This window comes from Lepidochelys olivacea (genome assembly GCF_965140295.1).
Source record: "Lepidochelys olivacea isolate rLepOli2 genome assembly, chromosome: 3".
Taxonomy (NCBI): domain Eukaryota; kingdom Metazoa; phylum Chordata; order Testudines; family Cheloniidae; genus Lepidochelys; species Lepidochelys olivacea.
Window position 1 is genome coordinate 86,046,334 of NC_140413.1, and position 1,153,433 is coordinate 87,199,766.

General features: G+C 42.3%; 10 protein-coding genes across 31 annotated transcripts; 5 read left to right on the forward strand and 5 right to left on the reverse strand.

Annotated features, from left to right (window-relative positions):
- Positions 1–608: 608 nt before the first annotated feature.
- On the forward strand, positions 609–166,835 carry SLC16A10 (solute carrier family 16 member 10). The gene is made up of 6 exons (XM_084623478.1): positions 609–1,267; positions 102,414–102,558; positions 118,289–118,727; positions 150,360–150,503; positions 161,781–162,009; positions 166,145–166,835. Exons 1-6 carry the CDS (start codon positions 907–909, stop codon positions 166,378–166,380), a joined length of 1,554 nt encoding a protein of 517 aa, XP_084479604.1. The 5' UTR covers positions 609–906; the 3' UTR covers positions 166,381–166,835.
- A 17,720-nt stretch (positions 166,836–184,555) lies between these two features.
- MFSD4B (major facilitator superfamily domain containing 4B) lies at positions 184,556–583,676 on the forward strand. Of its 10 annotated transcripts, none has more exons than XR_014710871.1 (5): positions 184,732–185,047; positions 187,297–187,465; positions 189,283–189,399; positions 190,416–191,975; positions 583,560–583,676. XR_014710871.1 is itself a non-coding variant. In XM_084623466.1 (4 exons), the coding sequence occupies exons 2-4, from the start codon at positions 187,300–187,302 to the stop codon at positions 191,648–191,650; spliced, it is 1,518 nt and encodes a 505-aa protein (XP_084479592.1). In that variant the 5' UTR covers positions 184,556–184,639; positions 187,297–187,299; the 3' UTR covers positions 191,651–195,749. The 10 variants fall into 10 exon arrangements, 8 of the variants coding, with proteins under 8 accessions (XP_084479592.1, XP_084479586.1, XP_084479588.1 ...); XR_014710872.1 differs by lacking the exon at positions 583,560–583,676 and adding an exon at positions 337,084–337,102; XM_084623466.1 differs by lacking the exons at positions 184,732–185,047; positions 583,560–583,676 and adding an exon at positions 184,556–184,639 and having other exon boundaries at positions 190,416–195,749.
- On the reverse strand, positions 202,249–453,407 carry REV3L (REV3 like, DNA directed polymerase zeta catalytic subunit). The gene is made up of 32 exons (XM_084623458.1): positions 453,226–453,407; positions 346,450–346,639; positions 332,262–332,336; positions 328,721–328,881; positions 323,304–323,400; positions 309,344–309,438; positions 308,608–308,712; positions 306,875–306,959; positions 306,638–306,786; positions 305,967–306,092; positions 301,921–302,158; positions 301,143–301,285; positions 291,595–295,801; positions 289,144–290,117; positions 288,435–288,517; positions 287,414–287,539; positions 280,787–280,979; positions 278,355–278,466; positions 271,032–271,147; positions 267,126–267,244; positions 266,198–266,316; positions 254,806–254,947; positions 248,293–248,537; positions 242,635–242,743; positions 235,649–235,855; positions 235,162–235,271; positions 232,916–233,030; positions 225,780–225,917; positions 222,671–222,861; positions 221,368–221,614; positions 217,819–218,028; positions 202,249–204,479 (listed from the first exon to the last, which is right to left on the reverse strand). The coding sequence occupies exons 1-32, from the start codon at positions 453,362–453,364 to the stop codon at positions 204,339–204,341; spliced, it is 9,507 nt and encodes a 3,168-aa protein (XP_084479584.1). The 5' UTR covers positions 453,365–453,407; the 3' UTR covers positions 202,249–204,338.
- Positions 512,690–558,497, reverse strand: TRAF3IP2 (TRAF3 interacting protein 2). Of its 3 annotated transcripts, none has more exons than XM_084623468.1 (11): positions 558,298–558,496; positions 545,389–545,475; positions 544,889–545,151; positions 544,372–544,699; positions 533,436–533,625; positions 531,175–531,356; positions 529,420–529,508; positions 527,440–527,508; positions 525,088–525,204; positions 523,845–523,919; positions 512,691–513,285 (listed from the first exon to the last, which is right to left on the reverse strand). In XM_084623468.1, the coding sequence occupies exons 2-11, from the start codon at positions 545,402–545,404 to the stop codon at positions 513,139–513,141; spliced, it is 1,476 nt and encodes a 491-aa protein (XP_084479594.1). In that variant the 5' UTR covers positions 545,405–545,475; positions 558,298–558,496; the 3' UTR covers positions 512,691–513,138. The 3 variants fall into 3 exon arrangements, with proteins under 3 accessions (XP_084479593.1, XP_084479594.1, XP_084479595.1); XM_084623469.1 differs by having other exon boundaries at positions 512,692–513,285; positions 544,372–544,525; positions 558,298–558,495; XM_084623467.1 differs by having other exon boundaries at positions 512,690–513,285; positions 544,372–545,151; positions 558,298–558,497.
- LOC311518325 (uncharacterized protein) lies at positions 515,014–522,388 on the forward strand (the record flags this gene model as incomplete). The annotated part of the gene is made up of 3 exons (XM_084624050.1): positions 515,014–515,906; positions 518,202–518,476; positions 522,271–522,388. The coding sequence occupies exons 1-3, from the start codon at positions 515,568–515,570 to the stop codon at positions 522,386–522,388; spliced, it is 732 nt and encodes a 243-aa protein (XP_084480176.1). The 5' UTR covers positions 515,014–515,567.
- FYN (FYN proto-oncogene, Src family tyrosine kinase) lies at positions 576,517–763,994 on the reverse strand. 4 transcript variants are annotated; one of them, XM_084623471.1, is made up of 14 exons: positions 763,509–763,987; positions 676,556–676,616; positions 643,375–643,459; positions 623,625–623,882; positions 623,160–623,256; positions 619,184–619,282; positions 617,877–617,980; positions 610,311–610,460; positions 605,773–605,937; positions 601,796–601,975; positions 597,072–597,148; positions 596,816–596,969; positions 585,284–585,415; positions 576,517–576,780 (listed from the first exon to the last, which is right to left on the reverse strand). In XM_084623471.1, the coding sequence occupies exons 4-14, from the start codon at positions 623,869–623,871 to the stop codon at positions 576,572–576,574; spliced, it is 1,614 nt and encodes a 537-aa protein (XP_084479597.1). In that variant the 5' UTR covers positions 623,872–623,882; positions 643,375–643,459; positions 676,556–676,616; positions 763,509–763,987; the 3' UTR covers positions 576,517–576,571. The 4 variants fall into 4 exon arrangements, with proteins under 4 accessions (XP_084479597.1, XP_084479599.1, XP_084479596.1 ...); XM_084623473.1 differs by lacking the exons at positions 605,773–605,937; positions 643,375–643,459 and adding an exon at positions 605,174–605,329 and having other exon boundaries at positions 763,509–763,994; XM_084623470.1 differs by lacking the exon at positions 643,375–643,459 and having other exon boundaries at positions 763,509–763,986.
- Positions 763,995–866,323: 102,329 nt separating this feature from the next.
- TUBE1 (tubulin epsilon 1) lies at positions 866,324–921,875 on the reverse strand. Of its 5 annotated transcripts, none has more exons than XM_084622977.1 (12): positions 921,631–921,874; positions 921,478–921,551; positions 918,688–918,740; positions 914,196–914,253; positions 913,435–913,550; positions 911,977–912,098; positions 909,740–909,927; positions 907,455–907,630; positions 905,069–905,209; positions 903,487–903,627; positions 899,010–899,184; positions 866,324–868,043 (listed from the first exon to the last, which is right to left on the reverse strand). In XM_084622977.1, the coding sequence occupies exons 1-12, from the start codon at positions 921,653–921,655 to the stop codon at positions 868,038–868,040; spliced, it is 1,275 nt and encodes a 424-aa protein (XP_084479103.1). In that variant the 5' UTR covers positions 921,656–921,874; the 3' UTR covers positions 866,324–868,037. The 5 variants fall into 5 exon arrangements, with proteins under 5 accessions (XP_084479103.1, XP_084479101.1, XP_084479102.1 ...); XM_084622975.1 differs by lacking the exon at positions 866,324–868,043 and adding an exon at positions 870,321–871,290; XM_084622976.1 differs by lacking the exon at positions 866,324–868,043 and adding an exon at positions 885,201–885,971.
- On the forward strand, positions 884,857–893,985 carry CCN6 (cellular communication network factor 6; the record flags this gene model as incomplete). The annotated part of the gene is given in 6 exon segments (XM_084622978.1): positions 884,857–884,988; positions 884,991–885,049; positions 888,339–888,622; positions 889,111–889,353; positions 892,769–892,962; positions 893,297–893,985. Coding segments are annotated over 6 exon segments (1,194 nt in total). The 3' UTR covers positions 893,579–893,985.
- On the forward strand, positions 921,084–926,792 carry LOC311517812 (uncharacterized protein). 4 transcript variants are annotated; one of them, XM_084622980.1, is made up of 2 exons: positions 921,084–921,164; positions 923,186–926,792. In XM_084622980.1, the coding sequence occupies exon 2, from the start codon at positions 925,209–925,211 to the stop codon at positions 926,256–926,258; it is 1,050 nt and encodes a 349-aa protein (XP_084479106.1). In that variant the 5' UTR covers positions 921,084–921,164; positions 923,186–925,208; the 3' UTR covers positions 926,259–926,792. The 4 variants fall into 4 exon arrangements, with proteins under 4 accessions (XP_084479106.1, XP_084479105.1, XP_084479107.1 ...); XM_084622979.1 differs by lacking the exon at positions 921,084–921,164 and adding an exon at positions 921,442–921,573; XM_084622981.1 differs by lacking the exon at positions 921,084–921,164 and adding an exon at positions 921,973–922,060.
- Positions 926,793–930,373: 3,581 nt separating this feature from the next.
- Positions 930,374–1,083,555, reverse strand: LAMA4 (laminin subunit alpha 4). Its single transcript, XM_084622433.1, has 38 exons — positions 1,082,993–1,083,555; positions 1,049,758–1,049,859; positions 1,037,991–1,038,115; positions 1,028,358–1,028,438; positions 1,023,003–1,023,217; positions 1,013,021–1,013,107; positions 1,011,416–1,011,567; positions 1,011,106–1,011,216; positions 1,001,375–1,001,486; positions 994,843–995,010; positions 993,593–993,786; positions 991,152–991,268; positions 988,708–988,856; positions 985,431–985,572; positions 983,685–983,781; positions 982,712–982,828; positions 981,100–981,285; positions 979,458–979,597; positions 977,221–977,394; positions 976,042–976,184; positions 974,358–974,520; positions 972,180–972,313; positions 970,536–970,707; positions 967,598–967,729; positions 964,475–964,617; positions 959,561–959,699; positions 951,679–951,816; positions 950,132–950,265; positions 948,144–948,308; positions 946,393–946,546; positions 944,112–944,302; positions 941,788–941,977; positions 940,819–940,974; positions 938,955–939,114; positions 937,621–937,751; positions 935,114–935,207; positions 933,926–934,045; positions 930,374–930,984 (listed from the first exon to the last, which is right to left on the reverse strand). The coding sequence occupies exons 1-38, from the start codon at positions 1,083,191–1,083,193 to the stop codon at positions 930,839–930,841; spliced, it is 5,475 nt and encodes a 1,824-aa protein (XP_084478559.1). The 5' UTR covers positions 1,083,194–1,083,555; the 3' UTR covers positions 930,374–930,838.
- Positions 1,083,556–1,153,433: the final 69,878 nt, after the last annotated feature.

The following is a 1,153,433-nucleotide window of genomic DNA, read 5'->3' on the forward strand; positions in this document are numbered from 1 at the left end:
GGAATCTGGCAGGAAAGGCCAGGGAGGGCCCAGTTAGAGAGGATGGGAAGCAGCATGGCGGGCAGAGGCACAACGCGTGGGGACAAGAGGGAGTGTCAGAGCGAAGCACGTGCATGGTCACAGAGGCAGCTCTGGCACTTCCTTATTTTCTGAGGGGAACTATTGGGTTAGTGTTAAGAGGGCCGTGTCCGTGGCGTTGCTGCCCGAGATTTTCGCGGCCCAGGGGCGGATACAGCAGGGCACCCCGGGGCGGTGCATCGCCTTTCCCCTGGGAATTCGTGGGGGGAGGGAGGGAGGGAAGGGCGAGCAGCCTCCCTCCTGCTAGGCTGCTGGCCTGATTTCTCCCTCCCACCCTGAGGTGAATCCAGCGCGCCCCCCCCCCCCCCGCGGGACTGGCGGGGGCGGGCCTGGAGGATCCCTCCTGCTGCGCGCGAGCCGCAACCGTTAACTCTCGACTCCCCCTCCCGCCGCGCGCGCCCCCGCCCCGGCCACTCCGCACAGCCGCCGCCGGCGCCTGTGACACGCAGCAGCCCCGCCTCCACTGTATCCTGGGAGGGGGCGTGGCTGTGACCCTGCCCCATCCAATCGGAGCCGCGGTAGTGGGGGGGGGATATCCTGCTATCGGACACCCCCTCCCCCGAGGGCTGCCCCTTTAAAATAACCTGGCGAGCCAGAGGCCGGCGTGTGTGAGCGGAGCGTGGGGGACACGGGGCCGGGAGCGGCTTCCGCACCGCCAAGGCAGCACAGTAACAAACGGGCTTCCCGCCCGGCGCCGCGGGATGGTCCTAGCCGCCGCGCTGGGCTAGCGGGAGCGCAGCAGCCCCCTCAGGCAGCCAGAGAGAAGTCGCCGCCCCTGCTCTCAGGTGTCTCCGGTCCTTCTCGCCCCGGCCGCGGGAGCCCGCGGGGATGACGCTGAGTGAGAAGCTGGAGACGCAGGGAGTTGGGGGCGCTCCCGACCCTTCTGCTACCCGCTTTCCCAGCCCGGCGCTGCGGGAGCAGCAGGGCGTCCAGGCGGCGGCCGGGGAGCCGCGGCAGGAGAACGGAGAGGGGTGCCCAGGCGGCCAGTCCGCCCTGCTGGTGGAGGGTCCCCGTGAGGGGCAGCAGGGGGCCGCGCCCCCCGAGGGCGGCTGGGGCTGGGCGGTGATGCTGGCCGCCATGTGGTGCAACGGTGCCGTGTTCGGCATCCAGAACTCGTGCGGCGTCCTCTTCGTCTCCATGCTGAGGGAGTTCGGCTCGCAGGACGACAAGCAGCTGGTGTTCAAGACAGGTGAGTGGGGAAGACACCCCCCCTCCCCCTCCGTGTCACTGCCGTGCCCCCTCCTCGCTGCGCCCCACCACCACGACATGCGACCCCGCTGTGTGCATGCGAGACATCTCTGGCAGTCGCCAGGTTATGTGGTGATTAGTGACCACCGTTGTGAGAATTACTATCGGAGGGTAGATCTGTGTTTAAGAACCAAAAAGCTGCTTTATGGTTTTTGTAAAAACCTAGTGTGGGCGGGATAACTTAAAAGTGCAACGTGCCCTGTCTACACTAGGATTTTATAACCTGTTAGTTGGCACATTATAAACAACACATCTTTTCCTTAGTGGAGACATAGAGATGTAGTTTGGCAATTTGAATGTCTAGAAGTGTTCTTCCCTTGAAACACCAGGGAGCTAAATTGCCTTTCTTAAGAGGGAGAGAGATTGTAACTTCTGCCCTTGCTCTAGAAAATGAGCCTAGGGAGAGGAGGTGTCCCTGTGAGAGGCAGCAGGGAGAAAATTGCTGGAGGAAGGTACAGATATCCTAATCTAGACATTTGTCCTTATCTTTATTGGAGATTTTTGTATTAGGAAAAAAATCTATTTCAAGTTGTACTTAAGTGAATGTTATAATTTCCCTCACCCTTGCTGATCTAGCAGTGGCAAAACTAACTGATAAATGAATCCAAAACAGTGTATAGCAGTACTTGAAGTATTTTGAGGTTAGGCTTAGGCCTTGTCTACACTGCAGGCACTACAGTGGCATAGCTACCGGAAGTGGAAGGGTTTTTCCTTTTGCTGTAGGAACACCAATTTCCCAAGCAATGACAGCTAGGTTAACAGAAGAATTCTTTCCTTGACCTCACTGTGTCTGCACCAGAGATTGGGTTGGCATAGCTGTGGTGCTCTGGAGGTGTAGATTTTTCACAACCCTGAGTGTCAAAGCTGTGTCAACCTGCATTTTAGGTGTGTAGACCAGTCCTCTGAGCGTGTGAAGAATTTTTGAAAAAATTCTTCATCATATACCTGATATTGGACTGTGAGATGTGCAGGATTTGTATATGTAGGCTTACTGTCATACAGTGCGTATTCCTAAAATCCCAAACAAACTTCATTTTAGTAAACACTGAAGAAATGCTAGTGTCGGACACCTCCAATCACATTCCTTCTTAAATCTGCTGTTACTAAACTGAAATATTTTATATAGAAATATGTACTTGCAAGAATAAATAGCTTCAAATGAATGTTGGGTTCCTGAGGAATCCCAGTGCTATAACTTCACAAGCTGCACACACAGTCGTCTATTCCCATTGTAATGAAATCTGTAGCTTTTGGAATGTCATTTAAAAGAGAGATCAGTGACAATGCTTCTTGCTTAAATTACCAATGCTGTTACCCTGCCTTACTAAAATAAGTTTTAGCTAATGTAGTAAGAGTCCCACTGAGGAGCAAGCCCTTCAGAATATTCTTGCTGTGTAGAGAGGCCACATGGATCTCTGAAGGAGTTGGCAGTGGTCTGGCTTTCTTGACTTCAGGATTATTTGGTACCAAAACTGGGATGGAGGGGGAGAGAAGTTTATATACCCTCCATTCCACTTTTTTCTTCCGGACTTCAACATTTAAAAGAAGAAAGCTTTGCGCTAAAACTCATTTGCCTCAATTTTCTTAATGTAGTTTGAAGTGAGTAGGAAAGGAAAGTGAGTCCAAGTAGAAAAGTGCCAGCAGTGAAATGTGAGTTTTATAATTAAAGCCTAGCCTCCTATTTCTCAGGTCAGGGATAGTAGGGTGTGAGAATGGGTAAGAATTTTGGGTATCAAGATATGACTACACAATGGAGACTATACCAGGATAACTCCTTACGCCAGTATGTCTACACTGCAGTTAAACACCTGCTGCTGCCCTGCGAGCCCCAGTCAGCTGGCACAGGCTTTGGGCTATAGGGTTGTTTAAATGCATGGTTTAATTGCAATGTAGATGTTTGGGCTTGGGCTGCAGTCTAAGGCTCTGGGACCCTCCCACCTTACATTTAAACAGTTCCACAGCCTGAGCCCTGTGAGCCCAAGTCATCCGGCATGGGCCAGCCCACAGATGTGTGTGGTGTTTTTTTTTTTTTTTTAATTGCCATGTAGATGCAGTCTATGCAGACGGAAGGTGGTTTGGTTTTGTTTGTTTGGTGTAGGAATACCATTTCCCCCCAAACAGTGGTAGTTACATCAACAGAAGCAGTCTTCCTTCAGCATAGCTGTGTCTAGACTGGGTATTAGGTCAGCATAACTAGATTGGTCAGGGATGTGGGTTTTTTCCCCTCCATTTCTAACCACGTAGCTGTGTTGACCTAACTTTTAAGTGTAGATCAGGCCTCCGAGGAAGTCTGCACAACCAATCTGATGCAGCATCCAGATTGCCATAGAAGGGAATTGGAGTCAGGAAAAGCAGATTGTGTTTAAAAGACAGCTTGGGAAAGGGGGAGGGTAACCAAAGAATAAAAGTAGTTCATCTTTTAAAGGGATGGAGAAAATTTAGAAAGCTCAGATCCTGCAAATGTGTACAATATCTAATCTCTCATTATGAGAGACTAGATAGTGTAATTCTAAGATGCATTTAGAAGCTGAGCCTATAGGTAGGTCCTTATGGATTCTGTGACTGTGAAATTTGTTGTGGAATTCAGTCCTTCCAACAGAATTGTGCTCCAGGATCTCAATTTACTTAATTTTTTTTTTTTCTAGCCCTTATGGTTTCAAACATAACTTTGAGAATGTGAACTGTGCAAACCAATATCTGAACCTGAAACAATGGTCCTGAGAGATGTGAACATCCCAAATCATCTAATTTAGAACCTCAGACTGATCGTGCGGCTGTAGAATCTAGCATTTTTCCAAGATCCAACAGAATTCAGTACTTTTTCTGCTACTGGGCACCCAATGTTTTGTTTTGTCTCCCTGCCTTGCTGGGACATGTCAACAGCTGCCAAGGAGCCAGAGCTTGAGGTCAGTTTGCAGCCGGGGAGTGAAAGGAGCCAATACTGCAGGCTGGCCAGCTAGGCTGCTTAGATAAGAATACAGCAGCAGCTGAGGCCTGAGGAGGTAAAACAAACAGATTAATGTTCCCCCAGAATTTAGGAGTCTTACCTGCAGAATTTTGTTCCATTGTGCCACAGGTTACATGCACCCTGCTTATAGGGATCAAGCACCTTTCTTAAAGGGACATTAGAGTTCACACTTCTAATTAAAAGTATGCTAGGTACACAGTTTTCAAGTAATACCCATTGTTACTATGATTGAAAGATACTGGTAAAAGTGTTTCAGGTTTTTTAGTACACAGTGATTTTCATATGGCACTTTTGTTTTTTCTTGTATAATCAGTCATTTTCTCCCCCTGTGTAAAGATCCTTTATAAACATCAACAGCGATGCAGAAAAATATTATAAATTTTCTTTTAAAAATTAGGGCATACTGTTTAAAGGACACTCCATCAGACAGGAATTTTACAAATACTATTCCATTTAAAAATGCAAGTTGATAGTATCCTTTAAAATACTTTTAAAATAAATCCTTTTATTCTTGGAAACTGCATTTTATCTGTATGGAAAAGGGAAATGGTAATGGAGTATGGAGGCTCTTATTGCTTAGTCTGTAGTTCAGATCTTTTGCAAGTCTGTAGTGGCAAAATCTGATTGTTGCTTGACATAAGTCAAAGGAGTGGAGGGTACTGGTCCATGTTGCATTATAAAAGAACAGCATTTGGTACCTGTGCTAACATTAATCATAGAGATATTTGCAAAGTGAATTACCCAGTCACATCTAGGCCTTGTCTAAATTAGTGAAATTTGACATGCTAACTGCTGTTGGAACCTGAAACATACCATATCTGCATGGGTGTGCTGCACTTACTCTGAAAAGACCAACAGCAGTGACATCTGTCACTATGTTGATTGGCACTAGCAGGCTCAGTGCCAGCATAGACAGCAGGGACTAATATAAGCATTTCACTGATATAATTAGTCCTTCCACTACCATCCTCAGTGTACTGGGCACTACTTATGTAGCTCAGCTTATCTATCTTCTGGTCCAAGGGCAAGATTTCTGAAATCCTTCACTTGTACAAATAGCTCTTCACACCCTCTAGATCTCGGTGTGCACTATTTATGAATCGTATTGACTTCTTTGCGACTGCTGTGTGTTAACAAGTCCACCTCAGAATGTCTCGGAAGACAACATTGTATACGTGTGCTTATAAATATCTACCTAAGGTAGGCTGTGTAAACTGTAACATCCTGGTGTATGTCTGTCTGAACAATTGCACACCTATGGAGGCTGAGATAATGGTGGACAACATCCAGACACATGAAAGTGGGCTGTTGAGGGACCAGCAGGATGGGGAGGAGAGTTCCATCTCCATTGCCCTCTCTGAACTGGGGCCCAGCAATACCTGATAATCTGAAGAGGTCTTGGGATGACAGCCAAGACTTGCAGGCTGGAGAGGACAATGACCCTGGAGGCAAGAGAACATCTACACAAGGTAACTATTTCACTGATCAGAGTTGGTTTGCATGCTAGAAGAACAGTTTTCTGGAATCTGGTGAAGACTGGAAGTCTCCACTCCAGTAAAATTTGGCTTCAGTGCCATAGGTGCAAGGAGCAGGTCGTCTTTTTTTTAAAATGCCAGAATATAGAAAATCTCAAAGCAGGAGACTTGTGTTGTAATAGGTTATGTATTTGGCATAAAGTCCGAGGCTGCGCATTATATTGTACCCTTACATCTGTACCAATAAGGGAGACCAGTGTGCCCATACAGCTATTTGGTTTTATCTTACTGAAACTGTTTTAATTCTGCCTTTCTGCTTAATGTATGAAACAAAGACATGCACATATGAGGTAAAATAGTTTCTCTATTACAGGAATTGGCTAGGAATCATAGCTATGCCCAACCAGCAAATGCAGGAGAGCGATCCTGTAAAGATAACTGTTAATCTTGGCATAACTTTTTCCCCAATAGCCTGTAATAATCTCCCCAAAAAAAAAAAAACCCAAACTTTGGTTAAACAAGTGCAGTATCTTCTCAGTCAGATTAGAGAGTAATGTTAACTCTCACCTGTACTGACAAAGAAATTTGTGTCTCCAGTTCTGGAGTGTAGCGAAGCAAGGTTGAAGACTCTATTCCAGCTCGGAGCACCCTCTGCAGGCTGGTGTCTCACCTGCCGCTGGCCCCGTGTCCCTCCCAGACCCCAGTGCCCTTTACCTTGGGGTTCTACCCCAGCAGTACCCCTATGCTCTGGTCTCCCTTCCCAACCCTCTTAACCCACCTTGCCTCAGTGGCTACTGCCAGTCATCGTCTAGCCCCTGCTCACTGGGGCAGACTGCAGTCTGTAATGGCCACTCATCATTGGTAAGAGGTTAGGACCTGCTGCCTCTGCCTATTCCCAGGCATCACCTCTGTAGCCCTAGTACTTTCATAGGCCTTCAAGAAGGTCTGCAGCCTGAGGTTTTACCAAGCTGGCGCTCCCCAGCTCTCTTGCCCTATTCCCCAGCATTGCTCGAGTTCAGGTACAGGAACTCCTCACTTAACGTTGTAGTTGTGTTCCTGAAAAATGCGACTTTAAGTGAAACGATGTTAAGCAAATCCAATTTCCCCATAAGACTTAATGTAAATGAGGGAGTTAGGTTTCAGGGAAATTTTTTTCACCAGACAAAAGACTATATACATTTATTTATATATATATACACACACACACACACACAGTATATGTTTTAAACAAACAATTTAATACTGGTACACAGCAATGATTGTGAAGTTTGGTTGAGGTAGAGGAGTCAGAGGGTAGGATATTTCTCAGGGAATACCTTACTGCTAAATGACAAACTAGCAATTGGCTGAGCCTTCAAGGGTTAACTCCCACACTCTACAAGGCAGCAGGAAAGGAGGGAGGGCAGACAAACACACCCTGTGTGTCAGAGATGCGCATTTCCCCTTAAGTATGAAGAGTGGGGTCAGAAGTACACTGCCTTGTTTATTAGATCAGCAAGCTGAGACCAATGCAGCAGCTCCCTCTGTCTGCGTCCCCCCCCCCCACTGATCTATGGAAGATGGGGTGCAGGAGCAGGGGGGCACCCTGACATTAGCTCCCTTCTTCCTCACCCCCCCACAGCAAGAAGGAGTCTCTGGGAGCAGCTCCAAGGCAGAGGGCAGGAGCAGCATATGGCAGTGGGGGGAGGGACAGCTGAACTGCTGGCAATTGATAGCCTGCTGAGCAGCTGCTGCACAGGGAACTTAGGGGCGCTGCCAGTCCACCCTGGTTCCAACCACCCACTAGCTAGCTGCAATGGGCTGCTCTTCCTGCAAGCAGTGGATAAACCAGGCGGCTGCCAAACAATGTTAGAAGGGAGCATTGCACAACTTTAAATGAGCATGTTCCCTAATTTATCAGCAATGAAACAACCTTAACAGGGATGACTTTAAGTGAGGGGATCCTGTACCTTCCTCTCAGGCAGCTAGCCCTTCTCCCTCCAAGGCTGGAGAGAGAATCTCCAGCTCTTGGCCCCCAGCCCTCTTATCATGGCCAGCTGGACACTAATTGAGCTGGCCACAGGTGTGGCTGCTTCCCCAATTAGCCACTTTCACTCTTTTTTCCTAGCTGTAACCACCTCCAGGGCTGCTTTTAACCCCGTTCTGCAGGAGTGGGGCAGCCACCCCACTCCATGGAGCATGTCCTCTGCAGTAATCATTGAAAGTAACTCATCTGCAAACTTGTCAACCATACATCTGCTTGCTTGAATGGGTCTCTCCCTTTCCTTGCTAGAATTTGTATCACATAAGGGTTTTTCCCCCAAGGTGCCTGTTAATTGGCAACAAGTGATTCTCGTTTAGCCCATTGGTAGTATGCATGTGTTCCAACCCTGCTCTGTATGCAGTTTTCCATCTCCCTCAAATCCTGTGCTTTGTGCTAATATGAAATTTTGGAGACTTCAGGGGTTTCTTTACCATTTTTAATCACAGGACAGAATACCTTGTAATAAGGCACTTAAATTTGAAAGTAAACTATTTTTATTTATTTCTTGGTATTCCAAGGACCGTTGTAGTAATCCAATAATCAAATAATCCAATATTCTTTTACTTCCTTTCAGAGACTACTTCTGCAACAAGGTGTAGTTGGGAAATGCTGGCATGTTACACAGAAGGATTTGGGAGCACAAGTGACAGAGTGCTTGACAAATCAAAGGACAACGAGATGAGCCAAGAGAAGATCTATTCCTCAGCCTTCAGAGGGTTGTGAAAAGAGACTGACAGAATTTAAGTTCAAGGATAACCGTTCTACCACTTCTGAATATCATGGCAGACCTAGACCGGCAAAGAGAGAATCCATTATGGACTCCATATATCCTGATACAGTAATGGGGGACTGCAAGACCTCTACTGTAAGGTGGTACATGCAACATCAAAGGCAACTTGGTCAGTTAACCCACTCATGGGTCCCTGCACCTGTTCAGTATTCTTGGTGCAGTGCTGTGATATAGGACAGCAGAAGCTCTTATTGAGCTGCACAATGTTCACCTGCTCTTTCCTGTAAGTCCTAAAACACTCCATTCCTGCCTGTAAGGTGGACATGAATTTCATGCCTCAATAGGCCAGAAAACAGAATAGAGTTGGTTACTGTAGATGGCTTGCATATTAAAATTCGTTTAGCATTATTTATCTCAAAGTACAACAAGCATTTTTTCTTTCTTTTTGAAGACAAAACTATTTCAGTAATCTGTTGCCTTCCTCAATCAAAACGATACATTCAGAAAATTATAAAAAAAGTACTCCCGTTTCACACGGTCGAAGCTTATGTGGGAAAATGTTTAGTAGCATAAAATACATAATTAAATGTTAACTATTTAGCTACCTCAGTGAAGTCTATGCCCCCCAAACGTGTTATGTGGAAGGGTTTAATGTGTTTAAAACCATTGTCTTACAGTTGTAACATTGTGGTTCAGTGTTTGTAATGAGTAGGCTTGTATAACTTCATGGGAACAACCACCATAAAACCCTTTTAACCATTTATTAAATACATAATGTGAAAACCTATCTGTCTGACATTGACATTAATGTAATGGTGTCAAGGTTCCCTCCCCACTCTGAACTCTGGGGTACAGATGTGGGGACCTGCATGGAAGATCCTTTAAGCTTATTTCTGCCAGTTTAGGTTAAAAACTTTCCCAAGGCACAAATCCTTCCTTGCCCTTGGATGGGTACTGCTGCCACCACCAAGTGAGTTAGACAAAGATTCAGGAAAAGGACCATTTGGAATTCCTGTTTCTCTAAAATATCCCCTCAAGCTCCTTCACCCGCTTTCGTGGGGAGGCTTTAGAATAATCTACCAACCAAATAGGTAAACCAAGTGAGCACAGACCAGCCCCTTAAACAGAACTGTATAATAAAAAGGGTAAAAAAACACCTCTGTGTAAATCAGGATGGAAGGTAATTTTACAGAGTAATAAGATTTAAAACATAGAGGCTTCCCCTCTAGGCAAAACTCTAAAGTTACCAAAAAAGGGATAAAGCTCCCTCTTAGCACAGGGAGAACTCACAAGCTAAAACAAAATATACTCTAAGCATTTCCTTGCTGTTACTTACTATTTCTCAAAGTTTAGATACTTCATTCAGTAGAAGCTAGATTACTTGCTTGGTCTCTTTGCCTCTGGAGAGAATACCCAAGCCCAAAACAAACCTTCCCCCACAGATTTGAAAGTATCTTCTCCCCTTATTGGTCCTTTTGGTCAGGTGCCAACCAGGTTAGCTGAGCTTCTTAACCCTTTACAGGTAAAGGAGGGATTTTATGCTACCTTTAGCTATAGGTTTATGACAAATAGTGGGTGATATGGGACTCAATAATGAATTAAAGGAGGGTAATATAGTTAATTCCAGTTACTATTAAACTAACTTTTTTGATGCGATTTCAAATTTGGTTGATGTATTAGATCAATGCTGTTTGTTTTTTAAAATCAAAATGTCATGCAGCACCAAGTCAAACACCTGACAGAAGTCTAAATAAAAGTAATAGCATTGATCTAATACAAATTGGGATTAATGGATTAAAAACTGGCTAACTGATCTGTCACAATGTCATTAACCGGGAATCCTCATTGAACGAGTGTGTTTCTAGTGGGGCCATGCCAGGATGGTTCTTAGCTCTATGCTATTTATCTGTGACCTGCAAGAATACTTAAAATTATCACTGATAAAGTTTGCAAATGACAAGCAATTGGGGGAGTGTTAAATAATCATCACATTAACATTTTTAGCCCCTCTAATTTTGCAATATCCTTTTAGACCTGATGTGATTAGTATTCTATTCCATGCAATGTCTTCATCACATTCCTTATGCATCCTAATACCTTGTTTGCTTTTATTTTTTTTAAATCACATTGAGCAGAGGTCTTCATTGAGCTGTCTATAGTAAGGCCTAGGTGCATTTTTATGAGTTGATAGCTAATTTAGAACCTTGTAAGCTGTATGAGCAGTTAAAATGTCTTCCTCTTATGTGACTGACTTTGCATTTATCAACTATTTGTATTACTACAGTGCCTAGAGCCCAAATTCAATTGGAGTGTGGAAAGTGAAGCAGAGAGAGCTAGCAACTTGTCAGACCTCACATACTGTAGCAAATAACTGGCAAAATGGGGAATAAAGCTTTCTTGGCTCATCCTGATTCCAACCAAGCTGCCTCTGAGTTCCAGTGCCTAACCACTGTTGTAAATCACTATCTATGCTAACAAATATTTAATTCTATATGAAGCAGCATATCAATACATCATATTCCATAAGCATTAAAGTGTTGTTCTCCCCCCCCCCCCCCCCGTTGTTCGCTGATCACCTTGGCCATCTGTATGGTCCCATAGAGGTGTGATTTAACACAAGATAAAATATTGACATCAGCAGAATACTCAAAACAATGTGGAGTCCTGGAACTTCCTTGTAGTATAGTGCAGAAAGAATTAAAAACTACTATATACAGATTCACTAAATGACTGCAAAATACTATTCCTTGAGGGGGGGGGGGGAAGCTTGTCCATGAACTTTCTTATCTTTATAAGCAAAGTATTACGTATTAACTGTACTAAAAGGTAAATGGGTTTCTCACTGCTACTTAACGCCTTACATTGAATGTTAAGGGTCCAAACCATACCAATAAAATGCATGCATTGACTAGATCAAATTCACTAAAATATGATCCTTAACAGCACTATGAGCTACTATCCCAAACCCTGAGATGAGGAGAGCTATGCACCAGCAACTCCTGTTAAAGGTGTTGAGCCCTCATAATTCCTGATGACTCAAGATATATTTAAAAAATGTAGAGGCGTAAAATTGTTGAACTGTAACTGATAGACACTGAGGGAAGGAGCTTAATCTTTATGTTCCTTTCTATGCTACAATTACAAAAGTCAAAGAACACATTACAATTGGATTTTGCATGTGTAGATCAGAGCAGTCTATTATATCACTGGGCACAGCTGTGTTGTAACTGTAGTGCAGATGGGGGGCCAAAATGATAAACATCTAAATAGGCTTCCAGTCTAGTACATTGTGCTAGTAATGTAAAAAACTGGTAAGTTCACCTAACATTTTAAGCTGGTGCATGAAGCTAACACCGTGTGTGTAAGTAATTTATTATTATTTTATTTTGGTGGAGAGAAAGAAATGGAGCACTCAAGTTGGCACCTGATTCTGCTTCCATTGGAAGTGGTTTTCTTCATTTTTCTTCAAAGCAGATAGGATTAGATCGAAGAAACTAAACAGCTGAAGTACATATTTTGGAAGGCAAGTGGGGAAAACCTATAATTATATAATTTATAACCTATAAATTTCTTCCGTTTTGAGCAATTTGAAGAGATCATACTTAAGGATTCCTTTTAAATTTTTGAAAATATTGTTTCTTCCAACTCATAAAATCCAAATAATGAAACTTGGGTTCTCTTCTGTTTCATATTGGACTTTTTTGTTGCTAAAGTAGTGGCTTTGGCCCCTTATACTTTCTATTTTTAAGCTTGCACTCATGGGGATACCTATTTTTTTGAGAGCAAACCTAAAGGTATTCAGTATATTCGCACAAGAAGCCTTTTTTCAGAATATAGAAGTGAATCTCAGATAAGAGTTTTTTCATATTCTCAAATCAGTTTCTATTAAAGTTGTTTATATAATTAGGGCTTTAAAATCTTCAGTGGAAAAGTTAACACTGAACTCCAGAGTTAAAAGAAATTAAATCTCCATATTTATAATTTCTGTAACTGCTGGGTGCATGCAGTAGTTTAGAAAATTAAATCAGCCCTAAGAAGTTTTCTGGAGGCTTGAATACAGTGTATAAGCCTGAGATGTGTGTTTTTAATCCTATCAGAACAATCCTAATTCTCACAAATTGAAGTGCAGGTTGCCAACAACTTTATACCTCTATGCTTTTTAAAATCTCATAGACAAAGCACTGCAATTTAATTAACCTATTTACTTTCACACAGTGAAATAGCTGACCTTTTTAAAAAAAAAAGGGGGGGGGGGAGAGGGGCAGAGTCCACTAGCAGTAGTGGGAAGGAAGGGATAGGAAACAGCGTAGAAGACTGAAAAGGGTAATATTAGCCTGTGTATCCACAGTCAGTCTTACTCAGTATGCCTTTACTCTGGAGTTTAGGTGGTTTTGTTTTTAAACAATAACAACTGGCACATTGTATGCTGTTAATGCTACCCCTGAAATGCAGAATAATTTTCCTTACATTTAAATGTATTTATAGCATGCCTCCTGAAATGTCCCTCATTTCAAGGGATATCATTCATCTTATTCTCAAAGTTACCAGTACTCTGCACAAACTTCTCATCCTTGACTTTTCACTTCTAAAATATTTACAACAGAAATAAGATTTAAAAGATATAATTATTTACACTGAAGTAATGAGTCCCATGTCAGTGTGAGTTTCCTGCATGAATAACTTTTTTGTGTTCCTTGTCATGTGAAAGATTCAAAATATTTCACATTTGGGCCATAGTAGGTTGAGAGTTGTGTTACAGCAAACTAACATTTTACTTGGCTTTTAAGTATATCTTAATGCATTTTTATTGAAACTTTTATATTTTTTTAATAAAAAGAAACATGTTTCAGATTTTATCTGAGGAAAATGGGTGTAATGTACTATGTACCAACTCTGCTTGTTCTGATGCTGTAGTGTAATACTGAGAGAGCCATAGATTCCTAGTTAGCAGGAGTCATCAGTGCACACAGTTCCTCCACAGAGATCCCACCCTTGCTGATCTGGTACCAAGCTCAGTCTGATACTGTTCTTCCATTATATCATCATTTGTGACTTCAGTTTCTACTGCTCATTATACATGTTAATGATCACAAATTTTCTTTGACCTTTGTGATTTCTGTGTTGTGCAATTGTATAATATACACCCTAACTTATTACCTTAAAAAAACTAGCAAAATCAATGGAAGAGAGGGAGTAATTTGCTTATTCTTAAATCCTTTTAGCTGAACATACTTTCAAGGTATTTTGATAATGTACTAAATGATATACCTTGAAGTAAATATTTGTTTGTAAATCAATTTCAAAGGGTAATTCCTTCTAGAAAACTCTTGAGAGAAGGAAAGCTATCCTCATTATAGGAATGCACAATGAAGTGAATTATATGGGGTATTTCCATGTCCCTTTGATGTGTAATTGGTTATCTCACAGTGCTTGAGATTCGTATTGTAATTTTTATGTGGTAAAACACATACATGCTGTAGAATATGTAGTCCTGTGTCAGTAAAACAGTATTTTGCATGTGCCTATTTGAAGCCAAGTTAGGAATAACAAAGCATCTAATAAACAGCCAAATTTTGTAAAGGCTTTGCTTTTTAAATAGAGTAGAACCTTGGAGTTATGGACACCTTGGGAATGGAGGTTGTCCCTAACTCTGAAATGGTCCGTAACTCTGAACAAGACGTTATAGACTTCAGCCATAGGGGAGTTGGGGCTGCAGCCGCTGTGTGTGTGTGTGTGAGGGCTTCTGACCGTAGGGGCTGCCAGGGTTCCCAGCGGGGGCTCAGGACTACTTGCCACTGGGAGCATCAGGGGTTTAGACCTGGGGGGAGTGCTGGGGCTTCAGCAATATGGCTCCACTCCTGGTCTCAGCTGGGGGTGGGGAGGTGCCAGGGCTGGGGGCGTTAGCTACAGGGGAAGCACTGGGGCTGAAATTGGCACTCCCTTCATAGTTAAAGCCCTGAGCCCTGGCACCCTCTGCAGGGCTGAAGCCAGATATGGAGCTGAAGCCCCAAGTCCTAGCACTCCCCCTCTCCCCCCCCAATTTGAGGACTTCCAGTTTCACAGGGTGTCTGGTAGACTTGTAAGTCCGTAACTCTGGGGTTCATATCTTTGAGGTTCTACTGTAGTGTAACTTAACCCTGGTCTACAGTACAAGTTTAGGTCAAATTTAGCAGCGTTAGATCAATTTAATCCTGCACCCATCCACACAATGAAGCCATTTTTGTCAACTTAATGGGCTCTTAAAATCTATTTCTGTACTCCTCCCCGATGAGGGGTTTAGCGCTGAAATAGACATCGCCGGGTCGAATTTGGGTTAGTGTGGATGCAATTTGACGGTATTGCACTCCGGGAGCTGTCCCACAGTGCTGCACTGTGACTACTCTGGACAGCACTCTCAACTCTGATGCACTGGCCAGGTAGATAGGAAAAGCCCCGGGAACTTTTGAATTTCATTTCCTGTTTGGCCAGCGTGGCAAGCTGATCAGTACAGGTGACCGTACAGATCTCATCAGCTGAGGTGACCATGGAGTCCCAAAATAGCAAAAGAGCTCCAGCATGGACCAAATGGGAGGTACTGGATCTGATAGCACGTATTTGTCTCCTCATACAGCGATCAGAACTCATTTCCAAAAGTCGAAATGCCAAAATATTTGAAAAAATCTCCAAGGGCATGAAGGACAGAAGTTATCTCAGAGACCCGCAGCAGTGCTGTGTGGAACTTAAAGAGCTCGGGCAAGCCTACCAAAAAACCCAAGAGGCAAACACCCGCTCGGGGTCAGAGCCCCAGACATGCTGCTTCTATGATGAGCTGCATGCAATTCTAGGGGGGTGCCCCTACAACTACCCCACATCTGTACGTGGACTCCTGCAAGGGAGTCTCGGGCAACGGGGATGAGGAAGATAGTGCACACCAGGCAAGCGGAGAAACCATTCTCCCCAACAGCCAGGAACTGTTTATCACCCTGAAGACAGCACCCTCCCAACTCGGGCTCCTGGACCTTGAAAGTGGAGAAGGCACCTCTGGTGAGTGTACCTTTTGTAAATATAATACATGGTTTAAAAGCAAGCATGTTTAATGATTTGCCGTGAAGACTTGGGATGCATTCACGGCCAGTACAGCTACTGGAAAAGTCTGTTAACGTGTCTGGGGGTGGAGTGGAAATCCTCCAGGGACATCTCAATGAAGCTGTCGTGGAGGTACTCCCAAAGCCTTTGCAAAAGGTTTCTGGGGAGGGCAGCCTTATTGCATCCTCCATAGTAGGACACTTACCATGGCAGGCCAGTAGCATATAGTCTGGAATCATTGCATAAGAAAGCATGGCAGCATGCCATCCTGGTGTTTGCTAGCATTCAAGCAACATCCGTTCTTTATCTCTGGGTTATCCTCAGGAGAGTGATATTCATGGTCATCTGGTTGAAATAGGGGAATTTTATTAAGGGGACATTCAGAGGTGGCCATTCCTGCTGGGCTGTTTGCCTGTGGCTGAAAAGAAATCATCCCTGCTGTTAGCCACGCGGTAGGGGGAGGGGTGAAGCAATCAACCCAGAGAATTGGGTGTGGTGGAGAGTTTAGTTGGTTTGTGCTGCATGTTAGCCTGAAAACATCAGCCCCTCCTTTTAAATGGCCAGTGTGTCTTTTTCAATTTTACACTCCCTTTTTTCCTCCTGCAGCTGCAAATGTTTCAACCCCGTGACTTGCATCTCTGTCCCAGAGGCACAGATAAGAAGGCAAAAAAACCGCACTCGCGATGAAATGTTCTCTGAGCTCATGCAGTCCACTCAAACTGAAAGAGCCCAGCAGAATGCATGGAGGCAGACAATGGTAGAGTCCAGGAAAGCACAAAATGAACATGAGGAGAGGTGGCAGGATCAAGAGGGAAAGTGGCAGCAGCATGATGAGAGGAGGCAGGATGCAATGCTGAGGCTACTGGAGGATCAAACTGATATGCTCCGGCGTGTGGTTGAGGTGCAGGAAAGGCACAGACTGCCACTGCAGCCCTCTGTGTAACCAACCACTCTCCTCCTAAATTCCATAGCCTCCTCACCCAGATGCCCAAGAATGCAGGGAGGGGGCCTCCAGGCACTCAACCACTCCACCACTGTGGACTGCCCAAGCAACAGAAGTCTGGCATTAAGTTTTGAAGTGCACTGTGGCGTTGTTCTTCTCTCCTGCCCAATCCCACCTGGTGCTTCGCTCCTTCCCCACCCCTCCTGGGCTACCTAGGCAGTTATCCCCCTATTTGTGTGATTGAATTAATAAAGAATGCATGAATTTGAAACAATGACTTTATTGCCTCTGCAAGCTGTGATCGAAGGGAGGAGAGGAGGGGCAGTTGGCTTACAGGGAAGTAGAGTGAACCAAGGGGGTGGGTTCTCATCAAGGAGAAACAAACAGAACTGTCACACCGTAGCCTGGTCAGCCATGAAACTGGTTTTCAAAGCTTCTCTCCCTGCTGTGCTCTTCTAACCACCCTGGTGTCTGGCTGCATGTAATCAGGGGCCAAGGGTGATTTGCCTCAACTTCCCACTCCACCATAAATGTCTTCCCCTTACTCTCACAGATATTGTGGTGCACACAGCAAGCAGTAATAACAGTGGGAATATTGGTTTTGCTGAGGTCTAACTGAGTCAGTAAGCTGCACCAGTGCACTTTTAAACATCCAAATGCACATTATGCCACCACTCTGCACTTGCTGTTCAACTATAGACTGAGCTCCTGACTACTGTCCAGGGTGCCTGTGTATGGCTTCATGAGCCATGGCTTTAAGGGGTAGGCTGGGTCCCCAAGGATAACTATAGGCATTTCCACATCTCCAATGGTTATTTTCTGGTCTGGGAAGTAAGTCACTTGCTGTAGCTGTTCATACAGATTAGAGTTCCTGAAGATCCAAGCACCATGTACCTTGCCTAGCCATCCCACATTGATGTTGGTGAAACGTCCCTTGTGATCCACCAGTGCTTGCAGCACCATGGAAAAGTACCCCTTTTGGTTTATGTACTGGCTGCCTTGGTGATCCTTTCCCAAGATAGGAATATACGTTCTGTCTATTGCCCCACCACAGTTAGGGAATCCCATTGCAGCAAAGCCATCCACTATGACCTGCACATTTCCCAGAGTCACTACCCTTGATAGCAGCAGCTCACTGATTGCGTTGGCTACTGGGATTACAGCAGCCCCCACAGTAGATTTGCCCACTTCAAATTGATTCTCGACTGACTGGTAGCTGTCTGGCATTGCAAGCTTCCAGAGGGCTATCGTCACTCACTTGTGAACTGTGAGGCCTGCTCTCATCTTGGCATTCTTGTGCTTCAGGGCAGGGGAAAGCAAGTCGCAAAGTGCCCTTACACATGTGAAAGTTTCACAGCCACTGGGAATCGTCCCAGACCTGCAACACTATGTGGTCCCACCAGTCTGTGCTTGTTTCCCAGGCCCAGAATTCACATTCCACTGCATGAACGTGGCCCAATGCCACCATGATGTCCCAGTCATCACATGCCATGGTTCTAGGAACGTCTGTGTCCATGGCCTCCTCACTATCGTCACCGCACTGCTGTCGCCTCCTTTTGCAGGTTCTGATTCTGCATATACTGCATGATAATGTGCGAGGTGTTTACAATGCTCATAACCACTGTAGTGATCTGAGCGGGCTCCATGCTTGCCATGGTATGGCGTCTGCAGGAAAGAGTTGCAGGGGAAGCGGTGGTTGGATGACCAGTTTTGCAGACCTCCTGCACCGTCTGCTGCCAGGACACAACAGCTGAGCGGGCTGCACACTTGCCATGGTACAGCAAGACAAGAGCAGCCGAGCAGAGTTGTAGTGGAAGTGGCCCTGCAAGACCACCAGGAGAGCAGAGTGCCAGCGGAAGCGGTGAATGACAACAGTCATATAGAGGACCTGCAAGGTGGATTCATAGCAGCAGGAGAGCAGAGTTGCAGCGGAAGCGGTGGATGACGATGATAGTTTGCAGACTTACTGCACAAGCTGCTGAAAGCAGTGTGGAGCGCACATGGAAAAAAGGTGTGAAACAATTGTCTGCCGTTGCTTTCACAGAGGGCGGGGTGACTGACGACATGTACCCAAAACCACCTGTGACAATGTTTTTGCCCCATCGGGCATTGGGAATCATAGAATCATAGAATATCAGGGTTGGAAGGGACCCCAGAAGGTCATCTAGTCCAACCCCCTGCTCAAAGCAGGACCAATTCCCAGTTAAATCATCCCAGCCAGGGCTTTGTCAAGCCTGACCTTAAAAACCTCTAAGGAAGGAGATTCTACCACCTCCCTAGGTAACGCATTCCAGTGTTTCACCACCCTTTTAGTGAAAAAGTTTTTCCTAATATCCAATCTAAACCTCCCCCACTGCAACTTGAGACCATTACTCCTCGTTCTGTCATCTGCTACCATTGAGAACAGTCTAGAGCCATCCTCTTTGGAACCCCCTTTCAGGTAGTTGAAAGCAGCTATCAAATCCCCCCTCATTCTTCTCTTCTGCAGGCTAAACAATCCCAGCTCCCTCAGCCTCTCCTCATAAGTCATGTGTTCCAGTCCCCTAATCATTTTTGTTGCCCTTCGCTGGACTCTCTCCAATTTATCCACATCCTTCTTGAAGTGTGGGGCCCAAAACTGGACACAGTACTCCAGATGAGGCCTCACCAATGTCGAATAGAGGGGAACGATCACGTCCCTCGATCTGCTCGCTATGCCCCTACTTATACATCCCAAAATGCCATTGGCCTTCTTGGCAACAAGGGCACACTGCTGACTCATATCCAGCTTCTCGTCCACTGTCACCCCTAGGTCCTTTTCTGCAGAACTGCTGCCTAGCCATTCGGTCCCTAGTCTGTAGCTGTGCATTGGGTTCTTCCGTCCTAAGTGCAGGACCCTGCACTTATCCTTATTGAACCTCATCAGATTCCTTTTGGCCCAATCTTCCAATTGGTCTAGGTCCTTCTGTATCCTATCCCTCCCCTCCAGCGTATCTACCACTCCTCCCAGTTTAGTATCATCCGCAAATTTGCTGAGAGTGCAATCCACACCATCCTCCAGATCATTTATGAAGATATTGAATAAAACCGGCCCCAGGACCGACCCTTGGGGCACTCCACTTGATACCGGCTGCCAACTAGACATGGAGCCATTGATCACTACCCGTTGAGCCCGACAATTTAGCCAGCTTTCTACCCACCTTATAGTGCATTCATCCAGCCCATACTTCCTTAACTTGCTGACAAGAATACTGTGGGAGACCGTGTCAAAAGCTTTGCTAAAGTCAAGAAACAATACATCCACTGCTTTCCCTTCATCCACAGAACCAGTAATCTCATCATAAAAGGCGATTAGATTAGTCAGGCATGACCTTCCCTTGGTGAATCCATGCTGGCTGTTCCTGATCACTTTCCTCTCATGCAAGTGCTTCAGGATTGATTCTTTGAGGACCTGCTCCATGATTTTTCCAGGGACTGAGGTGAGGCTGACTGGCCTGTAGTTCCCAGGATCTTCCTTCTTCCCTTTTTTAAAGATTGGCACTACATTAGCCTTTTTCCAGTCATCCGGGACTTCCCCGGTTCGCCACGAGTTTTCAAAGATAATGGCCAGTGGCTCTGCAATCACAGCCGCCAATTCCTTCAGCACTCTCGGATGCAACTCGTCCGGCCCCATGGACTTGTGCACGTCCAGCTTTTCTAAATAGTCCCTAACCGCCTCTATCTCCACAGAGGGCTGGCCATCTCTTCCCCATTTTGTGATGCCCAGCGCAGCAGTCTGGGAGCTGACCTTGTTAGTGAAAACAGAGGCAAAAAAAGCATTGAGTACATTAGCTTTTTCCACATCCTCTGTCACTAGGTTGCCTCCCTCATTCAGTAAGGGGCCCACACATTCCTTGGCTTTCTTCTTGTTGCCAACATACCTGAAGAAACCCTTCTTGTTACTCTTGACATCTCTGGCTAGCTGCAGCTCCAGGTGCGATTTGGCCCTCCTGATAACATTCCTACATGCCCGAGCAATATTTTTATACTCTTCCCTGGTCATATGTCCAACCTTCCACTTCTTGTAAGCTTCTTTTTTATGTTTAAGATCCGCTAGGATTTCACCATTAAGCCAAGTTGGTCGCCTGCCATATTTACTATTCTTTCGACTCATCGGGATGGTTTGTCCCTGTAACCTCAACAGGGATTCCTTGAAATACAGCCAGCTCTCCTGGACTCCTTTCCCCTTCAAGTTAGTCCCCCAGGGGATCCTGGCCATCCGTTCCCTGAGGGAGTCGAAGTCTGCTTTCCTGAAGTCCAGGGTCCGTATCCTGCTGCTTACCTTTGTTCCCTGCGTCAGGATCCTGAACTCAACCAACTCATGGTCACTGCCTCCCAGATTCCCATCCACTTTTGCTTCCCCCACTAATTCTACCCGGTTTGTGAGCAGCAGGTCAAGAAAAGCACCCCCCCTAGTTGGCTCCTCTAGCACTTGCGCCAGGAAATTGTCCCCTACGCTTTCCAAAAACTTCCTGGATTGTCTATGCACCGCTGTATTGCTCCCCCAGCAGATATCAGGAAAATTAAAGTCACCCATGAGAATCAGGGCATGCGATCTAGTAGCTTCCGTGAGCTGCCGGAAGAAAGCCTCATCCACCTCATCCCCCTGGTCCGGTGGTCTATAGCAGACTCCCACCACTACATCACTCTTGTTGCACACACTTCTAAACTTAATCCAGAGACACTCAGGTTTTTCTGCAGTTTCGTACCGGAGCTCTGAGCAGTCATACTGCTCCCTTACATACAGTGCTACTCCCCCACCTTTTCTGCCCTGCCTGTCCTTCCTGAACAGTTTATAACCATCCATGACAGTACTCCAGTCATATGAGTTATCCCACCAAGTCTCTGTTATTCCGATCACGTCATAGTTCCTTGACATCACCAGGACCTCCAGTTCTCCCTGCTTGTTTCCAAGGCTTTGTGCATTTGTATATAAGCACTTTAGATAACCTGTTGATCGCCCCTCATTGCCAGTATGAGGCAGGAGCCCTCCCCTCACAGACATTCCTGCCTGTGCTTCCTCCCGGTATCCCGCTTTCCCACTTACCTCAGGGCTTTACCAGCTTAACCCAGAATTCCAATGGGCGGCGGAGACTGGGAACTGTGGAATGGTTACCCACAGTACAATGCTCTGAAAGTTGACGCTAGCCTCGGTACTGTGGATGCACTCCGCCGACTTAATGTGCTTAGTGCATTAGTATGGGGACACACATAATCAACCGTATAAAATCGCTTTCTAAAAAATCAACTTGTATAAATTCGACCTAATTGTGTAGTGTAGACATACCCTAGGACTCAATTAACTGTTTGTCAGCTGTTCATTGCTGTCTATGTAGGCATGTGAACCCCAACCCACAGAGGGACTTGAGTGTTGCAACAGTCAGTCCCCTGACTCCAGTGACCCTTATACAAAGCAGAACAGTGTCAGTAAGAGAGAGTTAGGGAGACCCACATGAGACTATCCAGTTGCCCGTTGGCTAAGGCATTCTCCTGAGAAATGGGAGACTTCTGAGGTGGGAGTGGGTGGGAATTGAATCTGAGTGAGTGCTCCAATTACTGGGCTAAAAGTTTATAAAGGGGAGCACCAGTTCCACTCCCTCCTCTTCCTCTGAGTGAAATTTGAATAGGTCCTGATTTTGAAGGTGTGATCGGATCAGGACCCTGCAAGCAAGAAACATGGAGGTGTGCCTGTCTGTCTTTGGTTTGAGGATTGTGCTGGGGTTTAGGCCTCCAGACACTTAGCGTGAGGCAGCAGAAACTTTTAGATTTAGGAATTTTTACAGGGAAAATGTAGGCACTGAGTGAGTTGAGGCAGCCGTATAGGGGTTTGGTTAATTGCAGTGGTGCCTAAGTTGCTTTGTGGATCTGGACCTTGGATATTGCAGTGCTGAGTTCAGTACAAGAACCTGTACAGAACAGAATGTATAATGGTATCCATTTCCCAAGGAGCATCAATAGTGTACATAGGAACACAGTATTTGTACAACTCTGAACTAGTGTCTTGTACAAAATCGGTCAGTTGTGCTTATTATATTGGACTATTGCTTTGTGTTATGTTTTAATTTGTCTAATGTTAAAACAGTTGTACAGAAGACAAAATTAAAAGGGATGACAGTCCTTATGCATCAGGACATACATAATTCATTTAGCTGCAGTAAGGAAGACATTATATCCAATCTATATTATTGTCTAGTTAGGTTTACATTTTGGAGGGGCTGGAGTGAGTCTGGATGTTATGTCTTCTTTAGAATTCTCATATTTGGCTACATCTGAGGGTTAGGCCTAACATTAATATTTATAAAATGATTTGGATCCTTGGATAGAAGGCTTTGTAAAAATGGAACATATCTACATTTGGCTCCTATTAAACTAGTGGACTAGACTGAACACTGGTTTGTTTCAGATTAGAAATACAGCAATGGCCAGCCTAGTTAATAAACCTATACACAAGCTCTAAACTGGTGGTAATAAAGTCATTTATATAACATTCATCCTGGTCAGAAAACTTTACAAATATTAATTCTCGCTACACCCTTATGAGACATGTAAGTAGTATCCCTCTCTGTAAAATGGGAATACTGATAGCAGTATATTTGGAGGTAAGAGTGCTAATGCAGATAAATCTTAGGCAGCCCACCAGTGTTTTACCACTGTGTCAGATCTGATCTGAACATGTTTAGACAGTATAATAGTTAAAATTTTGGTGACCAGTCTGTACATTGCTCCCTCTGTTGCTGTCTCTAGAGGAGCTGAACTTCTGCTACCAAAATAGTCAGTGTTTCAAAAAATAATCTAGTTTTGTTAAAGATTTTCTACTGTTGTTTTTACCATATGTAACTAAACATTCTTCTTTGAGTGGTTTGCACAGGTCCATTCCACTGTAGGTATGTGCGCAGTTGTTAGAAAACTTTTTCCCACAGCAGTACCTGTTGGGCGTGGCTTGAGAGCCCTCTGTCGCATGCCATTGCGTGCCAGTATAAGAGGGAGGAGCTACCCCTGACCTCCTTTGATTTCTTCTTACCACTAGTGACAGTTGTTTGAGTGCTTCCAGTCTTGCTATCACTAGTTTATTGCCCTCATTCTTTGCATATAGTCTATCTCATTTAGGTTTTAGTTAGATTTAGTGTATAGTTAGTGTTATGTTTTAGTTTTTAGATTCCTTTTGGACTGAATTTGCTTCTCTGGGCTGGTACTGGAGCTGTGCCTCACTCTCCGGGGTTTGAGTCCTGCTGGTCATGTGCCAGATTGATGCTAGTCAGTGACCCACATCCCAGCTGCCTAAAATGTTTGCTGGAGTCCCACATCAGTGACAAGTATCACATTTGTAGAAGGTTTAAGCCTTGCTCTTACCAAAAAAAAAAAAAAAAAAGTAGTGAAATTTAAGTGTCTTTTTATGGAGGTGGCATTTTGCTCTGCAACACTGCTTTCAGGTTCAGACTGTGCTCTGAGTTTGGCATCATTAGTGCAGAGTGTACCTCCTGCAATTTGGGCACTGCATTCTGTCTTTGGTACTAAAGAAGAGAGACAGATCTACCAAGGACATATTACCTTGCCTCAGTACCAAAGATCTTACTGGACCAGGTAGTAGCAAGAACTCTGGCAGGGAGTCTGAGGGGAAGAGTTCAGCAGAGCACTTTTCTGCTACAAAGGGAGCGTTCATGGATTCTGGAATCTGTGCCAAGTCCAACGAGACTGACCCTGAAGTTAAGAACATAAGAACGGCCATACGGGGTCAGACCAAAGGTCCATTTAGCCCCGTATTCTGTCTTCCGACAGTGGCCAATGCCAGGTGCCCCAGAGGGAACGAACAGAACAGGTAATCACCAAAGGATCCATCCCCTGTTGCTCATTCCCAGCTTCTGGCAAACAGAGGCTAGGGACACCATCCCTGCCTATCCTGGCTAATAGCCATTGATGGACCTATCCTCCAGGAACTTATCCTCCAGGTTCTTTTTTGAATACTGTTATAGTCTTGGCCTTCACAACATCCTCTGGCAAGGAGTTCCACAGGTTGACAGTGCGTTTGTATGGAAAAAATACTTCCTTTTGATTGTTTTAAACCTGCTGCCTATTAATTTCATTTGGTGACCCTTAGTTCTTGTGTTATGAGGAGTAAATAACACTTCCTTATTTACTCCTTCTCCACACCAGTTATGATTTTATAGACCTCTGTCATATCCTCCCTTAGTCATCTCTCTTCCCAGCTAAAAAGTCCAAGTCTTCGTAATCTCTCCTCATACAGAAGCTATTCCATACCCCTAATCATTTTTGTTGCCCTTTTCTGAACCTATTCCAATATATCTTGTTTGAGATGGGGCAACCACATCTGCATGTGGTATTCAAGATGTGGGCATACCATGGATTTATTATAGAGGCAGTATACCACCATCTCTGGGTTTGGCTTACCTGTCTTCTGTCCACATGGGGTCTGCTCCACTGTTATTGCAGGACTCAGAGCCTGATTTGGAAGTGGGGTCTTTTGTGTCCCATACCAGACAGAGTCATGGGATCCATGAATATCACAGCTGTCCCGGCAGTGGGCACATCGCAAAGGGTAATGGCCTGTGCAAACATGGGGCCCACCACACCAATTACCTTTCTGGACTCCATGGGGTGTCTCTCCCTCTGCTAGGACAAGTCCTTGCCCATCTACATTGACTTCCTCAAGGGTACAGCGAGATCATTGGCACCACACGCAAAGTTCTCCAATACCTGGGACTGAGCAACAGGAAGTTGTTCAGACAGCTCGTCCACCTCAAGAGGCAGACAGTCATTGTCTCAATGCCCTACTACTGATGAGGCTGTAGAGATGGTGAGTGATCCTCTGCCACCAGAGGATTACAGGGCTCATCTGGAACTGCTTAAGAGGGTGGCCTCAGTTTTAGAAATTCAAGTGAAAGAGGTCCATGAGAAATCCCACAAGCTACTGGATGCTTTAGCATCTGCAGAGGCCTCCGTGGTATCTGCCATATCTGTGAGGAGGTGTTTGTGGCTGGAGTCTCCTGGTCTCCCTCCTGAGGTACAGCAGACTATCTAGGATTTGCCAGTTGAGGGCCTGTCCCTCTTTTCAGAAAAGAGGGATGATAGGCTGCATAGTCTGAAAGATTCTTGGGCAATACTGAAGTCACTTGGAATCTGAACACCAGTGATAGAGGAAGCATTTCTGGTTCCAGCAGTTTCTCAGGTTTCAGAGCATTATTCCTCAGCCCCAAGACCTGCTGAGAAAAAGGGGCAGGAACTACAGAAGGTGACCAGTGGCCCCTTCATCTTCAGTAGGACATTCCTCTTGACCAGCAGTTTAGTCTAAACATGCATTTTGATGGGTTTGTTGAGAACTACATACCAGTACCTAAAGACCAATCTGTTCCTACCCATATCTGTGCTAATCGTCTATCCCACCTCCTTTGTGCTTGGACTCACATCACATCAGATTTCTGGGTCCTAAGCACGGATCTGGGATAGTCTCTTCAGTTTGTTTCTTTCCCTCCTACCTTCCCTCCTTCCCCTTCCATCTCCAGGAACCAGTCTTACAAGACCGTTCTTCGACGGGATATCCAGCTCTTCTTCTAGCGGGAGCCATAGAGGAGGTTCCTCTGTACCTCGGGGGAGAGGTTTTTATTCCCGCTGTTTCCTTATTCCCAAAGCAAAAGGCAGTCTTGGACCTATTTTAGATCTAAGAGTTAAACAAGGACCTGAAAAAAATAAAGTTCTGCATGGTCACCCTAGCTTCCCTCGTTACTTCACTGGAACAGAGTGACTGGTATGCTGTCTTTGACTTAAAGGACACTTATTTCCATATAGTGAACTGTCCACACCACTGCAACTTTCTTAGGTTCATAGTGAATGCAACACACTATTAATGCATAGGCCAAATGGAAGTACTATCAGCAGTCCCTTGCATTTTCATGAAGTGCATGGGGCTGGTAGCTGCATATATGAAGAGATTGAGAATCCATGTGTTACCTTACCTAGGTGGCTGGTTAGTGAGAGGCCAGTCTCAAGTACTGTCCAACGTGGACATCATTCAATCCACTTTCAATGCACTGGGGCTTTTACTCCTGGACAAATCAATTCTAAAACCTGTGAAAAGAATAGTGTGTATCAGAGCACTCCTAGATGCTATAAAAAACAGCATTTCTGCCCTGACAAGGTTACAAAAGCTCTGAAACCTGCTGTTGGATTTAAAAGCACATCCCATTACCACAGTACACACTTGCCTCAGACTTCTGGGGGCACATGGCAGCATGTACTTATGTAGTACAGTATGCCAGACTATGCCTTTGGGGGCTTCAGGGACAGCTAGTGTATGTCCCATGTTGACATTGGCTGGACAGAGTGATTTTTATTCCAGAGGTAACTTTTGTCCCCTCTGGTCTGGTGGACAAAGCCTAAGAACATATGTACAAGAGTTCTTTTCTTCGCTTCTCCTCAACCAATGTTCACGTTGGTTATGGATGCCTTGTCCCTGGGTTAGGGGACACACGTTAGAACCCTGCAAAGTCAAGGGTTATGGTCCTCTCTGGATTTGAAGACTCATTCATAAATGTCAGGGAACTACATACTATCTGTATAGCTTGCTCTTCCACCCCCACATTCTAGGGAAAAAAATCTACCAGCATTAATGGACAGTCTGACACTGCACTCCATATGATTTTATAAAAAATATGCTGATGAATGTGAATATAATGTAACTGGAATATGCTTCATGCAAAAGGTCTCTTGTAAGGTATCATTACAACTCTTATAATCTACTGAGTGTGGTCATCCTATTTGTATAAATGTATCATTCTTGTATCTGAAACTAGAAATATGAAATATAACTCTGAGGTCCTGTTGTAATTATGCAAAGCTTATTATTAATGGTGGTTTGGAATCTTGATGGCTCCCATCAACTCGGACAATTGGTTGTAAATGGCTCTGTTTACTTGCAAGGCTTCCTGTCACCTGGTACTGGAATTCATCTTAAACCTGGTGCTTTTCCATTTAGAAGGAGGGGTGGCGACCCAGAGAGACAAGATTCCTGCCTTGTGCCAAAGCTATATAAGGGAGTGGAACAGAACACAGCGGGCTGCAGTCATGAGAAATCCCCTAGCTACCACCTGCGCTGGAACAAGGACTGTACCTGGGAAAGGATTAGGTCAGGCTAGAAAGGAGTCTAGTCTGTGAAAGAAGGTTTTTGGAACATCTCGGAGGGGGAGATTTTATCTGTAATCAGTTTATTAATGTATTAGCCTTAGACTTGCGTGTTTTGTTTTGCTTGGTAGCTTACTTTGTTCTGTCTGTTATTACTTGGAACGACTTAAATCCTACTTTTTATATTTATTAAAATCACTTTTGCTCAATATTGAACTCAGAGTTCGTGACTAATACCTGGGGGAGCAAACAGAAAGATGCACAGCTATCTGTGTTATAGAGGTCAGACAATTTATGAGTTTACCCTGTATAAGCTTTATACGGAGTAAAACAGATTTATTTGGGGTTTGGATCGTATTGGGAGCTGGGTGTCTGGGTACTAAAGACAGGAGTGCTGCTTAAGCTGTTTTCAGTGAAGTCTACATCTTTGGGGCGTGTGGTTCAGACCCTGTGTTGGAGCAGACTGGTGTGTCTGGCTCAACAAGGCAGGGTTCTGGAGGCCCAAACTGGCAGAGAAAATGGGCTCAGAGGTAGTCTCAGCACATCAAACCTAACCCATCACAGACAGCACAGCGGTTGTTTTATGTAAACAGACAGGGAGGAGTGTGTTTCGCCCAACTGTGCCAGGAGGGAGTTCCACTTTAGGAGTTCTGCATAACCAGCTCCATGAATGTCAAAGCTGCTTGCCTCTCAGGAAAGCAGAAAACATTGTCCAGTCACCACAAATGGTCTCTCTGGATGTGGCCAGGTACCTCTTCCAGCTATGGGGAACTCCCCAAGTGGACCTGTTTGCCACAAAGGCCAATAGAAAGTGCCATCAGTTCTGTTTCCGAGGGGTCACAGCCTAGGGTCTTTGATGGATGCTTTCTTGCTCTCATGGACAAATTCCCTGCTGTACGTCTTTCCCCCCTTCCTTCCCTCTCTCCCCCCCCCCCCGAATACCATTACTATCCAGAGTCCTGTTCAAGGCCAAGCAAGATCGTGCTTGCCTCATACTAATAGCACCAGTGTGGCCTTGGCAATATTGGTTCTTGACCCTGTTAGTGGTGTTAGTCAGACCTTTTCTACCTCGCCTATTGTTTCAGACATGATTCCTCAGGACCCTGGCCGTCTGCTCCATCCCAACGTACAGGCCCTCCACTTGACACTGTGGATGCTTCATGGTTAGCACCTGTGGAAATGGCTTGCTTGAAAGACATTCTGGAGGTGCTTCTGAATAGCAGAAAGTCTCTAACTAGAGATACTGATCTGGCCAAATAGAAACATTTTTTTGGTCTGATTTAATCAGAAAAGTCTTTCTCCAGTGCAGGCTTCCATTAACCATGTTTTGGATTATCTTTTGCATGTAAAACATCAAGGCCTGACTGTTCCATTAAAGTCTATGTGGCAGCAATTTCAGCATTCTACCTGCCAATGGTTAATAGATCACTCTTTTCTAACCCCATAACTGTCAGATTTCTAAAAGGGTTGGGTAGACTATTCCTTCAGGTGCAAGAACCTAGTTCCGCATGGGATCTCAACATCATGCTAACAAAATTTAGTGGGTCTTCCCTTTGAACCTCTTGCAACTTGCTCCCTACTCCACCTCTCTATGAAAAATGGTGTTTCTGATAGTGGTAACCTGAGCAAGGAGAGTGGGTGAGTTGAGAGACTTGGTTTCAGAACCTTCTTTTATAGTTTTCTATAAGGATACAGTTTACCTCACCCAAAATTCTTGACAAAGGTGGTTTCCAATATCCACATTAAGCAGGCAATTTATTTGCCATTTTTTCCGAAGCCTCTTTTGCTACAGATGAGCAGAAGCTTCATTTGTTGGCTATGAGGAGAGTTTCAGCCTTCTGCTTGGCCACGCCAGACTCTTTAGATCTTCAACACAGTTATTTGTCGCAATTGCAGACTGTGTGAAAGATAAAATGGTTTCCATTCTGACGATTTCCTTTTGGATTTTCTCTTGCATTTATTTGTGCTACTAGTTAGCTAATGTCATGCCACTTTCTAAACTGTTGCCTCATTTAACTACACCACAAGCAGCTTCAGCAGTTTTCCATGTGCAAGTACCTATTGGAGACGTTTGCAAAGCAGCAACCTGGTCATCAGTTCACACATTTGCTGCTCAGTATGCCATATCCCATCAGTTCAGGAACAATGACAGTTTTGGGCGGGTGGTTCTACAGTTGCTGTTCAGGTAGACTTAGAGCCCACCTCCACATTAATCTGCTCTTGAGTCACCTACAGAGGAATGGACATATGCAATCACTTGAAGAAAAATTGGTTACTTCCCTTCCCATAACTGTTGTCTGTCTTGATGTATTGCACATGTTCATTCCACAACCTACTTGCCTTCTCTTTTCTATTGGAGTCTATCCAGTAAGAAGGAACTGAGGAGGGTTAGGGACAGCTCTGTCGCCTTATACTGGCACATAGTGGTGCACAGCAACAGGGAGTGCTTGAGCCGCCCCAGCTGATACAGCTGAGAGGGGAAAATGTTCTCTGACAGCTGTGCACAAGACGTGCGCACACCTACAGTGGAATGGACATATACAACACATCTCGAAGAACAACAGTTATGAAAGGGTAGATAACAGTTATATTTGCCTGGTTGGTGCGAATCTGACATAGCAACGAGCAAAAATAAATACACTTTGAAACACAAACACTGTCAGGGTGGCTTAGGTGGAGGTAATACCTGAAACTATTTTAATTTGTTTTAAAATTGACTGATATTAATTTGATGGTATCCTTTTAATCCTGTTTATTGTGCTGCCCATCACCGTAGTATCTGCCTGCCTGCCATGTAAAATCAGTAGCAGTACTAAAGCCCTTAGTGGGTTTCATGGAGTCTCTGGCACTACTACGTCTTCAGGGGTAAGAACTCTGCTTGCATTATTCTGGTGTGTGTGTGTGTATGTGTTTGCTAGAAGTTTATTGGGTAGAAGGGGTGTCAATTTTTTGAGTGTCCTGCAAAACCTTCCTCTTTGAATAATTTCCTAAAGATGGTCACTTTCTGATTTCCAAAGAAGATAGGGGAAGTTTGTTCCATAGACCAAAAATGCTTTATCCCTGGTTCTCACATGCCTCGTACTGGGCATTGTGGTCTGTATTGTCCCAGAGGGGTGCAGCTGTTGCAGTGGTTCATAGATTCAAATTCTATCTTTAATGCAACTGGGGCTTGATTAATTGTTTTGAAAATTAGGACTAAAGTTTAAACTGTCATTGGGAGCCAATGGAAGGTCTTGATTGTGAGTGTGATATACTTATGGTGGCCTAAGCCACAGAGAAGGCAAGCAGTAGCATTCTGTACCAGTTGGAGCCTGTGTAATGTTGTCTCATTCAGTTTCAGATATAGTTGCAGTAATCGTGCCTGGAAGTGACTCTGGCATAGGGCTTGTCTTCACTACCAGCTAAATCAGTGCTGCTGCAATCAATGTAACAGGCATCGATTTAGTGGGTCTGGTGAACATGCGATAAGTTGATGGGAGAGCATCTCCCATCAACAGCGCACGGTGTAGACACTGCTGTAAGTTGATCTAAGTTACGATGACTTAAGTATCTTATGTAACTTAACTAGCATAACTTACATTGATTTACCTTGTTAGTGTAGACCAGGCCATAGATTGCAGTGGCCAGGTCCTAATCCAGGAAGAAGGAATGGAGTTTTCTAACAAGTTGGAGGTGAAAAAAGACATTGTGACTTCTCAGTTACACAATACTTTAAGGCTTTGCACCACTTTGACAAATGGAGACGGTATGACTTAAAAGAGGATGGAGACAACATTTTTGGCCAGTTCTTCAGAGCATTTCTCCTTTCTGACGAGCATCATTGCAGTCTTGTCTGGGTTCATCATGAGCCCGCTTGCTCCACATCCAAGATCTGATTTCTCGTAAGCATTTTGACATTTCAGTCCTGGAGACGTTTAGATGAGTGTCGCTGGTATACTGTTGACAGCTGAACCCATGCCATCTCTGTATCTCTCCTAGAGGTTTCATGAGACTTAAATCTGACTTCATTATATGTTTTTGCTTTGTCAGTAAAATAAATGAGAACATGAAGAGCAGAATCCCTTAATTTTAGCTATAGAGTTCTCCACTTAAAGCAAATACCAAAGTGGTTTTTTATAGCATGTCGGTGATTTGTTTCACTCCTTGGTATTTTGAGTATACACTAAATTCCCCATCAGGTTTAGTTTGTATAAGTAGTAATGGAATTGCTTTCTTTTGTCTAACTTGTATAGAGTGACCTAATGAAACTTAATAAAAAGAACAGTTTTTGCAGAAAATATACTGTTGAAGAAAGGGTGTGAATGGGTCAAGGGACTGATACGTTTTTGAGCCGTTCACTGCTAGGTCACCAATATGTGCTACTACCAGCCTGGGTGAATTTGAAAAGTTATTACTATATGGTGGATTATTTGGTTGTCTGTATGAAGTGAGTTAATGATTAGAATCCAGTTTCTAGTGAGCAGATAACTGTTACAACTTGACTATTTGGTTTTTTTGGGTTGAAAGATTTAGTGCACATGCAGCAGACTTGAATTACACTCATCTGGAGAAGTGATTCATCCAGTTCCTTATTGAATCTTACATATGGTAAGCTTGCAGTGCTATCTATATTATATCTGTTCTGTGGATAAATTTATGGTTTCCAGATTGTCCAATCTGATTCTTTTAGTGAGCAGTACGTTTAGGTATTTAAAAAAAAAAACATTCACAAGAAACTATTTTAAATCTACTAAAAGTGACATAAGAACATAAGAATGGCCATATTGGGTCAGACCAAAGATCCATCCAGCCCAGTATCCTGTCTACCAACAGTGGCCAATGCCAGGTGTCCCAGAGGGAGTGAACCTAACAGGTAATGATTAAGTGATCTCTCTCCTGCCATCCATCTCCACCTTTTGACAAACAGAGGCTAGGGACACCATTCCTTACCCATTCTGGTTAATAGCCATTAATGGACTTAACCTCCAGGAATTTATCCAGTTCTCTTTTAAACCTTGTTATAGTCCTAGCCTTCACAACCTCCTCAGGCAAGGAGTTCCACAGGTTGACTGTGCGCTGAGTGAAGAACTTCCTTTTATTTGTTTTAAGCCTACTGCCCATTAATTTCATTTGGCGGCCCCTAGTTCTTATATTATGGGAACAAGTAAATAACTTTTCCTTACTCACTTTCTCCACATCACTCATGATTTTTATATACCTCTATCATATCCCCCACTTAGTCTCTTCTTTTCCAAGCTGAAAAGTCCTTTAATCTCTCCTCATATGGGACCCATTCCAAGCCACTAATAATTTTAGTTGCTCTTTTCTGATGCCAGTATATCTTTTGTGAGATGAGGGGACCACATCTGTACGCAGTATTCAAGATGTGGGTGTACCATGGATTTATACAGGGGCAATAAGATATTTTCCGTCTTATTCTCTATTCCTTTTTTAATGATTCCTAACATCCCGTTTGCTTTTTTGACTGCCACTGCACTCCGCGTGGACGTCTTTAGAGCACTATCCACGATGACTCCGAGATCTTTCTCCTGATCAGTTGTAGCTAAATTAGCCCCCATCATATTGTATGTATAGTTGGTGTTATTTTTTCCAATGTGCATTACTTTACATTTATCCACATTCAATTTCATTTGCTATTTTGTTGCCCAATCACTTAGTTTTGTGAGATCTTTTTGAAGTTCTTCACAGTCTGCTTTTGGTCTTGACAATTGTGAAGTAATATTCTTTACCATATGCATAAAAATTATATAGTATATCTGTGCTGATAACTCCTCAACTGGAGTATTGCATCCAGGCCCTGGCACCACATTTCAGGAAAGATGTGGATAAATTAGAGAAGGTCAAGAGGAGAGCACAAAAATGATTAAAGGTCTAGAAAACAACCTATGAGGAAAGACTGAAAAAAAATTGGTTTGTTTATTGTGGAGAAGACTGAGGAGGAATGTAACCGTTTTCAGCTATGTAAAAAGTTGTTACAAGGAGGAGGGTGAAAATTGTTCTCCTTAATCTCTGAGGATAGGACAAGAAGCAACAGGTTTAAATTACAGCCAGGGCGGTTTAGGTTGGACAGTAGGAAAAAATTCCTGAGTGTCAGGGTAGTTAAGCACTGGACAGATTGCCTAGGGAGGATGTGGAATCTCCATCATTAGAGGTTTTAAAGAACAGGCTAGACCAGGGGTGGGCAAACTTTTTGGGCCAAGGGCCATATCTGGGGATAGATATTGTATGGCAGGCCATGAATGCTCACAAAATTGGGGTTGTGGTGTGGGAGGGGGCTTTGGGAAGGGAATTGGGGTGTGGACTCTGGGGTGGGACTGGGGATGAGGAGTTTGGGGTGTAGGAGGATGCTCTGGGCTGGGACCAAGGGGAAACAGGGCTGGGGCAGGGGATTGGGGTGCGGGAAGGGGTGCAGGGTCTGGCTGGGGGTGTGGGTACTGGGGTGGGGCTAGGGATGAGGGGTTTGGGGTGCAAGAGGGAGCTCTGGGCTGGGATCAAGGAGTTTAGAGGGCAGGAGGGGAATCAGGGCTGGGGCACGGGGGGAGGCTCAGGTGCAGGCTCTGGGCGGTGCTTACCTTAAGCGACTCCTGAAAGCAGCGGCATGTCCCTTCTCCGGCTCCTACGCGGCGGCGTGGCCAGGCGGCTTTGCATGCTGCCCTGTCTGCAGACTGCACTGTTGCAGCTCCCATTGGCTGCGGTTCCTGGCCAATGGGAGTTGCGGGGGTAGTGCTTGGGGTGAGGGTAGTGTGCAGAGCTACCCCTATGCGTAGGAGCTGGAGGGGGGACATGATGCTGCTTCCGGGAGCCGCGTGGAGCAGTCCTGATCCTGCTCCCCGGCTGGAGCACTGGAGTGGGGCAAGTCCCAGAGAACTGGAGTGGGGCAAGCCCCAGACCCCACTCCCCAGCAAGAACTTGAGAGCCGGATTAAAACTGCTGACGGTCTGGATCCAGCCTGCAAGTCGTAGTTTACCCACCCCGGGTTAGACAAACACCTGTCAGGAATGGTCTAGTTATTATGTAGTCCTGACTTGAGTGCAGGGGACTGGACTAGATGACTTTTTGAGGTCCCTTTCAGTCAAATGCTTCTAGGATTCTGTGTGTGCTGCGTGATGAGGGTTTGTCTCCCATTGCCAGTCCCTTATGAAAACGACTGTGTTCTTGCATTTAAAAAAACAACTTAAGAATTCTTGTACAAAGATATTTTACTATGAACTATTGAGAATCTAGTGGAACTGCAAACAAATGCCATGGGAAATAATCTCTGATAACATCTTGCTACAATAAAGAAGACACTTGAGAACTGTATTTTGACAGCATTAAAGTAGAAATGGTCAACATTTTTTATTATGGTTATTGTGTGGGTTAAGGAATAGAGCTGAGATTGAAATACTGAGTCTTAAAGACAAAACATTTGTGCATGATGACTTACTGGTAAAATGACCTGGAATGTTTCACAACAGAAGCCTGTTTTACACAGCTTTTCACATGCTGTATTATACAGCATGTACAAAAGTTGACATTAGCCATGTTACTATGTCTAGGAGTATGTTGTACTTCACTCTTCACTTATGGTACATGATAGTATTTCATTAAGTTTCTGTGACTCAGTTGCTGTTAGGGTAGTAAATGCTTCATTTGTCACTGAATCAGGAATGTGGCAACCAATGGCACTATAATATTCAGTGTACTACTGATGGTCCATTTCTAATTTTTCCCTAATATCCAGTGTGCTTTCGGCATCTGAGCTTAGCCCCGCAAAGTGCTGAGCACCTCCAGTTGTTAATGAGCACCTTGCTTGATTGAGCCATTCTAGAAAATGGTTTCTCTGGTCTTCTAAGATAGTTTCCCCATGAAGAGTTTAGCTAAAAAGTAAACAATTTTACTTCTCTCTCCAGCATTGCTTTTGTGTTTTTTGTCTTATGCAAACGAAGAGGAAAGGCCCCTGATTTTCCACTTGCAACAGCTCTCTCAAGATTTCCATTACTGGGTCTTTCTGATCTGTCTGTGTTCAGCTCTGGCCTCTGTGCCTGCAGTTGACTTAACCCACAGTGTTCTACACTTTTGCCAGTGCTCAGACATGTATTGTAACCAGATAAGAAGTGGAGGAAGATGAAATGTCTCCTTTAATATTATCATTTGAGTAGTTTTTCCTTTATTCTAATTACAATATATTTTTAAAAAATGCTTTAATAGAGGCAAATTATAATCCATTTCAATCAGAAAGAAAATAAGGTACAAGTAACATTTAATCCAATTAGTGTATCTTCCTACTCTAATTGTGATGACTGTGAGCATCTCGTGGCAACTGAGCATGAACTGTGGAAAAAAAGTCAAGCAACCTAATCCCTATTATTTCTGCTCATTGAAGAGGATAAATAAATTATCAGGCACTAATCTTTGGATAATTGCTCTGATTTGAGCTGGAGATCTTAGTTCTGATAGAAATTAGTTCTGTAAGATTGTAGAACTGTCAAAACTAGTGAACTGCTCAAAAAAAGCCTAATAATAGATGAGTGAATGCCATGAGCCTTTAATTTTTGTTCTCATTATAACAGTTAGTGCAACCCTGGAATCCATGAATTATAGAAAGACACTACTCTCTTTGTCCATTTGCATGTCACCAAAAGTACACCAATTTTCAATTACATTTTACATGCATGATCATAAACCAAAATAGAAGATTTTTGGAAAGTTTGAGGACAAGGCATTTGTGGAATAAGAATCCATAATGAAGTATATTTCAATACAGTGTGCAATCCATTTTCAGTGTGGTTCACTGTCAGACCTGGGTCTTCTAGCTCAGGCAGCGTAGAGACTCATGCTTTTATATCCAGAGGCCCAGATATCTTCCCTAGGGACATTATTATGTTTGGAATTTTCCCAACTTTTTGTGGTTTCACATACCTTAAAAAGCTTGGCTTTCAAACACCATATTTTGTTTTATTCTGTTCTCTTTGAGAACAGGTGCCTTTGGCTAGTTTTGGACGCTTTGGCTGTATCTTAAAGTTGTTAGCTGAGGCAGCCTAATGAGATCCAAGAGGTGTGCAAGCTGCTCACAAATTCCTTAGAATGCTCACAGCTTCAAGTTTCCTAAAGTAAATACTGGAACATTTGGAGTAGTATGTGCAATATTTTGCTTGTAAACACGAGTTGCAGACTTCATATGATCTTTATTCATGTGTGCTTTAGGATGCTCACAGTGTATGCCACAACTCTGTTGTAAATATTTTCCTGATTCAAATTTATTTACATTTATTGCTGCTACACATGTCAAGACCAGAATATAAGCCATTTCTAAACTGCTGACATTCCCATATACACAATTCATGAATCTAGATTTAGTTGAAAATACATATCAAGAACTTTAGGGAAATACATCTTTCTAAAGGAATATGACTGTAAAAAAAAAGGTGGCAGTTCATGATCTGAAAGTATAGAAATGCACATTTAAGAGGACCCGAATAATCTGAACTTTGTTTTGTCAATCAGCATTCAAAGTACTGGGAGATAACTGTATGCCTGAACAGCACACTTTTATCACATCAGTGACATTTAAAAAGCAAACTAGTTTCGCCACCCATTAGTACGTGTGTGCAGAAGTCCTCTTAAAAGAAATCAGCTTTAAAAATTGGGCTTATTTAACCCTTGTTTGCTTTTTTGTGATATGTACTGATTTCCTGAAAGGTTGTTTTTACATTAAAAAATTTGAGTTTAGTTTTTTCTGATTTTCCAGGAAAAACAAGGGACATAGGAATTGCATTCCTGGAGCAGACCCTCAATCCATCTAGTCCAATAAGAACAAATGAAAATTAGCAGGCTGCCGACACCAGACACCATGCTAGTGAAACCTTATTTTGAGAGAGGGAGAAAGAGAGATTTTTATTCTGATTAGGTAGAACTAATTTTATTTTTGTCTTCCATATACTTAAATCAAGTTCCTGAAAAACATTTTGGAGAAAAGATACTTTTGTGAAGGAAATGCAACATTTCTACCCCTTCAATTAAATGGTTGAAGGAGCTTACAATCCACATTGAACACCTACAAGGGGGCCTTTAGTAAAAGTAGGAAAAATGAAACATTACATTGCTCAACTTGCGGGTGAATTTAATTATACTATATTGTAGTATGTAAACCATGCATTTGGCTTTTGATTGCTGTGACAAACTTCTTTAAATCCGTCTGCAGTCATGGGGTTGAGGGTGTTGGAGAGAGTGGGATCAGTATTTTAGAACTCTTTACCTAAAGTAGTGACCAAATTCAGGACACTTCTTTATTTCCCTAAATACATGGGGTTTCCCATATAAGTGTTGAGATGGGGGGGTCATAGGTCAGTGTTCACATTGCGGTCCCCGTCAGTACCTAGTCTGAGCCGGGGAAGCTAATGATCTGACCAGTGCACCAAATTTGATGATGAATCCTAGTCACATGCCACCTGAGACACATTGTGCATATGCTAAGAAGAAGTGTAGAGACTTCAGAGATAACCGCTTTCTGTTGACATTGTGTGTATGCCGGGGTTTTTTATTAGCAGTTTAGGTCCAGATCTCAGCTGGTACAAAAAGTCATAGCTCCATTAACTTCAGTTGAGCTATGACAATTTACACAAGGTGGAGATCTGGTCCTGATTCTGTAATTAGACATATTGAATAGAATCTCTATTTTACACTCCAAATTTCCTCTAACAGCACATGGAGAACTCTTACACTAGAACAAAGGTCCCCAAACTGTGCCCCCCCCCGGCAGGCGTGGAGGAAAATTCGGGGTGGGGGAGGGGTGTGCAGCTGGAGAGACCAGCTCCCCACAGGGGGTGGGGCGGGAGAGCCACCTAGCCCTGCCCCTCGCCCTGGGTTCTGGCCCCGGCTTCAGCCTCCTTATCCATGTTAGCGTTCCCACCCCTCCCAGAGCTGCGGCCCTGTTCCCAGTCCCTGCTCCAGGTGGGGAGTGGGGGGAAGAGCGCGGACAGGGGTAAGTGGGGGGGTACGTTAAAAAGTTTTGGGACCACTGCACTAGAGAGAAGAGCAGCCCCCAACATGAATTTCTTCTCCATATTTAATAAAGAAACATTCTTTCTACCCAAGTCTCATGATAGTGCTAGAATTTCAGTCTTCTTATAACCACCCCTTTGATTCGAAAGGCCAGTGTTGGTTATTGAAATGTTTTTACAAACTAGTTGCAAAGGCTTTTTGTTGTATACTCTCAGGCTAGATTTGCAAAAGCAGATTCTTCCATTGTACGTGAATAGGTCCAAGTACACACACACATACACACACAGAAAGTTTGCCTTTGAAAGTTACTTTAAGAGCTAGATTTACAAAAGGACTTGGGTGCCTTAATTGCAGAATCAGGCCTCACTGGGATTTTCAAAACCCTGCCCTGAAATCTACAGGCACCTATAATCATTCAGCGTCTGAGTTTTTGCTGTAAAAGCTCTCTAGGCACCTGTGTTTCTGCCTACGTGTGCTGCAGCCCCATATCAGACATCTGAATGCCAGTGTGATACATGAACCAGGGGAAGATAGACAGAGGAATGCCTAACTCGCCTGTGGTAAGGCTTACCAATCTAGTAAGCCTGTTCAAATCCCATCTACTGGGTTTGGCCCCTATAGACAAGTGTACCCAAAATGGAGGAGAACCACCTCCCTCAACTTTTAGTCCAGTGATTATGGTTCAAACCTTGGATGTGCGAGACTCCTGATTCAGGTCCCTGAGGGGGTAGAAGGGATTTAAACTGGGATCTGCCACTTCTCAGGTGAGTACCCTAACCAGTGACATGGGATATTCTTATATGAGGCTCCCTTACTCTCTCCTGTTGAATTTGTTCTACTTCAGGTAAATCATGAAATAATCACTTGGGGATATGGTGAAGTGAGAGAGAGGTTGCAAAGCAAGCATGAGAATGACTCAGTACTCTGGTGGCTGGTGGTAAGAGCACTCACTTGGGAGATGAGAGACTCTCAGTTCAGTTCCCCTGCTCCAATTATATCTCCATAATGAAACAGCTCCTCAGGAGAGACTGAGGAAGCTTGACACCACAATATCCCATAGTCTGGCAGTTAGGGTACTCACCTGAGAGGTGGCAATCCGAATTCAAATCCCTTTACTTTCACAGGTGGAGGAAGGACTTGAATGGCAGATCTCCCACATCCCAGGTGAGTACCCTAAGCACTGGACTAAATGTTATGAGGGCACTCCATTGCCACAGCTTCTGGCTAAAACTGCATAGGTACCTAATGCCAAGAGAGGATTTGCAGCAGAGAATCCCAAACAGAGGGAGATGCCTCCCTGCAGCATGGACTTCGATGCCTATTGCAAGAACAAGAGAGGAGCGGGGCTTAGCACACACCCTTTGGCTTGGCATCTCCCATTGGCTACCGTAGGTGAAGAGCAGCCTAGCATGCTGTCATTTGAGACTCCTCAGAATGGGATTCAATATCTTGCAATTCATTGTATAGGGAGATTGGCAACTCAGGCTTTGTGAATGCCAGTGATTTTCCACGCACCTAAAAGTTAGACATGGCAATGCTTTGCGGCCCCATGCCTAAATTCCTTTCTGAATTTAGGCTTAACTGTGTGCACAAATCTACCAATACATTTTGCATGTATTCTTGTGGGGAAGAATTAGCCTCGGTATTAATTTTATTGTTTGCTGATAATTTTAAAGCTTTAGGATTTTTGCCTATAGCTTTCTTATGTGTGTATCTCTCTATCTAATCTACCTTAGTTCTTTGGTCTTTTAGTTTGCCAAATTTAACTATTGTTTTTCCTCTGTAAGAATTAAATCTTGTTTAAAAAACTAAAAAATAACCTATTCTCAGGGTTTCATTAATCCTCAAGGAGAAATTTTAGACACTAATACTCAAGGCTGATCTCACTAAAAGCCAGAGTAAGTGAAGTTCTCTTGTTTTATTTCTATCACTGAATTTCTGTGTTCTTCTTTGAGTGCTGGTTCCTGTGGGTAGTCACTGTGGGGGTACACGTGCTCCGTGTACCTGGGATTGGAAATTCTTCAATAGGCATGCCTGTCAGTCCATGACTGTTTTCTCGTGCTGTGAACTCAGGGCATAAGGGGCAGCTTGGACTGACATCATCTTCAGTTACTTTTCTACTGATTTGTGGTCTGGGATGGAACCCTCGTGTGTGTCTGTAACTTTTAGCTTTGTAGATCCATTTTTTCTGTAAAAATATTGTCAATAGTTTTGTTTTATTCTCCTGATTTTATAGTTAGCCTTAATTGTCACAGTTTGGTAAGTGGGGATTGGAGGTACCCCCTGGTCTTCCCTTGATGTTCAGGGCACTTATGCCCAAGGTTCCAGGCTTCAAGCCTTGCCTCTTCTGCCCTCAGGTTTTCCCAGTAAGCAACCTGTACAAGACTTGTCTTTACTGCCTGGGGGAGTCACCCTTCAAAGTGTGACACTGCCAGTCCTTCTCCCACACTGGCACCACACAGTTCTGGAAGTTTAGACTTCACAAGCACCTGATGGAGGTTGCCATGAGGCCTTGGTCGGACCCAGGAACTTGTTGTTCCCCACCTCGTTGGCCAGAGCCACCTAGCAGTGCACCTCTGGCACTGATAAACACTCCAGTAGGCCCAAGGACCCCTTCAAAAAGAGACACTATGAAGGTAAGGAGATGCACCCTCGCAGGAAGGCAGATAAAGTCTCCCATAAGTCTGCTAAGAAGAGGGCAGCTTCTCCCCTCCCCTCCCTTCCCCTCCTCTCAGGCCTAAGTGAGACTCCATGTCTGGAGCAGGTGCATCTGGAGTTCCTGGGGATCACAAGCTTCCAGCTTTTTGACACTGTCCAGGAAGGCACCTAAGGGCAATAGGGGAAGATTGCTTTTGGCACCAGCAGTTCCATTCTGTGCCAAGACAACTGTGCTTGTGCCCACACCAACAGATCCAACTCTAAAGACTCTGGCCACTACTTCTTCTCCCAGACCTCATTACATTCTTCTTGTCCCTGCCTGGCATGTCAGCCCAAAAAGGGCTTCCATAGTCTTTTGTTGACGCCCCCACATTCTCAAGACCCTTACCTATTGACCAGGGATCAATGGTACCCACCATGGGGTCTGCCCCCTATCACTGTGATCCCACCCACTGGCCTTACTGGAGCTCATGGGACCTTACTATAGAGCCCCAGCATTTGAGCATCGTTCTTGCCAAAGATCACCTCCAGTGGAAGAATCCTAATTGCTCCTGGAGCACAAAGAGGAACAGGAGAAGTCTGAGCCACTAGAGCAGTTGGGATTATCCCTGAATGAAGCAATGGTGCCAGCTTCCCTCTCCCCTCTGGATGATGACAGGCAGTACCAAGAGCTGCTGACAAGGGTTGCTGAGACCTTCCAGATGCCTCTGGAGCGGGATCTGGACTATTCGACATTGGTGAGGCCTCATCTGGAATACTGTGTCCAGTTTTGGGCCCCACACTTCAAGAAGGATGTGGATAAATTGGAGAGAGTCCAGCGAAGGGCAACAAAAATGATTAGGGGACTGGAACACATGAGTTATGAGGAGAGGCTGAGGGAGCTGGGATTGTTTAGCCTGCAGAAGAGAAGAATGAGGGGGGATTTGATAGCTGCTTTCAACTACCTGAAAGGGGGTTCCAAAGAGGATGGCTCTAGACTGTTCTCAATGGTAGCAGATGACAGAACGAGGAGTAATGGTCTCAAGTTGCAGTGGGGGAGGTTTAGATTGGATATTAGGAAAAAGTTTTTCACTAAGAGGGTGGTGAAACACTGGAATGCGTTACCTAGGGAGGTGGTAGAATCTCCTTCCTTAGAGGTTTTTAAGGTCAGGCTTGACAAAGCCCTGGCTGTGATGATTTAACTGGGAATTGGTCCTGCTTCGAGCAGGGGGTTGGACTAGATGACCTTCTGGGGTCCCTTCCAACCCTGATATTCTATGATTCTATGATCTGTATCCCACAAACAAGCTTCTGAGCATCTCCAGTTGGCAGCTCCCTCCAAAATAGCACTTCCTATTAAGGCCATTTTGGAGCCTGCTAAGGGCATTTGGCACACGCCAGCCACCAATGTCCTTCCCCCAAAGAGGGCCAAAAAGAAATATGTAGTTTCCTCCAAGGGGTCAGAATATTTATTCTCTCACCTTAACTTGAATTTGGTGGTACAAGCAGTCACAGAACAGACTACACCAACTGAGAGCTTCTCCTTTGGGCAAGGATGTCAAGAGATTAGAACTTTTCCTCAGCCAGCCTACTATTTCACATTGTGAACTGCCAGGCATTTGTGTTGCAGTACAGTTTTATTAACTACAGAAAGCTATCTGAGTTCATCAATAAATTACTACAGGAATGTAAGCCCCAATTCCATGCCATCTTTGAAAGAAAATTAGTAGCCAGGTTATCCTTCATGTATCACTTGATGGATCAGACACTTTATCTCACTCTATGGCCACCTCAGTTGGTCATGAGATGGGCTTCCTGGATACAGTCATCAGAGTTTCCAAAGAAGTTCAGGTGACAGTACAGGATCCCCCCTTTTGCAGGTAACTTCTTTTGCAGTGAAAAGCCCAAGTTACTTCACTCACTTAGACTCCCAGGCCACCTTCCATTCCTTGAGAAATATAAACCCTAGTGCCTCACATAAACTACTCTAAGGCACCACAACATAGATATCTGCCAGTCAGCAACTGTCCTACCATCAGAAGCCCTATGAACCACCAAGAAAGCACCAGAGGCTACAGCATGACAGATACAGTGCCCCACCTCTGCCCCTCTCCAGGCCCAGCCTCCTACAAATAATGCATTTTGACAGGATGCTCGAGAACTGTCAGCCAGCCCTAGCATAGTCAGTTTCCCCTCAGACCCTTTAGTGGCTGTCTGGCTCATTTCCTTTTGATGTGGCAACATCTAATTTTGGGTCTTGGACATCATCTCAGCCAGTACATGAGAGTCTTTGTCTATCCCCTCTCCAAAACCCCCTTCCCTGTACCTTTTTAGAGACCTCTCTCAAGAGGCATCTCATACAGAAAGTAGACTCCTAATCCAAATAGGGGTGATAGAGCTGGTACTTTCTCAACATGGGGAAGGGCTTTTACTCAAATATTTCCTAATCCCCCAAAAGACAGAGAGTTGGACACCCATCCTGGATGTCAAGCAGTTGAATATCTTCATCCACCACTCAAAATTAATGATTATTGTAGCCACTATAATTCCCTCCCTGAATGTTAATGACTGTTTTGCAGCTCTCAATTTTAAACAATATTTATCTTCTTATGATCTCCACCCAGTGCACAGGAAATTTCTGTGTTTTATGGTGGGTTCAGAGCACTTCTAGTAGAAGTTGCTCTGCTTCAGCCTTTCAGTGGCTACAAGGATCTTTACAAAGGTAATGGCCATAGTAGCAACACATCTGTGCTGTCACAGCTACCATATGTTTTCCGAGGGATGACTTGCTCCTCAAGGGTTGATCATATAGAGAATTTTTGCAGGTAGCACTAACAGTGCTGCTCTACCTTTGCCATTCCTTAAATCTTCAAGTAAGCCCAGGAAAGTCCACTTTAACACCTACAGCAACCATAGAAACACTCTTGGACTTGGTTGTGGGCAGGGCCTACTTGCCACAGGACAGGTTATTTGTGATGAAAGACCTCTGTATCCAACTTTGACTCAGCCCTCTGATGACATTTAGATCCTGCTTGATCCTCCTAGGCACACATGATGTGCACATGTAACCCCCTTCACCTGGCTTTACTAGAGTGACCTCCAGGCCTGGCTGAGGAAGGCCTACGTTCTGACAGGGACTCCTTGGACAAGAATCTCACTTACTCCCAGCATCCAGGAATCTCTTGTGGTGGGAGAAGAGAGACTCTGTGTGTGTGTGTGGTGAGAGGGTCTCTCTATTTCCACCCCACAGACAAGAACATCTGTCATGGACACTTCTGTTCTACCTGGATCATCATGTAGCCCAGGGCTCCTCAAGCTTCCAGCAGTGTTCGGAGTATACAAGCAATTCTTGCCTTTCTTCCACTCCACTCGTGTCCAGGTCTAGTCAGACAATATGACCACTGTTATATAAACAAACAGGTGAGCCAAGGTCCTCACCATTCTACGGAAAGGTGGTACAGCTCTGGATTTAGTGGACCTGACATCAGATCACCCTCTCTGCAATGCATCTATCAGAGGTAATTAACTTCCTAGACGGTACTTTCATGAGAATCACGAGTGGGAGTTCCATTTGTCAGTGATCCAGCAGATATTTCATCAGCAGGGCTTCCTATTTTGGAACTGCTTTGAAACTTAGGCAAACAAGGAGTGCCCTGCTTACTGCTCTTGGAACACATAGGGATGCTGCTTCAGAGTGGATGCCTTCTTAATGCAATGATTATACCTATTGATGTATTTCTTCCCTCCAACCAGACATCCCTAGGAAAATAAAGATGGACAAAGCAATAATAATCTTAATTTTCCCTCTGCTGATACTCACACCTTCTTGTCAACTGCTGGAAATGGGCCACCTTGATTGCATTGGCCTCCTTAGCACTACAAAAGTAATTTTCCCTCCCTTGGTATTCACCCCTTCTTGTCAACTGTTGAGAATAGGCCACTTCCACCTTAATTGAATTGGCTCATTAGCACTGACCCCCCACTTGGTAAGGCAACTCCCATCTTTTCATGTGCTATAATATATATTCTTCTTACTGTATTTTTCACTTCATGCATCTGATGAAGTGGGTTTTAGCCCACAAAAGCTTATGCCCAAATAAATTTGTTAGTCTCTCAGGTGCCACAAGGACTCCTTGTTATTTTTGCTGATACAGACTAACATGGCTACCACTCTGAAACTTAACCCCTTGGTGGCCAAGAGAATTCTGGTTCACAGTGGCAGATGGCATTTTGTCCATGTATTCACCTAATGGATGTTTCTGAATCTGCTGTCATGGAACGGGGGCAGGACCAACCATCCTAACCTGGGATCCCTCCATCTGACAGCCTGGCTTTTGAATGGGCAATGGATATAGAGAAATCCTGCTTGAAGGAAGTCCTAGCCATCCTTAGTAGCAGGAAGCTCTCAACAAGGAAGAGTTATGCTGTCAAATAGAAGCATTTTCCCTGTAGTGCCATGAGCATCAATTGCTTCTAGAGGAGGCCACTGTTCCCTCTTCTACACTCATTGAAATCTTTGGACTTCTCACTAAGTTCACTGTGTGTACACTTGGCAGCCGCCGGATGTGGAGGAGCACGTGGTTCGAACTGAGACATTGCTTAGGGGAGGATCTATTAATGAAGATTCTCTATGTCCTAGTAAGGAGAAGAGGATGGAAGATGATAAAATACATCTGATTTTATCAGGATTTTATCAGGTAGGATCTGATGAGAAACTGTCAAATGGAAAAAAAAAGTCCCATTCAATTACATCATATAATGGCAGATAGCTAAAAAGTGACAAGTTTTTAAAGTGCTTATGCTAGAAATCTAATTAATATGAGTGGTCTAGAGTGCCTCATATTAAATGATGATATTGATATAGTAGGCATCACAGAAACTTGGTGGAATGAGGATAATCAGTGGGACACGGTAATACCAGGGTACAAAATATATTGCAAGGACAGAACAGGTCATGCTGATGGGGGGAGTGGTATTATATGTGAAAGAAAGTGTAGAATCAAAAGAAATAAAAATCTTAAATGAACCAAATGGTACCATAAAATCTCTGGATAGTAATTCCATGCTCTAATAAGAATATAGCAGTAGAGATATATTACCGAGCACCTGCCCAGGATGGTGATAGTGACTGTGAAATGCTCAGGGAGATTAGAGAAGCTATTAAAATAAAAAACTCAATAATAATGGGGGATTTCAACTATCCCCATATTGCCTGGGTACATGTCACCTCAGGACAGGATGCACAAAAAGTTTCTTGACACCTTAAATGACTGCTTCTAGTCCTGGAACCCTCAAGAGGAGAGGCAGTTCTTGATTTAGTCCGAAGTGGAGCACAGGATCTGGTCCAAGAGGTAAGTATAGTTGGACCGCTTGGTAATAGTGACCGTAATATAATTAAATTTAACATCCTCGTGGCGGGAAAAACACCACAGCAGCCCAACACTGTAGCATTTAATTTCAGAAAGGGGAACTATACAAAAATGAGGAGGTTAGTTAAATAGAAATTAAAAGGTACAGTGTCAAAAGTGAAATCCCTGCAAGCTGCATGGAAATTTTTTAAAGATACCATAATCGAGGCTCAACTTAAATGTATACCCCAAATTAAAAAACATAATAAGGGAACCAAAAAAGTGCCACCATGGCTAAACAACAAAGTAAAAGTAGCAGTGAGAGGCAATAAGGCATCCTTTAAGAAGTGGAAGTTTAAATTCTAGTGAGGAAAATAGAAAGGTGCATCAACTCTGGCATGTGAAATGTAAAAATATAATTAGGAAGGCCAAAAAAGAATATGAAGAACAGCTAGCCAAAGACTCAAAGTAATAGCAAAACATTTTTCAAGTACATCAGAAGCAGGAAGCCTGCTAAGCAAACAGTAGGGCCACTGGACGATCGAGATGCTAAAGGAGCGCTCAAGAACAAAAGGCCATTGCGGAGAAACTAAATGAATTCTTTGCATCAGTCTTCATGGCTGAGGATGTGAGGGAGATTCCCAAACCTGAGCCATTCTTTTTAGGTGACAAATCTGAAATTCTTTTTAGGTTACAAAACTGTCATTAGAGGAGGTTTTGGAACAAATTGATAACCTAAACAGTAATAAGTCACCAGGACCAGATGGTATTCACCCAAGAATTCTGAAAGAACTCAAATGTGAAATAGGTTACAGACTACAGTTAGTAGTTCTGCTATCATTTAAATCTGCTTCTGTACCATATGATTGGACGATAGCTAATGTGATGCCAATTTTTAAAAAGGGCTCCAGAGGTGATCCCAGCAATTAAAGGCAAACTGGTTGAAACTGTAGTAAAGAACAAAATTGTCAGACACACAGATGAACATAATTTGTTGGGGAAGACTCAACATAATTTTTGTAGAGGGAAATCATGCCTCACCAATCTACTAGAATTCTTTGGCAGAGTTCAGAGAGGAGTGGAATCGCACCTCTGCCCAGCTACTGCAGTCTGGAGAGGGGATAATACCCCTTTGTCATGAATTTGGCATCGCATCATTTTATGCCTTACTTACTTCTGGGGGAACTACACTATGCTCAGTGCAGAATTTTGCAGAAGTTAATGTATTTTGTGCAGATTTTCCTTTTCCCTGAGCTCTGAGTGGTATGGGGGCATGGCTGGGCTCTAGAAGGTGAGAGAGGTTGGTGTCTGGGCTGGGTGGGGGGGGCCCTGTGACCGGGCTCATTGGTGGTAGGGAGGCTGGAGTCTGGGCTAGAGGGAGGGTCGTGGCTGGGCTCTGGCAGGGAGGGTTGTGGGTGTCTGGCCCCCTGGCTGGGCTCTAGAGGAGGAGAGGGGGCAGAGAACGTGGAACTGGGTTGTCATAAGGTATTTTTTAACTCTCTACTCCTGGGGAATTTTTGTGTGTCTGTATTGTCACAGATATACTTGCTGACCGGTATTTTGAAATAAATTGCCAAAATAATTGAAAATGATGTGATTATATAGTGGTGTTTGCAGAAATAAAATTGGCAGAATTTTTAATTTTTTGGCGCAGAATTCCCCCAGGAGTACTTACTGCCCTAAATTCTCTCCTTGCAGCTCTGAAGAAACACTTCCCTCTTTGCTCTGCCTCTTGCAGCTTAAGCTTTTCTAAGGTTTGATTTGGTGTAGTTTCTGTAGATAGGATTATTTCCTCTTTTGGGATTTTAATGGTGGCCTTGTGTATTTGCAGGGTTTAGTTTGTAAAAAAGCTATTTTAAACAGCATGTGATATGTGACAGTAAAATATCTGCAGTAGTCCCCAGAACACAAGATCCCTCTTACTTCTAGAGTAAAACCTGTCTTCCAACTGGTGCAGAATATGGTACTTATGGAATATATGGTACCGAGGCTGATAAGAATAAGGAACAATAACGAAATATATCCATCTTACAGGCCTGGTAAGGTATTTGGATTAATCAACTTTCAAATCATTTTGTTGAGCTTGAACTGTTCATGGAACTGGTTCTGATGCTGTCTTGATTCTAAGAATCCAGAGTATCTTTTGAAGGCATGACAGCCAGAAAGGTATAGAGTATGTAGATGTTCTAGAACCATTATCTGTTTTCAAATGGACGAGGAGAGGGAGGAGGCAATTTTCTGGGAAATTAAGTTACTTGGGGTATGAAATGCCCATGCCACTTGACACTCTATTGTATACCCATGACTTTTGCTGTGTCCACCTGTGACTTTTTCCTTGATCGTCCCCATCTATGATCTTTGCATTAACCCATTATAAGAATTTAATCAATGCAAAAGTTGTCAGATCTTCCCCCCTGCTTTTATTAAATGTATTATCCGTGTATTGGAGGCAGGGTGGAGCAGTTTTTTGTAAATCAAAGCAATTTAAATAATTGATTAAAATTAGTTTTACAAAGCCTCAACCTAATCTGAAAATTTATGCTATTGCAACATTAAATAAAAATATATAATGCTTATTGTTTAAAAAAAGTCTCTGTAGGTAGTTTTTATCTATCTTGAGTGTTTAAATGGCTGTTGGAAAAAGAACAAAATACTGACAATTAAGGTCCTCGTCTTGCAAACATGATAGCATGGGAGTAACTGCTCATGTGAATAGTCCCATTGATCTCTGTGGAACCCAAGTTAATTTGGAATACTCGTGCTGAAAGTTATGTATGTGTATAAGTTTGCAGTATCAGGGCCTACAGATTTGTTTTTTGATTAAAACAAACATTTCTCTTTTGGATTTATAAAGTAGCATACAATTTATCAATGTGAAACAAAATTACAGTACTTAATTGTTAACAATGAAAAAGTTGTTTAGAGTTTCATCCTGAATCCTTCTTGCCTATCAAATATCACTTAGGGCATGAACAAACTCTGTCCTCCTTGACTATCCTGTGTCTCTCTGAATGTCCTCTGTTTTGTTTATCTTCCCTCTGAATTCTGTTGGTCAGAGGGATACGTTTGGTCAGCCCCTTTTACATATTCCTTCAGCTACCTAATGGCACACCTGCTATGGTAGATGCTCTGGCTTCATTTTTAACATGTCCCAGATATTTCCATCTTCTCTTCTGGATAACTTTGGAGATAAAAAGTTTCATTGTGTTAACACAATTCAAAATTGTGAACTTTTTATGCACACCATCTCAAACAGTATTTAACACATCAATATTAATGTTGTAATTAAGTGGTTTAAATATAATAATTAAAATCCATGATCTAGAAATTAAGTTAGTTACTACCGACTCCCATTATTCAAATTCACTGAGCTGTCAGGGCTTTCAGAATTAAAATGCTTGAAGGAAAACCACCTTTTAAACTGTATTTATTCTCATGTGCTTTCTAATGTTTGTGTGCACCAAAACAATGGAAATACTCAGTGAAGACCAGCAGAAGAAGCTGTATCACTTAACAGTTTAGACACTATTTTCCTGACAACAAAGTTTTCTCCCAGAGTATTGATTTCAGATTTCCTTCACTGAATAGTTGTTAATAGGTCTGTCAAGCAATTAAAAAAATTAATTGTGTGATTAAACAATAATAGAATACCATTTAATTAAATATTTTTGGATGTTTTCCACATTTTCAAATATACAGTATTGATTTCAATTTCAACACAGAATACAAAGTGTACAGTGCTCACTTTATATTTTTTATTATAAATATTTGCACTGTAAAAATAAAAGTTATTTTCAATTCACTTAATACAAGTACTGTAGTACAATCTCTTTATCATGAAAGTTGAACTTACAAATGTAGAATTTTTACTTTTGAATGCAGTTATATTTTGTACAATGTAAAACTTTAGAGCCTAAAAGTCCACTGAGTCCTACTTCTTGTTCAGCCAATCTCTCAGACAAACAAGTTTGTTTACATGTGCATGAGACAATGCTGCCTGCTTCTTGTTTACAGTGTCACCTGAAAGTGAGAACAGGAGTTCACCTGACACTGTTGTAGCTTGCGTTGAAAGATATTCACATGCCAAATGCGCTAAAGATTCATATATCCCTTGATGCTTCAACTACCATTCCAGAGGACATGCGTCCATGCTGATGATGAGTTCTGCTCAATAACGATCCAAAGCAGTGCAGACTGATGCATGTTCATTTTCATCATCTGAGCAGAAGGTTGGTTTTCTTTTTTGGTGGTTTGGATTCTGTAGTTTCTGCATTGGAGTGTTGCTCTTTTCAGGTTTCTGAAAGCATGCTCCACACCTTATCCCTCTCAGACTTTGGAAGGCACTTCAGATTTTTAAATCTTGGGTCGAGTGCTGTAGCTATCTTTAGAAATCTCACATTGGTACCTTTTTTGTATTTTTGTCAAATCTGCAGTGAAAGTACTCTCAAAACAAACAATATGCTGATCATCATCCGAGACTGCTAGAACATAAAATATATGCAGAATGCAGGTAAAACAGAGAGCAGGAGACATACAATTCTCCCCCAAGGAATTCAGTCACAATTTTAATTAACACTTTTTTTTAACGAGCATGGAAGCATGACCTCTGGAATGATGGCCAAAGCATGAAGAGGCATACGAATATTTAGCATATTTCGCATGTAAATACCTTGCAATGCTGGCTACAAAAGTGCCATGTGAACACCAGTTTTCACTTTCAGGTGACATTGTAAATAAGAAACGGGCAGTCTTATCTCTGTAAATGTAAACAAACTTGTTTCTTTTAGTGATTTGGCTGAACAAGAAGTAAGACTGAGTGGACTTGTAGGCTCTAAAGTTTTACATTGTTTTTGAATGCAGTTGTGTCACAAAAAAAATCTATGTTTGTAAGTTGCACTTTCACAATAGAGTTGCACTACAGTACTTGAATGCGGTGAATTAAAAATATTTATCATTTTTACAGTGCAAATATTTGCAATAAAAATAATATAAAGTGAGCACTGTACACTTTGTATTCTGTGCTGTAATTGAAATCAATATATTTTAAAAAGTAGAAAAACATCCACAATATTTAATAAATTTCAGTTGGTATTCTGTTGTTTAACAGTGCGATTAAAACTGCGTAAATTGCGATTAATTTTTTTGAGTTAATCACCTGAGTAGCTGTTTCCTCAGTTATGGAGGAGGGATAGCTCAGTGGTTTGAGCATTAGCCCACTAAACCCAGGGTTGTGAGTTCAATCCTTGAGGGGGCCATTTAGGGATCTGGGGCAAAAATTGGGGATAGCTCCAGGAGGTTGGACTAGATGACCTCCAGAGGTCCCTTCCAACCCTGATATTCTATGATTCTATGGAATCAAAGGAAACAGACTTTGCCTGTAATTTAACTCTGTTAAATTTATGCACGTAATAAGGATAAATAAGGTAATTTTTTTAAAACTGGGGTGCCTATGCCTAAGTTTAGGCAGCTACATAGATATTTAGGTGTTCAAATAGGAGGCTTAATTTTCAGAGGTGATGAGCACTGATTGATTTCAGGGGAAGATGAGGGAGTTCATGAGCTTGGAAAATTCAGGACACTTTTATTTAGATATCTAAATATGTATTTGGATGCCTAAGTTTAGGAACCCAAGTTTAGAAACTGTGGCTTGAATAAAAGAAGAATGTAAAAATACAACTTTGAAAAGCACAAAGAGTTTCTAAAGATAACACTTACCTTGCGAGTTCTAATAGAGTATATATATTGATCCAGGTATTCTGAGATTTAAAAGTGAAATCTTTGCTCTATTTTGCTTTGCACTTTATCAGTGTTCCACTTGTCTGAGGCTTCATGAAGTGGATGGAGCATGCCTAGCTATTCAAAAAATACTCTCCCGCCCCCGAACATTGTATTTTTATGGAATATACAGAGTAAAAATCTTAGTGATAGAATAGCATCCTTCTTTCTATTACTCTGTTTACAGAAGACTGCTTTTCTATAATCAAAAGCTTAAAAAGAGATGGCATCTGCGATGAGGGATATCAGAAATGTTACACTTACAGCTCATTCAAAGGCTGTTAAAGGAAATGAGATTTTCTGTTTTGCTGTCTAAATTCTGTGTTATTCCAAACCAATAATTCAAAATTCTCAGTTCCCTCAAAACAGCGTTGTTCAGAAAGAAAGGATGTTTCTGCCATATGAATATTATGTAGTTGTAGACTTACATATTTTGCTAGAGCTAAGTTATTAAAGAGCACAATTAGACACATTTTATTTTAATTTGGATCTATGTGCTGTCAATTTCTCAGTAGTGGGAATGAAATGGAAACAGACATTTTTAAAATCCGTCTGAACCAAAAGCTAAAATCAGAATACCCTCAGATTTTGGATAAGTTTGACACTATATATAAGCTTTGTGGCTTAGACCTAGTATACAGGGTATGTTTTTATAATTCCATAGGTACTCATAATGGGTGAATTCTAGACTATATGCAGATACAACCAATAAGAAGTATGAGTGGCATGTAACTGTACTCACTGTTAAAGTAATTTGCCTCAACTCCTTGATTAACAGTTTGTGAAGATGCTGAAGGGTCACAAAGCCTGTAGGAAAAATGGACTACTCTCTAGAAAGTGAAAATATCACATTCATTTTCATAGCCTTTGCACAATTCATTATGCAGTTCTCACAACCCTCAGAGCAAGGGATGCATAGAAAGCAGCTTTGGACCTGTTGCAACTCCATTGAAGTAATGGCCTTCTCAACAGGTACTAAGGTGGGAATACAGGAGAGGAGCAAAAATGAGGGATAGGAGGTAGGCTCCATAGTGTAGAGCTACCACCCATTCATTGTCATAATCTTGATTGGCACACATCAGAGGTACAGATCAGACAATGGGAGTGACTTAACACACCATGATGTGGAGTCAATATTTTAACAAACGGCTTCCATATAAACTTCACCTCTTAGCCCAGAATTAGCTTACGGTCCCAGGGGCCTGGGCTAGTGAAAGGAAGGATGGCCTACTGCTTCGACCACTAGCTGGGAGTTCTCTGCTCTGCTACAAAGCTCCCTGCAGGCAGGTTACTTATCTTGTGTCTCAGTTCTCCCTCTGTCAAATGGGGATAATAGCATTTCTCTACCTCACAGGGCTATTAAGAGAATAAATATATTAAAGACTGTGAGCTGCTCAGATACTAGAGTAATGGGGACCTTTGATAAATACGAGAGTGATGGACTAGGCAATCCATTAATTTTTTTCCCCATTTAAGCATAAACATTCTTTTAGGATGAGAGCTAAGGCAGAGAGGACAGCACCTGGAAAACAAATAGAGCTGCACTTTGCTGGAAATATTTATATTTCATTCCTGAAGATTATACTAATTATGTTAGTACACTGTTCAGTTTGAAGTCCATGTTTGAAGTCCTTGCTTTTCTAGGTATTTCCTCCTCCAGAATAATTTTAGATGCCTACTGTTAGGAGAAATCTGACCCTGAGAACCCCAGCTAGCATACCAGTGCTAAAATTTCCCACTATCTAGTTAAACTAGTATGATGTATCAAGATAAAAGCACCCCAAGGACACTGGCTGCAGAAGTAAAACCAATTTTATTCAGTGACGGGGTCCCCCATGAGAAAGAGAGGTGTTCCTAAACATAAGAAAGGGCACATTAATAGCTTTCTTAATAGCATATACAGTATCTGAGCTGCCTTACCAGTACAACATGTGGCCTCAAGGCAAATGCATGGCCAACAAGCTGTCCATGAGGTCTTTGTGCCATCTTCTTTGTGCTTAGTGCTATGCCTGCCATATGGCAACTAAGCTTTTGCTGGCCCAGGAACAGTATTGTGCACCTTTGTTATGAAGTGGTAGGGAAGTAACCATTGCTGCTTCTGTTGCTTCAATATGGGGGGGACTGGGCAGATTCCTCCTCTACCCAACAGACTCCTGTTGGATTTGAGGATAGTGACTACAAAATGAAGGGGGGAGGGGAAAGGGAGGGAATGCCACCTGAAAGGGAAAGCCGCTTGAGGGGAGGAAAAGGGCAAACTGTCCTTGAAAGGTGGTACAAAAGTGCACAGCAAACCTTCCTTTATATACATTTACATATTACATTGCATTTACTATAGTGCATCACTGGCTTTCGGATTGCTTGATTGCTTTGTTGGAACCAATCCCTGTACAGCAGTGGTTCCCAAACTTGTTCCGCCGCTTGTGCAGTGAAAGTCCCTGGTGGGCCAGGCCGGTTTGTTTACCTGCCGCATCCACAGGTTTGGCTGATTGCGGCTCCCAGTGGCCGCGGTTTGCTGCGCCAGGCCAATGGGAGCTGCTGGAAGTGGTGCGGGTCGAGGGATGTACTGGCCGCCGCTTCCAGCAGCTCCCATTGGCCTGGAGCAGCGAACCACGGCCACTGGGAGCCGCGATTGGCCGAACCTGCGAACGTGACAGGTAAACAAACCGACCTGGCCCTCCAGGGGCTTTCCCTGCACAAGTGACAGAACAAGTTTGGGAACCACTGCTGTACAGCATACTCTGTCCATGCGCTGTCAAGGCACTACTTACTTTTTACTTCATCTTTATGTTCCTGCGTTATCTTATTCATTGTTATCTTGTCGACTGCAAACGGTTCCCTGAGTGTTCTCCTTATCTTAGCTAGTACAAATATTCTGTTTCCAGCCTACTGTTCCACTGACCTTCCTAATTCTTATTTACCTTATTATCCTTTTAATCGACAGCCCTAGTTGTTAAATTTTTCAGTATTGTCACTGGAGAATGACTTTTTAAATGTAGGAGAGTTGGTTGCAAGCCAAGTTACTGTTGTCAGAAACTCATTTCTAAAATAAACCTTTTCTGCATTCACAAAATGAAGTGTTGATTCCTTTACTCTGACTAGAAACTGTTACATGTAGGTTTTAAAGCCTAAGCATAACACTTTCAGAACAAGTACATTTGTTCAGTAAAAAGACTTTCAATCTTTCTCACTTAACAGCTTCAACATTTGAAGATGAATTCCTCTATAAAGGGTCAAGTGACATCAATATTTGGATGAATTCCTCAGCTAATCTCTTCAGGCCAATATTTGTTAATTTCTGGTGAACAGTCAACATCCTATGTATACTATTCAGTTTTACATCAAATTGAGCCATTCTCAAACAAATTTCTAGGCAATCCAAAAAGTGTTCCACTTACTACTTGAAATATGAAAAAAAACATGGTCATCTTCCTGTTCGTATTTGATAGCTACAAAGTGGTGGTTGCATAGCTAATTTAATTATGTAAGCACCAATCACTAGATTTTAACTAGATTCGGATGGGTGGACCCCTGCATCTGGATGAAGCCCTGCATTCATGTCATAGCAGTTTGGGACCATAGTTCACCTGATCTCTCTCTTTCCAGGTGTTTTCACTATAAATTTATAATGTGTGAAGAATAGCTATATGTTCTTTGAGTGATGGTGTGTGTCCATTTCACTTCAGGAATGGATGTGCCTGAAGCCAGAGAACTTTTTTCTCATAGCAGTACCTTTTGGGATGATGTATGTGCCTTCTGCATGATGGTTCTGGTTGCCAATGATATAAAGGTGAGGAGTTGTCCAACGCTTCCTCATTTCCTTCTAACCACCCTTGTTTGGTGGTCAGAGTGGGCATGCCTACTCGCACAAATCTTCTCTTCCATGAAGTAAGTTTGTAAACCTTTGGAAATAGTTAGATTACTTCTTTTAGAATTATTTTAGGTAGTGGCACTTGTTTCTTACATTTTTTATTTTGATTTTCAGACTTGTACTTAGCGTTGTTGATTGGTACTGGGGGATGCTTAAGTCCCTGGGCTTTAAGCACTATTCTGGCTGTAGATGGGTGCCTAGTTTGCAGGGTGGTCAAGACTAGGACCAAAATATCTAGAGAGGTGAGGCTTTGTTGCATGCTGATGGAAGCTGTCTTGAATCCTCCCTCAAAACCCAGACATTTGGTATGTGAACCTCATGAGCTCTTCTCCACTGTGGAGTACACTTCTGGATATTGCTGTTTCCCCACATTGGAGGGACTCAGAAAGAAAGCCTCATTCTTCTTCCTTGGTATCATGCAAGAGACAGAAGAAATCTGATGACCCCCTTGCTACTAAATCTAAGACTTTCCTCATTTAGGAGATCTTGGCCTACTGTGGGACCTTTTTGGAGTAAGTAGAGTTAGAGCACCAGCTCCAGTGGGCACTCCCCAGTACAGCATGCTTCCTTGGCTGCTCAGAGTCACCAGAAATGCTGCCCACGTCCGTATCATTTAGACTGACTGCTTTGCGGGCACCATCTGCAATGTTGTTGTCACTTCAGCAAGTGGCTGTGCATACAGTGCTCTAAGTAGCATGTGCAGTGGCTAAAGATTTGCTTTGCCTTTCGGTACCAGATTCCTTGATTATACAGGAAGTAGAGCTATCCGTAGCGTTTACTTCTTTGCAAGCTCTGGCACCATCTACATCCTCTGTGTCGATTCATTCAACTTTGGCTTTGAGGAAGGACTCCATGCACCTGTAACACTAAATGTTCAGTACCCTCCCAGGTCAGCCTCCGATCCTTCCCCTCGTACTCACCATGTCTGAATGCAGATCTCAATGGCTGGTCTTTCCTACACTGCCTGGTACTGCACTTTCATGGCCCTCTGACTATTTCTGCCCTTCTTTGGGTTCTGAGGTAGAATCTTGCACATCCCAGTCCTATTAAGAGGTCATGTAATTCACCATCCTCCTCATGGAGATCTAGGTCTTGGTACCAAGATCTGCAAGCAGATCCAGAGACGAGGGGCCCTAGGATACTTTTAACTAAGGCCCAGTACCTTATCAGTGGCTGTTTTGCAACTCATAGGGCATACCATTAGCTTCCTGTGCGTTCACGGTACCTCGCTCAGCTAGTCACCTCCAAGGAAAGATACCTGGTGTAGATCCCATTACTGATAGTTCCAGAGAGATTTTACAGCCAGATCCAGACCCAGTTGCTTCAGTCTCATTGCAGCCACCAGTTCAGGACATTGTTATGCAGCCACTCTTGAATATGTGTTCTCCTCTCCTGATGAGGCAACTGTCAGAATCCTTATCCCCAATTCAGGTTGATAAGACGTACCAAGAATTATTATAGTGGTATGTTCTCTTGGTGTACAAATTGAGATGGTCCAGGAGAGTCCATTTCAATTGGTGGATATCTTGTATATCTCAGGACCCGTTAGAGTAGCTCTACCAATTAAAGAAGCCATCTTGGAGCTTACAAAAATGTTGTGGAAGAGATTATGATTGCCACCCACTGCTAAGAGAACAGAGAAGAGTAGATACCAAGTGCCATCCCAGGGTCATGAACATTTCTGTTTGTACCCTACTGCAAGCTCGATGGTGGTGACTGCATTCCATCCCTAAAGATTAAAGAAAACTAGATCTTTTTGGAAGAAACACTTACTCAATGTCAGGGGTACAGTCTAGGTAGGCTACAAATCACCAGGTTGTCTTGGCTATATATCATTTCACAATCTGGGATAATATGACTAATTTTGTAGACCAACTGCCAGATGTTAAACAGGAATACCTAACCATGTTTAACAAGTTGCGACCTTGGATGATGCTGGCTCTGCAGCTAGAGTGATGATACTTGTGGTTATGATGCAATGCTCCTCATGGATATTATCTTCTGGTGTGCCAGCAGAGGTCCAGTTGACAACTGAGTATCCCTTTTGAGGGCCATAGTTTTGTTTTTTAGGGAAAATAGAAATCACTGAGGAACTAGGATACATCTTGGAGTTTCTCTCTCTCCCCCCCCTCCCACCTCCTCCCTTTCCTCCCAGCCCTTTTCAGGGACTAATTTCACAAAACTGTTCTTATTTAAGAAGTAAATTTATCTTACAGTTGGGGTCTATAGAAGAGATATGACCTCAATATCAGGGAAGGGAATTCTATTCCCAGTATTTTTTCAGCCCAAAATGCAAGGGAGGCTTCAGACCTTCAAAGCCTAAACAAATACATAAATAAAGAGAAATTTTCACATGGTCACTTTAGTTTCCATTATCCCATCTCTAGATTCCAATGACTGGTATGCAGCCCTTGACCTACAGGAGGCTTACTTCCATGTCGTCATTCACCAGAGGCACAGGAACTTTCTAAGGTTCTTTGTAGCCAACATTCATTATCAGTTCAAAGTCCTCCTTTTTGGTCTGTCTTCAGCCCCCCTTGAGTCTTTACTGCAGGGCAGTGGTGGCAGGCCATCTCAGAAAGGCAGGTGCTAGACTTCACCTCAGGAGTATTCAGGGGTAGCTGAAGTCTTTTTATTGTTCATCTCATCAGCTGGACATACTGACTTAAAGTGCCTGGAAAGGTCTTGATATCTCAAGATTGGTGGATGGAGCCTGTGCCAATGTATGTAAAGGGATCCCTTTTTTTCCAACTCTGCTCTCAGTAGCTCTGGTCATGGATGCCTCATCCTTGTGTTGGGGACCCTGCTCCCCCCCAATCCACTGGGATACCTCTAGACTCTGAGGCTTTGGTCAGATCAAGAACTTTCTCCACATGAATGCTCAATAACTCTGAGCAATTCAGCTGGTGTTGTGGGCCTTCCTTCTGCACATCAGGGGATGCACAGTATGGGTCCTCATGGGTGACACTGCTGTTATGTTCTAGTTGAACAGTCTTGGGGTTTCCAGGGGGGCTATAGATCTCTGGGATTGTTGCATCAAAATGTAATTTCACTCAAAGCTTCCCACCTATTTGGTATTCAGAATTGCTTGGCAGATCATTTTAACAGATAATTCAGCAGTAATCACAAATGGCCCCACAGGCTTGACATAGTGAGATCCATCTTTCAGACTTGGGGGATGCAACTCAACTGAACAGGAAGTGTCACCTTTGTTCCATGGTAGGTCACAGCCTGGGATGTATGTCAGACACTTTTCTATCTTAATGAAAGAAAAAACTAATATATACCTTTCCTCCCAATCATCTGATTTCAAGAGTGTTGTATAAACTCTGGCAAGGTCACACCCTTATAATGTCAGTTAATAGCATCAGCCTGGCCTCCTCAGAATTGGTTCTCAGACCTCCTGAGTCTCTCAGTCCGGGATCCTATAACTCTACCTCAGGCCTCGGACATAATTCTGCAAAACCACAGTCAGATGCTAAATTCCAAACTGTCCAGCCTGCTCTTGACCTCTTGGATCATTAATGGTTAACACATTGTGAAACTGAATGTTCTTTAGAAGTTTAGAACATTCTGTTTCAGAGCAGAAAATTATCCATCACATACCACTTAGCTGATGAAAGAGAGGCATTTCTCTATTTGGTCTCAGCAGAAGGATATGACTCCCTCAAAATCTTCTCTTCAGTTTATTCTGGTTTATTAACAATACCTAAAAGGAGAAGGGCTCTCTCTTAGTCCCCCGAGAGTTTACTTGGTGGGTATTTCTGCTTTACATTCTTCTATAAAAGGAAGGCCATTTTTTCTGTTCCAATGACGGATTTTTATTTTATTTATTTTGGGAGAGATCCCATGCCACTACGGGAGCTGAATCTAATGGATCCATCTTTTGAGCCTATAGCATGTTCCTTGTTGCATCTCTCCGTAAAAGTAACATTGCCGGAAACAACAGCTACAAATGTTAGTTACTGACCCCACATGTAGTTTTCTATAAAGACAGTTTTTTTAATTCTTCACCCTAAATATCTGACTAAAGTGTCAGATTTCCATCTTAATCAAGCTATCTACTTGCCAACTTTTTTTCCGAAGCCTTGCTCTCGTAGGAATGAGGAAAGGCTCCATATTTTGAATGTCCACTGGGCGCTGGCCTTTTACTTGGACAGGACTAAATGATTTAAGTTGTCTCCTCAGCTGTTCATTTCCTTTGCTAACAGAATGAAGGGTCATCCAGTCTCCTCTCAGAGAATATCTTCCTGGATTTCATCCTGCATCCTGTTGTGCTATTACCTTACTAAGGTTCCTCCACTTGAGAAAGTCTCATCATATTCCACGAGAGCATTGAGTCAGGTAACCATGAGTGATATTTGCAGGGTTGCAGCCTGGTCATCAGTACATACTTTCACTAGGCATTATGCTATCTCCGAAGCCTCGAGAGATGATGCCAGAGTAGGGACAATTGTGTTGCAGTCCCTGTTCAGGTAGAATCCAAGCTTTCCACCTTGTCCACTGCCTAAAGTGGAATGGACACGTACAATCACTTGAAGCAAAAACATTTACTAACCTGTTCTGTAACTGGTTCAAGATACATTGTACATGTCCATTCCACAACCCACCCTCCTTCCTGTCTACATTAGAGTCTGATGGGATTCTTATTAGAAGCAACTATGGGAGAGTTGGCTCCGACCCGTTATACCTTTGGCTGACCACATTAGCACATAGAGGGCACATGTGCTGCTCTGATGAGTGCTGCTCTGATGAGTACTGCTATGGGAAAATATGGTGCAGTGGGAGTGCACACATCTGAAGTGGAATGGACATGTTCAACACATCTCAAAAAACAACAATTATGGAACAGGTAACTGTTTTTACTACATTAATATCTTGTAGAACTCTTTTCATTTTAGCTGTATTGGCTACATTATCTGTCACAACTTAGTCATGTGAATTTTACAGTTAAAGTATATGAAAGAGTATGTCATTACAAATTGTAGCCAAATCTACAAGAATGTGGATGACCAAAACAAGTCTTCCCTTAGCAATTGTTGTAGCACTCACAATATTCAGTGTCCATACTGCCCAAACATATGCATATGCTCAACAGGTAGTTTTTGAAAACATTTAATATTCTCTCCTTAAAACATGTCAACCAGAAGATGTCCAGCTACTGCAAGCTCTGATGGAAGATTGTAGTCTGTTCAAAGCATTTCATCTTGCTTGAATGCAGGTTCAATATATCAGAAGGCAGTGTCTGGACTATTTGCTTATGAATTTTGTGTGCTCTCACAATAGAGGACATTAACAAGGTGAAGGAGCTAGTCTTTTTAATGTAGATGAGCTCTTCAAGTGTGAAACCTCTTCAGGAAAAGCTCCATGTCAAACTTAAAATCCTGTTAACAATTAGGAAATTAATTAAAAAGTACAAGACAACCTCTTTTTACATTCTTCTCATAGCCTTAAATTGCTAAAGACCTATCAATACATAATCAGATATAAATTTAAAAAACTTTGATTTAAATCCAGTTTTATTAGTTACTTTTATTTATGCTGTTCAGAGATTGCATTTTTTAAAAATGCTTTTAGTTACCATTTGGCCTTTGGGAGTACTGTCATCATTTTAATAAATGATGATAAAACAAATATAGCACCCCAGATGCATGAGTCTTATTTTTTTAGTAAATACTCTTTATTTTACATTCAGACAAGAAAATATGAAGTACAAAAATTTGGAAATTATTTTCCATGTAGCTCTTAGTAGGCTACAGCCAGAGTAATTCTAGTTGTTGCTTCTTGGGAGCTGGGGTGTGAGGTCTCCAGCTGGGTGGGAGGTGGAGGGAAGACAGTAGATGTGAAGGGATGTATGTAAAGGGATCCTTGCATAATTTTTTCCTCCCAAGAGTGCCTTACTTGAGGTTTTACCATTGGAGAGGATGATCCCTTTTTGTTCTTAACCCACTTGATACCATGTCTACACTGAAACCCTACAGTGGCATAGCTGCAGCTGTGGCACTGGAGCATTATCATGTAGATGCTTCCTACATTTAGAGAAGGGGTTTTTCTGTTGATGTAGTTAATCCACCTCTCCAAGAGGCAATACCTTGGGTGATGGGAGATTTTTTTTCGTTGACGTAGTCATCTTTACACAGGGTGTTAGGTCAACCCGACTACAATTCTTGGTGTGCAAAATTTTTCACAGCCCAAGCAAAGTGGCTAGCTTGATTTAATTTTTAAGTGTACACTAGTACTGAGACTTGTAAGGTCAGTAATGTCAGCACAGTGTGGAAACGTATAACTTTTCTGTCACACTATTTAGCCACAAGTGATAAGATAGTACTGCTCTGTTTTGAGTCTTTATTTCTACATTTGGGTGCTTTTTGCTTTCCTGCCCCCTTCAGTTCTCTATTTCATTACTATTCTTAAATATGAAGAATTAAGTTTTTCATATATGACTATTTGTTTAAAGCCTTCACTTTCATTGTAAGTTTTTTCTTTTAGTAATGTCTGAAGATGCTCTAACTTTCATCTTAAATTTGAATGAATTGAATCTTTTGAAAGGGAGGAAATAGCAGCATTGCCTTGAGCCAAGGACAGTGTTGGCTGGTGCTGTGCAAAATTCATTATGTAGCTTTTGCCAATGAACTTCATTCCTGACCTGAAACATTCCTGCTGTCTCAGCCATGGCTTCTTGAGTGGTGATTGTTGAGTTTGACTAATTATTATTTAAGAAAAATAACTTATTAAATCAAATTCTTGTCTTGATTAGTTTAACAAAATGATAGACATTCTTTGTATTGTAAAGAGTATTAAACTGCTTTCTTTACTGGTAAATTATTACTTTTATTTTAGGTCATTTTTACTGGATTGTACATAGGTTATCAGTTAGATAAGGATTACTTAAGGTTACAAGGGGCATGTTACATTCCAGTGTGTAGTTAATTGGTAGGCACTGCAGGAGGCTTATATTAAGGTTTTGTCAAGAATGCAGTAGAACACAACAGCACTAAATAAACTGTTGTACAGAGCTGTCTGAATCTATATCTTAAGTAGAAGAGCAGTTAAATTAATTAGGAAAATTTGACATTTAGGAATGAATGAATTAAATCTGACACATGAAAGAGAGTTGAATTTGAGTTGGTTTGAAATATAAATTGCTGTATCAGCATACTGTACCGGGTTGTGGTGATAAACCCTATCTAGTAAAGTTTTTAGTTTTTGTTTTAAGGTGTAGTCAGTGTAACTGGAAATTGCTCAGAGCCAAATTGTAGTAGTAAAAAAGAAGTATCTAATTTTTTTGATGTGGCCATGGGTATGGTCTGTCACACTGAAATCTGTCTCTCAGCATGTAATCTAAGGGGTATTTAATTAACACTCATTTTGCATTGTTTTTTCCCAAACTGTATTCCAAAAGATGTATTGACAATGTATTCTAGCAGTGTATTTCCCTTTCTGGCAGCATATATTCAGGTCCCTATTCTGACAGGAACTTCCCATCAGTAACTTTTCCATAATGCGTACTTCAGTATTTCTTAGGTTCTTAAGTCTGCCAGGTACCTAGGGTGAAATCATCGGGGCCAAATTCATGCCTGCGTGTGAGGCTTTAATGACTCTATGAAACCTATGCCAACAGAGCCCCCTAGTGTAGATGCAGTCTACACTGACAGAAGGCATTTTTACCTCCCCAAATGATGTTAGCTATGTTGACAGAAGCACTCTTCCGTTGAAAGAGCTGCATCTACACTGGGAGTTTTGTCGACTTAGTTATATCGTTCAAAAAGTGGGGTGGTGGTTTTTTTTTTTAACATACCGATATAACTTTAGATGTAGACTAAGCCTCACTGGAGATCAGTACTTAGATCAGGGTGGAGACTTTTGCACTTCTATTATCCTGTGATTTGCTGGACGGCTAGCTTAGCCTCAAAAACAGATTAGAGCAGCCCTGATGGCTTCCCTAGCTTGTGTTTCAGCTGCAGCAGTATTTGTGGGACATTCTGGCAGCTGCAAGGCTGATAACTGGGCCTTAGGAATGCCCTGGCAATGCTCTTGGCACACTGAGACGTCCTTCAGAGGGAGGTGCAGATCTAACTACACCAAATGTATGCTTATTAGGGGTTCTGTCTATGTGTGGGGGAATGGGTATAGGAACTGTTACAGTGGTAAAGGGCCACAATACACTAATGAATTCAGCTGATACAGAAGAGAGGCTTTTTCCTGGGGCCTTGTCATGATATAAAACTCCTCTTCTTCATGCTCATTAAAACATGGGTTAAAACAACTGAAGCATTAGCTGGCTGTGTTGTGGCTTGGAGCCTATGCTGCCACATGGGCAACTCATGTAGCATCACACATTAGTCTGTCTCTTATTGAGTATTCAGAAGACTTTTCATTTGAGTTAGTTTAACAATTGAGAACAATTGAGTCCCCCCACTTTGTCTGTCTGAGGTGGCACTAAGGTAAGATCTACTTTGCTTACCTTCTTCTTTGATGCAATGCATCCATTGCTTCCTTGGCTTTCCTTAGGATCTCTGTCTTACCACCCTTTCCAGCTATCTGTCTTGACTAGGTCCCCTTCATTCATTTTCTGCATGTGTCCAAACCAGCAAAGTCATACTTTCTGGATTTTGTCAGCCCCGTCATGGCCTTTCTTCCAATCTAATACTTTCACTTCAAAATCTGTCTCTTCCTGTAACTCCTCTTATGGCATAAAGACTTCTCATCTCAAACACTGTAGGTAGTTGAAGTTGCCATCTATTTATCACCTGTGCTTCTTCACCATACAGCACTGTGAGGCATAGCATTGTTCTGTACAGTTGGGCTTTTAGTCTCAGAGGCATATGCTTGTTGTACATAACCCCTGAGAAGTTATTCCACACACTTACAGCACTCCCCAGTCTGGCCTGTATCTCATGTTCAAGTTCGCTGCCTTGCGTGACCCAGCTGCCAAGATATTTGAACTAGTCAGTCTGTATTATGTATTGGGACCAGGATAGATTTGCACCAATCTTCATGAATTCTCTTGTCTCGTCAAATGCCTTTTTCACCCAAGACTTTCAACTGGTCCACCATCACTTCATTAGGTTCGACTGCCTTACTGTTCTTTATTTTCTGGACTGCATTTCTTACCACCTTTTCTGTTATGTCAGGCTCTGGTACCACATTAGGATATCTGACCTAAAGGGATTTGCCTTATTTGAGAGAAACTCCAAGTATTTTTTCCACCTCTCCTTTATTTGTTCAGGTGTTACTAGCAGTCTCCCTGATCATCGTTTTACAAATGTTAAAGTGCCATCCTCCTTTTCCTTTTGAATCTCATTTTTTGGACTGCTATAGATCTTTTTGCCAGCCAGCTGTAGGTTTTTTACAAGCTTTCAGTATACAAGTTGTCTAGGGCACTCTTTGGCCTTCTTCACTTCCCGCTTCGCAGTTTGCTTTGCTTCTTTTTATTCATTTTCAATTACACCTGATGTAAAAAATTATTCTCTTTATATGCCATTTTCTTGTTTAGGATTGCTACTTGCACTTCATTGGTCTACCATAACTCCTCTCTTTACCTTCATCTTCCCCATCTTCATTGTGCACAAACCTCTTGCACCACCAGAATCCATATTCTTTTGACATGGTTCCACTTCTCTTCAGCCAATGCCAAATCTGTTTCTGGACACTTACCTCATACTGCTTGCACAGACTTCTCTGTCACACTTCTCCTTAACTTCCCATGCTTGAATCTTGTTTCTTTTGAGCTTAGCTCCCTCCTTGTCCAACACCCACCTTTGCCACAAAAAATTTGTGTTGCACCTCTCATCTTTCTAGGTATCACTTTGCAGTTCATAACTTGACTCTAATGAGATTTCCTCATCAACATCATAACAATCTGGCTTTTGTATCCACTGCTGATGTATGTGACCAAATGACTCACCTCTTTTGGAACCATGGCTACTATCCATTGACAATACACTTGTCTAGTAGTGCTTTCCTTTCCTCTTTTGTAGTGCTGAGGCTGCATTTTCCTGAACGTATTTCATACTCCCTTCTGTTTTTGTCTGTTTGGATTCAGATCACTCAGCACCAACAGCAGTTTCTCAGGGGCTGCTGTATCTGTTAGTGCCTGCAAGTCTTGGTGGAAACTCCCCTTCTCTTTTTCATTACATTCTTGTTGAGGCACATGTGCTGATATAAATAGGACGCATTCTTTAACTTGGACTCGTACAACCTCCAGTCTGTCACTAACTCTGATAGCTTCTAACACTGTCTTCCTCAGCTCTCCTCTCACTACCTCTCCAACTCTGTCATGCCTCTTTTTGTCACCTGCATAGATGTGTTTGAAATCCAAGCTCAACTTCTTTGTGGAGTTACATGTCCATCATGTTTCCTGTAGTCCCAGAACATTGCTACCTCTCCATAATATCATATCTGCTACTTCCATATCTTTTCCCTGTCAAACTGGATACATTCAGTGTTGATGTTTTCATGATATGGGACTTCTTTGGCTGAGCAGATTACTGTTTTCAATCTGACTCTCTGCTCTGACTGCTAGTCCCCTTGACCCCCTAATGGACAGTTCAGATGCTGTCTGCCAGAAATCCTGTTGGCCCAGGGCTGCTAGGCTTGAGAACTTTTGGTATAGGGCAGAAATGTCTTTCCACTGTTGGCAGTAGTCCCTGGTGGAGAAGTATACAGGCCAGTCTCGTTCCTCCTTATAACTGGTATCTACTACTATCCTTTGATAACTTGCCACCAAAAGAAGAAAACTGCTTGCATTGACGTAGTCACCTTGCACCAATAAGTACTATAGTGTATTGGTTGACATCCCTGATGTACACTAGAGTGAGAGGGTCTTTTCCCCAGTTAGACTAAGTACATGCCCATTCTCTTCCCACTTTGTTGCGATAGACCTGGTGGACTGCCAAAAGGAGGTACTGGTGTCATTGTGGCCCAGCACCAGGCTTCATTTAACCCATGGATGAGTATTTGAGCTCAGAGTTTTCCTTCTCCTAGGTAGGCTAAAGGGCCCTACCTATCTGGTTATTCTAAAGATGCCAGATACCTGTCTTTCACATCTCCACTGGTAGGTGAAGGCAAGTGATGTGGTGACATGGCAGTCAGAGGCTATCGTAGTTGCTAGTCTTTTTATAGGCATTCTGTGCATTGGGAGCTTATCCTCAGTCCCACCCGAGCCATAGCAGTCCTTTTGGGAAGCTCTACCTCAGTTACTACATATTTAAAATTGGGATATTTACTTAACCACCTCACAATGATGGGTTGATTCGTTACTGTAGGTATTAATCTAATTATTGTATCTTCTTAGAATTATATACTTGGCAAGTGATATTTTTACCAATTCAATCCTTGTATAGAATATTCAGCTATCTTCTAGGAAATAATAGAAAACTGCAGCAGTAAAAAACTTATATCCCGTACATTTTTTCTTTACTTGTTAAGACTTATATTATTTTCAATTTATTTTCCCCTGCGTGAAATTAAACTCTTTGACCATCAGTTCATATTGTATTTAAAAGAAGAAAAGTTGATTCTAAAGAAATAAAATGGACAAATGAAAATCTTAATTCCAGGAGTTAAGTCCCTTTTTCTAGAGGGGAGTGAGGAAGAGCAAATCATGCAAATTTTTTTCCACACGAAATTCCTATTAAACTGAAAGGGAGTTTTATGTAATAAGGTGAGCAGGTAGGATTTGGCCCTAGAAAATTAAGCACAGTTCCTCCTCCGTCCATCTCATTTCTTGGACAGAAAGGAATGCATTTTTCTCCCCTTGTGATTACTGATTACTTTGAAGTTTAGCTTGTGTCATGGAGAATAGAGCTAGGGATAGAGAAGATCAACCTGGCCCAGACCCTAAAAATCTGCACAGTATTGAAAATTATTTGAGGAAAAGACAACTTCATTTTGAATGTTCACTTTGTTTGGCATACTACATAGTCCTGGCGTAGCACTGCCAGTGTTAGATATAATATCATTATATTTCTCCTTCATTAATTTTGTTGCTTGTACCTTGACGTCTAGCCCAGAGGTGGGCAAACTACGGCCTGCAGGTCACATCCGGCCTCAGGACTCTCCTGCCTGGCTCCTGAGCTCCTGGCCAGGGAGGCTCGCCCCCAGCCCCTCCCCCGCTGTCCCCCTTCCACGCAGCCTAAGCTCACTGTGCCGTTGGCGCAATGCTCTGGGCTGCGGGGCTGTGAGCTCCTGAGGCAGCGCAGCTGCAGAGCCCGGCCTGACCCGGTGCTCTGTGCTGCGCAGTGTGTGGCTGGCTCCAGCCAGATGGCGTGGCTGCCTGTCCTGGTACAGCTGTGCCGCCAGCCAACGGTGCTCCAGACACTGCAGTAAGGGAGCAGGGGGGGTTGGACAGAGGGCCGGGGAGTTCGGGGGGTGATCAGGGGCCGGGGGTGTGGATAGGGGTCAGGGTGGTCAGAGGGCGGGGAACAGGCGGGTTGAATGGAGGCAGGGGTCCTGGGGGGGGCAGTCAGGAAGAAGAGGAGGGGTTGGATGGGGCAGTGGTGGGGCAGTCAGGGGCAGGGGTCCGGGGGCTGTCGGGACAGGGAGCAGGAGGGGTGGATGGGCTAGGGGTCCACAGGGGGGCAGTCAGGAATGAGAGGAGGGGTTGGATGGGGCGGCAGGGGGAAGTCCCCGGGGGTGATCAGGAGACAGGGAGAAGGGGTGGTTGCATGGGGCAGGGGTCCTGGGGTGGGGCAGTCAGGAAGGAGAGGGGTTGGATGGGGCAGTGGGGGGCAGTTAGGGGTGGCGGGTCCGGGGGTGGTCAGGGAGAAGGGGTGGTTGGATGAAACTACCTGTTTCACTAGAGGAGTATTTGAGATGCAACAAATTCTGCATAGACACATAACAAATCTTGTAGCATTCTTTCAGTATTACAATGGCTTTTCTTCATGATACTGTGTTAATGTTGCAATGGTGAAGTTTTAATTTTTCTTTTTCATAGGAAAATTAGGTCTACTCAGTTCTCAAAAATATTGGGCTACCTCTAGAGAATATATTCTTTTAAAGTCTATTTTTCTAACTGTACCTACAGTTACAAAACTGCAAAAGAAGAATATTTTGTAAAAAAGAATACAAATAAAAAAAAGACAACAAAGGATTTTGAAAGGGGTTCATTTTTGGGTGTTTGCCAATTGTCTTTCATATTCCCTAAATATTTTAGTGTTTATCACTTTACCTAGATTAATCTATTGTTATTCACTTGCCAAAACTATGATTTTTGTTAGCATTTAACTAAGTGAAATTACTTGAAAGGTGCCATTAGAAAGAATCCACATAGAAAAACACTTCTTGTGCTCGTTGGAGGCTCTCACTAGCATCAAAAACTAATCAAAAGCTCAAAAAATGTTCTGGTAAGCTCTTAAAACAGGAGTCCAAAACTCTTATGTAATATGTATGTATAATAGTACAAAAAATGTTGTGAGCCAATCATGCTGCTGGCTCAGTCACTCCCACCTTTTTCCACCAATACCTGGGCTTTTCAGATTCCCAGATTGTTGCACTTGAAAGACACTTTGTACTTTACATGAACAAATTTAAAAAAAAAAATACCAAATGCACTATTTTAGGATACAATATTTCTCTGAAGTACTGAATTAAAATATGCTTTTAAAAGTTATTTCAAGGTCATAGTGTCATTATGTACTATTTCTGTACAACAGTTTTAGGGCTTTTAGTAAAATTAAGTAAGAAAACTGCTAGCTCAGTCAGTTATCTTCCTAACCTAGCTGAAAATATCCAAAAGAGATTAGGAAGTTCTTATTCAGTACTATGGGAATCATTCACTAGACAATGTCTGTTAGATGGATTTAGGATCCTCTTTTTCCGTTGCATAGCAACCACACATGGCCTTGCTTCAAGTAAGGCAAATTGGAAGTGTTTTTCTGTAGGGGTGCAATTGGATTAGTGGCAGGAATAATAAACTGATATAAATGGACGCGGGTTTTAATCATCATCCAAAAAACGGTGGTAAAAGTGCTGACATGACATCCACCTTACAACTTCTGCTGTTGGTAACACCAATAAGAAAAATGCTCACAAGGTTTTCTAGTGTAGATTCAGCCCTCATGAGCACTGCACTCAGTCTCTTGCCCAGGGTTTCCACGTACGCTGAATTTTACAGAATTCTTTTAACTCTGATCTGAGCACAAATGCAGCTCCGCCTCCAGCATTTTTACCACTGTGTTTATAGTAGTAGTATGGCTGGAACGGTGCCAGTACAAGATCAATACTGAGAAAAGAATACAGAGAATATTAGGGAAAAGGTCTAAAGAAAGGTGGAAAAACTCCTCCATGGTACAAACTCACTCTAAAAGACGCTATCAGTTGTTGCCCAAAAGCAGATTGTTACATTTTTTGTTTTCATTTATTTGTTACAGTTTCAACATTTATAGGATAAATGTATTGCCACAGATGTTGTATGCGGTTTTCACTTTACACCGAGGTTTACACATTTCTAGAGTAAAGTACACCTCAAAAGTGAATTGTTAATATAAAAATATTAAAAAAATAGAAGCAGTCCCCATGCTGCCAGACTAATGTGCCTCAAAAGCCTGACCTAGTGGGACCATCTCTAGAAATCAAGATAGTTTAGTGTTCAAGATCATTACATTCTTGACCTCTCTGCTGAGACTATCAACAAGGTATCACAATGATTTGTCCGTGACATGGACACCAGTCCACTGGGGAAAGCACCGAACCATCATATAGTAACAATTTCTGGTCACTGCCAACTTGGACTTTTATTTGATGTCTCAAAATTAAAAACTCTTTATCCTGTCCTAACAATCCGCTGAGCAACTCATCCCTCCCAAATTATTTTAGAAAAGAATTTTCAAAAGTGTGTGTATAACTATTTGGTTTTGATTGCTTATTTCTCTCATTTCACACCATAAGTTACAGCTAGCAGGTAAAATCCTATACAAGGATTGAATTGGTAAAAATATCAGCTGTGTATAACCAGATGTTAACCATGTTTTTGACTTCTAAACTACCACACTAACTCTGTTTATATTGGTGCATCCTGGAAAAATAGGGGCACTCCCCCATAGTGCCCTTGAAGGCATATTCAGAGAGAGACACCAACAGCCCATAGGGGAATAGACTACACTCTCCTTTTCCACAGAGGAAACCAAAAGTAGGAAGACTCCAAACAATGGCATAGTGAGGTGGTCCTTTCTACACTGCAAAAACTATTTTAATATTGAATTTTATTCCTTGTGGGGTATGTCTTTTAAATTGAAACATCTCTGTTGTTTCATTAGTAATAACAGGCAGCATATTTTGTTCTATGTAGGTTCTTGTACTACCCTCATCACCATAGTATCTTGGCATCTGCCAGTAGTGCATTAAGCAACATGGTTAACAAAAGTCACACATGGTTCATTTTTCCTATCATTCTCTCCCCAGTGGGGAGATTTTGTGTGCAGTGTAGTGTTTTGGCAGCTGTATGCACATTTTAAAAAAGCTGTGTGTTTACATTAGGGAAGGCAAGGTTGAAGAAATGCATTTTGTGCTTGTAGAGGAAGGTTGTAAGGTCTTTGGTAGTTTTTAGTCCCTGTGGGAGTTTGTCATAAATCTGGAACTCGCACTTGGAGAGCTTTGTCTTCTGCACAGACAAGCTTTAACCATGAGGTGGAAAGTTCCATTGTGGTCAAAGAGCAGAGTTATCAGCCACAATCCTAATCCGTGGCCCTTTAGGTGATCTTTTAGATATTCAGAGCCCAGGCCATTCAGTACCTTGAGGATAACTTGGCTTGATTGCTCTATGGGAGCTGATGTAGCAAGGGGAGCACAGGTTTGATGTGCTCTCAGTGATTTGTTGCTGAAGAGGTGCATTGCCACATTTTGAATGAGTTGGCATTTCCTAAGGGCTGCTGGCTTTATGTCCACATATATTACATTGTCATAGTACAGCTCAGAGGTGATTTGAAAGTGTGTGTAACTGAGGCAGAGTGATTGTCCACTAGGATGGGATTGAGTCTTCTAGCCAACTGGAAATGAAAGGTAGGGCTCTTTAATGAGTATGCATAGAGGTCAGTTCATTTGATAGCAGCTTGGGCACCACATGCATTTCTGAGCGTCAGGTATCACACCGAACTAGGATGTGAAATCTGATCCTCTTTCTTCAGTCCCACTCTTCATTCTGCATTCTGGGCAAGGACCTCTATTTAGTTGTATAAAGTGAAGTTCATCTCTCTGGCACTGTTGAAGTCATGACCCTGACTCTCAGTCACTCATTTCTTTCAGGTGCAGGAGCTGTGGGGAGGAGAATGAATGATGCTGGTTTTGATTAAGAACTGTAAGATTTGGACCTTAATATCTTGTTTATGCCACAACTTTAAGTGTTAAATCAGTTCATGATTACAACCCACCATATCATTAATTATACTCTTAGTAAGCATGGCAGGCTAGGATTAGCTCTTTCCATCACTTTAGGCCAGTTACATGGCTGTTTTCTTGTAGTTGAGCAACACCACTTTAATACAGAATACTGTAAATACAAAAATAAAACAGAGCCAAAGATCCTGACTCTCCTAGTTATAGGTTAAAAATGAGTGACTGAACAAAAAGACAGTAACAGAAATCAAGATTCTTAGGGCTTGTCTACAGAAGGGGTTTAATCTGCAGTTTTTTGCTGCACATCAGTTAACACCCATTATGCAAGCCACAGTACTGGCAGGTATGTGGGATGATGTGCCCTCTATCAATGTGCATCATTGTGTACACATAGTGGTGCTTTGCTACGAACCGAGAGTGTGGCATTCTTGGAAGGTATCCCATGCTCCTTGGCTTCATTGCTGAATTGTGCACATTCTGGTATGTCTTTCACTGTACATTGTAGGATGCATAGCAGAAGCCAGGCTAGCTTAGATTTTTTTAAAAAATCCCATGATTTGTCTGCCTCCCCCACACCCAATACTTAATGGCTGGGCTAGTGCCATTTTTGAAATGCTGCTGGCCAGCATAAATCCAATAATGATCCACAACATTATGCTGGCAACCTTAAATATGCAGAGGCTGCTTGTGTAGTATTTCAGTAATCAGAGCCAGATGGAATTCGGCTTGAGACAAATGAGGAAGAGGACACTTTATTCTGGTGGCTGGCCACGAGCGCTTCCTGCACCAATGCTTCTCCTCAGATGGTTATGAGATCCAGAGTACGGTGTGGCTCCAAGCAACTGCTTGAGGAGGCATGTTGTAGGGCTTCTGGAATATTATCACAGCTATAGTGATAAACTGGAATCCAGGATTGAATGGACAAAATCTGGCTGTACACCAGCTCAGAAAAGGGGAGTGGGCCCTGGGAAAATCTGGTCAACTTGACCCCAGAGCAAGGGATGACACACAGGAAAACAGACAGGTCAATGCATCCGATGAAGTGAGGTGTAGCTCACGAAAGCTTATGCTCAGATAAATTTGTTAGTCTCTAAGGTGCCACAAGTACTCTTTTCTTTTTGCGGATATAGACTAACACAGCTGCTACTCTGAAACAGGTCAATAATGGTTGTTCACAAAGCAATGTGGGATTGCTGTTGGAAGACTGCCAAAGTAGTTCAGGACAGCATTGCATTCACATTAACATTAGACTGGACTAACTTGCTTTGCAGCAAACTTAGTTCACTTTGAAAGAGGACTCTAGAGTTCTCAATAAATGTGGAGTCAGTGCACTATAATGTATTGCATCATGTGTACACAAGCACTTTCAAAGTGGGTTAACTGGAAAAATTGTGGATTCTCTCTCTCTGTCACACAGACACACACACACACACACCCTAAAACTGCTAGTAGTCAGATTTCAGAGTTTCCTGGGCCATTAGTTAAAAATGTGATTATCTTTATAAACTGCCTCAAAGGTAGTCAGCAGAAAACAGTTCTCCCTATGACTCCTAAAAGGAAAAACAACTGATTACAAGTATTTTTTTATCTGTTTGTTCCTTGTTTGTTCTTCCTACCACAGCATTTTCAGACTTTAATAGGTGTCAAAGGTCAAACTCAGTTTGTCATGCAATCTAAGTGCATATATTTTGCTGTTAATTATTAAGACTACCGCTTCCTTTGAAGCACCTGAAGGTTCAATATATTTATAATGTGGTACCTGCAATATTATGACTGAGGATGCATTTTAATTTTATGCCTTTATTTTCAGCTATTTCTTACTTTTTTTGGGGGAAAATTACTACTTGGTATAAATTTTTCATGCTTGTCCGTTCAAAGGCTATTTTATTTTTTAAAGTCTGTAGAAAATCTGTTCCTCTTCTGAGGTTTTATAGCAGGGTTTCTCAGAATTCATTGCAGCACTATCCCCTTCTGACAATAAAAATTACTACATGACCCTGGGAAGGGGGGACTGAAGCCTGAGCCCCCTACCCTGGGCAGGGGGCTAAAGCTGAAGCTTGAGGGCTTCAGCGCTGATCACATGGGACTATAACCTGAGCGCCCCCCCCCCCCCCCGCCCGGACTGAAGCCCTCAGGCTTCAGCTTCAGCCATGGGCAGTGGGACTTCTGACTTTGGCTTCAGTCCCAGGCCCCAGATAAGTCTAATGCCAGCCCTCGCGACCCCATTAAGACGGGGTCGTGACCCACAGTTTGAGAACTGCTATTCTATAGCACAGAAATAAAGTATTTTTTCTTAAGAAACTTTCCAGGTGCTTATTTTGTACTCATAACCTTCACAAAATGTTTAAAAGATCAAGCTTGATGTTGATGAAATTCCCCGCCATGTTGGCATTGGAGGTTCCAAGACAGAGATTTTTGATGCCCCACTCTTAGAATTCAGTAGAACTAGTGTTTTACTGACTGCTTTAGGGGAGAAATCTGGTTTCTCTGACAGACTGCTGTGGATGGCTACAGTGATCCCTTGTCCTTACCAGTCAATAGGATGGTCTTTAAATTGTGTTCCCCGGCTTCATTCTTATAGTTCATCTGGGTTTACATAACTGAAGGTTGGAAGGAAAATGGCTGACATGCTCTTTGTAGAAATCTTGTGCCAAATCTGATTGATTTCCATAATTTTTTTTAAAAATTTTTATACAGTGACTGTGTGGGAGCAAAAAAGTTTGCCTTCACTAAAGAAATTCACATATAATAACATGAACATAAATGAAGGGCAGGCAAATGATGAAACTGGAGTAGGAGGTGGTTGGTAACTTGTTGGCATATGATCTCCTCTCTCCAGAGACACACCACCTCAGTTCTCCAGCCCATAAGATTTGTTTGTTTTTTGATTTCCATCTAATTATTCTGAGTAGTTTGGCCAGTTACAGATCCATTATCCATGACCTTCCAAACTTTGCTTGTTTGAAGGTCATAGATATGTTGTTCTAGATAGGAGCTTTAATTTATTTTCTGTTAATTGTAAAATGTATTAAGGAAATGGTATAAATCACATACGGTATTTCCTGATCCATGCTATAGTAGAGAGGTGGGCAAACTGCGACTCATGGAACCATTCTGCCCGGCCCCTGAGCTCCTGGCCCGGGAGACTAGTCCCTGGCCCCTCCCCTGTAGTTGTGCCGCTGCTTGGGCAGCAGGGCTGCGAGCTCCTGCCACTCTGAGTGACATGGTAAGGGGGTAGCGGTGGCGCACGTGTGGTGGTGGGGGGGTTGAGTAGAGGGTCCCAAGGGGCAGTTAAGGGACTGGGCGCAGGGGGTGGTTGGATAGGGTGGAGGTTGTGGGGCGGTCAGGGATTGGGGAATAGTGGGGGTTGGATAGGGCATGGGAGTCCTGGGGGGGCGTGTCAGGGGGTGGGAGTGTGGATAGGGGTCGGGGCAGTCAGGGGACAGGGAGCAGCGGGGGTTGGATAGGGGGTGGGATCCTGGGGTGGTTTGGGGTGGGGGGGTCCCAGGAGGGGGAAGTCAGGGGACAAGGAGCAGGGGGGGTTGGATGGGTCGGGTGTTCTGAGTGGGACAGTCAGTGGGCGGGAAGTGGCAGCTAAACTGCACAGCCACTATATATGGTCAACTGCTTGCTGACTTTGAGCTAGGATCTGTACTTTTCACCATCTTCCCTGCATCAGAGATGAGCAGGAGAGTGACAGGGAGCCAATTTCTGAGGGGGGCAAATTAGGAAGTTAAAAGTGAACGTGATTTGAGTGACTTAGAGATTGAGAGATAGGAAATATAGAAAGGAGACGTAGATGGGGAGAGAAGAGAGGAGGGAAGAGCTCAGGATAAAAGTGTGAAAAAGGAGAACCTCCCTGCAAAACAAAAATTTTGAAATTTAAGATTGAAAAATCTAGGAGGATGAGAACAGAGGAAATTAAAGAAAGAAAAACAAAGTAATACCATGCATTGTAATCCACATCCCTACAATCCAATCCCTTATGACAGGTGTGTCTCACTTTCACTTTAGAAATATTATCCTACACATGTATATTTTCTTCTAGGGCTGGATAGCTTTTCTGGATCCATAAAAGAATATAATTTTGCATAGTAGAGAATCACTGGCAGGTTTAATGAGGTGATTGTTAGTTTTGAAATTTAAAAATTTCTATTTGAATTAAAGTGCAGTTTATGAACCTCAATGACTGCACTTTTTTTTGGTATTTTCTTTGTAAGTATAATTAACTTAGTCAGACATATAGGACAGACTGGTACATTCTACTTCCTGCCCAGCACACACACTTGCTAACAGGCAGTTGGTTTTTAGCCACTTAAAAGTTACCACACAACAAACTTACAGCCCTGAATGCATCAAGGAAAATAGCTTCAGTTTTGTTTCATATGGTTCTGTGTAATGTTGGAAATCTGGAAAACATCAAAAGTCTGATGGCAAACTGTAAGACTTTTTTTAGTTTGTTTTTCAACAGACTGAACAGTATGATATAAAATGCAGCATACCCTTCTCAATGTTTTAATCAGAAGCAAATGAAGAGATAAACTCAGAGAACTGATAGGTAAGTCTCATGGGAAGAAAGTCTGAGATAAAGGAATTCGGAAGTGCTAGGCACAACTGCAAACTATCCCAATGTGAAGAAAAGATAGGAAGAATGGTAAGGGGCCAATATTGCTCCATTAGGAGCTTTTTAATTACCTGAAAATCAGAAAGGAATCCTCCAAAAAGTGCAAACACGGACAGCTTGCTAAGGAGGAGTACAAAAAAAATCACAAGCATGTAGGGAGAAAATGAAAAAGGCTAAGGGACAAAATGAGTTACAACTAGCAAGGGACATAAGTCAAGACGAGTTCTGTAAATACATTAGGAGCAACAGAAAGACAAAGACAAGTGTAGGTCTTCTACTTAGCAGAGAAGGAAAGCTGATAATTGATGGCATCAAGAAAACAGATTTTTAATGCCTATTTTGCTTCAGTCTTTACTAAAAAGGTTTTATGATGACCAGATACTCAGTACAATTAATATTAACAACAAGAGGTAAGAAACTCAAGCCAACGTAGGGAAAGACTATTTAGATAAGTTAAATGTATTCAGATCAGCAGGGCTGATGAAATTCATTGTAGGGTATTGAAGGAACTAGCTGAAGCAATGTCGGAATCTTCAGCAATCATCTTTGAGAACTCATGGAGGATGGGTGGTGTCCCTGATGACTGGAGAAGGGGAAACATAGTACCTATCTTTTTAAAAGGGGTACAAAGAGGACCCCAGGGAAATATAGACCAGTCAGCCTAACATTAATACCAGGAAAGATACTGGAATAAATTACTAAACAATTAATTTGTGAGCATCTAGAGGATAATGTTATAAGTACTAGCCAGCATGGATTTGTCAAGAACAAATCATGCCAAACCAACCTAATTTCCTTCTTTGTCAAGGTTACTGACCTAGTTGCGGGGATGGGGGAAGAGAGACATCAAATCTACTGCTATCTTGATTTTCAGAAAGGCTTTTGACATAGTCCCATGTGACATTCTCATAAGCAAACTTGGGAAATGTGGTCTACATGAAATTACTATTAGGCGGATGCACAGCTGGTTGAAAGATGATACTCAAAGAATAGTTCTCTATGGTTCACTGTCAAACTGGGAGAACTTATCTAATGGAGTCCCACAAGGTCTGTCCTGGGTCTGGTACTTCTCAATGTTTTCATTAATGAGTTGGATAGTGGAGTGGGAGGATATGCTTATAAAGTTTGAAAATGACAGCAAGATGGGAGGGGTTGAAAGCACTTCGAAGGACAGGATTAAAATTCAAAATGACATTGACAAATTAGAAAATTGGTCTGAAATCAACAAGATGACATTCAATAAAGACAAGTACAAAGTTTGCAATTCAGAAGGAAAAATCAAATGCACAACTACAAAATGGGGGGTAACTGGTTAGGCAGTAGTATTGCTGAAAAGGATCTGGGGCTATTGTGGATCACAACTTGCATATGTCAATAATGTGATGCAGTTGCAAAATATCATTCTGGGGTGTATTAGCAGGAGTGTTGTATTTAAGGCATGGAAGGTGAATGTCCTGCTCTGCTTGGCACTGGTGAGTCCTCAGCTGGAGTACTGTGTCCAGTTCTGGGCAACATACTTCAAGAAAGATGTGGATAAATTGGAGAGAGTCAAGGTGAAAACAACAAAAATGTAAAAAGGTTTAGAAAACTGACCTATGAGGGAATGTTTTTTAAAAAAAAACAAACAAACAAAACTTGACATGTTTAGTCTTGAGAAAAGAAGCCTGGGGAGGGAACCTGATAAGCATTCAAATATGTTCAGGGCTGTTATACAGAGGACAGTGATAATTTGTTCTCCATGTCCACTGAAGATAGGATAAGAAGTAATGGGCTTAATCAGTGGCAAGGGAGATTTAGGTAAGATATTAGGGTATGTCTACACTACGGAATAAGGTCGAATTTATAGAAGTCGGTTTTTTAGAAATCGGTTTTATAAATTCGAGTGTGTGTGTCCCCACAGAAAATGCTTTAAGTGCATTAACTCAGCGGAGCGCTTCCACAGTACGGAGGCTAGAGTCGACTTCCGGAGCGTTGCACTGTGGGTAGCTATCCCACAGTTCCCGCAGTCTCCGCTGCCCATTGGAATTCTGGGTTGAGATCCCAATGCCTGATGGGGCTAAAACATTGTCGTGGGTGGTTCTGGGTACATATCGTCAGGCCCCCGTTCCCTCCCTCCCTCCGTGAAAGCAAGGGCAGACAATCATTTCGCGCCTTTTTTCCTGAGTTACCTGTGCAGACGCCATACCACTGCAAGCATGGAGCCCGCTCAGGTAACCGTCACCCTATGTCTCCTGGGTGCTGGCAGACGCGGTACGGCATTGCTACACAGTAGCAGCAACCCCTTGCCTTGTGGCAACAGACGGTACAGTACGACTGGTAGCCGTCATCGTCATGTCCGAGGTGCTCCTGGTCGCCTCTGTGAGGTCGATCAGGAGCGCCTGGGCAGACATGGGCGCAGGGACTAAATTTGGAGTGACTTGACCAGGTCATTCTCTTTAGTCCTGCAGTCAGTCCTATTGAACCGTCTTATGGTGAGCGGGCAGGCGATACGGACTGCTAGCAGTCGTACTGTACCATCTTCTGCCGAGCAGCCATGAGATGTGGATGGCATGCAGTCCTTCTGCACCGTCTGCTGCCAGCCAAAGATGTAAAAGATAGATGGAGTGGATCAAAACAAGAAATAGACCAGATTTGTTTTGTACTTATTTGCATCCCCCCCTCCCCTGTCTAGGGGACTCATTCTTCTAGATCACACTGCAGTCACTCACAGAGAAGGTGCAGCGAGGTAAATCTAGCCATGTATCAATCAGAGGCCAGGCTAACCTTCTTGTTCCAATAAGGACAATAACTTAGGTGCACCATTTCTTATTGGAACCCTCCGTGAAGTCCTGCCTGAAATACTCCTTGATGTAAAGCCACCCCCTTTGTTGATTTTAGCTCCCTGAAGCCAACCCTGTAAGCGCCCCTCCCGGCGTAAGAGCAATGGCAAACAATCGGGCATCTGAGAGTGCTGTCCAGAGCAGTCACAATGGAGCACTCTGATGGGGCTAAAACATAGTCGCGGGTGGTTCTGGGTACGTATCGTCAGGCCCCCGTTCCCTCCCTCCCTCCGTGAAAGCAAGGGCAGACAATCATTTCATGCCTTTTTTCCTGAGTTACCTGTGCAGATGCCATACCACGGCAAGCATGGAGCCCGCTCAGGTAACCGTCACCCTATGTCTCCTGGGTGCTGGCAGACGCGGTACGGCTTTGCTGCACAGTAGCAGCAACCTATTGCCTTCTGGCAGCAGACGGTGCAATACGATTGGTAGTCGTCCTCGTCGTGTCCGAGGTGCTCCTGGCCACGTCGGCTGGGAGCGCCTGGGCAGACATGGGCGCAGGGACTAAATTTGGAGTGACTTGACCAGGTCATTCTCTTTAGTCCTGCAGTCAGTCCTATTGAACCGTCTTATGGTGAGCGGGCAGGCGATATGGACTGCTAGCAGTCGTATTGTACCATCTTCTGCCAGGCAGGCAAGAGATGAAGATGGCTAGCAGTCGTACTGTACCATCTTCTGCCGAGCAGCCATGAGATGTGGATGGCATGCAGTCCTTCTGCACCGTCTGCTGCCAGCCAAAGATGTAAAAGATAGATGGAGTGGGTCAGAACAAGAAATAGACCAGATTTGTTTTGTACTCATTTGCCTCCTCCCCTGTCTAGGGGACTCATTCCTCTAGATCACACTGCAGTCACTCACAGAGAAGGTGCAGCGAGGTAAATCTAGCCATGTATCAATCAGAGGCCAGGCTAACCTCCTTGTTCCAATAAGGACAATAACTTAGGTGCACCATTTCTTATTGGAACCCTCCGTGAAGTCCTGCCTGAAATACTCCTTGATGTACAGGCACCCCCTTTGTTGATTTTAGCTCCCTGAAGCCAACCCTGTAAGCCGTGTCGTCAGTCGCCCCTCCCTCCGTCAGAGCAACGGCAGACAATCGTTCCGCGCCTTTTTTCTGTGCGGATGCCATACCAAGGCAAGCATGGAGGCCGCTCAGCTCACTTTGGCAATTAGGAGCACATTAAACACCACACGCATTATCCAGCAGTATATGCAGCACCAGAACCCGGCAAAGCGATACCGGGCGAGGAGACGACGTCAGCGCGGTCACGTGAGTGATCAGGACATGGACACAGATTTCTCTGAAAGCATGGGCCCTGCCAATGCATGCATCATGGTGCTAATGGGGCAGGTTCATACTGTGGAACACCGATTCTGGGCTCAGGAAACAAGCACAGACTGGTGGGACCGCATAGTGTTGCAGGTCTGGGATGATTCCCAGTGGCTGCGAAACTTTTGCATGCGTAAGGGCACTTTCATGGAACTTTGTGACTTGTTTTCCCCTGCCCTGAAGCGCATGAATACCAAGATGAGAGCAGCCCCCACAGTTGAGAAGCGAGTGGCGATAGCCCTGTGGAAGCTTGCAACGCCAGACAGCTACCAGTCAGTTGGGAATCAATTTGGAGTGGGCAAATCTACTGTGGGGGCTGCTGTGATGCAAGTAGCCCACGCAATCAAAGATCTGCTGACATCAAGGGTAGTGACCCTGGGAAATGTGCAGGTTATAGTGGATGGCTTTGCTGCAATGGGATTCCCTAACTGTGGTGGGGCTATAGACGGAACCCATATCCCTATCTTGGCACCGGAGCACCAATCCGTTGAGTACATAAACCGCAAGGGGTACTTTTCGATAGTGCTGCAAGCTCTGGTGGATCACAAGGGACGTTTCACCAACATCAACGTGGGATGGCCGGGAAAGGTGCATGATGCTCGCATCTTCAGGAACTCTGGTCTGTTTCAAAAGCTGCAGGAAGGGACTTTATTCCCAGACCAGAAAATAACTGTTGGGGAATGTTGAAATGCCTATATGTATCCTTGGGGACCCAGCCTACCCCTTAATGCCATGGCTCATGAAGCCGTACACAGGCAGCCTGGACAGTAGTCAGGAGCTGTTCAACTACAGGCTGAGCAAGTGCAGAATGGTGGTAGAATGTGCATTTGGACGTTAAAAGGCTCGCTGGCGCAGTTTACTGACTCGCTTAGACCTCAGCGAAACCAATATTCCCACTGTTATTACTGCTTGCTGTGTGCTCCACAATATCTGTGAGAGTAAGGGGGAGACGTTTATGGCGGGGTGGGAGGTTGAGGCAAATCACCTGGCTGCTGGTTACGCGCAGCCAGACACCAGGGCGGTTAGAAGAGCACAGGAGGGCGCGGTACACATCAGAGAAGCTTTGAAAACCAGTTTCATGACTGGCCAGGCTACGGTGTGAAAGTTCTGTTTGTTTCTCCTTGATGAAACCCCCCGCCCCTTGGTTCACTCTACTTCCCTGTAAGCTAACCACCCGCCCCTCCTCCCTTCAATCACCGCTTGCAGAGGCAATAAAGTCATTGTTGCTTCACATTCATGAATTCTTTATTCATTCATCACACAAATAGGGGGATGACTACCAAGGTAGCCCAGGAGGGGTGGTGGAGGAGGGAAGGAAAATGCCACACAGCACTTTAAGCACAGCACTTTAAAAGTTCACAACTTTAAAATTTATTGAATGACAGCCTTCTTTTTTTTGGGCAATCCTCTGTGGTGGAGTGGCTGGTTGGCCGGAAGCCCCCCCACCGCGTTCTTGGGTGTCTGGGTGTGGAGGCTATGGAACTTGGGGAGGAGGGCGGTTGGTTACAGAGGGGCAGCAGTGGCAGTCTGTGCTCCAGCTGCCTTTGCTGCAGCTCAACCATACACTGGAGCATACTGGTTTGGTCCTGCAGCAGCCTCAGCATTGAATCCTGCCTCCTCTCATCACGCTGCCGCCACATTTGAGCTTCAGCCCTGTCTTCAGCCCGCCACCTCTCCTCCCGGTCATTTTGTGCTTTCCTGCACTCTGATATTATTTGCCTCCACGCATTCGTCTGTGCTCTGTCAGTGTGGGAGGACAGCATGAGCTCGGAGAACATTTCATCGCGAGTGCGTTTTTTTTTCTTTCTAAGCTTCACTAGCCTCTGGGAAGGAGAAGATCCTGTGATCATTGAAACACATGCAGCTGGTGGAGAAAATAAAAGGGACAGCGGTATTTAAAAAGACACATTTTATAAAACAGTGGCTACAGTCTTTCAGGGTAAACCTTGCTGTTAACATTACATACATAGCACATGTGCTTTCGTTACAAGGTCGGATTTTGTCTCCTCCCACCGCGTGACTACCCCCTCAACCTTCCCCCCTCCCTGTGGCTAACAGCGGGGAACATTTCTGTTTAGCCACAGGCAAACAGCCCAGCAGGAATGGGCTCCTCTGAGTGTCCCCTGAAGAAAAGCACTCTATTTCAACCAGGTGACCATGAATTATATCTCACTCTCCTGAGGATAACACAGAGAGATAAAGAACGGATTTTGTTTGAATGCCAGCAAACATACACTGCAATGCTTTGTTCTACAATGTTTCCCGAGTACGTGTTACTGGCCTGGAATGGTAAAGTGTCCTACCATGAAGGACGCAATAAGGCTGCCCTCCCCAGAAACCTTTTGCAAAGGCTTTAGGACTACATCTAGGAGAACTGCAAATGCCAGGGCAAAGTAATCCTTTCACATGCTTGCTTTTAAACCATGTATAGTATTTTAAAAGGTACACTCACCAGAGGTCCCTTCTCCGCCTGCTGGGTCCAGGAGGCAGCCTTGGGTGGGTTCGGGGGGTACTGGCTCCAGGTCTAGGGTGAGAAACAGTTCCTTGCTGTCGGGAAAACCGGTTTCTCCGCTTGCTTGCTGTGAGCTATCTACAACCTCCTCCTCCTCCTCATCTTCTTCGTCCCCAAAACCTGCTTCCGTATTGCCTCCATCTCCATTGAAGGAGTCAAACAACACGGCTGGGGTAGTGGTGGCTGAACCCCCTAAAATGGCATGCAGCTCATCATAGAAGCGGCATGTTTGGGGCTCTGACCCAGAGCGGCTGTTCGCCTCTCTGGTTTTCTGGTAGGCTTGCCTCAGCTCCTTCAGTTTCACGCGGCACTGCTTCGGGTCCCTGTTATGGCCTCTGTCCTTCATGCCCTGGGAGATTTTCACACAGGTTTTGGCATTTCAAAAACTGGAATGGAGTTCTGATAGCACGGATTCCTCTCCCCAAACAGCGATCAGATCCCGTACCTCCCGTTCGGTCCATGCTGGAGCTCTTTGGCGATTCTGGGACTCCATCATGGTCACCTGTGCTGATGAGCTCTGCATGGTCACCTGCAGCTTGCCACGCTGGCCAAACAGGAAATGAGATTCAAAAGTTTGCGGTTCTTTTCCTGTCTACCTGGCCAGTGCATCTGAGTTGAGAGTGCTTTCCAGAGCGGTCATAATGGAGCACTCTGGGATAGCTCCCGGAGGCCAATACCATTGAATTGTGTCCACAGTACTCCAAATTCGAGCCGGCAACGTCGATTTAAGCGCTAATCCACTTGTCAGGGGTGGAGTAAGGAAATCGATTTTAAGAGCCCTTTAAGTCGAAATAAAGGGCTTCATTGTGTGGACGGGTGCAGGTTTACATCGATTTAAGGCTGCTAAATTCGACCTAAAGTCCTAGTGTAGACCAGGGCTTAGAAAAAAACTTTCTAACTATAAGGGTAGTTAAGCTCTGGAATAGGTACTAATCCCCATCACTGGAAGTGTTTAAGAACAGGTTAAACAAACACCTGTCAGGTATGGTTTATTTGGTCCTGCCTCAGCACAGGGTGCTGGACTTGATGACCTCTCAAAGTCCCTTTGAGCCCTACATTTCTTCGATTACGTCAGATGCACATTCCAACAAAGTGCATAAAGGATGTTTATTAGAGTTGGCTGAAACTCAGGATTTCTGGTTTTCAGGTAACTTTGATATTTTGAATTTTCTTGTGAACTGGAAATTCTGGGGGTTGGGGGAGAGTTCCCAGAAACATATAGTGTTTCTGAAATAAAATGTGTACCCTGGGATCCAAGCATCTTCTGACTGACAAGAATATCCATTTCAGTACTGCTGTTCAGATATCCAGGGCTACCTGCTTGGGAGCCAGCTGGCCCAGCTGCCTGGAAGCCCTGGGGTTCCTGGCCCAAGGCAGTCTGCATGATGGAGCAGTGCTAGAGCCACAGACCCTGGAAGCCCATCCCAGGACCTGCCAGGCTACCAGCTATCTGACATGGAGCTTGGAAGCCCTGAGACCCTCAGCTGGAGCTAGGGTTCTTGGGACTTCCAGATTGCCTTCTGTGCATGTGGCAGTCAAGCCCCAGTTAGAGCCAGGACTTTCAGGCTCCCAGCTGCACAGCATGGAGCCTGAAAGCTCTGGCATGGCAAGACTGCCTCAGTGCCCACAGAAACTGGAAGCCTAGACTCGCCAGTAGTCCACCAGACAAGCTGGCAGGGAACCAGGTAGGCTTCCAATGGATTGCTGCCTGAGATTTGACTAAAATTCATTTAACTGAAACTGTTTTTGCGAAACACAGTGGATTCAACTAATCTTTTTTTGTTGGAAAATTTCCAATCAGCTCTAGTGTTTATTATTGAATCAGGAATTCCATTCATAGTGTATTGCAGGTAAGGGTGTGCTTTGAGTTGTACTGGAAATGGGAGGCTTGAGTCTGGGCTGAATATATCTAGGTCACTGTATAACAGAGTGACTTTACCCTTAATGTCTGCTGAGCCCAGGGGCTAGTAAACCCTGATTACTGAGGAGGCACACCTGGATTGGGTCAGATAATTCATGATAAAGGGAAGAAGGGGGCTGTAGTGAAGGAGGAAGCTCAGGAATCTGCAGGAAGTAAGAAAGATTTCTGCAGGGAAGACCCTCATACCAGGGCATTTGAAAACCAAAGCAAGAAACCTGAGGCTTCAGCCATGTAGGGCCAGAGAATGGTCTGCCAATGCAGCAAAAGCCCCAGGCAGGAAGGCTTGGGAGTAGGGTGAATTGGAGACTGTTGGGAGTGAGCAGGCTCCAGCAGAAAGACCTGAGACATGGGGTTTCCTACAGGCAGGAAAAGCCTGGGAGTGACCCAAGAAGAGGGTAAACTGGAGAACTGTGTTTTGGAACTTCGGGGCTTTATTTATGTGAATAAGCTCATACCCCTGAGAAAGGGTGGTGAATGAACTAGAAAAGCCTGTGTGTAGTCTAAGGATCCTTTTGAAGGAGAACTTGTTAGCAGGGCACTGCAGAGGCACCCCTGGCCCTGATGGGGTGCATGGGAGGCAGCAGAATACACTACAGTCACCTAGATAAAGAACTTAGTCTTTAGAAAGGTCAGAAGAAAGGAGAGCAAGTTGTGATTGTCAGAATATGGTCTGCCAACCAACCTACTGAACAGTATTAGAACTTGGAAGAAGTTGCTTGCTCTTAGAGGTTTTGAGATAATATTTAAAAAGGGTGAAGGCAAGGGTAAAATGGAAAAATACACTAAATTCTCAACAGTAGAATTAATTTGGAGCTGACATTGTTGACACAAATTCCATAGTAAAGACATGAGAGATTTATACTTTATATCAGCATTCAGTAGATAAACATGAAATCCCTGAGAATTCATCATAAGGCAAGAGAATGTTTCTGAAATACATTTTTTTTTGCTGGCATGTTAACTTCAATTCGCAGTTGCAATGCTAGCCAAATATTCCATTTTCTTTTTTTATTAGTATTAAGTTTGACAAAATTTATGTAAAGTACTTGCAATACATACCCACTAATTCTTTTGAATCCTACACCTCTCATTTTATTTTTTTGAATTTATTCCTTAATCATTGGTTTCAGAGTAACAGCTGTGTTAGTCTGTATTCGCAAAAAGAAGAGTACTTGTGGCACCTTAGAGACTAACCAATTTATTTGAGCATAAGCTTTCGTGAGCTACAGTTCACTTCATTGGATGCATACTGTGGAAACTGCAGAAGACATTATATACACAGAGACCATGAAACAATAGCTCCTCCCACCCCACTCTCCTGCTGGTAATAGCTTATCTAAAGTGATCACTCTCCTTACAATGTGTATGATAATCAAATTGGGCCATTTCCAGCACAAATCCAGGTTTTCTCACCCCCCCCCCCCACAAACTCACTCTCCTGCTGGTAATAGCTTATCCAAAGTGACCACTCTCCTTACAATGTGTATGAAAATCAAGGTGGGCCATTTCCAGCACAAATCCAGGTTTTCTCACCCTCCCCCCCCATTGTAAGGAGAGTGGTCACTTTGGATAGGCTATTACCAGCAGGAGAGTGAGTTTGTGTGTGGTTTTTGAAAAAGGGGGGGAGGGGTGAGAAAATCTGGATTTGTGCTGGAAATGACCCACCTTGATTATCATACACATTGTAAAGAGAGTGGTCACTTTGGATGGGCTATTACCAGCAGGAGAGTGAGTTTGTGTGTGTGTGGGGGGCGGAGGGTGAGAAAACCTGGATTTCTGCTGGAAATGGCCCAACTTGATTATCATACACATTGTAAGGAGAGTGATCACTTCAGATAAGCTATTACCAGCAGGAGAGTGGGGTGGGAGGAGCTATTGTTTCATGGTCTCTGTGTATATAATGTCTTCTGCAGTTTCCACAGTATGCGTCCGATGAAGTGACCTGTAGCTCACGAAAGCTTATGCTCAAATAAATTGGTTAGTCTCTAAGGTGCCACAAGTACTCCTTTTCTTTTTCCTTAATCATTGTTGCCTAAGCTATTACTGACCTGGTTCTTCTTCGAGTAGTGTCCCTATGGGGTGCTCCATTTCAGCTGTGTCATTACCCTGGATTTAAGGGGCGTTACCCCAAAATGTAATCAAGCCAATTGCAAATGTATTGTGTGCATTCAGCCACCATAAATTAATAAAATAAAACACCACATAGTTAAGGGTTAATTAAAAAGTAGGCACATAAAGGCAAGGTTAAACTCACTGCCAGTTTCTGCTAATCTAAATAAATAAAGGTTCTTTATTGACTTTTTTTTTTAGTTTAAGTCTAAGTGCCTCTAGTATTAAAAAATTAAAGAGGTAATACTCCAATAGAGGTCATTATAACCTATGAATTTTATAAAAGTGATAAAGAACTAGCTAATACAGTGTATTTTAAAGCAGTCCACTGAAGCCATCCTGAAAGATGTTTTTTCTAACACCTTTTCTCCCCAGTGGGTGAGCAACTGGCCACTGCGTACCTGCTGTTAATTACTGAATTTCCACTCTGGGAATGGTAAATATCTGAAATGTTCTAAACCTCCTTGAGGAGGTTCATCTCCACCAAGTCCAATATCTGTTGCTCCTTCCACCCCTGTCTGAGCAGGACAAGAGCTCCAACTGAGGAAATACCTCATGGAGAAAGTCATGAGACCCCAGTCAGATCCAGGCCAGGGAGACACTCCTGTACTTTGGCTGCAGGCATCATGCAGTGCACCTCTGAGTATGAGCTCTGAAACAGAGGCTGGAGCAGATAAATCTGAACACCTGTTGTCTCGGGCTTCTCAGGAAAGTAAGAGGCGCTTTCAAAGGCGAAAAAACAGATCCCCCTCTAAGTCTGGTTCTAGGAGAAGGGATCCGTCTCTGACTCTTTCCAATTTGGGTGAGTCTTCACATGCAGACAAAAGGACTTAGGTCTGCCTAAGCCTCCCAGCCATGAAGGGAAAGTGCCCAGGAACAAGGCTCCAGTGGTACCAACACCATTGCTGACCATGACCTTTAGTAAGACAAAGGACTGACATCCACTGGCACCAACCAAGAGGTCCAGATGAGACACACTCTCCCAGAAGATACTGGCTTGGCCCCATAAGGATCCACTGATCACTAAGTCTGTGGTGATACCTGATCTGGTGGAACTGACAACTGGGTTTCCTCCTACTCCAGGAGGGACAGAGACACATACTACCCTGGAGGATATTTCCCCTCCTCCCCCATATGGATAATCATGTAAATACATGTATGTCTTTTGTCTGGTGAAAAAAAATTCCCTGAAACCTAGACCCTCACCCGCCATTTACATGAATTCTTATGGGGATATTGGATTTGCTTAACATCATTTTGCTTAAAGTAGCATTTTTCAGGAACATAACTACAATGTTAAGTGAGGAGTTACTGTACTCTGATTCCTACACATGGGCATGATCCTGAACTTGTCTGCAGCAAAGGGCTACCTCCTTGCAAACAGAATCTATGCCACAAGCAGTCTGATAAATTAAGTCACTCAAAACCACGACCCTCTTTGCTAGGCCACATAGCCTCCTACACTACATATCACCTGTCACCAGGCTAATTATCCATTGTCTGGAAGTCTGGGTCAGGTTGGTGTGTATGCTAGATGGACACAGCATGAACTCTATGGTGATAATTCCCATTAACTTCACTCCCTGGGAAGAGGGAGGATGGTTTGGAGCTGGTACACTGCGAGAGAAGGGGAACCAGATGGGTTAGGAAGCAGGCCAGAGAAGGAGCAGTGAGGGTTGAGAGTGAAAGGCCCAGAACTGCTCAGCTGAGCTACATTCCAGGAGTTCTGCCTCTCCTGCTGGACAGAGCCCCCTTCAGTTTGGCCCTTGCCAGATAGTGCCTGGGCAGGGGATGTAGATGAAGTTTCAGGGTCAGGAGGGGTGTGAGTCGGCAGGGGGGCCAGGACTCATGAGTGCAGACTTATGCTCTCCTCCCAATCCTGGCCCTTCAGCGTGTCCCCATTCATTTCCCCTGTGCAGGGGGAAGTGCGCAAGACAGGTGAGCTGTGTCTCAGTAGCTGCAACCTTCCCATCTCGGCAGGGAGCGTAAGGGTTCCTTGACTGCCAGATGGTGAATAGTTCCCCTCCCCTTGTGGGTTCTGGGCATCCTTTCTTCTCTCCCACCCACACCTGGACCTCTGGGTACCTGGCACGCCTCCCACTCCTATAAGGGGAGGTGCTCATGGAACATTAATCTCTGAAGGGGTGCTCAGTAAAAAGTTTTTCGCAACCTGTCCTACATGATGCTCAGCAAATTACTTAAGCCGAAGTAACTTGCAAGTTTGTCAGGTGGCCACTGACTATGTAGTCCTCATTTTCTGGGTGTCTAACCTGAGACTGTGGGACCTGATACTCTGGAGTTCTAATCACTCATAACTGAAATTAACTTTAATGGGAGCTGTGGCTGATCAGCACCTCTAAGGGAATGTGCTCTGGATAATAATTACAGGATTGGGAATCATGAGGTCCTGAGTTTTAATCTGGCTCTGCCATTCATTATTTGGCCTGGGGCCCCTCTCTCTTTGGGTCAGTTTCCTCCTTTGTAAAATGGGGCTGGTACTCTTATCTCACAGTGTGAGTAAATTAATCATGAGGTACTTAGATACTATGGTGATGAGTGCTCTGGAAAAGAACATGAAATGAATAATTCTGTGTTCATTCATGTGCAAAGAGGCAGAATTAAGGTTACACAGGCAACCTCAATTCTGGTATTTGCTAACTCTTGAGTGCTTGATTTTTGCCTCCTAAACAATTTTCTTTGAACATAATTGGGGTTTTTGTTATAAATGAGTATGGCAGGAGAGGAAAAGGACAATATTTATAATCTCCTCAGTTACTTAACAGGTCTTGTGCGTATCTTGATGTTTCCATTAAGTTGTGGACAGTTATTTTAATTCACTTTGGCGGAGTGTGTTTTTTAAAAAAAGTATTAGAATGAGGTAGTGGCTTGGAAAAGTTTATAGAGGCCATCAAGTAGAGGGAGCAGTCTGAGCAGTGGGGGCAAAAGGGTGAAGTTCTGTAATCAAAGAGTTAGGGAATTTATGAGGTGCTGCTTTACAGGAAATAAAGAAAAATTACTATTGGTGTCACAGTCCCAATACCTGTCCCAATCTAAAAGCTATCTTGCCATTACTGGCATAATGGTATTTACTCCATGTACACAGTGTTGTTGTAGCTGTGTTGGTCCCAGAATATTAGAGAGACTGGGTGGGTGAGGCAATATATTTTATTGGAGCAACTTCTGTTGGTGAGAGACAAGCTTTCTTTAAATTTTTACTCTACTGAGTCTTAGGATTGTGATAACAGCAGTTGCAATTTAGAATTAAAGTACAGTGTCACAACTGTGTGCAGAAGCTTGCAGATGGTTTAGTTAGCTCTAGCTCATGTTAGTAGTTCCTCACTTTCACAAACACTGCATTTACATGAACACAGGTTAAAAGAATATAAAAACTCTTCTGTTACCTTTCTTTTGTTAAAACAATTTTATTTCAGGTCCTAACTGAAACAATGAAGTCTGTAGGGTTGTTTGACTTGATTCAGATATTGTTCTTTTCATGGGTGTGTTCATCAGCTGCATCCCCTTGGTTTGCTTAAAAATACACAGCCGACCTTATCTTAACGTAAAAAAGGAAGCTCAGTTTTTGTTTTTAGAGATTGTGAAATCCGCATAATATAGCAAAATCATTGTAATACATGTAAATGTTTTTCATTTACTTACTGCTCTAGGAAATTTGCAACATAGCTTTTCAAAAAGTTCAGTAAAATTTTATTTTGGGATCAGACTTGGTGAAATGGTTTGTAAACATCAAGCTAGTTCTTGAACCTCCTGCTTTGTTTCAAAACAGGCTTGTATGCTAACAAGCTAAAGCAAATCTATCTTTAAAAGGATGCCAGGAGCACCTTTAAATACTGTAATAAGCATGAAATTAGCTTTTATATACTCATGTGTGCGCAATAGTGTTAATAATATTAATAATGAGCATTATAGTAAAAATCAATGCGTGGTTTCCTTTCTAATTCCTCGTTTTTACGTTGCTCACCTTTCTCAAACCAATTATTTTGTGGCTGAAGCTTTCCATGTTTGGTAAAAACCCAAATAAATATTTGTTTGGAAATTTATAGTTAAGCTAGTTCCAGCCGTCCTGGAGTTCTGAGACTGAAATCTATGTGCAATACATAGTATGGGGAAAAAATACAAGTAAATATATCTAGGCACATTTGGGTAGAAATAGTATTCTTATGCTTGACAATGTTAATAGGTATCAAGTGGGTCTTTGACCGGCTATCCCTAAGGTACTGGGTCACAATCGAGCTGAGTAGAATTAAGCCATGTGGTCTGAGAAGTTTCCTTTGGACCTGTTGCAAACACAAGGGCTAGGGGATTGATTGGTTGCAGCTGTCTCTCTCTCTGTGGCCTGATCTGCACTTAAACGGTGCTCGATCAGAAAACAAAAAATTTAAAAGAAATTAGATAAGTTCAAGGTGATGGTTTCCTTTTAAACACAGTGTTCTATTTCCACAGTCTAAGATGGCTTGATTTTAGGCCATATTTCATGGACATTCTATGTTTTATTAGTTGATAAAGTATGAATTGCAGATTAAACAATATTTGTCAACTTATTCAAATGTTACTATTTTACTGTAGAGAGCACCCACAATGTGCTAGACACTAAGCACGGTAAAGAAAGCATGTTCCATGCCCAGAACAGTTTGTAGTCACATTTTCTCTCTCAATTATTTTCTTTCCTCTAATGTCTTCTAAAATTTTCCTTTATTACATGCATTTTTGCTTTATTTTTTTTCTTGCATTAGGGGAAATTATTATTTTATGTAAAAGAAAATGTTTGCCAAATGGAATATTACACAGTGATATAAGATTGCTTAATTTGTACCAGGGCTTGCAAGGACTGAGCCCCGTCATATCTAAGCTTGGCAGTTCATACCCACGCACCTCTGGGCTTGCTGTATCAGTTATGAATGTAAAATAAATTGCTTGAGCTCCAGCACCTCTTTCATTACAAATTAAGCACTGAATAAAGAGTCTCCACGGATCTTATTTCTTTACCTGTTTGTTTATAATTTTCCACTGTCTCTGTGAGCGCTTGCTTTTAATCGCATTTCTTTTTTCTCTCTTTTTTTTTTCTTTTTTGTTTCAGAATAACAGAATCCCCAAACAAAGTGAGACACAGCTAACTGAGCAAGTACAGGGGAATCTGGGCCTGGTCTACGTACAAATTTTGTACTAGTGTACCTACTTTAATTAGGAATGTGCTTCTCTTTATTTTGGTTTTTTAAAAAAAGGTATACCAGTACAACCCCTTAGGCTGCCACTTTCAGTGCTAAAACTTTAGTCGTTCAGGGGTGTAAAAAAACCCATCCCCCTGAGCGACAAAAGTTTTAGTGCTGAAAAGCGCCAGTATAGACAGTGCTGGCGATAAAGCTACCACCCCCTCATTCAGGGTGGTTTTTTTTTTATCACCGGGAGAGCTGTCCCCCGGAGATAAAGCGTGACTACGCTGCCCACGTTACAGTGCGGCTGCAGCAGTGCTGTGAGGAATAGGGAGGAGATTTATATACACACAGAACATGAAAAAATGGGTGTTATCATACACACTGTAAGGAGAGTGATCACTTAAGATGAGCTATTACTGGATACAATTAACTTAGGCTTGAATAGAGACTGGGAGTGGATGGGTCATTACACAAAGTAAAACTATTTCCCCATGTTTATTCCCCCCCCCTCCCAAAACACTGTTCCTCACACATTCTTGTTAACTGCTGGATGGCCCACCTTGATTATCACTACAAAAGGTTCCGCTCTCCTGCTGGTAGTAGCTCACCTTACCTGATCACTCTCGTTACAGTGTGTATGGTAACACCATTGTTTCATGTTCTCTGTGTATATAAATCTCCCCACTGTATTTTCCACTGAATGCATCCGATGAAGTGAGCTGTAGCTCACGAAAGGTTACGCTCAAATACATTTTTTAGTCTAAGGTGTCACAAGTCCTCCTTTTCTTTTTGCGGATACAGATTAACACAGCTGCTACTCTGAAACCTGCCTGAAAATGTTTCTTTTCTGAATGGGGATCTGCTGCTCTATTAAGCTTGGAACTGATATGTTTTACCCCTTTTCCGAGTCCCTTTCCTTCCACCACTACTGCAGTGACTCAGCATCTGCATTTCACATCTTCTATAGGTGAACCTGGTGAATTGTAATGATGTTGCTGCCTAGACTTTATATATAGCACGTGCATGCTCTCTCTCTTTCCCTCTCCCGCCCTCCCGGAAACCAGAAGTAGATCTTGAAAATCTCAGCTTGGTCACTCTCCTCTTCCCTGCCCCTGTGCCCTCCCAAAAGAGGCTTGATTATGCAATACTATGTTTTGGGGGGATTTTCTTCTTAACTTCAGGCAGTTAATGGAGGCTTAAGTCTTGCAGCATGAATGTTGATTTTCAGTATATATTTTTTTTGCCCTAGCTGGTATAATTTTCTTGTGCATAATAATGCACAATTCTTTTTTGAATCCTAAGCTTGTTGCCTTAATGTCTTTTGTCAGTGAATTCTGCTGACTACCACATGCTTACAAAAAACATGTTCTTTTATTAATTAAGAGATCATACTTAGTATTCATCATACAGCCTTGATTTTGCCATTTCCTGATTTTTTGATTGCTTCACTTTTGCAATCTTAACATTTGTTAGAATGTAGTTTTAACTTCCTGTTTTTTTTGTTTTTAAAAGAAGAAATTCTATCATTTGGAATGCAGCTAGAAAACAGTAAAATGTTGTTTAATGTAAGCTTTTTTTATTCAAGGAGGCGAGTGTGCCAGTGTGACAGGTTTCAGTCAGTCCTCCGAGCCCCTAGGGGCAATGGAGAGCTATGATCCCACTGGCAGGTCTCAGTCACACCTTTCGGATGCTGGGGAATTAGTGGGAAAGGTGTGCCGGCACGAGTCTGCAGCACGCCCCTCAGGCAGGGGAGCGCCGGCACGAGTCTGCAGCGCGCCCCTCAGGCAGGCTGGCTGGGGTAGGGGAACTCAGGCCCACCCGACTCCGCTGCGTTCCAGCCCCTGGGCCTGGTCAGTGGCAGGAGGCGAAGGTCCTGCCGCTGGGTCAGCGGGGCCGTCAGCGCCCGCTGACCAAACACACCCACCCCATGGTGCAATTCTGCCCCTGGGCTACTTCCTACCCGGTCTCTCTGGCGGGTCTCTCCGGTCCCTCCAGCTCGTCCGGGTATTCCGCTGCTGGCAGCTCCAGCTCCGTGTCGGACTCACGCCGGCCCGGGCTGCAGCCGGGCCCCTCCAGATCCTCCGGGTATTCAGCGGCTGGCAGTCCTGGTTGCCACAGGCCTTCCTCCCGGTCCGGTTCCTCCTTGCCCAGGGCCTCACCTGGGTCAGCAGCAGGATCACAAGGGAGCAGCCTGCATCTGTCTCCCTCCCTGGTGCTCTCCTCACTAGGCAAAGAGCCCCACCCCTCCCCTTCCGGGGATTGGCGGAAGCTTGGCCTGGCCCCGCCCACTCAGGCTGAGAGGGTGGCTCTTTACCCTCTGGTTCGGAGGGGAGCCACCCTGGCTCCCTACAGCCAGTGACTGCATTGAATGGAGAGGGAAAGCTCCCATTTTATATGTGCTCTGTTGAGGAAAATTTTATTACTCTGCATGCATGAAATATATTTCTTTAAAGCCCTATAACTTTGCTAAGTCAGAACAGATTTTCACTTGATCACTGTATAGGGTTGCCAACCCTCCAGGATTGTCCTGGAGTCTCCAGGAATTAAAGATTAATCTTTAATTAAAGATTATGTCATGTGATGAAATCTCCAGGAATATGTCCAATCAAAATTGGCAGCCTTGCCACTGCAAGGTACATGTATGACATAAGGACAATCTCTGTGCAAAATTTCTAACTTCTACTCCAAATTAAAACTGTTTTTAAGACACTTTTTAAATAATAGCAAGTATGTGTTGTTTTTTATTTTACCCTCTTCATAATCAAATTGTGGAACTGTTTATGGTCTAAATTAATAATTCACCCTCAAGTGGACATCATTATCATACAGGGTGAAAATTTTGACAAAGAAGCAATTAAAAAGGCCCTGTAGAGTGAAAATTCTTAGGCAATCTTAACGGTAGCAATTGCTGTGTGATCCAACTTGTAATGAGTGCAATACATCCCTCCAGTGGGAGAGCCATGGAATAAGTAGGATTTTGAACAGTGAAACTAGCCCCTAGCTCAGTAGAGCAACTGCTGATATGCCGGTTCCCATATACGTTTGTGGCACAACCGATTTCTTTCCCAGCTGCAGATTAGTTTCAAAAGAACGGTATTGATAAGTCTTCCTCTCTCCCTCCATGTTCCAAATTCCAAGCAACCTCATGAACGCTGCTGGAGAGTTGCTTTTCTCCTTTGGCAGTCAGAACATTTTTTGTATAAATGTGAACACAGTCATATGTAGAAGTTGTTAATATGATGTATACATACCTGTGATATTCTGGCTCTATTCTAGTGCTGTTCTGTGCAGGAAGAGAGCCAGTAGCCAGGAGAAATGTTGTTTTTAATTACATAAACCATCCCATAAAATTTCCATTTGTCTTGCTAGCAGCATTTGTAATTTTTTCACACTCCTGCATATGTATGTTTGGGATGTTTATTGTGACTTGTATTTGAAACCGCAGAGGACAATTATGTGGCAGGGGCAGTATAATGAGTAAAGTTTTTGGGCAGGGCCAGTGCAAGACTTGATACATTTTCATTTGGGCAAAAATAAATTGAGAATTCCATGAATGATTGAATTAAATGTGTGTTGTCTTTTTTTAAATATCCATTCCTGTGCGCGGTCAGGACGTTGCACTCAGGCTTGTCTGTCTTAAGCTAAATAAACTAATATGCTGTGCACATTCTGTACTCCGTTTAAAATGTCTTAAATTTATTTTGAGGCTAAGTTTCTTCAAAAAGGGTAAAGTCAATAATTTCTCATTCAATTGCTATTCTTATCTGTCAAACTTGATTCTTTTTGACTTGGGGAAAAAAATGATGTTGGTACAAAAAGCAACTCAAAAATACCTTCATAGTTTTTCTATAAGATACAAGGGGTCTGTGATGTTAGTGTATTAAGCCTCTCAATACCACTTTGAGGTAAGGTAAGTATTATTCCATGCTTTACAGATGGAGGAAACTGTTTAGATGAAACTGAGGGACAGAAGGTTCAATGACTTGTACAAAAGTCTCAGCAATTATTTGGCAGAACTGAGAATAAAATCCAAGTCCCCTGACTCCCAATTGTGTACTTTAGACACAAAGCCATTTTTTTTCTTTGTCATAACAGGTGATTAAAAAAAAAAGTAACTCACAATAGGCGTGACAATTTCAGACTAGACTTTTTTTTGTTATGAAAATTGATTTTCAATAAGTCTTGGAACACTGGAGAAGTTCCAGAAGACTGATAATTTTGTACCAGTATTTAAAAAGGTTAAAGAGCATGGCATGTGTTAGTTATAGGTCTGTCAGTCTGACATCAATCCCAGGGAAGATAATGGAGTGGTTATGATAGGACTTGATTGATAAAGAATTAATTAATGCCAATCAACATGTGTTTATGACAAATAGATCCTTTCAAACTAATTTTCTTTTTCTGATGAGATTACAAGTTTGGTTGATAAAGGTGATAGTGTTGATTGATGTAACATATTTTTTGACTTCTGCAAGGCATTTGACTTGGTACTAAAAGAATGGATGTGTTTCTAATACTGTCCCAGAGGGACTGGTTCTTGGACCTATGCTAGTTAACATTTTTATCAATGACTGAAAGAAAATATAAAATCATCTCTGATAAAGTTTGCAGATGACACACAAATTGGAGGAGTGGTAAATTAATGAAAAGGACAGGCCACTGATACAGCGCAATCTGGGTCACATGGTAAGCTGGACAGAAGCAAACAAATATTTGTTTTATTACAGCTAAATTTACATATGTAGGAACAAAATGTCCTGGGAACCCATGACTCTGAAAAAGATTTGGCAATGGTGATGGATATCAATTGAATATGAGCTCTCAGTGCAATGCTGTGGCCAAAAGAGATAATGTGATCTTGGATGCTTAAACAGGAATATCTTGAATTGGAGTAAAGAGGTTATTTTACCTCTGTATTTGGCATTGGTGGAACTGTTGCTGTAATACTGTGTCCAATTCAGGTTCCCACAGTTCAAGAAGGATAGTGATCTGTTACAGAGGGTTCAGAGAAGAGCCATGAGAATCATTAAAGGATTAGAAAACATGCCTTATAGTGATAAAGTGAAGGAGTGCAATCTATTTAGCTTAACAGAGAGAGGATTAAAGGGAGGCTTGATTAGTCTACAAGTATCTGTATGGGGAAGATATTTTATGATGGTCTCTTCAGTCTAACAGAGAAAGGTTTGACAGGATCCAATGTCTGGTATTTGAAGTCAGACAAATTGACTGGAAATTTAGTAAATTTTTAATAGAGTAATTAACCATTGGAACAGGTTACCAAGGGTCATAGTAGATTCTCCATCAATGACAATGTTTAAACCAGATTGGATGTTTTTCTAAAAAATATGCTATAGAAATTATTTTGAGGAAGTTCTGTGGCCTGTATTATCAAGTTGATCACAATGATTATCTGTATGATCACAAAGGTCCCTTCTGATCTTAGAACCTACAAATAAAACTGGTTTGTGGCTTTTGACATGCAACATGCCTTCTTTCACATATCTGTTCACCTGTATGCAGTGTTGTTGTAGCCATCTTGGCCCCAGGACATTAGAGAGACAGGTGGGTAAGGTAATATTTTCTACTGGACCAACTTTTGTAAGAATTCTGTGTAGCTTGAAAGCTTTTATTGCTCACCAACAAAAGTTGGTCCGATTGAAAAATATTACTCCACCCACTTTGTCTCTCTAATATTTTGTCACTTAACTTACAGAAAATACCTGAGATTCCTAGTGGGAGCATCTCACTATTACAAGTACAGTATTTCTTCATCTAAACTTTTTTGAGACTTATGCATTCGGTTAACTTATTTTCTCTACTTTTGCACCACCTTCTACTTCTAGGCAGAACTGAAAGAGAGAGTGTGCTGAAATACCATGAGAATAACCTTTGTCATGGTTATTGTGGTTCAAGCAGAAACAGGAAGTACTCTATCTTATGTGAAGTTCCTGTTCTCTTGATCTGTTCATGCCATTTTGCAAATCAGATGTTTGAGTAAGCATCTTAACCAAACCTTTTGAAATTTTCCCATCTCTAAGTGGCTGACATTGTTACTGAGCTGCCACAAAACAGTAATTAACATATGTTAATAAACTAGTGGTCTCAATCTGAGCTCCTTGTCCACATGTAAAAGCATTGTCTCCTTATACTCTTCAACTCCATTTTTATCCCATGGTCATGTAGGTGTTTCCCACGGGTCTGAAGGACATCACCCCTCCATAGAACACATTTTAGATGTTCAGCAGCATGCAGGAGGCGCTGGAGGGGGAAGGAGAGGAGCAGGGGCAGGAAGAGGTGGAGGGAAAGAGGGGTGCACTTTGGGGAGGGGGCAGAGCGGGAGCAGAAAGAGGCAGTGCTGGGTGGGACCTTGGGTGAAGGGGTGGAGCGGGGTGGGGCTAGGGTACAGCGGGGGTTGAGCACCCCTGGGAACTCAAAGTCCGTGCCTCTGGTTCCGAACATTTCAGACCCTTTTATTCTAGAACAGGGTTTGAGACCTAATCATGTAAGGTGACTTCATTGCTGTCTTGGAGGAGAAAATCACAAATTAAAGAAGAAGCATGGGGCAGAGAGTGAACTAAGAAAGTTACCTTGGAGGAAAGTCAAGCAATTAGGTTTGAATGTTGGATGATCTCTGGGGGGAAAATTGCAAAAAGTGTTTGTAGGTCAATTGCATTACTGGTGCAGGTAACACCCAATTTTACTTAACATATTAAATTTACCCAGCTTTCAATTTCTGCCGCTGTTCAGGTACATGTTGAAATATTGACTCTAGAGGACTGGAGAAGGGCAAGCTTAATGCCTGTCTTTAAAAGGGGAACAAAGTGGACCTGGGGAATTATAGCCTGATACCTGGAAAGATACTTGAACAATTACTAAACAATCAATTTGTAAGCACCTAGAAAATAGTAGGTAGGTAGATAGATAATGGCCAACGATTTGTCAAGAATAAATCATGCAAATTTCCTTCTTTGACAGATTTATTGGCCTACTGCAGAGGTCCCCAAAGTGTGAGGTGTGCCCTCCTTGGGGGGTGTGGAGGAACATCTGGGGGACATGGCGGGGCATGGGCCAGTCCCCACGGGGGCAGAGAAGGAGCGCTCCCTGCCCCCAGCTCTGCTCTGGTCCCATCCCCAGATCTATTCTGATCCTGCTCCCAGCTGTGTCCCTGGCTCCGGTTCCTGTCCCTAACCTCGGCATGACTCTGCTCCTGGCCTGGGGCCGAGGCTTGGGGCAAGGCTGGGAACAGAGCCTCACTTTGCTGCAGGCCCAGCTGCTCGCTCCGCTCTTGCCCTCAGCCTCGACCCCATTCCCAGACCCATTCCCTGCTGCAGTCCCAGCCTCGGCCCTCCTTACCCCAGTACATGTCCCCTGTCCCCGTCCCCACACACTCACGGCCCCGCTTCTGGCCCCAGCTCTAGGGGTGGGGAAGGGGGCACAGATGGGTAAAGGGGGTGTGACCCTCTAAAGTTTGGGAACTGCTGGCCTCATGGATAGGGGGAAGCAGTAATGTGTTTTATCTTGATTTTCATAAGGCTTGTGACACAATTCCACATGATGTTTTCCTAAACTAGGGAAATGTAGTCTAGATGAAATTACTATAAGGTACCCACCCTAACTGGTTGAAAAACAGAACTCAAAAAGTAATTGTCAATGGTTTGCTATCAGACTGCAAGGGCATATCTAATGTGGCGCTGCAGGGGTCTGTTCTGGGGCTGGTACAGTTAAATATTTTCATTAATGACTTGGATATTGAGGTGGAGAGTATGCTTCTAAAATTTGCAGATGACACCCAGCCTGGAGGGGTTGCAAGCACTTTGGAGGGCTGGATTAGAATTCAAAACAATCCTGATAAATTAGAGAATTGGTCTGAATTCAATAAAATAAAATAAAATTAAGTGAAGTGCAAAGTACTTCACTTGGGAAGGAAAAATCAAATGCACAACTACAAAATGGAGAGCTGCCTGGGCAGTAATACGGCTGACTAGGATCTGGGGGTTATAATAGATCTTCACCTGTTGAATATAAGGAAACACTTGATGTGGTTTCCAAAAAGGCTAATATCTTGCTGAGACACAAGGTGGGTGAGGTAGTATCTTTTATTGAACCAACTTCTGTTAATGAGGAGACAAGCTTTAGCGCTTACAGAGCTCTTCTTTAGGTCTTCGGTATCGTTCTGAGCTGTATTAACAGGAGTGTTGTATGCAAGACATGGGAAGTAGTTGTTCATCCCAACTTGACACTAGTAAGGCCTCAGCTGGAGTATTGTGTCCAATGTTGGGCACCAGATTTTAAGAAAGATGTGGACAAATTAGTGGGAGTCCAGAGGAGAGCAACACAAATGATAAAAGTTTAGAAAACCTGACATATGAGGAAAAGTTAAAAAACTGGGTATGTTTAGTTTTGATAAAAGAAGACAAAAGAGGGCCTTGCCAACAGTCTTCAAATATGTTAAGGACTGTTACCAAAGGGATGGTGATCAATTTTTTTCCATGTCCACTAAAGGAAGTACAAGCGGAAATCAGCTTAATCTGTAGCAAGGAACATTCAGGTTAGAAAAATTCCTTATAGTTAGAAATAGTTAAGTACTGGAATAGGCTGCTGGTTGTAGAATCCCCATAACTGGAAGTTTTTGAAGGAGAGGTTAGATAAACACTGACAGAGATGATCTAGGTGTATGTTGGCCTTCCTCAGGGTGGGTGGCTGGGTGGTAGTAGTGGTGGTAGACTAGATGACCTCTTGACACAGGCGTCAACTTTTCCTTTTTGCTGGGGGTGCTCAACCCCTGCTTTGCCATGAGGCTCTGCCCCCACTTCGCCCTTCCCCTCAATGCCCCACTCTTGCCCCGCCTCTTCCTGCCCCCATTCCAGTCCCTCCCCAAGGTTCCTGCTCAACCGCCTCTCTTCACCCTCCCCTAAGTCCCTCCCTGAGCCGCCAAACAGCTGTTTGGCAGCAGCACCCCCTGTCAGCTTCTTTGGTGGCGGCGCGGTCCCCATCAGCTGCTGGGCAGTGGCGGCGGTGCCCCTGCCATCAGCTGATGAGCGGGGACAAGGAACAGCTATGGCTGGTGGGTGCTGAGCATCTACTATTTTTTCCATGGGTGCTCCAGCCTGGAGCACCCATGGAATTGAGCCTATGCTTCTTGAGGTCTCTTCCAGTGCTGTATTTCTATGATTCTGTTTTTACCATATGCTTCCATGTTGTTTCCATTAAAACAAAACTATTACAATCTGTTCTTACATCATATAATTGAAACCTTGAATCAATCTCTTATTCTTAATAACAATCTTGTATTTTCTGCAGCCTGGGTGAGTTCCCTGTCCATGGGAATGATTTTCTTCTGCTCTCCCATAGTCAGTGTATTCACAGACATATTTGGTTGTCGAATAATAGCCATTGTTGGAGCTGCAGTGGGGTTTGTTGGACTTCTTTTAAGCTCTTTTGTAAGGTAAGAGTTCTGCTTTCTTTTGATAATTATATTTATAGCTATATATAACTATATCTTGCTATAGTCACTGTCATAAATGAATATTTTGTACTCAGTCATATGTAACCTGTGTCGATTCAGTGTATTGCTTGTCCTCCTCAAGTAGTGGCTATGCTAAACAGAAGTTCACGAGTCTGCTGCTGGCTTTGAACCAGCAGAGCTGTACCTTTTAGGTCATACAATAGAGGCTCATGCTTTAAGATCCAAAGGTCCCAATTTCACTTCTCACTGCCAATGACCCAACTAGAGCCATAGCATTATATATGCACAGTCTGTAATGTTTGTTAACTCTACTAGCAGGGTGCAAGGCAACTTATTTTGTTCTTTCATAAAACTACATTGTTTGACATTATCAGACATAAATCTTCCTCCTTTTACATGGTTAAATTTGTAAATACTACCAAATAAATTAAAGCAATGTTATTGAAACATTTAAGTAAATTAAAAAAGCCTGGAAACTTTTGTTTTAAGGTTCTGCAATTAACTTTAACTCTTATCCTGTATCAACTCATCCTATATCCAGAAACTTCCTTTCTCTCAACCATCAAGTCTAATCTATAATTTTTCTGTTAACTCCAAAACTTTACCTCATATGTTAAATATAACAGATCCAAGTAACTCCTCATTTCAGCCACAGACCCTCCCTCAGACTACCTGATGTTTGTGGCAAAACATGTGACTATCTTTACCAGTATAGACCTTTTAATACTTATACAGTACTTTTCATATTAAACATTTTACCAACATTAACATATAGTACAGAAGCAATTCTGTTCCCTATCATTCCTGTGTGAAAGGGTTAACCAATTCTACTCCATCGACCCTCTGTGGCTCTAGAAAGCTCACTTGTATTTACATCATCCATTTTCCCTTTGACTCGAAGACCTTCTCTCCCCCAACCACCCACACACATACTTTTATCCCTCCTCACATTGCTTGCTGATGCCAGAATGACATGATCGCCAGAATGACATGATCACCAGAATATGCTGAGGCACATACATAGAATCTATTAGTTTTTCACTCCTACGCAGTGTAGTTGTAACTGTGTCTGTCCCAGTATATTGTCTCTTAGAGAGACAAGGTGGGTGAGGACAGTAATATTATTGGTCCAATAAAAGAGATTACCTCACCTACCTTGTCTCTTTTTCACTTGTTAACAGAGACGAAAAGTTTGTAGAGTTGTAATATTTACACCAGTTCTTCATTAAATGAAGGTGAAGGGAATACACACAGTCAGTTAAGGTTGTTTTTAGAAACTGAGGGCTGCTGTCAACTTAAAAATTACATTTAAAATAAATTTTTATTTTCTATTGAAAACCCTTCAGAAATATCAGTGAAATTTGTTTCCAAATTGGATTTATTTTTCTAAAGTTTTACAACGTGTTTTCATACAATGAATTGCAAGAAACTGAAGAGCATTTGGCACATGGTATTTGTTATGTAAATTAGCACAAGCATATCTTGTATCATGTTCGTGAATTGGAATAGAACCTGTATGTACTCAGGGTCTCCTTAATCTCCACACATGGTGCCCCTCACAATACTGTATGGTGCTCCAACAAACCAGTCATGAAGGACTTCTCTTCTGCAGAAGGGGCCTTTGATTCACTCTGAATCTCATTCCCCTGAAGCAATGATATGATCTAGTGCAGCGTTTCTCAAACTTGGGTCCGTGGACCCCTGCGGTCACTGAGGGTACTCCAGGAGGTCCACGGGCCCCACTGATCACTCCCTCTATCTCCCAGAGGCTACTGAAGCCAAACCGGGAGATTTTAGGCACTAAAAGTCCAGCAGGGCTAAGGTAGGAATGTTTACTACTTTAATAACAAAAAACAAAAAATCCCCTTAAGTTTAAAGTAAACAACTAAACACACAGTTTCCCAAGTCAGTTAACTAATAAATTAAGCTGTCAGTGTTCCTTAAGATCCAAATGTTTAGTTTAACATATTTTATTAGATATTCTGGGGTAGATTTTCAAAGGTCTCACTCCCACTGAAAGTCAATGGGAATGAGGTGCCTGTGGCCCATGTCTTTGTAAATCTTCCCTCAATACTGTATTAATTTGATATGTATTCCTAATCATAATTCCATTTAATTAAACATTTTTGGGTCCAGGAATACGTTGTTACTTTCCTCTGAAACCAGATACAATTCCTATCTGTATTCCCTTGGTATCCATTGTGACTTAAAGATGGAAGAGGCAGGTGGAAGGAAGTGAATTTTGAAAGATATTGAATTAGCTTATTTGAACTTTGCTTTAATACTGTTCTTCAGTCTGTAAAATGATGTATGCCTATGATCTAATAAAAAAGTAGATGAAGGTATAGTTTAGATGTAGAAAAGTACAGTATGTATTTGCTCTAAAAATAAACTTCATGCAGCCATTAAATGTGGCTATGATTGTGTTACATCTGTTATTTTTAATATGAAACCTATCCATTAAGAGGCAAAGATGTAGAAAGTGTGCATGTAGGAGAAATATTTTACTCTATGTATGCTGTGTGCATTTAACTCTTTCAAAGGAATCTAATGCTGGAGATATGATTTACCATTTACAAAAGTGGTTCTGGTTTGTCATTATCAGATTATACCCTTTTCTGATACTTATTAGTTTCTCTTTAATTATTTTCACAGTTATTTTTCACTGATTGATAGTCATAAAAGCTAATCTGTCTTACTTGTTTACTATTTTGTCTTATTTTGCTGCTGTTGGTCCCCTTTCATACAGTATGGGTCATAAATTGATCTGCAGAGCTTAGAGCAGCAAACTTCTTATGGAGGTAGTACATTGTGCAAATATTTCCAAACACACACACAAACTCTCCCCCCTCACCCCCATACCTCAGGTACACTATTAGTCAAAAAGAATTTTCTGAGAAGTTCTGCTGTTCCATAGAATGTTTACAGACGTATATTCTCTGGCAAGAAGGAGGTGACACAGGCAGCTTTCTGTCCAACGATGAAAAACAACTCAGTGTTTATGCACTGATTATAGTATTCGGAAAAACACTCCTAGCTACTGTTAGAATGAACCTACTAATTAGTAAAGACTTAAAATATATTTTTAACTGCTAAAATTTTGTTCAGAAATGGAACGCAACTAGGGCTGTGTACAGTGGGGTTATAGAGCTATGCAAATGGTCACATAATTTACCTGTTTTAGCCAATATGCTTCATATAGCTACAAAACTGAGTCTTCAGGTAGTGTCCCTATGGGTGCTCCATTCTAGATGTGCTTGCTTTGATCATAGATTTTTCAGAGCAATGTCTGTTCAGTCTGTGCATGTAAGTTACTCAGTCTTGTGCTCTGAGCTCTTGTGATATTGCACTACCTTGTCAAACTGTCCTCAGTTCCTTCTCAATTGCTTCGGCCTCAGACGGAGCCTTAGCAGTTGTCTGCGCGGAGTTTTACCTCAACTGTGTCCTCTTAGGTCTTTTAATAGTTAGTTTATTATAGTTGTTCTTAGTGGTATTTAGTATTTAGTACTTAGTAGTTTTAGTTGTAGTAGCTTTAAAAAACAAAACAAAACACCTTTTTATATATAGCTAATAGATAAACTCTAAGGAGGGGAGAAATTTTCTTTACTGGAAGGGTATGCCCAGTTCCCCAAGTTTCAAATGTTGCCTGTTGTGCTGGGAGGCAATCCTGGTGAATGATGAACACTCCCAGTGCATCTGTTGCCTCAGGGAATCTCATATTTCCCAAAAGTGCCACTTCTGTCTGGCATTAAAATCTAGAGCCAGAAAAAATAGGGAGATCAAATTTCAACTTCTCATGATGGACAGCTCACTGTGACCTGCCTCTGACACTGGGCAGGGGACTTCCTCCCGCCGTACGCTGGTCTCCAGGTAAGTTCACTGCCTCCACTATCTCCACATCGTACTCCTTGAGGGCATCTAAGAGGAAGACCCAAAATTCCTCTAATAAGACTTCCAAAGACTGTCTCTCAAGTTCTCCATGGCACTGCACTGCCATAGAATGATTGGAAGAGGAGGATTCTGATGAAGATCTTTTCTCAGTCTCCCCAATATCTGTGCAATGCTCTCCTCTCCATTCATATAGAGGTTCTTTTCCAGAGGTCTCTGAGGAGATTGGTATCACTCATGAGAGATGGCTATAACCACCATTTCACGGGTATGAACACCCATGGATGCCTCCACTCAATGCATATGCACCACCTCCTCAGTCATACTGGGATTGTTGGATGACTTATTGCCAGCAATTCTCTAGGGCCTTGAGCACCATCTGTCACAGAGATAGACAGCCTTCATCACCCTCCCTCTCTAGGAAACTGGAATTTCAGGAAGAAGTCTTTGTGGAACAGAAAGCTAAGGCTGATGAAGGTGTCTCTCCACTGACCAGCATCTCTTCTTCATCCCTGGCTGAAGCAGTTATGCCACTTCCTCCATTCCTGGCAAACAACTGCAAGTAGTTTCATGACCTTGTTAAGAGACAAGGAGGTCAAAGAATCACATCATAAGCTGCTTGACATCCTTCAGACAGCTTCATCTCCCTGCTTTGCCTTTCCTGTTAATGATGCTCTACTGGACCCTGCAAAGGTTATCTAGCACACTCCAGCCACAATTCTATCTACATGCAAGAGAGCAGATAAGAAATATTATGTTCTGTCTATGAACTCCGAATTTTTATTCTCTCATCCCTCTCCTAACTCTTTGGTAATTGATGCAGTTAACGAACATGGGAGGCAGTAAATCCGCATCCTATAACAAGGATCATAAGTGTCTGGACCTGTTTTGTAGAAAATCATATTCATCAGCTACTTTACAATTCAGAATAGTCAACTTACCAGGCTTTAATGGCGAAATTCAATCATACAAATTACACCAAGCAGACTTCATTTATTGAGCATCTGCGAGCAGAACATAGAGAGCAATTTCAGGCAATTATTGAAGAAGGTCAGATGCTTGCCAGAACATCTCTGCAAATCTTCCTTGATTCTGTTGATACTGCTGTCCACTTGATTTCCCATTGGTATTATGAGGAGGGCCTTCAGGCTCCAGCTTTCAGGGTTTCCAAAGGAGGTCCACAGTACAGTCAAGGACCTCCCCTTTGATGGTACTAAACTATTTGCTGACGACATAGACAAGTCTCTGGACACGTTAAAGGACTCCAGGGCTACTTTCCGTTCTCTTGGGATATATACACCTGCCCACAAGAGAAAGTTTTGTAAGTCCCAGATGGCCCAGAGATTTTTGTCCCTCCCAATCTCAATCGCCCAAAAATCATACTAACCACAATGCAAGACACAGAGGTTCTAGAGAAGAAAACCTTTTGACCTTGCAGCTTTCCATCTCCAAGCACCATTCTTACCAGCTCAATCTATTCACCTGCCTTCCTCTGTTTGGTGACTGCCTTTACCACTTACCGTGGGCTTGGGAGTCCATCACTATGGACAAGTGGGTTTGGAGATCACCTCCACAGGGTACTCCATGCACTTTACTACTTTTCTGCCTGTCAACCCCCCCTTTCCTGTCCCTCTTCAGGGACCTCACTCATGAGAACCTGCTATGACAGGAAATACTCTTTTCTATTGTTGAGCACTATAAAAGCGGTTTCCATACAGTACAGAAGAAAGGGGTTTTATTCCAGGTATTTCCTGGTTCCAAAAAAGAATGGCAGTTGGAGACCTATCCTAGATTTAAGGCTACTGAACACCTTTGTGAAAGCACAAAAATTCAAAATGGTGATGCTTGTAGCAATAATTCCGTCACTGGAACAAGGGAATTGATTCTCATCCCTCAACTTTCAGGACACACTTTTCCATATAGCAATCCACCAATCCCACAAAAGATACCTACGTTTCACTGTCTGTCAGGACCATTTTCAGTACATTGTGCTCCCTTTGGCCTATAATCTGCCCAGGGATCTTTTCAAAGGTCATGCTAGTAATAGTGGCGCACCTCCTCAGAAAAGGAATTCTGGTGTTCATTTACCTTGACTTCTGAAAGGTTACTCCCTGGGTGTAACTTCATGGCCAATTTGCAAAGCCACCTCAACCCCTGTGCAAAAGGTAGAATTCATAGGTTTCAGAGTAACAGCCATGTTAGTCTGTATTCGCAAAAAGAAAAGGAGTACTTGTGGCACTTCAGAGACTAGCCAATTTATTTGAGCATAAGCTTTCGTGAGCTCACGAAAGCTTATGCTCAAATAAATTGGTTAGTCTCTAAGGTGCCACAAGTACTCCTTTGGTAGAATTCATAGGTGCTCATCTTGATTCAGTAGCAGCAAGAGCCTACCTCCCAATGCACAGATTCATGACCCTATCCAGCACAGTCAACATAATCCATCCAGATCAGCCCTCAAACCCTGGTGAAGAACGGTCTTCAGCAGTTGGGGCATATGGCAGTTAGGATTTCTGTTATCCACCATGCAAGACTGCTAATGTGATGTCTTCAAGGGTGGCTCAAGACTGTTTATTCATTGAACAGACACAGTCTAACTACACTACTTTCCATACCCATTAGGGCTGTCAATTAATCAGTTAACTCACCTGATTAACTCAAAAAAATTAATTGCAGTTTTAGTCGCATTGTTAAGCAATAGAATACCAAGTGAAATTTATTATATATTTTTGGATGTTTTTCTACATTTTCAAATATATTGATTTCAGTTACAACGCAGAATACAAAGTGTACAGTGCTCACTTTATATTATTATTTTTGATTACTAATATTTGCACTGTAAAGAACACACACAAGAGTGTTTTTCAATTCACCTCATACAAGTACTGTAGTGCAGTCTCTTTATCGTGAAAGTGCAACTTACAAATGTAGTTTTTTTGTGTGTGACATAACTGCACTCAAAAACAAAACAATGTAAAACTTCAGAGCCTACAAGTCCACTCAGTCCTCCTTCTTGTTCAGCCAATCGCAAAGACAAACAAATTTGTGTACATTTATGGGACATAATGCTGCCTCCTCCTTATTGACAATGTCACCTGGAAGTGAGAACAGGCATTCGGACTTTCGTAGCTGGCATTGCAAGGTATTTATGTGCCAGATATGCTAAACATTCATATACGCCTTCATGCTTTGACCTCCATTCCAGAGGACAAAGCTGTGATGATGCTCATTAAAAAAATAATGCATTAATTAAATTTGTGACTGAACTCTTTGGGGGAGAATTGTATGTCTCCTGCTCTGTTTTACCCCCATTTATAGCAGTCTCGGATGATGACCCAGCACATGTTGTTCATTTTAAGAACACTTGCACTGCAGATTTGACAAAGCGCATAGAAGGTACCAGTGTGAGATTTCTAAAGATAGCTACAGCACCTAACCCAAGGTTTAAGAATCTGAAGTGCCTTCCAAAATCTGAGGGGGATGAGGTGTGGAGCATGCTTTCAGAAGTCTTAAAAGAGCAAAACTCCAACGTGGAAACTACCAAACCACCAAAAAAGAAAATCAATCTTCTGCTGGTGGCATTTGACTCAGATGATGAAAATGAACATGGGTCAGTCTGCACTGCTCTGGATCATTATCGAGCAGAACCTGTCATCAGTATGGATGCATGTTCTCTGGAATGGTGGTTGAAGCATGAAGGGACACATGAATCTTTTTAGGACAATATCTTGTGGCACCTTAGAGAATTTGCTCAAATAAATTTGTTAGTCTCTAAGGTGCCACAAGTACTCCTTTTCTTTTTGCAGATACAAACTAACACGGCTGCTACTCTGTAGTCTCTAAGGACTCTGACATACGAAAGCGCTCTACGAGATCTATTTCCTCTTCTACAGCCCTTCTCATAAATGTTCCCATTACTGAAATATGTAGAGCCGTGATGGAGGTCTCTATACGTACCATTGCTGAGCACTATGCAATAACACATGACTTGCTTTCCAATGCTGCATTTGGCTCTGCTATATTTTTTTCAATACTTGACGTAAATCAAAGCCCCCTCCTCCTTAAGGGGAACTGCTCAGTATTCACCAAGCCCTGGTCTACACTACGAGTTTAGGTCAAATTTAGCAGTGTTAGGTCGATGTAACCCTGCACCCATCCACATGACCAAGCCTGTTTTGTCGACTTAAAGGGCTCTTAAAATCAATTTCTGTACTCCTCCCTGGCGAGGGGTTTAGCGCTAAAATCGGCCTCGCTGGGTCAAATTTGGGGTCGTGTGGATGCAATTTGACGGTATTGGCCTCCGGGAGCTATCCCAGAGTGCTCCATTGTGACTGCTCTGGACAGCACTCTCAACTCAGATGCACTGGCCAGGTAGACAGGAAAAGCCCCGGGAAATTTTGAATTTCATTTCCGTTTTGGCCAGCGTGGCAAGCTGATCAGCACAGGTGACCGTGCAGAGCTGATCAGCAGAGGTGACCATGGAGTCCCAGAATCGCAAAAGAGCTCCAGCATAGACCAAACGGGAGGTCCTGGATCAGATCGCTGTATGGGGAGAAGAATCCATACAGGCAAAACTCCATTCCAAAAGACAAAATGCCAATATATTTGCCAAAATCTCCAAGGGCATGATGGACAGAGGCCACAACAGGGCACACAGCAGTGCTGCATGAAAGTTAAGGAGCTGAGGCAAGCCTACCAAAAAACAAAGGAGGCAAATGGTCACTCCGGGTCAGAGCCCCATACATGCCGCTTCTATGATGAGCTGCATGCCATTCTAGGAGGCGATCCCTTCTCTGTGGCAGCCAAGAACTAACTGTTCATCATCCTGGAGCCAATACCCTCCCAACTCTCCCAAGGCGGGCTCCTGGACCATGAAGCTGGAGAAGGTACCTCTGGTGAGTGTACCTTTCTAAATATAAATACATGGTTTAAAAGCAAGCATGTTTAATGATTAATTTGCCCTGAAGACTTGGGATGTATTCGCGGCCGATATAGCTACTGGAAAAGTCTGTTAACGTGTCTGGGGATGGAGTGGAAATCCTCCAAGGACATCTCCATGAAGCTCTCCTGGAGGTACTCTAAAAGCCTTTGCCACACGTTGGAGGGAGGCCTGTTCATGCTGAGCTGTTCGCGTTTGGCTGAGGGATCTTCCCTGATACTAGCCACGTGGGAAGGGGAGGGGGTGTAAATCGCTTGATTCAGTGTGAAATAGTTTTCCCTTTGTTCTCTAAAATGTATCTTTTTAAATACTACTCTTCCTTTGTTTTCTCCCACAGCTGCAAATGTTTCTACGCTCCCCCTATCATCTCCATCCCAGAGGCTAGCGCAGATTAGAAGGTGAAAAAAACACATGAGCGATGATGTTCTCAGTACTCATGCAGACCTGCCACACTGCAAGAGCTCAGCAGAATGTGTGGAGGCAAAGAATGGCAGAGTCCAGGAACGCGTTAAATGAACGCAATGAGAAGAGGAAGGAGCGTGATGAGAGGAGGCAGGATGCAATGCTGAGCCTAATGGGGGAGCAAACTGACATGCTTAGGCATCTGGCGGAGCTTCAGGAAAGGCAGCAGGAGCACAGACCGCCGCTGTGGCCCCTGTATAACAGCCTGCCCTCCTCCCCAAGTTCCATATCCTCCTCACCCAGATGCCCAAGCATGCAAGGGGGGGTGAGAGGCAGGAGGCTATGGGCACCCAGCCACTGCACCCCAGAGGATTGCCGAAGCAACAGAAGGCTGGCATTCAATAAGTTTTGAAGTGTAGTGTGGCATTGTCCTTCCCTCCTCCCCTCATCCACCAGCCCACCCAGTGCTTCCCTCCTCACCCACCCACCCCCCAGGCTACCTTGCGAGTTTTCCCCCTATTTGTGTGATGAATTAATAAAGAATGCATGATTTTGAAACAATAATGACTTTATTGCCTCTGAAAGTGGTGATCGAAGAGGGGAGGTTGGTTGGCTTACAGGGAAGGAGAAACAAACAGAACTGTCATACCATAGCCTGGCCAGTCATGAAACTGGTTTTCAGAGCTTCTCTGATGCGCAGGTCACCCAGCTGTGCTCTTCTAATCGCTCTGGTGTCTGGCTGTGCATAATCGGCCACCAGGCGATTTGCCTCAACCTCCCACCCCACCATAAACTTCTCACCCTTACTCTCTCAGATATTGTGGAGCACACAGCAAACAGCAATAACGATGGGAATATTGGTTTCACTGAGGTCTAACCTAGTCAATAAACTGCGCCAGCGCGCCTTTAAACGTCCAAATGCACATTCTACCACCATTCTGCACTTGCTCAGCTGATAGTTGAACTTCTCCTTACTACTGTCCAGGTGCCTGTGTATGGCTTCATGAGCCATGGCATTAAGGAATAGGCTGGGTCCCCAAGGATAACTATAGGCATTTCAACATCCCCAACAGTAATTTTCTGTTCTGGGAAGTAAGTTCCTTCCTGCAGCTGTTCAAACCGACCAGAGTTCCTGAAGATGCAAGTGTCATGCATCTGTCCCGGCCATCCCACATTGATGTCGGTGAAACATTCCTTGTGATCCACCAGTGCTTGCAGTACCATGGAAAAGTACCCCTTGTGGTTTACGTACTGGCTGCCAAAGTGGTCTCGTCCCAAGACAGGGATATGCGTTCCATCTATCGTCACACCACAGTTAGGGAATCCCATTGCAGCAAAGCCATCCACTACGACCTGCACATTTCTCAGAGTCACTACCCTTGACAGCAGCAGGTCAGTGATTGCACTGGCTACTTGGATCACAGCAGCCCCACTGTAGATTTACCCACTCCAAATTGATTCCCGATTGACCAGTAGTTGTCTGGCATTGCAAACTTCCAGAGGGCTATCATCACTTGCTTGTGAACTGTGAGGGCTGCTCTCATTTTGGTATTCTTGTGCTTCAGGGCAGGGGAAAGCAAGTCACAAAGTTCCATGAAAGCGGCCTTACGCAAGCGAAAGTTTCACAGCCACTGGGAATCATCCCAGACCCGCAACACTATGCGGTCCCATCAGTCTGTGCTTGTTTCCTGGGCCCAGAATCGGCATTCCATGGCATGAACCTGTGCCATTACCATAATGATGTCCAAATTGCCAGGGCCCATGCTTTGAGAGAAGTCTGTGTCCATGTCCTCATCACTATTGTGATCGTGCTGTTGTCGCCTCCTTTGCCTGCTTTTGCAGGTTCTGCATATACTGCAGGATAATGCGTGAGGTGTTTACAACACTCACAACAGCAGCGGTGAGCTGAGCGGGCTCCATGCTTGCCGTGGTATGGCGTCTGTAGGAGAGCAGAGTTTCAGCGGAAGCGGTGGAGGACAATGGTTAGCACCGCGCACATTTCCCGAGGAAGAACACACGTACCCGGGAGCCCATGACAGACAACATGGAGAAATTCACTATCGAGACAAGAGCAGGAGAGCAGAGTTGCAGCGGAAGTGGTCGATGATGACGGGATGCCACGAGAATAGATATTTATAAAGAACGATGAGATGACCTGCGAGGTGGATTCATTGCACCAGGAGAGCAGAGTTGCAGCAGAAGTGGTGGTTGGATGACGATGGTTAGCAGTCCTACTGCACCATCTGCTGAAAGCAGTATGGCGTCTGCACGGAAAAAAGGCGTGAAACGATTGTCTGCCATTGCTTTCACGGAGGGAGGGGCGACTGACGACATGTACCCAAAACCATCCGCGACAATGTTTTTGCACCATCAGGCACTGGGAGCTCAACCCAGAATTCCAATGAGCAGCGGAGACTGCGGGAACTGTGGGATAGCTACCCACAGTGCAATGCTCCAAAAGTTGACACTAGCCACGGTACTGTGGATGCACTCTGCCGACTTAATGCGCTTAGTGGACACACACACAATAGACTGTATAAAATCGCTTCCTAAAAATCGACTTCTATAAATTCGACCTAATTTTGTAGTGTAGACATACCCCTAGAATGGAGCACCCTTTGGGACACTACTTGCAGAAGAAGAAATGCTTACTCACGTAGTGTAGTAACTGGTTCTTTGAGATGTGTGTCCCTTTGGGAGCTTCACTACCTGTTCTCCTTCCTCTCAGCTTTGGAGTTCTCTGCTGTGGAGCCATGTGGTAGAGAAGGAACTGAGAGCAGTTCACCCTCACAGTGCTATATAACAGCACAGAGTATGAGACTGAGTAAGATGCATATGCAGGCCAAACAGACACTGCCATGAGCAATCCCCGCTCAAAGATGCGGGGGGAACAAGGGCACCTAGAATGGAGCAGCCTTAGGGATGCACATCTCAAAGAACCACAGTTACGTCACAGACTGAATAACCATTTCTTCTCTTCCTGCTATCATCTAGCTCCTCATATAGTGTTCACCTACTATTTTGCCTTCCTTTTTCATGTTTGTGAGACTGTTACCCATAGAGAGGGTACTCAGGAGGTTCTTGCTGCTTAGGGTGACCACATTGCCCAAAGGGAAAATAGGACATCATGGGGGATTGGCCCGAGCTGCTCGCCTGAGCCCTCCTCCCCACATGGAGCTGGCGTTGTTGCTCGCCTGAGTCCTGCTTACCCCCCACGCAAGGCTGGCGTTGCTGCTCACTTGAGCCTTATCTGCCCTCCCTGTGCGAGGTTGACGCTGATGTTGCTGCTCGTTCCAGCCCTGCCTGTCTGCCCCCCATGCAAGGCTGATGCTAGTGTCATTGCTTGCTCGAGCCCTGCCTGCCCCCTGCCTGAGCCCTGCCGTGCTGGTGTTGCTGCTTGCTAAAGCCCTCCATATACTGAACCCTGTCCCTGCCCCCACACGGGGCTGATATTGGCATAGCTGCTCGCTTGAGCCCTAAATGCCCCCTGCCAGAGCCCTGCCTTCCCCCCTGCGCAGAACTGGTATCTCCCTTCCCCACCTCATCTGTTCCTCTGCAACTCACTTTTTTGACAAAAGTGGGCATTTGTGCCATTTGCTCTTGCCAACTGAGCAAACGGGAAAAATGCCAACTTTGCATTAAAAGTCAGGATGGGCAGGACAGGGCTTTAAAAAGGGATTGTCCTGGCCAAAACGTGATGTATGGTCACCCTACTGCTGCTGCCCTTTAAAAGGACAGAATGGGAGGCAGAGGGAAAAGACCCTTTTTGATTCAGGATATCAGGAAAACCAGTAAGGATGAGAGCAACTGGAAAGTAAATAGTAAGACTGATTCATTTTTATGACCATCAATCAGTACTTAAGAGTTTTTTTCTGAATAGTTTAATGAATGCATAACACTGAGCTGTTTTTCATCTTAGGACAGAAAGCTGCCTGTGTCACCTCCTTCTTGCCAGAGTATACCTCTGTAAACATTCCTTGGAACTGCAGAATTTCTGTTTGACTAATAAGGTACCTTAGGTGGGGAAAAGTGAGAGAGAGTGTTTGTGTGCAGAGAGGGAACACTTGCACAATTTACTACCCATAATAAAAAGTTTGCTGCTCTAAGCTCTGCAGATCAATTTGTGACCCATATTGCATGAAGATAACCAACAGCAGCAAGATAAGACAAAATAGTAAACAACTAAGATTGATTAGTTTTTGTGATAGTCAATCAGTGAAAAATAACTGAGAAAATAATTAGAGAAAGTAATAAAGCACCAGAAGGAGTATAATCTAATAATAAACCAGAACCACTTTTGTGAATGGTAAATCATATCTCCAGCGTTAGATTCCTTTGAAAGAGTTAACAAATACGCACAACATACATATAGTAAAACATTTCTGCTACATGCACACATTTAAAGTTTTTGCCTCTTAATGGATAGGTTTCATATTGAAAAGAACAGATGTAACACAATCAGTAAATCAGAGCCACATTTAATGGCTGCATGTCATTTATTTTTTAGAGCAAATATATACTGTACTCTTCTACATCTAAATTATGCCTTCATCTACTTTTTGATTAGATCATTGTCATGAGTCATTTTACAGACTGAAGAACCGTATTAGTTCTAAGATACCACATAGAACTCCAGGCCCTGAATACATCTATTTACAAAAGATTAGGCTGCCATCTTTTGGCAGAAGGAAAGGAACAAAAAACATTACTAACAAACACACATAAGATGTATTGTGCCATTGGACTCTCCTATTTGATTTTAATATAATAATTCCAAGATGATAGTCCTCCCAGTTTATTAATGTTTATTGCAGGCCAGTACTAGCCCAACTGTAGTTGCCCTCTTATGGCTTACCTAGACTAGGATAAAAGGTGTATTTTAAAAACATGTTAGCCAATGTGTTTTAACTAATACATTCTAAAATTCTAGGGTTCGCTGCCACTGTCTTTCATATTTTAAAATACAATTTGCTCTGTTTGCACTATAGGTTTAAAAAGTTGTACTTAAAATGTGTTAGCTAACTGTTTTGTAAAATGCATCTTTCATCCTTGTCTAGACAACCCCCTGAAATAAGCGCTTGGTACTTGACTTTCTAACAGAATTCTAACGCAGAATTCACTGTTGTAATCTCTCCTCTGTGTTGCAGCTGTCTCAATCTCCGGGAGATGAAAATATATTTTCATTACTTTGCTTGTATTCTCCTTATTAATTATATCCATATTCTCTGGAGCAAGCATCTTTTTGGTGGCAGCCTAATCTTACTTGTGTAGCAAGAGAATGGCCCTGTTTTCACTTCAATTGTATTTTGTGGTGGAATCTCTGCCATGAGGAACAAATTATTGTGTTGCTTGTTCCTAATATAACCTGGAGTAAGAATGTCATTCTCTCTTAATAGATTTTTTTTCTCATTACTTTTTTTGGGCTGTACTATACCTGTGTATGTAAATATAAATGCTGGAAAACACTGATGTAAAAAAGTGAAAAAAATTTGAATATTTGGTTATGGTTAAAGGGATGTTGTCAGGTGAAAAATCATACTTAACAAAATCTGACCAGTTATATATAACCCATTATACTAAAATTTGAAATAATTTTCTAGTTTTATTCTTTACAATTAATAGTTTCAGAGTGGTAGCAGTGTTAGTCTGTATCAGCAAAAACAATGAGGATTTCCCCATACTAATTTCCCCCTACTGTTACTCACATCTTCTTGTCAACTGTTTGAAATGGGCCACCCTCATTACCACTACAGAAGTGATTTTTCCTCCCTTGGTATTCTACTGTTAATTGAATTGTCTTGTTAGACTGACTCCCCTCCTTGGTAAGGCTAATCCAACTTTTCATGTACTGTGTATATGTACTTGCTACTGTATTTTCCACTCCATGCATCTGATGAAGTGGGTTCTAGCCCATGGAAACTTATGCCCAAATAAATTTGTTAGTTTCTAAGATGCCACAAGGACTCCTTTTGTTTTTACAATTAATAGTGTTCATTTACTTCTTGCATTATTGTACTTTCCTTGTGGAACATAAAAATAGACATCCGATTCACTTTTTGGCCCTCAAGCATTATCATAATGTTGCAAAATTTGGGTTGCAAACATAGTAGGGAAATGCTTAAATCCAAACAAAGTATTATTTTCGCTGGATTTAAAAAACAAACAAGCCACAGATGTAACTGAACTTACGTTTTGGTCTAACTTGACCTGAGACTATCTCTTAAAGAATATTAAGTGTACTTTCAATCAGATCTCATCAATGAGAGTATGAAATATTCTCTGATTTTCCCACTTAACTATTGTATGCTTGAGTAAATAGAATTTACTTCTACAGTAAATAAGTATAAATTATATTAATATTTTATTCTGCAATCACATATGTGGAAAATTAACTCTTTTATATGTAACTGTTGAATATGAGCATTCACAGTGTTGTATGTAACATACTAATGCAATTTTCAAACTTTTTTTCTTTTGATATAGCTCCATTGAACCTCTGTATTTCACCTATGGAATCTTATTTGCCTGTGGTTGTTCATTTGCATACCAGCCATCCTTGGTCATTCTGGGGCACTATTTCAAGAAACGCCTTGGACTAGTGAATGGCATCGTCACTGCCGGCAGCAGCTTGTTCACTGTGTCACTGCCTTTTCTTTTGAGAGTGTTGATTGATTCAGTTGGCCTGTACAACACTTTAAGGGTTCTGTGCATCCTTATGTTTGTTCTTTTCCTGGCTGGCTTCAGTTACAAACCCCTCATTTCCAGTGCAAGTGACAAAGAGGGTGGAAAGAAGGGCATGTTGAGATTTCATTCTGCAAAGAAGATTTTCAGTTTCTCCATTTTCAAGGTTACGGGTTATCGAATCTGGGCTTTTGGAATCCCCGCTGCACTTTTTGGATACTTTGTGCCTTATGTTCACTTGGTAAGTGCTATGTTTAGTTTTTTTAAAAAATCTGTTCCCTTTATATTCTGGACTAAGAAAACCACTGGTAATAGGAATATCTAACACCAGAGTTGTACTGTGGAGGATCACGTGGCTTGCGTTCTAATGTCTGCAATTAGGAGACATTCTAGCTGTCAACCAGAACCTTTGCACTCTCTTAGTCTGGAGCCAGTTTAATTTTTAGTTCCTCATTTTCTCCCCTGAAGTTGTATAGAGGGGAAAAAGGAAAAATATTATAACTGCACAAGAAAGCCTCCACGTAGTATTTCACTTCAAATGAATCTGTTTCACTTCAAATGAATGTTGTACTATTGACTGAACAAAATTGTTTGATTTTTAGGCCCTGAATAATAAACATTGCCAATTACACTGTATATTTATCAATCATTTGAGTGAGGATTGTGAGTGGGTGCAGCATATTAGAGTTCAGAGCAGTACTGAGAATATACTTTAGAATATACAAATATTATGCTTTAGACCTATTGGATACTTTATGAAAAAACACTCCTGCAGATAACAAAATAGGGAGATTTTGACCAAGATTGTAATGAAAGAATTAAAATATATTGCAGAAAAAAAGTTGATTTCTAGTCCATGCTTAATTTCCCATTTTGATTGATATGTCAGTAATATTATTAACTAGAGCTGTGCCAAAAATTTGCACTGCTAGTAAATCAATGTTTTAATAATAAATTATTCACTCATTTTGTTAGAAGCAAAATATTTGGGCTATATCTTGCCTTTCCCTTTGAAATTTCGTAATAATAAGTACAAAAAAGGAGATCTTGAATTTTGTATAATGCCAGTAGTAACATTCCCATTCCCATTTTCATGGGTTTATACCTGCCAAGGTTGGTTCTCCTTAGGATAGTTCCTATCTCTACAATAACTAATAGGACCTGGAGCTATGGTGCCGTAGAAGCTGTCAATCATCTACATCTTGTGCATGTACTTCCGTTACTTTGTCTCCACAGCAGAAAAAAATACTACTCCCTCACCACCTTCTCCACCTACAAAGTTCTTACTCTAATGATATTTGATGCAACTTGGAGGCACCTTACATGAACTTCATCCAACTGGCCAAGTATCCCATTTCTTAGGAAACTACTCAAAAATAACTCACTAACCGGGGCTGTTAAGCATGAAGTGATGGACTTGCAAAGCAAAGGACTTAGGCCTGCTCTACACTTAAAAATTAGATTCACCTAGCTGCCAGGCTCAGGGCTGTGAAAAAATTCTAACCCCTAGTGGAGACATGGGTTGGTCGATGAAATTTCTGTTGACATAGCTACCGCCTCTCAGAGAGATGGATTAACTACACATTGGAAGAACCCTTCTGTCGATGTAGGAACCGTATGCATTACAGTAGCATAGGTTCAGTGCTGTAGATATGCCACTGTAGCATCTGTAGTGTAGGCGTATCCTTAAAAGAAAAGAAGCTGAAGGGATGAATTGTTTATTCCATTCCACAGCCTCTTCAGCAAACTCACACTAAGAATGTTTGATAAAGAGCAGCCACTACTAGGGTTGCCATCTATTATGGAAAAAATCAGGATTACTTCAGTTTTCATTAATTAGTCTGGCATAAGTCAGTAACTTGATGCAAAAACAGTTTTATTTTTAAAAAAGCCTATATGCAACACAGTGGGTGACAAATTATGATGTCATGGTGTTATATCATTTTTTGGCAATGAATGCATCAAATACATGAAAAGATTCTGCATGAAAGATGTCACTGCTGGTATTAAATTAATGCAGGGGTCGGCAACCTGTGGCACGCGTGCCAAAGGCGGCACACGAGCTGATTTTTAGTGGGATTCTGCTGCCAGCCAGGGTCCCGCTGCTGGCCTGGATGGGCAGAACGCCGGGCCGGCAGTGAGCTGAGCGGGGCCTGCGGCCAGGACCCTGGCTGGCAGGGGCCGGCGGACAGAGCCCCAGACTGGCAGCCGGCTGAGCTGCTCAGCCTGCTGCCGGTCTGGGGTTCCGTCTGCCACCCGCGCTGCTGGTCTGGGGTTCCGGCTGCTGGCACCGCTCAGCCCGCTGCCAGTCTGAGGTTCCGTAGGGGGACAATTATTTGAATTTTTGATTGACGCAAAAATTGTGACTTGTTTTTGGTTATTTTGTTATAATTGTATTATTAGTGGTCTTACTGTGTGAAATACAGTCTACTATTCTTATGTAGACTGTATTTCTTCAAAATAGTGAGTAAATCCTTTTTTAAACAAATCCCCATGTAGTGTAATTGCAGACTAGATACCACATGAAGTAGAAATAGTGAGGCACTGGACTTTTGTTTGCTTTAAGTTCTCCAGCTGCTCCAGTAAATGACAAAGCTCAAGAGGCGAGCAAAATAAATAATAATAATAATTAAAAAAAAATCTAATTTGATGCCTTCCTTGTATGTGTGAGGAACTAACAATAACTAAACAAATGAAAATCACTAAACATACTTTAAACTTCTTCAGAATTCTGAAAGACAAATCTAACATACCTTCCATCACTAAGGTAAATTCGGTTATGCAAAATACAGGCAAAAATTATGACAATCTTTTAACTAGCCAAAAGTACTGCTGCACATAAGAGATTCTCAGCTCTGTTAGAATGCTTGTAAATGGGTGTTGCTTGGGTCCAAGATTTGATTAAACCCACAAGTAGAGTTGGGGGGAAAAAATACAGCTTACTGATTTAAAATAGTTTATTCTGTTTATTATGCACTTTCATATATACAGATGCTCTGCTTTTGCAATATGATCTCTTCTGTATCCTATAGGGGTAATTTATGGCTCAAATTGAGGGATAGGGATCCAGAATATAAGAGCAGCTTGTGATCTATGCTGCTTTTAATGGCATTATACTTTCTGATGATGCCTTGAAAAGAGTTATGTAAAGTTAGGTATGAAATGTAATATTTAGAAAATGATCTTGAAATGTCAATATCAAGGGTTTCCTCCCAGGAGATATCCTAAAACCTAGTATTTTGATCTTTTGTATAAATATCTAGAAGCATAACCTACCTTAATTTAACATCTCAGTAATATTAAAATGCTGTGAATTTCAATAGGATTAGTTCAGTCTACCACATGTTGGGGAGGGATAGCTCAGTGGTTTGAGCATTGGCCTGCTAAACCCAGGGTTGTGAGTTCAATCCTTAAGAGGGCCATTTAGGGATCTGAGGTAAAAATTGGGGATTGGTCCTGCTTTGAGCAGGGGGTTGGACTAGATGACCTCTTGAGGTCCCTTCCAACCCTGAGATTCTATGTGGGGGGAAGCCTCTCCATTTCTGAGGAATTTACATTATCCCAATAACTGACAAATGACCCAGAGAAAAAAACCAAGGATTCTTTTAGTAGAGTTTTCATAAAATCCTCAATTTGTTGTACTCTGCTTTGCCTGCAAGGAAAATCAGTCCTAAACAGCATCTAACACTTGGAAACATTCCTTCCATTCCAGTGCAAAACAAATTTTCTTTTTTTACTTCACAGTTTGTTACTGAAAGAAATGGGGAAGTCTTCTGTCTGTTTTACACTTTTCTCCTTTAAACATCTGTATCTTAAATTATTATTTATATTACAGTAGCACCCAGAGGCTCCAATGGGGATCAGGGCCCCATTTGTAGTAGGTGCTTTGCAAAGACACAGTCCCATCCCTGTAGAATTTACAATCTAAGGCAAGATGTGACAAGTGAATCACAAACAATAGGAGGAAAGGGGAGGGAGGAGTATAGCCTATATAACTGCGACTTATTACTATATAGGTATTTTTATAAATCTTATCAATGTAATATCTGTTTGCCTACATTCAGAATTTGATGGTTCTGAATTAAACACTTCAATTGATGATCACTAGCATTTCAGAAAACCTGGCATTCAAACGCCATAATAGATTAATTTCTGATTCTAGTTATGTCAGAAGCAAAGAAAGTCAGGAGAAAGCAAGCCAACAATAAATATACTGTAATGGTAAAATATGAATGTTTTGTGAACAAGCAATGCTACACCCATTGTCAAAGCAGTGTAATACATATGCTTTCAGGACTAGTAAACTTTTTTAAACCTTGGTCTTGGATCATTGATCAGAAAGCAGAGTGTTTTAATACCTGAAAGAGCACCCATGTGTGAAAGATTTATTTTATGATAATTATTTTACATATAAGCCTAAAGGACTCCTCCATCCCCAATAGCAGAAGCTCTTTTGACCAAATCCAAATGTTGTAATATCACAAGATACACACTGCATCTTCTGATCCCCCTGAAGTTAAATGGTCAATTTATGAATATCTGTTTAAATAATCCCTGATAAACACTCATCAGTTTAAAATATGTGCTAGTAAGAATGATAGGAAAAATGATTTGCAGATTGAATTTTACAGTTACAGCTCGAGGGGGGGGGTCAGTGCGGGCAGTAGCACACGACCTGGCACCTCGACTGGGGCTAGGGGTGGTGGGGCTGGCAGGCTCCTTATCTGGCTCTGTCCCTCCCCGGAAGTGCTGACATCCCTGTCCCTCAGCTCCTAGGCAGTAATGTGGCCAGGCAGCTCTGCACGCTGCCTCTAACCTGAGAAACGGAGCCAATAGGAACTGAGGGGGCAGCCCCTGCGGGTGGGGGAATTGTGCAGAGACCGCTGGTCATGCTGTGCCTCCGCCTAGGAGCAGAGGGAGGGGGATGTTGCTGCTTCAGGGGAGTCCCCCAAGGTAAGCACCGCCCAGAGCCCCCACCCCCTCCCATGCCCCGACCACCAGCCCTGAGCCCCCCACCCAAACTCCTGCTGAGGAAAGGGGGGCACAGTGGCCTGAGACTGCCCCATTAATGGCTGGTGCAGGGGCTGCCTGAGCTGCTCAGGCAGCCCCCGGGCCAGGCGCACCGGCTGCTGCAGAAGTCATGGAGGTCACAGAAAATCTGTGATTTCCGTGACCTCCATGACAAACTCGCAGCCTTAATTATTACTAGGGATAGGAACTTAAAAATGCTTTGGGGAATGGTTATAGTAACAGAAACCACCTCTTGCAGCTGTAAACTGAGAGGCATAGAGCCCTGTGGATATCCCGCACACTCAACAGCCTAGGGGGGAGGGGGAAAAAGAGTAGTTAAGCAGCAGCAAATCCCATACACTCTGGCAGCCAAGAGATGCTAGTAGGAAATAGAAGAAATGTTCCTTCTCCCTTCCAGCATCCAGATAGAGGTGGGAAGGGTGGCTTCAAATTATCTGACAACCTCTAGCCTGAGGTTGATACAAAAAATGGGAAGTTCATAAGCAGGGTGCAGGGTTAACACCCTGAAACAAATCTCAGCATCTTCCCTTTTCCCAGCAGTTGGAGGGATATGGAGGCTGGCTTCGTACCTTGATGTTGCCCCCGAACAGGGTCTCCATCCCAGCTTCACCCCATGTTTTGTATCCATCTGTGGCTAGTAGGGTTAGTCCTTTGGTTACTGGGGATCAGTAAAATTTCCTAGCCCTTTGTTTGGGTGCATGCATTGTCATGTTGGTAGTTGGGCAAGCGAGGTAGAGATGATGGGATAAATTAGAAATGAGAAGTATGTTACTGAGATAAGTGTTGGGGGAGAAATGGAAAAAGGAGAGAAAAATCTATGTTAGGAGATAGAGAATGCAGAGTAGGGAAGAGGAAAGAGGAGGAGTAGAGAAGACTATGCAGGAAAATCTGTGTTGCTGTCTAATACAGGACGAAAAACAAGTGAAGTAAAGACAGGCAAAGCAGTTCTTACAAAGGCAAGGGATGGATTAAGTACGGCTGGTCAAACAGTACTGCATAATTATCTGATGAAACTCACTGGTATTTGTTGGGTAGTTTATTTGATAGTTTGTTGTGGTTATTATAAAATTATAAATTATAAAATATAAAATTATATTCAGAAAATGCATCACATTAATGCTAGTAGAATTTGTCAAATACATTTAATTAATAGTTTACAAGCCCTTATATTTAAACTCTTATATTGTCAACCAACGTACTATTTAAAGTTACAATTAAATACAGTGCACAGCTGTTTTACGTCTTTAAATTAAATGGAACATGGCTTTAGGATGAGGTGTGGTGACAAAAGTCCAAATGTAAGTATAAAAGAGAGGTAGAAGTTGAGGTGGAGAGGAATAATAAATTTTAGTAGGGTCACAGAAGCAACAAGAGGGAGAACAGTGAGGAATCTGCTCAAGATCTTTTACTCTCTATTCACAAATGCAAAGAGTATGGGGAATAAACAGGAATAACTGGAATTCTTAGTACACAAGCAAAATTATTACTTAATTGGCACCACAGAGGTTTGGTGGGATAAATATTATGGCTGGAATGTTGATATAGAGGAGTATACCTTGTTCAGGAAGGACAGACAGAGGAAAAGAGAGAAGGTGTTGCGTTGTACTAGAATGTATGAACTTGTTCCAAGGTTCAGAAGGAGCTGAGAGGAAGGCCAGTTGCATATCTCTGAGTGAAAATAAAAGGGGGAAAAATCTGGGGCAACATCATGTTAGATGTCTAGTAGAGACCACCAAATTAGGAAGAGGAAAGCGGAAAAATAGGAAAAATATTCAGATATTCTAGGAAAAATAATATTTGAAACACAAGACCTAGAAGACTTTAACTACCAAAATATCTGTTGGAAAAATAATCCAGCAAAACACAGAAAGTTCAGTATGTTCATGGAAAGTGTTGCGGGGGGGGGGGAGAGAACAACTTCTTCTTTCAGAAGGTGGAGGAAGAAACCAGGAGGGCAGCCATTTTAACTTGATTCTGACTAAGAGAGAAATTGGTAGCAAACTGAATGAGAAGGCAACTTGGGTGAAAATGATCCTGAAATCTTCAAGCTTCATGATTCTAAGGAAAGGAAGGAATGAGAACAGTAGAATAAGGACAATGGACTTCAACAAACTTAGACAACTGGTAGGTATGGTTACATGGGAAGAAAATCTAAGGGATAAAGGAGTTCAGGAGAGCTGTCAGTTTCTCAGAGACAATATTTAAGCACAGCTATTCTTCCCATCTTTCCTGACACAGAGGAAAGATAGGAAGAATAGCAAGAAACCAATATGGCTCCATCAGGAGCTCTTTCATTACCTGAAAATCAAAAAGGAATCCTACAAAAAGTGGCAACATGGAAAAACTGCTAAAGATGAGTACAAAAGAATAGCACAAGCATGTAGGGAAAAAATCAGAAAGGCTAAAGCGTGAAATCAATTACTCTTAGCAAGGGACATAAAAGGTAATAAGAAGAGGTTCGATAAATACATTAGGAGCAAAAGAAAGACTAAGTAAAGTGTAGGTCCACTGCTTAATGGGGAAGAAGAGTGAATAACAGACAAAACCAAGAAGGTTGATGTGTTCAATGTCTATTTTGCTTCAGTTTTCACTAAAAAGGTTAATTGTGACTAGATACTTAACACAAATAATATTAACAGGGAGAAGGAATGCAAGCCAGAATAGGGAAAGAACAGGCTAAAGAATATTTAGATAAGTTAGATGTATTCAAGTCAGCAGGCTCTGATGAAATTCACCCTAGGTACTTAAGGAACTAGCTGAAGCAATCTTGGAAACATTAGCAATTATCTTTGAGAACTCTTGTCATGAGTTTATTATGATATTTTCTGACTGGCTTACACAACTGTATCAAGATGTGAGCCGTTTGGAGCCAGATTCCTAAGTAATGATAGCCTAACACTTGTTCCTTAGGATTACTGTCTGGAAATCAAAAAACATGTTTCAGGGTTAATATCAAATCCTCAGATGTCAGGTCATAAATGTTTAAAACTCTGGGTCACCTGCAAAAGACACAACCCCATGGACATTACCAATAAGAATTTCCCATACTAAGGATCTTCAAAATAATATCCCATCGTGTAGTGAATTATATGATGTGGAAGGTTTAAACTACTCTTGTAACTTTTTGCACACATACTTCTATAAGAAGTTTAAAGCTCTTTCTTGTGAAAAGGTAGCTCATACAAGCAGGATCTTCCCCAGTTATTTTAAAAAGGGGAGGAAAAAAAGCTTTGATCCCCACAGCAAGTGCTCATTTATGGAGAGCAAGGAGCAGGGAGAGTAAAGAATAAATTTTAGAAACTTCATCTGATTTGAAAGCAAGCTTGAAACATACATACAAATCCAAAAAATATGATTAATAGAGAAGGGAGAAGAAATATAAATTTCTACGGAACACAGGACAATAGAGGACTGTGCTCATTTCAGACTTGGCAGGCTCTTTGAGGGGGAGCAGTTCCCTTCTAAGTCTCAAGATGGTTCCTGAATAGTAATTGATGATGAGCTTGCTTTCCATAGTGATTAGACCTAATATGAGGGCAGCAACATTTCAAATAGCTGCATTTATTTATTTGTATTACCACAGTGCCTAGGATCCTAATTATGGACCAGGACCCCATTGTGCTAGGTGCTAAGCCAACAAAACAAAAAGTTGATCTCTCCCTGCCCAAAGAGCTTATAATCCAACCATAAGGCAAGAGACAGCAGATGGATACAGATAGATGCGAAAGTAGAAGGAACTAATGAGACGATCAGCATGATTACTGATACCATAGCATTGTATGCATTGTTTAGTCTGCTATCTTCAGGAAGATACTGGAATTATTTACCTCACTGCATGGGCTATTTAATCAATTATTTTCCTGTTCTGCTCAAGCATTTTCAACAACAACAATTGGATCCTATGTCAGAGACCTAGTTTAATTTCTTAATAATCTTTAACATCTGGCTCCAAAACTACAGGACAGGAAGGCACTTTGACAGATTGGATTGAGATTACATTTCCTATAGATCAGGCCTTCTGTCTTCCACTTCATTTCCAGCAATATTACCCTCAACATGATGCTGGGGTTTTGGTTTAGTGCTGGCTTTTGAGTACCACAGACCCCACGCTACTTCATACAATCCTAAAGCGTAAACTGAAGGTGCCTATGCATAACCTGTTAGAGGTGATGAGATCATAGAACAAGATGATATAGCTGGCTGTAGCCTTTCTAATTGCTGCTGTGTTGGCCAGACTGATCTTAAGAATCAGAGAAACCATTCTGATAGTTCTTTGTAACCCAGATTGTCATGAAGGTGTCTCCCAAACTTGTCTCAGAATTTACCTCCTCTTTTTTGAATTAGGCTTGCCTCCTCCTTCATATGTATTCTAAATTTCATCATCCCAAAGAAATCTTAAATTACATAAGAAGAGAAAGTGGTTTAATAACTGAACGTTTGAAAACAGAAATAAGAGCCTTTAAACATCAATTGCTAGATGGGCAAAACTATGGACTAAGGAAACTTATTTAAAATGGCAGTCTCTGTGGAAATATATTTGAGAATACACTAGTAGATCAGTGTTGGAGAGCACCATATGAACAGTATAAGTTTTGCCCTCTATTACTAGACATAATGCAGATGCTTCCTTTGGTCAAAGAGGTCATTTAAGATTCAGATTTTTCTATTTTACTTTTCTCTACCTTTGATATCATACAGCTTGCTTATCCATATCCCTAACGTAATTGCTAAATAGGTTAAGATACTGTACAAGCATACAAGAAAGAGTAGTATCTTGTTTGTATATCCACCAAACCTGAGGATACTGCCTTCTGTTTGTTATATAATTGTTACTATTATTAATAATGTCAATTTTTTTTTAAATTATATGCTTTGAAAATTATACTGGAATACAGGCTTGAGACTTGGACAAATGACAGCTTGTAGTGGTGCCAAAGTTCTTGAGCTTCTTCTGTTGTCATAGATGGCCAGCAATAACCCTAATGTAGCCTCCAGACTGCTAGTTGTACAAGCCCCAAGAAAACAAATCTTACAGGTAAAATCACTTGCTTAGCAAAGTGAATTGCTGTATATCTGGTTTTTTTCTTCTTCTACATTTTCGTCAGAAAGGAGGATCCAGGGTGTGAAGCTAGCAATAAGAAACAAAACAGAAAGTTATTGCAGAATAGACAATAATAGACTTAGCCATGTCTTTAAAAGTTTATCAGAAAGATTCGAGGTATGGAATTAAGTCTACTAGCCAAAGACTGCTATGACCAGGTAAGGGAGCCTATCTGTAGTCTATGGTAAGAAGCCTAATCCCTACCCCAGCTACTAAACTTAAATAAGTGAAAGGCAGATGATGTGCTAGCTAGCATTTCTACCAAAGTTTCTGTCCCTGCTCAGGAATTCATGTCTTATATTAGCCTGTGATTGGGAGAGCTGGTGAATTTGAAACAGACACAGGTACCTGTTATTGAAAAGAAGGAGATTTTTCTTTCTCCACCTCACTTCTATCCAGATCAAATATACAAGTGGATTTTTCAAGCCCTAGATATCGTTTTTACAGGGTTGGGGTACTAATATCAATTGTTTTTAAATGTTATCATGCACTTTAAGATTATTTCAAGCTATTTTATAGGGAACTGATCGTTCAAGGATTACTATTGGAATAAATAAACCTTTAATCCTTTAGGTTCTCATTTCAAACACAGCCTAAATCAATAGTGACTGAAAGCAGTTTCTCATCTAATGATTGTTCAGAACCCAATGGGAAATTCATTTAGCTGTCCAATTTTCAGCAGCCAATTGTCCACATCAGAAAAGCCCTACACTTAGCACTAATTGACTTTCCTTATTGGCATTCTTTGCATAGACCAAGTACTGATTAAGCATGGAAACTGAACTATTCTCACCTGTGGAAATGGCAGAGGGGAGATGTGTTTAATCCCTGTGACATTTCTTTGTGGTGTACTACTACTATTGATAAATAAAAGATTTTGTTCTCCAAGTCTGCCAGTCCATCACTAAAATTCTCATCTCTCTTCCTCCCCAAAACAGCAGGTAGTAGCAGCTCCCCACCCGGTGTTATCCTTGTTGTCTCTTTTTAACAATAATTTGTAATCTTACTTTAGTTAAAATGTGAGGTAATAGCAATGAAAGCAGATATGTAGCATTCTACATTGTCTATAAAATGCTGCTGTTAGTTTTTAGTTGTTGGTATAGTCATGTGAATAACATATTGCTTTGAAATGATGCTGCAGCTGGACTTTTTGAGGTAGCACCAAGATGAAGCCACTGTTAATTATTAAAAATAGTCCTGATAGACAGAGCTTCCCACTCATGTATTGCAACTCTCTCTGTCCAGCTGTTTTAAATAAATTTAGAGCTACTGAAGGTACTGTTTAGAATTTTTCTAGGGAAACGTTTCTGACCTCAATGATAGTATTACTTGTGGTAGATGTTTCTGTGAAGGTGTGTGGCCCATTATAGTAGCAACCACACCATAGTGTCAACCTGTGCTCAGAGCAACCATCAGGCGATGCAGAGAGCATAGGGTAGATTCACAATAATTAAGGCTATGATTTAGTCACGTATTTTTAGTAAAAGTCATGGACAGGTCACAGGCAATAAACAAAAATTCATGGCTGTCCTATGACTTATACTATAAATACCGGCAACTAAATGTGGGAGCCACTGCTGCAGGGAGGGAAAGCCGGGGGCCACTGCTGGGGGGGACAACAGGGCCAGCTGCTGCTCCGGCTTCCCCGGAACCGCTGCCGGGGGAGGGGGCATGGCTGCTCTGGCTGCCCTGGGACCGCTGCTTGGGCGGTCCCTGAGGCCAGCTACATGGGGCCGTCTGAGCAATGGCCGGTGTGGCTGGCTGCAGGAGCTGCTCCGGCTGCAGCCAGTGTGGCTGTCCCTGGGGCCACCTGAGTAGCTGGCCCCAGAGCCAGCTGCTTGGGTGGCCCTGGGGTCAGCCACAGTGGCCGCTGGAGAAGTCACAGAGGACATGGAAAGTCACAGAATCCATGACTTCTGCAACCCCTGTGACAGATACGGAACCCTAACGATAATGCCATCTTTACACTGCTGTTAAAATACTTCATTGTCTATAGTGCTCTCACAGGTTCCAACTTTTTACTTAAAATATTGACATGCGTTGCTAGAAGCTTTTAGAGTACCTCAGTAGAATTAGCAGATACTTATTATTTTCAAGTGAAGTTGCAGGTTCAGTTTAACATTGGCTGTTAATATATGCATTTAGTTCCTAATGACTGTCTCTCCCGTCTAGTACAACAAAGTGTTTAACACTTTTCAGTTCATGTCTTGAATGCAGGCTGGGTAATTTCTGAGAGAGTTCAACTGCAAATACTGCATACTTAAAATAATGCTTAAAGCATTTTTCAAAATGCCATTATATTAATACTTTCAAAAATATTTGTTTCCATTTTACAGAAGGTGAAACTGAAGTAGAGTTCGTGACTTGTATTGCACACTTGGTTTGTAAAAATATCTGGTAAATAGTGCCATTAAACTATATCTTCCTAGTTCAGTTAACTTTGTTCTACAAGAGCTCAGAATTTTATTCTTTAAATTTATTTCAGAGAAAAGGTTACTCTTAACCTTTCATTTCTGTTAGAAAAAAGCGATACTCAGTGTTTAAATACAGCTGCAGAATTGCCTTACACAAATCAATCTTCTGCATGTTTTCCAGAAAATAGCTGGTGTCTGTCAAAAAGTTGTTTGACTGCTACTTTTTAAAGAAAAAGGAAAATTGTAAAATAACCCCCCAAAGAACAACTTTCAGTATTCCTTTACCATTGCTTTGCTGCTCAAATATTAATCCCACTGTGTAAGACTTTTTGTCAACCAAAAATATTACTTCACAAATGTACTTTAAAACAAATCCAGAAGCTATATACATTTTTGTGTAAATCACATATCCTTTCTCTAATGGATTCAGTGGCTTGTCTAGATTATTTCTGCCTTTTAAAAATACTGAATAAACCCACAGTCTCTGTCATCCTGTTCATTCCCTTGACTCCTGTTCAAGGAGTTGTGCGTTTTGTTGTTGTTTTTGTTGTTGTTTTTTACTTTTTCTGCATCATTCATTTTCTTGGTCCCCCCCCCCACTTCTTTTCTTTGAGAGGCTGCAACCAGCCTTTTTTCTAGGAAGTACAATATGAAGATGCATTTCAAATGGTGTTAAGTACTCCTAGGTGATTGTACATTAAACTGCTATATCTTCATATTGTAGGTAATTTGAAAAAGTTAAAACCACTCAGGTTTTTCCACAAGCATGGTTGTCAAATATAAGTGCTATTCTCTCTTTCTTTCTCATCTGCTTTATCTACCACATTTCAGTCGCACAGAAAGTTCTGACAAGGGCTCTAGTGTTGTACAGTTCCAATATGGTTATATGGATATTTCTAATGGACCAGATCTTCAATGGCTCCTATGCTTTACTTGCTTTTCTAATCTTTGATTTATCTCCCTTCAGATTTCAACATCTGCTCCAATTTGATTGCCCAGGTTAGTGAAATTTACCCCCTTTGTCCAGTTCTGTAAATATCCTGCACAACTTATTCCTGCCCCAGTATTCATCAGTGTTGACCTGGCAATGTTTGTTCTTGGTTAGTTTGGCTACTTTTCTTTTGAAAGTCACACATTCTCTGTATTTTATTAAGGTGGAGAAGAAAAAACAAAGGAAGAAAGTTCAGTTCCTACAAAATGTTTCCTCTATATTAGTAATTTTGATGGAAGTATAGTTAAACTATAGTCTCCGTACAAGTAACAGAAGGGAAGAAAAGTCACAAATGAAAAAAGTATAAAACTCAAAGGTAAATACAATGATTGGATAATACAAAAGTGGAAGTAAACAAAAGTCAGTTGAAAGAAGTAACCATTTATTTTAGGTTGTGGATGTACCCAGGTGTATAAAGTAAGCAGATGTCTAAGGATAAGAGTAAATTCATCTTCGTCAGGAGTACAGGATCAACAAGTCAGAAGGTGTCAGTTCTGTTAATTATCAACCATTTCACTGCTGTGGAACCAGACATACTGAAGTTAATGTATTGTAATTTCATTTATTAAGGTTTCTCTGACCACATACTTTTAAAAAATGTTTTGATAATATTAGCCACTGATAGAAGATTGATGAGCAAGCGGTGTATACAATTTCAAGACCTGCAACTAAAGTGTAAAAGTGTGTGCTCTTATTTTTCACAAAATACTGTACAAAAAGTGGCAAAGAGTCCTGTGGCACCTTATAGATTAACAGACGTATTGGAGCATAAGCTTTTGTGGGTGAATACCCACTTCGTTGGATGCATGTAGTGGAAATTTCCAGAGGCAGGTATAAATAAGCAAGCAAGAATCAGGCTAGGGATAACGAGGTTAGTTCAATCAGGGAGGATGAGGCCCTCTTCTAGCAGTTGAGTTGTGAACACCAAGGGAGGAGAAACTGCTTTTGTAGTTGGCTAGCCATTCACAGTCTTTGTTTAATCCTGAGCTGATGGCGTCAAATTTGCAAATGAACTGAAGCTCAGCAGTTTCTCTTTGAAGTCTGGTCCTGAAGTTTTTTTGCTGTAGAATGGCTACCTTTAAATCTGCTGTTGTGTGTCCAGGGAGGCTGAAGTGTTCTCCTACAGGTTTTTGTATATTGCCATTCCTAATATCTGATTTGTGTCCATTCATTTATCCTTTTACATAGGGACTGTCCAGTTTGGCCAATGTACATAGCAGAGGGGCATTGCTGGCACATGGTGGCGTAGATTACGTTGGTGGACGTGCAGGTGAATGAACCGGTGATGGTGTGGCTGATCTGGTTAGGTCCTGTGATGGTGTTGCTTGTGTAGATATATGGGCAGAGTTGGCATTGAGGTTTGTTGCATGGATTGGTTCATGAGTTAGAGTTACTATGGTGCGGTGTGTAGTTGCTGGTGAGAATATGCTTCAGGTTGGTGGGTTGTCCGTGGGCGAGGACTGGCCTGCCTCCCAAGGCCTGTGAAAGTGCGGGATCGTTGTCCAGGATGGGTTGTAGATCACTGATGATGCGTTGGAGCAGTTTTAGCTAAGGACTGTATGTGATGGCCAGTGGAGTTCTGTTGGTTTCTTTCTTGGGCTTGTCTTGCAGCAGGAGGCTTCTGGGTACACATTTGGCTCTGTTGATCTGTTTCCTTACTTCCTCGTGTGGGTATTGTAGTTTTGAGAATGCTTGGTGAAGATCTTGTAGCTGTTGGTCTCTGTGAGAGGGGTTGGAGCAAATGCAGTTGTATCTCAGCGCTTGGCTGTAGACAATGGATCATGTGGTGTGTCCGGGATGGAAGCTGTAGGCATGAAGGTAGGCATAGTGGTCGGTGGGTTTTTGGTATAGGGTGGTGTTAACGTGATCGTCACTTATTTGCACCGTGGTGTCTAGGAAGTGGACCTCCCATGTAGATTGGTCCAGGCTGAGGTTGATGGTGGGATGGAAGCTATTGAAATTGTGGTGGAATTCTTCCAGGGTTTCCTTCCCATGGGTCCAGATGAAGAAGGATGTCATCGATGTAGCGTAGGTAGAGAAGGGGCGTGAGTGAACGAGAGCTGAGGAAGCGTTGTTCCAGGTCAGCCATAAAAATGTTGGCATATTGTGGGGCCATGCTGGTGCATATTGTCACCAAATTTGAAATAATTGTGCGTGAGGATAAAGTCACAGAGCTCAGGAATGAGTTATGCTGTGGCATCATCAGGGATACTGTTCCTGACAGCTTGTATTCCATCTGTGTGTGGGATGTTTGTGTAGAAAGCCTCTACATCCATGGTGGCTAGGATGGTGTTTTCTGGAAGATCACCAATGCATTGTTAGTTTTTTCAGGAAATCTGTAGTGTCACTGACAAAAAGTATCAGCTCTAATTTAGAGTTTTGGATGCTTAATATGAACAATTTTCACATCTTTAATAAACAAAAGAGAGAGAGAGAAATAGCCCATGTGGAAGTTGGCAAAATAAGATTTTATGAAAAAGCTGATATTTGCATTTTCTTATACTTTTTTGGTCTTATGATGTGTGAATGCAAAGTATTACATTTTTTAAAAGATTTTTCCTTCCCTTATTTCCACCTCACGAGACTTTGAAAACTGGAAAGCACAGCTGACTTGTCTTCTTTTATCTTCATACATAATTAGATTATTGGCATTGCCAAAATTGAGCTTAGATCATTATTGACTTCAGGCTTGTTTCTGGTGCTTATCAAGGTTTTTTGGGCACAGCCTTTTACAGGAATAAGGAACAAAAATGATACTATTGTGGTGGACATTTGTGCTGATTTCAGTTTAGTGTGATAATTCATGTGGAAAACTAAGTAGTAGCATATTAAGTAATGATGGAGAAATTTCTAAAGGTTCAGAGATTTGATTTTGTTCTGAAAAGCACACAATTTGCTTCTCCAAACGATATAAATCTCTTGAGTTATGTAACATTAGTCTTGAAATCTCATAAGAACAAGATTCCCTGTAATATCTTTCTACTTCTGATTGGGTCAGAAATCTCATAAGAACATCCTTTTCACCAGTATTTGGCACTTTGGTTCTGGTTCCAGTGGGAGCTTGAAAGGTGCAGAGCTGTGTGGAAATTAAAAATATAATAGGAGATGAAAAGGGAGGTGGTTAAGATTTGGTTCAAGGTCTGGGTCAGTTTTTATTTTATTTTAGTCAAATAGGTTTGCCCATCTGTTGTGGGTTCCACTCACTGCTGTGGTGCCTCCTCCTGTCTGGTCTGGTGATTAGCTCTTTCCAGGTCCAACATCCCCTTTCTGCCACTCATCCAGCCACCTCTCTCTTGCTCGCACTCTCTCTCTCTCTCTCTGCAACTCAGGGTGCTCTCTTTTTGTGGCTTATCCCTCTGGCCAGATCACTAAAGTCCTCCTCTTCCGCAGTATCACAGTCTCTCCATACACACTATCTCCAGCAGTCTTCCCATCTGGACTCCAGACTGTGCCGCTTCCCCCAGTGGCTGGTAGGGAAATCCAGGCCCACCCTCTTCTATGGGTTCCACCACAGGTCCCCTACAACCAGCAGCTAGGGTCTACACTATCTCACACCTTGCTGCTGTTTCTCTGGAGTGCCTCCTATGTTGCCTCTAACAGGCTCCTTCTCCACTCTCCTCTGAAAATGTTCTTCCCTCTGGGCCAAGTTCCCTTTTCTCCCTAGCCTCAGAGAGAATAACTCCAGACCTCCCTCCAGCCCCTTTCTGCTGCCAGCTTCCTGGCTTTATTCTAGCCTAGCCTGTTCCTTCTCAGCTGGCTCCCATCATCATTCAGGAGATTATTTATGCTACGTGATTCCCCTCAGCCTCATTAACCCTTTCAAAGCTACTGTGGTGTGAACACCTCATCACACTATCTATGATTTGTCTGTCTTAGGTACTCATATGGCCCTTATTACATAGTATCAGACCACCTCACAATCTTTAATGTAGCCTCACTACACTCTTGTGAGTTGGAGAAGTACTGTTATTCTCATTTTACAGACAGGGAACTGAGGCTCAGAGAGACTAAGTGACTTGCTCAGGGTTGCACAGGAAGTGTATGGTGGAGCAGGGGCCTGAACCCAGACCTCTGAAGTCTGAAGCTAGTGCCCTAAGCATTGGACCGTCATTCTTCTCCTTGAACGGCTATACAAGTGTAACAGTAAATTGATCAGATTGATTAGGAAACTGCAGACTCATTCCACAAATATAGGTGGTAGGAAGTCTTCAAAATTCCTCTTACAAAAAAGGAATGTGCAACATAAAACCAAAGATTAAAAATGTAGAGCATAAACTTCAGAAATTACTGCAAGCAATGAAATATTACAAATGGACAGGATTACATGTTTTGGATAAACCTTGTTTGCAAACAACCTATGGGCTTGTCAACACAAATATGTAGTTTGCAGCAAGCTGGGGTGTGAATCTACCTTACACCAGCCTGCCACACTGACTGACTGAATGTTTGGTCCTGTTGAAATGCAGTAACAGTTCCTTAATGTGCTTTGATGTAGTCCCATTTCAAAATGGAATAAATCAAAGCACACTAACGTAGTGTTATTGCACATCAGCATGGACACTTAGTGTGCAACTGAGTAGTGTGGGATAGATTTACACCCCATCTTACAGTGAACTAAAGCCTTGTGTAGACAAGCCCTAAGTAACTAAATTCTCATAAAAGGAGGAGGATGTAGAACTGTCAGATATGAATACCCAAAAGAGTGCTAAGCAAAATAAAGCACACAACAGAAGAAAAGCTGTGAGGTTGGTCTCATACTGAAGAGGGAAGAATCTGTGGGAATTAGAGGAAATAACAGTGCACCATTTTCCTGGCCTAGAAGCAATGCAGGAAAATGAATCGAACCCTAAACCAGTGCCAAGTTAACTTCTTTTATCAAGCTAGTTGTCTGCCATTATGTTCACCTACATAGAAAAGATTAATTGTGGTTACAAAAGAGACAAATGTGATCTCTGGCATAACACAGGCCATGTAATTTCACACAGCAATTCCTGTATCAAACCCAATAACTTTCGATTCTTCTTTGAGTGGTGGTCCCTATGTGTATTCCACGTGTGGGTGTGTATGTGTGCCATGCACTCAAGTCCAGAAGTATTTCTTACCAGTTTCCATTGACCCGCACGTGCATAGTGTGTCTCCTCTTCCTCGCAGCTGAGGGTATAATAGGTAGTGCGAGTTGATAACTCTCCAGTTCTCTTTTGCTGCTGCTTGGCCTGAGTCAGAACCCTCTGTTCCTTCATGCTCTTAGTTTTTCCTGAGAGTGACTTACTTCTGCTTCAATCTATATTGTTGTATATAGTCTTCTCTAGTGTTAGCTAGCTAAGTTAGTATAGTTTCCTTTCCCTGTCTGGGGGCCTGTATCTTCCCCCTTTGCTCCAGGGCCTATGCCCCAGATCCCAGGTTTTAAAAACTGTCTCCTACCTGTGCTCATTCTCTGTGAATGACAAGCACCAACAGTGCCTCTACAGGGTTGGCAAGGCACACATCATGGCTCACTGCTCCATCGGCAAGTCCTTTCTGCTACGCACCCAGGATGCCCGCAAACACTGCCTCATGGAAGAAGCTACATGGAGAAAGCCATGAGACCAAGGACAAACTCTGATCCAGACCTGGCAGACTCCCTCTACAGCACCGTGCATGCCCCGATGGTACCAAGGACAAGTCCCAGTATGAGAATAAAAAACACTCTCGTGGGCATAAGAGCAGATCCCTACTGCGGACTGCTCCCAAGTGTAGTGTTTCCTCCCTGAGGCAGCATTCTTTCTCTCAATGGTACTGGTTTGATCCTGTAAGGACCTACTGACAACTAAGTCCATGGAAGCAGCAGATTTGATGGTAGTGACCCCTCACACTCCAAGACAGACTAAGACGTATACCTCTTTGGAGGATATCTTTGCCCTGCCATACCAACAATCTCCTCTGCTTTCGGGTCCAGTCCTTCTGAGGGGCATTTCAACACCAGAGGAGGAATCCACCTTGAGGAGAAAGAGCTACTCCCCTTCTCCATCCATGAGTTGGAGTCTCCATCCACCGGCATTGACAGTACTACATATGGAACGAGATCCGACCTTTTCCTCGGCTGAATCAGATGTCCAGGACATACCATCGCAGTCACAATGGGAGGTTAGTTGGACCGGATTTCTAGACTGTCTTAGATCTGTCCTCTGCCTAAACAGGATTATCATCTGTGGAACCACTGGAGTGCCCCTCTCCACAACCAGTTTTCATCATACTGGTACTATTGGGGCCCACGGGATCCCTATGTATGGCACCCTGGATCTGTGTGAGAGTCTCACCAGCCTTCTTTGCCTAGATAACAGCAAACAGCTCTGCCAGAGTATGCAGAGGAGGAAGACATTTAGCTGGATCCTTCGGTACTGACAGTATCTACAGGCTTATCATCCTCGTGATGAGGCAAGCACCCCATATTCGCCATCCCCACCTGCTGACCACAGGCAATACCAAGAATTCTTGCGGAGGCTGGCAACTAAACTCCAGATCCTGCTTGAGGAGGTCCATGATAATGCAACATAAGCTTCTGGACATCCTTCAGCCCAACACATCCCTACCCTCAAAAGGACTGAGACACGATACCTTGTGCTTGTGAAAAGTGCTGAAGTTTTGTTCACACACCCTGCCCCCAAATCCCTAGTAGTACAAGCAGCCAATAAAACATCCAGCAACAACTCCATAAGACCACAGCTGCAGACAAGTGTTCTAAACACCTTAACCTGCTGGCGAGGAAATTATTCTCATCCACTATGCTCCAGTTTAGAATAATAAATTAGTCCTGTTAGCTAAGTATTATTTTCTGAACTAGTCCAAGTTCTTGGAGTTTAAAGATAAAATTCCTTAGAAGGTTAGGGCTCAATTCCAAGCTCTTATGAAAAGGGTATACTTGTGGCCAAAACTTTGCTCCAAGCTGCAGTGGACACAGCCAACGCCATATGTCAAGCCATAGCAACCACCATAGTAATGCAATATGAATCGTGGCTTTGCTCTTCAGGGTTCCCCAGAGAGGTTCAGAACACTATAGAGGATTTGCCCTTTGACAAGACTGATTCTTTTAATGAGAATACAGATGAGTCTGCATTCATTAAAAGACTCTAGGACAACTTTTCACTTCCTGGGCCATTATACCCTGGGCCCAAAAGAGGAAATATCACAAACAGGTGTACAAATGAAGGCCTCTCCCACAGCCTTTCTTCCACCAACAACCATACAAACCACTGTGCAAGCATCAGAAGTTTCAAAGACCGAGGTATGCAGCCTTGTCCACCTCAACATCTACCAGCCAACCTCATTCACCACCCAACGGTTACTTTTGACAGGATGCGCAAGAGTTGCAAACCATCACTGATGCATTCCCAACTGCTTCCTGAATCTTTGGTGGCTGCCTGCTATATTTCCTCCACAAATGGATGGCTGTAACAATGGACAAGTGGGTAATTGATATCATCCTCTTCGGCTACACTGTCGAGTTTCTTTACCCAGCTCCCCACAAACCCCTTTCCTAGCTCCTCTTCAAGGACCACTCTTGCAAGGAGATCCTCTGTCAGGAGTTGGACTCTCCCCTCCAATGAGGGGCTGTAGAGTGAATGCCATATCAGCATCAAAGGAAAGAGTTCTACTCCCAATATTTCATAGTTTCCCAAGAAAAAGGGAGATGGGAGCTTTTTAAAGTCAGCTAAATATTTTTATTCTCAAATTAAAATTCTGCATGGTTACATTGGAATCAATAATTCCCTCCATGGAAAAAGACACATGGTTCGTTGCTCTCAACATTGAAGTTGCTTACTTTCATGTGGACATTCACCTGTCCCACAGAATGTTCCTGACCTTTCTGGTAGGCCAGGAACACTACATGCTCAGAGTCCTCCCATTCGGTCTTGCAGCATCACCACGGGCCTTCATAAAGGAGGTGTCCGTGGTGGCAGCACGGATGAGATGAAATGCTGTCTTGCTGTATCTGTCTCCTAACAAGCAAATCCAGCCATTGGGAATCTTATCTGCCTCACCTTCTGGCATCTTTGAGAATCTCTACATAAACATGGAGAAGGCTACTTTGACTCCCATTCAGACCATAGACTTTATAGGAGTAACCCTAGACTCAATCTCAGCAAGGGCCTACCTCCCTAGAACAGATTCCAGGCCAGGAACAGCCTGATAAGACAAGTCCTCTGCAGACCTCAAACTACAGTCAAGATCTGTCTTTTCCTGCTAGGCCACATCCTCTCTTACTTACTTAATGCTGTTCACCAGGCTTCACCTCCTGTAACTGAGGTCCTAAGGGGGCCACACTGAGATTACTCAATTAGGGCAAACTGCAAAGATGGGGCAGACAATCCCCAAAACTGGTGGTTATTTCTAATAATTAGATTCACCAATCCAGCAACAAAACAGCTTCTGCAATACCTTTCTGGTTACCCAGAAGCCAAAAATACAGCTCCCTTAAAGCAACTCAGTCTTGGGCTCCCACTCAGGCAGCCAAGTTAAATATGATGAGGATTACTGAAAATCTTGTTCATCACATATAAAGCTCTACCAGTCCCAAAGGATCAGAAACATTACCCACCAGGGCAATGAATATTTCAGATCTTACCCAAATACACTCTTACAGCCAATTCTTATTAATTATTAAACTAAATGTATTGATTAAAAGAACATTATACATACAGACATTAATAAAATTCTTAGGTGAGTTTTATAGTAGATGAGCTTTAGAATTGCAAAAAGTTCTTTCAGAATTAGATTATAATCCAAAATCCAATATCAGGGTGATCCAGGCTGGAGCTGGAGACCTCATTCTTGCTACTCAAACTTCCCCTATGAAGCTTAAACAGATCTAAGAGAACAGAATCAGGGCCCTAGAATTCTTGTATAGATCTCTAGCAGGCTATTGACAGCCTCTTGACCGCAGATATTCCTTGGGTGAACAACAGGTGATCATTGTGGCTTTGAAGTAAGACCTTCTGTTTCCTAAGCACCACTGGTAATTAGCTGCATAGATTAGCATAAGGCAACTGCCTATCTCCTTCCATTTACAGGTAATTTACTACATACTTCAAAGAGAAATAAAGATGATGATATTATTGTGATGGGTTTGGTCACAGAGACCCCCTTGGGACTGTCACCTGATGTGCTGGAATTACCTCTGAGCCCATTTTCCACTGCTAGCCTGGGACTCCAGAACCCTGCCTTGTTGAGCCAGACACACTAGTCTCCTGCAACACAGACCCAGGTCTGGTCCACGCCCTTAAAGCTGCAGACTTTAACCAAAAACTGCTCAGCAAGATACCTATCTCCAGCACCCAGACACCCAGCTCCAAATGGGATCCAAAACCCAAATAAATCTGTTTTACTTTGTATAAAGCATATACAGGGTAAACTCATAAATTGTTCGCCCTCTGTAACACTGATGGAGAGAGATACACAGCTGTTTGCTCCCCCAGGTATTAATCACTTACTCTGGGTTTACTAATAAACAAAAGTGATTTTATTTAGTATAAAAGTAGGATTTAAGTGGTTTCAAGTAATAATAGTCAGAACAAAGTAAGTTACCAAGCAAAATAAAAAAACACACGCAAGTCTAAGCCTAATACATTAAGAAACTGAATACAGGTAAATCTCACCCTCAGAGATGTTCCAATAAGCTTCTTTCACAGACTAGATGACTCCTTAGTCTGGGCCCAATCCTTTCCCCTGGTACAGTTCTTGTTAGTTCCAGCTCAGGTGGTAACTAGGGATTTCTCATGACTGGCAGCCTCCTTTGTTGTGTTCCATCCCCTTTTATAGCTTTGGCCCAAAGCGGGAATCTTTTGTTTCTCTGGGTCCCTCCGCACCCCTCCTTCTAAATGGAAAAGCACCAGATTTAAGATGGATTCCAGTACCAGGTGACATGGTCACATGTCCTGTGAGACCCCCCAGCCTCCATTCTTTCTGTCCTGATTCACACGAACACAGAAAGGCTTGCAAGTAAACAGAGCCTTGTTTTAGTTAATGGGAGCCATCAAGATCCTAAGCCACCATTAATAGTTCACACTTTGCATAATTACAGTAGGACCTCAGAGTAATACTTCACATTTCTAGTTTTAGGTACAAGAATGATACATTCATACAAATAGGATGAACACACTCAGTAGATTATAAGCTTTGTAATGATACCTTATAATAGACCTTTTGCATAAAGCATATTCCAGCTACATTATATTTACTCATTAGCATATTTTCATAAAACACATGGAGTGCAACGTCACAATTATTACATGTACAGTTAATCTAAATGTTAACATCTCCTATTTATCTCTGAATTAACAGAATATAGCGACAGACAGGAACCATTTGGTTACATTGTCAGCCTCTAACGATATACACCTCTACCCCGATATAACGTTGTCCTCGGGAGCCAAAAAATCGTACTGCGTTATAGCGAACTTGCTTTGATCCGCCGGAGCATGCTGCCCTGCCCCCCCCGGAGCACTGCTTTACTGCATTATATCCGAATTCGTGTTACATCAGGTCGCGTTATATCGGGGTAGAGGTGTATATGTAAACACAAAAAATACAATAATTATCTACTAATATGTCTCTAAAGGTTGAATGTGAGTTAGTTAGCCGGCTAGTGCTTCACTCCTTCTGGCTCAGTGTCACACCTCCATTGTCTACAGTTCTGGTTTCAATCTGTTTACTTGCCAGACAGCATGAATACTGAGGTGCCAATCTCTGCCAGTGTCCTATCTTCCTTGCCTGATGGACAAACATGAAACACATTCATGCCAGAGTCCCTATCCTCCTGTGTGCACCCAACACAGCTATAACTATGAGTGCATCCTTCATATGCTGGGGAGCCCACATGGGTGACCACACAACACAAGGTGTATGGACACCTCAGGAGGCCAGGATGCATAGCAGTCTCTTGGAACTAAGAGCAGTTATTGAGCCTGCAATGGATTCCTCTCTTATATCGTCCTGACATGTCCAGGTAACATCAGAGAACATTATGGCTGTCTTCTATATAAACAAACAAATGAGGACTGAAATCTCTTCCTCTCTATATAGAGATGATTCAGTTATGGAACTGGTGTATCTGGAGCCACATCACACACTTAAGAACATACCTCCGAGGTGCATAAAACTCGCTAGTGGATAATCTCTCAGTAGGCACTTTTTTACTGACCATGAGTGGCAGATGCACAATTCAGTGCTAAACGAAATCTTCACTCATTGGAAACGCTATCTTGGGACTTGTTTGCCTCAGTGATGAACAAGATGTTCAACATCTACTGCTCCACAGCAGCACTAAATCAGGACTCCAAGAGCAATGTTCTTCTGCTGTCCTGGACAGACCACCTGAGCTATGCTTTTTCTCCCATCCACTGGTACTCCAGATCCTGCAGAAGATTTGTCATGACAAAGCGCAAGCCATTCTTATTGCACCCAAATGGCCTTGACAGTTCTGGTTTCCGGACCTCCTACAAATGTCAGCCTGTTCTCCTATAGGCATTCAACCCTTCCCCGATCTACTAACTCAGTAGAATAGTGGATCAGACATCTCAATCCTGACTCTTTTACCTCATGGCCTAGTATTTGGATGGATTCAGACTTAGAGCATTCATGTTCGAGGGCCATTCAAACTATTCTCAACCACAGCAGAAAAGACTCCACCAGAAAATGCTACCTAGCTAAATGGAGGCATTTCTCCACCTGGACACAACAAAACCAGTTATACCCAGAGACAGCAGGTATTCCTGTTATTCTAAACTACCTCCTCATTCTCAAGACATCAGGCCTTTCTGTTAGCTTGCTGTGGGTCCATCTAGCAGCAATTAGTACCTTTCACGCTCGGGTAGAGGGCTATTTATTCTGTTTTTACACACCTGATAACTAAATTCCTTAAGGGCTTCACTAGGATCTTCCCACAATGGTGAAGGCAATGTAGTGGGGCCTCAATTTCGTAATCTCAATACTTAACCAAGCCACCCATTGAAATACTGACCATAAGTTCAGTGTCCCGCCTTCTGCATTGCGATCACATCAGTCAGGAGGGTGTGTGAGTTGCTGGCACCTATAAATGATCCACCATACACTACTTTTCATAAAAAGAATGTATCCCTTCAGTTCTACCTTAAACTTATCCCTGAGGTAATTTCAGAGTCTCATATGAAGCAATCAATTCAGTTACCAGTTTTGTTTCCAAAACCTCATGCCTCTTGTGAGGAGAGGAGGTTTCATTCTCTTGATGTCAGATGAGCTTTGGCATTCTATCTGTGACAAACAAAAGCAATTAGAAAAATGCCTAGATTATTTGGTGCCTTAGTAGTACAAACTCAGGGACAAGCAATATTTGCTGAGAGACTCTCTAAGCAGATTTCTGGCTGTATATTCCTTTGCTGTTGGTTGGCACATCTCTCTCCCCAAGATGTGCTGAGGGCCCATTTCACTACAGCACAGTTTAGCTCAGTAGTATCTCCATGAGAAGTGCCTATGCTGGATATCTGTAAGGCGACAGCCTGGAGTTCTATCCACACCTTCACAAAGCATTACACTTTAGTCCAAGCCTATTCTGCAGATGCAGCCTTTGGAATGGCAGTACTACTGACATCTATACCATCTGCATCCTCACTCCTCCCTGCTATTTGTCTACTGCTTACCAGTCAGCTAAGTGTGGAATACACCTAGGGACCAGCACTCAAAGAAGAAATGGAAATTACTTACCTGTCACTGGATGCTCTTTGAGATGTGTGGTCCCTGTCTGTATTCCACTACCTGCCCTCCTTCCCCTCTGCTTCAGATCATGATTGGATTTGCAGTAGAGAAGCAACCAGAGAGACCAATCCACACTTCACTTCATATCCTTTGTGCTGAACACGAGGAGCTCCAGGGCACAGGCATGGACCAGTGGATGCTGCTTGCAAGATTTCTGATCTCAGGCACATGATGCACATGTGTCGCCCAAGGAAAGATGTGTGGAGTTCAGATTGAGATCACAGACATTGAAGAACCTCCAGTTACAGGTAAGTAACCTCCATTTCTCTGATCTCAAGTCATTTAGGTTTTTAAGAAGAGTGTAGACAAACATCTATCAGGGATGGTCTAGGTACACTTGTTCCTGCCTCAGTGTGTGTGGATGGGGTGGGTGCGGATGGATTAGATGACCTCTTAGGGTCCCTTCAAGCCCCACATTTCTATGATTCTTGTAGCTCTTTTTCTGAACCCTTTTTAATATGTCAACATCCTTTTTGAAGTGTGGACACAACAATTTAACAGTGTATTTCAATAAAGGTCTCTTAATGCTATATACAGTGGTATTAACACCTCCCTACTTCTACTTAATGTTATCTTGCTTATACAGCCAAGGTTCATATTTGCTCTCTTAGCCACTGCATCGTGTTAGGAGCTCAAGTTCAGTTGGCTATCCACCAGGACCCCTAAGTCCTTTTCTGAGTGACTGCTTTCCAAATTAGGGTGCCATCTTGTAAACATAACCTGCGTTCTTTGTTCCTAAATAGTAGACCTTGCATTTAGCTGTATTAAAATACGTTGTCCGAGCAAGCCTAGTTTACCATGCGATCCAGATTACTCTGTAGAACTGACTTTTCCTTATCATTTACCGCTCCTCCAATTTTTATATCCTATGCAAACTTTGCCAGCATGGATTTTAATTTCTTTCCTATCATTTGATAAAAAATATTGAATAACATTGTGCCAAGAACTGACCATTGTTTCAGTAGATCCCCACTAGATATACACCAACTGGATGGTGATACCCCATTGTGTCTTCTGATTGTGGCTGTCTTCTGCCAAAATCAGGTTTCCCCAGTACTCTGTCATCTCCTACAGTCTTGTCCCATGACATGGACTGTAAATGTTTAATTTTCATGTGTTTTATGTTGTAACATGTTGGCAGCAAACTTTGTAAAATATTTTTTTAAATGCATTACATGTCCCCTTATGATCCTTTTTTCCCCATTTCCATCCCTTAACTCATTGTTCCATTCCTTTTTGTGTATATCTTGGTGTAAATTTTGCTTTCTGTTTCAACTTTTGTTTTAGTCTAATTTTTCTAATAATTTAATAATTTCTAAAATTCTTAGTTTTCTCTCCAGATTATTCTTCTGATCACTCATTTCTCTTCAAGAACTTTTTCTGACTCTGACATACTGGGGCACAATCCAGACTAGTGAGAGGGGCATTGCATCCCTGCCCTGCAACTTTGAGTGCCTTACAATGTCTTGCTATAGTAGGTCCCATCTGGGACACTCACAAACAGCCTTCCAGCATGCAAGCCACACCCTGAATTTCTGTGTGTAACTGCAGCCTGCCAGCTACATCCTGGCTCTCGCCAACCTTGGTTATACTGCAGGATGACCCCAACAACACCGCAGTCCCAGATCTTCTACCAGGAATGTATGTCCTGTACTGTTCAGCCCTCTCCTGAACACTACAAATATATTAAGTCCATTATTCCTTTAAGAGAGTAATATGCCAGTTTGTTATCTTAAATAGTTATCAAGACACTTCAGTTTAAACACGCTGGATTAGATAAAAAGGTAAAAAAAAGTTTAACTACAAAGAGAGAGATTTTGAGTACAAATAATAAGGCATAAAAAGTCAGAAATGGTTACAAGAAAAATAAAGATAAAATGCTTACTAGTGCCTAACTTAACAAACTATATTAGATTCAAGCAAAGTTTCTCACCACATGCTCCAGCAGATTACTGACCAAACTTTCAGGTAAAGACCTCTCCCTCAGAGTCCAATGGCTGTTTATTTTTGTCTTCTCGGGTGAGGAGAATGAGGTGGGTAAGGAGAAAGAGAGGGGTAACTTGGTGTGTTTGTCCATCCTTTTTATAGTTTCAGTCCCCTTCTTGAAAAACATTTCCAGCTGAGAACCAGGAGACAGAGTCTATGTGGAAGATATTCCCTTACTGTTTTTCTTTAACCTGTTTGAACTTCTTTTGTTTTTCCTTCCTGCTTGATGACTCTGTTTACTGCTTAAATGCAAATTAAAGCAAGCACGCATTCCTTTGTTTAAGACAGACCTGTTTACCGACTTCTGCTTGGGCAGGGCTGTAGGGTTTGGAGCATGTGTTAATAACATCATATAGGGGAATCTTATAACTTCACATAGTGTTGTCACACACGTTTTATCAGGACAATACTGACCAGCCAATTATGAGTTTTCAAATGATATATACTTTGTATAACGATTATTACAATGGTGTATAGGGTGTGAACATGGGTGTATTCCATCACAGACTCATCAACTTATTTTTTATTTAAATGTTCACTCTACTTTGTGTGTATATTTATATTCTTTCATTCTGGTTTTCGTCTCTCCCCTTCTGTATATTTTCTCTAACACTAATTTTTAGAATTTATATGGTCTGTTTTTCAATTTGCTGTTCAGAGTGGCAAATTAATTTTCCTAACATCCTTGAGAAGTAGGTATTATTCTCATTTTACAGATGGGAAAACTGAGGTATTTTCCAATGTCAGATTATTATCCAAGTAACAAGTTGGTGTCAGAACCATGTTCACAGTTGCTGATTCCTAGGCCTGTATTGAGACCACAACTTTTTTTCTATCCATGCTTTTCCTCGTGTGTGTCCGTCCTTAATCCATGTTCATTCCATCTTCTCTATACTATTCTCCATTTTGTTCCACTCTTCCCATTCAGAAATTATCTTCAATCCAGTAGGATTTTACTGTTGCTGCAGAAGTCTGGGGACAGAGAGTGCCTCTTGTGTCTCCTGCACAGTAGATGAGTGGTCTTTCTGGATCCTCTCACCCCACTTGCTGCAGGGTACTCCACTCTGACTAATCAGTGTTGCCAACTCTTGTGATATTTTTGAAAAACTCATGATACATGGCATTTTTTCTTAAAGCCCCAGCTCCTTGAGGCAAGTCATTATGTGAAAATCTCACCTTTAAGTAAGTTTCTAGCCTCATGATTGAGAAATAAATCTTGAAACTGTGACCAGAGTATACTGTGAAGTTTCAGATACCAGAAGGTAAATAAAAAGAACCCCAAACTTATTTTTAAGCCAATCTCTTGATTTTTTTTAAAGTTCTGATTGTCACGCTGTCTACCTCAGGGCAAACGTCCCAAACTGGTGGTGTGTTTTATAATTAGATTTCACCAAGCCAGTGACAAATGTGAACTCCTGGATCACTGTAATAATCTTACCATGGAGCCACAGACAGTCCCTTTAGACAGTCCAGTCCACCTTGCCACCCAGACAAACTGAACTTTGTGATAAAATGGTTACTTACACCAAAAATGACATCACATTTAGGTTGCTTTCAGTCCCAAGAAATCAGTCACTTACACCAGATCAATTGGTACGCTAGATCAGCGGTTCACAAACTGTGGGTCGTGACCCCATATTAATGGGGTTCCCAGGGTGGGCTTAGATTTGCTGGGTACTGGAGCCTAAGCCAAAACCAGAACCCCACTGTCCAGGACCGAAGCTCGAGCCCCACCACCTGGGGCCAAAGCCAAAGGGCTTCAGCCCTGGGCAGCGGGACTCAAGTTACAGGCCCCCTGCCTGGCTTTGGCTTTGTCCCCTCCTGCCCAGGGTGGTGGGGCTCAGGGTTTCCCCCCCACACCTGGGGTGGTGGGGCTTTGGCTTTGGCTCCACCCCCAAGGGCAGTGGGGCTTGGGCAGGCTCAGGCTTCAGTCCTCCATCCTGGGGTCATGCAGTAATTTTTGTTGTCAGAAGGGGTCACGGTGCAATGAAGTTTGAGAACCCCTGCTCTAGATCTTACGCCAAAGACAACTGGTAGCCAGTTCTATAGTCAGCTAAGGCCACGTCTACACTACCCGCTGGATCGGTGGGTAGTGATCGATTTATCAGGGATCGATTTATCGTGTCTAGTGTAGACACGATAAATCAATCCCCGATCTCTCTGCTGTTGACTCCGGAACTCCACCACTGCAAGAGGCGGAAGCAGAGTCGACGGGGGAGTGGCGGCTGTCGATCCTGTGCCATGAGGATGCGAAGTAAGTGATTCTAAGTCGATCTAAGGTACGTTGACTTCAGCTACGCTATTCTTGTAGCTGAAGTTGTGCATCTTAGATCGATTCCCCTCCCCCCCAGTGTAGACCAGGCCTAAGTAAAGGTTTATTAGCTAAGAAAAGGAAATGAGAGTTATTGAGAGGTTAAAGCAGGTAAAACATATGCACAGGTGAGTCACAGTTTGTAATTCCAAATGGTGGAAATTATGTAATAAACTGCCAGTTTCTCCAAAGTCTTTTCAAGGTATGCAGATTGTCTCTGGGGATCTCCACTTTGTATCAGGTACACTTCCCTATAAGGGTCCAGTCAGTACAGAGATGCAGGATCTTTCCTTGAATCCATAATTGTAGCTTCTCACTGAGAACAAGCTGACAGTGTCACTACCTATGTGGACTTTTCTTTTGATGGTGGCGTGAGGAATGAATTTTGAATCTTTGACCTCCAGTCATCACACATGAGGACCACTTGCTTCAAAATTAGCATTTTTCTGTTAAAGTTCTTCATTTGTATTCTACAAGGCTTCTTTCTCATTTGATGGGTTATTTAGTTACAGGGCTGTATACAATGTAAATGTTTGCTACTGTGTTATAATGGGATACGGATAAGTGAAAACAATGCAAGTAACATCCCACCAGTTTTCATGAAGTTTAAACACCAGATACTCTTATACCTTTAACAATCACTTTGATCTATATACTAATACACAAGTGAATTGGCCTGGGGCTCTGGTACAAGCTGGCACCTGGTCTGCCAGTGTCACATTGACTCATGACTTTTGAAAGGGTTGGAATTAGCAATACTGCTAATACAGCAGGGGTCTCTTATGTCTATAATCTCCACTCTGCTCTCAGCCAATTGGCAAGGACATCTCCTGTCTTAGAGAAAAAATTATTGTGGTGATACTCACCAACTGTGTTTTACCTTCAGACCTGACAGTGTGAGCAATACTGACCAGGGAAGTGAGTTCTTTGGGAGTATAGGTCCTGGATTCCCAAGTCCACCTTTTGCTTTGTTGGGTCAAGCAAGCCTTGTAATTGAATAACTGCGAATAGAATAGAATTGACCAACACCCTTTTAAATAGTTTCTATTGTCAGTATCTCATGTGGCATTGATCAAACAGTTAAAAAAATTATTTTTTTTTAACCCCTCCAAAACAGAATTGGTGAACTTTTTGAGAATTAAAACATTGTTGAAAGCGGGTGGTGGGGCGGGTGGGTTATAAATTGTTTTTCAAAGATTTTTTATTCTTATTATTCTATTTCCACATCATTTTCTCTGCCCATCCCCTTTTTTTATTTTTATTTTTTTAAACAGATGAAACATGTAAAAGAGAGGCTTGGCGAAAATGTACAAGAAGAGGTGCTTCTGCTGTGTCTTGGCATCACTTCAGGAGTCGGACGATTGATCTTTGGCAGAGTTGCAGATTATATTCCTGGTGCAAAAAAAGTTTATTTACAGGTACAGCTTCTGCATGATGATTCAGTAGGCTAACAGTCAGCTTTGTGTATCTTTTCTTATTCTGCTAGTTAATATTTTTGGCAGTATGTGTGCAATGCACAAATGAGGTGCACATGTTTGCTGCTACTAACAAATGTTGGAAATTTTTGCTGCAGGAAAATTGCAGACTTGCCCTATTGAGAACTGTAATTCTCATGAGAAATTTCAGAGAAAAAACGCTTCTTTTTCTGTGACATAGCAAGACTTTTGTGCATTCCAAAACTGACTTTCAATTTCATTGGGAAAAATGGGAAGCAAAATGACTGTGATTTTTGCCTTCCTGAACCCAGAATTGTCCACTAGTTTCACCAGCATTTTTTGAGTACAGTTCTAGTGGCAACATATGAAGTTGTGTGCCCCTCAAAATAATTTGTGTAATTGCATGAAATTTTACTTATTTGAGGCAAATGTCACTGTTTTTGGTATATCATCATCCTTCTATGTGCATTACTTTTCCTCTGAGTTAGAGAGCATTTCAAAGCAGGCAGCTTGTCTGCCCTGCCAACTAGAAGAAGGCACTATACTTACAGGAAAATGCATTTGTCTAGATCAGAGGTGTACAAACTACGGCCCATGGGCCACATCCTGCCTACGGGACTGTCCTGCCCAGCCCTTGAGCCCCCAGCTCCTCCCCTGCCTTCCCCCGCAGCCATGCTGCCACACCGGCAGTGTGACTGGCTCCAGCCAGGCAGCAGGGCTGTGAGCTCCTGCCGCTCTGAGTGGCATGGTAAGGGGATGGGGAGCGGGGGGGGTTGAATAAGGGGCAGGGGGTAGTCAGGGGACAGGGAGCGGTTGGATGGGGCGGAGGTTCTGGCGGGGGTGGTCAGGGGATGGGGAACGGGGGGGTTGGAGAGGCATGGGAGTGGATGGGGGCAGGGTAGTCAGGGGACAGGGAGCAGGGGGGTTGGATAGGGAGTGGGGTCCCGTGGGATGGTTAGGGGTGGAGGTCCTGGGAGGGGGTGGTCAGGGGACAAGGGGCGGGGGGGGGGTTGGATGGGTTGGGGGGGTCTGAGGGAGGCAGTTAGGGGGCAGGAAGTGGGAGGGGGCAGATAGGGGGCAGGGTCCAGGCTGTTTGGGGAGGCACAGCCTTCCCTACCCAGCCCTCTATACTGACATTTTAGGCTTCAGAATAACATTCCAGGCTTCGGAATGATATTCCTTGTATCCTTTTATATAGATTAAACCATTCACACCCTTGGGAGTTCGGTTTGCAAGGGAGTTTATGAACTAAACCCTAAAATTTGGTCTGCAGGAACTGGAAGTGAACAGAATTCCTTTAAGTTTTTAAAATTCAAACCTTTAGGCAGAATGTATATGCAGTTACCAATACCAGGGTCCTCCAGGACTAAGTGCGTGACTCTTTAAATCTTAGAACTCCTTTTTACCTTTGTTTTTCAAGGAGGAGGAGCTGGTGATCTACCTCACTCTTTCCTCCTAGAGGCAGGTGGCCACAGATCCCATGCTGTTTGGAGGTTTTAGATGACTTCTTCCTTCCCAGTAGTGTGCTCAGGGAGCAGTAGTTATGGGAACAGATGCCTTTGTGAGCCCTTTGATGAAGGTTTCTGAGGGAACAGGATGTGCTAAGGACCCTTGCTTTCAATAGCGAGAAAACTCTTCTGTTTCCAGCTGGTTCTGTTGAGCTGAAGTTCAGAGACATGCTGTAATCTATGTAGAATAGTAGCTAGAGAACTGTTTTGGGGTTCCCTAACAACTACATGCTAGAAAACATACCCTATAATACCTAGGGTATGGATGCTAAAGAAGGGTTTCCTGGTGATACTGCACTAAAGATTTTAGGGCTTTTCTTGACCCGAGTCAACTAGTGTCATTTGGCAGCAAGTTATGTTTTCCCTATTCCTTAATGTTCTGTTCCCATGCTAATAAGACCTTGTGAATGTTAGATATGTATCTTAAAGACCCCGATGGAGGAAGTGGCTGTTTGTCATCCCCAAAAACCCCAGGGAAGTGGCAAAAGGAGCTACTTGGCCCATGCAGAAAGGACAAGGAAGCATATTACTGCCCCCCAAGCCTACAAAGACACCTAAATTTGGGGGGAGAGTGGAGGCTCACAAGTTTCCCAGCTGTGCAAACAATTTTGTTTCATATTCATGAACATAGTTTTGTGAAAGCTTTGGAAAATATGAGTAGGTTTGAGGTTTAATGCAAATATTTTGCATAGCTCTAGTTCTGAAAGGTTTTTAGGTAGTATTAACCACTTCAAAAAAGAATGGGAAGAGAAAGTAATTCAGAATAACAAGAGAGACATCTAATGGATTTTAATTGTACTGCATTCAATGGACAGTTCTGCTAGATGGACAAATCTTTGTTACCATGGCTATGTATGCTTACTCACATTTAAGAGATTCAAATGGGGAGGATGAAGGAACACCGAATATACTTTTGGACTGATTTATAACCTACTGTAACACTTAGGAGATTTTATTATTGCTATGACCAATTGCAAATAGGCAGAAAAGAGAAGTTGCACGTAGTTTAAAAGCCACCACAATCTTATCTCTTCGTCTGATAGTTGTCAAACTTGCAATAATACTCATTAAGTTCTGTGGCAGCATCATTTATTTTGAAGCATCAATTTCCTTAGATGGCTAGGGTAAAAACTCTGACTTTCTCTTCCAGGACATAGATTTTACTAATTAAATGACTAAGGCTCTTCTCTTTGAACTAATTTAAAGAGAGGAGACATGTGTGCTCTCTCTGTCTTATTAAGCCTGTCTCCTGCATCTGTCTCTTCTGCCTCAAAGCAGCACTTTTAAGAGGGGAAGTGAGTATTCACCATCTCTCCAAAGTGGTATGGTAGTTTTTGAAACAGTCCAACAGTAAATTCAGTGTTCCTTCATCCTTCACATTTATATCTCTTAATTGAGAGAGTAGATGTGGATAATCATGGTAAGTGAGATTTCTTTGGCTACAGAAAGACGGGCAGTATTTTACAACAGTATTGCAATGTGCCAGTATCTAACATCTTCAGCAACTCTAGTTATGAATTAAATGGCTGACTAATGCAACTAGATATCTACTTCCCACTAAGATTCTACCATCTTGTAGTGAAATGATTTACAAGGATTCTCCTTTGCAATTTTTTAGCTATCTGCTACATTTTCTTTATCCTTCTTTGGGAAGTTGCTTTGTTTTGTAGACACTTGCTTCCTAAACAAGTTGTTTGGTTCCACGACAATGCCACCTGAGTCTTTTAGCCTATCAGAGTTAGCGTTTTATTTTCACTTCTGCTTTAACCACAGCAGGCAAAATGCACTTGAGTACAACCCTAACTGTAAGATCAATCAGTGTGTGTGTGTTTATGGTTTTGTTTTTTATTTTTTTTGGGGGGGAGGGAGGCAGAAGACACCTAGAACTTGAGGTCTATTCTGGATAGTGGGAGACAAAAAGAAGAGATATAAAGTTTTCTGAATCTATCTTTCCTCCATGGGCTAGTTATTTGCCCTTGGTTCTATGTAAAATGTATTTCCACGTTATGACTTTTCCAATTAACAGTGATTGTGATCAAGGGATTCTTATCATATTCTGTCTTTCTCAGCCTTTTACTATTTAACTATTAAATGTCACGGATAAGGTTGATTCATCTTTGTCTATACTTGAATGATTGGTTAATCTGAACTTTGTCTAAAATGGTCACCACCACTTTGTCTAAAGTGTTCACTGGTTTTTCCTCGCCCAATGGAAGTTGCTTTGGAACACAACTGGAGGAAGGGACAATTATTGACAATGTTTTTATGTCACCACAGAGATTTTGCTTTTATAGGAGCAAAATTGTACTGCTCTTAGAAGAAAAATATTGGACTACATCAGCAGTCCTCTGCTTACACTCAGCCATGATTCTATCTCCTAGAGAGGTGATCTAGTACTAGAATTTGTGGAAACTGTAATATAGGCAAGTCTCTGATAGCCAGACCTATTTCTGCCACTGTTTTAGTTAAACCTGCTGAAAAACAAGTCTAATTGAAGCGGTGGCAAAAATTAATCTGGCTGGCAATGTCTTGTCTATACTTTGGCTCCCAAGAGTTCTGCAGAAGTCGTATTAGAACTAGTGGGAATTCTTTTGTAAATCTCCCTAGTGTAAACACTGCCTAAAAAGTCTTCTGTGGTTCTTCTTTGAGTAGTGTCTCTATAGGTGTTCCACTGCAGGTGTGTGTCCCTGTGCCTGCAGAGATTTTTGGTAACAGTGTCCCGTTGAGCCCAGGCATGTGCCCTCCCTTGTGGTCTGCCTCCAGGCTATTTAGCACTGCACTGGAAGAAACCCCCCCACACACTTCCTTCTCTACTGCCTTTGGCCTTAGATGGAATGAGCAGTTGTCTCTTCCTTATCTGTTGTCATTAGCACAGCAATTGTAAACAAACAAAATTAGCAAAATTCTTTTATTTTATTCCTTTGGGTTAAAAAAGAGAGAGAGAAAGGAAAAGAACTTCAATTTCCTGCCCTGTCTGGGGGCATTCCCCTTTCCCCTTGCCCCCAGGCATCTGTAGACTCATCATTTTTTATATTCAGTTTAAAAAAAAAAAAAAGAAAAGTAAAGACGATGTTCTTCTGCATTCCTCCCTGCTAGAGGATGACAAACCCCTGCCCAGAGGCATGCCTGGCTCTCTCTGCTCCAAGCGGTGCCTCTCTTGCCAGGAGTCAGTTCCTGTAATGGCCAGACACTTACTGTGCCTGGGAGACCCTCACAGAAGTGCTTTACCTGCCACAGCTAAAATGGCAGCCTCACAGGAGCTGGGAGCTGAAGTAAAAATTCCTCCCTATGGAGAAAACACTTCAGTCTGCAGGGGACTCAGTTGGGTGCTGACCCCGGACCATCCCTGGAGCCTTCACTTCAAAAGGGGTTGAGTGGAGAAGAAGAGAAGGGGTGGGGGGGAAGCCACCAGCAGACTCCCCCTGGAAAGGCTCAAAAAAGAGCTCCTCTGAGCAATTGGCTGGCCAGAGGGGTTCTCCAGTGCAGCCATCTCCACACCGATCCCAACACATGCATTCCGAGTAGCTGGACAGCCAGTGGAGCTCCCCAGAGCGGCCACCTCAGTGGGATGATGACAGCACCAATGGGGGGGCCCCTGCTGTGAGTTCTGCTGTGGCACCCTGGCAGCTCTGAAGCAGGCACCCAAGAAGGGATCTCCTGCTGTCAGCTCTACCCTCCTGTGAGCGCTGCTGCCACACCATGCACACCGTCCCCACCACACTGAGGGGCTTCGCAATCAGGCTGTCAGGCAATGGTACCGCCACCTAAGGTGAGGGGACAATTACCGTACCATCTGTAAAAGAGCGGCACAGAGAAACCCTTTGGTACCAGGTGTAACAAAACTCCCATCTAGGAAGTGTTCTGCACCTTCCCAACCATTAATACTGACAACATACTACAGACATTCCTCTGTGGTACCACATGAGCCCATGGTAACACACGTGCTGTGGTACTCTGGAGACCTGTGGCCTCAGTACCCAAGGACAGACAATTACCATGCCACAAGTACTCCTTTTCTTTTTGCGGATGCAGACTAACATGGCTGCTACTCTGAAACATCTCTAAAATAATGGCACCAACAAACTTTCTGTACTGGGCACAACAAAACTCTCATTTAGGGAGTGCTCTGCCCAACTATCGGTACTGACAACGTACCTTAGACATTCCTCTGTGGTACCAAATGAACCCATGGTACTGCATGAGCTCTGGTACCCTGGAGACCTGATGATTGGGGAAGAACCGCAATCCCCAGTACTTCGTACCAGGACCCCGGTATCGAGCACATCCTGGCACCGAGAATTGCTCTTGGCACCGGGCTGTATACTGCCAATACCCCAGTCAGCACCACCCTTACCCAATGAAGAATCTGACACTGGCCAGGAGGAGATCATTTCCCTGGCCCTCATCGTGGCCCACCGTCAAACTACAAGGGCCCTCCCCAATTCCATCAAGCCAACCTACAATCTCGGTACGGGCCCCCTGAGGTAAGCCCACCACCCATGCCTGCCTTCCTCCCTTGCCCCAAAAAGGTCATATTATAATTCTTGGGTGATGTACACACACATGTCGTGACCATCCCCGGTGTCTCTCAGGGAGAGTCCACCAGGTGGTTTGCTACAGCCTGGCTGTCCAGAACACCTGAGTCAGTGCAAGAGGAAGCTTTTTCAGAACAGGAAAAAAAAACCTGAAGAGAGAGCTCCCCCTCCAGCACACTTCTCATCTCTCCCAGATGAGGCTGTGCTGCCCACCCCTCATCACTAGGTGAAGATTTTAAGAACTTTCTGGATCTTACCAAGAGGCTGGCAGACAAGCTGCAGATTCCTCAGGAGGTGGCAGATACACATCACAAGTTGGTGGAAATTCTGCACACCACCTTCTCATCTAGAATTGTCCTCCCAATTAATGAGGCGATTCTAGATCTTACCAAAGTAATCTGGCAGACATCAGCCTCCATCGCACCATCCAGCAACAGAGTGTAAACAAACAAAAAAACAACAAAAAAAACCCCTACCCAAAGAGGCAGACTTTGTTTTCAACATGTGCAACCCAACTCCATCATACTGGATGTGGTTAATGCACGAAGCAAGCAACATGATGCCAAGTCAACTCCATATGATCAGGCTTGGCCAGATGGCATATTCGTCGACAACATTACTGTTTAGAGTCATAAATTATCAAACTGACATGGCCAAATACAATTTTATTAATTATGGGCAACCCAGTGTATTTCTGGAACATTACTGGAAATGTTATACCAATAAAATAAAAACCAGCAGGATCTTATTAAAGGGGAAAAGGCAAAATACCACATTTATTGTGAATACAGAAAGAATCATAGTAAGCAGTTAGTTATAGTTATAACATTCCATTCAATCTCATATTTATTCACACACACACATACACATACACACACACACACAGGTTCTGCAAGGTTATCATCATAGTTACCAGCCTTAGAGTTGCTCATGCCAGGCCACTGGCCAGGTGGCCTGGACATGAGGAGGGAGCAGGGCCTCGTCAGATGCACATCTGATGCTCCTGGAAGTTGGTTTGCAGAATCAGACCCCAAAGTTCTCACTTTCTAGAGTCCATTTTTATAGGCATTTCTTCCTATGCTAGTCTATGGGAACTGCTTCATCATGCTGTTGCTGAATCAATCAGCAGATAGCACATTCCTGACGGCTCCGTGCTGCCAGATGTTATCTTGTTCTTTGGTTCTCCCATCCTTGAGGCTGTTGGGTGGATTCCAGTCTGCCCTCTGGGGGTCCTCTGGTTATTTCCACTTGACGCCTTCTTCAGCCGATGGACACTGGATTCTTAGGCTGGCATCTCCCTGATCATTCAATTATTATCCACACCAAGCATCCATCCACATACATCCTCTATCTCTATTTTAATCACAATTGTTAACAAAGCGAGATGAATACAACAAAAGGGCGGGGAGTCTCTGGGTGCTGTTTCTGTTGTTACAGAGTATGGCTTTGAGTCTCTCTCTGTGTGAGTAGTTATTGTTACAAAGAATTGCTTTGAGAGCAGACTCTGTCTTAGAATGTACTAACACAATTAGCAGCTTGCAAGTTGCACACTTAGAGGGAGAGAAACAGTACCAAAAACCAAGAGACCTCTTAATTAGTAATACCCTGGAATTTAAACTATGGGGAATCAAACTAATTTGTGATTTTAATACAGAACTTCTTTAATATGATCCAACAGAAACACAAAAAGAACAGATTCAGGCCATTCTTAGAGATGGTCAGTTAATAGCCAGATTGGGCCTAGAGACAGCACTGGATGTAGCTGTTACAGCTGCCCGCCCAGTCTCCATGACAGTGGTACTGAAGCGGGTTGTGTTGTTTTTGTTTTTTGGGCTACACCTCTCTAGATTGCCCAAAGAGCTACAGACTTCCAGTTTGAAGGGCCAAACTGTTTGCGGAGAAGACAGATTTTCTCTCCACATACTGAAGGATTCTCGGACCACGTTACACTCCTTAGGAATCTACACTGTGGGACAGAAGAGAAGATATACCTCTCAACCACACCACAGATCACAATCTTCTCAATACCCACCATCTCAGTGCTGTTATGAGCCACAGCGTAAGAGGCCCAGGGCTCAAAAGTGGGAACAGTCTGCACCCCAGTTTGTGACCTCTCAAACTGCCTCTTATAAGCACTTTTGATGAGCTAGTTGAGGGTCTGAACAGTGATACCTTACAGCATCAGCTGCCATCTATACGCCTCTCAGAAGTCACCTTGCCCTACTTTACAGCAGTTAGGACCAGCTCTAAAGCAAGGAGATTTATTTCTAGCCCAACACCTACAGGGTTTCTGCTTCCGTATCTCAATACCACCATCATACAGGAGATTTCCTACTGCTTACCTTTGGGGCGGATGATTTTCAGTACAGACTGCTCCACACAGGGTGTTCTCCAAGGCTCTCTTCATTGTAGCGGCATACTAACCTTAGTATCAACCTTGATGCAGTATAAGCAAGAGCATTCCTCTTGCTACCCACATTCACCACGCTGGGACACGTCTCCCTAATACACTGGGGAGATCACCTACACAACCACAAGGTTCAAGACAAATGGCCTTCCACAGAAATGACCTTCCATATCACTGTTTTGGGGCTAAGGGCTGTCAGGAGTGCCTGTGCACACTTTCTACCTTTCATCAAAAACAACACACAAAGGTCATGACGGACTTAATGTGACCTGTATGTTTTGTATAAACCACCAAGGAGCTGCCCGATCTCCCTCCCTCTACAAGACAGCACTCAAACTTTGGAATTGATGCACCCATCACAATGTGCTCATCTCAGCTGTCTATCTACCAGGGATACAGAATGTCACAGCCGACCTTCTCAGTTGCAATTTTTTCAGCACAATGAGTGTGTACTGAATTCAGAGGTGCTTCAAGATGTATCCGCCCTTTGGAGAACCCTGACTATGGATCTCTTCATTACTTAACGGAACAAGAAAGGTCCTTGTTACTGCTCCAGGGCCCGCCTCTGGAAACATTCACTGGCAGTTGCCCTCATCTTCCCATGGGACAGGGCCCACTTGTATTTCTCTTCCCAGTTTCCTACTCTATCCAAGATTCTGTTGAAAATTCAGAGACAAAGCGAGAGTTATTCTGATTGCCCCTCTTGACCATGACTAGTCTGGCTCCCTTACCTGACACAGATGACAGTATGCCCTCCTGTTTCTCTTCAGCCCATCCCTCACCCACTCTCTCAAAACAATGGGCTGACCCTTCACCCCAACTCATGGGTCCTCCACCTCCAGGCTTGGCTCCTTCTTAGTTCCAAGGCTTAGAGGCAGAATGCTCTGACAAGCTGAAAGATGTGTTGCAACACAACCAAAAGTTGACCACTCGACATACTTATCTACAAAATGGAAATGACTCCAAGTTTGTGTCATGTCAAACACACAGACCCAACCTCATCTTTCCTCTCTCTGATTTTGCACTACATTTTAAACTCTCACTCAGCTTCCTTAAGGTTCATCTCGCGGCGAAATTGGCTTCCCACTTGGTGGTTGCTCACCCACTAATGCGTAGATTCTTTAAGGGCATTGGGAATCTCTTCCCACATCTGACACCACCCACTCCAGTCTGGGACTTTAACCTAGTTCTCAGGGCTTTGACTAGACTGCCCTCCGAGTCCAGGGCAACTTGTTCTCTCTTACATCTGTCCATGAAGACAGCATTACTAATTGCCATCACCTCAGCTAGGCACGTAGGAGAAATAGCGGCCCTGATGGCACATCCGTCGTTCACTGACTTTTTTTTTAAAAAGACAAAGTAACTCCAAGGCCATATCCCAAGTTTCTCCCTACTTTCTCTGCACTTTCCATGTGAATCAACAGATCCGTCTCCCTTTTTTTTCCCAAAACCACATTGTGACAACTGGGAGACAATTGTGCATGTGCTAGATATTAGAAGGACATTAGCATTCTACTTGGACAGGACTAAGGAATTCAGGAAATCCCCTAAACGTTTCCTTTTCTCCACAGAAAGATCCAAAAGCTCTGTGATATCAGCTCAAAGACCATCCAAATGGGTCTCTGGTTATATTAATCACTTATCAAGGGCGCAGCTTCCTTCCGTCCAGAGTCCATATGCACTCTTCAAGGTCAGTTTGTACCTCAATCACATTCCGTAGGGATACCCCTATCTCAGCAATCGATAGAGCAACGACTTGGGCCTCTGCCCATACTTTCGCAGAACATTATGCGATCACTGAAGATTTGGACGCTCACACCATCTTCGACTTCACAGTACTCTCTGTAGTAAAAGACTCCACTCCGAAGTCCCAGCCTCCAGTGGTGGGTACTGCTCGGGAGTCACCTACAGTGGAGCACCCATAGGGACACTACTCAAAGAAGAAGAGGAAGTTACTCAGCTTGTACAGTAATGATGGTTCTTCAAGATGTGTGTTCCTATGGGTGCTCCACAACTCAACCGCCTCTCCTCTACTTCGGAGTTCTCTATAGGGCTCTGTGATAGAGAAGGAAGTGTGTGTGGGGGGGGTTCGCCCGTGGAGTGCTAAATAGCCTCAAGGCAGACCACAAGGGAGGGAGGGCACATGCGCGGGCTCAACGGGACACTGCTACCAAAAATCTCTGATCAGGGGTACAGGGGCACACATACACCTACAGTGGAGCACCCATAGGGACACACATCTCAAAGAACCATCGTTACTGCACAAGGGAGTAACTTCCTCTTAATGGTACATAACGGGCTTGGGAAATCCTCCCCCATGAAAAACGCTGTTACAATGCCTGAAAGCGGTTTATACTCCTGGTGGAATTCTGCACTACTGCGCAATGCAGAATTTGCACAGAAATTAATGTTCTATGCAGAATTTCCTTTTCCCTCCACACAAATGGGTTGCAGAGCTGCTAGCTGCTACGAGGGCTGCTGGACCTGGCAGAGCCCAGCTTGCAAATAGGAGACACTGCCAGGATGGGGAGGAGGAGCTGGATAGTTCCCAGCAGCTGCAATTTTTTTAAAAATGTTGATGTACATGGAAACTGAGTCATCCATCATTACTCTGGAGTAAGTAGTAGAAACTTTGGCGGGAAACAAGGCACTTTTTTGTGGTTCTTTTTGCTTTTTGGGGTTTTTTTAATACAATTAATATTGGCAGCCAATTTAATTCCTCACAGTTGTTATGAAGCCTGCATTTACTCCCTATTTTAGAACTCTCATTGATTTGATGTGTTTTTTTTATTTTTTTGACATTGTCTAGGTCATCTCATTCTTCTTAATTGGCCTGATGTCCATGATGATTCCACTGTGCCATGCCTTGGGAAGTCTCATTGCTGTCTGCCTCTTCATGGGTCTATTCGATGGCTGCTTCATTTGTATCATGGCTCCTATTGCCTTTGAGCTAGTCGGTGCACAGGATGTCTCCCAGGCCATAGGATTCCTGTTAGGACTCATGTCAGTACCTATGATAGTTGGTCCACCCATTGCAGGTAAATGTTGGGACAGTCTGTAGTCTGTTTATCTAACATAGATCTATTTACATTAAATTTCATTTTTCAAATATTCATATTCTGAATTCAAGATGAGACACAAGCTTTTAAGATGAGACAAATGCTGAAGGTTAGTTGTGTGCCATTTTGTTTGGTAGGGTATCTTCTTTCCCTGGATTATTGATTTACCTTTAGTTTTCCTAGTTTACTTTTGTCCTTGAATTCTTATTTGTCCTTGGTATCTTCAAACACACAAGTATAACAGTTTGCCCTCCCAAAAGGAAACACAGGCTTTCAGGTTGGGTTTAATGATCTGTATTTTCCCCATTTCTGAGTGTACAGGCCGTAACCTGTAGTCCTCTGATCGTATGTGCAACCAACTTTGACTGCGTCTTCACTGCACGCCATTGGCAGCAGCATGTAGGATATGTATAACTACCTGCGGCAGTGAAAGACAGGCTCCATCCACATTGCGATGTGTAGCTAGATGTGTCAGTGAAAGGCTTTGGCGGGGGGAAGCAGTGGGGAAAGGTTTTGCAGTGGGGAACTGCCAGAATCTTTCCCCTCTGCTGGAGTCTTTCATTGTGACAAGGAAAGGCTCCAGCAATAGGCTCCAGCAATGGGGAAACAGTGGGTCACTACCCTGCTAAAAATAGCATTATAGACAGGAGGAGGCACTGCTTGAGTGAATTGGATACATACTCAAAGGGTTCAGGTGTGGCCTTATTGTACCCACCTAAGCTGTGCCTCACAATCTACACTGCTGCTTATACGTGTGCTAGAGGGGCATGTTATGTATGTACTCTACACACTGCTGAAAGCAGGGTGCAGTGTAGACATACTTTTAGAAACTATAAGCAATTTTCACTGGGTTCCGAAATTTCCACATGCATATGTGAGGAGAGAGGCTGCAGTTCACTTAATTGCTTCTTAAAAACAAAAGAATTGGCTCCAAAGGGTATATCTACACTGCAATAAAATACTCAAAACAGGCCCATGTCAACTGACATGGGCCGGCTGTGGGTGTTTTACTGCAGTGTAGACATACCCAAAGAGTCCAGTTCCTGGATAGTAGAATGGTTGGCATAATGCACATCCTTGCAGATAGGGTTTTAAAGTTTGTGTGTGGTATAATAAGGGTAATGTTGTTTAGGCTGGATAGGTCTGAAAGGAACACAAGTTCCCCAGAAAAATAAAATGTTATTGCTCCTTTTTATACCGTCTTTAGCATTCATGCATTTTGCTTGCACTCAGTCTGATTGGGGCCTTTGTATGCTACCATAATATAAATATTTAATAATAATTAAAAAGGGGAGACTAGTAGGATGTAATTTAATTGAGAAGTATAGTAGGATAATAATTAAACAAAAATTTAAACTAGACTAAATTAAAAACTTACTCAAATTACTTTAATCAACTATCATTGATACTTTTGGCATGTCTATACTTACCTCCAGAGCGATTGATCCAGCGGGGGTCGATTTATCGCGTTTAGTGAAGACGCGATAAATTGACTGCTGAGCGCTTTCCTGTCGACTCCGGTACTCCACCAGAGTGAGAAGCACAGGCGGAGTCGACAGGGGAGCATCAGCAGTCGACCTACCACAGTGAAGACACCGTGGTAAGTAGCTCTAAGTATGTCGACTTCAGCTATGCTATTTTCGTAGCTGAAGTTGCATAACTTAGACCGACTTAGCTCGTCTATTCCCCCCCCATCCCCCGCCCAGTGTAGACCAGGCCTTATGTGGCCCGCTAACGTCATTGTATTACTACATATGTTTTTTAAATCTTTGCGTGGGTTAATAATTTTAGTTTACATTTATGACAGAAATGACATCAATTGTAACGCAAGATACCTCATTCTAAGGCCAAAAGAAGCCAAATATGATTTTACACTTGGACATATTTTTCAAGATTAAATTGTTAGCTTTTGTGCAGTAAAATGTACTAATAAACAAAACGTTCATTATACTTTTTAATATTCTCTTTTACAAGTTCATCATTTATTTGTTTCTTTGTGAAAGATAAAGATTATGACTTTTAGGGTGAAGGTTTTCTCCCTAGAGAGAAGTCAACTTATTTTAATCTTTCTATTTCTAAATTATAGCCCATTAAGTGAGTAAAGCAGGACAACAAACTTCAGTGTTTTTCCCATGATACACAACATGAACATGACACTCAATCTTTGGGAAAGGGTTTGTCGCTCAGAGGGCACATGGTTTGCATGTCTAAGTTCCCAGGTTTAGCCTAAGAGCAAACAGATAGCCCAGAAGAAAAAGGTTATCCTGTGACTTAACGCACTGAGCTGCAGGAGACCTAGAATCTTGTCCTGTGCTTTGTCACAGATATCCGATAGGATGTTGGACAAGTCGCTTAAGCCAGAATTTGGAGAATTTCTAGTGGGCTCCCACAGCAATTGGTTCTCAGCCAAAGGTTGTTTACAATTTTTATATCTGGAAGAAAATATAAAATCACTGTTGATAGTTTGCAGATGATACAGATTGGTGAGCTGCCAAATAATGATAAAGGCAGTGGTACAGACTGATCTAGATTGCTTGGTAAATTGCGTGCAACCAAATGCATATTAATATAGCCAAATGCAAGCAATACACCTAGGAACAAAAAATTTAGGCAATATTTACATAATTGAAGGAGTACACCTTAGAAAGCATTGACCATGACAAGGATCACAGGGCCATTGCTGATAACCAGCTGATTGTGAGCTCCAAATGTGGTGCTCTGCTAACCTGATCTTTGGATGTAATAGCATGGAAATACTGAGCGGCAGTAGGAAGGGGATATTAACTCTTTGGCTTGGCTACACTTGCAAGTTAGAGCGCATTAAAGCAGCCCCAGGCGCCCTAAATCCCGGTGTGCCCACACTGGCAAGGCACGTAGAGTGCCTGGACTCTGCCGTTGGAGCACTCCTAGTAATCCACCTCCACAGAAGCATAAAGCTTGCTGCGCCCTGGCTGAAATGCCCAGGCGTCAGTGTGAATGAGGTGTTGCATTACTGCGCTGTGATTGGCCTCTGAAAATGTCCCATAATCCCTTGAAGTCAAGTGGCCACTCTTCTCATTGTTTTGAAATCGGCTACCCTTTCAAAGCTCCGTTTCTGACAGCTGGTATGCTTATCTGCTCCGGGACAAAGCAAGCCATTACAATGGAATGCTGCTGTTGTGAGTGTGTGTGAGGGGCAGGGGGGTCTGCTGCTGTCTGAACTTACAAGACAACATGCTGACACACTCTCAGCCCCCCAAAACACACTCCCTGTCACACTCCACCCCCCACCCCGATTTGAAAAGCACAGTGCAGCCACTTGCACACTGGGATAGCTACCACAATGCACTGCTCTTTGTGGCATTGCAAGAGCTGCTAATGTGGCCACGCCAGTGTGCTTGCAGCTGACAGTGTAAAAACACGGCAGCGTTTTCTCTGCTGTGATCTCCGAAGGTTGGTTTAACTCCCAGCGCTCTACATCTGCAAGTGTAGCCATGCCCAAATTTATGTGGCATTGGTTATACCACTGCTGAAATAATGTATCCAGGTCTGGTGTCAACCCTTTAATAGGATGTTGAATAGTTGGAGAGGATTCACAAAAGAGCCACAAGCATGATTTGTCATCTGGAAAGCACATTTTACAAAGAGAAACTATGAAGGAATGCAATCTCTTTAGCATATGTAATGTAATGTTTGAGAGCCAGCTTGATCAAAGACTATTATTACCTGCAGAGGGAGACGATATCCTATTTAATTTATCAAAGACATAACAAGATTCAGTAGCTAGAAGTTTCAATCACAAGTTCAAAATGGAAATAAGGTTTTTAACAGTGAGGGTAAGATTTTCATTCATTAGAACAGATTTTCAAGGGTAAATTCTTCATCACTTGGAGTCTTTAAATCAAGACTGGATCTTGTTCTAAAAGATATGCCCTAGTTCAGCCACCCATTATTGGACTAGATAAATAAATCATTAGGTGAAATTGTATACAACCTGTGTTATGCTGGAGGCCAGACTAGATGATCATAAATAGTTCCTTCTAGCCTTAAACTCTCTGAATCTATGAATAAGCATGCTTTGAATAAAACCACAGCTGCTACATTACATATTAGTGATAATTCTCTATTTCCCCAGGTATACTGCGTGACTACCTAGGTACCTATGATGTAGCATTTTACCTGGCTGGAGTTCCCCCCATTATTGGAGGAATTATATTATCTTTCATCCCATGGGTTCACGAAAAGAAGAAGCCAAAAGAGAGAGAAAAAGCTGTTGATGAAGAAACAACTAAGAAAATGCTGGAAAATGAAAGCACTTCAGTCTCAGGCACATCAGAAAAGCCCAGTAAAGAATCTGAATCTGTTGTTTGATGTTTTATCTTTCCACTGGACTGAATTCATTTTTACAGGAGCTAGATAATAATTCTGGCTTTGAGTTGAAAATATTATATTATTTTTAATGGAACGTGTGTTCAGATTGCAGAAGAAAACTGCTAAGAGCTAAGAATCTTTTGTACCACTGAGTAGCTTTCTTAGGAGTCCCTGAGTCTAGTTTCAATCCATATTTTTATGGCATTTGAGGTTTTATAGCATCAGTGTGCACCTCCTAGTGATTCTATGTTTAGGGAGATTATTGTTCTAATCTATCACAGCATGCTTCTGGAAGTGTGAAATCTGTTTAGTTTGATTCATTGACCCTTCCAGGATGGCTTCAATAATTTTAGTCCATCAAGTAGAGGCAAATTCTTGTGTTGTTTTCCTGGAATTTCTAGTACCTCTTATGACTGACTTTTGTTTTAATTTCTTATGGCATTTTAACAATTTTTAAAATTCTTTATTATGATAATGAATAGTGATCTTTTTTTGATCCTCTAAACTCTAATCCTTGCTGAAATTATTTTGCTTTGGGAGCTAAATTATTTAACAGATCCTCAGCTTTACTTTCTCTTAATACTCCAACCTGGTCCATTTGCTTAAACCTACTCTGGACCACTTCTACGTTTATTTCTCGGTAGCCTGAATATAGAACATTTTAGGATAAGTTTGTGATAATACATATATTAAACACTCAAAAAGTGAAGGGTATGAACTCACACAGGCAAATAAATTCAGAATTAAGGCTGTTAAACCATTTTTACATCATCCTTTGTGCCCCAGTGCTCCAGTGAATCTAGTTCTTTTTCAGGTAAACTTCAGAATAGCTCTTAGTCTTAAAACCATACAAAGTGCAATACTTGGGTACAATACCATGAGTTAGACAAAGCCAAATTCTGAATTTCTGTGTTTTTTTTCAGGATTTGACTCTTCAAAAAACAACAAAAAGACATCTTTAAGGGATACATTTTAAGTGTGCAATAAGAAGCAATTGTTCATACCAATAAATGGAAATAGCTCTCTATACATAAGAGCTATTAAAGCAACATTAAACACATTGGGAAGTGATTTTGCACTAAGTGAATATGCAGCTTTATTATAGGCCTTTAAAATTTTGCACATGTGATACAACTCCATCTTTTCAAGAAATAGTAGAGAATTTTTGCATGCACGATTACTTATCCTTAACATATCTCTTATTACTTGTGTTCTCCTTGGTATTATATATAGTTTATCAAACCCATACTTCTAAAAAACCTATTCTTCTGAAAGTTACTTTTAAAAAATCAAAACAAAACAGAGTGCTTTTCAGTTTATCATGATTACACTTGCAAATATATTGCCTCTGTTTGGATTTGCATTGACAATGCAGTGTAACACTGAAATAGATATTCATTACCCAGGCACACTCATCGCCATCTATTTTAGTTTTCCTGTGTTAGGTGTGACTTAGCAAAGAAGCTGTTAAGTGTTATCTGTTGAAAATATTACAAAAAAATTCCATTGAAAGTAATTACATAAGTATCCTAACTATTAAGAGCCAGATTTTATAACCCTTATTCACAATTGCATAATATTATTGATTCATTTCAGTTTCTACTCAACATGAGCAAGGCTGTCAGAATCTGGCATTAAAATGGGAAATGGTAAAGTGATATTTATACCCCTTGGCAGGGGTAGCCAACTTGTGGTTCCGGAACCACATTCAGCTCTTCAGAAGTTAATATGCAGCTCCTTGTATAGACACTGACTCTGGGGTTGGAGCTATAGGCGCCAACTTTCCAATATGCCGGGGCGGGGGGTGCTCGCTGCTAAACCCCTGGCTCTGCCACAGGCCCTTCCCCCAATCCACCCCTTCCTGTCCCCTCCCCTGAGCCTGCTGTGCCCTTGCTCCTGCCTCCCTACCCCCCAACCTCCTGCATGCCACGGAACAGCTGATCAGGAGGTGCTCGGGGAAAGAGGGGAAGGCGTTGATCCTCGGGGCTGCCAGTGGGTGGGAGGCACTGGGAGCGGGGCAGGGGAGCTGATGGGGGCTGCTGACCTATTACTGTGGCTCTTTGGCAATGTACATTGGTAAATTCTGGCTCAGATTGGCCACCCCTTGGGAAAGATTTTCAGAAATGCCTAAGAAATTTAAGACTCTTAATGGGACTTGGGCTCCTAAATCTCTCACGTACTTCTGAAAATCTCCTTTCATTGTAAGTAGTGTTGCTAGTTCAAATTCCCACGATTCTTTAATTACAGAAATTACATTAGCAATCACGTTATTCTTGTTCTTATGTTTCCTTCCAGGTAATGTTGTTCAATATTGCGTATTATCATTACAATACACCCTGATAATGCATAGAAACCTATGTGTAAACCACTGTATTTATTTCAGTTGACTTTTGAAATGAAAAATTAATATTTATCACAGTGCTGACAATTTCAAAAACTTGTTTGCAAAAAGCTAAGAATAACCATCTAGCACAAATTCTATTTGAAATGGTCAAGAATTGAACAGAAGATGGAGCCATGGGATCCTGCAGGGATCTGTACTTGGTCCAATGTTATTCAATATCTTTATAAATTATCTGGAAGAAAATATAATACTATTGCTGCAAAAGTTTTGCAGATGACACAAAAGTGGGGTAATGGTAAATAATGGTAAAGAGTGATCCAGATCACTCTGCAAAGTGGGCCCATTTGAAAAATGTATTTTAATACAAGCAAACGCAAGGTCATACATCTAGGAACAAAGAATGTGTGTCACAATTACAGGATGAGTTTACAGCCGTTTGGAAAGAAAGGACTTGAGAGTTATGATGAACTGAATGTGAAATGTGGTGACTAAGAGCTAAAATCGTCTTGGAATGTATAAATGGGAATACTGAGTAAAAATAGGGAGGTGGCATTAGTTATGTGGATAGCATTAGATTGATCATTGTGGGAATACTGTATCCAATTCTGGTGTTCACATTTTAAAAAGAAAGTTAAAAAATGGGAAAAGCTACTTAGATAGCCATGGAATCAATTTCTTTTGAAAGCTTATCCAATCTCTGGCAAGATAAACAATAGCAATCTTCTCCCTTTCACATGTATTCACTGTTGCACATGATCTGGGCATACAGATTTTGAAATTCCCAACAGAGATTCTGGATATCAGACGGCCAATGCACTCAGTACTCGAATGTTGTAGCTTTGGCTTATAGAAATCGGTTTGCTCATTAGGCACTCAGATACTACAATGATAGACATGGTATAAGAATCTAACTGTAATAGATTTATGGCTTTGGTTCCAGAATCAAACACAGGATGTATGCAATGGAGCGTAGAAGAACCATTTTCAAAAGCAAATTTTTGTCTGAACACCCAGTAGTTGAGGAAATTTAATTTAGGTCCTTATTTTTTAATAATGACATAAGTATAGCACCTTTATAATTCCACATAATGTTTTTATTAGTGTAAACTTGGCTGACATTTTCAATATGCCTTTTATTCTTATATATGAAAGGTGTCAAACATTTTTAAGAATTTCAGAATTGTGTATAGTAATCTTAGACTGGCTATATTTTATATTACTGTGCGTGCTAATATTGAAGACACTGACAAGTGGTTGACTGTATTTGTAAACACTGTATTTTGTGTATTATTTTGACACCAGTTAACATTCATATTGCTAGCATTAACTCCATGCTTTCTAAATCTGATTCATTAGACACATAAGGATTGAATGTTTCCTGTTGTTCATGGTGCTAAAATAATTGTAATCAAAATCTCAATTACTCAGAATAAAGTAGTGTAACTGTAGTTCATAAGTGGCCCTATTTAGTATCCTGGGTATCGTTGTAGACCACCTTATGTTTTCATCTGATATACTCCTGTCTCATATGTTTGCATTTGTGTATAGAAAAAAAAGTATAGCTTACTTACCTATTTACAATTGTATTCTGATTAGATATGCTCCATTTAACTTGGATTTATATTTAATTTTAAATGAATACATGGTGCAACCTGACTCACTTTAATCCCACTGGGGACATTTTAAAATCACCTGAATGGTTTAGGAGCCTAAATCATTGACTTTCACTTAGGCACTTTTTTTTTTTACCCACTATCAATATTTTCCCTCTTATGATTTAACAGGGTTTTACAAAACATACCAGCTATATGATGGGAAGGTTATATGTAAAAAAGAGACAAGTAAAATTAGACTAGGGGAGACACTCTTGTAAACTAGCAAATTATGATGGAATAACCTTCCCTAACATTTTTAGGATTTCTGCACATTTTGATGCATACATTAAAGCTGCTGATAAACTTAAACAGTACTTTGACAGTTTATCACCCAACCAGTACTTTAATCTTGGCTGGCTTTGGCAGTACAAAAGAGAAAATATTTCCTCATGAATAACTTTTAATAAATCATAGAAATTAATTTAGGCCTTTCCTCAGTATTAGGGATATAAATTTTCACCTTAACAAACACTGCTCTTGAAGATAAAAGGAAAAATCTATTCTGCAGTCATGCTAGTGTTGTCACCTGGATTGAAGGAATCTTCCTATTTTCCCAGCCTGATAGCAACCTAATCTCCAAGTGTAAAATTTTCAAAAGTGCAATGGGACATAGCCTCCTAAATCGCTAGGCACATTTTTGAATTTTTTACTGGCTTCTTTTAAAACTCCCAGGCAGTGAGACATTAATCAAAGCAGCACTCTCCACTTACATGTACCAGGTGAAGTGGGATTATCACCATTGATGCATCAAGAGCTAACACTAGGTGTCATTGGCATTGCCAGATCCTCTCTTTTTCCAATTGGGGAAGACAAATTAACTGGAACCCTTTTCCTTTACCCCCTACTCAATCACAGTGATAGGGTTGGTGGAAGATTAAAATGAACTAATGAGAACTACCATCACATGGGATGAAAAATGTCCCTTTTCAGCGTTCAGTAGCAGTACAAGCAAGGTAATGTGAATATAACAATTCCATGTCTTTGTCCCCAGTTAGGGTCCATAATCTAAACTTTTATTTAAAAAAATTGTTCCTACTTCTTATGATTACGAAGAGAACACTGTAGATGTGAACTGAGTGTAAACCAAAGTACTATTGTCTTCCTGACTCTGCAGATGACCTGAAACAATAATTCTAAGTAATGTGAACTGCCCCATGTATCTCAGTGACTGAAGCCTATTACCATTTCAGTGTCAGCATTTCCTCCATGTCATTGAAATATCTAGCTAATTTTCTTATACACAATCCTGAACTACATGATGCCAAAAGCCCCAACTATTCCATACCCAGATGCCAAATCTCCATCTTCTGCCTTTCAGTTTCTAAGACGCAGCTTATATATTATGGATACAAAAATCTCTAGCATACTGCAAAACGATAGTGTAGAGACAATGTACATTTTAATATCAAAATAATTAGCAGGGGATAATCTACTGATCATGATAATCATAATATTTATTTTAACATCATCTCCATTTTTAATTTAAATGAAGGTACTGCAGAATTTCTAGTCTGCAGCAGAGTCCAAACACTTTGCTGTTAAGTAGATTTTATTCTGTATGCTTGGTTTTGTTTCATTGCTTTTCAGAGGAAAGCCTCAAACCTTTTGATACCAAAGAGCATTTCTCTTCTCCATTAGTAGTTCTATTATCCCCAGGAAGGATCTGGGGAAAGAGAGTCTTTTCTTTTTGACAGGTTTCAGAGTAGCAGCCGTGTTAGTCTGTATTCGCAAAAAAAAAAGGAGTACTAGTGGCACCTTAGAGACTAACCACTGTAGCTCACGAAAGCTTATGCTCAAACAAATTGGTTAGTTTCTAAGGTGCCACTAGTACTCCTTTTCTTTTTTCTTTTTGACACATTGTAGAATTTCAGATGCTCATGTCCCATACCCCAAGCCTGTGGACTGGCAGTGACTGTGAGTACCAGAAGTGTGAGCATCATGAACATGAATTGTGCTGAGGCTCTTCAGTAGTGCATTTATCATGAATTTGAATAATTCCGGTGTAAGTAACCATTGGTAAAGGCTGATGCTTTCTGGTACAATATAGTGCAAACTACATTCAAATTGTGCTGCATTTTTCTGAAACTTTGACCAGACCTCCTCACGTCTGTGTTTTAAAACTTGAATTGAAATATCCTTTAAGCTAAATCCCAGCCACTAAACATTGCACATCCACATGCTTTGGCTTAATGCTCTACATTCATCTTATCCCTTCTGATGCACAGATTTATGGTAAACTCCAGAATAGTCCCTGTCCAATATTTTGACATTATAAACCAGTTATATAAAGAAAGAATGTGGAAATTTATTTAACTTTGTATTCAGCCAAAGATCTGTAAAATATGAAAGATATCTTATTTAAATAGCTTATGCAATTTCAACTCCTGTATATTTATAAAAATTTTTAAATCTATTTTTCAATATTGCTGTGGGAAGTAATGCTTTCAGTAGTTATATATGACATTGCTTGATGACAATTGCTAAACTTAAATTTCATTCTTATTTCTACAATATAAAAATATTGTACTACTAGACAGTTGTAAAATTGGAAAACCATTGAAAATTACAGTTTCTATGTATATGATCAATTATGGACTACATCATAAATAGTGATGTAGTGTGCTAAAAGAAGTTTCAAAAGGGACCGATCCAAAAGATTGTTGTATACCCTTTTGAACAGCAGGACAGACATGAGTTGTCTTGACAGAGCTGTGTGGTAAAGCTTGTACAGTGTGTAACCACACTAGGTCTGGCTCAAAGCCAGCACTCAGGTCCCTCATTTTCATGATAACCAATTTCATGCAAAACTACATAAAACACTTATTTTTTAAAAGTTCAAAGAAGATAAAATGAAAATAAATAAAAGTTCCCCAAATGCAAGAAACCCATACAACCTACTTCTTGTATCATTTCCCTGGTATTTTTTTCAGTAAGTAATTTTTATAGTTGAATTTATCATGCAAGCTGATTAACAAGAAGGTTAATACATAGGGTTCTAATAAAATCTAATTTGTATTGTACATTATTTTTAACAACAATTAGATGAATCTTTTGAAAATCTAGCTCTCAGACTCCATCATTAAATCATTTAATATCTTATGACTTTTAACCAATTAAAGTACTTAATGTTAAAACCGCATAAGTATATTCACATATGCTAACTGCATGTATAAGACCATGGAGGTAAGTTCAAAATCTTTTGATAAACTGTTAATCTTTTCTTCCCTCCATGCATATGGGTGCACCTCATCATTTATGAGTGAAATTTATGTGTACCTGGAAGGATGAATGGACCCTTTAGAAATCAAACAACCTTAATTTGAAGATAGTTCCATTTTTAAATGTAATTGTCAGTGTTGAGATAAAATTTTGTCTTGTTTAAACATCTGTATAATATGAACTGTCAGGTGTACATCTCCAGTATATGTAAAAATGTATTTTCATATTCCTTTATTATGTATCCAAAAGGGTACATCTGATATAAAACAAATTGACAATATTACTGAATAGGACAATGGCTTTGGTTTTACTTTCAGCATAAATGGTATAACACTGAAGTCATAGTGGCTATCAGAGACATGAACATTTTGATATTACTTTATCTGAGAGCTGAATTATTCCTTTATTTCTTTTCTATCCTCAAAAATTAGAAAGGAAAACGTTTGTTTTGAGAGAGCATGTGTACATTCAGAGCGTGCTGTACACCCAAACTCTGGCTCTGCTTTTCTTTCTGCAGAATATGAAGGTACTGGCATAAATATTCAAATGTAGATTTCTGTGCCGAGTGATATCACTGCTCTTGATCTTACTTGGTATTTTAGAATTTTCCTCTTTACATTTTAGTGCATTTTATTAAGTTTTTAAGGCCATGATTCTTACGTTATCCATTTTGTAATACGTAGTTGAATGTAGGAGAAATAAATCACTTCAGCAAAATGAACTGTTTTAACCATTTTAGGTTGACAGACTCCTACAATGGAAAAAATGTGAAACCTCTCCTCCCCCCCGAAAAAATTGCAATAAAATTTTTAATGCAAACTTCATACACTTGTGTGGTTATATATGTCTATATTTAAAATTCCTCAGAAAATGAAATTCAAATAGACAAATAATACTCTACACAAGAAGCATAAAGTGGTAATTTAAAACTGAACACAGCATACTGAACTATAGCCTTACAGAGGGAGGGTAGCATATCCTGAGTACAACACTGAGCCAAAGAATGTCATTGGCTCATCATTTCATAAATTCAGAATCAAAGTCAAAACTGCTGGGGGTGAGGATGGGTGCTCTGATCACTGGAATATGGAGTCATACCCTCTTTCTCTCCCTCTGGTAGGTGGCCTCTGAGCACACTTGCCAGATCAGGCCCTGCCTGCAAGTTAGGCATCTGAATGCCTATCTTCCCCCTATTTGTGAATCACTCTGGGGATTAAGTGGGAGATAGTGTCTGTGTTTCTGCCTCTGAGCATTTTAGGCATCCAGACACCTAAGGGAACTTTTAACCAGAAAACATAGGCACTGAGTTTTGGCACCTACCTGGTTCAGCAAGAGTTTTGTGGGTCACAACGGAGCCAAAACTGGGACCTACGTGCCCAAGTCTGGAGTTTGGGCACCTAAATATCTTTTGTGGATCTGGGCCACAAAGTTCAAACAATCTGACTAAAACTTTCCTTCTCTCTTAGCTTACACTCTGCTGACTTGTCTTATTTCCCTAGGTCTCCAGTTTCCACAAGTTTTCCATCTTAGAATGGATGTGGATTTTAAATGTAAAAACAAAACAACAAATAATCAACAAGAAAAACCTGTCTGACTTTTACACAATATAGAGAAACAAACAAGTGCACACCTAATTTTATTTTTCTTTCTAGGTCACGTTTAATAAAAAAAAGTTTGTTAACCATGCCATATGGCACTCATTCCCCACCCAAAGCAGTCCATACTTTTCCTCCTGACTCTGAATGTGAATAGGAATAGCATGACTATGCTGTAACCTTTATGCAATCTAATAACTGCTTGTCTGAACTGATATCTTTTCCTCACTTTATAGTCAGCATATTGCCAGCAGATAAGCAGAACATTTTCTATGATCTTGGGACTCCTTGACCCAATCCTGCATCCATTGAATTGAATGGGAGTTTTGCCATTGTCTTCAATAGGATGAAGATTTGCCTCTGACTGTACTAGCCCAATGTATATATAAATTGTAGCATGATCAGAAACAGTAACTGGGAATATTTATGAAATTATGTAAACAAATGGGAAATAAAGTGTGTGAATAATACTAAGGAAGATACAATGGATGTCATTTAATAAAGGAATTAAGTAATTCTTATGTCAGAGAATGTCCCCTAATCACTGTAGATATGAAAAAGTATTCTTCAACCTTTATTTTTATATTTTCCTTTAGTTCCCTTTAGGATATATGACTGAGAAAGGAGAATGGCACAAACCCTGCCAGAATAGGATTCTTAAACATTAAAGAACAAATAGAGTAAAATATGCTAATTATAAATACCATGTTACCAGTGGTCAGATATGCTGATAGGTAACCTAGAAAGGTAAAATGTGTTCTAATTAGAATACCTATACCTTTGGCATGGGATATGAGACACCCTGGCACCCCAATATTCACCACTGTCATGTAATGAGGATATGTTTTGTGTAATGTATGCCTTGTGAGGTATATTCTAGAAGTCTTGATCTGCTAGACATTAACATTTTGTTGGATTTGATGTGCTATCATCATATGTGAAGTTTGGCTTATATGTGTTACTGAAACATGTTGTGAGGTTGAAAACACCAACAATCAGCATTTTAGGTACAACAGTAAAAAGGCCAAACAATGTTAATGGCTTATTGAGGAGTCCTTGTGGCACCTTAGAGACTAACAAATTTATTTGGGCATAAGCTTTCCTGGGATAGAACCTACTTCATCAGATGCATGGAGTGGAAAATACAGTAAGCAGGTATAAATATACAGCACATGAAAAGATGGGAGTTGCCTTACCAAGTGGGGGGTCAGTGCTAACGAGGCCAATTCAATTAGGGCAGATGTGGCCCATTCCCAACAGTTGACAAGAAGGGGTGAATATCAACAGAAGGAAAATTACTTTTTGTAGTGACCCAGCCACTCAAAGTCTTTATTCAGGTCTAATTTGATGGTGTCAAGTTTGCAAATTAATTCCAGTTCTGCAGTTTCTCGTTGGAGTCTGTTTTTGCAGTTTTTTTGTTGAAGAATGGCAACTTTTAAGTCTGTTATTAAGTGTCCAGGCAGATTGAAGTGCTTTCCTACTGGTTTTTGAATGTTACAATTCTTGATGTCAGATTTGTGTCCATTTATTCTTTTGCATAGAGACTGTCCGGTTTGGCCAATGTACATGGCAGACAGGCACTGCTGACACATGATGGCATATATCACATTGGTAGATGTGCAGGTGAACCTTGGGAGACAGGCCAGTCCACACTTATAGACAGCCCCCCAACCTGAAGTAAATACTCACCAGCAACTACACACCACACAACAGAAACACTAACCCAGGAACCAACCCCTGTAACAAACCCCGTTACCAACTCTGTCCAATATCTATTCAAGGGACACCATCATAGGACCTAACCACATCAAGGGCTCATTCACTTGCACATCTACCAATGTGATATATGCCATCATGCGCCAGCAATGCCCCTCTGCCATGTACATTGGCCAAACCGGACAGTCTCTATGTAAAAGAATAAATGGACACAAATCAGACATCAGGAATTGTAACTGACTCCCCACTTAGTAAGGCAACTCCCATCTTTTCATGTGCTGTATATTTATACCTGCTTACTGTATTTTCCACTCCATGCATCTGATGAAGTGGGTTCTATCCCATGAAAGTTTATGCCCAAATAAATGTGTTAGTCTCTAAGGTGCCACAAGGACTTGTTTTTACTGATACAGATTAACACGGCTACCCCTCTGAAACAAGCGGAAGGATTACCCCAGGAACTGTGTACAATAGAAACCTCTGAGATAGCACTACACAAAGGGAACTGTTTGACCCAATTCACAGCAAAAGAGCTTTCCACCAAGTGGGAAGAAGATATAAAAGGGGGAAAATGACATTATGGGGTGACCTCACTCTCCCTACAACACCACCCTTGGAAATATCTGAGGAATAAAGACTGAACGGGGGGAAGTGATGGACTCAGGCTAGGATTGCTAGCTTGTGTATGAAATCCAGGGAAAATCCAAGCTGTGAAGCCAAGGCAGCTTGTGCCTTAAGAATCTGCCAGCCTGTTTATCACTCAGGGTGAAAATTTGCTAATTCATATCCCACTTGTCTAGTATGTTAAACTCAGTTTGCATTTTTGTTTATTTACTAGGTAATCTGCTTTGATCTGTTTGCTATCACTTAAAATCTATCCTTTTGTAGTTCATAAACTTATTTTATGTTTTAATCCAAACCCAAGTGTGCATGGTCCTCTTCACATTGAGGGAGACGTGAACCGGGTATTAAACCCATATACTGGCCAGGGCAGGATGGTACTGCTCTGGGGTCCTAGGCAGGGAGGCTGGTGGTTAGAGATCCTGCATGTGACTGCAGCTGACCCTACCTGTGTGAATGCTGGTGAAAGTGCAAGCTTGGAAGGTGAGGGGGAGGGAGCCCAGGCTGGTGGGTCAAAGGGCTCTCTGGTACCCCAGTTCCAGATGGCACCAGGGAGAACACATCACAGGATAGAAGTCCAGAAATCAAAGGCTTGCTTGTTCCAGGCACCCATCTTCCATTTATTGCTCTCTGGCTGGGAATAAAGGGAGTAACTCGGATAAAAGCGACATCCCCTATGTTTGTGAAAATATGATGAGACTCATCTGTTTAATAGACCGATAAGGGCTGTATAATGGGACACACAAGCCTCCATGCAAGGCAGGAAGGGGATTAATTGGTTACAGAAGGCTCAATTAGCCCACATTAAGACACTTAAGAGTAGGAAGCAAGCTTTTGGGGAGGGGTTTAAAAAGAACCATAAGAATGTAGGGCTGGAAGGGACCTGAAGAGGTCATCAAGCCCAAGTAAACTTGGACCATCCCTGACAAATGTTTGGCTAACCTGTTCTTAAAAACCTCTAATGGTGGGGATTCCACAATATTCCTTAGAAGCCTATTCCAGAATTTAACTACCTACATAGTTAGAAAGTTTATCCTAAAATCTAACCCAAATCTCTCTTGATGCAGATTAACCCCATTCCTTCTTGTCCTAGCTTCAGAAGACAAGGAGAACAACTGGTCACTGCCCTCTTTGGAACAGCCCTTATCATATTTGAAGACTGTTACCTGGTCCTCCTTCAGTTGTCTTTTGTCAAGATTTAAAAGTGCCCAGTTTTTCCACCTTTCCTCATAGGTCTGGTTTTCAAAACCTTTTATCATTTTTGTTGCTCTTCTCTGGACTCTCTATAATTTGTCCATATCTTCTTTTAAAGCGTGGCACCTGGAATTAGATACAGTACTCCAGCTAAGGCCTCAGCAGTGGTGAGGAAAGCTGGACAATTACCTCCTGTCTTACCTGTGATGTTCCTTTTAATATACCCCAGAATATTAGCCTTTTTTGCGACTGCATCACGTTGTTGACTCATATATTCAATTTGTGATCCACCCAGTTTAGACTTTGCACTTGTTTTTATTGAATTTCATCTTGTTAATTTCAGACCACTTCTCTAATTTGTCAAGGTGATTTGTTTGAAATTTTAATCCTGTCCTTCAAAGTGCTTGCAACCCCTCCCAGCGTGGTGCCGTCTGCAGATTTTATAAGCATATGGTCCATGCCATTCTCCAAGTCATGAATGAAAATTCTGAAAAGTACCAGAACCAGGACGGACCCTGGCGGAAGCCCACTAGCTATGCCCTCCCAGTTTGATAGCGAACCATTGATAACTCCTCTTTGATTACAGTCTTTCAACCAGTTGTCCATCCACCTTGTCATACGTTCATCTAGACCACATTTCTCTAGTTTGCTTATGAGGATGTCATGTGGAACTATGTCAAAAATCTTACTAAAATCAAGGTATATCATGTCTATTGCTTCCTCCCTATCCGCTAGGCCAGTAACACAGAAGAAAGAGAGCAAATGTGGAACTCTCACTGTAGGACAGAAGGCTGGCCAGAATCAGACTTTGCCTAGCAAATCTCCTGGAGGAAAAGGAAGCATTTGTTTATGTTGCTTCCTTCTTATTTTGAACTTTGAGTGCCTGGAATGGGTAGAACTGTAAATTACCAAGATGGAGAGTTGTCTGTGCAACCCAGAATACAGTGGAGGTGGGGTGAAGCAGTGAAGACCAGCAGGGAAACAGACTGAGTGGCTGCTGCACCACATAATGCCAGAAATGGAGTGGTCTGATAAGAACATGCCATAAAACATGGTGGAGAATATGGGCAGGCAATTGGCCACTGGAATTGAGGGGAAACTGAAGCCAATGAGTATTGACTGACGCTTCACCCACTTTGAGTAACTTGGAAAGATGGAGGAGGTGACCTGTCTGCTGGTGATGATGCAGCAGCAACACACTCAAACCTTGCTCCTGTAATTGATGGAAAGCCTGCAAAAACAGCAAGCAGCACAATTTACTGCTCAACAGTGGTGGTAGGATGCCCAGCAACAGGAATGGTTGCGGAAGCACCTGGGCTAAAAAGCTCCGGGGACTTCAGAGAGGGTATTGGAGAGGGTAGCTCAAGCCAGCTGGTCCCCGGACTGGTAAAGTTGGAGCCGGAGAATGACCAGGAGGCCTTCCTCTGTATCTTTGAATGAATGGTCAGTGCATTGGGAAGAGTCTACTTGGGTGGCTCTGTTGGGCAAGGCAGAGGCAGTCTATTGAGTGGTCAGCAACAAGCAGGCAAACTCATAGCCTGTGGTGAAGGTTGATCTCTTGGATAGACTGAAACTGTTTCTGAAGCATGCCAGCACCATTTCTGGGATGAACTCTTCCCACAGAGAGCATAACCACAAGTAGTTGCTCAGAGATTATGGGACCTCGCTGCCTGGTGGTCTGGGTTATGCCCAGACACTAGTTCCATAGAGAAAATCACAGACCAGGTGGTTCTAGACCAGTTCTTGAAGGTTCTACCCATGGGAGCCTACAGCTGAGGAAGGCAAGTCCAACCTGCCTCAGCAGGTGAGGCTGTTGAGTGGGCAAAGCCTATTTTGAGGCCAAAGGAGCTGAATGATGTGGCAGACTGAGTGATCCACTCTGGAAGACTGGAAGAGGGGCTACCCCAATCTGGGGCATTGCAGGGAAGCTCTCAAATAGAGAGGGTCCCAGTAGCCCAAACGGGGGGATGCACAGAAGCGAACCATTAGAACATTCAACCTGTAGTCAAGCTCTCAGAAGTTCAGAAATGCCAACTTAAGGTAGCCTGTGCAATCTTACTTTGAGCCCCTTATGTGTGCAGACTTTAATTACATGAGCACATGCTGTTTATTCTATAATCTTCTCTATCTTATGCAGTGCCCAGGCCAGACAGTGAATGAGACAGAAGGTTGCAAGATGAGAAGGGACATTTTCTTGTGCCTAACACTGGACTGTGTCTCAGAAGAGGGGTTCTACTTCTACCTCTTAACACTGACTGATGTTTGTCAAAATTATAACACCTATGTACAGAAGAGGCTGGATTAAAGTTACACAAATAGGAAATGCCAAAACTAACTTTTGAGAGCTTGACTTTGCAACCTTTACGTTCTTTTAACATAGGTGAGGTGTGTTTGAAGAAATCATTATATTGCATTTATTTGTATTGTGCTTGTACCTACAGCCCCCAGCCTCACTGTGCTAGATGCTGTAAAAACATACAACAAAGTTACTGTCCTTGCCCTGAAGAGCTTGTGATCCAAATACAAGACAACAGATATTAGATGTAAACAGCTGTAACACTGGGGCACTAAAACGTATGGTGTAAAGAGGAGAAGCTGAGAAAGGCACAACCCTGCAGGTACTCACCAGCAGAACATAAAAAAGAACTACAAAAATATCCAAACATAAGAGGTCCTGCTAGAGAAGTAATGTAATGCCCTGATTTACAAAGGGCATTGGTGGTGGTTATACCATAACGTGGAAGTGATTCAAAAGGTAATTTCCTCTAGCTTTACAATAAGATATAGGAAAAACTGTCAGGCCTTTAATGTCCTATGTTATATTCAAACATAATACCATTGCCTAAGGGGAAGTTATTCAGGAATAAGGTATGATGTGCATTTAAAACACTATCGCTATGCTGGAAGAGCTCCCTGTGGGGACTCTTACTATGGAAAAAGAAAAGGAGTACTTGTGGCACATTAGAGACTAACCAATTTATTTGAGTATAAGCTTTCGTAAGCTACAGCTCACTTCATCGGATGCATTCAGTGGAAAATACAGGGAGGAGATTTATATACACGCAGAACATGAAAAAATGGGTGTTATCATACACACTGTAAGGAGAGTGATCACTTAAGATGAGCTATTACCAGCAGGAGAGTGGGGAAAGAAAACCTTTTGTAGTGATAATCAAGGTGGGCCATTTCCAGCAGTTAACAAGAACGTATGAGGAACAGTGTTTGTGTGTGTGCGTGGGGGGGGAATAAACATGGGGAAATAGTTTTACTTTGTGTAATGACCCATCCACTCCCAGTCTCTATTCAAGCCTAAGTTAATTGTATCCAGTAATAGCTCATCTTAAGTGATCACTCTCCTTACAGTGTGTATGATAACACCCATTTTTTCATGTTCTGTGTGTATATAAATCTCCTCCCTGTATTTTCCACTGAATGCATCTGATGAAGTGAGCTGTAGCTCACGAAAGCTTATGCTCAAATAAATTGGTTAGTCTCTAAGGTAGCACAAGTACTCCTTTTCTTTTTGCGAATACAGACTAACATGGGTGCTACTCTGAAACCTTATTATGGAAGTTATTCTACTATAAATTATTCTATAGCTATAATGGAAAACTGTACTTATTTAGGAACAGCTATGCCAGTCAATTTCCCCATGTAAGCAAACCCTAAGAAACCCACAAAATCTTTCAGACACTGTTATTCAAAAGCTCACTCTCTGTACAGGTAAAATATATATAAAATTCTGGCAGTTTAGATTAGGGCTAGGTGTTTCCAAATCTGAGCGAGTGTAGGAACCTCCCTTTCTGTAAATATACACTATATAATATCTCTGTGTGTGCATGTTCTTGCAGAGAGTTAGGGTGTTTAGTTCCTAATATGAAGTTTAAGACTTTGGAATGCAGAGTTGTACTCAGAATAACTGTAGGTACAGTGTGGTCCAAAATGGCATTTGCTAGGTTAATCAGGGTGAGCATCTGAAAGGGGGAGATGTTATATTTACTTTAGCTCACAAATGGTATATGCCAGCCACTGGAATACAACACAGCCAAGTAACTACATCACTTGTAAACTTTCCTTATAAACTGAATTCCGATGAAGTGAGCTGTAGCTCACGAAAGCTCATGCTCAAATAAATTGGTTAGTCTCTAAGGTGCCACAAGTACTCCTTTTCTTATTGTAAACAGTGGCTTTCAAAGTATTCAGTAATAATTCAGTCAGAAAAATGTTGATTTTTTTCCCTCCAGTAGTCTCTGTTCACAACCCCTTATGGTTCTATTCTATAATAGTTTCCATTATAACTCCATTTCCAGCCCTACAACTGTCTGAAATGTACACCTTTCAGGCTGAAATTTTCCAAACATGGCCCTTAACCAAAGGGTAAATAATTCTAGAAAGTCTGAGGGGAGAAAATGTTTAATCTGTTTTTGAGTGAGATTAGAGTGAAAAAAGATACTTTCCCCATTATAAAACATGATCTCATTTTTTTGTAAATAACTTGATAGCTGAGAACCAAGAGTTGAAATTAGGCATGGAAATTGGCAGCCCTAAAGGCTTTTAAGGGTTCTGATGAAAAAAAGATGGTTTTAATTTACTGGGCTATGAGCCTTTGGAGATCAAACTATCTGAACATGTCATAGATCTTACATGCAGTGTTGCTGTAGCCATGTTACAGTATATTAGAGAGACAGGTGGGTGAAGTAATATTTTTTATTGGACCAGCTTCCACTGGTGAGAGAGACAAGCTTTCCAGCTTACACATAGCTGATGTGGCAGCTATGTAAATGCATATTTAAGTTTATTCCTAATCATCAAAGCATTGAAGTGGTACTTAACTAAAACCCTATTGACTTTAAGGGGACTTGAAAGGGTGTGCTGAGCAGTTAATCTGGTGCTAGTGGACTTTGTGCAAGTGGTGCTTTACTGAATGTGTCTGCTGAACAACTCTTTCAGTGAAACTGCCTCCTTATTCCCATTTATGGGTAAGGTAAGAAAGGCACCGAGCTAGTACTGCTAACATTTTTGAAAGTGTTCATGAATTTTGGTTGCTTTATTGTTTAAGAGCTCTGTTGCAGTGATGCCTCTCAGTGCCTTACCAGCTGTGTCTGAAGCACTGAGAAGCTGGAACTCTCAATTATTTTAGCTACTAGTGAGTGCTCATTACTGATAAAAACTGGTCCTCGGTGTGGTGAATTAGGCACACACAATGAGTGAGCGCCTTTGGAAAACTTCTGCCTGTCAGTGACTTGCTCAACCAGGTTCCCAAAGGAAGTTTGTGCCAGAGTTAGGAACAGAGCCTGGAGCAGGGCTGCTCAATGGGCCGGAACCTCTCAACAATTACAGCTGGAATTAATTTGCAAACTGGACACCATTAAATTAGGCTTGAATAAAGACTGGGAGTGGATGGGTCATAAACATGGGGAAACAGTTTTACTTGTGTTATTTCTCCCCCCCCCCCCGCGTTCCTCAGACGTTTTTGTCAACTGCTGGAAATGGCCCACCTTGATCATCACTACACAAGGGTCTTTTTTCTCTCCTGCTGGGAACAGCTCATCTTTCTTGATCACTCTGGTTACAGTCTGCATGGCAACACCCATTGTTTCATGTTCTCTGTCTCTGTGAATCTCCCCCCTGTATTTTCCACGGCCTGCAGCCGATGAAGTGAGCTGTAACCCCCAGGGCTTGCCAAGGCGGCCAGGTTTACAGTCCGCGTGCGCCGCGCCCGGCCGCTGTGCTCGGTGCTGCGCGCTCACGTGTCCACGAAGCGACAAGGAGGTTGGTGACTAGGGAGGAGAAGGCGAATCTGCCGCCATTTTGTACCTGGGCCAAGCGACCTCTCGGGTCCCCCGGCTGCCAGGCAACGTCCACACGCGGGCCGCGAGTGCGAGCCCGCCGCTCAGCTCCCGGCGTGCACCGCGGTAGGCGGGGCGGCTCGGTCCCAAAGCTACGGGGCGAGTGTGCGGGGAGGCGCGGTGCACGCTGGGAGTTGTAGTCCCTGGCTCGTTCCGCGCGTCACGTTCGTGGAGGCGCCGGTGTCTTGGTGGCCGCCGCGGGGGCGGGGCGGGGCCGGGCCGCTCTCCGCACTCGGAGCCATGGCCGGCGCCGGCAGGAAGAAGCAGGTTCGCTTCGCCCGGCCGGAGGCGAAGGAGACGCTGCGGGGCGGTGAGGGGCCGGCGGCGGAGGAGCCGAGTCTCCTCCCGGAGCCCGCGCCGCGGCCTGAGGTGATCGTAGCCGGCGGCGGCAGGCGCCGGGGCGGGGAGGGAGCGGCGCTGCTGCTGCTGCGATGGTGCATCTCCGGGGTGCTGTGCGCGGGCTTCCTGGGCCTGGTGAGCGGGGGTGGGCCGGGCCTGGATCTCCCCTCCCGCCTGGGGGCAGCGACTCCCTGGCAAACCCGCCCGGGGCAGCGCTCTCCCAGGAGCCGCCCCCGAGCGGCAGCCCCTGTGCCGGGGGGCGGACCTGGTGCAGGTGATGATTTGGCGCAGCCCCTTCTTCGGTGCGGTTGGGGAGGGCCGTAGGCAGCCCCTTTCTCCCCGGGGGCAGGTCCCTGTGCGGGGCTAGTGAGAACAAGGCCTGCAATACTGGGGCAAAGCAATGGTCCCTCTAGCCCCATAGCTTTTAAAATCCCAGTTATAGTTCGGGCCTTTGCAACATCTTCCACAGGTTGACTGTGGGCTGTGTGAAGAAGTACTGCCTTATGTTTGTTTTAAACCTGCTATCAATTAATTTCATTGGGTGACCCCTGGTTCTTGTGTTACGTAGAGGGATAAATAACCCTGCTTTATTCGTGCCCTCCACACCATTCAGAGAGTAATAAACTAATGAGGCACCACAGAGCGCATGGATAGAGCCCTAGGGCTGAGCTCAGCCAAGTTGGCGTCCTAGTAATTTCTAGATAGTATTTTGGGCTTAGTTTGTCACACAGGCCGGTGAAAGTATCCCAGGTGCTCAGCTGCTTGAGGAGTAATGTTTCTATAGCACTGGATTGTATAAGAACCTTTAATTTTGCAGAGTACTGAGCACATTGCTGGTACTGAAATGATGAATGTCCCATACAGCCAAGTTTTCCTTTGGTCTTATTCTCACAATGAGATACTTACTATTTCCTGCCTGAAACTCACTTGGGTGCTCCACAAGCTTATTCCAAAGGTGACTGCAAGTAAAACTTAAATTTCACTTTGCACTTGGTGCTTTTCACACAGTTAAAAGAAAATGTGTATGTAAATTTAGAGATAATCTTGATAGAACAGATTTGGATTACATCAAGTGATATTTAATATTTATTATTCATTAGTAAGGCTAAGATTTTGTCCTGGATATTTTTAGTAAAAGTCAGGGACATGTCACAGTTATAAAAGAAAAATTAACGGAAGCCATGACTTGTCCCTGACTTTTACTAAAAATATCCGGGACAAAATGGGGATCTGTGCATCCCCACACCGCCTGAAGTGGGGCAGCTGCACAGGGGCTAGGAGCCGCCTGCAGGAGCTGGAGGCTGCAGGATACCTCTACCGCCTGCAGCTCTGGCAGTTGTCTGCTGCCTGTGCGGGCTGGGAGCTGTGGGGTGCCCCCGGCTCCCATGTCAGCCAGGAGCTGTGGGGTACACCCATGGGGGCCAGGGGCTCATGGTGAGCTGGGACCCCGGGAGTTCCGCCACTGCGGCCGGGAATTCCCAAGCGGCCTCCACTGCCCCTGAGCTCGGGGGTTCCCCTCTGCCCCCGGTGGCCACCAGAGGCGGTGGGGGTACCCCACAGCTCCTGGCCCCATGGGTGGTGGGGGACCCTGCAGCTCCCAACTGCTAAAGTCACGGAGGTTGCTGGAAGTCATGGATTCTGTGACTTCCACGACCTCCGTGACTAAATCGTAGCCTTATTCATTAGCAGTATTACCATGGCACCTAGGAGCCATAGTCCAGGACTAGAACTCAGTTGTGCTTAGTGCTGTACAAAAACAGACAAAAAGACTGGCCCTGCCTTGAAGAGTTTACGATGTAAGGCACTGTCTATACTGCCACTTTCAGCGCTAAAACTTTAGTCATTCAGGGGTGTGAAAAAACACCCCCCTGAGTGACAAAAGGTTTAGCTCTGAAAAGCGCCAGTGTAGACAAGTGCTTTATTGCCGGGAGCCACGCTCCTGGTGATAAAGCTACTGCCCCTCATTCAGGGTGGTTATTTTTTATCACTGAGAGAGGTCGGTGTCCCCGTCCCCCCCCGACCATAAAGCGTGACTACACTGCCCACCTCACAGCGCTGCCGTGGCCGTGCTGTAAATTGGGTAGTGTAGACATACCTTAAGTAATCTGCCAACTTATTTCAGCCTTGTCTTACGTGAAATTCATTACCAACTTATAAGTTAAATTGAAAACTGGCACTTTAAAACCAAAATAAGAGTGCCCCCAACATTAGATTGCATTGTTTAACTAAATCAGTTTCTAAAGTGACTTAATTAAGATGGTACAATTTTTGTTTGCAGACAAAGTCTTAGTAACATATGTCATTTCTTGCTGCTGGTGAGAGTTTATTTTATTTACCATCCGCCCTCTAAAATGAACAAACAAAAGATCCCCACTGTTTTTCAGGGTATGAGCATTGCTATCCTGGGACCTACATTTCAAGATCTGGCTGCAAATGTGAATAAAAATGTCAGTGATATTTACTACATTTTCATGGGTCGTTCTCTGGGGTACCTTGGTGGTTCAGTGATTGGAGGGATTATCTTTGACTGCATGAACCCTCATCTCCTCTTGGGTAAGTGTACTCAAAATAATAATCTTTTGTATGTGACAAATGTATAGCTTGATAAATCTTTAATATCTTTTTAAAGTGTGATAAACTTCACTTTTTCCAGAGGGGTTGGTATAGTAACAAAATGTGAAAGTTGTATTCAAAAATATATCTCAAGCCAGCTTTCACCTCCCTTACCTTGGTGTGTCCTGCAAGTATCCTGTTGGCCTTTACCCTGCAGCCTTGTAGGATGAAAGTTGCATGTATGCTATCATCAGCATTGTCATACTCCTTTAAAAAACATTGTACACTGCTGTAGGAGTGATGTAATTAAAAATGATGAAATTCTGTTTCTGTTTGTCAGTTTCATTCCTATCTCCTTTTATATTTGTGCTTCTAGTGATTTGATATACAATTTGATATTTCCTGTGTAGAAGCAATAGTCTATTGGGGAGTCTAATAGGATAGTTGCTCTTGAATTGCAAAGGACCATATCTATGACTATCAGAACTGAATAAAAGATGCCTTTTTGCTCAAACAAAAAGAAGCAGAGTTGGATTTTTGTTTTTCTATATTTATATAAAACAAATCAGATTTGATAATGGCCACATCACAAGCTCCATGAGAAAAATGAGAGAAGCTCAGCTGAGGTTCACATCTGATCATCTGTGTTGCTGTCAGTGATACCATTTCACACAATTGAGTTACAACTTCACAAAAAAAAGAAGTTGCAAACTCAACCTCTGTTAAAATACACTGCACCCGCTTGTTCATCTGTTCCATTAAACCCTGACATGCATAAAATTTATGAATAAAATCTATTACTAATCTTCTGCTTCTCATTGATTCTCATTTATCTGTCAGACATGAGGCAAGTAAGTAAGCTGAAGACACATTTATCTGAAACCTGAAACAGAGATTCCTGAACTAATAAAGCAAAATCTTTCATGCTTATCATATTCAAAAGTAAGGTGAACTGATGGCAAGCTCTAAACACAGTTAGCTGTAGAACTGTTTCCTAGGTTTTGTCTTAATTTTTCATGTATTGTCAATTTGAGAAATAATTCTCATGCCTTCAATTTTCAGTTGGATAAGCAATGGAGAAAAGATCACATCTCATAGGTTGATTAAGTTTTAAATTAATAAATTCTGTTAACAGAGCTTATTCTTTTTGAAACTCTACAATGAATTAAGAGCCTATTTATGATGTGGGCCTATAACTTACTCTCAATGCATAAGTTTAGCTTCCATTAACATTAGTAAGTGGAGAACATAGTTTAGTTGAGGACTGCCTAGTGTGATCACTAGAGCTGGTCAGAGGATGACATTTCAGTTTTGTGAAGAATTTGACATTTGAAAATTTGAATTTGTTTAGAATTGAAATGAAACTCAATTTTGAAATCTTCCAATCTAAAATGAGCTTTGCTCTGTGCTCAAAATGTCTTTTGACAAAACCAGAATGTTTTTCATTTTGGTTTTTATTTTATATTACTATTTAGTAATGCAAAATAATTTTTTTTTAAACAATCACTTCAAAATGAAAAACTGAAACCGTTTGTTCCAAAAATCTCAAAACATCCCATTTTCCATTGTCAGAACTTTTTTTTCTCTTTCTCAAAAAGAAAATTTGGCTTGATTTTTGTGATGTTTTGATTTTAACAGAAACACAATTTCTGAGGAAAAAATGGTTCCATCAAAGTCTTTTCAATCAGCTCTCATGAACACAAATTCAGTCTAACCTGACTGCTTTAAATTTAAGCAGTCTGTCATAAGACACAGATTTAATTATAATAAATTGACTGTTTTGGAGCTTCAGTATGGATTTTGGATTACCTTTATAGGGTTAACCATGCTGGGAACAGCAGTTGGTCTGTATGCCATACCATGGTGTAAGAAAGCGCTATTGTTAACTGCCCTGATGTCAGTCATTGGGACTTCTATGGGTGTTCTAGACACAGGTAAGTGAACAGATCCTCTTCCCTGCTGCAGGAAGTCCTGTGGATTAAATGAGTCAGTCGGAGTCTGTCAGCTCCTCTTGTATCTATCTGAGAGAACTGTTTGCACTCATGAGGTGCAAGAGATCCACAAGAGCTGAGTTTATGCTCATCATTAAGACTTCCAATTTGTATGGCAAGCATGTTGTGTTGTCAGGATAGGCTTAGGGCCTGCTAAAATAGTTAAATTTCACTTAGTGAAGGAGGAGGAATATGTATGTTTTGTTTTCTAGCATGCATGGTGTATGTATGCTACACTAAATTTGTGTTCATATTCATTGTCACTTGCCATTAAAGTTACTCTCTCTTGCTGTTACTACAGTAATATCATCCATACTGAAGACCGTAAGAGCAGTTTTTTCCTGATTGTGATGCAAATGGTGAGGTAAATGGCAGGCTGGAATAATCTCTAGAATGAATCTGCTGGTAGATCTCTGACTGTATGTGGGATGGCATGGAAAGATTGCCAAGTATTCCTCAATTAACTACTTATTCAACCCATTTGTGTGACTAAGGTCTGAGTGAGCATCTCTAAGGCAAATGTGATGCTATCTGCTGAGAAGAGAGCCTAGAACTGAGTGTCATAAATAGGCTGTCAAAGAAGATCCTGAGCTTTGTTATCTGGAATGCCATAATGCTGCCAAGTGGAACACTGTTTGAACTGAGTTAGTTCTTGTTCTTGAGATAAAAGGGTAAAAAAACCCAGCATGTGCAGTGGAACCTTCTACTGCTTAATGTTTGTAAGCAGAGCTTCACTCTAGCTAGATTTGCAGTTTGCACATTTCATGCCCTGAAACAGGTAAGGACTTTTGATTCCATGTATTATAAAAGAAATTCTTTATAATCGGCTTCCACTGTAGATTGTTCTGACAGATTGACTAGATACATATTAACTAAATAACTGATTGATTGGGAAGAAACCATACTGTATCTTAAGTCTCCATATTAAATAAATGGATCCTCATCTCTTTAATCTGCAGGTGGAAATGTCCTTGCATTGAATACATGGGGAACAGACGCTGGACCACATATGCAGGCCTTACACTTCAGTTTTGCACTGGGTGCCCTTGTGGCCCCAATCCTGGCAAAAATGGCATTGGGCAGCTTCATATCTCCTAAAGTCCAAACAGAAGATGAAAAGACAAACCACTCTGTTCTGAGTGATATGCCTAATGCACTGTCTGGATCAGCAATGACACTGCATTCTAATGTGAGCTTTACGTGGTCCTACATTTTCATAGGGACCTATATTTTGATAGTTTCTTTGTTGTTTGTTGTTCTGTATTCAAGGACCGGCACAGTGCGAGATAAAGCAAAAGCTTCTCTGCAGAAATGCCAAATTCCCAAATACCACTGTGCCCTTCTCATTCTCCTTTTCCTTTTCTTCTTTTGCTATGTAGGAGCAGAGGTCAGCTATGGCTCTTACATTTTCAGTTATGCAAAGGTTTATGCAGACATGAAAAAAAGTGAAGCAGCTGGTTTGAACTCCCTTTTTTGGGGAGCATTTGCAGCTTGCAGAGGACTGGCAATCTGTTTTGCTACCTGTTTATACCCTGGTACTATGATTCTGCTGAGTGTCATAGGTTCCACTGTCTCTTCTCTGTTCCTGGCACTGTTCAGTAAGCATCCAGTTTCGCTCTGGGTTGGGACAGCAGTGTATGGTGCTTCAATGGCTACCATCTTTCCCAGTGGCATTTCCTGGATTGAACAGTACACCACCATACAAGGAAAGTCTGCTTCTCTCCTTATAGTTGGTGCTGCCTTGGGGGAGATGTGCATTCCAGCAGTGGTTGGGTTTCTTGGAGGAAAATTTCACAATGTCCCTGTGATGATGTATACTGCACTGGGAACATCTGTAATGACAGCAGTACTATTTCCTGTGATGTATAAATTAGCCACTTCTCCCAGTGAGAATAAGTTAAAAGATGGTGGTGGGAACGAGGACCAAAAAGCTTTGTTGTCCAACTTTGAATTTAATGAAGATGAGGAAGATGAAGAGGATGCAGGAGAATGGAATGAAGCAGACTTTGAAGTAATTGAAATGAATGATACAGTGAGAGAGTCTGTGGTAGAGACATCTCAAAAGATCCCAGGGGACTCCCCAGCGAAAGTGTCCATGCAACCACCTTCAAACATATTTAATTCTTCTCCAGTGATTGCTCTTAGTTCCCCAGGGAGAAAGCAATTCAATAGAGACAGAGAGAAGAACGATTAAAGGAAAAACTAGGCTGCTTACTTGAAATGCCTGCCTGGATTCTGTAAGGTGGTAATCACAATCAAATAAGCTGTTTTTGTAAAGAGATTCAGAATTTTAATAGTGGTACAAAGCCAAGTGTTTCAGCCTCTGTGCTTGCCAAATCCCAGGTTATGCTTTTTTATTTTAGTCTGCAACCATGCATCCTGGAGTGGCAAAGAATGTGTAGGTTGGACACACCAAAGAGGGAGTCTGTGGTAATACGATCAGGTGTTGTGTCATGGAACTAAAAGCAATTTAGACTAAACATATGGGAAACATTTCTTAAATGCGTGGCTGTAAACAGGTTTCCGTGTTAGTCTGTATTCGCAAAAAGAAAAGGAGTACTTGTGGCACCTTAGAGACTAACCAATTTATTTGAGCATGAGCTTTCGTGAGCTACAGCTCACTTCATCGGAGCTGTACATACAGTTTCCACGGTATGCATCCGATGAAGTGAGCTGTAGCTCACGAAAGCTCATGCTCAAATAAATTGGTTAGTCTCTAAGGTGCCACAAGTACTCCTTTTCTTTTTGGCTGTAAACAGTTTCTCGAAGAAAGCGGTGGGCACCCTAATGTAACTTAAATTGAGATTGTTCGGAGTATTTTAAACATATTTTTAGAACAATCCATCGTTGGCTGGAATAGACCAGGACACACAGTGATCTTAACTGATCACACTCATACAAATCAGAAATGAGAGAAGAATATTGAACTTCTTGAATCTAGTGAAGGGGATATTCCATGGCACTTAGTTTGGTATGTAACATAAACCAGGAAATTAAGTTAAACAACAAGCTGTCGGTTGTGTCCTTGTCCTTTTGGGAAAGTGGAAAAGTTGATAGTTAATGGATGTATTGTTGACCTTGGCTGGGAATTGCCTGGCTTTGTCGTTTTCATGTAATGTTGTTTAAATATAGATTTCTGTGTTCATTTTAAATCATGGAAACATCAAATGTGTTACACTAGAATAAAATATTTATTTAGGGAGGTTTTTAAAAATGTGTATTATGTACTCGTTCCAAGGTTGCTTTGAAGAACAAAACGGTTTGTCGCACATCTGCTGCATTTTTTATTTTGGGAGGATGGAGAGAGAGGACAAGAGAGTTTTTAAAAAGTAGTTGTGCTGACCTGCTATAATTTTTAACTCTTGATTGTTGAGCCATTATGAGCTACTCTTTAATCAATGTTTGATAACAAACTACTGGTATCACAGGCAGTATACACAGTAGCGTAATTACTTTACCTATACCAAAGCTAAATTTCAAAGGCAATTTTACCTTCTTAGTAACCAGGAACCCCTAGTCCATAGTATTGACTGAGGCCCTTAACTCTCAAATGAAATTGTTCAAACAAAAGTTTTAAAGATCTGTTCTGGCTTTCCCTGAAGTTAATAGCAAAAATCCAGTGGGAGCACATACTTCTCTAGAAAAGGAAAATACGTATCTTTTTTCAAAGCAAAATGTACAAAACTGTCTGACTGTGTGCAAAGCTTAGCTTATGGCACACTTCAATAGCTGTATACTTCTGGAAAATTAATAGGTTACAGTTACTAATGAAACCTTCCCTTTTCTAACAGCCACAGTATTTAGTGCAATCCAAGTTCTGAAAGGTACCAGAGGGTGACCTATAACTGCTTCTTTTGTGCAAGTTGAATTGGTGCCCTCTGCTTTTTACTCTGGTAACATTGTAATGTTTCAGATACTTTGGATGATGTATTTGGAAGCTGCCTTAAGAGAAGGTCCATGTTTTGCACAGATGAGGTACAGTGGAGTGTTTCATGAACGTCTTGGGGGTGTGTGTGTGTATGAGAGAGAGATTGGAAATATCATGCTGGGGGAGGGGAGAAACACTGAGTGCTAGCAAATAAATAAATCGCCATAATGCCAAGAACAGACAAATATCGAAAGTGTTGTTTAGAATTAATTTGGAGCCTTCCATTTAATGCAGTCCTTCTATCTGAAAACCCAGATTTTGAAGGCAGCTTTCTCTGAGGCTGCATGATCAAAACTTGCTGTTTGTATTGCTCATTGGATAGTTAAAACTTTTGTTGGTAATTTTACTTTTGTAGTAAGAGTTGCAGTTTGCTTATTTACATTTTGGAGTGTTTCTGTTGTGGTACAGAAACCTTTTTTTAGAAGTTTGGGTTTATGACTGCTTCCGCTCTTCTCTCTCTTCCACCCCCTCCCCCCCTTTACAAATTTCGCTTTCCTCTGAAATCTGAGGGGAAGAAATGGAGCAAGACCTAGCCATACTGGAAAACTTTATACCCTGGTAGTGAAAATGAAATCCAAACTCCATGGAGAAACTTGGGCTCCATAATCAGGAACTTACTTTAAGTTTGCGATCATAGCTGCTTTCTCCACAGTGGGCTGCTCAGTGTAGAGAGATTACATAATGTGCAGGTTTTATTTCAAGTTCACTGTATAAATTCCTGCATGATACATGCACCTAAATAATATTTTAAATATATATATATAAAATATATAAATGATCAGAGGGTTCCCTTGTGATACAATATAAGAGTGGCAAAGTGTAACACTCAAATAATTGGGGTAGCATAAAGCTTTTTCTCTGTCATAGGACAACTGATGGAAAAATTGAAACTAAGAAATGCGATATGTAGACAAAAAAACAAATCTGTAGTGTAGGTCATCAACTGCTTTGACTAATGTCATGTGGAAATCTAGAATCAAGTTATACATTTAAAAATTACTTAGTAATAAGCTTGTCTGTAAGTCATTCCTAAAATGTTCAGATTGACCCCTAGCACCCAGTATTTTTGAGTGATCACCCGTCTCTTCAAATTTGAGCACTTTAGTTATTATGCAATGAAAACGTTGGTGATGGGATGTACTTGCACAACAGCCAGCTTTCCCTCACTACCCCCTTTCAACAACTGTATTTAAATGTATATAGGCAGTTTTTGTACATCAGGTGATACATACTGTTAAATGTAAAATATACTAAAGAAAGACCAGCCAGGATGTAAGTCAGTTTAGATTGATTAAGAAATTAATGAGTGACATGCTGCCTTAGAATATTACAAGTTTCCTCTGCTGTCATCTTAAGATCCAACAACTATATAAAAGTTGTAGCCTTATGTCAGTCACTCTGTTGAGGGATTTCTGGGCTCTTTGTTAGCTGGAAAACACAAGTTACTGGTGTTTACTTAAATTCATGTAGCTTTAGTATATTTGAATGTTAAAAGTTTCCTGGTTAAACTGCAATACCTGGTAAGTGCCTTCTTTGTCAGTCAATCAGTGTTTAATTAGGATCTTAGTTTTGAATTTGATCAGAACCTTAAGAGACAAAGTATTTTATACTAGAAACAACCAATGTCCTCCATATTTTTATTGGTTAATTTGATTATTTGGCAATACAGTTGTCATTTTAAGAAACCCTTGTTTCCTTAAGTGTCAGTGATCATCTTTAAATAGTGCAACATTTCAGTTATAGGCTTGTGGGAGCTATGATATGCTCAGTGATAGCTAACTGAATTAATAGCAGTTGCTTATGTCATTGAGAATCACAGGAACAGACTGAAGAAAGAGGAAAACACTATGAACATTTGCACATTAGTGCAATAAGATCTGTTCCTCTTGCTTCATAGTTAAGGTGGGCAGCTGGCAGCAAATTGTCATCTATTAGTATGTTTTCATTTAGCCTGAAGATTGGCAATGTCTATTTAAAAAACAGAATGCAATACTGTTTTTAAGATGAAGCATTTAAATGATAAGGAACAATGTGAAGGTATTTTTGGTATTTGCACTTTTATCTCCTAAATGAGACTGCACAAAGCTAGTAATCTCAAGTAAGCAACAGTTTTGTGGTTTTTCCGTTACTCCAGTCTTGTTGCTTACTGCTTATGCAACAATCTACACTTACATGAATTGAGTTTTTTCCATGCTTTTGTGTATGGTGGGCTTTTTGATTTAATATATTTAGGTTGAAAACTGCTTGATTACATGACTGTGTAATGTGAAATTTATTGGATAAACTGTTTCTTGAATGTAATAAATTGCTCTAATTTACAAACAGGAGTATCTTTTTATAATAAAGCTTGTACTGTGTTTCTGAACACTACTCAGGCCTTTATTTATTGCAGATTTAAAGCTCATGATCTGTTACTAGTAATGTAGAAATAGTTACCATTTCAAACAGAAGCCTCCCAGTTTTGAAACTTCCACTTTTCCCCCCTCTTCTTCCATTCCCCCCTCAGACTAATAGAAGGAAAAATGGTTTGAAGAAAACTAGTTTTTGCTGTTTAGAGACCTATTTCCTTTACAGGCAGAAACATGGTATAAGTTTTAAACAAAAATTAGTAATTGTTTAAGAATGCTTTGAGGGCCCCCAAAATCCATAGTTGTATGGTAATGAAAGGTGTTGGTTAAAAAGGGAGGTGAAAGCAATAAGAGTTGTTAATTGAGTGCAAATCAGCACTTAGTGAAAAGACCAACACTGGAGGAGAGGCAAGAGTTATTAGTGAAAAATGGATCTTAACCAATCAAACGCTAAAATTATCAGTCATGAATCATGAATTAGAAATGAGACAAGCTTTGTGAGGTAATATCTTTTATTAGACCAACTCAGAAGCATAGAATATCAGGGTTGGAAGAGACCTCAGGAGGTCATCTAGTTCAACCCCCTGCTCAAAGTAGGACTTAATCCCTAGCTAAAACTTCTCTCTAATATCCTGGGACCAGTATGACAACACTGCATCCATGATGCAGAAGTAGTCCATCAGTAATTAGGGAGGATGTTAAATGCTTTTAAATCAGCACAGCTTGATAACTTGCACCAAAGAGGAACAGTACTTTGCCAAGATTGAGTGTGCATGTGCTCTTAAGATACTGCAGCCATAGCTATTTGGATGGTGCTGTTACTGTATGTACTGATCAAAGCTTCTAAGATGAAGTCTGACACTCCAACATACAGAAGTAATTCATAGTCAGTGGGGTTTCCAAGAAATGTGACAATTCTTTGTAATATTTTTATGAACTAGCCATATGACTTTGTATCTATCCACTCTGTGTCATTACCTGGAGGGGGAAAAAATTCTCTCCGGGGGAGTTTGAGACATACAGCCATAAGGGCTGGCTGGAATGAACACATTTGAATGGAAGACAGACAGTGGAAACCTCCATGACTGAAGATTGACTCCTACTGCATGTTATTTCCCTTAGATGTAGACAGTGGATTGAAGACAGCAAAGGGCTGTGATAAGAAGGTTCTCAAACATTTTATGGACTCTTGCTTAAGCTTGCCTTTTTCATTGCTAATGGAAGGACTCTTCAACATAATTGTTGTACAGTATTGAAAAGGCTTCTTGGTGCCACTGCAAATACTGAGTGAAGTGCTCCTTGGGGTCCAGCAAACTGAAGGCAACTGTGAAGCCATGACCGAGCAGGTGCTCAGACTTTGAACGTTGTGACAAAATTTAAAAAGGGTAAATGGAATGTTCCAGGTACCCTATAGGTCACTCAGCCTGCCATCAATCCTTGGCACACACATTTACTGCTTGTGTCCCTGTTGAATTAAATGTTGGTAGCATAATCAATGCCAGTTAAGATGGGCTTTATGGAAAATAGTCTTAGATTCTGCTTGGATGATACAGAGAAGGATGACATAATATACTTCAACTTCAAAGGCATTGGATTTAATCCTACATCACATTCAGATTAAAAAAAATAGCACTTACAAAAAATCAATATAGCCCCTATAAAATAGAGCTCGGGGGGCAGTCCCTGGCTTGCAAGCTCCATGTGGCTCTTTTACAGTCCAAGTGCAGCTTGTGGAGGTGCTTTCCACCTACCGCATGGGGAGGTGGGAGGGCAGGACCTCTGCCTTGCACAAGGGGGGCAGGGTAGGGACTTTTGCCCAGTATGGAGGAGGGGCTCAGGCCCACAGTGTGTGCATGTTAGGGATTGGCTGAAGCCCTGCCAGGTGGACCCCCACAGGGCTGAATCCCTGAGCTCTAGCAGGCATGCCCTGCATCTCAAACTTTTGAAGATTGTTGTGTGCTGCTCAGAGGGTCAGTAAGTTTGGCCACCCCTGCTATAGAGTAAGAAGTGGTTAACTGATGTACCATAATAAGTAAACAAAATTAGCAAGATGGTGTGTCTTTGGGGTGCAGGGTGTCTTGGAAGGCTGTGTTCTTGGAGCAGCGTTGTTCAATATCAGTGAGCTTGAAGAAAATAAAAAATTACTAGTAAGACACCATAAAAATGAGTGGGACAGGTCAGTTATACAGGCCAAGCAGCATTGCTTGGGAAGGCAGTTTATTTGAAAAAGGTTTTAGTACAGCCACATGCAAGGTCAGTTTAATTATAGTAGGCAGGAATGGAAGTTCCCTCCATATGAAGCAAGAACTTTATAAACCATGTGGGAACCAATCCAGTAGCAATGCAAACATACTTGTAGATCTTCCTCCAATGAGGCTCATACATAGCCCCCTCCTGCCCCAAGGCATTCCTGTGAATAGTTTCCCAGACCTAGCATGCCAACTGGTGCAAAACTTTACATCACGTGTGCAGCAACTTTGAGGGCTCTTTCAAGGGTTAGAACAAAATGAAGGGTGATCTATTTACTTTGAACAGAAAGTTTGCTAGAACTATAAGAACTTTTTCCTTATGACAAAAGGAGTGAGAAGCTTGTATGGCTATGGGAATTAATTCCTAGGTCTGAAGGACCTCAGATATGAAACTGCAGAACTATTACGTGTGATATGTAACCTATCACTTAAATCAGTTTGTGTGTTAGATGAGAGAATAGCTAATGTGACACCAATTTTTTAAGAAGGATCCAGAGGTGATCCTGGCAATTAAGACCAGTAAGCTGAACTTCAGTACCAGGCAAATTGGCTGAAACTATAGTGAAGAACAGCATTATCATAGCAGAATATGATTATTTGTTGATGCTTTTCCACAGCTTTTGTAGGGGGAAATCATGCTTCCCTAATTATTAGAATTCTTGGAGGGGGGTCAACAAACATGGACAAGGGTAAGCCAGTGGATCTAGTGTACTTGAACTTTCAGAAAGCTTTGACAAGGTCCCTCACCAAAGGCTCTTAAGCACAGAAAGCAGTCAGAGGATAAGAGGGAAGGTCCTCTTATGGATCAGTAAAAGACAGGCAACAATGGGAAGGAATAAATGGTCAGTTTTCAGAATGGAGAGAGGTAAATAGTGGGATCCCCCAGGGCGCTGTACTGGGACCACTGCTGTTCACCATATTCAGAAATAAGGATACAATTATGGCACAGAGGTTTCCATGACTTCCAGAGACCGCCCTGATATTTTCTGCTTCAGTCTCAGGGAGGCAGGGCTGGAGCTGTTAGCCAACAGGGGCCTCTGCAGCTCTCAGTCACTGTGGGTTGCAGGGGGACCTGGAGTGCCAAGCTGTGAGGGTGATGGGAGTGGGGGCCCTCCCCCAGAGCTGTCAGCCGAAGCAGATGGTGGACGCTCCCCTTCCTCCGTAGTCGGGTTCAGGCTCTCATCTCTCCCTCCCGTCAGCCTCACATTATCATGTTTATTTTTAGTAAAAGTCGACAGGTCACAGGCTTCTGTGAATTTTTGCTTATTGCTCGTGACCTGTCCCTGACTTCTAATAGAAATAATGGTGAGAATCTTAACCTTATTCATAAATAAACGGGAAGGAGAAGTAAACAGTGATGTGGCAAAATTTCAGATGAGACAAAGTTACTCAAGATAGTTAAGTCTAAAGCAGACTGTGAAGAGCTACAAAGGGATCTCACAAAACTGGTGACTGGGCAACAAAATGGCAGATGAAATTCAATGTTGATGAATGCAAAGTAACGCACATTGGAAAACCTAGTCCCAACAATGCATTCAAACTGGTGGGGTCTAAATTAGCTGTTACCACTCAAGAAAGAGCTCCTGGGAGTTATTGTGGACAGTTCTCTGAAAATATCTGCTCAATGTGCAGCAGCAGTCAAAAAAGCTAATAGCTATCCCTTGCCTAATGGTTCCTAACATTCTAATAAGACAGTAAATAGCATCATGCCACTATATAAATCCATGGCACAGCCACACTTTGACTACTGTGTGCAGTTTTGGTCACCCCATCAAAAATAGAAATGGAAAAGGTTCTGAGAAGAGCAACAAAAATCATTATGAATATGAAACAGCCTCCATCTGCAGGAAGATTAAAAAACCTGGGACTTTTCAGCTTGGAAAAGCTGATGAAGGGGGGGATATGCTAGAGTTCTATAAAATCATGACTGGTCTGGAGAAAGTGAATAAGGATGTGTTAGTTACCCCTTTACATAACACCTGACCAGGGGTCACCCACTGAAATTACTAGGCAGCAGGTTTAAAACAAAAGGAAGTACGTCACATAACATACAGTCAACCTGTGGAGTGTGTTGGCAGGGCATGTTGAGCGGGCCAAAACTATAACGGCGCTTTAAAAAAAGGCTTAGCTAAGTTCACGGAGGCAAGGTCTATCAGCCTAGGTAGTCAGGGATGCAACCCCATGCTCTGGAGGCCCCTGACTGGGACTGGATGGCAGCTCACCAATTACCCTGTTCTGTTCAGTTCCTATGATGCATCTGGAATTGGCCACTGTCAGAAGACAGGATGTTGGACAAGATGGACCATTGGTCTGACCTCGTGTGGCTGTTCTTATGGTCAAAACTTGCCTTTCAGAGGTAATGAAGATTAGAAAGGCCAGCTCCAGACTTGTCTAATTTGTAATTGTGATTAAACTTGGCATCTGCTACTTAAATGGAGAAATGGATCTGCCTGGCTACAAAATGCCCGTGACACAGATACAGCACTTTACGGCAATATCCTTGAATAAGGTCATTGTAGATCTGGGACTGTATGTTACTGCTCTAGTGGGGAGATGTGACAGAGAAGACCTGGGAGCTCAGAAGACTATATTGAAAATATGCCAGACAGGTATATGCTTAGGGGACAACAAATGTTAAGTGACTTTCCTGGGGAATCTCTAAGGGGCAGTTAATGCAAATGCCAGAATTCCAGTTATGCAAAAACCTAGCCTTTTGAAGTTATGCTCTGAGGAGAGGGGCAGTGTCTAGTGATTAACTATTGGCCAAAGCTGTACAAAGAAATGGCTGATCTGCCCAGGCTTGGTTCTGGATCTAAAATGGATTAATTTGTAATCACAGGAAAAACCCAGCTGTGCGTTTTGAAGAACTAAAACCTAGCAGAGTGCTAGGTTGGAGCTGGGGGTATCTCTGGGTAAGCTTTTAAACATGTGTGTAGGTTCTTTTATTGTTTTAATATGTTTTCTCTGTAATGTTTTTGCCTTAATAACAAATGTGCTTACGTAGAAGGTAACTTAAAACTACGACTAATATACTGGTCATAGCCCTTGGAAACAAAGCAATGCACAGATGCTGGCTTGTTTCTGGGGCTATCACAGTGAAAGCAGGGTGCAAGATGCACATCTCCACTCAAGAGAGGTGACATGTGGGTGCTCTTGGTGGACCATGGAGGGGGAATATAGGTGCAGTTGCCCTGAAACAGCAACAGATGGTATGTCTGGTACCCATGTTTCTAAGGGGCTTAGTTGTACGGCTCCAGCCAAGCCTCCTGGAGAAACTCGAGTGCAGCTGAGATAACCAGAACTTTGGGATTATTATTACATTTTTATCACAACAGCATCGAGAGATCAGGTGTGACAGGCACTACACAAAGGAGGCAGTTTTGCCCCAGAGGGCATTTTGTTTCCCCTCACACCTGAAATACAAATTTGACCAGAATACATATACATGAAATATCCTGGTTGAGTTCTCTCTGAGATCTGTGTGTCAAAGGCAATGGAGAATCCATGCTGAACTATAGCTCTCTTCCGATGCCCACACTATCTGTAGGTGTTCCTGGTTGGGAATACAGGAGTTTCTGCTTCAAGAGGTTTGTTATTTTCTGCACGTACAATGTGGAGGCCTTGGCTCTCTATCAAGTCCAAAATACCTTATAGGCCACTGGGGGACTTCAATTCTTCTTTTTCCTCTTTTCTGTATCCTTTATGTCAGCTGTCTTGAAAGACAACAGATTTTTCTGTGTCCAGGACATTATTTCCATTGCCCCTGAGAAGCTTTGATCTCTGGTTACAGAAGAGATATAAATATTCATTCCTCAGTCGTAAGCTAATGGGAGGTAGGGCGAGACTTCCTCTGCAAGTACCATAATTCCCTGCTACATGTTTCACCTTTCACCGTTTACTGATGCAGCTGGTACTGGCCACTGTCATAGACAGGATACTGGGCTTGATGGACCACTACTCCAAATTCATGGTTTCTTTCTTTTTTTTTTTTTTTTTTTTTTAAAGATGTCAAAATGAACTAAAAGTATGATTGCTATGATATATATTTTTTTAAAGTCTGTTGTCCAAGTATGCTTACTTCCATAATGGGTCTACAGTGAAAGTTGGGTTGGCTTTCAACATATTGTTTGTACTTCCCTTCACACAATGAGGCATTTGAATGTGCTCTGTGAATGACCCCCTAATTTTGTATTGCATCACATGCATGATTCTGTGTCCTCAGGTGGAATTTCTGCAGGTGCATTTTGAGAAACCCAATCAAGAGTGAAACTAATACATGGCACCAGCAAGCCTGCCCCATTGAGATAATTGGACTGCTGATGCCCTTCAGGAAATGATTGATGCAATGAAATTTTGGATCTTCGTACGTCTTTACCATGATGGTAACATTATGGCCAGAGCCATGCCTGTTTTGACTCTGTAGAGTCTGTAAATGCTACTTCACGAAGGGACCACCACTTAGATTTAAGCCAGATGTTTGTAGGACAGCTCTGCCATGTGAGAGTGGGGGAAGAGGAGTCAAGTTAGGGAGGTACTAGAGCAGCAGATCCAGGTGGTTCTGCTATTTACTCAATTGGAGAGAAGGAGAAGAAAGACTGTGAGTTGCAACTGTATGAAAATGAATAAAAATAAAGGTTTTAAAACAAAATGGTTAGGAGAAACTGAACCACCAACTTGTTCCACCACAGGAGATAGAAAATATCATGGCCTGAGCTGAAGGATTGAATCTCAGTCCAGGAGCCTCGAGCAACACCAGTGGACTACCTCCAAATTGCATTGGTGGAGGGCTTGATGACTGGATTACAAAGTGATATTTGGTGACCTGTATTATACAGGTGATCAGACTAGATGCTAATAATTGTTCCTTAGTCTTAAAATCTATCAATATATGACTTTCCTAAGCAAGCCTCTCCATAGCCAAGTACTGTTTAGGATCAGAGACTTCCAATGAAACAATTTTACAATATTTTGCTTCTAACAGCTTCCTGTCTCTGCAATACTTGTAAATAACGTACTCTGCATTGCTGATTTTGCGACAGACCTTGAAAAAAAGATGACAATGAGGATTTGTGAACAGCCGCTTTTCTTTCTTGAGTTTTGAGCTAATTTTTCTCCCAGATAGCAAAAATATTAAAACCAAAGGCTCTGCTTGCTACCCAGTGATGGGTAGATTGACCCATGAGAATAGCAACTGTATGAAACAATATTACTGTTTTGACCCAATGGAAGAAGAAAGACAAGTCTGCTAATTAGCCGGTTTCCCTCATTCAGCACATGCATGCTATTGAATGAAGTAATGACTTGGACTGCAAATGTGTTAAGTTTAAAAAATGCATATAGATTTACCATAGCTCATATTTTATTCAATTTTAATATGGTTTCCATTATTAACTTCTAAAACAAAATGATTTCCAGTTTAGAAAACAATGCACTGACCACATAATTCCTTTTTCATTTTATACAGTTATACAAATATTCTAAATACACATTTTGTCAAGATGATGGCAAATAAGATTTAACTGTACAATACATAAGGAAAGAAAATATTTTAAGCATATTTAGAAGCAATAGAAATGTCTATACAAAAGAAGCAAAAATGGAATAAAATTTCTTATATTTAAAGTATTGCAACAGTCCCACAGGTTTGTAACAAAAATGTCTTTGCACAGTTCCTCACAATGCCCCATTAATAGCTAAAGCAAGACAGCAATTTATAGAAAATAATGTTTAAAAATGCTACACAATACTACTGTTTGCACAGTTTGATCAAAATAACAAATCTACTTGGAATCAAGCAAAACTTAGGAGGAAATATACCAACGAACTTTAAAATTATCTGTATAAAATTCATTGCACATTATTTTACTCAGTTGTTTGAAAAGTAAAAAAGTGTATTTACAAAATATTTCGCAGACAAAATTATAAAGTGAATGGATAATATATCTATAAGTAACACGTCTTGATACTGACTGTTCAAGAACACACACTAATGATTTCATTGTTTCAAGGGGTTTTCAGTGCTCCTTCCACAGCAAACCACTGGGAAGTAAACTTGACTTCTACTTTGAAATGGATTTACAAGATGTCACACATAGCTATTTCAACATCTGCATTATAAAACAGTATGTTAAAAAGGTGAAAGAATGAAGGATTTTGTACATCTTAAAAAGTGAATAGATCAATAAGTGTATTTCTCTTTTAGTTAAGATAATTGTTCATTATTCTTCAGATAGTAAAACCAACAGCTAAAATGGAAATCTTGGACTAGATGAACATTGAAAAAGCACCATGCACAACAGTTTTAGTGTAGTAAACACTGAAAAAAAATAGCACCTGGAATCTTGTAACACAGATCATTTAAAACTGGTCGAGTAGTTGTCGGAGATATGGTGCCTTTGATAACTCTCGGCTCACTCTGGATAGCTTGAAAAGTACTGGACAGTTCAGAGAAACACACTGGATCTGTCGATCAAAGCAACCTGTACAGTTCTTGCATATCTAGATATATTAAAAAAAACACAGCTTTTTTAAAATTACATTTAATCATAAAGGACTATTATAATTCAAACATAAATAAGACTCAGATGAAGCTTTTCCTTTTAAGTGAATTTAGGTCCAATTACCAGCCTAAAGTCCAATCAACAGAACAGGTAAAAGCTCTGTCAGTGGCAGATGCCCCCACAACATGGTTCAATTCTGACACAGAGGGATCAAGGAACAGTTGCAGTCCCCATGCCACCATAGGTTTCAGAGTAGCAGCCGTGTTAGTCTGTATTGGCAAAAAGAAAAGGAGGACTTGTGGCACCTTAGAGACTAACCAATTTATTTGAGCATAAGCTTTCGATGATCCGATGAAGTGAGCTGTAGCTCACGAAAGCTGATGCTCAAAGAAATTGGTTAGTCTCTAAGGTGCCACAAGCTACCATTCTGTCTCTCCTGAGACTGTCTAAGTGTCAGTTGTGACGGTGGTGTCTGGGATGTGGACATCATCTAGTGTGAACTGGACTGAGACCAACAACTGGTTACACATCTCATTTTCAGTCACATTTACCAAATTTTACTACCATCTGGTGGTAAATGGGAGAAATCAGTCAAAAGTATTACAAGTATTACTTTCAAAATATTAGGATAGGATTATCATATTTATGATTAAAAATTGCTCTTTAACAGTGGGGACTTAAACATATTAGAAATCAAAGGTATTTCAAGCCATGATCATATGTAAACAAGTATCTACCCTTTTAGATGTTTTGCTGCGTGAATTACTTACGTAATCCGAGATATTTGGTTGAACAAAGCTGTAGCAATAGGGACAAACTGCCATGGTACAGCCACATGATCTCTAATGCTCCAATTGCAAATCTTAACACGCTCACCACTCTGTTTCTTTTAGTTCTCGCCCCTTTTCCTCTTCTGCCTCTCTAGTGACCTTCTGAAGATCACCTAAACCTGTTTCCAATTATACTTCAGTTTCCTTTTACGTTTGATCCTTACTGTATTCACATCCGACTCCGCATAGTTTAAGCAACTTTAAAAATCATAGGGAAGCAACTTCCTCCATTCCTAAAAATCTGTTCAACTCCATATCTGCAGTATCATCAAGCCCAAGCAGTAAAAAAAAAAAATCATGATTTAGCACCCCCTGCCCATGAAATTCTAAAAAATAATAAATGTGGGTTCTTTTTATTTGTCTTCTGGTTTTTGAGCCTCAAGAATTCATGTTTAAAGCTTTACTCTATAACCTCAAGGGCTAAAAACTTAAAATTTTGTTTTAAAACAAGCTGAAATTCTCACATAATAACAGGACTCCAGGAGGTGGGGCTTAAGCAAAACACCAAATATTGCAAGACTCACAATAAAATCTCAGAAGTTGGTAAAACTGGTATACTACAATTCAACAGTGATAGTAGCAGGTGGGACAAAGTGATGAGACCTATGTTACTTGGTTCTGAATTCTCCCAGGACTCAGTTAAGTGCTTCTACACAGAACATACAGAGGACTAGATTTTTCACTCAATCCTATTGGAACTGAGAACCAGCAACCCACTCAGGCAAGTGTGCATTAGTGCTCAAGTTCTGAGGAAGGGAAGGTAAAACAGCTACAGAAACATCTGTAAATTAGCTGAGTCAGGACATTCTCAATGTGATTTTCAAACACAGCCTTCATGTGAATCCTTAGAGACCATGACATGAACTTAATTTAGATCCTGTTTGTTTTAGACCTTCAAGTGTATTAAATAGTTTTAAGATAGTCCTCACTAGTTCTTTATAAACACAATTTAACTGAACTGTGGGCAAGGGACCAAACTGTTTAAAAAGTATTAAAGCCTGTTTCTAAATTCAGTTTAAGTATAGTTTGGATTCAGGCAAATGGTTTTTAAACCTAGTTTTATAAATTAGGCTAAGGTAGTTAAGATCCAGTGGAGCTCAGTTTTGCTGCTAGCTTTGCTAAGTGTTTGTACCCTACAAGTGATTAAAAAAGTGTGCTCAACTTTCACAGACTACAGACCTTTATGGTTAAAGTAAAAGGAATGATCTCAAGTAGGTGCAAAATACCTTCAAGGGAAGCCAGGTTGTTTAGTGATGCCTGTCCCATCATTCTCTTAAAAACTCCCACCAGACATAATAATCGTCTTTCCCTACCCGGACATCTGGCTCCTGAAAGGTCACTCATTTCTCAAGGTAGAGACAGCAACCAGCATAGCCCTATCTCTGTTCCTTCCACTCATTCGGCCTCCACCTTGTTGACTACTGTATGCTGGCTAGCATATAAATATATATCATATTAATGATATGTATATGCACACTATATATCTAAGGGTATGTCTACACTACGAAATTAGGTCGAATTTATAGAAGTCGTTTTTTTAGAAATCGGTTTTATATATTCGAGTGTGTGTGTCCCCATAGAAAATGCTCTGAGTGCATTAAGTGCATTAACTCGGCGGAGCGCTTCCACAGTACCGAGGCTAGAGTCGAATTCCGGAGCGTTGCACTGTGGGTAGCTATCCCACAGTTCCCGCAGTCTCCGCTGCCCCTTGGAATTCTGGGTTGAGATCCCAATGCCTGATGGGGCTAAAATATTGTCGCGGGTGGTTCTGGGTACATATCGTCAGGCCCCCATTCCCGCCCTCCCTCCGTGAAAGCAAGGGCAGACAATCGTTTCGCGTCTTTTTTCCTGAGTTACCTGTGCAGACGCCATACCACGGCAAGCATGGAGCCCGCTCAGCTCACTGTCACCGTATGTCTCCTGGGTGCTGGCAGATGTGGTACTGCATTGCTAAATTTGTAAAATTATATTTTGCCATCAGGGCTCAGTAACTGGCTACCCTGAACTGCAGAGACGCTGAGGAGTAGCTCTTGTGGTCCAGAAGGTCCAGTCTCTTTATCAGATGGCATTGAGCCGGGTCAGTGTTGCTTATTCCATTCATTAAGGGCCTCAACAACCAAGAAGTTGGGTGTAGGGTGGGAGAAAAAATACCCCAAGCCTTTAGGTGGGATGTAGTATTTTTTGTCAATCCACTTACACCTATGCACTACAGTAGCTGAAATTTGCTATACTATTCGTATTGGGGACAACAGAGCATTATCAATTTTGCCCTGGCGGTATGTCTGAAGGATGTCTAACAGGGAATGGTGGGGTTCTTGTATCTCCTCCAATTAAATTTGTAAGGTCTTTGCTATATGTTTCATAAGGTCATGAAAGGCATGGCATCACCAGCGTAAGACAGTGGGGGAGGCATGACAGTCTCATCTGGTAAGGCGGATCTGTGGGAAGAGATGGTTACTTACTGTAACTGGTGGTTCTTTGAGACGTGGTCCTTATCTAGACTCCAAATGTAGGCGTGCATGCGCGCCATGCACTGTAACTTTTCATAGTAGCGTCTGTTGACCCGTGTGAATATTTTGCGTTAGCCACTTGGCACATTCGAGGCTTTAAGAGACTGTGCAGATCGACACCACTCCAGTTCCCTCTTACCAGGCAGCAGCAGAGCCTGGAGCAGAGGGGATGGAGAGTGGGATTGGAATCCAGATAGGGACCACACATCTCGAAGAACCTCCAGTTACAGTAAGTAACCTTCTCCTCTTTGAGTGATGGTCCCTATGTGGATTCCAAACATGGGAGAACAGAAAGCCGTACTCAGTGTGGAGGGCACAAAGGCTCTCCAGAAGTTACAGTCTGAAGGATAGCTTGGCCAACAGCTGCATCTGTGGCAGGAGCAAGGGCATAATGGTCGATAAAGGTTGGGATGGAGGACCAAGTGGCTGCCCGGCAAGTGTCCTCCCAGGGAATGTATGCAAGGAAAGCCAACAAGGCGGCATGAGCCTGCATGGAGTGGGCTATGACCCAGGGCGGGGGGGAGGGGATTCCAGAGAGTGCATAACGGTCTGCAGTGGGAGAGACGTTGCAAGGAAAGAGCACGGTTGTGACAGTTGTCGGCGATGGTGACGAAGAGACTAGGAGAAGTGTGGAAGGTACGGATGCACTGGAGGTAAAAGGCTAGTGCCTAATGTACATCGGGGGAGTGCAGCATGCAGTCCCTGATGGAGGCGTGTGGTTTAGGATAGATGATAGGTAAGTGTACGCACTGGTTGAGGTAGAACGAGGAGATGACTTTGGTAAGGAATTTGGGGTGAAGGTATAGGGAGACAATGAAGGGCGGGTCCGCCATCATGGCCGCCAATTCGCTGATGTGTCATGCAGAGGTGATGGCGACCAAGAAGATTGTCTTCATGGAGGTGGACAAGGGAGCAGGTCACCAGGGATTCAAAGGGTGGCTTAGTGAGGATGGAGAGAAAAAGATTGAGGTTCCAGGCGGGGGTAGGTTTCCACACCGAGGGAAAAGCATTGAGGAGACTGCGGAGGAAGTGGGTGGTAGTTGGATGCGTGAAAATGGAGAACCCATTTACAGGTGGAAGGAAGGCACTGAGTGTCACCAGGTGGATGCAAATGGAGGAGTGAGCGAGGCTTGAGCGACTGAGATGGAGAAGGTAATCCAGGAGAACTGGAATGGAGACAGAGTCTGGGGAAAGGTTGTGACGGTACACCCAGGGACTAAAGCAGCGCTACTTGGCGTGGTAGCAAGTACGGGTAAGATGGGCATCTACTGTGCATGCGGACATCACATATAGGGGCAGAACATGCAGCATCTATGCACAAGCCCCATCCGAATAGCAGGCTGTGGAGACGACAGTTAGAGAGGGCTGGGGTTGGGGTATTCGACGTGGCCATGGGCTTGTGTAAGGAGATCAGGGAGCAGGGGAAGGCGAATCAGGGAATGAGCAGAGGTATGAAGGAGGTCTGGAAACTAATACTGGCGGGGCCAAGCAGGGGCCACAAGAAGTACCATTTCCTGATTCCCGACAGATTTTGTGCAGGACCCGGGGGAGCAGGGGAATGGGCAGGAAGGTGTAATGGAGCTTGTTGATACAGGGAATGAAAAGGGCATCTCCCTGTAAGCTGGACTGAAGGCTCCCCCGGATCAGAAGAGGGGAAGTTTGTGATTGGTCACTGTGGTGAAGAGGTCCCTTTGAGGCATGCCCCACTAGCAAAAGATGGAGGGGAATGTGGGGTTGTGGAGTTCCCACTCATGATTCGCATGGACAGAGTGATTGAGCTGGTCTGCAAGGGAGTTGTTCATACTGGGAAGAGGTACAGCATGGAGGGAGATGTCGTGCCAGAGGCACCAGTTCCAAAGGAGGATGGCCTCTATGCAGAGGGACCGGCTCCACCCTGCTTGACATAGATGACAGACACCATGTTGTTGGATAACACTTAAGACACAGCAGTCATGGAGTAGTGGCAGAAATGCCTGGCAAGCAAAGTGGATGGCACGTGATCTTGCCCCAACTATGGGTGAACAGGGCAAGACAACTGCCAAAAGTAATCGGTAGTGGAATCAGAAGAATGGAGTAGGGTTCATGGTTCTTTGGAAAGAGTCAAAAGTTTTGCCTGGGGGTTCATTGCAAAAGGGAAGATGTGGCCAAGATAGAGGCAGTGGAATGTCGTGGATGTTGTGAGCGAGGATGGAAGCGAGAGCGCTCAGGTTGGTGCTGTGGATAGGGCTGATAAGGATGTGTGGGGAGGGAGTCGGAAAGACAACTGGTGCTGCCTTCGGGAAACCGCTGGACTGCAGCCAGGAGTCATGATGGAGGACTAGTCCGGAAGCCAATGAGCAGAAGGCAGTATCAGCAGAATCAACCGTGGCTTGCAGGGCCACCTTGGCGACTAATTTGCCCTCCTCCACGAGGCGTTGGAAATCCTGATGCTTATCAGGGGCCAGGAAGGCTTGGAAGTCTGCAATCTTAGTATAGGAAAGAAAGTCGTATTTTGCCAGAATGGTAACTGGCAATGCGAAACTGGAAGCCCGCAGAGGAACTTCTTAGCTTCCTGGTCTGGGAGTGGGGTGGGTGGAACGAAGAGGTTGATGGAGGGCACGTTCCGTGGCAGCCTGGACCACCAAGGAATTTGGAGGAGGGTGGAACAACAAGAAGTTCATACCCTTAGCTGGCACAAAATATCTACACTCAGTCTGTTTTGGAGTGGGGGGTGCAGGAGGCTGGAGAGTGCCAAACTGCTTGCACCAGGTGGAAGATGGCATCGTGTATTGGCAAGGTGGTGTGGGAGGGTCCAGGGGGCTTCAGAATGTCCAAGAACTGATTGTGGGGTCCTGTACACCTTCCACAGGGAGGTTGAGGGCAGTGGTCATGCGGCAGAGAAGGTCCTGTTACTGGGCATGGTTATCCAGAGGAGAAAGGAAAGGTGGAATGTACGCATCATCAGGCGATGAAGAAATGCCAGTAGGGACAAAGGGAATCAATGGTGCCGGCGGTACGGAGGGTGCTAGGAGAGCTGAAACGTAGCGGGGATCCTCATAGACGAAGGGAAGATCGACGGGAGGTGAAGACAGGTGGTGGTGCAGCCATGAAGAGAGTCTGCGGCTGCAGTACGGGTCACCAGTATGGCCAAGAGTAGGGGTTGCCAGGCATTAGCAGTCCCTGCAGGTAGGCAAGCCACAGATTGGTCACTGGGCCATAGTGAGACAGATAGGGTTGGCAGCAGGGATCTGGCTTGTAGGAGCAGGCTGGCGAGAAGTCTGGGTCCTGTTTGGAGGACCAGTCAGACTCTGAAAATGGATCCAGTAGGGGCAGGGCTGCCAGTGCCGGCAGAGACATTGGTGTGAGGTGGAACAACGGAGGGTGGTCCACACACGGGAGGTTCCATGGCCGGAGATGGAGGATCGAGAACCTGTGGTGTGGAATGCTGAGGGGAGGCAGCGAAAGGCAGCAGTAGTTCGACTGTTGGTGTTAGGGGGGACAAGTATCCTGGAGTGCATGGGACCAGGTGGTCCCAGTGGTGTGGATGGCACCAGAGGTGACAGTGGCTGGGCGGAAGCCTCGGAGTCAATGCGCGACTTCTCACCAAACTTGGTGCAGCTTGGGAAAGGCCAGGAGAATCACCTACCGTTGGTGCCAGTTGGCTTTCCAATGGATCTGCTGGTGCCAGATCTGAAGCGGTATGTGGTCACATCACTTCCATGAGGAATGTAGGGAGATGAAGCTCCTTGAGCTTCCAAGTTCGGGACAGAAAAGATGGGCAGATGGAGCAGGGAGCAGTAATATGGGCTTCGCCCAAGCAGTAAAAGGCAACACTGGTGCTCGGCGCTTACAGAGAAGGAGCAAGGGCATGAAACAGTACTTAAAACTGGCTTGCCTGGGCATAGTTCCTGGGCTGGGGGAGAGAGAGTCCTGCAAGGGAAAAAGTCCAAAGGGTAACAACTAGCTAAAAAATGGACAACTAACTACAACTATTAAAAAGAACTATGTACAAGGCAAAAAGGTGAAAAACGCGGTACTTCTAGCAAGGTAGGAGCATCGAGGAACAGGAGTTCCGACTCTGGCCCTGTGGCAGTAAGGGGGAACTGAAGCAGCATCGACCCATGCAGCCTCCTAAAGCTTCAGACACGCCACGTGGCTGATGGATGATATATATGTGGGTCAGTGGACACTACTATGAACAGTTCTGGCTCTGGTGCATAGCACGCATGTGCACCCACATTTGGAATCCACATGGGACCATCACTCAAAGAAGGTCTCTCTTCTTCCTCAGTTTGCTCTTGCTCCTCTGTAATGTTCTCTGTGGAGCAAGACTCAAAGGCAGTGGGTGTTGCTCCTGACATGCCTTCTTATTAGATGGGATCCTGTAGAACTGTTTGCCATAAAAGGCCCATGGGTTCCAATAAGCCCACTGATGGGCATAAGTGAAGGAGACAGGGTCCCAAGGTCTTTGCCAGGGTTGCCAGGTGTCTTTCCTGCTGGGATTTTCCTCTTCAGGATGTCCTTCAAGGAAGTGAGGCTGGAAGGTGGAGGAATCTTGTACAAACACCTTGGAAACCTCCCATATCTACTGGAGGAGCAAGTGGTGCTGGTACCATGGTCAAGTTGGTACCAGGGCCCAAAAGGCATCTTGTAATTGCATCGGTACCAGAGGTTGGTAGTTGGATGGCTGGTGGGCTGAAGGATATTGCATTGGTACTGATTAGAAATGTCTCTCTGTACCCTCAAAAAGTTTGTGTGAGGCTGGTGACAGTGTTTGTATTAGAGGACAAGTCACCTCTTAAGGTGGTAGGATCAGAGGGTAAGCAAGCTCTAGGAAGTGAGTTGGTACCAGCAGAGTGTGTCCCTCAGTACCCCTCAGTAACGGTAATTCAGGCTCTCGTGGGATTCCAAGGTCCTCATGGAACAGACCCTGGACAGTACCGGTGACCCTGGATAGGGACCTTCAAGAGGCAGTATGTCAGGTAGTACTGGAGATGGTACTGAAGTGTGATCGATGTGCTCTTCATGTTTGGCTACAGAAGATGGTACCAATGACAATTTCGGGTTGGCTCTGAAGTCCTTGTGTATTGAAGGGACTGGATCTGGGGTCCGTGCCACTCTATATCATTTACCTAATGTTTTCTCAGTATGTGGTGGGTGTGATAAATGAAGTGGGGGTGAGGGGGTAGCTCCCTTTTATGGACACTGACAGTGGTGTGACAGAATATACTCATGTGTCCACACCAATGTTCCCTCAATTTTTTTCCATCCTTGTGTGAAATAAATTTTGTTATGTGCACCGAGGTATGTGCGGATGTGCGCCACGAGTAGAAACAAAGAACCTAGATATAATATTTATTTTTAAAAAGTTAAATAGGGATAATTACTCCAGCAAGGACAGGTTAGGCATTTTAGAACTCACTACTCAAAGAATTAAATTTAAGTGTAAGAGAAATAAAAATTATGAAATGCATAGACCAGTCAAAACATTAAAATAACACACTTTGAAGGAATAAAATTACAGAGAATGTATGTGCATTGCAGGAAGTACCAAGAAGTAACAACAACAATACAAGTATGTGTTGGGAGGCGAGTGTGACACAGAGATGGTGTGTGTGTGTGACACACAAACAGTGTGTGTGCTGGCTGCTGGGAACATTTCTGAGAGATGCCCTGCGCGGTCTCTAAGATACTCACTGAAAGCTCTCCTGCTCTGTCCTGAGCCCTGGTCTCTCTCCTTCCCCGCTCTGCGGAGATGGGGTACGTGGGCGGCGGGGAAGGGGAAGAGTGTGTGTGTGAGAGACTGTGTGAGGTGGCTGCTGGGGAAATCTCAGAAACAGTGCACTGTCTCTTTAAGAAAGGCACTCAGTCACTCCCCCTTCCAAGCAGCAGCTCCCCTGCTCTGTGGAGATGGAGTACAGGGGCGGGGGACACCCTGATATCAGCACCCTCCTCCCTCCCACCCCAGGTCCCGGGAGCAGCTGCAGGATAGCACAATGTGCACGGCGGGGCACCTGAACACATGCTGCTGGCTGTCTGCGCTCTTCTAATCGGCTGGGCGGCACTTAAATCTCTCCTGCGCGGCTGCTCAAGCGCGCAGCTTCAGGGAACATGGGTCCACACCCCACACACCATTGTGATAATCTTTGTACAAAGTATGCTTTGTGAGGTATCATTTGAACACTCAATTTTCTGGTCATTATTGTCCTAATAAAATATGTGTGGCAACATTGTGTATGAAGTTATAAGATTCCACTGCATTGCGTTATTAACGCATGTTTTAAACTGAAGTTGACAAAGAGGCCGTCTCAAACAAAGGAGGAATCTTGTACAAACACCTTGGAAACCTCCCATATCTACTGGAGGAGCAAGTGGTGCCGGTACTGCGGTCTCTGTGTACGCTCTACTTAATTTGAATGTAAGCAGTAAACAGAGTCATCAACTAGGAAGGGAAACAAAGGAAGTTCAAACAGGTCAGGAAAAAGCAGCAGGGAAAATCTTTCCATATAGCCTCTGTCTCCTGAATCTCAGATAGAAGTATTTTTCTAGAGGGGGCCTGACACTATAAAAAGGTGGTACAAACACACAAAGGCACCCCCCTATCTCTCCCTGCCCATCACGTTCACTGCCCCCAAAGCAACAAAGGAAGCATTTGTTGAACTTTGGGAGAAGGGGTCCTGACCTAAGAAGTCTAGTCAGTCAGACTGCTGAAAGCATATGGTGAGAAACTTTGCTTGAATTTGATAGCGTTTGTTAAGTTAGGCACCAATAGCATTTTAACTTTCTTTTCTTGTAACCATTTCTGCCTTTTATGTCTCATTACTTGTATTAATTAAAATCTCTCATGAACTTGTTTGAGCTAATCCAATGTGTTTAAATTGAAGTGTCTGGGAAAGTCTATTTGGGATGGCAAGCAGTGTGCATATTATTTCTATTAAATTAACAACAGATTTTATATAAAGTTGCATTGGCCAGAAAGGCAGGACATACATTTCTGGGGTGAAAGCTAAGACTGGGAGTGTGTTGGGGTCACCTGGCTGTATAACAGAGGCTGGTAAGAGCCAAGATGTGGCTGGCTGGCTGCAGCAGACATGCAGACCTAGCTGGGAGTGACTTGCATGCTGGAGGCTACAGCAGGAAAGCATTGTAAAGGGCACCCTAGGTTAGAGGGAAGAAGTGACACAACTACTCTTTAGTAGGACTGCACCCTGGTATGTCACAGCATGGTCTTCGTAGCCAGTGCTGTGGTCTCCATACCAGTGGGGATGGGAGCCTCAGCGGTACCTTTATGAGGATGCGTTTTTCTTCTTTCATCCCATTCCGGAGAAAGAGGTCCTTTCTTCTTTGAGGGCCTCGATCAGGGTAGTCAATAGGCAGACCGTGTGCCAAATCCGGACCGCCAGATGCTTTTGAAGAGGCCCTGAAATCTTTTTATTTACTTATCATCATTATTCTTATTTTTTTATTATTATTATTTTCTCTGGAGTCTGGTCCTTGACCAAGAAATTTAGACCTTGACCAAAAAATAACTGATCAACTCTTGGCCTAGATGATTCAGGAGGGCCCCCTGAATGTATGATTTATGCTTACTGTCACAACAGACACAGTTGTTGGGGCTCTCTGAGCAGCTGGATCCAAAGGTTAGGTGGGTGAATTGGATCCTGCAGCTCTCAGAGATCACTCCATCCACAGGAGTTTAGTCTGTCCTGCCTCAATTTCTTACATCTGCTTCTAAAACCTGAACAGATCTTACATTTGGAGGGGACAAGTGTCTCTCCCACTCAGCGGAGGAAGCTTGAATGACTGTTACTGTGGGGGAAAGACCTATGGCAGGTCCGGCAGGGTTTGAAGCCCAGGGAGTTATACATAACCTGTTCCTGAGGCTGTGGATCAAAGCCCAAGAAAACAAAAGGGCCCAGAGCAGGCAAAGGAAGAAAGGAAAGGGAACTGCCCCCCTCCCCAAACACAAATTGTGCTAAATAACAAAAACAAAAACCCCCAAACAAATCCCCCCTCCAAAAAATAACACTCCCCCCCCAATAAACAAATAAGCAAGATAGGTAGCAAGCTGTTGGACACCGTGATGCTCCATCTCAAGCTGCAGGTGGTTGAGAAGGAACTGGAGTGGTGGTGGGTCTGCCCCTCCCTATATACTCTGTTACCAGAGCATAAAGTGACTAGGGCACAGGCATGGACCCATGGACACTGCTGCTGAAAATCTCCAATTAAGAGTGCCTGGGTGTGTGAACATCCAGGCATGGAGCACCCATGGAGAAACTACTTGACAAAGTGGGTTTTACATGGCATTCGGAAAGCTCTGAGATTTGTGATCATTCTGGGAATGAGCTGCACATTCATGGGCTAGTCTCTGAGGAAGCTCTGCCTCCCCCCCAAACCTAACCCTCCAGATCAGAAGTCCCATTGTTCCAGTCAAGTAATGCTCACACAGGGTGAAACGGCCCTGAGGAAGTTTGAGTGAATCCCATAGTGAGCTTTGATGATGACTGAATCTTGACTTTGAACAAGCTTTCACTAGGAACTCAGTGAAGACAACGTAGCACTAGAGTGACGCATTCTTGGCAGCATGTGCTGCTGGTATGCAGGCTGCTGAATGCTAAACCAATCAGACTTTAAACAGTCAGCAATTATATTGATCTCTGATCTCAACCCTACGGGATGTTAACTGTCAGACTCCCTCTTCCCCCATTCTGTGCCCTCTGATCTATGGCAAAGATCCTGATGACACAGGGCAGCAACAGTAGAGTTGATTTTGTAATGGACACTGCTGCTGCTGACAAGCTAAAGCTGCCACTGCCACCATACACGTATTTCATTATCCCTTTTTGAAACAGAAACATAGCTGTTCCGTTATAAAACCATAACTCGTTAACAAACAGCTCAGGGACTCCAAACCATTCTCAAAATATATAATTCCCCCATTACAGCTCTGTGCACTGCTCTTAAATCCCAGTGCCAGAACAGATCAAAAAATATATAAATTACACTCTGCATTGCTTTGATAAGTTAGACAGACTGGAACTACCTGCTTTACTGAACGTACCAACAAACTGAATGTTTAGTTTCATCCAAGAACCTTTACCTTGAGATTTAAATTAAGCGACACAGTCTCATTGGGATATAGGAGATTTTTGTGACACTTTCCCATTATTTCTAAATAGGAAGATGATGATTAGTGCCCCCCACAGATTTACTTAGAGCAAGGGTCGTCAACCTGCGATGGACAGAACCCCGGGCCGGCAGCAGGCTGAGCAGGGCCGGCGGCCGGGACCCTGGCTGGCAGGGGCTGGCGGATGGAACCCCAGACCGGCAGTGGGCTGAGTGGCTCAGTCCGCTGCCGGTCTGGGGTTCCGTCTGCTGCCCCCACTGCCGGTCTGGGGTTCCGTCTGCCGGCCACTGGCATGCGAAGCCTTAAATTACAGTAAATAAATGAAGACTTGGCACGCCACTTCTCAAAGCTTGCCATCCCCTGACTTAGACCCTTTCCATATCCCTGTCAGCCTCAGGTATGTATTGTTTTTCTGAGACACAAACACTTCTTGTTGCAATTTGAAGTAAAACTGGAACTTAATCAGTTATTTTGGCATAAAATGCCTGTGTTTTGGATGGGTTTCCATAACTTTTGCCATTTTCACCACAAAAAAAATCTAACATTCATGATCTTTTGCTGAGACACAAACATCTTCTTGTTCTAAGCATTTTCTTCAGAGTTGTGCATTACTCTAGTGCCAGATGCTATATAAAAACATTAGACAAAGACACAAATACAGGAAGATAGAATCTGGTATGATGCATCTGGATTATGCTTTCTGTTTCAGTTTGGTTTCAGAACTACTGAGTATTTTAATATTAAGAGGGCACCCACTAAAATGTTGCCCTGTGATCTCCTTTACCCTCAAGGAAAAAGTTCAGCCACTTTTCAAGTTAATTCTGCCTCTCTGTATTGTGGGCAGCTGACTAATTGGTCAATGACAAAATGCTGTGTCTGCTTTATTCCTACCTTGACCAGTTGTTCCTGCTTACGCTCCAACTCTCGGATTTCTTGGTTGAGAATCACTGCCACATGCTGTGGCTGGCTTCTGCATTTACTACAGATCCCACGCTGTGTCAGTTCATCACACACAGGACAGTGTAAGGTAGTGAAATATTGGGAGATGGTGACTTTTCGGCCTTCCAGATCGGTGCGGGCATTGGAGGCAGCTCTCTGGATCTATAAAAAAAAGTTTAAGAGATGAGGAGCTCTTAAGTCGGCTGCTATATTTATGTCTGAGTCATTCATCAGATTTTTAAGGTGTATAAATTTAACAGGATCTGCAGAGCTTGGGCTCATGTGTTAGTTATTAACAAGAACTAAGTCTCTTCATCTGAAGTGTATGATTTATGCCTAAGTGCTTCAATGTGTGTTAAGCTACATATACAGAGACCACCCATGCACTGTGAGCTGTTTCACAGCCAAGCTCAGCATGAGGCAGCAGCAGAAAGAATCAGTAACAGAATTACATGCTAGACATATTCCTAGACAGGAGGAACTCATCTCGCCAAACTACGTTCACAAATCGGTTTAGCTGGTATCCTGCAAAGGTTCTTCTTCGGTGCTGGTCTAACTCATTTCTGAGTACGCCCATGACTGCAGTTTCAATTGTTCTCATTTCACATAATAGAAACAGGGAAATTTTAGGCCCCAAATGTAACACAATGAACAGAAGTTAACAATTTTTTCCTCTTCTGAGTTCCACCTCTCTTCCACCAAGTTTAGTTTCCAAGTACTAATGTAATTCCCTGTCACATGCTTTTCATGTCCATTCACTGGTGATTTTAGCCCAAACACCCAGGGATACATTAAGAAGAAACAGGCTCTAGGATCCACCAAAATGCCAGGTTGACTCTTAAATATTAGGGTTGCCATCCAATTCCTGGCAGAGTCTTCCACCTAGTCTTCTTCCCCATGTCCTGGACAGACTTTTCCTCCTACTGTTGCCCTCACCCCAGACAGACTTTTATTGAGCTTGGCCCTCGCCTCCTCCCCTCACTACATACACATACCTCTCCCCTCTCAGGGTACTTCACCCAGCTCTGCAGCCTTGAAGAAAGTAAGCACTATGCACACAAGGCTAACCTGCACTGCCTCTGTCTCCTCTCATCTAACTGCTGCCACAAAACTTTCCTTGAGCTTTTAATCCATCACTATGGCGACAGGGAGCTTTTGAGAGCTGTGTTGTCCAGTATTCAATAGGGTGGGACTCTGGGAGGCAGAGTGTACAGATGATCCTTGTAGTGAGTGTACCAAAAAGCCAGTCGGGAACATTGTTTACCACATGGTAGGAGAAACTAGAACATACTGAAAAAAAAAGGGGAATTTGGAGTTTTCTGGTGATGGCAGGGTCTGAGCTCTAGGGTACACAACAAAGGTGTAAAATGCACCAGGGTTCCACAGAAGGGTGAAGAGCAGCCAGTTGTTATAAGAATGAAGAACCTCCCCTCTACCCAGAGACAGCACCATGAAAGGGACAAGTTTTCCAGGGACTTGGCATTGTGGCACCACGAGTTCTACTGGAGCAATCTGTTGAAGGTATTAGCTTGTGTAAATCTCACAGTAGATTAATCAGGACATTGGAAAGAAGCAGAAGTGAAAGTACAACTTGTATGGACATTATTAGCATAAAAACAAAACTCTAGAACATTTTTAATAATGATTCTATTGAGTGACAATTAAACAATACAACACATTACGATAGAGGGGTGCTGGTCAATCCATAGTTAAGGGCAAAGCTAATTTTTTGTATAAGCACAATTTTTTTACCCTCCTTATATTCAGCAAAAACAAAACAATCCACCCAACTTTTCACTTACTACATCTCAACCCAGAGTAGATTTCCCCCCCCGAATATTCCTGGGCAAATCACAGAGTTTCAGAGACATCAGGGTTTAAAATTTCCTGTCATTCGCTTTTAAATATTTTCCTCCTATTTTTGGTGCGTATCTCTCCTAAACATATTGATGTAGAAATATAAACTTTGCTTTTCCAAGATGGCCAGATAAGTACATGGGCCTTTCATAGGTTTTGAGTAGATGCATGCAGGTATTAGAGAGAAAATTAAAGGGTGAATGCAAATGCAAAACTAGATACATATCCAGATATGTTAACAAAGAACACATGTAGTATGTACTAAGGCAGAGGCGGGCAAACTATGGCCCGCGGGCCACATCCGGCCTGCGGGAACCTCCTGCCCATGAGGCTAGTCCCCGGCCCCTCCCCTACTCTTCCATGTACCCCGCAGCCTCAGCTCACTGTGCCATCGGCGCAATGCTCTGGGCGGAGGGGCTGCGAGCTCTTGCCGGGCAGCGCAGCTGCAGAGACATGGCCTGACCCGGTGCTCTGTGCTGTGCCGTGGCGTGGCTAGCTCCAGCCAGGCAGCACGGTTGCCTGTCCTGGTGCTCTGGGCGGCGCGGCTGAAGCGCCGCCAGCCACTGGTGCTCCAGGCAGCGTATTAAGGGGGCAGGGAGCGGGGGGGTTGGATAGAGGGCAGGGGAGTTTGGGGTGGTGGGGTCAGGGGGTGTGGATAGGGGTCGGGGAGGTCAGAGGGCGGGGAACAGGGGGGTTGAATAGGGGCAGGGGTCCCGGGGGCGGGTCAGGAAGGAGGGGGGGTTGGATGGGATTGGAGAGGGCAGTCAGGGGCAGGGGTTCTGGGGGAAGTTAGGGAGAAAGGGTGGTTGGTTGGGGCAGGGGTCCCGGGGGGGGCAGTCAGGAATGAGAGGAGGGGTTGGATGGGGCAGTGGGGAGCAGTCAGGGGCGTGGGGGTCTGGGGGCAGTCAGGGGACAGGGAGAGGTGGATGGGGCAGGGGTCCTGGGGGGCAGTCAGGAGACAGGGAGTGGGGGGTTGGGTGAGGGGCAGGGGCCAGGCCACGCCTGGCTGTTTGAGGAGGCACAGCCTCCCCTAACCGGCCCTCCATACAATTTTGGAAACCCGATGTAGCACTCAGGCCAAAAAGTTTGCCCGTCCCTGTACTAAGAGCTAGTCTACACTGGCAACGTTAAAGTGCTACTGTGGCAGCACTTTAACGTGCCTTGTCTGGTCATGGTGCAGCATGGGGAGACAGCTCTCTCAGCGCGCTAAAGAAACCACCTCCATGGGGAGCCTAGCTCCCAGTGCTGGGGCACTGTTTACACTGGCACTTTACAGCACTGCAACTTGCTGCGCTCAGGGGTGTGTTTTTTCACACCCTTGAACGAGAAAGTTGCAGCGCTGTTAATTGCCAGTGTAGACAAGCCCTTAGCTTCTTTTGAATTAATTTTGGAAGAGGCCAGGAAACACAGCTGATGATATGGATAGGCCCAACCTTGAGTACAAGAGCTGCACGGGAAACTAATTTTACTAAGTGAAAGAACTGCAGAGGGTTTAGTGATTTAATTTATACACTCAGGCACCAAATTATTACCTCATAAAATAACTCAGCCCTGCTGTTACCTCACATACAACTCTTTGTTTAAAAAAGAGTAATCAAATTCAACGACTACCCAAATACACTAAGTGTTATCTGACACGCTTACCCTTGGCAATTCATGATACCAGCTGAAAACATCTATGCCAATTAGTGAGAAAATTCTAGCCAGGGGTGGAAGAATTTGTTTGGTGATGTAGTATGTGGCATTCAGCCTCAGGTTGGTATCTTGTAGGACTTCAATGGGCCGCCTCACCAGTTGTATCAGAGGCAATCCTGGCATGCCATACACAATGATATAGGGTACTCTTTCCCCAACTCGAGGCTCAGAACGACGGTCATATGCAAGCATCCTCCTGTTTAAAAAAAAAAAAAAAAGTCCTCACAATGTATCTTAAAATTAAATACTTGCAAGTGAAACAAATAGGTATTTAAATCACGGTATCCAAACTTGACCCAACTGAAGGTCATATCGACAGCTCTCCCGAAGCCTGAGTTCTGCACCTAACAAGCATAAAAAGGAGCATGCTGCAAGCTGTCTTGACCTTTAAGACATAGGTATGTTCCACATGGAATACAGGTCGTAGAAAACGATGCTCCATCTTGATCCAAACAGCCCAGCCTCCAGAAGTAACAGGAGGGTGGCCACAGGTCATATTTGGTTTACAGGTCACCTTTTGACTAACCCTAAGTTAAAGGAACACTTTATAAAAGAGCAGCCACTACATTCAAATAAGCACAAATGACCAGAGTACAAATGATTTTATATTCTTGAGCTAAGAGCAGGGTTTGTTTTTTGGTATCCATTTTATTTTACTAGGAAAAATATGGCCATAAGTTTAAGAAATTTTGTACTGAATATAAGGAAAAATTCAAGGGATGGCAAAATATGTTGAACTGGTTCATATGCAGCTGACCTTCTATTGTCAAAAAAATCAGTATGGTGAAGTACACGCTAATAACAAGCAGGACTGCTGTTTAGTATCACGAACTATGGCAGAAGAGAGGCTTAATAGTATTAAAATAAGAGAATCCACTAACAACATTTTTTCTACAAAATTAATCTACTGCCAGTGAGAGGCGTCAAATGACCTCTGAGATTGAAGTCCTTTATACACAGAACAGTCAGTAACAGCATAGGTTTCGCTACACTGCCTTGACAGTAGGCCTTGTTCTTGACCTTGAGTGATAATCTCTAGTAGTAAGGAAGAAACTGGGTTTCCATTATTATTCAATCCTTGATCCGTCTTCTGAGACACCCAACTAGGGCTAGTACTAACGGCTATGTTAGTCTGTGATGTAGACATACGCTCTCTAAGAAGCGGGCTGAGAACCACAACCAGAAGCACAAAAGATTAAGGAAACAGGTGTCTGATAAATCCACGATTAGCACTTTTAGGCTTCTCATTTACCTTGTGATTTCTAGTGCTGGTACACAGGCTCCAGGTCTGTAAGCAGAACTCCCTCTGTATTCCTTTGCAAAGATGAAATCTTGCATGCTGGCTTTGCCTTCTAATAATTTCATGCATTGATTCTGAACATACTGTTTGATCTGACTTATGTCACGTGTTTCAAATAGCAGCTTGATAGAACGCTCAAGTATCTTCAAAACAAAGGAGAGATGTGAAAAATCTGGCTTCTTGTTCAACATTAGTAAAAGGAGTTTAAGTTTATATAAGAAATATTTTATAATATATATTCAGTATAAATTCAAAAACATACGTTTAAAAAAAAAGTACCAATTTTTGTTTTTCTCTAAGAAACCCCTGAGTATCTTCCATCTCTTTAATTTTATTTTACAAAGCAAACAAACCTTAAAAAGAGCACTGTAGATGAAATTTATATGACAAACGCCACTACACTATATAGAAAGATTTTTCTTAATTTTGAAATAGAACATTACATATGACACCTTTCAGTATTCTCCTCCACTCTTCAAAGGTGCTAAATAAATGCACCATATGAGCAGCTGTTTCTCAGTTTATTTGAGGTTAACAATATTTTGCATACTACTTTTTACTTTCTCGCAACACATATTTTTCTAATGAAAGACTGATCCATCACTTACAGAGTCATTAGCAAGGAGGATGTTGTGGGAACAGAACATAAAAAATAACTGACGTTTTGGCCTTCAGCAAAAGTAGGTCAGCAGAAAGATGAACAAAAATGTTCACAGGGTGCTAGACGACATTACAAGTATTCTGTTGGAAGGGGCTACATAAAACATAATTGTTTCCATTCTAGCACCCCATTTTTAGTCACTCAACTTTTTGGCATTTTCACCTTTCAGGCTCACATTTTCCATGCCTCATCTCTGCCTGAAGGTGGTTTTTTTTTTCCAACAGTTGAAGAGTTTTTGAGTTTGGATAGAGTGAAAAAGATATTCTCCCACTTCAAAAATATTCTTGCCATCTTTTTCTGAATAGCTCTACTGAAAAAACAGCTTGGGTTAAAAGATAAAATATGGCACAGAAATAGCCCTTATTGAGGAGGGTGCTTTTCCTTGTTTCAAAGGAAATTGGTTTTGATTTGACTGAGTATGAGTAGCTGATTCTTTTTTTAAAAAACAAATGGAAAATAGACAGCTAAGAAAGGACACCCTCAACATGAATTCTTGGCTAAACTAGCTGTGTAGTGAGAAGTGTGGTAGAATGGCTACTATTTGGCAGGGACACCAGAGGGTGGTAGAATCCCCCATGAACACCCTGAAAGGTGCAAAGCATTTGAGAGAGGCTCCTGATCACCTTAAAGGGGAGAAGTTCCAAGGACAGCCTTCTGCAAACATTGTAAGGACCTGAGGGAAGGATCATATGTGCTCTAATGAGTGAATACAATGAAAAGTTTTGCTTAGTTTAAGGCAGGGGTCAGCAACCTACAGCACACAAGCCGATTTTTAATGGCACACTGCTGCCTGCTGAGTCCCAGTCACCGGCCCTGCTCAGCCCGCTGCTGAACCCAGGCTGGGACCCTGGCAGGCAGCAGCGTGCCATTAAAAATCCTGTCCGCCCCGGCAGGCTCTTCTCTGCTCCCCTGGGCAGGGTGAAGAAGCTTGGTGCTGCCGGCTGCTGCTGCACAGCAAGGAAGTTCCCCCCTCCCCCGCCTCTTCCCCCAGCGTGCTGGGTTCCTACCCCTCCTCCTCTCCCTCCCGATCAGCTGATGGTCCTTGCAAGGGACGGGGAGAAGCTGCTCTGAGAAGCTGCTCCGGAGAAGAGGTGGGGACGGGGCCTTGGGGAAGGGGGGTGGAATCAGGGCATATCCCCTCCAGCCCCCTTCCATGAGCCCTGCACCTCCCCACATACCCTCCCAGCCCTCTGTCCTGACCCCTGCACCCCCTCCCAGCCCTCTGCCCTGACCCCTGCACCCCCCTCACACACCCCATGCCCTGACTCCAGCTCCCCCCACATACCCAGCCCCCACTCACTCCATGCCCTGACTCTTGCACCCCCCACATTCCCACCGCCACCCTGAGCACCAGATGGGAGCTCCTGCACCCACCACACATTCCCACCTGCACCCCTTGCACCAAATGGGAGCTGCCCAGGTAAGCAATCCACACCCAAACCTCCTGCCCCAACCCTGAGCCCCCTCCCTCATTCTAGCTCCTGGCCAGACCCTTCACCCCAACCCCCAGCCTGCTCCTTCATCCCCCACCCTGTGCTCAGCACACTCCCACCCTCATCTCAGTGCAGATAGAGGAAGAGAATGGGCTAGAACCAGGGAGAAGGTAGGTACCCACTCTATGTGGGCAGGGCTGGGATCCCAGACTGGCAGCAGGGCCAGCAGCCGGGACCCTGGCTGGCAGGAGCCGGTGGACGGAACCCCAGACCGGCAGTGGGCTAAGCAGCTCAGGAGCTGCTCAGCCCACTGCCAATCTGGGGTCCCAGCCGCTGGCCCTGCTCAGCCTGCTGCCAGTCTGGGGGTTCTGGCTGCCAGCCCCTTGCCAGCCGGGGTCCCTGCTGCAGACCCCGCTCAGCCTGCTGCCGGCCTAGGTGAACGGAACTCCAGGACGGCAGCAGGCTGAGCAGGCCGGCGGCGTAAGATCAGCATTTTAATTTAATTTTAAATGAAGCTTCTTAAACATTTTGAAAACCTTGTTTACTTTACATACGACAATAGTTTAGTTATATAATATACAGACTTATAGAGAGAGACCTTCTAAAAAACCATTAAAATGTATTACTGGCACGGGAAACCTTAAATTAAAGTGTATAAATGAAGACCTGGCACACCACTTCTGAAAGGTTGCCGACCCCTGGTTTAAGGTGTTGAAGGATTGGGTGCTGGTATGGTGGGCTGTGGCAGTGTCCTATAAAACCATGTAGCAGTCCACAGTTCAGTTCAGAAATCCCGGTCTTGCACTACTCATGCCAGAAATAATGGAGAAAACCCCAAAGAACAGAGACAGATCTTGTCTCCAGAGTTAGAATTTTTATGGGGGCATGTATTGACATGATTTTTAAGGACTGCAGTGGAACAACATACCGTATTTGTAAAACTTGAAAGAATTTGAGTGTATTTTACCTTGGATACAGCAGGACAAGAATCTCTTCGAACGGTCTCTATGCCTTTTGCATCAAATACTGGGTCTTTTTGATCCAGTGTTTCATACATGTATCCCACATACCTCTTCTTGGTTTGCAAGACACATGGCAAATACACCTGTAGTGTTAAAAACAGGTAGCCTCTTTATACTGTTATTCACTGGCAGCATAACAGGATTGCATGTTTAGAGGTTTTTCTAAGGAAATGTTAATTTTGACTTTTTTACCTTTTGTTTCCTCACAAACACAAATAAAAAGTTAAAGGAACATTAAAGGTCCACAGGAAAAATGTAGGTTCAGACCGTCATTCCACACTTAACTCACCTTATATTCTATCTAGATATTGTCACATGTGATATGCAAACTGAGGATCCTGTAATATTCAGGCACACAAAGTCACATACAGTCTAACAGTGACAGCCATCATTCTGAATTCTCTTGCCATTCTAGCCATAAAGAAAGGTTACTTGCCTTACAGTAACTGAAGTTCTTTGAGATGCGTGGGCCCGATGGGTATTCCATTGTGAGGTGCTGAGACTGGAAGATTTTTCATTAGCAGTATCTTTTGGTCTGTGCTTGTGCCCTACACCTCCTCATGCCCCAAACCAAGGGCGTAAAGGGAAGCGCAGACTGCCTGCCTCTCCAGTTCCTTCTCTACTGTAAATCACCTTAGGAAAGGAGCCGAAGGAGAGGGGAAGATGGGTGGGCAGTGGAATACACATAGGAACCACACATCTCCCAAGAACTCCAGCTACTCTACAAGTTAAGTAATCTTCCTTTCTTCAACTGATGTGTATTCCGCTGTGGGTAATTCACAAGCAGTACTCACAGAGAAGGGGAGTGCACAGACCGCATGGATGTTGTAGTGAAGGATGCATCTGATGTGGGAGAAAAGTCTAGTAAAGCTATGCATAGAACCCCACATTGCAGCTCTACAGATCTCCAGGAGGTGAACAGCCTGAATAAAAGCCAGGGAGATAGCTTCTGCTCTGGTCAAGTGGGCCCTCACACCTTGAGGGACAGAGTTTCTGTAAGCTCATAGTAAAGTGGGATGCAACCCGAAATCCATTGAGAAAGTTTCTGTGAAAAGATTGCTTTCCCCTTCATCCACTCAGCAATGGAAAGGAATAGTTCGATTTCCCAAAGGGTTTTGTCCCTGCAGGTAGAAAGCTAAGCTAAGGCTCGATGGCTATCCAGAAAATGGAGCTTCCTGTCTTCTCTGGTGATATAAGGCGTTTGGTAGAAAAAAGGTACGTATCTGATCTGATTATAGTGGAATTCTGATGGAAACTTTGGAATGAACTTCGGGTGTAACCTCCAGAAAACCTTACTCTTATGGAAGACCATGTAGGGCAGTTCTGCCGTAAGGGCCTCAAACTCACCTACTCTTCTGGCAGAGGTGACTGCTGTCACGAAGGCACCTTCATAAACAGATGGAGAAGGGAGCATGAGGCTAGAGCAGGGGTTCTCAAACTTCATTGCTCCGCGACCCCCTTCTGACAAGAAAAATTACTACACGACTCCAGGAGGGGGTACTGAAGCCTTAGTCCACCTGATTCCCATTGACCCGTGTTGGGGAGCCAAAGTCAAAGCCTGAGCCCTACTGCCCTGGACTGGGAAGGTGTCAAAGCCGAAGGCCAAGGGCTTCACCCCAGCCAGAGGGCCTGTAAACCTGAGCCCTGCCGCCCAGGGCTGAATCCCTCAGGCTTTAGCCCAGGGTGGTGGGACTTGGGCATCATCCCTGAGCCCCAGCAAGTCTAAGCCAGCCCTGGAAACCCCATTAAAATGGGGTCACAACTTTGGGGTCTTGACCCACAGTTTGAGAACCGCTGGGCTAGAGGTTTGAATAGAGTATTCACGAGAGCTGACAATACTAGACGGAGATCCTAAGTTAGCATTGATTTTAGTACCAGAGGAAAGGCCTCTGGCAAGGCCTTTCAAAAATTTCACAGTTGTAGGGTGCGTGAAGAACAGTTTCCCACTGGAGCATGGAAGGGATTAATTGCTGGCAAATGTACACACAGCAAGCTAAGAGTTAGACTCAACTTCTTTAGAGAAAGGAGTAGTCCAAGATGGTAGGGATTCTCATGAGTCCTCTAAAGGTATCTAATGACTTTAGCACCAAAGGAAAATCCACTTTGTAGCATAACATTCCCTCAGAGATTTTTGTGCTATAACTGAGGATGGAGTATATCATCTACAAACATGTCCTTTCTAGGTTTGTCATACATCCAAATACCAAATAGATAGAGGTATGCTGGATTGGGATTGGTGGTCTTTTATTGACCTGAGTCAATAAGTTCAGATATAGCTGGATGCATGGCTGTGAGGCCATCTGCACAATGCTGGTGAACCAAAACTACTTCTGCCACCAGGATAACTGACAGTTTGTCCTGCTTGATTTCCCTCGTGGTAAGAGGGGAATGGGTGGGGAAACTTATATTAGTGGCTCTGACCACTCTACTAGGAATGGGTCCCCGAGCTGCTTGGGAACAGTAGGTTGGGTATTTCTTGTTCTCTTGGGACATGAAGAAATCCTCACTGCTGGAAAATACAATGCAACATCACATTGTGACGTTTCTACTCAGTCTCTGTAGAAGTGCTACTGAGGCTGTCCACCAAGGTGTGCATTGCTCCTGGGAGATGCACTGCCAAGAGGGTGATATGGTGTTGCATACACTAATTCCAGAGTCTGATCTCCTCCGTGCAAAGGAGCAGACTTGATCCTCCCAGTTTGTAGCTGTAGTATACTGTAGTCATATTGTCTGACATAACCTGAATGTGTACAGCATGGATGAAAAGCAGGAAACTTCATGTACTCCTTACTATGCATTGATTTGAAGCTTGGATTCTAGTTGGGTCCTAGAACCTGAACCACATTTTTGTCCGATGTGCTACAGCCCAGTAGGGAAGCACCCATAATTAACCTCTTCGTGGATGGAACGGGAAACACAGGGAACCCCAATGAATACAACTTCTTTGTTTCACCCACCAGTTGAAAGATGCCAGAACACTGTGGGGAATCAAGACTCTCCTGTCTGGACTGCCTCTGCTTGGATTGTAACCAAGCGTGAAGGCCCTGAAGATGGAACCTTGCAGAGGGTGTCACATAGGTAAAGGAAGACATGTGATCTAGTAGGACCACACTATTGTCTGAGGGCTCAATCAAAGCTGGTTGATGAGGTCCCTCAGAGCTTGGAATCTGACCCAGGGCAAGTATGCTTTGGTTGTAATTGAATCCAAAGTTACTACAATAAAGTTTATAGTTTGCATGGGTACTAACGTGGACTTTTCTAGGTTTACTTGGAGTCCTAAGCATTGAAGGAGGCTGAAAGGGAAAGGACCACCGACTGTCCTAGTATGACCGACATATGGGCAGCTAGTCATCAAAGTAGGGAAATATTGGGGTGCCATGGTGACACAGGTATGCCACCACCATGGATGGCACCTTTGTGAAAAACCCTCAGGGCTGTCAAGAGACAGAAGGGAAGCACTTTGCCTTGATAATTGGTCTAGGCCCACTGTAAAGTGCAGGAATCTCCTGCTCACTGAGTGAATGTCTATGTGGAAATGAGCATCTGTCAAATGAAGAGCTGCAAACCAGTCATCTTTGTTTAGAGAGGAGATTATTGAGGCCAGGGTGATCATTCTGAATTTTGAACAGCATATGAAGATATTCAATTGTCTGAGATCCAGACTAGGTTTCCAGCCTCCTTTCTTTTTAGGGATGAATAAATATCTTGAATAAAAGCCCCCCCCCATGCTATAGTGTGAGTAGGGAGTCTGCACCTCCTGTCTGAGAGTCCTTTCGTGACCCCTCATGACATGGGTCTTTCAAGAGGGACAGGGGGATGGGGTTTTTTTTTTTTTTTTTTTGAAAGGGATGTACAAAAATTCTATTGTATAGCCATTGTTGATGATCTCTGGAACCCATCTGTCTGATGTAATATGATGCCACACTGGGGAGAAATGGGCCAGATGGCCACCGAATGGAGTATGGGTGTTGGGGGAACTGGTTGGCGGCTCTCAAGGATCCCATCAAAAATGTCTTTGTGGGAGCCTGGGACTGGGAAGAGTACAATGGAGGGATGTTCTGTCTGTTGCATTGCACTCTCTGGCACTTTCTGGGAGGCTCAGAGGCACCCTGGTGGTAACAGGGTTGAGGAGCAAGATGTTGTTTGCATGGAGGCAGTTTGGAGTATTTTCTCTGAGGTGCTGGAGTGTATATATCTAAGAAGTGGAGACTTGCACAAGAGTCCTTACGGGTGTGTAGTGACTTATCCATTTTTGTCACTGAATAGGTTGTTGCTCTCTAAGAGGAGGTTCTCCACAGGAGCTTGAACTTCCTTTGGAAACCCAGAGGATTGAAACCACGAAGCTCGTCTTGTGATGATCAAAGTTGCCACGGAATGAGAAACTGTGTCCTCAACTGAAGCTTGCAGGGATAATCTATCTATCAACTTACCCTTGTTGATGATGGCCTGGAATTGTGGTCTAAATTCCTGGGGTAGTTTGTCAGTGAATACAGAAAAATTATAATGAATACAATCATATTTAGACACCAAGGACTGAGAATTCACAAAGTGGAAACGTACGCTAGCTGAGGTGAAATTCTTTCTTCTGAAGAGGTTCATGTTTTAGCATCCTTGTCAGAGGGAGCAGACCTAGGCTGGTGCAGTCTCTTATGTTCAGTGATGGCCTGACATACTAGGGAGTTCAGGGCGCGAAAACAAGTATTCTACCCCTTTAGACAGGACAAAGTACTTCTTCCCCCATCCTTTTTGGAATGGGGAGCAAAAGTAGGTAGCGGATGCCAGATTATTTTGGTCAGCTCTAATATGGCCTCATTGATTGGAAGTGCCACCTTGCTAGGACCTGCAGTGTGGAGGATATTCAGCAACTTGTGAATGATGTCTTGAACTTCCAGGAGAAACTGCAGTGCACCTGTGATTCTCCTCAGGAGGTCATGAAACTGTGTATAGTTTCTGGATGGCGATGGTGAGGCCACTGCAACTGCATTGTCAGGAGATGAGGACAAAAGTGCAGCAGAAACGAGTAGGTCCATTTGCTCAGGTTGTTCTTCCGCCTCATAGTGCTCCTAAGAGGGTTGGAGGTTCTCTTCTATGAGGTGACCTCTGTCTGAACTCCTTCTCTGATCCCCTGAAATTGGGAGGTCTCAAATGCAGATCCTGGGAACCCTAAAAGGGCCAGTGAGATGGATCATATGGATAAGGTGGTGCTCCCTAGGGGGAAGGGTACTATTGGTCCTGAGCCAGGCAGTGTGTTCTATGGGAGTACGAAGATGCCTAGGAAATTATGGAACCTTTGTCGGGGCTGATCTCATGTCATAGTATAGTCAGTGAAGCCACTGACTTCAGTCTCATGCTCACTGGAGGAGTACGAGTCCTCAGATTCCACAGGCCTTGTAACTCTAGGCTGATCGACCGTACTGGTGAATGATGAACTGACACTGCAGGCACCACTAGTAGTCACCTGTATCAGTGAGCATTGGTGACTGTGGGTCAGAATACATAGCCAGATTGTTGAGGATAGTACACCCAGTCATAGAGGATGGAGAGGGAGAGGGGATTCTGCCTTTTGGTAGAGGTAACAGTGCTAATTTAGGTCAGACGATGAGCATTGGTACCACTGAATCCTTTTCCTTGCTGATGGACTCTACTGTTGGTTCAGTTGATGACTGCGCCCTTCTTTGCCTTGCTATTGATAGGCCTGGGCTAGCTCCTTCAGTGATCAGTGGCTTTGGAACACTCTTGGCTCCCCATGAGTCAAGTTGGATCCGTGCTTCCCATGAGCTCCTGATATATCCATACTGGAGCATGGAGTCTCATCAGATTTGGAGGGCATACGGGAGAAAGTCCTCTTCTTAGATGAGGACTAGAGAGAGGATTTGTCTCACTTTTCATGTGAGTGCTTGCTCTTACCCTCCTCCCATCTGCACTGCCTGCTAGAGTCCTTAGGTCTGCCCTCTGATGTTCTGGAGCTAGGGAGCACTGTGGTTGGTGGGACACTTCTAGGCATCTCTGGCCGATGTACAGGGGGTCTGAAGACCCAGGGTCGGACTAGGGCCTCATCCAGCACTCCATCAGATATCTTCTGAGCTGGAACTCACAAGACTGCCAGGTTTGGAGCCAAAAGGAAAATCAAATATTGCACTTGGAGGGAATGTGGGACTACCCAAGCAGTATAAGCGAATGTCATCGAAGACACTAACTGGGAACAACGGGGGGCAGGCCGCACAGGGCTTGAAGTGGAGATCTTGGGCATTCCAAGTACCCCAAATGATGGAGGAAGCCCCAGACTAACAATCTACAAAAGGTCAACTACAGAAAAAAACCTGAATTTGAGGCAGGAACGCTAGTAAAGCTGTGGACACTGAAGGGGTTTGGTCTGAGACTAGAGGTGGTAGAAAGGAACTGGAGAGGCGACTGATCCATGCTTTCCCTTATGTCCTCAGTTTGGAGCACGAGAAGGTGCAGGGCAAAGGCATGGACAAACAGACACTGCTAATGAAAAATCTTCCGGACTCAGTTGCAAGGAGCACATGTGCACCCCACAGTGGACTACATATAGGGACCATCACTTGAAGAACCACCAGACTCTCAATATTGTTCTATTGAATTGTGCTGTCTCTCCCTCTCTAAAAATAAATTAGTTTAAAATATTAAACGAAAGGACAATCTCAACAATATAGCGGCCCTTAAACTGATATTACATTTACCATTCATCATGTCAATACAAGTGAAGGAGACACATTTATGAAAACAACAAACAAACAAACTAAAGACATTCTCCACTGTTCTTTTGGATGTGCAATAATAGTAGAATTATTTTGATCCACACTGCATTCAGGAACCTGTTCTTTATGGGTGATTGGAGCCAATATGTCTAAATTTTCTCTGCAGACTTCCTCTGACAACTGCAGGACAATGAAATACAGCTGAAAGGACTGCCGGCCGTACATTCAAAGAAACACCCACGATACTGTTAAGTCACCGATCAAAATCAAAACCTTATTGAACAGCTGAACCCCTAATGTGTTTAAAGATATAACATTTTCTATCCAGACATTTGGCGTAAAATGTATTTTCCTTTTACCTTTTCAAATTTCAGTTTTACTGGTTTCGGGTTGGTAGCTGTTACAGCTTCAGCAATTTCTTGGCCAATCTTGAAAGACTGCTCCTTAGTGGCTCCTTTCAAGAGTACAAACATGCTAAAAAGATAAAAGTAGAAATAGGAAGTAGGGACACCATTACTTCAACATAAAGCCTGGAATGGGTTTACAAGCTATAATACATTTGCCAGTATCTTGACTGGGAAACAGGGACATATGTGGTTGACAAAATTCGTTGAGATTGTCCACCAGTCTACTCACTGACACATCCTCAATTTCTCACAGCAACCCCTTCCCCTCCAGCTTCCTTTACAGCACTTTATTTTCTTCCCTACCTACCTCCCCCTGGTGGTCCATGCATCACAGTTCTTCCACTGAATAGATTTTTACATTTCTGGCCCCAAGACATGGAACCCAGCCCCAAGTCCCATGACATCAGGAACACAAGATTCTATGCTATACCTGCGATCTGAAAGTGCTAGGCTGTGGGTGGTTGAGCTAGAAACAGCAAATTCTATATTGAGGAGGGATAAAGAATATAATTGGTACTAAACAGTTTATTCAGTATGAATTTAGTAGAGAAGTGGCTGTGCAGAAGGGGTCAAATTGGAATGGCACTTGATGGTTTGGTGAGCTGGTTCTCATGTGCAGGACGATATTTGGTGCTCCAGGACTTCAGCTTTTTTTAAAAAAAAATATTGAATCTTTAAGTCCTTATGGCTGTGAAAGGGCTTACCCTGGCAGGACGTGTGCCAAAGGTTGCCGGTCCCTGCTCTGAAAAATTACCATAATGATCTTTGCCATGTTGAGGTTTAATGATCAATTTTTCTTTCCTGAAAGCCAGCCAGAAAATGTATTGCTTAATGTGTGTATTAGCTAACAGGACATATCTTATTTATATTTTTAGTTTATGTATTGCATGACAATTAGTTATGAAGTGCAAGCTGGTTTCATTTTAAAATAGAGTGGGAATACTTCATGCCGGGCCAACATTAGACTCAGATCACAGAAGTAGTCACCAAAGGCACCCGGTTCAAAAGGGGCAGCTCTGGCCTGGCCACCCCCACTGTAGCAGGGTGGTCACCTGCTCCGGCCTTAAAGGGCTTAAAACAGCCCAGGAGAGGGCTGTGGCTGGGAACAAACAGTTCCCTGGCTGATTGGGGAAAGCAGGCTCAGATGTGGCCACGCCCCAATCAGGGCTCAGCTGGCCCTTATAAGAGGGCAGTGGGCCAGGAGCAGACAGAGTCTCCTCTAGCTGTTGAGAGAGACGGGCCTGGCTGCTGGGGAGCCTATCAAGGTACCTGAGGTGAAGCAGGGCTGGGGAAGGCTAGAGGAGCTTGGCGACTAAAGGCTGGAAAAGCCCCAGGCTGCAGGCCTGGCAGATGGCCTAGGATAGGTACTGGAGCCGCAGGGGGCAGCCCAAAGGGAGGCAGAGGCAGCAGGTCCAAGCCCCCCTTGCCTGTGATGATTGACTTATACACTGCAGTCCACACCAGTGTGCAGGGGCTCAATGGTGATTAGCAGTAGCCAAAGACTGAGGCAAGGTGGGGATAGTGGGTGGGGGTTCCCCAGGGAGGGGAGGCCCAGAGACTGTGGGAGTACTGCCAGAGGGCAGCACCCTGGGTAAAAGGGGCACCGGGCTCCGGGAGGGAGACGGGGGCCAGCAGCAAGCTGGACACTGGCCTGTAAAGGGCGCGCTGGAGGCTGGAAGAGCTAATTCCCTGAGAGACCAGCAGGAGGTGCCGCAGAGGTGAGTCACCACACCGTCACACCAGTTAGGAACTATACCAGCCCCATCACACCAGTTAGGAACTATACCAGCAGGGCTCTGGTCCATTTAAGAGCATGTACCCTCCACCTAGCAGTGGTTGGGAGTCAAACAGCAACCACCAATCAGTTTTTGAGGGACTGGTGGCATGAAAGGGGGTCTCTATCCCTATGAGCAGCACTTAGGAACTGCCATGGTAGCCCAGCTGACCCTATCTGACAGCTTTGCAAAGTGAGGAAGCTAGCTCAGACTCCATAAAGGTAATTTAACAGTCTGAATTGAAATACGTACTGAACTGTATGTTTAATGCAACAGGCAAATATCATTTATTAAAACAGAAAAATAGGTCCATCGAGACCTGCCGTAAGCTTTTGAATGCAGATCATGGTGATAGCCTCCTTTGTGAGGTGGAAAGGAAGAAAACAGTTTCACATAGCATCAGAAGAAGCAGCCATTAATTACCTGTCAGTATCGCCATATACGACCCGAGCTCCCCATTTTTTCGTATCATTCACCAGTTTTATAGCTCGCTCCAAGGTCTCTCTGGCTTTATGGACAATACTATCCCCAATCTGCAAATAAAGATACACTGAAAATCTTTCCTTCTGTACTACTGCATTCAAAACAACCCCTGTGTAAATCACCATCACTCTGAATCCATCTCTGCATTATCATCATCATCATGCAAAGTAAACGGCTGCATTTGCTGGTTTAAAAAACCAACAACAATAGAAAGAAAATTCTGAAAACTGATTTACTGTAAACATGAATCAATAAAACAGGAAAGAATTCAGGAAAGAGCACTTTAGTACTTTAAGAGAAAAAAACAGCACTTATGGTAGCATTTAGATTAAATGTATGTTTCAAGCAATGACATTACATTATCTGGTGCTGCTTTAACAACAGTCTCTTTCCTAAATCCTTTTTGCATTTTATCTGTATCCCTTACCTCTATACATGGCATTCTTCCAGAAAAGTTAGCAGCAGTATAACCAAATGTAACATTAGCTATCAGTTTAAGACCCAGCTGACGCGCCTCAAGCATTCGAGTGATAGCTTTGTCATGCTTGTAAGCCTTTATTGACTGCTTCACCATTATCCTGGTCTTCAAAATTTCTTCCAACATTCTTGGCAACACGCCCTTTCTTACTGAAGGCTACCAAAAAAGGAAAGAAGAGAAACAAAACGTTTAAAAAAAGCCAACTGAAACAGAACACAGGAATTAGTAGTTAGCCTTTGACATAAATATACATTAACAGTGAGGTGTTCTAGCAATCAGTACTTTGGCTGGTTTTGTTAATATACTTAATCTGAAAGTTTGTGGGGGCAGCGTTAATGTTATTTTTTTGAATTGGCAATGGACAATGTGATATTTGCACTTGTACATATATTTAAAAGACTATTAACTGGAATAGGATTTGACTATTTTACTACCTTTTAAATATTCAGGATTCTTTTAAACTATAATATTCCTTGGAATACTTACCTTTTAACTTAAAGTTTTTGTTTTACATTAAATATTTTTCTTGGTGACAAGCTGAAACAGTTTGGGGCCATGAATGTACATTAGCTATAGTCAGCTAGGTCTACATGACATAAAATGAAAACAGTGGAATTCAAACTAAATTATCTTCATCTCCAAAAGTACAGGCCTTTCTGAGCAGCAGCAGGAGAAAAAACGGTTAACTACGTTTTGTAACTGTTGTTCTTTGAGATGTGTTTCTCATGTCCATTCCACTATAGGTGTGCGTGCGCCCCCATGCACGGTCATCTGAGACTTTTGCCTTAGCGGTATCCATAGGGACAGCCATGTGCCCTCTGGAGTGCTGCGCTCATGGTGCAGTATATCAGGTGCCGCCGGCCCTACGCCCTCAGTTCCTTTTTGCCGACAACTCCGACAGAGGGGTAGGAGGGCAGGTAATGGAGTGGACATGAGCAACACATCTCGAAGAACAGTTACGAAAGGTAGGTAGCCATTTTTTCTTCTTCAAGTGCTTGCTCATGTCGATTCCATTGTAGGGGACTCACAAGCAGAATCCTCGGAAGTGGACTCAGAGTTCACAGCTTTGCCGATTGTAGCACTGCTCTGCTGAAACCAGCATCATCTCCTGCTTGCTGGGTCAGCACATAGTGTGCAGTGAACGTGCGGACGGACGACCAGGTTACGGCCTGACAAATTTCTTGGATCAACACCTGAACAAGGAAGGCTGCCCAGGAAGTCTGTACCCTAGTTGAGTGAGCCGTCACAACAGCTGGCGGGGGCACCATTGCCAGCTTGTAACAGTAGTGGATACAGACAGTGATCCAGGACAAGAGTCTCTGCGCAACCTTTCATCCTGTCAGCGACAGCCACAAAAAAATGCGCTGACTTACAGAACGGCTTTGTTCTATCAATGTAAAAGGCCAGCGCCCGCCTGACGTCCAGAGTATGCAGCCTGTGGTTGCATGAGGCTTCGGACATAGGACCAGTAAGTAAATATCTTGGCCCGTGTGGAAGTGAGAAATTACCTTGGACAGAAAGCCTGGGTGTGGACGCATTTGGACCTTGTCCTATAGAAGACAGTATAAGGTGGCTCTGAAGTGAGCACCCTGATCTCAGACACCCAACTGGCTGAAGTTATAGGGACCAAGAAGGAGACCTTCCAGGAGCAAAGCAAAAGGGAGCAGGATGCCAAGGGCTCGAAGGGGGAGACGCATGAGCCTTGACAGCACAAGATTCAGGTCCCAAAGGGGGACTGGGTCCCTGACATGCGGGTAAAGGTGCTCCAGACCTTTCAGGAACTGTGCCATCATGGGATGGTCGAAGACCAACCTGCCTTGAAATGGAGGATGGAATGTGGAAATGGCCGCCAGGTGTACCTTGACTGAGGACGACAAGCCCTGGAGCTTGAGGTGGAGCAGATAGTCTAGGATGTCCTGCCGCGAGGCCTCCTCTGCACGAATGAGCCGATCCGAGACCCAACATGTGAAGCGTTTCCACTTCCTCCACCAGGCTACCTATGTGATGGCTTCCTGCTGCCCAACAGAACCCACTGGACACCAGTGGAGCAATGCTACTCCTCCCTGCACTGTGACCGGTTGGATCACAGAAACCCCCTAGGGAACTGCCAACTGATGTGCCAAGACTACTTCTGCCCCTGCTTTCCCTGCCAGTTTGGGACTCCAGCGCCCTGTCTTGCTGAGCCAGACACGCCAGTCTGTTCCAACACAGACCCAGGGTCTGAACCACGTGCCCCAAAGCTGCAAACTTAACTGAAAGCAATTTAGGAAGTTCCTCTCTTTTACACTCAGATGCCCAACTCCCAATGGGGTCCAAACCCCAAATAAATCCTTTTTACCCTGTATAAAGCTTACACAGGGTAAACTCATAAATTGTTCGCCCTCTGTAACACTGACAGAGATATGCACAGGTGTTTGCCCCCCCCCCCCCCGCAAGGTAGTAATACATATACTCTGGGTTAATTAATAAGTAAAAAATGATTTTATTAAATACAGAAAGTAGGATTTAAGTGGTTCCAAGTAGTAACAGACAGAACAAAGTAAATTACCAAGCAAAATAAAATAAAACGCGCAAGTCTAAGTCTAGTACAGTAATAAAACTGAATACAGATAAAAACCTCACCAGTTCCAGAAAGCTTACAGACTGAATGCATCCGATGAAGTGAGCTGTAGCTCACGAAAGCTTATGCTCAAATAAATTTGTTAGTGTCTAAGGTGCCACAAGTTCTCCTTTTCTTTTTGCGAATACAGGCTAACACGGCTGCTACTCTGAAACCTTTTACAGACTAGGCTCCTTCTAGTCTGGGTCCAGCAATCACTCACACCCCCTGCAGCTACTGTCCTTTGTTCCAGTTTCTTTCAGGCATCCTTGAGGGTGGAGAGGCTCTCTCTTTAGCCAGCTGAAGACAAAATGGAGGGGTCTCCCAGGGGTTTAAATAGACTTTCTCCTGTGGGTAGAGGCCCCTCCCTCCCCGTGTAGAATCCAGCTACAAAATGGAGTTTGAGTCACCATGGGCAAGTCACATGTCCATGTATGACTGAGTTTCTTACCAGCCAAGCCACATTCCTGGGAAAGCTCAGATGTGGATTGGCGTCTTCAAGATCCATTGTCCGTTAAGTGCTTCTTGATTGGGCATTTAACTTGCACATTCCTTTCTCAAGAAGCTGACCAAATGCTTACTAAGGCTACTAGAAATCAAGCAAGTCACCAGCCAATATTCATAACTTCGAATACAAAAATGATACATGCATACAAATAGAACGAATAGATTCAGTAGATCATAACCTTCACAGAGATATGTTACATGGCATATGTAGCATAAAACATATTCCAGTTCTGTCATATATACACACACACACATATTCATAAGCATATTTCCGTAAAGCCTTATGGGGGGGCACCGTCACAGTGTTTCCACTTCGTCACATAGGTAGCCCTGGTGGAGGGCTTCCTGCTGCCCAACAGAACCCACTGGATACCAGCGGAGCAATGCCACTCCTCCCCGCTCAGCCATGCGGCAGCCAGGCTGTCAAGTGCAGCGCCGCCAGTTTGAATGCAGCAGGTTGCCGTGGCTCTGGGACAGTAGATCCGTTTGAAGAAGCATCTGCAGTGGGGTGGTTGCTGACAGACTCAGCAGCATGCCGAACCAGCGTTGCTGAGGCCACGCTAGGGCTATGAGGATGATCGTCGCCTTGTCTTGCTTCTCCTTGTGCAAGACCCTGTGGATCAAGGGTACTGGCGGAAAGAAGTACATCAACGTTCCGGACTATGGAATCAGGAAGGCATCTGACAAGGAGCCCTGATCCCTGCCCTGTAGAGAGCACAACACATGGTACTTCCTGCTCTGCTGAGATGCAAAAAGGTCCACCTGGGGAGACCCCCACCTACGGAAGATTAGGCTGGCCACCTCCGCATGGAGTGACCATTTGTGGCGAGACAAGAAGGACCCGCTGAAGTGATCTGCCAGGATGTTCCTGGTTCCAGGCAGATAGGCCGCTACCAGGAAGATGTTGTGCTGTACACAGAAGTCCCAGAGGGGCACCACCTTGCCTGTTGGTGTAATACATCGCAGCCGTATTGTCTGTGAGGACCTGCACCACCTTGCCCTTCAGATCGTGCAAGACCGCTTTGAGTTCCCTGACGTTGATGTGCAAGGCTAGGTCATGCTGCAGCCAATGTCTCTGGGTGATGAGCTTGCCCAAGTGGGCCCCCCACCCTAGATTCAATGTGTCCGAGACCAGGGTGAGCAAAGGAGACGGGTCACAAAGAGAACGCCTTGCAATACCAACTCGGAGTTCCACCACCAGTCTAAAGACACTGGGACATGGCTGGGAACCATGACCACTTGGTCCAGGAGGTGCCTGCTGGGAATGTAAACTGAGGCCAGCCATGTTTGTAGGGGCCTCAGAAGAAGCTGGGCACGGCTGACCACATACATACACACGGCCCAACAGTTGCAGGCATGTATAGGCCACGATGAGCGGGTGGGCTTTTATGTAGGAGATTAAGTCCACTATGGTCTGAAACTGCACTTCCAGAAGGAAGGCCCTGGCTTGCGTGGAGTTGAGAACTGCCCCAATAAACTCTGTGTGTTGTACTGGTGTTAACATGGACTTCTCCATGTTTATCAACAGGCCCAGGCTGAGACAGGTGGAGCGAACCAGATGGAGGCTTCTTTGCACCCTCTCCAGAGACCTGTCCTTGATGAGCCAGTTGGCGAGATATGAGAACAGGTGGACCCCATGCCACCTGAGGTAAGTCGCTACTAGTGCCATGCACTTGGTGAACACTCTTGGGACTGACAATAGGCCAAAAGGGAGTGCTGTGAACTGGAAATGGCATCCTCTCACTATAAAACGGAGGAAATGCCTGTGTCCCGGGAATATGGAAACATGGAAATAAGTGTCCTGCAAGTCGAGAGTGGTGTACCAGTCTCCCGGATCCAGGGAAGGAATAATGGAGGTCAGGGAAACCATGTGGAACCTCAACTTCTTGACAGACTTTGAGAGACTGTTGCGGCGACGCAGGTCCCAGATGGGTCTTACACCCGCAGAATGCATGCTTGTGGCCCCCAGGGTGTTTAGAGGGCCCAGGCTGTGCAGGCGAGCGGGAAGAAGAGGGGTGATGCCTGCTGAAGGTACTGTCCCTTCTTCTTTCAGAACCCTGGTGGGGCAGCCAAGGTCTTGGCGGTGGGGGTAGCTAGAAGGGCTTCCCAGCAGGCTGTGGCGTATGTATACCTAACAAACGAAGGGTGGGCTTTGTATCCTTTACCCCATGCAGTCTGGCATCTGTCTGCTCGGAGAAGAGACCAACCCCATCGAACAGGAGGTCTTGGATTGAATTCTGCATCTCCTGCAAGAGGCCCGCCATTTGTAGTCACAAGTGATGCCTCATCACAACCGCCGACGGGACTACCCGAGCTGCAGAGTTCACTGCATCCCAGGCCATTTGTAGGGAGCACCTGGCTGCCGCTGTGCCTTCCTCCACTGGGGTACCAAACTCCTGGGCTAACCCCCAGAGGGTTAGGGACTCCTGGAATTTACGGAAGATATCCCACAAATTAAAGTGGTGAGCCTGGTGGTTTGCCAGCTGGAATTGTAAGCTGGCAGTAGAATAAATTTTTCTCATGAAGAGATCCAGTCTTTTGGTCTCTTTATTCTTGGGAGTAGAGGAGGACTGGAGCTGTTTTGTCCTTTTCGTTGGTCGCGGAGACGACCAATGAGTCCAGGGGTGGATGGGTGTATAAACACTCGAACCTTTTAGCCGGGACAAAGTATTTTTTCTCTACCCTTTCGGAAGTGGGAGGGATAGATGAGGGAGCTTGCCACAGGGCCTTGGCAATCTTTAAGACCCCTTCATGGATTGGCAAGGCAAGGCAGGCTGGGGTGGAAGCAGAGAGGACATTGAACAATGAGTCAGTCTGCTCAGCCATCTCCTCCACCTGTAAGCCTAGATTGTCCGCCACTCTCCGGAGCAGAGCCTGATGGTACTTGAAAGTCATCGGGGGGCTAGCTCTTGAAGGGCCTGCCACCGCCTCGTCTGGGGACGAGGAGGATGACTGGGTTACTGGAGGAGGATCTGTGGCTTCTTCCCCTCCAGGTGAGGGAGGTTTAGGATGGGTACAATTTCCTTAACCTTGGCCTCCGAGGAAGAGGCATGCTCTGAGCCCAGTGCCACTGGTATCACTGGTGCTGCAGGCACATCCGGTGCTGCATGGGGTCCGGTGCCAGCTGTTGCTCTGAGGCAGCAGCCGAAGATCGCTAGGAAGGGGGCATAGCCATGACCAGCATTCCCCACGAGCCCCAATAAGGCCACTGGGCTGGCCCACTTTCTTTGTTGCCACTGCTGCGATGTCGTGGCTGATGCAGTGTCCGGACCCCAATCACGCTGGTGGGATCTGGGTGAGGGGCTAAACCGAGCTCTCGAGGCCACAGGCAGTAAGAAGGAACTGAGAGGGCGTAGGGACGGCGGTGCCTTAAATGAGTGTGGCACTCCAGAGGGCGCCACAGCCATCCCTACGGATACTGCTAAGGCAAAAGTCTCCGCCGACCATTCACATACCTACAATGGAATTGACATGAGCAAGCACTCAAAGAAGAACGGTTACACATAGGTAACTGGGATTCCAGTATGATTAAGAAGTACAAATACATCACTGAATCACTGCACTGCACGATTAGAAATATAATTTCAATAATAGAGGAAATGAGCCTTTACTGAAACCCTAGTAAAAGTAAAACTATGCAACTATCATATTTATTTCCTGAATTGTCAAAATTCCAATCCTGTGATTTGTACTGGCAAGTGCTGGAAGACAACACACTGAAAAACACAAAATATTTTTTTTCTTGCTAAACCAGCAGTGTGTTTAATTTTGGACTAACCAACAAACTAAAAGTGAAAAGGTCTGTCAATGAGCAATGAAATCTCAGTACCTTGACAAAAGCCACTCCATTGGGTGACACTGTGATATCATGCCGAATCTGATAAAGTAAGTCAGGAGGTACTCTGAGGGATGTACAGCCAAATTTAAACTCATCAAATCTAGTAAAGAAGAAAATTAAATAAGGTCACAAAATGATCAATTAATTTACATTCAAAATAATTGGAAGCAAGAGTCTACACTAAAATATTGATAGCACCAACACAAATAGTATGGTTACAGTCACAGACTACTATGAACAAGCCTACCACAATTTAAAATTTCTTAGTTACAAGTAACATTCTTTCAAAGCAAAGGAGCTATATGTGTCCAAATTCTATGCTGAAACTATTTTGTCAATCTGTTCTGCACATATCACCATGGTACCCAGGGGCCAATTTCTCATAGGCATGTAATCTTGATCTAAACTCAGCTAGAAATTGCACATGCTTTATTGGGTAATCTATATAATCTTTCTATAAATTGTTTAAGATTTCAAATCAGAAACTTGTAGAGTTTCCAAACCGCCCACATTGGCCGGGAGTCTCCCGGAATCAGGCTCAATCTCACAGAGGCTACTGAAGCCAATCCGGGAGATTTTAGGCCACCAAAAGTCCAGCATTGCAGTGCGGCTAAGGCAGGCTCCCTACCTGCCCTGACTCCACATGGCTCCCGGAAGTGACTGCCATGTCCAGCTCCTAGGCACAGGGGCGTCCAGGGGATCTCTGTGCACTGCCCCCGCCCTGAGTGCTGACTCCGCAGCTCCCATTGGCCAAGTGGACACGCTGGTTGTTTCCTGAGACCCACCTGAGGTAAGCGCCTCTTGGCCGGAACCCGCACCCCCTCCTTCCTGCACTCCAACCCTCTGCCGCAGACTCAGCCTGGAACCCCCTCTCACACACCGAACCCCTCAGCCCCATCCCCCAGTCCAGAGCCCAACCCCTTGCCGCAGCCTGGTGAAAGTGAGTGAGGGTGGGGGAGAGTGAGCAATGGAGGGAGGGGAGATAGAGTGAGTGGGGGCGGGGCCTTGGAGAAGAGATAGGGCCTATGGGAAGAGGCATGGCAGGGGCATGGCAAGGGTATTTGGGTTTGTGTGATTAGACAGCTGGCAACCCTAGAAACTTGAGAAACTTTATTCTTAAGCCGGGTCATGATTTTAAATATCTCCCAACTCTTCCAACTATTGTTTGTTGTTTACAATTAAAACAAGCAGCAGTTTAAAAAAAACAAAAACTAATCAAGATTTTGGTCTCTAAAAATGGAAATGTACTGTACTGAATAATTAAGTCTAGCCTTAGATTTGGATCATTAAGGTATCAGTAAGGAAAACTACAGCTTTTATATTAAAATAAGAAAACAACATATTGCCATATATCCTGTACATATAAAGAAGGAAAAAGCGGTTACTCACCTTCTCGTAACTGTTGTTCATCGAGATGTGTTGCTCATATCCATTCCAATTAGGTGTGTGCGCACACTGTGCGAGGGTCAAGCCACCACTGAAGGGACTCGAGCACCTGCCCTGGCACCGTGACCACTGAATTCAGACTGTCACATCCTGAGCGATAGGCCATGGTGATCCACGCCTGTAGGGGCCTGAGCCTCAGTCTGGCATGCCGGGTCGTGTAAGTGCAGGCTGCCATGTGGCCGAGGAGACTCAGGCATCCCCTTGCTGTAGTGGTCGTATTGCCTGAGGCCTTGAATGATGTCTGTCATGGATTGGAATCGGGACGCTGGCAAAAGTGCTCTTGCCTGAACCGATTCCAACACTGCCCCGATAAATTCTATTCTTTGGGTCGGTGAAAAGGTTGACTTGTTCAGGTTGAGGAGGAGACCCAGTCTCTCGAATGTGGATCTGACCAATCGGATTTGAGATTCCACCTGCCCCCAGTGTGGCCCCTGAGCACCCACAGTTGTCAAGGTAGGGGTATATCTGCCTCCGATGGAGGAAAGCAGCCACGACCAACATGCACTTGGTAAACACTCAGGGGGCTGTTTGGGAGACCGAATGGAAGGACTGTAAATTGGTAATGTCTGTGGTCGACCACAAAGCATAGGAATTGTCTGTGTGCAGGCCGAATAGCTATATGGATGTACACTTCTTTCACGTCAAGGGCAGTGTACCAGTCTCCCTGATTCAAAGAAGGGATAATTGTGCACAGGGAGACCATGCGGAACGTCAACTTTCCCATGAACTTGTTGAGTCCTCACAGATCTAGAATGGGTCTGGCGATTAGGAAGTATTGGGAATAGAATCCCTTGCCTCTGAGCTCCTGAGGAACTTCCTCCACCAATCCCATGTCGAGGAGTGCCCGCATCTCCTGGATAAGGAGTTGTTCATGAAAAGGGTCACTGAAGAGAGACAGGGAAGCGGGGGTGGGAGGGAGGGTAGGAGCTGAATTGGAGAGACTATCCCACTTCTACCGTACAGAGAACCCAGCAGTCTGAAGTTACTTGGGACCAAGCACAGTAGAAGTGGGACAGAAGATTCAAGAAAGATGGGGAAGGATCCAGAATTGTGGCTGGTGTGCTGCCCTTGGGCGCACCTTCAAAAGGCCTGCTTTGAACCCGACTATGGTTTAGTCGGGGCCGGGTCCCGGCCCTCCCCAGGCGGGGGGGTTTGAAGGCTTGCATCTGCCATTCCTGCCCCTTCTGCTGTAAAAGTCCTGCCTCGGCCGAGGAGGATAGGAGTGCTGCTATTGCTGCTGAGGATGGAAATGCTTACGTTGCGTTGCCGGGGTGGACACACCCAAGGATTTCATGGTAGCCCTGTAGTCCTTTAGGCTCTGCAGCCTAGAGTCAGTCTGCTCCACAAACAGAACTGCCCCATCAAAAGGCAGGTCCTGCTGGGTCTGTTGAACCTCGGTGGGAGTTCCGAGGCCTGCAGCCATGAGCTATGCCTCATGGCAATACTGGAGGACAAGGTGCGCGCCACTGCGTCCACAGAGTCCAGTGAGGCCTGTAAAGAGGTCCATGCCACCACCTTGCTCTCCTCCACTATCGCTCCAAACTCCTCCCTGGATTCTGTTGGCACCAGCTCCTTAAACTTGAGCATCGAGTTCCAGGAATTCAAGCTGTAACTACTCAGAATTGCCTGCTGGTTGGCAAGCCTGACTTGCAACCCCCCCATGGAATACACTTTGCGCCCAAATAAATCTAGGCACTTGGTGTCCTTGGTCTTAAGTGCTGGGGCTTGTTGTCCCTGCCTCTTCTTTTCATTTACTACAGCCACCACCACTGAGCAGGCTGCAGGTGCGTGAAGAGGTATTCATACCCCTTGGATGGGACGGAATACTTCCTCTCCACACCCCTTGTAGTGGGAGGGATGGAGGCCAGGGTCTGCCAAATGGTTTTAGCATTGGCCTGTATAGTCTTGATGAGGGGTAGACCACCCTCAACGAGCCATCTGGGGATAGGATGTCAACCATGAGGTCCTCTGATTCCACCACCTCCTCAGCCTGGAGGCCCGTATTTCGTGTACCCTGTGAAGGCAGTCCTGGTGGGCATGGCTGTCTATGGGGGCCAGTCCAGAGATGGAGGTGCCTGAAACTGCCTCCTCCGGGGAGGATGACGAGGAGGCTAATGGGGGAACAGGGTCCTCCTGACCCCGTTGGTCTCCAGGGGCCTCCTGTCCTGCCTCTCTGCAGGGGTCAACCACACCTGGATCAGGCTCAGGAACTGGGGTTGGTTCCAGGGGAAGTAGTGCAACCAGTACCTTCTTGGCACCCCTAAGGGTGGGGTGACTGACTGATGCCTCTGGCACCCGTGGTTCAGAGGCCGCCGAACGGGAACCTTTGGATTGGGTGCCCTGGGCCTAGTGGTACACCCATGGGGTCCAAAATGGCTACTGCACTAGTCCCTGCCACTACGCAGACCATGGCCCTGCCCCCACCTCAGGCCTTCCACGGCCTGACCGGTGCCAGCCCCACTCTGAGTATCTAGACCCCATCTCCAAGTCCAAAGACGGGGACCGGGACCATGATGGACAGAGCAGTACCAAGTGGAGCTGAACTGGGGGGTGGTGCCACAAGGCTGGAGAGCAGTGCTGAGATCTGGAGTGGTACTGAGATCGGGGTTTGTGCTGGGATGCTGACCCGTGCCAGGATGACCACTGCCGGGAACGGGATCTGCTGTGTGATGGGGATCGGCATGAGGATCGCCATCGTGATCGGGAGCGCTGGCACAACCTCCTCAATGACCAGGCTCAGGGAGTCCAATGGCACCAGACTCAACGGTCCCCCTTGTGGGGCCAAAGTCGATGATACCGGCTCCAAAGTCTTCTGCCCTGGGTGCTCCTCTCTGGAACGCGCCCCACTGGCTGCTCCAAAGGGGTGGGTCTCTGAGTTGGAGATCCACGCCTCCCCTGCTTCTGGTGCACTGGGGAATGGGACTGGTGCTGGGTTGATCCTGCTGGTTTCAGTGCTGGTGCTGTGGGTCTCTCCTAGAGTCCTTCCATGGTGCTGCTTCTACCACTGCTGCTGGGGTGCTGTGCACTGACGAGCTTGGTGCCGGGTCTTGCCACACCGATGTAGGTTGCTGTCTAAGTGCCGCCTCCATAAGGAGCTGCTTAAGGCAAAAGTCACTCTTTTTTTTTCTGGGGTGAAACCCTTTACAAATCCTGCACTTGTCTGCTTGGTGTGCTTCCCTCAGCCACTTTAAGCAAGCGTCGTGGGGGTTGCCCATTGGCCTGGGCTTCTTGCAGGATTTGCAGGGCTTGAACCCTTGGGACTTACGCATACCCCGACTCCCAACGGGGAACGTGGTCGGGGTGAAGGGGAAGACACCCCACTCCCAACGGCTATCTGCTCTAACAATCAAAAACACTGAAACTAACCTTAACAAGGCTAGGAATAACTATGAACTAAGCTAAACTGAAAGCTAGGGAAAATGAGGAGAGCTTGCTAAGCAAGTCACCACAGTTCCAACGGGTTTCAGCGTAGCAGCCGTGTTAGTCTGTATTCTCAAAAAGAAGAATTGAGCTGTAGCTCACGAAAGCTTATGCTCAAATAAATTTGTTAGTCTGTAAGATGCCACAAGTACTCCTTTTCTTTTTACAGTTCCAAGGACCGTTGCTGGCGGTAAGAAGGAACTGAGGAAGCATCAGGTTGGCAGGATCATATATTAAGTGCCACAAAGGCACCACTCCCGGGGGCTCCACAGCCAACACGACGGGTGCTGCTACGGGAAAAACTTTCCGATGACTGTGCACGTGGTGTCCTCACATCTAATTGGAATCAATATGAGCAGTCACTCGAAGAAGCATGTTAGTTCAGTTTGGAAAATGTCTAAAGGAATTTAGATATCACATTTTAATTTCTTAGACTAAAATCTTTGAATTATAGTGGCAAAAATTTTGTATTTTATACACACATGCATATGGTTATGGCAAAATAGAGAAGAGACCAACAAGACTCTATCTGGACTCTGATTCACCCTTAAACAGTCAGAGTCCAATTTTCAAAGATAATTGTTTTAGCACAGCACTCATAATTGCATATTTTAAAAAAATTATTGGTGAAACTTCGCACTATTTTTTATTGTAACCCTTTGAGATGATATTCACTCTCAACTTCCATGGTCTTCGATGGAAGATAAAAGTTCTCAGCACCTTACAAAAGATGCTCAATTCCTCGCAGGATCAAAGTTTATATAAACAAGAAAAATAACTTACTTTCCTAAGTTCTCAATATGTCCCAGGCAGGTTGAAAAACAGTAATTGTATGCTATCACAATAGAAGGATATAACGACTGGAAATCTAATACAAGAACAGCGTTACTGTAGAAGCGGGACTCTGGCTCCATTATTAGGGGAATACACTGTGGGGCTTTCATTTGAGCTCGCTGCTGGACACTAGGCGTCACAGGGATATAATTCATTGGTTTAGCAATACGCAGCATCATTGACTCCACACGATACTGCAAAACAAAATTGAATATACAATTATAGTTAATATGTCTAAAGTGCAATATGCATGCTAAGTATTATATCCATATGAATATGCATTTGGGCTGTGCTGCCCTTAAACCAGAGATAGCAAGTTTTGCAATAGAATACAGTCACACTAATTTTTATTTTTAATGTACACCTTTCTAACGTATGTGCTGGAATTCTTTCTTGTGTTTCTATGTCTTTTAGGGATAAGTACTGAAAACACTGCACTTTTGATGTACATCTACTATCTGCAAAATGAATGCCCAAACCAATATATAACATACATGTGGTTATGACCACTTCCAGTGTGCAAGTTCTTACCATGTTTTTGTTAGGTTCAAAGACTGTTGTGCAAAAGCAACAATGAGAACATGCAATTCTTACTTACCATTTTCAACAGAAAATTGTGCAGGAACCTTATTCCATAATGACCAAGAAAATTTAAATATATTAATGTGATCTGTATCATGTTAATAATTGTGTTCCACAGAACAGCTTTTATGTAGCATTTTATGATGCAAGGTAAGTGTAATTCAGTCTGCTTTACACACGCAGAAACAGACAGATAAATGATTTGCCCAAATTTGCTCCTCAGGGTCAGTGGTAGAGCCAGGAATAGAACCCAATCAGCCTTCTGACCAGCAGGTCCATTCCTATCCATTAGATCACACTGCCTCCTTTATGCTGCTTGGGGAGCATAGGCAAGATAATAAAGCATGGCAAAGTGAGTACTTCTACCTTGCCAAAACTAATATGACACCACCACCAGTAGTATGAGAGTTATGGACAGGTGTAGGCACTAATATTACAAAGAACCTCAGAATTCTATATATATATAAATGCTCTGAGATCCTTTGAAAGGGTCTATAAAAGTGCAAAGTACTATAATTCTAAGATTTGGATTTATTTAGGAAATGAAGGTTACTTACTTGTAACCAGAGTTCTTCAAGATGGCTCTGAACAGTCCCATTTATAGATATCGTAATGCCTACTGGTGTCAAACAGTAGAACCCTCTCTAAGCAGTGTGTTATGAGTGCTCACTGCTTCCTCCTCCCTGTCCCCTCAGTGTCTCTGAACATTTTGAGGAAGAGGCTATATAAGGGGACACAGAGCCCTCTACCATCTCAAAAAGAAAAGGAGTACTTGTGGCACCTTAGAGACTAACAAATTTATTTGAGCATAAGCTTTCGTGAGCTACAGCTCAATTTGAGCATAAGCTTTCATGAGCTACAGCACACTTCATCCGATGAAGTGAGCTGTAGCTCACGAAAGCTTATGCTCAAATAAATTTGTTAGTCTCTAAGGTGCCACAAGTACTCCTTTTCTTTTTGCAAATACAGACTAACACGGCTGCTACTCTGAAATCTACCATCTCAGTTCCTTCTGCCACCAACCCAGAGGCACAGAACAAAGGGACTCTGAGACAGAAGGGAACGTGGGTGGGAAGTTTGAATTTGCAGAGCCATCTTGAAGAAATCCAATTACAAAGTAACCTTCATTTTTTCTTTCAGTGGCTAAGTACTACCATTTACGAGTAGTTTGATAAGCAGTGCTGACAATAACATGGAGGAGGGAACAGAGTCCTAACTGAACAGAGACAGAAGCAACCCTCTACCAAATTATCATCAGCCCTAGAAGCCATATTGAAAGCATGGTTAGTAAAAGTGTATATAGAACTCCAGGTTGCAACCCTACAAATTTCAGAAACAGGGACTTGCTTAAGGCAAGCAAAAGACATTGTCACAGCTCTGGTGGAATGAGACCATACTGTCATAGGTGCAGGAATACCCGCGAATGTATGACATTAACAGTACATTGTTTAATCTACAGAGAAATAATCTGTGGGGAGACAGAATAACTCACGTGATTGTTAGCATAAAACATGAATAATGTAGACGATATTTCAAAAATTTTAGCTCTATTTAAATAAAGTGCAAGGGCTCTTCTTGCATCCAAAGTATGTAAAATAGATTTCCCTTTCTTAGTATGCAGTTTTGGGAAAAATACCAGCAAATTAATTGTCTGATGGATGTGAAATTCAGAAAACACTCTTGGCAAAAACATGAGATCAGGCCTCAGAACCGCCTTATCTTTATGAAAAGACATAAAAGACTAGACCTTTTACATGTACACCATGACCCAGTGGATCAATGGTTGCCTATAAATAAAAGGTGGCTCAGCCATCAAGACACTTAATTCACTCAACCTTCTGGCTGACGTTACTGCAATAATGAATGCTGTCGTAATAGACAAATAATACAAACACCACTCAGCTAAGGATTCAAAAGATCGTTTCACGAGTACACACTAGACCAAATTAACAACCCAAGGAGGGACAGGCTTGCTCAAAAGGGCATACATATTACATAATTATTTCATACATTTCTTAACCAAATCAAGCACTAATGGCAATCTACATTCAAAAAAAATATGGTAAGCTGAGATAGCCACCAAATAAACTTTCAAAGATGAATTAGATAACCCCTCAGTTTTTAAGTGCACTAAATATTTTCAAGTACAAGATATGGAACCTAAGACAGGATAATCAGATTTTCCCTGCATCCAAGCCACCATCTGGACCAGAGAGGAGGAGCAAAGACAAGCATGACTCCTCAGAGTAATTGCAGAAGCTAACACTCTAGCAGAAGAGTCCAAGGCATCAAATTAAGACCTGGGAGTATGCTTTGCCAAATTGTGACCTTTGATTAGAATTGCATTTGCCAATTTCCTTTTGTTATCTGGCAAATCCTGCACAAAGAGTGTCATTTTCCCACAGGAGGAATTGATAATGGGGCCTAACTCCTTAGTAATTTGCCACCTTAATATCAAAGTAGGCAGAAGAGAACACCTTTCTCCCCAGGGAGTCATTATTTTCCCCTTCTCTATCAGCAGGAGTAGAATGTGCTCGTCCAGACCTTGACCTGATTCTGGCATCAGCCATCACCAGCAAATTAAGTACAGGGCCTGTGTGAAAATATGAAAATCCCTCAGAGGGTATCTGATATAATTTGTCTGCCTACTTGGAAATAGCTTGCAAGAGACAAGAATGGACCACACAGTCTTAAAAGGCTGCAGCAGACAATCGTGGTTTGGTAATGACATCCTACTCTTGAAAGTAGCCCCAAGAAAACCCCAGATGGGATTTTCCTCCCCAGTTACTGAAGGTAAGTTCAACATGGACATCATGTGATCCATAAGGTCATGAAACTGTAGAGCATCCTCACAACGGAAAGAGGCAGAAGCCCCAGCACATGCTCATCTGGTGACAAATCAACATTGTAGTCTGTCTCACCATCTCCATCTCCTCATCATCTTCTGCAGACAGAGTATCAGCCACCACTGTCTAAGATGCAGACGGATCAGGTGGAAGCAGATCTAGGGATTTCTCTGCAGCCGTATCCTTTACAAATGAAACATCACTCACCATCCATATGGAGGATAATTAAGAAATTCGTGTGACATCCCACAAAAAGCCTTGGAGTCCAGGACTGCCAATCTCCCCAGCAACTGGGAATCAGGAACATACCTGCAGACGGAGGACCAAAAGGGGGAACAAACCATGAGGAAACAGGTCTCTCTAGTCTTTCTCTATCCTCTTCTGGATACAGATCCAGCCTTGGATCCACTATGGAACACAGACAGCAACGGCCTCGTAAAATGGACAGAAATAAATGGAAAGAAAGTGCTTCATGGAAATCCTTAAGGAGTCTTAGGAAGATGAGATACAAACTGATCCAGAGAAAGACTAATCTCCTCTATTCTTCTCTGTTTTTTAGGTGAAGATAATGCAGATCTAGGAACTGGCAAAGTTTATCTCTTTCTTGAGACTGTCTGTTTCTCAGTTGGGTCCGAGGAACGCTTTGAAGTTGCACAGTGTACACATCCCACCAAAGTAAAAGTCCTCCTCGGATCCAAAGATGGATCTGGAACTGGAGTAGGGGTCAAGGCTGCCGCTGAAAACTTGGATGGCACAGGAAATGGCTCTTGGTTCAATCGTAAGTGGTTTGCCCCTCTCCATCAACGGTAACATCAAAGACCTGACTGCTCAAGCTGCAGGACCTGGAGCCCAATCCAATGAGGGCTCTGACTTCCTGGCAATTTGAAACTGCTTCAACTTGCTGGAAGAAGTCACAGGATCTGAAACTGGTCTCAAACCTTGGATCCAACAAGTGTCCAGATTCAGCGGGTTTAGCCTCAAGCGCCTTTTTAAGGAGAAGCACCTGCAACCTGTTCCGCCTCTCCATGAAAGCTCTCGATGTGAAAGTCTGGAAGACAGAAAACCCAGACGGCGAGTGGCCCTCTCCCAAGCACTTGAGGCACCTAGTGTGGTCGCTTGATCCCAGGAAGATAGCTAGGTACGAAGCACACCATTTGAATCCCTGCTTCTTCTTTTTCTTCAGTTCAGCCATAACCCAAAACCAAGCTACTAACTAACCTATCTATACTTATCACAAACTATACTAAACAATTAACAAGACACTAAGGATGGAGAAATGGCCACCCAATCCAAATGGATCAGTTCACTTGCATCTTTGGCACGTGGTTGGAAGGAACTGAGATGGCAGAGGGCTCTGCACCTCCTTATATAGTCTTGACTTCAGAATGTTTGGAGATGCTGACAGGAGGAGGGGACGCATGAGCGCTCTAAAAGACACCGCATGGAGAAGGTTCTACTGTTAGGCACCACGATGCAGAACGATATCCGTAAGAGGGATAATGCAGAACCACTCGAAGAATAATAATAGATATTAATTTATTTAGGAACATAATACATATAGATAATATAGAGAGACAAAGTTGATTATTTCTACCTTGCCCAAACTGATATAACAATACCACCAGCAGAGTTATAAAGAAGATCCTCATAACCCTCTGCGGGTCTTCCACTCCTGCAGCACTTTAGAGGGGACCATGTGGTGAACAGCAGCAGCATATCTTGCTGGTCTGCCCATGCCTTTTGGAATAAGACCTTCTCTGCCTCCTGGTCACTCTCCTCAGTGTAATGTCATCAAGTAGTTAGAACAGCCTAAAGGGGATGCAGAGGAGATTACTATCCAGCCCCTACCCTCGTACCCTGGTGACCCCCCTCACTCTTCATCTCAGCCCCCTCATGCCCAATCAGGAACAGCCTGAAGTGCAAGCCCCAAACTGGATCACATTCTGATTTGGCAACAACCTGGATCTATATAAGTATCACCAAAACACAACTTTAATTGCAAATCCCAAACTGGGGAACGCACATCTTGAGGCAGCAACAACCCACACTCATACAATTACTGCCAAGACACAGCACTGGCTGCAAGCCACAAACACTGCCCCTAAGCACACATGGCTAAGGGGAGCAAGCATCAACACCAACTCCCAAGACTGGGATAAACCTCAGGGGATAGAATTCAGAAATAGCAGATTAACTCAGTGTGCAATAAACTCCCTGTGCAGACAAGCCCTCAGAGTGATGGAAATGCCAAAGTTCGAATTGCCTGTGCCAGCTTGACTCTGCCCCAGCATATATACATTACAATACAGTTCTTAATTACATGATTGTGTACAATTTTGTTCCTAGAGGTCCTCTGCCTCATTCAGCAGCTAGGCTGAAAGGTATACAGTGGATATTTCACTGTTCAACATCTGGCCCTCTGCCTCATGTACTACATATTCAACCATTTCACTGAGGTCTTCCAGAAACATTTGCTTGACAGTAATAGAATATTGTGTCCTGAACAATATGTGCACTAAGTAAAATCACGGTTCCTGCAATGTACATCTAACTCAGCTTCTGCAGAGCTCTTCCTCATTAGAATATGTGATTTTGAACATATTTCACACACCTCTGCACATCTAAGAAAGTCCTCTCAACTTTCTTGAGCATGATGAACCATTTTTCTCAACAACTTTTAAAAGAAATTTCATTTTCAGGCTAAGGCCAAGCATGGAAAATTTCAGCCCTAAAAGTAACATTAAAGTAATTATAAGCAACAGCAAGAGGTCCTTTAGAATGAATATGTTTGGGCAACTAACTGTAGACAACACTACACAATATGTCTATACAACAGAATGTTCAATGTGGCCACATTACCGCTGCTTTTGAATTTCCTGACTTTCTTTAATTTAATATTTCAACCACTGTATTGCACAATGTAATCCTCCGTATTTAACAAAAAATAACTGAAGACAAAGTATAAATAAGGCGCAAAACAAACTTTGCACACAATATTTTTCATTCAAAAAGTATCAGGAAAGTTGAAACTTACCTGTGAGCCTCTCGTTAGTACATGCAAGAACTGAATTCCAAAAAGCCTTGCCATTTCACTGGTTCTACCAATCAAGTCCAGCTGTTCTAACATTTGGAGATTCCCACGGACACGGCTAATGTAGTGATCAACCACTTTCCATCTGTGAAAGCAAACACCTAGGTTATAAACATCAGGGAGCCAGGAAGTTTGATCATGTACAAAGATTGCTGTTCTTTTTACTGAAAAAATGTATACTTTGACCAGGTGTTACAGATGGGAAAACGTGTTTCCTGGTTTCCCATGAGACATATTTATATGATTCTTTCAAAATTGTGAAGCGCACAAACTTACTCCTACGAATTCTAAGACTTATGCAGAATTTGGTTTTGCAAGTTGCTGACATAAAGACAGTCTCAAATTCTCTAAAAGATATGTGTGTGTGTATTATATATATATATATATATATATATATAAAAAATCTTTAAAAAAATATTATATATACACACTGTATTCTTCTTTCTGCCCAAAGAGAAGAGAAACTACACCACAGAATTTGAGACTTGACTTTGCCTGGATAAATGCAGATTTTTTGCATAGAGAAAGAAAATCAAGAGGAGGCAACATAACCAATCTAATTATCACCACCTTTGTTTTCAAGGCCCCAACACAACTGATAGGTCTGGATGTCAAACTGATGCTATGTTTTAGCAATCTCCACATAGTGTAGAAGCAACCCTACATGTTTACAGATTACTGTCAGTTTAATTTACAATTTAAAATAAATGTTTAATTTTCCATCTCTCACCCACTCAAAATGCAGTTAAGCTTTAAAGAAAGCATGACATGTATGTCAAGGACTGAAGGTAAAAAATCCATTACAATCTACATACCACACAGACTATGCTGACAGCTTGTGCCACACGCTCTCAAAGAAACTGCGGAATCACCTGATCAACATCCTCTACAGCAAACAAGGAAAGATTAAGAATGAGCTCTCAAAAATGGATACTCTCATAAAAAACCAACCTTCCACACAAACTTCCTCGTGGCTGGATTTTACTAAAACTAGACAAGCCATTTACAACGCACACTTTGCTTCTCTACAAAAGAAAAAGGACACTAAACTTTCTAAACTACTACATGCTACAATGGGCCACAGCAATGGTTCCCTCAACCCACCTAGCAATATTGTTAACCTATCCAACTATACTCTCAGCCCAGCAGAAGCAGCTGTCCTATCTCGGGGCCTCTTCTTCTGCCCCTCCACCCCCACGAACATGATACAGTTCTGTGGTGACCTAGAATCCTATTTTCGACGTCTCCGACTCAAGGAATATTTCCAAAATACCTCTGAACAACATACTAATCCACAGAGGCCTCCCTACCAACACTGCAGAAAGAAGGATTCTAGGTGGACTCCTCCTGAAGGTCAAAACAGCAGACTGGACTTCTACATACAGTGCTTCCGCCGACGTGCACGGGCTGAAATTGTGGAAAAGCAGCATCACTTGCCCCATAACCTCAGCCATGCGGAACGCAATGCCATCCACAGCCTCAGAAACAACTCTGACATCATAATCAAAAAGGCTGACAAAGGAGGTGGTGTTGTCATCATGAATAGGTCGGAATATGAACAAGAGGCTGCTCGGCAGCTCTCCAACACCAGTTTCTACAAGCCATTACCCTATGATCCCACTGAGAGTTACCAAAAGCAACTACAGCATCTGCTCAAGAAACTTCCTGAAAAAGCACAAGATCAAATCCGCACAGACACACCCCTGGAACCCCGACCTGGGATATTCTATCTACTACCCAAGATTCATAAACCTGGAAATCCTGGGCGCCCCATCATCTCAGGCATTGGCACCCTGACAGCAGGACTGTCTGGCTATGTAGACTCCCTCCTCAGGCCCTACGCTACCAGCACTCCCAGCTACCTTCGAGACACCACTGACTTCCTGAGGAAACTTCAATCCATCGGTGATCTTCCTGATAACACCATCCTGGCCACTATGGATGTAGAAGCCCTCTACACCAACATTCCACAAAAAGATGGACTACAAGCCGTCAAGAACACTATCCCCGATAATGTCACGGCTAACCTGGTGGCTGAACTTTGTGACTTTGTCCTTACCCATAACTATTTTACATTTGGGGACAATGTATACCTTCAGATCAGCGGCACTGCTATGGGTACCCGCATGGCCCCACAGTATGCCAACATTTTTATGGCTGATTTAGAACAACGCTTCCTCAGCTCTCGTCCCCTAAAGCCCCTACTCTACTTGCGCTATATTGATGACATCTTCATCATCTGGACCCATGGAAAAGAAGCCCTTGAGGAATTCCACCATGATTTCAACAACTTCCATCCCACCACCAACCTCAGCCTGGTCCAGTCCACACAAGAGATCCACTTTCTGGACACTACAGTGCTAATAAACAATGGTCACATAAACACCACCCTATACCGGAAACCTACTGACCGCTATTCCTACCTACATGCCTCCAGCTTTCACCCTGACCACACCACATGATCCATCGTCTACAGCCAAGCTCTGCGATACAACTGCATTTGCTCCAACCCCTCAGACAGAGACAAACACCTACAAGGTCTCTGTCAAGCTTTCTTACAATTACAATACCCACCTGCGGAAGTGAAGAAACAGATTGATAGAGCCAGAAGAGTTCCCAGAAGTTACCTACTACAGGACAGGCCTAACAAAGAAAATAACAGAACGCCACTAGCCGTCACCTTCAGCCCCCAACTAAAACCCCTCCAACGCATTATTAAGGATCTACAACCTATCCTAAAGGATGACCCAACACTCTCACAAATCTTGGGAGACAGGCCAGTCCTTGCCTACAGACAGCCCCGCAACCTGAAGCAAATACTCACCAACAACCACATACCACACAACAGAACCACTAACCCAGGAACCTATCCTTGCAACAAAGCCCGTTGTCAACTGTGCCCACATATCTATTCAGGGGACACCATCACAGGGCCTAATAACATCAGCCACACTATCAGAGGCTCGTTCACCTGCACATCCACCAATGTGATATATGCCATCATGTGCCAGCAATGCCCCTCTGCCATTTACATTGGTCAAACTGGACAGTCTCTACGTAAAAGAATAAATGGACACAAATCAGATGTCAAGAATTATAACATTCATAAACCAGTCGGAGAACACTTCAATCTCTCTGGTCACGCAATCACAGACATGAAGGTCGCTATCTTAAAACAAAAAAACTTCAAATCCAGACTCCAGCGAGAAACTGCTGAATTGGAATTCATTTGCAAATTGGATACTATTAATTTAGGCTTAAATAGAGACTGGGAGTGGCTAAGTCATTATGCAAGGTAGCCTATTTCCCCTTGTTTTTTCCTCCCCCCCCGACCCCCCCAGACGTTCTGGTTAAACTTGGATTTAAACTGGGAAAGTGGTCAGTTTGGATGAGCTATTGCCAGCAGGACAGTGAGTTTGTGTGTGTGTGTGTGTGTGTCCCCGGGAAAAGGGGGGGTGGGTGAGAAAGCCTGGATTTGTGCTGGACATGGCCCACCTTGATTACCATGCACATTGTAGGGAGAGTGGTCACTTTGGATGAGCCATTACCAGCAGGATAGTGAGTTTGTGTGTGTGTGTGTTTTGGAGGGGGGGAGGGGGTGAGAGAACCTGGATTTGTGCAGGAAATGGCCCACCTTGATTATCATGCACATTGTGTAGAGAGTTGTCACTTTGGATTTGCTATTACCAGCAGGAGAGTGAGTTTGTGTGTGTGGGGGGGTGGAGGGTGAGAAAACCTGGATTTGTGCTGGAAATGGCCCAACTTGATGGTCACTTTAGATAAGCTATTACCAGCAGGACAGTGGGGTGGGAGGAGGTGTTGTTTCATGATCTCTGTGTGTATATAAAGTCTGCTGCAGTTTCCACGGTATGCATCTGATGAAGTGAGCTGTAGCTCACGAAAGCTCACGCTCAAATAAATTGGTTAGTCTCTAAGGTGCCACAAGTACTCCTTTTCTTTTTGCGAATACAGACTAACATGGCTGTTACTCTGAAACCATGGAATACATTCAAATCAGTACTCTAATATTAAGAGGAGGTTACACACTTTGTGCAGTAACTACAGTTCAAGTTGTGTACCCCTATGGGTGATCCACTTCAGCTGTGCATGCACTTCTCAAGCCCTTGATTGGAAAATTCAAGTTAGCAGTATCCGTTTGACCTGGCATGCTGGATACCAAGGCTATATAGCAGTGCAGGGGTGAACCAGCCTCAGGTCCTTCTCCACCCAAATATCCCTTAAGGAACAGTCTGAAGCAGAGTGGAAGGAGGGTGGGTTGTAGAGCACCCAGAGGGAAACACATCTTGAAGAATAGCAATTGCACAAAGTGAGTAACCTCTTCTTTGAGCAGTGTCCCTATGGGTGATCCACTTCAGGTGACTTCCAAGCAGTATCCCCAGATGGAGGGAGGGAGCTTCAGAATAGAGTCTAGAACTGAAGATAATACTTCAAAACCATGTGCCGCATCATATCTGACAGCATGGATCAGGGCATAATATTCTAAAAATCTTTGTATTGAAGCCCACGTAGAGGTACATATTTCAGATACTGGTACATTTTTCAGTAATGCTGTAGATGTTGCCTGCAGGAATGAATGCCCACAGCATCATAACAAGTGATAATACAGCCATCTCAACAGTCTTTAAGTAAAGATCGAGAACCACGTGGATCCAGGAAGGAAACAAAGAGCCTAGGTGACTTCTTAAATTGCTTAGTCCTATCTAAATAGAAGGCCAATGACCTTCTACCACTGAGGGTATGTTACCAGGATTCCTGCAGAGAACTATGTGGCTTCAGGAAAAACACTGGTAGATGAATAGATTGATTAAGGTGGAACTCCAAAAGAACCTTTGGTAAGAATTTAGGGTATGGACGAAAAGAGACCTTGTGCTTAAAGCTCACCCTAAAGGGAGGAATCTGCCAACAAGGCTCCAATTTCCCTGGCCCCATGGGCCAATATGATGGCTACTAAAAAGGCCGTCTTCACAGATAAATGCAACAGAGAACAGGTTCAAATAGAGGTTCATAAGGTAATTGAATATCAGGTTGAAGTCCCACATCAGGATAGGGTTCTAATCTGCAGACAGAGATTTCCCAAACCCTTAATAAACCTAGAAGACGATGGATGAGCAAATATGCAAGCATTCCTAACAGCCCTGAGCTCTAGCAGATTGATGTGGAGCCTGATTTCTTGAGCTGTCAATCTGCCCTGAGTTGTGAAGGTATTGAGGTGGGGCCCTCACTTCAAAATGATGCATCTGTTGTTAAAGTGATTGATGGGGCTGGGCAACAGAAAGGAATGCCTGCACAGATGTTGAGTTGATCCTCCCACCAATCTAAGGAGTTCCTCATTTATAGAGGAACCATCACCTCACCAAGCTGTCCCTGATTGGAAAATAGGGGAGACAACAATGGAAGCAGTGGAGGTGTAGTCTTGCATTATTGGTCACAAAAGTGAAAGCTGCCATTGTCCCAGGAGCTGAAGACAAGGTTAATGTGGACTTTTTAACATTTAACTGGAGACCTAACTCCTGGAACAGAGTACGTGGCAGACAGCACTGCTTTGTAGGCATGACCCTTGAGTAGCCAGTCATTGAGGTATGGGAAGACTAGGATTGCTTCTTGTCAGAGGTAAGCAGCCTCTATTGCTGGGACCTTTGAGAACACAATTGGGGGCCGAGGAAAAGCTGAAGGGAAGCACTTGGTACGATAAATGATCCTGGCCTACAGCGAAGCATAGATGTTTTCTTTGCAATGGGTGTATCATATATGGAAATAGGCCTCTTGTAGGTCAAAGGCGGAAAAGCCATCCCCTTTCTCTAGTGAAGGAATTATAGCTCCCAGAGTCACCATTCTGAACTTTTGATACTTTCTGAACTCGTTTAGAAGTCTTAGATCAAAGAATGGTCTCCACTCTCCCATCCTCCTTTGGCACAAGGAATTTCTTTGAATAAAATCCCTTGCCCTTGTGAGGAGGAGGAGGAGGAACCATCTCTATTGCTGCTAATCAACGGAGAGGATTCAATTCTTGTCTCAATAAAAGCTCCGGAGAGGGGTCCCTGAAGAGAGATGAGGAAGGGGAGATGGAAGCAGTGGGAGTGACATAAAATGGATGGTATAGCCTATTGTTATGACAGCTATGACCCATTTGTCTGTAGCGATCCTCTTCCAAGCATGTTGGAAATAGGCAAGGTAGTCTCCAAAGTGTGAATAGTGGGCTAATGGGCAAATCTGTAAATCCAGAGGTGTGGGAAGATTTGAAACCTTGACCAACCCATCAAAACTGTTACTTCAAAGATGGCTGGGTGGCTATGGAGGGCGGTAGGGTGGCTCTCTTTCTTTCAAATTGATGTCTCTTTGGGGGGTGGGGGGGAGTTCAGTAGATCTATGAAACCTGGAAAACTGAGCAGGACGTGATCTCTGGGCACTCTGTGATGCACTAAACCTTTTCTTATTTGTAGGTGTATATATTCTCAGGGACCACAAAGTAGCCCTACAGTCATTTAGAGTGATCAAGGACTCATCTGGGTTTCCAAGAACAGTTTATGACCGTAGAAGGGGAGGTTCTCCAGGGTGTTCTGCACGTCTCTCGGAAACCCGACAAGATGGAGCCATGATACTCTGCACATCACCACCACCGTAGAGATGGATCAGATAGCACCGTGTGCAGCATCTAAGGATGCTTGAAAAGCAGTTCTGGTGATCAATTAGGCCTCTGAGATGACAGGCTCGAATTGCTCCCTATATTCTTGTGGAAGATGCTCAATGAATCTGTTAGAATTTGTAACATGACTGCCTGATAATTTGTGATCCTGAACTGCAGGGTTGCTCATGCATTCTGGTCCCTGTCATAAGGGGTAGACTTAGAGATGTGCTGCCTACTCCACTCACCCGCATCGACCACTATGGAGTTAGGTGGCGAGTGGGAGAATAAAATGTCAGAATCCTTAGGGAGACATGATACTTTTATCTGCCCTTTTATACTTGGGCGGAATAGTGGCAGGTGTCTGCCACAACGTCTTAACCTGATTTAGGAGTGTCTCATTGAAGGGTAACACCACCCTAGGGAGTGTTGCTAACTAGGATATCCACCAGTGTGAACTGTGAATCCTTGACCTCTTTGAGAGGAATCTGAACAGTGTTAGCTGCTCTCTTTATGAGGTCTTGAAATTGCTGAAAATCATTGGCCATGGATGATGGCAGAAGCAAAACCACCTCATCTGGAGTTGAGGATGAAATAGATGTTTTAGGGGTGGCTTCTTTATCTGCCCTAGCTTCCGGCTCCTCAAACTTCTCCTCCGGGGGGGGGGAGAGGGGAGGAGAAGCTGGTTGGGGAGGAGAGGGTTGTATAACTCTGGCCTCCCTATGACACAGTCGTGGTGGCCTAGCAAATTGTCATCAATAGGCAGCTCAAGAGTCCCAGTATGACAATTGGGAGGGGGGGGGGGAGTGGGGCTGGCATGCAGGGCTGATTCTACCACCCTTGATAACAAGCCCAGTCTTCCATATGACTTTCAGAGAATGGGTTCCTGAAGGGATATATTGGAGAACCCAGAACAGAAATAGAGATGAATGACTGGAAGCCTCCTTCATCCTCCTCCATCTCATCCAATGGAGGAGCATGTGCAGAAAATGGAGACTCCAGTGGTAACAAAGGACGACAGATCGGAGATCGAAGTCTTGGTACTGAGAGCTGTTTGGTACCAGTGAGGAGCAGGGACTTTAATTCCTCCATTACCAAGAAGTCCTTAGTATATCTGAACTTCTGTGGTACTGAGTAGGGGATAGGTACTGACGTGGTAGCTGAGGCCACTGTTGCTGAAGCCAGCAGTACTAATGATGGTATCTGGCACCGTTGCTTGCTCGGTGCTGTATGCATGTGTACCAATGGATGGACTGAATGCAAAGGAACTGATGGCTGGGCTGAACTTGATGGTGCCAGTCCTAAGTGTCTATGGTTGCCCTTCTTGCTGGTCGAAGGTACTGAGGCCCTACTGAAGCTGCGTCTCTCCTTTGTACTCTGGGACTTCACAGCATTGCCAGTTCCAGAAGAGGAGTTCTTTGACTCAATGGTATTGAGTTGAGCAGTCCAGGTCTCAGAGACTGCAGTTCTTGCTGGAGACCTGGGCTTTTTGGAGCTGACACCTTAAGGTGAGAGTCCGCACTCCTTTTTTCAGAAGCATTCCTTCAAACCTCCTAAGTCTTCCCTTTTTTAGGGGAAGCCTGCACTGAGGTAGGAGGAGCGCTGGATCTGACTGGAGACAGATGTATGGGGGTGGGTCTCCTGACCTGATTCAGAAACTGGCTGAAGGGAACGTTCCATCATTAGCAGTCTGAGTTTAATATCCCTGTTTTTCTTTGCCCTTGACTTGAGGGCCACGCAGAAGTTGCACTTTAGGGAGACATGGGACTCCCCCAAGCAATACACTTAGAGTGGCTATCGCTTATAGATATAGCCTCTTGGCAGGAAAGGCAATGTTTGAAACCTGCCAGGAAAAAAAAAAAAAGGTCTCCCCAAGAGGAAAGAGAGGAGTAAAACAAGCCTCTCAATACTTATCTAACTAACTGATTATAACTATACTAACAACTAACTATAAAAACTATCTTAACTATAGAAATATTAGAAAAGCCAAGGCATGATACAGGTGAACTTACTAGGGCTCTGTCTCAGGCTGAGGTGGTTGAGAAGGAACTGAGGGAGGTTTGCCTGGTCATGAGGGGGAATTGAGCACAAGTGCAGACTGATTGGACACTGATAACTAAAAATTTCCAATCAAAGGCTCAAGAGGTGCATGCACACCTGAATTGGAGCACTCATTGGAACACAACTCAAAGAATTATTAGTTGTTTATGTTAATTGTGGCAAAAGGTCCCAATCAAAAGATAGAGGCTCTATTGTGCTAGGTGCTGTACAAACCTATAAGATGTAGTCCCTGCCCTAAGATCCTAAATACTGTATAGTACTGCTTTTTATTTAGATTTATCAAATCCCTCCTTGATTGGTATACTCTGTCAAATATTATACTCAACTGTAGCAGACAATTGTGACAATCCATATTATAAAGATCAGTACTTTTACAAAACTATGATAAATTTTGTATAAAGTATACCTAGTATCATTTGAAAACTCATAATCTGCTGAACATTATTGCCCTGGTAAAATATGTGTATCAACATTGTATGTGAAGCTATAAGAATCTGCTGTATAGCACTGTTATAACATGGTCCAAGATTAAGAAAAGCAGGCCCAAACCAGTTTTTCAGAGACAAAAGGCACTCTGACACCCCAGTCAGGTGTTAAAGAACTATGCTTAAGCAGTCATTCTCCAGCAACAGGAAGGTGTGAATAAGAAATTTACATTTCATCACAGGGATCGTTCAACCCTCACGTCCACAGGAAACTTGTCGCCTGCACCCCAGCGGGGGGTAAGGGTATAAGAATGGAGGACACACAGAACACAAATGGCTTCTCTCCTCCTTCATCTCTGCTCATGACATCAATGACTCTCAAAGAACTGAACTAAGTGGTTGGGGTAGGGGAGTCCCAGACTGAAAGGAGACCCAGCCTGTGAAATTTATTGCAGCATATGGTGCGGAAAACCTTTGCTTTTTAGTACATTTAGCTCATTAAGTTAGGTACTAGCTTGCATTTTACTCTTTTATTTTCTTTTGTAACACATCCTGACTTTTATGCATCATCACTTGTAATCATTTAAAATCTATCTTTCTGTAATTAGTAAGCTTATTTTATCTTAATCAGTGTGTTTGGATTTGTGTATGTGGGAAACTCCATTTGGGATAACAAGGCTGGTATCATTTTCCTTTGACAAAAGGATGCACTATCTATGAGTCTGCATTGTTCAGTAGTGTACTGGACAATACAAGATGCACATTTCTGGAGAACAAGGCCGAGAGTAAGAATTTGCAGGTGTCGCCCTATATGTAATTCATGAGTAAGGCTGTGAGTTTGTCACGGAGGTCATGGAATTCCATGACTTCTGCAGCGGCCAGTGTGCTTCGCCTGGGGGCAGCTCAGGCAGCCCCATGCCAGTCGCACTGGCAGCTGCTGGGGCAGTCTCAGGCCACCGCTCCCCCCACCCCCAAGCAGCAGGAGTTTGGGTGTGGGAAGGGGCAGGGAGGCAGGGCACGGGACGCAGTGAGGTGGGCTCTGGGCGGCGCTTACCTGGGGGTCTCCCAGAAGCTGCAACATTCCCCTCGCTCAGCTCCTAGGCAGAGACGTGGCCAGGCAGCTCTGCACGCTACCTCCATCTGCAGGTGCTGTCCCCACAGCTCCCTTTGGCTTTGGTTCCCGGCCAATGGGGGCTGTGAAGCCACAGCTCTGGACGGAGGTAGTGCACAGAGCTGCCTGGCCATGCCTCTGCCTAGGAGCTGAGCGAAGGGGATGTCCTCACTTTCGGGGAGGCGCGGAGTCAGGTAGGGAGCCTGCTGGCCCTGCCACCCCACCACCCACCCCCATCACCCACAGCGCCCCCGGGCCAACCCCCTTCCCCCCCCAAGATTTAGTTAGGGGTATATAGTAGAAGTCATGGACAGGTCACGTGCTGTGAATTTGTGTTTACTGCCTGCCTGTGACCTGTCCATGACTTTTACTAAAAATACCCATGACTAAAAGGTAGCCTTATCCATGAGTGACTGGTCACAGTGCTCATGTATTTAGCTGGGAGTGAATTTGCATGCTATAGGCTGTGTGAGCAGACCATGAGTGGATATTCTGACAGCAAAGCAGTATAAAAGGCACCCCAGGTTAGAGAATTAAGGGGACACAGTTGTTCAATGATCCAGATTGTACCCTAGGTAATGTCACAACAATGAAAGCTGGATAGTAGGGACAGCTCATTAGAAGTCCATAAGCTATTACCAGCAGGAGAGTGGGGTGGGGGGAGAGAAAACCTTTTGTAGTGATAAACACCCATTTTTTCATGGTCTGTGTGTATAAAAACATCTTCTGTATTTTCCACAGTATGCATCCAATGAAGTGAGCTGTAGCTCACGAAAGCTTATGCTCAAATAAATTGGTTAGTCTCTAAGGTGCCACAAGTACTCCTTTTCTTTTTGTGAATACAGACTAACACGGCTGTTACTCTGAAACCTTTGATAAACACTGTATGCTAAGTTAAGTGCTCTACAGGAAGTAATGAAAGACTTTAATACAGCATATCATGCCTATTCACATATCTCAAAGCTGCAGCTCACAATCTTGTCTTGTTTTTTCCATAGTTGCTTTTTTATAAATATAGGAAAGCCATACCACACTAAATTGTGAATCTTGCTTAAAAATATTCTCATAGCAATGGATCATTAGATCATTCATTACCTGTAGATATCTGCCTTGTTGTCAAACCAATCAGACAAAACTCGAGAGGTAAACAGAGGAAAACGCTGATGAAGAACATGAAAACCCACATTTTCAAATGTGTAGTTAGTTAGAGTCACCTAGAAAAATACAAAAGACTTGATAATGATCTTATATTTTTATAATACCTTCCTTTCAGAAGACTCCTAAAGCTCTTCACACACTTTAGCAATAGATTATGAACCACAAATAGGAATTTATTATCGCTAACATGCAGTTACCTAGTAGGTAAAATCATAGCAAATGTTTAACAGTCCACTGAAACAACACAACTGTTCATGACAGAAAGGGAAGAATATCTTTCTCCAAATGAAAGTACAGGTGCTAAATAGACTGCAATTACCAAATTAGAACTTGCCCAGGAGTGGGTTACAAGAGGGACCTAATGAGAAGGTTAAACACAATGTAACAGAACAGCAAAAAAGTGATGGGATACGATAGCTCAAAACAGTTCCATAGGCTTCAAATATTTCTTTTAGTAAAAGTACTATACTAGCTATCTTGCTAGGGACAAGTAAGCTGTTCTCGAGACACATCTTGGACACAAAGAAGTAAAACGAATACAAAGTAAAGTATGAAAAAAGAATGAAAATAAAAAGTTAAGAAACATTAGTGAAAATCAAAAGGCAAGGACTTCAGTATTTTACATTTCACTAGAATAGTTTCCCTTCAACATTTCAAAACACATTATATGTCTGTTTCTGAAAATAACATTATCTGTCTAAAAAGGGATAAAAAAGCTGTACAACAAAATACTATAGCACAAGTCCCTTCATAAAATTTCTCAACAAATGATTCCTTAAAAGTTTAGGATTAAAAATAATTAAAAACCAATTTCTCTCTCTTCTAAACTATTTTCAACATATATTTTTAACTTATTTTACTTTACCTCATTTCTCATCATTCGCCAAAGATTTAGGATAATTCGTCCAACAATATTTATTTCACTCATTGTATCTGACCCATATTCATCTTGCTCAGCTGCAAATCTGTTCTCTTTCTTATCATCTAATGTAATGAAAAGAGGATACATTTAGACAACTTATAATATAGTCAACATTACTTCAAGCTACTTCTCTGAGAAGTTCTAGGAGCTTCCTGGGAAAACAGCTTGAATGCATTTAAAATGTGTAGTAGCAGAACTGGAATTCAAAACCTGATCATGTGTAGGTAAAAAAAAAAATATATATATATATACATATATATATACATATATATATACACATATATATTCTTATTACTCATTAAATAAGATTTTTAGTTACCAAAAAAACCAAAAATATTTAAACCAAACTCATGTCCCCTTAATTTTTCCTCTGGTATGTATGCCCATTTGAGACGACAGCTTGGTCTAGTTTTATTGAACTGTCCACTGCAAGTCTTTATTCTTAAGGGAAATATATTGGAGCAGAGTTGCTGAAATGTTATTTGCATTTGATACTGCCCTATAAAAAGGAGGAACACTCCCTATCCTAAAGGGCTTACCCTTCTGATAAAGTTTTGCACTATTGGGCGGAGGATTGGGAGAGGAGGATGCACAAAACCTTTTACACTGTGAAAGTGGGAAAGGAGGCAGAAGACTTTGTTGGCGCGAAGGGAGGGAAAGAGAGACAGGAAGATTGCAAAGCTGTAGGGAGAAGTATTTTACTCTTGATATTTTAGGCATCACTTTATCATAGGGAGAAAGCCAAAGTGGGTGAGGTAATATTTGTTATTGGACCACGAAGGGCCAAAAAGCCATTAATATGTATGGGAGATCTTAACCACAGTCTCTGTTAAGGACTTTTCACATAGGCCCAAATTCCACAGCTTGGTCTGAGGCCTGGGGCCTAGCTAATAATGGACAATATATGGCTAAAGAAAAACTGGGTAAACAGGAGACAACCTTGCTTTGTTTCAACTAGATAAGTGGAGTCAACAGAACTCCAGATGCGGAGCAGTAATTGGGTGTTCATATCATCAGTTACAGACATACAAAGCACTGATAAGAGCCTCAAAGTCTACTCCCTGGTGCAGAAAGGAGATCGCCAACACCCTCCCCAAATGCCAACCATAGTTCAGGGAGAGGCCTAACATGTCACTATGAGATATGACATCCCCCCTTCCACGGATGTATTCTCCTTCACAGATGCCAACTCTAGTTCTCAGAAACACAATGGTGAACCCTAAAACTAAAACAATTGCTATTTGCTGTGTACTTTTCACTGTGTTTGTGTTTTAAACCCCCAGGAATGCACCTGTTGGACAACCGGAAGAGCTACCTCATTCCTATGGACCCCAAAATCAGGATTTAACCTACACACTGCAATAGGAAAAGTTTGAGGGAAAACACCTGTGTATTAGCAACATGTTAACCTGAGCTCTGGGCGGAGCCATTATTTAATCTTTTAGACTATTGGTTTATTGTGCTAATCTTGTCTTGCTGCTAGAACCTACCCAGGGGCTCGGGAACTCCAACCCTGTCGCTTCTCTCCACCCATGAGCACCCTATATAGTCTATTGTAATCAACTGTTTAGCACTGTCTCACTGAGCCTAATAAACAAAGTGACACTCCACCAGCGCTATGCGTAATAAACCCGCATGCTTGACTCCCCATGGTGTCCATTTCTGTTCCTTCAGACCAACTTCTGATGGTGAGAGAGACAAGCTTTCAAACTACACAGAGCTCTTCCTCAGGTCTTGGAAAGGTACTCAGTGTCACAGCTAAATACAAGATCAAACAGACAGTTTGGCATAAGTAGTTGGTATATATTCTGAGGGACGATTCAAGATATTACCTTACCCACCTTGTCTCTCTAATATCCTGAGACCGACATGGCTAAAACAACACTGTATACATGGGCAGAAAGGGAAAGAGGACTTCCTTACTCTCAATTCTCTTGAGTCTTTGCAGCATCACAGAAGAGCAGAGGGTGCTTGTGGTGTCTTTCCTAGCATTCTCTTTGCTCTAAAATGGAAGGGCCATAGTTCTGGGAATTTTTTTCTAAAGTTTATTGGGATGTTTTGAAAGTGCATCATACATAATTTAATATCCCAACATGAAACATTACAGTGACTATACTCTATGATACATTTTAAAAAATATTTTATATTTTTAGAACTATTTCTCCAAATTGTATCAGCTCCATCTGGCCTTTTAAATTAGCATAACAGAGCAAAGAGCATTCTGGGACATTTCCCCCACAATTCTGTATGTGTGCCTACCCCATTTTTATTTGTTTGCTGCACAACTCTGTCCCACACTATTAATTTATCAAAGATGCTCCTATACGGTATCCTATTAACAAAGAAGAGACAACACATTTTTGCAGAATAAAGTACACAACCCTATATAACAATTATTAGATTTCAGCATCTATTTCCTCAAGTGGCCATGATGTAAATTTCCCCTTGAACAACTCTCAAGAGACAATTTATTCACTGCGTTCCACTTTGAGCACGCAAATGAGATCATAGAGAAGACAAAAGAGAAAAATCTGTACACTCCTGCAGGGCTTCAGATAAAATAACAGAACATAAAGCAACAACTTATTCAATTGCTCACACTCTTTCATGCGTCATCTCAACCAGCAACAATGCTATGAATAAAATCTATTTCCCATTGACAAACTTTATCAATAAAACCTAATCGATAAAACCTATAAGCCACTGACAAACCTTAGTTAGTCTTTTATACACATTATCAAAATGCATGCTATCTTTTTACCTTCTTTATTGTTTCAGACTTTTAGAGAGGCAAAATAATGATTCTCCTTTGCCTGGCCAGTTGTAAAAGAAAATCAAGGCAATATAAGTGGTAACAATAATTAATCTTTTCTGTCCACTTGTATGCAGGATCTCCTGCAAAGCTAGAAAATGTCTAATATTTTTGAGTCTGTAACCTTTTTCTGTAACCATCAAAATTTCACAGAGTTTATTCAAGTATATTTGCTTTCCCTAAAGTCAGCCTGATCAGATAACACAGTCTCTCTCACTGGCTTTATCAACATCTCCTCTTTTGGCTTGTCTCTGAGTCTCTACATTTCTTCACTATGCATCACACCACGCGCTAACAACATAGAAATGAATTTTTCTGCCACAATAAAGATAATTAATGTCCTAATCAGCAATAGGCTCCCCAGTTGATGATCTGCAGGAACTTGTGGAACTTCCACAGCTGGCACCTAGAGAAAACCTATGTGTAGCAAATAAATCCCCACATACATGCTACCACTGTGTGCATGTGCACCAGACTCAGTCAAAGGCAGCAGCAGAGGGAAGAGCTCAGCTTTCCTTTTGCTAGCTGAATTTACAAAAAAGGGAAGGAAGAGTCCATGAAGGAGGCAAAGGGTACTTGCCAGCTCTCCCCTCAAAGGAGTAGAAGAGGTAGGTCCTAGTTGGAGAAGCACAGACTACTGGGGACTCTGGCCACAAAAAAGAGAGGGCAACAAGAAACACAGGGGTGGGAGAAAAGAAGGGAACACGGATGGAATCAGAACCCTGGCCAGAGGGTCATGCAAATAATGGAGGACACAGAACACAGACAGACACAGGTTTGCAGGAGGCGCTTTATCTGAATAGCTATTCCCTAATCTCCCCCCATCTTTGGGGCCAAAACCTATGCAACATAAAAATAAAATAAATAAACCATCACTGAAGAAAACTTCCTAATTTTTTTTAATGTCTGTGGTTGCACCTATATACCCGCATAAGTGCAGATATCCACCAAAAAAAAAAATAAAAAAATTAAAAGCATATTACCTTTTACCTAATGATATCAGCAGGGGCTGTGTTATAGTCTATAATATAACCCACCTGGTACACGAGAGATCATCTGGCATAAATCAACACTTAGTGCAGCAGCCCTCTGTAAGAGGTAACCCCACGAATGCATTTGGACTTCATATCCTAACATAATATCAGGGTCATATCTAAAAATGGGAAAAAAGAAAATAAGCTTCATAATATCAATACATTTTTGAAGGGACAGTGTGGGCTTGATCCTGCTCATGCTGAAGTCAACAACAAAACCACCACCGATTTCAGTGAAAGCTTGGTGTGGTCCTTCAATGACCACACACATAAATCTTGGAGATTTAATAAGTAAAATATATTTTATTATAAACAATATTATTGACAGAGTAATTGTTAAGCTTAGTTTTTTTTAAAAAAAGATAAAGAACAAAATAGGGATCTCACCAGTTTTTTGGAAAGCAATATTATATTGACTGTAGGTGAAATCTGACTAGTGGGACAAGACATAATTAAGTTGTGGTCCAGTAACTTCAACAAACTTGTTGCAAGCAGTCTGACAGAGTATAAACAGATTAATATGGCAAAATACTTCTATATTGCTTCCTTGAGAGGAAATTAATCCTGAATCTGTCTGGAATTTTGGTACTCTTAGAGTAGAGGAAAGAAGGGTAGTTTTGCAACTAAAAACACAAAGCTAGATTCTCAGGAGATCTGAGTTCTATTCCAGGCTCTGCTACAGACTTCTTACATAAACTTGGACAAGTCTCTTAACCATTCTGTACCGGTTTTCCCATCTGCAAAGTAGAGCTAATTCTTCTACCACTACTACCTATATCTTCTCCTGCAAAACCTACTATTCTTTGGGAAAACAGTCAAGCAATTCCTTTGATTACCAACAGAGATAAAAATGCTGGCTGTGACGCTGAAGAAAATTTCTTTCATCACATTTACAAAGAAAATAACTGAGAAAAAGGGTCATCCATAGCTCATGCTTTAATTGCTCAGTTTTACATTTCTTTTTCATCCTGCCCCCTCACTGGTTTATGTGGGATTTTGTCTTGTAGCTTCCGTTCTCAAAAAGCCCACACTGTCTTCTTCACTAGTCAAGCAATCTTATTAAGAGACACACTATTTGGGCCAGTTTTTGTACCTGCTAGAAACTAACAAATTCTAGTAACTGAAAGCTGTTGACTGGGGAAAAAGTGAGTGGGATTGTAGGTATGTATGCCAGAGCAGACTACATGGCCTGAGGTAGGCCAATACAGAGTACCTTCTGACTGATACCATTGGCAAAATAAAAAGATGGGCCTCAAAACGATCTTTCAAGCCATTGCCAATCTTTCTGCAGAGATGGAAAGTAGCATTCGTACTGGGAGGATTTAAAACATGCAATATTAGTAACAATCCAATCATCCTTGCTGTAGAGAGAAGAAATATGATCATTTTCCTCTCTAGACAGAAAGATTCACTCTGTACTAGTTTTGCTGCTATGTCATCTCCATTTTCTTTCCATTCTGTAGTAAACATTTCTTTTTATTTCAATGAATTGTTTCTTCTTTTCTTTTTTTAATGTACGTTTTTCCTGAGTGCTCATTTTCCTCCAGCTAATATTGAGGCAAATGGAGGAAAGAGTGCAGGCCAGACTTACAATACAGACAGAAGAGGGAGTTGTCTAGAACCGCAAAATATTTAGTGGACAGTAATTGCATAACTGAAAACTCTGGGGAGCTTTTCCCAGTTTTCCTTGGGCAACAAAACTCATAGAGCTGGTACTGGAAAGTAAGAGGAGATTCTTAGAGGAAGATGCTACTGACCGAGGAAAAGTTATTTCAGTGAAGTTTATTTTAAGGCAGATGCAGGGGATTTTTCCCCTTGCAACTTGATGTTAAATCTTCTTGACCTCCTGAAATGGTGCTAAGGAACTTATGAGAAACAAATATAATATTATGTGTCTAATATGAAAATGTAGTTAATTCAATGTTTATGCAGCCCTTTACATGTAAAAGCATTATGGACAAGACTTAAGTGCTAAGAATTATTGTTTATTATGGCAAAACCTGCTACAATTTTAAAAAGTGACTTTACCATACAATCTTCAAGGAGATTGTGTTCTCTTATATCCTGGTATATTATATTTCATATCTTCTCTCAGAAGCCACTTCCTGCTTTCTCACTCTGGGAGAGGGAGGGAGAAGGGGGGCACATGGCTGGTGGACCATGCAGCAGTGAATCCACTGACTCTGTCCATGCTCCTTCTATTCCTGATTCCCTTAGCTCTGTGTCATGCAGGAGCATGTATTTCTGTGTAAAGCCCCCAAATCCTGCTCCTCCCCCTCTGCAGAGCAGAATAGCACCTTTTCCATTATATGTAGGGACCTCTATACCTGCACCAGAGGGGCAGCATTTGCCTTAAATGTGAAAGAAAGAGGCCCGTAACATTTAATTTCTCTTTCATGGGAATCCACTGCTCCATCAGGCCTGGCAAACTGTTTCCATCTTTTTCAAGTCATTGAGGCAAAATGGCTTGCAATTTTAGCCTTCCCTTATCGTCTCTAGAAGCCTGTTTTAGAGCATCCTCTAGTGGTTTGCCTATTGAATTTCAGGCACAGCTCTCCCAAGTCTTCTACTTTTGGGTCTTTGAAAAGAGGTTCTCAGTTCTTTTCAGGTACACTTTTCCAGTTTTCTCCCTGTCCCTGCAGGCTGGCCTCCATTTGATAGGAAGATGGTCTATCTGAGTGGGACAGGGATTCCTTTAGTATAACAGCAGATCCCCAGGCTCCGTATCAGCAGAAGTTGAGCTGTCCCAACAGCAATTCCGAAAAACCTAGAGTTCCTGCACTCGCCTCTCTGTGCTGGTAGATCATCTTCACTGTTTGCACAAAGTTAGGGAGGGGCTGCTTTACAGCTGGTATCTGGCTTCTTAGCATATTTTATGCCCAAGTCCTCCTTTTATTCCTGAGCATCATCTCCACACCACTGCAGCCAACACAGGACAGGTCAAAGAGGGAATTTTGGGCTCCGTGTGAGTTCCCTCCCACCCTAAGACTGCTCCTAGCACCCGAAGGAAGGCCTTTGTAACTGCCCTTTTCAGTGACTCACTCCCACTGAAGTTTACCCTTCAGTTTCTCTGAGAGTTCACCCTCCCAGACTGTGTCTGCTCAGAGACAGTTTCCTGCACCTCCTGAACCTCAAATCTCATGTTATTCAATATCTCAATAGCCTTTCAGAATGAGGAGGATTTGCTGGTTCCTGCTCCTCCTAAGTGCCTCCCTTTAGCTGTCTCCACAAAGAGTTAAGCCATGCATATATCCCTAGTTGTGAGTGCTCCTACTCTCCTCAGACAGCTCACGCTCCAGCAGTCTCTCAGGACAGCTGGAATCTGCAGTAAAAATAAAACATTTTGCCAAAATCAACTCTTCTGTAACACCCTTAACATGAAGGAACAGGCAGCTGCAGCTCAAACACCATTTCTAGGACCACCCTTTGAGGTGAAACCTCTCAAGTTTTAGAAAAAATTCTGAAAAATCTATAAAATTTTGATAAAATTATGCCTAGCCAATCCTCATCTAAATGCTAGAATGTGCTTCAGCTCTTTTTGCTACAGCTTTCAGTAATACCGGAACAGTCAGTGATTTCATCCACGGTGTCTCATCAAGGCCAAGAACTAATAAGAGGGCATTATGTCAGAGAGGATCCTCTCCAAGACAATGAAGTCCTGCCAACTCATGTTTGCCTTCCCCGATGGAATGTTCAAGAAATTCTTTGCAACGTGGGCTGGTTTCATTTCAGACAAATGGGCTCTCAGTATTATCAGAAAAGATCTCCTCAATAACTTTTGAGCACCACTAATTTTTCCATCATTTCCTTTGCCACAAGACCTTATGAAAACCAAAGGTATTCTAGATAGTATCTCAAAACCTCTCTTCTTTGGCATAATCTCCCAGTTCTAATGGAAGAGGCTTTGGTTTCTACTCCAACTTCTTTGGGGGTATTCAAAATATCTGGAAGTTTTCAGCATAGAAACACTTGTGCTTTACGATTCAAGAGAAACACCAAGGATTTCTTGTGCATCATGGGCCTCAAGAAGGCTTATCTTTACATGTTAATATGCCCCATCGTTGAAAAATGTTAATGCTTTACCATCAGGGACAACCATTATCAATTCAAGGCAATGCTTCTCAGCCATTCATCTGCTCCACAGGCATTTACCAAACTGATGGTTATCTTGGCAGTCAATCTGAGATGAGAGTATTCAGATCTACCACTGTGGATGAACTACTGGCATAGATGCAATTGTATGAGGCTTCACAGTTGCTGAATTTTCTTGAGCAACACTGGAGATGAATCTGTAATGAGTGCTCTAATTACATCACAAGAGCTCTCAGTTCTGCGGACCACTTTTCAAAACTGACATTGGACTAGTGGTGTTGCCTGAATTAAAAAAAAAAAAAAAACTTATCAAAAGTCAGGACCTCACTCATTTATTGTTCTTCACTCTATAGGTTTCAACATACTAATGCCTCCAGATAGTTTTCTGAGTGATGTTCCACCTCCACTCCTTCATAATTTTCTGATCAGGTAATGGAATTATCAAAATTCATGAAACCAATCTGCTGTCAGTCCCAACCAATCGATGCTGAGCTCCCTCTCCTGCTAGAGACCCCTGGGTCATTTGTTAAGGGCAAACCATTGGCAGATACAACAGCAATCTGTATGATGAACAACAGATTGTTCTGATGGGAAACTCGTAGGTGTTTGCATACAACAGAAAGTAAATGGTCCTGTCCCCGCAAGGGAGTCCTAGCCTGGCACCAATGCCGTGGATCTGCAAATGATGGGGAATGTAGTAGTCAGCTTTCTTTGATATGTTCTTCCAGAGTTCATAACCAACCATGTAGAAAGTGGAAAGTGATGAAACCACTGTGGCTCAATCACCAAGGCAGAACAAGAAACAAAATCCTAAACAGAGGTCTGGACGACTTCCATTGCACTTGGAACATCTGGATGTCTCCCTCAATGTCACATACATCTGGAGTAAGACCAAGAAATCAGCCAGTTGGCTCCACTGCTGCGGGATGGACCTGGGAGCTGAACTAGTAAGTCCCTGATTGTTTGGAGACGGTTCTTCCCACAAGTAGATTTGTTTTCTGTCCAATGCACCAGGAAGTTAATAATTTTGGTTCCTGGCAGTGACAACCCACAAGCCTACTGAACAGATGTGCTGTCATTCTCATTGTCTGGTCTCCAGAGTTATGCTCTTCTACAGAGAAAGTCAGAAAGATCAACAAGAAGAAATGTGCAGTCATACTGATTATTCCATTTTGGTCCAAAGTAGCTATAGTTCCATAGACTAATGCAAAGGTCAGTATGCCAGCCAGGGATTTTATCAGCTTCTTAGAAATTAATTCACAAAAGTCTTCTATCTCACCCAGATCTTGAATCTCTGAGAGTTGTTCCCTGGATCCTGAACAGTAACGTTTCCTAGAATATGATCTGGTTGATTTCCTCCTCAACTGCAGGAAATCCTTCATCAGTTGATCTTACCAGGTCAACAGGAGAATCTGGTGTTTGTGGTGCACTAAGCAGAAAAACTCTCTAACACTGGCAACAAAAGACTTTTTGAAAATTTTCCCCGTACTAAGTGTTCTCATTAAAGCTCCTTTTGAGCCCCAAGAGAAACTTCTGTCTGCCAATCTTAGTTCACCTTCCTTTTAGTGATCACATCAGCAAGAAAATTCCTGCTTAAGTACCTTTACTCCCCCGACTCAAAGTAGTAATTGAGGCTAGCCGCTGATTTTGCTTATAAAAACCCCACGGACTTCCATTTAACCTTATCAATATTCTTATACTCTTTCTGCCCAAAGTCTACACACGCTGAAAGAGAAAACAGATGCACACAAAGGATGTGTCTAAATGGTAAAATTCTATTTGCACAGAACTACACCTACAGAAAGTTTGATGCCCTACTGGTATTATACAGGTGAAAGGTGGGACTAAGAAGAATAGTGTAAGACATCAAAGTCCTCTCTCTCTCTCTCTCTCTATATATATATGGATTAAGTCTGTAATCTTCGAGGAATACAAATTACCTAAAGCAATTTCTGAGGATAAGTTGCTGACTCCAACAGGTGTACTAGCACATTATAGTAAAAGAGACAGAGCCTCTTATGAAGAGATTTGCCAGGCAAGCTATCTGGTTGTTGGTACATTCCTTCAAAAAGCACTACAAAATCAGTATCCTTTCTTCATCCAGTGATGCCTTCAGATGTACAAATGTTGAGTCTTCCATTGATGGTGATCTTCATGAATAAAGCAAAACTTCTAACTGCTGTGATATCTTTGATATGTTGTTTACATGCTGGCATTTGATTTCTTTTTAAATTTCCACCCATTTCTTGGGGGATTTTCTTTTAAAACGGCTTGCTACTTCCAGTGGTTTCCCAAGGCAGATGGAGCACCTGATTTCCAAGAAAGATAAAGATAAAATTAGTTTCCTTACCTGTAAGTTTGTCTTCTCTGAACAAGTATCCGCTGCTCTGTCAGGACCCACCCTATGTTGGTTGCTTTCAGCAACTCTTTTTTATTCTGGCTTCATGGGGTTGGTCAATGTCATTCTCCTCAGAGGTTTTCTGGTTGGAGAGAGAGAGAATTGCAAATGTACTCTGCCTAGTACACATTTTGTCTTCAGCATGTACTCCAGCCAGATGATTCACGGTTTAGTCTGCTTATTTTTCCTTGAGACTATGACTTTCGCAGCTTTGGCAGTTGGGCCTTGCAGAGAGATGTGCCTGCAGTTCCAAAGTTACAGCACCAGAGGATGCTGTAAAGCAGGTGTTCAAAACTTGGAAGAGAAAAACCCTGCAGTTTTCCAAGCCTAATAGAACAAGGGATTCCCATTCAGAGAAGACAAATTTATGGGTCAGGAAACTAGTTTTTATCTACAGGTTATGCTCATGTACCCATATAAATTTCTGTGTGGAAAGTATTTTGCCACAAAACCCTGCAAAAACGTCTTCCTATCTTGAGGTTTTCTATAGTTCTCATCACCGTAATATCTAATATTTTGAGAGTTCAAGACTGAAATGTGTATACTGGATTGTGGGATTAAGAGGAAAGGTTATAAATTTACAGGATTACTGATAGGAGTGTTTAGGTTCGGGGCTTTAACTCAGCTAACTAAGAGGCTCTTATTATATGCCTGGTATAAGAGGAAAGGAAAACCAGATGTTTTTATTCAAGAGACCACCATGCTTGTCCATTCTAGAAATGAGCCTTTGGGGAAAGACAATAACAATCAATACTTGGGAGACTGGCAGGGGCTGAAAGAACTAAATCTGCTGTACCATGCCTGAAAAATAAAAGCAGAACACACAGATATGCTACCTTTTTACAATATTCACTACTTCCTGGAAAAGAGCTTTCTCATCAGCAGCATAAGTGACTTCTAGTCCTGTAACTCCAGATCTTGTGAGCAAAGGGGCCTGGTCTCTGCTACCTAGAAAACAAGTGAAATAATCATTAATTTTTAGGACAAACTCCACTACTCCAGTCTCTCTAATTCTTTAAAATAAAACATACAACTCAAATCATTTGAACAGAGAAAATAATTTCTGCCTCTACAACGTACATTCATATCTGTCTTAATATTGATTAAAAATTACTAATACAATTAATCCTTCTCTGGATTATTTTTGTTCTCAAAGGTGGGTTTTAGGCACAAGATTTCCATTTTTTCACTTTGCAAATTGTTCCATGAAGAAGAGAATTTTCTAGAAATTCCCAAAGATGAACAAATTTGACCCAAGGAACAATGTTAGCATTTTACATCCACAACAGTCAGGCTAAGAACTATATTTGAAGAAAAATGTTAAAGAACTGTACTGCATCTTATGTTCTATATTCTTCACATAAAATATCTATTTTAATTAACTACATTACACTTGTTTAGACTCGTTCTTTGCAAAGTGCTTTGCATATGAAAAGCCCTATACAACACAGTATACTTTTTAAAACTCCAACCCCACCCCCACTGACTCGAGGAAATAAAAAATAACCAATTAGAGAAGAAGTGTAATGAAGCAGAACAACAACTGTGTCTTCAAAATTCCCTTACATAACAGATCATAACATCTCTGATTAAACCAATCAACTGGAGTTTTAAAAGGAGCTTGATAAAAGATGAATACATTAGTCCACATTAGCTCAAAAAATAATTCTGTGCATTTTCAGAATTAATTAAAATACAGGCTATCACTTAAAATGCAATAATGTAAAATGATGTGCAGCTCAGTCTCAAGTCACTCCTCAAGGAGCTCAACAAGCTCTTCACTAAGAAAACAGTGAGAGCACTTACAATAAAAAGGAAGAAAGATTATCACAACATTTAAATGAACTACCTCATTTTATCACTAAATAAATTCTGCAGATCAGTATGTCTGATTTTTCAATATACTACTAGTCTTATTCACAGAGTTTTCTTCATAATTTTTCAGAGCAGTTCCTAATGCGCCGTAACAGTCTCTCATGACAACTCTCACTCAGTACAATAATGGAGTTAATTAAAAATACTAACAAAGAAACAAATACCAGAATAAGCTACATTAAAAGTAATATTAGGGACTTCACCTAAACCCATAAAATTCCTGCAATATCTTAAAGAAGCAGGTGAAGGATGGAACTGTTGCCTTAAGACTAAATTTCCTTTTTATTGGTAGGTTTTGGGCTATGCCTTTATTGTTAGACAGTATTTTGTGGTTTAATATACAGCTATAATGCCACTTTTTTTTTTTTTAATTCCCCAGAATAAATCTTAAAAGAAACAGGACTTTTTTTAATAGTCTAAACCAGTGGTACTCAACCTTTAACAGCTGGAGAGCCACTTCACCATTAAATGGAGTTGCAGAGCACCTTAAAATCAAGTACCGACATTGTGATCTTTGTGTCATGATGTTTCCTCAATGTCTGATGATGATGCAGTGTCACATCATCATCATATATTGACACATCATGACACGACCCACCATCCCCTCTCCCAGCAGCACACTCTCTCTCTCTCCATCCCCTCCTGGCTGCTGGGAAGGAGTGGTGGTCTCTCCCCATTCTGCCCCCCGGCTGCTGGGTGGGAGGTGATCTCTACTCTTACCTGTGGGGGAATCCCAGCAGCTCCTTTTCTTTCCCCCTTTGGGAGGGGGAACTTCAGCGACTCCCACACTGCCGGTCCATTTGCTCAGTGCTCCCCGCGCTGCCTGATAGAGTGGAGCGCCGATCAGATGCCTACATTGCGAGAGCTGCCTGTAGGGCCATGAAGAGCCACATCCGGCTCTAGAGCCACAGGTTGAGTATCACTGGTCTAAACAAAGCCAAAAAGGTACAATACAATAAGGGCCCCTGTTTAGATCCTAAAAGGATCAGATAAAACCACAAATATAACCCTTAAGTAAAATATTAAACATACTGTCTTGATTTAACATTTTCTATTTGTAGCTAGCCAGCAATTTCAGCAGGAGACTAAGGCAAATTTTCCTCTTTACACCTCTAGAACACTGCAGGAGCTTGCTCAGGAGTACACAAACACAGGTCTACTGCATACATGTATCATATCTGTGGTTTACAACCTATGAGATGGTTCATAGGAAGATATAAGCAGGAAAACTCTACCTATGCTTAATATAGCCTTGCATCCAATACTCACAAGAGAAAATTAAATGAGTTAAAACAATACTATAGAACCATATTTGATCATGGCTTGCTAATGCTTCATTTTTACAAGATACAGATTTTGGCAAAGTACTCTTAAGAAAAAAAAAAATAGGAACCTTGGCTTGAGATTGTTCTGTCTTTATCAATCACTATAGCACCAGTGATTTCTCTTTTATCAGTATTTGGCAGTTCTGTGTCAGATGAGATGCAGAAGAATAAAGCACAGATAGGATCAAATTCAGGGTCTGGCTCCAAGTCTCGTCTGGTTCGAGCATGTAACTCCATACTGATGAGTGTAAGGTTTTGGACCTACATCAAAGAAAACCCAAGTACAAGTTTATATTTTGTGGCTCTTTTCAAACAATTACATTTCACACAGTTTTGAAAGAAGCAGATTATTCATATAAATGAAATCATTATAAGCAAGGGTCCAATACATTTATATAAAACTACTTACACATAAGAGGTAAAAAACAGCTGACTAAGCCTAAATTTTTAGAATGTTTTTAAAAAAATATTAATTGTTTTGTGCAAGGTTACCAGTAGACAACTGTATTTTTAAGTAAACCAACTTGGAATAATTTTTACATATTGAATGTTTGTTTTCTAATGGGTACTGTTCTCCTGGTCCTTTAAGTCTTGATTAAACATTTCAAATGGCAGCACCAAGAACATGAAAATTACATAATCCATAATATTAAATTATAACACTTTTCACTTCCATACCATTTTTCATCATAGAATCCAAACTGCTTTACAAATCGTATTGAATTTAGCCTCAACATTTGTGTGCAACACAGTACCACCTCAGCTCCATTTTTTACAGATGGGGAAACAGGCATAGAGAGATTAAGTGATTTGGAAAAAATTCACAGAGAAATTGTGACAGAGTCTTAAACAAAATACCCAGGACCACAAGAACATCTTTCCATTTAGTTGGTCAATGGACATACAAAGATTTGGTAATCCTACACTATAACATGAATTTAGGGTTATTCCATTTTTTGTATTTTCCATTTTCTCTGCAAAATGACATTTTCATTTTGAAAAAAGAAATGTGGGTATTTGTTAATACATTCCTTGCTTATCCCATATAGGTGGGAATCTAGCTTTTAAAAAAGAAAACAAAGCTTAGAAGTTTTAAGGAAGAAACGAAATCCTGTTTTGTTTTGTTTTTCCTAGAATGCACAATAGTTAGCATCCCTTGTTGCACAGGGAGTGCCCGTGTGGGGAAGAATATGAGAAGACACAGGTAGTAGTACTCCTTTGTTTTATAACGGAAGGTCATTTCAAGCAGTACAAAAGTCAGTTTGCTTGTTTGTAGATTATGGGGATAAAAAACTGAGTATGGAAGAACCAGAGGACTGGAGTTGAAGTGAATCTAGCAGCTATGCAAAGATCAGGACAAGGAAGCAGCAGAGTACTGGACACAAGAGGGACAAGGAAGTAGCAAAAGGTTGGAGGTGGGTGAGAAGAGGGAAAGCTCCAAACACAGTTCTTCCTCTCTTTTCTCAATGTCTTTGAAATTAATGTATCATGCTTCTTAGTACTTATATACAATGGTTTGGCATGATATATAAATCTGGACTAAGCAGATACAGCTACAGTATCAGTCTGTCAACAGATTCAGGAAAACAGTACATTTGGAATATTTTCCTCCAAACCAAAAAATTACTTTCTAAAAGTGAAAGTTAAAATTAAGCTGAAACTGACTGTGGTTCTACCAGTCATCAAGACAGTGCACTATATTGCTCAGGGGTCCGGCTACCTCCTGAGTCCTACCTCATGCATCATCAGTTAAAGTGGAAGTATTGGGCTTTTTCAGTAAGAAAGTTAAACAATTTACTGAATCAAAATGGATTGTTGAGTTTTTTGGTAATACTTTTTGTGCAGTATTAAATATCTAGCCCTTCTGGTTATGATCCTTCTAAATTTGAAATAAAACAGTTCTGGCTTTCTGAGTAATGACAATTTAAATATCAAGTTTAGCCTAAATAGTAGAGTAATTTAGCATCCACCAAATGTGTTTTATGTATTGTCTGATAAGTTTCAAAAGCTATTCCCATCAAAATAAGACGCATGATCTGAAGGTGCAAATAACTGAATATTTGATATTTTTGTTCTTCTTTAGAGCTCAACATAGGAGTTAAAGAGAACAAAACCCAGAAGATTATCGGGAGTTTAGAAGCTCTATTGGTGAAGATCTTGGTGACAGGACTGTACATTTTCCAAAAGTTTCCACAGAATTTATCAGAGTTTTTGGCAGATTTCTAGTGGCTCAGAATCACCAGGAGAAGTTATATAGTAAAAGCTCTTTTATCCGGCACTTCACTAACTGGCAAGCTCTATAAACCGGCATTTCTGATCTGCACTGAAAGTCCAGTTTATAGTGTGGTTGGTGTGGGGCTGGCAGGGGGCACGGGAGGGGCTGTGGAGCGTGCTCAGGGAGGGAGTTTGGGTCTGGGAGGGGGCTTGTGGCCAGGCAGCTCTGCAGGCACGCTGCCTCCGTCCCCCCCCACGAGGGCTGACTCTGCGGCTCCCAGCCCATTGGCTGGGAACTGTGGCCAATGGGAGCTGCAGGGATCGGCGCCTGCCGATGGAGGCAGTGTGCCTGCTTGCAGAGCCGCCTGGCTGCGCCTCTGCCAGGAGCACCAGGGACGGGGAGCTACTTGCAAGGAGCCCCCAGAGATGAGTGCGACCCCCGTCTGGCACCCCAAGCCTCTCCTATGCCCCAATCCCCGTCCCGGACCCAAACTCCCTCCCAGAGCCTGTGCCCTACAGCCCCTCCTATGCCCCTGCTCCGCATCCTCCCCCAGCATTCTAAACCCCTCCCTCTAAGTTAACTGGCATTTTCAATTTACCGGCAACCCCTGTTCCCCCAGCATGCCGGTTAAAAAAGCTTCTACTGTATAGATAAAGACAAGTTACTCCTCATATAGTCATAAATTTTAAGACCAGAATGGGCTATTATGATCATGTAGTCTAACATTCTGTATAACTAGGGCCCTACCAAATTCATAGTCCATTTTGGTCAATTTCACGGTCATAGGATTTTAAAAATAATAAATTTAATTATTTCAGCTATTTAAATCTCACATTTGTAATTGTAATTGTAGGGTCCTGACCCAAAAAGAAGGGTCAGGGGGGTCACAAGGTTATTGTAGGCAGGGTTGCGGTGCTGCTACCCTTACTTCTGCACTGCTGCTGGCAGTGGTGCTGCCTTCAGGGCTGGGCAGCTGGAGAGTGTCAGCTGCTGGCTGGGAACGCAGCTCTGAAGGCAGAGCCGCCGCTAGCAGCAGCACAGAAGTAAGGATGGCCTGGTATGGTATTGCCTCCCTTACTTTTGTGTTGCTGCCTGCAGAGCTGGGCCCTCAGTAAGCAGCCACCACTGATCGGCTGCCCAGCTCTGAAGGCAGTAGTACAGAAGTAAGGGTGGCATGGTATGGTCTTGCTACCCTTACTTTTGCGCTGGTGCTGGCGGTGCGCTGCCTTCAGAGCTGGGCGCCTGGCCAACAGCCACCACGCTCTGGTAGCCCGGCTCTGAAGGCAGCGCAGAAGTAAGACTGGCAATACTGTGAGCCCCCTAAGTTAATCTTGTGACCACCCCCCCGCAACTCCCTTTTGGGTCAGGATCTCCAATTTGAGAAACGTTGGTCTCTCCCATGAAATCCATATAGTACAGGGTAAAAGCACACAAAAGACCAGATTTCATGGGCGGGAAACCAGATTTCATGGTCTGTGATGCATTTTTCATGGCCGTGTATTTGGTAAGGCCCTATGTATAACACGGGCCACTGAATTTTACTCAATAATTTCTGCATCATTCCCATAACTTCTGATTGAACTAGAGCATGATGAAAGGAGGAATCTTTAATGGTTAAGTGCCCCTGAATTAGGGTCTCTCAATCGTTAATAGGGAGCAATAGTTTGTTTAATTTTGACACAATATTTTTAGGGTATATTAAGCTTCAAACTTTTTAGACTAAAAATTAAGCAGCCATTATCAGCTCCTCACTTTTGTGAGCTTTTAATTCACTCATTAAAAATTTCCTAAAGTTACCAGCAATTTTGGATGCTGCAGTTAAATATTTAATATAATAGTTTAAAACTTGTAAGATACTTTTTTGGGTAGAACACTGTGATTATTTTTCAAATACTACCAAGCTGCATTTTAATTAATTGTCACATTATTTGTGTTCCTACAAACAGAAGAAAACCCCATCTTGAGACTGGATTGTTATTTTATATGTTACCATAGTGCCTAGGAACTTTAGTCCTGGACCAGGAGCCCACTGTGCTAGGCACTGTACAAACAGAACAAAGAGACAGGCCTTACCCCAACAAGCTTACAAACTAAGAATAAGACAAGAGACAACAGATAGATACAAATGGATGGGGAAGTACAAGGAGTTGGCACAGTAAGCAGAGGTCTCTGCACCCCAGTGGCCTAATTGTTAATGTTTTTTTGCAAGAATCATGGTAAAGGGGAGTTCTGAAAAGGAATTTGAAGGTAGATATGGCAGTTTTGTAGATGTTCACAGGGGAATGCCTCCTATATGTGAGGGGCAGCATGAGAGAAAGCACAAAGGTGTTTGTTTGAAAATTTAATAAGTGGTGATGGAAGCTGTATTAATGGGTTAATCAGAGGCAAGTGTCGACAGCTCAAGAGCAAATGGGATGATAGGGAGGGTGGCGATTGACTATGAAGGCCCGTGAAAGTGAATACAAGCAGCTTACGTCTGATGCAATGGGGGAGCAATAAAGGAATGCAAAGAGAGGGATGATATGGTCAAAGTGACAAGCTAGGAAAATGGTCTTTGCATTAGAATTCTGAATGGAGATGAGCAGAGCAAGTCTGCATTTGTCAAGGCCAGATAGTAGGATGTTGCATTAATCAAGATGCAAGACAAGAGCCTGGATGAGAGTTTTACTTTGTGGATAGATAGGAAAGGCTATACTTGGAGATGTTATGCAGAAAGAATTGACAAGATTTAGACATAGCCAGGATGTAAGGACCTAGAGAGAGATCTAAATTGAAGATTACGTCCAGGTTACAGGCCTGAGTGACAGGCAGAATGGTGGTGTGGTCCATAGTAATCAAGAAAAGAGTTAGTGGGAGGACTTGGCAGGGAAGATAAAGAGGCTTTGTTTTAGCTGTGTTGATTTTGAACTGATGGCTGGACATCCACGAGGAAATGTGACACAGACTGAGATTTTAGTTCGGACAGGAGACAGGTCTGGAGTAGAGAGGTAGATCTGTGAGCCATCAGCATACAGCCAGTACTTGAAGTTGTGTTTAGAGAAGAGATTACTATGAGATACCGTGGCAAGGGAGAAGAGAAGGGGACCAAAGACAGAGCCCAGTAGAACCCGCACAGAAAAGTTGGAGGGTGAATGAGGAGGCTACTCTGAAGGACACGCTGAAGGTGTGATAACATTTCAGCTTAAGTGATCATTCAAAAGCATTTTGGCCCAAATTCACGGTAACACTTAAGCACTTTAACTTCATGAGGACTACTCACTTGCTTAAAGTTAAGTACGAAGGAGTGATGGACCTGGGGATGGGGGTTGGGGGCAGGCAGCGCTCCTGCAGTAGAAATATTGTGTAAGCTGATCCAGGTTTTTGGACCCACATGTCACACTCCTACACATTCTGGGAAGCAATGTTCCCTGTAAACTGCATACACACACAGAGGGCAGAAGGAAGAGCAAGACATGGAGGGGCTAGAGTGGCTGCTGCAGTGTCTGGGATCAGGCTGGGAAGCAGGTAGGAACTGAGGTGATTGGGTCAGGGCCGGAAGCAGCTACCCACAGCAGCTGGCGAGAGACACGTGCATAAAACCCTGCACCACCCTGAGTCTTGAGTTGTTCCTCTCCACCCTGTCCACACAAGTCTCCCCATATACAGCATCCACTCCACTCCCATTCCTATGTCTCCACATCCTGCCCCCATTCAAAGTAAACTTCTGACACCTCTGTGTGCATGTGCTTACATGCTATGCTGAATAGGGATCTTTACCCTTTCATTCTCAGTAAGGGCAATAGCAAAAATAAAAATTCAACAGAGGAGTGTGGCCTAATGGTTAACAGAAAGGATTGAGAGTCAGGTTATGGATATTGTATTCCTGGTTTTAGAACTGCCATCCTTTGTAATCTTGGACTAGCCATAAAAGGGAGACAGTTAACGTAAAAAAAAAAGTCTCAATTTTTTTTGTGTTATCACAACACCTAAGATTATAGTAACTGATAGGTTAAACTATTGCCTTTACCCTCTTTTGAGTTTGTTTACTTTGTACATTTGACAGCACTTTGTGTATTTTCTTTTAGTTTCTCATAAAGCAATAGATAAGAGGAAAAACAGTTTAAAAACCATTAAAAATACCCAAATTAGTGATGGTTTAGGGGTTTATGGAGTATCTAAAACTACTTTTAACTCATTAGATTTCAAGTTAATAGGAGTCCTTTGAACATCTATAGTTTAGTTTCCTCTATTGGGAAATGGGAATAATACTTACTTTGCCAAAAAAGGTGTTGTGGGACTTAGTTCAATGCTGTTAGAAGGAAAGAACTTTGAGAGCTTCAGACAGAAATTACTATAGAAGCTTTATTAAAAATTAGAAATACCAAACCCTGATTAACAAGGATAGAATTCAACAATATTTTTCCCTTCAAACTCCTCCTTCCTTAAATAAAAGTATAAAGCATGAATAAAGTTATGCATGTTTGGTGTTGCAGCAAGTTACCTCATGTAAAGCTTTTGCATCCTGCAGGTTTTGCACACTGACTTTAAAACCATAAGAGTTGTTTAAAGATGGTCCTTCAATCTGAGAAGTTTCTTTCTTTGGGGCACTGAGAGCAGCAAACTGATTCTATTGAAAGAAATATATGCAGCAAAAAGATGAAAATCTGTAGATTAGTATATTTATGTTTCATTCTTCAGGTGACTGTTTTCCTATTTAACAACCTAAAGTTAAAAGCTCCTCTACAACAATTATAAGGAAACTTTCACTGAGCCTTTGTCTACACAATGAGTTAGGGTACATCTACACAGCAGAAAAACAAAACCAAACCAAACCCCACAGCAGCAACTCTCAGAGCCTGAGTCAACTGACTTGGGCTTGTACCACAGGGTAACCGTAGATGTTTGGGCTCAGGCTGAAACCCAGGTAATAAGACCCCGGCAGGGTCTCAGTACCAGGGTTCCAGACCGAGCCCAAAATGTCTACATGGCTATTTTTAGCCCCATAGCACGGGCAGCTAGTTGACCTGAGCTCGGAGACTATCAGTTACTATTATTATTATTTATTTTGCTGTGGAGACATACTCTTACTGTGTGTGAAATGATCAATTTTTTACAAAAAAAAAATCATAACATGAATAAAGACAGAGACATTTTAGGATTTGATGTGATCAAATAACATATGCTTATCACTTTGCTCTCATTTTTCCTTTTGTATTTGTAGCTTTATAATTCCCATTTAGTTACCATGATTACTGTCTATTGTGTGTTTATTACACATGCGCACACACAGATAAGAATAATTTCCCAGATCACAACAGCAAAAACAAAATGAAAGCCCATAAAAAATAGAGATTTATCACAGACTCAACAAATTCCAAAAATTGAAAAGGTCAAAATATAAGTACAAGTGAAATAAAGGTACTTGTTTATCTTGACACATGGACTATTTTTGCATCTGAACTTGAATGCGCACTTAAATGTAATTTAATAAACCTGAATCTTTGTTTCCAATTCTTATTTACCTTCACTTGTGTTGTTAAAAGTACTCTTCGAAGAGTGTCAGAGTTACTTCCTCTTCTGTGATTCAATTTCTGCATCTTTGGTTCTGTAAAAACATAGAACAAATGCAAATGTTATTTACTTTCCCCCAAATATTCTAAGAAAACTGAATTACCTACCAGGAAACAGAAAATTCTTCTATCTATTATAACGTGCACAAATTGATCACCTCCAGTCCAAAGAACAGCCTAGTGTGTTTTACAGACTATATGGCACTGTATAATAAGACAAAAACATATAGTTATCTTGGACAGTCTTAAAATTTAAGATATTTAATATTTATATTCTAATTTCAAAGTAAGTATGTGTTTGAAACATACCAGTGACTTAAACAAAAAAGACTTAATGACTCAAAAATACTCAACATTTAATTTCAGTTATGTTGTTCATGTTTTAACCATCACTTTAGAATTCATATTCTAGCCACAGTACCACAATTTTTAAGGTGTTCTGACACTCAAATCTTAATTAATAATTGAATAATTACTTTCACTGGATAAACACTTGTGAAATAGATCCCTTTCAAAAATAAAAACATGTTTAACTTGCCCTTCCTGCAGAGAGAGGGTTATTTTTCAATTATTTCAAAGTATATTAAACTCTTTTCCTATTATTTGCGCGAAATGTTTTTGTACCTCTTCTTGTTGTACCTGGCTTAATTAATAAATTTACCTGTTGATAAAGGAGTAAAATCAAGTGCTTCAGCTATTCTTTCTTGACATTTTCTCTGTACAATGGGTGTGCTATGAAGGCAAACTGATTCGGAATTTCCAGAACCTTCTCTGACCAGAAGTGGAGATGTGCTGAAGGATGCCCGACCTTCATATTTGACATGTTTCTGTACATTCCCACTGGGTGCTGTGTCATTTTCTTCCACAGGTGATGAAATTATGTTCTGACTCTGCCAGTCTGCATCTTCTAAACTAGATGGTTTGGAATCTGGGGATGCTGCTTGTTGCCAAGGAGGAAGCACTGGTGAATCTGGTGAACTATAATTGACATAATAATCATCATCCTCTTCTTCTTTATCAAGTTCTATTGCTGAAGGAGCAAGCAGCAATGTCCCGCTTTCAGGTGGAGTTTTACTGGGTTCTGTGGTATTTGTAGAAATCTGTACAGTATTAATATATTTATCACAAGTTTCCTTGGTCTGTGTTGGTGTAGGATCTGCCTGTGAAACAGGAGCATCTTTTGTAGGCACAATAGGTATGCTGTCTTGCTGGCTAGGTAAACTGAAATTCTTAGCTGCTTTTACTACTTCAGTAGGCTGATCTTCAGGCAATGCTATGGATCTGAAATTCTCTGCTGCTTTCTCAGTGTCAACAGGCTGATCCTTAGGCAACTTCTTGACATGCTCATACTCTTCTTTGGCATGAAGCCACATCTGAACCTGTTGGCGACTCGGTGCGCATTTACACGGCATGATGACTATTTTTTTATCTTCGCTAGTTTTATGGCTATTAGTTTCTCCTTTGCCAGCAATGGAATGACAATTACGTGGTGGTGAACCTGGTCTAGGACTTTGTGTCATTGCTGAAAATGCAGTCTTCCAGAGGCGTAGTCCTTCCAATGAGAAATCTCCCTCAAACTCAGGCAGATCATTTGGAAGTCTAGTTTCTACTGTGAGAAGCCGTCCTCCAATCTCCCTGTAAAGAGAATATTTTAAGCTATTACTCTGCCCTAAATTGGAAACCTACTGAGAGTAACTCCTTTCTTTCTTTCTGGTGGAGGGATGGGAGTTTCTGAATCACTCTTAGTGCCCCAAGGATCTCTTCCAAATGCTACCTGCTTTACCTTTTATCTTCCACACTAAATATCCTAGGACAATCATCAACTTTTCAAAAGAGGAGTGATTTAGTTCCATCCAAACTCTATCAAACACTCTCCTGAATCGGCAAGAGAAATCACTAAAGGAAATCACTTTTCCCTCAGAGACAGACCGTGCCATTTCCACACAGCTCTCAACTCCTATTAGTTCAAGAATGTGGGAACAAACTGGAGTCTCTAGCATCATGGAGAGTAGTTCAGTACAGTATTATTAAACTACTGGAAAGGTCATTTTTCACACTCAAACAAAATTAAATTTTAACGGTCAGTAATAATATATTTGCAAAGACAGTAGCTTGGTGTTTTGGAGTAGAAAATATTAGAACATGATGTAGTTGGGGATCGGTCCTGCTTTGAGCAGGGGGTTGGACTAGATGACCTCCTGAGGTCCCTTCCAACCCTGATATCCTATGATTCTAGTTTCAGAAAGGAAGTAGAAAACCCATTTGGTTAAAGAATCACAGCTGAAGGACCACTCAACTTTCTGATCCTGATGTAAAATGCCAATGAATTTCTGGAAGAAGCAGCTGTTAGTACATTTAGTACACAAGTAGTAAAGGTAACACACGTACAATTTCAGCATTGTGAGGAAGCGTCACTTAGTACACTGTGAATGTATGACCAGTTTCACTACTTGCATACATCATAGCATGGTCAACAATTGTCATCAATTAAAGGTTTGGGTATCTATGCACTTGTCAGAATTACAAGCAGTCCTCAAGATGAAAACCAGGAAGAGTCCTCATGGCTCTAATCTCTAGAACAGGAATGGACAACAGGCGGACCACGGGCCAAACATGGACCACCAGACGCTTTTGAATGGACTGCAAAATCTTTTTATTTACTTATTATCTTTATTGCTATTGTGGTGTGAAAAATGTTTCTCTGGAGTCTGGACCTTGACTATACCTTGACCAAGAAATTTGGACCTTGACAAAAAATAATTGACTATTCCTGTTCTAGAGCAAGTCACATGGTCAGATGTCTTCCTTCACCCAAGGAGAAGGTAGTCAGCTCATTCCTCCTTTGATCATCTTAGGGACAACAAAATTGGCATGTGGCATTAAAGTGGATAACGGTAAGGGAAGGACAATTATTCTATTTTATTTAACTACAGAGTTAAAACAAAAGCCGTGGAATTTAAGTTTATCACTTCAAATCTTTTACATCGGAGAGTGAAAAATTCCTATATATAGCTAAAATTAGCTTTAGGAATACATGTAATTAGATTTAACAGAATTACAAATATACATACATATAGAAATGCCTTGTAATAAAAGTGTACAGACAAATTACCTTGGCTTTTCTGGTGCATCAGAAGGATTGCTGCAAAATGGTTCTTGGTAAATTGTTTCTGCAAGGTCATGATCTAGCAAAGTTGCCATGATTTCTTCACGACTTGGTGGTGACATGAGAGGTTTAAGAATGTGAGCAGTACGAGGCGTAAAACTTCCATTCTTTGACTGTGAGGGAGAACTGGTTGATCGTGGTGAACTGTCTGGAGTTGGAGTTAATCCTTCATTGTTTCTTGAAGCATACAACTCTAAATCCTCAGAAGCTGCATCCACGAGTTCACCATCCGGAGAAGACAATACGGAAGTAAAAGAGGTATTAATTGAACCAAGTGGCTGACATGGTTCAAAAGTGGTTTCTTTTCTAGTGCAGCTTTGAATGAAGTCTGAACAGCTTGACTGTGGAAGGCTAAGAAATACCTCTTTATTTACTGGATTTCTATTCAACTTGAACTTCTCATTTACATAGTCCCCTGCCTGTTGCGTACAGAAAATATCTACTGATGAGCTAGTTCGAGATGCTGAAGGATGAACATTGTTTCTCCACTGACCATGGCGATGGTTCTCATTGTTATTCATAGAGGTTTTCTCAAAAAGTTCAGGACTTAGAGCACCAGATGTTATCCATGTACTTGGGTCTGAAGAGCGATGTTTTTCTTCCTCAGATTTTTGGCTGTTATGACCGAAAAGTTCATTTTCTGCTGTTTGTCCAGGAAAAAGATCCTGAACTGCATCACTCAAAAACTTTTGTGGCAGACTTTGATCTGCTGGGACAAACTGACTTGCAGAGTACAAACTACAAAATCCAGTCTGCCCTATGGTATTAATATCAAAATTGTAATTATGGTCTGGTGACAGGCTGTCTTCAAGTGAGTAACAGCTTTCAAAGCCTGGGTCTGAAAAAAAACCAGGGCTGTCATCAGATATAAAGTGGTCAATCTGATTAGTGTTATGCTGGTTTGAAGAATCCACTTTTAAAGGTTTTGGTGTTTTTTCTTTAGGTTTTGTATTTCTGGGAGCGCGAGACTTTCTTGGTGATGTGACTGACTGTGATCTTTTAATTGCTTTATGCTGTTCAGGAGAGCAAGAAATACTTTTGTTTATCTGAGGTGTAACTGATAATGGCTCTTGCAAAATACCTGCATGTTGTGCTTTTTGCTGTCTCTTTTGTAGTAACTCTTTTAGAACAGCTAATCCAGACTGTCCTTCACTGAATGCTGATGGGGTCATTACAGTCCTGTTTTTGCACTGGGAGATAGTTTTTGTTTGTGAGATGGTTTCTGACAAAGACCGATGTTTTATTCTTTCGGGTTTAAAATGAGACATATCAAAAATAAATCCTCCCTGTTTTTGCTCCCATTTTAGCTGTTTCACTGGACTCCTTAAAGAAGTTACAAAACAGTTCTTAGGCAACTGAAGCGATCCATGGCTTTCCTCAGATGATTTAAGTATAGAAGAATAAGAATCTGCATGTTTTGATGCTTCTGGTAAGCATACAATCTGCTGCTGATTATTGTCTTTACAATGCAAAAAATTAGTGGTATGTAACTGATCTGTCTTCATTGTATCTGGAAAGCTATGTGTTTCATTTAATTTTCCAATTGATGACAAGTATCTATTCTGTGAATTTATCATCTCTTCTGTCTTTGTAGATGTTTTATCTTTAGAGTTACATATATTCTGTGTTACCTGAGATGAGTGGTTAGATGGGTCAAATATATTATTTTGACTCAAACTAGATTCCTTCATTCGAAACACAGCATTTTGACTCTTAGACCTTTGGGAGTTTATTTTTGTTATTTCCCTTCCAGGTATCACAGGAGCAGAAATGACAGATGAATGAAGATTTTCTCTTGGAGTAGACAAACCTTGCAAACCCACAGGATTATCAGTTTCCAGCAATGGATGAAAATAGCCAGATGAATTTCCTTGTACATCCACTGTTGGGGGGAGCTGTGTTGATAGTAGATGTCCTGTTGAATAGCCAGTTAGAGGAACATCTTTCTGAGTAAGAAGTGGTTGTGAGCTGCCAAAGTTGTGAGTAATTTCAGGCAGATCTTGATGTTTCAGCACAAATTTAACTTCTGCAGCAGAACGAGTATTTCCTTTTTCATCTTTAAATGTCATACGCTTTCTTGATGACATTTTTTCAGTTATTTTTTGTCTCTGTTTTGTCCTAGGTTTCTTCTTTCCATCATTTGCTGTTTTATTAGTCTGATTAATCTTGTTCCTTTTCTTAGTAGCTACCGTAGCAAATTTCTTTTTACATTTCTTAACCTGAGTTTTTGCTCGACTATTTTTTCCTACAATGGAATTAACAGTCTTGCTGATGTACATATTAGGACCCTTAATAAGTAAAGCTTCTTTGTCTAGTCCATTCATAATTTCTTCTGCTTTTGGATCAGTGGGAGACCAGCAGCGAGGGGGAGATGCATTTACTGGACTTATGCTTCTCTCAGAGAGAAAACCTAATTTAGACATAACGTCACTATAGTGGTAGTCACAGTCTTCAGCTTCAGCGTTATAAGATGGTGAAGGGGGAGAAAGGATTGCATGAGTTCTTTTTCTGAAAGATAAAGTTCTTTTAATATTTTTACTACTTGTTTTTTGTGGTTTTCCAACTTTTTTCTTAGCTGACTTATGTTTTGCTTTCCTTCTGTGACTTTTCTTTGGTGTTAATGGATAAATAGGATATTTGGTTGCAGGGGAGTCAGGAACGTTTGGCCAAAAGTCCTTTAAAGGTGCAAGCTTTTTATATAGGTTCATCTTTTCTTCTGTAAGTATCACTTGTTCCTCACTAGAGTCTATTTTTCCTATTTTAACAAGCATATTTTTTCTGCCTCTAAATCTATTAATGATAATGTATTTGATAATAACAGGTGGCAGTTTTTTAGAGAGTTTTCTACGTTTTCGAGATTTCTGAGACCCATCCAAACTTTCACCACTTTCTATGGGCTGAGGTAGGCTAATTTTTGAGTTGTGCATGACAAAACTTGATTCACTGTCTTCAGTTTCATAATTTACTTTTCGTTTAGTTCGGAGTGTATATTTATTCCCACATAATCCAAATGACTGCTCTGTTTCCAGGGATCCATCTCTAAATTGGCAATCAATACAATTAGCATTATTTGCAGGCATTTTGTTTTCAAAAGCACCATGAGGAACTTGAACTAAATCAATAGGTAATGCACTGTCCTTGTCAGGAATGTTACTGCAAGCATCATCTTGTGTATAGCAGCTTTCCTTCATGGATGCAACATCATTGACATCTGCAGGTTCCTGATGATTGCTAAGACCCAATTTCTTTTTATTCAGCTTTAACCTGGATTGTCTGTTGCCCTGCTGTAATTTATATGTCACAGGAGCTAATTTTTGTGGTCGGCTGAGACAATTAGAAAGAACAACACTGGGAAAAAACATATAATGTGCTGCTTGTTGACTGAGGCTTGTTTTTTCTGTCTTATGCTCCTGAAATTCTTCATACCTAATTTTAAGTTTATTAAGGCTTCCTTCTTCATCAGTGCTACTTTCAACAGAATGCCCTGCAGTTCGATTCCCTCCTGAGCAAGACACCAATTCACAACTTTCTGTTACCGTTGAAGGGAAAAAGCTATTTATACCTGTGCTGCTGGATTTTTCATTTGCTTCAGAGGGTATTTTATTTTTGGAGAGGCTTAGCTCTGAAAAACTGAATGAGTTTTTACTCAACACACTATCACTAATGTGGCAGCTCATATGCATAAAAGAGGCATCATCCTTGTCTACCTTTCTGATGCTGGTGTACTTCCTACTTGGTATCTGTCTGCTCACTGATGAAATATCTTCTTCATATTCAAAAATATTATTTTCACATGAAGAAACTGGAAGAATATCTTTCTTATTACTTTCCTTGTGAGAGTTTTCAGAATGGGCACTATTGCTGAATGATGTTGGACATTTTGCAGTGTAAGTGCTTTCTTTTGTGAGAGAATGGACTGAAAGATCAGGTCTTGCTTCAGCATTTGGTTGCGAAAGCTCTTCTACTAAATCTTCATTGTTCAAAACATGGGAAGAAAGGGCACTTGTGTGTTTACACTGAAAAGTAATCTTAGCAGAAGATGGGGGTTCTAGCGTAGTAGCGTCTTTGTGAAACATCGAGGTCTTTACGGACATTTTACTTGTTGCAATTATGGAGGAGTGAGTTCGAGAACTTTCATTATTCAAAGGATTGTCTGGAATGGAAGAAAAGCAATTATTTTTACTTTTTTCCCCTCATTTCAAAATATCTATCTTAAGATATTAACCATTTTAAAAATACCTCTATGAAAATAACTCCCATCAAAAATCAAAATCCTATTTTATTTATGGGCAAGATTGTTATGACTATGATTATGGCTATGTTTTAGGCACAGGTATTTTTGGTAAAAGTAATGGACAGGTCACGGGCAATAAATATAAATTCACGGCCTGTGACCTGTCCATGACTTGTACTATAAATCCTGATTAAATCTTGGGTGCTTTGGGGCAGAGGGCAGCCCAGGGGTGCCGCAGATGCTCGGGGGGGGAGGGAGGGGACGGGGGGAGAGGGTGGGTTTGGTGGGGCTGGTAGGCTCTTAGCTGTAGGGGCGGCCAGGGGGCTCTGTGTGCTGCCCCCACCCCAAGCACTGGCTCCACAGTTCCCACTTTTTGGGAGTCACAGCCAATGAGAACTGCGGAGGCGGCACCTGAGGATGGAGGCAGCATGCAGAGCCACCTGGCCATGCCTACACATAGGAGCTGAGGGACACGTCACCAATTCTGAGGAGCCTCCCGAGGTAAGCGCTGCCAAGAGCCCTCACCCCTTCCTGCACCCCACCCCCCTACCTCAGCCCTCTCCCACACCCAAACTCCTGCTGCTGCTTGGGGGAAAGGGGCACGGTGGCTTGAGACTGCCCCAGCAGCGGCTGGTGTGGCTGGCTCACAGGCTACCCGAGCTGCTCAGGCATTCCCTGGGTCAACCGCATCGGTCACTGCAGAAATCACGGAGGTCCCGGAAAGTCACAGAATCCATGATTTCCATGACCTCCAGGACAGACTTGCAGCCTTAACTATGATTCACATGAGCATAGGAGTTGTCATACCAGATCAGATCATTTAAACAACTAGTGCAGCAGCCATTCTGCCAGTCATTCCTAAATACTACACAAATACACACATGCCAAATTTTTAAACCAAAGGAAGAATTTAGGCTTCTAAATCCACCTACAGATACCTAAATATAAGTGGCCTGATTTTCAGGAGTGCTGACCTACCAATGCCAGTGATGTCAAGGGAGCTGTACATGCTCACTACCTTTGAAAATCAGGCTTATTAGGATTAATAAATTCAGCACTAGAAGCTTAATTTCAGATTTTGAGATGTTAGCTATAGTCATTTGCTTTGCTCCTGTTTCAACTTGTATTATTTATTGATCTGTGTCTATCTCCATGCATTTCCATAAATCCTGGAAATCCAATGAAGGTTTTGTTTGGTTATTATTCAGATAAAAGGATAACAACAGGGATACACATTCTATTCAAGAGAAGAATGCCCAGTCACCTCATCAGCTAAATAATTGAAGAGTTTGCCAAAGGGTCATTATTTACTGTTAAGGAATAAATACTAGGCATATAGCCTCTCTCTCATCTGTGATTGTATACTATTACTTTCAAATTTACAATGCAATGAGGCACTGTCACAACATATTATCATAACCCTTCATGGATTATTTTAAAATATATTTCTAAAATGCAAAACCATTCCAGAAAATATATTTTTTAAAACACTGTTTAAAAACCAAATTCTTGCCTTATTGAGCACATGCAAATTGCATTAATTTTATAGAGATTTGTGCACATGCATAGGAGGGCAAATTTTTCACCCTAGGGAAGTAATTAATAAGAATTTCATGCTAACCAGCTAGATTTCAGACTAAGAAATACGGTGTTGTAGAGTTTGAATTTAATCTGCAATTTCAAGTTTGTAGTCCATTTAGTACAATTAACACAGTGTCTCAAAACTATATTAAAAAATATAATGATGTAACCATGTTACAATTTTCTGGTGCAAGTGTTGGAGGAACCAAGTAGGGGCAGAGCTCCTCTTGACCGCTGCTCACAAATGTAAGAATTAGTGGGGGAAGCAAAAGTGGATGGGAACCTGGGAGGCAGCGACCATGAGATGGTCAAGTTCAGGATCCTAAAACAAGGAAGAAAGGAGAGCACCAGAATATGGACCCTGGACTTCAGGAAAGCAGACTTTGACTCCCTCAGGGAGCTGATGGGCAAGATCCCCTGGGAGAATAACATGAGGGGGAAAGGAATCCAGGAGAGATGGCTGTATTTTAAAGAATCCTTATTGAGGTTGCAGGAACAAACCATCCCGATGTGTAGAAAGAATAGTAAATATGGCAGGCTACCAGCCTGACTTAACAATGAAATCCTTGCTGATCTTAAACACAAAAAAGAAGCTTCACTGGAAGACTGGACAAATGACCAGGGAGGAGTATAAAAATATTGCTCGGGCATGCAGGAGTGAAATCAGGAAGGCCAAATCACACTTGGAGTTGCAGCTAGCAAGGGATGTTAAGAGTAACAAGAAGGTTTTCTACAGGTATGTTAGTAACAAGAAGGTCAAGGAAAGTGTGGGCCCCTTACTGAATGGGGGAGGAAACCTAGTGACAGAGGATGTGGAAAAAGCTAATGTACTCAATGCTTTTTTTGCCTCTGTCTTCACAAACAAGGTCAGCTCCCAGACTACTGCACTGGGCAGCACAGCATGGGGAGGAGGTGACCAGCCCTCTGTCAAGTGAAAAAGAAGTGGTTCAGGACTATTTAGAAAAGCTGGACGAGCACAAGTCCATGGGGCCGGATGCACTGCATCCAAGGGTGCTAAAGGAGTTGGCGGATGTGATAGCAGAGCCATTGGCCATTATCTTTGAAAACTCATGGCCATCAGGGGAAGTCCCGGACGACTGGAAAAAGGCTAATGTAGTGCCCATCTTTAGAAAAGGGAAAGAGGATCCAGGGAACTACAGGCCAGTCAGCCTCACCTCAGTCCCTGGAAAAATCATGGAGCAGATCCTCAAGGAATCAATTTTGAAGCATTTAGAGGAGAGAAAAGTGATCAGGAACAGTCAGCATGGATTCACCAGGGGAAAGTCATGCCTGACTAACCTGACTGCCTTCTATGATGAGGTAACTGGCTCTGTGGATGAGGAGAAAGCAGTGGACGTGTTATTCTTTGACTTTAGCAAAGCTTTTGATACGGTCTCCCACAGTATTCTTGCCAGCAAGATAAAGTAGTATGGACTGGATGAATGGACTATAAGGTGAATAGAAAGCTGGATAGATCCTCAGGCTCAATAGGCAGTGATCAATGGCTCCATGTCTAGCTGGCAGCCGGTATCAAGCGGAGTGCCCCAAGGGTCGGTCCTGGGGCCGGTTTTGTTCAATATCTTCATTAATGATCTGGAGAATGGCGTGGACTGCACCCTCAGCAAGTTTGCAGATAACACTAAACTGGGAGGAGTAGAAGATATGCTGGAGGGTAGGGATAGGATACAGAGGGGCCTAGACAATTTAGAGGATTGGGCCAAAAGAAATCTGATGAGGTTCAACAAGGACAAGTGCAGAGTCCTACATTTAGGAAGGAAGAATCCCATGCACTGATACAGACTAGGGACTGAGTGGCTAGCTAGCAGTTTGCAGAAAAGGACCTAGGAGTTACAGTGGACGAGAAGCTGGATATGAATCAACAGTGTGCTCTTGTTGCCAAGAAGGCCAATGGCATTTTGGGATGTATAAGTAGGGGCATTGCCAGCAGATCGAGGGACATGATCATTCCCCTCTATTCGGCATTGGTAAGGCCTGATCTAAGTACAGTGTCCAGTTTTGGGTCCCACACTACAAGAAGGAGGTGGAAAAATCGGAAAGAGTCCAGTGGAGGGAAACAAAAATGATTAGGGGGCTGGAGCACATGATTTATGAGGAGAGGCTGAGGGAACTGGGATTGTTTAGTCTGCAGAAGAGAAGAATGAGGGGAGATTTGATAGCTGCTTTCAACTACCTGAAAGGGGGTTCCAAAGAGGATGGATCTAGATTGTTCTCTGTGGTGGCAGATGACAGAACAAGGAGTAATGGTCTCAAGTTGCAGTGGGGGAGGTTTAGGATGGATATTAGGAAAAACTTTTTCACTAGGAGGGTGGTGAAGCACTGGAATGGGTTAACTAAGGAGGTGGTAGAATCTCCCTCTTAAGAAGTTTTTAGGTCAGGCTTGACAAAGAGCCCTGGTTGGGATGATTTAGTTGGGGACTGATCCTGCTGTGAGCATGGGGTTGGACTAGATGACCTCCTGAGGTCCCTTCCAATCCTGATATTCTATGATTCTATGTTGGTCTCAGAATATGAGAAACACAAGCAGGTGAGGTAATATGTTTTACTGGACCAACTTCTGTTGGTGGAAGGTACAAGGTTTGTGTCACTCTGCTTCCTTCCCCAGACTTGAAGAGCCCTGTATCTTGAAAGCTTGAACCTTCCACTAGTAGAAATTGGTCCAGTAAAAGATATTACCTCACCTACCTTGTCTCTCTCATTAAAGAAAAATGACTACTATTAGAAAAAAACTAAAGCAAATACTTCATCTTAATATTAGGATCTCTTTGCCACAGAACCAAGCATTTGTTCTCTCTCTCTCTCTATTTATATTTCATTACCTTGTTCAATATACTTATATAAAGATAATATATAGATCACCTTACTAAAAGTAAGTAGAAAATAGTATTTAAATATTCTCTTATCATCAAAATCACATTACCCACACTATGAATTGAAGTAATTTCAGACCTTTTTTATTTTTGCAGAGGTAATGAGGGTAAGGGGGAGAATTTTTTTTTTTTTTAATTCTGAAACTTGAAACTTCTTCCTTGCTAACTTGTTCCTGCTTGCTGTTACACAGTTTTAAACTCATGCAATTTCAGGATATAGATATGCAATATATTGAATGAAATGAAGGCTGAAAGTGAGTTACACTGCATTAATTATGGGTGGTATATAACTGAACAACAGTACATAGGGAGTCTGGATTCTTTCACAAGTTTACTAAATTCAGTATACTTACAGTGAAATCCTGGCAGACTAAATGGTTTAATGAAAATAGTAATTTCTATATTGTGTATGCATAATAAACATTTCAAACAAATTTTTAAAAAAATCCCTATGGTAACTGGATGAGCTTTACCCTCTCCCTTAAGACTAATTTAAGACCCTCTTTACTCAGACTAAAAAAAAAGCAGGGCAGGAGAGGGAAGGTACAGTTGGGAGAACCATAAGCCTTTTATGATTAATCATCTTATAAGCCAATTTACAGTATTTAAGGGTCATTTCCTGCAAAGTGCTGAGAGCACGTCCCTCCCACTGACTTGGGAGTTGAGGGCAGTCAGATCTTCCAGGATTGGTACACTGATCAGGAAACCATTTATGTTCCATGCAGTAACTCAATTTTTGAAGGATTTGTTTAAAAGGTGTAATTTTTAAAGTAGTTTTACTATTTACTTACCACCGTTTTCATCTGCAGTTCCATCTAACTGAGGTATAGAGAGATTAGCTAGAAGCAAACTGTTACCACTCCATTCCATTTCTTCTTCTGAAGATGAATCCTCCTCTTCAGTTGAGCTTCTATGCATATTTTTGCTCACTGACCTAAAGACAATTAAACAACCCTGATAAGAGCCGTATATTTTAGATTGCAAAAAACCTCTGGCTGGAAAGAATTATGGTGGAGGTAAGTGGGAGTTCCTTATCTTAAAGGATCAGCCTACTGCTGGTGGTCCAGAAAAGAAGTGTGCACCATAAGATTTAATCATTGCCCCCAAGGTGAACAGGAACACATGGTGCTATTGTTGGACTGTCAGGTCAGTCTTTACAAATGTATTTCCTAAACATTCACTCCAGGTACATCAAGTGTCAAACCTATACAGCAAGGCTCTAAACTGATTATAATGAAAAGGATGACAGATCAGGAACACAGATACAGGAAAAAGCTATCTTAAAATATGTTCTCGACAGCAAAATTAGAGGCTTGGATACAAAAAACACCCATATAAAAGTGATTATCAAGTGTCACCACTTTAAAAGCCATATCTAGCCTGAGATCTACCTGGAACTCCAATGATCAATGGGAGTCCCTTCTGTAAGTTAGCGGTAGTGTATGAGTATTTAAGTTACTTCATTTAGAGTTGCTCATTCACAGGAGTTGAAAACATGAAGTATTTGGGAAAAAGGACAAATATTTCTTTAAAAAAAGGAAAATCCTGTTTTCCATGTCAAATACATACCTTCTTTTTGCCCCATGCTCTTCAATGCTGCTATCCCATCTTTGGGACATTAGCAAACTGAGTTCCATCTCTTCCTTTTCAATTTGTGGTTCATTTTCTTCATCATCACTGTTCTGGAGATTTCTATAGCTTCCAAGAGAATTATTTTGAGATAACGTTCTGTGTCCTCCCATTTGATACCCATCATCCTCCAAGCCAGCCAACAGGTTTATCATGGCCTGATCAGAACTACTGTCCACTGCAAAAAAAAAAAAAAGCCCACACGTACATAATTTTTACCTATCATTTTATTTTACTTGTAAATGAATGTTTAGTTATAGTTTCTCAGTAAAATAACTTTAAAATACAGTTCCTAACCATTTTTAATCAATTAAGTAGGTAGTGATGGGAGTTGGTGGAGGCACCAGAAACACAGCTCTCTTCATGGCCACCTTATTTTCTATTTCCCTGTTTTACATCAGCCTCCCTACCTGTCAGGCTCCAATCCTGACAGCCTTATACCTGTTTCTTACATTTCTTCCTTTATGCTCTGGTTCTACTAAATTCACTCTCATCAATGCTCCTCTCTCTCCAATTCCTTCCACCTCCTCACACTCAGTGAAAAAGGCTCTCTTCCTTCATTGCAGCAGTTGAAGCCATCTTCTTTTGGTCTCTTCTCTTCCTAAGTAACTTTACCTCTCTTGCCTAATCAAATTCCCATGCTGCCAACTCCCACCAACTCCTCTTCACATTCAATTCCCTCCTCAAACACGCTTCTCTGCTTTTCCTCCTATACTCCTCTGCACCCTTCACTATCCAAGATTTTGCCTACTTTTAAAAAAAAGCAAAACTGAAAGCATCCAGGAAGACTATTCCTCCTCTCCTTCCATCCCAATTCCTTCTTTTTATTCAAAGATCTATCTTCTACTATTTGCCATTAATCCCACAAGCTGTTCCCCTGATACCATCCTTCTCTCTCTCCTTTCATCCCCAGTTTTCCTCCCTCTCAATCTTTAAATTTTCTCAATCCTTGGGCATCTTTGTTTTTGCCTTCAACTAAAGAATCATAAAAATGTAGGGCTGAAAGGAATCTTGAGAGGTCATCTAGTCCAGCCCTCCATACCTGACAGGTGCTTGTCTAACCTATCCTTAAAAGCCTTCAATGATGGGGATTCTTCAACCTCTCTTGGTAACCCATTTCAAATACTTAACTATCCTTATTGTTAAAAAAGTGCTGCAGATTAAGACCATTGCTTCTTGTACTACCTTTAATGGACATGGAAAACAATTGATCACCATGTTCTCTCTAACAGCTCTTAACATACCTGAAGACTGTTATCAGGTCCCCACTCAGTCTTCTTTTCACTAGACTATACATACCCAGCTATTTTCCCAGCCTTTCCTCATAGATCAAGTTTTCGAAACTTTTCCTCATTTTTGTTGTTCTCCTCTGAACTCTCTCCAATTTGTTTACATCTTCCTTAAAGTGTGGCACCCAGAACTGGACACAGTACTCCAGCTGAGGCTTCACTAGTGTCAAATACAGTCAAACAATTCCCTTCTATGTCTTAGAAATACACCCCAGAATATTAGGCATTGTCTACACTGCAGAGTTTTGTCGGCAAAAGGCAGCTTCTGGTGGCAAAACAGTGGAGGTGTACACACTGCAATGCCCACTTTTGGTGACAAAACTCTTCAGTTTTGGCGACAAAATAAAACCACCTTGATGAGAGACAGCGTTTTTTACAGCAAAGTTAAAATGACAAAGTGTCAGTGTAAAAGCTGCCGTTCATCCCAAAGAGAATGTAATGGCTCCCCCAGTATCACACAATGCCCGCCACTGCTCTGCTCACTGTTTTCAACTCATCTGCCCTGCAGGCATGTGCCCCTCCCCTTTCAAAGCTCTATGAAGTTCTGACAGCTCAGCATGCTGCTCTGCTCCCAGAACAAAGAGCAAATCATTAATGTGGAATGTTGTTGTCTCCTGCACTAGGCACACAGAGGCAGGGGCAGGTCTGTGTGTGTGAGAGACTGCTGTGCTGTGCTGTGCAGAGCCAGGGAGGGAGGTGAAGGCTGATGTCCGCTGTGTCCCCCTCCCTCTGCCACAGAACTGGTTGCTTTCAGCGGCTGAGACAGCATGCCAACACACACACACTCCCCCAACACACACACTGTCACTCCCTGTCACACACTCTGCCCCCACTCACCCCTCCCTACTTCAGCTGAAAAGCGGTTGGCAGTCTAGTAGGATGCCCATGGAACAATGGGATTGAGACACCTGCATCATGTGACAGTGAACCTGCCCCATAAGGCATTGCAAACCCTTCCCAAAGCACCCTGCAGCCAACTGCAGAGTGGGAAATCCACAATGCACTGCTCTCTGTGTCGATGCACGAGCTGCTAGTGTGGATGCTCTCTGCTGACAGAAGGAGCATAGTGTGGACATGCAACAGTAGTTTAATTAAAGCACTTTAATTAAAGTGGCATAACTTTTGGCGACAAAACTCTGCAGCGCAGACATAGCCTTAGCTTTTTTTGCAGCTGCACCACTTTGACGACTCATATTTAGGGCCCTACCAAATTCATGGCCACGAAAAACGCATCACAGACTGTGAAATCTGGTTTAATCAGAAGTTATGGGAATGATGCAGAAATTACTGGGTAAAATTCTGTGGCCAGTGTTTTACATAGGGCCCTACCAAATTCTCAGCCATGAAAAACGCATCACAGACCGTGAAATCTAGTCTTTTGTGTGCTTTTAACCTATACTATACAGATTTCATGGAGGAGACCAGAGTTTCTCAAATTGGGGGCCCTGACCCAAAAGGGAGTTGCAGGGAGTGGGGGGGGGGTCGCAAGATTTGGGGGGGAGGAGGAGAAGGGGCGAAATGGTATTGCCAACCTTACTTCTGCACTGCCTTCATGGCTGGGCGACCAGAGAGCAGCGGCTGTTCAGCAGGTGCCCAGCTCTGAAGGCAGCGCCCCACCAACAGCAGCACAGAAGTAAGGGCGGCAATACTGAACCATGCCATCCTTCCTTCCTTCTGCGCAGCTGCTGGCGGCAGTTCTGCCTTCAGAGCTGGGCTCCCAATCAGCAGCCACCGCTATGCAGCTGCCCAGCTCTGAAGGCAGCACCACCACCACCATCGCAGAATTATGGGTAGCAGTACCACAATCCCGCCTACAATAAACTTGTGACGACTTCCTCCCCTCCCCCCACAACTCCTTTTTGGGTCAGGATCCCTGCAAGTACAATACCTTGAAATTTCAGATTTAAGTAGCTGAAATGATGAAATTTACTATTTTTAAAATCCTATGACCATGAAATTGACAAAAATGGACTCTGAACTTGGTAGGGCCCTACTCATATTCAATTTGTGATCCACTATAACCCCTAGATCCTTTTCAGCAATACTAACATCTAGCCAGTTATTCCCTATTATTTGTAGCTGTGCATTTGATCTCCTTCTTAAGCTCAGTACTTTGCAGATGTCTGTATTGAATTTCATCTTGTTGATTTCAATTCAAATTCCTCTAATTTATCAAGATCCTTTTGTATCCACCTATCTTGGGGAAAAATTCTTCCCATCCCCACATACCACTATGGAGCTGGTTTGTTAAAGCCAGCCTATGAGAGTTCTCTCTCACCCCAAACCCAGAGGAAGAGAGCTGAGAACAGTGGGAGCAATATAGGCAGTGGAGAGAACAGGCCAGCCAGACCCCCTTTCTCTCTGACCCAAATTTTGGGACTCCAGAATCTCCTTAAGTATCCCCACACCTCCTAGAGACATATGGAACAGGAACTCCTCCCAGCACCTCTAGTTGGTTGACCTGGAAGATGACAGCTTGGATTAGAGAGGAAGCAGCAGCAGAGCAGTCTTTACAAACCAGCTGGATTGATGAGCGATTATAGAAGGTGACACTGGAAGGCAACCTTCTAAACTGCAAACTCCTTGGGGCAGGGAGTGTGCCTTCCTCTGGGTTTGATACAGAACTAAATACACCGAGGGAACGCAACAGTTGCCCAGTAGCAAAGAATGTATTATTTATGTCCTGGTTATACTCACTGAAAACTGCAGTCTGATTCAGTCTCTGAGATAGTGGATGAAAACTCTGACTATTTTCCATGATGTTTAAAATCGCTTCTTCATTAATAAGCGCGTCCTCCTCTTTATTAGTATCCCTATTAGGTTCTTTAAAAAATTAAACAAAACTTGAAGGAGTAATATACACCAGTGTTTCAATATGAAAGCAAAACAATTTCTAAAAATCAGTTTGTGCTATTAAACATTTAAGTATTTACAAATTATTTTATAAGACTTCTAAAAAAGTTTCTGTGGTTCTATCGACTATGAACATTTTGATCCACAAAATGTCTTTGTGGTGGTGAAAATCCTGCATGTATTGGGCCAGATGTTGTAACTTGCTTCACACTCTCTGTACTGCTCAGGTAGCACAAAGAAAAACTAGCTCCCCAGTCCGGTATGCTACTGATACAGAGAGGACCCAAGTCCATGTAGAGAGATGGCATAGCTGGCCCCTAAGGACCGCTGGTGAAGGGTTTACTTTACTGGCGTTACAAGGAGCTAAAGTGAGGGCAAAGGTACTGTTTAGTTCAGGCAGTCTATAATGAAGAGCCAAATCCTGCTTGATTTATTCATGCAATTAGTTCCAATGGCCTAAATATGTGAATATGTAAGGCTTGGTCCCAAAAAGTAATGTCACTGAAAACACTCACCTGTGTTCAGCTTCTTATCTTTGTGCACTTCCACCATATTGGCTGGTGAACATGGAACTGCTTTAGGAGAAAGTATTTCCGAATGTAGTGTTAACTCAGCAGAGAACTCCTCTGATCCATTACTGTAGTCCACTGACCCTGACAATGTTCTATTTAATTAAAAAAAAAAAATCTTTAAAATGACTATTCAGGTTAGCACAAAAGGTTATAAATCATGGAAAATGGCTGACCACTTACACAGAGAAGTCATTTTGCTTGAGGATTTCCTTAAGTCTCTTTTGAAAGATTTTTTCACTCTCTGTTGTTGGCACAAATCCACGATCTTTAAGATTTTTTTAAAAAAAGTTTTGTTATTTGGAGCTTTTATTCTGATCTATCAACACAAAAAGTGACTTGTGCATGACTGCTAGGATGATCGCTTATATTAGCAACTCACTAAATCTTTTGAAAAAATATATTTGCTTAAAACCAGTTCAAATTTGAGTGTGACAACTGTGATTAGAAACCAAAGAAAGACAGTACAATTATTACCAATGCAGCTATTATTCCTGGGGGAATTCTGCGCCACTGTGCATATGCATAATTAATGAGCCGTGCATATTTTTAATTTTTTGTGCAGAAAAAAGCTTCTTCCAGAAAGTTGCTGCAGTTCCACCTTTTTCCCACCAGAGGGTGTTGTGGCACTAGACCAGAGAAGCAGCTCCCAGCTACTTAGGAAAGAGAAAGTGCCTGCCTTCTTCACAGTGCCTATTGGGCCAGGACAGGAGACGGGGGCTATGGGGAGACAGACAGCTGGGGGGTCAGACAGGGGCTCATAATGGCTAGTGGGGGAGGACTGACTGAGGCAGGGGCTGAATGGGAGTGAAGGCACAGGGCTATCGGGGGAGAGGGTGCAGGGCCACATAGGGACAGGTGAAAGGGGTACAGGGCCAAATGCGGATGGGGTGTGGGTGTCTGAGTGAGGGTGCAGGGACACATGTGGACAGGAGGTGAAGGACACATGGGGGTGCAGGGACAGGGACAGGGACAGATATGCCTAACTGAATGAGAGAGGCTAGGAGTCAGCCAGGATCTGCATGGGGGGAAGCTCCTTGATTTTTCTAAGTACTTACGTTTATATAGTACTTTATATGTCTAGAGAACAACTCCCACTGACCTCAGTTGCAGCTGTGAGTACTCAACAGCTCTGCAAACTGGACCCTATATGTCTGAAGTTAGGCACCCAGAATATGAGAAACACAGTTAATAGCCACCTATGAAAATTTTCATGCATGTGACTTGCACATTATCACATAGGCACTATGTGGCAGAGGCAGGTATTTCTCCAGGGCAGCATTAAGCTGCCTAAATCATGAGACAGTCCTTTCTCTTCCTGAAGTCTCCTTCTCCTTCTCCTGAAGTCATTCACCAAATATTTCCAAACTTCTCCAACAAATCAGGCAGGGGTCCTACAGAGAACAGTCTCATTGACTACACAACCCTGATTAATTCCAAGAGTACAGTTTTCCCTGTGCAATAAATTTTTAACATGACCAAAACAATGTATTTTTCTCCTAACCTGGTTTTGAGAAATAACTACACTGTTTTAACTGAAAAGTCACCAAAAAAGAAAAATCAGTCTTAGGCAGACACCCTAACATCAGTCCAAATGGGTTAAGTCTGACAAAGTTATAAGCAACTGAATATAGGGTATTATAATGGAAAGTGTCACGCAACCTTAACTTTATTATACAAAGCACAGGCAACAACCTGTGTTGGGTATAATATATTCTGTTAATTAATATGATTTTGAATCATATTTTAAAATAAAAATAAAATACAAACATTGGAAATGCTCTTTCAATAAAAGAAAAACAATAAATCTAAAAAAACTTGAAACTTAATGCATTAACTTCAGCTCTGTATCCTACTCACCTCTCCTATAAAAATGTTCTATAGACAAACTGCACATCACTGTACACTTCATTTACCTTGTGAATCAGATGGACTAATCTGAGAAGATTCATTCTTCTCTCTCCGGCGCTGCTTTTCATCTTCCCATATAGCTTGCAAACCAGGGTTCCTGCCAATCTGGGCTAGAATATGCCAGAACACATCAAGAAAAGGTTGTCAGGGTGAAGAAACAAATTCTTTAAATAACTCTGACAATGGCATATTTTTCCACTAATAGCTTTTGCCACATCACTGTTCGTTGCAAGTCATATCTTGCCTAGACATACTGGTATAATGCAAAGTTCTGGCGTAATTCCTCTATTTATTCCGCAGTAACCCTTGCTTTTGAAGACTCTTACTACTTAGTTGTGTGGACAAAAGTATAGCTTCTTTTGGCACCCATGCCAATATTAATTCAGCATTCATTAAGCAAGATGTGGAAAACCAAAATAACTGAAATTTTACATCTTTTTCTTAACAGGCCAAAAAAACCTCCTGAGCCCCATTACTGAGATTCTCTGTTGTTCCTGTGATGCTTTGCTATTCTTCTAATCACCTGCTTTCTCCTCTCTCCAATTTCCATTTTATAGTTCATATTTATCATAGAGTTTTGTACTCCATCACTAGAGTATCTGAGTGCCTTATTATTTATATTGTATGCAGTATATCAGATGCTGCAATCAGGGTTTAGGCTTCATTGTGCTAGGCATTATAATATGACAATATAAATCCCTGCCCTGAAGAGCATTACATACAGAGTAATTAGCAATTCACCTTCAACATCCAATCGATTTAAAATATCAGCAGCTACAGCATCCACCTCCAATTCGCAGGTACTCTGTGGTTCAACACCATCTAATATTAAAGAGCTGCAATGAAATAAATATCACAGTCAGATGGGTTAATTTTATAATGATTTTATAAAAAGGAATCTCACAAAACTGGGTCACCGGGCAACAAAATGGCAGATGAAATTAAATGCTGATAAATGCACATTGGAAAACTTAATCTCAACTATACATACAAAACGGTGGGGTCTAAATTAGCTGTTACCACTTAAGGAAGAGATCATGGGGTCATTGTGGATAGTTTTCTGAAAAGACCCACATAAATATAGTGGCAGTTAAAAAGCGAAGAGAACTGTAGGAATTATTAGGAAAGTGACAGATAAGACGACAGAAAATATAATGCCACTATATAAATCCATGATACACCCACAACTTGAATACTGCGTACAGTTCTGATTGCCCCACCTCAAAAAAGATATATTATAGAATCATAGACTTTAAAGTCAGAAGGAACCATTATGATCGTCTAGTCTGACCTCCTGCACAACGCAGGCCACAGAATCTCACCCACCCACTCCTGTAACAAATCCCTAACCTATGTCTGAGCTATTGACGTCTTCAAATCGTGGTTTAAAGACTTCAAGGTGCAGAGAATCCTTCAGCAAGTGACAGGCGCCCCACGCTGCAGAGGAAGGCGAAAAACTCCCATGGCCTCTGCCAATCTACCCTGCAGGAAAACTCCTTCCTGACCCCAAATACATTTATCAGCTAAACCCTGAGCACGTGGGCAAGACTCACCAGCCAGACACCCAGGAAAGAATTCTCTGTAGTAACTCAGACCCCACCCCATCCAACACCCCATCACAGGCCATTGGGCATATTTACCATTAATAGTCAAAGATCAATTAATTGCCAAAATTAGGCTATCCCATCATACCATCCCCTCCATAAACTTATCAAGCTTAGTCTTGAAGTCAGATATGTCTTTTGCCCCCACTGGTCCCCTTGGAAGACTGTTCCAGAACTTCACTCCTCTGATGATTAGAAATCTTTGTCTAATTTCAAGTCTGAACTTCCTGATGGCCAGTTTATATCCATTTGTTCTTGTGTCCACATTGGTACTGAGCTTAAATAATTCCTCTCCCTCCCTGGTATTTATGCCTCTGATATATTTATAAAGAGCAATCATATCTCCCCCCAGCCTTCTTTTGGTTAGGCTAAACAAGCCCAGCTCTTTGAGTCTCCTTTCATAAGACAGGTTTTCCATTCTCGGATCATCTTAGCAGCCCTTCTCTGTACCTGTTCCAGTTTGAATTCATCCTTCTTAAGCATGGGAGACCAGAACGGCACACAAAATTGGAAAAAGTACAAAGGGCAACAAAAATTATTAGGGAATGGAACAGCTCCCATATGAGATTAAAAAGACTGGGACTGATCATCTTAGAAAAGAGAGGACTAAGGAGGGATATGATAGAGGTCTATAAAATCACGAATGGCGTGCAAAAAGTGAATAGGGAAGTGTTATTTACCACTTCACATAACACACGATCCAGGGGTCACCCAATGAAATTAACAGGCAGCAGGTTTAAAACAAACAAAGGAAGTACTTTTTCACACAATGCACAGTCAACCTGTTGCCAGAGGATGTTGAGAAAACCAAAAGTATAACTGGGTTAAAAAAAGAATTAGATAAGTTCATGGAGGATAGGTATATCCATGGCAATTGGCCAGGCTGGTAATGAATGCAATCCCATGTTCTGGGCGTCCCTGAGCCTTTGACTGTCAGACGGTGAAAGTGGACAACAGGGGATGGATCACTCGATAATTGCCCTGTTCTGTTCAATCCCTCTGAAGCATCTGGCACTGGCCACCACTGTTGGAAGACAAGATACTGGACTAGTTGGACCACAGGTCTGACCCAATATGGCCATTTTTATGTTCATGTTAATATAAGATGCTAAGCGGCTCACTTAAGGGGCTAGGCACATTTTCTGAAAGATTCTCAAGCCCTGTTACTCACACAGTCTCTAGACTGTAAAGGAAACTGGGTAGTTTATCACATTACCACTAATCCAGTAAATTGACTATGAAATCTTATGTCAGATATAATTAAATTTTTACGTGGTTAGAAGTGCTTCTTCATATTTGAGCATAGCTCTCTAAGAAAATAATTAATACAATTTCTGTTAAAGAGAAAGAACAGGAATTTCAAATTTAAGACTGATGCTCTGTCCTTAACTCAGGTTAATGGCAGGAAAGGCCCTTCAGAGTTCATAAAGGCAGAATCAATAAATATTACTGTTCCGTATTTGGAAAGAGGCTGGATGATATATTCACAACTTACAGTGATAAATATTACCTATTCCAAAAGTAACTAAGAAGCATGTTAAACAGAAAATGCTAAGGTTAAACATTCTGAAATATGCAGAACCTAATAATTTGCACCAAGAGTTTTAAAAATTGACTATACCCCAAATTAAAAAACACAGTAAAAGAACTTAAAAAGAGCCACCGTGGCTTAACAACTATGTAAAAGAAGCAATGAGAGATAAAAAGGCATCTTTTAAAAAGTGGAAGTCAAATCCTAGTGAGGTAAATAGAAAGGAGCATAAACACTGCCAAATTAGTTTGAAGAACAGCTAGCCAAAAACTCAAAAGGTAATAACAAAATGTTTTTTAACTACATCAAAAGCAGAAAGTCTGCTAAACAACCAGTGGGGCCACTGGATGATTGAGACAGAAAAGGAGCACTTAAAGACGACGAAGTCAATGCAGAAAAGCTAAATGAATTCTTTGCTTCAGTCTTCATGGCTGAGGATGTTAGAGAGATTCCCAAACCTGAGCCATCTTTTGTAGGTGACAAATCTGAGGAATTGTCACAGATTGAAGTATCACTAGAGGAGGTTTTGGAATTAATTGAGAAACTTAAAAGTAACAAGTCACTGGGACCAGATGGCATTCACCCAAGAGTTCTGAAAGAACTCAAATGTGAAATTGCAGAACTATTAATTGTGGTTTGTAACCTGCCCTTTAAATCAGCTACTGTACCCAATGACTGGAAGATAGCTAATGTAACGCCAATATTTAAGAAGGGCTCTAGAGGTGATCCTGGCAATTACAGACCGGTAAGTTTGACGTCAGTACCGGGCAAATTAGCTGAAACAATAGTAAAGAATAAAATTGTCAGACTCATAGAAGAACATAAATTGTTGCGCAAAAGTCAACATGGTTTCTGTAAAGGGAGATCATGTCTTACTAATCTATTAGAGTTCTTTGAGGGGGTCACCAAACATGTGGACAAGGGGGATCCAGTGGACATAGTGTACTTAGATTTCCAGAAAGCCTTTGACAAGGTCCCTCACCAAAGGCTCTTATGTAAATTAAGTTGTCCTGGGATAAGAGGGAAGATCCTTTCACGGATTGAGAACTGGTTAAAAGACAGGGAACAAAGGGTAGGAATAAGTGGTAAATTTTCAGAATGGAGAGGGGTAACCAGTGGTGTTAGTAACCAGTGGTGTTCCCCAAGGGTCAGTCTTAGGACCAATCCTATTCAACTTATTCATAAATGATCTGGAGAAAGGGGTAAACAGTGAGGTGACAAAGTCTGCAGACGATACTAAACTGCTCAAGATAGTTAAGACCAAAGCAGACTGTGAAGAACTTCAAAAAGATCTCACAAAACTAAGTGATTGGGCAACAAAATGGCAAATGAAGTTTAATGTGGATAAACGTAAAGTAATGCACATTGGAAAGAATAACCCCAACTATACATACAATATGATGAGGCTAATTTAGCTACAACTAATCAGGAGAAAGATCTCGGAGTCATCATGGATAGTTGTCTGAAGACGTCCACGCAGTGTGCAGCGGCAGTCAAAAAAGCAAACGGGATGTTAGGAATCATTAAAAAAAGGGATAGAGAATAAGATGGAGAATATCTTATTGCCCTTGTATAAATCCATGGTATGCCCACATCTTGAATACTGCATACAGATGTGGTCCCCTCATCTCAAAAAAGATATACTGCCCTTCAGAAAAGGGCAACTAAAATGATTAGGGGTTTGGAACGGGTCCCATATGAGGAGAGATTAAAGAGACTAGGACTTTTCAGCTTGGAAAAGAAGAGACTAAGTGGGGGATATGATAGAGATATATAAAATCATGAGTGGTGTGGAGAAAATGAATAAGGAAAAGTTATTTACTTGTTCCCATAATATAAGAACTAGGGGCCACCAAATGAAATTAATGGGTAGCAGGTTTAAAACAAATAAAAGGAAGTTCTTCACTCAGCACACAGTCAACCTGTGGAACACCTTGCTAACTCCTTGAGGTTGTGAAGGATAGGATTATAACAGGGTTTAAAAGAGAACTGGATAAATTCCTGGAGGTTAAGTCCATTAATGGCTAGTAGCCAGAATGGGTAAGGAATGGTATCCCTCATCTCTGTTTGTCAGAGGGTGGAGATGGATGGCAGGAGAGAGATCACTTGATCATTACCTGTTAGGTTCACTCCTTATGGGGCACTTGGCATTGGCCACTGATGGTAGACTGGATACTGGGCTGGATGGACCTTTAATCTGACCCAGTATGGTCATTCTTATTTTCTTATGACTCTCATCCATTGATGTTGATATTTAACAATTTTTAGAATACTGAGCTAGCTCCAGAGGACTGGAAAAACCAATTTTTATAAGAACAAACAGGATAACTTGTGTAACCAGGATGGATGATTTATATCAGAGTGAATAAATCATTGATTTTAATCATGATTTAAATGAGGAAGCAAGAAATCTTGATTTACATCATTGCTTTAAATCTTGTTTCGCATTTGTACTTTTTAGTTATTTTTCAGGAGGCACGCATTACAGGGATCATTCAAGGCAGCAACTAAACAGTGCCTGGCCGAATGCATCACAAAGACACATTACTGGGACTCATTGTCAAAATACTTCTTCAAAGCCTCCCTGATTCAAATAGCCCCCCTGCTGAGCTCCTCTAATTACCCTGATATCTGACCATTTAAAATCACCAGCCAACCGATCCACCTCAACACTCCACCTCTAGGGAAACTTTTCCCCCTTCTCTTTGCAAATGTTATGCGATGCACAGCAGGCTGCTATGACCATTGGAATATTTTCCTCAATGAGGTTTAACCTGCCAAAAAGGCAAAGCCAGCGACTTTTTAATCTGCCAAAGGCACATTCAACAGTTATTCAGTGCCTGTTGTTGAAGAGCTCTTTGCTTCTTCTCGGTTTCCCCCTTACTTCCATGAGCCATGTGAGCAAAGGGATTCCCAGGATCATTATGAGCATATGGTCCATCCCGCATAGAAATCTTCTGGAAAGAAATCCCAGTATGTAGCTTTCTATATAGTCCAGTGTTCCTAAAGATGCGTGCATCTTGAATTTTCCCTCAACAACCCATATTGATGTGCGTGAAATGGCCCCGGTGATCCACCAGCGCCTGTAAAGACCATGGAAAAGTAGCCCTTTCAGTTGATGTACTCCATCACAAGACGGTCTGGTGCCAAAATTGGGATATGCATTCCATCTATTGCCCTACCACAGTTAGGGAATCCCATTGCTGCAAAACCATCAATTATTTCATGCACATTACCCAGAGTCACAGTCCTTCATAGCAGGAGGCAATTAAAAGCCCAGCACACTTGCTTTACCGCAACTCCCATGGTGGATTTTCCAACCCCAAACTGATTTGTGAGTGACTGGTAGCAGTCTGGATTTGCCAGCTTCCACAAAGCGATCGCCACTCACTTTTCCACTGTGATGGCAGCTCTCATTCTGGTGGTCCTTGTGCCACAGGGCAGGGGTGAGTTCTGCACACAGTTCGAGGAAGGTGGCTTTGTGCATCCAAAAGTTCGGCAGCCACTGTTTGTCACCCCATACATGCATCACAATATGATCTCACTACTCAGTGCTTGTTTCCCGAGCCCAATACCAACAGTCCACCACGTGCAGCTGTTCCATGAATGTCAACAGCAATCTTGAATTGTTTCTTTCCATTACACACAGCAGGGCAGGCACCACAGATTTTCTTTCTATTTCTCAGCTCATGAAATACTGTAGGACTAGTCATGCTGTGTTCTTAACGCTCATCACCAGACTGGTCAGCAGTTCTGGATCCATGCTTTCAGGCAAAGATCAAGGGCGCACAGTTTACAGGGCTGTTTAAAAACGGCATGAAACCGAATCAGAAGCTCGTGGCGTGATGGAATGGAAAGGAAAGAACTGCATCATGGAACAATGAGTACGTCTGCATGATGCATTACAATTCATTCTGAGATCTCCCAGTGGCAGAGGGTTGCAAGTTGCACAGTGGGATAGCTACCCATGATGCAATGCTCTCTTGTTGATGCAAGAGCACTGACTGGGGACGGGCTCTGCCGATTAAAGGAGCGTTGTGTGGACATGCACAACCGATGTAATTAAAGCAGCATATGATAGTCGACGTAACTTAATTTGACTTAACTCTGTAGCGTAAACAAGGCATTAGTCAGATATTGGAAGTGGAATACAAGTTTTCCTGCTTTTTCAACTCCCAATTACTTTCTTAACTTTAAATAAATTAGTCATTGAACTGAAAGAGTTGAATAAACTGAAAAGAAGAAAATACTTTCTCTGCATCTGCTGAAGAAGCTACTGCTGTCAAAAACTGACCTTTGAACAACTCCCCTACCTGTCCAAGGTCATCAACCAGAAGCAGGCTCCCCACCGACAGACCAGGAGACATCCACTTAAAGCGGCCCCAGACCTTGCCAGAATAACAGATGCAACCTGAAGACATATTTCTACTGCTACAATGATCAACCCCCGCCCTCCCTGCAACACACCTTTCAAGATCCATGGATCCTAAATCTGCCTATCATAACATGTGGTATACCTTATCCAGAGCACTAAAGGCCCCAACAACAACTATGTGGGTGAAACCAGACAATCACTACTCTCTTGAATGAACTCACACAGGAAAATGATAAAAGACAAAAAACATCCCATCACCTGTGGGTGAACACTTTTCACAAAAAGAAAAGGAGTACTTGTGGCACCTTAGAGACTAACAAATTTATTTGAGCATAAGCTTTCGTGAGCTACAGCATCCGATGAAGTGAGCTGTAGCTCACGAAAGCTTATGCTCAAATAAATTTGTTAGTCTCTAAGGTGCCACAAGTACTCTTTTTCTTTTTGTGAATACAGACTAACACGGCTGCTACTCTGAAACTTTTCACAAAGTGATCACTCTATATCTGACCTATCAGTCCTCATCCTCAAAATAAACCTGCACAACACTTTCAAAAGATGAGCCTGAAAAGCTTAAATTCATAACTGTGCTAGACACTAAAAATCATGGACAGAACAGAGACTGGATTTTTGGCTTATTACCACAATCCATAACCCACTACCTCATACCCCTTTTTGTTCTATGACTACAGAGGTGTTAACAGGCCACTCCACCTTGAATGGTTCCTTAGAATATGTGCTAACTACCTATGCTAAACAATCTGTTCCACTTAGTATTTAGCTGTGATGCTCAGAGTATCTTTCCCAGAGCCGAAGAAAGGCTCTGTGTAACTCGAAAGCTTGTCTCTCTGACCAATAGAAGTTGGTCCAATAAAAGATATTGACTCACCTAATTTTTCTCAATAATATCCTAGGACCAACACAACTGCATAAAAGCTAATGTAGTACTTCAGCAAACTTTGGTTCCATGTGCTCAGCTCAGTTCAATGATCTGACTCTTTAAAACTTTGGCAGCAAATATATATTGCTTAATATTTTTTATTTAAAATATTTTAATAAATTATTGCAAGTTTAGGTCTTAACATAGGTTGTCATAATTTCAAATTTAATTTTAAATAGATTTTTGAAAAGAAAAATGCATTTAATTTTAAATTTAAAAAAATCAAATTTTTATTTAAAAAAAATCATCAATTATCTTCCCTGTGAGTAATGATAAGCTAGTTAGCTTGACACTGATCTCAAGAAAAAGCATAGAAAAGTTGATGAGAGATGTAATTAGTAAAGAATTCAAGGTTGGCAGCATAATTAATGCCAATAAATGCAGTTTTATGGAAAATATACCTTGCCAGACAAACCTGATATCATTTTTTGAGATCACAAGTTTGGTTGACAAATCATATACTTAGACTTCTCTAAGGCATTTGACTTAGTACTGTACAACATTTTGATTAAAAAATTAGAACTATACAAAAATCAATGCAGCACATATTAAATTGATTTAAACTGACTATCTGATCGTTATTGGAACAATTTACATAGATATGTTTTGGATCTTCCATCACTTGTAGTCTTAAAATCAAGATTGGATGTACTTCTAAAATGATATGCCTTAACTCAGCCAGAACTTCTGGGCTTGATGTAGGTATCCCTTGATAAAATTCTATGGCTTATATTATGCAGGCCAGAATAGATTATTATAATAGCCCTTCAGGCCTTAAACTCTATGCAGGACTGGTGCAGGACTGAAAAATAGCAAGCCATTGACCTCAGACCATTGTCATGTTTAGTTCTTGGCCAGGTGAAAACCCTCAGATTCAGTCATCTACTCTAAAAAAAATTCCTATGGCTAGCATTTCAGTCCCTTCCTTTACTAACTAAGCAGAAAGCACAAATCTTTTTCTAGGTAAAAATATGCCCCCTGATAGGGTAGATCTGCAAATAAGGGAATAGCAAGACCTGTAATAGATCAGGTCTGAGGACAACACCATCGTCACCCGGAGCGCCAGGGGCATGCTAGAGAGGACCCTGAAGGCAGCCATCCACTTGCTGTACATGGAAGCCCTGAAACGTAAACCGGACCAGGGTAAAGCCTTCGAGCTGACCAGCAAGTGGGACGCCAGCAACCACTTCCTCGCCGGGGGCGGCTTCACCCATTTCGCCGACTGGCGGTTCATCCACCGCGCCCGGCTCAACTGCGTCCCGCTCAACGGAGCTGTCCGCCACGGGAACCAAGACAAGCGTTGCAGGAAGTGTGGCTTCTCCAACGAGACCCCTGCCCCATGTCCTGTGCAGCTGCAAGCCCCACTCCACAGCCTGGCAGCTGCGCCACAAGGCCATCCAGGACCACCTAGTGAAAGCCATCGCACCGCGCCTGGGGGAGGTCGCCGTGAACTGCGCCATCCCCGGCACTGACAGCCCGTTGTGACCCGATGTGGTAGTCACCGACGAGGCCCAGAAAAAGATCATCCTCGTCGACATCACGGTCCCCTTCGAGAACAGGACCCCAGCCTTCCGAGAAGTCCGAGCTCGGAAGCTGGAAAAATACGCCCCACAGCCGACACCCTGAGAGCGAAGGGCTATGAGGTGCAGATGGATGCCCTGATCGTCGGAGCCCTGGGCGCTTGGGACCCCTGCAACGAGTGTGTGCTGCGGACCTGTGGGATCGGTCGACGCTACGCACGGCTCATGCGGCGCCTCATGATCTCGGATGGTCCAGGGACATCTACATCGAACACATCACTGGCCACCGACAGTACCAGGGGCTGTGAGCCGGTACGACATCGTGCATCCACTATGGGAAAGGGACTGAGAGGGACTGAAAGGGACTGCAAACTTTTTCCATTGGACCGTATGAAATGGAACCATAAACTCACTGAACATTAAATCCCACCAAATGAGGGTAGATCCATCCCCATCATCATATCCGCTCATTATACTCCACACCTGAACATAGCCACTATATGGACAACATACCCCCACATCTCAATGTCTGTACTTTGACCGGTTAAACTTTTACCCCCAATCAGGGAGACTGCAGATTATGTATTCCTTACACCACCAGCTCCTAAGCAAATTTCACACCCCTTGATAATCTGTACCTTATTCCCTGATAACCAGAAACTTCTATGCTTGAACTCTGTACCGTTTCCTTTTTATTTCAACATTATCTTAATAAAACTATTAAATCTGTATTGGGTTTACATCTCATGCCCTCCGTTGCCAGTTTGGAGGCATTATTATAGCTGTAAGCAGAGTCAGCATGAGCTCCACCCTGACATCCGGTGGTGAGGTGTGGCAAGTTGTGGAAAAGAACTTCAGGGGCCGATCTCATTTGCATAGGCACACCCACCCCGCCTAGAATGAGCCCATAGCTGCCCAAATGGTCACTTTGGCTGCTGTGGGATCCCCAGTGTCTCTGTTATTGGGGCAGGAAGAATAAATTATTACCCTGATTATGGGAATCAAGGACAGTGGAACTGTACTTGGCCTTTTGTTATGATGGAGAGACTCGCCATCAACTAAGTAGCACTTGCTAGGCAAGGGAGATGGGTTCCAAAACTCTGAATTGAGAGAGGCTGGGGACAGGTATTAATACTTGGTGGCATGGGTCCCCTGGTGAGGGCCTTACATGCTAATTGCACTTCCTCCTCTCCTCCACTGTGGAATATCAGAGCTAATTTTGTTTCCAATAGGAGTCTAGTTACAGGCTGTTGAGCTGAATTCACTCTGGGCTAATGGTGCACCAGCACTGAGGCTCCCCTACTACAAGCTGAAATCACAAAAAAGCTAAACTTACTAAGAGCTGAAATCACTGAGTGTTGTGTTAAATAGTGGGGGAGTCTGAAGATATATGGTGGAGCAGTTTGCAGAACGGCTTGTGGAGCAGAGCCGCTTGTGGAGCACAGCAGTTTGCGGGATGGTGAGCAGAGCAGAGCATTGCAGTTTGCGGGATGGCAAGCAGAGCGGCTGGTGGAGCAGAGCAGTTTGTTGGATGCCTAGAGCAGCTCATGGGGTGGCTGGCAGAGCGGAGCCCCATGGAGAGGTGGGGCCATCAGCTGTGGACCACATAAGGTGCTCCTTAACCCCCCCCCCCCAAACTCTACTCAGCTTGGGAGCTATAATTCTGCAGATAAACTTTCGAACTCTGGAGCTGCCCTGACCAGGGACAGAGACTTTTGGGTCGTTGGGACTTTCGGTTGCTGGACAAAGGGAAAGGACACGCCCCAATTTGCTTGGGGTGGGTTTTTTGCTCATGGGTTGTGTTATGAATCCTGTCGGTGGTGTTTCCCCCAACATAATGCCACATTGTTTCTCTCTGTTATTAAAAGGCTTTTTGCTATACTCAGACTATGTGCTTGCGAGAGGGGAAGTATTGCCTCTTGGAGGCGCCCAGCGGGGGTGGTATATATTTGTCCCAGGTCACTGGGTGGGGGCTCGAGCTGGTTTTGCATTGTGTTATTGGAATGGAACCCCTACATACTGAACCTGGCCCTTGTTGCTGCCAACTTTGACAGGCAGAAGGGTTACATAGCAAAGCTCTGTCGTTTTTATTTCTCTTAAAAATTTCTGCTTTAAAAAAAGGAGAGAGAACTCATACACTTAAAATCTGTTCCACCAGAATGAGGAGTACTCTTGAAAAACTACATCTGGAGCAGAAGATTCACATTTTTTTGGCACTTGTGGCCAGCTTCTAATATCTGAAGTCTCTCATGTTTTACATGCCACATTTCTTGGACAGACTGACTGATGACTGAGATCAGTAACTACTGTATTTTGTTTTCCTGTGACACAGAAAACTTGCAGGGCTTTGAGATGCCCTTCCAGTCAATTCAACTTATTTCTTCCAGAAGTCTGGCTTTCCCTATCACCAACTGCTGATCAGGACTGCTCAGTTCCCAGGGTTACTGAACCTCTGATCCCTTTGCAACCTTCTTGAAGGTACCCCACTTAGGTACCTCCTCAGGCCTTTAACAGTCAACTTTCTCTAGACAGGCAAGATCCCACAGTCCTCTCTCTTCAGATCAGGGACTTAGGCTGCAGACTCCCGCAATTCACTGCAATTATCTCAGCAGGTCTGACTTTGATACAGGACTTTTATTTCTGAACCTGCATTTCTGTTCTCTCAGGGGCAATGACAAAGTTAGCAAGTGACCAGCAAACTTTCAAAAAGCAAAGTATTATTATTGCAGACCAAAAGCATTACAGAGACAACACATCTTAAAAAACAATAAACAGCTTATACAGGTGTAGCTTACCTGGCAGTTATCTGTCTTCCATATGGAGACTGCTAGGATTTAAAGTACTTTTAATACTCCACATGGTCTGCCTCTCTTGGTCACAAGTCTAATGTCAGTTCTTGGACTGAGGATGACTGACCCGCTTCCTGAGAAGAGTAGTCTCTTTATATAGTTTACAGTGCTTTATATGCAGGCCTACTGAACCAGGACAGAGAGTGTAAGGGGAGGGCAAGAGTGACACTTCCACAAACTTGTTACCTGCATTAGGGGTGTACATTAATTATCCGCCCAGTGTTTTTAGTTCTTGCTGGAAAACTTTTAGCTCCCCTATTTAGTCAGGAATACAATCACTAAATAAAGATACGTATAACGTTTATAAAGTTGATATAATAGTCTTTAAATATTCCATGTGTCCATCGCTTTTGTCACAAGGACAATGGCCAATGATTTGTCCTGTGATCTGATTAAAATGCATAAGGATGGATGCATACGAAATAAGCTGAATTGGCAGAGAATTTTTGTAAACGCTCTTAATTCTTGAATGTGTGCATTTAACAGATCTGAATAGTTGACAATGCTAGACCCCTAGTACCACATTTGGGCTGTAGCAAGTGGTTCTCCAAAGTCGAAGAGTGATGGATCCCTGGCACTGAACCTGGCCAACCAGGACTAATCCAGTGATTGTGGTGCTACTTAAACAAGGCAACTAGACGCTATAGTAAGTGGATCTCCAAAGTTGATGCTGGATTTATAGATGGCAAGTCTTAAGTCAACCAAACCTAAAGAGGCTCACACATCAACAAGAATGTGAGGTGGCTCTTCTACTTTTGTGGGTTCTGAGGCTCTACAGGCACCTGCCTTTCTTCTCTTCTCTTCAGAAAAGCTGACTAACTATAGATAAAAATAGTCCTCAAAGGGCAGAAAGAAAAAAAAACGATAAAAGAAATATTGAGAACATCACAGGGGATTCAAGCTCACTGCATCATAAGCAATTAGAAGGAACTGAAGAATGGTTGACGTCACTCCCTTTATACCCTCAAAATCCTTCATCCAGTGAGGAGGGGGAGATGAGTAGCACCAACACAGTCCTCACCAGAAGATTCTGGAATCTCATAGCACAGGTACTTTGATCCATACAAGTGAAAAAAAAGCAGAAGCCACTCAAAGAGGATTGAAAGGAAAGGAATGCTCTCAAGTTTTCTGAAAATGTGAGCAGATACAAGACCTGTGAAAAAGTTTAGAAGGTGGCTCAGGGAATGAACCTGCTGTGGTACATTACATAGCTCTAAGCAGCACGAGGTATTTTTCACGCTCTTTTCCATCTTCCTTTTCTGGAGAGCACACAAACACACATTTCTGTAAAGCTGTTGCAACCATCTTTACAGGCAACTAACTGAAGACTAGGAAACTCATGGAAAACTAGAAGAGTGCAAGAGACTTTAAAGCTCTGATTGGTTGCTGCTGTCTTTAGGAACCAGCAGCTAAGTGTAGTTTGATGGTCCACTATTCACATTAGTGCAGGGGTGATTACAAAAATTTGAATTTATGAATGAAGATGTAAATATTCTCTGAAATAATTTTTTTTATTTGATCTTTAATCAAATGCCAATAGTTGGAAAGTTTATTTTAAAAATAACTGACATCTGAATTTTACATTTGTATTTCAAGTTTTATACTACAGTAAGTTTTTACAACCAAGTAACAAAATCCTGAAAAAGAGATGATGGTTAAATGAGTCCTCTTCATACAAAACTAAAGTCACACAAAATTATTACCTACGTTGTGACTAATTTTTGCATTCTTTGCAGAAAGAAAAATGGCATACTGGGATAATTAAAATTAACAATGGAATTCAGAAGTCATTCATGGATGAATATATTTAACTGCCTATAAGTTTCTGTCTTCTCTACATATTAGTGTATTTTTTTTTTTAAAAAAGTTGTTTAGAGATGCTGACCTTGGTATGTCATCCTCTTCCCAACGAAAAAAAGTTCCAGTAACAGAATTTTCTGGCAAATTATCTTTGTAATATCCAATTCCATCTAAAGTATCACCTAGAAACAGAAACATATAAGGAATAATGTTAGTTTTACAATACTTTACATTTTTATTTGCACACTTAATTACCCTTTTAAAGTTATAGGTTTGCACTAGCAATATGAATGCTTTGAAAGAAGGAAAGAAATGCTTTACAACATGTGTGACAAACTTCAAAAAGGAATCACACTACCCTTTACCTTACTGATAATTTCTCTACCTATGAATAGATTCACATGGACACCCACCAAAAAAAGAAAAACAAATATTCACAGCATATGATGAAATCATTAAAATTAAAGCTGTAAACTACTTTTCTTCTTTTGCTTTTTAAGGGAGCTTCAAGGGAAATTATTTGTCATCTCTGATCTAAACTCCCTCAGGATTCCCAAATGCCTGGGGCCTCAGCCAACCTCCCAATAGAAATCAGATACCAGATAAAACTCCAAACATTACTTAGCACTTTTCGTCTTTCTTATGCCCTGAACGGAAAGAGAATACACAATGTATTCCAGATGTGGTGTCCATAACAGTAAGTAGAAATCTGCAGTGAAAGCAGATGGTGTCTGACCTACAGATAAAGAAAGGACTGTATAAGTTTGCTCAGAGGTTTCAGTTTAAGGAATTGTGCTCCAGGGTCAAGCTGGGGAAGTGCCCTCTGAAGATTTACTACCTCCTCTTGTGGTCTCCTTGTGGAACTTAACTCTTCAGAGGAAGGAACGATGAAGCACACACAGGCAGTGGCACTAGAAACAACAGTTTTGCTTTTGCTGTTTGACAACAGCAAAAACAGACTCCAAAAAGATTACTCAAGTCTCCCACTTCCACACTAAAGATCAACTTGAATTTCAGATTTTCTCAACTTTTATTGGCTTGTGGCACACACCAACAGTTTTTTAAATTTAATTTATATCCTTCAACAAGAAAATCTTCCATATTTGTTAACGAAAATCTATTAGTGATCCAGGAGACAAGTGTCAGTCCCTTGGGTAAATATATATTTAGATGAACGTAAATACTTTTTTTCTTCTCCAAAATTAGTTGCATGTTCACTGATACGCACCATGCATCATTTAGAAACACAGCTTCATACACACTTTTGAATACACACACAATAGGACTCAGTAAGCATTTGTGTGTTTTAAAGGTATAGTACTGAATCTGCTAAATAAGTATTTAATCAACATTTTACCTGTAGACCACGTACTAGGAAAAATAGTATTTTATTTTGAAAATGTATTTTCTTGAAGCAATAATGGTTTTAAAGCATTCTTGCCCCTACTGCTGCTACTTTTTTTTTTTTTTTAAACAACCTCCACCTTGCAAATAAATCAAAAAAGTAAGGGTCATTTTCAGTAATAATCCAATCTGAGTCTATTTTTAAGAAGTTATTTGTGAAGATTTAAGGGCACCCCTATTGTCATCTTCCCACTCCTGGAATAAAGTCTAGCTCCTACAGCAATGTTCGTGAACCCCTAGGGTTCATGGCAAAAGAGGAAACTCAACTGCTGAAGATTCCAGGTCTTCAGCAGGTATGACGGGGGACCTTTCCCCCCACTAATATACCACACTGAGAAGGAGGGAACAGACATACCTGCTTCCTCCAGACATATGCAGGCAAGGTCTGAGAATACCACATTGCCCCTCACCATGGATTTGCCTATTTAGCAATCATACTTCCAAAATGGTACAGTTGTCTGAGTAGCAGGACTGCCTGTGTAAATCAACCATCTTGGTTTGATTCCCACAAACACAGTTAGGTACAGGACTGATACTGGATTTGCTACTCCCTGCCAGGACAATCTGTGGTACTGCCCACAGGGGAAGAAGAAACAGGCATGTGCATCATTTGGTTACACCCACTCTCCCTGTCCAAACTCTCCTCCATTCAGGAACTAGACCTCTCAGACTTAAAGATGGGAGAGAAATTAAGGGGCTAGCCTGATAGTCGTTTTTTGTTCACCCTTCCAGATAATAGATTAAAAACAGCAGACCTGACAAGGAGCTGAGAGGCTAGGCACAGCCCGTGTAAAGCAAGAGGCGGAGAAAGAGATTAGAGACCCAAAGACTTGTTTCCACAGGTAATGAAACTGGCCACAACTCTTTGAGCCCACCTACAAGCCAAGTGTGACATCTGAATGTTGTTTTCCTCTCCCCACATTTAGACAACTAGACCTCTGAAGGGAGGACGGAAGAAGAGAGTGTTCCCTACATCTAAGTTCCCTGTAAGCTGCGCAGCTGTGCAGCAGGCTACCAAGGGCCGTGCAGGTGGGGAGAGGTGCCCCTCCCCCAGCCTGACCCAGCCAGCCCCACCAGAGCTGCCGTGGCTGTGGAGAGGCGCCCCTCCTCCAGCCCAGTCCAGCTGGAACTGCCGTGGAGAGGCGCCTCTTACCTGGCCCCAAGCTGCTGCGGGGAGAGAGGGCTGGGGGTAGTCCTCTCCCCCCACTGCAGCCCAGGACAGCCTGCACCCCAAACCCCTCATCCCATCCCCACCCCAGAGCCCGTCCCACAGCCGGAGCCCCCAGCTCCTAGTGATTTTAGCAATCCAGGGCACCATTTGTTCCACTTTCACCAGTCTCTCTCTATTTCTGTCTATCTCCCTTGCTTCTGCATAAGTTTCTCAGTGTTTCCCCTTGACTCCTTTTTTTCTGTCATTGGCAGTTCTGTCTCAGCAACTGTTTTGTCTTTTTCTTAGCTTCTTTCCTCCCTTCCCATCAGACCCAGGCTTAAATGCCACATTGAAGGCTGTTCATTAGTTTCCAACATGATGCGCTCAGTGTAAAACTGAGATTCTGAGCCTCTACTGTACATCCAGGCTACCTCAAGGGGAGATTACTGTCATGGTTTTGTCATTTAAAAATGATGAACCTGAAGGAGAACAGCATGTTGCTTTAATATTGGAAAATGTAGTGGGGTCACCCCCTGCATCCCAACCCTCTGCCCCAGTCCTGAGCTCCCTCCTGCACCCCGAACCCCTCATCTCTGGCCCCACACGAGCCGCACCCCCCAGCCAGAGCCCTCACCCCACTGCACCCCAACCCTCTGCCCCAGCCCTGAGCCCCCTCCCGCACTCCGAACCCCTCGGCCCCATCCCTACCACACATCACTCCATATTGGTGCACATAAGAAAATTAATTACGCACATGGACGTAAAAAATTAGAGGGAACACTGCCTACACCCTATCTGCCTGCCTCTGGGAGGCTCTTTTGGGATCTTGGGAAGAATGCAAGTACCTGATCCTGCTTCTCCCCTTTTCCTCCCAATGACTGGATGTAGGGCCCCATGGATTATTCCCCTTGAAGATCTTTTCTCCTTATCAGAGTTGCAGTCCTCTGACCTCCCACTGCTCCCAACATATAGAACAGCAAGAGGGTGGAATTATTCCTGAGCGTGGACAGATTAAGGGTTCCAAGAGCTTTTTGGATATATTTAAAATAAATGGCTATAAGGGGCTTCATAACAGAGTGTGTCTGTCTGTCTCAGGGTGGATAAAAAGTGATGATTTAAAAAAAATTAGATTTTTTTATTTAAATAAATTTTTTAATTCGTATTTAAACTATAATTTTTTTAAATAAATTCATTTAAAATTAAATCCAAATTTAATTCAAATATGTTTAGGCCTAAACTTATGATAGTCTCCTAAAACATTTAAATAAAAAAATATATATGCTGAATCCATGAGCCTCTATCAAAAACTTTTGAGTTAAAGGCTGCTTTTCAATATACAGAAATAACTGGGGAAAATACCGAACTTTTAATGTCAAGCTTTATAAATATGGTACAATATGTCATGTACTATATTAAGGGCTTGTTTTGTTTAATAAAAATATATTTTATATGCTGTTTTGTGTGTTTAATTAAATTCCAGTTACCATCCTAATGCAGCTTGATGCAAATCATGAGCAAAAAGTTACTTAGTAAATAAGCAGTAGATCATTCACCATTTTCTAACATTCTAAAAATGTACATTGAATAAGAATCTGAAAATATTAAGTTATATAACTCCTTAAATATATAGTTATAAAGTACCCTCTTTGGTATCAAAAAGATGTACCAAATCTAGCATAGAGGCTCTATTTAGTTGTAAATGAACATGTTTTAACAGTTATATTAACCAATGAGACTACATCTTTCTTTAGAAAATAACTAAAATACAAAGAAAAAGTTGATTTAAATGGGGGCTTTCCACTTGGTGATTTAAAATGCTTTGATTTGAGTGTGTGTGTGTGTATGTGTATGTGTGTGTGTGTGTGTAAAAATAAAAAGGGAACCACAATTTAAAATCATATAGACGACTATTTACCATTTCTGATGCAAATAATTTTTAACAATTCCTTTAAACTCATTATTTTGTAGCTCTGACAGATAAAAGACACAACTCTACATTTTTGTTTAAGTAACGCACCAAAAATGGACAGTCCGTAGTTATTTTTCTAAATCTCAGTCAATTTTGTCCCTCCCTTTTCTCCCTCCCCATCAAAATACTAAAAGTATTTATATCACATTATGGAGTAATCATTTGCAAATTATACTTTTATGTCATGGGAATTTGAAGTACAGCATGCCAAACTGATCTTTCAAAGGGAGAGTTAAAAATGTCTCCCTTTCTCAGACATAAATATTGCAAATTTTAACCTGGAGAAAACAGCAGTGGTATAATAAATTAGAAGCACTTTCATTAAAAATTTTGTCAGAGGATAACAACATAACCTAGCTATAACTTCATGAATGTGCCACTACAATAAAGAACAAACCACAAAGGATCTAGGGCACAACTGAAAGAATGAATAGCAAAAATATTTAAACAATGCAATCAATCAACTAACCTCATGAAAGCTTATGCTCAAATAAATTTGTTAGTCTCTAAGGTGCCACAAGTATTCCTTTTCTTTTAACCTCTACATGAATTCTTCAACTAAAGATAAACTGTGGTACAAGCTGAAAAAGCTTCCCTTATAATTTTGGACTGGAAAACAGGTGCCTAACTTTTGTGACTTGACATTCAAATCCACATCTGTCATAGGTAGCATATGCCTTGATAGTTATGCAACAGCTCATGTGTCTCTAAGTGGCCCTTTTCCCACTCTATTTTGTTTTTTAAGTCCAGAAAACATGCACAAATTAGAACAATGAGAGAAAGCTCAAAGTGAATTTTGATGAAGAAGGCAAAGCTATAAATGAATAATATACAGTACACAGATAATACACAAAACTGTATTTAAGTCAGAGCAAAGAATGGTAAAATCTGAAACCTAATGTTGATCCATTTTGGAAGCAGTGGTTTGAATCTACAAAACAATTATTTATGATTTAGCCTTGAGAAATAAACACCTTACTTCTTCTCTTTGCTTTTCTGAATTTGACAGCAGCCAGGTTTATTAAATTCATTCCATACAGGTTGTAGTCTATAAACAGTTGTAGGAGGTAGGGAATATGGGCTTCATGAGGCTGGTAAAATTTATTCATTATGGCTCCACCTTGTAGAAGCTCACATACTCTAAAGTTAAAAACAAATTGAAACATGTTGAAAAGTTACACCATCTTATTGGGTTTATCAATTAAAATCACAATAAATATTTAAAAACTCCACAATATATTTAGTTTTAGTAACATTATAAATGCTGCAAACCTCTACGTTTTAACAAATGTCCTTAACAAAACTGGTCTGCCCTAATAATAATTCAGTAAATCTGAAAATAGGCACAGAGGAGCTATAACCGTCCAATTATAAAAATCTCTACAGAAGTATCATAGCACATAGCAATAGTTCTGGGGACTGATGTAAGGCCCTCAGAAGTCCATGGAAAGCTTTGCATTGACCTCAATGGCCCAAGGACAGTTGGATAACTAAATGTTATTTGTGACTTTGAAAATCTCCCTGTGGTCCTTTGCCATATTAACAAACAAGTCATAAATGTTTGAAAATTACAAACTGTTCATGCGTAATACAGTACTCTAATTTTTTAACAAAGCAACCTTTGTAATGCAGCATATATCTGCAGACACGTATTTTCTTCAAAGATCTGTATATTAAAATAAACATATACCTTTGAATAATTACAAACATGCAATTAATTTATCTGAATGTCAGACTGGTATCTGCATTTGTAAAGGGTTTCAGTGCATTTATTTGACTATATAATACAATAAAATGTTATCTAAAAATAAAAACTAGGTAATTAAAGGAAGAAACTATGATAAGATAACACAGTTCAAATATGAATGATTAAAATCTAAAAGTTTCAATATATGGTTCCTACAGCAATTGTAACTCAACCACATTGTGCATATACAATATATTAAGACAAACTTAACATCATATGAAAAAGCCTTGTAAAATTCTTTTATCCTACTTATTTGGATCAAATAACTTTCTGGACAATCATTAACATAACAAAAGCCATTCTGTGTCAGGCTAATGGTCCATCTACCCCATCTCTGACAGTGGCCAGTGCCAGACGCTTCTGGCAAATGGAGGTTTAGGGACATCTGAAGCATGGGATTGTATCCCTGACCACCTTGGCCAATAGTCATTAATGGACTATCGTATTAGTTTTTTCATAATCATAAATTAGATTTTAGTAAAGTTAACATATGATACAAAACATTACATAGATCCAAAGGATTTCAGTTATGCTATGAACTATAAAGACTTAATTTCCTGGGGTTTGTGCAATTATCTCAGTCTTAATGTTGCATTAACTGTTCTTTGAATTTAATAAACATAATGTTACATTACTGATTTATACCAAATTATCTGATTTTTCCAGATCATTTTAAATTCTGTGATTGGATACCAGAATTTAAAATTTTATAAACAAGCATTTTTATTTATGAAAATTCACCTCATAGTACTTGAAATATCACTATGTTTAATTCAATCCTGTTTTAACTCCATTGATTTAAACACAGTTACAACAAGAATTATTTTGACTGAATGTATTTAAGTCTGAATAGACAATTAATTGCAGCTACATTTCATGTTTCATTTCCCTTGCATAAGCTATTCCTTAAGACTACTCACATGCTTAACATTAGGTATATGCTTACATACTTTGCTGAATTGGGGGTAATAATTACTAATATTTAGGGCTGTCAACCTATTAAAAAAATTAATCGTGATTAATCGTGCAATAAAAAAATTGCAATTAATCATGCAATTAATCACGCTGTTAAACAATAATAGAATATAATTTATTTAAATATTTTTGGATGTTTTCTACATTTTCAAATATACTGATTTCAATTACAATACAGAATACAAAGTGCACAGTGCTCTCTCTATATTTATTTTTTATTACAAATATTTGCACTGTAAAAAACAATAGGATTTTTCAATTCCCCTAACACAAGTACTGTAGTGCAATCTCTTTAATATGAAAGTTAAAATTAAAAATGTAGAATTATGTACAAAAATAAAACAATGTAAAACTTTAGAGCCTAAAAGTCCACTCGGTCCTACTTCTTGCTCAGACAAACAAGTTTGTTTACATTTGCAGGAGATAATGCTGCCCACTTCTCATTTACAATGTTACCTGAAAGTGAGAACAGACGTTCGCATGGCACTGTTGTAGCTGGCATCACAAGATATTTACGTGTCAGATGCACTAAAGATTCATATTTTCCTTCATCCTTCAACCACCATTCCAGAGTACATGCGTCCATGCTGATGACGGGTTCTGCTTGATAACGATCCAAAGCAGTGCAGCTGCATGTCTATTTTCATATTCTGAGTCAGATGCCATCAGCAGAATGTTGATTTTCTTTTTTGGTGGTTTGGATTCTGTAATTCCCACACTGGATTGTTGCTCTTTTAAAACTTCTGAAAGCATGCTCCACATCTCATCCCTCTCAGATTCTGGAACGCACTTCAGATTCTTAAACCTTGGGTCAAGTACTGTAGCTATTTTTAGAAATCTCACATCGGTACCTTCTTTGCATTTTGTCAAATCTGCAGTGAAAGTGTTCTTAAAATGAATGTGTGCTGGGTCATCATCCAAGACTGCCATAACATGAAATATATGGCAGAATGCAGGTAAAACAGAGAAGGAGACATACAATTCTCCTCCAAGGAGTTCAGTCACAAATTTAATTAATGCATTTTTTTTTAATGAGCATCATCAGCATGGAAGCATATCCTCTGAAATGGTGGCCGAAGCATGAAGGGGCATATGAATGTTTAGGATCTCTGGCACATAAATACCTTGCAATGCCAGCTACAAAAGTCCCGTGTGAACACTTGTTCTCACTTTCAGGTGACACTGTAAATAAGAAGTGGGCAGCATTATCTCCTGTAAATGTAAACAAACTTGTTTGTCTAAGCCATTGGCTAAACAAGAAGTAGGACTGAATGGACTTGTAGGCTCTAAAGTTTTACACTGTTTTGTTTTTGAGTGCAGTTATGTAACAAAAGAAAATCTACATTTGTAAGTTGCACTTTCATGACAAAGAGATTACACTACAGTACTTGTATGAAGAGAACTGAAAAATACAATTTCTTTTGTTTATCATTTTTACAGTGCAAATATTTGTAATAAAAATAATATAAAATGAGCACTGTAAACTTTGTATTCTGTGTTGTAATTAAATCAATATATTTGAAAATGTAGAAAAACATCCAAAATATTTAAAAAATTTCAATTGGTATTTTATTGTTTAATAGTGCAATTAAAACTGCGATTAATTTTTTAATCAGGATTAATTTTTTTAATCGCATGAGTTAACTGTGATTAATTGACAGCCCTACTAATATTATTGTTGTTTTAAATGTACACATTTCTTCCAAATGAAAATACATGGAATAATCATCTCACTTCCCTTTCTGGTTCAGAAGACACAGTGAAAGCTGTTGAGAGTTCTATTTTATTATAGCCTTACCTTTTCACCATTGAAGGATTGTAAAGATAGATCTTCATAAACTCTCTCTCCTTTTCATGATAACCATAAAAAGGCCTGGAGAGCAAACAAACAAACAAAAAGATTACTGATTATATTGTAGCAATATTTACACTTAAATTTCTTTCTCTAGTTTGTTTACCTTTCTCCACTCTCGAAGATATGTTGGGCATTACACATCTGGTGTTTTAGTCACAATTTATATATCATAGAATCATAGAATATCAGGTTTGGAAGGGACCTCAGGAGGTCATCTAGTCCAACCCCCTGCTCAAAGCAGGACCAATCCCCAATTCAATCATCCCAGCCAGGGCTTTGTCAAGCCTGACCTTAAAAACTTCTAAGGAAGGAGATTCTACCACCTCCCTAGGTAATGCATTCCAGTGTTTCACCACCCTCCTAGTGAAAAAGTTTTTCCTAATATCCAATCTAAACCTCCCCCACTGCAACTTGAGACCATTACTCCTTGTCCTGTCCTCTTCTACCACTGTGAATAGTCTAGAACCATCCTCTCTGGAACCACCTCTCAGGTAGTTGAAAGCAGCTATCAAATCCCCCCTCATTCTTCTCTTCTGCAGACTAAACAATCCCAGTTCCCTCAGCCTCTCCTCATAAGTCACGTGTTCCAGACCCCTAATCATTTTTGTTGCCCTTCGCTGGACTCTCTCCAATTTATCCACATCCTTCTTGTAGTGTGGGGCCCAAAACTGGACACAGTACTCCAGATGAGGCCTCACCAATGTCGAATAGAGGGGAACGATCACGTCCCTCGATCTGCTCGCTATGCCCCTACTTATACATCCCAAAATGCCATTGGCCTTCTTGGCAACAAGGGCACACTGCTGATTCATATCCAGCTTTTCGTCCACTGTCACCCCTAGGTCTTTTTCTGCAGAACTGCTGCCGAGCCATTCGGTCCCTACTCTGTAGCTGTGCATTGGGTTCTTCCGTCCTAAGTGCAGGACCCTGCACTTATCCTTATTGAACCTCATCAGATTTCTTTTGGCCCAATCCTCCAATTTGTCTAGGTCCTTCTGTATCCTATCCCTCCCCTCCAGCGTATCTACCACTCCTCCCAGTTTAGTATCATCCGCAAATTTGCTGAGAGTGCAATCCACACCATCCTCCAGATCATTTATGAAGATATTGAACAAAACCGGACCCAGTACCGACCCCTGGGGCACTCCACTTGACACTGGCTGCCAACTAGACATGGAGCCATTGATCACTACCCGTTGAGCCCAACAATCTAGCCAACTTTCTATCCACCTTATAGTGCATTCATCCAGCCCATACTTCTTTAACTTGCTGACAAGAATACTGTGGGAGACCGTGTCAAAAGCTTTGCTAAAGTCAAGAAACAATACATCCACTGCTTTCCCTTCATCCACAGAACCAGTAATCTCATCATAGAAGGCAATTAAATTAGTCAGGCATGACCTTCCCTTGGTGAATCCATGCTGACTGTTCCTGATCACTTTCCTCTCATGTAAGTGCTTCAGGATTGATTCTTTGAGGACCTGCTCCATGATTTTTCCGGGGACTGAGGTGACTGAGGGGACTGAGGTGAGTCTGACTGGCCTGTAGTTCCCAGGATCCTCCTTCTTCCCTTTTTTAAAGATTGGCACTACATTAGCCTTTTTCCAGTCATCCGGGACTTCCCCCGTTTTCAAAGATAATGGCCAATGGCTCTGCAATCACAGCCGCCAATTCCTTTAGCACTCTCGGATGCAACTCGTCCGGCCCCATGGACTTGTGCACATCCAGCTTTTCTAAATAGTCCCGAACCACCTCTTTCTCCACAGAGGGCTGGCCATCTATTCCCCATGTTGTGATGCCCAGCGCAGCAGTCTGGGAGCTGACCTTGTTCGTGAAGACAGAGGCAAAATAAGCATTGAGTACATTAGCTTTTTCCACATCCTCTGTCACTAGGTTGCCTCCCTCATTCATTAAGGGGCCCACACTTTCCTTGGCTTTCTTCTTGTTGCCAACATACCTGAAGAAACCCTTCTTGTTACTCTTGACATCTCTCGCTAGCTGCAGCTCCAGGTGCGATTTGGCCCTCCTGATTTCATTCCTACATGCCCGAGCAATATTTTTATACTCTTCCCTGGTCATATGTCCAACCTTCCACTTCTTGTAAGCTTCTTTTTTATGTTTAAGATCCGCTAGGATTTCACCGTTAAGCCAAGCTGGTCGCCTACCATATTTACTATTCTTTCTACACATCGTGATGGTTTGTCCCTGTAACCTCAACAGGGATTCCTTGAAATACAGCCAGCTCTCCTGGTCTCCTTTCCCCTTCATGTTAGTCCCACAGGGGATCCTACCCATCTGATCCCTGAGGGAGTCGAAGTCTGCTTTCCTGAAGTCCAGGGTCCGTATCCTGCTGCTTACCTTTCTTCCCTGTGTCAGGATCCTGAACTCAACCAACTCATGGTCACTGCCTCCCAGATTCCCATCCACTTTTGTTTCCCCCACTAATTCTTCCCGGTTTGTGAGCAGCAGGTCAAGAAAAGCTTCCCCCCTAGTTGGCTCCTCTAGCACTTGCACCAGGAAATTGTCCTCTACGCTTTCCAAAAACTTCCTGGATTGTCTATGCACCACTGTATTGCTCTCCCAGCAGATATCAGGAAAATTAAATATATATATTTATTTATACTTCCCAAACTAAACAAAATCTTAGTTAATTTGGAAGTAAGATTGCTCAAGGGAAAACTACACCAAAGCAATTACTAAAAATTTGGGAAATTTCTAGTTAATATAATATTTGCACGCAGGACAATAAAAAGCCATGAGTCCTATCACCCCATAAACCATTATAATCCAGATGCACTCATCATCTCAATATCATCTTTCAGTTCCAATGCACAGTCATCCCTAAGGATATATCCAATTCCTCAAAATCTTAATTCCAACCTAATATTTTCGACAGGTACTAATGAACATCGTAGGTTTCTAAATTGAAAGTATGTTGGTCTGTAAAGTATCGGACTCTTGCTGAGGTCAGAGTTTGGGTGTGTGAGGAGGGGGAATTAAGGACATAAAAAAGAAGTGGTAGAAGGGCCATCCATATCCTGACTCCATACTGTCCCAAGCAGAAATTTCAATCCAACAATCTTGGTCAGGTGGGTCAACCTAGGAATCCTGTTCAGTTTGGCCACAGGAGGTTTGCCAGAGAGAGAAGCTGCCCGCTTTGGTTCTGAAGCACTTTGGATGGCAACTGTCTCCTCCTTCCTGCTTGTTGGGGAAGGGAGAAAGAGAAACACTGGGAGCCAGACTATGGGCTTTTTTGTTGTTTTGATTGTGGGGAGGTTGGACAAGGAGCCCAAGTAAGATGGAAGACTGAGAATGGATGAGGAGCCCAATGGTGGGGTTGAGAAGGATGAGGAGAAGATTAGGATGAGAAGCTGCAAGAGGGAAAATGGGACTGGGAGCCAGGATGTGCAGGGGAAGACTGGGACTTTGAAAAATAGCCCAGGGCTGGTTGAGCAAGGGATATTGGGACTAGGTGAAGAGTCTGGGATGGAAGACTGGGACTGGCTGTGCGATGGGACAGGGGCAGGGAGACGAGGCTAGACAGGGAGAAGCTAGATGGTACAGGGGTAGAAAGGATTGTTGGCACAACAGCGTGCTACTTTCCAGAACCTAACATTGAACACAAGATTCCATAGTCTCAACATTCCTTTGCTATCAGCAAATAGCTGTGAAACCCACTGGAGAAGTGTATCTCTCTATCCCCTGTCATGTATGACCCACATAAAAAATGCTAACCTACTACTTCTGTCTGTTACTCTGTTAGCTCAAGTGGCAGAGGTCTGTGGGGTGGTTCTAAAGGTTCCAATCCTGTTCATGACCCATGTGCATGTCAACATGATGCCACGTGATGGATTTTTCAGTTTCCTTTTTTTAAAACCTAGAAAATTACATATAACATTAAAAGAACATTAAGATTGCAAAGCTAAGCACTGAGAAATTAGGAAATGCCTGAATTAAGATTACCTGTGGACTCTTTATTTGGCCCTATTGTCTGTATGCATTATGATACAGTTTTAGTTGCACAATCACATTCTATTTTTCTCTACAGCACTCCTGTCTCATTCAGTGCACAGAATGGATCATGCTCAGAGGATGAATTGGAGTTGTGTAGTGGAGGAGGCTGCTCTCTGTAGGACCTCTGCCTCACTTGTTGCAGAAATTGGGAAAGGTGTGTAATGAATGAGGAAGGGGACTGCTGGAAGAGAAACGATGGACCCCTGGTTAAAGAAGTTGAATGCCACCATTAGAGAACTGGATTCTACTCCTGCCTCTATTACAGTTCTTGTGATGCTAGGCAAGTCACAACTTTGTACGTGGCCACTAACTGTGTATTCCTCATTTTCTGGATGCTCAACTTGTGACTCTGGGGCCTGATTTGCAGGAGTCTTCAGCACTCACAACTTCAACTTAAGTCAATGAAGCTGTAAGTGCTTACCTTAGACCTTAGTCCATCCCATGCTTTGCTGAACACTGGGCTACCCACATTTGCCATCCTTGCTTGTCAACTGCCCTTCTCTCCAAATCTTCCCATTTCATGTTAAGGTGCTTGATGTTGTTCAGAACTGTTCATTTCCGTGTTATTCGCAGTCTTCCTCTCTTTCTTCTTGCGCTTTCTGGCCTCGACTCAAGGGCGGTATTTGGTAAGTGTTCTTTTTCCATTCTCAGCACATGTCCCAGCCACTGATTTCTTCTTTTGTAGATTATTTGTGAGAGGATATCTTGTCCAGTAATTTTTCTGACTTCATTTGTCTTCCTATCTCTACAGGTTTCAGAGTAACAGCCGTGTTAGTCTGTATTCGCAAAAAGAAAAGGAGTACTTGTGGCACCTTAGAGACTAACCAATTTATTTGAGCATAAGCTTTTGTGAGCTACAGCTCACTTCAGCTGTAGCTCACGAAAGCTTATGCTCAAATAAATTGGTTAGTCTCTAAGGTGCCACAAGTACTCCTTTTCTTTTTGCTATCTCTACAGGTTATTCTCAATATTCTTCTCAGACATTTGTGATGAAATGCATCCAGTTTTGCGCATCTTTCTTGGTAAACTGCCATGTCTCGCTATATGTTGTGATGGCGATAACAATTGCTTTGTGCACATTCAGCTGTAAGTGCTATATAATGTTAAATACTCTGAAAAAGCAGACCCTAGGCATCTCAAATTGGGTACCCAAACTTAAGGACACTTTTGACCTTAAATGCTCTGTGCCTCAGTTGCCCATCTGTAAAATGGGGATAATAGCACATCATCTCACAGGGGTGTTGTGAAAATGTTTGTGAAGTACTCACCTGAGCATCCACATTGCATTGTAAATCTGGGCTTAAAATTGCTGGACTTGGGCTAACGTGTCCATACTGCATTATGCAGACCTTCTGACTCGAGTCTGTGGCTTGAGCTACACTGCAAAATGACAGGGCTTGGACCCAAGTATCAGTAGGACTTGGGCTCTCACTCTCTCCACCCAGATCCTGAGTGCTTTCTGACCCAAGTCAGACTGATTTGTGCATGGACGGAAGAGCAGCTTGAGCTCAAATCTGAGTCAGAGCCCAGGTTTAGCGTGCAGTGTAGACATATCCTAATAATTCTGTTTTCTGAGCAGGGTGTGAATGCTTTAGGGTAATAATAACTTGGACTACATACTGAACAATGAAAAAACACAAACTCTACAATAGCTGCTCTTTCAGTGAACACCTCTATCCTATGCACTGAATAAGGCAGAGATCCTATAGCAGAACTAGTATGCAATCATGTAATTAAATTTTGTTGAAGGAACATTAGGACTCATAGAAACCACACAAAAACCACTCACAACACAAAAGGGCCAGTTTCTTCAAGGACACAACTGACTTCTTCCAGAAACTCTGCAACATTAACAACCTTCCTCAGAACACCATCCTTCCAACCATGGATGATATCTCCCTATCCATCAACATCCCTCACCATGACAGCAGCACAAGCTGCCTTGAACATCTACAAGACAACGGACAACACACAAATGTCCATCCCAAACACATCTCCACTCTAACACTTAATCCTCCCACATAACAACTTTACATTTAACAACAAACACTGTGTCCAAACAACGTGAATAGCCATCGGTATGAGGATATGCCAAGCTCTTCATAGGCCACCTTGAGGAAGAATTTCTGGAAAAATGCACCACAAAACTAGTAATATACCTGAGATAAATTGATATTATCATCTTCTGGACAGATGACCTAACCTACCTCATCCATTTCTACCATAACTTCAATAACCACCATCCATCCCTCAAAGTCTCGCTAGAACACTTCCACAACAGCATTAACTTCCTGGACACTATGATCAGCTTCAACAAAGTAATTCTACAGACAACTATACACAAGAAACCAAAAGATCACCAAGCTTACCTCCACAGGTCCAGTAAATGCCCCAGACACAGCAAGAAATCTGTTATCTACAGCCAGTCACTCAGATATTACAGAATATGCTTCAAGGAGAAAGTCTGGAATACATACCTCAACATGCGTTAGACTGCCTTCACCAAAAAGGACATTTCAGAGTAGTAGATCAAAGCATGGAATGGGCCACACAAATACCCTAAGAGAACATGGTTCAAAAAAAAAAAAAAAGCCCACCATCCACACACCTTTAGTTGTCACCTACCACCCCACATTGGAACCCATTGGTATGGGGTACCGAACAACTACAATCCCATGCTTGATGGGGACCACGTCCTGAAATAAATCTTTTCCAAACCACCTCTTCTGGTCTAAAGATGACCTCCCAACCTTATCATCAGAAGCAAGCTCCCCACAGACCAGGACATTTCAACTCAAACAGCACCAGACCTTGCCAGAACAACAGATGCTACTCCAGGGGGAATTCTGCAACTCTGTGCATGTGAAGAATTCATGTCTGGTGCAGAATTTATTTTTCCTGCAGAAAATACATTCTGCCCAAGAAGTGCTGCAGTTCTATCTTTCACCCACCAAAGGCCACTGTGGTACCAGAACAGCCAGCAGCTGGCTGTTTTGATCATAGCATCCTGTCCGTGGAGCCAGGTTAGGACAGAGTGGGGCACATGGTGCTGCTGGGGGGGAGGGGACAGGTTACAGACTGGGGTTCAGAAGAGTTAGTGGGGGTGGAGGGGACAGGATGGGGCGCGGGCTCAGGAGCTAGTGGAGTGAGCCAGGGGCTGAATGGGAGAAGTGCTGCAGTGCCACATGGAGACAGGGGGCGGGAGGGATTCAGGACCACATGGAAACAGGGGGCTGCAGGGACACATAGGGAAGAGGGGCAGATGTACCTGACTAAATGGGAAAGACTTGGGGTCAGCTAAAATTGTCTTGGGCAGTAGGGGCTATCTCAATGACCATAGCTTTGTCCTTTTTGATCTTGGGTAAAATCCTGGAGATCAGGGGAATTGGTGCAAAGGCATATAAGAATCCTCCAAACCACCGAAGAAGAAAGGAAGCGCGCTCACACTTCCTCTAGAGGAAAAGTCTTTGCACTTAGTGTTGTCCCACATGGCAAAGAAGTCTAATGGTGGGAGTTCCCAACTGGTGAAATATTAGGTCTAGAATGGATTTCTACTTTTGTGGCTGGTTACCACATTCTTACTCAGGAAGTCCACCAGGTTTGTGCTGATCCCTAGTAGATGCAGAGCTATCTGATTCATTCCATGCTGGCACCATTCCCAGAAGCTGATTGCCTTTAAAAAAAAAAAAGGGGGGGGGGGAGGGATGATCAAATGATTCTCTGCTTGTTTCTGTAGTGTGTCACCAACATTTTGCCCATCAGAATCTACACCACAGCATTTTGGAGAACAGGTAGGAAAGCCATGCAAGCCAATGTGATGGTTCTCAGCTCCAAGATGTTCATGTAGTTTTAGATCATCCTAAAACCACAAACCTTGCATATGAAAGTGATTCAAGTGAACATCCCATCATGTCCTAGATGTGTCTGTAACTAGCATTACTGCTGAGGAAGGGACCGAGAAGGGTTGTCCTTTTCTTATGTTCATTGGATATAACCATACTCGTGTTCCAACAGGATATGAGGCAGGACCGTGACTTGTTTGCTCACAAGATGTCTTGATAGAGAACAGACTTTCTCAGTCAGCACTGCAGAGGCCATAGGCAAAGTCTGTCAAGCAGCATCACATACGTACATGTGATCATATTGCCAAGGCCACGGGTCCCCTGACACATACATACAGTTGTCGTCAATCTTGTCCACAAGTTGTATGCTATCAACTGAAGAGACTGGAACTGGTCCTCTGGCAGCAAACCTTTTGCCAGACTAGAGTTGAGCCATGCTCCTATGAATTTTACTGTCTGTGTAGTACAAGACACAACTTCTTGGTTCACCAGGAGTCCCAACTGGGAGAACAGGTAGAAGAAGAAATCCAGAGCTGCTTTGGTCTCATCCTGGAACTGGCCTCTGATCAGCCAGTTGCCTAGGTAAAGCAAATATGGATTCCCTATTTCCTTTGCGCGCTACGGCCAGACATTTAGTAAACATTCTCAGTGCTGTAGGAAGTCTAAAGGGTAGAACACTCTATTGATAATGGCTGGGACGCACTGTGAATCTTCGGTATTTCTTGTGGGCTTGATGTGGTGAAGTGGAAGCACACCTTCTGCAAGTCTAGAACCGTGAGCCAGTCTTGAGCTTGGAGTGATAGGATGATGGAGGCAAGCATTACCATTACCAAGCATTACCTGAACCTGAGACAGTACATATGTGTGTGCTGAATCTTCTCAGGTCTAGGGTAGGATGAAGACCTCTTTTAGTCTTTGGAATAAGGAAACACTGCAGTAGAAGCCTCTTTCCCTATATTCCTGGGGAACTTCCTCTATGGCTCCTAGACAAAGCAATGAAGCCATTTCTGTTTGTAACAGACACTAGTTAGAGGGGTCCCTGAAAAGGGACAGTGAAAAGGGGTCCATATGTGATAGCCACAGATAATGATCTCCAGCACCTATCTGCCTGCTGTTACAGCAGACCACGCCTGGTGGTATGGGGCAAAGCAGCTTCCAAAAGTCATTCTCTGTGGGCTGGTTCCTGTACAGGCTTTGACCATCCCATCAAATTTTCTGATGGAGCGTCATGGCAAAATGTGGGGCCAAAGGCAAGGAGGGTTGATGCCACTTGTTCTACCCTGGGTATTTCCTGGTCTGATCCTCCATCTGCCTGGGGTAAGATGGGGTATGTGGTCTCTGCTAGTGCAATGATTGAGGGTGGTACACCTTTTGATAGGATGGGGGAGTGCAAATTCCCAGTGAGTGTTAAGGCTGGGAATTTTTCAGTGCATGTAGGATGCTATCAGTCAGTTTGATGAACAGCTCCAAGCCCTCCAAAGTAAAGTCCTTAGTCGTGGCTTGTTAGTTGGGAGGGATACTCGAGGCCTGAAGCCATGCAGGGTCACCACAATGATCATAGACCTGGCCACATTGTCAAAGGCATCCATTACTGCCTGTAGAACTGTCTTGGCCACAAGTTGGCTTTCTTCTATAACACTTTCAGTTCCTCTCTGATTTTGTGAGAGAGCTAAGCCAGGAATGGTCTCATTCTGTCCCATGTTAAAAAATCATATTTGGCCAGCAATGCCTGGGAGTTAGCTACCCTCCACTGGAGCAAGGCCAGCGTGTATGCCTTTCTTCCAAAAAGATCTACGCATTTGGGACCCTTGTCCTTAGGTGTGTTTTTGGTGGGCTTTGACTTCTCTTGGACACTCAAGGGAGCCAAGGTTGGGGTGGGTGGGTAATAGTTCTTGAACTTCCAGCGGGTACCATGTTACAGGGAATTCATGTTTTAGTGGCTGGCATTTGCCACAAGACTTTTGCCAGATCTAGGAGGCCTTCATTTATGAGAAGAGCAATTCCGGCTGGACCAAGGGCCAACAAAATATCAAACAGCTTGTGAGATTTCACAGAGGTGAGTGAAGTCTCAGTCTCCATGGTGTCTGTGATATCCACCAGGAGCTCCTGGAAGTCTTTGAAATTGTGCAGTGCTGGTATTGGTGCTAAAGCCTTATCTGGGAACAAGGAGTCGTCGTCTTTGGGCAGTGAGAAGAGTCATTCAATTCTGAATTTCCTTCCTCTTTGTATTCTGGTAACTGAGGTTTTGCTAAGCAAAGCCATACAGAGAGGAGACCTCCTTCTCTTCTGAGATGGTGGGGACTACATCCTAGAGGCCCGGGAAGGTAGGCGCCAATAACTCTAGTGTCACTAGGGCACTCTGTATGGTTATGGAGGACTGGTGAATTGTTGGATGGACCAATATTAGAGTCCTGGTGTGCCTACGGTTGAGGTCTGTAGAGATATTCCAGCAAAAAGGTATGTCCTGGGGATGGTGAAGAGGAATCCACCAGAATCATGGGCGGCACCAACTGGTAATGCTCTATCAGTACCCAGGACTGTGTCAGTGCTGCTGCATATCTCGGTACCTAGCATTGCTCCAGAGCACTCTGAGTCTGTGTTGTTGGGGATGGAGTCAAAATACCGGGGCTACTTCTAGTACCAGAAGAGCCTGCTGTGCAGCAGTCTGCTCCATTCTTCTAGTCTCTATGTCATACTTGGACATACCAGCTTGTCTCCCAAAGTTTTTCTATATCCCTCTTTATGGGAGGACACAGAGCTCCTCGTTGAGCTCCTGCCCCCATACTAGATCTAACGCTAACTCTCATAGATTGCTCCTGCAGATGGAATTTCAGCCTCATATCCCTCTATTTGCGTGTTCTTAGAAAGCAGAGGCAGACCGAGCACCCGCTGGGATGTGCGACTCTCCCAGGCAGAATATCTTCTGTGCCCATCTTTCAGTGGAATCAGTTCACTGCAGGACAGAAAAGGTTTTCCTGTGGGTTTCGAGTCCACCATATTTTAAGTTTCTGTACTGGGGGAGGGTTTTTGTACTTGGCTTGAAAAGTAAATAAAAGAATGAAAGTCAATCTGAAATATCTCAGAAGATTTTAAGACGGTTTCTTGAGAAGTTTAGCCTGAACTGAAGTCCAGTGGATCAGACACTAGCTAGGTTCCATTTCACCACAGGTAGTAAGAGGGAACTGAGGGTGGGTTGTGGCTGCCCTATCCTTTATGTCCTTATATGTGAACACAAAGAGGCACAGGATACATGCATGGCCCCAATGGACATCGCTATTCAAAAGCTCTGGTCTCAGGCATATGAGGTGCATCGACTCCTTAGAGCGAGATCCACAACAACACACATTCAGAGAACCAGTGGATTGTTCTTTGTTTCAGACAGGCAACCAGTATATACAGTGTTCAAAGATTATCCTTCCTTTAGCTCTGACTCTGCCTGCTTGTCTCTTCCATATTTTGAAACTTAGGCAGTAAATATTTCTCTTAATTGTCCTTCCTACAGCAGGGAAAGCATGCAAGAACATCTGCAGGGCTTAGATTTGAGAAGGTAAAATCACAGAGCTTTCAGCACCTAAAGTTTCTACCATGTGCATTCAGAACCTGATTTGAAGTTATAACAAAAGAGCTGCCAAGCTGCTAAAGAGAGGGATATGGGATCTGTTACTCTCTCCCTGCAGCTTTCTGGCTGTGTTGCAGGATGGAGGAGGAGGAAGAAGACAGAAGGGTTGTCTTCACTAGGCTACTCTGCTTAGTTTTTAATTTTGGTTCCTCCTCTCCAGTGAATAGCTCCAGTGCTTGTCTTCTGCTGCTAATCATATCTTTTACAAGAAACCACAGATAGGAAAGGATCAGATTAATAAAGTAACTCTTCACTTAACGTCCTCCCGCTTATCGTTGTTTCAGTTACGTCGCTGCTCAGTTAGGGAACATGCTCATTTAAAGTTGTGCAATGCTCCCTTATAATGTTCTTTGGCTGCCTGCTCTATACACTGCATGTAAGATTTTGTGGAAGAGCAGCGACTTTACAAGGGAGCACTGCGCAAATTCCTCTTCTCCGCCTCCTCCCCCTCCCTCCCAGAGCTTAGGACTTTCTGGGAGGGAGGGGCAGGAGCAAGGAAGCACTGTGTCTCCACTCGTCCCCCCTCCCTCCCAGAAAGTCCTAAGCCTGCCAAACAGCTGTTTGGCGGTGCTTAGGACTTTTTCGGGGCAGGGAAGGAGCAGGGATGCAGAGTGCTCCGGAGAGAAGGTGGAGTGGGGGTGGGAAGAGGTGGGCCTGGAATGGAGCGGAGACGGAAAGAAGAGGGCCTGGAGCACCCCCCAGCAAAGTCGGCTCCTGTTCTTCTCTGGGTAAGCTGCCACTGCTGCTGTGAAAGTGCTTCCTAATGTCCTTGCCTGCAGCAGGCTGTGCCTGTGTGGATAAGCCAGGGGCACTTCCCAACCACAGTACAGTACTGTACAGTATACAATGCCTTTTGTCTGGCCCCAAAAAATTTCCTTGGAACCTAACCCCCCACATTTACAGTAAAGCTTATGGGAAAATTGGATTCGTTTAACATACTTTCACTTAAAGTTGCATTTTTCAGGAACATAACTACAGCGTTAAGTGAGGAGTTACTGTAGTTTCACTGCTGCTCAAGTTTCTCATAGCAACCGTGAAAGCCAATAATACAGTGATCAGATTTTGTTCTGCTGCAGCCTATGTAAGCTCTGAGCTGTAACACAGGCACTGTCTGCAGTCTTCAGAAGGAACGATTGCAATGGTTCATGCTGGGAAGGTTATCTTGATAAGTATAATTGCTATGAACTAGGGATTGCCAAAAGTGCACCCTACTGGCTGGCCAGGCAAGGCCAGGCCAGTGTTGAACACCCTTTTTTCTAGATGAAAACAGATTTTGCAGAAATTGCGTATGTTCATCCAGAAAAGCTTCTTGTTCATCATGGATGAGTAAATTTTTCAATCCCTGGTTATGAGAGTCAAGTAAATAGTGAATAAGAGAATCCTTAAATGTTAACATCTGGTAATAATATTCCTAACAATTCTTGGAACAGCAAAAACACACACTAAATAAGAAGTAAGCAAACAGTGTTGTCCTGGGCCATACGTGCATGTCCCAGGGCCCTGTTTCAAGGCTTGGACCATTTACAGTGTCTAGCGACCAAGCATCACATGATAATAGAGTGATATTTCCTATAAGAGGGAGCCTGTGCAGTCTGAGGGGGAGAAACCTGCAGGATTGCCCTTGCAAGAGACCCATTGTCAGAGGGGTCGGGGGAAGGGGCTCTCCAGACCAACCGGGCTGTAGCAACCTGACATAAAGGACAAAAACACACCAGAGTTCTGCATGGATACAAAACTTGTATCTGCATCTGATCTGCAATCCGCAAACATGGTCCGCAGATATCCACAGATGTGCAGGGCTCTAGATATAAAATTTGGATCCATATCCATCCATGATCCACAAACATGGTCAGTGGATATAAAGCAGATATCCGCACATTTGCAGGGCTTGACAAAAAATCAGGAGACCTAAGAGGAAGAGGTTTTCTTCAGGAAACACCAAGTAGCAGAACCTAGGTTTTGGTAAGGAGAACTACTGAAATCAGCTTATGGTTGAAGGAACTGTAGAGTTTGGAAAATACTGGCTTTTATTTACAGTAGAACCTCAGAGTTACAAACATCAGAGTTACGAACTGACAGGTCAACCACAGACCTCATTTAGAACCGGAAGTACGCAATTAGGCAGCAGCAGAGACCAAAAAAAAAGCAAATACGGTACAATACTGTGTTAAAATAAACTACTAAATAATAAAGGGAAAGTTTTAAAAAATTTTGACAAATTGTTTCTGTGCTTGTTTCACTTAAATTAAGATGGTTAAAGGCAGCAAATACAGTACAGTACTGTGTTAAACATAGCACTAAAAAAATAAATGAAAAACAGCTGTATTAAGTCAATGTTCAGTTGTAAACTTTTGAAAGAACCATAACGTTTTGTTCAGTTATGAACATTTTACAGTTACAAATAACTTCCATTCCTCAGGTGTGTGTAACTAAGAGGTTCTACTGTACGTTGACATTAAACTGTTATTTTACTACAGTTACGTTATTTTAATAAACCAGACCCCAAGAAGGGGTGGTGTTAGATGTATATAAGCATGTGTAGTTACTGGTGAGTTCAAGGACAAACTGAGGCAGTGGACCTCCCAATGCCAAACCAGGTATGCTGACCCTTCTACATAAACAAAACTAACAATAACATAATGTAAGTCATACTTACATTCCAGATACTAATGATACTTTGAACACATGTTGAACAGTAGAAGATGGATTGCCTAAAGCCACATTGAGTGCTCGGTCAATGCTGAACGCCACCTGACGAAGATAGTGTTCTGACTGCTTCCCATAACCATCGTATGGCACATAGAGATAAGGAAAGATACCATGTAAATGGAGACAAGTCTTCTGACCTAGAAAGAAAAAGAAAGTCAAGCTGAGCAGCTTTTTCATGTAATAACAGATGTAAAAATATTCTGTACAGTCATCCAACTAACATGAATATAAAATCCACATATTTGGGTTACCAGGTGTCCCAAGTGGAACCAAAGCTATCTGCCTGCCTAATAATCAATAAACAGGATACCTTCTGCTTAAAAAAATAACTTACCAACTGTAAATAAAGGGGCTTTTTGAAAAATATTTAACTATCAGTTGAACATTCTCCTCTACAGTATTGTGCAGCAAGGTAAGATTTCTCAAACGAAGAAGAGAGGCACAAAAAGGCCCAGGGCAAATAAGATAATATTCTTTCTTGAGGGATTATTTTCCAGGAAAGACTCAGGAAAGCTAAAAATAAATTCTCATATTGATGGTCTCTAAACTTGGTATTTAATTTTTTCCAAAACTGCTAGAAAATGTTCTATTGCACTTGATGCAAAGAAAAAAAGACAGCAATACAACCATAAGATGATAAATATCCTATATACATTTTACAATATTAACCAATGAACAAAAGAAAATCAATCATGGTACTGCCAGTAACATGAGGAATGTATTTTCACAGAGATATTTTCACACATATCAAAAATCTATTGAAAACTCTATTTAAATACTCCAGATGTGTTCCAAAAATATAAGAATTTTCATTAAGATCAGCATAATTCATATAACTGATCACTACAGTTGCTTTTGAAAGCTTTGAAAACAAAAACACTGAGCCTTGTTGAAATCTGTAAAAATCCATCTTTTCCTCAAATAATTCAAATTTTTAGATCTGCATGATAAAACATTCCCATTTGAGAACCTATAAATCAGCATCAGATTATAAAGTTTTGAAACTTATTCTACAGATTTGAGATCTGAAAAAATTAAATCCTGTGTCTCAAATCTAACTTTTTTCTTTAATGTATTTTAAGATCTCCATCAGTTATTTTTAATATTGTAATTAAAAAACAAGATTCTAGAAGCCTGTGTATTTGCCCACTCCTTTGTTGTAAAACAGAACAATCAATAGATAAACTAAAAGCCCTCCATATTTTCAATACAGACTAACTTTTCAACCCAATATTAGCCCTGGCGTGGTAGCAACAGAATCATATCCCTGTTCTCCTTCTAAATCTCACACACAGAGGTTGGAGGCCTTGGATTTATTCTTCAGAGTCTTCGACCTGTGACATAACAGTATTATCATGAATTAAAGTGCTAGACATAAAACTATTCACTTCAGTTTAATTTGATTCTGATCTTTAATTAATTGACCCTTTTCAATTTGTTCCATAGATGTCTCTAATTTTGGAATTCTTGATCAAATAAATTAAAAAAATAAAAATTGGATGCTAAACGGATGTAAAACAGTCAGTGTAATGACATCTCCAGGACATGCTGAGGAATCAGAGCTCAAAACAGAGAAGAAGCCAGATCTATGTTAGGGGAAATCATCATTACTGTGAGGCACCTCCATCATTTCTGCTAATAGTAGGCTGGATATACTCATACAACTACTGCGGTTGCTTTGACTTCTCAGGTGACCTACATTTTCTTGATCTCATGTATTAAATAGCCTATGAATCAGCCGTTCTCAAGCGGGGATCTGCAAGACCCCGGCGCCCACCACCACCACCTGGGCTGAAGCCAGGAAGTGCCGGGCTGAAGCCCTAATCCCTGGCATAACGCTCCCCCTGCATCTACTGTGGGACTGAAGCCAGGAGCCTCAAGCCCTGGTGCTCCCTGTGGGGCAGAAGCCCTGAGCCCATGGGCAGAGTTGGGAACATGGAGGGCATTGCCCCTGCCCCCAAACTGCAGCACAAGAAAATGGCAGTCCGGGGGGCAGCTCCACACCTCCCCCCATCTCCTCTCCCTGCCCCCTGCCCAGGTCGGAGGCGGGAAGCTGCAGCAGTGCGGGACAGCTGCTGTTCTGGCTGGTGCCATGGAGCAGGCAGCGGCAGTGTTCCCTCTTCTCCTGCTGGTGCTCCAGGTTGAAGCTGCTCCTCTGATCCCAACCCCCTTTGCTCCCACAGAGGCAGCCAGTAAGAGCCCCCTGGGTGGGGAGACCAGGCTCCGTGGCTGGCAGACCCCTCCTGGGAAAAGGGACCACAGGGGAGTCATAACAGCACACAGCCCCTAATACCTCTCTCTCTGCACCCTGAGCTACCCCCTGCCTACACACAGCCCCAGCTACCCTCCTCCCTGCACCCTGAGCTACACCCTACCTGCACACAGCCCCTAGCCATCCCCTCTCCGCACCCTTAGCTACCCTCCTGCCCGCATACAGCCCCTAGCTAGCCTCCTCTCTGCACCCTGACCTGTTTTCAAACTTTTAGAGCTAAGCCCCCCACCTTTGAGTTATAATTTTTGGTTGCATGCCCCCGCCCGCCAACCCAGACAGGCTGGGTGGCCTGCTGAGGTGAATCATGGGATGGAGGTGGCGCTCCCTCCCTGGACCCTACCATGCAGAGATGGTTCGAGCCCCACTGGCCCCTGCCCCCCCAAACTAGAAATCAAACTACGCCTATGCCCAAGGTCCCTTCCCCAGGGTTCCCCCCACCCACCCACGGGCCCTGGAGTTTTTATAGCATGTCAAGGTGGGCCTCACAGAGAAAAAGACTGAGAACCCCTGCTATAAATGGCTCTACTTTTGCTAACAGGCTGTTATGTCCTATTCCAAAAGAAATTATAGTATCTCCTCACTTAATGCTGTAGTTATGTTCCTGAAAAATACCACTTTAAGTGAAAGTATGTTAAACGAATCCAATTTTCCCATAAGCTTTACTGTAAATGCGGGGAGTTAGGTTCCAAGGAAATTTTTGGGGGGCAGACAAAAGGCATTATATACTGTAAAGTACAGTACTGTACTGTATTGTGGTTGGGAAGTGCCCCTGGCTTACCCCACACAGGCACAGCCCGCTGCAGGCAAGGACACTAGGAAGCACCTTTGCAGCAGCAGCAGTGGCAGCTTACCCAGAGAAGAACTGGAGTCGACTTTGCTGGGGGATGCTCCAGGCCCGCCTCTTCCCATCCCCACTCCACTCCAGGCCCACCTCTTTCCACCCCCCCCTCCTCTCCAGAGCACGCTGCATCCCCACCCCGAAAAAGTCCTAAGCACCGCCAAACAGCTGTTTGGCAGGCTTAGGACTTTCTGGGAGGGAGGGGGGACAAGTGGAGACGCAGTGTTTCCTCACTCCTGCCCTCCCTCCCAGAAAGTCCTAAGCGCCGCCAAGCAACCGTTTGGCGGTGGGGGAAGCGCTGGGAGGGAGGAGGAGGTGGAGAAGAGGAACTTATGCAATGCTCCCTTGTAAAGTTGCTGCTCTTCCACAAAATCTTACCTGCAGTCTACAGAGCAGGCAGCCAAACGATGTTATAAGGGAGCACTGCACAACTTTAAACGATCATGTTCCCTAATTGAGCAGCGATGTAACTTTGAAACAACATTAAGCGGGAGGATGTTAAGTGAGGAGTTACCGTAGCTATAACAACTCAGAAAGAGATATTACCTAACACTGCCTTTCTTATGTATGTTGTGTCAGGGAAGATCAAGTGTGCAATTCCCATATCTTAGGAAAGGAAAGAAAGTTTGAGAAGAGAGAGACTATCATATAGGGACATGGCAACAGTGATTTGCATCCTCCATTATGCAATGTTCCATCTTGAACTAACAGTCTCCCATAGTTCCACAGGACTACAACTTGCAATTACAACTAGCGCACCTTTATTTTTAATACACAACTTGCTCATATTTATTTCTAACTGAATAGAAGGAATTACTGTTTTTATTCAGTAAATGGCAAATCTTTCTAATCTGCTTCATTTCCTCCCCAAATAAGTCGTGTGTTGTAACTGCTGCCTGCTAACATCACTAGTTTGGCGACTGCAAGTGGAAAATGTTTCAAGAATTCAGACAGTTAACTAATCGCTTTCAATAAGCCACAACCACTTCATTGTTAGTCCATGCAGTTACATTATTTTGATGTTTCATTTAAACTACAATAGAGTATGACCTACGTGAAATATAAGGTAGTACTGGAGGTAAGGTTTGCCCAATTTACCTGATACATAACTAACTACTTTACCGCTTAATGTAAGTGGGAGTGGTGCTGGTGGTGGGGGAGAGAGACAGTTAAGAAAGGAAGCGATCCAAGTTAAACAATGACAAGGAGAAATATTTACTTGTTCTGACAACAGATCTCTATTTCTCCACAGCAGAATACTATAACATGAGCATAGAAGATCTCTGCCAGTGTACCTTTACGTTGTTTTGGAGGTATCACTACTGTGGTAAGAAGTAAATTCAGTCCCTGTGCCCATTCATAGATGTTTACCTACCTATTGAGATTGCTAATAAAGATTTAAATTAAGTTTAGTTGTGATGTCAGCTTTGAAGTGTACATTCATTAGGAAATGGATGTATACCAATTATTTGTTTAACAATCTTCTCAACAGCCATCAGGTAACAACTTTGGAAACTACTGAACTGCGCTGGATTTGAATCTATGACCTTCAGGTGAAAAACTATCTTCTTAATGATTTTTTTAAAATTTACATTAATATGATTAGCTCCACAGTTCAATAATTGTTTTTATGCTGTCAACACATTTATTAAATCAAAGCAAATGCAATACAGAACAGATTAAGTTACATAATGAAGAACATCAGCTATATACATACATGTTCAAGGACTACATTCTGTTGTAACCCTGAGGATCTCCTTTGTAGCAACAGAGCAAAATTGTAACTCTGAGCAGAATTTTGCACACTATGTATATAATGCAGTACCTAGATACCACTGTGATTTGTATGCAAAGTACTCAGATGTAAGATGTTCTACCATAGGACTACAGCAAGATAATACTCAAAAGCAATAAGTAAAACCAACATATATTTTATCAGTATTACAATGAAGGGTCTCAATCCCTGGCTCTGGTCAAGATGTGCTCACAGTACATGAAGTGGTGGGGGCAATGCCACTGATCTTTAGGAATGCCAGGAGACAGTTTGGCCCTCAGCTTAATTATTATTTGCATCATTGTAATACCTAGGAGCCCTAAATCATGGACCTGGACTCCATTGTGCTATATGCTCCCTGTCCCAAACAGCTTACAACTTAAACTCATTGCTCCAGCTTTTCCACAGGTCAGCAAATGAGAACCCAGAGCACTTGTTCCATCAACTGGGAAATGCTTCCTGAAGACATATCATTGATATACCCTGTACATGGGATTTTTCCCATGCTGGGATACTTTATTGACTTTATAGATTGATGCAGAGATTTTGTTTAATATTTTCATCTATATTTAATTCTGCCCATCCTGGAAAACTGAACATTTTAAAAAAAGAGGGTGTGTGTAACTTCTGCTTTATATATAATGTGCTTATTATTAGTAGTACCACCACAGCAGTGGAAAGAGAAAGTAAGGAATCTTTTAAGTGGAAAAACTCACTGCTCTCCATTTTGGGGTAGAGGTAATTATTAACAGGATGTACACAACTGGGGATGCTGCTCATCTATGTGGTTGTAGCTGACCAAGGTTTCAGAAAGTGGTAAAATACATGAGATTCTTTTCACTTGATAGGATAGATCTGCTAACGCTTTCTGGCAATATTATTGAACATTTTTGAATGCATAAAAGTTACATATTTTCTGAATGAAGAAAATGTAGTTTTGATGTAATATACCTATGACTTCTGAAAAGCGTTTGACTTGATAATGCACATTTTGATTAAAAACAATACAAAATTGACATGGCACAGACAAAATGGATTAAAAACTGGCTAACTGACATGTCTCAAAACGTAACTATTAATGGGGAATCATCACTGAGTGAGTGTGGCTCTGATGGGGTCCTGCAAGGATTGGCTCTTGGCCCTACACTGTTCGAAATTATCTGTGTCCTGGAAGAAAACAAACACAATCTAGGAGATAACAAAGGTATAACAAGAACCAATGGCTGGAAGTTGAAGATATTCTATTTAGACTAGAAATATGGCATAAATTTTAAAACAGTGAAGGTAATTAACCATTGGAAAACGGTTACCTACTTTTCATAACTATGTTCTTTGAGATGTGTTGCTCATGTCCATTTCAAGTAGGCGTGCGCGCACAACATGCATAGTCGCCAGAAGGTTTTTCTCCATTGGGTCGGCTCTGGAGCTCCCTGGAATCACACCTTCATGGCAGTGTATATAGGTCCCTGCTGACCCGCCGCCGCTTCAGTTCCTTCTTGCCGGATACTCCAACAGAGGGAAGGCAGGTGGCTCTTGGAATGTACATGAGCAACACATCTCGAAGAACCACCATTATGAAAGGTAGGTAATGTTTTTTTCTTCTTTGAGTGATTGCTCATGGGAGTCACTTACTTGGAATCGACAAGTAGTCCCTAGGAGGAAGGGTCAGAGTTCACCGAGTCGCAGACTGTAGCACCGCTCTGCCAAATGCAGCATCATCTCTAGCCTGCTGTATGATGACATAGTGCAACATAAAGGTGTGAACAGATGACCACGTCACCACCCTGCAGATATCTTGAATAGGAACCTGGGCCAGGAACGCTGCAGATGAAGCTTGCGCTTTATGGAGTGCGCCATTAATGCTGGGGCCAGTATCTTTGCTAGATCGTAGCACTCCCTGATATAGGCTGTTATCTATTAGAGATCCTTTGGGACGACACCGGGAGCCCCTTCATCCACTCAGCCATTGCAATAAAGAGCTGTGTCAATTTTGGAGATGGCTTTGTCCGCTCAATGTAAAAAGCTAACACTCATCTGATATCCAGGGAATGGAGCATCAATTCCCAGTTATTAGCATGTGGCTTAGGGAAAAACACTGGAAGAAAAATGTCCTGATTCATGTGAAATTGCGAGACTACCTTTGGGAGGAATGCTGGGTGTGTCCACAACAGCACCTTGTCTTTATAGAACACAATGTAAGGTGGCTTGGATGTCAGGGCCTTGAGCTCAGAAACCCTCCTGGCTGACGTTATAGCCACTAGGAATGCCACCTTCCAACAAAGGGGGTTCCAAAGGAGAGAGCATGTTGCTAGAGGCTCAAATGGAGGGCCCATCAGCCTCGAGAGCAGCAGGTTGAGATCCCATGGGGGAAATCAGCTGCTTTACTGGTGGGTACAGTCTATTTAGCCCTTTGAGGAAGCTGCCAGCCTCAACCCTCAGGGGTTAGCGAATACTGACCGTCCAGCTGAGCCGGGATGGAAAGCCGAAAGAGCAGCCAGGTGCACCTTTATCAACGATATCGCTAGACCCTGCTGTTTTAGGTGAAGTAAACAGTCTAGAATGAAGGGAATTTATGACTGCAACAGAGGAGTGCCCTTCTGCAGAGACCAAATCAAAAACTTCTTCCTCTTCCAAGGAAGGAGAAAGGCATCTGCAAGCGAGCCCGGACTGTGATTCAGGAAGGAGAAGAATTGCTGACACTCCCTGTTGCTCCATGTTGCAAACAGGTCTATTTGGGGAAATCCCAACCTTTGGAAAATGTTGATCGTGACATCCGGGCAGAGAAACCACTCGTGGCCATGAAAGGACCTGCTAAGATTACTGGCCAGTTCATTCTGTGATGCCCCCAAATGTATTGAGTGGGCGATGCAGAAGTCCCACAGCTTGACGGCTTCCTAACACAGGGGAGAGGAGTGAGCACCACACTGTCTGTTTATATAGAACATCGGTGTGGTATTTTCTGTCAATACCGATACACATCTGCCCTGTAGATGGGTTTGGAACGTCTGGCAAGCGAGGCACACCGCACGCAGCTTCCTAATGTTGATGTGCAGTGAAAGTTCTGCCTGGGACCAAAGACCTTGAGTCCTGAGTATTCCTAGGTGCACTCCCCCATCCCATCACCGACACATCTGTGATTAGGGACAGCGATGGCTGAGCTCTGGAAAAGGGTACTTCCGCACACACTGCTTGCGGGTTGAGCCACCACTGGAGGGACTCGAGGATGTGAGGAGTGAGTGTAACCAGTCTGTCTAGGTGGTCTTGGTTTGGCCTGTATACACAGGCTAGCCAAACCTAAAGGGGACAGAACCGCAGCCTAGCATGGTGTACCACATACGTGCAAGCAGCCATATGCATGAGTAGTCTCAGGCACTTCCATGCCGTAGCAGTGGGGAATCTTCTCAGATCCTCTATGATGGTGCTCATGGCAAGGAAGCAAGATTCCGGGACGAATGCACTGGCCTGACTGGAGTCCAGGAGGGCTCTGATAAACTCTATCCTTTGCGTGGGGGTTATGGTTGACTTTGCCATGCTCAGAATGAGGCCAAGCCTGTGGACCATCATCTGCTTCAGGCTCACAATTGGGTCCTCCAATTGGCCCAAGAGCGGCCCTTGATTAGCCAGTCATCTAAGAACAGAAATACTTGCACTTGCTGCTTCCATAGGAAGTCTGCCATGACTGCCATGCACTTGGTGAACACCTGAGCGGCCGCTGAGAGGCTGAAGGGAAGGACCGTGAACTGATAGTGGGTGTTGCTGACCACGAATCAGAGAAACCATCTGTGGAACGGGATTATGGACACGTGAAAGTATGTGTGCTTCAAGTCAAAGGCAGCGTACCACTCCCCCAGATCCAGGGAGAGAATGATGGAAGCTAGGGAGACCATGGAGAACTTTAGCTTCTTCACCAATCTGTTTAGGTTTTGTAGGTCTAAAATAGGTCTGGGCCCACCCTTAGCCTTGATGATTAGGCAATAATGGGAGAAGAACCCCCTTCCCCTGAACTAGAAGTTGCTCCTGAGAGGGATGGAGAGGATGGGTGGGAAGGCAGGAGGAAACAGAATTGGAGAGAATATCCCAATTGGAAATGGGATGACACTAAACTGGGAGGAGTGGTAGATACGCTGGAGGGTAGAGATAGGATACAGAGGAACCTAGACAAATTAGAGGACTAGGCCAAAAGAAATCTGATGAGGTTCAACAAGGACAAGTGCACAGTCCTGCACTTAGGATGGAAGAATCCCATGCACTGCTACAGACTAGGGATCGAGTGGCTAGCCAACAGTTCTGCAGAAAAGGACGTAGGGGCTACAGTGGAAGAGAAGCTGGATATGAATCAACAGTGTGCTCTTGTTTCCAAGAAAGCTAACAACATTTTGGGCTGTATAAGTAGGGGCACTGCCAGCAGATCGAGAGACATGATCATTCCCCTCTATTCGGCATTGGTAAGGCCTGATCTGGAGTACGGTGTCCAGTTTTGGGCCCCACGCTTACAAGAAGGATGTGGAAAAATTGGAAAGTGTCCAGCAGAGGGCAACAAAAATGATTATGGGACAAGAACACATGATTTATGAGGAGAGGCTGAGTGAACTGGGATTGTTTAGTCTGCAGAAAAGAAGAATGAGGGGGGATTTGATAGCTGCTTTCAACTACCTGAAAGGGGGTTCCAAAGAGGATGGATCTAGACTGTTCTCAGTGGGAGCAGCTGACAAAACAAGGAGTAATGGTCTCAAGTTGCAGTGCGGGACGTTTAGGTTGGATATTAGGAAAAACTTTTTCACTAGGAGGGTGGTGAAGCACTGGAATGTGTTAGCTAGGGAGGTGGTAAAATCACCTTCCTTTGAGGTTTTTAAGGTCAGGCTTGACAAAGCCCTAGCTGGGATGATCTAGTTGGGGATTGGTCCTGCTTTGAGCATGGGGTTGGACTAGATGACCTGAGGTCCCTTCCAACCCTAATATTCTATCATTCTATGTAAAGCCTCCGCTTAATCCAGCAGAATGCGATTGTAAGATTTGTAACTTTTCAGTCATTTCTGGTATGATCATTAAGTTCTGTAACCTTTTGCCAACTTTGTAACTTTACTTATTGTTAGCATAGCCTTTTAAGCTTTGTAACCTTTTCAGTTACCACTTTTATAAACCTCAAAGCTTTGCAATTCCCCCGTCAAGCAATCAGAGAGAGTGTAAACAAGGGAGTGTATGTGGGACTGGGCGGAGAGGAACTGCAAGGAGAATAGATCACGGAGCCAGGAGTGTCTGATGTAATCTGCCCTGAGAAGGCAATCATGGGGTGCTGTAAAGAAAAGAAAAACCTGGTATGCATGAAAAGACCGAGGCCTCGGAATGCTTCTCGGTGACGGACACAGAAAGGAAACTCAGTGTACGTGACAGGAGCCGCCCTGTTCCAGCACAAGGAAGAAGGCATACACACAAGCCCCCGGCTTCTTGACCTGCTCACTGGCCCGGCTCCGTGATTGCAGGCAGACACACCAGGTCTACTACGCTTCGGCTTCTCGGCTTCCTATGCTGTCTCCAGTAACTCTTCGCCTGAGTGAGTGTGTGGGTGCACGAGGGTATGAATGCGATGAATGTGTGTGTGCATGAATAAGCCTCATCCCTTTTCTGTTTGATCCAACAGCAGCATTTAATAAAAACAATATAAGTGTAACCCTGGGTTGGTTTCTAGGGAAACTGAGGCAACACTACCATGCTCAAGACGCATCGATCTGAGGTTATTTGAATCCAGGCTCAGCAGAAATGGGATAGACGATTCACAAAGGGAGGGAAAGGATCTGGGATTTGAACTGGTGTGTCGCCCCCAGGCACACCTTCAAAAGTTTGGCTTAGAGGCTCAGGGCTGCTTTGCTGCACCCTGGTCCTGACCAGAGGAGGTCTGAGAGGGCCTCCTCCTTACTCCTGCCCTGCTTCCTGTTATAGTCCTGCCTCGAAGGAGCTGAGTAGAAGCAAAAGAAGGTTTGCGGTTTGAATGGCTTTCTCTAGGGGAGTGGAGTATGCAGCCATATGGACTTAAGGGGTTTCCCCCGAGTCCTTCAAGGCTATGGAGCCTACTGTCTGTTTGCTCTGAAAAAAGTCCTGAACAATCAAAAGGCAAGTCCTGGATGGTGTTTTGGACTTCATGCGGGAGTACCAAGACTCGAAGCCATGAGCTGCATCTCATGGCTATTGTGGTTGTCATAGTCTGAGTAGCTGAGTCTGCCGAGTCCAGGGATGCTTGTAAGGAGGCCCTTGAGACTACCTTGCCCTCCTCCAGGACAGCCACAAATTCAGAGTGGGAGTCTGCCAGTAGCAGTTCCTGGAACTTGGACAATGTGTTCCAGGAACTGTAGCAATAGTGGCTCAGCACCTCCTGCTGGCTGGCTATGCAAAGCTGGAGCCCCCCGGTAGAATACACCTTTCTACCAAAGAGATCCAGGTTCTTCACCTCTTTAGACTTAGGAGTCAGCCTCTTCTGTCCCTGTCTCTCTCTCTAGTTGGCCGCCTCGGCTGTCCCTGTCTCTGTTTCTGGTTGGCTGAGTACCCAGTTGAGGATGGGTAAACAGGTTCACATACTCATTGGATGGCACAAAATATTTCCACTCTTCCCCTTTCGCATGCGGGGAGGGAGGGAAGAGAAGTGAGTGTTTGCCATAGCACCTTAGTGGTGTTCTGGATAGCTTTAATGAGGGGCAAAGGGCCTTCAGGGACCAGAGCATCCACCATAGGGTCTGTCTCCTCTGAGACCTCCTCCGCCTTCATGTTGGGGTTTTGAGCCACCCTTCTGAGCAGCTCCTGGTGTGCCCTGGTGTCCATGGCAGGCAGTGTGGTGGAAGTGCCCGCCACCGCTTCAACCGGGGATGATGAGGACGATGCCCGCAAGGGCAACAGGTCTTTCTGCCCTGCTGTTTTGCAGGGATCCCCCTGTGTCAAGACACCTGGTGCGGTGCCAGGGGTGGTGCTGGTTCCCAGGCCAGTGCCCACCTCAGTACAAGTCCTGGTGCCGGGACCCGCATCAGTCTTGGTGCCAACCCACATGCCAATCTCCTGCCCCCTCAGAGGTTTCCCGGGCCACTGAAGTCACTGATGGGAGGAACCCGCACCTCTGAAAGGGATCTGGACCCCAGCCCTTGTGCTTGGTGGTAAGCCCATAGTGTCCAGAAGGTCCATTGAGCCGGTGCCTGCCATTGCGGAGGCCAGGACATCACGGTTAGAAGCTGCCCTTCTTCCTGCCTAAGCGGTGCCAGGAATGGTTCTGGCTCTGGCAAGAGGTGTATGACTCTGCCTCTGAGTCCCATGAATAGTCCGACCTCAGCAACCCGGGCAGTGCAGACGGAGATGGTGCTGGGGAGCTGTACCGAGGCAATGAGAGAGGTGCTGCATCATTGTCCGCTTGCCTCTCGAGGGCACAGTGCTTCTCTGTGGCACCGGTGCGGGGGACTGCGCCATCATCGTGATAAGGTCCCTAGCTGCCTGCTAAGTGTCCGGCGTGGAAGGGAGGTCTATGTCCTCCTCCCAACACTCCCGCACCAGGGAGTCCACAAGAACCGGAATCGACGTACCGCCCCGCAAGGCCGGAGTCAATGGCGTCGGCAGAGTTGGAGCCAGAGCAGGGTGTCCTGAGGTGGGACACACCCCACTGGTACCTGCTCACTCCACTACTTTAGTGGGAGAGCGCCCTCTATCCATCGTCTTCTTGTGCAGCACTGGTGAATGGGAACAGTGCCGGGCACTCGCACCAGAAGAGGTCTTCAGCATTGGGGAATGGCAGTGCTGAGGGTCCCTGGAACCAGAGTCCTTTCTTGACGCCATGGCTTCCCTTACCGAGGCCAGCGCACTCCACACCGAAGTGCTGGGTTTGGGGTCAGATGCCACCACAGGATGGGTCCCTGGAGCCAGAGTCCTTTCTTGACGCCATGGCTTCCCTTACCGAGGCCAGCGCGCTCCACACCGAAGTGCTGGGTTTGGGGTCAGATGCCACCTCAGGATGGAGGGCCGATTCCATAAGAAGCAGTTTCAGCCTAAATGCCCTCTTTTTTGGTCCTTAGTCTGAAGCCTCTGCAGATCTTGCACTTATCTGGTTGGTGTGCCTCTCCCAGACACTTCAGACAGGAGTCATGTGATTCTCCTTTGGCATAAGCTTCAGACAGGACTTACACGACTTGAAACTCTGAGATCGAGGCATGCCCCAGTTCCCAGGAGGGGAAATGTGATGGTGGGAGTGGGGGGGGGGACGACCCCCAACTGAAACTTATCTAAACCACCTATACTATTTACACTAACTATAAGATTTTTAACTAATTTACAGGTAACACTGAACAAAAGTCCACTAGGGGATCGCTTGCTGTTCACAAGATCGCTTGCTGCTCCAACGACCGTCACTGGTGGTAAGAAGGAACTGAAGAGGTGGCAGGTTGGCAGGGACCTATATACACCGCCATGAAGGGGCAACTCCAGGGAGCTCCACAGCTGACCCGACGGGTACCCACTAGGGGAAAAACCTTCCAGCAACTGTGCACACACACCTACCTGGAATCGACATGAGCAAGCACTCAAAGAACAATTTATTAAGAGTTGTGGTATATTCTCCAGCATTGGACATTTTGAAACCAAGACTGGCTGTTTTTCTAAAGGATAGGGTTCTACTTCAAATAAATTAATTTGGTGGAAGTTCTGTGGCATGTGTTATGCAGGAGGTCAGACTAGATCATAATGGTATCTTCTAGTTTCAGAATCTATGAAAACAGATCTGGCTTCTACAGTGTTTCATACAAAGTATCACCAAATGCACTATGTATACCCTCAAAAAGAAAAGGAGTACTTGTGGCACCTTAGAGACTAACAAATTTATTTGAGCATCTCTGAAAGCTTTCGTGAGCTACAGCTCACTTCATCGGATGTTGTAGCTCACGAAAGCTTTCAGAGATGCTCAAATAAATTTGTTAGTCTCTAAGGTGCCACAAGTACTCCTTTTCTTTTTGCAGATACAGACTAACATGGCTGTTACTCTGAAACCTATATCCTGTGACTGATATGGTAATCTCCTGAAATCTCCTTGGAAAATCTTATTGAATAAAGTTTAAGTATCTTTGAGCCCATTGTATTAAATAAAAAAATTATATATTATGGTGGGCGTGGATTATCAATGGACTATATACCGAACAACGCTCCAGACGAAAATGGTCTTTTGAGACAATATGTACGGGAAATCTCTAAGGGGAGGTGAACACAAATTCACCACCCCTAATTATGCAAAAGCCCAGTCTTCTGAAGCTACACCCTGAAGAAGGGACTATTGTCTACTGATTTCCTGTTCCCAGATTCTGAAGATCAAAGGCCCAAGCTGTACACATGAAAGACTAACCCATTTATGGGTATGCTTGTTCTAAGCTGAAGCTGTTATGAACATGTAACCACAGAAAAACCCTTTGACGGAATGTCACTGTTAAGGGCAACTGTACCTGTATTTTCCCCGTAGTGATTCAGCAAGGGAACTCACTCTCAGGTTTTTGGCTCCCTAGGTGTTGACTTTCTTCAGTGGAGACCCGCATCCTTCTCCCTCCTGACCAGGGTATTTCCAGGCTGAACATTTCCCTACCTTCACTGTGTTATTCCCAGAAAAAGACATCTGCCTACATAGGCCTTCTTGCTTTCGGTCTTCAGAGAATAATCGCAGTAACAGCCAACAGTTATAAGCTACCACACTGTTCTTTCTAAGCAAGTATATTTTATTCTTAAGGTAAAAGCACTACAGAGAAAACATTTTTAAAAATAAAATAAAACCTACATGCATACTAATAACAAACATCACACCTCTTCCCCCACCATATCCACAAGGGTTCTTGGTCAATGTCAGTCCTTCCAACGCTGCCTCAAGTACTGGGGCCCTCTGTGGACCAGAGGTATTGTTTATTTACTGCATCAGAACAAAGCCACTGAGTCAGCTTAAACTCAGGCTATTTATTCAGAAGTCTTTTCTTTGTCTGTTAGTCACTGGACAATCCAGACTGGGTCTCTCAGCTTTCTCCTGTAACAGCAGACAAAAAATCCCCCATCTCAGGACAACACTTGTAGGTGGGGGTTTGCAATCCCTTACTCCCCAGTACTTCCTAGGAATTCCACTTCATACATGTTATCTCAAAAGATCAATCATGCCTGGTACACTATTCAGCATAGTCTTTTGAAGTTCACATCATCTTGCACAGATCTCATTAAACCTTAACCCACAACAGTAAACAAACGTGCATTTTCAATACAATGGATCCCAAACGTATTCAACATAATTCAATAAGGTTTAACTTAATTCCATAATGTTTGCCTAGGATATTGCAGGATATTGTCATATCTGTCACATGGGGTTTGAAGGACTAACTCCTACCAGAGTCCCTGCTGGATTTGTGGGGAAGGAGGTGATCTCTAGTAAGCTTGTTAGTGTGTAGGTTCTTTTACTGGTTTTTATGTGTTCTCTGTAATGCTTTCATCTTAAGGATAACAGTGCTTGCTTAGAAAGAGCTGTGTGGTAACTCATAACTGGGAAATTATGTTATTTAAAACCTCTAAAGAGGGAGAGCTAAGTGCAAAGGCTGGCCTGTTTAGGCAGTCTGGCTTGCTGGGAGTAACACTGTGTAGGCAGGGAACTGTGCAGCCTGGGAAAATACCTCATTTGGGCGGGAGATGTGGATCTCTACCCAAGAGAGGTGATGGCTGAGGGGCTTGGAGCTCAGTATGGGTGTGCTTAGTTGTCTAAACTTTCATAGTAACTCTTTTGTTTCCATGTATATTAGGATAACATTCATACAGGGTTGATACGTTAGTATGCACTGTTTTATTTAGCCAAACACCTAATAAGACTTTAAACAAAAGAAAACAAAACCAAAGTTATCACTGAAACTAGGTCCAAATAAGAATTTCGGGAAACATGTGTTTTTCAGATTCATGTAATAAATCCAGTTGATGTTTATTAGCTGTAGCCAAAAGGAAAGCTGCAGCCTTTAAAATGAAACCTATTTTCATTTTAAGTCAGTTTTTGCAGGAATGTACGTACACAGTTTTTTTTAGGACTTTGACAACCATAAAAACAAAGTTTAAAAATAAAATGGAAAAACTATCTTGAATGACAACAAAATTATGTTCTGCACACTGAGATGTTATATATATAAAAATAAAAACAGAGTAAACTAGGCTATACTTAAAAAAAAAAAAAGAAGAGACACCATTCTAATCTAAACTCACTTTTAAAAAGCTTTCCATTTTCACCACAAATTATATAGATTGTTAACTAAATATAAAACCACCGAATATTACTACTCGTAATGAAACCTATGAACTGGTACACTTATTTCAACTGCAACTATTTATCAATGAACATAATTTCTCAGTCAAAAATGCCACTTTTAAATCAAACAAACTTTTCTCACATAAAAGTTCACCTCTTTATACATCTTTCACATCCCCCTTCATACTCAGATGCAAAATTCCAAATGAATGAATATTTAAACTACTGTTTACCAGTAAGGAAATCATATGATATATACATACTGACTTGCATTTTTCTATTTCAATAAAAGAAAGTTTAAGTTACTGCTCATCTAAGGGAATTATTTGTCTAACTGCTGACAGCATACATGGGCCTTATGGAACTATTTGCTTTTAGACTAATTAATCCTAACTAGGACAAGTTGGAAATTTTCTGACAAAACAGTGTTTTCTTGGAAAATGCCAATTCGTCGAATCCAAAATGTTTTGTGGAAACATGTTGGGTTTGACAGACATTTGATGAACCATAAGCAAGGGGCTCATAGCTTCTAGGCTCCCTTTCCTGGAGGTTTCTTGGGGCTTCCAGCTGTGAAGCTGGGAGCCTGAAAGCTGTCCACAGCTCTGAAGCAGTCCTGCCATTCAGACTGCCTGTGGCCAGATTCCCCTACTCCCAAAAACTGGTAAGCCACCTGTTGTGAAAGTTTTGCAGGGTGGAGAGCCAGCTGGCTCTGGAGTCTGGAAGCCCTGAGCTCCCAAACCTTGCTGTCCTGGAGCGCAGACCAGCTACTGAATGAAATTGATATGATTCTTGTCAGTTTTTCTGCTGATAGTGTGTGGTAGGCAGCACTGAAACTGACAACATTATCTCAATTTCATTCAACAGGTGCCAGGTTTCCAAAGGAGCACTTTTTGTTTCGGAAATACCATGTGTTGATGTTTCTGAAACTAAAGTTTTGGGGTGTTGTTTTTGTTTTAAATTTTCAGGTCAGAGGATTTTCCAAAAATGTGGTTTTGGTCTGAATCTGAACAAAATCAAATTTTAAAATATCTAAGTTTCTCACAAACCAGAAATTCTGAGTTTCGGCCAGCTCTAGTCCTCATTTGTATGTGTACCATTGTATTTAGCTACTCTCAGTCAGAAAACGTAATTTTTATTTGTAACCCATGTTACTGCATCTCTGATCCCACCAGTCTTGGAATATTGAGCCATTTGCTTTTATCTGCTTTCATCAGACAAGAGATAAGTCAGTGGTCCCCAAACTGAGGGGCACAGAGGAATATTTGGGAGGGCACATGGTGAGACCCAGGCCAGCACCCATGTGGGGGAGGGCAGGAAAGGAGCGCCCTCATCCCTGCTCCACCCTCAGCCATAGCACAGCTCCAGCCCCAGCCGCAGCTTCACTACGCCCCCTGCCCAACTCCCCCCCACCCCAAGCTCCTCTGCTGAGCCAATTGTACAGTAACATGGTGGGGGTGGGGGGCAGACAGATTTCATTACTGGTAAGGAGGGGGGCAACAGGAAAAGTTTGGGCACCACTGAGATAAGCAGTAGTATTATATTGCACCAAGCATTTTGGTAATGAGTACTCTGGACCCCAAACTAGAGTGTGGTGTGTCTGCTTTTCATTGTACCGCTGGCAGAGGCTAGCTTTGAAGCTGGCATTGTAGCCATAGCAGACCATATGGGGAATCCACTGGTGGAATAAAGCTGAGATAGAGGCTCCCAAGCCACCCCGGCTCCCTGATGCCTGTGTAAGGGGCATGCCCAGGCTTCCCTACATCCAGCTGACCTATGGCTGACAAACTAGTTTCTTGGAGCCATTGGCTACTCTGAGTGATTCAAGGGGACCATCTAGCACACAGCTGGCACAGGACTGAGGGAGCACAAAGACTATCTTTACACAATCCCTGTCCCCCTTCCCCAAGTTGCATTGTTTGTTCCTCAGTCATAGCCAAGGATCTAGGCCTAACTCTCATCCTCATGTGAATTCCCCCAGATGAAGTCTCCCATAGCATTCAAGAGACAAATGCTAAAGAGGACAGTCCGAGATTAATATAACTGGTGCAGGGCTTGAAAAAAATCAACCAAGTGTAGGGGCATGCAGTTTTTGGAGAATTTAAGTTTTTAATTAAAAAGAATCTTCCAGCCCTTATGGTTGAAAGATAATCTTCCAAATGTGAACTGATGTAGAGAGATGAAGTCTTTCTGAGCTTACAAGCAGCTCTAGTGACTGCTACAGCTGCTGCTCATGGCTTTGCCAATCAGAGTACAGTTAACAGTGCTCAGATCAGAATCCTGTAACAGGTCAGGAACCATATACATTTCATGCTGCTTCTGCTTGTGAGTAGTATGGATAGAGGCAAGTACTGACATAATTCACAGAGGACCACCATCCAGAAAAACCTAGGCTCCTTACTGCAGCCAGCAGGTGAGCTTACTCTGTCTATGGACTGGAAGAATCCCCAGCTTTCTTAGCTGCATTTGGAGAGCCAGTGTAAACCATGCATTGTCTTCGATAAGGTAGGAGAGAAATAGTAAGGTGACTAAACATCCCCGATTATCACTACAAAAGGCTTGTTGTTTTTTTCCTCCTGCTGATAATAGCTCACCTTAACTGATCACTCTCGTTATAGTGGGTATGGCAACACCCATTTTTTTCATGTTCTCTGTGTATATATATATCTTCCTACTGTATTTTCCACTACATGTATCCAATGAAGTGGGTTTTAGCCCACGAAAGCTTATGCTCAAATAAATTGGTTAGTCTCTAAGGTGCCACAAGTGCTCCTCATTCTTTTTGCTAAAACACCCAAGAGCATTACTGGAAGAAAATCTTGAATTATGTGAGTTAAAAGGTACTGCTGCTTCACTTCATGGAAAACTTGCCAAATCATCATCTATTAACTTAGACCAATGTGCAGATAATTGCTGAGTCATTACTTAAAAAGTAATATGGATTTAAAGGCCATTAAAAAGGGGTGGGGGAGAAAAATGAGCTTCTAAGGTTAAAAAAAAAACATGAAAAAAGAAATAAGACACTACTTACCCTAGTTCAAATGCTTAAATATCAAACAAATCAAAGCATAGAATAACAAAAGGTAAAAAATGTGTGCCAATACTTGGAAAATGGCTGCCATATGTATTAATGTTATTTGATGAAGACCCATTCTATAATCAATTTACTTTTCTCTTAGAAAAAAAGAGTCTACACATAGACAGCCATAAACACCAGAGAAGTGCAGTAAAGTTCACTGAAACTGAAGCTACTAAGATAGAGAACTGCAATCACAGAGCAGCAAAATATGAAGGGAGCTTCCATTTTACGCAGGTGGGGAGAGAAAAGTGAGGACTAACATCTTCTGACTCTGGAATGCCCAGGCACTCTCAACCAGCTGGTGATATGGTTCAGACAGCACTGGAATGTAAATTGCAAATATGAACACATGATGTGCAAGAGCTACAAAATATGCAGACTAAGGATTATCATAATGGTACCTCTAGAGAAAAGCTTTTTCATAATTTAAAACTGGATTCTGCTCAAGCTTTCAAAAAATTATCTTTCTACGGGCTGAGATCAAGCATGGTAAATTTCAACCCAAAATTTAAAAAAACAAGGTATTTATGAAAGAGTGAAAATGACGGAGTAAGTTTGTAATTGCAAAGACTTAGGCTATCAATGTGTTTTACTATAAAAAGTGCTAAGCATGAAAGGTCTCTTTCATACTTTTAAAGATATTGCAGAGCCAAAATTTCAATGATAGAGACCAACTTGCATGTGTAACAATGCACCCCTAATTGCATGTTTAGGCTGGTGCAATTGTAAATGCAGGTATGCAAACACGTAGAGAACTTGGGCACGCTTCCTTAAAAAAAAAAATCTATCTTTATATGCAATTTGGATTTTGAAATACACTTAATAAAATTACAGTCAGAAGACTGCACAGTAGTATATCCTCATGAAACTATCTTGAATTTCATATTCTGTTTATCCCCAAGTATCCATTTTCCTTCTTTACAACATCTCTGAATGGTATGTAAACCATATCCATGATGTTTTCCTAATGTCATTAGCTATTCGGTCCCTGTTGACATCTCTCATTTTCCAATATCTAATCAGGTTATGTCCTATTGCAATGAGAGTAGGGGCTAACTATCTATATGAATTACTCATAACTATTTATTTATTTCCCATCCTATAATCTTTACTGGATATATCACAGCTCCCACTAAATCCAAGTTCTTAAGTTTATATTCCTAGATCCATTTGGAGGCATATTTTATACTAGCATTTTCTCACATGTATCTTGGTCTTACTCACTTCATATCGGTTTGCATCTTATTTCTGGAACATAACAAAACCTTTAACTCCATATTATTCTATTTTAGAATTTAGCAAGATACAGAAAAAGTGCAGTTTGCTATCAAAAGAAAGTTTCAATGCCTGTCTAGTCTGAAATTCAGCCTGTGCTACCATAGATCAGGGTGATCCCATTATAAGGAGCCAAACTAAGCTATGGGGAAATAGTGTACCAAATCTGTTGCTATAGGTATACGAGCACTTAGTCACATTATATTTAAGTTCTCCCTAGAATTGCTGTTTTAATTGTTCGATTATCATCTGTTTTTTGCGGAATGTTAATAAAATATCAGGAAAAAAAGCAGCAGCACTCCTGGAAAAAACCTTGTTTTCAGAAAGATTTCTGTTCATATAGAAAACTCATGCACAAAAACCGAGTTTAATTTTTAAACTCTGAAATCTATGAAAAACTCTGCATAATTATTTTTCAAACAGAAACACTAGTTGACACAGACAAGGTAGTAACAGAATGCATATGGAGGGTATATGCCAACTTTGCTACTGTAGGATGCAGAAGAACATAGATGTCAACAAGGGAGTTGCTTCCTTTAGCAATAATAGCAAACCAAAAGGAGACGATAAGAGGTTTGTGTGTTCTCAAAAGATTTTTACGTTCTCTAAGTTAATTACACAACATTATATTAACAGCAGGGTTGAAGACTGCAGCTGTAAAGTAGAAACCTGCCTCTCCTAGTCCCTGCAGAGCAAAGATCCTATTAAAATAAGTTAGTAGAAAATAATTCTGCAAATGCATATTTTAAAGAATAACTATGAGAAAGACAAGTCATTAAAGGCCAATAAAAAAAGTGATGCAACAAAGGTGTTTTTTTAAAAAAGTAAACATGACACTTAATATTTCTTCTGGTCTTCACTGCAGTGTTAGCCTGAGGTATAACTAGTGTGGCCTCAACCCAACTCCAGTGTACATAAAAATTTCTAACTAAAGTTGTGTGTTACTTTAAACTTGATGTAGCTGGCTGATAAAGGTATGGGTCGAAAGCGCAAGTGTTGCTGACACCTTACCTAGTAATGCAGCGGGGATGTAGGTACTCTCTCCATGCTAGCTAATACAAACTCTATAGCTCTGGATACCGTGACTACATTCTCTCAAACTAGGCTAACAGGAGAGGAGTAAACTTGAATGTAGACAACTTGAGCTAACATTCCAGTAAAGACAAGTCCTTAGTGTGTCAACTAGAGAGAAAAATATACTTTGAGGCTTAACCGTTTGCTACATCACTCACAGATAGGGTGACCAGATGTCCCGATTTTATAGGGACAGTCCCGATTTTTGGATCTTTTTCTTATATAGGCTCCTATTACCCCACACCCCGTCACGATTTTTCACATTTGCTGTCTGGTCACCCGACTCACAGATAGAAATTAGCAGTTAATCTTCTAGAATCCAAATGACTTTCAAGTGTATGTCACATTCTCAGAAATACTTCAGAATGCCAAATTCAAAAAGGGAAAAATCTGAACCTCCACACAAAAACCACCCAAACGAAAACCTCCAACAGGCATTTTATAATTCTAACCAACAAATTTATTCCACGTCAAATCACAAACACTATGCTCCTGTAAAATAGGCACAGAATATTAAATTATTGCTCCTGTCAGGGCTTAGTTAGGGATTCTAGTTTTGGGATTCTGTTTTAACTTTTGGTTTTTATTTTTGGCTAATTTAGGGCCTTGTAACATCCTAAAAACTTATTGGGGTGAGGCCGGGGCATTTTAATTTTGACTGCATAAATTTGAGTAATGAAATACATAATTGTCAATTAAATACTTATAATTTATTTTTAAAGTCTTATATATTTGCATCCTACACGCCCAAACTGTGTAACCACACAAAAAGCAATTTATTATACTGCCACATGTGACCAAGAAATGAGCTATATGAACAGGACAGTGAATAGGACTGAATTGTCTTGAAATTCCCTTGAAAGAAATCTTATCTTTTTCTATTTTTTTTATCTTATGTTTATTTTTATTTTTTAGAAACTGATTCTTGAAAGACTATGATAAATGTTGTTTTTACTGGCTGTTTTACGTGGCTTGACCTGAAAATAAGAATCCCTAGGTTTAACATTCGCAAATCCTTTTAATACTCTAGCATAAAAAGTCTTATGTGTACTAAATACTCTTATTAAAAAACACCTTGATAATCAAACTGTTAACACAATATACATATCTACTCAAACTACTTTATTAGTATTACCCATTATTTGTATTATGGTAGTACCCACTTAGACACTTTATGAAAGACAACTGACTGGGTACATCTCACCTCAGGATGGGATGCAGAGATAACTTTTCTTGACACCTTAAAATGACTGCTTCTTGGAGCAGCTAGTCCTGGAACCCACAAGAGGAGAGGCAACTTTTGATGTAGTCCTAAGCGGAGCCCAGGATCTGGTCCAAGTAGTGAATATAGCTGGACCACTTGGTAATAGTGACCATAATATCCAGGGTCACTGGATAATTGAGATGCTAAAGGAGCACTCAAGGACGATAAGGCCATTGCAGAGCAACTAAGCAAATTCTTTGCATTGGTCTTCACGGCTGAGGATGTGAGGGAGATTCCCAAACTTGAGCCATTCTTTTTAGGTGACAAATCTGAGGAACTGTCGCAGATTGAGGTGTCATTAGAGGAGGTTTGGGAACAAACTGATAAACTAAACAGTAATAAGTCACCAGGACCAGATGGTATTCACCCAAGAGTTCTGAAGGAACTCAAATGTGAAATTGCAGAACTACTAGCTGTAGTCTGTAACCTATCATTTAAATCAGCTTCTGTACCAAATGACTGGAGGATCGCTAATGTGACGCCAATTTTTAAAAAGGGCTCCAGAGGTGATCCCGGCAGTTACAGGCTGGTAAGCGTGACTTCAGTACCAGGCAAACTGGTTAAAACTATAGTAAACAACAAAATTGTCAGACACATAGGTGAATATAATTTGTTGGGGAAGAGTCAACATGGTTTTTGTAAAGGGAAATCATGTCTCACCAATCTACTAGAATTCTTTGAGGGGGTCAACAAGCATGTGGACAAAGGGGATCCAGTGGATATAGTGTACTTAAATTTTCAGAAAGCCTTTGATAAGGTCCCTCACCAAAGGCTCTTAAGCAAAGTAAGCTGTCACAGGATAAGAGGGAAGGTCCTCTCCTGGATTAGTAACTGGTTAAAAGATAGGAAACAAAGGGTAGGAACAAATGGTCAGTTTTCAGAATGGAGAAAGGTAAATGGTAAGTGGTGTCCCGCAGGGGTCTGTACTGGGACCAGTCCTAATCGATATATTCACAAATGATCTGGAAAAAGGGGTAAACAGTGAGGCGGCAAAATTTGCAGATGATACAAAAATTGCTCAAGATAGATAAGTCCCAGGCAGACTGCAAAGAGCTACAAAAGGATCTCTCAAAACTGGGTGATTGGGCAACAAAATGGCAGATGAAATTCAAAGTAATGCACATTGGAAAACATAATCTCAATTATAAATACAAAATGATGGGGTCTAAATTGGTTGTTACCACTCAAGAAAGATCTTGGAGTAATTGTGGATAGTTCTCTGAAAACATCCACTCTATGTGAAGCAACAGTCAAAAAAGTGAACAGAATGTTGAGAATCATTAAGAAAGGGATAGATAATAAGACTGAAAATATCATATTGCCTCTATATAAATCCATGGTATGCCCACATCTTGAATACTGCGTGCAGATGGGGGCGCCCCATCTCAAAAAAGACGTATTGGAATTGGAAAAGGTTTAGAAAAGGGCAACAAAAATTATTAGGGGTATGGAACGGCTGCCAAATGAGGAGAGATTAATAAGAGTGGGACTTTTCAGCTTGAAAAAGAGACAGCTAAGGGGGGCTATAATAGAGGTCTATAAAATCATGACTAGTATAGAGAAAGTAGATAAGGAAGTGTTATTTACTCCTTCTCAAAACACGAGAACTAAGGGTCACCAAATGAATTAATAGGTAGCAGGTTTAAAACAAACAAAAGAAAATATTTTTTCCACACAAACGCACGGTCAATCTGTGGAACTCCTTGCCAGAGGATGTTGTGAAGGCCAAGTCTATAACAGGGTTCAAAAAAGAACTAGATAAGTTAATGGAGGATAGGTCCATCAATTGCTATTAGCCAGGATGGACAGGGATGGTGTCCCTAGCCTCTGTTTGCCAGAAGCTGGAAATGGGCGACAGGGGGTTGATCACTTGGTGATTACCTGTTCTGTTCATTCCCTTTGGAGCACCTGGCATTTGCCACTGTTGGAAGACAGGATACTGGGCTAGATGGACCTTTGGTCTGACACAGTATGGATGTTCTTATGTTCAGCTAATTGCAATTCCAGATCAATAAAACCCCCAAACTTGCTAACACTACTGGCCAATGTAACTGCTTAAAGGAAAAACATTTAATATAAAAGTATGGGGAAGACTCCTCCATGTATTCAAAAAAGAAGATTCAGGGACTACCCGAAGTGCCACATTCTATTAATCTATTTATCTGTAGACACCCACCTTAAAGAAACTGGGTGTGAAGGGTGCTGCAAAAAACAGCTACAAGTGGAAGGAATGTGCTATAAGGCTCCTATAACACTAAGACTTGGACCAAGAAGAAGATGCAATATAACCCTGGATGGGAGACAAAAAAACAAAACAAAACAAAAACACAAACCACAGATTCTTGTCTTTTTAAGACCACTATGAAGATCAAGTTCTCAGAATCTCTTGAAAAAACCCAGATTTGTGGACAGTTTCTACATTTTAAGACAAGCTCTCCTGAATATTCATGCTCTAGAAGGAAAAACCTCTCAGGTTCCAGAACAAGAGCTCAGGTGTTGTAGGGCTGGGAGTTTGAGGATCCTGAATAGAAATTTACCTCAGTCCAGTCCAAGAATGCTAACATGACTTGTAATAATCTGAGAAACTATGGGTGCATGGCCCACTCAATTTCTGTTAACTGATGGAGGACTCAAACGATTTAGTTCTTATTCTCATGTGCCCAGTTGATATATGCTTAGTCCTTGGAAACACAGGCTGCTCATTAAAACAGGTTGTTTTAAACATTAGACACCTTTTGTTGCGAGCTCCTCAGAGTAGAGACTGTCTGAAATGATGATTTGGTAAGTATCCAGTATATAAAACATTGTCTGTAAAAAATGTAAGTAACTAATTAACAAAAACTTCCTACCCCAGGAAGCATAATTTCCCTTGTTTCATTCAGGATTTTAAACCTGCACTTTCTTATCCCGGCTTGGAAGTGCAAGCCTGCCACAGAGGTCCTATTGTTGCTTTTCATGGTGAGGGCAACCAACTCCAGAGGAATGGAGAGAGAACAATCACAACTACTTGTAACTCCAGGAAGTTGTTCTGATTGGAATGAAACGTATCTGAGTTCACTCAGTGGAAAAGAAAATGATCTGGTTCCTGATGCTGGAAATTTCACTGATAAACAGGATCATTTTTCGGGTACTGACATGTATCATCACCATGGGATAGTTACCCCTCCAGTCACTGTTACACAAAGTGAGGCAAATAGTTGAACAGCTCCTAGAAAAAATACAATCTGTGAAATGTGTCTTTGGGCAACTGGATTAGAACCAGGAAAGTTTGAAAGACGTGGGCCAGATCTTGAGAGGGCACTAAGGAGGTCTTCTGAAAACAGATGAGGAAACCGAAAGACTTGAACAGTTAAAAAATCTATTGTGTTCAGATACTATCTTGTAAGAATGGGCTATCCACAAGTTATCCATGAACTTCCTGTTAAAGACTGATCTTCAGAGAGACACCATTGGACTGGTAAGAAAACAATGAAGAGAGAAGTCAAAAGGCATTGCCTGGGTTAGGAAATGGGTCCACGCTGCTGCAAAGCATAGGTAGCATTGGTGGAACAGTTAAATTAGTATATGGAGGCAGGCTTCCTTGTATAACAATGAAAGATCATGAGGAGAAATCTCTTTCAGAAAGGCCTAGACTCAAAGCAAAAATGGACCTTGCATACAGTCAATCAGCCTGGAGAGAACCAATATACTGAGCAAATTTGTCTCTCTCTTTCCTACTAGGAACAGTGATGAATTAACACCCCAAAAATCCTCAGGAAAAGGAGCACCTGTTTCTGGTGAAACGAAGTTTGCAATGCTGTCCTTCACTGCCTGTTCACTGGTCCCGAGAAAGGACAGGCAACATGGTGGACAAAGGAGAGGGAACCTAAATCTTTGGAAGATTATCTGTTAGTTTTGACAGCCCATCTGTCTGATGTGTTTTAAAATTTGATTTGAAAGGCTTGAAAACTTTGGAACTCTGTTCCTAAGGGTGTAAGATGTTTTGTTTTGGGATTTATTTTTTTTCTTTCCCTTGTCCCCCGCCCTCCATTGCATTCTTGGATGCAGTGCTTTTTTCCCCAGTCACAGTACACAACGGCATCTAAATGAAGGCTTGAGCTAACTACCTCTGAAACTGAAGAGCTAGCCCAGCCTTACAGGATACTAAAGAGCTAGCCCAGCCTTACAGGATACTAAAGAGCTAGCCCAGCCTTACAGGATACTAAAGAGCTAGCCCAGCCTTACAGGATACTAAAGAGCTAGCCCAGCCTTACAGGATACTAAAGAGCTAGCCCAGCCTTACAGGATACTAAAGAGCTAGCCCAGCCTTACAGGATACTAAAGAGCTAGCCCAGCCTTACAGGATACTAAAGAGCTAGCCCAGCCTTACAGGATACTAAAGAGCTAGCCCAGCCTTACAGGATACTCAGCCTCATAATTGTAAAAGTGCAATTTCTGCAGGTATAGCTGGGAAGAAGGATAAAGGAGTTTGAGGTGCAAGTGGTGTTCTTGTCCATCCTCCCCGTGGAAGGAAAAGGCCTGGGTAGAGACCGTGGAATCGTGGAAGTCAACGAATGGCTACACAGGTGGTGTCGGAGAGAAGGCTTTGGATTCTTTGACCATGGGATGATGTTCCAAGGAGTGCTAGGCAGAGACGGGCTCCACCTAACGAAAAGAGGGAAGAGCATCTTCGCAAGCAGGCTGGCTAACCTAGTGAGGAAGGCTTTAAACTAGGTTCACCGGGGGAAGGAGACCAAAGCCCTGAGGTAAGTAGGAAAGTGGGATACCGGGAGGAGGAACAACCAGGAGCGCGTGAGAGGGGAGGGCTCCTGCCTCATACTGAGAAAGAGGGGCGATCAGCAGGTTACCTCAAGTGCCTATATACAAATGCACGAAGCCTGGGAAACAAGCAGGGAGAACTGCAAATCCTGGCACAGTCAAGGAATTATGATGTGATTGGAATAACAGAGACTTGGTGGGTGTCAAGGTTCCTCCCCCACGCTGAACTCTAGGGTACAGATGTGGGGACCTGCATGAAAAACCTCCTAAGCTTATCTTTACCAGCTTAGGTCATAACTTCCCCAAGGTACAAAATATTCCATCCTTTGTCCTTGGATTGGCCGCTACCACCACCAAACAAATACTGGTTACTGGGGAAGAGCTGTTTGGAAACGTCTTTCCCCCCAAAATACTTCCCAAAACCTTGCACCCCACTTCCTGGACAAGGTTCGGTAAAAAGCCTCACCAATTTGCCTAGGTGACTACAGACCCAGACCCTTGGATCTTAAGAACAATGAACAATCCTCCCAACACTTGCACCCCCCCTTTCCTGGGAAATGTTGGATAAAAAGCCTCACCAATTTGCATAGGTGACTACAGACCCAAACCCTTGGATCTGAGAACAATGAAAAAGCATTCAGTTTTCTTACAAGAAGACTTTTAATAGAAATAGAAGTAAATAGAAGTAAAGAAATCCCCCCTGTAAAATCAGGATGGTAGATACCTTACAGGGTAATTAGATTCAAAACATAGAGAACTCCTCTAGGCAAAACCTTAAGTTACAAAAAAGATACACAGACAGAAATAGTTATTCTATTCAGCACAATTATTTTCTCAGCCATTTAAAGAAAACATAATCTAATACATACCTAGCTAGATTACTTACTAAAAGTTCTAAGACTCCATTCCTGTTCTATCCCCGGCAAAGCAGCATACCAACAGACACAGACCCTTTGTTTCTCTCCCTCCTCCCAGCTTTTGAAAGTATCTTGTCTCCTCATTGGTCATTTTGGTCAGGTGCCAGCAAGGTTACCTTTAGCTTCTTAACCCTTTACAGGTGAGAGGAGTTTTCCCCTGGCCAGGAGGAATTTCAAAGAGGTTTACCCTTCCCTTTATATTTATGACAGTGGGATAACTCACATGACTGGAGTACTGTCATGGATGGATATAAGCTGTTCAGGAAGGACAGGAAGGGCAGAAAAGGTGGGGGAGTTGCACTGTATGTAAGAGAGCAGTATGACTGCTCAGAGCTCAAGTATGAAACTGCAGAAAAACCTGAGAGTCTCTGGATTAACTTTAGAAGCGTGAGCAACAAGGGTGATGATGTGGTGGGAGTCTACTATAGACCACCAGACCAGGGGAATGAGTTGGACGAGGCTTTCTTCCAGCAACTTGCAGAAGTTACTAGATCGCAGGCCCTGGATCTCATGGGAGACTTCAATCACCCTGATATCTGCTGGGAGAGCAATACAGCGGTGCACCGGCAATCCAGGAAGTTTTTGGAAAATTTCCAGGGGACAATTTCCTGGTGCAAGTGCTGGAGGAACCAACTAGGGGCAGAGCTCTTCTTGACCTGCTGCTCACAAACCGGGAAGAATTAGTAGGGGAAGCAAAAGTGGATGGGAACCTGGGAGGGAGTGACCATGAAATGGTCGAGTTCAGGATCCTAACACAAGGAAGAAAGGAGAGCAGCAGAATACAGACCCTGGACTTCAGAAAAGCAGACTTTGACTCTCTCAGGGAACTGATGGGCAAGATCCCCTGGGAGAATAACATGAAGGAGAAAGGAGTCAAGGAGAGCTGGCTGTATTTTAAAGAATCCTTATTGAGGTTACAGGGACAAACCATCCCGATGTGTAGAAAGAATAGTAAATATGGCAGGCGACCAGCTTGGCTTAACGGTGAAATCCTAGCGGATCTTAAACATAAAAAAGAAGCTTACAAGAAGTGGAAGGTTGGACATATGACCACGGAAGAGTATAAAAATATTGCTCGGGCATGTAGGAATGAAATCAGGAGGGCCAAATCGCACCTGGAGTTGCAGCTAGCAAGAGATGTTAAGAGTAACAAGAAGGGTTTCTTCAGGTATGTTAACAGCAAGAAGAAAGTCACAGAAAGCGTGGGCCCCTTACTGAATGAGGGAGGCAACCTAGTGACAGAGGATGTGAAAAAAGCTAATGTACTCAATGCTTATTTTGCCTCTGTCTTCACGAACAAGGTCAGCTCCCGGACTACTGCACTGGGCAGCACAGCACGGGGAGAAGATGACCAGCCCTCTGTGGAGAAAGAAGTGGTTCGGGACTATTTAGAAAAGCTGGACGAGCACAAGTCCATGGGGCCGGATGCGCTGCATCCGAGAGTGCTAAAGGAGTTGGCAGATGTGATTGCAGAGCCATTGGCCATTATCTCTGAAAACTCATGGCAATCGGGGGAGGTCCCAGATAACTGGAAAAAGGCTAATGTAGTGCCCATCTTTAAAAAAGGAAGGAGGAGGATCTTGGGAACTACAGGGCAGTCAGCCTCACCTCAGTCCCTGGAAAAATCATGGAGCAGCTCCTCAAGGAATCAATTCTGAAGCACTTAGAGGAGAGAAAAGTGATCAGGAACCGTCAGCATGGATTCACCAAGGGCAAGTCATGCCTGACTAATCTAACTGCCTTCTATGATGAGATAACTGGTTCTGTGGATGAAGGGAAAGCAGTGGACGTGTTGTTCCTTGACTTTAGCAAAGCTTTTGATACGGTCTCCCACAGTATTCTTGCCAGCAAGTTAAAGAAGTATGGGCTGGATGAAGGTGGATAGAAAGCTGGCTAGATTGTTGGGCTCAACGGGCAGTGATCAATGGCTCCATGTCTAGTTGGCAGCCGGTATCAAGTGGAGTGCCCCAGGGGTCGGTCCTGGGGCCAGTTTTGTTCAATATCTTCATAAATGATCTGGAGGATGGTGTGGATTGCACCCTCAGCAACTTTGCAGATGACACTAAACTGGGAGGAGAGGTAGAGACGCTGGAGGGTAGGGATAGTATACAGAGGGACCTAGACAAATTGGAGGATTGGGCCAAAAGAAATCTGAAGAGGTTCAACAAGGATAAGTGCACTTAGGACGGAAGAATCCAATGCACCACTACAGAGTAGGGACTGAATGGCTCGGCAGCAGTTCTGCAGAAAAGGACCTAGGGGTTACAGTGGACAAAAAGTTGGGTATGAGTCAACAGTGTGCCCTTGTTGCCAAGAAGGCCAATGGCATTTTGGGATGTATAAGTAGGGGCACTGCCAGCAGATCGAGGGACGTGATCGTTCCCCTCTATTCAACATTGGTGAGGACTCATCTGGAGTACTGTGTTCAGTTTTGGGCCCCACACTACAAGAAGGATGTGGAAAAATTGGAAAGAGTCCAGCAGAGGGCAACAAAAATGATTAAGGGACTGGAACACATGACTTGTGAGGAGAGGTTGAGGGAACTGGGGATGTTTAGTCTTCAGAAGAGAAGAATGAGGGGGGAATTTGATAGCTGCTTTCAACTACCTGAAAGGGGGTTCCAAAGAGGATGGATCTAGACTGTTCTCAGTGGCAGCAGATGACAGAACAAGGAGTAATGGTCTCAAGTTGCAGTGGGGGAGATTTAGGTTGGATATTAGGAAAAACTTTTTCACTAGGAATGTGTTACCTAGGGAGGTGGTGGAATCTCCTTCCCTAGAAGTTTTTAAGGTCAGGCTTGACAAAACCCTGGCTGGGATGATTTAGTCAGGGATCGGTCCTGCTTTGAGCAGGGGGTTGGACTAGATGACTTCCTGAGGTCCCTTCCAACCCTGATATTCTATGATTCTATGGTCAATTACCTGCCATTTAATGGTATGTATACACTGCAATTTAAAACCTGCGGGCTGGCCCATGTCAGCTGACTCAGGCTAAGAGGCTGTTTAATTGCGGTGAAGATGTTCAGACTCCAGGACCCTGTGAGGTGGGAGGGTCCCAGAGCCCAGACTCAAGCCCAAATGTCTACACTGCAAATAAACAACCCCTTAGCCCGAGCCAGGTGGAACATGCTAGCCATGAGTCTAATTGCAACATAGACATACCCCAAGAGACATATAAATGCCTTTTTAAAAAAATATTTATTTTTAAACATATTTATAGAATCAAGGAATAAGGAGTGGTGGTCTTGGGGAAGTGTAGAGCTGGGAATGACCACTCCCACTTGAAGGCCCTTGATTGTGTAGTAATGCTCGTTCAGCTTTAAAGTGTTGCTGAAGTAGTTTTACACTTATGAAACAAAATGGTGTACTTTCCTCCCTTGATGTTAACCTTTTCGTTCAGGATCACAGACTTCTGGATCGTCCATTGAACTGGCAGCCTGATGGTATGAGCCACTGGACTCTCAACAAAGTTTCTTGGTTGAAAGTTGTTGCCAGGCTCAAAATGTCCAGTTCGGCTCAACTAGAAGTTATAAAGGGAAATTGAAAGGGGGAAAGCTTAATTGCTTTTGGATTCTACCTGCAGAATCCATCTATGACTGTTTATTGTCACATGCTGATTAGCTACATGTACTACACTGCTCATCTGCATTGATAAGAAAAACAAGCAGCAGTTATGGTAAAAAGGCAGGCTACTAATTAGCCTACTCTGACCTAATCAAGGTCAAACAGAAAACAGGTCTTCTGGTACTGATAAACTAGGAGTATGGGTTAGATCGCTCTGTTGCATTCTGTGAAAAAGAAAAAACAGAGCGCAAAGGTAAAAAAGGCATTGGACTAGCCCACACTTGAAGGAGTCAGGGGAATGGAAGGTTAACTGGCACAAGTGGGCCAGACCACTCTGCTGACTCACTAAGAAAAAGCCAATGGAAAGAACAGGAAGAGTTGGAAAATAGCAGGCTAGGCCATGCAGCACAAGCCAACATCTGAGAGAGAGAGAACAGTGACCATGCACAAAACCCTCAGATTGCCCTGATGCAATGGTAACTGGTACCAAGTATGGAGAAGATGAGCAATTTGAGCGGGGGGGCTGAGGAAAGGGGGATTGTTTTTTTAAAACTGTGGTTTTGGTTTAAGAGCCTGTGGGAGTAAAAGCTGTCCTGAGAGGGAGCAAGGCTGACGGAACCACTGAGGGAAGAGGTTCAAGATACTGACCACAGACAGGACTAGCTAAGGCCCTTCCTGGAACAATTTGGGCAAAAAAATTACTAGGTTACCGTGGCACTCTGAAAGGGGTGATGGTGGTTTGGGTCCTGTGCCATGGGTTTTTCCTGTCCCTCTGACTTACCAGTCTTCTGGAGACACTCCTGGATGCCATATTTCACCCCAGTCCAAACAGAAAAACAGCAAAGGACCTCTAGTTTGTTGAATCCAAAATCCCAGGTCTTACTGGTGAATTTCTGCCCCAAGCAGCTTAAGGCAATGTGAACACTGTTGTAGAATGAGGGATTCTGCATTACTGTGTAGCCATGCAGTGTGCAGGAACTCCCTTAATCTTAACTGTGGAGTGGCCCTATTTCACTGTGTGTTCTCTTTTCAAATACCAGTTTTCCAGCAGACTTCTGTTTTCCAAATATCCTCCCCCAACCAGCAGGGCACCAAGGCAAGGGAAAACAAACAAACAAACAAAAAAATACAGTGCACCCTTGTTATAACACCCTTCATAATAATGAATCTTCAGATATAATGAACCCGTCCCTGGATCCAACACCCAGCCCCGGTGCTGTATCGGGGGTGGAGGAACTGTCAGCCCCCATCCCACCTCTCCCCACCCGCGTGCCGTGGGTCTCTTTTGCTATAATGAACCTCTGGCTGTAACAAACAAATGGCTTGGATCCCAAGGGGTATGTTATAGCGAGGGTATGCTGAAACAGCTCCTGTCTGAAGACAGAGAGAGGAGAATCCTGGGGAAGCCTCCTGCTTCTTCGAGCAGAGGCAAGACACCGGGGAGTTAGCGAGGTAATCAGTTATTGTAACTGCCGGTAGTACACTGGGAAGCTAGAGAGAGTGGTTTAAAAAAATAGAGGAGTCTCATGCTTGGAAACTTAGGAAGAACAACCCAGTTGTAATGGATCATGGAGGACCAGGTGCCTATGAGAAAGAAAGAAAAAAATCTAGATCTTTGCTTATAAAATCTTTTTTGCTTCTTCTTGCCCTGCTTATGTGTGGAGAGAGAATGTTTCTCCTTTCTACTGAACTCTATGAGCGTCCTGTCCAAAGGCTCACTGAATAAATTTGTGTCTTCTGAATTCTGAAGAAAAAGTAACTGTTTTGGCCTGGCCATCTCCTGCACCAGGGATAATAGTCCTAGCTAAAAATTTGACACAGTTGATGGGGACTTCTGTCTCAAGTGAGTTGCTATACATTTCCTGTGTTAATTAAATTTCACTTCCTTTTCTTTACATAAATACTGCAGAAGGTGTTGCAAAAATGTATACTTGTATAATTGCTGTTTCAAAGTCCTTCCTCCCTCACACTTCTGAGTTCCAATTCCTCTATTGTGTGGTCAGTCTGATTCTTAAAGGAAGCACTATCCATTGAAAGGATGCACTCTTTTATTTTTATTAAGTTATACAATAACTTCAATATGTGGCAATTCAAGTAGCCTTCCCTTACAAGCAGTTCTCCACTCAGCATTATTTCCCCTTCTTGTGGACTGATGCATTAACTCCTTCTCTTCAAATTGAAAATATTTACCTTTGCTTTTGTTATCTGGTTTATTTTCTGCCTTATCACCTCCTACGGAAGAGTACAGCATTTAGCGAAGACTGGTGCACATACCTTCCAAAGGAGAAAATAGTTTTACCTGTGTTAAATGACCACTCTGAAATGGAGTTGACAGTACAACTTAAGCTGATGATCAACAAGAAATACTAAATAGTAATCAGTGTATACAATCAAAATATACTTTCTTCTCCTGCATATATTACAGTAGGTTGAAATTTTTTTCATGTTTTTCATTGAAAGTAGACAAAAAATTCCACACGGCAACAGAGTTGGTCAGAAAATTGGAGGGTGGAGGGGTCTGAAAATTTCCAAGATCAACTTCTTTGTAAAAAAAGGCTAAAAGTCCTTGTCCAGTTCTATCAAATATAGTTTTCCGCATGATTTAGAGACTTTGAACATGTAACGCCTCCACCACTTAATTCTTTGCTACATCTTGCAAAACACACCACTTGTGACTCCTGAGGGATAAGTGATTTTACACATAAAAGAGCAGCATATAAATTAATACATGTGATTAGGGACGTTACACCAGACAAGTGGTATATCGTAATATATAATTGTCTCAAGAATCAAAATAACCTAAATTAACAAAATCAATAATTGCACGTTTTATTTTGTTTTCCTACCCAAGTCTTCCTGGCAGGAGGTACTAATCATCTGAACACTTCTTGGACCCCAAGAATCCTCTTATTTTCCCCTAAACATCCCTCACCCTCAGATCACTGAATCATACCTACTGTCCTTCTGGCTGATGGGGATTTGGCTGTGCAGGGCACGTCCATCACTGCTCTTAAGACAATTTGAGAGAGACATGAGCTCCATACCAAAAGCTGCCTCTGCAGCCTTTATACCCCTAGTGGCCTGTGAAGGGGTAGAGGGGAGAAAGAGAGAATGGATACAAAACAAACTTCGAGTAGTGATTTTCCACAAAGCAGCCCATTGTACTACTGCTGGATAAACAGATTACCCTCTTGTTTTGCTATTTTAAATACTTTGGAAATATACAACACATCTTAAAATGTGAAATTATACTTCCATCTTTTCCCCTTCCTTTTTCAGTTATATTTAGGATTGAGATATTGTTTTAAAGGCAGCAGAAGCCAATAAGCAGTGTCAAATTTTGAATGTCCTGAAAGCAGTAGAGTTAAACTTATAGCAAGATAGAGAATACTAGGAAACAGAGTAGGTGTATGCCCAGGGTAACGATGCATCAGTGATAGATACTTATAGACACACATTCAGAAAATGCCTTTTAAAAATAAAAATAAAAAAATAAGGAACACAGCAGCAACTCAAGAGTATGAGTACCAATCTCAAAGGAGACTGTTAAGAATCTGGGCATAAACAGCAAATTGGCTGTGAGTTCCATATTTAGATTTCACCAACCAATTATCAAGTATAAACTCCTCAGGCACTATAACAGCCTAACCACAGAGTCACAGACAGTCCCCCTTGATTGGGTACTCCAATCTGTCTTGCCATCCAAGTGAGCATATCTGCTTAATAGATATTCCCTTACACCAAGGATCACAGCAATATTCAGCTTACTCCCAGTCCCAAAGGACCAGTCACTTACTCCAGGTCAACTGCACTTTAGATCTGGTAACCACTCTTATTATAAATTATTTAAACATTTATTATATAGGAAAAGGAAACAAGAGAGTTACTTACAAGGTTAAAGCAGGTAAACATATATACACAAATGAGTTCCAATCTTAAGTTTCAAAAAGTAATAGAAGCTTCAAAAATAAGCAAGCTCTGTGTCTCCTTCAGGACTAAACCAGGCTAAGCACTGGGAATCTTTTGCTTATGCCTAGTAATCTTTGCCCCTCAGAGTCCAAGCAACATAAAAACGGAGTTGTTCCATGTTGGGGGCAGGTATTTCCTTTCCCTCTTCTCTCCTGAGCTGCAAACTCAGCTGATGGGAGGAATCCACTTTCAAGACTCATCTTTATTAAAGGGAGGGAGGGAGGGAGAGTAAACAACAAAGTTTTGTTGTCTTTAATGTTCCACTCCAGTTCATCTGGTGTTGATGGCCTTCCTTGTCAGACAGGACATAACACCTTCCCTTGGAGACCAGCATTTCACACTATTTAATATCTCTCTCCTTTCTGGTGATTTACTATTACAGAGCCTTACACAATGCAAATGCTCAACTATTACCTTACAATATGGGATACAGATGTTCTATGTGAGATTAATACATGCAACTCACAAGCATTTGATAAAGTCTAAATACTAAACATACTCTTATAATTCTTATATCTGTTTCAACAATACTAACACATAGTGAGCCAGACTGATTCCAGCTATGTATTTGTCTGTATTCCATGGAGGCATGGGGACCTTGGCATGAGATGGCACCTAGTCTGCCAGTATCACATCATATTGTAAACACAGTTTTTTTGCAAATGAAACACAGATCCATGCCATGTGGGCTAAATCCCAGGTCTGAGGGTTAATGGCTAAATGGAAAACCAGCAAATGAAAACAGATGTACACGTGAAACAAACTTGTATCTATGCATCTTATGCAGTGTTAGAAAATTCTAAAAGCTTTAATCCAGCATCTAGACATAAAAATCCCACAATTCTAATTAAGTAAAGAACTAGAACAATGAGTTTGTGTTATCAATCAGCGACTATGTAGAGAGTCCAAGATAAGTGTGCTACAAAGAGCGGCATTCTTTGAAAAAAGAAAGACTAGAACAGACAAAAAGCCATGAAATCCTTCAAGGGCTGCCAAGAGACAGACTTTACATAAGATGAAAAGAGGGGGGATGGATACATGATTCAAGATGATAAAGTCGAGCATCATATTTCAGAAAAAACCAAGAGATAGGAAGACAGGAATTTAGTAGTATCACAAAGTCTAAAGAATAAAATAGGAACACTCTAGCTTTATTACTGAAAGCCAGCTTCTAAATGCATTCATTTATACATTTACAAAATGTACAAGAACACAAAAAACATTAAAAATGCAATTTGAGGGGGGACATTTTAACATTAGTCATTGTAAAGACAGACAAAAAAGTCCAATGTTGGTGACCAATGCTAATTTTCAGAGGTGCTGAACATGCACAGCATCCACTGAGTTCACTGCAGTGAGGGATTTTTTTCTGGAATGGAGAGTAGGGGGTATTAAAAAGCTAAAAGGGAAAGAGTTGGGTGGAGCCTCGAGGACTTTACTCCATGATAGACAAAGACAAGAAGGCGTGAGGGAATAAACAAACGGACAAGAAACAAACAAAAAATAACCTGTTGGGGGTGAACAAAATTAAAAGAAGAGACAGCTTACACTTTTTTTCCTCATGGGGTGGTGGTGGGTATTATCTCTACAAATATTTTGACTAAGAAGCCAGTTAACGAACACTTAAGTGGGAGCTAAAATAAAACATTGAAATAAAAGAGAGTATGACTGCTCAGAGCTCCGGTATGAAACTGCAGAAAAATCTGAGAGTCTCTGGATTAACTTTAGAAGTGTGAGCAACAAGGGTGATGTCGTGGTGGGAGTCTGCTATAGACCACTGGACCAGGGAGATGAGGTGGACGAGGCTTTCTTCCGGCCACTAAAGGAAGTTACTAGATCACAGGCCCTGGTTCTCATGGGAGACTTTAATCACCCCGATATCTGCTGGGAGAGAAATACAGCGGTGCACAGACAATCCAGGAAGCTTTTCGAAAGCGTAGGGGACAATTTCCTGGTGCAAGTGCAGGAGGAACCAATTAGGAGCAGAGCTCTTCTTGACCTGCTGCTCACAAACGGGGAAGAATTAGTAGGGGAAGCAAAAGTGGATGGGAACCTGGGAGGCAGTGACCATGAGATGGTCGAGTTCAGGATCCTGACACAAGGAAGAAAGGAGAGCAGAAGAACATGGACCCTGGACTTCAGAAAAGCAGACTTTGACTCTCTCAGGGAACTGATGGGCAGGATCCCCTGGGAGAATAACATGAGGGGGAAAGGAGTCAAGGAGAGTTGTATTTTAAAGAATCCTTATTGAGGTTACAGGGACAAACCATCCCGATGTGTAGAAAGAATAGTAAATATGGCAGGCGACCAGCTTGGCTTAACAGTGAAATCCTTACTGATCTTAAACACAAAAAAGAAGCTGACAAGAAGTGGAAGATTGGACAAATGACCAGGGAAAAGTATAAAAATATTGCTCAGGCATGTAGGAATGAAATCAGGAGGGCCAAATCGCACCTGGAGTTGCAGCTAGCAAGAGATGTTAAGAGTAACAAGAAGGGTTTCTTCAGGTATGTTAACAACAAGAAGAAAGTCAAGGAAACCGTGGGCCCCTTACTGAATGAGGGAGGCAACCTAGTGACAGAGGATGTGGAAAAAGCTAATGTACTCAATGCTTTTTTTGCCTCTGTCTTCACGAACAAGGTCAGCTCCCGGACTACTGCACTGGGCAGCACAGCACGGGGAGAAGGTGACCAGCCCTCTGTGGAGAAAGAAGTGGTTCGGGACTATTTAGAAAAGCTGGACGAGCACAAGTCCATGGGGCCGGATGCGCTGCATCCGAGAGTGCTAAAGAAGCTGGCGGATGTAATTGCAGAGCCATTGGCCATTATCTTTGAAAACTCATGGCGATCGGGGGTGGTCACGGACAACTGGAAAAAGGCTAATGTAGTGCCCATCTTTAGAAAAGGGAAGGAGGAGGATCCAGGGTACTATAGGCCAGCCAGCCTCACCTCAGTCCCTGGAAAAATCATGGAGCAGCTCCTCAAGGAATCAATTCTGAAGCACTTAGAGGAAAGGAAAGTGATCAGGAACAGTCAGCATGGATTCACCAAGGGCAAGTCATGCCTGACTAATCTAATTGCCTTCTATGATGAGATAACTGGCTCTGTGGATGAAGGGAACGCAGTGGACGTGTTGTTCCTTGACTTTAGCAAAGCTTTTGACACGGTCTCCCACAGTATTCTTGCCAGCAAGTTAACGAAGTATGGGCTGGATGAATGGACTATAAGGTGGATAGAAAGCTGGCTAGATTGTCGGGCTCAATGGGCAGTGATCAATGGCTCCATTTCTAGTTGGCAGCCGGAATCAAGCGGAGTGCCGCAAGGGTCAGTCCTCGGGCCAGTTTTGTTCAATATCTTCATAAATGATCTGGAGGATTGTGTGGATTACGCCCTCAGCAAGTTTGCAGATGACACTAAACTGGGAGGAGAGCTAGATATGCTGGAGGGTAGGGATAGGATACAGAGGAACCTAGACAAATTGGAGGATTGGGCCAAAAGAAATCTGAAGAGGTTCAACAAGGATAAGTGCACTTAGGACGGAAGAATCCAATGCACCGCTACAGAGTAGGGACTGAATGGCTCGGCAGCAGTTCTGCAGAAAAGGACCTAGGGGTTACAGTGGACAAAAAGTTGGGTATGAGTCAACAGTGTGCCCTTGTTGCCAAGAAGGCCAATGGCATTTTGGGATGTATAAGTAGGGGCACTGCCAGCAGATCGAGGGACGTGATCGTTCCCCTCTATTCAACATTGGTGAGGACTCATCTGGAGTACTGTGTCCAGTTTTGGGCCCCACACTACAAGAAGGAGGTGGAAAAATTGGAAAGAGTCCAGCAGAGGGCAACAAAAATGATTAAGGGACTGGAACACATGACTTATGAGGAGAGGCTGAGGGAATGGGGGATGTTTAGTCTTCAGAAGAGAAGAATGAGGGGGGATTTGATAGCTGCTTTCAACTACCTAAAAGGGGGTTCCAAAGAGGATGGATCTAGACTGTTCTCAGTGGGAGCAGCTGACAGAACGAGGAGTAATTGTCTCAAGTTGCAGTGGGGGAGGTTTAGGTTTGATATTAGGAAAAACTTTTTCACTAGGAGGGTGGTGAAGCACTGGAATGTGTTAGCTAGGGAGGTGGTAGTATCACCTTCCTTTGAGGTTTTTAAGGTCAGGCTTGACAAAGCCCTAGCTGGGATGATCTAGTTGGGGATTGGTCCTGCTCTGAGCATGGGGCTGGACTAGATGACCTCCGGAGGTCCCTTCCAACCCTGATATTCTATGATTCTAGGAAATCTACCTTATAATTTCCCGTCTCATTGAAGAAAGAGGGGGAGGAATCTTCCTAAATAAAAAAATTAAAATAAAAAGTGTACATAATATATACTGTAATCTAATTTTTATCAGAAACATACTCCTATATTTCCACAGCTAAAACAAACCAATATTATTTTGCACCTATATAGCACCTTTCACCCAAGGGTCATAAAATGCTTTAAAAAACAGTTAATCATCAATATCCCCTGGAGATAAATACAATACTCATTGAACACTCCAATAGATGGAACTGTAATAGTTAAATCCATGTCACATTGAAAAGGGATGAAGAATTCAGCATTTGATCAATTTCCAGTAAGTAATATGGGATTGATAAAAACCTTAACTCACTTAAGTATGGGTTTGAAGGACTGGCCTGTGTTAGTAAATTACAATAAGATACCTTGCATAATGACAGGTTTCAGAGTAGCAGCCGTGTTCGTCTGTATCCGCAAAAAGAAAAGGAGTACTTGTGGCTGAGAGTGGATGTGTCATTACACAAAGTAAAACTATTTCCCCATGTTTATTCTCCCCCTCCCCCCCCCCACTACTGTTTGTCACACGCTCGTGTCAACTGCTGGAAATGGCCCACCTTGATTATCACTACAAAAGGTTTTTTCCCCGCACGCTCTCGTGCTGGTAATAGCTCACCTTACCTGATCACTTTTGTTACAGTGTGTATGGTAACACCCATTGTTTCATGTTCTCTGTGTATATAAATCTCCCCACTGTATTTTCCACTGCATGCATCCGATGAAGTGAACTGTAGCTCACAAAAGCTTGTGCTCAAATAAATTTGTTAGTCTCTAAGGTGCCACAAGTACTCCTTTTCTTTTAATGAGATACCTGATGCTAGAAGGTCAAATAAGACTATCTATATCACAGCTGGTTCAAATGATAAATACATTTTACAGAAACGTTTCTGAATATCTTCACTATTCCACTGAAAAAACATTGACAAACTAGGTTTACTGAATATTGTTTACTCACTAATCTTAAACTTCAAAAAAACCCAAACAAATAAAAACATGGCTACACAGGCACAAAATCTGTCACAATTTTCTTCCAGCTCTGGTGTTTCTTCAATGGACTACTAATTTTCATTCACAAAACATGGTTTAACTGGGTTCAGAAAAACACCAAGGTAATCATGATAGAAATATTCTAACTCAGTGGTTCTCAAACTTTTTTTTTCGTGGACCACTTGAAAATTGCTGAGGGTCTCGGCGGACCACTTAATGATCTTTCCAAATGTTGTCTGTACTGTTAGCTAACTATTGTAAAGCGCTTAGGATAAAAGTGTTATATATAAAAGAACAATAATTAATAAACTTCTTTTGTTCTACAAATAAAAGCACACAACTCATATTTTAATATCAGTTGTCTTACTTTTCTAATGCGATGGATATGCCCTCTTTCCCCTTCCTTGACAGCCCCTGAGCTGGGGCTGGGAAGGAGGGGGGTCTCTCCCTCTCTCCCCCGCCACAGCAGCCCCCGAGCTGAGGCTGGGAAGGAAGGCCGTCTCTCCTTGGCAGCCTCAGCCCTGGAACTAGGGAAAATCACCTCTTTCTCTGACAGCCACAGCCCTGCACATCCCCTCCCACATACCCTCTATTCCCCCCCAAGGGCACCACCTTACCTTACATGTGCATCTTCTCGAGGATCCAGGCACCTAATTAGGGAGTGAAGCCATGCCTGCGCAGCTCCACTAATTGGATGGGTGGCCCGTCGTTCTCTTGTGTGCGGCCACCCAGGCGCGCACCTTAGAGGAAACTGTCCGCGGACCACCTTAATGGAGCTCACAGACCACAGTTTGAAAACCTCTGTTCTAACTGTTTATTATTTTTCTTAACTGTCAGAGTGCTAGGTGCTTTAAATGATGCCGTTTCTGCCTCAAGAAAGAAGTTTACAATCTAAACAAACAAATATCAGATGTAAAAATCAAACCTGGAAGATTCAAAATATTGTGCTAATTTAAGTGTGTTTTTCTCCATTTGGAACTGTGTCTGGGATAGTTGAAAGCAAAGAAGAAGAGGACTAGATTATACTTCTTTTGGCCCCATCAATGATACCATCACTCTTTACAGAGCATGGTGTATGCACCAATGAGTTCTTTGATGGCTGCTGAGTCTGATATGTGAGTGACTGTCCCGTCCATAGGTAAGGCACATCCATGAACCAGCAATGTTCTGAATCAGAGCAGCAGATTCTTTCCTCCTCTGACACGGGTCATCATAAAGCTTGATCCTGTCTGCCTTGCAACGGCTCCCTCCATCTACAAGCTGACTCCGCCAACCAGAGTGGCATTCTACACTCCTTTCCCAATCATCCACAGAGATTCCAAAGGACACTAAATCAATCTTTGCAAGTATCCTGAAATTCGCTCAGCAGTCTACCTCTCTTTCTAGACCCTTTGCGAACTTCAGAGTACAGCACACTCTTTGGGATCCTGTAATCCGGCATTGGCTTGACACGTCCAAGCCACCTGAGTCTTTTCTTACTAATCAACATTCCCATGAATGACCAGCACGATTTAACACTTCCACATTTGTCACCCAGTCTTGCCATCTTATTCAAAGAATTTTACGCAAGATCTGATATGAAAACAGTTTAGTCTTTTGATATGTTTGGTGTACGTTGTCCATGTTTCTGAGCCATACAGACAAGTGGATAAAACATGTCTCATAAATATGGATTTTTCACTTTAGTTGACAATTTATTGTTCCAGGTCCTGTCTTGCCAAAGACCAAAGTTCCTGGCTGCTTTGCCGATTCTACTAGTAAGCTCAGCATCAAGATCTAAACTGCTGGTAACAGTAGAGCCAAGGTAGCAAAACTGGTCATCAACATCTGGTTGAATATCATCTAAGGTGACATCTGGAACTGGTTCTGAAGCACCTTGATGCATGATAGCAGTCTTTTTCAAGCTCATTGCTAGCCCAAAGATTTTGCGTAAATCAGAAAAACTTGGCAATAAGATGCTGTAGGACATCAACACTATGAGCCACAAGGGCTGCATCATCTGCAAACTACAGGTCTCTTATGATGATCTCTTTCACTTTCGTCTTAGCTCTTAGCCTTGCAATGTTAAACAAACCTCCTAGTCTAGTGGTAAGATAGTCACCGTCTTGAACATCACAGGACACATGTTAAAGCAAGAATGAGAAGTAAATATTAAACAATGTAGAAGCCAGTACCCAACCCAACTTCACTCCTTTGCTGATGTTAAATGAGTCAGACACTTGGTTTTCATACATTACAGTTGCCATCATGTAAGGATTTCACAAAGTTTAGCATTATAGCTGCATGGGATAGTTGAAAGCAAAGAGGCAGAGGACTAGATTATACTACTTTTGGACCCATCAAACACTATTTAATTGGTTAAAGGAGTCACTGTGGAACAATCTGAGTCACTTGATCCAACTCCAAAATCTATAGCAAGGTCTGAGCATGTAACCCCATCATACTCAAACTATTTATTGGTGTAGACAACCTATTACAATATTGTCTGTGGACAGCTCACCCTCATTAACAATTGCATTATCTGTCTCCCCACACATCTGTGATAGTTTGACATCAGTGTGGCAATGACAGTCATGTGGCAACTACAACTGCTTGCATGGAAAAGTAATATTAGGAAACTGTTTTTAAAAACTTTCTTTAATGTAGTAAGTGTTTTGTCCTTTTTAGACAAAAAGTCTGCAGTGAAAAGCCTGAACATCTGTACAAGCAGCTAGAAGAAAGGAGGAGCAGCCAATACTAGGGGCTTGTCTTCACTAAGGGCTACATTGCTGCTGCTGCGATCGATGCAGCAGGTCTAGTGAAGAGGCGATAAGCTGATGGGAGAGCGATCTCCCATTGACTTCAGACCTCCATCTCTCCGAGAGGCAGAAGCTATGTCAACAGGAGAACATCACCCGTCAACATAGTGTGGTGCAGACACCGCTGTAAGTCAATCTAAGCTACATCGACTTAAATTACATATCTTATGTAACTGAACTAGCGTAACTTAGATCAGCTCATCTCGTTAGTGTAGACCAAGCCTTACTGACCAACAAACTCTCTGCAGACCACTAACAAATGTTCCTTGGAGTAGAGACCAAGTTTGAGAACCTCTGCTTTGTAGAGCTCTTTGTCTCTATTCGTCCAAAAACCAAAGGATCAGAGCTAGGTATGAAACCTATGTCTCTTCTATGGCAGGGCAGAACAAACCTAGCTTTTTTAAAATAATGTTAATTTCCAGGTATGTTGCTTATTTTATTTCCGTGTAAAAGGGGGATGGGGTTAGCCAAGTCTTTCCATATTATAGGTTACACAGGTTTAATATTAAATAATCAAAATGACCAAAAGAATTAAATTATTTTGGGCTGCATTTTTTCAGTCTCTCTCTAATGACAGAAATGTAGTATATGAATAGTTACCAAAACTGATGAATTTGGAAAAAAATGTCACATATAGGTAGGGCCCTACCAAATCCACGGCCATGAAAAATGCGTGCAATCTGGTCTTTTGTGTACTTTTACCCTATACCAGTGGTTCTCAATCTATCTATCATTGTGTTATCTGGGCTGCAGATTGAGAACCACAGTGCCCCCCTACTTAACCCTCTCCCCTATGCTCAGCACCCCCCCACCCAGAGACCCCTCCACAGAGTGGGGCCAGGAGCGGAGAGCTGGGCGTGGGGCAGCTGGGAGCCCACCGGGCAGCTGGGATGACCAGAGCCTGCAGCCTTTAGCACACAGCTGAGCTGGGCGCAGCTGTATGCTTATTAGGCCACATGTGGCCCACAGGCCATGGGCTGAGAACCACTGCCCTATACTATACAGATTTCACCAGAGTTTCTCAAACTGGGAGTTATGTGGGGGGTCGCAAGGTTATTGGGGGGAGCATGTCACGGTATTGCCACCCTTACCTCTGCTCTGCCTTTAGAGCTGGGTGGCCAGAGAGTGGCAGTTGCTGGCCAGTCACCCAGCTCTGAAGGCAGCATCCCACCAGCAGCAGTGCAGAAGTAAGGGTGGCAATACCATATCATTCCACCCTTACATCTGTGCTGCATACACTGTGCTCCATACACACACACACACACACACACACACACACACACACACACTCCCCATCCCCCCCAAATCCCCTTCAGTTGAAAAGCAGCTGGCAATGTAGCTGGATGCCCATGGAACAATGGGATTGGGAAACCTGCATCATGGGACGCTACGTCTGCCCCATGAGACATTGTAAACCCTTCCCAAAACACCCTGCGGCCAGTCGCACAGTGGGATAGCTACCACTATGCACTGCTGTCTTTGCCGTTGCAAGAGCTGCTAATGTGGATGCGCTCCAGCATCACAAGGAGCACAGTGTGGACAAACAACAGCGGTTTAATTCCAACATTTTAATAAAAGTGGTATAACTTGTGGTGCAGAAACTTGCCAGTGTAGACATACCCTAAGTCTTTGCAGGATCAGGGTCTAACTGGATCTTCAATGTTAATACTTGTCAGTGCCTCCTTATGTCTGATCCACTGGCATTTTTGAGACCAGGCGGCTTAATGGTTAGAAAATTATTTCCTGCCTCTGTTCAAGATTTACCTTATTCAAGTAAGGTCTTTGCAAAATACAGCAGACTCCTAAAAAAAATAGCTTTCCCATTTCTTAATGTCTTCAATCCATTCTCTTATCTCTAAAATACTATTAAATATGTGTCTCCTGTAGAACATTAATGGCCTCTAACTCATGTTAATGCAGTCAGGGACTAATCAAAATAAGGCATAATTTGCCTTCCTGAAAGCTGAATATATCAACCAAGTTAGCAGTACTCTCCCCGTGGCAGATAAAACAAGGAGGGAAGTTTTACTTTTAAGTTTGTATCTGATACCTCAAGTTACAGCAACTGAAAACTAATGAGTATTTCCCCATTGCTCTTGACTGACAGATAGTATTACTAAAGCAAAAAGTTGCTAAGAGGAGAAGCAGCTTAATATCACTTCCTACATCGCTTGCTAACTTTTAAATCCATCTTAACAATAAACTCAAATGAAGGCTATTTGTATAATTACAAATAGTAACAGAACACAGAGATTTTTAACCTAAATATGTAGGAACAACAAAGTTTAACTGAAATTTCACCGAATACTTTGAAATGTCAAGAATTCAGGATGGTCATTCCAACATAATATAAATGAAACGTGGATTGTAAATAAACATTCAAAATTACCATTTCTGCACCCTTAGTTTCACTAGGCCAGAACAGATGGAATCCTACTTACCAATCCTTGAATTTTGGGCATTAGATAGAAAATTTTTTCTAATCTGGACTATAAAAACAACTCTAAGAATTCTGGGACCAAAAGCCTGATCCACTGAAGTAGAGTACCTACTTATTACATTCGGGTGGGGAGGAATGAAGATCAGACCAAGAAAAAAAAATCACTCCTGTACACTTGCTTTGCATCATCTGACCTTTGAAAAGAATTATAGCTGGTTGAATGTTTTTTCATAAGTAGCTGGGCTTTCTGACTCAACTCACCTAAAAGACCTGTGAAGTGATCTTTTCCTCTGTGTGAAAGTGGTTACCAACAGCACAAATAATTTAGCCTATAGGCCTGAAAGATTTAATTACAGATGGAGCTGGCATCTAAGCCTATAATTAAAGTTGCCTAACACCTTCATGACAAGTGAGTATAATTTTGTCAAAAACTTTCATACCACCTGGCATCTGCCTCAGGCTGTTTTTGTTTGTTTGTTTTTGTTTAAGTTTAGGTTTTAAAGTTTCAGCCATTTCTAAAAACAAGACTAAGGGGAAACATGTTTTGCCCACATTAAAATATTCTTAAAATTATTTTGAGAAGCTCTGGCACTTCAATGTTTTGGAGCAGAGACTTGAAATTTGGCAGGGAGGTGCCTTTTGCAATTGCTGTGCTGACTGGACTGTACATGTACCAAACCCACAGAGTGACTGAGCATGCTCCATTACAATGCAGCGGGATTTTTCCTGTAAGTGTTCCTCCCAGATGCTAGAGACCACTGCAGAACTGAGCACCAGAACCGAGAGCGGGGAAACGGTCTCTCTTGTGTTCTCAGTGGCCCCATGCTTGTGTGCAAGCAGCATGGAGAAGGAAGAAGCTGCCTAGCTAATGCTTGAAGAGCTGTGGGGGAAAATAGGGTCAGGAACAGAGGGAGAAAATGGGCAAGAGAAGAGTGGCAGAATGGGGTTCGGACAGAAGAGGAGCAGAGGAAAACAGGGATGGGAGGACAGAAGCAGAAGCAGCCAGGGGCAGGCTGGCTGGAACTAGGGCAGAAAAGAATTTATAACTATTAGACCACACTCCTTACCAGAACATGGAACTGAACCCAAAATTCCCTACTCTTTACATTCTTCTGTTGTCAGCATATAGCTGTGAAACCCACTAGCAAAATGTTTCTCACATCCCTTCTTAGTGGCTGGCCCACATAAAAGAATCTTCTACTGCTACCAGTTACCCCATTAGTGGTAGAGGTGGAAGACTAGATGTCCAGCCCTGCCATGTCACAAGCATTACTCAACTACGTAGGATAAAATAAGTTATTAAAATCAGCTACAATACTTGCTCATTAGCTAATTTTTCAAACTCAAACATTAAGCTTATTCAAAATACGGCATCTGCCGCTTCTACCAAAATACTAAAAGCATTATAACTAAATTACTTCCATTTATTTTTCAAGTGATACTTTTAGAGATTTAAAAAAATTTCATTGGAAGCCAAAATACTGTAATATACCTGTTCATACTGTATGCAGTTGAACTGGAAAATATCTGCCAGTCTCCAAGACATCCATGGTATCCATTTTTAAAAATTTCGATAAAGCTGCGGAGGAAATAAAACCGCACAGCACATCAGTTTTCCACTTTACTATGTCTCTGCCATTCCTGATGCTTTTCTTCTCAATTTCCAATCAAGCACCACAAGCAGAGACACAGATTTTACATGCCAAAAATGAGTTGAAATATTTAATTTCTGTCCCTCTCCCCTCAAAAAAATACTGAAAAATTAATGCAGAATTTAGTAAAACTGAGGGCAATAAGCTTTAAGCCCTAATATTTGAATTCAAGATATTTTTCTAGTATGTATGAAAGTGGCTGACATGAAATGTAAACTGAAAGATCATTCTTTTAGAAAAAGGAACTCAACTGCAACTTTAAGGCTATGTCTGCACAGCAATGAAAAATCTGCAGCTGGCCCATGCCAGCCAGCTAGCTCAGGCTTATTAGGCTCAGGCTGAGGGGCTGTTTCAGGGTTGTGTGGACTTCCAGGGTTGAAGCCCGGGCTCTAGGACCCTGCGATGAACAACAGCAATTAAACAACCCCACAGCCCAAGCGTCGCAAGCCCAAGTTGGGTGGCCCAGGCCAGCCGCAGATTTTTCTTTACTATGAGACATACCCTAAAATGTTCAACATATTTAAAGGAAAAAGAAAGAATTCCAGCACTGTCACGTACTAAAACAGGGGAAAGCAATTTAGACAATAAGTACAAACACACAAATATAATTTGTGCTTGGTCTTTCTATAGCTCTCCTTTATTTGTTCAAGAATGTTTGGTTGAAATAAGTTCTGCAAAAATTTGGAACCACCAACATGCTGGTTAAGCATCTTGTTGTAAAATACAATATATTTAGATCAAACTGTAGCTGCACTTGAGGTCATAGTCTCAATATAACCAGTCATAGTAAGGTTTTGCTATTTATTCTTAAAACTAAATACTCATCACAGACCCACTTACTGTATTAACAGCTATTTTACAATAGCCTTTGAAAATAGACATAGGAGATAAGTACCAAAGGAGGAGAGGGAATCTACAAAGAGACTCCTCTTCCAAGACACACTATTCTTCTAGATCAACTAAGGGCTTGTCTTCACATACAACACTACAGTGGTGCTGCTACGCTGCTTTAGTGAAGATGCTACTACACCGACAGGAGAGCTTCTCTTGTCAGCATTGTTAATCCACCTCCCCGAGAGGTGGTAGCTGTGTTGACAGGAGAAACTCTCCCATCAACATAGTGCTGTCTACACAGGGGGTTCAGTCACCCCTAAGCAACACAGTTATACCAATATAGGTCTGTAGTGTAGACCTGACCTAAGCAACTCAGTTTAAAGCAAGCAGTTTTTAAGACCAATATAATTTTAGAGTAATCACACTGCCTACTGGAAGCCAAATGCAATTATTTTAAAATAGAAGTGGGAATGCGAGATTCTACTTCTAATCCAGTATAGAATTTTAGCAGTACAACTTTACATCTTTTGCAATATGTTTATCAAATGATGTGGTAGAGAGAATAAATGAATAGTCAAACAATGTGGAAAGATGTACATACTAGAAATTAGCAAATTGAATCAATTTTTCTAAGTCACTTCACACAGGTTTCCTGAAAGGAATACATGGATTTAAAATGGGAACAATGAAAAAATTAATTGCTCTCAAAATTAATACAAACTTGGTAAAAAGCTTATGTAGTTCCTACAGGGTCTCTTAAAAACATTTTAGTCTTCTCTGCACACAGACTTATTGCCATTTTTCGAATGAGTGCTTAATATAAAAAAAACCCTAAACAATTAAAATAAATACATGTGAAAGAGTTCTGAAATAAATTAGTGTATTGCGAGAGAATGAAAAACTGCAGAATTACAGAATCAAACTGAGACATAAATGAACAAAACAGCCATCAGCTACTAGATCAGAACTAAAAGCTATCTAATAACTGAAATAGCGGAAACCAAAGCAGTGTAATTCCAATAATCCCAACGGAGGATTCAAGAGAGACACAGATCATTATGGCCAAACCTGCAAAAAGATGCCAATTTCTTAGGGCTTGTCTACATTGCACCGCAGTGCAGACTATGGAGGTGAGAAATGCAACGTGCACCAAAGTGCTGCGATGTAACTGCCATATGTGGACATTGCCTTACACGCATGAAAAGGTACCTAGCTTGCATTAACATAGTTCTCTTTCAAACAGCAATATGTTAACACAAACTAGCTATCTTTTAGTTTGTGTCAGCAGCATCCACAGAGGGCAGTTAGACAGCAACACTTTGGTGCACTCTGCAGTTCACACTCCTATTGCCTTAGCCATGTAAAAGAGAACAAGCCCCATTATCAATACTTGTAAGAAGTTTGTTAACAATGACCTGCCATGTGACAGGCTTAAGTGTTCCTTCAGAGACAACTGAGATTAATCAACTAATAATTAACATCTGTACTCAATTGGAAGGCATATATATTTAGAGATATGTATTACAAAATGTATATTGGAAAATCAAGTATTTTTATTCCTGTTAAGCAAGAACCTTTTCTTAACAATCCCATTTGCAGCTCAATAACTATCAAAAATAGATAAATCTAATACTATACAATACTAATCTAATACTACTAAGGGAGTCAGAAGGGCTTGTCTACATGAGAAAGTAGCACAAGCGTAACTCTCCTTTCTCCAGTAGAAACTCTCTTATATTAGTTTCATTTGCCTTTTATATTGAGACAATTACAACACTTTCAAATAAACTTAATTACTCAGTGAGAGTTATATTGCCTAGGGAAGTCATGAAATCTCCTTCACTGGAAATTTTCAAAAAGAGGCTGGATAGTCATCTGTCTTGGATTGTTAATCCAGCATTTTGGCAAGGGTTAAACTAGCTGACCCTTGCTAACCCTGTGATTCTATGATTCTGCGATACTGATGTAAGGGCAATGCAGACCATTTCAATATAACAACAGTGATTCTATTAGTCCTCCCACAGCTATTCCTCAGTGCATTGGTTCACGTCTGAAGTGACCTGTCTGGTTGCCTGTCCACACTCATCTGCTCTAGGTTGATACAGATTAGATGTCCTCCTTCTATTTAATACCACTTGCAAATAAAGACCTTTTGGCATCGGTGCTCCCAGCCCCCCCCTCCTTTTTTTTTTTTTTTTTTTTTTTTTTTTTTGAGTACAAGTACTTGGACCCTGAAACAACTGCCACCACTATGTTTTGTCCTTCTGTGAGGTCATGTAAACAGATTTCTGGAGTGCCTTGCCCTCTGAGGAGAGGAGCACATACAGTCCCATCTCCTCAGTAGTCCGACAGCACCACCACCTCTAGCAACTTGCCTGTACACATGCACCTCCAATTATTTTTGCCCAGGAGGCCACCGCTAATCCCTGGTTTGTGAGGGACAGTCTGGTCAGAGGCTGAAAGGCCAGCAGTACATACCTGAGTCAAATCACACCTCTTCTATATGCCAGGGAACCAACTGGATAACCAAGAAGCAACAGAAAATGATGATGAGGGGACCTCATCCAGTAAATTTTTGGTGCTATACTTAATCAATATATCTTATTTATGCAGTTATGGAGGAGTTTGGGGAATTTTCTTCTATATTCTGATTGCATGCTGCATGCCTGTTTGCAATCAGGCGGCTTTAACTATAGGAGAGGACACTAGTGTCCATCTCTATGCAGTACCTTACACCTCTGACAAGTCACCATTCTTCCTCCCTCCCACTTTTCTCTATTAGACTGAGCTCTAAAAAAACACGAATACCCAATACTCACCACATCCCACCACACATAGGTTGGTCTCAGCACCACCACTACATGGCCAGGCACAAAACAGATGTGCAAATGGCCAGAAATGGTAAGACAGCCACCACATGATATTAGAAACTTGTTTATTGATACAGAAAAAGTGGAAGTATATCACTGACAAAGGCATTTAGCCACAATTTGATCATTGCCCTGAACAGCCATAATATTTCAAGCACTGCATCTTATTTACCACTGAAGAAAAGGTATCTGAGGTTATACAACTATCACTGCAAGCATATCAAGCATTGGAATGGGTACATAACAGTTTATACATGCGCTGCATTGAAGGCTACAGACGGTACATATTTTACAACTGTGAAATATGTTATTTATTTTAAGGTGTACTTTTTGCACATGTCAGGTGGCATAATAGCAGCACATTTGGAACAGACAGTAGTCAAGTCTGGTGCACAGGTTACAATGCAAAGCAAGTTTCCTGAAGCCATATAACAGATTTCCTTCTATACTAGCAATCTCTCTGGTGGAACCATCCTGGTAAACAGAGCTGCATATCTCTGCAAAACTGGTCCCTCGCCCTCTTAAACCTTAGGGTGAATATCCTCCAACGTTGGGAAGCTCTGCTAACATTCAGTTACTAATGTTCCCTTTGTGATCTATCAAGCTCCCTACCCCAAGCACCCATCAAAAACGGAATTAGAAAAGATACACTACACCAAAACACAGGATCCCATTTTTCTGGGATTTAATTAAAAAGCTGCTAACCATGACAGAGATTCAAGACGGACAGGATATTTAGGAAACAAATTTTTGAAAATGGGGAAAACTGGTGAAAAGAACATTTTTTTTTCCTGTTGCCATGGTGGCCACATTTGCCATTACAAATTACACTAAGGCTCCTCTGTTTTATAGCACCTGCCTTTATATGCCTGCTACAGAGAGGGTTGCTATCTACTGTTGAACTCCTTGCCAATTCTGGCAGGAGAAAAAAAGAAGAGTGAGGAGGACATATTCACTAAATTCATGTTTCGATCTCTTCCGTCTGCCAAGAAGACAGATGAATGGAGAAAACTGTTCATTGCCCACAATAAGCAGGAGCGAAAAAAGAGACAGGGAGCAAAGATGGAAGTTGGCAAGGAAGTAAATAGAACAAACAGAACAAAAGATAGGGAAATGAAGTAGAAGATACTGGAAATGAAGGAGGGGCAGGCTACTTCGGTAAAGAATGCTGTAACTAATTTCTCTCATATCCCAACTCCACCAAAACCAGGTGCTGCATCCAGTGGAAACAAAGTATTGGGAGCCCTGTGTCACTCTCACAACCACAAGGGAGAGGCTGTTCTCCCCTCCCCCACCTCCACAATTCCATGCCCCAAGATAAAGAATACTTATGAACTGCATGATAAATCCTTACAATGTACCTTGCCAGAGGAGCGCAAGACTGCCTCAGCACTTAGGTTGTGTTTGGGAGGATAACAAAGGGGCTGCTTCTGTTTGTGTTTTTTTAGGCATGCCATATCTTGCTAAGGAAATTGTTTCTGGTTGTTGCAGGCCACATTCACAGCAAGTCAAGGCCAGGACCTGAATGTCTCTGCTAAATATACCATGCAGAGGAAGACCCCCTAGAGTGAGATGTATCTGTTGGTGGAGTCCTTCAGGAAGCAGGTAAAAGAGCCGGAGGCAGCACAGCATGCAGGAGCACAAGTACTTCATCGACAGGATGGAGGATGCTAGGTGACTAGAAAAGACTACAGGGGCACCAGAGAAGGAAGGAAAACCAGCTGCTCCATAGGAAAGAGACTGGCTGCTGGCAGTCCTCCACCCCTCACCTAGGACTCTTTTCCATCCTTTTCCACTTGTATGTTGTACTGACAACAGGAGGAAAGGAGCACACCCCAATAGCTTATGAAGAGGAGCCATCTGCCCCCATTGCTGGGAGGCTCACATCCATGACCCCCAAGAGGAGGTGGCGAAGGGTTGTGGTAGTTGGGGACTCCTTTCCGAGGGGTATGGGGCATCCATGTGCTGACTTGACCTCTGGTCCCGGGAGGTGTGCTGATTGCCAGGAGCCTGCATCGGAGACATTACAGAAAGGTTGCCAATGCTCATCCATTTCTCTGACACCTACTCCAACCCCATTCTGCTCATCCATGTGGGCACTATTGATACAGCCAGGTATGACTCTGAGCAGATCAGCAATGACTACAGGGCTCTGGTACTGACGTTGAAGGAGTCAGGGGTGCAGGTTGTGTTCTCATTCATCTTCCTGGCTAATGGCCCAGGCAGGAACACACACATCTAAGAGATTAATGCATGGCTGCTCAGATGATGTCAATGGGAGGACTTTGGCTTCCTTAACCATGTGATGCTGTTCTGCTAGGAGGACTGCTGGGAAGAGTTGGGGTCCAACTGATCAAGAAGATCATCATCTTTGGATCTAGGAAGATATCTTCTCAGAGGTAACAGGTTTTCTCTTCATTCTATCAGCAACACAGTCAAATAATTTGAGGATTATTCTAAACTCCTTAGTTCTCTTCAGGTAAAATACCAGTGCCCTGCAGACAACCGAAACATGAAATTTCTTCTCAACTTTGTCAGAATGGGGTTTCGGAACAAAGTTTAGTTAAGCACACAGGCTTGTTCATGTAAAATATGAAACCATGTAGGTAAGAAATTTGGGGAGAGGACACAAGCCAACTTTGTCCCTGCAAGAGACCGTACAAGCAGAGTCAGCCATCAAAGCCTGAAGCTCCGTAATTCTCCAGGCCAAAGTAATAGCTACTGAGAATGCTACCTTCATTGAGAGATGAGACAAGAAGCACGTAGTTATAGGTTCACAAGGGAGTCCCATTAACACCAAGAGAACCAAATTTAGATCCCAGAATGGCACTGTATCTCTAATAGATGGGAAAAGTCTGTCCGAACCTTTCGGGAACCTAACAGTCATAGGGTTGGATAAAACCCATCTTCCATCTACAGGAGAATGGAATGCTAAGATGGCAGCCAAGTGAACTCCCCAGGAAACTGATCAAAAGGCCACTTTTTATTGGGTGAAGCAAATAATTCCAAATAAACTGAACAGAAGCTCCTAGAAGGGAGGGATCCTTCTGCTGGGACCACAATGAAAATATCTTCCATTTCATGAGGTAAGTGTACTTGGTTGAGGACTTTCTGCTATTCCAAAGAACATTCTGTACTGCAATAGAAAAGACGGTTACCCACCTTTTTGTAACTGTTGTTTTTCAAGATTTGTTGCTCATGTCCATTCCATTCTAGGTGTGTGTGCACCCACATGCGCGGTCATCTGAGATTTTTGCCTTTGCAGTATCTGTAGGCCTGGCCGTAGCACCCCCTTGTGTGCCACGCTCATGCGCTAGTATATCAGACATCGCTGGCCCTATGCCCTCTCGGTTCCTTCTTGTCGACAACTCCAACAGAGGGGCAGGATGGCGGGTAATGGAACAGACATGAGCCACACATCTCAAAGAACAACAGTTATGAAAAAGCGGTGTGACAAAGCTCCGACCCTTGTCTCAGTGGGTCTTGCGCTTCGTGGCGAATTACTCTAGCCTCAGAGGCTCACTGTGACCCTCCACGTAGCCCTTCTCTCTCTAGAGGCAAGGGTCACAGCCTACTGAGCCATTTTCATCATAAGCCAGCAAGGGAGGTGAGGAGAAGCTATCCTCCCTCACGCAGTCTCTGTTGTCTCCCAGTCTCAGTGATTAGTTGGGGAATGGAGGGGGGAGCCCGGGCTCACCCTCTACTCTGGGCTCCAGCCCAGGGACCCTGATAGTAGCAGCTCTTGGTAGCTGACTTTTTGGAAACAGGACAAGTACGATTCCCTGGGCCATTTACCTGCAGCAGCCCCCACTTCCTCAATATCTATTTCACCCTTACCCCAGGGCCTCCTTTCTTGTGCCTGATAGAATTGTACTGCTCCGTTTCTCCAGCAGCATGACTTCCTCCTACAGCTCCTGACAGTGTCAGGTGGGGGGCATAACTGGGAGGCTTTTAACTAGTTTCAGCCAGCCCCTGATTGGCTTCAGGTGTCCCAACCAACCTAGCTGCCTCCACTGCTTTCTAGAAGGATCTTAATTGGCCCCAGGTGTCTTGATTAACCTGGAGCAACTGCCATTTGGTTACCATGGTAACAGGGATTTGTTTAGCCTGGGGATAACATTCCTGTTTCTCACTACTTTCCTATAGCCATCTGGCCTTGCCCCATCACAGCGGGTAACCGTCTTTTCTTCTTCAAGTGCTTGTTCATATCAAATCCATTCTAGGTAACTCACAAGCAGTATCAGTGGAGGTGGGCTTGGAGTTCACGGTCTTGCTGCTTGCAGCACCGCTCTGCCAAAGCCAGCGTCATCTCAAGCTTGCTGGGTCAGTACATAATGAGATGTGAACACGGGGATGGATGACGAGGTAGCAGCCCGACAGATCTCTTGGATCAGTGTCTGTGCCAGAAAGGTTGCCGATGATACCTGTGCCCTAATCGAGTGTGCCATCACGATCAGCGGTGGAGTCACACCTTTGCCAGCTCATAACAGTAGCAGATGCAGGCCATGATCCAGGACAAAATCCTCTGAGCAGACACTGGGTGACCTTTCATCCCGTCTGCCCCCACAAAGAACAACTTTGTGATTTATGGAACGGCTCTGTTCTATCTATGTAGAAGGCCAGCACCCTCCTGATTTCTGGAGGAGCAGGGGGAGGAAACCCTGCGTTCCTCATCTGATGCATGAGGCTTTGGAAAGAAGACAGGTAAGTATATGTCCTGGCCAGTATGAAACTGGGAAATGACATTAGGCAGAAACACTGGGTGTGGATGCAGCTGGACCTTGTCCTTGTAGAAGACCATATAGGGCGACTCCGAGGTGAGTGTCCTGTTCTCAGACACCCTGCAGGCCAACATTATCGCAACCAGGAACGAAACCTTCCAGGAGAGAAGCAGGAGACAGCAGGAAGCCAGAGGCTCAAAGGGAGATCTTATGAGCTTTGGCAGCACAAGATTCAGGTCCTGGGGGGCGGGGAGGGACCAGTCCCAGATGTGCAGATAGAGGCACTCCAGACTCTTTAAAAACCATACCGTCATATGATGGACAAAGATAGACCTGCCTTGGAATGGAGAATGGAATGCCAAAATGGCAGCCAGGTGGACCTTGATGAAAGAGAGGGACAAATCCTGGACCTTGAAGTGCAGCAAATAATCCAGGATGTCCTGGAACGGGGCCTGTTTGGCCCAGATACGCCATTCTGAGGCCCAACACGTGAACCTTTTTTTCTTGGCCGGGTAGATCGCCTTGATGGAGGGTTTCCTGCTGCCCAGCAAGACCTGCTGAACACGGGTTGAGCATGCCATTCGTCCACACTTAGCCACACAGTAGTCAAGCTGTAAGGTGCACCACTGCCAGGTTTGGATGCAACAGACTGCGTCATTCTGGGACAGCCGATCCGGCCGAAGAAGCAGCTGTAGCGGGGTGGCTGCCAAAAGGCTTGGCAACGTGCCAAACCAATGCTGGCAAGGCCCTGCAGGGGCTACCAGGATAATCTTTGCTCTGTCTTGCTTGACTTTCACAAGGACCCTGTGAATTAACAGCACCAATGGGAAGGCCTACATCAGCACTCCCGACCAGGAAATGAGGAAGGTGTCCGATGAGGAACCTTTGTCCATTCCCTTGATCGAACGGAACACGTGGCACTTTCTGTTCTGCCTGGACGTGAACAGGTCCACCTGGGGAGTTCCCCACCTCTGGAAGATTACGCTGACCACCTCCGGATGGAGCGATCATTCATGCGAGACAAGAAGGACCTGCTGAGGTGATTTGCCAAAATGTTCTTGGTGCCAGGTAGGTACCAGATGAATGGCATGCCGCACACAAAAGTCCCAAAGGCTGAGCGCCTCCTGACAAAGGATCAAAGACCTGGAACTACCTTGCCTGTTGATGTAATACATTGCGGCGGTATTGCCATCAGGACCTGCACCACCTTGCCTTTCAGGAGGGGCAAGAAAGCCTGGCAGGCCAGGTCAACCGCTCTGAGTTCCCTGACGTTGACATGGAGGGCTAGATCCTCCCGTAGCCAGTGGCCCTGGGTGCTGAGCTTGTCCAGGTGGGCTCCCCAGCCCAGATTTGAGGCATTGAAGACCAGGGCCAATGACGGGAACGGGATCACAAAGGAGACTCCCTGCAACACCAACTCGGGATCCAACCACCAATCCAGGGATGACAAGATGTGGTCTGCCACCTACTGGTCCTGGCCGTGCCTGTTGGGAATGTAGACTGAGGCCAACCACACTTGCAGAGGCCATAGATGGAGCCAAGCATGGCTGACCACGTATGTGCATGCGGCCATGTGGCCCATCAGTCGCAGGCAGGTGTGGGCTGTAGTGAGCGGGTGGTTCTTCAAATGGGAGATCAGGTCCAACATGGTCTGAAAATGCACCTCCAGAAGGAAGACTCTGGCTCATGTGGAGTCAAGAACCACTCCAATTAACTCCATGTGCTGGACTAGCACTAAGGTGGACTTTTTTGTGTTTATTAACAGGCCCAGATCATGGCAGTTCAATGCACCAGATCAAGGGTCCTCTGCACTTGCTCCTGAAGACCTGCCCTTGATGAGCCAGTTAACATATGGGAAAATCTGGACCCCGCGCAGGGAGGAGGAACTGAGAAGGTATAGGGCCGGCGACACCTGATATATCAGCATATGAGCGCAGCACTCAAGGGGGCACCATGGCCGACACTATGGATACCACTACGGCAAAAATCTCTGATGACTGTGCACGTACACACCTATAATGGAATTGACATGAGTAAGCACTTGAAGAACCATTAAACATTCAAGCAGTAAGGTGCAAGCTAGGAGGGTTGGGATGCAGAGTCTGGAGGTAATTTGTGAAATTATGTCCTGGACCTGAGGAGGATTGTTGGATTTCAAAAAGAGAGGTTCAAGAGATCCAAAAGCCAATGTTGACAAGGCCAGGCTGGTAATATCAAAATTAGAATTGCATGACCTAGTCTGAGCTTTCCCATCACCCTCAGTACCATAAAAGGCGGGGGGGGGGGGGGAAGAGGGGTAGAGCATAGAAAAGTTTCCCCTTCCATAACAGTAGAAAGGCACCTGTTGCTGACCCTGGATTGAGACCTGCCCTTGAACAGAATAGATGACACTTCCTGTTGTGTTGAATGGTGAACAGATCCATTTCTGGTACTCCCCAAAAATGGACTTTGCTATGTCAGGTCTGAGGGACCATTCATGACCTCTGCTGAATGATCTGCTGTGATGGTCTACTAGGAAGTTCTGAGAACGAGGGAGGCAAGGTGCTTTGAATGGAATTTTGTTCTTGATGCAGAAAGACCAGAAAAGCCCATGCTTTGTTGGCAAAGAGGATCTGACCTAGCACCTCCCTGATCGTTGAGATAACACACTGCAGCCAGCAGTGCTTTTCATGAGCACCTATACAGAACAGTCTGTGATGTCGGGAAAAAACACTTTACATATGAGACAAATAGCTCTCAGCTCTCTCTGACATTGATGTGGAGGGAAAGCTGCTGATCTAATCAGAGACCATGAGTCTGAAAGTTCCCTACAAGTGCTAGCCAACCAAGAGATGAATCAAGTAGGACTCGAGCAAAGGGAACTCTGCTGAAAACAATGGCGGGGCATATCCACCAGTCCAGGGACCTGATACAATACATCCTAAAATACTCAAGGAGCTGAATGAGGAGATATGAGAGCCATGAGCAATTATTTTTGAAAGGTCATGGAAGACAGGAGAGATTCCAAAGGACTGGAAATGGGAAAATGCAGTGCCAATCTATAAAAAGGGGAATAAGGACAACCCGGGGAATTACAGACCAGTCAGCTTAACTTCAGTACCCGGAAAGATAATGGAGTAAATAAGCAGTCAATTTGTGAACACCTAAAAAGCTATTAAGGTGATAAGTAGGGCTGCAATTTTATCATGGAGGTTACAGAATCCGTGACTTCCACAGACCTTATTGACATTTTCTGCCCAGGGGCTGGATTGCTGTCAGCAGGCAGCCCTGCAGCTCTCAGCCGCTGCTGGCAGAGACCCCCAGCAGCTCCTAGCCACAGAGCAGCAGGGGGACCCCGGAGCTCCCTGGGGCTACCCCAGAACTCCCAGTCAACATGCGCAACTGGGATCCCTGCAGCTGCCCAGCTGTGACAGATGGCAGGAGCCCTGCCACAGCTGCCCAGCTGTGAGGGCAGTGGGGGACCCCCCTCCAGCAGCCAGCCATGGCGGGTGAGGGCAGGGGGACCCCACAGCAGCCCAGCCCCAGCAGGGGAGGACAGGGAGACCCCGCAGCAGCCCAGCCATGCTGGGTGATGGGAAACCCACCCAGCAACCCAGCCGAGGGGAGCAGCGGGAGCCCCCCGCAGCTGCCCAACCACCAGAGCGGGGATTGGACCCTGCAGCAGCCCAGCCGCTGTGAGTACTGGACCCTCCTCCGTCCTCATTTTCTCAGGGATATTTTTAGTAAAAATCTCAGTGACAAAATCTGAGCCTTAGTGATAAGTAACAGTAAGCATGGATTTGTCAATAACAAATCATGTCAAATCAACCTAATAGCTTTCTCTGACAGGGTAACACGCCGTGTGGATGGGGGGGAAGTGGTAAAATTAGTATATCTTGACTTTAGCAAAACTTCTGACATTGTCTCACATGACCGTCTCATAAACAAACTAGGGAAATATAACCTAGCTGAAGCTACTATAAGGTGGGTGCAAAACTGGTTGGAAAACCATTCTCAGAAAAAAGAAAAGGAGTACTTGTGGCACCTTAGAGACTAACAAATTTATTTGAGCATAAGCTTTCGTGAGTTACAGCTCATTTCATCGGATGCATGCAGTAGAAAATACAGTGGCAGATCATGGTGCCAAATTCTATGTGACGGAAAGTGGGAACTACAGTCTCCTCTAGCAACTAGCTTACACAGTACCAGGGACAGAGAATGGCGTCTTTTCTCTTGGTCCCATTGTTGCAGGGAAGCTGCTAAGTCTGATAGCATGCTCTGGAAAGGACTCAGTCTGAATCCTTGCATACCAAACGGTTGGGTACTGAATAGGGTGTAACCGTACCTCCGTGGGTCACAACTGAGAATGCCAAATTCAGGACAAACTGCTGAGAAATAGGGAAAATTCACCCAAAACTGGTGGTTAATCCCGCATAGGATATATCAAACCAGCAACAAAAGTAAACTTCTGTTTCACCACACTGGCTAACAAGAAAGCAGTTTCCTTAGGTATTCCAGTCCTTGTATCACCACAAAAACACTGGATTTAAAGATGAGTGGTTCTTTAAAACCCATCTCATCAAATAAAACATTCTTCTGATCCCAGAAGACCAGCCACATGCCCAGGTCAATATATAACTTAGATTTTACCCAAAAAATCCCGCTGTTGCCAATCCTTCAGTATCTAAAATCTGAAGGTTTATTTATAAAAAGAAAGAAAGGTGAGAGTTAAAATTGGTTAAAGGAATCAAATACCTACAGTAATGGCGAAGTTTTTGGTTCAGGCTTGCAGCAGTGATGGAATAAACTGCTGTCTTAAGTCAAGTCTCTGGTTGTTTCCAAATCATTGGAAGGTCCTCACTCCCTTGGTTAGAATGCTCCCATTAGTATAAGTCCATAGTCCAGAGGTTTAAGCAAGAAAGAGGCAAAAAGAGATGTTTCCAGTGCCATTTATAGCTTCTGCCATGTGGAGGAAAATCCATTGTTTCAAACAAAGGCTTCAGCAAAGCTAATGGAAAATTACAGGTAAAAGATGGAGTTTGGAGTCACATGGGCAAGTCACATGTCCCTGCATAATTTCGCTTAGTCATAGCAGGAAAGTCAATTATCTATAGATAGGCGTCTCCCATGGTCCACTGTGAGTTAAGTATTCCTTGATGAGCAACTTAATTTGAATACTCCCTTCAAGATGTGCAGGCTAAATACCTTGTGGGCATTACCCCAGGAGAAAACATTTGAAATACAGGTATAAAGCCAATACTCATAACTTCAAATACAAAAATGATACATGCATACAAATAGCATAATTATATTCAGCAAATCATAGCCTTTCCATAGACACCTTACTTGACATTCTTTGTACAATATTTGTTGCAATTATATAAAAGTGGTAGCAACAATGATCTACATGGTCATAGTTAAATCAGATAACGTCACATAGGGGTACAAAACTGCCTCCATCAGGGTGTGTCAAAGCTAAACCTCTCTCAAATTCATTTGGGTTTTAAACTCTGTACAAATGCAATGGAGTACTCTGCTCACTGCTGGGTGGTGCCTCCCCTGCTGGCTGTTCTGGGGATTAGCTCTGCCAGGCCGACACCCCTTCCTGTGGTTGCACTCTGTCCCTCTCTCAGTCTATGGCCTCTCCCCGGCTCCAGGACCTGCAGCTTCCTCTTCGTGACTCGGCCCTCTGGCCAGGTCGCTAAGTGGTTTCCCCTTCCAAAGTAGTCTTTTAGAGTCTCTGTCCCACAAGCAATGTCAGGAAGTCCTCACACTCACTGCCCTGACTATGTCACTTCTGCAGTGACCCCGGCAGTCTTCCTATTCACTGCCCTGATGGTGCCACTTTCCCAGTGGCTGGTAGGGGAACCCGGGTCCGGCTTTTACAGCAGGTTAGAACATAAGAATGGCCAAAGTCAGACCAATGGTCCACCTAGCCCAGTATCCTTTCTTCCAACAGTGGCCAATGCCAGGTGCTTCAGAGGGAATGAACAGAACAGGAAATCATTGAGTGATCCCTAGCATCCACTCCCAGCTTCTGGCAAACAGAGGCTAGGGACATTCAGAGCTTTGTGTTCCATTCCTGACCATCCGGGCTAATAGCCACTGATGGACCTATCCTCCATGAACTTAGAGGGTTGTTTTTTTGTTTTTTTTTTAACTTTGTGATATTTTGGCCTTCACAACATCCCCTGGCAATGAGTTCCACAGATTGCCTGTGAATTGTGGGAAGTATGTCCCTTTATTTGTTATAAACTTTGGGTCATTGGGCGACCCCTAATTCTTGTGTTACGTTAAGGAGTAAAAAACATTTCCTTATTCGCTTTGTTCACACCAGTCGAGATTTTATAGACATCTATCATATCCCCTTTTAGTTGTCTCTTTTCCAAGCTGAAAAGTCCCAATCTTTTTAATCCCTCCTGATACGGAAACTGTTCCATACCCCAGCCATTTTTCTTGCCGTTCCCTATACCTTTTCCACTTCTAATATATATTTTTTGAAATGGAGTGATCAGATCTGCATGCAGTATTCAAGATCTGGGCGTACCAAAGATTTATATAGAGGTATTATATTTTCTGTCTTATTATCTATCACTTTCCTAATGGTTCCTAACATTGTTAGCTTTTTTGACTGCTGTTGCACATTGAGCGGATGCTTAGAGAGAACAATCTACAATGACTCCAAGACCTCTTTCTTGAGTGGTAACCAGTAATTTAGACCCTATTCGTTTGTATGTAGAGTTGAGATTATGTTTTCCAATGTGGATTACTTTGCATTTATCAACACTGAATTAAATCTCTCATTTAGTGGCTCAGTCGCCCAGTTTAGTGAAATCCTATAACAGTCTGTACCCCTCAGTTCACCCCTTTTATATTATCACAAATCTTGTACAAAGTATGCCTTGTGAAGTATCATTTGAAAACTCATAATTTTCTGATCGTTACTGTCCTGGTAAAATGTATGTAAAATGTATGTATCGTTGCATCCGATGAAGTGAGCTGTAGCTCACGAAAGCTTATGCTCAAATAAATTGGTTAGTCTCTAAGGTGCCACTAGTACTCCTTTTCTTTTTGCAGATACAGACTAACACGGCTGCTACTCTGAAACCTGTCATTATGCAAGGCACTGACTTTAGCCGTATGGAGTGGAAATCCAACAACTTCATGAAAAACCTCTACAGATATAGACAGACATCATCTTCCTTTCCAAATGCAAACAGATGGACATCATACCAAAAGGACTGAAGGTAAAAAATCCATTACAATCTACATACCACACAGACTATGCTGACAGATCGTGCCACACACGCTCAAAGAAACTGCGGAACCACCTGATCAACATCCTATACAGCAAATAGGGAAAGATTAAGAATGAGTTCTCAAAACTGGATACTCTCATAAAAAACCAACCCTCCACACAAACTTCCTTGTGGCTGGACTTTACAAGGCATGCATCCGATGAAGTGAGCTGTAGCTCACGAAAGCTTATGCTCAAATAAATTTTTTAGTCTCTAATGTGCCACAAGTACTTCTTTTCTTTTAACTTGATTTTAATAAGGTTTTTGACAGATATTACATATTATTTGACACATATTACATTCTCATAAGAAAACTAGGGAAACATGATCTAGATGAAATTATAATAAGGTGGATGCACAACTGATTGAGAGACCATACACAAAGAGCAGTTATCAATAATTCGCTATCAAACAGGAAGGACATATCTAGTGGGGTGCAATAGGAGTCTGTCCTGAATCAAGTCATTCAGTATTTTCATTAATGAGTTAGATAATGGAGAAGAGAGCATTCTTATAAAATTTTAAGATGACACCAAACTGGTAGGGGTCCCAAGCGCTTTGAAGGACAAGTGCTTGGGGAATGGGGAATAACTGATTCGGCAGTAGTGCTGCTAAAAAGGATCTAGGGGTTTAGAGCAGAACACAAATTGAATATGAGTCAACAATGTGACGTAGTTGCAAAAAAAGGCTAATATTCTGGGGTGTATTAACAGGAGCTATGTAAGACATGGGAGGTAACCGTCTATCTCTACTCAGCAATGGTGAGGCCTCAGCAGGAATACTGTGTTCACTTTTAAGTATCCCCTTTTAACAAAGATGTGGACAAATTGTAGAGATTCCAGAGGAGATTGAGGGAAAAGAAAAAAAAAAGATTTAGAAAGTCTTACCTATTCAGAAAGGTTAAAAAAACTGGACTTGGTTAGCCCTGAAAAAAGAAGACCGAGGAGGGAACTGATAGCCTTCATATATATCAAGGGCTGTTACAAGGAGAACTGTGATCAACTGTTCTCTGTGGCCACTGAAGGTAGGACAAGAAGTAATCAGCTTAATCTGAACTAAGGGAAATTTAGGTTAGATAGCGGGGGTGAGGGGGGCCTTAACTATAAGTACTGTTAAGTACTGGAACAGGCTTCCAATGGAGGTTGTGGAATCCCCATCACAGATTAGACAAATATCTGTCAGGGGTGGTTTAGGTATGTTTGGTCTAGATGGCATACTGAGGTCCCTTCTAGCTCTACATATTTTTCTATGATTCTTGTTCGTTCTTTAAAAAAAAAAAAATTACCTTGCAGTTTCCTTCCAAAGTGCTCTTGGATTTGTAATGCAAGCTATAGGCATATATCATGAGTTTTTTGATTGTTTGTGTGCAATTATAACAGCTTATTGTTTATTATTGATAGGGTGCATGATCATCTCATGGTTTGTTTTATCTAACTATCATTGTCAATAAAAAAATTCTTAAATTGTTGATTTGCAAACTTATAGGTAACTTTAATGAAACATATTTCAGTAGTTTAGGAAAAAAAAAAACACATTCTTAAGTTAATCTCCCCCACAGAAACTTCAAGGATTCCCATTACACAATTATGCAAATGTTTCCTAAAGATTTATTCCTTAACAACCACTTCTGGAAGGTGGGCAGTAACAACCTCCTACTGCATTAAATAAAGAGATAATACATGTAGTAAATTGATACACAAGAGGTCCTGTCTACCCTAGGACACTGGAAACACAGTTATTAAGAAGTTAATCATTACATTTAGCTCCTCAGCTCCCTATTCCCAAAATATAAGTATTAGGCTTCCCTAACCCTGGCACCCTGGGTGGTAGTAACAATGATTAAATGGTTAATTGTATCTGATCGCTCAAGTGAGCTGAAAGTCACTCCACCTCTTCTTACCAGTCATCACTGAGAGCCTCACCTTTGCTCCCATACAATAAGTTCTGGTAACATGTGGTACTCAGAAGCCTCATGTCATTTCGTGAGACACTTCTACCTCCCCTTCAGTTATCCAAATGCACACTCCACAGACATTGTGGTGCTACTCAGAGTGAAGCTAAACAGTTTCTTTCTCCTGTCCAAATGGCCTATGCAAAGGTTCATAAAATGGGGAGCAGAAGGTATGCTAGGCTGCCTAAAATGACAGTTGGTACTCAATGCCATTGATGTGCATGTGTGACTGGGAGCAAAAGCATCTGCACTCTACAGCCATGCACACTTCCATCAGGAACAGCCCCTTCTGGAGATTTTCCAACACCAAACTGGTTACCCACTGACTGGTCGGAACAGGAGGTGGCAAGCTTCTAGATGTCAGCTGCCATGTTCTCTCCACAGAGGAGGACTCTCCTTTTGGTTGTCTGGCACTGGAAGGGCTGAGTGATATCTGCACAGGCTTTCAGGAAAGTGGCTTTTCACATTAATTTCTGCAGTCACTTCTGATCATCACAGGTCTGAATCACTATCCTGTTCCAACAGTCCATGCTCATTGCATGTGCCCAGAAGCAGCACTCCACTGAATTAAAATACTCAAAGAACAGGTCATACAGGAGCATCTGCTTACAATCCTACTTTGCTTCCTGGAATAGCTGCATAAATATCACACTGGCTATGGTCATCTGCAATGTAATTCAGGAATGTCTGGCAGCTTGCACTCCACTGCAACAGTATCATGCTATTCATATCAAGGATAGACTGGATCTCAGCATTCATCGGTATCTCTATGTTGGCAGACAGCTGTATGTAAATGGAACAGACTAGCAAGAACCAGATAAGTTATGGGATACAGCAGGAGGACTCAAGGGAGTTTGACCTCAATGTCCCACAATTTCTCTGGGTTAGCATCCCACATTATCCAAAATAAGCATAGTCTAGTACAGGGATCGTCAACCTTTGTCACGCGGCCCATCAGGAAAATCCGCTGGCGGGCGGGGATGGTTTGTTTACCTGCAGCACCCACAGGTTTGGCTGATCGCAGCTCCCACTGGCCGCAGTTCACCATTCCAGGCCAATGGGGGCTGCGGGAAGCAGCGTGGGCCGAGGGACGGGCCACATGCCAAAGGCTGCCGATCCCTGGTCTAGTAACTTCACTTAGCACCTGGGATATCCACCCAAAGTGCAATGTTCTTCTACCAATAAAGCACTATGTTGTGTAAAACACAATGATGTACAAGCAAAGTAGTTTAAACCAGTTGCTTCACATCCTCTTTCATGAGATTAAATAGATTTTAAGGCCAGAAGGAACCATCAGATCTTTTCTAATTTGAATTTGTCTGTATAATTTGAATTTAACTTCCTGACATTGGTTCTTGTTCTGCCTTTCTCTGCTAAACAGCCCTTTAGCACCTATTATGTTTTCCCTGTGAAGGTATTTATGTACCATAATCAAGTCATGTCACCATATCTTTTTAATATAGTAAACAGACTGAGATTCTTAAATACTTTTCTTTGTCCTCAAAATCATTTTTGTGACTCTTTTCTTGCACCTTCTCGTTTTTCAAACATCCTTTTAAAAATGTGGATACCAGAACTGTACACAATATTCCTATATCAGACTCGCCAATGCTGTATACAAAGGGAAACCATCTCCTTAAACCCTGTTTATACATTAAAGAATTGCATTAGCCCTTTTTGCTGCAGCATCGCACTGGAAGCTCATGTTCAGTTACTTGTCCTCTATGTCCCCTAAATCCTTTTCAGTCATTGCTGTCAAGGACACAATACCCAATGGTGTAGGTATGGCCTGCATCTGTGTTCCCTCTAAGCTGCGTGGTCAGGCGGCTACCCAGCAGTGTGATTCAAGTGCCACGCATTTGATTAGCAGATCCATGTACATTTGGCCAGCAGTGTGTGTCCAGGTGCCCTTCCCCCTGCTGCTTTGCAGCCACATTGCTCCTGACCTCTGTCTTGGAGCCCCTGCTGCTCCTGGGACCCTCCTGCTGGCTGTGTAGAGCAGGGGGAAAGTGGGGTGCTAATGTCAGGGTGTCCCCCTCTTCCCTCCCCTGTACCCGATATCAGCAAAGCAGGGGAGAGAAGACAGGGCTCAGGACTCGGAGCAGGAGAGGGTCTGAGGTCTGAACGAGCCTCCAAGCGGTGAGTGCCTTAAAGAGACAGCGCAGTCTCTCTCAGAGACTTCCCCAGCAGCCAGCACACAGAGTCTCTCCCGCTCGCCCCTGCTCATGTATCTCATCTCCACAAAGCCGGGGAGGGAACACAGGACTTAGGAGGAGCAGGAGACCTTTCAGTGAGAGTGCCTTAAAGAGGCAGCACATGGCATCTCTCAGAAACTTCCCCAGCAGCCAGCACACACACAGTTTCTGCATCACACACACACAGCCTTTCCCACTCACCTCCCACCACATACTTGTGTTATTGTTGTTACTTTTTGGTATTTCCTGAAATGCACATATATTCTCTGTAATTTTATTCTTTCAAAGTGTGTTATTTTAGTTTTTTGACTGGTCTATGCATTTCATAATTTTTATTTTTCTCTTATACTTAAATTTAATTCTTTGAGTAGTGAGTTTTAAAATGCCTAACCTGTCCTGGCTGGAGTAATTATTCCTATGGCGATTATATATATATATATAATATCTAGGCTTTTTGTTTCTACTGGTGGTGCACATAAAATTTCTTCTGCACATGGATAGAAAACATTGGAGGGAACATTGGCCTGCATTCTTTGTTCCTAGATGTATCACCTTGCATTTTACTACATTAAAACACATTTTGTTTCAACAGCCCAGCTTACCAAGCAATCCAGATCACCCTGTAAAACTGTCCTGTCATCATTATTTACCATTCCTCCAATCATTGTGTTATCTGCAGATTTTATCAGCAATGATTTTATGTTGCATCTATATAAACTACACTGGTGCAACTTTCTTGTATAGACTACCTTAGTCATGAGACATTTTCCACAGCAATAAATACTGAAAAAAAATCCAACAGCTTCTCATGGGAAACAACATTTATTCCATAAGAAGAGCCTTCACATTCACCCAATGTATATAGACACAAAGGGAGGAAACCCTGTCTCAAGCTTGAAATGTCAATTTGTATTCTGAAATATGTCTTATTACTCTATGACATACAGCATCCTTACCATTAAAATGCCTGGATTCAAAATGGCACCAGACAGTTTCTGTGAATTTCACCCACTGCAGTGATAAATTTTTTACCACCAAACAGCACATCTTTGCCATCTACTTGGAGAAAGTTACCTAGTTTAATATTAGCACAGTTTGAAAGGAATATTGGTGATCACTAACCCAGAGACCAACCAGTATGCTCAGAAAAAGAGAGTGTCATGGAAAAAAAATTGAAAAGAAATAAAAATGTAGAAAAGTTGAACAAGAACATGTATCAACTCTGATATCATATATGGGGGGCTTTAACTATGTAAAGCCATTTTAGCAATATTGCTCCAAGAAGACAGTCAACATCAAATTCTAAAACTTCCTCAAGAATCTAATAATCAGCTCAATGAAAAAAGTAAATAAAAGGGTGTATTCACTAAACAAAGGCTTCACTGCATGCATTTAGCTATTTGGACTAGGGCTGTCGCTTAATCGCAGTTAACTCACACGATTAACTAGAAAAAATTAATTGTGATTAACCGCAGTTTTAATCGCACGGTTAAACAGAATACCAATTGAAATGTATCAAGTATTTTGGATGTTTTTCTACATTTTCATATATATTGTGTTCTGTGTTGTAACTAAAATCAAAGTGTATTTTTTTATTACAAGTATTTGCACTGTAAAATGATCAAAGCAATAGTATTTTTCAATTTACCTCATACAAGTACTGTAGTATAATCTTTGTTGTGAAAGTGCAACTTACAAATGTAGATTTTTTTTAATTACAAACTACATTCAAAAACAAAATATAAAAGTTCAGAGCCTACAATTCCACTCAGTCCTACTTCTTGTTCAGACAATCGCTAAGACAAACAAGTTTGTTTACATTTACAGGGGATAATGCTGCCCTCTTCTTACTTACAATGTCACCAGAAAATGAGAACAGGCATTTGCATGGTACTTTTGTCTCCAGCATTGCAAGGTATTTACATGCCAGATATGCTAAACATTTATATGCCTATTCATGCTTTGGCCACCATTCCAGAGGACATACTTCCATGCTGATGACGTTCATTAAAAAAACAATGCGTTAATTGAATTTGTGACTGAACTTCTTGGGAGAGAATTGTATGTCCCCTGCTCTGTTTTACCCGCATTCTGCCATATATTTAATGTTATAGCAGTCTTGGATGGTGACCCAGCACATGTTCATTTTAAAAATTCTTTCACTGCAGATTTGACAAAGCACAAAGAAGGTACCAATGTGGGATTTCTAAAGACAGCTAGGGTACTCGACCCAAGGTTTAAGAATCCGAAGTGCCTTCCAAAATCTGAGAGGGATGAGGTGTGGAGCATATTTTCAGAAGTCTTAAAAGAGCAACACTCCAATGCAGAAACTACAGAACCCGAACCACCAAAAAAGAAAATCAACCTTCCACTGGTGGCGTCTGACTCAGATAATGAAAATGAATATGCGTTGGTCCGCACTGCTTTGGATTGTTATCGAGCAGAACCTGTCATCAGCATGGACGTATGTCCTCTGGAATGGTGGTTGAAGCATCAAGGGACATATGAATCTTTAGCGCATCTGGCACATAAATATCTTGTGATGCCGGCTACAACAGTGCCATGCGAACGCCTGTTCTCACTTTCAGGTGAAATTGTAAACAAGAAGAGGGCAGCATTATCTCCTGCAAATGTAAACAAACTTGTTTGTCTGAGCGATTGGCTGAACAAGAAGTAGGACTGAGTGGACTTGCAGGCTCTAAAAATTTACATTGTTTCATTTTTTGAATGCAGGTTTTTTTGTACATAATGCTACATTTGTAAGTTCAACGTTCATAAGAAAGAGGCTGCACTACAGTACTTGTATTAGGTGAATTGAAAAATACTATTTCTTTTGGTTTTTTTTTACACTGCAAATACTTGTAATCAAAAATAAATATAAAGGGATCACTATACACTTAGCCCAGCAGAAGAATCTGTCCTATCTCAGGATCCCTCCTTCTGTCCCTCCACCCCCATGAACATGATACAGTTCTGTGGTGACCTAGAATCCTCTTTTCAACGCCTCCGACTCAAGGAATATTTCCAACACACCTCTGAACAACATACTAACCCACAGAGAGCTTCCTACCAAGACTACAAAAAGAAGGATTCTGGGTGGACTCCTCCTGAAGGTCGAAACAACAGACTGGACTTCTACATAGAGTGCTTCCGCCGACGTGGATGGGCTGAAATTGTGGAAAAGCAGCATCACTTGCCCCATAACCTCAGCCGTGCAGAACTCACCTTAAGTGATCACTCTGGTTACAGTGTGTACGGTAACATCCATTTTTTCATGTTCTCTATGTATATAAATCTCCCCACTGTATTTTCCACTGAATGCATCTGATGAAGTGAACTGTAGCTCATGAAAGCTTATGCTCAAATAAATTTGTTAGTCTCTAAGGTTCCACAAGTACTCCTTTTCTTTTTGCGAATACAGACTAACGTGGCTGCTACTCTGAAATTTGTAATCTGTGTTGTAATTGAAATCAACATATTTTAAAATGTAGAAAACATCCAAAAATATTTAAATAAATGCTATTCTATTATTGTTTAACAGTGCAATGAATCTTTTTAATCGCTTGACAGCCTTAATTTGGACCATTATATAGCAATGGCTGTGTTTAAAATTTGACCTTAAGTTTAAAAGAGCACTGCCAAATTCCTAGCCTTAAAGGTCAGTAATTTTTACATTTATGTTGAAATTATCCTTGTTAAAAAATCTTTAACATTCATTATATGACAGAAAACAACAAATGCAAGTCTGTTAAGGGCATGCTCTGCATCTTAAACAAGTTGTTAAATGTCGACAATCAAATATAACTTAATCTGAACTAAGCAAATGCTATTAAGTGTTGGATGTTTGTCTTTGTTCCATGATTGAAGATTTAATCACATACTGATTTAATAGCAAGTCTCCTGTCAAACTTAAATACTACCGACTTCTAAGGATTATTTGAGTGCAACAGCTGTTGTGTATCATCACGGGCAACTACAATACAAATCTGGAAACTGCACTAGAGTCCTCTCTAATTTTACCTGATTAAAACTGTGGCCTGTCATCCAGATCTTAGTATTCAACTAACAAGTACCTGTGTCCATTGTATTTTTCAGGCAAGTTATTTGAGCATTGGCCTGCTAAACCCAGGGTTGTGAGTTCAATCATTGAGGGGGCCATTTGAGGATCTGGGGCAAAAATTGGGGCTTGGTCCTGCTTTGAGCAGAGGGTTGGACTAGATGACCTCCTGAGGTTCCTTCCAACCCTGATATTCTATTCTATTCTATGAAGTCATTCCTGATCTAGTAACTAGCCATGCTTGAGAAAATATTGTTTCATGAGAACATAAACAAACCCTGTATCCTTTGTCTTAAATGTTTAATATTCAATAAATTATAAAACATTTTCTGATTTTTCAATATTCTGAACTCTACCAACTAAGAATTTTGCCCATCATGGTACAGAAATGTTTGCAATATAAAAGTCATAAAAGTGAAACCCAGTGTTTTTTCACATTTATTTTGCCATCAGGCATAAAAGGCTAAAGAGTCAGAACACCACATTACCAATTGAAGTGTGCCATTTCAGCAAGCAACCAAAAAACTTGGCAGCAGCAGAGTGCCACAGTGCTCCAGATCTAGTAGTTTTCTATTTAAATTCTCTCCTTAAAAGAGTTTGCTTTTAGGACAATCTCTTCTCCCTCATGTAGTACTGCCAACCCCAAGTTTACAAAAAACATGATTATTTATTTTTAATTGTGGGTCTTTTTATTGGCCGTCTAGTTTCTCTGAGCCTATATAGTTCACATGTTCAAGATTTCCTCCACAATTGTGAAGACTGGGAATAGTGTTTTTGGTCTTGTTATTTTCAGTGAAAGTAGAGATTCTAATGTAATTACTTGAGCCCAGGACCTGGGGCTTTAAAATAGAACATCAAATACTGTGAGAATTGAACTCTGTTGCCAGAGAATGGGGAGAGAGATTTCGTTTTTACTTAAAACAAAATTACGTATCTACAATTCTTTAAAAAAAATCAAAATTTAAACCATACTATATTCTACCCAGACAAATTCTGTACTATCTAGATTATTTAGATGAATTATCTAGATGTATTTAAGAATATTCTTAACAAGATTATTGTATCTCTAAGATCTTAACACGACAGAGCAGTTTCTGAAACAAGAAATGTCCTAAGGATGTGTCTACATTTGAGCTGGGAGGTGTGATACCCAGCTCACGTAGACGTACCCACACTAGTACTACTTGAGCTAGTGCCTCAAAATAGCAGTGTGTCTATGACAACACAGGCAGCATCTCAGACAAGCCACCGAAGTATACACCGAGCGTGTCGGGCGGGATTGTACTCTGAGCTGCTAACCTGAACCGCCACTTGTGCTGCTGTGAACACACTGCTATTTTTAAGCATTAGCTCACACACAACTAGCTCAAGTATGTCTACAAGAGCTGGGAATCATACCTCTCAGATCAACTGTACACATACCCTCAGAGACAATCTCATAGATACTGAATATTTTTGAGCTACTCACGCTTTTAAATTTACAGAAAAATCCTACACCTGTCTCTCCAAGTCAGATAGCAAGGCCTCATATTCATAAGAACAGAAGAATGGGTCAGACCAATTGTCCATTCTAGCCCAGTATCCTGTCTTCTGACAGTGGCCAATGCCAGATGCTTCAAAGGGAATGAATAGAACAAGATTATCAAGTATTCCACCCACTGTCACCCAGCTCCAATAGCTGGCAGTCAGAGACTTAGGGATACCCAGAGCATGGGGTTGCATCCCTGACCATCTTGACTAAAAGTCATTGCTGGACCTAACCTCATGAACTTATCCAATTCTTTTTCAAACCCAGTTATATTTTTGCAACATCCCCTAGCAACAAGTTCCACATGACGACTGTATGTTGAATGAAAAAGTACTTCCTTTTGTTTGTTTTAAACCTGCTGCCAATTAATTTCATTGAGTGCCCCCTGGTTCTTGTGTTATGTGAAGGGGTAAATAAGACTTCCATATTCTCTTTATCCACATCAGTCAAGATTTTATAGACCTCTATCATAGGCCCCCTTAATTCTCTCTGTTCCAGGTTGAACAGTCCCAGTCTTTTTAATTTCTCTTCATACAAAAACTGTTCCATACCCTTAATAATTTTTGCTGCCTTTTTCAGTATCTTTTGCATTTCCAATGTATATTTTTTGAGATAGAGCAATCAGAACTGCACACAGTATTCAAAGCATAGGCGTTCCATGGATTTATATAGTGGCATGATATTTACTGTCTTATTAGTTATCACTTTCCTTATGATCCCTAACATTATGTTAGCTTTTTTGACATCCATTGAGTGGATGTTTTCAGAGAACTATCCAGAATGACTCCAAGATCTCTTTTCTGAGTGATAACAGCTAATTTAGATACCATCATTTTGTATGTATAGTTGGGATTATGTTTTCCAATATGCCTTACTTTGCATTTATCAACACTGAATTTCATCTGCAATTTTCTTGCTCAGTCACCCAATTTTATGAAATCCCTTTGTAACTTTTCGCAGTCTGCTTTGAACTTAACTGTCTTGACTAATTTTGTATTGTCTGCAAACTTTGTCACCTCACTGTTTGTCCCATTTTCCAAACTGGTGAGGCATGATTTCCCTTTACAAAAGCTATGTTGACTCTTCCCAACAAATCATGATCATCTGTGTGTCTAATTCTGTTCTTTACTGTAGTTTCACCTAATTTGCTCAGCCCTGAAGTCAGGTTTATGAGCCTGTAATTGCCAGGATCACCTCTGGAGTCTTTTAATAAAAGCTGACCTAATATTAGCTATGCTCCAGTTATCTAGTACAGAAGCTGATTTAAGTGATAGGTAAGCCCCTTCATTTTCAGTTTAAACTGATTTTTATCAAAAAGTTCCTGGGTTTTATAAAAAGCATTATTCCATTTTTTCAGATTTTTACCCTACTTTTGTATCATTCAGATATATAAAAAATAACTTGTTTTATTAGGAAAACACAATACATTGCATGAGATACATGTATTATGATAATACATTAGTCTGTGTGTATGTGCAAAGCTGTCCGTTGAAGCATGGCAATTTTTTAGTCTAGAAGATACACACAATAAACAAACAGGCACACATGCTCTGAAGTCCATGTGCATCTGAATGTACCAATGGATCTCATGCCCATCACGTATACATTTCAAAGTGTTAGCAGTAACGGTTTAAAGATTTGACACACTACAATGGGAAGAAAATGAAAATCTGTATCAGACTACGTTTCAGAACACAAGGAAGTATTCCAAAGTTTTTAAAAAAACAGGAGAAAAGGATGAAGTTGAGTGTGTACGCTGCAAATGGTGTGGCCCAATGATTAAATTAATCAAATATTTATAGGCTAACAGTTCTAAGTCTACAACAGTAAACTGTTTATTCAAATGAAAAGTTTTATTTGGGGATTAGCTATATATTGTTTTCTTAAACTCAGAGGTGGCATTGTGTTTTAAGTTCTGTTTTAGTTCTTCAGCAAACCACACTGATGATCGGAATTCAAAGGATTAATTTACTGAATACTTTTTTCCTGTCTTTCCGTCCACCAAAATAAACCCTGATATGTACCCAGAAAAATTAATAGTTTTTTGCACTGATTTTCACCTGTTTTTGTTGAGGTGGTATAAAACACTGATAAATTCCCAGAAAAAAATAAATAAAATAAAAACTGAAAACGAAGGGCCCTAGTGATAGATTATGTACCACAGTTAGTATTTCTGCAATTTCTTATTTGAGTTCTTTCAGAACTCTTGGCCAGAATACCATCTGGTCCTTTACTGGAAAAAATGACTATATTTAGCAAGTCAAAGTTTATACACCTCCAATGGAAGTATCCTAAATTAACACTATGTTATTACATGAAAACTTTCCCAAACTTTTGAAAACAGACTTCATTTCAGAAAAATGAAACTAATTATGACTACCCTTCAAACTCCTGTCATGTGTTGTTTAAGGTAGTGGTTCTCAAAGCCAGTCCGTCGCTTGTTCAGAGAAAGCCCCTGGCATGCCGGACCAGTTTGTTTACCTGCCCACGTCTGCAGGTTCGGCCAATTGCAGCTCCCACTGGCCGCGGTTCGCCTCTCCAGGCCAATGGGAGCTGTGGGAAGGACGGCCAGCACATCCCTTGGCCCTGCACGGCACGTAAACAAACTGGTTTGGCGCGCCAGGGACTTTGCCTGAACAAGCGGCAGACCGGCTTTGAGAACCACTGGTTTAAGGCATATGCACACCTGGGTCAAAGGCAGGGTCTCACTCCATTATTTGAAATTATTTTAAAAGTATATAAACAACATATATGTGTGTGTGTCTGTGCATTACACAAACACACACTTTAAGTAAATAAATACTTAGTAAACATGTTTTGAAGTAGTTTATTTTAGTGGCCTCTAGTGTACTGGCTTCTCGTCTCAGGGCTCATAGAAGAAACAGAGTAGTATTTGCTCAGATTTTTCCTTCACAGACTCTATTCCTTCAACAGCTGGTGCTGGAATATGACAGTGATCATCTTCCCAACTGCTTTCTATTCCTGTGGCAGATCTATTTGGAAAGAATGGTAGAGTCTAGCAACAGGTCAGAGGTTACTGGAAACATTACGGGGAAACAATGATTCGTAACCTTCTGATCGTCAGGGGAGTGACTGCCCTAAATAGCCTTGAAAATTACTTTCCTCCCACTGACATACATCCATATTCTCCCTAAAGCTTTTTATCCCAGGGTGCATGGAAAACTGTAAGAGGCCATCATTTAAGCCCTTCTCAGAGATGTCCTTGTTTAATTTTCCCATTATATGTTTTTACTGTATTTAACCTGAGTCTGGACACCCAGGCTAGCTTATGCCAGATGAGAGTGTCTACACTGCAAAGCCACTCTGGCGCCATACCTGAATTGCTGTATAACAGGCACTGAACTCAAATATGTGAGTCACAAGGACTTCTGGGGGCATCCCCCAGTGTTCTCAGCATGAGCTGCTCTATCAACTGTTTTGCAATGGATTGTGGGAGAATTTATCTGTTCTTCCCAGGCCACTGTACAGAAGTGGTCTTACTCCACCAACTCAGTAAATCAAACCACTTCTGTCTTAGCATGCTCTAGACTTCTGTCCACAGCTACAGTGTCAACCCATGGCAAAGCATGGAGCCAATTCAGGAAGATTACCTGTCCCAGCTGTTGGCATTAGTGCAACGTATTTTAGCAACAGGAAGCAGATGCAAGACATGAGAGCATTTCCGCAGAGACTTGTTGCCTGAGAAGACGGTGGCAGGTGTTTCTGAGGAGACCACACTGGCTGCATATGGACATGTAAAAGTGGGGACAGCTATTGCAGGTTTTAATAGCTGTAGAGTCCCCCCATGATGATAGGCAGCTCTGGGGCAGGACCACAAGCACAGTCTAGTGGAATACATTGTCACATAGACTTGATATGACCAGCATTGGGTTCAAAATTTCATAATGAGAAAGGCCATCTTCCTGAAGCTGTGCAAAGAGCTACGCTTAGCCCTTCAGCACCAGAATACACAGATGAGACCGACCATACCAGTCCAGAAACAGGTTGCTACTGCCATCTGGAAGCTGGCTATCAACTACTACAGGATGGCAGTCAGTTTGATTTTGGCAAGTCAAATGTCAGTGCTGTGGTGATGGAGGCTTGCAAGGCAATTATTGTTATTTACTATGGGTGGTGAAGATTGCTTCGGTCCCCAAATAGCAGGCTTTGAGTGGATGGAATTCCCAAACTATGCTGGGGCCATCTACTGTGCCCTCTGTCTCCTCCCTCTCCCTCATCACCTGAATGGGTAGAGAACAGAGTTCCACTTGTTCAGAAGCAGTTGGTAACACGTGGAGTCACAGCACTAACTTCCCTCAGCCCCTGTTATCTATTCTACTTCAGCAGCAAGAGAAGGAGCCAAGGCCTAGTCCATATTTGGTACTTGAATCTAGTTTATTTTTTGTGATGCTTCATTATTTAGTATTACTATATATTATGATGTTGCTGTTTCTTTTTGGATTTATTGTACTTACATACTTGCCAAAGGTTTCTAATGTTTTATAAATCTAAAGAAATGAAATACAAAGTTGTGATTAGTTTCAACTGAGCAGCTGATGGTCAGCAACCAACATCAGCCCCAAGTCTAGACAAGGAAAATTGAAATTTGCACCTGTTGAACTTAACAGTTTCAAGCAGGAGTAAATACAACTGGTTCAAATCACTGTTTTTCCTTATCTACAGTTATTTCCACAAGTACAATTACACTGATAGCTGAATTCCAAAGTATACACAGAGCCCAGGTTGTTGGACTAAGGTCTGGTATACTAGAAAGAGATCTGGTCCTGACAGTTGTGTAAACAACAGGTGCAGCTGCACCAAAGCTGTACATGCTTTATCTACACTTGTAGCTAAACCATATTCAGCAGTGGGTCAGCTTCACCCATCCTAACTGACCACTACTGTCAACACCAGGCAATTTTCCTAGTGTAAACAAACCCAGAGCACACATGCTAGAGCAGCTGTTACTGCCCACCTCTCTCCCCTCACTGTTTGGACTGACCAGCTATCAGTGAGAAGAATGACCCCATGCCCAATCCCCCAAACCCATGTTCTACCCATCCCTTCCCAGATGTTGGGTTGGAGACATTAGAGTGGGAGTGGAAGGAAGAATGAAAAAAGTGACTACTCTGGAGGGAAGGGAGAATGACTATGGCAACAACAACAACCAAAGTGAAGGAATCCCATTAAAGTTGTGGCAGCATATCAACATGCCCTTTTTTTTCCCCTCCCATGGATGTATTGTCTTGGCCCCCAGTTGCATGTTGTGCTTACCTTCCTTCAAAGAAGAGTTGGACATGACTAAATTTGGAGTTAGTTAATTCTGCTCCTTAGCTAGCTAGAAAAAAAAAATCAAAGAAACACTACGTAGAGCTAGTCTAAATTTTCAGAATTTCAAGTTTAACCAAAAAAAGCCCTAGATATTTTAAATGATAATTTTGGGGATTGTGAACAACCTTTAAAGCTATCTAATGCATCTTTCTCCCCTCCACCTCACCAAAGGACTGGCCTACCATATCTACACATTGCCAGAACATCACAGAATCTTTTTTTTTTTTTTAAACTTCAGATGCTCTCCAAAGATAGATAGCTGGCCATCATATTTTTTTGTTACAGGTGTTGATGTACAGGAAGTAAAGAACCAAGCTACCAGATGCCAGGTGGAGTCTTCAGGGCTTGGGGGGGGGAGGGGGGAGAAGATTTCAAGCCACACAGAGCTCTTCTTCAGGTCTAGGAAAGATCATCAGAATGTCACAGCTAAATACAAGGTGGAACTGATTGTTAAGCATAAGCAGTTAACCTATGTTGCAAGAGACCATTCAAGGTGAAGTGGGCAATTAACGATCCCACAGCCAAAGGACAAAAGGGGATTAGTGCAATCAAGATTGTTGTAATGAGACATAAAACCAGTGTCTCAATTGTGTCCATAATTTTTAGTGTTCTAAACTGAAAAGTGACTTAAAAAAAGACAACCAATGGAGTTTCTTGTTTGTGTCTCAGTTCAGCTACTTTAAGCTTGTTCATCTTGCAAGTAAAAAGATGCAGTTTTTTTGAGTGCTATGCCATGAATATTCTTGCAGTAAGTAGTACATAGAGTACAAGTATACTGAGAGAGACTATTTTCTCTGCTGGCTGCAATACTTGACCTTTGCCCTCAGACCAAATGTCACATAGGTGTGTATAATTGTCTGCACAACTAGATAGCCTGTTATCTGTTTCAAACACACACACAAGTGTCTTTTCTTAAGATGCTGTGGAAAAGCCATGATTTTCACACTTGTGTCCTCAGCACAGAGTAAAGAAAGTTATCCTTAAGAATCAGAAACATTCAGTTCTGGTGCGTAAGTCAAAAGTATATTGTTATTCAGCTAGTGTGTCACAACTACAATATTTTACTAGTGTCTTGTTCATTTTGTTCTTGGGAGCAGCAGAAAAAATGGGAAGACATGCAGCAGAGATCTTGTTTAGCTTTGCAAGAGGTCATTCACAACTTGACAACCCAAGTCCTGACACAGAAAGGGCTCAGGGCACTTTATTTACTGTTTCCAGATCAAAGACATCAGTCACCAGTCCACCAAATTGACTTACAATGTACTTTGTAAATCTTGGTTTTCATCTCTCCCTGGGCAGACAGTACACAGACATAGGAAACTTTGTTCTTCCCAAGATAGGAGAATGTCTCTCTAGGATATGGATGATCATGTTCTTTCTAGTTATTTATGAAAATCCCATCAGACATGTTTGAGTGTCACTACCTGGAAAGTCTGTTATCCATAGAAGGAACACTGCTCCAAACCCTCAGTGGATCATTTTATTCCAGCTGGTGGATGCTGAGCTCTCTCTCTCTCTTTCCAGTATCCATCCCTGAACTGAATTAGGAGGATACCTTCAAAAATATGTTTCTCTTTATTTACTGGTTGTGAGAGTGGAAAATATGCAATTAGAGCTAGATTTCTGCCAATGGTTGAGATAGGGTGAGATTTGATGGAGATACCCGGAATTATTGGATTAGTCTCACGTGAACTCTGGATCACTGAACCATACCTGTGTAGATCAGGATTTCCCAATGAGCAACAGTAAGAACTGAATTTTTGTTTCTGTGACCCCACTTGTTTTTCTTTATGACCATCTTCTATTAACATTTTTCTGACCTGATATCTTGTACCTGATAATATTCATTCTCAGCCCAGATCTACTATTCATTTCCCTGTCACCATGTACCTGTCCTCAATCTAAGATACTTCAGGAACCATACCACTCTGTTTGCTTTAGTATTCTCTCTGTACAGAACCCTGATCAGAAAAATTGTCCAGGAAAAGATACATGGATTTTTTTTTCCTTCTTCCATAAAGCAAGTATTATTGCTACCACGATCCTGGAAGAGACTTTGGGAGCATATCAAATCAAATAATAATCTAAATTGGGAAAAGAAAAATCTGCCATTCATATGCAAAAACACAGAAATAATCTGTGGGATAGTCAAAATGCAAATGTTTTGAAGATAAGTCTCCTTTAGACCTTTCAGATGGCACCCTGGCTTTGTTTGTCGTTGATTCTCTGAGTTTAGAAATAGAATGGGGAGTGAGTTACATTGAGCAGTAGATAGGAGTTTTCAATCATGTCATGGCATTTCTGTCGTTGCTGTGACTGAGATTAGGGCAAAACTGTTTGTTTCAGTTTCTTAAAAGAAGAGTTACCTGGAGCAGAATTACACAATGTGGCACCAACTGGGCTTGTTGTAAAGCAACAGAGGGCAGCTACTGACTGCACCATAGCACTCTGTGCTTGTTCTACCTACCACATGCAAAGAGGTATTTTCTCCTATTGTACTTTAAAGATTGCTTCAACTTGCCATCTGACTTTAATTCCTTTTTACAGTTTGTGTCAGCAAGCATGATATAAGTCAACTTCTCCAATTATTCTGAATAGACTCAGCTTTCCCTAAAGTTTCTCACTGTATTGTTAAGATAACTGGGAATTAATTTGCCTGAACATATAACTTCAAGTATCAAAGTCCTATGTACATATATGAAGCAGATTTGTATCCCACTATCTTTTTCAGAGAGAAGTTCTTAGGAAATGGGATTTTTATGTTGAGAGGAGAACCATACTGACAATACTGCCTACGCATGTTAGCATTGCTTGTGAAAGCATGTGGAGACACTTAGGCTGTCTGATCATAGTTCAGATTTATTTATTTTTGTTGGCCTGATGCCACCTGAGAGTTTTCATACCCAAAGGAGGGGAACTGAGGTGATGCCTGTCTGGACTTGTACTAGGCTGCCCATGAAGGGCTTACAGAGTGAAGAGGCCACTCTTTCAAGTAAAAATCTCCCAAGTTAGAATTGCTAAGTTCCTGACCACTTGGGAAAATATCACTATTGAAGGGAAATGTGACTATCAGGTTAAATTTGCACTGGAACCTTCTGGCCTTAGAAAATAAAGGCTCGGGGGGGTGGGGGGGCTAGAAATAAATAAAGGGTGAGACAAGCCAAGAAGCCATTTACTGCCTGCTTGTTCTTCCAAAGCTGGGCTGCTGTCCTTTTCAACCTTCCAGAGCCATCTCCTAAAAGTAGAGAGGGTGCGGTCAATGGAAGGGAGGAGGTGAAGGTGAAGGTGGAGGGATGGCCTGGCAACCTGAAACAGAAGATGTGGCTGCTGGTGCAGGCTAGAGGGATTTGGCAGGATCTTCCTTTTGGCATGCTGCCCGTTCATGGATTGCTCCCCTCTTGGAGATGGGGAAGCAGAGGCTGCCTGCCTTGTAGCTAGATCTTTTCCAATCCTGCTATGGGAAGAAGGTGAAGGCAAACCCATCCCCCAGACTGAGCCGCACCTTCCTCAGCAGAGCCACCCTATCTAATTCTGCCTGGCTCTTTTCCTTTTTGGACAGGGAGAGAGCTAGGCTGAGAAATAACAGATGCAGAAGGAAGGGTCTGTGTCTCCTGCTTTACCCCCTTATCAGGTGTCTCACTGGGGAACTTGGTTGGCTCTTTAGGCAGATAGGTGTTTTCCCTCACAGCCCAGTCTGTGTGTGGTCACCTCAGCTCTACTCCCCAAACAGTGTGAGACCAGCATTTCTCAAATTGGGGGTCCTGACCCAAAAGGGAGCTTCGGGGAGGTGGGTGTGGGGTGTCACAAGGTTATTTTAAAGGGGGGAGTCGCGGAAGTACCACCCTTACTTCGGCATTTCCTTCAGAGCTGGGCAGCTGGAGAGCAGTGGCTATTGGCCAGGCAGCCAGGTCTGAACGCAGCGCTCTGCCAGCAGCAGCACAGAAGTAAGGGTGGAAATACCAGATCATGCCATACGTCTTTCCTTCTGTGCTGCTGCTGATGGTGGCTCTGCCTTCAGAGCTGGGCTCCCAGACAGCAGCCGCAGCTCTCCAGCTGCCCAGCTCTGAAGATAGCGCCACTGCCAGCAGCAGTGCAGAAGTAACAGTAGCAGTACTGCAACCTCCCCCCCCCCAACTTCTTTTTGGGTCAGGACCCGTACAATTACAACACCATGAAATCTCAGATTTAAATAGCTGAAATAATGAAATTTACGATATTGTAAATGCCATGACCGTAAAATTGACCAAAATGGACCATTAACTATGTGCCCTATCTATAGGCACATAATCCAGAATGCCTACTTTTACAATATGGCTTTAAAAGGGCAGCTGCTCAAATTTGCATGAAATTTTATAGCACAAAACATTTTGGTAAGGAGGTGCTTGGAATGTTTGTGTGTAATACACTACAATTGACAGGATGTTGTAGGAAGGATTGTCTTGTAATTACAGCACTTGACTGGGTCTCAGGAGACCTGGGTTAAATTTCAGGCTCTCCCAGACTTCCTGGGCGACCTTGTCCAAGTCACTTAATCTTGCTGAGTATGTCTGCCCTACAAGTAAATACCCACTGCTGGCCCGTGCCAGCTGACTTGGGCTCATGGGGCTCAGGCTGCAGGGACGGGCAAACTTTTTGGCCCGAGGGCCACATCAGATTTCCAAAATTGTATGGAGGGCCGGTTAGCAGAGGCTGTGCCTCCCCAAACAGCCAGGCATAGCCTGGCCCCCGCCCCCTATCTAACCCCCCCCCCCCGCTTCTCACCCCCTGACGGCCCCCCCAGGACTCCTGCCCCATCCAATCTCCCCTGTTCCCTGATGGCCCCCCTGGGACCCAGACACAGAGTTAAATATACATATAAAATGCACATATGAAGAAGAGACTATGTCCCTACTAGTTCTTAAAATTATAGTAATAAAATGGGGGCATCCGTAAGAAAACATGATTTTCACGGCCCAATTTTCACAGGAGCATCCACAGATCCAGACTTCCAATAGAGTTGCGGTAGCTCGCTACCTCTGAAAAATCAGACTCTGAGCTTCTAGAATCATACTAAACATTTAGACAGTCAGTGGAACTACACTTATTTACATCAACTGAGGGTCTGACCATTTAGGTGTACATAAAAATAGTCTCCAAACAATCAAGAATTTTACCTGCTAACAAAGAATGCCTTAAATTCAAAAGGATGGGCCATTTAGAAATTGTATCAGCCCTAAGATTATTTTAAAGCAGTTTCTTGTTATTGCTGATGTTTAATATCAAGGAATCAAGATTTCTCAGTACAAACGACAAAAACAAATATCTGTTCTGCCACTGTAAAAAACAAGAAAATTTGACCCATTTCTAAATAAGTATTAACATATTTCTCTTCCTGTCTTTATGGTGAAGAGCAGGTTTTCCTTTGCTTTCCATTTCATACCTTTAGAGTTTGTGGGTTTTAAACATAGACAGTGTGTGTCCCTCTCACATGACAGGCTAATTCTTCAATAATAAACCTGAAAGTGTGGAATTTTGCTGTCTATTTTCCATACTGTATGCTATGTGTTACAATAAACTATTTATCAGGAGGTTGTTTATTTACATTATAAAACTATTTTGTTTTACACTCTTCTTAATTGTAAAAGGTTACATATAAACTAACAAAAAATTCCACCCATTACAATTCCCTTTGGGCATAAAGTCTTTGTCTAAGTCTAGATCCCATTACCTGGCAATAACACTAAACTTGCACAGCAATGATAAATGCAAATGTTAGTGAGAAACAAGAAAACCAGTCTCATTCTTTTTTTTAGATCTGAAATTAAGTATAAAGTTCAGGAACAACAAACAATGGTGTCCAGTTGCAACTGAGCAATTTGGAAAGCGTTTGCATTTCCTGAATAGGAAAGGAGCCACTGATTCCACTATGCAACTGCAAATACAGTCGGAAACAGCAGCAGTTTTCACCACAGACATGACTGTTATATTCTTGAGTGTCGACTCAGAATTTAACATACTAAACAAGAAACTACCTCAACTCAGATTTGCTTCTAATTTTAAGATGAGCATATACAGAAACTATTTGCCAGAAAAACAACTGCTTCATGCTGTTGGCTCCTTATCCTTTTATCTGGCTGTTTTCCAATATCAACAGAGAGATTTCCCTGTTCTAAATGCTGGTAGCTAGTGAAACATGGGTCGATGAACAAAACACTTTCCTCCTCGTAAGTGTGTAATGTACCTTTATGAGGGATTCTGTTGATCAACAGAGATCATAACAAAATACCCACAATGAACTAGTTTCTTAGACCTTTAGATACTCCTTTAGATAAGTAACCATGTTACTTATGTTTAAGCTTCTGAATTAAGAATGCCAGGCTGATCAGTGATTACACCTTTACACTGTGTGCCTGGAGAGGGATGCATTTTAAACTTAATGGAAAAGCCCCAAATCTAGCATCTAAACAAAGCCACCACAGAGCATAGTTCTTCTTTAAAGCCCATGCTAGTAATTTTCAGAATATTAATGAAAGGTTTTAAGCTCCCACTCTACAGAGCAAAAAACCCAACCACATTTTATTCATGACTGTAAAACTACTGTACTTCAGAACCTGATTTAATTATGGCAATTTCTCTCAAAAGAACAGTTGCATTTGAGAAGCAATATGTACAAATAACTAAACTTGGCAATGCAAGAGTAGTCAAGGTGGTTTTATTAAAATAACTCATTCAATCCAATCTAGTCCAAGCACAGTATTTTGGGGAGTTATGAAAATATGTTACTTTTAAAAGAAAATCTATATTGTGGGAACGCACAGAGACCCCATATAGATCAGAGCCCATTGTTTTTGGCGATATAAAAATATGGTAAACTAGGTGCCAGCTCTTGCCAAGGCTGTAGGCGTCAGTTGAGCACTGACAAATTCATAGCTGGAAAACAGACCAGCTCATCTGTATGTTAGTATTGTTAAAGATAGGTGTTAAACTTGTAAGGATGTGTTTAGATTCTATAAAAGGCTTGTAAATTGCTGCATGCATTAATCTTACTTATAATGTCTTACATGTTACCTTATAGCAGGGGATTATAAGTAAATTTTGCTTTGCTGTAAAAATGCCTGCTCTGAACTTATAAACTCAGGCAGGAGGATGTCAAGGACAAGGACAACTATCAAAACTAAGTGGGCCATTGTGAAGCATCACAATATAAAGACTGGGCTAATGGCCCTCTGACACCCGTGAAGGTTCTATGGACAAGGAAGCTTGTTCCACCAGCTTGAATTCTGGAAGGAGGAAATAAAGATAGCTGACATGAAAAATCTTCAACTCTTTGTTGTTTTGACCCTCACAGGGCTGGAGCTAGGAAACAAAAGCAGAGATCCCCAGGGTCAATCTGTCAGTGCTGACAGATTACTACAACTCTGTCATCTTTTGAAACTATAGACTGTAACTCATGTGTGTGTGTATGTGTTCCCTGCTTTAACTGTAAATAACTCATTTCTTTTCCCTAGTTAATAAATCCTTAGTTAGTTTTCTACAGGATTGGCTACAAGCATTGTCTATGGTGTGAGATCTAAGGTACAAATTGATCTGGGGTAAGGGACTCATCTCTTGCGATGGGGAATAACCTGAATATTTTGTGATATTTGATGTAAGTGACCATTTACCACTAAGTCCAGCTTGCCTGGATAGACAGACTGGACTGTCCAAGGGGACTGTCTGTGACACCATGGTAAGACTGTTATAGTACTTCAGGAGTTCACATTTGTTACTGGGTTGGTGAAAGCTAATTATAGAAAATACCACCAGTTTGGAGCGTCTGCCCTGAGGTTGGCACTCACGGTTGTGAACCACTCCAGACAGCATGAAAACAAACATGTATGAAGACTTGGGTAAAATCCTGGCCCATCTCATTGAAATGCGGTCAGGATTTCACACACAGGCCTGGTCTACACTTAAAAATTAGATCAATCTAGCTACGATGCTCAGGGCTGTGAAAATTTTCGAACCCAGAGAGCCATAGTAAGGTTGACCTAACTCCTCATTTAGATGCAACTAGGCCAACAGAAGAATTCTTCTGTCAACCTAGCTACCACCTTTTGGAGGGTTGAATATCTACATCGATAGAAAAACTCCTTTCATTGATGTAGAATGCATCTATCTATATTATTGCACTAGAGTGGCACAGCTGCAGTCCCATAGCTGTGCTGCAGTAGCAGCTGTACGTAGACATGCGAATAGTCCTTCAAGATATTAACTACAAACACTGCTTCAATGCATAAAATGTCTCAGAACAGTTCACTTTTAAAATTTGTTCAAATATGTGTATCTGAATTAAGTTTTCTGGAAACTACACCATTTAGCATATCAAAATCAGTGACTCCCCATCTCTTTTATATGCAGAGTTCTTTGGACAACCCACAAAATATCTCTTATCTTAAAGTTATGAGACCACCAGATACAGCTCTTTTCTTAAAAAAAATAAAAAAATCTTATTAATACCCATTGATTTTCAGATCACAGTTCCAAGTCAGGCAGTTCATCAAGGATGTCAGCACTTGCACCTAGATTTGATCTCTCAATTATTAATACGGAAGCATGCAGCCCTTCTTCCTGATATTAACCTAACTAAAAGTAATAGAATATTTCATTGTCTGCCTAGTCATGTATCCATGTGAACAAGCATGGTTGGCTAAATACAGTTATACCCTAGTGAAGGAGATCTGTAGCTTTTGACAGTAATATAACACTATATATTTTCAAGGCCAAAATTATGTACTAAACTTGTGAAAAATTTCCTGAAGTTCCAGAAAATGCACTGTACATCATTCCTTGTGTGTCTGATTTGCTGTAATGAATCTTCAGCATAACAATTATGCAATACAAATGATCTTTCTTCACATTTCCCCTTTTAAGGAAATAGGACACTTCTATAAAGATTTATGCCAGAAATTAAATGTACATTTAAAAGTATATAAAAACAAATATTTAGTTACTATTTACAATGGTTAACCAGCTCTAATGAAGCCAAAACCTCAGCTATGCTTTAGGATTTTCAATCTTAAGGTATGATTAAAAGATTTTATTAACAAGGGTAACCCAATGATTTGGAGGGAACAATACGATTCTACCTCCAAACAAAAACAAAAAAACCCCAACCAGATATCAAAGTTTAGAAAAGTCTCAATTCTTACTTAGTTCAGCGAAGGCAACATATCTGACATGCAGCAGAAATAGCCATTTAATCTGATGCAGCAACATTAACAGAATAAACCTGTCCTGTGCATACCACCAAAATGCAATTCCGAATATACTTCCAATGTATTAAACATTTTGAAAGGGTTATTGTTGAGAAATCCAACTCAGAGGCCAGAAAACTCTGAACAGTTTTCCCTACAGCATTAACTTTGCTATACTGCAAATACTGTACTGTATACTAATGAACACCATAAAACAATACATTAAAAATATTGTTTTAAAATATAAAGGAAAAAATAAGTCATTACTGGTCTGTAAATCTTATAAATGATATAGGTTTTGATTTACCTTAAGGGTCCCCACACAGGTTCAATTGCAGGATCAGGGTTTTAGTTTAAGGTTGCTGATAAAACAAAGTAGTTTTGAGTGCAGCCAATATTTATACCACTCTACTTTCAAATTACCCTGGGAGGAGGGGGGAGTAAAATGAAAATCTTTAGGTGCCAAAAGGCAGACTTCAAGCATTCATAGCTTTAAAAACTTCTTCAATGTTGCTTGGCTTATTTTTAAGACTCTCAAAGGGGACTAAAAAGCAGCCAATTTCCAAGTTTCTACCTATAGCCACTGAGTTCGCAAGTGCAACAGTCCCAGTCAGAACACAAGGGAAAAATATTTCTGCATGCACATTTTGTTAACTCAGATGACAAACATTTTTACTGGAAAAAGTTACCTTTGGGCTGAGACCAAACTTGCAAAGTTTCAGAACAAGAGGAGTTTGAGAAAATTATAAACAACTAGACAATAGATATTGGAAAGGAAGCCATAAGACAACCACAGGGCCCCTATATTGAAGGCCCCTCCACCCCGGACCCAGTGTCCATCAGCGCTTTACCCTCTCCTGCTTAAGTCCTTCCTTAAAACACTACTTATTCTGAACTAAGTCCTCTCCTTGAAGGGTGTGCATAAAACAACAACAAAGGTAGAATTTGTTTTTTTCATTTTGTTGTTTAAAGGGGAATGTGATATGTGCTACACTACACCGCTCACTCAGATCTCATCTAAACTAGGAAAACAGGCAGCATTTGAAAATGTTAGCCCTAGCTTTGCTGAGTGCTGCAGATAAGGTTAACTGCTACAGTGCTAAAAACATTCACTAGACTCCTGTGATACTGGTAGTACATGAGAAGAACAGGACTATTCTTTGGGTCATTATAGAGCCTAATTGTTAGATTATTGTATTTTAAAGTACTGTACACCAATTGTGGGATTTACCTAACTCCTGTCAGTGTATTACCATAACACATGAGCTACTTTCTCCTCGCATCTGTGAGCCATTGCCAGTCAGTGGATCATGTGTTATGAGAAAAACCCAAGTTACAGTCTTAGAGATTCACTCTGTGACTTTACTCTCAGCCTCTGTTCTATTTCCATCCATGTTATAGCTCCACAACTTTATCTTCCACATGTTTATTCACAGCATGTGCCCTACTTCCAAAATACCAAATCCTTAAACATTAGGAGATAAGGATGAGCAATGTTATCATTCACCCTTTAGAAACTAGAGAATTCAATTGCATAATGAAATTAACTGATTTATCAGGAGTAGGATCAAATTAAAAGTTTCATTGCCAGCAGGTTTACATGGGGGAGAATAAAACTGGGAAAACATCAGAGGCTACTATTTGGAGTAATGACAGGTTTCAGAGTAGCAGCCGTGTTAGCCTGTATTCGCAAAAAGAAAAGGAGTACTTGTGACACCTTAGAGACTAACAAATTTATTTGAGCATAAGCTTTCGTGAGCTACAGCTCACTTCAAATCCGATGAAGTGAGCTGTAGCTCACGAAAGCTTATGCTCAAATAAATTGGTTAGTCTCTAAGGTGCCACAAGTACTCCTTTTCTTTATTTGAAGAAAGTGATAGAAATAGTTGTGTACCTAAGTTTTCTATATGGCTCAGGCTTAGATAAAATCTGCGGGAGATTATTAATGAGAGGGATTGGAACTGAGGCAGATTTATGACTGACACACAACCCAGTCTCTGAAGGAGTGATTGCATCCTCAGGAGAGCACCTTTCCTTTGGTGCAGATAACCTGGTTTGCAATGCAAAAGTCTCACACCTATTGCTACTTTAGGCATGAACTACAGTAGGCCTTGGACTCCATCCTCCTTTCCTCTCCCCCAAAGTAGTGCTTTGTCTGGCATACAACCTTGAAATATGGATGTTTCTCTTCTGTCTTTATTGATACAATGGAGTTACTAAATACTGGGCACTACAAGATTTTGAGTTCCCCATATATATAGTTTTATGGTCCTGATCCTCCACTCACTCATTCACATAAAGTTATGCACATGAATAAGGACTTGCCAGATCAAAGCCATGAACTGCAGAGTATTTAAGACTGCAGTTTTCCCAGAGTTCTCACCATTGCATAGTTCTGGGCACTGAAAAGGGGAAAACTGACAAACCCTCTACCCCAACAGGGGACACCATGACTAAGGCTAAGATTTTGTCATGGTTATTTTTAGTAAAAGTCTCAGACAGGTCATAGGCAATAAACAAAAATTCACAGAACCTGTGACCTGTCTGTGACTTTTGCTGCAGTGGCTCCATGGTTTCCCCTGCCACCATGGGGGCTGGGAGCTGTGGGTTCCCCCTTCATCCACTCCCAAAGAGAAAACAGGACAACCCCAGTCACTCACTCGAGGCATCCCTCTTCCCCTCCCCACATGCGAGGCTGTCGCCCATCGCTGGAACCCTGTCACCTGTTGCTGGAACCCTGCCAGGGCCCCACTGGCTGCCAGCTCCAGAGTCCTGCAGCCCCTGTGGCTGAAGCAGCAGAGAATGTCATGGAGGTCTCTGGAAGTCATGGATTCTGTGACTTCCATGACCTCTCTGACATAAATGTAGCCTTAACTATGACCTATGTGGACCCTTCCCTTTCCCAAGTCATGGGGGGGGGGGCGGCGCGGGAATTCCAGGGAAGAGTCAAAAAAAGTCTACTTCCAGGGAAATAAACAAAAAAAAACAGAAGCCAGAAGGAAAGGACACAACTACTTCAACTGGTACAGCTGCAGGAACCACTGGACAATGACAAAGTCAGTGGTTTCTATAGTTCTGACTCGCAACATTCTGTCCTGGGCTAACTGGCTATTGGTTCCAACTCTATTCCCCAGTCTCTTCACTTCAGTCTCACACTACATGCCTTATATGCTCCTTTTCTCCCCCATTTCCCATGCCTGGTTCCCTTTATGAACCCCCTCCTTTCAATATGTCATCTCCCTTCCTTTGTCTTTAAGCGAATCCTCTCCTAACAAAATCCCATCCAAAAAAACTCAGAGAAAACATGATGTTTAGAGGCCATCACTTTGTTCACTCTGCTTATTTGTTGCATCCCTTTCTTCCATCCTTTTTCTACCTTGTCTATTTAAGTTGCAACTTCTTTGCAGCAGCTACTGTCTACTACTCTCTTAACAGTACCTAAAACAATGGGGCCCAATTCTCGCTGGGTCCCATGGCAATACTGTAATAAAAATCAATAATAATACAGATGAAAAATCATTTGTTTCTTTTATTAGGCTTCCAACTCTTGGCACCAGCTCATCAAAATTCTGGCTACCAGCATATGTAGTTGTAAATGCTTCAGAGATCCTATTCCTCCCTCCTCATCCAATCTGCACCTTTTTTTTTTAACCATTATATTCAAGATTTAGAAATTCAACTTTTAAATACAATAGGTAGACAAGATAGGTGAGATAATATCTTTTATTGAAGAGGAGCTACTTGTAGCTTGAAAGCTTGTCTCTTTCACCAACAGAAGTTGGTCTAATCAAATATTACCTCACCACCTTGTGTCCAATATTCTGGGACCAACATAGCTGCAATACTAAATACACTAGGGTCATCTTTACATAGGAATTAAGTATTTTCTACTTAAAATTTTAGAGTAGGTTGCATTTTTGTAACAGAAATTAAACAAAAACTATAGAATCAGACTGTTAGAAAAATACCATTTTTAAAGCTTGTCTGGAAAATGCGAGTCCACAAATTTATTTCCAAATCATACATTAGTAAAAAGAATGGATCAAATTACTGTAGTAAGTTAAATTATTTTATTCACAACATATGCTATTTTTTTTAAGTCAGGAAAATATTGTAGAGTTTTAAAACTACATTTCTTACACAAACTATTTGATTTATAAGAGTCAAATTATGGCTATATTTGTAATGTTGTTTCTGTGTTTGTACTGAGTCTAATCCACCCTCAAAAGATGCAGAGCATACAGATTCAAGTATTTTGAGATTGATTACCTTTATATATTCATGCTATATTTGAGAGCATAACCAGCTCAAATTATCGTGTGTATAGTAGTAGTGTGAACTTTCCTCTCTTTTATCCCCAGAACAGTACTGCTCCAGAGCAGCATTTGCCAAACACTTCAAGATTTTGTAATTGGTACTCTGGGCTCCTCCTTTCTAAATTAAGGGCCAATCCTGCTTCCAGTGACATCAAATACTAAATTCCCATTGAACTGAATTTGTCCAATTTCAAAGCTACGAAACAAATGTTTGAAACTGGCAACACTCCCTTGTGGATTAGAGCAGACTGGGAAATGGCAGGTATTTGCTTGTATAGCTGATGTTTTTATGTGGTAATTTGTGGTTCAAACAGATTAGAAATCATTGTTGTAGAGTTAGTCGCTAGTTTAAACATTTTTGGTAACCAGTGATATTTCTACCTATCTGAATTTTTTTTAGTGTCATTCTCTAGGCTTGCCTATATGAACATTTAGTTCATAGCAAATTGGGGTGCAAATCTACTGTACATTAGCTTGCCACATGCTAAGCATCCATGTGGACGTTGATGATGTGCACCAGTGGCTTTGATCTACTGGCCGTTGAAACAGGAGTCGCTCCAAATACATTAGGGAACTATTGGTGTGAGGCAGCAGAATCCAGATCAGACACTTAGTGCACAGCATGCAAGCGTGAGGTAGATTTACACCCCAGTTTGCTGCAAACTAAGTTTTTGTGTAGACAAGTCCTTTATTAACCCAGTTTAAAGTAATTTTTTGTATAACATTTAAAAAAAATGTAACCACCAGAAATACCACCCATAAGCCTGTCATATAGTGCACTTTAATTAAAAATGTTTTCACACATAGTGTGTCAAAATAATCCTGTTTTTTTTCCAGACAAGTTATTCCTGTGAGTAGAGGGAAAGTTCTTCCATAATGTACAGACTTCGGGGGAGTAGAGTTGTGCTAAAAAAAATACTTTCTAGCTTCTCTGACAATTCTATGACGATCAATTCCTGTTAACTATTTAACTCTCTGAATACCAGATATTTTATTTCCAGTGAATACTGTGAATGATTTAATACAAACCTTGCTATAAACCGTGTATTAAACTCCAAGCAACTTCAGTTATAGTGTGAACAAATTGCCTATTGTCAGCTGTGCTTAATTGGGCAGGACTAGAATAGCGTTAAAAACAAAGGATCAGATACTTCTTGTCTTTCTTAGGAAAGTAATCTCAATGAAAACACTTGTATTTATAAGGCATGATCTGTAAAATGGAGAAATTGAGGTAGTAGGAATAAAAGATTTCAACATGGTAGCAGAGCCAAGAAAAGAACCCAGATCTCCTAACTGGCTATACTTGCAGATGTAGAGCACTTTGAGTTAAACCCGTCTTCATAGAGCACAGTAGGGAAAGCACTGCAGTCTGTCCACACTGACAGCTACAAGTGCACTTGCATGGCCACATTAGCAGCTCTTGCAACGGCCACAGAGAGCAGTGCATTGTGGTAGCTATCCCAGCATGCAAGTGGCTGCAACGTGCTTTTCAAATGGGGTGGGGTGTGTTGTGTTTATATGAGGGGAGAGAGATTGGTTTGGGGGGGCACATCAGCATTCTGTCTTGTAAGTTCAGACAGCAGCAGACTCTCCCCCCCCCCACACACACACAGCATTCCACAGTAGGGGTTGCTTTGTCTCGGAGCAGATAAGCTCAGAAACTGAGCTTTCAAAGGGAGTATCCACATTCCTACTGCGAGTTCAAAACAATGAGAAGAGTGACCACTTGACTTTAGGGGATTATGGGATGTTTCCAGAGGCTGATCAGAGCGCAGTAATGCAACACCTCATCCGCACTGGTGCCATGGTGCTCCAGTGGGGGAGCAGCAAACGTTATTCCACTCGCAGAGGTGGAGTACGAGCAGCGCTGTAGCCGCAGAGTCAAAGTGCTCTACGTGCCTTGCCAGTGCAGATGGGTAGTAAGCTAGTGTGCCCAGGGCTCCTTTATTGCGCTGTAACTCGCAAGTGTAGCCAAGGCCCTAGTCTTGTGCTTTAGGCCACACTTCCTCCAGCCAACCATCACAAAAGTCAACAAGACTACCAAGAGAGAAGATAAGTAGGATGTGGCCAAAGGTTTTCTCCACAACTCCTAAGGGAAATAAGTGGTCTCACCAATACTATGGCAGCCCCTACTTAAGTGCAAGGAAACAGTATCCTGATGGAAACCCTAGTACTTGACCTTGGCTGTAATCAGGTGGACAAGGATGAGCTCTTCTTGGAGTCCTTTCAGACAGGAAGCACCTTTAGTAAAAAAAAAAAAAATATTAAAAGTGTGGCCCACCCCCAACATAAAGCCATGAGATTGAAGACACTACTCTTTTTTCCCCCTCCCCTTGCCTAGAGTTTTGACCAAACCACTAAGAAAGAGTTCTACAATAAGTCTAGGAGGAGTGAAAGGGGACAAGGGAATAAGCAAATGAACCTGAGTAGAAGCACCCTTGTGATGAAGGAATATTAATTGTAGGATGAATCCTGTTCCCATTGTACTTAATGGTAGGGTTGACAACTTTCTAAATCGCAAAAAACCAAACACTCCTGCCCTGCTCCTTCTCAGAGGCTCCGCCCGCACTTACTCCATCCCCCACACTCTCCCTCCCTCTTCCCCTCCTTCACTTTCATGGGGCTGGGGCAGAGGTGTGGGCTCTGGGGTGGGGATAAGGGCTCTGAGGTGCAGGAGGGGGCTCTGGGCTGGGGCAGGCATACGGGGAGGTTGTGAGGGCTCCAGCTGAGGGTGTGGGCTCTGGGGTGGGACTGGGGATGAGGCGTTTGGGGTGTAGGAGCGGGCTCGGACAGGGAGTTTTGGTGGTGCAGGCTCCATGAGGGAGTTTGGGTGAGGGAGGAGACTCCAGACTGGGGCAGAGCCCTGGGATGCGGGATCCTGGTGGTGTTTACCACAGCTCCAGGGAAGCGACCACCAGGTCCCTGCAGCCCCTACATGCCTGGGTGGCCAGGGAGGCTCCGCGCGCAGCACCTCCAAGCACTCCTCCCATTGGTTGCGGAGCCCTCGGGGCGGGGGCAGAGCATGGAGCCTCCCTTGCTGCCCAGGTGTTTAGGTGGTGGCCACTTCTGGGAGATGCGTGAAGCTAGGGCAGGCTCAGAGTCTGCCTTAGCACCGGGACCCCACTGCGCCGCCGACCGGACTTTTAACGGCCCAGTCGGTGGTGCCGACTGGAGCCGCCAGGGTCCCTTTTCGACCAGGCATTCCAGTCAAAAACTGGGCACCTGCCAACCCTAGTTAATGGCCAAACCCCTAGTGAAAACTACTGGAGAAGGACTGTGTAATTTAATGCTTGATTGTTGTCACTATGGTGCTGAAAGTACAACTGAGTATCAACCATCTCTATAAAGGTCACTCAAACAAAAAAGAGGACTTCATATAAATGTCAAGTACTTTTTATATTTTTTTTCATTTTATTTCCATTCAAGGAAAGACTAAAATCTCTTCTCACGAAGCACTGATAGCAAAATAAAAGTGTGTTGCCTATAAGCAGTGTGAATTCCCCACAGCTACCTGCCTCATAATGGATGATAACTGAATACTGATCCACGTAAGAATCTGAAAGGAAGGACAATTGTAGTGGGAGGCTACCGATGTAAATCACCTTAGGTGTAGCTGGCCTTAAAAACAGTTGTAACTTTTTAAAAGAAATTTCAAAAGGTGCCACATTGATAATCCTGGAAAATGACCTCTCTGTCCACAGAACAGAGCCAGCATAGGCAGCAACAAAAAAAGCTTCCCAAAGTCTTGCTAAAATTTTTTGTACCACGCTGTTCTGGAAGGGACTACCTTTGCAAGCGAGGGTAGTTCAGTTTCCATTGTCCATCTGATCCTTAGTGGTTTCTATAGTGTGAAAACCTGCCCAATAGAAAATCAAACTAAAAAATTCAATTCATTTCACATGTGCCACTAAAGAGTTAGCTAAGAAAAATTATTTTTGCTTTCTACTGACTTGGATTTGAAACAATGACCTAGAAGTGAAAGACTCCATATCCCAGTGTATAGGGCAAACTGTCTGGAGCCACTGTTTGGAAAACTTGCATTACATACCTGCTCTAGAGAGTAATGCTAGCTATTTTAGGTTAGATGCAACTATCCACAGGCTCTGCAACTCCTGCATGAAATACTGTGGTTAGGACATCAAATCAGGTTGCATTGAATCACTTGTTTAGTTACACTGGTGTATGGTAAAGCGGTGGAATTTTTCTGAGCATAGATCCTCTTGTCCCGTCTATATCTAAATCCCACTGATTCTTTCTGGGTAAATCTCTAAGATATGACTTTCTTATCCATCCACTTAGCTAAAACTTTTGTCCAAACTCTCATCTCACATCTCAATTACCATAGTATTCTTCTATATGGCCTCGACAAAGGCAATCTTAACCCACTCATATCCTTACAGAATGCTGCTGCAAAGATCATTTTGCTAGGCTGTTGTTTTGACCACATCACCCTCTCTTTGAATCCCTCCACTGAGTCCCCCTTCTGGATCACATCTTGTGTTAACTTTCAAGGCCCTTCATGGTCAATCCAACACCCTTCCTATTGTCGCTCATTCGCTATTGAGCTGCCAATACTTGCCTGTGATCAACCCACTGACTGAAGCCTCCATCATGCGCTTATTAAATTTTCAAACAAGCACCTTTATGCTTTCTCCCTTGTTGCCTCTCACACTTGGGAGGTGAAATCCACAAAGGCATTATGCGCCTTCAAACCCTTCTTTTGCTGTGCTGCTTACAAAAAGCTTAACAACAGTTGGGATGTGGTGTGCAGAGATTACTGCCTACCATTCTGACCGATACGGTCTCATTGTTTCCTTGTACTCCTCTGTCTGGCTGTATCCATCTATCATCTCTTATCTTATACTTAGATTGTAAGCTCCTTGGGGAAGGGACCATCTGATTATTATATGTTTATACACCACCTCGCATAATGGGTGCCTGGTTCCTGACAAGGGCTCCTAGGTACACTAGTATACAAATAAATAAAAGAAGAAAAAGATTAGACTATATACTGCCTGATTCAGCTCCCACTGAAATCTCTGGAAAAGCCTTCCACTTATATCATTACATATAATAAAATTTGTTATTGTAGCCTTGTGCACAAATTCAACGCTATTTTACACATGTATTTAGAGGCCACTATAAGAACCAGAAAGTCAAACCAGCTGTCATCAAAGCATGCAGCACAATAAACAAACTCGGTGCCAAGTCAGCGGTCCATGTTCCCAAATGACATAACCAATTATTGCCGGGTATCCCATTCCTCTGTTCTGCTTTGCCTTTCTGGCGTGTTTTGCTCATGCAGGCCATAACTGGACAGGAGTAAGTGAATGCATAGGATACATTCATTCATTCCATGTACTAGAGTTCATTGCCTGTGACCTGGTCCAGCCACTTCCTGAATTGTCCAAAGAATGCATACTCTGCAGGCTGTAGAGCAAGAGATGATGATGGCACTGGAGCCTCGTAGCCATGGGCTTAAAGTAATCACTCAAAAAGCTCTTTCTGATGCTCTTTCTTACTCCCTCAAGAATATGTCCGCCAATTTCTTCTCATGCTGTACAGATTCTGTCTCTCTTTCCACCCTTTGTGCATCTTATCTATTTGACACTCCTTTTAGTTCTTCTGGAACTCTCTCTCACAATTAGTTTTATCTAGCTGCTCTCTCATCAGCCTATTCCAGATGCTCTCTTTGCTCAGGGTAGATTGGTCCGAACTCCCAGGTTCCTGGTGCCATGTGTTTGCCCTGTGGAGGTGGAAGGGCCTTGAAAAGAGAATGACAGAGTACATTATTGTCTGAGCACGACAAAAGTTACATTTCCAGCCCTGTGAAAGGGACTGCTTTAATTTAAGGTCAAAGGATAATACTTTTTATTAATGGGGTGTATTCACAGAGAAAACACTGTTGACTTCAGATATCCTTTGGAGCAGCACTGAAAACCATCACACATCATGGTAAGACTCTCATAAAAAAAATCATTTGAAATTATTTTTATATCCTTTCGTTTTCTCAAGGTGGAGGTAGGGAGGAGCCTTATGCGTGGTCTAGTTACCATCCACAGTTTTTCAATCCTGTCAAGAAGGGTAAGCTCTGGAGAACACTGATATTCTGGAGGTACCCGAGGGGAAATGTGAACTTCTGTTCCAGGCCAATGGAGAACAGCCACCTTTGTACGCTAAGGAGATATTCAGGCACCTAGTGACCAACCAGCACATCTCAGAATGGAGGAAGCTTGTGAATTACAGAGGCAGTCCTAATAAGTATGCCCTGCCCCAGAGCATAGCAGACTGTATGGAGTTCTTACTCTGAGAATTTTGCGTTCATCACCAGCCAGCGATGGGTGACAATTTGCTGTAAAAATCAACAAGATGCTGATTTAACATGGAAACACAGTACAGCCTCCTTACAAGCACCCTGCATCCACACACAGACCCAACTCGCTACTGACAATGGGGACTCAACACAGACAGACCGCCACCCTCTGCTGTAATTTGGACTCGTAATAGCTACTTTTTAAAAATGCAGTTCACAGGCGGTCCAGGACAGTGCAGGTGTGGCTGATTTATAAGGCGCACTATATTTCACAGGCGGGGTATGTGAGGTTGTTCATTGTAAAACCCCAACCCATATTTATAACGATAATTGAGCAACTACTAAAGATTTCATGAAAACTGCTTGTTTAACTTTTTCCTCTTTTTGTGGTGTCCATTTTGAAGCCCACATAGCGTCAGGGGGAAAGCGCTAGGGAAATAGCATGAGTTCCACCATGAACAGAAGCACACGAAAACCACAACTTGTGTTAATAACTTAACAGGCCCATAAGCCAAAATCTCTCCCATCCATATGTTAATAGAAACAAATGGTGGCAGAAACTTACCAGACTCCGGCTTCAGCATTTGTTCTGATACCAAATCTGCAGTAGACTGCTCCTCAGGACCATTACAAAACAACTCTTCCAAATATGGACCCAGGATGTGCTGCAGCTGCTCCAGCAGCATAGTCTCCCCAGTTACCAGCAGCAATAGGGTGACTTATTGCCCTTCATTTAACAGCTGGCTCTCTCCTCTGGCTGTGCCTGTGATAGGGGTGGAGAGGTTGTAAGGGTAATATCCCTACCAAGCAGATTGTCGTGCACCACTGTGGGCTCAAGCTCAGTACTTGCTACAGTTCCTTGTACTCGATTGATTTCCTCATAAAGAGGCAGGAAAATAGAGAGTTCCCAGAAGTTCCATTAGCATCGTTGACTTTGCAGTTCTGTCTTCAGATGCTTGAGTTACTCTCTGTATTGTTCTGTTGTCCAGTCAATCCCAATGCTACCAGGCACTCAGATATAATTTTGTAGACATAATTTCTTATGCTTTTTCAGAAGTTGAACGCCTTGCTTGCCTCACACCAGAGGTTAATCAGAATCCATCTATGTTCCTCTAGCCAGCCAGCAGCATCCTTGATGCATGACAACTTCTTAGTGCTAGCCCATGCTAACGCACGTCCTCATAGACTGTGTTTCCAGTTGAGCAGCCCGCATGAAAACGAAGGGTTAAACACAGAGCAGTTGCATCTGAACCAGGCGCTTGCTTTCTGTTCCTGGGAAGCGTGTGGGAAGTTTTGGAATTAAGGGCTGGGAAGGACAGATCCAGAGGACAGTGTTGGTTGACTCTCCAGATCCAAGTCTGGCAACTGAGACCAGAGCTGCATCCACACTGAAAAATGCCTGAGCTTTGATCCCTGTCATAGTGGGACTTGAGCTCTGACCCATCCCCCTATCAGCATCAGCCGGCCTGAGTCCAGAAGGGTTCCTGGTCCAAGTCAGACTAATTTCTCTGCAGACTGCAGCAGGGTTTGGGCTTAAACCTGAGTCAGAGCCTAGGCTTATTGTGCTGTGTAGCTATACCCTCAGTGGTCAATAAGTCTCCTGGAAATTCCAAGGGCCCCAAACTGCATTAAAAATTACTTCTTTCCATCATGATACTTACATGTCTCACCATTGTGCCAAGAATGAATCTGAGAACCAACAAATTAAACCAAATACTGAATGTAAACAGAAGTTTAAACTGTACCACTCTCCTGCCCAATTTCACTCTGGAGGCTCAAACAACAAAACCATGTCTTGGGCTTTCCCAATACTTTTATAAAATTGCTGGCCAGAAGAAAAGGAGTAAGAAAAGAGGAAAGAAACATGGATGGGATAATGTATGTATTTAACAGATCTGATCTGTTGATCCATGTTCTATTATACCAAATGCTAACTTATAGAGCACTTTTTATAGACAGATCCCAAAGTGCTTTACAAAGATGGGCAAAGTATACTGTCTCCACAGAAGGGGAAATTGAAATGCGGAGTTTAAGTGATTTGTCCAAGGTCACAGAGCAATTAAATGAGAGCTGGAACAAAACATACACTTTCTGACTTCTAGGGCTTGCCTACACAAACAAGTAGGTTGTGACAAGGTAGCGTGTGACTCTACCCCACGCTAGCCCGCCGTGGTCTAATTATCCATGTGCACCCCGCTGCTGCACAATAGTTTGTTAGAGTGCTCTTTGAAACGGGACTAGTTCAAAGCTGTTAACATGCATCAGGATCCATACCCTAGTTTACTGAGTTCTAATTCTTCAAGTAGGCAAGCCCCTAGACTCTCATACAATCCAATGGAACACACTCTACTGTCCTCATTATATTTTACTAGATATTTTTATACTAAAAAAATTAGCTCTATCCTTTGAAATAAGTTCTATTAAAAACGCCCATGGATGCAAAACATAACTTGACAACACTGCATCTGCCACATTTTCAGATTCATAGAATGAAGTCAGAATTATTTTTCTTTTAATCAGATTAAACTATTGAGAAGTTATCTGAAAACATAGCAAAAATCTAATGCATCTATGACAAGTTATTCATAACTATAAACAGGCCTTAAAGAAATTCCATTCACCCCTGGAGAGAGGAACTTGCCCTGGCAATCAAGGGGCCTTAACATCAATTTCTGTAGATTTCAAGCTTTCATTTACTAGCTCTTACAGTTGCAGAGATACCTTTTAAAAAGTTAAACATGTAACAGATGCAGCAGCATCTTTCCAAGTCTACAGACAGACTCACTATCTCTACTGTTACTCAGTTTCCCCAAGCATCAGGAGAATAAGATTAAAAAGACTCCGGCCTGCTTCTGTGCCACTATTCATTCTCTAGACAGCAGTGAAACGTCATGGATTACATCCATTTCAGGCTTATTCAGAAAGAGGCAGGCATTAAGAGTTACTCATGGTGGAAGACTGAAAGGACAGACAGAGGCTTGGAAATGGGATACCCAAAACCTCCTGGCTGCAGCAAGCAGAAGGAGTAGACTCGTACCGATCATCTCTCGCTTTAGGACAGTGATGGGCAACCTGCGGCCTGTCAGGATAATCCGCTGGTGCGCTGCAAGACAGTGTTTATATTGACCGTTCGCAGGCACTGCCGCTTGCAGCTCCCAGTGGCTGTGGTTCGCTGTTCCTGGCCAATGGGAGCTACGGGAAGCATCAGCCAGCACGTCACTTCTTGTGAGCGCCCCTCTCCGGCCAATGGATCCCTCGCCGGATTTTCAGGGACTCAGTCCTCAGGGTGAGCCACCTACACTGTCCCTGTAGCCCTTCCTGAGCTCCAGTCCTCAGTCTGACCAACAGGGCCCCTAAATATCCTCATTGGCCAGCTTGCATGTAGAGGTTCCTGTCCTGAGGTGGAGCACCACCACCAGGGCTTCCTCCCTCAGGGCTCTTCACTTGCCCTTTAGTCCTCTGACCCCAGCTCTCCAGCTGGGTCAATCTAGACCAGCCTCTTTCTGGGGGCAGAGGGGGTAACGGTTCCACAAACAGTCTGTTCCCTAGGCCTGTCTTCAGTGAGTCCTGGCAGCAAGCCAGAAGCTATTCCCTCACTACCCTGGTTCCTGCCAGCAACTACATGCCTTAGCCCTTCCAGCCAGCTAAGGGCACCTCTTGCTCCCCCAGTCCCTGCTAGCAGACTGATCTCTCCAAGCCCTTTCAGCTCCTTTTATATGAGCCTGCTGGGCCCTCACTGGCTGCTACCTGTAGCCGCTCTGATTTTCTGCTTCCTCTGCAGCCACTCTAGCCTGCTTGGAGGACCTCTCCACTGCTTCTTTCAGGGATGGGTGTGGCTAGACCCTGAGGCCTCCAGCAGGAGGCATTTGGACCCAGTCCACCACATCACAGGACCCAAAAAGATTACCATGTCCACTCAGAGATAAGGAGCTCAAGTTTTAACCTTCAAATAGCCACAGCAATGGACGCACAAATCCATTTTTAAAAGCGGGTAAAGGGGCAGTACTTTTTACCAGAATGTGTTTATGGGCACAAACTTTTTTACCTCTATAAGCAAGTTGCCCCTATTTATATATATATTATAGTTTGTGAGATGGCTGGCAAAATGATCAATTCATGATACACAACTATGAATGAAACAATGTACAGCAATACAGAATTCCCTCCTCACTCATCTGGCTGTTTGAACACTATCTCCCATCAGAAGAGACGGGCATACAGCCAGATCCCGCCAACACCCACAGCTTCTAGAAGATACAATATGTGGTGCTGTTAGGACTCCAACTTCTAGAATCTAAATGATTGATTGATTGGTATATGAAAATGGCTTAATCTCCACTGGCTCACCAGGTGGGCCTTGGAGCCCCTTTTGAACCCAAGTCTCTTAATTAGCTGCACAGTATGGTAGTTTCGTTTTAAACATACTAAGATTAACGTAGAGACAACCAAACCAAAGGTGCAAGCTGTCTATACAAGCATAGTGGCTAGGTTCTATGCACAGTGTTGCAACTTGGCACTTTTTCTACCTGGCTGGCAAGAATACTCATTTACCTTAATTAGAAGGGCTGATTTCCTTCATGCAAGCTTATTAAAAAAAAAACCCCAAGCATTACCGTTACTTCAGACTTGAGCTGTAGGTATGAGCCACTATCTCATAAGGCCATCAGAAAAAACACAGATTTTTTTTTTTAAATCCATGCTAACATCATGGGTAAATGTTCAAATTTCACTGGATATGCATGGCCGCCAAGTCTCTCCCCCAAACTTCTACAATTTTTTCAACAGTACAGAGGCAAAAGCAGGCATCACTGAGCCTGCAGTGGCTCATGGAGGGTTAGCAGACTAGTCCCATCTCCGGGGGATGTGGTGGTGCAGTCCTATTCCATGGAGTTGATGTAGGGGAGGGGTGTCTCACCAATGGGGAGAGTGACAAAAGCCACCTGAACGAGCAATCAGAGTCAACTCAGTGAGCAAACGAACCACATGGCACAAGCCAGTCTAGCCCAACCTGACCCGGGGCAGGGATCAGGGATCAGCTTGTTCCATACTCAGCTCCAGCCCAGGCCTCTACTGCTGTTTTGTGTCCAGCCAGCAGAGAGAGGGGAGCCGTACTGACAACAAGGCAACTGGCAGCCCTGGCTTGCCCCCACAGCAGCCCTCACAGCCCGTGGGAGATACTGAAGCACCAGCTGGCAAGGAGCTGAGACTGAGATCCATCCCCTGCAAAAAGCCACCACTGCATGGAACGCAAGGTGTGTGAGGGGACTGAGGCATGAGGGATGGAACCCACTTCCAACTCCTCACCAGCCAGTGCTACAGTGTCTCCCACAGGCCTATGTGGGCCTCTGAGAAAGGAGCTGGGCCCAGGCTCCTAATTGCCACATTGTCATTGCTACCTCTCCCCTCCCCACTCCTCCCAGCTGGACAGGAAGCAGCAGTGGTGGCTTGGGTCAGAGCTGGCCCACTAACCTTCCCCTACACCCTCGCCCCCATCACCACCACCATGAACAGCCTCAGTGAGATGGTTCTACCTCCCTGCTGGGGGGGAGGGGGGAAAAATTGCAGTAATTGGGCTAATTTCACAATTTCCATAGATCTATGAAATCATGATTTACACAGGACCTTACTTATACACCAGAATAGAAGTCAGTTTACTGATTCTGAATCACATACAGCCAATACATTAGTCAACTTTAAAACAGAATTTTCTCCCGTTTAAAAAAGTCAATATATTTCTAAAAGATTAAATAAAATTTCATTTCATGATAGTTCCACTGTAAATAGTTGCAGAGTTTACTATGTCAAGTCATTTAAATATATTAACATGGACAGTGAGGTACTAATAATTGCCTACTTCCAAAAACACTTAATTAAAAGAACCTGAATTCCATCTGTTTTTACCATTTAAAGACAAGCAGAACTACCAAATGTATTTCTGAAGTCTTATCAGCAAACATTATTAAAAGAATGAAAAAGAAAAATAAGGCAAGCCACTCTTTGTGCTAAAAAGTAACATGGAAATAACAGATAATTAAAGCACCCTTCCTCTGCAGAAGCCAGAAGAAAGTCACCATTAACCAAGCTAAATTAGAAACAGTTCTGCTGTGCAAACACATAATAAAGTTTATGTCAGGGAAGCAAAAGGATTTCTCAGTATGCTCTGAGTCACTGGACAAAGTGAAGTACTCTGCGGTTTACTTCCCAGGCCATACTCCTGATATAGCAGATTCTCAACATCTTCTTAAAGAAACTATATCAGTCTTCTCTTATGCATTTAAAAAAATAGTAAGCCTGTTCCTTCCAGACAACCTCAGGCTCTAAATTTATGAATAGTGAAACAATTACTCATAGGATTACATAATTACTTTCTCAAAGAAGTTTCCCTCTATCATATGTATTTGAAAACTATTGAAACAGCACTTAACAGATTTTGTTACGGGGAGAAATATGAAGCACTGAATGTATGCAAAATACAAATTACAACAAAAGAGGCGTCGCTATTTTATATCAGTTTATTTTTGTGTTAACAACCTATCTACTTTAAAAATTTAAGCTTTAGGTGCATCAGTTTGCATCTGCTTCAATTACTTTACCTTTCTCTGCACCTGAAGAATGCGCAGAAAAGATAACACTGAAATTCTAAATATGAATAAAGATTGCTATACTATACTAATGGGGGAAAAGACACCTTTATTGTGCTCTTTTACTGCAGGTTCTGCCCTCCCAAACGATAACAGTGTACATTAAATACTTTACTTATAACACACACATCTGTAAAACACACACATACCTTAGTTCCCAAGGTCAGTATCATACAACACGAACATTTCAATGTTCTCTAATATTTGTAACAACTGATGGAAAGGGGGCCTTTTTTCATATTCACTGTGTATTGAAAACTTGCAATAAAGATTATCCATATTTAGAAAAATATGTTACTGGTAAAGAGAACGTTAGTATTTTGGGGACCTACCTTGGAATTGCCTGGCTTCTTATCGATGTAAACGATAAAAAGCATAGCTGAATGGGTAATGAATAATAAAGAGGATGCTACATTAGGAAGTCGCAGGGGCCAACATGTGGCTAGTGCTTAGGACGTTCCCTTCTGCAGTGCAGCACTATTGCCTATTGGTCTGAGCAATTTACAATATACTAGCGTAACAGCAACATAAAAACAACTACTTCACAAGTCTTGTTGCAGAAGTCCCACGCTTGGAACTCTGTATTAGGAAGCCGTTTAAAGATACAGTACTTATAAATTAACTCACTATTCACCCCCTCGAAGACACGTATGAATTTTTTTCTCCTATCCATTCACACACAAACGCTGCGTCTCTTTCTTTAAAAAGAGGCAAACCCCAACACCTCGCGGCCTGGGTTACGTACAAATCCCTCTGTCCGGAGCAGAGCAGAGCAGATCCAGTGTTTTTACAGCTGGGCTTAGTTGTGGTTCACGAGCTACAACCGAGCCTATACGGGGGCAGCTTCCCCTGTGAGCGGCGCGCATGCAGCGATTTCCTACTCTCCCCGGGCACAAGCCTCCCTGCTCATCCTCACACCTGCAGATCCCGATCCTGCGCTCGGCGCCCCCACTCCACCAGCCGCGCAGGGAGCCGCGGTCTGTAGAGACCCTGCGGTCCCCACCGGCTCCGGGCAGGTACCACCCCGCGCAGCAGCAGCCGCCAGCTCCCGCTGGGTCCCGGCGGGGGAGGGGCGAGGCCGGCGGCGGCAGGTGAGGCACACACCGCAGCACGCCGGGGCTGAATCACAAAGCGAGCCCTGCGGGAGGGGGGCTGGTCCCGGGGCCTAGCGCCGGCGGGGGCTCCGCAGAGGCGGCGGGGTTCCCTTACCTGCAGGGGTGGCGCCGAAGACTCTCACCACGGGCACCTTCTTGGCCTGGGCCTCTCTGAAGCGGGACTGGCCGGGGTCCAGGCCGGGCAGCGGGCTGCCCATGTAGTAGTCGGCGGTCACGAGCCTCACTGAGAACATGTTCGCCGCCGCCGAGAGCGACCCACGCACTGAGCGAGCGCGGAGCCCACACGGCTCCCCCGCCGCCACCGCAGCGAGCGCAGCCCCCGCCCTCCCGCCGCTCCCCGCCCGCGCGCACACACACACACACACACACACACGCACAGACAGACAGACACACGCGCGCGCTGAGCGGCCTGAACTGGCTCTAGAAGAGCCTGGCCGGCCGCGAGCGCCTCATGGGCAGAGCAGTCCCTTCCCTCGGCAGCGCGGACGCCTTGGCGGCGGTGCCTCCTCGGCTCCAGCTGTTGTTGCCATGATGATGATGTCACGGACGCAACCACTGGGGGGGGGGTAGAGGGGGCGGGCGGGGGGAACGTGGTTCTCCCCTTCTGCGCTTCAGCACAGGGTGTTTTTTCCGCTCCCTGGGCAGTGGAAGCCGTGCGGTATCCGTTTCTCGACAATCGACCCTAGCGGCTGGGTGAGCCTACAGAGCGCCGAGTCATGGATCGGGCTGGGGACTTCTGGGCTAGGATTGGGTTAGGCTGGGTCGGGCCGCCATTTTGGATGCTGAAGCGTCTGGCTGCGGGAACGTGAGTCGCCGCCCGCCGCTAGGGGAAGGGGCAGTCTCGTGCCGCTGTCACGCACGCGACCGGGGAGGGGAGTAGATGGAAGAAAGCGGGAGTGGGAGTTCTCAGGTAACGTCTCTGCCGTCGCGTGCGCCCCCTTTGGCTGTAACGGTCACCGCGCGCGGCCCGCAGGAGAGGGAGGAGGGGAAGCGAGCGCAATTCGCAGCCTATAAAAGAGCGGAGGCGGCGGCTGCTGGTGAACGTGCTGCTGGCGGCTGGGAGGAGCTGTGGTGCGGCTGCTGCACGCTGCGGAGGAGTGACTGGGCTGGTCCTCGCCGCCAGCCCAGTCTCTGCCCCACAGCCACTTCCTCCGCGGCAGCCAGTGGCCCGGCTGCAGCCCGCGGCCCGGCTGGGTTCAGGCACCGCGAACGATGCGGCCGCTGCTGTTAGCTGGGGGACGCTTGGGGAGCGGGCTCCCTTTCCGCCGCGCGCCTCGGGCTGCTTGCGGTGCAATGACGGTAGCGCGGCCCCCCAGCTCCCTGGCCTCCCCAGCGCCCTCCGGCTATCAGCCGGCGCCTGAGGGGCTAAGCGCCAGCCCCACTGAGCCCACCAGGAACCTCCTCCCAGCGAGGAATCCAGCCCTCGGGAGCAGCCCCCCTCGCTGGGAAAGCGAGAGAGGGGGTGCTGCCAGCCCACCGAGTGATCATGAGATTGGCTTAAAAATCGTGAAATATTTTTTCCTTAATAAAGTCTGGGCTCGTTTTATTTGCCTGCGGGTTTCTGAGCCTTTAGGTTGTGTCCGGCTTTTACTAAGGGTAGGAATGTCGGGTTTTTTAAATAAAAGCTGAGATTTTCATGCAATCTCTGTTCCCCAGCTGGGGCTTTAGGAAAAATACCGAATATCACAAGAGTTGACAGTCCTGAAGAGCCTCCTGTAAAAAGGCTATGTGTTTCATAGACCTATTATATTTTTGTTTGGTATGTGTATAGACTGAAAGATACAGCAAATGTACAAATCTATAAAATCAGACATAAATTCAGTATGTAAAACACATGCTGCCCACTGAATCTGTTGTATGTTTTGGTTTTAGATTTAAACAAAAAACAGAGCAGGCAATTCCTACCCTTCACTTACTCTCTGAAGTTCACACATCTTGGATGGATTTTTCAGTCTATTTTTCTATTCACTGTCTCACTGGGTCAGTTTGTTTTCTCGGGGTTACTTTTGTTCCTTTATTTCATTTTCACATAAATGGAAGAAAAAGTAATGCTACTCAAACTTTGCCCATAGTCACAGACGAATGGGATAGATCTTCCTGGCACACATAATTGACATTAAGAAATTTGATACTGAACTCTGAGATCTAATAAGAATTTAAGACACAATTGAGGTGCAGTGCCCATTTCTGTAAGAGCTCTTGGTTTGCAAAGGGTCATATATGGGACATCTTTTTAACTACGAGGACTAGAAATGTTTGTTTTTAAGGAAGCTATAAATTCCACAAAAACTGATAGTCGCCAGGAAAGTACTGGTGAAGCATGTCACTGAGTACCAGCTCAGTCTGACCCAGTTTTCATCTTCCTGTTATTGTTCTTTGAACAAATTCCTCCTTTCCTGCCCTCCACTCACAGGGGGCCTGCAGCCATCACTACACTTTCTTCATGTTACTTCTTTCTGAGCCCCTGCTGTCTTCCTGTTAATCTGGCTGATCTTTGCTTCCATCTCATTGAGTATCCTTGCCATCTTTTCTTAACTCAGTGATGGCTTTGAGAGCGAGCTTCTTTACTTCATCTAAAAAGGAACACGAAAGCAGCCAACAGTGTACTCTGAATCTGGAAGAATCGTTGGAAAACTGAGGAAGCAGGACTAGAACAAGAGTAGTGGACACCAAATCTGGAGAAAGTTTCCTGTCCAAGTGAGCTGTTTCATCTTCTGACTGAAACTGCTATGAATTGCCTTCAGAAGAATTAAGTGACTAGTTTCTTGTACAGTTTTTAAGACTTTACTTAAAGTTTTAGTCTCCTAGTCCTACAAAACATTCTACAGCTAGCTTTGCAACTCCCAGACCCAATGAGTTCCACCTTCTCAGATTCAGAGCACATTTTCATGTTACTTGTGCATTTAAGTGAAGAAGTTAGCCTCAAGGCCATCACTGATGCAGGAGCTCATTTACAGGGATCTGAGATCCCTGAGTACCTGTGACAGCCCTGTCAGCCGGTGGCAGATGCAAGATCTATTCCTGTACTTCTGGATTGCAGCTTTTTGTGCCTGGACAATCTCCAATATATGACATACTCAAGCATGTCCTCTAGTTCCTGAAAATTCTGACATCCCAGAGCAGTCAGTTCCAAATGGTAACATCGTGATTGGAGAAGCCTCTGCCAGCTCCCCATTTCAACCCCATTCTCTCCCCAAGGCCATCTCCAGTTTTCCATTCTAAAGCGTCATCTCCTTTGCCTGCTCTTCCAGAGTTACCATCTACAGTTGCTAGGCAGCAGCTGTGCTGATCAACCATCCACATACTTGGGTGAGAATAATGAGACTTGAATATACAATTGCCACTAATCAAATACAATTAAACAGCTGTACAATAAATTAATATTAGTATTAGTAATAATAGTATCGACTGTCACCGTAACTAGCTAACTACTGTTTTAAAAGACAGAATTTATTCAACAGAAGAAAATAAATATAGCTGTTTATTTTTATGTTTGAACAAAAGACAGGTCAGGCAGTAATTCACCTATTCTTTTTCCCAATTAGTATTATGTACTTTATAAAAATCTGTAAATGCATGTGCCGTTCACAATAGAATACTTTTCTAAACTGACAATGCCATCCAAAAATTCAGTCTGGAAAAAAATGGCCTACACTTCAAATGTGATGTCACTCAGAGGTGTGCAAAATCCATATTATTGAGCAATATAGCTATGCAGACCCAACTCCCAGCGTAGATACAGCTAGGTGCATAGATACATCACTCAGGGAAATGGTGTTCCTACACTGGCAGAAAAATCCCTTCTGTCACTGTGTCTATATTAGGGGGATATACCAGCATAGGTATGACACCATGTCTATGCTGGTATAGCCCCCATAGCTATGATCTCCCTCATTCAGTCCTTTACTGCATTAAGAGTTTGATCCTGCACATCCAGCAAAGCTCCCACTGATTTCAGTGGTGAAAGATCAGGCCCTAAAGACTGGGGTAAAATAATCAAAATATCTAAGTGATTTGGGAGCTTAGGCCTATACCCACAAAGGAACTTAGGTGTTGTAATGTCCAGTGAGCTCTGGGATATTCTGATGTGGGTCTCCCTCAGTATCTTCTGTTGAAGCTGTTCCATTTTATATAAATAATTCAGTATGCATTGAGCTAGAGAGAGTGAGAATGACTCTGATCCAATAGCTAGGACATTCACTTGAGAGGTGGGAAACCAGGTTCAAATCCTTTCTCCTCAGGTAGGGGGAACCAGTGTCTTCCTATCTCCTGGGTAAGTTCCCGTACCACTGGGATAATGGTTATCACTGCCATTGCCTCTCCTCCCCTCTTGCCCATTTTGTGTGGAATTAAGCATGCTTTCAGAATGCTTCCAATCAGGCCTTGGAAGAAAAATGGGTGTTGCCCTCCCTATCTTGAAGATTGCACTGGGGCTTAGGTGTGGCCCCTCGACAGGCACTGAGACAGAGGCATTGTGTGCACATCCAGCGTCAAAAGCTTAGGCACCTAAAGGACTTTTATAGTGAAAATGTAGCCTCTGAGGGATTATAGGTGCCTCCAAAGTTAGGAAGCAGCCTAACGGGAGGTTCTGAGGATCTCAGTGGTGCCTGAGTTTTGCACTTAAGTACCTAAAGTGGGATTACAGTCTTATCTACACTTGAAATGCTACAGTGGCAAAGCTGCACTGCTACAACTGTGCCACTATAGCGCTTCAAGGTAGACACTACCCCTGATGGGAGGGGTTTTCCCATCGGCAGTCCACCTCCCCAAAAGGCAGTAGTTTAGTTGGTGGAAGAATTCTTCTGTCAACCTAGCGTTATCTAATCTGGGGGTTAAAATAGTTTAACTACAATGATCAGGGGTGTGGATTTTTCATGCCCCTGAATGACATATTTAAGATGACTTAATTTACTAGATGCCTATGTGCTTTTGGGGATCTAAAGCCTAAATCTTATTTTCAAAAGTGATATAAACACAAGAGTCTTAGACCTGGTCTACACTACACTGAAAACACTTCAGCTGCCCTGCAGCAGCTGCACCACTGTAATGTTTAAGTGAAGACACTATCTATGCCGATGGGAGGACTTCTCCAGTCAGCATAGGTACTCCACCTCCCCGAGAGGCAGTAGCTCCTAGTGCTGTCTACAATGGGGGGTAGGTTGGCTTAAATGTGTCGTTCAGGGTTGTGGATTTTTCACACCTCTGAATGATGTGGTTATACCAATCTAATTTCCTAGTGCAGACCATCTTAAGTCTCTTGAAAATGTGATTTAGGCTCCTAATTTGCTTAGGCAGTTCTGAAGATTTTATCTTGCCACTAGACCCTGACATACACAAATCTAGAGACAATAAGATCAGGTATCTCACCTGATCTCAGCAATTAAGCTATTACATGGAGAGAGGTCCTCGGTTAGGGCCCATATGCTAGGAAATTGACTGTTGAGAATGGATTTCAGCAGTGGGTTTCTGCTGGAGATTCTTTAACTGCTGGAAACAATTTAGCTATCAATATAGACAGGACAAAATGGTTTTCAACTCTATAATAGAAAACATTATAGAGACTTGTGAACCATGGTATACGTGTTACATTCTGTAAAGAGTCCTTTTTGCAATATAAATACAACCATGTCAGGGGACCAGGACGCAATGCGGTTTTATGCCCTAACTCAATTACCAATATCTATACACACAAACCGATTTAAAGGGTTTTTTGTTGTAATATATATAAACACCTTGTTTAGGTACACACATACTTGTATGTACATGTGAATATTTGTGTTTGTTTGCTTGGATTTGAACTTAGCAATGTTAACTCTAATTCCAAAATAAAGTAAGTTGAACTTTAAAATATAGGATCCACGAGAGTAACAGTTCTTTTTCTTCAACGTTTTCAGGTCTTATCTCTGCCTGGTCCCTCAAACATCCATGTCAATGAACCTGGACGCAGGAAAAACACATAAGTATTCAAGAAAATATCACCTGAAGTGAAAAAATGAAGAATGAAACATTTTTAAAATGCAGAACTATAACATATAATTTCTCCTTTTATTTAGAAGTAGGGCTGTTGATTAATCACAGTTAAGTCATGTGATTAACTAAAAAAAACTAATTGTGATTAATTGCCGTTTTAATGGCACTGTTAAACAATAGGATACCAATTTAAATTTATTAAATATTTTGGATGTTTTTCTACATTTTCATATATATTGATTTCAGTTACAACACAGAATACAAAGTATATATTATTTTTGATTACTAATATTAGCACTGCTAAAAGAAATAGTATTTTTCAGTTCATCTCATACAAGTACTTTAGCGCAATCTCTTTGTCATGAAAGTGCAACTTACAAATGTAGGGGTTTTTGTTACATAACTGCACTCAAAAACAAAACAATGTAAAACTTTAGAGCCTACAAGTCCACTCAGTCCTACTTCTTGTTCAGCCAATCGCTAAGACAGACAAGTTTGTTTACATTTACAGGGGATAATGCTGCCCTCTTCTTACTTACAGTGTCACCAGAAAGTGAGAACAGGCATTTGCATGGCACTTTTGTCTCCAGCATTGCAAGGTATTTACGTGCCAGATATGCTAAACATTTATATGCCCATTCATGCTTTGGCCACCATTCCAGAGGACATGCTTCCATGCTGATGACGCTCGTTAAAAAAACAATGAGTTAATTGAATTTGTCACTGAACTCCTTGGGAGAGAATTGTATGTCCCCTGCTCTGTTTTACCCGCATTCTGCCGTGTATTTCATGTTACAGCAGTCTCAGATGATGACCCAGCAAATACAACGAGGAGTCCTTGTGGCACCTTAGAGACTAACAAATTTATTTGGGCATAAGCTTTCATGGGCTAAAACCCACTTCATCAGATGCATGGATTGGAAAATACAGTAGAGAAGTATAAATACCCAGCATATGAAAAGATGGGAGTTGCTTTACCAGATGGGGGATCAGTGCTAACAAGCCAATTCAATTAAGGTGGAAGTGGGCTATTCTCAACTGTTGACAAGAAGGGAGGAAAAATCACTTTTGTAGTGCTAATGTGTTCAATGTAATCAAGGTGGGTCATTTCAAACAGTTGACAAGAAGATGTGAGTATCAGCAGGGGGAAAATTAGTTTTTGTAGTGACCCGTCCACTCCCAGTCTTTATTCAGACTCATTGCAGATTTGACAAAACACAAGGAAAGTACCAATATGAGATTTCTAAAGACAGCTATAGCACTTGTCCCAAGGTTTTAGAATCTGAAGTGCTTTCCAAAATCTGAGAGGGATGAGGTATGGAGCATACTTTCAGAAGTCTTAAAAGAGGAACACTCCAATGTGGAAACTACAGAACCCGAACCACCAAAAAAGAAAATCAACCTTCTGCTGGTGGCATCTGACTTTGAAAATGAACATGCATCAGTCTGCATTGCTTTGGATTGTCATCAAGCAGAACCTGTCATAAGCGTGGAGGCATGTCCCCTGGAATGGTGGTTGAAGCATGATGGGACACATGAATCTTTAGTGCATCTGGCATGTAAATATCTTGTGACACCGGCTACAAGAGTGCCATGAGAACGCCTGTTCTCATTTTGAGGTGACATTGTAAACAAGAGGCTGGCAGCATTATCTCCCGCAAATGTAAACAAACTTGTTTGTCTGAACAAGAAGTAGGACTGAGTAGACTTGTAGGCTCTAAAATTTTACATTGTTTTATTTTTGAATGCAATTTTTTGTACATAATTCTACATTGGTAAGTTCGACTTTCATGAGAAAAAGACTGCACTGCAGTACTTAAAGTAGGTGAATTAAAAATACTATTTTTTTGTTTTTTTACAGTGCAAATACTTGTAATCAAAAATAAATATAAAGTGAGCACTGTACACTTTGTATTCTGTGTTGTAATTGAAATCAATATATGAAAATGTAGAAAACATCCAAAAATATTTAAATAAATGGTATTCTATTATTAACAGTGCAATTAATTGCGCTTAATTTTTTTTAATCGTGTGATTATTCACAATTCATTTTTTTAATCACTTGACACACCTATTTGGAAGCATCTGACTTTCAGGCACGTGTTGGTATGAGGGAACTGGTTGTTATAGTAAACTAGAGGGAAAAAATCCTAAATTATTATACATTAATGCATATATATTAAGCTTAGCATAGCAAGAATGCACTCATTTTAATTAGGGAATAGCTAATAATATAGTGACACCAATGTGTAGGGACTGAGTGTGTTAGAATGAGTGCTTGATGAATAAAACTTAGATTAAGTTAAACTGATTAATTGTATGTTACATAGTTGAGACAGGCATCACTGGTGGTAGATGATAGAAAAAAATCTTCAGACTACTAGATAGGTGACAAAGCCAAGTCAGAGATAATAATTAGATAAATATCTGCTCTGTGTGGTTTGTTCTTTCTCCCGTCATCTTGCTGTGGAAAAGTGTGACAGGGTGAGGTTTTATTAATTTTTTAAAATATAAATTATATGTACACTGTGCTACATGTTTATATAATGCAGGCAAAATCAAAGAATTGTGCCTTTTGTTGGGAACAGGAAATAGGCATTTGCTAGTTCATTCCAATGTCTTGTTCTCCTGCAGAGACAAGCACTTATCCTTTTGGTGGACAGTTTCATTATATCTGTGGAGTGAAATTGTCTACTGGTCATCGTCCTGGAACTTTAGGTGGTCTTTTAGGTATTCTGGGCCCAGGTCATTGAGAATCTTGAAGACAAGGGTCAAGACCTTGCATTTGACATGGTATTCTGTAGAAAGCCAGTTTAGTGAGAGGACTGGTTTGCATGTGCTTGTAGCTGGTGTTACTGAGGAGATGTGCTACTTTACCTCTACTAGTTGTTGTTCCCTGAGGGAGGATGGTTTCATGCCCAGGTATGCAGCATTATTTGACCCTATATCAACCCTTCCCAATACAATTATCTACTCTTAAGTCTATATTTATGTAATTATATACAAACGTGTGTGTGTGTGTGTATTTTTTCAGTGTGTACACAGACGCACACAATTTGAAAAAGGGTAGTTCTTCATAAAATTCTCTGTAAACTATTAGTTACAATGATTAATAACAAAAATTGAACATTAATCCTAAAAAAATCTTCAAATGTAGCCTGTGCAGGAGATTTCAAAGGTTTTTTTAAGCATGTGGGAAGTTTGAAGTGTCTCCCTTGATGTGTTAGTAAAATAATTTTGGGACAAAAAATGGACTGAAATAAGGTGCTAAAATGTCTTAAAGAACCCATTTTAATTAATGTTAACCCCCTGAACTAATGAATGGATTTAATTGTACAATCTCAGAAAAATCATTCTGAAATTTTGGTGTGAATACTTGCTATTCTTCATATGTAACACAGTGATTAAATCTCTACTTTAAGTGCAAAACTCAAACTAACCTATGGAATTGTGACTTTTGCTTCCATAATATATATACACCGGTATATAGTACACGCATATACACACTACATACGCGCTCTACTCTGTACTGATTAGGCCTCAACTGGGCGCCAAATTTCATGAAAGATGTGGACAAATTGGAGAAAGTCCAGAGAAGAGCAATAAAAATGATTAAAAGTATAGAAAACATGACCTATGAGGGAAGATTGAAAAATTTGGGTTTGTTTAGTCTGGAAAAGAGAAGACTGAGATGATAACACTTTTCAAATAAAAGATGGTTACAAGGAGGAGAGAGAAAAACTGTTCTTAATCTCTGAGGATAGGACGAGAAGCAATGGGCTTAAATTGCAGCAAGGGAGGTTTAAGTTGGACATTAGGAAAAGTTTCCTAACTGTCAGGGTGGTTAAGCACTGGAATAAATTGCCTAGGGAGGTTGTGGAATCTCCATCATTGGAGATTTTTAAGAGCAAGTTAGAAAAACACCTGTAAGGGATGATCTAGAGAATACTTAGTCCTGCCATGAGATGACCTCTTGAGGTCCCTTCCAGTTCTATGATTCTACATTTTAAAAAAACTACATTAAAAGAGCAATAGGCTTGCAAGGCCAAGCACTCAAAAGTTAGGAAACATCAAAATTAAGGTTGGCTGTGCAACCACCCTATCCTATCCCACCCCCATTCCTCACTCCTCTGCAACTAGTATGGCTGCTGCTTTCACCTCCTCCACACTGCCTGAGAGCCAGCAAGGGTAGCACTGAACACACAGGAGGGAGCGGCTGTCTGCACTCAGTTCCTCGACCCAGCATCACAGTGGCCCATAGAAGCCTGTGGGAACAATTACAGGGAAATCCTGTGCAGCCTCTGCAACCCTGGGATAGAGCACAGTCAGTCACTGTGTGGGGATGGTACATGCACAGTCCAGGTGTTCCAAAGTACGGATGTGCTAGCACCTTTCAACAAAATAGTCTTAACAATTGTTTTAACACATGAGCAAAACAAAATATTTTTTCCTTATCTTAGTTTCGAAAATGGCTGAACCATTTTAGCTGAAACTATCCAAAATTACTCAGTTTGACATCAAGAAAAGGAGTACTTGTGGCACCTTAGAGACTAACCAATTTATTTGAGCATAAGCTTTCGTGAGCTACAGCTCACTTCATCGGATGCATGCAGTTTGACATCGACATGGAAAAATTCAGCCTAAACAGTTAATATTTGGCAATGTTATAAGCAACTGAATATAGGGTCTTATAATGGGAAGTATCAGGCACTTTGATTATTGGCTATGCCTATAATTCACATAAATTCATATTGTGTGTATATGTATATTTATTAATTGCTGGTTTTATAATAAATATGTATGTTGTTTACAAAAAACATGTTTCTATGAATTAGCAAGTTGGGCAATGATGGATGAAAAGGGATACATTTTAGACACCACTTTCTCCATACAGCCTGGTCTGTTGGAGAGATAAGGAGATGTGTTGCCTGATCTGCTCTGTTCAGTTGTGCCTATCCTTCCTCTCCAGGCAAAGTGAAAGGAGCACTGATCAAATCTGTAGACTCCAAAGCATATGTTACTCTAGAGAGTCAGGTTGATAGTCACTGTTAGAGCAAAAACTTAGAATCACAGAATATTAGATATGGAAAAGACCTAGCCGGTCCTTGGTCCATCCCCTTCCAGGATTGGTGCTTGAAGTACATTCACTAATATGTTGTGCTGTCTGGTTTTAAACATCTAAGCCTTCCATCATTTTCCTTGGGAAAATATCGCAGAGCCTAACACACACAAATTTTTCCTAATATTCAGACTATATTTTCCCTTTCCTAATTACTCTTACTTATACATTCTTGTACCTCCCTAAATAATTCTTCTTCCTTGGTGTTTACACCTTTCAGGTATATTTGCAGAGAAGCTGAATTTTCTGAAATGGTATCATGAACCCTTCAGTCATTACTCTGCCAAGCTGAACTTACTTAGCTTTCTAATCTTTCCTCATGAGTCAGTCGCTCCAGCCTCCAAATAATTTTTGTTACTTTTATCTGAACTCATTCCAGTTTGCAGAGATATTTCTGGTAAAGTGCCCAGAACATAGTGCAGAATTCCAGGTATGGTCATACCAGAACTATATCCAGCAGAACTGTTACCTTCCTGCTCCGTGACATGGTACTTGTAAGGGCTTGTTTATACTGTGATTTAGTGTGCCACAAGCAAAGCCTGCTGTATATTTAGTGGCTATGAGGACCCTGCTGCCACACACTAAAGGTTTCATAGTATGCTTTGATCTACTTGCTCTTTGAAACTTCAGTAGATCAAAGTGCACTATGGAACTTTTAGTGTGCAGCAGCATGGTCCACAAGGCCACTTAGTGCACGGCAGGCTAGCTAGAGTGCTGTAGACTCACATTCTGGCTTCCTAAATCACTGTATACGCAAGCCCTAAGTATGCAGCTCAAAACTGCGTTGGTCTTTTTGGTGACACCACATTTCAAACGTATGTGTAATTTGCTGTTCATTATTATCCTTAGGGTTTTTCAACATTTTGAGTTTCATATTAATCCCTCCCATTGAGTATTAGTGTTACAGATTATTTTTTGTTATAGCTTGTGTTTTTCTGAGCTGAATCTCGTTTTGTTGTTTTCTGTCTACGTTTTTAACAACTCTATGATATTTTGTACTATATTACTATCTTCAGTGGTGTCTGCAACATGACTTCTTCCAGACCAGTAATGAAGATGGCAAATGAAACAAGGCTTCACACCAATGCCTATAGCACTCCACAAATAACTACAAGGCTGTATATCATTACCCTTGTTTATTGTTCTTCAGTTAGCTTTCATTTTACATTAATTTGCCAATTCGAGTGATCTTCAGAGTAAAGTTTCATGAGATGCTGCTTAAATCCAAACATATAATATCTTCAGCATTTCCTTCAACCAAGCATTTTATAACTTTTTTTTTAAAGCAAGCTCATCTGATAAGATCTGTTCTTCATAAACCCAGATTGTTTACTGCCTAGGATTCTGTTATCCTCTAGGGTCAAAATTTTTAAACGTGGATGGCCTAAAGCTAGGTCAAGTTTAGGTGCCTAAGTTAGTGGCCTTATCTGGGTGTCTAAAAAGAGATTTAGCTCAGTTTTGGCACCTGGATTTGAAAATGTGGTTCGGATGTTCAGTGTTTCCATTTTTTATTAAGAATATAAATTAGACACAAGATATTTGGAGCACGAATCATACCTTTGTTTGTGCATGAACAGCACCTAGCACAATGGGTTATTGATCCAGCGAGGGGCCTTTGGATGTTACCAAAGTACAAATAATAATAATTGCCAATACAAGTTGTCTTATCTTTTTTGAAGATAGGCACCACATTTATTTCTCGCCTTTCTTATAGCACCGCTTTTGTTCTTCTTGATTTTTTTGCAAACTAATAGCCAGCAAGAGAGTGAGAAAGAGTGATAGTTTACTGAGAAATCTTTCTGAGAAGCTAAGGGTACATTTACAACACAAAAACAAAAAACAGAACCCCCATGCTGCAGCAAATCTCAGAGCCGGGGTCTACAGACTCAGATATACGCTACTGAGCTAAAAATAGCAGTGTAGACATTCCAGTGTGGGGTGTAAGATACACACACACACCTGGATTCAGAGCCTGAGTGCCACCCTGAGTGAAAACATCTAAACAGCTATTTTTAGCCCCTAGTGTGAGCCCACAAGCCTGGATTTGTATAGCTGAGCTCTGAGACTCACTGCCACGGGAGTTGTTTTTGCAGTGTAGTCATACCCTTAGTGTATACGAGGTAACACTGCCACAGGTGACAAGTTACCTAAGGATTTGCTCCCCATTATCCAAATCTTTGTTTGAATATAAAGTGAGGGGAGAGAAAGAGGATAAGGTGCACACATTTGAATAACTACAGATGCATCTATCCAAGTCTGAACATATCCAGAGTTGTAGAGTGGAAAGGGTTGTCTGTTGGTTAGAGGTGGGCAGAACTGAAAGTCAAGATTGCTAGATTGTGTCCCTAGCTCTGAGAGGAGAATGTCATCTCGCAGTTGGAGCAACAGATATTGTAATCAAGCACACAGAGTAGACACAGTAGCATAGCCGGGGTGGAGCGGCCGCTCCCCCTCTGAGGACGAGTGGCGCCTTTTTAATTTATAGGTGCCTTTTTTAATTTTTACTCACCCGGTGGCGCTCCGGGTCTTCAGCAGCAGGGGCCTTCGCTCACTCCGGGTCCTTGGTGGCATTTCGGCAGCAGGGGCCTTCAGTGCCGCCAAGGACCTGGAGCGCCACCCGGTGAGTACAAGCGGGTGGCACCTTTTTTTATGTCCACTGCCCCTGTTCGCTCCACCTAGCTACACCAGTGAGTAGACATTCATTCTGAAAGCAGTGCAGTTAAGTGAGACTTCATCTGTTATTGGGTTCTTCTCCCATGTCTATCCTTAACTATCTTGTGCAACCTCTCAATTACCTTACTGGCAAAACAGATTATATATAGATACAACTCTCAGAGTTAGAGTGCTGGTACTCATCCTAGGGAAGGGATATGCTCGAATATAATTTAGAAATAGCTTCTTAGATGGTTCCCAGAGTGAAGAGAGCTTTCCAAGAAATGATCACATTCTCACACTCAGGCAACTTTGAACACATTCTTTATCTTTAAAAGGAAACGGAACAGAATCCGTCAGTAAATCAAATGAAGTCCTGGTCTTGTCTGCTGTAATCTTGTAATGCAAAAACATATTGCTGTAAAATCAGGCGTTAGGGCTGGACATTTGAAACAGGAACTGTCATGGCTGAAACTGTTTCTGTGTTTAGAGAACAGTGGGTAAAGGATCATATGTTTTATAAGATAAGACAATATCTTTTCCACACTTCATGCCTTTTCTTTATTATTCTCTAAAGACAGCTGTTGTGGTGACTGTTCTGTGGACTCTTTAGATACATAGCAATAGGCAGATCATATTTCATTTACTGTGTACAGTAATACCCTCTCCTATAATGACTGCACACTTTCTTTTCGTGTTTTTTTATAAAAATAGAGATTGTGTATCTTTCCAAAAAATCCCCATCTCATTTTAATTGTTGTCCGTATGCAATGAAATATCTAAAGAGTAAATGTTCCTGCTGCAACTTTGTAGAACTGCTAGTATCAGTTTCCATGGTTGGTAAACAGAGCCATCCATCACCTCTGCCAACACTATGATTTGGTCAGTTCCCTAGTTCCAACTTCCTCTCCCTTCCACAGAAATTGTTATCTGCATAGAAATATTCAGAAACAGATGGGTGTGTTTTTAGTAATATATATAATTTAGAAATTTATTCAACAAAATAAGAGGCTATTTCAGAGGAACATTCTAAACAATCCATGTTTCCCAGCTTCAGGGTCATGTACTGAGGTTTTATATGGACTTAGCTTTCAGTAACAAGCTGAAACTGTTACGATGGGGGGTTTTTTATCTTCAATGGTTTATTTTAGAAGTAAATGCTACTCAACTGGAGAGGGGAAATAGACAGCAGTAACTGTTAAAATGCCATTAAGGGCACCTTCTGGAAACAACCTTTGTCCTTATATTCTGAGGGGGTGGGAGGAGTTGAGGGGGCATGGTAAAGGCACAGCAAATCTGTAAACTTACTACTTTTTGTTCTAGTAGTGTTATATATTTTTCTCTGTCAAATATGAACTAAAACAGATTGTTGGTTAGTTTTTTCCTATTTGATTTTAATGTATACTAAAAATAGCTTGTTAAAAGAACATTATTAAGGTTGCAAAATCAAGCACTCAAAAGTTAGAAAATACCAGAATTAAGATTATTTCTGCAACCATAATTTTGCCCCTTTAAGCATATACATTATGATACAATCTCTAATTACATGATAACATACTATTTTTTTCCCACAGGACCCCCTACCTTATTCAATTAATAGGATAGACCAGTGGTTCTCACCAGGGGTCTGGGGCCCCCCTGGGGGCCACAAACAGGTTTCAGGAGGTCAGCCAAGCAGGGCCAGTGTTAGACTCACTGGGGCCCAAGGCAGAAAGCTGAAGCCCCATTATGTGGGGCTGAAGCCTGGGGCCCTGAATCCTGCTACCTGGGACTGAAGTCAAAGCCTGATCAACTTAGCTTTGTGGGGCCCCCTACGGTGTGGGGCCCAGGGCAATAGCCTTGCTTGCTACCCCCAATGCTGGCTCTGGCTTTTATGTGCAGAAAAAAGTTGTTGTGGCACAGCTGGGCAGTGGAGTTTTTTATAACGTGGGGGAGGGGGGAGCTCAGAAAGAAAAAGGTTGAGAACTCCTAGGATAGACAGTGCTCTCTTACTGAGCAGTTGTTCAATATTTTGTTTTCTCCTCATCGTTCACTGTGGCTTATTTACTACACACTGTTCAAACCCTGTTCTGAAGACAGATTTACTAATTTCCTCAGGGGTCTGTCTATGGACCACATCACTATAGTATCTGAGTGCTTCACAGATATTCATGAATTAATCTTACAACACTGCTGTGAGGTGAGGGGGTATTATTAGCCACACTTTACAGGTGGGGAATTGAGATACTGAGCGATGAAGATCAAAAAGTGTCTACTAATTTTGGATGCACAATTTGAAATACCTAGAACCTGATTTTTTTTCAGAGTACTTGGCATTATAGAGTACTTTATATATCCAAGCACAGCTCCCATTGACTTCAGTTACAGCTGTGAGCATTCAGCACTTCTGCAATCAGACTCCGGGTATCAAGTCAGGCACCCACTGAACGAACATGCACAATTAGTGACCACCTGTGAAAGGTTTGGTTTAAGTGACTTGCTTATCACCACACAGGAACTCTGTGGCAGAGACAGGAATTAGATTCAGATTGCCATGGCAACATTCACCTGCCTTAACCATGAGACCTGCCTCAATCTTCCTGCCTCATTCATTACATCCCTACGAGCTTCTGCAACAGATGAGGCAGGGTCCTGTAGACAAGAGTTTATAGCACAACACCGATTCATCTTTAGAGAAGGTCCATCTGTTCACTGAATGAGGCGGAGTCCTATAGAAAAAATAGTACATGATCATATAAGTACAGACTGTATCACAATGCATATGCACAAGGGGGCCAAGTTAAAGTTGCACAGGCAACTTTAGTCAGATCAGTACTAGAAGCTGTGATGGATGGAACATGCTCAGTGCTCATGGAGTCAGGAAATTTTAGCTGTTAAATCAGAAGTCCCCAAACTGTGGGGTGCAGGAGGAACATTCAGGAATGTGTGGCAGGGCCAGGCCAGCCCCTACAGGGGGTGGGGAGGAAGCTCCACTGAGCCTGCTCCGCTCCCAGCTCTGCTCAGGCCCCGCCACAGCCCGGTTGCGGCTTTGCATCTGGCCGCAGCCCCAGCCTCAGCCCCCTTACCCCAGTCCACATCCTCCTCCCCTCCAGCTGCGGCTCTAGGGAGAGGGGAGGGGGCACGGACAGAGGTAAAGGAGGGGGCGCGACCCAGAAAAGTTTGGGGACTTGTGTTAAATACTGTGTTAAATACTAAGAAATTTCTACTGAGCACATGCAAACTGTATTTTTAAAAGGCTTGTAACTTGTCCAAATGTGGGTGGATTTTCACAGGGATGGCAAAGGCATATCCCTGGCACAAACCACTCTCCTGCCAAATTTCAAGTCCCTGCTCCAAAGCATAGGGGTGGTAGAACTTCTCAAAGAAAAGGTCATCCTAAATAATGTGGTTTCCTCTTGTCTCTTTCTTGGATATGGCTAAACTGTTTTATTTGATTTTTTTTTTTTTTTGAAGACCCAAGGCAGACACTAAGAGTGGAAAATTTCAGCCCAAATGGTTAAAGTTTGGTAAAGTTATAAGCAACTGAACACAGAGTCTTATAATGGGAAGTGTTAGGCAACCTTAATAATAGGCATCGGTAACAGCCTGCCTATAATAATGGTTGACCATCAGTTTTTTTTTATGGAAAATGATACCAAGATGCCACTAGTTCACAGGCACTTCTTATATCAGACAAACAGAAAAAACGGATAACAGAACTCTCCAACAGGAAAAAAAACCCAAGATAATTGCAAGGAGACTCGAATACTGGCACAATCAAACACAGAATGGGGTCCTGGTCTAGGACTAAGGCTCATAGGTACTATGGTAATACAAATAATAATAATAATAAGGTGATGTTTTATATTTCCATTGAGTAAGGTCTGAAGCAGTATGTTTGTGTAATTCTCCTTCACATCCTTGATATGACCAGAAATTGGAAAACTGTGCTGCCACCAACATTCCCTGTAAACTGCACACACGTGTGACCGTGCAGCAATCTCCCATATACTGCACATGTCACAAACCATGCCACTCACAACTTCATTTGTCTCTGGGGCAGGCGCTGCAAGGGTTGGGCTGGTGACTCCATGCTGCTGGGGATGGAGATGAGAGTGGGACGTGGAGGGCTGGAGCAGCTGCAGAGGCACTCTGGATCAGGCCAGGGATCGGGTAGGAACTGGGGTGATCGAGCTGGGATTGGGAAGCAACTACCCCAGGCAAGACAGTCACAAACCATTAGGATCCTGCTTCCCAGCCTGCAGCCAGCTGTGCCACCCCCAGCCATGTCTCTGTAGCTCCCCTTGCAGAGCACCCACCCCAACACCTCCTATCCCTGACACCCTGACTTTCCCTTTTTGCCCAGCTGCCCCTGATTCTCCCTGTGGGCTCAGGTTCAGCCCTAGCATGGTGTCTATGTCACACAGCGGCTCCCTGCAGTGGAAGCATTTGGCCCCCTCAGATGGGGTCCTGGCCATGCCCTCCTCCTCCTAGGCTGAGCTGGGGCAGGTTCAGTCCTGGCTCAGGGGCAGAGGTGAGCCCAGGTGTCAGCAGCTGGTCAGCCAGTGGCTCCCCCGCTTCTTCTTACAACTGTACATCCTGTCAGACATTTCGCTCTGTTGGAGTTAGGGCATCAGTGTAAGGATCTGAGATTAGGCTGGAGTTAAATCAGAGGCATATAGAGAGCCTGATCCTCACACAAGTGCTCCTGACTCACCAAGTCTCATATAAGTCAGTGGGAATACTTGGGAGAGTAAGAGTTTTCAGAATCGGGCTCAGGAACAGTAATATGGAAAAAAAATTTCAGGGGTCACGTGGGTGTAAACGAGGGCAGAATTTGGACCACAGTGGGCCATATTTTCAAAAAAGATAAGCTTCCAAATGAGTGACCAGACTCCCACTGAGAGCTGCTGGATTCTGAGCTCTTTGAAAATCTGGCCACTTAACTTAGATGCTTAAATGGGAATGATTGAGCACTGAGGTCTTTTGAAAATGTGGCTCTGGATGTCCATCAGGACTGGAAACTCATTACACTCAATGAAGTTTGGTGTTCTGACATTAAAAGTTTGGAAAATTAGAACTGAAATATACCAGAGCTTGCTGGATGCGGGAGAAAATGTATTACAAACATTTATGAAAGCAGAAGTATGAAATAGAAAAAAGTTAAGCTATTAATTACAAGTCAGGTTTAATAAAATGCATCAAGAAACATGATTTGGTTTTACTGCTGGAGGTGTGTCAGAGTGTACATAGAAATGCCAGAAAAATATACTCCAGATCATGAATCCTTCAGAAATAAACCACTGATTGTAGCTTGGCAGTAATCCAGCAAGGGAGTCTTAACTTTTTATTTTCTAAATGAATTCATTATAGATTAATTTGAAAAATAGGACATGCTCTACTTTAAAAAGAAAAATGCCAAGATTAGAATGATCAGCAAGTACTCCCAATAGTCAGCTCAAGAGGGGCATTCAGCACAAAGTTCACTTAAATGCTCACTTGAGTTTTCATTCATATGTGGCATGACCTTGTTAAGATATTTTCTTCTCGGTGCACATTTTCAGTTGTAGCAATACCATGACAAGTTAATTCAGTGTAAGAAGACTTTTTAAAAAATAATAAAGGACAAGGATAAAAATGTAGTGCTCAGTGGAGTTTGTAGCCTGCTCCATGCAAAGAAAATTGAGAGGGTACATTGGTTGCCATAAGAGCTGCGTAAAAGAACAAGTCGAGTGGCATTGTAGCTTGAAAACATTTGGCAATTGACTTAAAAGAAAAAAGTGTGGCCAGATTTGGGGCCCAATCCTACTACCTTACTTACACAAATAGTACTTGACTGTGTAAGTAGTCCTATTGAAGCCAGTGTGATTTCAATGAATGAATAAGGGGTGCAGGCTCAGGCACTTAAACATAATAACTGTGCTTTAGGCATCCTTAATCAAGGACTTCATGAGCCAGATCCTTGGTTGAGTGAGGGCAGCTTCTCCTTATACAAAAGTGCCATAAGACTGCCTATCTGACCTCACACTTGTGGAGGATCTCCCTTGAATAGTGGGATGCTTGCATGACACAGTCACTCTAGCATCTCCAACAATATGTCCACGGCTCACCCCCTCAGGTGGTGCCAGAAGCATTGCCAGAGGGGAAAGAAGGTTGCATTGTCCCTATGTTATGACAAATTTTATCTCTGAGAACAGCCCTTTGGGCAGCCAGTGCAAGTTAGAGCAAGCTGAAGACAGCTCTAAATTTCAGCACGGAACTGGCTCAGCACCACATTGGCTCAGGATCAAGGGGCAACAAAGATGGGCTTCATAAGCAGCAGGTATAATAGGCCAACTCAGCCGCTGCTGACCTGATACAGGACGCCTGGGCTGTGGTGGCCCACCTGCGCTCTGCCTCTTCCCATCCCTACTCCACCCCTTCCCCAAGGACCCCAACACCTGCTGCTGTCTGGCTGACTCCCTCCTCTCCTCCATTCCACTCCCCGCCTCCAGAGGTCCCCGCTGCTCCCCATGTACCGCCTCTCCTCCACCCTCCCCTCTCCCACAAACCCCTGCCACTCGCTGCATCCTTGTGGGCAGTGGGGGCCTCGTGGGGGAAGGGGGTGGAGGAGAAGAGGAACTTGGTGAGTGGCAGAGGCCTTGCGGGGGAAGAGGGGAGGAGAGGAGGAACACAGTGAGCAGTGGGGTGGGGCGGGGCCTGGAGCAGGAGTGGGGCTGCAGGCAGAAGAGGCAGTCTTCCCCAGGAGAGGCTTTACCCGCTGCCCGTAGTGAGCTTCTTTATCCCACTGTCTAAACTGCACCAAGTGCTCCTTAGAACTGGAGTTGAGAAGAGTTCAGAAGGTCTTGTGTGTCCACTTGTGTTCAGCTGGTCAAGTAAAGGTCCAAATGCTCCACTGATTTGAACCTTGTTTAATCATTTACCCATGTGCAAAATGCAGGTAAAAGTGTTATCTAATGAGAGTAGCTGTGTTTTATACTCACTTTGCACAGGTGTAAATGACAACACAAACTGCAAAGCTGTAGAAAATCAGGTCAGTAGATTTTACAGTATATCAGATAAGGTTTCTGATCCTGTGAACACTGATACATGTGAGCAACTTGTAGCTTCAGGGGGACTGCTCATTCAAGTAATCGAACTGATGGGTATAATTCTTTGCAGGATCAAATCCTGTGTAGTCATATTTTAGATTATAGTCCCTTTTTGTAATATTGCTACAATTCATGTGCCTCTGTTACCTTTTGTTCCATATGGGTGATTTACTGAATCTGAAATTGAATATATTTATATTTAATGGCTTGCACTCCATTCTCATGCCTGTCCAGCACCAAGCCCTTAGAAAGGCATGTCATACAGCATATTTTAACATGTCAGCACAGCAGAATAGTAGGACACAGAATTTAAGTACAAAGGGTCACGAGGCTTCAGAGGATGTGTGCTGTATGTGTATAGGTATATTCAAGTGGTTAACAGCAGTGGAAAATGTTTTGTGGTTTTTCATTATTTGCATCAAGCTGTCCTCACCTCTTAGATGTTAGAGTGGGTAAATAAGAAACATTTTTTTTGCTTGCTCTTCATTAGCGTTACCAGACTTAACTGATTCTGCGGGAATACACTTACACTCACATTAAAAAAAAAAACAAAAAAAAAAAACTGTTAATCAAAGCTGACTTCAGAGTAAAGCTGCGTGAAATACTTTGGCCTAAAATCTTTCCTCCTCCCCCCTGAAAAATGCAGATTCAAGTCAACTCAGATATTTTACTAATGTGTGTTGATGTCAGCAAATTGGTTCTGGGGGTGGGGGAGAACAGAAATGTTGGGTAAGGTTCACAAAACAGAGAAGAAGATAGTGGTGATGGTATATGTCCCAGTGGTTAGTCCACTCAGCTGGCTTGTAGAAAATCAGGGTCAAGTCCCTGCTCCAGAGTGCCCTGAATCATCAGTGTACTGGGTATTGCAGGGTGTCCTCTTTCAAATCCCTCCCACTGAAGCTATTCCACTTCATATAAATAATTATATGTTCACTGTTCAGTCCATGTTCCCTTTGTTGTCCATGGTGAATGCCCTAACCTTTGGGTTATTACAGTCACTCTTACTGGCTCAATGAATATTTAATTATTTATACAAAGTGGATCAGCTTCAATAGGAGAGACTGACAGTGCTTTCCCCAGTCCTTATCACTGGTACCTAATAGTCTAGTGTATGAGTACTCACTTGGGCTGTGGGATACCTGGGTTCAAATCTCTGCTTTAGACCTTCGGTTTCTCCCATCTTAGGTGAGTGTCCTGGCTATTGGGCATAAGGGGGGCATTATCACCACTATCTTCTCAGTTTTGTCACTGTAGCCATTCATTTCCAGATTTCCTTAGCTTTTAATTAAAATAAACAGTTAAAAGTCCCTGAAATAAAAACAAAATGTTTAATTGCAGGTTGATCAAAACACTTTCTTTCCTGACTTTCCTATTTGTCAAAATTTCCACAAATGTTTGATTGAGGTTGACCCCACAAAAAAAATTTTCCCCAGTTTTTTGGACCTGTCAGCAACCAAAAAAATCAGTTATCCACACAGCTCTACTTTATAGTACTAATGACCCACAGCATTTTGATTTAAAATGGCAGTTCAATGATTTTAATGTTATGCATATTTGCTAGCTCAAAACACAGAACTGGTCATTATGTCAGGCATAAAGTGTTCATTGTTTTTGGGGCACTGCTTCATAGTTTGGGATAACAAAGACAAAATGATATATAAAATTAGATTGTTAAAGTTATACAGTTATTTTGACAGTGGTAGAATAATCATTTTTATTTTTAGAATGATATTAGAATGCTTTAAATACACTCAAATAAATAAATATTATACTTGCATCATGACCTACAGTATTTTAATAAATGTGGATTGAAATATGCCCTTCCTTAAGAAACCCCATTGAAGAGGCCTGAGAGGGAAACCTTGCTAGATGTGGAGTTTCCTCTAAATTCGACCCTTGTAAGGATCAGGACATTGCCTCCCTGTAGAAGAACCAGAGGTTTAGCCTCCAAAATCTCTTAATATTGAGGGAATCTGCTAGAGATGTAGGGCCATCTGCATGGAGCCTTCTGTGCCTCTACAATGGGTCCTTGCTCCTTGTGGCTCAGCCACAGCTTCCTGACAGCACAGCTCCTATGGAGCTGCACTACCAACTCAGCCAGGAACTGCCCCAGAAAGCCCCCTTAATTTCCAAAGAAAGTTAATATAGCCTACAGCTCTATGTGATCCTTCGTGGGCTATTTCTGAATGTCTCCATGCATAGAAGTAGACCTGCAGTTCTCAAACTAATTGCACAAAACTGAACACCCTTGCCCTGCCCCTTCCCCAAGGCCTCGTCCCTTCTCTGCGGCCTTGCCCCACACTCACTTCAGTCCCCCTCCCTCTGTTGCTTGCTCTTCCCCACCCTCGCTCACTTTCACTGGGCTGGGACAAGGGTTGTGATGCAGGAGGGGGTGAGGGGTCCAACTGGGGCTGCGGGCTCCAAGGTTGGGCCAGAAATTAGGGGTTCAGGGTGCGGGAGGGGGCTCCAGGTTGGGGCAAGGGGTTGGTGTGCAGCAGGGGGTGAGGGCTCCGGCTGGGAGTGCAGGCTTTGGGGTGGCACCGGGGATGAGGGGTTTGGGGTGCAGGAGGGGGCTCAGTGCTGGGGCAGGGGCTTGGGGTGTGAGAGGGGGTTCCAACCTGGGGCGGGGGATTCGGGGTGTGGGCTCTGGCCGGGTGGTGCTTACCTCAGGCGGCTCCCAGTTGGCAGCGCAGCAGGGCTAAGGCAGCCTCCCTACCTGCCCTGGCTCTGTGCTGCTCCCGGAAGTGACCAGCATGTCCGGCCCCTAAGTGGAGGCACAGCCAGGCGGCTCTGCATGGTGTGCCCCCCCCCTTTTTTTTTTTTAAATTTAAAGAGCTCTTGCTATCATCCCTGGGTGGCTGGGGCTCGTGCAGAGGGGCCGTGCACACCCTGGAGGTGGGGATAAAGGGGACAGCTGGAGCCCTGCCACCCAGGCTTAGGCTCTCCTTCCCCTCCCACAGTCCTTCCTCTGGAAGCGGCAGGACTCTGGCTCTCAGCCCCAGGGTTGCAGCAGCAGCAGCAGCACAGAAGTAAGGGTGGCAATTGGGAGCTAAGTCTGCTGTGAAAAGTGATATTGATGAATATCACTTTTCACATTGACATCCTTACTTCTGGGTTGCTGCTGGTGCGGCACTGCCCTCAGAGGTGGGTGGCAGTATATGTACTTGTGGGGGAGGAGACAGGACATAAACAACTACAGACACAAGGAATGGGGGCCGAATCAAATAAGTCTGAGAACTAATGAACTAGAGAATACAGTCCTCTCCCATGTTACCTTGCACTGGCATTTTTAAAATATTGATTTTCATTCATGGCACCTTTAATGTGCCGTACTGCTATTGAACACATTTGTGATAGAACTGCCATTCCTAACATTTCTTCTTTCTACATTCCAGAATCATAAGGCCCATTTGCAATAACTCCATTCACTTGTCAAGCACTGATACCTTGCAATGTTATATTAAGTATTTAAAAACTTCTTTTTGAATATATTAATAGTTGCAGTTTCACTTCTGCCTTTGGTAGCCTGTTAAAGGTTCTTTATATAGTATACCCTGATTTTAACTAATCACCATTTAGGGTCCAATCGTGAATGCACTGAGCACCCTGAACACCCATTGAAGACCATCAGGCCTTCAGTGATGAGTCTTTCTTTAGCTTCAGTTTATATCCTCTTGTTTTTGAGCTAGTGATCTTCCTGAGTACTTTTTGTGGCATCTACTTTTCTTATTTCTCTCCGTAGTGGGTTGGTGGTCATCCCTCCCCCTCAGGCTTGGAGGGAGGCAACTCCGCATCACTACATCACAGCAGTCAAAGTCTATCAGCAGAGGAATTAGCACATCACCAGTCCATAGACCTGGCCCTTTGGGCAGAACCTGTCAACAATCAGTCCTTAGTCTAGTCTCCTGGCTAGGGCAGAGAGCATGTACAATCTGGTGCTCTGGCCCTCTGGGCAGGGCAGAGCAAGGAGCAGTCTTTAGCTCAGCCACCTTCTGGCTAGGGCAGGCAGCAATCAACACAGTCAGGACCATGATCTTCTGGGTGGGACAGGGCAATAGGCAGTCTTTAGCCCAGCCCTCTGGTCGGGGCAGACAGCAATCAATAGAGTCAGGGCTCTGCAGTGACGCTGAAACAATTTTTATAGTGAGGGTGCTGAATCCATGTATTTGGGTTGTTATTACTACTTCAAGCCAGGTGGTGCAACAGCGCCCCTAGTTCCAGCACCTGTGGGGCTCTGACCCTCTGGGTGGGGAAGAGCAACAGCAGTCTAATGCCCAGCAGATAGCAGACAAACACAGGCTGTTCAGCCTAAGGTGGGGAGGCTGCCACCCCAGGGGTGGGATTGGCAGCACGGGGTAGGGGGTTCCAGCCCAGGGCCCTAATAGTGGTGGGTCAGCAGGGATCCTGCTGAAACACAGTGACTCGCACTCTGACAGCAAAACTGGACTAAAAACTGGTTTCCCTGGGCTACTTCCTACCATAGTCCAAGGATAGGGCTCCATAGTCCACAGGTCCTCCATCTTCTTTGGGTACTTGGCAGCTGGCAATTCTAGTGGCTCCTTGGGGTACTCATCAGATGGCAGTCCTGGCAGCTCCTCGGGTTCTCCTCTAGGAGTAGGGGTTGGTTCATCTCCGTCCCTGCTCCAGGGCCAGCAGCAAAGCAGAGGCATCTGACTTCTTCCCTGGTTCTCTCCCAACTGAGCTGGTCCAGGCTCTGCCTCTTATACTTCCTGTCCCACCTCTTGTTTCTGGTGCAAGGAGCAGATCCAGGCTCGCTCCAAACACTGGGGGCGGCGAGTGGTCCCTCTCCACCAGGCTCAGGAGGCCACTCCACCTCACTCCATTCTCAAATTTTATTTTCCTAAATCCAAATGCAGAGCCCAATCTTGTATTTCTTGCACACTCAGAACTCTTGCTGACTTGAATGAGAGTTTTGGGAACACAAAGCATGCCCATTCAGACTGCTGAATCCACAGTTTGCATATGCCTGCTGTTTTTCACTGGCCCTGTTTGTAACCCACAGTCAGAAATTGGAAAAGTTAATTGAACTACTAAATCTAAAACAAAATTTTATTAGTTCTTCAGTTCAGAGTCGTAAGTAGCTAATTTTATTTAATGTATTAAAATAGAAAAAAAAAAAGGCAATATTTTGGTCCAGATCCTAGCCCCTGCTCTGACTCCTTTGTGTTACCAGAGTATCACAAAGGGCCTAGAAAGTGTTAGCATTCCCCCAAGAACTCTTCCACTTAGTTCCTCAGGAACTCAGTTTGACTGCAGTCTTGTCACTCAGGTTCTTTTATTTGGCATACAGCAAAGCTACACTGTGTTGATTAGATTCAAGTGTAGAGGGGTGGGTATAGGGCGTACCACACATCCAAAGTTACACAGCAAAATTTTACCTTATATCAATTTTTACTAACACTAATAACACATGAATTCTTAACTATACATTGTATCATATGCTTCATGATGGGCTTGGTTATTTTTTAGGAACCAATCCCTGGGCAGCATGCTCTATCCATGTATAACCTGATTTTTACATTTCAGGTTTATCTTGTCTATTGACCCTAGCTCCAGGGTGTTCCTGCTTATTTTAGCTAGCAACAGACATCCTGACTCTAGCATACCGCTTGTTAAACCCCTTTTAACAACTTAACATTTCATACTATGTCGACTAAGAAATGAGTTACACTGTTACTGAGTTACAGTGTTATTTATGTCAAGTTACTTATGCCCAGCCAGGCCTACAGAAAGCTGCCTTACAAGAGCACCTAAGGGAGGATTAAATCCCCATCTATAATCGGTCTCCCCCAGCATAGGGTCAGTGTTGGGGGATGGTGGGGATTCTATTTCAATTATTCTTGCCTAGCATAATAGCCCTGAGGGGATTGTTACAAGTTGCTAGAATTTAAAGTAGCCTGAATAGAGTTCTAATGCAGCTGAGGATCTGGCCCTTTATGTGGTGGTAAGAAAAACCCATATTTGGAGATATGCATAATTTCAGTGCACAGTAGCTCAGTCACATGTGGGAAATAAAAAGATGTATTAGTGGCAACATACATTTTTATCTGCAGAGAATATAGTATTCCATATTTATTATAATAATTAATGTGAATAACTGCTCTGTGTTGTATCATGAGTTTGTTTACAGACTAACGATAATCTTGATATCCTTAAAAGTAGGACTGAACTCAGGATTAAGTATGTATGAGCAACACATGCCATCATAGATAAATTATAAATATCATTGGCCATGTAAAGACTGCAGGAACAGGCCCTAAAAGTAAAAAGTGTAGTGCTTTAGCAGCTTCTGCTCATATAACTGCAGCAGCTTAAACTAACTGTCTGAGCTCTAGTGGAAAAACATTTTTTTTTCCAGAAACAAAACACTTTGTTCTTATGTTTTTAATTGAGTGATAGAAAAATACTTCTGTGTGGTCATTCTTGCTAAGAGAGTCAAACCCACAAAATTTTCCATTTTGCACTGTTTCTTTCTTTCTTGGCTAGAAGATGCCTTTATGAACTGGATTTATAAACTATTAGGCTGAGGGGATAAAATGTTTTCTAGAGAGGTTCATTCAGCAGTATATTACAGCTTCAAGGAGTGCCTCCTAACTATGTTTGTTTTTCAAAAGAAAAAACCTGGCTAGTTAATTGAAGCAGAGCCAAATTCACTGCACGTATTACTTTGGGGAAATCAATAGTATTACTCCAGGGATTAGTTTGGCCCTTTAGTTTTTGGAATATGTTTGATTGTGGTCTCTTGAAATAAGGTTGTTTACAGGTAGAGGTTACATGATTCCCAACTTTTTGTCTGGAAAAAATATGAAAAGAATAGACAATATTTTTACTGAGCCATTTGAGAACACATTTCTGGCTGTGCATTCAGGACTAAATAAGGAGCAAGTTCTGTACTAAAAATAGAAACTGAGGCTGGTCCAGCTGCGGCATGAGTTGTAACCCTTGTAGATTTAAGGGGGAAGGATGGTTGGTTAATGTGAGGACATCGTAATATGGAGACTCAAAATCACCTTTGTCTTGTTCCTAGAAGGCCATCATATCCTACCTGTCTTACACTTTGCTGCCTGTTAGCAGAATGGTGTCTAATTATTACAGCAGTTTGTTTGATCTACTACTTCACAGATAGGAAAATACTTTTTAAGATTTTAGGGAAAATTATGGCTTGTTTTATGTAGGTTTTCTTGTGTGGAGGACATGGGGAAAAGGGCAATGAGAGACTTGGTATCTTCACAAGAACTGGGCAGAATACGTGCCTAGCACTCCCTTGAGCATTATGCTAGCATGCCTGCCAATACTCCAGGTATCCAAGCGGGCATGGTCAGCCAACTTGGGGGTTTGGCCAGGTCTTTAAATTTAAACCTCTTCACAAATGCTGCTGTTGACAACAGGTACAAAGGAATTGATGATGCTGCTCCTTTTGGGAACAGCCATAAGGAGCACTGCAGAAAGCATTGCTTGCCCACTGATCTCCTAGCCGTCCTACCCTGTGTCAGCAGAATGATTCTCAAATTACCTTGCCGTGTATTCCCCGATATTTATCGAATGGTTACTGTATGCTGGTTCTCTTTGGGAAACGTAACCATTAAATATTTGGGTTATAATCAGGTCCCTGTGGACTCTAGTGCAGAGCAAGTTTGATGTAAATTCTGCTGCATTCCAGACTGAAAATGCTGCATTAGCTTCAGATAATTCATTAAAATCTACATGTAAAAATGTAAGTATGTGAAAATGAATTCAATCAGAAGTGTGTCCTCACCACTATTTTAATTTGATATTAAATTAAATTTTATGCTGTTCCTACATTTTTAATTTTCAGTGAGCTTCAGAATTTTATATTGAAAATAATATGTAACATGTATGTATTTTGACATATTGATTACAGAATTTGTCAAGGGGAAGCTGAAATTTTGGTAATGGAGTAAGAGACAGTTGGATAGGAGTGCCATTTGGGGAGGGCGGGGGGGAGCACCTGCCTCCCTTTCTGAGTTTCGTAGCACATTTGGGTGAAGTTTGCAGCAGGAGGAAAAATGCTGTACCTTCCCCCTAACTCCCTGCTGCCCTGTTTTGCTGCCCTCTGCAGCTGCGCTGCTCGTGCCCCCTGCCATGTAGCCTCCAGTGGCTTTGCTGCTTGGGACAAGGAGCCTGCCTCCTGATCTGCTGTGCACATCCATGCGGGAGCTGAAGTTGGGGTGTCCCTCTACCTCTTCCCGTGTCCTCAGTCTCCACTAAGTGGGGTGGGAGGAACAGAGAGCCTGCCGGTGCTGCTGCCTTTGGCTCAGGAGTGGGTGCTGCTGCTGTACTGAGCAAGCATTCAGGCTCCTGGGTGTTTGACTTAAAGAGACAGCATGCTGACACTCAGGCACACACACAGTCTTCCACACACACTCCCCCAACACATACTCTCTCTCACACACACACACACACACACACACACACACACAGTCTCCCTCCCACACTTCCCCCAACACACACACACACTCACTTGTGTTATTATTACTGTTGTTGTTACTTCTTGGTACTTCCAGTCAAAATGTGCAATGCACATCTATTTTCTGTAATTTTATTCTTCCAAAGTTTGTTGAGGCTTACAGTACTGTTATTTTAGTTACAGTAGTTATATTTAGTTTTTTGACTCATCTGTGCATTTCATTACTTTATTTCTCTTTTATGCTTAAATGTAATTCTTTGAGTAGTGAGTTCTAAAATACCTAACCTGTCCTGGCTTGGGTAATTATCATCATTACTTTTATTACCATATTGTGCTTCATCATTCATTATTTAAAAGTGGTACGATCAAATAATAGTATCCTTCTAGAATGTAAATTTAGCCTGTACTCACCCTAGCAGTGCCAGTTTAAAAAAAATTTAGCTAAACACATAACTTTAGACACTGTGCAACTGCAGATCACTTATCTTCAAATTGTATTTTAGTTATATATGTAAAATTAAAATTTGTATGAAAATAAATGTGGTTCCAAGTCTGATACTAATAGTAATGATGAGTCAAATGTTAGTGAGTTACATACATGATTGTGATCAGCAAACATAAATGCCAAAATAATTAGAAAAATAATTCCTGTTCTTAATAAAAGAGAAAAAAGCTTAATCGCATACTTTAAAATTAAATAAATGTATGTTTAGTGGAGTGAAAAACAATTGACTAAAATAGAGGCAGTAACACAGAGTGTGTCTGTTAGAGAAAGTAAGCAGATTTTAATTATTTGTATTTATCTCTACTAAAGATAGTATACAAAGTATCAAACCTGTGTTTCTGATATCTGTGTTAAAGCCCCAGAACTGGTATCTCCAGGTTTAGGATTGGGAATATCTTGCTGTATTAAATCTCCTGATTGTTCTAAATATAATATAAACATAAAATATGGCTTTAATTGGTGTTTGTGTATATTTTTTTTCTTTCTTTATAAAGGAATTAGGTACAGTGCTCCTGTCAGCTAATTTCTAAGTTATTAGCTGTAAAAAAACTAGTTTTCAGGTGCCTTCATAGCCCCTGGAATCACAAAGTCCCCCCTCCCCAAAAATCTGAAATGGTGCCCCTGCAGTTGGACCTTTTGACATCTGGGAAAGTGTGGAAAGACAGTTTGAATTTGTGAGTAAACATGTTATTCATCATTGCTCCAGTCGTGAAATAGTTAATATTGTTGATAATGAAATAAATATCATTATGCTTTGCACACACAACTTGCACTGGTTTAACTAAAATCATTTAAGTTATTGGCTTCAACTAAATTGAAATAAGTGTGTTTTCTTAGGAGTTTGTACTAGTTTCACTACGGGCTTCTGTACACACACTTTTCGTATCACTGTCTTGGTCTGCAACCAGCATAGTTAAAACCCAAACTACCAAAATTGTTAAATCAATATAAAAACTATGTGTAGACCAAACATAAATACATTTTAAAATGGACTTTGGTGAAATGTAAGTTGTGTGTATACACAACAGCTTAATTTTCAAAGTTAATACCCTATTAAAATGAGTGGAGCAGTTCACATCTTTCAGCGCTATTATTCCAGGCTGTCCGCTGGTTTAGACAGACATCACAACATCAGTTTATGATTAGTTCATGATTGGAAGGTTTTCTTTGCCATGACAAGGGCTAAACATTATATTTTTTAAATGAAAGCTTGGGCCTTGTCTTTGGTAAAAGTTGCATCGTCGAAGGATCTTTTTCTAAATTGATTTAGTTAAAGAGCACAAACCCCTTTGCAGGCACACTAAAAATTATTTAAACCTGGCTTAGATCACTTTAGTTTAACCAATTTAAAAACACTATTAGTTAAGCCAAGGCAATTTTTGGTATAGACAAAGCCTTAGATTTTGGAGCACAATTCTGCAGCAAATTCCACTTTCTCAGAATTGCAGAGTACATAGGCCATGATCATAGTCATCATTTCAGCAGTTTCACTCATTTCCTAAACTTGTACATGAGGATTATGAAACATGACAAGCAAGAGCCAGCTGACAACTATATTTATTACTTTTTTCCTTTTTAGAACCTAATCACAATATCTTCCCTTATCTCTGTGAACCATATGATAAGTCATGGACAGCAGCCAAAAGTCTGCCTTGGTCAAATGGTTTATTACTTCAAAGAACAATGTGGCATTAAGGCAACTCATCTTCTATTATTCAAAACATATTCAAAATGCTACATATTCAAAATGCAGGTAAGTACAATGTACGATACACTATTGAGTGATAAGGGTTGTGCTATTACAGAAATGATAGGAGATAACACTGACATTAATATCGGGGTAAATAAGTCAGTGGTTCCAACTGGATGCCAATTTTTACTGTTAATTTTTAAGTTAATAAAACATAGGCCTTAATTCTACAAATGCAAACAGTCTCAGGGGAACTAATGGGAGTAAATGGTTGATGATATGTGTCAGTAGGGCTTTCAGGATCTGGCCAAACTTAATGACGCAAAAGATTGGGGGGCTGGGGTTAAAAAAAAGTATATAGGAAAAACACCCTTTGGGGTATGAATTAGCTCCAGTGCAAAAATGGTTTCCTAGTAATGAGTTACTTCTTATTATTTGTATTCTGATTGTGCACAATCTGCTAGGCACGTTCTAAGCACACAGGAAAGTACATTTGCTCTCCTGAACCGATAGAAATCTAAAAAGCAAACAACATATGAATGGCAGGGAAGAGGGAGTCAATCAGAACATGTACAGGTGTATACTTTTTTTAAAAAAATGTGAACTAGGGGGTCACACTCTTTATAGCTTCTATAGGCGGAGCTTATTGCACACAACAGGGGCTACACACATTCCTCCATCTCCCTACCCCAAGCTCTTTGTTTGCCACCCTCCCATCCACCCCTATTTCAAGGATTCCTTGAAACTTATCCCACCTCCCCCCCATCATGCTTCATGCTCTGTGTGTCTCTCATCTCCCCACAGTCAAAGCTCTGTGTGCCCCCATCCTCCTCTCTGCCACATGCCAGGGTTCCCCAATCTCCTCTTCTGCCTGGGGTTCTGTGTGCCCCTGATTCCTACCTTCCCCTGTGTGCCAGAGCCTTTGTGTTCCCTCCAGGCTCCTCCCCTGTCAGGGGCTCCATGTGTGACCCCAAGTCCTCCATTCCCCAGCCCCGTGTCAGGGGCTCTGTGTCCGCCCCCACCCCCGGCCATTATTTTTCTTTCTGTCGGGGATATACCTTGTATGAGTTATCAAAATGTTAATTTCTATTGCAAGAATAGGCCAAGATGAGAAGGGGTATTGTTATGCTGGAAGCCATTAATAGATGCCATCAACCAGTTGTTTTATGTATAGACAAGTGAAGAGGTGCATGAAGCTCTGGCTGTGCCAGTCAGGTGGCAGGTGCTCCCTATGTCCCCCATTTGTCCCCTTTTGATTTTCTGATTTTCCCCAAAAGGGTTCAGGCCATTGATGCCTGGAACATTCCCTGAAATTTAGGAATTTATCAGATGTGGTGTTCAAAAGTTATTGTGTTACATACACTGAGACAGATAAATGCCATCAAGCTGAGCACAAGGTCTTCACAAGTTTAGCCAATAAAGAAATATGCTTCAGTTATCTCCCACTGCCTATCACTCTGAGATATGGCTAAAGATTTGTGCTGATATTCAGACTTCACTCACTGCATTGGACAGAAAACAAACATGTCTCCCTGAAGATATAATAGCAAGAGCCAAGCTTAAATTGTCAGCCTTAATTTGATTGTTATTACTCTTATATATTTAAATAATCTTGTAAAGAGACACAACTTGGTTAAGCCAAAGTCAAAGGAGTGACTTTTAGTTTCCAAATATTGAGTGTGGGGGGAATCTACCACTGAATTTCTTGGAAGTTAAGGGTGGGGGAAATTAGCAATAACTGAAGCATTTCATAAATATTAATAGGTTTCAGAGTAGCAGCCATGTTAGTCTGTATTCGCAAAAAGAAAAGGAGTACTTGTGGCACCTTAGAGACTAACAAATTTATTTGAGCATAAGCTTTCGTAAGCTACAGCTTACTTCATCGGATTCATTCAGTGGAAAATACAGTGGGGAGATTTATATACCCAGAGAACATGAAACAATGGGTGTTATCATACACACTGTAAGGAGAGTGATCACTTAAGATGAGCTAATACCAACAGGAGAGCGGGGGGGGGGGCGGGGAGGGGGGGAGGGGAGGGAAGGGAAGGGAAGAAAACCTTTTGTAGTGATAATCAAGATGGGCCATTTCCAGCAGTTGACAAGAACGTCTGAGGGGGGGGGGGGGGAGAATAAACATGGGGAAATAGTTTTACTTTGAATTCCATAATCAAAACTCTTTTACTGATGGAGAAAGTGAGGCACAGAAAGGGTAACTGATTTTCACAGGGTCATAGAGGAAGTCTGTTGTGGGGCCTCTTGTCTCCCATTCTTGTGTTTTAACCACAAGACTATCTTTCTTCCCATTTTTACACTAAAATACCTTCAAGACAGAGTGAATTCCCCTTGCTGCTCTGAAACATCAGGTAACTGACAAAAAAGTAAATGGAAACAGGTGGCCTCCACACTGTCAAATAACCACATACAACAAAAAGATTTATTTTCTTGGGGGATTTCAGTGGCTTGGAGGATTGGTAACGGGGTGTGGAATAAATCTTGTCACTATCCAGCCCAGATTGGTAGTGACTAAAACTTATTATCTTCTGGTGGCTGTTTGGTGGCCTCTGTAAAATGAATTGGTAGTCTCAGTCCAGTTTCCAATAGACAAGTATCCACACCACAAAATCTACCAACATAGCCATCTCAGCAGAGACCAAAGTCTGATTGGTGATGGAGACCAAACTATTCTCTCATTGCAGTGCAGGTTTACCACATGTTTTATATATGTTTTAACCCAGAGACTGGTCCATCCATCCACACACAAAACCTCAGATATGTGCTTATATGCCTTTAGAATAAGTGCTCGCATGCATGACTGGGGGTGTGGGTTAAAGCAGGTTTTGCTTTAAGGTGTATTCCTACCCACCCACTTTGCAGTAAGGATGCAGCTAAACCATGTGTTGCTAAGCTTGTGTTTAGATAGTCTTCCAATAGCTTCCCACAGTTCCTGGATCCTGTGTGTTCCAACCCTTCTACCAACTTACTTCCCACTCACATTTTATGCACTGGAAGCCTTGTATGTACCTGTTTATATGTAACAGCATTTACCCCTTGATTCTATGTGTAAGGGGACTGTTGTCCCCTTACTAAAACTCAGTGGGGGTGTTTTGGTTGTCTAGCTCCCACTACCAGAAGGAAGGGAAGCGTCGATGGGAAATCAGGAACCTGAGACTCACAGTTCCCAGGAACGATGGGGAGAAGCCAATGCTCTGGGTCAGCCTGATTGACGGGGCAGGCAGGCTAATCAGAGAGTCAGGAAGCCAGGGGGTCCTGTTCTCTGTGTGAGCTGGAATTGCCTGGGTCAGATAGAGTGGAGCTAAGCTAAGGAGAAAGCGGGGCCCAAGTTGAGCTGTGGAGCAAAGCTGTGCCGGATCCAGAGGAGCCAGAAAAGCAGCTCAGGAAGTAGGAAGCAGAGTCACAGAAACAGCCCACAGAGCAGACCTGTCCTGGGAGGAGAGCTACAGCAACCAGAGCCAGAGAGGCCAGAGAAGCAACCCAGGGAGCTGGAGGCAGAGCAGTGGCAGCAGCTGTGCTGAGGCAGAGTGGAGCTGGAGCAGTCTGGACCCGGTGCAGTGAGCAGCTGGGGAAAGAGCGAGGACGACCCTGGCCAGCAGGCCTAGCACAGGGAGATGCCCCCAGCCAACATAGAATCATAGAATATCAGGGTTGGAAGGGACCCCAGAAGGTCATCTAGTCCAACCCCCTGCTCGAAGCAGGACCAATTCCCAGTTAAATCATCCCAGCCAGGGCTTTGTCAAGCCTGACCTTAAAAACCTCTAAAGAAGGAGATTCTACCACCTCCCTAGGTAACGCATTCCAGTGTTTCACTACCCTCATAGTGAAAAAGTTTTTCCTAATATCCAATCTAAGCCTCCCCCACTGCAACTTGAGACCATTACTCCTCGTTCTGTCATCTGCTACCATTGAGAACAGTCTAGAGCCATCCTCTTTGGAACCCCCTTTCAGGTAGTTGAAAGCAGCTATCAAATCCCCCCTCATTCTTCTCTTCTGCAGGCTAAACAATCCCAGCTCCCTCAGCCTCTCCTCATAAGTCATGTGTTCTAGACCCCTAATCATTTTTGTTGCCCTTCGCTGGACTCTCTCCAATTTATCCACATCCTTCTTGTAGTGTGGGGCCCAAAACTGGACACAGTACTCCAGATGAGGCCTCACCAATGTCGAATAGAGGGGAACGATCACGTCCCTCGATCTGCTCGCTATGCCCCTACTTATACATCCCAAAATGCCATTGGCCTTCTTGGCAACAAGGGCACACTGCTGACTCATATCCAGCTTCTCGTCCACTGTCACCCCTAGGTCCTTTTCCGCAGAACTGCTGCCTAGCCATTCGGTCCCTAGTCTGTAGCGGTGCATTGGATTCTTCCGTCCTAAGTGCAGAACCCTGCACTTATCCTTATTGAACCTCAGATTTCTTTTGGCCCAATCCTCCAATTTGTCTAGGTCCTTCTGTATCCTATCCCTCCCCTCCAGCATATCTACCACTCCTCCCAGTTTAGTATCATCTGCAGATTTGCTGAGAGTGCAATCTACACCATCCTCCAGATCATTTATGAAGTTATTGAACAAAACCGGCCCCAGGACCGACCCCTGGGGCACTCCACTTGACACCGGCTGCCAACTAGACATGGAGCCATTGATCACTACCCGTTGAGCCCGACAATCTAGCCAGCTTTCTACCCACCTTATAGTGCATTCATCCAGCCCATACTTCCTTAACTTGCTGACAAGAATACTGTGGGAGACCGTGTCAAAAGCTTTGCTAAAGTCAAGAAACAATACATCCACTGCTTTCCCTTCATCCACAGAACCAGTAATCTCATCATAAAAGGCGATTAGATTAGTCAGGCATGACCTTCCCTTGGTGAATCCATCTGGCTGTTCCTGATCACTTTCCTCTCATGCATGTGCTTCAGGATTGATTCTTTGAGGTCCTGCTCCATGATTTTTCCAGGGACTGAGGTGAGGCTGACTGGCCTGTAGTTCCCAGGATCCTCCTTCTTCCCTTTTTTAAAGATTGGCACTACATTAGCCTTTTTCCAGTCATCCAGGACTTCCCCCGTTCGCCACGAGTTTTCAAAGATAATGGCCAATGGCTCTGCGATCACAGCCGCCAATTCCTTCAGCACTCTCGGATGCAACTCGTCCGGCCCCATGGACTTGTGCACGTCCAGCTTTTCTAAATAGTCCCTAACCACCTCTATCTCCACAGAGGGCTGGCCATCTCTTCCCCATTTTGTGATGCCCAGCGCAGCAGTCTGGGAGCTGACCTTGTTAGTGAAGACAGAGGCAAAAAAAGCATTGAGTACATTAGCTTTTTCCACATCCTCTGTCACTAGGTTGCCTCCCTCATTCAGTAAGGGGCCCACACTTTCCTTGGCTTTCTTCTTGTTGCCAACATACCTGAAGAAACCCTTCTTGTTACTCTTGACATCTCTTGCTAGCTGCAGCTCCAGGTGCGATTTGGCCCTCCTGATATCATTCCTACATGCCCGAGCAATATTTTTATACTCTTCCCTGGTCATATGTCCAACCTTCCACTTCTTGTAAGCTTCTTTTTTATGTTTAAGATCCGCTAGGATTTCACCATTAAGCCAAGCTGGTCGCCTGCCATATTTACTATTCTTTTGACTCATTGGGATGGTTTGTCCCTGTAACCTCAACAGGGATTCCTTGAAATACAGCCAGCTCTCCTGGACTCCTTTCCCCTTCATGTTAGTCTCCCAGGGGATCCTGGCCATCCGTTCCCTGAGGGAGTCGAAGTCTGCTTTCCTGAAGTCCAGGGTCCGTATCCTGCTGCTTACCTTTCTTCCCTGCGTCAGGTTCCTGAACTCAACCAACTCATGGTCACTGCCTCCCAGATTCCCATCCACTTTTGCTTCCCCCACTAATTCTACCCGGTTTGTGAGCAGCAGGTCAAGAAAAGCGCCCCCCCCCCAGTTGGCTCCTCTAGCACTTGCGCCAGGAAATTGTCCCCTACGCTTTCCAAAAACTTCCTGGATTGTCTATGCACTGCTGTATTGCTCTCCCAGCAGATATCAGGAAAATTAAAGTCACCCATGAGAATCAGGGCATACGATCTAGTAGCTTCCGTGAGCTGCCGGAAGAAAGCCTCATCTACCTCATCCCCCTGGTCCGGAGGTCTATAGCAGACTCCCACCACTACATTACTTTTGTTGCACACACTTCTAAACTTAATCCAGAGACACTCAGGTTTTTCTACAGTTTCGTACCGGAGCTCTGAGCAGTCATACTGCTCCCTTACATACAGTGCTACTCCCCCACCTTTTCTGCCCTGCCTCTCCTTCCTGAACAGTTTATAACCATCCATGACAGTACTCCAGTCATGTGAGTTATCCCACCAAGTCTCTGTTATTCCAATCAAGTCATAGTTCCTTGACATCACCAGGACCTCCAGTTCTCCCTGCTTGTTTCCAAGGCTTTGTGCATTCGTATATAAGCACTTGAGATAACCCGTTGATCGCCCCTCATTCCCAGTGTGAGGCAGGAGCCCTCCCCTCACAGACATTCCTGCCTGTGCTTCCTCCCGGTATCCCGCTTTCCCACTTACCTCAGGGCTTTGGTCTCCTTCCCCCGGTGAACCTAGTTTAAAGCCCTCCTCACTAGGTTAGCCAGCCTGCTGGCAAAGATGCTCTTCCCTCTCTTCGTAAGATGGAGCCCGTCTCTGCCCAGCACTCCTCCTTCATGGAACACCATCCCATGGTCAAAGAATCCAAAGCCTTCTCTCTGACACCACCTGCGTAGCCATTCGTTGACTTCGACGATTCGACGGTCCCTACCCAGGCTTTTTCCTTCCACGGGAAGGATGGACGAGAACACCACTTGCGCCTCCAACTCCTTTATCCTTCTTCCCAGAGCCACGTAGTCCGTAGTGATCCGCTCAAGGTCATTCTTGGCAGTATCATTGGTGCCCACGTGGAGAAGCAGGAAGGGGTAGCGAGAACAGGCTCTGCAGGCCAGACTTAGAGGGGGATCTAAACCCTGACGGGGTGGGGGCGACGCTGGGAAGAAGGGTCCTGCCACCTAGAGCCTGAGAGCATGTGGCCACCACCAGAGCAAGTGTCCAACCCACAGAATCCCTGCAGCACAGCCAGGGCCTGAGAAGGAGGCCTACTACTTGTGAGGAACAGACTGAACTTCCCATACATTCCAGAGATGCTGGTTCTGATGTCTCTGTGCCACAGAGCATGGTGACGAGTTTTCCTTTAACATTTCCCATTTTTTCCTTATTTTTAAAAATTGATTGCTTTTTAATGAATTGTATTTGCTTTGACCTGTATGTATTGATCAGTGGGTCAGGGAAGCATCCAGTGCAGAGAGAGCACCCTGGAGTGGGGACACCCTAGCCCCTGCCTTAACTGACCACAACAAGGTTGGGGGTTGAGCCCCCCAGGAATCCAGGGCACAGCCTTGTTGGGATTATGAGGATTCTGCCACACCTGAGAGTGGAAGGGGAGCCCTCTAGGTCAGGCAGGCCTTTGAGTAAAGGACGTGTGAGTGAGGACTCAGATCCTTTCGCTAGCCCACTTCACCGGGGTAGCATATAAGCCAGGAAAGTTTCCCACAATAGCGGGACCATTCCCCCGCTTACATATGCAACCTTCTCTATTTCCTGCCCAGCTCAGCCCGCCTGTGCAAAACAACATTACAAGCTGCTTACCCAGTGTGCTGCTTGCTGACCAGAGGAGCTCACCAGGTGTCTCATTAACCTCTGGTTTGAGTAAAGCAGGGAGTGTGATTTTTAGGAGAAGCAGCCAAAATCTGCACTTGTATGAGACCACCTTGAAGAGACTGGTGGAGGTGGGGATCAGTTGGACTGGTATTCAGTGCAGGGGGCACATCAAACATCTAAAGACACTGTGTCACAAGGCTAGGGATGGCAATGTCTGTCCTATATCTGTTCTGCTGATAAACAGAGGACTTCAGTCTCCTGGACTGTGAATGTGAAGCCTTTCACAAGCAATGAATCTACATTCAAATTGTAAAAAAGTAAAAGTTTTCATTTCAATTTTGAAGATTATTCCAGGGATGGTGTTGTGTTATTATAATAATAATAATAATAATAATACATGAAACTCAGCATTAGAATTTGGCATACCACCTTTAAATGAGCTAACTTGTGATATCAAGATTATGGCAGAATATGCTTTTTGTTCCAAGAAGGGTGATATTTTGTCATAGAGGACTTTTTACTGGAAAATTTACACAACAAGATATTTTACTAAGCTTAGATACAGTATTCAAACCACACTGGAGTCTGAGGTGTTGGAGATGTGCCATGTCATCTGGTGGAACCTTTATTATTTCTTGGGATTCCCCAGTGCAGTCAGAGCTAAATCATTTCTTTGGTAATGTAAGAACTTCCAGCCATACAGAGGTTACAACATACAAAAACCAAAAGAAAAAGAGTAAGAAAGAAGAGGAGAAAGCAACGGATGAACAGAATTAATTTAGAACAATGTGGCATAAACTATTGCATTCTTTTGACTGTTGCCCTTAGACTCCAAAACTTAAATGTAGCACAAGGAAACATGATGGTTATCAGGAAAAAAATTTACAAAGATATCAACAAACTAATGTTTTAGACTCATGGGTTGCCAGGTGTTCAGTTTTCAACTGGAAAATCTGTTAGAAAAGGGGACCTGGCAGTGTCCAGTCAGCACTGCTGCCCAGACACTAAAAGTCCAGTTACCAGAGTAACTGTGATCAGCCTCCTCACCCAGAGGGCAGGAAGACCAGCAGCTGCTCAGCTGCTGACGGAGAGCCTCAGCGGCAACTACAGCAGGCCTCTTGCAACCTGGGGAGGCAGCTCCCACTGAGGAGGGGGGCTGCGAGCAGAGCAGGTGAGGGGACGTCAAACTCCAAGCATGCCACAGGAAGGAAGGAGGCAGCCTGCTACCTGTGGGGTGTGGATGTCGGGAGAGGAGCTGTTTGGAGAGCAACCCTTGGCCCCACTCCGCTCACCCGCCATCGGCTACAGAGGGGGTCTGGGTTTTGCGCGCTGTGTGGGGCTGCTTCCCCTGAAGGGCTGGGCTGGGCTGCCAATTCAAGCTCCACGCGCAGCACGATCACTGCCCAGGTAGGAGCTGCCCCCTAGGAACTCTGGCGCCCACTTCTTCCAGGTGGCAGAAATTGGCAGGGTCCCACACTTTGCAGCCAGTCTGCCCCAGCCACTGCTGAGGTAGCCCTGGAGCTGGGGCCCCAAGAGCCCCTCACCATAGGGTGTGGAGGAACCAGAATTGGTTGGTCATTAAACCCCCAAGGAGACCCCAGAACCAATATTTCCATGTAAGTTTTTTGGAGCCAGCCAGGGTGAGCAGGTCGCAGCTGTCAGGGGGGATGGCTACAAACAATGGGGCAAGTTCCCCTGATAGAAATGAGCAGGTCCCTGCCCCCAGTCCTGGGCATGTTTGGGACCATCCCTTGCCTTGGTGTTGGGGATGGAGGAGCTGGGGGGAGGAGGAGAGGGGCAGGGAGTCCTGGGTTCTCTCCCTGTTCTGGGAGGGGAGGTTTTAGAGCAGGGGGGCTGGGAGCCAGGTCACCTGGTTTCTATCCTCTGCTCTGGGAGAGGAGTGGGGGCAAGTGGGTTAGAGCAGGGGAGCTGGGACTCTAGACTCCTGAGCTCTATTCTTGGCTCAGAGAAGAGAATGGTGGTTTGTGGTTAGAGTGGGGGTGGGGTGGGACTGGAAGTCAGGACTCCTGGGTTCTATTCCCAGCTCTTTCACAGACTTCTTGTGTGACTTGAGTGAGTGGCTTGAGGAGAGAGCCTCCCCCTGCCAGGTAATTGGAGGGGTGGGGAAAGTACAAGTGGTCCCTGGGCTGGGTGCAGGGCAAGTGGGGGGGAGAGGAGCGAGCAGAAGGTGGGACCTTGGGGGAGGGATGGAGCAAGGGGTAGGCCTCTGGGGAGGGGGCGGAGTAGGGGTGTCCTGTTTTCAGAAATTGGAAAGTTGGCAACTATCATATGAAATAGTTCAGTTCTATTACTGCATACAACAATAAAAAAAACACGAACAAGGTTCCTTTTAAGTTTGCACTCACCCAAATCTTCACTCTCATCTCCTGTACTGCCTCAGTTTCGCTACCTACCACCCATGTCTATCTCCTTATATATCATTTGCTCACTCCTATTTTCGTGCCTTCTTTCATTCCACTTCTTTATGTTTAGAGGAGCCTTGCAGTTGGTGTGCACTAAGCTCCCTTTTTCTCTTCCTTTAAAATCTTCTGAAAATCTATATAGTCCATGAAGCATTCCATCTAGTATACCCATACACCATTCTGAGTTTATATGGTGCCATATTGCATTGAATTGTACCAGCTCACACCATCACCTGTATGTTATGTGGGTAAGACCCTCTTACATTTCTCATCAGCAGGTTAAATTTTGCATCTCATTGAAGCTGAAGGTAGGCACCTCAAAAACTACAAATGGTGCAATGCGTACCAACCCATTTACTAGGCAACAAAGGCTGGCATGAGCACATCACATCAGCACACCACGAACTCCATTGGAACCACTGTTCCTTCTAAGCTGTGCACGTGTGCGTGCGCACACAGATCCTAAACCCCGTGCATACGGCGAAACACTGCGTGCACAAAAATTTGCACAGAAGCACAACAATTTACACAGAAGAAATTTTTTGCACACACGACCTGTCAAAAATTTGCATGGAAGAAATATTTTGTGCACATGGCCTGTCAAAAATTAGAGGGAACATTGATTGGAACCCTGTTTATATCCAGATTACAGTCAAACAAAACATGCAAAAACACCTGACTGCACCCTGCATAGTTACACCATGACTCTCGTTGCTGCCAGTTCATCCACTGGAATCTCTTCTGGGTACAATCTCTTGTTGTTACCCCTTGCATGCAGTGGCAAGTTGTAAACCTATTCACAGACTCTCTCCTAAGAATGAGTTTATGCTATGGAAAGATTGGAGAACAACAAAGATAGAGAATAAATTACAATAATCCTTTCCAGAAGACCCATAGGTGTGTCAAAAAACTAGGTACCAAATTCAGACCTCATGTCACAATAGGTCAAACTTTACCATTAGATATACTCTTTAATTTCAATGGGAGAGCAGCATGTTCGTACGAGCACAGAATTAATTTGTATTTAATTTTAAAATGATCAAATCCAAATGTTATTCTTCCCTTACCAGTTCTGCGTAGGGATAAAGTGCCATCTTGCATATTGATTTTCTTGGAGTGATTCCCAGAAGAGTTGTTGTCAAGGTTCCTTCCCCACTCTGAACGCTAGGGTACAGATGTGGGGACCTGCATGAAAAACCTCCTAAGCTTATCTTTACCAGCTTAGGTCAAAACTTCCCCAAGGTACAAAATATTCCACCCTTTGTCCTTGGATTGGCTGCTACCACCACCAAACAAATATTGGTTACTGGGGAAGAGCTGTTTGGAAACATCTTTCCCCCCAAAATACTTCCCAAAACCTTGCACCCCACTTCCTGGACAAGGTTTGGTAAAAAGCCTCACCAATTTGCCTAGGTGACTACAGACCCAGACCCTTGGATCTTAAGAACAATCCTCCCAACACTTGCACCCCCCTTTCCTGGGAAATGTTGGATAAAAAGCCTCACCAATTTGCATAGGTGACCACAGACCCAAACCCTTGGATCTGAGAACAATGAAAAAGCATTCAGTTTTCTTACAAGAAGACTTTTAATAGAAATAAAGGTAAATAGAAATCACCTCTGTAAAATCAGGATGGTAGATACCTTACAGGGTAATTAGATTCAAAACATAGAGAACCCCTCTAGGCAAAACCTTAAGTTACAAAAAAGATACACAGACAGAAATAGTTATTCTATTAAGCACAATTCTTTTCTCAGCCATTTAAAGAAATCATAATCTAACACATACCTAGCTAGATTACTTACTAAAAGTTCTAAGACTCCATTCCTGGTCTATCCCCAGCAGAAACCAGCATATAGACAGACACACAGACCCCTTGTTTCTCTCCCTCCTCCCAGCTTTTGAAAGTATCTTGTCTCCTCATTGGTCATTTTGGTCAGGTCCCAGTGAGGTTACCTTTAGCTTCTTAACCCTTTACAGGTGAGAGGATTTTTTTCTCTGGCCAGGAGGGATTTTAAAGGGGTTTACCCTTCCCTTTATATTTATGACAGTTGTGCTCTGCTCTTTTCTGCCTATATATCACTATCTTTATTTATAAAATATATACCCTATTGTTTCAATCCCTGGAGATAGTCCTGTTCAGGAAATATCTAGACAATATTTAGTATATGTGAAAGTGTGACAGTGCCAAAAAGAATCTACTATAGGATACTCCAAAGTGACCAAATTCCAGGTTTCAGAATCAACAACAGGCAGGTTAGTTTCCATGTTTTACTTTTGGCTATAGAGCTTCCTCACTTACTACTTTATAAAGAGACACTGTCAAGATTACTAGGCCCAGAACACCACCACTTAACACTCATATAGTGCTTTTTGTCTACTGAATATTTAAATATGAATAAAGTAAACCTCAGAATGCACCTTTGATTTGTGCTGGAAATGGCCCACCTGATGATCACTTTAGATAAGCTATTACCAGCTGGACAATGGGGTGGGAGGAGGTATTTTTTCATATTCTCTGTGTATATATAAAGTCTGCTGCAGTTTCCACGGCATGCATCTGATGAAGTGAGCTGTAGCTCATGAAAGCTCATGCTCAAATAAATTGGTTAGTCTCTAAGGTGCCACAAGTACTCCTTTTCTTTTTGTGAATACAGACTAACACGGCTGTTACTCTGAAACCTTTGAAGTAGTATTATTGCTAAGAAAAGGTACAAAAGAATAGCAAAAGCATATAGAATTAGTAGCCTAGTGGATGGGAGGAAGTAGTAGATAAAAATATCTTTATTTTAGTAAGGCTTTTGACACAGTCCCACATGATATTCTCATAAACCAACTAGGGAAATGTGATCTAGATGAAATTATGGTAAGGTAGATGCACAACTGGTTGAAAGACTGTACTCAAAGGGGAGTTATCAATGATTTGCTGTCATTCTGGAAAGACATATCTAGTGGGGTCCCATAGGGGTCAGCCCTGGGTCTGGTACTCTCCAGTATTTTCCTTAATGACTTGGATAATGGAGTGGAGAGTATGCTTATAAAACCAAGATGGGAGGAGTTGCAAGGACTTTGGATGACAGGATTAGAATTCAAAATGACTTTGACAAACTGGAAAATTGGTCTGAAATCAACAAGATGAAATTCAGTAAAGACAAGTGCAAAGTACTTACCTTAGGAAGGAAAAAAATCAAACACACAACTACAAAATGTCTAAAAGCTGGCGAGGTGATCGTACGGCTGAAAAGGATCTGCGAGGGGGTGGGGGGTAGTATAGTGCTTCACAAATTGCATATGAGTCAACAATGAAAAGTAGTTGTGAAAAACCCTAATATAACTCAGAAGTGCGTGGTTAAAAATACTGGGGATGAAAAAAGAAGGCTGAGGGGAGACTTGATAACAGTTAAGAACTGTTCTAAAGAGGATGGTCCTACCTCCAGTGGACATGGAGAACAAGTAGTAATGGGTTTAATCTGCAGCAAGGGAGATCTGGGTGAGATATTAGGAAAAACTTTCTCACAATAAGCATAGTTAACCTCTGGAATAGGCTTCAAAGGGTGGTTTTGGAATCCCTATCATGCAGGTTTTTAAGAAAAGGTTGAACAAACACCTGTTAGGAATGGTCCAGGTTTAGATGGTCCTGTCTCAGCGCAAGGGGCTGGATTTGATGACTTCTTGAGGTACCTTCCAGTCCTACATTTCTGTGATTATGCTATGTTGTAATAGGGAGCAGCCTCAGTAATATCCTCATTTTACAATTGGGGAAATTGAAACTCAGTAAGATTTAGGCCCACATTTTCAAAAGGGTCCACTAATTGTGAGAGACCAATTTGAGAGAACTGTTTAAAGATGGGCATGTAAAGCTTGAGGCACCCAAAATGTGCAGAAAAAATAACTCGGCCAAGACCACAGAGTTGGAATCAACATCAGAGCTGGGATTAGAACTCAGTAATTCCTGGGTCAGATCACATCTTTCTCTCAAAATGTGACTGACTGGTCCTCACCTTTATATTTGTCTTGCTAAACTCATGAACAGTAATTTTATATGGCTGTTTTGGAAGTAGGTTGGGCTGCAACGATGTAGCTACCAAAAATGCTTCCATGATTGTTTTAAAAAAGAAAAAACCCTCCTACGACCCAATCAGTAACAGCAGGCCCAACATCTCTAAGTAACCTGTGACACCAAACTAAAGAGTCTGTGCAAGGGGCAGGGGTAACATTTTGGAAAGGAATAAAATACAGTTTCAAAACTTCATAATTTAATAACAACTATGAAACAATATCTTCCATGAGATGGTCCTTTTAAAGTGGAAACAGTGACATTAAGGGGCCAAGTTTACATTGTAGATTATAGAATTAAAGTTTATGTCTTCTCTTAAGAGTCATTCTAACAACAGCATTGTGAAATTCCATAGTTATTGTGTCCCTATGATTTCATACAGTAACTCCTCACTTAAAGTCGTCCCGGTTAATGTTGTTTCATTGTTATGTTGCTGATCAATTAGGGAACATGCTCGTTTAAAGTTGCGCAATGCTCCCTTATAACGTTGTTTGGCAGCCATCTGCTTTGTCCACTGCTTGCAGAAAGAGCAGCCCGTTGCAGCTAGCTGGTGGGAAGTTGGAACTAGAGTGAACCAGCAGCCCCCCTATGAGCTCTCCGCTCCCCTAAGTTCCCTGTGCGGCAGCCGCCCAGCAGGCTATCAATTGCTGGGCAGTTCAGCTGTCCCTCCCCTCACTGCCGTGTGCTGCTCCTGCCCTTTGCCTTGAAGCTGCTCCCGGGAGCTTCCTGCTTGCTATGCAGGGGTGGGGGAGAAGAAGGGAGCTAATGTCAGGGTGTCCCCCCTTCCCTCTGCTCCTGCCCCCCGCTTACCCCATCTCTATAGAGCAGGGGGGACACATGACAGGGCTCAGGATGGAGGGAGCTTGCTGGCAGCAGCTGCTGTCTCAACTTCCTGATCTACTTAAAAAGGCAATGTACTTAGAGTGGTGTCAGTGTACTTAAAGGGGCAATGTGCATCTCTCTCTCTCTCTCACACAGGGTGTGTGTCTCTATCTCTGTCTACCATGCTGTCTCCCCTCCCTCCATTTGTGCTGCCTTGTAGAGTGTGAGGCTACATTAACAACGTGTTAACCTTTGAGGGCTCAGCCGAGTGCTAGTTCCTCATTTAGCAGCATGGCATTCCCTGGGAAATATCCCACCCACTTCTACCCTCTGACTTCATCACCTCAACCAAGCTTCACAATCATCATTGCTGTGTGTAGTATTAAATTATTTGTTTAAAACTTATACTGTGTTTATATATATATATATATATATATATATATATATATATATATACATACACACTTTTGTCTGGTGAAAAAAATTTCCCTGGAACCTAACCCCCTTATTTACATTAATTCTTATGGGGAAATTGGATTCGCTTAACATCATTTTGCTTAAAGTCGCATTTTTGGGGAACATATCTACAACGTTAAGTGAGGAGTTACTGTATCAAATTTGCTTAGTTGACAAATAAGATGTTTTTTCTAACTGCTAGCCCTGCAAACTCATCCTGGGCAGCAAAAGAATCAAGCTGGGTCCCTTCTTTCTCATATATCATTATCACTGGAGACCACATTATGTCCTTATTTAATTTTGTGCAAGCAGATTGTCTTCATATTATTTCTTCAGTTACACCTGTGCAATCCCATTCATCTTCAATGTTCGGGTGGAACTGAAGAAATAACATGACCTGCAGGAACTTTATGACTGGTTATTAGTGCCTGGGAAAGTTAAAATCCATCTTGATTCTCAAATCCCAGGTTTAGTTTGTACATGCTGGGAATTGTGAGAGGGGTGTGTCAAGGTTCCTTCCCCACTCTGAACGCTAGGGTACAGATGTGGGGACCTACATGAAAAACCTCCTAAGCTTCTCTTTACCAGCTTAGGTCAAAACTTCCCTAAGGTACAAAATATTCCACCCTTTGTCCTTGGATTGGCCGCTACCACCACCAAATAAATACTGGTTACTGGGGAAGAGCTGTCTGGACACGTCTTTCCCCCCAGAATACTTCCCAAAACCTTGCACCCCACTTCCTGGACAAGGTTTGGTAAAAAGCCTCACCAATTTGCATAGGTGACCACAGACCCAAACCCTTGGATCTGAGAACAATGAAAAAGCATTCAGTTTTCTTACAAGAAGACTTTTAATAGAAATAGAAGTAAATAGAAATAAAGAAATCCCCCCTGTAAAATCAGGATGGTAGATACCTTACAGGGTAATTAGATTCAAAACATAGAGAACCCCTCTAGGCAAAACCTTAAGTTACAAAAAAGATAGACAGAAATAGTTATTCTATTCAGCACAATTCTTTTCTCAGCCATTTAAACACGTCTAACACATGCCTAGCTAGATTACTTACTAAAAGTTCTAAGACTCCATTCCTGGTCTATCCCCGGCAGAAAAACAGCATTATCGACAGACAGAGACCCTTTGTTTCTCTCCCTCCTCTCAGCGTTTGAAAGTATCTTGTCTCCTCATTGGTCATTTTGGTCAGGTGCCAGCGAGGTTACCTTTAGCTTCTTAACCCTTTGCAGGTGAGAGGAGCTTTCCCCTGGCCAGGAGGGATTTCAAAGGGGTTTACCCTTCCCTTTATATTTATGACAGGTGCAGTGCTGGGTGTGGATGCAGTGCACTGTGTTACCCTTTAAAACAGGATGGCAGCTGTGAATGCATTGCACCAGGGGTTCTCAAACTGTGGGTCGGGACCCCCAAGTGGGTCACAATCCCATTTTAATGGGGTCGCCAAGGCTGGTGTTAGATTTGCTGGGGCCCAGGGCCCAAGCCCAAACCCCACTGCCTGGGGCTGAGGCTGAACCCCGAGTCCCACCACTCAGGGCTAAGGTTACATGCCCCCCGCCCAGGACACCAGAGCTCGGGCAGCAGGGCTCAGTCGGGGTCGGTTTTCGGTCCCCCCTCCCCCGAGGTCGTGTAGTAATTTTTATTGTCGGAAGGGGGTCACGGTGCAATGATGTTTGAGAACCGCTACATTGCACCATTGTAGCTTGTATTAGTTCAGTCACACTAGTGAAAATTGCAATAGTGCAGTTCTCTAGAGTAGACAAAGGTTCTCAGACCGAGCATTACAAGCATCGTGAATATTGAGGAGCATGGGGAGGACAGAGCATATAAGATATTGCTATGTTAAAGTGACCATGGGTTCTACAGCCATGAGTTGGGAAGGGCTTCTTATTAATGAGTTGACCTTTGATCTCATAAATGTAACGCTTATGTTGTGGCTGGCATTTTATACCAGAAGGCTTTTAAATTATTTTTTGTTTAAAAAACAAAAACTGACCTTATTACACTGAATTTGTGCTCAGTTTTTTTCAACAGAAATGAAGCATTTAGAAACATGAATAAATGTTTTACTAGGAAATCTTTTTGCAAATTGGTATTTTTTGAGAAATGAGATCTGGATGTCATAATAAAGTGTGAAGTCATGGGAGGAAAATTGCATGGGATGGAACTGGATTTCGTAGTCAGAATATTTTAGTTGGGGACAGCACAGAAAATCTTATAACACTGGTATGCTGTACAGTGTGGAAGGAGAAGAATTCTTTGAATTGCATAATTTTTTCATTCACGTAATCAGTTTGTTATGCACACAGTGATGCCATGGGACTTGGCATTTTAGCTGCTGGGTTTCTCACTGGCAGCATCTGAAGAAGTTCATTATATGTATTTATCACATGATGCACTTCATCAAACAAATGGAACTGGGAGAATAAGTCTTTCTAACAAGATTCTTCAAAGCTCCCTTATAAACTATTTATTGATATACTCTTCCGTGGTCAGGATACAATGAGGTTCCTTGTACTGCAGCATTCGACACAGGAAGTTCATTATTCTCCATCCAAATTAGGCACAGAGAAAGGAAGCCCACACACAAAAAAGAGCCACTTACAAAGAAGCAACAGATAATTTGCAAATGCTTTTAGTAAGGAATCTCAAATCAATATACAGTGGGATTAAAAACTCTTCAGGAGAATAACCTTATCATCTTATTTTGTTCTGTAAAGTGCCATGCATAACAATGGTGCTAAGCAACTAATTTCTGCAACACACTAGTGATACTGCAGAAAATTAGGTGCTTTTTTATCAGCAGAAATTAACTAATACAAGCATATAAAAAATAAAGGAGTCAAAACTGGAGTTACAGTTATGTATGCTGTTAAATGATACTTACTTTGGGTTGCCAAGAAATCCTTTTAAAGCCTGCTGAATCCTGGTATGTGGTAAGGTTTGAGGTACTTAAACTCCTGCGTGACAAGCTAAATATGCACACACACGCTACTTGTGTTTGTACAAGCTGCATCTGGTAAGATAGGTTCTCTTTATTTTCGATGTACATAGACACTACTCAGTTCACGTTCAGATCAGGAAGGATAATTGCTGTTGTGCCTCCTTTGATGAACTCAGCTCAGTATGCAATATCTTAGGTAACGTGCAGAACACTTGCTGAGCTCGCCAATTGATGTTACCTCTGTGTCCGCATTGATGTAATCAGTATCTTTCTGATAAAGATAACTGTAACTTCTTCACACTGCCAGTGTCCTCTTTAAGTTACCTTTCTATATGCTGGCTTTTTTTTAAAGTTTGGGTGAATATAGTGCTCATGAAAGTTAGGGGACTAACAGTGTCTTGGCTCAACAATAATGCAGTGATGCTCCATGCAGAATTCCCCACCACTGCCTGATAAGCAACACTTCCTACTTTCCCTATCTTAAAACTCTCTGAGCAGGTTAAACTATGATTATTGTGGTGCAGGCAAATAGGGAGTAGGATCAGAGGCTAGATACTCAAACCTGGGTCTCCAGATTAACAGTTCTATGTACAAAAAGAAAAGGAGTACTTGTGGCACCTTAGAGACTAACCAATTTATTTGAGCATGAGCTTTCGTGAGCTACAGCTCACTTCATCGGATGCTCACGAAAGCTCATGCTCAAATAAATTGGTTAGTCTCTAAGGTGCCACAAGTACTCCTTTTCTTTTTGCGAATACAGACTAACACGGCTGTTACTCTGAAACAGTTCTATGTACAGGAAATTGCCATTGCAACAAGGGACATCAGTCAGTTCAAGAGAAAAGTAGATAAAACATTAAAGAAGGGGAATGTGTGTGGTTGAGAAATACAAGCAAATGGAACCAAAAAGGAAGCAGATATGATGGGCCTCCTGTTTTTTCTCTGTTGTAGCTTAGATGAATGAGGCTGCAGTTCTTGACACTCACTCTATGACTCAGATGTTTATTTGAGTGATCGAGTTAAACCTTTGTCTCTGATGCCAATTCCCAAACTGGCCAGGGTTTTCAGTCTCACTTATTAGTTTTTCCTATTCCCAGCCAGATGTGCAAAGGAATGGGAATGTTCTCAACTTGATGCGTGGGTTTAAGATATGCATCTTTAATTAGTGTTACTGGAAGGTACAGAAGTAATGTTATGTGTTTTAAATAGTGAATATCTCTAATTAAAACATGTCATACCAGGGCAGCTAATCCTCATACTGTCATAGGTCTATACTTTATAAGTCTATAGCTTATTGCTATACCAATATAAGCATCTTTATACCAGTAAAACTGCATCTGCACTAGGGCGTTGCACTGTTTTACCTAAACCATTATAGCAGTACAATAACTGTGTAGGCAAACTCTAAGAAAATACCCCTTTTCCATCACGTTCCTATTCCTTTCATGAGTGGTGAACACTAAATTCCTTCTTTTTCCTCCTTCCACTGTGTAGTAAGGATTAATATACACAGCCTGGGCATCTCTTCCCCTTTGCCCCATGTGGCCAATACTCCCATTCCTGGATATCCTTACTCTCTCTTGCCTCTTCAACATGAGTCATATAGCCATCTTCTCAGTTACCACTATGGCTGCTTGAAGAGACTGTCTCACCCTTCGGAAAGGCAGCCAGCCTTGGCGTTGTCCATATACCTGTATTGCCCGACTCTATGATAAGAAGTGCTCTATATTTTGGGCCATGCTTGTTGAAAGCCAGTATTAAGTGTCTATGCTTATTAGTGATAGGGATAGTCAGTGGCTTCCTTAAAGAAGACAAGTTGCCAGTGACCCTTAAACATGATGAGTCCTTGGTCAAGAAACTGTTACTTGTGAATAACAACCTTGAAATTAGTGCTTAGACTCTGCTCTACATCCCTTTTTGGGGAAGTGTTAAAGAGATCACTCACGGCAAGCACCGTCCAGTGGCCAAGCATACTGTGGCAGGTTCTCTTTTTTCCTGGTGCCACTCAGGTCCTGTGGTCAGGGAAGCTGGAACAATTATAGTGGGGGTGCTGAGGGCCATTGAACCAATTTGTAAACCCTGTATATGATGGAAACCACTTCAAGCCAGGGATTGCTGCCCCACCTCCACGACCCCTAGTTCCAGCACCTGTGCCTGCCGTGGTCCATTCCTTCTGTGATTCAGCCCTCAGCCAGGTCACATGTTTTTGTCTGCCCCTTTTGGGCTATATAGACTCCAGCAATGGGGTTGCCCTCTGAGTTAGGTGAGAGGGCTTCCCCCGGTTGAGTTCCCCCTCAGGATCTTGACCCTTATGTCCTTAGGGCCTTCTCTCCTCTGGACTCCCCAAATCAGGGAAAGGCATTGACCTTTGGCACCCTCTATAGGGGAATCTGGGCTTACCCTCACCACTGGGTTCCAATACAGGACCCGGTGTAAAGCAGCTAAGTCTTGCGCCAAAGTGCTATAATGCTGTCTCCTGGATCACTTCCCACCAGTCCCTTCTTTCCCAATGGGTATAGTGTCATTAAATACCTGGAATCAAAGATAAAGTTTCAGTTCTTCTGAGAATCACCAGGTTCTTCCCTGTGTGTTCCTGCAGTGGTCTTCTTCCCAGGCTTTCAGGGTGTAGATCAGTTCACCTCCATTGTCTGAAGCCTACTGAACTGGCCTGTTTTCTTTTTGAGCTCCTCTGCAAGCTGTGCATACTTTGGAGATGTGGTGGGTGGGGCTTCCTCGTCCCAGAGTAACCATTTAACCCTTTCGTTACTGGTATGAGGTGTTGTATACTCCATCACAGGAAAGTTATAGAGCAGGAAGTTGTTGTGATGAGTTTTGAGTGTGTGTGATGTGCTCTGAGAAATTAACTGATCAATAACTCATTTCACATCAGCCACCATACAGCCATCAGACTGTAATGACTTTTGGTTACTACCAGCCTGAGCTGGATTAAGTAGGGTGGCCTAAAAGTGAAATGCTCTTTACTGTATCATCTCCCCCACACCCAATATCAGACTTTTAAAGTGTTTCTTATTAAATCTCTTCAACTTATCAAAAGTACTTGGAAGATTGCAGGCTTTTTCACAGCACACTTCAGCACTCAGTCTCTTACTGAAACTCCCAAGGTGGAAATTTTTACATCACTGGGATACCTCTCACCCAGATATGGCAGTCACAAAGCATTATATTTAGCAGACTTTGACATGATGAAAATAGAATGGATGCATCACAATAACTGTGTGTCAGTCCAAGTAAAAGCAATAGTTAGCTCTAACAAACTCCCTCAATGCTGCTGTTTTGGGGATGAGCTACTTTAAAAAAAAAATAAAGCTCCGAAGAATAAAAATATTTAACTATATTCATTCAAAATAAATTAGCCGTGTTGTGGGTAGTCTACAACAACATTGTCCTCAAACAAAAAATACTTCTGTTCCCAGTGGGCAGAAAAAATGTGCTACAACCTGCCGGCAATAACAGTTTCAATGCAAATGTAGTGCTTGGTTCTGTTCTCATTATGGTCATGGCTTTAGTTAGACAAGACAGGTGTCTTCAGAAGAGGCGCACGTTCCATTGCATATGATTTTGGAGAGATCTTAGAAAGTTTAGCATAAGTATTTTTGAAGTTCCCATTTATTACTGTAACAATGGCTGTCCAGAAGGGACCTGTTACAACACAACAGTAGGCTGCTGGCATGGTTTAAATAAAGGACTGTCTTGCAGTGGAGATGGAACTGAACCATATTTTAACCACATTCCTGACTTATACAACTGACTTGAATTTATGAAGACCTGGCGCATGATTTAGGAAGCTGTTAGGGTTCCATCTATGCTGCAAATCCAGTTTGTATCAGTGCTACTGTATTATGAAAGCATTATCCTACAATAGTTACAATGTCAATTTAAACTGGAAACTTCAAAAGCAGCTGTCCTTAGAAAGTTGGTTACATTTCCCAAACTACAGCCTTTGTTTTTTTAAACAATGGCAGACTCCTCCAGGTAACCAGACTTCTCTAAGTGAAGGGAGAAAAAAGTCTATACTTTTTGTAATAAAGCCAGGGGATGAAACATGGATATTTATTTTGAAAGATAACATACACCTGTTCTGTCTGCTGAATACTAGGTAACTATTGGAGGCTCATTTTCATCTGTTACCATGGTAAACTCTTTGTACTTCAAGGCCTTACAGCTTTGTTTCCTTTCAAGATGAGGTACTTGCCCTAGCTTTTCCAGTAGCTTTAACCCAATAACATGGAAGTGTGATAATAGTAATTGCTCTTCTCCCTCCATCAATATGTCTCAGCTGTGTAGCACTGATGTATGGACTGTTTTTCCTTTGAACTCCTTTTTGAAGTTTGCTTCTGCCTATAGTAGTCATCCTTATTAACATTCCTGGTTCTTCTTTGCCTTCACTTAGTTGCCAGACAGAGATAAGGAAGGGCAGGCTGCTAACAATGGTGCCTTTCAGGCAAGCTGCTCTAATGAGCAGGCTTGGTAGTTTATCTTGCTGTCTGTCCAGACAGGTTACAGGATCTTTGCTTCTTTGTTTTGTTAAATGGTACAAAAGAAACTGGAAAGTTAAAGAACCTAAGGGGGGAAACTGGCAGTTATGGGAAGGTACATCAACAAGAATTTTCAAATATTTTTTCATATGAGACCTTATTGGCTTGGCTTTTTATCAGAGTGGCTGTAAAGTATCCTCACTGGAGATTAGCTATGGAATAGAACCACTGCAATAAGGTTTTGTTAAGTGCTGGTGACTTGTATCAAAGGCTCATCCCAGTAGTGTAATTTGAGTTTCTTGAAACTTATAACAAGAGCAGAGAGATACTTCTTTCACAGCAAATTTTATATATACTCTTATACTACACCCATCACCAGGTTAAATTGGTAGCAAATAAACCCTTATGCCTTCATCTATATCTTGATTACAGGGACAATGCATAACTCCCCACCCCATGAATCCTACTAGCTGGTCTGATAAGCAAACTCAGACATAAAACAATTGTAAATGTTTAAGAGGCGCCTTTCATCCCCTTCATTACCTGTATCTCAGCTTCTACTAGGCAATAATGCCAGACTCTTGGGAAATGTAATTATTTACATATGGAATGTTTATATATGTTACTATGCTATTTACATATATAGTTAATAATTTACTTAGACTTTGGCTGCAAATATACTTTTAATGCTTGCTCTCATTCATTTTTCTTCCCTTCTGTGTCTCAGTCTTTTGTCCTCTAACCCATTTCCTTTATATTAATGTAAAATGTTTAATTTTTAAATAGCTTCAGTATATTTTGTCTTTTCCTTTTCCTTTCCCCTTATCTGCTGACTGTTTCTTTCTCTCTTACTTTTCTCTAATCCTTTCTAGTCTTTCATTTTGTTTTTCTCCTCCTTTCTCTCACTTTTCACAACTCCTACCATTTCTCTATATTACTAAACATCTTTAAGAGGAACTGCTCACAAGCTGTTTCCTCATCACCATGCCCTCATCATTGTGGCGTGTATCCTTCTAGAATGCTCTAACTAATTTAAAGATCAACAAAGCTTGGGAATTGTTATTTGAAATGGAATCAGTGAGAAAATGTCTGAATAAAGGGATTGAACTCCTTGTGCTTCCTAGACTCTGTTCCTTTCTCCCGCTCCCCAATGTTATTGTTTCCAGTAAGATATTATTTTAATACATTTTAACACCAGAAAAGACGATTATGATCATCGGGTCTGACCTCTTGGCATAAAACAGGCCATAGAATTTCACCCAGTGATTCCTACACCAAGATCAATAAATTGTGGTTGAACTGCAGGATGTCTTTTAGAAAGACATCTAGTCTTCATTTAAAGACTCCAAGGGTATATCTACACTACAACATAAGACCAGAGTTAGAAAAATTTGAGTTAGCCAACTCTGTTAACCTTGGCCTTGAGTGTCTACACACATTTTGTAACTCCATGTTAGGAACTGTTGAATCCAGGCTCCCAACCTGAGGCTGTAGTGTCTACATTGCACCCACACCCCAAACTTCATAGCACCTCCCAAAATGTGGCTACTCTAGCCCTTTGTTCGTAGTGCAGTGTGGGAAAGCTTGACTGTCCCCCAAATGTGACTGTCCAGAGGACAAAAAAAGTCAGCCCATGGGATTGTGGGATACTTTTGGTGGATTCCCAGTGCACAAATCCAGTGGGACTGCATCTACACTGCAAAACTATAGGGCTTGAGCCCTGGGTCCTGGTTTGACTCAAGCTCAGACCCTCCACCCCTGTTGGTTCCTGGGACCCTGGGTCCAAGCCCTGGGTTAGTATGTTTTGTGTGTAGATGACAGTTTAGGCTTGAGCCTGAGTTTGAACCCTGGGTTTACACTGCAGTATAGACATACTCTGAGGATAGGTCTACACTGCAATTAAACACTCACGGCTGGCCCAGGTCAGCTGACTCAGGCTCGGGCTGCAAAATCGCAGTGTATATGTTTGGGCTTGGGCTTGAACCTCCCCATATAGCCTTAGTTCCAAATGTTATGCACTATTGATGATCCCAAGTACTAAAAATTATGAGTCACTGTCAGGTCCCCCCAAAACTGTAAAATTAAAAAAAATACTGTGTCTTTTTGGTTTTTTTTTAACTTTGCCTTCACTTTTCGGAGTCTTTAGAATGCACTCAAGTCACATTTTCAAGCTTTTCTCCACAATCATGCCAGCTAAAAGTTACTATTAAAAAAAAAAGGAGGGGGTGGAGCTGGAATTTGCACTTACTCACATGCCATCAGAAGCTGCGGCTATAAGAAATACGTCAATTATCACAAGACTCATGATGAAGTAACGAAAGTGACAACATTGGATATGCCCCTCATCAAAATCACCTAGATAGATAGAATTAGATAGAATTCCTTATGTAAGAGCCCCTACAAAGAAAATCTGCTTTAGGTGTATTTACATTACAGGTCTGCATCTTGCAGCTCCATTTCTGATTGCTTCTCATGCACACAGCAAGGCAGGCCCTGCCAAGCTGCATCTACCTGGAAGGGCAATTAAATATTTTGCCCAATGTGAAAGGAATCTCAGCTTTTTGGTTACACAGATTTCATTGTTAGTCTGCACAAAAGCTTTTGTGAAACTAATTTTGGAAATCACTCTATGATACTGAATAATAAACTTGAGGAGGATCATGCAAAAGTATTTGCACTGACTATAGCTAGGGCTCCGTGTCTGTCATGGAGGTCACAAAAGTTACGGATTCCATGATTTTCCATGACCTCCGTGATTTCTGCAGCAGCTGGTGTGCCTGACCCCTAAGCTGCCGGGCAGCGGTGGGTGGGTGGCCCGGGGGCAGCCAGAGAAGCCACTGCTCGGTGGCCCCCAGCAGCTGGTGCTGCTGTCCCCTGGGCCTCCCGGCCAGAGCAGCAGCCCCCCTCTGGCCCCCCAGAGCAGCATTCCACACCCCCCAGCTAAGATTTAGTCAGGTATATAGTAAAAATGGGTGTGAATTTTTGTTTATTGCCCGTGACCTGTCCATGACTTCTACTAAAAATACCCGTGACTAAATCGTAGCCTTAATTGTAGCTGATTCTGGGCTTGTTCCTGGAGCCCTTATGAGACTATTCAAAACAGTAAGGGCTGTAGGCTTTGACCATTAAAGTTGAATAGAATCCCAGCTGTTATGTCAATAAGGCTAACTGAGTAAAAAGATAAACAACCACTCCTCCCACATATTTTTTATATCTTTAAAAAACCCTGTCATTTTTGCTGATCTCATATTAGGTAGATTCTCTATGTGCCAACCCTCCATATTTCCTTAAACTATTTTATGACTCACTAAGTCTTACAAGTGGTGGGGTTGTAAAGTTGTGTCTCTGGGCTAGCACACTGTTGCAGAATAGCGACTGTTCTTTGTCACGTTCTTGTTTTAATAAGGGTTAAAGAGCAGCAGCAAAGCTAAAGCCCAGTGTAAAAATATTGTAGCATTTTATGGTAATAACTAAAAACATATTAAGCTGTAGTGTTTTGGAATATTATTGCAGAATAAAGTAGGTGTTTGTTAGGGACTATACTGTAAGAGAGTAGCACTTTAGTGACTTGGGATCTAAAAGGGCCCTGTCATGCTGTCTGGAGCAGCTCATGCCCTTGAGTGCCAACCTAGAGCAGACTGTCAAAAAGCAGGGTGGAAACCCCAAACTGGTTGTGTGTTTCTATAATTGGATTTCACCAACTCAGTAACAGGTGTGAACTCCTAAAGAGCTACAACAGTCTGACCACGGAGTTACAGACAGCCCCCTTGGGCATTCCAGTCTAACTTGCCACACAGGCAAGCTGGACTATGTGATAGATGATCACTTACACCAAAAATCACAACAATATTCAGGTTACTCCCAGTCCCAAAAGGATCAGTCACTTATCCCAGGCCAATTATACTCAGATCTCAAACTGAAGACAATACCTGTAGCCAGTCCTGTAATAAACTAAGATTTATTAACTAAGAAAAGAAATGAGAGTTCTTTACAGGGTTAAAACATGAATCTCACACACACACACACACACACTTACAGTCTTAAGATTTTAAAAGATTTAAAAACATAAGCTTTTATAATAAGCAGTTGTATATATCCTTTAGGGCTGACCCATGCCAAGCAGCACGGGGAATCTCTTGCTTATGTTTAGAAATCTTTGCCCCTCAGAGTTCAGACAGCATGAAAGAGACCCAGTTTCTCCCTGTCAGAGATTTTTCTCTCTTTCACCTCAGATTCCAAGCTGATGGAATGAGTTCATGTGCAGGCCTTCCCTTCCTGGAGGGAGTGAGGAATGCAATCAACAAGGTCTCTGTCCTTCGATGCTACACAATGGCTCATTTGGCTTCAGTGGGCTATCTTGTGCGCAGGATGAGCATTATACCTTAATTAATGCTTCTTTTCCTGTAGTGAGTTACACAATTACAGAGGTTTACAGTGCAAACACTCAATATAACTTTATACCGTTGGCTACAGAGGTTATAAGTGAGATCAATACATGCAGCATCCTACACTATTCATAAGGTCTAGACACCAAACCCACTCTTATAACATTAACATCTACTTTAACTATATCTTCCATTGTTGTATTCAGTGTTGTTGTAGCCATGCTGTTCTCAGGACATTAGAGAGACACGGTGGATGAGATAATATCTTTTATTGGATCAACTTCTGTTGGTGAGAGACGAGCTTTTGAGTTACACAGAGCTCTTCTTCAGGTCTGGGAAAGGTACTCAAGAGCATCAGAGCTAAATACAAGATCTAACAGACAGTTTAGCATTCAATATATGCTGTGCTAAACTATCTGTTCAATCTTGTATTTAGCTGTGACACTCTGATTACGTTTCCCAGACATGAAGAAGAGCTCTGTGTAGCTCAGAAGCGTGTCTCTCTCACCAACAGAAGTTGGTCCAATAAAAGATATTACCTCACTCACCTTGTCTCTCTATTTTAACTATACTAACCCACAGGTAAGCCAGACTGGTTTCCATTTATGCATGGTTCAGTAAGGCCTGGGGCCTTCCCATGAGCTGGCACCTGGTCTGCTAGAGTCACAGGGCCTCTTATCAAGTACCGTGCAAGATAATCTGTTTGAATAAAAGATGTATTACCGAACAGTCGCCAGTGCTTTAAGGTTGCTCCCAAAACACCATAAAGCCTCATTTATTTCTCTCCAGCAATAAATAAAACAGTTTTACAAAAAGCAAATATATTTTATTGTCTATACCATTGTTTGTGAACACTGTAATATGCAAGAACATCTGGATAACAACAAAAGAAACCCTCAGCAAACAGGAAGGCGGAATTGTTTTACACTAATTGCAACATCATTTATAGTAATTACGTGCTGTGTGGCAGACTAGTAAAGGAATATTAGAAACATCAATAAAAATAAAATTGGACATTTTTTCCATTTGCAATGTGTTTAAGAATCAAGAGAGGGATTATGCCTGCTCAGCTTCCGAAAGAAATGTTTGATACAGTGGAGAAGTGAGGGAGCTGAGTCTGAATTACCCAAGACAACTCCTTTAGCAGAAAGAGAATCTTCCATCACCAGAACGGGCCACCTGGAAGAGTCCTGGCTCCCTGCCAACATTACCCTTTAACAATTGCTTGTCATGCACTTTCTGTAAAAATGTTCATAATGGCACAACCTGGAGTGTTGGCAAAGGTCCTACTGGAGGAGCAACATATTCCTCTTCTCTCAGTAACCGCAATAAGATGTTGTTCTTATTTTTTGGCCAGCTATAAATGTGAGTGTTCTGAAGCCAGGTAGGCACATGTTCCTGCAAATGAGAAAAAACAAACCAAAACCATAACCACATAAAATCCCCTGACTGCATATCACTTTCTTGCAGAAACCTCCCAGCAGTGTTATTATTAGACTCTGCCATACAACCATCAGTGTGTCTCTACTATGGCCATTTCCCACAACACTGACAAGAAATTAGTCACACTTGGATTTTTATTTATTTTTTGAAACAGGTTGAGTCTATGTATTTCTCAGCTGCATAACTGATCACAAAAAAACATATGTGTATAACATTTTTATATTAGTGTACTTTGGTGCTAACCATCATTCATGTTTTAAGGTACTTTTCACTGATATCAGTAACTATTAGACAAATGCCTAAAATGTTCATCACCATAGTATCCAGGCACTATGAACATTTATATAGTGCCACATATTTACATGGTACTTAATGAACGAAGAGTAAAAATTTCCCCTAGATGGAAGGATGGAAACTGATTATTTAGACCAACAGGTTTGCACTCAATGACTCATGAGACATATTAATAAAGTCAATGTACTGACTCTGAGTTTTGTTGGGGTTTTTTCACTCTAGCATTTTCTTTGCCCTCTGATTTTACAAGGTTTGTCTGATAGCAGATTGATCTTCTTACAGCCCTTGGTTATCAGGGAATATATAGCGAAACATACCAAAACTACTGTGGACTCCCAAATGCTTTGTGTGTGTTAGCACATAGAAAATCACTGACTAACATTCCATTGGCAGACTGTAAAGGTTATGTTTATTGTAATTTATAAAGCAAATCAATAAAACATATACAGATCTATTACTTGTCTGTTCTCATTTAGAATATGGCATGAAAATTAAATAAGTAACTAAATTCTCCATTGTGATCCTTTGGCTAGCGAGACATAGTGTTCTAAACTGCACATTGTTTGGGCATCATGTAAGGAATTAAATGCTTAATATTTTTACCTAAATCACTGAGGTTACCATTCTGTTGCCTTAATGCAAGGGCTGAATCAGCAGCCAGATCTGAGAGGTGGTAAGACCGAGGTTCCTTGTAGCATTACATGAGTAGAGGCTGGAAAAGCCCACTCAGTCTTTGGCTTAAGCTGCTTGTCACAATTTCTTCTCCCTTCAGTATTTATTTAGTTTCATAGTGAAAACTATTGAGACCAGTTGGTTCCTATTGGCTCCTCGGTGGTGAACTTTATTCCATATACGAGCAGTTCTCAAATTTTTTCTTCGAGGGGATTACTTACTAAGTTCCAGACCCTATCATTATTATTACCGTTCCAAGCATTGATCCCTTCACCTTCTCATGACAATTGCAGTAATACTGTGCTTGATTACATGAAAAATTATTACCAGGACAGTATAAAGGAAGCAAAATAAAAATGAACTTGGTTTAATATGATGAGTGTGGCTTCCTGTTTACATCATTCCACTTCGCATCTATACTGTTTATTTCTTCTCTATATGGGTCAGGTTTACATATATTGGTACCCACACCTCCCCATACTTCCTACAGCCCTCCTGTGACATTGCACTACATATGATTTTATGAAAATATGCTAATGAGTGTGAATATAATGTAACTGAAATATGCTTCCTGCAAAAGGTCTCTTGTAAGGTATCATTACAAAGCTTATAATCTATGGAGTGTGGTCATCCTATTTGTATAAATGTATCATTCTTGTATCTGAAAGTAGAAATATGAAATATAACTCTGAGGTCCTACAGTAATTATGCAAAGTGTGGGCCATTAATGGTGGTTTGGAATCTTGATGGCTCCCATCAACTAGGATTGGGATTGGCAACCTTTGGAAAGTGGCAGCCAGCACATTCCTCGGCCTGCGCCGCTTCCCGCAGCCCTCACTGGCCTGGAGCAGCAAACCGTGGCCAGTGGGATCTGCAATCAGCCAAACCTGCGGACGTGGCAGGTAAACAAACTGGCCCAGTCCACCAGGGGCTTACCCTGGCAGGTCGCTTGCCAAAGGCTGCTGATCCCTGAACTAGGCCAATTGACTGTAGATGGCTGTTTACTTGCAAGCCTTTCTGTGAGTCAGGCTGGGAAGAATGAAAGCTTGAAAAGTGTGAATTGGGAGTGCTTTGTTCCAGGTGAGCCTTGAGTGGGCCTGACTGTAAAAAGCCAGTCAGCTGTGAACCAGCTGAGCAGTGAACAGCAGAGAGGCTAACAGAGGGAGTTTGCCTGGGAGTTCACCAGGGGAGAGCCCACTGAGGCTTACATCTTGCTGGCTTCTCTGTGTAGTTACTACAACTCCTGAGGAAGCTCGTAGAAGGAAGGTAATATGGATGGTGAGCGTTCAGCTGTTGTGACCTGCACTGGATGTGCCATGTTTGTCTTTTTTCCACAGGACAGAATCGACTTTGTCTGTACAAAGTGCAAGCTGGTCTCCATATTGGAAGAGAAGGTTCAAGGTCTGGAGAAACAAGTATCGACCCTGCGCTGCATAAGAGAAACTGAAGATTTCCCGGACAGACGTCAGGATATGCTTCTACAGACACAACGTTATGAAGATTCAGAGCAGGCTGTGCAGCGAGGACAGAAGGACGGTGAAGAAATTCGGCAGCATGTGACCTCCAGAAGAAGAAAGGAGAGTGTCCATGTACCAGCAATGCAGGTACAGGTAAGTAACCGTTTTCATGTTCTCTCCACAGGTACTAATGTGGAGAGTGGACTAGATGACACGTCTGAGGGAAGGGAACAGAAGGAGACTCCGCCGATTGGAAGGCATGAGATGCACTGTCCTAGGGGTGGGGCTTCCACGACCACCGCTCCCAAGAGAAGGAGGCAGGTAGTGGTGGTCGGGGACTCTATCCTCAGGGGGACTGAGTCATCTACCTGCCACCCCAACCAGGAAAACTGAGAAGTCTGCTGCTTGCCAGGAGCTAGGATTCACGATGTGACGGAGAGACTGCTGAGACTCATCAAGCTCTCGGATTGCTACCCCTTCCTGCTTCTCCACGTGGGCACCAATGATACTGCCAAGAATGACCTTGAGCGGATCACTGCAGACTACGTGGCTCTGAGAAGAAGGATAACGGAGTTTGAGGTGCAAGTGGTGTTCTCGTCCATCCTCCCCGTGGAAGGAAAAGGCCTGGGTAGAGACCGTCGAATCGTGGAAGTCAACGAATGGCTACGCAGGTGGTGTCGGAGAGAAGGCTTTGGATTCTTTGACCATGGGATGGTGTTCCAAGAAGAAGGAGTGCTAGGCAGAGACGGGCTCCACCTAACGAAGAGAGGGAAGAGCATCTTCGCAAGCAGGCTGGCTAACCTAGTGAGGAGGGCTTTAAACTAGGTTCACTGGGGGAAGGAGACCAAAGCCCTGAGGTAAGTGGGGAAGTGGGATATCGGGAGGAAGCACGAGCAGGAGAGCCCGAGAGGGGAGGGCTCTTGCCTCATACTGAGAAACAGGGACAATCAGCGAGTTATCTCAAGTGCCTATACACAAATGCAAGAAGCCGGGAAACAAGCAGGGAGAACTGGAAGTCCTGGCACAGTCAAGGAATTATGATGTGATTGGAATAACAGAGACCTGGTGGGATAACTCATGTGACTGGAGTACTGTCATGGATGGATATAAACTGTTCAGGAAGGACAGGCAGGGCAGAAAAGGTGTGGGAGTTGCATTGTATGTAAGAGAGCAGTACGACTGCTCAGAGCTCCGGTATGAAACTGCAGAAAAACCTGAGTGTCTCTGGATTAAGTTTAGAAGTGTGAGCAACAAGGGTGATGTCGTGGTGGGAGTCTGCTATAGACCACCGGACCAGCGGGATGAGGTGGACGAGGCTTTCTTCCGGCAACTAACGGAAGTTACTAGATCGCAGGCCTTGGTTCTCATGGGAGACTTCAATCACCCTGGTATCTGCTGGGAGAGAAATACAGCGGTGCACAGAAAATTCAGGAAGTTTTTGGAAAATGTAGGGGACAATTTCCTGGTGCAAGTGCTGGAGGAACCAACTAGGGGTAGAGCTCTTCTTGACCTGCTGCTCACGAATCGGGAAGAATTAGTAGAGGAAGCTAAAGTGGATGGGAACCTGGGAGGCAGTGACCATGAGATGGTCGAGTTCAGGATCCTGACACCAGGAAGATATGAGAGCAACAGGATACGGACCCTGTCAAGGTTCCTTCCCCACACTGAACTCTAGGGTACAGATGTGGGGACCTGCATGAAAACCTCCTAAGCTTATTTTTACCAGATTAGGTTAAAACTTCCCCAAGGTACAAACTATTTTACCTTTTGCCCTTGTACTTTATCGCTGCCACCACCAAACATCTAACAGATATATAACCGGGAAAGAGCCCGTTTGGAAACATCTTTCCCCACAAAAGTCTCCCAAACTCTACACCCCCTTTCCTGGGGAAGGTTTGATAAAAATGCTCACCAATTTGCATAGGTGAACGCAGACCCAAACCCTTGGATCTTAAGAATAATGAAAAAGCAATCAGATTCTTAAAAGAAGAATTTTAATAGAAGAAAAAGTAAAAGAATCACCTCTGTAAAATCCAGATGGTAAATACCTTACAGGGTAATTAGATTCAAAACATAGAGAATCCCTCTATGCAAAACCTTAAGTTACAAAAAGACACAAAAACAGGAATCTACATTCCATTCAGCATAGCTTATTTTCTCAGCCATTTAAAGAAAACAGAATCTAACACATATCTAGCTAGATTACTTACTAAGTTCTAAGACTCCATTCCTGTTCTGTCCCCAGCAAAAGCATCACACAGACAGAGAGAGAGAGGCTTTGTTTCTCCCTCCCCCCAGCTTTTGAAAGTATCTTGTCTCCCCATTGGTCATTTTGGTCAGGTGCCAGCAAGTTATCCTAGCTTCTTAACCCTTTACAGGTGAAAGGGTTTTTCCTCTGGCCAGGAGGGATTTTAAAGGTGTTTACCCTTCCCTTTATATTTATGACAGACCCTGAACTTCAGGAAAGCAGACTTTGACTCCCTCAGGGAACTGATGGGCAGGATCCCCTGGGAGAATAACATGACGGGGAAAGGAGTCCAGAAGAGCTGGCTGTATTTTAAAGAAGCTTTGTTGAGGTTACAGGGACAAACCATGCTGATGTGTAGAAAGAATAGTAAATATGGCAGGCGACCAGCTTGGCTTAACAGTGAAATCGTTGCTGATCTTAAACACAAAAAAGAAGCTTACAAGAAGTGGAAGATTGGACAAATGACCAGGGAAGAGTATAAAAATATTGCTCGGGGATGCAGGAGTGAAATCAGGAAGGCCAAATCACATTTGGAGTTGCAGCTAGCAGGAGATGTTAAGAGTAACAAGAAGGGTTTCTTCAGGTATGTTGGCAACAAGAAGAAAGTCAAACGAAAGTGTGGGCCCCTTACTGAATGAGGGAGACAACCTAGTGACAGAGGATGTGGAAAAAGCTAATGTACTCAATGCTTTTATTGCCTCTGTCTTCATGAACAAGGTCAGCTCCCAGACTACTGCACTGGGCAGCACAGCATGGGGAGGAGGTGACCAGCGCTCTGTGGAGAAAGAAGTGGTTCGGGACTATTTAGAAAAGCAGGACGAGCACAAGTCCATGGGTCCGGATGCGCTGCATCTGAGAGTGCTAAAGGAGTTGGCGGATGTGATTGCAGAGCCATTGGCCATTATCTTTGAAAACTCATGGCGATCGGGGAAAGTCCCGGATGACTGGAAAAAGGCTAAAGTAGTGCCCATCTTTAGAAAAGGGAAGGGGGAGGATCCGGGGAACTACAGGCCAGTCAGCCTCACCTCAGTCCCTGGAAAAATCATGGAGCAGGTCCTCAAGGAATCAATTCTGAAGCACTTAGGGGAGAGGAAAGTGATCAGGAACAGTCAGCATGGATTCATCAAGGGTAAGTTATGCCTGACTAATCTAATTGCCTTCTATGACGAGATAACTGGCTCTGTGGATGAGGGGAAAGCAGTGGACGTGTTATTCCTTGACTTTAGCAAAGCTTTTGACACGGTCTCCCACAGCATTCTTGCCAGCAAGTTAAAGAAGTACAGGCTGGATGAATGGACTATAAGGTGGATAGAAAGCTGGCTAGATTGTCAGGCTCAATGGGTAGCGATCAATGGCTCCATTTCTAGTTGGCAGCCGGTATCAATCGGAGTGCCCCAAGGGTCGGTCCTGGAGCTGGTTTTGTTCAATATCTTCATTAATGATCTGGAGGATGGCGTGGATTGCACCCTCAGCAAGTTTGCAGATGACACTAACCTGGGCGGAGAGATAGATACCCTAGAGGATAGGGATAGGATACAGAGGGACCTAGACAAATGAGAGGATTGGACCAAAAGAAATCTGATGAGATTCAAAAAGGACAAGTGCAGAGTCCTGCACTTAGGACAGAAGAATCCCATGCACTGCTACTGAGTAGGGACCGAATGGCTAGGCAGCAGTTCTGCAGAAAAGGACTTAGGGGTTACAGTGGACGAGAAGCCGGATATGAGTTAACAGTGTGCCCTTGTTGCCAAGAAGGCCAATGGCATTTTGGGCTGTATAAGTAGGGGCATCGCCAGCAGATCGAGGGACGTGATCGTTTCCCTCTATTCGACATTGGTGAGGCCTCATCTGGAGTACTGTGTCCAGTTTTGGGCCCCACACTACAAGAAGGATGTGGAAAAATTGGAAGGAGTCCAGCGGAGGGCAACAAAAGCGACTAGGGAACTGGAACACATGTCTTATGAGGAGAGGCTGAGGGAACTGGGATTGTTTAGTCTGCAGAAGAGAAGAATGAGGGGGGATTTGATAGCTGCTTTCAACTACATGAAATGGGGTTCCAAAGAAGATGGCTCTAGACTGTTCTCAGTGGTAGCAGCTGACAGAACGAGGAGTAATGGTCTCAAATTGCAGTGGGGAAGGTTTAGGTTGGATATTAGGAAAAACTTTTTCACTAGGAGGGTGGCGAAGCACTGGAATGCGTTACCTGGAGAGGTGGTGGAATCTCCTTCCTTAGAAGTTTTTAAGGTCAGGCTTGACAAAGCCCTGGCTGGGATGATTTAGTTGGGGATTGGTCCTGCTTTGAGCAGGGGGTTGGACTAGATGACCTCCTGAGGTCCCTTCCAATCCTGATATACTATGATTCTAAGGCTTGGAGTCTCAGAGGACATGTGACCATGTCACCTGATACTGGAATCCATCTTAAACTTGGTGCTTTTCCATTTAGAAAGAGGGGTGGAGACCCAGAGGGAAAAAAGATTCCCTCCTTGTGCCAAAGCTCTATAAGGGGGTGGAAAAGAACAAAGGGGGCTTCAGTCATGAGAAATCCCCTAGCTACCACCTGAGCTGGAACAAGAACTGAACTGGGGAAATGATTGAGCCCAGACTAGAAAGGAGTCTAGTCTGTGAAGGAAGCTTATTGAAACATCTCTGAGGGTGAGATTTCATCTGTATTCAGTTTCCTACTGTATTAGGCTTAGACTTGCATGTTTTATTTTATTTTGCTTGGTAATTCACTTTGTTCTGTCTGTTATTACTTGGAACCACTTAAATCCTACTTTTTGCTTATTACTGAAGCCAGAGTTAGTGATTAATACCTGGGGGAGCAAACCGCTGGGCATATCTCTCTATCAGTGTTATAGAGGGCAGATAATTTATGAGTTTACCCTGTATAAGCTTTATACAGAGTAAAACGGATTTATTTGGGGTTTGGATCCCATTAGGAACTGGGTATCTGGGTGCTAGAGACAGGAGCACTTTCTAAGCCATTTTCTGTTAAGTCTGCAGCTTTTGGGGGACATGGTTCATATCTGGATCTGTGTTTGCAGCAGGCTAGCGTGTCTGGCTTAACAAGACAGGGTACTGAAGTCCCAAGCTGGCAGGGAAAACAGGCTCAGAGGTAGTCTCAGCACATCAGGTGGCAGTCCCAAGGGGGTTTCTGTGACCCAACCTGTCACACCTCCCACTACTCTGTAATCTATCCAGGTCACTTTCCAGTTTGGTCCTTTCCTGCAGTACATTTGCTTCCCCCTACAATTGTAGTGTCATTAGCAAATTTTATGAAGATTGATCTTATTCCAGAGAAACATGAAATAAAGAGTACAGTCACAAAGGCTGTAGAGATGGGCTTAAATCTCTCGAAAACCTAAGAGTGTCCTAGACTGGGCTACAGATAGCAGGAAGTGTCATTGCTTGCAGGCAGATGTTTCACCACTCTGATAGGGAGAGCTCAGCAGGACACCTGGAAATACTCCTTGGATCACTCTTTGAGAACCATGCCATATGCTAGCTAGTCTCATAATACACAAAGTTCAGCCAAAATTAGTTTAAGTGAGCTATTCTTGTATCTGGCATTAGGCCCAAATTAGATCTGGCATTAGACCTGTAGCATCCATCTTGTCTATTCACTTCTGAGTCTTGTACCATTGTTAGAGTATGTTTACAACTCAAACTGAAAGTCTAAATTCCAGCCTGAGGAGACATACCCCCCAGTAGCTTTGATCAAGCTAGCATGGTAAAAATAGAGTGTAGCTGCAGCAGTGCAAGCAGCAGGAGGGGCTAACCATCCTGAGTTAGCCCCTGGCTTCTTGGAGGGGTACATACTTGAGGTGTCTAGTGCCTCCAGCTGCTCATGACACCATGGTCACCCTCTGTTTTTAGCATGGTAGTTCAATCAGAGCTTGCGTGAGTACATCTCCTCAAGCTGGAAAATACACCTTCAGCTCAAAGTGTAGACATACCCTTAATCTCATTTTTTCTAATACTACTATAGTATTCTCTTAAATCTTTTTGAATTACTAAAATCTCAGGTTCTGCATATATACTAGCTCTCAAGGACTGACAAAAGTTAGGATTAACTCTGCCTTATGGGTATGGGTAGAGCTTTAAAGGCTACAGATAGATGGATAGATCGAAAGAAAACTCAAAGCAATATGCTGTCCTTGATCTGCCCAGAATTCCCACCGATGTCAACCTGGCCCTAAGTTTTAAAAATTTCTAAAGCAGGTGTGGGAACGCCTTTGTTCCCATGGTTTCGCTTTTCTTTCTTTGAAGAGAAAAGCTACTTTGGAAACTTTATGGTCTAAAGGTAAAATACTACAGCACCATTCATCCTGAAGGCTCCCAAATGCTTCATAAACTAGAGTCAATTTTTCAAAAGTTTGGTGCTTAACAGTTAGGTGCCTAATCTATATTTAGGGACCTAAATAAATTATTTGTAACCACAGATGCTGGGCACACACATCTTCCACTGACGTCCATGCTAGCTATGAGTTTCGGCATCTCTAAAAATCAAGCCATTTATTTTGTGCCTAAATATAGATTTAGGTTTTATATTTCCCTGGCAACATTAGGTTGCCAGGTAAATATAAAAGAATCCTTCCATCCACCATTGAAATGCAGAAACCACGTGGATTTAATGTGTAGAGCCCTGTGTGGACACAAAATTTATATCCGCAGATACAGATATCGGCAGATATAAATTGGTATCCAAGGAGCTACAGGGCTCTACCGGGAACCGCAGCAGCAAAAGCAGCATGTCGGATCGCCGCTACCAAGAGCCAGTGCCCTGCACTAGCAGCTCTTCCGGTGTGGCTATACCACTCCCAGCCTCACCCACCAGGGACAGCTGCTGGTGAGCCTGGTGCCCATCCCAGAGGGCAGTACAGCCACACAGGAGGAGCTGCGGTGAGGGGCACTAACTCTTGGGACCGGCGGTCTGACATGCTGCTGCTTTTGTCGCTGTGGTTCCGAGTAGAGCCCTGCAGCTCCACGGATACTGATTTATATCCGTGCATATCTGCATCTGCGGTTATAAATTTTGTATCTGCACAGAGCCCTACTAATGTGACAGCTGTTGACAGGCACAACAAAACTGCAGGTTAAAACATTTTAGAACAAGAAGTGAAGATGAATACCACATCCATTTGAAATTTCAGCAGGAGAATGTAATTACCCTTCTAGAACTTGGAAAGGACAATGTATTTGAGATTTCTACTGTCGCAGAAATGTGCGGGAGGTCAGTAAGAATCACATGTGGGAAGGACTTTGATTTTACTTGTTATTTCCTATTTTCAAATGAATCTTCAAAAATCAACAGTGAGGACAGGTGAAACTGCAGGTCTTGCAAAACCTTATAGTTTGTCTGATGGTCCCACCACGGCTCACATGATGACCTACTATACCTTAGTATTTATTGTCTCTTTGATTTTACTTGCTTAAAAAAAAAGATTGGAAAAACCTCAGTTCCCCAGGATCATAAATCTCTCCCATCAAACCCATCAGCATTATCTCTGGGTAAACTCACGAAATAATAAGGTGTGAATATAAGAAGCTTGCTTGACAGATAACTTATCTCAAAGTCAATTAAGTTATTTCACTACTCAGGAGAATTTGATTCTGTTCTGGTTATTACACTTATTAAGACCAAATATATCATGTTAACATACTGATTAATACTATGGTATATGTTTTATTTGTACATAAAAATGAGGACCATTTGAGTAAAATATTGCTCAGGAAATTATTAACAAGCTCTTATTAAGCGCCAAGAAAATGAGTCTTTTTATTTCATTTTGCACATTGACCAAAAATAATACATGATTCATTATATAACAATTTGTTTTTACCTTTTTAGCATTTGGGAAGAGCACAGGAATGAATCTAAAGTTCATGCTTCCTTGTTGGATAAACTCAATCTGCATCTAAAACAGAACAAATCTGACATTTAATTGAAAAGCTTAATCTTATAAATTAATTTTTCTGTACACATGTCCAGACTCCTACACATATAGAACATTCCCTGCTTATTTGAATTTTGTTCTGTTAAGATATTTGAGCTATGGCTAGTTAACCTTCACTTCTAATTACACCAAGCATCATTTGTGTGGCATATTTATATGACTTCTCTCTATACAGAAACAAAAGACACAGGAAAGGATTCGTCAAAGCTTTATTGGCTATTTGCCAGTTATCCAGAATCAAATAATTATATGTTTGGTTGCACCCAGTAATCCTGTCAAATAAATCTAGAATTGCGTAAGTGTGACTTGATAAGAAGTGCTATTCAGTTTACAAAGTGGTGAAAGCATTAATTTCAATATCTTCACAGTTTGGGTCAATTCTGTGTCCTAACAAGGATGCTAACTAAACCCCTGTCACATGTAGACTTGGGTTTAATCTGATTTAGGTACTGATGGAAGTGGTGAGAACTGAAAGTGTTGCCAAGATACTGGGCTTAGCTCTCAAGTGGGGGATGGGTTACCTTTGCATTAGCTCGTTCTGGCTGATCAGTGGAAAGCTCCGGCGAGAACTATTTTGAGAAGTTTAAATAGGAGGTTAGTTGTGGCAATGTGAGGCCTATAAGGTTATGACATGAGCTCTACGGGGAGCTGACAAGGGAGGAAGAAACATCTAGGTTCACAAAAGTACACTGGTCTGAGTCTCCTCCCCTGCCAGTGCTGTGCTTAGCTTCACAGTTCCATGTCTCAGTCAGGTTTACCACTGCCTGACAGAGCCCTCAGCCAGTGGGGTGAATTACAGGGAGGAAGGTTAAACAGCATTATATCAGATCATGCTGGGGGTGGGGGCATGGGAGAGCATATAAAGGGTGAACTGGAATATCAAAAATTCCAATTTCATAAAACCACAACGAATATGGAAGAATAAGGCACACATGATTAAAAGGATGTTGTATTAATCTTGAACTGCATTTCCCAGCCAATGATACTGGGTACAAAATACTGACTAGAAGGGAGGTGTTAATGTGAGCACCACAAAGAAAACAAAGAACATGCATTTAGAGAAAGATTTGCTTTTACGAGGAGATGATGCAGATTCCTTTTAAAATGGCAAACGCGTGCCCTCACTTACCATCCTGTGGATGTATTTAGTATGTAAGCCATGCTCATCCCTGTCCAGCTGGGATTCAGCCCCTTCAACATCCTGTTTGTATTTTGGACTGATTGCTATGATTATCATCACCATCTTCTGTTAGGGAGAAAAGCACTCATATGAAATTGTGAAATGCACTATGTTTGACAGAGGCTTCTTGGAAACCTGCCAGTTTGTATTTTAAGTGCTCTTGATGTTCTTGGCAAATATCAGAGGATCTCATCTCATTCATTCTGGCAAGTGAAATACTGTGAAACTCATCCGCACTCTCTCCTCTCTCTTTCTTGCAATTGCTACTTTTACATATAAAACATCTAAATGTCAAGGGATAAGATCAATAGATATTAGTGTTGACCATTTTACAGTTGAAACCACATTAATAAACTTATATGTAATATAGTTATGTCCAGATTTTCAAAAGTGCACATGCCACTACGGTTGTCAGTGGGGTCCACACGTGGGACCTTCAGTACCAAAAGTACAATCTCCTGTCACCTACTACTTGAGCTCCTTTAACTGGGAGAAAGTAGAATACTGTATAGTTGTTGGAGCCAGATACTACAGGGAATCATGATAACTTGCACTGGACCAACATATTACATAAGCGCTTTTTCACATGCCTGACTTGCACGTACACACTGCCAGATGTGTGCGCACATGTCGGGGATTGGCATGTACCTATGCACACACATGTGCGCATACCCATATTGCTTGCATAGACTTTCAAAATGTGGGCTTGTCTTCAAGGATCTCAAAGCACTCTGCAACCAGTAACAAATTAAACCTCGCAACACCCCTGTTAGGTAGATAAGCATTACTAACTCCATTTTATGGATGGGGAAGTTGAGGCACAGAGAGGCTAATTGTCTTGACCAAGGTGACATAGTGAGTTAGATGCACAGACAGAATGAATGAATCCCAGAAATCCAATGCATGAAGCTGTGCACCAAATGATAGAAATTAATGCGGTGCTTTCGACTCTGTCAGCGGGTATCTGTCTCTGGTTTTGTTTATTACAATGATTTGGCTTGATCCCAACAGGGACTGAGTACCCAGAACTCCCATGAACTTCAGAGGAAGTTGTAGATGCTGAGGACTCTCAGGATCAGGCCCATAAGTTGTAGCATTATAGTCTTCACTTGGAAGCAAGCTGCACTTGTCAGAAAAATACAAAGCTGTCAGATTGAGTCTTTGCTTTGCCTCCTAGTAGAATACTAAGTTCTAGTTTACCTTTATACAGTACATTGATCCATAAAGGTCCTAGCTTCACAAAGTGCTTTACAGACATAATAATATACAAACTATATACTGGGAACAGAATTACTGCATTCACCACTGAAATGCAGCTGCCTTTGGGATGAAACACAGTAATTGCCTTAACCATGCTTAGAAACATTATACAGTAATTTAGGACAGGATGTGAGGAACAACATAGCCAATTGAAACTTCAGACAGAACTTAACTACCAGAGTTCAAGTTTGGCCGAGATGCCACAGTTAACACCCCAGCTCGTAGAGAAAGAGCTCTGGGATGTTTAACAAACAGAAGGAATCGAGATCTTGGTTTAATGGTTCATTACATGTCTCTTTTGCTTCTTTTAGTGTAGAACAGGATAAGGGTATAATCATTTTCTTTTCTTTTAAAACAGAAATCCTAAATTAAGCTATTGATCTATATCTGTTCTATCAATGGAAAACAAATCACAAGTGGATTGGCTATGGGAGATTTAATGTTCCCCAAAGCTATGATGATTAAAAGCAAAGCAGGGCAAAACAACTTCATACAAATACCCATCTAGCTACTTGTGTTGTGGACCTATTGTTGTACAAAAATGCAGCATCATATTTCACATTCTTTTGTAGAAGCGATGTTGCACCAGGTTGGGGACAGTGAGAGCACAGGCAGGGAATGTATTCTCAGGAGCCTGGAGTAGGAAAATTGGAAAGGGTCTTGGGGAAGGAAGGTTAGATCACTGGCAGCAGGCAGGCAGATAGATAGGGAGATCAAATCAATCAGCCTTGTGGGGAGGGAGAATATCACGCTAGGCCTGAGGGGATAGACAAGGAGAAAACTTGTGATGTGCGGAGAGGGAGAAATGGATGAAAAACTTGATGGAGGGTGGTGGGGGCAAGGAGAACTGAGGAAAAAGAAACAAATTTACTCATGTTCACTCCACTGTTTAAACTCATTCTCAGTGCTGTATGTTCAGTGTAGATGTGTGCACCTCACATTTTGGTTCTGGTCCCTCACTACTAGTATCAAACTTAAGAATTTTCCTTGTGCCATCTCTGTGGGAAAATATCCAGACAAGATTAGATTGTCTTTACGTACATCACCTAGGTAGCGTTCCATCCACTTAATGATGTCAATGCCTCGTACTGTGTCCTCAAATATATCAATCTGTAAGAGAAGGAGAGTTTGAAATTATTACTTCCCCACTGTTTAGCTGCAGATCCTGAGGGTTGTGAAGATGGGACAGAGACAGGAGAGTTTCCTAGAACATTTGTAAAAAGTTTACCAAACAAATTTTAAAGTCAAATAGTGTACTTAAAGATTCAGAGTCTTAAGTGTTCACTATTCCTAGGTGAAAGACAGATTAGCATTTACGTATCAAAATCATTGCCTTTTTTTAACTTTAACATAGCTACTTATTACATGTTTTCAGAAAGTCCCAATCAAAGATAGTTATAGTTCAAACCAGAGTGAAACTCCACACAAATTGATGACACTATCCAAAAGTGCTAGTCGGTGCTGAAAATTTAAATAATGGTTTTGAGAATATTCCTGAAGTGCCTGGTCTGTTCCTTCTCCATTTCTGTGGCTTCTGAATCTCCCATTTACTGCCCCCACCCCAACTCTTCAAACCAAACACACACAACTCTCACCCACAGCACACCCCAACCCAAAACAAAATTTGCCATTATTTCCCTAAGTTGGCATCATTGCAAAGGATACATGCATTTATGTCCAAGACAATTTATCAGAAAAGATCCACAGCTTTCCTCCTGCAAAATTCCATGATTAATATCTGAGCTTGGCTCCTCACTGCCCTGATCAGCAAGGCTATTGCTATTAGAAGCAGCAATCCAGGCTGCAAAGAGTGCCAAAGGGCAGGAAGCTTCATTGTAATGAATACGATCAGCCTCAATCAGCTCACTGCAAGGTTCATAAGCTCCATAAATTGACAGTGTATGACACTGGCTAATGAAGCACATTTTAACAATTCCAAGGTTTTGGTAGATGAGCCATGTGCCTGTCTCCCAAGTCTCTGTTTTTCTCTTCTTTAAAAATAATGAGAGAACATATTTGGGTACCTGCTTTGATACCATTTTCCTACATTTGTTACTCTGTCTCCAGAGGTGATATCAACGGTCTTCATATGAATTGGTCATATTTAGAATCAAACTACTATAAAGAAGCGTCGCTTGAGCCTCTGGAAAAAGGCTTTGATTCAAGAAAGCAAATAAGCACATGCTTAACTTCCATTAAGTCTTATTACGTTTAAAGTTAGCCATGTGCTTAAGTGCTTTCCTGAATTGGGGCCAAAGAGTGAAGGTGGGAGAATCAGACAACTTATGCTCTTGAAATAAGAAAAAATGAGTCAAAATTGGCTTCTATGGATATCGAGTCCTGGAACCTTTGTGGATGATGCTTGTACAGGTGAGAATTGTGTTAAAGAAAACCCACGAACAGTTAAATGAAAACCTGGATGGCATGTAGGATTGACAGTGGAACACAGAGCCTTTCACACCTCTAGGTCATTGGCTTGAATCCTCCCTAGATATGTAGTGACCAAAAGATCTCACTATCTTATGGTTGTAACTTATGTGAAATATCTGGTGGGTTTTGGCCTTTGTCTGATTTCTAGTGCACAGATGTCCACATTTGAAAAAACACCTACAAAATTAGCTGTCTCTGCGAAGAGGCCATGGTTTGGACGGAATGAACATGAAAACCGAATTAATTTTTCCTGCCCAGAGATGGTCAATCCTAATCAAGGTAGAGGCACATTGATGGAGCAGCACGTGAAAGCTCATATGGATGTCCACACTGTACCTAGTTATCAAAAAATATCTCAAGGACTATCAATACAGCACCTTTCAGAAGCATGAAATTCACATTTAAAAAGTCAACAAATGAAAATGTGGATAATCTAATCTAAACTTTTCATCTAAAACCCATTTCTCTTTTACCATTCCCTGAATCTACAACATTTAGTGATGCATAGAAAAACATACACCTCTCTGTTAAAAAAAAATTCTCTCTTTTCTCCTTTATCTGAAAATCATTCTTTCCAGAAGGAATACTCACTGCAGTTTGAAATCCATTTACAAGCAGAAAGTTCACAAATTTCATGACCTCCATAGCTGCATCCACCGAATAGGTTATAAAAACTTTACCTAAGAGAGACATTCATATAAATAAGTGATGAGTCAAAACAGATGATTCAAAGAAAAGGAGTCAGTTTCATAACTTTACTTGCTCAGTTGTGAAGTCAGTGAGGGGGGCTGTGCCTTGTACATTTGACCACTGTGACCAATTAAAGAGTCAGAGAGATTTTGAGGCCAGATGAGACTATTATGATACTCTAATCTAATCTCCTGCAATAACCCTGGCTATGGGATTTCACCCAGTAATTCCTGCATCAAGGCCATAACTACTGGTTGAGCTAGAGCATATCCAAAAGTGATGTTGTTAGTCTAATTCAGCCCTCAGACATAATGGCTGTAATATGGGACTTTGAAGGTAGATATAAAGTGGTAGAAAATGTAAAGCTCCTGTTGAGAAGTGGAAGGATTTCACCGGAAATATATATCACCTGTCAATGTTTAAAAGGACACCGACCATTTAAAATCCTAACTTTTCCTTGCGAGAGACATTGGAAGACCATTACAGCACTATCTATAAAAGGTGGTATTCTTCTTTTTATTCATAGCCCTGGATCAGGGTTGGTGTAGCGTTTACTACTTCAGCAGGAGTGCTGGGAGGCACAATACACCTTCTATGCCACTCCTTTAGAGAGTGCAGTGTGCACTCCCTGTGTGGGCTGCATTAATTCATTCAGAGTGGGGACTGAGACCATGGCCTGACTGCCTTTCTACCTGCTTGGGGTAGATAGCTCCACTAGAGCACTGTCTGGATACCAGTGTGCCAACCTCTCAGCCTTAAATACCTGCATAGGAGCTTAGCCATAATCTGGCCCTAAGTACTGTGAGATAAATAGGCTCCTGAGACAGGATTCAAGGATTTGTGTGGCTCATGTGCAGGAAACAGATTCTCTAGGAATCTCTAGGAATGCTCTGAATTGTATCTACTGCACTGACCTGTCAGGGATTAGAGAACCGAGTAGATTTTTAAAATCTCTATGATTCTTTTAGGAAGTGTTTGGTGATTTCAGTTCCAGCCCCAGACACACACAAACTGGGAAAACTCAAAAATATAAAAAAAAAAAAAAAGCGCCTTATAAGAGATTATCATGATAAAGTCAGCCAGTCTTAGGCCTCAGTCCCCCATCTGTAAAATGTGGATAATAGCACTATATAATACTAAGCAACATTAGTATTATTATGATAAGGGTTGCTTTGTAGAAACAGGTGAAGATTCTGAAGGAGAAGGCGGTTCTCATCTTTTCCTTAACTGATCCAATCATCACTACAGAAAAGTCTCTGTGCTTTGATTGGTATTATTTCATTATTAAGAACGATAGTGCCTCCTGCCTCACAGGGACATCTATTTTAGCAAGAAATCAGCTGGTCCATGAAAACAATCCAAGAAGTGTTTGTTTATTTTCTAAAAACATAATGTCAAGTAATTAATGAGAATTATGTTAATCTGTTTAGAGTTCCAAGGGAATAATTTGTTACACCAAACACAAACACATTCAGGACCTGATGACGTTTAGTGCAAAAAGTCTAGTTCATATTAAGTATTTTCTTTCTTTGTTGTCTTTGTGTTCTTATGTTGTTTACATTTTTTATTGCTAAGCATGTAAAGCTGACAGGCTGATGATCACAGACAGCTTTTGAAATAATAAAATCTGACAGAAGAAAATTGCTAACAACTTACGCAACTCTTCTGGCAAATTGCTTGTTCTCAGAGTTCCCCTGGCTGCAGGGTTACTAAAAGGTCTTGGGACAGCAGCTGGGGGCAGAAAATTGTTAACCTGAGCTACGAAGTCAGAAGTACACCGATAAGCGTCATCTTGGGCACATGCCGTGGGTGGCAGCCCTCCATTGGGTAGCTGGTTTCTAGAAGAAAAAAACAAATGGTGATTTCTTATATACATACACACATACAAACATAAAATTTGAGTTCTTTTAAAGACAAACAAATGCTTTGTTTTAACAACAAAGAGACTTGGCTTATCAAATATTTACCAAATAAGAACATAGGACTGAAAATCTGAATTTAGGAGAGATTTTGAAGAGTCACCACTGGCTCAGCTTTTCCTCAGATCTATTTGGGTGTGTTTGGATATGTGTTTCCATTGATACTTCCTGGCTGGAAGTCTATCACGCTGATGTAGTTTATTGCAAAAATTGATAGAGTCTGACCAGAGACACTGGCCTAAAGAGGAGAATCAAAGTCTGAGGTACCCAGACTACAACTCCCATGAGACACCATGGCAGCATTTCCAAACTGAAATATTTTGGTTATGGAACAAAAATAAAAACTGTGGAAAAAAAAAGTTATGTAACCAATTATAGTGGATATGATTGAGGGTTACCATGTTAGAGACTTGCGTTCTGGGCCTTCAGTGACCTTGTATAATGCTTCTAAGTAGTTATTTTTTAAAAAAGAGGAGTAGGGAGAGAGTTTTCAGCAGCTCTTCCCCAGCTGTGTTCTTGGCTGGGGTTTATGGCCTTAGAACACGCGCTCTCTCTCTCTCTCTCTCATTCCCCCCCCCCCCCCGCCCCCCTTGTCCCTGGATGTGAATGACAATGTATTTTTTGTTATCAAATTAAAACTTGCTGGGTTTGCTCTGGCACCCATTTTCTTTTATGGGTAGAAAGTTATAAGATACTCTATATAGATAATCCCTGTCAATGTATAACTTGTATTCTAGGAATCAGTGCAAAGGAGCAGCAATGTGGCCGAAAGATGTTTTGGATTTATTGCACAAAGGGTACAAAGGAAAATGAGACATGCTCCAGAAAAAATCAGTCACAAAAACGCCTATTTTCCACAGCTGCTTAAAAACTTTCCAGAACTTCAAATTGACAAATAAATGCCAAAAGTTATCATCCATTTTAAAAACTTGACTGAAACTCTCTCAAGACATTAGATATTCACCATCCTTTCCACTGACAAGTTGAAAATCTCTAATGCAAACTTAATTTGCTACTGCATCTCACTTTGCTCATTATTGCTCTTAATTCTCTGGAGGCAGAGAATGCTATGTAGCCACCAGCCGGGACTCCAGAGTTCTGTTACTAGTTCAATTTAAATATATAGCTAAATATTTTCATAAATGAATGCCTAAAGGTAACCCACCTTAATTCATACTTCAGCACCTAACTAAAGGTGGCCTGATTTTCAAAGGTGCTGAGTGCCTGCAGCTTACACTGAAGGTAACTTTAGGTAATCAAGTTTGAAAAAAATTCTCTCTCATGTTCCCTCTCTCTTGAGTGAGGATAGCACATTATATAGCACAATGGGGCCGATAGTAGTAGTAGTAATAACAATAAAAATACTACTAATAAATAATAATGACGATGTGAAGCCCAATGAATGAAATGTTTGCAAAGCTCTAGGAGATCCTCAGATGAAAAGTGCTAGATGTGCTATGTTTTATTATGTCATGAGAAGTCGATGAACATGCTGGAAGTGTTAATTTAGATAGCTATCAGAATTAAACAAGATTTTTCTCTCTTTTCCTCTGAGCTACAGAAGAGATAAGGATGAACTTATTTGTTGCAAATCACTGAGGAAATCAAGGCTGATCTGGCCGGCATATCATAAAACTGGAGGCTAAAGAATGTAACCTCATTGATCTTTTTCATAAATGAGCTGGGGAGGGAAAGAGTTCTGAAGCTTCAACTAAGATATTTCCAACTCCTCTTCCTTTTAATCTTCAAGTATTTACACTTGTGCACACTTCAGAGTAACCGGCTTTAGAGTTCTGGTACCAAGCTGAGAGTCTGTATTCTGCTATGTACGAGGCCCCATTGCATGGGAGATAGCAAATAAACTTAATAACAACCTTTCCACACACATGCCAACAAGAAACACTAACATTACAGGCTTTACAAATACCGGTTCCAAACTCCAACAAAACTGATCTAGAATTTTCAAAGTTTGTGTCCCAATTCTCAAAGCATACTTACGGAAATCGTGGGCATACTGGAGAGGAGCATTCTCTTTGTGGAACTCTTTCTCCATTGCATTTAGGAGCATGAGGATTTGAATAGTTATGGATTACTTGCTGGGAAGGATGGATGACTCTCATGCAAGGTCCAGGAACAGAAGGCAGTGGTTGCGAGGGTTGTGCAAAATGTTGGAAGGCAGTCCTACCATCTAAGAAATTAATAAAATAAACACAAGGATCTCATCAATTTACTTTTGACTAGCTGGAAGTTTCCATATTTCAAACACAACCTACTTCATTTCTAGGAAAGCTCTAGCAGCTTGTAGGTTATATAGTGTGATCAGTAGCAGGTTTAAGAAACATTTTACAGAACAAAGTTCCATGCTTGAACAAACAATGGGGTTCTGCTTTCCACAATGGGTTGGAATGTTGGGAAGATTGACAGGTAAATAGTGAGAGCTGGTCTTCATCCATATTTAACATGCCTGACTTTTTTGGGCTCTAACCTGAGAAAATGAATCATCTCAACAGGTTCACGAAAGCAGAAGAAAAATCCTGGAACAAATCAGTTTGCAACACTAAGGCTAAACAGACTGAAATTATTGTAAAGGAAAAGAGAAAAATTATCTTTCATTTTGTTACTTCATTCTGAACGAATTTGCTGTCTGCCTAACAGTAACCTCTTAAGGCCTTGAGGCTGGTTCTATTACTATCTTAAAGGAAGGTAATGTGACAATCCTTGCTCAAATAACTTCTTTGCAAAAATGCTATTGGTTTTTTGATGTGCACATCATAGTATCTATTAATTATTAATTTTTATTATTATTTGTATTACCATAACACCTAGTCATGGAGCAGGAGCCCATTGTGCTAGGTGCTGTACAAAGACAAAACAAAAAGATGGTTCCTGCCTCACGGAGCTTACCATTTAAATTTAAGACAAAAGACAATGGGTGGATGCAGACACAAGGGGGAGTACAAGGAGACAATATTTCTGATAGGTTACTGTTCACTGAGAACACAGCCTAACTGTTCTCAAGGTTTTGTGGGCCCCACAGAACGGGAGAGGTTTTAATGAGGGATTTGAAGGAGGATGGTAAGTTAATTCCATAAACATCTGCAAAATTATTGCCTTCGAACACATTACATGGTGCAGCTGTACAAGCAGTAGATCACAGCAAGAGTAGGGGCTCAGATGAAGGGTCTCATTAGAAAGTGCTGGTATCCAACCTTAATTGGAGGTGATCTACACAGCCACCCAAGTTTTCATTTTTCAGTTGTAACATTAAGACTTTAAATTTTATTTTTATTGTATTTTGGGGTCTCAAAACTTTTCTGTTCACTTTCTGTGCCGGGGCTGAATGTCAATCAGCAGATCAAGGCACAGCAAAGCAGCACCCAGGCAGCTGATAGCAAAGGCAATGAATGCCAGGACACTGCACTACTGTGTGTCATTCCAGAGTCTTTCCTCTTCAAGGGTCAGGTATAGCTGGGCAGAGGGGACCACAGACGTAACTGGAGTGGGGAAACTGAACTGAGGCTGTACATTTGAAGAGCTGTGTTGTTGCTGATAAACAGGAAGTAACTTCTAATGAGCTACAAGAGGAACAGATGGGGAAAGAGACTTTCCCTTCAGCATCCCACGTCAGGTTCATTGCCAGGAATGGCTCCCTGCCCCAGTGGTGGCACTGGCAGCCACATGCCCTCACCCAACTCATCTCTAGACCTTCACATGTGTAATGGCTGTTTTGGTATATACAAAGTATAGTTTAGGCATAAGCAGAAATAGAAAGCAGTGGAAGCAACTTGTATCACAGGCTGGGGAAACGGAGTCCATTGCTTTGGTCTCTCTGTGGACTCCCTAAGATGGCACTGCATCAGTTGCCAGTCAGGAGGCAATTATCAGGGCTGGAAAATTATTTTTTTTACAAAATGAAAGCTTAAATTATGCAGAAGCAGATGGGACAAGAGTGAAGTGCTAGACATGTTGCCAACTCTTGCTATTTTATCATGAGTCTTGTGATATTTGGTGGTTTTTTAAAAACCCTGATATCCTGGAGACATATTATAACATGACAATCTCAGTTTTCATCTAAAAAATTAAGTTTCTAGCCATTGTGCTCACAGAGAAAATGTGACCCAAAAGACTCAATCATCAGAGGCAAATAAAAAGAACCCAATATTTACTATATTTTAAAATCTTGTGATTTTTAATCCAAACTCATGATTTTGAAGTGTTTGGGGTGGGCAATACTATGCTAGTAGGTCATATTAACTCAGACTGACAATTGGGCCCTTGTTTGAATCATATTTGGAGTTCTATGGGGGATTTGTTTATAAATCCACAAGTAATTTGTGTGTTTACTAATAAAAGTACTTGATATTCTTCACATTAGTTCTCTTTTTATTTACATTTGTTTACTTTAGAACTACATGCTATTTAGAGTCACTATTTCAGTGTCGTAAAGCTAAATACTCTCTATTTTTTCCAGCAACTAAATAATGAATGCTCTTATTGCCTCTCATTATGATAAACTCAAGGTAACTTCCTTCCATAGTAAAATGTTAACAGAAACAAAAAACATGGTTATAGACAATTGCCATTTATGGTATTGCCTATTCCAGATGTTAAAAAAGCCAAGGCCCGAAAAATCATGAGATGGGCTTAAAAACAGTGACATTTTTAGACAATCATTTTCTTTGCCTTCTGGGATTTGAGCCTTTAGAGTACAATGGAATCATGTTTTCAAGCTTTTCTTGTCAGCCATGAGGGCTAGAGACTTAAAAAAAAATCAGTTATTGTAAGTCTGCTGATAAAATTATGGATTGGCAACATTCTATTTATTTGTACCACTGTGGGTCGTCCGTCCGTCCCCCGTCCCCCCCGCCGCCACCCTATTAGCTGTGTCACTACTAGGCATGGTTTGAAAAAGCTCAGAGGGAATGCAAAATGAAAGTAAACATGTTTTGGGGGATGTTGCTTGTAGTCGGCTCGAGGGGGACAGGCACTGCTATGTGACGGACTGGGTTGGCTTAAAGGATTTTAAGACAACACAGTGTCACCTCTTTCATTTGGATATTCCTGATGCTATAATAAATGGGTATTACTTACCTGTAACTGGAGGTTCTTTGAGGGATGTGGTCCCTATCTGGATATTCCACATGTGGGACATGCATGTACCTGCATCCAGTTTTTTTTGTTTGCAAGCAGTGTCCTTTGGCCTTTATATGTGCCATTGCTCTCCTTGTGCTCTGAACTGAGGGCATAAAAGATAGTGAGGGCTGATGCCGCTCCAGTTTCCTATTCTTACCTCAGTTAAAACAGTCCGCAGCAGAGAGCAGGTAGTGGAGTATAGCTAGGGAGCACACATCTCAAAGAATCTCCAGTTACAGGCTAAGTAACCTCTATTTCTTCTTCAAGTGATTGTCCCTATGTGTATTCCACACGTGGGAGATTAACAAACAGTAGTCAGACTGCAGGTTGGTGCAAGGATGCAGAAATGATAACTAAATGAAGTACTGCTGTCCCCACAGCTGTATCCACAGTTGACAACTGGATCAGAGCTTAATGTCTCATAGAGACATGAAGAGAGTTCCAAATAGCTGCTCTACATATCTCTAGGAGAGGTACATCTCTCAGTTATGAGGCCGAAGTAGCTTACTCTCTAGTGGAATGAACCTTCATCCCCTCTGGAGGGGGAATATGAGCTAGTTGGTAACTGTGACTCAATGCATCCCTTTATTCACACCCTGCATACGATTGTAATAATCTTTGTATAAAATATGCCATGTGAAGTATCATTTGAAAACTAACAACTCAGTGGTCAATAATATCATGGTGAAATGTGTGTAGCAATGTTATATGTGAACTTATGAACACAAGCTAAAATTATGACTGAGATGTGTTTATCAGACAAGTTTGGGGAGGGGGTAAACCTGTTTTTCAGAGACAAAGGACAAGCTAATGCCTCTAGCCAGGTGTCCTCATAGCTGATTGGCAATCACTGGTCAAGTGGCCATTCTATGGCAGCGAAGGGGGGCAGCGACAGATCCACCTGCATTTTAGCAAGCAACACTGTGGAACTTCTTTCACCACAAGAATCCATGTCTCCATACTCTCGGCAGGAAGGAAATTTATCTAGGGGTAACCCTCAGGAAAATGCATTTCAAAGGGTGACTGGACTATAAAAGCTAGAGACAAAAACACCCCAGAAATTCTTTCTTTCTCTCCCTATCTCTCTTTCACCTAAAATGACAAAGGAACCAGCCTTTGGACTTTGGGAGGGGTTCTGATCTGAGAATTTGGTCAGCCCTGTTGCTGGGAGTATGTGATAAGGATTTTACCTTGAACCAAATCTGGTTTGTTATATTTTAGTTACTACAAAGTGTTTTATCTTTATTTCTCTTGTAACCATTTCTGACTTGTACTTGTACTCACTTAAAATCTCTCTCTTTGTAGTTAGATTTACTTGTTTTATTCTTTAAACTCAGCATTGGATTAGTTTTGACTAAACTGAATTGTTTAGGTAACTCCAATTAAAGAAGCAAATTGTTGTATATTGACCCCAGGAGCAACAGAACTCTAATATCTGCACTGTCCAGTAGAGGGTTGGACAGTACAGAACATATGTTTTGGGGAAATGTTGGGACTGGCTGTGTGTTGGGGTCATCCTGCAGTAGTAACCAAGGCTCCTGGAAGCCAGAGAGTGGCTGATGTGTTGTTGATAGGGCACTGGGGTCAGAGCTTCTGGGCCAGGGCTGTAGCTATACACAGACATTGAAGGCATGATCTGCATGCAGTTTGCCTGTTTGTGAGTGGCCCACTTGGAAGTTACAACAGCAAAGCATTGTGAGGCACCAAAGCTGCAGGGCAAGTGGTGACGACCCCTCACTGGTCTGGATTGCACCCTGGAATGTGACAGTATCAAAGGGTAATACAACCAAAGATCCATTCTGAAATTCTCTGCGTCAATACAGCTTGACCCCTTGACCTCTGCTATGGAAACAAATAGCTTAGGGGTATCTCTTAAAGTTACTTGCAGATAAAAGGTCAAAGCCCTTCAGATGTCTAGGGAATGCAACCATCTCTCTTCATCTGAGGTATGAAGTTTTGGGGAAAAAAACCCTGGTAAATGGATTACTTGACTTATATAAAACTCAGAAACTAATTTAGGAATGAATCTAAGGTGTGGTCATAACGAGACCTTTTCTTTACAGAAGGTAGCATATGGTGAGTCTGACTCTTCTGGCTGACATTATGGCTAGTAGAAATGCCCCCTCCACAGACAGATGCATGTGGCTGGAGGCTCAAAAGGGGGATTGGTGAGTGACAATAAAATTGGTGAGGTACGAACTTCACCAATGGTGGCAAGGATCTGAGAATCCCCATCAGAAATCTAGTTGAAACAGGATGAGTAAATATTGCATACAATAAGAACTGATCGCTGCTAAATGCACTCGCAGGGAACTGAGCATGAGACCCAAAGACTCAAGGGTAAATAGATGCTCTAAGATAGCAGGGATAACAGCAGATTCTGGAGACAAGCTGCGCTGGTGAGCCCAAGAGGAGAGAAACTTCCATTTTGCTAAGTAACGGCATCTTGTAGAGTCTTTTCTACCTGGGTTAAGCATGGATTGCACCCTTTTAGAATGAGTGATCTCTTTCTGATGCCCAATCAAGTACCAGGCCCTGAGGTGCAGCAGTCCCAGATTGGGGCGGTGAATCTGCCCTTGTGCTGCGTTAGAAGATGCGGCAATGTGGGGATGTTCATGGGTGGGTGAACTGAGAGCTTCAGCGGATCTGTAAACCAGAACTGTGTCAGCCAGTTGGGTGCAATCAGAGGGACTCAAGATCTGTCTTGGTGGATCTTGTGTAGAACTTGTGATACCAATGGGGTGGGAAGGAAGGCATATACCAGGTGATTCTTCCATAACACCGGAGGGTATCTCCCATCAAGCCCTTGCCCAGGGCTGCTCTGAATAGTACTAAGGAAGTTTCCTGTTCTCCCACGAGGCAAAAAGGTCCCAGGCTGCCATTTCCCATTGGGCAAGACATCACTGAGGACTGAATTATGACTTCCACTTGTGATTTGCAGAAATATGTCTGCTCAGGCAGTCCCCTAGGGCTGTGGCTCTCAACTTTTCCAGAATACTGTACCCTTTCAGGAGTCTAATTTGTTTTGCATACCCCAAGTTTCACCCCACTTAAAAACTATTTGCTTACAAAATCAGACATAAAAATACAGAAGTGTCACAGCCCACTATTACTGGGAAATTGCTGACTCAAGTATATTTGAGCCTGTCTTTCACTCATGAGCCTTGTCTGATGCCCAAACCCAGGCAGCGGGGCTGAAGCATGTAACTTAGCCTCACTGAGCTCCCTGTGGTGTGTTACCCTGGGCAATTGCCCTGCTTGCCACTCCTTAATGCTGGAATTTGGACACTCCCTAAACCCATCCCTCGACCCCCCTGCAACTCCCAGGTTGAGAAACACTGTCTAAATGAGTTGAGTACCCCTGGAAGATCTCTGAGTACCCCAGGGGTACATGTACCCCTGGTTGAGAACCACTGCACTAGGGAGTTTTGCACCCCTGGTAAATATGCTGCTGATATGGTTATGCCATGGCTGATGCACCAGTTCCAGAGGGTGATTGCCTCTATGCACCGTGGGAGAGATCTCATTCCTCCATGCTTGTTTGTATAAAATACCATTGTCACCTTGTCTGACCTTCTTTGGACATTGGGATCGGATGAGTGGGACAAAGATGTCACAGGCTCAACAGACCATCTGGAGTTCTAGTAAATTGATATGCATTCTGGACTCCTGTAGGGGCCAGATGTCTTGTGCCATAGGCTCACCCATGTGAGCATCCCAGCCCAAGGAGGAGGTGTCAGTAACAATAGTTGCGTCGGGAGTTAGTGTCCCCGTCTGAACTATCTCTGGTTTTGTCCACTAGACAAGAGTGTCTAAAACTTTGGGTGGAAGTGTCACTTTGCCGTTTATGTTGTCCTTCTCTGGTGAGTATATGAGAGAAGTCATGCTTGTAGGCAGCAAAGATGAAGCCTGGTGAACATATGTGGATGAGACCACATGGCCAAGGAGGAAAAGGCAAGTTCTGCCTGAAATCCTGGGTCTGATAGTGACCTGATGTATGGAATGGTGCATAGCCTGAACCCTTTAAGAGATAGATAAGCTCTTGGTATAGTTGAGTCTAACGTTATCCCATAAAGTTTCTGAATCTCGTGGGGGGTCACTGTGAATTTTTTGTGATTGACACAGACAGCCAGAGAAGGCAGAAGGCTGAGTATAACACTGGTTGCCACTGGTTTTCCTCATCAGAAGTCAGTCATCGAGGCAAGGCAAGACTGTATATTCCTCTCTTCTCATCCACTACTGAAAAAAACTTTGTAAAGATCCTGGGAGCTATAGTTAGACCAAAGAGGAGGACTCTGAATTGGTAGTGCTCTGCATCGGAGAGGAACCTGAGGAACCTCCTATCGGCTAGATGGATGTCTGTGTGAAAATATGCATCTTTCCTACTGAGATCCATGACACAGGTGTCCTTTTCTAATGAGGGAATTATTGGTGCCAAGGATATTGTGTGTAATTTTAGTTTTCAAATGAGCCCATTCAGACTACTTCCAATTGAGAATCGGCCTCCATCTCCAATTCTTCTTGGGGATCAAGAAGCAAGGGGAATAGAATCCCTTCCCTTGATGTTGAGCTGGAACCTTTTCTATGGCTCCCTTGAAGAGAAGGGAGTTCTAGAATAGAATATTCTCATGAAAGTGGTCCCTGAACAGGAACTGGGAAGGGGGTTTGTATGTATGAGGTACCAGAAACTCGATTAGATAGCCACCACAAATAGTTTCTAATACCTATTTGTTTGAGGTTAGGGCTCTCCAGTTTTTGGCAAGTTGGGTAAAGGTGGCCTCCAAATACCAGAGGAGGGGAATGAAGTGGTATCAAAAAAGGGACTTGGGTCTCGACAGTCCCATCAAAAGAAGCTCTTCGCTTGGTGGTTAGAGTATGATGTGGCAGTGGATGTTGCAGAGGCTGGGTTCTTGGGTTTATAGACCTTCTGTCTTTTGTGTGGTGGCTCCTGAGGACAGATCTGGGATGGTACTCTGCAGTTCTCTAGGGAAATCTGGGGATTGTAACCACAAGTCTCTCCTCATAACAATGGCCATTATCAGAAGGAGTAACCTTTGGATGCTGTTGTTTGGACTGCTCTATAGGAACTTGCACCACCACAGAGTTAAGTGGTAGGTCAGAGGACAAAAACTCTCCCTCTTTGGGTGGAACAAGGTAATACTTCTTAGCCCTCTTAGGGGCGGGAGCACAAGAAGCAGGAGTGTGCCAAACTACTTTTACCTTGGATGACCTTGTTGATGGGGAGGACAACTTGACTGGCTGCAGAATGTTGAGTAAACTGAGCTGAGGCTCCTGGACTTCCTCCAGCTGAATCTGTAGCTCAGGACCCACTCTGTGCATGAGCTCGTGGTATTGTTTAAAGTTGTCTGGAGAAGATGGAGTAACCCCCTCTCCAGTAAGATGACAAGATTGCTCCCAGAACTGTTGTAACCAGTGGATCTGTCTCATCTTCCCCTTTCAGATATTCTGACAGGACCGGTTGCAAGAGTCTGGGCAATGGTAAATAGGACTCCTGCACTGATTCTTGGTATTAGGGTAGGATTTTTGCTGTCTCCAATATTGACAGTAGGATGGATCAACTGGCAGAAGAGGACCCCATGGCATAGGATACCCCAGAACTCCAGTCATCTGGGATTCTTGTCTCGTGTCACCTCTGTGTGAGGCAGCAGCGACTCCTGCGGGGCCTCAGAATCATCAGAAGAGAAAGCTGGATCTCTTATCTCCAGTATAACCGACATTACCGATGGTCGTGCCTCAAGGTGGGATGGGAGAACAACTCTGCCTCATCAGAATTATCTTCCTCTGGTGTCCTGGAATAGAGATGGTCCCAAAGGAAGGGGTGAATGTGGATAGGGAAGAGCAAAGACATTCTCTGGGGAGATGTAAGTCTCTGATTGCCCATTGGTGGAGCCATTGGAACCAGAGTCTCCCTGGTTACTGTGGTGGTTGGCTCCCTCCAGGTCATGTTGCTACAGGTACTGCATCAGCTCTAGAAGTGGATGGGAGCACCAGGAACTCTTTATCCTGACCCTCCACCATCAGAGCAGACGTTGGAACTGTCGGATCTGTACCTTTGTGTACCTCCTTCTCCTATCAAAAATATTTATTCAGGCCTAAGTCCTTAGCACCCACGTGCACTGGCTCTCCTCACTTTGCTGGAGTCAGGACAGTTTTATCTTTGGGACAGTTTTAGATTAAGATCACTTATCCTTATGTCTGTGGGAGTGTCATTTGCTCTCCTCTGAGCCCTTCTCCTTAGGCTTACCAGTCTTAGCCTCTGTTCCTGAGCTCATGCTCAGAGGGGTGCTGCCCTCTTGGTAAGACTGTTTCGGGGGGGGGGGGAGGAAATGGCCCCTGGCTTGGATCTGATTGGGGCTTCATTGCTTTCTTTGTGAAAAATGCTTTTTGAGTCTCAGGTCCAGGTCCTCACAAGTTCTGGGGGAAAAGAGCAGCACACGTATGGCAGAAATGTGAGCCTCCCCCAGGCAGTAGAGGTAATGTTGATGTTTGTTGCTTGCTGAAAAGGAATGAGGGCAGGAAACACTCTCTTTGAACTCCAGGACCCAGGGCATAACCCCAGACTTCTCGGAGGGAGAAGTCCGGGGGCGGGGAAGGGGAAGAAAGTGGGGAAAAACACTATCTAACTATACTATGTATACTATACTATAAGAACTACTACAACTGTATAAGATATCTTACAGCAATGATACAGTAAAAAAGGAACTGAGGACACCAAAACTTGCAAATAAAGTCACACAGCGACAATGGCTGCAAAAAATTCTGGACTTGTGTGCATGCATATCCCATATGTGCAATACACATAGGGACCACCACTCAAAGAAGAAAAATTACTTATCACAAACACAGTGGAATCATATATCCATGGTTTCTGACATCAAGTGCGTCATATAATGAATATGTAAAGTAACAGTCCTTGGGCGAATAGCTTTGCTGAGAGGATTTCTTTGACATCAAAAGCAGTTTTACTGTTCTTTCATGAATGGAAGATAGCAGGTGCTCAGGGCTAGATTACAGCCTGTGAACACAATACACTATATTGTTATTGCCTAGAAAATACATAATAGAATGCAGTAAGTGCAAAGCCTTATTGTGGGCTGTGATTGCCTAATAATCATTTGAAATTTAGAAAGCTGTCAGGAGGTGATTTATGCTGCACTGTGCATGTAACAGGGAGGACCACAGTTTCCAGCTTCTTGGTCCTGACCAAATCCATTCCAGCCATTTGCTGTTTGCCTTTCGGATATGATTGAAATATTGCTTTGATTTCTCTGTGGGGATCCTCCCCTTGTTCACATTTTAAAACAAACTGTACCCATTCTGTTAGTGTACAGCTGCACACAATGTGTGTGTGTGGAGGAGGTAGGGAGGGAGGGAAGAAGCAAGGGGATATTATGAATTTAGCTCTTCTTCTCCAGGAAGTTAAGTGATGCAAGGAGAAGAGAAATGACCATAACATAAAACAGGAACAAGGAAGTTGGAACACAAAATGCATGACAGGGAAAGAATAGCTTTTCTGCAATAGCACCAACTGTGTTCTGATGAGTGAACTTTGAGGCCTAGAATGGATTTATCTGAATTGAAGGTTCTGCCTTATCAAATTCACTGACATCATGCTAACATTTAGGAAGATAAAGGGGTTAGTAATAGGTGTTGGAAAACAATAGATGCATCCTGTGAAGGAAGTACAGTAGGAATAACAACTTATTAAAACATAGTTTGGAGCTAAGAAGGTGATACCATAGAAAAGCAGATTAAATGCTGGTCAATAACATTAACTTACATGGATTTGGGTGGTGTGGATCAGCTGGACAATGGTATCTGAGGTTCCAGTGAGCTTGTGGAGAAAAATTACGGTGTAGCATTTGTTGGTATACAGGATACTGCTGAGGTTCAATTCTGAGAAACTCTCTGGATATTAATGGCCCTGGAAGGTCCTGGGGGTTAAACACAGATGTAAGTGGTAACGGAGGTTCTAACTGCCTGATGCCCATGACATCCCAAAGCTGAGAATCATATCCAGTGTCTACAGTTGGCAGGTCGAATGGTGCTCTGTTGTTTGATGGCTGATGTGATTGTAAATTCTCTTGGCTTTTGTCATCAAATGCATTCTGTGAAACATCAGAAAAACTTTTGTTTGATTTACTAGAGTCGTGTCCAGTATAAGGAGAATCAATTGAAAGCTGAGATCTCAATAGCTTATTTGTTTTCTCCATAGCTAAAAGATGAGACTGAGGTGGGAGCATCCCAGCCTCTGATTCAGTGGAAGGCACATCTTTTCCAGAATCCTGATATCTTACCCAAAGACTACTGTCATAATCCTCCCTTGCTATGTTGTGTGGTACAGGCTGATGATAGTTTGCAAGCTCTGAGGATTTACGTAAATGTGACTGATCAGCCAAGGAATTTTGAGACATTTGAGTTGGATATGGTCCTAAAGGTACCAAATTCTCCGTATTTTCAATAGAAGGTTTCAAAGCCTCTTCTAGTGAATGTTCTGGAAATGGGGACCAGAATGCAGATTCATCAACTTCAACTGGTATGCTTCGACTCATCACAGTGCCTGAAAAGGGAAGAACAAACAATATAAAACTATCTGCTCACAGTTAATTCCTGGAGTTACTATGAAGATAAACTTATATCTTCAATGTTATGATTCAAGACCACAGAGTGAAACTTTAAAGACAGAATATGACAGAGCAGTGATGCGTTTTTAAAGACAGATCAACAATAGAAATATCTCTGCTTGGTTGACTTTTGATGAAGAAACAAATGCATTGAGCAATAGCCTTTGACTTACCTGCAATGGAGGCCATTTTGAGTTTTTGTGAAGACTGTGGAAATATGAATTAACTTTCTTAATTTGGTGCCAGGATTTTCCAACAAACTGCAAAACAAGAAAAATTATCCCTATTGAAACAGTGCAGTTTCATACAGTTAAAAATCTAGAAATAATGACTATGTATCAAAGATTTACCAGGAGTACTGATTAAAGTTCTGAGAATCACATTTCAGAAAACAGAGAAATTTAAGGGCGCTTCTGGTACTTTGTGTTCGATCCTGCTAAGTCTGGAAGAACAGCCTGTCTTGTGTTATTTCCAGACAGAAAGTTTAGGTTATTCTGATATGGGGATTTGGTTCAGGCTGTTCCAGAGATGGGACCAACTGCAAGTTGTGGATCCAGACCTGATAATGAGCCCCACCTTGCTGCCCATGCTCTACACTCTCCTTCTCAGCCAAACTAAAGAACTTTGAGTCCTGAGTTAAACTTAATGACTAAAGCCAGTCTCCAATTGCTGGCTCTTATTTCAAAGCAGTTCGTCCATTTGGTTATTACATGGTTACTGTTAACTCAGGTTACAGGGAGTTTACAGACATTTGGAAATTTTTGTTGTTCTTTAGGTTCCCTTTTTCTGATGATGTAATAACCTTGATTGAATGGTACAGGTCATATGGAATTTCAGATGCCCTGCCAGCGTTCAATAGGGATCCAAATTGTAAAGTCATCAGCTTCTTTTTATGGTATTGCCAGTAAAACAGTTCCAGCCAAACTACTTTCATAATGTTTTAATATAGCATTGTCATTACAGTAGCAGCCAGGCCCAAAGCATGCAGCATTACTATACCAACTTTGGGGAGTTAGAACTATGTGCCCCACTGTTCAACTACACAAAACATTCTTTCTATGCTCAACCTAAAGTTATCTGACAAGAGTACTGATTCTTGGATAGCATGACCACTCTCAATTGGCCTCTAATATTTCAGAGTGGGCCTCAAGGGGCTTTCTTTGAAATTATAATGTAAATAAGAAGTCAAATGAAGCTATGTAAGCCAACACCTTATAAAAGGCTGCAACAGCCAACAACCTAATAGATAATAGGCTGTTATGGGCAAATGCTATATACAGTTCTGGCACCCTCAGGGCTTCTAACAGATAGGGTGAGGAAATATGCACCACCCCCTTTACAGTTTTACTTCTGTCCTATTGGAAGAAGCCTGAAACCAAACTAGGACAATCAATAAAGATGACTGGGACAAAGAACTCATAGCAAAGCAAACGTCAACATCCACCACCAACAGAATTTGGCTTAAAAGCCTTAATAATCACAAGCATAGAGTATTAAAGAGCTTCCAGTAAACCAAGAAGAAATTTACTTCAGTTACAATATTCAGTAACAAGTAGTTTAAAGAGAAAGCTGTACATAAAGAGTATGTTCCAATGAACAAAGAATTCAAAACAGTCAAGCAAAATCATTGAGAAATATCATGTTCTGTGTCTAACTGAGAAATGTCTCAACACCATTCTGGTTTCAGTAGCTCTTTTGCCAAAAATGTGTCCCTTTAATTTGAAAAAGTAAAAACATGCTCTTTATAGTTAATTCTTGGTCAAACTGGGGAAGAGCAATTGCCAATCCAGTTCACCTGCTCTAAAATGTTCCCACAAGTCTTGTTCTTTTGCAGTAGCATAAAGGAAATAATACAATGTAAAAACTGAAGCAAATCCAACTGGACTTTCCTCAGAGGAAAATCATTGCAAAAGGGACGTACATGTAGCAAGAGTTCTGGCAGATTTAAGCTTTTTTAACTTTCACATCTTCAAACCCAACCATGTCAGAGAGTATGTATAGCTTATTAAGGCTGTAGGAGCCAATGTGATAAAAATCACCAAAATCTTCACAAGGCATAGCCACAAGGAAGACCAAAAAATGGAGATTTTAGGACAGATCCTTGAGTGCTTTGTGGCCAGTGTGTAATACTACTGTATTACATAGGCCAAACCCTATTTGTACCCCCCATGTTGATCAATTCTCTGTAACTGTAATCCTGAAGCAGCATAGAGCTGGTGACTTGGCACAAGAAAACCACCTCTGGCACAGTGACGTTTCAGGTTGTGGTTCTCTGAAAAGGAGATGTGGCCTGGCAAAATTATTTTCCACAGCTCCTGGGCTGTACGTCTAGAGAAAGGGTTTCTCCAATGTGTAACTTCAGGTTTTTCTACACAGGGTAATTTACCACTATAGTTACACATATAGTTTATAATTAAACCGGTATAACTATGCTGGTAAATTTCCCAATGTAGACAAGCCCTCAGAGCAGTTATTGGTCAGCACTAACACACAGCACATGTAGCTGCTTTGTCAGATACCCAGACACAGGCCAGAGAACAAAGTACAGTGCTAACTAGATTCCTTTTTATTGTAGGCATCCATGCCTGAAATCCTGACAGTAAGCTCACCAACATCATACAGTTTTTCCTGTGGTTTGTATCCCTTTTCCCTTAAGCCATAGACATATGATTGCTACTTTTAGCTGAGTAGTGTCCTGTGACAGTAATAATGCGTGTGATTCTAAAGGGAAAACGGAGTTCTCATAGTTGGCACAGGATTAAGATGGGGACTTGCTTTACTCTGTTCTTTGCAATAGCGATGAAGTGATAGTTGCTTGGAAAGGTTGGTTATATCAGTGGTTCTCAACCTTTCCAGACTACTGTGCCCCTTTCAGGAATCTGATTTGTCTTGCATACCCCCAGGTTTCACTTCACTTAAAAATGACTTGCTTACAAAAATACAAAAGTGTCACCACACTCTATTACTGAAAAATTGCTTACTTTATTTTTACCATATATTTATAAAATAAATTCATTGGACTATAAATATTGTGTGTACATTTCAGTGTATAGTATATAGAGCAGTATAAACAAGTCATTGTCTGTATGAAATTTTAGTTTGTACTGACTTTGCTAGTGCTTTTTATGTAGCCTGTTGTAAAACTAGGCAAATATTGTTTCGCAGCAGTTGTGTGCGTGTCCTCTCAGGTGTAATTCGTAATAATATCTAGATGAGTTGATGCACCCCCGGAAGACATCTACGTACCCCCGGGGGTACATGTATTCCTGGTTGAGAACCACCTGCTTATATCACTGCCCCCATCATTCTTGTACTGCGATCAGATGACTTCTGGAAATATGGGTTAAGGCCAGGTTTAATAAAGATTCAGGCACCTAATGCTGCAGATAGGTGCCTAGTGATATTTACAAAAGTGCCTAAGCAGGCTAGGTGTTAACTCCCATTGAAAGAATCACTTGTATGCATATTTAGGCATCTAAATGCCTTTGTAAATATAGCAACAAGGGTCCCCGGCCATGGCGTGTTTGCGCATACTTGCTTTGTGACTGGGGAATTAGTTGGGATGTGTATGATTTATGGGCAACTTTGGACCAACCCCCAAGTGAAGAAACGACCAGTGTAATGGCATACTTCACACATGGGTGAAAGCCGATTAAGGGGCCATAAGGGACATCTCTAGACTTTATTCACATTGCAAACTCTCCTCCCACCATTGACTAGCATCTGCTCTTTCATAAGATGTTTCCCTTGGTATCCATCTTGGATCGTAAAGATAATGGGCAAATTCATCTGTGGTGTAAACGGGCATAACTCCATTGACTTCATAAGTCATACTAACTTAGCATCATTATTATGTGCAATTATCAAACATCTGAACATGGCAAATTACAGAAACAAATTCATCGGCTGAATCTGTCTGTTGTCTCTTTGATGGTCACTGAAGCGAGCATATCAAAACACCAAAAAAGCACTTCACTTGGAAATTCTGTCTTCAACAGCTGTCAGCCTAACACCAACACTGATAACATTGCCAGCCAAGTGAGGAAATGACCTGTTGGGAAGAATCAAGCATCTGATTCAAAGCCCACTGGCTTTGAATGATGCAACTGAGAGTCCTCTTGCTCCTAGATATATAGGTCATTTTCAGTGTGAGCATTCAAGCAGCAGGGGGTAATATAAAATCTCAAGGGACTATTTGAAACACCTTAGTAATATAATAAGTTACATCCAACGTAAATACCCCTTGCTGCATACTAAACCAGTTGCCTCTTGTCTTATCCTCTGTGGACATGACAACGGAAACGCTTTCTCCTTTCCTATTGGTGTGTCTGTTTTTAAACCACACTCATCACCATACTGTCTGTGTGCCTAGAATTTTAATCCCTCAGGTTCTGTGTTTCTGGGTGGTGGATAGGGGTGCAGTTTTGGCTACCCCGTGTCAGAGGGGGTGAATTAAACCCATTGTATGCAATGTTTGAGAAATTAAAACTTTAGACTAAAAACCCAAACCTTAGGAAAGGATGAGGATGCTGGAATCAGACCTGTCCCAGCTTATTACATAGTTTTCTTTGTTTTTATCTTATAGTCCACAAGAATGACAGAAAAGAGATATGGCCTTTCCATAAACACGATATAGGTTCAAGAGATGAATAACCATGTAGTCAAATATTATCTGCTCTCAGAATGCCAAACCAACACAAAAGTCCACTGTAAAGTATATTTTTTAAAAGATCTTGGTTGGTGAACAGGCTGCACAACATCTATTGGTTAAAATGTCAATAACGGTTTCTTCTCCAAAATTAATGCTAATTATGCCTTATAGTAAACTTGGAACAAATAAGGAAAAATTGTTTTGGTCCAAGGCCTCACCTGCCTGCTATTAGATTTACATGATCTTTGAGACATTTCAGATACCCAGAAGATGTGAATGTTTCAAACAACAAACCAAACCCCACAGCGTGGCTATCACCCAAATGAGAATGAAAGCTTTCTACCTCCCTTGGAGGTTGCAGACAGAGTTTTTCCTCTTGTCTTCCTGTGAAACATAAGATAAAAATAAAGAAAACAGTTTTCTGGCTCTTCTGATCATTCTACTTAATAGTCTTAATAAGCTGGCATTTCTTTAGCATAAAATCTCTGTCCGGTCCTCCCTTGCTTGCATGATCTTCCTTGAAAGGAGACCTGGTAAAGCTGCAGCTTGGTGAAGACTCCCATTGACGGGAGAGCGCAATCTCACTTCGGCCAAAGATACCAAGAGAAAAGCTGTTGCCTGACATGCTCATCCTTGGACTAATGGTTCAGGCTGCACTAGTTTCACAATTCTCAAACAGAGAGAAAGAACTATGGGACCAAGTGATCCACCTTCTCTGGGCCATTTCTTGGGCACTGAGAATGCAGATTTTCTTTAGGGCTTGGTTTACATGCCATTGGGTATCATTATTTCTAACTCTAAGGATAGTTCGCACTGGCACAAGTTACTTAGGGAGGTTGTGGAATCCCTCTCATAGGAGGCTTTTAAGAACAGGTTAGACAAACACCTGTCAGGGAGGGTCTAGGTATACTTGGTCCTGTCTTAGGGCAAGGGGCTGGACTAGATGATCTCTCGAGGTCCCTTCCACCCCTACATTTTCTGTCATCCTCTCTCAGTGGTTTTGGTGGGAGAAAGCTGCTTTAAATTGCAGAAGCCCTGTGCAAGAGGCTACCCAAGGGATCACTGCATGCCAGGGAACCTATCCACCTTTGGGGTGATGCTGGCAGCAGGCTCAGTCCATATTTTGGTGGAAATTTCCAAAAGAAAACCCACATGTGGTTGGCAATGTTGATGATTCAGTAAGTAGCATTCTTCCTCCCAAGTCTATACTGAACCAATGCTTCAGTATGACGTTACTATTCCACTCGAGGTCCCAGCTTTTGGAAGAGATGTAAAACTGAGACCTTGATCCTGTTGTTATACAGGGCCTCATGCTGTAGAGTTTCTTCCAATTTTTCTCAACATTTTTCTATTTAACTTATGCTAAAAGTAGAGCACAAGACAGACAAATAACTTACTTGGGCCCCTGTTGTCAAGAACTGGGATAAAGGAGTCCTTCAGCATATCAAAATGCTCTCAGCAAACCATGATCTGATTCCTCTTCTAGCACTGAGACAACTGGAGAATGTAGTTTATGGCCTAATCCCATCCTCAAATATATAGAACTATTTTAGGTGGTATTTTCTTATTGCCAGAAAGCTCCAAGAATTTAGTATTCCCCCATGATTTAGGGTGCCCATATGTCCTGTTTTGGCTGGGATAGTCCTCCTTTTTAAGCTCTGTATCGGATGTCACAACTTTTTTTGGCAAAACTGGGCATTTGTCCCATTTGCTCTTGCTTGAGAGGGCTATGGAGGAATGTTCAGGCAAAAGCGAATGGGACAAAGGTCCAGTTTTGCCAAAAAAAGTCATGATGTCCAGGACATTGGCTTGGGCAAGAGGCGACACCAGGCGGCTCGGGCCACACCCACACAGCAGGGGTTGGGCCAGCCTGTGAGCACTGACCATCTCTTACCCGGTGTCCCGTTTTCAGTTTAGGGAACTATGGTCACTCTACCATGGCTATACAGGAGATTACTGACAACCAGCTTGAATTCTTGTGTGGACTCCTGCAAATCATAAAGTGAGGCCTTTAGTAAATGGAATTAACATTCTAGTAGCAAATGTAGTAAAAATAAATGGAAAAAATCCCATTAACAGTCCTTGTCTCCTCTTGTTCCTTCCTCTCCCCATACTCAAAGTTTTGTAACATGTATTAATTTAGTAAATAGCCTTGGAGAGTTGCTCTTTTAAGTGAGCTGATAGACAGTGGCTTAAGCTCTTGTGACCAAACTCTTCCAAGCTTCCTTGCAACAGTTCCCAGACTGAGAGAAATTCTTCCATTTCTCCTGCCAGATAAATTGAAAGCTCTGGAGCCAAGGGAGTGCTGACAGTGTTGTTGAAACAGTCCTGGACAGCAGTGTTCACAATACAACGACCACATCATATGCTTGTTCTGGACACAGTTTGCTTTGGATGTTTCTGGTGCGGGTTGCAGGGGAGAAAGTAAGTGGAAAGAAAGGTGGGGATCAGACACTCACTTTTCCAGGTCAATAGAGCTAGGCCTGAGGTGCAGAGTTCAATAGCAGGGCTAAACTCCCTTAACATTCAAGAGTTTGTAGCTGGGGGTTAGCTTCAGGCCCATCTTTACAGTTTAAGGATTTCATAATCAACCACAAAGCATTCCATCTATTTCCCAATTTGAAGGTCAAGATTCACATCCACACAGAATACCTCCAACTGCCTGGTTTTGATTAGACAAAACTTCTGACAAGGCAGAGAAAGGAACCTGCAACAAATGAAGGTGGTTGTGCTCTCATTCTTTTTCAGGGGGCTTTGAGAGTTGAAGAGCAAAACTAAGTGAAGTCAGGCCCAAACCTTTTCAGCCGAGAGCAGTGCTGCAAACAGGGGAGCCATTTGGGACCTATGATCCAAACGATCAAGGTCAAAGGAAATCTAAGCTGAAGAGTTTGTTTTTGGCTGTGCTAGCCATGTTTAGCTGCACTCATTGCTGATACCTGTTGTCACCAATGGGTACATTCCATAATGAAGACAGGACCATTGGGCCATGTTTAAAAGGTAGATTTATATACTATTTGAGGGAGGGACTGATTCTTTTGTATGTCTTCTGGGAAGCACCTAGCATACTTCGGATGGTATAAAATAATAAATAATATGGTAAAACCTCAGAGTTACAAACACCTCGGGAATGGAGGTTGTTCGTAACTCTGAAATGTTCGTAACTCTGAACAAAATGTTTTGGTTGTTCTTTCAAAAGTGTACAACTGAACATTGACTTAATACAGCTTTGAAACATTACTATGCAAAAGAAAAATGCTGCTTTTAACTACCTTAATTTAAACGAAACAAGCACAGAAACAGTTTCCTTACCTCGTCAAATCCTTTTTTAACCCCTCCCCTTTTGTTCGTAGTTTACGTTTAACACAGTATTGTGCTGTATTTGCCTTTTTTTTTCGGGGGGGGGGGTGTCTCTGCTGCTGCCTGATTGCATACTTCCAGTTCCAAATGAGGTGTGTGGTTTACCCATCAGTTTGTAACTCTGGTGTTCATAACTCTGAGGTTCTACTGTATGAAACAAACAGTGTTCTTTTTCTGTGCTGACATGTTTTCAGTTTTTTGCTATTTTTACATATTCTCTGCAACCAACACAAGGATTGTATACGGAAGGAAAACCGTAGCATGTGTCTAACTCTAATGGGTAGGCCTTCCCGACAGTATAAAATACCATACTCATTTTCCAGCACTAGGGTAACTACGCTGGTGCTAACAATGGTGCAAGTGTCTTTCCCCTTATCTGGCCAGAGGAAGGGAAAGGGGTAGTTCAGCCAGGAGGGGTGATGGGAAATGTAAGCCCAGCTTGGCTAGAAGAAATGGGATGTACAGTGGGGAGGGGGCTAACAGGAGTTGTAGTCCCCTGCTTTACAGATCCATCATAGCACTTTCTGAAAATCAGGTTCCTTTAAGCTGTCTCCCATTGGGTACCCAAAAATCACTGGGCACTTTTGAAAATCTTGACCCAGAACTATACTCCATGGTAGCAGATTCCTGGATGCCCAACCAACTGCATGGGCTGAAAAAAAGGAGTTTGTTTTCCTACTGGAGCTTAATCAAGTCGGAGCTTCACCATTAGATCAAAATTATTGCAGTGCAATATTTACAGTGCACGTCGAAATTTTGCCAGCATTCAGCAATAGCTAATCTTATCTCAGAAACCAAGATTATCATATAAGGAAACAGAATCAATACATCTTCACAGGAAGCATGACTCCCTTAATAGAGGTACGCCTTTGGAAAGTAAGGTTTTCAGGACAGAGACTCTGCTATGTGCTTGGCACATTTTCCCCATATGTTTAGTGCAGAGGTGGGCAAACTACGGCCCGCAGGCCACATCCAGCCCATGGGACCCTCCTGCCCGGCCCCTGAGCTCCTCGCCAGGGAGGCTCGCCCCCGGCCCCTCCCCTGCAGCCTCAGCTCACTGCACCGTGGGCGCAATGCTCTGGGCGGCGGGGCTGTGAGCTCCTGGGGCAGCGCAGCTGCAGAGCCCGGCCTGACCCGGTGCCCTGTGCTCCGCGGTGCGTGGCTGTAACGCTGCCAGCCACCGGTGCTCCAGGCAGCGCGGTAAAGGGGCAGGGAGCAGGGGGGGTTGGATAGAGAGCAGGGAAGTTCGAGGGGCTGGTCAGGGGGCGGGGGTGTGGATAGAGTTCAGGGCAGTTAGGGGGCAGGAAACAGGGGTTGAATGGGGGCAGGTTGCAGGGGGGGCAGTCAGGAAGGAGGGGGGGTTGGATGGGGTGGCAGGGGGCAGTCAGGGGCAGGGTTTCCGGGGGCAGTCAGGGGATAGGGAGAAGGGGTGGTTGGATGGGGCAGGGGTCCCGGGGGGGCAGTCAGGGGGCGGGAGGTCTGGGGGCAGTCAGGGGACAGGGAGAAGAGGGTGGTGGATGGGGCAGGGGTCCCGGGGAGGGCATCGGGGGCGAGAAGCATGGGGGAGGGGGGTCGGATGGGGTTGGGGGCCAGGCCACGCCTGGCTGTTTGGGGAGGCACAGCCTCCCCTAACCAGAATCCATACAATTTTGGAAACCCGATGTGGCCCTCAGGCCAAAAAGTTTGCCCGCTCCCGGTTTAGTGACATGTACTTCTAGTGACTGCTAGGTATACTCTAAAACAACAACCACATTATTTAAATGCTAGTTAATGTTGCTGAATGATAACAACATGCTTGCATATCACATCAGTAACAAAATGCAAGCTTTTGAAAACAAGGAAATGAATAGTTAATGTCATAAATCCTGAACTGTCCACAAAATAAACACACACATGCATATGAACTATAATGAAAAGTATATTTTATCAAAACATAATGATAACTCTGACCACTGAATTACTGATTTTAATATAATTGTGTTTTCTTTATTTCAGTGGCAAAAGATTTGCTTTTATGAGATGCTTCTAAGCGGAGTACATTCTCAGCTAACACAGGGCTAGATTGGTACTCTTTAGGCACAGCCCAGAAGGCGTAGGGGGTGCATTGCCCCAGGGAAAACACCACGGCATTCTGGCTTGGAGTCAGAATACCTCCTGGAGCTTTCCATTGAACAGGGGGCGTGCGCACACCACTACCCCACAATGCTGGCTGGTGCACAGGGTGACCAACACAGCCACAAGTCTCCACTCCTCCCTGCCCCTTAAGGGTGGCATGCATCTCCGTGGGGAGTAGCTAGGGTGCTGGCCATGTGCTTTCGTGAGCATAAGGCTTGGAATTCTGCCTGGCTCTGATGCTCCCCTGAAGAGGTAGCAACACATTGCTTTAGAGCTAGAGGAAGACATAGATACCAAGTCCAAATTTTCAAACCATGGCACTATTATAATGTAGTGTGACTTCAAAGGATCTTGATGAATTTTCTTCAAACTTTGCAGAAACAGTCTCCTTTTGCTGCAGAGTAAACATGGCAATTTCCAGGCCAAATCCATTTTCCAACTCAAAGTTATGAGGATGCCAAAATAGGGCTCGATAGTGGAAGCTGGTTTCAAACTTAACTATGGAAACACTGGCACATCTCCTTAATACTATGGGTGCTGGGTCAACATGAGGCCAACTGTTAGACATTGACATCAGCACAGCACTAGGCAGACTTTCCCCCAGGGATCTAGTCTCAGGCTTCCCCCTCAACATGTTTCCTGACGAGGAATGAACACCCCTCTGGGTACCTGCAGAAGGAGCCACCAACCCTGGGTGAACACCTACACATAAGCTCCAGCACCTTCTTCCAAGGCACGCGGCCTGCCTTCCAAAGCAATCACAAAAGAGCTTCCAATGCACCGAGCATAGCAGTATATTGAAGGGCACTCTGGCTGCCATAAGCCAACATCAGAACCACTGCCCCTCAGTTCAACCCTGATACAGACTTTAGCCTGATCACAGCTGCTCCTTTGAGCTCACCAGTGCGGTGTGAAGAGCGGAGGCACATCGGAAACTAACAGGAGAGCAGTGCCTTGGGTCCTAAGAGAGTGAGAGCCCTTCGTGCCAGGCTGCTTTTGCTGGTGCCTGAGTCACTCAGATAAGATAATGCCATAGAAGACCCTGGGTAGATAAACTCTCCTCCGGTTCAAATCCTGCTAGCTCAGACTCTCACGCTGGAGTGGTGTTGTGACCCTGTGCACCAGGTCACAAATTTGGCCCAGTTGCTCCTCTGTTATGCCCGCAGGGAAGGGGCTCTGCTGTTACACCACCCAGCTCTGGTCAGGGGACAGGGGGTGGGCGTCTGGGCCCCCTGGGCTCCCCCTGCTGAGTTCAGGTTCTCAAACACGGGGAGGGCACAGCCCCTTCTGTTTCAAAAGTGTGTGTAGGGGGGTGAACTCCCCCCCTCATCTCTGGCATCCAGCCCTAACACAATAATCAAAGTACCCTCAATCACTCTTTGTACCCAATCCCCACAGTAGGGTAAACTGAAAAACAAGACATTCCCTCCACAGGGCCCTCAGCAGTGCTTGAATTGGCTAAGGCATGATTGTGACCTTACGCCATTGGGCTCTCATGCTGTTTAGGATGTGATGACAAAGTGTGCCCAGTTCAGCCTTATCCAGCTGAAATTCCTTTTCTTTGATTCCAGACAACAATCTTCAAGAGTAGTTTGCAAAAACTAAACAAATTCCCAAAACCAAGAAGTGGTGTGGATAATGCGAAATGAACTCGAGGCTGCATGCTAAACAGGGCTTTGGGGAAATACAAGACAATGAGAGGAAGAACAGAGGTCTTACCAACCTTTTCCCCCTCCTCCATTGACATTTTTTGAGCCTATGGAGCTAGGAAGCATTTTGTTATTTCCTTGCAGATGGCACTAAAGAGTTGGTACAGTCTCTACCTAAGGTCTTGTTATTGCTAAGAAGGGTTTGCTGGTTTAGCTAGACCAGCAAACCTGCCTAGTATAGATGAAGCTTATAACTGTCAGTATAGCTCACAAATAGCAAAATAGGCTACACCAAAACAGACTACAAAGCATAGTTTTGCTGGCATAATTGGGTCTTACACTAGTGCATATACCAGCATAGCTACGTTGGGAAAACATCACCTTCCTGACATAATTATGCTGGTATAAATTTTTAATGTAGGTCAGGCCTTAGTCCTTAGAGGATACCTTAATTTTGCAATACCATGAAATTCCAAGCAACAAGTTGCAGCTGTAAGGCACCGTATATGGGGCATATTTACTGTTCTCACTAGCCAGCAAACGTTAGTGAGAGTTGCCAAACTGAGTATTCTGAAAGGGATGTTAACATATCAGTTGTACAGCTGATTTTTAAAAATTAATATCAGATCACTTGCAATCTGTTCTGATATTAACATCAGGTTGGAAGTGTTTTATCTTGGTCTATAATCCTAATTCTTCACTGTTTTCCATAATGATGTGCCCTTTTAAGCAGTTCCTAGATTACTGGGAAACAACCCCTCGTTATGGCCGAGTAGGCAGCGAGGCATGGGCCTGCATGGCAGGCAGTGCAAAATCACGCTGTCCCAACGGTGCCACAATTCCTCCAGAAGCTCCTGGGGAGCACAGCTGTGCCACCACTCAGAGAATTCAGGATCACTGGCTGACCCCTGTGTGGGGGGCACAGAGGGGTAGAGGTGAAAGCTTTGTGCAAGCTACTTTCCAGTGGTACGCCTGTGCACCAGCCAGCCAGGATCAGGCCCGTCGCTGGCATTTTTCAGACGTCTATGCAAATGCTTAGGATGTTAGGACGACACAGAAACATGGCGTATGTCATCCGTTTCCAGAGTGTTTACTCACAGACAGTCCTGATCCAAATCTGTAAAGCGTAGCAGCTGAAGCACAGTGAGCTGTTTGCCAAACTCACTGTTTGCTAAACTGTTTGCTAAAATGGGCAAAATAAAAAGGAGGTCAGAGCTCAGAAAGAAGAGAAAGAAAAACAAGAGGCAAAGTGGGTCAGTGGTTAGTAACAAACAGTGACAGGGAATGGTAGTATCTTTAAGAGCTCTTACCTTGGGGCTAGCAGGGACACACACTGGACTGACTAAGGGTAGAGAGCGACTGTTGGGCTTTCTCCTGCACTCTCTTTTCCTGTGGATTGCTGGTTTTCTTTTCTCCCTTTATGCTTCCCTTTCTCTTTCTCTCAGGTAAGTTGCAGAACAGGCTCTGCAGCAGGAAGTAGAACTTGTATGCAAATCACAAATCAGAAGTGGAAAGCGTCAGTCTGAAAATCTCTGAGGGGGAGTGAATCAGTAACAGAGGAAAACTACTTTGAAGTTAAAAAGTCCCTTGAAATGTTTCTGTCCTTACAAATCAGGCTGCTGTTTAACCGGTACAGACAAGTAACTGCAGGGGAAACCCAATAGGATTTTCAAACATAATATTCCTGAATGGAAGAAGTGTCTGATTTTTTTTAAAAACACTAGAATGTATATGGTCAGTGCCAACTGCTCTAAGAGCGTGAGTTGGACCACCAAAAATCATGAGATTGTCTTACAAATCATGTGATTTACAAACGGGTTATTTTTATTTGTGTTCTGGTTCTTGAGTGTAACCTTCAAGACTCAAGTAACATTTTCAGACTCTTCTTCACAACTACGTCTAGGAACATTTGTTGTAAGAAATTAAAGTTGAGATTCTCATGTAGTCACAGAACTTCAGCAGCTGGGACTTTAATTAAAATATCAAACGTGGCAAGAGTTGGCAACAATGCATAGATATTAGAAGTGCTTCTGGTATCATCCAGCTTGTCTTCTTGCCAGTCAGGATTTTCTCCACAGTATATTCTCTAGTGCTTTCTCCAATCTAGCTTGCATGTCCCAAGGAAACCTCCTTCTACCACTTCCTAGTCCAGTAGATCTCACTGTCAGGCCTGTTAGCCTACATTTTCCTTGCTTAGTTTCACCCATTCCTCCTACTTATACTCCTAGGTGCCACGTTCATTCATTTCTCCTCTTTGGTGTTTTCACCTTTCCAGTATTTGTAGGCAGCCATCAGGTTCCCCCTGAACTCTAGCTTAGTCAAGCTATACATATTTAGCTATCTAAAATCATCCCTCAGAAGTCAGTTCCTCCTGCTGCTTGCTTGTTTTTATTGCTCTCTTCTGAACTCCCGCCCATTGAGCACTATCTTGGTAAAGAGGCACCCACAACTGAATGCAATATTTCAGATGTGGCCATAGCAGAGAGCAGGGAGGTAACAGAACCTCTGTTTCCCTCCTCTCCTCTCACCCATGATGCTTTTACATATTTCATCATCATACACTTTGTTAAGAGGATGTGAAGTTTCCAGGCACGTCAGTTCTTTGAGTGAGCATTACTTGATTGGAGTACTGTCATGGATGGATATAAACTGTTCAGGAAGGACAGGCAGGGCAGAAAAGGTGGGGGAGTTGCATTGTATGTAAGGGAGCAGTATGACTGCTCAGAGCTCAAGTATGAAACTGCAGAAAAACCTGAGTGTCTCTGGATTAAGTTTAGAAGTGTGAGCAACAAGGGGGATGTCGTGGTGGGAGTCTGCTATAGACCACCGGACCAGTGGGATGAGGTGGACGAGGCTTTCTTCCGGCAACTAACGGAAGTTACTAGATCGCAGGCCCTGGTTCTCATGGGAGACTTCAATCACCCTGATATCTGCTGGCAGAGCAATACAGCGGTGCACAGACAATCCAGGAAGTTTTTGGAAAGGGTAGGGGACAATTTCCTGGTGCAAGTGCTGGAGGAACCAACTAGCGGCAGAGCTCTTCTTGACCTGCTGCTCACGAACCGGGAAGAATTAGTAGGGGAAGCTAAAGTGGATGGGAACCTGGGAGGCAGTGACCATGAGATGGTCGATCCTGACACAGGGATCCTGACACAGGGAAGAAAGGAGAGCAGCAGAATACGGACCCTGGACTTCAGAAAAGCAGACTTTGACAACCTCAGGGAACGGATGGGCAGGATCCCCTGGGAGAATAACATGAGGGGGAAAGGAGTCCAGGAGAGCTGACTGTATTTTAAAGAATCCTTATTGAGGTTACAGGGACAAACCATCCCGATGTGTAGAAAGAATTGTAAATATGGCAGGCGACCAGCTTGGCTGAACAGTGAAATCCTTGCTGATCTTGAACACAAAAAAGAAGCTTACAAGAAGTGGAAGATTGGACAAATGACCAGGGAAGAGTATAAAAATATTGCTCGGGGATGCAGGAGTGAAATCAGGAAAGCCAAATCACACCTGGAGTTGCAGCTAGCAATAGATGTTAAGAGTAACAAGAAGGGTTTCTTCAGGTATGTTAGCAACAAGAAGAAAGTCAAGGAAAGTGTGGGCCACTTACTCAATGAGGGAGGCAACCTAGTGACAGAGGATGTGGAAAAAGCTAATGTACTCAATGCTTTTTTTGCCTCTGTCTTCACAAACAAGGTCAGCTCCCAGACTACTATACTGGGCAGCACAGCATGGGGAAGAGATGACCAGCCCTCTGTGGAGAAAGAAGTGGTTCGGGACTATTTAGAAAAGCAGGATGAGCACAAGTCCATGGGGCCGAATGCGCTGCATCTGAGAGTGCTAAAGGAGTTGGCGGATGTGATTGCAGAGCCATTGGCCATTATTTTTGAAAACTCATGGCAATCGGGGGAAGTCCTGGACGACTGGAAAAAGGCTAATGTAGTGCCAATCTTTAAAAAAGGGAAGAAGGAGGATACTGGGAACTACAGGCCCGTCAGCCTCACCTCAGTCCCTGGAAAAATCTTGGAGCAGGTTCTCAAGGAATCAATTCTGAAGCACGTAGAGGAGAGGAAAGTGATCAGGAACAGTCAGCATGGATTCACCAAGGGCAAGTCATGCCTGACTAATCTAATTGCCTTCTATGACGAGATAACTGGCTCTGTGGATGAGGGGAAAGCGGTGGACATGTTGTTCCTTGACTTTAGCAAAGCTTTTGACACCGTCTCCCACAGTATTCTTGCCAGCAAGTTAACGAAGTATGGGCTGGATGAATGGACTATAAGGTGGATAGAAAGTTGGCTAGATTGTCGGGCTCAACGGGTAGTGATCAATGGCTCCATATCTAGTTGGGAGCTTGTATCAAGTGGAGTGCCCCAAGGGTCAGTCCTGGGGCCAGTTTTGTTCAATATCTTCATAAATGATCTGGAGGATGGTGTGGATTGCACCCTCAGCAAGTTTGCAGATGACACTAAACTGGGAGGAGAGGTAGACACGCTGGAGGGTAGGGATAGGATACAGAGGGCCCTAGACAAATGAGAGGTTTGGGCCAAAAGAAATCTGATGAGGTTCAATAAGGACAAGTGCAGAGTCCTGCACTTAGGACGGAAGAATCCCATGCACCGCTACAGACAAGGGACCGAATGGCTCGGCAGCAGTTCTGCAATAAAGGACCTAGGGGTTACAGTGGACGAGAATCTGGATATGAGTCAACAGTGTGCCCTTGTTGCCAAGAAGGCCAATGGCATTTTGGGATGTATAATTAGGGGCATTGCCAGCAGATCGAGGGACATGATTGTGCCCCTCTATTCGACGTTGGTGAGGCCTCATCTGGAGTACTGTGTCCAGTTTTGGGCCCCACACTACAAGAAGGATGTGGAAAAATTGGAAAGAGTTCAGCGGAGGGCAACAAAAATGATTAGGGGACTGGAACACATGAGTTATGAGGAGAGGCTGAGGGAACTGGGATTGTTTAGTCTGCAGAAGAGAAGAATGAGGGGGGATTTGATAGCTGCTTTCAACTACGTGAAATGGGGTTCCAAAGAGGATGGATCTAGACTGTTCTCATGTGGTAGCTGATGACAGAACAAGGAGTAATGGCCTCAAGTTGCAGTGAGGGAGGTTTAGGTTGGATATTAGGAAAAACTTTTTCACTAGGAGGGTTGTGAAACACTGGAATGCGTTACCTAGGGAGGTGGTGGAATCTCCTTCCTTAGATATTTTTAAGGTCAGACTTGACAAAGCCCTGGCTGGGATGATTTAGCTGGGGATTGGTCCTGCTTTGAGCAGGGGATTGGACTTGATGACCTCCTGAGGTCCCTTCCAACCCTGATATTCTATGATTCTACCTGCCACCTCTTCATAATACCAACCCCTAAGTCAGGCAAGTCTTTTCTGCAGCCAAGCAACATTGCAAACTGATGCCTAATTTACTGGCCAGAAGTCTCATTCAGCATTACTGCTTCTGACCTTATTTTGAAAAGTACTATGGTACTCTACAGTAATAGGTGAAAACACTATGTCTTGTATTACCAACACTGCATTATTTTGGGCTGTTGCTGTAGATTACTGTGGTACATTTCCTGGAGAAGCCAATGTTTAAACCATCATTTGCTAGACTGGATGGACTTTTTCTGGAGCCCATTATTTCTGTACCTTGATTGGCAGGAAAGATTCCTGCTGAGCATCTTGTAATATTCCCTGTCACCCCCCTCCCCCCCACTTCCACTAAAGGGCTGAGCATGCTGCCTCCCTTAGCTGCCCATATCAGCCTTACAAGTGAAAGACTAGTGTCCATAATTGAACCCATATTTTCCCTCTGGGGCATTGCAAAGCAGTAATACTAGGCCACCGGAACAAAGCCAAAATGGCTGATTGCTAATAGTTTCTTCCCTTCTCAGATTAGCATCAGGTCTATGGCTGTTCATGCCCATGGCAAACTGGAAAACACATGCCCTTCACTTCCCACAGTCTGTAAACATTTTGCTGCTCCGGGCAACCACCTGTTCTACCCGTATAATAGAGCCAGCCTTGGATGTGACAAACATTCCTACCAATTAATGTGGCATTAGTAGTGGTGCTATTAGCATGGCCTTTTAATCAGTTTAAGTTTAAAGCCATCTGTCTGTAACTAAGACGTGGTGTTTTGCTGCCTGCCTATTTTTCACAGTGAAAGCCCTTCCTCTGACAGCTGTGAGCCTGGGCATTGCACGGCACTGTTCTGTAGTAAGACTGGGTTTGATCTGAGAACCTTCACAAATCCATATTTTGCAAAGTGCAAAGTGCAGCGAAAGCGAGGTAATTCTTGGTTGCAGCTGGCTTGCTGGAATAGCTGCTGCATGCGCGCTAAGCACAGACACCCGGTAGATGTAGGATCTGGAGTTTCTGGCTGGGCATATCAGTGATGGTGACTCATTCAGGGCAGTTCAGGCAAATACCATATTTACTGATATATAAAGCTAAGCCATTTATGCCACAATTTCCAGGCAAAACTTTTGGTTTATACACTAGTCAAGCAGGGAAAAAGGGGAACCAGAAGTTCTGCCAAGGGGTCCTCTAAGTTACTTCCTATTTAAGGAAGACTCTTCCATAAGGTCTTAGGTGGGGAGCATAGGGACAGTGAGAGAAGGATCAGTTTACATGCAGGACATTTATGTTTGTTAGTGTCTGCAGTGACAAGAAGGGCATTGGCTTTCTGGGAGTTGGTTTATAAGCGAGTATATACGGTAGAGCCTTGCATGTTCATCCTCATTGTCTAACTGGGGCAATGAACTGTGAAGGAGACCAAAGAATGTTTATCAATCATTCATGCAGCACATTAGCCAGTGCTCTGACTCAAGGGCAAGAACTTCAAAGTTACGCCTTTGTGGACATAAATGGCACCGTCTGGGTCCAGACTACCCCTGCTGACCCCTCCCAATCCCAACATCGAGACAGAGCGAACAGGGATTTTCAACAAGTGATATCTAATGTTACTAGCAGTCCTCCCAGCATGCCTGAATCCAAAAGCATAAACACCAGGGCTCCCCAGCCCGAACAGGCATTCAAAGCTGAAAGGATTCTGAAGTCTGTAACTGTTTTTTTGCAAACCTGGTATTTGTAGTTGTCAGATGACAGCCAGCTGCTGAAATGTACAAGGGAGAGTTCTCCCTATGAGCTGACAGCTGCCTGCTGGCTGCCCGCAGCCTTTCTGACCCTGAGTGTTGGGAAATGAAAATAACTCAGTTTCTGGGGGCCGGTTCATGGTTTCACTTCTGTTTCTATGGAAATGGGCACGGATTGGCAGGAGAAAAGGTACATACAGTATGGGTGCACGCGTGCACATCTGTATAAATACATATATAACACACATATAAATGTTTTTAAAAAACATTTTTGAAGGAAATACACTTAGGTAGTGAAGTTATATTGGATCCCTGCACTTCTCAGGTTACAAAGGGAATCGGACCATTGAAAACAGCATTTTGGCTTCTACGTAAACACTAATTTAAGACTCTATCTTGTAAACACTTATTACTGGGCACAATGCACAAACGACTGAAGACAGTGGGATTACTCAAGGTAGTACATACTTCACCTGGTAGTCCATATTTGCAGGATTGGGCCTAAGGTCATGGACACGTTTATTGTGCACAGTCTTTCTAGGCTCTTGAATAGTAAAAAACCTATTTAAACTAGAAATATAATGGGGAAAGAAGTTTGTGCTTTAGAGCTAATTTTCACTTGTGGTCCACTGAGCCCTAATAGTATTTGATACTTGATGGGACTGAATAAGCAGGACTCTTATGTAATAATAAAAACAAAATAAATAATAATAAAAACCCAACCAAAAATTGTTCCATCCAAAGGTCTCAGGGAACATCACAAGAATTAGTAAATAAAGACTCAAACGTCCCTGCATGGTAGGAAAGTACAGTTATCTCCATTTCACGGATGGGGTAACTGATGCCCAGAGGATGGAATTAACTGCTTTTGTGCAGCTCCCCAGCAGAATATCCCCAACACAAGAGGCCCTCTCTGCTAGAAATGGAGAGATGGCGCCATTCGCTCAATCATGGCAGGATCATCTAGGGCAGGGAGTCTGTTGGGGGTGGGTGGACGTGTGGCTCGGCCTGACTGTATGGAATGTGAGGTTATGACAGTGGTTAGACCATCCATAAGGCTGCACTAACCTGCTCCAGGGTTCAGCTTGGCCCCAGAAATCTCAGCATAGAAGAGGCATCAAGCCTCCCCTCTCAGTCCCTGCACTGGTGGCAGGATTACTCCGGCCATGAGAAGGTAAGTGACCTGTCCAAGGTCACACACTGCGTCTGTGGTAGAACTGGGAATAGATCCCCCAAATCCTGAGTCTTCATGTTTCTTAATCACAAGACCATTCTTCCTCTTACAAAATAATAGAAAGGAAAGATACCCACCTGTCTCAGTCAAATTACAGGGCTGTTCACAGGGGGCTAATTAGAACCCACCAGGGAAGAGACTGGAGTCTGAGATCTGCTGGTGACTTCCCCAGGTGATTTATTCCAGGGGACCAGTGGGCTGAGTTTGCCTGACTGACACCAATCCAGGCTTCTTTAGCAAAAATACTTTTCAGCAGTGACAATCACAGGACACGCCAGAAGGGAGGCTCTTGTCTAAGCTAAGTGGATTCCAGCTACTCCCCCTGCCTGCCCACTTCCCCACCAGCATGCTGCTGGCCTTCTGCCTGAGAGCAGAATGCAGCAGCTGACCTGTCTATTTGCCGTGTGCACCTCCACTATGCGAACAACTGCAAGGGAACGCTGGGCCATGGGGGAGCCAAAACCAGGCCCTCAACACATGGAGCGAACGGTTTATACTCTTTAGTCAGCGCCACTACATTACGGCAAAAGGAGATAGTCACAACCATGGCCACACACACAGCCAAAAACATCATTTGATTTTTGGTGCTGCAGCTGATTAGGCGAGTTGAAATGAGGAGGGAAGGGGCAGACACCTGAATTAGTATCTGACAGAGTTTTGAAAGTGCTGAAAAAAATTAGATATATTGAACAGAAACCTTCAAAAATCAGCTCCTGATCTCACTCCACTCATGTGTTAGTACACCATGGCCCCAGGCTTGAATGGGAAGAACTGCCCGTGGGCGGACAGCATCTATACTCTCGCCGATGGCATTTATTGGTGTAAAAGTCTTTGGAATCCGTGTGTGTCTAGAATCTCTCACCTGAGCAGCAGCAGCAGGAATTCTCTGTTCTGATACCAGTTGTGGAAGCTCTTTATATCTGCACTGTGTACATATTAGAGTCAGACGAACACCTCCAATTTTACCCCACAGAGGGATGAAAGGAGCAGAAAACGGTCAAAAGCCTGTCAGAAGGAGAGGAGGTGAACCTAATCAGCACAGCAGTATCCCTCCCCTTATCTTAGAGTTTGATTTAGTGCTTCTGACTGTAGCTACACCTTGGACCCTCTTCGCTAATGGACGGTTTGGTGCTCTGCAGAGGGCATGCCTGGCAGGGAGGTGGCAGAGCCATGGATAGCTCATTTTACACAGCATCAGTAAAGCCATGGTGAAATAACCCAGGAATCAATATTGACCTCTTTCTGCAGATTGCTACTCTGAACATGCAGAGGGGGTGTTTGTGATCCAAGCACAGGTGAACGCTCCAAGATCCACAGGTTTGTCCCAGACCTTAGGACATTTAGATGCAGGACTGGAGGACGGGTCTCTGTCCCTTTGCAGCTCACCAAACCTCACCCACAGCCACAGGAAGGCATGATGCGGCAGAAACTTGGTCTGTTTCACCTAACTTGGTCCTTGTGAAGCTTTTTACAAGTGGTGATATAACCCCACTGGATATTTTTTTTTTAAAACTGCACAAAAGATTAGCAGTGCCTGCCAAGGTAATATTATAACTCTAATAGTGGAAAACCCTTTTTCCTGAGGGTATACATTACCATTATCTGTTATGTCTGGATTAAGAGACTCAGTTACATTTGATTCAGCAGCTCAGATAATGAGCACCTGCCCTCTCCTGCCTGAGCCACATCTGTAGCCTGTTGCTTTCTAAAGGCCTAATCCTACTGCTTGGAAGTTTTACCATAGACTTCAGTGGAAGCAGGATCATGTCCATAATTCCTTTAAAGCCAGCATCCCATTTGTACAGTATTTCAAGCCGAATGTGATGTGTCATGTTGGACCCTCTGTCCTATAAAATGCATATTCATATTCTAAGAGCAGAACATGACTGGGCTTGATTGACAAGGCACATAATGGGAAGCCTTTTTATTAGATGTGGCTGGTAGACGACAAGATCTTCAGCATTTGGAATATTTTTCATTTCATAGGAAGAAAACGTCACATCAAGCATAGCTTCTTACATTAGCTCCCTGATCTGTTTATTCAGAGGACTATTTAGTAACACATATGTTTTTGCTTCCAACTGATTAACTGTTTAAAGAATAGCAGCCAAGTTATTGAACTTAAAATTAAAATAAAGTAACAACTTGAATTAATATAGAGAACATTAATTCACAGAGAGTTTACTCAGTACCCTTTACGGTAAATAGGTATTTAGTTACTTTTCTGAATTCTCCTCTTGGCCACAGTCTGCCAGGTGCTTACCATTTTTGTACTCCCATAGAAACTGGGACCTGTCTCTTCCCCTTCTGGCTGTTTGAGATTCTTAGTCACCTGTCTATAGAAATGGTCTTTTAGGCCTTTGCTTTGCTGTTTGCTAGTTATATCCTGGTGTGATACCTAAAAGGAAAAAACACAGTGCCTGTATGTTAATTTATAAGATGCTTCCAATTAATCCTCTCTTAATGATAAAAATCCCTCCCGCCATTTGTTAAAACTTTCCCCACAGTATTATATATCCTCTTAATTAAGAACAGAAACAAACTAATACCTATTTTATTCCCTCTTGCTTCCAATTAGTCCTCCATTGTTCATTACCCACCAGACACTTGACAATTAACAGAACAAAAATACCCCAACAACAGAATATATATTTCTTCAGAAATGACATGTCTAGAATAATGAAAGTGACACAGCCATGGTGTGTAAAGGGGCAAGAGGCAGGGGCATAAAGCCTCCCATGTGGATCAAAGACATATGGAGGATATGCAAAGGCTACATAGGTAACGTGTTTTATACATGTGATTGTACAGATCTGGGTTGCAACTCTACCTAATTTGGAGACACAGAAGCAAAAGAAATTTGGCTTTCATTTTATAAAAGGATTCTCTGCCCCCTTGCCCTTGACATTTGCCTTGACAATGTGAATCAATTGCTTGGTTTGGTAGCTTGTCACTGATTTTTCATAAAGACCACAGGTTATTCATAGTTCCCCACTAGTCACCCAGGACTGGACTTGGAGGGCTGTGTAAAGCATGCACACAGCTCCCTCAACTGACTGCATATCCTCACCCCTCTGGAATATCCAAGATCAGTCTCCAGCTCTGGTGCAGTGTTTTCCTAGCTCCTGATGGCAAAAAAGCCATCACTAATGACCTCCCAGACAACCGACTGCTGCTTGTGTGGATCCTCTGCTATACAGCTAGCGTGACCTGTGCAAGGGAGGCAGCTCAATGGCAGGAGGGATCAGGAATCCAGCACTTTCATTCAAGCTTTAAATGATGCCCTCTCTGGTCCTGGGCATGTCACTTAGGCTTTCTGCTTCAGTGTTCCTACTTGTAAATCTGATCTGCCTCAGGTAGAGCCAACAACAGAGTCAGATAATTAAATGTGTTTGTAAACGCCAGCTGTGCACTAATTGTGACCAGAACACACAAAACCTTCTAGGTGCTGGGCGCCTAACAACCCCCAATGCCCTGCTTGGTTACACAGTTACCAACATTTTAAAAAGTCTGCAAGGGACAATTACGCCCAGACCCCACCGCAAGCTGCACTTTTATAGCAGAAGGGAATTGGGGCGGGGAGGCAATTGGGACCAAAGATCCCCCTCCACTCATTCATTCATTATGTAAATTTAGTCCATTAGGTCTGGGGCCTATAAATATATAAAGATATAAAAAATCACTTTGCTCTATTTCCCCCAAATCTTCAGACTGAGCCTGTACAGAATAGCACACCGGGGCAGTGTGAAGTTTGTTATATTTCTTGGAGAGGCAGCAAAACATTTGGCAAGTCTGTCCAGTAATGATACATTGAGTCAATTGTATTGCTATGTTATTGCACTTTTCCGTTTTACAACCTCCTGCCCCCCCAGTAAATGTGTAACTTACTATTAGATGGACTTGAGATGTTGATTAGGCAAAGTGGCTGGATGCTTAACTTTAAGCAAATGAGAAGCCTCCATTGATATGAGACTGCTCACATGCTTAGAGTTAAGGGTGTGCTGGAGTGCTTTGCTCGAGTGCGTCTTCCGTGCTCAGCACCTTGCAAGACCGAGCCCGGGGGACACGGACACGTCCTTTCCACAAGTGGAGCTGCAGAGTGGAAGGAGGCGGCATTAGATTTGGATTTATTCTCCGTGCATCCAAAAGGGGAAGTGGAGAGTAGCATATACAGTCATTCTTTTCAAGATCTCTCTAGATTTTAAAGTTAACCTCAAACTCTTTTAATAAACTCATGTGATCAGTTTGGAGTCTCTCCTGAGTATTCTTACCCCTTCTGATGAAAGAAAGAGGGCTAGTGCTCTATTAAGCCAAAATCTGCTTTATTTGATGATAAGCCGGACCTGGCAAGAGAGCAGTGAGATAGATCTTACTGTATATTGACTATTGGAATACAACATTCATGCTTTCACTCCCCATGTAATTTAGAGATCCTACAATCAAGAGGAGCGAGGACACAGTCAGAATCCCTCTGTCTAAAGGGAGCATGAGCCAGAGGTTGGGGCCTTGCAGATACCCCTGGGAGAGGAGAGAGAGAAAAAACAAACAACTTTCTACGAAGGAGGAAAAAAATCTACATATTAAATCAGACCTGTTTAAAACACTGTGAAGGAAAGTTACAGACAAAACCAAGATAAAAGTGAAGTTCAGCCACACAGGCTGCAGCAGTCCCTCGGCATCATCTAGCCCTTAGCCCCCAGTTCTGAGCTGCTTTGAGTAACCTTTCAGTTCTGGGCCCAACTGGGGGCCTGACTGGCCCCACTGTAAACTTAAAGCAGCTCATAGAATCATAGAATATCAGGGTTGGAAGGGACCCCAGAAGGTCATCTAGTCCAACCCCCTGCTCGAAGCAGGACCAATTCCCAGTTATATCATCCCAGCCAGGGCTTTGTCAAGCCTGACCTTAAAAACCTCTAAGGAAGGAGATTCTACCACCTCCCTAGGTAACGCATTCCAGTGTTTCACCACCCTCTTAGTGAAAAAGTTTTTCCTAATATCCAACCTAAACCTCCCCCACTGCAACTTGAGACCATTACTCCTCGTTCTGTCATCTGCTACCATTGAGAACAGTCTAGAGCCATCCTCTTTGGAACCCCCTTTCAGGTAGTTGAAAGCAGCTATCAAATCCCCCCTCATTCTTCTCTTCCGCAGGCTAAACAATCCCAGCTCCCTCAGCCTCTCCTCATAACTCATGTGTTCCAGTCCCCTAATCATTTTTGTTGCCCTTCGCTGGACTCTCTCCAATTTATCCACATCCTTCTTGAAGTGTGGGGCCCAAAACTGGACACAGTACTCCAGATGAGGCCTCACCAATGTCGAATAGAGGGGAACGATCATGTCCCTCGATCTGCTCGCTATGCCCCTACTTATACATCCCAAAATGCCATTGGCCTTCTTGGCAACAAGGGCACACTGCTGACTCATATCCAGCTTCTCGTCCACTGTCACCCCTAGGTCCTTAGGTCCTTTTCCGCAGAACCTTCACCTCAGGGCTGCTCTAACATAAGCACAGACACTTATAGCTGGAGCATTCTGGCCACACAGTCCTCCCACCACCCCTGCCCATGGTGCACCCCACAGGCCCTTTATATCCGCTCTATCCCACTCAGGGATCACTTCTGACGTGGTATTTCCTGGCTGGAGGAATCTGATGGTATAATGGGGCTGGAAGACAGCCTTGAATTGTGGCTTAGTGACAGACATGCGTAGAATTGAAGTGGTCCATAGGCCTTTGGACAGGCCTGCTGCACTGGGGTGAGTCCCACCCTCAGTGATTAAGGTTGTACTTTCGTTGAGTGAGCCACATTTCTTAAAATGAAAAATATGTGCCAGGCCTTTAAGGATCTTGTGAGCAGAAGTGATGATAAACAGTTCAGCAAACTGCACTGAGAGCTACAAATGTGCATTGTACATCGAAGCTGAGAGCAGGGGCTCAGCAGCAACACTGACAACATTGAAGAGCCAAACCAGAACCTTCACCTCGTCTGTGACCTTCCTTTTGTTGGGGAGGGGAGGGGGATAATCTTATTTCTTTGACCTTTGCTCTTTTCACCATTCTGACAGGGCTCAATGCTGAATTATTCCAGAAAATGGGCAGAATGATCAATTCCCCATCCCGTACCCATATGGCTAGCAGTAGTTCAGATTTAGAAAGCACTTTCCCATAGTGAGTCACACTTGCCGTTTCCTGCCTTGCCTAAATAATATTCTAGTTACTCCTCTGATTTAAACAGAGGATACTGCTACATTCTGGCATGAAAAACTGGAGCACAGACCCACCAACATTGTTATAATCTGATTACATGAATCCCTGGCCAGAGTTAAACACAATGATGCTGCAAGCACAGCTGGTGCTGCAACCTTTAAATCTGTCTGTAAATGACATGATGTACTTTCAACACAGCCTGCATGCTAGTGACCCATTTATTTCCAGAAGGGCACTCTCAGAATCCACCCTCTTTTCTCCTCTGGCTGCTCCTCCCTGCACACTCATGCCACAGGCCCCAAAGGGCAGTTACTCTCCATGGATGGCTGGATGTGCCTCCTTCTGAAATCTGCTTATATTGCTTTTTGCATAGCAGAGTAGGTTACTATACATCAACCCACCACTACACTGCAGCAGCAGAACATGCTGCTACCACAACTCTTCTAACCCTCTGTTGTTCTAGGGGCAAGAATCATACACACATAAATAACTGGACACAAAAATTAGAGTCTACTCTGTTCTTAGACTGTCCTCTCCTCTAATCAGTTACTCTTCAGAGTCCATTTTTGTGTCTTACATGTAATCATTCTCTTGTTTTTCCTAGGTTGAATTTCTCAGAGAAAGGGGAAGAACAAGAAGGAACGGATTAGCGTATTTACTGCTTTGAATTTTTAACAACAGCCTCTACTTTTTCCATACACAAATTTGATTTTTTTTTGTAACTTGCACATATTTTTGCATACAGATGTGGAGTCTAGTTTGAAGTTCCTTGGAAAAACCAAGGACCACTAGGTTAGTGACTACCTTATACAGAAACCCTGGCCCCACTCAGAAGAAATTCCCATTGACTTCAATGGTGCTAGGATTTCACCTCATATATTCAATAGAATCCCTTTCCCTCGGTTTGGCTGTGAAAATTTCCAAGGTAACTAGACTTGAGGGTTTAGATGGGAGAGACCAAACATCCAATACAGGTGAAATCACATCTAACGTCTGAACTTGCTTTAGTTTGTATAGCTAAACGGTCTCTCTTCCTAAATTAAGATAGTAGGAGGACTGTTCCAATTAATACTCCAGAAATCCTTTCAGTGGTGAATTCCCCTGCACATGAATTAATCACTGGGAATTATAATGCTTTCCAATAGGACTGTAGAAATGCTATGTAATTCCAGAGTTACAAACAGCCTCTAATTATTCTTTTGAGGATCGTCCCCTTCCTGTCATGACCTGAGAAAAAGGTAAACATTCTTCCACCTGTACTTTTTGTACCTTACACTCTCTAAAACCCCTCTTAATAGCGCCAGTAGAAATAGTACACAGATTAAAAGAGTCGCCGCTGTGTGATAGCAGCTCTTGTACACTTCCACATTATCTTGTTTTTAACCTCTAGGTCCCAATAAGTATTTATACTAACTTAATTATTGCAGTATCGAGTGCAGGACAGTATGTACTAAATCAACAAAAATTAGGCAGTCCTCCACTTATTTTGTAGGTCTGGTGGGTCCATCTTCTTGGCCCTACACTACTTTCAAATTTGTGGACTCCACTAGAGACACCTGCACAGGAGGAATATTCTCCATTTCCAATTATTTTTTTAGATCCATCCGTTAACCAGTTTTTAATCCAATCCATATTGGGTACGTTCACTTTCTATAGTGCTAATTTTTTAAAATTCAGAACTTTATGTGGGAGTAAGTCAAATGCATTACAGAAGCCTAAGTATCTTATGTCAACACCTTTATCAACCAAACTTATGATTTCATCCAAACACAGCAAAAAGTTTGTTTGACAATACCTATTTCCCACAAAATCATGTTTATTGGCATTAATCATGTTAGTATCCTTAAATTCTGTATTGATTGTATCCCATAACAGCCTTTGCACGATTTTGCCCTGGTCTGATGTCATGCTAAAACAGATTATATAGTTATCCAGATCATCCCAATTATCCTTTCGAAATATGGGCACATTGTCTTTTTTTCCTGTACTCTAGAACTTTCCTAATGTTTCAAGATTTGCTAAAAATCAGCATGAATGGTTCAGAAACATCCGTGGCCAATTCTTTTAATACTCTTGGATGCGGGCTAGCTGATCCTGCAGATTTTAAAACACTGATTGGTGAAAGAGTGTGATTTTAAAAAATTTGATGGTGTTCCTTTACAGAAGTTTCAGAACAGTTCTGTGTCGGTCAATGCCTACTAATGGATTTTTATTAATTTGTAACATACATGCCATCAGCTTGTTTAAATACATTGCTAATACTTGCTTTGTTTCATGGAGATAGGAGAGATTTGTTTTGTTTTAGTACTAACAAGTAGAAGCAGAATTTAGCTACCAGAGGAAAAGGTCTGAATTTGTCAATCAGCAACTGCAACAGTCTGCATAAAAGTTACATGCAGACTATCCCAGGGCAGCAATGTAGCAGAGTCCAACATGGTGCTCATGGCTTAGCAAGTGGCCCAAGCGACAAACCCGAGAGTTAAAAAATTAAACAACAACCGCAAACAAACACATTTGTTTCCAACTGGAAATGAATACAAAATCCCAGCCATTCCCAGTGCATGAATCCCATCCTGTGTCCATGTATTGCAGTACCACAGCTACCAGAACCATGTTCTTAAAAAGAACAGGAAACAAACAGGAAAATGCTTAGCTGTACTTAAGTGTGTTAATTGGGGAGCACTATTTAGGATCTGGCTGTGTCAGCAATCAGCTTATCAGAACGCATTGTGCTTTGGCTGGCATATCAAGATAATTTTTAAACCTTACTTTAAAGATCTCATCTCTGTAGGTTTTGTTTTAAGGGTGGTGGTGACTGAGGGAGAAAGATGAACATAACTCATTTGGACAGATTTCTATGATGAGACTGGTTAAACAGTCCTAAAAATATTCTGTTACCTTGAGTATTCAATTGCTCGAAGGCTAGCAGTATCGCATGCATAATACACATTACATTAATAGTGCTACAGCTTTTGTGGCAATCATAGCCAAAGTTTTGAGTGATTTTTTTTCACAGAACATTAGCTTGTTTGATAGAAAGCTGCACTGCTGTACAGTTTTATATACCAATAAAGGCTAGATTTGCGAGCTGCTTCTTTGAAAGAAACCTGTCAATCAATGATCAATATTGCAAACACTGAACAACTCATTCCCTGTATTTCACCAGATTATTGCTTTACTAGCTTAGTAATTGAAAGAAGGCCTATTAAGTTAATATGTGAATATTCAGAATATGACTATACAACCTAAGTAAGATAAAATATTAAACAATAAAAATTGCATTTCGACCATCAGAACGTATTACTTGACTAAACATGGTTTCAACAGTCTTATGCAGTAATAAAACTAAAGTTGATCAATCTGTCTATGCATAAAACAATCGTTTCCTGTGACACTTAGATGCCCAAATATTAATGATGAAATCAAGAGAGCTATTCTAGAATAAATAGCTCTTCCAAACACAGAACTGTGAAATACTCTACATGTTCACCCATCCTTGACATTGAACTCCAGCTGTTTTGAATCTTATTAACTTCGTAATTTGGACAATGATACCAACAAACAAATGGCCAACTACACCCCCTATTAAGGTTGATGCCAAGATGGTATTTTCCCCTTCTTCTCTCCCTGATTTAAACAAAAGAACAAATATCCAAAGGTAAAATGCTCTCTTTTAATTACTAAATTAAGAAAGTTAAACAGTTTTAAAATGTAAACTTGCAAATAAATCATAACAAAATGTAATTAAGACTTTAAAATTTGCAACTCAGTATTAAAAACTCAATAGAAATAGAAAGGAATTGGTTTTTGGTTAAATGTAAGTCATTCAAGGCTGGTACAAATAGACAGCTGAAAAAGTAATACTTTCTTCTGTGCATTTCCCATGAAATGTAAAGAAGTGCATAGTAATTCCACTGGAGAACTCGCAGACATGTAAAAAGTAATTTCATTAGCAGTACAGGACATTTAACACACTTATTTTACAATGGGCAATGTTACACATAAAACAGAAAATCCTAGTTGCATGATAAACAGTTTAGTAGGTGGACATCACTAAAATGCTATGGTTTTAAGATCATTTGAATGTGGTTACAATGTTTATTAAATAAAAGTTTTTGAAACATTTCAGTATACATGTTTTGATACAAGAACTTGCTGTTTCAATCTTCCAGTTCAAAAGGTGACGGTGTGGTTTTTCTTAATTTAAATATGTTCATTTAACTTGAAGAACAAATCATAACACGCTTGTCAAAGATTGGAAACATTACTGTAAATACAGCACATGATTCCTGAAAGAGCAAAGTTACAACCATCTACAGGTACATAGTCATAAACAAAAAGTGCAATCCAATTGAAAAAATTCATGCTTGGCAAATGCCAAAAATTAGATCACTGGCTTTCAGAATCTCACCAGTGTTTACAAGTTTGCAGTAAAATTATCATGTTCAGGGTACTACTGCATCAGCATGGCTCATTCAATCTGAAATGAGTTTCCTCTGCAACAGAACCCATATACTGTATGTACAGGTATGTATATATATTATATATATATATTATATATAAAAAAAGCAAAAAACAAACACCTGTCCTGATTTTTTTTGTTAAAACATGAAAAAAAATGTTTTAGACAAAGAGGCCACTTTTGGAAAATAATACTTTGAGTTGAATTGGGAGAAGACTAGTTAAAATCACATAGGTTTCGCATTTTTTAAAAAGGAAAGCACTAAGATCAGTTATTGGCACTAAGTTACTATTTACACTGAACAGAGGTTTTGCAGTTTACATAACATCAATACAATGCAGTTTCTGAGTCTCTGATTAAGAAAAAACAAGTGTTTTTCTCCTTGTCATAGAGGACATTCAGATTATTAGGACAAGTGGTCATGGACAAGTTCTGTAGAAGTTCTCAACTTCAGACTCATGTGCATTCTGGTGCTGGAAGATGCTGCACTTTGGCAAAGCGGGTCACTGAGTTGGAAGCTAATGAGGTGGGGGGGGGGGGGAGGGACACCTGATAATGACAGTCTGTGTAGACCAGGAATTTACAGGTTGTCACCAGGCTGGTACTGGGGTTCTGTTGCAGTAAAGTAGTCTTCAAGGAAACCCTGCAAATATTCAAAAGTTGGACGTTCCTCTGGGTCTTTTTTCCAGCAGTGAATCATAAGCTCATGCAGGGAGATGGGACAGTCCTGAGGACACGGCATCCTATAACCACGTTCTACCTGTTCCAAGACTTCACGGTTATTCATACCTACAAAGAGGCAATGTGAAATGGTCTCTGTTAAAATATATAGACTTCTTCATGTATAATACATACACTTTTCTCAAATCAGTCCTTTGAGAAAACACAGCACACAAACACAAACACACAAACAGTTCCAGCTTTACAACCACGCCAGGATAAACTGGATCCATTTTCTTCCTAGGCAATGAACTCATCTAAACCACAGATCAGTAAAACGCTGCTCTCAGGAATACCCCTATATCCACTCCGCTGACTTCAAATGAGTTGTCATGAGTGTAACAAAGGGAAGACTGTGGCGATGTGTCAATAGATAGTTGTGCAATTGTCTGTGAAAAGGTTTGTTTAGAGTTATTACAGCCTTTTGGTATACAGAGCTTCCCCCCCTCCCCCCAATCACAATTCTAAGAGTTTTTTTAAAATATGAAAACTAACTTTTAAAAAGGCTCAATTTGAGCTTGTTGAATTTTAAAAAAATATTTCAGTACTTGCTGGGAATGTGATGGGCAGATTTCAATAAGAATACAAATGACACTGCTTTTAGACTATCAGATATCACTGACAGCATCTCTAATATTTATACAGAAGTTTATTGTTATTGGTGACCTATAGTCCCTTGTTCTGCATCTGACTTTGTTCATCCTGTGCTACTTGATATTAACTGCAGAATTTGGTTTGACAGAAAACTGTAAATGTTACATATGGGAGTGCCATTTTAAGAATTTGGTTTAGTGCCAGTGTAGTTTTGAACACACTTGTTCCTTCTATTACTTCCTATCGAAAGAGAACAAGTTTGTTCTGAATGAGGAGATGGGTAAAATATAAACAAAACAACCCTGCTCACAAGACCAACCCTCCCTGCAGAGACACAGCTCCTCCATGATCCTGCTCCTCGTGCTGCGAGATATACTCCCCACTATGCGTTTCACTGCCAGACATCTGCCTTCCTTATCTGTGCCTTAGCTTTCCATTTCTCCCTCCCAGTAACAGATCATTCAGTTGAATTTTTTTCACCCTAAGTAACTGAAACATATTAGCAACTTTCACTTCAGCTTAACTAAATTCTTTGACATTTTTCTTGATTTTTTAATAATGTAAAGGAAAATTCCAGTGCCCCTGCCATATGGAAGTATTTACCAGAAAATATATACATTAATTACACCTTAAATGGCAGCTTGGATTCCAGCTTGCTAGTACTGAAACAAGTTTTCGGCCAAGCTATACCTGCTGACTTAGTGTCCTTAACCCTGTGGGTTCGGCTGAGAAACTCTGTAGTATCTCAGACTCTAAACACACTAGACCAGCCGGACCTTTGGCATATCTTAAAAGTCGGCTACATACCAAATGGACATCCAGATGGGCCTCATTTGTCAACATGTAACTTCCAAAATACATCCCATCAGTGCTCTGCAAGCCCTTTACCAGAAACCAAAGGTGATGTTTCTAGGTCTCACTGTTTTTGAGACACACTATCAGAGCACTGAAAATCTGTCATGCAGGCAAAATGTCCTTAAGTATTTGTTTCATGCCACCAATGTACAATGTATATAATACACAAAAGCATAAAGACAGCTCTTGCCCCAAAGAGATTACAACTGAAAAGACAGGCACATAAGAGGTGGTATGCCCTGGGAAATACAGAAGCTGGATGACAAGGTTTTGTGTTTTCAATTACAAATGCCTCTAATTTTTCAAACTCTCATCTTTGAATCAGCTGGGTCAAGTCACCTCACATTTTGGTGTAAAAATCTCTTCAGTGCTTTTTGTCCCTCACAGGCTAAATTATAATTCTTTCAACCTTGAATAAATAAGTTGTTATTAGTAACATAGGTAAAAAATATTGTTTGTCTACATTCTAGAATTTTTATGCTGGCTGGCTCCCTTTCCATGCGAGGCAAGTACAACACAGATAGCAGCAGCACCATCACCACAAACTTTCCTCCCAGATGTGAATTAATGAGCATTTTGTTAGTCTGCGATATTAGTTCAGTATTTTTATCCAGTGTATTACTTTGTGCAGGCCAGTACATGGTGAAACTTGATAGTAGACTATATCCTGTAAGGAAAAGCCTAAGGAGAGTGTGAGGGAGGGGAAGGAGAAACCGTTCTCAACCTCTTTTTTTTTTTTTTAAAACACGTGGGAAAGATTAACAAATTCCATGTACTGTGCTAACTGGAAACATATTGACATTCTCCCTCCACCCCAGAAAATCCAACTATAAAACAATGAATCTGGCTATTGCTTGTCATCCTAGTATTATCCAGAAGAATTCATCTTGCAAAGTCTGAGACTCCATCAAGCTACCCCTGGCATTCATTTCGGAAATTCATATCTCTGCCAATAGCTACAGAATCCATACTTATCCAATAAACTTTACTTTGTTTTAAATTAAATGAACTATCAATTTAAAAGGGACAGTGCCAAGATAAAAAAAAATATCTTTGAATCCATCTGTATTACTAGTCAGATATTTGATTTATTGAAATCACTTAAATCATTATGTTTATTTTGTACTTCTTATGCTGTTTGTTTACTTTCCTACAAACTTTTTAGTAGGATAAGTGAATCTAGATACGCCAGTTTCACTGTTTCTCCTACATTAGCACAAGGGTGTTGTATTTCCATTTCTAACAAAGCAGAATATTTCAATGGTTTGTACAGTTCACTTCTCGTCTAAAAAAAATCCAACCTTTTCATTTACTTAAACACATACAGTCAGTTGTATCTGTAGGTTTCCAAACCCTTTAAAAGTTCTCTCCTACAAAACATACGTCTGGGAAATAAACTGCTCAATAACATCCTATTTTAGGCAGCAGAAATTTCACTGTCCTGGATTTCAGCTGCATTCAAACTTTTTCTAGAACTAGCATTTGGGCCAGGGAAAATATTTGCACTTAAGTTGTAAAAGGCAATTTTTCTATTAGCTCCTGATTCCACCAAAGGCGTCAGAAAACACATTGCTTTATTGGTGAAGGATGTTGCCATTTGAAAACAACACATCTCTTTCCTGTCTCAGGTTATTAGAGATTTGCATGTGAATCACTAACGCTGCTGGGAAGCTATACAAATCTGCTGCCCAAAGCTATACAGATCAGACACAGAGAAGCTCTCCTACCTGGTTTACCTAGAAAAGCTCTGACAGAGTTTCTCACTCCCGATCACTCTCCTTTATTTTGGAGGAAAGGGACGGAGTGTCATAAATGGAATCTAAAAGCTCAGTTCTGGCTTGTGGAGAAGTCCCACTAGCAAACAAAGGGCTTGTCTACACTGGCACTTTACAGCGCTGCAACTTTCTCGCTCAGGGGTGTGGAAAAATACCCTGAGCGCTGCAAGTTTCCGCGCTGTAAAGTGGCAGCTCAGACAGTGCACTAGTGCTGCCAGCTAGGCCTGTCGTGGGGGTGGGTTTTTTGGAGCACGGGGAGAGCTCTCTCCCAGAGCTCTGCTCTGACTACACAAGCCACGTTAAAGTGCAGCCGCGGCAGGGCTTTCATGTTGCCAGTGAAGACGTGCCCAAACTGAGGAAGAGTGCTGCAGGCTGTCTTCTGAGGTCTCCCTTGTCAGCCCTGGAGCAGAAGGCAGAGTCGAGGGGGAGGGGCACGCATGCTACAGAGACTGTGGACAGCACTCAGGGAACAGGTTTCTGGACCTTAGCTCCAAAGGGCTGTCTAAATTTCAGCAGCGGCCTCTTTAGCCCTAAATCAGGAGTGTGCAGTGATGGCTTTATGCTAGTTTACTCCCCTACTCCTTTTCCCTGGGCCGAGTTTTGTGCTGCATCTTTTAAAGGCACAGCACATAACCACACTCTAAATTAAACTGGGATATTTCGGGACACCCATGATTTGTCATATCTTTTTCACAGGTTAATTTAGATTTCTCTTCCTACGGAGCTCTTACTATGATGATCCAAAGGATATCTCCCTTAAATAAAAGCTTTCCCAATTCCTGCATTATACAGCCATGCTGCCACCTCTGCATGAATTACTTCCCTGTCCCAGTTTGCCATACAATCACCCTCTCCGCCTTCACGTTCCTTCACTAAACGTTTCTTCTGGGCTACCCATAAAAAGTGAGTTATATGTATAGCTGTAACACAATCAAACCTCAAAATCAACCTCACAGCTAATTTCTCACAATACCTTTTGCGTCTTTAAGACTGTATCTCACTACTTGTTTAGCATCAATGCGCTTGGTACTTGTACAATAACAAAGTAAAACTGTCCTTACCTTGACAATTTTAGTCTAAGGCCAGGTCTTCACTACCATGGGATAACTAACCCACATAAGCTCCCTGCTGTAAAACCTTGTGGAAACAAGGCACTTGAGTACTACTGTGAGGGACAGTAGGTGAGGTCAACCAGAGATGTGAGGAAAAGTGCTGACCTTGCCTAGCTACCTAATGGTAAAGACTATAGTGCCTAGTCTCCACTAGGGTTTTACAGCAGGATAGCTAATGCACGTTAGTAAAAAACACCTTCTTTGCAGTGAAGAAACAGCTATACCCTAAAATCATCAGGGTAGGAACAGTTTAATTTGGGTATTGTACATTACCCACCTTATTACCGACACTACACAAACAATAAGGATCCCTCTCTGCTTCATTCGAGGTGCTGCAGGTTTGTAGACTGAACTGGGTGTTGAACCCAGTGGCAGAGATTTGTGAAGCCAGCTCCCGAGACCCTGGCATCAATATTTCTTTTTCTCTAGGTGCTCAAAAAAAAACCAAACTAGAGAAGCACATCTGGATCGCGTGTGTCTCATTTCCTTGTTTACTATACCAAAAATATATATTGAAGTACCTCTGCAAGAGAAAGGCAAATACCAGATCAAACAACTGTATCCTTCAAAGCCAATGTTCTTAGTCAGAGAATCGTGTATATTTATCTGTAAAATGTGATGCCACAGTCACTAAGTAGCATTTGTTAGCTAAAGGTGAAGTACAGTCAATTGTATCATGATGTTGTAATCCTTCATATGATATCCTTTTTTCCATGTGTGATATTAAATAGTTTGAGACATGTTTAAATTGCATTTAACTCTGTACAACATAAGAATAAATTCGGTCAACAGCTAAGAAAAACTGTCTGTCTACCCCTCAGATGGCATTGATACCCTTACTTATGCTATGGGTCAGATTTTAAGAAAATGTCCTCTAATAGGCAGAGACATCTGCATATGCAGACAGCATTCAGCACAAAAACCGAGTAGCTATCAACTTTGGGTGTGTGAATGAGGGTGCCAATTTGGAGGCAATTTTTAAAGAGGCCCATCAAAAAGGCCAAGTTTCAGTTTTACAAAAACAAAAGCAGGAGTTGTCTTTGGAAGATGAAGCTCAGGCTGAGTCAGCAAAGTTGACAGGTGGACTGGGTAAAAGTTCCAGCTCTGGCCCATCTCTGGGCCTCATTCTTCACTCTGTTACACCAGCATAAAAACCAGTGTAACTCCAGAGCAGTCAGTGGAGCTGCACCAGAGTAAAACCAGTGTAAGAGTGAAGGATCAGGCTACTTTTATACTCACATACCCAAGCTAATATACTTACCTAGCCACACCCCAAGGGGGACAACCACTGGAAAGGCCAAGAAAGAGGCAACACCACACTTTCAAACCCTCAAGAGGGAAGAAAATTATCCATTTTTAAAAATGGTTTTTGTTATCATTTCCTATGTATTTTTTTCCTAAAGCAAGAATAATCCTCATGGCATTAGCTAATATTTTCCAGAAACAGCTTGGATATTTTGAGCTAACAGCCGAATGACTGACTCTTCCTCACAGTGAACAGTATCTTATGACCCAAACAGTCCCGCTGAAATCCATGGGAGAGTGCCTGCGTATATGTAATAGGTACTATTTGCCGTGAGACGTGGTTGCACAACTGGGCCCTTAGCCTTTGTAAACAGAGCTTTGCTATTTTCCAAAGGCCACACTCGGATGGAATTCCGTACAGGATTTGATGACACTGTGGCAGATACTTCTCCAAGTAGAGCATGTACATATGCTGCTGTTCCGTGCATGCACATACTAATAGCAATTTTAACACCAGAAAGCAGGACAGGCAAGACAGATGTGCTTGGTCAGTGTAGCTGGAATGTGTGGCTGCACTGCCTGAAAAGCAACATTTTAAACAATAATCCTGCCACACAACAGCCAAAGAATTGTAGCCTCCTACTTCTGAACTGAAAGAGAAGATTAAGATCCAAGGGGAATCTAGGTAAAGCAAAAACAGAAAAACTAAAAATAAGTTGATATTCATTTTGGCTTTGGTTCTCTCACAGCCCATATAGTTTTTATTTCCCTCCCATGTACTAATAGTGACTAATACTGTTGAAGTTGCTTACTTCAAGCCCCTGTCTTATAAAGGGTTAAAGAGAGCACCAATAAATTAACTGAACATTGCAGCCCATCTGTTAAGAAATCATGCTACTGCTGGCAGGGATTGCTAGGGCTGTGGTGTAAGGTTTAATTGTGAGCCTTGACATCTCCTTAATCTCTGCCTCCTTTTCATCACAGTGTCTGAGGCTCACAGCTTCGCCTCCGTCTCACCCAAAATGGAGCACTGGGGTGCTTGATTTGCAGACTGAGGGAGAGAGAATACCGTACTTCCCATTCATACCCACCATATTTCCCCCTCCTCTGTCTGTCTTCCCTTTTCTGCTCTACATTGTGTCTGCCCCATTTTACCCAAACAAAACAAGATGATAAAATAACCCTTTTGCCCCAGGTATTCAATGGCATGGTATCTCTCTGCATGCAGACCTGTAGGTTCACGCCTGGTCAAACGATCCACAGACAGGTTTCAGAGTAACAGCCGTGTTAGTCTGTATTCGCAAAAAGAAAGGGAGTACTTGTGGCACCTTAGAGACTAACCAATTTATTTGAGCATAAGCTTTCGTGAGCTACAGCTCACTTCATCGGATGCATGCTGTGGAAACTGCAGAAGACATTATATACACAGAGACCATGAAACAATACCTCCTCACACCCCACTCTCCTGCTGGTAATAGCAAGGTGGGCCATCCTTGATTTTCATACACATTGTAAGGAGAGTGGTCACTTTGGATAAGCTATTACCAGCAGGAGAGCGAGTTTGTGTGTGTGGTTTTTGGAAAAAGGGGGGGGAGGTGAGAAAACCTGGATTTGTGCTGGAAATGGCCCACCTTGATTATCATACACATTGTAAGGAGAGTGATCACTTTAGATAAGCTATTACCAGCAGGAGAGTGGGGTGGGAGGAGGTATTGTTTCATGGTCTCTGTGTATATAATGTCTTCTGCAGTTTCCACAGTATGCATCCGATGAAGTGAGCTGTAGCTCACGAAAGCTTATACTCAAATAAATTGGTTAGTCTCTAAGGTGCCACAAGTACTCCTTGATCCACAGACATTCTATCATCTCTTGGAGCACATCTCAAGTGAGGGTGTTTTCTTTTTTCCAGCCCCCAAGACTATAAGCAGCAGTGTCTGTAGACTGTATCCTTAACTCTCTTCAGAAGCTAGTATTTGATATGGCTTTGACTGCTTTGATAATTATAGAAATTGACTCTACAGCATCACACAAACTGTTTTAGCATCCTTTCAATTATAACCTACCTACCTATAATCTTTCAATTATAACTTGTTATAGCATACAAAACCCGCGCACTAATAACCTTTATCAGTGCTTAACTATTTGGACAAGTCTTAAGGAAAAATACAAAGGGTCTAGACATTCTAGTTTTCTCATTTCACAGACTGTATTCACAATGTTAAGGAAAGAAGAAATGTATTCTCCATGAAGTGCACTGTTGCCACCATTTCCTTCCCCCTCAAGCCACATGAACACCTCTCTCCTTAGAAGCTGTTAAGAGTGAAACTGTCCCTTCTGAAAACGTGCACAAGCACGTCCACTCATCTTTAATGTAAGTATCACTCCATAACAGGATTTCAACAAAGAAAGTAACAGGCCCTCACTTTCCCCTCCCTAGAGGATTTAAATCTTTTGTGAACCTGCTCTGGACTGGTACCTACATGTTGCATAAATAATTTTTTTCACTTCCATCGGTTTTTATACCCAGGATTGAGATTTAGAAGTATTTAAATAGAGTTCTGGCAACGTCAGGTATCAAAGCTAGTACAACTAGACTGATGTATAAATGGATAAATCCATTCTGTATCTTATCTACTGATATTAAAAAAAAAAATTGAATGCAAATGCTACTGTGACTTATTTGGGCTAAAATACAGTATTTTACATTGTCTTAATTATTTTGCTGGAAACAAATGATCAATTTAATTGATATCAGTAAAAAGAAATTAGAATGAAGGTAGGTTAGATTTACTGTCCAGACACCACCCTTATAATGGCATGGACACATTAGGGCCCTAAATTAGGAAAATATTTAGGCATATGCGCAACTTTAAGCATGTGAGTACAATCCCACCTGAATTCAATGGAACTGCTTACATGTAAAGTTATGAATGCGCTTAAGAACCTTCCTAAATTGAGACCTAGATTAGTATTGTCGACTGCTTTTCTTACCTGGATATGGCACTCTCCCTTTTGTTACAAGCTCTGTGAGTAATATTCCAAAAGACCATACATCTGATTTTATTGTGAACCTTCCATACAATGCTGCTTCTGGCGCAGTCCATTTAATGGGGAACTTTGCACCTAGTGAAAGAAACAAATGAATTATGAACAAGATGTGGGCAGTACAGGCGTAACAAATGACGGTTTCATTCTGTGGGTGCTGCAACAGTCAAAGTTCTGCACAGAGACATTAGCAAATAACTCAGTGGAATATGGTCAAGGCTGTAATGTGTGATTCACAGGAAGTAGGGTGGGTAGAATTTGTGAAGGGAAGGGAAGGCTTAAGAGGGGCTTGTGGGATCATAGAATCGTAGAAGATTAGGATTGGAAGAGACCTCAGGAGGTCATCTAGGCCAACCCCCTGCTCAAAGCAGGACCAACACCAACTAAATCATCCCAGCCAGGGCTTTGTCAAGCCAAGCCTTAAAAACCTCTAAGGATAGAGATTCCACCACCTCCCTAGGTAACCCATTCCAGTGCTTCACCACCCTCCTAGTGAAATAGGATTTCCTAATATCCAACATAGACCTCCCCCACTGCAACTTGAGACCATTACTCCTTGTTCTGTCGTCTGCCACCACAGAGAACAGCTGAGCTCCATCCTCTTTGGAACCCCCCTTCAGGTACTTGAAGGCTGCTATCAAATCCCCCCCTTACTCTTCTCTTCTGCAGACTAAAACACGCCCAGTTCCCTCAGCCTCTCTTTGTAAGTCATGTGCCCCAGCCCCCTGATCATTTTCATTGCCCTCCACTGGACTCTCTCCAATTTATCCACATCCTTTCTGTAGTGGGGAGCCCAAAACTGGACGTAACACTCCAGATGTGGCTTCACCAGTGCCGAATAGAGGGGAACAATCACTTCCCTTAATCTGCTGGCAGTGCTCCTACTAATGCAGCCCAATATGCCATTAGCCTTCTTGGCAACAAGGGCACACTGTTGACTCATATCCCAGTTTCCCATCCACTGTAACCCCTAGGTCCTTTTCTGCAGACCTGCTGCTTAGCCAGTCGGTCCCCAGCCTGTAGCGGTGCATGGGATTCTTCCGTCCTAAGTGCAGGACTCTGTACTTGTCTTTGTTGAACCTCATCAGATTTCTTTTAACGCAATCCTCCCATTTGTCTGGACCCTATCCCTCCCATTTGTCTGGACCCTATCCCTCTCCCCCCAGCTTAGTGGCATCTGTGAACTTGCTGAGGGTGCAATCCATCCCATCATCTAGATCATTTACAAAGCTCTGGAACAAAACCAGCCCCAGGACCAACCCCGGGGTACTCTGCTTGATACCACCTGCCAACTAGACATCGAGCCATTGATCACTACCCGTTGAGCCTGACATTCTAGCCAGCTTTTTATCCACCTTATATTCCATTCATCCAATCCATACTTTTTTAACTTGCTGGCAAGAATTCTGTGGGAGACCGTATCAAAAGCTTTGCTAAAGTCAAGATATACCACGTCCATTGCTTTCCCCATATCCACAGAGCTAGTTATCTCAACATAGAAGGCAGTCAGATTTGTCAGGCATGACTTGCCCTTGGTGTATCCATGTTGACTGTTCCTGATCACCTTCCTCTCCTCCAAGTGCTTCAGAATGGTTTTCTTGAGGACCTGCTCCATAATTTTTCCAGGGACTGAAGTGAGGCTGTCTCTCTCTCCCCCAAGGTCCTTGTTAACATGTTTCTCTCAGAGACACATTGTCAAAGAATTTAAACTCAACATTGAGGTTTTATAAAAAAGAAATTTTAAAAACCAATAGAAACTTTTGTGCATGTTTTCTCCCAATAAAAATGTTTTCAATTAACATTTCCCTGCAGCAGTCACAACTCAAACATTGCTACGCCATGCTAGTGCATGAGAATAGAAGTGAAATTTATTAGAAACACACCTTTCTAGCTTCACTGTCCAAAGGGAGCAAAAATACAAACAGTAAACCATACATTAAAAATGTTACATGTTACTGGTAACATGCAAGTATTAAAAAAAAATACTGCAAATGAAGTTTCTTTGGATGTGATGTCAGGGCAGAATTTTGGCCTGTGATTTATATCTCGACAATGTCCTTTTATGTTCCCTGAACTGAAAAGTCTGTAGTGATGTGCAGTTCTAATGTGTTCATCCATCATCATAGCATATAGGTACCAATGGTGGCAACAGGGTTGATTTTTGCCTTTATCAGTCAGTAAAATAATGGGTCTTTAAACATTGATTTATTTGCTTTTCCAATCATTAAAACATTTTTCTACAAAAATGGTAAAGTATTACTTTTAAAAAAATCTTGCAGTATAATTAAGTGGCATTACCTTTTTCTGATTCCTAGTGGCAAACACTCTCAAACTGTGAAACATATTGAATTAGTGAGAATTGTTAGTGTTTGCTCATAGAAGTTGTTTAGCTTTAAAAAGATTCATGGAAATCACAACTTTGACAAATAACTTCTAGGTAGTTAATTTACTGCACTACTTATAGTAATTTGCTAATACTGTTTTGCTATCTCATTCAGTGATCAGTGCCTTGAATTTTCTCCTGTTCTAAGCAATATGACTTGGGCTCAGAATACAAAGTAGACAAAGTAAATTTTCAGTTCCTTTAATTGGTAAAACGCCAGACATTATTTAAATATATTGTAGGAATAATTTTAAACTCAAGAGCTGAATTATTTACCAATACATATTGCTGAAGCAAATGGAACACAGGTTGAGTTGCTTAGGTAAGTCTTGCCAAACTTAAAGACACAGCCCCAACGTTTTCAAATATGGGTGCCTGAAGTGAGGAACCCTTGTAGATACCCCTATAAACATAGCCTGACTCCACAGTGTTCTGCACCTGCAGCTCCTGCTGACTTCAGTGGGACTTGCAGATGCTCAGGATGTCTGAAAGCCAGGCCGTTTCATACTTATGTGGGTGAACACAGATCTAGGAGCCTAATTTTAGGCATTCAGGTTTGAAAATTTTGGCTATGAGCACATTCTCTTATGTTATTTCCTTAAGGGACTGGTCTGAGATTACAAAACTTCCTGTCAAAATTTGCAGAGAACCGCCTTATCCTCTTCTAAATGATTCCTTAAAATCTATCTTAGAGGTGGTGTCTACAAATCATTGCTGTGTGCAACGGATGAGAATGGCTGTCTGGACTCCTCATCCCCCCTCAGCATCAGCATTGGCTGTAGGAGGCTGGCCCCTACCTGGTTTCCCCAATTACTGGCAATGCTGAGGAGTGAGGACTACGAGCCTCGCACAGCTCTCTAGAGAAAGCGTGAAATGCGCATCTGTATGGTTAACATTTTGTATAGGTTTGGATTACTGCTCCAGATGGCCCTGACCTGCTTGAAGATCCGCACATGTCACAAGGAAGTGGGCAGATGAGTATCCTGACAGATGCCATGCTCTAAACTGGCAGAGCCATCACTGTGTGGTGGGGCGGGAGCACTGTGAGATTGCACCGAGAGACCCAACTGTGCTGCTGCAATTGCAATGTTTGCATTTCATGTTCACACCAGCACTGGAATAGTGTAGAGGGCCATGTTGCAGTGTATGACACTGTCTAGCCTGCAATCACAGTGATGGTGCGAAGTGTTTGCTGTACATCACCTCTGTAAGAAGCTGTAGGTGCTTTTATAGGTGGCTAAGGGATCGCAACACCAAAATGCTATAGTGTAGACAAGCCTTCTGAGAGCAAGGGGGTGGTTGATCAGCAGTGCTGGCAACCTTGAAGGGGATATGGCCAAGGCCTGGCCTCCCTTTTAGCACCAGTCCACACAAGAGATTCACTTCATGGACACTACGGTGCTAATAAGCGATGGTCACATAAACACCACCCTATATCGGAAACCTACTGACCGCTTTGCCTACCTACATGCCTCCAGCTTTCATCCAGACCACACCACACGATCCATTGTCTAAAGCCAAGCTCTACGATACAACCGCATTTGCCCCAACCCCGCAGAGAGAGACAAACACCTACAAGATCTCTATCAAGCATTCTTACAACTACAATACCCACCTGCGGAAGTGAAGAAACAGATTGACAGAGCCAGAAGAGTACCCAGAAGTTACCTACTACAGGACAGGCCCAACAAAGAAAATAACAGAACGCCACTAGCCGTCACCTTCAGCCCCCAACTAAAACCTCTCCAACGCAACATCAAGGATCTACAACCTATCCTGAAGGATGACTCAACACTCTCACAGATCTTGGGAGACAGGCCAGTCCTTGCTTACAGACAGCCCCCTAACCTGCACACCACACAGCAAAACCACTAACCCAAGAACCTATCCTTGCAACATAGCCCGTTGCCAACTGTGTCCACATATCTATTCAGGGGACACCATCATAGGGCCTAATCATGTCAGCCACACTATCAGAGGCTTGTTCACCTGCACAACTACCAATGTGATATATGCCATCATGTGCCGGCAATGCCCCTCTGCCATGTACATTGGTCAAACTGTACAGTCTCTACGTAAAAGAATAAATGGACACAAATCAGACGTCAAGAATTATAACATTCATAAACCAGTCGGAGAACACTTCAGTCTCTTTGGTCACTCAATTACAGACCTAAAAGTGGCAATTCTTAAAAAAAAACAAAAAAACAAAAAAACAAAAAAAAAAACTTCAAAACCAGACTCCAACGAGAGACTGCTAAATTGGAATTAATTTGCAACCTGGATACAATTAACTTAGGCTTGAATAAAGACTGGGAGTGGATGGGTCATTACACAAAGTAAAACTATTTCCCCATGTCTATTCCCCCTCCACTGCTCCTCACACGTTCTTGTCAACTGCAGGAAATGGCCCACCTTGATTTTCTCTATAAAAGCCCCCCCCCAGCTCTCCTGCTGGTAAGAGCTCACCTTAGCTGATCACTCTTGTTACAGTGTGTATGGTAACACCCATTGTTTCATGTTCTCTGTGTATATAAATCTCCTCACTGTATTTTCCACTGCATGCATCCAATGAAGTGAGCTGTAGCTCACAAAAGCTTATGCTCAAATAAGTTTGTTAGTCTCTAAGGTGCCACAAGTACTCCTTTTCTTTTTGATGTGCTAAGAAGTCTCATGGGCCAGATCCTCATCTGGAGTAATTTGGTTTATCTCCACTGTTGTGGATGCAACTATGCAGATTTATATTAGAGGGGGATCTGGCTCAGTGGTTTCTGCCAGAAATGTAGGTACTGTGTTTATTAAAATCTAACAGATCTGTAACGTGACTGACAAACCAATCACTATCTAAATAAATTAGGTCAGCATAGTTTGTCCTTACCCAGAAGTCAAGTCTGAACTGATTGCTTTTATCCCCACTTATCAAACAGTTTCTGAATTAATTCTGTGTGAGAGCAGCAATTCTTGTCTGGCTGTGCTACTTACATCATGGCCTTCAGACAAACAGCTAGCTCACTGGAGTCAGTGCAAGGAAATAAAGTCCACCAGACACATGGATTCTTAGGCCAGTGACTCTACTAGAAAAGGATATTAATAAGAGTCACAGGCCTGTTACTAAACTCCCTGGATGTCTGGGCAGGATGAGGAAGAACAAGGCGTCTCCAAACTAGACTTCATCAGGATCAGGAGGACAGTAAGCCCAATTTAATTCTCCTTTCCCCGACAATGCGTTTCATGACAAGAGTAGGGGGAGGAGCTGGGTGGAACTCCCAGAATGTATTTTCTCATGCTAAGGAAATCCCTCAAGGCTTTTGTTTTGTATTTTTACATTTAAAACCGTAAGAAAAACAAACACACAAAAATCTGACAATTGAAACTGTGTCCCCACTGTCCCAAAGCTGCTGCTGTATCACTGCACTCTACGCTGAAACAAACTTGTTACTACAGGTCACCAAGAACAAGCACTGGGCTTGGCAGAGTACACTACCTTTCTTGAGAAAACAAGACTCTGAGGGTATACTTTTTTTTTTTTTTTTAAACAGAAGCTAAAACGATAAACCAAGGAAACTATTAGGTCAACTATTAGAGAATTTAGTTCAATGTTAAGTAGCATTTGGGGCTGGAAAGGGAAAGCCACAGAGATAAAAAATGCTGAAGCAAGCATGTAACAGGAAACAAGTCAGTTTTGGTAGACAAATGCTGTGTGGGAGGACCTAAGCCAAAAATGTACTATTATATCTTGTTTGCTGAGTGAACTAATATGAAATTATGAGCCTGGTAAAAAGTTAGAAACAAGAACAAGGTCCTTACCCCATCTCACCTTGGGAAATGGGTCTTGGGGGAACTCCAAGTTCTTAACAGAGCTCTAACTGTCTCCCCTACTCAGAACCCCCAAGCCTCTCTAATTGGTCACTCTCCTGTCTGTTGAGGACAATTGGATGGGGTTTCCTTTGAAGCCCATCAGTGTTTTTTTCTCAAACACTTAGGGTTTGCTGTTGAGCAAAACGAGTCATTACTCCTTTCCTTCCATGCTACTGCTGGCCCTGGAAATGAGAGATGAAGAACAGGAACCTAACCTTGGATGTGCTGTACTGCGGTATAGTCAATTCCAAACAATGTGGTCTGGTTAGCTGGAGAACCAGGTGTCAGTTCTCTACAAAGGACTGACAGAGCACAAAGAAAACTCCCATTTCAAGAAAAATCAAAGCAGATACACCAGAGTATTGAGACAAAAATGTATCTGAGAGTTCACAAACACACATACACGAGCTACAAAAATAGCTCTAGGGGGTCTGGAAGGCATCAGAAAAATCCTTATTGTTTCATCAGTGTTGGAGTAGCATTACCACAAGTGCTGCCAATATATGCAACAGACACATGGACTGGAAAATAAATCCCATTTTACGAAGGACATTTTAAATTTGTTTCAGCTGCTTCTGCTTATAATAGGAACCACTCCTTCCCAGCAGCTCTCCCAAGCAGTCATGCCATGTGCCTGGCTAAGGCTCTACATCACTGATCTGGTTCAAAGTTCAATGGGAACAATGCCGTATGGGAAGTCTCGGGTAGAAAGTGATGCAAGGACTCTGACTCACTGGTCTGCAGGAGAGAAGGAGGCAGTAGGGAGACAATTAACTTTGAAGCTTGCTGTACAAGGCTGACACAAGCAATGCCATTTAAGACAACCAGGCAGAAAAATTAGAGCGTGACCCAGAGGAAAGTGATACGGTGGCAACTGGCAAAGAGGCAATAGCCTTTCAAATGAGTATCATTTTAATATACAATTTCTTTCCTTTGATTATTCACTTACGTACTAGAAAAGCAAGATTTATTTTTTGACAACAAAGCAAGACAAGAGAAGCCAAATGTTCACTAGAAGCCAAATGATGTTTTCCATATATTCAATGGCAGTACATAGTTTCTAGTCACACTCTTTAAATCACACTGGGTGTGACCATCTGTTTCCTTCCTGATGATTGCTGAGAAACGGTGGATGCATGGACCTAACCGCTTGCTATTTACCTTTCATAAATCATGAGCAGTCAGGCCTCTGCTTAAATCCAAAATAAAAATAAACTTTCCGGTCAACAAAATGTTACCACCAGCTGAGAAAGATTCATCTGGACCAAGAATCCCACATGTTAAACCACTGGGGCTTAGATCATCCCCATCTGTTTCCTTTCAAAATATTTACATGGATCCAAAAGTAACACTTTCTGGGGACACGGGGAAGAAATAATTCCCCCGCCCCCCTTGCAAAAAAACCCCCAAACAAAATTAGCTCCCAGAGAAAAGTGGAGAGGAGATTGTGACCTAAGCTACTTTATTTTAAACTTTAATCTTCAGATTTCACACGGTCCAGCACTTCCTTTCTCCAAAAGGAACTGACAATCTGCCGCCCCCTGCCCCCATTTTCCACTCCTGTGTGTCAGAATCACCACAGAGGCAGTAGCCGTCTAGATAAACAGAGCAGTCCCCAGATGCGTGCCCTTAGAGAATTAGACTGATAGGTCATGGGAAACATGCAAAGGCAGCACAACTTCTTTATGCTACTATAGTCCCCACCATATTAGTACTCAAAACTGAGTTAAGAAACATGATTAAAGCCAATTTAAATCAGATTCTAGGCAAAAGTGTTAGGTTATGAAGGGATTTTAAACCTGTTTCTAAGTCCCTAGGTTCATACTGGTTACTCAAATTGTATTAGAAACCAGGGTAATTGGAACTGAGCGAAACTGAGTATATACCAGGCATGGCCAAACTGCGGCTCGCGAGCCACATGTGGCTCTTTGTCAGGTCAGCTGCAGCTTGCAGAGCCTGCGGCTTCACCCTGCGGGGAAGAGGGGTTTGAACTGGTGCTCGCAGCTTCAGCTCCACAGGGGTATCAACCAGCAATGTCTTAAACAGATTTGTGGAACTGATGGAACCTATCAGTTCCTTTTCTTCAAGGAAAGCAAAGTCCTATTCACAACTGAAAGATGAGCAATGGATGCAGGATGATATTTTTCACTGATATTATGAACCATCTGCAAACTCTGAACTTGGCACTCCAAGGGAGGGATAAGATTATTTCTGACTTTACTCAGACAGTCTTCAGCTTCCATAATAAGTTAAAGCTTCTGCAAAGAGACATAGTGTCAAGTGACTTCAACCACTTTCCCCATCTCAAGAGTAGGGTAAACACATTCCCTGAAATTGTAGAAGATCACGAACTTGAGGAATACAGAGGTAAATTACAAGAACTGCTTGATGATTTTCAGGACAGGTTTGAAGACTTGCAGAAGCTGAGATCCTGCTTAGCCTTTCTTGTAAAACCCATTCATGGTTGATGTGATCAATGACGGCTGTCCAATTCCCAAAACCATGGTTACAGAAACATCTACTGTAGAAAAGGAACCACTGGAACTCCAGGAAGAGCAGGGTCTAAAGACTACGCATAAATCACAGTCTACAATTGAATTCTGGAAGCAAGTTCCAGGAATGAGGTGTCCTCAACTCAAGAATGCTAGTGTGCAACTCATTTCAATTTTTGGCACATCATACTGCTGTGAATCACTGTACTCCATGATGAAGTTCATAAAAATCGAAACACTGTGCAGTCCTTACAAATCAACATCTGACTGAGCATCTCCGTACCACCTTGACAACATATCAACTAGATTTCCAAAGACTTAGGACCAGGATGGAGACCCACAAGGCTGCTAGCTCTTGCAGTAATTAGCCATGATACAGTAAGTAGGATGTTAATATTTTTTAAAATGCATGTGTAAAGGTTGTGCGTGTCTTGCGGCTCTTGAACTTCTGAAGATTATTGTATATGGCTCAGAGGGTCAGTAAGTTTGGCCATCCCAGTATATACAGTTGCCAAGCTCAGCCAAAATTTACTTTAGAGCAGGATATAGAAGCAACAGCAAAACTAGGAAACCCTTTAAACAAGATTTAGCTGTAAACCTTCAGCACAGTGCTACCTGGAGTGATCCTGGGACAGTGCAGTTCATGCATCTTCTCTTGCTCAGGGCTCTGCTCTAAGGCACAATCTATACAGAGCTCTAAATGACTTAAGTATGGCACAGGAGAGGAAGCTGCAGCATAGAAAGGGTAGGTGACTTGCACACAATCGCACAATAAGTTTGTGCTGGACACACAGAACTCAGGTCTTCTGACTCTCAGGCATGTATCCTAACCACAAGGCCATTCTCTCTCCCCAACTTAAAACACTTGCTTGTCTTCACCAGTCCAAACCCATCTTTACTCTCTCTGAGTCCAAACTTTTTCCATCCTAACTTTAATCACTTATTATTATCCTATAAAATCAAAGATTATTCACAATGTAAATAAAACCAGGGCACGTGGGGCTTTCAGGGATTTCTAACATATGAAAACAGCTAAGCTATTCTAGGAGATGTAACCCAGAAAGGAAATAGGACATCCAAGGATTTCCTACGAATTCTAAGCTCAGAAAATGTTGTCCAGCAATGTTGCCTACTAAAACAAATATTAGTCATGTCAAAATATACATTGGGGGCTTTCCAAAAAGAGAAAAAAGTGGCAGTAAAACAAAAAGGAGATCATAATTTTTTCTACTGAGCATTTTCCCCCAAGCTATTTTATGGGCTGGATCCTGCTGCCTTTACTCAAGCACACCTCTCAGACTTCACATATGGGACAGGCTTGAGGGCGTGGACCCTGTGCACCGGCATGTGCACTTAGTGCTCAAATCACCATTAGTTAACTCTCTGCATCAGTACTTACCACAATTTCTTTAAGAGCTCAGACAGAGAAAAAGAGGCTCTCCCTGTAAGCTGATCCCTCATACCGCTCTCAAATAAGTGGAAAGACACAGTAAGCAACTGTTAGCACTGGTGTGAGTGTAGGCTGGTTAGGGTGCCACATTTCTGCAAACAAGTGCAGCTGACAACAGCTGAAAGAAATTTATAGGGATCTGAATGGCATGATGGCTTTTGCTCTCACTGAAATATGCAGCACTCTGAACTCTTTGGCTCATTTGGTGAACATTTCAGAGCCAGAAAGCAAAAGAAAACTCTTTGCTAAAACAGAGACAGATTCCATACGAGAACAGGGACATTTGGTTAAGATAAAAGCTCTTAATGGGTTATGAAGTATTTAACCCTCCCTACTTTTTGATGACATATAATATGGTTTAACAAAAGGCCTATGGGTTAATGGAGTTCCAATATCTGGAGTGGTATTTATTGATATATATTGGGCAGGTACTGCCATTGGACAGACCAAAACTACATCCTGTGTCTTTGCAAACTTGAACACACTGAAAAATTAGGAATGACTCGTAAAGACTTACAGAGTACAAAGTGTGTGTGAGAGTGTGTGTGAGAGAGAGATGGCTCAGCATGAACACAGGATTTTTAAAAAGCTGCCTTTAAAGGAAGTGCAGTAAGGGTTGCTATAAAAACTTACCATCTCAAAGAGTATTGTATATCAGTGGTTGCTCATGCCCAGCAATCTGTGTGGCAGTGGAGAACGGTTTTCATATTAAAACCCCCCCTAAAAGTTCCCAAAGAAAATACTGTTCTCAGAAACACACAGATGTATTAAAGAACGAGTACTTGATTAAAGTAACTTCCTCCAAAATGGACTAAAAACCAAGAAAAATGAAGTACAGCCCAGCAATATTTACCATGGTTAGTGCATATAGGAAGAAAAAATAATTTCATTAGAATATGTATATGAACGTATGCCTCAGCTTACACATATATATGTTGCTTAGTGCTGTAGTGTTGTTGTTCTTCAGCTTTCCTTGTGAAGATGGCGGGAGACGGGGTGGGGAGGGGAGGAGTTCTCTGTCAGGGCACTTGGATATTATTTTCAGTTGAGGGCTGGCCAGAATTAGCTAGAGAAGTCACAGTTAAGCAATTATACATTCCTCCTCTCCTGGGCTTTATGTACTACCTCAGCAAAGCTCCCAGCCCTCTATCAGGATTAGGAATTAAAACATGGGTTAATATTTTTTATAGAAGGTTAAATCCTGAACTTGAAGCAACCTCTTGGTATTTTAGCATGTTTTTTTCTTCATCTGTTTCAAAAACCATATTCAAGGTTACATTTGCTACTGCTCCCACCTTGTCTCGCTGTGTATTCGTTGTCTTCAATCAATCTTGCTAATCCAAAATCAGCAATCTTGCATATTAGGCCATTCCCCACCAGGATATTTGCGGATCGCAGGTCTCTGTGTATATAATTCATGCGCTCAATGTAAGCCATCCCTCCAGCAACCTGTTAGAAGCACAGGTCTCAATAGGCGTGATTTAAAAATGAAGTCCTACACAGTTGCGGTACAAAACACACTCAGCTACTTGCTTATAAATTAAGACATACCTGTGCTGCCATGTCCACTAAATTCGGTAACTTTAAGGCTCTTCCTTCTCCATCTTTTAAGAAGTCTAGCAAACTCCCTGCAAATGCAAAAGTTAACACTGAAGAGTCACTTTAAGAAAACAAGGTTATTAATGAGGAGGGAGGGATTCCATTTAGTAAACAGTATTTAAGAGCAATATTTTTGGTTGAAGTGACACCGTGTCAAGGTTCCAGAATTAGGGGAATATTTCAAAAACAGGGCAACTCCCACTTACAGATACATATATTCTCAGAATTGATTTGTAATTAATGCTACTGCTGCTTTACTATATTCTCCTATATATTTGTGGAAGATTATGTAACTAGACAAAAAAAAGGAACAAAAACCCCATTGTCATGGGTGGCGGGTATCAAAGGCCGGAGTAGGCTGAGCTTCCCCAACCAGCTCTGTGTGGCTCTGCCTAGGCTCTGCCCCCAGACCCTCTCCTGCTTCTTGTGGTGCTCTGCTGCAGGTCTTCCCCCTGGCCCGGGCCCTGGGGGAAGACTCTGGGTGGCTGGAGTTGGTGCGCGCGCCGCCTGCTTGGCGCTCCAGGGCTGGACGGGTGTGTGTGTGAGTGTGAGTGAGTGTGTGTGAGAGAGAGAGAGAGCGCGCGAGAGCTGGTGGCCGGAGATGAGGTGGGGCAGTGGGCTCTGGTGTGGGAAGGAGGCAGGAGTGGCGGGGCCTCGGGCAGAAGGGGCAGGCCAGGTGCTAGCCTCCCCAAGCCCCCGGTTCATATGCCACCCGTGCCAGTTGTTTTAAATTTTCCCTGAATGTTACTGACAAAATACATATGTCTAACTTTTCATGTATCTGCTAATATTCTTTTGAACAACATTGCTCTCTAAAAGCCTGATTTAGCTGAAAACATCCACACAATTCCAAGATAGCAAGGATAGTAAGAGGCCAATACGGCTCCTTTAGGAGCTCTTTAGTGACCTGAAAATCAAAAAGGAATCCCAGAGGCCTGGACATGAGGATCCTGGAGATGAATACAATGGCTGCATAGATGGTGTCAACAGGAGAGCTGCTGCTTTCTTGGCCATAGGATGCTGTTCCAGGAGGGAGGACTGTTGGGAAGAGATGGGGTCCACCTGAGAGCATCTGCACACCCTGACGTGGCAACAGAGTGAGGAGGGCTTTTCGTCACGTTCAAAGGAGGCAAGTTGACAAAAGCCCCCAGAAAGGTTTTTAAAAAGGTGACCATAACATAGGACTAAACATTGGGAGAGAAATAGAAACTTCAATAGGAGTCATCAGAGAAACCCTGAGAAATTGAAGAATTGGTCTGAAATCAAAAAGATGAAATTCAGTGAAGACAAATGCAAAGTATTACACTTAAGAAGAAAAAAAATCAAATGCACAAATATAAAATGAGGAATAACTAGTTAGGCAGTAGTACTGCTGAAAAAGATCTGGGGTGTTTTGTGAATAACAAATTGAATGAGAGTCAACAACATGATGCAGTTGTAAAAAAGGCTAATATCCTGAGGTGTATTAACAAGAGTGTCATATGTAAAACACAGCAAGTAACTGTCCCACTCTACTAGGCACTGGTGAGGCCTCAGTTGGAGTACTGTCTCCTGTTCTGGGATTCACAGTTTAAGAAAGTTGTGGACAAACTAGAGAATGTCCAGAGGAGAGCAAACGTGATAAAAGGTTTAGACCTATGAAGAAAGGTTAAATTTTTTTTGGCATGTTTAGTCTTGAGAAAAGAAGTCTGACAGGGGGACCTGATAAACAGTTTTCAAACACGTTAATGGCTATTACAAAGAGGACAGTGATCAGATGTTCTCCATGTCCACTGGAGGTAAAACAGCTTAATTTGAAGCAACGGAGAGTTAGGTTAGATATTGGGAAAAACTTTCTAACTATAAGGATAGTTAAGTTCTGGAATAGGCTTCCAAGGGAGATTGTGGAATCCTCCCAATTGAAGTTTTTAAAGAACAGGTTACACAAATACCTGTCAGGGATGCTCTAGGTATACTTGGCCCTGCCTCAGTGTGGGGGGCTGTACTCATGACCTCTCAAGATCCCTTCCAGCTTTACATTTCTATTCTAAGCCATGCAATGCCTGGAAAAAGTCTCAGATCCTAGCTCAGCCTATTTCAAGAGAAAGGTCAGACTGCAGCCTAACAAGCCTACAAACCTAGCATTCACAGAGGCTAATTTTCCTTAGAAGATAGAAATCAACAGCGCATCTTTTTAAAGTAATATATAATAAGACATTACATTTAAAAGACTGAATTATGCACTTGTTGAAGACAAAACCGAGGGTTGAGCAGAGGAAGGACTAGAGATAGTGGTTAAAGCAGATTGAGACAGGAGAGGGAGCTCACACTGTACCTGCTAAATTGTCTGGGAGTGCTGCTTACTCAAGCCAGGGGAGAAAGTGGGAGTGTGACACAGAGCCCTATTGGTGCCAACTGGCAAAGGGATCACTGTTCTTTACAAGCTACTCCTATTTCAGGCCTGACACATTCACTGCACCAAATATGCTTTCATGGTATTTATCTATAAAGGGTGGCATGTGAGGTCTCTACTGAGAGCTTATAAATTATGGATAATGGTTGAGTGATATATGTATGGGTAATATTTATGGAATAATATAACTATACTGAAAATTATGCCCCCTATGGTCTTGGAGTGAAAGTGAGTCATCAAAGAATCATATGTCTCAGTGATGGCCCATTCATGTGTGAGGGAAGGCGTCATCCCTCTCTGGCTGGCCAATAATGTAATGTATTGCTTGGTTTTCTAGCTTTGCAACCAACACAGAAAAGTCAATGGAAAACCATCAAAGAAACTATAAACACTGAAACCACTTGGCAGTGAAAAGGAATGAGGAGGCACTGAGGGGGAATCACCCTGTCTGTGAATATAGACAAAAAACTGATTCAGTGTATCATAGGGGAAGAAAGACACTCTGAATCCATTCACTGAGGAGATATCTTGATGAGCGGACGTGCTTCATGAAACACTGTTAGCCTCATGGAGCTAGGACCCAAATGCTGCAGAAGACTGAACTACAGGGTGAGAATCTACTTTATTAGTTATTTACTTTTCCTATTAATAAGTGTACGCCCTAGTTCATGTTTTATGATTTTGTTTTGTATGTAACCGGTTGTTTCCATCACTCACACTTGTGTCTATTTGAATCTCCATTCTCTCAAATAAATTGCCTTTTGTTTTACTAGAATTGAACTCAAGTGCTGCGTGTGACACAGAATGGTGGGCTAAGCTGGTAAACTAGGGTACATTGTTCCTCTGGGAACAGAAGTCCTGGGATCTCTGTGTGTATCCAGTGATCAGAAGCTGAATACCCCAGGGGGACACTTTGAAAGGATCCTGGGCAGGGGCACATCTATTGTCAACTCTCTTGCAGGAGCAGGGAGAACCATGTCTCCCTGCTCCTGCACTTTAACCCCTGAATAGGGATGGGAAACTGTCTTTGTTTAAAAGTATTAAAGTAAAGACATTATTTAATAAATATAGGGAGAGAACAGAAGATTAGGAGCTTCCCCCTGGTTAAATCTTCAACCAAAGGTCCAGAATGATACAGTCAAAACTGATGGAAAGTCTGAGGCAAAAAAGGCTTCATCTTTCAGAAACATTTCTAGATCAGAGAGCGTTTTTAAGAAAAGCACGTGCTTGGCACTGAGCCTTTAATCATAATATGCAAGTTAGACAATGCTCGGATGCCTCTGAGGAGAGAGAGAGAGGGACACCTGCCAGGAAAATAAAAATCAACTCCAAATAGATTAAAAGAAACCACTAAATTGTAAAAAGTATCCTCCATTGTACAACTAAATTCCCTGTAGAACTTGTTCCTTTATTTGGTTCATTTACTTTTCTAAAACAAATGCATCTTTTGGTCTTCCCCTCAACACTGGTGCAACATTTGACTGACAAGCTAGCTAAAAATTTTCCTTAGTTCATTTTACTAGATTGTTGTCATAATTAAGTAGATAAAAGTGTATGATATATGGAGCAGCCTGAAAATTAAAGCTGTCTTCTGAGGGCAGTGTGTGTCCTAAAAGGCTCAGCACTGCCAAAAGGGGGGAAAAAATCTCAGACTGACAACATGAACAAGAGATTCAATATGAACACTCTGGTGCCGTGTAGAGTTAGGATTTCCTGAAGCAATATACAATATAGTTCCGCGGTAGAACTTTTGAAATTCCTGTTATCAAGGAGGATAAGATGCCATTATAATTGGAACACTTATGCTGTACTTGCCTGCTTAATTTTTTTTTCAAACTGTGTGTGACTTGTACAGAAACCATATAAACATTTTCAATTGTTGGGGCCCAATTCAGACCTGAGGTAATAATCTGTGCCTACTTATGCCCAGGACTGAATTTGACCCAACATTCTTTACACTGTGTACGCACGCACACCCACCCACCCACAGTGCTTGAACATACAAAAAGCCTTAAAAGAAAAGGAGTACTTGGGGCACCTTAGAGACTAGCAAATTTATTTGAGCATAAGCTTTCGTGAGCTACAGCTCACTTCATCAGATGCATCGGGTATATCCGATGAAGTGAGCTGTAGCTCACTAAAGCTTATGCTCAAATAAATTTGTGAGTCTCTAAGGTGCCACAAGTACTCCTTTTCTTTTTGCGGATACAGACTAACACTGCTGTGACTCTGAAACAAAAAGACTTGCTACTCATAAGGACCAAGGTCAGAAGCACTATTTCACCTTTATTCATGTACTCTGTGACAATATAGATCGGCTCTTCAGACACCACAGCATAAAGCTGGACTAGCTTGTCATGCTTTAGCTTCTTCATGATTTGAGCTTCCTCTAGGAAGGATTCTGGGGACATTGTGCCAGGCTTCAGAGTCTTTATTGCCACTTTAGTATTTCCATTCCATGTACCTACAACCAATCAATAGATATTTTGTTAAGTTAAACATCCTTCTGTCTGGAAAAGAAAACTAACACCTAATTTAAGTGCAGAGTAATTTACAAGGACACCAATATTATTTTTATTTTTATTTTTAAAACTGCTTTACTTTTTTTTGCTCTTTATTGTTTACATTTCTTCCTATCAATTTAGTTTTTTCATTATGGCAAAATATTACTTTTCATCTTCATTACAAATACAGGGCCTGATCTCTCCATTCGTACTCAGGCTCTGACATCAGTGGAAGGTTTGCCTAAATACGGAATTCAGAATTGAGCTCCTGATGTTGAAATTAACACTTATTTTCCTGCTTATATAGGAGAATTTCAGTGATGTCAGTACAGCTTCAGGAATAGGGCTGGCTAGTTCACTACTGCTACATACATTGTCAGAAATAGATACTGACAGAAACTAGTCTGTTACACAGAATCCTTGTAATTACAGGAGTCAGCAAGGAAGGAAACAAAGGCAAATGCTTAATTTTTTTAAATGCGGAAATTAGTGGTGCAGGCTCTCCAGACTTGTTCTGCACTGAACACTGACTGTGAAAGTGGCACCATGGGGTTCCATGAGCATTGTGTCTCAATAATTTCACATAAAATTTGATCCCTTTATAGAGCTGTTTTTTGCCTTATTGACAACACCAACACCAAACGACTTAGGTAGACAATTATGCTGGGTGACATTCACTCTGTGTGTGTGGGCAGCAAAAGACCTACACGCTATTTAAGTCCCACTTAAATCTTCAAAATAGGGCATAAGTAGGACTGATGTGGTACTGGTATTTTGTTGGGGGTGAATTTTACCCACAATCAGTAAGTAGCAGTGATCAGTCCAAGTGAGTAGTATGAACAACCCAAAGGCGAAAATGTTTGCACATAGTGTTTGCACAATTATGACTAAATTAGTAAAAATCAAAGCCTGCTTATGTTCAATTTGAAAAAAAAAAAGCGTGTGTGGGGGAAGACTGCTGAGTTTTTGAAATAAATTGTTCTCTCTAATTGAGCAAACTCTTCTTTTTAGTAATCCTGGCTCAGCAGAGTAGCACGTCTCAGTTGCACCTTAGCTGCACTTGTAATGTACCACAGATAAGGTAGTGAAATGCAAGCTGGAAAGAATACTGCTCGACTTTTAGATTTCAGGGAGAATGTTGCAGGGTTGGCAGAAAACTTTACCATCTGTAAAACGGAGTGCATTTTATGTGGAGTCATTGAGAAACAGAACCACACAGTGCCATTTCCAGAGTCACTTTGCGGAATAACAGCACATTTTAAAACACCATGAACATGTATATTAAGGATGAAATCCTGGCCCCATGGAAGTCAATGGATGTTTTGCCATTTATATCAATGAAGCCAGGATTTCACTCCAACTTCAAGCAAAATTAATTGCACGTTATCTATTTACTCTTGACTTATTAAACTATCCCAATGTTCATTCTATCAACCTTTAGGATATGCATGGTTTGTGATTCCACTGTAAAAATATTTTATCTTCTGTAAATTTCTCCATTTTAAAAAAATCAAAATAAGGTTTTAGGGATTTTTAAACAACCTTTTTACTAAAATGTTCATGGAAATAGTTATAATTTTTTGTTACTACGATTTGGTATTTTTATCTGCTATTGAGACCACTGCTAGCACCACCACTTCTATTACTGGAGATCTGCTTCTGTACAGTATTTTGTCTATAGCTGGCTGGCTACTATTAAAACACATTATGAATGGCAAAACCTGAGTAATTTTTTTTTAGTATTTAACCAGCTCTAATTTTGTGCTGCTTCAGGGTCTATCAGAGATTATTACTTCCTCGTTATTATAGACCTATTATTTTTCTTAATTGTGCTTGCATTTCTTTCTGTCTGCTAGCTGCACTGTTCAAAACTATGACTGCAGTACTGTATATTTAAGTACTTGTATTTGGGACACTCATTATATTTGCTGCTGAAGTTAGTTCTAACTATTTAAATCTATGACATACAGAGCCATTCACTGAGAAGTAGCAGAAACTTGCAGGAAAGTTTCCCCTCACAAATTTTCCTATTTATTTTCAGTCATAGATTGATGTAAGTTCCTATGGACATTAATGTGTCCTTTGTATCATAAGTCATTAGTAATTTTGTTACCCAAAGCATTTAAACAAAGGGTCAGATTCACTGGTCCACTCTGGCTGTTTTGCGCCATTCCCACAATGCAAAGCAGCTGCAAAGTCCCAGTTTAACCAACTCGTTGAGCTGGATTTACTGCTGCTTTGTGTTACTGCAGCAGCACAAAATAGCTAGCCCACACTGGTCCTACTGGCCCATGATTCTTAGGTAATATTATTGCTAATGATGATGACGTCTTAACATACCGGAAATCTTTTTTACTGATTTTGATAGGGCTGTGTAGAGTATAATTTACTGCAAAAACTAACTCACTACTTATACAATAGTGGTGGTGTTTTATTTTGGTGCTGCTAAGTATAAAAATATTTTTAAAATTATTATTTTATAATTAATACAAATTGAAGACCAGGTAAAGGGGATTAACTGGGCAAGTGGCAGGAGCAGGGGCACAGACACTGAATTTACAACTTGCAAGAATCCCTTGGTTTCAAAGCAGTGGCCCAGCTGCTCAGGTCATGACTTTGTCCTCCCAATCCCCAGATTTCTTTACTCAGGAGTTATAAATTGCAAACTAAACTAGCGAAGTGAATGGATGGGAAAGCTATCCTGGCAAAGTCAGCTATCCCCATATTCACTCTTATTTTTAAAACAAGGTAAGTGGCTATTTTAGGGCCTGATCCTCTAAACACTTCCCTGTGTGAGGAACTTTACACATGTGTGTGTTTTCAGGGTCAGCTGCCTAATTAACAGTTGTGCTTTACACATTCAGTATTACTTCTACTTCATTATCTAACTTAGTTATTTAGTCATATGAGTAAATTTAAAGCAATTAATAAAATTTAAAGTAATAAACCCCTCATACCAGTGAATGTGAAGGGAAGAAAGCGAACACAATGTTTGCCATAGGGTGATCATAACAGTCAGTCTGATCACATCAACAGACACAGGGTAATATTTCAAACAATTTGATTGTTTTTCTTAAAAATCTCTATTCAAAAGGTTTATTTCTTTTAAGATGGCCTTAAAAGATCCATCCAAAAACAAAACATATTCTCTGCCTTACCACGCCACACTTCAGCGAAACACCCCTGACCAAGCTTCTGTTCCAGAAATAATGAATCACGTGCAACTTCCCATGCATCTTTAGCCAATCCGACGGTTTGTGGAGTATGATTCGAAGCAATCACAGTTAAGTTAAAACACAAACCATCAGCTTTTTCTATAGGAAAGGAAATTAATAAAAAATACTTATAATCCAAAATTATGCATGCATTGAGAAAGATGGAAGGTGATTTGTCCTTCAGTTCCATGTTAAGTTTTTGCAAACACTCACATTTGAAACTGAAGGTAGGGAGTTTATGCCAGCTTGCTAAAAAACCCTTTGTATAATTAAGATTAGAACGTGAGCTTTGATGCATTATTAAGGCTAGGGTAATTTGTCAAAACTGAAACCTTGTAAAGCAGCATATGATATCAGCTTTCTTTTGCCATAAATTACTTCAGATGTTTGAAACTAAAAATGTTCAAAGTCAGAGATGTGTCTAAGACGTTTTTCCAAATTTTTTTTTTTTTTGGTCTGGCCACATAACATTTTGAATTCCACCTTCCACCTTGTAATTCCCAAACAGGAAGACTATTTTAGAATAATAGTTCACTCCATACCCATCCATACTTCCCCAAACTGCCCATTTCCCAGTCTCTTGATCAACTGTAGGGATTCTCGTGGAATTTCCCAGACATCTTTGGTTTTGACAGACAGATCAGTAAGCCTTGGCATTCCTTTATGACAGGGGACTACTAAGCGGCAGCAAAGACCCGCAGCTCTCTCTGACGGAGCAGAAATGCAGCAAACAGCAAAGAGGAAAGAAAAAAGTTTGACACATGAAACAAAAACAGTAAGCATAAAAACAGTGCTACTCACAACAGCTGTTAGTAGCATAACAAAGCATCTTTGAAGGTTAGAAATTGAACACTGAAACATATTCACTTGAGACAGAACAGGAAATATTTTAGTACCTGCTTCTAGACTCTTGAACTGAAGCTGACTGCCAATTGTTTTCTTACTTGAGGTAATGCCCTGGTATACTAACTCAGGATTTGTTCCTAATACTGCAATAATGCATGTTCATAATTAATTGGTGCAGTACAGATGAATATATTTATTTAAAAATACCCAATGGTAACCCATAAACTGGTTTACTTATACATTTCACATGAAATTGAATTACAAAAAAATTAGTAAAGATTGTTTCCGTTTTTCTGAAAACCACGGAATGACAAAAAATTGGCAGGCACTTTATGGCATTGTACGTTTTTGTATTGCATTCAGCTCTGTGTGATGGCCACCATATTGGCATACACACCAGAGACTGAACTATGAACCTCTCTAGACCTACAAGCATGAGCTATTATAGCTTCAACTAAAGCTCTGTGGACAGAGGCTGTAACAACCCACATGCTCTGTAGATCAACAGAGAGGAGGACCTGTAACCCCCACCTAGTGGTAGGTTACATCTGCTCCTTTTTGGACAGACTAACACTACTCCTCATTGTAAACCTCATTGAAAACTGACTAGCAGCAGACAGGATTGGAACAGAAATGACTCCAATTCATACAATTTTAGGCTCCCCATTCTATTATTAATAATCATTATGATTTATATATTGCTGTAAAGGCACATTGCACTTCCAAAAACAAATCGGACAAGAAGGCTCCCTGCCCAGATTACGTTTGCACTTTAACACAGAGACAACAGAACAGGGCAAGGCGGTAGATCACTATTAAACTTAAATTTTCATTCACGTTTGCGACATTCCCTTCTAGGCAGATGAGAAGTTTGTGACCAGAATGAAATGGGAGGGGTAGAGGCAAAACAAAGCTCTGCCTTCCCAGCTGAAATGTCATGGGATAACAGGAGCTCTCTTTAGGTAGCTGAAGTGGTTTTGTAGAAAGTGAAAGGAGAAGGTTTGCTAAAAGAGGTACAAACTGTCAAAGACTGCGAATCAGGGAACCTGAACCAGCAAGTCAGCCTGTTTGTTTGGAAGCACCTCCACTGGGAAGGTTAGAACTATGGCTACTCAATGAGTGTTTCTTTAGATGTTTGGAAGCCTCTGCATGAGCTTGGGTGGCTGCAACAGGGAATTTAGAGATCTCATGGTCTTCTGCTCTCCTTTAAGAGAGAGGAACCCATCAATGCCGGCATCAAAGACATATTTGCTGCTCCAAGGAAATGGACACCGAATGCCTAAGAATAGACCAGACCTACTTTTTCACGAATAGCCCATCACTCCTAACCTTATGGGATGGGTGACTGGAATTCAAGTGCCATGTTATTGGAAAGTCCGGCTGACTTCAGACCATCCTGAGTAAGAGCCGGTATTATCTTAGTACTTTTGATCCCTTAAGTTTATCCATGAAACTCAAGATACTGTACCAGAGATGAGAAGAAATGCCTTGGATCTAAGGGTCCAAGTATTTATCGTTGTTTAGTGTAAAATCACCTTGAGCATAAGTTATAACCACTCTCTTGGGTAGGCCCATCAGGAAGAAGGAAGAAGAGAAAGCAGGGCAGGGCAGAAATATGGCACACAGAAAACAGAGCATGGATATAACGTACAGAAAAAACCATGGAAGTTTTTAAAAACATGTACTGTTCAAAAATCTTTCATAAAATACATTTGAGTCACTTATGAAAAGCTAAGACAAGAATTTTCTTAAAAATATATGCTTCTATTTTAAAATATGCCTATTGAAAGGTATGTTCACCTTTTACATAAATATTAGTTAACCTGTTCAGAGCTTAGGCCTTTAAGTTGTAAGTATTGTATATACAATTTGAAGCTAATCATGGAAGATAAAACAATGCATCTTGCATTTCTGGCTAGAGGAAAAAGGTACAATTTCATTAGTTATTATACAAGGAAAAACTGTTGAAGGACAGAGGAAATATAACCTCCCTCCCAAATGAAGTACTGCAGGAGTCATTGTCTTTACTACTTCTTTTTTTCTTTTTTTTGAATCAGCCATTAGTATTTCATATAAATAAAATATGGAGAGTGCTGTACATCTAACACTCAGTGGGAAAATGTAGGCAATATAGTATATATAAACGTATAAGGAAGTATGAGTAGACATTTTGGGTAAATTATTTCTCTCTCTGTCTTTAATGTCACTTTCAGGCAGTCAAAAATTACACTCCTTGCTCCACTAGTAATACTTTGCTGTAATATGCTGTATGTCAGCAGTTGCTAACGCAGAGTAAATTCAGGCACTAAAACGTGAGAATTAATTTCAGCAGCTCTGTTGGCTTACAAATGTAACTTTGGCAAAAACCTTTACCACAATAAAATATTACCTTTAATAAGTTCTGCATCAATCCCATGTAACATTTTTGACCAAGTCAACTCGGAGTGCTTTAAACTGGTTTCTTCAGTTGCTTGTTAGTACTATTAATTTTGTCAATGTCAAAAGGTTGTGCAGGGTGTGGAATGATTATATGCTTTTTGATTAAAGTGCATGATGCTGAAACAAGCCAATTAAGAGTAATTTAGAGAAGTATGCGGCTCACTTTTGTGCCTTGTGCCAACTAAGCGGGGGCCCTTCCCAATTATTATCCATCCTGCCCATGCCTGAGGGTCACACATTTGATATTGGGGGAAACAGATTCTTTCTGTATTAAAAGCGTGGCATAGCCTGAGAGGGATAGATAATGAGGTATGAGATCCTCTCTCCTTGCTGAATTAAATCCAGTCTAGGATCTAGGTGTCCAGAAAGTTGTTGCTATCTAACATCTGTCAGATGGCCTGTGTAAAATGCGTTTGTGGTCTCAATCCACTTTCCATTAAAAAAGTGGTGACAAAACACAATGCATCACCACAATGAATTAATTAGCAGAGGCATGCTGGAAGGGCCTGTGGGTCAAAGACTGAATGGGCATGGAGACTGTACTATTTTCCCACCCCAGTGCTCAGGCACAGTGGAAGGGCTGTGTGGGGAAGGCTGCACTACAACTGTTCATGAGCTACCTGGTCTGCAGCTAAACAGAGGACTTGTGCCCTAAATACACACAAACATCTAGAGTATGATATTCAAAAGGGCTCCATATTGGCTCCACTCTGCTTCTAAGGGCCTGTCTACCCAAACAATTAATTTGCAGCAAGCTGGGGAATGAATCTACACCACACTAGCCTGCCAAGGACTAACTGTCCACCTGCACCCTGCTGACATGCATTAACAGCCCATGAGTTCCCTCTGATCTAATCCTCTTTGAAATGGGACTAGATCAAAGTGCACTAACAAACTTGTTATGCGCATCAGCCCTGGACAGACAGTTTGCAGCACATGGGGTGGATTCACATCCCAGTTTGCTATGAACTAAATGTTTGTGTAGACAAGCCCTCAGCCAGTGGGAATTTTAACATTGATTTCAATAAGAGAAGAGCTAGGCCAGTGCTGAGTACTTCTGAAAAAAAGTGAACCCTTATTAATTTTTTCTACAAAAAGAAAAGTATTTACCTTTAAAAATATTGAATTAGCATTATGTGCAGTAGCAACATGGGTTAAAGCCAATCAGAAAATAAAGCAAAAGTGATGAAATGGGAAGTGGCTAAATTACAAAGGGAGTCAAAATGTCAGATCTGAATGACCCCGTGCTCTTATAGATTCTGAATCAAAATGCTGATCTGAATTTTGCTGTTGACCACTAACTCAATTATGGATATGAATTTTGTTATTCAAGTTCATCTGTAGTCTAAACCCTGGTAATTGCAAAATTATTTTTGTTCAGAGAACAAGATGTATCCAATGCAAGTAACTGACTTTAAAAAATAATGATTGAAATGCCATGTACCACAGGAATTAGTTGGATAATTGTATCACTAGGAAGTTCCCCATAAGCCTGTCCCACAGTTGTACAGTTCACAAAGTACGTAGCTTAGAAGAGTGCACAAATGCACTTTGAGTATTTTAGAAAGAAAAAATAAACAGGAGAACAAATGAAATTTCACTGTCAATGTACCCTATGAAGGGTGTGTAAAACTGCTTATAAATAATGGGAAAGGGATAATAAAGATGCACTGCAGTGAATGAGACACTTAATAAAAAGACTCCTTAGGACATCTTACGGTGAGAGGAGAGCTCAACAGCAAACATTTTTGTTTTGCAACAGCTGAGAGTATCAGATATTTATCTGCAAAGTTACCTGAATAATGCTGAACTAGCTGCTGAAGTGTTTCAAACTGTGCCCTAGTTGTGATATAATATCCGCCACTGTCAAGTTTACGAATCTTATAATGTTTGACATGGTCTCCTTTCATATCATCCCAATCACGAATAGACAGGGAATAGGCACCTGTTCAAAGTAAGGAGAAAAAAAAGTATAAGCCGTCGTTTTTAGACAATTTAAAAAAAGTGTCAGTCACTTATTATTAGACTAAAAAGACACTGCACAGAAATAGTAAATATTGTACTTTAAATAAGAACGGGTGAGCCTAACAAAATTACAGTGAGTGCCATTAAAATCTTAGGCCCAGATTCTCATTTACACAAAGTCCCCTTTACACTGGTCTAGCAGAAATGAGGGGGCCTTTGTGTAAATGAGAACAATGCCTTAAAATTTACTGGTTGAGGTTGTTAAATTTACTTTTCTGATTTTAAGTGTCTCTGGATACCCGCATGGCCCCACAGTATGCCAACATTTTTATGGCTGACTTAGAACAACACTTCCTCAGCTCTCATCCCCTAATGCCCCTACTCTACTTGCGCTACATTGATGACAACTTCATCATCTGGACCCATGGAAAAGAAGCCCTTGAGGAATTCCATCATGATTTCAACAATTTCCATCCCACCATCAACCTCAGCCTGGTCCAGTCCACGCAAGAGATCCACTTCCTGGACACTACGGTGCTAATAAGCAATGGTCACATAAACAACACCCTATACCGGAAACCTACTGACCGCTATGCCTACCTACATACCTCCAGCTTTCATCCAGACCACACCACACGATCCATTGTCTACAGCCAACCTCTACGATACAACCGCATTTGCTCCAACCCCGCAGAGAGAGACAAAACACCTACAAGATCTCTATCAAGCATTCTTACAACTACAATACCCACCTGTGAAAGTGAAGAAACAGATTGACAGAGCCAGAAGAGTACCCAGAAGTCACCTACTACAGGACAGGCCCAACAAAGAAAATAACAGAACGCCACTAGCCATCACCTTCAGCCCCCAACTAAAACCTCTCTAACGCATCATCAAGGATCTACAACCTATTCTGAAGGACGACTCATCACTCTCACAGATCTTGGGAGACAGGCCAGTCCTTGCTTACAGACAGCCCCTCAACCTGAAGCAAATACTCACAAACAACCACACACCACACAACAGAACCACTAACCCAGGAACCTATCCTTGCAACAAAGCCTGTTGCCAACTGTGTCCACATATCTATTCAGGGGACACCATCATAGGGCCTAATCACATCAGCCACGCTATCAGAAGCTCGTTCACCTGCACATCTACCAATGTAATATATGCCATCATGTGCCGGCAATGCCCCTCTGCCATGTACATTGGTCAAACTGGACAGTCTCTATGTAAAATAATAAATTAACACAAATCAGACTTCAAGAATTATAACATTCAAAAACAAGCCGGAGAACACTTCAATCTCTTTGGTCACTCGATTACAGACCTAAAAGTGGCAATTCTTCAAAAAAAAAAAACCCAAAAAAACAAAACACTTCAAAACCAGACTCCAACGAGAGACTGCTAAATTGGAATTAATTTGCAAACTGGATACAATTAACTTAGGCTTGAATAAAGACTAGGAGTGGATGGGTCATTACACAAAGTAAAACTATTTCCCCATGTTTATTCCCCTCCCTCCCCCCGCAATGTTCATAGAATCATAGAATATCAGGGTTGGAAGGGACCCCAGAAGGTCATCTAGTCCAACCCCCTGCTCAAAGCAGGACCAATTCCCAGTTAAATCATCCCAGCCAGGGCTTTGTCAAGCCTGACCTTAAAAACCTCTAAGGAAGGAGATTCTACCACCTCCCTAGGTAATGCATTCCAGTGTTTCACCACCCTCTTAGTGAAAAAGTTTTTCCTAATATCCAATCTAAACCTCCCCCACTGCAACTTGAGACCATTACTCCTCGTTCTGTCATCTGCTACCATAGAGAACAGTCTAGAGCCATCCTCTTTGGAACCCCCTTTCAGGTAGTTGAAAGCAGCTATCAAATCCCCCCTCATTCTTCTCTTCTGCAGGCTAAACAATCCCAGCTCCCTCAGCGTCTCCTCATAACTCATGTGTTCCAGTCCCCTAATCATTTTTGTTGCCCTTCGCTGGACTCTCTACAAATTATCCACAACCTTCTTGAAGTGTGGGGCCCAAAACTGGACACAGTACTCCAGATGAGGCCTCACCAATGTCGAATAGAGGGGAACGATCACGTACCTCGATCTGCTCGCTATGCCCCTACTTATACATCCCAAAATGCCATTGGCCTTCTTGGCAACAAGGGCACACTGCTGACTCATATCCAGCTTCTCGTCCACTGTCACCCCTAGGTCCTTTTCCGCAGAACTGCTGCCTAGCCATTCGGTCCCTAGTCTGTAGCTGTGCATTGGGTTCTTCCGTCCCAAGTGCAGGACCCTGCACTTATCCTTATTGAACCTCATCAGATTTCTTTTGGCCCAATCCTCCAATTTGTCTAGGTCTTTCTGTATCCTATCCCTCCCCTCCAGCGTATCTACCACTCCTCCCAGTTTAGTATCATCCGCAAATTTGTTGAGAGTGCAATCCACACCATCCTCCAGATCATTTATGAAGATATTGAACAAAACTGGCCCCAGGACCGACCCTTGGGGTACTCCACTTGATACCGGCTGCCAACTAGATATGGAGCCATTGATCACTACCCGTTGAGCCCAACAATCTAGCCAGCTTTCTACCCACCTTGTAGTGCATTCATCCAGCCCATACTTCCTTAACTTGCTGACAAGAATACTGTGGGAGACCGTGTCAAAAGCTTTGCTAAAGTCAAGAAACAATACATCCACTGCTTTCCCTTCATCCACAGAACCAGTAATCTCATCATAAAAGGCGATTAGATTAGTCAGGCATGACCTTCCCTTGGTGAATCCATGCTGGCTGTTCCTGATCACTTTCCTCTCATGCAAGTGCTTCAGGATTGATTCTTTGAGGACCTGCTCCATGATTTTTCCAGGGACTGAAGTGAGGCTGACTGGCCTGTAGTTCCCAGGATCCTCCTCCTTCCCTTTTTTAAAGATTGGCACTACATTAGCCTTTTTCCAGTCATCCGGGACTTCCCCGGTTCGCCACGAGTTTTCAAAGATAATGGCCAATGGCTCTGCAATCACAGCCGCCAATTCCTTCAGCACTCTCGGATGCAACTCGTCCGGCCCCATGGACTTGTGCACGTCCAGCTTTTCTAAATAGTCCCTAACCACCTCTATCTCCACAGAGGGCTGGCCATCTCTTCCCCATGTTGTGATGCCCAGCGCAGCAGTCTGGGAGCTGACCTTGTTAGTGAAAACAGAGGCAAAAAAAGCATTGAGTACATTAGCTTTTTCCACATCCTCTGTCACTAGGTTGCCTCCCTCATTCAGTAAGGGGCCCACACATTCCTTGGCTTTCTTCTTGTTGCCAACATACCTGAAGAAACCCTTCTTGTTACTCTTAACATCTCTGGCTAGCTGCAGCTCCAGGTGCGATTTGGCCCTCCTGATAACATTCCTACATGCCCGAGCAATTTTTTTATACTCTTCCCTGGTCATATGTCCAACCTTCCACTTCTCCATGTTCCTCAGACGTTCTTGTCAACTGCTGGAAATGGCCCACCTTGATTATCACTACAAAAGGTTTTTGCCCCCCGCTCTCCTGCTGGTAATATCTCACCTTAAGTGATCACTCTTGTTACAGTGTGTATGGTAACACCCATTGTTCCATGTTCTCTATGTATATAAATCTCCCCACTGTATTTTCCACTGAATGCATCCGATGAAGTGAGCTGTAGCTCACGAAAGCTTATGCTCAAATAAATTTGTTAGTCTCTAAGGTGCCACAAGTACTCCTTTTCTTTTTGCGAATACAGACTAACACGGCTGCTACTCTGAAAACTGCAAATACTGTGATTTAGGTAAATGGCAAAATATGGTAAATGTCGAAATTTTCATGGTACCGACTGGAGATAGTGATTTTATAGTTACATAGTGCTTTTCATCCAGAAGAATCCTGAATTGCTTTTCAAACATTAACAACCAAATAATAAACTTTAAATGCAGCAATCACTTTGTCCACTACTGCAGTGCAGCCATCCTGGAGAGAGAAAACATGGCAACATAGACTATCCATCAAGCAGGGACACAGACCTGCAAGAATGATGCCCATTGAACATGTCTCTCCAAATCCACGGTAGGACTCTAGGTATTAGACAGACTGGAAAGCAGGCATACAAATCTGTCTTCTTCCTTATCAGAGGTGACAATATATCCTACAGCATGAAGCAGTTTTCTGACTAAAAGATTTGTGACTTCAAAACTGAAAGAGCTGAGATGTATCTTTATTCAAAGCTTAAAAGGAGACTGTGTCCCCACAGAATTGATTCAAGCTCATGAGAAACTGCACTGTCATAAGCTCTATTATTCTGGTGCCATTTTTCCTATTCATAAACGAAGATGCAACCAGGAATATGCTGGTGAAAGTTGCCCTTTTCTACAGTTTCAGTCCGCCCAATACATGGGATTGGTCACTACAGCCTCCAGGCTTCAGGAAAAACAATCCTGATTGTACCTTTTGTGACAACCTATACACAGGGCCGGCTCCAGCCACCAGCGTTCCAAGCAGGTGCTTGGGGTGGCAGTTCGAAATGGGTGGCAATGCCTCTGGCCGCGGTGGGAAATCGGCGGCAGCTCCTCTGTTCTGCCCACTGCAGCGGCAAATCGGCAGCAGCTTCTTCCTTTCGCTGTCTGCAGCGGCAGTTTTTTTTCACTGCTTGGGGCAGCCAAAACTGTAGAGCTGGCCCTGCCTATACATTACCTCCTTTCAGCAGTATCACTGGCGAAACGGTGCTTAAAAGCAGCTATGCAACCAGCTTTTCTGCTGGAAAGTATCTCCCTAGGTCCAACTTGGAGACAACTGCAAGGAGGAGTCAGATATAGAATTTAAAAATTCTTTGGTCATATTGGATTGCAACAGACTTCCCATGAGCTATTCAACACAGATTTGAGCTCCAGTGAGCAAGACCCTTGTAGGGCAAGTCCGTACTGCAAAGAAAAACTTGTGGTGCCGAGTCTCAGAGCCCAGATCAATTGGCTTAGGCAGAGGGGCTAAAAATAGCAGTGTAGACATTCCCGCTCAGGCTGGAGCCTGGCCTCAGAGACTTTTCCCCATCACTGCGTTTTGAGAACGTCAACATTGCTATTTTTAGCTCTGCAGTCCGAGCTAATTGACTTGGGCTCTGGGACTTGGTACAACAGACTTTTCTTTGCAGTGTAGACACACCCTGAACCTGCTGCAAGAGCTCTCAAACTCCTGTTGTTCATCCTTTAGGATTAGGAAAAACACCACCCGGAAAACTGCCGATGTTTATATACATTTGATTCTGTTTTGTAAGAGAGGGAGACATACTCAGGAGGAGAGAAAGATTTTTGTTAGCATGGAGCAAATATTGCACATTTAGGAGCTTATTTTCCTGAAGAGATTTCCCTATTGAGATAAATACATCTCTACAAGTTGAGTTCAGAGATTCTTTTTAAAAACAGTTTGGGGGCCGGAGGAATAAACCTGCTGTCAAGCTATGCTTTGTATTGACATTTTTACATCGAAGTCCTACTCATGTAAGCTTTCCAGGCGTAGTTCTTTACCTAGATATCTAGGCTTTTATAGGACTTGCACTCCTGGCAACAGCTGTATTTTCCTTAGTCACGCTCACTATCTGATTAGTATTTTAGATTCTTTAGAAAAATGTAAACATAGCCTTAGGCTCCAGTCCTGCAATCGGATCTGTGTGTGCAGCCCCTTGTGTAGCCCCACTGACCTCAGATCAAATGGAAGGACTGGAGAATCTTCATGTATTTCATTGTTCAATAACCTACAGTTTACTTACTAACTGTGCCATAAGGGACAAATACACACATAGATGTATGGATAAATATTGCATATACACAAACATACAACTTTAAAAAAAAACCCAAAACACATAAAATAAACAGCATGGAGGAGGGGAGAACGATCATATAGGCAAGTAGTGATGACATGTCTGGGGAGTCAGGCATTGAAAGGATGAGATGACAGGTTTGATTTATTTATTTTCAAAGTGGGGGGGTGGGAAAGTTTGACCAAAGAGGGTTAAACTCACTGCTGAAGTCAAACTTAGTACTTTTAACACGATCCTGGCTGATTCATAGATTTTAAGACCAGAAAAGACCATTATGATCATTTTGTCTGACCATTATAACATAGGCCACAGATTTTCAGTGATTCCTACATCAAGTCCATAACTTCTCATTGAGCTAGAGTGCTTTTAGAAAATTTTGATTTAAAGACTCCAAGAGATGGAGAATCCACCATCCAATATGTTTTATTCTTTGATCTGAATGGCAAGTTGGCTATATTTTCTCTTTCATCTTCCCTGAGATGCTCCATGCATGAGTCGGGAAATAGCAATGTTGACAACGGACATGAAATTAAATAAACCACCACAAAACCCCCCCATTTCCAACGGAAGCCTGTCCTGTTGCTGTAGAAAGCCTCAGCAAAGTCATGCAGCAAAGAAAATGAGGTTAATATTATAAGTACATCCTTGATGGTTTACCCCCATGTTAAGGTGTTTTTGCTTCTCCTAGAAAGCTCTATGAGCAAAAACGGATTCAGCTAAGGGAAATAGTGTGGACGTTCTGAAAAACCATCACTCTGCAAACAAGGTCAAATAACTATTGTTCAGAACTATACATAAATCTACTCCTGAAGGGTAGAAACATGCTTATAACAGTCAAGTTTTCAAACTGTAGCGTAGGGTGTCATGCTCTCCATATTTTAATCAGGAGTCAGTGACATAGAAAGTCTAGAAGCTATATGGCCATAGAGACTATGAAGACTGTGCTTTGACTCTGGTTGCTACGCTATGCTTATCTGTATCTGGCACTTGTATCTGGCTGCTACACGAAGGGCAAGCTGCAGGGTAATAGCATGGGAAGCTATCCTTTTGAAGCAACAGAATATCAACTCTGACATTCCATTTGGAATTAGGGGCTCTGAAGGAATGATTTGGCACTTGCACCTGAATTATTAAACAGTATGTATCATATAATGAGAGGTCAGATTGGAAAATATGAATGGTACTACTCTTCTAAGTCCTGTCAACAACCTTAGCTCCACCCATTCATGACGTCAACTCTTCACACAATGCTCCTTCTTTTCACATGCTTTTGAAATACTTGAATTTAAAATGGTTAAAAAAAATTCTGTGACACTAGCATTCTAAAGAGATGAAGAAAGTATGGAGAAACATTACCCCCCCCAAAACCCCTTACTTATATTCTTCTGAGAAGCTGAGATTTGGTCATTTTAATTGTACAGAAATAAATAATGGTTTTCACTGAATTGAGTTGTAGTGATCACTGCAGTCTGACTAGGTGATATCATTCTATCTTGCTGATTTATCATAACCATGAGCTACAATTTCTATCTTACACATACCATTAATATTTATAGAACTGGCCATTTTACCTTTGGTGGTTTCACTTTCACGGATAAGGAAGGTACCTCGTGGGTTTCCAAATGACAACAACTGTCTCTCAGCATCTTTTCGGCCAAGTTTTCCAAAGTACCACCTTAAAAACATAAGAGGAGGTAAGAAAAATGCTGGATAGGATGCTCAGTAGGGTCACTTGACTTGCAAAGCTCCAAAATAGTAAATCATTGAAGAAAACTATAGATCCCTCTATTCTGTCCACTGTGGTCCTCATACTTTAGGCTTTACCCTGGAACACAAGTGACAGGTAGTGTATAGAAAGTCTGAAAGAAGTAGCCGGTCTTTGGGTTTAGAAGGGTGATCAACATCCACCTCAAGCCTCTGGCAAGTGCTGATATCCAGTGCTTGCCAGAATTTGCACCATTGCATATAGTGGATAGAATGAATGAAAAACAAGTTGAGCATATTTTAAAAATGTGCTGCCACTGGAAAGAGAGCTGCAATCAGACTGACTTCTGAGTCAACAGTATATTTTACATTTTGTTTTAAATTGCAGTATAACCGTTTATTCACCTGTGGCTTCTTGATTATATACGCATTTTATCAATGGCCAATTTTTCCTCTTGCACCAGAGCTAAAAATACTGAATAGAAGGACCAGATACAACCTAAGAGAGTAAATTTTTTTCATGATTCTGTAAGTTTTTATGCTCTCAGTGTCATTGTGCTAGATTCATTTCTTTGTTCTTAGCACCCAATAATGTAAATTTGTTCGAAATCAAACAACTCATTAAAATAAGGCAATTTCACAATATAACTTTTATGCTTGGTGTTTCAAACACGGATTGCTCTAATGGCACAACATGCTGATTATGAGATAAATATAGGTCTAAAATGAAGCTCATGGGCTCTTAAAGTGACAGTCCACAGAGGCTATAGCCCCTTCAAACGATGCTTTATTGCCTGCTGCAGACTCTGTGGGCCATCATCCCACATTAAAAATAATAGTTGGTACCATCTGTCCTGTTTCATGTAAATTACTTGTTCTTGGGGCACTGGCAAGTTAGTTTGGGCAACTCTAGTCTAAAGCAAGAAACTGGCTAGTACAACAGAACAAGGTCTGCTTCATTTGCTGTGGTTTCTTCCTTTTTGTTTTGACATTGAAAAATGGCTCAGTTTCTGCTCCCTTTGTTACTAATTAACTAATTATTTATCAGTGCAGCTGAAAACTGAAATAAAAATGATGTAAGTCACTTGAAAATCACTACAATCAATCTACACAAATTCTCAAATCTCCTTTAATTACAGTGTTAATATCTCTTTAAAACGAAAAGAAAACATACTCCTCTGCTTGGATGGAGTCGACTGGAGCCACATAATTACTGGGAATGTAACCAGTTTCTCCTGTTGTCAAGGAACGTGCCTCCCACCAGTCTCCTTCCCTGAAGGAATAGAGGTGAGAAAGTCCGAGTGAAAAATAGAGTTGCAAAGCAAATTATTTGACTGTTAAAGCATGAAGCTGTAGGTAATGCTAAGAATTAATAAAAACTCACACTTTTATCATACAGACGTTTTGGAAAGAGAATGTGGTACCATTTTAAGCCAAATTAAGACATGTACCCGTATGCACCTATTTACAATTTTTTTTAAATTGGTGATCAGAAGTATAGTTTTCCGAATTCAGCACAGTGGCATAAATGGCTATTTATTTCCACTCCAATCACCCGCAGTAAGGGCTGAGTTTGACTTGGAGTGTTGAATAATTGGTGCAGGGCCAATTTTCAAATACAGGTTCTTGTGAGGGCCCTGAAACAAAATACCAGATCCAAACTTTTGGGAAAGTTTGAGTCACGTCCATCTCTAACCTTACTAGGACATCCACACCTTAAGCGGGATGCATCTGATGGATACTCAAGAATGTAACAAGGCCATTTACTTGCCTTGTTACCAGTCTGCAGCTTGGGATAGCCTCTGAAAATTGGGGTCTGTGTTGCTTCTCCTGGTCACCAACAAAAGCTATTTTAAATAATAAATGATTTGGCTACATTTTCAAATCATTGTGCAAGCCACTTCTCCCAAACCTTTCAAAAGAAAGAAAAAAGGGCCATCTCAGTACAGTGACTGCCCCCTCCCACACACATACACAACTTCAGTTTATGTCAATAATAGGCAGATATATAGAATAAAGACAAGAGATTGTCCTTAGAAGAAAATCTGCTGTAATGAAATGCAATAGCTTTAGAAAATGTTTATTTCTCAGCTTTTTACAGGATGAGATGATTCATGGTTTAGTGGTCTGAATACAACGCTGGGAGCCAGATACCCCTGACTTCTAATTCCATCTCGAGTGTGGACTACAGGGGGATTGAATTGCAGAGCTCACCAAAGCACTGTGCTCTAATTGCCCTGTGTGGACACTGCTGGTTTGACCTAAAAGGTACCTAGTTTGCATTAACATAGCCCACTTTCAAATAGTACTATGTTATCACAAAGTAGGTACCTTTTCGTTAGCATCAGCAGTGTCCACTTGGGGCAGTACATCTCAACACTCTACAATCCTCACTCCTGTAGTTCACTCTGGCACACTGTTGCCAAGCTAAAGACTCCGCTTTGTGGCTTTGGATAGTTTATAAATTCTGTCTCTATTTCCTAATCTGTAAAATGGAGATTTAATTAAGTTATACAGAATTATCAAATGTGAACTAAAAATCTTAAAGCTTCCAATAAGCAAACAGGAACTACAGAAATCAGATATGGGCAATGCTGTTTTGAACAAGCATTTACATTATACGACGATGAACTATCTTAAAACTTCCTATTTCTCTGTGAGCTAGTTTCTGAGAGAACTTCTAAAATGCTTCATAAGATAGCTCAGAAAACAGCTGAACTTAGTCAAACAGGAGATGTTCTTTTTCATCTGTTGAGCTATTGATTTGTAATCTTAAAAAAAATAATCCACATTCTGTTATTCATTTTATGAGTGTGATTCCCCTTCCCCCTACCCCCCCGGGTCTGTTTGCAGGAGGTTTCAGGCAATCTCATCCGTAACACAATCTTTATTCTAGAAATTTTGGTTAACACCATCTAACGTGGGTACCTAAAATAATGCATCTAAATAAAAGTAGGTGGTTTTCAGGAGTTGTTGAGCGCACACAGATATTACTGACTTCATAGAAGCTGTGGGTGTTCAGCACCTCTGAAAACTGGGCCACTTCTGTTTATGTGCCTAACTTTAGGCAGTCAAAGTTTGAAAATCTTGTCCTTTGTGTCCATATAAAATATTTTTGGGAGATAACAAAATGCTTTTGTTAATAAATGCAATTAAAATCCTCTATGAAATCTGTTTCTATTATTGCACAACAGAGATGTATTAGTTATTATTTTTTATTTCCAATGTATTATTGCATATAATTTCCACTAGGTGGAGGTATTTTATCGTATCCATAAATACTACATACTGTATGTCATAAAATGTTCCAAAAGAGAAAAACATAAATATTTCTCAATGTGCTGGTGAGGAGGGGAATTAAATTACATTTGGTATCAACTTATATCAAATCCAACATTAATTTTAGGGATCCATGAAATAGCTTAGATAAAGTTTATAACTGATCTGAACTTTCACCCAGAAGATTAACCAAACCTGAACCTCTTTTAGATTGAAAAAGAAATCTGTTCAATTGAAAACAAAACAAACTCATTTTTGTGCACCTGTGTGCTTCATGATTCCAAGTAGCACCAGAAGAGCACAAAAGAGGCTTATCTTGTATTATATCCAGCCTGAAAGGAACATTAAAAAAGTATGAATTCTCACAACAAAGCCTGTTCTTGTAAGGTTTCCATCCTGATTTTCAACATTCCAGGAGTGTGGTTAGGTATTGGAGGTTCTGACTATGTAGGCCCAATCCTGATGGTTACTGACCACCCACAGCTCCTAAGGCAGTCAATGGGTAGCTGATTTTCTTTCTAGAAAACCTTCCTCCACACAATATGTACCAACATCAAAATGCATGCATTGCTACCATTCATGTGTGGGTGGAATCTGTTCTTTTTCTCTGTCCTTACAATGATTCCAAATATAGCTTACTGTGAGCTCCCATTGACTTCATTAAGTGGAATGTTTAAGGAATTTATAATAGACTGGATTTTTTGTGTGTTTCAAGCAGTGATATAGCTTGCTTCAAGGCTAGGATAACACCAGGCAATGTAAAAAAAGTGGATAATATAAAAATTGTGTGTCAGATTTTTTTTTTTTTTTGCAATTGCTAATTTAGAAGTGGAGATGTTTTCAAACTGCTGTTCTCTTTACAAGTCTTAACTGAGGCTTCTGTACTTTCATCTACATCAAAGCTCTCCAGCTGCACAGTTTCATGAAATATTTCACAGAACTACCTGACTCTCTTCATTTTTAATGGACGCTGGGCCAAACTGAGCCCAGAAGTTATTCTATTAAAGTTGATGGAGTTACATCAGGGATGAATTTAGCCCACTGTCATAAAACAGAACGTGATACTGCTTTTGTCCCTTACTGGATACTTTTTATTTCATTATGATAGCAACATTGCCCACAACACGTAAAGCTTTCTACAAGTTATTCCAATATAGGATTCACAGTAAATTGCCAGCACAGTAATTTTTTAGAAGCAGATTTTAACCCCCAAATGAGTAGCTTTTCATGGACAGTAGCTAAAATTTATTTTAAGAAAGTGGCTTAAAGTGCAGTTCTACAATATGACTGTAGAAATGGTGCATTACTCAACAGATCTGCTCCCTGTGCATATTCAGAGTTATAGTAGCCTCTTACTGTGTGACAAAAATATTATTGCTTTTTACTCCCATTGGCATACAGAGCGGGACTGTATTCCTTCTTGTGAATCAAGTTTTATTTTCTTTCAAATTAAACTTCCATGTTAAATATTGAAGATAATGGAATTGCAGAGGTGTGAACATGGGCCTGGTTTGGCTTGCAGCACTTTTATTATTGGTGGTGATGCACAGAAGCTTGTGCTCTCAGTTCCAAGATTGAATTTGCTGTGAATTCTAAATTCCATTAGCTATTGAAATCATTGAAAGAGGCTCTCACCATGGAACCTCACGATGCCACTTTTCAAAGAAAAATTGCAGTGCTGGAAATTTCCCCCCATAATAAAGTCTGTAAAAAGCAGCGGAAGACAAGCACAAGACCTAAAAAGCATATTTCTTGAATCTGACACCTTTTCTTTTACCGATTATATAAGTTGATAAACAAAACTGTTGACATTATGCTATCTTTAATTATAAGATAGTAACTGACAAGCATGCCACCCCCTTGAAACTCACGAGCTGTTAAGTATCTGAAATTTTTCTCCTTTCTGAAAACTTAAGTCATCTTCTGTTCTTGCTTCATAGTCATAAAGCGCCACAAAAAGAGTTACACCTGAAAAAGGAGAAGATAGCTGAATAACACTTTCATTGTGATACCATGCAATGATGTGTGTGTGCAAAAGAGCTCAGTTTGGTTTGTAATTACTATAGCTAGTTAGGTTACCCCCACTGCTTACAACTAGTAACTACTGTAAGTTAGTAGTTATATGGTTGAAATTACGGTTATTTTACTCAGTAACTTCAATGCTTAGTACAGTTTATTTCAATGATTATATGTCAGAGGTGACTTTTTCCAAAGTCAATAGGCCCCTTTAATTTCAGAGTAGTCTCTGAGCTCTAGTTGTACTTTATACTAAATAAATACATTTTTAAATAAATGTGCTAAAATATACCATGAAATAAGCTTGCATCAGGACCCACCTGTTCCTCCTCTTGTACGCAAAGTCCCAGTATGAGAAGAGGAATTGACACCCCCAAAGACAGTCAGTCCCTGGCCTCCTGTTGCGTGGAAGTTGTTGTAGTTTGGAATTGAAGTAACACCGAAGCTAGGGTAGTGCTGTGGAGTGGGATCTGTGCCATAGCGATATCCTGAACTCTGAGTTAAACTACCGTCCCTCTCGTCTGTCAGTTTTGTTGCTTCTTTATCCTTGCATTGCACACAGCCCATTATCTAAAATCCTACAGCAAAAAAAGAAGAAGAGAAAAGTGTTTTTACAGTGATGCTTGCTGGATCATAGGCACTACTAAGAACTAAGTTAAGCTGACCAGCTTGCCACTCGTGAGTGAAAGTTCAGGTGACCAGATGTCCCAATTTTAATCGGGACAGTCCCGATTTTTGGGTCTTTTTCTTATATAGGCTCCTATTACCCCCACCCCCAACCCGATTTTTCACATTTGCTGTCTGGTCACCCTAGCGAAAGTTCAATTTTTGCCGATAAATGTAGATTGTTTTTGAGGAGGCTACTGTGGCACTCTTCTCTTAAATCCATATTTAGGGATCTAAAAAGTGGTTTAATTTTCAAAAGCGCTGAGCACCCAATAGCTCCCACTGACTTCACATGGAGGTAAGGCAATGCTGATGCCATTATGTGAGACAGACAGACATGAGGAAGCAGGCTAAGAATGACAGAGGGGACATTAAGCCACCAAACCCTAGACCTATGGAAGAGAGAACTGGCAACAGAAGAGGCTGAAAAACAAAGCTTTCTCGAGTTCAAATCTGTCCAGACCCCCTTGGTCCATATTATGGCAGCTAGCCCAAGCTGCACCCCAGCTATCCCTGGCTACACTGCTATTTTTAACACAGTAGCTTGAGCAGACCCAGCGTGTCTGCACGCTTGCACTGGGAAGTATGCTTCCAGCTGCGATGTAGACCTACCCAACAGAGTGGAGAGGGGGCTGCAGAAAGCTGGTTATGATTCCCTGATTTAGGGCTGCCCAACCTTGGTTCAGTTAGGGCTGCTTATGGAGTGTTAATTGGCCTTATCAGACTTGAGAATCCCATCCATATTTCAAACTAGTGCTATACTGTTCTTTGATACCCTGGAAATACTACTTCCTTTAAAAAGATGTTTGTACACAGTGTTACCAAGTCATTTAATTTATTTCTCTCTCAAAACACTACTTTTGCAGACAAAACCATCATTATTTAAATATAAATCTCATTAAAAGCTTGACATTTCAGTGGAAAATTACATTTTCTTAATTGTTTGGAAATTCTCTCCACAATTTTCATTAAATGATAATAAAATAGGTTTTATTGAAAAGATGCTCTTGTGGACACTCTATAAACATGCTGCCATTACTGCAACTTTGAACAGGGCAGTAAGGTGCAGCCGCCATATAAAAGCACCACATCAAATAGGAATCATGCACATCTAGCTTTGCAGTTGAGAGGATTTGGCCTCTCAGGTAGAAGGCAAACTATACAAATCTGAACCAATTAATAGCGACAGTGTGAGTGAAATTCCTAATCAACTAAAGCAACACAAGGAATTTGAAAATGCAAAAATGCTCTATGAAAGTGCGAAGTATTAAGAAACTGGAGAATCTCTCAAGAGGTAAAAGTTACAGCAGAACAACATTTTTCATTTGAAAACATTTGCTCTCATGCAGAGTTTATTACTTTACTAAGTGACATTTTCAGTGACTTTTTCATTTTTTAAAAATTTCCCCTTTGACAAAAAGGTTGCTCCTTCCTTTCTCTCCCCTTTTTTCTTTTCCCAGTTTGGCACTGAGAAAGGTAGGAAGGCAGAGGAGAAGGAAAAAGAAGGGGTTAACCCAAAAAAAGCCAAAAAAAAAAAAAATCCCTCCCAGTTAAAAAACAAGTACTTTCTCCCAGCAAATTAAAAAAAAAAAATCAATGAAGATAATGACTGTTTTTCTCCCAGTTCTACTAAATACACACAGATCTTAAGCTAGTATAAATTGATATAGCTCTATTGAAGTTTGAGAGTTTGTGCATTAAATTTATAGCAGCTGATGATCTGTCCCTACCTATTTGATTGGCATGTTCAGTCAGTCAATGAGAGGAAGTTAAAATTACAAATGCCTCAAAAGTAAAATTATTCAAGTGAATAATTCTGAAAGAGACAATTAATTAGAAAATCATACCACCAATGAATACATATACAGATTTTCAAGACAAATACTTTTTGCATGTTAATCAAACAAATATTAACAGAGGACCACTGAGCTGTGAGTTCTTTCTCCTGTCCCACTCCAGTGGCTTTTTAGCCTATTTACCCCCATTGTCTTTTCTTGTTAGTGTGCAGCTTGAGAGTCAGAACTGGGTGCAGAATGAAAAAAGGTCTGATGAAGAGGGCTTTTTCTTTCATTTGTCCTTTTAAGCTTGGTTACAATGTCTAGACAGATCAAGTATAAAGACTGCCTGATTGTAGTACCTTGTAAAGTGTGACAGAGGGTGTAACATACATGCATCTTTTCAAGCCAAGACTTTGAAAAGTTGTCCATTCCTGGCTCAAAGAAACGAACTAGGCAACAAATTATATGATGCACAGTTACATCTGGGAGAATGCACAAACACATTGCTGGAAATGATTCAAGATTACTTCAGGGTTTTCACAGATAATAAATATCTCCATTCAACATCACTATTCTAGTTATATCAATGACTGGACTGCAAGAACTAAACTCCTTCGTTACCACAGAACAGACCCACCAAAAGTCAGGATTTACAGTTTTGTAAGGTTGGAAACATGTTCACTAACGACAGAGCTGAGATGACCAAACAAAATCTGGAATGTATTGACACCAAACTCTCAAGAGATCAACATACCACATTGTTCATCCAACACGCTGTGCAACTTTTGGTAAATGAACAAGTTTCCATTAGGAAATGCAGTATTTCTCGCACATATAATTTAGTGGGTCATGTGGCGATTTCATAATTTGTCATTGGTGTTGCTACAAAAGCAAATAAATGGCTTAATTATTTAACTTTTCAAATGCAAACAAGCTGCATATGTTTCTGGTTTGTTTCAAAACATACATTTCATGAGACTTCCTTAGTGACAATTGAAAATATCTACTGTTGGACCTGTCTCTTTCTTGTCCATGTTAACTATCTGGAATCTAGTAACTCCATTGCAGGATACTTAGTGCTAGCTTAGCCAAAGAAATTGTTTCTTTTCAAGTGGCAGAAACATTCTTGTTGGATAAAAAACAGAAAACGAATTCTGTCATTATTATTTATACTATTGTAGCACCTTAAACGTCATTACTTTTGATTAATATCTAATTAGTCTCAATCTTCTTTTATCTACTAAAATAACACTACCCCACTTTTTCTTGAAGATTATTGATTCTGAAAACTATTCTCGAGAGAAGCCAAGACTAAAGAACAACAAAAGCCACCTACCACTATGGCAACGTTAAAAATAAGATGATCTATTCACAAATTCTGGTTTTACTAGTGGGATTTTGTTTCAATATTGAGCTCTTCCTTACAGCTCTTTCTCTGCCACCCCTCAGATTACCACATTCCATAAAAATAGAGATGTAATCACTAAGATGCATTATAATTTTAGAATTTTAGCAAGCAAAGCATTTTGGGGGGGAGGGAGGATTAATCACACACTTTGCTAGAACAGTTTCATTTTTATTGAAAAAGAAAAATAGTTTAACAAATGGGCTAGAAACATTAAAATGTTAATAACAAAAATATTTGTATAAGCTCTTGTGCTTGCTTTCCTCCCACTCTCTGCAGCTATACTAATTGTTTCCTGTTCGAAGAGAGAAGAGCAGCCAAATGAGCTGAATCTGACTTAAGCCGGCTCCTTGCAAAGCTACAAAGTTTTGACCAGAGGAGTCAAGAAGCAGATCAGCGTTATACAACATTACATCTCTGTTAATGTCTGTACAGGAGCCTCTGCTTCATGTACATTAAACTAAGGCGTATATTTAGGCTTGGAAGCATTCAATTTTTTCAGTAAATGTCGATAAACACTGATTTCATTCTACCCATACAAACTGACTAAAAAATATTTCCAATCAATAATTGTTGAAATTCACAGATAGGCAAAGAAAAATGCTGCTTGAGAACTTATTAGAGTTTGACTTGAGGCTAAAACGTTGACATATGACGATGTGTTTTAACAGTTATAAAGCTTTAACTTTTTGAATCTCAGTGTCTACTGTCATTAAATAATTATCTCAGCTAGATTTTTAAATTTTCACAGTTGCAGGAAAAAAATGAATAAAAATTGAAAATATGCTTAAAATAAACATTGATATTATACATTGAAATAATAATAATAATAATAATAAAACAACAATTGAATTTTGCCAAGTCTAAATATGTTCCATATGTAAGTAAAACACTATGGGAGATTTGTTTATACCAGAAGTATTCTGACCACATGGGGTCCAGACATGAGGTTGAAATGCTGCTTATCGCACTGTAGCTCTGATTTAGGAAAACATCCCTATTCAGGACATCACTTATGCATGTATTTAAGTCTCAATGAAGTATATACTAAAAGCGAAGCACATGCATTCCACTATGGAAATGACTTGTCTCAGTGCTTATGTTTTGGGGCCTCATCAGGGAGAGCTTCTGCTATTTTAGTGGTGGTAGCAGTTATTACTATACCCTAACTGTATTTGATTCATTAGGAGCACAGACTGAGATGTACATGTTAGGTTCCATGGTAGGGACAGACAGAGGTGAAAGTAAGCCGGTATGCCCCGGTATGGCGTACTGGTAAGAGCCGGTGCGCCGTACCAGGACCGACTTTCAGAGAGGGCAATTTAAAGCCCTGGGGTAGCAGTGGCAGGGCTGCGGCAGGGATTTAAAGGGCCCCGGAGCTCCAGCTGCCACTATCCCGCCCCGCCCCCGGCCCTTTAAATCCCAGCCTGAGCCCTGCTGCCCAAGCCCTGGGGTAGCAGCGGCGGGGCTCTGGAGGGGATTTAAAGGGCCGGGGCGGTAGCAGCGGCTGGAGCCCCAAGCCCTTTAAATCCTCGTCTGAGCCCTGCTGCCCGAGCCCTGGGGTAAGGCTCTGGCGGGGATTTAAAGAGCCCCGGAGCCACCCCTACTGCCCCAGCCCTTTAAATCCCCGCTGGAGCTCTGCTGCCAAAGCCCTGGGGTAGCGGTGGTGGGGCTCCGGCGGGCATTTAAAGGGCCCAGGGATTTAAGGCCACGCCTCTTCCGGTTGAGGCCATGCCCCCTGCTCAGGACTCCGGTGTACCGGTAAGTCCTCTAACTTACTTTCATCCCTGGGGACAGAAGCCCCATTTCTTCAAGGGACAGCTATTAGGAAGGAATGGGGCTTTAGGATGTGATCATACAGTCCAATACTGCAATGATTTCATTGTTCCCTATTCAGTGGAGCTTTTCCTTTAGTTTCTGAAGCCCAAAGGAAAGGGAGCACCACAGAAATTTCTATAATATCTTTCACTAAGGCACAAAGGGGTCCTAAAGAAGAAGTTCAATATTTCTTGCTTCTCAAACTACACCAAAGCTGACAAGCCATAGCCTACTCTAGTTCCCGTACCTAAAAATCATCAGGAAGAAGTGGCTGGGTCCAGGTTTGTAGTGGACATTTATCATGAATATATTTCTTCAGGCTATTAAAAACTTTATGAAGAGTCTTACAGCCCTCTACTGCAATTCTAAATTCTGGAGAATATACCACAATCTGCTACTCTTAAAATAATGTTCTAGTTGCAAATGCAGCTTTCACTAGAATGGAGGCAGTACTAGATGAAGGAAGATAAGGAGCAGCTCATAGGTCTATTGATGCCATACCCCCTACCCTCAAATCTATTGCACTGGTGATAGACCTCAACAGCTTCAGACTGAAGCTATTCACTGTGACAAAGACACTGAGATGCAGCAGGGACACATTCTTCCTCTCTCCTGTTTGTTTTTTTATTTTGGCAACTAGAGTTGATCACAAAGTAAATTCCTTGGAGAATTTCTTTCAATTGAGAAGGTGAAAAGGCAGGAGGGAGTAAATAATTAACATAACTGCTTCTTTTAGTTAACTTTTAGAGGTTGATTGGAAATTACTAGCAGGGAAGCTGGAGAAAGGAGTCTCAGGTTCTAGTACTTGTGGCACCTTAGAGACTAACCAATTTATTTGAGCATAAGCTTTCGTGAGCTACAGCTCACTTCATCGATGAAGTGAGCTGTAGCTCACGAAAGCTTATGCTCAAATAAATTGGTTAGTCTCTAAGGTGCCACAAGTACTCCTTTTCTTTTTGCGAATACAGACTAACACGGCTGCTACTCTGAAACCTGTCAGGTTCTAGTGAATGCCAACTACATAGGAAAAATGAAAACCTGGGCTTTTACTCAGTTTATATGATAAACGTCCTCATTAACCCAGCCAGAGGCAGCATCCAAACAAAGAAGTTTAAGAATTTTTCCTCGAATCGGGATATCTTCTTGATATTTTCTGTTTTGCTGAAAGTATCCCCGAATGCATCGTTCTGTGACAAAGATACCAAGTTGAATGAGTTATAGAAGACTTCTGAAATACAGAAGGTCACATTCTGGGTTATTGTCCTTTCTGGTTTACTGACAAAGTATTGGCCTGAATCTTTTTGTCAAGAAGAATTAAGTAATTTTTAAAAAGTAACCTCAATCTTTTTGTGTGCGGCATGCCACATGCAATCAGGTTCAAGGGGATAAATAAACATTGACATTTGCACTTCATTTAGCCTTAATTCATCTTTTGGGCCCATTGCAGACTAAAAGCAATGGCCTAAATTTTAAGAGCAATAAATGATTGTGTGCCTCAATTTTTGGGAATCCAGCTTGATGTGATTTTCAGAAAGTCCTGAGCATCAACTCTGACAATATTGAAACATCTGATTCAAGTTGGGCACCAAACACAAGGCGTTCAAAGTTAGCCACTTTTGAAGATTCAGGTCAATACTTATAGTACATAAGAACGGCCATATTGGGTCAGACCAAAGGTCCATCTAGCCCAATATTCTGTCTTCTGACAGTGGCCAATGCCAGGTGCCCCAGAGGCAATGAACAGAACAGGTAGTCATCAAGGGATCCATCCTCTATCACCCATTCCCAGTTTCTGGCAAATAGAGGCTATGGACACAAACCCTGCTCATCCTAGCTAATAGCCACTGATGGACCTATCCTCCATGAACTTATCTAGTTCTTTTTTGAATTGTGTTATAGTCTTGGCCTCCACAACATCCTCTGGCAAGGAGTTCCACAGGTTGACAGTGCATTGTGTGAAAAAAAAATACTTCCTTTTGTTTGTTTTAAACCTGCTGCCTATTAATTTAATTTGGTAGCCCCTAGCTCTTGTGTTATAAGGAGTAAATGACACTTCCTTATTTACTTTCTCCACACCAGTCATGATTTTATAGACCTCTATCATATCCCCCCCTTAGGCATCTTTTCCAAGCTGAAAAGTCCCAGCCTTATTAATCTCTTCATTTGGCAGCCGTTCTGTATATCCCTAATCATTGTTGTTGCCCTTTTCTGAACCTTTTCCAAGTATAATATCTCTTTTTTGAGATGGGGAACCACATCTGCATGCAGTATTCAAGATGTGGACATACCATGGATTTATATAGAGGCAATATGATATTTTTTGTCTTATTATCTATTCCTTCTTAATGATTCCCAACATTCGCTTTTTTTGACTGTCACTGCACATTGAGTGGATGTTTTCAGAGAACTATCCACAATGACTCCAAGATCTCTTTCTTGCGAGGTAACAGCTAATTTAGATGCCATCATTTTATATGGTGTGTCAAGATGTCCGATGTTAGTCTGGTGGGTCCTGCGCTTTTCTTGGCGGGGAGCTAAGATGACACCCCTTGCCCCTGTTCTTGGGGCATTGATGGCCCCGCTAGTGGCCCAGAAAGGTGGTAAAGGATGGAAGCAGAGTTGGGGTCTGGGCCCTCACTCTGAGCCCCAGCCCCTTTCAACCCCTGTGGGTTCTTACCCTCTTCCCCCTTGGGTGGGGTACCTGCAGTCCTTAGATGCTGGGGAAGGTAGTCTCCCTCCCCTACTGCAGCACGGTCCCCTTTACTTCGGTTTTCTGATTTTCCAAGTCTCGCAGCACACCTCCAAGCTCCAGTCCTCTCTCCTTCCACCTCCTCCGTCTGTCTGAAGTAGGGGGGTTTGTTAGGTTCCTAACAGAGCCTTAATTGACTGCAGGTGCTGCAATTAACCTGCAGCCACCTTCCCTAGTCTAGAGGGAACCATGCCTTAATTAGTCTTGAGCTTATATATTTCTCCTCTAGCACTCTCCCACTGTTCCCTGGCCCTCCTGTATCAAAGTGTATAGTTGGGATTATGTTTTCCCATGTGCATTACTTGCCTTTATCAACACTGAATTTCATCTGCCATTTTGTTGCCCAGTCACTCAGTTTTGAGAGATCCTTTTGTAGCTCTTCACAGTCTGTCTTGGACTTAATTATCTTGAGAAGTTTTGTATCATCTGCAAATTCTGCCACCTCACTGTTTACCCCCTTTTCCAGATCATTTATGAATATGTTGAATAGGACTGGGCCCAGTACAGACCCCTGGGGGACACCACTATTTACCTCTCTCCATTCGGAAAACTGACCATTTATTCCTACCCTTTGTTTCCTATCTTTTAACCAGTTACCAATCCATGAGAAAACCTTCCCTCTTATCCCATGACAGCTTACTTTGCTTAAGAGCCTTTGGTGAGGGACCTTGTCAAAGGCTTTCTGAAAATTTAAATACACTATGTCCACTGGATCCCCCTTGTCCACATGCTTGCTGACCCCTCAAAGAATTCTAGTAGATTGGTAGTATCCTTCGCTTGTTCCACCCATTCAGTTTTCTTAGATTTACTCTGGTATTCTCAGTAGTAACCGTTTTGTTCTTTTTTAATCTTGAAGGTTCTTCTTTTTTTTTTTCCAAAGATCTAAACCAGCATAATATATGCAACATAATGGGTCAACTCTCACTATTTTTTTTTAATTCTCCGAAGTTTACTAATGACCACCTTCATTTTGGTTCTATCAGTGATTCTACGGTTTGCTGGAATTAGAGAACACATCATGAAGACGCCCTGCAAATATTAAAAGTTAACACTTTTGAACACCATCTATTGTTTCTCAATCTTTTAGAAGGCATTTTATTATACATTTATTTTTATACCTGACAGGATCATTGGCAAGCGCCCAGTCTTCTTTGATTTTTTTAAAGTGTCTGACTTGATAATGAGATTTTTAAGGATACACAGAAAATTAAACAGATAAATTGATATTTCTCAGCAAAGGCCATACATGCCATGGTCAAAACCTTACTGTCTAACAACAAAAAATCAGTGAAGGCGTTTAAACAACAAATTCATGAGAGAAACAGGAACGAGGAAAGATCTAGCTGCACGAATTTGATTATTAAAGAGCTGTCCTTTAAAGCTCCATCTCCACGATTTACTGAGTTGTATGAGCACAAAGTTTCAGCATTTTATAATTACCTGCCTACCCGAAGCAACTAGAAGTCCGAGTAGCATGAATAAGCTGATAACAAGTGACAATTCACCTATTGGAGGTATAACTGGAAGATGTGTCCTAAATGAATTCCTACATCTGCATTATGCTGGCACAAAGCAAAGGCCATTTGACAAGCTGAGCGCTCCTATTATTCTCAGTTGTCTATAAGGAACTGCTGAAAGTTTAATATGAAGGAATCTTCTAAAATGAAGCTAAGGAACATTTTAGGAGAATGAGAAGCTCCTATTACCCCCAACCAGCAGAACTGGTTTCTGAGCTTCAGGGTGCCAAATCAATTGTGTCATTCTTTGACACTTGAATGGTGGCAAAAGAGGAAGCCCCCAGAGAAAACATGCTAAACTGTTGGTACATACATAATACAAGAGAAAGCTAACAATACTTAGTTTGCATCATATGCCCTGTAGAGGACTATGGCCTTGCTTGACTGCTTACCTTCTTCCTTTAATGGCCTTTTCTCTCTCATGCCTGACTTTAGTTGTGCCATCTATTTCTGTCCCTGGTCAGCCAGCACTAGAGCCCAGAGATTGGAGAGGATGCATGTATATAAGACAGGTCAAGGGACAAAATGCTACCTGACTGGCCCTCTCTGCCAGAGTGATCATAACAGAGATGTCCACAAATACAGATTGGTGGCAACTGCATCAAAAGAGAAAAGATTTAGATGATGGGTCTGAGAAATATATGCATCTTCCTAATGTTGATATTCAGTGGAGCACCTCTCAGATTCCTGTATCGCTTTAATGTAAGAATCTAAGGCTATATTCACTATCAGCAAGAGAGGAACAGGAAAGTCAGTGTTCCATCTGGACAGTAGTGGCAAAAACTGACTTCACTTGCTGTGCTTGTTTAAGGAACAGTTGTTGTGGTGGAACTGGCCTGTTGCCGAAGGGTTGGAGGTCACCTGGCAAATCCACAAGAAAACACATTAGCACAAAGCGTCTGTTTGAGCAGGCGTAATCAAAAACTCCCCAGTGCAACAAATGAAAGAAGAGGAGGCTCACCCTCCAAACTCCAACAAAAGATCACTTTGCCACTTTTTCTAGTTTCTATAGCATTTCCTTGCCAGATGAGTTTGTGAATGTTATGGCCTCATCTTTTTTAGAAACAGTGAATTCTTTTTCATTCTCTATAGCATGCCAGTTTCAGTCAAAACTGCAGTGTCTTAAAGGAACAGTAACTTGAGTCAAACCTTGTAGATTGTTCTGGGTAGTTGTAGTTTTATTTGATTTATTAAAAGCAAGCACCATTGAAATCCACAGCTCAGAAGGTCTGTAAGTTAGACAGGTTTTGCTGCATTGTTCAGAATCCAAGCTTATACATTGTAATTTTTTTCTTAAAAAAAAAAAAAAAAAAAAAAAGAGGATTTATGTATAGCTACCCTGGCAAAGAAAGCCTTCAGTCTTTAAATGAGTGCACTACTTCAGTAATAGGCAGACTTAGTCTAGAGATGAGAATTTCTTTCCTTTATTCTAATAAGGAGTTTTAAAGCCTTATTTAAGGGTTAACACCAATAACTAAGCAAGGTAAACACACTGCTCATTGTTTGATATTTTAATTTAAACAATGAATAGAACTCCGGGTGAAATTTTGGTTTAGAGTGTGAAGACACATGTAACAATAATATCCAAGTTACATTCTAATTATACCCAGCTGTCTGTGCCACTCAGTACGCTGGGCTTAAGAAGGTGGGTGGACAGCCTGCAGGAGCATTTTGAGCCACTGATTCTAAGGGCTTGTCTACACTTGAAATGCTACAGCAGCATAGCTGCACCGCTGTAACACTTTGGCGTAGAGTCTACCTATGCCAAGCGGGGTTTTCCCATCAACATAGATAATCCATCTCCCTGCAAGGTGGTAGCTAGGCTGATGGAAGAATTCTTTTGCAGCTGCAAAAAATGATATATTTCACCTGAACATTTTCAGCAATTTTGTGGAGGATTCAGCCAGTTTGTGCTACTAAGTGCGGGAGCCAGTGGATGGTGGTATTTCTCCTTCACTTCTCTCCTGCACAGTGCTCAGTACCCACAACTCCTTGAAGCACTGATTCCCCTGCTCTAGAGTTGAGAAAGAAGCTGCTCTGGGACTGCGTGATAGGCAGGATGGGCACAGAAGGAATGGAGGCAGCAGCCACAGCAGCTGGAAGAAATAAGAAACTGCTTCTCCTTCGCAGGCTTCTACTGAGCTCTGGTGACCCAGGGATTTTGATGCTTGGGTTTGCTGTGTTGTGACCCACCGTTGTCTGAGCAATACCAGCCTAAATCTGCACAGGATGCTGCAGCATGAAAGCTGACCACACTTGTTTAGTTTTCACTGTTGCTACTAGGAACCTGAGGGGCAGCATCAGAACTGACAAGAAATCAGATCAATTTAACTCTCCTGAAACTTCTGAAAGCATGAGCAGCAACAGGGAAGGCTCACATAGGCACAAGTGCTGGTGGTGACAGAACAGCGTACTGCGTTCACATCCTACGCACCATGGTAATAATGTTTGTACAAGGTAGGCCTTGTGAGGTATCATTTAAAAAACTCAATTTTCTGATCAATAAAATCATGGCAAAATGCATGTGGCAGCGTTATATGTCAAGTTATAAACATAAGCTGAAAACATGACTAAAAGTATGTTTTCCAGATAAGTCTGAGAAGTGGCCAAAAGGTTCCTCAGAGACAAAGGGCAAGCTGACACCTCAGCCAGATGTAACCAAGGCTAATGGACTATTACCTGCTAAGCGGCCACTTTTGGGCAGGAAAGGGGCCAGGGATTAAGAAAAAAAATCTACACTTTAGCAAAGAAGAAGGATGGAGTTCCCTTCTACACAGACTGCTCATCATCTTGCTCCCAGCTGGAAATGCTTCTCAAAGGGGGAGGACAGGACTACAAAAAGGAAGGGGCAGAACCCCTTTCATAGAAATAGCCTTTCATAGAATATCAGGGTTGGAAGGGACCCCAGAAGGTCATCTAGTCCAACCCCCTGCTCGAAGCAGGACCAATTCCCAGTTAAATCATCCCAGCCAGGGCTTTGTCAAGCCTGACCCCCAAGACACCCTTCTTTCTCTCCCTGCCCATCACATTGACTGCACCTGAAGAGACAAAGAAAGCAGCTATTAGACTCTTGAGGAAGGGTCCTGACCTGAGAGTTTGGTCAGTAACCTGACGGAGCATGTGGTAAGAAAACTTTGCTTTGAATCTAATATAGTTTTCTAAATTAGGCACCTGTAACCATTTTATCTTTATTTTTCTTGTCACCATTTCTGGCTTTTATGTCTCATTCCTTGTACTCACTTAAAATCTCTCCTTGTAGTTAATGAACTTCTTTTATTGTTTTATCTAATCCAGTGTGTTTAAGTCAAAGTGTCTGGGTAACTCCATTTGGGGTACCGAGTTGTGTGCACATTATTCCCTTCAAGGAATAACTGACAATATATTTGTACTGTCCAGGACATACATTTCTGGGGAAAATCTGGGACAGGGAGTGAGTTGGGGGTCACCCTGTGGTAATTTTTAAACTTGGTAAGAGCCATGGTGTGGCTGGCTGGCTGCAGCATGCACAAAGACATAGATGGGAGTGACTTACATGCTGGAGGCTGTTTCTGAGCAGTTCAGGTTGGAGGCTACAGCAGCAAAGCATTGTAAAGGGCACCCCCAACAGGGGTGACACAGCTATTCAGTCTGGATTGAACCCTAGTATGTCACTGCGGTGGGGAAGGCAAGCGTATCCCCCTCCTCAGTATATTATCCAGTCAGCATCCTGACCCCATCCCACATGACTGCAGGACTCCCACATTCTCATTTCTGGCTCTTAATCTCACAATCTTCCCTGTTGTTTAGGTGCTTGTGTTTCTGCGGGAGTGGAGTGTTCCATGAGGGAGGAGGATGACCCACCAATAAGAAGCAGGGAAAAGACCACATCAGTCACCTTGCAGCAGCTGGTTGGCTCTATGTTGGGGAAGCTGAGGAGCATACACAGAGGAGATGGGAGATGAAATTGATCAGGAACTAGCTAGAGGGTATGAAAAATGGATGCCCTGCTATCCCCACAAGCAAGATCTATGCACAACAGCCTGACAGAAAGCCCAGCACCTTCCTTTTCCAGATGGTTAGAAGGGGATTTTGTCTTTTCACCCACACATTGCTCCTCCCCCCATTTTAGTCCTCGGTTTATTAGGTTTTAAAGCCCTGTGTGGGAGCCTTTGGGAAAATGTGGGAGAGGTTCGTGGGGTTAGTTAGTTTCAGGAGCCCAAAATGAGTTTGTGTATTTCACAGATCAGTGGGAGCTGTGTGTTCCACAATGTCCTAATGAGAGGATGTGAGTTATAGCCCCCAGCTACAGAACCTGGCTCTTTAAATTGTAAAGATTTAGGCTTTTAGCTCTGGCAGTCCCCACTTCAGTCCCTGATGTGTCAGCCAAGATAGTGACTGTCACATTTGCAGGGATGGCAGTTAAAAACCAACAACTCAAAAACCTGAGGAAATGTGATCTGGAGTCATTTAAAGACAGTATACTGGGTCTCCTCCCCTACATAGGTTTGATATAAATGCCTAGAAACTGCACTTTAGATGTCTGCACCCACAAGGTTACATGATTGTCAGACTGATGAAAATACCTCTGAAGATCCAGATAACTGAATGGAATGGAGGATGGCTGCTCAGCCCAACCCGCGAGATTATCAAGCTTGGCCACAAAGAACTCTCCAACTGTCCAAAGACGAAAGATGATCCTTGTTGGGGACTGTACGCTAATAAGACTGTAAAAAAACATTCTGCAAGGGACGAGTGGATAACAGGATGGTGTGCTGTCCTCCCAGAGCCAAGACACAAGATCCAGCTGCAAGACTGGATAGGCTTCTGAAGTTGGCAAGGCTTCACTGGTGATGGTGTACATCAGTACTAATGACCGCTTCAAAGGACACCTTATGGATTATAGGCTACTTCAGGCAACTTGGAAGGCTCCTGAAAGAGAGGAATGTCCAAGTGATCTTCTCAAATATCCTTTCTGTCCTGCAATGGACAACAGAAGATTCTGGAAGTGAACTGCTGGCTAGTTAAGTGGTATAGGGTAGAGGGTTTTGGTTCACTGGAACACTGGTCCACCTTCTATGGGAAGACGGGTCTGTACAATTTGGAAGGCCTCCAACTCAGTAGAATGGGAACCAATCTTCTAGGGCAGCGTTTCCCAAACTTGGGATGCTTCTTGTTCAGGGAAAGCCCCTGGCGGTCCCGGCTGGTTTGTTTACCTGCTGCATTTGCAGGTTCGGCCGATCATGGCCCTGGTTCACTGTGCCCAGCCAATGGGGGCTGCGGGAAGTGGTATGGACAGAGACGTACTGGCTGCTGGGCCAGTGGGAGCCGTGATCGGCTGAACCTGCGGACGCGGCAGGTAAACAAATCGGCCGGGCCCGCCAGGGGCTTTCCCTGAACAAGCGGTGTCCCAAGTTTGGGAAACACTGTTCTAGGGGACAGGTACTAGATTAGTCAGGAGGGCATTAAAGTAAAAACCAAAAGGGGAGGGTGAAAAAAAGAAAACAAATGAGCGTTATTTAGCACAAAATCAAGATGTCAAGCACAAAATGAATCAAGGCACCAAAGGATGTAACAAGAAGAAATTCTTTAATTGCCTGTACACCAATGCTAGGAGCCTTGGTAACAAACAAGAGAAAATGTAATTGCTCATTTATGAGCATAAATCCAACCTAATTGGTTACTGAAACCTGGTGGGAAGATTCATTGATTTTATAATATATTTTGAAAAGAGAAAGTAGGCAAAAGGGGAGGGAAAGTGGCGCACTGTCAAAAATGGTAGAGACAAGCTGGAAGCAAATGATCTTTTTCACTTGGAAAAAAGCCAGATGATGTATTTAACATCACTCTGAGTTACCACTGGAATGGAAACAGCAGCTGTCATAAATATAAAGGGAAGGGTAAACCCCTTTGAAATCCCTCCTGGCCAGGGGAAAGCTCCTCTCACCTGTAAAGGGTTAAGAAGCTAAAGGTAACCTCGCTGGCACCTGACCAAAATGACCAATGAGGAGACAAGATACTTTCAAAAGCTGGGAGGAGGGAGAGAAACAAAGGGTCTGTGTGTCTGTCTATAGTCTGTCTTTGTCGGGGATAGGGAGGTGGTAGAATCTCCTTCCTTAGAGGTTTTTAAGGTCAGGCTTGACAAAGCCCTGGCTGGGATGATTTAACTGGGAATTGGTCCTGCTTTGAGCAGGGGGTTGGAGTAGATGACCTTCTGGGGTCCCTTCCAACCCTGATATTCTATGATTCTATGATTCTAGACCAGGAATGGAGTCTTAGAACTTTTAGTAAGTAATCTAGCTAGGTACATGTTAGATTATGATTTCTTTAAATGGCTGAGAAAAGAACTGTGCTGAATAGAATAACTATTTCTGTCTGTGTATCTTTTTTGTAACTTAAGGTTTTGCCTAGAGGGGTTCTCTATGTTTTTGAATCTAATTACCCTGTAAGATATCTACCATCCTGATTTTACAGGGGGGATTTCTTTATTTCTATTTACTTCTATTTTTATTAAAAGTCTTCTTGTAAGAAAACTGAATGCTTTTTCATTGTTCTCAGATCCAAGGGTTTGGGTCTGTGGTCACCTATGCAAATTGGTGAGGCTTTTTATCCAACATTTCCCAGGAAAGGGCGGGGGGGTGCAAGTGTTGGGAGGACTGTTCATTGTTCTTAAGATCCAAGGGTCTGGGTCTGTAGTCACCTAGGCAAATTGGTGAGGCTTTTTACCAAACCTTGTCCAGGAAGTGGGGTGCAAGGTTTTGGGAAGTATTTTGGGGGGAAAGACGCATCCAAACAGCTCTTCCCCAGTAACCAGTATTAGTTTGGTGGTGGTAGCGGCCAATCCAAGGACGACGGGTGGAATATTTTGTACCTTGGGGAAGTTTTGACCTAAGCTGGTAAAGATAAGCTTAGGAGGTTTTTCATGCAGGTCCCCACATCTGTACCCTAGAGTTCAGAGTGGGGGAGGAACCTTGACAGCAGCTACTCAAATTAGACATTTGAAAATCAGCAGATCTGGATACTTTGTATCCAAGAGTTCTAGGAGAGCTGGTTGAAGAGCTCTCTGGATTGTAAATGTTAATTTTCAGGAAGCGTTGGAACACTGGGGAAATTCCAGAGGATTGGAAGAAAGCTAATGTGCCATTTTAAAAAAGGATCAGTGGGATACCTCAAGTAATTATAGGCCTGTCAGCCTGATGCTCATCCTCGGCAAAATAATGGAATGGGTGATATGGGACTCAGTTAATAAATAATTAAATAAGGGTAATATAATTAAGGGGGAAAATGGAAAATAGAGCCTGTCAAACTAATTTGATTTTTTTTGAGATTACAAGCCTGAAGGCATTTGACCTGGTGTTGCATGGCCTTTGGATTAAAACCTTAAATTACAAAATCAACATGGCACACATTAAATGGATTACAACAGGCTAACTGATAGGCCTCAAAATGTAACTGTGAACAAGGAATCATTATCAAGAAGGTGGCTTTCTGGTGGGGTCCTGTAGTGACTGGTTCTGGCTATATGCTATTTCATTTTTATCAATGACCTAGAAGATATAAAATTGCTACTTATAAAATTTGCAGATGGCAAAGTTTGGGGAGTGGTAAATAACGAATAGGACAGGTAACTAACAGAGCAATCTGGATTGTTTGGTAAGCTAGAAACAATCAAAGAATTTGCATTTCAATACGGCCAAATATAAAGCCATACATCTAAGAGCAAAGAATGCAGGCCATACTTACAGAATGGGGGATTATTTCCTCGGAAGCAGTAATTCTTTGGCATCACGTGGATAAATCATCTGAACATGAGTGACTGGATCTATAATCAGGGGAATATTACCTTTGTATTTGGCACTGGTGTGACTACTTCTGGAATACTGTGTCCAGTTCTGGTGTCAACAATTCAAGAAGGATGTTGATAAATTGGAGAGAGTTCAGAAAAGAGCCACAAAAGTGACTAAAGGATTGGAAAACATGATTGCCAATGAAAATCTCACAGAGTTGAATCTGTTAAGGGATAACTTGATCACAGTCTACAAGTAATGACATGGGGCTCATCAATCTAGTAGATGAAGCTATTGTAAGCTGAAGCTAGACAAATGCAGACTTGAAATAAAAGGTGCAATTTTTTAAACAAAGGGTAATTAACTGTTGGAACAATTTACTAAAGATTGTGGTGTATTTGCCATCACTAGAAAATTAAAAGTGGAAATTGGATATTTTCCAAAAGATATGCTCTAGTTCAGCCACAACTATTGAACTTGAAGGAGCAAGAATTATTTCAGGGAAGTTCCATGGTCCGTGTTATACAGGAAGTCAACTTAAGGGATCATAATGGTTCCTTCTGGCTTTAAAAATCACCACCAGAGTTAGTGTTCCACTAAAGCCCTCTCTTGGTCAACTGTGAATACATGTCATCTCTCCTGATCACTGTGTATGAAAGACCACTAAGGCAGTGGTTTTCAACCTGTTTTCATTTGTGGACCCCAACAAAATTTCAAATGGAGGTGCGGACCCCTTTGGAAATCTTAGACAGTCTGCAGATCACAGGCTGAAAACCACTGGACTAAGGGGTCGACCTAAGCACTACTCTCTAGCATCCTGGATGGCCTGGGAACTGTATCTCTCATATATCACTTCTTTCTCTACATCTTGTTGAGGCAGTTAAGTGATGCCAAAAAAGCTCAGCTGTGAAGTCCCAGGGTTGAATTCTAACAGGTGGGCTGTAAGTCTTAGGGTGGAATTCTCAGTGGAGGGCCCTTGGCTATTGAATTTGTTCCCTCGTGCAGTCTGCCAATACTTAAGTTTAGTGGTTTTTAAGGACACAGTACAAGCTTCTGTTCACTCTGTCTGAATTTGGGCTCACAGCCAGAGGATCTTAATCCCATCAATGAGTAGGGGTGGTAAGGGCTGGGGGGCAGGGGCATGGTTTGATCTGTGCGAATTGTTGGTACCAGATCATTTTAAATTTCTGGAATAAACCTACTTATCACAATTGATTGCTTCAATACAAAAATTATGTAAATAAAACAAATGGAATAATCTAATTTACTTAAACCTAAATTTGATTCACACATTCCATTCCAGAGATTCAGAAAGCATTATTTCATATAAACATTTCATTATATTTAATTAGTCTCAATTTGTCAGGTTCATTAAAAGGGGAAAATGCTTTTGGCACTTTCAGTCACTTTGGTAAAAAGATGTCTGCTAAAATACAACATGTGTCAATTAAAAAAAATACCACTGTACTGTTGCAGAAACACCAAAGTAGTATCCCAATTAAACACAAAATTATTGTTATGGAAAGTTTCTGCAACAAAAAGTGAAACTCTGCACACTAGCTAAGCTACAGCAATAAATGTGGTCACAGTTTTAGGATGGAATCACTATAAGCATGATGACGGCAAACAATCTCTCCTATACCTTGAACAACTGTCAACAAGTTTCTTGAGACACAAATTATGCGATTGGCAATCCTTTTTCAAAACTTTTGTTAAGCTTATGTCAGTTTCAGCAGACTGTAAAATGGATCAGATCACAGCCTCAGAACTACTGACAGAATTGTGCTGTATAACAATGGCACAGTGACTATGTTGTATTTAGGTGTGTGTCAAGAGGATGCTTTTCTGATTGTTGGATCCCAGCACCGTGCATTTTTATCTCAGTGGTCTTTGTCCACCCAGGATCTCTCCCTTTCCCTGGGTGACTCCCAGTTCCTCAGTATTACCCAGGTGATTCAATGTCCTATTATACTGGAGTATAATTCTGTGTTCTACAAATTTGTGATTCATGTTAAATGATGTATTATTTGCACCTGGATACCAGAGAATAGGTAGGATAGAAAAATTGAATTTACTGCACGAGACCATGTCATCCTGGTAAATTTCCTAATCATACATGCGTGAGAGATCTGCACAGAAACACTATTTTTAAAGAGCTCTAAAATACTGTAGAAATTATAAATTCCATATAATAAAAAATAACCTCTGTCTTAAGATAATTCTTGAATCCCAGACAAAATGAGAAAGGGAATTAAATGGAGCATGCAAGACTATCCTTTGTAATACAACCAGACTAGACTGAGAATAATTATGGAAACTAATGCAATGAAGCCCAAAAGTTGCTATTTTGCAAATCTCAAGAGGCAACACTGACCTGAGGCTGGCTGTAGTTTCTACCCCAATTCTAGTTTCATGTATTCCAGTCTGACCCTCAGGTGACAAAGCTGCTGGAGAACATACTAAGACAGAAATACAAGCAATTGTTTTGACATAATTCTTTTGGATGCAAGCAGATCCAATCTGTTGATGTAAACAGAGGACTAAAAGGGGTGGGGTCGGGTGGTTTAATCTACGCCCAATTAAAAACATGTCTTAGCATGGCTAGAACAACAATGTTAATATCAGTTGTTTAAGAAAGGGAGAACTAACACTATGTTGCATATCAGTACACAATCATAAAATCACATTCCCCCACAGAACAAGAAGTATCTAATATATAAGTAGTATATTTTGTATCTTGGATTTGAGACTCATGAACTACTACGAAAGTGGCCCTTTTCCCATATTATACATATGAAACATGCCCTTTCTTCATGCACTGTTACTATAAAATCCCAGGATAGTATAAATCTGTCCTTTAGAATTACAGCAGAGATACTAGAGAGAGTTATTAGTTACCACCCCTCTCCCTCCAAAAATCCCTCTGTCCTTGTTAGGTTCAAGGGACTGCAAGAATGAGCCAAAGCCACTTTCATTAGTATGATCAGTATCAAACACTGTGTCAACACTGGTTTATATAAATGGGGTTTAAATACCTCTTAAGGCCATGTAGATAGTATGCCAACTCACAGCATGTCAGAGCAATGCAGGCAACTCTACTATTGTGATGGGATTACTGAATCTAAGATGTAAATCTTTACATATCTAACTGAAATATAGTAAATGAATAATTCAAGCAAGCTAATATGAAAAACATGATCCTTGCATTTATCTATTGTTTCATTTGCTCCAGCTTCAATTTCCATAAACAAACCAATGGCATATATATTCAGATGTGTGTATTGTGGTGGGATATCGATAGCCCAACTCTGAAATTTGCTATTTCTTTAGTTATCTGCACAAATTATCAAAGTTAAACGTGTGAAGTTATCTGTACCACTTCCACCTAGGGTTGCTAACTTTCTAATCGCACAAAAGTGAACACCATTGCCCAACCCCTGCTCCGAGTCCCCCTTGATCACTCCATTTCACCCTCCCTCTGTCACTTGCTCTCCCCCCCCGCAGGCCCCACTCACTCATTTTTACTGTGCTGGGTTGGGGGTAGGGGTGCAGGAGAGGGTAAGGGGTCTGGTTGGGAGTGTGGGCTCCGGGCTGGGGCCAGAAATGAGGAGTTTAGGATGGGGGAGCGGGCTCTGGGCTGGGGCAGGAGGTTGGAGTGCAGGAGTGGGCTCTAGACTGGCGGGTGTGGGGGAGCCAAGCGGTTCAAAATGTGGGAGGAGGCTCTGGGCTGAGGCAGGGAGTTGTGGTGTAGGTTCTGGGGTGGGGCCAGAAATAAGGGGTTTAGGAGGGGGCTCTGGGTGGGGGCAGGAGTGCGGGGGGGTTGCGGGGTGTGGGCTCTGGGAGGAAGTTTGGGTGTGGGGACGGGCTCCAGGCTGGGACAGGGGTTTGGGACACGGGAAGGGGTGAGAGGTATGGGCTCTAGGTGGTGATTACCTCAGGGGCTCCCTGGAAGCGGTAACATATCCCTCGACTCCTAGGTGTAGGGGTGGCCAAGTGGCTCTGCACAGTGTGCGCTGCCTCCACGCATGGGAGCTGTGGAGCTGGTGCACAGAGCAAGGGCAGCATGCGGAGCCGCCCCTGCACCTTGAAGCTGCAGGGACATGTTGTCGCTTCCAGGAGCTGCGCAGAGCCAGATACGGAGCCTGCCAGCCCCGCTAACCGGACTTTTAACGGCCTGGTCAGCAGTGCTGACCGGAGCTGCCGGTCAAAAAGAGACCCTGGATGTTCCGGTCGAAAACTCTACCACCACCGCCACCATCTCCTCTTGCTCGCCTCCCTTTTCTTGGTTAATCTTTACATTTCCTCCTCCATATTTGTGATTTTCCTTTCCTGTCTCTCCTGTTCCCTAGTTCCTCTTCAGTCCAGATCAACAGATTGACTGAAGAAAACTGTGCAGGATAATGATAAAAAAGAGCCTCTTTCCATGTGGCACAAGCTGCAGAGTGGAAGACTAACCTAAGTGTATATCTGCACAGCAATTATCCTTCCCAATTGCAGTGCAGACATAACATTCTCTCTTTGGTGAGATATTAGGGTATGTGTAGAAATTGGCTCTTATTTACATATTGTCTGCAGCTGCTTGCACTAGTAATTCTATTGCTATACAAGTTGATAATGCATCTGGGAAGACAAATGGGTAGGCAGATTACCATTCTGTACACAGAAAATGTAAAAAACAGCATCTTTGGGGCTGACTGTGAATAAACTACATGTTATAGCTGTTGAAGCTATCTAATCAGCATATCAGAATACACACACAGGTTTCAGAGTAGCAGCCGTGTTAGTCTGTATTTGCAAAAAGAAAAGGAGGACTTGTGGCACCTTAGAGACTAACCAATTTATTAGAGCATAAGCTTTCGTGAGCTACAGCTCACTTCCTCAGATGCATATCGTGGAAACTGCAGCAGGCTTTATATATACACAGAGAATATGAAACAATACCTATTCCCACCCCACTGTCCTGCTGGTAATAGCTTATCTAAAGTGATTTCCAGCACAAATCCAGGTTTTCTCACCCTCCACCCCCCCACACAAATTCACTCTCCTGCTGGTGATAGCCCATCCAAAGTGACAACTCTTTACACAACACACACACACACACAAAATCAAATCCAGCCACCTCTTGTTTCTTCAACTTCCTAATAAAGGAAATTTCCAGTGTATCTTGTACACTTGTTCAAAATGTTATCATTGATTCAGAGAGACAGTTAAAACATGATTTAGTTTAATCTATATTGTGAACCAGATTTTACCAATGTTAGGGGACAATGGCATTAACATGGATCCCTCAACATGGTCAACTTTTCAGTTCAGTCAGGAATAGCAATAGCATCTTTAGTGTAGACAGGACATAACTGTGTTATAACAATGGTTTATGGAACATTGTTATGGGCCAATCTTACTTTATTTTGGCCCATTTTCAGTATCCACCACCGTGAAACTAACACAAGAAAAATAAAAGAAGACAGTTTATTTCAGATGCTAAAATCCAAAAGCAAAGGAAGTCTCAGAGCTAGAGCTGTGCAAGTATTAGTACGTTTCTATGAAGACATCTACTTTTCTGTGAGACAGTATTTTTTTTTTTTAGCATTCTTGTTCCTTGCCCCAACATGATGGCCACAGCTGATGTGTCATTAGGCTATTCATACTCACTGTTATTTCATAGCAGCACTAGCACTTGAGGTTTGAGGTGCATGGAAGTGTTTTTTTCACATGCTTTAAACTCTCCCAACTAAATAGTAATCTGCTATGACTTTCAGTTTGCAAGTGATACCTTCGTATCCATTGGGTAGCAAAGATTACTGCAGCAGTTTTACAACAGGAAACATTACTCTTACAGGAAATAATGCAGGAAAGAAAAGTGATCTAATTTCTATTCTATTCCACGATTGTAACTTCTTTCTGTAATGTGCAGTCTTGAGAATTTTGTTCCAGAACACAGATATTGTTCCAGACCAAGATTTTATGCACTTAGCCTAAAAATCATGTCTGCAGCTAAGCAGTATACCGAACATCCTTTTGTGTCACATTCCAGTTTGGGTAAGGAATTTAGATAAGTGACTAAAACCTCTCATTTAAGGTATTACAATTTTGAGCGGTAGCTGTTGGTGTCAAATGGATAAACATTTAACAATGAACATGTACTTTTAATTCACAGGTATTTGTTTAATGTTCAAAGAACAAATAATTTTAAAAGCCTTCTAGATGATCCTAGATCCTAGCATTCTAGATAGTATGAAAAATTCAGTCCTCCCAATTCCCAATGCTTTTATGCAGGATTGGACCCACTTACTGTGTCTACAAAACTAGCATTACTAGAATGACTGTACAACTTCGTTTCTGTACAACCATTTTTTGTACAGGAAACCAGATGCATTTTTGTCAACTTTCCACTTAAGTTTTTTTTTATTCTTAGCCCCTTTTGTTATTGTGACAGACAATATTAGTATATGATAAATGATAAATGGTAAGTGAGCACATGCAACTGCCTAGGGTTTTCTCTCTCTCTCTCTCCTGTCTACAAGTTAGTTGTCAAAGATGGTTTCCACTCTACTTCTGGGCAAAAATAAGCATATGCCAGATTGCTTAAACTTTGGATTTTGAGCTATAAATGGATTTTGCAAGCTGATCAACCAATGTTTTAAGTCCTTGAAACATCACAACACACACAAAAAGATACAAAATTTTTCAAAATGAGCTGGTGAAAGATTTTGTACAAAACAAAGTGAAAAATGTTATAATCAACTCTGTTCAGCTGGAGGCATTACATAGACCTTCCAGGTACTCCTCATTTGAAATGTAAAATGAAACATTCACACTCTATTGGGGGGCTGACTGCAGCTTGCACCTGCCCACTGGTTCAGTGTACAGACTCCTCCTTCAGAAGAGAAGTGGGTAGGAATGTGGAAGAACCATAGGGCATAGATTTCCCCTCTCCCATTAAGAAGAGGAATCACCCATCTAATTTCCTGAAATATTAAAACCATTTATACCATCACAGAATAGCTCACCTTAATGTACACACCTGATATGCCTAAACCAGTGGTTCTCAAACTTTTGTACTGGTGACCCCTTTCAAATAGCAAGCCTTTGAGTGCAACTCCCCCCCTTATAAATTAAAAACACTTTTTTATATATTTAACACCACTATAAATGCTGGATGCAAAGCGGGGTTTGGCGTGGAGGCTGACAGCTCGCAACCCCCATATAATAACCTCACAACCCCCTGAGGGGTCCCGACCCCCAGTTTGAGAATTCCTGGCTTAAACGGCATTTTAAGATGCCTATAAACCAACACAGGATTTGATCCATTAAACATATACGATTTGGGGGATGGGGGGGGGGGGAGAAACCCTTGCAATTTTAGGTATTTCATGATGGCGTCTGTAAGTGAGATGAGTTGAACAGAATGCAATTACAGGATGTGAATTAGTGCTTTTGGATATTTAAACTTCAATCCAACAAGCTGTTTAAACCACACGAGTAACTTTAAGAATGCGAATAGTCCCAACTGCTTCACCTACCTTGTTGAATTGGCACTTTGGAGGAGAAAGAGAGAATGTGGCTTTGTCGATGCTGAGAGAGTGCATCAGTTTCACAAAATCAGTTTCAAAATACATCTAGTTAAACCAGTGCACATCCCTAATGTAGCCATACCAAACCAGTCGAGTCTTTCCTTTAATTGATTCAGCTTGTGCTGTAAGTTACTAACTTAAGTTAAATTGATATAAAAATAATTCGAGTGCATCTACATTAGAGTTTTGCACTGGTTTAGACAGATTGGATTTAAAAACCGATTTAGTTAACACAACACACTTTCCTAGTATAGCCAAGGTCTGTGCTAATTTTTTAGGCGCATCAACTGCCTCATGATTCTGTTAAGTCTCCCACCACTGAGCTTTAAAAAAAAAAAATCCTCCATCTAAAGGATGGAACGAGTTTCTGCCTTTTGTCAATACCTGTGTAAGTCTTTGCATTACAAAATTGTATGGTCTTCAGTGTAGTTTTCTTGAACCATGAAAAATGACACTATATTTTGTTTTGTGGTTATTTTGCAGAGTACTGTTTAAAATGCCATCATGAGAAAAGTTAAACAGAACAGTCCCTGACTTTTCTCAGGTTCCCACTAGTGAATTTTGTACTTTTGTGCTCTTGTAAGTTCAGCATTGCTTCTAAACGTGCCACTATTTTTTTTTAAAGTGATACATATTAGTTCATCTGTTTTCTCTGTAAAGTCTTTTTGAATTCTTTGGGGACAGGAAGGATGTGGGCTCCTTTTCATATTCAAATCAGGCAAATTACCGGTAGTCTTTGCTTAGTTCCGACAATGCAATGCTTATTTTCTGCTTAAACATGAGAAAGGTGGAGGAAAAACAACATTCTAGGTAGGCTAAATATCTCATTTGGCCTCCTCTCATAACCTTATTTCAGAAGGAGATAACTTCGGGAGAGTAATGTTATAATTCATTATGTAAAATATGATTAAATAGTTTGCATAAATGGAAAGCGTCCAAGTGGTTTGCGATAGATTACACTTGATAAATGATTTGAAGACTCCAAGTTGAATATGGAAACCATATTTAGATCTGCTGAAATGATCATCAACCTCCCACCCATTCCCTCCAACCACCATTTTATAAATACACCAACATCACAGAAACATGGTAGGCACTTCACAGGCAAGGAGAACAGTTAAGTTCCTGCCCTTTCAGAATATAAACTCAGAGTAGACACTATGCAGCCAAGGGATATGATACAACAAAAAGCAGGTGAGTGAGTGGTGAAATATAGTTAGTTTTGTTAACATTTGCTTGAAGGGAGGTCTAGGATTTACATGGTTCATGGAAGAAGCATGTTTTAAGGAGGGAGCTGAAGGAGGAAAGGGCATTTTTGCCAATATGTGAAAGCGTTGCCATAAGCTGTTAATCAGCTGGGGTTCTGTAGGTCGTCAGCCTTGCAACCACTGGAGAGATGTGCATTTTCTGGGACACTTCACACTGTTTTTTTCTTATAAGGTTTCAGAAAAAAACCACCACCACCACCAAAAATTCCAAAGCATGCGGCCTTCCCGTGGAGTGCCCTGAATGTGTTGAAATCCTTGAAAGATGTTTCTCCTTGTTCTGCTTTTCCTTTCCCCCTCAATTCTGACCTCACACCCTACACAACGACCTTTCCTCTTTGCCTGCTTTCTCACTGTTGACGCCTCTGATCCTCATGGCTTCCATGGCTGGAGCTGGGAGGCTGCGGAAGAGAAGAAAGCGCGACCGCAATCAGAACACACAGCAGCACTCCAGCCACCTTACTGTCCAAAGCACACACACTTGCACTGGCTCCTTGTGCTCTGTTGCTACCTCTCTGTCCTCCAATGCCAACGGCATTTAATTTATTAAAATTCATTATTAGCCACATATACAAAGCCCCTTGCTCATTTGGATCATGGCAAATGTCCAACACAAATTTCTACTAAAATTCTGGGGTTTGTAGTTTGCTGAAGCAAAAAGTTAGCGAGACTCTGTCATTGTTGATGCCAGGCCAATGCCATTGGAAGTGATTCAGGGGCTCCATCCCCTCACCCCCACTCTGGCTCCACGCTTGAATTAGAGCTAGCGTTGCCCCCAGAGGCAATAGGGCCAGGCTTTCTGGCCAGAAAAGATGCACTCCAAGCTTCGAAGTTTGGGGTTGTGTGATCTGGGATCTGGCTTGGGCTCCTGCAGCTGTACTGAAGCTGTGGGAGAGAAGAGGCTGCTAGATTAGAGCAGGACATGGTAGGGGGCATCTTGAATGGTGATTTGCTCTTTAATGGGTTGCTAAATCATAATAGAGCAACTGCCACTGAGTAGTCCTGCAGCATTTGAACCCACTTACAGGAATGAATGAAGGGGCCTGAAAAGCCATGTTATAGAGCTGTCTGGAAAGTTCCTGAATAACAGAATGCAGATGAAAACCTGCTGGCTTGACCGTATTTCTAGGGGCAACAACTGCTTTGTGATAATCAGCTTTCCTTTCCATCTCTGGCATAAGCTTGGTGGCAGACCAGTTCTCCTCACTGAGGCAGCAGCGGCTTTGGAAGGGATGAGGAAAGATGGCAGCCTGCTTCTTCTATTGCAGGGGTGGCCAAACTTACTGACCCTCCGAGCCGAGTAAGACAATCTTCAGAAGTTCGAGAGCTGGGGTGCGCCTGCTGGGCCTTGGCGTTTCAGCCCTTTGGGTGGTGCCTGCCAGGGCTCAGGGCTTCAGCTCCCCTCTCCACTGGGCAGAAGCCCCTACCCCACCGCCCTGCTGCAAGGAGAGGTCTTGAGCTCCCCCACTGTCTGGTAGGCAGAAAATGGGGATGGGGAGGCTCCATGAGCCACACTTTAATGGTAAAAGAGACACATGTGCCTTGCGAGCCACAGTTTGGCCACCCCTGCTCTATTGTTATGGGCGCTTCCCTAGTTTACATTGCAGTCTGTTAGAAAAAATGGATTTGAAGGTGCCACAGAGTTCTGGGAGCCCTGAGTAATATGCAAAGAAGCGTACTTACTGCTAGATTTATTACTTCTGTCATTTGCTCCTTCAGATGATGCTGAAGGGAGGATGGGTTATACATTTTAAAAAAATCACTTTTTTCCAACAGCAGATTAAACAAACACTCCACCGTTATCACAACACACTAATGTGCCGATAGTTCAAAGCAGTTCCCCTCTCCATTTGTTGGATGATAAAATTCTTCCTCATGTTCTACTGTTCATGTTCCTTTGCTACACTCAGTCACCATCTGCCCATGACAGACAGTTGCTGCTGCTGTAAGCATTACTAGCCCATGGCAAGAGTAACTGTCAGAGAGATGGTGACAGAGGAAAACAGACAACTGGCAGCAGGTAATTCTCAGAGTATTTCTTTTATTTCTGGAATTGTATTCAGACACCATCACATCTGGTACCAGAATCCCAGAGTGAAATGCCTGAGCTGGAAGGACAACGAGGAGTCCTTGTGGCACCTTAGAGACTAACAAATTTATTTGGGCATAAGTTTTCGTGGACTAAAACCCACTTCATCAGATGAAAGCTTATGCCCAAATAAATTTGTTAGTCTCTAAGGTGCCACAAGGACTCCTCGTTGGTTTTGCTGATACAGACTAACACAGCTACCCCTCTGAAACCTGAGCTGGAAGGATGACTGGCTACCGAACAGAAGGGAGAATAAGAGCAGAGTAAATCTGTACAACATGGAACAAAACCACCCATTACACAAACTACAACTAGTTGAAAAATACAACTTTAGAAGAAGCTAGCTGTGACATTTTGGGGATCATCCAGACCAGCTAGGGGCTCCGTCACTGCCACCCTGTAATCTTGGGTGCCTTTATGCTGTGCAGCTTTGGTTCAGCTCAGTGATACCAGTACCATCCCCCCAACCACAAGGTCTCACCCTGGTATCCACCAGCCTAGTTACTCCTTGCAGGGAGACACCAACAGCCCCTCCAGTCCTGGGTCTCCCCAAATAAGTCTGCCCCGAAGTCTTAATGACCAGAAACTTGGGATCACTCCCCTCTGGTTTGTCACCCCCTGCCAAATTATCAGCTTCACTTTGGTACACACACTCCATACAGGTTTCAGAGTAACAGCCGTGTTAGTCTACAGTTTGCACAACAGAGACCTGCTTGGGGTAAAAACAAAGAAAGATTTATTTAACAGAAAAATCACAGATTCAAGGATAAAGCAGTAGAACCATAGAATATCAGGGTTGGAAGGGACCTCAGGAGGTCCTCTAGTCCAACCCCCTGCTTAGTAAGGAATAGCAGATCTACACGTTATACAGAAAACAAAGATGCATCCTCAGGCTTTACACTTTCAAATTAGATCTACTCCCTTTTCTAATATAAGCTATCTGTTGCCTCTGAACAGTTTCTCAGCGTACTGCCTACCCATAGGGAGGGCCTGGCATTTCACAGACAGCACCTGCCAAGTGACTGTCACTCAGTTTCTGGATCGATTTTATTTCAAGTCATTTCCCTTTAACAGGATTTGCAGGATTTCTCCCCTCCACAAGACTATGGTGATTCACGGTTATTCAAAGCAGAGAAAATTCTTCCTCGACTTGATAGCCAGGATGTCTCAATGTCTTGAGTAATTATAATCATTTGTCATTTTTTGGGTTGTACAATCCCAGGTGCTTGGAGCTAGTGTCATCTGGCTAAGGAGGTAGCCCTCTCTGCCCGACTGCCCGCTGTCACATTGCGAGGTGCAGCTGAATGTTGCAGCACAAATTATGAGCACAGCTCTACACATACACAAATACATGAACTCATAACCACAGTCTGTATACATCTCTCATCAGGCCTATCAAGCTCAGAAAATTCTAATCTTTCATTGAAGACCCTACTTGACATTTTTATACACAATACCACTGTATACAACCAGTTGATTCTACTGCTTATTCTTTGGGGTTCAGATCTCCTGTTCTCCCCTGGGGGTGTCTAGAATCTGAAGTGTGCTGAGAACTTGGCAATAAAACCTTAAATTAAAATCAACCCACACCCCAACGTTTGCAGACAAAAATACTTTGACTGCCTCCACAGTGCTCCATCTCCTTGCTAGTTTTGCTTGCATTTTAGAAATCAACCACCACTGAGCTGCTTCTCTCTCCAAAGTGGAAAGTATACTCATAGCTGCTGAATGTTCTGAGCAATAAAAATACAACATCTACTGTTTTACATGCGAAGCTAAACCTTGAGGGGATTTTTTTCCCCGGGAATGGAAGAGAGTGGGGATTCAGGGATGGGAGTGAAAAGGTGCAATGGGGAGAACAGAGTAAGTGGAGATGGAATGGCTTTGGTGAAGACCAAGGGAAGCTGAAGCAGCAGGCGGGTGTCAAAGCCATGTTGGGAATTTGGGTCAGGGGGAACAGATACAAACTGCCAGAAGCTTGCACACTTATGAACTGCTGCTGTGCTGCTCGTTGTGTGTGAGGGGATATAAGTATGGTAGAAGAGGTAAGCCTGCAAGGGGAGGGGCTCCTGAGATAAACCAAGAAAGAATGGAAATACTAAGAAAGCTTTCTGCACATGGCACTATATTGTCTAGTAGTTAGAACGGTGGAGTGGGAGTCAGGAGACACTGAGTCCTATTCAGAACTCATTTACTGACTTGCTGGGTGCTTTCTGCTATGTGACTACCCTGTCTCCGTGCCTCAGTTTACCCATTTACAAAATTGGGATACACACCCACCTCTGCACAAAACACTGGGTGAAAGGCACTGTATACTGAGGCTATACCTTCACTGCCAAAAGGGTGGCTTTTTACAGTGAGATAACTAGGGTTTATAGAGGGACAGCTAATGCATATTAGAGGAGATAAGGCACAGGTAGTTCTTACTCTAATGCAGCTGGATGAGGTCAACACTAAACCCACCACCTGTGGTTGACCTCACCTAGTTAGATTATGGTAAAAAACTACCTGTGCCTCATCTCCTCTAGGGTTTCACAGCGAGATAACTAACCCGCAGTAGCCGTGTCACTAAAAATACACCTTTTTTGGTAGTGAAGACATTCACTGATAATGTTTTGCACTTTCAGGGTGAGTGACCTATAAGCACATTCCCTTAAAAAGAAAAAAAATCTAAATTTCATATGAGTGTATTTTTTTTAAATGGAAAATCAGGATAATTTTGAAACAAAACCATGCTACAGTAAAAAGTTATGATGTGTAGTATCAGGTGTACAAAAGAGAAGAGGAGACAGTGAATGCAGCTTTTAGAAAGGCTGTAACTATCTTCAAATGAATAGCTTTCACTAAACCATTTGGATTATCAAAGCACTAACAAAACTTGGTATGACCTTTTGGCAATGCCAATGCCATTTAATTTTAATTGATTGTTGCTGTGTGTATACAGCTAATCATACTAATTACCCATGGGTTTTTAAGTGATCTGACTACTGATGGGAAACCAGAGTGTGTTCATGTGTGCACATGTCTGCAGTGTTTCCACTGTGATCTCTGAAGAAAAGATCTCTAGAAATTATCTGAGTGGAACATTTCTGTTCATGACCATCCCTCCAGGGGTACCAAGCAAGATCAGTCAACTTTCAGATTGGGATTTCAGGGAAATGGTGAGGGGTTAGTACTGTTTATTTTATAGTGTGACATGTTGCACAGAAGAAAATCAATGCTGACCTTGCATGAAAAAAGAGTAGTTACAAAGCATGTACAAATCTAAAATTTATTTGGAAAGATAGCCAGGAAGGTATGTCTAGATTTTTTCTGTGAAACCTTTTCAAGACAGATAGAGGGAGGAAAGGGATTAAAAACCCAAACTTGTTATTGTGGCCTCTTTAAGGGTTAAAAAGTTTTTCAATACATGCATAAAAAGAGGTTGTAAAATAAACATGACTCAAAACATCAATGTGTCCAGTACAGTGTCACTAATTCAATTAACACTACAGATAGCTATATTACTCCTTGTGCATTTGTCAAATACAGACTTACTATCTTCCAAAATAAGGAATTTAGCTCTGGATTGCAATGGAATTCAGACGCAGAAGAGAGTTAGGCCCAATCCTGAAAACATGTACGCATACTTAACTAAGTCCCACTGAGTTCAATTGCATACACATGTGCAGGACTGAGGTCCTACTGGATTATTTATTCCATTTCCAAGTGGGGCAATGCAAGATTATTCCACATTTACAATATGTCTTTTAAAAGGAGAATTAACTGTCTACACTAATTGAAAAGAAATGTTTCAAATCACAATAGCTATCTGAAATAAAATACCCTTTTTTCCTAGTCTACTCAGACCCACTGAGTTATGCAGGTTATCACTGAGAAGCAGGCAATATCCCAGATAGTTTTAGAAGCCTCAAGATGCTACATATTTTTTTTTCTACAAATCAAATCATAAATGTCAATTTTACGATGAGCTTTCTTGGGAGCTTCAGGCTAAAAGGAAAATGTTGCATCCCGCTGGGGGATATAATAGAATGCAGGTGAAGCGTTTAAAGGTGTGTAGTGCAATTTATCTCCGCTTTTTTGATAACCATAGTAGGCTATGACTACACTATGACCTAGGGTGTGATTCATCTGCTTGTGTATACATACTCACACCAGCTGTCATTAAGCTAACACGCGTATAAACAGCAGTATAGCCATGGCAGAATAGGCTGAGCCATGCTGAGTACATATCCACTGCGGGTTTGTGCTCATCACTGCTTTGCTACGCTTCCACTGCCAATGCCACTGCTACTATAGCTCCATTGCTACTTGCGGTAGCTCAATGACAGCTAGTGCGAGTATGTGTACACGAGCAGGGGAATCGCACCCCTAGCTTATAGTGTAGCCAGAGCCTCAGATACATGTATACAGATATTTCTTCCCTGGGGACTGCACCTTGATATGGTGGGAATACTTGTGTGTTCCAATGATCCTGAGAGCTATGCTGGTGGGACTGTAATACCTGATAGAGCCACCTGATCAAAGGGTAGAGCTTAGATGAAAAACAGCCCACCGGTTCTCCACGTGGTGGCTGAGCGATAGGCCAATAATCTCTTCTTGTAAAAAAGTTAAGTCATAGAAACAATAACATAGCCATATCATGCTGTTTGCTGGAAGACAACGAGATTGGAGCCTTGTTTGTGTACTAAGCAATGTCTGACAGTGCAGGAAGGATTCAGATTAAGTTGTTACATAATAAACATTCACTAATAGCAGCCACTGGAGTCAGCAGACACTGACTACCTCCTCCTACAATCTGACAGGGGTATAATCTTTTATAATCCTGATGTATGCCATTTGAACAGGCCAGGAAATACAGATCAGTCTTATCAATACTCCCAGGTGTCACATCCTTATTCCTCCCCCCACAGAAAAGTACTAGTGTGCAAGAACATGTCTACCATCATTCATACTCACAATTCTGTGACACTCTTGCATAAAAATAGCAGGAGGGGACTGGAAAACGTGGGATTTCCATCAGTTTAAACTGCTATGAACTGCTACGAAGTCACAGAGGCTGAAATACACCATAATCTACAGCCGCCAGCCTCTGCTGTTCATATGTTACATCTTGAACTGCCATCTTTTAAGATGATGTCCTTTCGAAGGACATTTTTATCATGTTCCTTTGAAGAATTCTATAGTTTCCCAACAGTAAAATAATTAACATAAGATGTGTAACATCCACAAATATTTTAAGAAAGAATTGTGATGATTTCAATATTTCCAGATCACCATAGAAAAACAGCTGGTTATGTCAGAAGTAATTTATTCTTGTGTAAAATACAGAATGCTACACTGGAGACAACACCATAATCTAGGTTCCAATAGTGGTGCCCATCACCATAATATTTGAGTATCTCCTCAATAACCAAAAAACCCACTAGCTTAGTCTGATAAGTGTCTAGTTTTTGACCCTACTTCCCTTGAGACTGGGAATAGATTTAATCCAACAGCATCACAACTAGTTACCTCAAAACAGCATATGAATCAAGAAAAAAAGTTCATGGCCATAGGATAGTTAGAACAGATAATCCTGGAACAAAACTCAATCACAAAATGATCAAATATAATGAAAGGGAGAAAATTATAAAAGAGAAAAGGTCGTCAAAGCACACTCCGAGGGGACTGGTCCCAGATTCTTCATTTTCTGGTTGGTTAGTCACATCAGCCTTACAAGCATATCAAGTTTGTTGCTGGCATACCAGTGTCACTGGGGAACTGCCATTAAAGAACCTTAGAAAACTACTATTAAACATCTGCTATGGCACTGGCATCTGCTGCCCTCACACCACAAATTAAGAGATTGAGAAGGGATTTTATACAGACTACAGGATCTAAAGAATTTGCAGGATAGAGTAGAGAGTAGAAACAATTTCCAGGGGACTGTGAAGCCATATCAGAAACTCCCAGGATTTATCCCTGACATATTGGGAAACTGACTATGCTGATGGGCAGCCCCAAAGAGAAAAAAAATTAAATGAAAAATGAAAAAAATATAGGGAGTTGTGATGCTGGTCATATTGTGAGTGATATTATGTAAAGAAGCTTTACACAGCAACCATCTCTAAAGCTTTTGTTGAAACAAGATAGTGGTCTCAGGTATGGCATACTTGGAATGGCATCAGTCTGCCTCTGACTGAATGTTTTTCCATGTAAGAGGTAAGGGAGGAGGTAGTGGTGAGAAATTTGTGAAGATCTTTTATCTAGATTCTCTTTATTTATTCAGTTAGTAGCAGAATTACACAGAAATATTTTTTAATTTGAAAAAAATAGAAGTTACACACACATGTAACTTTAATGATGGCAGTCATTGCTAGATTGTGTACCAAAGGGAAAATATACCTCTTATAATTTTACAGCCCCCATAGGTATTCAGTGAAGTGCCTAGCAACAAAAGTCAATTGGTCATTTCTCCAAAGAACCTAAGGCTCTGATCCAGCAAACATTTATGTGCAGGTAGTCTAGGACAACTCACATGAATACAAATAAGCATGTCTACAAGTGTTTGCAGGTTTGGGGCCTAAATGATGAATTTATCTGACAAATGAGAACATAAAAATGTGCCAGAAAGGAAGATGGCAAGGAAGGACAAAAATAGGATTCCAACGTTATTCTGTTTAAGTACACGAGCACACAAAACAATATGGAACTGATGGTACATGTGTCTAACAGTACCATCTCTTGGCTTGAATATTGCATCCTTTCCCTTCTGAGCTTGGTCTATTTTTCACCTTTTGAGATTATAAGGTTGTTGGGGCAGAAACTGTTTTTCTATGCATCAGTACAACACACAACACTTCAGGGACTACTGTAATGTAGCATAAATAATAATATAGTTTTTTGTTTCAATCATGAGTCTGATAAACTTTTTGTTTTTATTTAAGGATTGAAGTAGGTTTCTCTCTCTCTCCCTCTCATTTCAACTGAAAAGATTTCTGAAACTCTGGCTTAATGGTGTAGTCTGAAGAGAAAAAAAAAGACTGAACTACAGACTATCATTTACATCTGTGCATGCTGATTTCCCAACATCATCTAATGACATGCAGGAGAACTGGTGGCTTGATCCAAACCAAACCTCTCTATATAATTATAAGCTAGTTAGAGGGCAAAACTTAAGACAGTGATTAAAGCAAACCTTAAAAAAAGTAAGTGTAAATCAATGTTTGGCATTTGTAAGGGTATTTAGCAGATACTAAAAATGGGTTTAATTGAATTCTTAAAAGTAGAGTTATGCTTTTGCATATTTCTCCCAGAGAAAAAGTAGTTTAGCTCATTTGTAAAGTATCACATTTTATCCACTCAACCATTGTTTCTGTGTTCTGATACAATCAGCCAAACTAACTGCTTATAGCAAGCTATGACAGAGAACTATGAGAAGTGCACAATATCTACCATCTGTCAGTCTCCTAGTCACCATGTGGAATAAATTTGGAGAGATCATTCTGCTTCAGTGACATAGCTGAATTGCAATTATTGGATCTTCTAGCAGCCCCTTTTATTGCAAGTAAAGTTTATGGATTTAAATATTCATTTGGGGGTGGGTTACATGAGAGGGAAGTGAAAAACAAGGGGACTATGCATGATAGGAATCAGAATGCTTGGTAGAAAGAGAGTGCAGGTTGTGTCCTAAGACTGCAGAACTAGGTGAAGGAAGGAGAAGGAGAATGACTAATAAAATACTGCATAAAATGGCAAAACAGGATAGAGTAAGGCCTTATCTATGCTGGGGATTTGCACCCATTACAGTGATTGGTATAACTGCACTGGTGCAACCTTGACTATAAACTTCATTTTACTGTAGTTTTGGTCTTGAGGTAGTCAGTGGGGTTTGTACTAAAAGACAGGAAATAAACTTCCAACTTGTGGGGAGATGCAGAAGGAGCAAAAAGCACTTGACAGGTGTACTCAGTCCAAGGGGTAGGGCAGGGATTGGCAACCTTTGGCACACGGCCCGTCAGGGAAATTCGCTGGCGGGCCGGGCCAGTTTGTTTCCCTGCAACGTCTGCAGGTTCAGCCAATCATAGCTCTCATTGGCTGTGGTTCACTGCTCCAGGCCAATGGGGGCTGCGGGAAGCATTAGCCAGCACATTCCTCGGCCTGCGCCGCTTCTCACAGCGCCCATTGCCTGGGACGGCAAACCACGGCTAGTGGGAGCTGCAATTGGCAGAACCTGCAGGTAAGAAACCAGCCTGGTCTGCCAACAGATTTCCCTGACAGCCACATGCCAAAAGTTGCCGATCCCTGGTGCAAAGCAAAGTCTGTCTACTTCAAAGACATGTTATTTTCAATTGGCATTTTGGCCAGGCCCACCAAAAAGCTGGGTAACCAGGAATAGGCATAAAAGGAAGAGTGAACCAAAAGGTAACAATATTTTACATTTCAGAATACATCCAAGATCTTTATGTATTATAAAGTAAGCTATTTTAGAAAATTGTTAGCGAGGCTTTTACAATATTTTTTCTGTCTCTCTGTCTGTAAAACCTCATGAATGAAACAAAGTAACTGAAGCAAAACAGTAAAAGGTATCATGAAATGAGAAAACACAAGCACATAAATGTTTAAAGCCTCTAAAATTTTACTAAATGAAGTCTTCTCTAAGTCAGCATGTTGTAAAACACCTTTTCGGGCTAGATACAAACACTTTACTCTTGGAAAAGTGGGCTTCCCAATCCTCTAATGGTGTTTCAAGCTCTAAAAAATTGTGAGTTATTACATTGTATACCACCCATTGTTTCCTTGGTTTAGTTATTTTTGGCATCAGTCCAGGATTACATACAGTAAATTCAAGCCTTGGACTAGTATAACTTTAAAACCAGGCTCTTCCTTGATCCAGTCTGCCACATTTGGAGAGAAAGAATGACATTTATACAGTCGTTTCTTTTTAATGTAAGTTTAGTTATTTTTTTAAAAGGTGGCAGTGGGAAAAACTAGATAACAGATTACAAGATTAGATGTCCACCGGCAAATGGGCAAAGGGCAGGTGAGAAGGTCAGTGGGACACAATAATACCATTATTATTATAGGTATATAACATTATAGGTATGACTGCCTAAATATTGCAGTTAATTCCAGGGCTTTCGTGATGATATACACACCATTCACCAATATAGACTAAATATTTATTGAGTAAGGATTTGAAACCTGGATTAAATTCATTATGTATTTTATAATCTTAAATAGACTCCACTTCAGAACACAGCATCAGAGTGATATTCCTTGTCTTACCGAGTTTGTATGGGACAACTCCTTCGTAGTCCACAAATGTCAGGGTGGATTGATTTAAATCACCAAGCAAGAAACTTTGATTTAAATATTGATATCATCCTTTGCAATTGTATTTTATTTTCCTAAGGAAAGACTGATTCTCATTAGAGGGTGACCACTGACACGTGTTGATTTGAAACTAAATACAACCTTTATGCTAAATTCGTTGTTTCTCACTGCTAACCAGGAAACACTATATCTATACATATTTATATTAAGCAATTATATAGTTTAATTTCTCTATATTTGGATTCTTAATTTTTACATTTTTATATTAGAAAATAGTGAATGATGCATTTCCAATTTACTAGATTCATTTTTCACTTGTGATTTCGGCCAAATTCTATTTAGATGTAAATTCAAATTCAAATTTGCACAAAGACAGTATTTTATTTTTTATTAAATAAAACTACCTTAAAAGTGCTAGAGACATGAGAAAAAGTTTATCAAAATATGTTTTGCATTTAAACCAAACTGATATATTATGTATAGTTAGTGAATTGAACTGATTGTTTTCAGTCACCATGTCCTTCAAAATTTTAGAACTAAAAACCTCACACCTAGTTTTTATTTATAGATTGGAAGATGAAAATGAGCTTTCCTGATTTTTCAACTTCCAACTGGTTTCTTAACTTTGAATGGACTAGTCATTGCACTGAACAAGCTGAAGATGATGAAATGAAGAAAATATACTCTCTCTGCACCTGCAGAAGAGTCTACTGCTGTCAAAAGCTGATTTAGCCCTTCTATACAGTCAGGTGACTTCCACCAGTTCAATAGTTTGACATTCTTTAAAACTTGGTAGCAAACATGTACTGCTTAATTTTTTTTTGTATTTAATTTAAAAGATTTTAATAGATTATAATAAATTTAGACCTTAATATAGGTTGAAAATTTCAAAAATTTAAATAGATGTAAAAATTAGTTTTTTTAAAAACAAACCTATTTAATTTAAACACCAAAATCTGATTATTTTAAACATCAGGATTATTTAAAAAAATTAAAATAATCAATTTTTATCCATCCTGATAAATGGTTGCTACTTGTTTAGCCACATGGGTTGCTGCAGAATAATGCAGGGTGCTCTAGGCAGTATTCCCAGTCCCAGATGGCCCAAGGAATGAGAGACCAAGCAGGAATCTAATCTAGCTGTAAGTGCAGCCCCATTTGGGTTTTTTTGGTGTGTTTTTTAAATGGATACTATGACACAGCTTTTCAGACATACTGAAAATTCTCACTAACATATGATCTTCACGATCTTTTTCAGTCTCTGTTCCTGGTCATTCTGGATGCCTTCCCAGGTTTTCATTTATCTTTGAGCTCAGCAAACTGATTAATATAAACTTCATGTCCAAAAATACTCAGTCTTGGTCATCTGTAATGGAATCTCTTTCCTGCTTATCATCTTCTCCTGAATAAATTTTCACAATTCTCATTTCTCATGCCAAAGAAGAGATTACAAACAAACAGAAAAAAAAAAAAAAGAAGAGAAAAAAAGGAAGGATAGTAAGAAAGTTGAAGTAGTATAATAGCGATGTGTTTAAAATGCAGTATGGTGAAAGATATTTGTGCCCACAAATATTACCACACCCTTCCTGCAGAGATATTATGGGACCAAACGCAAGGTTTGGGAATCCCAAAATACATTTCACAAAAGGCACTACTAATCTCTTAAAATAAATCCCATAATTAAGTAAACTTTTTTTGGAAATCTTACATCACAAACTTCTGTCTTTCATCTGGTTTCATGGACTTCAACTATGCTGGACAGAAAAAAAACCCACTAAAAGATGCTGAGGCTGATTGTCTTTAATTGGTAAAGAATTCATATGCTGTATTGAGTGGAATTAATACTGACATAAATTAGAGTATTTCAGACAAAAACAAACACCTAAATTAAACAGATGCATTGCTGCAATACTATGAAGTGTAATGCTCAGCTGTCAGAAAGTGACCAATTTTTGGTTTCCTGTACACCATTAACACTAACCTGATGTGTATGTATTAATACAGTCTCATTATATGATCATATCTCTTTTCTGCAGAAGTATGCCTGACTCAGTACATTAGAGGAATGATGGTCAGTGAAAGGGAAGCTGTTTAACATTTCTTTTTAAGCTCAGTGTATAGCCTATACCTCATTTATAGCACACCACCAAACCTCTCACGAATAAAGACTTCTGTCTCTGTCCCCTTTTATAACAGGCTGTTCTATAGCATTCTTCATCATAGCATGTAAACACCTTTCTATAGTGCTACCAGCCAGTGCTACCAGCCCTGCCTACTAAGGTTGTGTGATATTTCCCATTATAAGATCCAGTTTTCACTTGCTTATAATTGTGACAAACTTTAGCCACTTGGGCTGATATTTCCTGTGCTGGGTCTCTGCCTCAGGCTGAATTTTGTTTTAAAAAATTTCAGTCAAAATAGTTAAGCTGTTTCTGCGAGTGATGGTAGGGAAAGTAAGTTTCGCACATGTTAAAGAATTCTGGCCATCTTTTCTTTGAGAAGCTTTAGCACCTCCATGCTTTGGAGCAGGGACTAAAAATTTGGCAGACGGGTCACCTTTGTGTCAGGGAGGGGCCTTTTGCTGTGTCTGTGAAAATATGCTCAAATTTGGCCAAGTTATAACTTTTCAGTAAGTGCTCAGTAGTGGTTTGCTAGAGCTTTGATGCTAAATTTGCCATATATTCTGCCCACTTTGGGCATGCTCCAGCCCAGGGCTGAGGAGGACTTTCCCTGCAATTGCAGCACTAGCAGAGGTGAAAGTAAACTCCAGGCTGGAGATTTAAAGGGCCCGGGGCTCCCTGCAGTGGCCAGAGCCCCAGGCCCTTTAAATCGCTTCCCCAGCCCTGCTGCTGGAGCCCTGGGGTAGTGGCGGCAGGGCTCCTGCAGTGATTTAAAGGGCCTGGGGCTCCGACTGCTGCGGGGAGCCCCTGGCCTTTTAAATCGCCGCCCGAGCCCCACTGCCAGAGCCCCGGGTTAGCGGTGGCAGGGCTCCGGTGGTGATTTAAAGGGCCAGGGGCTCTGGCCGCTGCCAGGAGCCCCAGGCCCTTTAAAGTGTTGCCCGAGCCTGGCTGCCGGAGCAGCGGTGGCCAGAGCCCCGGGCGTTTTAAATTGCCCCTGTGCCCCGGGGCTCCCAGCTGCCTCTGCAGCTGGTAGCTCTGGGGGTGATTTAAAGGCCCCAGGGCTCCCAGCCACAACAAGAGCCCCTGGGTCTTTAAACCTTGATTTAAAGGGCTCTGGTATTTAAAGGCTCCGGCTCTTCTGGTTGAGGCCGTGCCCCCTGCTCAGCACTCCGGCATACCGGTAAGTCCGTTAAGTTACTTTCACCCCAGAGCACTGGGCTATGCCACCATGGAACTGATAGCAAGGAGCCTGTCTGTCCTGTGCTCTCAGTGCTTGCCCATGCTCCTCACTCTGTGCTGGCCCCAAATGTACATAGGATGAGGGCCAGGACTTGTGGAGCAGGGAAGGAGGAGGAGAGAAACTGGAACTGGGAACCAGTGGCATGGGGGGAGAAAAAGGAGATGGGAGGGGCAGGGAGATGGATACAAAAAGCAGCCAGGGTGCAGGGGAGAAGTAAATCTGGGTGCTCAAAGAGACTATGAAAAAGAATCAGAGGTGGGATAATGAGATTAGATGAGAAGCCCAGAGGACTGGAGGGCAAGAGAGAGAGAGAGATACCAATCAGATGAGGATCAGGGATTCTGTAAGGGTGAGACAGGGACTGGAGGTGGGATGAGAAGCCTGAAGAGCAGACTAGTTATATGAAAACGGGACTGGTATGAGGAGCCAGAGATGGGGAAGAGACAGCAACAGATTGGAAGGGATGGGGCCAAAGGCATCACGATCTGGGAGGGGAGAGGTAAACAGGCAGAAAAGTCTGTGCCCTCAAGGGCACATTCGCCTTCCCCCTCCCAATTTTCACAGTGTAGAAAGGTAAATAGCAAGAATCTGTACTGGAACCTGTGCTGTTCAACATAATCTTAAATGGTCTGGAAAAAGAGATATTCAGTGAAGTGGCAAAGTTTGCAGATAATACAAAATTACTCAAGGCTAACTGCAAAGAGTTACAAAGGGATCTCACTAAACTGGGTGACTGGACAACAAAATGGCAGATGAAATTCAAATTTGATAAATGAAAAGCAATTCACATTGGAAAATGTAATCCCAACTATGAATATAAACTGATGGAGTCTAAATTAGCTGTTACCACTCAAAAAAGATCTTGGAGTCCTTGTGGATGGTTCTCTGAAAACATCGTCTTAATGTGCAGCTGCATTCAAAAAAGCTAACAGAATGTTAGGAACAATTAAGAAAGGAAGAGATAATAAGACAGAAAATATATGCCACTACATTAAATACATGGTACACTCACATCTGGAATACTGAGTTCAATTCTGGTTGCCCGATCTCAAAAATGATCTATTGGAATTGGGAAAGGTACAGAAAAAGGCAACAAAAATTATTAGAGGTATGGAACAGCTTCCATATGAGGACAGATTAATAAACCTGGGACTTTTCAGCATGGAAAAGAGATGACTAAGGGGGATATGATAGGGGGCTATAAAATCATGACTGGCATGGAGAAAGTAAATAAGGAAGTCTTATTTACTCTTTGTGATAACACAAGAACTAAGAGTCACCAAATGAAATTAATAGGCAGCTGGTTTAAAACAAACAAAAGGAAGTATTTCTTCACACAATGCACAGTCAACCCGTGGAACTCTTCCAGAGGATTTTGTGAAGGCCAAAACTATAACAGGGTTCAAAAAACTCTAGGTAAGTTTGAGGAGGATAGGTCCATCAATAGCTATTAGCCAGGATGGGTAGGGATGCAAAACCATTCTCTGAAGTGTCACTTGCCTCTGTTTGCCAGAAACTGGGAATGGGAGATAGGGGATGGATCACTTGATGATTACTTCTTTTGTTCATTTCCTCTGAAGCACCTGGCATTGGCCACTCTTGGAAAACAGGATACTGGGCTAGATAGACCTTTGGTCTGACCTAGTATGGTCATTCTTATGGACTGCTACTAATCTACTCCAGTGCAGTAGATCTAAAGGTTCCAAAACTGCTGATGAACGATGTGAGTATCAATATGATGCAACATGACAAAATTTGGGTTTTTTTTGTTTCTGTTTAAAAAAAAAATCCATAGGAAGTTACTTTTACTTACACACAGAAACACACATGTTAGAAAAACATTAAAATCAAGTTGCTTATGCAAACTGCCCTTGTCCTCCTCTCCCATTAAAAGAACCGAATGGAAACACTTATACTACTAACAACTATGGGTGTGTGTGAACTGTCTCTTTAAACTTGGACACTGGGCAGATTTGGAGCTGGTTTCAAATCAACACATTCAGTCATGACAATTAATACAACAGAGTATAGCAGGTAGTCTAGAGCTAAGAAAAACAAGAAAACAGCAACCTAAATCTGATTACTCAAGGGCAGTGATTACACTAGAAAAAGGACAAAGGAAAACAACAATGAAAATGAAAACCAGATTAAAACTAAAGAAATGGTATGCATAACATATCTAGCCTTACTACAACTCAGGGTGGTTTAGACTTCAAGAGACTTTCACACACAGATCTTCCTGGAAATGTGAAAAAACCTTTAGCCTCCAGAAGGATACTGCAAAGTAAAGCTTCCTGGATCACAAGTATGAAAAATTTCACCCCCCTCCAAATGAATTGCTTTAGAACAGAGGTGGGCAAACTATGGCCCGCGGGCCACATCCAGCCCGCAGGACCGTTCTTCCTGGCCCCTGAGCTCCTGGCCAGGGAGGCTCGTCCCGGCCCCTCCCCTGCTATTCCCCCTCCCCCGCAGCCTCAGCTCACTGCTCTGGGCAGTGGGGCTGCGAGCTCCTAGGGCAGTGCAGAGCCCAGCCTGACCTGGTGCTCTGTGCTGCACGGTGCGTGTCTGGCTCCAGCCGGGTGGCATGGCTGTAGCGCTGCCAGCCACCGGTGCTCCAGGCAGCATGGGAGGGGGGCAGGGAGCGGGGGAGGGGGATTGGATAGAGGGCAGGGGAGTTTGGGGGGGGTGGTCAGAGGCCGGGGGTGTGGATAGGGGTCAGGGCAGTCAGAGGGCGGGGAACAGGGGGGTTGAATGGGGGCAGGGGTTCCAGGAGCGTCAGAAAAGGAGAGGAGGGGTTGGATGGGGCGGCGGGGGACAGTCGGGGCGGTGGTTCCAGGGGCGGTCAGAGAGTGGGGCGGTGGATGGGGCAGGGGTCCCGGGGGCAGTCAGGAATGAGAGGAGGGGTTGGACGGGGCGGCAGGGGGCAGTCAGGGGACAGGGAGACGGGGTGTTGGATGGGGCAGGGGTCCCCGGGGGGCAGTCAGGAAGGAGAGGGGTGTTGGATGGGGCAGCAGGGGCAGTTAAGGGCGGGGGCAGTTAGGGGTGGGGGGTCCAGGGGCGGTCTGGGAGAAGGAGTGATTGGATGGGGCAGGGGTCCTGGGGGTGGGGAGCAGTCAGGGAGGAGGAGAGATGGATGGGGCAGCAGGGTGCAGTTAGGGGCGGGGGTCCAGGGGCGGTCAGGGGACAGAGAGCAGTGAGGGGTTGGATGGGGCAGGAGTCCTGGGGGGGTGCATCATGGGAACACAGGGGGGGTTGGATGGGGCAGGAGTCCCAGGGGTGGGGGTGGGCTGTCAGGTGGCGAGAAGCGGAGTGGGGGGGTCAGATAGTGGGCAGGGGCCGGGACACACCTGGCTGTTTGGGGAGACACAGCCTCCCCTAACCGGCCCTCCATACAATTTCTGAATCCCGATGTGGTCCTCAGGCCAAAAAGTTTGCCCGCCCCTGCTTTAGAAAGTTAAAAGCCAGTAAAAATAGGGTTGGAAAGTACCAGGTCAGCCATAATTATAAAAACAGCTAATGATTAGTGTATTCTGGCAAGAATAACTTATTACAAAGCTTGTGAAAACTACAAAATACAGATGTCAAGTCAAAAGTTAGAGGGTTATTTTTACAGGAAAAGCACTGAAACAGCATCCATTCCCAGTTCTTTATATAGGATATAAACTTGCTCTCCACTACTGTGCAAGATCTTCATATCTAAAGTACTGTCAGAACTATGTCACGGCTCTTGGTACATTCAGTACAACTATTTGCAGCTAAGATAGCTATCCTATAAAACAAGTATCTCTACCTGTGAACATCCAGAGCATCGCAGCTTTTCAGAAGGTAAAAAGACAACAAATATACACTATATGTTCAGGTTTCAGAGTAGCAGCCGTGTTAGTCTGTATTCGCAAAAAGAAAAGGAGTACTAGTGGCACCTTAGAGACTAACCAATTTATTTGAGGATAAGCTTTTGTTAGCTACATGCATCCGCTGAAGTGAGCTGTAGCTCACGAAAGCTTATGCGCAAAAAAATTGGTTAGTCTCTAAGGTGCCACTAGTACTCCTTTTCTTTTTACTATATGTTCAGTGTCTTCAGAAATAACAAGGTATTGAAAAAGCCAATCAGGCACTACACATACACTACACTAGACTTTTTTTTAATATTAGAGCAAAGGAATTTGAGCTTCCTATATGGAAAACACATCTGAAGAGTGTGAAGTAGGTGAAGACACACATTTTCCATAAATCTGTTTCTAGCTATAGAACCTTAAACAGCAGAATATAGTATGAAACATTCAGGAAATGTTTGTTTCTTGGGCAAGACCAAGAAAGTGCATTTTTCTTATTGCTCAATTTTCTTTCGTGCTGTGAGAACTTCTGTACCAATCCAGGTGTGTGCTTACAGTTCCTTCCAACCAGCATTTGGTCCACCCTCCTCTCACCTTCCCTTCACAAACGAGGCTTGTTGTCCCACAGGGCAACTCTATACTTGGACCTGGAAAGCATATTTCCAGCTCAAGAAGACATACCCACGGTAGCTCTGATTGAGCTAACATGATAAAAATATATTGTAGCTGTGGCTGTGCAAGTTGCAGAAGGGGCTAGCTACCCTGATTGCGCACCTGTCCAAGACACTACGTATGTACTTGGGGCAGCTAGCTGCTTCTGCCACCACAGTTACACTTCTATTTTTAGGGCACTAGCTCTGATCAAATCAGAAATTACACCTTCAGTGCAAAGTGCAGACATACCTGCAGGTCTGTTGTAATAATTAGACTTAAACTTTTACCCTAATTGTGAGCTCAACTGTAAAAAGTATGTGAAAGGTCATAAAGTGTCACAATAACCAATAATAATAAATGTTGATGGGAGATGGTATGAAAGGAAGATAGAAAGACTAAATTAGTAAAACAGAAAGGGCCTATTGATATGGTTTAAGGACTACGTTAAAACATTCTTGCTAAAAAACAGATGATGTTGAACTGGAAATTAATGAACCAGAATTAGTGTGTTGGATATTAGGCCTAATTGGTGGACAGAATAACGAGGGGGATGACCTATGCCAATCATTTCCCCCCCCCTTTGGGTTCTTAGAGAGACTCTGGAAAAAAAAACAACAACTCAGCAGCGCTCGTCTCATCCAAACTCATCTCGACCTCGGGGGAAGGGGCAGGGCTAGCCTCCCTGAATGTGGGGTGCACGCGCCAACCATGCATCTCACTTTCCCTGACCCCAAGACTGAGGGAGCAGAGCAGACTGAAGGATTTTCTTCTTGAGAGCAAAGCCTGATGGCCTTGCTCCTATTTAAGAATTTTGTTTTTTACCTGGAAGTCCTGAAAGTCATCATATCATCATGACATCCCATCCTCAGCGGCAATTCCTGATTGCCAGCAACACAGAGACTCATAAGATCCGTTCCCTTTTGTATTACTTTCTGCCCTATTCTTTCCTCTTCCCCCACCCTCACTGTCTCAACTTTTTGTTGAATCCTGCAATCAACTGCATTGTATCAGCACAGTGAGAGGAGATGGCCACAGTCTTGCCCTGTCTAAGCAGAAAAGACGCAGCCAAATTATGTCCCTGACTGGAATGTGAAGCAGGGTCCAAGCAACAGGAGTCCTGCTAGGCTTGCCAGGCAACGCATCCATTCGTAACTGACCAGCAGTTTGTGTTCCAAAACCCCTCAATGAAAGCTATGTCCCCTACCCTTTCTATAGTCTCTCTCCTATACCTTGTGTGTCTCTATCTGCTAAAAATAGGAAAAGTGAATACCCCTCACACATTGTGGCTGAGTAAAATTAACCCTTTCGTTTTCATCAAAATGATAAGAGATTGATTTTTTTCCTCCAAAAGATGGGAAACTTTAAAGGGTTGTGATTAAATTTGTTTTGCATAATCATTCAATTTCAGTTTCAGTATAAACCGGTTTTGATTTCTTGTTCTTTCTTGTGTTTGATCAAGAAACTTTCAACTTCAGAATGAGCGCTTTCGGGTCTTGGCAAAAAAACCAAGTAAACCATCAGCTTTGTAGAAATCTCTCACCCCCCAACTTCGTATCACTGTTTTAATGTTGGACAGTGAAAGTTTATAACTAAACTTTAACTTTTTTGACCTTTGAGGTCAATTCAATAGACCTCAACTGAAACTTCAACAGCAGCACAATGTAATGCGATAACTCTTGATGGGTTGTTTGCAGGGACTGAACATCTCGATGCTCTATATCTGAAAGCATGAGTCTCTACTGCTTGAGCTAAAAGACATGTCTTTTAAGCCAAGGGCTCCAGTGAACTCAAACCTCTCCATTGTCCAGACAGCTGTGGACAGAGGCATGCATGGATTACACTTGGAAAAATTAAGTGGGTAAGTACAAAAGGAAGATAACTAATTTTACGCAAGGATGTTGTGCTAATTGTTTAAAGGAGATCTGGGACTGGTACGAAAGAGACTGAAAACAGAAAATTAATATGCAAAAAGTATCTCTCTCTTCTGTACCAGTCCAGATAGTTGGACCTTCCCATAGTAGTAAATCTATTTGGGAGGGACAAGCATCTGATGACAGTCTGTAGCACTTTTCTGAGGAAGGCTGCACAGGTCAAACCTGTAAATACCTGGCAGATATCTGCACTAACATCCAGGAAGGAGCTTTACAGAATTCTTATCAAAAGAGGCCACTATTCACCCTGCCCAAAAAGATTCCATCAATCTGGTTGAGTGGGTTTTAAATTCATCTGAGACACCCCTCCCAGCATTAAAGTACACTTCTCTAATCAACTCCTTAATGCATTATGAAATTTTTGATTTGGAGACAGATGACCTTTTCTAGCACCTTGATGCAAGCTGACTAACCTCTGAGCCTCTTAGCTCAGCTGCTATGTCAAGATAAATTCAGAGAGCTCTCTTGATGGCCAGCAATGTAGCCTACACTTCTTGTAATTCAGTGAATTAGAGTGTAGGAGTGGGCAAGGTTATTTCTTTGTTCAAACAAAATGTAGAAACTGTTCTTGGTCTGAATTCAGGCAGAGCCCTGCAGACAAACTTATCTTAGAGGAAAATATCATATATGGCCTCTGTGACAAAGTTCCTCCACTACCTTGAGTTGAAAAGACCTTGGTGGGTCTTGCGTTTAGTGGCAGATTTGCTCGTCTCGGAGATTCACGGCAGCCCTCAGTTTGGCCGTTTCCGTGAACTCACAGTCCAGGTCAACTTCTCCTGTGTCTGACTAGGAGTTAGGAGGTTTGGGAGAATTTGGGCCTGCTCTCTACTCCGGGTTCCAGCCCAGGGCCCTGTGGAATGCAGCTGTCTAGAGTGCCTCCTGGAACAGCTGCATGACAGCTACAACTCCCTGGGCTACTTCCCCATGACCTCCTCCCAACACCTTCTTTATCCTCACCATAGGACCTTCCTCCTGGTCTCTGATAATGCTTGTACTCCTCAGTACTCCAACAGTACGCCTTCTCACTCTCAGCTCCTAGTGCCTCTTGCTCCTAGCTCCTCGTGCCTCTTGCTCCTAGCTCCTCACACACCCACCACAAACTGAAGTGAGCTCCTTTTTAAACTCAGGTGCCCTGATTAGCCTGCCTTAATTGATTCTAGCAGCTTCTTGATTGGCTGCAGGTGTTCTAATCAGCCTGTCTGTCTTAATTTCTCCAGAAGGTTCCTGATTGTTCTGGAATCTTCCCTGTTACCTTACCCAGGGAAAAGGGACCTACTTAACCTGGGGCTAATATATCTGCTTTCTATTACTTTCCTGTAACCATCTGACCTGACCCTGTCACATATTACTCGCCCCCCCTCAACACTACAGGGTTGGGCAACTTGGGATGTCAGGCAGTGTACTCGTGACAAGCCATCTGCATTGCCATGGTGGCTTCCAGCCCGGTGTTGTATGGTGAATTGGAAAGATTGTAGGGAGAGGAACCATCTGGTCACCCTTGCGTTCTTCTCTTTATTTCGCCGCATCCACTGGAGGGGTGCATGGTCAGTCACAAGGGTAAACCGTTGTCCCAGAAGATAGCAACGTAGTGTTTCCATGGCCCATTTCACAGCGAGTCACTCTCTTTCAACCACGGCATACTTCTGCTCTCTCGGGAGGAGTTTCCTGCTCAGGTAGAGGATTGGGTGTTCTTCATCTCCGACATCTGCGATAGGACAGCTCCCAATCCTACTTCAGATGCATCTGTTTGTAAAATGAATTCTTTGTTGAAGTCTGGAGCTATAAGCACTGGATTACTGCAGAGGGCTGACCGTAGATCCATGAATGCTTTCTCTGCGGCATCTGTCCACTTCACCATGTCTGGACCCCGGGCTTTTATCAGGTCTATCAGGGGAATCGCTCTGGTAGCAAAATGGGGAATAAATCGTCGGTAGTACCCCAACTCACCCAGGAATGCCTGGACTTGCTTTTTCCGATTCGGCCGGGGCCAATTTTGGATAGCCTCTAGTTTTTTTAGTTGGGGCTTGACCATGCCCCTTCCTACAACGTAGCCAAGGTATTCAGCCTCGGCTAGCCCTATAGCACACTTGGCTGGGTTGGCTGTGAGGCCAGCCCATCTTAGCGTGTCCAGAACCACTTCCACCTTTTCTAAGTGGGTTTTCCAGTCGGGGGTGTGAATAATCACATCATCCAGGTATGCTGCAGCATAACTGGTATGGGGCCATAAGAACTTGTCCATAAGACACTAGAAGGTGACAGGTGCCCCATGCAGTCCAAAAGGAAGAACAGTATATTGAAACAGACCCTCTGTGGTACAGAATGCCGTCTTTTCTTTCGCATCTTTGGCAAGGGGAATCTGCCAGTATACCTTTGTTAAATCAAGGGTAGTCAAAAATTGGGCACTGCCCAAGTGGTCAACTAACTCATCGATACAGGGTATGGGGTATGCATTGAATTTGGATATCTCATTCAGCCGGCGAAAGTCATTACAAAACCTAGTGGTGCCATTGGGTTTGGGCACCAACACAATCAGGCTTGACCACTGACTATGGGACTCTTTGATGACTCCCAGCTCCAACATCCTTTTTACCTCTGCCTTGATCTCCTCAATTTGTGAGAGTGTTGGGTCATCCTTCAGGATAAGTTGTAGATCCTTAATAATGCGTTGGAGGGGTTTTAGTTGGGGGCTGAGTTCCGGGAACTCTTCTGGCTCTATCAATCTGTTTCTTCACTTCTGCAGGTGGGTATTGTAGTTGTAAGAATGCTTGATAGAGATCTTGTAGGTGTTTGTCTCTGTCTGAGGGGTTGGAGCAAATGCAGTTGTATCGCAGAGCTTGGCTGTAGACAATGGTCTACAGAGCTCCCAGAAGTCACCTACTACAGGACAGGCCTAACAAAGAAAATAACAGAACGCCACTAGCCGTCACCTTCAGCCCCCAACTAAAACCCCTCCAACGCATTATTAAGGATCTACAACCTATCCTGAAGGATGACCCAGCACTCTCACAAATCTTGGGAGACAGGCCAGTCCTTGCCTACAGACAGCCCCCCAACCTGAAGCAAATACTCACCAGCAACCACATACCACACAACAGAACCACTAACCCAGGAACCTATCCTTGCAACAAAGTCCGTTGCCAACTGTGCCCACATATCTATTCAGGGGACACCATCACAGGGCCTAATCACATCAACCACACTATCAGAGGCTCGTTCACCTGCACATCCACCAATGTGATATATGCCATCATGTGCCAACAATGCCCCTCTGCCATGTACATTGGTCAAACTGGACAGTCTCTACGTAAAAGAATAAATGGACACAAATCAGATGTCAAGAATTATAACATTCATAAACCAGTCAGAGAACACGTCAATCTCTCTGGTCACGCAATTACAGACATGAAAGTTGCGATATTACAACAAAAAAACTTCAAAACCAGACTCCAGCGAGAGACTGTTGAATTGGAATTCATTTGCAAATTGGATACAATTAACTTAGGCTTGAATAGAGACTGGGAGTGGCTCAGTCATTATGCAAGGTAACCTATTTCCCCTTGTTTTTTCCTACCCCTCAGCCCCCGACATTCTTGTTAAACCTTGGATTTGTGCTGGAAATGGCCCACCTTGATTATCATACATATTGTAAGGAGAGTGATCACTTTAGATAAGCTCTTCCAGCAGGAGAGTGGGTTTGTGGGGGGAGAGAAAACCTTTTGTAGTGGTAAACACCCATTTTTCATGCTTTGTGTGTATAAAAAGATCTTCTATACTTTCCACAGTATGCATCCGATGAAGTGAGCTGTAGCTTACAAAAGCTCATGCTCAAATGAATTGGTTAGTCTCTAAGGTGCCACAAGTCCTCCTTTTCTTTTATTGTTAGGCAGTGCCACCTATGGCCTAAAGTCAGCAGTACCACTTAAGGTGCTCACAGGTCACATGCAGCTGATGCAAAAAAAACAGGAAAAACCCTGGTTTTAGTAAACCCAATTGAAACAGAATACCCTTCCTCCACCCAAAACGGCACATGATCACTCTAGCTGCCTACTCCCATCTCTCTTTTTTGTTTAGTCTAGCCAGCCAGCATACTGATGCTCTACCTGCAGGGAGACAAACAAATGAGATACAGGAGCTGACAGTCACCTGGCTGGGTCACCTGTGACTGACAACTGAACCTAGGACCTGAACTCAAAGAAATGCAATAGCTCTGTCTCCTTCTCCTGGGCGGGGAGCAACTGTTCCAACAGTTAACTCCCAGGAGTGACTGAGAGATTTCAGCCCAAAGAGTTCTCTGTGACTGAAAACACTGTTGCAAAGAAATGTGCCATCTCTATCTGAGCTATAACTTTAGTTTTTTACACTATTACTGTGACGGATATTGCAACCTCATGCAATATCTTTGGGGACCATACTGTATTAAGTTACTGAATGGCTTATGTATCATTGTGGGCCAGACATCCTATGCAACTCCAGGGAGGAAGGTTACCAAAAACAGTGGGGGGTGATTAAGGTAAATCACTTAGGTTGTAAATACCACCAGAGAGGTACCAACCCCTGGGGAGGCTTATATATACTGGTTTAAACTGGGGTTTCCAGAGACTAGCAAAGACATAAAAAGGCTAGGTTTAAATGGACTCAGGGCCTTTTTTCTGAACCAGCAAAAATGGACAGGACCTTCTGTCCAAGGAGGGCCCACAAATATTGCAGAAAGGTTGGAAAGACTTTGTCCTACTAGGTATCCATAAGACTGATTCCCGGTATCACTAACATGTTTTTAAATCTTTGTTTTTATTATGTTTTCTCTGCAATGTTTTTACCTTGAGAATAAATGTGCTAGCTTAGAAAGAGCTGTGTGGTAACACGCAACTGAGAAGCAATACACTGCTTTTTCTCCAACAGCTATGAACAAAGTGCAGGCACTGGCAGCCAGGCTGGCTGGCGATATCACAGGGTCAGGCAGGGGTGTATGCAGGCTTACCGCCCCCCCCCCTCCACGCCCCCAATCGAAAGGCAGTTGGACAAGGGTTCCCTGTTCAGAAACAGGGGTGGCTGGAGACCTGACTGGGCACTCTGGGAGTGGACCACAGAGGTGTGTGATACAGATGTTATCCTGAGACTGTGACTGTTATCATACACTTTTTTTTTTTTTAAATTAGGTCTTTATGATTCCCCTGCTTTAGGTTTTAGCTTAGAGGCTTTTAAGTACTCTATAACAGCTGCAGCACTAAGCAGAACCCATTCAGCAATTAAACTGTCAAGTGCATTCCTTGCCTTAAGGCCCAACATGGGGTTTTTTAATTTATTTATTTTTAAAAAAAAACATCTCTCATTATCCCCTGAAAGTCTCCATACCAAAAAATAAAAAATAAAAAAAAATTGAAAAAATATAATCAGTATTAATGCCTGTGCCTTTGTAAAGTTAGATTTTCCACAAGCAAGACAGGTTTCAAACTGGAAATGAAAAAGGTTCAAACAGTTTCCCTCCACAATCATCACTGTAAAACAAAAGCAATAAAGGCAGCACCACTTACCAGAATGTCCCCCCCCAATTAAAGTAAGTTGATATTCACCACATTTCTTCTAAAACAGGTCCTGCAAAGAGAGAGCGCGATAGAGAGATTGCTTAGTGACTGACTCATTTTCACAACTAAAACAATGTGAATTATATTACAGCACTTTTTCCACTTGCACCTTCCCCCCTCCATTTTTAGGCAAGAGATAATTGGATTTGATCTTTCACAACTCATTTCTGAAATCCATCAGTTCATCACACAAAACATTAAAATGATTACAGAATCCCTTCAGACCTGCTCAGACAGATCACTGTTACTGACTACTGGTTATTCAGGTTTCAGCGATGTAAGGTCAATAATATGCAATAGGTAGCAGCAGCAATGAAAATTTGCCAATTATTTTAATCACAACCCCAATACATTGGTTAACCTGATGATTGCTCTTTGGTAAAGCAAAGGAATTGATACATTGGTTTTATAATACTGCAGTCTGCCCTAAGCTTTTAGTAGATTTGAAATCTACATGTAAGAAAAGAAATATATGTCTAGAAAATCAATCTTTAGATTTTGTTTGTATGTACAATGTAGTGCAATTAGCAAAAGGTAAAAAAGACTAGACGGACATGTATCAAGACAGACTTCAGGAACAGTTTGAGAAGCATCGTGAGTAACACTGACAAGCGCCACTATTTTACCAAGACTGAGTAAATTTCAGATGACAGTTATTTTTTCCTCCAGCTAAATCATTAGACAGAATGACTGAGTGTACACTAGCAGAAATGTCAAAACAATTTTTTTTGGAGAAAAAAAATTGATGAAGGAGAGAAAGAAGCTGCATTTTTGTTAGTATACAAATTTGGGGGAGAGAGCAAAAGCATGGACTCAAAATTGAGGGGAGGGAAAGGACTCTGTCAACAGTACCTTACGGCTTAGTAAGTGGAAATAGACATGTATGTAACTACATGTCAAAAGTCAGTTTCAGGTTTTTCCCCTACATCAACACAGTAATAATATAAAGCAGTTTTTAAAATGAACTTTTCAATGTCTTTGTATTAAGATTGGGGCTAAATATGGAAAAGAGCGAGTTTTCTAGATCCATCATTAAGCAGAAAGAATTCAGAAGTGCAAGCACCGACTCCACGTGCATGCATTCTGATAAAAAACTGCTTTGTTAGAAGAATTTGACTAAATACCCAAAACATATGGAAAAACATTTTATAAGGACCCAAAAGAGAAGGGGGAAAATATGCTGAGTTGGCAGCCCTAATAGAGAATCTTCTAAGAAATAGAGAGGATGGGGTAGAGGCGGCTACGGAGTTAAAGCTGATGGAGTAATCTTATAATTTTGCACGAAAGATTTAAAGGCCTGAATTATTGATGCAACAGCATTGCAGAGGCTACAGTGTTGGCAGATGATTACACCAGTAACCTTCCCAAAATCATGGCATGCACATGTGTAGGAAGGGAAGCAGAGAGGATTTCCTGGGTTGGATTACCTTTTTCAGATCAGATTAGATGATTATTTTTACACAGAAGTAGCTGAAGGAATCTATAGTATGGGAAAATCCTGATTTTTTTTTTTTAAAAAAAAAGCCTCCACATCTAAAACTCTCTCTCTAAATCACAGGGGTTGGACATACAATGCTCTGGACCCAGGCTGGGAAGCAGGTCTACAATGCCTTAAGTCTAACTGCTCAGAGTTTGATGTTGTACATAAAGATTTGGCATAAAGGACTCTAGCAGGAAAACTGAAAATAAAAGTGGAAAATATTTCCTCCAAAGTATTAGGGGCAGAAACACTTGTTACGGATCTTTGTTTGGTGGTTGAGAGTAAAATGATCACCAAGTTTAAAGCTGGGTGGAATTCCTGAAGACACTAGAAAAGACTGCATTGAAATAATTTTCTGAGACTTGGTTAAGACACTTCTAATTCCAGTACAGTCCATTTCCTTCTTAGCTGCTAGGCATTTGGGTTGGCGAAAAAAAAAGCAATTAAAAAGTCTACTTCTGTCACAAAACAATTTGGGTAACATAGGTACCTAGTCAGTTAAAGTTTTAAGAGGAGAAAGGCTTTTGGATGTTCTTGAGTAGCAACTGTTCCAAATTGGGATGTATGGTATAGTTATCTTTAAAGCCACATGAGAGAACAAGATGGTTATTTCAGTTCCTTGCTGACTTTACACTGTTGCCTCAAAATTACTGGTCAAAGTTTTTTGAATTTCTTTATATCTATCTTGTATTTTGTCTGAATGAAGCAATTTTATACTTTGTTCTGCTAGTATTGAAAACAATCAGACATTTTTAAAACCCCAGAAGGCAGAAATTGGGACCTTACGATCAAAACCATGAACTTCTCCCTGCAGTAATTTGGGCTTCTAAGTATTTCAAGAACTGGCCTTCTTGTCCTAAAGAGAGATGGAGAAGAGACGGCCAAAACGCAGGACATTTCTCATACCAATCCAGTGAACCAACAGGGGCCAGAAACAGAAGTGCAGGATTCCCCTTATTTGCTAACAGTCAAACAGTAAAGGAAACTAAAATATTACTTCCTATGGTTTGTTATAACGCGAATACTACAGAGTTCTCACTATAGCCTTGGATACACTGGGCATCTTGCACACTGCAGGAACTCGACACACTAAGACCTCCCTCCCTCAGTGGAACTGGACAGTAGGATGGGAAAACATTTGAGACACAGGCTTGATAGGTATTTTTGTTTGACCACAGGTAGTGAATCCTATTTAAGGACCATTTGGGCAGAGTATCTTGTTAAAGGTTCAGAAAATGACATTTTAGCATGCCTCTAGCCTACCATTCTAAAAACTGAAAGAAAGTTCAGGGATTTTGTCAAGTTTTGTTAGATTAGCCTCATTTTGGAAAGTAATGTAATATGTGGCCTGTCTATCTCTTTATTTACAGAGGAAACCTGGTGCTTGGCGAGAAGAAACAAAAGAGATGTGTTCCCTATAAAGGGAAGCAACAATTCTGGTTACATGGACTTTGGAACCAAATGACGGTGCTGTAAAGGTGGTTGAACAGTGGCAGGCTGAGAGCACAAAAGACTTCTCCAATGATATAAGTAAAATTTCAACTTTCTGTCATTTAAGGTTAGAGCCTACTTAGAGGATCTGTTTGTAGTGCCTGTACAGACAGGCATGCAGAGTTCATAATTCTTTATTCTACTTCAATAATTCCCAAATAACAATCCCGTTAATTGAAGACAATCTGAAATAGGATTTGTGATGGGTTGGATCACAGAAACCCCCTGGAAGCTGCCACCTGATGTGCCAAGATTACTTCTGCTTCTGCTTTCCTGCCTTGTCAGTTTAGGACTTCAGTACCCTGCCTGGTTTAAGCCAGACCCGCTAGCCTGCTGCAAACCCAGACCCAGGTCTGAACCACGTACCCTAACAGCTGTAGGCTTAACTGAAAGCAGCTTACATAAGTGTTCCTGTCCTTGACACTCAGATGCCCAACTCCCAATGGGGCCCAAACCCTGAATAAATCCATTTTACCCTGTATAAAGTTTTACAGGGTAAACTCATAAATTGTTCGCCCTCTATAACACTGTTAGAGAGATATGCACAGCTGTTCTCTCCCCCCCCCCCAAGTATTAATACATACTCTGGGTTAATTAATAAGTAAAAAGTGATTTTATTAAATACAGAAAGTAGAATTTAAGTGTTTCCAAGTAGTAACAGACAGAACAAAGTGAACAGCCAAGCAAAATAAAACAAAACACACAAGTCTATGTCTAATCAAACGGAATACAGATAAAATCTCACCCTTAGAGATGTTTCAATAAGTTTCTTTCACAGACTGGACACCTTCCTAGTCTGGGCACAATCCTTACCCCGGTACAGCCCTTGTTCCAGCTCAGGTGATAGCTAGCGGATTCCTCATGATGGCTGCCCTCTTTGTTCTGTTCTACCCCCCTATATGGGTTTGGCACGAGGCGGGAACCTTTGTCTCTCTGGGTCCTCCCCCCCATCTAAATGGAAAAGCACCAGGTTTAAGATGGATTTCAGTACCAGGTGACATGGTCACATTTACTGTGAGACTCCAAGCCTTCATTCCTCCCAGCCTAACTCACAGGAAGGCCTGCCTGCAAACAGAGCCATCCACAGTCAATTGTTCTGGTTGATGGGAGCCATCAAGATTCCAAACCACCATTAATGGCCCACACTTTGCATAATTAAAATAGGTCCTCAGAGTTATATTTCATATTTCTAGTTTCAGATACAAGAGTGATACATTTATACAAATGGGATGACCACACTCAGTAGATTATAAGCTTTGTAATGATACCTTACAAAAGACCTTTTGCATGAAGCATATTTCAGTTACATTACAGTCACACTCATTAGCATATTTTCATAAAATCATATAGAGTGCAATGTCACAGGATTCTGATATTGTTAATAGTCTCCAATCACTGACAGGCACCTTTGAGAGGAACTAAACAGACATTGTGAGAGGCAGGGACAGAAAAAGGCAATACATTGAATACAAGATCTAAGCCATAGATATTTTGGTCTCCTTCCCTGAACAGTGCTATAAGTAGAGCTGGTCAGGAAATGTTGTTTGTGGTCCCATTACAAGTTTAAAAAAAATTGTTTTCATTAATTTTTCTTCAGAAGTTTTTGGGTTTGTTGAAAAAAAAAATCAGCTTCTTCCCTCCCCTGACACTGAAATTTCAGTTGTGATTTTCAGTGAAAACTGAAAAAAAAAATAGTGAAAATAGTGGACATTTTCCTTGGACGTATCTTATTGTGTGACAAAAATAAAGGGTTTTTTTGTTTGAAAAAAGTTTAAAATGACAACTTTTGATCAGCTCTAGCCACAAGAAGGCTAGCAAGGGTCAGTGCATACACAAGAAAAGCATAATGTCCAAAGGGGTACTATCGCTATTGTAGGTATGTAATATGGGGAACCCAAGAAACCTTTAGTTCCATTCCCTTCGTCACTTTGGAGAAAAGAATAAGGAGGAGGTAGGGCACTGTGAATGACAACACACTATTTAAAAGGTAGAGAACCTCTCTACTTCACTCATTTTGTTTTTTAATGTATCTAAAAATGTATATGTTACAGTGCACTAAAACAACCTTTTTATATAATATTTTAATAGGAACTATTCCTGACCCATGTCAGTCTCCTCAAAAAAGCAGCAATAAAAACATTAGTGCAATCCACACCATCACATTTTGTTTATTCCATCTATTTTTATTTATTTTTTGCCTTTAAGTGTCCCATACCTTTTCCATCATTAAAGTAAAATAGCAAAAGCTGGATGCTAATATAAGAACATGGAAGTATAAAATATAAATGTAATGAAAGTTACATACACAATAACAATTTATTTAGCAACGGCATCTGATATAGCTTTTAGACATCATTTATATTACCAACCACTGGACTGGGCCTCCAAGGTCTTGGTTCTGGGACAAGGTTCATGTGGGAAGTTGCTTAATCTATCTGTGCATCAACTCCGCATCTGTAAGAGGGGGATTTTCATCTCTCCTCACACTGGTTTTAGGAGGGCAGATTTAGTCATGTTTGTGACATGCTCAGATATTACATTGATGCGAGCCACAGAAAAGTCTCTAAATAAATACTGACAAAATACTGCCAGTTTCAATGGCTGGGTTGAATCTGGTTAATAAATAGGCATTATTTAGCCTTACTGGCTATCCAAAACAACCCAATCAGAATCTCATATATTTTGGTTCTTATCCTGCTACTTCACATGATTACAATTAGGAGGAAAAGAGAAGAAGACAGGTACAAGTTTAAAAGTTTCGCTATCACTGAGAAACCTGGATCAGTATCTGCAGTTAGTGAAGGTTCTAGTGTAAGATTTGGATCTACTGTATAAAGAAAGGTGGTGTTCACTACTGTGCTAAATACTGACCCTAGTGTAGTATAGATTTTAGCATTATAGTTTAGATTTATTATACATCTGTATAGACTTACATTCTCTATTTTAAATGTGTGGGTTTTTCTGGGTCATATATTAATCTATTAAGTATTACCCTCTCTTCAATAGATTGTAATTACAGGGCGTTAGTAAAAATTTTGCTCTACCTTTCTTAGTCACACTGGGGTCTCCATGTAGTCTCTAAGGTGCCACAAGTACTCCTTTTCTTTTTGTGAATACAGGCTAACACGGCTGTTACTCTGAAACATGTTATGCTAGTGACATTAGTATCCCCTATGACTTGTACATTGGCCTTCACATGGCGTGCCAAATTTTATTCAGAATTGAATGATTTTCTGTGTTGACTACCTTTCCAAAGCCCATCTACTTTATATTTTTAATCCTATTAAACAACAAGAGACTTCTGAAAAAATCCAGAATTGAACACAGAACACACACACAGGGAACTTATACCTAATTCATACAGAAACTGTACAGCTTAAATTCTGCCTACATAAAGCAATCTAGTACCATACAATGCCAAACTATACATAAAGGATTCTTGTCCTGTGAACATCCAAAAGGTTTCCAACAATAAAACCTTTTTTTAAAAAAAAAATCTAGGAAATGTTTAGGTTACATAGAGAAACAGAGGCATCTCTGTTAGCTTGAAGCCATTCTTTGATAAATGAGGGTTCCAGATGGCAGGCACATACTATGAAAAAGCCCAGTCATCCGCAGGAGGAATCGAGAGGCAGCAAACAGGGAGCTCCTAAGGGAATTGACTCCCCTCCCCACCCTCCCCGCCACCCCACACTCTTCCCCCGCTGTGACTGACAAAACCCTGGACATCACCAGCCAAATCCATCAAGACTACACATTGACTTTTGATGACTCTCCTCTCAATGGGAGTGAAATCCAGAAAGAAAGAGGGCAGTGTCTATAAAGCGGGATAAGTAGAGTACCAGCTTCTTCCAGAAATCCAGTGGTTTTCACAGAATCATTTTGCATCAGCAAACTTCAAGACATGAGCAAGGGCAACTGGTCCCTACCATGCCCCAAAGAAAATGGAGAGACAGGAATAGTATGTTTATCTCCAGCACCATCTCTATAGTATCTAAGCTCTGAGTGAGCATCTCATGATACAGGCTACATCTTGGAGAAACATATCTCAAAGTCCCAATTGCAGTTGTGAGGATCCATCACTCTCACAATAGCAGCAAGTGTTTATGTACAAAAAAACTTTAGCAAAGTACTTAGGTATTTTTAGATGTGTTTAATTCAATGTTTTGTCATTTTAAAGAGTGTAAATCACATTTTTGTTCTTTAATCTTCTGTCATATCCAATCTATTATCGCCAGCATATGCTTCTTTATCACCTGGTGCCATATCCGGCATGCCTCTGCTCCCTAGCCTGCCACTCCCCCTTTCTCCTCCCACACATACTGCTTGGCTCCCTTCTCCCCTGGATGCTTCCCTCACACTGATGGCTCCAGCCCCATTGGCATTCCTGCTAGTGCTTCAACTGATGGCGCGCACATCTCCAGTTCACCTGGTTGTCAATCCCTGGCTTTTCCTTCTCCACCTACATGGCAGGAGTGAAATAGAATCCTTCTTGTGTTCACCTACTTTTACCGTCATCCGTTCTCTTTGCAAGAGAGATCCTTGACATGAGCTGAAGCAGCTGAAAGCATGAAAAAACTGTGTGACTGCCAACTCTAGGGACCACGATTTAAGGACTGCTGATCAAGGTGATGTGTGGATACGTGGCAGAGAAGGCTGAAATATGTACAAATATAGGAAAATGCAAAAGTGCTAAGAGCCAGTAACAAGAAACGTAACGAAAAACAAACAAAAATGAATAGATTGGAATGCCTCAGTGTGAAAGAAATTAAAGATATTGTAGATTATACAGTACAGAGAAACAGAGACCATAACTGCAAGCACAGCCTGTTTCTAACTTCTGCCTTTTGAAGTACGACAAAAAAGGTCTCATACTCTTAAAATCCCCCTGCTATTCATTTTTCCTTGCTTTTTCGAAATGAAAACATATTTTAGCAGTCTTCTTTTTAAAATGATTGACAAGCAATATAAAGCATACATGGCTCATGCCATCAGAAGTCTGGCTTGGCAATAAGTTTAGGCTATCTCAGGCAATCAAGGGGCTTAAACAGTCTTTAGAAAAACTATTGGGAGGTTCGATAATATATGCCTTTAGACTGGGGTATCCTATAGTTTCCAGCTGTTTCTCCCCTTACTTAGTTGCATACTCATAAAAATTATGTACTCCTCAAATAGTAGGAAAAAGATTTTTATTAACTATGGGAACAGTGCTTACATTTTTACACCCAGGAAATAAGAATACTACGCAAAAACAGGCAGCCAAATACTTTTTATGAATGGGGCCCACAGTTCTCAAAATAGATCAGAGTATAACTCTCATAGCTGTCTCTTTGGAATGTTGCTGGGATACTGTAGATGCTCACTGAAAAGGACAATACTCTACCACAGTCATCAGGGCATGAAAATAAAGTGCATTATACCAGTGGTGCATAAGTGAGTTGAGCAGTGTTATAAGTATGGTAATTTATTATTGGTATTACAAAAGCACCTACGGCCCTCTTATTACCACGGTGTCAGGCCCTGTACAAAACACAGAACAAAAGACATTCCCTGCCCTGGACAAGTTATAGTCTAAGGCAGTGGTTCTCAAACTTGTTCCGCCGCTTGTGCAGGGAAAGCCCCTGGCGGGCCGGGGCCAGTTTGTTTACCTGCCACGTCCACAGGTTCGGTCCATCGCGGCTCCCAGTGGCCATGGTTCCCTGCTGCCCTTGGCCCACGCCACTTCCAGCGGCTCCCATTGGCCTGGAGCAGCGAACTGTGGCCACTGGGACCTGCAATTGGCCAAACCTGCAGATGTGGCAGCTAAACAAACCTGCCCGGCCCGCCAGGGGCTTTCCCTGCACAAGCAGTGGAACAAGTTTGGGAACCACTGGTCTAAGGCCTTGATCTGTCAATGAGTTCTGCATGCATGGGACCCTGGTATTCACGCAGAGCTCATTGCAGGGTAAATCCCCAATTATGCATTGCTTCCTGCATCCCTGGGATAATTGTTGGGTGCCAGAATTACTAAGAATTTCCAGTAGTTAGGTATGTTCATAGTCACTCCAATTTTTAATATTTAATTTATTAAAATTTATATTTGAGCATTTATTTGGTAAAAAATTCTATTTTACCACAGTAGAATCTCAAAGCACTACAAAATATCAAATAATTTCCATAATGCCAAAGGGGAGGTAAGGCAACACCATCAGTTCCATATGGTTAAACTAAAGCAAAGACTTTAAGACTTTAAGGGGTTTGCCTGAAGTCACAGAGTAAGTGTGTGTCAGAACTGGAAATAGAATCCAGGAGGCTTACCTTCTAGTCCCATGCTCAAATACACTAAACAATCTTGTCTTTCCCTGCTGTAATCCTAACAATGCAAACTGTTACATTTCACAGCATACAAACAGAGAAGTTAGATGGATACATCAGATACATTGCAACATTCCAACAAGAGTAACACTATTTCTTAAAATTCAGAACACACATGAAACAGAGAGAAACAAAACAGGCTGCTCCCAAAGGGAAAGTGGCACAACTCACCCCACCTTACTTAAAGGTGGCTGTTTGGAAAACTGGCACCAATCGCAGGCTTTGCTACAGGGACTCACAACCCTAAAAGCAGACACAGGTAAGATCCCCGTTCTTAAAGCAACAGCTTGCAATGCCAACACAGTCCTCAATATACCACAAGCTTTTTCAAAAATTCTCTTAAATAATTCATGCCTCCCATCATGCATTTCATGATACTGTTCCCCTAGACTCTCAGTACTGGTCGAAGTCCCTCATTCAGTGGTGCCCACAACCATATGCAAGTTACACACGGTTCATACCTCTGTCAGGGGCAGACTTAGAGAGGGTACTAGGTTCAGACGCTCCTGGGCAAGCTCGCCCTATCAGGCATGCTCAGTGGCTGCAGCTATCTTATGTTGTATTGGGAGTGACACTGCATCTGTGTGGGCTGGACTGGAAGGTGGAGGATGAACATGGCATAGATTCAGCAGGCGAGGCACTGGGGCCAGCAATGACACATGGATTGGTGGTGACCAACTACATATCCCACGTTAGCCACAAGAAGTGTTGGAAGTATGGTACTGTAATTCAAAAGTTATATGGGACTGCAACAGAATAGGTCTCACACGTACTTCAACAAACTTTTCCCATGAACTCTAAGGAAAATTTTTTTAAAAATAGAGATTATTCTTTTTCTATAAACAATCACCTACACACGCTCATGTTCCATGGTGTGGCATATCAGGCACAGTAAGACTCTTGTTGAAATTTAATTTTGTAAAAATGCACAACTTGCAAATTCATTTCTTTGTTAAAGTTCATTCATCAGAAGAATGTTAATGTAACAAAAATTACAGCAACACGACTAGACCACATAAAAAACCAAACTTTATGCCAGACACAAGTTAAAAATATGTCAGAGTTCATTTTTACTTAACTGAACTGTTATATCACAAAAAGAAAAGGAGGACTTGTGGCACCTTAGAGACTAACCAATTTATTAGAGCATAAGCTTTCGTGAGCTACAGCTCACTTCCTCAGATGCATATCGTGGAAACTGCAGCAGGCTTTATATATACACAGAGAATATGAAACAATACCTATTCCCACCCCACTGTCCTGCTGGTAATAGCTTATCTAAAGTGATTTCCAGCACAAATCCAGGTTTTCTCACCCTCCACCCCCCCACACAAATTCACTCTCCTGCTGGTGATAGCCCATCCAAAGTGACAACTCTTTACACAATGTGCATGACAATCAAGCTGGGCTATTTCCTGCATAAATCCAGGTTCTCACATCCCCCCCACCCCCATACACACACAAACTCACTCTCCTGCTGGTAATAGCTCATCCAAACTGACCACTCTTCAAGTTAAAATCCAAGTTAAACCAGAACATCTGGGGGGGGGGGGGGGTTAGGAAAAAACAAGAGGAAACAGGCTACCTTGCATAATGACTTAGCCACTCCAAGTCTCTATTTAAGCCTAAATTAATAGTATCCAATTTGCAAATGAATTCCAATTCAGCAGTTTCTCGCTGGAGTCTGGATTTGAAGTTTTTTTGTTTTAAGATAGCGACCTTCATGTCTGTGATTGCGTGACCAGAGAGATTGAAGTGTTCTCCGACTGGTTTATGAATGTTATAATTCTTGACATCTGATTTGTGTCCATTTATTCTTTTACGTAGAGACTGTCCAGTTTGACCAATGTACATGGCAGAGGGGCATTGCTGGCACATGATGGCATATATCACATTGGTGGATGTGCAGGTGAACGAGCCTCTGATAGTGTGGCTGATGTTATTAGGCCCTGTGATGGTGTCCCCTGAATAGATATGTGGGCACAGTTGGCAACGGGCTTTGTTGCAAGGATAAGTTCCTGGGTTAGTGGTTCTGTTGTGTGGTATGTGGTTGTTGGTGAGTATTTGCTTCAGGTTGCGGGGCTGTCTGTAGGCAAGGACTGGCCTGTCTCCCAAGATTTGTGAGAGTGTTGGGTCATCCTTTAGGATAGGTTGTAGATCCTTAATAATGCGTTGGAGGGGTTTTAGTTGGGGGCTGAAGGTGACGGCTAGTGGCGTTCTGTTATTTTCTTTGTTAGGCCTGTCCTGTAGTAGGTAACTTCTGGGAACTCTTCTGGCTCTATCAATCTGTTTCTTTACTTCTGCAGGTGGGTATTGTAGTTGTAAGAAAGCTTGACAGAGATCTTGTAGGTGTTTGTCTCTGTCTGAGGGGTTGGAGCAAATGCGGTTGTATCGCAGAGCTTGGCTGTAGACGATGGATCGTGTGGTGTGGTCAGGGTGAAAGCTGGAGGCATGCAGGTAGGAATAGCGGTCAGTAGGTTTCCGGTATAGGGTGGTGTTTATGTGACCATTGTTTATTAGCACTGTAGTGTCCAGAAAGTGGATCTCTTGTGTGGACTGGACCAGGCTGAGGTTGGTGGTGGGATGGAAATTGTTGAAATCATGGTGGAATTCCTCAAGGGCTTCTTTTCCATGGGTCCAGATGATGAAGATGTCATCAATATAGCGCAAGTAGAGTAGGGGCACTAAGGGACAAGAGCTGAGGAAGCGTTGTTCTAAATCAGCCATAAAAATGTTGGCATACTGTGGGGCCATGCGGGTAGTCCTTACCCATAACTACTTCACATTTGGGGACAATGTATACCTTCAGATCAGCGGCACTGCTATGGGTACCCGCATGGCCCCACAGTATGCCAACATTTTTATGGCTGATTTAGAACAACGCTTCCTCAGCTCTCGTCCCCTAAAGCCCCTACTCTACTTGCACTATATTGATGACATCTTCATCATCTGGACCCATGGAAAAGAAGCCCTTGAGGAATTCCACCATGATTTCAACAATTTCCATCCCACCACCAACCTCAGCCTGGTCCAGTCCACACAAGAGATCCACTTTCTGGACACTACAGTGCTAATAAACAATGGTCACATAAACACCACCCTATACCGGAAACCTACTGACCGCTATTCCTACCTGCATGCCTCCAGCTTTCACCCTGACCACACCACACGATCCATCGTCTACAGCCAAGCTCTGCGATACAACCGCATTTGCTCCAACCCCTCAGACAGAGACAAACACCTACAAGATCTCTGTCAAGCTTTCTTACAACTACAATACCCACCTGCAGAAGTAAAGAAACAGATTGATAGAGCCAGAAGAGTTCCCAGAAGTTACCTACTACAGGACAGGCCTAACAAAGAAAATAACAGAACGCCACTAGCCGTCACCTTCAGCCCCCAACTAAAACCCCTCCAACGCATTATTAAGGATCTACAACCTATCCTAAAGGATGACCCAACACTCTCACAAATCTTGGGAGACAGGCCAGTCCTTGCCTACAGACAGCCCCGCAACCTGAAGCAAATACTCACCAACAACCACATACCACACAACAGAACCACTAACCCAGGAACTTATCCTTGCAACAAAGCCCGTTGCCAACTGTGCCCACATATCTATTCAGGGGACACCATCACAGGGCCTAATAACATCAGCCACACTATCAGAGGCTCGTTCACCTGCACATCCACCAATGTGATATATGCCATCATGTGCCAGCAATGCCCCTCTGCCATGTACATTGGTCAAACTGGACAGTCTCTACGTAAAAGAATAAATGGACACAAATCAGATGTCAAGAATTATAACATTCATAAACCAGTCGGAGAACACTTCAATCTCTCTGGTCACGCAATCACAGACATGAAGGTCGCTATCTTAAAACAAAAAAACTTCAAATCCAGACTCCAGCGAGAAACTGCTGAATTGGAATTCATTTGCAAATTGGATACTATTAATTTAGGCTTAAATAGAGACTTGGAGTGGCTAAGTCATTATGCAAGGTAGCCTGTTTCCTCTTGTTTTTTCCTAACCCCCCCCCCCCCCCAGATGTTCTGGTTTAACTTGGATTTTAACTTGAAGAGTGGTCAGTTTGGATGAGCTATTACCAGCAGGAGAGTGAGTTTGTGTGTGTATGGGGGTGGGGGGGATGTGAGAACCTGGATTTATGCAGGAAATAGCCCAGCTTGATTGTCATGCACATTGTGTAAAGAGTTGTCACTTTGGATGGGCTATCACCAGCAGGAGAGTGAATTTGTGTGGGGGGGTGGAGGGTGAGAAAACCTGGATTTGTGCTGGAAATCACTTTAGATAAGCTATTACCAGCAGGACAGTGGGGTAGGAATAGGTATTGTTTCATATTCTCTGTGTATATATAAAGCCTGCTGCAGTTTCCACGATATGCATCTGAGGAAGTGAGCTGTAGCTCACGAAAGCTTATGCTCTAATAAATTGGTTAGTCTCTAAGGTGCCACAAGTCCTCCTTTTCTTTTTGCGAATACAGACTAACACGGCTGTTACTCTGAAACCTGTTATATCACAGTCTGCTTAGGATCTGGCAATATGGGAAAGAGAGTGCTATTAGGCAGGTGGAACTGAACTTGTCAAGATCAAATGAAGATTATTGAATAAAGCATTTAAAATCACAAAAAGAAAGCATGACATTAATAGTGGCTTCACTGCAATCTGGAACTTGAGTTTGTTACTCTTTAAAGGGACACTAAAATAATTTTGTCTACATTTGTTTTACCTATTATTGTTAAACGTACAACTAAGACTACTATAACTGAAAGATTAGAAAAATCATCTATTTTTCAGTTTTGCTTTGTGCATTAGACCAGTGGCTCTTGACCAGAGACAGATGTCTTCCAGTGGGTACTCAACATTTCTCAGCCTGGCGGTTGCGATTCCTAAGGGGGTCAGGGGATGGGTTTAGAGGGGTTGCAAATGCAGGGCTAGTGTTAAGGGGTGGCAAGCAGACCAGGTGCCCATGGCCTCACGCAAAGGTAAGTTACATGCTTCAGCCCCACATAGCAGTGGCGGGCTTCAGTCTTGCCACCCAATGCTCTGGCTTCAGATGAGGCTCACAAGTGAAAAACAGCAAGACAAATCAGCCTCCTGAAAGATTGAGAAAGTAGTCTGGAAAGGTTGAGAACCACTGCATCAGACAGTAATTTGTGTATAGCAAGTATCCATATTTGTCATATAGCAATAGAAGAGAGAAGAACAGCTTTAAACTAGAAAAATGTTGTTGTAAAAACTACTGTATCTGGCGGGGGGGGGGGGGGGGGAGGACCAGAGGTAGATGTAGTTCTTTAACTACTTGAAACTTAATTTAAAAAAAAAATTGTCTCGATTTTGAGTTCACCATCATCTTTTAGAGGGAAAAAAATATAGTCACAGCTTTTTGAGAGTTTTCATTCCCAAACACAAACCAAAAACCCTATCCAAATGCTTCCAAAATACTCAAACAAAATGAAGAAAACAGGAAATTAAATTTTCAGGACAACACATAAAGTACAAATGAAAAGATTTTGTAGTGACAATGATTCAGTACAGAATTCATGAATGAGACTGTACATTTAGTTTTTTATTATATCTTAAACTACAGCAGTTCTCCCCTTAAAAAAAGAGTCCCAACATAAATTAGAATAATGCAGTCGTACATGTAATCCTAGGATTGTGCTATATTAGTGTAAACATCTGGATGTTAAGACATCATTTTGCTGGCAACTGAAATACAGAATTCTGTGGGTTAAAATGTCATACTATTTCCCTAATAATCTGCTCTAAAACAACAAACAACAACAGCAGCAGCAGCAGCTCTTTCCTCACTTTTAGTCCATTACACTAAACAGTGAAAAAACAAAAAGTGGCATTATTAGCACATAAAAATAAGGTTTAAGGGCAGTAACCCAGAGCAGAATCTGGCCTATTGTTTTCTGCATATTTCAGATGTGTCATTGGTTTCCTGCTTAACATTCTTTTATTATTACTACATAACTGTATGAAGCAAGTCTTGTCTCTAAGGGCAATATGTTGCTCATGTCCTCATAATGGATTCTTGACTCTCGTATTTTGCTCTCCCTATGTTCAAATAATTCCTCTCACTGATGTCAACAGGAGATTTTCTGCTCTCTTGATATGTGCCAATCAGTCAAAATCTATTAGAGTAACTAAGGCCTTTTCTCAATTAGACAAAATTTCCTATTGTTGCTACCACTGTTTCATGTAGCAGTGGGAACTGGCATGTTAGCCACCCTGTCATCTAGACCTGTTCTGAGCATGGTTAGACAATAGTGATTAAAATGTTGATAGGTATTCAACACTAGCACACCTATGGTCATCTATGTAGCTGCATCAGCGTAGAATAAAAGTGGAAAGTTTTAAAGCACAGCCTGTGAAGATGAGAGAGCAATGATTTGCCCTTTGTTTTGTCCCCTTTTCTACATGCTGTGAATTGCAACACTTAAGTCACCTAACTTAAATAGTTAAAAAAAAACAACAAAAAACATTGTTGTAAGGACAAACTCCTTTTGTGTCCTCAGTTACTGAACTGACCCAGAACAATGGTAAGTTTCTTCTACTTTCAGTTTTGCAGGTTTAATCAAGTTTTGATGAAAGCCATTATTTTTGAAGCATGGCAAGAAACTCTATAATGTACTGTAAATCGTTGACAGTACAAGGCAAGGCAAAAACAATTGTGCAAATGTTCGTAAGTCCCCTTTGTATTGCTGAAAGTATCTAGTTTGGACTTAAACAGGAAATGTCACATTTGATTTTGACCTAGAATCAAATATACTCAGCCTCTTAATACAACACACACCATTCATACAGTGTACTGAACGTGAATTCCAACTGCAGAATGTGGGATACCAGAAGCAGAAGACATCTGAGAAAGAACATTCAGAATAGAGAAAATGCATTATTTGCAGCAGTGAAGAGTTTTTTTTAATGGAGTCTGAAAGTCTACACGCTGTAGAATGTGTCAGTAAAATCTGTGGAAGTACACACCCACACACGAACTCAAATTCTATGAAGAAAACAGCATAAGCTACCCAAAGTCACACAATGAGGCAAGAATAATGTGTGTGTGTGTGTGTGTGTGTGTGTGTGTGAACATACATGTAAAATAAAAAGTTCCCCTAAAAATTCTCATGTGCTCTAGAGAATTCTACAGGACACAGACTGAAATTTGTACTCAGTCATGTCACCAGCAGAAACTGGCTGATCTTTTAAATTGTTATTTTAAAAAAACAAAATACAATGTCTGAAAATTATTTCTTGAACATTTTGGGTCTGAACTAGCAGAAAGAAGTCTACAGCTTCCCGGGCTATACAAGTCCCTATAGACCTCAGAAGCTGGCTCTGCAACAGGCCAGACTATTCAGCAGAACAACCTTTCACAGCAGGCTAACTATAAAACAAAACCATACCTATATGCTAGAAAGCTATTAAACAGAAGAAAGAGCTCATTTACTGAGCTGTGTCTTCTGTGTTCCCTTCATTCCCATTCATGACCTGTTCCACTTCCCCTCACCTGTATGGGTATGCAGCTAACAATTCCTGTAGTACTACAAGTAGGATGTGGTCCCCCCAAAAAGGAAAAACAAGGTCAGGTTAGCCTATTTGATATCTACACAAAAAGGACTTGGTATGTGGGTGGATGAGCGTCGCTCCTATTTCCACCAGTTTCTTGAACCGCCCACTTAACATTTGTTTAAAGGGGGGCCTGGATAATCTCCATTCAAGAATATTGAAGGAACTGGCATATGAAATTACAAGTCCAATAGCAAGGATTTTTTTAATGAATCCTAAATTTGGGGGTCAATCCCTATGTGTGGAGAATTGCTAATATAGTACTTATTTTTAATAAAGGGGAAAAAAAGGTGAACCAAGAAACTATATGCCTGGTTAGTTTGATCCCAATTGTATGCAAGGTCTTGGAGCAAATTTTGAAATGGAAAGTAGTTAAGAACATAGAGATAAATGATAATTGGGATAAAATACAACATGGTTTTACTAAAGGTAGATGGTGCCAGACCAACCTGATCTCTTTCTTTGAGAAGATAAATGATTTTCTAGACGGGGTGCTCAAACCACAGCTCGTGAGCTGCATGCGACTCTTTTACAATTAAAGTGCTGCTCTCTGAGCTCCCCATTCCCCTCTCATTCTCAACCTACTATACTGTTTGGGGAATTTTGAGGCTTATGCCCTTTGGCAGGGTGGTTGCCCTGAGCCCCAGCAAGTGTGCCCCATGGAGCTGATGCCCCAAGACTCCCTGATCCCACATGGCAGAAGCCCTGAGCCCCACTACCACACTGCAGGGCTGAAGCCCCAAGCCCTGGCAGGCACGCCCCAGCTCTCGAACTTCTGAAGATTGTTGTATGTGGCTCACAGGGTCAGTAATTTTGGCCATCCATGTTCTAGGCAAAGGAAATGCAGTAGATCTAATCTACCTGGTTTTTAGTAAGGCATTTGATAGTGCCACATAGGAAATTATTAGTTAAATTAAAGAAGATGGGGATTAATATGGGAGCTGAAAGGTGATAAAGAACTGGTAAAAACGAAGACTACAGCTGGTCATACTGAAAGGTGAACTGTTCGCCTGAGGGAGGCTAGAGGATTCCTCAGGGAACTGTCTCGGGACCAATCTTACTTAACATTTTTGTTAATGACCTTGGCACAAAAAGTGGCAGAGTGCTAATAACATTTGCAGATAAAGTTGGGAGGAATTGCTAGTATGGAGGAGGACCATACAAGAAGATCTGGACAGCCCTGAAAATTGGAGTAATAGAAATGGAATGAAATTTAATAGTGCAAAGTCATGCACTTAGGAAGTAACAACAAGAATTGTTGCTATAAGGTGGGGACATATCAGATGGAAGCAATAGAGGAGGAGAAAGACCTGGGTGTACTTGTTGATCATAGGATGACTGAGCCACCACTATGATGCAGCCATGAAAAAGGCTAAGCCAATCCTAGGGTGCATCAAATGAGGTATTTTGAGTAGAGACAGGGAAGTGTCATTATACAAGGCGCTGGTGAGACCTCATCTGGAGTAGTGTGTGCAATTCTGGTTTCCTGTGTCTAAGGAATTCAAACTGGAAGAGGGGCAGAGAAGGGCTACTAGGATAATCAGAGGAACTTAAAACCTACCTTACAAGAGGAGACCCAAAGAGCTTTACTTTTGTTTAGCCTAATGAAACGAAGGCTGAGGGGAGATAGGATTGCTCTCCATAAATACATCAGAGGGATAAATACCAGGGAGGGAGAGGAGTTATTTAAGTTAAGCACCAATGTGTACACAAGAACAAATGGACATAAACTGGTATCAACACGTTTAGGCTTGAAATTAGATGAAGGTTTCTAACCATCAGAGGAATGAAGTTCTGGAGCAGCCTCCCAAGGGGAGTAGTGGGGACTAAAACCTAACTGGCTTCAAGACAGACCTTGATACGTTTATGGAGAGAACGGTATGATGAGACTGCCTACACTGGCATGTAGCCCATCCGCGACTGTTAATAACAAAAATCCATAACGTCCAGAGACAGGATACTAGATGGGGAGGGCTCTGAGTTATTACAGAGAATTGTTTCCCAGGTGTCTGGCTGGTGGGTCTTGCCCACATGCGCAGGGTCCAACTGATCACCATATTTGGGGTTGGAAAAGAATTTCCCCCCAGGTCAGACTGGCAGAGACCCTGAGGTTGTTTTTTTTTGCCCTCTGCAGCAAGGGCCTGAATCACTTGCTGGTTTAAACTAGAGTAAATGGTGGATTCTCTGTAACTTGTAGTCTTTAAACCATGATTTGAGGACTTCAGTAACTCAGCCAGAGGTTCTGGGATTATTACAGGAGCGTGTGGGTGAGTTTCTGTGGCCTACAATGGGCAGGATGTCAGACTAGATGACAAGATGGTCTCTTCTAGCCTTAAAGTTTATGAGTCTAGGAGGAGGTCTCCTTTACAACTTGTATGAGCTCCAAAACATTTCAGTTAACCCGAAAGTGCCTTTTTGCCCTGTTAAAAATTCTTCTACACTTGACTGACTTGGCAGAATGTGGATGGGAAATGCACTGAGCGTGCTCAGTACATCTCTCAAAATAAACACATGCATCAGATTTTCCAATGCAGGAATGTGTTTAAGTGGAATCTAATTTCATTTCTGAGAAGAGAGAGTGGTTTCTCAGTGCCTGAACAGGCATTGTGCAGCTACTGGTGGTAAGGTATATAGGGGTATGTCTGCACTGCAATGTAAGCCCAGAGTTAATGGGACTGGAATCAGCTGATCCAGGTTAGAGAACCCAGGGCTTGACCATCTACAATGATGGTTAGCCCTACATTAAAAATCTTCTAACTTGGGCTCAAACCTGGGGCTCTGGTGTCCACACTGCAACATGCGACTTGAGGTAAACTAACCATATCACAGATTCCTTCCTGCCCTCCTGACATGTGGCTGTTCTAGCCCTTTGGTGCACTGTGGGAAAACTTGACTGCCCACCCTGCATGTTCCAGGAAGTTTGAACAGCCCACCAACACAGCCTGCTGATCAACATGGAGAAGACCCCTTTTCAAGAGCTTCTCTTGCTTGCACTTTCGCTCCTGTGTCAGGGACTGGGCAGAGCTTCTGCGAGATGCTGGTGGACATTTCGGTGGCGTTTTCTGACCCAGCAAAGGCACCTGACAGAGCTTATGAGAGAGGAGTACCACCACCCAGGCATGACAGACTTGCACTGGCTAATGCTGCTCAGTACCCTTGGTACTGCTGACGCCGACGCCCCCTACGGAGGCTGGTGCTTCTGGCGCAAGGCCACAAGGACAGGGTGGGATCACAATGTCATGCAGACGTTGGATGACCAGCAGTGGTGCTAGAAGACATCTACATTTCTGGAGCTTTGTGAGCAGCTTGCCCCAAGCCTCCAGCATAAAGACACATGCATGCAGCCACCCTTGCTGGTCCAAAAGTGGGTTGCTATAGCTGTCTGAAAGCTGGCTACACCAAACTGCTATTCTCTGTTGCCAATCAGTTTGATGTAGGAAAGTCAACTGTGGATAAAGTGATGGTGGAGGAGGTTTCTGAGGCAATCAGGTGTGTGGTTTTCCCAACATGGCAGGCATAAAAGATATTCCTGAGATAACTGCTGGCTTGGAGAGAGTAGGGTTTCCAAACTGCACTGGGGACACTGATGAGATTCATATGTCTACAGATTGCCCTCCATTGTACTAATCCATTTTTATACAGGCCCTTGTGCATCACAGAGGTTGATTTATGAATGTCAATGTAGGCTGCACTGGCAAAGTTCACAATGCCATGGTTGTTCACTGATCGGGAGTCTACATTCATGGACAGACTGGGATACTATTTCCACCAAATGTCACTGTCATAAACAGAGTTACTGTTGCCGCCAGTATTCTGGGGGACCCCACCTAGTCCCTTTTGCCTGGGCTTATAAAGCCATACCTTGACTTCAGAGGCTGGCAAAAAAGTTTAATTACACTCAGCTGGTGTAGAATGATTGTGAATGTGTTTTTGGAAAACTGAAATCCCGTTGTAGGTGTTGACAGATCTATTTGGATTCCAGTGTGATTAATGCTGTCCACATCACTGTGGCTTGCTGCACTCTTCGTAATCTTTGTGAAGCCAGAGGTGAGCCATTTCCTTCTCAGGACCTATGACAGTGAGGGGCTACTGAATCGGTATGCTCAACTAGAAAGTGCCGTTACATAGTTGGAGCTGGATGCACCCGGGCAAGAAAAATCAGGGATTTTTTGTGCTCTCACATTACGGACTTCCATGGTCCAATCGAAGAGGTGGAATAGTACCTTTATGAATGTGCTTGATTACCATGCAATGTGCTTGTAAATGATATGATTATTTATGAAAAGGAGGTTGAATGGGGGATGTTTCACATTATGGATTTATATAAGAAAGTGACTGAAGTGTGGATTGCTGTACCCAACTGTATAGAGCAGTAGTTCCCAAACTTGTTCCACCGCTTGTGCAGGGAAAGCCCCTGGCAGGCCAAGCCCCTGGCAGGCCGTGCCAGTTTGTTTACCTGCTGCATCCGCAGGTTCAGCCGATCATGGCTCCCACTGACCGCAGTTCGCTGCTCCAGGCCAACGGGAGCTGCTGGAAGTAGCGCGGGCCGAGGGACATGATCAGCAGAACCTGCAGACACGGCAGGTAAACAAACCGGTCTGGCCCACCAGGGGCTTTCCCTGCACAAGCGGCGGAACAAGTCTGGGAACCACTGGTATAGAGGAATAGCGTTCATATACTAATTCCCAATTGTTCCTGATCATGTGCTTAACGTTATTTCAAATACAGATTGTATGATGAGATACAGTGATAGTAACAAAACTTTGTTGATGACATAAAAAGCTTTATTTATAAACATATATTAAAACAGCACAACATTCAGCCACTGCCAGGCAGACCTGCTGCCATTAACTCAATAAAATGCCAGTTACAACAGAACCTTTCCTAAGCAAAACAAAAAACAAAATGCATGAAGTGCAAGCAGTGAAACGATTACACAACAGAAATTCCCTACCATTGCATGGCCCCCATTCTCCTTCCCCTTCTTCCCCCGTTTTCCTTGAAGCTGGTGCTAGGGGAGAGAGGTGGAGACATCCACGGGAGAGGGGGGTCAAGGTGGAGTACAGCCTGGGACTAAGTGGTCCTGCCCAGCCACTTATGAGGCATGGTTGCATGGGCCACCCAGACATGGAGTTTTCCAAGCTGTTTGTGGTCTGAGGTACATTGCAGGGGACTCAGGCTGTGCTGTGGGAGAGGGAGCAGGAGCCGGTACTCTTGCAGCAGTGATAGATATGAGTCTCTCCAACAGTTCTCTCTGCTGAGCTCTGTCTTCTTCCCCTAGCTGCCGTTCCTGTTCCAGGAACTGTGAAGTAAGTGCCTGCTCCTGTGCTGAAACCCTGCCCTCAAGCTGTGCAGCCTGAGCCTTTCCTCTTGCCGTAAATCCCTCCGCTTCCGGTACCGGACTGCTTATTGGCCCTGTGAAGAACTTCAACCATATCTTCACCATGGAAATGCTTTCTCTTGGAACAGTCCATGAAGGTACGTTGGGCCAGGCTTGTACTGCACTGTGGGCAATCTGTGAAGATAGTAGGGCCAGCAGACGTTGAGAGGCCTGGAACTTGACAAGCCACAGAGGGTTGTTGTCTCAGATAGCTCAGTGAAGGAGCACAGAAATAATTCTTGTGGAATTTCAAGGACATAAAATGTTACTTTACAAAACTGAATTTCAATATATTGTGACAGGGAGTTTCAGTCCACAGAAGCTGCCTCCACACAGCCTGGTTAGTAACAGTGAAAGAAGTGCAGAGACAATGGTAAATTAAAAACTCAAAGCTGTTTGTTTTCTAAAAATTGCAGAACTACTGGGTGTGGGGTTGGGAGGGAGTGGCCAGTGGCCTTACTACAAGCACTTTTCACATAATTTCCGGCCTTTCACACTTTGAAGGACATAACTGTTCTTGTGGTGCCTGATTGGCAAAGGGAGAGGTTATTCAGGGAAATTATGCGAAACCTGCAGTATATGCAGTTGAAGTATTCAAATGTATAGTGACTGAACAGCACACATATGAGTGGAGTGGGCTGGTCAGCTACCAACGTGGACCTGGAAAATGTGCCCTTCCCTGAAATGTGACTACCTACCTATCCAGAGTTCCTGCTTCAGGAATAGTTTGCAGCTATCAGCACCCGGCATTGAGTCAGAATTAATCAACAGGATGCTGTGTTAGTTTCTATATGGCTTAGCTGGTTATGGCTGCATGCAAACATGCAGAACTGCATAGCCTTCCTGCTCTCTGCCCCTGGCACATTTCCAGACAAAAATTCAAACGCCTGTCATACTTGGGACAAATGATTTTGTTATATATGGAATGCATCTAACTGAAATGGACTAGATTTATAAATTGAACACATTTCTCTATTCCCTCTCCTTCCCAGCCCCAAATTCACTGTTTCCAAACAGCTCGATAGATGGTTGAGTGGTTACAGAGAAGCAAAACTTAATCTTACATTGGCATGACTTTTATTTTTAAAAAGCAGGAATGGTCCTACTAAAAAATCTGTTTCTCTCCAACACCACCACCACGCTTTAGAGGTGTTCTTTACAGTTTGCATTTCCTGGCTGCCGTTGTACTCCATGTGGTGGGATGAATGGAGAGGAGGGACTCCAAGGCTCTAGGATACAATCTGCCATTAGCAGACACATGCTGTTAGTCAGGGCTTCTCATAACTTTTGCTTTGGTTCTTAGAGTGGAAATCCCTCCTGCTACTGTAACAACAAAGCTTTATAATGGTTCCAGAAACTTACTGGGCTATGGGGTGGTTTCTGTATCTGCTGCAGGCACCACAGCAGGCTGTTCCTCCGGGGGTACATCAAATAGCTCCTCTAAGTATGGACCCAGAATGTGCTGCTGCTGCTTCTGTTCCAAACCCTGCTCTGGGACTGGTTTCATCAACAGAACGACTTCATGAACCTTACTCGGAGCCTGATGCTGGCTCCTATGAGACCCCACGTTGGATTCAGGGGCCAGCAGGGCACCATCCTGGCTGACCAGGTCACCATGCACCATGACTGCCTCCATGCTGGGTGCAGTGCCCAGCGCTCAGTCAAACTCCTTGAAAAATGGGCATGATGTTGGCAAGTTGCCTGAGATGTGGGTCTGGTTCCTGGTTTTTCTTTACTTGCTCTTGAGCAGCTTAGTCTGCTTCCTGTGCTGGTCACCAGTCCGGTAGATATGAAAAGATGCTGGTTTCTTTGCTATTTGCTGGTATGTGCAGTCATTGCTGAAACTTTTGCTAAAATGCACAGTGTTGCTGGCCTTGCACCAGAGATTCACCAAATTCAAGCTGTGCTCTCGTGACCATGAAGCAGTTCATTTTAAAAAAAGACATATTCTGGTTAGTCTCCATTGCAAACACAGAAGGTTCTTTGGTGGGGTGTTTGCAACTCGGTGATCAGAAGACAATGGAAGGGTTAATGCTGACTCACTGAGCTGCTGCTGTACGCCAAGAGGGGTTGCTTCTGTTTTCACTGGAGTTGACTGGAGATTCTTAGGAGAGCGAGGACAAAGGAAGTTGGCCCTTGGAACTGGGACTGGACTCCCAGGATCCCAATCAAGCAGGGCTGTATCTACACTGCAAAGCAATAGGGCTTGAACCCTGGGTCATGGCTTAACTCTCGCTCAGACTCTCCAGGGTCCTGAGGCACTGGGTCCAAGCTCTGGACTAGCATGATTTGTGTGTAGATGAAAGGCGGGGGTTAGGCCTGAGCTTGATTCTGAGCCCAGGCTTATTTTGCAGTGTAGACCCTAAGTTGACACGGGAGAGGTCATAGAGGAGGGGGAAAGCAAAGAGGCAGCCTTGCATAGTAAGAGGAATTCAAAGCCAGGAAGGTCTGTAGTCAGCAGATCTTACATTGCTCCAGCAGCTACAGAGGCTTTTTTTCTCCTGGGTAAGAACTTTTTGATTTTAGGATTCACAAGTGATCATTTATAAACCCAGTGAGTCTTTCGAGGTTTAAGTAGCTACAGCTTCTGAGCAAGGCTAATTGGGCATACTTACAGAGAAACAAGTGGCAAGATATACTACAATGAAATTTAATTTTTAAATCTTGGCTAACAGACCTCAGCAAACTGTGTCCTAGTGGACCAAAAAAAAAAAATTAAAAAAAAAATCCAAGCAGTGTCGCTTTTACTATTAACAATGGACAGAACTCTTTACAAAGATCAATTATATGATTACAACAACAATAATCTGATAGTTTTAGTTTACAGATTTCACCCTCAACTCTCCTTTTGGGGTAGGGGAGGGCATGAAGGGAGAAGTGCTGATATCCAAACAGGCACGTACTAATCTGACAGGGACATACTAAGTATTTTGTAGGGTTGGAACAAAACCCCTTTTGTAGGTTTCATTAGTGAAGGAATTTATGTTAACACAGTGAGTTATTTATAGCAACTTTCCATAGACATCAACTGTCCCTTGGTTCCTGTCCTTAGAAAGCTGCGTTTCATAATTTGAGAAATCTTCTTTTAATCTAAAAGAATGGGAAGGGGTGGGAGGCTGCAATTGCATGATGCACAGCCCACCACCTCCAATTATACTAGATATAGTACAGTGAGACCCTGTCAACACAACTGCACGATGTTTGAGTACATATACAGAATAACACCATTCTTTTGCAGATTTAAATTGTGAGGAGTGAGTTACAGTTGTGTGTGTGTGTATATATCACAGCTGATCATTTAGAACTTTCAGTGCTATTATGTTAATTCTAGTGACACATACTGGATTAATGAAAATTATCATCCACCTGTCCGGCGCCCAAACCACACACACTAAGTTAAGGCTGTAGGTAACACTAAAACAAACATTCACTATGAGGCATTACAGTAAAATCCATAAAGTATGGAAACAAACTGTGATGGGAAAATAGATACGTATTCAAATGTCCTCAATACCTCTCATATAAATGCACATTCTGAAAACCACCTTAACTTTCCCCCCATATGCCTTTCCTAACTACAAAAAAACCAGCCTTCCTCTTATATCTACTCACGCTGTACCATACACATTTTGAAGTATAAATACTCTCACAAACTACTATCCAGCCACTTCACAGATCATCTTCCACTTGACATGGCCACTGCTGGCCAAAGAAACACCAACATCTGACCAGTTACCCTAAATATACAAACTGAAATCCACCATTACGCAGCCTGAACTCAAAACTAATATTAAGAAACTACACATACAGTAATGCATTTGTGTGTGTGTGTCAGAAACACCATGATTTCCCCATCCATAAGGGGGCAGAAGACCTAATCTACCCACCTCCACCCTAAGGATTAATAATGTCATAACACCTTTTCAATTCACTCCTAAATGAGAGTCCACGGCCGCCCATCTTCCAGATTCAGACTACTTTTTCATCTTTAACCAAAGATATGCTAAACAGAGGGGGCTAGCCTCGTGGCATCCCATTCATCAAATCAGGCTAGCACATACAATAATTAGTTATGAAGGAGACAAAGGAGTTGACTTGTTTACAGAATGCATTATGTTCTGATTTTGCAGACAAGGATTTAAAATATTACTGAAGTTATAGTTATAAGTGTATCCTTGTGAAATGGATGGTGGGCAGGTTATAGGACAGACTCAAGGCTGTTTTTAGAATAATCTACGTAATATTTTATGCATGTATAAGCTGCAAGTTACAGTGTGCAACTTGCTAAATGTGGGCAGCCATCAACTCTCATGAAGTCAACTTGAAGGTACAGTTGATTCCACAGCAGCTGAAACGCTCAGCATCCTAGAGGATAGGGCCCTTAAATAAGCTATTTGGGCAGCGATCTGGCACAGCTATATCTTTTTGTAAGCATTCAAAATAATTAATAAATGGAAGAAGCCCAACATTCCTTGTGCATTCAGTTTCCCATTGGGGTCAAAAGGGAATTATGAGCACACAAGAGCCTGAACCTGCAAGAAGCTGACTGAACTCAACTCCCACCTCACATCAATGAGAGGGGAGGGCACACCACAGGACGGGGCCCAACAAATAATACGCTCCTATTTTGAGGCAGGGAACAATAAAATATTCTATAAAAAAGTTATTTTGCATAGAGAAAATGTTAATTAATTAGTAATAAAAGCCATTGTCAAAATGTATTGTCAGCTTATTTTACAATATGTGACTTTTTCCCCCTTGTTCTCCATGTAGAGAAGCAATAGACACTGGTTGGTAATGAGTAAATTTATCCCACTTTTAAATACTATTAAAAAGGAAGCTTCTAGATTAAACTGAAACTAACCACCTCCTCCCCCCCAAAAAAACCCTAAATTTGGAGGGGGAGAGTGGAAATACACTTCCATTATACTACTTTCTCTTCCTCTCCTTCCACTTGACTTAACAGTTTTCCACCCACTGTCTATCCTAAGATTTTCTCTACAGTGTTTATTTTTTGTTATCCAAGTATGATGAATTTCCCCCCACAAGTTTGCCCACAAGATGACCAGCCAGGAAAGAGCTGAGTCAATTACAGGTGCACAACATTTCCTACAAAGGCAACAGTCTTGTTGAAAATCATGCCCATATTTAAACATACTGCGTTAGCATCAATATACAAGAAGTGAAAAAATAAAATCCAATAAAGCCTGCCCCAAAAAACAACTGCCCACCACAACACCACAAGAGAGAAGTTGCTACTTAGTCCTTATCACACCTTCTGTGCCTAAGGAGACAAGGTGGGTGAGATAATATCTTGTATTGGATCTACTTCTGCTGGAGAGAGAGAAATTTTGAGCTTACACGGACCTCTTCTTCAGGTCTGGGAAACATACTCAGAGCATCTAGGCACTTCTGTGCCTAGGCATTTCTCCAAATACAAGATCTGATCTTCTCCCAATTGGAGTCCATGACAGTTCTGCCATTGACTTCATTACAAGCAAGGTTAGGTACATAAGACTTGATTCGGGGAGGTGCTAAGTGTGTGCAGTGCTCACTGAAACAAGTTTCAATACTACTGACCTGCTAGGCTCAAGCTCATAATAGGCAAGTGAAGAAACAATGCTTTACATGCATGCTGTTCCTCTAGGATGGAAAACTTTTTGGGAGGAGATGGAAGGTGGGAGAAGAGTCAGCTTGGTTTTATTTTTTATAAGACTACACTTAACCTCTCCCCCATTTAAAAACAAAACAAAGCCTGAAACTTTTCCTATGCATCTTAAAGTGCAGTTGCACTCCGAAAAGTTACTAAAATGGCACTGTGGGGCTCCATGTTTACAGTCTCTTCAATTTCCACATCCAAAAAGATCAGCTTATAAAATGGATGCAATTACAAGAAATGGAATTGCAAAAAAATCAACCAACTAAGGATTCAAGAGTTAAGCTGGTTATTTCTCTAATTCTACCTCATAACTGGAAATAAAAAGATTCCCCAGGTCAAGCAGACCCTCACATCTGTGCTACTCCAGTCCTCACATTGTGTCCTCAGTGACATGTCTAAGTCTATGCCTTCTCTTGCAAATATCTCAACAACTGAAATTTAGTTTGTTGATGTCAAAGAATGTAGAATCCATCATACTCTATTGTCTCTACAATACTATGAATAAAAAGCATCACATTTTAGGACTTTGAACATGTAGCAAGTTTTCTGTTGAGTAGAGTGGTCATTTTTGCAATAATAATTCTAAGATTCACACTAAGAATAGATTCCATGTTTCCTCCAAAATTTTGCAGCTTGTCCTTCAGACCCTGAACTACATTGACATAGAATGACAATCAACCATGCAATAAATACATTTGATGCTCTCAAAATTGCCTGAAAAGGTTCCTCTTTTATATATCTTAAAATGAAATTTAAAAAAAAATAATTTCTCCTCACCAATTATTTCCAAAAGGCAAGAGGAGAACCATTTGAGGCACTTTATTTATTTACTCTAATTGCGAAGTGTCAGAGACTACATAGAATAATAGGCACTGGAAGCTTGTTTGTGAGTGTACACTGGTTTTATGCAACAGTCATAGAAGATATAATAAAAATACCTAAGCTAGAACAGTTTAAATGATACTTTAATAATCCCTATTACAAATCAAGAGGTGGGTACTAGGCAAATCTTTTAGATTCATGAATATCAATACAGCCATTGTGATTCTCACTTTTCACAGTTGACTCAGATAAAACCAAAATACAATGGCAATTGTAACAAATACCATTCAAACTTCAATGGGAGTTTACACAGTAAAAATATTGTGATTCCTGTACTCCTAAGAGAATGTTAATCAGAAAGAGTGCATAAGATTAGGACAACTCCACTCCAATGCAACATCCTCTCTTCCTCATTGGGTCAGATATTCTGTGTACTTGACAGGGAGCAGGACCTAATGTATATATTTAGACCATAGACCAATTGGACTCTTTGGTCCCAAACACACTAGTCCCTGGCTATGTGTGTTGAGAAGTCTTCCCTCCCTGTTCATACATGACCTTCTCTCCTTGGAAGGCATGCTTGTATCCATATTGCCGTTGGCTCCCAATTAATGCCTGTGTTCTGACATTCCTCTGGGATGTATTTGGGGGAAATCAGGGCAATTAATGCTACTTTAAACTGTTCCCTGTTTTTTACATTTCACCTCTGTTTTGGCAGGGGAGGGTGCAGGAAGTGAGAGAGAGGGAGAGACCGACCAGATCATGTTGTGCAGATCAGCTCTTCCTTGGCTCCTTCCTTACCCATCCTGCCTCCTAGCTCTTCCACTTCTCCCAGATGGCTCACGATGAGATATGCATGGTTTTATTTTTGAAGTTGGAATCTGCTATGGAGTGGGGAATCATAGAATATCAGGGTTGGAAGGGACCTCAGGAGGTCATCTAGTCCAAACCCCTGCTCAAAGCAGGACCGATCCCCGACTAAATCATCCCAGCCAGGGCTTTCTCAAGCCTGACCTTAAAAACTTCTAGGGAAGGAGAATGCCCCTCATACGCCCATTAGCTTTTTCTTTATTGATGTAATTTCGTTCCTGCCCATGCTGCACAGAAGGCTACAATGACTCAGGTTATTTATTCTGTAGTTTAATGTTGATCTGTAGTAAGCATTCTGAAAGCAGATTCCCAAGAGTATATTACCCAAAGGTAAATAGTACTAGCTCTGTGTTTAATGACAGCTTCCAGCAAAAACTACCCCCCCAAAAAATTACAGAAATTAACAGCTGTCAGTGCCAATTCTTCACTTTTATTTTTCAAAACTAATGCTATTCTTGGTCCACAGTGAAGCAAAAAAGGAAGCTATTTCTTTTTAAAAAGCACGCTAAATTCAAACCAGCTCAACCAATATGTAACTGGGAGAGAGGGGAGAAATTGGACTGAATCATAGCAACTATTGGTTTCATAATAGTAATTGCTGACATTCTTAACAGGCAGTTCTATAACCAAAATAGAATTCCTGCAGGGTCTTTCTTCCCCCTTGACTGGAGCACTTCCACGTACTCTGCCACAGTTTGGCACTGCAGTACTCAATACACTGAGTGAGTGCCCATTACAGATCATCTCTGTAATGCTTTGTTATTTTACAATATATTAATTGTGCCTGCTCTGCCACCTGACTATAAAATACATTGGTAAACAACTGTACCTCAATGAATAAAAAAATTGTTTAACCAAAGCGTAGTTGGAGTTGCTTGACACTGGGGATGAATATACCAATACACGAGCTGATGTATCTTGCTTGCAAAGATGGCTGTACTACGTCTTCTTCACTTACTTGTATGTGCAATACATAAGAAACTACTACTCCGGAAGCCTGCAATTTATCCAAGCTAGATTTTCTCGTTAACTCAGAATAAGTACTTTTAGATTGTAGTGGATTTAATTTGTCTACCTGTCCCTCAGTTTAAAATAAGTCAAAGCATTTTCACAGCTCAATCTTCAGAAGGTGTTTTTGGGAGTAAATGGGGGCCGGAGAAGAGATGGAGCTATATTCTGCATAAACATTCAAAACTATAAACTCTTGCTAGTATTTATTTAATATGAAACTGTAGACTGATGTAAAAGCCCATATATAGCATTAAATGTAAAATTATGACTAATGCTGTTTGCCATTTATACTGAAACCTGTGTGAAATCTGATGAACAACTTTAATCTCAAGGATTAAATTTCTTCAAAATGTCAGACTACTGAAGCCATTTTAAACCAAATCCTCCATGCTATTAATGTCTTTGACTATGCAACACTGATTCCATGCTTTTAAATATGTATATGATAAATACAGCAATCAGCTGTGCACATTTTCCCCTCTCCTATAGATTTTTACATCATTTGTATTTTAGTGCTTGTGAATTTAAGCCTGCTGTGCCAGCAAATTCAAAAAGTTTCTGCCAGAGTCCGAATGCATTTTGCATCCAAAAATCACAGTTATTGGTGTGAATGGTTACAAGGAGCAGACTCTTCAGAAGGGCAAGAACTGATGCTTTATACTGGAGGACCAAAACTACTAAAAACCTCAAGATATACCAATGTAGAAGCACGGCAGAAGCAAGAGGTCCAATTCTGCTTTCTGCTAGTGTTAATGGCAAAACTTCCTAAAGATTTTTATGAATCAGGTTCAGCCTCAGGAAGTGAATAAACTACCCTGGGCTCACAGATTTGTCTCCAGACCTCCCCCCCACCTTTTCAAAACAGGAAAATTAATTACAAGCACCACATTTAGAAATCACAACCACTTTCTTTCAAGAACACTGTACATTAAAAAAAAAAAAGAAGATTTTCAAAGGCACAGTTAAATGCCTAAACTGCCCTCTAACTCCCATCTGTGCCTTGGAAAATCTCCTAAATAAATGGGAACAAGAATACAGTTGAATAGACAAGAGACCCAACTTATATTCAAACTAATTTTAGATTTTCAAGAAGCTCTCTTTACAAATCAAGTTGTTTTTGGTTTCTAAAACAAAGGTAAATTACAGAACCATGAAGTGCAACAGGGACTAAAAAGGTAGCTCAGTGGAAGACACATCAGTTGTAGCTCAATGCTTCATTCCAGTACAAAAGCTTTACATAAGAATTTAAACAACATAGTTAGCCATAGGGTAACAATTTCTTATTAGCAGACAAAGGATATTGTTCTTCAATGTAGATATCTCCTATAGAAGGCTGAAGAGGACAGGATTATAATTCAAAACAACAGTGACAAATTAGAGAATTGGTCTGAAATCAACAAGATGAAATTCAATAAAGAAAGCGCAGAGTACTGCATTCAGGAAGGAAAAAAAAATCAAATGCACAACTACAAAATAGGAAATATCTGGGTAGGTGGTAGTACTGCTGAAAAGAATCTGGGCGTGGATCACAAATGGATCACTTAGTAGATCACAAATGGAATGAGAGTCAATGTGATACAGTAGTGAAAAAGGCTAATATTCTGTGGTGTATTAACAGAAGTGCTGTATGTGAGGCAGAGGAGTTATTGTCCCATTCTACTCGGTGTGGGCAAGGCCTCAGCTAGTGATCTGTAGCTAGGGAACTACACTTCAGGAAAGATGTGGATAAATTAGAGGGAGTCCAGAGGAGAGGAACAAAACTGATGAAAGGTTAAGAAAACCTGACTTATGAGGAAAGTTAAAAAAACTGGGTATGCTTAGTTTTGAGAAAAGATGACTGGGGGTGTAGGGGAGACCTGATAACAGTCTTCAGATGTAAGCAGAGTCAGGATGAGCTCCACCCTGACATCTGGTGGTGAGGTGTGGTAAGTTGTGGAAAAGAACTTCAGGGGCTGATCTCATTTGCATAGGCACACCCACCTAGAATGAGCCCATAGCTGCCCAAATGGTCACTTTGGCTGCTGTGGGATCCCCAGTGTCTCTGTTATTGGGGCAGGAAGAATAAATTGTTATTACCCTGATTATGGGAATCAAGGACAGTGGAACTGTACTTGGCCTTTTGTTATGATGGAGGGACTCGCCATCAACTAAGTAGCACTCGCTAGGCAAGGGACATGGGTTCCAAAACTCTGTGAATTGAGAGAGGCTGGGGACAGGTATTAATATTTGGTGGCATGGGTCCCTTGGTGAGGGCCTTACATGCTAATTGCACTTCCTCCTCTCTCCACTGTGGAATATCAGAGCTAATTTTGATTCCATTAGGAGTCTAGTTACAGGCTGCTCAGCTGAATTCACTTTGGGCTAATGCTACATCAGCACTGAGGCTCCCCTACTACAAGCTGAATCACAAAAAAGCTAAACTTACTAAGAGCTGAAATCACTGAGTGTTGTGTTAAGTAGTGGGGGAGCTTGAAGATATATGGTGGAGCAGTCTGCGGGACAGCGAGCGGAGCAGCTGGTGGAGCAGAGCAGTTTGCGGGATGGCGAGCGGAACAGCTAGTATGCTCTTCACTCCAGACTATGGCAGACCCAGGGACAGCTTGAAAGAGCTGAGCCTCACCTCAGTCCCTGGAAAAATCATGGAGCAGGTCCTCAAAGAATCAATCCTGAAGCACTTGCATGAGAGGAAAGTGATCAGGAACAGCCAGCATGGATTCACCAAGGGAAGGTCATGCCTGACTAATCTAATCGCCTTTTATGATGAGATTACTGGTTCTGTGGATGAAGGGAAAGCAGTGGATGTATTGTTTCTTGACTTTAGCAAAGCTTTTGACACGGTCTCCCACAGTATTCTTGTCAGCAAGTTAAGGAAGTATGGGCTGGATGAATGCACTATAAGGTGGGTAGAAAGCTGGCTAGATTGTCGGGCTCAACGGGTAGTGATCAATGGCTCCATGTCTAGTTGGCAGCCGGTATCAAGTGGAGTACCCCAAGGGTCGGTCCTTGGGCCAGTTTTGTTCAATATCTTCATAAATGATCTGGAGGATGGTGTGGATTGCACTCTCAGCAAATTTGCGGATGATACTAAACTGGGAGGAGTGATAGATACGCTGGAGGGGAGGGATAGGATACAGAAGGACCTAGACAAATTGGAGGATTGGGCCAAAAGAAATCTGATGAGGTTCAACAAGGATAAGTGCAGGGTCCTGCATTTAGGACGGAAGAATCCAATGCACCGCTACAGACTAGGGGCCAAATGGCTAGGCAGCAGTTCTGCGGAAAAGGACCTAGGGGTGACAGTGGACGAGAAGCTGGATATGAGTCAGCAGTGTGCCCTTGTTGCCAAGAAGGCCAATGGCATTTTGGGATGTATAAGTAGGGGCATAGCGAGCAGATCGAGGGACGTGATCGTTCCCCTCTATTCGACATTGGTGAGGCCTCATCTGGAGTACTGTGTCCAGTTTTGGGCCCCACACTTCAAGAAGGATGTGGATAAATTGGAGAGAGTCCAGCGAAGGGCAACAAAAATGATTAGGGGACTGGAACACATGAGTTATGAGGAGAGGCTGAGGGAGCTGGGATTGTTTAGCCTGCAGAAGAGAAGAATGAGGGGGGATTTGATAGCTGCTTTCAACTACCTGAAAGGGGGTTCCAAAGAGGATGGCTCTAGACTGTTCTCAATGGTAGCAGATGACAGAACGAGGAGTAATGGTCTCAAGTTGCAGTGGGGGAGGTTTAGATTGGATATTAGGAAAAACTTTTTCACTAAGAGGGTGGTGAAACACTGGAATGCGTTACCTAGGGAGGTGGTAGAATCTCCTTCCTTAGAGGTTTTTAAGGTCAGGCTTGACAAAGCCCTGGCTGTGATGATTTAACTGGGAATTGGTCCTGCTTCGAGCAGGGGGTTGGACTAGATGACCTTCTGGGGTCCCTTCCAACCCTGATATTCTATGATTCTATGAATACGACTCGCCTCTGCACACCTGCAGAGCACCAGCAAGAGCTAGTGACCATAGACATCAGTAGTTTCCATCTTACTGCCTTGGGTGGGGCCTTTTGGCTAGTGGGGAGCGTGTCAGCAACTCAGATACATGCGGTCCAAAAACTTGTGGTTAGAGCCAGAACCAAGGAGTCAGAGCCAGAGTCAGAAGATATTAACCAGAGCCAAACAGGTCAAAGTCAAAGCTCAACGCTGGAATTAGAAAGCACAAGTCAGAGCCAAGGGTCAGGGCTGGAGTCAGAAGCTAGGCAAGGGAGCAGGGTGGGAGCAAGGCTGGGAACAAGGCAGGCACAGGAATGACTGCAGCATTGAGCAGGAAGTGACCAGCTGCTGCTGGGCTTAGAGCATGCCTGCTGGTTCTCTCCAGTCAAATCAGGTGGGTCTGCCAATTGGGCAGTTCTGCTGTAGTTCATCTGGGTTCATTAATCTGCCTAGGAACTGAGCTAGCTAGGCCCAGGCTCAGCTGCAGATTCTCATTCCTGACAATCCATCTGTGGAGCTGGCCTGTATCCATGGTGTTGAGGACCGATATTTCTGGCCTCTGATGAATTTTTGGACCTCAACTTATTCCCTCGCCCTTCCATTAATCCTGTGGACCAAAAAGTGTGTGGGAGGGAAGTTAAAGGAGTAGCAAGAACCGTCTTGGTCTTTGCTTTAATTTTTGCATTGTTTCCATCCATATGCTTCTGCATAGAAAGGAGAATCTGGGCCTTTGTATTTTTCTGGATCATGGCAGATTGCAAAAATTAGCACTGAATCAGTGTCAATGACTACAAGAGTCAAAGGAGTTTAGGATTTAAGAGAAACCTGTAGTATTAAAAAAATATTTAATCATTCTAGACTACCCTCTGTTCTGAAGATAACTTTCATAAAAAATAAATTTGTTTCAAGATAAAAAGCTAAAAATATGGTCCTTATTAGGATCAGAAAATCTTCAAAGAATAGAAATGGTTGACAAAGGAAGACATCAAATATGCGCCCCACATTTACTAATTTAATCTGCATTCATAGTACAATCAAAACACCTAAATACAACTGAGTAATGATTAGATTTATGCATAAATCTAAATACTGATGATTGCAGATTTTATAATCTGACTGTTATGGATAACCATGCAAGTTTGTCTCATTTTTCCTAAAAACCCAGGGGTGATTTAGTCCATCCCCCTGCCCCACTCCCTTACAGCCACCCAGAAGTGACCTTTGAAGTTTGAAATCTGCAGCTGTGCATCTTCCCAATATTTTTGTCTCCTCAGATAGAGGGGCCACCCAGCCTGCAACCAATGGTACTAGGACCTTTCTCTGTAAGATAGAAAATAACCTGCAGTTCAGCAGAATGAATACAAATCCCTGTGGTGAAGAAAGTCTGAGAGCCTCCTATTTCCAAGGCTTTAAGAGCTCTCCCCTGAAATAATTTTCTAACACTGGCACCTGGGCAGAGGTTCCAACACAAGTTGCTGAGTGCCGCTTCTCCTGTGGTAGAGGAGGAAGGTGTCAGCTTGACTAGCAGCCTGTCTCTTTCCCCACCTCATTTTGAAAGGAGTCAACTAAGTGGCTAAACAATCACCAAGATATCCACCCCCAAAATTTTAAGGCCAATTCTGGATGAGAGTGGGGGCAGTGTGCTGCAACAGGTGTGGTTTTTTACATAAGTTGTTCAAACTGAAGTAGTCAGCACTTTGTGGCTATTTGAAGATTTCTTGACAATTTTCAAGAATAACTGTGTTTGCTCTAGTGTCCTGGGAAAATCGTTCTTGCACAGTTCAGCACCTGCTTGTCTAACGTTTCCTCTGTGGCTTCACCAAATGGAGAAGTTATTCATAGCCTGCCCTCCTAATAAAGTCCCAGGCTTGTGCAACACCAGAGAAGTTTACATTTCAGAGGTATCGGAGTGATCCCCACACACCACCCACACCATCTATAAAGCACTTTGGGATCCGTTTGGATGAAAGGGATTATTACATAAATAAGGCTGAGAGGTTTAGATAGAACGGCACAGAGACTGAACCTGGCCTCTCAAGATCCATTCCAGCCCTACATTTCGGAGAGTCTAACTAGCCCATCCTCTGTACAGAGGCAGGACCAAGTATACCTAGACCCTCCCTGACAGGTGTTTAACTTATTCTTAAAAGCCTCCAAGGATGGGAATTCTACAACCTGCCTTGGTAACTTCTTCCAGTATTTAACTATCCTTATGGTTAGAAAACTTTTCCTGATAGCTAACCTAAAACTCCTATGCTGATGATTAAACCCATTGCTTCTTATCCTACCTTCACTGGACATGGAGAACAATTAATTACTGTCTTCTTTGTAACAGTTAACATATCTGGAGTTATTTCTTAAGACTAAACATACCCACTTTTTAAAAAACCTTTCCTCATAAAAGATTTTGGAAAACCTGATCTATCATTTTTGTTGCTCCCCCGGGTCTCTCTCCAATTTCCAAAACTGGACACAAAACTCAAGCTGAGTTTTCTTTAGGCCTCACCAGTGCCAAGTAAAGGGGAACAATTACTTCTCATGTATTATATATGGCACTTCTGTTAAACACATCCTATAATATTAGCCTTTTTTTGCATCTACATCACATTGTTCGTTCATATTCAATTTGTGAGCCATTATAACCCCCCAGATCCTTTCCCACAGTACTACTGCCTAGATGGTTATTCTCATTTGATTTTTTCCTTCCTAAGTGCAGTACTTTGCACTTGTCTTTTTGAATTTCATCTTTATTTCAAACCAAATTTTCCAAATCGTCAAGGTTGTTTTGAATTCTAATCCTGTCCTCCAAAGTACTTGCAACCCCTCTCTGCTTGGGGTCTGCAAATTTTATAGGCACTCCACTCTATTATCCAAGTCATTAATGAAAATGTTGATTAATACCAGACCCAGGACAGACTTTTGTGGGACCCCACTAACTACATCCTCCCAGTTTGTCAGTGAATCACTGATAACTACTGAGAGACGTAGACATCTAAATATGTGGGAGGGGGGAACCTAAGATTTTCAAAAGTGACCAGTGATTGTGGGTGCCCAATTTGACATGCCAAGGGACATGATTTCCAGATGGTGGATATTCAACACTTTCTGAAAATCAGGCTCCTTTAAGGAGTCTCATTTTGGGCACCCAAAATCAGAGTTACTCCAAATCACTTGTTACTTTTGAAAATGTTAGCAGGAGTCTCAGGGAAGGCTGTTAAAGTAGAAGGTGGTTAGAGAGGGGGAGTAAAATCTGGGGCCAACCTGAAACCCAGATGAGGGGACTCATGCACACCTATATTATGGATAAGAATCAGTATGACTGAAAGAGCAAAAGTAGAGTATGATGAGTAAGCCTGTCTGGCTTATTAGACATATCTAAGAATAGAACTGTTCTCTCTGCCACCATAGCACTCCTGGTTAAGCAGCTTTCTTGCTGTGCTGGATCAAAAGATTGCTGCATCATGCCACTAAAGGCAGCACTATAGAGAGGGGGAAGCCTGGCTGGGTATTCGAATGTCAGGTTCATTCTACATGGCTTTCTCTTAACAAAACTGGCATGATCCCTCTCTAGATAGAATCTTTTATTTCACCCATTGTTTAAACGGTTGTAACCTTTCCGCCAGGTGGTTAACAGCAGCAAAAGAACCAGGTTCAATATATCTAGGACCCCTCTCAATAATTAACTAAGCCAGCTGAGTAACCTGGGAAAACTAAACTCAGCTTCCCTGGGAGCCTGTAACAGGCAGAGCTTCCCCACACACAAGTTCTCTGAAACTGTACAAACAAAGGAATCTTTATTAGAGGAAAGGGAACAGTCAAACCTGGAAAAGCACAGCACAGAATATATATATATATATATTACATACACACGCACACCAAAAAAAAAACCCTTTCCAGTAACTTGGCAGTAGTCCATCACTGGCCACGCTCTCCCCACCCCAAAAAAGGGAGACGGTCCCATGAATAACAGTCCCTTGACAGAACCACCTCACATCAAATCTCATTCATGGATTGGAGCAATGAACAGCAATAGTCCCAGTATCTCTGCAAGTCTGTCTCCAGTCCCAAGGGAACTACTTGCCCAGTCCTGCCTGGAGACACCATCACCTAACGCAGGTTCATGAGTCAATGTTATTAAGCCAAGGGCCAGGCAGGGCCTTACTAGAGTCCACTCAGCTCTTGCTACCATATTGCCATGGAAGGAAAAACAGGAGCACTTAGGACCTTTGAGCAGAGTCCTAGACCTATTTGGAAGTGAAAAGGTAGAAAAAGTGCTTTACCCTCTCAGAGGCCTTACTCCCCAAAATGCAACTTCATGTATAGTTACAGTAATCTCAAATGTCACTAAAGGAATTGTGGGTAGGTAGCCTATGCAAATGAGGTTCTCGATGGCAACACTCTTCTCTTTTCTGCTCAAGAGAGGGAGTACAGAGCTCTTGCCGCTCTGCAGTTTCTGGTCATACATACACTGTGAGAAAAAGAGTACTATAATTCTCACAGGAAAGAAGAAAGCCACAATTGGAAAGTCACAAGATTACTCCAGAAATAATTCTAAAGAGATGCAGACAGATTCCTGCTTAAATGCTGTTTTTGTTAGAATGGGTGGGGAAAAACAATGTCTACACTACCGCAGTAAGTCGACCTACACTACGCAACTCCAGCTATGTGAATAACATAGCTGGAGTTGACGTACCTTATGTCGAGTTGCCACGGAGTCTACACAGCAGGGGGTCGACAGGAGAAACTCTTACTCTTCTCATTGGGGGTAGAGTATAGGGGTCAACTGGAGAGCGATCTGCTGTCGATTTGGTAAGTTTTCACAAGACCTGCTAAATCGACCACCAGTGGATCAATCTCAGAGAGTCAATCCCGGCTATAGTGTAGATGTAGCCAGAGAGAGGGAGAGTTTAGTGAAAGGTGCCAGAATGAGCCGTGGGGACAGATATCCTCCATTTAAACACACAAAAAATACAGCACAGGCAAGGGTAGCAGAAGTGCATCCACTCTGAATTAACATATACCTGGAGGGAGCATCTGTAGGAGTGAATGGATTGTTCAAGCCGCCTTTACCAGATGAAACAGTACCACTTCAGCTACCACCTTGGAATAGGGTGACCACATGTCCCAATTTTATAGGGACAGTCCTGATATTTGGGGCTGTGTCTTATACAGGTGCCTATTACCCCATACCCTCTCTTGATTTTTCACACTTGCAATCTGGTCACCCTAGTTGGGAGCAATCAGTTTACTGGAATTGGTGCCAACTACAGTTTAGCTGTAAGTGCAGACAAGGGCAAATCATGGTCAGCACCAGTTCTGCTAAGCCAATTGCTGAAACAGCATCATTTCCAGCACTGACAAGACCTCAGTTTCTATGCTGATTTAATCTTCAACTTCTGTTAAAACTGCCAACAAGAATGGTAATCAGTGCCAACTGTGGGTGTGTTTCTGTGACATCTGTCCACCAGAAGCTGGACTGAAGCTGAAAGCTCAGGTAACAGTCTGAAAAGGCCACAAAATAGCACCCGCAATCTTCAGTAGTACATAAAAAAACTTCACATGATAATTTGATAGTAAGTAGATTTAAATGGAATTATCTTGATTTTTTTCTGTTAAGATTTTTTCTACACCTACCTTATAATGGTCTAAAGAAGAACCCTCAGAGTTTTCATAAGAAAGATATTTTTATTTGAAAATAAACTAATTGAAGGCCAAGTGATAGACACCATCAGTTTTACACTTAAATTCTCTTTACTGAGTTTCCATTTACAGATAAACTTGGTAATGCCTTACAGAATAACCATGTTAGAACCCCTTCTCATGTGTAATGAAGGAAGACTAAAGGTAAACAATAAGAACATAAGAATAGGTCCCATCTAGCACAGTATCCTGTCTTCCAACAGAGGACAATGCCAGGTGCCCCAGAGTGAATGAACAGAACAGACAATCACCAACTGATCCATCCCCTGCCGCCCAATCCTAGCCTCTGGCAAACAGAGGCTAGGAACACCATCTCTGCCCATCTTGGCTAATAGCCACTGATGGACCTATCTTTCATGAATGTATCCAATTCTTTTTTTAACCCTGTTATAGTCTTGGCCTTCACAACATCCTTTGGCAAAGAGTTCCACAGGTTGACTGTGCGTTGTGTGAAAAAAAACTTCCTTTTGTTTGTTTTAAACCTGCTGCCTATTAATTTTATTTGCTGACCCCTAGTTCTTGTTTTATGAGGAGTAAAAATAACACTTCCTTATTTACTTTCTTCACACCAGTTATGATTTTATAGACCTCCGTCATATCCTCCCTTAGTTGTCTCTTTTCCAAACTGAAAAGTCCCAGTCTTATTAATCTCTGCTCATATGGAAGCTGTTCCATACCCCTAATCATTTTTGTTGCCCTTTTCTGTACCTTTTCCAATATATCTTTTTTAAGATGGGATGACCACATCTGCAGGCAGTATTGAAGATGTGGGTGTACCATGGATTTATATAAGGGCAATATATTTATTTTCTGTCTTATTATCATTACCTTTCTTAAATGATTCCCAACAGTGTTAGATTTGTTGACTGCTGCTGCACACTGAGTGGATGTTTTCAGAGAACTATACACAATGACTTCAAGCTCTCTTTCTTGAGTGGTAACAGCTAATTTAGACCCCATCATTTTTTATGTATAGTTGGGATTATGTTTTCCAATGGGCATTACTTTGAATTTATCAACACTGAATTTCATTCATCTGCTATTTTGTTGCCCAGTCACCCAATTTTGTGATATCCCTTTGTAACCCTTCACCACCTGCTTAGATTTAACTATATTGAGTAGTTTTGTATCATCTGCAAATTTTGCCACCTCACTGTTTACCCCTTTTTCCAGATCATTTATGAATATGTTGAATAGGACTGGGTCCCAATACGGACCACTGGGGGACACCACTATTTACCTCTCTCCATTCATTTCTACCCTTTGTTTCCTATCTTTTAATCAGTTACCAATCCATGAGAGGATCTTCCCTCTTATCCCAAAAGCAAAAAAAAAAGTTTATGCCATTTACTATGTTTTATAAAGGCTTCATAAAATACTTCCCTCCTGGATGAAGTCTTTATTCCATGTGTCTTTTCCATACAAGTTGTAATTTACCTCCTTTCTGGAGGACTTTGACAAGATATTTGAAGGATATGGATGATGACATGACATTTGGATGCAGAAACCTGAATGGCAGCTGTCCCTGTCCACAATACACAGGCTTAATAAATCCAATCAAACATGACAAAGGAGAATTAAAAACAGCACAATTTCCCTGCTTGGCAGTTCTCTTACAGTGGACAGTATACAAGGAATCTTCTCATAAACACAACATATTTTTATATGCTCTAAGAATATTTTGGAGACATTCTTTAGCCTGTGTTATACAGGAGATCTGACTAGATGTTCACAAATGTCCCTTAAGGTCTTGGAATCTCTTAATCTACTTTGTTCAGTTTATATTTTCTTATGACTAACACAATGCTAATCTGATTATTGGATGCCAATTCCTTTTGTACCAAGTGAACTTTTTGTTGTTTTACTTGGAAGGATCCATGAAAAGTGGAAGAGAACATCAGTTTACATTTTTATGAGAAAAGGATTATGGCAAGATCCTAGACACTATTAATATCAAAGCAAGGCTCAGAAGTATTAATCTAATTTGTAGTGTGGGTACTCAAGGGGAGGGATGCAATTATGAAGGACTGATATTAGACACTACTTCATTTCAGTAGGCAAGTAAAGGTTTGAAAGTCCAAGGTGAGGCCTGGAAACCTGAAATCTTGCAGTCTCTCCTTTGGCCAATTCATTGAATAATACTAGAAGGAATGACTCAGCTGCCTTCTTGGGTGCAGAAAGAGACTTCATAGATAGAACATAGGAAAACTAAGGTTTTGGGGAAATGAATAAACCAAACAATAAGATATCCGATACCTTAGCATCCATATTTAAAGTAGACTTACAGCCAGAAATGGGAGAGGCCAAGTTTATAACACTGTCATAGCAGCAACAGATACTAGGATACGTTAAGTAGAAATTAATTCTTAGACTCCTGGATTTTGTATTTGTTATTTACTAGAAAGAGTTAGTTTTGGTGGAGTATTTGTAGGGCTATCAATTAATTGCAGTTAATGCATGAAATTAACGCAAAACAAATTAATTGCAGTTTTAAATCACACAGTTAATAGAATAGCAATTTAGATTTGTTATAAATATTTTGGAGACCACCTCATGAAAGGACTGATAACATAGAAATCTTATATTGTATTTTCAGGATTTTTGTTTGTTTTCCTAAGCAACCTGTGGACATACTAGCATACTCAAAATCAATGCGTTCCAAGTGTCAGATGCATGTTCAAAGGCATTTGCTAATCTCTCAGTGACAACGTAAATGTTTTACTTCACCCCCAAAAGCTACATTCAAGACTGCATTTAGTTTAACGAAGTCTAAAGGTATTTGGAAAGTGTGTACTGAAACAGTTTAGGCTACTCTAACATGCTGTGTTAATAGAACAATGTCCGATTTTAAATTGTAAAACACTGTATTTTAAATTAAATATTTTCACTGAGGATCAAATCTAGCATAAATTAATGTTTCCCGAATTATCAAACTGTGAAGTGAATACAGCACTGTTGAAATTTCAAGCCAATTTAGGTACTGTTCATCTCAGTTATATCTATTTACTCAACTCTCATATTTTAAGCCATTCCAGTACCCAAACTGCAGCAGTCTAGACTGAATCATGCATCCCAGATATCCAGTGCCTTTAATTTATGTTGTATGAAGTAACTATTAACCAGGAAATCCTAAACAGGATTTTGGTTATGAAAACTGTTTTGTGCACAGAAAGTCTCACCCTTTTTCTTTAAACCTAGAATTTCACAGTATTTTACCCTATCACTTCTGCTATGGGACATTCACACAGCACTGCAGCATCAGCATCCCTACACTCCTCCATTACATTCCCTGAACACTTGTTTTCATTATGTTGAACAGATCTAAGAATAAAGAAACACTAAAGAAGCCAATTACATATTTTTGGGGAGGGATAGCTCAGTGGTTTGAGCATTGGCCTGCTAAACCCAGGGTTGCGAGTTCAATCCTTGAGGGGGCCATTTAGGGATCTGGGGCAAAAATTGGGGATTGGCCCTGCTTTGAGCAGGGGGTTGGACTAGATGACCTTCTAAGGTCCCTTCCAACCCTGAGATTCTATGATTCTATGTACTATATTACAGCACTTCCATATAGAATTCCACCAATTAGCAATATGGATCATAGCTTTGTCCGACCCAGAACTTTGTAATTACACTATTCAGAACAACTGATTTAATAAGATCTTATCTTTATTCACACAGTTGTGATAAGGAGATGTATTTACACAGCCAGGTGATTTTATAATCAATTATAGAAACAGATTTTTCATCTGAGTCACACACATTAGACAATGATTTGTGAAGTGAGAGTACCACAAATTATGAACCTCAATTTTTCTGGGTTACTTGAAGTCTGCTTACTGGAAAACCGATGAACCTGTAATTTGCCAAAATTATTGAACGTTTACTGGAATGGTAAGGAATTAAGAAAATATGGCTTTAGCTGATAGAAAGCCGTTGAGTTAAAAATTAAAACAAATTAAGCAATTAACTTTGACCAAGTGGGAATAAACAGTTTAAAAGTTTTCAGAGTAACAGCCGTGTTAGTCTGTATTCGCAAAAAGAAAAGGAGGACTTGTAGCACCTTAGAGACTAACCAATTTATTTGAGCATAAGCTTTCGTGAGCTATGTTTCCAGAGTATGCATCCGATGAAGTGAGCTGTAGCTCACGAAAGCTTATGTTCAAATAAATTGGTTAGTCTCTAAGGTGCCACAAGTCCTCCTTTTCTTTTTAAAAGTTTTGTAAGTTAAGCCTTAACAAAATTGGTTTGAATTAGATACACACACTCTCTCTCTCTCTCTCTCTCTCCATGTAGCTGCTGTGGGATTCAATCCGCATCTTATTTTATCAAATTCCCATTGCCTTTTAGTTTTGACTATAGGATTGGGCCTTAATATAAAAACAGATAATAAGTTGGGCCAACTATATCCTATGAAAACTTTTACTTCCCCCTCAGAACAAACATATCAGACCTCAACAGACTCAGTAAAAAAGTAAAGTGCAAAAAGATTCTAGATACAAAAAAAAAAAAAAAAAATCATTCATGACTCTGTTCTAGAGTTTCCCAAGCTGCAGACTGATTTTTTTCCCCTTGATAATTTCCACAGGAAAAGAACTGCCCATCTGCAGCTGAACTCTTTCAAAAAGTACACCCAAAGACTTCATTTCAAATCTATTCTTCAGCAGCCTGTGATGTCACTGCATATGTAGGTGCAAACAATATAGACAAAAAGAGCAGTTAACTTTTGATGTCAAAGTACAAATTCCCAAATTAAACCAGATTGAAAATAGCCATGTGTGCTTTCTATACATGCTGCTTTTAAAGAATTGCCAAGGAAAAGTATTATGACACCATACTGCTTTGAAAAAGTTCTGCTCTAACGGCCTGATCCAAAAGCAAATGAAGTCAAATTAAAATCTTTCCATTAATTTCAACAAGCTTTAGATCAAGCCCCAAATTTCTATAGTTCTAAAGACTTAAAAGAGAATGGCAAAGACTCCAAATTAGGCTCTTCGCTAAAAATGGTGGTTTATTATGCTATCTTGCATTCTGCAATTCTTAAAATTAGCAGTCATGGCTTTATGCTTCAGAACCTGAACTACCATAAAAGTTTCTAACCAAATGTGAACTGTGTGTCACTGATACAGTCTTCCTTAATCCTCAGGGTGTTCCTCTGCTTTACATAAAGATGTACATATGTTCTTTCACCTCTAAACACAATCACATACATTAAGGAATTTAACATCTATCACTAAAAGGTCTCACACTTTTTAGCTTCAGTATACAGAGCTCACTGAAGACACCAGGGACTTCTTCCATTCCTCCCACAAGCTCCCTGTGTGCCACCCTCCCATCCCCCTCTATTTCAGGAGCTACGTGCAACTCCTGCATGCCAGGGGCTCTGTCTCATGTGTGCATGCACCTACTCTCTTCCCTCCCTGCTCCCACCCAAATATGTATTCTGTTTTGGAGATGCACCAGAGTGTCAACATGTTGGGAGACTAGAGAGAGATGAGATGAGATCGGGATATCGAGTAGGAGTAGAAAGGTTATTGTACCTTTATATTTGTCACTGGTGCAACTGCTGCTGGAATACTATGTTCAGTTCTGGGGTGTACAATTCAAGAAGGATGTTGATAAATTGGAGAGGGGTCCGAGATGAACCAAAAATCAGGTCTACAGCTGCTACATTTTAAAAAGAAATAGTATTGGAGAAGAACATTGGCTACTCTGACTTAAATTATTAATTTGAGTTACAGGACAAGGGCTTATTATGTTACAAGTTTTTACTCTCTGGGGCATTAATGTAAACTACATGCTCACAACACTCTACCAAGGTTCATACTAACTTCTTAGCACTAACTCCTTTGATAATGGCAACAGAGATAACCGAGCCACTGTACGACAATCCTTGAAGCACAAAAAAGATCCTAAAGTATTTTTAAACAGCATGCATCAGTGCTAGACTTAGGGTGTTAAATGACAATTTTTACTTCTCCTAGGATATACTAGCTGCCATTTTATTTTAGTCTTAAACATAGGTAAAACAAAGCGGAAGTCAATGGTTTGTCTTTGAGTCAGTTTTTTTTGCAACTTTCAGCAGTTATTCATGTATAGCAAGTATCCTAAAATGTAATTTCTCAGTTGAAAGCAACTGAAACAGGATGAAACTTCATTTATTAAAATTGATAGAAAAGAAGTCTCAAAAGTTTAAATTCCTCTTACTCTTGCCTATCAAATTAGTTAAATTTAAAAAACAAATTATATACTCATTAACTACGCAGAGTTCAGTTAAGTTTCATGATACAATCATTCAACATTTCATTTAAAAAAAATTTTCATCTCAGACACATGCAATAGGTAGATGACTTTAAAAACTAAACCCAAGACACAAAACCACAAATCCCAGTGAACCAATTAAAAACCCAACTTCTGGAACAAATAAGGGACTAACCAGACAGTGTACAACAGGAAGCAGTTTCAAAACACATGGCTTAATTAATACAAGAATTACTATTTATAAGAAAAATGTTTTAAATTGTATGTCATTTCCATTACAATTACCTAAAGAGAGGAAGCAGTTCAAATATATCTACTGAAGACCAGTTTATGTGACAGTTTTGGAAAAATTCTGAATGCTCATGTTGAATAAATTAGGGCTAATTCTGCAGTCACTCTGACTAGGGAAATCTCATTAAGTAACTGAAGATTTACATGTAGGTGGCCTGCAAGGATCAGGCCTTTATTAGTGAAATCCTGGAAAATAAAGATTACATGCCAAAATTATTTTGAATAGAAAATTGATGGTCAAATTCAATTATGAAAAATCCTCGTGGGTTTTGTGTAGTGAAATCTCCTCAAGCCCCCAAAAGATTTTTCAAAGCTTCCGCTGATAAGTGCAGATGACAATAGAATTAACTGAATGTAGCTTTAAACACTATGCATAGCTACTGTTAGTGGTACTGAGAAGAGCACTTGAAGATATTTAATACAAACTATGGATTCATTTAAGAAAAAAATAATCAAGATTATAGCTGCTTGCTTGTCGCTGACATCATGCCCATGTCAATGCACCTAGTATGCATGACCCTCATAGTTTTTCTTAGCTTTATTTATAAATTCCAGTTGATAGTAACAAGGCAGCATGCTTCAGAACTGCTAATGCACTTTTAGGTTATTCTTAACGAAGACTCTACCTTGTGCTTTTTAAACACTACTCAACACGTGCTGTAGATGTGCTTCTTACCACCTATTATTATGCACACTGAGGTACAAGTTATGATCTCGAGATGCTACTCCATAATGACATCGGTTAAAGAGTTACAGTGTGAATATATATACTGATTTATTATGGAGCAGTTATTTTGAGAGTGTGCTAGAATGTAAGGCTCAACTTGCTTCTCAGGAAAGATTTATACTGGAATAACCAGGAGAAAGGACAAGTGAGAGAGCTAATTATCAGACAGTCAAGATTGCCCAGATCACCAGCAGCAACAAGAAGATAACTCTCTTAGGAAGATACAAGTGCTTGAGAATCCTGAGGAATCTCTTAACACACATTCACTGCTTAGGAATTCATGATTCTTAACACAACCAAGCTAGACAGCACTGTTTTGCTAGCTTTCTTCCACACAATTACACTCCACTACTCAGTTTGTATGTTTTATAGGAAACAAAAAAGTCTTCCCTTCCAACAAATCATGAAACAAAACACATAGCCTAGTCAACAACAGCTCTTGTTAATTTTGATTGATTGGCAGCTCTAGCTAGAGATTTAACCTCTACTTATCCACAGAACAGTCTTGCTTACCCATTGCCCCAATCAAGATGCCTTCACTTTTACCTGGCGGTACTACTTATAGGCCTCAGCGGATAGTTCACTCTCCATGCCCATTCCATCCTTGGTGGACAATAAGGGTGCTAGCTGTTACAGGCTACATGTCCAGCATCAATCTGACAGATTAACTAACTTCAGATGGGCTACTGCATAGCTGTTAGACCGTAGTAGCTTTCAGTCACCAACAACCTTAATACTAGAGCTTCATGGAGGATGGAAGTTCTGTTGCACAGAGGATTCCAAGAATTCAAAGTATGGCTCCATCCCAAAACCAAAAATTTCAAAATTCTCTGTGAAGGAAAATTCCTAAACAAAAACGTTTTGGGGTCGACTGAAACACTGTTTCAACAAACTAAAATGTTTCATTTTGTTTTCATTTTTTATTTTGTACTGCAAGCTAACATAATACAAAATAAGAAAACACCAAACAAAAAATTTAAAATGAAATATCAAAGCCTGTTTCAAAACTGTCAGAATTCTTTCCCCCAATTATTTCCCAACACAGAATGCTGGTAAAATGACTCAATTTCAGTGAAAAAAAAATCTGTCAGAAGGAATTTAATCTACAGCTAGATCTGTATATTTTCTGCTCCACCCCAATGAATGAAGCTGGTTAAATTAAGAAGAATTCCAGTGTATTTTTACAAAAGGCAGACCTCTTAGGTGTAGAAAGAGCTGCCCTCAACAATGTCAAGATGGAGAGTATCAAATACGAACATTTTCACATACTTCATGCTAGCAAGACCAAAAGCTAATGGTGTCCAGTGAATGCCACTTCAGTTAATCGTAGGGCTGTCAAGCAATTAAAAAAAATTAATTGCACTGTTAAACAATAGAATACCATTTATTTAAATATTTTTGGATATTTTCCACATTTTCAAATATATGGATTTCAGTTACAACACAGAATACAAAGTGTACAGTGCTTACTTTATATTTATTTAGGATTACAAATATTTGCACCTTAAAAAACACAAGAAATAGTATTTTTCAATTCACCTAATACAAGTACTGTAGTGCAATCTCTTTATCATAAAAGTTGAACTTACAAATGTAGAATCATATACAAAAAATAACTACATTCAAAAATAAAACAAATGTAGGCTCAAAGGTTTTACAAGTCCACTCAGTCCTACTACTTGTTCAGCCAATCACTCAGACAAACAAGTTTGTTTATATTTGCAGGAGATAATGCTGCCTGCTTCTTGTTTACAATATCACCTAAAAGTGAGAACAGGCGTTCGCATGGCACTGTTGTAGCTGGCGTCACAAGATATTTACATGCTAGATGCGCTAAAGATTCATATATCCCTTCATGCTTCAACCACCATTCCAGAGGACATGCATCCATGCTGATGACTGGTTCTGCTCGATAACGATCCAAAGCAATGCGGACCAATGTATGTTCATTTTCATCATCTGAGTCAGATGCCACCAGCAGAAGGTTGATTTTCTTTTCTGGTGGTTAGGGTTCTGTAGTTTCCACATCAGAGTGTTGCTCTTTTAAGAATTCTGGAAGCTTGCTCCACACCTTGTCCCTCTCAGATTTTGGAAGGCACTTCAAATTTTTAAACCTTGGGTCCAGTGCTGTAGCTATCCTTAGAAATCGGAACGCATCGGAACCTTCTTTGCGTTTTGTCAAATCTGCAGTGAAAGTGTTCTTAAAATGAAAATGTGCTGGGTTATCATCCGAGACTGCTATAACATGAAATATATGGCAAAATTCATGAAAAGCAGAGCAGGAGACATACAATTCTCCCCCAAGGAGCTCAGTCACAAATTTAATTAATGCGTTCATTTTTTAATGAGCATCATCAGCACAGAAGCGTATCATCTGGAATGGTGGCTGAAGCATGAAGGGGCATACGAATGTTTAGCATCTCTGGCATGTAAATACCTTGCAATGCCGGCCACAAAAGTGCCATGTGAACGCCTGGTCTCACTTTCTGGTGACATTGTAAATAAGAAGTGAGCAACATTATCTCTGTAAACAAACTTGCTTGTCTGCGCAATTGGCTGAACAAGAAGTAGGACTGAGTGGACTTGTAGGCTCTAAAGTTCTACATTGTTTTGTTTTGAGTACAGTTATGTAACAAAAAACCCTTACATTTGTAAACTGCACTTTCACGATAAAGAGATTGCACTACAGTACTTGTAAGAGGTGAACTGAAAAATAATATTTCTTTTATCATTTTTACAGTGCAAATATTTGTAAACAAAAAAATAAAGTGAGCACTGTACACTTCATATTCTATGTTATTATTAAAATATATTTGAAAAATGTAGAAAACAACCAAAAATATTTAATACATTTCAATTGGTATTCATTGTTTAGTGTTCAGTGTGATTAATCGCAATTAATTTTTTTAATCATGATTTTTTTTTAAGTTAATCACGTGAGTTAGCCGCAATTAATCAACAGCCCTAGTTAAAATAGATAAAATAGTTAACCAATTTCATCTTAAAAATAAATCTGACTTGCCATGACACAGCTAGTTTGGTGACCAAGGTTTATATGAATTATGAACTATAATAAAATCAACAAAAAAGGATGCCCCCTTGGAGATGCTATAGGAACATTCTTTTAGCAATCTAAAGTTTCACTTTCAGATTCACAGAAATATCACACTGATAGTTTTCTTCCCCATCCCAAACATGTTTTCCCTGAAAACACAAAAGCAAAAACCCACCATTTTTTGCGTACTTCAACAAAGTAATCAAAATGGATAGGGGAGGGGAGTGAGGGGAGCAGAGAATTCCTGCATAGGTTATTTAGACCGTATACACGTTTATCTAAGCACTGGAAGTCAGGTTAGAAAGCAAAACAATGTACAATCACAGAACTGTCTAGTATGATTACGGACTCTGTAGCTGGTGAGATACATACATAGCACAAGTACAGTTTTGTCATTTTATCAAACAGCTCTCAAACTGCTAAAAATATTTTAACTCCATCCATAAAAATTACAGAGTACAGTTATGTTTGCCCTGTAATTATTTTTAAAGCTAAATAAGTTTCTCTCTGAAGCAGAAAAGTCTTTTTGAAGTTTTAACCGCAGTCTTTATTTATAGGACCATAGGAATTAAAACCTATTCTACCCGAAGCAAGATCATTTGTGGAAGCACTTGGCTTGCTTCTCAATTGCGTATCCATTTAGCAGGCAGTTGTTTATGAAATCCACACAATACCAGAAGGCAATACTGAGAACTAGTAATGAACAGAGAATACTTGGAGTGTGTCCTTTATTAAGCAAATGCCTTGGTCTAACTTACTGATCCTGTGATTGTTCTGAGACAGGTCATTTCCTCTCCACACCACACCAAATTTTAGAAGCATTATGAATCAGACAACAGTATCAGAGAAGATGTCTCTATTCTGTTCTGAACATATTTGCACCTTAAATCTCTTACAGCATTACAGAGGTCCATTCCCCAAATTCCATCTCTGCAGATCAGACTGTTTAATTCTACTTTCAGTTACACTTCTGAAATCACAATGAATTCATGGAGCTCCACAGGTGAACGAAAACTAAGGAAACAAAAGATAAGAACTGAGGTTCAGATAATGCTTTCCTATGGAAAAACCTGCAAGGAGAAGACAGGGTTAAGACAAAAATTGGTAGCCACAGAACCACAGAAGTGGTGTTTGGCCCCAGTGGAGGAAGCAGGGGCTGTATCCAACTAGCCTATGAATATCTCAAAGTCTTACAGGGTTCTACATTAACTGCATCAGGTCCAGCAAGGACCTACAGGTACCTCAACAGAGACGTCTGCTCAATGCACAGCTATGGTCAGAAAGCTAATAAGTTGTTAGGATACATGAGCAATAGGATGATGAACAACACTATTGTAAAGTTTTGGATAAAATCAGTCATGTGGACTCATCTGGAATACTGTGTTTAGTACTGATCACCTCATCTCAAAACGGATATTACAGATTTAGAGGAGCTCCAGAAAAGGGAGATGAGAATGGTCAAGAGCCTGGAAAAACACTCATATGAAAAGATTGAAAAAATATTTACCTTAAAAAGCAGATGAATTTGAGGAGACATGATAAAAATATATACAATGGTGGTCTAGAGAAGATGGGGGCGGGGGGAAGACAGATACTCCTGATCTATTTCATAACACAAGAACAAGGGGACATTCAATGACATTTTAGAAGTGGCAAATTCATATCTGAGGAGAAAAATACTCTCTCACACAACTTGTGATTAGGCTGGAACTACTGCCACAAGAAGTTGCCAAGACCAAGCATTTATAGATTCAAAGATAGACTGGTTATTTGTATGGACAATAAGAGTATCCAGAGTTAGCATAATCAGTGCTAGCAGAATGCTGGAAGGAATATTAAACCCTGTGCTTCAGGGCTTAAAAGCCAGTCTCTAACTATTAAAGACCACAGTGACATATATGGGGGGTGGGGAAGGCAGATTATCCCACATCTGTCAACTGTGCGGTTCCTTACATCTTCCTCTGAGGCTACTGGGGTCAGTCATTGTTGCAGTCAGAATACATGATTAGATGGACCTTGGGTTGATCAGTACGGCAATTCTTGTGTTCCTATATCTTGATGTTAATTTACTCATTAAAACCCCTAGGGGATGTTGACAGGAAAAGGAAAAGGAGTACTTGTGGCACCTTAGAGACTAACCAATTTATCTGAGCATAAGCTTTCGTGAGCTACAGCTCACTTCATCGGATGCATACTGTGGAAAATACAGAAGATGTTTTTATACACACAAATCATGAAAAAATGGGTGTTAATCACTACAAAAGGTTTTCTCTCTCCCCATCCCACTCTCCTGCTGGTAATAGCTTATGTAAAGCGATCACTCTCCTTACAATGTGTATGATAATCAAGGTGGGCCATTTCCAGCACAAATCCAGGTTTTCCCCTCCTCCCCCCCACCCCCACGAAAGCTTGTGCTCAAATAAATTGGTTAGTCTCTAAGGTGCCACAAGTACTCCTTTTCTTTTTGCGAATACAGACTAACATAGCTGTTACTCTGAAAGTTGACAGGAAAGTGGCTCTCCTCTGGCTTGGTCCATTCACTTCCACATAGTCATATTCCTCCCATCACCACCCACACCCCCTTACTCTCCACCCCGTAAAGAAAAACGGACTGAAGTTCAAAACAATAGTGCTTCTACAGGACTGGAGGGACACTGCTGCATTACTTCAACTGCCTACCCCAACCTGATGATGTACCAAGAGAGCAGGTTTTCTGCTCCAATCAAGTCCTACAAAGAAAATTAGGGGTGACATGACCCCAAGAATGAGCTAAGGTACAGATTTTGTTGAGTAAAAAGTTAACTCAGCAAGAATGACAGCATGTCTCAAATTGTTGCTAGAGCACTTTAGACCACACAGATTCTCTATAGCTCAGCTAAAGAAAAAAAAATCAGTTAATCAGCTTGAGTTCAGTATCTTAGAGTCAATAAAATAAATGTTTAATGTCCAAAACCAACCTACTAGCACAGTAACAGTAGTCTCACATGCAGGACATTTATCATTTGTTTTGCTGTGTTTTTATAGTTTGAACATTCATTCCAGCTACCAAGTCTACAAAGACTGCAGTGCTGTATCTCAGCTTTGCTGATCTTCTGCAACATCCTCATATGTACAAAACACAAAATCACAACCCCCCTTTATACATATTGTGACAGGGTCGGGCCAGATGGCTACAGGAGAGTAACAGAAGGCAGATATATTAGCCCAAGGTTAAGTAGGTCCCTTTTCCCTGGGTAACAGGGAAGGTTCCAGAACAATCAGGAACCTTCTGGAGACAATTAAGACAGACAGGCTGATTAGAACACTTGCATCCAATCAAGAAGCTGCTAGAATCAACTAAGGCAGGCTAATCAGGGCACCTGGGTTTAAAAAGGAGCTCACTGCAGTTTGCGGTGTGTAGGTAAGGAGCTGGGAGCAAGAGGCGCTAGGAGTGAAAATGCAATCTGTTGGAGGACTGAGGAGTACAAGCATTATCAGGCACCAGGAGGAAGGTCCTATGGTGAAGATAAAGAAGGCGCTGGGAGGAGGCCAAGGGGAAGTAGCCCAGGGAGTTGTAGCTGTCGCACTTCTGTTCCAGGAGGCGCTCTAGACAGCTGCATTCCACAGGGCCCTGGGCTGGAACCCGGATTAGAGGGCGGGCCTAGGTTCCCCTGAAACCTCCTAACTCCTGGTCAGACACAGGAGAAGTTGACCTGGACTGTGGGTTCATGAAAACGGCCAAACTGAGGGCTGCTGTGAAGCTCCAAGGAGAGCAAATCCGCCAATAAGCACAAGACCCACCAAGATAGAGGAGGAACTTTGTCACAATATGCAATATGATGGAAATTTCAGTTTCCAGAGTTAGAGAACTGAAGGGTATAGGGTATAGAGAAACTAACACAGCCCTCTTGTATATATTTCTGTTTTTTATTGCTTTTAGCTTTTCACAGCCTTGATACACACCATGTGGACAATGTGACCAAAATACAGTGCATATTGAAAAACTCTGTATTACAAATGGCCAAAAACCCCTGGATGGCAAATTTAAAAATCTTAGCCGTCCACCATCTTCCCTTTCAGCTGGCACTAGAGACCTCCATGTTTTTAGGACTGCAAACAAGAATATGCCTATGTGATAAAATCCAAACACGCTCCTTAATATAGGCAGGACTGGTAGTATCTGATTCAGGCTACCAAATTATTTCCCATTTTATAACTTTGCCAAACTTTAACGATTTGGGTTAAAATTCTTCATGTGAGTGAAGGCCTCAGACTAAATTTTTTGGAAAACTGTAGCGAAAATAGTTCAGCTTCTTCTGAGAATGAGGCTAGGGAAAAATATGATGTTTTGCCCATGATGAAAAAGACAAAGAGACCTTTTCTTGAAAAAGCTTTGCTGTCCCCATGCTTTGGGGCAGGGACTTGAAATTCGATGGCAGGAGGAAGTTGCCTTTGTGTAAGCAATATGCCTGGCATTCCCAAATTTTTGAGTTCTTGATCTTGCAAACTTAATGTTACTTTAGTGCAAGTTTGTGTGTTTATTATAAGTTAGGTAAAACCCACTACAGTACACATTTTATGCTTTTAGTGAATCAGATTCAATAGGCAAGAATTTTTAGTCACATGCAAAAATATTTGCATATTTCTCCTCAGTTTTTATCTTAAATACATTTAACAATCTTCAACTAGTGTAAGCACTTTTCCAGGAGTCTATAGCTCAAGGACTGAAGTATTTCTATCATGTTTCAGTAAGAAAGAAAAATGATTGCAGCACAGCCAACATTTAAAAGTCATACATGTACATTTTAAAATCATGGTCACCCAAACAAATATGAAAACCCCCCCATAAATCAAGTCCCTGCCCAATCTGGCAAATGGTAATTTTTACAGTTAGAGCCAAATCCTGCCTGCACCAGCCTTCCATTTAAGTCAGAGCTAGACTTATGCATTAAGGCCAGAATCTGACACTTACTCTCTCAGGTAGGAAGATCCATCATTTTTGCTGCATCCCCAGAGCAAAGTTTAAATCATAGTAACAATAAAATATTCTAGCCAGAGGTAGCCATAGTTCAAAATTTTGAATGGGGCACTAACTAACTAGTTACTCATAATGCAAGTTAATTAAGTACATTTTTGAAGTTTCCCTTCTGTTTTCTGCCATTGTTTCAGAGCTGCTCCTGAAGAGTACTATAGAGTCTTGGCCCTGGAGCAGCTGCCCCTCGCATGGATCCTTTATCTGGAAGAGCTAGGAAGTTAAATTAAAATCTGAGAGGTGGACAGAATTAGAGTGAAGGGAGATTTTTTAAAAAACTCTTAATTGTACTCATTTTTCTGGGTGGGCTAGTATCGCAGTGCTTCTATGCCAGATCCATCCCTGGTTCCAGCCATCTCTCTGACCTATTATATCACTTCTCCCTTCATCCCTTTCCCATCTCCTGAAATAGCAGAATGCTCCCCTCTTTCCTGAAAACAAATGTTTTCGCTAAAATTAATCCCATTGGAAAATAACCTAACTTAAATTTTAGTGTGAAGATATTTGAAAAAAAAAAACCAAAACATTAATAGCTGCCACTCTACAATGGTTAAATTATGCAAAAGTTTTATGACATTTCACTGTGAGCATTTCATTAAGGGTACATGTATACCACTGGACAGAGCTGCTGCTGTGTTAAATGCACATTTTATTACATTCAATAAATAGCCAGAGCACCTCTTCTACACTTGTGGTTCAGAAGAGCAGGGCTTGCCCTTTTACCCTGTCAACCAACAAATTTTGCCCTTTTGTGGGCTGTTGACAATTTGAGGGTATAGAAAGATCAATTTTCTACAACTAGACAAACTTGCTTTCTAATGGCAGCTTTCCTTCCATCTTAGACTGAAATGTAAGCATCAGGTCTGAACACCATAATAAATGAATTTACATATTGATTTGTGAAAATACAACAAATGTCAAATTGCTAGCTGCTTTAGGTAATAGGAAGTTAGAGATGTAAGGGATCCATTTTAAAAGCAAATTTAAAAACATTTCATATTAGCTATTAAATACCTGCAGAAGTTTCAACTTTTCTATAGTGGTGCGTAACTCTGGCATTGTATTAATTCAGGTTTTTATCCCTGGAAGCTGCCATCTTGCACAACACAGAGGAAAGTGGACTGTTTTTATTTTGCTACCCATGCAGAGTTCTGACCCCTCCAACATCCCATCAGGTCACATTCCTTATGCTTAACAGATGCCACTCCTCCCCAATTCAGGTTGCAATATTGTTCCTGCTATCTGAACATGAATCCCAGAGGAATTCTGTCCTGAATTCTGTGAAGGCATTCCCTCTTCACCCCACAGCAGCACCTCCTCCCAGTCTCCCCAGAGCACTTCCCCTGTGTCTCTCTCTCCTACCCACACCCTACAACCTTACTTTCTTCTATACCTACATACCAATGAAGTAGTGTGATTGCCAACTCCCATTTCATCTCCCACTGATTGAGTTACACTGCTAAGTCCTCTAACCTCTTTAATCAATCACCTTTTGAAAACGTACCCCCCTAAAGTGGGTAGGAAGAGAGCTGGAAGTATTTCAAACATGATTTTCATATTTCTGTAATATGATTCTTCATGTCTATAGCACTTCAATCCTGGATCCCAAAGCATTTTACATATATCAGTTCTCTAAACACTCCTGGGAGACAGATAAGGACACCATCGTGACTTAATTAATGACAGGTAGAAAGATGGAACATAACAATTGTTTTTAACACAGGAAGTGAAGGCAGAACACAGTAACTCACCATAAGAAGTGAAGAACACACTGTTAAGCTGAAGACGCAGGCTAAAGTTAGTGGAACTGGAACTTAACCAGGATCCCAGATTAATGCCAATGTTCCCTTTTCCTCTGTGTGAAGAATGTCTAGTTCACTTAATGAAAGTTTAATACTTACAAGTGCAGCAGCACCTTCATCCTGTTAACAAGATACATTCCATTTACCCATCACTTAGGAGTTCAATCCATGTCCACCTCTTCTCCTCTCCCTTTTAGTTCAGTCTTGTCTCATTCCATTTCTCTCATCCCTCACTCTTCCTCCTCTGTCCTCATTCAATCTCTCTCCTTTCCAATTTCACTGTTCTTATCTCAGTTTGTCTCACCTCTTGTGCTCTATGGGCATGCACACATGCACTCTCCCTCCTCCCCATCCATGCACTCAGAGAGGAGTATCCCCAAATGGGCACATTTCTGCCATATAAAGCAGTTTATTACTGTATTTAAATTATAATAGTCAACCAACTTTTAATTCAATGAAGTTACTAGGTCTCCTGTGCTTTTGTAAAATCTTCTTGGCTTCAGACCACTTGTTCTTTCCCATTCTAGATTGCTGCATCTTTTGCTTGTTTCAAGCATATGCTGCTCCCTGCTTCCCCTTTCTTTCACAGCCCTGTCATCTGTCCCATCCTTTGTTTTCTGTCTCACCATCCTTCTCCCAAAAGCTCACCCTCAATCTCTGTTTGTTTTTAAAAATTCCAACCCCGAACCACCTTCTCTCCCTCACCCACCCAAGTCAGCCCATGAGGTTCTCTCTTGTGTGCTCCAGTTAAGAGAGCTCCTGGGCAGCTCTGCTCCCCAGCGCTCTCTCAGCCAGATGCTACAGAAGGCTACACATGGCCTGAAGAAATAAAAGTGATTTCTAGAGTCTAGATGGTCTCGCCTGTTTCTTCTTCAGGGGATGTTGTGAGTGAAGGCCAAAAGTACAGAAAAGAAATTAGTGTTTAGAAAAGAATTAGCTAAATTCAAGGAGGATAGGTCCATCAACAACTATTAGCCAAGATGGTCAGGGATGCAACCCCATGCTCTAGGTGTCCCTAAATCTCTGACTGCTAGAAGCTGGGACTAGATGACTGGAGATGGATAATTGCCCTGTACGGTTCATTCTCTCGGAAGCATCTGGCACTGGCCACTGTTGGAAGACAGGGTACAGAGCTAGATGAATCATTGGTCCAACCCAGTATGGCTGTTCTTACGTTCTGTAGGTCCAAATTCTCTGGTGTGTAGAGTAGTGTCCTGGTGTCTTTCATGTCACTGGGTTGCCCAGAACACAGGTACAGTAAAACATTCATTCAAATAAGTTTAACAGAAACAGAGAACAGAAGGCTCAGAATATTGGTATGGGACTATAAGCACTTTCACCTTTAGATTGCTGATCTAGCTATGGAGTAAGTTAGTAACAAATAGATAGGCCCTGTGACAGGATATATTGACCCTTTGAGAATGAACTAGGCCAAAAGCACCCCTCAATTCCTAACTAGCCCTTGAAGTCAATCCAGTACTGGTGTTCGCATTTCAGCAGTTTTGCAGGACCAGCAGGGGTTAAATTTGTGGGTTTTCTTGGCAGGTGGTCCTTAGTAAACTGTCTATTAAGCCAACTGGAACCATATTCCTTTGAAGGAGTCTGCAAGCTCTGAGAGGAACCAGTCATCCCACAGTAGGGATTTTACTCCAGGCAGCTGGAAGGGGAGAGTCCTTCCAAGCTCTGGACTTCCCCCCCCCTCACAACCCCAATTAAGAAAAAAAAATATTAGAGTAACATAAGCAGCTGAGTGAGGGCCCAAGGTAGGGAGGACCATATTTTACAGATACACATTTAAAGTTTTAAGAGCCTAAGATTACAGGCACCACCCAGGAAGTTGGGAAGACTTTAGCAATCAGAGTATTTGTTGTCCTGATTACAGAAAGAGAAACCTGGGCCCTCTGTTACAGGTTTGAAGCCACCATGTTTGGTTTTGTCAGACATTACGGGCTATTACTTGAAGCCCATTTCTTCTAGTAACCAAAAGAATTGGTGATCCCAGTCACATTCCTAGAATAAAGTTGTCTGTCACGACACAGGATACTCTTGTTTATAGTGTCAGAACTGCCGTGGTTCTTAACCGTAACTCCAGGTCATGGTTCAAGGAATGCTAAATTAGGATGCTGTGGACTGTAGCAAAAACTCAGTCAAAATACAGAGATTTCTAGCTATATATTATTCTCTAATTTCTGAAGAAAAGTTGTGAGTAGAGCTGACTGGATGATGACAATTCCATTTCACTGCAATTTTTAAGGTTTCAAAATTTGTTTTTGTTCCACATTGGACCAAAAATAAAACCTTTGGAACATTTTGGTGAAAATGGCATTGACACAGGGAAGTAGAGGTATATGAGCACGGGCATATCACATTCTATTGATTGTTGGTTAGGGTTAGACGTGGATGAAATTTTTCAATTGAAAATTTGGCAAGAAATGTAGATTTGGTGATCAAAACATTTTTAAGTGTGTGTCAGTTTCACTGAATTATTTCAGTCAAATTCCCAAACCCCATGTTTCGTTTCAACATTTTCAATTTTTTTATTCAAAATAACTGTTTCAAAATTTCCTTTTAGTTTTATAAAAATAGCATTAAGTGTTATAAAATGCTCAAAATCAAAACAAAAATGTTTTGTTTTGGGTGGAACAAGAAGTCAAAATTTTGAAACAGTCATTTCGAATAAAAAAATTGAAAATGTTGAAATGAAACATGGGGTTTGGGAATTTGACTGAAATAATTCAGTGAAACTGACACACACTTAAAAATGTTTTGATCACCAAATCTACATTTCTTGCCAAAGTTTCAATTGAAAAATTTCATCCACATCTAACCCCAACTTCTTGTTCAACCCAAAATAATTTCTTTTCTTTTCTAAATTGCCAATGAACTGAAAAATCCATTACTCAGCCAAGCTCTAGTTAAGGTACTAGCCTGAGATATGAGAGATTCAGGTCCCTCCATACTTTCCTATAAAAGTTTCATGAAACAGATATGTCTCAACAAAAATGCATATTTTGGTGAAAGGGTTCTGACCAGCTCTCCAAGTGTTAGGCAAAATTTCAAATGTGTACAGCTGTTTTTCAGTGTGTTTTGGGCAGTATATTACATGACTCCAGCATCAACACCTTGGCAACCTTGCTTAAGAGCATCTTTCAGAGATCTTGATGCAAGCAATTGCAATTTAATAAAAAATGTATGAAGTATGGCTCTAATCTCTCCTTCATACGCTGTTTCAGCAGACAATAAGTCTGTCCAAAATGCATCACAAAATGATTACAGCATCCCCCGGCATTGCTACAATGAAATAAAGTAATCAGCAGTTAACCAGTATATTAAAATCTATATAAAATAAACGCAAAGATAAAACATGCAGCCTTTTGGGCCCTTTCTGTATTTTGGGTGATGTTTTCTCTAGCTGCAAAGAATAGAGGTTTCATGCAAAGGATAGAAGTTTCATGCAGTGTTAATATCTGCACTAGCCAAATGAGAAATGTCAAGAAAAAAGGAAATGGCAGAAAGTAGATTACAATATCTACATTATAATGGTCACACAGAGTGATAATGGAAAAGACTGATGTTCTGTAGTGTCTGCAGGAAATCAGTCGTAGGATGTGCCCATCTGAACCTACGGTATTAACTTTAATTCTACTTGCATGCTGAATTCAGCATTCAGACTTTTTACAGTTACAGCCATGAAGAACAGGGCACGTTCTAAATGCCATTATTGATAGTATTTTGAAAGATAGTTTAAATGAAAGCTCCAAACTAATTATTCCTAGACTTAGCTAACACAATGCAAACAGTGCCAGCACTAGGCATAGGTGGACTAAGCAATTACACAGGTTGCAAGCAACTCTATTCACTCTTCAATTATGTGTTGTGTGGGGAAGCCCCCAAAATTTTCCTACTTAGGGCCCCCAATGGGCTAACACCATCTCCTATGCAAAAACCTTTAAAATATATATAATGAAATTGTATTTCTTCAGGGTCTGGGTTAACTTTGTTCCAATAAGCAAATGGACTACAAAATCCTCAGTGGTTGATACAAAGGCAATCGGATGTATCCAACAACTCAATAGCTGCATCAAGAAGCTTTATTGTAACCTTTTCTCCAAGTACAATGTAAATTTTTGTTAGCCATAGATCTTCAAAATGTCATCAACAGCAGCCTGGATACATGAAGCCCAGACACAGAGTTGGCTTTTATTAGCTTGAAAATGCTAATTGGCAAAGGGCATGTTTTCCTTCTTACATGGCATAAGGTGTTTTAATCAAACCTCCAGAGATTTCTGATCCCGAAGCTTCAAAATGAAACATAAGCAAGTTCTGCAGGCACAATATTATTTTACAGCTTTAAAAATTAATATTTGTACTACAGTAAAACAGTTGAACAAAACCAACCACAACCCAAGACCACCCTCTTACCCAGCCCCCCAAAAGTTTTAGGGACACAAATATTACTTTTCCTCACAGTAATTAAACTAAGACCTTTCAGCATTACACCCTGCAGCATTACAAGTCTGACATGTTTAATTTAAAAAGCACTTGGACACTGGAAAATGTTCTTAGAGAAAATAATGGCAACAGGCAGCTTAGTTAGTTGCATTTTCCTTTTACTCTTTTTTTTTTTTTAAAAGCAAGAGTGTAATAGATTGCAGTATTTCCAGCTATTGTGCAAATGCATCTGCACTGTATCTACTTTCTTTAAATTCTACTGGGATAAATGACAAAAAGCTAAGTATGTTAAATGTGAATTAAAATACAAAGGACACTCTTTACTATCATATCACTTATCAAATAAAAACATATTTAATATCTTTTCCACACAGTCTCTGTGTATCCCAAAATCTTGTTCATTTAATAGCACAAGAGCATTTCACAATACTTCTATTAACTCAGTGATGAGAAACCCAGATATATTTATCTTTTCCCTTTGGACTCTTGTTCTGAGCCGCACAGAAGTCTAACAACTTAGCTGATTTTTTTGTTTGTTTGTTTTTTTATACATATAGACAGACCCAATTTTGTTTCCAAAGGAGCACTGCCACTGGTTTTAATGAAAGCTGGATTGGATGCTGAATTCCCAAGGAAAATTTCACTGAGAAGGTGTTCAGATAACTATCAATGAGACAATCCGGAAAAAAAATAGTGATCATGTAATTAAAGAAGGTATCATAATACATATGCACAAGGCAACCTTAATTCTGGCATTTCCTAACTTGAGTGCTGGACTTTGTTGTTTTTTCCCCTATAAGCGCCAAGTGTAAATCTGTATATTCATCATTAAAATAATCAGATTACCATAGCTATAATGTTGGAGTACTTCCCACTTCCCTTTTTGTTAGCCATAGAGACATGAAGATAATCTTTAAATATAATCAGTTGAATGGTTGGGGTTTGAGATTTTTTTTTTAACAGAAGAGTTCTTCAGGAGTTTGATCTTTTGTAGGTATATATATGGTACATATTAAGAGGGGAAAAACCCCAACCAAAACAAATAAAAGCTATATAGTTGAAAGAGTACTTTTAACTTTTAAGACCTTAAACATGCAAAAGGTCTCATTCTTCCTGTCACTAAAAGAAATCACAATTGGTTAGAATGGGTATTTCACAGAAACCCTGTTTTAGGTCAGCTGACTTTTTCATAGCTACAGCTACATCCTGCCTCTTCAGAAGGAGTGCAGAGAAAAGTCTGCAAACACCCACAGAAAGAACAGCACCAAAATTTCCATTCTGAATAGATTACACCAGTTGCCCACAAATGGTTTTCTTGTTACACAGAGGCTGGTTTGTCATGTTTGCCACAATTAGTGCATGCAACTGCAAATGTTTAGGTTTCACACCTGCCCACTTGCATCAGAAGTTAGTGCTAAGACCTCTGCTTCTGTTTGTCTAGTGTACTACTTCATATACTAAGCAATATAAAACCTCACTTCTAAATTTTCCCTCTCCTTTTTTGCACTATTTTAATGTAATTATTCTATTACACACACACACACACAACCAGTATTAAAAGAACATTGAGTTCACAAAGTTAAGCACTCAGAAGTTAAGTGCCAGAATTAAGGTTGCCTGTGCCACCTTGATTTGGCCCCCTTGTATATATTGCATTATGACACAGACTAACTGCATGATCACATACTATTTACACACACACACGAGCCCTGCCTGCAAGCCCCCTGCTTCGCCCCCTGGTGGGTTTGAACAGAATGCTGTAAGTAAGGTCGGGGCAACACTTTGACCAAGGAGGAGAAAAAATATTGAACAGCTGTTCACTAACTGAGCACCATCCATGCTGTGCACTGAATGAGGCAGGTGTCCTGTGGAAAAAATGGAATGTGATCATGTAATTAAAGTCTGTATCATAATGTACATGCACAATGGGGCTGAATAAAGGATGCATGGGCAACCTTAACTCTTGCATTTCGTAACTTCTGCTTTACTTTGCAACCTTAATAATGTTCTTTGAACAAGTTTTTTTTTTTCTGGGTTATTTATTAAGTTTTCTAAGACAGCAAACTGAAACAAATCAGGAGCTCCATCATGTAGCACCACAGAGTTACCTGCATGGTTAATCAGCTGGCTTCCCCACCCCAGCCAGCAGACAATCCTAGTTTCTTCCCCAACCCAGGCTCCTTGTCCAAACCTACTCTCCCTGCCACCACCACCAGGTTCAGGTCTTGTCCCCTCTGCTTCCCTCCCTACTGCCTGGACCCAGCAGGGGAGCTACTGAGAGCACAAGAGATACAGACTTCCTGCTCTCAATACTAGCGCCAGCAACAGCCAAGCCTGCAGCAGCAATTGCAGGGAAAGTCCTCGGCCCCAGGCTGGAGTTTACTTAGTGTGGGAAAAATCTTCAGGAAATTAGTTATGAAGCTCTAGCAAGTCTCACTGACCATGTGTGAACTACAATTTTTCAAAGGCATACAACAGCCAAATTTGGGCAGATTTTCACAAGGACAGCAAATGGTACATCCCTGACACAAAGGCCACCCAGTGCCAAATTTCAAGTCCCTGCTTTAAAGACTGGGGCGGGGGGAGGCATCTAGGAGCTGTTCAAAGAAAAATCATCAGGATTTAACATGGACAAAAATGTATTTTTCTCTAGCTTTGATCTTGGAAACAGCTGAACCATATTGGCTGTATTCCAAGACCAAAAATAAAATAAAAATGCCTTGGGAAGACATGCAGCAGAGACAATTTCAGCTCAGTCAAGTCTGGCAAAATTATAAAACTGAAAAAAATGAGTCTTATAATAGCTACCTTAATAAAAGGCAGTGGTATCAGCCCCATGTACAATAATCATATCACAGAAATTTAGGAAAGACCTTTTAGGTAATTTAATCTATCTCCCCCTGCCCCCCCCCCGCTGAATTATTCTTGTAATTCGGTTTTATCGGTGCTTGGTGCGGTCAAGTTTTCAGGGTCCTAAGTGGCAGTGCTTCCATTTTCCTAATATTCAGCCTAGATTTTCCGCATTAATGCTAGTCTGAGTATTTTCACGCAGCCCATGAAGCAAGACTATAAAACTGATCCCAACATTTATGGCAAAGCCACTAGAAAGGCCAGTGTATACTGGTTCTACTTATGTATATGCATAATTAGAGTTAACATGGAGCTGCCTGGGTAGTAGATGACTGAGTTCCATCACACTGTGATTTTTATCTACATCAAAGGGGAGGGAAAAAAACAACTGATGTAAGCACGACTCATCCATTACATGTATTTCTTATTAAAATAAGAAGGAAAAACCTTTGATTGGCTATAATATATGACTTTGTGCTACTCTAGGCTGCTATTCTCAGAAAAGCAAGATTTATCAATATCTATGCCTGCACCCACCCTCTCCTATTTCAGCATTCCTACATGTTTTGTGATTGCAGACCTGGCCTGAGTAAACACTCCCAGCTTTTACAGTTTCTATATCTGGTACTGCCATAGCAAATATCTATTTAAATCAAACTGAGATACTTGGTAGAGATATAGGCATGCCAGTCCCCAGAATGCTCCTTCTGCCTAGAGCTATTTCTGAATGCCTCAGATGTCCACATTTGAAGAGTAGACAGAAAGTCTTAAAAACACAACAAAATCTCTCCCAATGCTATATCAGCACTACTATTCTTTCTACAGCAGAAGAAGCAAAGCACCATTATAGAAGTAATGGTACTCCTGAATACAGCCTCAGTGAAGAGAAAGGCAATGCCTACACTAGGAGTGCTCTATTAATATAAGAATACTGGTATACTAAACTGCTAAATGGCTGGAAATGTGACTGCAGTTTTATATTAGCAAACCTATGTTTATTTCCTCCTCCCATTCCCCAGCTGTGCATGAAACAAGCTACATAGATAAAAGTGCAATTTTGTGGGTATAACTGCATCTACACTAGAAGCTTTTGCTGGCACAGATATGTGCATCAGAGATCACGCCTCTTCACACTGCTGACAGACATAGCTATGCTGACAGAAGACAGTAACATTGACCAACCCTGAGTGTAGCTGGTCTTGCTCTAAAGCAAGAGATTTACAGCAATGAATGACAGAGCTGCCCACTAATATGAAGTGGTTGCAACTAATTGATCTGTTTTACAGGGATACTAGCATCCAATACCAATAGACAGTAAAGACCTGAATTTAAACTGATACAGCTACATTGGCGGAAACGCTTGTGGGGTCACTTCTTTATCTATAAGAGAGGATTTTTTAAGGTTAGCTTAAATTAACTAGGAACAGGTTTAAACTAAACCAAAATTAGCAGCTCAACTTGAAATATGAATCTCCACGCAGGGGTTTGCACTGGTTTAACTATGTCAGTTTATAAACAGATTTATGTTAAAAACTGTTACAACTTTCCCATATAGACAAGGCCCAAGTGAGACAAAAATGTACTGGATTTTTAGCCCACAAAACAACACTTTAGTGAAAGGAATGAAGAAACCAGACTACCTCAAGAAACTTGTGAGGTAACAAGCAATTCATTCGCCCCAAAAACTACAACAATAATGTATGTTTTTAAAATGCTGGGTTCCCCCACCCATTGATTAAATTTCAGCAATAGATGGGGAATTTCTTTTTTTGGTTTTTCTTCTGTCCCAAGGGGATTATTTTAGTTGGCAGGCATCAAAGCGTACCCAGTGTGCAAACCAAATCTGAAGAGGTGCCACTGCAGCTAAAAATACATGAAACATGAAAGTTTCACCAAATGTGATACTTACGGTTCAAGGATCCAATTCAAGAGTCCTTATCCAGCAAAACTAATGGAAGTTTTGCTAAATTAAAATATGCAGGTGGAAATCCCAGCCGAGGTTAGAATTAAAGATTCTGCCCTCCTTGCCTTTCCCTGAAAGGTACTGAATGCCTTTAACTGCCCACTGAAGTCAACTAGTCATCAAGAGGGCCCAGCACCTCAAAGGACCAGATAATTTCCTAGGCATTTCCTAAATACAACAGTGAAAAATTGCAATTGAATCTTCTTTAGAAAATGAATATCCAACCTCTAGGAAGTAAAGGATAAAAGTTGAGACCCAACACTATCCTAAAACATTCTGAATATTAACAATGTGACTTAAAGCTGATCAGGTCTATAACTCCAAATACTACCGGGCCAAATTCTGCTTATATTTAAGTTATCTATAGCAAGAATCCTGTTTTCAGGCACAAATGTAGCCTATTAATATAATTTAAGTACTGCAGCTGGCTGGTGGAACAAAAAACTGTTAGATTGCTGGATATGCCCAGAAGGCAAACTGCCCAGCACTACTTTTTGTATCTTCCATTGGTTACTGGTAGCGAGCAGGGGAGGGAGGGGATGTAACAGAACCCTGTTCATTAATTTATTATTATTATTTTTTTTAAAGAGGACAATTCCCCCATCTGCACACTCACAGAGCAACATAAAAACAAAACGAACATACAAATAAGCTTAGTGACAGAGGGTCCCTCCACTGACACTGTTCCCTTGTGCATTGACTAGGCATACTTTTTGCAAGTCTCCCAATAACAAGCCCCTATGTTGGGGGTGGAAGGAGGCTTTTTCTTAGAGAGACATTGAACCCTACTTTTTGTCTGAAATATTTTTTAATCTACTACAAATTGAGTCATTTGTCATACCTAACACAACACATTCAGCAAAATTATAAACAATGCACATTCCTGACCATGTACAGTTATGTACGTGTTGCAGCTTGTGTGTGCACTTAAACGGTGCAGGCCAGACATTTTGGAAGATTTAAAACTTTAGGGGATTTTTTTTTTTTTTTGCTTTAGTGCAGGACTGTACATATTTGCAGTCACTGGGAAAGCAAGAGCAACCTTCTGAGCCAATAGAGAAAAGTCACACCTATTTCTTTTTAAATAATGCATTTAGGTTCACCCCACCTGCTCTTGCTTGACATGCAGTAATGCCCTTGACCTTATCCCCTCTTCATAAGCTACTTGCTTTCCAGAGAGTAACAGCTATTTACAGAGAAAGCACTATATTGGCCATGAACATCTGCCAACATTAACAACAATATTTGTAGGATCAGCCTCCATTACACCAGTTTATGCATGTGCATTTTCAGAGCAGTATGTTATACGCCAAGCATGCAGAACTCATTAGCAACAAAATGACTCTAGCAACTAGTTCTCCACACAGTATATTGAAAATGTACTTTATATGCTGAACATATCTAAACCTGAAATTGGCAGAACTTCACTTTAATAAAATGTGAATGCCTTGGAGCCTTTACTGGAAGGTGTTAAAGAAAATTACATTGCTCAGTAAGGAAAAAAAAATTGAACTTTTCGCTGGCAGTTTTTGTAAGACTGGGCAGCAGATGCTGAAGGCCAAAAGGCCTGACTTTAAATAAATGTCATCTTCAGTATTTCAAACCCCAAGTGTTCATAGTCATGAGTCAGGCCCCACAAAAAATCATGACATTTTAAGAACTGTTGTTTTCTTTTTAAATCTCCTGGTGTTTTAGCATTTGGGGTTCATGTGTTGAAACTTCTCTCTACAATCATTACAGCTAGAAACTTTTAAGAAAAATGAAAGCTGATATTCAGAGCTAGTAACACATTAAAAAAAAACAAAACAAAAAATACAAAACCCACCACCACCAAGTTCATGATAATTGCAAGTTGCCAATACCACCTCTTTCACTACCGGCAAGTACCCAAAGCTGAGTATTTGACAAGTTCTAAGATATCATGCCTCTAAAATGTCTTTTCCCCCACTGATATCATGAACAAAGCATCAATAGCAGTTTTCTAGTGCAGCAATCTAACCTAAGATCCTTTTTCCCCCCTAAGATATTTGGGAAGGAGATGACGAGAAGCATATCTAAACTATTAAGAGAACCCAAGATTATTTTAATATAGTCTTTACAAAGCAACATTACCCTTTACATTTCAAATAAAGGTATGTGTGTGTTATGTGGAGATAAATATAGAGCTGGTTTTTGTACAAGGACTGAAACAATCTCATTAGAGTATCTAATTTCCAATATTAGCAAAAAAACAGAGGCAGGTTATAACTTTACACCAAAGCAAGTCAAGTCAAGATTTCCTTTGTCTTATAAGCTAGGTTATTACTATCTTCCTTGTCAGCAACAAAGCTTGGAGACTTGAACTGGATCTTTCAGAGGAAGCATTCCTACATTCCCAGCATTGCCATCTATCAGAATTTTATCACAAAACTCACGATATCTGCATTTTTTTTAGCCCCCCATTCTTAGAAGCTTGCTATTACATGAGAATCTCAGCCCTCATAGTTGCAAAGAAAAACCTGAAAATGTGAGCAGGGTGCATCCTGAAGGCTCAGAAGCCAGAAGGCAAAGAGAATCAAAAACAAAACAAACACCACACACACAACACCAAGAAAAGCCACTTTTTTAGTCAGTCTCACAATTTTTGAATACCTGGGTTGGCAATACTAGATCCCAATCCTGCAAATATTCATACAAGTTTACAAGAGAAAGTGTTTGCAGGAGCAGGGCCTCAGTCACTGAAATGACGTACTACTACCTCTGGAAAAGGTAATCAGATATAGAGCTAGGTGAAATTATCTGGCCAAAACATTTTTTCAACAAAGTTACAGATTCGGCAACACTGAAATGTTTCATTAATTTGTCTGAGTTTTACTGAATTGTTAGTGTTGCAAAAATCACCTTTCATTTTGATATTTTCCTAATGAGATGCTTCTATTTTTCAGTTCAAAATGACTTTTCATTTTAAAGTTTCCTTCAATTTTATTAAGTTTTCAAAAATGTTAAAAAATAAATTTTTAAAGTTGGTTTTAGTTTCATTTCTGAGAATTGCCAGCAAATAAAACATCCAGTATTCAGAAAGCTCTGTTCATATCTCCCTGCCTTCCTTTCCAGTTTTCCTGCTTTCAGTTCTCTCTTCTTGCCAAAAAAAATGTATCCTGCATTCTTTTTAGCTTATATACTCTTCAGGGAAAGTCAAGTTTTGTAACTTGTCTGACATATTTAGCTTGTGGCAAAACCCTGTGTTTATCAGAATATATAAAAACAAACAGTAATTCTAAATATCCTCCCTATCCTCTTTTCCACATTCTTTCAGCTCATTGACAAACTGCAACTAGAAACAGTTTTGTATGAAGTTTTCGTGGCAGTTAAGTCAAAACGTGCATAAGGTGATGGCCCCTTCATGTATCAAACCTATCCCAAACGAACATTTATGTTATCTGCAGCATTACCCACACACACAGTACACTAGGGCAATTAATAAATTAACTCCCTCAATCAAGATAAGATATCCAACAGAAAATGACTTCCCTGCTCTGGAAGGCCTACATGCTCTTAAAGGGCAGACAGACAGACCCACACAGGAGCAGAGCTTAGAAAGAAACGATGACAATTATTCGGCCCTCTTTAAGGGCTCTTTGGGAGTTTTGCCCCAGTAGTGAGTTCAGGATAGGTCCCTTTGGTCATACTAACTGGCTGAAATTCCAAGTGTTTCCCCATGCAGTACAGATGTTGATTTAGCAATAGCCTTTAACTGTGCTATGGCCCACCATATGTCAATATTTTCCTATTACACAATGACTTCCAAATGACCTGAATGAGCTATTTGATTATATTAATCCCCTTATTAAAGGCCCTCTTCTTAACTTCTCTGAGTTCCCTTCATTTTATCCTACAGCAACAACTGTACATTGTAAACATATAATTCTCTACTACTGTGTAAAAAAAATAAATAAAAATCCAACTTTTTATTTTAATCATCATGAATATAAGTACTTCTACAGTATTATGACCAAGGCCATTTCAAACACTTCTGCCAATTCAAGTATATAGAACTTCTTTATATTAAAAGATCAGTTGACTAGAGAAAGGTGAGGTGGGCAGGCAAGAGGGATACAAGGATGGAGACAGACTTGCTGTGGGTAGGAGTTGCTGGGGCTCCTAAAATAGCTCAGTCAGGATCACTATGAAGCGGTCAAAGATAATAAGGGGGAATGTGAGAGGAGAACTGTGGCAGCAATAGCCAGGAAGGAACAGGGACTCAGAGGAAGTCCCCTGGTAGAACAGAAGGTGAGGGAGCTAGAGAGGATATTGATTTCCCCCTTCTCCCTCCCACAAACCAAAGCCAAGCCAAACATTCCCTTCTCTACAGCTGCAACCTTTCATGCCTGCCTGGGTGTTTTGGGAGAGAAAGAGGTTCTTTCAATACTGAGTAGAAATAGGGGGCAAAGAGGCAAGCAGGCTTTGGGTCCACAGCACTGGCTCAGTGCGGCTTTCTCCAAACCCTCTTTACTCCTCATGCATCCTATAAAAAGTGAACTAGGTATAAAATACCAACTCAGCCTCCTTGTAGGGATCACCCTCTATCCAAGTCTCTCTGTAGCCTCTCATAACTGACCCAGATTAGAAGGATGGGTAGTCATCCTCTAATTGGTTTCAGAGTAACAGCCGTGTTAGTCTGTATTTGCAAAAAGAAAAGGAGTATGTCAGGAAACCAAATTTCCATGGAACTCAGGAAATACCGCTGCTGAGTTGTATCTTAGATACTTTTTTTTCTGCACTGAATATTTGGGATGACACGTACTTATATTATTCAGATAATATAACATATGCTACTGAAGTTTTGAAAGCCTTAATAACCCTCTGATCTATTAGAAGAGGTGGGCAAACTACGGCCCACAGGACCGTCCTGCCTGCCTAACCTTGAGCTCCCGGCCAGGGAGGTTAGCCCCCGGCCCCTCTCCTGCTGTGCTCCCTTTCCTGCAGCCTTACCTCACTGTGCGGCCAGCGCTCCGAGTGGCGGGGCTGGGAGCTCCTGCCGGGCAGTGCGGCAACGTGGCTGGCTCTGGTCGGGCGGCGCAGCTGCCAGTCCTGCTGCTCTGAGCAGCATGGTAAGGGGGTGGGGAGCAGGGGAATTGTGGGTTGGATAGGGGGTGAGGTACCGGGAGATTGGTTAGGGATGGGGGGGTTCCGGGAGGGGGTGGTCAAGGGACAGGGAGCAGGGGTGGGTGGATGGGTCGGGGATTCTGATGGGGGCAGTCAGGGGGAGGAAAGTGGGAGGGGGCAGATAGAGGGCGGGGGCTAGGCTGTTTGGAGAAGCACAGCCTTTCCTACCAGCCCTCCATACAGTTTTGGAACCCCGATGTGGCCCTCAGGCCAAAAAGTTTGTCCACCCCTGTATTAGAATCTCAATATATTACTGTACTATCATTCACAATTTGGGACACTGGAACTGCACACTTGTTAGTTTGAAACCTCACATCTGTTAGTGAATGTGACATTTAAAGTGGCTTACTAAGTATCCTATTCAATAACTATCACAGTGACATAAACAGAACACACACAATGTCTATTTTAGTGGACATATTTTCTTGTATGTATTTTCTTCATTATTTTACTAAAAATAATCACCATGGTACTAAGTTGTTGCCTCAGTTTATATTACTGCATGCTGCAAGAAAACTGCTTAGTGCAAAATGTGCAGCACAATATAAAAAGACCAAATGTTTTCAGGTGCAAAGTTGGTCATTTTAAACAACAAACACTGGCATGCTATCTGCCCCTTTAACTATCAAGGAGTTTTAAAATGCAATAAGAAAAAACTACAAGTACATCAAGGGATAAGATCCTCAGCTGGAGTCAACTGTTAGAGCTTCAGCAGCTTCAGTGGAGCGATGACAACTTGTACCAGTGGAGGATGTCTCTCAAAATGCCTGTTTAATTTGCTAAATTAAAATTTGAGAAGAAAAACTGTACTTTCCAGGAAGAACTCCATAATAGACCTCTGATAAAAAACAAACACCCTTCTTAGTTCTAGAAACTGACCTTAGCTATACTAACATAGTTAAAGAAAAATCAAAACATGAACAGTTAAAAGAAAATCTAAAGTAAAATGCATTATTGTAGGTGACATTTTCTTTTAAAGTGATACTTCAACACCTTTTCACTAGATTGCTCTACAAATCACTTTCCATGTGATATTACTATTTCAGTAACCCTAAACTCTAACTTAAATCTGTTATGTGGTTTGACTGCCATTTCCTCTTCACATTTTCTCAGCCAAAACAAGTAGCGTACATATATAAACTGATGGCACAATACCAAGTGTTTACTGTCACAAGTTTGGGATGGCCAGGTTACTCACATACGTGGTGGAACCATTAGCAAGACTTCCTAAGCAAGTAGAAATAGGAACTTCCCCTGCATCGTCACACAGGTTTTGAGAAGAACATGGAACAAAATAAGCCTCTCTCTGCTTTTTCATCTTTGGAGTACACCAGCAACTATTGTTCAATTATGACGTTGCACAACATTGAATCCATGAATCAATTTACATAATGATTTGAAATATATTCAATTTGTCAAATACAAGAGCACATATACAGCCTACATAAATTTACCCTGCAGACAAGACAAGACAATGCCTTTGAGTTGTATTACTATATGTAGTATGTCAAAAAGTATTCTCCCTCTCATTGTAACATGATTTGAAGGAAGGATGCAATAGTGTCTAGAAATAAAGTCTTATAACTGCAGTGCAGATTCTTATTGTGTTATGTCTTCCGATTGCAATTCTGGGCAGTTGTTAAAGGTGCAACTCCCTGTCAGCATTACAGTAATCCCTCCTCCTGGGGGATGGATACATTGAAGTAACGCCTATGTATTTTTTATGCCTAAAACTAGACTTTAAAACAAGTTTTACGATCAAGTAGTGAGTGTCTTCTAAATTTTAAGGTATTTTGTTGTAGTGCACAATAAGCATAATAATGCACATTTAACCAGCTAATCCTTTTTAGGTCACTTCTCTCATAAAGTACTTTCTAATGCAATAAAGCAAGTTTATTCTTTATATATTACTTCCCCACCCAGGAGTTAGATGTTGGACGCACCACAGTAAAAAGACAAAACTCACCATTACTTTCGATAGGTGCAGGATTAGGCCTAAAGTTTTGGCTAAAGACCACATGTAATGGGGTAGTCACCCCGCTCCGGCCCTGAAGGGGTTAAAACAGCCCTGAAAGAGGGCTGCCCTGGGGAGCCAATAGTAGAAGCAGCCCTGCAGAGGGCTGGGGAAAAGGAGTGAAAGCAGAAAAGCTAGGCTGATTGGGAAAGCAGCCACAGCTGGGGCAAGCTCAATTAGGGCCCAGCTGGCCCTGATAAGAGGGCTAGGGGCCAGCCAGGAGCCTCACTTTAGCCCTGGAGTGGGAAGGACTAGGGAGCAAGGTACCTGAAGTGGAGTAGTGCTGGGGAAAGGCAAAGGGCGCTCCAGCCCGGTAAACCCCCAGGCTGCAGGCCTTGTTGAAGGCCTATGAAAGGTATTGGGGCAGCCCGGGGACAGGCAAAGGCAGTAACCCCTTGCCAATGATAAGTGGCCATTACAGACTGCAGTCTGCCCCAGTGAACGGGGGCTAAATGATGACTAGCAGCACCCACTTAGGCAAGATGGGTTTAGAGCAGAGGTAGGCAACCTATGGCCCCACGGGACCATCCTGCCTGGCACCTGAGCTCCTGGCCTGGCAGGCTAGCCCTGGCCCCTCCCCTGCTATCCCTCCTCCCCCACAGCTATGCCGCCATGTGGGCAACACTCTCGGCAGCAGGGCTGTGCGCTCATGCTGGGCAGCATGTGTGGCTCTGGGCAGCGCGGCTACCAGACATGCTGCTCTGAGCAGCATGGTAAGGGGGTGAGCGCTGGGGGGTTGGATAGGGGGCAGGAGAACTTGGGGGAGCAGGGGGTGGTTGGATGGGGCATTGGTCCTGGGTGGTCAGGGGATGGGGAACATGGGGCGGTTGGATAGGGCAGAGGTTTGGGGGGGGGAGAGACAGGGGGACTTAGATGGGGGTGGGGTCATGGGGGGCAGTTAGGGGTCAGGGGGGTCTTGAGGGGCGGTCAGGGGACAAGGAGCGGGGGGGGTTCTGAGGGGGTGGGCAGGAAGTGGGAGGGATCAGATAGGGGGCAGGCTGTTTGGGGAGGCACAGCCTTCCCTACCCAGCCCTCCATACAGTTTTGCACTCCGATGTGGCCCTTGGGCCAAAAAGCTTACCCACCCACGGTTTAGAGGGTTGGGGATTTCCCCTGGGTGTGGAGACCCAGAGTCTGGGGGTACTTCTGGAGATGCCCTGAGATAAAGGGCACCGGGGTCTGGGAGGGACATGGGGGGCCTGAGGCAGGCGAGACACTGGCCGGCAGAGGGCGCTCTAAAGTTGGAAAAGAGCTAATTCCCAGATGACCAGCAGGAGGCACCACACCGGTGAGTCCTTGCTTTGCTACACCACATTTTTGCTCCGAAACCAATTAATAAACCAAACTAAACCCCACCAAATAGTTCTACTGAACTATATTAGCCATAAGAGGATTAAATCTAACTTGAGTAAGATGTAGTTTACATGACACATCATTAAACAGTTGACCACAAAGACGTAATTTGGCTGGCTTGTTTGACAAATTCTTATGCATGGAAAAAATATCCCTACAGTGGTTTAAATGAGTTCTTAATGAAATCACCATGAATACTACATTCAAGGGCCTTACACCATCCACTATTCAATGAATCATGTGATAGTCTTGTAATTTTTATGCTTACTAACTCCTAACAGCAGTTCTCACTATCAAAACTAAGAACGGGGTTGAGGGAGAAATCGAATACAGCTTTTAATATTCTGCATACTAACGCATAAATCAAGTCATTTAACTCTTGAAAAAGTTATGTTTTGGAAACAGTAAAAACATTAAACACACCTTTAAAAACCATTTGATCAACCAGATCAACACCAGAGGGCCTAAAAGTAATAACTTAAAAAGAAAACCCAATCCCCCCACTACCATCTTCTATTCTACCTCTTACACGAGAGCCACTGGAGCTGCTCTCAGAAAAATTCTCTTATAAACTGGATGCTTTTACTATTCAATACATAATGACTGACCAGAGCTGATGAGGTACACATCACGTTTTCTTTAGTCTGTAATTTCTTTTATTCATTTTGGCATCCCTGCTTGGATGTTAAGACTAGACATTCTGCTCCAGTTTTCAGCATGCCAGTAATGCTGGCTTAAGTGAGGAAGGCTGACAACTCTAGTGCTTGTCCTCTAGTTCCCCTCATTCATAAAAGGTAACCACTGAACTTCAAGTAGAAGGAAGAGAGAGTTCTTTTTTCATAAGATTTTTCTCCTGAGGGCTCTTTTCTCAGTCAGCCTGTTCATTTAGTTACCTTTACCACCAAGAAAACCTCTAACTCTGGCAGGCTGAAATCAAAGTTAAGTACTAATGTGTGCTTGAGCAAAGAACAATACAACCTCTCTAGCATAAGAGAAATTTCAGATTTTTTTTAAGAAGTGTTGATAAAGTTGTTATAATCCAACATTAATAATGCACATAGTGTGGTTACATTATCTAACATATGCCATTTACTCTACATGGGTTGCATCCAGAGTATATAGTATGTAGCAGTAAGGATGAGTGCACTTGTTTGGATCCAAACTTGACTTTTTTTTATATAGGAGAGATTTAAAGCACAAAGAGAATGTCTCTCAGGCCCTAAAAGTTCCAGAAGAAAGGAAATTCCCAATGATTTCTGACCTGAATATCTTGCAAGCAATACTGGGTTTACAATGGTGCCGGGGCCATGTGCAGAAGGGGCCTATAACCAATACTGAGGCAGCCCAGACTGGGAGCTCTGTTTGGCCGGGCTGCTGAGCGCACCTGGTACTGGGGCAGCCGCCGCCTGTGCCCCCTGGAGGCTTTGGCTGGACTTTGTAGCTGGCAGCCAGATGCAGAGCCATCGTTGCCTGGGGAGGGGAAGCAAGGTGCCCACTGAGCGCCTCTCCCTGCCTGGAATGACTCTGTGAGGCTCCAGTGGCTGGGGGCTGTGGGTCAGCCCCTTGGCTGTGCTCCTGTCTTTGCGAGATGAGGTGCAGGGAGGACAGCCGGAGCCTGGGAGAGGGGGAGCTCAGCTGCCCGGCACGGGCTAGGGACACTGGCCTTCCGAGTTCACTCCAACCATGGGTGGGACTTGAGCTTCCAACTTTCTCAGTGCACAGGCCTGGTGAGGGGGAAGTGATCACTCACTAGGCGCCTCATGCTCTGGTTGGAAGGGTGCCATCTCTCAGCAAGGCACAGGGCCATGTGCCTGCTGAGCACCCATACACAGTCCAGGGGATGGGTGACCTAAGCAAGCTGGTTAGAAGTCCCAGAGACTGTCTGATCCACTCTGCTCCCCTCCCGCCCTGTCTTCCCAAACATGCAGCCTCAAGCTCCCTGACTCCTGGGCAGAATATTCGGCAAGGGGGACTCAAGGGGATGGGGAATGTTCCTTCTCAGAGAGAGAGAGAGAGAGAGGTTTTGATTTGTGCCCTGACATAATCTGTGACCTTTTAAGGAGCAGCTGCATGAGCCTTGGCTTATTTATGGGGAATGAGAAGAGTGTGATTGCTCCCGTAATCGTATTTAATGCAGATGGGTATGATGGACTTATTATATTGCAACCAGGCATGGAGAGGAGTGTGTTTCTTTTCTCTCTCTGCTCTGTTTCCATAAGCATTTTCTGTTGAGCTCTTAAACTTGCTTTAAAATAACTATTTCACTTCACGCTGAATGGCCGAGGCCCAGCATATCTCAAAGACTGCCTGAAGCTCCAGGATGAAGATCATGATTTACAACTTTGCTAGTCAGGCAAAGATAATTTTCTACCTGTAGGGTAAAGCTTGTCTGTGTGGGAGACAAAGCTTTCTCAGGGGCTGGTCCAAGATTGTGGCATGAAACTTACGATCACAGGATCGAAGGACCATCACAAACCACACCACCTTCAGCTGCAATAGCAGTTTTTATCCACCAGGTTTTATTTTGTATTTGTTCTTTTATAATTTAATTTTTTCCCTAGGGCTACCACTGATGGTACCCTAGTGGCAGCCACCTCCATCTGCAACTGAAACTTGTAAATAAACTTGTGCAGCTGTGTCAAAGACAACTTCTGTGTCGATCTCCTGTCTTTTACAATAATTTCTCATGGGGGGGCTACAAATATGTTCTGTGCCAGGCACACAAAAGGTTAATCTGGCCCTGCTTGCAAGCAACTCTATTACTCAGATTTCCAAACTAAAAATATTCACAGGGGATTTGGATGAACTGTGGGGTTGAGGAATTCAAGCCAACCCATTGGAGGGTCCCTCAGCATTAGTTACTGTACATCACTGTAGGGGGGCAACTGCCCCACTCCTAAAAAGATAGGCTGATTGGGTGGGAGCTTTGCTAATCAGGCCACAGCTGACCCCAATAAAAGGGCTGAGGGCAGAGCCTCTCTCTCTGGAGAGAAAAAGACCTAGCTGCCTGAAGGAGCAAGGGTACCTGCAGCTGAGCAGTGCTAGGGAAGGGCAAAGGAGCTGGGGAGCTCCAGCCTGGCAACTCCCCAGGCTGAGGCCTTGGGTAAGGCCTAAGAAGGTACTGGGGCTGCAGATGGGCAGCCCGGGGATAGGCAGAGGTAGCTGGTCCAACCCCCTTGTGGCCATTATAGATTGCAATTTGCCCCAGTTAGAGGGGGCTAGATGATGACTGGCAGTAGCCACTGAGGCAAGGGGGGTGTAAAGGGTTGGGGGTTCCCCTGGGAAGGAAGACCCAGTGCGTGGGGGTAAGGGGCACCGGGGTCCAGGAGGGACACAGAGGCCCTAAGGCAGGCAAGACACCAAACAGCAGAGGACACTCTGAGGCTACAAAAGAGCTAATTCCCAAACGACCAGCAGGAGGCATGAAGCCAGTGAGTCATCGCTTCACTACAATCACTAATGCTAGAATGTAGTAAAACTGATAAACACAAGTAGTACCTTCAGACCAAGGATCTTAAAGCACTTGTAAAATAAGGTAATTTACCCTTCTTTGTAAAGTAGAAAAGATGGAGGCACAGAATTTATGACTAAGCAAGACAATAGCTGAGTGAGGAAAAGAAGCAGCCATGTCTCCTAAACGCCCTCTCTCTCATTCTAAAGAGCAGATAGCAATAGATCCCCATCCACTGCAAAATATAAGACAGAGAACCTGTTTTAGCATGTTAACAGAGTAGATAGTGAGAGACTCCAAGAGGGCCCATCTACAAGATGGACTAAAAACCAGCTAAAATTAACTTCACTTTTTTTTTTTTTTTTTAAAAGAGACATTATTTGCAGAAGAGTAACTCCCCTACTGGAAAAGTAGAGGCATTTATTCCTAGTCTTACACTTACCCATGCAGATGTGGTGATATCAAACCCATTGCTTCTTAGTGAGATATGTATAAAGAAAAACCCAGCCATAGTTACAAACTTTCTCACTCTGAACAATAATGGAGTTAATAGCTCCATCATACCTGCTATAATCCCCACAGACAAAGTGAACGAGATACAGTAGCAATGGTGTCAGCCCCATGACAAAATGTCATCTTACCTTCCTGTCTTATGCTAAGTTGTAAAATAGTGACCAGCTGAGGACAACTTATGGGGACTTAATTAGTATAAAGCAAAGTCTAGGGAGAATTAATGTGAATCAAAACTGAACATGTAAAATACTGACAACCTTTACTCCATGCTTAATGCCGTCCCATGAGTCGTAGGATGTTGGCTGATAAGTTCTCAGTATCAGCCTTCACTAATATACTTGTGAAACAATGTTTCCAAAGCAGGAACTAACTTGACAAATGAAGACCGGACAAACGCATACAACAAAGAAGAGTAAGAAAGCAAGCATGTCAAATATTCAACACATTTTGAACGGTGATCATATATAATATTTTTACTAGAGAAAAATTAAAAGCGCTGTAGAATAGCGGAAGCTGCTAGGACTCTCCTTGGGTTTAAAAAAAAAGTCTTGAGGCATTTATACTGTACTCACAACAGTATCAAATTTACCATTAACTCCAATTTTTGCTATCTTGACAGTATGATTTTTATAAAATGCCAAGATGTGCTATGAACAGTGCAAAAACATAAGGTGCATACTTCATCTTTTCGCAAACGGATCGTATCTTGGAGATCTTTCAAAGAGTAAATATTAAAAAAAAAAAGTTATTTTTGTACAAATAATGGACCACTTAATTAAAAGGAGGGCTTAACAGGTCACAAAATTTACTAGCTCATGCACATCTACTCATCTTCCCTTTACTATGATAGTGATTAAAAACAGACTAATGATATTTTTTTTCACTCCAATAGTCCAACCACTACATTCACCTTGGGCTAGTGGATTTGCAGAGCACTCTCTTTGGTGCTAAGCTAGTCCCCCCACAGCAGGCTCTATCTCGAATTCCATAGAGACAAACTTAAAGGAAGACTGCCTGCCTGTGGATCCTATATCTTCAACCAACCAACACCAGAAAAGGTAGATTTGGGGAACTAAAATGTTGTATGTTGCAATTTGATCCCTCAAGCTACCCTGTTGCTGAAGGTCAGGCAAAATTTATTCATGTCATAAATGGGGAAAAAAAATCAAAAGCATTTATAAACTGGTTGATTATTTGGAAAACAGCAGCTTGAATTGCAAACGCATGCTCCTACAATATAAAGGTTTGTAGCCCTGAATTTGGAATACCACAAGTCGTATAGCTCTAAGTGAATTCTGCAATTTATGGGAACTTGTTTGGGACAAGACTTTTATCACCCCAATATACTCTGTAAATATCACACAGAAATATTTGAGAAATTTTCTTTTTCTAAAATGGCACGTAAGCCATAAATTGGATTTCACATCTTAGTTTATATTCCTGACAGTTAAGGGGCAAGTTCACTGCTGGCATAATTGGACTTAACTTCATTGAATGTGGCCCATAAACCTATGCTTGAACAACAAAAGTTACATTCTTTGAAGTATCCATCATTCTAAAGTAGAAGAGATGCAGTGAAAGGTCCATATGTCTTTATATTCTAAATCAGTGGTTTTCAACCTGTGGTAATCAGATCCATGAGGGGGTCTTCAGACTATGTCTAATGGGACTGCGAGAAGTGACGAGGAAAATAAAGTTTCAGATTCCAGAAAAGGCATTCTGTTTTCCTGATTGATCAAAAGTATGTGAATAGCTCCACATCCGTGTTTTGACCTGTAAGCGTTGCTGTTACCAAAGGGTGCTAAACTGTGGGCTTCTTTCTCACGCTGCGTCAAATGCCATGCCGAGCATATGCAACGTTTATAGTTGAATTCTATTCAGTCAGTTTTCAGTCTAAGACTTCTACGGTAGCAGTCTGCAGACCACAGGCTGAATTTCCAAAGGAGGTCCGCACCTCATTTCAGAATGTTTTAAGGGTCCGCAAATGAAAAAAAGGTTGAAAACTAGTCTTCTAAATAGTAACCCAGCTAACAGATGCTTAAATGTTGCTGATTTGTGTTTGCACTGAAATGGAAGCTTTAACAAAACTCTATTCATTTTTGTATAGATACATAATGCGATGCCTGAATCTCTCTCATAAGGTCTCAGGAAGAGTGTCTGCCATGAAACTGGATTTTTTTCTTTTTTAAATTAAAGGGTCTTTCTGTGATGCATCTACATTCTTCAGACATCACCTCTGCATGAGCCTTCCTTTTCTCTGTTGCTACTTTTAAGCTCCTTGAGCTCTCTTCACCTCTTTATCCAGATATCTCCTTGGCTTCTGACACGTCTCTTACCTTTTTTAGGCTCTCTACTACTTCTTTGCACATCATGCTGTTACTGTCAGTTCAGCTTCAGAACAATTTTCAGTCACTTCATTAAAAGTGACATAATGTAGTCATTTAACAAAATATTTTTAAGAGGGCTTCTTAAGGCTTTAGAACTGACACTTCGTGAGTCATCTGAACCATAAACCCTGTGACTCAAGATTAACCTAACCTTGTTTTCACAATGAGGGCTCTAGGTTTTAACTAGCACTTACCTTTAGAGCTATGCTACAGGGTTTCCTTTATGCTGTCCTACAAAGTTCTTTCCAATGCTATCCTAAAAAACTGTAAAGTGCAATTAGATGATGTGAAGCACTCTCCCCTGGCAGCACAGCTCACTGGACATCCACCTGTTTCAGAGATAAGCATGCCACAAGGAGCAACTTCCCACTCTTTCCAGCTCCTTACAATTACTGCATGCCTACAGCATGGCATTGACATGGATTTATGTGGGCTCAAGAGAAGAGGGAGCATATTATGTTGGCTCTTCTCCTCCCTTTCTGCTACTTTTGGGGATTTTTCCTTCTCCCTTCTATTTGCTTGCCTCCAGCCCTCACAACTGCAATACATAGTTTATTTTATTGCATTGGGTCTCAGCATGAAGTATGGTATTTACTAAACTTGGAGCTGCTCTTTGATTAAAGATATTTTTGTGTAATTCATTTGCTTACTCACAAAAACTCTGCAAAGTTATTTGCGTAGTCAAAGAATGTTTTCAGAGATAAGGCTTTGCTGGAGTTAATGTAATCCTTTCAGTTAAAAAAAGGTTTTATGCTAAATAAAGACCTTGGTCCAACTCTGGGCTAGTCTTCTAGTAGTCTCGCTACCTGTGCTATGCTTCCACAGTTGGGATAAGCAGGGTGTTTAAGCTAGAGTTCCCTCAAAATCAAGTGATACAGGTTCCTGGCCTCTCAGTTCTGAAACTCACTTCCTCTCCTGTTCTGAGGTCGCCCAAACAAGTTATTTTTGTGAGGCGCATTTTGGGGGGCTGGGGACACATAGCAGGAATGTTGACTAACGCATGGAATTCAGCGGGTAAAGCTGGTGAGGAAAAAATTCAGACTCATTTTCCAATGGAAAATGGAGTTCCATTTAAATTGAAACTCTTCACAAGATTAGTTTCAATTTTGCAGAAGTTTCATTTTGGAACAAAAAAATCAAAACATTCTGACAATGGCGAAACATCTTATTTCAGCATTTTCAGAATAAAACATTTTAATTTTTGTTTTGAAGCTTAACGCAATTTGAAACAAAGTCAAATTACACAGTATAAAATAAGAGTCCAAGTTGAAACAAAAGGTCGCAACTACCCTGAAACAAAAAAAGCTTAGCAATTTTCCTTTGTGGAGAATTTTGAGAGTGTTGTTCTGATTTGAAATGAAGCTAAATTTCAAAATCCTTCGCAAATCGAACGGTCATCCTTCAGCCAGCGCTAGATAGAAGATGGAATACTTTTCCTTTGCTGCAAGGCCTAATTAGTTACTGATGGTCAAAGTTATTAGTTTTGTGTTTAGGGCCCCACTCCTGAAGAGACACGTATTCCTGAAGAGATAAGTATTCACACTAACTTCAATGAGGCTGCTTGCATGAGTAAAATTAAGCACATACACAAGTGTATAAGAATCTGGTTTTCCATTTGATGTGGTAAGTGTCAATGGCACCTAAGCCCATATCTTCAAGAGGTATTTATATGCCTAACTCCACTTGAAACCAACAGGAGTTAGAAGCCTACAGAGCTCTGAAGATCTGGACTGTACATTCTAGGATAGATGCCTTTTTGGACAGTTGCTTACAAATGTGAAGTAAAATAACAGCCTTTGTCATAAGTGATGAGAACTTGAAATGCTAACTGAAGTCAGCAGGCACTACAAGTGCTCAGCATCTCTGAAAAACTAAATAAATTGCTGACCTGCAACATACAGATCCAAAACCTGCAAGCCCTTATTCACCGAACTAATCCTTAATTGCTAGACCAATGAGACTACTGAGGCAAGGGCTGGCAGGGTCAAGTCCTGTTTTTCTAGCAGTGACTCAATCAGTACAGTGAATTCTTGGAGGGCAGAGTGGGGGGCATTATTAGTTCTCTTACTCTTGAAGAAAGATCATAGTAAGAGTACACAATGTCAAACGCAGAACTGTGATAAGCTCATATGTACAATGCTTTGAATACATAATAATTTATGCAGAACTAATGCTTCCTAACAACTGAAAATATGACACTCGTGAGGTATACACAACATTAAATCATCATGGAGGGACCATGTAGTTTTAACTTGTCTAACTGAATTTTTATTAGACAATAAAAATCATATCATGCCTGCGTGTTCATTCTAATCGAGCCCATAGAGCCACTGGCCCCAAAGGTCCTTTTCATACTATACTCCACTTGTGCACATTTGGAAAACGTTTCTTAGATGCTTCATGCAATGTAATTGTTTAACAATTACAACTATATTAAGACAATTGATTTTACAACATTCTTTGTATTTTACTCTGAATTTTTATATTAACTGGTTTTATTTTTTAAAAATCTAATATCAGTGTTAACAGTGAAGTTAAACTACAATAAAGGTTATTTTTTTCCATAATATCTTCACTGACAGCTCTGCCTAATATTTTTTCATCTCTACATGCAGGTGTCCTTTATTGCCTAATAAGGGCTGTATTCAACCACTCTGAAAACTATTTCCTGTTAAGTTATATTAAAGTTTATAATTAAGTAATATCCCCATGCTATTACACATTTTATCAAAAGATAATATAGCATGACTTCAGTTGTGTGTCCAGAGCTGAGGGTACATAATAATGTCAAAGTTAATTGCCTCGCAGAAGACACCCCGATGAAGGAAATCATTACTATTGCACAAACATGGTATTGAAATGAGTTCACATATTGATACTTTCTAAGTTATTTTATCGTTAGTGCTTAATACTAATAGACTCACAGAAAAAATCCACCAGAACAATCTGAATATTCCAGTGAGCTTCTCACATGAGTTTACAGAACAACAGGAATGAAAAAAACTTAGTCCATATTATAACTGAAAAGGCAGCTATTAAGCCACATTACTTTTAATGAAAAAAACTGGTCACTAACTTAACAAAATGTATTAAAAGTGATTCTGTTTTTTTTCCAAGAGGAACCTGGGCAAGACACTTTGTTTTAAAAATTATTCTGATGTAAATATCATACATAATGGACATCCATTAGGTTTAACTAATTTTTTTTCTTAGAATGTGCATTAAGCATTAAAGGTTTGAGTGAATTCGCTATTATTCCAAGATCTTCTGCACTGCTGGCTTGGATGATTTCAACTGGCGGGGGGAAAGGTGGGGGGAATAAGGACACCACTTTTGGTTAACTTTAAAAAAATCACTATTGTTACAAAAACAACTAAAATGGTTATAACAAATATTAAAAAGACATTTTCCTCCTATATATTGCCCCCACTTAGTTTGCTTTGTTCATTTAACAGAACTTTATATACAGTTTTCTCTGTGTAGGTTTTCATCTCCTGTGACAGACTTATTTTTAAAAAATTGGAAAATGTGATTGTAAAACCACAAAACTCAGCATGTGAGTGTAGTGTTGGAAACTACTTTCAGTTCATTATTGAAATGGTCTTTATTTCAAGTTGACAGTGTCCCTTTAATTTACTGTTCTTTATCTACGGGAGCTAGACAAAACCCTAACAAACCCACTTCCTCTACAAACATATAAGCAAAAGATCTTCACCTGCAATTGCTCAGAGCATTGGCAAGGGAGTACCAGTTAAAAGATATTTAGAAAACTGGAAAGTATGACAGCCGTTTGGGTGGTTAGAGGAAGGATGTGGGAGGTAAGGAGGCTGCATACAGGCAGGAAAGTAACAAGGTCTCTAAAAGCATTTTCAGTACTCTGTGTTTTTTTACAAACCAGCTCTGTTATTAATCATTCTAAGAAACAGAATATATCAACATGACTGATGAAAAACTGCACTGTGTTCCCTTGCACTTGACAAAAATCTTCTCCTTAAGCATCAGCCCCATCTCTCTCTCCCTCCCCCATCACTACTGAATGGATGAGGCTATTATGTTCTCATTTTAGAATTAAAGAAATCCACATGGAGCAGCAGCAAGGCAAGTTATTGAGGCAGTAGAAACCAGATTTAACATTATTAAAGAAACTCTGACTACATATATACTGTAGCTTTGCAGATGCAGCAAAATGTTGGCACCCGTGGTGTGGCATTTGGTATCTTTCACTAATCTAAATGTGGCTGGAAAGGAATTGAGAGCAGATCAGCAGCTTCATCTGGAGAGAGAGAAGCCTCAGGGCAGGGAACAGAGAAAAGAAACAAGAAGCAAACCTCCTTTCAAATCCTACCACCCTTGGGCATTTTGTGCCTTGCTTCACTGAAAGGGCCCTTTGTCACACACACAAATCCTATAAAATTTAAGAGGGATTTAAGAGGGTCATTTTATTTATTATTCCTCCCTCCCCCTTTTCTCTCCCCTAAATTGCAGCAAAGTAAACCCCTGTGATGAATCTTAGTTACCTCTTGCGAGCTCAGTAACTAATAAAGCCTCAGCCTGCAGTTCAAGAGTTAAAATGGGGGTGGGGATAGCAATGGGACAAAACCAAAAACATGCAAATGGTCCAAAGCAGGAGAAAGGCAGCATGGGTCAGAGCCCAGCTACACACGAGCATCAATTATTAAATGATTACATCATAGTTCGTATTTAGCTCCGCTAGAGAGCTTCAGAGCCACAAAAAAATTAAACAGAAACGTGAATTGATCAAGCCGCACAGCACCACGGGCTCCCCCCCCCCCCTCCAGCAAGCCTGTTATTTTCTGCCAGAACTCGCTTACCATCGCCCATCATCCTCACCCTCAGCAGGGTCACAACAATCCACCCCCCGGGCCACATGATCACCAGCAACCATAAAGCTTCGGTTTTTCTTGGGGGTAAACTACTACTGGAGGGGGAGCCAAAAACAAACGTTTAAGGAAAAATACATAAAACTGATGGAAGGCGTCTGCATCCGCAGCCTCTCCCCCTCCCCTCCTGGCACCGCTCCCCTTGGCGGGGCTCCAGCCGCACGCCCAGGCCAGGGGGCTCGGGGTGGAGGGCACCTGCAGCAGCGTTGCCCCGACCTCTCCCGAGAAAGCCTCCCACACACCCACCGACACCCACACAAAGGAAACGACACAGCAGCAGCAGCAGCGGCGGCGGCGGCGCAGCAGCATCCCCTCCTCCCCCCAGAAACACCTCTCCCCCCCGGGCCGCAGCCGGGCCCCCGGGGGTTTCGCTCCCTTACCTGAGGCTCAGCGCGGGGCTGGCGCGGCGAAGCCAGGCTCACAGCATCCCCCTCGCGGCAGGGGGCCCTCCCCAGGTGACTCCTCCCCGCCCGCCAACGCCGGCCCTTCCAGGGACCACGGGCGCGCAGCAAGGAGCGGGGCGAGCTCCGGCGGCGCCGCGCCCAGGCAGCGAAGACCCCGGGAGCCGAGGCAGCGGCGCGCGGGCGGCAGCCGGGGGAGGGAGGGAGACGGGCGGGCAGGGGCGTCGCTCCGACTCGCCGCGTCCTCCCCGCCTCAGCGACAGCGGCGGAGCCCGGCTCCGGCTCCGGCTCCGGCTCCGGCTCTCTCCCCCGCCGCCTGACAGATGGCGCAACCGCAGCCGCGCCCCCGGCCAACTCGCGCTGCTTCGCCGGAGCCGGGTCCCCCCACCGCGGGGGCGGCCCGAGACTGGCAGCCCCAGCCGGCCTATGGCGAGGCGCAGCGGCTGGGGAGGGGGGCTGCCGCAGTTATTGGCAGGCGGCGGCAGAGGAGGAGCTGGAGGAGTGCGGTGTATTCGGTTGGGCGCCCCCGGCTTGCAGCGGGGTGGGTGTCTAGGTGGGGCTGGTGCCTTGGCAGAGCGGTAGCATCAGGCACAGCACCCTTCGTTTGCCGGTCGCTCTCCCCTCTGCCCTGCTGTGCTCTGTAATCCCAGCAATGGTCCCTTCCAGCTGCACATTGACGCCAAGGCTAGGGGCACCTGGGCGTTCTCCAGTCTGACTAGTGATGGTTGGGGGCAGGTAGCAAAGTTCAGAGAAGGTTGGAGCAGTGGGGCTGGAAGTAGCGGTGCTGCCGCACCCCCTGGCTTGAAGTAGTAATAATAAACACCCAAGGTATGGTTTCCCTCATCAGCACCCCCACTACAAAAATTGTGCCAACAGCCCTGGGTTGGAGGGTTTAAACCATCCTCTTCTCCCCAGGAAAAATGCAGAAGCTCCGAACTGGGGGCTTGGATAGGCCCATGGTGGCTTTAATGACCCTCTTCAAATCAAAGCTGGATTCTGGACCATCACATATGGTAGGCTTTTGGTTAGGGCCCATCCAGACTTCTAATATTTTGCAATGTGAGGTCACAGTGTTGCCGGCTCTTGATATTTTATTGCTCACTTGAAATATTTGGTGTTTTTCTCAAAGCACGAGCCCCTGGTGTCCAGTGATTATATGAGACTGTGAGTTCCCATTTATTTTTTAAAACTAGCCTCTTGCACCATGGTGGCAGAGGAAAATATGAAATAAATGTATCCTAAAGCTCCGAAACAAGAATGAAAAGAAAAATAACACTCTATTCAAACAAACAAACAAACAATTTAGGACATTTGTAGGCTTGGGGTTGGCAATATATAAGAAAATACTATCAGTAAAATGTACCAGTACTGTGGTTATAACCATTTTCATTTATTTTAATTATAATTAATGGTAAATATTTAGCACTTATATAATGCCTTTCCTCCAAGGATCACAAAGCACTTTCCAGAGATGGATATTACTAGGTTATGAATTCTTCCAGACTGAGTTTGTGTCTATTTTTATGTCTATACAGCACATAGCACAGGTTCCCCTTCCCCACCCTGCTCTTGACTGGGGCTTCCAGGAAGTACAGTAGTGTAAATAAACACACAAGAATTTTGTTTTGGTTGAATAAGGACACACTTCACCAAACATGGAAACAACAAATGAAGGGAAAAGTCTCCTGTGTTCATTGCCACTTCCACATTGCCTACTACACTGTCACCAACACTCCAACATTCCGTAAGGCTTTCACTTCCACCTCCAACACCTATTGAAAAGCAATATGTATCCCAACTTCAAACTTGCATTATAAAGCAAAACCTTAACAGTAACCTCAGATGCTCGTTTGTTTCAACAGATGAGTACATCTGACTGTCACGCATTCATTATATTTGAGAGGTTATTCTCCCTTAACATTGCTGAGGTCACCATTAAGATTCTCTGGGTGAGGGATGAAATACAGAAGGGGGGAGGAAAGAAAATAAGAGACAAGATCTGCAGGAATAATTTATTTAAAACTTGTATTATATTTAATAAGACTGCACCCTCTAAATTTTTCCTCTCGGGTTTCTGATATTTAACTCAGTGAAGCATTTGATCTTGTTGATTTATGATGTCAAAAGAATTTCTTGATGGAATTATAGTCTTAATATGTTCAACTGGGAGCTTATTTCCTATCAGGCTGCCCACAGCAGTGTGATTACAACAAGAACACTTCAGCTTCCTGGATTTCTGTAGAGATTGTTTTTGTCTGTTCATTTTAATTCAGGACCTTGGTGTGCATATATAGTGACTTTGTATGTGAAGCTCCTTTTGAAACCAATGGGAGTTCATGGCACAACGTGGGGACAATGTTGGGCCACAGCTGGGAAAAAAAATTTGAACAAAACTGTTTTTTGCCAAAAAATGTAGATTCGGATGAACCAAAACATTTAACAAATTCATGTGGACTCAAACTGATTTTTTTTCAGAACTGCCAGTGAACGGAAAAATCAGTTATTTGCACAACTTTATGTGGGGCCTACAATGTTGTTGCTGAAGTTATAATTTGAATACAGAAGCATGAACAAACAAACAAAACTTCTCAGGATTTTAAGTGACCGTTCAAATTCCTTCCCAGTCTCAGTTAAACCAGTACTTAATATGACTTTTCTATCTTTAGGCCTGGTCTATACTTTAAAGTTTTAAGAGCATAGCTATGAGCATAGTAATGCATATGAAAAAAAACCCCATACCCCAGTCTATATAGGTAGGCTGGCAAATACCCTAGTGTAGATGCAGTTATACTGGCAAAAAAAGTCCTTTTGCCAGTAGAGCTTCTGTTGCTCGGGGAACTGGTGAAAACTATACTCGTAAAAAACCTCTTTGTCTGTATAAACTCCATTTCTGCTAAGAAAGTTTGGTAGTAGAGTTATTCCAGCAAACCCATTTTTGTGTAGACACAGCCTTTACTTTTACCGAGTTTATAAACATTAACAAGGAAGTTGAACTAATATAGAAGAGAAACAAATACAATGAAAAACAGGTAAACAATAGATGCAATCTTAATCTTAAACTCTAAGGGCTACATTATGGCTCTAAATTAGTGTTAGTGTGGGGGAAGTGTGGAGATGCAGTCTCAGAAATATTGGATGAAATCCTGGTTCTGTTGAACTCAACAGCAAAATTCCCATTGACTTCCAGGAGGCCAAGATTTCATCCATTGTACAGGCACAGTGCTTCAAGGGCGTGTGCGGGGGGGAAGGAGGGGGGTCAAGTACGGGTTGGGGGGCACAGAACTCATCTGGCCCCAGGCCGGGGCGGAAGATGACAGCTCCTCCGGTCCTGGGACTGTGGGGGAGATCCAGGTCCTCTGGCTGCCAGGGAGAGTAAGATCCACTGGCCAGGGGAGGGGGGGGGGAAGGGGAGGAAAGCCTGCTCCACCGGTCATGGGGCTGCAGCAGGGAGAACCAGCTCCTCCTGCTGCCAGGAGAGAGTGAGCTCCTCTAACTGTGGGGGTGGAGGGGGGGAGAGCCAGCTGTTCTAGCTGTGGGGGTGGGGGGAAGGGGAGAGCCAGCTCTTCCGGTCACAGAGGACACAGAAAATTCCCCTCCAAAAGTAGCCAAATTTTTATTCCTATGCATGCCCCTGCTTTGAACAGTTGCAGTGCTTCTTTCCAGTAGCAGTCTAGCTTTGTTGTGCTAAAGCAATGTGGAAGAAGAGTAGAACTATGGCCCTGCTAGCTTTGGGGATTCCAGTGAAGCTTGATCTCAGGCAATGCAATGACAGGGTTTATGCCTGGCCCCTACAAAGTTGTTCAAGCTGAAGTCTTCTTGTGTCCTGTCTCCTAAACCTCCACCCTTGCGCACTCAGGCAGGGCCATGCACAATCTTAACTCTCCAAAAGTTAATAGATCTTGGATGCTACAGCAATTAATCAATAGGCCAAATGCCCTCTTCCCCGCGTGGAGTGGAGTGGAGCAAAACACATACCATTTTTTATTTTAATTTATATTTTAAAAAAAGAAGAATGCCTATCCCAGGCTTTATGTGCTTATGCTTTGAATTAAAAATATGACTGCATAAAGAAAATAAAACAAAACCAGTTTCTCTTCATCCCAAACCAGAAACCAACCAACCAGTCAATGAAAGCAGACCCGAACAATACCACATCAGCCACAAGCCTGGGTAAATAGATTTGCTTGGCTATGTGCCCCTGAAAGTTAAATGATTTGGGCAAGTACAACCAAAAGGCATGAGGGGGAGGGTAGTTCCAAAATTGAAGGCCAGCCAACTGCCTCATTCTTGCATCCTGAGGAGTTACTGTGGTAATTCTTTATGGCAACTCCAGACTATCCTAAAGTCTATAGAAACAAGCACTATCCCAGTGAGTTGCCTCCCTGCTGAAGTGCCACTGCTGGAGAGGGAAGATTTGGTGGAGAGTTGCTTCTTGAAATGGTCTAGCTGTCAGAAGCAGGTATCTGGCCTAATATACACACTCAATTGCTGTTAGCCCCTGGCCTCCACCACTATTGTGAGATGACATCAAGACATCTACCTTTAGGAGTCATTGGGGAGATCTGAGAGGAGTCCTCCACCTTTTATTTATTTCAAAAAGGACAGCTACATAATTTGCACAGCAGCTCTCATTTCTCCCTACAGGGTCACTTGAACCAAAACCAACAACATATTCAGGTTGCTTCCAGTCCCAAGAGACCAATCACTTATCCTAGATCAATTGGTACCCTAGATCTTACACCAAAAACAATGCCTGTAATCAATCCTGTAATAAATGAGAGTTATTTTCAGGCTAAAGCAAGCAAACGTGTACGCGCAAATGAGTTGTCACCCATGATTCCCAAAAATGACAGAGATATGGTAATCTGTCAATTCAAAATGTCTTTTAGGATGGACTCTGGAGTAACCTCTGGTGGTTGCTGTGAGAGTTCAAACAGCAAAGAGATAAAAAGTTTTCTTGTGACCCTGTTTCATTTTTACATTTGACCTTCCAGTCCATGAGATGAGCTTCCTTGCATGTAGCATTTCCAAGGTGTGTATGTTTGGCTTCCAGGTGTGAGTTTGTCAGTTCTTAGCTAACACCTATGGCTGTGGCTACATCTGGTACCTGGTTTACCAGCATTACATCCTGTGTCCTTTATCTTTCTTGTACCTATTTCTGCCTTTACACTGTGAGACAAGGGCTTCTATCCATTCTGGTTTTAGTTTTGTATATTTTATCAGCTGTGGACTCATGTATGGCAGTATATATAAAATAATTTCAGTGCAGGGGAAGAATCTGAACTTGTCTGTAATATTGTAACAGGATGGCAGTATTTGCCTGAAACATCTCACCATGTTAGCAGGAGTTTCTTTTCTTTTTCATAATGGCAAAGCGGACTTGACTGATTAGTCTAGCCACCACCAGCTATAATTCCTAAATACTCAGGCCTGGTCTACACTACAGAGTTATGTCGACACAGGGGAGCTCACGTCAACTTAACTGTAAGCATCTACACTAAAATGTTGCTCCCACTGATGTAATTCGCTCATTATGCCATCTTAATACTTCAGCTCTGCAAGTTAGGGAGACACAGTATCAGTGTAGACACTATGCTACTTATGTTGACTTTAGTAGCCTCTAGGAGATGTCCCACAATGCCCCACCATGACCGCTTTGGTCACCGTTTTGAACTCTGCTGCCCGGGAGTCAGGTACACTGGAACATGTCCTTCCTCTTTGAAAGGCCCAGGAATTTTTGAACTTCCATTTCCTGTTTGGTTGGCATGGAGAGCTCACATAGCAACTGTCCAGATGACCATGCTGGCTCTATGCTGCAGATGCACTCCTGCCTGGAGTACGCAGGAAATAGTAGATGTCCTGGGTCTGAGGGGAGAAGAGGCTGTGCAGGCACAGCTCCAATCTAGCCATAGAAACATCAACATCTATGATCACTTGGGGCATGGTGGAAAAGGGCTACAAGAGGGATACGCAGCAGAGCCAAGTGAAAATCAAGGAGCTGCAGCAGGTGTACCAGAAGGCCAGGGAGGCAAACAGTTGCCCTGATGTTGAGCTGCAGACAAGCCACTTTTACAAGGAGCTCCATGCCATTGTTGGTAGCGACCCCACCTCCAACCTCAATGGCCCCATGGATACTTCGGTGGAGTTGGAGTCCCAGGCCACCACTGTGAATCCTGAGGAAAAGGTGTTGGGTTGAAGAAGAGAGAATGGGGTGACTGGAAGATACAGTGGTGCTGTGGCCGGGACCATTTTTTGACTCCTGAGCAGTCGAGCTAGTTCTTACAGTCCAGCATGTGCCAGCCTGATGCAAGGGAAGGAACCACTGGTAAGTATGCAGTCTGCTGTGGTATTGCAGGGACACATCTGTTCCTTTACTCTTTTTTAATCATGGTAAGAGGTAGTGAAATAACTCTTCACGAACAAGGTCAGCTCCCAGACTACTGCACTGGGCAGCACAGCATGGGGAGGAGGTGACCAGCCCTCTGTGGAGAAGGAAGTGATTCGGGACTATTTAGAAAAGCTGGATGAGCACAAGTCCATGGGGCCGAATGCGCTGCATCCGAGAGTGCTAAAGGAGTTGGCGGATGTGATTGCAGAGCCATTGGCCATTATCTTTGAAAACTCATGGCGATCGGGGGAGGTCCTGGATGACTGGAGAAAGGCTAACATAGTGCCCATCTTTAAAAAAGGGAAGAAGGAGGATCCTGGGAACTACAGGCCAGTCAGCCTCACCTCAGTCCCTGGAAAAATCGTGGAGCAGGTCCTCAAGGAATCAATTCTGAAGCACTTAGAGGAGAGGAAAGTGATCAGAAACAGTCAGCATGGATTCACCAAGGGCAAGTCATGCCTGACTAATCTAATTGCCTTCTATGACGAGATAACTGGCTCTGTGGATGAGGGGAAAGCAGTGGACTTGTTGTTCCTTGACTTTAGCAAAGCTTTTGACATGGTCTCCCACAGTATTCTTGCCAGCAAGTTAAAGAAGTATGAGCTGGATGAATGGACTATAAGGTGGATAGAAAGCTGGCTAGATTGTCAGGCTCAATGGGTAGTGATCAATGGCTCCATGTCTAGTTGGCAGCCGGTATCAAGTGGAGTGCCCCAAAGTACGGTCCTTGGGCCGGTTTTGTTCAATATCTTCATTAATGATCTGGAGGATGGTGTGGATTGCACCCTCAGCAACTTTGCAGATGACACTAAACTGGGAGGAGAGGTAGAGATGCTGGAGGGTAGGGATAGGATACGGAGGGACCTAGACAAATTAGAGGAATGGGCCAAAAGAAATCTAATGAGGTTCAACAAGGACAAGTGCAGTGTCCTGCACTTAGGATGGAAGAATTCCATGCACCGATACAGACTAGGGACAGAATGGCTAGGCAGCAGTTCTGCAGAAAAGGATTGAAGGGTTACAGTGGACGAGAAGCTGGATATGATTCATCAGTGTGCCCTGGTTGCCAAGAAGGCCAATGGCATTTTGGGATGTATAAGTAGGGGCATAGCGAGCAGATCGAGGGACGTGATCATTCCCCTCTATTCGACATTGGTGAGGCCTCATCTGGAGTACTGTGTCCAGTTTTGGGCCCCACACTACAAGAAGGATGTGGAAAAATTGGAGAGAGTCCAGCGGAGGGCAACAAAAGTGATTAGGGGACTGGAACACATGTCTTATGAGGAGAGGCTGAGGGAACTGGGATTGTTTAGTCTGCGGTAGAGAAGAATGAGGAGGGATTTGATAGCTGCTTTCAACTATCTGAAAGGGGGTTCCAAAGAGGATGGATCTAGACTGTTCTCAGTGGTAGCAGATGAGAGAACGAAGAGTAATGGTCTCAAGTTGCAGCGGGGGAGGTTTAGGTTGGATATTAGGAAAAACTTTTTCACTAGGAGGGTGGTAAAACACTGGAATGCGTTACCTATGGAGGTGGTGGAATCTCCTTCCTTAGAAGTTTTTAAGGTCAGGCTTGACAAAGCCCTGGCTGGGATGATTTAGTTGGGGATTGGTCCTGCTTTGAGCAGGGGATTGGACTAGATGACCTTCTGAGGTCCCTTCCAACCCTGATATTCTATGATTTTATGAACTGATAGAGGTTGAGTTGCTATCTGCTTCTCCACAGGTAGGCAGAGGGGACCCTTCAGAACTGTTTGTTTATGTACACAAGGTTATCCCAAGAATCCTCCGTAGAGATCTCAAGGAAACTTTCCTGGAGGTAGTCTTCAATCCTCTGCCAAAGATTTCTGGGGAGGGCTGCCTTATTTCTTCCACCACGGTAGTATACTTTCCCACACCGCTCAGCAATTACTTCAGCAGGCATCATTGCAGCACACAGGCTAGCAGCATACAGACCCGATCTGCAGCTGCACGTGTGCAGAAGCTGTTCCCTTTCAGCCTCTGTTACCCTCAGGAGTGAGGTATCAGCTAAAGTCACTACTGTCTGTGGAAAATGGTGTCAGTATTCAGTTCAATTGCCCTATCCACATATACTCATGCCCATTAGCTCCCCCTTCCTTACTGTGCCAGCTCGCCCCCTCCACCCTGGGCCATATGCACCATGCCTGGGAATGCCTCTCTACTCTATGAATCTCAAGCAGAAGTGAGAAAGTGGTGCTTGTAACTTTTGTGGATTAAGGGGAGTGAATACACTCTCTACTGCTAGGGGAATTCTGCATCACTGCGTATGTGCAGAATTCATGGCCCCCTCAGATTTGTTTGCTTCCCGGCAGAAAAATTACTTCTGATGTGGAAGCAAAGGGAAGCCACAAGTGCTTCCCTTCTCATACACCCCTTCCCAGCAGTACAGTTTGGGCACCCAGAGCAGCCAATTGAGACTTAAATCACCACCAGGTTGGGGTGAAGGAGGGGCTGGGCAGTCATGAGAGAAAGAGACACTCTGTCCCTCTTGCTCACTATTGCGGCATGTTCGGCATGGAGGGGCAGGGCTTTGAGGTGTTTCTGAGGAGATAGGCACGGAGCAGGCTCTTTCCCCTTGGCAGAGCAGAATGTAGCGGCCTGCCTGCTTAGTGAATTGTTCCCACTGTTCTTAGTGAATTCCCCCAGGAGTATAAAATAGGTGTAAAAATTTTAAGGGTCCTTTACATTTCCAAAGTGGTGTAAAGGAGCCTTATTGTAAAGGGCAGTGTGGCCTTATAAATACTTGTGGTGCTTTAGTGATTAGAACTGGTCTAAATTTTTGGATTGAAAAAATTTCCTATCAAAATGTGCTTCATGAACTGTTTGCTACTGACCTTTCTGGAGATGGTCAGTAGCCAGTATAAATTGTGAGTTTGAGTCCCCAGCCCTCACCTGCTCTTCGGTTCTGTATGATATAACACTGAACATGTGGCTGCATATATCTGTTGACTAATAACTAGAAGTAAAGGGTCAATTCTAGCTAAATTACTATTTGACAGAGGGGGCTTGAGGATTTCCTCCAATGCTCGCCACTCCTGTTCTCCATCCATTGTATTGTAGTTTAAATAAATTACAAAAATAATTGAAACCAGCATGATTATATTGCGTTATTTTGACAAGTAAAATATACAGAATTTTGCTGAATTTTAAAATGTTGTGCACAGAATTTTTAATTTTTTGTAGGGCTGTCAATTAATCGCAGTTAACTCACATGATTAACTCAAAAAATTAATCGCAATTAATCACAGTTTTAATCACACTGTTAAACAATAGAATACCAATTGAAATTTATTAAATATTTTGGATGTTTTTCTACGTTTTCAAATATGTTGATTTCAATTAAAACACAGAATACAAAGTGTAGAGTGCTCACTTCATACTTATTTTTGATTACAAGTATTTGTGCTGTAAAAAAAAAAGAAATAGTATTTTTTAATTCACCTCATATAAGTAATGTAATGCAATCTCTTTATCATGTGATATATGCCATTATCTGCCAGCAATGCCCCCTGCCATGTACATTGGCCAAACCGGACAGTCTCTATGTAAAAGAATAAATGGACACAAATTGGACATCAGGAATGGTAACACACAAAAGCCAGTAGGAGAACACTTCAATCTTCCTGGACATTCTATAACAGATTTAAAAGTAGCCATACTTGAACAAAAAAACTTCTGAAACAGAATTCAAAGAGAAACTGCAGAACTAAAATTCATTTGCAAATTTAACACCATTAATTTGGGTTTGAATAGGCACTGGGAGTGGCTGGCTCATTACAGAAGCAACTTTTCCTCTCCTGGAATTGACACCTCCTCATCAATTATTGGGAGTGAACTACATTCACCCTGATTGTATTGGCCCTGTCAACACTGGAGGTTCTCCACTTGTGAGGTAACTCCCTTCTCTTCATGCGTCAGTATAACAGTGCCTGCATCTGTAATTTTCACTCCATGCATCTGAAGAAGTGGGTTTTTTACCCACGAAAGCTGATGCCCAAATAAATCTGTTAGTCTTTAAGGTGCCACCAAACTCCTTGTTGTTTTTATAATGAAAGTTGAACTTACAAATGTAGAATTATGTACAAAAAATAACTGTATTCAAAAATAAAACAATGTAAATTTTAGAGCCTAAAAGTCTACTCAGTTCTACTTCTTGTTCAGCCAGTCGCTCAGACAAACAAGTTGGTTTACATCTGCAGGAGATAATGCTTCCCACTTTTTGTTTACAATGTCACCTGAAAGTGAGAACAGGTGTTTGCATGGCACTTTTGTAGACGGTATTGCAAGGTATTTACATGCCATATATGCTAAATATTCATATGCCCCTTCATGCGTCACCACCATTCCAGAGGAAATGCTTCCACGTTGATAACGCTTGTTAAAAAAAATGCATTAATTAAATTTTGAGTGAACTCCTTGGGGGAGAATAGTATGTCTCCTGCTCTCCATTCTGCCATGTATTTCATATTATAGCAGTCTCGGATGATGACCCAGCACATGTTCATTTTAAGAACACTTTCACACATATTTGACAAAATACAAAGAAGGTACCAATATGAGATTTCTAAAGATAGCTACAGTGCTCAACCCAAGGTTTAAGAATCTGAAGTGCCTTCCAGAATCTGAGAGTGATGACGTGTGGAGCATGCTTTCAGAAGTCTTAAAAGAGCAAAACTCTGATGCGAAAACTACAGAACTCGAACCACCAAAAAAAAAAAAAATCAACCTTCTGCTGGTGGCATCTGACTCAGATGATGAAAGAGAACATGCGTCGGTCTGCAGTGCTTTGGATCGTTATTGAGGAGAACCCGTCATCAGCATATTTAAATAAATGGTATTCTATTATTTTTTAACAAAGCTATTAATCGTGATTAATTTTTTAATCGCTTGACAGCCCTAATTTTTTGGTGCAGAATTTTTAATTTTTTGGTGAAGAATTCCCCCAGGAGTAACTCTCAATAGTACCTCTGTGTATTGTTTCTTTTGCAGCTGCAAATGTGGCCTTGAGCGTACACTTCATTTTAATACTACAGTCTTTTTTTTACTCTTAAGTTTATAAAATAAATCTAAATCCACATTTAGACATGTGACTTCCCATCCATAACCTATTTTCCTATGACTAAAAGTTTTAATGTCATTTAACTTTTCCTTGACTTTCACTTCTGCATCCATATCATGTCAATGGTATGTGGGTTCTAATACCATGTGCTATAATTTGCTTATCAAACTCCCAAAAATCTTCATATATTTGTATAGTACTTTCATCATTACAATTCCCATTAACTTTGGCCCAGAAAGTTAGGTCCAGTAATTTCATTCATAGTATAACTGACATTTAACTAGAAGCTATCTGTTGCATGTGTAGAGGTGGTGTAATAAATACATCGTATGCAATTCGTAGTTCCTGGGTTTGCATAAAATCTAATTTTGTAAGTTCTGATTTTGATGCTGATCCAAAAGCTTGGCAACCATAGTCAATAGCCAGTCTGATTAAGGCTCTTTATACCATCAGAAACATTTTCTTATCTGCCCCCAGTTAGTCCCAGCAAGACTTTTAAGCAGGTTAATCCTTTCTGTACATTTATCTTTAACATAGTTTATATGATGTTTACAAAGTAATTTAATATAAAATATTACAACCTTTTAACTATATCTGTTTTTTCTCCATTCAGATACAGTTTCCTTTCGTTTGTAATTTTCTTTTTTGTAAAGATCAGTCCTTTGGTTTTGACAATGGAGAACTTGAAACCCCCACATGTTTCCCCAATCAGAGGTCTCTCGTAACGTTTCAATGATTCTCTTTTCTGCCAGCTCAGTATTTCTGTTCCTACCCCATAGAGCACTACCGTGTGTGAATAGAATCATAGAATCATAGAATATCAGGGTTGGAAGGGACCTCAGGAGGTCATCTAGTCCAACCCCCTGCTCAAAGCAGGACCAATCCCCAATTAAATCATCCCAGCCAGGGCTTTTTCAAGCCTGACCTTAAAAAGTTCTAAGGAAGGAGATTCCACCACCTCCATAGGTAACGCATTCCAGTGTTTCACCACCCTCCTAGTGAAAAAGTTTTTCCTAATATCCAACCTAAACCTCCCCTGCTGCAACTTGAGACCATTACTCCTTGTCCTGTCATCCGCTACCACTGAGAATAGTCTAGATCCATCCTCTTTGGAACCCCCTTTCAGGTAGTTGAAAGCAGCTATCAAATCCCCCCTCATTCTTCTCTTCTGTAGACTAAACAATCCCAGTTCCCTCAGCCTCTCCTCATAAGTCACGTGTTCCAGTCCCCTAATCATTTTTGTTGCCCTCCGCTAGACTCTCTCCAATTTTTCCACATCCTTCTTGTAGTGTGGGGCCCAAAACTGGACACAGTACTCCAGATGAGGCTTCACCAATGTCGAATAGAGGGGAATGATCACGTCCCTCGATCTGCTGGCAATGCCCCTACATATACATCCCAAAATGCCATTGGCCTTCTTGGCAACAAGGGCACACAGTTGACTCATCCAGCTTCTCGTCCACTGTAACCCCTAGGTCCTTTTCTGCAGAACTGCTGCCTAGCCATTCAGTCCCTAGTCTGTAGCGGTGCATGGGATTCTTCCATCCTAAGTGCAGGACTCTGCACTTGTCCTTGTTGAACCTCATCAGATTTCTTTTGGCCCAATCCTCCAATTTTTCTAGGTCCCTCTGTATCCTATCCCTACCCTCCATTGTATCTACCACTCCTCCCAATACAATGAAACCTACTTGTTTGGGAGATCATTTATCATAAGATTAAATAAGGTCGGGCTTATAACACGTCCTTGGTGTATAACATTTTTAATATTATAGATAGTAAATATAACTTTCCAAACTCTGACCTGCCTGGTCCTTTTACTCAAAAAATCTGTAATCCACCCATACATTCTTCCCCTTGTCCCTAGTGCACCTACTTGGTACAACAAGCCTACTCTCCATAGCATGCTATATGCCATTTCAGTATCTAGAAAGAGAGCTATCTTTCCTCAAACTTTTTTGTTTTTCAGTTTCTAATTTAACAATGTGATCAATGATGCACCTTCTTCTTCTAAAACCACTCTGCACCTTATCTCATGGACTCATTGTCTTTAAGGTCAGAAGGGACCATCGTGATCTTCTAAGTCTGACCTCCTGCACATTGCAGGCCACAGAACCTCACCCATCCAGTCCTGTAATAGACCCATAACCTCTGGCCAAGTTACTGAAGTCCTCAGATCTTGATTTAAAGACTTCAAGTTACAGAAAATCCACCATTTACACTTGTTTAAACCTGCAAGGGGCCCCTTACCCCATGCTGCAGAGGAAGGTGAAATTCTTTCAATGTCTCTGCCAATCTGACCGAGGGAAAAATTCCTTCTCGACCCCAACTATGGTGATCAGTTAGACCCTCAGCATGTGGATAAGACCCACCAGCTAGATACCTGGGAAAGAATTTTCTGTAGTAACTCAGAGCCCTCAGATGCAGGTTTCTCAATCCCATCATTTCATGGGCATCCTACTGGTTTTGAGCTGCTTTTCAACGGCCCTGGTAACCTACGAGCCAGACGTGTCTGTCAGAAAGCATGGATCGCACACTGCTCTTCAATAGTGTGCTGTGCATTACATAAGGCTGTAAGAGGAGCTCAATGAGGGGCTATTTGGCCAAGGGAGGCTTTGAAGGAGCATTTTAACAATGAGCCACAGTAATGTGTGTTGGTGTAGTGTGATGAGCCTGGCATTGTTTGTTTGCTCTGTGCTATGAACCTTGTAATGATTGCTCTGTGTGGGTGCCTGACTATAACAATGCACATGCACCTATAGCTATTGTCTGTGATGTTAGCCATGTGAATAGTAAAGATAATTTCACCATGTGAATAATAAAGATAATTTCAATTTCCACAAGTAGGTTTTTATTCCATAACCATGCAAACATACCTATGTAATGCTGAGGTAAACTTCATACATGCAAAGGAAAGTATCTTTAAAGGGGTGGGAAGGGGGAATTCACAAGCACATACACTAATAGGGCTCTCACAACTGGGTGCCTGTGAGATTGCCATTGTGTTTAATCTCCCATAGGGTGAAGTGTCTTGGGTACTGCTGTGACCCTGGAAGATACATGAAATGTGTGTGTGTGTGGGGGGGGGAGGATTTGTGCAGGGGAGGAAGGGTGTTGGGAGAGGTCCTGGAACGCTGTTTCTTTTCTAACTAAGCTTTGATGATTGGAGAAGATTTCAGCCAGAATTAAAACAAACCTCAAACATTTAAATTTGTTTCACATGGAGATTATTTACATCTTTATCCATTGATTTGTTGTAGTGTTGTAACTCACATGCAGCACACTGTAGTATGAAGTGTATAGAGAACTCCCTTGTAATTCTCTCCCTCTACCTCCCCACAGTGATTTCTCTTTATATCAGGACTTGTGCACCTATGCAAAGAGGGAAGGATCTGATCCCTTTGCTTATGATTTCTCTGCAGCTACTAGCTCTTATAAATTCTGTTGGAAATACACGTAGTAGTATAGTACTACTCCAGTATAGAATTGAGGCAATACATTCAAAACAGGGTATCAGAGCAAAAATAACTTGAGGTGCAGTGGAAAGACAGAGATTTTTGAAATTGGAGGCACTGGTTCAGTTTTTTTTCTGAAACCTGATTGCTTTTGAGACCTCTAACTCCCTGCCCGGCCCCGTGCTTCCTTTGACAGAGGTGAGCAACCAAAGGATATCTCTGTGCCTCTGTGATCACTGTGACAATAGAGATCCAAGTCATATTGTCCAGATTACAAAAGCTCATTCCAATTCTGAATATGTGTAATGTAATGGAAATACATTATCAGTCCACATGACACTGACTCACTTTTAATAATGCTGTACAGAGCCACGTAATGCTGCAAGTTGTTTAACGTAATATGTTTACTAAAGTAAAGATGTCTTGAAAACTGGGTTTTGTTTCAACACAAAAACCTTCCGCAAGAGAAGTAAATCTATTTTATTTAATGAATAATCTACAGTAGGCATACAAAAATTGTGCTAATTTCCTGCTCCCCATCAGTAATTTAACCTTGTGCAGTTTACATCTATATACAAAAGTGAATGCCAGTGGTATCCGTTTTCACTTGCCAAGGGAAAGTTTTATTTCTTTCTTTCCATTCTTCCTTTAAACCATGCCCTCTTTTCCTACAGCCTGAGGCTAAATATCCTGACTCGCATCCTTATTGTTATCCCCAACAGATCCCCCATATACCACCACCTTGGCCCAGCCTCCACAGCTCCCACCCTGAATGCTCCCCCCACCAGCTCCCCACCCACATACCACCACCCTGACTCCAACCCCCTGCTTGTAGAAATGGCATCAGGGTGACTATTTGCCTCCCTTGCCTTCTGGTATGCCTGCCGTAGCTCTTTGATTTTTACAAGCCCTTCTCCTCCATGCCCTGAGCACTCTGGCAGTAGATATCCAAATTCCTAGAGCTGAAGCAGAGCTGTGCCTGCACAGCCTACTCTCCCCACAGACTCAGGAGATCCACCACTTCCCTTGTACTCCAGGCGGGAGTGTGTTCACTGCGTGGCGCTGGCATGCTCAACTGGGCAATTGCTATGTGAGCTCTGCACACTGAGCAAACAGAAAGAGCAAGTTCAAAACTTCCTGGGGATTTAAAGGGTGAGGGATGTTCACCTGTGTACCTGACTGCAGGGCAGTGGAGTTTAAAACGGTGAGCAGAGTGGTCACGGTGTGCATTAGGGGACACCTCCTGGAGGCCAGTTAAGCTCATGTAAGCAACACAGTGTCTACACTGCCACTACATTGACCTAATTGCATTGACTTAAGCGCTACGCCTCTCGTGGAGGTAGAGTAATTAAGTCAGCATAGCAGGCGAATTATGTTGGTGAGAGGGACATTGTAGTGTCGACATTGGCATTATTAGGTTGATGTAAGCTGCCTTACATTGACCTAACTCTATAGTGGAGACAAGGTCCAAGCCTTACTAACACTTTATCTTCTATGTTTTTTGTTATCTCATCATGGTCAGTTCTAATGGCAGGCCATATATTACCCCCCCCATGTTCAGTCAAATACTTTGGTAGATGACAACTTATTTTAACGTTCCCTAGTGTTTTAGTTTTTAACAGTTTAACAGTCTGCTCTTTGTTTTTACATTCAACTAAAAAGATCCCCATCTCACAACCTCCTGTATCCTATCCTTTAACATATCCCCATCTCGTAACCTCCTGTATCCTTCCTATATCCCCTTTGCTTTTTGTAATCCAGTCAGCTACTTTCACAGGGTAAACATCACCTAATCTTATTTCTTTGGCTAGGGAATGTTACAGTTATAACATTTTGATTTATTTCCCTCTGCCACTTTGCTTTTTTGCCAATATCATCATCAATCAATCATCATCATCATCAGATTCTGCTTCTTTCCCCCCCTACTTTGTATCCATTCTTCCTCTCTAAGGGATTCTTCTTCAGTTTCCAGAGTGACTTCATTTGGGGTCAGAAAAGCTTCCATCTCCCTCAACCCACCCCAAGTCCTTTCACCTAGCCTCCAGCCCTCAGTTTAGCAGGAGCTGATTTTTGCTGGGAATGTTAAGTGCATTCTGCTGACTCACTGAATCAGGTGGATGATTACCACAGCTGGATACAAGGGTGGTAGGAATGGCTCCCTAGCGAGAAGGAGGAGGGTCTGGGTGGAGCATTTTGGAGGGAGAACCCCCTAGGAGCAACCTAGTGCGGGGGAAGTGTTTGAATTGATCTTTCTTATCTTAGTGTTAAATTTCTGTGTTCCTGTAACTAAACCCCTGGAAGGGTGGGGGAAGGGGAGTAAGTTTGGACTGTACATAGTGCATAGACTGCTTGAAAACAAGTTGGGAGAAATACACACTCACCAATACATATGTAAAACAAAAGAAAAATATATTCTCTGTTGGTGTTGTGAAGGTTTTGGGTTTCCAGTATAAATCCTCATCTTTCTGATTTCAAAGCATATTTAGCTACGGTCATGCATGCTAATATTTATATTATAATTGTGTTGAACACTAAAGAAGGCACAAAATGAGATAGCTCTTTCTCCAAATATCAAAGGCCTCAGTCCTGCAAGCACTTACTCATATGCTTAACTGTAAGCACTTTGGTGTGACTGGGATTATTTGTGTGATTAAAGTTAAATATGTGTTTAAGTGTTTGTAAGAGTGGGCCTAAAACACAGACACAGAGAAGATAGGATGTCCTGGGAAATCCAGGAGTCTTATTTTTTTAAATCCACCATTTTTAAAAAAAGTATAAATCTAGACCTAATATGAAAAGTTGTAATATAGCCTAGAAGTTCACACTAAAGTAAGAATATTTTTTCAAATTATCTTGCTATTTTTACTCACAAACATTTTTAATGACTCACTGAGAGCCATTTTTTATGTTTTTACTGACAGTAAATTTAATGATGGTTGACAACCCATGGGACAAGAATACTGGAAACAGGAGCAGACTTATAATTCAGCCAAAGAATATATTCATTCTTCATTTGGGACAGCAGTATTCCCTGTAACAAAGACACAAGAAACTCTCAACGTATTATATTGTGAATATTTGTAGACATTAAACAATTATTATGAAACCATTAATGTTGCCCCTTCTAACACTAGTATCCCACTGCTGACACAATAGATGAATACTTTGCGAAACTGCACAAAATGGCTGACTCATGCAATTGTCCATTCTTAAAAGATTAACTAATTTGTGATCGATTAGGGGCAAAATATGCAGGGAGCTTGAAGGGGAACATGCAGAAATCCCACACGTACTCTACCAAGAGCTATAGACATGTAAAAAACTAGTGAACAAGCTCACATCCAAATGCAGGGCATCAGTGGAACAGATACAGAGATAATTCACCAACCACTACTGGAAAATGTGAAAATACAAGGAAAAACATACCAACATTTGTGCAAAAGCAAAATGCACAAATACAAAGCAGAGGAGACAAACAAAGTGCAAAGGAAGACCTAATGCTACTGTGGTGAAAAACATGATAATGGAAAATGCTCTGCATATTTGGTCAAATGCAATAATTGTGGCAAGAGAAAACATTATGCCAAAACTTGCAGAAAAGAAAAGCAAAGTAAAAAAAGAAAAGAAAAAGCACCATATCAAGGAAGGAAGTAGTGACTCAGAAGATGCTGGAGTGTAAGGGTATAATTGGAACTTTGTAGGCGAAATCTATCATGACCCACTTATGCCCCAGAAGAAGGTAATTCGTAGATTTTTTTTCTGCATATCTATCATTCATTGCGTTTATAGTAATTTATAATACACAAGGCCATGCTTTCATTCAAATAAAAGTTTGAATTAATAAACCTGAGTGTCTCAGCCTTGAGGACGTACAGTAAGCCTCACCCAACAGTACTATAGAAGATGCAACTATAAATCCAAGCATGAAAGACTATGTAACTACAGTATCAGTGTAGACATGGCTACATAGGGTATGGTGAATGTGTGGCTCTCCGCTGTGGACTGTGGTGGCAGGCTTAGCTAACACATGGACAGGTGTGTGAGCCAGAAAATGGGTGCTCACCCAATGTACATATAACCTTAACAGTAGATCACAGAAGGAACAGAGGCAGACAAATGACTGATAAATATTGGAACTGACTCTCAAAACACCACACCCCTAGAAGAACCAAGTGCAAGGCAGTTTCCTGTCATCACAAGGAACACCCACACTTGCGCCAACATTAAACCACTTGCAAGGTGGTGACTTTGGGCGTGGGCAATACTGAGGTATGAAAGAATGACCCTCACAAACCCAGAGGATGGTACCTTAGTTGCCTAGCAATTTAACAGCTAATACATTTTAAAAGAGTTGGAGTTGTTAAATTATATCTGTGATAATATACACTTTTAGGGGTATAATAAAATGTTAAGTATGTACGCGGGTTATGGTAGCAAAATTAAACTCGGATATCTCAAATAAATGACAAAAGAGATGTTACAATAAATAGCTTCCTGTTGGAGAAGTTATAGCATAGTAAGACGTAAGGTCATGTTTAGTGGCTTAGAGAACTCTGCTTGCAGGACGTGCTTGATGAACATGGACAGCATATGTGGAGGAAGGAATAAAGTCTTGGCTCTCTCCTTTGATGCTCACACACAAAAAAGAGATGTGATGTCTTGTAAGTACTTGAGGGCTAGTCAGAAGGAATGGGGAAATCATCAGGATGGTCAAAAGGCTCCAGTCAGGGATGTAAAAGGAGCCATTGAAATTAGAGTTTCATAAAGTGTAAGGCCAGAAGGGATCACCAGCACATATTGTTTGACTTCTGGTATATCACAGGCCATTAATTTTCACCCCAAAACCCTATATTAAACTTTAGTTAGAATAAAGCATTTCAGCCGTAGGAGGCTACATTGTGTGCCACAGGCAGAGAATGGCAGAGACCAAAATGCCAAGTCAATGGGAACCTTTCCATTGATTTAATTGAAGGCTGGATTGGATGCACATAGCCTGAAAAAGGAAATGTTACACTGGATATTAGGCAACAAATTATGGCAGTGAGTGCAATTAATTCCACACAGGTAGGGAGCAGATTTTGCTCTGATGTGTCTGTCTGTGTACTGTTAGAGTGCTCTGGGATCCTTTGGAATGAGATATTATCATCTTATTACTAGTTCATTATTTAGGATTGGATTTATTTTAAGAGAGAGAGAGAGCGAGAGAGAGAGAGAGTAAGTATTCAAACTTGTTCCTCAAGAGTAGCAGGAGTTTAAGGCAAGAAAATCATTGACACTTCAAACAACAACAGTAGAGCTAGCATTCTTTAATGAATTATTTGGTGACATAATATGACAGTACCCAAGAGATTCAAACTTTGAAGATTTTTGTTGTTTAAATTTAAAGAAAGAAAATTGAGGTTGGTGAGTATGAATCTTGAGCTGGGAGCCCCCCTTAATTGTATTTTCAGGGTCTGTTGCTTTGTTTTGCTTTGAAGCTTGTGAAACTTATTTTGACGATCATTGATATGGAGGCATTTTAGGCAAATGCTACTAAAACATTTTTGACGGTGAAATATGATTTGCAGTAAATTAGTGGTTCAACACCTCAGATATTTAGAGTCTAAGGGCCAGATCCTCAGTCTCACGATGGCATCTTTGCGCCACTGTAATGGTGTCATGAAGCCAGATTAACTGACTCTCTGGGAATTCCCCCAAGATAGGGAGACAAGGAGTCCAAGGGTGGTTCAGACCTGGTGTAACCTTTCTAATAATGTACCCCATGATTATAAAAGGATACTGTCAAGTATGGTAAGCCTAAAATTTTACTTATGTCAGCCCATCAGTGTGACATACTATAAGAGTGACACTATAAGTGTGACTACTACATTCATTCACACTGTCATCCTGAACCCATAACTGCTAGCTTTTCTCCCCAAAATGTGCATTTCCAAAGAATAGAGCTGACAAGTATAGCTGGGAAACACTACATAAATAATTCCAGGGTGCTCGTTCTCTCTGCAATCTCATGTATGTATATGAATGTGTTGTTTCCCCCCTACTGTGCCTTGTCTGTTCTGTTCTTGTGAGCAGTTACTGCTTACACTTTCATAGCAGTCTGCATCTTCTAAGTGCTGCAAAACATGAACTAATCAACCTTCATGAAACGCCTGTGAAATATGTAAGGTAAATATGCAAATTTAAATATACAGTCACGTAATTCAAAATATGCAGCTAATGGGATTCTTGTACATTTCTATTTACTATGTATTAATAAAAAATGGAAAAGACTTACACAACATGATGTGATGGCCAAGGTAGAATAAGGAAAATGCTAGGTGCTTCTAGTCCAAAACAGAGCTCATATCAGATCAATAAGCCTAAAATTTTATCTGCCTTGACAATATCCCTTTCAAGATACTAACTGCTGCAACCCTTATTTATTGTATGTTTCGGTTTTAACTGTAATAAAAAACACATAATTTACATTTTTAAAAGATTCCTGAAAGAAAATAAATTGTAACAATAATAAGAAGTGAGACTTGTACATTTTATGAATGCTCCTGTCTGGAAAAACTAACTAGCTTCTAATTCTAAACTGTAGGCTGTAAGAATAAAAGAAAATGAATATCAGTTTTGATAGGGTGATTTTCTCTAGTGCTCTCTTAAGCACAGTTTTCAAAATGTCTTAATAGGACATCCCAATCCTTCACTGGACACTCAAGTGGGCACTTACACACATAAATGTCTGTTTTACATGCCTACGTGCCAAAGTGAGGCACACCTGATATACTTCCTTTGGAAGTAAATGGGCATGTGTTTCCATTGACTGTTGGGAGCTGGATTGAATCCCAACTGCAAGCTTTGGACAGTCTATTAATGAACCACTGTTTGAAAGCAGGTTTATGTATAATTCTCAGACTTACTGGGCCATATTCTCATAAACACAAAGGACCTGTTAACTTGTCATTGTGTTGTAAAAGGGCCTTAGTGTAAATAAGAATCAGACTTTTAATAAATTTTATGCTTTGTTTAACTGTGTGTTGGTTCTCTTTCCTAGCGATGAACAGGTTTTTTTTTTTTAAATTCTTGAATGGGCCACAAATTCGTACCTCAAGTAATGGTATGGTGTGTAAAAATCTGATGTCACCATCAAAGTGCAGCTACTTTTGAGTTTTACCCTGAAGGTTCAGAAATATCTTAAGTTCCACAGACACATGGAAGGGATGGAGAAAGTCTAGTATATATGTTATGTGTTTTAAAAAACACTACTATTTCTCAGCACAGCAGATGCCTGTAACACAGACAAGGGATTGATCAGTGTCCGAATGGTTTTACTAAACATGTTTAAAATTGAAACCAAAGAACTGGTGACTAACCCTACTGACCTAGTAGATGGGGGGAAGCTGTAGATGTGATAATCTTGATTTTAGTAGGTGTGGGTGTACCATGGATTTATATAGTGGCATTATGATATTTTCTGTCTTATTATTTATCCCTTTCCTAATGGTTCCTAACTTTCTGTTAGCTTTTTTGACTGCAGCTGTTCATTGAATGGATGTTTTCAGAAAAACTATCCACAATGACTCCAAGATCTCTTTCTTGAGTGGTAACAGCTAATTTAGACCCCATCATTTTTATGTATAGTTGGGATTTTGTTTTCCAGCGTTCATTACTTTGCATTTATCAACATGAAATTTCATCTGCTGTTTGTTGCCCAGTCACCCAGCTTTGTGAGATCCCTTTGTAACTCTTTGCAGTCAGCTTTGAACTTAATTATCTTGAGTAATTTTGTATCATCTGCAAATGTTGCCACCTCACCGTGCTAGTTCCACTGCACCAGAAGTGATGGTCAACCAAAGGGCATATCATGACAATAGCAGCATTCACCATGTCTTTACAGTGTGATCTCAATGAATTGTTATTGACTCTCCAGGTTAGTTGACTTTGACACACCAGAAAATGCTGCCCAAATTCCATCCAGCATCTCATCAAGTGCCTTCCCCACCACATAACTGTTTGTCCCGCAACAAGAATTAGGTGTGGAACCAGATCACTATCCAGTTGCTCCATGTCTTCCACCCAGTTTGGCAGTGAATAATAGAGAGGGGCTATGTGATCAGGAACCGCCACCAGCAAATGTGTGAAGGCAGGGGACAGTACCAATAAAACACAGCAAAGCAGTTCCTAGAGTGTCTACCTGTGATGCACCGAACCCCGGGATACTGCCCTGAAATGGTAGCACTACCGTCATGTACCTACTGCAGCAGTACGGATGTGGGTATATGCATGTACACAGTGTTATATCATGTCCTTCACAGCATATGTGGATTCTCAGGAGCATGAACACGACCTGGTACTTGAGTATATGTGCAAGTGTAGACATAGCCTCAGTATGTAGCTTAAGGAGGTTTGATAATTCTTTCATTTGACATCATATGGGTTCATTATGTACTTTTAAGTTCCAGTCAAACCCAAGAACTCAAAAGCAATGCTTAGATGAAATGGCCAAGTTTTCCTTGGTTTCAGGTTGAAGCCATATGAAACAGCTATGTTGAACATGTTTATGATGACGCTGTAAATTCCTCCCAAATCCCATGGAGCATGAGGTTAGCTCAAAAGGCCTAAGTTTGTTGAACATTCACAGACCTGTTGAATTGATCAGAGCTGGGTTTGGGGCTTGTAGCACTATCCAATTCCAGCTGAGTTTCTCAGTGAGCTGTAGCTCACGAAAGCTTATGCTCAAATAAATTTGTTAGTCGCTAAGGTGCCACAAGTACTCCTTTTCTTTTTTCAATAAGTTATGTTTCTGAATTAAAAGTTTGCAGGATATTATTTACCATAGCTTTTATGGCTTTGGAGTAGAACTGTGAAGTGACTTTGCTCATTTTAGGGATGATTCCAAGAACCAGGCATCTGCCATTTGCAGTGCTTAGTAGGACCCATAAGTTGCATCATAAGAGGGGGCTGATTTTGCTCTCACACCAAATGTACAACAACCTAACCCTACTGAATTCAGTGGAACTACTATTGATATTCACTAGTAGTGTAACCAAGAACAGAATTTGGCGTATAAATTCAAAAGGAGATAGGCAGAGGAGTCTCTAGAAATATGTCATCTATTTTCTTTGCTATTTCAGACCTCAGTTTTCTTATCCATTTAAATTCTTCTTTGAGTCTCAATATTTCATCTAGTCTTATTTTTTCAATAAAATATTTTCATATTAATTTTTTTTATTCTGCCTATTGTTGTTTTCTAAGTGGCACATCTGATATATTATTTGGCTTTTTTCCCCTGTCTTCACATTTGTATGTTTCTTATTTTCTTGTTCACTCTGGTTGCTCCTTATTCCCTCATTTAATCTGGAATTTTATAAACAAGGCCATCATTGCTTGGAAATTCAGGGCCAATTTCTAGACCAGGGATGCGATAGCAACAGCATGCAGAATGGAAAATTTCACAATTCTATGGCTTCAGAATCCCTAAGTGGCAATGGGATTCTATTCTCCAATGCATTTTGATTTACAGAAGACAGATGCTTTATGCCATGGAAGCTACTGCCAGATAGAAAGCTGAAGAAGGTCCAGCCCTGGATTCTTTTATATCCTTTTGCTTACTACTGTGGCTTTTCCAGTTAAAGGGATTTGAAAACTCTGCATGCTAACAACCCCACCCAAAATAGAACTAGCACTGCTGACATGAAAAGTTGGAAATCTGTTCATCATTTAGCACTGGGGAAGGCACTGAAAAATGATGGATGTGGTGTTGAATTTCATTGAACTAATATTCAAGAAGATACAGTAGGTTTATTTAATGGTATTGGAGGAATGTACTAAAGGGGAAGAAATTAACTGGAATTATGAAAGTGCCCTTGTTACTGTTATTCCTGCGAAAAAGAGACTTCTGGTGAAGATCATCATTCTTCCAGAGAAGAAACAAATTATCTGAAATCCTCAAGAGTAGCATGGGGAGTTATATGTCAAGACCAAATAATCTAACACATGACTACGTCTCTGCTCAGTACTTCCTTTATCTTCAAATGATGACAGCCAACTTATTGTGTTCTTTTTTATATATATTGTCTGTGAGCTTTGTTCAGTTTACTAGGGCTGTTCTTTTTAGCTTTAAATTACTTTCCAAAAGATGCAGGTTATTTTACAGCACATTCTTAATTCCCTCTCTCTAAACTTCTGAACAACTTATGCACATCCTTCGATCATGCCCTCTTCCAAATCCACTATTGTGACAGACTCCAGAAACTATTAAGTTTTCATAGAGATATCTCAGAGTAACCTTTTTCCTTTTACATGTCCTATCAAGCTTACTAACCCTGCCAGTAAAATGGTCATTAGTAGCAGCATTGTGTAGAAAACAAATAGTGCTTCAGATTTAGTGCTCCCTCCTTATACACTGCCACTGTCCTCTAAGGCTAAGACTAAAATATATAATCAGATCATCTACAACCTTTTGCTCAGCACATTTACCAACATATGAACCAAACTCCAAATATTTCTTAACATTGAAGAGGTTCTTTAGCTGAGGGGGAACTCATTATTATGACTGATAAAATGGCCTCCCCCAATAAACAGTTTCTCATAGGATATACCTTCCGTGGCAAGATGACTCAGTTCTGTACCCTTTCCCATTGCACCCCGTCAAGGTTCCTTCCCCACTCTGAACTCCAGGTACAGATGTGGGGACATGCATGAAAGACCCCCCTAAGCTTATTCTTACCAGCTTAGGTTAAACGCTGCCACCACCAAAGTGTTACACAAAGAACAGGGGAAGTGCCCAGTTGGAAACATCTCCCCCTCTAAAATATCCCCCCAAGCACTACACCCCCTTTTCTGGGGAAGGCTTGATAAAAATCCTCACCAATTTGCATAGGTGAACACAGACCCAAATCCTTGGATCTTAAGAACAATGAAAAGCAATCAGGTTCTTAAAAGAAGAATTTTAATTGAAGAAAAAGTAAAAGAATCACCTCTGTAAAATCAGGATGGTAAATATCTTACAGGGTAATTAGATTCAAAACACAGAGAATCCCTCTAGGCAAAACCTTAAGTTACAAAAAGATACAAAAGCAGGAATATACATCCCATTCAGCACAACTTATTTTATCAGCCATTTAAACAAAACAGAATCTAATGCATATCTAACTAGATTGCTTACTAACTCTTCACAGGAGTTCTGACCTGCATTCCTGCTCTGGTCCTGGCAAAAGCATCACACAGACAGACAGACACCCTTTGTCCCCCCCTCCCAGCTTTGAAAGTATCTTGTCTCCTCATTGGTCATTTTGGTCAGGTACCAGAGAGGTTATCTTAGCTTCTTAACCCTTTACAGGTGAAAGGGTTTTTCCTCTGGCCAGGAGGGATTTCAAGGTGTTTACCCTTCCCTTTATATTTATGACAACCCCTTCTTTGCTTCTTATTTTTCCTGTGTCTTCTTTCATTTTCTCCCTCTGCTTTTCTCTAGACCTGTTTTCATCCATAGTACCCGATATTTCACTCTCCCAGTCATATAATATTGAGGCAAGGCCTACTGAAGTCCATTGGGTCTATCTGTACTACTCCAGCCTTGTATGTCTGATAGGTTCCACCAAGCTGGGACAGATGCATTCAAACATAAGCCACTCTTAACTTATATATAAAGCTTCTTCCTTTAAGAGGTGTAGAGAAGCAGAGTGGCTCCCTCTGGTCTGGAGAATGAGGGACCACTACATTCCCCTTGGTGAGTGGAGCTGAACCCACCCTGCTCTCCTCGCCAGAAGTACCAGGGCGGGGCAGGAAGTATAAAGGGAAGGCTCTGCAGCTCAGTTGGGTAGGAGCCAGTGGAGGAGACAAATGCCTCTGCCCTGCTGTGGCACCCAGGAGCTGAATCTGTGCTCTGCCGCACCCTACTCCCAGAGAAGACGGACCCAGACAAGGAGTTGCCAGGACTACCGTCAGCCGTATACCCAGAGGAGCCCGAGAACCAGTGGGTGCCAAACGTACTAAACCCAGGGGAGGTAGGAAGTAGCCCAGGGGCAGCTGATGACTGCTTCCAGGTAGGCGTTTTGTGGCTGGATCCCTGTCGACCCAGTGGCAGACCACCCTGCCACTGTTCGGGCCCTGGGCTGGGATGCAGTGGAGTTGGGTGGGCCCACGCCCCCCCTTCCACCCTCTCCCCAGGGTGGTCGACTCCCCTCTTAGGCCAGGATGCCTGCAACCCTTGAATGTCCATGCCAGCATTCTAGACTACCTGCTGGGTGCTCAACCCCTGGGGGAGCCCCTAGACTGTGTGGGTGCTCACCCTGATCTGAACCCTGAGACTGGGTATGTTTGCCAGCTGCCTGAGCCCCAAGTTTAGGCTAAAGCCTGCTCCCTGCTCTGCTCTGCCCTGCCCCAATGACTAGAGCTATTGACTGTGTATGTTTGCTGTATGCCTTGGCACTTAAGCAACAGCCTGATTTGAGCTCGGCCCCACCCTGGGGGCTAGGACCCAGACTGTTAATTGGTGTCAGCCTCAGCTGAGGAGCTGTGGGTTAAGGACTACGTCAGGTGCTGCCACACCCAAGGGTAAGGACAGGAGCTCCAGACTATTGTTGTGTGTTTGCCTCTGTTAGACGGGCCCAGAACCATAGACTGCGTACAGCTCAGCCCCGCCAGTGCAGCCCGAGCCCAAAGGCTACCACCTCTTATAACAAGGCAGAGTGGCTTTCCTCCCTGCTGGAGAGAGAGGGACCACTTCAGAGAGTACTCAGAAAAATTTATCCTATTTATGATTATCATATCTATTACAATAGTAGCTAGGAACCTGAACCAAAGGAGCAGCGACCCATTGTGTTAGACACCGAACAGACAGTACCAGTCAACAAAACTAGGTGTCAGGCAATGTTGTCTTGAATAATTTTTCTGTGTATTCTTGGTGTCCAGTATGTTGTACTACAACCAATATATAAATTAGGGGAGAAACTTTAACATTTCCAGAAAAAAAGCTATCTACTAGCCTATTTAAGGCTTAGGTCTGATAGATGTTGGCGAAAGTAGAGAGGCTACAGGAAATAAATCAATTTGATGAATCTTTGCGACTGAAATTGCAAAATGGGTGTACATCCAAGGGAGAGGTGACAGAAGAGCTTTTTTTTAGGATACCAGCAACAGCAACCAAAACCTGGGCTGTGGGAGCTGTTCCAATCCTGGAGCTACTGACAGAACACCAGCAGTCCTCCACTACATGGGTCAGAGACGCAAACATAGATCCGTTCACCAGAGCAGGAACAAGGCTGTTTGTCCAGAAAACACGTATGAGACAGGCACAACCTGGTTACCTGCCTGAAAGAGATTTTTTAATTTTCACATATTTTTAATTAAGGGCCATGCCTTAAAGCAAATGTTCATTGAATATATAAACTTCATTTACTCTTATTCCTGCCCAAAGTAAACAGCATGACCACCAGTTATGCTTAATAAAATAATTCTTGCATCTAATACTGTGGAACTAGCTTTCTAGTAGTTCCACAGGTTTAGTAAATGAGGGGAAAATAGGAAACCAAATGGTCTGTACAAGTTTACCATGAAAACATCTGGATCTGAGGTCTTTCCAGCAGGCCAGTTCCTAATGACCTCAAATGTTTCCTTCAAAGAAAATAGCTTATTTAGGGCCTTTGTGTTCCTAAGAGATCTGCAGGAAGTTCAGATAGGAAAGAAACCTCAATTTATTTTTAGTCATGGACAAAGCTTCCTTCAAAATAATACACATCTCAGTCTAACAATCTAGCAATCTAAATTGCTTCTTGGTACTGCGGATTTTCAAAGTACCTTTGCCTGCCTGTATTTTAACAGGAGTATCAGCAGATCTAAAATAGCTATATTTCAGTACTCTAACCAAGAAAATCCAAGTTTTCTTATTACATTGGTAATCTCTCTGGCAGGGATTTCTGCCCAGGCAGGAAGAGAGTATCTTGTGCAATTTTGCTTTAGGTGTGCCTCTTTATCAGTTTCAGGAGGCAGTACGTAGGTAAACTGCTATCTTATTGAGTTCCCAAACCTACTAAGATGGAGAAATCTCCCTTAGAAAGACTGGTGTTTCTAAAAGAAGCTCTGTTTGTGTGGTCAGTTCCTGGACGGAATTCAGAGTAAGACGTCTTTGAACTCCTTCCTTTTCTGAATGTGCTCATGCCCAGGGCCCAAGAGACTAATGAAGACAGGAACGTGGTCTGACTGGGAAGTCATTCCAATGTCAACATCCGCAATCTGGGGGACTTTATTTCAGAGAAAAGTCTACTCATGAATATTTATTATGTGGACTGGGTTAAAAGGTATAGACCTGCTTTATGGGTGAAGAAATCCAAAGATGTCCCACAAACTAAATACATCCCCAGAAGGCCACAGAAGTTAGTGCATTTAGCGAGAACCCCTACTCCAACCCCTGTGGGCATAAAGGACCCCAGACATGGTGAAACCAATGCAGTTTTGATGCACAGTGTAGGTATGTAAGGATTTGGGGATCCTACACAGAGGTGAATATCCTCTTCCTGCTCCATTGGGATTCCCTAGAAATGGTTGTTTTCAGGGACTATAAGGCAGGACAGTGTGTTCAGGCTCCAGAGTAGCAGGGCTAAGTGGATCCACAGCTATGGAGACCCACCAGCTGTTGTCTCTTTGGAACCTAGGGTGCGGAGGGACAAAGATGGCGTGTAGATTTTTTTCAGTCCTGTGGAAGGAGTAATAGTCACAAAATGGTTTTACTGTTGCTCCGCGGGCTGCAGGGTGGTGGGGGAGGGAAGATTCCTTCTCCCAGCCATTGAGCATCTGCTTGGATTGTGAACTGGGGTGAGAATAGAGAGCATTAAAAATAAATAGTAGCTGTTTTGTCATTGTGGGAGGAGGGACTCTAATATAGACAGAGGCACTACCTCAACCCTAGTAACAAGAGGCTAACTACAGCTTCCCTTTCCTCTCCCCTGAACAACTGTACAAGTAGGAAAGGCTAGAGAAGAGGACTGCTGGAAAGAAAGAAGGGAGAGACTACCTGGGAGGAGGGGGGAGACAGGGCTCTTTATCATTGCTTGAGTCTCAGGATGTGGACATTTCTGTTTGTAGCTTTTTGCTTGCATTACCTTGTTTTGATTTGTGCTTGGAAAGATTGTCTCCTACAGAACACATTACTGCCTGATTCTGTGTTTTGCTTCAGCTCAGTCATCCCATCACCTAAATGCTCACAGTTACAGTGATTACATATACAAATTGGGTGTTTGCAAGTGTAAATGACCATTTGTGCATATAACTGCCATTTCTATCAGCAGAATGGCACAGGGAGCCTGTATCAGCAATTGGACTTTGGAAGATGTAAGTGAATTCTGCAAGCTCCCTAAGCACAACATAATAGGCACCATATACCCTACCAATAGGTACAGAGAAAATGATCTTAGTGATGTTGCTGAGGTGGAATGAAATAGACATGACACTCCCTAATCACTTATACATATATGGAATTTTGCAGTCAATAGCCTGATAACTAACTCATCAGTGGTCAAAGATATTTTTTATCTCAGACCATCTCAGTCCCTCAAATCCTCTTGACACATGCAAACTTACATACTTTGATCACATCAGGTGTAGAGATGGAAATACCCTTGAAAAAAGCAATCATGTGAGGAATGGTGGGGGATCATTGTAGTAGGGGTGGCCAGCAAAGGGTATGGCAGATCACTGGGAGGTCAGCTGCTGAGTGCTTCAAGTTGGCAAAGAATCTTGAAAGCTTCTGAAAATTCTGCTATGATGTCACCAATATTCAGACATAAGTAAGTGGATCTAGGAACTCCTTTCTAGAAAAGCAGTTTTTGGATATTAGACACATTTTCTCTGTTTCTGAAAGGTCTTGGCCTTTACAATCAAAATAGGCTACATGTTCACTTCAAGCATTTTGGACAATTTTGCAAGAAGATGTGGAGAGCAGAAAGTCATCTGCTTTTTTTATCCTTTCAAATCTTCCTTGATCAATAGATCATAACATTTCTTTGACAATTTACCTAAGTGATGCCCGCCTGTCACGTTTTACCTTAACACCATGAATGGGAAACAATAAAAAAAAATTAATCAACAATGTGACTTCACTGACTTCAATGGAACAACACCATGGAGGAATTTGACCTACTGGTTAGTCAGACACATAGCCTGCTTGCCATATATGGGTCTTTGTTCTCTCCTCTCTATATTCCTCCTTCACTTCTGTTTTAATATGTTACATTCTGTGCAAGTGTTTCTCCCACAGTCCTTCACGATTATTATTGAAGTGACTGTGGACAACAGTTGTCCCTGAGTGGGTACCGGGGCAACGGAAGCGCTCTAAAAGTGTGTGTGTGGGGCCACCGGCACTCAAATGGTGGCCCGGCCCCCCTTATCGTCCCTTCCCCTCATCACCCCACCTCCACATCACCCCTTTCCTCAAGACCCCACCCCGCACTGCCTCTTCTCCCCAAGCTCCCCCAGCCTCGCACTGCCCCTTCCCCCATGGCCCCGCCTCCAAACCGCCCCTTCCCCGTGACCCCGCCTCTGTGTTGCCACTTTCCCCGAGGTCCAAGCCCTCCCACCCTCACACTGCCTCTTTTCCCAAGGCCCCACTTGCGCACTTCCTTTTCCCCCCCCAAGACCCCAACCTCCACTCGCTCCCCTCCACTCCTTCTCCCTGTTGCTCACCCTTATGGCCAGTAAAAAGTGGGAGGGCATAGACTTCCACTTTTAAAAGTGATGGGGCCATGGCCCCCCTTGTTCCCCCTGTTCTGGCGCCATGATGGGTACCGGCCTCTTTCCTCTATCATAATGTTTCTGAGACAAACAGCATATTGTTCGGCTGCTGTCCTTTCGATCTGAAGAGGGAAATAAAAATCACACCACAAATGACATATCTCAGATCTGGCAGTTTGGCAGTGCTATGCAATGGGAACATTCCAGCTTCTTCCAAAAATCTTTGTGCCTGCAATGGGTGGCAAAATGTTAAATCAGGTTTAATCATTAGTGTAAGTCCCATGTGTCTTACCTGGACTCACTGACCCAAACTAAGGAAAATATGGCATGGTGTAAGAGGGAGCAACTGCCATGGAGGTCTCAGGGTCAAATTAACTGGTGAACATAAACAGGGCTGTAAAGTTATAAGCCAGGAGTAATCTGGTCAGAAAAGCGTGAGAATAACAAAGTAGTATAACGTACACTGACTTAGTGTTAGGTGTGGGCTCATTGCTGAGCCCCGCTATGACCCCTTTGAATCGCTCAATCAGCACAAAATAGACAGAGGGGATCCCCCAGGGTGTGCATGTGGGTGTATAAAGCTGGCATAACCAGCCCTATGCTATACCTGCCCAGCCCCCAGTGTAAAATCATGTCTGGATCTTGCTGTTCTCTGGCATTCCCTGGCTGCTAGATGGACCCTGGGGTGCCATTGCACCTGAAGGTGTAGTTTAGACTGGGTGCATCAGAGGGTTTGTTGTATAGGATGGTAAAAGATAAAACAGCTTCTACACTCTGTTTTAACTTGTGCCCATGCCATCCTCAAAGCTCACAATGTCCAAGCTGACCCTGGCAGAAGGGGGCACAACTCCCATTAACATCACTGAAATTGCTCCGACTCTCACCAGCTCTCAGTTTGGTTCATCTTGTGTGTTCACTGAATGCTAGATCAGTGCAGGTTAGCCCTGTCCCTTGAACATTGACTGCTGTGTTTCTATTTCCAGCTGGTCAGTTTCTTCTCCATCCTGTCACCCACTGAAGAAATATAATTTCTAGATAAAACATTTGAAACATAAAATATTAAAGATATACACAATCATAGGAGATAGAGGGGGAGAAGTCCTAGTAAAAGCACAGGGTTATTCACAAAGTAACATTTCTCACATGTCTAAGTGTTTGCAAGAGCAGGCCAATAATAACAGCAACTAAGTTTCTTTATTTCTAATCTGTCAGTGATTCCTCTTCACATTGGAGCCAAAAATACCACTAAAACAAAGACATCTGTTTTATGTTAGATGTCACCTCTAAGGGAAGTTCTAGGTATGAAGATACAGTTGAATCAGCCCCGTCACCACTTCTGCTTTCAAACCAGATGGAATCAGGAAATGTAGACCTGCCCTGAAAAGAAGCAGGTAAATTCCCCCCTTCCTTCCCTGCCAACTCCCAGATTTTGAGAACAATGTAGATAAATCCTGGCTCAGAGTCCCATTTTCCTATCTGGATACAACATCCAGTTCTGCATGGATAATAGCTGCCTCAATACTCCTTTTATATGACATATCCTGTTCAAATGCTAGTTAGTCGCCCCCTGTGGCTTTGCAGAAATGGAAGGGTGGGGAGAATAGTCGAGTGGCATCCTAGAGTGAGCCTGTGCACTGCTAGCATGTTCAGCAACCATGTTTTATTTTGTTTGAAAGTGTTCTAAAAATTAATTGGTTACCAGAGAAATAAAGGGATTTGATTTGGGATGTTGGAGTCCAGAAGTGGAAGTGGTCTAGATAATACTTAGTCCTGCCACGAGTGTAGGGGACTGGACTAGATGACCTCTCGAGGTCCCTTCCAGTCCTATGACTCTATGATTAATGTGGGCTATGCTATAGATTACAAAGTGTAGCTCAGGAAGTGAGATTCTGCTCTACAGTATATTGCAAGCTCCCCCAGTGGTATAGAGTGCTATTTAGATAAGTCAATTGCCAGATAGATATAATGAGACCCTTAATTTTATACTGCATGTGTACATAATACAGTGATAGGCCTGTCAGAAACGCAGATGGATCTTAAATTTGCAAAATCTCGAGAGGAAGGGCCAGTTACTTGAACACCACAAAGCATGATGAGAGCCAAAACCATCAATCCAATTGGAGGCCCTGGACTCTACAGCGATAGAAACATAAAAATAATTAGATGAGAAAAACAGTATTTTAATTGAGCATGCATTTTTACAGCAGTGACGGGAAATGGGTCAGGACTGATGCAAGCTTTTTTTAACACTTTGGGGTGATGAGGGCACGACTACAAGCCAAAGGATTCCTTGCTGATGTGATCTTGCCAACTGAGAATGCGGTGAATTTGGATGCAAACTACCAAAAAGACTCCATTTACACATCAATATTCCTATAGCAGAGCCGCCATAGTGCTATGTAAGTGCTCGTAAAATTGGGTATAGGTGAGTCTCAAGGGTGAGATGTTTTGCAAATCTCTTATTATATATTGACTTTGCAAAACTAGTTTGAGTTTGTGACCCTTTTTTCTCCATAAATTAAAGAGTTGCTTTCAATTTAGAAAAATTATATTTGAAACACACATTTCCTGGCCTACGTTATCAGCAATACCTTTGATTATTAAATCTGAGATATTTTAAAACTCTAATTTATTTTTCTCTGCTTATGCTCTGTGTTTTGCTCTCAGCACGGACAGTGAAAGTCAGTATCACTTCTTCATGGAGAGTTTCTTTGCAAGGATCTTCATGCTAAAATATTTGTGTTGCAAACATTATACAGGAATGGGATTAAAAAACCCCTAACAAAACCTTTGAAACATTTCTATTATGCTTCAGTTTAGCAAAATGTGTGGCCAAATATGAGTTAATAGTTGCCTTTTAAATACATTTTTATGGGAGATTCAGTTATTTGAAATCATGTTTTTCTACCTAAGGGACGCACTTCATCCTGACCATATCCTGAAGTACCACAGATTTGCTCTAAAGCAGAATCTGAGGATTCCCCCAGCAGGAGGAATCTGATGCTGGCATAAACCTGGTATAGCTGGCTTCATGTCAGCCATTCTAGCCCCCTCTGGGGCAGGGTATATGCCAGGGCTGACTGGGGATGGGCAGGGACAAGGCATGTGCTTCACTGATACCTGGCTTCAGGCAGGTGGCGCTAATGTGCAATATGCACCTCTGATCCCTGTCTGGCAGAATACCTTCCCTAGGGGACCACTCTAGCCAGTACAAGGTAGAGCAGTGCTAGGACTGTGCCATGAGCTGCTCCAGCTTAGAACTGCCTTTATCTCCTCCATCCCAGCTGCAGCCTGTATATTACGTAGGAAGTTTTTAAGGCCTGGCTTGACAAAGCCCTGGCTGGGATGATTTAGTTGGGGATTCGTCCTGCTTTGATCAGGGGATTGGACTAGATGACCTCCTGAGGTCCCTTCCAACCCTGATATTCTATGGGCGGCAGATATAATAGACCAGGGGAGGCTAAGCCTTAGGTATTATAACTAGAACATCTGTAAAACACTAGGCTGCTGTAAATGGGTGTCTTATCCACAGCATACTGTACATAAGGAGTTTATATTGGGGGAGGGATAGCTCAGTCGTTTGAGCATTAGCCTGCTAAACCCAGGGTTGTGAGCTCAATCCTTGAGGGGGCCATTTAGGAATCTGGGGCAAAAATTGGGGATTGGTCCTGCTTTGAGCAGGGGGTTGGACTAGATGACCTTCTAATCCTGATATTCTATGATATTTACATTATAATTTCTTTCCCTGTCCTTCTGGCACCTTAGAGACGAACAAATTTATTTGAGCATAAGATTTCGTGAGCTACAGCTCACTTCATCGCCACAAGTACTCCTTTTCTTTTTGCGAATACAGACTAACATGGCTGCTACTCTGTTCCCTGTCCTGCTTCTCTTTTCATGGCTTCTCTTCTAGCTGATGCAGCATTCTTCACTGTCAATTTTCCTCTCTTCTTTTCCTTCTCCACATCCACAGTCTCTCTTACATGGAATGTGGCCCTATTAGGGGGTCTGAGGATGGGCTACTTGCTTTCATGCCAGAGTCACCTAGCAGCAAGAGTCCAACAAGGGGCCCTGAAATCAGACAAAAGTGAGTGTTGCCCATCCCTACTTAAAATGTTTCTAAGTCATATGAAACAAATAATAAAGCGGAGTTGTTTCCATGTATTTTAAGCAGGGCTTAGTAACTGTCCTGCTAATAAAGTCTCTTACCTTAACTGATTCATAAAAGACAATATGTCAGTTTATTGTACAATTTAAAATCAAGGATTTTCATTGAAGATACTAGAAAAATATTACTGAACTGATAACTTGTCTAACACACGCCAGCTTGTCTGAAAAGTTTAAGTGGGCTTCAATCCCTTCAAATTCATCTTATCCACTCTGCTGTTCTCTCAAGATGCACCAATAATATTATTAACAGCTGATTAAGGTTTCCACTTCTGGTTTCATTAGCTATTTCAAGAGCAGGATTTCACACTCTTGATCACAGAATGATCCTTAACCATTTAAACCCTAGATGCGATAGCTGATGGATTCCTTCAGCAAGTAGTTGCTGAACCGACTAGAGGGGATGCCATTTTAGATTTGGTTTTGGTGCGTAGTGAGGACCTCACAGAAAAAATGGTTGTAAGGGATAATCTTGGCTCAAGTGATCATGAGCTAATTTGGTTCAAACTGAACGGAAGGATTAATAAAAATAAATCTGCAGCTAGGGTTTTTGATTTCAAAAGGCTGACTTTCAAAAATTAAGGAAATTAGTTAGGGAAGTGGATTGGACTGAAGAATTTATGTATCTAAAGGTAGAGGAGGCCTGAGATTATTTTAAATCAAAGCTGCAGACGCTATCGGAAGCCTGCATCCCAAGTAAGGGGAAAAAAATCATATGCAGGAGTTGTAGACCAAGTTGGATGAGCAAGCATCTCAGAGAGGTGATTAAGAAAAAGCAGAAAGCATATAGGGAGTGGAAGAAGGGAGGGATCAGCAAGGAAAGCTACCTTATTGAGGTCAGAACATGTAGGGATAAAGTGAGACAGGCTAAAAAGTCAAGTAGAGTTGGACCTTGCAAAGGGAATTAAAACCAATAGTAAATGGTTCTATAGTCATATAAATAAGAAGAAAATAAAGAAGAAGTGGGACCGCTAAACACTGAGGATGGAGTGGAGGTCAAGGATAATCTAGGCATGGCCCAATATCTAAACAAATACTTTGCCTCAGTCTTTAATAAGGCTAAAGAGGATCTTAGGGATAATGGTAGCATGACAAATGGGAATGAGGATATGGAGGTAGACATCACCATATTTGAGGTAGAAGCGAAACTCAAACAGCTTAATGGGACTAAATCGGGGGGCCCAGATAATCTTCATCCAAGAATATTAAAGGAATTGGCACAAGAAATTGCAAGCCCATTAGCAAGAATTTTTAATGAATCTGTAAACTCAGGGGTTGTACCGTATGATTGGAGAATTGCTAACATAGTTCCTATTTTTAAGAAAGGGAAAAAACGTGATCCGGGTAATTATAGGCCAGTTAGTTTGACATCTGTAGTATGCAAGGTCTTGGAAAAAATTTTGAAGGAGAAGATAGTTAAGCACATTGAAGTCAATGGTAAATGGGACAAAATACAACATGGTTTTACAAAAGGTAGATCGTGCCAAACCAACCTGATCTCCTTCTTTGAGAAAGTAACAGATTTTTTAGACAAAGGAAATGCAGTGGATCTAATTTACCTGGATTTTAGTAAGGCATTTGATACCATGCCACATGGGGAATTATTAGTTAAATTGGATAAGATGGGGATCAATAGGAAAATTGAAAGGTGGATAAGGAATTGGTTAAAGGGGAGACTACAACGGGTCCTACTGAAAAGTGAACTGTCAGGCTGGAGGGAGGTTACCAGTGGAGTTCCTCAAGGATCGGTTTTGGGACCAATCTTATTTAATCTTTTTATTGCTGACCTTGGCACAAAAAGTGGGAGTGTGCTAATAAAGTTTGCAGATGATTACAAAGCTGGGAGGTATTGCCAATTTAGAGAAGGACAGGGATACCCTACAGGAAGATCTGGATGACCTTGTAAGCTGAAGTAATAGTAATAGGATGAAATTTAATAGTGAGAAGTGTAAGGTCATGCATTTAGGGATTAATAACAAGAATTTTAGTTATAAGCTAGGTATGCATCAATTAGAAGTGACGGAGGAGGAGAAGGACCTTGGAGTATTGGTTGATCATAGGATGACTATGAGCCGCCAATGTGATATGGCTGTGAAAAAAGCTAATGCAGTCTTGGGATGCATCAGGAGAGGTATTTTCAGTAGGGATAAGGAGATTTTAGTACCGTTATACAAGGCACTGGTGAGACCTCACCTGGAATACTGTGTGCAGTTCTGGTCTCCCATGTTTAAGAAGGATGAATTCAAACTGGAATAGGTACAGAGAAGGGCTAGTAGGATGATCCGAGGAATGGAAAACTTGTCTTATGAAAGGAGATTCTGGGAGCTTGGCTTGTTTAGCCTAACTAAAAGACGGTTGAGGGGAGATATGATTGCTCTCTATAAATATATCAGAGGGATAAATACCAGAGAGGGAGAGGAATTATTTAAGCTCAGTACCAATGTGGACACAAGAACAAATGGATATAAACTGGCCACTAGGAAATTTAGACTAGAAATTAGACGAAGGTTTTTAACCATCAGAGGACTGAAGTTTTGGAATAGCCTTCCAAGGGAAGCAGTGGGGGCAAAATATCTATCTGGCTTTAAGATTAAACTTGATAAGTTTATGGAGGAGATGGTATGATGGGATAACATGGTTTGGGAATTAAATATTCATAAATAGGCCCAATGGCCTGTGATGGGCTATTAGATGGGGTGAGATCTGAGTTACCCAGGAAAGAATTTTCTGTAGTATCTGGCTGATGAATCTTGCCCATATGCTCAGGGTTTAGCTGATCGCCATATTTGGGGTCGGGAAGGAATTTTCCTCCAGGGCAGATTGGAAGAGGCCCTGGAGGTTTTTCGCCTTCCTCTGTAGCATGGGGCACAGGTCACTTGCTGGAGGATTCTCTGCTCCTTGAAGTCTTTAAACTACGATTTGAGGACTTCAATAGGACAGATATAGGTGTGAGGTTTTTTTTTTTGTAGGAGTGGTGGGTGAAATTCTGTGGCCTGCGTTGTGCAGGAGGTCAGACTAGATGATCATAATGGTCCCTTCTGACCTAAATATCTATGAATCTATAAAAAAATGGTATTGCAGTGCTTTCTGAGACCTGATTTTATTCAGATTTACAGAAGTACTCTTAGATGATTTCTTGGCATATATTTACTTCTGAGCCTTGTAGTACTTAAGCATAAAGTACCAAAGACCTTTATCTTCAGCCTTGTAGTTTGGCCTTGCATCCTATCTCTTAGTGCAGCCTTGGTTTTCATTGCTATACAGATATGAAACAAGATCTATCTTCTGAGGTCATTATAGAGTATGTATGATTTAAGCCTTGCCAGACTGCATCCAATATCATGCATTATATCCAAATCTGGATGTCATGTCACTACATGAAACTGAATGCAAATAAAACAGAGGCCTTATTGTTTAAATTCATCAGGGTAGGTGACTGTAGGACGCCATTTCCCTCCTGTTAATCCTTTTTGGCCATGTGGCTCAGCTTTCATTTCTGAGCATGAGAAATCTTAGGTCTAGGTTTTCCATTGCCTTGTATATTGGATAGGTATTTACATGTGTGCAGAGTGCAGAATGTTTAGCATTCAGATTTGGTAGCATTTTTCACCCACTGTACACAAGTGTAAATGACTGCACAAGGTGCAGGGTAATGGAGAATGAGTCACATCTTTCAATGGCCACTTTGGAGGTCTGTTAACAACCTTTTTGTCAATTCAGAAATGTTGCAAGGCTGAGGCTGCTGCTTGCTAGGAAAGCAAGCAATTGCTCAATTTCTTTTTCATTTCTTCACACAATTATAATATATAATCATTATTTCTGGCTGTCCTCTGACCAACAAGATCATCCTTCACAGCAGCACTTCATTCTTTGCTTTTTAATCACTACAGTGACTTTTAGTAAAATAGCATGTCAACTTAGCCCTGGTCGACACTACGAATTTAGGTCGAATTTAGCAGTGTTAGATTGATTTAACCCTGCACCCATCCACACAACAAAGCCATTTTTGTCAACTTAATGGGCTCTTAAAATCAATTTCTGTACTCCTCCCCGACGAGGGGATTAGCGCTGAAATCGACATCACCAGGTTGAATTTGGGTTAGTGTGGATGCAATTTGATGGTATTGGCCTCCGGGAGCAATCCCACAGTACTCCATTGTGACTGCTCTGGACAGCACTCTCAACTCGGATGCACTGGCCATGTAGACAGGAAAAGCCCCACAAACTTTTGAATTTCATTTCCTGTTTGGCCACCACGGCGTGACCACGCAGAGCTCATCAGCAGAGATGACCATGGAGTCCCAGCATCGCAAAAGAGCTCCAGCATGGACCGAATGGAAGGTACTGGATCTGATCGCTGTATGGGGAGAAGAATCCGTGCTATCAGAATTCCGTTTCAAAAGACGAAATGCCAAAATATTTGAAAAAATCTCCAAGGGCATGAAGGACAGAGGCTATCACAGGGACCTGCAGCAGTGCCGCATGAAACTTAAGGAACTCAGGCAAGCCTACCAAAAAACCCAAGAGGCAAACGCCCGCTTGAGGTCAGAGCCCCAGACATGCCGCTTCTATGATGAGCTGCATGCAATTCTAGGGAGTCTACCCTACAACTAACCCACACCTGTACATGGCCTCCTGCACGGGAGTCTCACACAACAGGGATGAGGATTTTGGGGATGAGGAAGATGATAGCACACACCAGGCAAGCGGAGAAACCATTCTCCCTGACAGCCAGGAACTATTTATCACCCTGGAGCCAATACCCTCCCAACCCGGGCTCCCAGACCTTGAAGGCGGAGAAAGCACCTCTGGTGAGTGTACCTTTGAAAATATAATACACGGTTTAAAAGCAAGCGTGTTTAATTAATTTGCCCTGAAGCCTTGGGATGCATTCGCAGCCAGTACTGCTACTGGAAAAGTCTGTTAACGTGTCCGGGGATGGGGCGGAAATCCTCCAGGGACATCTCAATGAAGCTGTCCTGGAGGTATTCCCAAAGCCTTTGCAAAAGGTTTCTGGGGAGGGCAGCCTTATTGCATCCTCCATGGCAGGCCAGTAGCACGTAGTGTGGAATCATTGCATAAGAAAGCATGGCAGCATGTGGTCCCGGTGTCTGCTAGTGTCAAGGTTCCTTCCCCACTCTGAACTCTAGGGTATAGATGTGGGCACCTGCATGAAAACCTCCTAGGCTTACTTTTACCAGCTTAGGTTAGAACTTCCCCAAGGTACAAACTATTTTACCTTTTGCCCTTGGACTTTATCGCTGCCACCATCAAACGTCTAACAGGGATATAATTGGGAAACAGCCCACTTGGAAACATCTTTTCCCCCCAAAAATCATCCCAAACCTTACACCCCCCTTCCTGGGGAAGGTTTGATAAAAATCCTCACCACTTTGCATAGGTGAACACAGACCTAAACCCTTGGATCTTAAGAACAATGAAAAAGCATTCAGATTCTTAAAAGAAAAATTTTAATAGAAGAAAAAGTAAAAAGAATCACCTCTGTAAAATCCGGATGGTAAATACCTTACAGGGTAACTAGATTCAAAACATAGAGAATCCTTCTGGCAAAACCTTAAGTTACAAAAAGACACAAAAACAGGAATCTACATTCCATTCAGCACAGCTTATTTTCTCAGCCATTTAAAGGAATCAGAATCTAAGGCATATCTAGCTAGATTACTTACTAAGTTCTAAGACTCCATTCCTGTTCTGTCGAGAGAGAGAGAGAGATACTTTATTTCTCCCTCCCCCCAGCTTTTGAAAGTGTCTTGTCTCCTCATTGGTCATTTTGGTCAGGTGCCAGCGAGGTTATCCTAGCTTCTTAACCCTTTACAGTTGAAAGGGTTTTTCCTCTGGCCAGGAGGGATTTTAAAGGTGTTTACCCTTCCCTTTATATTTATGACAGCTGGCATTCAAGCAACATCCATTCTTTATCTCTCTGGATTATCCTCAGGAGAGTGACATCATTCATGGTCATCTGGTTGAAATAGGGGAATTTTATTAAGGGGACATCAGAGGTGGCTGTTCCTGCTGGGTTGTTTGCCTGTGGCTGAAAGGAAATCATCCCAGCTGTTAGCCACGTGGTGTGGGGATGGGGGAAGCGATCATCCCAGAGAATTGGGTGTGTGGGTGGGTTTAGTTGGGTTTGTGCTGCACATTAACCCGAAAACATCAGCCCCTCCTTTTAAATGGCCAATGTGTCTTTTTCAATTTTAATCTCCCTTTTTTTCCTCCTGCAGCTACAAATGTTTCAATGCTGCGACTTACATCTCTGTCACTGCAGATAAGAAGGCGAAAAAACCGTACTCGCGATGAAATGTTCTCTGAGCTCATGCAGTCCACTCAAACTGAAAGAGCCCAGCAGAATACGTGGAGGCAGACAATGGCAGAGTCCAGGAAAGCTCAAAATGAATGAGAGGACAGGAGGGATGCATGAGAGGATAGATGACTGGAGCAACAGGAGAGGTGGCGGGATCAAGAGGAAAGGTGGCAGCAGCATGATGAAAGGAGGCAGGATGCAATGCTGAGGCTACTGGAGGATCAAACTGATATGCTCCGGTGTATGGTTGAGGTGCAGGAAAGGCACAGATGGCCATTGCAGCCCCTGTGTAACCAACCGCCCTCCTCCCCAAGTTCCATAGCCTCCTCACCCAGATGCCCAAGAACGCGGGGGTGAGGGGGCCCTCCAGGCACCCAACAACTCCACCCCAGAGGACTGCCCAAGCAACAGAAGGCTGGGATTCAATAAGTTTTGAAGTGCACTGTGGCCTTGTCCTTCCCTCCTCCCCCACCCCTCCCGGGCTACCTAGGCAGTTATCCCCCTATTTGTGTGACAAAGTAATAAAGAATGCATGAATTTGAAACAACAATGACTTTATTGCCTTTGCAAGCGGTGATTGAAGGAGGGAGGGGAGGGCAGTTGGCTTATAGGGAAGTAGAGTGAACCAAGGGGGTGGGTTTCCATCAAGGAGAAACAAACAGAATTGTCACACCGTAGCCTGGTCAGCCATGAAACTGGTTTTCAAAGCTTCTCTGATGTGCCCTGCTGTGCTCTTCTAACCACCCTGGTGTCTGGCTGTGTGTAATCAGCGGCCAGGCGATTTTTCTCAACTTCCCACCCCTCCATAAATGTCTCCCCCTTACTCTCACAGATATTGTGGAGCACACAGCAAGCAGTAATAACAATGGGAATATTGGTTTTGCTGAGGTCTAACCGAGTCAGTAAACTGCACCAGCGTGCTTTTAAATGTCCAAATGCACATTCTACCACCATTCTGAACTTGCTCAGCCTATAGTTGAACAGCTCCTGACTACTGTCCAGGATGCCTGTGTATGGCTTCATGAGCCATGGCTTTAAGGGGTAGGCTGGGTCCCCAAGGATAACTCCAGTGGTTCAACTCCCCAGTGGTTATTTTCTGGTCTGGAAAGTAAGTTCCTTGCTGCAGCTGTTCATACAGACCAGAGTTCCTGAAGGTGCGAGTGTCATGTACCTTTCCGGGCCATCCTACGTTGATGTTGGTGAAATGTCCCTTGTGATCCACCAGTACTTGCAGCACCATGGAAAAGTACCCCTTTTGGTTTATGTACTGGCTGCCTTGGTGATCCGGTCCCAAGATAGGGATATGCGGTCTGTCTATTGCTCCACCACAGTTAGGGAATCCCATTGCAGCAAAGCCATCCTCTATGATCTGCACATTTCCCTGAGACTCTACCCTTGTTAGCAGCAGCTCAGCGATTGCATTGGCTACTTGGATCACAGCAGCCCCCACAGTAGATTTGCCCACTCCAAATTGATTCCCGACGGACCGGTAGCTGTCTGGCATTGGAAGCTTCCAGAGGGCTATCGCCACTCACTTGTGAACTGTGAGGGCTGCTCTCATCTTGGTATTCTTGTGCTTCAGGGCAGTGGAAAGCAAGTCACAAAGTTCCATGAAAGTGCCCATATGCATGTGAAAGTTTCACAGCCACTGGGAATCATCCCAGACCTGCAACACTATGTGGTCCCACCAGTCTGTGCTTGTTTCCCGGGCCCAGAATCAGCGTTTCACAGCATGAGCCTGCCCAATTGCTACCAGGATGGCCAAATTGCCGGGGCCCATGCTTTGAGAGACGTCTGTGTCCATGTCCTCATCACTCTCATCACTGCGCTTCCATCGCCTCCTCGCCTGCTTTTGCAGGTTCTGGTTCTGCATGATAATGCGTGAGGTGTTTACAATGCTCATAACTGCCACAGTGATCTGAGCAGGCTCCATGCTTGCTGTGGTATGGTGCCTGCAGGAGAGCAGAGTTGCAGTAGAAGCGGTGGTTGGATGACCAGTTTTGCAGACCTACTGCACCATCTGCTGCCAGGACACAACAGCTGAGCAAGCTGCACGCTTGCCATGGTATGGGGAGACAAGAGTAGCTCAGCAGAGTTGCAGTGGAAGTGGCCCTGTGAGACCACCAGGAAAGCAGAGTGGCAGTGGATGACGATGGTCATATAGAGGACCTGCAAGGTGGATTCATGGCACCAGGAGAGCAGTGGAAGTGGTGGATGACGACGATGGTTTGCAGACCTACTGCACCATCTGCTGACAGCAGTATGGCGCCCGCATGGAAAAAACGTGCGAAACAATTGTCTGCCATTGCTTTCACAGAGGGAGGGGCGACTGACAACATGTACCCAAAACCACCTGCAACAATGTTTTTGCCCCATCAGGCTTTGGGAGCTCAACCCAGAATTCCAATAGGCGGTGGAGACTGCGGGAACTGTGGGATAGCTACCCACAGCGCAACACTCTGAAAGTCGACGCTAGCCTCGGTACTGTGGACGCACTCCACCGACTTAATGCGCTTAGTGGGACACACACAATCGACTGTATAAAATCACTTTCTAAAAAATCGACTTCTATAAATTCGACCTAATTTCGTAGTAATTTTGACATACCCTTACAGATCCTTTCATGTACCTACAAATCCAACAATAGCAGTTTTCCAGACCACCTCTGCAACTTTGTTATGTTCACAGACATTTTCTTATGCCACTACATAGCAATATTTATGTCATGTCCATAGTTTTGAACAACTTATTTCAGGTCTTGAATAGCTGGCAGCTTTGATCTGCATCGGGGCATTAGCTCCTTGTTAGGTTTGGAAAGCTGGTTCTCATTCTGTTTTTAAAAATTGATTTTGATTTGATAGGGCAAAACTGGTTTAATTAAAGTAAGAACTGTTCTGAACCATCACTCTTCACACAGTCTGATTAGATCCTTGTTGGATATTCAGATAAACTAAAGGGCTGTGAGTGAGACCCAATCTCCTGCCTTTTAACTACAGTGGAGGTCGATGTGGGGGCAGAGTGAGGGCAGCTGGTTTCAGCAGTGTTACTGAGCATGCTCAGTCCATGTGAGCATGCTCAGTACAAGCCAAGCAGCAAACCTGGGGGGGGGAAGCACTTGACCCCTCACAAGCCCCCTCATGTGTCACCTCTGGAAAGCTTCGTTCTGGGGGTCCACTCTGCTCCCCTTCAGGGTTCAGCACAGTGGCTTGTTCCCGCCACCTGTGATACTGCTGGCTGAGGGCAGCCAGGCAGTTCTCTCCTTAATCAAATTGGCGTCCAGGCCTCTTTCCGTTGGGCCTGCTGATCTAACCGTTTATGTATTTAAGAAGCACTCTGGAAATTTCCTACAACTGATGCACCAGGGCATATGACTGGAATGAATGAGAGCCCAACTTCCTTTTCTAGGGATGCAACAGTTCTTGCCTAGTTAACCCTGGAGAAGGGCAGGTGAGGGGAGCCATGGAAAGGAGGACGTGGGATTATAGTGTGGGGAGGGGGAGATCCTGTCCTGGGGCTGAAGTTGGGGAAAGGGATGGGGAGGAGCAAAGGGAACAGCTTCTAAAAGTTTAAAATCATTTGGACAAATGTCTGAATTTTTGGATGCCTATCCACACACTTTCAAAATCTTTTGATGTTTGCCCATTGCTCTGTTGTGTCTGGGGTAATGCAAAATGCCCATTTTAAATATAGGTGGACACCTGTGGGCTTACTATGAAGATCAGTTTCAACAATGTAGCTAGGAAGATGTTCTAGTTTTAGATGGGCATGACAGCTTTCTACAGTATGCTAAGTGACAATGTGATACCGTAGTGCAAGGTGTTAAATTGCTTGGTGCATTCTCGAAGGGAGTCCCACATTCTGTCTTACAAAAATTCCATTTGTACATCTTTACTTTATTGCCCATAATAATATCTACTATGCAGCTGTGGTGGCACCAGCTTCCACAGCAGATTTAACTTGTTTTCTAAAAACTTTTAAAAGGAGTTTATGCTTGGCTCATATTTCATTGTCAGTAATTAATCTCTAAAGCTCCTGCATCTAAAAGTAACAACCAAAAATGAATTAGGAAGTTAGGATTTTGGAGAACACAGTTAGGATGGATTATAGAGAAAAAATCACTTCCTTTGCCTTTATACAAATCTTGTCTCCCACTTGACATAGATTTTTTTTCATAGGGGAAGGGAGCCTACAAAAGGAAGATTTTATTCTCACATTCACCTCGATCCATCTTTGGGTTTTATGTCTTCATCTTATTTTCCTGGAAACTTCCTTCCTTTTCAACCCTCTCTTCCCAGTTTGCCATTTTCTCATCTCAGGTTTGCTGCTAGCTGCCCTTTCATTCTTGCCTTGGCCCTCTGTTAAGTTTCTTTTGAAGAAACCCTTTCTCTTATCCTTTCATACTCCTGCCTACTCCCCCTCACCCCCCATCCTTCTGCTCCTCTGGTTCACCTTTTATGTTTGCCTTGCGTGTCCCAGTTTTCTGCATTTCTAGGTTTCTGTTGTGAGGAGAGGTGTGGAGGAGGAGAACATGGAATGCAGCACTACACAATGTTAGTTCTTGTCAGCGGCTAAACTGGGAGCAGAATGAACATTTTAATGAGGTGAATGGAGGAGCTGCTGTGCAGGGAGGAGCCAGCCTGCAGGGCCTCTTCCCATTTGTACTGCCTGAAGGCAGGCAGAAGAGAAGGCAAAGGGGAGCAGGGGAGCCAGTATTCTATCATTCATCAGTTGTTTATCCAGTTAAAGAAACTGGATATTTTTCTACCCTAAGCCAGCCAACTGGCCAGGTTCCTGGTTTGACTGAATTAGCATAGGGCTTTGTTTTTTTGTTTTTTGTTTTTTTAAAAACCTTCTCATCCTAGAGTCTTAGCCATTTCTATTAGGAAACTCCTTTGGCAGGTTTTTCCCTAGCAATGAATTGTCCCATTGCAAACAGAAAGAGGCTCTTCTGCAGTAGGGATCCCTGGGCCTGGAAGACGTACTGAGTGATTTTCTGCCCACGTTTTTAGCAACCAGGGGCAGAATGGGTCTTGTGCCAACAAAAGGACAATCTGCACCTGGCCTGGGATCCTGGGCCGAAGAGCAGCTTCCAAACTGTGTTATGGAATCCTTGGATAAATGTGTTTCTCAGTGGGGATTGTTAGGGTTCCTGTATATAAGTGTAAAAAACCCAAACAAACCCGATCTCCCAAGCTACATAAGTTAAACTAGAACCTGAGGTTAAAGGAATGGTGTTTGGAGAGAGTTAATTAACGCAGAGATCTTTTTTTAAACTGATGAACTAGAGCTATAGAGCTAAATTCTGCTCCAAGTCATGCTGGTGTAAGTCCAGAGTAACTCCATTGAAGCTGAAATTGGAATTACTGTGGATTTACACACGTATTACTCAGAGCAGATTCTGGCTCCTATCTGGTACATGTACCAGATAACCCCCAGATTGTATACCAATTGTATACCAATCTCTCTCTCTTTTTTTTTTTTTTTGCACCATCCACTGCCTGGCCTGGTAGAGAGAAATGACATTAGCCAAGTGATAACACAGATTAGGTAACAAAGAGAGGGTGAGAGCCAAAGCTCTGATTGCACTCTGTGTTTGCTGGACTTTGCATGGGAGTCATTAGCCTGTGACAAGGCAGAGCTTGCCTGTTCTCCAGACTGGAGGTAGAAAGTGTGAGAGCAGCCATAGGAATAGGAACATTGGACAGAGGATGAAATGAGTCCTCTAAAATTGCCCTCCTCAAGCCCTTCTAAACATTGCTCCTAGAGACATGGTCCTGGCTTGTCACTCTGACCATTTCACCCCTGTTTGTGTCCCCTCACTGGCTCCTCCTTCTGCACCTCAGCAAACACAAGCTTCTTTTCTTCACCTTGAAAGTTCATCATAGTTTAACCCTGCTCTGCCTATAAGATCTATTATCTCATCACCCCATGGACTCCCAATTTTGCTCTCCCAGAATCCTGGCCTTGATTGTCCACTTCTCCCACAAGTGCCACCACGCTCTTTTTTGTGCTGTCCCTTACATGTGCATAAAGCTCCCTGTTACAGTACACAGAGCAAACATCTTCCCTGTCTGTAAACTTCTACCACGATGTTGATAACACATTACCGGCTGACAATGAATAGGCGGAAACCACTGCTTACTCTGCAAAACAGTCCTCCCACTCTACCCATACCCCATTTGGCTGTTTCATTCACTGTTCACATTTTGTCATAAACCAAGACTGTGAGCTCCTGTAGACAGGGACCTACCTTTTGTACCTTGTTGGTACAGCGCTTAGAGTAATGAGGCCCAGTTCCTTGACTGGGGCCTCAGGTGCTACTATATTATTACTATTATTTATTGTCTTAAAGCTAATCATGAGAGGCTAGTGAAAGTGAACCCTCCAGTGACTTTGCTGTGCTCCCTTAATACAGTGCTGTTTCTGGGAATGCATCACAATCTAATGGTTTGCACTGTAAATCTTCTGGTGATTTCTTTCCCACTGAGAAAGTCAGAGGGTCTCTCACTGGGAAAGTCATGGGACCTTCAGGGCTTTTGTTTTTTTCATGATAGCTTTCCCTCACACCCCGTTGCCACGTGCAAGATGCTGCAGGGTCTAAGCTCCCCAGACTGTTCAGACATAACTGTCAGGTAGATATTTAGGTTATAGGAAAGCATTATACAAATTCACACTGTGTGGATGTCACCAAGCTCTGTATACACAGATCTGTTTCCATAGTAACTAATGTATTTCAACAAGTAGGGAAAAATCATAGAAGAACTTAAAAGACGAAAGAAAAAAAAAGCCTGACTTAAAAATAAGCAGTGTAAATAAAATTCATGATGGTGTGGGATGCTTTAGAGGTTTTATTGTACTTATTTTGAAAACTCGTGGTACTTGGGAATTGCCTCATGCCTCATGAGAAATCAGTCATCCCAAAGTCTTGGCAATGAAAACTAAAGCTGCATCCCACACCATTACACACATACAAGTCATATAACATTTGTTATATATTTACTCACATGTGCATGCATACATGGATGCAAGAACAGTGAATTTTTGTTGTGTATTTTATAAAAGACTTGTCATAAAAAGGTTTTATGAACTAGCCTGTGTGGGTGAAAAAACTTGCATTCTTCCTGCATTCCATCTCTGTTCGCAAAGTGCAGCAGGAATAATGTCAAAATGTCACAAATGTAACAGAACTTGGACAGGGCCGCTCTAGGATCTTCTAGTTTGCCTAAATCTGTCACAAGTGCCATCATCAGTGGGTATAAGAAGCTTGCTAGTGCTAGCTTACTGGTTTTAATTCCTCTAGGCTTGAACTAGAGAGAGCCCTGAATCAAAGGGATCAGATAAACTAGACAGGGGTCAAGATTCTTCCCCCCCCTTTGCACAGCCTGTCCAAATATATATATATATATACACACACACACATATACCTGAGGAGCATAATAACTACAATTCATACTATGTCTGGTAAACAAAGAAATGATCAGGAAATTTGTTGTAGACTACATAGCCAGAATGAGGAATATGACAAATAAGACAAAAAAAGAATCAAGGCAGAGACCAGTATATGGGCATGTATGCAGAGGTTAAAACTGGCTATATTGAGCCTGGTTAGATGAAGATATTCATCCACACCCAGATCCATATTCTTTGCCTTGTATGAGATTAAATAATAACGAGGGGGGGAAGGATAGCTCAGTGGTTTGAGCTTTGGCCTGCTAAACCCAGGGTTGTGAGTTCAATCCTTGAGGGGGCCATTTACAGGTATGGGGCAAAAATTGGGGATTGGTCCTGCTTTGAGCAGGGGGGTGGACTAGATGACCTCCTGAGGTCCCTTCCAACCCTGATATTCTATGATTCTATGAGGCATACAATGTACATGCTCAGCTCATCCATTTCCAACCCCAATACCCAAGCAGATCAGAATGATAAAATGACACAACACTATTAAAATCAGCATGATCCTTTTCCTTAAGGAATAACATTTATAAACAGGAAATCATAGTAATTTTAATGGAAACAAAATCAAATAGGCAGAAAACTCCCCAAGACTGGGGTTCAGTGTTGGTTGTAGAGGCCTGCCGCCTTCCCAAAGGAATTCTCCCCATTCTTTCTTCCCAGCAGCCGCTCTTTGCCTGGGTAACGGGAAGGGGGATAGCTGAAGTGGACTTAATCTCTTGTTTGGCAGAGACTGAGAGCCCTTGCATGCTGTCAAAGGAAGCCTGACAAACAAAAGGAAAACAAAGAACAAGATGGCAACACCCCCAGTGGATATATGAGATATAAAATTGTTGAGGAGTCCGGCTGTCACTGTTTTCTGATAGCAACAGTAATATGCAGATTCAAGTCAACACGAAGCATGCAACAGCATGCTACTTCTCAGCAACTCAGAGGCTAATGCATTTTGCCCTCAATAAAGAAGTTGCACAGACACAAGTGAATATGGAAATTATGATTCATACAGTCTCCGGAGCAAGGGTTCCTCCACTCATTATTCCTGAAAACTGCAGATCATTACATGTAACCACATTACTACTAAAACAGCTGACAGGCTAATGCTGTAAATTGTGGTGCAGTGTATATGAGCTAACTATTAGGCTTCATCTCATTCTAATCTCTCCATATTTTTCTGAACATTGCTGACAGAATCCTGTGCATGTTAATTTTCAGATGACACAGAGCTAGAGTTTTAACAGATTTATTTTTAAAAGGAAATGCAGCAGTTCTCCCTTTTGTGGGTAGGATTCAGATGTCGTACTGCAGCTCCCCCTGCTGCCTGCATGCTTCCCAGTTGCCACAGGAAAGAGTCTCAGAGTAGTAACCGTGTTAGTCTGTATCCACAAAAAGAAGAGGAGTACTTGTGGCACCTTAGAGACTAACAAATTTATTTGAGCATAAGCTTTCGTGGGCTACAGCTCACTTCATTGGATGCATTCAGTGGAAAATACAGTGGGGAGATTTATATACATAGAGAACATGAAACAATGGGTGTTACCATATACACTGTAAGGAGAGTGATCACTTAAGGTGAGCTATTACCAGCGGAGGGGGGGACAGGGACCTTCTGTAGTGATAATCAAGGTGGGCCATTTCCAGCAGTTGACAAGAACGTCTGAGGAACAGTGGCGGGGGGGGGGGAATAAACATGGGGTGATAGTTTTACTTTGTGTAATGACCCATCCACTCCCAGTCTCTATTCAAGCCTAAGTTAATTGTATCCAGTTTGCAAATTAATTCCAATTCAGCAGTCTCTCGTTGGAGTCTGGTTTTGGGGTTTTTTGTTGAAGAATTGCAACTTTTAGGTCTGTAATTGAGTGACCAAAGAGATTGAAGTGTTCTCCAACTGGTTTTTGAATGTTATAATTCTTGACGTCTGATTTGTGTCCATTTATTCTTTTACATAGAGACTGTCCAGTTTGGCCAATGTACATGGCAGAGGGACATTGCTGGCACATGATGGCATATATCACATTGGTAGATGTGCAGGTGAACAAGCCTCTGATAGTGTGGCTGATGGGATTAGGCCCAATGATGGTGTCCCCTGAATAGATATGTGGGCACAGTTGGCAACGGGCTTTGTTGCGAGGATAGGTTCCTGGGTTAGTGGTTCTGTTGTGTGGTGTGTGGTTGAGTATTTGCTTCAGGTTAGGGGGCTGTCTGTAAGCAAGGACTGGCCTGTCTCCCAAGATTTGTGAGAGTGATGGGTCGTCCTTCAGGGTAGGTTGTAGAACTTTGATGATGCGTTGGAGAGGTTTAGGTGGGGGCTGAAGGTGATGGCTAGTGGCGTTCTGTTATTTTCTTTGTTGGGCCTGTCCTGTAGTAGGTGACTTCTGGGTACTCTTCTGGCTCTGTCAATCTGTTTCTTCACTTCAGCAGGTGGGTGTTGTAGTTGGAAGAATGCTTGATAGAGATCTTGTAGGTGTTTGTCTCTGTCTGAGGGGTTGGAGCAAATGCGGTTGTATCAAAGAGCTTGGCTGTAGACAATGGATCATGTGGTGTGGTCTGGATGAAAGCTGGAGGCATGTAGGTAAGCATAGCGGTCAGTAGGTTTCCGGTAACCTGCTGGTGTTTATGTGACCATCGCTTATTAGCACCGTAGTGTCCAGGAAGTGGATCTCTTGTGTGGACTGGTCCAGGCTGAGGTTGATGGTGGGATGGAAATTGTTGAAATCCTGGTGGAATTCCTCAAGGGCTTCTTTTCCATGGGTCCAGATGATGAAGAGGTCATCAATGTAGCGCAAGTAGAGTAGCGGCATTAGGGGACGAGAGCTGAGGAAGCTTTGTTCTAGGTCAGCCATAAAAATGTTGGCATACTCTGGGGCCATGCGGGTACCCATAGCAGTGCCACTGATTTGAAGGTATACATTGTCCCCAGGTGTGAAATAGTTATGGGTGAGGACAAAGTCACAAAGTTCAGCCACCAGGTTTGCCGTGACATTATTGGGAATACTGTTCCTGATGGCTTGTAGTCCATCTTTGTGTGGAATGTTGGTGTAGAGGGCTTCTACATCCATTGTGGCTAGAATGGTGTTTTCAGGAAGATCACCGATGGATTGTAGTTTCCTCAGGAAGTCAGTGGTGTCTCGAAGATAGCTAGGAATGCTGGTAGCGTAGGGCCTGAGGAGGGAGTCTACATAGCCAAACAATCCTGCTGTCAGGGTGCCAATGTTCCCCATGTTTATTCCCCTTCCCCACCCCCACCTCCCACTGTTCCTCAGATGTTCTTGTCAACTGCTGGAAATGACCCACCTTGATTATCACTACAAAAGGTTTTTTCCCTCGTTCTCCTGCTGGTAATAGCTCACCCTACCAGATCATTTTCCTTACAGTATGTATGGTAACACCCATTGTTTCATGTTCTCTGTGTATATAAATCTCCCCACCGTATTTTCCACTGAATGCATCCAATGAAGTGAGCTGTAGCTCATGAAAGATTATGCTCAAATAAATTTGTTAGTCTCTAAGGTGCCACAAATACTCCTTTTCTTTCTGAGGAAAGAGTCTGAGATTCTCTTTATCCCAAACAGGCCAGCCTGCCATTTCTTACACTACAGTCAATGGGAAACCAAAACATGCTGCTATTTGTTGATTAAACATAAGTTTCTGTGCCTTGTCAAGAGGAGGTACTGTAGATCAGATGTGTAAGGGAAGCTGTAAGCTGCACTACTGGTAAGACATAATTACTGTAGCCTTTGTCAAGGTGTTATGTTAAGAATCAAGACTTCCTGTGTGAATTTGTGATTAAGCATGAAGTCATAGAAAGAACAACAGAAATGTAGGGTTGGCAGGGACCACAAGAGATCCTCTAGTCCAGTTCCCTGTGCTGATGCAGGATCAAGTAAACCTAGACCCTCCCTGACAGGTTTTTGGTCTAACCTGTTAAAATCCTCCAATGACGGGGATTCCACAATCTCCCCTGGAAGCCTATTCCAGAGTTTAACTACCGTTACAGTTAGAAAGTTTTTCCTAATATCTAACCTAAATCTCTTTGAAGATTAAGCCTATTACTTCTTGTGCTACTTCAACGGACAGGGAGGACAATTGATCACCATCCTCTTTATAACAGTTGTTAACTAAACATTGATAATTTTTGTTGCTCTCCTCTGGACTCTCTCCAATTTGTCCACATCTCTCTTAAAGCATGGTGCCCAGAATTGGACACAGTGCTCTAGCTGAGGCCTCACCAGTGCTGAGCAGAGCAGGAAAGTTGTCTCCCTTTGCCTATGGCGCTCCTGTTAATACACCCCAGAATGACATTAGCCTTTTTTGCAACTGTATCACATTGTTGATTCATATTCAATTTGTGATCCATTATAACCCCAGATCCTTTTCAGCAATACGACTGCCTAGCCAGTTTTTCCCCATTTTGTAGTGCATTTGATTTTTAATTCCTAAGTGTAGATCTTTGCATTTTCTTGAATTTTATCTTGCTGATTTCAGACCAATTCTCCAATTTGTCAAGGTCATTTTGAATTCTAATTCTGTCCTCCAGAGTACTTGCAATCCCTCCCAGGATTATGTCATCAAGTCATTAATGAAAATATTGATGAGCACCAGACCCAGGACGGACCTCTATGGGACCCTACTAGATATGCTCTCCCAATCTGACAGCAAACCATTGATAACTACTCTTGGAGTACATTCTTTCAACCAGTTATGCACTCACCTTATAGTCATTTCAACTAGACCACATGTCTGTAGTTTGCTTATAAGAATGATAGTATTACTTCTTAATTTGCTTCCTAAGTATAATTGAAAGAATGACTGACTTTACTGAAGATATCACGTTCCTGTCCAAAACATCATTGGAATGATTTATAACTCAAGTATTACTTTGTAATGTCAATAACTTAGTGTTATACATACAAGCTATACTGACCCACTAATAGTTTTGATGTCTGTTATCAATATTCACATGAGTTGAAAGTCTCTACTGCACAAATGCTCAGAAACTTTTGAGCTACTTTTCTCAAGTTAGAGTCAGAGTGATAGCAAACACACATAAGCTAGACACTAGCTCCTGTTCTAGCAACTGGGGAATTATGCCAAAAGGAGCTTGGGGGTAGGGGAAGGTTAAATAGTATAAAGTCCCTTAATAGGCAATTCATGGCTCAGTTTTGTTGCCATAGAGGGTCAGGAACTATCATGAAAGCAAATATTCTTGTTTTTATTTTTCACTCACTCTCATGCTAATTTTTAGTGAGAAACTCAGTGTGAGGAAAAGTTCAGAAGAAAATCTGATTGTATTACTTGGTGCTGTAAAATATTTGTAGCTCTGCCTCAGGTGCAGGACTCAGAGAAGCATTTAAGTATTGTGAAGGAAGGTTTAAAGTATTGTACTGGATATTTAGGATACTGGAATTCCATTTCCAGCTCTGCCACCGACTTCTTGTGTGACATTGGGCAAGTCACTTAAAGCTGGATTTTCAGAAGTGAAGAGCACCAGACGCACCATTGATTTAAATGTGAATGGGAGTTAAATCCTAGCAATGAGTAGTAGGCTGGACTTTGAGTGTCTTCCTGAGGATAATCTGGGGAGACTGCCTAATTACAGCAGATGAAGTCAGGTGCAGCTAAGCCATAAAATGGGGCTGGCTCTTTTCAGGCCACTTAGGAAAAAGGTAGGATGAGTTGTTCAGTAGAAACCAGACACGGGAGCTCTGTAGACATATGAGATTTATCCTAGCTAAACTGTCTTGTTTTGATGTTAAATCCATGAAGAGATTCACCTTTTAGCACCACCTACTCAAACTTAACATTGTAACCCAAAAAAAGTTTGCAGACATATATTCAAAGGTCAAAGTAGCAGGCTATTTGGAAAAAAACCCTTCAATAAGAAAGGGGGTTTTATTGTCTAGTAACTAGCTATTGTTATTTTGACCTTTCACTGTGTATTTGTGAGTTTTATTCTGAGCCAATGCTATGTTTAGCTTGGGCATGTACAAGTCAGTAGTGAGTGATGATGGATTATATGGCACGGGTGAACTGGCTAGATTCCTCAGCTGTTCATTTCCAGACTTTCTGATGTCTGGAGAGGATGAGCTTGTGTTTAAATGCACTGGGCTGGGATTCCAGAGATCTGAGTTCAATTGCCACAGACTTAGTGTGATCTAAGGCAAATAACTTAAGCTTTCATTGATTCAGTTCCCTCTCTGTAAAATGGGGACATCAGTACTTCCCTTCGCCCTCCATGTGTCTATCTTGTGTATTTTCATTGTAACTCTTTGGAGCAGGGACCACCTCTTACTGTGTGTTTGGAGAGTGCCTAGCACACTGGGACCATGCTTACATTGGGGGTTCTAGGTGTTACTGCATTACAAATAATTTAGAATAGGTGGGGTTTTTTAATGATGTGAATTTTTGTATACAAAGTGTAATACTGGGTATGAGGGTCAGGTGATCTCCACTGAACAGCACCTTCAACCTTACAAGTATTTTATTTGAATGAAGATTTTTGTTTATTAATTTCCCAGGTTTTTATATGAACACCAAATATTTACACTGGTTGGCCTATGAAGTCTGCAGAAGTGGAGCTCTGATTTGACAGGCAGGATTAGGCTCAATAAAGCAGGCAACATAAGGTGGAGGTGAGGTTGTGTCGGGGGTGGCTTGAGGGCATGTCAGGGGTGGAGCTAAATGCTATTAGCTTATGCCAGCTGTGGAGTTTAGGGTAGATCCCCTGATGCTCTAGAGTCTACCAGAGCTGAGCAGCTGGGGATCAGGGACAAGCCGTCAACTCCCTGTGGCTGCTGTTTAAAGTGGAAAGACAACTAAGTAACAATGCCAAGCACATCCATAAACTGATGCAATAGACTGTCAGCATGGAGTTAGTTTGGGCATTAATTGTGAAACAGTACAGTCCCCTGTTTTACACGTTCCATGTTACATGTGCATTGGGGAATAATTGTCACTGTTCATCTCTTACTGTTGTTGTAAACCCTACGCCCTTTATGCCAGAGTCTTAGTTTATAGAATGATTGGGGGGGGGGGGGAGGGAAAGAGAAGAAAAGGTGGAGACAGCATCACATATGGGAAATGTGATCATTCACATAGCTGTCAAAAGCCTTAGACAGAATCAAATCTGTTTCCAGAAGGCCAACAGTTAATGGCAGATACTCTCTTAAATGCCTTCTTTTAAAATCAAGCACATTTTTTTTAAATTTACTTTTTCATCAAGATTATACAAACCATAAGAAAGATATGAGTATTGCACAATGATTAAATAGCAATCCTGAACTCAGCTATTACGGATCACTTGCCATTTTCAGAACATTTTACAAACAGTAACTAATAATTCTCACCACAGCCCTTGGAGGCGGGTAAGAATTACAATCCCCTTTTGCAGATGTCAAAACAGACAGCAAGGTTAGTGCTTCTGTTTTTCCATACACAAAAAACAAGCATGTAATTAAAGTCATTTTGATTGTATTTTAGAATAAGGGGGGGGGAAACCCCAAACAAACCAGAAATAAAGTCTCCATGAGAGATCACAGTGTGGGTCTCCTTTCTAACATGGTGCATCGACTCTGCCTCATAAAATGGCAGCTGTCCCTACACATAGCAGACTCCTTAGAAACGTGAAGGCACAGTGCAGAGCAAATATACTTTCACAGTTACATATTCACATACACCACAGTAACTTGTTCCAAAGAACTCCTGGAGTATTAATCCTAGCTCCAACACCGACCTCTTTGGAGCAAGTTACTGTGCTAGATACTATTCTGGTGGCATTAAGGGGTTTTAAAGTGGGAAGAAATACCCCCTTGAGAAAATTCCCTGTGCACAGGGCTCCCCAGAGTATGCAGAGCTGGCATAAGGGCTCTATACAAGCTCTGTTCCCAGCGTTCAGTGTGAGGAAGTGATAGGGACGCGATTGGAGTGTACAGCATAACAGCTGTTTCCTGCGTCTCAGGGACTGTAGGGGTCTCAGAGGATGCTCTAACTTACACCATGGCTGAGCAGGCCCCCAAAAAGCCTCAGAAAATGGGGAGCAAAAGGGTGGCTTAAAGCTTGCTTCCTACCCCAAGTGCAGGAACAGATTTATTGAGAATTAGTCCCATAGCATCCATAATGTATTTCTATACTGGCACCTGATATCAAAGTAACGCTGGCAAAAAAGGAGGGTGGCATATAGGCTGGTGCTGGGTCCCTTGCTTACAAAAGCTTATATTGTAAATCTCCCCGCAAACCCAGAATACTTAATTGCTCAACAGTGAGCATCTTCTCTTTTCAACAGAGTGATCACCAGGTAAACCTTAAGAGTGGTACAAACATTACTTCATTTAACATCCCCGAATCAATTGCATATCTCCATCCCAACGCCAAGTAACATTTGGCCAAATGCTGTGTTGAAACTTTTAATGTACAGTTGAGACCCTACTGCCTCAGCTTGACATCACTTCAAAGCAACCCTAACCTTTATTAAATACAAATACCAATTACACCGTGAGCTCATTTGGGGAAAATCCCAAAAGACACATGTATTCCAAGGCAAGATGGGACCTCTGTGATCATTTAGTCTAATCTCCTGTAAAACAAGACCTTAGAACAGTGGTGGTCAACCAGCGGCCCGTCAGGGTAATCCACTGGTGGGCCACGAGACAGTGTGTTTATATTTGCACACTGCCCGCAGCTCCCAGTGGCTGCGGTTTGCCATTCCCGGGCAATGGGAGCTGTGGGAAGCAGAGGCCAGCACATCCCTGCAGCCTGCGCCGCTTCCCGCAGCTCCCATTGGTTGGGAATGGCAAACCATGGCCACTGGGAGGTGCGGGCGGCTGTGAAAATGTAAACAAACTGTCTCGTGGCCCACCAGCGGATTACCCTCATGGGCTGCATGCGGCCCGGAGGCTGCAGGTTGCCCACCAGTGCCTTAGAACTTCCCCAAAATAATTCCTAGAGCATCTCTTTTAGAAAAAGATCCAAGCTTCATTTAAAAATGGTCAGTGATGGAGAATCCACCACAGCCCTTGGTGAGTTGTTCCATTGGCTAATTGCTCTCTCTGTTAAAAATTTACACCTATTTCCAGTTTGAATATGTCTAACTTCCAACCCTTGGATCGTGTTATACTTTCCTCTGCTAGATTGAAATCCCTTTATTAAATGTTAAGGAAGCTCAGTAATTCTTCATGGGTCTTGGAAGAAACAGTTGTGGTCAGGGTAAACTCAACAAGTCAACATACATTATTGTCCTCTTGATGAACATGTTTAACTCCCACTAACATACATGGGTGAGATGTGCATAGCAAGAGGACTACATGGAATTTAAAAATAATATGGCCAACTAGCAAATTAACCTGTCTTTTAACCTTATTTGACTCTTTCAGTACGCTCCTTAATGGAGCGAGTCACTATGTTCTAGAAAAGAAAATGATGGTATCACACTCCCTCATCTGCTTGTGTTTGCTAAGGAAATCTGCTCTGTAATTAACTGCCCCCAGATGTATATCCCCCAACTATTATATTATTCTGGATGGCATCTTAAAAACCAAGGTCTTGTCTACTTTGCATAATGATCATGAGCCAGTATTTCTGTGAATGGCTGGATGTCACACACATGCAAAATACGGGCTCCAATCTCAGAATCCCTAGGACTCAGCAGTAGAGAGTAGGAATAGGGAACCGGACTAAAAGAAGGTTTGTGCACAGAATTTTAGAGCTATGGAGAAAGTGCTAGGGATGTGTGTATATGCTCAGTTTAGAGCTAAGCACAGGTGTACACCTACCAAATATAAGAGTGTGGCTGAGTTCAGGAATGCCCAGTCATGGTTCATTAACACACAGTATCAGCTAGGTACACCTCATCGTAGTGGTGTCTCCATTTATTCTCTATTATATACAGTTCCTTCAGTGTGAATAGTGTTTTACAAAAATATAAGACACCCTTTCCCAGAAGAATTTACAGTCTAGAGGGATCCTCTGGCTAGAAATCCTAAGACCATAGTGACTTTGCTCATGATCACTATTAGTTATTGGTACCTCTAGCACCTAGAAGCCTGTAACGAGAGCCTTCCTGTTCGTCCCCGCACTATGGGACCTCTTTGCCCACAAATCAGCCAGAGACTGGGTGCAATCATCAGTGCCTTTTATTTACAGTGTCAGCTCCCACTGCTTTCTATTTACAGACTGCTCCAAACTAGCAACCTGGGGGACAGCTAGCTTCTCCCACAAGCAGGGATGCACAGCCTTTGGCTCCTCCCTTTTCTTTCTCCTCCCCCCCTTCCCTCCTGCCAGCCCTATATAGCCTCCTGGCTAATGAGGCCTGCAGGTGCTTCCTTTCTATCAATTAAGTGTGGCATACTCAGCCAACCCCAATTAATGCTTCTTAATTGGGGCTGGGCTAACAGAGGGCTGGCTCAGGACTTCCTGGCCAGAACCCTGTTACACACCTCCCCCCTTATGAGTTGCCAGGTCTGGCCAATCTCGGCCCCTCCGCCCTCGGGGCTCCTCTGAGGAAAGTTCCCCGCTCTTGGCCAGGTGATCCCTGAAATCCTCTCCTGGGTTTTTTTCCATCCCCCTCCTGCAAAATGTATGAACTCTCGCAGACTCTGCTGTTGCTCTGCTTGCCAGGTCAGTAAGGCCTGGTGGGACTGCTGAAAACTTTGCAGGGCCTGCTGCATCTGCTCCTGCTGTTTGACCAGCTATTGCAGGGTCCCCTCCATATCCAGGCCGCCAACCACGTTCGCTGGCTCTCGAATCCCAGACAAGCCCCCCTCATGTAGTGAGAAGCCTGGCTGTTTGCCCTCGCATTATGGACCCCTGTGCCCACAAATCAGCCAGAGACCTCTTCTGGGTGCAGTCATCAGTGCCTGTTATTTACAGTGTTAGCCCCACTGCCTTCTATTTACAGACTGTTCCAAACTAGCAACCTGGGGGACAGCTAGCTTCTCCAGCCAGCAGGGACGCACAGCCCTTGGATCCTCCCTTTCCTTTCTCTCCCCCATCTCCTCCTAACCCTATATAGCCTCCTGGCTAATGAGTCCCGCAGGTGCTTCCCTTCCCTTCAATTAAGCATGGCATACTCAGATGCCGTAATTAATGTTTCTTAATTGGGGCTGGGCTACCAGAGGGCTGGCTCAGGACCTCCTGGCCAGCACCTTGTTACGAAGCCCCATTCAGGGATTAGGGCCCCAATATGGTCTGTGCCCCAAAGAGCTTACAATCTAAGTATGAGACAAGAGACCACAGGTGGATACAGACAGACAGATGAGAGGAAGCACATGGTAACAATGAGATTGGTATGAACAGGGGAATAACCAGTGATCCCAGCACAGCAGCTGCCCAGTGGCTCATTGTTTTGTGGCAGAGGAATGTTGTAAGGAAGGATTTGAAGGAGTGCAATGAGGGAACTTTGCAGAGATTTCCGAGGAGCTCCTTCCAAGAATAAGAGAAGAGAGCACAAAGGTGCTTGCTGGAAAAAATCTACACAATTATTGTTAACATACTAGCCATGGCATAATATCAAAAGGTCTTGTCTGTGTAAAGTGCCTGTTCATCATGGTCTGTGCCCCCTTGTTACTTTGTGCAACACTTGTGCAAGTATTAGCTGTCATCCTGCACTTCAGGGTCTCCTGTATCTCAGCGGCACTGCAGGTACGTATTACATGACATACTTGGGAGAAAAGGAGCTACTTACATGTAAATTATCATTAGATTGGAAATACACTGCAATCACTTCTGCAACTTGACATCTCCCATGGGCAGAACAGAGTGAGGAAAGTGGGAGAAGTCCATCAAAATGAAATTCAGTTTGGAAACAGTCCAAAGAAGTACTTCTGAGGGAGTATCATCTCTTAATGTATCTCCAGTGCGAGGGAAAAGCCTGAGAAGAAGTCAGACTGAAAAAGACCTCGGAGCGATAACAGACATGGGATAAACTAGACATAAAATTGTAACACGAAATAGCTGCAAAAGTTCCAGTGAATTTTCCAGCTGCATACATAAGGACTAAGAGATGAGGAGGGTACAGAGGGACGGGGAAAGGGTGATAAAATAGTTTAAAATGTTTGAATAGTATTGACACTGGAGACGTAGAAGAATTCTTCAGGGTGGTACATATGGGAGTGGGGGAGGGAAAATATAGAGGAATAATGGGATTACATTAACCCAGCGGTTCTCAAACTGTGGGTCAGGACTAGTTTAGACTTGCTGGGGTCTGGGGCTCAAGCCCAAGCCCCACTGCCTGGGGCCGAAGCTCAGGTTACAAGCCCTCTCTCTGGGGCTGAAGTCTTGGGGCTTTGGCTTTGCCCTCCTAGGGCCGGTGAGGCTTCAGTTCCTGCCCCTGAGGCCACGTAATAATTTTTGTTGTCAGAAGGGGGCCATGGTGCAATGAAGTTTGAAAACCCCTGCATTAACCAATAAAAAATTTAGGCTGAATATCCTGGAAAATCTTCCTGGCAATGAGAGCATTTAGGCTGTGGGATAGTCTGTGAAGCAGTGGCATTTCCATCACTTGGAAACACATCACATTAAATCTAGTCTGAACGAAATACTAGAAAATATACAGGAAGAAATAGGCCCTGCTTGGAATAGAGATGAGCTAGATGACATGATGGGTCTTTCCACGTCCAACTTCTACAATTCCGTGATGTGTACTCTGATGATAGAGCAGCCTAATGGCAAAACATTTGCCATTTCACATTCCTTCCTTCTGTGCCATTTGACCCACTGAAAGAACAAAACTGTGAAAATGCAGAGAAAAGAATAAAATGATGCCACGTAGCAAGGATGCGAAAAGGAAATGGAAGGGAGATGTAGTGGACAAAATACATTGTTGATAACTCTGTTAAGAATCCCTGGGCAGGATGTGTGCAAAAATACTAGAAATCATGAAGCTACAAAGAAAACAAAACAGGAAACGTTATGAATCATCAGAAAGTGGCCCTGGACTGCTTATACTGCTGAGTCAGAAGTAAAATAAATAATCTACTAAGAGGGGAAAATTACATGTAAATAACATTATAATATTGTGACACAAACTTACACAAGACAGGAGACTGGAAAGTCAAACTGACACTTTGTCCCTGTCTCATCCTGACATTGAGGGAAGGAAGAGACACAGCAGCATAGTATACGCACAAGTGCAGGATGCCTCATTAAATATGCAGGCACGGAGCCTAATTAACAAATACATTAAAAAAAGAAAAGAAAAGAAAAAGAAGTGAGAGAGGCCTGGGAAACCACTGGGCAAGTTGAATGAGAAGGAGGTTCTATTCAGGACGGCTGTGACATTATCTGTGCAAAGCTCTGGTACATCAGCTTCCTGATTGCAATCTCCCCCGTAAGTTATTCATTGCTCTGTAACTTTGATTGCAAACTTGATAATAAAAAGAAAATGCATAGCTGCACACTTTTCACTGTGCTCTGCAGTTTGGGGCCCCAGAGCACTGTTGTTTTAAGCTTGGTTTTCCTTCCCAGGTTGGCTGTTGTCTCTTCATTTGTGGGCTGGAAAATCTGAAACATTGATTGTTTGAAGAGGACACTGTACAACCTCTCATGACATACCGGTAATTGAGCTTTGGTTAATAAGGAACTTTGATTAATTGGTGCTCAGTAAGTCAGGGGTATAGTAGATTGAATGAGCATATTACATAGTGAGATTCACCAGTTTTGGATACATTTGATGCAATTAACATTTAAACTGCACTTTTGTCTTTTAACTTTACTTCTTCATGCATACTACACTCAAGAGAAAGGACTGAGGTCCTTTAACTACCCTCGGTTTGCTGCAGAAATCCTCTGGAGTTGCATATGGGCTGAAGGTAGTATTTGGCTCTAAATTCTGTCATTTGATCAAAAGAGGCTGGGCTGTGTCTATCATTATGGCGGCAACCAGATTACTCACTGCTTACCCCCTCAAAAAGAGAATGAAAATATTACAAATCTGAGCAATACTGATGACAAAACAAAACAAAACAAAAAATGTTCAGTCATTTTCAGGCCAGTTAAACTGATGGAAGTAAAGGTAATTTAAAAAACTTCCTCCCCATCAGCTCTCCAAGCATCTTAAGACTACTTCATTTTCTGCTGCACAGATGGTGTTGATGGGAAGGCTGTGGCTTCCTCAACCAGGGGATGCTATTCCAGGAAGGTGATGGGGAGAGATGGGGTCCACCTGATCAGGAAGGGGGAAGGCATTTTAGACACTGACTCGCCAACCTAAGGAGGAGGGTTTTAAACTAGGTTCGAAGAAGGCAGGTGACAAAAGCCCACATGTAGGTATCAAAAAGGGTGACCTTAACAGAGGGCTAAATGTTGTGGGGTACGAATGGAAAATTACAATGGGGTGGTAGGAGCAACAGGAGGGAAAAGAGTGGGGAAATCTGCTCAGCATCTTAGATGTACATACACAAATGCAAGGAGCATGGAGAATAAACAAGAAGAACTGGAAGTCTTAGGACACAAGCTCAGTTATGACTTAATTGGCATCACAGAGACTTGATGGGATAAATTTCATGACCGAAATATTGTTATAGAGGGGTATAGATTGTTCAGGAAGGACAGGGGGAAAAGGGAGGAGGTATTGCATTGTACATCAAGAATGTATACCCTTGTTCTGCAGTCCAGAAAGAGGTAAGAGGGAGGACATCTGAAGTCTGTGGCTGACATCATGGTAGGGATATACTGGAAGACAACCAAATCAGGAGAAGGAAGTGGATGAAGCATTTCTGGGACAAATAACAGAAATATCCAAAACACAAGATGTGGAGGACTTTATCCAGATATCTGTTGAAAAAATAATATAGCTAAACACACAATGTCCAATAAGTTCTAGGAATGTGTTGGGGACAACTTCTTGTTTCAGAAGGTGGAGGAAGTAATCAGTGTGGCAGCCATTTTAGACTTGATTTGGAGGAATTGGTTGTGAATCTGAAGGTTGAAGGCAATTTGGGTGAAAGATCATGAAATGATAGATTTAAGGAAGGAGTGAGAGCAGTAGAATATGAACAATGGACTTCAAAAAAGCAGACTTCAGCAAACTCAGAACTGGTAGGCAAGAGCCCATGTGTAGCCCGATCTATGAATCGTATATTAATTATATTGATTACTTAAGAATTCCCAGTTATCACTCTGAGGTTTGACAGTTTCTTGTCTCAAGATCAGGCCTAGTGTTATAAAAATTATTGTTTAGTTGGGAACACTGATGAGCACAGTTGAAACACTCACACTTTAGGAACCCTTCTGCATTTGTAATAGTTTATTAATACATTTAGCAAAGTTACAAACACTCTAACCCAGCAAGGTAGATAGAGAGAATACAGAATGTACATCTGCACATCCATATACTGGCACCATCCCTTGCAGAACAACCTGAAATGTTAGCCATTGTCTTCTTCATCGCCATCACTAGTGGCCATCATCCTGGCACTTCCTGAGGACTACGTCTCTCTCTCCTCCTGCACACAGACTGGGATACAACTTTTATAATATGTTACGCTGTCTAATGCCACTATGTCTAATGCATATTCAGTAGGATTTTCTCCCCTCTTCTTTATTTGTATTTCCTCACCTAGTAATGTTGGGGTGCCCTTTTCCTATAGGTTAGTATATTAATGATCTCAGCTTATTATCATATACATCAATTTGTTGCCATGACACTCTTGTGGTCAGACATCTGCAGATGTTCCCATCCTAAAATATCCAAAAGCTGGTCTTAGCTCATGTTCCTTTGGTTGGCTGGTGTCGTTATGGACAAAATTCCCCCTCAAACACTCTACTTTCAGTTCCCCAAAACTTGGTGCAACACTCTACTTTCAGTTCCCCAAAACTTGGTCCTCCCACTGCATGGGGGGCTGGACTAGCTGCCCTCAAGGTCTCTTCCAGTCCTACATTTCTATGATTCTGTACCCGACTATCCCTTATTCAAATGTACGTTGCATGTAATTAAGTAAATTTAATTTGAATTCATGGTTCAAAATGAGGTATGTAATACAGCCTGCCTTGCCTGTTAGTTAGCATGTGTTTTTATTATAATTGTGACCTCTAGTGTACAGATCTTAGGTGTATGCTTGACATTCAGTGCTTACAAAGATAGGATTTTTTTGCCTCATGGGAAGGCTGAGGCCTTTTTGTTTATTTTGGACTTTATTGAAATAAAAGAAAAGAGAGTTTCCTGGCACCTTGACAATCAGTAATACAACAGTAACACCAGGGAATGCCAGAACCATGTCCTGAACCTGGAATAGCCCAAGCCCCATGTTGCAAACAATTGTATCTTTTACTTTGATTTGGTTCTGTGAGGAAATTAAAAGCTAATATGGCAGCCAATCAGCATTATTATTTTATTTTTGACACTGGATCTGGATTACATACAAATTAATAAATCTGTATTAGAAAACCAAACCTCAGCTGCATTTCAGAAGAGGGTGAAGTGATCTTGTGTCTAGTATGGAAAGTGTATTGGGATTCCTTGGAATGAAATGTGCTAATTAAATGTGTTACCATGTCGAGGGTGAATGCATTTCCACCACAGGAATTCTCCTGCAGGAAGAAACTAATGATCCATTTCTAGTTCAGTACCCTGTCTCTGACAATGGCCAATGCTGGATATTTCACAAGAATCTGTATTCCTTCATGCATATAATGCATGTGATAGCGCAACACAGTCTCTGGAGTTGTGGAAGGAGGGAGAAGAAATTTTTTTCTTGATTTGAGCTAGTGGTTACTTTGTGACTTTCCTTGGCATATCATTCACGAATAAAGAAGCCCTCTCCACACCACCTCCCTCTTTCCTCCAAGCAGAGGTACTTATAACCAGGGAAAGGAGAAAAACTTAAGATTCCATGAAGTCCACTAGGGACCTCACCATGTAAATCTTGTAACCTAGGAGGCACTCAGATATTAGGGCATTGGCACTGCTACAAAACCCTAAGAGTGACAGTGATCCATTTAATGAAGACAAGAATCCAAATAGCCATAAATTGTACTTGACCTGCAGGGTATTTCCTTCCCATCAGAGTGAATTCCATTGAATCACACTGAGCTCCTGCAACAAAACAAACCACCACAACAAAATACTCCTTCCCGCAGAGCAGATTGAATTTTCTGATTCCAGGACGGTAAGTGACCAAAGATCCTGAATTAACTGTAAATAAATCTGTAGCAGAAAACTAGACAACTCCTCAAAGACTATTTTACAATATTGAAGCATAACCTACCTTGATTATATTTTTGTCAGTCCATGTCAATAGGTATTTCAGTTCAATAGCTACTGTTGTTTAAACATAATCAATGAAAGCCTATAAAAAGGAATGCTAATATATGCAGTCAGAAGTTGAAGTGGTGGCTGACAAGTTTATACATGATTGTAAATATGCAAATCTCACCTATAAATTGGTTTCTGGATAGTGAATTTATGAGAATTCCTGGAGGAGGAGACCAGGATGGCTGGGTGTGTGAAGAAGACACAATTCAATGTAATTTGCTTCTTGCTCGAAGACGTCTAATATTAACATTGCTGAACTGTTCCAAAAATAGATGAGCTTCATCATTAGCCTTCTGAACAATCAAATAGGAGAGGCATCATTACCCAAATGATATCCCTTAAAAAGGGACTTTCACACTGGGTAAACTTAAAAAAGAACATTTAAACTGAAAGCAATTTTCACTGCCTGTAATTTTCTGTATTCCCCTAACACACATTGAAATAAAAGCCTTCCTCCCTCGCTAGCCCGATTCTCTCTTTTCTTAATCCAAATGTGAAATCATAAGACTCGGTGTTTATGACAATAGTTTTTTACCATGGAGACAGTTATATCGTCATACATTTAGCCTTATGATATTACCTCTCTGGCTTCAGAAACAAACAGGGAAAGAAAATGTGATAGGAATGAGACCTCATTTAACCAGAAATGTCTGTTTTAAATCTTTTTGATTACCACATTTGCAGCCTTTTAATAACAGGATCTTTAATACAGACTGTACCTAATTACACGCTACTTTGTTCTGCCATTTCAACTGCTTTGAATATACCCTTTGAATGTAAGATCTCTTTTTACTGTGGAATGTTTTGGACTCCCTGCATCCTAACATAATACTGTGCCAGTTTCTGCAATTTCAGGCTGTTGTCCTTCAGTGCAGTGTTATTGGGTGCTCTGATTCGTTTTATAGCTGAAATCTTCCAAAAAACCCCCCAAAACCCTGAAAAAGAAAGATCTATTGTTGTGCAGATGTGAGAGTGAATCCTTTTGGGATCTAGAACATCTCCTGCAGTTATGTGAAACATGCTGTATATACAGTCCTCTGATTATCTTGGGATAGCTGAAGACTCTTTTGTGCAGTGAGATAGCTACACATTTGAAATATGTACATATACTGGTGGATCTGTTGCCCCTGCCTGCATTATCCTCTGTCTTTCAAGGTTATACACACACACGGCTTTGTAATACAGAAGGTGCACTTAGTTATAGAGACTAAACAGCAAAAGGCTTGAAGAAAAACAACAAAACAAAACACCGCCCCCTCCCCACCCAACAAACCTCCTAACTGTTGCTGGTCCCCAGAAGATACAAACCCCCTGGGGCAATTAGGAGTGGAGTGTGCAGGCAAATACATATCTTCACCCTGAGTTCTGTGCCTCTGATCATCGAGCCTGTGGAGGTTCTGTTGCCACCAGCGCAGTTTCCAAGTGTTCAATCCTTCATGCCCACTGTACACACAAATGGCATTAACGTCCATGGGATTTCTACATGGTGAAGCATTGACTGGCTCCGGAGAGTGAGGGGGGAGCAGGAGGAAGATTTAGGGCTTGCAGGGAATGGGGTGCAGTAGGATGCTGGTGGTAGGAGGGAGGCTGAGGACAGTGATGTAGGTGGCAGATGGGGGCGGGGGGAATAGCATGGTAGCTTCCCCAGCCTGAGGGTAGGGGTTGGTTTCGGAAGTCCCCTTCAAGCAGCCAGAGGAGGGCAGCCTTCCCAACTCTCATAAACTCAGTTGTGGGATTTTGCTGCCTGCAGGAGGAGCTGTTGTAATAACGTGAGCAGCTTCTCCATTCCTGCTGGGCACATGGGCAGATCTCTGTGTGAGAGCCTTGGGGCTGAGGACACAGACCTACCCTGCCACTTAGCCCTGCCCTGTTTGTATGGGCCTAGCACTGAGAGAGGGTCCTGGGCAGTGGCAGATTACTGCATGTGCCCACAGGGCCCATGCCCAGGGGCCCCTGGCCATTTTGGGCCCCCAGAAAAATCTCCCCTCACTGTGGCCCCAGGGCTGGAGGAGCTCTCACTCTCTGCCGCAGCCCTGGGGTTGTGGCAAGGACAGAGAACTTCTCTGGACTCAGGGCTGCAGTGGGTGGGGGCAGAAAGGAGTGAGTGCAGGTGGGGCCACAGGGGAAGAGGCAGAATGGGGCAGGGGCATGGGCGGAACATGGGTGGGGCAGGTGGGATGGGGCCATGAGCGGGGCCACAGACAGAAGGGGTAGAATGGTGGCGAGACCGTGATTTTGGTGCCCACCCCCTTGCTTCAGCCCAGGGCCCCAAGGGACCTTAATCTGCCTCTGGTCCTGGGGCAGTGGAGGGCAGGGGATGGGAGAGGCAGGGAAGTGGTGCTGCTGAGTCCCAGGCAGAGAAGTCTCAGGGCAGCGGGAGGCAGATAACTGTCAAGACAATGATAGGAAATGGAGGCAGTTCCCACATCTTATGGGTGCGGAAAGGGTAAGTAAGTCACCACTTGAGCATCCAGGGAGATGCATATATTTTTGTGAGCATCAAGGGTTGACTTTTTAATCTAATTATCACACACACATGGGCAGAGGAAACAAGGGGAGTTAAAAAGACTAAAAAACATAATTTGATTTTTAAAAATCTTACAATTTTTCAGAGACTGACACATGATTTTTGATCTCTTGAGGTTGGCAATACTTGGATTGATTGTCCCACATATCATCCCTGTTAAATGGGTATTTCAGTCCAGCATCAAATAACTCCAGTGATGGCAATTCCACAACTTCACTTGGCAGCTTTTGCTGCTCCTGAAAATTCATCCCATCATTTTACCCATAGTTTCTCCTCTACAGCCTTAGCCTACTACTTCTCATTCCATCCTTGATGACTAGCTAGAACAAGGATCGGCAACCTTTGGCATGCGGCCTGTCAGGGAAATCCGCTGGCAGGCCAGGACAGTTTGTTTACCTGCAGCATCCGAAGGTTCGGCCGATTGCAGCTGCCACTGGCTGCAGTTTGCCATTCCAGGCCAATGGGGGCTGCAGGAAGCAGCGTGGCCTGAGGGATATGCTGGCTGCTGCTCTCCGCAGCCCCCATTGGCCTGGAATGGCGAACTGTGGCCAGGGAGCTGCGATTGGCTGAACCTGTGGACGCTGCAGATAAACAAACCATCCTGGCCTGCCAGCGGATTTCCCTGATGAGCTGCGTGCCAAAGGTTGCCAATCCCTGAGCTAGAATAATAATCCCGGTAATATTTGTAATATCCTTTTATAGATTCAGTATGTATATCTGCCATGGGACTTCTTTTACCCCAAGACTCAACTTTCTCAGTTTTATTAATCTTGCCTCACAGGTCTTATTTTCCAAACATTTTATCGTTTTTCCTGCTCTCCTCTGAACTTCCTCCATTTTTCTGTGTTTTTTGAATTATTCATGGTGCCCCAAAATGAGTTGAGATTAAGGTCTAACCAGGGCAGCCTAACATAAAAAAATACCCTGCTTGTTTTACATTTTACTAATATTCCTATTTATAAAACCCTTATAGCACTTGTCTCTGTGTGTGACAATGCTATATCGAAGACTCTGGTTCCGGTTATCATCCACTATAGTTCTATGCCAGGTTATGGTATTGAAGCAATATCCCTGCATTCTATATTAATGCATTTGATTTTTCCTTTAGATAGGACTCTTTTCACGTCTTTTTTTTTTAAATCTCATTTTATTGACTGCACCTCATTTCTGCAATTTATCAACATCACATTGTATTTTAAGTCTGTCCTTTAAAGCATCTTGTGATCACTCAGTTTTCTCTCATCCCCAAACTTTATTAATACACCCTGAACTCCAGGAATTAAAGTACTCAAAGATAGAGAACCTGTAGCTCCTTCTACGTTCCCTCTAGGCCTTGCTCATCACCTCCACTCAACTTGACACTGAACCATTAAGATTTGCTGTCGCTATTGATATTTCAGTCAAATGTCTCTTTCAAGATACATTATATCCACTGAATTTTCTTCAATTGCAATACTGTCACTCTGTAACTCTCCAAGTTTTATCTACACACTCTACAACAATCTAAAGATAGCACAAAGTGGGCCCTACATGGCAATATTCTTACAGCCGCCCTCCTCTCGGGCATGTTATGTAGGGGTGGCTTGTTCATTGTGTTAAGGGTTTTTATTTGTTGCTTTTTCCCTGACCTGCCAAAGAAGGAATAAAGGGCTCAATCCTGTTGGTTGCTGAGCACAGTGGAGAAGTGCAAATACACAGTAAAGGACAGCCCTTACTCCAGATAAAGCGAGTTTAAGGAGCGGGAAGAAAATAGAGTGTGTGTTTGTGGGAGGGGGACAAGGGGAAGAGACCGTTAGAAAATGGAATTGGGGAGTAGGAACCTGCTTTTAAATTTTATCCTTGGCCCTGTAAATCCTTCCTGTGGGCCTGGCCCAAAAGCCCCAGCTGCTTTCTGGGGAAACATTTGAGGACAGAGTAACAAGTTCATTCTTTGTTTCTTTTTAAAGATATTCAGAGAAACTCTTATTTCTTCAGCTGCAAACATAAGATACTTGCCACCCTGCAGGAAGCCCAGATGTCTGGCTAATCCTTGTGCCATGTATGGTTTTCTGTGCCTATTGAAGCCAGATAGCAAAGGCAGAACCCCAAATATGGATGGCTCTAGCCCTCTGCTACCTAAAAAGAGACAAACATTCATGTATATAGACACAATATTTGATGATGTGTTATTTGGTGGGAGAGACACAAAGAGATGCTACTAACATTCTTGGAAACTTTCTGTCACCAAATGTGTTTTTAGATAGGATAAGAACTGTTGACTGTAAAAAGAAATTAAAAAGAAAGTCTGTTTATCAGTAAGCAGCATGAGCCTGGGGAGATGATTTGGCAGGAGTTATTAGTATTATACTTCTAGTTGATACTATAGTGATCAGTGAGGAATAAATGCAGAAATAGAGTTGGTGCAAATATGCATATAATGGTGCTTTGCTTCATGACTTGTGAGTTTGCCAGTTATCATTAACACCTGAAAACAGCTTGCTTGTTCCACTTCATGAGTGTTGTTCTTTTTGCATATGCAACAATTAACTAAATAGAAAGGAATTCAGACTGCCAAGTTATTTTCCTAATAGCAAATCTTAGTCATGTATAGTTATTTATTTCTCTGTGTTTCTATTACAAGCCTCTGAATAAGCAATCTAATCAAATGGGTTTTTTTTCCCGCTCATGAAATTTAAGTTGCATTAAGTATCTCTGCCACAGACTCCTGGCTTTTCCTTTCTATAGCCTTCCTTGAGGAGTATAAAGCAAGAAGGATTATGGAAGCCTATAAAGTTGATTCAGATGAAAGAACATCAGAGAAAAGGGAGGAGGGAGAAGTCTTCATATTAGTGTATCTAATCAGCCATCTGCCAGTGAGCAAGAACGTTCAAGTAGGTGGTTGTCTCAACAAAATAAAAAGGGAGTTTGTAGCATCAAGAAATTTTTAATTTGGTGGAAAGGTTGGTAGACCTCTTCACTTGCCAGAAACCATCGCAAAGCTATTAGACAAAATTTGCTCGTCTCTAATGCTGCATATTTTTTCTCTCTCTGATATCTTGAGGCTAACAAAAAGGCCTGGAGTTGGAGACCTCACATCTCTTGAGAATGGTTTTAGTGCTGTAGGAAAATACTTAACTCTCTGTAAACTGGAGGTATTAACAGATTTCATGCAAACAGTTGATCTTATCAAATAGCATATTAAGACAACTCATGTCCTGAGGCTGGGTAACGTGTCCCCTTTGAGTCTATATCCTGACAGTCATCGTTAGAATGAAATACAGTGAAAGGATGAACTTTTCATAAAAGGTGGCAATGTCAAAGCTGTTTAGCAAGGAGGCTAATTGAGGCAGTAGATTTGCATAGTTTACCAAATGATCAGACCCTCTCTGAACACTTCGACTGGAAAGCATCAGCTTCAGAATATCTCACCAACTCCAAATAAGACATATGACAAAGCATCAGTTTTTCTGTTTTATATACCTCTTGGGTCACTGGAACCCAAAACCTGCATTCCGAACTAGCACTCCTTTGTCCTTCTCTCCTTATTAAGACCTCACATAACAAAATCCCATTGCTTTAAAATGAATTTATCTGCAGGGCAGAGGTGTGGCCACACAGAAAATGAGTGTTACTGGTTATGGGGAACTGGTTGCTTCCCCCTCTCCTATGCAGAGTGGAAGAGCAGAGAATTCCCTGTTGTGATTTCCCCAGTTGCGAGTTATTAGAAGAGAGGAGTTGGAGGCCACTGTAGGTAGCTTCAGAAGTTGCTTTGGTTGTTCAAAAGGGAATGGTGCTCTGGCAGAGGGCTCCAAGGAGTAGCCACTGCACTACAGATGTTCAATTCATTGCAAGTTGGAGCCTCAAATTTAAAAGTAACAAAGAAACCAAAAATGTTACTGATTTTTTACATTAATCTTAAATTTTATAATACTGATTAGAAGGCTGGTCATACCAGTCCTTTATTAATAGGGACTAGCATGAATAGTTAAGTTCCTGATGCTATGGATGTTGAGAGCTTGTTGGCAAAGGCTGCAGCTGCTGTTTGTAAAACAGCACTTACTGCTCTCAGCAGGCAGACTACAGCTGAAACTGACAAGCAAACATTGTCATGCTCAGCTTTGGGCTGCTATTTCCATGGAAACAAAGGACTTCATTCTCCTCCCCCTTACACTGGCAGAAGTCGTGAGTAATTCAATTGAAGTCAATGGAGATACACCAAAGTAAAACTGGGGTGAGAGGACAGTCAAGCCTAGAGATCTTTTTATTTAGGTTCTTATACCTCGCCCACCACTGCAGTATCTGAGCCCCTCCCTGGTAGCTGAGGCCCTGAGATGAGATTGTCAACAACAAAGGAAGAGGACATTTTAAAAGAACTTCTTGAAACATTATCACATTAGCTATAATGAGCGTAGGTGTTTAAGTCTTGGGGACTAGAGCCTCTCTTATGTTATTACAGCTCCATCAGTGAAAAGGGTCTGAAGAGCTGGTTGCTAAGGAATACCATTGGTGTCAAGGAATTCCTTGGGTAACATAAAGGTGGCATAACAGCTCTACACTCTTATGGCTTTCCTTTACAACCCCCACTGTAGGTGACCCCCACATGTCCCAGGGCTGCCACTGTTCTCAAACTGTTATCAGCTACTAGAATGCCCATTTGGGACTATAAGCAGCTTAGTGTAAATTAGAGCTACCCAAACTTAGGCAGGGGGCCATACTGGTTTTTGGCCAGTCCCAGAATGAGGGAAATGCTAATATGACTCTAAGCTGAGTTGCTAAGAACTGCTGGCTACCAAATGAGCAGTGAAAGTGCAGCTTTGCGAACAGCACCATCAGTCTTCAGGAACAAACAGTTCAATGCAATCATTATCTTTCTGAAGTTGCAGCAGCACCAAAGGATGTAATCCAGTATATAGTTATATATTACTGGAGTAGGGAAAAAATTACAAAGTTTTTATTGGGTTTACTGAAAGATTATATTTAAAAAAACATTATCCAGTAACAAACGGAAGCAGGGCATGGGCGGTGGTGGGGATGATGAAATCTTTCATAGTCAAGATCCTTGTGTGATAAGATTATGGTTAGTTGTAATGATAAAAACTCATTTTCCAGATAAACATTGCATAATGTTTCCAAAAAAACAATAGCACATGACAGGGTGTGCCATGTATGCTGAGAAATACAGGCAGCTGGCATAACCACACCACTTGAATTATGATGTTGCTTTCATTTAAAAATTTGACATTATTAAATGATATATGTAAAGGTTCATTTATTTTCACAAAGATCTTGAAAATATTTTAATATAAATCTTTTAAATATAGATCTTAAAGTCTGTAATATATAAACAAAATTCAAGTTTTTATTTGCTACTGGATAATCTAGTTTTGTATAATCTCTAAGAGAACTCTATAAAGACCTATAACTATGTATCCCAACTTCAGACGTATATACATATTCAGTGTATATCCCTTTTGGAGCTGCTACAGTTACATTAACAAAGATTGCATTCCTTCTGGATTTACACATATCTCTATAGACTGGTGATAGACGTATGGAAGAAAAATCTACTATATAGATCCAAAATATGTATGATTACCTGCCCTATGGGCAGGTGGCATATGTGTGCATTCGGTGCAAGTTGCTCCTGGCTCTGAGAGACTGTGTACGGGCTTTGGAGACCAGAGTGGCTGAACTGGAGGAGCTAAGGGAGACAGAGAGGTACATAGATGAGACTTTCCGGGACACAGTACAATGTTCCCACCTCCGGTCTGACAGCCGCTATGCTGTTGAGGAGAATGAAAGTCCCAGGGAAGGAGAGCATCTAACTGGAGCAGAGGGAAACAACCCATAGTTGGGACCCTCCTTCCAGATGATGCTGTGGTATCCTCTGGCACTGAGGATACCTCTCCAGGGGAGGGAACTCCAGCTATTAGGAAGAGACAGGTATTAGTAATGGCCGATTCGATTGTTAGAAATATAGATAGCTGGGTTTGTGATGACTGGGAGAACTGCATGGTGACTTGCTTTCCTGGTGTGATGGTTGTGGATCTCTCGAGACATCTAGATAGACTTATGTGTACTGCTGAGGAGGAGCTGGTGGTCGTGGTACATGTAGGTACCAATGACATAGGGAAGGAAAGGAGAAAGGTCCTGGAGGCCAAATTTAGGCTGCTAGGTAAGAAACTGAAGTCCAAGACCTCTATGGTAGCTTTCTCTGAGATGCTCCCAGTTCCATACACAGGGCCAGTTAGACAGGCAGAACTGTAGAGTCTCAATGCTTGGATGAGACAATGGTGTAGGGAGGAGGGATTTAGAGTTATTAGGAACTGGGGAAACTTTTGGGAAAGAGGGAGCTTATACAGGGAGAATGGGCTCCACCTAAACCAAAATGGAACCAGATTTCTGGCACTTAACATTAAAAAGGCTGTAGAGCAGTTTTTAAACTAAGGGCTGGAGGAAAGCCAACAGGTGCAGAGGAGCACATGGTTCGGCCATCCCTTAGGGGAGGATCTATTAATAGAGAATCTCTATGTCAGAAACAGACAAATAAAAAAGAGTCCCATTCAATTACATCGTGTAATGGCACACAGCTAAAAGGAGACAAGTTTTTAAAGTGCTTATATACCAATGCTAGAAGTCTAAACAATAAAAAGAACTAGAGTGCCTCATATTAAATGAGGATATTGATATAGTAGGCATCACAGAAACTTGGTGGAATGAGAATAATCAATGGGATATAGTAATACCCGGGTACAAAATATATCGGAGGGACAGAACAGGTCATGCTGGTGGGGGACTGCCATTATATGTGAAAGAAAGCGTAGAATCAAATGAAGAAAAAATCGTAAATGAATCAAAATGTACCATAGAATCTCTTTGGATAGAAATTCCATGCTCTAATAATAAGAATATAGTGGTAGGGATATATTACCGACCACCTGACCAGGATGGTGATAGTGACTGTGAAATGCTCAGGGAGATTAGAGAGGCTATTAACATAAAAAACTTAATAAAAATAATAATGGGGGATTTCAATTATCCCCATATTGACTGGGTACATGTCACCTCAGGACGGGATTCAGAGATAAAGTTTCTTGATACCTTAAATGACTGCTTCTTGGAGCAGCTGGTTCTGGAACCCACCAGAGAAGAGGCAATTCTTGATTTAGTCCTAAGTGGAGCGCAGGATCTGGTCCAAGAGGTGAATATAGCTGGGCCGCTTGGTAATAGTGACCATAATATAATTACGTTTAATGTCCCTGTGGCAGGAAAAACACCATAGCAGCCCACTCCTGTAGCATTTAATTTCAGAAAGGAGAACTACACAAAAATGAGGAGGTTAGTTAAACAGAAATTAAAAGGTACAGCACCAAAAGTGAAATCTCTGCAAAGCTGCGTGGAAACTTTTTAAAGACACCATAACAGAGGCTCAACTTAAATGTATATCCCAAATTAAAAAAAAAACAAAGAAAGAGAACCAAAAAAGAGTGACCGTGGCTAAACAACAAAGTAAAAGAAGCAGTGAGAGGCAAAAAGGCATCCTTTAAAAAGTGGAAGTTAAATCCTACAGAGGAAAATAGACAGGAGCATAAACACTGGCAAGTGAAGTATAAAAGTACAATTAGAAAGGCCAAAAAAGAATTTGAGGAACAGTTAGCTAAAGACTCAAAAAGTAATAGCAATTTTTTTTTAAGAACATCAGAAGCAGGAAGCCTGCTAAACAACCAGTGGGACCACTGGATGATCGAGGTGCTAAAGGAGCACTCAAGGATGATAGGGCCATTGCAGCGAAACTAAATGAATTCTTTGCATCAGTCTTCACGGCTGAGGATGTGAGGGAGATTCCCAAACCTGAGCCACTCTTTTTAGGTGACAGATCTGAGGAACTATCCCAGATTGAGGTATCATTAGAGGAGGTTTTGGAAAAAATTGATAAATTAAACAGCAATAAGGGAAGGAGGAGGATCCGGGGAACTACAGGCCAGTCAGCCTCACCTCAGTCCCTGGAAAAATCATGGAGCAGGTCTTCAAGAAATCAATTCTGAAGCACGTAGCAGAGGGGAAAGTGATCAGGAACAGTCAGCATGGATTCACCAAGGGCAAGTCATGCCTGGCTAACCTAATTGCCTTCTATGACGAGATAACTGGCTCTGTGGATGAGGGGAAAGCAATGGACGTGTTATTCCTTGACTTTCGCAAATCTTTTGATACGGTCTCCCACAGTATTCTTGCCAGCAAGTTAAAGAAGTATGGACTAGATGAATGGATTATAAGGTGGACAGAAAGCTGGCTAGATCGTCGGGCTCAACGGATAGTGATCAATGGCTCCATGTCTAGTTGGCAGCCGGTGTCAAGTGGTCCTGGGGCCGGTTTTGTTCAATATCTTCATAAATGATCTGGAGGATGGTGTGGATTGCACCTCAGCAAGTTTGCAGATGACACTAAACTGGGAGGAGAGGTAGATACGCTGGAGGGTAGGGATAGGATACAGAGGGCCCTAGACAAATTAGAGGATTGGGCCAAAAGAAATCTGATGAGGTTCAACAAGGACAAGTGCACAGTCCTGCACTTAGGACGGAAGAATCCCATGCCCTGATACAGACTAGGAACTGAATGGCTAGGCAGCAGTTCTGCAGAAAAGGACCTAGGGGTGACAGTGGATGAGAAGCTGGATATGAGTCAACAGAGCGCCCTTGTTGCCAAGAAAGCCAATGGCATTTTGAGCTTTATAAGTAGGGGCATTGCCAGCAGATCGAGGGACATGATCGTTCCCCTCTATTCAACATTGGTGAGGACTCATCTGGAATACTGTGTCCAGTTTTGGGCCCCACACTACAAGAAGGATGTGAAAAAATTGGAAAGTGTCCAGAGGAGGGCAACAAAAATGATTAGGGGGCTGGAACACATGACTTATGAGGAGAGGCTGAGGAGACTGGGATTGTTTAGTCTGCAGAAGAGAAGAATGAGGGGGGATTTTATAGCTGCTGTCAACTACCTGAAAGGGAGTTGCAAAGAGGATGGATCTAGGCTGTTCTCAGTGGTAGCAGATGACAGAACAAGGAGTAATGGTCTCAAGTTGCAGTGGGGGAGGTTTAGGTTGGATATTAGGAAAAACTTTTTTACTAGAAGGGTGGTGAAGCACTGGAATGGGTTACCTAAGGAGGTGGTAGAATCTCCTGCCTTAGAGGTTTTTAAGATCAGGCTTGACAAAGCCCTGTCTGGGATGATTTAGTTGGGGATTGGTCCTGCTTTGAGCGGGGAGTTGGATTAGGTGACCTCCTTCCAGTCCTGACATTTTATGATTCTGTCACCAGGACCAGATGGTATTCACCCAAGAGTTCTGAACGAACTCAAATGTGAAATTGAAGAACTACTAACTGTAGTCTGTAACCTATCATTTAAATCAGCTTCTGTACCAGATGACTGGAGGATAGATAATGTGACACCAATTTTTAAAAAGGGCTCCAGAGGTTATCCTGGCAATTACAGGCCTGTAGCCTGACTTCAGTACTGGGAAAATTGGTTGAAACTATAACAAAGAACAATATTGTCAGACATATAGATGAACATAATTCGTTGAGGAAGAATCAACATGGTTTTAGTAAAGGGAAATCATGGCTCACCAATTTATTAGAATTCTTTGAGCGGGTCAACAAGCATGTGGACCAAGGAGATACTGTGGATACAGTGTACTTAGATTTTCAGAAAACCTTTGACAAGGTCCCTCATCAAAGGCTCTTATGCAAATCAAGCTGCCACAGAATAAGAGGGAAGGTGCTTTCGTGGACTGGTAACTGGTTAAAAGAGAGGAAACAAAGTGTAGGTATAAATTGTCAGTTTTCAGAATGGAGACAGGTAAATAGTGGTGTCCCCCAAGGGTCTGTTCTAGGACTAGTCCTATTCAACATATTCATAAATGATCTAGAAAAAGTGGTTAATAGTGAGGTGGCAAAATTTGCAGATGATACAAAATTACTAAAGATAGTTAAGACCCAGGCAGACTGCGAAAGCTACAAAAGGATCTCTCAAAACTGGGTGACTGGGAAACAAAATGGCAGATGAAATTTAATGTTGATAAATGCAAAGTAATGCACATTGGAAAGCATAATCCCAGCTATACATATGAAATGATGGGGTCTAAATTAGCTGTTACCACTCAAGAAAGAGATCTTGGAGTCATCGTGGATAGTTCTCTGAAAACATCCACTCAATGTGCAGCGGCAATCAAAAAAGTGAACAGAATGCTGGGAATAATTAAGAAAGGGATAATAATAGGACAGAAAATATCATGTTGCCTCTATATAAATCCATGGTATGCCCACATCTTGAATACTGTGTGCAGATGTGGTCACCCCATCTCAAAAAAGATATACTGGAATTGGAAAAGGTTCAGAAAAGGGCAAGAAAATGATTAGGGGTATGGAACGGCTTCCATATGAGGAGAGGTTAATAAGACTGGGACTATTCAGCTTGGAAAAGAGACAGCTAAGGGGAGATATGATTGAGGTCTATAAAATCATGACTGGTGTAGAGAAAGTAGATAAGGAAGTGTTTTTTACTACTTCTCATAACACAAGAACTAGGGGTCACCAAATGAAATTAATAGGCAGTAGGTTTAAAACAAATAAAATGAAGTATTTCTTCACACAACGCACAGTCAACCTGTGGAACTCATTGCCAGAGGATGTTGTGAAAGCCAAAACCATAACAGGATTCAAAAAAGAACTAGATAAATTCATGGAGGATAGGTCCATCAATGGCTATTAGCCAGGATGGACAGGAATGGTGTTCCTAGCCTCTGTTTGCAAGAATGGGAGTGGGTGAGAGGGGATGGGTCACTTGATTACCTGTTCTGTTCATTCCCTCTAGGGCACCTGGCACTGGCCACTGTTGGAAGACAGGATACTGGGCTAGATGGACCTTTGGTCTGACCCAGTAGGGCCATTCTTATGTTCTAAATAGCCACCATTGCTGCTGTAACCAGGTATATACTGATCTTTCTGTTCATCAGATATTTATACACCCGAGTAGCACAATCTTACTGGATCAATGTGATTTGGCTGCTGCTAAGGGAAGCTGTTGCTTCTTTCTACAATGGAAAGAAGATCTTCAATTCTTTCGCTTCTGAAACAACAACATTTAACACATGTGAGTCTTACACAACACTGAGGGTTGGCTGAATACATTGTCAACAATAGTTTTTTTCTAAACTGACAGGGAAAGAAATGCTTTTCTTGCAATGCATGATTTGTAGAGTAGGCGGCTGCCTGAATCATGAACATTAGAGACAAAACAGACTGCATAGGTCATTAGCCCATTTTCCCATCAATGCCGGATGGTTCTTTACAGTATATGCGCTCTTGTTTTGTCTAGCCTAGTTTTAAAAAATTCAAAACACTGGGGCTCACAAGTGCTCTGCTTAAACTGACCACTCCTAAAATACACAACTACAACTGTGACTACAGTTAGTATGGAGTCTTTTATTTAGTAGTCTTCTCTTGGTGTATGTATGAATGGTGCCTGCAATAAGAGGTGTGACTACAGAACATTTGGACATACCTGAGCTACGTTTGATCTAGTGATCTTGAATAACAATAACAGTGAAGCTATGGAAGCACGAGCTGGATATGAATTCAGACAGCTATCCCATGCTGCCATGGCTTCAGTGCTATTGTTATTGGAGATAGCTAGGTCAAAGCTAGCTCAGGGATGTCTAGATGTGTTGCAGTCACACCTCTAACTGCAGCATCGACTTATGCAACGTGTACCACTAGAACAGCTTGAACGGTAGGCTTTCCTTTTTCTTTGCTTGAATGACACATTCCTTGTCGTCACTGTGCACAGGAAAATGGTTGCCCATTTTGATCAAAAACAGCACGTGGAATGTCACTAACAAAGAAAAAAAGTGTAGCGTTTCCAAGCTAAAAGAGCTGTGTTAGTATTACATTGAAAGCTACAGTATTGCCTAGCTGAACTCAAGGGAATTGTAGGCATGGGTCTTTGGAGCCCCAGCAGATCCCCTCAGCTTTCAGTAGATCTGATCTATATGTGAAGGGGAGATGTTCTACACAATTAGTTATTTATATTTAATATTGAAATTTATGCACCTCCCCTTTTTAACAGCTTTCATATTAATGCCCTCCATCCACCAGTGCCGGGAAATACTAGAGAGAGAGACAGGGGTGTATTCTACCTTCCAATCCTATGGACTTCACATTTCAGGGGGGTTGCATGGTTGTAAAGGAATGCAGAATTCAGCTCACTATATTAAAATAAACTGCGGTAACCTCAATAAATAGATGCAGGGTCTAACCCTGCAGAGACTTGAGCATGTGATTATGGGCATAAAGTTAAATATTCCAACTGAAGTCAATGTGCCTTCTTACATGGAGTAAAGATGCTCAGGTACCCAAGTTTCTGCAGGATCAGTCCCTAGATAATTCTCTTCAATTGCTTATTTTTCAGAGATCAAGTTCTTGCTTTTCCAGGGCATTGTTTCACTAGAGGCAACCCTGAACTAATGTATAATGAGTCACACTTTATATTTTTAGTTTATAAAGGACTAATAGATGTTTTAGTAAATGGCTAATCAATTGTTATGGATTTTTATAGAATCCAGCAGGCCAATAGGTTGCTGCGACCATTGATTATAACCATCTATAATGCCGCATCTTGTGCTTCTAACCATCAACAACCCATACGCCTCATGTCTGTAACATGGCAATGACATCGATCAATCATTTATTAACCTTTTATAAACTCTTTATAGGTAGACTCAATATAAAGTGTGACTGTATATTCTTAGCAAGGCTAATTCTCTCTCCAGATATTGCTGTTCACCATTAGCATCTAGTTGCAGCAAATCATAGACATGTCATGAAAACTCTCTGTTCTCTACTTACATGGACAATGACAAGAGAACTAACAGTTGAAACAGTTGGATTTTCTGACAATCTGAACTGAATTCCCATAGGAAGAAATAAGATCTCTCAACTTGAAATGTTTTTCATGTGTGCAGTGCATCCTTGGGCCCCCCTTGACTCTGGTTTCAGTGACAGTTGACAGTCACAGGTGTTTGGGAAGGTGTTTGATACTGTAAGGTTATAACAGTGCCAGTGTGCATTTATTACTGGGGCTCTGAACAATGAGCACTCACTGAACGAATCTGAGTTATATAGCACTGTTTGTTTATTTCATCTTGCCATCTTCATCTTCTTTATGAGAGAGAAGTGGATCCATGTTTCCCACATGCCAGCCACGGGCTGGTAAGGAGCAGCTGCTGCTTCTTAACATCAAAATTCACTTCTGGGTCAATTTCAGCATATTTTCATATAATGCATGTACTATATTCTTCACTGGTCTTGTGATGGAGTTTTACAGGTAGCTTTGCCATTTTTCATTTTCACATAAAAAGCTCTGACCAGCAAGCCTGTCAGTATACAATCAAGTGAGTTTAAACTGAGAAATGCCAAAAAATCTGAGAACCTTTCTGGCTGATGATCTGCCAAGTGTGGATTTGGAGGCATATAATACTCTGCATTCTCCAGGGCTGTGATTATCTCTCAGCGTTACTAGTGTTAAAATAATGGCATCAGCTGTGGCTACAGAAAGCTGCAGATACGTTGGCAGATCTCTGCCTGGAAGGTTGCTGCAAGACAACTCACTAGTGCACCCGGGAGTTGAGGGCCTCTAAAAATACAAGTCAATGGGGAGACAGGGAAAGTAAGCATCAGCTTCTCTAGGTCAGTTTTGTTTGTAGTTTAATGGGCTTTGAGCCTACAAATCTGGGACTTACATAACTTTCTATTTGGGAGTCAGATGTTTGGAGTATGTGTTCATGATGGCATGCTGGAGGTGCGAAATTTTGCTTTTTGGCGCACCAGAAGCAGTTGCTGGGGAAACAAACACACATCATCAAGACATTTTGTGGAATCCTGTGTTTTGTCACATAAAACTTGCCATACACAAATTGGGATTTTTCCACCTCTCTAACTAAAAAAATATTAGCAAATAAATTATTCAGTTAATTTTGCAAATTATTCTTCAGATAAAATTAGTTGATAAATAGTATTTGAGCAGTTCTACCAAGTAAGATGGAGGGCAGTTAAATAAATCGGAAGGAATTTAACTTGCAAAAGATGGAAAGATTTTTGAAGGAATTCACTACAGGGGTTGGTGCCAAAAAATATATAACGACACTCTGGGAGGTGAAAGAGAGACAGAATTTCACTCAAGCTGTAATCACACATGAGACACAGAGACAGCAGTGCAGAGAGAGAGAGGTTTAGCCTTGGGGAACACTGTGTGCTACTGTGAAGAAAAATATCTTACAGCTTTTTACTTATTTAATTTCAACAGGAATACAAGCAGAACAATTATAAAGATGATTTCTACTGGATTAATGAGTGGATTTACGAATGGACTTCACCTGTATACCCACTGGTGAGTGGAAGTGGAATCTGTTATTTCAGGATCAATTCCTGAAGTGTATATTTGATCTCAGCCAATAAATCCTACCAGCTGCTCCACATGGGTGGATCCCTAGACTAGTGCTGTTAATCACCATTTGCTTTAATGGGCTATACATTGATATAAATGTTGACAAACACAGAGCAGCTTGCAGAATTAAGGCCTTAGATAATCCAGTGGTATTATGATGGATGTGCTATGCCTTGGTAACAGGGGATGCACCTGTCTGAAAAGCCTAAAAATGATAAAAGCAAGACCACTACAACTTTCAAATACAAGAATGCATCTGTTAGGTTGCTCAAAATGGCTGTTCATAAATACTGTAATATTTTGGTGTAAGCTATCTGACTGACCTCTAATTTCTGAGGATGACTAAAGATTCCTCTTTTTTAGCCTGCATCATTACCATTCACAGTCAGCATTAACTCTTCGCTGCCTAGCATTTCTCACTGAGGCAACCAACCAACTGGGCTATATATTTTTATTATAACTTAAACCAGATTAATAGAACAACCCATGCTATTTCAATTAGCAACATTTCACAAAACTTTTGATATTGCATTTTTTGAGTAGAAATCGCCTCTCTTCTCATTTTCTGTATTATAGCTGCTCCATTTTTTCTAGGCACATTTTGTTTCCATTTCAGTTTGTCCTGTTGTCCAATTTATTAATGAGTTAAAGTGCTTTGCAAATGCAGGCAGCAATTTAGTATTTGCTCCACTGTCCCTCTCTTCCAAAGTATTATCTTGAATGTTTCCTCTCCAGATTAATAGATGGTATTGAAAATGGGAGTCAAACTTTTCTAATTGGGTGCCACATAATGTCACATTGCCATATATCAAGCTGCGTATTTCTTAATGCTGTCTCAGGGGTCAAAACCTAAAGAGCTCAGTCTGCATGCAGCCAGCTAATGCAGAGAGATTAGGAGGATATATTTTGTTAGAAGTTTTCTTAAAGAGCAAATAGAGCTACTCTGGTGCTTACAAAACTGTCCTCTTCCCAGCACAGTCACAGACTTTATATGACAGTTCAACAGTGTTGTCAAGTCTCAAAATATTATCCTGAATCTTGTGATATTTGGTATTTTTCTTAAAGCCTCAACTCCTGGAATCAAGTGATCACATGAATATCTTTTTCACGTTAGAAACAAAGTAAGTTTCTAGCCCTCGTGGCTGCAGAGAAAAGCCTGAAAACATGAGCCAACTGCACCCTAAAGTCTCAGAAACCAGAAGACAGAAAAAGAACCTAAATTTCTGATTTTTAAAATCTCACGATTTAAGACAATTTTTTGAGGCCTGACTCATGATTTTTGAACACTTTGGATTGGCAATATTGATTCAAATTAATGGAAATTATAGTCGGTTCTTCACCCTGTGTGTTACTGTGGGACAGGTTCTTTACAGGTGATTTACTGTGAAATTCCTTAGCCACATGGGAGATTGATTCATGACCTCATGCAGCATTCTCATACCTTCTTCACCCAAACCCCTAACAGAAACCAATGACTATTGTCTTTTTGCGGAAAGAATGGGAGGCTTGCTAATCTCCTCTGATGTCTTTAGTGGATGCACCATTCTCCCATCTGGTGTATTTGTGGGGCGACCAGGCAAAGCTATTGCCACCCTAAAACTCTGAGTGCCCTGTCAGGAAGGAGGCAATGGGTGGCTTTCCCCCTCCACAGTGCAGTGGAAGAAGAGTGTGGAGCTGCTTCTTCATAGCGTCACTGTCTCTGAGAAATGAGTCAAAATGGCATCTGGTAACCCCACCTGATAACTGGTTAGATTCTGTCAGTTAAGAAATCAGGGCCAATGCTACGTGACCTATCTCAATCAAGCAACCCAGCTTGATGCAAAAACCAAATATGAAAATTAATGTGAACATTTTTAACAGTCTTAAAAGGAGAGAAAGAAATTTTCATTTAAAAAAAATCTCAGATCTGACAGTTTTCATTTGTGAAAATTTTCAGAGTTTTGAAAACAGGAGTTTTTGCTGTGGGAAAGAGGGGCAGGGCACTTTGCTACACAGACCTGCTCTAGAAATGAGTCACAAGATATAATTATGGGATGCTAACAACGTTTACATCATTCTATTGAGAGCCACTGGGTACAGAAAGTATTCAACAACTCGTGTAATATCGCCGAGCTCTTGTGTATGACTATCAATTATTGTTTGCAGAGGTGGATTTACCATGAAACAAACTGTACGGTGGCACGGGGCCCCCAATGAAAGGGGGCCCCCCAAAATGCAGGACAAATCTCATCTGACAACAAGCCCTTGAGTCCCGGCCAGCGGCGCAGCTGGGCTCAGGCAGGCAGGCTGCCAGCATTCAGTGGCTGGTGGACCCACGGCCCTCCCAGAAGCGGCCGGCTGCTGGCACATGTCTGCGTGCCCCTGGAGGGCGGGAGGTGTCTCCGTGCACTGCCCCCATCCCAGGCAGTGCTTGGAGACCCGCTGCCTCCCCTCCCCCCAAGGGGCGTGTAGAGACATGCCAGCAGCAGGGCTAAGGCAGCTCCCTGCTCATGCTGCCTCCCTTCCTCTGTACCATGCCGCTCCTGGAAACAGCTGGCATGTTCCTGTAGCCCCTGGGGGGAGTGTGTCTCCATGCGTTGACCCCGCCCCGAGCGCCGACTCCCCAGCTCCTATTGGCTGGGAACTGTGGTCAATGGGAGCTGCAGAAGCTGTGCAGAGAGATCCCCCTGACACCCCACCTAGAAGCCGCTGCCAGAGGGGTGTGCCGGTCACTTTGGGAGCCGTGCCACCCAAGATAAGCGCCGCCCCCCCGACCCCTACTGTACTCCAACCCCCTGCCCCACCCCAGAGCCTGCACCCAAACTTCCTCCCAGATCCCACACCCCTCACCCCCTCCCACATCCCAACTCCCTGCCCCAGCCCAGAGCCCGCACCCAAACTTCCTCCCAGAGCCCAACCCTGCTGCACCCGACCCCCCTGCCCCAGCCCAGAGCCCTCCACCAAACTCCCTCCCAGAGCCTGACCCCTGCACCCACTCCTGCACCCCAACCCCCTGCCCCAATCAAGATACCTCACTTTATTTTCATTTACTTCCTATTACTTATAATATAGGAAGAGGATGAAAAAAAAGAATGAAAAACGGTGTGTGTGGGGGGGAGATAAGAGAGAATGTTCTTTTTCTTGGCTGGGTCCCAAGGGGGACCCCCCAAAAATGAAGCGCACAGGATTCTATTAGACCACTAATTCTAAATCCACCACTGATTGTTTGTGCTATGACTTATTAATTCTATACACTGTGAAAAATTAGCATTGGCAGAGCTAATTGATAGTCATACACAAGAGCTTGGCGACATTACACGAGCTGTTGAATTTTTTCTGTGGGACATTTTCAGTTCAGCTTTAACTTGCACCCTCATCCACATCTCCCCAATCCCCCAACAAAAGCCCCTGAAAGTGACCAAGTTCAACAATAGAACAATACTTTGCATTTTTATACTGCCTTTAATGTGAATTTCTCAATGTGCTCTGCAAACCGCAGGCATTGCCAAACTGGATGAGACCTGTTGTCTCTTTAGATCAAAACTTCAGTAGAAGGAGCAAGAAACCTTATTATGGAATAACCCACTACAGGGGATGGTTGTTCCTTACCCTTTCACTTAGCTGGTTTCCATCTCTCCAAGGCATTCATATGGTTCCCCCATTACCACAGGAGCTGAGCATCTCACAATCTTTAATGTGTTTATGCCTCACAACACACCTGGGAGGAAGGGAATTGCTATTATCCACATTTTACAGATGGGGAAGTAAGACACAGAAAGACTAAGTGACACGACCAAGGTCACATAAGAAGTCTGTGGTGGAATAGGGATTTTAAACCAGGTCTTCCAAGTGCCCTAATCACTGGACCATCCTTCATCTCTTTAGGATTATGTTCTGAATCATGAGGATTTGTATTCCTTTTATTTTTTTATTTGATCTGATCTAGTTGTGGATGATTCTATAAGTGTTCATGCTTCTTCTAAATCCTGCTCAGCTCTTGGCCTTAGTGATATTTTGGGCAATAAATTCTACATATTAATTATTCGTTGTGTAAAAAGAGAATTTCTGTCTAACAGCTTTAAATCTATCTCCTTTCAGTTTCTTTAGATGTCCCATTATTCTTGTATCAGGATAAGAGTGAATAGGAAGGCCCAATTTACCTCCCTCCCATATCAATAGTTATTTTTAAATATCTTTATTATCGTGTCCTTCTTATGCATCTTCCAGCTCTAAACTAAACAGGCTCATCATTTCAATCTCTTCTCCCACAGTACCATTTCTATGCCTTTAATAATTTTCATCCTCCATCTCTGAACCACTTCTATTTTTGTTGTATCATTTTCCAGTGTGGGGACCAAAATGGAACAGATTGTTCAGGGCAAGGATGCACTATCAATTTGTATAATGGCTTATTTTCAGTTTTATTTTCTATTCCACTCCTTATGCAGGTCCTTATGCAAGGTACCTAAATCCTGTTTTTTAAGCTCCACTGTGATCCACAAAACTCCTGCTCAACTGACAACTCACCCTGTAGGCCTAAACTCCGCAGTGCATAATTTTTTGCACTAAAAGTTTCCTTGGTGCCTAAGTTTCTGCCTTGGGCATGCACACTTCTGCCTCACTGTAGGCATCTGGGCCATTGGACTCCACGACAGTCTGATGTTGGTCTCCCTCAATCTCTCTTGTTGAAGTTGTTCCACTTTAATTAAATAATTGAATAATAAAATATTAATTAGGCCAGAGCGAGAATGACACTATAGCCCAGTGGTTAGAGCACTCACTTGAGAGGTCACAGTTCTCTGTTCAAATCCCTTTGCTTTAGCAGGCAGAGTGGGGACTTGAACTGGGAATCTCCCATAGCCCAGATGAGTACCTTAACCACTGGCCTAAAGATTATAAGGGAGGGTCATTTCCTTCCTCCCCACAGCCGTTTAGTGTGGAGTTAGGTACTGAACATGCTTACAGGACTGGGTCCCACAAGCAAGTTAGGCAAAGGAATGCCTGTCTTTCTGGGGGGCAGAGATAGGCTCCTCCCTGCAGCCAGGATTTAAGCCCTGCCCTCTCACTGAGACAGAGACCTTGGATACCACCCTCTCCTCAGCATCTCCCACAGGCTGTCTTAAGTGGCCCTCTGCCTACCATGCTGGCTTTGTGAACTGCATTCTAAGACTCCTCTCTCCCTATTTATCATATAGGAGCCTAGGCCCCTAAGTCAGGCTTTGTGAATCATGGTGTTGTCATAGGTGCCTAAAAGTTAGGCACTGTAATGCTTAGTGTTGGATCCTTACAGAGCTAGACCTGACAGTTTTCACAAGTCCTTTTTAGAAGCTATTTGAAAGCCTATCTGACAGAGTGGGTTACCTTGCTAAATCAATAGTCGTGGGTATTTGCTCTTCTATCTTCCTAAAAGGTGCGAATGGGAGGGCTACCAGGGCAACATGCATGGCAACAAACATAGCTGTTTGCCATGGCTAGTTATTTGTTTGCGCTTAGAGTTCCTTGAGAGTAGAGCTCACGAAAGGAAAGGAGTTCCACTCTGCCCTCCCCTCCCCAAGAACCTGGGTGGGCTCCACTTTAATGTAACAGTCCACGCCACCTTTTACTCTTCTTCCCTATTTGAGAACTACATTACCTGGACAATAAATGGTAGCAGCTTTCTCTCCCGGCTGTGATCCTGAAGCACTCAATTGCTCCTTGACAAGGGCTGCAATTAGACCCAACCCAGCCCAGCTGGAGCCAATTTAGAGCCACTCTAGTGTGGCAATCAGTGGCTCCCTGGAACTGAGGCAATAAGGCGACACGTCTGCTCTATAAGCCCCATGGAAGCAGCAGCCTTGGTTCACGTCTGCATAGAGCTCCTGGGAAGTGCTGAGGCAGAGCCAAGGTTCCAGACTATTTGGAGCCGCAGAGGTTATGATCTGGGGTGGCGCCTGTGAAGCAGAGACCCTGTAGAAGCCCTTTGCTAGTTTACTAGTTTTGTTTCCGATAAATGCCTTGTGGCTTTGACACCTTAAATGAAGTTTGTCTGAGTCACCTGTGGCAAGCCTTCTCCGAGCACTCAGCTCACTAACTTACTCAAAATTACTGAAGTGTCCTAGAAAAAAGCCACAAGGCACTTGCAGGCCTTTGTGAGAAAAGAAAGTCTTTCTTTGACGAGAAAACACAGCAGTTCTCAAGCGTTATGGTTTGCGTTGCCTTACATTTTACGATACAGCTGACTGTGCTTTCCCATGGGGGAACAAGGAGTCCCTCAATAAAATTAGCAGCTGCTGAGTTCTGAATAAAAAGGACTATTTCACACAAGATAGTCCTGTGGATTTCGCTGCCATAGGAGTCACCACCTCAAATAGAGTAGATTTGGGGTTTTTCTGTCTAAAAAGGGCTAGATAACTGAGTATAAACAGTAAGAGAGACAACATGCAGGAGGTACTATCGTTTATTGGACCAACTTCTGCTGGTGAGAGAGATAAGTTGTTGAGCTTACACAGAACTCTTCTCTGTGTGGCTCATCTCTCTCACCAACTACACAGGCAAGGACTTCACTTTGTGGTAGGGGAGCATAATGCCTGCCTGAGGCTTCCAGATTGGGGGGCCCCTTGCCCCCTAAACTACACCCATATTAAAAAAGGGGGGCATGGCCCCCTGTCCCCTCTGGTTCTGGCACCATTGCACATTGGCCTACCTTTTTAAGTGACTAGTGATTTGGTGCGCTCAACTTGATTTTCACAGTGTGGGTGCGAAACACTTTATTTAAATCACGCCCTTGGAAAGGAGTTTCCATTGGACACCTAAAATCACCAGTCACATTTGAAAACGCAGGCCATGAGCTTTAGGAAAAAGGCTAAGAAATTCATCAGTCCTCAGGCTAACCAAATCTCCCCTCCACTTATACAGTATTAGTACTGTAGAGAGACGTGTACATTCTATAAGAGTGAAATTCACCCCAGGGAAGAATGTTAGTGCAAGGCCTATGACTCAGTTGGCTCTCAGATGTATTTTCACAGCTTTCATGGAAGTCAGTGTATATCTGGGGTCAGGATTTGGCCCATGCCAGGTCTCTGTAAAATCTGAACCCAGTTGTCTTTAATAATCCCTCTATTTAATACAATGACAAACTATCTACTTCAATGCAAATCTTGCTCATCTGGTCCAAATCCTGTTCAGCCACGGGTGCAAGAAACAATGGCAGGTGTGTTCTTGGTACAAGGAATCCAGCCAGCACAGAGCAGGATTCCACAAGGCTGACTAGCCAATATACTCTATGGTGCTCTTTGTTAATCATTGCATTCGGTGCACACTGCTGGGGGCAAAGTGCTGCAGCTGTCACTATATGGTACATGCTCAATGCCTTTATTGCACAAGCTGCTCCTTCAGCAGAGGCCTATCTTTTACCGCAGCCATACCTTGGATCTCACACACACACATGAAGTCAGAGCTTACACATTTGAGAATGTGGAAGAATGAGATTTTCCTGGCTCTTAATTATCTTATTGAGAATCCAGCAAGAGTCAAGCTCAGGAATAAGGTTCTCTAGGACATTTTGAAACAAGACTATTCAAGATTATTGTTGTGGAGGAAACTCTTTTTGGATGGAAAAGTCTTTCACGTGTAAACTAGATATGTGATTCTGGCATTTCTGAGACAGCACAGAATACACATGGTTTTATCAGCAGCAGCTTCCTTTAGCTCCCCGATGTTTTTCACAGGGGAGATTTTTCTAAGTTTTCTCACAGAAACGAGAGTTGTAATAGGAAACTGAACAAGCTCCCCACTGTGAGTGTTTTATCTTCATTTCTAACATTCCAGGTTTATTAGAGTATCTGAGGGGCTATTTTTCATTTTTTTTGTTCTCTTCAACTGTAAATCACCTTGAAGTCTTGAAAGTAATTTTTAAAACTCACATGTTACAGCTTCATAAAAGAGATCCAGTGATGGGTTTGAGTAATCTTAAACATGTCCCACATATGGGTTTTTATCTAAGTGTAGCTTTAGAATATGAAAACAGAACTAAATATTTGTTTCCTTCTGTTTAGAGCAGACTGAATAATAAGTGCATTCAGAATAGTTTGGGGTTAGAACATAAGTGTTGGAACTGGGGATGCTACCTCACCCCCTGGTTTGAAGTGGTTTCCATTCTATCCAGGGTTTACAGTTTGGTTCAATGGCTCTCAGCACCCCCACTATGCAAATTGTTCCAGCGCCCCAGGTTAGAATCTGACAGTTTAACAGTTCTATGCATTTCTGAGGCTAAAGCTTCCCCCCATATACTTAGCATCCAGTCTTCTTCGCTTCTTCTCCTCACAGGCTGAGTAGATCATGATTTCTTGCTGGTTCCAGGCAGGAGTGAGTCTAGTAGCTCTATGTGTATATAGAGCTGGCCTGGTTAGTTGAAACAAACAACAAAGGTGGGCTTCTATGTTGCCCATCTTGGTGAGCATATCAGGAAAAGACATTTAAAAATACACAGGGACTTGAAAGTGGGCAGGGCGGGGGGGTCGCTTCTAGTCTCTGTGACCCTTGGGCAGTGGAGATCAAAATTGTGACTGGAGTGGCCACTGTTGCAGGGAGAGGGGAACAGTAGGGAAAGGTGCTGGAGCACTGTTAGGGTCAATACATGTAATGAAATGTCTACACTCGCACTGCCTCACCCTAAGTAGGTTGACTGTGTCGCTCGGGTAGGCGGTGTTATGTTACTGAGTGCTTGCATCGGTGGGAGACAAGATGTTGGTGTAGACACATGCACAGCTAGGTTGATAAAAAGAAAAAGGAGAACTTGTGGCACCTTAGAGACTAACCAATTTATTTGAGCATGAGCTTTCGTGAGCTACAGCTCACTTCATGCAAATCTACTGATATTAACCTAACTTTGTAGCGCAGACCAGGTTTTAGTGGCATCTCACTCATTGGAGCCCCTCCGCAGTGACTCCATGCCCAGCCACTGCCGCTCTCTCATAAATTCCACACAGACCTGCATCCAGCTGTAACGTCCAACAGTCACGCCCTGTTCCACACATGGCTTTGTCTACAGTTCCTGGGGGTTTCTGTCTGCAAACAGCTTCTCGGCAGCTCTTTGCTAGCCATGCCCTGTTGCTTCCCAAAAGAGCCCAGTCATTTCCTGGGTCATGGTCATTCCTCCTGCCTGCCAAGAGGAAGGGCTGTGCAGCGGGAAGGGGGTTGATGGGGATCAGAGTGACAGCTTATCAAGTTCACCACAATACATAGCCAAAGTCCTGCCTCAGATATGTGAGCATGGATTCTTCTTGCCAGCACGGGAAATTGCATTTGTGTGTCTGAAGGAAAAATTTGGCCCAGATCAAGACTCAAGTTTTTAAAGATGAAGGAGTAGTGCATTGATGATTGATCCACTGTGTTATCTAGCCCTCCAGCGTGCTGTATCTCCTGGAAAAGAGAGGAGGGAAGTATCTCTCAGCAAAGACTTTTCAGAGTTACACTGCTAAGCTGGGGGGTATTGTGAAAATTGGAAATTATGGAGTATCACAGTAAGCTGCAATAGTGGGCTGCTCATGCCAAGAAGAGAAGGTTTATGTACAATAAAATGCATGTCAGGGGATCTTTTCCTTATGCTCTTAAATACTCAAGATTCAGTGGAGCTATCCCAGGTTAAATGCTTTTGGATGAACCCTATGTTAATTTAACAAAGTTTGAGGCAAATGTCAAGTTAGCTGATGCTTTCTTAAACTCCATAGTTATTTTAAAATAAACACTTGATTAAAGGACAATCAGCTTGTCAGATTCCCTCTGCCTTTTCCTTATGCTAAACGGTAGTTTCCAGGAGTAACCTTGGAATTTTTTAAACACCAATAGATGGCAGGACTATGCCTAATACAAAATAAAGACTTTCTAAAACATGCATTCAAGGGGATCTGCAAAGGATATTTTAAAAATTGGGCTTGTACTCTCTTTTGTATAAAGAAAGCCTCAAAGGCTTTTCTTTCTTTTAAAAAAATGATTCTTTCCTGCTTGCTTCTGCAACCCTTCTGCCAGGTAGAGCCGGCAGCAACAAGGGCTGGGTTCAATATCTAAGGGTTCCTCTTAATAATACAAAAGAGAACCAGCTTGAGCCCCCGCACAGTAACCTGGAAAAATGTAACACCACCCCTGGTTGCCTCTAAGAGGCAATACTTCCCCACTTGCAAGTGCTGAGTTTGTGTATAGCAAAGAAAGCTTTTAATAAAAAGGGAAGAGGAACCCAGCATTAATTTTGGGAAAACACGACAGCCATGACTCAAAAGCATATGACCATAAGCAAAACACCCACCCCAGATTATGTTAGGCAGTATCCTTTGCCACAGTTTCTCACTTTGTGTGTGATAGTCTGACAGACAAATGTTCCTTTAACACGCCACTCCTCCACTGCAACTGGCTAACAGGTGCCTCCATTCACACTCTGTCACTGCCTGCTGCCACCATTGTGGCAGCTCTGCCATGGAGTGTTTCACTGCCCTATTGCTTCCTTGTTGCCACCTGCCTCTCCTGCACCCTCTGAAATGTCACATCATGGAGCAGGTCCTCAAGGAATCCATTTTGAAGCACTTGGAGGAGAGGAAGGTGATCAGGAAGAGTCAACATGGATTCACCAAGGGAAAGTCATGCCTGACCAACCTGATTGCCTTCTATGATGAGATAACTGGCACTGTGGATGTGGAGAAAGTGGTGGACGTGATATACCTTGACTTTAGCAAAGCTTTTGATACGGTCTCCCACAGTATTTTTGCCAGCAAGTTGAAGTAGTATGGATTGGATGAATGGACTATAAGTTGGATAGAAAGCTGGCTAGATCGACTAGTTCACTAGGTAGTGACCAACAGCTCGATGTCTAGTTGGTAGCTGGTATCAAGCAGTGTGCTGCAGGGGTTGGTCCTGGGGCCAGTTTTGTTCAACATAGTCATTAATGCTCTGGATGATGGGATTGATACCAGTCAGCTCTGTGTTCTTGGGGAACCAGGGCACAGTATCCAGCCTGTCTGAGTCATGAAGGACACCCCTCCCCCAGCCTCTGCTTGAGCCAAAACCGACCAGAGAAAAGACTTGCAGAGAGCAGCGCAGGGTAGTGGGAGACACACCTAGACCCCTCTTGACAAGGGTGATAGGTTTAAGACAACTCCTCTTGCCTTATCTGCATGAAAGATGGGACAGTGAGGCATCTCCATTAGAATACAGAATGGAGAACAGGGATTCCAAGGCAAGAACCACCCCAAACTCTGGGACCAGAAAAGCAGGGAAGCCCTGCATTCTGGGGGATCTCTGCTCCAGATGTTAATGAACCTACACCTGCACACACCCAGCTCAGCAGTTATCAGACCAATTCTAGTAATGAATCCTTGATTGATATCCAAAATACTGAAGCTACCTACTTGCATTGTGAATTCCCTGGAAGGAATACCACCCATAGCCGAGAGATCAGCTCCTATTGTCTAGCCTAAAGAAAACCTTGAGTCAGTTTACCTACAAACTAATCTAGTGTTCTTCCTTGAACCATTGTTGTTTCCCTCCAAAAAAACCTACCCACACTCAAGTGTTCTGATGCATGGATCCAAACTTGCGTCAGTTCCACTGGCATTTCATCTTCTCCTGACTGATCATGCTGGGGGCTCTGCCTGTCTCCAGCACTCAGGACCCTGAGCTACCACCATCACCTGGGAACCCTGCCCAGTTCAAGCTTCATGGAGTGGTGAGATCCCAGTTCTCTCTCTGTTTTCTTTTCTACCTCAGGTAGAACTTTCTAACCCTGACTTGTTTGATCAGGTATAGTTTTCTATGTATGACTTTTGTAACCTTTAATAATGTAACTGTTATGTTCGTGGTTATCACTATTATTCAATAAATAACTTATGGTTAAGCTGGTTGTTTCCCTCCTTTTCTCTCTCACTTTACTCTTGTGTTTTTGGCTTCCCCCATTTACTCTGCAGCAATGCTCCTCTTACCTAAGCTAAAGATCCCTGTAGCACCCCAAAGTACTGTGGGGTTTGCTCATCAAGGGGTTTGCTCATCACCAGAACAATTGTGACATGAAAGTGGAGATAGGGACATGCTGAACCTGTGGCATACAAGGGTGGCAGCTTGAAGGTGCTGCTTGACCCAGCCCATTGAGTCCAGGGACATATACGAGGTCAGCTTAAGAGTGCTGATTTACCCGGTCCACTCAGACTTGCTCTGTTAATATATGTGTGTTCGCTCATCTGGTTCTGGGCCTGGAGGAACCCAGCCCTGGGGAACCTAGGTCCTGTAGGATAGCTCCATTGGGAGGGGACTTGCAGAAGGGAGAAGCAGAGCTCCATATGGAAACACAAGTGGTACATTAATAGAATTTCAGAAACCCCTCCCCCAGAAGAGTAACCCTAATAAATGAGTGTACCCCAAAGTAATGGGAAAATCTGGTAACAGGATGGATTGCATCCTCAGCAAGTTCGTGGATGACACTAAGCTGGGGGGGAAGAGGTAGATATGCTGGAAGTTAGGGATAGGGTCATAGAATCATAGAATCATAGAATATCAGGGTTGGAAGGGACCCCAGAAGGTCATTTAGTCCAACCCCCTGCTCAAAGCAGGACCAATTCCCAGTTAAATCATCCCAGCCAGGGCTTTGTCAAGCCTGACCTTAAAAACCTCTAAGGAAGGAGATTCTACCACCTCCCTAGGTAACGCATTCCAGTGTTTCACCACCCTCTTAGTGAAAAAGTTTTTCCTAATATTCAATCTAAACCTCCTCCACTGCAACTTGAGACCATTACTCCTCGTTCTGTCATCTGCTACCATTGAGAACAGTCTAGAGCCATCCTCTTTGGAACCCCCTTTCAGGTAGTTGAAAGCAGCTATCAAATCCCCCCTCATTCTTCTCTTCCGCAGGCTAAACAATCCCAGCTCCCTCAGCCTCTCCTCATAACTCATGTGTTCCAGTCCCCTAATCATTTTTGTTGCCCTTCGCTGGACTCTCTCCAATTTATCCACATCCTTCTTGAAGTGTGGGGCCCAAAACTGGACACAGTACTCCAGATGAGGCCACACCAATGTCGAATAGAGGGGAACGATCACGTCCCTTGATCTGCTCGCTATGCCTCTACTTATACATCCCAAAATGCCATTGGCCTTCTTGGCAAAAAGGGCACACTGCTGACTCATATCCAGCTTCTCGTCCACTGTCACCCCTAGGTCCTTTTCCGCAGAACTGCTGCCTAGCCATTCGGCCCCTAGTCTGTAGCTGTGCATTGGGTTCTTCCGTCCTAAGTGCAGGACCCTGCACTTATCCTTATTGAACCTCATCAGATTCCTTTTGGCCCAATCTTCCAATTTGTCTAGGTCCTTCTGTATCCTATCCCTCCCCTCCAGCATATCTACCACTCCTCCCAGTTTAGTATCATCTGCAAATTTGCTGAGAGTGCAATCCACACCATCCTCCAGATCATTTATGAAGATATTGAATAAAACCGGCCCCAGGACCGACCCTTGGGGTACTCCACTTGATACCGGCTGCCAACTAGACATGGAGCCATTGATCACTACCCGTTGAGCCCGACAATCTAGCCAGCTTTCTACCCACCTTATAGTGCATTCATCCAGCCCATACTTCCTTAACTTGCTGACAAGAATACTATGGGAGACCGTGTCAAAAGCTTTGCTAAAGTCAAGAAACAATACATCCACTGCTTTCCCTTCATCCACAGAACCAGTAATCTCATCATAAAAGGCGATTAGATTAGTCAGGCATGACCTTCCCTTGGTGAATCCATGCTGGCTGTTGCTGATCACTTTCCTCTCATGCAAGTGCTTCAGGATTGATTCTTTGAGGACCTGCTCCATGATTTTTCCAGGGACTGAGGTGAGGCTGACTGGCCTGTAGTTCCCAGGATCTTCCTTCTTCCCTTTTTTAAAGATTGGCACTACATTAGCCTTTTTCCAGTCATCCGGGACTTCCCCGGTTCGCCACGAGTTTTCAAAGATAATGGCCAGTGGCTCTGCAATCACAGCCGCCAATTCCTTCAGCACTCTCGGATGCAACTCGTCCGGCCCCATGGACTTGTGCACGTCCAGTTTTTCTAAATAGTCCCTAACCGCCTCTATCTCCACAGAGGGCTGGCCATCTCTTCTGCATTTTGTGATGCCCAGCGCAGCAGTCTGGGAGCTGACCTTGTTAGTGAAAACAGAGGCAAAAAAAGCATTGAGTACATTAGCTTTTTCCACATCCTCTGTCACTAGGTTGCCTCCCTCATTCAGTAAGGGGCCCACACATTCCTTGGCTTTCTTCTTGTTGCCAACATACCTGAAGAAACCCTTCTTGTTACTCTTGACATCTCTGGCTAGCTGCAGCTCCAGGTGCGATTTGGCCCTCCTGATAACATTCCTACATGCCCGAGCAATATTTTTATACTCTTTCCTGGTCATATGTCCAACCTTCCACTTCTTGTAAGCTTCTTTTTTATGTTTAAGATCCTCTAGGATTTCACCATTAAGCCAAGCTGGTCGCCTGCCATATTTACTATTCTTTCGACTCATCGGGATGGTTTGTCCCTGTAACCTCAACAGGGATTCCTTGAAATACAGCCAGCTCTCCTGGACTCCTTTCCCCTTCAAGTTAGTCCCCCAGGGGATCCTGGCCATCCGTTCCCTGAGGGAGTCGAAGTCTGCTTTCCTGAAGTCCAGGGTCCGTATCCTGCTGCTTACCTTTCTTCCCTGCGTCAGGATCCTGAACTCAACCAACTCATGGTCACTGCCTCCCAGATTCCCATCCACTTTTGCTTCCCCCACTAATTCTACCCGGTTTGTGAGCAGCAGGTCAAGAAAAGCGCCCCCCCTAGTTGGCTCCTCTAGCACTTGCGCCAGGAAATTGTCCCCTACGCTTTCCAAAAACTTCCTGGATTGTCTATGCACCGCTGTATTGCTCTCCCAGCAGATATCAGGAAAATTAAAGTCACCCATGAGAATCAGGGCATGCGATCTAGTAGCTTCCGTGAGCTGCCGGAAGAAAGCCTCATCCACCTCATCCCCCTGGTCCGGTGGTCTATAGCAGACTCCCACCACTACATCACTCTTGTTGCACACACTTCTAAACTTAATCCAGAGACACTCAGGTTTTTCTGCAGTTTTGTACCGGAGCTCTGAGCAGTCATACTGCTCCCTTACATACAGTGCTACTCCCCCACCTTTTCTGCCCTGCCTGTCCTTCCTGAACAGTTTATAACCATCCATGACAGTACTCCAGTCATGTGAGTTATCCCACCAAGTCTCTGTTATTCCAATCACGTCATAGTTCCTTGACATCACCAGGACCTCCAGTTCTCCCTGCTTGTTTCCAAGGCTTTGTGCATTTGTATATAAGCACTTGAGATAACCTGTTGATCGCCCCTCATTGCCAGTATGAGGCAGGAGCCCTCCCCTCACAGACATTCCTGCCTGTGCTTCCTCCCGGTATCCCGCTTTCCCACTTACCTCAGGGCTTTGGTCTCCTTCCCCCGGTGAACCTAGTTTAAAGCCCTCCTCACTAGGTTAGCCAGCCTGCTGGCAAAGATGCTCTTCCCTCTCTTTGTAAGATGGAGCCCGTCTCTGCCCAGCACTCCTCCTTCATGGAACACCATCCCATGGTCAAAGAAACCAAAGCCTTCTCTCCGACACCACCTGCGTAGCCATTCTTTGACTTCCACGATTCGACGCTCCCTACCTAGGCCTTTTCCTTCCACGGGGAGGATGGACGAGAACACCACTTGCGCCTCCAACTCCTTTATCCTTCTTCCTAGAGCCACATAGTCCGCAGTGATCCGCTCAAGGTCATTCTTGGCAGTATCATTGGTGCCCACGTGGAGAAGCAGGAAGGGGTAGCGATCCGAGGGCTTGATGAGTCTTGGCAGTCCAGAGTGACATAGACAAATTGGAGGATTGGGCCAAAAGAAATCTGATGAGGTTCAGCAAGGACGGGTACAGAGTCCTGCACTTAGGATGGAAGAATCCCAGGCACTGCTATAGGCTGGGGACTGACTGGCTAAGCAGCAGTTCTGCAGAAAAGGACCAGGGGATTACAGTGGATGAGAAGCTGGATATGAGTCAACAATGTGTGCAAAAATACTGCCAAGAAGGCCAATGGCATATTGGTATTAGTAGGAGCATTGCCAGCAGATCAAGGGAAATGATTATTTCCCTCTATTCGGCACTGGTGAGGCCACACCTGGGGTGTTGCATCCAGTTTTGGGTCCCCCACTACAGAAAGGATGTGGACAAATTGGAGAGAGTACAGCGGAGGGCAATGAAAATTATTAGGGGGCTGAGGCACATGACTTATGAGGAGAGGCTGAGGGAACAGGGCTTATTTAGTCTGCAGAAGAGTAGAGTGAGGGGGAATTTGATAGAAGCCTTCAACTACCTGAAGGGGGGTCCAAAGAGGATGGAGCTAGGCTGTTCTCAGTGGTGGCAGAGAACAGAACAAGGAGCAAGGTCTCAACTTGCAGTGGGGGAAGGGAGGTCAAGGTTGGATATTAGGAAAAAGTATTTCACTAGGAGGGTGGTGAAGCACTAGAATGGGTTACCTAGGGAGATGGTGGAATCTCCCTCCTTAGAGGTTTTTAAGGCTCAGCTTGACAAAGCCCTTGCTGGGATGATTTAGTTGGTGTTGGTCCTGCTTTGAACAGGGGGTTGGACTAGATGACCTAATCTTCTATGATTCTGTGAAGCAACACCAGTCCCCCGACCCCCGCCAGCCCTTCACTGGGATTTGACATCCCTACCCCTAGCTTAGTGAGCAAGGTTCAGTTGAGGAGTATGTCATGCTGTCTGGAGTGGCTCACGATTGTGAGTGCCTTCCTCAGGGCAGACTGTCAGAACAGGGCAGACACCCCAAACTCAGTGTGTTCTAGAATATTTCACCAAGCCGGTGACAAATATGAACTTCTGGATCACAGAATATCAGGGTTGGACGGGACCTCAGGAGGTCCTTGGGCAAGTGCAAGTCCTCAAAGCAGGACCAATCCCCAATTTTTACTCCTGATCCCAAAATGACCCCCTCAAGGATTGAACTCACAACCCTGGATTTAGCAGGCCAATGCTCAAACCACTGAGCTATCCCTCCCCCCTATTACTGTAACAGTCTCACCATGGAGTCACAGACACTCCACACTATCTTGTCACCCAGGCAAACTGGACTTAGTGTTAAAAGGTGAATAACAGGGCATGACTCACCACTGCAGCAGCTCTTGCTGGCCATCCTGGGAATTAGCGCTCAGCCCTTCCAGTCCACCTTCAGCTGGTGGTGTCATGCTTGCCTTCACTGCTGTCTCTACTTTTTGGACCCACATTGCTCCCCAGACCACAGCATCCTCTTCTGGGCACTGCCCTCCGGCTATGCCCCACTCCGCTTTCTCCCCCCTTCCAGGGGGGGCCAATGGTCGTTAGGCCACCACTTGCCCAGCAGCCAACTGCAGTCCAAGGTCCAGCCCCTCGCCTCAAGGGAAAGCTGCAGTCTGGATACCAGCCACTCTCCTCATTTGCAAGTGGAGTGCAAGGGGTGGGGGGGGACCCCAGCACATCCACTACTCTGCATCCCAACCCAGGGACCCTACAGCCAGCAGCCACCTACTGCCCTCCTCCAACCTGCTGCCTGTTTTCCCTGGGCCACTTCCCCTGTAGCCCTAGCACTTTTGCTGGCCTAGTAGCATGGCCTCACCTTGCAGTAGTCAGCCAGCAGCTCACCCTCTGCTGTCCTGGCCATGGCACTTCTTCAGGCAGTCAGTCCTCCTCCCTTGCCTTCCAGGGAGAAACTCCACACTGCTCTGCTGAGCAGCCCTTTATATATGGCCCCAGCCAGCTCTGATTGGCTGCTCCAGCAAGCCTTCCCCCATTGGTGGGCCCAATAAGCCCTTTCCTGATTAGTGGGTTCTGCACAGCCTCCCTGTGCTCCTTTTAACTTCGTCTTCTCCCTGTGTGGGGCAGCTGCCTCACCACAGTGGCAAAAACCACACCACATAAGATTGCTCCCAGTCCCAAGAGACCAGTCACTAACCCAGATCTAGATCTTACACCAAAGACAACGCTGGTTGTCAAGTCTATAGTACACGAACTAAAGATTTATTAGGTAAGAAAAGGAAATGAGTTACTGAGAGGTTAAAGCAGCTAAAATATATGCACAGGTGAATCACAGTTTGTAATTCGAATTGGTGGAAGTGATGTAATAAACTGCCTGTCTCCCAAAAGTCTTTTCATGGTACCCAGATTGCCTCTTATCTTTGCATCCGGTACACTTCCCTGTAAGAGTCCAATCAGTACAGGGACAGAGGATCTTTCCTTGAATCCATACTTACAGCTACTTGTGGCAGAAAACAAGGTGACAGTGTCATTACCCATGTGGGCTTTTCCTTTGATGACAGAGAGTTAGGAATGCATTTTGAGTCTTTGACCTCCAATCATCACACACAATGCCCATTTGCTTTGAAATTAGCACTTTTCTGTTAAAGTTCTTCATTTGCATTCCACAAGGCTTCTTTCTCGTTTGATGGGTTATTTACTTACTTATTTATATACAATGAAAATGTTTACTACTACATTATAATGGGATACAGATAAGTGAAAACAATGCAAGTACCATCTTACTAATTTTCATGAAGTTTAAACACCAGATACTCTTATACATTTAACAATCACTTTGATCTATATACTAATACACAAGTGAATTGGTCTGGGGCTCTGACATGAGCTGGCACCTTGTCTGCCAGCATCACAGGGAAACCCATCAGTCAGGGCCCTTTATTCAATCAGGATAATAACATTTCTTTACCTCCACATTCAAGCTAATGTTAAAAAATTATATAATACACAGGTTAAGAAAAGAGTGTCTGTACATCTGGGTATAGTGCTTAGATTATCCACAAATACAAAGTTGTTTTTAAAAAGTCATATGCTACATATAGTACATAATCAGCAATAACCCAAATTTGGGTGAATAAATTTAAGAATACAGTTTAGATATTAGCATCCAAGTATTCGGGTATATCACTCATAAAAAGCTGTACAGAGATTTGGTTGTGGAAAGCAAAATATATCAATGAGTGAAGATTGTCCCTCAGTAATTAAGAATTAGGTAGGTTGTCCATTTAGAAAATACAATCCATGAGGAAAGTATTTCAGTTACTTTTCTGACTGCGCTTCTCATCGGCACTCCAGCTCATCCCTCCTGGTATTGCTGATGTCTGGTGATGTGTTATATGTAGATGTCCTTTGACCATCTGATGGTGTCCGACACCATGAGTTGCCGCATCAGCTGAGCATAGCACTAACCAATTCTTCATTCTCTCAACATTCGCTCATTACCGGGGTCCCATGCACCAAAGGCTCTGACTATCAGTGCCTGTGTCTGAACCTGGTAACCCCTAGCTCTCAAGGTTTCGGCCAGAGGGGCATATTTCTCCACCTTTCAAGCTTGGGCATCATGGAAGTCTGGGGTCCTGTTCTAGAAGGGCACTGTGACATCCACCATGATGATCTTCTGGTCCTCGCCGGTGATGATGATGTCTGGTCACAGTTGGCTATCGGTTCTGGGGATGGTGGAGTTCATGGCAACCTTCCCTATGGGTGCCGAGATGGCTCTGACCAGGTGATCTTGGATGGTGTTGTGTTGCAGATGCCAAGCTCTCGAATGGAGCTTGCAGCTACACAGGATGTGGGGTAGTGTCTTGTTGGCATAGCTGCACTTCCTGCATCTCTTGTCCCGATTCCCATGGTGGATGGCTCCATTCAGTGGGATGCAGTTGAGCTGGGCCCTGAGGATGAACCTCCGGTTGGCAAATCAGGTGAAGTTGCTCCTAGGGAGGAAGTGATTGCTGGCATCCCACTTGCAAGTCACCTCAAACGCCTTGCCCTGGTCTGGTTTCCGCTTCAGGTTTTCCACATATGGGCAGTGGATGTCATCCTTCAGCGTCCTCTCCAGCATAGTTCTAACTTTCAGAGTGAGGACTGTGTGGTGATTTGTAACCCAAAATCAACCAAAATTGATCATTTTGGCAAAGCAGTTCCCTCTGCTAAATTCCTAGACTGGTAGGTGTGTTTGTGCAAATAGACCTGTTCAGCTCATCACTAGATGTTGAGGGGTGACGTGGGGAGGGGAGCTCATTCAGACCTTGCTGACATTCTCCCCCAGCTAAGAATTTGTCATCCTGACAAATCACATTCTATAGTATACCAAGTCCACTAGATCTCCCCAAAGTATCTGAGGAAGCCAACTATATGTGCTACCGGCCTGTGAGCTAAATGTGTTGGCTCTTCACTAACCGCCAGCTGCATCATAAGTTAACCTGTCTACTGGCCTGCTAACCCTGTCACAGCTATTGAAAGTGGGCATTGCAGCAGCAAGGGGTCTTCTTCTTGGGTTAGGGACAGTGAAAGTTTTCTCAAGGATCCCTTAGATTCAGACATAGGCCCCTGCATCTCTTGTTCTAGTACTGGAGGGTCCAGGATTCCAGCGAAAGCTTCCCCAATGTCCAACAGCCTAGGTGTGTCATCACAGTTTGTCTTTCTTCAAGGAGGTCTGGGAATGCTGGTGGGGAAGACTCAGGTGGGGAAGGCTGGTCTCATTGGTGGCAGGTGTGCCAGCAACAGACCTAAATGCTTCCCAATCCTGTGTACATTTCTTATCTTATAAATATTAAGAATGTCAAGCCTGATCTTCCCTAGTTTTCCTGGGGAGCCTCCTGGATACCTCAGGGCAGAGGTATTGTGCGCTCTCACATCTAAAAGAAAGAAACAGGAGTGTTGAGACTTTAACAAAGATGTTGTTTATAAAGAATCCCAGTGTAGACAAAGGGGTAGGATCAAAAATGTAACTAAATTACTGAACTGGCAACATGGAGACAATGCTACAGCTCCACAAATTTAAAAACAAAACAAAATGCTGAAACCAGGCAAACCTCACAAACCTTTTGGAAAGTTTAGTCTGATGCATGGGTTTGGTTGGAAATCTTACAGATTTCAGTGGTCTTCATAGGGTACAAAGAAGAAAACAGACACAATTTGGTAGTTTTGGCTAAGTTTCACTTGGAAGTGTTCAGACAGACTCACACAAGCACAGAGATTCTTATGAAGTGAAATGATGGCCACACAATTTCCCATCAGATACAACAAGAAGTTTTCCTTTTAATAGGTCTTCAACTTTTAGAATCATAAGGGCTCATCCTTTGAAACTGGCAGCAGAGAGCAGTTTTCTCCAATAAGGCAAGGGAAGGGAGGGTGGTCCCAAGCTGTAGGAAAATGGGTTGGGATTGGCTCAACACAGCAGTCCTTTCCCAGCTCCTCCACCCCTCCTCCTCTTGCCCTTCTCCCTATGATAACATGCACTTGCCACCAGACATGAAAGTAAGCTGGTCCAATCTGGTACACCATACCAGTAAGAGCTGGTACACAGCCGACCGTACCGGCAGGGCTGCTGATGAGGGGGGCCAAAAGGGACAGCTTCTCTGGGGCCCATCAATTTAAAAGGGCCTGGGGCTCCCGGCAGCAGCCAGAGCCCCTGGCCCTTCAAATCACCGCCAGAGTCCCAGGGCTCCTGGCTGCTGCCGCCGCTACTGCTACCATGGGGCTCCAGCGGGTAATTTAAAGGTCCTGGGGTTCCCGCCACCACTACTGCTACTGCGACAGCGGCCAGAGCCCTGGGGTAGTGGTACTGGCAGTGGTGGCCGGGAGCCCTGTGCCCTTTAAATTGCCATCGGAGCCCCGGGCGGCGTGGGCTGGGGAGTGCTGAAGGGCTGGCTGGGGGAGTCTGGCCCCAGCCCCGCCCCTTCCGCCATAGGCCCCGACCCTTCCAGGGGTCCAGAGCTGCCTCCCCACCTTGCTCAGTACCCTGGCCACCCTGTGTACCGGTAAGTCCCTTAAGTTACTTTCACTCCTGCTTGCCACAAGCCCAAGGAAACAGCCTAGCCTGTGTATCAAGGCTTAGTGAGCCTCCTCATGTTTTGTTTTGTTTTTTAAAAAAACATTGGAAATTTCCCCTATAGGTTGAAGAGTTGAGGTTTCCTTTCAAAGTTACATAGTACCAAAATATCTGAAGAAAGAATATTTAGGGTTGGTACTTTTTAAAAAGGTTAATAAAATACATGCTAGACATGAAAAGATATCAGAACTAATGGTTTATTTCTGAGTTGGAAAGAAATACAACCCTTTTTCGATTTCCTCCCTGACTAAGGAAGGTTTGGTTCAAGAATTGGCTGTATTCTTGTTTTAATTTCCAGCAGGAATGTTTTTTGTAAGTGTAAATAGCATGGGAGTTTTGGAAGCTGCATTGCTATTTCCTTTTATAATTAATAATGGAAACCTTTGAGATTTATATGAGCCTCTGGTAGAAGCTTCACGTCTCCTAAAATGCATGATTACCTGCCATTCTAAAACACTCCTCTCAACTGAGAGCAGTTGACTGTACACTCCTCAAGCCTCACTAACTCATGGCTGCATGAGAAAGCTGGTTGAGTCAGTGACTGTCTGGTTCATACAAAAAAATCTTTTTGGGGTTCACAGTGTGAAGAGGAAAGCTGCTCCACAGCTTTAGTTACTCCAAATTTACTCTGCACACAGTGCTATTAAAAAAGAATAAGCAGAAACATGGTGATGTGTGCAGAATTAACCGGAACAAGTACATTCTAGGTCAGACGGATGTAACCCTCTTCTTCCAAGCCTATTGGTCCCCTAGGTTTTTTTATTATTATTATTCTTAGTTTTGCTTCCCGCCTTCCTGGGGTGCATTTTCTGTGCTGTGCTTCTCCTCAGAAGGTACAGCACAAAATCTGCCTCAGACAACTAGGGTGGGGCACAGTGTAATTACAGCAGGCATATATAAAATTATTAGTGATCAGCCAATGCTAAAATCAAAAGCTAAACGTGTTTCATATAATAGAGCACGAAATGAACATGGCAAAGCTAACGTGCATCACAGCCTCATTTTTTAAGACTATCTTTTGCGTAATGTTCTGTGGTGAGGCAAAGAAAAGACCCTTACACTGAATAAGAGCAAATGTCAGATTGGGTTGATTTAGATTCATTAGGTCAGATTCAGACTCAATAACAAAGGAGTTTGACCCAATTCAAGAATGGTGGAGGCAATTATGCAAAGAGGAAGACCCTAGGGACAGTTTTTTTGCTGTTTGTTCAGCATCTCGCACAATGGGGTCCTGGTCCATGAGTAGGGCTCCTGGGTGCTACGCCAATACAAGCAATGAAAATAATACTAATAAGAGGCATATAGAGATTCAAAGGCCTGTTAACACATTTATGCAAATTCATCCCTATTGTGTTACAATTAAGTTCTCCATCCATCATTGTCAGCTATCCCTCGATATGAGGTAGTCTGACAAGAGAAAAGCCAATGATGAGACTTAAGATGGCTAAGGAGTCCAATCCATGTTATACAGGTTTTTCCACATATGTGACAGGTGGTTGCTTGGAGATCACAGCTGCTGGCTGGGATGCTGTACCTTTTCTTTCCTCCTCTGCCATTTCTCAGCCTCTTGAGCAAGGTGATTCTCCAAAACGGGCTGAGGCTTGATGTATGATGTGACGCCATTGCAGTCTATTGCCAATCAGCTCTTCCCAATTCGTGGGGTCAATGCCTCCCTTCTTAAGATATACTTTCAGGTGTCCTTGTAGCATTTCCTCTGTCCCTCAAAGGTCCTCTTACCATGGCTAAGTTGAGAAAACAGGACTTGCTTCGGAAGATGGGTATCAGCCATCCGCACACAATGGCCAGCCCACCAAAGTTAATGTTTCATAATCTTCACCTCAACACTGGTGATGTTAGTTGCAGAGAGAATGCGGTCATTGGTGCGATGGTCTTCCTATCCGATACAGAGAATCTTCCTCAGGCAGCACTGTTGGTACCACTCCAGATGCTTAAGTTGGCTTTGGTATGTCACCCATGTCTGATGCTCATAAAGGAGAGTGGCAATGACTACTGCATTGTAGACCAGGATCTTAGTTTCCGTCCGCAGATCTCTGTCAATAAAGACACAATGGAACAACTTTCTGAAGGATGCACTGACACAATGGAGTCTATGTGTAAGCAGGGTCTGAATGAATGCTTCCCTGACAGCTAGCTTGGAGGGTAAGAGACTATGTATTTATGTAAATACAGTTCGCTCCTCCTCTGTCTACATATTCATCATTTACAGCTGTGTCAAGGGGTCAACTTTGGCTGATGTTGGGTACAAATGACCTTAGTACTGAATGAGGGATAGTGAAATACAGTTACCAATGTTGTAATTAGTGTAGGAATACAGGAAAGCAGGACTGTGCTTAACCTGTCCCAAATGAGGGGGGGGCACCCTCTGTTGGAAGAACCTCATTAAGCTGGGGCTTGAATGTCAGAGCCCTGTGAAAGTAAGAGGGGTGGGGACAGGAGTCCTCTCAGGAGGCTGCACAACCCCCCACCCCAGGGGTCCTCTCTAGACTGGCTTAACCTATTCTTCTCCTCCCTCCCCTTCACATAATAGAGCTAAATAGGCTTCATTAGGAGCCTCTTTTGTTATTTTAATTGTTCAATCAGAGCTGAAACCAGTTGTGGTAGGACTGTGTTTATGCCCTGCTAAGAGCTAAAATCACTTGAGATGGGGCAGTGTTTCTACCCAGCCTGGAAAAGAGCTGAAAATCACTGAGAGACTGATGTGCAGAGGTCACAGCAGAGAGGCAGAAGGTGACTGACAGTTAGCTGGGCCAGCAGGGTGGTGGTAGAGAGGTGTGAATCATAGAATCATAGTATATCAGGATTGGAAGGGACCTCAGGAGGTCATCTAGTCCAACGTCCTGCTCAAAGCAGGACCAATTCCCAACAAAATCATCCCAGCCAGGGCTTTGTCAAGCCTGACCTTAAAAACCTCAAAGGAAGGAGATTCCACCACCTCCCTAGGTAATGCATTTCAGTGCTTCACCACCCTCCTAGTGAAAAAGTTTTTCCTAATATCCAACCTAAACCTCCCCCACTGCAACTTGAGACCATTACTCCTTGTTCTGTCATCTGCTACCACTGAGAACAGTCTAGATCCATCCTCTTTGGAACCCCCTTTCAGGTAGTTGAAAGCAGCTATCAAATCCCCCCTCATTCTTCTCTTCTGCAGACTAAACAATCCTAGTTCCCTCAGCCTCTCCTCATAAGTCATGTGTTCCAGTCCCTTAATAATTTTTCTTGCCCTCCACTGGACGTTTTCCAATTTTTCCACATCCTTCTTGTAGTGTGGGGCCCAAAACTGGACACAGTACTCCAGATGAGGCCTTACCAATGTTGAATAGAGGGGAACGATCATGTCCCTCGATCTGCTGGCAATGCCCCTAATTATACATCCCAAAATGCCATTGGCATTCTTGGCATCAAGGGCACACTGTTGACTCTTATCCAGCTTCTCATCCACTGTTATCCCTAAGTCCTTTTCTGCAGAACTGCTGCCTAGCCATTCGGTTCCTAGTCTATAACGGTGCATGGGATTCTTCCGTCCTCAGTGCAAGACTCTGCACTTGTCCTTGTTGAAGCTCATCAGATTTCTTTTGGCCCAATCCTCTAATTTGTCTAGGTCCCTCTGTATCCTATCCCTACCCTCCATTGTATCTACCTCTCCTCCCAGTTTAGTGTCATCTGCAAACCTGCTGAGGGTGTGCAATCCACACCATCCTCCAGATCATTAATGAAGATATTGAACAAAACCGGCCCCAGGACTTACCCTTGGGGCACTCCGCTTGATACCAGCTGCCAAATAGAAATGGAGCCATTGATCACTACCCATTGAGCCCGATGATCTAGCCGGCCTTCTATCCACCTTATAGTCCATTCATCCAGTCCATACTTCTTTAACTTGCTGGCAAGAATACTGTGGGAGACCATGTCAAAAGCTTTGCTAAAGTCAAGGAACAACACGTCCGCTGCTTTCTCCTCATCCACAGAGCCAATTATTTCATCATAGAAGGCAATTAGACTTGCCCTTGGTGAATCCATGCTGACTGTTCCTGATCACTTTCCTCTCCTCTAAGTGTTTCAAACTGATTCCTTGAGGACCTGCTCCATGATTTTTACGGGGACTGAGGTGAGGCTGACTTGCCTGTAGTTCCCCAGATCCTCCTTCTTCCCTTTTTAAAAGATGGGCACTACATTAGCCTTTTTCGAGTCATCCGGCACCTCCCCTGATTGCCATGAGTTTTCAAAGATAATGGCCAATGGCTCTGCAATCACATCCACCAACTCCTTTCGCACTCTCAGATGCAGCACATCCAGCCCCATGGACTTGTGCTTGTCCAGCTTTTCTAAATAGTCCTGAACTACTTTCTCCACAGAGGGCTGGTCACCTCCTCCCCATGCTGTGCTTCCCAGTGCAGTAGTCTGGGAGCTGATCTTGTTCGTGAAGACAGAGGCAAAAAAAGCATTGAGTACATTAGCTTTTTCCACGTCCTCTGTCACTAGGTTACCTCCCTCATTCAGTAAGGGACCACACTTTCCTTGACTTTCTCCTTGTTGCTAACATACGGTGGTGTTTAGATGTTGCTTGTAATTATTAGAATTGGGAGCACTGGCTGTTGGGAGTCTGAAAGGACAGGAAACAAGAAGGAGGGGGGAGGACTTGAGAGGCTGGGAGAGAGCTACAGAGGGTGCAGCAGCAGCTTGGTAAAGAAAAGGTTTCCACTTTGAAAATAAAGTCCTGTTGAAGCTTGTTAGTACCTTGCCTGGTTGATACAACACATATCTGAAGAAACTTTTCTTGTTACTCCTAATATCTCTTGCTAGCTGCAACTCCAAGTGTGATTTGGTCTTCCTGATTTCACTCCTGCATGCCTGAGCAATAATTTTATACTCTTCCCTGGCCATTTGTCCAATCTTTCACTTCTTGTAAGCTTCTTTTTTGTGTTTAAGATCAGCAAGGATTACACTGTTAAGCTAAGCTGGTCACCTGCCATATTTACTATTCTTTCTACACATCGGGATGGTTTGTCCCTGTAACCTCAATAAGGATTCTTTAAAATACAGCAAGCTGTCCTGGACTCCTTTGATGAGAAGCCACCAGGGCAGCGGTGGAGAGGTGCAATGAACAGCCAGCTGGGTGGCTGGTGGAAGGGCACGGTGAGAGTGGGTCTTGTAAAGAGGCGCGATGAGAGCAGTCAGCAGGTGAGCAGCCAGTGGAGCGAGTAAGTTGCCTCTTTACCCCACCCTCCCACAGGGTGGGAGGTGAACTTTGCCGATGCACCTCTGAACTCTGGGTCTGCACTGAGCAAGGACAGCAACTGTGAGTGAGGTGCAGAGAAGGGTCGGGCATGTGAAAGGGACTTTTGGGTTGCTGGACTTAAGAACCTGAGGGGACACCTGACGGCACTGCCCAACTTACTTGGTGGTGTGTCTTTTACTCATGGTTTATGTTTATGAACTCTGTTTGCAGTGTTTTCCCAAATTAACTCTGAGTTACTTCCCTCCTTTTATTAAAAGTTTCTTTTCTACACTTGGGCCACGTCTACACTACCCGCCGCATCGGCGGGTAGTGATCGATCTATCGGGGATCAATTTATCATGTCTAGTGTAGACGCGATAAATCGATCCCCGATCACTCTGCTGTCGACTCCAGAACTCCACCAGGGTGAGAGGCAGAAGCAGAGTCGATGTGGGAGCGGCGGTCATCGATCCCGCGCTGCGAGGACACGAAGTAAGTGATTCTAAGTTGTTCTAAGATACGTCGACTTCAGCTACGCTATTCTTGTAGCTGAAGTTGCGTATCTTAGATGGATCTCCCCATAGTGTAGACCAGGCCTTGGACTCTGTGTTTGCAAGTGGGGAAGTATTGCCTCTCAAAGGCGCCCAGGGTGGTATGTAATTTTCCCATGTTACTGGGTGGGGGCTTGAGCTGGTTCTGTGTTGTATCGATGAACCCAGCCCTTGTTGCTGCTGGCTCCACCTGGCAGAAGGTTACATATGTTTGCTCTCCACATCAAGATTGGCTGTCTGGGAGAGGTGGCTACCAAAGTAAGGGAAATGCTCAACATTTTCCAGGAGTTCACCACTGATGAGAGTTTGTGGGAGAAGAGGGGCAACTTGTGCTGGGGCAGGCTGGTAGAGCAACTTCATCTTCCCAATGCTGAGGGAGAGTCCCAGGCTATGATAGATGCCTGAGAAAAGATCTAGGGTAGATTGCAAGTCAGCCTTGGTGTGCACGAGCACCGTTGCCAACATACTGAACATCGGTAATAACAGTCCTGGTGACCTTAATTTTAGAATGAAGAGGCCGCAGGTTGAAGAGCTGGCCGTCCATGTGATAATCAATCCCAATTTCAGAAGAAAGGCGGTCACAAATAAGAATCAAGATCACGGCAAGAAGCGTTGGGGCAATAACACAGCCCTGCTTAACACCAGTATGGATGGTGAAGGTGTCTGTCTCCAATCCATTTCAGAGGACAGTCGCAGTCATCCATCATGAAGTAGCCTGAGAATGCGAATGAACTTCAATGGACAACCAAATCGAGACAGCACCTTCTATAATGCTTCACTGACTGATGGAATCAATAAGTGCCATAAACAATGGCTGGAGTTGTTCTCCGCACTTCTCTTGGATCTATTGTGCAACAAGTGTGCTGCTTGATGGCAGTACGAAATGGCACTAAGATGATTGGTAAGAAAACAGCTTTTCGAAATGTGAACCAAGTCACGACAGAAGCACCAATGCTGAACTATTATGAGGTTAAGAGCCTAAGCTTTCAGTCAATATATGCTCACATAGGCTGGAATCCATCTTTTTGCATGATCAGCTAGAAGCATATGCTTCTAATACTCTGGTTAAAACACAAAAGAATCTGCTTAGATTGAAAGAGAAATGTTAGTAACTAGTTTTGGTTGTGAGTAGTTTTGTAAATTAGTTTATGGGCAGAAATCAGTTGCGGTAGAAACAGACCATAAGTAGCTGGAAACTCTATTATGGAAGCAATTGTGCAAAGCACCACCTAGATGTCAGAAAATGATTTTGTCATTGCAAAAGTGCTGATTCAAGGTGATAAGGGTCTGAGGTGAAATTCTGACTGCAAAGAAATCAGTGCTGATATTCCTATTGACTTCAGTAGAGCCAGGATTTAACTCCTGGGAAGGAGCTTCTTGTATAGATGTGCTTTCAAAAGTGCCTATTAAAAATGAAAGCAAGGAACTACAAGAAAAATTTTTTGAAGGAATGGGGATTCAGCTACTACCCATTTCTGAAACAAAATTTTAAAAGCTCAGACGAGAAACAAAATGACCCAACCTTACAAGAGCTTGAGAGAATATTTCTTGATGGATGGCCATTAGGAAAATCTGAGGCACCTTCAAACATAAGAACTTCAAGATGAAATTGCGCCATATGATGAGATTCTTCAAAAAGGATATCATGCCATGATACCACACACCTTGAGGTTGGAAATGTTAAGCAGAATCTGCAGTGCTCATCTGAGTAGTGACATCAGTAAGAACAGAATCCAAGATGTCCTATTCTGGCCAGGAATTAATGGGCTCTTGGTACTAACTTATCTAAGGGTGATTTGCAAATATAGTAAAGTTGCCATTAACGCTGACTGTGTTTATGAGGAAATATCTAAACGCCTTTGGAGTGTGACTGTCATGAGCAGAGTGGTTTCTTTGCAAAGCCAGAGTTAGTAAACAGTGTGCAGGAAAATTCCAGAGGAGAGCCAAGTGCAATAAGTTAAAATTGCTGAATGTGCATTTATTTATTCACCTATTTATTTTTGTGAGTGAGAAGATATACACAGTAGATTTAACTCAGAGAAAAAGATAGCTTTTTTGTACACACCAGCATACAAAGAAAGAAGAAACTGTGGCCAAAACTTTCATACATGGATGCCAAAAATTGGGCCCCCAAGCCCAGATTCAGGCACTTAAGTAAGTGGTCTGATTTTCAGAGAAGATGAGTACCTATTGCTCTCATTGAAGTATCAGCACTTCTTAATATAAGATCACTTATTTTGGGTGAGCTGATATTAAATAGGCACCTAAGTATATAACCTTCAGATGTCCAAGGCTGAAACCCTTGGCCTATATTTCTGAAATACACCAGCTATAAGCAATGGTAATTAACAAATTTCTGTAAAAAATATCTTGGCATTTTTCTAAGATCAGGTGTAAAATATTTGTTTACTATCACTAGATACCTGTATTTATGGGACTGTGCTCTGTGATCTAAGAGGACTTTTCCACCTCTATTTATTATGACTCAACAGATTTACATAGCACATCTCATAGGGAACATGCTTTTCAGAATAACAAACTATATGTATTGTATGTAGGGATCACTTCATACACCACCAAAATACACACCCTCTGAAATAGAATTATAATGGCACCAGCCTACACAACAGAACAACTTTAGTTCAGGAAATGAAGAATGTCTTATCTAATTGAAAAGGAGTACTTGTGGCACCTTAGAGACTAACCAATTTATTTGAGCATGAGCTTTCGTGAGCTACAGCTCACTTCATCGGATGCATACCGTGGAAATCTCCTGCTGGTAATAGCTATTACCAGCAGGAGATTTCCACGGTATGCATCCGATGAAGTGAGCTGTAGCTCACGAAAGCTCATGCTCAAATAAATTGATTAGTCTCTAAGGTGCCACAAGTACTCCTTTTCTTTTTGCGAATATAGACTAACACAGCTGTTACTCTGAAACTTATCTAATTGACTCTCCACAGGAGTTTTAGGCAGCAAGAATGCAAGCACCCAAACTACAGTGCAGTTGGGACACAGGCATTAACAACCTTAACACTTGTGTAAAAGGCCACAGGACCAATAATGATCATGAGAATCATAGAATCATAGAATATCAGGGTTGGAAGGGACCTCAGGAGGTCATCTAGTCCAACCTCCTGCTCAAAAGCAGGACCCATACCCAATTAAATCATCCCAGCCAGGACTTTGTCAAGCCTGACCTTAAAAACTTCTAAGGAAGGAGATTCCACCACCTCCCTAGGCAATGCATTCCAGTGTTTCACCACCCTCCTAGTGAAAAAGTTTTTCCTAATATCCAACCTAAACCTCCCCCACTGCAACTTGAGACCATTACTCCTTGTCCTGTCCTCTTCCACCACTGAGAATAGTCGAGAACCATCCTCTCTGGAACTACCTCTCAGGTAGTTGAAAGCAGCTATCAAATCCCCCCTCATTCTTCTCTTCTGCAGACTAAACAATCCCAGTTCCCTCAGCCTCTCCTCATAACTCATGTGTTCCAGACGCCTAATCATTTTTGTTGCCCTTCGCTGGACTCTCTCCAATTTTTCCACATCCTTCTTGTAGTGTGGGGCCCAAAACTGGACACAGTACTCCAGATGAGGCCTCACCAATGTTGAATAGAGGGGGACGATCACGTCCCTCGATCTGCTCGCTATGCCCCTACTTATACATCCCAAAATGCCAATGGCCTTCTTGGCAACAAGGGCACACTGCTGGCTCATATCCAGCTTCTCGTCCACTGTCACCCCTAGGTCCTTTTCTGCAGAACTGTTGCCTAGCCATTCGGTCCCTAGTCTGTAGCTGTGCATTGGGTTCTTCCGTCCTAAGTGCAGGACCCTGCACTTATCCTTATTGAACCTCATCAGATTTCTTTTGGCCCAATCCTCTAATTTGTCTAGGTCCCTCTGTATCCTATCCCTGCCCTCCAGCGTATCTACCACTCCTCCCAGTTTAGTATCATCCGCAAATTTGCTGAGAGTGCAATCCACACCATCCTCCAGATCATTTATGAAGATATTGAACAAAACCGGCCCCAGGACCGACCCCTGGGGCACTCCACTTGACACCAGCTGCCAACTAGACATGGAGCCATTGATCACTACCCGTTGAGCCCGACAATCTAGCCAACTTTCTACCCACCTTATAGTGCATTCATCCAGCCCATACTTCCTTAACTTGCTTAAATTGTGACAAGACCAAGTACCTAGATTAATAGATTCCAAAATCAGAAGGGATCATTATTATCATCTAGTCTGACTTCCTGGATAACACAGTCCCAAGAACTTCCTACTGCATCATTTTTAGGGAAAAAAAATCGAGTCTTGATACAAAAATTATCAGTGATATAGAAGCATAGTCTCTAATGTCATGCCAGGGCACTGATGCAGTCCAGTCTTTGTCAGCCAGAAGACTGTTAGGGCTTGTCTACACTTACATTTTATAGCGCTCTGACTTGCTGAAAAATCACCCCCCTGAGTGCAGCAAGTCAGAGCGCTTTAAAGCGCTAGTGTAAGCAGGCTCCCAGCGCTCGGCGCTAATCCCCTCGTGGCGGTGGATTACCAGGAGCGCTAGGAGAGCTCTGGTGTGCGACCGCACTCGGACTTCAAAGTGCTGCTGCGGGAGTGCTCCCGCAACAGTGTTTTGAAATTTCCAGTGTATCCATGCCCTTAGTTGCGATGTAGGGCCTCCAAGGTATCCAGCATCCTTACAGCTTCAGTGAGAATAAGGAAATGTCCTGAGGGAAAAACAATGTTTAGCACTAGATGCAACATTTTGGTCATAGTGCCCTTAATGGTTTCTGGAAAATGCAGAAAAAGGATGCATGTCTTCCACTTTTTGCACAGTCCAAGAAAGGCCGTGAAACATCATGTGCTAAAAACTGTTGAAAATGTCACTTTTATGGAGACAAATCCCGCCCTGCCCCAAGCCCCAAACAAATCCAAAGCTGTACATTTCGTTTCTATCTGCTACTGTTTATTTTTCCTTATTAGCAAAGGATGTATCCTATGCTCCAGTTCTGTCCTCCTGGACTGTGGAGGATCTCATGTTCTACAGGTGAATTTGGGGCTGAGGTTTTTCTTAGGGCTGTCGAGCGATTAAAAAAATTAATTGCAATTAATCGTGTTGTTAAACAACAATAGAATACCATTTATTTTAAATATTTGTGGATGTTTACTACATTTTCAAACATATTAATTTCAATTACAACACAGAATACAAAGTGTACAGTGCTCACTTTATATTTATTTTTATTACAAATATTTGCATTGTAAAAAACAAAAAAAATTATTTTTCAATTCACCTCATACAAGTACTGTAGAGCAATATCTTTACCATGAAAGTTGAACTTACAAATGTAGAATTATGTAAAAAAACCTCCTGCATTCAAAAATATAACAATGTAAAACAAGTCCACTCAGTTCTACTTCTTGGTCAGCCAATCACTCAGACAAATAAAGTTGGTTACAATTTGCAGGAGATAATGTTGCCTGCTTCTTGTTTACAATGTCACCTGAAAGTGAGAACAGACATTCGCATGGCACTGTTGTAACTGACATTGCAAGATATTTACGTGCCAGATGCGCTAAAGATTCATATGTCCCTTCATGCTTCAACCACCATTCCAGAGGACATGCTTCCATGCTGATGATGGGTTCTGCTTGATAACAATCCAAAGCAGTGTGGACTGACGCATATTCATTTTCATCATCTGAGTCAGATGCCACCAGCAGAGAGTTAATTTTCTTTTTTGGTGGTTTGGGTTCTGCAGTTTCCACATCAGATTGTTGCTCTTTTAAGACTTCTAAAAGCATTCTCCACACCTCGTCCCTCTCAGATTTTGGACAGCACTTCAGATTCTTAAACCTTGGTCGAGTGCCCTAGCTGTCTTTAGAAATCTCACATTGGTACCTTCTTTGCGTTTTGTCAAATCTGCGCTGAAAGTGTTCTTAAAACGAACATGTGCTGGCTCATCATCTGAGACTGCGATAACATGAAATATATGCAGACTGTGGGTAAAACAGAGCAGGAGACATACAATTCTCCCCCAAGGAGTACAGTCACAAATTTAATTGACGCATTTTTTTAATGAGCATCATCATGGAAGCAAGAATGGTGGCCGAAGCATGAAGAGGCATACAAATATTTAGCACATTTAGCATGTAAATACCTTGCAACACCAGCTACAAAAGTGCCATGCAAACACCTGTTCTCATTTTCAGGTGACATTGTAAATAAGAAGCAGGCAGAAGTATCTTCTGTCAATGTAAACAAACTTATTTGTCTTAGTGATTGGCAGAATAAGAAGTAGGACTGAGAGGACTTGTAGGCTCTAAAATTTTACACTGTTTTGTTTTTGAGTGCAATTATGTAACCAAAAAAAATCTGCAGTTGTAAGTTACACTTTCATGATAAAGAAATTGCACTATTTCTATTGTTTATCATTTTTACAGTGCATATATTTGTAATAAAACTAATAATATAAAGTGAGCACTGTGCACTTTGCATTCTGTGTTGTAATTGAAATCCATATTGAAAACGTAGAAAAAAATCCCAAAATATTTAATAAATTTCAATTGGTATTCTATTGTTATAAGTGCGATTAATCATGCTTAATTTTTTTAATCGTGATTAATTTTTTTGAGTTAAACACGTGTATTAACTGCAATTAATTGGCAGCCCTGGTTTTTCTAGTACAGTGGTTTCCCCCGGGCTCCGCAGACTATGTCCAAAGGGTCCGCAAAAGGTTATTGTTACCGTAGAACAGTGGTTTTCAACTTGTGGTTTGTGGACCCTTGCAGGTCTGCAGACTATGTCTAAGATTTCCAAAGGAGTCCACACCTCAATTCAAAAATTTTTCGGGGTCCGCAAAAAAAAAAAGGTTGAAAAACCACTGTTCTATTAGAAACAGAACTGCAAACCTGTTTCTAAGTACTGCCATCCACTGTCAAATGACAGTTACATGTGGTGCTGCTTGAAAAGCCATGACAACCTCATCAAATGAATATGATTTGGCTTTCTACACTACAATTTTCCTATGCCATGGATCTTGCCTCTGAAATTGAAAGATGTCTCTTGGTAGAGCTAAAGCCAGTGCCATCCCTAGAGGCACTCAAAACAAAAAGCCACATTGGGCTCCAAGTTGCAAGTGTGCTCTGGGCTCCTTTTGGCCTTCACAGAAAAAAAAAAATCACACCTCGTTTTTATGCCCTTTCGGCTTACAAAGTCCTCACTTGCTGATGTTTAGCTGCCTATGTTTTTACCCATATGAGACAGTTCTAGACAGTTCTAGTTCTAGAAGTTCTAGGCTTCTGGTTTATGCTTGTGTCTTAATAGTAACTTCTCTTCTCTCTAATGTAAATAAAGACAAGATACAATTGTGTTCATACACTGCTTTTGAAGTGAAAGCCTAACGTTTTCATTTTTCTAAACAAAATTCACTTTTAGAAAACTCTCCCATCTCTGAGCTCAACTACGCCATTAAAATCTAGTTTTGTTTAGCCTACCAAAAAACTAAGATTGGCCCTGAGCACAGCTGAACTAGTTGCCAGTAGGACAGTTACCTATGCACCTGTCTGGTGATAAAGCATATTATAATAATGTAGTTAGCTTGGCATGGTGGTAGTTGGCTGCAAGGAACAGGCAGAGGAAGGCTAAATCGACCAAGAACCAACCATTGAGGATTTCAGTCAGATTATGAAACAGAATTTCTTTTGTCTTCCTAGGCCTTGTCAACACTTGAAAGGATTTCCGGTATACTATACCAGCAGGCCCCCTAGTGGAAACGCAGCTTATAGCAGCAAAACAATTTTGTTGATCTCGCTTGTACCAGTTCTCCAAACTAAATAAACTGTACCAGCAAAAGGATTTGTTGCCAGTATAACTGCATCTACACGACAATACTTTTTGCCTGTATAAAAATTTCATAACAACTCAAACTCCTAATCAACATTATTATCCAACAGAACTTTTTGAGCATAGACCTGGTCCTACAGAATTTTAGGCAGCCAGGATGACCTCCACAAAGGGTACTTCGTGTCACAACCAGGATGTGGGCAGTCTGACCTAATGGTCAGAGAAGGAGTCAGGCCAGGGCAGATACCAAGAGGTCAGAGTCCAAGACAGGAGGCAGGTATCAGGAGGCAGGCAGGGTCAGACTACCAAGGGTTCAGCAGCAGCTACAAGTATTGCAGGAGAAGCAGTCCTAAGCAGGGGCAACCCAGTTGCATGGATAACTTCCTGTCCCTGTGCTTGGTTTAAATAGAAGCTGGGAAGCAATCAGGACCCCACAGTGTTCAGCCAATCAAATCCCAGGATTGGAGTCCTCTGTCAGCATTCAGCTTCTATTCTGACAACTGTTAAACAGGTCACCGAGTGGCAGGTTAGAACTTACTGTCTCCTGGGAGCCCTATGTATCAGCATTCAAGATCCATGGTCCCTGACACCTAGGTGGCTAAGTCCCATTTTTAGGCACCACTGCGATCCACAAAACATCTGCTTGGCTTCCGCCTAACTTTGTAGGTGCCTAAAGTCACTCAGGGCCTACGTTTTTGCAGTGAAAGTTCCCTATGCATCTATGTTTCTGCCTCTGCCTCTCTCTAGGCCAGTGGTCTCCAAACTTTTTGGCTCGTGCACCCCCAGAGTGAAGACTGGAAGACCTGCCACAGATGTGCTGCCAACGGAAGAAGACTGGAAGGCCTGCCGCAGATGAACGGAAGACTTACTGCAGGCAGACCGCCAAAGGGGAACACCAGCCATGGACTTGCAGAGCTGCCGCCGAAAAAAACCCTGGCGGAGTGTTGTCTGGCAGTGCTTCTGCTGCCGAACACCCCCGGGATCATCTCGCACCCCAGTTTGGAGACCACTGCTCTAGGCACCCAGACACCTATCGCCCAGGCCCGGATCGATACACAAACCGGGGAAAGATAGACCCTTGGATGCATGTGTGTGTGGAGACGGGGGCAGAGTCAGTAGGCATGCTCAGAGCCTGCTTAACTCTGCACAAAACAGCCAGGACCTCTCTTATAACACAGTAGTTGGGGTATACCAAGGCTGTGAGAGACCCCCTTGTTCAAGTCCCCGTTTGCCTGCTGAGAAGGTATTTGAACAGGGAGTTGTCAGGTGCATGCCCTACCAACTCGGCTATGGGCTATTCTGATGTAGGTCTCAATTCTAATTCAATTAAATCATTGGATAATTAAATACTAATTGGGCCAGAAAAAAAATCAGAATGTAGCTGTAGCTCATGAAAGCTTATGCTCAAATAAATTTGTTTGTCTCTAGTGTAAACAGAGTAATTAAAACATTGGCAGCTGGTCTACAGAGGGAAATGCACAGATCAAAGTGCCAGTTTCCCCATCACTATTCCACTAAATAAACAGTGCAATAGCCCCACTGGCATTGTGCATGGTACACTGTGTAACATGTACTATACATTTTGATATTTGCATCTCTTATGGTTGACCCCATTAGGGATTGTGCATCGTAGAGGATCAGGCCTCTAAATTTGAGGAACGCTGCTTGACCTGCTTCAAGAAAATATATTACTGGAACTCTGTCCTTTTAAAATGATCATAACATCCATGCAATAAGGATTTAAATACAAGGTAAAAAAAAACAAACAAAAAACTACATGCTCCCAGCAGTTAACTTCACCAATCAGAAGTTTGCCCAAGCCGACCTCAGTTAAGACAGTGGAATCTGCAGGAACAGCTTTCTGGCGCTGAACAGGGTGTGAAAACATATCCTGGAAAGGGGCTCAAAAAAATGAAAGAGACCAGTTGAAAGTCTGAGCATGAAACTAGTTATGTATGAAGTGAAGGATTTCAAGTATGAATGTGTGTGTGTTCTTGCATGTGCTGAGGAAAGAAGGATTTGCAGAGGAGACAAGGGAGAGCTTTGTGTACAGCGCTCACTCTGACACAGCTCAGCCTGTTCTCTATCTCTCTCTTTCACTTCTGACTCTTCAGGAACATGCAGTGGCTCCTCATTCCCACTCTCCTCACCATCATTTATATGCAACAGGTAAGTTTTCTCGAAAGATTTTTTTTCTCCCTCGAGTGGTTAAAACTTTTATTTGCTTCATGACAAAATAAAATTCACTCAAGCAAATACTATGTGCAGAATAGGAAGCCAATTTTTTACTACCATGTACAAGTTTATTTGCAGCTTATTCATTGTATAGTCACAATTTTGATATTTTCCTCTTACTTCAGTTCATTGCTAAGAAATTTTAAATTCTCAGTGACTTCAACTCTCTCGCTCTCTTTTTTCTGAGTGCAAATGCTTGTCTGACACAAAGTAAGTAAACATCTTTCCCTCATTCATATTCCAGGTACGTGCACTGATCTGGCTCTAGGGCTCCATGAGCTAGTTTTGCAAATTAGCAAGGAGCTCTGGTGTTATTAAACTGTTTTAACAACAAAGAAATTCTGCTCCATTTACTCCAGTTTCAAAGTCCAATTCCATTAAAAAAAAATACCTTGCAAATGTGTTTTTTCCTCTTCTAGTGATGAAGTTAAATCTCCAAGTGGACAGTTTTCAAAACAATTATGCTTTGGTATTAATCTACCTACCTCATACATAATTTGCTTAATCTTAAAAACCAACCACCCACCCATCAAGAGATTTCCACACAATGGTCTCCTTTTTGAGTCTGCCCATAGGATTGGCAAAATACGTGCACGGGTTTGTGTGATGTGGACACAATTGTTATAGTAGGCTAGGGAAGGAAGAATCATAAAATATTTGGTTTGTCAACTTTACAGGCAGGCTTTACATTTTTATCCTAACTTGATAGACTGTTGAAGATTTTTCAAGTAAACAGTGTTATTCAGTGGCAGCAGAGTTAACTCAACCACAGGCTGTTTTCTCATGATTTGTTTTTCTTGCTGTGAAGAAACCTCTGAGTTGTCCTCTCTTTCTTTTGTTTTGTTTAGGTAGAGCTCTGCAGGTTCAAAGTACAATTCTGATTTATAATACAATAGCTTAAATAACTGCATCAATGTAAGCAATATTGGCTGACTCACAGTGTATGAAGGAATCCTGTTAAGAGCACACAGATCCATTTTGAAATAAGAGATACCTGATTTCAGTCACACAGACAATACCACAGTGTGTACTTCAGACCCTACCCAAATTTTTACAAGGAAGATAATATTTTGGGGGAAAAGATTTCAGCAAATGTTGAGCTGTGCTGATGGGAGTTTCCTAAAGTAACCATCCCGTCACTTATACTGATAAATGTTTAAGAGCACCTGTTTACCCCACATCCTTCTTCCAGAGACACAAACTTTAAAAAAGCTGTAACAACTGGCACCCGAAGTACAGATTAAGCTAATTTTTATGGCTGGTTGAAAGGTTAACATAAAGCCGTTCCTTAAAAAAATCAGTTATAAGAGCTAGTGATTTGTCATATTACTACTATGTTTGTGTGGCGATTGAATGAAAATAAATAATGGAATGATTAAAAACACCGCCTGTATTAACCTGTGCCTGGTGCATTGCAGAGCCTGTTGTGAGGCATGGAATAATATTTCAGCTCCCATAGTGGTTGATTTTGTGAACAGGTGCGGATCTTAAAAAATAGTTCTAGTCAAGTGACCATGGAAGCCGTATGTTGGAACCCAGTAAAACTGTATAGCTTATAAACCTCAAAGTATGGTGGAATGCTTGAAAAATGATTATCATCGCTAGAAAAATTATGATAAATATGAAAATCAGAGCGGAAAAACCCCATTCGGAAGATCCCCTATTCCCTATGGTGAACTGGAATTCAGTTACGCAGCTGGTTGTTGTGGCATGCAAAGCAGAGTTCTGCAGCAACTTCCAGTTTAAAAATGGGAATTTGTATTGAATTAAAAAGGAAAATGAATAATATATCTAGTACAATAGTCTTCCATAGTCTGCCAAAGGTTGTTTTTACTGACCAGACAGTACTGCACTGCAGAATTTGTTTGGGGAAAGAGAGAGAGAAGCTGATAGCATTTAGCTGGGTCCTTAGGTACTCAGAAAAATGTTGAAGATGGATCAGGTTTTTGGCACCTACGTGATAGCTGAGGCTTTTGTCAGTGGGGAGTGCCTGTATCTTCTCTTTCCCTGCCTCTTAATGGGCAAGGTTGCAGGTTTCTTTAAGCTACACTAGTAGATCTACTAGTACTCCTTGTTCCCAAACCCATTAGAGCATGGGAACTACTAGCTGCTCTACGGGTCCTTTCCCCATATCAATCTATCTATTCACCACGGCTAAATAAGCACATTAAGGTCTAGGTTTTTATTTAAGACCAGTGAAATAGTTAGGGTTGACATTTAAATTGTCATTATGTTTGAGCATTAATACGCCGTTGAAATAAACAGAAACGATGCTCTGCTCTCGGAAACATTGTTTCAGGCTCACTGTGGACTTCAGAAAACATCACTAATAGCTCATTTCTGCAAGGTTCTCTATTCAATCACAGGCTAGAACCAGTTTTCCTTTAAAGTGAAGACTTAAATTCTGAAGCAGGAGCTAGACTGCATGGAGAATTCTGTAGATGCAGAATCATGAGACACACAGGACTTTTGCTTTAGGTCACTCAGACTACCATCTTGCCATCTCAGTGCTGCCACCAGTCTGTTAAGATCTCTTTCCTGCTTAAGCCCTAGATCCTGCAAACACTCATGTGAGTAAATTTATGCACGTGAACAAATCCACGAAACTCAGTGGAACTGCTCACATGTGTACCTGTTTGCAAGATCAGCACCCTACAACACTAGCACAGCAAAGCCAACACAACAATGGAAAAGTGACCTGTCTTCTGTTCCTTTGCACACCAACAACCCAATTATCAAGTAAGCTGTGAGTGCCAAATTTTCAAATATTTGTGCCAATGTAAGTGGCAGAAAGAACATCACTTGGCTTCCAGATACCAGAGTGAATTTGTAGGGCTGACAGATACAGTCTATAGATTAGGGCTGAGTACGTTTGGTATATCATCATCATCAATAGTGTGAAACCCTACAATACCAAATTTAAAACCTTGTCCTGACTACACTAAAAGTTTTATTTTGTTGAAAGAAGAGACAGATTAATTTTCTTTGAAATAAACAGTAGGTCAGATTCACTGTTGGTGTAACACTCCAAATGTGCTAAGTTAGTGGTGAATTTGGTCCTTTGTTTCTCATGTACTACCTCACTTTTTCATCTTGTGAATTTTTACAAAAGCTTTAGTGGCTTTATGAAACTCTCTTCCTTCATCCTTACTAAAGTTTATGTACTAACCACGCTAAAGTAACCCAGCCCTCAAAAGTCCAACCATTGTAAGTTTTTCTGCAGGGCACAAGGCAATGGACAACTAGAAGTGAAGCCTGGGGAAAAATCTGCAGAAGCCAGTGAGGTACATCAGCGTAAAGAATTTTGTCACTGGCCATGCAAATGCCCCCATGTGCCAACCTGCACCCCTGGAGTGAGCCTGGTAAAGGATGGTTGTGGATGTTGTAAAATCTGTGCCAAGCAGGCCGGAGAGATCTGTAATGAAGCAGATACCTGTGACCCTCACAAAGGGCTTTACTGTGATTACTCTGCAGACAGGCCTAGGTATGAAACAGGAGTATGTGCATGTAAGTTACTCTTTCACGTCCTATTCTTGAAACTTCAGGGGGTGATAAGCATGGCTCTTTATAGTCTGACTCAAAAGAAAAAAAAAAGTCTTTTAGTTTGGGCTGTATAGTTCCTTGCCTGTAAATTACACCAATTTCCTTACACTCACTCATTTACTGATGTGTAAATAAGTATGTTTAGGGTGTCACTGCTACATCATTTTACACATCAGTCAAAGTGGTCCATTATTTATGGATGCATTTGTGACTGGGTTGAAACAAAGCAGCCAATAAGTAGAATTTCTCACAGATAAAAGTTGTGTTTGGGTGGGAAAGGGCAGAACTCTCCTCTTACATCTGCAGAACTTCATCCATAGAAGTACTGGGTGCAGTATACACTGCTGGTAATTGGAGTAGGAAAGGATGATCTCGCCTTACCATTTGGTATCCATTAACAGCATTTTATAGCTTGTAGCTGGATTAGTAATTCTGCTCTTTACCATTTTCAGATACGATAGCAGTCGGATGTGAGCTCAATGGAGTCTATTATGTCAATGGCCAGGCCTTCCAGCCTACCCCACTTTATAAGTGTCTCTGTGTTAGTGGTGCAATAGGATGTACACCTGTGTTCACCTCAAAGGCAGCAGCAAGTCAGTGCGTCATGGTCAAGGGCAGAAAAACGTCTGGACATTCCAACTGTGGCCCTGGACAACAGAAACAGCTACAATCAACAGGCTACAGATTAATGCCAGGTGTGCATGACTAGAATGGTAAACCATTTTCATACATGGTAAATTTTTAAACTACACATTTATTTAAAAAAAAAAGAAAAAATGGGTCAATATTCTATTTACCGACATCTTGTAGGGACCTTCTTCTCAATAGAAAATGGAGGATTCTAGATTTGGCTCCGACAGCCTGGTTGGTTATTGACAAAATCTCAGTCATTGAAAGGGGGGAAAAACCAACCTCTTTCTCTATGTTGAATTCAGTCTATAAGAATATGGAGCAATTTCTGGCTTCTAAACTACTCAATATTATCAGGTTCAAATTATAATCGCTATTTCCTGGTTAAATCGTTTGTCCTCTGCTTCTAGGATGAGAAGGAGAATAAAATAAAACTAAGGGTAGCCCAAGGCTCAAGAACAAATCAGATTCAAGTATTGCAGATATATAGGAAGGAGCATGCAAGCAAGCGAGCCAGCCCAGGCTATAGCAAATTTATACACATGTGCTGGTGGTTAACCTCACAAAACCTGGAATTCAGTTTGGACAAGCTTCCAAGAAGTTCAAGTGCTTATGCAAGCTATCCTAAAAATGGAAACTCATCCGACATCAAAACAGTAAATTTGATACTTAGACCAGACGTGAAGGATAGCAATTCCTTTTTACAGAATTTATCCAAAGCTGGGAATAAAACCATACACAGTAGGAAAGGCACTCAGAAAAGCAACCGAGTCTAAATGAATGAACTGCACACTTTTAAAGAATGTTATTAATTTAACCGAGGAGAGACAACCTCGAATATTCGATACCAAATCATTTAAACCAATTAAAATGTAATAATAAACTGAAATTATAATTTTATATACCTGCACAGCAACAAGAAGTTGCTTCCTCCCAGCACCTTAATACAATAGAAATCTTAAGGTGCCTTTTCAATCATTTTTACTGAGAATGAAGAGCAACACTTCAGTGCTTGCTATGACTTGAGAAATTTGGATAAACCGTGGAACACAATGAAAAAGCAATGCAAAGCAACTGCTTCCCTAGTTGGCTCTCAGTTCACAGGGCTGAGCACTCCAGCCCCATGTTTGCAGGGGATGGGAAGGATCACTGGTTGCTACACATGTTGAATGCAAATAGACTAGTCAAGTTTATTTACATGTCTAGTTTCACTTTCTGGTTTTCATGTATTACCATGATGTTACAATATTTGGGTTACAAACTCCTGGTAGACATTTAAATCTAACTAAAAATTTCCTTTGATTTAAAAAATGAACTTTGTGGGTCACATGCCTGTTCATCTTAGGTTTCAAACTATGATTTTATAGACCCAAGCCAACAATGAATCACTGCAGAGTGATGGACTCAGAAATTAAATTAAATTTATTGTTAACCCTCAGCATGACCATCTGAGGATCTGGATTAATAATCTATTTCTGGAGGAATTCTGTGCCAAAAATTAAAAATTCTGCACACAATATTTTAAAATTCTGCAAAATTCTTCACATTTTATTTGTCAAAATAACACAATATAATCATGCCCATTTCAATTATTTTGGTAATTTATTTCAAAATACCTGTGAGCTATTATGTCTGTAACAGTACAGACACAAAAATTCCCCTAGGAGTAGAGAGTTAAAGAAACCCCTATGACAACCTAGTTGTTTCTCTGCCCCCTACCCCCCCTAGAGCCCAGCCAGGGGGCCAGACACTCACATCCCTCTCCTCTCAGAGCCCAGCATCAGGTGCCCCCAGCCCAGACACTCACACCTCCTACCCTCCAAAGGCCAGCTGCAGGCCCCCCCATAGCCCAGATACTCTCAGCCCCTACCCTCCTAGAGCCTAGGGATCCAGAGGGAGAAACAGCCTGATGCTAGGTCCCAGGCTTGCACAGAGTTTCCTGCATGCCACCTCCTTCCTTCAGGGAACGTTGGGAACTGCAGCTGCTGGGAATCCTCCAGTTCCCTCCCCCTTACCCAGCCTTGTCTTCCATTTGCGAGCTGGGCTCTGCGAGGTCCAATGGTCCCTAGTGGAGGCCAACATCTCTGCAGCCCATTTCTGTGGGGGCAAAAAGGAAATTCTGCACACACAACATTAATTTCTGCAAAATTCTGCATTGCGCAGTGGCACAGATTTGAACCTGGAAGCAAGAGCTCTTGGAAGAAAAGTACCATTTAGCACTCCCTGAATAAACTGAAGGTCTGTACTATGTGGAGGCCTTATTTATTACATCTGAAGCACCAGAGATGTACATGGCACTTTACAATACTGATTAAGATTGAGGGATGACCCAAACAAGAACAGGGAGACAACGTGGAAAGTGAGGAAGAGGGAAGGGACAAAAACAAAATGGAGTAGGAATCCTTGGTAGGAAAAATGCTCTTTTTTCCCCTCTCAGAGAAAACCTGAAAATTTGTTTAAAAAATGATGTTCTCTCCTTAACATAATATAATAATCTATAGTTTAAATTCAATTTGTGCATAGTTTGCATGAAGTCATGCAGTGGCTTGTTAGCTCTAAGATAGTTTTAATTCTTTCCTTCCTTCTGTTAATGCTGGTAGCAAATGCTGAGCTTAATTTTATTGCTTTTACTGTTCTTTCAGTTTTCCTGCTTTCCTTAAGCATTTTCTGTTTAGCTAATAATTCCTAAATGAAGACAGTATCTATATCATACGTAGAAAATGTACTACATATGAGCAACTATGTAACCTCCCTTTATTTATTGCAGATCTGTGCCAGGCTTTTAATCTGCTTCCTGCACTGAGATCTTTAACCTGCTGTCTACCTTCCAGGTACCCTCATAATTCTGCCCTACCCTCTTAACTACATGTGCAGATTTCAAACCCTATGAGCCCTTCTTGAGTATTTCACCAAGATTTGCCACAGTGATTTTAAAATCTTATTTTATACCTTTACTTATTTGCACTCCTATTAGGTAGGGGATTCGATTTATTAGCATCAGATATTTAGAAATGACTGGAAAAAAATCATTCCTGACATTAAAAAAAAAGTTACATATCAAAAGATTTATTTACATAGGTTCATATAACTTTTCACAGCTACACTTGGTCTGCAGTTTAAGAAGTTTTTAAAATGTGTTCTTCACTACTCTGGATGTTTCATAACAGTTCTTCAGAAGGGATTTTGGGTTCCCATAACATTAATCTGGAGGGTCATAGAACATACAGTCACGCTGAGATTTTCAAAGCCATCTCGGAGTTTTGGATGTCAAATTCCAATTTTAATGGAAATTGGTGTCCAAATTTCTTAGGCAGCTTTGCACATCTCAGCCTCAGCCTTTTAGATCTACCTATGAGAGAAACCACATGAACAGAAATCAAATGCTAATCACTTTCAATTAATGCTACTTTAGACACAGAACTTTTAAAAATAGCCTGTCTTGCTGTGTTGCAACATATAATATATTGCTCTGTCTCTCAGTTTACAGAAGTCTACCACTTGTTTTGAAGGAGAAGTGCTTAGTACAGGCAACTTCTTGGACACCTTGTTCCAGAACCTGTGGCATAGGTATATCCAACAGGGTGACCAATGAAAACAGTAAATGTGAAATGAGAAAAGAAGAGAGGTTGTGTTTCATTCAACCTTGTCAGACCAATATATTGAAGACTATAAAGGTAAACTGTGGTGCAAAATGGCTTTCCATTATCTCCGATATGTGAGCCTTCCTGAAATACAAGATTGATCTTGTCTTTATCATGTAGCAGTGAACTACAGAAGTATAATTTTAAAGAAAGCCACAAATCTGAGGATTATTATGGTAGCCCGCTGTTTTATTACTTTAAAAAAATAAATCTCAGTCTCTGACTGGTACAAAGAAAAATAAGACAGCTTTAAAAAAAAGTAGTGTTTCAAATGCTATCGCTATTTAAATGCATAAGAACCTTTGTTGTTTGTTCTGTTGGTTTTTTTCATGTGACGTTTCAAGCTTTGTTTTATTTTACATTTAAGATTCCAAAAGGAAAAACATGTCAGCCAACATTCCAGCCTCCCAAAGCAGAGAAGCTAGCCTTTTCTGGATGCTCAAGCACAAAAAGCTACAAACCTACTTTCTGTGGTGTGTGTCTGGACAAGAGATGTTGCATACCTAACAAATCCAAAATGATCATTGTACAGTTTGACTGCCCCAAAGAAGGCTCCTTTAAGTGGAAGATGATGTGGATCACATCTTGTGTTTGTCAGAGGATTTGTAGTGATCCAGGAGATATATTTTCTGGACTCAAGTTATTATAACTTACAACATGGACAGCAGTGTATCATCAGGATGGCAGCATGCTCATAGTTTGAAGAGTTAGCTAAAGAGAAGACCCTTCCACTGAAACCAAACTTGTTGGCATTCTTCTGTTAAATACCCCGAGAACATGGTTTAAGAACAACATCTATGTATGTAAAACAAGACACTCAAAACACGTAAGAATTAAATTGTTTGAAACGTGAGTATACCTTTGAGGTACAAGTCTAGCTAACATAGGGACAGTCATGGAGGGAAAACTTTTGTAATTTAAAAAAATCTACAGGAATGCAGGGGTGAGTTTGCTCCATATAGACACAAAAAACTCCTAGAAATAGGTGTCCTCCCTCATCTTCAACAAACATGCAGGTTTAAATTAATTAAACATCCAAGTAACTTCGTAGAAAAAGGAATCTTAACTTTTTTTGCTATAACATCTGATCTATCATTCTTGATCCACAAGACAGATATTCTTACAGCTACACTGACACAGCATTAGAAAAAAAGGATGATCTTTTGTGAGTTAGAAAAAAAACATTACATATTGTAGCATACAACTACAAATAAATTTTAAGCTCAGTTTGGTTGTTCACCAATTCTTATATTTTACATTTCTCCAAATGCAGTGAATAAGAAACATTATATTTGCACCAGTACAAATGAAAACATATTTGTCAAGACGTAGGTTAATTCACTTCATCCCCAGTGAACCATTTTTCTAGGTTTTAATTTTAAATGTATACAATTTGCCATTTCTTTATTTTCCCCCACTCATGACATGCTAACAAAAACAAAAACACTACGTATACAATGAAAAGTAAGCTACTGATCTTATACTGGTCCCACCTTCATTTCTGTTCTCTCTTCATGCTATTTTGTATCTATTTAACCTAGACTGCAAGATCCTTGGGGTAGGGACCATGGGTGAAGTCCTGGCCTCATTGAAGTCTATGGCAAAACTCCCCGTGACTTCAATGGGGATAGGATTTTACCCTATGTTTTTTGTCAGAAAGTGCCAAGCACATTTATAGTGTTCTATAGGTAAGTTGTTTCACCAGAGTGACTTTCAAAATGCTTTCAACCTAATAAGAATTGCCTCTACAAATATTTGTCTTGTGTATTTCTGGCCTCATACATTGAAAATTAGAACCAATACTATTGTGTCTGGTCATACTGCCACTGAAGCTCTCTTAAAGAAACGTGTAATTAAAAAAAATGTCATTTTATGGGTCCATTTGTAGTGGCTTAATGCAGTTTTAAGACAAGAGAGTCAGGTTGGCAGACAAATTCTGAATATCTGTATATTTTATTCTGCAAAAGCATAGTAGTTGTTATTAAGACAACTGTTTATAAATATAATCTGATCATAATATAAAAATCTCTTTAATTTAAAATATGCTTCTATTTTAATTAGGTTCTTTTAAGAATATAATCTTCATTCTCCAAACAATCCATATCATATGTACTTATGATCACAGCTATTGGATAAAGAGGCAACATACTACGCTAGCCTCTTATCCTCATCAGTACATAAACCAACATTAGTGCAACCTACAGTTCATGAAAGGTGAATCATTATTATACAATATATTAGTATTGTACTTGATGCATTCGTTTTGCCAAATTATTCTTGATATTGCCAGTTTTGATATCAACTTGGAAAATTTTAGTTCAATTACATCTAAATACAATGACGAAGCAACACTCTAAGTTGTGAATAGTGACACACATCTTAGACCGTCATTTTGGAAATAAATTTTCTAGGATATTCGGAACTTCAGAAACAAGACTCACTAGATGCCTCCTTTCATTGCAGAAAAGGGAATGTAGGATTTCCCTTCCCTCGTGTATCTTATACCAAAGGAGACTCTTTTCTCCAAAGCAGGGATCAATTTAATTTAGCTTAAGTTGGTCTAAGGAGTTCACCAACTCCATTTTGGCCTGTTATAATTCCTCCCCCTCTCCTCCTGGCAGACGTCATCACTATTTACTCCGCTAGCGTGCAATATATGCTGGTCCCTTTTCCACAGGCTGAGCACTTGATACAACACTCCCGGCCAGCCTGGAGAGTGACAGTACCAGGATCCCTGCGGAATAATTAGTCCTAGATGCTTCACAAACCATCCAGTTAGCTTAGGCGGTTTGCTGTTCTCCAAATAACAGCAATTCTTCCTCTGTTACATAGCTATCTTCAGTCTTGAGGGATCTGTTCTAGGTGCACCTTTAGTGGCATCTAGCTGGTTATACTCCTCTATTAGGTCTGACAAGGAAGATATGGCTTCGGAGAAGCAGCTTTGCTCCATCCCATCAACGTGCAAGTAATGGTGAAGGTGAGCCTATAAGAATATACACAGATTATCTATATCCTTTTCTGTGCACAAGGAGTCAGATTAACCTAGCTCAATATACATTATTGTTTAGCCTGCCTTGAAAGGGGACAACAAGCACTATCATAAAGAGATTGAAAGACTGTCTGGAGTCACCATATCCTTTGCTGAAATGCTACTTAGCAACTTCCTGCTGCAATACTCTGGGGCATGCCCACACTACAGCTACTACAACGACACCACTACAGTGCCATAGCTGTGCTGCTGTAGACTTTCCCCCCGCAATGGAAGGGGGTTTTTCTATTGATGTAGTTAATCCACCTGTCCGAGAGGTGGTAGCTAGGTTGATGGAAGAATTCTTCCGTTGACCTAGCTGCATCTGCACCGGGGGTTAGGTCAACCTAGCGACAGCGCTCAGGGCGTGAATTTTTTCACAGCTCTGAGTGATGTAGCTAGGTTGATCTAATTCTCTTTGGGTGAGTAGGGAGGGGATCTTGAACAATACCGCCAGCCAGATCAGTCACATACCTCATCCGCCATCCTGTCTTACTCTAAATAAAGGTCATGAAGACTTGTTCCTTTGTGAAACGATTCCCCAATACATAGTTAAGAATCTTAGGCTATGTCTACGCTGCACTGCAGTGTGGACTATTGGGGGTGTGAATTGCAGAACATACCAGAGAGTTGCACACACAGAGAGTTGTGTGGATGTTGCTGGCATGAACTTAAGAAGTATCTAGTTCACGTTAACATAGTCCTAACAGAGAACACAAACTAGTTTGGCCAGCAGCATCCATATGGGGCAGTTAGTGCAAAACACTTTGGTACACTTTGCAATTCACGCCCCAATATTCCGCACTATGGCACAGTGTAGGCAAGCCCTTAGTGTCACTTCTGACCAAGCCCTGTATAGTGAAAGCCACGTGCCAGTTGTGGTTCAAAAGTGTTTTTTCCAGTGTCGCAAGTTATCAAGGTAGTAATGGAATGAAGGCAATAAATGCTTTATTATTGTAATTCCTGATTAGTAGAGTTTACAGCAGAGCTTCTCAACTATTTGCCACTTGTAAAAATGCTGCTGCATTCTGAACTCCTTGGTTTGACTGACTGTTGGCTGCTTCTGAAGTGGCAGGTGGTTCACAACACTATTATTTTCAAAAGCCTTTAAGGGCCTAAATCCTGGCTACTTTAGAGACCGCATCTTGAACCTTGGGCAAAGCCCTCATCCCTCCTCCAGCCCATTTGTGACAGGCAAAAGGGCCACAGCACATAAAGAAGCCCTAATAACCCTGGTTCTGCCTGGGAAAGGCAGCCTCCTGTGACTTCTCTTGAAAGTTTTGGTGTAGTCTGCGGGTGGGTGGAGCAGTGCTGTATGCTGCAGAAATTCTGGGCAGCGCAGCAGTCCATAGGATAATCTGTGGAAGCTGCTGTAATTTAGACAAGCCCTCAGGGCTGCCTACATTACGCTGAGGGCCTCTCTGGCCCTTGGAGAAGCCCAGGATTGGGAGCATACAATGACGACTCCCCCAGCTAGAAAATCAGTGCTTATGTTTATCTACCACCAACCTTTAGAGGGCCCATCAAAGCAGGCAGGCAGACAATTGTGGCTTTGTTGTGGTGGGCTGCGGTGTCTGGAATTCACTGACATTAGTATTTAGCCTAGACTACACTTAAAATGTAGCTAACTACAACCTAGCAACCTCACTCAGGTATGTGAAAAATTCAAACCTGGAGCGCCATTGTTAAGCTGATTTAACTCCCCAGTGTAAATGCAACTACATCCATATAGCTGCTTGGGCACTGGGAGGTGGATCATTTATATTAACAGAAAACTTCCTTCAGTCCACATAGGAAGCATCAACAGCTCTAGCACCTATAGTGTAGGCATGCCCTAAAGTTAATCTTCCCACTTTTTAGGTTCCCTTTAAAAACTCTGAACTTCCAATAATGTTTTAGAACAGTGGTTCTCAACCAGGGGTACACGTATCCCTGGAGTGTGCAGAGGTCTTCCAAGGGGGTGCATCAACTCATCTAGATATTTGCTGGTTTTACAACAGGCTACATAAAAAGCACTAGTGAAGTCAGCAAAAACTAAAATTTCATACAGACAATGACTTGTTTATACTGCTCTATATACTATACACTGAAATGTAAGTACAATATATTCCAACTGATTTATTTTATAATTATATGGTAAAAATGAGAAAGTAAACATTTTTTCAGTAAGTGTGCTGTGACACACTTGTATTTTTATGTCTGGTTTTGTAAGCAAGTAGTTTTTAAGTGAGGTGTAACTTGGGGGTACACAAGACAAGTCAGATTCCTGAAAGGGGCACAGTAGTCTGGAAAGGTTGAGAGCCACTGTTTTAGAATATCCTGTTAACCCAATATAGGTTTCTTTTCCTTTCAGTCTTTTCTTGGGTTATCTGCCCAACTTAGTTTTAGTTAACTTAAACACCACCTGCATTTTAGCTAAGGCTGTATGTTTGCCACAGCCATGACTTTCATGACAAAACTGAAGTCTCAGTCTGTGTTACATGACAGCTTCATCGGATTTTACAAGTTTGATACAGTGAGTTAGAGTACTGGTGTTAAAAACTTAAAGGTTTTTAAACAATTTTTGTTGCTTAATAGCACAGGACTTATAATGACAAACATTAAAAAAACCCAACCTATGAGCTATAACTTAGTAAATGTTTCTATCTTTTACTTTGACAAAGCTGCAGCTTTTCCACTTCCTTTGCCATGACAAACAGCCAGGCTTAATTAAAGTGTTTTTAGCTATATTTAGAAGTGCTACACCTTTGTAGCATGCTCTCAGCTATACCGGTGAGGTGCAATTCAGACAGATGTGTTATCAAGACACTCATTCTGCTGGTAGAGGAATACTAATAAAAAAAAAAGGTAATGCATTATCATCAGAAAAGGTAGGTTCCCAATACTGCCTTGCATTCGGAGTGCAGTCTATTGCATCTATATTAAAGCAATATCTTGTTACAGCTTGCACTGAAATTTGCTTTTCTCCTCCACTTCTCAAAAAAATAAAATGTTAGAAGAGACTACTGCTACTTTAAAGTACACTGGGATGTTATGCTGCTTTTCACCGTACCTTTTTCTTGTAGAGCTTCATGAATCTGTCTTTGAGCTCTGTAAAGGTTGGTTTCACACAAGTATTGTTTGCTAATGCCAACAGTGAGTGAGAATGGCCCACAGGAGGTACTGAACATAAGCCAGTTTTCCAGCCTTCTTGATTCCATGAGACAAAATGAAGGGAAGGCTTCAACCTGCAATACATACATTCATAGCTAAAATAAGCAAGCAAAGAGGTACAGTACATTGCACAGTGTTAACAGTTCTGTTTACTTTGCTAAAACAAGAAATCTCAAGGGTACCTGCATATAAAATTTCAGGAAGAAAAAAGCCATTATAATTAGCATTTGGCATAACTCTTAGATTTTATAACGTGGAATTAGCATCTTAATTAATGTAACCTTAAAAACCACAGGAGAATACTAATTTTAATAATAATCTGTGAGTTTATTTTATATTTCAGTATAAAATAGAAAGCTACCTTCAAGGGACTTGTATCATAAGGCACTTCACTCAGTTTGTTTTCCATAAAAAAGGGGAAGCCTACCTGCAGCCAAAACTAGTCAGACATAGTGTAATACAATAGACAGCATATTCTTAAGTTTGTTGACATATCATATAGGCTATTCACTGGTGCTGGAAGGAAGGACAGTTACTTATCTCCCAGTAACAGTGGTTCTTCAAGACATGTTGTCCACATGGATTACACTCTTGGTGCACATGCACAAGATTGGATTCCTTTGTCTTGGGGCTGCCCCTGTGCCTTAGATGTCCTTGCACCTCAGCACCCGAGGGCATAAAGGGCAGGGCAAGCCCAACCATTCTTCAGTTGTTTTGTCAATAACGAATCTCGGAGGAGAACTCTGTAGTAGAAGGGAAGGAGGACGGCTCCTGAAGTCCATGTGGATAACACATCTCGAAGAGCTACAGTTGCTGTAAAGTAAAAAGTAACCGCTCTTCCTTCAGTGATTGTCCGCATAGATTTCATTCTTGGTGATCGTTTCCTTGGAGATGGGTACTGGAGTCCTACTTGAAAATGACAGCCCTACTAAAACGGGCATCTGATCTGGAAGCCTCTACAATGAATAGTGACTTGTGAATGAGTTGACTGAGCTCCAGGAGGCTGCCTTACGTATTTTCAGTAAGGAACATTCATCAATCTGGTAGCAGAGGCTGACTGAACTCTAGCAGAATGAGTTCTAATATAGCTAGCTGGGTCTAACTTGGATAGCTTGTACCATGTTTTTATATAGCTGAAGACCCATTTTGATAAGCTGTGAGGATACTGCCTGACCTTTAACCCTCTCAGTAGGGTTAGCAGAATTCAAGGTTTTTAAAAATAACTTTGACAGTTATTCATATTTATTTTCAAGCATTTTTTATATTTAGTGATTTAAATTATCACAGTTGTACAAAATTATGGGTGTCAAGGTTCCTCCCCCACTCTGAACTCTAGGGTACAGATGTGGGGACCTGCATGAAAAACCTCCTAAGCTTATCTTTACCAGCTTAGGTCAAAACTTCCCCAAGGTACAAAATATTCCACCCTTTGTCCTTGGATTGACCGCTACCACCACCAAACTAGTACTGGTTACTGGGGAAGAGCTGTTTGGACACGTCTTTCCCCCCAAAATACTTCCCAAAACCTTGCACCCCACTTCCTGGACAAGGTTTGGTAAAAAGCCTCACCAATTTGCCTAGGTGACTACAGACCCAGACCCTTGGATCTTAAGAACAATGAACAATCCTCCCAACACTTGCACCCCCCCTTTTCTGGGAAATGTTGGATAAAAAGCCTCACCAATTTGCCTAGGTGACCACAGACCCAAACCCTTGGATCTGAGAACAATGAAAAAGCATTCAGTTTTCTTACAAGAAGACTTTTAATAAAAATAGAAGTAAACAGAAATAAAGAAATCTCCCCTGTAAAATCAGGATGGTAGATACCTTACAGGGTAATTAGATTCAAAACACAGAGAACCCCTCTAGGCAAAACCTTAAGTTACAAAAAAGATACACAGACAGAAATAGTTATTCTATTCAGCACAGTTCTTTTCTCAGCCATTTAAAGAAATCATAATCTAACACGTACCTAGCTAGATTACTTACTAAAAGTTCTAAGACTCCATTCCTGGTCTATCCCCAGCAGAAACCAGCATATAGACAGACACACAGACCCCTTGTTTCTCTCCCTCCTCCCAGCTTTTGAAAGTATCTTGTCTCCTCATTGGTCATTTTGGTCAGGTGCCAGCGAGGTTACCTTTAGCTTCTTAACCCTTTACAGGTGAGAAGAGCTTTCCCCTGGCCAGGAGGGATTTCAAAGGGGTTTACCCTTCCCTTTATATTTATGACAATGTGTTTGAAGCATTTTTAAATTTTTATCGCACAATTGTTGTAAATTATGGAGGAGTTCAGATTTAATGACAGTAGCAGATGAGATTAAAAAAAAAGTTAAAGCTTTATAACTGCTAAAACCCAAATTGTCACTATCACATGTCAAAATATACAAAGTAAATATCCTTAAATCAAACTCTAAGAAGTTTTCAAGCATCATTTTTCTTACTTTGCCTACCTGTAAATTTTGATTATTACTAGGGCTGTCAATTAATCACAATTAACTCACACAATTAACTCAAAAAAATTAATCACGATTAAAAAAATTAACTGATTCATCACAGTTTTTAATCACACTGTTAAACTGAAAATTATAAATATTTGTGCATGTTTTTCTACATTTTCAAATATATTTGAAAATGCCCTTTCATGCTTCTGCCACCATTCCAGAGGACATGATTCCATGCTGATGACGCTTGTTAAAAAATAATGTGTTAATTAAATTTGTGATTGAACTCCTTGGGGGAGAATTGTATGTCCCCTGCTCTGTTTTACACCTGCATTCTGCCATATATTTCATGTAATATCAGTCTCAGATGATGACCCAGCACATTTGTTTTAAGACTACTTTCACTGCAGATTTGACAAAACACAAAGAAGGTACCAGTGTGAAATTTCTACAGCACTCAACCCATGTTTTAAGAATCTGAAGTGCCTTCCAAAATCTGAGAGGGACAAGGTGTAGAGCATGCCATCAGAAGTCTTAAAAGAGTAACCCTACAACGCAGAAACTACAGAACCAGAACCACCAAAAAATAAAATCAACCTGTTGTTGGTGGCATCTGACTCTGATGATGAAAATGAACGTGTGTCAGTCCACACTGCTTTGGATTGTTATTGAGCAGAACCTGTCAACAGCATGGAAGCATGTCCTCTGGAATGTTGGCCAAAGCATGAAGGGGCATATGAATGTTTAGCATATCTGGCACGTAAATACTGTGCAATGCCGGCTACAAAAGTGTCATGCCAATGCCTGTTCTCACTTTCAGGTGACACTGTAAATAAGAAGCGGGCAGCATTATCTCCTGTAAATGTAAACAAATTTATTTGTCTTAGCGATTGGCTGAACAAGAAGTAGGAATGAGTGAACTTGTAGGCTCTAAAATTTTACCCAGTTTTGTTTTGAGTTCGGTTATGTAACAACACAAATCTACATTTATAAGTTGCACTTCACGATAAAGAGATTGCACTACAGTACTTGTATGAGGGAACTGAAAAATACTATTTCTTTTGTTTATCTTTTTACAGTGCAAATATTTTAATGAAAAATAATGATATAAAGTGAGCACTGTACACTTCGTATACTGTGTTGTAACTGAAATAAATATATTTGAAATTGTAGAAAAACATCCAAAATATTTATAATAAATTTGTATTGGTAGTCTATTATTAATAGGACAATTAAAAGGGTGAATAATAACGATTAATATTTTAATCTTGCGATTACTTTTTAAAATAGTTTGACAGCCCTAATAATTACCAATAGAAATATTTTTCATCTGGTGGTGCATGTACGGTGAAATCAATGTTTACCTACATTTATCAATAAAAAAAATGAATCCTTCCAAGCCTATCATCAAAGATCACTAGGTGTGCTTCTGAATGATTTTGTCATGTTAATATTACAATGCCTTTATTACATTAAGTGTATGAAGTTTAGCTTCCCCTGGAGTTGAGTGAGGCTTAGGGGGGAAAACTGGGAGATGAACTGAACCATTCTCTCACCAAACATCTTTATGACAGGTGTATGATAAGAATGGTGGAGGTTTTTGATAGTATGCAGATAACTATTTGGTAATCACTTGATCATAACCACAAATTGATTTGGCTTGGAAAGGGTCCAATGATGCTTAGAAAGGGTCACTACTTACAAAGCTTAACAAATGTCATTAGGAAGCACAGAATAGTATTTTTAAGCTCTTTCACTTATTTTCTTTTGGTCAGTAACATTTCTTCTCTCAAGTGCCTATAACTAAACTTTTCTCTTTTTGCTGAATTTATTGTTGAAACTTTTTGTATGAATAGGGATATCACTGTGAGCATCTGACAACAGCTTCTGTAATAAGTATTGTGCACAAACAAGCTATAACAATAGATCAAACCTTTCAATGTTTCTGCGAAGGTCTGAAACCTGTACATTTCCTCGAACCAGAAGTGCACAGGCAAGGTACAAGCTATGCTTTGGGTCTGCTTGAATCAACTGGTGATCTTTACTGAAAGCATCTGAAAACATTTGATCCAACCTAAATTAAGAAAAAAAGGCTGTTACCTACTTTTATTAAGCATGTTGAAGTTCTTCACTAATCCTATAGCTTGTAATTTAAGAGCAACTAAAATTCATCCACTTCCTTGTTATTTGAAAGTATAAATTAGACAGTCAAAAAGAATATTCAAACAATAGCACAAGCTGGATGAACTATTTCAACTTACATCATCTTATGCCCACATATTATTTGCTTTTCTTGGCTCTCTTTCCTTTGAGCACTTTAGCATATAAGTTACACCAAGGTCAGAAATAGTGGATAAAGGGGAGTAAGGTACATGCCAGTAACTTGTGTTGAGTATACCAGTCGTGTCCAAGAGTTGTGATGAGTGTACAAGAGTTGATGCAACCCGAACCCACTGAACCACACTTCATCTTTATTTCTTAAGGAGTTGTTTGGCACTTTTGGGAAAATTTCCTTTTTTTTTTCAAGTTCAAATTGGATTGGCTTATGTGATCTGTGGAAGGAGAGCCATGGTTGAACAGATCTTTTGGGGCCCAAAGTGGTAAAGCTCCTCTACCGTAGAATCTGGAAAGTTCATAAAGGGGTGGAATCTTGGGAAGAGAGGTACAATTATACCTGGGCATAATATCGAGAAGTAGATGGTGGAAAGAAAGTTTAAAGCTTTATGCCTAGAAAGTTAAGTTTTTAATGTAAATAAAAGACTCCACTTTCACAAGTCGCCTTCATGCCTTCTTTTAGTCCCCGGTATACTCCTTTAAGCTGCCCTTCCATGTGCCCAAGATATACAGTTTGTCCCCACTCTGTGTCCTCTACCACTTACCTCACCCAGAATCTCTCTATTAAAAGAGCTGAGAACATAATGCTACCCTGCATGTGTCCCCCATTCCCTACCAACATAGGTACATCTCCCAGTTCCCTGCATCTTACTCCATACCCCATCCTGGAATATCATCACTGCATTTCCCCTTAATCTTCCACCCTCCCATTTACCTGTACAGGGACCCTCACCAGCACTGCACCACCCTCTATCACTGCTCTACTGGTGAGATTCAATTCCTGGGTGGGAGGTAGAAACACCCCATCACCAAGCTCTTAATATAATACATCTTTGCAGTCCCCTCACTGATTTTCAAAGAACCCACTAAAAAGGCACTTCTCTGAAAGGCTAACAAAACATATTTTGAGTTTGTAAGCCAAGCCATAGTGGAGATTGAGCTTAAAAAAAACACTATTAAGAACATTTTTAAGGTGAATATCAGGGCAATTTTGGAAATACCACAATACTTTTAAATTTCTTTTATTTTTTCCCCACAGGCTTCCAACGAAATTTTTATCCTGGGGTTAGATATAGAATATGCAGTTTTCTTTTTGTGGATGTTAGAAGAGTTAAAAATAGGGTTTAAACCAGACCTCAGCTATGGCGTAGCCTCCCACCATAACAGTCTGTTTCACCTACCTTCTAGAAGGTACATTAACATCAGCCAATGTATACAGAGGAGTCAAGCTGGAAACCAGGTAATGAAGTCGAGGAAAGGGAACCAAATTCATGCTGATTTCATTAAGATCCATATTAAGGGAACCTTCAAACCTGGCAGAGCTAAAAGTTTAATAGTACTATTATAAAACCAAAATCATTTATTTACAAAAAGTTATGTAGAAGCTTGATATGTTACTGTTATATCCATATTTTTTTCCAGTTGTTCCCTATAACAGAGAACATCATGGAAATGAAATATAATGCTTGCAGTGTTGTTGAAGCCGTGATGGTCCCATGATATGAGAGACACAAGGTGATTTATTTTATTGGACCAACTTCTGTTGGTGAAAGATCAGCTTTCGAGCACCACCGAGGCAATCTGTTCCATCTTGTACTTAGCTGTGACACTCTAATTACCTTTCCAAGAGCCGAAGATGACCTCCATGGAGTCTGAAAGCTTGTCTCTTTCACCAACAGAAGCTGGTCTAATAAAAGATATTACCTCACCCCCTTGTCTCTCTCATGAAGTATAATGTCATTTTACAACTCCAGAATTGGTGATTCAATCACTATCACGAGAGTTACTGGTTTTTCATACATTTGTACCAATATCCTTTGTGTCTCTTAAAAAAAAAGCACTGAACATTAACACTAAGCACCACTGTTTACTGGTTAAGGTACTGCTCTACAGCGAGGTGGTGTTTGGCTGAAGATAAGCCTGAGGTGTGATAACTCCCTTAGTAACTAGACATTTCAGGGTTACTACTGCAGATCATTTCCCATAATTGGGAATAGGCAGTAAGGGCTGCTATACTACTAAACACAATGGGGGGTTAACAGTTAGCTATAGTCATTAACTGAAATAAAGAGAATTGGCTAGCAGGAACATGTACAAAAAGTCTTAACCTCTCGGTTTAACACAGAGTCAGTATATGACTGTATAAAGCTACAGGCCATCTATATCTATACATGTGCAAGAATCTTTCCACCAATTCATTTCAACCAAAAGAACTGCATTATGCAAATAAACAGACGATGACAAGAATGGAGAGAAGAGAGGAGGAGTTATGCCTCCATCCCACTGAGTGTACTGCACTGATAACAGAGCAGCCACAAAAGGAGAAAAAAAGAGGGGAAAAAAAGCAGAAAAAAATGGATGCCACAATCCTGAGGTCACAATCCTAAACAAAATGTTCACAGGGTAGCAGCAGGTGGCAGGAGACGGAGGGCCAGAGACATGGAATGCTCAAAGGATGAAAGAGTCAAGAAACCTGGAAACACTAGACAAAAAGTTTTCATGGTTAAAGAAAAAAAAGAGAGAAGTAATCATTAGACATCAGTTTTAGTAACCAAACCTATTTTAATAATGATTTTGCATAAATTCACACATCTTTTGCACCAATCAGTTACAAAAAGTAGAGGAGTACTCTTAAAGCATTAATCCCAATTAACTTCAATGGGAGTTTATAGTGATTAGTTTTGTATATTAAAGAACCAGTGTTTTGGGGGCAGCGGGTATATTCAAGAGGTGGTGTATCACTACTTGAGTAATATTCGTTTAGACCCTGTCTTGTCTCATTAGGTTCCTATTTTTAATAAAGGTGAAATGGCATTTCTGCTGCATAAATATTTTCTTATATTTGAATGTACTTCAATTTGTCTTTTGAAAAATCACTCAATAACAACTTCTCACTTTTTAAATTTATTTAACACCTACTTGACACACAATGTAAGGGTCGAAGACCTGAACATCTTAAAAAATTTCTACTTGCCTGTGGTGAGTAATCACTTCCTCCAATGGGTGAGTAAATTAAAAAAAAAAAAACCCTCCACACCACCACAAAATAAACAAACACCACACACACCAGATCTTTAGGCCAAACCATGGATTTAAAAAAAAAAAAAAAAAAAAAAAGTTTCTTTTGAGAAGGGCAAGTTCTCATGATAGGTTTGCAAAGCCAGGCTAGCATGTTAGAAAAGTATCAGTCCTAAGAATTCAGATGACCTCTTTCTTCATCTGTACCACAGTTCAGGATTTCTCCTACTGAATGTCAGAGGGGTGTCACTGAAGTCAATGAGAGTTTTGCCATTGACTTCAATGGGACAGGATTTAATTCAATATCCCTTTTAGGGGTTCTACAGTAGTTTCCTCATGCTAAAATGTAAGCCACTTTGCCAAATTACCCCCTGAAGTGGGTTCTCTAGACTGCTGTTACAAGACTTGAACAGTGCTTATTAACTTAATTACAACAGCTGACTAATACCAAACTGAGAATGGATCAATATTTTCAGAAGTGCAGAACATCCACTGTGCATACTATCTCTCGCAGCATTACTTGCATAGTGGAAATCTCAGTAAGATTACCTTGTCAGGTTCAGCAGCAAGTTGGCCACAATATTGTTCATAGCATCAAATGGCTTCTCCTGTTCAGTTTTGATACTGCCTGCACTTGAGGTTAACAAGCTGTTTTGTTTCAAAGTTGATCCTAGCTTTCCAGAATTTGTCATCTGATGAATTTTACTAACTATAGAAAATAAAGACTTGGAGAGAAGACAAAATGAAATAATTATAATAAAAAAAAAAGCTTCCAGATACTCCTGTACATAGAGCTTTCACATTCAGTGTCCCTGTTCATTTCAGTTAAACTTAGAACCTAAGAACAAAAATTTAAGCACAGTAGCTAAAGTTAACAGTTTGTGCCTTTGAAGTCTGCTTCACTTCACAGTTTGGTCATTCGCAATTGACTAAATGTATTTTTGAACTGCTTTTCTTAAAATGTGTCAAGGAAATTGAAACTTAACTCAAACAAGTTTAACTTTTATTCAAATACAGAAAAACCAGAAAAAAAAAATAGGATATTTGTTCTCATGTTCATATAATTCAAAAGAGAGTACAAGAGTTTCTTCAAACAAAAAAATTCACTTTTGCATGGGGGACAATTTTGTTTATAAACCAATAGCCTTATATTGAGAATAAGGATCTTAAAAACAAGGGTTTTTGCAATCATTTACTGTTTACCTTAAAGCAGACATAGGAATAAAATTCCCTGCTACAGACCATTTCTGTAAGGAAGGGGAAAAGTACTGGGCAATTTTTAAATGATTCCCAAAATAAGGATACAGTTTTCAAAAAACCCAAAATAACTTAGGACCCTAAGTAGGGTTGCCACATGTCTGGTTTCTGACTGCAAAGTCTAGTCGAAAAGGGAACCTGGCAGTGTCACTAAAAGTCCAGTTACCAGAGTAAATGTGATCAACCTCCCTGCTGAGAGGGAGGGAAGATCAGCAGATGTTCAGCTGCTGACGGAGAGCATCAGTTACGGCTGCAGGAGGCATCTCACAGCCCGGGGAGGCACGTCTGACTGAGGAGGGAGCCGGCCCAGGGCTGGGGAGTGCCCACAGGTTCGCACTGGCGCTGCGAGCAGAGTGGGTGAGGGGAGGGTAAGCTTCAAGCACGAGCGAGAGGCCATAGGAAGGAAAGGGGCAGCCCACTACCTACAGGGCGCGGATGTTGGGAGAGGGGCCATTTGGAGAGCAGTGCTTGGATCTGCTTGCCCCCCTGCCGGTTGCAGAGGGGTCTGGGCTCGGCACGCTGCACCGCATGGGGCCACTTCCCCTGACGGGCCAGGCTCCCCATCCCCACTCCCTGCATGGTATGATCACTGCCCAGGTAGGACCCTGGCTACCCCCAGATGCTACTCTCTGGGAACTCGGGTGCTTGCTCGCTCTGGGCAGCAGAAGTTGGCAGACTTCAGTGCATTGAAGCCAGCCAGCTCCAGCCTTAGCCAGGGTAGCCTGGGAGCTGGGGCCCCGGGGCCTCAAGAGCCCCTCGCTGTGGGGTGCAGAGGAACCAGGAGCGGAGGCTCGTTAAACCCCTCGAGAGAAGTGGGGAGACCCCAGAATCAATATTTCTGTGCAAATTTTCTGAAGCCAGCCAGGCCGAGCGGGTCACCGCTGCTGGGGGTGGAGGGTGGGGGAAGGGGGGCTACAAACAATGGGGCAAGTTCCCCAGATGGAAGCGACCAGCCCCCTACCCCCAGTTCTATGGACCCAGACAGGCAAGGGACATCTGAGCGTGTTTGGAACCGTCCCTTGCCTCAGTGTTGGGGGCGGGGGGAGGGGGGGCAGCCTGAGGAGCTGGTGTGGGGAGCTGGGAGTCAGGACTCCTGGGTTCTCTTCCTGGCTTTGGGAGGGGAGTGGGGGCTAGTAGGTTAGAGCGGGGGGCTGGAAGTCAGGAATCTTGGGTTCTATCCCCAGCTCCAAGCTGTGTGACGTGAGTGGCTTATGCAGAGAGTGCCCCCCGCAGGTAAATGGTGGGGGGGCAGAGTGTGGCGGTCCCCAGGTTGGGCGCAGGGTGGAGGAGGGGGAGGAGTGAATGGAGGGCGGAACCTTGGGGGAGAGGGTGGTGGAGCAGAGGGTGGGGCCTCGGGGGAGCAGCAGGGTGTCCAGTTTTCAGAAATGGGAAAATTGGCAACCTTAACCTTAAGTCTCATTTTCAAAAGTGACATAAGAGCCCAAGCCACTTTGGCTCTTTTTGAAAATAAGTTTCAGGATAACATTTTCCTGTTCATCAATACAGAGAAGGAAGAAACACTTCCTACGTAATGTACACCACAAGAGAAATTGACAAGAATATGAATACTCTCTTACTTCATTTTCAATTGGAAGCACACAGTCCGCATGCTCATTAAGTTCCTTCATAGCCAGAACACTATTATATGGAGAAGTAATGACATCATCCTCCCCAGAAGGGTAAACTGAAGTAACAAATCTATATACTTCCGGGAACTCATCCTCAAGCACATTTAGTACAAAAGTACCAAGACCAGATCCTGTCCCTAAGAATAATTAAGAAGATAGTTACAATGAAAAGAGATAATGCTTAAAACATCCTGAATTATTTAAATCCCCTCTGAAACACAAGATTTCTTTGTACATTACAGACCAGATTTTCATAAGAGCTCAGCACTCGGTGATCACAGAAGGATTTAGTAGAGTTGGACAGGAAAAGGTTTTTCCATCCTGAACTGGGATAAGAATTTGATATCTTGAACATTTTTGTGAACCAAAAATCTGAAAACAATTTTTATTTGGGTCAGCTGAAGAAATGTTGAAACAATTTCTAAATTAAAAAAAAATATTTTGAAATGGGAAATTTGTCAATTTAACAGGGATCCTGGTTGATTTTCCATCACTGACAATTTTAAAATCAAGACTGGACGTTTTTCTAAAGTCTGCTGTAGGAATTATTTTGGGGAAGTTCTATGGCCTCTGCTATATAGGAAGTCAGACTTTATGATCTAAATCCCTTCTGACCTTGGAATCTATGAAAAATGACTCTTTTCCGTAAAAAGTTTGTTTGGATGAATTTGTGTTTTCTGACTGAAAAACTTTTAGTTGAAAAATTCCAGACCAGCTCTCGTACTAAGCTTTTATGAAATACCCTTAAGTGTTACATCTAGTCTACTGTGGAACATTTCTTGTGATGGGACCATGACTCCTCTTAGCAAGTTGTTCTAGTGTCTAGCTAACTTTATTGTTAAAAACATAAGCATGGATATTTATAAAAGATGTGGTTTTCTAATCTTTTTAGAAAACTTAAATATTGTATCCCATCAGTGTGTATTTCTACTTAAGCCTAAAATACAGATTCAAGTAGAACAATAATGCAGGTAAAAGAGCATCTTCAGCTTGTGTGTGTAGATATATCATCCTGGGAAAAGCCAGGGTATCTACATAATGAGTTTTGTATAGTACAGTTTGTATGTTAGAGTATAATTATACTCAGAGATGACTGCAAGTGGTACTTTTTCGTGTTCAAATTTATTTTTCCTTCAGTGACTTCCTTATTAAGTTTGCTTGGTTTTCAAGTCAGAACATGATTTCCCCCCCTTTCTTTACTATCAACATTAAGTTCAAATCAGAGACCTGAAAATTAAGCTGTGGATCTTCTGCCTTGGACAGCTAATGTTCTGGAATCCTAGCAGCTGGCAATTTCAATTATGAGGCTGGAGGATGAGGAGAATATAACTGCTTTTCTGCAATGCTGAGAGTAGTAATAAGCAGGTTCTCTCAAACTAAGCATATTACACTGAAGACACAGCACAAAGATACATGGAAACGGGGCTACTTTCATATTCAGTTTTCAGATCCTAGTCATTTAAACTATCTTCTCTTAATGTAACAGCACTGAAGTTGTTCAAGTTTGGTTCCAATATGCTAACACCAAAGTTATCATTGCACAAGGTTCCCTTTGGATACATTTACAAAAATGGTACTAGGAGAACACTTCATTTATGTTGATAATAGGTAAAAAAGTTAGAAGAAAACCCTGTGGGAGCAGGATGGTCTGACAATCATGGTCCAAACACCCCAAAGGAGAACAGAAAATCACAGATGGAAACAAAAAAAAAAAATACCACAGATAGAAACACAAAAAAATTAAGCTACCTCATTATCCTCCTTAAAACTCTGCTTTTCTGTGATGCCTACAAAAAAAAAAAACCCTTGAAAATCATTAGGCACTTATGTACTTAGACCTATTGCCTATCACGCTGACCTGTATGGTCTCTTTGTGCACCCCCATCTGTCTCTATCCATCTGTTGTCTCTAGTCTTATACTTGGATTGTACGCTGTTTGAGGCAGGGATTGTCTTTTTGTTCTGTGTATACAGTGTAACAAAAAGGAGTCCTAGTCACGAAACAGGAACCCAAGGTGCTACGGTAATATTACTATAACTACTAACTTGACTTAAAGGGTATTTGTTGATTAAAAAAATTCCTTACCATGTTACCAGTGTCTTATATTAAAGTAAAAAATTTTCAAAATCTAGTTCCTTTTTCACTTGTGGCATTTGCAGACATGTTAACCATGAAAAAAAGCTTACCACCTCCCATTGAATGAATTACAAAAAAACACTGCAGACAGTCGCAGTGTTCTGCCATCCTCCTCAGCTTTTCCACAATATGTTCCCGGTACCGACAGCCATACAGTTGATGACCTACAGCCCTGCATATATGAGAAATGATTAAGAAAGTTTAAACTTAAGCTTTGTACTCTAATACTTCCTATTCTTGTCTGTACACACAGTTGAATGGTTCAGAATCTGTACTCAGTATTTTGTTCTCATAGAAAAATAAATTGTGATGTTGGAAGCATATACAAAATGATGATACAGCATAACACAGAAGTACTGCTTATTTAATAATTTTTTAAAGTCACAAATGGGAAGGAAGGGAACTATTTTTCCTTCAACCCGTTACTATCAATGGAAGTTAGACACCCACATTAAGGGGAAAAATCCAGTTCACTATTTAGTAAAATGAAAACTGACAGACAGTTTTTATTATAGGAGCTCTGAATACTGGAGCTCGTAGTTACAACAATTACTGAAGGTAAAACCAAGGTTTTTTCCAGTACCACTTTACCTATAATGACCAATATACTAATGTGTTAAGAGACTCAATATTATGGGATTCTCAACTGCTGCATTGCTCCCTACTTTGGGATATTGCTTAGGGCCTGTCTACATTACCCGCTGGACGGATGGGCAACGATCAATCCAGCAGGGGTCGACTTATCGCATCTACTCTAGATAAATCGACCGCTGAGCGCTTTCCCGTCGACTCCAGTACTCTACCAGAGCGAGAGGCGTAGGCAGAGTCGACGGGGGAGCGTCAGCCGTCGACTTACTGCAGTAAGTAGATCTAAGTACGTCGACTTCAGCTACGTTATTCACATAGCTGAATTTGCGTAACTTAGATCAACCCCCTCCTCCCCCGCCAATGTAGACCAGGCCTTAGAACTCTTTAGTGAGCTGAGTATTGTGCTAACGCCTCAGAGAAAAATTGGAAATTTGTTCAGTTATCTACTTTATTCTGAGTTTCTCCTCCCTTTTTTGTGACTTGGCGTATATGCAAAAAGTCAGGATCTGTGTTGCCAGAAGTCAGAAATTCATCTGCTTCCGTTATTCACTCCTCACTCGGTCTCCAAGTAAGTTGCACAAATGTCCCAAACAAGATTATGACCTCCAGTGGAGAATGAGCCGCTGGAGCAGGAGAATGCCTAAGACAAACAATCCTTTCTTCATGCAAGTAGGCCAAGTAACAAAAAACAGTGAGGGAAGAGAAACACAGAAGAAATGATATATCAGCAGAATGATTCATAAATAAAGTGCTTTTCAAAGTTCTCCTCAAGGTGACAGCAATTCTAAGATTTACTGTTAATGTGGCACAGTTCCCCCCGGTGCAATAGAATCCTCTTGAAAGACATTGCTATCATTTCCCTTTTCAACTGCCATCTATTAGTAGCTAAAATTGCTTTGCGAAGAAGAGTTTATTCTCACCAGTTGTTCCCTGAACCAGAAACATCTGTGATGAGCTGCTTGCTATCAAACACATCTCTCAATGGCCCCTGCAGAATTTCATTCACTACACCCTCCTCCATGTCAATCAAGAGAGCCTTAGAGAAAGAAAATTTTTAGTTCAGTCAGTATGCCACTCTTTGAAATAGTTACACAAAAGGGATGCAAGTACTTGCAAGATAAAAGGTTTCTTGTTCCTTTAAAGTTTCAGGCAGAAAGATCTTATTTTAAAGATACACTATGACTGAGAAGCCGACTCTAGAAAAATTCACCTTGATCTCCTTGTCAGAAGACAAAATTTAATGAAGCATTATTTCAGTTATTTCAACTTTTGTTTATGCTGTTCAAAACTTCAAGGGTTAAATGCATAACATGCTGAATACTTAGTAACAAAAAAAAAAAATTGCCATAGCTTTTCAAAGATGTTTCCTCTTAAAAACTTAGTTAACATAAATGGCTCAAATAAAACCCTTTACTGCCCCCTCCAAACAAACACCATCTATTCATGTGATCTACACAATCATTTTCCCAAATTATACATTTTAAATTATTACTGAAGTCTGCCCGCGAAGTGGACTCTAATACTGTTACACTAATCTGGGGAACTAAGAAATTTCAGTTTGAGAAACATGTCTAAAATTGTGCATTTAAGACAAAAGGTAAACATAGGAAGTTTAAACTGTGAGCTCTTTACAGTCATAAGTATGCAATGTATACATCTATAAAGATAATTTTGGTCTTACTCGTGCTTTTAAAGAGAAGATTTTTCCTTTGTGAATATCAGCACCATCACCACCATTTCTGGAAAAGGGAGAAATGTTTTATAAGATCAAAACCATTATGGAAGTGATACAGTATCATTAAAATTCTCTTTCCTTCTCATTGATCTCTGCTGTCCATAGAGGTTTGGCTCAATGCAAAACTATACCACTCCCCCTCACACACAAACACATTCCACTAGCAAAGTCTTAACGGAAATTCCCTAAAATAAAATCTTCACAGGATCCCATCCCACTGATGATATCTTAATATCAACTTCACGTGACGTTAAGATGGTCAGCATGAAATATTTACCATCAGGAACATCCCCCTACTCGTAGCTGCCAAAGTAGCTGGCTCTGGGAGAGGAGTATAGTATACAGTGGTTAGACAGAGGACAACTAGACTGGTTTAATCACTCTGAAATGAAGTATGGTGCCGTGTGTAATATCTGGGCCTGTCAAAAGAAAAACCTGGGTCCTGTGCCTGCAGTGACCTTGCATAAGCTCTCAGCTAACTTATTTTTAAAAAACAAAAAAAAGAGTAGGGGAGTGTTCAGCAGCTCTTCACTATCTTCTAGGTTATGTTTCATAACCTAGTTAATTATAAAGGTAATGAATTGTTTGGGAATTTAAACAGCACTCAGAGGTTAGATTTGAGCTCCTACTCTCCTTTTTTTCCAGTTCAGGAACTTCCCCCAGGCTACAGGGCACAGTCAAGTAACTATGATGTGATTGGAATAACAGAGACTTGGTGGGGTAAGTTACATGTCTGGAGTACTGTCATGGATGGGTATAAACTGTTCAGGAAGGAGAGGCCGGGGAGAAAAGGTGAAGAAGTTGCACTGCATGTAAGAGAACAGTATGATTGCTCAGAGCTCCAGGATGAAACTGGAGAAAAGCCTGTTGAGAGTCTTTGGGTTAAGTTTCGAGGCAAGAGTAACAATGGTGGTGTTGTGGTGGGCGTCTGCTATATTCCACCAGACCAGAAGGATGAGGTAGACGAGGCTTTCTTCGGACAACTCACAGAAGTTTCCAGAACACAGGCCCTGGTTCTTATGGGGGACTTCAATCAACCTGACATCAGCTGGGAGAGCAATACAGCGGTGCACAGACCATCCAGGAAGTTTTTTGAGAGTGTTGGGGACAACTTCCTGGTGCAAGTGCTGGAGGAACCAACTAGGGGCTGTATTTCTCCTGACCTGCTGCTCAAACAGGGAAGAACTGGTAGGGGAAGTAGAAATGGGTGGCATCCTGGGCAGCAGTGACCATGAGATGGTCAAGTTCAGGATCCTGACAAAAGGAAGAAAAGAGAGCAACAGAACACAGACCCTGGACTTCAGAAAAGCAGACTTTGATTCTCTCAGGGAACTGATGGGCAGGATCCCCTAGAGGCATAAGATGAGGGGGAAAGGAGTCCAGGAGAGTTGGCTGCATTTTAAAGCAGCCTTATTGAGGACACAGGAACAAATCATCCCGCTGTGCAGAAAATAGCAAATATGGCAGGTGACCAGCTTGGCTTAACAGAGAAATCTTTGGTGAGCTTAAACACAAAAAGGAAACTTACAAGAAGTGGAAGCTTGGACAGATGAGTAGGGAGGAGTATAAAAATATTGTTTGAGCATGCAGGGATATAATCAAGAAGGCCAAAGCACAACTGGAGTTGCAGGTAGCACGGGATGTGTAGGGTAACAAGAAGGATTTCTACAGGTAGGTTAGCAAGAAGGTTGTCAGGGAAAGTGTGGGACCCTTACTGAATCAGGAAGGCAACCTAGTGACAGATGATGTGGAAAAAGCTGAAGTACTCAATGCTTTTTTTGCCTTGGTCTTCCCAGACAACATCAGCTCCCAGATTGCTGCATTGGGCAGCGCAGTATGGGGAGGAGGTGAGCAGCCCTCAGTGGTGAAACAACAGGTTAAGGACTATTTAGAAAAGCTGGACAAGCACAAATCCATGGGGCTGGATGCAATGCATCCGAGGGTGCTAAAGGAGCTGGCTGATGTGATTGCAGAGCCATTGGCCGTTATCTTTGAAAATTCGCGGTGATCGGGGGAAGTCCCAAACAACTGGAAAAAGTGCCCATCTTTAAAAAAGGGAAGAAGGAGAATCTGGAGAACTACAGACCAGTCAGCCTCACCTCAGTCCCTGAAAAAATCATGGAGCAGGTCCTCAAGGAATTCATTCTGAAGAACCTGAAGGACAGGAAGGTGATCAGGGTCAACATGGATTCACCAAGGGCAAGTCATGCCTGACCAACCTGATTGCCTTCTATGATGAGATGACTGGCTCAGGATATGGGGAAAGCAGTGGACCCGATATATCTTGACTTTTTCAAAGCTTTTGATAAAGTCTCCCAAAGTAATTCTTGCCAGCAAGTTAAAGTAGTATGGATTGGATGAATGGACTATAAAATGGATAGAAAGCTGGCTAGATCATCTGGCTCAACAGGTAGTGATCAACGCTCAATGTCTAGTTGGCAGCTGGTATCAAGCGGAGTGCCCCAGGGGTTGGTTCTGGGGCTGGATTTGTTCATCATCTTTATTAATTATCTGGATGATGGAATGGATTGCACCCTCAGCAAGTCTGCGGATGACATTAAGAATGGGGGGGGGGGAAAAGAGGTAAATACGCTGGAAGGTAGGGATAGGGTCCAGAGTGACATAGACAAATTGGAGGATTGGGCCAAAAGAAATCTGATGAGGTGCAACAAGGACAAGTGCAGAGTGACAAGTGACGGAAGAATCCCATGCCCTGCTACAGGCTGGGGACCTACTGGCTAAGCAGCAGTTCTGCAGCAAAGACCTGGGGATTATCGGGGACGAGAAGCAGGATATGAGTCAACAGTGTGCCCTTGTTGCCAAGAAGGCTAATAGCATATTGGGCTGCATTACTAGAAGCACTGCCAGCAGATCGAGGGAAGTGATTATTCCCCTCTATTTGGCACTGATGAGGCCACATCTGGAGCATTGCGTCCAGTTTTGGGTCCCCCACTACAGAAAGGATGTGGGCAAATTGGAGAGAGTCCAGCAGAGGGCAACTAAAATGATTAGAGGGCTGGGGCACATGATGTATGAGGAGAGGCTGAGGGAACTGGGCTGTTCTCAGTGGTGGCAGATGACAAGCAGCAGCAATGGCATCAAGTTGTAGTAGGGGAGGTCTAGGTTGGATATTAGGAAAAACTATTTCACTAGGAGGGTGGTGAAGCACTGGAATGGGTTACCTAGGGAGGTGGTGGAATCTATAGCCTTAGAGGTTTTTAAGGCCCAGCTTGACAAAGCCCTTGCTGGGATGCTTTAGTTGGGGTTGGTCCTGCTTTGAGCAGGGGGCTGGACTACATGACCTCCTGAGGTCTCTTCCAACCCTCATCTATGATTTGATGAGGTACACACTCTCTCCCTTCCCCACCCTCCCTGAGTGGGCGATAGCATTTGTGCTGCAGCAGATTTGTCATCAAACTAAAATCTGGTGGGTTCACCTTGACATCCATTTTCTGTTACGGCAAAAAAAGTTATAAAGCAGTCTATGGACAAACATATTGATGTATAACTGGTATTCAAGGAATCAGCATACGAGGAGCAGCAATGTGGCCAAAGAATGTGGCCAAAGCAGCATGTTTTTCCTTTATGCTCTTTTTGCAAGAAATCTAAGTGAGTCAATCCAAAATTCAAATAATACTCTAAATTTATTGTCTGTATTTTAGTTTTTGCCATTTCAATGAAGTCTTTACAAAATAAAGGTTTAAAGCCACTGTTATAATTGAACTTTGCCACACAACCTTAACTATCTTGCAGCTACTGATCCACCATCGTATTAGATAGAAAGCTGCTTAATAGTTTTACAGCTAAATACCATGCATGGGAAGCAGCACAACTGTTTTATTCCTTTAATTAAGTTACAGAGCATGGGGCGTAGATGCACATGTGTAAGCAGGGAGGAGTAGAAGGGGTGCCAGTATGGTGGGATAGGTGGGTTTGTTTTTCTCTCTAGCTATGGGTTCTCGTGCTCATGCTAGAAAAGGTTAGGTAAATTTTTCAAGGCCTGCATAGTTTGTGCTTCTTAAATGAATTCCTCTTGCAAGATCCGCAATCAACACTAAAAATCATAATTATAAAGCCTGACATTTGAATATGACTGAGCGGCTGAAGCAGAATACATTTTATTTTAAAGGAAAATTAATGTGCAGTTATTAACTGACTGCTTTTTTTTGGCAGGAGGGAGAAGGGTGAAGGAGGAGGAGAATACTTTCATAGACTTAGAATAGCAAAGGTCTATATCAAAGAGGAGGAGGAGGAGGATAGGCACAATGTATGAAAGTACAAGACGTTAGGATCTCTTTCTAGCACAATTAGTAGTTTGACCTGAAACACAGATAAAACTGTAGTTTATTATGGACAATAGCAGATCGGGATTGCTGACCTACTGAAATCAATTACTGTGATAAATTTCAAATAGCTCTCTTGATACAGCAAAGCTTACCTGGTATCCACATTTCTAAAGAAGCTGCTTAATGCTTCATCATAAATTCCTTTCTGAAAAACAGAAACGTTGCACAAGTTAAGTTTTAAGTGTGCAATTTTAGAGATTCTCTGCTATTTCTGGCTAACACTATACAACAGTATTTAGTTAAAAATATACATAGAATTTGAAATTATTAAAGTAAACCATTCATTCAATAAGAAACATTTTATTCAACATAAGATTTAACAAATCACAACCAATATTATATTTTCTTTACTTTGTGTTTTTGAAGATTTTTGTATTTTATGAAAAAAATACATTAATTAGCAATAGAACGAGCTTAGCTAACTGCTTTACATGTATTTGTTATGGTATTATAGCTGATCCATATCTTCAGTATAGCTGCCCACGAAACAGCTGAAAATGAAAGCTGTGTTGCTGAATACAATACTAGAAACATAGTATTTGCCATAACGAATCAGAGGAGTATTCCATCTAGTCCCATATCTTGTCACAACTGAGGCCAGTACTAGCTGCTTTGAAGCAAGGTAGCCAAAAGGACTGTCCACCACTATCTTTATTAACACATTGACATTTTCTTTAAATCATGTCTATATATTCCTTGTAAATTGGACACATTTCCATTCAGGGGTCCTCGGCATGCTAATTACTCTGTCCCTGTGCTGAACATAGAAATGGAGAAGGGACCAACGGTGACTTTAGTGAACCTTTATACTCCTTGTATTTTGGACCCTGCCGGGGGCCTACTTGGATAAGTTAGAGAAACCCCAGGGTTGCTCTGATATACACTCTATTTGCTGTTGACCATGACAAGTAGAGAACAGTTGGACCACAGCAGTGTTCCAAATACACACACTACACAGGGATGTGGAAGGGGAGTGGTGTAGAGATGTTCCACTGATTCTATGTCAATTGGGCAAGCCCCCTGAAGGGGTGGGATTCCCAGGGTCTGTCGCTGCCCCTTTAAGCTGAAGCCACATCATTTGCCTGTGGGACAATAAGAATTGGGCCCCAAGTGTTCTTTATTGATGTATATACTCAACTTTTTCTAGAAAAATCACTGCTGTTGCCTTGTGATCACATCTGACAGCCAAAGAACTAAACGTTAATTTTTTGTTCAAGGTCTACATGTGTTTTGATAACTAAATCACTTTTTGGAGCAATGCTCAAATACCTTCATAGACTGTACTATTTGTAATGCCAAAAAATCAACAGGCCACCATACTGCAAATCAATATTAGTACAATAGTGAGAAAATATGCACACCCTTTGGCAGTGACTAGATCTGTCAGAGTACCATGGGCTGGAGAGGAGTGTATTTTTGTGTATTTGCATAAGCAGAACTGTAGTAATATAGTTTGCAGGACTTAAAAAGACTTGCACAGGGAGCACATAGGCTTTAGCAGGACTAAAACTGGCAAACACATTCCCTCAGGCGAAGAGAAGGATTGGTCAACCTAGAGATGTTTAAATCACCTCAGAACAAGAGTTGGCAGGTCAAAAGTCAATATGCGGCAGTGGGGTTATTTCAATGACCCAGATACATGTGACTGTAGTGAAATATAAATCATGTCTGTCGGCTCCTGGGAGGAGCCATGAACCATGGAAGATCTTGCCAGGGCTACAGACTAGACCTTACGTGCCCAACACTGGAAAAAACCGATTGTGATGGAAGGGTATGGGACACCAGAAGGAGGAGGACAGAGAAGGGAACATAGTAACTGCCATACTGGATCAGACCCTAAGTACATCTAGTCCAGTATCCTGTCTGCAACAGCAGCCAGCATCAGATACTTCAGAGGAAAGTGGAAGAAACCCATAGCAGGACAATGTAGGATAATCTGCTGCATCATGAAAGGTTCCTTATGGGAAACAATTACTTAGTACTTGGAAAAGGATAAGCAATACTAACTGCTCAGTCCTAGCTGGAGCTGAAAGTTTGTCAGAAAATCATTCAGACGAAAAATGCCCTTTTCACAAAACTGAATTTGTCTCAATTTACCAGAAAATTTCTGTTTCTCATGAGGAAAAATCAAAGGGGGTGGCTCCTGGTTGGGCCTGGAAGGCCCTGTGAAACTGTCAAGAGCCTGCCAGGCCTACCCAGGAGCCATCCTTGGGATTTTTCCTATGAGAAAAAGAAATTTTTGGTTAATTGAAATTTGCAGAAAGTGAAACTTACAAAGGCTTTGGAGGGCTATGAGGCAGAGCCCTCACCCAGCAGGTGACTGCTGAGCATGTCAGTTTCACTCCGCAGCTGTCTGGGTCCCCGGAGCAGACTTTGTTTCATGCATTGGGGTTTCCCTCCCAAAGAAGGTTTTCTCGGGAGGCGGAGTTCATGGGAAATTTCGAAGCCACTAATTTCCCGGCGAAGTGGGACGGCGGCGCGCGGGGCGGCTCCAGCGGCGGGGCAGTGGGAGGAGCAGCTCGTGCTCACCCCGGTGCGATTTCAGATTCCCAGGGGCTGCGCTGCACAGGTCAGGGAGTCCCCCCGGCGCCCAGCCCAGTAACGCCCAGTCCTCAGGCTGCCCCGGCCCCCGGAGGCGGAGACAGACGCTGGGGAGACACCGCGCGGAGCCGCCACCGAGGGCGGGAACGAACGGGACCTCAGCGCCGACCTTCCACGGGGGCGGCACCGGCTGGGCAGCCGCGCTCAGGGCGGGGGTCCCGGGCTCTGCTCCGAATCAGCGGCCGACGCGGCGCGCGCTCAGGAGCAACCCGGTGGCCGCGCCGCCCCGGGAGCTGACGCTGCGCCGCCCGGCAGCTGGGGCCGCTCCCGGGGGCCGTTACCTTGTTGACGGCGGCGTGTTCCCTCAGCGCCAGGTCCCAGAAGCGACAGCCGATCTGGTTCCCGCACTGGCCCACTGCAAATGGGGAGAGACACGGGTCAGCGGGGCTGGGGGGGGGGTCAGAGTGGGGGAGGGGCGGGTCACACCGGCTTACCCTGCACCACCACTGACTGGGTCATGCTCCCCGCTCCAGGGGCCGTTACTAGGGGCGCGCGGGCACCAACGGCGGCTCCACCTCCTCCAACCGGCGGGGAGCTGGCCCCGCCTACTCCGCCCCAGGCTTCCGAAAGCCCCGCCTCTCGCGCGCGCCCGGCGCCGGGTGGGTGAGGCTCACGCAAGCGTTTCCAATAAGGCCAGGCTCGGCGTGGAAGGTACCATCCGCTCTCCTGTCTCCGCCGCGGGCGAGCGCATGCGCGACACCTCTCCCCGCCCACTGGCTGGGTCCTCTCTCCTCCCGCAGATGGAACGTTCGGTGCTGGAACGCTCCGCCCGGCGGCTGCTACAGGCGGCAAAGGGAAAGCTGGAGCCTGATGTGCTCAAGGGCAGCGCCGGCCCTTGGCTTGCAGCCCTCCTGCCTCCCTAGGGTTGGTTGTTGATATTTGGATGCTCTCTGACCCCTGGTGATGCGCCTCGTCAGGGGCACGTGCCGCCGAATCCAGAAAAAAAGGACACTATTGCCAGGCGTCAGAGTGGGGCAGTAGGGGGCATGGTGTGGAGGCGGCATGGCAACCTCTGCAGGATTTGAAGCTTTCCGTAAAAAAAAAAAAAATCAAAACTCAACCACATACCAGTGCTGTACGCTGATTGCTGCCAAAAGTAGGGGTAGGGTTTATAGCCACCTTTCAGCCTTTAGAGAGTAAGTAGCTCCTCAACGGCTGAGCCCCTAAAATTAAAAATTACGGGCTCAGCCGTTGTCCTACAAGAACATTGGAATATGCAAATACTCATTCCAAACTTGTTGAATGGTGAGTAACGCACCACCAGGTGTCACTATGTGATGATCATACTCCCAGCCCACCAAGGCCTGAATGCGGTATTGGCAACCCCAAAATCATGAGTCAGCCTTAGCCCTCCCTCCCCCAAATAATGAGATTGTTCCCAAAATCATGAGATTTAAAAAAACCCTGAAAGACTATATTGTGATTTTTGGTCTGTTTTTTAATTTTTTTAAAAATAGCCCTTCACTTTGGACATGCCATGGACTGTGTACAGTCATCAATGTTTAACCATCTAGCAGTCTAATGCTATGTTTCCATCCTCTATATTAATGCCGGTCAAACTGCTCATGGTGTAGTACTATACTATACTGAGCCTTCTGAACAAAATTTTTTGGATTCCAGGAGTGAATTATTCTGTTGCTGAGATATACATGAGTTGACAGGCCACTGTGTCCTAGCTTCATTTTTTTGTATAGTGAGTATGCTCTTGAATCTGAGAGATATGTTAGATAACAAAAGAAAAATGCAGTTTGTAACTCAGACATGCACCATACTTTCAGAAATTTAGCAAATTTCTTATCACTGTCACTTTTAACTACTTAGACCACATGCTGCTGTAGGGAGATATCTTGGAATTCATAGTAAGCCTGTGATTAGCTTTGCCTCAGGGCTTTGTTCACTTTACAAAGTTGATATTTTATGGGGGTCATTTGCTTTCAGAAGAATTACTACCACACCTTTAACTTCTTTATCTTTCCTTATCTTTTTCAGGATGTTGTCCACTACCTTGACCTCTTAGGAGGATGGAAGACTGCTCAGTGTCTTCAAACAGTGTCCCTTGGGCATAGAGATGTTAATCACAGATGAACACATATGGTGCCTTCTCTGCTTGCAAATCAAGTAGGCTGTACCGGGGTGTTACATCCCTTGCAGATATTACTCTGAGCACTGAAGTGTCCCAGAAAAACACTTACAAGAATTCCTTCAAAGTTCTCACAATTTCTAGAGAAGCTGGCCAAGACAGCTGAGTTTGCATTAGTACTGGTCCAGGACTGTTCAGGGGCCCAACATGAGAAATATAGAGGGAGTGGGAGGAGTTGATCGGCGGGGCCTCTGGTAGGCAGGAAGCACTGGGGAGGTACGGGGGGAAGCTGACTGTCAGTGGGTGCTACACACCTAATTTTTTTCCGCGGGTGCTCCAGCCCTGGAGCACCTAGGGAGTGAGTGCATATGATTTTGCGCTGGACAATTAAGTGAGTCAAATGGACTCATGATTAAAAGCAATTCCATCATAATTCCAAATGATATGAGAAGGGAAATCCTAAACCTCATCCATGAAGGCCTTGAACAGGCTCACCAATCAGTGTGATGGTTGGGCATCAGCCAGGACATAAAGAATAAAATATTTGCATATGAACATTGCAGAACTAACAGACCAACAAAGCACAGAGCACCTTTAATAACAACACCTGTATCAGACAGACCTTGGAAGAGACTATCTGAAGATTTATGCGAATTCAGAAGACATCATTACCAGGTCACTGTGGACTGTTTTTCCAGGAATACAGAAATAACCTACTTGGAAGATATAAAATGTCACAGTGTTATCGAGAAACTGAAGAACAATTTTGCTCACTTTGGTATTCCAGAACAACTAGTGATGGAGAATGGACCACAATTTACTAAGCAGAATTTAAGTCATTCAGAACAAAAATTAGAGAAGCCATTTACAACACACACTTTGCTTCTCTGCAAAGGAAAAAGGGCACTAAACTATCTAAACCAGTGCTACTCAAAGTGGTGATCCGCGGACCAGTGCCGGTCCGCAAGCCGTCGGCTGCCAGTCTGCGCGCACATTGGAAAAAAAAAATTGCCAGTCCGCCACAACAGATAGCTTGAGAAGCACTGGTCTAAACTACTACATGCCACAAGGGGTCACAACAGCAGTTTCCTTAACTCACCCAACAATATTGTTAATCTATCCAGCTATACTTTTAACCTGGAAAAAGAGCCTGTCCTATCTCGGGGCCTCTCCTTCTGCCCCTCCACCCCCACGCACATGATACAGTTCTGTGGTGACCTGGAATCCTACTTTTGATGTCTCCAACTCAAGGAATATTTCCAACACACCTCTGAACAAACAGCACACTAATCCACAGAAACCTTTCTGCCAACACTACAAAAAGAAGGATTCTGTGTAGACTCCTCCTGAAGGTTGAAACAAGAGACTGGACTTCTACATAGAGTGCTTCCGCCGAATTGCATGGGCTGAAATTGTGGAAAAGCAGCATCACTTGCCCCATAACCTCAGCCGTGCAGAACACAATGCCATCCACAGCCTCAGGAACAACTCTGACATCATACTCAAAAAGGCTGACAAAGGACGTGATGTTGTCATCATGAATAGTTCGGAATATGAACGAGAGGCTGCTAGGCAGCTCTCCAACACCACTTTATACAGGCCATACCCTCTGATCCCACTGAGGGTTACCAAAAGAAACTACACCATTTGCTCAGTAAACTCCCTGAAAAAGAACAGGAACAAATCTGCATAGAATCCCTAGAATCCCGACCAGGGGTATTCTCTCTGCTACCCAAGATCCATAAACCTGGAAATCCTGGACGCCCCATCATCTCAGGCATTGGCACCCTGACAGCAGGATTGTCTGGCTATGTAGACTCTCTCCTCAGGCCCTTCGCTACCAGCACTCCCAGCTATCTTCGAGACACCACTGACTTCCTGAGGAAACTACAATCCATTGGTGATCTTTGAGAAAACACTATCCTGGCCACTATGGATGTAGAAGCCCTCTACACCAACATTCAACCACACAAAGATGGACCACAAGCCGTCAGGAACAGTATCTCCGATAATGTCGCGGCAAACCTGGTGGCTGAACTTTGTGATTTTGTCCTCACCCACAACTATTTCACAATTGGGGACAATGTATACCTTCAAGTCAGTGGCACTGCTATGGGTACCCACATGGTCCCACAGTATGCCAACATTTTTAAGGCTGACTTAGAACAATGCTTCCTCAGCTCTCGTCCCCTAATGCCCCTACTCTACTTGCGCTACATTGATGACCTCTTCATCATCTGGACCCATGGAAAAGAAGCCCTTGAGGAATTCCACCATGATTTCAACAATTTCCATTCCACCATCAACTTCAGCCTGGACCAGTCCACACAAGAGATCCACTTCGTGGACACTACGGTGCTAATAAGTGATGGTCACATAAACACCACTGTATACCGGAAACCTCCTGACCGCTGTAGTTACTTACATGCTTCCAGCTTTCATCGAGACCACATCACACGATCCATTGTCTACAGCCAAACTCTGAGATACAACTGCATTTGCTCCAACCCCTCAGACAAACACCTACAAGATCTCCATCAAGCATTCTTACAACTACAGTACCCACCTGCTGACGTGAAGAAACAGATTGACAGAGCCAGAGGGGTACTCAGAAGTCACCTGCTACAGGACAGGCCCAACAAAGAAAGTAACAGAATGCCGCTAGCCATCACCTTCAGCCCCCAACTAAAACCTCTCCAGCGCATCATTAAGGATCTACAACCTATCCTGAAAGACAATTCCTCACTCTCACAGATCTTGGGAGACAGGCCAGTCCTCGCTTACAGACAGCCCCCCAACCTGAAGCAAATAGTCACCAGCAACCACACACCACACAACAAAAACACGAACCCAGGAACCTATCTTTGCAACAAAGCCCATTGCCAACTCTGTCGACTTATCTATTCAAGGGACACCATCATAGGAACTAATCACATCAGCCACACCATCAGAGCCTCATTCACCACACATCTACCAATGTGATATATGCCATCGTGTACCAGCAATGCCCCTCTGCCGTGTACATTGGCCAAACCGGACAATCTCTATGCAAAAGAATAAATGGACACAAATCAGATGTCAAGAATTATAACATTCAAAAACCAGTTGGAGAACACTTCAACCTCCCTGGTCACTCAATTTCAGACCTAAAAGTGGCAATTCTTCAACAAAAAAACTTCAAAAATAGACTCCAATGAGAAACTGCGGAATTTGAATTAATTTGCAAACTGGACACCATTAAATTAGGCTTGAATAAAGACTGGGAGTGGATGGGTCATTTAAACAAAGTAAAAACTATTTCCCCACGCTAATTTTTCCCCCTACTGTTACTCACACCTTCTTGTCAAATGGTTGAAATGAGCCATCCTGATTATCACTACAGAAGTTTTTTTTCTCCTGCTGATAATAGCCCACCTTAATTGATTAGTCTCATTACAGTTGGTATGGCAACACCCATTTTTTCATGTTCTCTGTGTATATATATCTTCCTACTCTATTTTCCGCTGCATGCATCCGATGAAGTGGGTTTTAGCCCACGAAATCTTATGCCCAAATAAATTTGTTAGTCTCTAAGGTGCTACAAGTACTCCTCATTTTTTTTTCAGAACAAAAAGTGATCTTGATCATATTACTAGTGTAACCCTTCTGCCCGTCAGAGTTGGCAGCAACAAGGGCCGGGTTCAATATCTAGGGGATCCATTCCAATAACACAATGCAAACTGGCTCGAGCCCCCACCCAGTGACCTGGGACAAATATATACCACCCCCGCTGGGCGCTTCGAAGAGGCAATACTTCCCCTCTCGCAAGCACATAGTCTGAGTGTAGCAAAAGCCTTTTAATAACAGAGAGAAACAATGTGGCATTATGTTGGGGAAACACCACCAACAGGATTCATAACACAATCCATGAGCAAAAAAAACCCACCCCAAGCAAATTGGGGCATGCCCTTTTCCCTTTGGTTCTTGAGTCCAGCAACCCCAAATCACCCAAAGTCCCAAAAGTCCAATGCCCCAAAAGTCTCTGTCCCTGGTCAGGGCAGCCCCAGAGTTCGAAAGTTTATCTGCGGAGCTTTACCTCCCAACCTGGGTGGAAATGGGACGGGGGTAAGAGGCACCTTACATGATCTGAAGCTGACCGCCCCATAGCGGCGCTCCGCTCCGCCAGCCGCCCCACGAACTCCTTCGCTCAGCTGCGCTCCGCCAGCCGCCCCATGAACTCCTTCGCTCAGCTCCACGGCCCACAAGCAGCTCCTGCCATCCACAAACTGCCATCCACAAACTGCTCCACCAGCCGGTCCACAAGGCACTCCAGCCGTCCCGCAAACTGCTCCACAATATATCTTCAGGCTCCCCCGGTACTTAACACAACACTCAGTGATTTCAGCTCTTAGGTGAATTCAGCTTGTAGTAGGGGAGCCCCAGTGCTGGTGCACTGTCAGCCCAAAGTGAGCTCAGTAGCCTGTAACTAGACTTCTAATGAAATCAAAATTAGCTCTGATATTCCACAGTGGAGAGAGGAGGAAGTGCAATTAACATGTAAGGCCCTCACCAAGGGGCCCATGCCACCAAGTATTAATACTTGTCCCCAGCTTCTCTCCATTCACACAGTTTTGGAACTCATGACCCTTGCCTAGCGAGTGCTACTTAGTTGATGGTGAATCCCTCCATCATAACAAAAGGCCACGTACAGTTCCAAGCACAGTTCCCATAATCAGGGTAATAACAATTTATTCTTCCTGCCCCAATAACAGAGACACTGGGGATCCCACAGCAGCCAAAGTGACCATTTGGGCAGCTATGGTTTCATTCTAGGCGTGGTGGGTGTGCCTATGCAAATGAGATTGGCCCCTGAAGTTCTTTTCCACAACTTGCCACACCTCACCACCAGATGTCAGGGTGGAGCTCATCCTGACACTGCTTACACTAGTAGTCTACATTACCCACAAGTGAACGGAGAGGCTGAGAAAGTTGTACAGACAACCAAGAAAATCCTACAGCAGGAAGATCCATTCCCCACTCTTCTGAGTTATAGAGCAACACTCATGCCAGCTAGTGGATATAGTTCAGCACAACTCTTGATGGGAAGACAGTTCAGAACTATGGTTTCAACTTTGGAAAAGAATCTATCTTCCAAATAGCCAGACACGAAGAGAGTAGCCAATTTGGATAAAATGGCAAAAAGAGCCTATGAACACTTTTACAACAGATGACACTCAGAGAATTGCCTGGTCTAGAAACTGGTGACTGTGTTTCTGCAAACTGGATGGAGAAAAAGGATGGACAACTCCAGCTGTTGTAGACTTCTGAGACAAACACCATTATCTTGGAATGTTAATGCAGAAGGGTGTGAACCTGGCTTGGAAACGGGTACAGTCATCATTTGACCCAGATGAAATGGTTCTTGGAAAGGTTGAGGGTCCATACCAGGGGTGGGGGCAGAATCTGGGAATGCCAGGGGAACACATTTCTTCTCCACCTCAGCCATGTAAAGATTCCCTGGAATAGACAATACCATCTGGGGCTACAGTATTTTTTCTTTGCAGGCCCCCTTCCTTTGGGCAGACATGGCCAGGAAGCCAGAGGGGCTGCTAGGCATCAGTATTAGTGTGGAAGTACAAGGCCTTTCATGCAGCTGGTCCTGGACTCCTGCAGGTCTCTGGGGAGGGTAAATCCTGTACCCCCTGGTGGGGTAGAAGTCTGAGAAGCGAGCCTCATGGAGAATTCCTCCCCAAGACAGGTGTGAGGGGGGAAGCTCCTGGTCCTATATACTTCAACAGGAGTAGGATCAGCCCCCCCTCAGCTCGATTAGCTTCTGATAAATTAAGGTAGAGTAAATTGAATATTAACATTTTTGTGAATTCTAATTGAACTGTGTTTTTTGATTCATGAATGAACTTCAGGTAGCAAGCATACTGAAAAAAAAAGCCCCACCTAGGGAAATTTTTGTTTATTCCCAGAGCTCAAACACTTCTTTGGAACAGAAGTGAGCTGGAAGAACATTCTGGGTGTCTGCATACAAATAAAATCCACAGTAATGAATATGTAACTCCTTCCTTTTACCAACATTTAATAAACAATAGTGTGGTATATGCCTAGGAGATGCAAGCATCTGTTATTCTTGGCCATACCTGCCTGGAAGCAGCAGACAACCTGAAAAGGAATTTCAATAACACCTGTGGTGAGTCTGCTAAACAGTGAATTTGCTGCTCTTTTCTGTCCTGCATTGGAGGGCTAGAGATTAGCAGGATGGGGAAGGTTTATGGGAATTGGGAGGATGGTTGGTAGGAGTGGAAATGTCAGGGAGTCAGGTTTTCTAGGGGACCTGAGCAGAATGTGGCACTTGAAGGCAATTGGCTGAGTGCTTATTGGGATCCATGATGCACGAGATTACTCTAGGTCTAGCAACTGCAGTACTTTTCCTTCTTGCCTCTGAGTAGTGGCCCACTGGATGTGCTACCAATTACTGTGTCAGAGAAAGGTTGGCATACCACCCACACCAATGATCTCACAAGGGGGTGATTATTACAGTTGTGTAATGGTGCTTCTCCAGATGCTTTGGGGCTGATTCTCCTCTGGTTTACACAAGTGTAGATCAGGAGTAACTCTGCTGAAGTCAGTGAAATTACTTGTTATATCACTATAATGAGGTCCTGGATCTTTGTGTATTTATATGTGTATATTGGATATATTAAAGTTTAGATGAAAAATGTAATCAAAAACTTTAAATTTTGAAAATTTCAATCAGCCCTTACACACACACACACACACACACACACACACACACACACACACTCTGCTTCCTTTGTGAGGCAGTTTGTCCTAATATTGTTTAGTTTATGTAACCACCATTATCTATATTAAAAATAGTAAGTCCTGCTTCACCTCTTGCTAGGATTCAAACTATCACAGGGTGTCAGATGAGAAAATCACTAGAAAAGGGTTCCACAAATTCACCTGGAAGTAGAAAGAAATGGGTTCTAATTTTTTTATTGTTCCCAAAAATCCTATGGTCAGCATACTCCCATTTTAGCTGAGCAAAGAATAAATGAGCTCCATGTAAAAGAATCTTGCACACAATTGTTTGCACAGTAAGTTTATTATCTAGCTTTATTCTTTAATGCATATTAGCAATTCTTTTCAAGTTAAACCAAAGATGGTGACCTAGGACATTTGTATGGTATGGAATGAAGTGATTTAAAGGTCTCTGGAAAGCAACATATTTAAAATCATTTGCTTTTATTCTGTAATCCATCAGCATTTTCATTGACAGCGTAATAGGGCTTGCTTCAAAGATACTATAAGAATTGTAAAACTCGTTCTTGTGGTTTAATAAGAGCATTGTACAAATTACATCTCTTTGTTTATTCTTCATATTTTTTGTTTTCACACATAGAAATTTCAAGTGAGTGACCCTAAACATAACTGCTTTATCATATAAAGACCCTGGGTGATATATTTTCATTTCCCCCCAGCATCGGTAATGGAATAGAACATGGTTTCTTTTGCTTGTTTTTTTCCCTTCAGTGCTGTAAAAAAGTTTGCAGTGTAGCTGCTGTGCGGTATCAGGCTGTTGGACATGTGTTGATGCTCACAGCACCACTGACCAGAGCTGCTTTACTGAAACTCACTGGCTTTCCATCAATCACAAAGTTACGAATACAGCCAGTGAAGGAGTTGCGTGTGGTCAGGCTGGATGTTAGAAGGGACTCTGGAAGAATCAAAGAAAAAAGGAGAATTAGAACCAATGATGACAGAAGTACCATTTACAACAATTTTAAATAAAGCTGGCTGAAAACTGGGGAAATGATTTTGAAAATATTTTGAAGTTGTTTCTGTATCGCAGGTTTGAAATTGACCCATTTTCTGTTTCTTGAAGCAGGATACTTTTTACTGAAATTATTAAAAAAAATCAAAATCATTTCTGAAAAAACTTCTTTTACCAAAACCAGAGTTTTCAGTAAGACCAGTTCCAGTTCTAGCAAAATTCCAAGGGACCAAATATGGCTCTCTGGTACATACAGGCAATCTCAAATATTTTTATTATGCAGATAGATTTAAAAAGACACAAAATCAGTAAAACAGTAAAACCTTAGAGAAGGTGCCACAAGTACTCCTTTTCTTTTTGCGGATACAGACTAATACGGCTGCTACTCTGAAACCGGTAAAAGAGTATTAACCAGTATTAATCAGGGGTCTCAAACTCCATTTACCCTATGGCCAGTGCCAGTCCTCAAATCCTCCCAGCAGGCCAATAATGTCACTCATGGTGCCCAGAACTCACTCCCCAAAACTCCGCCCCCCACCTGCCTAAGGCTCTGGGAGGGAGTTTGGTGGGGGAGGAGGTCTGGGGTAGGGGATTGGGGTGCAGGCTCGGAAGAGAGTTTGGGTGCTGGGTGCAGGCTCTGAGCTGAGGCATGGGGTGGGGGTGCAGGAGGAGGGGGTGGGGTTGTAGGTTCTGGAAGGGAGTTTGGGGGTGGGAGGGGGTGTGTGGGAAGGGGGTGGGGTGCAGGCTCTGGGAAGGGTTCAGGGGGTGTGGTGCTTACCTGTGGCTCCAAGGTGGGGCAGGCCAGGGGGCCTCCATGTGCTGCTGCCCCCCAGACACCGCCCCCGCAGCTTCCCATTGGCCACAGGGGCGCTCAGGGTGGGGCAGCATGTGGAGGCACAGCCCTGCCCCACCCTGGGGCCGCAGGGAGAGGCCGGAAGACACGTGGAGCAAGCAGGCAGACGCCGCTCAGCTCTGCTGCGCTGCCAGGGCCCCAGGCCATTTTAAACGGGGGGGGAGGAGCGCTCGGGGGTGGCAGATAGGGCCAAGGGAGAGACCCGGCTCTAAAACTGCTGGAGCCCCGCAGGCCACATTGAGGAGGTTGGCGGGTCGCACATGGCCCATCGGCCGTGAGTTTGAGACCCCGGTATTAATATTAATACTTACCTTTTGTATAGCTCTTTCCATCAATAGATCTCAAAGCGGATTACCAAGGCGGTTAGTATCATTAGCCCCTTTTTATGGATGGGGAAACTGAGACCTAGAGATGTGAGACAACTCGCCCAAATGGCCACTGGCAGAATGGTGTCTAGACACCAGGTATTCTGAGTCCCGGTGCAGTGTTCTATTCACTAGGCCACTCTATGATATATCTTGGGTGTAGTCAGTACAACAAGAAAACTGGAATAAGCCTAATTCTACAGCATGGTTTTGTATGGGACTATCAATCAATCATGGTTTATGAAATAGCCTGATTTAGTAGCATTAGTATTACAGCTGGTCAGAAAGTGGAAAAATATTCCCCTAATTTTTAATCAAAATTTTTTTGGATGGAAGTTTTCTTGAGAGCTAATCAGGCTGCCTAGTACTGTGGTTTAGGCCTTAAATTTGGGCATTGGGTGCCTAAATCCCTTTGTAGATCTGAGTCTAATTTTGTAATTTCTTGTGATATAACTAAATATAACCAAACAAAACAGACACATAAGGGTAAATGTGTTATCTGTTTACTATATCTACATTCAGTGTTATGTCTTGTAGTGAAGTTCATTACTGGATACTTCTGTTCTAAGATGATAATAATATCATGGAGTCAATATGTAAGGTCTCTTTAGTATTTTATAGTTAATGCAGAATTATAAAGTTCTGTTATCACAGGCCAAAACAGCATTCACAATTACCACATTACATATCAGGGTAGTTTTTGTGATGATTGTTTAGAAGTTCTAAGAAAATTTCAGTTTAGAATTAAAGAGTGAGCAAGCTTGTGCACAAAGCTGTGGTTCCTTTCCGACTCATTTCTTCCCCCTCATAGTGTGGGATGAATGAGAGCATCACACTCTCAAACTACTAATCCAAGATAATGAATATAATAATATAATTGTATTGTTAATGCTATTCTTGATTGACATTCATTGCACAGAGAAATAATGCTCAATGTTACCAAAGAGAAATGCAGATTTTACAGAAAGTGATTTAAAAGTCAAATTACATCCTCTTTTGACTACAGTTTGCATATGAAAGCGCAACAGAGTACTGAATAATGGAAGTAAATATAGTAATCTTGGCCCACACCACACAGATGGTCTGAGTCACAAAGTCACATTAACTGACATCTGTGCATTGGAAATCAACAGTCAGAATAAGAATTTTCATGTCGTATATTCAATGTTCAAGGGAGTTGTTGCTTGGAGGAGTTGGAAGCCTAGCAACGCAAGACCCGGAGACTAAACTATGCGGGAACTAGAATTTCTGTCCCATTGAAAATTTCACATTCCCCCCCTCTACAAAAAGAGTTCATTTCAAATTGGAACAAAAAAAAATCAGAAATGCAGGGATTTTTTTACAGGGCCAGCAAGCCAGCTCTCCAGCTGCCCAGGTGGCTCCCCAAATATCTCCACAGCTGCCTGGAATGTTTAGATTCCATCAAATCAACATTTTCTGATGGAAAACTGTTCTTTCAGAAAATTTTCAACCACCTCTCCTTAAGCTGTCAAATGTGACCAGGACATTAGGTCAGTTCTTCAAAATTTGGGATTATGTGAGGAAAACAGAGAGCACAGAGGAAGGGTGATTTTCACTGTCTAGAAGAAAACTAAACATTTCTGTTTCTGTTTTAAACTGTGTTGGCATTTGGGTACAAAGTTATAACAACACCAACAAGTCTTACCTGGCACACCTCCAACAAACACAGGCTCCCTCTGGTCAACTGCTTTTGGATTTAGAGGTCCTACTACATGGTTTACCTCAGAGTCCACATCGAGCTGCACCACATTAGAGGCTCTAATAACTGGAATGCAAAGCAAAATCTTGTCAAAAAGAGCCCTAATTATAAAATATATCATTTATGCTTTGTATGGGATATGAAGATGTCTATCTGATCTGCTGTATGGTATGGGCTAGATTGTCTATGGCCCTTGTGTAAGCCTCCCTTGGCTTACACAGTGCAGGCCCAGGATGCACTACTGTCCTTGGGCATGGACTGCTTCTTCCATGCAAATTTGCTTTGGGGACTGTAGTGGGGCGGCTGCCCCACTCCATGAGATAAAGGGCTGGAACAGGCCAGAGAGGCTGCACAGACCAGCAGCCAATCAGCAAAGGCCTGTGGAGAGCCAGTAAGGGCAAAGGAAGAGGCAGCCAATCAGGGCTGGGCTGGGTCCTATATAAAGGCTGCCTAGCAAGGGAGGAGGACTGGCTCCTGAGATAAGGAGATAGCACCTTGGCCAGAGCAGTGCTAGGCAGGCTCGGGGGATCAGAGGAGAGCTCTGGCCCAGTTACCTGCCAGGCTGTGGCCCTTGCTAGAAAGGGCTGAGAAGGTGCATGGAGCGAAAGGGCAAGTGGCCCAGGGAAGCTAGGCAGACAAGAGGGGGTGAAGGAGGGCAGAGAGAGGCTGCCGCTAGAGGGTCCCTGGGTCGGGACCCAGAGTAGCGCTGATGGTGGTGAGGGGCTAGACTTTGGGGTTGTGATTGGCCACTGAGGCAGGTTCAAGCTGAAGGACTTTTACCACCCCCCCGGAAGGGGGTGAGACTGGAGTAGTAGACACTGTCGGAGGGCAGTGTCCTGAAGAAGTGGACACCGCTGAGTAGGGCGGTTCCCAAATCAGCAGAGCAGACAATGGGCGAGACACCACATGCAGAGGGCGCTCCGCAGTGGACAAGAGCTAGTTCCCAGAGCAACCGACAGGAGGCGCCAGCGGTGGTGAGTTGTGATCCTGTTACAGGGACCTTTCATCCCAAATGCTGGTGAGTTGAAGGCATGATCCCTACTCCCTCTGCTCTGACCCATGAGAATGGACAACCATGGAGGGAGGATCAGGTTCCATGACCCTTCTCAGTGGTAAGATCCGAGATTTACTCACCTGCAATTCTGTGCCACATGCCATCACAGAGACTTTGTTTTGGTGTAACTGAGGTTGAAAAGTGTCTGATTCCATTATTCAGTTTCACTATAACCTGGAGAAAAACCAATGTAATTCATACTGTAAAATTTTTTCTTTATTCCATGCCCATCACTTCCCTCCCCGCTCCCTTTTTTTCCACCTTGTTGCACTAATGCTAGGTTCCCAATTTTGACTTTTATAAATTTAAAAGTGATTGAACCAATTTCCTTTACACTAATTCTTAAGAGATCTTTAAAATGAACCACATTTTAAGCTTCTAACTTCAGCAGTTTTTGCAACATTTGTGTTCTGAACACCGGGAAAGATTTTTGTTTTGTTTTTTACCCTCAGTTAAAAAAGAATATACCTCAACCAATTTCACTCAGATTTCCAGAACTACAGCCTTATTGATTATTTTTGTATTGCTTAGTACTGCACAAACACTTAGTAAGTGATAGTCTCTGCCCTGAAGAGCCTACAATCTAAACAGAGAAGACAGACAAAGGGTAGGAGAAAAGAAGTATTGTTCTCTCCATTTTATAGATGGGGAATCAAGGCATAGAGAGCTTAAGTGAACTGTCTAAGATCACAAAGGACATTTGTGGCAGAGCTAGGAACTGAACCCAATTCTCCTGAGTTCAGTGCCTTAATTGCAAGACCATCTTTCCCCATAAAGACTGCAACAGCAGTTGTGGAGCAGCTCTGTCTGTGGCAGAGTGCAAGATTCCTTCTGAGGACTCACAACTCATGCACATACAGCCCATTTACTTGGGCTGTGCAAAGATCCAGAAATTAGCCCTTAGGGTATGTCTACGCTGCAAATGGCGGTGTATTTGTAGCTCAGGTAGACATACATGCACTAGTTTTCATCAAGCTAGTACACTAAAATGACAGTATAGCCACAGTGGCATGGGCAGCAGCTTGGGCTAACTTCCTGAGTACATACCTAAGTTCTTGGATCAGATTGTACTTGGGCAGCTAGCCTGAGCAGCTGTGGTCACACTGCTATTTTTAGTGTATTAGCTCAATCAAAGCTAGTGCATGTATGTCTACCTGAGCTGGAAATTACACCTCCATTGGAGTGTAGATGTACACATATAATATTCACAGGTTGGCCACTGAAAATGATTAAAAGAAATCACTCAGCTTTCATTGTAGAGGAAATGCCAGTGATAATTAGGGAACATTTTAATTTTTCTCTGGAGGCTATCAACATAAGAAACTGCAATAAGCCTCCTTCTCTTTTTACTTCCACTTGGCCTTGGCCAAGTTTATGGGCATCACTAGCAAAATCAAATACAAAAGACTTGGGGAAAGGGTCTACTGGCCTAATAAAAGTGGTCAGGTGAGCTGATGGTGGTGAACTAAGATGGTTGACTGTTTAAACGTAAGTGAAAAGGGCTGGCCATTCTGGTTTATCTCCTGTAGAAGTGTCTGTCAATAAACGAAACAGAAAGCAATTCTCAAAAAAAAGAGCATTGACTGTGATTAAAGAAAATCACATCAGAAGTATACATCAATTTGCTAAGGGGGTAACTGCATGACCATTTTGATGAGGGGAAGGGATCTATACTTACCTATGCCTTTCCCTACCCCATCTTATCTGTGACTCTCATCTATATTATATGCATAGTAAAGATCACACTGGACCAGTCATGTATAGATCTATAGGTTAACAGTGCCATGACAGCAACATCATATGCAGCTGCAAAAGGCTCAGAGGTTAATGTCCCCTGTTAATTTATAAAGATCAAAACTTGTTACAGCTCTAGCCTCCATGCCTCAGTTTCCTATCTTAAAAGTGGGAGAAATGATTCTTTCTCCAAACACTTGTCTATTTGGGAGCCTCTCTTAGTGTGTATGTATATATATGTGTATATACACCCACACTAGCATTTAGCAGTGTTGGTTGGGGTCTCCAGGTGTTACTGTAATACAAACAACAAGCAATAATAGCAACAACTATTAATCTCAAACCCATTGTTTTCAATTTATAGTTTCCAAAACCCTGGGGGGGGGGCTCTGATTATCAGCCCAAGAATCAGGTGGGAGAACCCCTCAACGTGTCTGCTAAAAAAAAGATTAGTACAACTCAGATGTCTCTTTTAACATGCAGTAAATAAAAATGTATTAACTTACCAAGAAAATGAAATCAAGTCACCTTCCTTGTAACTGTTATACATTTTTAATATGCAGATGAAAGCAGCACCAAAGTGTCAGTGTTCCTCTTCCCTTTCATCTGTACATTAAATATTAATTGTTGTTGCCAATAAAGTGATTTGATATTGGCTGATAAATATTTATGTACATTAACAGAAGTATCTGGGTTGTGCTTAACCTCTTCTTGTTTAATGGGGTAATATATTTAGGAAAGAAAGATTCAAAGAATAGTGAGTTTGTTAGACAAAAGCTGCATGTAGCATTGAATCCAAGTACATTGGAAAGAACAAGGCATAACAGTTAAGAAAATGTGACCTTCCTTATACCTGTCCTTGTTTCATGTGCATATTCAGGTACTCCCCATTCACACTGTGACAATGCATTAGGATTCCTGAAGTGCTTCGGGGGCGTATTTCAAAAACAACTTCAAATTTCAGGCCTAAACTGAAGGATTCATCTGAAGGGAGAAAAGTGAACAGTCGCACAATGTCATTTCTGTACCCAGATTAATTGTGAAACTGGACATCTACTGTATTGCAGCGTACAGTTCTAATGCTGACTTCTGGTTTTAATATTGTTACAAATATTTTAGTCTTGAAGATCCTTTTTGACAGCAAAAGGGAAAGTAGAAAATTGAGACCTTCTAGGCCATTTTGCTGCCAGGGGATTATGCTCCCCTCATACAGCCTCCTCGTGTAAAATTGTCTTGGAGTGAAATTCTGCGGTTCTAACTCAGGCCATGTCTATACGTACAATCCTGCAGCAGCATAGCTCTACTGATACAACCGTACCTCTGCAGTGCGTCTGGTGAAGACACTCTATTCCGACAGAAGAGAGCTCTCCCCTTTACATAAACACCCACCTCCACGGGCGGCATAAGCTACGTCTGTGGGAGAAGCTCTTCTGCCAACATAGCGCAGTGCACACGAGTACTTATGTCTGTAACTTATATCACTGAGGGGGGTGGAATATTCAGACCCCCTGAATGACATACATTTTGCCAACTTAGGCTGCAGTGTAGACATAGCCTCAGGGAGTGGGAGTTTTGCCTGAGTAGAGAATGCAGGATTCAGTAGCACTAACCCCCTCCTCCAACCCTGCGGCAGTCCATGGAGCAGATCAGAAACAGCCAGCAGTCCCTCCTACTATTCTCTTGAGGTGTTGTGTCCCAGCTTCATCCTCTGCTTGGTCTACTGCCTATTAGGCACAACTTGTCCTAAGATACTTCCAAGAACAGAATACTGTTCCATAGCCTTAAATAACTTAAACTATTTTATTATACATACTGCTAACTTCCTTCATGACATACAGGAAATCTTTTCATATGCCTTTTGAGTTAAGTATTTTGTCACTTAAAAATTCAGGGGCAGATCCTCAGCTGGTGTGGATTGTTTTAGCTCCAATGAGTCTTTAAGAATTTACACTTCCCCATCATGAGAAGAAATTTGACACTAGTTAACTTGTAAAATATCATTGTTCCTACATACTGACATTCTCCACACCAACATTAGGTAAAGGATATATCGTGTTGTTGAATTGATGTCTCATGACTCCCTGCACAGTGATTAAATTAAAAAAAATTCTGCAGCTAGATAGAGATGTGAAGTACAGTAAATACTCCAGTCTTATTATTGGATACGTTTGTTCAGTTACACATTACCAAGAATTACATATCCTCCTTCTGATGAAAAGTATGTTCCTGCTTCTGATGGGCCTTCAAAGCAAGGAGTCACACTGAATGTCTGAGAAGCAGAAGTGATTGATCTTCCGTTGAGCTGTAAATTGCTGAGACAACCATTAAAACTGTAGACTGAGTTAATCTGAGGAAACAAAGTGAGCGATTATTAAGTAAAATGCCACTGGAAGGAAAGCAAGTCTTTCGTCTTTCCCTTTTGATTCAGAGCTCTAGCTGGGGTTGTTTATGAATTCTTGGCCTCTGTTTCTCTATTGCACCATTTGTGCACTAGGTAGGGAAAAGGGAAGCGTGGAGGTATGGGAAGGGACTTTAAACTACCTTTGTGCTCCTCTTACTCTGGGTCCTGCCTGTTCCCTGGTGTCAGTCAGACCAACCTCAGATAAGAGCTAACTTGTGCTCTCATGGCCTTCTCTGAGCTTTGGAAAACAAAATAGATGGAGCGCAGCAGCAGGGCTCTAGCCACACCCTCTCCCATCCGGGTGAGGACAGGGCTCTACACGCCATGGGTGGCAGAGCTACTACCTTGGTATGTGCACCCAAGGATTCCCCAGGAGGAATCCTGGTTACTTCAGGTTTTGCTTTGTCACGTTTTTGCTCTTCAGCATCCTCCAATGTGTCTCCAATGTGCAGGGCAGACTCTTGGCCTTCATGTACCTATGTAAAGCTCTCAGGTATCTGAGCCAACACAAGTGAAAATCACTGCCTGCTTAAAACCTTCACAATTGACATGTATATTGGAGACCTTTATTCTTTATTGCTGCGACTAACAATCAACAAAATGTCTTTGTCTTAGCTTTCCCTTAGTAAGGTCTGCACCCATCTACACATCCACCACACCCTCCTACCCAAATTATTAAAAGAAGCAAATACAAAAATCCTCAAAGCCAAGCTATTTTATTGCCATCTGAGAAGGAAGAAAGTGAAGGAGGGCATGTTATTGATATCTCTAGTTTTTTACAGCATTAAGGAGGCTTTCAGATACAATGGTGATGGGGGGGGGGGCATAGAGATTATATTAGATTATACAAAAGTGACAAATTTGGTTATAATCTATGACATGCTTACAAGAGTTCGCAGGGTTTCGCAGCACACTTGGTCCTTTTGTCACTGAATAGGCTGGGGTGATGCATTTTTGCCAGATTGCACTGCCTGTTCCCTTTTTTTTTGTTTATGAGGAAGCAGATTTGAATAAATGGCAAAACAGTTTCCCTATTCCCTCACCCCTGGAAGCACACACATTCTTTGTATTGTACGTAGAGTTTATCTTAGGCAAATGGGAATAATTTCTGTGGGAGTCCCTTGTTAAAATGTTAGCAGCCTTCCCTGGTGTAATTCTTCTATTATGTAGTGCTGTTTTGCTGTGTAACTTCTTTAGAAGGAAAACAAATAAATCCTAATCCTTTTCTGTGGAGAAGCATCTTTGAGCCACTCTGCAGTTTCAAAGCAGCCCTAAAGCCAGTTAAAATAGCCATGTGAGAGGGATCATCCCATTTTAGAGGGATCTTCCAGTGATGCAGAGCTGGCAGAATGATTTCTATGCCATCTTCTCCATTCAGTCTGCATAGTGGGCATGGACAGAGGAAAGGGGTGTGACTGCTACTTCTGTGGTCCTTGGTGATCCTTGACTGACATAATGATAGCTCAGCTGTTTTAGGTTTTGCTGCAGGTCCAGCCCAGTACATCACCAGCCCAGGATCCAGGAACACAGTGGTGGTTTAAACCAACCTTTCACCCCTGCCCCTGATTTGTGCTGTGTGGTCTTCACCTACGCCTGAGGATTGGGGCAAAAAATGTACATTAGTAATGTCAGACATAATGTCTATTTTACCTGGATATTTTTTACAGCTTTTCCTGGAGCCACACCCCCTATATAAAGCGGTCCACTGACTTGCCATGTATTATCAACAGAAGGAAGACTTTCTTCCAATACTCGGAGACCATCAATTATCAAACGGCCAGTATCTTTTTCCCGAACAAATATCACCTTGAAAGGGAGAAAATTTGTTCAGTGACAATTTTAACTATTGAGGCAGATGATAATGAAACTGCTGAGGAAACATCACTGTATAGCAGAAGAAGATGAGAACATGAGATAACAGGATATTAGAGAAGACTGATTCAAAATTTACAAGTCAGCTGCACACTGGCTGTATTTAAACTGTTAATCTTCTCTGTTGGACAACCGTTTCCTCCAACATATAAGGCTGGTAATGAAACTTTTGTCTTAACATTTTAAAAACAAAACAGAATATTGTATATAGCCAAAATATTTACAGAGACAAGGTGAGTGAGGTAATTTTTTTTTTTGGGACCTCACCCACCTTGTTTCCCTAATATTCCAGGACCAGCATGGCTACAACAATGCAAAGAAGATATTTATACACACACACACATATATATATATTGTGAATATATTTTGTTCACATTTAAGGTGCCCTCCCTGCTCCTCTGTCTCAATACTGCTTCAGATCACACAGCCTTCTCTTCCAGCTCTAAGCCTTTCCAAACCTTGCTTGGCCTCATTGTTCTGATCAGCTCTGCCTCTTCCACATGGCTGCATGTATGGAAAACAGCTGGATTACTGTAACTGACTAAACTCCTTAGTCCCCAGTTAATGACTTGCCAAAATACTCAGATCTACATGGTGGATTTTAAAACATTAGCATATAGGCAAGTGTACGTGGTTATGGACAAAGACTGACATCCCAATGGAAATGAGTTGTCAGATCAGAAGATGCTCTACTATGGTTTCCTGACGCATGTATCATCATAACATCAATCACTTTCTTCAACTTACATTGTGCCAAAGCCCATCATTGTACTTCTCTTGGCTTTTAATCCTTAGTTTCTGATGACCAACATTAAACATAAAAATCAGCCGGCCATGGGCAACAAAAAGGGTGATGAAGTTGTTTTCCTCTTGATCAGAGGCATAAAAGATCATTCCATGGGATGAGTGAGTTTTCAGACTAATGGAGAACTGTGATCTGTCAAATAAAAACATGTCATTTTAGTAACAGAGCAGATGTAAACTGACTGAAGTCACCATGCAGAGACAGGAGAATTGAGATCTGTTCCCTTATGCCAGAGAATGTATTCCTTGTTTATGCAAATTATGTTTTAGATGTATATTCTATATGGTTGTTTGAATAGGAGGCAGAACTGATACCAAGTAGAGGAAAATCCATCTCACAAAGAACTAATCTTTTGAAAACTAAATCCTAGGGAGTGAATAAAAAATACAGATCAATCACGAAGAAGTGTATATGCATTTTTTACATGCTGTGACAGAGTGCTGGGCTACAGTAGCTGATCCAGCACTCTGATCCCTGCAAGGTAAATCAGTTGCCCCGCACACACCTGAATATGGGGAACTGTGTCAACTTGATAGATTGAGGCTAGGTGGGAGAGAGTGAAAAGCTAATTACCTCATTAACTCAGAAGGGACCAAGGCACAGGAAGAAAGTACGAAAAGGGGACAAGAAAGGAAAAGAGCTGTAGGTTGGTAGAGCCAAGGCCCCAGGAGGTCTCTCCCCTGCAGGACTCAGAAGCCTTAGAGTCCCAGGATATTTGTAAAGCTGCTGTACAATCTGCAAAGATGGTGGATGTGAATTTTATAAATAAAATCACTGTGTGTTTCACCTGAAGAAAGTCTCCAAATTGTTTGTTTGGAAAGAGGCCGGAGTGGACTATGCCCTGCCATATCCCCGCAGTATTAAAACAGAAGGTCTAATTGCCACAGTACTTAAAATGTCATCTAGGGCTCCCAATATGGCAAGGTCCGGAGAGTTAGTATAGTGGAGGCCTGAGTGTTCACTAGTCCGATCCTTTATGTTACAGCAGTGGTGGTGCTGAGTTCCTGCACGCTCGCACTTCTCATTTAGTCCAAGGTTTAGCTTGGCACCTCTCAGGATTTTCTGTCAGATTTGTTGAAATGCTTAATATCATATACACTCGCCCACAAGGAAATATTTTAAAATGTCAAAGTCATGGGTATTTTTAATCAACATTAAAATCATGAAACCTATGACTTCCGTGTTCATTTTTTTATTAATACATTAATAAACAAATGCAGCATTAGGGAGGAATAGAAATTGGGTTCTTTTTTGTTATCTGTCTCACATGTACTACACTTTGAACTTCATCAAGGTTACAATAGTTGTTTGTAAAATACTGTATTGAAGCAAAACAAATTCAATGGTTTCATTGTGATTCAGTAAATGCCATTCTTGCCTCTGAGCCAGTGCTACAGTATGTTTAGGGGCCACTGTGTTGTTGAATCTGATGGTTTTTGCATAAACATTAAACCAAGATTCTGATCCTTTGTGTTCAATAGACTATCATATGGCACTTTCTGTGAGAGTATGAGCATTAAATATCTTTGTTATGCAGACCAAATGAACCATATGTAGGGAATTACCTTCATTACAATTCCACTGCTGTTTGAATAGGACATGGTATCCTTTGCTTCATGTCCTAATCCACTTTGCAGTGCTGCTAGACAGCTGCCATGTTCCACCCAAGAGGTGACTGTACTTCAGTGGCTGGGGAAGTGATTGGTATATAAATATGTTCATTTCAGGCCATGCAGTTCTCCCTGATGTCATTATTGCTTATGTGTGCAAAGAGAGAGTTTGATATTGCCTGTGGTTGGATGTGTGCTTTTGGAGGGATTCGTTATGTAAATATATGATATTGTAATAGTATTAATACTGAGTCAAATCCTGCATTTCTTACTCAGGCTAGGCTTCCATAGAAGTAAATGGGCATTTTTGCTGCGTATTGATTGAGTCAGGACTGCAGGCTTTGGCCTGTGTCTTTTTGCATTGTGATATGGGAGGGATGTAGCTGGCTTGCTCAGAGGTTTAATATATTATTAGCAGTATTATTGCACTAGCATCCAAATTGCAATAAGTGCCATACAAGCAGCTAGGGAGGCACAATTTCTCAAGACACAAAGCAGATGAAGAGCCCATGACAGGGATACAGCATATAAGCACAATAACAAAGGTAATGGTAGCAAACACATCTTGTTAGTTCAAAGTTCTTTGTTTGTTTCCATGGCTCTTTTCCCTGAGAGTAAATTGTTTTTATTTCTCAGGTCACTATGTGATGCTTTACCTGTCACTGAAATTCTTTGGTATGTGGTCAAACTCTTGCCGGCTGTTTGCTATTCCTCCAAACTGGTTTGCATGTTCAATTGCCGTGGGGTTCTTGGACAACTGGCAGTCAGGGTCTCTTTGCACACTCATTTCTTGATCTAAATTTTTGAGGCCAGTTGCCTTTGAAGTTCTTTCTTTTTCTCTTCCCACCTTCATACAAAGAAAGCCATTACATAAGTGTTTAAAGTGGGTGTGCATATGACGAGCAGCGACAATACTGTTACAATACAATATTACCAATACTGGCAGGTGATATTTTGCATTGCTTATAAAAATATCTGGAGTTGTTCCAAATCTAATCAATATAGCTGTCCCCAAACAATTCTATTGTATTTAATTTTCAGCTCCATGCCCACCACTGATGCAGAGAAACACAGAATTTCTAACTGCTTAGCCAACATATAATGGCAATTCAGTTCTTATGAATTTGCCTGAGCCCATTGTGGTGGTCTTCCCCCCCTTTTAAGGATGTGAGCTCTGCTGCAATTCAGCATAGCATAGCACAGGGACCTACAACCTTTGGCATGAGGCCCGTCAGTGAAAGCCACTGGTGGTCCGGGATGGTTTGTTTACCTGCAGCATCCACAGGTTTGGCCGATCGCAGCTCCTACTGGCCAATGGGAGCTACGGGAAGCGGTGCGGGCCGAGGGATACTGGATTAAGGTTGACACTCATTTACACCAATGCAAGTTGACTATACTTAATGGAGTTGCATGGATGTAGCTGAGAGCAAAAATTAGCTCACTGCTTTAAGACTAAAGACGAAACAGAAGGGGGAACGTTCTGTCACACTTTTTAGGAGACCTCAAATTTTGTTTTCCAATTCTACTAATGAGGAAAGAATGATATGACTGTTTCCTGAAGCTGTGGCAAATGCAGCCCTGTAAGTGTCCAGCAATAGAAAAAAGAAAAGGAGTACTTGTGGCACCTTAGAGACTAACAAATTTATTTGAGCATAAGCTTTGTTGAGCTACAGCTCGCTTCATCGGATACATTCAGTGGAAAATACAGTGGTGAGATTTATATACATAGAGAACATGAAACAATGGGTGTTACCATACACACTGTAAGGAGAGTGATCACTTAAGGTGAGCTATTACCAGCGGGGGCGAGGGGGACCTTCTGTAGTGATAATCAAGGTGGGCCATTTCCAGCAGTTAACAAGAACGCCTGAGGAACAGTGGGGGTAGGGGGTGGGGGAAATAAACATGGGGAAATAGTTTTACTTTGTGTAATGACCCATCCACCCCCAGTCTCTATTCAAGCCTAAGTTAATTGTATCCACTTTGCAAATTAATTCCAATTCAGCAGTCTCATGTTGGAGTCTGGTTTTGAAGTTTTTTTGTTGAAGAATTGCAACTTTTAGGTCTGTAATTGAGTGACCAAAGAGATTGAAGTGTTCTCCAACTGGTTTTTGAATGTTATAATTCTTGACATCTGATTTGTGTCCATTTATTCTTTTACGTAGAGACTGTCCAGTTTGGCGAATGTACATGGCAGAGGGGCATTGCTGGCACATGATGGCATATATCACATTGGTAGATGTGCAGGTGAACGAGCCTCTGATAGTGTGGCTGATGTGATTAGGCCCTATGATGGTGTCCCCAACAGAAAAGTTACAGTGGATTGTCCTTTTACTTTTGTTATAAAATCAAACACCCCCTCCCCCCAAACCCTAACAACCCCAAACAAAAACGAGCAAATTATACAACTGACACCCTTTTTGATCCTTTGGCTAAGAGATCAAGTGTAGTATCTGATAAGTTCTTGTTGGGAGAACTTGCAGAGGGTTGGATTTGATATGTTCTTTCCCATCTATAACTACTATAATACTATGATGCTCTGACTTTTACTACATCTTTCTGTATATCTCCTTTCCCCAGATAAACCATTGGGTTAGGCATAAAGAAGTCATTTTCATTAGCAGGTAAAAGCATCAGTAGCTGGTAGAGCATTTTAAAAGTCTCTTTTAAAAATGGGTGAAACTATAATGAAAAAAGTCTTTGATGAATCTTGGAATCTGCAAAATGAGATCATCTGTTTGAAATTATGAAATATTCAAAGGGGCCATGTCCCATCCTCGAAATATTCAAAGGGGCCATGTCCCATCCTCTGTTGTTTTTCAGATGTGTCTTGGAACCATAAAAAATCTGGCCAGCCTAGGATCATGAGGCAGTATATGTGGACTTTGGCAAACTGTAAATTGATTTCAGAGTAGTCACAAGTCAGACAGTGCTAACCTTTTTATTATGGCTTCCTTTGGCTTTTGAAGAGTTCTTTCCTTTCTTATGGAGAAGGGCAACTGGAGGGGAGTCAACAGGGCATCCATAAAGAGAAGTTCGCACTTTCTCAGGGTACCGCTGGAAATCTTCCACTTCAACCTCTCGATCCAACCTGTGTTTCAAAGAGGGGATAATGTGAAGAATAACTGACTGAGGTGTAGCAAAAATAGCTTTTTAAAAATAGAATGGAAAAATAATTAATGTATCCAAATTAAGCTAGTATAAAATATATAATTTTTTCACTTATCACCAGGACAACCACAGAGATCTTCTTATTGTGTTGAGAGTTGTCACTTTGGATGGGCTATTACCAGCAGGAGAGTGAGTTTGTGTGTGGGGGGGTGGAGGGTGAGAGAACCTGGATTTGTGCTGGAAATGGCCCAACTTGATGATCACTTTAGATAAGCTATTACCAGCAGGACAGTGGGGTGGGAGGAGGTATTGTTTTATGATCTCTGTGTGTATATAAAGTCTGCTGCAGTTTCCACGGTATGCATCCGATGAAGTGAGCTGTAGCTCACGAAAGCTCATGCTCAAATAAATTGGTTAGTCTCTAAGGTGCCACAAGTACTCCTTTTCTTATTATAAGTGAAATTTTAGAGAGCTCTGTGACTTCAAATCATGGGGAAAAAGTTGGGCTCGTTGTGTGTATATATAACATTTTGCCCAGAATAAGGGGAGTGGATAGTTGTGCTGACCCAGAAGCAGACTGACCTTGCTCCATTGGGGTTCAATCTGGAAGGACCAATTCTGCTCTGCACATTGCCCAGGTGAGTTGCCTGATGTGCATCGGGGAATGGAGATAAAGTTCTACCTCTTCCTACCAGTGCAAGAGGAGGCGTAACTGTTCTGTTCTGTCCCCTCCTTGGACTGTGACCTGCGGTGGGTGGCTAGTGCAGGGCAAAAAGCAATCTTGCTCTAACTGATACACCCATCAGTCCAATTTCCCTGTATGAATCACCGTCTTGATAATCTGATATTTGGAAAATAAATCTGACTACATTTAAGTTCATAGTTACTAGAGGGTGGGTGCACACACACAAAACACTCTCCCAGCTGGCATTAGTTGGTATTCTTCTTGGCAGTCTCAGCAGAGGGGATGAACAACCCTCTCACCCACACACAGATGGTCCTTCGAGGCTAGCACAGTGGTGGGACAATATGTGCAGTTTGCTCAGCATCTGCCTGTCTTATATCTATGCTGTTCATAAACAAAGGATTTCAGTCTGCAGGACTCTCAATCTGGCACCATTAACCAGCAATACATTTCAGAAAAAAAATTGAAATAGGAACATTTTAGAAAATGATTTAGATCCACCATGCCTAATCATTTCAACAAGACCAAACTCCCAGCTTGGAGGCTTTGTGAGACACTGTCATATCCTTTTATTACAAAGGCAGAGCTGTAAATTATATTATACAAATGTAAATTATTCTGCAAATTACACATTGCACCAAAGTAATTAGCAAGTATGGTAATGGCTGATTTACCTCAATAGTTATTTCCACTTCAACAGTTTTTTAATGTAGAAGGGCAGTTCTGAGGCATTTCATAGTAAATTAAAGAAAAAGGTGTTTGTATACATTGGGTAACTCCACGAAATAAGGTAAAATATTTCATCGTGAAAATAAGCAGTTCTCGTTGGTATTTATTTTCTATGCTGTCAGACACAGACTGTTTGATGTGTACTGTTGTGGATGTTACCTACCTGATGAAGTAGGCGTTGCTTATACACCCAGTGAAATTGGCATATTGAGTACTGATGGGAGAGCCACCAAAGTAGAACTTCTTGGCACTTGCAGGCTTTTGCTCTGTTTTGTCTCTAGCTGGATTCTTTTTGCTATGTTTTTTGTCATCTACTATCAGCTCGTATCTGCAAAGAGAAATATTCCTTTTCACAAACTGATTTTGAAAGAGCTTATTCAGAGTTATTACACAGTGTGTTATGTATGCCAGTGTTCCCATAATGCTGAACTCAGCGTCTGATTCCCTAAATAGCAATATCAGAAGACAACCTATTTCCTTCCAGCTATGCAATAAATGGCGGTGGAATTAGCCAGCGTGGTAGCTTGGAGTCCAATGACCAAAAGCTCCAGTGAGATCTTTGAGATACTCCAGATATTCAGAAAGCCACAGTACACTATGGCTAAGACTAAATAAACTAATTGATCTCAAGTGAAAGGATGGAACAGTATATGGAAAAGTGAGATACCATACACACACCATATCACTTTGGTGTTTAAGATGATATTGTATTGCTTCAGCGTAATCAAATCTCATTCTGCAGCATGAAAACTAATTGCAGCAGAAGTCAGGAAAGATTTCACCTCTCTAATGCCAGACTGCCTATATTTGGAGCTTCTGATTCAGGCTAGGAAGGGTTAAATATTTATTGGTAAATGTCAATAAGCATTGATTTCACCATACACAGACAGACCGACTTAAAAATGTTTCCATCTGTAATAACTGAAATTTACAGATAGACAAAGTAAGAAGAATGCAGCTTGAGAACTCATTAGAATTTGGTTTAAGGCTTTTTACTTTGTATATTTTGATATGATGTTGACAATTTGTGTTTCAGTGGTTATAAAACTTTAACTTTTTGAATCTCAGTGTTGACTATCATTAAACAATTGTTGACTGAGCCCGCCATAGTCTGACCCTTCATAATTTTCCACAACTGTGAACATTTAAATTGATAAAAATAAAAAGGTGCTTAAAATAAACATTGATATTATGTTAAAATTATAAAAAAATCATCAAATTCTGCCAATTCTAGATATTGATCAATATCAAAAGAAGAATACTGGATCAAACAGATCTAGGTTCTGATCTGGTATGACAGATCCTGAGGTCAAAATGCTCACTGTAGTATGTCAGTCCTCATGATGACTATTTCAGGGCTAAAGTTTCAAAATGTGACCTGTGCTCACACGTAATTTCGAGAACAATTTTTCTTAAATGCCATAATAAATTACAGAGATCACACATGATAACCTCCATTTAATGCACAAAAACTGTGCAGGTGAGAGCACAAAGTATGTGTGCAACGATTTCCTCTCACAGAGTTGCATATGCACATATGAAGACCAGGAGGAAGACTTTTGGATAATTTGGCTTTCAAATTACAAAAGATTATTATTATTTTTTTAATACTTAAAGTACAATGATGAAATAAAACCTTCAGGGAAAATGTTTCAAGTTTTATAAAAAGTGGATGTGTAGACTCACTCACTGCTGTCAGGAATCCAGCATATTTTTGTCAATGCTAAAAATATGAACTTGTTTCCCCATATACTGTATAATGACTTTTTTGCATAAAGATACCTTGGTTAATTTAAGTTTCTACTTTGTTTTAACTAAGCAAAGCAATCACCCCTTCTTTAGAATTAATCACATCAGTTTTATTAAGGTGCTTTTACAGGTGAGTACAAAAAAGTCAATAAAATTTACAAGAATATTTTTTTCAGAATCTTCGTGAAAAGACCCATCTCCAGGCCATGATTCAGCCATTTGGATTTTGGGCTTGTGTTTTTTAACTAAAAAAGTGATAATCCCTTGAAATAGGACATGGCTGTGAGAAAAGCTCCTAAAGTAGGGGCTTTGCAATCGCAACATTAAAAGACATTATGTACATAAAAGAGCTACATATCATACACTATATGTGGTAAAATCAAAGATATTGAACAGCTTTACCTTTCCTGTGAGACAGAGGTAATGATAAAATGGGTTTTGCCATCATTGTAGCGTGTCTCTTTTGACTGAACTTCAGTTCCCATAGCATTTAAAACCACAGCACCATGATTCATAGAGATGGAGAACATATCTGGCTGAAACACAAAGAAAAACTTGTTTCAGGAGCAGGTTTAATACAAAAAGCTTTAAAAGTTACATGAGTTTTCCTTTAATATTTATTTTTCCTTTTTGCTAGTTAGCGATGTGTATTATTGCCATTCCCCCCTGGGTTTTAAGTGTGTGCAGAGCATGGCCGGTGAGAAGTGAGACATTCTTTTTATATTAATGTCACCCTTTAAACTGCAATACTCTGAGGTCTGGTACCTGATTATTTCCCCCTTATCTATCACACATGCTCCATCAGTTTAGCAATTTATGGTGTTTACATTCAATTTGTGATTCTGGGTTTCTTTTTTACAGAATATCTGATACTTCAGGCTAGCCACTGTGGTGAGCCCAGCATATTTATGTTCCTTTTCCCCCAATCAGACTGCAAATATGAACTTTGCTTAAGCCCATTTCTTAATTCACAATTGTCTAGAGATATAATTTACTCTGGGAGTGAGGCATTTGGGACTGCAGCCCCAAACAGCAGGAATAATTTATCTATTCCACTGAAACAGGCATCCGTACTATTTGGTTTTTAAGGTTCATACAGTCTGCTCTTGGGAGAAGCTAAGTATCTGAACTCCTATTGGAGAAGAGGGTACTTAACATCTCACAAGATTAGGGTCTTAATCCTTTGAGCCAAAATCAGAAGTGATGGGTAAGAAAGTGTTGGTTAGCCTGGCTGACTGCAAGGGAGTCTTTCTTAGAACTACTTATGCGCACTTATCAACTTGTAAGCGAGTTTAAGCCCCATGCTTCCTTCCATTGCACACTGCAGAGGGAGCAGTTAGAGCAGCTTGGCTGCTCATGACTGCAAGGGGCCTTTTCAGCACTGCTCCTTCTCACCACACAGGCATCCTATGGTGGGGGATGGGATAGGGAGTCTACACCTGCTGGGGATGAAGCCAACTTTTTGGCCGATTTGTGTCACCTGAGGAGGGGTCAGACTATAGCCCCACCAATTTAAACTCAAGGAGTTCTCTACTTCATCTTCCCTTGCATGTGTTTTTCCTGGGGAAGGAAATATTGCCATTATTATTACTATTATTTATACTGTGGTAGGACCTATGTGTTCAAATCAGGATTGCAGCCCTGTTGTGCTAGACACAGCACAATCCGCATTTGTACTGTACGCACTGTGTTGAGAACAGTTATATACAAACGATCAAATCCTGCAATCTTTAGTTAGGCAAAAATCCCATTGATGTCAGTGGGATTTTGCCCAAATAAAACATTGAAGGATTTGGTCCACTGGGTGTAGGATATGAAAATTAGCTCATCAACCGGTATTTCTAAATCGTGGATTATTTTTTGGTTTTAAGAAACGAAGCAGGAAATGATCATGAAATTCTCCATAATGCCAGTATGTTTAAAAAAAAAAAGAAAAAAAGCATACTCACTCCTTCAGCATAATGGAATAGCAGCCCATTGGGCTGCAAAGTCCGGAAGTTGAAGCCGCCTTCAAACTCATCAAAGAGTGACATTTTTTGGCTGGAGGAAATGTAGCTCTCTCCATTGAAATATGCTCTGCGGGACATCTGCATGCCAAGTTAACAAAGTCACAAGTGTGCTATAGGAAGTATTTTTAACAATAATAAACAACAGAAATAGAAGCCTCCCTTTTTCATCAGATTCAGGTGGGCCAATTTTCATATGAAAAATTCAGACTTGTCCCCTAGGTTTAAACTGATTTAAATGGAGTGGTATGTTGTGAAAACATTAAGAAAGTAAGAACATAAGAGCAGCCACACTGGGTCAGACCAAAGGTCCATCTAGCCCAGCATCCTGTCTTCCAGTAGTAGCCAATGCCAGATGATTCAGAGGGAATGAACAGAACAGGCAATCATTGAGTGATCCATCCCCTGTTGTCCACTCCCAGCTTCTGGAAGTCAGAGGCTACGGACCCTCAGAGCTTGGGGTTGCATCCCTGACCACCTTGGCTAATAGCTATTGAAGGACCTATCCTCCATGAACTTAGCAAATTTTTTTTAACCTCGTTATAGTTTTGGCTTTCACAACATCCCCAGGCCACAAGTTCCACAGACTGACTGTGCGTTGTTTGAAGAAGTACTTCCTTTCTTTCCCTTTTTTTTTTTAAAAAAAACCTGCTGCCTGTTAATTTCATTGGCTGAAATCAACCCCATCCGTTGTTTGAACGAGTAAATAACACTTCCTTATTCACTTTCTCTAAGCCATTCATTATTCTATAGACTTTTATCATATTGTCCCTTAGTCATCTCTTTTCCAAGCTCAAAAGTCCCAGTTTTTTTAATCTCTCTTCATACAGAAGCTGTTCCATATCTTAGTCATTTTTGTTGCCCTGTCCTGTAACTTTTCCAATTCTAATATATCTTTTTTTGAGATGGGGGCAACGAGAACTGCATACAGTATTCCAGGTGTGGCTGTACCATGGATTTATATAGCGGCATTATGATATTTACTGTCTTATTAGCTGTCCCTTTCCTATTGGTTTCGAACATTCTCTTCGATTTTTTTTTTAAACTATGTAAGTCAAATTGTTCTCTATTTCTTTAGAGACTACGGGCCTCATTCAAAGCCCACTGAACTCAGGGGAAGTAAAGGTCCTAAACTGAATGAATCCCTGAATAAACACAGAAAGAAAAGGAGGACTTGTGGCACCTTAGAGACTAACAAATTTATTTGAGCATAAGCTTTAGTGAGCTACAGCTCACTTCATCGGGTGCTGTTAGGATATAGATATTCAGGCCTGTCTGTAAAGGCCTATACTCTAAGAATTTAGGTGTATTCTTATCACTTGGCTAGTGATAGAGGTATAAAAGAAAGAATCAAAACCACTGTCTGCCAGTGTAAGGGCCTTCTCTTACTGTGACAGTTTGTGGCCCTGTGCTTAGGCTCAGGCCTTTGGCTAAGCAGCAGAGGCAGCCATAAGCTGGGAAGCGAACAGTCACATCCTCACATTCCAAACTAGTCATATTGAAATAAGGTGCTATTGGGCTGTTAGGCACTATCAGGACAGGATTGTATTCCTATCACCTCCAGAGAAAGGGAAGTGCCTAGAAAATGTAAAAGGAAACTTAGTTTGATAGCATCCTGTCTGGCAAGAACTCACTTATCAATAGCTGGGATGTGAAACCCTCACTTCTGTATTGTTTTGTCATTATAGTTCCCACTTTGCTGTTGTTTGTCTGTATAATCTCTGTCTGGTTCTGTGATTGTTCCTGTCTGCTGTATAATTAATTTTGCTGGGTGTAAACTAATTGAGGTGGTGGGATATAATTGGTTACATAATCATGTTACAATATGTTAGGATTGGTTAGTTAAATTTCAGGAAAATGATTGGTTAAGGTATAGCTAAGCAGAACTCAAGTTTTACTATATAATCTGTAGTGAATGAGGAAGTGATGGGGTGGGGTGGGGGTGGGGGTGTGAGAGTGAGATGGGAATGGGGGTAAGAAAATTGGAATCATGTTTTGCTAAAGGGGGAAATAGGAACAGGGAATGGGAGTAAGGAAGTTGGAATCATGTTTGGCTAAGGGCAGGAATGGGAACAGGGACACAGGTGTAAGGCTTTGTGGTGTCAGAGCTGGGAAGGAGGATACTAAGGAAGGAAACTGGAATCATGCTTGCTGGAAGTTCACCCCAATAAACATCGATTTGTTTGCACCTTTGGACTTCGGGTATTGTTGCTCTCTGTTCATGCGAGAAGGACCAGGGAAGTAAGTGGGTGAAGGAATAAGCCCCCTAACATCTTGGTGCCGTGACTTGGATGCATCGCATTGGATAGGTGAGTGGCAGCCTGTAAGTCCCCCTCCCCAACAGTCCGCGCAGCTGCTTAGAGGGGGTATCGCGAACTCTCGTGATGGTAGTTGCGGGTTCTGGCAAGCCAGGGTAAAGGATTTTTTGGATAAATGGATAAGGGAGGACCAGGGCCCATACCAGGTACAGGGGTCAACCTGGGATAAGATTAAAAAGGAAATGAGGAAGTGTTAGGGGACCCAGAGGTATGGGGGGTGGCTGAGGAGCCCACCCTCCTTGGTATATGGGTAGGGGAAGAAGGTCCCTGCCCATGGGGACTGAATGCCTCCCAGGGAAAAGAGGCACTTCAGTCTGCTTGAGAGGTTTGAAGTAAGGGCAGCATTATGGGAAGCTGCCAGTAATCTTTCAAGTTTGGTACTGCTTCAGCAAGGGCTGCTGAAGGGTTGTAAATTAGTTAGGGATAGTGAAAGATGATTTGGCACAAAAGGGTTTAAGGTCAAAAGCAGAGTTAACAGACCACCTTTAGAGACTGGATCTGAGACTTGGTCCTGGGGGAGTGGAGGAAAAAAAAAATAAAATAAAGTTTCAAAGTGCAACCTGCCTTTCCACACTCTTTTGTTTTTCTGAAGTTTTAATGGAGGGTACTTTGGATACTTATGTGAGATGTCAAGAAGGAAGTTTTTGTTTAATGATAAAACCCAGTTATATAAATGTAACTGTATGTGCAACTCTGTGCAGTCACATTGGATGGAAGCTTGGTAATTAAATTATCCAAGGGGGTCAGGTAGAGTGGCTACTATCACCACTATGCTTCTGTCCACAGAAGCCTTTATAGCTATTCTGAGGGAAAATGGGCCCTTTTCCCACAGAAATGGTCTATAGGGGACTGCTGCAGGCAGAGAGAGAATCTGAGCAAAATTATTTGACTATTGGGTAATGTAATCAAAATCACTAAAGGATGGAAGAGGTTTCTTTTGGAACTTAACTTGGCTGCCCCTAGTTGTGTCTAGTTGTACAAGATGGAAGTGTAATCGGGGTACAGTTGTGTAAAAAGAGTAATTACAGTGCAAGGGATGTTAGGCAAAACAGAATTTTGTGTGTGTGTGTGCACAGGTAAAAGAAAAGAAAAGGGGAGGAATGATGGGAACACTGAGCCTTGGGATTGCTCTGGGGGATCAGATTGTTGCTTTGGTGGGTTCTGCATGAAAACTCTGTAGGCATGGGGGAGGCAGTTATACCTTGTGTAAAACTAATTTGGCTAATATGATGTTATGGAGGTTAAACTATATGGAAGGAATTTGCATTTTCCCAGGACATGTGCAGTGTATATTGGAAAAGGAGTAAAAGAAATGCAAATAAAACATGGTACTTCATTAAAATCCTAATAGGGCTCCAAAAGGAGCCACAATAGGTTGTGCTTTCTTTTTCAGATCGCTGTGTTTTGGAGCAGGAGATGAAAGTGGAAAGTAATCAGAACTCTGGTGGAAGTAAAATGCTTCCCTTTTAAGACAGTGTCTGAGCTGCTAACAGCTTTGGATCCAAAAGCAAGCTAGTAAGCCTCTGTGTGTAAATGCAAATTACCTAGCTGATGGGCACAAAGGAGCTGCAAATAATGAATACATCCAGTCAGCAAACAAGCTACTAGAAGACTCAGATTATGGCCCTTCAGGAAAGGGAGGTGAAAAAAACAAGTCAAGCCTGAAAATAAGGGGGACAGGTTAACCTTAAGGGGTGTGTGTGTGTGTACAGTGCTAAAATCTGAAGCTGTGTCTCAGCTATTACCTGAGAATAAATTTAAAGCTTGGTACAGCAGAGAAACTATTGCAAACTTGGTCTGTTGTACAAGAGGGGAAACTGAGGTACACCATCTCATGAATTTCATAAATGACCAGTGAGTGAGGTAATTCACTAGCCTGACTATAGAACAAAATAAGGACAGTCTGGAGGTAATTCTTCTGTTTTTTCCTGCAAGTAGCAAGGACATTTGTAAAAGAAAGTGGTATTATTATTAAACAATAATCTGTCCCCACCAGGGGGGTGGAAATTGTTTCTTTTGTTTTTCAGATACTCTACAAGCAAGCTGGTGCCAGCGGGAAAAATAACCCAGAATACCATGAATCTATGTTTTGTGTTGTTTGTCTGGTGTTTGTCTTGTTGCTAGCATTGTTGTGTTTTAATGAACAGAAAACCTCATGATGTGGGTGGGGGATGGCTTCTAAAGGCTGGCCTTGGGGGGGAAGATGTGTATGGGAATGCAAATTCTCAACTAGGAGGCCAGCACCTGTGTAATAGCTACCGTGATACCTGGAAATGGAATGGCAACTAAGGTGGCCCCCACAAGCCCTATGGAAATAATGAGAAGGGGAGGAGCTCACTGGAAATCAATGGGTGTGTGTGTAAAATAGTGTAAATTAATAGAAGATGTTTGGATGTGCCCCTCTCCTATGACTATAGAGGAGCAGGATCAATGGCCTATGCAAGGGGTGGACAATTGGGTGTACTTGTATAAGGTGTTTTGCTGGGAATGTACATATTACTGGGGGCACAATTACACCAGCCCATAACCAAACTACACCCATCTACATGCTGCTATATGGACTTTGGTGCACAAATGGATCTGTGAATCTTATTGCTGTGAATAAGCCAGGGCTTACTGCCTGATTCCATACCAAGTGGTCAAGCTGGTTTGGACAATATCCCATTTCTCTGTGAACATTCAATGGACTTGTGATATGGACAAAAGCATACAAAACTTGAAGGAGCAGCTTGTTGCAACTGCCAGCAACTGGACACAAGATCGTGACCCCATCGAAGGAGGAGAGGCAGTATTTTGGGGGTGTCTCGGATGTTGGACCATACTGCAGTGGTCAGGACTCGGTGTTGCTGTGGATTTTGTATTGTTAACTGTACTTGTGTTACGTTGCATAGGGAGATAACCTATTAGGAATGTAATAAGCCCTCCAAACCCTGCAGTGTACTAGACAACCCGGACCCAACCTTCTCAGGCCCACTCTAATGGGAAGTCTGGAACACTAATTGGAATAGGTGTGGTATGCCCGTATGAGAGAAGGTGCAGGGCACAATACTACACAAGGGGCAGTGGGACAAATGGAATATCGACACCTTCCACCTTGATGCCTGGCCCTATCAGGAAATGTGTCGCCATATGTCCTATGCTTTTCCAGGGATACCTGGGCAGGAGGATCCCAAAAAGAAAAAGAAAAAAAAAAAGGGGTGGAGTGTTAGGATATAGATATTCAGGCCTGTCTGTAAAGGCCTATACTCTAAGAATTTAGGTGTATTCTTATCACTTGGCTAGTGATAGAGGTATAAAAGAAAGAATCAAAACCACTGTCTGCCAGTGTAAGGGCCTTCTCTTACTGTGACAGTTTGTGGCCCTGTGCTTAGGCTCAGGCCTTTGGCTAAGCAGCAGAGGCAGCCATAAGCTGGGAAGCGAACGGTCACATCCTCGCATTCCAAACTAGTCACATTGAAATAAGGTGCTATTGGGCTGTTAGGCACTATCAGGACAGGATTGTATTCCTATCACCTCCAGAGAAAGGGAAGTGCCTAGAAAATGTAAAAGGAAACTTAGTTTGATAGCATCCTGTCTGGCAAGAACTCACTTATCAATAGCTGGGATGTGAAATCCTCACTTCTGTATTGTTTTGTCATTATAGTTCCCACTTTGCTGTTGTTTGTCTGTATAATCTCTGTCTGGTTCTGTGATTGTTCCTGTCTGCTGTATAATTAATTTTGCTGGGTGTAAACTAATTGAGGTGGTGGGATATAATTGGTTACATAATCATGTTACAATATGTTAGGATTGGTTAGTTAAATTTCAGGAAAATGATTGGTTAAGGTATAGCTAAGCAGAACTCAAGTTTTACTATATAATCTGTAGTGAATGAGGAAGTGATGGGGTGGGGGTGTGGGTGGGGGTGTGAGTGAGATGGGAATGGGGGTAAGAAAATTGGAATCATGTTTTGCTAAAGGGGGAGATGGGAACAGGGAATGGGGGTAAGAAAATTGGAATCATGTTTTGCTAAAGGGGGAGATGGGAACAGGGAATGGGGGTAAGAAAATTGGAATCATGTTTGGCTAAGGGCAGGAATGGGAACAGGGACACAGGTGTAAGGCTTTGTGGTGTCAGAGCTGGGAAGGAGGATACTAAGGAAGGAAACTGGAATCATGCTTGCTGGAAGTTCACCCCAATAAACATCGAATTGTTTGCACCTTTGGACTTCGGGTATTGTTGCTCTCTGTTCATGCGAGAAGGACCAGGGAAGTAAGTGGGTGAAGGAATAAGCCCCCTAACAGGTGCATGAAGTGAGCTTGTAGCTCATGAAAGCTTATGCTCAAATAAATTTGTTAGCCTCTAAGGTGCCACAAATCCTCCTTTTCTTTTTGCGGATACAGACTAACATGGCTGCTACTCTGAAACCTGAATAAACACAGGGATTTCCCCCCTTGCCTACATTCTCTGCCCCATGAAGACTCTGTATCAATGTTTCTCAGTGAAAATATGAAAATAAATACTGACAAGAGTATGTTACAAAGCTATAGGTTCCCCCCTACTTAGTTGATATCCACTCGAATTCTGTAATGAGTTCTACAAACACAGATTTCTGCTCTGGCACGAAGTCCTACTGATTTCAATGGGGCTTTGCATGGGTGCAGATATACACTTGAAGGATCATGTACATTATCTAGATTTACCAGGTTTCTATTATATTGAACAGAATGATTCACGATGGAGGGTCATTTGTACTAATGCCATCCCATTAAGTTTGATGGGGTTGTAGTTGTATTGGTGACAGCAAGGGGAAAACTGACCCAGAGGTTCCAAGGACAATTTTTTCTTCTTTGGGGTTTTCATATGGACCTCTGAGTGGTTTTCTGACCAGAAAATGCTTTGACATTTTTGTCTGTTCATATTGGTTGTAATGCACAAATTGAAATGGCTGCCATGTGGCATCATACATTTCAAACTTGGTTGCCACTCTGCTTACTGAAACAATCCAACAATAAGAAGAAAAGCCACAGAGAGGAAAAGTCTCTTTATCCACAATGCCCTTTGATTTTTCTCCATGAACAGGATCAGCCTAGAAATATTTGTCCATCTGTCAATACTCCTGGGGAAGTAGTACCATAGATGGGTTAGCATTCTGTTGTTTTTCACATTTGCCTTCTGTACTCCTCTTCTGTTAAGCACTCCCTTTCTAAGAATATTCTCTTTACTTCAGAAAACAAAAATGGAATAAAGTGGGACTATCTGCCCTCAGAATACAGTACATTACGTATTATAGACTGAATCCTGACATCACAACTTTTGAAATATCAGACAAAACACGATTATTTTGTACTGCAATTCAGCATAAAAGTTAGGAATCATTTCAGTATGCAATTAAAAAAAATCAATGAGTTAAGTATAGTTCCTGGGTTGCAGATTTCTCCTTCCCATTATTTGGAATTAATGTCAAGTTGATGGTCAGATCCACAACCAAAAGTTTGCCACGGCTTCATGCATGGTGCTATACTTACAAGTGACTCTTCTGGACAGCCATAACTGATTCCCAGGGTTCCTGACTCCTCTAACAAGTTGAAATCCTTCTTTTGAAACTGGAAACCCTTCATGCAGCCCTTAAAGCCAGTATTTACTGTGAGGTGTGGGCTAACATTGCTGGAAAACAGTGTCAAACAGACTGCAATTAGGTAACCCTAATCCTCACAAAAGTACTTTTCCCCCTTTTTCCCCTGTCATAGCATTCAGAAAACTTGAAAAACACAAACCTCTTGCCCCAGTCAATCCCAATCCCAGCTTTTTATGTACAGCAACTATTTCCCCATGTTTTATATTCTGAAAGGTCAAAATACATCAACACTTACAAATGTTAAGGAGGGAAATTGGTGAGTATGCTGAAGAAATCATGTGGAGAAATCTTGAGAAGTTTAAAATAGCAACTGAAATTAAAATGTGGTATGATTTCTATTTTTAAGAAGAAAAATATGGGTTTTGACTTTTGTCTTATGAACAAATCTATGAAAGTTATGTTTCAGTTTTTCCTCTATGAACTGCCCCAATAGGCAATTCCAGTCTCATTTCAGGAAACAGACAGGACTTAACTGGCAAAACAAATAATACCAACAGAGGTAATGGATTTGGGACCAAATTCAGATCTCACTTACACCCATGAATCTTTAATTAAATGGTTTCAAGGTGGTAAATGAGAGCAGAATATAGCCTTCAGTAATCCTTTTAATGTCAGGTTTGAGATTGCTAGCACAGCAATCTGTAGTGACTACTCTTTCTCAGACATTTTTCTGTTGTGCTCATCATAATAGTATCTGAGCACCTAACATCATTGAGTTTATCCTCATAACACCCTTTGGAGGTAGAAAAGTATTATCATCCCGATTTGATAGATGGGTAGCTGAGGCACAAGAAAAGTGAGGTGACTTATTGAGGGTTCCATAGAAAGTTTCTGTAGTGGAGCCAAGAAATGAAACAGGATCTCTCTAGTCCCAGGCCAGTGCCTTAATCACCTTATTGTTTCTCTCTTTATCTGTGGATAAAGGTAGAACTTCAGTTGGCATTTGCACAAAGATGTTAGAAGATACTCAGTTACTGGCACATAATGGTGCTATTTCAGAATTACCCCCATCAACTTCCACAGGGGTAAATTAAACACTGACTGTGCTAATAAACCTCAAATGATCTGGGAGATTCAGCCTAGCTGAAGTCTGGATGATTATCAGCAATTATTTGTATGTTCTAAACAATAAGCACAAAGTGCCTCATCTAATCCGCATTGAAGTCAGGGGAAAACTCCCATTCTCTTCTGTGGGACTTGGATCAAGTCCTAATAAATAGGTTAAGGGGCTGACCCTTCCTCATGTGGGTAATCCCTTTGGTTTGTTACTTCAAATAGCTCCTTAACTAGTTAAATATCCCTAACTGGGGGAAAAAAATGGTGTGAGGGAAAAAATACATGAATGGGATTCCAAATTCGTTCATTTGAAGACAAGAAAAATGATAGAGGAAAAGGCTACTGGAGTGAGTGAAAATATACTGCCTTGGAGGAAAACCAGATTACTTCCTAAGTCTATTAGCTAGTTGCAAAGTAACAAATTCAGTAAAATGTAAATCTCCTCAGGAAAATCAAGTAGATGTTGATGGAAGATGAATGGAAGATAAAGATTTAATTCAGATTTTGGTTAGGATCGTTGGTGAATATTTTCCAGGAACAAAGGAATTTCCATATCAATCAGAGCAGTGTTCTATCTAGTCTGCTATCCTGCTTCGGACAGTGGCTAGTAGTGGAAGGTATCAGAATCCTCATAGTGGGAAATTCTGGAGTTACCTGCCTGTAGAGCGTTTCTTTCTAGCCATCGTCACAGTGATCAGTTTATTCCTTGAATTATGATGGTTTATATTTATTGGGCCAGGTTCTCAGATGATGTAAATCAGTGTAAATCAACTGACTTCAATGGAGCTATATCAATTTACACCACCTCAGAATTTGGTCCATTATATTTTTATCTTATATAATGTAACTGTGGATGTTTTCATTCTCTGTATAAATATCTAATTTTTAGGACTGTCAATTAATCACAGTTAACTCAAGTGATTAACTCAAAACAAATTAACTAGATTAAAAGAATTAGTCACAATTAATTGCAATTTTAATCACACTGTTAAACTATAATAGAATACACATTTAAATTTATGATAAATATTTGTGGATGTTTTTCTACATTTTCAAATTGATTTCAATTATAACGCAGAATACAAAGTGTACAGTGCTCACTTTATATCATTATTAATTACAAATATTTGCACTGTAAAAAGATAAACAAAAGAAATAGTATTTTTAAATTCACCTCATACAAATGGTGTTGTGCGATCTCTTTGTCGTGAAAGTGAAACTTACAAATGTACAACTATTTTTTTCCGCATACATGCACTTAAAAACAAAACAATGTAAAACTTTAGAGCCTATAAGTCCACTCAGTCCTACTTCTTGGGTAGCCTATAGCTAAGACAAGCAAGTTTGTTTACATTTATGGGAGACAATGCTGCCCATTTCTTATTTACAATGTCACCTGAAAGTGAGAACAGGTGTTCACATGGCACGGTTATAGCTGGTGTTACAAGGTATTTATGTACCAGATATGCTAAATATTTGTATGCCCCTTCATGCTTCGACTTGTACATTGCAAGTTTATTTTTTTGTTTGTCTTTTCTTTCTTTTTTACAGTGGAAATATTTGTATGTCGAAAAACATCAAAAATATTCATAATAAATTTACATTGGCATTCTAGTATTGTTTAATAGTGTGATTAAAACTGCAGTTAATCATGATTTTTTTAATCTTGCAATTAATCACAATTACTTTTGTTTGACAGCCCTACTATTTTTTTTTTTTAAGTATGGCTAGGCTCTTGGCTTCAATGATATTATTTGGCAATGAGTTACACAGGTTAATTACTCATTTTGCACAACTGTATTTCATCAGTTTTAAAGTCGTTACCTTTCAGTTTTGTTTGATGTGCTATGTTATCTTGCTATGTTATGAGAAAAGGCAAAGAAATGTCCAATATACCTTCTCTATACCATTCATTATTTTATATTACACACATGACCTACGTTAAAAAACATTAATAAGTTTGCAAAATGAAGCACTTAAAAAGTAGTAAATGCCAGACTTAATGTTGCCCATGCAACCTTAATTCAGCCCCTTTGTGTGTATGCATTATGAGAGAATCTTTAATTAGTATTTTTTTCCGCAGGATTCTCCCTCACTCGATGCACAGAATGGATTTTGCTCACTGAATGAGCAGCTATTTATTTTTATTTATTTATTTTTCATTTTCTCCTCATTGTTCAGAGTCTGGCCCCAGCCATTTACTACACACTATTCATACCATGCACTGAATATAGAATTATTAATTTTCTCATGGACTGTTCTATGGTGTTCATCGCTATAGTATGAGTGTTTCATAAATCTTAATTAATTTTATTTTACAACACCCCTGTGAGGTGATGGATAGTATTATCCCTATTTTACAGCTGTAGAACTGAGACACAGAAAGATTAAGGATGAAAATATCTGCTAATTTTGGCCACCCGAGTGAGATGAGTAGGATCTGATTTTTCAGAGTGTTTAGCCTCGTGTAGGACTTCATTTATTCAGCGCACAGCTCTCATTGACATCAGTTACAGCTGCAAGTCAGCTGCACTTCTGCAAGTCAGAATTCAGGGTCCCAAATCAGGCACGCAGAAAATGGGGAACACAAAATTAATGACCACCGGTGATAAGTTTGGTTTAAATGACTTGCCCAGCTTCACATGGCAATTCTGTGGCAGAGGCAGGGATCAAATCCAATTCTCCAGGGCAGCATTCAACTGCCTTAGCCATAAAGACCATAAAGTTGCACATCTTCCAACTTCTGCAACAAATGAGGCAGGGGTCCTACAGACAACAGTCTCCTTTATAACACAGCCCTGATTAATCCTCAGAGCAGGTCCATCCTGTTCACTGAATGAGGCAGGGGTCCTGTACTTAACCTCATTCTAGCAAAAGGCTGAACCATTTTTCTGCAATTTTTCAAAAAGTGTTCAATCTGAGGTGGAGACACAGCATGGAAATTTTTTACCCCACACGATTAAAGTCTGGCAAAGTTATAAGCAACTGAAAACAAATCTTACAATGGGAAGTGTAATAATGCAGTAGCAGCTCTGCCACCATTTCAGAGTACTACTTTATGCATCTAACAAAATCTTCTGGCTGATCCTAAAATAGGAGCAGAGAGTGTTCATGGTCCTACTCCTGCTCATTTTAGGAAGTAGGACCTGTACTCCCTAATGGGACTATGCTTGGACTTTGTCCAGTGGCTTGAGGGGAAAGAGAAGGATCCCTGGGATCTCTCCTCAAAACCTTTGCACATCAGTACAGGGACAGCTACATTTGAGCCCAAGGATAAATAGAGACTGATTTGAACTAAGGTTTATAGTGGAAAAAATCCCTTTATCTGAAAATATGATTGAGAGTGAGATATGATATCTGTGTTCATAAGCTAAAGGCATTTTGCTCAAAGAAGAATGCTTGTTGAAAAGAAGGGGGATTAGCTTTTCCTATGTACATATATGTATATATATTTGTTTTCATACACTCTTTAAACATTTATTTTTGTCTCAGCTGTACTGCAGTTTCTGTTATCCTCTGTGGAGACTCTTCTAGATCACATGACTAATTTCAGCCAGCAGCAGAGCTACAGCCATCTTGGATCAATGTACAGATGCCAAGTTCTTTATACATGGAGCTCTGAGCAAAATTAAAATGGAATCTTAGAAGCTGTTTTTGCTGAAGGAGCAAAGGTGGTAAAACACACCTTCTTGCAAACCATTGTGCGACAATCAGATAAGTACTGATGGAACCTGGACTGTCAACAAACCTGGACTTCAAGATCTCGGAAGGAGCACCTCCTATGTAGATATCAGTGAATGGCATTGCTTTCTTTTCATTTTCCACACTTTTTATATGTCGTCTGTCCACCACCAAGATCATCTTCTTAGAATTGTGATATATAACAGAAATCTGAAAGGAGAAATGAACAGTTCAACTCCAAATGTCCAAAAATATTGTCTTTTAGAAGTTATCATGCTGGGTTTGCCAAATTGGCATTTTTAATAAAAGGGAGTCTATAATTATTGTCTATTGTACTTTTTAAAATTAACAATTATTCTAATTAGTCAAAAAGAGGCTTGTGAATCAGTGGGGAGCTGACAAGAATGACTAGTAGTGAGTTCATTTCAATATAATGGTTTCTCTAATGGCCAAAAACAAACAGAAGCCTTCTTTCATTTGCTTGTAAAAAATAATCACAGGCCAAATTCTATACTGGTGTAAATGGAGCACTTCCATTGACTTCAGTAGAGAATTTGGATATGTCTTTAAATCTGATTTTATTGTTGAAACTTAGGGCTTAGTTCTGCTGACACTTACACAAGTTAAATACCACTGTAACTCCACTGATATCAATAAACAGACTCCTAATTTGCACCATGTAAGTGAGAGAAGAATCATGCCCTTATGGTTCAGATTTATTACTGTCATTGTCACAGCTATGATGGCTTGAAGCAAATTCTCTGGTACCCCTAATGCAGGTTGCTGAATGCCTAAATAAGTGTCTATAGATCCAACACCAATACTGAATTTCATTTGAGTAATTTCTTTTGTACTGAAATGGGAGTTCAACACTTTGTAATACAGTAGCTGCTAAAACTGACTGAGTTAAAATAGTGATTTGTGGTTGTAGAGAACCATATTTATGAAGTGCTTTCCTCTGGATATATAGTGTAACAAAGTTCCTCCTCCACGTTGGTGGGTCTTACGCTTATTGGTGGATTTACTCACCTTGGAGCTTCACGGCAGCCCTCCGCTTGGCCGTTTTTCTGAACCCACAGTTCAGGTCGACTCCTCCTGTGTCTGACCAGGAGTTGGGAGGTTTGGGGGGAACCTGGGCCCGCCCTCTACTCCGGGTTCCAGCCCAGGGCCCTGTGGAATGCAGCTGTCTAGAGTGCCTCCTGGAACAGCTGTGCGACAGCTACAACTCCCTGGGCTACTTCCCCATGACCTCCTCCCAACACCTTCTTTATTCTCACCATAGGATCTTCCTCCTGGAGTCTTTGCCCGAGAGGTTTTCCGTGAGACCTCTCCGGGCTGCCGGTCTTCTACCAGGACCTCCTCCGGACCTGGAAACTGTTTTCAATGACCAGGTCCGTGGCGGCCACCGTGGGAGCAGATCTCCTCGCGGAGCCCTTGCTACACAACCCCCAGCTCCGTGTGCAGGCGGCGGAGTCCTGCTCGGTGCGCCAGAGTTTGGTCCTGGCAGAAGTCACGAGAGTCGCAGACCTCCTGGACTACGACCGGGGAGACTGGCTGGATCCCCTGACACTCGCTCGGCGCATGGGGCTCTCCAGACCTCATACCCCCCGGTGCATACTTCAGGAGGTGAAGGCCGCCTTGATGCCCGCTGCTCAGGCTTATCTCAACCGAGCCCTGTGCGAGGGCGCACCCCGCCCACCCTCTACCCCAGGCCCGCCGGACCTTTCAATTGGGCCCCTACCCTGTAGATCCCAACAAACCCCTCACCCTTTCACTGCGAGCCGGCTGCATGAACTGCAGCCAGTTAGTTTCCAAATCGCGCCACGGAAATATCTATACACACTCACGCTTCACACCCTTCACGCCCACACCCTGGTGTTCCGCCCCGATACAAAGTGGTGGGACGTCCTGCCACCTTTGGAGGGTGAGCAGTCCCAGTGGGCCAGCCTGTATTCCACTTTGGTCCCAAGGCCCGTCGGGGACATTAGTTGGCGGCTCCTTCACGGAGCTGTGAGCACGGGCGTGTTTTTGACGCGGTTCACCCCCATCCTGGATATTTGCCCTTTTTGCAACGTGAGGGAAACCCTGGCATACGTATATTTAGAGTGTGCCAGGCTGCAGTCCCTTTTCCGGCTCCTCACAAACATTTTATTATGCTTTTGGCTACACTTTTCCCCTCACCTTTTTATCTACACACTCCCCATCCGTGGCCCCACAAAATCGTGAGATCTCCTGGTTAACCTCCTCCTAGCCCTAGCTAAAACAGCCATTTATAAAACCAGAGAGGGGAAGTTGGCTAATGAAGCGTTCTGTGATTGTAGGACCATTTTCCAATCCTCAGTACATTCACGTATCCGGGCGGAGTTCCTCTGGGCGGCGTCCACCGACTCCCTTGACGCCTTCGAGGAACGGTGGGTACTGTCCGAGGTTCTCTGCTCGGTGACCCCGTCCGGTTCCCTCCGTCTGACCCTTTGATTGAGGGGAAGAGCGAGAGACCCCAGCCCCAGCCGTTGCCACTGTGGATACCATCATCACTGTCACCTAGGAGGGGTCTTATCACACGTGGTGTACGTCTCCTCCACCCCCAAACCGCCCACGCCGCAGCCGTGCCCATCTTGTCGGGCACTCTCAGGAGAGGAATAATCTGTGACACTGGGCGTGGCACTAGGTAACTCGAGGGGGTGGAAGACCATGAGTGTCGAGGAAGCGCCCCCGCTCTAGGCCACCAGGTAACTCAGGAGGGTGGAAGACCACGAGTGTCGAGGAAGCCCCCCTGCTCTGGGCCCAGGCTAGCCTGAACACTTCTCCCTCCTGAAGGCTGCTGTGTTATACCTTGTGCTTGCTTTTGTTTTGTTGCATAGTTTTGCTTTATCCTTTTTGGTGATTCTTTGTAAGTGTTACACAAATAAAATTCTTTTCTGCTTTAAAAAAAAAAATTACTCTCCTGTAGCCATCTGGTCCGACCCTGTCACAATAGTTTTATTCTGACTTTTAATACTTTTTAGTATTAGTATATTTTTTTCTGCCCGGTGTTCCTTGCCACTTCATAGCAAAACTGACACATTTGGTATTATATAAAATCTGACCCATCATCTTTTGGTTCTTTAATTATAAGAGAAGCAACCTAGCATTATGCTTTATTATTCTTGGTGTGGCTACCTAAATAAAAATACTTTCACATCAGTATTACCTCATGGAATTTTGCATCATTTATTTGAGCCTTCTTCATCGAATCTTCAAGAAGCATGGGGGTGGTGCTGAAGCCAAAGTCATAGCGCAGATACAGGAATCCATTCTGCATCACTAGACTGAAGAACATACTCTGTACAAAACAAACCGCATTAAAGGAAAGTATATAGACATCATTCTTATGCAAGCAATATAGAGATGGATATATTATATGATTCAAGATGGTTGAACTATTAATTATGAAAAATTTATTCACTGAAAATGGTGTTTTACCTATTTGCAAAATTATCATAATTTTCCTGGATTTTTTTATTCATAAATTGTTTGATAAACAGTATTGATTTGGAATTTTGGTGAACTACTGTTTGAAACATATACTTATTCAGTATTCTGAATTAGGTTTTCAGGCTGTGCCATTGGTCACCTATGCCACATGCTATGGACTCTATTCTATGGTTGGATAACCAAAACTTTATAGTGACAAGGTGGGTGAGGTAATATCTTTTACTGGACGAACTTCTGTTGGTGAGAGAGACAAGCTTTTGAGCTTACACAGAGTAAACTTGAAAGCTTGTTTCTCTCCCCAACAGAAGTTGATCCAGTAAAAGATATTACTTCACCCACCTTGCCTCTCTAATGTCCTGGGATCAACACAGCAACACCAACACTGCATACAAAACTTCATAAGCAGAGCAGCACTCAGCTAAATCATTAAGGTAGTGAATTTTTCAGGGGAACAAATGGGGAGCACTTAAAGGAGAGAGAAATACCATGGCACAGGAGGACCAAGAAATCAAGTTGAATTCAAGTTCTGTGGCATAGAATTAGTTTGGTAAACCATCTAAACATGTAAGGGAGTAAAATGGATCAATTTACAGCTGCTGGGGATCTGGCCAGATGTTTGTTTTTATATTTTTCTAACATTAATATGACAGTCTCTAATGGAGACAAAAGAGCGTTAAACCTCAGAAAACACTACAAAAGGAACAGGCCAAACTTGTAAATAAAGTAAAAAGAATCTTATTTTTGCATATTTATGAGCTGTCCACATAGAACATAACAGTGGTAGCTGGTTTTGTACAATCCAACCAAAAATGTCCATCAACAGAACTGGTCTTCAACAGCTTATGTCCAATATGACTGTAGTTTCCATCACAGAGTACAAAATTATAAAGTACAATTGAGACACAATTTTTGGAATTTCTGCTCAGAAGAAACCAATTATTGATCTACTACAGAAGAGTTTTTGGGTAGCAACTGCTGCTTAAAGCAGAGCTGAGGTTACTGGTGGTTTTCAGATGCTGTAGAGCAATCTGCACTACAGAAATCTCTTCTATAAGTATCCCTGGCGGAAAACATTGCCAAGTAAGTGTTTTCATTAAAATGGAATTAATTCATTGCAGTGAAGTCTGTGCACATACTGTATCAACATACATTTTTACATCCTTATGAGCCAATATTGGCATACGGGGTGGAATCTTCCATTTCCTTCTGTCATTTGCTGCTGCTTGCAACTGTTCTATGGTATTGAGATAACCTGTTCTACCCTGCCGGTGAAGGGTTCTTGTTAGGGTTTCTCTTGGGTGCCCTTGTTTCCTGACACTGTCTGGTTTCCACTTGACAGCTTCATGGGTGTCTGTGTGTTGGAATCCGGAGTACATGTTCCAGATATGTCCAGCACTTCCTTCTGATTCTAGTGGAAACGAGCTGCTGGTTGGTGATTTCTCAGACCTCTTCGTTGTGACGAAGTCTTTCCAACCAATACCCAGTATCTTTTGTAGGCACTTACTTGGAAAGCATCTACTTTTCTAACTAACATTTTGGTAGATCTCCAGCTTTCACAGCCATCTATTAGCACTGAAATGTTGTTTGAATTAAAATGCATCTGTTTTGTTCTGGTGCTGTGTTTCTTTGATTTCCATACGATGTTGCATTTAGTAAATGTTGTGGATGCCTTTCTATCCTTGATGTCACTTCTTTCTTGAGGTCTCTATTAGCCGATATGGTTCTGTTCAGGCAGGTGAACTGTTCTACTTTCTTGATATTTTTGCCATATCTACACAATAAATTATTTTCTTTTGCTTCATTAAAATTATTTTAACCCAGACTGGGCTTGCAAGTTTGAGGAAGAGATGCCTCAAGACACAAGTCTGAGTTTATATTCAAAATTTTGTAAAGCCCTAAAGATGTTTGGATGTGGGTTTTTTGTTCAGACCATTCTAGAGGTAGGGGACAATCTTAAACTTCTGAAAATTTGGGGGTGCTTGGATTCACCATTTTGGTTTAGGATAGTCTCTAATTCCAAGTTACAACAATAACTAACTATATTGGTTCAATGAAAACTATTATCTTATCCACCTTGTCTAGTGGTTTGAGCATTGGCCTGCTAAACCCAGGGTTGTGAGTTCAATCCTTGAGGAGGCCATTTAGGGATCTGGGGCAAAAATTGGGGATTGGTCCTGCTTTGAGTAGGGAGTTAGACTAGATAACCTCCTGAGGTTCCTCCCAACCCTGATATTCTATTGCACTGTATTAACAGAGTTCAGCCATCTATCTACCAGGGGACAAATGTATAGAACTTCATGTCAACTACTATATAGTAACATCTGATAGCACGGACAGTGCATTCATGTTTAAATAAAAGTAAAAATACTGGGTGTGATTATCTTCTCACTTTAAGTGGTTTCATGCTACCCTAACTCCACTGAAGTGCTCATTATGCCACTGTGGGAGCAGAATTAGGGCCAATGAGAGTAAATCAGAGAATACTAGGAGCTTTGTACCCAGTACTTCAGGTTTCTCATGATATGTGAGCAGAAGGGAATTTTCTCTTCCAAAATGAAATATAAATCATCCACGTTGGGGGTATTGCATAGTAACTGTGCAGAATAGGCACAAGAGAAACAGGGGACAGTGTGAGAACAGAATTTTATACTCACTCCATTAATCATCAGGAAAATAAGCCCGTTGTCTATTGGTGTTCGAACTTCTATGTCAAAACGAGTCACCTGGCTGAATCTTCCTCTTCTCTCAATGTTCCTCACCAAACCATAGCCAGAGCCATCAAAGAAATAGCTCACAGCTCTGCTCTGAGTGAAGGCCAGCTTATTCCTAGCACGGAAAAAAAACACAGAAACAAGCAAGAATTAGAACCCATCTTAGAGCATTCTTAGCATTATGACCCTGCATTAAAGATCCAGGGAGTTGTTAACATTTGGGTGTCAGAGTTTATAACACTTTCTTGGAATAGTCATCCTGAACTTTTATTTATCCCTGGGAGGGACGGAGACTTTAAGTCTCTGATTTTTTTTATTTTTACACTGGTGTCTGAGAATTTTCCCTGAAAAATTATTTAGGGCTGTGATAGTGTATCAGTCTCCCTTATCATAAGGTCATGTGTTGGTTTTGTGGTACAGAGTCATAGATATGTATGTGTGGAAGGGATGCTGAGAAGTCATCTTACCCAGCCTCTGCACTGATACAGGACCAAATAAACCTTGACTATCCCTGAAAAATGTTTGTGTAACCTCTTCTTAAAAATTTCCAGTGATGGGGATTCCACAACCTCCCTTGGAAACCTATTCCAGAGTTTAACTATCTTTATAGTTCGGAAGTTTTTCCTAATATCAATCCTAAAACTTCCTTGCTGCTGATTAAGCCAATTACTACTTGTCCTGCCTTCAGTGGACCTGGAGAACAATTGAGCACTGTCCTCTTTATAACAGCCCTTATCATATTTGAAGGTGTTCTGGGGTCCCACCCCTCAGTTTTCTTTTCTCAAGACTAAACATGCCCAGTTTTTTATAGTTATATGTTGGAAACTGGAAAGTTTTGAGGCTCATTCTTGGACAGGTGTTAGGGCCACAAGCCTTCCTGATTATAGGCAGAGGTATTCTTTTTAAGGGTTATCCAACTCCCATAGAAGTCAATGGGAATCCAACATGTACTTTAACTGCAGATGGATTGGATCCTCAATTATGCAAGGAATGTACCCTTCACACACTGTTACAGAGATGTGGCAAATAGGGCTTTTTCACTCACAGTATCTGCTCTCTGTAAGAGAGATTTGGAAAGAAAATCCTATACTTTTGTTGCTCTCTTCAGATTTATTAAAATCTACATTTATTTCCAACAATACTAGAGTTTCTTCCTCTCTGATCATACAGATATACATCAAAATGCAACACAAAACTAGAGTTCCTGACTACCAAATGAAGAAACCTCCCATAAATATTTACAGTAAATGAATTTTACAGTTTCCCTTTAAGTGGAACATTTCTTATTCTTTCTGCAAAGGGCTTAAAAAGAAGAAAAATCTTTACTGAATAGTTCAGGAGCATATGACTAATGGCTCTGTGTCAGAGGAGCAAATAAGCCATTTGTGACAATTTGTGCAGATGGAAAATAACAAAGAAAATGTACAATTGTAGACCAGATCAAGCCAGTTGGTATATTCAGGAAAGGTCAAGTTAATATTATCCTGATATTCTTCTCTAAAACGAAACAAATGAAGTAGCCATTTGGTTCTGCAAACATTGCAGGCTATCAAATAACTTCATTGTAACAACTGAATTTTTCTCTACCTGGCACAAGGTGGCGATACAGTGGTGTTCATATTGTAGATGTGCTTGAAATTGTATAAACTGATTATATCATCATTCAGGGTGGCCAGTTCCAGGCAGCCAATGAAGCCGGGCAGGTTCAAACTGGGAGGGAGCTGTGCAGAGAAGGAAACAAAGGCAAAAGGGTAAAGTCAACATATGTATTTCATTCAGAGATGCCAAATTCATTTGTTCATGAGATCAATTTTGTTTTGAAGCTCTTAGTATTAGGCTATGTCTACACTACGGACCTTACAGCAGCACAGCTGCACTGCTGTAAGGTCTCCTGTGTAGTTACTCTATGCCGGCATAATTAAACCACCTACAATGAACAGCGGTAGCTATTGGCCACACCGTCCACACCGGCACTGTCCACACCGGTGCTTTTGATAGTGAAACTTCTGTTGGGGTGTGTTTTTTCACACCCCTGACCTACAAAAGTTTTGCCAGCAAAAGTGCTAGTGTAGACAAAGCTTTAGAGACAAGATGGCTGAGGTACAATCTTATATTGGACCAACTTCTGTTTATGAGAGAGACAAGCTTTTGATCATACACAGAGTTTTTCTTCAGGTCTGGGAAACCTACTCAGAGTGTCACAGCTAAATACAAGGTGGACAGATTGTTTAGCATAAGTAGTTAACACATATTTCAAGGGACCATTCCAGGTAAAGTGGCCTGTTAACACCCCTCTTAAAGTTAGTGAGCCAGATATGGGAAGTGGTGTGTCCAAGCATGGGGATAGGCAGTTATGCTGTGGTCTACAAAGGAGTAATGAATAACTGCTGAAGAGAACAAATGCTTAGATAGGACTACTACAAATGAGAACTTCCACCATAGTTTTTAAAGACAAGGGGCAAAAAAAGAAGGAGTTAGATTTTAGGGTATGGTGCTATGTGATGCTATAATGATTTTATGACTAATCCCAGATCTATTTTAGTCGAATTACACAATTTATTATCCAAAGACCTGAAGAAGAGCTCTGTGTAACTTGAAAGCTTGTCTCTTTCACCAACAGAAGTTGGTCCAATAAAAGATATTATCTCACCCACCTTGTCTCTATGATATTCAAAGAACAACATTTCATAACAATCTAAATGGAAATATCCCCCAGTATTTTGTGTTCATTTCATTTACATCTCTTTGTGGTTTAAAGGCCATTTCATACCACAAGAAAGGAAAAAAAAAAAGCATGTGAACTCTGAGAGATTCTCGCATATTCATGGAACTTATCTTTGCCAGTAGCTAAAGTTCAGCAGAGATTATTTTAAATAACTCAACAATGATCACTGCAAATTGAATTTAAATTGCCTTGTTAGTGAAAGGGAAAAAATTAAGTGATGTAAAAACAAAATGAAAGTAAAGCTGGCAGAATTAATGCAGCAGTCTTCCAATGTTAAAAAATGCTGCACTGTAGAATAGACATAGCAGCAGCAAACGTTTCGTCAGCACATTATCTGCCTGTTACAACCAGCATTAATTGGCATATCAGTTGGCTTTTTCCACAGTCATATCAGGTCCTCATTGGGATTTAGTAATTCTGCTGAACCATCTCTGGTGTGCAGATTTACATCCCTGAATAGATATTTACTGATTAAAATCTTTAAGAGTCTTTGATGTTTAGAAAATGGGTTTTCCAACTAATTTTCACAGAAGTAGCAAACAATTTATGGCTAATATTAGGAACATATGGATGTCTGCACCATGAATTCTATAGGGTGTCTACCTTGAGGCCACTATCACATTTCAAATTGGCCATCCAACAGCCCTCACATAGGAAAGTCTCTATGCCAAACTTGGTACCCAGCGTTGACAGAGTATAGCAGAAAGCACGCATTGTTCAGTTGGGCTACTAGGTGTCCATCTAGAACAATAACTCCGTATTTTTTCTCTAATTACATGTCAGAAACATTTTACTGTAGCCAAGATGAATCTGATCAGCTTCTCATTGGAGGACATTCTATGTAGATGGTAGCATTAGCCTTGGTCAGTGCTGCAGATTCCAGGGAACTTGTTGAAGAATCGTAATGTGGTATGTGACTTAATAAGGATGTTTCCAGTAACCAAACCTTTCCATTAATGACAAGTTTGTAAAGGAAGTCCCAGCAGCCTGGGTTTGATTTATTTAAATTTCAATATATACAGAAGAGTTATTTGATCTACCTTAAAATTTGAAGGCACTCCACCAACATAGAAGACGGTATTTTTGGGCTCCAAATCCAAAAGGGAGTCAGCACCAGGGACCTCTCCTTTTTTGATGAATTTTTCTTCAGCTGTGCTGCTAGGGCTCGGCACAGTTAGAAATATTTTGCCATGCTTTCCCACCCTGTTGAAGGAATTTGGAGAAAAAGAGGGCTGCATAGTCATATCTTTAGCTTGATGGTTAGATATAAGAAACAGGAAAAGATAATTTTTAAAAAAGTTTTTTTGGTTGTTTAGTGTAAATATTTTCCCCACCAGAAAAGCATCACCCATCTGGTGTTCTGGCTGGGATCAAAGCGAGAAATTACAGAGATTGCAGTGGATTCTCCTTCCATTTATGACTTGAGCCTGCCCTCTTGGAGTCAATGGGAATTTCTACTGACTCCAATGGAAACAAGATTAGACTCTTAGGCTTGTGCCAATGAATAGCTCCATTGAAGTTGCACTGGTGGAAAAATGGTGGAGAAGAGATACAGGCCCAATTGTTTTTTCTGGAGCTCTTGGGGCAAATATTTGGGTCAAGTGTAGGATCAGGGAGAAATGGAAAAAGTACGTTGTTAACTATGGAGGAGACATTTCTGTTTTCTAGCTTTTTTTCACCTTTCCTAAAAAAAAAAAAAAGTGTGAGTGTGTATATATATAATAGTGTGAGTTAACTGCAATTAAAATATATATATATTAGGGCTGTTGATTAATCGCAGTTAACTCATGCAATTAACTCAAAAAAATTAATCGTGATTCAAAAAATCACGATTAATCGCACTGTTAAACAATAGAATACAAATTGAAATTTATTGAATATTTTTGAGGTTTTTCTACATTTTCAAATAAATCTATTTAAATTACAACACAGAATACAAAGTGTACAGTGCTCACTTTATATTATTTTTTATTACAAATATCTGTATTGTAAAATGATAAACAAAAGAAATAGTATTTTTCAATTCACCTCATACAAGTACTGTAGTGCAATCTCTTTATCATGAAAGTGCAACTTACAAATGTATTTTTTTGTTACATAACTGCACTCAAAAGCAAAGCAATGTAAAACTTTAGCGCCTACAAGTCCACTCAGTCCTACTTCTTGTTCAGCCAATTGCTAAGACAAACAAGTTTGTTTACTTTTTTGGGAGATAATGCTGCCTGCTTCTTATTTACAATGTCCCCTGAAAGTGAGAACAGGCATTTGCATGGCACTGTTGTAGCTGATATCGCAAGATATTTATGTGCCAGATGCACGAAAGATTCATATGCTGCTTCATGCTTTGGCCATCGTTCCAGAGGACATGCTTCCATGCTGATGATGTTCATTAAAAAAATAATGCGTTAATTAAATTTGTGACTGAACTACTTGGGGGAAAATTGTAAGTCTCCTGCTCTGTTTTACTGCATTCTGCCATATATTTCAGCGCTGGTGCACTGTCTACACTGCGCTTTACAGCACTGAAACTTGCAGAGCTCAGGGGTGTGTTTTTTCACACCCCTGAGTGAGAAAGTTGCAGTGCTGTAAATGACAATGTAGACAAGGCCTTAGATAGTTAAAGTACCTTAGATAGGTACTGCTGAGTTTTACTTGTTCACTTGTGAAATTCTCAAACCAAACTGATCTCATAAGAAATAGAGCAGCTGCACATAAACACTTTACCTCTCAACTTTGATGATACTGAAGTAAGCAGGCCAAGAGCTGATTGGCTTGGAGTCCAGTGGTATCTCCACATCTCGACCTCCCAGATTATAAATATACACCAGGTTGTCATTCTTGATCGCAAGACCCATATAATCTTTTGCCTAAAACATCAATGAGTTGGGATGACAGGGCTACTTGATTCACTCATAATCCAAAAAAGCTAATAAATATTAGACAGTTTTAGACAAAAGAGAATATTTATGTACAACTAATAAACTAAAGCACACCTTCCACTAATTATATTGTTTCAGTAGATGGCACTGTCCAAAAAGTATGGCTTCAGATCCATTTTGGATGAAGTAATTGCCAGGTTAAATATTTCTAAGACATTTTCTGACTGAAATCTATCACATGCTCTTGCATGTGCCTACTGTTTACTAGGCAGTATCAATATAGGAAGTGGCAACAAAGTCTTGTCCATATGCACCATAATCAGATCTGCTCTCAGCAGGGAATTTCTTAATTTACATGCACTGTACACAGAAATTCCTTTTTTTAAAAAAAGATTAAAAAGAAAAGCCCTTGACTCCACCTTTCCAAACTACCAGTTGGCCCACATTGCACAGAGTTTGTGAGATGTGTCTTTTTTGTTTTCTTTTAACAGTAAAAATTTAACACAGTTGCTTCACAACCCTTTTTGATAAGGAGAGTGCAAGCCCTTTCTAAGTGTTTAAAAGTAGCTATGAGGAGGGTATTCAGTAGCAGTAGCACATGCCACAGGCAAAGAAACGCTCTTATCTCTAAGACCTTTGAACTGCCAGACTTGAAATCTACATTGTCAGCAGTACAGTGTTGATTACATGTTACCCACGAAAGCTGGCAGACAGAAGTAATTGCTTCAGAGCAGTTCAATACCAGTTGAGTGTGGATGGTAAGTGTAGTTTACAGAAGCTAGCCTCTGTATCTCAGTGCATCAGGCAATGCAATTTGCTACTTGGATAGAATATTTTATTGGAGAGAGGGAAAAATTGCAGGGATAGTTCACTGCATGTCACTAACCAATGACCAGCATCAGTAAAATATTATTGTGGAAATCCCTGATGGTAAGAAATAGAGAAATGTTGCTGAAAAATCCACATACTTATTTCCACTTCTGTCTTTTTTTTCCGAATAAAATTAATTAGATTATTCTCTTACATTTTTGTTTCCAAGGTACAGAACAAATCTATCTGGAGATGCTACCAGCTGTGGGTGGTCATTCTGAAGTTTCATGTACAAGCTCATGGAGGTAAAAGCTTTTAAATCATCTAGGCTGGTCTTTGGATTAACTTCTACAGCTGATCGGCCTTCAAACTTCATAGAGACTTGGACCTGAAGTGGCAAACATATAAAGTTAGATACATTCTGTTCTGAGACTCTGCTATGGGGAAATTTGCAAACCTACTCCCTCAACAGCTTCCTTGACTAATACTGACAATGGCATTGATTGTATGTTCTTAACAACGCAAATCAATGAAACACACTGTAGAAAGATAAAGGGAAACATACTGATGAAATGGTGTCAGTTTTTTCTTTACTTTCATTGAAGCCCCTATTCAACAATACACATAATTAACTTTCACTGGGCTTCAATGGGACTTAAGCACATGATTCAGTGTCTTGTTGAATCAGGGCTATAATATTATTCTGTACACAACAAACTTCTTGCATATTTTAAAAAAAATATTTCCCAATCATTTATTTCTTTGCTTCAGAAATAGACCTAATTCTCCTCTTCCTTTCTCTGGTTTAAATCAGGAGTTACTCCACTGAAGTCAATGGAGTTATACTAGTGTAAAACTGGTATAAATGAGAGGTTAATCAGGCCAAGAGCATTCATTTTATGATACCTTTAAACATATTTAAAGCAATATTTTTACATTTTGAAGAACTGTATGTTTTAAAACTAAAACATATTTAAGGAATAGTCAAATATTGTAGTTCCTGACTGAGTTTTAGTTTTTCGGACCAAATGTAGACAATTCAGTTTAGGTGGACAGTGTTAAAGGGTATACCAGGCCTCTGTGGTTCCCAGCTGGCGGCCCCGCTGATCCATCTGCAGATCCAGGATAACTAACATCACACACTTGAGATGGTTGCAGGTATCATTCCGTGTCATCATCTCTCCTTGCTGAGAGGGGGGTCTCGCATCCCTCTTCTGTACCATGTTTATGGTAGGTTGCACTTCCTTCTTTGAGTGTCCCCCTCCCCCCACGGTGTCCGGGTACAGTACTGTCATTTTCTTCAGCTCCCTGCACCCCCTGCAGGCTATCAGTCAGACTCTGTGGCTTGGTCCTGTGGCCAGGTCACACAGTTCAAACCCCTTTTCAGGGTACAACAAACTCAAATAGAAGTTCCTTGCTATTCAGGGCCAATCATAAATCAAATGGTTGCTGATCCTTCTGAGGCTTAATTCCTTCTCCAGAATTAAACCAGCAGGGTTCCTCCTGCACACGTTCCCTTGATTGTGGCCAGAAATGAACCCTGGTCTGGCCTGGTTCCTTTGGCTGTGGCCTAGAGTGAGTCCCTCCTCACTCCACTGGCTCTGCCAGGAATTGCTTTGCTAGCAGGCAGCTCCTTTTATTTTAGCCTGCTGTGCCTTGATTGGCTGTTGCTGGTCCCCGCCCTTTTAGCTACTGGAGGACCAGATCTCAATGGTTCACCATATGGCTGGTCCTGGTCTAATGGCTGGTCTAATACTCGCTGCTCTTTTCTGCTCAGAGAAATGTTTCCTGGGGCAGGGTGAAGCAGAGCAGCGATGCTTCGGGGGTGTGTGGGGGGTGTTAAAGACCCTGTACACCATTACAGCCAGAATATTTCAACACTGTACAGATGTATTCATCTTCTGACTTCTCAGTATTCATCCAAATGCAATTGCATATATCATTTTCATTTTCAGCATCACTTGTTGTTATAAAGTGTTTGCCAGAAATATCTCTACGCTTTTGTTGTTGCAATTAATGTCACCATGGTATTAGTATAGTACAGATTTTCTTATGTGAAAAAGGCCTTTTTTAACAAAAAGAAATATTGTGAACTCACAATGGTTTTCATTGAAATGATCACAATTGCTGCTGCTCATAATTAATGTTGGCAATTGAATAATAAACTAATAGTAAATATCATTTTAGCTTTAAATGATTCTGCTGCAGTGACCACCATTATCATATTGGCTAATTAACATTACCATCATATTCTGCCATGAATACCATGTTAATTATTTGCATGTACCAACTCTAAAGATTTTAATTGCTACCACTGTACTGTGCTCATCCAGTTGTTAGGGAGAGATAACAAGATTCAGACCTGGAATCTAGCTCAGGGAAATGGAGTTGTTAATAAGATGCATTTGATCATTATCACTCATAATCGAATGTCTGATCCAAGTGTTTTACCTTGCTTGCTACACTCCTAGTCTGAGCAATTAGCTCCCTGATCCGTTGAATGCTGGCAGAAATGTTGTTTGCTGGCAACTTTTGGTCTACTGTACGCAGTTTATCCAGGAGCTGAGGGATGACCTCTGTCAGATTCTTCACTGCAATTAGAAAGGAAACTAAAAGCCCAATTCCCCACTGCATAACACTGTTTTTGTACGAGTGGAATTCAATTTGCATTCCTTCCCTCTCACTAGTATTTGTTTGCATCACCCATGTTGCTTCTTCTCTTAAGCAAAGGTCCTGATATTGCAAGCTGCTCCATGTGGGTGGACCTCTGCACCTGTATAGAGCCCCATTCACTTCACCAGGGCTCTGTGTAGGTGCAGGTATCTGCCTGTATGCAATAGTATGCAGAATCAGTGCTGAGTACTATAAGATTTTTTGGTGCCTCTAGGTGCTACTCCAATATGAATAACAACAGCAGCTTTGCTCTCATGTAACACCTTCTTTTGGAACATGTCAAAGTGCTCTACAAACATCAATGGGTTTAACCTCACAACACACCTGTGAGTTAGATTAGTACTATGTTCATTTCCCAGACAGGGAAACTGAAACATAGAGCCAGTAAGGCCCAGATCCTCAAAGGTATTGAGGCACCTAGCTTCCACTGATTTCAATAGAAGTTAAGCACCTAAATACCTTTGAGGATCTGGGCCTAAGTGATTTGCCCAGAATCCCACATGAAGTCTGTGAAGAAACTCCTGGGCAGAGCCAGTAAAAATCTCTGCTGGCAACCAACACAGAAGCAACTGCAGTAGACACAGTTGGACACCAATGACATCACGAGACTGCTCTCTGCAGTTTTACTCTGGAAATTCTCTGTGCTAATTGGCTGTGTCTTCTATCTCCCTTCCCTCCCTCCCCCACAGTCTCTTGACCTCAGCCTCACTCCATCTGCCCTCCCTCTTCCCCTTTCCTTGTCCCTTTTACCTCCCTCCCTTCTATGGTCCCTCTTTATTTCTTCTTTTGTCTTTCTGTTCAGTTGATCCCTTCACTTCCTAACAGCCCACTTCTCCCCCCCCCCCAAAAAAAAACCCCAAACAAACTAGGGAACTAACATGATGCTTACAATCCATCCCATTGATCACTCTGCATGTATGTTATATCCCTTTCCCCTGTCCTTTGTCTTGCTTGTTTATTTAGACTGTAATCTCTTCAGGGCAGGGACTTTTCTTCTCTATGGCTGTAGTGCCTAGCACAATGGGGCCCTGTTTGTGGTTGACCTATAGGTGCTACAATAACAATAAACCACCAACACTATTGTCACCACCACCATCACTACCATAATAGTAATTGGTAACATGTATTTAACAAGCAGTAAAATTTTCAAAAGGGCCTAAGTTCCATTTTCAAAAGTCTAAGACACCGTTGACTTTCAATGAGTCTCAAAAAATGTTGAGTCATTTTTCAAGCACATGTTATCCAGTAGTTAGAGCAGATAGTAATATAATATGCTGTGAGGTGACAGGGAAAGCAACTCATACCATATTCAATGGTGACACTTGTCAATCTACATTTACACTATAGTGCTTGCAATGAATACCTGCTACAGTAACACCAAGTAACATTGGGTCTCAGTGCCATGTTACAGTTAGTATACCTGCATCCCCAGCTGAGTCCACAGCACTGTCATAAGCAACAGCATCATGTTCAAAGTTCTGAAGGTTCTCGGACCAGTTCTTCAGATTTTTAGCCATTGGGGTAGTAGTCTGGGTTACTGCCACGGTAGCATTGACAGCCTCTTGAGTAATGAGTTTAAATTGGTCCAAATGCTGTCTATTATCACCTGTAATATGAATAGAGAATGAGCAGTAATAAATACTATTAAAGTACACTACTTCTGACTAATGCTTCAGAAAATGAAAATAAGATTAATGAGCGTTTTGCCTCAACAGTGCTGGAGCTTTCCTCACACAGAGGTAAAAAACAAACCTTAGTTTTATTATTTTTTCAAATTACACAAAGAATTTGAAAACCCTCCCTTGTTTGCTGTTATATTAATGATTAAGATGTACCAACTGCATTTGGCTGATCGTTTTGACTGTTACATTTTAAGCTTTTCAGTGAGCTTGATTTGTAATGGCTAGTATATCCCAGGCTCTGGGACTCGAATGGATTAAAAACATATTTTATTTTTGGTGACATTGTCAAAGAATATGAAATTTTTTTGTTGAATTTTTTTGGTGAACATTTTCAGATTATTGTAGAAAAACAAATACTGAAAAGTTTTTGATGACTGACATTCTCTTCCAGTATTTTAAAACAAGAACCCTGAAAATATCAACTAAATCAGAAATTTTCACATGACAACATACTTTTAGTCAAAAAGCCATTTTCAATGAAAAATGTTTTGATGAAAAATTATTGCCCAGCTCCTTTTGGGACATGTATGGCCCTCAGGACATGGTAAAGTACAGCTGGAAATGCTAATGAATGCTCATGACTTCTATTTATTTCAAGAATTAAGGGAACACCTAGCTAATCATAAATTGCCAGTGGCATCCCACCAAAGTATTCAATCTGCCAAGTACAATATTCTCTTAAATTACATTTTGATTATTAGTGCAATAGGTCTACAAATTAATGGAGTATCCAGTCTGTAATGAAGTCAAGAATAAAGTGATGGACGGCAACCTTTAGTAAACTGCAGGCCAAGAGAAGTCAATGCAGCTTCAGATGATAGGATATGTTCTCTCATCATGCTATGGAAAGCATTGTACAATGAGCTGTTGCATTGTCATTGTTAATGGGAAAGGTCTTCACATTATTTTCTTTTAAAATAATGAACAAAAGAGAAAAAATAAAACGTGTCATCTTGTAACTTTTATATTATATCATCATAATTGCAATTTGGGGAGACAAAAAGTGCCTTGTGAAGTTTCTGGCTTTGCCTAAATGACTCATGTGACAAGACTGTGATGACTAATGAGATGTCATTCGGAGTAGTTATGTGTATATTATGTGCCCCATCGCTAAGAATGTGCACATCAGAGAGACAGTGTGTTTTACTGCAGGTTATCTTAATTTTCTGCCTTCATCGGGAACTTCTAGGAATCTTTCCTACATTTTGAATGGGTTAAAGGCAGACTTGTTTTTGAAATCTTATTTTTAAAGATTCAGTCAAATGCTGCTTGAGCTAATCAGAGTGGGGATCTGACTATAAATTTCATAGTCAGATAGTAAAGATAAAGTCGATGTATTTATCTTACAACCTTGCTCTACTGATTGAATTTGTTTCATGGCTTTCATCAAGCGGCTTTTCAGAGCATCCTTTCTGGCAATTGTTCCAGCAATACGGCGACTAGTGTCTGCAACTGTTAAATCGTTACCTGTGAGGACAGAACAGAAAAAAACGACTGAACTCTGTGATTTCAAAGGGCACGTAAAAAATCTTGTCTTTAGTGTTACTATACTGCACAGATATATTGCTGTGCATTTAACAAACATTAGTTACTATAGTGTTTACCCCTGACTAACTTTAATATCATGCATTCTAGTGATGTTGGTTTCAGGTGATCTAAATTGCTAAGCAATCTTCCAGCTGATGCTCAACATTCTCCTGGAAGAGTCTTCTCAGGAGAATCTGGAAACTGCTTCCTTATCTTCATTAAACATCACCTCTCAAAAAGAACTTTGATAGCCAATAACTGCCTGGGACAAGTGCTAATATCTTACAGTACAAACTTCAAGGTGAGTTTTTATGGAAAGCACAAAGCCTTGAAAAATAAAAACAGTAATTTCCATTGGTTTTATAGAAGTTCCATTATTTTCAATGAAGAAAATGCCAGAATCTTTTAAATCTTATCTTATTCCTAACTAGAATTTTAGGGCCCAAAACTGCATTCACTTATGAACGCATAAATGAATGTGTTGACCTCTCTGAGACTACTCAGATGAGTAAAGTTACTCAAATGCATACATGTTTGCAGGATCAGACCCTTAATCTTTTAATACACCTGAAAATGTGCCCACTGTAAATAACAGAAAACTCTCATCAGCTTGGTACGACACTAGCTATTCAAAATTTTCCTTTTCTAACACATTGGATTCTAACTTTGATCAATATGTTATTCTGTTGCAGCAGCATTTCCTCCTTAATGATGTGCTTTTGAAATCTCTTTTCATATTCAGAGCTATCGTATTACCAGCGAAGTAGCCAAACCAATAGGAAGGATGTATATTTACTGGCATCTGCTGTCTCTTGTAGTTCCTTGGCTTGATTGAGGAGCCTTTCGCTTTCATCTTTATGGTAAATGATCTGAGAATCAATTCCAACTACAGCCTACAAATTCATTTCAAAAAGAGAGTCAGAATCTGCTTGATGAAATGTATCTCTTTATTGTGTCTGCTTTTAGATGACATAATATTTCACAATTTCCAATTGCTGCTGTTCCATTTTCTCTGCTAAAGTAAAAAGTGGGTGATTGGATGAGAAAAATGGCTCAAATGCAAATTTTCTATAGGTTGCAACTGAAGTTTAAAGGAATATATTTCCTCCATACAAGTGAACTGAATAATAAATTTGCAGAATAGCACAAATATTATCTATATTAGGCAACTAAGATGTGGCCTAACCAATAATCATGCTATTCAGATTGCAAGACACTATCTCTGAGGAGGAAGAAGTACCCATCATCAGTTCCTCACTAGGGAGATCATCCCCTGTTAGGGAGGAAGAATGGAGCAAGCTGTGGGATAAATAGAAGATGCATAAGATGCTTTTTGTTTCTGGAACTTGCTTTCATTGAAGTCGATGGCAAAAGTTTCATTGGCTTCAATGGGAGCAAAACTGGGCTAAAAAGGAGAACGAGAGGGTGAATCTTCCAAGATAAGAGAAAGGTTGCTTGCTCTTATATGCAGGGGTTGGGGAATCTGCTTCAAGAACTGCTTACTCCCTCTCCAAAGTTAGGCTCCCCAGGCCATGACACCTGTGGCAATCTCTCCTCAGTGACTCACTGACCAGAGGATGGAGTCCCTTGGACGAGACATAGGTGGTCAGCCTAGTGTATTGAAGGACGAATTTGTAAGCTGTGCAGGGCAGGGACAAAGTCCTCCTATATGTTTTGCAAAATACTGTGCATACTTACGATGCTGTAAATCCAATCCAGTGTAAAACTTGCACATTAAAAGCTATTCTACTTGCAGTACACTATAAGTGATACTTAATAATGTCTTAAACTTGAGTACTGCTTTACAGCACACAGAATCCCAAAGAGCTTACAAACTATTTGGGCCAAATTCAGGAGTGATATATAAGTGGATGTAAGTTATAAAGTAGGGTGAACACTACTTAAACACATGCTTTCTACTGGCTCTTTGGCACGTAAGTTACACCAACTTAGATTCCTTTTCACATTAGTAGAGCAAGTAAATGATAGCTTAAGAGTATTTAAGTGACTCAATGCTAGGGCAATAGGAGCAGATTCAGCAAAACACTTTACCCTTGAAGTCAATGGGACATATGCTTATGCTTAAGAGCTTATAAGGGATGGCACTATGTATATGCTCATATCAAGAATATGCTTTATCAGCTTTGCCAAATTGGGGTCAGAGTCTAATCACCACCACCTTCTGCATCACTTCTGATCTATCACTTCAACCACTCCTGAAATGCAGCCTCTCTGGGGCCAAAACATGGCAGCCATTTTAACAGCACACAGCAACAGTACACAACAGTTTAGGACAGGAAGTGAAGAACACCACTGTACTCTTATGAAACTACCAGGGAAATTTGGGATAGCAGAAGTAAATAACCAGTTTGGAATTTGTTCAGGCAACAGGGATGAAGCCCCCATTCTTGCAAAAATGCTATATTGATAAATGGTGAAGAGTTTGGTTTTACTTCACACCCAGGAGCCCAAAGTCTTATAACATCATGCTGGGACCCTAATTCAGTGCAAAGCAGACATGAACATTATGAAAACTACTTACATCACTGACTCTGTGTGTTGTGTTTAATGCCAGTAATGCAGTTTCATTAGCTTCCTCAATATAAGTAGCAATATTTTCATAGACATTTGAGGCATTTAGTGCTTTTTGTACCAACCCATTTGTATCAACACTGTGTAAATTCCTGTTAGAAGGACAGAAAGGAAAAAAAGAAAAAAATAATTTGTTTACATCTCTTACTTGTAAAATCTTGAGACACAGGAACTTTGGTCTAAATACTACTCTCGCTTCCATACATGTCCATTGACTCCCATCTGATTTCCATGGTGAATTTTTCACATGTGTGAAGATGGAATTAGGCCATTTAGCTGGAACTTTCAAAAACACTCAGCAATAACCTAACTACTCTGTTCCAGCTGAGATCAATGGGAATTTTACCATTGACTCCAATGAGAGTAGAGAGAGGCCAGCAGTGAGTGCTTTTATGAAGACTACCATTTAGGTGTAGTTTACATATTCCAGTTTCATATAATAAATAAGATAGCTACTAGTTATATCTAACACATCAATTTATGACCTCAATCTACTTGCAATAGGTTTTTATATTTGGTGATGAACAAACCCATGAAAATTCATAGTTTATGTTTGGTTCAGAGAGGAACTCAAACACACTTTATCCTAACTTTCCAGATTTAGGGCCTAATCCTGCAAACATATAATTTCAATGGGACTACTCTCAGTAATCAAATTAATCATATATGTAAATGATTGACAGATCAGGGCCTTATTGCATCTCCAGACTGGACTCTCTCATAAGATTTCTGAAACGTCTTAAATGTGTCCAAAGACCAAAATGAAACTATACTAAACAAAATAAAGACAAGCAAAGCAAAACAACAAAACCAGAAGGCATGATTTGAAGACAGAATAAATGTTTTAAGGGATTAAACTTTCACTGTAGAATAATCTTTCCAACAAATGTAAGAGTGTCACATTTCCATCATCCATAAAGGTTTCCGTTTGCTTTGTATTAAATTCCTGATCTCATGTATTCGAGAAAGTGCTAGCTATCCATTTCATCCTGTCGTGGAAGCACTCTCTTTCAAATGACTTCAATACCATTAATTAGTAGCTCTCAAACCTAACATAGCAGTTTTTTGTGGGGGTCTGTTCCAGTTTATGTAAAATTATAGACCAGGCAATTTTAAGTTTCTGCATTGTTTAATTTTAGAATAAGAAACCACTGGCTTTCAGTGTAATTTTTTTCTCTATTTTAATCTCCTATCTAGGGCTTAAGTATATTAAGAAACAACTCTTAAAATGTATTTAAATTAGATACTTGATGAGCAGTTAAGGGTTGATACTGCAAACCTTTATGCACAAGAATACCTTTACTTGATACTGAAAGCAGAATTTGGTAAATGTGTTTTCTGCAAGTAATCACTTACAATAGTATTTTTTTCACACATAATCACATTTGTAAATAAAACCATAATTCCAATCTGTCTAGAAATCACTTTTGTATATATTGGTTAAAATCTAAGTATTTATCATCTCTCAACAGAACAAAAAGGCTTGGGACACATTTAATGTATGCAACTGGACCAATTCACCCTGACACCATCCATTTGGTATTTAAATTACTATAGGTTTAAAAGTAACAGCCGTGTTAGTCTGTAGATAGTCAGTGATGAGCTGCCAAAATCTTAACAACGGGTTCCCTCCTCACCCCACGAGGGGGTCGTTGCCCACCTCCACTCCCCAGGACTCCTGCCCCATCCAAACCCCCTGCATTCCTTGATGCCTTCCCCAGGATCCATGCCCTATCCACCCCCCTCCCCTGTCCCCTGACTGCCCCCAGAACCGGGCAGGAGGGTCTTGTGGGCCACCGTAGTGGGTGTCCACCCCACCCCTAAGAGCCAGAGGCACCTGCCAGGGGGCGAGGTGGGGAGTCCCGGTGGTGCTTACCTGGGGCAGCTCCCAGGAAGCATCCAGCAGGTCCCTCTGGCTCCTAGGGGCGGGGGAGCGTAGCTAGGGCGGGAGCAAGGGGAGTGGCCGCTCACCCACTGATCACATCAAAAGTGGCACCTTAGGCGCTGACTCCCTGGGAGCTCCGGGGCTGGAGCACCCACAGGGAAAATTTGGTGGGTGCAGAGCACCAGCTCCCCACACCCGGCCCCAGCTCACCTCCGCTCCGCCTCCTCCCCTGAACCCACTGTCCCGCTCTGCTTCTCCACATTCCCACCCCCCGGCTTCCCGTGAATCAGCAGTTCGGCAGGAAGCCGGGGAGGGCTGAGAAGCAGGCCGCGGCTTCCTGCTCAGGCCGAGGGTGGCGGAGGTGAGCTGGGGTTGGGAGCGGTTCCCCTGCACGCCCCCATGGGTTACCTGCTGCGGTGCAGGTGGCCTTTCTCACGCCCCCCCGCCCCAGCTCACCAACGCCTCCCTGGGCCTGAGCGGGAAGCTGCCGCTTGCTTCTCAGCCCACCCCGGCTTCCCATGCAAATAGCTGATTCGCGGGAAGCCTGGGGGGGCAGAGAAGCAGAGCAGGGCGGCGCGTTCAGGGGAGGAGGCGGAGGCGGAGTGGACATGAGCTGGGGCCGAGGGTGGGGCGGGGAGCTGCCGGTGGGTGCTCTGCACCCACTAAATTTTCCCCTTGGGTGCTCCAGGACTGGAGCACCTGTGGAGTCGGCGCCTAAGGCGCCACTTTTGGCCGGTTAAATTTAGAAGCCCTTTTAGAACCGGTTGTCCCTCGCGGAACAACCGGTTCTAAAAGGGCTTCTAAATTTAACAACCGATTCTAGTGAACCGGCTCCAGCTCACCACTGGATATAGTACACTCAGTTTGAGTCAAAACTACAGCAGATCCTACCTCTGAGTGTAGCTGTAAGGCAATTTTTTATGTGAATCATCTTATTCACATGAACCATTTTATTTTATGAGCTATTTTTGAAATCCCCATTTACATTTTCCAGTATCATATTATTTCTCAGTCATCTACTTTATATCTGTTACTTTGGGATTATAAAGAAATGATTGAAAAATGTGTGAATAAAAAACATAAGGAATTTAAATAAATATTTTTGACATTAAATAAAATTCAAAAATATTAAACAAAATATTGACCAGCTCTAGTTAAAAGACTTTCTCACAGACTGTGATATAATCCCTGGAACATATGACTTTACAGTGATTTGCTTAATGTGTATCTATAATTAGTATATATAATGTACTATCTTTTTGCTCGTCTGTTTACCTATCTAACTGTGTGACTAGCAGCCCTTAAAATTAGCGCCGTACAGTCTGCTGTAGTTAAAATTTACCGGTCCAACTCGTCAGCAAGTCTTTGAAGCTCCTGTGCATACTCCATAGCCTGCTGCACCAAACCATCATCAAATCGAGACAAATTGGCTAGTTTTTCTTGTAATTCCTTTTTAGCGCCATCTATTTCTGCATAGAACCCCGACACATTCTAAACAAAATATGGAAGGATAGAAAGAATCTGAAAATAGTAACAAATATATCCTCTTTACTCTAACAGTGCAGGGTTTTTTTGGTTTTTTAGGTAACATATAGTTTAACTATGATATATTTTAACAGATGAAAAAGAAGGAAGTTGAAAAGGAGGCAAAATATAGATGGGGTCAAGGTGACTGAATGGGAGGAGTGAGAAGAGTGAGAAAAATAAGCCAAAATATCATAAACAGAGGGAGAATGGATAGATACATGGGACATGAACACATTTGAGAGATGGTCTCATCTTCCATTACCTTTGCTGATATTAGTGCCACAGTGATTAGCTGAAATCATCTGAAATTGAGGCTTAATAGGTTGGATAAAAGAGACAGTTTGTACTCCACTGATCTGCACTTGAAGGGCTCACCCCATCTGGATCCACAGCACAGAATGAAGGGTGGGGTGGGCTCATCTGCCTCTGAGGCACTGTCCACCTCCCCATACATGTGCAACCTTTGCACTCCCAGCAGACTGTAACCATAAAGGTAATAAAGCCTCAGGCTTATTATGTCTTCTGCATAGCCCCTTTGGGGTTCCTGGTTATAGCTGTAGCCATAGGGAAGTCTCCCTGCTAGTGTAGTTCCTATGGATTGAATTCCCTGGGTTCTGCTAGGGGTGGGGACATATTCTGAACCCTTTTCTACAGAGGGACACTGATGGGATTATGTGGGGGAATTCTCACAAAGGTTTCTTTGCAAAAAGCCAATATCTGTAGCTCTTCCTAAATTAGAAAGAAAAAAATTATGGTTAAAGAATCCTATCTGCAAAGAAACGTCTTATAGTGACCGGCTGATGGGACTACTCATGGGTATGGCAGCATGGATTCAGAAGACTGTGACTACCAACAGTTCATGAGTGGTTATTTATAGTGCCTATGGCTGAGGACAAGTAATGTCTCTTTGCCTCAGCCATAGCTCTTCTGGACAGCCATATAAAATACTTGTACAGAAGGCCCAACATAAGACAGGTCTTCAACCATCTCCTCTCCAGTGTGTAATCCACCTGCTTAAAGCCCTGTAGATCAACATTAAACCATAGTGGCCTCGGTGTACAAGATACAAGAATGGAATAGAACAGTGAGTTAAGAGCCTCTCTTAACAGCAAATGAGCTGCTTGACACTCATTTTCATGCCACTTTCCTTCCTGCAATTTGTTACCTTTATACTTACGAATTAAGAGAGAAAAAAACAAACTGTAAACACCTGTTGTATGAAATATTTGCAAGGTAACTGGTATACAAATAGAGCCACATGTACATATGGTATCACAACATGAAAAAGATTATGCTTACTGCAGGTCACGTTTTTTGGGGGGGTTTCTTGTTTTGCTGTGTTGTTGTTGTTGTGTGGGGTTCCTTTCGTTAAATCAGTTTATCAACGAAAAGTGATTTTTTAACCAAAATGAAAAATTTCTGTTTCAATTTTGTTTGTTAAAAATAAAATAAAATAAATAACCAGAATGAAAAATTTCCACCAAAATTGTGGTCAAAAAAGTTTTCATTTCTATAAAAAATGGAAACTAAATTTTTTGGAGTAAAGTTCTTCAGTGTTTGGTTATCAGAAACCTCTTCTTAGATTGCTTCAGGTTTTCATAAAAAAGACAAACAAATTCCAGAAAATGTTAAAAAAACCTCTTCTCACAAAAATGATTGGCATTTTCTGACCACCCTCGTCTATTTTCAGTGTTGAAACAAAAAGGATCAACCTTTTTTACACCATGAAACATTAATCCTTACTTCCTCACTCCACTGCTTCACAGAGTAATTGACTTTTAAGAGGATTTGTAGATTCGGTGTATAAACATCAAATTCCAACAACTGCTTATCTCTAAATTGAGATTCAGGGTCTTTAACCTGTTCCTGCCTTCTGCCTGAAATGGACAAAAGGGTTTGTGTGGGGCTTTTTCTTTAACAGACAGAACATTTCTCTGCTCAGTGCATCTTCTGGTCTCTTGACTGGGCATCCCTTGTGAAGTAACTGAGAAATGCATGAAAAAAGGCTTAACTCAAATCTATCCCTAATAGGGTACTCTTAAAATAACATCATTTTTCTGTGGCAGTAAAATTTCATTACAAATATTTTGACTGTGGCAGAAATTATTAGGTTTTATTGGAATATTTGTCAGTATGTCAGCAATGCTATGTAGAAAGCGTTCTACAAGTTTGATGTTTTGAATACCTGACTTGTTAGAAAAAAAAGCAAGCACAGCATTTAAACAGGTCATACAACAGGACATACAATCAGGCACCTACCTTTATCACATCACTTAATTCTGTGCTGAATTGCTGTGGCTCAACTAAAGCATCTCTGGCACTCAGCAGAATACTGTTCACATCATCAGTTTGCTCCTTCACCTTCTCCTGTTGCTTCTGCAGAAAAAAATAAATCCACATTCAGAAATGTTTTGTGCATTGGTAAAATGCAGTGTTCATGTTCTCTGGTATGTTGTTAATATGAACACTACAGTTATACTGGTAAAACAAATGAACAGATAATATTAATTAAATGGGAAAAAAGCTAAGACCAAATTTTGCTCACACTTCTCAAGTTGCATATTGTAATATGACATTTTCAGTTTGGCTTGTCCTCATGGAGGACTAGGGCCTTTATTTACAAAAATAAATTTCATTTTATATTACAGTTTGAGCAATTATTGGAATGAACCACCCCTACTAAACCATCAGAACAGTGCTCTGGCAGTACAAAGACAAATAAAATATGGACTTTTCACAGTGGCATGTAGATTAGTTTGGACTTGAAGGTTTTTTTCTACATACAAATTAGAGATCTGTTTTTCATAGCAATAATAAGAGTAATGTGAATGTTCTCTTTGGTACAGCAGCTGCCTTAATTGTGGAAAGTAATGAAACTCAAACAATGGTTAAAAGCAAAGAACAATTATGACCACATCCAACATACTTCAGCCTTCACTTCATGAATATGAGATAAGCTGCAGATCTGCTTCTGCACTGTAATTATAAAACAAAGGAAGAGAGGAACAAAGGAGATTCTGTACATGAGAATCCCAAGCTTCTTATAGAGCAATTCACAAAAACTGAATGCCTGACTTTATATTTAATTATTGAAAGAAAATACTAAGTCCTTAGCTACATACTATTTAGCGATAATAAAAGTCAGAAAGGAAGAATAAAATAATGATCTGATTCACTGCGCTGTTCTCCTGGACATTTGTTTAAAACAAGTACATGTATCTGGTGCTTCTTTTCCTAAAACATCTCTCAAGTCCACCAGTTCCACAGCATCCCCACACTTAAAACCTTGGACTGGCCTTAGAAATCTCCTTTTTACCAAGAAAACTTCTCTTTCTGGGAATTTCTGCACCTTATCTTCCTCATTTTATTTAATACCAAATGCTGTGATTTAAAATCTGGTTCCTGTGACCATGTTGTTCCTCTCTTTGATCATCTATGTTGGTGTTTTCTTACCTTTGACATCAAGTTCAAGTTGCCAATATTGCCAACCCCAAAAGTTCAAAAACCATGAGTTGGAATAAATTAAAAAAAAAAAAAAGCACGAGACTGACCTAAAAATCATAAGGTTTTAAAAAAAACAACATGACAAATCATGTTTTTTGGTTGCTGTCTGATTTTTGAACTCCTCTGTCCACCCCCAATACATGTGTGACACTTAAAGGGTGAAAATTCATCCTTAAACACATAAAAACTGGACACACAAATCTGTAGGCAAGAACTCCCTTGTGTGGCTTCTCCCTGCCTAGTGCCTTCCCTCCCTCCAACTGCCCAGAGGCCTTGCTATTCCCTGGCTCTCCATTGACAGCTATCTCCTGTCTCTAGCCTGCAGGAGAGGAGGCTTTCCTTGGGCTTTTACTTCCAATTTTCCCCTTCATGGACTGTGAATGTGTGTGTGTGTGTGTGTGAAGAGTGGGTGTTCGAGGCTGCTTGAAATGTGGATCTTAATCTGAACGTGTGTGTGTGTATGTGTACACACCACTGCCTGTTGCTGAATGGAACAAAAACAAACTGCTTTGTTTTTATATAGGACCTATACTTATAATACTTTAGTTACACTGCGGGGGCCTTGTGCTTCTGAAACAGGAAGATCTGGGTTGAATCCTGATTACCCCCATTAAATTAAGAGTAGCCACGTTGTGCAGTGAAGGGTGAGCCATGAAATCCTTGCCATGGGTTTATTGCAATGTATCTCAGATAGGTTTAAGCTGTCAAGCCTGTGTCTTGGTTAGCTCCCTGGGGCAGAGACCATGTCTTCATCTTCTGTAGCTCTGGATAGCAGCTGACTTTTATTATCACTTAGCTTACATCTAGACTAAGAGTGTCAAATTCATGCTGCAGAATGGACCAATTTACATTTTTCACTGTGGTCCATGGGCCAGGGCTACGAAGTTAGGGTCATCTGAGAAAACAGAAGCACAGAAAGGTAGAGAACTTACCTAAGGTGACACACCTTAACAACTGCAGAGCTGGGAATAGAATCCAGGAGTCTGGACTCCCATTTCTGTGTGTTAGCCATTAGACAGCAATCCCTCTGGTGATGATAGCATCAAACCACAATACAGAAACTCACATAGAGGAAAAGTTCTACACTGTCATTTCTGTAGCTATACATCTTTAGAATCCAACATTTAAAATGTCCTTGTCAGTGAAAATGTGTTGCTCACAGACACACTTACAATATACATGCTGCTGCACAGTACCTCATTCTCTTGGAGTTTGCCAGCATTTTTCTTATTTGTATCCTCCGTTTGCCTGACATAGTCATGAGCCTGGTCCAGAGCCTCCTGTAAGTCTGACAGCTTCATGTTATAGTCACTGAGCTGGTCCAATACGATTGGAAACAGAGATCTGGTGTCATTATACCTCATCTCCCACTCTTCCACCCGCCTTAGTACTGAGAGAAGAGTCAGAGGTTATTGATTAATCTTTCTGCATTCTTTTGTTCTCTCCCTTCACAGCATGAGTTACCAATCTAGCTACATGTGATTTTCCAAAAAGTTCAAGATCAGGGTATGCTCTTTCTGATGGAGTTTACATATATCAGCATCAGACCAACTTTATGACCTGAGTGACTGTCCTTAATCAGGGATCACTAAAAACGTATTTGCTCCCAGGGAGCTTGGGTACTCACCTATGACACTTAGCTAGATTTTATTTCTAACTATTCTTCTAAATGGGAAAAAAACTTGTCTCACTTGAACTTTCTCATCATAAAAAATTCAAATTACAATGATTTATTATGGAATGGGCAGGATTGTTTTTTGTTTACAGTCTCAGCTAACTAGTTCATACTTTCATTTTCTGAATGAAAGAGTACTTATTGTCTTACCCTTCAAGGTGCAATATTCCCAAAATTACCTAAGCCAGGTTGGAAATAATAATGAGCTAACTGTGGCTCTGATTCACCATTGTGTGACTCCAGTTTTATACTGGTGAACCCCACGGAAATCAATGGAGTTACCCTGGCCTAAGTTTGGAGGCACAAAGCATGTGTCTACACTGCAGCTGGAGGTATAATTTCCAGATGTATATACACTGGATTTGATCAAATGAGTGTACTAAAAACAGCAGTGTAGCCATGGCGACATGGGTGGTGGCATGGGTTAGCCACCCTAGTACACGCTTATATTCTCATATAGGATTGTACATCATTTCATATGTATAAATGGGATTATGCTTTCCAATGTGCATTACTTTGCATTTATCAAGATTGAATTTCATCTGCCATTTTGTTGCCCAGTCACCCAGTTTTGAGAGATCCTTTTGTATCCTTAAGCCATGAGTAGTCCAGCTGGCCAGCCACTACAGTCAGCATCTATGAGCACACTCTGCACATAGGTTCAGCACTGCTGGTTACCATGGTCTGATTACTACTGGAACATTGTTTGCTATACTATGTCTTTCCATCAGAATAAACACATCCATAGATAGATGGAGACCTAAAACTCACACTCTTGTGCAGCATCAGCCTCATCATCAGCAAGCAGCCTCTGATTGGTGAAAGGCTTGCGATGCTGGATTTCCCTCAGCATCTCCTCTGCCAAGTTCAGCTTCTGAATTATATCTTCAGTGCTCAGCTCATGCTGGATTCCATAGTATTTCATCTTGCTGCTGATTTCTGAGGACAAAGAAACAGATTGTCACTCCAACATAGTTACAGTGAAGTGAATTTCTTTGAAACACTTTTGTCCCTAGGGCCCTGGTTTGAATCCAGGTCAAGTTGATGGTGAGTAAAATGGGGATGACACAGAGAAAAGCTGACACTGATTGTTTCTGAAGTTAGTGGACAGAACTATGTCTTATGAGTTAGTCTATTTACAACATGTTTACCAGATTGTCACAAATGTTTCCCAGTGCCTACATATTAATCCACATTTGGATTTTCTTTCCTGATAAACTATCTTTACCAATCCACAAACTTCTACCACAACTCCCCTTAATATGTCAGAACCATTTGGGTGTACATAGCACAAATGGTTTTGGGCAATCGACCAGAATGTTTACATGTGTCAGTTCAGCCATCGCCAAGTCCCTGACATAAGTACGTATCAAGCACAGCACCAGGGCATTCTAGCTCTGTCAGAGAGGGGGAATAACAAATGGTCTGTGGAGGCAGAGAAAAAAGGGAGGCATACAAGAGAAGAGGATAAAAATACAACAGAGAAAGGAGAGAAAGAAAAGGATAGATGAGAGAGACAGCAAAAGGAGAAAAAAGAGAAATGGAAAAAGAGACAGAAGGAAAGGGATGAAAGCTGACAGGTATTAGGTTTCCAAGACATATGGATGGACATGACAAGATAGGCAGGGTAGGGAGGAATGCAGGGATTATGCGTATGACACTTCTTTGGCGCTACATTAAGCCCTGAGTCCTCTAGAGTGAAGCCTAGTAGCTGTTCAACAGTGCGCACCAGTACTACATAATAGGGCAATAAACAAAAAAGTTTAATGCTCACTATCCAAAGTAACTACCCAAGTAATTGCAAAAAGAAAAGGAGTACTTGTGGCACCTTAGAGACTAACCAATTTATTTGAGCATAAGCTTTCGTGAGCTACAGCTCACTTCATCGGATGCATACAGTGGAAAGTGTAGAAGATCTTTTTATACACACAAAGCATGAAAAAATATCTCCCCCCACCCCACTCTCCTGCTGGTAATAGCTTATCTAAAGTGATCACTCTCCTTACAATGTGTATGATAATCAAGTGGGGCCATTTCCAGCACAAATACAGGTTTTCTCTCTCCCTCCCACCCCTCCACCCCCACACAAACCCACTCTCCTGTTGGTAATAGCTTATCTAAAGTGACCACTCTCCTTACAATGTGTATGATAATCAAGGTGGGCCATTTCCAGCACAAATCCAGGGTTTAACAAGAACCTCGGGGGGGGGGGGGTAGGAAAAAACAAGGGGAAATAGGTTACCTTGCATAATGACTTAGCCACTCCCAAACTCTATTCAAGCCTAAGTTAATTGTATCAAATTTCCAAATGAATTCCAATTCAGCAGTCTCTCGCTGGAGTCTGGATTTGAAGTTTTTTTGTTGTAATATCACAACTTTCATGTCTGTAATCGCGTGACCAGAGAGATTGAAGTGTTCTCTGACTGGTTTATGAATGTTATAATTCTTGACATCTGATTTGTGTCCATTTATTCTTTTACGTAGAGACTGTCCAGTTTGACCAATGTACATGGCAGAGGGGCATTGCTAGCACATGATGGCATATATCACATTGGTGGATGTGCAGGTGAACGATAGTGTGGCTGATGTTATTAAGCCCTGTGATGGTGTCCCCTGAATAGATATGTGGGCACAGTTGGCAATCAGATGTCAAGAATTATAACATTCATAAACCAGTTGGAGAATAAATGGACACAAATCAGATGTCAAGAATTTGGACACATCTGATTTGTGTCCATTTATTCTTTTACGTAGAGACTGTCCAGTTTGACCAATCTACATGGCAGAGGGGCATTGCTGGCACATGATGGCATATATCACATTGTTGGATGTGCAGGTGAACGAGCCTCTGATAGTGTGGCTGATGTTATTAGCCCCTGTGATGGTGTCCCCTGAATAGATATGTGGGCACAGTTGGCAACGGGCTTTGTTGCAAGGATAGGTTCCTGGGTTAGTGGTTCTATTGTGTGGTATGTGGTTGCTGGTGAGTATTTGCTTCAGGTTGGGGGGCTGTCTGTAGGCGAGGACTGACCAACAGGAGAGTGGGTTTGTGTGGGGGTGGAGGGGTGGGAGGGAGAGAGAAAACCTGGATTTGTGCTGGAAATGGCCCAACTTGATTATCATACACATTGTAAGGCGGGTGATCACTTTAGATAAGCTATTACCAGCAGGAGAGTGGGGTGGGGGGAGGTATTTTTTCATGCTTTGTGTGTATAAAAAGATCTTCTACACTTTCCACAGTATGCATCCGATGAAGTGAGCTGTAGCTCACGAAAGCTTATGCTCAGACAAATTGGTTAGTTTCTAAGGTGCCACAAGTACTCCTTTTCTTTTTGCAAATACAGACTAACACGGCTGTTACTCTGATACCCAAGAAATTGAAATACTAGTTGGCGAACCCAAGTAGTTGGTGTTTGGACAGGACAATGACGTTGTACTTAACACCACTTCTTTTCAAAAGGTGCCATGGAACTCCTAATACCCACAACTGGTCGTGATCTCAGTTTTAGGTCTCGTCTGAAGAAGGGCACTTCCTACTTTATAATACCCCTCAAAATTTTAGGCACCCATTCAGTACCGATATAGAGGGAAGAGTGCCCCCAATTGCATCATTTAAACCACTTTCTAGAGCACAGAGATGTTTCATAAATGTCCCCCACCCAAGTATTGATCTATACCAACCCTGACTGGAAAGGGGATGTTCAAAGGTCAGGTTAAATCAGTATTTACATACTGGTATCGCATGCAGTTTTCCTTTTTGGCCTGTCAATGCTTGAGTAACGTAAATGTGCTGTAAGATAGAGCTTTGGCCTTTATGGCACAGAGAACAGGAAAGCTTTCAAGTATATTTCATTTGTTTTTTATTGCTTCTTGTAGATACAAAAGGAGAAGCTGCAAATGGTTTAATCTCAGTTTTATGTGTCCATGTGATAGGAAGGTGCCATCAATATTCTGGAATAGAGATAATAATCTCTGACTAGAATGTCTTTCCTCAGTGCAGTTGTGCTTGGGAAGATGCTCACTGTTGTTACTTGTCTCTATTACTGCTAATAAAAACTCTTGAAAATGCAAATAGTCTCTTAGTCCCTAAATCAAAAAGTTATTTCTTCATCCGGGAAGGTATAAAATGGCATATTGCTGGTGAGAATGCTGTTATTGCAATAGTATTAAACAAAGATAGATTTTAGAAGTGTTATCTACATCTCTAGACAGTCAGAAAGAACGAGGAGTCCTTGTGGCACCTTAGAGATTAACAAATTTATTTGAGCATAAGCTTTTGTGGGCTAAAGCCCACTTCATCAGATGCATGTAGTGGAAAATACAGTAGGAAGATATATATACACAGTGAACATGAAAAAATGGGGGTTGCCATACCAACTCTAACAAGACCAGTTAAGGTAGGCTATTATCAGCAGGAGAAAAAAAAGCTTTTGTAGTGATAATTAGGATGGCTCATTTCAAACAGTTTACAAGAAGGTGGGAGTAACAGTAGGGGGGAAATTAGCATGGGGAAATAGTTTTTAGTTAGTGTAATGACTCATCCACTACCAGTCTTTATTCAAGCCTAATTTAATGGTGTCCAGTTTGCAGATTAATTCTTGTTTTGCTGTTTCTTGTTGGAGTCAGTTCACAGATGAGTTGGACTCCAAGACAGTAGGTGACTGCTTGTCACAACATTTTAATCTGAAGAGTCCCCTTGTTGCACTCTGCTAGTTTTGGGAGACCTTAAGGCTTGTTATATTGTTTGCCTGATGTGAGATAGTATCGCAGTAACAGCTTATGACATTTTGGAATAGTCAGTGAGTTTACAAAACTGTACTTTCATTCACTGAAGGCAATGTTTTCTTTGGAAGAAAGGAGAAAGAGAGACAAAATCTAAGTTTCTTTGCAGAAATGCAGTATCTGTATCCAAACTAAATTGAAAACTCCACAGCCTGAAGATAAAAACAGGCTTGGAGTGGAAACCTCTGTCTGTCCCCTTGACTGAGACCAAGTGGAGGGGGAATTACGTTTGAGAAGCTCTTTACCCTTCAGCACCTCTGCTTAGAGGTTACAGTGTTCTTTTCTCTTTGGAGATGCCTGTGTGAAACTCATATGACAGGAATCTTAACAAAACCAAGATTTATTAAAAAATGAGAGAAAATGGAGTTAAACTGACAGAGACTTTGCTTAATATATCTAGATTTACATTTCTCATCAGCTAAACTAGATGAGGCATTCTCCACTTAATTACAGAGAAGAAAAAGAAAAGCAAATAGCTGAAAGTAATCCTCTGTCTCTGACCATTCTGGTCTGCTTGCCAGCATTATGCTGATGTCTAAAGATGAGTCTTTCTCCCACACCCAAACTCTTTATCAAGCCCCCCCGTGGAGCCAGAGTGGATAACCCCCTGTTTTCCAAAACACTTTTCTCCACCTATGTACACACATACAAGGATTTGGACTCTCCACTTTCTCTAGGAGATGGACCACTGAAGACACAGAGACCCTTTAACAATAATTAACACCTGTCTTTCAAAGACTTAACAACTTAGCCTGGATGCCACTTTTCACATGCCACCTTGGCTGGTTGGATTTAGTTTCAGTTACCCCTCTGGTTCAAGCCCTCCAAGCAATTATTTCCTTTGAAGAGCTGGATTACCCTTTTGTGGGGCTTTGGGCCAGAGCAAGTGGGGGCCCCTCCCCACCCCTTTCGCCTGCAGTTCCCTCCCTCCCCCCAGCGTTCCGACCGGGGAAGTGGGGTCAGGGTGTGGGGGCTTGCCACACCCTGCCTCCCTGCTCGGCGCTCCTGCTGGGGAGTGGGGTCAAGGCGCGGGGGCTTCCCGTGCTCCCAGGCAAGAGCACCAAGTGGGCGGAGTAGGTTGGGGTGCAGGAGAGCCCCTTTTTCCAGGGCTTTCCAGTTGGACAAGGCCCCTGGGCATGGGCCCCTTTGGCCCAGTGGTTAATCCACCACTGTTCTTTTGTCAGGAAATATGACTTGTGGGCACGTCCCCAGACTCTCTGTCATAACACCATTTTGAAAACAAAGAAATAGACACAAAATAAGCCAGATTTTCTGCCTTGGCCAAGCTGAGTTCAACACAAGACCAGAGGGGAGGGCATCAAAGATGGCACCAATCCCCAGCTGGCTCAGAGCTAGGACTGTCTCCTGATGGAGTTTACAGCAGAGTCTGCACTGGCTGCCAGTGGCTTCCAAGAGCTGTCATGGTAACCAAGGATTGCTGGATTGCAATGATGCTCTGGTTACACTCTCTGCACTAGGCTCCGAGAGTGTAGGCAAGGGTGTAGGAGCCATTATGGTATCTCTAGGTCATCTAAGGGCTCTCCTTGCCAGGGTGAATTCCTCCACTGGCCATGTCTGTCACGTTTGTAGCAGATTTGCACTGAGAGAAAATTGTATAGTTTCCCTAACAGAACAAAGAAGCTGGCCAATAAAGCTCAATGACTAACCAAAGACTACTCACTAAGTCAGTGGCAGAGGTGGGATTCGAATTTAGGATGTCCAGTCTCGTATTCAATCCATTAGACCATGCTGTCTCCCGAAATCAGAAGCAACGAAAAACCATGATGAAAAAATAGATTTATAAAATGGGGTGAAATCCTGGCTCCACTGAGGTTAATGACAAAACTCCCACTGCCAGTGGGGCTGGGATTTCATCCTTGGTTTTAAATATCTTGTAATTTTATTGACACAATTCTTCTAAAAATCACAATGATCTTTCCATATAGAAACTTTGTAGAAAGTTACTTTTAAAATAAAATTTGATTCTAGGGACAGATTCTACAGACAGATTCTACTTTAGTGCTGCCATGATAAAGAACTAAAATTCTCTGTAATGGGTCAATGCGGGAAAGCTTTTGTTTGTCTCTGTCTACCTAGCTAGTTACATAGCCTCGGTCACTATAGTATCTGGGCATCCACTCTATTTAATTGAGATCAAAAACAAACAAACAAACAAACAAACCAACATACATACATACATACATACAAACTACAGCCTGTATAATCTTTTAATATTTCACAAAATAATTGATTTCATATGTAATTGACCTGAGATTTAACTTCCTGAGGGAGATGTCAGGAGGGAGAGAAAAGAAGCGCAGCATTCTATAATGGAGGATACCTGACACACTGGCCACAATAGCTTGTTGAGAGAGACAAATTTTCATCCTGGCATCATATTCTGTTAAAACCTGATGTCTGATGGTTTTATAACCGTACTTCTGGTGCTATGACATTTCTTCAGTGGAGATTTTATTGATATATTCTTGACACTAAGCTGAACCAGAAAAATTTTATTTACCTTGGATATTGTCCCTCATATTGCCGAGTTGCTGCACAAGTTGAGTAGCGTGATTAATGGTCGCCATGGTTTCCTTCTGTACCAGTAGGCCTTTGCTTGATGCTTGATTTCCCTATGAATAAACCATGCGAGCACAAGATTAGTAATTTTTTTAAATCCACATGCATGTGTGCGGGTGTGCAGTACAAACATCTTTTTTGCCTCTTCCCGATGAAAGTGTTGTGTAGGTCCATTCAGCATATAAAATGATATTTTAAAAGGTGTTTGACATGAAGGGCTGCCCTTATTGGTATTTTGAGAATTGCAGAATAAGAGATTAATATCTAGCCCATATTTCTCCATCATCTGGTGCAATCAAATTGCCATAAATTATGTACATTTGTAAGACTCCCATAAAACATTCTGCTGAGTCTCAAGCTGCTTGTTCCTACGCACCCACCAACACTGCCTGATTTTGTCAGATGTTTGTTTCCCAAATAACGTAGGTATATAGACAAAAGACTAATGTGAGATTCAAGGCCAGTTTTGGGAATCTGTCTCTCCTAAAGAGAGATTTTGTTTGGGGGAGGACTCCCAACCCTCTCAGCCTCTCCTCCAGTGGATGAGAAGTTGGATATGAGTCAATAGTGTGCCCTTGTTGCCAAGAAGGCTAACAGCATATTGGGCTGCATTAGTAGGAGCACTGCCAGCAGATCAAGGGAAATTATTATTCTCCTCTATTCGGCACTGGTGAGGCCACATCTGGAGTATTGCGTCCAGTTCTGGGCCCCCCACCACAGAAAGGATGAAGACAAATTGGAGAGAGTCCACTGGAGGGCGACAAAAATGATTAGGGGGCTAGGGCACATGACTTTTGAGGAGAGGCTGAGGGAACTGGTCTTATTTAGTCGGCAGAAGAGAAGAGTGAGGGGGGATTTGATAGCAGCCTTCAACTACCTGAAGGGAGGTTCCAAAGAGGATGGAGCTAGGCTGTTCTCAGTGGTAGCAGATGACAGAACAAGGAGCAATGGTCTCAAGTTGCATACCTGAAGAAACCCTTCTTGTTACTTTTAACATCTCTTGCTCGCTGCAACTCCAGGTGTGATTTGGCCATCCTGATTTCACTCCTGCATGCCTGAGCAATATTCCAGAACTTCACTCCTCTGATGGTTAGAAACCTTCATGTAATTTCAAGTCTAAACTTCCTGATGGCCAGTTTATATCCATTTGTACTTGTGTCCACATTGGTACTGAGCTTAAATAATTCTCCCTCCGTGGTATTTATCCCTCTGATATATTTATAGATAGCGATCATATCTCCTCTCAGCCTTCTTTTGGTTAGGCTAAACAGGCCAAGCTCTTTGAGTCTCCTTTCATAAGACAGGTTTTCCATTCCTCTCATCATCTTAGTAGCCCTCCTCTGTACCTGTTCCAGTTTGAATTAATCCTTCTTAAACATGGGAGACGATGTACACAATATTCCAGATGAGGTCTCACCAGTGCCTTGTATAACTGTACTTGTTCCCTGGGGTTCTTTCAACCCAAAGCTCTTGGTAACTTTTACTCTGTGCGAGGTGGTGTCAGGAAATAAATCAGGGGAGACACGGCCGTCTGACCGATCGATGGCTGGCACAAACAGGACAACACAAGAGTGCTTTCACTTAAAGCTAAACTTTACTTTGTCTCAAGCACTTATACACACGTCTGCAAGAGGTTAGTAAAACACCCCCAACCCTTGATAATTACCAAAGCTGAGTGTGGCTGGGAAACACAAGATGCATCCAGAGAGAGAGAGTCCAGTCCTGAAGAGTCCCCCTACCTCAAACTTTCCCCCCTTATTTATACATTAGTAATAGAATGACATGTCCCTTAAAGCAAACTTGTTAAGTAAGCAGTTTCAATGGTCAAATGAGAGGTTCCTTCTGATTATCGATTAACCAGGTGTGGGTTTTTCCAGAGTTTGCAGGCTTGAGGCCTCAATAGACATTCCTGGGGCACATCCTGCTCTTCTAAGATGCATGTATCAGCAACTTCAACACAATTCTTATCAGGAAGGACACGGGGTCAAGCTGCCCTCTCTGTGGCACCCGACCCCCCCTCTTCCCTCCTGCCTTGGTTAAGCTAAGCCTGCTGAATGGCCAATTTACAGCCTGCTGACTTGGCTGCTTTTAGCAATAAGCCAGAGTGGTTTCAGGCACTTTACTGGTTTGCCAAAGTCTCCCCGTACATACTAACACCTCCTTATCTCTACTGGAAATACCTCGCCTGATGCATCCCAGGACTGCATTAGCATTTTTCATGCCCATATCACACTGACGGCTCATAGTCATCCTGTGGTCAACCAATACTCCGAGGTCCTTCTCTTCCTCTGTTACTTCCAAGTGATGCATCCCCAGTTTATAACAGAAATTCTTGTTATTAATCCCTACATGATCTTGCACTTTTCACTATTAAATTTCATCCTATTACTATTACTCCAGTTTACAAGGTCATCCAGATCCTCCTGTGTGATTTCCCGGCCCTTCTCTGTATTGGCAATACCTCCCAGCTTTGTATCATCCGCAAACTGTATCAGCACATTCCCGCTTTTTATGCCAATGTCAGTAATAAAAAGATTAAATAAGATTGGTCCCCAAACCGATCCTTGAGGAACTCCACCAGTAACCTCCTTCCAGCCTGACAGTTCACCTTTCAGTGTGACCCACTGTAGTCTCCCCTTTAACCAGTTCCTTATCCACCTTTCACTTTTCATATTGATCCCCATCTTTTCCAATGTAACTAATAATTCTCCATGTGGAACCGTATCAAACGCCTTACTGAAATCGAGGTAAATTAGATCCACCGTGTTCCCTTTGTCTAAAAAATCTGTTACCTTCTCAAAGAAGGAGATCAGGTTGGTTTGACAGGATCTACCTTTTGTAAAACCATGTGGTATTTTGTCCCAGTTACCATTGACCTCAATGTCCTTAACTACTTTCTCTTTCAATTTTTTTTCCAAGACCTTGCATACTACAGATGTCAAACTGACAGGCCTGTAGTTACCCGGATCGCTTTTTTTACCTTTCTTAAAAATAGGAACTATGTTAGCAATTCTCCAGTCATATGGTACAACCCCTGAGTTTACAGATTGATTAAAAATTCTTCCAAATGGGCTTGCAATTTCGTGTGTCAATTCCTTTAATATTCTTGGATGAAGATTATCCGGGCCCTCTGATTTAGTCCCATTAAGCTGTTCAAGTTTGGCTTCTACCTCGGATATGGTAATATCTACCTCCATATCCTCATTCCCATTTGTCATCCTACCATTATCCCTAAGCTCCTCATTAGCCTCATTAAAGACTGAGGCAAAGTATTTGTTTAGATATTGGGCCATGCCTAGATTATCCTTAACCTCCACTCCATTCTCAGTGTTAAGCGGTCCCATTTCTTCTTTCTTTGTTTTCTTCTTATTTATATGGCTATAGAACCTTTTACTATTGCTTTTAATTCCCTTTGCAAGGTCCAACTCTACATGGCTTTTGGCCTTTCTCACTTTATCCCTACATGTTCTGACCTCAGAAAGGTAGCTTTCCTTGCTGATCCCTCCCATCTTCCACTCCTTGTAGGCTTTCTGCTTTTTCTTAATCACCTCTTTGAGATGCTTGCTCATCCAGCTTGGTCTACAACTCCTGCCTATGAATTTTTCCCCCTTTCTTGGGATGCAGGCTTCTGATAGTTTCTGCAACTTTGACTTGAAGTAATTCTGTTCTGCAGAAAAGGACCTAGGGGTGACAGTGGACGAGAAGCTGGATATGAGCCAGCAGTGTGCTCTTGTTGCAAAGAAGGCCAATGGCATTTTGGGATGTATAAGTAGGGGCATAGCGAGCAGATCGAGGGACGTGATCGTCCCCCTCTATTCGACATTGGTGAGGCCTCATCTGGAGTACTCTGTCCAGTTTTGGGCCCCACACTACAAGAAGGATGTGGATAAATTGGAGAGAGTCCAGCGAAGGGCAACAAAAATGATTAGGGGTCTGGAACACATGACTTATGAGGAGAGGCTGAAGGAACTGGGATTGTTTAGTCTGCAGAAGAGAAGAATGAGGGGGGATTTGATAGCTGCTTTCAACTACCTGAGAGGTAGTTCCAGAGAGGATGGTTCTAGACTATTCTCAGTGGTGGAAGAGGACAGGACAAGGACTAATGGTCTCAAGTTGCAGTGGGGGAGGTTCAGGTTGGATATTAGGAAAAACTTTTTCACTAGGAGGGAGGTGAAACACTGGAATGCGTTGCCTAGGGAGGTGGTGGAATCTCCTTCCTTAGAAGTTTTTAAGGTCAGGCTTGACAAAGCCCTGGCTGGGATGATTTAATAGGGTATGGGTCCTGCTTTTGAGCAGGGGGTTGGACTAGATGACCTCCTGAGGTCTCTTCCAACCCTGATATTCTATGATTCTATGATTCTAATTCCAGGCCTCCTCCGCATTTAGATCCACAAGTTTTTCAGTCCAATCCACTTCCCTAACAAATTTCCTTAATTTTTTAAAATTAGCCTTTTTGAAATCAAAAACCCTAGTCACAGATCTATTTTTGTTTATCCTTCCATTTAGTTTGAACTGAATTAGCTCATGATCACTCAAATCAAGGTTGTCCCCTACAACCATTTCTTCTACGAGGTCCTCCTGACTGCTCACCAAAACCAAATCTAAAATGGCATCCTCTCTTGTCGGCTTAGCAACTACTTGGTGAAGGAATCCATCAGCTATCATATCCAGGAAAATCTGAGCCCTATTATTATTACTTACTATTATTATTATTTCTTCCCCAGTGTAATTTTTGCCCAGACAGACTCTGTCTTATCCATTCCATCACTTCTTATTTCTTTACAGTCTACCTCAGCATTGATATACAATGCTACTCCACCACCTTTGCCTTTATTTCTGTCTTTCCTAAACAGCACATACCCTTCAATTCCCGTACTTCAGCCATGACTACTATTCCACCATGTTTCTGTTATCCCTATAATATCTGGTTTCACTTTCTGCACCAGTAGCTCTAGTTCCTCCATTTTGTTACCTAGGCTCCTCACATTAGTGTACAAACATCTTAATTTTTGCTGTTTGGCTTCACTCACATTCTTTACCCGATTGGGCACAGACATTCTACTGCCAATATTACCTATTAGATTGGTATGTACACTGCCCTTCCACCTTATGTCCATTCTCCTACCCACAGCTGTATCCTTTCTTACTTCATTTTCTTCCCTCTCAAAATGAAAATCTGGCGTGGTGATTACCTGGACATCTCCCAACCATCCCCCCAAATTCCTAGTTTAAAGCTCTCTTAATCAGTTGTGCCAGCCTCCATCCTAGAAGTCTATTTCCTTCCTTACTCAAGTGAAGTCCATCCGAGGAGAACAGTCCTCTGTCCATGAATGCGTCCTAGTGGCCATACAGCCCAAAGCCCTCCTTATAGCACCACTGCCTGAGCCATCTGTTGAGCATCATAATGTTGTCAGACCTTTGTTTCCCTTCTCTAGGAACAGGCAGAATCCCACTGAAGATCACCTGAACCTCGATTTCCTTAAGCATCTTCTCCAGCCTGGCATAGTCTCCCTTGATACATTCCAGTGCGAATCTAGCTGTATCATTTGTTCCCACATGAAGGATAATCAGTGGATTCCTTTCCTGCTCCCTCAAGATCCTCTTCAGCCTCAGATCCACGTTCCGTATCTTAGCACCCGGCAGACAGCACACCCTTCTGTTTTCTGGATCAGCTCTTGTTACAGGCCTGTCTATTCTTCTCAGTAAGGAGTTCCCAATCACCTGCCTTTTCCTGGTGATGGTGTGATTCTCCAGTCTATCCCCTGTTCCATCTGGCTGCAAGTCCTCTCAATTCCTATTGTCCCTTGCAATCCTCTGCAACCCATCCTGTATCCTCCTGGGGCTCATATCTGGTGTTATCTCCATTGACTCTTGCCCTCTTCCTATAGGACTACCTGTTCTTCTCTTCTTCCTTGCCCTCTAACCTTCAGTGACCACCTGCTGTGCCCCTTCTTCATTTTCCAACTCCGCAAACCTGTTCCTGAGCTCTATTTCTCCTTCAGTGGCCTGTCTTTTCCTCTGCCTGGCTCTCTTAGTCACATGCTTCCACTGTCCACTTTCCTCACCCAGCAGTATCCCCTCAGAGTTCTTTGGTCATGCTTCCATCTGCAAGTCTGAGCTTTTCCCTTCAGCCGCCTCATGTCTTTGCTCCATCATCCACTCAAACTCCCTGCAAACTCAACCAGAGTCTCCACCTGCATTCCAATCCTCAGATTTTCTCTTCCATCAGCTCTATGAGGTGGCACTTCACGCGACAAAATTATTTTCAGGTACCCCCTCCAGGATCATGTACATGCTACAGCTTCCACATCCAGTCATCTTCACTGTGTCTTCCACTACTTGGTTCACTACCGCTGCTGCCTCTGTGTCTGTCATTGCCTTCCCACCTAAGTCATGTTAGTCTGGGAAACACAAACCAAACCAAAACACCACCACCCACAGCAAAACAAACCCCCAACGAGCACCAAAACAGTCACAGAACACCACACGCTCCCTTCACTAGCCTGTCTGTTCCTTTACCTGGCTCTTATTCTTCCCCCCAAACTCCCCTTACAAATTCCCACTCAAACTCTCCTGTTTACAGCTCTGTTTGCTGGCTCCTGTGCCACATATGATTCTATGATTCCCTTCCTCTAAAACTCAGGCAGACGGTGGGTAGCCAATAAACTCAGGCAGAAGCAGAGCCACAGTCTTCTATTACATTTGAGACTGCCCTCTAAATAATACTCTCCTGCCACCATCACAACTTCTTGGAGTCCCCAAAACTGGCTTTACAGAGAAGCATTGGTTTAAGATTGAGGGAAGAGGGGATATTAAGATTTACTGTTGCATACTCATCATGGTTCCTAAGAAACTTATTGACTTCAGTTGTCCTTAGATTTAATTTCCTTAGGGAGGTCTCAGGATGGAGAATAAAAGAATTAAGCCTATTGCTAGGTTGTCCACTGCTGTTAGGTCTTGTGTGCCAATCAACATCTCATGATCGATGGTATCAAAGTGCTTGGATTCAGAGGTATGTTTTGGCTTGTAATAGAGTTAATTCTCACAGGAAAATTAGGATCTGGGTTCAGCTTTGGACTTTGAATCCCCCTTCCAATATTTTTGAAGACCTGTAGCTCCTGGTAAATCAGTTTTCCTGGAAAAATGATGCATTTGGTTGAAAAAACAACTTTCATTTCTCTGTCCTGTAGTTATTAATAATTGTTATTACCATATTCCGTAACTCTAGCTGCTTTGTTTGATCTGCTGTGGCTAGTACTAACATAACCACATTATCTTTCAAATAGATGTTTTCACTTGCGAGAGCACCAGGTGGCGCTTTAAACCAGATAAAAGGCTGAAAATAAGCTTGGAAAGAAAAAATGGGTCAGTTTAGACAATAGGATGGAGCCTGGCTTCAGTGGGAGCAGAACCAGGAGCAATCCTGGGAAATAGAACAGGAATGTATTTTTACCTGAATGAAATAAATAGTTGGGTTCATAGTAAGAGTTTTATTTTTTTACACATTATTTACTTTGCCTTTGAAGGAAGAACACTATATGGGTCACTATACAGATTTATTATCTTCAGGGTTTCTGGTGGGTTTTTTTTTTTGGCTGTTAATTGTTGTTTATTTTTAGGCAATAGCTATTCATGTTTATACATAAGCATTTGCATTTAAATATTTTTCCTTCTTTAATAACCCCCAAATTCTTCTTATCCAGTTATGGTTTTATATTTGCATACACTAAGAATTACAGTGGTACAAGCTGAGACTGCAATCAGAATGAGAATATCACTGATCTCTTTCAGAAGGGAAGCAGCATTTCCTCTAAGATTAATCAATATTACAGTGTAAACTAAGGATGCTGTTGCTGAACCCACTAATCCCATTGACTTCATGCAGACTTTGGGTAGGATTTCCAAAGAAACCTACAGGAGGTAGGTGTCCATATTCTCCAAATCCTAGCCAAATTCTACAGGACAGAGCCTTTAAGCTACTTAACCAGAATTGCATCACATTAGGTCACTATAAATCACATTTATTGTAATAAAACCTCACATACATTTTGTGGTTCTGTTCTGTTTGGAAGGTTTAAACCAGAAACCCAGCCATCACTTAGACATCATGAAGTACACTTGCAAAACTTTGAATGGAAGACACAGTACACACTTGCAAAACCCACTAAAACTAACAAAGGCTCCTACCCTGATTTCCCTTTTAGTGCTTTGAAAAGAGCAGAAAAGTGATGTATATGGAGGAATTACTATGCTGCTATCTCTACTGTGAGAGTCCAGGAACTTGATCTTCCCCCTTCATGAGCAATCACAAGTTCTGATGTAGGCCACTCCTCACAAAAGAGAGGCCCCAATGGAGAAAGCCCACAAGTAAATTAAATCATGTAAAGACTCAGGGATGCTGAAATCCAGCGACCTCAAAACAAATCCCAGTGCCAGTGAAGATGATAGGAAATCCTATTATCCATATACAGTAGAGATGCCAACAAAATCTAAAGCCTCAATCATGCTACTTTCAAACCACAGAAGGGGATATTTAGACTCCCTGAGTGATTTCACAGTACTTGGTGAAGGTGAGTTGGTTGAATCAGCTGGTCCTTTTGCAAAGTGCAGAGGAACACAAATAACAGTAAATTTAATCCTGCATGGTCCTTCCATTAAGTAAGTACTGATCTCCCACCTCCTTACTGCCTCTCTTTCTTCCTGCCTCTGTGTTGTTCTCTGCTTACTTCTGTGCTTGAGTTTTAGTCTTAAGTGTAATATTTTACTTGCCCGACAGAAGAATTAAGAAGTGAAGCACAGACTTTGGAACTGTGCCATAAACTCGAATTGTATTTGGCTCTCATGAAAATATGGTGATCGCTGACTTGATATCACTCAAATTATGAAGGATGTCTGTTAATGACTATTTTTAAAAAAGAGAAAGTATTTTGAGCCCCAGCTGTTCTCTTAGGAGATTTCATGTTAGCGCTCTGTTTGGCTGCGGAAAGTGTGCCCCTTGACGTGAGGGAATGTAACACTAATTTTATGGTTTTGCAATTGAACACAGATAAAATATGTATGATTATAATTGTGTCAAAATATATCTTGAGTGTTGATCAGGTGCCTTTCTCAGCAGGTACCCGAGAAGTCTTTTTTAACTGGCAGTTTTGAAACATGCTTTGAAGTATCTAATCAGTGCTAATTTAAATTTTATGAGAGCATCTAGGTAAGATATATACAGTTCAAACATTCAGAAAGTACACTGGAATTACTTTAATCTTGATTACTTTGCTCAATTATAAAACAGAATTTGAAATGGAAGTTCAGCATGTCTACCTCAGGTCAAAAGTGGTGCCAGTTTAGTAAATGTGGCCTCTGTGAGGGACTATGGGCAATATGTGGAGGACAATGAGTCAGATCGAAAGTTTTCTGAAGCCAGTAGAATGACGCCTATTAACTTCAATGAGCTTCATATCAGGCCCTATATCCTGCGTTTTCAGGAAGACAGACTGGAGAGGTCACTTCCATTTCCAATTCCTAGAAGCATCCTTCTTTGTTTCAAAAATAAAATAATCTACTAAGGCCCTTTAAGGGTCCTTTTTTGAAACCCTTTTGCCATAATGGGACAAATCATAGGCTCACATTGGTTCACCTACTTCATCAAGGAGTTCATAATGGGAACTGCAGACAAACCTGTTCTTCAAGTGCCTCTATCTCTAAGAGGAGATTGGCCATTTCAGTCTCAGAATAATCGATGTGGATCTTCCTAAGTACAGAATGATTTTCTTTTTCTGACAGTTTCATCTGTATAAAAAGACATTTTTTAAAAAATAGTGTTAATTCAGTGTAGCTGAAAACAAATTTCTCTATAATGAATATGGTATAGGCAGCACAGGAATTCAGCTATGCTGAATAGGGTTTGAAATTCTTATGGATGGAGCAGTAATTTTTAGGTTAATACTAAACTAAAAAATGAAGCCCATCCAAATAGGATAATCTGTACCTTGAGGAAGGAAACAGTGGAGTTGAGTTCATTCAAGTGTCTTTGAGCAGCAACACCACTGGAAATGCTCAGCAAAATTGATTTGCTTTCATCAATAGAGAGAATTGCTAATCGGATGTCATCAGTCAAATCCCAAATGCACTTATCACAACCTGACAATAAAATAAGATATGGTAATTTTTCTTTTAACTTCAGTTTCAGTTAAATGGAAAACATTCTTCTTCTTAAAGTTTACTTTGTGCCCTTTGCACCATGGGGGATTCGCCTCTTAGTTGTTAATGGAGCCCTTAGGAAACCCATTTTTCTTCATTTTAATCCACCCACTTTCAAGGTCCCACAGTTTAACCATCACACTTCCAGCTGAGGACAGCCAGATGGAACTAGTTTGGGAGCCTGTCAAGGCTGCTTGGTAACCAGTGGGAGGGGTAATAAGAGGCATTTCCTGGCTATGCCGTAGGGACTCAGCATGCTTGTGGCCCACAGAACAAGAAATCAGGGCCAAAAACTGAGTTCACCCAACTGTTATAACACAGAAACACGCATTTATTAATACTTGCAGTTATAGTGAAATATATTCTTTGTTCAGTGACTGCAGTGATCTGCAGAAGCTGAACTCGATTGACAGTTCAGTTAGGAAGTCACTTCTTAAAGGCACAGAACTAGTAAATCCAAATTATGGTTAACAAGAGGGCTACCCATGGCCATGCAGAATGCTGGTTCTAAGCAATACTATAAGCTTTCTAATTAAACGTTTACCATTACTAAATGCCAAGAACCTTTGATGAATTAAACATTGGTGTTACATTGTTAAAAATCACAAAGCTAGGAAACATAAAACAAAGGCTCCAAAGACAACTTTTTCTTGGCTGTGTTGCACATTCTGTATACAACAAAAAAAGGTTATACTGCCATTAACAAGGTCAGCATTTAAGCACAGTGACAACACTGTGGTACTGGAGACACCAGAGTGTCCCACCCGCATTTTGAATAGGAGATATCTGCAATATCTCAGAAACTTAGTTGTAGTACTTCTTGCTGAATACTGATTTTGCAAGGGAGACCATTATATACTGACATACATAGGAACTGATGTTCAAGGCAGCTGAGGAAATATTGCTGCTGGAACCAAAAGTTTTGCATTTCCTGTGTTTTAAGATGATAACTTTTAGGGCCAGAGGCCCATATGCTCAAAAGTATTTAGGCACCTAACTCCCATTGATTTCAAAGAAAGTTAAGTACCTAACTCCCTCTGAGGAATTGGGCCAGCAAACTTATCTTTAGGTACTGCCCTGAGTAGAAGACATTGTGCCTGAGGGCTCACAGAATCAGCCTTTTGAGTCATTTATAGTGCTTCAGGGTCTCTCTCTAAGGGCTTGTAAGGTTCTGACCAATCTCCCCCAGTCCAGCAAAACAATTAAGCCTGTGTTTAACTTTAAGCACTGGACCACACACACTTAAAGCTAAGTACAGGCTTAAGTGTTTTGTTGGATCCTGGCCAGAGTGCTCAGCATTTTGCAGGATCAAACCTTAATATGTATTTGCAGGCTTCTAAATACGGTAAGATTATTCCATTGTTTTTATTGGATGCCTCGCTGTTATTCTTACTGATTGTTGGGCAATCCGTGCCTGTAGGGCCCTCTGCTAGACATTCTCCAGTTCGACTGTCACAGGGTCCTCCTCTGCAATTACACTCTGTGGAAAAAAGGAGATTTTTAGAATCATTTTGAAAGTGTGCCACCCCCTACTCCTACACTTACTAAATTACTGTTTGTATTACAATAGTGCTCAGGGTATGTCTACACTGCAATTAAAAACCCATAGCTGGCCCATGCCTGCTGACTTGGGTTTGTGGGGCTTGGGCTAAGAGGCTGTTTAACTGTGGAGTAGACATTTCAGCTTGGGTTCCAGGCTCTAGGATCCTGTGAGGACCTAGTTCTACTTCTATTTCACTGTAGCCCATACATGGCTTTCTGTGATTTAAATAGTCCTCATATTTACATCCTACTGTGACTGTTCAAGAAGTTTTGGGAAAAATTTGTAGTATATGATTAGCCGTAAACATTATGTGGATGAGGCTTTTTTTAAACAACTAACAAAATCATCCAAAGCACAGGACTTGGTGGTGATGGGGGACTTCAACTACCCAGACATCTGTTGGGAAGATAACGCAACAGGGCACAGACTATCCAACAAGTTCTTGGAATGTATTGGAGACAATTTTTTATTTCAGAAGGTGAAGAAAGCTGGGGCGAGGCTCTTCTAGATTTAATTTTGACAAATTGGGAAGAACTGGTTGAGAATTTGAAAGTGGAAGGCAACTTGTGTGAAAGTGATCTTGAAATGGTAGGGTTCATGAGTCTAAGGGATGGTAGGAGGGAGAATAGCCTAATAAAGACAGTGGATTTCAAGAAGGTAGACTTTAACAAACTCAGGGAGTTGGTAGATAAAATCCCATGGGAAGCAAGTCTAAGGGGAAAAACAATTGAAGACAGTTGGCAGTTTTTCAGAGACATTATTAAGGGCACAAGATCAAATTATCCTACTGCATAGGAAAGATAGGAAGCATGGAAAGAGACCACACTGGCTTAACCAGAAGATCTTCAATGATCTAAAACTCAAAAAAGAGTCCTACAAAAAGTGGAAACTCGGTCAAATTACAAAGGATGAATATAAACAAATAACACAAGTATGCAGGGACAAAATTAGAAAAGCCAAGGCACAAAAGAGATCAAACTAGCTAGAGACATAAAAGGAACAAGAAAACATTCTACAAATACATTAGAAGCAAGAGGAAGACCAAGGACTGAGTAGGGGGGAAAGACAATAACAGAAAATGTGTAAATGGCAGAGGTGCTTAATGACTTATTTGTTTCGGTTTTCATCCAGCAGGTTGGTGGCAATTGGATGTCTAAAATAGTGTATGCCAGTGAAAATGAGGATCAGAGTCTAAAATAGGGAAAGAACAAGTCAAAAATTACTTAGACCAGTTAGATGACTTTAAATCACCAGGGCCTGATGAAATGCATCCTAGAATACTCAAGGAGCTGACTGAGGAGATATCTGAACCATTAGCAATTATCTTTTGAAAAGTCATGGAAGATGGGAGACATTCCAGAAGACTGGAAAAGGGCAAATATAGTGCCCATCTATAAAAAGGGAAATAAGGACAACTGTGGAATTACAGACCAGTCAGCTTAACTTCTGTACCTGAAAGATAATGGAGCAAATAATTAAGCAATCAATTTGCAAACATCTAGAAGATGATAAAGTGAAAAGTAACAGTCAGCATGGATTTGTCAAGAACAAATTGTGTCAAACCAACCTGATAGCTTTCTTTGAAAGGGTAACAAGCCTTGTGGATGGGGGGAAGTGGCAGATATGGTATATCTTGACTTTAGTAAGGCTTTTGATACTGTCTCGCATTACCTTCTCAAAAACAAACTGGAAATACAACCTAGATGGAGCTATTATAAGATAGCTGCATAACTGGTTGGAAAATCATTCCCAGAGATTAGTTATCAGTGGTTCACAGTCATGTTGGAAGAGCATAATGAGTGGGGTCCCACAGGAATCAGTTCTGGATCTGGTTCTGTTCAATATCTTCATCAAAGATTTAGTTAATAGCATAGAGAGCACACTTACAGAGTTTGTGGACGATACCAAGCTGGGAGGGGTTGCAAGTGCTTTGGAGGTTAGGATTAAAATTAAAAATGATCTGGACAAACTGGAGAAATGGTCTGAAGTAAATAGGATGAAATTCAATAAGGACAAATGCAAAGTACTCCACTTAGGAAGGAACAATCAGTTGCACACATACAAAATGGGAAATGACTGCCTAGGAAGGAGTACTGCAGAAAGGGATCTGGGGGTCATAGTGGATCTAGCTTGTCTAAATGTTTCTACAGTGTTTCTGTTCAGGCAGTATACTCCTGTTAGTGAAATATGCCACGTTACAATTTTTAGCAGCAGTTAAGATAAAATTAGAGCTTTGAATCTCTCCAAAATGAACATTCCAAAATCAGGATTTATTCAAGAGTCAGCTGTAAAATGAACTTTTGTAACTAAGAATAAATAAACAGATTCAGATCAAATAAGATGTGACCCAAACTTTGTTCAAGTCCAAATTTTTCTTGAGATTTGGAGAAAAATGATGCACCATTCTTAATTTGTTTCCTGGTTTTCATGAGGACTGAAATACTGCAAGAAAAGCTGTTCTTGCAGGGTGAACCATTGATGGAAAGCCAAACTGATTTACAGTGGACAGACTCTGCATTTAAATCATTTATGTGCAGAAAGCTAGCACAAGGTCTGTGCATCATTGAAATTGCATTTAAGCCCTATTTTAACAATTTAAATGTTTAAATGTTGTGACCTTTTGACAGAGGGATGAATTTTACCCTCCATGCATAGTGATCATTTTTAGAGCTGGTCAAAATTTTTCCAGTGGAACACTTTTCTGTTGGAAAACACTGATTTTATACAGCCGAAATGTTCTTCAGGAATGTGTTAATTCCATCAGAATTTTGGATGGAAACCAGGCCTGCCTGCTTGCTTGGTTTCCTGCCAGCCCTTAGCTCTCCCAGCTCCCTAGGCAGCATGGGAAGGCTGCTGCTTGGAGAAGGGGGGAATGGACAACCCCAGGAGGCAACTGCCCAAGGAGCTAGTTGGGAGCTAGTTGCAAAATTCCATTTTGGTTTTCTTGAAATGGATTTTTCAGAATTTTTCCTCCCACAAAATTTTAATTTTTTTTTTAACTTGTCATTCAAATTCGGGACAATTTTTCCGAACAAAACACCATCCTCTTGTGGCCAGTGCTAATCATTTTACCCACCTCTGAAACTGCATTCATCTGAAGTATGGAAACACTGTAGCTTCTCTTGAACCAACAAGGTTACACAATAGTGTTTAGAGTAGAAAGTGACGAATAAATTATCAGTCGGGGAAATCTAGGTAGACTGAGTTGGAATGTAGCCAGGCCACTAAGAAGAATCCTATTCTCACAGAAACTGCTACTGGATCTTTAATTACTATGGCATCAGTTTTATGTGGTCCCATTGTGCAGGGTGCAGGATAGACATACACAAAGGCATGATTTACAAGCTAATTTTAAATAAGACACAACAGGTGAATTTAACTAACAATAGGAAGACATGGAAAAGGGAAGATGAAAGTAAAAGTAAGAACAACATGGTATTTACATCAACTAGCCATGTGCATAACTAGCTGCATAACATAGCCTATTCCAAGACTGCTGTCTGTATTGCTTCTCACACTGGCTGGTATTACAGACATTGTTCAGAATTAGTGTAGTAACTAGTTGGCCACTTTCCAATGGACTGAGACTCCATGAGACTCCCAGCCTCTGCCAAGCAGAGAAGAAATGTAAGGTCAATATTGGACTTGGGAGTTTTGTGTGGTGCACAACAAATGGTACATTGCATACATACTTAGTTACTTGTCTAGTATAAATGAAATGTTTTTAGTAGCAATGAGTTTATACTGTTGTGAATTGGGTTAAGTTTTGGTTGTTGTTGGTTGAGTTTAAATCTTGTTGATGGATGTGAATGCACCCTTCAATTAAGATAGCTGTAAAAGACAGTTAAGGGGTGACATCTAAATAAGGAGCCCGTGGAGTCTAGTCAGAAGCTAGTTCCAAGTGTGAAGAGGGTTCCTCTGGGTAGTTTCTGACTGGGTGGGTGGGTGGATGGGTGGGGACAAGATAAGCAGGGCACAGACAAGAAGCTGAGAGAGACTCAGAGGCATAACAAGAAAGCTAAACTGCAGCCTGTAATCATGGTGTGACCTTGGAGAAGCGTGGAGAGAAATTCTGAGTCAGCGTGACCCTGTTTGACAAACTAGTTTGTCAGTTTGACCGTGTGCTTGATTGTTTGAAAAGTGTGAATTGGGAGTGCTTTGTTCCAGGTGAGCCTTGAATGGGCCTGACTGTTATAAAAAGCCAGTCAGCTGCAAATCAGCTGAGCGGCAAACAGCAGAGAGGCTAACAGAGGGAGTTTGCCTGGGAGTTCACCGGGGGAGAGCGCACTGAGGCTTACATCTTGCCGGCTTCTCTGAGTAGTTACTACAACTCCTGAGGAAGCTCGTAGAAGGAAGGTAATATGGATGGTGAGCGTTCAGCTGTTGTGACCTGCACAGGATGTGCCATGTTTGTCTTTTTTCCACAGGACAGAATTGACTTTGTCTGTACAAAGTGCAAGCTGGTCTCCATATTGGAAGAGAAGGTTCAAGGTCTGGAGAAACAAGTATCGACCCTGCTTTGCATAAGAGAAACTGAAGATTTCCTGAACAGACGTCAGGATATGCTTCTATGGACACAACGTTCTGAAGATTCAGAGCAGGCTGCGCAGCGGGGACAGAAGGACAGTGAAGAAATTTGGCAGCATGTGACCTCCAGAAGAAGAAAGGGGAGCATCCATGTACCAGCAATGGAGACACAGGTAAGCAACCATTTTCATGTTCTCTCCACAGGTACTAATGCAGAGAGTGGACTAGATGATAGTCTGAGGGAAGTGAACAGAAGGAGACTCCGCCAACTGGAAGGCATGAGATGCACTGTCCTAGGGATGGGGGTTCCACGACCACCGCTCCCAAGGGAAGGAGGCAGGTGGTGGTGGTCGGGGACTCCCTCCTCAGGGGGACTGAGTCATCTATCTGCCGCCCCGACCAGGAAAAACGAGAAGTGTGCTGCTTGCCAGGAGCTAGGATTCACGATATGATGGAGAGACTGCTGAGACTCATCAAGCCCTCGGATCGCTACCCCTTCCTGCTTCTCCACATGGGCACCAATGAAACTGCCAAGAATGACCTTGAGTGGATCACTGCAGATTACGTGGCTCTGGGAAGAAGGATAAAGGAGTTTGAGGTGCAAGTGGTGTTCTCGTCCATCCTCCCTGTGGAAGAAAAAGGCCCGGATAGAGACCGTCGAATCATGGAAGTCAACAAATAGCTACGCAGGTGGTGTCGGAGAGAAGGCGTTGGATTCTTTGACCATGGGATGGTGTTCCAAGAAGGAGGAGTGCTAGGCAGAGACGGGCTCCACCTAACGAAGAGGGGGAAGACCATCTTCGCAAGCAGGCTGGCTAACCTAGTGAGGAGGGCTTTAAACTAGGTTCACCATGGGAAGGAGACCAAAGCCCTGAGGTAAATGGGGAAGTGGATACCGGGAGGAAGCATGAGCAGGAGAATGTGAGGGGGAGGGCTCCTGCCTCATACTGAGAAAGAGAGATGATCAGAGAGTTATCTCAAGTGCCTATACACAAATGTAAGAAGCCTGGGAAACAAGCAGGGAGAACTGGAAGTCCTGGCAGAGTCAAGGAATTATGATGTCTTTGGAATAACAGAGACTGGGTGGGATAACTCACATGACTGGAGTACTGTCATGGATGGATATAAACTGTTCAGAAAGGACAGGCAGGGCAGAAAAGGTGTGGGAGTTGCATTGTATGTAAGAGAGCAGTATGACTGCTCAGAGCTCTAGTATGAAACTCCAGAAAAACCTGAGTGTCTCTGGATTAAGTTTAGAAGTGTGAGCAACAAGGGTGATGTCATGGTGGGAGTCTGCTATAGATCACCGGACTATGGGGATGAGGTGGACGAGGCTTTCTTCCGGCAACTAACAGAAGTTACTAGATCGCCTGATATCTACTGGAAGAGAAATACAGCGGTGCACAGATAATCCAGGAAGTTTTTCAAAAGTGTAGGGGACAATTTCTTGGTGCAAGTGCTGGAGGAACCAACTAGGAGCAGAGCTCTTCTTGACCTGCTGCTCACAAACAGGGAAGAATTAGTAGGGGAAGTAAAAGTGGATGGGAACCTGGGAGGCAGTGACCATGAGATGGTTGAGTTCAGGATCCTGAAACAAGGAAGAAAGGAGAGTAGCAGAACACGGACCCTGGACTACACAAACTACAGAAAAGCAGACTTTGACTCCCTCAGGGAACTGATGGGCAGGATCCCCTGGGAGAATAACATGACGGGGAAAGGAGTCCAGGAGAGATTGCTGAATTTTAAAGAATCCTTATTGAGGTTACAGAGACAAACCATCCCACTATGTAGAAAGAATGGTAAATATGGCAGGTGACCAGCTTGGCTTAACAGTGAAATCCTTGCTGATCTTAACCGCAAAAAAGAAGCTTGCAAGAAGTGGAAAGTTGGACAGATGTCCAGGGAGGAGTATAAAAATATTGCTCAGGCATGCAGAAATAAAATCCCGAAGGCCAAATCACATTTGGAGTTGCAGCTAGCAAGATATGTTAAGAGTAACAAGAAGGGTTTCTTCAGGAATGTTAGCAACAAGAAGAAAGTCAAGGAAAGTGTGGGCCTCTTACTGAATGAGGGAGACAACCTAGTGACAGAGGATGTGGAAAAAACTAATGTACTCAATGCTTTTTTGCCTCTGACTTCACAAACAAGGTCAGCTCCTGTCATAAATATAAAGGGAAGGTTAAACACCTTTAAAATCCCTCCTGGCCAGAGGAAAAACCCTTTCACCTGTAAAGGGTTAAGAAGCTAGGATAACCTCACTGGCACCTGACCAAAATGACCAATGAGGAGACAAGATACTTTCAAAGCTGAGGGGGTGGGGAAACAAAGGGTCTCTCTGTCTGTGTGATGCTCTTGCTGGGAACAGAAAAGGAATGGAGTCTTAGAACTTAGTAAGTAATCTAGCTAGATATGCGTTAGATTCTGTTTTGTTTAAATGGCTGATAAAATAAGCTATGGTGAATGGAATGTGTATTCCTGTTTTTGTGTCTTTTTGTAACTTAAGGGTTTGCCTAGAGGGATTCTCTATGTTTTGAATCTGATTACCCTGTAAGGTATTTGCCATCCTGATTTTACAGAGGTGATTCTTTTACTTTTTTTCTTCAATTAAAATTCTTCTTTTAAGAACCTGATTGCTTTTTCATTATTGTTAAGATCCAAGGGTTTGGGTCTGTGTTCACCTATGCAAGTTGGTGAGGATTTTTATTAAGCCTTCCCCAGGAAAGGGGATGTAGGGTTTGGGAAGATTTTGGGGAAAAGACGTTTCCAAGCAGGCTCTTCCTGGTTATACATTTGTTAGATGCTTGGTGGTGGCAGCAATAAAGTCCAAGGGCAAAAGGTAAAATAGTTTGTACCTTGGGGAAGTTTTAACTTAAGCTGGTAAAAATAAGCTTAGGAGGTTTTCATGCAGGTCCCCACATCTGTACCCTAGAGTTCAGAGTGGGGAAGGAACATTGACAGCTCCCATACTACTGCACTGGGTAGCACAGCATGGGGAGGAGGTGACCAGCCCTCTGTGGAGAAAGAAGTGGTTTGGGACTATTTAAAAAAGCTGGATGAGCACAAGTCCATGGGGCCGGATGCGCTGCATCCGAGAGTGCTAAAGGAGTTGGCGGATGTGATTGCAGAGCCATTGGCCATTATCTTTGAAAACTCGTGGTGATCGGGGGAAGTCCCGGATGACTGGAAAAAGGCTAATGTAGTGCCCATCTTTTAAAAAGGGAAGAAGGAGGATCCGGGAAACTACAGACCAGTCAGCCTTACTTCAGTCCCTGGAAAAATCATGGAGCAGGCCCTCAAGGAATCAATTCTGAAGCACTTAGAGGAGAGGAAAGTGATCAGGAACAGTCAATATAGATTCACCAAGGGCAAGTCATGCCTGACTAATCTAATTGCCTTCTATGACGAGATAACTGGCTCTGAGGATGAGGGGAAAGCAGTGGACATGTTATTCCTTGACTTCAGCAAAGCTTTTGACACGGTCTCCCACAGTATTCTTGTCAGCAAGTTAAAGAAGTATGGGCTGGATGAATGGACTATAAGGTGGATAGAAGGCTGGCTAGATCGTTGGGCTCAACGGGTAGTGATCGATGGCTCCATGTGTAGCTGGCAGGCTGTATCAATCGGAGTGCCACAAGGGTCAGTCCTGGGGCCAGTTTTGTTCAATATCTTCATTAATGATCTGGAGGATGGTGTGGATTGCACCCTCAGCAAGTTTGCAGATGACACTAAACTGGGAGGAGAGCTAGATACGCTGGAGGGTGGGGATAGGATACAGAGGGACGTAGACAAATTGGAGGATTGGGCCAAAAGAAATCTGATGATGTTGAACAAGGACAAGTGCAGAGTCCTGCACTTAGGAAGGAAGAATCCCATGCACCGCTACAGACTAGGGACCAAATGGCTCGGCAGCAGTTCTGCAGAACTTAGGGGTTACAGTGGCCAAGAAGCTGGATGGCCAATGGCATTTTGGGCTGTATAAATAGGGTCATTGCCAGCAGGTCCAGGGACGTGATCGTTCCCCTCTATTCGACATTGGTGAGGCCTCATCTGGAGTACTGTGTCCAGTTTTGGGCCCCACACTACAAGAAGGATGTGAAAAAGTTGGAAAGTGTTCAGCAGAGGGCAACAAAAATGATTAGGGGACTGGAACACATGACTTATGAGGAGAGGCTGAGGGAACTGGGATTTAGTCTGCAGAAGAGAAGAATGAGGGGGGATTTGATAGCTGCTTTCAACTACCAGAAAGGGGGTTCCAAAGAGGATGGCTCTAGACTGTTCTCAGTGGTAGCAGATGACAGAACAAGGAGTAATGGTCTCAAGTTGCAGTGGGGGAGGTTTAGGTTGGATATTAGGAAAAACTTTTTCACTAGGAGGGTGGTGAAGCACTGGAATGCGTTACCTAGGAAGGTGGTGGAATCTCCTTCCTTAGAAGTTTTTAAGGTCAGGCTTGACAAAGCCCTGGCTGGGATGATTTAGTTGGGGATTGGTCCTGCTTTGAGCAGGGGGTTGGACTAGATGACCTCCTGAGGTCCCTTCCAACCCTGATAGTCTATGATTCTATGTATGCTAAGAAACCCTTCTTTTGTTTTTTTTGCTTCCTCCTGCATTGGGAGAAGGAGGACTGTGTGCATTCCTTGTAAATAAACAAGATTGCATCAAAGAAAATACCAGAATTAGTTGTCAATTTCTATTTCCAATTTTAACAACCTAGAAGGCCCTGAATTTTGATTAGGTGCTCAGGTCAAAATAACTATAGTTAAGACAGTACTGTACTGCCAAAAACTACAGTGAGACATGAGCTTTAGTTTACTGATATGTGGTAATCTGTATTTTCAAGGATACATGTGTGCAGTAGAAAGATGTGTGGGTGTGTCTTTCTATATATGTGACACCAGAGATCTCAAGCACCAGTCCTTTTCTTGTAATATCCATGTAGCCTAGATAGCCTATTCAGATTCTGCAAAATCTAAACTATTATTAAAAAAAATAATAAATTTCTAGCCTTCATGGTTGCAAAGAAAACCTTCTAAATGTGATCAGAGTGTAACGAATATAGAATTGTCTTCCTAAGTGTAAAGAGCTTGAATCAAAGAGTCAACAGGTGTAAATTACTTAGACACTCACTAATCTCATTGGGCATTTAACTCTGAATCCTAATAATGACATTTTAATTACCGGTGATATTACAAAATTGCTGATCTTTTTAGTGGATGAAATGGGGAATGGGGCAAGAGTGAAGCACTATATTTGTACTATACTATACTTTAACTACACGATAGTATATATTACTAACACAATACAATACCTGTACAGTTTTTAGCTGTTCTGGCATCTCCATAATAGCCAGGAGCACATTGTTCACACTTGAACCCTGTTGTATTGCGCAAGCAGTTGCGGCACTGGCCTGTCACTTCATCACAATCCTCGAAGATTAGGTTAGGATCTGAGTTTCCACTGCAGTCACATTTTTTACAAGTGCTTCCAATCAGCAAGGGATTTCCATAGTAACCTGGAGCACACCTGAGAAGAAATCCAAGCCCAAAGATGATTAATAATGATCAATTTCCCCTCTGCTGTATCATTTTTCTGTCCTTATTAGGCCACCAGGAATTGATGGTGACATTCTGCAAGTGCTAGTGAACAAAATTTAAATTATGACAGATGTTTTGTAATCTAATCTAATTATAAATCTATCTAGGGATTTATAGCTCTGTGGCATTGAGGAACAAGTACTGCATCTAGAACACTTCTAGTTCATGATTACTTCAGTCCATATTTTTTTGTCTGTTTCTTAAGCAATGAAAATGTTTGTTACACAGTGCTTTTTGAAAGCATCACAAAACTATCTTGGCAGGTCACTCAGCAATTCTGGTGTTTATTTTATTCACTAACAGCTTCGGACTTCATGAACTATCTTGCATTATATGGGAGACGGGCCGAGGAGGTCAGCTTTCATGTTGCAAAAACAACCCGGGGAAGTCCAGATTCAGAGTCCATTTTATCTCCTCTATCTAAGTTCATAGCAGAAAGGATCTCTGTAAAATGGTTTGGTGTTTGCCAATCTCTATGATGGAGCAACTGGAGTTTTGCAAAACCTCAGTCAGATTTTGATAAAACCTAAACAAGATTTTACTCAAATCCACATTTCATTTTATCAGTATGCTACAAACTTGGGAGATTTGGGCAGATCGTTCTGATTTTGGCCTCTCTCTACATTTGTTTGGTTTGGTTTTTTTTTGTGAAAGAAGAAAGGAGTTCTGATTCCCTTGAGCTTCCTCATCAGTGCTTTGACTATACTCACATCCTAAACTCCCACAATAAAATTGTACATAAAATGAAAAGCATTTCCATATAATTCAAACTGACTTTAAACTGCTTGAATTAATTGCCTTTGTCAGTGAAGTGCATGTCCATGTGCACAAACTACTAGGATAACCTGACAGTAAGAAAAATGGTCTGTCATTTTGGTGACTTAGAGATAAATAATAAAGCCAGGCTCCATGGTTATGTGTCACCGTAGCAGCGATCTGAATTCAGTTGTAATGATATACAGCCTGATTCTTCTCTCATCATCATCAGTTTAGCTCCACTGTTTTCCATGGAGATACTCTCAATTTACACTGGTGTGAGGGCAGAATTAGGCCCATAGTGTCTCATCCACATGGACCCAAGTTTGGAGTGAAAAGAAATTATGTTCAGCTTCAGGAGTTAGGGACAGTATGTCACTTGTGCCACTTCTCTGCATCAAAGCGTGGCAGTAACTGTTTCCGGAGGGAATTTTGCCATGGTATTCACCCTTCTAGTTCAATATTGCAAGCATTATTGTCAAGCACAGGCATTCCACTGGTAAAGATAGCAATGCTGCGATCCAGTCATGCTGAAAGTCTTTTAAAGGCTTTTCACACCCTCAGTTAGTACCAGCTAGTGGAGCTAGCCAATATTTTTCAAATGTCAACAACATTCTGAAGTTTGAAATATAGACAGGAAAAAATTCCTCTAATTTTTTGACCATCAGTAGAACTGGTTGAATTTTTTTGTATTTTCACATTTGTCCTTAAAAAAAAAAAAATCTAGTTAGAGGTTTTTCATGTGGTCACCCATCTACTAGTAAGTGTTGTGTGACTACCAAATCGTTTCATATGGGCCACCGAACAAAACTTCAATAGAAATAACACTTGGACACTGCTAACCTGAGCTAGATTTAAATTAATGGCCTCCAGGTAAAAGACTCTATATGCCATTACCACAGGACATTCCTTATAATGAAGATGAGGTGCTCAGTTTTTCTTCTCTGAAATACACTATTCAGTTGAAGTGCAGCTTCATACATGACAGAAATGTGTACGGCCATGCAGTCTCATTCCCACTCATGTGTTTGTGGGCATGGAGGTAACTGCTGTTTTTTATGACTGTCTGCCTCACTTCTATTAGCCATAGCTTATCAGCTGGAATAGCTGTTTAAAATGGACAGAAACGTTCAGAGCTGAAAATGTGCATGTGTCACTTTCACTTCCCCATGTCACATAACATTGACTTGGATTGCATCCAACTCCTCTGAATGGTTGGCACTGAATGAGAAAAGCAAGGAAACTTGGACAGAAATACACTGCTCCATCTCCTTACTTTATGTCCCAAGGAAAGCTGCAAAGAAAAGGCCTTCTCCATTCCTGTCATGTCCCGATAAATGACTCTTCACTGCTAAATAAAAATATTTTCATTTCCATGTGATTTTTCAACGTCTCATTGTTGAAATAATGAAGTTAACAAATTCTCTCTCTTTTATTTCCTGTGATTTTTATTTCCTGTGATTATTGGTGGGTAAGATGTTAACTTCCCCTCCAGTAACCGTGGCAATGGAACCTTTCCTTTATGTCCACCATGGCACTTTTTCTATAGAGAAGCTTGTAATAATTAGAAAATAACAAAAACTGGATTTCATTTGTTACTGCCATAATGCCTCATTTTTTAAAGCCATGAACAAAAGGATTTCACTCGCTCACAACTTTACACTTGGGGATTGTGAGGTCATTTTCACAATTCCTAGCAAAAATCTCCATGGTTTCCCAACATTACGTGTTGGCAACTAACTGAAGAATAAGTCAGGCAGTTCTGTGCCAAGCCTCCCGAGCAGAACAAGAAAACCTCTCACACAGAAGCCAGAGGAAATGAGGCAGCTTGCTTCCCAGTGCACTGCAAGAGCACACATGCTGTTACATCTCTTCACGTCCTGCCGCTTACTACCCTGAAGTGCCAGTCACATTCCTTAGGCCTGTACAGAGGGGTGGGAACACGGTCTGATTCCACCTTGGCCCTTTTGAGGTCCTGGGCAGTCCCCAGGGAGCAGGAAAGTAGGCAGGGATCAGTACTTGTGCACTTCAGAGTGCAGGGGCTGTAACATGGCTGTTACATAGGAAGGGAGTGAAAATCTTTGTGCTCCACCCCTACTGTACACCATGTCAGGGGCACGCATGACATGGGCCTAAAGTAACATTTACATGTGATCTTGTGGTAATTTAAGGTCAAAAACTGAAAAGTGCCAGATTAGCAACCTTTATCGGTCTTCCATGTCTGCACATGTGGTAGAGTCCAAACAGCCCAGCACTGCCCTGGACATGTATCCCCTCACCAATATAAAGGATCTCCTATGGGAGAGAGTAGGGGCATGCACAGGGTGTGGGGGGGAAGCAGAGGCTCGGGATCCCCCAATAATCAGCAGGGGCACAGAACTCCTCTGGCCCCGGGGCCATAGCAGGTGCTGACAGCTCCTCCAGCCCCCGGGCTTTGTGGGGAGAGTGAGTGAGTGAACTCCTCCAGACCCGGGGCCACAGGGAGGACAGCAAGCTCCTCTGGTCCTGGGGCTGTGGCTGGGGCACAGAACAAGCCCCTCGAAAAGTTTCAAATTTTTATTCCTGCACGCTCCCCGGGGAAAGAGAGAAAGTCACTCTCCACACCAACTGAATCACTAGTCTGACAACTGAGATTACCAATGAAGAATACTAGCTAGTGCTCAGTGAGAGGGTCCTCTTGGAACAGGATGGTGACCACCACCTCATTTCATCCAGGCCCCATATATAGGCATCAGAAGATAAAGACTTTTCATTGCTGCCGACATAGATTGGATTGCAATTAACAGCCTAGAAGAGAAAAGATCCATCCACCATTACTAATCACTTAACCAACTTGCCCTCACTGACTTGGGCTAACTGCTTTCTTCTTCCTTTCTTCTCCTTTGCCTGCTCTTATCTTTTTCCTCTGGTACACGAAAAGCAGGCCAGTGGCTCTTAGAAACCAGATAAAGTAAGTTTACATTCTCCTTTTCTGCCACTCTGAATAGAAATATGTCTGTTACCCTTTCCACAGAACTTCATTCATTTGTAGTCTAGTGTGACATTTTAATAACCAGTGAGAAATCTTACCAAGCTTTTAATTGTCTATATTGTCCTACGTTTGCATATATGACATTCCAGAAGAATAACAGTATATAGTCAGACTGGAAACAAGTTTATTTCATTTTTATGCTCTCCATCTGCAGTAGCTTTACTTGTAAAATTGTAACTGTGGCCACTTTAAAGGTTCAAAAGGTAGTATATTGACACTTTGAGTTACTTGCATTTACAAGAAATTATTTTATTTAGGAGGTAACTGTAACTTTTACTTTGTGACAAAATCTCATTTGTTTCCTTGCTCTTTACACACAACTCTCTCCTTTGGATATTTGGCATTCATTTTTCCCCTCATTCATAGTCCAGTTATGCACTGGTTGCACACAATCTTCCATTGGAGTTAATCGACTGAATTCTCTGTAACACCAGAGATCTTACTGGGTACAAAGGATAGGATGGGGAGCCAGAGCCAGATGAGGCCTCCATATCTTGTGCTACTTAGCCCCGTTGTAAATTAGAGCAACTTTAACTTATATCCTCAATGACCTTATGCAAGTGGCAGCATAAAGGGGTCTCCATTGACTTCAATGGAACGTCACATATTAACGTCACACTTTCACTGTGAATAAGCATAACAGAAGCTGGTACTTCACAAGATTAAATTGTGTTGTATTATATAGCTCTGTTTATTTGTATACATTGTCATTCTTGATATGTAGTAGCAGAAATTGTTTGAGGACATATAGACAATCTGACAATCTGAGAGCTTGACCAGGATTGCTCAATGCACTTTTTATTGAGATGTATCATTTGAAATGTATTCCAAGTTTAAATAATAAATATATATCTGCTTGTTAATAATTTGATCAGATATTATGATTTCTCTCTGGTTCTGAAAAAAATTCACTGGTAGAACTACCATTTTTTTTTTTTTTTTTAGGAAAGGGGATATAGGAGGCATATTGCTAATTTTAAATTCAGCTGCTAGTTGTATCCAGCATACTACAATTCTGTTCCTTTGAAGAAGCTAGTTTCATGAAGATAAAATGCAATACCTAGACAAAAAATATAAAATGCAGGTCTTTCTCCTGCACCTGTTGAAGTCAGTGGCAAACTTCTATTGGTTTCAGTGCAAGATCAGGCCCTTAGGCAGACAGACATAATATAAATCACTGAATGTCAAGCACAGAAAAATTCTCCCCAGTGTGTGAAACTCTCTTAAGGGCTTTGGAACATTGGCAAACTTGACCAGCCATTCATACTGCTAGTCTGCTTACCTTTCACAGTTGGGTCCTGCATAGTTTTCTTTACAGACACAGCGCACTACCCCACTTTTCCTGTGACAGGAAACTGCAAAACTAGAATTGCATATAAAAAAAGAATCAATCAGGGCAGCCAACACTTATTAATAGCCTAAGTACACATGCTGTATTTTGTGAACATTTATTATTTATATAACCTTTGGGCCAATCCTACTTGGTGCTGAGTGCCCTCAGTTCCTACTGAGGTCAATAGGAGATGAAGGTACACTACACCTGGTCTTTTTATTTTCACCTATAAAAACCATGCATACCTACGGCACTATATAAATTGTAAAAAGATGCAGACTTCCTTCTTGCAGCCTAGCTCAGACACACTTATATGCTTCTATACATATATTATAAATAAGAAACTTGCGTTCTTTCCAGAGTATACAGTGATTCTTATATTTCCTGTGAACTTGTCTCCTCTATTTTATTTCAGAATGTTTAAACTAACATGTTGTTTTTGAAATATGTTGGATCAAGTTCTTTGGGAACTAAAATCTTATATTTAACCATAGGAAAGGTACAATAGGAAAGATACAGTACAGGCAGCGGCAGTGTAAGTTTCCTTACACAATCCCCACAGACTGTCTCAAAGGTGTCCTGTAGGAATCAGAGTAGATCCTCAGATGGTGTAATTTGGAATAGTTCAATTGATTTCCATTGAAGTCAATGGAATGATGATGATTTGCACCAGCCAGGGATCTACTCTACCACCTCCAGGAGATTAGTCTACAAATCTATTCAACCCTTGGCCTCTGCTGAGACTGCCAGCCAGGGTGCCGGTTTGTGCTGCTTGTGGTGGGGGTTCTGTGCTGGGATTTTTAACAGTATGTTATTCTAACATCATAGCTTCCTTTACCCCTTGTGGTCTTTAATTTTCAGAATCAAGTTTCAGTTTCTTAAAATAAACAAATAACCACGTTACAATATGCAAAACAAAAATTATTTGAAATGTAGGTTAGCTCCTAAAAATGACCACAACTTGGTTCGTAAAGACAGGAAAAGTACCAAACCTTGCACAATTGAATCAGGGCGATGTGTCTTAGATACAGTTACAGACAAAAATGGGCACACAATTCTAAAGACATTCTTAGTGAGTTTGGAAAATATGGGGCCAGATTCTCTCCTGCACTGACACCCATTCAGCATGGGCAGGGAGCAAGAAGGTTGTCAGGGAACCAATTACAGCTCCATGATTCTTTAACTGCATGCTCCTTGGTTCTTGGCCTAATCTTATTCTAATTTATCTTAGTTGGCTATTGCCCTCAAAGTACTGTGTGCCAGCTGAGAACTAGCAGAGAGAGCAGAGCACCACAAAGTATACTTTTCCCAACACACTGCCTTTGCCTGGATTAGTGAGTGGTTTGTGTAGGAACTGGCTCTGACAGCTTTATGCCAGTTGAGAGCTCCCCTAGCACAGGGACATTCTCAGTTGGGCATATATGGCCAGATTCCATCCCCGTTGTGTAGCTCAGGCTATACAAAGGGGCCAAAACAGGGGATGAGAATCTGGTCCATGTACTTGTCCCAGGAACAAGCAACAATAAAAGTATATAAATAGTTTCTTCACTGTTTCTGTTCCCACCAGTATTTCAAAGCTAATGTTTTCCAGAGTAAAGTCAACGATCTGTTGGCCTTGTTTGGAGACATTTATACAACCAGACAGAATTTAAAATGAGACTCTCTTGATGAAATTCCCAGATTATCTTCTGTAACATTTTGATGTGAACATGCCAAGAAAATTATAATACTTTGGCAGTTTCCTCTCTTCCGGTATACAGGCTAATTCCTTAAAACATTTGAAGTTATTACTTTGTGGATTTAAGTTATGAAGTATGACCAAAGTCTTCCTGGGTCTTTATATTTCTTTAGGGTTTTTTTTAAAGGTCATAACATTCCCTGAGGTTTAAAACTAAGTAACATCTGCTAGCCTCCATCCAATTTTTCCAAAGAGATGTCATTTCACTTAATGGGAACTATTACAAAAGTTCCCAGGATAGCAGATATGAAGATATTCTGGCCAGACAAAAAACTAAAGCCATACAAATGAATCTCAAGAACAACAGTGGATCTAATGATTCTGTCAGCTTAGAGATTTGGATGCAGAGTTGGTCTGTCTGTTTGAGTGTTATGAATCCATTGGTTATGTTATTTCTAGGGATAAAACTTTTGTTGAAAAATGGAGAAAGCAATATCGTCTGTATATTTCCTCTTTAAAGCCTCGGTAACTTCTTGGTGAAGGCACCTTCTTGTTTTACTATAAATAGAGTAAGAATAAGGTGAAATGATAAAAAAGAAAAAAGGATGTATCTCTCTGAACCCTGTTGTTTGAGCCTGAAGATTACAACATAAATATAATAATTTATTATTTATTGTTTGCATATCAGTAGCTTCTAGAGCGGGGTGGGCAAACTTTTTGGCCCGAGGGCCACATCTAGTTGGGGAAATTGTATGCAGGGCCATGAATGTAGGGCTGGGGCAGGAGGTTGGGGTGCGAGAGGGAGTGTGGGGTGTGGTGTGCAGGAAGGGGCTCAGGGTGGGGGGTTGGGGTTCAGGAGGGGTGTGGGGTGTGGCAGGGGGCTCAGGGCAGGGCGTCAGGGGCTTAAGGCAGGGGTTTGGCGTGCAGGAGGGGGTAAAGAGTGTGGAAGGGAGCTCATGGAAGGGGGTTGGGTGCAGAAGGGGGTGCGGAGTGCAGGAGGGGGCTCAGGGCAGAGGGTTGGGGTGCAGGAGGGGTGTGGCGGGGGCTCAAGGCAGAGGTTAGGGGGCTCAGGGCAGAGGTGTGGGGTGCAGGAGGGGTTCAGGGTGCGGGCTCCAGCCTGGTGCAGCTTACCTCAAGTTGCTCCAGGGTGGCAGCAGTGTGCAGTGTGCTAAGGCAGGCTCCCTGCCTGCTCTGGCCCCACGCCACTCCCAGAAGTGGCCAGTATATCTGGCAGTGGCTCCTGGGGGTGGGGTGAGGCAAGCAGCTCTCCCTGTAGGAACCACCCCTGAAGCTGCGATTCCATGTTCCCGGTCAATGGGAGTTGTGGGGGGCGGTGCCTGCAGGTGAGGGCAGTGCACGGAGCCATCTGCCCCCCCCCTCCCCCCGGGGCTGCAGGGACGTGGTGCCGGCCGCTTCTGGGAGCCGCACTGGGCCAGGGCAGGCAGGGAGCCAGCCTTAGCCCCACTGCGCCACAGGGCTGGCAATCCTGCATGCCGGATTGAAAGCCCTGAGGGCCGGATCTGGCCCACAGGCCGTAGTTTGCCCTCCCTTGTTCTAGAGGCCTCACCTGAGGTCAGGATCCCTATGTGCTAGGTGTATATACAGACAGTCCTTGCCCATTACAGGCAATCAGCATTTAAACACCAATATGTTGCAAAATGGGCTATGATATTATTACTTTGAGTTCTGGGCTTCGTTTGCTCTAGTAGTCTGAAATAGGAGAGGAGTCAAGGTAGTGGGGACGGGTATGGCAAGACAATAAGGTTTTCATCACCAACAACAGGCAGTAATTTTAGGTGAGTGTCTTTAAACTAGGAATGATTGTTCTTCACTCCCTAAAAATGGTAATTTAGGCTCAGATACAATCCTTTCAGAAAAGCTAATGGGACAATGAACAATAAAGCTGTAGCTGAAAGGAAGGTGTGTTGCCAATTAGGAAAAATATAATATGCTAGTATAAAGGGGAACAAGGGCCAATTAGCCCCTACACAATAAAAGTAACAGGAGCCAAATGTTACATATAACATTCCAGTAGACACAGAAAGCATTTAAATAGACATTTTGATGTAAGACTGGCAGAGATTCCTTTTCTAACAGTATAGTCATTTCTTATTTAGTAAGCATATGGCTTATTTGAGTGGAAATGCAGAATCACTAATAATTAGAGCTCAACAGGAATTTTCTGATTAAAGGCTTTTTCATCAGAAAATGTCAATTTGTTGAAACCAAAAAAAACATTTCATGGGAATATATTGTTTTCAATGGAAAAAAGTTTCTCGGGTCCAAGATGGAGTTTCAGAGAAAGACCCAAATAGTCTGGTGGTAAGGCACCCATCTGGGAGGTTCAAGTCCATTCTTTGCCTGATGTGGAGAAAGGACTTGAACGTGGATTTTCCACAGCTCAGGTGAGCTTCCAAACTACTGAGGTGGGTCTCTCTCTCTCTCTCTCTTTAAAAATGTTTGAAAGGTCTCCATTTCATTCAAAATTGGACTGAAAATAAATGGTGAAACTTCATTTTGTGAAATGGAATTCTTGTTTAGTGGCCTGCCGTACTAATAACTGTCAAGATCATAGGGTATGAACATAACAATTCTGAGAGTAAAGTTGCAGAGCAATTTAAATACTTCTGTAACACTGTAATCACTCACACTAAGAAAAACAACTTTTTAGTTTTGTCGTTTAGGTTTGAAGTAGATTTAGGGGTTAGGGTACACTTAAAAAACTTCAGATTTAATTTGGTATTATTTATTAGTAAGTCCTTGTCATATATTATGTGGAAATAGTGTCACAGGTTGTCATAAATATAAAGGGAAGGGTAAACCCCTTTGAAATCCCTCCTGGCCAGGGGAAAGCTCCTCTCACCTGTAAAGGGTTAAGAAGCTAAAGGTAACCTCGCTGGCACCTGACCAAAATGACCAATGAGGAGACAAGATACTTTCAAAAGCTGGGAGGAGGAAGAGAAACAAAGGGTCTGTGTCTGTCTGTAGTCGTTTTGGCCAGGGACAGAACAGGAATGGAGTCTTAGAACTTTTAGTAAGTAATCTAGCTAGGTATGTGTTAGATTAGGATTTCTTTAAATGGCTGAGAAAAGAATTGTGCTGAATAGAATAACTATTTCTGTCTGTGTATCTTTTTTGTAACTTAAGGTTTTGCCTAGAGGGGTTCTCTATGTTTTTGAATCTAATTACCCTGTAAGATATCTACCATCCTGATTTTACAGGGGGGATTTCTTTATTTCTATTTACTTCTATTTTTTATTAAAAGTCTTCTTGTAAAACACTGAATGCTTTTTCATTGTTCTCAGATCCAAGGGTTTGGGTCTGTGGTCACCTATGCAAATTGGTGAGGCTTTTTATCCAACATTTCCCAGGAAAGGGGGGGTGCAAGTGTTGGGAGGATTGTTCATTGTTCTTAAGATCCAAGGGTCTGGGTCTATAGTCACCTAGGCAAATTGGTGAGGCTTTTTACCAAACCTTGTCCAGGAAGTGGGGTGCAAGGTTTTGGGAAGTATTTTGGGGGGAAGGACGCGTCCAAACAGCTCTTCCCCAGTAACCAGTATTAGTTTGGTGGTGGTAGCGGCCAGTCCAAGGATAACGGATGTAATATTTTGTACCTTGGGGAAGTTTTGACCTAAGCTGGTAAAGATAAGCTTAGGAGGTTTTTTCATGCAGGTCCCCACATCTGTACCCTAGAGTTCAGAGTGGGGGAGGAAACCGTGACACAGGTAAAAGCTAAAACAGATTATTATAGTACGTGGGCTTGCTCCTGCTCCCACTGAAGTCAGAGCTAAAACTCCCATTGAATTCAGTGGAAGCAGGACCACCTCTTACAGCTATTAGTAATTTTAAGGTACATAAACTTCAGTAGCAAGACAGCACGAAAATGGGAGGATACTTACAGGCCAGGGATGAAATCCTGGCTCCATTGAAGTTAACAGGAGTTTTGTCATTGATTTTAAAAAGGGACAGAGTTTCATCCAAAGAGCCCAAATGGAAGACACAAGACAGTTACTCATGCAGAAGCGTAGGGCTTGTCTACACAATGAGTTCCTGCTCACCAAGTCAGGGTGTGAATCTGCTCTAGCTTGCCATGTAGTAACTTGCTATGTGGATCCTGCTACAGTGCAGTGAACATTTTGGAATAGGGTTTAGCGTTCTGCTGCTTGAAAGTGTAATATGCCAAGCTGCATTCTGGGACTTTCACTGCACTTCAGCAATGTCTACATGGGTGTTATTGCATGATAAGCTGGTGCACTATAAATTCACTTGCTGTGCAGTAACTTGCCATGTAAACAAGCCATAAATGCCAAGATTCATCCCCTTAGCATAGATACAGGTTTCAGAGTAGCAGCCGTGTTAGTCTGTATTCGCAAAAAGAAAAGGAGTACTTGTGGCACCTTAGAGACGAACCAATTTATTTGAGCATAAGCTTTCGTGAGCTACAGCTCACTTCATCGGATGCATAAAGTGGAAAATACAGTGAGGAGATTTATATACACAGAGACCATGAAAAAATATACATTGTAAGGAGAGTGATCACTTAAGATGAGCTATTACCAGCAGGAGAGTGGGGTGGGGGGAGAGAAAACCTTTTGAAGTGATAATCAAGGTGGGCCATTTCCAGCACATTTCCAGGAGTTAACAAGAACATCTGAGGAACAGTGGGGGAAGGGGGGGAGGAATAAACAAGGGGAAATAGTTTTACTTAGTATAATGACTCAACCACTCCCAGGCTCTATTCAAGCCTAAGTTAATTGTATCCAATTTGCAAATTAAGGTTGAAGGTGAGGGCTAGCCCCCAACTAAAACCTCTCCAATGCATTATCAAGGATCTACATCCTATCCTGAAGGACGACCCATCACTCTCACAAATCTTGGGAGACAGGCCAGTCCTTGCCTACAGACAGCCCCCCAACCTGAAGCAAATACTCACCAGCAACCACACACCACACAAGAGAACCACTAACCCAGGAACCTATCCTTGCAACAAAGCCCATTGCCAACTGTGCCCACATATCTATTCAAGGGACACCATCATAGGGCCTAATCACATCAGCCACACTATCAGAGGCTCGTTCACCTGCACATCTACCAATGTGATATATGCCATCATGTGCCAGCAATGCCCTTCTGCCATGTACATTGGTCAAACTGGACAGTCTCTACGTAAAAGAATACATGGACATAGATCAGATGTGAAGAATTATAACGTTCATAAACCAGTCGGAGAACACTTCAATCTCTCTGGTCACTAGATTTCTGATCTAAAAGTGACTATTCTTCAACAAAAAAAACTTCGAAAACAGATTCCAACGAGAGACTGCTGAATTGGAATTAATTTGCAAATTGGGTACAATTAACTTAGGCTTGAATAGAGAGACTGGGAGTGGTTGAGTCATTATATTAAGTAAAACTATTTCCCCTTGTTTATTCCTCCCCCTCCCTCCCCCACTGTTCCTCAGACGTTCTTGTTAACTCCTGGAAACGTGCTGGAAATGGCCCACCTTGATTATTGCTTCAAAAGGTTTTCTTTCCCCCCACCCCACTCTCCTGCTGGTAATAGCTCATCTTAAGTGATCACTCTCCTTACAATGTGTATTTTTTCATGGTCTCTGTGTATAAATCTCCTCACTGTATTTTCCACTTTATGCATCCGATGAAGTGAGCTGTAGCTCACGAAAGCTTATGCTCAAATAAATTGGTTAGTCTCTAAGGTGCCACAAGTACTCCTTTTCTTTAGCATTGATAATATTTCTGATAATCTCATGTTTCTGTATTTCTGAGGTAAATATAATTTACAGCAATGAAAGTAAAGCATGGAATGGAGATAAATTTAGGTTTGAAATAAAGGACTCCCTAGTAAAGAAGGGCAGTTGGGGGAGATTGGGCCAGATTTTCAGCTGGTATAAATCAGTGTAGCTTCAGTGAAGCCAATGGAATTACACTGATTTACTTCAGCTGGGGGCCAGCCCTATACTTCCATGTTCTCCCAGCACAACTTTAATAATCTCTATTTTATGGTGCCACAGATAAAACATATGCTAAAGGATAAGGATGCTATCGTGTCCCACGAAAATCTGGATGTTGTTCAAGGAAACTGTGCTCTGCACCCTGAAATGGCTTTTGTGTGGCAAACAGCCATATGAAAAAAATTCAATTTCATTTATTGAACAAAGGAGCTGTCTGACTTTTCTGTTTCTACTTATGTGTTCTTGCTATTGTCCCGGTTAGCGACATGAATAAATAAAACAATTCCCATGTGAACTCATTCACCTGGATGGCCTTGCATAAATATAGTAAAATGTAGGTGCTCAGACAATTGTGAAGAAAAATTGGACATCCTTTCTCCTCACTCTCTTGGGCATTCTCTGTAATCCAGTCAGGGATATAGTTTTTTCAGTCATAGCTATTCTCCATCTTGCAGTCCTTATGTGCATATAGCTCTTTTGAAAGTCAGGAAGTGTTTTGTGGGACTGTGAGCTTTGGTCCAGCTGTGATTTTGAGCCTGTGCCTCTGAGCAGCTGAACAAAATGCAAATTTCTCACTTTCAGGCTGTGCTAAAGAGCAGTCCTATAGCAACTGTAAGAAGTAACATGAAATAAAGGGAAAGAAATTCAGTGTAGAAAAGGACTAAAACCTGCTGGTTGAAAGTGGAATGGGAAACAAAGTGAAAGAAGCTGACTCACTAAAAAGGTTTTTGACCTACAGTGAAATATTTAGAGGTACATAATCCTGTCAGTGTAATGGAATATGCATAGATATCCATTCAGATGGAATACAGTGATAAGTAATTGAATGCTGATTTCTTCTGCTATGACATTGATGTGCTATTAAAGCTCTCTAACAGAAAGCCACATCTTCTGGTTAATTGGTATCTCTGAAACCACAGGGAATAATGACTGCTATAAATGCCCTCTTATTGGCCTGGACCTGTATTTTCTGTCAGGCTTCAGAAATTCATATACAAAAGCAGGCTATGCATTAGTAGAAATTAGAGTTACTGTCTGTCACTTGTAGCACTTCTGAAGTTGGATGCATTAATTTAAATATCAGATTCTGTGCTTTCATTAACCAGGTCAAGCTACTGTTTGCTTGGGTCTGTGTCATGCTAGGGCAGTGGTGCCCACACTTTTCCTGTCATGCCCCCCCTTACCAGTAATGGGATATGTCTGTGCCCCCTCCCACCATCACTGCTCAGATGGCTCAGTAGAGGAGCTGGAGTTGAAGGCAGAGCTGGGGCTGGGGCTGGGCTGGGAGTGGAGCGGAGCTGCATCTGGGGGTGGAGCTGGGCTGGGTGGTGCTCCCTCCCCAACCCCTGTACCATGCATCCCCCCCAAATGTTCTTTGGCGCGCCCCACAGTTTGGGGACCACTGTGCTAGGGTTTTCCCCAATCAGTATCTGCTTTCCATATGTCATGGGGAATTTTACATATAAAGAGGTATGGCTTTAACTTTGAGCTTATTAAAAGTCAGCTCACCCCTGACAACCTTTCTCATTTAAAAGAGAAAGAGCCCAAAGTTGTCCAAATATTTCCTCCCATTTGTGCAATCAATGCAGCAATCAATGGGAGAGACTGAAAAAAATATTCATACCTTTTAAATAAAATTCCAGTTGCTGAGTTTAATGTTGGTAGCCTCTGATTATATACAGACTAGATGATCAAATGGTCCCTTCTGGCCTTAAACTCTATGACTCTAAATGTTATTTTCCATTTTTCCTTTTCATTTTGTGATAAGTGTAAACAAGTGAAAATGTTCTTGGTTTTCTATGCTTGAAGGTGCATCAGTCTTTCTCTCACCCCCAGTCTAATAAGGTTTATTGTGCCTGGCTCTGAAAGAAGAATGCAGAACAGAAAGTATAAGGACCAGGACAAATAAAATAAAACAAAGTGTCTTTTACATACTTGGCAACTAATGGCAATGGGCAAGGGCAGGGCTGGCAGAACGTGGGCACTCCTCTGACGATGTCCCCAATGTAACCATCCAGACATTTTTCACAGTGCTTTCCAGTGGTGTTTCTCTGGCAGTCCTTCAATAAAGAAGAGTGACAAATGTTAAAGGAAGGTGCTACTTAATTCAAGCCTAGCAGAGATGACTTTAGTGAGTACTCTGCCAAGCAGAACAAGGACTGGTACCAGACCTGAACCCTTCAAGGTGCTGAGGGATTAAATGAAAAGAGTTTGTAAGTGGCAGCATAGTACAAATGAAGACATTTGGAACAATTCACTGGTCTGCCTGGGAGTGCTGACAAAGTGGCATACAGGATAAAGCTATCACTATAGGCATTCACATGTGCAGACTGCCTGAGCACAAACGCTGCATTATATATCATCAGAGATGTTGCTAGAATTTGCATGTAGTGGACAGGTCTGTCTAAGCTGAAGGCACTAGAAGGAATGCTGAACTTGCCTGGCACCAAAACAAAGGAAAATTTGCCCACTGGTGTATATACAGTATAAGATATAATTTCCAATACATTCCAGTACAGATGCCTGCTTGTTGAGAGAGAAAGGGGTTATTCTTTGGACTTGATGACTGAAAGTGAGTATCAAGGAAAATTGCAGGTTATTGGTAATTAATAGGCTGGTGTTTTTTATTTTTTCCCTGAAATGAAATATGCCTGAATATTAACAGTTATTTACATATTTGGATTGATCCCTACACATTGCCCTTGAAAGATGTTCAGAACAGAGGAGGCAATAATTAGGAGACTGCCATATTCTTTCTTTCTAAGATATGAAAAAAATAGTTCATGAATTTCAAGATTATTTTTCTGGTGGCATTTCTATGGAATACAAAATAATGGAGCAAAAGCTCACTCATCTTCTCAAGAAGTGATTTCATCTCCATTGTGCAACATTTATAGGAAGTAATCTCACCCTGCACAATACACTATACCTCAGCCAGTGTAAGTTATGATGCATCAATTGAAATCAATACAATTTACAGTAGCTGAGGATTTACCCCAAAATATTTTATATTTTTAATTATAATACTATGCACTTGTATAATACTTTTATCAAAAGATCTCAAAGCACTCTACAAGCAATTTTAATCCGGCCCTGCCACACCCCTGTGAGGCAGGATAAGTATTATTATATTGCTAATTTTACAGATGGGCAAACTGAGGCACAGAAAGGTTACGTGAATTTCCTGTGACCACATTGCAAGGTAGTGAATGCCATAGAGACAACAACAGAATTAATGAATCCAGGCTCTGCGTTTTATGCTTTAACTACAAGATACCATTTCCACTTCAGGGTGGTACCCGGAAGTTATCATCAGAGTGTTTTCTTCCAGAGAAACATGCTCTACAGTTGAGTTATTTTAAAAAGGATACCCTAAAGAAGATGGGTGCACTTGTACCTAGTGATTTTTGTGATATGTGTGTTAAACGCTCCCAGATGAGAATTCTATGTACACCATTGTACACCATTGGTAGTGTTTTACATCCACGTTGCACTGACTTTATTCAGATGTAAATGACAATACAAAGTGCAAGGCAGTGAAGAATCAACTCCATGACATACACTGTATGGAAAAAACTACTTTGTGTGTTGGGTTAATGTAAAAGCTTTGTTCCTCTAGAGAACAGTGTTCAAAGTTGGCACATGTGTTAAAATAAATTATCTTGGCTCCTCAGCATATTCTCCAGCAGATATTCAATCACATCACAAAATAACTGTGCAGTTAGGGACTGGCAATCTCTGGAATAACAGGGAAGTTGCAGGTCAGGTTTCAGGTGCATTAGCAGAGCTGCAAGAGGAAGCTTGTGCAGGGCCTGCCATGCAGTATGTTTGGATTTAGCCTAGCAATCAACACTGGCCTTTCACAAGCACCAAATTCAGGGTGGATGAGCTTATTCTATATAATTTTGAACCCACCCAATGCAGTAGATTTGAAAGGTCATCTTGAACTCATACTTTACCATACTCTTTGTCCAGGAGACTGTGAAAAGAGGAATGAAAGGACGGAAAATCTCTAATAAAAAAAATAGTACCAGTATCTCAGATTAGACATTCTCAGCCATGCTTTGTGTCAGATACAGTACAGTGAACCTTTACTTGTTGTCATAAACTGATTATGAGGACACTGATGGGTCATTTTCATTTACCCATATCCAGATGTCACCAGCCTCTTCTGACAGCTAGAGAGAGGCCAACCACTTGTGTGAAAGTTACAAATACACTGCATATTTGGCTGACCATTTAGCCTGTCTTCCTTCCTTTGATCTTCAGGCAGATGCAGCTTCTGACAAGAGCAGTCCAGATAATTGTAGATTCTGGATGAATCCTGGGAGATGGTCTGAGTTAGTCACTGCATATGTTTTAGCCACAGTTAGCGATACTAACTGTAGTTAGTTAATAGTTGCAGCCCAACTATTCCAATGTGCAGCAATTATCACTATTTATTTGTGCAGAGCTATAATTCCACCATGGAGTTTTACAACAGGTAAATATGGTAAGAAAAAAACCAAACAACCCCACCAAAATGAATAACAAACGAACAGAACCCCTTCCCCGGCCAAATCCCAGTGCCACCACTTTTCCTGAAGATCTTATATCTAGTATATCAACAAGTGCAGTGCAGTGCATTTAGTGTTATAGAGTGGAATACTCTCCATAATTTTACAGGAGGGTTTTTCACAAGTTATGTTTGGAGAGAAGAGTAGGAGAGAGCTTGGTGTACATTAAATGGAAGGTTGTTGTAAGCATAAGGGATGGTGTGTAGGGGGAGAAGAGAAGCTTAGTCATACCAGAGGAAGCAGGAATGGGTATAAGAGGAAATGAGGCAACAGCTGAAATATGGGATGCAAGTGGAAGTTCTTAAGGCTAGTACAATTTAAAGAAGTAGTAGAATTTGGCAATATTCTCTGAATAAGTGTTTTTGATTGACTGGAGGAGAGGGATGAGAGAGTGGGAAATCAAAGTTTGTTCTCCAATCAAAGAGGAATAATGGCCTTGTGGTTAAGGCACCAGACTAGGAATCAGGACTAAATTCAATTCTTGGCTTTGCCACAGACTTCCTATTTTACTCTCAGCAAGACACTTAACCTCCCTCTGCCTCAATTGTCCATACATCAAACGGGTAGTGAGAGGATAAATTCATTGATGTTTTCCAGGTGCTCAGATGCTACAGTGATGAGCACAAAAAGAAAGCAGGGGACTCAGTGTTAATATTCATATCTGCAGTGTTCCTCTTCTACCGCAAGGGAGATTGTTAGCACACTCTCTCCCCTAATAAATCTATTAGTTGAGTGCTTGGGACATTTGAAGTCTGGCTCTACTCTGAAAAGTGACTATGTAAAAATAGCATTACCTTGTTCAACAAATCTGAACCCTTTTGTGTATTCAGGGTCATATTTTTTACTTGAGTGGCAAAAAAGACAGTCTTTGGCTTCTATAGCACTGCAGAGTCAATGCAGATCCTGTACGTCTTCAGCAGAATTGTTGACTAAGTTAAATCTGTGAAACCATTGAAGGGAAAGGTGACACTGGGGATCATAACTGATTCTCACAGCCCAAGCTACGTTTACAGTTAGAAAATACATCTTCTCTCTTTTAAACTGAGCACATCAGACAGAAAAATAGCTGTGAGGGCCAATAAACATGGAACTCCATGATGGAACTTTTATAAAGTCACTTTTCACAGTAGTAATGCACTTTAAGCATAGAGAAGAGCACTCCTGGTCCCAGTGCATACGCACACATGTCTTTGCATGCATACGGAGCTGTATCCAAGCACTGGTTGGGTCAAAAATTCTCCAGTGGCGTATTTGGTTACAACCCCTCAATCCCAACTTCTCTTTCAAATGAAGTTTTAAAAAAAAACGTTGAAACATGTCTATTGATATTGGTGTTTAATTTTTTTTTCATACAGAAGGAGCAAACAGATGGCTTTTGGTTTTGATTAAGAAAATAAATGTAAAACCAGAAAGAGAAAAGTAAATTTTCCATGAGACTCTTCTAGACAGTATACACTGAACTAAAAGCAAAATTGCTGCCTGTCTCTGCAGACAGATACCTTAGAGGCTTACATGTGCAGTTCATGGAATACAAAGGCTGAAAAGTTATACAGGTAAATGCACTGCTATTAAGTTTTTTAAAACACTGGTGTTAAATTTTTTTTATAAATACTGTAATTTAAAATTCTAAGCCAAATGTTTTGCATTTTGCCACGTTAATACAATCTTCTGCTTTTACAAAACCAAAGTCAACCCAGTAGTGTCCCTTAAAGATTATGGGAAAAAAATATAATGGAAGCCATGGTTCTAAAGGCTTCTAAATGAAGAAACCCTCTACAGTATGTAATCATTCATACACCATTTCATCAACAGCAAGTCAGATGACAAAGTGGCCTGAGTGTATTGTCCTATGTTAGAAAATCCCCTGATTTCAGTAGGAACAAGAGTATGTTATCAATAAAATTTGAAAGTTGCATCAAGCCACTAGGAATTCAGATAATGATGTCTCAATTTAAAATAGCATTTTCAACAGAGTGTAATAGGAATAATTTTGCTTGCTAAGAGACAGCCTGGTAGCAATTATGAACACAGATAAATGGCATGTAAACAAATAAATAACATGGCTGCACTGAGGAAAGGGCTATGCATTTCTGTATATTCTTTAGATTTACTGATTCAACTATAGAGATGGGCTTGAGCTGCAATGTTTGGATCCAGATCTAAACTTCCCCAAGATTTTGATGTGTTTGTGTCCACCTACAATGAAGATAGAGAATATTGCCAGCCCCAAGCATTCAAAAAACAGGGGTTCAGGTCCAAAGTGTCATGAGAGTGGCTTAAAAATTGTGAGACTTAATTAACAGGAAGCATTACTGTGGCCAACCACAGATATGCTATTGCTCCTTCACAGTGAAGAGTAGACTCTCTGTGGGCCTCATGTTTGAGAACTGCATTCCTGTGCCTCTGCATAAGGCGGAAAAAAGTGACCCACACAAAGATCTGAGTGTGTGATGATCCTTCCTCCCATATCAGATGAAGGACCATGTCTCCCTGGTTTATTCCTGCAATCAAAAGAGCCATAGCTAGTCCTCCAAGGCCTCTCATAGATATTTATTACCTTTGTCTCCCTCATTGTTGGACAGATGAAATACATCTGTGCAGAAGGAAAAAGATCAGTTGTAAGATGCAAGGCTATTCTTTAAACCAGAAGTATCTATTAAGCTGCTGTGCCAACTCCCTGTTGCTTTCCTTTATTACTTGATGGATGGATGGAGATCTATTGGCTACTCTCCAGATCTGCCTTGGCTATCATGTGGAACGTATTATCCTCAAAGGCAGAGCTGCCAAATCCCTTCCAACCTTTCCAGTCAGCTGTATACCCAAACTCTTAAACATACAGATCATTCAAACGACAACATGCTCTATTGTTAAAGAATCCATAAGAGGGACAAATGGATCTTAGTAACTCTAGCTTCCCATCCCGTGATCCTTTTGTTTTTCTAGTTCCTCTAAATGCTTTCTGCCCAAATCACTAGACACCTCAAATGCATGTGGATCAAATGTACAGCACCTAGAAAAACAAAGCATTGTAATATTTCTAGCAACAAATCAACACCCCAACAAAGCTTTATCTCCAGACGCTGCTCTTTTTGTACCACGTAGCCTAATATGATCTCTGTGTAAGGAGCTAATCCTAGACTAATGTTTACTCTCCATTACTAAATATATCCTCAGAAAGGTCACTGGCAAGTCACTTCAAAAACACCTTTGCTCCACACAGCCCTGCTTGCCACTTCTTAATTCTCCCACCACTGCACTGCTCTGCTGAAGTCATTGTCAAACTGCTCTACAGGCAGTACTGGCTGGCCTCCTCTCTCCAGTGTTGCACTACTGTGTTTCAGCATTGTGGTAGAAGCCTGGTTTGTTGAGCAGGGGCTATGAGTTGCCCCACAAAGTCCACTCGCATACTAAACCAAGAGCAAATTGCTTCTGACAAGCTGCAGGTTGACTGCTTCTGTTATATTTGCTACTCAGAAAATTTCAGAGCAGATGACCTTCCATAACCATCATAAATTCATGATCAAATATAAAGGAATTTGAAGAATGGAAAGGATTATTTCATTTCACTATCTGCTTTTGCAAATTCCAGTCTCAGTTTACAATGGAGGAGTTTCTTATGACTAGGTCAGCTCCCGGTTGAAGGGTGCTAGTGAAAGAGAGATTCACTCCCCCAAATCCCATGCAATTTAGTCTGCAATAAAGCCCAATTGCTTGAGCTTTATTCTGGTGAAATAAGTTTCACTCTGTCTGCAGCTGCACCGTGTCCCACCATTGTCAGCTACTGTAAATTCATACATGTAGCAACTGATATGTACATGTAAACCAAAACAAAGGTACAAAGCACTGCTGTAAACTGGTTTCCTCTCTCAGTCAGAACCAAGGAGGTCACAAACAAGAAGCCTTTGACATTTGTTGAGGGCAATATCCTAAGGTCAGCACTGAGAGTTGGTGTCTCGTATTGTGTAGACGCATTACCAATGCGTGTGACACAGCTGACAAATGACTTTTTTGAGATGAAGCATTATTGTGATATCTATACTGCCATATATCATAAATGCAGCTTAGACTATGCTGACTGCTTTCTTTTCTTGGGTGTGTTTCTATATTAGAAATAGATTGAGCAACTGTCCAGTTTTAATTAAAGGATCAAATGATTGATCTATGCACCAATTTCACAGTAACATATATAAAAGCAATGCTATAAGCAATTATACCTTGTCCTTGAATACCTAATGAGTTTGCTGATTTATTGACTGTGTACATTCAGTTCACTTTTAGAAACTCCACAGGACTGATTTATAATTTATAAATAAGGTTGAAGGAGATTTAAAAATAGAACCTTAAAATAACATTGTCATGTTTATAGAAATTAAAAATCTGAACACTGCATTTTGGGGCATCATTAATAAGGTTTTAATTTTAGTTGATTTCAAATTCAGAGCTGAAGTCAATACAAATTCCATTTGGTTTCTATGCACCAGAGGCCACTATCAACAAATTGATTTTTGGGATTTGCATGGTATGGAACTCTTAAAGCATTTTTATTGAACTTGATTCTTATAATTCATCCTTTTCTGTGCAGCTTTTTTGGTTTTCATTTTCACAATAGCCCAGACTATTTATTCAGTTTTTGTACATTAGTTATTATCTCCTAGAAGACAAATAATTATGTTCTGAGATGATGTAGTAACACTTGTAGCTACATGACAAGATCATTTCCAGGTTGTCTTTCACCATTTGAAGCACAAACCCCCCAAACTTTTTTTTTACAATTATTTGAAGAATTCTTTTTTGGGAGTTGACTTGACAAATGTAAAAACTTTTTGCTACTTTGCTGGATTTTAGTTACATTTCAGACATTTATCTGGGTAAACTTAGTCACATCAGTGACTCATTGTGATTGTACTGTGTTTTTAGAATCCATAATTAATAAAACTTAAAAACACCCTCCTGCTATCACCTCTTTGAAACAGGAAGCTAGCTGGAGCAATAGCTCCCTTACCTGGTTATAAATGGGTGAACAAGAACAATAATACAGTAAGCTATTTGGATGCAGAGGGCCCTGATTCTGCAAACTGTTACTACCAGGTGTGATGCTTACTAACCTGAGTAGCAGTGGAGTAATTTGCCTACCAACTTGTGAGGAACGAAAACTTGAACACACAATACCATGTGAACCAGCCGCTATGAGGCTCCCAGTGGTGGAAATTCCCTCTTCCTGCATAGTCTTTGTCCAGATTCCTTCCTGTGTTGCTTCAGGTTTGACAGCAGCTGTCACGAGCAGGTGCTTTTAGGGCCTCGTCCATTATTTAATGGGCATTGGACCGGGCTCTTCATCTCCAAGTTTCCTCGCTCCCATTAACTTCCTCTGTTTTTTCCTCTCACTGTCTCTTCCTCTCTGACCCCATATCCATTCATTCTCTCCTTCTTCTTGAAACACTCTCACTTCTCTCCTTCTCCTCGACCCCACCACTCTCTTCCCTCCCTTTCCTTTTCTTCTCCCACTGTAAGTCTACCAGCCTCCCCTAACTCTCCCCTTCAAACTCCACAGCCTCACAAGTGTCAATATCCCAACAGCCCCTCAGGCCATCTCTTGTCCTGCTCCATGTTCTCCCTCCCCATAAACTCTTGTATGCTCCCTTTTTATCAAATCCCTTTCCTCTCCCATTTGCTCCTCTTTTTCGCCTAAACTTTCCCATTCTCCGCCTTTCCCCAAGGTCTGCTGGCTGAGCTGTACTGAAAGATTTGTGAAATCCTTCAAGTGTTAGCGCCTCGTATTTTTCTCTAGCAGCTGCTCAGTTCCAGTGAGTCTAGTTGTCCCATTGGTTAAATAACACACGTGGGCCATAGACGTGTTCCCAGATTACTCTCTGCAGCATGTCAACCACTTTACCTGTTTCTTTTCTACCCTCTGCATCTGCTATGCTTTTCACAAAGAACAGCAAACAATAAAGCCATTTAATGCCTCAAGGCTTTTGTATTGTTTGCTAATTGATATATACTCACCTTCTTTTCCAAAACCTGTTGCATTGAGGATGCTTGATGATTGGTCACATACAGGAAAATACAGTTGCTAAGATCTCCCTTTTAGTTTTGAGACTTTTATCACCAGTTTCCTCTTGTGTTAATCCCAATGTTTAAAAGTCACATGCATGGAGGGTATGAGTACCTGTGTATACATATATATGGCAATTTCAGGAATATTTTTCATTTAATTTATATTAAAATACTAAAACAATCAATGTTAAGTAGAACCAGGGCTGGTGAGTCATTCCAATCCTGAACATACAACTGAGGCCAAAGACAGAATAAGTTATCCTACCTAGGCAGTGATGAGCTGCCAAATCTTAACAATGGGTTCCCTCCTCACCCCACGAGGGGCTTGTTGCCCACCCCCGCCCCCTAGGACTCCTGCCCCATCCAACCCCCCCACGTTCCTTGACGCCCCCCCCAACCCCCAGTACCCCTGTCCTGTCCCCTGACTGCCCCCAGAACTGGGAAGGAGGGTCTCATGGGCCACTGTAATAGGTGCCAACCCCACCCTGAAGAGCCAGAGGCTCCTGCCAGGGGGAGAGGTGGGGAGTCCCGGCAGTGCTTACCTGGGGCAGCTCCCAGGAAGCATCCGGCAGGTCCCTCTGGCTCCTAGGGGAAGGGGAGCGTAGCTGGGGGGAGCAAGAGGAGTGGCCGCCTTAGGCACCGACTCCCTGGGTGCTCCGGGGCTGGAGCACCCACGGGGAAAATTTAGTGGGTTCAGAGCACCCACAGGCAGCTCCCTGTTCCGCGCCCAGGCCCAGCTCACCTCCGCACCTCCTCCTGAACGCACCGCCCCCCTCTGCTTCTCCGCCCCCTCCCTTGGCTTCCCGTGAATCAGCAGTTCGGCAGGAAGCCGGGGAGGGCTGAGAAGCAGGCGGTGGCTTCCCGCTCAGGCCGAGGGTGGCTGAGGTGAGCTGGGGCGGGGAGAGGTTCCCTTGCGCCCCCCTCCCCGGCTTACCTGCTGCGGCACGGGAGGCCCTCCTCGCTCCCCCCCACCCCAGCTCACCTCCGCATCCCTGGGCCTGAGCGGGAAGCCGCGGCCTGCTTCTCAGCCTGCCCCAGCTTCCCACGCGAACAGCTGATTTGCGGGAAGCCTGGGGTGGGGGGGCGGAGAAGCAGAGCAGGGCGGCTCATTCAGGGGAGGAGGCGGAGGCAGAGCAGAGGTGAGCTGGGGCCGGGGGTGGGGTGGGGAGCTGCCGGTGGTTGCTCTGCACCCACCAAATTTTCCCCTTGGGTGCTCCAGGGCTGGAGCACCCATAGAGTCGGTGCCTAAGGCGCCACTCTTGGCCACTTAAATTTAGAAGCCCTTTTAGAACCGGTTTTCCCCGTTGGAACAACCGGCTCTAAAAGGGTTTCTAAATTTAATAACTGGTTCTAGCGAACAGGTGCGAACTGGCTCCAGCTCACCACTGTACCTAGGTACTGAACATGCTGTAAAGATCCTCTTCCCACTAGCTTATTAATGGTAAGAAACACGTCCTCTTGAATGTCACAGTATATAACTGTAAAACCTGCCAACTTGATAAAAGCTACATTTATATACAGTAGCATCTTTTACTAGTGGATTTCAAAGCACTTTCCAAATATAAATTAAGACTGACAACACCCAGCAAAGTAAGTTGGTATTATTTCCCATTTTGCAGAGAGATACATTGAGGCACAGAGGGGTTAAGTCAGTGGTTCTCAAAGCTGGTCTGCCGCTTTTTCAGGGAAAGCCCCTGCTGGGCCGGACCGGTTTGTTTACCTGCCGCGTCCAAAGGTTCAGGCGATTGCGGCTCCCACTGACTGCGGTTCGCCACTCCAGGCCAACTGGGGCTGCGGGAAGGGCGGCCAGCACGTCCCTTGGCCCGCGCCGCTTCCCGCAGTCCCCATTGGCCTGGAGCGGTGAACCACGGCCAGTGGGAGCCACAATCGGCTGAACCTGCGGACACTGCAGGTAAACAAACCGGTCCAGGGCACAAGGGGCTTTCCCTGAACAAGTGGCAGACCGGCTTTGAGAACCACTGGGTAAAGTGACTTGCCAAAAGTAGCAGAGTAAGTCAGTGGCAGAGCCAGGAATAAAACCCAGAAATCCTGATTTACAAGCCCCTACATTAACTCGTAGATGTTTGCGATATTGTTTAAATACAGTACAATATAAAATCTTCCCCCGTTCTGTTAGTATTTGGTAGTTTTACTGTTTTAACTTCCTATAATATTTACTGCTTTGATTGTCTATTATACTGATGGTAGTTTTGCTGCTTTGGCTTTTGTTCCCTAAAGTGATACACTACTAATACTAACCCCAGTATTCCATATTAGCCAATGAGTGAGACAGAGCATATGGCAGGCTATAGTGTTACACTGGAATTCAAGCACGTTCTTTCCTCAGTGTATTATTTCAAGCTCCTACCATCGTTAGTCAGCAGCAGAAAGCTAGCTGCTGTGAATTATGAGGTAGAGCTGCTATAGACAACACATATACATACACACTTGGAGGTCATATACAACCATAAGCTGTTTGTATGATATAAAACACAGTACAGTGAAAGGGAGAGTTGAAATGAGCTTACGTTGATATGCTTTTCGCAAGATGGATCCCAAAGTCCTTTTTGTGTTGATAAACTGATTAAAATTCTCTCTCTAGGAATCACTTTATCTTTGAGATGAAATGTGGCAACTCTTTAGTGGCTCATCCAAATGCTTCAAACCTCAGAGATAATTTGGGTTGGCAGAATGTAAGTACCTTCACTGAAATTTGGTCAGATCATTGTAGTTAATGATCCTAGCACCTGGATATCTTTAATGATGACAAGTGATGATGACCTTTTAAATGTAATTCAGAAGAAAGCACCTCTGGTAATGTAGTATAATACTATGCTGGTGTATTGGGATCCAGGATTATTGATGATACAAGAGTCTCAGATTTTGATTTACCAATACCACAACCTGCAGTAGCTTGGGTTTTCCTCCAATGTATTTCATTCAGGTGGTGACTTATCCAAGATCAAGAGAGGAGACTCTGCTAAGGTTTTATCTAGTCAATCAAAATATAATTCATGTTTATGATTAAATGGAAGGCATCCATGAAATGGGGGACAGCAGAGTGGGTGGGGATGGCACATAAGACTTACCACACAGATTCCAGATCCATCGAGGCACTTGTTTGCATTACCATTACAGTTACAATGCGAACAATCTCCTGAAGCAGTTTGATAAAATCCTTCTTGGCATTTCTGCAATGAAAAAAATCAAAATGAAATATTTTCTACATATATGCATTTTAAGGTCGGGTTTGGCTAATATTCAGAGACAGGCAAGTATTGCATCAGTCTGGTTTCCTCAGAGAACATGACATAACCCCATCAGAATAGACACCACACACTCTGCTGAACTCAGGTAGGGTTTTACCTCCTTCTCCTTTAGTCTTTCTTTCTTGTCCTCTCCTCATTAAAATGACAACATCCATTCCTCTTTCCCCAGATGGCTATGTGATGAGAAACTTGTAGATTCTTATGGTAAATGTGAGGTGCAAATGGAGAAGATAAGCTGACAGAAAATTATTGACTCTAAGGCTTTATAAAGATAGGTGTTTTTGAGGAATATTTTGAAGGAGAGGAGGTATCTCATTTCACACATACAGGACCTGATCCAAAAGTCTACTGAAGTCAATGGAAATCTTTCCATTGGCTTCATTAGGGTTTGGATCAGGCCTATAGAGAAGACAGAAATATACCTATGAAGATTAACATTCCTCTGAACAAGAGCTAGCTGACAATCACGGAGTGTGGTTTGTATGGTATTCATCTACTCACTCCAATATCTATTGATGGGGATGACAGCATGCCAAAGCTATACTATATTGTCATTCCAGAAAGTAATTCCTGAAACGACAGCACAGTTCTGGATGTGCCATATAGAGATTCTATGTTTAAGTCAAAAGAGATGTGAAGAAATTAGATGTGCTTTTGTACAGTTTGTATGCTGACTTTCCTGTAAACCCTTGAACGTGTGACCATAACTGGGATACACCTATATTTATTTTGATCAGTATGTTTACTGAAATTGGACATTAATACATGTAACATAATTTCATAGAAAAGAAATAGTCTAGTATAGCAACATGTTTTAAATATTAATTATAGCAATAAAATAAGATAATCAGTAAAATAAATACTAATGCTAATAACAAAAAACTCTAAAATGATATAAATAAGATTACAGAGTGCACAAGGGCTTAGAGAGGGGCGGTCACAATAGAAAGATGAAGTGAGCTGGAGCCCACGAAAGCTTATGCTCAAATAAATTTGTTAGTCTCTAAGGTGCCACAAGTTCTCCTTTTCTTTTAAGCTTGACTCAGGTCTGAGGCTTCAGTAGGGACCCCAATAATCCTTGTGGCAAAGAGTCTCTCACAATCATTTGTGTGTGGTGTTATGGCCATTGGGGTTGTGTGACTGTGGATCCTGTGGCCCTTCCCCTTGCCTACCTCCAACAATGTCCTAGGTGGGACTGTTGTGAAGACCTATTCCCTCACTGGTGTGTAGTGGATGCAGGGGCCCCCAGAGCCCCTATAACATTTCCCTCATGGGTCTTAAAGGGTCTAGTGCTGGCTTTCTGTTAGCTGAAAGCTGTGCTACATACCACATATACTTGCATATAAACAGGAATAGGATATTTGGCCTAAATGTAAAGGAATTTTTCAGAGAGTCACTTATATAAGGATATGTAAAAGACCTTCTCTTCCCCAACCTGAAGGATTGGTGTAAATATGGTAGTTTAGATGTACTGGCATCTCTCGGGAATGACAAATCCTCTTTTTCCATCTGAGGGTTGGATGGACCTGAAGGACTTGCTGATTTGCCTACAATTCTTGCCTGTGTCCTGGACTTAGGCTGTGGTGGCATCATCGGTGCGGCAGTGCTTTTCTCCTGTTCTCTTATGTAGCAGTGTACTCCCAGAACAGGATTTCATGCCTGTACAAAAGCCTACATGGCTTATGTGTAGGTCAATTACACTTTTAATTTACAGATAATATACCAATATTTATGGTAAACATAGTTAATCGTAAAATGTCCAGATCTTCAAAACCCATAAATCTGTTATTTGCTTAAAAAGACAAATGCATATAAATAGCTCATCTGTGACGCTGAACCTCTTTACTTGATTATGGCTGAGCAGACCTATTAGCTGCTTGTGGTCCCTTTGTTAAGAGAGACTGAAGGAAGAAGACTCAACAATATTCACTAGCCATTCAGGGATAGGATATATTAACAGTTGAGTATGGTGGAAAGGAAGATTATTAATAAAATTCCCCTGAATATATTTTATTCTTCCATTGTTTGGTTAGATTTAGAGGGTCTATCCTTGAGGTGATTTTCATAGTTGGGTGTGTGCCCAATTTTCCATGAAGATATCATGGGGTTGACTCTCTGCTGACTTGCAACTTCTGTACGTCATTTATGATTTAGTTCCTCAATGATTTAGTTAATGGCATAGAGAGCACACTTATAAAGTTTGCGGATGATACCACACTCGGAGGGGTTGCAAGTGCTTTGAAGGATAGGATTAAAATTCAAAATGACCTGGACAAACTGGAGAAACGATCTGAAGTAAATATGATGAAATTTTAAAAAAAGGACAAATGTAAAGTACTCCACTTAGGAAGGAACAATCAGTTGCACACATACAAAATGGGAAATGACTGCCTAAGAAAGTACTGCGGAAAGGGATCTGGGGGTCATAGTGGATCATAACTTAAATATGAGTCAACAGTGTAAGACTGTTGCAAAAAAAAGCAAACATCCTTCTGGGATGTATTAGCACGAGCGTTGTAAACAAGATACAAGAAGTAATCCTTCTGCTACTCCATGCTGACATGCCTCAGCTGGAGTATTGTGTCCAGTTCTGGGCGCCACATTTCAGGAAAGATGTGGACAAGGAGGAGAAAGTCCAGAGAAGAGCAACAAAAATGATTCAAGGTCTAGAAAACATGGCCTATGAGGGAAGATTGAAAAAAATTGGATTTGTTTAGTCTGGAGAAGAGAAGACGGGAGTGGGGATGGCGGGGGGGGGGGGGAATATGGTAACAGTTTTCAAGTACATGTTGTGAAGGCCAAGAATATAACAGGGTTCAAAAAAGAACTAGATAAATTCATAGAGGATAGGCCCATCAATGGCTATAGCCAGGATGGACAGGGACAGTGTCTCTAGCCTCTGTTTGTCAGAAGCTGGGAATGGGCGACGGATCACTTGATGATTACCTGTTCTGTTCATTTCATCTGGGGCACCTGGCATTGGCCACTGTCAGAAGACAGGATACTATGCTCAATGGACCTTTGGTCTGACACAGTATGGCCGTTCTTTTGTTCTTGTGTTCTTAAAAGTTTGTTACAAGGAGGAGGGAGAAAAATTGTTCTCTTTAACCTCTGAGGATAGGACAAGAAGCAATGGGCTAAAATTGCAGCAAGGGCAGCTTAGATTGGACAACAGGAAAAATTTCCTATCAGGGTGATTAAGTACTGGAATAAATTGCCTGTCAGGGATGGTCTAGATAAAACTTAGTCCTGCCATGAGTGCAGGGGACTGGACTAGAAGACTTGTCAAGATCCCTTCCAGTCCTATGAGTCTATGATTCTATGATTTTCCTCTTGTAAAGTGGTTATAAATTGCTAACAAGTCAGAATGGCAGCATTTCACACCCACTTTGCACTGGTAGAAATGACTACTAGACTTGCTTTTCATAGTTCTCTCTTATTTTCCTGAGTTGCTCTGAAATAGGGATCATCTTCTGTTCCTACCTGTGCCTTACTTTCCATTGTCCTACCCATTGCTCCTCATGTCCATTCCCTAAGATGGTTCTCCTTGCCATTACATTAAATGTTCTCGTAGATAGTAAGAGACAGCAAGAGAACTGCCCTTGTCTTCTATTCCCCTCTCAAGGATACTGGATGAAGTCTTTTATTCTACCAAACTAGCTGCTTATTTTAAATTATAATGGTATCTGACATGATATTGGCAATAGGAAGGCGAGATTTAGACCTGAAACATTAGCTTAGCCCTACCCCAAAGTTCTGGAGCTGGTTCTTTGGCAGAGGTGAACATAAATGGAAAACTTAGCTGCCTTTACAGTTTTTATACACATTGTTAATTTAATTTGCTTTTGGAAATATTTGTTCTCTGTAATAGCTACTGAGGAGGAAAATCCTTCATACTATGGCTACATAGGGGTATCATAAATACTAGACATTTGTATTGCTTCTTTCAGCAGATGAAACCTGACATGGAATTGCAGAATTGGCTCACGATAGACTAAGAATTTCAGCTGGATGATTGAACCACACACCATGGAAAGCAGACAATTAGTTTCCAAATTGAAAACAGATTCTTATTACAAAGTCTTTCTTGGCAGTAGTTCTCTCCTCCCACATAGATATAAGGCATGTTCTGTTCTCTAGTGTCATTCAGCTGGTGGGAGGTCTTAACTGATAAATTAGTGTCTGTCTGTGATAAGAACTTGAGGGCAGTCCAGACCAGTAAGAGGTTGTGTCACCACTTGCCCTGCAACCCTGGATGCCTCACAGTGCTTTACTGCATTAGCTCCCAGCCTGGGATGCTCAGAACCAGCCTACAAGCATGCAGGTCACACTCTGAGCATCTGTGTACTAAACAGCTCTGGTTCAGCAGTTTTGATCCCAGCAGCCTGTCTACAGGCCCACAGTGGCTTCCACCAGCCTTGGTTACAACGAGCAAAGTGACTCCAACAGACTCCGAGTCCTGAATTTCCCCCAAACCATGTCCTCTGCAATGTTCAGCCCTCTCCTGGACAGTTCAGAGAAATAATATGGTTAATTTGTTCCTTTAAGACACAGAAGCACATAACAGCTTGTTAACTTAACTGGGGTAAATACACCGTTTCATTAAACACAGCACTGAGTTGGTTTATAGTAAAAATAAAACAAATTTATGAAACAATAGGACATAGATTAAGTGATGCTAAGTAAAAGGAATAAAGTTAGAAAAGGTTACAAGCAAATAAAAATGAAAACACATCTAAATGTCTAAACCTTAATCCAGCAAATAAAAGTACTTTGTTTAAGATGTTTTATCACCTATATTCAGTTCCCAGAGATGCTGATCCCCCCGGACTGGTGGATCCATCTTTTTCAGTTTGCAAGAGTTCTATTGCCTTGTGTCCGTTTAGTGATCAATGCCCAAAGATGGCGAGTGTTTGTTTATATCTTCCACAGTTCAATGACTTTGTTTTAAGAGGCAGGATGACCTCATGCTGTTCTTCCCTTCCTGAGGGCTTCCCACCCCCCTGTATGTAAATGGGGCTTCCATTGTTTTAATTCCAGTGTGCTTAATTTACATAGGAGACAGGTAAATGGTTGTCTTCTCTCCTGTCTGAAAGGGAATCTTTCTCCCTGTTTGGCCACAGACTTTAAAACATAATATCATTAAGTATGCATACTTCCTCATAGTGTTAATACATACATTTCACAATGATATTAATCACTGGCATGTCATTAGCTTTCAGAAAAGACCTCTCTGTGCCCTGTTATTACACAGTAATATTGTATACAATCAGTTGATTCAATTGCTTATCACTTGTGGTTTAGACCCCCTGTCTTTATAGACAAGCAAACCTTTGAAATAGATTCTTCTGAGAGCTACCTGTCAATCAAAGTAAAGTTTATTGAAGCTGTGAGGAAGAAGACATGTGTTTGGTTGTGAAGGAAGTTCCATGCTCTTTCTTCTCCCAGTTATTGGCTGAATAGCTTTGTTTACCTAATATGTGAAAATGGACCTTCATTATCTTCACCTGAAGATTGGGCTGGTCAGAGAATCAACACAATTCTTTGTTTAAGACAGACTTGTTTAACAACCTCCCCTGACGTGCCTTATTGAAACACACTTTAGTCATAATTCAAGCATATATCCATAACTCTTAATACCTCCCACATACATACATCACACAACAATATTACTGATAAGTGAGTTATTAGTTTTCAAATGATGTCTCACAAAGCATATTCTGTACAAAGATTACTACAATAGTGTGCAGGGTCTGAATAAAGGGGTGCTTAGTGTCACACTGTCCAATAGCTTTCTTGCTCTTGTGGTATGCAGAATCATTGTTAGGATATAATGATGACCATGCACATTGCTGAAGTGTGTATAAAATTGAGAAAAGGAGACCTACAAGCTATTTACAACTCTCCAACAACGTTAATCACCTTTACACTTATGTTAAGCACATCTGTTGTGTCTCTGCACACCATGCTGTAAACGACTACCCTACAATATTGTAACAAATACCCAGCCCCCTAAATTGTCACTCTGCTGCAGTGCACACCCTGGTCACTCAGAAATGTGCAGCTGCAGAGATGATAGAACCAAACTTCTCCCATTCCAAAAGTATAGTCACCTTCCATTTAAACTAAAGGGAACTCTCTCTTAGCTGAATAAGGCCTATAAAAGACAGTTCACCTGTTCTGAATCAATCCCACGGAGGAGAGTGATACACAAAGAGTTAAATTTTCAAATGTACTTAAATGACTTAGGAGCCTAAGTCCCATTGACTTTCAGTGTGACTTAGGCTCCGGAAGGCCTGATTGAAATCAATGGGGATCAGGCACTGTTCCTACCTAGGTGCTCTTCTAAATTGCATTAGTTACCCATCTGTATCTTTAGGCACCTAAATACCTTTGTAAATCTGTCCCTGAGTGCCTAAGGCCCAGATCTTCAAAGATCAGTATGAATTAGGATAATTCCTTTAAGGATCTGGGCCTAAGTAATTTTTCAAAATGGGACTTAAACTCCTAAGTCATTTGGGTGCTTTTGAAAAGGTTCCTTTTTTAAGTGCTGCTACTAACCATTGTAAGTACAATGGGCCTGATTCTGCTCTTGCACTGGTTTAAATCAGAAATGTGCTATCGAAGTTAATGGAGCTGCACAAATGTGAGAGGGAAATCAGATCCAGACTGTTGCCCTTGGATACTGTCAATTTATCAAGTATTAATTATTATTATATTTTTCTTATTCCCTCCTCCACCGGTGACAATGGAATGATCCATTATATGTTCCAGTGCATACAGCCAACATCATGTTTATAAAAAGACATGTCAGAATATTCAGCTAATTGAGTGATCCAATTGGGCTAATGTTTGTGGGTGCATAAAATAATTGCAGACAGGGCATAAGCAGGTTTGGAACAAAATCAATTTGGCCTCCTTGAAAAATGTTAAGTATACTCCATGAGTGATGCGGGAAGTGGGTGAGCAACATTTCCACCCACTGGCCCTTTTATGAACTTGGGAAACAGTTGGTGGGCCAGAATGTTGGGTCTGCATAACCTATTATATCTTCAGGATTAGGCGTTATTGGCTCCGGGAGGGGATTTCTTTAGCCCAAGGGACAATATTTTTTCCAAGTACAAGTTGAAAAATCCAATTCAATATACCTCTTTTACTAAGTCCTTTACAATCTGTAAACCCTGTTTGCGTATTTTACATTGATTTTTGCACCTGGGTTTTATTATGACATTTCTTAAAACCGGCTGTAATGCTGCAGTATTAGCTCTTCTTGCTGAAGATTGCTGTAGAATATGCTGACAGTGCCACTGGAGTTACTTCCTTTCCCCTGCTTTGTCTTAACCCCCTGTTTCCACCGTCTTTGGTGGTGTGGGTGTAGGATAGGGCTGTGGATAGAAGAGAATGTGGAAACATGAGGCATGGTTCTGTTCTCACTTGCAGTCATGTAACTACACTGCAATCAGTGCTGTTACTCTGATCTATACCTGTGTAACTGAGAGCAGAATCGGGGCCACGTTCCCTTTTCTGAAGCCTCAGTAGCAGGAGTGATGTCATTGCACGGTACATAGGTTTGCTATGAACATGCCTTTTCTAATTTATTTTCTTTAAAGTGGGAGAGAGATGTAGGTAATTGCTCAGAGTGTTCTAGGTGAGTCTGTGATCAGGTGGCATTTTCCTGAGCAGGTTTTTAGTATATCTCCCTGAAGCAGGTCCCTCTTGTCAACAGAGTGTCATATACAGGCAGATAGTGCCTCTTACTATTAGCTCTTACTATTTATTATTTGTATCCAGGTAGTGCATAGGGGCCACAGTCATGGATCAGGGCCTCCTTGTGCTAGGTGCTATACAAACACAGAATAAAAAGAAAGTTACAGCTCCAAAAAGCTTACAATCCAAATAAAAGATGAGCCACAACAGATAGATGCGGGAAGCACAAGGTAACACTGACATAGTTATGAATAATGAGATAAGCAGTGATTACAGCCTGCCGGCTGCCTAGCCAGTGCTGAGTTGTATGTAGCTCTTAGACTGAGGAGTACCTGTCAAACAATCCTGCTGCCACTTTGCAGCTTGGGAGTAGGGCTGAAGGATTTCTTCCTCCCAGCCCTGAAGAAGCAACTCAGCATACAGCATGGGTGGTCAGGCACCAGACTGAAGATTAGGCTCTAGAGAATTATCTACTAGATTCTTACTTCCAAGTGCAATTTAAGGATCACTTTAATCACAGTGTCATCTATGGAGGAACAGCTTTTGAGTTAATTAAAACCAGGGCTTTATTTGGCCGCAAGCATCTTAAATATACATGAGACTATAAAAAAAATTCTGTCCTGGGTCCTAAATATCACAGTTCTGTATGGTGTGGTGATTTTGTTACAAATGTTTTATATGCAAAATGCATAGACACTTCAGTTTCTTGCAATAAACACACATTTTAAATCATATTGGAATTATTCCTTAATATGTTAGCTTTGTTTTGGAAAGAACTATCAAGATGTCTACATTCCTCAGTGAGTAACCACAGTCTTATTTGGTGACCCCTTTTCTGCTTCTCTTCTTCCCCTGCTTTGTCGGTCTATAATCCTCTCTCTGGGCGGGAATGTCCATTCACAACTGGCCCTGAGCAGTTCTTAATTTGTAATGGGAGAGATGCTGGGGCTCGAGCAATGATTTAATTTAAAATTTTAAACTTGCTATGTCTTTGAATGAGTGGTTACCAAAGATAATACTGCTGCACAGTCAGTCGTAAAGTGTTTATTTGAAAGAGTAGCCTACTGTCAAACTAGCGTTAGATGTTTACAATCACGTATTCTACCAGGGCTGCAACCAGGGCGCGGACAGCGGGGCAGCCACCAAAGGCACAAAGCCGGGGTAGTGGGTGGGGCTAGAAAAATGGGGTGGACGAAAAAACTTGGTAGGGTTTAGAGCTTTGCAGAAGGACTGGGATAGCGGGGGTCCTGTTACCATACCAGGCCACCCTTACTTCGGCATTGCTGCTGGTGGTGGTGCTGCCTTCAGAGCTGGGTGTCCGGCCAGCAGCCGCTGCTCTCTGGCCACTCAGCTCTGAAGGCAGCGTTGCTGCCAGTGTGGGTGGCCTGGCATGGTAATGGGACCCATGTGATCTCAGTCCCGCTGCAAGGCTCTACCCCATACTGTTTTTTTCATCCCCCCATTTTTCCACAGACACCCTGGCCTTGCGCCCTGGGTAGCTGCCCTGCTTGTCCCGCCCTGATGTATGGCTCTGATGGATACAATTGTGCTGAGAATTTTAAGTAAAACACATTTCAGAGCAAAAAATAGAGATTTTTTAAGGGTCATAACTGATGCGGCAAGCGGCGAGGTGCCCGGGCTATGAACTGCCAAGCCTAGAGATACTGGGGTTCACCCCCAACAAGTGTAACCCACACACCTTCTGAGTGTGATGTTCTGTCCCATCTAGTGGCACCAAGACAACTTAGAGAGAGAGAGTTAAATGAGTCTGCTCTACAGCCTTAGCTAAGAGGCAGTTGGCTTTTAGCTCATGTGGCAGAGGCTCATGAACTAAGCTCCAGAGGTCCCAGGTTCAATCCTGCCAGCCTACAACCGTGGTCTGTTGGTCCTACACAAGCCCCAACAGAAATTATGCACTGACCCTGAGTAAGAGGTAGCTGCACTACCCAGGAGCAGAGCAGGGACTGAATTGTGACACCGCAGGTCACAATTTGGTCCCTGGTTCTCCCTTTGCTCCAGTTGAGAAGTAAACAGTGCCAGCTCCCTACCAGGCATGGATTACTTTCCCATTGGTGCCAGCTTCATTGTTGTTGGGGTGGCCAAGGTCAGCCTGTTGCCAGTCCGCTCCCTGCCTGGGAGGGTGAGTAGTGGCTCTCGCCTCATGCTGTGACTTGCAGTATGGATAGCTTGAGCAGGGGAGGGAAGAGTTACCTTATGCCCTCTTATTCCCCTACACAGTGCGCAGGGCAAGCCAGGATCTTGCTGTCTAATATCTGAATGTCGATCTTGAGCTGTTCAGGGCAGATACTGAATCTTTTTTCTGTGACATTCTTAGCATGCTTTTGGGCTCTGAAAATCATTATTGATCATCATTATTATTTTGAATCTTCAGTGTGAGCACAAGACTATACCTCTCCAAAAATGCTTACAAAAATCAAATCACATTAAGAATTGCAGACCACTGGCAACAGAAATGTAAATTTTTGCAAGGTGCAGATTTATCAGTGCTTCCATATTTTGAGCAGTCCTAGAAATGGAGTGTAAAACGGTAAAGAACCAGGTGCATGTGTGACTCCTATTACTTACCATGGGAAATTTGCATGCATTGAGGAGATAATATATCCCCAAGTAACAAATATGCCCTTATAGATTTTTGATGCGTATTCTGATTATTTGTATTTTCATCTTCACGATCTGACCACCAGTATGATGGGTGATACAGCATCTGCAGGACCCCAAAATGTTTCCTCCCTCCATCCCTAAGAAAAGGGCTTCTAGTTGAGAGGTGGGATGCTAGAACCCGGAGGAGCTCCTTCAGGGGCACAAGGGAAGAAGGCAAAGCAGCTATTCCTAATTTCTAAGGAGCATATAAAGCATAATCTAGTGGAGAATGGCATCATAAGAACTAAGGCTGGAAGTTAAAGCCAGGCAAATTCAAATGAGGAAGGCACAGGTTTCTTTTTATTTTTAACAATGAGGCTGATTAACCACTGGAACAAACTACCAAGGCCAGTGGTGGATTCTCCATCTCCTGATGACTCCCTATCAAAACTGGCTGTCTTTCTGGAAGATATACTTCACACACAATCGTTGTGCCAGTACAGGAGTAACTAGATGAAATAATACGACCTGTGTTACAGAGGAGGTCAGACTAGATCATCCAGCGTAATGTGGTGGAGAGGGCAACTCTTTACTACCTGAAGAGATTTTCAAAAAACATAGGTACTTTGGTTTGTTTTGTTTTTGTTGTGAGCCTTGTTTGGAGTTAGCAGCCCAAAGATCTGAGGCCCTTTGGATTATAAGGCTCTCTTAAGATAAATAAGCTGACCTCTGTCCCAAAAGCAGGATTTTTCCTTTTAGAGTGTCCTGTTTTTTGTGAGGAGGACTTTGGACTGGGGCTCTGTCACGCCATCATTTAAACTCTGTACATAACCTGCTGTGACAGAGGTGCTACCTGGCATCTACATTTTTTTCAGTTCTGAGAAAGACAGTCAGACATTCCCTACAATTCACTGGATGCTTATTTTAAACTAAGCAAATTACTTCAAAGGAGAAAGAGCCATATTTTCAAAAAAGCTAGATTTCTAGCTCCCATTAAATATGATCCAGTTTTTCAGATGTTTTCAAACCCCAGCAACTCCCCATTGTGACACATGTGGCTAGGTTTTCAAACAAGCTTTTCTACATGTAGCAAATATTGCTTTCCCTGCAGTGTGCTTGAATATCTTTGACTATGTAAATAAATCCTCCCCAGCCAAGGGTTAGAGATTGCACTTTCATCTGAGCTCCTCAAAGCTCTTTGCAATCTACAATGAATAAGCCCCAAAGCACACCAGTGAGAAATAGGGACATTGTCCCAATTTTACAGATGGAGAGACTGAGGTACAGAGGGCTTAATTCTCATTGACTAAGTACTCTGTGGTGGGAGAATAGCAGCCAGAATATTTGAAAGATTTGCCCACTATCAAGTGGTGCTGACTGCAGTGTAAATGTCTCCAGAGACGGTCACCCAGCAAATCCATGGTCAAGCGGGGAACAGATCCCAACTCCCAGTACAGTCTGCTGGCTCCCAGGCTTGTGCTTTAACCTAGAATACCATCCTTTTGGTCCTGTTCTAGTAACTTATATTTTATCAAACTGGAATCATCCTTCTGTGCTATGCTGCTTTTTTTGCTTTTTTTTTTTGAGTGAATAAATGAAGTGTTGGGTTGTCCTTATCTAACACGGCATCCTAGCAACCTACCCCTGGACATATGGTGGGCACAAAACATTCAGCTTGTCACAGTAGGAAAATATTAGCTAACAAAGCATTCACTTTAGCATCAGACAGATAGGGGACCCTCAGTCTGTTAATTTCTCTCAACCAAGGAGAGAATACAGGCTACAACCTCCCCTCCTAACTGCTGTTTGGTGGCATAAGTAACATCCTACAACTTTCAAACATAGATTTTACAGTGTGAGCTCCTGGTCACAGACTCATGGATACCCATTTTCCTGCTCCCTGTGAGTGAAGTAACAGCCCTTTCAAATTCCCCAGCAGTTTGCCCAGTTCAAAGACATATTTTTTCACAAGCACAAAGATTTAGTTCTTCTCAGGACTGATGGGAAACATTCTGCAAACAGCAGGAGCTGTAATAACACTATGCCCCACAATTCTGACCTCCTGCATCCTGTGACCTGAATGAGATGCCCTTACTTGGTGCTGAAAAATAAAATCTGAGAGACGTAGAGTACATCTCATGTGCAACTGGTTTCTAGCTCAGACACAAGCTGCAAGTATGGCTAATGAATAGAACAGAGGACTAGGTTTCAGCAGTTCTAAGTGCAGCTACAGAACTTGCTGTGTGACCTTGGGCAAGGTGTTGAACCATTTAGGTGAAATTCTGGTTTTGGGGGGTGTAGTTGTAATGTCTGATGTATGGTGCTCAAAGACATTCTGCCTGCATGGGAGGTGGGGGAAAGGAAGAAACAGCCACCTCAAAGCTCTGTGTGTGTGTGTGTGTGTGTGTGTGTGCGCGCGTGGGAGCGGAGTAGGTTTTGGGCACTAGCAGGTATGCAGACCCCTTACTATAATTGCAACTAGCAGGTAGCTCCCTCTTGGTCCAAGACACACTAGTGGCCGCTCTCCCATGCTCTCAGTCTCCCATCTTGAGCAATGGCATTTGCTTGGTTCTTCTTGCACATGCTGTCTAGGAAAAGTAGGCAAAAAGGCTCCCTGTACAGCGTTTCCATTCTAAAGTGCCCCTGCAGACACAGTCAGAATGTAGCTCTCTGTGACTCAGTTTACCAAACTGTAAAATGGGGATTTATTATATTTTTAATGCATGCTATGGTTTGCTCCTAGTAAACTACATTAATTGCATGTGTAAAAGTCTTGAGCACTGCACCATACTAGCAGGTCACAGAGTACAGTATAGCTTTAGAAACACACACACATTATCCTAGACATCTTTCTACATCAAAATCACACTGTGGCTGAGGGACTCATTAATAAATTAACAAATCTTTTCTGGAACGAACTAGATGAGTGGAGAGTAAGACAATGCAATTTTTGGCTATCCCTAGAGCAGGGGGTCTCAAACTTCATTGCACTGCAACCCCCTTCGGACAACAAAAATTACTACATGACCCGAGGAGTGAGAACTGAAGCCTGAGCCAAAGCCCGAGCCCCACCGCCCTGGGCTCCACCCACTTTGGAGTTCCGACCCACAGTTTGAGAACCGCTGCCCTAGAGGACAGCGGACATGGAGGTAAGCAGACATTTTAACAGGAGTCTTAGTAACCTATTGAGGTGTGTGTCAGCAGGTGTTGTGCCTTTGGTCTCTGGGCTATTTGGCGTTATGCTAGGTGACTGTGCAAGACTGGCTTGCAAACATTGTCAAGAAGTAGAACTAGGAGCTAATAAATCACTGAACCCTGCATCAAGTGTTACCCACCTCATCCTTGAAGATGATGCTCACTCACATCTCACCACTATTACATGTATGAGCATTAGACTTTTCACATAATACCTAAGAATGCTATTTCCTCAATCAACTAACACCAGACATTTAGCAGTTACGAGCGTACGACAACCATCAGTTAGGAGACAGGCTTGAGGCCATGTGTAACACCATCAACAGTTGGAATAATTGAGATCACAAATGACTGTGTTTAAATTTTTTGTGCCCCCTTTGCCCCCAAGATGGGTGGTGCCACTCCATCTTGCCAAAAATGGACACTTGACTACATCAGGTCTAAGTCTGGTCCAAGGAGGGTAATGGGTCTGGTCATCATGGATATCAAATCTGTGTGATGTGTCTGACTTGGGTTCAAATTTGTATAAGCAGCGTGTCTCCATTTCGTTCTTTTGGAGTTAAATTATTTCTAGAGTGAGTCATCACACCCTTTACATATAAGCACATGATAACTGTTCTTGTGTTTTGCTGGGGTCATTAATTTTCGTTGTGATATGATGTCTGCTAATCTTTCATTATGTAGTCTGTGCACTTGTGATATCAATTGCAGCTAATTTAATTTATTTGTGCATCATGTCTTCTAGGTTTCATTTTCAAAAAGTTAAAATGACTTTAAGTTTGCTAAAGAAAGAGAGAAACTCAATAATAGACAAGGGACCAGTTCAGTCCTAGATTTCCCCAAAAGCTTAGTGACTAAGTGAGGGAATAATGGTAATGTTGTGGGATAAGTGTTGTTCTCGGCAGTTTGTTATGACAGGCCTATTTACGTATGGCGAGCCATTAAGTGAATCTGCATTTCCTCAGGGTTCTATTTGTGGCACTCATGCTAGTTTATATTTATAGGTTACCTTCTGGTCCTGTCTGTATTACATGTCTCTCTCGTCGATGACTGGGCTTGAATATCATTTAACTTTCTTAAACTGAATGCTGTCAAGATGAAATGGTTGCTGATTGGCCCACTTCAGGGGAGGCCTCTGTATTTCTCCTGGGTTGTTTCTATTAATGGCTGTCCTGCTTTACTAGTGTTTGGACATTATGCTGATTGGTTGTTGATCTACTGCCCCTCTCCAACTTCCATAGTCCTGCTGCTGCTGCATCACTCTCCTTGCTCACTGGATTCCTCTCCACCCATCCTACTTTGCTCTTTCTTTTTCCCCCCTTCCCATCTCTCCTTTTCCCTTTGGTTCTACTAACTCATCCACTTCATGACATTCCCATCATCTCTATCCCATTAATTCCCTGCACAAAAACAAATCATATTAATTTTAAAATTAACATAACAAGCAGTTTCAAGATACTCACTGAACAGTTGATTAAACTCATTAATTTGCATCTGTAAACTTGTACCCTACTCTCCCTACCTACTCCCTTCTGTTTGCTTTACCATGTTGGGTCAGGTCCTCATATAGGGCCCAGTTCTGTATGTATGAATGTGGGTCAGATGAATAATTTTATGTACGCAGGTAGTCCCATTGAGTTTAGTGGGATTAATCAGATTCATAAGATGCATTAATGTTTGATGCCTTACTTTGTAAGTTTTAGGGGGGATTAAGACAATATTTTTTATGTCTCAAGTATCTACCATACTCTAAGTATTAAATATTTAATAACTAAAAATAGGTCAAATTCTTTTGTCCTTAAGCAAATATTAAGGATTATGGAAACTGGCCCATTGGTTGTATCTTCAGCCCCAAGTCATCCTTTGTGTTTTGTATAAACTAAACACACACTTTGTTGAAGTAGTGTGGCCTAGTGGCTAGAGCACTAGACTGACTCAGGAGATCTGGGTTCTATTCTTGACTCTGCTACTTGTCTTCTGGGTGACCTTAGGCATATTTAGGAGTCAGTGAAGAATTTTCCCGCTGTTATGCAGTATATGGAATTGGCACATATATTATATGGAGTTTTCTATTCCTCTGAATGAAAAACTACTCATCTTTGATCCAGCCTGGTATATTCTATGGACTCAAGCCTGCAAGTGCTCTTCTAGCAGAACTTCCATTGGCTCCAGTGGGAGTCCTCCACAAAGAGTGCTCACAAGATTAGTTCCCCTTTTTCTATGTAACCGATGTAACTGAAGGATCTAACCAATGGCCTGATCCAATACCAAGACTCTAATTCACGATATCATAACTTTCCATTTGTGACTACTTTAATTCAGTAGTAATCGCAGTTCTGACTAGTTCTTTCCAATGTCTACAGCTAGTACAAAACTTGGCAGCTAAACTGTTCATCAGATCCAGGACCTCCAATCATCTTAATCCAATGCTGAAAGCACCTCACTGGCTTTCAGTTAGAATAGCAGATCAACTTTAAGATTCTTTTGCTCACTTACACAGCATTGCTTGGCCTAGCTCCATCTTATTTTAAAGTTCCCTTCTCTCCATACTGTCTAAGGAATAAATTGGACTATAGAAATTGAGGGTCTTTTAAGAATGACCTCCAACCTTTTTGTTATCCAAGCTTGACAGGCCTGTGAATCTAGCTCAGGTTTAGCTTGAAGGTAAACAGAGAGAGAAAGAATTAAGCACACACTTAACATTTTAGTGTTAAGTATTTCACTTGTAAACGTGCGAATGGGATTGGGGGTTTTCTTTTTTTGAATGTTTTGGACCAAATTCTGCTTTCTTTATTGCATAGGCAGTCGTGGTCTAGGAAGTGAGGGAAATTAGGATATGGACAAACTCATTCTACACAGAAATCAATGAAGAGAGCACTTAGCCGTGAACTACAGTTGAAGTATCAGCCATTTTGTATTTTATTTTAGTTCAATAGAACATTTTAAAGAATTTATTTTTTCCCTTGATAAAACAAATGAGGACTGGGAATTTTAAATGAAGAACAGTAATCTCTCCCCTGCCTATGCCTCTCAGAACCAGTGTTGTACTGACACCCTTTCTGCTTACCTGCCTACCTTCTTCAGCACGTCTCATCCCAGCCCTGGTGTCTAGGATGAAGGATTTTGTGATGGATGCTTCAATGAGACAGTGCAACTCTAACCAGTTTTTAAGATCTCCTTCGTTCATTTTGATGGCTCTTTTATGGATTTTCAAACTGCATTTAAGTATAATTTCAGTTAAAGAAGAAATTAATGGGATCCAAGTTAGGAAGTAGTAGTATTTTCAGGCTCTCTCTGGACCTGATTCTGCAGTCCCAATAAAATGAAACTTCTGTGGGAGTTTTCCCTCTCTGGGTATTGCAGTATTAGATCCTGAGGGAATATCTAAACTGCAAAAAAGCCACCCATGGCAATGAGTCTCTGAGCCCAAGTTAACTAATTTGGGCTCATTGGGCTTGTGCAAAAAGATGTTTCTATGCGGGATGGAGCCTGGTCTCTGAGATCTACCTCCCTTCACTACTCTCAAAGCCCGGGCTCCAGCCCAAGCAGGAACATTTACATTGCTATTTTAGCCCCATAGTGCAAGCCCCAGTTAGTTGACCTGGTCTCTGAGACTTGCTGATGCATTTTTTTTTCAGTGTAGACATTCCCCTAGAAAGCCACAAACATCCCAGTGTGTTGACTACAGTATAACATCAAAATAACTACAAAAAGCAATGCAAAGGGCCAGAATCTACACGGCAGAATTACTTCATTGTTACACCACTGTGACCAAGAGTAGACACTTGCTCTCAGAGTTTTTATTTCTTCTTCATTGGCTTCACCTAAATTAATTTGAGTTTCCAAGCCTTACAAACCTGGTGAATTAAAAACAATCAAGCTTGCTTCCCCATTTCCTGTAGGCTCTATTTATAAGCCTTCATTACCTCTGTTCTACAGTATCCCATTCTTTGAACTAGAAAGGTCACATTGTAACTATGATTACTGAAGAAATTAATTCTGTATTGACATCATAGCTAGACAATTAAGTAGCCTTGGTAATAAGGCAGTACAGCTGTTAGAGAGTAGTCAGTGTGATAAAAGCTACTTTGTTTTAGCCTTCATTTTGGTAAATGTTGGTGAACTGAAATTATATGTAAATTTATTATGTGTGAATTAGTTTATTTTTAAAAATGTGAACATTTCGGGAACGACACATTTCCCAGATTTTAGTGTCCAAACCATTATTGATGGTACATTTTATTTAAAAAAAAACCCGCCCTATTGTATTGTATCTCACTAAATTACTGAACAGTCTCCCTGGACTTTGATCTTTCTCTCTGCTTCATTTATGCTGCAGATTAGGAGCGAAGAAAAAGTTTGTAGTGTTTTTTGTCCACAAGACTGTAATCTTTTCTTATCCATTTATCGTGACAGGTATCTCAATCCGAATGACATTTAATTAGATTGTAAACTAAAGAAATTACACAAATTACATAAATAGCAAATTATACACATATTATGTGTTGCTTAATTTGCAGAGGTAAACTCACGTTTTTTGCCAGCTAAATATTCATCTTGCTAAAGAGAAAGCACTGTCACTGCACAATTTTCTTTCACCGTATCCAAGTCTGTCTAAACAAACTGCCTCAGGCAGTCTTCAAAGTCCACCGCCCCATCTGCAACACTTCCCCAGTTGCTGGTAGGGAACCCAGGCCCACCCTCTACACTGGGTGCCAGCCTAGGGACCCAACAATCAGCAGCTAAGGTCCATGCAGTCTCACCCTTGCTGCTGTTTTCCCTAGGCTTCTTCCTACTCCTTTCTCTCAACTCTGAGGAGTGACTGCCAATGCTCTATCTGGCCTCCTGGGGTCAATGTCAGCTGTCCCAGGCTCTGCAGACCTGGGTTCTAGACCCATGATTCACGAACTGGGGAAGATAAGTGTTTGGCTACTTAGTTCACATGCAGGGCTTGAGCCAGTAGGTGTGCTCAGAGGCTGTCTAACTCCACACCAAACAGTGGGAGGGGGCACTCACTTGAGAAGGGGCAGATCCCTGTTCAAATCTTTTCTCCTCAGCAGGACTTGAACTGGGAGTCTCCTGCATCTCAGGTCTGTACCCTGACCACTGGGCTAAAGGGAGGAATTCCTTGTGCTGCACACTCCCCAGCGGTTTTGTGGAGTTAGGTGGCCTCTGAGAATGCCTACTGGCTCAGGACCCACATGCAACTTAGGCGGCACTTACATTCATGAATCACTCTGGGATTTAGGCTGGAGATAGTTGCTTGGACACCTAGAGAGAGGCAGCAGTGCACATGTCCAGAGGCAGAAACATAGGCACAGGGGGAACTTTTGCTGCAACGATGTAGGCGCTAAGCGAGTTTAGGTGCTTATAGGGTTAGCTGGCAGCTGCATGGGAGTTTTGTGGATTGCAATGGGGCCTAAAAACAGGACTAAAGTACCTAAGTCCCTTTGTGGATCTGGGCCTCTGGGCTTCAGCTCCTTATTCGTAAAATGGGGATAATAGCACTTCCCTACCTCATGTGACATTGTGAGGATAAATAAAGTTTGTGAAATGCTCAGATACTAAAACAACGGGGGCCACACAAGAACCTTGGGTAGATAGAAAGATGGAAGCCCTGCACAATATCTAGGGACAGGACCATGATAAGAAGTCCAGCGGCACCCTTCCCTTTCTCAGTAGCTAGGATCTAGCTGGTGCCTCCTCTGCTTATCACCTTCTGTATCAGCTACTGATTAGTAGGTTCAGCTTCTAGCTACTGTGGGAATTGCACAGCCATACTGGGGCTTTTGGCAATTGACTACTGTTATGCTAATGTGGCAAATGATGCCACTTCTTAAGATGGCTGCCAGTGTAACTGACAACCTTGTTTTCAAATGCGTTTCATAACTTATTTGATTATACCATGAAGCATGAATCCTGCTTTCTTACCAACGTTTAAATTAGGGGGCTCAGCTGCTATTTCCTTTCAGCTATGCTTTAACATCTCAATTTTCCCAAACATTTTACATTCTAATTTATTGAAAATATTGTCTTGTGAGAAAAATCATATCTCTATCTACATATATCTATATATAATCTATTTGTTTATTTGATATTTTCACGTTAGTAAGCGTGGAATTACAAAACAGACCTATGGGACTCTGTAAACCCTTGAGAAAGGTCTGCCTGTGCATATCTCTGTCATAGTGGTACCAGAATAGTTGTGTGCTGTAAAGGGAAATGATAATAAAAAGTAAAATGGTCTGATTTAAAGCAACAAAATTATCTGTCGTTCTGGTCAAATAATTGCATTTAACTTTGAAAACCTCATCCATTGCTCGTTTCCACACTATTACCCTTCCTCAATCCATATGGAAAACAAAATACCATTCAGTAACAGAGGCTGATTTAGAGATGGGGTTGGTTCCAATGTAAACAGTTCTTGGCTAGGCATTCTTCATAAAAGTGCACAGTCATTTTTACCATATAAAGTGGGAAACACAAAGCCTTAACTTAAAAGGCATTCTTTCCCACAAAGGCGAAGAGCTAAAATGTTTTAGCTGGCTGCAAGCTAGCTAAAGATAATTTAATACCAAGCCTCAGCACTAATTTATTTTTTCTACAGCTAGTAAGTATAAAACTTGTTGTAATATATATGCACTGTGGCAAACAGAAATACTGCTAAGTTTGGCAACGCAGATGGTCCAAACCTCTCTTAACAAATGTTCATTTTGTTTCCCTTGAATAAACTACAAGAAAGACATAAATAATTTTGCGTCATTCTGTTAAAAAAAAAAGAAATGAATAATTGAGTCATTTTTTTTCATGTTAGTCCATAGGACAAGCTAGACGTAAAACTATAGTTATCAACTACATGCTTACAACCCACACACTTCCAGATGTCCAGGACCACTGAAGCAATATATATATATAAGCAATATATATTTTCAAATATTAGTATGCCTAAGAGGCATTTACTGCAGATATTATTGTATTTACCATGAGAACATTGGATAACAAGAAGGTAAAATCCAAGTAAGGCCACTATGGGTGACTGAAATTTTGTTTAGAGTTGCTTAATTATTTAACCAATAGATAAGATAGTTATTGCAAGGCCTGTAAGCACCAAATGGAAGCCACAATGCAAAACATTAAAACACAATGCAAAACACAGTCAAAAATTCTAGTATGAAGGCTACCACACTAGAGATGTAATCAGTTCCTCGCTGGCTCAAAGAAAGGGTGAAAGGGAATATCAGGTTCAAAAGTAAACAAACAGCCCCTCAACTAATCTGTTTTCCTTCCCCTGAAAAATAAACAAAATAAAGGAAGGTGACCATAGAAGTCAGGAATAAACCACTGTGGACTTGTAGCATTGAACAGTGGAGGGATAGCTCAGTGGTTTGAGCATTAGCCTGCTAAACCCAGGGTTGTGAGTTCAATTCTTAAGGGGGGCCATTTAGGGATATAGGGCAAAAACTGGGGATTAGTCCTGCTTTGAGCATGGAGTTAGACTAGATGACCTCCTGAGGTCCCTTCTAATCCTGATATTCTATGATTCATGCCATGAAAGTGATTAGCAAAGGTAATTTAGGGGACCTATGGTGTCCCCACAGAGATCCCTCCCCTTATTATTCCACTAGAGCAGTGGTTCTCAAACTTTAACAACCCACGAACCCCTTTCACTAAAATGTCAAGTCTCGTGAACCCACTCCTAAAAATGAATATTTCCAGAGATTTTCTCCCTTACCTCAGCATAAATTATAAAAGCAGTGATCTTGGAAATATAAAATTTGTTTTTATGACATGCTTAGTACACACTATTTATTATTATTTATCATTACAGTATTTTATTACATTATGAAAATGGTAACACTTTTCCAAGATCTCACTTTTGTAGCTTGTATGACTTTTAATTAAGCATGTTATAAGACAAGGCTCCTATCAGAGGCTCCAGTAGAAAAAAGTGGTGCGGGGACAAAGCTCCCGTGCACCCTGGGGCCTGGGGGGGCACCGCTGGAAAAGAGGGTGGGCCGCGGGGGCCATCAGAAAAAAAGGGGAGGGACCTGCCGTGGGGGCACCGACTTGGGGGCAGCATGTGACCCTCGTCACTCCCCAATCCTGGTGCCTCTGGCTCCTATGTTTCATCAAGGAGTATCAGGTGTGAAACAGCATGAAGGTATTTAAGAAGCCAACTCAAAGAGTTCCTTCTACACAAGGATTCAGGTCTTGAGCAGTTCAGGCAAACAATGCACGTTACAACAAAGCTTAAACTTGTTCTTCATAATAATTTAAAAACAACACTAACACCCTATTTAATTTAAAAACAACAAAAAATATCCACCTCCCTTTCCATTTCGTATAAGGAGTCTTGAAGTTTAAATATCCTCAGTGTGATAGATATGCTTGCTTTGATCTGCTTAGCTCTTGGAAGTCCCCAAGGCTCTGGGCTGCTGGCCCCGTGCTGCCCGGGATCCCTATGGACAGTTCTGTCCGCCATTAGGGAATTTTTTCCCGAGAACCCCCTGTAACATTTCGTGAATCCCCAGGTTTGGGAACCACTGCACTAGAGGATGGTGTAAAAGACCAAGTAGCCCACCCCAAACCTGGTAGAATCTATGGGATCCGCAGAGGCCAGATCCATTACATGAAGCCCCTGTGATTTTGCCTTCCCTTCCTCCCACCTCCCTGGCAGCATGGTTCCGATGGATCTGCATCCCCAAGGACTCTCGGAGACTCTATAATTCTCAGGCTGTATTATCTTTTCCAGGGAATCTATGTGATACAGAAGGGGAAGATGTGTCCTGAGCAACTCCAGGCTCTACAGTGAGGTTTACACTGGATCTGGAGGAGAGTATACATGGTGCTGAGGAGGTGACAGAATTCTTCTTCTGCATGGAATGGGGGAGATCCATGAATGGATGGTTCTCTCTGAGTGGGCAAGTAGATGGTATTGTATTGGCCCTGGGAGGAGTTCCCCAAAAAAGCGTCATCGACTGAAAAAGCTTTGCCTCTGCTCTAGTCAGGACTTAACCTGTGGTCTGACCAGCCCTAACAAGTCATGACTAGCTTACAGCAAAATCAGGCAAGAGGAAGTTTCCTGCTCCTCCCCCCTCCCATCCCCTTGAACCTCTACTAAAAGTGACAGGAATCATAGTAGGGGGATAATAAGGGTATTATTACATGGAGCCAAGGTTTGTAATAGGCTGACTCAGCCAAAATGGCAAAAACAATCCAGACACTTTAGCTAAAAATGATCATTGTTAATGCGTAAAGAAAAGGTTAATCCCATTTAAAACAAAAACGACCTCATATCTTTTGGCTTCTTGGTATTTAGAAATACTGGGTTAACGATGCAACATCTAGCTATCCATCTTTCCATTCATACTCTCTCCCCTCCAACCTCACAGCTAGTCCTCTTTTTAGCTTCCTGCCTCCCAGTCCACTGGGTCCTCTCCATCTGACATTCCACCCAATGTGTCACCCTTCCTTTTTGTCTAGGAGCTGCTGCTCCGCCACACACTCACTTGCTGGATCTAATTGACACCCTTCCCATCTGATATCTATGGGGAATACCAGCAGAGAGGTCATCCTTGGCTAATTAGTACAAGTGTAGGGGTTAAGCATATCTCACAATTTACAAATCTTACTTAAAATTGTTGGTTTTGACAGAGTTTGTTACAGCAGATTTAGTTTTTTGATTAATTATAGAAACAAATTTGGAACTAACATTTTGTTATGTTAAAAGAACACCATGAAAGTGTTCTTCATCATTTAGGGGCCAATCAGAGTCTTTCCACTGACTTCCAGAGGCTTTGGAGCAAGCCCTCACAAAATAATGTTTACTGTTGTGCGTAACACATTGTAAACTGGGAATTGAAATCTGCTTCCATACCTAAGTGTGTTTTCCTCCATTGTTTGTTGTTGTAAAGGTCAGATTTGGGATGAGAGCTGGGCTTCTGGCACTATTTTTTGTTTGTTTTCAGAAAAATGGAGCCCTGCTATGTTTGTTTTGAGAAAAGAAACATCTAAAGAATTATTTGGATATTTCAAACAAATATGAACAACAAACAGATCAAATTTAGTGCATTCTTTTATCATAAAACAATTCAAATTGCTCAATATATACATTTGGAATGCGAGGATAATTTCTGGTGGTCTTTTGTTGACAAAGAATGAGGCATCAAGAAGAGAGTAGTGTAAAGCTGGTGGATTGACAAGGTTACAGTTTGCATTAGAATCAGAATGCCAGATCCAAACACTCCTGAATTTGGGTAGTGTTTATAAATGAACTGGGATCCTGATCCAAATTTTGCAATCAATCTTTAGTAAAACCCAGATTGGAATGTTCCTAAACTTTAAGGGGTTTAAAATTTGGATCCAGAATAAAATTTGAGCCCATCTCTCCCATCAATATTTAGGCATATTTATCACAAATCACTCAGTTTAAAGGTATTGGTCATATTTTTACAGCTGTTGAGCAACAAAAAATCCAATTAGAATCATGGCAGCTGTGGTTGCTTGGCACCATTTAAAATCAGGTTATATCACTCTCCCTGACATGCTCATCCTTGTATTGCTTACCATGCCCATTAATAAAACTGACCCTTTAATTCCTTCTAGTCCTTCCCTTGCCCATGAATAAGAGTGGACATAAAACTCCTTTTATTGTTTGTGTGCCCCTGAATAAGTTTGAGCATTTCACTGGTACTTCCCCAACATTTGGTTAGAAATCATAGAAATCATAGAATATCAGGGTTGGAAGGGACCTCAGGAGGTCATCTAGTCCAACCCCCTGCTCAAAGTAGGACCGATCCCCAATTAAATCATCCCAGCCAGGGCTTTGTCAAGCCTGACCTTAAAAACTTCTAAGAAAGGAGATTCCACCACCTCCCTAGGTAATGCATTCCAGTGTTTCACCACCCTCCTAGTGAAAAAGTTTTTCCTAATATCCAACCTAAATCTCCCCCACTGCAACTTGAGACCATTACTCCTTGTTCTGTCATCAGCTACCACTGAGAAGAGTCTAGATCCATCCTCGTTAGAACCCCCTTTCAGGTAGTTGAAAGCAGCTATCAAATCCCCCCTCATTCTTCTCTTCCATAGACTAAACATCCCCAGTTCCCTCAGCCTCTCCTCATAAGTCATGTGTTCCAGTCCCCTAATAATTTTTGTTGCCCTCCGCTGGACTCTTTCCAATTTTTCCACATGCTTCTTGTAGTGTGGGGCCCAAAACTGGACACAGTACTCCAGATGAGGCCTCACCAGTGTCGAATAGAGGGGAACGATCACGTCCCTCGATCTGCTGGCAATGCCCCTACTTATACATCCCAAAATGCCATTGGCCTTCTTGGCAACAAGGGCACACTGTTGACTCATATCCAGCTTCTCGTCCACTGTCACCCCTAGACCAGAACTGCTGCCTAGCCATTCGGTCCCTAGTCTGTAGCGGTGCATTGGATTCTTCCGTCCTAAGTGCAGGACTCTGCACTTGTCCTTGTTGAACCTCATCAGATTTCTTTTGGCCCAAACCTCCAATTTGTCTAGGTCCCTCTGTGTCCTATCCCTACCCTCCAGCGTATCTACCTCTCCTCCCAGTTTAGTGTCATCTGCAAACTTGCTGAGGGTGCAATCCACACCAACCTCCAGATCATTTATGAAGATATTGAACAAAACTGGCCCCAGGACCGACCCTTGGGGCACTCCACTTGATACCGGCTGCCAACTAGACATGGAGCCATTGATCACTACCCGTTGAGCCCGACAACCTAGCCAGCTTTCTATCCACCTTATAGTCCATTCATCCCGCCCATACTTCTTTAACTTGCTGGCAAGAATACTGTGGGAGACCATATCAAAAGCTTTGCTAAAGTCAAGGAACAACACGTCCACTGCTTTCCCTTCATCCACAGAACCAGTTATCTCGTCATAGAAAGCAATTAGATTAGTCAGGCATGACTTTCCCTTGGTGAATCCATGCTGATTGTTCCTGATCACTTTCCTCTTGTCTAAGTGCTTCAGAATTGATTCCTTGAGGAGCTGCTCCATGATTTTTCCTGGGACTGAGGTGAGGCTGACTGGCCTGTAGTTCCCAGGATCCTCCTTCTTCCCTTTTTTAAAGATGGGCACTACATTAGCCTTTTTCCAGTCGTCTGGGACTTCCCCCGATCGCCAGGAGTTTTCAAAGATAATGGCTAATGGCTCTGCAATCACATCCACCAACTCCTTTAGCACTCTTGGATGCAATGCATCCGGCCCCGTGGACTTGTGCACGTCCAGCTTTTCTAAATAGTCCCGAATCACTTCTTTCTCCACAGAGGGCTGGTCACCTCCTCCCCATGCTGTGCTGCCCAGTGCAGTAGTTTGGGAGCTGACCTTGTTCATGAAGACAAAGGCAAAAAAAGCATTGAGTACATTAGCTTTTTCCACATCCTCTGTCACTAGGTTGCCTCCCTCATTCAGTAAGGGGCCCACATTTTCCTTGACTTTCTTCTTGTTGCTAACATACCTGAAGAAACCCTTCTTGTTACTCTTAACATCTCTTGCTAGCTGCAACTCCAGGTGTGATTTGGCCTTCCTGATTTCACTCCTGCAAGCCCGAGCAATATTTTTATACTCTTCCCTGGTCATTTGTCCAATCTTCCACTTCTTGTAAGCTTCTTTTTTGTATTTAAGATCAGCAAGGATTTCACTGTTAAGCCAAGCTGGTCACCTGCCATATTCACTATTCTTTCTACACATTGGGATGGTTTGTCCCTGTAACCTCAATAAGGATTCTTTAAAATACAGCCAGCTCTCCTGGACTCCTTTCTCCCTCATGTTATTCTCCCAGGGGATCTTTCCCATCAGTTCCCTGAGGGAGTCAAAGTCTGCTTTTCTGAAGTCCAGGGTCCGTATTCTGCTGCTTTCCTTTCTTCCTTGTGTCAGGATCCTGAACTTGACCATCTCATGGTCACTGCCTCCCACGTTCCCATCCACTTTTGCTTCCGCTACTAATTCTTCCCAGTTTGTGAGCAGCAGGTCAAGAAGAGCTCTGCTCCTAGTTGGTTCCTCCAGCACTTGCACCAGGAAATTGTCCCCTACATTTTCCAAAAACTTCCTGGATTGTCTGTGCACCACTGTATTGCTCTCCCAGCAGATATCAGGGTGATTGAAGTCTCCCATGAGAACCAGAGCCTGCAATCTTGTAACTTCTGTTAGTTGCCAGAAAAAGCCTCGTCCACCTCATACCCCTGGTCCGGTGGTCTATAGTAGACTCCCACCACGACATCACCCTTGTTGCTCACACTTCTAAATTTAATCCAGAGACTCTCAGGTTTTTCTGCAGTATCATACTTGAGCTCTGAGCAGTCATACTGCTCTCTTACATACAGTGCAACTCTCCCACCTTTTCTGCCCTGCTTGTCCTTCCTGAACAGCTTATATCCATCCATGACAGTACTCCAGTCATGTGAGTTATCCCACCAAGTCTCTGTTATTCCAAGTCTCTGTTAGCTACAGTAAAGTTTAGCTCATTTTATTTTGCTGGTTACATTTTAAGCACAGACTCTCATCTTCTTGACTAAACTTGAAACACACAACTTTTCCCACTATCCACTCAGTCCTCTAATTCCATTTGCTTCATGATTTAAGGGATTTTTCATGATTTAAGGGATTTTGGGCTGGCTGCTTCTCTCCTGCAGCTGATTTTCATTAAAACTTTGATGAGAAACTTAAGTTGGAAGTGCAAACATCTGCAGTTAAACATCCTCATCATTAATGGACTTTTCTCAGAACATAACCCTGTCACACCAGGAACAAACAGCAGCAAAAAATCCAAATTACCCATTATGGTAGTTAACCTAACATAACCCTTGAGGGTCTGAAATGAAACTCATTACAAGATTTGCTTTTTACACAGTGAGCTCCCACTAGTCAAAAAAATGTAAAGATCTTTGTCAGGTTAAAAACCCTTTTGGTTTGTTTGAAATGGACGCATACCAAAAGCAGGGATCAAACTATGTTTCCACCAAAAAGGTCCCTAAGTCTTTCCATGCCAATTTTTATTGCTGGGAATGGCACTTTTGATTATAGTTACTTTGAGGCCTACGTTTTCAAGTGATTTTTGAGTACCCCAATTTCTGAATACCTAAATTCAGATGCCTGACAAAGGGGCCTGATTTTCAGAAGGGTTTACCTATTTTTGGTCCAGCTATTTTTGGTCATCACTTTATAAAAAATCAGGCCTCTTTACTTGGGTGCCCAAAAATGAAGCATCCAAAATATCACTAGAAGCTTTTGGGAATTTAGGCCAAAGGATATTGGGATAAGTCAAATATGGGAATGAACTGCTGTCAAATACATCATTTCATTATTATTTTAAGGTGTGGGCTTTCATTGCCAGCCAGAACTTTATAAGAAGTACTACTCTTCCTATTTTGATGGCAGTCATTGGCTCCTTTTGCCTCAACTACTGTAAGCTTTTCCTCACGGGATCTCTCTCTCCCATGGCACCTTTCTGCTCTCTAGTCTATCAAAAATGCTGTTGCTGAAAGTAATCTCCTTTCCCTATTACTCCTATGATATCACCCCTCCTCCCCCAAAACCCTGAGCTGGCTTCCTCTCCTACTGCAGCAAGTTCAGTCACCTTTGTCTGTACTACTAAGATGCACATAATTTCATTACTCCCTACATCTCTGTTGTCAGTGCCTCCTATGATGCCTCTTGCTTTTCTCAGGTCTGTCTCTATACAGCTCCCTTCATCTCCCACTGTTGCTTCCTCCCTTCTTTCCTGCCATTCCCCATGTTTGGCATACACTTTGTCTTTTCTTGCTCAGTAGTCCAACACCACTCCTTCGAATCCTTCCTTACAGCCCCCTTCTTCCACTAATCCTTCCTACACTGAGTTCCTCAGCAGTGTTGGGCCCCATTCACCATTGCTCTACACCTTATATAATCATTAACACCAGTGCCTGGTAGATGTAAAATGTTATCATTCTGGACCAGAAGCATTTAACCTCACATTGCACTGGGTTAAATAACTACACCAAGTTCAGGGCAACGCTGAATCAGGGCCATGTGTCCATTCAGACACCTGAACCATTGTCCAATGTTTAATGTTTGTCTGTCTTAGATTACAAACAATTCCAGTGTTTTGCAAAGCACTGTTCGCATTTATGGGGCTCTATAAATGAAAACCACTGAAAAATACAACCACAGAGCTCAAAAGAAATCTGCTTGTCAGTCTGCAGATCAAATTCTAACACATATTCTACTTATTTTTAAACGGTTTTATTACATGTTGGTAACTAACTACCTCTTCACAGAGCTGAATCCTGATTTTTTTTTTTTTATCTTGTCTGGGTTGTTACTAGAATAGAGATGGATCCACACTATGCTCCCAGACCTGGACACCCCAAAATCAGTGTGTGAAATTTGAATGTAGACCAAGGTCTCACTTTTGCAAAAGGTGTCTGACTTTTGTAACTGTCCAAACCATAACCCAATTGTTCTCAAACACTGATGTATTCAAAAATTGGCTGTCTCTAAGCAGAACCTTTCCAATAAAATATTTTAAATTTTTTACATTTGGCAAAAATAATTCCTGGCCTAAATCCATTAACTTCAGCATAGTAACACAAAAGATTAATTTGGCCCTGTGCAAACTGCTCTCTGTCCATACATCCCCCCCTTCCTGTATTGTGATGCTTTTCCCCTCACCTCATTCATGCGCTAGGGAATCTAAAATTATTGAAAGGTTTGAATAAGCCACTAAAAGTTCTGATGCTTTTAAGTGTGTTTTTCATACCTATCTTCCTAACATGCCTATGAACAGCAATGTCTAGGCTCAGTCTCAGAAACAGAATCCCAGCGACCCTATTTATACTCATGTTTACTTTCCTAATACAAATTCTCCCTACTGATTTTGCTCCTCTCTCTCACCTGGATGCCTTTTGCTAAATTCTTCTCTAGCCCCAACTTTGGAAGGAAATCTCCCATCCTTAGTACTTGCAAATCTAGCCCACTTCTCTTATTACTTTCAAAGGAACCATTGATTGGTAGTTCATGACCCAGTACTTGCTCAAATCAAACCCTTCCGAGAAGGTATTGCATTCTTCAAGAAGACACCCTGGATCCTGTACTATGGAAGGATTAATGGCAGAGCTAGCTGTGCCAGTGGGGAGCAACACTACAGAAGCATCTGAACTACAGAGAAAGAAAGAATGTAGGAAATGGATGGAAAGCCATGTGTAGGAGGAAAAGTCCATTACGGTATGAACAACACTGACCAGCACGCTAGACTCCTAGGGTACAGCTACACTGCAAATCAAGGTGTGATTGAAGCATGGATAAGCATACCCATACTAACTTTAATGTAGCTAGTGTGGGTAACAATAGCAGTGAAGAGGCAACTGCATGAGCTTCGGCATGAAAACCCACGTACTTACCCATGCTTCCCATGAAGCTTGTACTAAAGTGGTTAGCCCACACTGCAGCTTGCAGCACTGTATCTTTGCTGCTAGCATTACCCGTGCTACCTGGATTAACCGGAGCTCCCTGAATGACCTGAACAAAGTTTCACTCCTCTTCCAGGGAAGTTGTATGTGTTGCATGGAGCTAGGAACGGTGCATTATTGGGGAGTTTTTTGTAAAAGGACAGCAGAGTATAAAGATGTATGGGTACCTGTCCTCAAGGGTCTGTCCAGTTACTGGGATTCAGTACTCTCACATGACATTCAGGTATTTAATATTCTTGTATCAAGCATAAAAGGGTTGGGGTTCAAATCAGATACACAGGTAGGCTAAAATTCCAGCTAGTTCTAAATTTTTCTAAAACCAGTTCTTCCATTCACCATTAGTTTTTAGGTTATCAAATCAGGAAAAGGAGAAAAGTAAAAGGCTAAGAAATATTGACCAGTGTGTTCCCTTGTACCACAGGCTTTCTTCTGCTTCCCTTCAATTATTCAATAGGTTCATAGTATCACAACCTCAGCAAAATCTAAGAACAACACACCAATGTAAACCCAGCCAAAAAAGTATGTATTTTTAGAAGTTCCACCCACTGTATTTCTAATCCTTCATATTTGCCAGTGCATTATCTAAATAAGAATGGTTTGCAGGGCAAACTCTGTATAGTATTAATGCCACATGAATAAATGTCATGAATTCTTTGTGGTTTAGACCTACATTCTGGCTATATTGTGGTTTGTTTGCGTTGCGGTTAAGTACAGGCCTTCACTGGCACCATAGTCTACCAGGACGCATTACGTACAACGATTCTGTGGTTCTATAACTCTACCTCATAAACCCACCCGCTGTATAATTCGGCACTGTTCAGCATGACTAGCAGCCTCTGTCTGCTTGGGGGAGTTATAGGCCTGAGCCAATGTTTAGACTAAGGAGTAGACTCAAGCAGGGCTGTGTAAGGGATTCTCTACTGTGGTTCACACTGATTGTGGATAAAGAGCTCAAGCTCACAAAACGGCTAGTTTTAAAATGCACACTTAGGGAGAAATCCTGTTCCCAAGGCCCAGCCTGAATAGTTGGGCTGGTGCTAGGGAAATCTGTGAGGGCTTGAGGGAGGAGTCTTCTTCACTCAGGCTGCAGAGAGAAAGAGAGCTGCTCTCTGACCTCTACTCCATTCTCAGGACTGGAGTAGTCTTCCCAGCCCTAGCAACCAATTCTAACCCAGGGGTCACTGGGCAGTGGATCCATGCAGCAGCAGATCTACCTGCCCTGCCCCAAAAGAATGTCTGTACATGGCCAGACAGGGAGTTGCCATGCAGCTGGGCTCTGAAGCACACAGGGCATGTACCTCCATCATGTAGGGGCTGAAATCCAGCTCCCATTCCTCACAATGGAGCCTCAGTGGTTCTGCAAGTAGGGCCCTCTGCACCATTGGAGCAGGGGGTAAGATTCAGTGCTTAGGGACAGATCTAGTGTCCACAGAAGTGAGTGGAAAGACTTCCATTGGCTTCAGTGAATCAGGCCTTAGTGCAAATATTAACTATTTAAAAGATAAAATAAAATAGAACAAATTACACCTTTCATGTATCTTCATCCGTGAATGGGGGTGGCAGAGAGTGTCTTTCCTAAGCCGTGTGCAAACTATCACTCAGGACTTTCCTGGTGTAAAGTCCAATAGGTTAAACGAAGCACACGCAGTCTGGTTTTGTGGAGTCATTCAGTGTAATTATACCCAGAAAGGCTAGGAGTTTCATCTGTTAAAAGCTTATGCTCGTTATCCTGTGAAACTCAGTTACAAAACCCATTTGTCTCTTAAATCAAGCATTCATTCAGGGACTTTCCATTTTGTAAGCAACAGGTGGAGATACTGCTTCCCAGTGGCTAATTCCAAGCCTGTGGAGAAGAGATGTGCTTCCTACATTATGGAATGTATCCAAACCCAGGCAAGCTCCCCCCTGCCTGCATATTAAGCTGGGCAAACTTTAGGTTCAACACTTTCTCACGTAGGTCACATTTCGCCCCAGAGAAGTAGTGGAGTGGGCAGGCCTTTCCTGAGATTCCTCAGCTGTTTGGAAGCACAGTAATGTGGGTGAAGTTTGCATAATCAAATTTGGCCTTATATCGAAGCCCTATTGTCCCAGAAGATTTTTTTTCCAGGATGCTGTACATTTACTTTCATGGTTATTATCATTAGTAATCAAAGCATGGTAAAAACATTTAGTTTCATGACATAAGATATCAGTGTCATAACTGTGATATCAACACAGCTGTGCTTATCTCTCCTTTTTCATTTTCTCTCTCATTTTCTGATGTTATGCTAGAGCAATTACTCTTTCCCTTCCCATGACCTTAGGTGACTTAATTTGCCTCCTACTTTGTATCTCCCACACATGCGACATTGATCTGTCTCTAGAGTGCCTTGAAGTCATTTATTTTCTTCTCAGTTTTTTTTAAATAGTTCAGCTCAGATGCAGCCTTACTGAAACCAGAAGTCTAAAGTAACTTCAAGAAGAAAAGATTGCAAGAAAACTTACCACAACAAAATAACTTTAGGAACTTCCTGATTTCTTCTGTCATTAGTCCTACTATCATACTTTCTGTAATGTTTAAAATCTATGCAGGTGTTTTCTTTGCAGGCAGTTTCCTACATACCCTTTGATTTATTAACTTTAACCACAAAAGGAACCTCAATTTCCAGAGCTGGATTTTATGTAAGAGACAAAAGAAAAACTTCTGTAATATAGTACATTTTTTTTTGGCAAACTCTTTCTGGAAATCCAAGTGAATTTAAGGATCCAGTGACTATTGTGACAATTAACCCTTGTAAAATAACTCTGTTTGGACAGGCCTATTTAGTTATGCTGGCAGGAAAGTCAGAGACATGCTAAGCTAGTACCACTTTATATAGTACAGCTGTTTATTCAAAGCAGGCAGGGCATGTGTCTATTCTGAAGTCTGAAATTTCTCTTTTATCCTGAAATGCAACGTCCAAAATCCCCCCACAAAACTACAATATCACTTGAAGGTTCAAATGATTAAACTAACTTTATCCAGATGGGAATTTCACCACAAGAACATGAAAGGAGAAAGCTCAGACTCTAGAGAGAGAATGGAGTTACTGTACCTCAGCAAAAGGCACCCAACTTCCAGTAGCAACTGACTGCTGCTGCCCTCTGATAACAGCGGATTCTTGATTGCTGACCGCTGAGCTACCTTCAATGTCAAAATGAAAAACGCTGCCCTCGCTTGAGGCAGTGCTGGAGAAGAAACATCCCAAGAAGAATAATATAGGAAAAACAAGGGGCCAGGCTGAGATCAAAGCCATTTCCTCCCCTTACATCCAGCAGTGGTCTTCTAGCTTCTTAGTAATTGTTTACGCACTTCTGCAATCAGCCCCCACCCCCCTTCGTTTAGTAGTGCCTCAGGTATTTTAACTTTCTCTCAGCTTTCAGTTTCCAGATGTGGCACTTCAAGGCAGTCTGACCAGATCCTTATTTAAAAAAGAAAAGCTCTTTTGCTTCCTCCCTCGCTCGCAGTCTGTGCCTGTGGCTCCTCTTTTTCCCTAGAGGCTTCAGCTGAATAACATGCAGATGGGCAGTGCTTAAACAGAGAGTGTCAAACACAGATTGTATTCCAGGAAAGCACCACAGCTCCCCAGCCACCTTATCTCCACTCTGTCAGGATACAGACTGAGTCTGTATTCAGGGCTCTGGCTTCCTTCATATGTTCACATCATTCCTTTTTACCTTTAGATTTGGGATCCTCCCACTCAAACTTTGCCATTCAGAAACTGAGGTCAGACCTTTACTCTCCCCTCCCACCCCCCCAGTTAGGACATAATCTGACTGCTCCAGAATAAGAATCAACTCTCATGATTATATTTTTAGCACTTCTTATTTATTCAGCCAAAGACAGAAAGGTGCCAGATTTATTAAAAACTTTAGAGGTCCCTACTTGGGAGGGGGAGCATGGGCGTTGGCAGGGGGATCAAGATTCAGAATGTGCCAAGTGTTAATAGGGCTAGGTGGCTTTTCTGTTGATCAAGATTTCATGCTTGTGTGAGAGAATGGAAGATATGGGTCTTATTGAAACTGTCCAGCTAATATGCTTAATTGAAAACCCCCCCCTTTTTCCTGAGCCTCACCTCCCATTTTCATGTCTGCTTGTGCAAAAGACTATCATTCACTGCAGTTTTGGAAAATGACTTCATTACTCAAATACATGAACTTTTATTTACAAAGAGCATCTTGTTTTCCTTTTCAAGAGATGCTTTGTGAGTCCCCAGAAACAAGGCTTTCAGTGTATGAAAGCACATCCATAGCGGACCTCTTATTTTCTGACTATAATCTCATGAGGACTACATCAGACTAAGTAACCTTTCCAAGATTTTTGGACAAGGTCCAGATATAATTATATCACTGTGCACCCCCTCACGTAAGGCTCAGTGCTGAATACATTTGTGACATACGGGGTCCCTTAAAGGAATATCGGACTTAATATATTTGTATTGTTCAGGAGAGGGCTGGACAGTACAGGATATACATTGCTGGGGGAAGATCCAGGACTGCGGGTATGTTGGGGTCAGTCTGCAGTATAACCAAGACTGGTGAGAACCAGGGTGTAGTTGGCAGGCTGCAGTTACACACAGATGCTCAGTGTCCGGCTTGCATGCTGGAAGTCTGTTTGTGAGTGGCCCAGATGGGAACAACTTCAGCAAGGCATTGTAAGGCACCCAAGGTTGCAGGGGGCGGGTGCCACAGTCCTCCATTGGTCTGAATTGTACCCCGGTATGTCACACCACTATACACCTTGTTCTTCAGTGGTTTATAACACAGATGCCCTAATTCACCTCAGACTGAAATTGACTTATCAGGCTTCAACCTGAAAGCAGATTCTTGCCTCCCCTTGTAAATTACTTTAAATATTATCAACTGAGGGAGCTTTCAATAAAGATGTGGGTGATTTCAAGTGCTTTTGGGATTTGGGAACTTTTGCAGGCATATAGGAAGCGACAGTGGTTGCAGCACAAAGCACTACAGCTGTTCTTGGCTGTGCAGCAGCCAGGGGGAAAGATAGCTCCCCCCCAAGAGCAGGCAGAATCCAGGCAGCGCAAAGGTGGCTTTAAGCTACCTTTCATAGACTCATCAATTATAAGATAATAACACAGTCCATAGAACTTCCTTAAATACATTCCTATTTGAACTTTTAGGAAATCATCCAATCTTGATTTAAAAGTTGTCAGATATGGAGAATCCACCTCCTTGGTAAATTGATCTAATGGTTAATTACCCCGACTGTTACAAATTTGTGCCTTAATTCTAATCTGAATTTGTCTAGCTTCAGCTTCCAGCCATTGGATTGCTATAGTCTTGTCTGCTAGATTGCAAAGCCCTCGATTACATTTCTCTTTCCCATGTAGGAACATATAAACTGATCAAGTCACCTCTTAACCTTCTCTTTGATAAGATAAAGAGATTATGCTCCTTGAGTCTATCACTATAAGGCATGTTTTCTAAGCCTTTAATTGTTCTTGTGGCTTTCTCTGAACTCTCTCCAATTTATCAACATCCTTCTTGAATTGTGGGCACCGGAACTGGGCACAACATTCCAGTGGTGGTCATACCAGTGCCAAATACAGAGGTAAAATAACCTCCTAATCTATACTCAAGATTCCCCTGTTTATACATCCACGGTTTGCATTAGGCCTTTTGGCAACAGTGTCACACTGGGAGCTTATGTTCAGTTGACTATCCACCATCCCATCCCCAAATCTTTTTCAGAGTTGCTGCTTCCCAGGATACAGTCCCCACATGTTTAAGTCCGGCTTACATTCTCTCTTCCTGAATGTACAGCTTTGCATCTGGCTGCAGTGAAACACATATTGTTTGCTTGGGTCTAGCTTAGCAGCTTTGTCTTCCTCCCACCTGGACAGCATCTTCCGTGCTGTGTCTCCTCAGAGGTGCAGCACACAGTTTAGTCCCTTGTGTTTAGCCCCTTGTATTTTGCTTGTGAGACAGGGTGGCTAACAGTCCTTAATTTTCCTGGGAAGTGCTAAGATACTATGGTGATGGGCATCGCAGAAAAGAGAGCAAGAGAGAAGGAGTGTGATGGTATGTTGTGTTGTACTTGCATGCCTGGCTAATTTGGGCCTTGATCCTGCAAACATACATGTGAGTAACTTTCAGCACAAGTGGTCCCATAGAGTTAAATGCTAAGTGTTTGCAGGATTGTAGTCTTAATTACATTGAGAATGTGATGGTCTTGGCATGGGTGCACTGAACGAAGAATAGCTACTGCAGAACCCCAATTAGCATGCTTAGTACTGCTAGGTCTTTTCATTTAAATGACCTCGTCATCTCATTTATTGACAATTAACCCCCCCGTCTTCATTTACCTACACTAGAGAAAACATGGAAGATGCTTCTATTATAAGCCCTTTGGCAGGGACTATCATTTATTATATGCATGCATAATGCCTAGCAAAGTGGGGCCTTGAATGAGGCCTCTAAGCAACTACTGCAATATAATAATAACGTAAAACATCTGGGACATTTCCAAAAAATTAGAAGACTCCATTTCCAAATTGATGAGGCTCAAAAGCAAGTCTATCTACAGATATAATGTTACTATAACTTAACTGTGTTGTGTACTTTCTCTATTGAATTAACTGTACATACGCCATTAATGAAATTGCAATTAGAAGTAATTTACTAAAAAAATTCTATTAAGTGTATTGATTGGCAATAGTTCCCATTTAACAGCATCCCTGCCCCCCCCCCAAATGTAGATGCTGAAATCGAAGTAACAGAAATTATACATAAAACCCTGCCATCAATCCATGGTTTTGAATTAAAGCTGTGTTGTGATGAAATAAGAGTTTTTTAAGAATGATGTGTGTTTTATGGGGGCAGTACAAGACTTATGATCTCCTCAGCTAAACTTAAGATGGGCTATAGAATAGATCCCAAGAAGCAGTTAGGAAACAGTGTAATTCCTTCTCATTTTTCTCCATCATCATCTCTCTCCTTTTCACCCGTTTGCATTCTCCTCCTCACCATTGGGTTTGGGTTCGGGTTCAGTGAGGCAGATGCTGGGACTAGTGGCTTAGAATGATCCAGCTGGATGCTATAAAGAGTACTCTAAAGGGGAGAGCACTAGTTGGGGTATTTGTGCTCATAAAGCAGCGAGGAGCCAAGCAAGCATGTGCACATGCATTTCCCATATTGCCATGCTTCAGCCTTGACATCTCTCATTCTTTGTATCATTAATTACTGGCATTAGACCCAGCTGGCTTATCCTGGGCTGCCTTCAACTAATCTTGTAATGTTTTTTTTCTTTCTTGTTATATTGTGTTGCTCTAATTTATTTTGTCTGTAAAACTCTTTGAGTTCAATTAAACATACCCTGGCCTCATGAGCCTGGTGAACATGTCATGCTTTTTTATTACTGAAAAGAAAAAGAGAAAGTTGCTTATTGGGTGAGATTTTTCAAGGTCTCTGCTTCAAGTGTGTAATGGGGTAGGAAAACAGCAAGAATAATGTGGTTGATGGTGTCTTTTGTGTTAAAAGCATTGTTCTGGGGGAATTGGAAATGAGATACAGAGCCATTTACTACAGGGTCACACATTTGAAACACCTGATCCATGTCAGTGGTGATTGAAAGTCACTACATTTGAAAGGCTCTTCAGTAGTAACATACGAATTGCTGTAGTGCACCAGACCGTCAGTAGAATAGCCCATGTCATGCCACCTGCCCATGGCGTCCAAGCAGGGCTGGCCTTACCATGAGGCGAACTTACCATGAGGCGGACGCCTCAGGTGCCAGACTGTGGGAGGGGCGCCACTAGGACCCAGAATGTAGAAAATTGTGTCTGCTGCTGGTGCATATGTATTCTCTCTGCTCTAGATGCACAGAGATGGTGGAGTGCTGTGCTGGAGGAAGGAGGGCACAAGACACATAACAGGCAGGCAGGAGAAAAGGTGAGGGAATAACAGAAAGCAGCAGAAGCTGCAGGGGGAGACAGGAGGAGAAGCCTCTTTTGTACCTCTCTAGCACCCCCAGGAGCCTGGACTGATTAACACCAGCTTCTCAGGGAGCTTCCTGTTCCCTGCTGCTTCCCTGAACCCACTTGAGGAGAACAGGCAGCCAACTGAAGTAGTAGGAGCCAGTTAGGCCCTTAAAACGCTGATATCTTCCCTCACTCAGGCCCTGCTACCAGCCTGCTTATTTCTCCCCTTCAACTGAGTGTTGAGAGCCACTATAGCTGGCACAGAACAGCAGTCATGAGTGAAAGAAGAAAACGCCACTCTGGGGCAGCGTTCAGAAAAAGAAAGAAAGCAAAGGAAGCTTTTCTATCTAAGCAGGAAGGAGTTCTCCTGAGATACATAGACACAAATGTTCACGGTGAGCCTTCCAGCCCCAGTGAAGATATGAGTGGTGAGGAGATGCCTGATCTTCCAGTTAGTCAGAGTGCAGGTGACCTGGCAGCTACTGCAGCATCCATATCTCCTCTCAAATGGATGAAACCATGCACATTCCTGAAGAAAAGTGTAGATCAGAGAAGAGTGTGGTGGAGGCGCAAGAAACAGCTGCTGCTGAGTTTAGTTCCTTAAGTCTAGATGATCCAGGACTGTGGACCCACTTGAGCAGTAGCCTGAGGGACTTCCTTGTACTGCATGGGCCACAGCAAGTGAAAAACTTCATGTTCCCCAAAAGACAATGTAAATAGAAGTTTCCATCCCACACATTACTGGCGTGAAATCCCCAAGGGTGACAAAGTAGAAAGGCCATGGCTTATGTACTCAAAAACCCAGAATGCTGCATACTGTTTTTGTTGCAAACTCTTCCAGTCAAATGTTCCAGCCACTTTGGGTTCTACAGGAACAAAGGACTGGAAAAATCTGGCTAGAAATCTGGCATGCCATGAGAAGGCAGCAAATCACCAGAGAGCATTCCATAGATGGAAAGAGCTCGAGATGAGACTAAGGTTTTCGGCCACCATAGATGATCAGCATCAAGAGAAGATTGCATCAGAATCTCTTTACTGGCAAAATGTTCTGAAAAGGCTCATTGCCATTGTGAGAATGCTTGCTACCCAAAACCTAGCACTACGTGGTACTTCAGATCAGCTGTATGTGCCAAACAATGGAAACTTCCTTAAAATTGTGGAGCCGATGGCTGAGTTTGATGCTGTACTCCAGGAGCATCTAAGAAGAGTCACCACCCAAGAAATGTACACACACCATTACCTTGGAAAAACAATTCAAAATGAGATCATACAGTTACTGGCAATAAAAGTCAAACAGAAGATTGTGGCAGATTTGAAGTCAGCAAGATATTACTCTGTTATGCTGGACCACAAACCTGACATCAGCCATACGGAACAAATTACTTTATTGGTGCATTTGGTAACAACAACAGAACCTAGTGAAAATGTCCCTGCAATGGTGACTGTCAGAGAGCATTTTCTAGAATTTATTGACATTGATGATACTACAGGAGCTGGTATGACAAATGTGCTTCTTAAAAAGCTGGAAGATACGGGAATTGCGATAGCTGACATGACAGGTCAGGGCTACGATAATGGTGCCAACATGAGAGGAAAGAACAGAGAAGTGCAGACATGGATCCAAGAGTTAAACCCTCAAGCTTTTTTTCTCCTATGCAGTTCTCATTCATTGATGGTGGTGGTCAGTGATGCAGCATCAGCTTCTAGTGAGGCTGCTGAAATTTTTAATGTAATTCAAAGCATCTATGTATTTTTCTCTGCATCAACTCATCGATGGCAAATTTTGAAGCAACATCTGGGAACATCCTCTCTGACGCTGAAACCACTGAGTGCCACACAATGGGAAAGTTGAGTGGAGGCGATAAAGCCTATCAAAGAACAAATTGGGAAGATGATGCCATAGTTGCCATTATGGAGGATAATGCTATGACAGGAACTGTTTGTGGGAGAACAGTGGCAGAGGGAAGTGGAATCACCAGAAACATACATAACTTCAAATTTCTGTGTGGTTTAGTGTTGTGGCGTGACATGCTGTTTGAAATAAATGTTGAAAACAAGAGACTCCAAGGTGTTGACCTTGATATATCTGGAACAGTGGAACAACTGGACAAAGCAAAGTCATACCTACAGTCTTACTGGTCAGATGAGGGATTTCAAAACGTTCTGAAGAGTGCACAGGAACTTCACACTGAAGCTATTTTCCCACCCATTCAAGAATACAAGAGTCACTGAAGACATTTTGATTATGAGGCATGGGATAATCCCATAAGAGACCCCACACAACAATTAAAAGTTGAATTCTTTAACCAGATGCTAGATTGTGCAATACAGTCAGTTGAAGAACATTTCATGCAGCTCAAGGAACACAGCAGTTTATTTGGGATGTTGTATGATATTCCAAAACTCCTCACTATACCCGAAGAAGACCTACACCAGCAATTCAGAGCATTAGAGACAGTGTTGACATGCACGATCTTGATGCGAGTGATTTAGGTGATGAACTGAAAGCTCTTTCAAGATACATTTCAGCAGGATCAACTCCAAAGGCTGTTCTGGAATATATGTGCACAAATAAGATGACCACCCTCTTTCCAAATGCTTTTGTTGCTCTGTGCATACCTCTAACACTTCCTGTAACAGTTGCCAGTGGAGAACGCAGCTTCTCCAAGTTGAAGTTAATAAAAACACATCTACGCTCCACAATGACACAGGAGAGGTTGGTCGGCCTTGCAACCACCTCAATAGAGCATGAGCTGGCCCAGACTGTGGACCTTCAGCAGGAAGCAGTTCAAATCTTTGCAATCAAGAAGGCACGGAAAGCACCACTTTGATTATTCAAACAGATAAAAATGCCAGTGTTTACTATGCAGACAAGAAAAGTTGCATTTGCTGTTCAGACGTTTGAAAGTTAAGTGTTACTTAAAATTTTTGAACAAGGCATTTTAAGTTGTTAGTTCTCCTTTATTGGGGTAGGTAGCAGAGCAGTACCATGAGAAGAGTAGATCAGGAAGAAGGCAGAATTGAGACCTTTCAAAGTTTTGGCCCAAGCGAGGGGGTATTGGGGTGTCATTTGAGCTTCCGCCTCAGGTGCCAAAATGTTGTGGGCTGGCCCTGCGTCCAAGGACATTTTGGAAGTCAGGGATTGCTTGATGCAAGGATGCGCTGACTGTGCCCCATTTCTCCCAATGTCCCTTCATGAATCACATCTGGGAGAGATGGCAGGGTAGGACAGGATACAGTAGGCCTATGCCACTGTAGAACTCCCTTAGTTAGCAAGAATCATCCCCTGGCCAGTTGAGGCAGGTTTAAGGCTGCTGTGTGACAGCAATAATTAAAACAGCCTTTAGAAGTATGGAAGATCTGGTCTAAAGTGCATTAGCTGCTATGCTGCAGTAGAAAGCAGAAATGTTCTTTTGAAATGCCTTTGTTACAGTGGGCCATAAGCCTTTCAGTATGGAATACCAGGGACATGGGGCAGCATATTTATCTCATACATTTCTATCCATCTAGATTCTTATGTCCATTACCATGGAATCTGAACTGAATTTTCTTGTGCTTTGGGGGGTTGTTGAACCCTTGATATTCTTTTTGATATTGTTTTGTATTTGCATATTTGGAGAGGACTGTGAACTCATTCAGTCTTAGCTTATTGGTCTTGAAAACCCAGACTGCTTCCCCTGAAAGGCCCAGTAAGCAAAGCAAAGGAGTATATTTGGACTATGCTATGACATTTCTATCTCTGACAGCTTAATTTGTTAATGTCAAGGGAGCAGGCAACAAATGAATGCTCATGCAGTTTTGTTTACCTGATGAAGGTCACAGACTAGTATGATAAAATTAATTGAACTCATATATTATGATAGACAGCTGGAGTTTTCTGGGCCTTTCTAAAGGGCTTAATCAAAGCCATCAGAATAATGGAAGCTTTCTAAGCAAAAAAGGCAGTGAACTAAGCGAGTTAATTAGTTTTTTAAATTATGTTTATTATTATTTTCCTTTTATTGTTGACATTTAATGTCAACCACAAATGAATGTAACAGTACCTTAGTTTGCACCTTAATTAAATGCTTTTCATTTTTCATAATGAGCTGAAAATAATGGTCTGAAACAAAGACCATTAATTCCATAAAACAGTCTCAGTCTCACAATGATCTGTAGAATTTTTACAGTCTGTCTTAACAGCAAAGGTGATTGAAAGTCACTTTCGCAGATGGTGGAGACAATTTTTTTACTTTGTATGTTTGCAAACATTAAAAATCAATATAGAATTACAGCACCTGCATTTGACAGAAGGCACAGTACTGACTGGGGCTGATTTTGCTTGTCTGGGAGCAGCAGGGCTGGCTGAGCAGCTGGCCCACATCTCGCTGACAGGAAATGCTGACACCAACAGCTACAAAATTCATCGGTTAAGCTGCTCCACAGTACATCTCGCTGCCTAACGAACTGCATAAGTGTTACCCGGGTTTGCTTGGAACTGAAGAAAAAGAATAATGCCCTTGATTCCAGGTATTGAGAGACCTTGCACCAGGGGAAGTTTTATTACAAATGCATCCTTTGTATATCAGCAATTCATTTTTACTCTAATGGAATAACACATGCACACATTACACGGAGTGGGTAAGTGCGTCTTTAGTTAAAATAGAGCGATCAGAGATCAGGAGGCGCCTGCAGCAGCACCAGAGAGCAGGCACTAAACTACACCGCACCAGCACTTAGCTATAGCAGGGTGAATGGACAGAAATAGAAGAATCATCTGAGTGTGTATATATGCTGAACATTGGCTGATTTAGATTCTGAACTGCATGAACAGACATACCATTGTAACCCTCTCCTTAGCAAGCTGTTAGCAATGCAGTTAGATAGTTCCAGATTAAGCCAGTTTTCAACCGTTAGATGTTCACTTTCATAGCTGTGCTAGAACCTATGCTGCTCTGTCCATCTTCTTTATTAACACGTTAGGTATCTGAATGCCTTCAGTACTGTGTGGATGGGCACAGTATAATATCCCGAATAGAATAGAATATCCCAGCTAGGCACCTGCAATAAGTAGACAACTGCATGTAGCCATTTTTGACAGATTTACCTTCTCTCACATCTTAGGCAAATATTATCTGAAGTTGAAAAACTATTTCACTTTTAATGAGATCCCTAAACTTAACTAGGTCGCCTGGGGAGCTAATTTTCTAAGCAATAGTAAAGTGTAGGGCTCAAATGGAATGATTTTATATAGCAAACAAAGAAATCTCTGTAAGAATCTCTTGACTAAGACAACTACTCTCCTTAGATGCCAATTCATGGGTTAGTGGTGCTAGAAATTACAAGCTGTTGCTCTGAGGCCAGACTGTGCCTCTTTCCTGCCCCCCTATATTCTGACTTTCAGATTCTGGCATCCTCTGGAAAATCTCACTCTTAGATACCTGACATTTAGAGAGTTTGAAGGTTGTTTTAGATACCCAAGGGGATTTTTCTATTGACTTCAGTAGACTTTGGATCCAACCCTAAATTCTGTTTTGACTAACCTGAGCATATATCTTTAAGAAATTGTTGGGAGGAGGAAATTGGTAGTTACGTCAAAGTGAGTCTTGACACGTGAAGTTTAAAGGATGGATTTTGCATCCAGGCTTTATTGGACCACATCGGGGGCATATGTGATGGGTACATTCAACAAGGTGTGATTGTATCATGGGTAGCCAGACCCATGCTAGCTTTACTCTAGCTAGTGTGGGTAACGAGCAATGAAGACATGGTGGCATGGGCAAGCTCTGCCAGTACAAGCCTCTCAGGAATGCAGAAGCCCATGCCTCCATGACTTCACTACTACTGTTACCCATAGTAACTAGAATCAGGGGTTCTCAAACTTCATTGCACCATGACCCCCTTCTGAGATCAAAAATTACTACATGACCTCGGGGGCGGCCCTGAAGCCTGAGCCCACGTGAGCCTGTTGCCTCGGGCGGGGCAAGGCAAAGCCAGAGCCTGAGCCCTGTTGCCCAGCAAAGGGGGGGCCAAAGCTGAAGTCCAAGCCTCGCCGCCTTGGGTGGTGGGGCTCGGGCTTTGGCTTCAGCCCCAGGCCCCAGCAAGTGTAATGCCAGCCCTGGCAACCCCATTAAAACAGGGTTGTGACCCACTTTGGAGTCCTGACCCACAGTTTGAAAACTGCTGAGCTACATTAAAGTAGTGTGGCTATGCTAGCCTTAATCTGTAATGTAGACATACTCTACATTGGGAAGATGAATGGGGCGTATTGCCTAATCTTTCTGGAGAGTAACTCTGAAATGGCTTGTAGTATAAAACAAAACAAAACAAAAAAATCCCCTCTGACCAAGGACTAAGCATAAGAAATTTCAACAGAGCTTTTGAGGGAAATGTTAAGGTGGGAGATCTACCAAAAACTGAGCTTTGAACAGAAAGTGTTTTCTCACCTTAATTATTGAGTCACTCTTCTGGCTCCATAATAGAGTTGAGCACAGTGGCTGGAATAGCAGCCCCATTGTTTGCTCATGGTTGAGTGGTGGATTCCATCCCCAGCTCCCCCATTCAGTCTCCACACAAAGCTCATTTTCCTCAGATTCTGTGGAGTGAGGCACACATTTCAACCTAAAGCTTGGGAGGAAAAAGAGGTGCTGCAAGGCCCAATAGCCTTGACAGAAAATTCTTTACTGAAAAAATCAGTTCACCGGTTAAGCTGGGTGGCTTAACTGCATGCATATTAAAGCTTTTAAAATTGTATACTGTTTTGAAGTATATTGTCAAAAACTCATCTAATGTTGTAAGCGTTGGTAAATGGATGCATGCTGTAGCTATAATATATACTGGGGTTTTATAGCATTGCCTTGTGTTCTGGGGCAAATGGGGGATCCAAACGAAGCATACACCAGCTAGTCTCACTTTATTAACTCCAGAACATGATGCATGAATCAGAGTAGTTAATACATTCTTGCTTGCCACCAATTTAATGGTTGAAAATAGTGTCATGTCAAAACTCACAGTGCTAAGACAACAATAAACTCTCTTAAAATCTTGACTCAAATCCCACTGTGGTTTCTAAGACAATCAGCTCCTTTTTTTAGTGGTTACCCCTAGTTTCCAAATTCAGTAAATTACTATTAGCTTCCAAATTCAGAAAATTACTATTAGCTATAAGAAAGTTTCTCACACCTCATCATTAAGGATTATTCTTACCCAGAGCTGCAAATGTTTTCTTTCTAGTCCTATTTTCTACATTCCTTGTTACCTAGTTGACAAGCACAAAATGACTGGGCATGGATTTATATCCTTTCCTGCTGTGACAGTCTTTTACTGTGGAGTTTCTACAACTCCAGAGCTTGTTAGGGTAAGTGGAATGCTTGATTTCAATCACACTGTGGACTTTTACACTTTTTTCTGTGTAATAGCTGAGTGTTCACAGCAGATTCTGTGGTGGCACATTTGCAGTATCCATAGCAGCCATCACACTAGATTGCATCAGACAGACTCTCTTATTAGCATTGGATTTGCATGAAAGGATTAGTTGTTCTGTAAATCCCATGAAGTTCAATGAGAGACATTTGCCCTTTTTGCTGGATTTGCAGAAAGACCTTTAAAAAAAATACCATGGGCCCGATGTTGCATATTCTCAACTTGGGAACTCCTCCCGATATTGGTAAGCAGTTACTCCTACTTGTGGTTGACATTAAGGTCTCTAATCTCTTTCTGGCCAAATTTCAGGGCTGATACTCCAGCCTCACCCTTCTTGATTTCTCAGCTATCTTTAACAGTGTTGATCATACTATTCCTCTTCTTGAAATCCTGTCATCTCTGGGTTTTTGAGACTCCACCCTCTTACCTCTCAGATCACTGCTTCAATGTCTTATTCAGTGGGGTTTCCTCTTTTTCGTCCTTCTCTCTTTCTCTTCTGGTGAGGGTCCCTCAGGACACAGTCCTCAGCCCCCTCCTCTTTTCTCTTTACACTCCATCTCTGGGTGATTTTACTGCAAACATGTCTTTGACTACCTTCTGTGCTGATGATTCATCTCCTTTCATCCAAACTAAAATCTTGGCCTGTCTTTCTGACATCTTCTTGTGGATGTCAAGCCATTAACTGAAACTTAAAATAGTCAAAACCAAGCTTCAGATCCTTTCCCTAAATCTTTCCCTTCTCACCCCTCGCCCCCCCTCCCGCCTTTCTCTACCATGCTGGACAACTCAAACATTCTCCTGTCACTTACACCTGTAATCTTGGCTGTATCTTTCACTTGGCTTTCTCACTTGGCTTTCTCCTGTACATCCAAGAAGTATCTACATCTTGCTTCTTCCTCCTGTACTACATCTCCAAGATCTGACCTTTCTTCTCTGCCCACACTGCCAACATTTTTGTCTAAGCCCTGATCATCTCACAGCTTGATTGCAGTGGCCTCCTCCCCACTGGACTTGATACCTGCCATCTTGCCTCCCTCAAATATATTCAAAACATGGCTGATAAGATCATCCACTTGGCTCATTGATCTGATTATGTCACCCCTGTCTTTTATTCCTGGGGGAATGCTGTGTCGCTGTGCATGTGCAGAGTTCACCTTCTGTGAAGAATTTTTTTTTCTCCACAAAATATAAATTCTGCTGTAGGGTGCTGCAGTTTCGTCTTTCACCCATCAGGAGCTGCTGTGGTGCCAAAATAGAGAGCAGCCTCTCCCAGGTGGGAGCAGCCCCAGTTGTGGATAGGGAACAGAAAAGGTTGCCTTCCTCACAGCACCCTGCCTGTGAGACCAGGTCAGGAGGCATGGGATATGGGGAATGGACAGCATCAGACACATGGGGCTGGTGGTGGTCACAGACTGGGGTTCAGAAGGCATAGTGTGTGTGGGGGGGGACAGATGGAGCAGGGACTGAATGAAAATGGGTGTGCAGGGACACATGGGAAGGTGGGAGGAGAAGTGGCTGAGTGGAGGTGCTGAAAGATATGGAGACGGGAGGTGAAGGAACACATGGGGTCAGGGACAGATGTGCCTGACTGAATAAGAGAAGCTAGGGGTCAGCCAGGGTCTGCATGGGGGAGGCTCCCTAGCAATTCTTCCCCCTCCCCCAAAAACTTGTTCTATATTTTCCCACCCATACCCAACAACCCTTCAAGTTCACACCCAGGCTTCCTTCACACACCAGTTACTTCCTTCTCCCTTAGCTCCTCCATTACACCTGACTCCCCTAAGCCTTTGAACTGCTTCTGAGGGGTGGGGGAAATACATTTCTGCATTGTAGTTTAAATGAATGACTGAAAGTTCATTATTAATATGTCTACTTAGGAATCATTTGTCAAAAACATTTCCTAAATCTTTATTGTTGTCTGTATTGTTACAGACATACCTACTGATAGGTATTTTCAAATAAATTACCAAAATAATTGAAAATGGTGTGATTATATTGTGTTATTTTGACAAATAAAATATGCAGAATTTTGGAATACTGTGCACAGAATTTTTAATTTTTTGGCACAGAATTTCCCCAGGAGTAGTCATTAAGTGTCTTAGAATCATAGAATCATAGAATATCAGGGTTGGAAGGGACCTCAGGAGGTCATCTAGTCCAACCCCCTGCTCAAAAGCAGGACCAATCCCCAATTAAATCATCCCAGCCAGGGCTTTGTCAAGCCTGACCTTAAAAACTTCTAAGGAAGGAGATTCCACCACCTCCCTAGGCAAAGCATTCCAGTGTTTCACCACCCTCCTAGTGAAAAAGTTTTTCCTAATATCCAACCTAAACCTCCCCCACTGCAACTTGAGACCATTACTCCTTGTCCTGTCCTCTTCTATCACTGAGAATAGTCTAGAACCATCCTCTCTGGAACCACCTCTCAGGTAGTTGAAAGCAGCTATCAAATCCCCCCTCATTCTTCTCTTCTGCAGACTAACCAATCCCAGTTCCCTCAGCCTCTCCTCCTAAGTCATGTGTTCCAGACCCCTAATCATTTTTGTTGCCCTTCACTGGACTCTTTCCAATTTATCCACAACCTTCTTGTAGTGTGGGGCCCAAAACTGGACACAGTACTCCAGATGAGACCTCACCAATGTCGAATAGAGGGGGACGATCACGTCCCTCGATCTGCTCGCTATACCCCTACTTATACATCCCAAAATGCCATTGGCCTTCTTGGCAACAAGGGCACACTGCTGACTCATATCCAGCTTCTTGTCCACTGTCACCCCTAGGTCCTTTTCTGCAGAACTGCTGCCGAGCCATTCGGTCCCTAGTCTGTAGCGGTGCATTGGATTCTTCCGTCCTAAGTGCAGGACCCTGCACTTATCCTTATTGGACCTCATCAGATTTCTTTTGGCCCAATCCTCCAATTTGTCTAGGTCCCTCTGTATCCTCTCCCTGCCCTCCAGCGTATCTACCACTCCTCCCAGTTTAGTATCATCCGCAAATTTGCTGAGAGTGCAATCCACACCATCCTCCAGATCATTTATGAAGATATTGAACAAAACCGGACCCAGGACCGACCCCTGGGGCACTCCACTTGACACCGGCTGCCAACTAGACATGGAGCCATTGATCACTACCCGTTGAGCCCGACAATCTAGCCAACTTTCTACCCACCTTATAGTGCATTCATCCAGCCCGTACTTCTTTAACTTGCTGACAAGAATACTGTGGGAGACCGTGTCAAAAGCTTTGCTAAAGTCAAGAAACAATACATCCACTGCTTTCCCTTCATCCACAGAACCAGTTATCTCATCATAGAAGGCGATTAGATTAGTCAGGCATGACCTTCCCTTGGTGAATCCATGCTGACTGTTCCTGATCACTTTCCTCTCATGTAAGTGCTTCAGGATTGATTCTTTGAGGACCTGCTCCATGATTTTTCCGGGGACTGAGGTGAGGCTGACTGGCCTGTAGTTCCCAGGATCCTCCTTCTTCCCTTTTTTAAAGATTGGCACTACATTAGCCTTTTTCCAGTCATCCGGGACTTCCCCCGTTCGCCATGAGTTTTCAAAGATAATGGCCAATGGCTCTGCAATCACAGCCACCAGTTCCTTTAGCACTCTCGGATGCAACTCGTCCGGTCCCATGGACTTGTGCACGTCCAGCTTTTCTAAATAGTCCCTAACCACTTCTTTCTCCACAGAGGGCTGGCCATCTATTCCCCATGTTGTGATGCCCAGCGCAGCAGTCTGGGAGCTGACCTTGTTCGTGAAGACAGAGGCAAAAAAAGCATTGAGTACATTAGCTTTTTCCACATCCTCTGTCACTAGGTTGCCTCCCTCATTCATTAAGGGGCCCACACTTTCCTTGGCTTTCTTCTTGTTGCCAACATACCTGAAGAAACCCTTCTTGTTACTCTTGACATCTCTCGCTAGCTGCAGCTCCAGGTGCGATTTGGCCCTCCTGATTTCATTCCTACATGCCCGAGCAATATTTTTATACTCTTCCCTGGTCATATGTCCAACCTTCCACTTCTTGTAAGCTTCTTTTTTATGTTTAAAATCCGCTAGGATTTCACCATTAAGCCAAGCTGGTCGCCTGCCATATTTACTATTCTTTTGACACATCGGGATGGTTTGTCCCTGTAACCTCAACAGGGATTCCTTGAAATACAGTCTTCATTGGCTCATTCTTTTCCGATATATCAGATATGAACTTAGTCTCTTAGACTGAGCTCTTTGAGACAGGACTGCCATTTGCTATATGTTTGCACATCACCTAGTGCAATGCAGCCCAACCTGGTAGCTTTCAGGCACTATCAAATATATATCTTTAATGACATTAATCATCCCCAATATGACTAGGGTTTTTACCATGCTTCCCAATTCCAATTAACTTCCACTTCAGCTGAATGAGTTCACAGGAGGAGCTAAGAACTGGGCCTTAGTCACCCAATACAAGTTTCATGAATGTTATGATAAATGAAATGCACTCATCACTGCTCAGGTAGGAAGGAGGAGCTGACCATCCTGGAAAAAAATTCTGAATTCTAATCCTGTCCTCTAAAGTGCTAGGGACACCTGCCAGGTTGGTATCATCCGCACATTTTATAAGCATACCGTCCACTCCATCTTCCAAGTCATTAGTAAAAATATTGACTGGTATCGGACCCAGGACAGACCCCTGCAGGACCTCATTAGATACGTCCTCCCAATTTGACAGTGAGCCATTGATAACTACTCTTTGAGTACAGTGTTTTCAACCAGTTGTGCATTACCTATAGTAATTTTGTTTAGAATACATTTCCTTAGTTTACTTATGTGTGTGTGCATAAACTTATGCTCACAGATCACAAGTGCAACTTGGATTAAAACCAGAAACAAAGAAATATACCTTGCATACAGTAAGAAAGAAAGGCAAATGAGTATAATAAACAATGTTGGGAGAGGCCTTTAAATCTCTAGAACTGTCCACATATATTTACCACTGCAGTCTAAACCACAATACAATGACGCTTGGTAAGACAAAAAATGTTTGAAGACCTTTCTCTGAAATTTCATAGTACAATACATTAGCACACTAGGATTTAGCATAGGGGTTCCTGTAATTGTGATACATGTGAAACATTTGGTCTTCAATAATCTTTCCAATTTCAATGTCTACTTGTGTGACAAGGTTCCATATCAGTACAATGGGCTAGAATACCATACATGTAGGAAAGGCCCAAAGATTCACTATTGTTCTTTTCTTATGGTCCCTGTGCTTCTATTTCTTTCCTAGTGTCTTTTTTTAAGATCCCCTAGAACATTTAAAGTTTATAAAGAGATTATAGTGCAACAGAATAGATATCGGTTCTGATCCCATTTCCCAGGAAGTCAATGGGAGTAGACCTTGTCTCTCTAATAGGAGTTTTGGTATTTATGTCACTGCGGGCACGATCGGGCCTGTTGATCAGATATGTGCATTTATTTTTATTTGGGTAGAAAACTCTTGCATGCTCAAGACAAATGCATATTACCCTGACCTTTGGAAATCTGGAAAAATTTCATCTAGTGGAAGCTGTGTGTGAACAGCAGTGCAAACAGAAAAGAGGAAGAGCCAGAGTTGTGAGATAGTAGCTGCTAGCTATTGAGAGCTAAAGAAAAATCAGGCTAAAGGCAAAAAATTATGATTGTAGAAAAAAAATAAGAACAGACTTTGCAAAGGACTGTTACTGCTCCACTCAGATTGCACAGTCTGGGTTTCCACTCTGCATTAATTCATTCCAGAAGCCAGCCCAGAATGAGACACTGCAGTTTGTTCAGGCTCAGAGCGGTTGGCAGCTGTTTTTCTTATACAGTATATTAGATTTACAGTATGTGTGGCTGTGGGATTATATCTTTTCCTCCCTCCACCCAAATGAGCTCACTTTCTTTCACCAGCTCCACTGCTTAATTCCTGTGGAATGGAGGGTGTGTGGGGGGGCGCGGAAGGGTGGAGAAACAGTCAACACATCAAAATTTCCAGGATGTAATGTGTACTTGAAAGTAATTACATACGTCTGTAAGGACAATGTCTCTTTCGAGGCCTGAATTCTCCACTAGCCATAATCACTGAAATGTTTTCCTATCTTTTTGGTCAGGCATTTTAAAGGATAACATGTGAAACCCTGGAATTTAGACCCACTTTTACTGCAGTGATAGCCTCAGTGTTACTACCCTTTTGTTGTTTCTCTCTGCTATAGTAACCAGGGCATCAGAGGAACCCAGGGAAAGTAGGTGTTTCATGAAACCCAGGCTGCCACGCGTTCAGCGCAAAAATGGGCATAATGAAACACATACAAAACTACTGGCGGGAATCGGCATAGCTTCACTGAAGTCAGTGGAACTATGCTGACTTACACCAGCTGAGTATCTTGATCATTGTCTGGAGACTGAGGGCTTGTTTACACTGGCACTTCACAGCATGGCAACTTTCTCGCTCACGGGTGTGAAAAAACACCCCCCTGAGTGCAGCCAGTTTCAGTGCTGTAAAGCGCCAGTATAGACTGTGCACCAGCACTGGGGGCTACGCTCCAAGCGCTGGTAGCTACGCCCCTCGTGAAGGTGGTTTTTTCAGAGCACTGGGAGAGCTCTCTCCCAGCACTCTGCTGCGACTGCACAAACCATGTTAAAGCGCTGCCATGGCAGCACTTTAACACTGCCAGTGTACATTAGCCCTGAGAGACATCCCTGTGTTACTACTGCAGGGTGAGGACCAGCCACAATCACACTCTCTGCACACAGAATACAGAGATTCCACCCCACCTTGCACTACTACAGCCCAAATCAATGTAGCTGCTGTCCTCACTGTTCGGAGGTGGGAAGGGAAACATGCTGAGCCAATCACAGAGATCCCCTGAATGCCAGGGAGCTCTGGAAGGGATTGTGCAACTTAAGGCACAATCTCTGTCTCTCTGTTCTACCTACCAAAAATATTCTCTCTCACTTTCACACACCCTCACCTCCTAGTAGCTGACATACTCAGCAGAATGACATCTGTTCATGTACTGTACCTTACAGATTCTCTGGCAGATCCAGCTGGCAAATTATTCTGGGGGGAATGCTACACCAAAAAAATAAAAATTCTGTGCAAAATATTCTAAAATTCTGCATATTTTATTTGTCAAAAAATACAATATAATCATACCAGTTTCAATTATTTTGGTAATATATTTCAAAATACCTGTCAGCAAGTATGTCTGTAACAACACAGACAACAAAAAAGATTCAGGAAATGTTCTTTGACAAATTGATTCCTTATTAGACATATTAATACTGAACTTGCAGTCATTCATTTAAACTACAATACAGAAATGTATTTCCCTGCCCCTCAGAAGCTGGGCACATGCTTAGGGGAGTCAGGAGTAATGGAGGAGCTGAGGAAGAGGGAAATAATTGCTGGGAAAGAGCCTGGGTGTGAACTTGGAAGGTTGTTGGGTATGGGTAGGAAAAGTATGGAAAGGTTTTTTTTGGGGGTGGGGTGGGGTGGAGGAAGGATTGCTAGGGAGCCTCCCCCATGCAGACCCTGGCTGACCCCTAGCTTCTCTCATTCAGTCAGGCACATCTGCCCTGTCCCCATGTGTCCCTGCACGCCCACTCAGCCATCACCCTCCCCCACCCTCATGTGCCCCTGCACTCCTGTCCCCCCCCCGTCCCCATGTGTCCCTGTATCCCCACTCAGCCACCCCCTCCTCCTGTCCCCATGCGTCCCTGCACCCCCACTCCCATTCAGCCTCTGCCCCAGTCTATCCTACCCACTAGCCCTTCTGAACCCCAGTCTGTGATTCCCCAGCAGCCCCACGTGCCTCACGCTGTTTGTCTCCCCTGTATCCCGTGCCTCCTGACCTGGCCCCACAGGCAGGGTGCTGTGAGGAAGGCAGTCTCTTCCCTTCCCTATCCACAGCTGGGGCTGCTCCTGTCTGGGAACTACTGCTCTCTGTTCTGTTGCCACAGCAGCCCCTGGTGGGTAAAAGGCACAACTGTAGCACCTCTCTGGCAGAATGTATTTTCTGAGGAGAAAAAAATTCTTCATGGGAGATGAATTCTACGCATGTGCAGTGGCACAGAATTCCCTCAGGAGTACCATATGCTTGACACAGTGACATACTACACTCATTGAAAGAATGCTTATTTTCCCTGAAAGAGATTAAAAGATATTTAACTTTGATGGTATGTAGTTATCTCTGTATAAACCAACCTTATACATCTGCAGTGGGAATGAAAAAAGCTTCTGTGAAGCTGTAAGACTGGAGCTATTGCTATTTTAAAATGGTGATAGTGATGTTTTGTACAGCCTTAAATAAAAGTAATCAAACTGGAATTTATAATTGAACTTTGCCAAACTAGTGATTTCTCCTATTCTCAATACTGGATTGCCAACCCTTATTATGGACACAAATTTAAGACTCAATCCTGCTCCCATTGACACCAAAGTATGTTTTATATTGATTTCAATGGCAGCAGGAATAGGCTGTTAGTAAATAAGTACAAATTGAGCCCAAGCCCTGAAATTTACTATAAAAGACAAAACTTGCTGAAGTACAGAACACGTCTGAGAGGAAGAATAGTCTTGTGGGTAAGGAACTGGACTAGAAGTAACATTTCAAAAGTGCCTGAGTGGGAATTAGGCACTGAAGTGCTTTTGTAAATTCCATAGGTGCCCATCTGCATCTTTAGGCACCTAAATACCTTAAAAATCTGACTCGAGATGGTTTAAGAGCGTAAGTCCCACTTTCAGAATTTATAAGGCACTTAGGATCCTACACCAATGGGACTTAGGGGCTTACATTCCTTTGAGGATCTAGATCTGAGTGCCTACTTTACTTTTGAATATGCAATTTAGGCTTCTAAGTCACAAAGACACTTCTGAAAATGTTACCCTAGGACTCAGGAGACCTGCATTGCACATGCTCCCAGTGTGACTTTGGGCAAATCACTCAACCTTTTCTTTGCCTCAGTTGCCCATCTGTAAAATGGGGATAATCTCAACCTTACTGGAGTGTTGTCAGGATAATTTCATTAATGATCACAAGGTGCTCAGATACTACAGGGAGGGGGCTATGTAAGTAAGTACTTAGATGGGTGAGGAAAAGTGGAGGTTATTTACTGAAAGTGGAGTTTCTTCAATATGTGTGGTCCCTATCTGTATTCCATTACCCCCTCCCCCCATCCCCTCTGCTTTGATTCCTGTTGAATTTGCAGTAAGAAAATGAACTGGAGAGGCATCAACCTGTGTCTTATACCCTCAATCAGGAGCATGATATGAGCAACTGCACATGTGTGGGCCAACAGACACTGCTTTGAAGAATTTCTGGACTCAGCCACACAGCGCGCATATGCACCCATGTGTGGAATACAGATAGGGACCACACATAATCTGAGTTCCAAGGCCCTGTGTGTTGTGCTCCTGAACACCCGGCATAGTCCTCCTCTTGCCAAAGGTTAGTGCCACTGTGCAATAGGCTCTCAAAGGCCACTTACCTACAGAAAGACGAACAGTGACAAACCCTCTGATATTTTGTGCCAGATCAGGTCATCATGGAGCTGTGGCTTCTTGCCAGTTGTGGAGTGTGTGATGTTCCCCTGGTTATCTGGACCGGTGATCTGGTAGGTCTCTCCAATCCTCGACTCTGGGAGCCAGCCTTACCCCGCTCCACTGTGAGAACACCCACTCCAAGGCTGTTCACCCACAGCCTCTAGCATGTAAGCTGCTCCTAGCTACGTGAATGAGCACTCTTGGCCAGCCACTGCTTGGATTGTGCAACAGAACAACACTAGCCAGTATCTCCGGTCCCAGCCACAACCCTAGGAACCTCCATCTTGCAGTGTCCAGTTATGCCCGCTCGACGCGGCAAGCTTATACGAGTTCATCAATTTGACAAAGAAATTGATATTACCAGGCTTGTTATTCCAAGGGGAGTCTCTGACGTGCTTCAAACCAAACATACTGCTTCAGATAGAATAAACAAATTTATGAACTACAAAAGATAGATTTTAAGTGATTATAAGTCAAAGCACAAGTCAGATTTGGTCAAATGAAATAAAAGCAAAATGCATTCTAAGCTGATCTTAACACTTTCAGTGCTCTTACAAACTTAGATGCTTCTCACCACAGGCTGGTTGATTGCCCTTCAGCCAGGCTTTCCCCTTTGATCAAAGCTTCAGTTGCTTGGTGGTGGTGTCTGGATATGGAGGTGGAAGAGAGAGAGCATGGCAAATGTATCTCCCTTTTATCATGTTCTTTCTTCCCTCTTGGCTTTGCCCTCACACCCAGAATCAGGTGAGCATTATCTCATCATAGTCCCAACCTGACCAAGGGAAGGGGGGTGACTCACTCGAGAGTCCAACAGATCCTTTGTTGGTGCCTAAGCCAGTGTCCTTTGTTCCTGTGAGGCAGGGCTGGGTTTGTCCCATACATGCTCTGATGAGGTGTGAACTGCCCTTCTGCTCCTGGAGAGTTTTGCCTGGGCTTGTTTTAAGCCATGAGGACTCATTTTCAGCCTCATAACTATATACATGAAATTACAACCTATAACATTACTATAACAACAATGCTCAGTGCATCATGAGCCTTCCAAAGACACTGGACATGACAAACTTTGCATTGGATACCACACAATCATATTATAAGGATGAACATGGGGATGCAGGGTGTTCCCCTGAGGTACAGAGTGTCACAGAGTGGTCATGGCTTATCCTGGAGCTGCCTCCCGGTGATGTAGTTTTGAGGGTGGGAGGCATCCTCTTTTCATGTTGGTTTACCTTTTCCTCTTTGGCCAGGTATACCTATTAGCTGATGACTTCTAGCATTGCGTGCAGGTCATAAAAAATCAACAATGGTATACAATCATTTCTTGGTACAAAGCCTGCCAGACATCAATCTGCAAGTATCAAGTAGTGTGACATGTACCACACATACAGGCATGAATGATACCTGTACACCTCCCCTGCATTACAGACCTTTGTCCATTCAACCTTCTCACCCCCACCCCCCACCTTGTCTGCAGGTCCAGTCCTAATTTTGGGAACTGGTTGGCTTAGTCCCAGATATTTTTTAGTTTATACTTCACCCCAGCATACAGGGCAATTAGCATGCTAGAACAAATTGCTGAATTGGTGCTAGTATGTGTGAAAACTTGGCTATGTATCAGGTTACTCTCATCCAGGGGCTCTAGTCAAATGGTTCATAATGTTCCCCAGTCTGAGTCATACCAGGTTGGAAGGATGACCTTGTGGTTAAGTCAATGGTGTAGGACTCAGGCAATTTGAGTTCAGATCCTGGCTTTGTCACAGACTTCCTGTGTGACCATGGGAAAATTACAAACTACTTGCTTTGTCAGTCGCGTCTACTGAGACTGTAAACTCTCCAAGGCAGGAACTTATTCTTACTATGTATAGATATGTCAACACTGCAATGTAAGGGTTAGTAGAACTCAAGTTAGCAGATCGTGGGTTTGTTAACTTAGGGCTTGAGCATCTCCACTCATCTGTAACCCCAGGTTAGGAATTCTTGAACCCTGGGTACTAACCTGGGGCTCCAGCACCTACCATTGAGTTATGCAGACCTGATCCTAATACCAGACTGCCTGGAACCCTCCCAAAATGTGGCTGTTCTGACCCCTTGCTTGTGCTACAATGTGGAAAAACTTGACTGTCCAGAGGACAAAGAAAGTCAGCCCATCAGATTGTGGAATACTTTTGACAGACTCCCAAAGCACAAGTCCAGTGGGGCTGCGTCTTCACTGAAAAGAACAGGTCTTAAATACTGGGTCCCAGCTTGACTCAAACTCACACTCTCCACCCCCTGGAGTTCTAGGACAGTGGGTCCAAGCCTCAGGTTTGTACAATGTGTATGTAGATGGACAGGGGGGTTAGGCTTGAGCCTGAGTTCAAACCCTGGGCTTGCACTGCAGTGTAGACATACCCTCAATGTACATTGCCTAGCACTATGAGGCCCTGATTTTGGTTGGAACCTCTAAATGTTACCATAATATTAATAATAAAATTGTCATCAGCAGTGTTCAGTCACAAGGAGAACTAATGCAAACATCATGGAAGATGAAATTTGCAATTATTCATGTTTTCCCTTCATTTTGTAGTTTCTTATTAAGCCTACAAAAGGGTACTTATTGCATCAACTGTCTATTAGTGAGATATAGTATGTTGTGCTTCCCAGTTCCACATCAAACATGGGATCAAAGCTGCAGGGAAATGAGAGAATGTTGTGACTCACACAGTGTGGGCACTTGGTCTCGTAAGGTTTTTATTGTTTGCTTATAGTTGATGTTACATATTACAGTATGTGAACATCACCAGCTGTAGTTTGTCTGTTCATTTTCTTTCCCTTATGGGGATTTGGAAGGAGGAGATGAGAGGACGTTAGCAGTTTTATTCTTTCTGGTGGGAAAACAAAGAAGGAAGGATGATGGAAGAAAATAAAGAGGAAAAACAAGAGGCAGAGAGAAAAATTACCTTCCCCCAACACTAACCACCCCTTTTCCATTAAGACCTAGGTCAATCCTGCTTGAGAAAAATATATGGTAGGGGGATTAAGGGGACTAGAGGAGAATATTGATTCAGCGGTTAGGGCCCTAGGCCAGGACTTGGGAGATCTCGGTTCAATTTTCTGCTCCGCTACAGACTTCCTGTGTGATTTTTGGCAAGTCACTTAGTTTCTATGTGCATCAGTTCCCCATGGGTAATGGAGAGAATAGCTATTCCCTACCACACACAAGTGGTGTGAGGATAAATACCTTAAACAGTGTGAGGTGCTCAGATACTACAGTGATGGGGCGATATAAGTACCTACGGTAAATAGAAAGCTCCATGAATTTCCCTTTAATAATTCCAGGATGGGAGGTGTTGTCCCTTCCCCAGAAAATAGGCCAACATTCCACCCTCAAGCCCCATGAATGCCAGGAGGCAAGGACTCTCCACACAGAAGCCTTGTGCCTCAGCATTAGTTTGAGGACCCCTCGGCACAGTTCTAATGAAGCCTATCACAGCTGCCTCTGGCCAATGGTACAGGGGACAGGGTAATATTTTATATTAGATCAATGTCTGTTGGTGAGAGAGACAAGCTTTCAAGCTACACCAAGCTTGTCCTTCCAATCCCCTCTTTGTCTCCCAGTAGAGCACTGTGACTCCATGCAGAAGAAGCCTAGGTGAAGATTGGGGGTGGGGGGAGGAGGGGAAGAGCAGACTTCCAGCCTGTCCCCTTCCTCTCCCTCACCCCTAGGCCTGCTTCTTAATCCCACATAGATCCCAGGTCCTGTGGAGAGCCAGCCATGGGGTCACAGGAAACTAGGTTGGATGATGATGGTGCCTAGGAAGCAGCAACTCACACAGAAACACAGAGCAGGGGAGATTCCCGCTGTGATCAAAACCCATATGTGCTCGATGTTTTTAAAGAGGCAGAAGTATTAGTGCACAGCGAGGGACTGATATTTCTGTAGTCAGAGCAGAGGCCGTAGCAATAGGGACAGGTGTGGCAATGGCAGGGAAGGGTAACAGCAGCTACAGTAAATGGGTCCCTTTCCTCCCCCTTCCAAACAGGGCCAGCAGAGGCAATAGCTTTATTTCTCTCCTAAACAAAAGGTAGTCTTTACTGTGAAAATCCATTCCCTAGCAGTTGATGAGTGAGTTCATTTATTTGCCTCTTGCAGTGTATTCAGTTGCTTTGCAGTGAGCACTGAAGACAGTCTAACTGCCTCTTCTGGGTCTCTCAGGACTAGTAGAAGAGATAGTCATGCACCAATGCCCCTAGAGGGGCAGGCAGGAACGTTCAGGGGGTAAGCGGCGACGACAGGAGACTCAGGCTGCTGATGCCAGGTGCTCAGGCCAGCTCTGCACAATGGGGCTCAGAAAAGGAGCCCTACCTCCACCCTCTGACTTGTCAGTGGGCCACCCACCATGTCTGGGTTGGGGGGGGAGGCACATAAAAAAATCTTGGGAGGCATAGGACACCGCATGCCTCCCCCCCATACATTGCAGACTCTCTGGAGCAGATACTGTCTTTTCTGCTTGCAGAGGCAATCTAGATTTGTGACAAAAAGAAACAGAAAAGGAACTGGTGAAAGGACAAAGAGGTAACAGTGAAGCTAATACGTTTTTACATAATTAACAATGGGCTCAACTTTCCACCTGTCCAGCATTCTTGCATTTGCCTCTTGGTAATGCAATATAGAGTTGGTTTATTGTTCAAGTGCTGTGGGTAAGTAACATTTTGTAAAATGCAAGTTACATTTGTACAATTTGCAAACATACGAAATTTCAGCATCGAGAGATAGCAAATTTGCAAAACATGGCAGCACTTCATATGTTTACAGGTTTGTCATATTTCACAAAATTAAGCAGAAGAGAGTGTTTGTTTGCCACTATAGCTCCCTGAAGTGAAAGCTAGGAGTTTCACCAAAGCCCAGTAGGAACAGAAGTAGTCTGTTCTTTCAACAGTCTCTGATACCCTTAGTCACCTTGAGTATTACCTTAGGCTCCAATCCTACAAACACACATGATGGGAGCAATGTGAATGGGGTTAGAGTGGTGGTGTTTGCCAGGCAGGAGATATGCAGGGAGGGAAAAGGAAATTAGTAGATGGGTATGTGCCCTCCATGGCATGGGTTTGTAAACAATTGATGGTCAGGGTTTCAGCATGAGATAGAAGCTGATTACCCAGCCCAGCTGCCATTTTGAAATATGTTTCAGAGGACAGAATAAAGGGGGGACCATCAAGAACTGGTTGAGTGAGGGGGATGGGGTCTGGTGGCTCAGAAAGGATGCAAGCTCATATCTGCCCAAAATGGCAGCAGCCATTGGGTGCCCGGTACAGAAGTTGGCATAGTTGTACAGTGTAATAAATATCAGTTGTAAAGATAGATACTTACATGCTGAGGACCCCTTAAGAGGGTCTTCTTCTTGTGTCCCAGGCTGGGACTGGGCTGGCTTCCTACATAGCCACTCTCAGGTTCTTGAATTCAGAAGTGATCCTGGCTCTTATGGACAGAAATCACTTTCCTCTAATGAATTGTGGTCATCCTCAGAGGCCACAGTCTCCTCTGCAGAGGGAGGGGCACCACTGTCCACAAGGCCATTGGGTTCCGTGGTGCACACGGGCAAAACAATTCTGTCCAGCTCCTCGTAAAATGGACAGGTCACATGGGCACCACCTAATTTGTTTCTGGCAGCCCTGGTTTTTTTTGCAGATGTTCCTAAGCTCTTTATATAGCACTGATCAGCTTCCAATCCGTGATCCTTCTTATTGTGGTGGTTGGTCACAAGAGTTTGCTGATCATTGCTTCTTCTCCACAGACAGTGAGGAGATCAAGAAGGTCACAACGGCTCCAAGAGGCATGGTGTAATGCTGATTTACTTGATCCTGGCCTTATGCCAGTTTTTAAGTGAGGAAGGGGTTATCTGGTCAGCTGGACCCCGGAATAGTGAAAGTCACAGAGTTAAACAGTCAGATTGGTCATGGATGCCAACAGAACAGTGTGGGACAGCAGCTGGAGAACAGCCAGAGTAATGTGCAGAACAATCGTGTGCACATTGACAATAGTCTGCACTAATTCAAAACTGAGTACATTCACTGTGAACTGAACGTGGAGTACAGAGTTCACAGCAAATAGGGAGCAAGTGCACTTTAAGTGTTTGTGTCATGTGTACACAGGCATTTTCAATGCACACTAGCTTGAGTTACTGTGAACTAAACCCACCATAAGAGTCCATTCTTCTGTAACACATAATCCCAATTGAATAGGCCTATGTTCTGACCGCATCTTATTGTAAAAAACATAGTAAACTTACTCATTTAACTCCAGAATGTTAAAAGGGAAGAGAATGAAAAAAAACAATGTATTTAAACTAAGAAAATATCAATTATGCCAAATTATATTGTAATACAGCATTAGCTATAGGATATGATCGTTCAGTAATAGTATCTCACAGGCATATGGTACCTTTACCTATACTTGCATCGAGAATTGCAGTGACAGAGAGCCACTTGCATCTAAAATAAGGAGTGGCAGAGGGCAATTTTGTGGTACTAGGTTGGCCTAGAAATTAAGCTATCATTGTTTTGTTCTCTGGGCACTGCCAGGAGCAGAAGACGTGTTTTATTTAGCTTAGTTTGTGTCAGTAGGCTGCTGCCACCACTACATGAGGAGACTGCTGCGGCCTCACTCTCTAGTCAGTGCACCCCTAGATCATGTCTTCTGGGTCTGGTATTTTCTGCCTGGGGCTATTCTCCAAAACCAAGGCAATCGACCCCTTGAGACTCAGCCCACTTGTTGGGTCGGGTCACTCATTGTCTTACCTATTCTGGGGTAACCAAAGACGTTTAAACAGAACCAAATATCTAATGACCTTCGATTAGGTCTTCAGCTCCAACCTGAGCTCAATAGTCCTTGCTTGCTCCTTTGCACTCAGGGGCTTGCCCCTCCCCTCCTGAGGGAGTGGGAGAGGAACCCAGGCCCACCCTCTCCTACAGGTTCCAGCCCAGGAACCCTGTGTTTAAACAGCTCAGGACTGCATCTTAAGATAGTTGGCTGCTTCCTACCTCTTGCCTGCTTGCAGGTGTCATTCATTGAGCTGTACTCATTGACTTTCCCCTTAGAAACCTGACTCCTTGGACAGGTTTCTGCCAGTTCATTGCGGGGAAGTTTTAGAGGCAACTCCCAGTCTCTCTGGCAGCCACCATTCTCTGTCTAAGCTATAGCCTTTTATCCCAGCTGTTGCCAACTAACCACAGAGTCACAATTGGAGAGGTAATTGCTCCATCTATTAGCCATATATTAACCCTTTTGTGGCTGCTACTGTGTGGGATCTATATACCCAATTATAGGGATGCATGGAGGACAAATTGAAATGGTTTTGGTTTGGATTATAGAACTCTGGTTTGCACTGGCTAGCGCAACTGATTATTCCACACCATGACTTCACAACTTACCTCTTTCTTGTAGCTTCTACTATTCAATTGAGTGTTAAAGGGAGACAGAAGTGGGTGAGAGAGGCCATCAATGAAGGCAGTTTTGCTGGAGAAATTTAAAAATTGAGCCTCTCCAAAAAACCAAAACATGGCAGATCTTTTACTAGCATTTAAGAGAGAATCGCTTTACAAAAGAAAGTTGTAAGTGAGGAGATACAGGAATAGATACTGAAGTAAAAGAAAACATTTTGTTGCCATAAGAGCTGCTCAATGGAAACTGCCTTCAAGGCAATGAGTTTGGTATCAAATTCATTACCCATTTTGGCTTGTGTCTCTTGGGGGTAAGGAAAGTTGGAGGTTGATTAAAACCGAGAAATCACTAGGGGACTGGATACTTTTCAAAACAAAGATATAAAATCCTCTTTGCTTTGACTTGGCTGATGGCCACTAGATGGTTGTTCTCACGAAAGGTCTGGCTTTCTCTTAGCTGTATGAGAGTCAAGTCATCAGAAAGCATTGGATGCCTCAGAGAGAAATCATTCAATGAGTATGGCTCATTTACTTAATATTGTATGGGAGAAAATGATTATTTCTTTACCTGTCGGCTATTTTAAAGTAAAGAGTTAACTTTATTGAGAAATGTCTAACAGCAGAGGAGTGTCTGACAGTGACAAGGCTAACATCAAGCATGTGCAACAAGAGCAACTGAGTTCCACACAGATACACACCATGGGCTAATCCAATCCTTCTACAGCAGACTGGATTGTAACACTCTCAGGCAGGCCTTGGCATGAGACCTCCACGAAAGTTTGAGGCACTAAAAAATTGTTTAATAGGGATGAATATAGGTATTTAGACAATGGGTGTTTTGACACTGACTTCAATGGGAGTAGTATCAAGCCATTAGAAAATAGACAGCTGATTCCAAGTTCAGAGACAGATTCTTCACAGCTCAAGCTTGTTGTGGTTATCAAGAATGTAAACTTGTCTTCCATAGGAATAGTGAGCCAATATACTACAACCCATGTAAGAGGTATTAGGATAATAGCAGTTTGCTTTGGTTAATCTTAATGTAGTAATATACACTGATATTAAGTATGAGAATTTCATGAAAATGATTGAGGAATTTTAAAGACATACTAGAGATGCTACAAGGATAGCAAGGATATTTTGATATTGCTATTTACTAAGGACATTTGTGAATTCTTCCTTGGATCTGAGCTGTTTGAAGACCACTTAGCATTCCCCTGTCCTTAACATATTCCATCTTGACCAATATTGGACTTTTGGACTTTTTAGAACTGATCCAGATGTTTAATTTTAAACTTTAGTTGACTTGATTTAAAATCTCTCTTTTACACAAAGGGAAAGCCAAAACAGATTCCAAAAGTAGACTAACTTTCTTTACTATGAATGCAGAGAATTTTTTTATTCTTACCCAGGAAACATTAAAAACACCCTCAAACCACAACAAAAATCCAATATTTTTGGTTTTTTAGTTTGTATTTTGATTGCTGTGTGGTCAAGAATACAAGATTAAATAACCATGTGAATGCAGATATGTTTATTTCTATTTTGGAAATGTAATTAATTTTTTTTATGTTCAGCTGTTTCCAAAGTTATAGGAGCATATGGCATCCTGCCCTCCACCCAAGATTACAGAAATATTTGAAACCACAGGAAGGCTATGCAGCTGTGCAGGCTTAGATTGCTACTCATTGGTTTAATTCAGTTTTGCACAAGCCATCAGCCCCAACAATTTTTTTAAAGAGTGGAGTTATTAGAGAAAATAGTGGTCTTGTTTTCTAACTATTCACTGTCTACTTAACATGATACATATTCTTCTATGGTTTCCCAGGCTGTCCCAGCTGTCTTCCTGTTCTTTTAAATCACACATTTGATTACATTTTGAGATTATTAATGTGAAGAAAAGTTACTTAGGGAGGAACCTGACTTTAATTCATACTGTTGGTTTTAATCTATAAAGCCTTAGAAATATTTACTTTAGAGATTACCTCTTTTCCTATGCACAGCAATGTCAGCAAAGTCAGTTGATGAACTTCTATTGATAGCCCCTCTGTTTGCACTGGTGAGGATCACAGACAGGGCACTTGCAGGGGAGGGTTTTGTGGGCCTCCTTTCCTCTGCTGGGCTGCAAGAGCCAGAATCTGCTAACCTTCAGAGCACAATGCCAGGTTTGTTTCTTCCACCAGGCCTTTACTCATAAGGTCTAAAAGTCAAGGAAGTATTTTCTTTTAATAATGTTTTGACTCTTTGCTTGGTGAATTATGGCTACAGAAATGGTTAGGATTGCTGCCTATTTGAGGTAGTTAAATGTTCATGTTTATCTGTGTGACGTGTCAAATAAACCCCTAAATCTGATTCTCTGCTTCATGAGTAGGGCCCTACCAAATTCACGGTGCATTCTGGTCAATTTCACGATCATAGGATTTTTTAAATACGTCATGATTTCAGTGATTTAAATCTGAAATTTCATGGTGTTGTATCTGTAGGGATCCTGACGCAAAAAGGGGTAGTGGGGGGGGGGGGGGCGTCACAAGGTTATTGTAGGGGGTCGTGGTACTGCAACCCTTACTTCTGTGCTGCTGCTGCTGGTGATGATGCTGCCTTCAGAGCTGTGCAGCCGGAGAGCAGCAGCTGCTGGCTGGGAGCCCAGCTTGGAAGGCAACACCACTGCCAACAGCAGCTCAGAAGTAAGGATGGCATGGTATGGTATTGCTACCCTTACTTCTATACTGCATACAGAACTGGACACCTGGACAGCAGCCACCGCTCTCTGGCCACCCAGCTCTGAAGGCAGTGCAGAAGTAAGGATGGCATGGTATGGTATTGCTACCCTTACTTCTATACTGCATACAGAACTGGACACCTGGACAGCAGCCACCGCTCTCTGGCCACCCAGCTCTGAAGGCAGTGCAGAAGTAAGGGTGGCAATACTATGACCTCCCCTAAAATAACCTTGTAAGCCCGCAGCAACTGCCTTTTGGGTTGGGACCCCCAGTTTGAAAAATGCTTGTCTCCCCTGTGAAATCTATATTGTACAGGGTAAAAGTACACAAAAGACCAGATTTCACAGATTTCACGGTCTGTGATGCATTTTTCATGGCCGTATATTTAGAAGGGCTCTATTCATGAGTAATTCTGTTTTACCATCTGTACAACAGTATTATATTAGATGGACCCCTCTTGTCTTAAGTCACTAGACAAGATAAAGTAGTAGATCCAGAAGCATGGAAGCAATGCTTGGAAGTAGCCTTGGCTGAAGAATACTGAACACATTGTAAAAGAGCAGGAAGGTTCTTTAAGATCTAATGACTTGATTTCTGAAGAGTTAGGAGTCAGCTGTATTTCCTGCATCACCTTCTATTGGAGGCGGCTATGGAATGAAAAGAGTAATCTTTGAAGCAGTGAAAAAAAAAAAGATTCTACACATCTTTTTCTACCTGTTGGCCACAGAGGGGAGATAATGTGGAAACTGGATAAGATGGTGGAACATGGAGGTACAGAGCTGTCTGCCTCCACAAGACAAAACCCAAATCCACATCCAAATGAAGAGCTATTCTCAAAGGATTAAGTGGAGTTTTGCACAACTGTATTCCATTGGACAGGCCTTAGAGATTTCCAGAAAACCTCAAATTTAGAGTAGATCATGTCTAGAGTCTCAAAATTTGACATTTTAAGTCCAAGTTCATTATATAATTATTCAAATCACATACACAATTCTTTGAAAAAAGGAGGTTCTGGATGACCACTTGTAACAGTCACAAGTCAATACAAGGATAATTAACTCAACATGGGTGATTGTAACTATGTAAATTGGAAATGTGTTAGTTATACAAAGTATGGAATGCAAGTGAACTGCCTTTAATGTCTCATTAGAAAACCAAATCAAATCTTGAACACTTTGATAGAATGAAATTTCCATATTTTCATTCTGCATTCTATTTGTTTGGATTTTGAAGTATTTCAGCTAAACTCAGACAGAATTTGCACACTGTAGTATTGCATTTAAATGCTGTCAGATGAGAACTCCAAAGTCTGAGAAACTTTGAAAGACATTTTAACAAACAAAACATAGCCACATTAGTTTAGTAAAGAAGACACAGCAATAAGAAAAAAAAATGAAGTTAGTCAATTCAGTGGAGGGGAAGTCTAGTATTACTACTCCTTTGTTAGATTTGTTTATTCAGTAAAGGCATTTGTATTTAAGATGTGCCAAATAATTTTACTTGGATTAGAGAATGAATGAATGAAGCTGACATTTCAGAATGCCAGTTCAACATAATTCGCATCCTGAAGAGTAGTGTGTGTACAACTCTAATTCACCTGACTCACCAGGAACAAATACACTATAAATACCACATATTTAGGATGTCACTAAAATATACTCTACAAGTTATGTAACAGTTTAACTCTTTACATACCACTCCTCTATACATATCCAAGGATATACAATTAAATACAAGATCATATAGCCTTCCTTTATTTCTTCATCAATTGCGTGATGGCATAGATAGAAGGTGGTAAAATGGATTAATGAACAGGCCCGCTCTTTCATGAATACCTACATTAAAATACTGATCAAAAGTGATATTGTTGTTCTATTTGTCCACATCAGAAAGCTACCACAAAATCTGGTACAATTGTCTAGGATGTTTCAGGTCAGGACTGAGAAGTATCGCCTACATTAGAGGTTCTCAAACTGTGGTCCATGGACCACCAGTGGTCCACAAGGTCCATTCAAGTGGTCCGCAGATAGTTCCCTCTAAGGTGTATGCCTGGGTGGCCACACACGAGAGAATGAAAGGCCACCCACCTAATTAAGTGCCTGGACCCTGGAGAAGATGCACATGTGAAGTGAGGTGGTAGCCTTGGGGAAATAGGGGGTAGGTGGGAAGAGGGGGTGGAGGGAATTTGGGATGTGCAGGGCTGTGGAGCCAGAGAAAGAGGTGACTTTCCCCAGCTCCAGAGCTGTGGCTGCTGGAGAGAGATGGCCCTCCTTCCCAGCCTCAGCTTTGTGGCGGGGGAGAGACCCCGCTCCTTCCTGCCCCAGCTCAGGTGCTGTCACAGCGAGGGAGAGAGAGCACATCCATTTCATTAGAAAGGTAAGACTATTGATATTAAAGTATGAGTTGTGTGCTTTTATTTGTAGAACAAAAAAACGATTATTAAGGTTTTTTTTTTATGTAAAGCGCTTTGGATAAAAAACATTTGGAAAGATCATTAAGTGGTCAGCTGAGACCCTCAGCAATTTTCAAGTGGTCCATGAAAAAAAAAAAAGTTTGAGAACCACTGGCTTACATACATCACAGGCCCTGATCCTGCAACCACATATTCACATGCAAGCAATAGTAATTGGCTAAGATGGGATTACTCACGTGAGTAAAGTGAATTATATGTATATTTTCAGGATTGGGACCACAGTTTGGTAAGGGAATTAGCTAATCATCAATTTACTAAATTATTGCCAATCTCTTGAAAAGGCATATTGAACTTGTGCGAAGATTTGAGAAATGCAAATTCGATACCAATGTTCAAAAATAAAAACAACAGTGACCCTGGCAGTAGCTAACTCATATGTGTCTAGTAACAAAGATGAAAAATATAATAACTAGTAAAAAAATAGGATACTGGACCACTGATTTTAAATATTAGAGTTATGAAGAGCAAGTGTTACCAGATAAACTCAATAGCTTTTTAATAACAGAAGGACAAAGTCAATGGATAAAAAGAATGAAGTAGATGTAATTGTAATGCTGCCTGCAGTGACTCAAGATCATAAATACCAACTTCATGGCAGACTGTTCGGAACCAGGATACAAACCCCAAATTGGTTCTGAGTTCTATACTTTGATTTCATCAATCAATCAAGTGTAAATTCTTCAGGCACTGTAACAGCCGTAACATGGAGTCACAGACTTGGGTATCTCACCACCCAGGTGTTTGTATCTTTGCGATACCTGGTCCTTCACACCAAGAATCACAGCACTATACATGTTACGCCAAGTCCCAAAGGACTAGTCACGTATCTAGGTCAGTGTTCCCCTAGATCTCACACCAAAAACAATTCTTGTAGCCAATCGTGTAATACACTATACAAAGATTTATTAAATAGGAAAAGGCAACCAGAGAGTTATTTACAAGGTTAAAGCAGGTAAACATATATACACACAAATCTTAAGTTTCAGAAGGTAATAGAAGTGTCTATAATCAGCAAGCTCTATACAGATGCTCCCTGGGTTACGCAAGACCCGACTTACACAGATCTGCACTTACGGAACAAGGTCCATAACCTAGAAATAGGAGGGTTTTTTTTGTGTGTGTGTGTAATGGTCGGGTATACGTTTCCGTCTTATGCAAAATTTGAGTTATGCAAGGCATTCCAGAATGGAACAATTGCGTAAATTGGGGAGTGCCTGTATGTCCTTTAGGGCTAACCCAGGCTAAGCACCTGGGGAGCTCTTGCTTATGCCTAGAAAGATCTTGCCCCCCAGAGTCCAAGCAGCATAAAGATAATCAGTTCATTTTTGTTAGGGGTTTTCTCCTCTTCCTCCCTCATGCTTTTGGCTGCAAAGCTCAGCTGATGGGAGGAGTCCCTTGCATGACTCATCTTCATGGGAAGTAGGCAGAGTAAGAATAAAAATCATTTGTCCTTATGTTGATGGCCAGGGTCATAGTAATAACTGGATTTTAGGTAAGCATTTGGTAGAGCCTCAAAATCAGTTCAAGTCACCTAGGATATAAGTGCGGTCATGTGGAATAAAATCTGGCAGTGTGGCCATGAAAAAAAAAACAGTGAGGTCAGCAACGCATCAAATTAGAAAAGGGGTGGAGCATTTGCTTAAACTGGGAGAGAGAGGAAATGAGAACTTTAACCCTAAGGTAAGAGGTGAAGATAAAGAGACCAGGTGGGAAGAGGTCCAAGGAAGTAGCAGCTAACTGAAGGGAACAGTGTTTACTCCAACTTTATAGGGTCCCAGGTTTGGAACCTGGAGCAGTGGGTGGACCTGGGTTCCCCCACTGAGAAGTGGCCTACGTCCCAAGAAGGGCTATTGAGTGAAAACAATGAGCATGGAGAAGAACTAAGGGGGATAGAAATAGTTGGGAGCACAATATTAAGGGCGAAACTCTAGGTTGAATATCTGGAAAAGATTGCTGACAATGAGGTTTATTAGACTTAAATCCCAAGGTAGTCACTTCATTACTTGAAACATTTCACCTAGACTGGACTATGCACCAATCAGCTTGGCTTTGGGAATCATCCTGCACTGACTATGGGCTGGATTAAGTGATCTAAATTTCTAGGGTTATCCTAGTTAGATAGGAGAATATACTAAAATCTGCCTTAGAGACCACCTCTGAAGAGAGACCACCCGTCACGAGTTACTATGTGCAGAGGGCACAGAACATCACCTCTCTGGTGTGCAAACCTTTGAAGACAGACTACCTCTTACAAGTAACCACTTCTGCTAACTCCCATGCGGGGTCGCTCTTGGAAGGTTTTACTGTATGTACATCTACTTCTCTAACCTCACCTGCTTATATATCAGGTTCTTTAACCCTTCCATTTCATGAGAAGGAGGTTAATAAGCACCATTTAAGTCACAAAAGAGTGATAGTGCATTGTACGTTTCAGAGTGGCTATATCACAGTAATGTGGTAATAGCACTGCTAACTATTTTCCCTGTAATGCTGTGCTAACGGACAGTAAGCTACCCAATGCTTTCAGTTTTTGAAATAAGCTTTTACGTCCTCCTTGCTCCATTTCCCCGACTATGCAGTATCTGTTTAGCCCTGAAAGCTGATAGAGTTGCAGCAGTCACAACTGTGTCATCTTCATCCTCTTAAGCAGAACTTGCTAAAAAAAAATCAATTGACTTTTGACTACACTTGCAGTTTGCTATTAAAAAGGTTGGAGACCAAATAACCAAGCGTAGACAATTTATTGTCTAAAGACTAAGCAGTACAATATAGAAAGGAGGTATACATACGGAACCTGTGTCTTGCAGCATGCAGTTCACATTACACAGAAGGTTTGTGCCGAATTTCACCCTGCAAAGCTATCATATTTATATGATTTATTTATATCATATTTATATCCCTGTGTTGGATGCCACACTGCAAATCAATTGCCTGTGAAGGTACCTCACAAGCAATTGATCCAGGGCAGAATGTTTATGTATCTAGTGTTTGACAGGTTTCCTGTATTTTGGTACCAAAGCTGACTTCAGCTTTGCAGAGTGTTATGGGATACTTAGCCTGGGTGCACAGAATTGTGGGAAGAGCATAATACTCAGTTAACAACTTCCCAACACCTATATTTAATATATTAATACCATATGGAAAATACCTCTTAATGTAGTATGTATAACAGATGTTTTGGTGAATAGTTCCCCATTTGGCACTGTGATTATTATAAAGGTAACACCTTTGTTAATTGAATATAGGAAACAGAGGTAAGAGCATTCATGTGAGATTTATAGTGTGTTAGAAAACTGCTTAAATGACAGGACATAATCAGTACAATTAAAACTAATACTCACTGCAACACAAGCAAAGCTTTAAATGCATCTTCTATCCAAGTGTGAAGCATTAATATTTTCAGATCAGTATCATGGATAAAGTCACTCAAGGCTTCTTCTGCTTTATGAAGGTCATTGGTAATCTGAATAATGGAGTGTATTTTTTGACTTAATATTTTTAAATTGAAGGTTAGTGGATCAAGATGTACGCTAAAACCTGCTATTTATTTTTCAGCTTTATCCTGATTGGAGCTTACTTGGAATCATGGATTCATTTTGAAAAACTGGAATAGGCTCTATAGCATGACCTGTAATGAAGAGTAAAACAAATTTGGAGCAGTGACATTATGAACGAAGTCTTCACGTGTAAATTTCTTATAATTACTTACTACACAATACTGTCCATCCATATTATAGGTTATCCTTACCATTGGGCATCAGGTGACATTAGCAGCTAACTTTCCAGGCCAATGTGGACTCACACGGGAATTGTGATATCAAAAACATTACATCTACACTTGTATTGATATCCCTTAGCAGAACAAGCCATATGCGGTGCCTTCCAGATTTGTGTTTCTGAGTGATACATCAGTAACTGAGTACAGCCAGGTGTTCCTTGAAGACATTGTCTTACAGGTAACTTACTGAACAGTGAGTAGCCAATGTATTAAATATTGCAGTGCAGAATCCAATATTGGTAAAGATACCATATAAATATATATATGGAACCTGACATGAAGCATGATTGTTTTGAACAACATGTGCCTCAGTTAGGATGTAGGGTCACTGACCCCACAATATGAATTTTGCCAAGGAAACTTGTTTACAAGAATCTATGATCTGGATTGAGGACACTACCATTTAGCTACTTGTATAATGACAGGTTTCAGAGTAGCAGCCGTATTAGTCTGTATTCGCAAAAAGAAAAGGAGTAGTTGTGGCACCTTAGAGACTAACAAATTTGAGCATAAGCTTTTGTGAGCTATAGCTCACTTCATCTGATGCATTCAGTGGTCCACTGAATGCATCCGATGAAGTGAGCTGTTGCTCACGAAAGCTTATGCTCAAATAAATTTGTTAGTCTCTAAGGTGCCACAAGTACTCCTTTTTTTTTACCATTAGCTAATTGATTATTAACATAGTTCTTTTGGGACTGCTATGGAAGTTAACATAACTCCCATAAGTGGTGCAATTAACTTGTTTACCTACATGATTTCCCCTTGCTTGCTTATTTTCTGTGATCAATTCATTTATCTTTTCTTGTTTAAATAGCTCAACAATGTCATGTGTATTAGACACTATTCCTCAGGATCAGGCCCTCAGTGCCATGGATTTAGAAATGGTTTCTGCTGCATGATGCTTAAAATAGTTAACATGCCTTTTTGTATCTTTCATAGCTGCTCTGTTCCAAATGGACATCCCAGATCCAAACAGTCCAGAAATGGAACCAACAACTCTAAGTTTTGGAGTCTAGTTCAAAAGATACCAGACTACAGCATAGTCTCTTGCCAAGCTATTGGGGCTCATGGACATTCCAGATATAATGCTAGTATAGTTCCTTGTTAGTTAATATACAACAGTAATGCACTTGCTCTTACACAATTACCAAATTTAGCCATATTTCAGTGAGAGATTTAAAACAGTACATGCACGAACTGTACATTATTAAGCAATGTCCCAGGTGTGGATGTAGCAATTACACACCTAGGTGGACCTGTCCTATGCAGGGAAAATGCATTATTACTTTTACTGCTGACATGGGATTAAATAGTTTGCCCATGGTAGGATGGATTACAGGAGTTTGGGTCATAACCATCAGTGTTGCCTTTTGTTTCCAACCCCAGCTCCCCATTCTATAATACATTAACATATCAATGCTTTCTGCTAACTTTATATAGATTCATCTCCTTAACTTAATTCAGGGTTAGTAAAGTTTACTTTCCCCTTCCAAGACCCATGGGTATACATTTTACTTCCTGAAAACATAACCCCTATGGTTTCAAAGTGACTTAAAACTAGAGTCATTAATTCGCTGGGGCTTCCTTCAGTGTCCCCAAGTCGTTTATCCTCAGGCATGAACATGACTGGGCATTGAAAGGTAACTTCATCCTCTTTGTTTCTTTGGATTACGCAAACCACATCTCTGCTGTCAGGCATAATTGTGAGCTCATTTCTCAACTTCAACAGCAGTGGTGTGTACCCATAAAAGCATGATCACCAGGCAGTCTCTGGAGGGGGAAGGACTTTCTTTTAAAGAGCTTATCTGCTTTGTTTCCAATAACCTGAATTTAATACACAGATGAACTCAGTTTGCCCACAGTGGTAGGAACCAAGCCATTAGTGCCATAAATTATTCTCCTGTACAGCATAAGCCAAAAGTATAACTGCTCTCCCATTTTCCATCACCCATTTGTCAAAGCAGTCTTTTGCCTTCTGTTTTGCCTTGCCTGATTCTTTGGGCACATACAGATGCATGTTTGTTTCTCTGGTACCATAGCGAACCCTTTATCTCTTTGTTCTGAACACATGTACCCCAGCCTTCTTCAATACAACCTCTCTCACCTAGAAGGAACTGGACTTGGCTATTATAGGGCCCAGATCCCTCTGACTCCCAGCAGCCTCTGAAAGGATTGGATCATTGGAACTGATTGTCAGTTTTTTCTTTTCTTCCAGTTCACTCTGTCACACAACTGAAAATGGGTTCCTTTAACAGGAAATGTCAGGAAAACAGCCCCTCTGATGCTTCTAGTAATTAATTTTCACATGTTTTGCTGTAGTTTATTGCTTATGTTATGGTAGTAATTTAACTACCTGTTCTATTCCATTTCTTTAAAAAAAACAGTGTAACAAACAATGTGAACACTCAATGTACAGAGGATATATATAAATGTATTGGATTTATTTATATACACACACACACACACAAAGGCTGAGCAGGGCACTTGTATACTCTTTTGGCTCACCTAACATAACTTAGGGTATTATTAGTGATATATTTTTTAAGTTCAGCAGTAAAATTCAGATATAATCTACCACCTGTAAACAAGATAATCAAAAAATGTCACCCCTTAACGGTTCCCCATTTATATTCCCCCCCCTCCCACACACACCATTTTCAAGAGTCTGGAGCGGGGTGAAGGAGGAGATAAGCTGTGTAAGGTGCCCCAAAGTCTTAAGATTTTGGCTATTTTGGACCAAGTGAGGGAGCAAATTCCCAAGTCACAGGCCCCTCAGCCCCCCCCCCCCCCCAGGGAATGCAACCCTATTCAGGACAGCACTTAGCCCCTTGCTTAAATTGAAGTGAGTTGGACTTTATGTGCTTAAATTTAAGCATATATTTAAGTGTTTTCCTGAATAGGGGTGGATTTAAGCATGTTCCTGAATTGGGGCCAGAAAAGGACTGGCCAGCAGCCCTCTCTCATTTATATCAGTAACTCCAGCTCAAACTCCTTTGCTGTGGCAGTGTGTGGGTTGTGGACAACTGTACAATGACAGCATGTTATTCCACACAAAACAGAAGGATTTAGTTACAGATGGTGTCATTCTAAAATGTTTAGAAATTCAGAAAAGCTTTTAGAAAAAGTCTTTTGCTGCATTTCTTCATCCTTGAGGCGAACAGAATGGAGACCTCTTGTGTTCATTTAATTTATTACAACATTTACATTTGATTGATGTGATTTTATGAGCTCTTTTTTTGGTTAGGGTTTCACATGCTTTTATGTTCCTTGTGTCTTTATAGGTACACATTAAGTATCACATAAAATCTCACAATACCAGCTGTCATGGTTAATAAACCCATAATCTTACCCCTGTTGAACTATATCAAAGCCCTGTAACGTCTGGCAAGTTTTAATTTCTATATTATAGTGAGGTTTAATTTCAACTACAAAGCCTCCAGATATGGTCATAGCTAGAATTTCTTTATCCATAGCTTATTTATGCTGCCTAAACTGTGTTTGGTAGATATGAAGACTGCCAAGATTTCCATGACTTTATCCTATCCAATTAGCACTAAAAATAATTGCTAAGTAGTGTACAATTTTTTTTTTGCTTTTAGCTCTGCTAAGGTTGAAAACAAAGATAAGGATTTGCAATTTCTTTCTAATGTTCTTTCCATCTGCCGTACTGTATCTGCATTCTCTGTGGATTAGAAGGTATGTAATCTACCTCTGGTGCAGAGGAAAGCTGTCCTATTGCAATCAGAAGTGTTCAGGAAAAGACTACACTCTTGTACCTGTCTTATTTCCCAGCCTCTGCTCCTTAGACAAGATTTCTATTCATATACCTTCCCTTTTTTAAACAATCCTATATGTAGGGTCTGAGATACTTATAGTGCTCTCCTTAATAGAACCAAATTTCAACATATCTATCTTGCAATTTGTGGTGGGCTGGGAAATAGGTCAGAATAAATCCCTGCAACCCACAAGGGTTACATGTATATTGTATTTGGTAATGTTTTCTCCCCAAGCTGCCCAGCCACTCCTCATTTTGAACAAGAGGGTGTAAGTTCAGCATGAGTACTGATTGCTGTAGAATGTCAGAGGCTAATACTGTTCCTCTCTGCTAAAACTTAATGGAGCATGTGTTCCTTGCATATTAATTCATTGGAGGCTACACCAAGTGATATATGATCTGTATAAGCACTTTCAGACAAGCCACACCATTAATAAAGCTTCCACAGCATCCCCTCAGCTATATGAAAAAGCACATTGAAAAGACAAGCTAAAACAAGTCATTGGTCTTGCTGAAGGGATGAGTGATAGGCTGCTGAGAGAGGAGAGAAACAGAATGAAATTCAATCTAGGTATTATTTTGTCACCATCCTTTATCCTTGGTTCAAGGTTACATATCTTCCAGGGAGATGCGAGCTGTCAGGTGGGCACGTCAGCTCACATTTGAAGCCTGAAATTCTTTCCCCTCCTCTTGAAATCTCTCACTAGATTAGTGTGATCAAAAATCTCCCTGAGGGGTAGCAATGAAAGCCCTTCTTTAGGAGTGGATGTTGTCCTATAGCCTCAGAATTTAATAAAAGCAAAGAACCCTATCATGCTGCTTTGGAAACAGTAGGTCACATTACCTCAGGTGCTGTCAGCAGGAGGAATTGCCTGTGGGACCTGCCTGAGAATATATTACTATATGGTACACACAGAAGATCTGTGAAAATTCTAACTAGATGCTCCAGTAGGAGGTTTTGGGGGTGAGGTTGAGGCAGCATAATGTATGTTCAATGACCACTTGACACTTGCTTGAGGGTTTCCATTAAGGGCAAGAAGCCATCCAGGTACGATCAGAACTAATTAGAATTTTCCGAGGTGAATGTAAATTGCCTGCTATACTAACCAGTTCTCATGACTCTTAGTCCAGAACCTATCCACCAGGCCATGTTACCACTCCATAATCTTTGAATTAGTGTAGTTTATAAATAAACTATTCTTAACAATATTACCTTCTTGATTTTTAGCCTATCCATTTGACAAGCACTGATTCCTCCCTGGACCATATTTTATAGGGTAGAAGCAGCACATCTTTTTCTCATTTCTTTGTCAGAATGATTGACAGTGTCAAAGTTTTTCTGTGCAGGATTTAACTGAAGAGGGGTTGTTACTTAAACTGAACTCCCTCTGCTGACACAGAATCTATGCGACACAGAATTGGTCCAGCTGTACAGAGGGCTAGAAAGTGGAGATAGGCCCAGTTAGAGTTAAGTGGAGAAAAGGGAGTAAGAACACTCATATTTCCTAATCAAGATACAAAATAAGAATAGCCAAGCCACCAATAAATATTAATGTACCTAATTAGAGTAAAATGATCAACTAGGAGTCCAAAAAGAAAGAGTACTTGTGGCACCTTAGAGACTAACAAATTTATTTGAGCATAAGCTTTCGTGAGCGACAGCTCACTTCATCGGATGCATTCAGTGGAAAATACAGTGGGGAGATTTATATACACTGAGAACATGAAACAATGGGTGTTACCATACATGCTGTAACGAGAGTGATCAGGTAAGGTGAGCTATTACCAGCAGAGGGGCGGGGGGGGGGGGACCTTTTGTAGTGATAATCAAGGTTGGCCATTTCCAGCAGTTGACAAGAACATCTGAGGAACAGAGGGGGGTGGAGTGGGGTGGGGGAATAAACATGGGGAAATCATTTTACTTTGTGTAATGGCCCATCCACTCCCAGTCTTTATTCAAGCCTAAGTTAATTGTATCTAATTTGCAAATTAATTCCAATTCAGCAGTCTCTTGTTGGAGTCTGTTTTTGAAGTTTTTTTGTTGAAGAATTGCCACTTTTAGGTTTGTAATCGAGTGACCAAAGAGATTGAAGTGTTCTCCAACTGGTTTTTGAATGTTATAATTCTTGACATCTGATTTGTGTCCATTTATTCTTTTACGTAGAGACTGTCCAGTTTGACCAATGTACATGGCAGAGGGGCATTGCTGGCACATGATGGCATATATCACATTGGTAGATGTGCAGGTGAACGAGCCTCTGATATTGTGGCTGATGTGATTAGGCCCTATAACGGTGTCCCCTGAATAGATATGTGGGCACAGTTGGCAACGGGCTTTGTTGCAAGGATAGGTTCCTGGGTTAGTGGTTCTGTGGTGTGGTGAGTGGTTGCTGGTGAGTATTTGCTTCAGGTGAGGGGGCTGTCTGTAAGCAAGGACAGGCCTGTCTCCCAAGATCTGTGAGAGTGATGGGTTGTCCTTCAGGGTAGGTTGTAGATCCTTGATGTGTTGGAGAGGTTTTAGTTGGGGGCTGAAGGTGATGGCTAGTGGTGTTCTGTTATTTTCTTTGTTGGGCCTGTCCTGTAGTAGGTGACTTCTGGGAACTCTTCTGGCTCTGTCAGTCTGTTTCTTCACTTCAGCAGGTGAGTATTGTAGTTGTAAGAATGCTTGATAGAGATCTTGTAGGTGTTTGTCTCTGTCTGAGGGGTTGGAGCAAATGAGGTTGTATCAAAGAGCTTGGCTGTAGACAATAGATCATGTGGTGTGGTCAGGGTGAAAGCTGGAGGCATGTAGGTGGCATAGCAGTCGGTAGGTTTCCGGTATAGGGTGGTGTTTATGTGACCGTCGCTTATTAGCACCGTAGTGTCCAGGAAGTGGATCTCTTGTGTAGACTGGTCCAGGCTGAGGTTGATGGTGGGATGGAAATTGTTGAAATCATGGTGGAATTCCTCAAAAGCTTCTACCCAGAAGTTACCTACTACAGGACAGGCGCAACAAAGAAAATAACAGAACACCACTAGCTGTCACCTTCAGCCCCCAACTAAAACCTCTCCAACGCATCATCAAGGATCTACAACCTATCCTGAAGAACGACCCATCACTCTCACAGATCTTGGGAGACAGGCCAGTCCTTGCTTACAGACAGCCCCCTAACCTGAAGCAAATACTCACCAGCAACCGCACACCACACAACAGAACCACTAACCCAGGCACCTATCCTTGCAACAAAGCCCGTTGCCAACTGTGTCCACATATTTATTCAGGGGACACCATCATAGGGCCTAATCACATCAGCCACAATATCAGAGGCTCGTTCACCTGCACATCTACCAATGTGATATATGCCATCATGTGCCAGCAATGCCCCTCTGCCATGTACATTGGCCAAACTGGACAGTCTCTACGTAAAAGAATAAATGGACACAAATCAGATGTCAAGAATTATAACATTCAAAAACCAGTTGGAGAACACTTCAACCTCTTTGGTCACTCGATTACAGAAATGAAAGTTGCAATTCTTCAACAAAAAAACTTCAAAAACAGACTCCAACAAGAGACTGCTGAATTGGAATTAATTTGCAAACTGGATACAATTAACTTAGGCTTGAATAAAGACTGGGAGTGGATGGGTCATTACACAAAGTAAAACGATTTCCCCATGTTTATTCCCCCACCCCACCCCACCCCATGCTGTTCCTCAGATGTTCTTGTCAACTGCTGGAAATGGCCAACCTTGATTATCACTACAAAAGGTCCCCCCCCCGCTCTCCTGCTGGTAATAGCTCACCTTACTTGATCACTCTCGTTACAGCATAGAATCATAGAATAACAGAGTTGGAAGGGACCTCTGGAAGCCATCTAGTCCAACCACCTGCCCAGAGCAGGACCAATCCCAACTAAATCATCCCAGCCAGGGCTTTGTCAAGCCTGACCTTAAAAACTTCTAAGGAAGGGGATTCCACCACCTCCCTAGGTAACACATTCCAGTGTTTCACCACCCTCAAAGTGAAAAAGTTTTTCTTAATATCCAACCTAAACCTCCCCCACTGCAACTTGAGACCATTACTCCTTGTCCTGTCATCTGCTATCACTGAGAATAGTCTAGATCCATCCTCTTGGGATCAGGTAGTTAAAAGCAGCTATCAAATCCCCCCTCATTCTTCTCTTCCGTAGACTAAACAATCCCAGTTCCCTCAGCCTCTCCTCATAACTCATGTGTTGCAGTCCCCTAATCATTTTTGTTGCCCTTCGCCGGACTCTCTCCAATTTATCCACATCCTTCTTGTAGTGTGGGGCCCAAAACTGGACACAGTACTCCAGATGAGGCCTCACCAATGTCAAATAGAGGGGAATGATCACGTCCCTCAATCTGCTGGCAATGCCCCTACTTATACACCCCAAAATGCCATTGGCCTTCTTGGCAACAAGGGCACGCTGTTGACTCATATCCAGCTTCTCGACCACTGTCACCCCTAGGTCCTTTTCCGCAGAACTGCTGCCTAGCCATTCGGTTCCTAGTCTGTAGCGGTGCATTGGATTCTTCCATCCTAAGTGCAGGACTCTGCACTTGTCCTTGTTGAATCTCAGATGTCTTTTGGCCCAATCCTCCAATTTGTCTACGTCCCTCTGTATCCTATCCCTAGCCTCCAGCATATCTACCACTCCTCCCAGTTTAGTGTCATCTGCAAACTTGCTGAGGGTGCAATCCACACCATCCTCCAGATCATTAATGAATATATTGCACAAAACCGGCCCCAGGACCGACCCTTGGGGCACTCCGCTAGATACCGGCTGCCAACTAGACATGGAGCCATTGATCACTACCCGTTGAGCCCGACAATCTAGCCAACTTTCTACCCACCTTGTAGTGCATCCATCCAGCCCATACTTCTTTAATTTGCTGACAAGAATACTGTGGGAGACAGTGTCAAAAGCTTTGCTAAAGTCGAGGAATAACACCTCCACTGCTTTCCCTTCATCCACAGAACCAGTTATCTCATCATAGAAGGCAATTAGATTAGTCAGGTATGACTTTCCCTTGGTGAATCCATGCTGACTGTTCCTGATCACTTTCCTCTCGTCTAAGTGCTTCAGAATTGATTCTTTGAGGACCTGCTCCATGATTTTTCCGGGGACTGAGGTGAGGCTGACCGGCCTGTAGTTCCCAGGATCATCCTTCTTCCCTTTTTTAAAGATGGGCACTACATTAGCCTTTTTCCAGTCTTCCGGGACTTCCCCCGATCGCCATGAGTTTTCAAAGATAATGGCCAATGGCTCTGCAATCACATCCGCCAATTCCATTAGCTTTTTCCACATCCTCTGTCACTAGGTTGCCTCCCTCATTTAGTAAGGGGCCCACACTTTCCTTGGCTTTCTTCTTATTGCCAACATACCTGAAGAAACCCTTCTTGTTACTCTTAACATCCCTCGCTAGCTGCAACTCCAGGTGTGATTTAGCCTTCCTGATTCCATTCCTACATGCCCGAGCAATGTTTATATACTCATCCCTGGTCATTTGTCCAATCTTCCACTTCTTGTAGGCCTCTTTTTTGTGTTTAAGATCAGCAAGGATTTCACTGTTAAGCCAAGCTGGTTGCCTGCCATATTTACTATTCTTTCTACACATCGGGATGGTTTGTCCCTGTAACCTCAATAAGGATTCTTTAAAATACAGCCAGCTCTCCTGGACTCCTTTCCTCCTCATGTTATTCTCCCAGGGGATCTTGCCCATCAGTTCCCTGCGGGAGTCAAAGTCTGCTTTTCTGAAGTCCAGGGTCCGTATTCTGCTGCTTTCCTTTCTTCCTTGTGTCAGGACCCTGAACTCGACCATCTCATGTATGGTAACACGCATTGTTTCATGTTCTGTGTATATAAATCTCCCCACTGTATTTTCCATTGAATGCATCCGATGAAATGAGCTGTCACTCACGAAAGCTTATGCTCAAATAAATTTGTTAGTCTCTAAGGTGCCACAAGTCCTCCTTTTCTTTTTGTGGATACAGACTAACACAGCTGCTACTCTGAAACCTAGGAGTGCAAACTATTTAATAATTTAAAACAAATTTTACTTTATGTAAAACTTCCAGTAAATCAACCTTGTTTTTAGATCGATTATGCATTATTTAAGACTTTATTTAAACTGTAAATTACAATATTTCTGAAACAGCTGATTAAAGATTTCATTTTAATAGGTCAGATTACTTTGATGATCATTAGTATCGTGCAGCTCACAGTAGCTAGTGGGGGTTATGAATCTGTATGTTCCTTCTCTCTGTCTTCCTGTGTAGCCATATTTAAGTTTAAACTGACAAAAGCACATCTGCCACAGACCTAACATATGATCTGGATACACTATTGTTTGTTTTTTTGATGACATCTATAAAACGTGTTTCTCAGAAGGTGCTGACTAGCTCAGGGGATTGGTAATGAGTTATGAAGTCTTTCACATTAAGGCTGTCACTTTGAATCCAGCCCAGGTTGATAATGACAGAATATTGTTACCACATAATGCCTGTTTGGTGGCCTGTATGGCTGACCATGAAGCCTGAAATGCTCTTTTAGCCTTAAAAGGTCTTGCCTCCAGATCATGGAGGTGCAATGGCAGGACAGGATGGGGAACCTTGTACACAATGTACTTGTTCTGTGGATAAAAAGAAGCCTTCATTCTCCAGGGTGGTCAAGCTGACAACTTCCATAAGAAACCTTTTATTTTACATTTAAAAGTGGCACTTTCAAAGTTTGTGGCACAAATACAGATTTTAATTTCACAGTCCTGGCTATCCATTTTCAGTGTGATATTTATGCACATTATGATATTTACGCTGCAAGGATGCAGCAGCAAGACTTCTGTTTTCTTCTTCACAGCAGCAGTGGTGTTACAAGCTCAATCCCCAGCACTCTGAAATACTTTGTAGGGTTACCAACATTGTATTTTAGCAATAAGAGACTTTTTTTAGCACCCCACGCCCAACCCCTCCTCCCAATGTTATTATTATCATCATCATCATTAATAATAGCAACAACAACAATGATAACTCACCTACATTCACCAGGGGTATTTCTGAGTGCTGCAAAAAGCATCAAGAAACTCCCAATCCTGTTGTACAGAGATGAAAAAAATAAGGGATGTTCCTTGTAATAAGGTTTCAGAGTAACACCTACTACAGGACAGGCCTAACAAAGAAAATAACAGAACGCCACTAGCCGTCACCTTCAGCCCCCAACTAAAACCCCTCCAACACATTATTAAGGATCTACAACCTATCCTGAAGGATGACCCAACACTCTCACAAATCCTGGGAGACAGGCCAGTCCTTGCCTACAGACAGCCCCCCAACCTGAAACAAATACTCACCAGCAACCACATACCACACAACAGAAACACTAACCCAGGAACCTATCCTTGCAACAAAGCCCGTTGCCAACTGTGCCCACATATCTATTCAGGGGACACCATCACAGGGCCTAATAACATCACACTATCAGAAGCTCGTTCACCTGCACATCCACAAATGTGATATATGCCATCATGTGCCAGCAATGCCCCTCTGCCATGTACATTGGTCAAACTGGACAGTCTCTACGTAAAAGAATAAATGGACACAAATCAGATGTCAAGAATTATAACATTCATAAACCAGTCGGAGAACACTTCAATCTCTCTGGTCACGCGATTACAGAAATGAAAGTTGCAATTCTTCAACAAAAAAACTTCAAATCCAGACTCCAGCGAGAAACTGTTGAATTGGAATTCATTTGCAAATTGGATACAATTAACTTAGGCTTGAATAGAGACTGGGAGTGGCTAAGTCATTATGCAAGGTAACCTATGTCCCCTTGTTTTTTCCTAAACCCCGCCCCCCTCCTCAGACGTTCTTGTTAAACTCTGGATTTGTGCTGGAAATGGCCCACCTTGATTATCATACACATTGTAAGGAGAGTGGTCACTTTAGATAAGCTATTACCAGCAGGAGAGTGGGTTTGTGTGTGGGTGGGGGGATGAGAAAACCTGGATTTGTGCTGGAAATGGCCCAACTTGATTATCATACACATTGTAAGGAGAGTGATCACTTTAGATAAGCTATTGCCAGCAGGAGAGTGGGGTGGGGGAGGTATTTTTTCATGCTTTGTGTGTATAAAAGATCTTCTACACTTTCCACAGTATGCATCCGATGAAGTGAGCTGTAGCTCACGAAAGCTTATGCTCAAATAAATTGGTTAGTCTCTAAGGTGCCACAAGTACTCCTTTTCTTCTTGTAATAAGGGACTCTTGGCAACCCTACTTATATCTGACCAGCTAGTGAAAAACTACCATCGGGTAACTATGCCCATTTACACCCATAGTCTTTAAGGTCATTCCAGAAGACTTTAATTTTGGTTGTACAAAGTCCAGGATGTGAACATTTTGGGGAATGGGATGAGGGGATACGATGAAAACAATATCACAGACAAGTGATGCTGGAGCTTAGGGTTGTAACCAGCCAGAACTGAGTCATGCTCCTTTACTTGCAAATTGAGTTATATCATCTTAAGTGTTTGCTAATGAGTTAAACTTGGTTTGTGTATGAGCCACATGGGAAGTTTAATTACAGAAATCCACTATAAATTGTAATCCAGGATGATATTGTGCTATTCTGGGATGCATCAGAGCCAAGCAATCCAAAAACATACACACACTGTATTGGGGTGCTCTCATGAGCTACCCCTTGCCCAAGTGTGTGTGTCTGCTCTCTCTCAGATTGTCCCTGCTCTGGGATAGAGCAGTGCCCCAAGGCTCCCTGCGTAGAGATAATGTCTCCGCCCTCTTGGGCTTCCTGGCTACTGCTCTCCAGCTGGACCACTATAATTCAGTCCCCACTCTGGGGTGCCTCAAAGTCCAGACCACTTCCTCCCAGTGGCAGTACCCAGACCCACCCACTACCGTGGGTCCCAGCCCAAAGACCCTGTTGAGAGCAGCCATCTGCTGTCTCCCTTTAACTATATTGCATAGCTTCTCTAATTCCCTGGGCCACCACCCAATGCCATCTTCACCCTTACCTCAGGGCCTTGTCCTAATGGAGTCCCAGCAACCAGCTCAGGGCTCCTTCTCGCTCTTCCCAGCTTCTGGTAGCACTGTCCCGTCTGGGGTTCTGTAGCTCCATCAGCCATCCACACTCCTACAGCTCCAGCAAGGAACTGAACTGCCTCTGGCCCTGCAGCTCTTCTTATACGAGGCTGCTGGGCCCCGATTGCCTAAGTCCCACACAGCTGCTCTAGGCAGCTTGGAGGACCCTCTCTGCTGCCTTTTTTGGGGTGGGCTGTGGCAGAGCCATGAGCAGGGGGACTCAGAGGGTCTGGTGTACCCCGTCTCACACACACACACAAAAGAAGCAAGGCAGGCCATTAGGTTGTCAATCAAACATAATAACGATGAACTGGTTAGGTCAGCAGCAGTCTGAACAAAGCATAATAGTCTAATAGCAGTTAAGTAGTAGGTGGCCCTGAGTAGTGGTACACACCAAATGCCATGTGTGTGCATGCACAGAGAGCCTTAAACAGGAACAGGAATACTGAATTCAGGGAGCAGGAACCAGGAAATGGAACAGGAAGCAGGAAAGCATCTTGAGTCATCATATATTGGTAACATGAAAATCACAGAAGCAATGCAAAAAGAAAAGGAGTACTTGTGGCACCTTAGAGACTAAGCAGTGCAGTTTCAAAGCGACAATTAATTGAACAAAGTCCCTGTACCATGATATGCACTGAAAGCATTTGGGCTGACTGTCAGAACTGAGGTAAAGAAATACATAATGCAAGCTACTTGCCTCTTCACAGCTTCCCTCTTCCCTACTAGTGATCCACTGAATGCCGCCTAATTCACCAAAAAGAAAAGGAGTACTTGTGGCACCTTAGAGACTAACCAATTTATTTGAGCATGAGCTTTCGTGAGCTACAGCTCACTTCATCGGATGCATACCGTGGAAACTGCAGCAGACTTTATATACACACAGAGAATATGAAACAATACTCCTTTTCTTTTTGCGAATACAGACTAACACGGCTGTTACTCTGAAGCCTAATTCACCATTACTTAAATACAAAGGTGGCACTGAATCAAGACTTCACTACTTTTTTTATGGCAATTTCCTCTATCTGAGACATAGGGGAGATGATAAGCGAAGGGAACTTAGTAATGAGGGAATCTGCTGGGATCAACTCAGAAACCATAGCTTTATTGACATGATATACTATAAATACAAATAGGAGAATTTTCTAGCTCTCCTTTTTTGGTGGTTTGTGATACTTTGTCCTTCCAAGAGTTAATCCATAACCTTCCCTGGATATAAAAGTTTATAGAGAAACTGAGGAGCTGTACAAGTTTGTTGGGACTAATAATTTTGAAAGATTAGTCCTGCTCTAGGCTTTTTTTTTTTTCACTTTTTAAGAGTAAAATTAAGATAGTAATTATTAATAATCATGAGGAAATGTAGCTACTTATCCTATTCATAGATATAAAGGCCAGAAGGGATCCTTAGATCGTCTATATATCACAGGCTATATAGTTTCACTCAGATACTCCTTTATTAAGCACAATAACTAATGTTCGATTGAAGTATATCTTCCAGAAATCCAGCCTTGATTCAAAGCAAGATAGAGAATCCACCACTTCCCATGGCAGTTTGTTCACAGTTTAAAAATTTGTGCTTTATCTAATCTGAATTTGTCTGGTTTAATGTATAGAAATTGATTCTTGTTGTGCCTTTCTTCACTAGGCTAAAGAGCCCTTTAGTACTTGCTGTTTTCTCCCCAGGTCAGTGCTTAGATACTAATCAAGCCACCACTTGGTTTTCTTTTTTTCATTCTCACTGTAAGGCTTTTTTTTTCCAGCCCTCATTTCTGTGGTTCTTTTCTACAGCTTCTCCAAATTTTTCAATATCCTTTTAAAATATGGGCACCAGAACTATATGCAGGATTCCAGTATCGGTCTCTCCAATGCCAAATGCAGAGGTAAAAATAACCATTCTACTCCTATTCATTACTGCTTTCTTTGTTCCCTTTGGAATTTGGCAGTTCTGTGTAGCCCTGATAGGAGTTGCCAGCTCCTGGAGCTCAGAGCCCTCTGACCTCATTTTCCAGTCCTTCAAGTCTGAGATGGGGACAGAAGTAAGTAAAAACATTCACTGAAGCCAAGAGACAGCAGTCCACTGGACCAATGACAAGCCTAGGCTGCACAGCTCCCAGTGAAGGGACATCCTGACTTCACATCGTTTTTAACTTTTGGTCAGAGGCAGAGTACCAGAAAGGGAGACTGCAAAAAACTCCCCCTTTTCTCCTCCCCACAGGCAGTTCTTGAATGGCTGTAAGATTTAACTGCCTGGATCAGGCAGTTCTAGCACTTCAGAGATGAGCATTCTGCAGAGACAGAAAAATGTGACCTGGCACCAGCTACCAAGAGCCAGCCCAGACCACCAGAGAATTCCACAGCAGGGAACCAGTGACCCTGGTTGGAGTCAGGAGAGGACTCCATGCAGGGGTGAACATAGACTATGGGGACATTTTTTGTTTCAGCCAGCCAACAAATCTCAGCATACAATCCACCTCTAGACGGTGTCACTGAGGGAGCTGGGGGTTTGAGCAGGGTTGCTGGAACAATTTTTATAGTGGAAGTGCTGATGGTGGAAACCATGTCGTTGGTGTTTGTTATTACTGCTTCAAGCCAGGTGGTGTGGCAGCATCCCCAGCACTGCTAGTTCCAGCACCACTGGATTGGTGTGTTAAGAAGTAGGGAATTGGCTTATTAACTCTTTCCTTCCCAAGATCCTATTTTCCTGTTCCCTTTGTTATACTGTTATTTTGGGTGTGTCATTCCTTAGCTGGGGTTTGTTTTATTTACTTTATTGTTCCCTTGTGTACTGGGCTGTACACTCCTTGCTAGTTAATAGTATAACTAATATTCTCAAGCGAGTGCACCTCTGTGTACATGGCACAACGAGGAGTTACCTTGGGTGGAAGCACCAGGCATCACACAAGAACCTAGGACCACACCCATGTGAGGGAAGGGGAAATATTGATGATAGCAAGCACCAGGGAGGAAAAAGGGAGGAGACTTAAGCCACACCTCAAGGGAAGGGTTGCATCTGTCTAGAAGTCCTTCAGCAACAGGTTCAGAATGACTAAAACAGGGTTTGAATTTGTGTATTGGCTTCAACAATTCCTTAGCAAAAGCATCTCAAAACACAATGAAAAATAATGTGCTTTGAATCTGATAATAGCCTCATTCTCCCTTTGTTATGTGTGGTACCCAGTCCCACACAAGCTCCTGCCTCAACATTTTACGATAAGAAAATATACTGTTATTTCTCATTGCAGTCCTCATTGCCGCTGTAGGTTAATGCTAACATGTGAAGCCACCGAACCCACCGTTTCTTGAAAATGCTTATGTGCACTCAGTAATGCGGTAGTTCTCTCCAGGTCTTTTCAGAGCCTGAACCCTGTCTGGGAGAGCAAGATCGAACTATATGTTGGTCACTTCAACACTACAAGCTAGGGGTCTGATTCCGAGCTTGTACACATATCTTTGCACTAGCCTTATGACAGCTAGCACCAGTGTAAATAGTTGTGTAGCGGCAGTAGCCGGGGAAGTGACAGCAGGGCTTAGCTGTGCTGAGTACGCAGCCAGTGTTCAGGCAAGTCTGTACGGGGCTTGGCCAAGCCATGCTAATGCTGCCTGCGCTACTGCAGCTACACTACTATTTATACTCAGGCAAGTGCGAGTATGTGTATGTGAGCTGGGAATCATACCCCTAGCTTGTAATGTAGCTGGAGCCTTAGTACCTGGAGGTACGACATTTAGGTATTATCAGCAAACATTGCTCGCAATTCATCCCATGTCATCAAGCATGAGCACCATAGTGATCAGTGTTAGAATGAACCTCCATACTAACCCAGCCTATTGTGGATCTTAGGAGTGGTGCTATTTAACACGAATGTGTAGTTTTGATAACAGTAATGACATAAGAGTATCATACATACTGTACGAATGGAATAAAATGGAAATAAAATTTCCTTTGTGTTCAGAACAATCCTCTGTATATTATTTCACTGCAGGCCTTCTGCACCCATTGAAGTCCATGACAAAACTCCTACAGACATCAGTGGTGTAGGATTATAGAATCATAGGAGTGGAAGAGACCTCAGAGGTCCTCTAATCCAGTCTCCTGCATTCAAAGCAGGAGTAAGTATTATCTAGACCAGGGATGGGCAAACCTTTTGGCCCAAGGGCCACAACTGAGAATGGAAATTGTATGGCAGGCTATAATGCTCACAAAATTGGGGGTTGGGGGTGCAGGAGGGGATGAGGGCTCTGGGGTGGGGCCAGAAATGAGGAGTTCAGGGTGTAGGGGGGGCTCTGGACTGGGGCAGGGGATTGGGGTGTGTGGGGGGGGTGAGGGCTCCAGCTGGGGGCCCGGGCTCTAAGGTGGGGCTGGATATGAGGGGTTGGGGGTGCAAAAGGGTGCTCTGGGCTGGGACTGAGGGCAGAAGGGGGATCAGAGCTGGGGCACAGGAGGGGGTCAGAGGTGCAGGCTTTGGGCGGCGCCTACCTCAAGCAGATCCTGGAAGCAGCAGCATGTCCCCCCTCTGGTTCCTACGCAGAGGCACGGCCAGGCGGCTCTGCACACTGTCCCATCTGCAGGTGCCACTCCTGCAGCTCCCATTGGCCAGGAAACCTGGCCAATGGGAGCTGTGCGGGTGGCACTTGGGGTGGGGGCAGTGTGCAGAGCTCCCTGGCTGCCCCTAAGTGTAGGAGCTGGAGGAGGGACATGTCACTGCTTCTGGGAGATGTGTGGAGCCTTGGCATGCATGGAGCGGGGCAAGCCCCTGACCCCACTACCTGGCGAGAGCTCAAGGGCCGGATTAAAACATCTGAAGGACCATTTGTGGCCCCTGGGCCGTAGTTTGCCTACCCCTGATCTAGACCATCCCTGACAGGGGTTTGTCTAACCTGCTCTTAAAAATCTTCAATGATGAAGATACTGCAACCTCCCTAGGCAATTTATTCCAGTGATTAACCACCCTGACAGTTAGGAAGTTTTCCCTACTATACAACCTAAACAGCCCTTGCTGCAATTTAAGCCCCTTGCTTCTTGTCCTATCCTCAGAGGTTAAAGAGAACAATTTTTCTCCCTCCTCCTTGTAAGAACCTTTTATGTACTTGAAAACTGTTATGTCCCCTCTCAGTCCTCACTTCTCTAAACTAAACAAACCCAATGTTTTCAATCTTCCCTCATAGGTCATGTTTTCTAGACCTTTAATCACATTTGTTGCTCTTCTCTGGACTTTCTCCAATTTGTCCACATCTTTCCTGAAATGTAGTGCCCAGAACTGGACACAATACTCCAGTTGAGGCCTAATCAGCACAGAGTAGAGCAGAAGAATTACTTCTCGTGTCTTGCGTACAACATTCCTACTACTACATCCCAGAATGATGTTTGCTTTTTTAAAAACGATTCATATTTAGCTTGTCATCCACTATTACACCCAGACCCCTTTCTGCAGTACTCCTTCCTAGGCAGTCATTTCCCATTTTGTGTGTGTGCAACTGGTTGTTCTTTCCTAAATGGAGTACTTTGCATTTGTCCTTATTGAATTTCATCCTATATACTTCAGACCATTTCTCCAGTTTGTACAGATCATTTTGAATTTTAATCCTATCCTCCAAAGCACTTGCAACCCCTCCCAGCTTTGTATCAACCGCAAGCTTTATAAGTGTACTCTCTATGCCATTATCTAAATTGTTGATGAAGATATTGAACAAGAACTGGACCCAGAACTGATCCCTGTGGGACCCCACTCATTATGTCCTTCCAGCTGGACTTTGAGCTACTGATAACTACTCTCTGGGAATGGTTTTCCAACCAATTATGCACCCACCTTATAATAGCTCCATATAGGTTGTATTTCCCTAGTTTGTTTATGAGGAGGTCACGCGAGACAGTATCAAAAGCCTTACTAAAGTCAAGATATACCACATCTACTGTTTCCCCCCATCCACAAGGCTTGTTACCCTGTCAAAGAAAGCTATTAGGTTGGTTTGACATGGTTTGTTCTTGACAAATCCATGCTGACTGTTACTTACCACCTTATTATCTTCTAAGTGTCCGCAAATTGATTGCTTAATTATTTGCTCTATTATCTTTCTGGGTACTGAAGTTAAGCTGATTGTTCTGTAATTCCCCAGGTTGTCCTTATTTCCCCCTTTATAAGTGCCTTATGATGTAATACTGTGCTAGATACTTCATAATAAAAGCAGATACCAGTCCTGAACAGACCCATGGTGTGAGGCTCTGTACACAGTTTCTGCTCCAAAATACTTACACTCTAATCTCATACAACTCCTTATTTTAAATAGGCCCTGATTCTACTGCCATCAAAATTAACAGTAGTTTTGCTATTGACATCACCAGGCACACTGCTCAACTGTTATTCTTTAAAGTTACTTGAACGTAACTTTGTGTGTCACTTTTCTGCATCTTTATAATTTATTATATCAATACATGCAAGTACTTGAATAGAAGAAAGTATTTCATATAAATGTTTGTTAATACTATTTTAAAACTGAATTAAGGTTTATGTCTTCATCTTTCCTCACAGTAACCATATTAAAATACACAGTAGAAGCAAACAATACAAATATATCACTATACACTTCTGGTAATGGCCAGCACTACAAATCCTGTACTGTTGAGAATATTCCAAGATTCTCACACACTGACTGGAGGATTCTCTGAAGTGTAACTTCTCATTGTTTTCCCTAGGGATTTAGACATGGGAATTTCCACACTGGATCAGACCCATGACCCATCTAGTCCAATGTCCTGTTTCTGGCAGTGACCGGATGTTTCAGAGGAACATGCAAGAAACCCCACAGTAGGCAGATATGGAATAATCTGCCCGCTAACCCCTTCATAGTTAGAGAGTGACTTAAACAATGAAGCATGAAGTTTTAAACTTCTATGCATTGCTAATAGAAAAGTATTGATCCCCAAAAGCAGGGATTTTGTCACGTTCACCAAGTTCTAAAACTCCTGCTAGAAAACTCTTTAATACACATCTGGTTTCTTTCATTGAGTTCTGAATGTCTTTAGTGTAGATTTAGTACCCTTTTGACAAATGGTCACCTCTGAACAAAACTCGTTTCTCAAGATAAATTTTCTGGTTTTCTGGAAATGTGTTGTTTCGTTCATTTCTGTGAGGCACTGGATCCAAAATCTACATTAATACAACATTTCCCTTCTACAGCTCCTGCTTGCTCTCAAAATCTCATGTAACTTAATAGCGAGTGATGTTTAGTGGATGTGAGTTTGAAAAAAAAAGCTTTTGGAGAGAAGTTAGAAGAATCTAATAGTTTTAATTTCTCAGTGAAGCAAGTCACACAATATGGTCCTTGAAAGTGATATAGTTACAGAAGCTTTTCAAATTGCTGTACTACATCATATTAAACAGAAACCATCTGGGATACCTTGGGATTATTATCAGTTTACACTTTTCTGAAATCTAACTGCAGTGAGTGTCAGCCTTTTCACCTTCCCACTTAATCCAAAATCAATGCCTGTGTACCTATTAGCTGGCCCATTCCTGCAAGTCCTAACTCATGTGATCAGCCCTTATTCACATTAATAATCCTAATGCTCTCAAATGGATTACTCACATGGGAACAGTTAATTGTGGCCTTGATCCAGCAAAGCACTCAAGCATGGGCCCATCTTTATAACTTTTTGTCAAGCATGGGCCCATGTTTAAGTGCTTTGCTGGATTGGAGCCTGAATGGTTAAGGATTCAGTATCAATCACAACATGTCGTTTCTTTAATATCATCTTAACTGAAAACATTGTAGCTTCCTTCAGTCTTTGCAACTTCACAACAAACTCTTGATTTCTTCAGAAATATACCAAAAGAAAGATATTCAATGTGATCTTAATCAAGCCTTTTATTAAAGTCACACATGAATATAAACACTTATTGTAAGTGGATGACTGAAGGTAAGTGCCAGGCACTATCAGGCACCTTTAGTCTGAGTATTTATATGGCACTTATCACCATAGCATGTGAGAGCCTTCAAAACAGTAAGAGTAGTGACAAAACAATCTCTCGTCCTTCCTTTCATGGGGAGGTAAATACTTCAACAGTTAGAATCGTTGTATGCATGAATGAAACTTATGGGGGGGGAGAGAAGCTACAGTGAAGAAATGAGGTTGGTGTTTAGTTCTGAATGCACTGACTTGTGTGTGGCCATTTTTATCCAGTGAGGGCATGAGTTCCATACAGTAGGTCCAACTGCTGTGGAAATTCTTATCCTTCACTCATATGTTTCGTGGTTCTACCGGAATGCAGTGGTCATGGGAAGGCATGGAAAGAGAAGTGATCTCTCAGGTAGGTAGAGACAACAATAGGGGAGGGCTTTGACTATCAGGACACTTGAATAGGACTCTGGATTCAATGGGGAGCTAGTGCAGAGGCAGAGAACCAGCGTGATGCACTGATGGTGACTTGTGCTATTTAGCAGACTGGCTGCTGAGTTTTGTAGCAGTTGAGATATCTCCACGGTATGTGGTTTTATTTCTAGGTATGAAGAGTTGCATTAAGTGAGCCTGAAGGTTCTGATGGTGTTAGATTTATGCTTCTCGCTAACCACAGATGAAAATAGTTTTTTTTTTTGTCACCATCTTTGACTTCCCAAGTGCAACTAGACACCTAGATTGTGAGCTGACTTAATCTGTGGGTAAATGCCTTTGATAGTGAATGTTATGGAAGAAATGAATTCTTCAAAGCGCTTTCTTCTTCCTACTGACACCGCTTTTGTTTGTCTAGGTGCAGCTTCAGCCCCACAATGAGAAAGCTGGGAGATGGTGCTGCTTACATCAGCTGTAAAGAAGATGTCAAAAGTCATCTGTGTATTGCTAGCAGCAGCTTACAGACCTTTCTCCATGTTTCTTCATTGTAAGCCAAAGTTTTGACTGTGCCTATAGTTGCCTTTTTACAAATGCATCATTAAAGGAAAGAGAAACTGAAAACTGGGATTAAGTGACATTATACCCAGATCCCTTTCTGCAGTGATATTCACGATAAAGAGACAACGGCCCAGACTCATTGAGGCCTGGAACTCATTTAGCCAAATGATCTGTCTGTCATGTGGCTGAAGTGACTTTCCTCACATTGAGAGTTGAGTGATGCACAGGTGGGGCTGGGCCCACGACTTCTTAAAGGGCCCAGTGACAATGGGACATCAAAATTCACACAAAGCAATTTCGCTGCATGAAAGTTACAGAGCCGCAAAGGGCAGACAAAGGTTAAGCTGTTGTACTTTACATTTTCATGAAGTTGTCAACAATATCAGTTTTCAGTTTCACTTACAGGGCTGGATATTAAACTCCCAGCCTCCTTGAAGGTACCTGCAGTTCATTACCACATGGAGCAGTGTGGGTGGGGCTGTTAACTCAGCAACCCCTCCTGGCCAGCGGTCACTTTACAGGCACCTTTCCCTCTATTAGCTCCCTCTTACAGGCTCTCTTAAGTACTACAGACAGTCTCTGTTGTAGCTCGCAGTACACCTTTCTGGGGCTGGTTTAATATCACATAAAGTACATACAAACCTCGGAGTACTTCATCACAAAATAATCCAAAAAATCCTCAATGAGTCCACACTCTAGAGTCCCCAAATCACAATTCACTAGTTCAAACTTAGCTCTGCTTTTTCAACCACATCAGGTGCTCTTTCTTTGTCCGTCAGCTCTACCGGAAGCTACCGGAAGCATTTTCTGGCTGGAGCTTGTGGGGGGGGCTTGCTCATTCACGTCACCAGACACACCCTTGCAGTGTCCTGCTGTCTTTTATATTAGATCACCTGTTTCCCCTTCGGTGAGGCGCATCTCATAATCAGGGCTGGCTTAGCACTAGGATCTCCAGCCCACTGGCAAGCCACCCTGCTACACAACAGATCATTGTGGCAGCTTTGCACTCACAGTTATTCATGTGAGCAAGTGATATTCAACCATCTTAACTGCCTAGTATGTGGGAGCAATCCGGTTGCTACACATGTGTGTATACCAGTGTAAAAAGAGAGACAGGGTTGAGGTCAGGCTGAGACTCAGGCCAACACTTTTAAAGAGGAGTGTCCTATTTATCTAGTCTGATATCCACACTTCAGGAGTGACCTTATTTTTCCAAAGTTGTTCAGCCCCCAGAGAGCCATGTGGGTGCACTGACTCAAATAACACTCATAGGCAACTTTTATAACTATACTCGTGCAGACTGAAGAGATACAATGAAAGCCTACAGGCAGCAAATGGCAAAAGCACTCTCTAATCTCTAAAAAAGAAAAGGAGTTTCTTAGAGACTAACTAAGGTGCCACAAGTACTCCTTTTCTTTTTGTGGATACAGACTAACACAGCTGCTACTCTGAAATCTCTAATCTCTTGTTAATGATATGATGTAATGCAATGCAGAGGAATGCTTCTCCTCTGGGCCTAGAGCCAGCCAACTAGCTCTAGTGGAGCTCATTCACACACCCACACTTACACTGACATGCACAAAAACCCTCTAGTTGTTAGTCTGCAATCTAAAAAAAATGAAACTCCTGTTCTAGAAACTGGCAAATCCTTGATCTGTTCTCCCCAAACCTTGAAAAACAAAATGCAAAATGGATAGTTTCCCTTGAGAACTGGCACTGACAGATTAAAGAGCAATTAAAGTTGAACGTTGTTTACATGGGGAAGGAAATGACTGTTTGATTCATGGTAACTATTGAACTTTATAGAGCGATCTGATTTTTGGGGAGGGGAGATAAAGGAATGATAAGAGAGTCTAGGTAGGGTGTAGATTTTGTTGTGAGCCATAGGAGCTACAAATGCCCATGCAGTCTGTCCCAACTTATTTTATATGTAAGGGAACTGAGAATCAGGCAAACAAGAGCTTTCAAAACTCTTCATAAATCCTTCATCAGGTGACAAATTGGTTAATACTCAACAGGTCAGCCTGTTCAGTTCAGATAAGCACCTATATGTCTCTATACTTATCACAATCCCTTGAGTCTGCTGTAAATCTTATGTGCAAAGGTCATGTTAAGAGATTTTGCGAATAGTCTGACACCATTTAGACATGCGATACCACAAGATCAGGCTTTCTTGCAGTATTTTGGAATTTTGATTTTTGGTGTAGAAGCACACAAAACTGAAAAGTAATAGAAAATAATCAAACAATGTTGGCTTGCAAAAAGGTTTGGCTTTAGAAGGGGCTAAATTCTTATAATTCAAAGCAGTTTACCAATGCCTACAATAAACCACAAGTGAATCTAACCTTTGGGCCCAGTTGTGCCTGATGATCATTGGCCTGCACTGTGGATAGTACTCAACTGGCCCACTGCTTGAGGAGTTCTGAGAGAGACTACATCTCAGAATGCAGAATCCTTCCAAGATGTCTCAGTTGTTCATGGAGAATGAAAACGCTGCTCTATCTAATGGTCACTGTGTCTGGGAGAGAGCCTCTCAGCCTGAGCTGACAGACTTGTGCTAGCATGGCTTGTGCCAGAGTGCTAAAAATAGGTGAATAGATGTTGCTTTGGCGTTACGCCTCAGGCTGGAGCTTGGGCTCTCAGGCCTGGGGGCGGGGGGGTTAGGGGTGGAAAGGGTTTCGCATCTTGCTTTGAAACGTATTAAATTTGCTTCAAGAAATTAATTCTACAATTAGTTTTTACAACTATACTCTTGCTGCAAGCATCATCTTCTGGGTTTTCCAGAATAGTTTCATTGTATAATTTTGCTCTGTGTTTCAGCTTCTTGGGGTAAGCATGATGTCTTTCTTTGCTTCTTCTACAGTGCTGGTTATTACTGATGCTTGACAATCAATCAACAATATCCACATTATATTTTAAAAATTCTATTTGTAAATGTCATCTGGATTTTTCTTGGTTCCTTTGACTTTCCCCTCTCTCTGACAGTAGCTTCATAACTTCAGTTGCTCTACAGCATACATCACAATAATTGCAGTATTTAAAAATAATTAACAATGCTAATAGATAGGCTATTCAGAAGACATTTGCTCAGTTTGTTTTGTACACACAAGACTTGATTCATACGATGAAAATAATTGCATGAGCCCTATGTGACTTGGCAGTCTTTTACTTCACCAAGGTACATAGCCAGGCTACATGCCCACATACTGGGTATTGTGAACAAGGCCATTTGGCACCTCTGTGAACTCCCATCCTTTCACAGCTTCACATTTCAGAACAGAATCCCCAGCCCTGAATGTTGAACTGTGTCAGTAGGCCTTTCCGTACTGCCTATGGAAATCCAATTGGGAGCTTTGTTTGTTGCAAGATTCCAGAGATATAAGAAACGGATTTGTTTCAAGCTTTCAAAGACAACAATGAAAATAAAATAAAAAACAAAAAACAAAACAAAACAACAACAAAAAATGAAACAAAACCCATGCCCTTTTATCATGGTGAGACCTTGGAGAATGGGGGAGAACACCACTATATACAGGACCAGATCTGACATTTTACTCTTGGTGAGTAGTATTTTACTCCTGGAATAGTCTCCATGAAACTAATTAGAGGAGTAATGCACTATTTAACATGCATTGTATTCAGTAGTTGCCATGGAAACAAAGGAATTTATTTGGTTTTTCACTTCTGCACAGGAGGTCATAACAAATTATGGGAACAGGCAGTGGAAACTCCTCCTGAATAAGCATCAGCTCATCCTTAATTCACATTCCTGCCTTTTAAACCAAATCTAACATTCACTTTCTGTTCCATAAATATACAAGTGACAAAATTATTTAGGGCATGAGTCAGTGCACTTTGAGGTCAATGGAAAAGCTCCTCCCCATAAAGGACATAGAAATTGATATATTGGATCAGACCACTGGTCCTTGTAGTCTTATAGTCTCAATCTAACAGTGGCCAGTAGTTGTTGGTTGGAGGAAGGTGTAAGCACACTGAAGTCAGCAGAAGTGCGATACTCTTCCCCAGGGATAGTTTTTTCCTCAACTCCCAGTAGTCAGAGGTTGGCTCATGGCCAAAATATTTACTCTTAATTCTGGATACTCTTATTATCTCTCTAAGTAACTTTAATGGGAATTGGATTAGTCACTCAGACATTTTGCTTCAGTTGCATTCCCTCATGTTCCTTATGTTCCTTACACTTTACATGAAATAGATGTTCTCAGATTCAATCCTTGTCTCCCTAATTTGAAAATTTCTTCTTCTTATATGGCATTTCCATTACTGGAGATTTGCAACTATGGTAGTTCATTCCGTGTGATCTTCTGCTAATGTTTGTGGATGATTAGGCCTCTTGATCCACTCAGGACATCACATCATCCATCCAAGATCTTCTTTCTGCATCGTGTTCTTTTGCCACCAACTTTGCCTTTCAGTGCCCATAAACAAATATCACTCCCTGAAGCTCTTAAAATGGACCTTGCAAATCAAATCCCTCTTTTCATAAATTTCTCTAACTAGCATTTGCTGAGTTCCAATCATCTTCAATACTTTTTCACTGGTTACATGGTCAATCCATAATGTTTTCAGAATTCTTCATAACACCATAATTTGAAGGATTGTAGTTTATCATCAACTGTTTTAATGTCCATGTTTCACAGCTGTAATTTAACACAGACCAAATTTAAGTTGAGTTGGAATTTAGTCTTCAGATTTGTCCCTTCTCATCAGACATTTGTTCTTTCAGCATGTTCTTCACTCTTGCTACTCTGCTGCTGACTTCAGTATCTGATCTTCCATCTTCTGTAATGATGCTTCCTAAGTAGTAATATCTGCTCAATTGCTACACAGCTGTGTTGTTGACTGGAATCTTGTATGTTTTCTCAGGATCCTTGCATACCACCATAGTTTTTTGTCTTATCCACTTTCAACTCTAGGCCATATTATTTGCCATATTCATACATAATCTCCTCTACTTTATCAGACCTTCTGAATCAGCCAACAGCATTGTGTCATCTGTATAGTGAATGGTTTCAGAGTAGTAGCCGTGTTAGTGTGTATTCGCAAAAAGAAAAGGAGTACTTGTGGCACCTTAGAGACTAACAAATTTATTTGAGCATAAGCTTTCGTGAGCTACAGCTCACTTCATCGGGTGCATCACCCATTTTCCATTCATCTTCATATCTTTTTCTGTTTCTTCAATTAATTTAATCAAACACTCACTATAAGTATTGAATAAACTTGGTGATATTACATAAATGTGTCACATTCCTCTCCAGATTTTAGATTTTCATTTTCATCTCCCATTATAATTGCCTTCTAATTCCAGTGTAATTGTTTTTATTACTCAGAGTTCATATCTGTCTCTACAGATCTTAATATGTTGAGCAATTTACAGTTGCAAATTCTGTCAGATGCTTTTTGGAAGTCAATGAAACAAGTGTACTGTTTTCCCCTTTCCAATTGATCTTTCTCACATGAGCTTCAAGTTCATAATGGAGTTTATTGTGCCCTTTCCACGTTTGAAGCCATATTGTTGTTTGCTTACTTCCCTATCAATCTTTTCCTTATTTTCCATCTTGAATAACTTGAAAAAACTATTTTAGAGGTATGTGATATTAGGCTGATGGTTCTATAGTCTTTACAAACCATCTTTTTTTGGTATTTGGACACACAGTGAGGGTGTAAAGTCTTCTGGCAATTTTCCTGTCTCAAACATATTCTTCATTACCTCTGACAGGGCGTTAAAGCCTTCATTCTCTATGCTTTTCAGCAATTCAGCCAGTATTCCATCATAGCCTAGTGGTTTGGAAGTCTTTTTATTGCTGCCATGATTTCTTCATCAATTATTGGCAAGTTTATTTGACAGATCTCTAGTTGAAGTTTTCCAGATTTATCAGATTTATCATATAGTTCCTTGATACATTCTCACCATCTCTCATTATTGACTTTAGGGTTTGTCAAACAGTGTCCATTTTGGTTCTTTAGGGTCGTATTGATCACTTTTCTTCTGTAGTTACCAGCTCTTATCTTTAGATACATCTCACCTTGTAAAATTGCATTAGATTTTAATACCTTCATTTTTGAAAACTTCACCAATGGACAATTTACCTCTGACTTTACTAATGTCCTCCATGATTTTGTAAACTTCCATTTCAACAGTTCCCATCTAAAGCTTCTCTTTGCAAGGAGAATAAATGCATTTTCCCGTAACCTTTCTTCACCTCTCCCCATTGCCATTGTTTCAAATATTTGCATTTGATCCTGTGGTTTCCCCTGGAGTGTCCAGTTTCCTTTTCGGTTTGATTATGCAGTGAAAATATAACACTGTGGGGCTGATTCTGAACTTGTTTACATCAGTGTATGCCAGGAGTAATGCCACAGCAGTAAACATGTGTTATACTAAGGTGAGTGAGAGGAGGATCAGGCCTAGTATATCACCACTGAAATTCCTGTGGTGTCACAAATTTTGTATCAACAGGGGTAGGCATTAGGAGGACAAAGTGCTCTAGCTCAACTAGAAGTTACAGGTTTGATGGAGGATTTACTGGGTGAAATGTTACAGCTCGTGTGAAGCAGGAGGCCTGTAAGAACCTGTAGAGCTAAAATCTGGGACTGTGGGGATTGTGGGCCACTGATGCCTCCACTGCACCACGAAGGCTTAGACTGGATGCCTGTGGTAGGACCCAGCAGGAAGTACCACCCTGCAGGACCTGAGTGGCAGCTCCTCACAGCACACTGGCCGGCACTAGTACAGCCAGGCAGCCATGACGAGGAGCTGTCTGAGCAATGACATAGACTGCCTGCTTGCCTCTGCTTCAGGCCCCACATATAAGAGACCCTAGACTCTGGCTCCCAACTCTGCCTGTCTCCTGGCACCTGACTCTTGGTTTGCCCTCTGAGCTCACAGTAACCTCACCCTACCTGCCTTCCAATGCCTGACACTTGGTTTGCCTTCTGGCCTGTCTCAGACTCTGACCTCAGATAACTTGACCCTGCCTGGCTCTTGGTTTGCCCTCTGGCCTGTCTTAGACTCTGGCCTTCTGGTGCCTGACTTCCACTCTGACCACTAGGTCTGAATGCCAGTGTCCCTGTCTTGACAGTTTGTTCAGACATCCTTCACTCCCCACCCCCAAATCCATCCAACCCCTTTGCAGATGGATGTAACAGGCAGGCCACCTTCTAACCAGCAGCCCCCTGAGGGCCCAGGACATACAGGACGAAGTCATGCATCTGCAGGTGGAGAACCTCGCACTGCAGACCTGCGCTATGCAGTGTGCACTGGAAACACAGGACCTGTGCAGGCAAGTAACCCAGTCTGAGGCTCAGCTGGCACAGCTCACTGCCGAAGCCCTGACCCTACACAAGCAACTCACATGGTCACAATGAAAAGTGGTGTCACTACATGCCTGAACAGACCATGCATCACCAGAAATGGTCCCCATGGTGCCACTGCCTGAACAATTCTATAGGGATCATCAGAAATTCCAGGGTTTCCTGAACCCGTGCAGGCTGCTCTTCTTGCTCTGCCCCTGAACATACCCCACAGGCCAGACTTGCTAGGCAGACTTCACCCACTTACTTCCCTGCTCCTTCTTGCATGAACAGAGAGCAACAATACCCGAAGTCCAAAGGTGCAAACAATTCGATGTTTATTGGGGTGAACTTCTAGCAAGCATGATTCCAGTTTCCTTCCTTAGTGTCCCCCTTCCCAGCTCTGACACCACAGAGCCTTACACCTGTGTCCCTGTTCCCATTCCTATCCTTAGCCAAACATGATTCCAATTTCCCCACCCTCATTCCCTGTTCCCATTCCCCCCCCCACACACACACATACTTCCTGATTGACTGCAGACTATATAGTAAAACTTGAGTTCTGCTTAGCTATACCATAACCAGTTATTTTCCTGAAATTTAACTAACCAATCCTAACATATTGTAACATGATTATGTAACCAATTATATCCCACCACCTTAATTAGTTTACACCCAGCAAAATTAATTATACAGCAGACAGGAACAATCACAGGACCAGACAGAGATTATGCAGACAAACAATAGGGAAATGGGGACTACAGTGATAGAACAAACACAGAAATGAGGATTTTACATCCCAGCTCTTGATAAGTGAGTTCTTGCCAGACAGGATGCTGTCAAACTAAGTTTCCTTTTACATCTTCTAGGCACTTCCCTTTCTCTGGAGGCGATAGGCATTATCAGGACAGGATTGTATTCCTAACAGCCCAATAGCACCTTATTTCAGTGTGACTAGTTTGGAATGTGAGGATGTGACTGTTCGCTTCCCAGCTTATGGCTGCCTTTGCTGCTTAGCCAAAGGCCTCAGCCTAAGAACAGGGCCTCCAACTGTCACAGTAAGAGAAGGCTCTAACACCGGCAGACAGTGATTTTGATTCTTTCTTTTATACCTCTATAACTAGCTAAGTGATAAGAATACACATAAATTCTTAGAGTATAGGCCTTTACAGACATGTCTGAATATCTATATCCTAACAAGACTAAGGTGGGGTTATTAGTGAGCCTGCTCTCTGGTGAGGCGCTCAATTTGGCCTCCTGCTGTTGGAGTGGAACAGCCCATGTTCTCTGACTGGAATGCCTTCCTGCAAGCCTTCATGACTATCTCTGATGACCTGCATCACATCTGCTTGAGGCTGTCCTCTGGAAACTTCCCCGGGGCAAGGGACGGCCACCTCCGATGCTGCCTATTACCAATGGCTTGTAGCTGATGTTGAGTGGAATGGGAAAGCCCATCTTCACCAATTCTGGTGGGATCTCAGTGATGAGATAAAGACAAGCTAGCCTGTATCGTAACCCCACCCACCTAGATGCCTTTATTGACCTCACCCTGTGTGTTGACTCTTGGCTGTGCAAACAAAAGAAGGAAAGGAGGGGTGGCCCAAGACACTCATGCTTGCCTGAACCCATGCTGGTTAACCTGGCCACTGCCATCTGACCCCGGAAGAAAGAAAGAGAGAGAGCTGACGAGGGTTGAACATCCGTTTTTACTGTGGGGGACCAGGGTATGCCTTTGCCTTCTGCCAAGCTTGGAAGAACTCAGGAAGTGGACCAGCCCTGGCCCAGTAGGGTGAGTATGGCCTGAGCACCACCAGAGCTCCATGCTCCAGAATCACACCTGCCTTGAAGTAGAACCCGACCTGAGAACTCAGGTGTCTCACCACATTTCCAGTTGCTGCTGCAGTTGCAGGTCTTGGGACAAGCACAGCAGATCCCTTTCTTTCTCCCCCTCCCCACAAACTAGCAGTGATAGACTCTGGGGCTGCTGCCAACCTTAAAGATCCTGAAAACCCTGCCGATCCCCCACTGGCCAAAACCCTCCCTGGATGTGGTGGAGACTGTTGATGCGTAACTCCTCTCATTGGGATTAGTGACTTGGAGTCTGTTCCCTTAGAGTCCATAGTGGAAGGGCACCAAGAAATGATACTCTTCTATATGATCTGCTCCCCGTTCTTCCTGATAATTCTTGCCATTCCTTGGTTGTATAAGCAAGATCCATGTATTTTTTTCTGGTGGAGGAGCATTAGTTTCTCCTCTGAATACTGTCCACGTGTGCCCCAAATGAAGAAACCAACCCCCAAGTCACCTGTCCCCAGGGCCCCAGGACTGGATGACATCCTCAGAAGCAGAAACCTGGATGGTAGGGGCTAGCCAGATTGGAGCAGCTCCAGGCCAGTACCTCAGCCTCTGTGACAAGTACTGCATCTACCTGAATGTGTTCAAGAAGAAGAAGGCAGACTCGCTATCTCCACATAGAGATTCCGACTGCCCGATAGACCTACTGCCTGGGGTTAAAGAGCCTTTTGGATGGATATACTCCTTGTCTGAACTAGAGCTGGAGGAGTTACATGGGTATATCCAGGAAAAACTTGCTACGGGTTTCATTAAGCTATCTACGTCTCCTGCAGAACGCCAGTCCTCTTTGTGACTCTTTATGTCTATCATTCAATGAACCAAGTAACTATATGTCACAGTTATGCCTTGTGCCTCATTCCAGAATTGCTGGGCTGCCTGAGGACTGCCAGGATCTTCACAAAACTAGATCTTTGGAGGGCATAGAATCTTGTGTGCATAAGGCCTGGGATGAATGGAAGACTGCCTTTCCTACCCGATACGGGAACTTCAAATACTTGGTAATGCTGTTTGGCTTGACCAACGCCCCTGCAACAGTTCAACATTTTGTAAAGGATGTGTTTAGGGCTATCCTAGACCAATATGTGGTTATCTACCTTGCAATATACAGTAAAAACTTCGTTACACAGCATGTTTGGGGAATGGGGGGTGCCAATTAGTCAAAAATTCTGGTTAACTAAGAGTTATACTTACCAATGGAGGGAGGGAGTTTAGGTGCAGGAGGAGGCTCAGGGCTGGGGGTTGAGGTGTGGGAGGGGGGCTGGGTCTGGGGGTTGGGGTGCGTGAGGGGTTTTGGG

Bases quoted from the DNA above. Each gene is read 5' to 3' on its own strand.
- SLC16A10 (XM_084623478.1), top strand. From the start codon at position 907: ATGACGCTGAGTGAGAAGCTGGAGACGCAGGGAGTTGGGGGCGCTCCC. The intron at 1,268-102,413 runs GTGAGTGGGGAA...TATTTTCTGCAG, and splicing joins GCAGCTGGTGTTCAAGACAG to CCTGGGTGAGTTCCCTGTCC. The intron at 102,559-118,288 runs GTAAGAGTTCTG...CTTTTGATATAG, and splicing joins CTTTTAAGCTCTTTTGTAAG to CTCCATTGAACCTCTGTATT.
- MFSD4B (XM_084623459.1), top strand. From the start codon at position 184,814: ATGGCCGGCGCCGGCAGGAAGAAGCAGGTTCGCTTCGCCCGGCCGGAG. The intron at 187,466-189,282 runs GTAAGTGTACTC...TTACCTTTATAG, and splicing joins GAACCCTCATCTCCTCTTGG to GGTTAACCATGCTGGGAACA. The intron at 189,400-190,415 runs GTAAGTGAACAG...TTTAATCTGCAG, and splicing joins TATGGGTGTTCTAGACACAG to GTGGAAATGTCCTTGCATTG.
- REV3L (XM_084623458.1), bottom strand. From the start codon at position 453,364: ATGTTCTCAGTGAGGCTCGTGACCGCCGACTACTACATGGGCAGCCCG. The intron at 271,148-278,354 runs GTAGCATATCTG...TCCCATTTTTAG, and splicing joins GTAGTGAATATTGTAAAAAG to ATATGACCCTGATATTATGT. The intron at 235,856-242,634 runs GTACTGAGATTT...CTTTTTTGGTAG, and splicing joins ATGGAGTGGCTTTTGTCAAG to CCTTCAGTAAGAAAGGGCGT.
- TRAF3IP2 (XM_084623467.1), bottom strand. The intron at 523,920-525,087 runs GTAAGTGAGGGC...GTTCTGTTTTAG, and splicing joins CTAAATACATCCACAGGATG to ATGCAGATTGAGTTTATCCA. The intron at 513,286-523,844 runs GTAAAAACAAAT...TCTCATTTGCAG, and splicing joins TCTTCCCAAATGCTAAAAAG to GAACATGTGCCTACCTGGCT.
- FYN (XM_084623472.1), bottom strand. From the start codon at position 623,871: ATGGGCTGTGTGCAATGCAAGGATAAAGAAGCAACAAAACTGACAGAC. The intron at 623,257-623,624 runs GTGGGTCCTGAT...CTCCTTTTTCAG, and splicing joins GCGTACAAGAGGAGGAACAG to GTGTAACTCTTTTTGTGGCG. The intron at 605,938-610,310 runs GTAACTTTGCAG...CTGCTCCGTCAG, and splicing joins GCTAGTTCAGCATTATTCAG to AGAGAGCTGCGGGTCTTTGC.
- TUBE1 (XM_084622973.1), bottom strand. From the start codon at position 921,655: ATGACCCAGTCAGTGGTGGTGCAGG. The intron at 918,741-921,477 runs GTAACGGCCCCC...TCTGTTTTTCAG, and splicing joins AACACGCCGCCGTCAACAAG to AAAGGAATTTATGATGAAGC. The intron at 907,631-909,739 runs GTAAGAGAGTAT...CTTCTCTCCAAG, and splicing joins TGCTTCCAATTGAAAATGAA to TCTTTATTTTCTATAGTTAG.
- LOC311517812 (XM_084622980.1), top strand. From the start codon at position 925,209: ATGGATGTAGAAGCCCTCTACACCAACATTCAACCACACAAAGATGGA.
- LAMA4 (XM_084622433.1), bottom strand. From the start codon at position 1,083,193: ATGGCTTTGATCTCAGCCTGGCCCCTTGTTTTTCCTATATTATTCTTC. The intron at 1,001,487-1,011,105 runs GTTTGTCTGCAG...GTTTATTCATAG, and splicing joins TAGAGGCACTTGAAGAACAG to GGAAATCAAGCATCAAGCAA. The intron at 974,521-976,041 runs GTAAAGTGTTTA...TTCCTTCAACAG, and splicing joins AGTATCATCAAAGTTGAGAG to GGTGGGAAAGCATGGCAAAA.